Raw genomic sequence first — 1,034,683 nt, 5'->3', positions numbered from 1 at the left:
TTGGCGACCCCCAAATTTCATCCTTGCTAGTTTGACATTTTCTCAGCAAAGATGGTTTTTTCCATGATACAATGCTAGCAACTGACTGAAGATCCAGCTCGTATCTAATAATCTGTAAAGGAACACATTTTGGCAGATGATATAAAACAGATCTCCAAATCATACTCTCAATTAACTTAAACTCTGACATAAACAACCTTGGCAAAAATGTAGGACCATAACATATACAGGGCAGCACTTTGAGTCTATAGTATTCACGACATGGAATAAGAGAACATTTTCTGTACTTTCTATCAATTTGTCGCAATTGCCTAATCAGCCCCACCGATTTTGCTTTCAGATAATTTATAAAAAGGTTTTTTTTTTGGTTTGCTTTAACAGGATAGCCCAGATATTGCATATTATCCTTAATTGTAAGCTCATTCTTTCCCCAGTACCATCGAAACTTCAATGTTTTTGATTGGTGCCCTTTAGACATTCTAATAATAACCGTTTTCGTAGGGTTGATTTTAAGCTCAATAGAACTCATATATTCACCAAAAGCAGAAATCATTCTTTGCAATCCTATGGGTGTTGAATCTACCAAAATGAAATCATCAGCGTAAGCCGCCTAGTTAATTCTCAAAGACCCAATTTTGGGGAGACTAGAGACTTTTGATCCAAGGCCACTCCTACATCCGCCACATAGAGATTGTACAGTGTTGGACCTAAAATACACCCCTGATGTATACCATTAAATGTAGGGAAAGCACGAGACAGCAGGCCTTCATAGTTTAGTCTAACTTTCATTTGGGAATTCCTGTGTAGATGGATCAAGATACTCAGGAGCCCCTAACACTCCAGCTTTCTCCACAAAATCTTTCTATTCACGGTATCAAACTCCATGCTCAGATCTATTGATGCAATAAACACAGGGGAGGTCGGCGAGGACCAAGCAAGACCTTTTACACAACTGAGCAATAGGCCCCCACTGGCCGTACCAATGTTTCTGCGGAACCCTATTTGTCTATAGTCCAAGATATGATTCATTGCACACCATTCGTCTATGCGCTCAAACTGAATTGGATTTTTCTGCAATTGAAACAACTTTTGCAATGGCAAAGACGGGCTACAAAACAGCGGTGTGGAAGGTTGCCCAGAGCAATGCCAGTGGTTCAGATTCATTCAAAACCTTCCACCCATCACTTTTGTGGTTACAGTTTGTCTCACTATGTGAACGAGGCTATGCCCAGACGTGGGTCCCTTGCTCGCTGCGCCATAGGGAACCAAGCTGCACCTCACTGAGGAGACCCAACAAGGCTGAAACATTTCTGGGGTTGCTTGTGTTTCCGTGCAGAGGGGACCTGGCCTAGCGGTTCGGGCTGGGCTGCTACCATTGGTGACAGTACCTGACCGATTTGCATATGGCTGGACCCCTTTTGCAATGGCACAGACAGGCTAAAAAACTGTGGTGTGGAAGGTTGCCCAGAGCAATGCCAGTGGTTCAGATTCATTCAAAACCTTCCACCCATCACTTTTGTGGTTACAGTTTGTCTCACTATGTGAGAGAGGGTATGCCCAGACGTGGGTCCCTTGCTCGCTGCGCCATAGGGAACCAAGCTGCACCTCACTGAGGAGGCCCAACAAGGCCGAAACATGTCTGGGGTTGCTTGTGTTTCCGTGCAGGGGGGACCTGGCCTAGCAGTTTGGGCTGGGCTGCTACCATTGGTGGCAGTACCTGACTGATTTGCATTTGGCTGGACCCCTTTTGCAATGGCACAGATGGGCTAAAAACGGTAGTGTGGAAGGTTGCCCAGAGCAATGCCAGTGGTTCAGATTCATTCAAACCTTCCACCCATCACTTTTGTGGTTACAAGCACAATTGAAGCAAACATTTTCGAGTCCACATCCATGATTGTGTTGGGTCTTGAACCCTTCTTAAATATGGGTATCATATGAGATAGTCTCCAAGACTCTGGGATCTCTTGAACTTCTACAATATTGTTGTATTGGATGTGTAACATTGTGGACCAAAGTCCCACATTTTGCTTAAGAAAAATATTTGTTAAGTTATTCGGACCCCCTGCTCTCGATGGATTTGACTTCATTATTTGTGCTGCAATGTTGCCCACTGAGGTATCTATCCTCCGGCAATAAGACTTACAGCTTTCCATGCTCTCTTCCAAAATTGGAATTTTGTAGATGTTTTAAGTGCAGCACCCATTCCTCCTCTGAGATGGGGTTGGTAACTAGTTTATGTTGTTTTACCTCAATTTGATTTACTAGTTCCCAAAGCCCTCTTGTGCTGTTCCCCTTATTGCAAGCTAACATTCTTTCACCATCTATTTGGTACAGTTTTGCATGTTGAAACTTTAGCCAGTTCTTATAGGCTTGTTTCAATTTACGAACCTGTCCCCTACTCGACACTCCCCTGTCACTACTCCTTCGGACATTTATAATCTGTCTATGTAAAATATATTTCCTCTCTTTCGCTTCTCAGTTAAACACATGCCTGTCTTTTGGATGGCCATCCGCTTTCCTATCCCCCAGTGCCGACAGCCTTGCCATGTTCTTCCCCAGATAGGCCGGAATGTGTCGAACTGAGTAATTGACAATTTCTCCTTCCATGGGGGTTGAGTCGGAATCCAACATCATTGTGGTGTTACATTTTCCAATATTAATGATGGCCATCTCAATCTGTTGCCCCTTACATTTACTGACACTTTAGTCAGGAACCCCTCACCTACTTCATTATTAGACTCCCATCGCACCTTTAGACATGAGCGTGGTCACTATGTTTTGTAGGCCTAAATTAATAACTGATGATCCGAGAAAACAATTTATGTTTCAGAAAAACAGTCAATTACTGAAGCATAGCCCCTGGCCAACCATGTGGGTGAGACATTATACACTAATGCCAGACCCCAACTCTCAGCAAAGTTCAACCACTGAGAACCATGTACTGATTTTAGTTTTTGTTTCAGCACTTTTCCTAGATCTACCATAATGTAGTCTTGAACATCAGTCCTATCAATGTTGCAGTGGCAATTCATGTCGCCTGCAAGCAGTATTTCACCACCTGGATAGTCAGAGAACCACTCTTCTATTCAACTATTTAGATTTTCCAAGGCTATCGCCAAATTGTGCTCTGAAGTCCAATGCATATTAATTAAAAGTACATAGGCTACATCACTTTCCTTCTCAACCTCCAGACCAATGACCAAAATTATGTCCATAATCCTTCATTCCTCTAGTTTCCGCACGTTTCTCCCCTGCTTAATGGCCACTGCCAACCCTCCCTTTGACACACCCTTCGGCCCTGGACGGTCATGGATATTAATGACCTCATATCCATATAATATCAAGTTTGCTTTGACCCATGTCTCTTGAAAAAAAATTAAATCGTATAGATTCAAATCCTGACATAGGTTTCCATTGGACAGTAAATCCCATAAAACCTCTACTATTACATGTGAGGAATGTGAGGAACTGTTTCACTCTAAAGTGGCTGACTCAATGTTTTAAGTTGGGCTATAGAGTCTTTTAATGGTGATGCCAACCATCGCCAATTAGGCGCTTCAGTGTATGCAACTCCTTGATCCTGACTCCCCCTTCCCAGAAACCCTCCGAGTGTTTTCCAGGCTATCCCTCCTCATCTCTAGGTGGATAGTCATCTCATTCTTAAAAATCGCAATGTCATAACCATATTTTTGTAGGTTAAATGATTCTTTTCTTTTTTTCTTCTTTTTTCTGTTTAATAACTCTTATTGAGTTAATAAGAAGTAAGAACAGTACATATTAATAACAATGCAGAGAATTCATGAGAAAAATATAAACCGGGGCCATTCGGAGATATCATCACCAAATTAATAGTTAATGGGTAGGACTACTAGAATCATTAATGAGGGAGGTTCAACAGCAACAATAAGATCTGCAATGAAATTGGAGTACATGTGCTAAGACTTACACGGGGGACAGACAAAGGGACAGACAGAATAAAAACACAAGAACAGAGGGGAGAAGGGGGGTATATGAAGCAGTATGATATTTGATACATTTCATATATAGCAATGAAACAATCTGATAAACAAGTAAATAAACTGAATCATGTGTTACTCAAAAGGAAACTAAAAGAAATTAAATACAAATGCAAAAACTCGAGTGCCAATGCGATGATGCATTAAAACAATCTAAATAATGAATAAAAAAAGGACCATTTGGCATTATACTTGGGAATAGAGTCCAGACAGGAAGCCATACGTAGCTCCATCTTTTGTACGTGGCAGATGTTATTCCACCAGCCCCTGGTAGAAAGGTTGCACAAGTCCTTCCAGTTGGCGGGGATGAGCATCAGAGCAAGGGCAATAAGCAAATCAAATCATATAACTTGGCTGAGGTACACAAATCAATGTTCGTGATCGCTAGGCTACCCAGAAAGATATTCAAAAAAGATAATGGGACATCCACTGTAAAGACGAGTTTGAAGTATATCCAAACATCTGGCCAACACATTAATAGAAATGGGCAATTAAAAAACATGTGTTTGTATGAGGCAGGTGAACCACCACATGTCGAACATTTATCATCAGCATCTTTCTTAGATTTGGATAGTTTTGAGGGAGTGATACATGCTCTATGAGTAAAGAAAAAGAGATGCTGTGTTATGTTGGCTGACGCAGATATGCCCCTGATCCTAGAGTATAGTTGAGACCACGTGTGGTCATTAAGAGCACAACCAAAGTAATTTTCCCATAATAAGCGCACAGGCCACACAAAAATCATAGAGGTCAAAACATTATACAATTTTGAGGCCTTGACATCGGAAACCATGGTGAGCTGTAATAGTCTAAAGGCATCAGGAAAAAGAATGATATTGGAGAAATGCTGGAGTGCATCCAGACAAGAATTAACCAAATTATTATAAAAGTGATTGATATAGGGATGGAAAAAAGGTGTGCCAGTTGTTGGAAGGAGAGAATAGAGGGGCCATTGACAATTTGCTGAATAAATCTGATGCCTCTTTTTAACCAATTTTTACGATACAAGGCTCAATTGTTAATAGTAATATTTTTATTATGCCAAAGCAGCGGGGAGAGGTTCTTAGAAAGGGTTTTAGTATGAGGGAAAAGAAACATTTTTAGGGCAGAGATAGAGGCCATAAAGGGATCCGATAGGGCCATAGAAGAGTATTTAAATACATAAATGAGGTCAGCTATCTCATAGGGATGTACCAGATGTTTTTCTAACGTGCACCAGGAGGGAATATCTGAATCCTCCGGAGGAGCAAACCAGCAGCGGGATTGTTTGAGAAGAAATGCTGAATAATATGATTTGAAGTCTGGAAACCAGACTCCTCCCGTGACATATGGGGCTTTTAACTTGGCAACTGCAATCCTCTCACGTTTATCATGGCCCTATAAGAAATTGAGAATAATGGAACAGAGGGATTTGAAAAATGAAGGGGACAGTGGGACCGGGAGGAGCTGCAAGTAGTATAAGACAATGGGGGACAACATCATTTTTATGGTGTCGAGCCGACCCCACCAAGAGAGGTACAGGAAGACCACATAGAGGTTAATATGCCGGGAGCATAGCTCAGCAGCAACACGGTCGCCTTGGAAGCAAGACGACATGAAGCAACACAGGTTAGATCCCCAGGTCTGCGCTTTGAAACCTCTGGGTATTTAAGCGTGTTATAAATATGCAACTAAGAAAAAAAAAACAATTACGCAACTAAAACACAAAAACAATTCCTGTAACAGCACCTCAATGCCCACGAGATGTGTGAGCGCTTTAAAAATGCAAAAAAAATAATAATTATTTAAGTCTATCTAACAATATATGAATAATAAGTTAGATAGTATTGCATATTTAGGGGGAAAAACAAATACCCAGATATTTAATAGAATCATGACACCATTTGAAACCGAAGGTATCTAAGTCATGCTTGACACAGAAGGAGTTGAGGGGTAAAATCTTAGACTTATCTTTTATTAAGTTTGTAGCCAGACACTAGGGCAAATTGATGGAGTCTATTACTGAAATGGGAAAGGTGAAATTTGGGATTCTTAATGAGGATAAGAATATCATCAGCATACGCAGCTATTTTAATAATCGATTTCCTGCAAGGTATCCCAGGGATGTTTCTGTCAGATCTGATAAGTTCTAGCAAAGGTTCAAGAGAGAGGATGTAAAGAATGGGGGAGAGAGGACAGCCTTGTCGTCTCCCTCTATGTAAGGGAAATAAGGGTGAGGGTTGATCGTTAATGCTAATCGAAGATTTGGGACAGGAGCAGAGAAGTTTGACTAGGGAGATAAACAGTTCGCAGGAACCATGCCATCGAAGAGAACGAAATATAAAGTCCAAATTGACCCGGTGAAAAGCTTTTTCTGATACAAAAGTGTGATAGCAGCATACCCCTGTCTATCTTTCTTGTCCTTAGAGACAATGTGAAGGGCATCAAGTAATATTCTAGCATTTGCAGAGTGTCATGATGCCTACTCCCGGGCATCAGGACCAAAGCCCTCAGCTCCGGCAGCAGGCATCCAGACATTTGTTTAAACCTCAGCAGCCCCGGCTAGGGGCTGTTTGGGTTCAGGCCTGGCGCCTTAGGCGCCAGGCTCATCATAGAAACCAGTCCTGGCGCCATAGGCGCCAGGCTCATAGACTTTACTTACCTGATGCAGACCATGCTGCAAAAGAGTCCAAGCCTACATGAGGCCTGGATGGGACTATTTTGTTACAGGGACTATTTTTTTACTCAGGCGCGGCTCTAGGGAGCTTCTTACCTGGAACTACTTTGGAGGCTATTTAAACCACACCCGAACAGCAGCACATGCTTCGCGTTATTCTGCATTCAGCAGCGTGACGCTCACCGTGCCTGCAGCCAGCATCCAGTCTTCTGCCATGCCCGTGTGCCTGCAGCCAGCATCCAGTCTTCTGCCACGCCCGCCTCGAATCCGGAGCTCCTAGAATAAAGAAGAAGAAAAGGACAAGGTTAGAAAACTAACTTATTTCAAATTCCTCACCTAATTCCGGAACCATTTCATCTCTGGACCTGGAAAGCACATCAGTCCTGCACGCGTCGCTTCGCCAGCTCCAGCACGGTGCTATACTCACCAGTTCTCACAGCATCTTTCGATCCGGCACTGTCTCCATCATTTCTTCCCTGTAATCCGGCACCTAGGGGACACAAGAAAAAAAAAAGGTGAGCCAAGGGAATCAACAAATACAACCTCTTACCACCATAGACGTACCTGATTTACCACCCGCGGTATTATTCCATAACTCTCCACATTTCCATATGCCGCATCTGTAAAGAGGGAGAGAAACAACACGTTAACGCATGCAATAGTTACCGGACAGCGTTGGGTAACACAGACTCTTACCTGCACGCCAGCAGCAGCTACGAGACCTTCTTACCATGAACTCAGTTGCAATTTAAGGAAGGAAGGGGACAAGAGTGAACATCGGGCACATTGAACTCTTTGATCTTGATACTTACCAATCCCGCCAGGGACTTCAGAGTCAATACTTACCGGAACTCTCCCAACGCCTTCAAACCAGTGAAGTAACTGGTATCTACGCGCCCCTGCAAGACACGCAGGATGGAGAGCTCATCTTTTACGAACATAAGGTGAGGTTACTAAGGGGATATCGGAGGTGATTAGTGGGGGAGAGCGAGAACAGTTGGGAGGCCCTCACTAAAACCCACAGGTGGTTAATCCTTGTCTCCACTTGCAGGAAAATACTTCTTCGGGTCCAGCAGACAAGACTAGGCGGGCCAGTCCAGACAGTCATATCTGCACTACGCATCACGTTGAAGGAGACCGCAGCTGTCCGGGTCCGATCGACACCCTTGTGGGGTCCAGGTGAGTGTAACAGAATGCGAAGCCTCTCTACAAATACCCACCCGGGGGTTATGGAAACCTCGGAAACCGACCAACTGGCCCAATTATTGGGGGAACGTAGGGCGGAAGTACATGCCGCTCGCCAAGAGACTAATGCCCTCAGGAGAGAACTGATTGTCTCAAAGGAGCGCACGGATGATCTGGCTAGGCAACTACTGCAAAACCAAGCTGGGCAAATGCCCCTACCTGGATATGGGGGAAACCCAACCCCCGTTTCATCAAGCAATCCTGTGCAAGTGGTTTTACCAGGAAATATTCCGTTAGCTCCACCCGAACGCTTTGCTGGGGACCCCAAAAGGTTCGCCGTGTTTATGAACCAATGCCGCTTGCACTTTTTATGCAGACCGGGAGCCTTTCCAAATGACCAAGCCAAAGTAGCCTTTGTATTGTCATATCTTAGTGGCAGCGCAGCGGATTGGTCCATTCCATTAGTCAACCAGGATGATCCTCTTCTCCGGGATTTTCAGGGTTTTCAAAGGAGCATGGAAAAACTATTTGCCAGACACTCACAGGGTCAAGCCCTGGACAACAAACTTTTATCCTTACGACAAGGTAACCAGGATCTGCTAACCTATATTGCAACCTTCAATAGGTTGGTGGTGGAAACCGGGTGGCCGGAGGAAAAAAACGAATTACATTGTTTCATCGTGGACTTCGGGGAGAACTCAAAGATGTCTTGGCTTAAGTTGTGAACCCGCCTAAGGATTACACAGAATTTAAAGACTTAGTGGTCCAGCTAGACCACCGACTTCAGAACCGAAAGGCTGATCGAGCTAAGTTGGAGAACCGGGTATTGGTTAAACCCAACGTTGCCCCCAAAGGAACAGATGCATCTGAACCTATGCAGATCGGGGGCGTTAGAGGACCCTTAACTCAAAAGGAAGAGAAAGAAGACGACAGATGTAGTTGTGTCTGTACTGTGGAACCTCAGGACATTTTCTACGGGATTGCCCTACAAAACCACCCAAGAAGGTGGTAGGAGTTGCTGATAAAAGCCACATAGAGCCTGATTCGGGAAACGACCACGCCCGACAAGCGTAGAGGTCCGCTTGCCGAGCTTAAAGAAGGACACTCAGACCTCGCATCTGATCATCCCAATGGTCCTACTTGATCCCAGGCAGCCATCACGTATGCACGCAGTAAGGGCATACATAGATAGCGGGGCCGTAGGAAACTGTATGGACCATGCATTGGTGTCAAGGATGAATCTACCTCTTTGCAAAATGACCACTTCGGATGTCATCACCACAGTTGATGGAACTGAGATTGCCTCGGGCCTGTAACTCATTCCACTACAGAGATGACACTGTTGAGTCAAGATGGGCATCGAGAGACTATTGTGTTTGATCTAATCAAAGCCCCACAGTTCCAGATAATACTGGGGATGCCATGGTTGGAAACACATAATCCTTGTATAGATTGGCTAGAGAAGAGAATAACCTTCCCTGATTGTGCACACACCTGATACCCGGAGAAAACTTTGAACAAAGGCCTGGCTACAGTCGTTAACCCAATCGTGCAGTTACCTCAGGAATACCAAGAATTTCAGGATGTTTTTCAAAAAGAACAGGCCAATACATTACCTCCTCACAGATCATACGATTGTCAAATCGACCTCCTACCCGGTGCACAACCCCCATGCAGTAGAATCTACGCCCTCACGGAACCTGAAAATCGTCACCTACGGCAATACTTGGACCAATACCTTGCTAATGGCTTTATTCGTCCTTCCAAGTCTCCTGCATCCTCAGCTTTATTCTTCGTGCCAAAAAAGGAAGGTGACCTTAGAACGTGCATAGATTACCGCGCATTAAATCAGATTACGGTAAAAACCAATACCCATTGCCTCTGATCCCCGAATTACTAGACCAAGTAAAGGATGCTTGTATCTACACTAAGTTAGATCTCCGAGGGGCATATCATCTGGTACGTGTCAAGAAAGGCGACGAATGGAAGACTGCCTTTCGCACCAAGTACGGATTATTCGAATATCAGGTGATGCCCTTCGGGTTGTGCAATGCACCAGCAGCCTTCCAGTATTTTATGAACGATGTCCTTCGTGAAGTCATTGACGTCTGTGTCGTTGTACACATAGATGATATTCTAGTGTACTCCTCCTCAGAATCAGACCATGTTAAGCACGTGCGTGCAGTCCTTGAGAAACTACGCCAGCACAAGTTATATGCAAAATTGGAAAAATGTGTTTTTCATGCTACGGAAGTTGAATTTTTTGGATTTATCCTGACTCCAAAAGGAGTCCGAATGGACTCTCGAAAGGTGGATGCAATTCTCAAGTGGCCATCACCCAGTTCAGTCAAAGGGGTACAAAGCATGCTCGGATTTGCTAATTTCTACCGCAGATTCATTCCGGACTTCTCCCATGTTGTACACCCCATCACAGCACTTTTGCGAAAAAACAAACGCTTCTTGTGGACCGAAGAGGCTGAAAAGGCCTTCCAAGAGCTGAAAGCGAAATTCACATCAGCACCTGTCTTAAAGCATCCACGCCCTGAGCTTCCATACATAGGAGGAACTGATGCATCCAGTTTAGCCATGGGAGCTGTCCTGTCACAAAAGGATCCTGAAACCGGTCAGCTTCACCCAGTAGCGTTTTGGTCCAGAAGGTTCTCAGCACCTGAGTTAAACTATGCTGTTACCGATAAAGAGCTATTAGCCATCAAATCTGCCTTTAAGGCTTGGCGGCACTATCTTCTTGGTGCCAGGCATACTATTACCGTAATCACCGATCACTGGAACCTGCAGTATTTAAAAACAGCCAAAGCCCAATCATCGTGACAACTTCGATGGGCATTGTTCTTTGCCGAATTCGATTTCGTGATCACTTATCTACCAGGCTGCAAAAATGGCAAAGCAGATGCCTTATCCCGAATAGGGATGGGAGAATCATATGCAAACCTGGAACCGGTGCCAATAATTCCCGAGCAAAGAATTCTTGGCATAACTACTCTACAGACACTAGAAGATATTAATTCAAAAATCCAACAACTCTTCGATTCAGCAACCCTGCAGGACTGGGTAAAGAAAGGCCTGGACTACTCAGTCGTCAATGACCTACCTTACTATCAAGGACGACTATTTCTACCACACAAGGAAATACAAGAACTAGTCATCTCCAATTACCATGACACCCTGATGGAAGGGCACCCAGGTATCGCAAAAACTGAAGTGAAAATTAAGAGACAGTTCTGGTGGCCCACTTGGCGAAAAGATGTAAAGTCATTTGTGATGTCTTGTGGCATTTGCACCCAAAACAAAAGCCAGAAGAAAAAACTCGCTGGCCTTTTACAACCTTTGGATATTCCACCTACACCATGGCACACCTTGTCTTTAGACTTTATTACAGGTCTACCTCCATATAATGGATTTAACACCATCCTAGTTATTATGGATCTTTTTTCCAAGATGGCCCACTTTATTCCTTTTAAAGGGTTACCTTCTGCTTCGATTCTGGCCAAGGAGTTCTTCGAAAACATTGTTCGATTACACGGATTCCCTTCCGTATTGGTTTCTGACCGAGGTAGTCAATTTATCTCGCATTTTTGGAAGAAATGTTGTCAACTGGCACAAATCGACGTGAGGCTATCAACAAGTCACCATCCCCAGACCGATGGTCAGACGGGAAAGGACCAACCAGACGCTTGAACAGTACCTACGCTGCATGCTACACCAGACCGAAAGCAATTGGAAAGATATTTTATAGATTTCCGAGTACGCATACAATAACTCTGTACATTCAGGAACCGGACAAAGCTCTTTTTATACCATATATGGACATCACCCTCGAACCTCAGAACTCGATTCGCCTCAGCACTTAGAAATGCCCGCAGTTAGTCATTTGCACTCTACTATTACACAAGCCTTTAAGGAAGCCACAGAACATTTGAAATAAGCAAAAGAGAAATAAAAGAAAAATGCTTATCAACATAGAAGTGAAACTCCACAATACCAGATTGGGGATCAAGTGTGGCTGGCTACAAAACATATACCTCTGAAGGGAACTCAGACTTTTAATCCTAGATATTTGGGACCTTACAGCATTAAGGCCATTATCAACCCGGTGGCCGTCAAATTGGAATTACCCTCTAATATGCGAATTCATCCTGTCTTTCATGTTTCACTTTTAAATCCAGTTCAACCAGGGACAAGATTAACCAAACCACCTGACCCCATCTTGATAGATGGAGAACCTGAATTTGAGGTAAAAAATATCCTGGACTCCAAGATGATTAAATCAAAACTTTTTTATTTGATCGATTGGAAGGGCTACGGACCACAAGAAAGATCGTGGGAGCCTAGCGACCATGTTCATGCACCTCGGTTGGTGAAAAGATTCCATCGAAACTTCCCAGACAAACCGGGGCCAGGGGGAAGAACAACTTTAGGAGGGGCCTTGGGGGGGAGTGCTGTCATGATGCCTACCCCCGGGCATCAGGACCAAGGCCCTCAGCTCCGGCAGCAGGCATCCAGACATTTGTTTAAACCTCAGCAGCCCCGGCTAGGGGCTGTCTGGGTTCAGTCCTGGCACCTTAGGCGCCAGGCTCATAGACTTTACTTACCTGATGCAGACCATGCTGCAAAAGAGTCCAAGCCTACATGAGGCCTGGATGGGACTATTTTGTTACAGGGACTATTTTTTTACTCGGGCGTGGCTCTAGGGAACTTCTTACCTGGAACTACTTTGGAGGCTATTTAAACCACACCCGAACAGCAGGACAGGCTTCGCGTTATTCTGCATTCAGCAGCGTGACGCTCACCATGCCTGCAGCCAGCATCCAGTCTTCTGCCACGCCCGCGTGCCTGTAGCCAGCATCCAGTCTTCTGCCACGCCCGCCTCGAATCCGGAGCTCCTAGAATAAAGAAGAAGAAAAGGACAAGGTTAGAAAACAAACTTATTTCAAATTGCTCACCTAATTCCGGAACCATTTCATCTACGGACCTGAAAAGTACATCAGTCCTGCACGCGTCGCTTCGCCAGCTCCAGCACGGCGCCATACTCACCAGTTCTCACAGCATCTTTCGATTCGGCACTGTCTCCATCATTTCTTCCCCGTAATCCGGCACCTAGGGGACACAAGAAAAAACAAGGTGAGCCAAGGGAATCAACAAATACAACCTCTTACCACCATAGACTTACCTGATTTACCACCGGCGGTATTATTGCATAACTCTCCACATTTTCACATGCTGCATCTGTAAAGAGGGAGAGAAACAACACGTTAACGGATGCAATAGTTACTGGACAGCGTTGGGTAACACAGACTCTTACCTGAACGCCAGCAGCAGCTACGAGACCTTCTTCTCACGAACTCAGTTGCAATTTAAGGAAGGAAGGGGACAAGAGTGAACATCGGGCACATTGAACTCTTTGATTTTGATACTTACCAATCCCGCCAAGGACTTCAGAGTCAATACTTACCGGAACTCTCCCAACGCCTTCAAACCAGTGAAGTAACTGGTATCTACGCGCCCCTGCAAGACACGCAGGATGGAGAGCTCATCTTTTACGAACATAAGGTGAGGTTACTAAGGGGATATCGAAGGTGATTAGTGGGAGCGAGCGAGAACAGTTGGGAGGCCATCACTAATGCCCACAGGTGGTTAATCCCTGTCTCCACTTGCAGGAAAATACTTCTTCGGGTCCAGCAGACAAGACTAGGCGGGCCAGTCCAGACAGTCATCTCTGCACTACGCATCACGTTGAAGGAGACCGCAGCTGTCCGGGTCCGATCGACACCCTTGTGGGGTCCAGGTGAGTGTAACAGAATGCGAAGCCTCTCTACAAATACCCACCCGGGGGTTATGGAAACCTCGGAAACCGACCAACTGGCCCAATTATTGGGGGAACGTAGGGCGGAAGTACATGCCGCTCGCCAAGAGACTAATGCCCTCAGGAGAGAACTGATTGTCTCAAAGGAGCGCACGGATGATCTGGCTAGGCAACTACTGCAAAACCAAGCTGGGCAAACGCCCCTACCTGGATATGGAGAAACCCAACCCCCGTTTCATCAAGCAATCCTGTGCAAGTGGTTTTACCAGGAAATATTCCGTTAGCTCCACCCGAACGCTTTGCTGGGGACCCCAAAAGGTTTGCCGTGTTTATGAACCAATGCCGCTTGCACTTTTTATGCAGACCTGGAGCCTTTCCAAATGACCAAGCCAAAGTAGCCTTTGTATTGTCATATCTTAGTGGCAGCGCAGCGGATTGGTCCATTCCATTAGTCAACCAGGATGATCCTCTTCTCCGGGATTTTCAGGGTTTTCAAAGGAGCATGGAAAAACTATTTGCCAGACACTCACAGGGTCAAGCCCTGGACAACAAACTTTTATCCTTACGACAAGGTAACCAGGATCTGCTAACCTATATTGCAACCTTCAATAGGTTGGTGGTGGAAACCGGGTGGCCGGAGGAAAAACGAATTACATTGTTTCATCGTGGACTTCGGGGAGAACTCAAAGATGTCTTGGCTTAAGTTGTGAACCCGCCTCAGGATTGCACAGAATTTATAGACTTAGTGGTCCAGCTAGACCACCGACTTCAGAACCGAAAGGCTGATCGAGCTAAGTTCGAGAACCGGGTATTGGTTAAACCCAACGTTGCCCCCAAAGGAACAGATGCATCTGAACCTATGCAGATCGTGGGGGTTAAAGGACCCTTAACTCAAAAGGAAAGAGAAAGAAGACGACAGATGCAGTTGTGTCTGTACTGTGGAACCTCAGGACATTTTCTACGGGATTGCCCTACAAAACCACCCAAGAAGGTGGTAGGAGTTGCTGATAAAAGCCACATAGAGCCTGATTCGGGAAACGACCACGCCCGACAAGCGTAGAGGTCCGCTTGCCGAACTTAAAGAAGGACACGCAGACCTCGCATCTGATCATCCCAATGGTCCTACTTGATCCCAGGCAGCCATCACGTATGCACGCAGTAAGGGCATACATAGATAGCGGGGCCGTAGGAAACTGTATGGACCATGAATTGGTGTCAAGGATGAATCTACCTCTTTGCAAAAAGACCACTTCGGATGTCAGCACCACAGTTGATGGAACTGAGATTGCCTTGGGGCCTGTAACTCATTCCACTACAGAGATGACACTGTTGAGTCAAGATGGGCATCGAGAGACTATTGTGTTTGATCTAATCAAAGCCCCACAGTTCCAGATAATACTGGGGATGCCATGGTTGGAAACACATAATCCTTGTATAGATTGGCGAGATAAGAGAATAACCTTCCCTGATTGTGCACACCCCTGTTACCCGGAGAAAACTTTGAACAAAGGCCTGGCTACAGTCGTGAACCCAATCGTGCAGTTACCTCAGGAATACCAAGAATTTCAGGATGTTTTTCAAAAATCACAGGCCAATACATCACCTCCTCACAGATCATACGATTGTCAAATCAACCTCCTACCCGGTGCACAACCCCCATGCAGTAGAATATACGCCCTCACGGAACCTGAAAATCGTCACCTACGGCAATACTTGGACTAATACCTTGCTAATGGCTTTATTTGTCCTTCCAAGTCTCCTGCATCCTCAGCTTTATTCTTCGTGCCAAAAAAGGAAGGTGACCTTAGAACGTGCATAGATTACCGCGCATTAAATCAGATTACGGTAAAAAACCAATACCCATTGCCTCTGATCCCCGAATTACTAGACCAAGTAAAGGATGCTTGTATCTACACTAAGTTAGATCTCTGAGGGGCATATCATCTGGTACGTGTCAAGAAAGGCGACGAATGGAAGACTGCCTTTCGCACCAAGTACGGATTATTCGAATATCAGGTGATGCCCTTCGGGTTGTGCAATGCACCAGCAGCCTTCCAGTATTTTATGAACGATGTCCTTCGTGAACTCATTGACGTCTGTGTTGTTTTACACATAGATGATATTCTAGTGTACTCCTCCTCAGAATCAGACCATGTTAAGCATGTGCGTGTAGTCCTTGAGAAACTACGCCAGCACAAGTTATATGCAAAATTGGAAAAATGTGTTTTTCATGCTACGGAAGTTGAATTTCTTGGATTTATCCTGACTCCAAAAGGAGTCCGAATGTACTCTCTAAAGGTGGACGCAATTCTCAAGTGGCCATCACCCAGTTCAGTCAAAGGGGTACAAAGCATGCTCGGATTTGCTAATTTCTACCGCAGATTCATTCTGGACTTCTCCCATGTTGTACACCCCATCACAGCACTTTTGCGAAAAAACAAACGCTTCTTGTGGACCGAAGAGGCTGAAAAGGCCTTCCAAGAGCTGAAAGCGAAATTCACATCAGCACCTGTCTTAAAGCATCCACGCCCTGAGCTTCCATACATAGGAGGAACTGATGCATCAAGTTTAGCCATGGGAGCTGTCTTGTCCCAAAAGGATCCTGAAACCGGTCAACTTCACCCAGTAGCGTTTTGGTCCAGAAGGTTCTCAGCACCTGAGTTAAACTATGCCGTTACCGATAAAGAGCTATTAACCATCAAATCTGTCTTTAAGGCTTGGCGGCACTATCTTCTTGGTGCCAGGCATACTATTACCGTAATCACCGATCACTGGAACCTGCAGCATTTAAAAACAGCCAAAGCCCAATCATCGCGACAACTTCGATGGGCATTGTTCTTTGCCGAATTCGATTTCGTGATCACTTATCGACCAGGCTGCAAAAATGGCAAAGGAGATGCCTTATCCCGAATAGGGATGGGAGAATCATATGCAAACCTGGAACCGGTGCCAATAATTCCCGAGCAAAGAATTCTTGGCATAACTACTCTACAGACACTAGAAGATATTAATTCAAAAATCCAACAACTCTTCGATTCAGCAACCCTGCAGGACTGGGTAAAGAAAGGCCCGGACTACTCAGTCGTCAATGACCTAACTTACTATCAAGGATGACTATTTCTGCCACACAAGGAAATACAAGAACTAGTCATCTCCAATTACCATGACACCCTGATGGAAGGGCACCCAGGTATCGCAAAAACTGAAGTGAAAATTAAGAGACAGTTCTGGTGGCCCACTTGGCGAAAAGATGTAAAGTCATTTGTGATGTCTTGTGGCATTTGCGCCCAAAACAAAAGCCAGAAGAAAAAAACCTGCTGGCCTTTAACAACCTTTGGATATTCCACCTACACCATGGCACACCTTGTCTTTAGACTTTATTACAGGTCTACCTCCATGTAATGGATTTAACACCATCCTAGTTATTGTGGATCTTTTTTCCAAGATGGCCCACTTTATTCCTTTAAAAGGGTTACCTTCTGCTTTGATTCTGGCCAAGGAGTTCCTCGAAAACATTGTTCGATTACACGGATTCCCTTCCGTATTGGTTTCTGACCGAGGTAGTCAATTTATCTCGCATTTTTGGAAGAAATGTTGTCAACTGGCACAAATCGACGTGAGGCTATCGACAAGTCACCATCCCCAGACCGATGGTCAGACGGAAAGGACCAACCAGACCCTTGAACAGTACCTACGCTGCATGCTACACCAGACCGAAAGCAATTGGAAAGATATTTTATGGATTTCCGAGTACGCATACAATAACTCTGTACATTCAGGAACCGGACAAAGCTCTTTTTATACCATATATGGACATCACCCTCGAACCTCAGAACTCGATTCGCCTCAGCATTTAGAAATGCCTGCAGTTAGTCATTTGCACTCTACTATTACACAAGCCTTTAAGGAAGCCACCGAACATTTGAAATAAGCAAAAGAGAAATACAAGCAAAATGCTGATCAACATAGAAGTGAAACTCCACAATACCAGATTGGGGATCAAGTTTGGCTGGCTACAAAACATATACCTCTGAAGGGAACTCGGACTTTTAATCCTAGATATTTGGGACCGTACACCATTAAGGCCATTATCAACCCGGTGGCCGTCAAATTGGAATTACCCTCTAATATGCGAATTCATCCTGTCTTTCATGTTTCACTTCTAAAACCAGTTCAACCAGGGACAAGATTAACCAAACCACCTGACCCCATCTTGATAGATGGAGAACCTGAATTTGAGGTAAAAAATATCCTGGACTCCAAAATGATTAAATCAAAACTTTTTTATTTGATCGATTAGAAGGGCTACGGACCACAAGAAAGATCATGGGAGCCTAGCGACCACGTTCATGCACCTCGGTTGGTGAAAAGATTCCATCGAAACTTCCCAGACAAACCGGGGCCAGGGGGAAGAACACCTTTAGGAGGGGCCTTGGGGGGGAGTGCTGTCATGATGCCTACCCCCGGGCATCAGGACCAAGGCCCTCAGCTCCGGCAGCAGGCATCTAGACATTTGTTTAAACCTCAGCAGCCCCGGCTAGGGGCTGTCTGGGTTCAGTCCTGGCACCTTAGGCGCCAGTCTCATCATAGAAATCAGTCCTGGTGCCGTAGACGCCAGGCTCATAGACTTTACTTACCTGATGCAGACCATGCTGCAAAAGAGTCCAAACCTACATGAGGCCTGGATGGGACTATTTTGTTACAGGGACTATTTTGTTACTCGGGCATGGCTCTAGGGAACTTCTTACCTGGAACTACTTTGGAGGTTATTTAAACCACACCCGAACAGCAGGACATGCTTCGCGTTATTCTGCATTCAGCAGCCTGATGCTCACCGTGCCTGCAGCCAGCATCCAGTCTTCTGCCACGCCCGTGTGCCTGCAGCCAGCATCCAGTCTTCTGCCGCGCCCGCCTCGAATCCGGAGCTCCTAGAATAAAGAAGAAGAAAAGGACAAGGTTAGAAAACGAACTTATTTCAAATTGCTCACCTGATTCTGGAACCATTTCATCTCCGGACCTGGAAAGTACATCAGTCCTGCACGCGTCGCTTCGCCAGCTCCAGCACGGCGCCATACTCACCAGTTCTCACAGCATCTTTCGATCCGGCACTGTCTCCATCATTTCTTCGCCGTAATCCGGCACCTAGGGGACACAAGAAAAAACAAGGTGAGCTAAGGGAATCAACAAATACAACCTCTTACCACCATAAACCTAACTGATTTACCACCGGCGGTAGTATTCCATAACTCTCCACATTTTCATATGCCGCATCTGTAAAGAGGGAGAGAAACAACACGTTAACGCATGCAATAGTTACCGGACAGCGTTGGGTAACACAGACTCTTACATGAACGCCAGCAGCAGCTACGAGACCTTCTTCTCACAAACTCAGTTGCAATTTAAGGAAGGAAGGGGACAAGAGTGAACATCGGGCACATTGAACTCTTTGATTTTGATACTTACCAATCCCGCCAGGGACTTCAGAGTCAATACTTACCGGAACTCTCCCAACGCCTTCAAACCAGTGAAGTAACTGGTATCTACGCGCCCCTGCAAGACACGCATGATGGAGAGCTCATCTTTTACGAACATAAGGTGAGGTTACTAAGGGGATATCGGAGGTGATTAGTGGGGGAGAGCGAGAACAGTTGGGAGGCCATCACTAAAACCCACAGGTGGTTAATCCCTGTCTCCACTTGCAGGAAAATACTTCTTCGGGTCCAGCAGACAAGACTAGGCGGGCCAGTCCAGACAGTCATCTCTGCACTACGCATCACGTTGAAGCAGACTGCAGCAGTCCGGGTCCGATCGACACCCCTGTGAGGTCCAGGTGAGCGTAACACAGAGATGTTCCGCCCCTTCACATACCCAACTTGGTCAGGTTTAATGAATGCGGGGAGGGATTATTCGGTTATATTGGCAAGGATTCTGGCAAAGATTTTACTTTCAACATTAATGAGAGAAATTGGTTGATAGTTACTAGGAAGAGTGGGGTCTTTGTCAGCTTTGGGGAATAAGATGAGAAGAGCCTCAGAAAAGGAGCCAGAAGAGGATTTCTGCGAGATAAAGTAGAAGAATAACAATTTAAGTTTAGGGGCAAGGGAATGAGCAAGACTATCATAGAATTCAGTAGAAAGACCATCTGGCCTGGGGGCCTTTCCATTACCCAACCCTTTGATGGTGCGAGTGATTTCTGGAAGTACAATATCGTTATCTAAGTGAGAGTCAATTTGAGGATACGAATGTCTATTGATATTGCTGAGAAAAGAGTCAATATTCTCGGAAGGGACAGTTGTGTGAGGGGTGTATAAGTCAGTGTAAAATGTTTTGAAGCAGTTCAGGATATCATCAGGGCTATTGTGGGTGGTGCCAGATGCATCTTTAATGTGCGTTATATATGTTCTCTCTTTCTTAATTCTTAGATACGAGGCAATTGATTTACCAGCTTTATTAGAAGTCAGGTGTATCTTAGTCTTATATTTTAATATAGTTCCAGCAGCTAAATCAGTTAATTTGGAAGCGTAAGGCCATGAGCAGATGAAGATTCATTGCATTGGTGTCCTGATAATAACGTTTTTCAGCACATGACAGCTGGATATAAAGGCTGTTAAGAAGTTTTTTCTGCAGCCTCTTTTTTTACCCGAATAATCCATAATATGGCCTCTAAGCACAGCCTTGAACGCATCCCAATTGTTTACTATGGAGGTATCACAATCATGGTTATCAGCGAAGAATTGTTGTAGAAATAACTGAACAGATTGAATAAACTGCTGGTCTTGTAATAAATAATTGTTGAATTTCCATCTTGACAACGGCTTTTTAATATCTTCAAAATTGAAGGTAGTGCAAACAGGGGCATGATCAGAAATAATAATATTATAGATCGAAGAGTCGATAATAGTGCCTGTGAGAGATTTGGAGGAGAAAATATAATCTAGGCGGGAGAATGTGTTATGTGGTGGTGAGTGAAATGTGTAGTCTAGTTGTGTTGGATGGGAAAGCCTCCATGAATCAATCAGCAAGACAACCTACAAAGGATTTGTCGGATTTGGATGTTTTAAATACACAATTAGATTTCCGATCCAGGAACGGGTCAAAGACCTGATTGACATCACCACACATAATAAGGTTGGTAAATTAATTTTAAAGAATCATTTGTTTAATGGAAACCCAAAAGCTAGGATCAGGTAGGGTAGGACCATAGATGTTCAGGATGGAGACATGTACAGATCCAATCAAAAGCTTAACCCACACCCAGCGCCTGTTAGTGTCTGCATCTTGGCCCAGAATCTTGAAATAAAGTTTCTTGCTGCGAAATATGGCGACTCCATTTTTCTTGCCCACCGCAGGGCTTGCAATGACCTCTTTGACCCAAAGGGATTTAAGCTTCATTGCTTCAATGTTTGATAAATGAGTCTCTTGTATGCATGCCAGTGACGGTTTGAGTTTATTGAGATTGGATAAAATCTTACACCTTTTATAGGATTGTTACAACCTTTAACGTTCCAGGTAACACACCTAAATAACAGCAAAACAGTTGGGTAGTTGTAAGAACAGTATACGGACCAGTAATGGGCCACAAATACGAGTAAACCTGAAAGAAATGTGCATTGCCAGAACAATATGAATCAATGAAGTACAGACACGGCAAGTCAGCGGACTATCTGACATGAGAACAAAAAGAATATCACACCAGGAAAAAGGAAAAAAAGGGAGAAAAAGGTAAAAAGGGGTAGGTGACACCAACTGAGCCATCAAAAGGAAAGAGACAACTCACAGCAGAGGAGGGACGCCATAGCAGTGCCCGACTCACCAATGTTATAGCTTAGAGTTAATGACAGCATTGAATAAAGCCCAAGTAGGGCAAAAAGAAAGAAAACAAGAGTCTCATCTTCCGAAAGAGGTGGAGGCGTTGGCAGGAGAGGACGTGTCCATGCCCTCAGTTTTAATAGATCAAATAAATGCTTTTAGGTCAGCAGGATTGTCAAACATGGCAGTACGCCCTTCATGAGTGATTTTAAAGGAGCATGGGTAATACAAACCATATCTAATATTGAGCTGCTTTAATGCAGGGCGGAAGGAAAGTAATTCTTTCCTACGTAGATCTGTACTTTTTGCGATATCTTGTGAGATATATATTTTGTTTCCATGCCATGTAAGAGAATGTTTCTCCTTGATAGTCGAGATTATTAGCTGGAGCTGAGTATATTCAAGCAAATAGAGTATGAGGGTTCTGGGAGGAGGACGAGGGGTGCAGTATTTCTTAATGGACCAATTCGATGAGCTCGCTGAATATTAAATGATGTTTCCATTGGAAGATGAAGTAAGGCAGGTAGCAGCTTCTGTAGAAATGCAATGGGGTCCGAGCCTTCACTACCTTCAGGCAGGCCTGAAGTGCCTAGGTTGTTACGTCTGCTTCTATTTTCTAAATGTTTCTGGAGGTCATTAATAGTTTTTTCAAGCTGTGCCACCCTATGAGAGACATCTTCGACAATGCCAACCCTTCTCTCCACCTCCTCCATTCTATCCTCAAAGCCCTTCCATCTGTCATCCAATTGTTGCAGCTTTTGGTTAGTCGTCTCAATGAACGGCTTCAGTGCTCTGATTTCTTGTAGAATAGTCTGAATGGATGGGTCAGCCAAACTGAGAGGAGGTGGTGAATCACTCTTTGGCCTTTTCAGGTTGGTTAAAGAAAGATTAGTATCTTTGATGACTGATGATGCATTTTGATTATTTTTGTTGGTGGCCATTGTTGCAAAAGGCACTGGATAAAAGACACCAAGGGTAGGAACAGCTAATCAAGAGAGGCTACTGAAGCAGAGCCAAGAATGATGCAGAGGGTAGTAGGGATGATTTCCCAGAGTCAGAGGTAGGATACAAGGTGCACCAGAGGGGCCAAAATATCAAGTGCTGAATAACTTGAGAAAAAGGAATCAAACCATGTATAAAATATAAGCACTCATTTTCTGTGTTCTTTAGAAATCAATATGTTGTGCTCTTTTCTTCTTAATTGTGACTCTCCTTTCACTTCAGTCTTTCTCTTAAACTCTGTGCTTCTCATCTGCCCCTTACACTCTTATATAGTTAATATCCTTCTCAGGCCACCAAATATTAGTGGAAGTGTAAATTAATTTACTTCTTTTCCCCCCTCCTCCTATATCTCCTTTCTTTTCTCTCCCACACAAACATCCCCTCTCACTTCTCAACCTCCCACACTGTATCATAGCCCAGTTCGCATTAAAACTTTTCAATAGAGAAATTTCAGTCCAAAAGGGCAAAACTGTTACACCCCACTACCAGCGATGGTCACTTTGGCATCGCGGTAAGCATTGTAATTTGTTGCTATTTGTTTCTCCAAAGATGGCGGTTGAGTTCCCCTGTCGTGCTGTAGTAGGAGGTACAGCATTTGCACGTTCACTACACCGGAGAGAAGTCACGTGACACCATATAGCGGTCGAGTAACAGCAACTCTACGCGTCGCTACTCTCCAGAAGGACGCTCCGTGAGTGTACGAATTCTAGGGAATTCTTCCTCTGCTTATTATGCTTCCTAACCTCTTATTTCCTGGTTTAGAACGCATAAACCTTTATCAGCGCTCCCCAAATACCGCCCGGAATCCCACATCAGGAATTTCTCTAACTCTCAATCCAATTCAAACCCAGAGTCACTCCCCGATCGCTTCAGAAACACTCCTGCCCTAAACCGCTTGACTTTGCTAGGTAGTAAATTCTTATTTCGATTCCGCTGTTTGCTTTGATTTCAAGAATCTTTACTAATCTGACGTACCTTCCGGCAGCACTTGGATCCGTTCCGTGTCCAGTCCCCAGTCCTGGCAACACTTATCCTTGCTGTATGCCCATTCAAGTCCCTCCAGTAGGTGGCAATTTTGTATATCCTTCTCTGATATTTGCTGCCATAGTTCTCTTCTTATCTGTTTCCTTTCTCCGCTATACAGTTCGAGTACTCCCTTTGGTTCCCAGAAGCTGATCCTGTAAAGACCACCGGGAAACCTGTTTACTTCCTTTAGGTAGGGGGTTCTTAATCTCGACTCCTACTTTCTATCTATTCTAGCCTGCACTGGCTTTAACCTTTCTTTTCTGCTAACTTACCTTTTAGGGGTGGTTTAGTCTGTCAATGATCCTCCAATCCTCTGAAATACTGAATTTCGACTACCTGTCGAGTCCAGCTCCAGGTCCCGAAGAAATCCAAACCTCCGAAGATCTACATCCGTTCCAGAGCAGGGTTTTCTGCCCCAGAGGGTTTCCCTGGGAGTACTCCCTCCCTCCTCTACTGGTTTACTAAGGAAGGAGGGTGGTAGAATTTTCAGGGGAATTCTCATTGTCCTCACTCGAAGTCATCAAGGCAGGTTAGTGGATATCTGCCTTTATTTATGGTTTCACTGTCTAATTACCTGTTTACATACAGAAGTGTAATAGATAGCGACGCCCAAAAGAAAGAGCAGCTTCAGGGTCATGGAACAACAGATGCAGCAGCTTATGGCTGCAATGCAGTCTTTGTCTCATGAAGTACAGAATCTTAAGCAGGAAAACAACCAGTTAAGGCAACAAGTAGCTCGAGTTATCCCTGAAGTTCCCCCGTCTGCTTTACCTACCGGTAAATACAACGGAAATCCTCATAAGTTGAAGGAGTTCCTAGATAGCTGTACAGTGCAATTCACTTTTAAACCTCGCTATTTTCCGACAGATAAAGACATGGTCGGTTTCTTAGTTTCCCACCTCTCAGGAGCGGCTCTAGCATGGGGAACTCCTTTAGCAACTTCTAGGAACCCTGTCCTAGATTCATACACAGCCTTTGCAAACATCTTGAAATCCATGTTCAGTAGATAGGAAATCTCGGTGGCTGCACAAGAAAAGCTATTAGACCTTAGACAAGGCACACAGGAACTGATGTCCTACATCACTCAATTTAAGCAGCTATCCTCGGAGACTACCCAGCCGGATGACACCCTACTTACTCTGTTTCGGAGGGGTCTCACCGAGGAACTCAAGGATTAGGAGTACCCCGTCCGGAAAACTTGGCAGACATGATCACATTAACCATGCAAATGGATTACCGTCGACAGGAACGACATCATGAACGAAAGAAAGGGAGAGTGTTTCGTTCCCGTTCCGAAGGTATTCCAGCGATGGTCAAATCTATTCCATCAGACGAACCTATGCAACTCGGTTCGGCAAGGGGACCATTAACAATAGGAGAAAAAGAAAGACGCAAATCATTGGGATTATGTATGCACTGTGGGTCCTCAAACCATGTGCTAAGAGAATGCCTCATAGTACCTCCTCGTAAACCCGTAGCCGTAATGACGGGAAACTCCAAAACCCTGCCGTAAGGGGAACCACGGCTAGGGTATCCAGGAATGGTTCCTCAAAGACAGTAGCTCATTCACAAACTTCTCTTCCGGCAGATCTGTCGATGGTGGTGGTCTCTCTTAGTATAAGCATTCAAGACCAAGTAATTTTTGGTATAGCAGCATTGGTGGATTGCGGTGCAGCCGGAAATTTCATCGATGACCACTGGGCAGAACAGAATGGTATTGCATGGGTAACTGAGAGATCCATCACCCCTATACAAGGGGTTGATGGTTGTCCTTTGAGCTCCGGTCCTATCAAGGAGCAGACAAAGCCCCTCACTTGCCAGATCTCTTCCCATAAAGAAACACTCATTTTTGATTTAATCAAAGCCGCTAACTTCCCCGTTATTCTGGGGTTACCGTGGTTGCGGCTACATAATCCGTTCATCAATTGGTCGGCCGGAACCCTCTTCCTGGGATCCGATTATTGTGTTTCACACTGTTTATCTAACGAGTCTGTAGGCCTGCATGTTTCTCCTCCTACTCCTACTCCTACTACAGTTACTACAGTGGGACTGGTGAACAAGATTCTGGAGATTTACCACCAATACTCCTCTGTATTCTCCACACCACAGTTTTCAACTCTGCCCCCTACATCGGAGAGATGACTGCCACAATGAATTACAGCCGGATCAGCCCATACCATTTGGACGGATGTATATGTTATCCCAAAGAGAAAAGTTGGCTCTTAAGGAATATCTAAACACCAATCTACAAAATGGTCTTATAACCGAATCTACTTCTCCAGCTGGTGCCTCCCTTTTCTTTATTCCGAAGAAGTATTCGGAGGAGTTACGACCATGTATCGACTACAGGGGTCTTAACAAGATCACTATAGTCGATAAGTATCCTATGCCATTAATTCCAGACATACTGGAGGCATGCGAGGGGCCACAATCTATTCTAAACTAGACCTTCGAGGGGGTATCATCTCATACGTATTGCCCCTGGAGATGAATAGAAGACAGCCTTTCGTACTCCCTTTGGACATTTCGAGTACCATGTAATGCCCTTCGGGTTGTCCAACACTCCCGCGGTATTTCAACGCTTTATGGACCATATTTTCTCAGATGTGTTATTACACTTTATGGTTGTCTACCTAGATGACATTGTGATATTTTCTCCAAATGAAGAGGTACATGTCCATCATGTATCGTTAGTATTGGAAAGATTACAGGCTAATCAGTTGTACTGCAAAATTGACAAATGCGAATTTCATCAAGCCCAGGTTAACTATTTAGGGTTTGTTCTGTCCGCTGAGGGCATTTCCATGGATCCTCGAAAGGTTGCTGCAGTGCTTGAATGGCCATCTCCCACTAACATTAAAGACATTCAAAGATTAATTGGATTCGCCAATTTGTATCGCAAATGTATTGCTAACTTCTCGGAAATCATTTTGCCCATTACCCAACTCCTAAAAAAGAATGTCCGGTTCTCTTGGCACGATCAAGCTCAGGCAGCCTTTTCTAGGCTGAAGGAATTGTTCACTACTGCTCCTGTTTTATCTACACCCAATCAAACAAAAAGTTTATCTTGGAAACGGATGCTTCCCATTATGCTTTGGGAGCAGTTCTACTCCAGGAGTCTGAATCTGATTGTGAGAAACCGGTAGCATATCTGTCTAAAACTTTCAATGCATCCGAGATTAATTACTCTGTCCTCGAAAAGGAACTTTTTGCTATCAAGACGTCCTTCGAGCCACAGAGACACCTGCTGTTGGGATCACCTTATCCTGTGGAAGTTAGAACAATCACCAAAATTTGAAGGTACTTCAATATGCCCAGACTACCAACAGTCGGCAGGCACGCTGGGCTCATTTCTTTTTGCCCTTTCGAATCAAGTTCACATTCCCGCCTAGACGACTGAATCTCAGGGCTGATGCCCTTTCCCACAAGGACCAAACTGTTGCTAAATTTAGATCAGAGAGACTCTTCCCGAGGACTAGATTTATCTCAGTTCTGGCTGATTTTCTGCAGATGATCAAACAAACAAGCAACCAACCTCCAATTACCTACTTGTAAGAACCTGCCTCAAACTTACCATCTCACCCCTGATAAGGGATATTTATTTCATGGAGAACTAGTGTTGGTCCCGTCTGAAGTCCTTCAGAGGGAGGTCCTTCGCATGTGCCATGATTCGCGTGCTGCAGGGCATCGGGGATATCGGACTACATTACATCTGATCAAGAGACATTTTTGGTGGCCATCTCTTCAATCTGATGTTAAGGATTACGTCTCAGCATGCACTACCTGTTTGCAATCCAAAACTCTGCGTATGCCTCCTTTGGGTCTCCTCTCTCGTATGTCAATTCCTGACAAACCCTGGCAAGTAATCTCAACGGATTTCATTGTGGACTTACCTCCTTCAAAACACCATACAACAGTAATGGTGACTATTGACTATTTCACAAAGATGGCTCACTTTACCCCGTTGCTCAAACCGCCAACAGCAGAGCAAATGTCCCGAATAGTCATCAAGGAGATATTCGCTTGTCATGGACTCCCAGAAACTATAGTGTTGGATAGGGTTCCTCAGTATACCTCCTACTTTTGGAAGAGGATTTGTACCTACCTTGGAGTGCAGAGAGCTCTTAGCTCTGGCTATCACCCCCAGACTAACGGCCAGACGGAACGTTTAAATCAAATATTGAAGGGTTATCTGCGCTGTTTTGTGTCCGCTGGCCATGACAACTGGGTGAATCTCCTCCCTTTGGCTGAGTTTGCCTATAACAATGCTACTGATACTGCAATAAAGGTTAGTCCCTTTTATTGTACATATGGTTTTCATCCTTCCTTTGTACCTGCAGTAACTTCTGCCCCTTCAAAATGTCCTGGAGTCGACAGTTTCATATCTGACATACACTTAGGACACTGCACTGCTCGCCAAGCCCTTTTGGGTGCTCAGGATCGTGCCAAGAAATACACTGACTTACATCGTCGACCAGCTCCAGCCCTTGCATTAGGAGATTCTGTTTGGCTGGCCTCCCGGTTCTTGCCTCGTCACCTGGCTCCATCTAAGCTCTCTCCCAGGTTTTTTGGACCATTTCGGATTCAGGCTTTGGTGGGTGAAGCAGCAGTATGCCTTTTACTACCTCCGTCTTGGTCAAGAATACATCCCGTTTTTCACCTTTCCCAGATCAAATTGGATGTGGCGGATCGCTTCCGGCAGCACCCTTCCATTCGCCCTCCTATTGACACAGCTTCAGGTCCTGAGTTTGAGGTGGCTGGCATCTGTGACTCTCGATACCACAGAGGACGTTTGCAATTTTTGGTTGATTGGAAAGGGTACTCTCCGGCGGAATGCTCTTGGGAACCGGCTTCAGGAGTTCATGCCCCTCGTTTGGTGAGGCGATTCTTTCAGCAGCATCCTGGTAAACCGGAATGTCCGCCTCTGCGGAGGGGGCATACTGTTACATCCCACTACCAGAGATGGTCACTGTGGCATCGCGGTAAGTATTGTAATTTGTTGCTATTTGCTTCTCCAAAGATGGCGGTTGAGTTCCCCTGTCGTGCTGTAGTAGGATGTACAGCATTTGCACGCATGTTCATTACGCCGGAGAGAAGTCACGTGACACCATATAGCGGTCGAGTAACAGCAACTCTACGCATCGCTACTCTCCAGAAGGACGCTCCGTGAGTGTACGAATTCTAGGGAATTCCTCCTCTGCTTATTCTGCTTCCTAACCTCTTATTTCTTGGTTTAGAACGCACAGACCTTTATCATCGCTCCCCAAATACCACCCGGAATCCCACATCAGGAATTTCACTAACTCTCAATCCAATTCGAACCAAGAGTCTCTCCCCGATCACCTCTGAAACACTCCTGCCCTAAACCGCTCGACTTTGCTAGGCAGTAAATACTTATTTCGATTCCGCTGTTTGCTTTGATTTCAAGAATCTTTACTAATCTGACTTTCCCTCCGGCAGCATTTGGATCTGTTCAGTGTCCAGTCCGTGGTCCTGGCAACACATATCCTTGCTGTATGCCCATTCAAGTCCCTCCAGTAGGTGGCAATTTGGTATATCCTTCTCTGATATCTTGCTGCCATAGTTCTCTTCTTACCTGTTTCCTTTCTCCGCTATACAGTTCGAGGACTCCCTTTGGTTCCCAGAAGCTGATCCTGTAAAGACCACCGGGAAACCCGTTTACTTCCTTTAGGTAGGGGGTTCTTAATCTCGACTCCTACGTTCTATCTATTCTAGCCTGCACTGGCTTTAACCTTTCTTTTCTGCTAACATACCTTTTAGGGGTGGTTCAGTCCGTCAAAGATCCTCCAATCCTCTGAAATACTGAAGTTCAACTACCTATCGAGTCCAGCTCCAGGTCCCAAAGAAAATCCAAACCTCCGAAGATCTACATCCATTCCAGAGCAGGGTTTTCTGCCCCAGAGGGTATCCCTGGGAGTACTCCCCCCTCCTGCCCTGGTTTACTAAGGAAGGAGGGTGGTAGAATTTTCAGGGGAATTCTCACTGTCTTCACTCGAAGTCATCAAGGCAAGTTAGTGGATATCTGCCTTTATTTTTGGTTTCACTGTCTAAGTACCTGTTTACATACAGAAGTGTAATAAAAAACAGTTCAAAATTAGGTGTTTGATGAACGTTTGGTAAAACGTAGCTTAAGTTCGATTAAGGAATGAAGGCTTTGAAGTAAATGGAGTTCACAGATGGTGGCACTGTTGTTGGGAAGGAGCCTGCAAGGCCCGAGCCTGCGCACTATGTTACAAGTGAAGCCGGATGTCTCTTCATGCGAGGCGACTGTTGTTGTGCGCAGCAGACGTAGAATAATGAGGAACAGCGTATCAGCTCCAGCATGAACGGAGAGGGTCAAGACTTCAGGTCACAGCAGACCGCCCATAGATGTAGCCTCAGAACAAGGACACGTTAAGAAAATAAACTGGTAGGTTAATTAAATGCCATATATGATACACAGTGAGTCGGAGCAGCGAATCTAAGCGGCCATCATCCACGGCACCTGCCCACGCCGAAAATGATTCTTTTAACAGAATGTCTCGTACCAATGGGGAGTGGATAACCAATCTCACATAATCGTAACGCTGGGGTTGAATGAAGTCAACCAATTAAATGTACGCAGAAGTGATCAGATGAAGCGCCAGAAACTCATCAAAGAGGGCCAATATAGCCATTCTATGAAGGGAATCCGGCTCACCTTCATCAAATAGATAATTCAAAGTGAGACTGGGCGCCTCTGAGTATATTGGTTCACTCAACTTAAATGGTCATCCCCTTGTCTTCGCTTTTCTTCCCTGATACTAAACAAGTCTGCTGGCTGATGTTCAGATTTCTCACGCAAGTAAACCCCTTATGTACGTATAGGGAGATCTGGTCTCCTTTGTGGACTCTTTCGCTCAATTTGCGCTCGACCAGTATCCTCATTTTCTGTAGGATCCCCAAAGTTATTCTCAGCCAAGATATTCCTGACTATACTTCTCACTTCCAGTTCTGACAGTACCGGAACCTTTGTAATTTCCCCCTTTCGCCATGTATCAGTCCCAGCCCCCCACCCTCCAGTAGAACAGGCACACTGTCACGGAGTTCCCCCCTTCTCACCTGAGACCAATCCTTGCTGGACTCCGTGGGCGGTGTCTTTTTGCGGACAGACCTGGACTTGAATAAGGCTGAGCGAGTCTCTTCCGACTCCAGCGTGCGTTTAAGATTCCGGGATGCAGCAATCCGGGGATCCAGGAAACGAACAAAACTTGCTGATGGCGCACGAGTCCAGAAAGCAAGAGGAAAAGGGAAAGGGGCAAGGAATGCAAGTAGAAAAGCTAGGAAGCAGGAAAGCAATACTGCGAACTATGGAGCACACGTCTGATCGCTACTTGGCAATAGCAATGAGATGCGCGGAGCCGCTGGGGTGCGGTCTATTAGTAGAATACGTTACGTCCAACGTATAGACCGCGGAAGGCGTGTCACGCTGGACGGCCATGTTGGGAGTGTCAGGGAATGCAAGGCCTGTTGCGATAAGGACCAGGAAGACCAAAAGGGGTGCGTCCTGTGGGTCATGACACACACCTTATAGATGTATCTCCCTTTCACCCTCTACAACTCGCATACCTCCAATAAAATGCCCTGAATCCTTCACAGTATCCGGAACGGGTAATAGATCCTCTTTATCCGTGTTCCAGATACATTTGTTGCTTACTCGCTGACTGGTATAGTGAGGCCTAGGTAACTTGGTCTGGGTGAATTAGGCTTGATTGAAAATGGCATAAGTTTGTTTTGTAGATTCATCAGTATTCCTTTTCCTACTTGTTGCGCTACCATCCCTCTGTTTTTGTTTCAGTACGTCCACCAATCTGGCGTCAGAACGTAAATACTCGCTTTGCCCATTAATTATTTTAACAGATTGGCCGAAAACATCTTGGGTTAAAACCCAACCATCCCCGGTGTGTACCTCCCTTCTCTCCATGACATCCTCCACATCTACTCCCTTCAGTTCCCTCCCCTTTATTTGTTTACCCGTTACAACTTCCCCCTGTAGTGACTGCTCATTAAGATCTTGAAGAGCCACATTACGTGGGTACTTACGGGAAGAGGCTTTAGAGACTTTTAGTTCAGATACCATGTTACTCCTCTGTTTCTTTTTTTCCCCGCTTCTTTGAATTTTTAGATGCCACTTTTATGAACAAACCCTTCCCCTCCTTCTCTGTCACGGCCTTCCGTGGCACCCCCGAGGGCATCACAATAACATCGCATTAGCCTCCACGCCCCCTTTTTCTGTGTTAACATCAGCCACTGTGGAGACCATAACCACTGGGTTCTGAGGAGCCTTTAGCAACCTTTCTGGATTCTCTATCCAGCAATAATTCTGGAACGTGTTTATTTTTGAGAGAAAAATACTCATCTCTTTTAAATAAGCCTGATTGCACACTTAATTCTTTCATAATACAAACTTTAATTCCTGCCAATGCGTCCTCTATCGCATTTGGGTCCTGGTAGGAGTTTGGTTGGCCTGTTTTTACCGGGCATTCCACGCCCTCAGGCCCCACCTCTTTCAAGTGCTGAACCATTGCCAGAATCGTTATTTCACTGCTTAGAAAGATTGGGGGGGGGGGCGGGGGAGGAGTGCCCATAAATGAGCATCATTGGTGCCTCTTTCACTCACCCCACCCATGTCCCTCTGGATCGTTCACCTCTTCCCCAACAGCATTTTGCTCCAAATCTACATAAAGGGATTGAGAGTGAACAGGAATAGACACGGAGCTATCAGGCCCACCCCCATCCATGCATTCTGTCTCTGGCATCGCACCCCTTCCCTCAACTTCCCACTGTAGAGTATTACATGAATCCTGAGGTTCCATCCCCTCCTCCCTGTCTTTCGCCTCACACTCTTTTTGTGGAGATATTGGCAGCAGCATCGCTATCCCCCTGGATAAGGTATTCCTACTATTGGTGAATACCAGAGGGACAGCCAATATGTCTTTGCGACTACTCGTTTCTTTTTTCTTCATTCTTTGTAAAACAACGCTACCACAAAACTGAACAGTTATTTAAAAAGAAAAGTCTGTTTGCAATGATTCCATACAACAAAGAGACTAAACACAGAAAAAGAGTAAACACACAGGAAATGATCACCTTGTTCCATCGCTCCCCACAAACAGCTAACAGCGCTCAATGAGCACTCCCTTGGTGCACGCGCGCAGGTGCGTGCGCCCGTGTGGTTATGTGCGATGCTGGCAGGTTGAGGAACAAAAACACAAAAGGAACGTTTAGCATAAGCGTCTAAAGTCTGTATTTCCAAGAGTAAAAGTTCCTAGTGTTACTGTAAAGACAGGTAGGCAATGCACTTGACTGAAAATGGGGCAACGAAACGAGTGGATGCACCGCGGGGGCACTTGCCAGCCCAAAGAAAATGGCCACTCACTTCCAAGAGAAACTCCCAATGAAAAGGGAAGGCCTGCGTGAGCTATGGCAGCCCATACACGTTGAAAAGCCAGCCTGAGTGGATCAGGGTCAGTGTAAGGACCCACGACCTGCGAGAGCTGATCTCGGCTCAAATTGAACCTCTGGCACTGAGAAATAGGGTCTTGGAGTTCGGAGCGTTCCTTTGGAGGACGAGACCAGCACTATTGAAATGGTGTGGTCGGATCATGACTGATGAGTCAGGAGGCTCCTAGTGGTTTGATCAGCAGGGAAAACTGAGACGGAAGGGTGCGAGACATGCTCGCGGACAGAGGATCCCACGTGGAGACATGGATCCACTGCAGCATGGTACTCGCTTCTCCAGCCCTGCCATGTGAGGTCCTCTCTGTGCTGCCATGATGAGTGCTTGACCATTGGTATTAGGTTCCAATTGGTCAACGGGTAACATTGCGGAAGGGAGTGCTCAACCCACGGATTGTCACTGTCCCGACTTGATCCATAGAGACACGGAAAAAAAAGGTCCCCTAATCCAACGGTGAATTTAAACCATAAGGAGCCCAGCAGATTGGGTGAGGGACTGAATGTATGACACCAGTGTAAATAGTGAGTGGGGCTCTATTCTGTTCATGAAGGTCCCCTGTCATGCTAATAGCCTGGTGAGGATTAGCAGAGGATAGCAAAAGAGAGATAAAGTGAGGGCGTTTGGCCCTGCGTTTTTTAATTTAGTTTTTGTCATTTTTCATTAATGAAGTGCAGATGACCAAGAAAGCGTATCTCCCACATGCACCAGGGAATGACACGAGGCAGCAACCGTTACCTGTGTGATCAGTGGTAGTAATCAGCTCACTCCAGGTTGTGGCTGAGATGCTGGGGTGAGAATTTGAGGGGAGTGGTTCTTACCATACATGTGGTGCTGTGAGATCTGAGGACAGTTGGGGGTGGGCAATAGGCGGTGGTTGACGTCTGAGGGAGAAGTGGCGTGGGGGCTCCACAGTATCCTGAGTAAATGAAGGGATCTCCAGATGACCTCGGGGAAAAGTAAAAGGAAAGAGCAACAACCGGACAGGGATTTATTTTGCACCACGGGCAGCGACAAACAAGTGGACCACCTTGGAACAATCATCCAGGGCATCTTCCCCAACCCATGAAAGCCTCATGTCGGTGTTAGGCTGGAGACCAGGACTTCAACCCTGTAGCAGAAGACCGTGAACATAGAAAGTCAATGTATGCAGATGGTCCTGGCAGTGAAGCAGCTATGTAAGGAGATGGAGGCAGTGCAGCACTGTAGTCTGGCACTGGACCGGAGAATGGAATATCTGGGGAACAATGGATGGACAAAGCAACTCAGCTGGGAGTTCCTTTAGGCACAGAAGGTGAAGATCTAATAGCATTTTGTGAGGGTTCAGCAATGCAAGGCGGACAACTGTTTGATAATTGTTCACAACGTGCCGTTTTTATTAAAGTAGAAACGAGGTAAAAATAGATCACTCTCCTTACTCTGTTGAGGATTACCCTGCTTAACCAAAGCTAAAGGGAAACACTCTAACACAGGATGTCTGGGCCTCACACTAAACAACAAATACACAAAGATAATATTTGACAATTCAAACAACATAAACAATATTCACAGTTTATTGATAACCTTCCAATAACCTGGGTGGATTTCCTTCCCCACGATTCAAAGTAGATTCTGCTCCAATGTTCAACCAAAGAAAGAGATAAGGATATTCATGTAGGTAATACAGTCTTAAATCAGTTCTTTAAATTTCAATGTCAAAGTAAAGTTTTGTTAACCAAGAATAGTAAATCTTTTCTCTTTGATGAAATATGAACTTTCCACTTCCTCAGAACAGCACCAATTGGAATCCCAGCCACGATGCTTTGTCGCCACTTATAGTAATCCAGGAATATATGCCACAGTTCACAGAAATATAACTTCTACCATTGTCAGTTAAACATAGTTCTTGGTTAACTGTCAGTTTGTCATTAGTCACAAAATAGGTATATTTGTCAGCATGACTTCACAGTGCTCCTGCTTCTACTTCTACTTCAACAACTCCACCCTTACTCCAGTTCACCATGAGAATAGTCTCCTTTGCCATATAGTACTCTACTTCGTTTAGGATAAGGAAATGTTGCATCTGCTGACAACTAGATGGACCACCACAGCTTCAGGGCTTTGGACTAATACCACAGCTTCAGTAATTTGTGATTCAAGACAGGCTTTGACAAGATTCACTTCAAAGTACTTCAACACCTTCCAGTAGGCAAAGCTCTTTTCCTCTGAATATATCTCTTCAAAAGGGGACAGCCTCTTTGCCTTTCTTGTCTGCCTGCCAGAAATTGCAACCTAGGTTTGCTTTTATGACCCACTTATCCATCTCTTTCACAGTCACTGGCAATATATGTTGTGTCGACTTCAAACAGTATTTACAAGCAGTAAGTTTCCCTTCCCCAACGTTGCCTTCACTTCTCTGCCAACTGTTAGCCCAAGTAACTACCCAGAAGCCTTGTTGCCACTCTCTTAGTTTCAGGTAATGCTTGCACACTTGTATCTTAAACAAAGTTGAACTGTTAATAGTTTTAAGGTAATATTTAGATTGCTTTTTGACTCTGAGAAAGGCTGCTATTAATCTTAGTATGGGGAGACTTTTGGCTTGGGATATGCTTGCTCTTCTTTTCAATTATAGATACACTGTTTAACAGCTTGACTTCTTTTATAAGAAATGATTGCCTGCATGAAATAAAGGATGGAGTTCAGTCTTCCTTGGCAAACCACAATTAGGGACACAAGACCACTGCTTTATGGAGTTTTGACAAGTTAAAGGTTTAACAATGGTCTTAGTAACTACTTGACTTCTTTTATAAGAAAGTAATGCCCCTGTGACATAAAGGATAGAATCCAGTCTTCCTTTGGAAAGCACAATTAGGCAAACTCGACCACTCCTTTATGTAGTTTTGACAAGTTAAAGGTTTAACAACGGTCTTAGTAACTGCTTGACTTCTTTTATAAGAAAGGAATGCCCCAGTGAAATAAAGGATAAAATCCAGTCTTCCTTTGGAAAGCACAATTAGGCAAACGCGACCACTCCTTTATGTAGTTTTGACAAGTTAAAAGTTTAACAATGGTCTTTGCAATGTTACATTTTCAGCAATGGCTTTCGCAATATTTACTCTTCATAATGAGAGACACGCAACCACTTCTTCATAAAGTTTCATAAGCTTCACAGTCTTTTAAGGATTTAACAATGGTTTTTCGCAGCGTTTTCTCTTCACACGAGTAAATGGGAATTACCTGATACACACAAGTGCTACTTTTACATAGTTCCCTTATTAATGCTTCAACTAAGAGCTTCAACTCGCTTCTGACTATATGTGCGTGACTAGGAAACTGGATACTGTTGCCAGCAGTGCTCACGCAAGGAATTTGAACGGCAGGTTTCACTCACCAGCTTTTGTAGTCCTTGTTCTGCGGGTTGCATAAATTCCATGACTTATGCCACAACTTCGACTGCTTCTGGCTGCACAGGGACCCACACCCTTCCTCGCTGAAGGTGTCGCCGGTCCGGCCACTTGTTTAAGAAGCCCCTCTCGCTCCTGAGACCCACGGCTTGACAACATCTCCTCGCCTCAGTCTCGAACAACGGCAATCAGGCTCACATGGGGAAAGACAGCCTTCCTGCATAGATTTCACTATGCAGCCTCTGCACCTCAGATTTTGGCGGAACAGGACCCTCTCAGAACAAGCAGGTAAATTTGGCTGCATCCAAGTTCCGGCGTCCCTCTGGTCCCCCCACTTCTGCCTGCGAGCTCTGGGCCTTCTTGTCTCTGCCGCTGCTACTACAGCATGTGTCCCCCAGTCACAGTTCCAGCTCCTTCTGATTGCCTGCACCTGAGAGGGCCTTTTATCCCTCTCAGGCTCCTTCAGGTGTGGGCTGTAAGGCTTAATTTCCTGACTGCTGCTACAACATACCTCTTCAGCCCTCTTCCTGGTCTCAGTACTTGTCGAATTAAGGGACTCATATTCCCCAACACCAATGTTATTTCCTTTAAATAGTTTCTGATGTTTAAGGGTAGATTTAGATCCCTTAAAGTTACTAGAGGATAAATCATTAGATTTTGTGGTTACAGAGGAAGACAGTCAACGTAAGGCAAACTCACTAGATCCTTTTACCTTTGGGAGTAAGGAGGGTTTATATCCTGGGGCAACTTGAAAGATCTTTTTGTTATAAAGGTTTGTTCAGATTTCATGGTATTTATGCCCAGAGCCATAGATGTTATGTGGGGGTCAGATACATTACAATGGCAATAAGACATTCCCTGTTTGAATTCTCCTCATCAGCCTGAGCCTTGTCTCCTGCCAGGTGATCCTCCCGTAGTACACCACCCCCAAGGCAAGGATCAGGAAGCAACTGCCTTTACCTGGCCACCTGGGAGGAGACTTTAGGCAGGGTTTTAGTGAGGGATCCGTAGGACCTTCACAATTTGCAGCAGCGTGGCTTCCAGAGGTGTTATGGTTGGACATAGAGGAGTAATCCATATACATCAAGAAATGTTACAGAAATAAGCAGCAGAGTAGGACGACGGATTCAGGGATAGGCCTGACACTAATCATCAAACTCTCTAGCACGAGTGACAAAGACCAGATGCTGAAGGCGACCAGAGAGAACAAGAAGTTGGAGTTTGTAAGGGATGCATGGCATCACAAGTAGGACACTGACACAAGCGTTTCAAAACCTTTATTAGATTCTTGGGGTTTGGAGAAACTCCTACTTTGCCCTATATATATGACGGAAGTAGTCTTTACCATCAAATAATAAAGGAAACACAGTCCTAGTCAGTCTTTGTCAAATCAAAATGGCCTATACTAACAAAACTTAATTGCCTGCCCTATTTCTCATACAAAAAGTGTGTAAAGGGGAATATGTATGCAAAGGAAAATCAGCGTTATGACATAAAGGATCAAAGTGGTTGAGTCAGCTCTCCTCCCCACGTTGGACAGTACAGAGAAAGACGGCCCCCGTAGACAGGATGACACACTCTGGCTCAGGTTCTCAAAACAAAGGCAGTTCAAAAGGTGGATCGAGGCCCGCCTGGCCTTCCACATTAAAGTCACTTATTCCAGCGTTCCAAAAGTTCTTTCACAGTTCAATAAAAAATTCACATAGGTCTCCCTCTGTCAGGCTCAGACTTCTCAAAGCTTTGACAGTTCTCATAGGTCTCCCTCAGCTGGTTTTGGACCTCTTCGGACCTCTCAATCAACAAGTACCTAATTCAACGCAGATCTCCCTCAGCCGGTCTCAGACCTCACAGTCACAGCACTTGCAGGGGTCCCTACCCCAAGCTCAATGCACATTTGTTAGGGGATCCCTTCCCCTAATTTATCACACTCAGTCGGGCTCAGACCTTTTACTGATGCCAAAGACTTTCAAATGTGCAAGGCTTTTACCATAGACCTCCGCAGGATCACTTCGACTTTCTCTTCAGCTCACACTCTTATGTTATTTGTCTCAATGTCTCTTGGTCTTGGTAGTTCAATACCATAAGCACAAAAGTTCAAAGAAATCTTGCTCTTCAAGCATTCACCTTTTCACTTCCCCTTTTGCCAGGGTTAATCTTCACCATTACGCATTTCAGAGTTTGTTCACTTTGCCGCTTTATTACAAAACCTTTCACATTTCGCAGAGACTTTTGAGTGGGCACTTCCTTTCGCCAGACCACTACACTACTCTGTGTCACTGGCTTCATAGTTATCAGCCACTTAAAAGTTCATCACTGGTTAGGTTTCTTTCGCGTCTCATCTCTATGTGTGCAACCTTCACTTGTGCAATACACTGTTGCGGCTTCAATCTTTACTTGACACAAACCGGCCTTTCATGTCTTTCACTAACTCACCGGTTGTTGCAAGTTCCTTTCTTGTCTCTGTGGCTTTGATTCATGAGTCAAGGTTAATACCACAGACTTGGCCTCTCTTCCTCAACTCTGTAGTTCACCCGGGAGGGTTGCTGGTGTCCTTGAAACACAATGCAGGTTTCCTATTGTCTGCAATTTGGCTTTCTAGCGTCTCCTTCACAGCTTCCTGGAGGCAACAACCTCCTGCAGGGAACTTCAGGATTTCTCTACCCTTTCCTCCAGTCCCTCGATCGGTAGTCCAGCTCAAGTAGGTTTGCCTTTGCCCCGGATGTTCTGCTCCTTCTCGTGTTCCATCTTGCTCAGAGTGTGTCTCTATGTTCCACCTTTTATCCGCGTGGGGAGAGCTAATGGGTATCAGATGTATGTGATTAAAGTCAAGTGCCTGACTTTGTCTGCCCCAATTAGCGGGACATGTCCAATGAGATATGTAAGTGTTAGCCTCTTTACTTTCAGTCGCCCTCTTCCTCGGCCCAGTGTTTGTTTAGAAAGTGGGGGTTAGGATGTTGGAGGATCCTAAAAAATAGGATAGGGCATGGTTACGGGAAATGTGGGAATTTTGCATCTCACCATCGGTTGCCTCACCCCCACTCCCCGAAGAACCCTCGCCCAGGTGATCCTCCCGCACTGGTCCACCCCCAAAGTTTGGATCCAAAGGCGATGGCCGTGGCCACCTGAGAGAGTGATCCCCGGGGACTAGAAAGTGAGACAACATTTGTTTTCTCACATACCCTTCCCCTATGCAATGTAGCCGCATCTGTTTTGCAGGGAAACCGGGAAAGGAAATCAACGTTCCCCTGTTCTTTAACTTTTTGGTGTTCCACAGCGAAACAGTAGGATTGCAGGTCTAAGAACCATCGCATGACTTGAGGGTTAGAGTCCTTTCGTTGACCTATCCATACTAAAGGTGTGTGGTCAGTGATGGGTGTGAAATTTCTCCCTAGGAGGTCGTATCTAAGATGGACAATTGCCCATTTAATGGCAAGGGCTTCCAGTTCCAACACAGAGTAGTTGTTCTCTCAGGGAAAGAGTTTACGACTAGTGAATAGGATGGGGTGTTGTAATCTATCATGTATTTGCGATAATACCGCTCCAAAGCCTGTGAGGAAGGCATCGGTCTATAACACGATTTCTTTGAGAAGTCCTCGGGCCTCATTATGAGTCAGCCAGTCCGAAATAACGGTGGTGGTAAAACCGCTGCCACTGTTGTTTCCAGACCGGCTGATCTCGAGTTCTGTAGGCGGGAGGTGTCACTCCCGCCAGGTCTGACCTGGCGGTTTTAACACCACCCGCCTGCAGGCGGACGTGGAAACACCGGCACTATTACAGCATGGTGCCGGTGTTTCCACTTCCCCATCCATGGGAATGGGGATTTACCGAATTCCGCCTCCGGAATTACCGGGTCACCGGGGTTGTAATGCCCCGGTGATTCCGGGAATCATGGAGGCGGAATGGTAATACGAGTCTGGCAGTAAGCTGCCGGTTTTTCCGGCTCGGTTCCCACCAGACTCGTAATGAGGCCCTACTTCTTTTAATATTGGATTTTGGCATAAGGTTGTTTCAGGTTATTGTAACAAGCATCGTCCTCATCAGTCCAACACATTTTCTGGGGTTCCGCATTTCTCAATTTGTCTGTCAGTCTGGCTGTTCTATCTGAATAGTTTTGGATAAACCTGCGATAATATCCAATCAAACCTAGGAATGACCTGAGATCTCTCTATGTCTTGGGTGTGGGAGCTTCTAGGACTGCTTTCACTTTATCTTGCTGGGGCTGGACACTGCCATTCACCACAAAAAAGCCTAGCTATTTCACTGCTAACTGAGCAGCTTACATTTAGTTGGGTTGTCAGTTAAGCTGGCCTCTCAGAGGGTTCTCACAATAGTAGAGAGGTGGAAAATATGGTTTTCCCAAGTTTGACTATAAATGACTATGGGCCTCATTACAACCTGCCAGTCCGGGACCGTGCAAAATCCGTGACGGCGGTAAAAACGTTTCCGTGTCCGCAAGGTTGCGGAAAAACCGTCCGATTACACGCTGTCGGTCGCGCGCACCACACGGACTCGGAAACGTTGTTACCGCCGTCACGGAAAACCCCACGGAAATGGAAATAACGAAGCCACAAGTGGCGCTAAACCCGTTTCCGCCTCCGCCACCACGGACACGGAACCGGAAATACCATGATCGCCAAAACAGGAAACAGAGAGGCGGCCATCATATAAAAGCACAATCCATTGCCATCCAGAGCCAGCACAAGCACAATCCTAACTCTGAGAAGCCAAAAGGGACCACCAGCATGTCTGCCAGGATTCCTGCTCAGAGGCAGCGCAAACAGCGCTTCAGCGAGGCGGAGCTAACCGTCTTGGTGGAGCACATTGTGGACAATGCTGAGATGCTGTTCAGCGCCGACCAACGGCGTGCCACACAGCAGCGGAGGAAGGAGGTGTGGGCCGAAGCTGCACGCAAGTGCACCGCCGTGGGCGTGGCAGTGAGGAGCGTGAAGGACTGCCACAAGCGTTGGGACGACCTGAGGCTGAGGGTACGCAACCTAATTTCCACGCACCGCCAACGCAGCAGTGGGACAGGCGGAGGACCCCCTTCCCCACTGAGGCTGCAAGCATGGGAGGAGCGTTGCAGCAGCGTCCTCCACCTAGAGGGAATCCATGGGATCGGGCAGGCTGAGGCAGGAGTGAGCCCACCTGCAGATGCCGGTAAGTGCCCAAACATGAATGCCACATGTAAATATGCAGTTGTGAGTACTGGGCCAAAGGACCCATTAACAACCCCCCCCCCCAGGCAGTGCATGTGTGGGCCAAAGGACCCATTAACAACCCCCCCCCAGGCAGTGCATGTGTGGGCCAAAGGACCCATTAACAACCCCCCCCCCAGGCAGTGCATGTGTGGGCCAAAGGACCCATTAACAACCCCCCCCCCCCAGGCAGTGCATGTGTGGGCCAAAGGACCCATTAACAACCCCCCCCCCCCCAGGCAGTGCATGTGTGGGCCAAAGGACCCATTAACAACCCCCCCCCAGGCAGTGCATGTGTGGGCCAAAGGACCCATTAACAACCCCCCCCAGGCAGTGCATGTGTGGGCCAAAGGACCCATTAACAACCCCCCCCCCCAGGCAGTGCATGTGTAGGCCAAAGGACCCATCATGATCCGTATGGCAACCAATATCACTGAATGCAGACACCAGCAATCAGATGCATGTGACTAACACTATTCAATGTACAATCTTAATGACGCATGTGATGCACCCATCTGCCACCACAACAACACTAATTGCATGCCCTTTGTGTCCCCACAGCCGTTTCAAGTGACAGTGATACTGCACAACATGCCAGCCAATCTGCATCGGCAAGTACACTAGCCACTGCCACCACACAGGAGGATGCTGCCGGCAGTTCTGCACCTCTGGCCACATTACCAGCCACTACAGATGTGCGGCACACCACCACCACCGACATCCCCACCGTCTCCACACTGGCTGAGTCTAGACAGGTGCCACGGGAACCTATCATGGACACCCAACACAACACCGAAGGCAGCAGCACTGCAGAGGGGGCGGCCTGCAGTGATAACAGTGCCCCGCAAGAGCACTCGGAAACGGGGCCACAGGGGGAGATGCCCACATTGGAAGACCTGGGCTCCTTCCATGAGCTGGGGTTCAGCCCCACTTCACTGGGGAGTCCCATGAGGTCGCCCACCCCATCCATGGCCGAACTGAATGCCCGCATGCAGCGGATGGAGGACCAGCAGGCTACCCTCACCCAGCTGGTGGAGAGGCAGCTAGAGGAATCCAGGCTGCAGAGGGAGAGCTACAGCGCCTCAGTGCGTCGCCTGTCGAGGTCCATTGGACGCTTTCCGAGCACCATAGTGACCCTTGCACGCCATGTGCGGGAGGGCAACGACCACACCTCCAGGCTTGTAGAGGCCATGTTGGTTGGCCAACAGGCAAATCTGGCACGGATGCCCTCAATCCCAGATTCTGGCCCATCAAACACTACCACCCCATCCAGCTCCACCACTGCCAGTCCAAGGAGGCGCTTGAGTAGGCTAACGGGTCCTTCGGGCAAGGTTGCACAGGCACAGAAGCGCACGCGGAAGTGATGGCATGTGTGTGGGGCAGTGCAGGACACATGTGGACTACAAGGGTGTGAGAGGGGTGGGCACGTTTGGGTGGTGGGGTAGGTAGTTTTGGGGGTTTGGACAATGGGCTCTGGGTGGGGGTGGGCACGTTTGGGTGGTGGGTGGCCCCGGGTGTACAGCTTCCCTAACCAATGCACCTTCTTCCCTGTTGTTATCACATCAATACATCACCATTTCAAATCAAGACATACATGTGTGGACATTGATCATTTATTTTGCAGTGCAACTATTAATTCATTGTCGTCACCATGTTTGTGCATTTCTGTGAATGTGCTGTGACTCAAAAGTAAATGCGAATCAGGGCATCCCGTGCTCTCTGGCCATCATGTGGACCCCCAGGGGGAGGCGGTGCCATCCCATCCCCATCTCCATCCCCATCCCCATCCCCATCCCCATCTCCATCCCCATCCCCATCTTCCTCATCTGCGTCTGGTGGCATTAGGATGTTCCTGCGCAGGCATATATTGTGCAGCATGGCACATACGAGCGTGATTTTGCCCGTCTTCACTGGGCTGTACAGCAGTGATCCGCCAGATCTGCTCAGACAGCGGAAACGGGCCTTCAGCAGTCCAAATATCCTCTCAATCATTCCACGTGTGCGGATATGTGCCCTATTGTATGCCTCTTCATGCCTGTTCCTTGGTCTCCGTACAGGTGTCATCATCCATGGCGTGAGTGCATATCCCGCATCACCTACATGGGATGTAGATGGGGGAACATGTCAGTGTTTGTGGCATCATGTCCTCATCTGCTGCTGTGCATTCTTGTATCATCATTCATTCATGCATATGTACCATGCAGTGTCTGGAGATATGTTTCGGCCATCACGAGGTATGTCGCTGACTGCATATGGGCCTACACATTAACTTGCATGTTTACTGCGCCCTACGGGTGAAATTTGATTGTGTGCATGTCATGGTGCAGTGCTGTCCACACATGGCAGAGTGACTCCACTGTACGGAAGTAGTAAATACACGTCGTCTCATTTACACGCCTCCCGTGCTTTTTGGGGCAGTGTTTCAATTGAGGGTGGGTGTCTGCAGTGGCACAGGGTTAATGGGACAGTGACGGGATTGGCTGTGGCAGCGTGTTCACGGGCACATTGTGGTGCCCTGTCATGTCTTCCTTCATGATGTTTGGCATCCGCTGTGTATTTGGTAGATGGAAGGGGGGTGATGCATGTGCGGTCACAGCGGCACACTCACAATGCTCATTGGCCTGGACACACACACACACCACTCCGACAGGGTTGTAGCATCGTCAGCTGTACTCACCCAATAGCCATGTGCTTTGTCCGGCATAGCGTTCCATGTACCGTGGCAACGTGGAATTCCGCAGTACCATTGAGTCATGTGATGAGCCTGGGAAACGTGCACAGCAGTGTGTAATCAGTTGCATGGCATCACAAACCATCTGGACATTCAAAGAGTGATACTGTTTTCTATTGCGGAACACCGCCTCAATTGCATGTGGTACTGTCAGCTCGACGTGGGTGCAGTCAACTGCGCCTATGCAATTTGGCATGCCTGCTATGGCATGGAAGGCCAACTTGGTGGCAATGACCTCGGGGAGGGTGCGGGGTAGGGCTATGTGTTCCGACACATGGCGCAACAGGGCATCCAGTACCTGTACCAGGATTTTTGAGAAACACGGTTGTGATATGCCGTGCAGCTCACCAACCGTGTGTTGATAGGTGCCAGTGCCAAGGAAATGCAGAACTGAGACAACCTTCAAGAGGGGGGGGATGGCGGTGGGGGTGTCAATTAGGCTGCTGATGTTGTCCTCAATCATGGCGGTGATGTGCAGGATTGTTGGACGGTCCAGCCGGTATAGGGTGTGGATCTGTCCTGGGGTGAGGTTCCAGGGTGAGGCCCTGATGCGTGGTATTGGTGGCTGGCGGCGGGGTCGGGCTGGCTGGGCAATGGGGTTTGCCATAGCTGCAGGGTTGGCTGGTTGCCGCCTGCGCCTCCTCCGCCTACGCCTCCTCCTCTGCGCCATTACTGCCACCATGTGCAGTACTGCCTGTTGGTTGAGTAGGCCCAGTCCCAGTGCTACTAGACCTGCTGCCTGCATGGTTCTGTGTTGTGTTGGGCTGGGTGTGGCCCTTTTGTAGGCTCCCAGTGGCCTGCTAGGTCCAGCTGGGCTGATTTGGTGCACCTGTGCCCTGATTCAGTTCAGCAGGCAGTGTATAACGCCATGTTCGCGGTGGCGGCGGTTCCGCCACCGTGATCACGGTATTTCCGCCATTTTTTTCCCGGTATTTCCGTGTCCGCGCTAGTTGTGATGCTCACGGTGTTTAGTGTTGCCGGTAACGGAGGGGTTTCCGTGCAGACGGACTTAAGGGGAACCCTATTTCCGCGGTGGCGGTTTAGGGTGGTGCTATTACCGGGGCCGCGGGTCATGATTGCGCGGACATGGAAACGGTGCCGGTATGGTTTTACCGGCAGTGTTAATTCCGGACCGGAGTACTTGTAATGAGGCCCTATGTCTTCAATATAAGGTACACAGAAATGGGAATAAGGCTGTAATATCCTGTGCATTTATTTATTTAATTTATTTTTAATATTTATAGAGCGCATTGCAGCCCTCGGGCATTAAGGCGCTATGGAGGACATGTAAGAAGGCGTGATTCAGGGTTACAAGAATGCGGCCCCACAAAAATACTTGGTGCAGAATGATAAAATACATAGTGAACAGTTACATTCGGCATTACAGGGAGGCATACAGTGAGTGCATCCGCTTATGGCTATTCAAGCATCTGTTTAGACAAAGAGCCTAGTCTTGATGGCTTTCCTGAAGGCAGCGTGAGAGTCAATCTGACGCAATTCTGGTGGCAGAGCGTTCCAGTGGGTGGCAGCCATGTTGGGGAAGCTTGAGCCGCCCATGCGCACTTTGTGTGTGATGACTGCAATTATTCTGTTGGCGTAGGCCGTTCTTGATGGTCTAGAAGTGGTGTGGGGGATGATTCTGTGGGATAGGTAGGGTGGCATGGAAGGTTGCTGGGGCCCCATGAAATTCAAAAGGCAGGACCTTGAATTGGAATAGGTCTATTGGCGTTAAGAAAGCTATTTTTTCCTTATAAGGTCCATGCACAGGGACCTGCCAATATCCTTTGGTTCAATCTAGAGTTGACAAGAATGTGGCATTTCCTAGTTAATCTATCAAATCATCGATACATGACATAGGATAGGCATTGAAGGTGGAGATGGCGGTGACCTGCCTAAATTCTATGCAAAACCTCCAAGAGTGATCGGGTTTAGTCACCAACACAATAGGGAAGTACCATGGACTTGAAGAGGGCTTGATGATATTTGCCTTTAGTCACCAACACAATAGGGAAGGACCATGGACTTGAGGAGGGCTTGATGATATTTGCCTTTAACATTTTTTTAACCTCATCAATCACTACCGGCTTTCGTGCTTCTGGGAGTCTGTATATAGGTAACAGAAGGGATAGCCCTAGTTATGTGGCAGGAAGTAGAGCTAGAACAAAGTAGAGAACAAAATGGGGGGGCTCCAACCACATGTCAAATGTTTTACACTCTAATCTTGATTGGAGTGTTTACTGTGCTTTATCAGTTTATCATTTCCAATTGATGCTTCAAAAGTAAGCTGGGTATCCAAGTAATAGGGTTATTTTACTCCGGATTTAGGTTTCATACACTTATCCTGAGACATTACTTTCGTGCTCAAAAGGGGCTGCTTTTATTCAACAGGTCCAGTCCTCTTACTGGATTTACATCTAACATATTCATATTTCAGCAAATGAACAGAGTATGGATATTCTAGTGTTTAAAACAGTACAGAAGCACATCTCAACGTATAAATCAAGGGTGTGTTAGTACTGCTTTGCGTGGTAAATATTACATCATATTCACATTTTTGTAGAAAAATAACCAAAAGACAAATTAACAGTGTTTACACATATAAAGGCAGTGTTCTGCACATCTTTTACAGTATTTCTATACACATATTGCCTTGTATTAATCCAAAGGAGGGATGTGCACATGCACTTTGTCTTCAGGAAAAGAAAGATAAATGAGTAAGAAATACAAGCTAGTCTAATAGTTCTAGGTTAGCTGTCAAGCTGGGACTAGTTAAAGTAGCCAGCTCTGAAGTGGGTTAAAAGTATTTCCACAGAGTACCAAACCGCTAACCTAGAACTATTAGACTAGCTTCTATTTCTTACTCATCATCTAAATATAAATATGTTAGATGTAAATCCAGTCAGAGGACTGGATTTACATCTAACATATTTATATTTAGCAGCCCCTTTTGAGCACGAAAGTAATGTCTCAGGATAAGTGTATGAAACCTAAATCCGGAGTAAAATAACCCTATTAGTTGGATACTCAGCTTACATTTGAAGCATCAATTGAAAATGATAAACTGATAAAGCACAGTAAACACTCCAATCAAGATTAGAGTGTAAAACATTTGACATGTGGTTGGAGTTCACTCCCCCCATTTTGTTCTGTTCTGGGAGTCTGTATGGCTTCAAATGGACCACTTTACCCTTTGATAGTTCTTGGGGAATAAGTTCTGAGTTGTCATTCTCCTCGGGTACCAAATAAGAAAATATAGAGGAGCTAGTAACAGAAGGATTTCTTTCCACTCTTTCAGGAGATCTATGTGGTAGAGGTGGGACTTTTGCCTTCTATAGGTAAAGGTTCCTGTTTGCTCTAGTACCTCATAGGACCTGTTCCACTTTGAAACAAGTTTATTTTCAGAGGTAGGTAAAAGGGCTAACACTTTCTAACCTACTGAAAATGATCTCAGATTTACCGGCTTGTCATAGGTAGGTTTTTGTTGGGCTTGGGCTTTCTCCATATGAGTGTGGACTAGACTTCGGACGAGTTTCATAAGCTCTTGCAATTGGGTAGCTGTCTGTGAGAGGGGTATTTGTGCCTCTTCTCTTTCTTCCCATGTCTCCCAGAGCATGTCCAAGACATCTTTTGGTTCTCCACCATAGAGCAACTTGAAAGGGAAGAACCCGGTGGATGCTTGAGGGGTCTTTCTCACTGCAAACAGGGCCCAAGGGATCATGCAATCCCAGTCCTTCCCATCCTCATCTATTAACTTTTTCAGAATCATTTTGAGGGTCCTATTAAATCTCTCCACCAATCCGTCCATTTGGGGTTGGTAAACTGAGGTTGTTAAGGTGGTAATGTGTAGTAATTCCTTAACTTCACCCATGAGTCTACTCATGAAATTAGATCCCTGATCTGTTAGAGTTTCCTTGGGGAAACCAACCCTAGAAATGAATGGTAGCAGGTGTGTTAAAATTTGCTGGGTTGTGTTGTTCCCCATGGAGAAGGCTTCTGGGAATCAGGTGGCATAATCAACAATTACGAGAATATATGTATTGCCTAGTTTAGACCTTTCCAATGGTCCAATAATATCCATCCTGATTTTAGAGAAGAGAACATTTATTATCGGTAGTGGGTTTGAGGGGCAGGTAGCAGAATATGTGAGCTGTTTTTTTGGCATACAAAAAGAGGTCAGGGCGCTCCTCTGCAAGAAAGAAAAATGCATGATAATCTGTTCTGTAGGAATGTACCCATGCATAGTCCACAGCCACATGTTTTAGCTCACTGTACCTTTCACAAAGGAGGAATTATCCATTTGCATATCAGTCTTTTTCCCGCCCACTTGAGCAGTCGAGCACCGAAATGAATGGCAATCCTCCTTGAACAAGAGTACCAACAGCAACCCCAGACACGTGTTTGAGTCTTGTTGAGCCTCATCAGTGAGGTGGAGCTGTGCCTCTGTGAGCACAGTGTGCAAGGAGTCCACATCTGGATAACCCTAGGTAATTTAGGGTGACCAACTCCAAGTTCTTTTTACATACAAAACGAGGTCAGGGTGCCCCTCTGCAAGAAAGAATAAGGCATGATAACCTGTTCACTGGGAATATCTCACATGTCTGAATGAAGTTCTTTATGTCAGCATGGATACCCGGCCAATAGAATTTCCCACTGATGTGAGCTTGGGTTTTCGATTGTCCCAAGTGTCCCCCTGTCAAATGAGAATGTGCAATCTCTGGCATGATCTTACAATGTGTTTTGGGTATTACTAATTGAGTCTTACTTAGGCCTTCCTTGGAGGTATCCCTTCTATATAGTAATATCTGTTTCAGGAAGAAAAATAGACTTCCCTTTTCCCTCAGGAATCACTTGCAAGAAAGCCTCTGCGAGTACTGGATAATTTCGCTGGGCGAAGGCTAAGTCGGGAAGGATGGTAAGTTCATCGACCCCTTTTTCTTGGGTGGTATGTATCTCATCGGCCTCTCCAAAGCCTAAGTTACCTCTCTGAGTTTCCCCGGGTTCAGTTTCTTCCTCAAAATAGGGAAATAGAACTTTCTCAAGAATTCCATGTGAAATGTTGTCCTCGGGACGTATTTCGAATGGGGTCTCCCCATGGTTCTGTAAAATAACTTTTATGTCTCCCTGAAAGTTTGGATCTATAATGCCTGCTAGGACATCCAGACCAAATTCCCAGGCTAGGCCAGATTTTGGGGCCAGACTTATATAACAACCTGCAGGGGATATTAGAACTAAGTCAGTGGAAATCACCCATCTTTTCCCGGGAGGGATAGTGACTTCTCTGCTCTTATGTATATCAAAGCCTATGGATTCTTTCGTGGTGGTAGAGGGGGCTGGGGCTCTGTGGCTACGTTTCTGGAATTTTAGCATTTCTCAATTGAGTCGTATCGCACTTCTGACACCATATGTAAGGGAGGCATGGTATCACAAGTATGACACTGACACAAGAGTTACACGTTTCAAAACCTTTATTAGATTCTTGGTGTTTGGAGAAACTCCTACTTATCCCTGTAGCTATGACGGGAGTAGTCTCTACCATCAAATAATAAAGATAACACAGTCCAGACAGTCTTTGTCAAATTAAAATGTCCTATACTAACAAAACCTAATGCCTGCCCTATCTCTTATACAAAAAGTTTGTAAAAAGAAATATGTATGCAAAGGAATATCAGTGTTATAACATAAAGGATCAAAGTGGCTGAGTCAGCTCTCCTCCCCATGTTGGAGAACACGGAGAAAGGCAGCCCCCGCAGACAGGATGACACACTCTGGCTCAGGTTCTCAAAACAACAGCAGTCCAAAACATGGATCAAGGCCCGCCTGGCCTTCCACGTTAAAGTCACTTATTCCAGCGTTCCAAAAGTTCTTTTACAGTTCAACAAAAAGTTCATGTATGTATCCCTTCTTCCGGGCTCAGAACTCTCAAAGCTTTAACAGTTCCCACAGGTCTCTCTCAGCCAGGTTTGGACCTCTCAATGAACAAGTACCTGATTCAACACAGATCTCCCTCAGCCGGGCTCGACCGCGCAATCACAGCACTTGCAGGCGTTCCCTTCCGCAAGCTTAATGCACATTTGTCAGGGGTTCCCTTCCCCTAATTTATCACACTTCCAGTCTCCCTCAGTCGACCTCAGACCTTTTACTGATGTCGAAGACTTTCTAATGTGCAAGACTTTTACCATAGACCTCTGCAGGATCACTTCGACTTTCTCTTCAGCTCACAGTCTTACGTTATTTGCCCCAGTGTCTCTTGTTCTTGGTAGATCAATATCATAAGCACAAAAGTCCAAAGAAATCTTTCTCTTCAAACATTCACCGTTTCACTTCTGATTTTGCCAGGGTTAATCTTGACCATTACATTCGTTCTCTTTGCCGCTTTATAACAAAACATTTCACATTTCGTGGAGACTTTTGAGTGGGCTACTTCCTTTCGCCGGACCACTCCACTACTCTGTTAGCTTTCTTTCACGTCTCATCAGCATTTGCGCAACCTTCACTTGTGCGATACACTGTTGCGCTTCAATCTTTACTTGGCACAACCGTCCTTTCGTGTCTTTCACTAACTCACTGGTTATGCGCGTTCCTTTCGTGTCTCTGCAGCTTTGATTCACGAGACAAGGTTAATACCACAGGCTTGGCCTTGCCTCCCCAACTCTGTCGTTCAACCAGGAGGCTTGCTGGCATCCTTGCAACACAAGGCAGGTTTCCTCTTGTCTGCGATTTGGCTTTCTCTGCGTCTCCTTCACAGCTTCCTGGAGGCAACGACAGGGAACTTCAGGGTTTCTCTACCCTTTGCTCTAGTCCCTCGATCGGTCATCCTGCTCCAGTAGGTTCGCATTCGCCCCGGATGTTCTGCTCATTCTTGTGTTCCACCTTGCTCAGAGTGTGTCTCTAGGTTCCGCCTTTTATCTGTGTGGGGAGAGCTAATGGGTATCAGATGTAAGTGATTAAAGTCAAGTGCCTGTCACACGAGGGTCTATGACCGCCCCGCAACCTCGATTCTCATTAATGGGTTGGCAACGGGCTCGCGGTAAAGATCGAGCCGGCAATGCTCTCATCTAGAGCAAATGGAGGTTGCCATGGAGAATATCAACTTCGGCTCGCCTCTCGGGTCACGTGAGGTACCGATGTACATTGCGTAAGCACGCTCGTACGTTGTCTCCGCCCTCCTAGGAAGTTAAATAGACTTTCCACCCTGTGTTCCAGTGCTTCTAATTGGAGTTACAACCATTGTGACTACTTCTCGCATGGAATCCTTTTCGTCACTTCCAGAAGCTCTCCTATATCTGATAGTCCGGCTCCTGATCCCTGATACGTTTGGTTGGACTTTACTTAGCCTTACGATTCTGTCTCTGCACGCCTTGCACGGTAACCGGACCCAGACCGCATTCGACTTGTCTTCGCACATCGTCTTGGTTTTGACGTTCCATTACGTAGTATTCCTCTCCTACTCCACCCCGACCCTCTCTGGGCTTCCTGCTCCTGATCTCTGTTCTCCTCGGAACGCCTTTTCAGCTACCTTGCAGCAGTCAGAATTTACCTTTGAAGGCTTCCGGCACTTCCGCTGGTCTACTGAAATGTCACTTTCTTGCCTGCGGTAAGCATTCATTTTCTTTGGGGAACAAACTGTTTTCTTGTAGATTGCCACTGTCTTCCATCCCCGCACTTCTTTATCCATGCCCTGAACTATCAGTACCATAACGCACCGCATAATTGACTCTTGGAACCACGTCAGACATCTGCCCATACAGTACCACAACAATCCCTTCATGGACATTGTCAGTACACGGTGAACGCTCTGCTGATTAATGCACCATCTCGGATCCATTGTGTCCCCTGTGCCGCCCAGGTTAGTTTTCCCTCACTAACCTTCCTGTTTGTTATTTTCTCCTGTCGTTGTTTCATCCTGGTGTAACAGCTATCTCTTATTATTCTGGTGGTAAGAGACAGAGTATAACTGGGGGGAAGGGAGGTATCAGTCTTCATTTTTCCAATCTAGTAATCCTATTCTCTGTTCTCTTTGGTTCAGATTGCCTACCTCTACCAAGTTATAACAAGGTATTACTCCTCTCTGCTGTGGGTTATTTTCACTGCTCATTGGCGTTAAACCCTCTAACGCTTGTCATTTCTTTTGCAGCATTGGTTAAACGGTGCGTGTGTTCAGCGCTCTTTTGTGGGATGAACTCCTCTGTCTGTCCTATACCAACAGCAGAGGGGTGTATTGTAAAAAAGAGTTCCCTCACGTTGAGGAGGCCTGTATTCAGGGAGGTCGTTTGATTCAGGCTATCTGTCTGTTCTGTGATTGTACAACTACCTCGGGATGACATTTCCCCTGGCAGCATTGGTGCAGTGAGTAGCAGTGCCTGACTTTGCCTGCCCCGACATGTCCAATGAGATATGTAAGTGTTAGCCTCTTTACTTTCAGTGATCCTCTTTCTCGGCCCAGTGTTTGTGTAGAATGGGGGGAGTTGGGACATTAGAGGATCCTTCTGGGGGAACTTCACATCCAGGGGCGGGGTGTTTGCAGGAGGGCTCTGTATTATCAATTTTTTTCTTATTTTGCCTAATTTCCAGATTATAATTTGATATAAAGACTTCTGGGGGTGCCTTTTCCTGCACGAGAAGTTCACTTGGCTACCGCCCCCCATACATTTATATAGAGTGGACATTTAGGAGGACACCAATTGAGAAGTGGTTGCAGTAGCTGTTGTGGATTTATTGATATAATTGTGTTGGGTGGGTCCTTCATGTTGTGAGCTCTCAATGTATTTTTATAATAGTTGAAGATTATAGTGCAAACCCGGTTAACCCCGAAGAAATGTATTTGCTGTATGATTTTAGAGCAAGAAATAGAAAGACGAAAGGAAGACAATGGGGGTCATTACGAGTTTGGAGGTAGCCATGGTGCTATTAGCACCATGGCTGCCTCCAAACCCGTGTCCGGGTAAGTGAAGGAGCTAATAACGGGTCCGCAAATAGCGGGCCCATTATTAGCTCCCTGTTCCCTTAGCGGGTCCCGCTAAGGGCGGATGGTAAAACCAGCCGGCCCTGGTGGGACCCGCTAAGGGACCTCGGAATGCGGCGGTAGGGGGTTAACGGCACCAGCATCTTTAACGGTGCCGTTAACCCCCTACCGCCGTAATCGTAATGAGGCCCAATGCCATGTTTCGTAAAGATATTGAAGAGCTCAAGGCATATGTCACGGAGGTGGTGAAATCCCGACCTAATTCCATAAATGATGCCAGTAACCCTAAGCACGTTGGTAAGGGTCCCCCTGACAATAATCGCAGTACTATGGCGAAGGAAGTAAAAATGGGTAATAGGTGCATTTGTCACAAATAACCCCACAGGAGGCACAGTAAAAGAACATGGGTGTCCCTCAAATGGGTGTCATAAAATGAACATTATGGCAATGCCTGCAGGGACTGACCGCTGAAATCGAGGGTAGGAACAAACGATTGAGGAGGATGATTAGCCAGACAAAAATGCTAGATAGAACCCTGAGGGAATAGAGAAACTATATTTATCTTGTGAAAGTCTTGAAACTGGAGAGAGACTCTAGAGAATCAGGGGCGGCCCTAATAAATAAGACCACCCACTGGATTTGAGTAAAGAGGGGCTGCTGCTCTATCATAAGCAGTGACATACTGGGATGTACAAGATATACATCATCAACGAAGAACTCAAAAGTCTTCATTCAAGTGGAACTAAAGGAGAAGCATTTCGTTGAATATTGAACAGAGATCGTGTCCGCCGGATGGTTTAAATATCATCATGAGAGCAGCCCCGCCAGTGGTTATGGGAACAACAGAGGCAGGGAGAGCAAATAGTTGGGCCCCGAAGGGATATTGCAAGCGGGAACTAGGAATAAGACTCCCATATGTAATGCTAGTGTAACATCAACACAGAATTTAACAGCAAATTGCAACACAGGAAATGCCTTAGATAGAGGCTCATTCAACTAAGCAAATGTAGTTAAAGAGCATATTCAACCAGCCACATTGGTAACTAACCCCCAACCACCAATATTTTACAAGGCTAAGCACACAAGAGTATGAGGGAACAAGCACAGAGGGGCTTAAGTACGACCACTCCCGTAAATGAGCAGCAAATGCTGTCCAATGAGAAGGCAGGGGCATATGTAGCCAGAGTGGACAAAATAGCCAGGGGAAGAAGGATTAACATGGTTTGCACCCCAATCCAGGAAGTAGTAATCACACCGACACCATCAGACGGTGCCCGGTATCGGAGGTGCATATAATGTCCTGGAACATCTCAGGTCTAATAGAAAATCAATCTTAAGGGTGATGAGTACGTAGAATTTGTGAGAGCCCACAAGATTGTCTTTTTCCAAGAAACATGGGCCACTGGTATGCCCCACCTACAGGGCTATGCCACATACGACATCCCGCCCGTTAATGTTCACGGAGGGCGGCCAAGCGGAGGGCTGTTGGTTTGGCTAAATGCCACTATTGAGATGACTGTAGTGGCTATAGATACTGGCAGCAGGGATTTCCTGGAGCTGCACTTTAGTTCAGAGAATGCCGAAGAATTGTTACTGATAAACATGTATAATAGGCCACACATTGGAGGGGACATAGGCTTGTTAGACCTGCTAAAGGAAACAGTTCAAGCACGGAAGGAGTCTCACCCGTTTAGATGATTATAATAGGTGATTTTAACTTACAGATAACACATGAGGCATTCATGAATTGATATCAACCCCACCCAAGAGACCCTACAGAAATGCTGCCAAAGTAGCAAGTAAATTGATGGCACTTAACTTAAGGGCATGCAACGGCAGGATACCTGGAGGTATACAGGCAAAAAAAAAGATTTGTGAGTGGTTCTCACTCAAGTCTCAAAGATTTCATTTTAATACATTTAGAGGCTTGATATCTGATTCCGGCATGTGAGGTAACTAGTAGGCATGAAAGTGGTCACTGTCCGTTACACTTCTTGTAGGAACTGATTTGAGAGGGGTGAATAATGTGGGTGAGCAAGGGGGCGAATACAGAATGGTTTGTGACAAGTCAAGCAAGACAGGCTGTTAAATGGAGCAAGGGGGATATATTGCCAGAATTATATGGCAGTAAATTGCCCTCACTGGAGGAGTTTTTAGATATTGGCCATGGCACTAGTAATGGCAATAACCTGTCATACATTGGTACTGTGGAAAATATTAGGGGACATTTCAGAGTAAATACTAAGACAATTAAGAAATAGGCAACTAAAACACAGGTTAATTGACTGTGCAAAAAATGTAACCGTGACTGGTACTTTAGCATTGCGCCAAACAAGAGATCGCTATAAAAAATTAACAAAAGCCAAGATGGAAAACACGTGTCCAACTCATAGGATGCATTACTTCAGGCCATTAGAAATAAAGACATGGCCATGTTTTGGAAGTTGATGGGAGTGGGACTGCGGAGAATGGCACCCTCATTCAAGGCCAATATTCTGCAGATGGTATGGCACAAGCACTTTAAGAGTTTATACGGTGAAACCTGCATATCTGTAGATCAAACCCGTCTGATACCCATAGTAACAATTTAGGGCAATTGCATCTGACATTTACAGTGGAAGAAGTCAGGTTAGCCATAATGACCTATAAAAACAGTAACGCCACAGGCCGTGACAAAATTCCAATTGGCCTCTATAAGTCAGAACCCCAGATCTGGACACCATACTTTATACGACTATTTAATGTGGTCCTAACCACAAATCATGTGCCATCCTCGTGGACAAAAGTAGAAATAGTACCCCTGTATAAAAAGGGGACAGGGGGATCCTGAGGAACTACCATCCGATTTCATTGTTTGCCACAGGGGGTACATTATTTGCGAGAGTAGTACTATTGCTCTTAGAGTCCTGCGTGGAGGAGAAAAATGTAACAAATCACCTACAGGCTGGTTTCCAAATGGGCACCAGCACTTTTGACCAGAGTCTTCACCTACAGCTCCTCCGGGACAAATATGCAGTCCTGACAAATATGAACTTGTAATCATGTTTATGGACCGCAGGACTGCTTTTGACAGGGTCCCCTGCAGTAAGCCGTGGAATGTTTTAACTGATCTTGGCCTTCCTTCCAAACTAATCTCACCCATTAGACTCCTGTATACCAAAAATGAAGCCATGGTAAAGTGGAACCTGGACGGCAGGACAACTAAGCCCTTTCAGATGCAAATGGGTGAAAGCCAAGGCTGTGTACCAGCACACAAGCTGTTCTGCATTTTTATTAATGGAGTGATAGAACATCTATTAGCAATTCCCACTGATTCTCCCCTACTGGTAAAAGAGAGATATCCAATCGTGATGTTTGCAGATGAAGCAGCTCTTGTTTTATTAACAACAGTAGCATTAAAGTCACAATTCAAAGTATTTGAACAGTTCTGCACTGAGGATGGTTTATCCATTAATATGCAAAACACAAACATTCTAGTCCTTAGGAAAAACAGGAGGAAAACAAAAGTAAGATGTGACATTAAAGCTGAATAGTGAGAAAATAGAGCAAGTTGGCACATATTATTATTTTGGGCTAACGGTTAAGGAGAATTGCACTTGGACATCACAGGTAGGAAAAGCTGAAGTCGTGTTGTCTAGATACAGTGGGACTATTGTTTTATTATTTTGTTAATTGATTTAGCTGATTAGAATCAACTTTTCAACTTATGAATATACACAAAAAAGAAAAGACAATCTTTGTAAAACCAAATTATAAAACGATGATTTTCACCTGTTACAAGAGATACATACTTGCAGAGTAAGAACATTTGTGAAAGACACATAACCATTGTTTACATCAAGAACATAAAATGTCTGAATATTATCAGTTGGTTAAGTAGCATGATTGGCACAAGGATATAAGCGTGTTTTAAGCAAGATCTTAGCTTATCATTGTGCATCAATTCAATTGTATTGCATTTAGAAAATTAATTTTTGCAATTCTAAGAGAAGTCCAATTTGAACAACACATATGCTGCCAAAAGGGCTTCTCAATCAACTATTTTAAAGTGCTTAAAGTGTCCTCTCAGGTAAATGGAAGGCTTATCACTGAGTTTTGTGCATTCTGTGATCAGGTGTTTCAAAGATTCAGGCTCATTCTAAAACTCGCAAAATCAACAAACGTTTTGAGGTTTATCAATAATTTTCCGTCTTGCCAATACATCTTTTGTTGGCCACAGATTGAATATTAGAAGCATTTCTGTGAGAGGGTGACAGACATTTTGCTAGATAAGGTTCCAATAAGTGATATTTTTTATTGTTGAAGGGATTCTTTTTGAAGTCAATGTAAGTTAAATACATTCGCGCATTTTGATCCAATCAGATTGAAGTCGTTTTTGCTTTGCGCATGTTGGGTTAGCTAGCAAAAGCTCCAACGATATATCCGTGGCCATCAATATATTTGCGATAGCAGCCTTCCACATGATTGTGAATTTATGTTCTGATGATAATACATATGTTGCTAATATGTACAGTAACAAATCTGACCTGGGGGCCAACAAGTATTTCCTGTATAGTGCACATAACTTCCTTGCATACATGCAGAAAAGTGAAATCAGACCCAATTCGAATCTAATCATTGCCATTGGTACATATTGAGGCAGATTAAGCAAACATCTCCAGAACTTTCCCTCAATTTTCTACCAAAAGGCTTCTGAGAGGATGCTCTTGGTTTCTGCACAATATAGCAACTGCGGCGTAGCCTTCAAGTTGAAAAAGGTCGAGATAGGCACACAAGAGAATTTGCCATATTTGGTATGTATCACTCTAGCTTGAGAGATTGCTGTGCGCATCGTGGTCTTGATATCTGCTAGATTTGGCAGGTCAGACATTTCATCATTCACCTTAACACCTAAATAGATGTACTGATGTACTCGCTCAAGTTCTGTGTCATGCAGAGACCTTCTAGATGATTTGCTGATGTTCCGTGTTTTAGTGCAGGACATACCTTTAGTCTTGTTTAGATTAATTTGGAGGTGATTTTCAACAGCATAGATGGCCAAGGCATTAAGCAGCTTCTGTAAACCTTCCAAGGTCATCTGCATATAGCAGCCACGGTATTGGTTGTGTTCCTAGTTTTTGTGCATCTGCCATAATGTTAGAGAATTTTTCCTTCAGGTCTGAAATAAAGAAGTTGAAGAGGGCTGATGCAAGGATGCAGCCCTGCTTCAACCCTCTATAAGTAGAGATAGTGGCAGAGAGGGCTCCATCCAATGTCAGCGATACTTGAACTCAAGTATTAGTGTGTAACAATTCAACAAGAGATCTGATGGTCGGTGGGCAGTGGGGCTATTTCCAGGTATACAAGAGAGCATGGAAATGGGACAGTAAGGGTCTCAGTGGAGGCATATAAACTACAAGCCACGCAGGCAGAACTCTATAGGGCCGAACTCTGTGGTAGCGCAAATTGTAGCAGCCTGGCTGTCACTGAAAATAAGTTCCTAAAAAATATATGCTGGGTTTACCAGCAAGCACCCCTAAGTTTCCAACTCACATGGAATTAGGCCTACAGGGAGTAGATATGCTAATCAAGCAGAAACCAGCATGCTACTGGGTGAGAATATGGACCTTCCCCAGATTAACACAATACAGGGAAGTAATAAAAGATGTGTTATCACAAGATGTAGGCTGCTCATTAATATGGTTTGCTTTTGTTAAGTGATTGCTTAGTAACTCTGGCTGTGGTAATTGCTGGAGCGCTCTGGAGCAAGTGAGCAACAAAATGGAAGTCCGCTGTGAAACTTGCCTTGGATGCTAAAACCGAAAATATGGCAAAGCTCAGAGAATACTGGGAAACCATGTAAATAACTGTATACGAAAGGTATCTTGATAACCTAAATTTCTAGTTACCATGCATTTGATCTACTTTGTGGAACTGTTTTTAAATGTCTCTATATATCTCACATGCATGTATATGATATGCATAACTGATCGTGCATCCACTGAGCAGCTGATGGCGAGTCTAATTAATAACTTAGTTTTTGCTTTTGGAGGGCTGCATAAATTAGATACTCTAATATTGAGGCTGCCCAATACAATACCACAAAATGAAAAAACTTGAATATCCTTGGTTTTGCGCCCCACTTTTATTTACTTTTGTTTGTCATTTTCACACATGTAGTGTTCACATAAAGTGTCTCATACAATTTTAAATCTCTCAATTTCCAATCTTCAAATTGCTGATTCTGTGATTTGTGTATCAATTTACATCAATCTCTGAATCAGTACTTCTTCAAATTCATATCAATTGTACTTGATTTAAATATTAGACTCGATAATGCTCTTGAATCGGCGCCCTCAATTTGCATCAATTTCTGATTCGATACTTTTTCAAATTCATATCAATTGTACTTGATTTCATTGATGGACTCAATAATGCCCTTGAATTAGTGCCCTCGACATGTGTTTCTCCATTGTTTAAATGGTTCATCAGGAGGGACATACGTTTTTTAATCTAAGTGTATAAGCAAAGACCATAAAATACGGGGCTTTTGTCAATTGCTATTTGCTTTACCGTTGTGCTAGGATGGTACCTGATGGAGATACAGTTACGTTGTAGTAAATGTTTACTCTGTCTCTATTCTAATAGCTGATATCTATTTGCTTTATTAAGCCTGGACTCCTACAAACCTCTTACCTGTTGGATCTAGAGGCGTGTTCCTTTTCCTTAACACTTTCAGCTTTGATTTGCGTGGTTCTCTTGGCGTGATAGCCGCTATGTAAATAAACATGGCCACTTTTTATAATCAACGTGATGACGTGGTTGCGCTCTCCGTTGTGTGCTTGCGTCATCATGTTGGCCGCCTTCTTGGTTTGGTTCCGTTATTTGTTGGAATCATGTCGCTCTCTCTTACATTTTACCATGACGGATCTCGCCATCTTAGTTTGGTTCTGTAATTATTTGGAATCATAACGCTCTCTTTTACATATCGCTGTTACTATTCCCGTATTGCTTCCGTTTGGTCATTTATTGTTACTTACTTTTTAGCTGTTTGTTCCTATTATTGTCCAAACAAATTATGTTGTATATTAGCGCTTCTCAATGGACTCGGCTGAACGGTGTATGATTATTGTAACTAATGCACCGGCTACTTAATCACCTGAACATTCTAAATATAACATCACATTCTAATACGAAATGTGTGTCTTGCTTTTGTCTCATGTGATTACAAAAAATTGCTAATTTCTGTATTAAAGTTTAACCCCATGATGCAACTTCCCATTAAACAGAACCAAGTTGATTCTCGTTGTGTTAGGAGTCTCTCTCTCTCTCTATTTCCTCCTCTTGGTGTCATACTGATTTTTTACAAATAAAGTATTTTATGCCTTCTATCTTTTCTTGTGCATGTTCTTGTTGGAAATGGTACCCTAATGGGTATCTTGAATCTTTGTTTTTAATCGACTTTAAATGTTCTGCAATCCTATTGTTTTGCGGACGAATTGTGCTGCCAATGTATAGTTTTGAACACATGTATGTTATGCCGTAAATCACGAACTTTGAGTTGTAATTTATGAATTCAGCGATCTGACATACTTTTCCATTTGGCATCAAAATTGTTGTTTTTCCATTGTCTGAAAATGGGCATTGTGTACACTTCCCACATGTGTAATTCCCTATGAGTCTTGTTGGTTGCCACATCTGGGGTGTTTTTCAAAAGGTTTTCAAATGTCATGGAGCGTTACAAGTCAAAATCAAAGAATTCATTAACTGCCGTTCAAAATGAATTCAATGTGTCTGTAAGAAAATATATATTGGCAGTACCATCCGTGAAGTGAGAATCAGAATTCATGAACATTTTACCAATCTTACCAGCCAGGACGTCAGATTACCTTTTGCCACCCATTGGCAAACTCATCACCAACTGGACAACCGCAAGGACATTAGATTCATCGGACTACAACAGATAAAACCACATGCTAGAGGTGGTGACAGACAATTGATGCTGCGACAACAGGAAGCACGAATTATATGTAAATTATGCTGTCTCTCTCTTGGACTCAATCAGGAGCATGAGCTCAATGTATTCCTACAAATAAGTTGACATATTACCGAAATGCTACCAATCCTAATTGAAATGCTCTACTGAGCGATTGAGATTTTCAAAAGTTCCAAACTTAATTAGAACTATTTGGACTCTCCGCTGTAGAAACCATCACCAAAAATAATGCAAGGTAATTCTTGTGACTATAACCTGCTACCTTAACATATAACAATTAAGCTTGGTACTTATATGTATATAATAACACTGTCACTGTCAGTACTGTTAGGGGCCAATTCATGGAACAAACGTGCGCCGAAAATCTTGGCGCAAAGAGGCGCAGGCGTGAAAAAACAGGCGCACGCGCACACGTGCGATTCATGGAAGTCCCTGCACGTGTTTCCCGTGGGATGTGTGCCAAACCCATGCGTGGCGTACACGGGTGCACACGTCATTGCAACAGCTCGAACATTGTGCACGACGCGCACAGGGAAAGTGCACAACGTCCGTGCACACACCAAAAAGGGGGCGGGACACGGGGCTTAACACACGGAATGGGGAACAACGCGTGAAAAAGAAGGCGTAGCAGGGGAAGTACTGCAGGGAAATACACGGAACGCCCACACGCACTCGAACAACCCGTATTCATGGATTCGAATACGGGAAACCCGTGCACGGCAAAAGACGAGCACAGGCATCAACACATCTGCCACACGAAGGCAGGCGGAAGCGTCCCCGCGCATAGCATAGAAGTGCGTGCAAACAGCAAACACGTATATACCGCTACGATGAATGCCCCATTTGTCGCAGCACTGATCGTGGGACACCGCAGGAGGAGGAGAATAGCCAGGGCCCACATTTTATTGCCACAGTCCAGCCTTTTTGGGATGCCTGAGGACCACGTCTATGGCAGGTATAGGTTTCCAGCTCATATCATCCTAGACCTCGTCAGGGAGTGGGAAGATGACCTTACATCACCCACCCTGTGCTCCCAAGCATTGAGCCCCTTGGAGAAGGTGTTCAATGTCCTGCATTTTATGGCCACTGGGTCATTTCAGCGGACAACTGCCATAGTGGGGGGGGTCTCACAGGCCACGCAGTCACGCTGCCTACACCAGGTGTTGGCAATCATCACTGCACACCCCTCAGTCCGCAGGCACATATACATGCCCAGAACACCCGCAGAAAGGCAGGTCATGGTCCGGGACTTTTACAGGGTGGCACACTTCCCCAAAGTGCTCGGTGCTATAGATTGCACCCATGTGGCCCTACGTCCACCTAGGGCAACTGACCACATCTATCGGAACTGCAAGCACTGGCAATCCATCAACGTGCAGGTTGTATGTGATGCTAAAGAAATCATCACCTCTATCTGTGCAAACTACCCTGGCTCCACCCATCACAATTTCATATACAGAATGTCCGCCTTGAGCCGGGCCCTGGAAGCTGGGCAGCATGGTGACACATGGCTCCTAGGTGAGTACAAATGCCTGTGCACATGCTTGCATGTCACACACAGACAAATACCAAAACCCCAATAATCACAACTATTATCACCTCCCCAGGGGACAGTGCCTACCCTCTGAGCAACCACATGATGACGCCAATCCGGAACCCCACCACACCACCCCAGGTAAGATACAATGATGCCCATATTGCAACCAGGGGCATAGTGGAGAGCACATTCGGAGTGCTCAAGTCACGCTTCCGCTCACTTGACCGCTCTGGTGGGCAGCTACTATATGCACCCCCAGTAGTGTGCAGGATCATTGTGGCAGCATGTGTCCTGCACAATGTTGCAACACGGCGCGATTTACCGGTGGACATGGTGGTGCCCCCACATCCCCAACCACAGGCACAGGCGCTGCCCATGGGAGGGGACAGGGCACGTGGCGAGGCAGCCCGGACCCAGCTTGTGGCTACATTCTTCAGCTAAACTCCCACCCCTGCGGAGTGCACACAGGCCTGGCACCTATTAGGTGACAATAGATGATGACAAAGAGACAGTCAACTGTCACAACCTTACCACCCTGAGAATGTTGCCACGGAAGTGCTACAATTTGTGCATCCCTAGCTACTTAAACATAACCAATCCTGTGTGACCAAAAAAGGAACACATGCAAGGTATGTATCAGACCCCCCTACCCCCAAACAGGCCATGACAATCCCTGGTATGTCACCCAAACCCTCCCAACCCACATCACCCTTGTCTGACACACCTTGACATGGCATGCAATAGCAAAAGCCCAACACATGACCAATAAGATACGAAGTGACATGTGATAAATGGAAAGTGTCCCGAGACAATGACGCCTGACATGGAATCAGATGAAATGACTGACCAACAGCCTCCCACACATACCAAGCCATACACAAATGCTATCCACCAGTCCTACCATGAACACAACACTGAATGCCTATTCACATGCACATTGGGCAAGCCAAAATCCCTACTCCTGAACCCGTGAGCTGTGTGTGTCACCTGTAACACACTGCTCAGCACACAGCACTTTGAGCAGCCATTGTGTTGCAGATACACCTTGAGCATCACATGAAAAAGACTAATCACATCCACAACCAAATGACACATGTACAGGATACACAAATGGTAATAGATCATGTGCTGCATGGACACAGCGGGCCTGAGAATGCAATCTGTGTGCACCTGTGGCCATGGAAGGGTGGTTGTACGTGTGGTGGATCATTGAGCAACTGTGTGTGTCATTAGGGACATGCACTCAATATATGTATGTGAAATCAAGTGACCCTCAGTGTCCTGTACACATCACATGTGAACATTGGCATGTCAAACCACACCAATCCCCTGACACCTGAAAAGGAAACACAACACAGGGACAGGCATTGACCAGCACAACACATCATGTACATAGTACCCCACAAATACAATGTCAGAGTGCCCAAAACACTGTAGCCCAAACCAACTGTCCAACAACAAAAGGCCCTCCCTTACACATCACCTTGACCTTCATAACATCTATCTCTGGGGCATGTAGCCTTCTTCCCTCAAGTCTACCTGTCTACAGGATCACCCTACCCCTTGCTCTCCATGTTCCAGCTTGCATGTAAATAGGGTCCAGCCCCCTCAGAGGCCACCTTGAAATGGTAAAAATACCAAATCGCAGAGAACTCCAAGGAGCCAAACCCCCAAACCAGGGAAAAAGCCTGTAGGCACCAAAAACCCAGGGAGAGTCTCCAGTAGATGACTAAAAGTAGCAGGAAATGTCAAAGCACATGTACAAGCACAATGATAGAACAACCAAGGTAGCACAGTTTGAACAATGTTCCAACAGGATGGGTACCATTTACCGTACATAACATACAATGATGATGCAACACCTGATGGGTAGTGTCACAGCTCTGGTGTCCAGGCGCTGGAGTTGCACAAACCAAACACCCCCTCTGTGGTCTGTGCGCCTGAAAGGTCAAACTTACACAGGCCTCTGAGACCCCGGCGGGGAAGGAGGGTCAGAGATATGTAGCATGGACAGACATTGGTAATCAGGAGAACCAGAAAGAGGGTCAGGAGAGTGGATGTGGATTTGCAAGGGAAAGTAGGCAAAATACAACTATTCACAAAAACACATACTCAATTAGAGAAAACATGTTCATCATGCACATTGCACCAAAACAGTCAAATGCAAGCCAAAGAGAGACTTATCTCTGGGGTGAGTGCTGGCCTCCTGCCTGCGCACTCTCAGGTCCGGTAACAGGAGCCCTTCAATGCTGCAAAGAGAGCGTGAGTTACTAATCTGAATATGTGATTACAACACACACACTCAACCTCATCCATGCCCCAAAGTAAGTGACTTCTCCACAAATAACACCCCTGTCTGCTGCTTTGTACCCATACGTTAGCTTGGCCCACCAATGGTTCATACACTGTCAATGCAGTAAGGCAGGCGCATGTGGCCGTATGGGAAATGGAACACCAATGGGTCAAGAATCACACATGATACAATGGTCCCTGGGTGAGCTGCTAGACGGGTATAGCAAGGTGCAACTTCAGTACAAGTTGTGTTCTGTCAGCTGCATATTTCAATAGGCAGTGCACCTGGCAATTAGCACACGCAAATGACATGCACTGACCACGAGTCTGTGCCTTGCTGGGTGTCCCTGTGTGTCGTATCAGTATCTGGCTAGGAATGCTACTATCCTAATAACTATGCTTCAATGGAGCAGGAGGTACTCCAGGAAATGTTTGATGGCCCCTGCGTGTGCCCCTGACAACTTGTAAAGCCACTTGGCATTTGGCCCTCAACGCATGCCAGCTGTACTGTGTGCTTCTCCAACAATGCCTGGCAAAGCTCCCCAGCACTGGTGCCACTTAGCATGCATGTGCAAGTGGCCTGGTGGAAGGTTGGCTGCGTTGTCGGCCCTTGTGCTGCTCACCTTGGCTGGAGATCCTGGTAACACGTCTGCTTCTGTTGGACGTCTTCGCACAAGCCCTGTGCCTGTGATTGCGCACACATCCACACATCTGCATCACCGAATGTGCCCAGTTCTCTGGATTCGTTGTCCCTGTGTCTGCTGGCAAAGGTAGTCTGGAGGCTCATCTTCCTGCATAAAGGGCATTAAAGAAATCAAGAAAATAGATCACAATCCACATCAATTAATGCATAAATCAATCACATACTCACCCAAATTCCTTACAGACATCGGGGTGGATGAAACGCAACCAATCCCCACTAGGGGTGTTAACACAAGTACAACAGCAGCAGACAGGCCACAGTCATGAGGCAAGTCCAAAGTCCTTGTGTAATATTTTGTAACACCGAACCATCTTAGCGAGCCCATGGATAAGGGAAGCAGGAGTGGCATATGTGAGTCAGGACCCCAAGCTGCAAACACATACACAAGACAAGCTTGAAGGGCCCAGCTGGAACAGACAGTGGATGCTTTCAAAAGCCACAATGCACCACACCGTCACATGAATGCACAATAGACAAACAATATTAAACTATATTAACTAATTAAACTAACTATGAACAACCTACATAACCTAATTAAAATAACTATCAAATAGTCAATATCAACTAACTAACCTAAAAGGAAAAATCAAAAATGGCCACATACGACCCGGGGGGGAGGCACCCAGGAGGGGGGAGGTACAGGGTGCACCTCAACACCCACATGCGATGATGTTGAGACAAAAATAAAATTCTCCATGGGCTCAACGCCTGCACACCACGACCTTGTGGAAGATAATTTGTCGTCCGAGTCTGCCTCTTCCTGTAAAGGACGACGTGGGCCAGGAACCTGACCATGCCTAGGCGGAGCTTGCCCCTCGTCGGCAGCAAGTCTGCCGGATGGGTGAGCTTGGTTCTGTGTGGCAATGACACGCAGGTCTGCATGCAGAACCTCCCATGATACAAGTGCTTCCTCTTGCAAGGTAACACGTGTAGCACGGGGTTCTTCCTGCGTGGTCTGGCTGGACAACCGATGCACCTCCCGGCAAGCATGTAGCTCAGCCGAGATCGTACCCTCAAGCTGCTCAAACCTCTCCTCTGACCGCACCCTCTGGGATGTCAAGAGGGCATCCAGAGTGGATCTGAGGGACCCAGACTCAGCCCTCAGGGCCTCCATGTGTGCCTCTGCGTGAGCATGAATTGCTTGATGCAGAGACAACATTTCAGCCTGGCGTGCCCTGTCAGAGGCCGCCATGCCCAGCCTGAGCGAGCGGGCCGTGGACTGCACCGCCTGCCGCTGGAGAAGCACTTGCCTAGCAGGGGGGAGCACGGATTGGGCCACACGTTCCATGCTCGCAGCAATGTTGCTGCCACCTGATGTTCTGAATTGGCAGTCATGTCTTGCTCCCACTCAGTATACCTCTATGGCAAGTGGCCACCGTGTTGCTGGGCTTGACACCTGCGGGACCCAAGGACCGGCCGTCCTTGTTGGCTTGGCACCGCCCGCGGCTGCACGACTACATGCTCCCATCTACGTGATGCCCCAGGCACATCAGCGACTGGTGTGGAGGGTGACCCTGCATCCCGATCCACCACAGGCGGAGGTCCCATCACTGACTGGCCCCTCGGTGCAGGTGTCGCAGACAGAGTATTGTCCACATCAGAATCACTCACCCCTGACGTCTGGAGCTGATGCTCATCCAACTCGACATGGCTGTCAGAGTGGTCATCTGGGCTGGAATCATAGTCAGCCAAAGACAACATTGTCTGAAGCACATGTGGGTGTTCGTGGACTACCACCCCACGACCCCACTTGTGCCGGGTTGTGGTTGTGATAACAACTCTGTGCCTGGCATGACAACACCATCCTCTGCCTCCATTGCGTCATCATCTGAAAAGTGGAGAGAAAAAATACATTAGTACACATGTCAGAAGCACATGACGCACATACACATAGACATCACACAGACAGCCAACACATGAAGCAGACATGTCACATACAAAAGATAACCTGCCATGCATGCCTGGTCAATTTGACATAGCATCAGTGAGTAGGCATGTACAACGGTGTTACACGGCTCAGAAGCGGGTTGATGCAGTGCACAACATGTGTACGTTACTCACTATCGACATGAGCAAGTATTTCATGATGTGTATCAATAATCTTGAAGCCAGTGGATGGGCTATTTCAGGCATTACGTGCAATGTGCATGCAATGGGTTGCATGGCTACAAGCAAAGCCCCCTCCCCCCCTCAGTGAAAATGCAGGGATGCCTTGCTTGGTAGCAAAAGGCTGAACAGAGACCTGTGTATTGGCAGACAGTGTTGACTGGCATCTATGGCATCATCTGAGTCAACTGACAACACAGCAGATGATGATGGGACAGTAAGCAGGACCCATGGCGAACCCTCAGTAGTACACCCGAGTGTGCAAAAGCCACTACACCAGTTGGACAGAGTCAGTGGGCCTGAAACTGGGGGAGGACTGTGCCCCACAGAGACTGTGACACCCTAAACATGTGTGTGATGCAGGACAGGGCCAGAGTGGGCATGGCATGGCTGAAGAAATCCCATGAAATGTTGCTCATACAAAACACGTACTACAATGATCATCCAGGCAAGGACACATAGGGGCATGCATGTAATGCACATGGAGCATGAATGGGCACTTATCTCCCTGCGGAGCATCTGCCATCTGCACAGTCCAAGTGAGACACCCTGCATGAAGGGCAGAGGATGTACCCCACTGCATGTGTCTGGCAGGTTGGTTGGTGGAAGTTAGCATGTGCACAGGAGGCTTGAAAAGGCCATTGCAGTAGCGCAAAAAGTTGCACAATAGTGCAATGGTGTAATTTGGTTGCAGTGGGGGTGGAGGGGCAAGGGGGCATGCCCACGTGGAGTACACATATGCAGGCAGAGGACACATGCACGTCAGTCATGCAATGACATAGTCCCAGTGCTGAGAGGAAAACCACCCCGGGTTACATGCAGAAGGGCCAGAGAGCAGGAACATGGACCGGAGGGGCGTCTGGGTGACTAACATGTGAGTAGGGTGCAAGTGTGGTGATGAGGACAGTCCCCGTCTGCTCTACATGTCCACCATCCTGCACAGCAAGCACGCATCAGTGAAGCATTGCATGACTAGCACATGTGAACCATGTACACATAGCATGTAGTGGCAGTAAAGCACAACACATCACATAGGCAAAACACACATGGGCTGGACATACACGCTACAACACTCACTGGACTGGGCATCAAAGTCCTGCATCTCTCCCACTCCTGCGACCATTTTTTCTGGTATGAACTCCGCAACAAGTGCCTCGTGCGGAGTGAGGTCATCCTCCTCAGGTGGTGGCCCACCGCCAGTTACCAGAGTCATGCTGTAATTAGAGGCACGTTTGGCCTTAGCGCTGCATTTGAGGTCATTCCAACGCTTCTTGCACTTGGCACCTGTGCGCACCTCATGGCCGAATGCACTCACATTATCCGCAACATGCTTCCAGTGGGTATTCCGATGGGCAGCTGTAGTATGACAATTCGGCCCCACTATCATGTCTCGGCTGTGGGCCTTCACGTAGTCCACAAGGCAGTCCAGTTCCTCATTGCAGAAAGGCTTCTTCCTTGACGTGAAGGAGGCCGTGGCTGTGTCTGGGGTCCCAGCCTGTGCTGCAGATTCAACCTTCCTCCTCTTGTATAGTGGCACGGACCCTGGCTGGCGAATGCCGCCCTGATCACTATGGCCAGTGGGACCGGTGGATTGAACCAAGGGAGTGGCAGGTTGAAGGATGATCGAAGGCCTGACTTGCGTCAGTGGCTGCTGGGTGCCCTGGAATAGACCCTGCGCAGCAACATCTGCTGTGCCAGGGTCATTGACCGTGACTGTCCTGGTTGGTAGTCTCACAACCGGGATGTTGTTGGCTGCATCTGCCCCTGCAGTTGCCAACACCCGGCTGGTCGAGGCAGCAGATGACATTGCTGCCCCAGGGACACGTTTCTCGGTCAGGGCAGCCCTGCATGCACCTACGGTGTTCCTCCTGAACGGCTGGAAATCTTCCAGTGACTCTTCAAGTGCCATTGCAGCCTGCGCTGGCAGACCCTGAGCCTGGGTGGTGGTGTCCACAGCTGCACCTGCAGCTACCACTCCCCTTGGGCCCGTGGCAGCGATGAAATTGACTGCCGGGTCACACGGGCGCCAGTGCCAGATGCAGAAGCTGCATCTCCAGGAACCATAGGGGGTGGTGGCATGACTGCAGCAACACATGGCACATCATTGTGCTCAAGTGACGCACCCCTGCCTCTTCCCCCTTTGCGACCACCCTGGACACCCTGGAGTCCCCCTACTCCCTGGTCACCCCAGCCACGTCCCTGACCACGCCCGCCACGAGGAGTACGCCCAGCTGAGGCGCCCCTCACCTTTGGTGGCCTCCCAACCATGGCACAGATGGAGTAGTGCCGGCACAGATGGAGTAGTGCCAATGGGAGGTGTACACCACAATTGTCCTGGGCAATTGGGGTGAAGGGGGTGGGATGCAAGATGTTAACAGCACCCCTTCACCTACAAGGCTGTATGTGACCCCGGTGATGTAGTGACAGGTCACGCAACACTCAGGCACCCCAAAACTGCAGTAAAACCGTGCACGCAACCCCTGCAGCCTACGTGTGTGGAATTAACCTCACGCAGTACGCGGTGGCACCCAGGAACACAAAAAACACATACGCGTGGGACATGCAGGCTACTATGACCTCGAAAACGGGTGCGATACACAGGGGCCCCCACAGTGGGAAAATAGCGTTCGCGACTCACCTTCTGACTAGCGCGATGCAGAAAAACACGCGTAGTCAATACCCCCACCAAAATAAGAGATATGTCCTTGATAGCTGTGAAGTTGTGATGATGGCGAAACAACACGAAGTAGCAACACACACATCGGTCTCCACGAAAGGCACGTACAGCGAACTGCCGGGACCCACTCACCTTTAACCCGTGCTGAGGGAAACGCCAGCGCGCGTCACTTACACGTTTAGGCCCTTTCGTCGGATTACACGCATTCACACGCCGACGTGCATTTTTTTCACGTGCTGAATCACTATGCACCCGTCACGAGGGAAACGCCCGCAAACATAACATCACAGATGCGCTTACGCGCTAAGGGCCTTTTCTTGGATTTCACGCTGACGTGCACTTTTTTCACGTGCCAAATCACTCTGTATCAAGCTGGCCACGCGAAAACACACAGAGGACCACGCTCCTGCCCTGAAGGCCATTTTCCTGCCCCCCAAAGCCCCGTGCACGCTCCCACCTGCCATCTGCTGCTGCCTGACTGCCTACTGCCCACGTGCCCTGCTGCTATTTGCTGCCTGCACGTCAGCCAGGGGTGCAGTTGCTGTGACCACCCCTGCTGGAACTGAAGACTCCCGACTGGGATACCATCGCTCCACAGCCCAGCCCCAGGACCCAGTTGCCCGCCCACACCTGCCTCTGGGGTTACCATGTCGGGCACAACACCATCTGACACCACTGGCAACCCCAAGCCAGAGAGGCAGAGGACCACCAGCTTCAGTGCCAGGGAAGTTGTTGTCCTGGTGGAGCAAGTCCTGGGGCAGTATGATGCCTTCTTTGGAAGTTCGCACGCCGACAAGGAAGGACGGACCAGGATCTGGATGGACATCGTGACTGCCATCAAAGAGGAGGAGGTGGCAGTCCGTGACTTCAAACATGTCCGGAAGCGCTGGGAGGACTTCAGGTCCAGGAACCTCGACAAGGCCCAGCGCCTCTTGAAGGCAGCGGATGCCAAGGGGTGCTGGGGCCACCTGTCGGACCACGAAATGAGGGTCCTGGAACGCATACGCCCAGCGCTCCACGTCCAGGTCTTTGAGAGGCAGACCCATCTGGAGTCGAGCGGTAAGTGTACATGCATACTAATTGGACACTATGCGTGTTGTGGTGTGCCAGTAGTGTGCAGGTTGCACATGTGTTTTTGTAGGGCCATATGTGGATATGTATGTACAGGGGCGTGAGGATGACACATGTGAGTCCTCTCATGTGTGAGACACATGGATGGTGTATGTGTTGGTAAGCATGCAGGCCAAATGCAGGTGTGGGAGCACACGTTTGAATTACTGTGTATGTACGTTGGTATGGTTGTGGTGTCACACATGGATGGTGGTTCCAGCTGCATGTATCTGCACTGTGTACATGTGCATGTGTGTGTATTTGACAAGTGTGCAACTGTGATGCAACATGGATGCATGTGACACTGACATGTAGAAGGCTGGATGCCAGATGTGACATGATTGGCGATCTCATCACTGCGACAGTTGGTGGATATGTACACATGCATGTAAGTGTGGTGGCCTGTGTGCATGTGTTGTGCACTCCCCGTGTTTCATGTGACATCAGGCTCACCTTCGGCTGCTCATGCTGTTGTTTGTGTATGGATGGTGCTGCCTGGTGCAATATTGCTGTTGAATCTCTCATGTGTGTGAGTTGAAATGACATGTGTGTTGGGGAGTGTGATGCCATGTCTGAAGTTTGACACTGACACTCATGTACAACTGCCATGTGTGTATCAGTCCATTGTCCAGTGCCCTGATGCCTGTGTTCCATCTCTCCCTATCTGCAGCGTCAACTGATGAAGAGGACGGAGAGGGTGCTGTGGAGCAAAGCGGCAGGGATCGCACCACCAGCCGGAGACGCAAGGCCCGGCTCCCCTCCCAGGTTTCCATCTTGTCGGGGAGTGAGGAGTCTGGTGCCGCGTCCGAGGCCGCAGCTGCTGAGGGTAGGTCCAAGAGGCAGAGGTTGGAGGTGGACTCCTCGGCAGCAGAAGGGGCAGCTGAGACCCCACAGGGTCCGACGGAGGAAGATGGCACGGAGTCATCCAGGTTGGTGCGGGGTTTGGTGGAGGAGGAGGCCGTGGAAGGGACACACACGGGGTCTGGAGGTGGGGATTCCACTGGTGCTTGTGGTGCAGTGCAGGGGCAGGGACAGGAGGCAGCACAGGCTGCCGTGGAGGTGCCTGTGTGTAATCCTGTCCCCCATCCTGTGACTGCATCATCCCGCACCAGCAGGGATGCCTACCTCCAGGCCCGTTTTCAGGGAGGGGATCCGCTTACAACAACTGGCCTTCCTCTCCCTGCAGACGTGGCTATCCGGGACCGGGTTGCGCCTGTCCTGAGTGGGATGGCGTTGCGTCAATGGGGCATGCAAGGTGACCTGCAGTGTTTTCGTGAAGACACTGGACGTCATCTCGAATGCCTCATTGACCGCGTTGACCTACTGGGACTGCTCACAAGGGCTGGATTCCTCCGTATGCTGGACCTTGTTCCGACCCCCTCCTCACCTGAACACCCTATGCACCAGTTGTCCTCCATGCCATCTTCCCACCCATGTATCACCTGGGTACCCTGTGGAGCTGCCTCTGACTCAGCGGCCAGGCTGGTGGAGGACACATCCCTGCCACAGTCGGGAGTCAGACGTCCAGCAGGGGTGGCCACCACAACAACTGCCCCCCAGCCAGAAGAGAACGTGCAGGCAGCAAGAGCAGGGGCACAGGTACAGGCACAGCAGCAACAAGGTGGGAGCCATGATGGCTCGGGGCCATCGACATCGGAGGGGCAAGCATCGGCCAGAGGGCAGGAGGACCCAGGATTACAAGTGTCTTCCGTGTGGCAGCAGTTGGGCCACGCCATAGATGCGGAGTGGCGGTGGGCGGAAGAGGCACGGCTCACAATGGTCAGGGCAGAGAACTCCATGCGGAGGGCACTGAGGCGGGCCGAGTGCCTCGAGGCAATTTGCAGGGAGTTGGAGGTCAACATGTCATCGTCCCTGCGAACCGTCTGGGCCATGGAAGAGGACCGCCTCCAGGACATCGAGCAGGAGTTCGATGATGCCCTGGCCCGGGAAATCGGGAAGTGAGCCGTTGGACTAGCCCGCCGCCATTGTATATAGTTTGTAGTTTTAGGTTTCCTTTATCTTTTTCATTCATTTGGGGCGCTTGGACTATGCCCTGCCTTTTTGTATATAGTTCTTTATTAGGTATTTTTTTTACTAGGTTTCATTTCATTCTTTGGGCTCATGGACCCTGGATTACCTCTTTGTACATAGTTGAACAGTGGATTTATCTATTATTATTTTTCTCACCACGGATCAATGGATTTTACTGTTTCTGTTTACTTTGGATTTAATTTGTTGGCAGGAGACTTTGGACACATTTTTATTTCAATTGATTTGGATTCAGGCTTCATGTTTTTCTGTTTGTGTTTTGGACATGCTGCATTTCATCTTTTTTTTATACATTTTTTCATGTTTTCATTTGATTACATTATTTTTCTGTCCAATACATTTTGTTTTATTACTTTGATGTGTGGTATTCTCTCATTGGTTTCATGCATGTCACGGTGTAGGTTTTCACAATCACCAGCACCCATTGTGGGTTTGTGACAGACATGTGTTGATGTACATTCTTGCCATTTGGGTTGTATCATGTAATGGGCATTTCAATGTGGGGTGGATGGGATACTTGGTTGTGTCTTTGCACAGGGGTGGTGTGCGGTGGGATTTGGAAGGCCATGAGGCACATGATTGTGGATCATGACTACGTGTTGGGGGGACATGAGTCGGGGCCTGAGCCTCACTGCTGGGGGGTGGAGGTGCTGGGGGACATGAGTCGGGGCCTGCTGGCAGGTGCCCGTCAATGCTGGGTGGGTGGGGGTGCTGGGGGACATGAGTCGGGGCCTGCTGGCAGGTGCCCGTCAATGCTGGGTGGGTGGGGCTCTAGAGGGACATGAGTCAGGGCCTGCTGGCAGGTGCCCATCACTGCTGGGTGGTTGGGGGTGCTGGGGGACATGGTCCGGGCCTGCTGGCAGGTGCCCGTCAATGCTGGGTGGGTGGGGGTCCAGGGGGACAAGACTCTGGGCCTGCTGGCAGGTGCCCCTCACTGCTGGGTGGGTGGAGGACTGGGGGACATGAGTTGGTGATCACTAATGCAAGGTGACATGTGGGCTGGCTGGGGGGCATGCCCATGGTGGATGGGCTGTGTGTGGAACATGACCAGGGGTGCAGGGTGGTCCCCTGTGGTGTGGGCTGCCTGCAGGGGCCGTGGAGGGGGTAGAGGGCACACCTGGGAGGACCCACGCTGCCAATTCATGAGTGGGACTCCCTGCGCACCCCACTGGATACACGTACCCCGCTCTGACAGCAAAATCACGTGTGAAATTCCCCCGAACCCCAGTAATACGCGTACCCCGCTCGCACAGGCCCAATCGTGTGTGAAACTCCCCGCGAACCCCAGTGATCCAAGTACCCTGCTCGCACAGGCTCAATCGCGTGTGAAACTCCCCACGAACCCCAGTAATACACGTACCCCGCTCGCACAGGCCCAATCGCGTGTGAAACTTCCCGCGAACCCCAGTAATATACATACCCCGCTCGCACAGGCCCAATCGCGTCTGAAACTCCCCGCGAACCCCAGTAATACACGTACCCCGCTCACACAGGGCCAATCGCATGTGAAACTCCCCGCGCAGGGGTGTACATGTATTCGGAGGGGTGCGCGGGGAGTTTTACAGGCATTTTTGTGGTTGGGGGGATGTATGCTGGTCCACTGGCCTGTGCGCCATGTACGGGATTTGTGCGCTGTGCATGGCGCACAGGGAGGGGTTGGGGGCGTAACTGGCGCTGCTGCAGGGTCGCTGCGCCACTCTGCGCCACGGCTGGTAATGGATGTTGAAATCCATGAATACGCTGTGCACGGAAATGGATTTTGGCGCATGCGGCTGGCACAGACTGTTGCACGCGCACACTGTGTGCCAGCCGCGTGCGCCACTTGTGCGCTGAATTCTATGAATTACCCCCTTAGTCTCTTCCTCTTTTTCGCCCAGAGACAGCGCCTTAGGCTGATAATGTGGTTAGGCAAAAGACTTATATTTTCTGAGAGCACATTAGTTCACGTAACTGTTAGCAATATCTGGAAAATCAGGTTTTGAGACATCGTACGCATGTTAAAATATTGTAACCTTTAGGACTCTCAGTCAGATTTGGACATTATACACTTATATTGCAATTAGAAGCACATACTGGGAACTTATTGTATTTAGTAGGTCCGGCAAACTTGTGGGCTGCTAGGCAACATGAATTACGTGACGGATCACCTTACCAGAAGAAACTTTTGTATTCCTTAGCAACCGAAATTCACAGCCGATACACTAGTACGGCATTTATCGAAGAGCAAACTATTTGGAGAACCTTTTCAAAAATATACTTTTCGGCATTTTCGAAAATCATACTTGATACATGAAATAATGCTGTTATAATATTGGAATCCCAAAGTAAAAATCTGTTTCATTTAAACTTCCGGGAACTCGAGATCAGTTGCTAGGCAACAGCAAACATGTGACTAGTCACTTGACCAGAAGTACTTTTTGTATCTCTTAGCAACCGGCACGCACTGCCGATGCACCCACGCCGTCTGTCGGCGTCTCCCGAATGAAACTTCCATATGCGCAATAATGCGATTTACTTGGTAAGTGATACTCGCTTATACGTGACCCAAGTACTTAGTAAATAATAAGGACAACCCTTTGCAAATAAATAAGTATACACACTCATGCAGCACTGGGGATATTTCCCATTTGCCATTTCAGATCCTTGCTATTTCACTAGAAGGGTGACACGAGCGCCAGTTTTTAGCAAAAGATACGCTCACAGCTAGAAGATGAATATCACAGTCTGCGAATTTCAGGTAAACTGGCAATCATGTAATGTTACTAATGAAACTCTATCTATGTATATATTGTAACCAACACAAAGAGGACAGGATTCAAACTTAACACAGAACCCACTCTCTTCTCTCTCCTCCTTAGATTTGCGTTATCACTACAACCAACAAGAATTAGATTATGACCACGCATGCAAACACCAAAAAGTGGATGCTGTATTATGGCATTATACAATCTATCCATTTCATTTGAATGCGGTTTTAAAAAAAAACACAGGTAACGATAAACCTCTTGATATTTACAATATCATAATATTTAAGCAAAACTGTGATCTGGGTGAAAAATGAAAGGAATCTTGCCTTCTAGAAAAGGAAATAGTCCATTTATATGGAAGAAATGGTAGATGTAATTTGAAATCAACCATTATCTTTGTTGAATCTTACTGCTGGGAACAAAAAGCGCTAGCTAAATACAATTACCCTTTCAATTCAAAATAGTTTTACAATGTGAAGTAACATTTGTGTTCTGTTCTAGTTTGCTGATCTTATCTCTTTTTGTCTTCCTGTCATGAACCGTCGTCTACTTCCTTTCTGGACCTCCTGGTCCCTGGCTCGCAGGGCATTGCATGCAGTTATCCTTCCAACATGGCCGCCAGGAACAGAATGCTCCGGATCAGTCTATGCGTTCCTTGATTCCTTGTTCCCAGTTCCTTGAATTCCCTCCTGTTCCCTTTCCTCCCCAATCTCCTGGAAAACCTTTCGCGCTCGATTCACGGTCCTCCGTGCCTCCGAGCGTACCTTAATGGATTACCCTGGACTTTTGGAACATTCCTGGAAACTGAACTGCTACTCTCACGCTGGACGCTGAAGATCGGCGTTCGGGTCTATACAAATCCCGGACCGTAAAGAAGAAGAAATCCCAGAAGGTCGCAAGTACACAACAGGAACAGGTGAGAAGGGGAGAGACTTGTGAAAGATTGAGACGCCTTAAAAATGATACAGATTCAGAGATGGAAGCCGCCGTTCAAGACCTCATGCGAGGCATGCAGGAATTAGCAACGGAGGTACAGAACCTCAAGGCAGAGAACGCAGCATTAAAGCAGCTAGTTCTATCACGTGATTCCGCAACCAAACAAAATGTAATATTGGGTGGAATAGTGGACAAGTATGACGGTTCTTCCAAGACTCTCCGCGCCTTCCTTGATTCGTGTTTAGTTCACTTCACTTTCAAGCCCTACTACTTCTCCACTCCTAGAGCAAAGGGGGGTTTTATGATCTCACACCTCACTGGAAATGCATTGACTTGGGCAACCCCCCTAGTCAATACAAGCAACGCTCTCCTGGATGACTATGATGCTTTGTGAGAGCCCTTAAGGAAATTCTTGATCGCCCAGAGCAGGTGTATAGTGCTCAAGAGAGACTACTCGAGTTTCAACAAGGGTCCCAGGATATGCTCACCTATGTTACTCGTTTCAAACAACTTGTGAAAGAAGCAGACTGGTCTCCAGAAGCTAGTTTTACACTCTTCCGAAGGGGGCTGAACGAAGAAATAAAAGATGAGCTCGCTAGGTGGCCCACCCAAGCTCCTTCCATGGTCCTATGGATCTATCCTTGCAGATAGATTTCTGAATTCAAGAAAGAAGAGCAGAGAAGAGGAAGTCTAAGGCAAGTATCCAAAAGACCATCACGGAACATGCCCCTAGAGCAGAGTCTACTGTTCCTTCTACCCCCGACCCAGAACCTATGCAACTAGGAGCCTTTCGTGGACCTATTGCCCCTCAAGAAAGGATGCGACAAATCCATACTGGTCTATGCATGTATTGCGCCTCCGATAAACATCTTGTGAGAGAATGTCCCATTGCTCCTCCACAGCGTTCGGGAATGCCAGCTCCCGATCCTAGATGGAGCACAGTGTCGGGAGAGAGATGTTTGCTCCACATCAATTCCATCCTTGAACTCTCCTGGACAAAATAACCTTGTGGTTCTTCAGGCCCTACTATCGCCTTCCAAGACAGAATCCTACCCCATCCTGGCATTAGTTGACTGCGGAGCTATGGGCGTATTTCTAGATCAAGATTGGGTCACTGCTCATAACATTGTACATGAAAACCGAGTTACAATGCAACCAGTAGAGGAAATTGATGGAAGGCCTCTTTCCTCAGGACCCATTACCCTTCAGACTAAAGAGATTCTACTTTCTATTAATCACCATCAAGAGAGAATCAAATTTGACCTCATTAAATCAGCCCATTATCCGATGGTTCTTGGAATGCCCTGGCTGCAGAGGCACAATCCTTACATCAACTGGGCAGCCGGCTCACTGTTTCTTGGATCTGAATATTGTATGGCTCACTGCCTATCCCTGGATACCTTACCAAAGCCTTCTAGAGACTTTCAAGAAAACCAACAAAGTCCAGTCACCGTTTCTAACATCATCCAGATTCCCAGGGCCCACCAAGCCCTTTCTGATGTTTTTTCGACCGCGATAGTCCAAGCTCTCCCTCCTCACAGGTCAGAGGATTGTGCCATCGATACCGAACCCACAGCTGTGATTCATTTCGCCAGAATGTTTATATTATCTGATCCTGAAAAGAAGGCTCTCTGAGAATACCTGGATACTAACCTGGAAAATGGAACCATACGCCCGTCCAAATCTCCAGAGTGTGCTTCATTGTTCTTCGTTCCAAAGAAAGATACCAAAGAATTCAGACCATGTCTGGACTACCGTGGTCTAAATCAGTGCACTCTCAAGGACCGTTATCCTCTACCCCTCATCTCGGATATCCTGGAAGCAGTCAGAGGTGCAGTAATCTTAACAAAATTAAACCTAAGGGGTGCTTACTCTCTCATTTGTATAAAGGAAGGTGACGAATGGAAAACAGCCTTTAGAACTCCCTTCGGCCATTTTGAATATCTGGTCATGCCCTTTGGACTTGCTAATGCCCCAGCAGTTTTTCAACATTTCATGGATAGGGTGTTCTCGGACATGCTGTTCCTCTTCGTTATCGTCTACCTGGATGACATCTTGATCTACTCCAAGGACCTTCTAAGGCATGAAAAGCATGTTAAGGCAGTCCTACAACGATTACGTGAACACAAACTCCTAGCTAAACCAGAGAAATGCCTGTTTCACATCACTTCTGTTCATTACCTAGGATTTGTCCTTAGTCCAGAAGGAATTGGAATGGATCCTTCAAAGGTAAAGGCCATACTATCTTGGCCGGCTCCCACATCCGTGAAACAGATTCAATCTTTCCTTGACTCGCAGGGGATTGCATGCAGTTATCCTTCCAACATGGCCGCCCGCAACAGAATGCTCCGGATCAGTCTATGCATTCCACGCTGCTCATCCTACAAAAGAGACACACCCCCGCGGCTCTGCGCATCTCAACGCTACCGCTACCTGTAGTCGGACGTGCTTAGCCAGAGTTCGATCGGGGCTCTCGCTTGATTCCTTGTTCCCAGTTCCTTGAATTCCCTCCTGTTCCCCTTCCTCCCCAATCTCCTGGAAAACCTTCCGCGCTCGATTCACGGTCCTCCGTGCCTCCGAACGTACCTTAATTACTTCCCGGAATTACCCTGGACTTTTGGAACGCTCCTGGAAACTGAACCGCTACTCTCACACTGGACGCCAAAGATCGGCGTTCGGGTCTAAACAAATACCGACCGTAAAGAAGAACAAATCCTAGAAGGTTGCAAGTACACAACAGAAACAGGTGAGAAGGGAAGAGACTTGTGACACTTCCCTTCCCTTCCCTTGTTCTTTCTCTCCTTGACTTAAGACCAGATTGAAAGAGTCTTGCTTTCCGAAGTAACTTTAACAATGTGTAATGTGCATATGATTTGAAACTCAAAATGAATTTGTTGGGTTACAAGTATTTGTGTACGCCCTGAGGACGACCTTGGAGGGTCAAAACTTGTGTTGGCGAGGCTTAAAAACTAGACACTTCCATCCATTATACTACAAATTGAGTTTAATATTATTAAAAAAACGATGTGTAAGGGTGTTTTGGAATATTCATCTTGTTATGTGTTCTAACTTGAATGTAGTACACACAATTGATTTGACCTTTTTATGACACTAATCTGAATGTGGAAAATAGACTATTTATCATTCTTTTTGTCCTTTGACATAAGATTTATTACTGATAAACCAAGCAATCACCAAGTGCATTTATGTTTCAACAATGTCTGGCTGACTATACCTTTAGGAACTGAGCGCAGTCAGTGAGGATACTTTTCTCAAGTAAAACATAGCTTTTTATAGGTGAGAGTGAAAAATCACCTAACTCTCCCCACGGCTGCAGCACACAACAGCTGACGGTTTGCTTATCTAACCCACGCAAGGATTGGGGACCTCCAGCATAGGGTTTTTTTTCAGAAAAACTTCTGCTGGAAGGTAGTTTGTCATATTCCTTGTGTATCTTAGGGATGAAGTAGATGGTAGCTAGAATTGGGTGAAGATTTTGCATATAGTTGTGTTCATTTTATGTGAGCTTGAGTGCGTTATACATCAAGTTTAGTTTAGAAATGCTACCCGTAGCCGTTTTATGCAATAAATGGAATAATCCGAATACAAATAGATGTATTTGCTGTAATGATATGACAGAGAGCATTGTTCACTTCATGTTAATTTGCCAGTTGCATCTGCACTGGTGAAGTAGGTAATTGAAATCGTTGTTGAATGTGCGATCAATAAGAGGCACTGTACAGGCAATTGCACTATGCATCGTAGCTGATGATGACATAGTAGTTCACTCTGTTCCAATTTATCTTTACAAAGCCTGGCTGAGGAGATTAGCCAAAAACCAAAGTAACTAATATACCTACATTTGATGAATAATTACTAATTTCTAGTTACCATGCATTTGATCTACTTTGTGGATCTGTTTTTAAATGTCTCTATATATCTCACATGATATGTACTGGGGTCTGGATGGTGTCAGGTTGATTGAGACTCAAAGTTGATTAATTTGAGTACCATGTTTTTTAAGTGATCAAAGCACTTAAAATGCACTTCATAAATGTTTGTTGCTACATTGTGTTTTAAATTGTTTGAGCATTTGCCCTTTATACCCATTGTTAAAGCACCTATGGATTGATTGGATGTTTTATGATTGTGTATGCTTTTAAGGCCTAGTGCCAACATAAAGCTACATTTGAACTTGTACTTGATGTAATCCTAAAAACTATTGTCCTATCGCTCGTCAAGAGGTTTGTAGTAAAATATTGGGAAAATGGTTCTCAAAGAAATTGTAAGTTGGGCCCGATCAAAAGACTGAAGAGTACCCAAACTGGTTTTCGCAGAGGTCTTGGCTCAAACCTAAATGGTCTTATACTAGGCCTATTAAAGAATCAAGTTCAAATGAAAGGAATGTCGTTTGTTGTTGCAGCAATTGGACGTAAAGCTGCTTTTGACAGTATCAACAGGAATCATTTGTGAAACAAGCTTACTTAGTGGTTGTTGTGATGCATCGTGATACTAAGATACAGATTAAATTGGATAAGCGGGAACATTGACTGATCAAATCTCTGCATCTCGGGGACTAAGGCAGGGATGCGTTCTGGCACCCTGCCTGTTTAACCTTTTTTATTCCAATGTGGAATCCTTTTTGTCAAAATGTAGATCTTTTCCCCCTAATATAGGTGATATTAGATTGCAGTAGATCTCCTGTACAGATGACCTAATGTTGCTGGGTTATGTCACCATTGGTTTGGAAAGGTCTATTTTGAGCTTTCAATAATACACCCACGATAACAGGCTGATAATTAACACTGATCAATCAAATGTTATAATATTCTCAAAATCATGCAAACAGGTAAAATTTGCATGGTTGACCGATGGAGTCAAATTGGCGCAACTGCAACAAGTAATATACTTGGGCATCACACTTTATTCACGTCCAACAGTTAAGGATGAATTAGAGACACTAAAAATGATGATTATAAACAGAAAGTTTGGCAAATTCTCCATATTGCCAGTATTAAAATGCTATAAAATGAAAGTGATTCAAGTTATTATTTATGGGCTGAAAATACTGGCTCTGTATTTCCTGCATAGAATTCATAAATTGGAAGCGTTAATCTGGCGTAAAACACTAGCTTTACAGAATTGTGTCCCTGTTGCGATTATTAGTTTTGAGTTGGGTATAGTTCCTCTGCTCACGAATGTGGGGTGGAACAGACTACAGCTGTATTTTAAATTGTTGACCTTCCCCAAGGGAATCCTTGTATGAATCACTTGCACTAATGATGACTAAGCAAATGTCATGGGTCCTTAATGAATTTGTAACAGATTGTGGATCAATTTTGTAGAGGAGGAGCCAAGTGCCTCTAGCGGAAGTCCCGCCCCATATTGCCTATATGTTGGAAACCGGAAAAGGCGATATGCACGACGCCAATAATGGTTGCTATACTGCGAAGAGTCCTCAAAACAAGGTATCTATTGAAAAATCCTTATATGATGTACCCGCAGATAAATGACAGTCTTTTAAAGGAGGTTACGGAAGAAGTGTGAAGATGAATGAAAGAGAAGACTGGTGACATCACATGAAGCCGAAATGACGCACCCAGAAGAGATGACAATCAAGTGAGTATATAGGCCCTATAGAATCTGTTGGCGAAGTAAAGAATTGAGCAACATTTCATAAGCAAAATGAAGATTGCACGTGCGGAAAGCACTGAAGAACATGCTAAATTGTTTTACAATTGTACAGATGCTTAAATGCAAGTAGACCAAGTAATAATAAGGCTGGCTATACGTAGTGAATAGACTGCAGGCCCCTCCCCCAATATATATATATATATATATATATATATATATAATCAGGATGTTCATCGACACATTTTAGCAAACTAGGACCCCGTGAACAGAACGGCTGAAAGTGTGGCGCAGTTGTAGAAAACAGCTGACGACGAAGGAAGATTCGAGAAAGGTTGTCTGGCCTGGTGTCAAGGGTTGGGGCAGCCAAGAAACTGGTTATCTATTTGAGAAGAGTTGGGGAGGGTGGCTACAGGGCCATGCGACAGGACGTGTTCCAGAGGTGCTCCTGCTGATCCTGAATGATCTGGACGAAAAGATATGCACAGAGTTTGTCACGACGGGTAAACTCATACCTGCAGATTCATGAACGTGCACTGCACAACTTAAGCACGATTTTGCAATGAGTGGCAACATGACTTGTGTATTGTGAGCCTAAGAAGGGTTGCTGCAGCTCGCCAACGGAAGAAAAAAGATGGCGGTCAGCCGCAGACGGGCTGCGCTGATGAGCTAAAACAAAGAGGATGGATAGCCGTTTGCAGACGTGTCGGGAGAAGATCACAGCAGGCTGGAACTATCAGATCGAGAAGAAGGGGGCAGCGAACCTGCAGATCTGCACAGCGAGGACTGAAGCGGATGCCCTGGTGGGATTAAGATAACGGGATGGCGGACCCAAACAAGGTGGAGGAGTGCACACAGAGGATCAGAGGAGACAGGACTTGTGCAGCGCAGCTCCAGATACCAAGCGACCTACGCGGAATAAACGTTGGATAATATTGGAAGCCTGGTAACCTCCCTGCGCCACTTGAGAAGTGAATAAACAGGCTGATCTGAATATATGCACAGCCATCATCGAACTGGCATGACTGGAGCGGAGTGCTCACAATGTAACAACCCGAGATAGTAACTAACATCAAGTAAGCTGGTACCCAATACCGTTAAGTGAATAAACTCGCTGGGAACTGCCATTGCAACTTGTGATACTGTATAAAAGATACAGTTGCAAATACCAGGAAGTCGCTGACCAAGCCTTCCGAAATTATGTTACTGATCCAAGACCAGGGAAACACGGAAGCGCACATACGCCGGGGGCATGTAAGGGGCACTACACAGAGTTCATTACACACTGTGAGCAGCAAAATAAGGTGAAGAAAACTGCATGCTAGCGAGGTCCAGCGGCCACCTGACTGCGGCATCATGTATGGACAATGAGGAGGTGAAACCACAGCGATGGACACTGCACTTGGGGAGCAGGAGGGATATGGTGGCTCGACCCACTAATGGGCTCATACTGTGATAACACCAATGTAAGACCAAAAGAAGGCTCTGGGACCGAGCTGCATGGCCAGGCAAAAAAGGAGACAAGCAAAGGACAGGCAGAGTGCGTGCCCGTGGAGGACACAGCAGGTGATTTTGGAGGATCCAAGTCAGAGGAAGGAGGAGATAACATGCTTGAATTAGCTATAAAATGGTGCCTGGACCTACTATGACTACTGCTCTTCCGTAACTGGCGATAATAGCACCCAGCCTTTAAGAGACACAACTGCACAGGCTGCATCCACGCCCAGAGTGTGTCCGACTCTGGGAAGAGGCCTGCAACATGAAGCCAGGACGGGGAGCTGTAACACATGTCATTTGGTGTTGAGTGGGGTACCTAGAAGCACAGTGGCCCCTATTATGAGCAGAGGACCCTGGGAGAGAGCATAAACATCAGACGCAGTTGTGGGATATTTGGCTCCCCTGAGAGAGTAGCCCAGATCCACAAGGAATACGGATCCATCAAGCGGAGACAGACAGGGCTCACTCAAGACAGTACCAGGCATTGTACGGTGGTGACCATGGGGGCAGCTGGAAACCACGCCGAGAGCGAGAACAGAACTAAAAGAGACACGAGAAAAGGGCAGGTGGCAGCGCATGGTGGAAGACAGAGCAGACTGGTGCACTACCACCAGATACTGAAGGTTCCTGCTGAAACGCCTGCAGTTATTGTGGTGATGTGAGGAGGGGCTCCGGAGCGAAAAAAACGACAGGAAAATCCCCACCACGGGCTGTGCTTCGAGGTAACACTGGAGCAAGGAACAGACTTCGTAACTAGTGCAAACCCAGGAAGAAATATGTACACAGTGTGCTGAACGGAGACACTGCACAACACTACCACTGCAGACCAGACAGTGACCATGCTAGTCTTAGTGGAAGAGAGGGCCGAGGAGCAAGTGGGCGCAACAATGCCATCTAAGCCAAACAAGACCAAAGTGAAGCAATCATCAATAGACGCATTTGCCAAATCAGCACACACAACGGACGACGCGAAAACACAGGGCAGGAAGCACGAGGAGAGAAGTCCGCCAGGCGGAATGATCAGCAGATCTTGGAGGCCATAGCAGAGTTGAAGTCCACATTGGAATGTAAAATTGACGCAATCAGCATTGATGTGAACCTCTTGAGACAGGATGTCAGAGCATTGACGGAACACACAGGAGTGCTAGAGAAAGAGGTGATGGCTAACACAAGCAGTTGCAATGAAAACTCCAACAAAGTCTCCATATTGCAAAAGCAGGTGTGGAATCTTGAGAATAGAGCAGAAGAGGTGGAAGGACGACCATGCAGGAATAATGTACATATAATTGGGCTTCCGGAAAGGAGAGGAAGGCTCGAACCCGACAAACTTCATTGAAAACATGTTGCTGCAGGATATAGGAGCTGAGTCACTCACCCAAGGGTTCACAGTTTAAAGAGCGCATAGGGCCCTGACAAGAAAACCGCTACCCTAGGCCCCACCTAGGCCGATCATAGCCAGGACAATAAACTTCAAGGACAGGGAAAGGATCCTAGAACACTTTCAGAAAGTGGGAACTATCAGCAGAGCATCGGCGACCATCACGGCGTACCCAGATCATACTTTCTTGGTGCAAAAGCAGAGGATAAACTATGTATCGGTCAAGAGAAGGTTACGCGCCGCTAATCTTAAATACATGTTGCTATACCCGGCAAAGATGAAGGTCTTACATAAAGACCAAGCTGTTTTTTTTGAGACTCCGGACGATGTGAACAAATGGATGGACACGATGAACATGCCGACGGAGAAAGACAACCAGACAAGAAGCGAAAGTGATAAGTGAACCTGCATTGTTTGAATAATGTACAGTCGAACCATGCAGTGGCCATTGTGTAATGATCCGACAATGACATTTGAGTTGACCGTGAGAAGCGAGGCGAGCTCCTGTTGAGGTGTAATGGAAAAACACTAGAAGTCCCAGTAAGTATTCATTTAATAGTGTTAAATGCAAAGAAGGAGCTCAAAACGTGGTCTCCTGTCACATGGTCAAGATGAAAATAGACTTTGGGCAAGCTACACTGAGACTTGAAGATAAGACCATGCTCACACTCCCTTCTATTCTCAGGCGCAGTGATACTTGCAAGGCCAAGTTCAAAGACTAATTGAATGGCAGAGAGCAGGATTGATGATGGATGTTGGGCTAATTGGGTGGTGAGGCATGGTCAAGTCCTACCCTCCAGCACCTGGGGTACCAGCTTGCGTGCTGCTAGCCAGTGGAATATTCCAGAAGGGTACATGCGTGCCAAACAATTGTAGATGGCCACGTAGCAAAGTGCCCTACAGTTTGAAAGACAATGAAACGTTGTGTATTTCATGACAGCGAAGATGACTTGCACTAGGGGTGGGAATAGCTGTCCACCTGTCCTTAGAGATCCAATCACAATGATACCGCCGATAGAAAGTATACCTAGACGTTCCCCATAGACCAACCAGAATCTCACAAAAGTTTTCTTATTTTGCCACGTAGTATGATGTCACGTATGACCCATTTTTGTTATTAAAGCAATGTTTTTCATGAAATGCATTGAGACTTATGCTGTGGGCCGTCTGTTGACACCCGTTTTACTCCCCGTTTTAGACAATTGCAATTAAAAACAGTTATGTTTTGCCAACTTCCTGAGTTGATCTTATTATTGGTGTAAGAGTAGAATCTGCATCCCCATCCATCCCATTGAGCGCTACCTCGCTTAAAGGGCCTGTGGGTTCAATTTTACAGGAACATGATGTGAGTCAAGATTGGTTCCAAAGTCTTCAAAGAACTGCAAAAAAAGACTGTGGGAAAGTGCCTGGTTAAAAATGAAAGATGGTCTCCACTGATATACATTTTTTAAAGACATCATGGTGGTTGAAAAAAGTGCATTGTTTAATATCCCTATTTGATGAAATTTCCCTGTAGTAGCTAAATTGGATCCAAGAATGATTACATCTGAAATTATTGTCACCTTTCCCAAAGTAATGACGTTCAAACACTGTTTCACTGTTTATGGAATGTTCAGCATTGGAAAAATTAAGAACCTGCTGGTTCATGAAATTCGGTTATGATGAGATAAGATCGAATAGGAAGGCTTTTTGTCTTCGTTCATTAGCAGGCAAACAAATCTCTTCGATGCCTGCCTCAAATAATTTCATAATGACAATTTTTCCACACATTAAATGATAAATTTAGAAGTTGTAACTTTATCATCATCCTTTAACTTTATTTCGGCTGAGCGCCGTAAAGGTTTCACAATACAATTGCTTTATACATCACAGAACAAAACTCAAAGCCGTCATTAACCAGAATAATAATATGGACTGCAGAGGCTTAGAGTCCAGAGTCTTCTTGGGGCTGAACCAAGGCTACTCCATCTAGGGGATGCCACAACGGCCGCTGACGACCATAAGCATCGGGAACCCCACAGACTCTGCCCCAATGGGGCAGCATTCGCCCCTGTCAGAACAGACCCCGGTGGCATTTTTCCCCATGGGCAGAAACTCAGTACAATTGCTGTTTATCGGAGCATTGGTTAGTCTGCCAATACTCAGTACGTCCCTAGCCACCATGGAATCTCTGAACTTTAGTTCAAAGGAGTCAGACATGACCTCTCCCGGTTTTGGTGTCCTAATGCAATCCACAGTGTCCTCCCCAGTTACGAAGAGACTCCCCCTCACTGAGCGGAGCCAATGTATGCATTTGTTCTGAAGCTAAATCTCTTGGTTCATGCCACTAGGAACATAAATTTGGTACTCCATACAGAAATATTGTGCAGTCGGCATAGGGCCCAGTTAGTTTATAAGATAGGTTAGACAAGTCTTTAACCGGTCCCTCAATTGCCTTCGTGGGTAACCCACTTGCCTCAGGGATTCGAGCTACCTGCAATCCTCGGACTATCTCTTTACCATTTGGGGCACTTATTTTATTTGATTTTACTCTGTTCCATGCGGGGAGTCCGCTATCCCCCTCGCTTGGCTCACAGGATTTGATACAAGGGCCACATGCGAGGGATCCTGCTAGCCTTGAGGCGTTTCACTTCATCAGAGCCCCATTCTCTGGCTGCAAATTGGTTGATGGTTTCACTACTTCAGCATCTGCTCTCTTTCCAACACCTTCCACAAAGTACAGAGGGAGCTCTTCTAATGACAATAATTGAAACAGCACTAAGCTGCAGCGCTGACAACTCTCACTTCGCCCTAGGGTCCCCTCCCCTTTTTCCATAGGGGTGGTATGACTGGGACTAGTCACCACCCTCATGTTGGGTGGTAAGCTAGGTACAGGTAGGGGGCGGAGAGGTGGGGGAATGATTTCATCATTGGTCACTGTGGATAGTGACTTGGACTCCTGCCCATTTGGCGACAGAGTTATTGCTAGTACCTGGGTGCAGTTATCCTCCCACCTCCCTTTCATAAGTAAAGGAACAATATGGGTTTCATTATGTTTGGGGCCAGGGGTGCTAGAAACCAAATTTGGAGTTGGGCCCACCATGCTGGGGTACTTGAGGGGCCCCATGGGCGCAGTTGTTGATCCAGTTGGGTGTGTGGGGTCAAGCGTGCCTCCAAGCACTCAAGACCCAGGTTGACCACTGTCGAAGAGGGCGAGATGCCAGATAGATTTGTGGCCAAAATGTGACTATTCGAGAAAGCAAGCTGTTAGAGACACTGGGTGAGCCCTAAGAACTGCTGGATTCCGGTGATTAATAGATGGGCACTCCCCAAAAGAACCAGCAGCATCAGTCATGCTAGAGGCCGCTAAGCCAGCTACGCCTGGGCGTGTTGACGTAGTTGGTTGGTTTGCTCCTCTTTACAGACAAGATTTTTTGATTTGCCCCAACCGAGCCCAAAACCCAAGCCCAGACCCAGTCCCGACACAGGGAGTGGAAGGTGGAGGGGGGGGGGGGATGGGGCCTCTGCAGATTCCTGTGCATGGGCCTGTGCGAGTACCAGGGCGGGGAAAGTTGACATAGTAAATGAAAATATAGGTTGGTCACAGGAACAAACACCCTTGAGTGCCACTCGGTACAGATAACAGCGGCTGGGGGAATGATTGGAGCACAGTAAGTGAAACGCGATGGCTCAGTGCAGGCAGTGAATCTGTTAGTTCCCAGTGTCCCACTGTCACAGCATTGCTTGGCAATAATTCCAACGTCAAGAGTCAAAAGTTACCTTCCTTGTTGTTTCCTGCACTACATTAAGTCCTGCACAGTAAAATGCGAGTAGAGAAGGCGGCGCCCAGCAGTGGAACTCAGCTTCCTGGTGATACAGTGGTCGGTCAGCAGTCTTCAGCAGAGGATCACGGGTTGGTAAATGGAGCGCCAGTGAGGGGACAACACCCAGCGGAACACCCCTTGCCCTCAGCCACCCCCCGCCCCCCGGTGACGCTCTTGATGTTTTATTTGTTTAAAATGTTAGGGACTTATGCTGTAACTATCACTCGAGTTGTCACAAAAGGGTGGTAAAAACTGCACTCAGCACTTTAAATGTCCAATGTACTAGGTCCAGATGTTGTATAGTTACCTACTGAAGTATTTTGTATTCCTTATCTTTTTAATGGGCATGTGTGTAATGTCTGTATTGTAGTAGGAATTGGATATTCATTGTGAAAGTTATACCTGTATATGTGTACTATTTTGTGAACGGTTTTAATTATAAACTATGTTACAATACAAAAAAGAACTATTCCTTCTAATGTCAGCTCCCAAAGTGCATAGTCTGCAGGAAGTTAGGGGGGTCTCAAGAAGAAGGAAATGGGACCTGGGTATATCCAGGATGGCGGTCTCCCTCTCCAGGGTTCCGATCCTCTCCTCCACCTTCTGTCCTCCCCCCACCTTTCCCGGTCTAACCCAGATAAGAGGGGCTCCAGCAATGATCTCCCTGGTGTGAGTTCCCTATTATGTTGCAGGGCGCCCAGCTCCTCCGCCACCGCCAGGGGAGGTATGTCCTGCTCTCCCAGGAAGGTGCCAACCCTTCCCATAAGAAAGCATTCCGGGCAGATCAACTAGCTGTTGTGGGTGAGCCTCCCAGAGCCAGGAATACATGGTCACGTCATAGGAAACCAGTGGATAATAAAATTACATCAGATTGGGGTTTGGCAGGTTGAACTTTATCTCCTCCCAGGCCACTATTTCAAACTGGATAAATTCTTTATATTTAACCAATACTGCCACCAGGTCATGGGAATATACAGTAAAATATAGTTTGAATTATTGGTGCCATTGTTAAAGGCAGCCCATGGCTGTTGGAATTCATTTGATTCCAGTAGGTTGTGTTAGGAAGGCATGTTACTGTGTGGCTGCCATGTTGCCAAATCATATTGCAGAGGGAAGTGAATGAGTAGACAAGCCCCAGCAAAGTACATGTGTGTGCACTATACTTTTTAGCAGGGTGCTTGGGAGAAGCGAGGTCTGTTTAGCAGAGCTCACTTTCTGAGAGAGAAACCACCATTATTTTGCATGCCAAAAATAAAGCTCAGGATTGCACTAGCCCGCAGATAGCATGCTGTCATAGGCGCTCCCTGCGCACATCTCTGTACACACTTCCGTTGCTTCTGCTGGCCCTACCTCACACGTGTCCTTCATGCTGCATGTAGTTTCGTCTGCAATGCAGAGCTGGGGCGGTGCACAACAGGAAATTGCCACGTACCTCCGTTTGGCACAAGAACCAAGCAGTCTGGTTCATGCAGTCCGCAGTCTCTGAACCAGTTCTTTGGGCATGCATTCTCTCATGGAGATGTCTCTCCTCACCTCAGTTACTGTCCTGGTTATCATGTCTGAGACAATGCGGATGTCTCTTGCTTTGTAAACATAATCTACCATTACTATGATGGACTGGGTGCTAGGGTGCCAGGTTCCATCTGATCCAGCATGCCCATAAAGTCAAGACCTACCGCAATGCCTCCCCGGTCTCGACACTCTGCAGGGCAACCTGTCTGCGGTGTAATGTGTTGTCGCTAGCGTGGAATTCACTGTACTCAGTGGCTTCTAGCTCCATGGCATCATCCATCTGAGGGCATCAATATATTCCTCTCTTGTTCTGCGCTTGGTAAGGGTACCCCTAAATGTCCTTCAAGTACATTGGTGTTGACAAAAAACCTACATCTGAAAGGGGGATGGATTTGTGACCTCTGCATACCACATGCTCTGCCATGGACAGTTCAGAGGTGATTTGCCTGTACGATTGCAGAGATATGGGTAATATTCCTTTCATCAGGCCAACCTTCCTGCACATAGCGCCCAGATCTCTGTAGTGCCTAGTCATTGTCCTGCGGATTCAAGCCACTCTCTTTCACTCAGCTTGTCTGATTCTACACAGACCATTTCTTCTAAAGAGGCTATTACACATTCATCCTTCGAGCAGAGTAGCCACAATCTACAGCCAGCCTGCGTATTCATTCACCCAGGAACCTGTTCTACAGTAAGCGTCTACTCTTGTAAGATGGCAGCCAGACTTACCTGTCAGGTGGTAGAAGATGTCATGGCCCCTGAACTCAACTTGTGGACTGTGGGTTTGTGATGAGTGAGGAGGTGACATTCCCCCCACCACACAAATACATTCGGAAGTATGCTACAGCCCAATGGCAGACCAACATTTCTTTTTCTATCACCGAACAGTTCCTTTCTTTTGCAAACAACGTTTCTGATACAAATTCAACTATATTCTCACTCCCTTTCGTCCTCTGGGTTAGGGTCACTCCTGTGCTGTAAGCACTGGTTTCAACTGTAATTAACATTTCCAGCTTGGATTCAAATGGCCGGAGCCAAAGTGCATTTGCAATGTATGATTTGACCTCAGCAAACGCAGATTTTAGGTCGCTATTTTAGCAGCCTGCATGTGGATTTGGTATCTTCTGAGAAGTTTGGAACACACTTTTCATATTACCCTGAAAGTACCTACATGGGTATGGGACCTGGGGCATCAGTAAATGATTTGAGGTTATCCAATCTGTCCTGATCCCTTCACTGGAGGTGGTGTAACCCATATATTCAGCGGTGTCTGTCGTGGATGCATGTATGGGATTTATAAAGTGCAGACCTAGTTGGGAAGCAACAGAGCTTTGCAGAAAGGGGACACACACAGGGGGTTACAAGTAGGGTGCAGGGGTCACAGAGGATCTGGGGTGGACAGGGGAAGGGGAACTTGAGAGGGGAGAAATAGGGTTGCGTGAAGCAATCAGCGGTTGGCATCATGTTCTTTGAAGTGGAGGGTCTTCATGTCCTTCCTTAAGTGTAGGATGGAGGGGGAAGTCTTATCTGCATTAGGAATTGTTCCAGAGACAAAGTGCACAGCAAGAAAAAGCCTGTTTCCTGTTTTATACCCTCTTTCAGTACTTTGCTTCCAGCCTGGTGATGCTGTGCTGACCTGCAGAGATGGCGAATGTCTCTGCCAAGTAGAGTGGTGTTTTGGTTGAGACTGCTATGTAATTGGTGCAGATGGCCTTGAACATGACATGATGCATGCTAGAAGGGGTACCCAGTGCAGCCCCTTGAGGATTGGGGGTGATGTGGCTGAACTTTCATAGTCCTGTGAGGAGGCATGCTGAAGCGTGATGGGTAGCTTTGATTTGGGCCAAAGTGACATCTTGGACTGCCCGCCTAGAAGAGGACCAGGGCTTGGACAACTGGTCTGAATCTCAGGGCAGGGATGAAATACCTGACTTTGTGGAGGAGCACACGCTGGTACCATGCTGCCTGGTCTTCTTGGCAATGTGCGTATTGAATGAAAGGCCATAATCGACAGTAAAGCCCAGAGATTTTGCACATGGAGAATTTTAAGGCATGACTCTGTTGAGCTTTATGCAGTCAGCCAATTCTGGACTTGGGCATGCTTGGTGGGCAATATTAGGGGGGTTGATTTGGTCTATGTAGGCTTGAGTATCAAGTAGGCACTTGACATCCATGCTTGGAGGAGGGGCAGACAGTGCCTGAGCCAATGGATGTAATTGATGCAATTGATCTTTAGCTAAAGCTGCACGTCACCTGCATATTGGTGTTCTCCCCAGATGTTCTTTGAAGAGGTTGAAGATGACAGGTGTCAGGATGGAGCATTGTGGAACTCAGCAGGTACCGGATGGTACTGGGATCTTGTGGAACCCATCTGGACAAGTTGGTCTCTGTTGGAGATGTATGAGACACCCCTGCAGGACTCTTCAGTTGAAGCCCATGCTCCTCCCGAGGATGTTAAGGAGGGTGTCATGGCCAACGGTATCAAAGGCAGCAGAGAGGTCATGGACAATGAATAATCAGGTTTCCCCTTTGCCCAGGATGTGTAAAACCACATCAATAACTTGTATGGTCCCATTCTCTGTGCTGCATCATGGTCGGAATCAGGATTAGTAGTCATGTAGGAGAGTGTGCTGAGTGATCTGTTCATGCAACGTAATGGCAACGGTCTTCGCTATCAATTTGCCAAAGAAAGGTAGATGTGTGATGGGTAAATAGCTGGCCAGTGGTGTGAGTGCTTCACCTTTGATGACGTTCACAATGTAGGATGGGAGAATTCCGTCTTTGTAGTTGCTGTGAAAATGTTGGTTAGGTCTTCTGGAGTAATTGACCTGAACTCGGTTAATCTTGATATGTTGCAAACTGGTATGGGTGGGATGTCTGTGATGGTATCCCTCTTTACTTCACCCCCTACATTTACTGAGTCTACCTTCACTTCGCTCAACATTTACTTTGTCATACATTTACTTCTTTATGCCTTTACTGTGTCTGCATCTTCAAATTCTGATGGTTCCAATGTATGTGGTTAAAGTTAGCTAAAGGTTAGGGTTGGGGTCAAATAGTGGCTTGTGGTTAGAATATGGGGTACAAAAGACGTGTCACAGGGTGTCTCCTCCTGTAATGACAAAGTGACTGCTAGGGGGAGTGAAAGACAGGAGCAGTAAACGTATGGAGAATTAAATGTGACTAAGTGAATGGATGGCAAAGTGAATGCAGGGGAAGTAAAGACATCCACAGATGGACATAGCTGTGGTGGTGATGTATGTCCTGCTATTACAGTTAAGGTATGTCTTCCGTCTTAGATGTCTACCATAACAAAATTCGTTAATCTGACATTTGCATCACGCCACTACTTAAAAAAACGGGCCTTGACCCGCTAGTTTTGGCCAACTACTGGCCAATCACGAATACACCATTTGTGTTAATAATACTGGACAGGGTGGCATTTCTGCATGTCCTGGGTCACCTGGAGAGTAATAACGTTTTTAGCAAATGGCAGTCGGACTTCAGGCCAGTCCTGATGGATTTGAAGTCTAACATCATGCCATCTTTTGACAGGGGCCAGCTGTTATCACTTATGCTACCAGATCTGTCAGCAGCATTCGACTTGGTGGACCATGACCTGCTGAGAGAGATACTGCTGAAGGTGGCCGCTTTTTCCAACTCAGCAGTGGCCTAGTTAAAATCGTTCTTGGAATACCGCAAGAATCTGCAGTGGTACTGCAGAGGCAGCCGCAGTTAAGGTTCTGAATGGGGTTGCACAGGGAGCATGTCTTTCCCCATCCCTCTTTGACATCTTTACTCTACCACTATGTCATCCGTTGTATGACAAAGGAATCAAGTTCACAAACTATGCAGCTGATATGCAATGCGTGATTCCCTTGTCCGGAGTTTGTCAAAAGGACCTGCAGAGCATTAACAGTGTTTACCTACTGATCCAGGCTTGGATGGTGGAGAATGGGCATGCCCTCAGTGACGACAAGGCTGAGCCCATGATTGCTGGCACCAGGGACATGTTATGCAACTTGAGTCCATAGTATCAGCACTTCATGATCGCGGGCTGCAAGCTTGTTACTCAGGCTAAGGTTAAGATGCTAGGGGTCCACCTAGATCAAACCACAAGCATGCGTTACCAGGTCAACAGCATAGTCTTCACTTCAGTTTATCATATTAAACTACTGACACAGATTCAACCATTATTGTCCAAGAAAAACTGTATCACTGTGGCAAGGGCTATTATCAGCTAAAGAAATGATTATTGTAGTAGCATTCTGGTGGGCATTAACAAGAGCGACTTTGCAAAACGTCAAGTAATCAGGAACTGCATGGTGAGAGTGGTAGAAGGGCTCAAAAGGAGAGATTACGTCTCCCAAGCCAGGAGAAAGCTGCACTTGCTGCCTGTGGAAGCCAGAATCACTCATTGTCTGCTCACGATAACTCACAAAAACTTAGCAGGCAATCACCCGGAGTATCTGGTAGAAAGCCTCATTAAAGAACCCATACAAAGGTCATTAAGATACTGCTCACAGTCCCAAAGTAACTATAGTGGGGAGTAGTGCTTTCTTTGCTGCAGCACCTAGGGCGTGGAATGCTCTGCCCCCCCTTGCCCTGTAACGTACTCTGCCCTGCTAATGTTTACATTTAGGATTGTTTGTGTTCATGTTATGTGTTTGTACCCCCAAATGCCTTTGGGCTCTCCAGCGCTCTACAAAGAAATAAATAAATACATTAATTAAATAAACATCCATTTGTGGTGTGTTTGGAGCTGTCAGTTAGTTGCTTTATCTTGTCTGCTGATGGTGTTGCATTTGTTAGTGGAATGTGATATTGCAGGGACTGGCAGCAGGTTGATACACTTAAGCTTTATTGGCCAAAGCCACGGCAATATGGCTGATATGTGTTTGGCTGCCCAGTTTATGAGCATGAGTCAAGTCAGTGTGCATACGTAGGGCTGAGGGCACATGACAGTCTTTATTGCCCCACAGCACCTGGTAATGATGCTGTTAGCACCCAGTTCCATGGCTGAGTGCTGGGCATTGTTCCATAAATTAAATAAAACCAAAACATGATGACTGCTAAGTAACGCACACATGGGGACCGTGAGCGATAATACTGCTTCAGTTTTAACGTCAGGGATGGGATGGACCCACAGAGGTCAGAGGAGGATGGAAGCAACCACAGCGGAGAGTGAGGTGAACATGTGGAGGGATGGCAACCAAAGACAGGCTGCCAAAGGTAAAAAGGTAGCAGTGGGAGGGAGCAGGGACAGCAGGTGACAGCTGATGGGGCTCCAAAGGGAGAATTAGCACCCAGGGTGGAACTTTAGAATCCAGAGAGCCATCAAGATCCATGCCCACACCAGAGAATAATACTGGAAACACCTGAATCCTGATTGGATCTCAGGATTGGCATGCACGTATACCTATTGTAAAGGGGGTGATGGTGACTTGGATTCTTCATGTTCCTTGATCTGATGGTACTGTTTCAGATGAAAATGCAACTCGTAAATACTCCTGTGTTGTTCTTAATGTATGCAGACGATCTAGTCTTGATTTCGAAAAAATCACCCAAGGGTCTCCAAAGAGCTCTGGATGCATTAGCAGTCTACACTAAGGAGAATCTTTTGACGATAAACCTAGACAAGACAAAGGTCATGCAATGCAATCCAACTAAAAAACACAGTAAGAAACATCTAATGTGGACTCTCCAAGGTTTTCGATTGCAAAACGTGCACCATTACATCTATTTAGGCACAACAATAGCTAGGCAAAGAGGAGGACAATTGTATAGACAGACATTACAAGACAAGGTAACAACTTCCATCCATCAAGACAAAATCATTCAAGTCAAATATGGCAAATTTACCATCACACCAGCCATAACATACTACTCTCAGAAGGTTACACTGACTCTTCTTTACGCATCTGAAACTAAACCTATTCTGCCAGAGAAGTTTTGGTCCAACCTGGAGGGGAAATACTGGTGTGGAATTTTACAGCTACCTTCATCTACTCCAGTGGCGATGATACTCAATGTCATCTCTTCTTTCAGAAATTCACATTTGTCCCAGTGTATGGTGAGGCCTGCAGTCCCCTGCCTGCTAACCACCATTTTCAGGCGAGGCATGTGATCCTGTCACTGTCGGTTAGCCTGTCGCTGGTGTGGATGAGGATGTTGTCACTGACATTCAGCACTCCAGGGATCCCTTGGATCACTTCCTGACTAGCTTGCTGGAATACCTCTGCCGCTGAGGATATTTCGAAGCTTAGCCTCTTGTACCGCCGCAGACCCAGGTCGGTGGAGAAAGTTGTTATGTACCTCAAGTCTCTGTGTAGTTTCAATTGGTGGTAGCCAGCATTGAGGTCAATCTGTGAAAATATCTTCGACTCTGTGAGGTCTGTGATTATCTCATCTAGAGTGGGGGTGATGTGCCACTCCCTTTTAGTTGCGGCGTTAGGTAGGTGCATGTCTATGCAAATCCGTACCTTCCCTGCTTGTTTCGTTTTTTTCGTGACCACCATTGGTGATATCCAGGGCGTTGGGCCAGTCACTTGTTCGATGATGCCATTCTTTTCAAGTTCCTGTAGCTCCTTTGCCACCAGGTCTCTCATGTGGAATATAGTTCTCCTATGGCGTACCACCCGGGGCTGTACTGTGGGGTCAATATGTAATTTTATGAGCCTGCCTTTTAGGCATCCAATGCCTTTGAGGATGCCACAGTGCTTGGCTAGTAGGTCAGTGGCATCAGCAGAATCTGTGACATCACAGATGAACCTTATCAGTCCCAGGTCTTCAGTTGCATCACCGCTGAGTAGGCATTCAATGCTAGCGTTGACAACATAGATCTTTGATTTCATTGTGGTCTCGCATCTGCTTAGTTCGGTTCTGAACTGTCCCTCTACCGGGAGTGGCGTCTTGCTGGCATAGGCAAATAGGAGGGTTTCTGTTGTCTTGAGTTCTGGTTGGGGACATAGTATCCGGAAAATGGTGGTTGGCATTACATTCAACGATGCCCCTGTGTTGATTGCCATTAGTGTCTCTTGCCCCTGCATGCTTACAAGGCATTTGGGTCTTCTCCTTTTCTTTTTCGACACAGCGTTTCCATGATCCAGTGCCGAGATCAGGTGGATTTTTCTCCTCCTCATTTTCCCAGTCCCCACAACCCTTGCTGCCTCTCCATTGTTGTGCCCAGATTGTCTGTTGATGAGTTGTCCTCCGTTGCTACTGAACGCGCATTCACTTGCTGCTTCTTCTTGGAGAAAGGTTTGGCCTTTTGCGTTTGTGGTTATGGTTGTGGGTGTTGAGGCTGCCTGATGATCTGCAGACACGTCCATAGTGGTGCTTCCGGCCGCATGCTCCACATGTTGCTCGTGCTGGGCAGTTTCTCCTTCCGTGACGTGCTCCTCCACACCATCCACGCTCGGTCGGCCCCGGGATCCTTGGTTGCCACTGCGGTGGGTTGAGTGTTTCACTGTAGTCATCCCTCAGTGCTTGACGGTTGGAGATTTGTGCTCTTGCTACTGTCATCAGCGCAAGTTGAGGTTTCTGTAGTGTGGTGCCCATTTGTGCTGATCTCGCATGCGACAGCTCCCTCTGGCGTCCATATTCGAGAATCCTAGCTACGGTGATGCCTTTTTCACCAAGCACCATTCTGTGCAGTTTCTCCGAGCACATTCCATTGATGATTTGGCGCCTTATTTCTTTTTTTCGACATTGTCAAATTTGCATGATAGTGCTAGTCGTCTGAGCCTTGTGTGGTAGGCATCAATTGTTCCATCCTCCATTTGCACTGTGGTACAGAAATTGAAAGTTTCATAGTCTGTATTTAACTGCCGCATGAAATGTGACGTGAGGGCGTCCTTGGCTAGTTGGTATATGTCTGCACCATTGTTGATGACTAAGGAGTTGAAAATGCACAGCATGTCGGCGCCCACGTTAAGCAGGAGGTGTTATCGCTTATCTAATTTTTCTGCGTGTTATGTCCTTGCAGTCCATCAGAATTTCAAACTTTTGGATCCACAGCATCCAGCGTGGCCCCACTGATGATGGATCCATGTAGGGGGCGAAAGGCCCCAGTGCAGCCATGGCTCCCCCATGATGTTGAGGGGACAGTGCTGGTGGTATTAGTGAGGCAGCTATCCTCGCTGGCATGCTGGGCCTTGGTGTGGAGAGACCAGTTGCCATGTTTCCCTCGTGTTATTGTCCACCCCTGTATGCTGATTGGCAATGGGCTCCTCCTCACCTGTATTTCCAGAGTCCAGGTGTTGGTCTGTGGTTCTGAGTGCTCAATCCTCTCCAGAGCCTTTATGTTGTGTGGTCTGTGGCAGTCAATGCTGGTTCCATCTGCACGTGTGGGAGAGGGTGTCCCCACCGTGTTTCCAAAAATTCGATCATCAGGTTCGTGTTGTGCTGAAAGTCGCGTGGTAGTTACTGCGTGCGTGCATTGTCTCGTGTACTCCTCGCGAGTGTGATGTCTCCACTGCCGGTGCTGCCGGTGGGGATAGGAATCAAAGTAGCCCACATCTACAGGCCTTCTGGTGCGCAGCGCAGGAGGCACAGAACACGCTTCACACCAGTTTCAGATTGTGTGACCCGGGGAAATTTTTTATATAGTCACTCTTAGACCTCCGCGACTTGATGCAACATAATAGTATTGCAGTGTCTCACTGATGCGTGCAGAGAACGAAGACACATAGTTCCCCTACTCCGTTTGTGGTAAGTGAAAAAATGGTTTCTGCACTCATCTATTACTGCGCCACAGGGAGTTCAGTATCAACCAACACCAGTTTTTCTTAGTTCATCATATATTTATTTATTGATCGCCCAAGGATGACATGTGTTTCGACACCCTGCATGTGTCTTTTTCAAATCTGGGCATAGATTTTTTAATATAATATATACAAGATAGCAAAAAGTTAATAGAAAAAATGTTAAGACAATTTTTATAATATGTCAATAGAACAGATTCCCAGGAGTTCCCAAAAACCAATATTCATATCAATCATATTATCAAACATATGACCCAAATGAATTAGCAATTTTTTTCAGAAAACAAAAAATCCCCATAAATCACAGGTTTGTTTCCACACAATAGCAATTAAAACAAATCGAGTGTAAATCCATTATAAAATAAATTAAACATACCATCATGGCGCCCAGTTGGGGTGACTGGACATAAGAGAATGCCGTGGAGGAAGGAGGAAAGGAAGGGAAACATCGTGATAAAGCAGGAAAAAATATATAATAGACATAAGCTCAAGTTAGGTTAATTTTCACTTGCTAGTTTGACTTAGTTTACATCCGCCTTGAGATAGGGCTTAGCTATCGTCGGAGTGCAAATAGCTCACTGATGTCGTGTTGTCGGAAAGAGTCCCATCAGACTCACAAGCGCTGCAAGCACTTAATCAATATAAAAGAGAACAATGAAAAAATATATTATTTTCCTGCGTAAAGCAGAGTTTAAATCATAAGTCTAACATGTCAGGGTTCGGGTTTCCACTATTCCTACTATTCATTATGAAAATCTTGGTTAGTTTTTCTCCCTATAACATGCAACCTAATGGTGTTCCATTTTTGTTTATCAGCCCACGTTTATAATATAAGGCTAAACGTTATCGAAAAGGGGTTGACAATAAATGTCAAAAAAGTATTCCTTGATACATACGTATCTCGTATTGCACATGTATTTGTGTGTACGTTCGTAAAATGATTGTCGTCACAAGAAATAGCGGCAAGTGGAAGCCTGCCTGTTTTCTACGGACCTTCTTTCAATTGGGAGGCTAACAGGGTGGGCTTACGCCGGCCCTCAGGGCTTACCTTAAAAATCTGGTTTATGCTTCAAGCGTCAGGTTTTGTTACGAGCCCTCTCGGGCAGCCATGAAGTGTTTATAAATGTTGCCTAGGCAACTGGAATGTCCTTCTTCCATTTCCGTCTCGATACAGCTGTCGGCCATATTTTGGGAAAGATGACTCTTCAAGAGTCTATAATACGTTATATCACAGGCTATCCTTTCAAGTCTAAACGTATAGGTTACCCAAAAAGTATCCCTTGTCATTTTGAATTCAAAAGGGGAAAAAACACAACCCCCGCAAGGGTGAAGAGTTTTTTTTTAGATAATACTAATATAATCATACTGACAATGTCACGTGTAATTGGGAAGCCATGCTCCCAGAGCTGCATGGGAATTGTAGTTATAACCCACGAGGGAGTCCAATGTATCCCATTGCAATTCGTATAGCGAGCTAAATAGGTTCTCTAAATCCACTATGTGTTTCATAAGTTACATAATTTCCCCACCGGGGATGATTGTACATGTTTACATGTTTGTTTGAATCACTTTATGCATGCTAGTGAGTCCGTCATTCTAAAACCGCTGCTCACGGCTTCATGGGAGATGTAGTTCCTTGTATGTATATGTAAAATCAACGGTGTCCCAAGAGGGCACTTATGTTGTTGTCCAGGTAAATACAAGATGATAGGTTATCAGTTCTGACAGTATTGCCTAATGTCTTCTGGGAAACGAAGCGTCACATGTAAATGGACACTACAGTTTCCAACGTTAGGGGCACTTATACTCCCCTGATTCCGTAATGTGCAGTCATTCCCTGATATTACTCATTACCATGATAGTAATGTCATGTCTTATATATGTAGATTCGTGCAGCTGAAGACCTTTGGGGCCCTCATAATTACACCTATACATTACAGTTGGTACAAATCAGTCTAGACATTTCGTTTTACCGTTTCAAACAGTTTCTACAGAAAGTTGGACATTTCATTGTCCGTGTTCAGGCCATTTTCTATACATCTAAAGTAGTTTATTAGCTTATCTTCTTCCTGTCGTAATCGCAGCTCTTGATTTCCACCTATGCGTCCCAGGGTCACCTTTTTGAGTACAATAAATTTAATATTTTGTTTGTGTTGTGTTCCATCTGGTGATGCCTCTGCCAATGTTCAGCTAATGGCAGATTCCTGTCTTGGCTTCCGAAAGCTGTTAAGTGTTCTCGAATCCTGGTGTGAAGCTCTCGGATCATACTTCCAATGTACATTTTCCCACAAGTACATATGATAGCATATATTACGTACTTAGTACGGCAATTAATCTGGTCTCTTATTTGCATCTGGATTCCATTCTTATTTTTGAAAATGTCTGTCATAGTAACCGCATGTTTACACATGGAGCACGTTCCACATTTCCTGAAACCTGTTTGAGATTCTTGAAGCCAGGTACCTGATGTTTCTTTTGTGTCGTCGGGTAATAATGAAGGACTAAGGCTCCGTTTCAAAGTTCTTGCTCTTCTGTAAACTAAAGACGGATAGTCCTGGATAAATGGTCCTATGTGAGGATCTAGTTTGAGCAATTCCCAATGCCTTTTAAGGGTTTTCTTGATCACATGGTTGTTAGTGCAGTAGGTTGTGATGAAATGAACCTTGTTATCTTGGATTGATCTGTCTTGCTGGCTAAGTGTTTGTAACCTTGGTGTCTGCTGCGCTTTATTATAAGCGGTTAGAATACTTGCTCTGGAGTAACCTCTTGGTTCAAATCTTGTGGACAAAGTTTCACATTCTTTCTTAAAGCTGCTTTGATCATAACAGTTCCTTCTTGCTCTGATATATTCACCCTTTGGGATGTTCCGAATTACCGGTTCATAATGACAACTGGTGGCATGTTATGTTCAATTCACTTCCGTACTTTTACGGTAAGTTCTGGTTTCGAGATGATCTCCTGATACACATATTGTCAAATCCAAGACCAGATTAATTGCTGTACTAAGTACGTAATATATGCTATCATATGTACTTGTGGGAAAATTTACATTGGAAGTACGATCCGAGAGCTTCGCACCAGGATTCGATAACACTTAGCAGCTATCGGAAGCCAAGACAGGAATCTGCCATTAGCTGAACATTGGCAGAGGCATCACCAGATGGAACACAAACAAAATATTAAATTTATTGTACTCAAAAAGGTGACCCTGGGACGCAGAGGTGGAAATCAAGAGCTGCGAATACGACAGGAAGAAGCTAAGCTTATAAACTACTTTAGATGTATAGAAAATGGCATGGACATGGACAATGAAATGTCCAACTTTCTGTAGAAACTGTTTGCAACGGTAAAACAAAATGTCTAGACTGATTTGTACCAACTGTAATGTATAGGTGTAATTATGAGGGCCCCAAAGGTCTTCAGCTGCACAAATCTACATATATAAGACATGATATTACTATCATGGTAATGAGTAATATCAGGGAATGACTGCACATTATGAAATCAGGGGAGTATAAGTGCCCCTAACGTTGGAAACTGCAGTGTCCATTTACATGTGACAGTTCGTTTCCCAGAAGACATTAGGCAATACTGTCAGACCTGATAACCTATCATCTTGTATTTACCTGGACAACAACATAAGTGCCCTCTTGGGACACCGTTGTTTTTACATATACATACAAGGAACTACATCTCCCATGAAGCCGTGAGCAGCGGTTTTAGAATGACGGACTCACTAGCATGCATAAAGTGATTCAAACAAACATGTAAACATGTACAATCATCCCTGGTGGGGAAATTATGTAATTTATGAAACACATAGTGGATTTAGAGAACCTATTTAGCTCGCTATACGAATTTTGCAATGGGATACATTGGACTCCCTCATGGGTTATAACTACAATTCCCATGCAGCTCTGGGAGCATGGCTTCCCAATTACACGTGACATTGTCAGTATGATTATATTAGTATTATCTAAAAAAAAACTCTTCACCCTTGCACCCGGGGGTTGTGTTTTTTCCCCTTTTGAATTCAAAATGACAAGGAATACTTTTTGGGTAACCTATACGTTTAGACTTGAAAGGATAGCCTGTGATATAACGTATTATAGACTCTTGAAGAGTCATCTTTCCCAAAATATGGCCGACAGCTGTATCGAGACGGAAATGGAAGGAGGACATTCCAGTTGCCCAGGCAACATTACATAAACACTTCATGGCTGCCCGAGAGGGCTCGTAACAAAACCCGATGCTTGAAGCATAAACCAGATTTTTAAGGAAAGCCCTGAGGGCCGGCGTAAACCCACCCTGTTAGCCTCCCAATTGAAAGAAGGTCCGTAGAAAACAGGCAGGCTTCCACTTGCCGCTATGTTTTGTGATGACAATCATTTTACGAACGCACACACAAATACATGTGCAATACGAGATACGTATGTATCAAGGAATACTTTTTTGACGTTTATTGTCAACCCCTTTTCGATAACGTTTAGCCTTATATTATAAACGTGGGCTGATAAACGAAAATGGAACACCATTAGGTTGCATGTTATCGGGAGAAAAACTAACCAAGTTTTTCATAATGAATAGTAGGAATAGTGGAAACCCGAACCCTGACATGTTAAACTTATGATTTAAACTCTGCTTTACGCAGCAAAATAATATATTTTTTCATTATTTTCTTTTATATTGATTAAGTGCTTGCAGCGCTTGTGAGTCTGATGGGACTCTTTCCGACAACACGACATCAGTGAGCTATTTGCACTCCGACGATAGCTAAGCCCTATCTCAAGGCGGATGTAAACTAAGTCAAACTAGCAAGTGAAAATTCACCTAACTTGAGCTTATGTCTATTATATCTTTTTTCCTGCTTTATCACGATGTTTCCCTTCCTTTCCTCCTTCCTCCACAGCATTCTCTTATGTCCGGTCACCTCAACTGGGCGCCATGATGGTATGTTTAATTTATTTGATAATGGATTTACACTCGATTTGTTTTAATTGCTATTGTGTGGAAACAAACCTGTGATTTTTTGTTTTCTGAAAAAAATTGCTAATTCATTCAGGTCATATGTTTGATAATATGATTGATATGAATATTGGTTTTTGGGAACTCCTGGGAATCTGTTCTATTGACATATTATAAAAATTGTGTTAACATTTTTTCTATTAACTTTTTGCTATCTTGTATATAGTATTTCAAACAATCTATGCCCAGATTTGAAAAAGGCACATGCAGGGTGCCGAAACACGTGTCATCCTTGGGCGATCAATAAATAAATATATGATGAACTAAGAAAAACTGGGGTTGGTTGATAATGAACTCCCTGTGGCGCAGTAATGGATGAGTGCAGAAACCATTTTTTCAGTTGCAGATTGTGCCCCGAACTGCCTGCCTTCCAGCAGGGAGGGCCCTTATTGCTCCTCAGGTCTCCGCGCATGTGGGACGTGAGGCGAATACAACAACCATGTTATTGCCCCTTGACACCACGGTAGCATCCTGGGAAAAATTGCAAAAATGAAAGGGAGACTGGTCGAACTTTTGAACTGGTTAGAACAAGAGGGAACTGTTGTCTATTGTATAGATATGGAGGAACATGCAACAGTGGTCGAAGTGTATGAATAGAAGTAGTACAACTATATTCGCTGCTGGCCTGCCCCCGCTCCACAAAAAACCCATTGCCATGCCCCTTCCCACACAAAATACATACCCCCAAACACATGCGCCTGCTGTTTAAGGGAACATTCAGGGCGCTGCACGGAAGTGTAAGTTTCAGCTGCTTCCTACACTTTTATTTTAAAATGAAACCATTCCGGAAGCCTAATTCTGGGACGGTCCTGGCAAAACCGGGATGCCTGGTCACCCTACTTTGTGTGCAATTCTCTCATTAGCATGCACTTCACTCGTGGCTGTGGGTCCCCCCCCCCCTTGTGCATCCATATTGCCAGTGGAGTAACTTTGCTGAAAATGTTGGGGGGGACAAGACATCTGAAAAAAAGGTGCCCCAGCCAAATGAATGGGGACAAAATGGTGTGCCATGAAAGTTGGGGGGGACAAACACCCCTGTCCCCCCCTAAAATTACGCCCATGCGGATATTGCTCAGTGTCATTTCCACTGCAATCTGGAGGGGGGAGGGGTCCTTTTTTGTGGGTTGAAGGCCATATGATCCAAAAGGCAGAATTCCACAAACTGTGGCATACTGTTTGATGGGTGTACGTACAACAACAAAGGCAATTTCAAAATGTTTAGCTAAAAGCCACAAGTTTAGTCCCATAATGTGAATTTCGCTTTTTTGTCTTTGTCAGACTGCCACCACAATTGCCACCCCATTTGTGTGCCCCTTCATTTGATTACATCACATGCTAGCAGGTGCTCTTGACTGGTTAACAGCTGAATTGAAATGAAATCCGTGCATTGTGCTGCCTGTAGTTATTAGGAAACTCTTGTTGCTAGTGGTGGATGAAATGAGCACGGGTGGGCAGAAACGGCTGAAATTCACCTCATAAATCACTTATTTTTCACGGAAAGAACTATGTTCAGCGCAACAAAACTGCATGGAAAACTCCATCATTTTATGTGCATCCTCCCTCCTCTCGACACCCTGAACCCCCCTCCTCTCCTCGTCAGAAACCCGTTTTGTGTGCATTGAAAGCACCCGGGTTAACATTAGGCGAATTCAGCAGCCTTTAATAGTTCTTAATGGCCCATCCTTTAATAACCATCGAGGCCTTGCCAATCCCACTTGTTCCCTTGGGCCTAATCAAGGGGTTCTTCCAGTGATGTAGTTTAAATATACGAGGCTGTAGTGTTGGTGACATGGACCTGGTTGTCTACTAATCACTAATCCTGCAGAGACCTCCAGGGATGATAGCCGCAGAAGGGATCGATGCCAGGTAATGGTTAAAGCCCTCTGGGTTTATTATTTTGTGCTTACCTAATTTAATGTGCCTTCATTGTTGTTATAATTCTTGATATTACTTGACTTCGCATTTTGTTTAGTGTTTCAGGGTTGTAAAGGGACCCAGATGAAGTCTGCTACAGATATACATTGTGGGATGACTATCCCGGGAGGATAGCTCAGGGGCAACGTGTTCGCCTTCGAAGCAAAACGACACGAAGCAATACAGGTTCGATCCCCGGGTCTGCGCTTAGACACCTCCGGGTATTTAAGCGCGTTATAAATACGCAACTAAAACCAACCAAATAAAAAAAATTACACAATTATGCAACCAACAAACAATTCCTGGAACAGCGCCTCGATGCCCGCAGGCTGTGTGAGCGCTTTAAAAATATAAGTGAGGAAGTATCCCTTAAAAGCTTTCAAAAAGCGAAAAAAATGGTATAGGTTATGCTTTTTCTGCTAAGCCCAGTCGAGTTCGTGCCCCTGTGATACTGTGCCCATGCGATATTTTGCTCCTGCAATATTTTGCTTTTGTGATTCACGCTCTTAAACACTTGTGTCCGAGCACGATATAAATAAAATATCATATCATATTGTACCCCTGCAAAACTGCGACCCTGTGATACTGCACTCCCTTATGTTGCTCCTCCCCACACTGCGCCCGAAGAAATCCTAAGCCCAGGGACAACTTAAGCCCTGAGGTCCCTGTGGCACTGATTTTATACTCTAATCAACTATATACAAACAGCTGGTTTGACAGCCCCAACAAAATACTGCTTAAGTAGTACTGCCCACTGAGACACCAGCCAACCAGGACAATCAACCAAGAAAATAATGTATTGCTCATAACCTTGCTGACTGGACTACATGACATTGGGTCTCTTGAGCTTCAAATAACCAACTAGAAAAGACCTGGATCATTGAACTCATTAAAACATCCCTCAAATCCAAACAAGGAACTGACAACCATTGAGCAAACCAATAACCCAAAAACCACAAACCTTAACAAAATGCCCCTTTTCTTGGAAAGACAGACACATACGAAGGTCCCATAAAAGAATAAAACCACAGTGAAGAAGACCAATCATGACTACCAATCACCTCAAGGAACCAACTAACACCAAGAAACTCTGCATTAAACCGCTTCTTGGATAAGAGCCCTTTTGCAAGAACATTGCCAAAATCACTATTTTTGTCGCGCTACCTACCTACCTACATTCCACCTCAACAACCAGCCATCCATAAACATCCCAACCACACATGGAGGGACAATTTAAACACCATGGATGGACCTACGATGGATGGAAGAAATACAATAGAACCAATTGACGACAACACATTGTTCGTCATTAGAAACTGAAGAGAGAACAGGAATTATCAGTACAAACCCACAGACAAGCTCGAAGAAAACATCAACGCAAAATGCAACATACTCAAACTTCTTAATGAAGAAATGGAAACAAGGATAATCTGCCAGACAACGCAGACAGCAAAATCCAATGCAGAATCAAAAGAAAAGGAGAACCAACACCATATCAAATTACCAAAACCAACCTCAAAGGACAAACAAACCTCAGAAAACCAATAGATTTGCTGCAACCTAGTCAATGCCAGATCTATGTCAAAAGTACAGCACCATGAAGGCAGAACTGACATCCAATTCCTCACAGAAACGTGGCTAACGGAAGAGTTCAAGGAAGCTGCACACAAATCCCTACCCAACAACCTCAAACTGCAACAAGCTAACAGAGAAGGAAAAGAGGAGGTCTCGCTGATGCATACAAAGACCCCCTAATGATCACAACAGCACTGCCATTAAATATCCCAAATTGTGAATCGCTCCTCCCCCAACTAGCTGCAGACCTCCAAATCAATCTTTCATCCCTACTCGTCTACAGGCTGCCAACATACAATCCACCTTTCACAGATGCATTTGTAGATTCCATAACCAACAATGCCATAAAATATGACCACCTGATCATATTAGGAGACTTCAATATTTGGTTTGAAGAACACCACACCAACTCAGCCAAATCACCAACCTCACAACTATCAATGACGCATTCACAACAACTAGTGAAGGGAGCCCCCCCTCTAAACTGGGAACACCTGTGTGGCACCTGAGGGCGTCCTCAATTCTTTTCCCCATGGATCCCCCTTTCAGGTGACTTGGGAAAGGCCATCGCTTTTGGATCCCGACACTGGGGGTGGATATGCGAGGGAGGATCACCTAGGTGGAGGGGAGTGGGGAGAGGACATCCTTAGGTGAGACATGATATGCCCCTTTCCCATTTCAAAATGAACCCTCTATCTCTCGAGTCTTTGTAGGCTACTGTCAATCTTTGTCCCTTTCTTCTCCCAAACTGTCCCACAGAAATATAAAATTAATATTGGGATGAGGAAGAGACCAACTAGGAGGACACATCCTCATTTGGGTAAGAACAATGTAAATCAGTCTTAGGTTGCTAATACAGACACCCAACAGTCAAGTACCAAGAAGAGGAGGAGACACCACATAGTTATACACACTTCCTTTTATTCAAACCTTCCCAAACACCACTCTGTTACTGAGATGAGGAAGAGGGCTATGGAGGATTTCAGTTGGAATAGCCAGGCATGTCCAACTAATCGGTTTCACCATGGTCAGGTAATTGAATTCAGTGACCCGCACCTGCAGTCATTTACCAATCTCAAGGTGTATAAAAATCCTGGCCACCCAGCACAGAGGGAGAGCTGGCCTGGAGAGAAAGAAGCGAGCTGGATAGTCGGAGCTGGCTGGAGAGGAACAGACTGGAGAGGAGCTGCACTGAGCAGGAGTGAGAGAGAGAAACCAAGGCCAAGGCTGGCCATGGGAGAGTTTAGAAATCCTGCTGCCCTCCCTGTCAGGTGCACGTAGCAAGAGCTGTGGGGCGCCAAAGTCTTTCGGTCACCGCAGAACTCGAAGAGAGCGAGTGGTGCTCTCTGTAGCTGCTGCAGGGGAAGAGCGGAGCTATTTGCTGCAGGACTCCAGGAGAGTGAGCACTGCTTGCTGTGGCTATCGTGAGAGAGCAGCAGAGCAAATAGAAGCCGGAAAGCAGAGCAGAGAAACCTGAGGGAGCTGCCGTATACAACCAGTGAGTGAAAACAGGGAAACACTTGTACCGGGGCACTCCGGGGACTGGAAACAAGCACGTTTGAATGCCAAACAAACTGAAAGTTGCTATAAACCCATTGGAATGCCAAAACAAGTACCTTTGAATACCAAACAAGCAGACAGTTATTATAAGCACTTTTGAAAGCTGAAACAAGTAATTTTGAATACCAAATTAACTGAAAGACATTGTAAGCACATTTGAATATCGCACGGAACAAGAGCAAGTTATGAGCACTTGTGAATGAAGTGGAAGCAAGGTGGTGAAAATAACAGATACCACAACATGAATTATGTGAGACACAAGTGGTGGCAAAGCCATAAGAATACCAAGAACGGTATGAAATGAGAAACTAATAATTGGCCAAAGCTACAAGAGTTAAAAGAACTGCAGGTTAAGAGGAAACCTGGGGTGGCCAGAGCCAGAGGAATACTGAAAGTGTAACAATGTACATGGTGGCCAACAAGCCACAGTAAAGTGTTTCAGGTGAAGAGGAAACCTGTGTTGACAAGGGCCAAACGAATATAGAAATAGGGGTATTGGTTGCGTGACCTGTATTGGGTGGACCGTGTGGTTTGACAACTGCTCTTAAATCGACTACCCCCTTCGTGGAAAGAGCCAATGAAAGTACATTTAAAGAAGCTTTTGTTTTGCAACAGCTGCTTAAGTGATTGTGAAATGAAGACACAGAGCAATCTATGTGAACTGTTGAAAAACATTGAAGCCAAATGATATGGGAAGTGTACCAAGGAACTGGAATTGTTTTTGAAAGCTGGAAGATTTGAACTCTTGTGGACGGGAACCCCAGGACTTTGTGAACTGTGTTTAACTCTTGGGGACGGGAATCCCAAGACGTTATGAACTGTGTTGAACTCTTGGGGATGAGAACTCTGAGACTTTGTGAACTGTGTTGAACTCTTGGAGAAGGAAACCCCAGGACTTTTTGGACTGTTTTGAACTCGGGGAAGGAGAAGCTGATTACAAGCCAAGAGCTTGGAACTTTATTTTGAACACTATTCATTTTGTTGCTGACATCCCTACACATTGTATACAGTTAGTTGTGACGGTAAGTATAGGTTTTGGACACAGACAGACTTTTGATTCAGACTTCCTGGCACACACTACCCTTATTTAGGTAGGGAAATCACACCTTAGCATAGGGCAAGTTAGACCTTACTCCACCCCGACTTTAAAGTTAAATAAAACCTTTGCGTACAAATTTGAATCTGTTGTCTGTGTCTTACTTCAAGATGCCTTCACACACGTAGATGCAATTTTCTGCAAAAGAAACCTGGTTATATCTGCACCCCGAATTTAGATTCTCTGGAGTAACCACCTTATAATACCTTTCATAATACCTTTCATGATCCACCCTCCAAAACAAATACATACCCCCCACATAAACACCTCTCAAACATAAGCCTAGAATCCACAAAACCACCAAATGCCACCTTGGACACACTCCACACAGAAGAAAGAACAGAGAAATGGATCACGGAAGCCCCCATGGATGCTGTCGCAACAAAAAAGCCTTTCAACCTTTTACAAAAGAAAACAATAACCAGATGTTTCACAACCCACCTCAGAGCCCTGAAGGAAACCAACAGGAAACTGAAACTACACTGAGGAAAGACTATAACCAACAGGACAAACTCGGATACCAGAAACAGATATGACTATACAAACCCGAAATCTTTAAAGCAAAATAATATACTATGCCAAATGCATTGCAAAAGCAGGCAAGACACAGAAAGAGATGTTCAGTATCATCAATGAGCGAATAAACCCGCCATTCTGCAGCAACACACTGACTACCTCCCAGAACCTATTTGATGACCTTTCAAATCACTGCAAAAACAAAATCATAAACATCCAGCAAGTCATCAACAGTATGCCCAAGGGCATAAATAACAACTCCACCAACCAGCCAACTCCAGAAACAACCACAAGATTAAACTACTTCACACCAATTTCGACAGAACAATTCACTAAACTAGTGAAGCAAATCAACAAAGCTGGATCACAAGTAGACCCTTGCCCACCAGACATCTACAAGATCATCCTCACTCAGTAGACACCTGGAGAATACTTCCAAACCTCATGAACCATTCAATGACAACAGGAACCGTACTGCAGAATTTCAAAGCAGCACCGATTAAACGGCTCCTCAAAGACCTCCCAGGAAACACAGAATACTTAACTAACTAGGGGTCTATTTAAAACAACCCTTACCCAGCGAAACTCCTAGAAACCTACGTATAGGAACACATTCTGGAACATGTAGAAAGCAACCAGATACTAGATCAGGCACAAGTCAGTTTCAGACCCATGAGAGGAATGGAATCAGCATTACTATCTATCTGGGACAACCTAAAATTGGTATCACAAAGCCTGCATGAACAGCAATGTCTCAGCTGAGCAGGCAAGTGGTGTACCACCTTCATATGTGCAACTACAACCATCATGGCCATCTTGACAGTGACAAAGCCGTCAAGTTAGTCAGCTCGAGGTTCAACTAGCCAAGACTATGAGCCAATGTGGGATACTACTGCAAGCTTTGTGACAGGTGCTTGACCCGGAAGATGGCAGCTTGTCCTGCAGCCAACTCCATCATCTGCAGAATTCAGGGTCCCTGGACCTCGTCTGTATTTACTTTCTCTGTCTGGAAATGGATCAGTGAGGATTCCAGAGCAACCTGGTGGAGATGTTAAATTAGACCCTCTTCTGTCATGCTAGAGGTCTATAAGATGAATGATACTACCGGGTTCACACCATACTATTTGCTTTTTGGAATAGAAGCCAGGCTGCCCGTCGACCTCTGTTTTGGGGTATCAGCAGATGGAACAGGCAGTAAGAACACCACCCAAGAACTACGCTAGCTATGTGAGGCAGCTTCAATGGCAGTAAAAGCAAGCACACCAGCTCACCCAGGCTCACGTAAACAAGACAGATCGGAGCCACAAATGCTCCTATGATGAAAAAGGTAAAGTTCCATGTACTCCTGTCTGATAATTGGGTGCTGGTCTGAAGCCTGGGGCAAAGAGACGTGAACAAGCTAGGCGATAACTGGGAGCCTCAACCGTACAGCATTGATCAAGAAGCTTTGAGTTGGGCGATCTCCCCGTCTATCAATTGCGAGGAGAAGGCTGACTGAAAAACATTAACATGCTCCATCAGAATGACTTTCTCCAAGTCGGGGAAAAGGTGGAGTTACCTGGACTGGTGGCCAAGGATCCCTAACCTACTCTCCGTTCAACAAGATAGCAACCCCACTCTGAAAACACCCAAGAACCGGAGACAGCTCAAACTGCAGAAGCTTCCCAAGCTTATGAGACTTTGCATAAAGGAGGAAACCATCCAGAAGCTGATGTGGAATCAGTGACTGATATGTTTAGTGATAATAGCAGATACTACGCAGATACTTTCACAGGTGTTGGATATGACATCCCAGTATTTGGACCCTAATCCGTTGGAACAAGACATTCTTGCCCTTCTTCAAGAAATCTGTCCTAAAGCTCATCTCGAACCTTATCTTGTTGTCCCTGCTGAACTGGGAGCAGTAAGGGATGAATTACCACTGAAGCCTCCACTGAAATTTAGGGACTTATACCTATCAGTTGTCTACTAGATGTTATCAGAAGGAGCCGTTAAAAGAAGGCCCTGCTGCTCTCCATAGGTCTACCAGAGAGAGCAGACCAATCATGAAACTTACCTATGATTCCCTCAGGGTCCAATATGATGTTCCTGTTGCCCGGCCATACTTTATTTCTCCGTCCTAAGAACAGGTTCCCAGAAGTTCTGGGGTACTGTGGGTGGTACCAGAGGTCCTCGGTAGTTGGTGACAACCACTGGTCTAGAAATCTAAATCATGATTAGATGCCTTCATCCATTCAACAATCAGACATTGTCTATCTACTTGGATTAGGATAGTTCAAAGCTGTGGAGTGGGTAAACCCCACAGCATATGGGAATTTACCATGCCCCTCACCTATTCACATGGTAGAGGTTGCCCTTACTCTGGATTGGACCTATAAGCACACGTGAAAAGAATTGTTGGGATTTTGCCCATACACATGCATTTGTATTGCCCCAATAACATTCCTAGATATCATGGGGTCATGTTGGTAAAGCCCAGGCCCCTCTGGGCTGTACATGAAATGTTCCTCCTGGCGTGTGCTTCTTGAGCGCAGAAATAAAAACAAAATGAATCAGCAAAAATAAAGGAATTGGGCACTGTTGGGGACAGTTACTGTCTGACCCTCCTTCCTGAGTGACCTGCTGCTTACTATGTTATGCCTCTCCATGGTGCCCATACATCTAATTACTCAAGTACCAGCATCAAGCTGTTGATCAGCAACACGTCCTGGGACTTCAGGAGCACCCCGCCATTCCCGCTGCAGCCCATGGCTCTTTTCCGACAGCCCTGTGGCTTCGCCCCCAGCCTACAACAGCCTCCATGCCTCCACATCCAGGTCACATCTGGCATATGTGGCACAGAATATCAGGACCAACTTTTTACAGCACCCCACCTTAGCCACCACCCAGACCACTCCTGGCATATGTAGCCCAAGGTTCTCCTTTTTATCCGCTTTCTCCTTGTTGCAACTGCCATCTTGGATGCTCCTGGCATATGTGTACTGGGTCTTCCTGTTCTCCACATCCTAGGTCCCCTCAGGCACCATATCGGCTAATTGGATTCCATAGCCACACCTCCAATCAAGGGGCTCTTCCTGGTCCTGGTCACCCACCCCTAGAACGGGAACGGCCGCCTGGTATTAATCTTAGTGATCCAGAGCCAGAGTCAGTCTCAAGAGCTTTAGAGATCGATTCACCATAAGATCAGCCACCATCAAGAGTCAGCTGTGAGGAAACAGGGAATGATTTGCAACATTAAGTTGGCACTTTTACAACCTACATATTTTGGGACAAGGCCAGTTTTCTTGCGTTGTCAAATGGGGTTAAGAACACATTGACAAAGAAGGTGGTAGGTGTAGGGAGAAGTCTGGAGCCAGTCCTCAGCCTGAGGATGAGGGTAGTTGAAAGGGACCCAATTCTTGTCCCCCACCGTACGCCAGCATGTTTTTGTGCAGACCACTGTTATCTCCACCCTTACTTCCAATGTCAGATATTTGCCAGTTTCTTTCTGTTGATTCCAGAGCTCCAACATCAGAAGCAGAGGGCAAGAAGAGCCATTGAGCCAAAGAAACAGAAGAGAAAATTAAACTATTTCCAGATAATGGTAATGATATGCTATTTATACAGCGCCTTAATCCAAAGCGCTTTACAGAGCACATATTTACATACAATATAACCCAACCGAAATTGGTACTCATTTATCGACCTCAGAAGGATGAAAGGCTGAGTTGGCCTTGCCGGGATTCAAACCTGCGACCTGCTGATAACGCTCAGATCGCAGCAGTGAGCGCTCAAACCGCTGAGCTACTTACCGGCACTTACTTATAGTAAACACACATTCTTTGTACATTAGCCACTCACATACATTTAAGTGTTAAAAATCAAAGTTAACAGTACCAAAATACTCACATGTTAAGTAACTATATTACAAGTTAAGATGCACATTGTAAAATACTACAAAGACTAACATTTATAACTATTAAAACATGTGGTAGGTTTAATCCGAAATTCATGTGTAGGTATGTTATTAAATGTTCTGTGATGCTGTGTAATAAATCTCAGTTACTTTTCATTAAAAGTACATAAATATGTACATTCACTTTGCAACAAGTATTACGTTGTATGAATATTATTTTCGTAAGTGTAAATGTAAAACATAAACATAACAATTATGCAGATAGTTTAATGAAAAATACATAAATATGCATGTTCACTTTCTAACACAAGCATTAATATAGTTCTTTGAATTTATTTTTCATAAATATAACATGCGAAATGTGTAATTATGCAGTTGCTCAACATACTTCATGCGTGTAACAGCATGGGATTTCAGATCACAGAATATATAAGTACCACTCCTGAATTGTTGTAATACTTATTTTTATGATTTATAGCATATATACATTCTTATTGGTTTTTGTATAATGCAGAACACCAAATTATACAAATAGAGCAATATAGATTGCACGACAAACAATAGCAAGTTAAGTTCCTTGCACATAAATACATAAAGTCAACATAGTACAGATTCTACTGTCGATATACAAACACGACAGGGGTCATATCACGTAAACAATTGCAATGGGTACATATAATGAACAACCGTTAGATACAGTGAAACCATTCGTAGCACTGTGATTCAAGAGTTAATGTCTACACCATGGTGTTTCGGCCTTTTGTAGGGGCTATATTAGCCATGTTCTTGTGGGGGCCTTCGTCAGAACAGGGGAGACTGTGACGTCTAGGTGTTCAGAGGATGCCTGTGGGGAGGCATTAGGGCCAGAGGCGGAAGAATATGGGTCCAGAGACCTGCAGTGTCTCTTAGCGTGGAGAAACTGGACGTCTTATTCAAGGTAGTGCAGGTGCGCCACGGGATCAAATCCACATGAGGTAGTGCTGTGGTAGCGGGACCTGGTGTGTTGACCTGTGATTTTGTCATGTAATACGAGTCAATTTGCTGGTGCCCGGTCTGGGAGCGGGCATGAGTCGGGCATGATGGCAGGCACTCACCAAGTGTCCTGCAATTATTTAGGACGAGCAGAGCACTGGCAAGAGTGCTCTGGCAGATCAGGTCATAGGGACAACAATTCAGGTGTGGTACTTATATATTCTGTGATCTGAAAATGAGCGATAAGGGGGTATGCTTGTTTCACTAACCCGTTCACTTGTATCTGATGATTATATAGCCCTCCTGGGCAGAATAGGGTCACCACCAGGAGCCCTTGTATTCAATTACAGGATGGGATTTTATATGTACACCAGAAATACAGAAGAAATCTGTATCAAATTAAAATCACTACTACTAAAATGTATTGCTTATGTGAAAAAAGGACTAACAGTCATGTTTGTTTATTGTTACAGTGTGTACGACTATACAACAATACCTTATCTCCTCCTGTAATTTTCAATGAAAATATCAATATTTTACAATATGATAAATTCATGTAGTTTTGTGTAACAAATGCATGTGTACACATGACACACATTAGTACACATGTTTCATATGTACAAACTACAAGTACACATGTACATACTTTCAACACCAATGTAAATGAATAAGTTCTAATGTAAACAAGTACACATGAAACAAAACAATATTTTATTGCTAACATATGATATTTTCTTTTGTACCCCACAGATGAAAATGTATCTGTAGCAACGTGTGAAAAGATATGTAAGTATGGGTAAAAGAAAATATGAGCAATCAAAATGTCAAGAGAAATTATGTCAAGCATCCTATAGCCACAAAAGTAAAACATGAAGTACTAATAATTTACAAAACACTAGTTAGAAGTAAAAAATATAGAATGTAAAACAAAAAGAAAAAAAGTGACAACTGTAACATTATTGAAGAAAACAAACAAAAACAAAATAATGCCCATACGACTCATCTCAACAAAATCCAACATACAACTAGTAAACTTTAAAAAGATACTTAGCATAACTAAAACATAAATAATGCAAACACTTGTTTTTGGCACACAGGAAAAATGATGAATAGATTAATGAACCAATGTAGTATTGGCCAAAAACCACATTTGAATTGTTGCCGATAAGGCTTTCTTATACAAAAAATACTTTAATTGCACAAAAGGAGTTAACAATATTTTTACACAAGTGTAAAGGTCCTCTTACATGTTAGGCTCTAAACTCTCAAAAGATGTAAACAAAATATGTTAGGAACATGCATACATACTTCCTCATTCTGAATGTTACTTTGCAGAAGAAACATTCTCTGTTAAAAATGATATAAAATATGATTTCACTGTGGAAGTTCATGGTATTGAGTTTAAAGATGGATACATCCATGATTCAACAGAAAAAAGTAAATGTGAAAACAGTGTAATAAATCCTGAAGTAATAAGTAAAACCACATAACAATGGACATGTGCACAAACCTGCATACTATGCAAGTCACATTGTCACTTGTTAAAACAATTTAAGAAACACTACAAATGGAAAAACAAAAGGCAACATAGACATTTTGCAAAAGCTTGATTTATGTTATATGCAACAGTATACAAGATTACAAGGATATCATATTTCCTGTACTTCGGGAAAACATGTAATAGTACATTTCATCACATTCAGTTGTTAGGTGCCCGTAATGCTTCTATTAGATATTAGATATTTAGTATGGAAAACGTATTTAGCTAAAAAGCTGCAGAATTACTTTTAAAGTTAAAACTAATCGCATGGTTTTGTCGTTTTACAAGGTTCTCATTTCTAATAGATTTAACCTCGCACCCACACACATATAGTATGAAATGGCTTAGGACATCGGGAAGCCCATAGACAATCTAGCCTGGTATAATATCTGGGCAGGGAAATACTGAAGTCAGTTCAGCTTAAGGCACATGGTTTCAAACTGATGCTCTGATGGTACCTTACTCTGGAATGCTTAAATAAGATGAACCCAACACACTCCCCTCACATGCTGGAGATTCTCTGACACCCTGGGTACCTTTTTCCATATGTTTTGGAAATGTCCAATCATTCAGGTGTTTTGGAAGTAGGTGCTAGCTCAAATTAAAAGGATTAGTGGGGCTGATTTAGTAGCAGAGCCCCAGGTGATGTTACTAGGTGATGAAGGCTCACAGGGGCAATACAAATTGGGGGCTAACACATCGAAGCTGATAACCCGCTTTTTGGTTGCAGCAAGGTTGGTTGTAGGGAAAAACTTGAAGTCCTCGACTATGCCAGATATGAAGGAGTGGTGGACTAGGGTTTGGTTTGTGGCCGCATGGAGCACAACAGATGCAGCACTTAAAGGGGAGATGCCGCAATACCTAGGGGAACAGGGTCCCCTTATCACATTTGTGAGTCAGCCTGATAACACTAGAATACACCACAAGCCTCATGAGATGGTGTCCTTCTTGCTGTTATAGAAATCAGTTTCTTTCGCTTTTAGATCCACCGTCCCCACACTGTATTTTGTGATTAATTTAGATTTTGTAGAGATTTTTGTTTTTTATTTTATTATTTTTATGAAGTGTTCAGATTTAAGTACCAACTTAGACATCTGCTGTTTTTAGGTGTATCACACTCCTCTCCGCGGAGGTTGTTCGTGGCATTGAGCACTGTGATGCCATCTGTTTTGAGCTTTAATCAAATTTAAATGATAAAAAAGTTAAAACAAATTGTAGAAAGCTCAACTTTAGAAAACATTAAAGAGATCTGTGATGTTATGTTAAAAGATATTTATACCATGCACTATCACCACTGGAGTGGTCTCTTGGCACTCTAGTGGATCTGAAAAGCAAGAGGGTAGGGTAAGTTAGTACGACTGAGAGGGGAAAAGCGCAAGAGAACTGTGATGTGCTGCTGGCAGCTTCAGTTTGGTTTACACCATTCGCTGAGCATAGGTGTGATTTTTTGGTCGGTAGTTGTCATGTGCTGTTGTGCGAGGCTATGTGTGGTTTGCGCTGTTGTTGCGGTGTAGTGAAGTGTGTGCCGTTTGTTGTGCAATATGATATGGCATTTGTAACGCGCCTATACACAAGTGTTTAGAGTTTGAGAGGTGTTAGCAGAGGGATGTGCTTTTTAGTGGGTTGGTTAGTGGTGGTGCTCCATCGTACCTCCACCATTTTGGCCACGTGGGGTAAGCATCCCTGCCATTGTTGCATATTGTAGTGCGCTAGGGGGGTGTTCCCACATATATTTGGTGCAGGGTTGTGGGTTGTGTGCAGGGCTATTTAGTGGTAATGCCTCCTCCACCCTCCCCCGGTGTTCAGACTGATGGTTGTCTACACCTCTTTGGCCACTGGCATAACCTGGTGTGCAGCCGCCATCACTGTCCATTCGGTCGCCACTCTTTCTGCTTAAACTCTTATGCCTTCTGTCTGTGTTTCAACCTAGGACATACCCATATCTCTTGTTAGCCTCCGGTATGGCCCTCCATGGGAACCTGGGTCTCCCTCCCACTTGGAAGTCTCTCAACCTCCCTGCACTTGTCATGGAATGGGACGTGTGGCTATTCTTCCACAATTATATCTATGTCTGGTGCATGGCTAAACTTCCTAATTCTCTCTAAGTGTGATGCATGGTTAATCTTCACATCTCTATCTAGAAGTGATGCATGGATGAACTTCACGATCAATCTGGGTGTAACGCATGGTTAATCTTCACAATTCTATCTAAGTCTGATGCATGGCTAAACTTCATAATTCTGTCTAAGTGTGATGCATGCATAATCTTCCCTTTTCACGCTAAATCGAACGCATGGTTAATCTTCACATTTCACGCTAAGTGTGATGCATGGCTATTCTTCACAACTCCGTCTACGTGTGACACATAGCCGAACCTCACATTTCACTCCAAATGTGATGCATGGCCAACCTCCACAACTCTATCCAAGTGTGATACATGGCTAATTTTCACATTTCACTTCAAGTGTGATGCATTTCTAAACTTCACAATTCCATCCATCTCTGATGCATGGTTAATCTTCACATTGCACTCCAAGTGTGATACATGGCTAAACTCCACAACTCTAAGTGTGACACATGGTCCAACCTCATAATTCTATCTAAGTAAGACACATGGCTAAACCTCACCTGGACAGAGGGTGATCTCCTAAATTGCAAGGCACAACAGTAAACGCAAAACACCTAGATTTGAGATATCTTGATAGAGGGAGAATGCCTAAGTATGGGACACAACAGTAAAATAAAACCACCTAAAGGTTGGTACACAGCAGAGATTGAAATAATATTTACTAGCTGCCTCATTTTGGTGTGCTATGTTGTGTAGGTAAGAATAGTGGCAGGACCTTTGGGAATCTAGTTATTGCTGTACTTCCCACCCAGACCACACTTACCTTGTCAGTGGCTGCTGGTTGATGGCTGGCTACTGGCTTCCCAGGCAAACACGGGCAAACATGGACTGGAGCTGCTTCTTCGGGAGCTGCTCTTTGCCTTGGTGCCCTTAGCTGAGGGCTGCCTGTGCAAGGCTACCCTGGAAGGGCCTTTGAAGTACAGCTGTTCAGGTCAAAGGTGTGGCACAGACCAATGAGAATCTGATGGGCAAAGAGCTGACTGTTTTAGCCAATTGCAAGGGCTAGTGTGGGAGAGTAAAAAAAGCCAGAAACACACAAGGGACTACACCACAGAGACTGCATACTCTAAATGCAGACCAGCTCAGAAAACAGAGTGGTAGTTAACAAAAAACTGTAAATAAACCCCACAGAATACCACTAACTAGCAGAAAACGATTGACAGGCAAAAAACTGATTGAAATCAATGTAAAACTACTCACTGTCAAGTGGTCTCCCTGCAGGATGCTTCTGGATTACAGTCAGGAAGGCAAGGGAAAATGGCTTCCAGGAACAGAGGCAGTGACACCTGACTGTTTCAGCCAATTGCAGGTGGTAGGTTGGGGAGAGTAAAAAAGCCAGGAACAAAGGACTACACTACAGAGATTGCATACACTAGATACAGACCAGCTTAAAAAACAGGGTGGTAGTTAACAGAAAACACTAAATGAACCCCACAGAAAACCAATAACTAGCAGAAAATGATTGCAAAATACACCCATATCCCACCACAAAGGCACCTAAAACAGGCAAAACAATGGATCAAAATCAATGTAAAACTACTCACTGAGCATCAACCTGCCCCTAAGACTGTTTTTCAAGTGGTCTCCCTGCAGGATGCATCTGGATTACAGACAGGAAGGCAAAGGGAAATCGCTGTCAGGAACAGAGGCAAAGAGACACTTGACTGTTTCAGTCAATTATAAGGAGTAGGGTGGGAGAGTAGAAAAAAGCCAGAAACAAGCAAAGGACTACACTACAGAGACGGCATACTCTAGCTACAGACCAGCTCAGAAAACATGATAGGAGTTAACAAAAATCACTAAATAAACACCTAAAACAGGCCAAAAATGGATTGAAATCAATGTCAAACTACTCACTGAGCATCAACCTGCCCCTAAGACTGGGATTACAGAGAGTGTAAGCAAAGATACCCATGCAGATCGCAGCTGACTGAGGTTGTCCTCATGATGTAATTTGCCTATAGTTGTACATTCATGAGTGCAGTGTCCATGACGTCCACCCCATGTGTCTTTCTTGAGACATCTTCCAGGGGGCAGGGTGGGATGGGCAGGGCAATCTCCAAGATGTAGACCATCATTAGGGACCCAAAGCGTTACTGATAAATGGGAGAATACGTAAAGGTAAATAATGAAAAGATGCAGTTCTTTATGTTGTTTGCACAGCTGAGCGGTTAAATACAACATCTTGTTGGTAAAAGATCACTTCGTTTGCTGTGTTTGGGTGCCAATCATCTAAGCCCATTAGGTCATCTCGTGGGCTGATGTATAGCACGCGGATGATGGTCCGCATTCCTTTGAATAGCCCAATCTTGTGGCTTTCTCCAGTACGGGTCTTATTTGCATGGTGTCATAATGGGCACGAGTATCATCCCTCATACAACTGTTTCTAGTGTTTGTACACTTTATGCACCCTTTCTACACATACATCTGACTACTCCAGAAGGGGGACATTTGGCAGTTTTGTGTTGTAAACTTACAATGGGCTGGAAAGGATGACTGTTGGAATTATCCCCTGATCTATATTCAATTTTTGAAGAAAACCTTGGAGTGGATATAATTCTGAGTTGTTATTGATAGCTCGAAGGTCAGGGTGTCATCAAGTTTATTAAAGAAGAAAGTGCAAACTAAATAATACATGATGTGGATCGCATGTATCTTCCGTTGAGAGATGCAAGGCCATTTTAAACCACCCAGAGCCCTAATTTGTATCTGTTTTAGGTGAGAGGTCTACACATTGTGCACATTTTTTACAGAATGTTCTATGACAGCAGACACATACACTATCTGTACAATGTTCCTTACTCTCCTGTGGAGTACCTGGAATTGGGGTACTGTTTTCAACGGCTTCAGTTTCAAAGTAGATAGCTTGAATGTTACTTATATGTTTAATGACTCATATGCCCTGCATGTCAGTGAATCGATTCATTTTATCAGATCAAGAGCATCTTAGCACTGTATGGTTTACACTCAAGGTTGCGCATTGTAGAGCGGTGTGCGGTGAGCAGCGTTCTATGGCAACACGTGTTTTTACAAGCTTCTTCTGAAAGGGATCCCCAAAGAATTCCACATAGGCAGGTATATGTGCAAAGAGCACAAGAGTCCATGTCCTATTGAGTTATGTGTTTACTTTTGTGGGTGAGGATTTCGCAGTCTGCTACACACCCACTTGTGCGTTGGACATTGTGGCTGTGAAGAGCGTGTACTGGGGTCAATGTCTGTTGGAGGGACCCAAATAATTGCTTCACTGACCACCTCATTGCCTCTTCCATCAGCAGCTACGCCCTAGGGCTTTCCTGTTGAAAGAAAGGTTCGGTGTTGGTAGTGTGAATCCCATTGTCCTCACTGAAGTTTTAGATATTGTGTACATCAGTTTTTCACACATATGCAAGTTTAGTAACTAGTTTTGCTAAAGGTTTCATTCCGTTCAGTATGAGAATAAACTATTTTGATTTGATTTTTCTAGCAGTCAATTACAATTTCAAGACGTAATTTGCGCTGAGAGTTGACAAGCATGTATCTTGACTAGCAAGCCTATTTTTCAGCAGGTTCGTCACAACTCTGCGACTGAACATTTTCCTGTAAAAGATGCTTCTTGGAATGGTGTATTGGTGCCCTGTTTGTCTGAGGTTTGTTTCGGATTTTTTTTAAAAACTTTTTTTAATTTAAACATTTTACACAGTGCAAACGACTGTCCATCAAGGAAATAATGGCTGTAAATCAACGTATCTTATTAAAAGAGAAACTACGGATGAATAGTTCAGCTGAATGAAATAAGAAAGAAGGCTATGTTATGACCTGCGCCCAGCTCGTCACCCTGTAATGACCACTGTCTGCATATAAACATTACTCTAGAGCCCAGCCAGGACAGCCGCAGCCTAGTACCAAGTTGGAAGGAACGGGCCACAAGATCCAGGATTCGTACAGACAAACCTCATATCAGGGAAACGGTCTTCAGTAGCATGGGGCGTGGAGAAATTGCTCTCCGTCATTCACATAATCAATGAGTGGGGACCATACACTGCTACATTGTGAGCACTTGCTTGTCCCCACCGCTGTGATCTTCTCCAACGCATGGAATTCCCAGATTTTAACCGTCCGTTGCACCAGGATTGGGCCTTGTGGCGACTTCCAGAGCTGGGCTACTGTGAGGCATCCAGCATTCAGTAGTGGGGTAATAAGTGAGGCTGTTGACCCCAACATTGAACACATGCCCTCCTCATCTCCATCAACCAGTATAGCTCCAAATAGGAATATGTATTTATAAAGCACTCAAACCCAAAGGCACGAGAGCACTATTGAGCTTAACCAGTGCATCAAGAGTTCTCACCAGTATTAGCAAGACAGATGAAGTTGAAACATGAGTTTTTAGAACTTTGCGAAATGTACTCACGTTGGGTTCAGATCTTAGTGAGAAGGGAAGTTTGTTCCAAATTCTAGAGTGTTCCGACTCCAGCTGAGTGCAGCCCAAATCAAGGGGAGTTTAGAAGCTTAAAGGGAGCTGCACGACTGGCCGATTCGCAGAGTAACAAGTCAGTCTATTCACAGGACCGGTAGGGGCCTTTCTGTGCATGCACGTGTGGACTGGTTTGGCTGAACTGGAGGCTATTCTAGCTGGACTAGCAGCCAGTGGAGAGGAGACAGAGCTGGTGTAATGTGGGTATGATGGGGGAAGATTCAAAACTGTGCTAACAGTACTGACATATCGGACGGAGGGGGATTAACTCTCAAAATCACTTTCATTTGGCATAGTTGCTCCTATGTGTGGTTGAGGGCAGCTCCATCACATATGGGCCATGGCCCAACCGCTCACATTTTGCTAACAAATGGAAGAAAGACCTGGGCATATGTTATTTCATTGCTGAGAGGTCATACACTGACAAAGTCACATTTTGAATGCATGTTCTTTAATAGCAGTGCATCTCAAGGCTATATGAGCTGTATCGCAAATACGGGTCCATGGCTCCTCCGGGATGGCAATGCTCTGCTTCCATTCCCAACAAGACATAGAAGGTTGAACATCACGCGAATGCAAACCATCTAGGAGCGTACAACATTGGGAGATGCGCTTACATGGGTTGCCATCTGCAGATGGGAGCGCAAATCCCTTTAGGATACGGAATGCCGGCAGTAACTACCTCCTTGTGCAAGAGTCAATGCTTGAACGTACTAAAAGCAAACTGATTCCAAGATTAGAAATTTGGACTTCGCCTTCATATACATTGACCAAGAGCAGTGGTTTATGCGATTCCCAGGTTTACGTTCCATTTGTCGGCATTCCTGGGGTACAATCGGATTTATGGGTTACCAGGGACAGGGGGGGCATCTCTTGGGAAATGTTCAGCGTGTATCAGCTTTTAACATGTAGGTAGTCAATGATAAAGTAAACCTCCCGCTAATCTTGTTTCCTGAGAAATATGGTGAGTCGGGGAGATGTCAGGTAGTCGTGCTTTGCTCAATATCCCGTCACCCCCCCGACCCCCAGTTACAAGCTGCAAAAGACAGTCCAAGATCCAGCTAATTTGTGGTGCCATGAGATATTCTCTGATCTTTTGGAACTTCCATTTCCCCCACCCCCTTGTAAGGTGGGTCCGAACATAACATTCCAAGGGATTCTGGGTAGCCTGTTTCTAAAAAAGGAGCAGGAATATTTTCCCTTGTAGGTGATCTAACAGATTGTCTGGAAAAGGGACAGGCAGTGATTGGGAAACACAATAATCTTGTTACTAAAGTCAGTCACAATGCAATACAGCTCGGGGATCTCTGGCGACTGCCACATTTGTAAATCAAGTTTCCATGTTTTAAGGAAGCTTGACACATATGAGGGGTTATATGTAACCCAATGCATTGCAGTGGGGCGCCCGGCCATTTAAATGGAAATACCTCACTCACTCTGTTACTTGTTTCCATTGGTCCATTGGCTCTGAAGCATTTACACCTTTGCATTTCACTTAGTTGATTGAAAATGTAGAGACCACCCTAAAGCGTTTCAAGACTTCTGCGGCCTCAGGGAGAGAAGAGCCCGCATCTTCTAGGATACCTGTAATGTCATTTGCTTAGACTGCTAATTTATGGGCGGGAGCGATCACATTCCACTCCCTTGCCTTCGCCACACTGCCAAACATAATGTGCCAAAGACTTCACCATCTGGGCAATAACTAAAGGCGAGATGGCTCGGACCTGGCACGTAACCCAGGAAAGCTCAATACCCTCTGGGAAGGAAGCATTTAACCTATTTTTTGTCTGGGGAGTATGGAAATTAGCCATAAGGAGCCTCAGAAAGGAAGCCCAAACCTGGAGGTCGACAATGTTTCCCTGATAATGACCCAGCTGATGCTCAAATCCTGTGTGGCATCTCGGGACAGCAAAGCAAACATTTGATCCGAGTGGGTTCCCCAGTCTATTACATCAATCGGCCATCGAATATGATCATGGGTGCTTCTTTTAATGATGAAACGTGTTTGATAAATCTGAAACAGGTCTGGGCTCACCAGGCATGTAGCTAGTATTTTAGTGAATATTTGTTCATCACCATTAAGTAGAGCAATCTTCCCATGGATGGTCCATTGGTTGCGTTCCTTGCCTGGCTCCAACAGGCCAGTGGTTATTGACTCTGTCATTGATGATGTACATGTACTGGGGCGAAGAAGTAGTTACATCTCGTGTGAGGATATTTTTGAAGGGTTTGTTGAAAAAGTTAGCAAAGTCATCCAGGCCTGGGTTTTTTTCTCCCAGGGAGAGAAGAGAGAGTCTGATCTGCCTCTTCATGGGAAATGGGAGATTCTAACTCATCCCTTTCCAGCTGAGAGATTTTAGGAAGAGAAATTAAGTTAAGGAATGTCTGTTGTGCTTTAAGATCTTAAGAGGAGCTGTTCAGAAGGGAATTATAACAGGACTCCATTCTCTTCTATTATTATATTTTCCTCATATCATGCCATCATTGGCCATGGGAATCCAGAAGACGGGATAGAATGACGTGTTTTCTTGCTCCGTTGTTAGAAGCTAGCAATCTCTTGGCTTTGTTCACTTTGGTGTAACAAATTTGTTTTGCAGAGATTATTGATTTTCCCGAACGATCTACTCTGTCTGTTTTAATGGACTTCTACTCTGCTTGCTGCTTTTCCTGCATCCCAAACTGTACTGTACTGTCTAAACCCCCAGAGTAATATTCCTAGCAACACCACTGGACTTCAGTGCAAAAGGTCTGGCCCGGCTCCAATGCAGGTCAGCCTTGTCGGCTGGAATATGAGTATACTCTTCTCAATGTTATTCCCACTCTCCATTAATTATCGCAACAGCTCATTCCCAGGCCCCAGTGATGGTAAACCCAACAGCAGATCTGTAGGTCCCCATTCCAGAGATACAGGGGTACTGGGTCACACTGGGACCACCCCAACATGCCACTGTAACGATGAAGCAAGGATTTCAGAGACTTTTAGAGGGTTCTCATGGCACTCTATTGCTACCAGATGGATGCAAAATAACGTGCAGGCAATTCCCAGGCATCGCAGTAGGGTGTATCTTTCCATGTCACCGTTCTCAGGACTTCGATATTCAGAGGACCACTGTTTTTGCTCCCAGTACCATCTTGACACTGCTCCTCCCAGGGACCCCTCTGGGAGGTTCCCGACGGCTCTACTCTGAATCGCGACCGGTGAGTTGGGGAAATGAGATATGGGTGCTGGGTGCCTTGCACCAGGGCACAGCATGGGGGAGGGAGTCAAAGGCCGCCAGGCACATGGAGCGCGCGCAGAAGTCATCTGCGTGCTTTGCTGTTCCGACACGCCCCACTTGGGGTGGATTTCTATCTGCTGGTGCAGATGGTGTTAGGAGATCCTTCTTATGCTGTTAGTTTGGGTGCAGGGGGACATGCATGCATTTAGTTAGTGATTGGCACCTTTTTATTTCGGATGGTGACCTCAATGTGCTCTCTTGCCAGTACACATTCAATAAAAGATTTAAACGTGTAGGGTGAGTGTAGGGCATTGATGTAGAAATTCCTGCACTCCTTTGTTTCATTTCTTTTCCTTGGGTCTGAGCTTTTGTTGCCTTTTTTGGCCCGTTCCAAACAGAACAGACGTTGTAAGGTACTCTCTGTGAAACTGCATTCAAATGATGTATATGCATTAGAATCAGTAAGCATATTATGTAGGAAACAGATCCAGCCTAGCAGAAAGAAGACATGCTAACCTTCCCCTACACGGTGGTTTCAAATAATGATACGTCTGGCAAGTCATATTCTAGAAAGAATACCCAATGATTACTGCAACTATAACAGAGAGCAAAGAGTTTTTGAACAACTACTCTGTGAATAATACATTCACAAAATGGCGGCAAGAGGTGAGTGGCGGATTAATAAAGCAAGTGTTATGTTTCTGTTTTACAGAAGCTTGGCCGCTAGCACCTGTGCCTGTGGGTCTGTGTGGAGAAAGAGGGACGGGTGGCTTCTGGGAACATTGAGGAGAAGGGTTGCAAAGAATGTAAAGTTCACAGGGTGCTGTGAAGGCAGGTCTCTACTAATGGATACCAGAATACCATCTGTGTTTAAGAAGCCTGATGAGCCGTGTGTCACTCCCAGGGTGCTGATGAAGCTTGTGTTAGCGCAGGTGCTATAGTGTGATGGGCGATTGTTATGATATGATCTGATAGGTTATTTATAAGGTGCTTAATTCCCAGAGGTTTTCTAAGCAGGACCAGGGGATCGAACCTGTGTTGCTCCGTGTAGTCTTGCTTCCAAGGCGAGCACATTGCCCCTGAGCTATCCTCCCATGTGCTGTCCTGCACACGTGATTGCTTCTAAACAGAGGGTGAAGGCCTCTAATCAGAACAAAAGACCCCTATCACACAAGCAAGCCTTTTGGTAAGGGGTCTAATAGTATTAAAGCTTGTGCAGGAGTTAAAAGCATATATTTCGTCAGGCTGCCTTTTGGACCGAAAGAGGGTCCAGCACAAGCTCACTGTATGCAAGGTAAGATTTCCTTTATAATCTCAGTGTTTTCATTGCAGGTGCTCTGTTGGCTTGCTATTGGACCTCTGTTCTGTGCCTGCACGGGTTCAGTGCGGCCGTCCCTGGAGGAGCACAGTGGGGTGCCCGCAGGAGTTCAAGGAAACACCTCTATAAAGACCTTTGGGTTGGCCACAGAAGCTAAGTGGTGTGCCTGGAGGAACTTTGGAACATACTTGCCAGATCCCTGTTATTGCTTGCAGACAGGGCTGGCCTTAGGGCAGGGCCGCCCTGGCGACTACCCAGGGCGCCATTAGCCTCCATTATGCCAGCTCTGGGAGTCTTTCAAGGTCTCCCCTGAGCTGGCGTGGTGGGAGAAGTCATGGCAGGCGCCCTATTGCCGGGCTTTCCACCGTGGGAGCCGGACACATTTAATAACAATAGGGCGCTGATGCTTTCGTGGGGAGTAAAATTAAATGTGCGCTCCTCCATTGACCAGGGGCACTTGGATCGGGTGGGAGGGGAGGGGGACTAAGCAACATTTTTGTTTCACTTCCCGGAGTGCTGCAGCTAAGGCTGGCCCTGCTTGCAGGAGTTGAGTAGAGCGTCTGCAGGAACACATTATTGACCCTGCAGAAGCTCAGATCGGTGTCCGCTGAAGCTCAGTTCAGATGATCTGTCTGTGTGGCACAGAATTTGACATTGGGCCTCATTACAAGTTTGCCGGTCCGGAAACAACGTTGTTTCCGGGCCAGCAAACTACGAGTCTGCTGGCGGGTGGCGTTTCGCCTGCCAGGCCGGACCCTGGCAGGCGGAACGGCCCCCGCCAGAAGACTTTGACGGAAGCACCGGCACTGTTGCACACAGTGCCGGTGCTTCCGTCCTCCCCATTCCCATTGAGTGCTATGGGAATGGGGAGTAACAATTGCCACCGCCTGACTTACCGGGCCGCCGGGGCTGTATTGCCCCAGTTATCCCGGCAAGTCAGGCGGCGGTAATTCATCACGAGTCTGGCAGCAGCCTGCCGGTTTTCACCAGCACGGCTACCTGCCAGACTCATAATGAGGCCCAAATTGTCAACTAAATGAGTCCATTACTGCCACTGCAGTAGCCTAGTGGTCCCTTCAAGTGTTCAGTGTCTGCAGGACTTATGTTGGATGCCTACAGGAACTCCATTGGGTGACAGAGTTTCAGTGGGGTTCCTGTCTGCAGTCAGTGGGTGCCTGCAGGAGCCAAGGGAAATGCCCACCGCTGGGGTCCTACAGGAACCCTAGGGAATTCCATCCAGTAGCCGCAAAGTGAGGTGCCACCAGGAGATCAGTGCACTGATTAGAGTTAGGTCACTGAGCTGCATTTGCATTGGATAAGGTAATCACACAAATTCCACGTCATTATGCAACACAAAAGTGCTGGAAGTTCTTGTTTCAAAATTGGCCTGCGCAGGGGTTTTGGAGGAGCTGCGTAGCGGGCATTTACGGAGTTTGGCCTAACTGCAACTGTACCTGGAAATGGCTCGGCCTTGCACGGACCAGAAATGTCTCCCTGGCGCTATATTTCAAAGCCCTGCACAGTGGTGTCCCTATAGTCATGCCACCCTCTTTGGCCCGTGGTAGCAACACCACGTTTTTCTTTTAAATGGGGCGGAGCGGGAACTAGAAGCCTAAAAGCGAGGCTTCATGCTTTTACGCCTCCATTTCCCGCTCTTGCAGCAGTGCTAAGATCTCCGCTGTGCATTCCTACCCATCTGGTCCGTGTGTTTCCTTGTACTCTGGCATGAGATTTTCATGCAGACGTACAACCTATGGGATCCGCCTCGATTTTGTGTTTAGTCAATACCAGGGGGATTCGATTTGTAAATGGCACCTGCAAAGTGTATTGCAGGTAGAATTCCCATTTTTCATGGGACACAGAGGGCAATTAAAGAGCGAAAGGCGGGAGGATAGCTCATCGGCAACGAGCTTGCTTTGCAAACAAGACAATGCGGAGCAACACAGATTCGATCCCTGGTCAGGGTCCCGAGCAACACATGTTTGATCGCTGGGTCCGCACTCAGAAACCTCTGGGTATTAAGTGAGTTATACATACCCTGTAATAATAGGAAAACGAGTTTGCCTCGCTTTCACTCTTTGTTTTTCCACGTGTGCCTTGTGAAGTTTTTTTTTTGTTTTTTTCCCCTGTATGTAATTCATGTTTTTTGTAAAAAATAAACTGGTAAACGTGCTTTCAGCTTTCCCACTGCTATATGTCAACATAAAGGGTCAAACTGCAGACACAGTGCATGGGGGCAAGTGTCATTTTCCTCCATACTACCAACAGGGCAAGGTTTGCCCTAGGGCAAACCCTATTCTTTCAATGCATTTTGCCGCCAGAGCAAAGCTTGCACGAGCAAAAACAGAATGTTATGAGCACTAGAACAAACTGTGCCCTGATGCAAAAATGCAGTGAACTGTGAAAAGTTTCTGCAATATGTCCCAGATGACCTACCTTATATATTGGTATCTGCCACTCTAGCAGAGCTATGGGCGGTAATACAGAAACTTTGCACCTGCGCTCGTGAAAATATTGCTCTAGTTTGAAAAACATATTCTTTAAATGCATTTTGGCACCAGGGCAAGTGCCCTGTGAAAAAATGCATTTAAAGAACATGATTTTTGCACTAGGTCAATGTTTGCCTAAGTCTTATTGCACTAGCACCAGAGCGAAGTTTCTGTAATACCACCCTACATGCAGGGGCCGACTGGCCTTTAGGGAACTCTGGAGATTTCCTGGTAGGCCTCTGCACCCTGGGCCTCTTTTGTGGGGTATTTTCTCATTTTTCCATAGAAAAAGTGTGGGGCTTGCTAAAAATGTGTAACATGGGGCCACTTTGAAAAATATTTCCAGGGCCCCTTTTGGTTCCCAGTCCACCCTTGCCTACATGGCCCAAAGCATTAACCGAAAGCTGGCTTTTGCAGTATCAAACAGCACAAGAAAGCTTCAGCTCAGGGCCAGGAGGCCTGTGCTGGTAGAAAGGTGTCCCAAGGCAATGCAGAGACAAGTCAGAGGCAGGTTATACGCATTCTTGAAATGTACAGCAAGCTGAAGCAGAACTGTGCCTGCAAGGGGCTCCCCAGGGACGTCACAGGCTAAATATAGATCATGTGACTGCGAGGTAATGGACGCCATTACATGCTTCAGCCAAAACAAAAATAAAACTCTGCTCTGGTTTTAAATGAGCATGATGTTCTCGCAGGCGGCCTCTCACGGGTCTGTAATGCGGAGCATTAAAATTATTAGCATACAGTACACGGATGCAGGCTCTAGTGCCACCACCAGAATATGCAGTGGACCGGCCATCTTTCTCTTAGTGTTTCCAGAATGGGTTCCAACACGCAGCAAAACATTGTTCGAATTGCAGTGGAACGGACGTGGCATCTTTGAATCCTCCCCCCTCCCAACCAGACGCAGCCGTTCTCGCAATATGCTCCACAATGAGCGCATGCATGCATGCATGCCCGTCGACCTTTAATTGTGTAATTATGGCCGACCTTCAAGAGCAGGCAACTGATAACGTGCTATTGATTTTTTTCTCCACTTTTGCTTGCCGTTTCCAAAGACAGGAATAGTTGGGTGGCTGCCAACATTATTGCATGTAATGAGTGACAGATGAGGAGGGGTACACTGCCAGAATAATCTAGTGCAGGACCCAGGGCCTGCAATTTGCGGTACTCAAGATGTTTTAATCTACGACTCCTATTATCCCTCAGCGGTGGCTGATAGCTATAGCTCATGGGACTTGTAGTCCGAAAAACATCTATTAAATCGAAGGATGGAACCCGCTGATTTAATATTAACTCCATGTCCCCCTTCCTCACCCTGCACTTACTTGAGATACTTGTTGGAATGTATATAGCGCTTTCGCCAAAGCGCTGTACAATCGTAAAAGTGATCAGTGCAAGTAATTTGAAAATGAATGATAAAATCCAATTCACAGCAAATGGGAATGGAGAATCATCAATTGTGCCACAATAAGTGAGTCTACAGGCGAGTGGGAAAGATTTGCAGAGAGGTAGAGAACCGAACAGTTAGGGGAAGAGCATTCCAGAATTTAGGGGCCAGCAAAGAGAATGAGAGAAAAGGGGATGACACACAGGGTGGGTTAGGAATGGAAAGAACATGTAGTGATTGTGAATGAAGAGAACATGAACGAGGGCGGAAAGATAAGGAGGAGCAAGGCCATGGATACATTTAAAGGCAATACAGAGAAAATGATGAAGAATACGATTATCAAATGAGAGAAAGGAGTGTGAAGTATCAGTAATAGAGAAACAAGAGGATAAGGAAAACATAAGAAGAATAGCTGCATTATATACTAAGCGGAGGTGTAGCTTGAGAGCAGAGCAGCAACGCAGATGAGAGAAGTCAAGAGAATTGACGAGGACAGCACAGAGGCAGCGAATATTATAGAGATGGAAAGCACAGGTGCAAGCAGCGTTAGCGATGTGTGTAGGAAAAGGAAGAGACGAGTTAGAGGTGACACCAAGGTTACGAGCTGGGGCAGACAAAGAGAGGACGGTGGGGGAAAAAGGAGGCCAAAGGGCTGGGAAGTGAAGTAAGAGAAGCAGGAAAGAAAAAAACCTCAATTTTTGAGGGCTTCAGGTAGAGGACATGTCTATGCATCCAAGCCTGGACAGCTGAATGACAGGATAAGACAGTTGAATGAGGAGAATCCGTAAGGGAGGAAAAGGATCAAAAGATTTGAGAGTCATCAGCATACAAGTGACAGGAAGGATTGAAAGAGGAGAAAAGATCTGATAAGGGAATCGTATTTATCGGGAAAAGAAGGTGGTGCCACACTACGTGTTCTACATTTACTTAGGTTCTACCCCTTCCCTCTGGTGGCATAATAAACCCAGCATTCCACAATTCCCTGGTGGAAAATGTTCCTGTCCTCAGGACATCAATGAGAGCAGAGAGATGGGTTGCATACTTAGGAACCCTTTACCGTTGGGCTTTTGAGGAGCAACAGAACATGCTTTCCACATCATACCCTGCCAGTGAGGAATCATTGATGGAAGTGTTTCTCCTGTAGTGACTGCGGCGTGAGGCCCTATGGTTGAACTGTGGATAGGACTGTCTGAAGCTCATGGGGATGGAGATCAGGACCTGAAAGACATGTCGACACACTATGGGCGGGGCCAAAAATAAAACAAATCGCTCTGCAATCAGTCTGAGGCAAGAAGGGATGGTTATGAGGGACACACTGATTCCTTAGCATTGTAGGATGGTTTAATTGGGTGACATCTAATGCAGGGGAGCTGAGCTTCCCATCCCCCCCCCCCCAAACAAGGCATGCACAATTTTCCTTCCTCTAATCAAGTTCATTTTATGAGTCTGGGACCTCCAATTTAATAACCTTGATTCCTTACAGCTTCCCTCCCCTTTTGGGACAAGAAGCACACATGGTTGCACAGAAGGTCTATTTATTAGCAAAATTGAAATAATTGCATCCATTTAAAGATAAACAAATGTGTCCTTCATAAAAAGCCAATAATAAGAAATAACACACTAGTCCCTTCCGTTTTCAATGCTCCATTCATGGAAACAGAGGCTTTAGTAAAACACATCACCATAGGTATCTATGCAATTAGTTCACCCTGAGCAGGCACCACCTCCTCAGAATTTCAACAGCAATTTGTACTCAATTCCAACAAACTATTAGACCATCGTGCATGTAGGCTAGATTCCCTTCCATGATGTTTCTATTTAATTATCATATAAAAGTGTACTTTTCTCATTTTCAATGGGTAGAAAATAATCACACTCTCCCTTTGGTCTGGAATCACTAAGTTTTAACAACACTCTTCCACTCGATGGAATACCCAGGTATTAATTCAATGATATTATTTTCTAGCTATGCACACAGTGAAATTTCCATTTAAATCGCTGATAATTCTTCCGTTCTAGACGTCTTCACACAGAGAACGAGTGAAGGGACCTCATTGTAGACACATCATGGACCTAGTCTTTCAACCATATATGCTTTTCCAAAAGCACCTACACTTCTGAAATGTTCCCTAACTTCTCAGGATGCAAAATCATTTTTTTTTAATAGGCTGAAGCTAATACAATCTAGAAGTGAACTGAGGGTTGACAACATTAGTACTTCAAAGTACATTACATTTAGACCACCAACCCAAATATTAGGAGAATTACTCACCAACATATACAGGAAACCGACAGATGACATCAAAACATTGCATTGTATGAGTTTCCATCCCACACACCTGAAAGAGAGTCTGCTCTACAGTCAGTTTTTGAGACTTAAAAGGATAATTTCGAAAAAAGACATGTTAGAGAGAGAGTGTGGTGTCATGACAGGGATATTTAAGACCCGTGGCTATCCCACAGATATACTAGAAAAGGCCATCACGAGAACATAGATAGACAAGAGAAAGAACCTCCTAATACTAGGGCCTAAAAAGGATAGTTCCAGAATGATACACACTCTATGCTTCTCTGCACAGAGCCACCAAGTGTGCAGAGTCATTAAAAGAAGTTGAAATTTGATGAAACTTGATCCCACACTGGATCGACTGTTCCCAAACCCACCCATGATGGCGTATAAGAGGGGCAGGAACCTGAGAGACACATTAGTGAGGGCAGAGAGACTTAAAAAGCCCACACAGAGAGTACTGCAGATATCCAAACCCAGGACTTACCCCTGTCTGAACTGTCAGCACTGTTCAAGTATCATCAAGGGAGACCATGTTAGAGATCCCAACACGGGTAAAAATATCAAACTATGTGACTTTGCCACGTGCGATAGTAAAAATGTAATTTATGCTCTAAGATGCCCTTGTGGGAAGTACTATGTGGGACAGACCATACGAAAAGCTAAAGATAGATGGACTGGCCAGAAGTCCAATGTAAGAACAGCAAACTTCAAATCATTAGTATGCAGACACTTTAGAGATAATCACCACACGATTGCTCAGATGAGATGGGTAATTTTGGCACCCACTCCCAAGAGGAGGAGATCTGACTAAAAAAACATGCACAGCGTGAACTACATTGGATTTACAATCTTGACGCAGTAACCCTATTGGGTATGAACAAAGATTTATAATTAGGACCATATCTCTAAGAATTGGGTTGGTGGTCTAAATTGACTGTGAAATCAGGAGCAGAAATACACAAATACTCCCAGTTGGAGTTGACGGACAGCCCGTTTCCCATTACTTTTTACTTGCAGTACTAGAAAGAATGCTAGAATGTACGCTCTTTAAGGGTTGAGAGATAATTTACATACTTTGTGATAGGTACCACACTATAAGTGTAATTAGGATCAATGATTTGGGTTCTCACAGACACTCCGCATTGGAGCTCATGGTCAAGTGATACAAGAATCACAAGTATTGCGTACAGGTGTAAGTGTAGAAAAACATTGTCATCTTTTAACTTGAGTGGACTTTTTGACCCCCTCTTCCTTACATCTAAACCCTTCCCCGAATAAGGGATGACTTAAATATGGATTCACCTACTACAATTACCAACATCCACAACTGTGGTATGAAGGGATCAAAATTATCAATCTTTAACTCATTCATGGGAATGAGGAGGATCCACGTTCTGATAGAAGCAGTACGCTTTTTTTTTTTTAAACAATTTTTATTTTTTCCAACCAACAATAACAAATCAAACAGTACATGTCTCAGTTATCAAGCATCAAACACATAATCACAAAGTAGTCACTGATTTCCCATTACCCTCCCCCTTAACTCGAGCTTATTCACCCCCGCTTCCCACCTCAGTTTCTTCTAAGGGTTCTTCCTCGTCTGTATTTACGGAGGAGTCTTGGTGGTCTGGGCGACCTTGGGTGGACCCATGTAGAGTAGCTACTAGGTTCATCCAGGCCATTAGGGTTTCCGTTTCCTCTTCACCTCCCCAATTGGCCGCCTCATACCATGCAACTGTTTCAGCGTCTGTCCATTTCTGTAGATCATGCCAGCACATCTCTATTCTAGGTATGTGGCTCGCCTTCCAGCCCATGGCAATTCTGCGCTTGGCCAGTATATAGGCCTGGTCTTTCAGCGTACTCACGTGCCTCAGGTTGCAAGGTCTCACAAAGCCCCCCACAATACAAGCCCATACAGATTCCACATCTAACTTAATTTCCGACAGCCTGCTTGTTTATTTACAAATAGGACGTCACTGCCGTCAATACAGCGTGATGTCATCAAGCAATTAATCTATGCCGCTATTTAGAGCTGCCATTTTGCCCTGAATAACCATCGGGCAGTTGCGAGGGAACACAGGATGTACACACTTCCGTTTTTGCCGACTTTCAGTGACATTTGGAGGCAGACACTGAGGTAAAGTTTTTACACATATAATAATTGGGCATAGCTAGGGAATTCGACATCTATTCACTATTACTTGACTCAAGAGTATCCCACTCTTCTTTTCTTGACTCTTTAGGGGAAATCTATTGAACTATCAAAACAACTCTACCCCCATTTTCTACATACCTGGGAAGAGGTGAGCGAGTGTACAATCTATAGAACGACATAAGGATGGCTGCACATTATGTACTGGCATCAACCTATTTTAAAACTGTTTTACTCCGCAGAAGATTCCTGCCAGATAATTCTCCTATCATCACTACCCCTGCCCTTATCTATTCTATAACATCACCTCCAAGAGATTGGGCGAGTACCATCATTTCTGGGCCGACATCAATATACATAGAACTAGGTCATTTTCCACAGTGACATTTATGTGTGTTTTGGACATGAATTTCACCTATAGGAGGAATATTACTTACATATCATGGACATGGGATGATGAGAACTCCATTGCTTACACACAGCCACACCTGAAGGGCTTGTTTGCATCAGTATATTGAATAAGGTGAGCCATTTGACACCTACTTAAATGATAGTTATAAGACAGCAACTCGAGAGTGCTGGTAACCTCATGAAATCATCATCTTTTAGGTATCTGGGAAGAGAACACTACACAGAAATACCACTGTAGCCCTGTGGAGGGCCCTTCTAGAACATTTATACCAGGAACGTGAAAATATGAAGGTAGGTAGAAAACTGGCGCGGCAGGGTGATGGACATGTGAAAGAAAAGAAGGTAATCTAATCGTAATAGGACTACAGAGACCAGAATTCCATACCTAGGATCCACGTTCTGTGCTGACACAGACTCCTCCCACCTAGGAACTTCTTACCTAGGATCTACGTTCTGTGTTACAACGGTGCTGTAGCACGAATAGCCCTTCATCCCCAGCAAGTCCCGCCCACCCTCACCTGACCTCCCAGAACTTCACAAAAGATCCAGCGCTCGCGCCATTGTGCGCGCGTTGTTGTGAAGCTCTGTGTGGAAGGGCTGTTTTGCGGCTGGTTTACAGACTTGTTTTTTTCGTTTGCATTGAATACTTCATTGTGTTTGAAATCATTTGGATTGTGTATTCATGGTAATCTAATCGTAATAGGACTACAGAGACCAGAATTCCATATCTAGGATCCACGTTCTGTGCTGACACCGACTCCTCCCACCTGGGAACTTCTTACCTAGGATCCACGTTGTGTTTTACAACAGTACGAATTTATATATATACCTCCTTGCGGCTATACTTAACTGCCCCCTCTATTAGACTATTAAGCCTTGCTTTTTCTGTTTTAGGTGCTGTAACACGAATATCCATTCATCCCCAGCAAGTCCCGCCCACCCTCACCTGACATCTCAGAACTCCACAAAAGATCCAGCGCTTGCCCCATTGCGCACGCACTGTTGCGAAGCCCTGTGTGGAAGGGCTGTTTTACAGAGTTTTTTTTTAGTTTACATTGAATACTTCATTGTGCTTGAAATCATTCGGATTGTATATTCATGGTATGCCTTCCTATTTTACTGCCCTGCTGTTTATTAACTGTGTATAGAAATCTCAAAACAGTTCCTTTTAGTGTCACAAAAGTAAAGTATCCTTATTATTGTAGGTAATCTAATCATAATAGGACTACAGAGACCAGAATTCCATACCTAGGATCCACGTTCTGTACTGACACCGACTCCTACCACCTAGGAACTTCTTACCTAGGATCCACGTTCTGTGTTACGATGGTACAAATTTATATATATACCTCCTTGTGGCTATACTCAACTGCCCCCTCTATTAGACTATTAAACCTAGCTTTTTATGTGTTAGATGCTGTTACACGAATATCCCTTCATCCACAGCAAGTCCTGCCCACCCTCACCTGACCTCCCAGAAATCCACAAAAGATCCAGCGCTCCCGCCATTGTGCACGAGCTGTTGTGAAACCCTGTGTGGAAAGGCTGTTTTGCGGCTGTTCTGCGGTGGGTCAGGTGAGGGTCTCAGTCTTACAACATACTCCTAGAAAGATTACTTCCAACTGTGTACGCATAATTGCATTGTTAAGAGAGTGTGCGTACCGGTGAAGAGGCTTTAGGAAGTTGTAAATCTGGTCATGAGATCTATGTGTGAGAGTAGCCTGTTATAAAGGAAGCAAATATGCCACACCGTCCATACTCACTAAAAACAAATATGCCAAACACTCCAGGGATGCCCGTGATTTCCTCCCCTTTTAAATTAGCTGACAAAGCAAAGTCCAAGTCCCGGACTTCACAGAAAGCTATCATACTAACACCGGTCCCACGAACGCCACTGATCAACAAAGATATTTGGACATTTTGTGCGATACGTAATTAAGTATCACCGAGTCCCCAGACATACCAGTTGGTGTTGGCAACGCCAGCTTGTTCCAACAAGATCTCACAGGAAGCCGAATCAGCTATAGACATTAATCAAGTGCTAACACCTCAACTCGTATCTGATCAAACAATCTTGAATTTAGCACAGAGCCCCCATAAAAAGAAATGAAATGAGCTGCACATGCGCAAGTTATAAGAACTTTCTGAAACGGGTGGCGTGATCTCTAATATTTCTATTGATCTCTAATATTTCTATTCATGCCATTGGGGGAGAAGAAAGTATTTGTAATTCACCTACCTCTCCCGACTTCTGAGCACGCTGTTCAATGGATACCTCCATCCAATCTTCATCTGTATCCGACATTCAGCCGACTCCAGAACAATGTTTTCCATCTACTTCCAGAGCCAACACGTCTGATAGTAATGCATTAATTGAAATAACTCTTGCTGCGGTTAATACAACTGTTTCCACTCTATTTAAGCTCTTTGAATCTCTTACAGCAAAGATGATACATCAAGCTGTACAAATTCAACAACTAGTCGAATGGACTCAAAAAACAACTTATGTCACAAAATTACCAGATACATGTCTGGAAACAAAAGATTTGATTGATATTACAGGTGACCAGGAAGCAAAGTTACATACGATAATTGAGAGCTCGATGTTGTCGGTTGTACCGGCGTTTACACAAGTAATCCACCCAATAGACTGTGGCGAAGCAACGACAGTGAATCTAAATGATTAATGGATTAGTGTGGATACAACCGCTGACAATCAGCAAATAGCCCGGCGACAAGCTCATTTTGATGTTTTTTACACAACAACCCTGTAACAGAGGTCGAGCGAGACATCTGGTGATCAAATCGACTCAAGTGACACAAAAGAAAAACAAAATGCCCAATATGCAGGTGTGTCCAAACCCTACAGAAGTTGACAAGCTCCCCATAGGGTGGTTGCAACTGACCAAATTGATAAACACTGTGCCACAAATCGCAAAAACTAAACCGGCAGGGGAGGAACTATTAAAACCAGTCTCCCAAGCTGCTCCCACAATGGCATTAGAAATAACTTAATTGAAGCAACCAACAAACCATCCACCACTAAATGACCTTATAGAATTAATCAAAGAAAATACTCAAGATCAACATCAATGGGAAAGACCAGCAAAAGTTCAATCACTAGTGAGCAATACGGTGCAGCCACCAGCAGCCAATACAAAAATGACAAAAAATAATGAAACGAAAGGTTTGGAAGATCACACAATGGCAATAAAGGCTTGCGTGCTGCAGTGGGTGGAATATTCCAGAAGTGCACAACCATGCCAACCAATTGTAGAGTGCCACGTAGCAAGAGCACTATAGTTTGAGGAGCCAATGAAACATTGTGTATTCTATGACAGCGAAGATGACTCGCACTAGGAGAGGGCATAAGTTGTCCACCTGATGCTAGAGACCCAATCACAATCCTAACCCCCCATAGAAAGTATACTTAGATGTTCCCGTTAAGCCAATCCCAACCTTGAATGGGTTTTCTTATTTTGCCACGTAGTATGACATCACTTATAACAAACTTTCAGTATAAAGGCTGTGTTTTTTATGAAGAACTTCAAAAGATGCTTGTGCGACATCCGTTGATATCTGTTGTAACCTCCCTGTTTTAGATAATTGCAAATAAAACCCTTAAAGTTTGCCAGCTTCCTGAGTCGATCTTGTTTTTGGTGTCAGAGTAAATTCTGTATGCCCATCCATCCCAGATAGCGCTACCTCATCTTAAAGGGCCTGCGGGTTCAGTTGTAAAGAGTCCATCTTTCCTAGCATGCCGTTCTGGATGTTTGTTTGCATGTATGAGGTAACAAGTGCCCAAAGTACGGGATGCCGTGTCAGTGCGCTGTTTTCCCTGCACTACTCTAAATTATTTAATACACAGTTATGAACCCTTCCAGTGGTATGTATTTTGCTAAACTCTGTGAAGCCTGAAAAGTAGATTCATGCAGGCTTGACATGTGGCCAACTTTGCACCAGACCTGCAGACGAAGTGACCTGCTGTTAAATCTCAGTTACCAGTTTAATAGTATCCACCACAGAGTGTAATTTACTTTCTGACTTTGAGAACATTCAGACATGCAATTGCTCATTTTGCTATAGCCAGTATGGTAGCAATAAGCTGGTAAAATAGCTCAGTGGGTTGAGTGCCAGATGCTGCAATGTGTGTGTGATCTGCAGGTTGCAGGTTCAAATCCCGGCAAGGTCAACTCCGCCTTTCATCCTTCCAAGGTCTATAAATGAGTAACAACACAGGTTGGGTGATATTGTATGTATATTTTTGTCTGTATAAAGCGCTTAATCTTAAGTCGTTAATCATTATCATTTGGCCTTGGACGTCTGCTTGCATCCACAGTAATTTGGTAATATGGGCATATACACACTGATATTAATGGTACATATGGAGATTCATTCTTGTATGAAATTTATATCACATTACAGTGACCTCATAACCATATTTATCGTAGTGTACATAGGAACTATGCCACTTCTGGTTTTGTCAAGGGGTGAAAGGTTGTGTTCCATCGCTTCCCATGATGCCACTTCAGGGTGAGAGTCAATGATGTCATCAGCGGTCAAGGGTCAGGTGATGTTACTTCCGCTACCCCTGGTATTTTCGTGAAATGACGTCCCTGTTTGTTGATGAGGTAGAGACGAGAGTAGGGGGAGCCAGGTCTGGGACAGACAGTTATATACATATGTACATGGCTTCAATTAGCCACCTTTTGTTAATGCTAAGATAAACACTGTTCTGAAGAGAGCAATGAAAATAGTTATGGAGTGGGTGTAGGTAACACAGTAGATGCAGATACAGGAGGGACGGAGGATGGACGGTACAGGAAGCCCTGTGAACATCCTGAAAGGTGCACCCAATAAGCTCCTTCACTCTCACCGCAAATGGAGTGGTATAAACGACAGTGAACGGCCCATTATATCATGACTCACTCCACCTGCGCACACAATTCCTAATGTAAATTCATTCCCCAGGGGACAGTTGGGTAGGTGGCTAGTGTCATGGACCATCGGACTCGTCCTTTCTGGACTTCCTGGTGCCTGACCCGTAGAGGCCTACATGCAGCACTACATCCAACATGGCCGCAGACCACGGAACGTGGCGCACCAGTTTCTGTATTGCACGCATCACGTTCAATAAAGCGGCCATGCCCCCGCAGTTCTGCGCATCTCAACACTGCTGTTTACTGAGGTTGCTGTGCGCTGCCGCAGTTCGCTCTCGTTTCATACTAATTCCTGGTCCCTGGCTCCTTGAACCCTTCACTTTCCTCCTATTCCCTTGCCCTCCTCTTCTCCCTGGATCTCCACGAACACTCGGTCGAGTTTAAGCCTCGCTGTTTCCTGGAACTCCCGGATATACTGTACGCTCCAGGTCTCGGATCACAGAACGCACGCTGGAAGCTGAGGACATTCGCGCAGGCTTATATAAGACCCGTGCTGTACGAAGGAAGCCTTCAACCAAGAAAAAACACAAACAGGTGAGAAGGGGGGGAAACCTGTGACAGACGCCAACAACCCGATAGTGATACGGACATGGAGGCGGCTGTCCAAGACCTCATGCATGGCATGCAGGAGTTAACGACAGAAGTCCAAAATGTTAAAGCTGAGAATGCCACTTTAAAACAATTGGTCGTATCACGTGATTCCACAACCATGGAAAGTGTACTACTGGGCGTCGTTGTGGATAAATATGATGGCTCATCAAGAAACCTTTGTGGATTCCTTGATTTGTGTTTAGTCCACTTTACTTTTAAGCCCTGTTACTTCTCTACCCCCAGAGCAAAGGTGGGCTTTATGATTTCCCATCTTTCAAGAAATGCTCTAACTTAATTCTGGAGATGCCCTCCTAGATGACTACGAGGACTATGATGGCTTTGTACAAGCCTTAAAGGCCATGTTTGACCGTCCAGAACAGGTCTACAGTGCCCAGGAGCGGCTGTTAGACTTCCAACAAGGTACCCAGGATATGTTGACCTATGTGACACGCTTCAAACAACTGGCCAAGGACGCAGATTGGTCCCCTGAGGCCTGCTTTACCCTTTTTCGAAAAGGATTGAATGAGGAAATTAAAGATGAGTTGGCAAGGGTAGCACGCCCAAGTTCCTTCCAGGCTCTTATCGATCTCTCCTTCCAATTTGACTTCCGTATCCAGGAAAGGAAGGCTGAAAAGAAGAAGACTAAGATGAATAGACAAAAAAGTTCCATAGAATCATCCTCTAAACCCGAGCCAATTCCTGCCCCTTCTACAGACCCAGAACCCATGCAATTGGGGGCCTTCCGTGGACCCATATCCCCACAGGAAAGAATGCGACAGATTCACATGGGCTTGTGTATGTATTGTGCTTCAGATAAACATCTTGTGAGAGAATGCCCCTTGGCTCCTCCACGGCGTTCGGGAAACACCAGCTCCCGATCCTAGATGGAGCACAGGTTCGTGAGAGAGATGTTTACTCCACATCTATTCTATCCTTGAGCTCTCCTGGACAAAGCAATCTGGTGATCTTACAGGCCTTCCTATTGCCATCAAAGAAAGAAACCAATCCTGTCCTGGCATTGGTGGATTGTGGGTCCATGGGGACATTTATAGACCAGGACTGGGTCACTGCCCACCACATTCCACATGAAACCCGGGGCATCATGCAACCTGTAGAGGCTATCATCGAGAGAACATCAGTTTCGACATCATAAAATCTGCCCATTATCCAATGGTATTGGGTATGCCCTGGTTACAGAAACACAACCCATACATCAATTGGGCAGCAGGATCATTGTTTCTTGGATCCGAACATTGTATGTGTCACTGTTTATCCATGGATTCCTCGCCATCTCCTACTGAAGAGGCGCCCACAAGACTACAAGGCCCATTCACAGTTTCAAATATTATCCAGGTTCCTCAAATCTATCAGGATTATGCGGATGTGTTCTCAACTGCTATTGTTCAGTCTCTACCCCCTTACAGACCGGAAGACTGTGCGATAGATACTGAACCAACGGCGGTGATTCCCTTTGGAAGAATGTTCATACTATCCGAGCCAGAGAAAAAGGCCCTCCGAGAATATTTGGATACCAGTCTAGAAAACGGCACCATGTGACCCTCCAAATCTCCGGTAGGAGCTTCGTTGTTTTTTGTTCCAAAAAAAGATAGAAAGGAGCTCAGGCCCTGTCTGGATTATCGTGATCTAAACCAATGTACCCTCAAGGACTGTTATCCGTTACCCTTCATTTTGGACATCCTGGAAGCAGTAAGAGGAGCCGTAATCTTCACGAAATTGGATCTCAGAGGTGTCTATCATCTAATCCGTATAAAGGAAGGAGATGAATGGAAAACAGTCTTTAGAACACCTTTTGGACATTTTGAATATTTGGTTATGCCCTTCAGACTCGCCAATGCCCCGGCGGTCTTCCAACGTTTCATGGACCGAGTGTTCTCAGACATGCTGTTTCTCTTCGTCATAGTATATCTAGATGATATTTTAATATACTCCAAGGACCATCTCAAGCATGAAGAACATGTCAAGGCAGTCTTATAATGGCTACATGAACATAAACTCCTGGCTAAACCCGAGAAATGCCTGTTCCATGTCTCTACTGTTCACTATCTTGGATTCGTCCTCAGTCCTTAAGGAATCGGAATGGATCAATCAAAGGTAAAAGCCATACTATCCTGGCCAGTCCAAACCACCGTGAAGCAGATTCAATCCTTCCTGGGGCTTGCCAACTTTTACCGGAAATTTATGCCGTCCTTCTCGGAGATAGTTCAACCAATCATTACACTATTGAAGAAGGATACATCCTTTCTCTGGTCAGCAGCCCAAGATAAGGCCTTCCAACAAATGAAATCAGAATTTACACAAGCCCCCATCTTGGCTCAACCAGATATCGATCGACCCTTCATAGTGGAGACAGATGCTTCTAATTACGCTATCGGAGCAGTTCTCAAACAGGAGCACAGGGATAAATTAGAACATTCTACTGCTTCTCTATCTCGAACTTTGACTCCCAGCGAGACTCATTATTCAGTCCTAGAAAAGGAACTGTTAGCCATCCGTCAAGCCTTTACAGAATGGCGTCATCTACTTTTGGGGGTAAAACATCCTGTTCAGGTCCGTACGGACCATCGCAATCTTCAAGTTCTACAATCCCTGGAATGCAGGAATAGCCGTCAAGCCCGCTGGACCGCCTTCTTCGCACAATACCAGTTCCAAATACAACATGTTCCTGGGACTCAAAACATAATTGCTGATACCTTGTCCAACGTCCCGACTATGAAACTCTTGATGATCGACTCTTTCCCAAAATGTTTCCTCACACAATATTTGTAGCCCAAGCAAGTAGCCTCCTGGAAGACATTCAGATTCAAACCCAGATCTCTGAGATCTGGAAGGCATTTACTGGGAAGAATCGGTGGAGTCTTAGAACAAAGGATGGGTATCTCTTTAAAGACAATAACCTGTTTATTCCTACACAAAAGCTGCATCAAAAGATCATGAACCTCTGCCACGATACCCTTCATTCAGGACATCGTGGCATCTTCAATACTCTCCAACTGATACAAAGACAGTTTTGGTGGCCTAAAATGAGAACCGATGTCCAACATTATATCCAAACCTGTGCAAACTGCAATCAAAAAATCATGACAACAAGAAACCGGCGGGACTCCTACTCCAACCTCCGTTTCCAACAAGGCTCTGGGAATTCATTGCTACAGATTTTATTGTAGAGCTGCCACCTTCCAGGGGATACACGACTATCATGGTAACCATTGATTTGTTTACTCACATGGCTCATTTTACGCCCTTGTATAAACTTCCATCATCCTCAGAACTTGCTGGAATTTTCCTTGAACACATATTCCGACTTCACAGACTTCCTTCCAAAATCATATCTGACAGGGGACCCCAATACATATCTCAGTTTTGGAAACACCTATGTCATATACTAGGAATTCAATGGGCCCTCTCCTCAGGTTATCATCCCCAGACCAATGGAGCTACCGAACGTGTGAACCAAACTCTGGAGCAATATCTTCGTTGTTTCACCACCAAGGTCCAGATCGACTGGTCACTCCTGATACCTGTGGCTGAATTTGCCCATAACAATTCCGATCACTCGGCTGTCAAAGTCAGCCCCTTTTTCTGTAATCAACGGTTCCATCCTTCGGTTCTCCCATCCTTGCTTCCGCAACCTACACCAGTTCCTACACTCGACTCTTGGATTGAAAATCTCATCAACGTACACAAACAAGTCAAGGAACACCTTGAAAATGCCAGAGCCGCTACCAAGCTCTATGCAGACTCCAAAAGAAGACCAGGCCCTTCCTATACAGTAGGTGATAAGGATTGGCTATCCTCAAAACTACTGCCACGACATTTACGACCAAATAAGATGGCCCCTCGGTACTATGGTCCCTTCTCCATAAAAGAGATTATTAACCCAGTCACCTACCGGCTCAAGCTACCAGACTCCTGGAAGAGAGTCCACCCAGTGTTTCACACATCTCTACTAAAACCATACATTCAGTCCTCCCGGACTGCTCCTAGGCCTACACCAGTGATTGTCAATGACCAACTGGAATACGAAGTGTCCAGAATATGTGATTCCAGGTACCGACATGGTCAGCTACAATATCTGGTTGAGTGGAAAGGACACCCTCCCAGTGAACGCACCTGGGAACCGTTTACAAACCTTAATGCTCCCAGACTACTCAAGAAGTTTCACCTCATACATCCCGGCAAACCCGGAGGAACTGGCCCTTGGAGGAGGCATGCTGTCATGAACCATCAGACTCGTCCTTTCTGGACTTCCTGGTCCCTGACCCGTAGAGGCCTACATGCAGCACTACATCCAACATGGCCGCAGACCACGGAATGCGGCGCACCAGTTTCTGTATTGCACGCATCACGTTCCATAAATGGCCACGCCCCCGTGCTCTGCGCATCTCAACGCTGCTGTTTACTGAGGTTGCTGTGCACTGCCGAAGTTCACTCTCGTTTCATACTAATTCCTGGTTCCTGGCTCCTTGAACCCTTCACTTTCCTCCTATTCCCTTGCCCTCCTCTTCTCTCTGGATCTCCACGAACACTCAGCCGAGTGTAAGCCTCGCTGTTTCCTGGAACTCTCGGATATACTGTACGCTCCAGGTCTCGGATCACAGAACGCACGCTGGAAGCTGAGGACATTCGCGCGGGCTTATATAAGACCCGTGCTGTACGAAGGAAGGCTTCAACAAAGAAAGAACACAAACAGGTGAGAAGGGGGAAAACTGTGACAGCTAGCTTGCAGGGTCCAGTGCAGCGATGGTCTCTTCTTCAGTCTGTCTAGGAGCTATCTGTTGAGGGCGAAGATTTAATGAGCATGTCAAGACCGACCGATACTGCTTAAACTCCTCCCCCAAGATAGTAGCAGCCCTGTGAGCATCAGAAGCACTCCTAATGGGAGATACTGCCGTGTTATATGCCGTCCTGTGACTATTTCGTGGGGCAAGAGATGATGGTCCTTACATGGCTGCGTCCACATGTGGACTAGTGCCAGGGGCAGACAGTGAACCCAGTTTTTATTTAAGTTAATAACTTAGAGAGTTTTGCCTTTGGGAGGCCATTGATCCATCCAACTATTCCGTTGGTCAGAGGGTGGTAAATAGATTACTTCCAATGTTTAATTCCCAATAGGAGTGTTATTTCTTTGAACAACTCATTAAATAAGTGCATGCTATTGTCAGACCCTAATGTGTCGCACATGCCACACTGAGGGAACACCTCTCACACTGAAACTTTGGAAGCTGACTTGACATCAGGATGTGAACACGGACCAGCCTCTAATCAATGGGAGAAGGGACATACTACAATGATCAGATATCTGTATGTGTTGCACCACTCTCACATGTCAGCATAGTCTATGTGGAGTCACTGAATGGCCCAGTAGGGAGGGCCAAGGTGCCTCTTAGCGTTCAGAGCGTGTGTCCAGTAATAGAACTGTGGCACAGCATACAATTGATGACAAACACATTTAAGAGCGCTTGGAGATTCGGGACAACCCAGTTCTCCTGTAAATTTGTGGCAATATGCTGTTTGGATACATGAGAAGGATAATGCAGCTGGTCAAAAGCAATGACCAGCAACTCGTAAGGCATCACAACTTTCCCAGTTGTGCTTCGTCTCAAAACTAAATCAGAAGGTAACTGCACACACCCTTTCGTTTGCCATAACAATATTTCGTGACTGCACACACCCTCTCTTTTGCCAAAACAATTTTCCTCCTGGGGAGCCCTCCCCTGTAATTCTACTATTTCAGCAGTTGGCAATGAAGTATAGGGTGGTGGTAACTGTACTTGCATCTTCGCAATCACTGGATATTCACCTATCTTGGGCATGGGGGGGTATGCTGCGTTTTAACAGCAGTGTTTCCAAGAGAAATGTTGTCTGTGTTGTTAGTATTGGCGGAACCTTTCACCACTGCGGGTCGGGAAAGGGCATATATGAATCTGTCTAGTAGCACTGCGTGTTGCACCGGGGACCCATCTTCTCTTTTAAACCTCCCCCCGTTTCCACCTAGCCAGGCCGGAATGCACAGTAGTGGTGACATACACCGAATCGGAGTAAATTGTCACTCTGCAACCCTGAGATGCCTCCAATGCCTCTATCAAAGCTATCAGTTCAGCAGCCTGCGCCGAATAATGCATGGGTAACCTCTTTTGTACTAATGTCTTGTATTGTCCATCAACTAAGCGGACCACAGCTGCACCTGTAGGTCTCTTGCTAGTCTCTTGGTCAATGGTGGCTGACCCATCAACATAGAACATATCTGCCTCATACAAGGCATAATCGCATGCTTTTGGGATGTCATCAGGCCAGCCATAGGTCACGCAGTTGTGCACTTTGTCAGTGTCAATGGTCAGTTCAATCAAAAACGTGGCAGGATTAACTGTTTTGCACCATTCTATGTGGATGTTGGGGCTGGACAGTATTATCTCATATGCAGAGGCTTGCTGAGTGGTCAACGAGGATTTAGATCTTCCTAGGATGGCAAATATATTCATGTTCCACGTACAGAGTGATGGAGCACCCCATGGTAATAGTCGCAGATTTCTCTATGACAAACGCAGCAAGTGCCTGTCGCATGGAAATTGACCCTGCACGACGGGGTCTAACATACCGCTGTAAAATGCCAGGGGTTTATGGCCCATTGTGCTCTTCTGCGTCAACACTGCTATCATTTGACCATCAGAATGTGAGAAAAGGTAGAAACACTGAGTGTAATCTGGAGTTGCCAGCACACGGGCAGTGGCAATCATTTCCTTGAGTTCATTAAAGCTAGTGAGCATCTGCTCCATCCATGTATTTGTGGCTTTTGCTGTCTGGGCATCTTTTAGCAGGGGTTGTGTTTATCTGGTGCAATCAAATATCCAGGCCCGGCAATAGTTACCCAACCCTAAAAATGTCTGTATGTCTTTTACTGTGATGGTTTGGGAGTGCTGCGCACAGCAGCTGCATGGTCAGGTATTACTCATTTTCCGTGGACAGAAATTAGTTGTCCGAGATATAATACTTCTTGCTGGCAATACTGTAATTTGTCTTATCTACTTTGTACCCTTTGTCTGCTAACAATTGCAACAGAGTGATTGTATCTGCCCTGCACTGCTGCTGCACACCAACAGGTAACCCACATAGTGGATGATTGTACTGGGCACCTGTATGCTGCTCAGATCTGTGTGCAGTGCACTGTTGAAATGCTGGGCAACTCACAGTACCCTTGGGGCAGTCTTGGGTGCTGCAATCGCCTCCCACCATGGGTAAACGCAGTAAGATATTGATAGTCTGGGTGTAAAGGCACAGAGAAAATGCATTCTTCAAGTCTATGACGGTGAAGTGGGTGGCTGCCATGGGTATGTTGCATGATATTGTTGCAGGGTTCGGGACAACTTGAAATTCTACTTGCACTATGTCATTCAGAGGGCAAAAATCATGAATCATTCTCCAGCTGGACCCCTTTGATTTTTTGAATAGGTTAAATGGCCGTATTACAGGGCAAATTCAAAGGCACAATAATCCCTTGGTGTAAAAGTGCGTTGATGGTGTCATTGATCTCCTCCTCCGCCTTGTTTGACAATGGGTATTGCTTAAGTCAGAGCAACACCTGGTTTGAGAGTGATACATACTGGGGCCACACTTCACAAGAGACCTACATCACGGGGGTTAGTTGCCCACAACACATCAGTGTCCTGGGCCAAATCTTCGTTACTAAATGATGGAACACTCCCTGCCACAAGCATAAGACAACAGGACCTGCTGAAATTGGACCATAATTTCACAGGGGACACAAATAGCCATCACTATCTATCCCTCATCATCTTTGTCTTCAAACAACTCAGTGTCAGTCAATTCATTCAACAATCTAATTGGATCACAGCACAGTACGGCACTGAATCCCTTCTGGGTCTACCACTATCAAAACCATTTTGTCTTTCACCACCAATACTCCTTCAATATCTAGCATGAGCATTGGGGCACTGCAGGTCAGAAAATAAAGTCAGAGGAATTGCATGCAACAACACTGCCACCCAATAGACAAACAGATCTGGGTATATAGGTACTCCCCAGGCTGCCAACTCACTTCCCAAGGCGTGAATAATTACCATTGCTCTTACATGGCACATCTCTGGAGTGGAGCACACTATCCCTCTTTCAGTAAACAAGATGTCATATTGAGCTTACAGAGCTGAGCACATCTCATCCCAATAGATTGACAGGGCAGGTTTCCGAAACCAACAGGGGAGCCCTCACTGTTTTGCCCCTACTTTGATGGGTAATTCTTCTGTAAAAGGAACCGATTTTACTGCCCCTGAGAAGCCCTGTGTGTCCATGATTTTACCTGATAAAGGAAAGCGTCCCTCCTTGATGCATGATTTGGTGGTGCCAGCGTCCACCATGAAAATAAATGGGTTATCGCCTATCTCCATGCCCCCCCAAGTGTTCCGCTTCTGGGTCAGCGGTGACAGACAGGACTGGGCATGAAAGAACTCTCTGTGGGCTGTTTGTCCCTAGAAAAACAAAAGCGTTCCCACTAGCACACTCGCTCCTTGGAAATGTGTAACTGTACCATTGGGGACCATATTGCTATTGGGTATCTGGGGTATCTGCAGGGGGGCAGGGTGTGCCGCATATGGCTCTTGACTGCTGGTGACAGGAGCAGCCAACTGTGGGAAATACAGATGCAGGGCTGTTTGGTCAAGTTGTTGTTGCACTCCATAAGGGTCATTGTAGGACCAGCAAAATGTGTTATTTGATAGGGGGATAGTACTCCGGAGGCATACAGGGGCATTTGGTTGTATCCTCTATCAATCCTACTTCTGCACTCTCATGAAAAATTTCCCATTCTCCCCAGTGTCCACCATTGCCCCATATTTCCCCCCCATTGGCCCCATGCCGGCAAATCCATCCCGTCTTCCTTGAGGGCCCGCAAATCACTACCCCCATGGGAAACCTCTCTGGGGCCATCCTTGGTGCCAAGGTTGAAACCCACCGTTCCAGTTGTACCCTACTGTCCAGGCAAGGGCTGTTCTCATACCTGCCTGTACTACCCTTGTTTTGGGTTGGAGATGGATTGGAGATCGGTCGTAGCAGGATACACAGCGCAGGGATGCCCACACCTGGGCTCTAATGTCATTAAAGTGGGCTCTGTCATGAATATTGTACCCTAATCGTACATCCAGATATCCCGCCTTTACCCAAATATCATCCGCCTTGTCCCCCAGTATGGCAACAATATGCTCTTCAAATCTCCCACGGCTAAAGTAACAAATACGCTCTTCAAATCTCCCACAGCCAAAGTAACCCCTGCCGTTTGTTTGTCAAATGCATAAATCCATTTTCCCGCCCCAGTAGTAAAAGATGGAAAACATTGTATTAGGTAATTTTTGTCCATCTGTGGCCACGGAATATACTGTGCCTGCCATGGCCCTTGTGCAGTAAGGGGAACTGTGTCCCTGTCACCTTCCTTATCTTCTTCTTTTCCACACCCTTCCCTTTAGCTACCGCTATGCGCCCGTATCTGTTCTGCAATCAGGGCCCCCATAAGCTCTCCACTCATGGCGATATCGCGGGTGGAGCTTCTCCTTCCCCCAGTTTATCCAGTGTCTCACTCCTCTTCCCCTCGGTCTTCGCCCATCTCATCTTATGTCCTTAGTGTCCCGTAATCTAAACTTCCCGCTCGCTGTCTTCCAATCCCTGTGCCCTCCCTTTCCAAATGTACATCCTTGATAGCTGTGCTATTGATCCTGAACAAAATATCCCCCGCTCTCTACTCGTCCAATCGGCATAATGTTTTCTGACCTTCCCTTTTTTCTAGTCTCAATCAGGCCAATTCCTCCTTCTCTGCTTTTAAAGCATCTTCTACTGCCTTCTGGGGTTTTGTATCCGTGGCCCTCTCTCCATTTTGCTTGGTTGTGTGAAAGGGCATTGTGTTAGGTAGATTTTGATACTGCCCTGGTGATGATAGGGGTGGGAGGACATATGTAGGGGTTGTGTAGTCTAGGACAGCACGGGTGGGGTAGCATTCTAGTGGGGGGTTGTGGTGTGGTGCTGCATTCTCTGCACCTGGCCCGGATGGGGTGGGACGATCAGTCCCTGGTGGGGCTGTGGGGACAGTTTCAGTTTCTACCGTGGGTACTCTCGCGGGTAACTTCACCTGGCTTGAGGTAGCGTCCTCTATATCTTCCACCATTTTACACAATTTTAACACCTCCTTCCTCTTTTGAAGCTTTTTACCCTTATATTTAGATACCAAAAACGTGTGCATGTGTCCCAATATTTCTGTGTTATTCGTGCTCTGCTCAGTCCATGATTGGAACAACCCTCCCCATGTCTCAGACACCCACTGCTTGTGATACTTCAAAACCTTTTCCTTATACAAATGCAACGCAGCACACATATATTCTAACGCGGTACACAGCACCATCTTCAATGCCGACCCTTGTGTCTTCTTTAGGCTAAAAAATGTACTCATCTGTCAAAGAGCCACACTAGCAACTCTCTCGTACCTCCTTGACATACCCTTCCCTTACTGTCCTTGTCAATACAATGGCCTGTTCCCCCACGTCCCACCCATCTTTTTCCCCACTCTCACTCCTCCGATCACTACTCTCCACACAATCTACCATACCCACCCCTGACACCTCCATCCTACACACCTTACACCACACCACAGACCCCTCCTTGGTCCAGTCAAAACCAACAAAATCGAAAAACACAAGTCAACAACAAAATCAATTAAAAAGAAAAAATTACTATGTTTTGTTCCAACACCCCATTTATATCGGGTGAGGAGATACCAGGCCTTCTAAATATATAAAACCTCTACCTTTTTTCCTTTTTCTCCTTAAAATACAGCGCTGTCTTCTTCCCTCACTTGGAAAGGCTCACATACTCCTTTAGCCTTATATTCGATGATAAAAAGAAAAACAAACCGGCATGTGGTCTTTTCACCCACTCAACTGCAACACTCACCTCGTTCTTCCACTCTCTTCAACAGTCACAACCACACATATCCGCTGTTCCCTCTCTCTCAGGCTCTCTCTCTCCTTCCCAAGTTGTTTTCTCCCACAAAAGGTTCCTCTGTCAAGGGTTGCCATCAACGGCCCACAACATCTGGGAGCTGCGCCCTGCTCCAAAGAACAGACAGGAATTCTAGCAACACGGCTCCTGTCAACCACTCCAGGTTGTGCACAAGGGACTGGTCACTGCAGGTGGGTGCAGCTCTTCCTTATGTGCTGCCAGGAAGCCTCCATGTCTGCGGAACAGCCCACAACATGTGGGAGCTGCGCCCCGCTCCAAAGAACAGACAGGAATTCTAGCAACACGGCTCCTGTCAACCACTCCAGGTTGTGCACAAGGGACTGGTCACTGCAGGTGGGCACTGCTCCTCCTGATGTGCTGCCAGGAAGCCTCCATCTCTGCAGACAATCTGTGATCACGTCGGGGTCACCATATTTGTGTGGCACACCCCCAGACATGGAATAAATGGATCTGGGTTGTTTGTTCGTGCGCGATTCGTTCGTGGCTGTACTGCCCACAGTCTAATTGCTCAGGCCCCAGTTTTCTTCATTCATTTTCTTTTGTCCCCCACAGCCAATGCTAGGGAAAAGGGGGACATCCCTGCACCCCTGCTCCTCATGTTTGGTTATTTTGGCTTTGATCAAAATGGTAACACCCAATTCGATCAAAATATCTATACAGACAGTTCTTTCGACCAAATTGGGTGTTACTTAATAAAGGCAACCTTCTAGGGAAAAAAGTTTGGATAACCTTTTACAAGCATAACAAGTTCTTTTCCTTCCAAAAAGAAAAACACACGTCAACAGGAGCATTAACATCCTACTACCACGGAGTGCACTGATCAGTTCAAAGGAAAACAACACATTTTAAAGCACAACATTGTCACTCATGGTGAAAACAGTATACAGTGTCATGCCTTCATTATTATTGGTGGGGCCCTTGTATACATACAGTCAACTCCTCATAAACCATCCGATGATGTGTCGATCTTCTCCCACATGGACCTTTGCAGTGATGAGTTCACACCCTAATAATTCAATTGGTTCATTAGATGAATAGACTTTTCTTTTCACATTTTGACCATGTGATGTGCATCTGGTAGTTTAGAAGTTTAGACATGGGTGTAGGGGATACTCTCAAGGTCAAGATAGCCCTCAGATATGTAAGGAGCTTGGCTCAATCCCAGATGCTCTGAAGCCCCTTCCATGCCACCCCATTGTTGGCCTAAATGTGTTATTCTCACCCGCACACCTCGCAGTACAAATCACAAGACAGGCTACTTAGGCTCCCACCTTGGCATGGGCCCCCTCAGGGGTAGGCCGTTGTGGACACACTAATCAATCGATAGTTGAGGGATTTAGAACTTTGGACAAATAGCCTCTGATAGTTCAGACAGCTGGGGGTTTGGGGGATGTGGGTGCTCTAAATCTGGGATCCATGTTTTGGCATCTTCAGACCTCTGTCCTGTCCATCCTTCAAAACTTGGCACAACGCATCTGCGCTTCGCTGTGCACCTTTCTTTCAACTTACATGGGCCTGCAGTGTGAGACAAGAAAGGGCTCTGTTCCTAATTGATAGGATAACCTTCTACGCTATTGCCTGGGAGCAGAAATGGGGACTGGGTGTTCTTACTGAGGCCTACAGTTAGTATCCCCTAGTGCTGGGCCCTCGCCGTGCAGGGCCTAGCTTCCAAAATGGCAGTGGTTCACAGCATGCCTTTGTTATTTTGAAAACCTAACATTTGCAAATTTTACATTTCTTGCGAGTTCTATTATCCCTTCTTTACACCTCCACCGCCCCCCACAAACCATTAGGTGCGCACACTCTTACCGTATTGCTATCAGTCTAAACCGCCTGGGCTGACAGGGGAACTGGGCATGCATCCCAACAAAACACAGCTCTGGGTTGACTGTGTGTGGCAAATGTGCAACCGCCTTGGATTCTCAAACAGGAAGTATGTTCATAGAACCAAATACAGTACTGAATGTACCTTCTTCAATTTCTGAAATATGTAACGCCCACATGAGGGCCAAATTCAAATAGCTGTAGTGGATTCTCTTAAGTCTTAGAGTTTGGAATATTATTTTCAATGAATGCCAGAAAGGTCTTTCGCTCCTGTTGCACAGCTATTGATAAGTCTTGATATATATGGATCCTGCTGGAGCTCAGCAGGTGCTTCCCCTTGTCCCTAGCCACTTTCAGCGCAACTATGCCTGCAGTTGAGGATTCTTGCAATAATAGGCCAGCGATACGTGAGCTTGTTCAATCACGAATGCGGATGACAACTTTTGGTGTTCCAGCAAGATGTGCAGAGTGCTCTTGACAAACGCCTCCATACCACCCGTGATCGGACCCTCAGGGGCATCCAAGATGCGAATATTATTGCAGCGAGATCACCAATCAAGGTCATTACACTTCTGAGGAGTAATCTCGATCACTTTGGTGTGGGTCGCAAGATCTGCCTTAATCACCATACCGTTGTCTTCCATCTGCCCCGCTCTTGTCTCGACTTCTGAAATCCTCCCCTGCGCTTTCTCCAATTTAGTTTTGATGGCAGTAATATTAGCTGTGATATCATTCAGCATGGTGTTGACAAAGGTGACGCCTTAATACTGGCCAATATTGCTTGGAGCCACATAGGTTCAAGGGGGTATCATTTTCCATGGCACAGGTACCCAAGCCACACGCCAACAGTGTCGATTTCGCGAAGGCGTTCATGCTCCCTTGTTTTTTTATGTACCTCCTTTGTCATTTTCGCTCCAGACTGCCAATGGCGATATGTTGCACAGCGCCGAATGGGTCAGCCAGACAGTGTCTTATATAAGATTCACCCAAGCCACACAAACTCACAGATGTTTACGAAAGCTCTCCCTGGGCACCGATCCGTCCTGCAAAGTGAAAAATGAGTTCCCATTGGCGCGCTGCACACCTGCCTCCATACCCTCACTACTGATCCATCCCGCTGCTGGTCTCACATCTAAATGAAATAGAACTTAATTGGGCACCTGCTGGTAGCACCACCAGTCTCTCACGTATTTCCTCTCTGGGGGACACAGCTTGCAGAGCCCCTCTTACGTGTGCCCTCGCAGTGTTTCTGGGAGTAGGATCAGTAGGATCGGGGATTACACAGGGCAGGAGCTCAAGGATAACACCCAGACTAATAGGATGGTGAATCACATGCCACACTTTGCCTGAGTCTTGTGTGAGCACCATGGGGTCTGGATGCACTGGGCCTTGTTTTTCGATGCTTCATGTTTCACATGTTTGTGATGTTTATATATTTGACACTTTGCTCACCAATACTCATGTCCCGTTTTTCTACTTTTTTATGGCTGCCCTCTCCTTAACCCCACGGGCTCAGAGAGCAGACACAAAAAAAAGACATTTTTAAAAAGGTTTTGCCAAGGACTCAGAGGTCTCTTCCCCAAATGAGATACAAAATGAGATCCATTTTAGGGGGCATATGTTGTAAGAGCACTCAGAAGGGGGACAGTGGAAATCAAAAGCTCTGAAGAACAACAGGATTTTGAACTACACTTAACCAGCAAGGCCATTCACCTCTGTATTGTATAATTCCATACTCCGAGAAATCCGCACCCACGGTGAAGAGGAGTATACCAGTGTATGGCCTCACAAGTCCTGGATCAAGGAAGCAAAATAACAGACAAACCATCGGGACAGGCCAGGCATTTTACAAAATCATTTTCTTTTATTGAAATAATTCCATTCCAAAATATAGACACACAATTAAATAGTTTAATCACTTCAAAATATAACGTGTCCCCAAGGAGGTTCGAACACACACAAAACAATACTTAACAGCAATACAAAAAGAAAATCCATACAATAGTAGTTTTTTCTTAGAATACCAATGAAGATTGTGAAATTCTTTAGTGTCTTGGTGTCCAGTCTAGTAGTCATAATTAAAAATCTCTTATCTTTAGTAGTCTTGACATGTGACAATTCATACATTTTTGGTTCAAAAGTAAAAAGGACCTTTCTTTCTGAGAGCACAATGGGATGCATCTTCATGGCGCCCCTCAGTTAAAATTGAACCTGGGTGATGAGCGCAACACAAGGTTGCAGTATTTACAAGATAGATCTACAGCAATTGCCACCAACTGAGAAGATGAGAGCAGGAGGCTAAAATAATTCAGACAATTGTGCTAAAGAACAGTGCAGCTGTTTGGCTCATGCATGTAAGAAAATACACAACTGAACACAGTAGAGGCCACACAAATCGTTTTGCATTTTTAACAATATTAAATCACTGACTAAATATCCTTCTTTAAAGCATTCCCTAAACATTCAAAAGCCTACTGAGCATATCACACCCGTTTCCTTCTTTGTTTCCATGGAACCACTAGACTTGTGCAGGATTCAGGACCGTTCACATGCTTATCACTGTTGCGGCATCTCCTGCTGAAGTCCTATGTTAATTGATTGGGGCACTGATTTGGAAATGTCATTCTCAAATACTTCCAACAGTATAGGAAAAGGTACGAAAAGGTGCGGGGCAGACAAAATGAGCCATGATTGGCATCAAGAGAATCTTCAAATTTACGTTTTGGAAAGAGCCGAGCTCGTAAACCAAGCATGTGCATCAACATCACTCTTGGACAAGATCTCACAGTTCATGGCATCATTAATCCCAGGCCACGAGAGACCTTAATTGATCAAGAAACCATGACATGTTGCTGCATTCTCAAACCATTTGTTTCGGACAAATGCGTTTTAGAAAAATTATGGAAAGCACTTTCTAGAAACAATACCAGGACTAAAGGGACATGTGGAAAGAGTTCCTAGAACTGCTTGAGAAGTGGCCCAATTAGGCTGCAGACTTTTTCAAAAATATAAATATAATATGTGGACATGTTAGGGCCCGATACGCTCTACCTGAACTACCTTGCATCCTAGGCATGTATCATATGCCATTGATATGCAAGGCCAAGTTTTAAAAGAGTGCCAATACATGTTGTAGACCTTATTTTGACTTCCCTTTCTTAAGCAGAAGAAATGCAGGACTATTTTTACTCTTCAGCTTTTGCATCCATTTCCATCTGCCCCCTTAAGTATCCGCTTTATTCTGCACTCTGGGGGTAAAGGGAACAACCTCTATGAAGATTGAAACTTCACTCTGTACAAAATTATTATTAGAATTAGTTGTGATTTTCTCCACATGCCAATATCATGTTTTTGTTGAAAATTCAAAACCCACCCAACGTTTTGGATAATCTTTGATGTATTTCCATTGTGGTAAGGTGTTGACTTGGCAGATAAACATCCCCAGTTTGGACTTCTTTGGGAGAATATTGTTACCAACGACTCTGTAAAGTAGAAGGCCGTCCCAGAGGAAAAGGGAAGAGCACCAGAATTGTTTGGGTGCAGCAGGACAGCCAGGAAGTAGAAGGCTATTTTAGGGTGCTGATGGGGGGAAAAGGAGAAGGAATAATTCTTAATAAACTGTGTCGGCAACTAAGCTCAAATCAACGAAAACCATTAGCTAAGGAATTGCCGAAAATACCTAAACAAATAAAGCAATGATTTATTTAATTTAATTGCTAGTATAATGTATCATCTCAAAGTTGCCTCTTAAATTGTTGGCTTGGAAGATACCAAAAGAACTCCCTTCTCCTGTATACTGACCGCATTACCGACACGAGTCCCACTAGCCTCCAGGGCCACGATTTAATTTAAGATTTGAAAGGGGTGCTAATAAGTAGAGGAATTGTGGTCAAATGACAATAAATGTATTAAGGGTGGTGGGACATAGTTTTTAGAGCTATGTGTGAGGAAAAGTAATAGGCCAGGGTAGGCGATGATGAACTTCAGCCAGTCATACAGCTGGATGTTTTGGCATATAAAGATGGTAGTGCTAACCCTGCCCCTAATAGGAGCCATAGTCAGGGAACCCTGCCCACTGCATATAATTGTGCACAATGAATGAATCAAACAAGGCTTAGTTCCAAAGGTAACATATTTCTTCTGAAGTATCTAAAATCTTGCTCCAGTGAACACATTGAGGCCAACATGCTGAAGAAATATAATAGACACCATAACATAAGAAAGAGCAGACCGTGAGTGGGGTAAAACACAGAATAATCTATGTATTGGATAGAAAACAGACAACCTGTATCCCAAAGAAATGATAATATTGTGATGAAACACTAAACTGACTCGACTAACTATGACTGTGCCTCAGTACACATGTCCCAGGACTGCAAGAGACTGTTTTAGTATACCAGCCCCAAAGCCACATTTCTATATGAACCAGTCCATTGCACTGTTTGTATTTTTTTTATGTGAACTTTAATTAAGTGATTGCAACTATGCAAATTATTGTATGCATCATCACAATAATTTCTATGTGCATTTCTAGTAGCCACTTTTTCTATGGCAGTGTGAAGTCTGCTGTTTCACAATGAAGTCCGAATAATTGTAAGCAGCAGAACAAACAACAATCAGATTCTGACAACTGCTTTATGTGCATCCTCTAGAGAGTTTCTGTTAGGAAGAGGATTTCATTAAACCACCGCATATGCTGGTTGCTGATTTTACCTTTCCAAATGGGGCAGAGATCAGCAAATAGACTCCCATACGGATAACACCTGCTGGATTGATTGCATTTCGGGTTGTGTGTAAAATATACACCTCTCCAAATACAGAAACTCACCATGCTTATTAATATCACTAGTGTTGTGATGGCAGAACACATTTCTGATCATTATTTTAATTACCCTGAAAAATGTTTATTTCTTCTTATTTTGCATGCCCAGGTCATTATGTATTCCCCATACATACCCCAACATAAGTATATGACAGGGTGAAGCTAAGGTCTTGCAAAACCGGACTACTCCATATATTTGGCATACAACTGAGCTTTTTAAGAAAAAGATGCATATTCAAAATGTAATAATTAAATAGATACCGGTGTGTGTGCCAGATAACCGCGTAGCAGAAACGGACAATTGCTTACTCCTACTTCACCTGACCATAGTTTCTTTGCAACATTTGTTATGGCATATTACAATGTGGGGATTGCTGCCTGCACTTTAGTTGGCCTGCTGTTTGTTAATTAAGAATAACATTGCTTCCCTCAAAGCAATGCAGGTACACGTCCTTTTTCCCGTCCCCTCCTGAGTGTCCAGGTAGGTTTCTTTAGTTGCGGCGCTGTGTGAAAGTGACCCATTATGGGTGTCGAGATTGACATAGTCCAAGGACCAAGCCTCTGGCACTGAATAGCTCCCATTTCTAAGACAAACCCTGCTTTCAATCACTTCATATCCTTTATTAATTGGTTGGAACGTCCAATCCAATCCTTTAGTTCTTCAAAGTAATGCCAATCTTCCAACTGAAGCCCGCGTCCATCTTTGTGCTTTTCACCAGCAGCCCCTGCGCATGACTTGCTGCTGCTCTACAGCAAACGGCCGCGCGCCACGCTTCTGAGGAGGCATGCAGAACACCGGATGGCCGTATAAGGCAGTACACATTCAAATAAACGTAAACAACCATGAAAGCTTGCAAGCATACTTCAAACCTTTCTCCGAAGGCCTCAACATAAACTGATAAAAAAGAAAAATCAAAAGTAATGATGTGTTAAAGCATGCTTGATTAAGCTAAGACAAACATAAAGAGAGTGGATTTAAAAGTAGCTTCAGTAATTTCAGGGATAGTATGGCACCAGTGGTTTATAAACAGCTTTAGTACTCCAAAACATAGTTCACAGTTTTAAGAAGATCTGTACCGATTTAAAAACTATAATCTATATAATTTGAATGTTACCTTTTTTGTATATGATAGTGTCTATTTGGAAAAACAATATTTACACAAAGCATTCGTATGGCTGATTTGTTACCCTTTTCTGAGAGAAAACATTCCTAAGTTTTACATTAGCCCTAAGGTATAGCTTTTGTTTTAGTGCATTTTCGCACAAGTCGTTGTATGCACAGTAGGACTTGTAAACAACCTGCGAACATGGTTGGGTAGTGTACGCATCTCTATGGCAAAAGGTCTGTACACACACTCGGGAGCATAATCTTTCAGTGTTCGATGCATAATTGCACTTTCTTTTCATGGCTGTGAAAGAAAGTAGTACAGTGTATATACAGTAAACCGCTTCACAGAAATCTCAAAAGTATTGAGAAAGGAAAGAGCTTTCTAGGAAAGGTATGGGTATTGCAAACTAATTAGGTGCAATGTCATGTGCAAAAGTTACTTGTTTTGTTAATACTGCCGATAGTTGGCAGAGCAGCACAAATGTTAGCCTGTGCTCCTTGCCAGTAATGAGCCATGGTATGGAACAGGTCGCTAGTTGCACATTAGCGCTTAAAAAGTATTTTTTTTTCTTGAAAACACACACCTACAAACTACGACTCTTAGGACTAAAGTACTGTGCTACGGGCCTCGGCGACGTTTAGACCAGTCCTTTTACTGGGGGACGAGGTTGGGGTCTTTCCCATCCACTTCCTTCGTCGTCCATGCCAAGGCTGTCTGCTTCGTCATCAATTCTCATGTAACAGTGATCCTCTGCTTGACCAAAGGTGCCTGAAGGGGGAAGGGACAATGGCTTATTACTATACAGGATTAACCATCACAGGAAAGAGTTGACAGACAGGAGCCTACATTACATGAGCGATGCAATTTGGTGCGCCAAGACCTGGCGTTGATCCAGTGGTTTCAAATACATCTTAAATATATGAGAATGACATTAGCAATAGGAAGTGTATCCTTTCCTTTCAAAGCTGAACAAACCCGGTTTTGACTGCAATTGTAATGTTTTTGAGACACTTGATTTAGTGGAGAAGTCAAACCTGGTCTCCCTACCACTATAAATCCTATGATGCCTGAAAAATGAAAACAAAGCAGAGACTCCAAGCTCTTTGACCTCGCATTATCACAATTTGACACCCCTTCTTCCAAAGAGCCACTTCAATGAATCAATTCTGACTGGTTGCATAGTCATGGCTTACTGCCATAGCAGCCCTTCCTAAGTGTTGTGCACAGGACCCACTCTCCACACTTCTGTTGAGGGCTAGCTACCTTCTAATGCTTCTAGCACCACAACAGTATACTTTATGCTTCCATGTTCATGGCAATTGATCTGTCTAAGGCCTGACGTACCAACCAATGTGTTGTACTTTGCTTTGTACAGCCAACTGGGTACAGAGTTTTCTCTCACAAACTCTGAAATGCTCTTACATGGGGTTGCTCTTACACGCTTACTCTCACAAGTCTATCATGCACCCCCAAAGTTAATTGTCACCAGGCATGCAAAAGAAACAAATAAACTGCTGTTTGAGCATTGGAAGGCTTAAGTGCGTATTCAGTTATAAGACAGACGGGACAATAGTGTAGTAGGTATTTCCAGAATCTATTAAAAACATATCTCTGCCATATAAAATGTATACATTTGCAATCATTTCTTTGTGTGTAAATTGCAGGTCACAGCCTTTATTCCTGTGGAGTTCACTCACTCTTTCACCCTTCGAATGGGCGATACCACTAACAAAATGTGATGGCACATAGACCATCAGTTCCATCCACTCTGCCCATATCCCCACGACTCTTCTATTTTAATTGTATATCGTTTTACACACCGTATTTAATATACACAGATTTGTATAGACATTACAGGTGCAAAACAAAGAATGGAAACACAATTATAAACATTGTTATTGAATGCCATTTCTTTTTTACATTATTCTCATCGCGTAATCCTGCTAGAACATTTGCAGATTATACAGTACACCGCTTCACCTGTCCCCACTTCACCACATTAGCCTTCAAATCTCATCTATATATAAAACTATTGCTTCATATTTTATTTCTACACACCACTACTCTGCTGACAACCCAAAGTGAATAGCTCAGTGCACATTATTTTTTATTTATTTGATTTAGCTGAAATCAATCAACTTTTCAAACTTACATGTTAATACAAAATAAATCAATAAACAATTCAAACTTCAATAAACAATTCTAGCTTCACATTGGGACCAACAATGTTGAAGGACAAAGAGGGACATGAGATCAACTTAAAATTACATAAATGCGTAAGATACACAAAAACACATGTGCATATAAAATCTTTTCAGGGGAAACCAAAAAACGATTCATCCATGTTAAATAAAAATGTTAAATAAAAGCACATATCAAGTAGGAAACAAACATCATATATGGACTTGTAATATAACAATAACACATTTTAAAAATGAATTTCCGTTGGTAAAATGGTTTCCAAGAAGTGTACCATGGACTTTAAGATCGAGAATCTAGGACTATTTACTAAAATACTCCATGTCTCACCTTCATCCCGTGCCAAATGCAAATTTGTCAGCTTAGTGAATTGTTTGAAGCGTAAGGCATTTAAATAAGGACATGTTACTATCAAATGCTGCAGTGTTTCTATGACAGTGGCAGATTCACAAAATCAACAGTATTTTTGATCAGCGGGTATAATTCGTCGCCTCACCAGGACTTCCCTCCTGGGCCATAAATTCAATTTTACGCGTAAGAACTGATTCCTATTTGCCGAAGGACACTTTACAAGATAGCCGGCCATTTGCCCCAGAGGATTAGTGCCAAAGATCTTTATATTGAAGTCTCTGTACTTTGCACAATTTTCATAGTTGTGGATCCACGCCCATTGATAGTATTTAATTTTGGCTATAGCTGGATTCTCTATTAAATACTGTAGAGAAATATCAGCTTCTAATAGAGTGTTCAAAACTGAACTACGCCATTTGATGGGAAAGTACAGATTGGAGGAGATCAGATAGCTGGCAACTGTGCTTAATATGTTGTTATTGGTGACCCCAAGCAGACACTTACGAAAGAATGCACACATGCTCCATTTGACTCTGCTGGATAAAGGTTTAATGCCCAGTTCGAGACGTAGGAGCGGCATGGGCAAACAGTTTGGCAAGTGGAGCACCTTTCTTCAAAAAGTCGCCTCTAGCTTGTCCCACATCTGATCATTAATGTATAATTTTGATTCAGCACCATACGTAAGTATGGGAATGACTTTTTGCTCGTAAACCAGGAGCAAATGATTTAGAGAAAATTTGCCGTACTTGTAAACTAGAATTGTGGCCTGAGATGTGGGAGACATAAGTTTTATTCGCAGTTTGTTTGGGTAACATGAATCACCCGCACTATTTTGGATGAACAAACCAAAATACTTGTATTCTGAGACTATGTCCATCGGTTTTTGTTGCAGGTGCCATACAGCATTTTGTAATTTGGCTCTCCCCGGGGGGCCTACAGACCACAATTTGTGACTTCTCAGTGTTTATAGTTAAATGATTCTCCAAGGCATATTTGAATAAAGCAGATAACAAATTCTGCAGGCCCATACGGGTTTGAGAAATTAATACCAAGTCGTCAGCGTAAAGCAACCACGGAATACGTTGGCCACCTATTTCAGGGGCATCTGAAAGTATTTGAAGGAAAGAAAAACCCATATAAAAAATAAACAAATTAAACAGAAACGATGCCAAGATACAACCTGCTTTAATCCGAGAAAGGTAGTAAATGCTGCAGAGAGAAGACCCTCAATAGAGAGTCTTACACGCATAGAGGTCTCAGTGTGTAGCTGGATAATAATTGCCAACAAGGAAGAGGGACAACCAAGAATCTTTAACTTATGAAATAATAAATTACGATTTATGGAGTCAAACGCTGAACGGAAATCAATAAAGGCAAAGTATAAAACTTGATTCCTGATAGCATATTTAGACTTAAGCATATTTAGTGTTATGATGTTGGGGAGGTTCCCTAAGCCACTGACAAAGCCTGATTGCAGGGGATCTACTTTGGAGTCTCGGAGTGCCCAATCTTTCAACTTCTTTAATATTATTCGAGAGTAAATCTTCCCAGGCACGTCAAGGAGTGAGATGGGGCGATAGCTTGCTGGATTAGCTCGCTCACCCTTTTTGTAGATGGGAACAACAATCGACTGTTTCCAGGACAAAGGAATCTTCTGTGTGACATTAATGGTTTCAAATACGAGGAAAAGAATGTCTGCCCAAATGTCCGGGAAACATTTAAGATGTTTGTTCGAAAGACCGTCCTGGCCAGGGGCTCCCGACTTACTTGCTTCCGATATACATAGGAGGATGTCATCTCTATCAAATGCAATGTGAAAAGGTAGTAAAGGACCAGGGCTAGCTATATCCAACCGATCGGGCGGAGCAGCGAATGAGGCAGAATAGTATTGAATCCACCTGTCCTCCGTTACATCATTCATCTGAATAGCCACTTGATGTCCTGTTGTGGCTTGATTTATGATGTTCCATGCTTGCGTAGAGTTCTTAGTAGCCAAGGCTTTCAGCATGTTGTTCCCATCAATTTGGTAAAGCTTGGCTCTTAAACCTCTTATCCAATTTGTGTATTTGGTTTTAATGTTGGTTAGGGCAAGGGTGTGCAAAGATGGTGGAAGCTTGGCAATAATTCTTTTGTCAGCCCGGAATTTGGCTTTTCTCGTTCTTATTTCATGGTCATAAGTGTGAAAGTGAGGAGTCTGCCTGTGCTTATGTGCAGTTGACCCAGGTTGAAAAAGTTGCATTAGAACATAATAGATTAGATTATCATGGCCAAAGCCCCCATTTCTAGTTCTCAACTCGGATTGATAATGATTTCTAAAGGCTGCCAGGGAAGACTCAGTCCATGTCAATCTATTCCGAGTAGAATTTACATTACAGAAGCCCGGAAAGAATACAGAAGTAGACTGATTTGTATCAGAAGTTGAAGTCCAAATCATATGTAGAATGTTATGATCACTTACTTCTGTTTGAATGACTTGAAAGGCTGTAACATTATTTAGCATGCGAGCAGTGGCATACATAAAGTCTATGATTCCCATGGACCCGTTTCGATGCCAAGTTGGCCTCGGAGGATCATCCTGTGGCTGAACTCCATTCAGCATAAGCAAACTCCTTGACTTCACAAAGGAAGACCATTTATCAAGTCAAACCCTTTCAGATTTGCGTGGAGGACCCAAACAATGAAGATTTAGGTCACCAGCTACAAGTATTTGTTCCGCGAGTCCTTCAAGTGTGACAATATCAAGGGCCTTAGCCATACAATCCAAGAAGCAGTCATCCAAGATACCCGCGGTGTTCCAATAAACATTTATAATGGCACATGAGAACATTACCCCAAAAATTCTTGTCATTTGTAAGAACGGATTAGGAGAATACCATGGTTCAATTTTTAATGCTGAGGACTGCTTAACCGCTGTCAACAAACCCAATGTGGGCCGACCCCACGGACCTTTTACTGCTGGAATTAAAAGAACATCAAAATTGTTCCATGAGGGCACATCAGTGAACCATGTTTCTTGCAACATGATGACATCGTGATCGATCAAACACACATTCTTATTATTTAACAAGTGACTATGACCGCTAGAATTCCAACTAATGCAAGACACAGCCGATTTTCCCAAAACCTTATTCTAACATTGATTTGTTTTGGCATTACACTTACATGTTTTAGGAGTTAATAGTTGGTTTTGTTTTGAAGTATGAATTGAACTAAAAGTTTGGGTACAATTTGGTTGAGAGTCTGTGGGGTCCGCCATGGTCTGGAGCTTAAAGCCCAACTCAAACAATTGAGTTTTCACAGCCCATATGGTGTTCACCACTATCCTCGAATTAAACCAAAGATTGACAGATGTGCGGTTTGATTGATTAACAAATTCAACAAGTTCAATGTCAATCGTTCCAATGTCATCTAACTCTGGAATTTCCCCAAAGATAGCGAGGACAGAGGCTCGATTAAGATTGTATTGTTTTGCTGGTGCGGGCAAACAGGTAAGTGTCAAGGCATGAACCGCCGGACGCTTAAATCCTACGGATGTTTTCTTCTTATTTCCTGTTGGTGGCAAAGATTTAGGGTTTTGTTGATTTTCTGGACAAGCTTTAGTTTGGGAAAAGCCGAAGTTCTCAAAGAACTTAACCAAAGAAGACTGAATCAGCAAATCCATGTCTCCCGCAACAATAGATTCACGAGGGGATGTAGTTGGAATGGTTAGAGAAGGCACTTGTGCGGGCACTTGGGGGTCAGGTTTTCCAGATACAGTGTTCGAGGCATTCTGTGAGACTGTTTGCGATCGATATACATCAGATGTAGCAGTTTTTGGAGCTGTTGTTATGTCATTTGTGCTAAAAGCTAAGCTTCTAGGGGCTGGTTTAAGTGCCATAAACTCATCAATGGCATGCCTCAATTCCTTGAGTTGTGTTTCTTTGTTCACGCAAGGCATTGATGGTGCCGCATTAAATGGAGATGTGTTGGAAACCTGTTTTTGTTGAGCATTTTTAGACATGTCAGAAGCAACACGAATCAAGTCATTTAATGGACTATGATCAGGAGCTGGAGTTGCCGATACTAGGAGGGCGCTAGCTTTCCGGCTTTGCGATTGAGAAGAATATTTTTTTGCAATCGCTTTAGCCGCAACTACAGAGTTAACAGCCGGAATGGAAATGTTTTTAACAAAGAGTTTAGTTTGCGAGGGACGTTTGGCCATAGCTTTGATGTTTTTAGATTTTTTTACAGAAGGAGGATTTTTGAATCCCAATTTGCTGTTATCAACAGGGTTTGGATTTGGTCAAACAAGGAATATATAGCTTTTTGAGGGTGTTCCACAGCCGTGTCAATTGGGCCACACGAATGATCAATTATGGGATTCAAGAAACAAGGAATAGTCTGGTAAACGTGTGAAGAAGCAAGAGCTGGAAAATAGGTCTGGGATGCTATTGACCTTCTGCTATTTGAAAGAGTATCGGCTTTCGACAAGTTTTCCAATTTGTTGGCAAGTGTGAGATGCTCTGCCAGTAGCTGATTCAATTGAGTGGAATGCAAATCTGCATTTATTACTAGAGCCTCAAACAATTTAGCTAGGGCTAAAATGGCCGTGTTCATAGACATGAGGGCAATTCCTGTATTTACACTAGGAGGATCAATCAGCCCTGCTTCTTTGATGTTCTGGGTGGGAATTTTGCGCGGGGTAGGGGCTATAAAGGACAGATTAGCAACCGACTGAGCTACACTGACATTTGTAAACAAAATAGGAGATTTGGACAAATTTTCTGAACGGGTGTAAGAAGAAAAAGCTGTAGCATTATAGTCCAAATCAATGACAGGCACAGCCCCGGTATTTGGAGTGGAATTTGGACTATGAAATATTTTTGACTTCGAAGAATCACTTATGGACAAAATAGCAGGCTCAGATGTTTCAACAGGTGGAGAAATGGTGCATGTCAACACATTTTTTAACAAAATGCTATCTGTGAGGGACACGTTTTCTTTGGCAAAGGTCACAGAGCCAACTGCAACAAAGGCGGCTTCCACCGCCTTTTTTGTTGTGCCTTCCTCAACTACCATCTTGATTCCAGGTGCCACTGAGTCAATTTTATGATCCAGCGAAAGAACAGACATGGGGTTGGGTAATGGGGGTTCGTTGTTAGCTTTAACATGTAGTAACGGGGTCGGAAGAGTTGAGTCACAACAGAAGGGGCGAATGTCCATGCCTGCCAATATTTCCGCTTTTGTTTTAAATTTTGAACTCACGTTACTCACACGAGGAGTGGAACTCAAACGTGGTTTCTTGGATTTTGCGGCTGACAGTTTTTCAGCAGGGTTTTCATCATTTGAGAAATGTGAGACTGATGCTGGGGGCATACCTGCTTTTAAGGAAGCAATGCTGCGTTTCATTTTAATTCCAAAGTAACAGTGCTAAACAAAATAAATAATCCTCACCCAAATAATCAAGTTAAATAATTTCGCCAGACGCTACGACAAGCACGGCAAAGCGGGTAAGCGGGACTTGAGCGGGACTTTGCTCCGGTGCGCGCGTGCGGTGCGCGCGTTCAACGTGCTTTATAGCACCGCCCACACAAAGGGAAACAAAGCCTGAAAAAGGAAAGGCGTGTTAATTAAAGTCCAAAATATGCTTGTATATGCTTGTGTCGAAGATGATAGGTTCAGCAGTTATTCACCTTCTGGGCGTTGTAGTATACGCCGTCCGAAATTAGAAAGTTCATCAAGGGAAGTCCAGAGCAATCAGCAAGGAGCTGCGGGTAAGCGGGACTTGACCGGGACTTTGCTCCGGTGCGCACGCGCTCAACGTGCTTTATAGCACCGCCCACACAAAGAGAAACAAAGCCTTCTGGGCGTTGTAGTATACGCCGCCCGAAATTAGAAAGTTCATCAAGGGAAGTCCAGAGCAATCAGCAGGGAGCTGCGGGTAAGCGGGACTTGACCGGGACTTTGCTCCTTTGCACCTTTGTTGGGAAACTCCTATTTACTTGGTCAAATATTTGTTTCCATAGGGTGCAATGCCTTGGGCAGCCAAAGCTGATGCAAGAAAGAGTTCCCACTTCACTGCTTTCCTACCCAGAGTCATAAGGTTTAGCTAATCTTACATTATATGTGTTCTCTGTAGTACTGTATGTCCAGTTAATGGCATTACATAGAATATTTTAGTACATCCCACAAAAATAGACATTTAAACTTAGAAATGAATAAATCTAGTCTGTTCAAACAATCGTAAAAAAGTTGTACGATATACAGTCTCTAACTATTTTATAGAAGCTCATGTGTCTCACAAAGCCCGCCTCAATCACTTCAGGCAAGAACAAGTCTCACCCGGCAGTGCTTGAGTCAGGACTAAGTCCTCTTTTAAAGAGGGGTAGAATCCCCACAGTAACTCGTTTACACTCTTCCACTAGTGATTTTCTTATTTAGCGACATACTTGTCTCGATGACAACTGACATTGTTTCGGCCCCCTCAGCCTCTAGGGCCAGAGCAATTAGGCTTTTCACATGTTAAGTAGTTAAAGGTTTCATTAAATGTACTATGCTCCTGTTGCATGAAATCAGTAGGAATTCACATGCACTTAAAGTTTGTTTCAGCTCCATACATCATCTATTTCAGCATGCCCATGACCCAGCCCTCTTGAATAGGGTGCATATGTCCTAACAAAGTTCCATGGCTTTGTATATTTTAAAACAAATGTAAAATGGGGAATTTAAGTTATCCGGTCACATTTGATGATCACCTTGTTGCTTACGGTCAGCAACACACTGGAATAATGTTATCCTTGTGACAAATGAGCTACAGGGAAATGGTTGTAGTTTGCATATACTATAAATGTTTCAACATTTATCTGGACAGGCTGGGTGTATAACCTTCGACTTCAAAATTTATTTTGTGTGATTTATTAAAATATTTAATATAGCGAATGCTTAACACAGACATGCTCACATATTTGACTTATCTTTTATTGTGAAAACAGTATGAATTGTATGAATTTTATGTGTGTTGGATTTTAATGTTTGTGATTTTAATGTTTAGTGCCATTGTTTTCTTAAATGGTAAAAAGTTAAACATGTTTAACTATAAGACCAATGAAATAATAATAATAAAAAAGGATGGAGGTATATTTTGCATCATGTATACCTAAGAGAGTGTGCTGTACCGACTGAATAAATGGGTTGCTACAAAGACCAAAGGGGTAACAAAAATGAGTGAATGAATGAATTACCCTATTTTGACAACTGACTTGTACTGGCTGCACCAGATACTTCCAGGAAGACATCTCATGGTGCTCAAACACCTCCTCCCCTACCAGTTTGTGTCCCTCAAGTGTCAGTCCTAGGCCCACACCTCTTCATCATCTATGCCTCTTCATGGGCAAACTCATCCATTCTCTTGTTTAGCTTTCAATATCAGATCTTCATTGATGACACCGAGATCACCATCTTGTTCCGCTCCTTCACCACACCTTACATGAGAACACATCAACTGTCTCACTGGCATTCGTCACTGGATGGCTCAACGCTGCCTGATGCTCACCTCATCCAAAACCAAAGGCATTTTTCTCGCTGCCTCTAGTGCCAACCCCACTTTCCTGTCTGACATCTCCTGATCTCACTCCCTCCCCTAAGGATCAAAACCTTGGGCTCCTCTTTGACAGCAACATTTGACACCAACAACGTATCATGCAAACACCCACTGTAGCCAGGTGAAAATTCCTTACTATAAGAAAGCAAAGCACCCACACTCCAACTTCCACTTTACCAAAACCCTCCTCTCAACTCTTGTCCTCAGAAAACTTGACTATTGTTCCATCCTACTACTCGCCCTTCCCCTTTACTCTGTCTCTCCTTCCAAAAAGGTTCTCAGTTTTTCTGTATGTACCCTCGAACACCTACCAAGATACTCCCCCACCTAATCAAGTCATCATAAATGGCTGGTTCTCCATGCCAATCTCTCTCTTTAAAGCCCTGCTTCCCATCTACAAATATATCCATAGACTTGCCCCCCCACCTAGAGCACTACATTAACCTATACTCTCCTTCTCACACCCTGCAATCCTCCTCTCTCCCTAACCTCTTTGTCCCCCCCTTTATCTCTTTCCAATTCTGCTCATTCTCGCTGCCCACCCCCTTCCATTGGAATGCCCACCCCCATCATCAATGCTAGCTCATTACAAATACTGCTTTGAAAGGTGTCTAAAAACCTCAAACCTCCAAAGAACTGCCACCTGACATTCCGATGCTAACCCGCCACAGACGATAGTCCCTTCCCTACAGTGGCAGGCACTCAAATTAGATATGTATATTAATGAGCTCTAATAGCACTAGCCGACTTTTATTTAGTTTAATTGTGTTGGTCCTTTGTATATATCCCTAACTTATGTCTATCAATGCTATCCTCTCACCAACTAGTTTGCTCTCTGTCACAAATTTCCCCTACCCCTTGCAAATGCACCCTACACAGGGAATTTCTCTCAATCTGTACCACCCGCTATTGTTTTTTTTTTCTAGACCCTTTTATTTATTCATAAGTACAAAAACATGGCCATACACAACTTGTGACTTCATACAGGGAGGCATAATTAGGCACGTGGTTACATTACAAGTGATAGAATATTTGTTCAACCTTGAAAATAAAGTACGCATTCCTAACAGCATGTAGCGAACAGAAGAGCTGAGATTATGTTAAGGTTCATAACATCTATCAACCCGCAGCCATTTGAAGTTATAGGAAAAGTAAACTTTCTAAAAAGTTGTCAAGCCATGAACACAATAGTAAAGAAACCTCAGTTAAAACATCATTTGACACCAAGAATAGAATGTTGGGTTGTATTTTGAAGAATAAGTCAGATTTAATAATTTAGAATGATCAGGAATTAATGTTTCTTTGTGAGCAGGTCACGTGGTATATAGGCATAGAACAAAAACACTTCAGGGAAAATAGACTTTTTTGATGACTGATGTTGTGAAAATTAGAAACAAAGACTGGAAACCTGTACAAACCCTATGGTGAATGCAAAATGGTGACAGCCATTGTCTTAGAACCAGCCATTCATATTGTACAATGTATGGTGTGTTCTTTTCATTTAGAACGGCGGAGTTTTTTTATATAAATGTTGTGATTCGAATAGCACTGGTGCTCTTGGAGATACCCACTGAATACAACATTTTATTTTAGTTTGCATTTTTGAACACCACCATATTTATTTGATGTTCTATGTTTATTAAGTATGCAAAGAGGTGTGTGCCTTTTTTGTTTATATTCCATGAGAGGCCATTTGGAATTTGATTGGTATTATTCTTCCTGAGTTAATTTCTTATATAACCCTAAAGCGCTCTCCCATAGGAGCGTGAAACATTTCTTGGCTTAATTTTCTTGCACTACTGATAAACAAAAGAAATTACTTGTAGTCTGGAAACATTTTCCCCTGAAACTTAATTTCATATTCTACACGTAGTGGCGTGCTCGCAGAGAGGCTGAGTTTAAAAAGGTTTTTAGTGCAGACTGATCCGCAACCCTTGCCTTTAAATAATAATATAGAATGCGCCATTTCTTTTTACTTAGTGTCACAGGCCGGGGAAAACGGGAGACAAAAAACTATTTCAAATTTCCAGTGGCTTTCTTATAATGACAGAAAACTAGTGGATTATGTTTGACTGAGATCAAAATACAAGGAAACAAAACAATCGTTCTCCCTTAGGCACACCACTCCTGGTGATGAAAGAGTCACTCCCAGTCTCCGGGGTTTTAAGTGCCCTGCACATGTTTCTTGGGTGAGATGTTTTTCTTTTCAGGATGTCACTTTTCTACTTTGTGTCTTAGATACCTATGGCACCACCACCACCACCACTGGGCCTTGCATTGTCAGTAAAGTGTCAATCGTCTTTATGATCCTGAGCAGGATTGCATTGTGACAGGAGGTTGTTGGGCTGAACTGCTTTTTTGGTCTACCTGAGAACTCTGCCTCTTCCACCAAGACAGGAACTGCCTTAGAAACCTTGCTCCAGACCAACCCAGGCTTTTTTTCCATTTCTGTATTATCAATCCTACTCTCCTCCTCTGTACAGATGATCTCTTCTTTCTCGCCACCACCCCATCTGTCATGCTCCCTCTCCTCCTTTACTTCTCGTAATTTCACCATTCTCTAGTCTCGCTTTTTTCACTCCCCTCCTGACAGCTCCACTTCATCTTTCTCCCCTCACCCCTCTCTACTATTGTCCTGCCCTTCCTCGATTTTCCTCTGTATCCCATTTATCCCCCTCTCCTTTAGCTGGCACTCTCCTCGCTGCCTCATCTGCTTCATAACTCCTTTCACCACTGCTGCTACTCCTTCCTAATATTTTCACTAACTCTTCTCCTCTGTCACCTCCTCCTCACTCCAATGTTCTCACCAACTCGTTGCTATTGTTTAATCAAAGTACATTACTTTGTGGTAATTTACTTGGCTGAAGTTACCTTGGGGCTGTAAAATAAGTATGTTTATTGAGAGGTGCAGGGTATAAGGGGTGGGTAAAGGTAGGGGAGGCAGTGGGTGGACAGTGCATAGTGTGTATATGGGGGGAACCCCCATTAAAAGAGAAAATGCCACAAGATAATTTCAGCAAAGTAAATTACCACAAAGTAATTTACTTTGCTGTTGCCCCTCAGAACCTGCCTCGCCAATCATCTGCCCCTCTATCACTTCTCTGATGTTCGCATCACCTTCCTCTCCCTCCTCCATGCTTTCCCTCCCTCCCTCCTTCATGTTCCTCTCAGCCTTGCTGTTCTGACTCACACTCTTCACTCCAATGGCCACTGTGAAATACCTCAGGGTATCTCACATACCGAACCTCGATAAACCCTAATTCAGGTGGCCAATGAAGGGCTGATTTGCTCAGATCCTGACTCTAGGGGGGAAAGAGCTAGAAAGTCTCACCAGGATGGGGGAACCCGAGGTTGTACTCGGGCTAATAACCCAAGGTTGACACGGTATTGTACCGAGGGAGAAGGAGAGGACTGAATCTCAAAGGCTTTTGTAGGATACAACACCTCTACCTCGCCTCTTTCCATTAAATCTCTCCTACCTGGATCAAAAGAACCCTCCATCCAGAACCAATCCCCTAACATCTCCAACCCGCTTGCACCCGAAGATTATCCATCTCAGACTCCTGGTTTCCCTACACCCTACCTGAATACTCCCAGTCATTTTCTGTCCTGTCCCTCTGATTATCATTCCCAACCTGCTCGACCCAAACACCTTTTTGCCCCACGAAAGACGATCGACTCAAAGTTGTTTACCTGACATGTCCTGACACAAGGGTCAGGCAGAGTCAGGCAATTAATCAGAATCGCACACACCTGATGTCCCTTTACTTTCCCCACAGGGATAACAGGTGGATCAAGAGAACACAGTACGAGCAAGGCAGACTGCACGTCAAAACAGCTCTCCAGACCCGGCAGTTCAAGAGGAGGGGAAAGGTGGCAAACATTGAGAGGCTGACCGAGGAGAGAAACGACCTTGCCCTTTTTTCAAAAACCCTGTGAAACATCTGCAGAAGGAATCATAAGACCGAGGACAATAGCCCAAGTGTGTTGCAGCAGATGTCAATGTTACACGCAGCGTATTGACGCTGATAAACTGGAGTGAGGGAGACTCCTGCTACCGTGGTACCAGCCTTGACTCCAGCTATAAGAAAGCCAAGCCGTTCATCACAGGCGGTGAGTCGACGGGAGAACCGATTAGAGCCGGGCTGTGGTGAATGAAAGTCACAAAGTGAGAGAAGCTCAAAGAACTGTAAGATTGTAAAGGGGAGACCAGCTGCAGAAGGGGTCCAGCACCACATGGTTGCTGCTCCGAGAAACTCTGGTCGATCCCCATCTGAGTAAAACTACAGTTACCAGAAGGCCGCAGGAGAACTGCTAAGAGAGGTCAAAGTGGTCATGCAGGAGTGGTCATACAGGAGTTCAAGCAAAATCCCTGTACAGTCGAAAGCCTTTGACCTAAGAAACTATAAAGAAAGCAAGGGACGTGAATCCCGTAAACATTGAAAGTAAATGTGAATATGAAGTTATCAAGAGTGAACCCACAAGAGGGATGCTGACGAGAAGGGGGCAACGTCTAAAGTCCCAAGAAACATTGTGTTGATAAAAGTGGGATGTCCACTGGAACTGTTTAAAAAGACATTAAGATTTGTGAGTGAAGGAAAAGCCATAGTAAACCCGGCGGAGGGAGGCTGAAAGCAAAGAGGGGTCTGCGTCCAGAAGAGGGTGACGTGGTAAACACTATTAGCCATAGCCTTACCATAATGCCTACCCTAACACTTACGCAGACAACTAATCAACCCCAATGACTAACCAAACCCCAACCTCACAACCCTGAGCAGCCAGCCTAACTCTTACCCTAATTCTAGCCAGCATCTTTACTCTAACCCTATGCACCCTTGCCCTATACCAAGCCATTACAAGCCCACTAAACCCTCCTAAACCCTAACAAATACTCTAGCAGCACTACATTTTTGGCTACTTTTCAGCTGCATTTTTAAACATTTTGCTTGGCATACTTGTCACTGCATAGGTATTTTCACCACAAGTTATTCACAGACTACATTTTTGCTGGCAACATTTTCACTGGATACCCTACCATTCACGGTTGAAAAGTGAAAGCCAGACATAGCTCATTAGGTTTGTGGTTGCAGCAGGATTTTGAAATTTGAATGTAATTTGTTCCTTAATTGGCAGCGGGCATCTCTTTCAGCATGTCCTGATTAGAAAGGCTGAATGACAGTGTTTTGTGTGGACCCTGTAGGCTTCTTTTTACACACCAAGATAGGTTTCTGAGAAAAGGAACACTAGTTAAATGTTTTACTCTATTTCTGAAACTTTTTAAGTTGGGCTTTTATAAAGAAGTGGGGTTTGCAAATGCATGTTTTCCAGTTCGTGTTACTCAGACTGTGGCAGCGCTCTGTGAACAAATGCAAGCACAGATCCGAGGCGAGCAGCTATGCGCATTACCCTGCTGATACTTACTTGAGAGGATAATGACAGGAGGGAGGTGTGCTCAGCCCTGCAGACTAACCTGTAAAGGAGACAAAGACAAGACACGTGTAGTCAGTAAAACAGTCAGGCTAAAAAAGTCATGCCCTTTACAGAAGTGCTCATGTGTGTATAAGGTATCCAGTGAGGCCTACTAAAACTATATTACTGCACGAATTAGGACCATGACACAATGTAATGAACCAATTAAGTCTTGTGCAGCCTTCACCACATTACCCCATTCTATGCTGAAAACCACGAATGATCAGCACAGGCAGCTGGAGACACGAGGACGGTCAAACATAAGAGCTCGGGGAATATCATCATCAAGATTAAAATTAAAAAATAATCTTGCATAGCACAAACAGAAAAAAGCAGACACTTGATCGAATGAAGGTCCTATATTGGTGGTGCAAGTGTATTTTATAACCGTTCAATGAGAAAATATGATTTTAAAAATAATCTTGTAAACACATATACATTGGTGGACCAAGTGTTTAGAAGTAAGGTTCAGAGTCTGAACACTACTTTGGAGCTTAAAGGCTACTTAACGTAAACTCAAAAAAAGACATTCCATACAGTGCTTGTCAGTCTGGACGTTCAGTTCTAAAGGAACGTGTTTGCAAATGGACAGGAGTGTTTATACAGGATGGCACCAGTGGCCTGAAAGTAACAGTATAAAAGCATAGAACCTGGTTGTGGTATCAACAAGAGGTCGGTCGTTGAAGATAGAACTGTATGCGATTGTTGCACCACTAAAGCCCAGTCACTCTTTCTGGATTTGCAATGGATTGTGTCCTCCCACGTATAACTCATCTTATGATATCTCCTTTCAGCGTCAGCTGCTTCAGAATTCTTTTTTGCGTTAGCAGTCGCTGTGCGTCATCGTCGTCTCAATGTCCCTTAAAGGCCTCTGTCTCCTCAAGGTTTACGTCATCGACAGTAGAAATAGCATGTACTGCGCCCGTTCCTTCAGTTTGTTTTTTAGCTAAAGCTTTCGTATCGGATACAGTGCGATTGTTCCTGATGCAACTATGACGTTTATCAAAAATGTCTACTTTGCAGGTTAAAAAATGTGTCAACTGTGGTTCGACAATGTTCATAACCGACCCTCATCGCATTTGTTTGTGGTGCCTTTGCACCGACCACTTGACGGCTGACTGAGGATCCTGTCAATCCATGACGTGGAAGGCATTCAAGGAACGAAAGGGGAAGCTTGCTGCGGGCAGGCCCCCTCAGAAATCCCCTTCGACTACACATTCCAAGAGACATTCATCGGACGAATTGAGGGGTGAGTTACGGCGAGGAAAATGCTCCAAAAAACATTCACGTTCTTGAAGCGGTTATCGACATGCATCTTCAAAGAAACAACATCACAGGTCTCCGCCCTCATCCTCCGACTCCTCACCTAAACGCAGAGTAGCCTAAGTCAGCTTCGAAAGCTGAATGGGAGGCCTTTAGGCTTCAAATGATGCAAATCTTCGAGAAGGTGGCCAAACCCCTGCACCCCTGTGAAAGAAAGGATGAAAAGTCACAAACCTGTTGAGCCTACCAAAGCCGATAAAGAGGCAATAAAGGCTCAAACTTGTGCGCCATCGAGCCCGGATGAAAAGCCGCTGGCCCATCATAAGCCCTCAAGGACTCGACTAGAGGCCCAGTCCTCAACATCGATGACGACGCCCTCAAAGGAAATCGAAAAAATCTTTCAAACCTCTACCAAAAAATGCATTTTTCAAATCCCTTTCCTCTATATTGGAGGAATGTGAACCCTCAGACCAGAAAACTACATCTTTTGCCTCGGAATACGGAACACCCAATGTTCCTGAGACTTTAATATCTGAGGAGTCAAAAATGCAAGTTTTATATGAAAATCTTTAGAGTGCAAGTGGCTTTGACACTTCCCCTGAAATTGAGTTTGGTCAATCTGACCCATCTGAACACGCTGAGGTGTCTTACAGACAGCTTATGAATAAGGTAACCGAATACCTCGGTTGGGGGAGACCAGCTGAACCCTTTGATCAGGATGACCTGATGGACGTTGTAGATAAGGGACCAAAAAAAGATGTTGTTTTACCATTTGATTCAGCTCTTCAGAAAATGGTAAAGGTTAACTGGGAGTCCCCTGGTACAAACCTGGCAGTCAGTAAAAATCTGACAAAAAAATACAGCCCATCAAGCATTGATACGCAATATCTTTCAAGGAACCCTACCCCGGAAAACCTGGAGGTACAGACTGCAACTTCTACATCAAGGCAGGCAGCTTATCCTACCATACCACCAGACTGGGACGACAAGCGTTTTGACGTACTTGCTAAATAAGTATCAATGCCACTTGCGAAATGTACCCACACCTTGTGGGATTGCATTTCTATGGCAGCTGAGCATATCTCTGAAGGAGAGGAGAGAGAAGGATTCATGAACATTGTGAAGGATGGAAAAGATGATTTGTGGGAGTCTCTCCAGTCAGGTTTGGACTCTGCTGATAGTGGTAGCAGAGCCATGGCAGCAAGCTCAATCATATGCAGATTTGCGTGGTTGAGGAAGTCTGGCTTTGCAAATGATGTGCAGTTCAGACTACTTAACATGCCCTTTTATGGCACTCAATTGTTTGATAGCAAGGCTGATGAGAGCCTTGAGTAATTACAAACCTCAAAAGCTGCGGCCAAGTCTCTCAGTGTCGCTATCAAACAGCCTCAACCTTTGCATTCCACTGCTCAGGATTGGAGGGGTAGGTTCTTTCGCTATTCTTCATTTGGAGCAGCGAGAGGGCTGGCAAGTCAAAAAGGTCAGAGTAGATTCCCTCATGGTGGACAAGGAAGAGGTGCTAAGTCCGCCGAAGCATTGGCTACTTTACCCTCAGCCGCTGCTTCAGCTGCCTCAAAACCACTTTGAGACCTTAATCCACAGGACCCCGGTGGGAGGCAGGCTCACTCAGCATTTGGAAGAATGGTGGGGCATTACTTCCGATGCTTAGGCCTTGCAAACAATAGCCCAGGATTACTGCGTCCTCTTTTTACAAAGGCCTCGGGATCACCCACCGGGGAGCCACTCCCACAAAACTCTAGATCAGTTCCTCTTGCAGGAGATTTCCAGTCTGCTAGAGAATGGGGCTATAGAACCAGTACCTGTGACAGAGAGGTACAGGGGGTGGTACTCCCCTTGCTTTTTGATTCCCAAAAAGGACAGTATTGAGACCCATTTTGGACTTCAGATACTTGAACAAGTTCCTCAGGAAGGACAAGTTCAAAATGGTTACCCTTTCTCAGATCATCCAGCTTCAGTATTGGATGGTGTGGACCTTTGGGATGCTTATTTTCATGTGTCTTTCCATCACAAGCACAGAAAGTACCTGAGGTAAGCCGTTGGCAGTTCTCATTATGAGTTTTCAAGTGCTGCCATTTGGGCTGATCTCCGCCCCATGGGTTTTCACCAAGTTGATGGCGGTGGTGGCATCCTGAACTATTGGCTGATTAGGGCCCATTCTCCTGAACAGGTCTTGGAACCTCTCAGCATCACCTGCCACTCTCTCCACAGACTCCCTGAATTTCAAGAAGTCCCACGTGATACCTTAACAAAAGCTCCAATTCATCAGAGTGGTCCTTGATGCTTCCACAGGGAAAGCATTGCCACCCGAGGTGAGGGCTCAACACATTCAACAGATGGTCACCAAATTCCAGAATGCCCAGCATCTTCTGGCCTTCAATTTCCTAAGGCTGCTCGGCCTCATCCAATTCGTCTTCCACAAGGAGAGGGGGATTGGGTTCTCCATTCAGAGGTCAAGACTCTCAACCCTTCACTCACGGTTTCTGAGAGGTTGTGATAGAAGGATTGGCACTTCGCGGAAGTCGTGAAAGAGATTTTGCTTTCGGCCAAAAAAACCAGCAACAAAATCTCTGCATCACTGACGTTGGAAGTTTAGCAGCTGGTGCAGAGAGAAGAAGGTGGATCCTTTTCTATAGGACACACCTATGGTCTTATCATTCCTACTGCATTTGGCTAATCTGGGCCTCCGGACTAGCACTGTCAAAGGATACCTGACAACTCTTTCTATTTTTAAGAGCATTTCTGAGCAGACATCTTATTTTAAGATGCCACTTGTAATTCAATTCTTAAAAGGGCTCACAAATGTGTTGCCTCCAGTCCCTTTTATGGTTCCCGTTTGGGATTTGAATCTAGTGTTAAAGTTCCTCATGTGTGCTGCATTTTGAGCAAGTTCACTCTTGCATATTGAGATTGCTGACATTAACAACTATCATTTTAATGGCTTTAACATCTGTACGCAGGGTCAGCGAGTTGCAGTCCTGGTCATGTAAACCACTGTTTACAACATTCTACAAAGAAAAGGTGGTATTAAGAGTCTAGCTTACTTTTCTACCAAAGGTGGTTTCAGATTTTCCTATATTCCAAAAGATTGTATTGCCAACATTTTACCCTCAACCTCACTCTAGTAAGGAGGAAGAAAGCCTTCACAGGGTTGACCACAAAAGAGCTTTAAGCTTGTATATGTTTTGTTTAGCTAAGCTGAGACAAGATGATCAACTGTTTATTGGATACACCTGGCACAAACTGGGTCTTGTTGTTACAAAACAAACTTTATCCCAATGGATAATTGTATGCATGCCTGCGTGTTACAGGCTAGCTGGTAAAGATGCCCTGGTCAGCTTGCGGACTCACTCCACAAGGGGAGTGGCCACTTCATCTGCCTAGCAAAGGGGGGGGGCGATTCAGGACATCTGTTTGGCAGCCACGTGGTCATCGGTTCACACCTTTACAAAATACTATTGTCTAGACTCTGCGTCAGGGCAGGAGGCAGGATTTGAAAAAGCTGCATGACAGACCTTGACAATTCATTTTCCCTTCTAAAAATTCTTACTCCCTCCTCCAGGATCATACTGCTTTGGGAGGCTATCATAAGATGGGGAATACATGGGAGGACACAATCCATCCGAAGAACAAGTTACTTACCCATGGTAACTTTCTTTTGACTGTTCGTTTCTCTCACGTATTCCTCATCACCCCTCACTTCCTACCCCTCAGTAGAATTTCCATGCATTTCACCTTTCGTTTCTTGAGCGTCTGGTCTCTGCAACCTCACAAATGCTGGTTATTCTGTGGGAAGAAGGCAAAGTAATGGGTGCAGTGCGTGCTATTTATACTATCAATGATGTCAACCTTGAGAGGGGACGGAGGCCTTTGAGGGACATCAAGGTGAAAACGATGCACAGCACCCTCTACCGCAAACAAAATTTCCAAAGCCTATGATGCTGGAAGGAGATATCATAAAATGAGGAATACACCTGGGAGGAACATCCAATAAAAAGAACGTTACCAGGTGTAAGTAACTTGTTCTTCTTACTTCTTGGGAAGTTCTAGAGTTTTAGTTATTGGGATGGTCCAAAGGCATATGCCTCCAATGAGAACATTGTGCCTAGGGCAATGTAGAAGGAATTTGTCTCATGAAAAGGCTGGCCTTTGTTTATAAATTGCTTGGTGGGTCATGCATTCCACTTTGAATTTCACTTGCTTTTTAATAGCAGTTAATGGAGAGTCCCAAAGGCAGTGAATATGGGGTCAGCCAGGGTTGCCCAACTCGTGGCCTCGAGGGCCGAATCCATGTCGGGTTTCAGGCTATCCCTTATTAATATTCATGAGATAAAATTGCTTGCACATTTTCCCTCATGAATATTAATGAGGGCTACCCTGAAAACCCATCAGAATCCCTGCCCTCGAGGCCTGCAGTTGGAGAACCTAGATCATGGATATGAAAACTCGATAGGACTAGAAACGCACTGTTGGAAGATACTATATGGGACATTACAAACTATATTACATATTGAAACATTTGAGGGAAATACAATTCGAGAAAGATCAGTTTGCGTTTCTTAATTTAAAGAACCCCCCCTTTAGTATTACCGTTGATATATGGGAGGTCACGAAGAGATTTGCGTCCAGAATCTTTGCAGTGGTGCGTGGTTCTGGGATGTGTCCTAGCTGTTTAGGATATATTGGTATTGGCCAGTTGGGGGAGGAGGGTCTGCTTATACCAACCCTTTGGTCACATTTTAGGTGGAAGGTTTTTTTTCCAAGTCTTTATAAACCCACCATAACTTTGCTGAAGATGCCCCAATGCTCCAACCACAAAGCTGTGAGGCTATGATGTACTGATGATTCCTAATACGGGTGAAACCAGGTATGCAGTTGTCTAAAGCTTTGAGCACGGTGCTTTGGTTGATCAAGCCATGTGTAAAATGGTAATGCCAGCAAGCTATAGTCAATTTTCTGGAGAAAGGGGTTTACATTTCAGTCAATTTACATAACTTCCCTGAGTGGATTCCTGCCACTGTCACTCATACGCAGACCTACTCCTCTTTTGAATGTCTTGTCTGCTGACTCCCTCTGTCTCCTAGCCATTCCCTTACCGTGGCGACTATCTATCGGCCACCTGGTCAAATTTCCTCCTTCCTCTCTGAGTGGGCTGACCTCTCCTCCTCACTCCTGTCCTCAGCCACTCAACTCCTCTTACTTGGTGACTTCAACATCCACCTGGATGCCTCCTGTCCCCCCACTGGACTCTTTCGTGACCTCTGTGACTCTCTCTCACTCTCTATTCTCACTCTCTATTCTCCTGTCTGGGCCTACTCATTCTGCAGGGCACACTCTTGATGCTCTGATCTCTTCTGACCTTCCCCACTCCGTCCCTCTCTCCACTCCTCTCTCCTGGAGTGGTCACTTTCTCCTATCCTCCCACCTCACCCTCCCTACCCCACAGGCAAAGCCACCCTCATCACTGCCACCCACCTTCTCGGTCATCCGACCCATGAAGCGCGTGTCAGTTGAGGCTTTCGCTGCCACCTTCTCGCCCCCCCCTTCCCCTTCGGCTGACTCCCACCCTGACACAGCCCTCTCCATGCTCCACTCTGCTATATCTGATACTCTTGATATCCTTGCCCCTGTCATGAGAATCCGCCTGAAGCCCAAAGCCAAATGTAACTCTTGGTATGATTCGGATCTCGTCACCCTAAAACGCAAGTGCAGGGTGGCAGAGAGGAAATGGCGTGTTTCATGTTCATCCTCTGACAAACTGGCCTGCCGCCTGCTCCAAAGGCAATACCGACTCTCCGTTCTCACCAAGAAGGGAGCCCTTATCCAAGCCCGCATCTCTGCGGCATCTAACAACTCGGCTGAACTCTTTAAAATCAGCAAGGAGCTTGCCAACCCTGCTGTAGTCTCTACCTCTCCTGTCCCCTCCCAGGCCCTCTGCACATGCACTGGACTCTCACTTCATCTCTAAAACTCAGGACATCCTGTCCTCACTCTCCTCCTATCACCTCCCCCCCTCTATCCCCGGCTCTTCCTCTGGCCCTTCTGCAGCCACCCCTCCTCCCTCCTTCTCTGCCTTTCCCCTTTTTTCTGCTGACGAAGTTTCCAGACAAGTCCGATCTATGAAAGTCTCGTCTAAACAGATTCACCCCTGTTCCTCCAAAACTATCAAAGACCACATCGACTCCCTGGCTCCTGGCCTGGCTGACTTTTGCAACCACTCCTTCGCCTCTGGAGTCTTCCCATCCCCCCTCAAGCACTCCCTTGTGCACCCTCTTCTTAAGAAACACTCTTCCGACCCCTCCTGCCCGGCTAACTATCGCCCAATCTCCATCACTCCCTTCCTGGGCAAGCTCCTGGAGAAACTGGCCATCTCCCAGTTTAACCTCCATGCTGAATCTGTTGGTAGTCTTCATGACCACCAATCTGGCTTCAGAGCTGCCAGAAGCACGGAAACTGCTCTCCAGAACATCCATGAGGACCTGCTCTTGAACCTCGACTCCAACATTCCGTGTGTTCTCATTCTGCTCGATCTCTCGTCTGCCTTTGACACGGTCAACCATGCCATCCTGCTCAACCGTCTCCGTGATAACCTGGGTATCACTGGTCAGGCTCTGGCGTGGCTGACCTCTTTCCTTTCCAATCGACCCTCCCAGGTCCAACTTGGGTCCTTCCTCTCTGACATCTTTTTCTCCACCTGTGGTGTTCCCCAGGGATCTAATCTCTCTCCCTGGCTGTTCAACCAATATCTGACACTCCTTGCCCACTGCATCGCCGCTCTCTGCCCCAACTTTCAGTGCTATGCGGACGATACCCAGCTCATTTTCAGGCTACCCTCGGCCTCCTCCTCTCCTTCCCTCATCTCTGACTGTCTGTCTGCTATCCAGGAATGGTGTGCCGCCAATGACCTCTGCCTTAATGCCAGTAAGACTGAGATTCTACTGATCGGCACACCCACTCCCTCCTTCCCTGCAGCTCTCTGGCCAGCCTCTCTTGGCCCTCTTCCTGCTCCTACCTGCAAGGCAAAAAACCTCAGGGTCATCTTCGACTCCACACTCTCCTTCTCTCCTCATATATCTGACGTCTCTAAGAAGTCACACTACCAGCTGCACCTCCTCAGAGGTATTCTTCCCTTCCTCCCCTTCCCCCAGAAGCTCACTGTCTCCCGAGCCCTGGTTCTCTCGAGGCTGGACTACTGTAACAGACTCTATCTTAATCTGCCTGCCTCCACTCTCCGCCCTCTGCAACTCATCCAGAACAGAACCGCGAGACGTGTCCTTGGCCTCAAGCCCTGGGACCGTATCTCTCCAGGACTGAAATCTCTACACTGGCTCCCAGTGGCTGCGAGGATTAAGTTCAAAACCCTCTGCATTGTCCACAAGGCCTTCTGGGGCCTGGGGCCTAAATACCTTCAACTCTCTCTTCCTAAATATCTTCCTTCCCGAGCCCTTCGCTCATCCGTCTCCAACTCCCTCAGGGTCAGCCGCTTCTCGAAGCAACGAGCTGGGGGTAGATCTCTCTCCGCGGCAGGGGCCTCCCTCTGGAACAGCCTTCCTGCCTCCCTGAAACTTGAGGAGAACCATCTCTGGTTCCGGAAGGACCTCAAAACCTTCCTCTTTGCTTCTGCTTTCTCTCTCCCTCTCCCCTGCTAAATTCTTCATTGAAACTGCACTGAATCTGCAACTGGGCCACTCTCACCGACCTCGGTCCGGGGCCCAGCCACTCTCCACTTGCACTGCCTCCCTGGCAACCCCTGCACTGCGGGACTGTCTCTGTATCCCCACAGCCCCCCCTTCCCAGCACTTGTATGCACTTACCTTGCACTTGCCATCAGCTGGCCCTATTTATTTATTTTATTCTACTTACTTTGTACTGCACTTCCTCCCCTCCCCCTCCCCTTGCATTTTTCCCTTCCCCTACCCCTGCACTTGCGCGGTCTGAATGTCACCTGGCCTAGTAGGATCGTTGTCTGTCTTCCCCTTGTTCCCCCCTCCCTGTCTCGCCGCGCCTTGAAACACTTTTGTATAGGCGCGTTACAAATGCCATATCATATCATATCATACCCCATAATGCTTTGCCCATGTGGCTCTGAACTAGAGGTGAACCTCCAGTGACAACTGCTCGGTGGTTTTGTGGCATGTGTGACTTGGCTCAAATGATTTATTCTTCTTTCTTCTGTCTTATTAGCGTTAATTTTAAGAACATTTATTATAATCCAGCTTCAATTGCAATGAGGGAAAAAGCAACTGGGTATCATCGTCAAAGGTATACACGTTGGTGCCCATATTTTGGATCAATCTAATCAGAGGAGAGAGATGGACATTAAATAAGATCAAGAACAGGGTGAATCCCTGCAGAACTCCAAAGGCGCCTGGGTGTACATTGGATTTAAAAGGAGATAAAGCCAGCTTCTAGATACATTCAGACAAAGATGATTCAATCAATTTTAACGCTGTCCTGTCTACTCCAATATACTCCAAGCGAGAAAGGATGACTGACCATGTCAAAGCAGCAGATAGGTTCAAAAAGATCAAGATCCTAGCTTCAGCTCAGTCTACCCCTTCCCTCAGGTCATCCAAAAAGGTGGTAACAGCTCATCTGCACTATGCGATGGATACAAGCCTGCATGAAACGTGCCCAGTAACTCACTAGTATTAATATACACTCACAGCTGTTTACCTACAATCCATTACAAGAGCTTGGTCGGGTATGGTAGATTCATGGATTTCCTTGAGGCTCCTATAGGAGAGTTCTAAGGGATGCTTTTTTAAAGGCTGCTGCTACGTTATATGAAGATGGTCAATTTATTTGCCACCATTGGGTCAGCTGACATTGTCTTGGAGAAGGCCCACTGGAAGGTTTCGCCTGGTGATCCAGTACATCTGCTTGTGTCGACTGGCCCTTGTAGTATATCTCAATTTGGGATAACTGCTACCATTCGTTTGGTTCAGAGCACAAGGGTTGCACATTAAGGGTAAACGTACACAGCAGAAATGACTAAGCAGGGTGCTTGCTCCTGAAGAGCTGTGGGTTGACTAGAGGTGTGTCTTCAGTGTTCCTAAAATTCAACAAGATGAGGCAGGAGGGGATTTCACAGGGAGAAGCCTTCTGGATGTGTCTGGGACTGCTAGAGAGGTAGCCATGCTTATTGGGGTGTTAGGCTTTAAGGACAAGGGGTATAGCCCCTGGATCTCAATATGGTGCTTCACTGAACGCTAGTGCCGGGCCCTCATGGCTGGGGAATTGTGGTAGAAGCACCTTGCGTGGAGGATTAAACAAACAACAACGTTTTGCAAATGCATCATGTCTTAAAGGTCACAGAAGTTTAAAAGCAACCACATGTGTATGCTCATTGCTGCTCCCGATGCCAAATGAGGGGCTTGGCGTCACAGAGCTTTCATTTTTGTTGACCATCACATTTCTCAAAAATAAATTCAAAGCAAAGCTGCAGTTCTTCTGTGCTGCGGGACATGTGCCTTTTCAAAGCACCTTTGTAAGAGCGATCTCAAAACTTTCAGACATGCCTCTGTTTATTTGTATTTAGTTGTACAAAGCGCAAACCTAGCTAGGAATAAAAGGATCGCTGTACAATTCATTTGAGGTTAACAGAGGTCTGTGGAATGGGGTGGTTACATGTTATAGTAGCTTGGATATCATATACTACAGGTGTGGTATATACCTAGCAGCAGGTCCCAAGTGACACTTCATTATTCCCTCAAAAGCAGGTTCTCGAGTTCCTTCCTGAACTGCAGGCGCATTGGAGTGGTACTAAATGTGACTGGGATGGTTTTTGTAGGCTGAGGCATAGCAAGAGGTGGCTGTTTCCTGGTTTTATCTTTGTATGACAGATTAGTCTCATCCCTTGCAATGTCCTGGCACCTAAAGGAGCTTGTGCCACCTGAGCCTGCAAGCTTTGTGGGTAGGTGGGATGTTAGGGCAGTAGTCGCTTTATATGTGATGCAGGCAGTTTTGAAGAATATCCTGGCTGGGATGCTTAGACAGTGCACTTCTCTTATGATGGGGCAGATGTGGTCAAAATGCTCAGGTTCCTGTTATGAGGAATGGATTTGCATATTGAATGGCCCCACGAGGGGGACAGGTGTGTGGCTGGTATGCTGGTGAGAAGGGCGATTCCCTCTGCCCCCACATAGAGGTGCGAGATTATCAAGGACTGGAATATGATTATGTTATGAGTGCTAGTTGATACCAGGTGGTTTGGGCTTTTGGTATGTTGCCAGAAGGAGAGACTGCTGTCAATGTACCAGAGCGATCTGGCACATGGTCCAAATGGGGAGTGAATCCATCAAGGTGCATGTCATTCAGCCCCCCCTAGAATGGCCTCTGTTCCTATAGATGGACTAATAAAATTACTTCCGTTTTTGGTAGGATTGAGTTTCAGGTAGATGATCGTCATCCAAGCTTGTACGGAGGCAAGGCTTTTTCTGAGTTGTGAACTGTCTTGAGAACAATTCATTTTGAGGTGTAGCTGTGTATAACTGTGCATCAGTGGCATGTTGATCAAGTGAGATATTTGGGTCACTGAGAAGTGACCCGAGTAGTTTCATATAGAGATTGAAGATCACTGGGGGAGTATTGATCCCTTTGGCACTCCCCAGGTGAGCTTTCGATGGTCGGATCAGAGTTTTCTACTCTAGGCGGTTACGTTTTTGCCAAAGAGGTAGGCGGCAAACCGACTGAGGACTGTAACTGAGAACCCCATTTTATCTGCAGGCCTTTCTTTGTGGAGCAGTCAACTGTATCAAATGTGGCAGGGAGGACAAGGAGGACTAAGTGGCATTTATCCATGATTTGGAGAGCATCATCTATGACCTAGTTGATGGCAGCTTCTGTGCTGTATCTGGGTCTCAATCCAGATTGGCAGTCATGAAGGAGAGGCCTGCCTTGTTAATCTGATCGTGGAGTTATTATAAAATCAATACAGAAACTATATCAAAACCAACAGAGGTTATATAGAAGTATGGTCAACCACTACCAAGAAGGATAATTTCATTGCATCTTGGAAGGCAATTTTATTTCCCAAAACCTGGCAAATGAGACTTCATGCAGTAAAACACTGGATGCAGGCATCTGCGATTGCAGGAACGCAGCAAGGCTGGTGGGCTTTGAGTGAAGAATGGGCATGCTACCCTGCTGTAGTGCTACCGCTGGATAGGTTTGCATGGTACATACCTGGTAGGCCTCATCCTGCAGTTTCTGTTTCAGATACTCTTCCATCTTGAGTTCATGCTCCAGCTGATGGACAGAATCATTTTCATAGACTTCATCGTCCGGTCTGCCATAGGAGTCTCCATCTTCTGTAACTCTAAAAACAAAATATTGTGAGCAGAACAAAAAAACAAGAAGAACTGGGAAAAGAAATCTCTAGGGACAGGTTGGCAATCACTTACATTGGATATTGAGCCGCGATTCTTAGTTATCCAATGAATTTAGCCTAATTTACAAAGTTCACAGCTCTGAATTGTTTTTTCTTCATCGTGTTTATGAAATTATGATTTTGACACAATGTGCATTCTGTGTTTATTGTAGATGGTTTATCCATACACGAAATACCTGCTCTTACTCCACTCGGTCAAATACATGAATCTTGCCTTTTAAATGGAGTCTGGTTACTGCCACAAATCCCTAGGTATGAGGCCGCTGCCTCCATTTTGAGAGCAGTCCCACAGGAAGTGACCAATACTCTTAGGCTGTCCTAAACCCCTGTGTTCCTCACATAGTCCAAGGCAATGGCCTAAGAAGTGCTCATCTACCCTTTTTGCAGCCTGCCACCCACGTTGTGCTTATTCCATCAGGGGCAGGCATCATAGATCTAAACAGTACTAGTCACTGGATGCTCTGTTTTTACCTCATGTAGTCAGTATACATGGCGTTTGTCCTTCCATACAAGCACCAGAGATAATGCAGAACACCTGAAACATCTTTTATGCTGTGCATTTCAAACATTTCTTAGTGTTAATGTATTCTCAGTGGTTTAAATGCATTAACTAAAGCATGTTGTTACATTTTCTCTTCAGTGAATTTTTTCTTGAAAATTAGGAAAAGCTTGCAAACAGTGTTGTGACCATTTTGCAGTCAGGAAAAATGTCTGACCCTCACATTTCAGTTGGCGCACTAAATACATCAGACATTTTAGGTGGCAGTTTTTCATGGGTCAAATAGTAAAAAAAAAAACAGTATTTTGCCTCATGAGTATGCTCTGCTTAGGGACAACCCCTTTCCCGCTTGAAGCTCGGCCTACAACTCTGCACCTATTTGGGGTGAAATTGCAAATATTTTCAGTATGGGTCTAGAATTTCGAATTTGGAAAATTGAATGATGGTTGGGAGAAAAAGCATTAATTGATCTCTTAATGAGCTGCTACAGCTGCCCCTTCCTGTGAGTTCCAAAATTAACCATCAGCAGATACTAACAAAACAAATGGAAACTGAGTGACCTATGCATGCAGTGTTCAGGCCCGCCACATCCTCTTCTTAGAGACCTGCTGACAGGGAGCCAATGCACCTGCCTCTGCAAACCGAATCAGAGCAGAAAGACCACCATCTGCTTTACAAATCCCGGTTACTCACCTAATATTCCTTTTACCAAAGCCAAGTGCAGAGGCAATAGAGCGAAAAAGGGCAGCAAAGACCCTGCATGCTAAATCACTTGCAAGTGAAACGTAACAAAAAGGCCAATTCTTCCTCTCTAAATTCAAAGCAAGACTGTCATTTGGAAAAGTGGTGCGGGTTGGGTTATAGCTCAAACTGAAAGAAGTCTAATGCGGCATGAACATAACGAGAGCTATCCCTACCAAGTTCTAAAAAGATACAAGTGTCTGTCCCTAAACTTTACATAGGCAATGATGACATGGTCTCTAACAACGTAGATATCTATGATAAGATGGTTGTTAAGAACTCACAGCTCACTCTAAGGTGGTCGACTTCATCTACTCCAGTCAGGATCATATCAATATCATTGTAGTAAAAGGCCACAGCTAGAGTTGCACTGTTCGACACCTCCAGTCTATGCACGCAAGATGCTCTAATGACTGGAGGTCTGCCACAGCAAATCATTTAAAACTCTGATAAAGTCTCGGGAGGATAGCTCAGGAGCAAGGCGCTCGCCTTGGAAGCAAGACGATGTGGAGCAACACAGGTTTGATCCTCGGGTCCGCCGTTAGAAACCTCTGGGTATTAAGCGCATTTTACAACTACATTACAATTGGCCCACTTGAGTGCAGGTAGGCAGGCCAGTTTCTGAGAGACGGGTGTTCAAATATGGTTGAGAAGGGACAGAGGGGAATGGGACATGGGTCATCTTGGACGCAGATTCAGATATTTGTTTTCTGTATTACATAGACCAGGGCCTGTAAAGGATTTACACCAGCACTGAAAAGGGTTGATCCCCACACAAATGTTTTTACTATGGGACAGGAGGTCAGAACCTTGGATTGTTTTCAGGCTGGATACAAAGAACATTTTGAATTCTGGGTACTGTCAAAAGAGTCCTCTATTTGTAGGGTGGCCCCTTAAACAAGCTGACTGATGTGGCTACCAACAAACTTAGTGTAAACACCAAAGGTGTCTTCTTCATGGAGGACTTTGTAACAAATAAATGAAGCCACGCTGCTTAGTCTTCTATGACGTATATGTTAAGGGGTGTCCTTTTGTGTCTGGAGTCTGAATGTTCTTTTGTGCATGCACCTGGGATTCAGTTATTCATCCAAAAGCATAACCTTCTCTTTATGGCACATGATTTCTCTCATATATATACTGGCACATCCAACTCCCCCAGAGTCTGGGTTTCACTGTAAGGAATCTGTGGGAGTCACAGGAGACTCTGATGAATCGCTGCTGAAGATCTCACTGGAACAGATCTCTAGGATACACTGGAAAGCTACTCATTTGACAGACCCTTTATCTCCACTTCGAAAAATGACAATGACTTGGCTAATTGAGCAGAACTTTTAATCCACTCAAGCAGCTTCTGAAAGTGGACCACCTTACAAGGGGCCTTGGGTAGGATGATTAGCCCCCCCCACCCCTATGGCTGGGATTTCAGAGATGTAAGGCCCAAAATGGCAAAGCCATATATGCAATGCAATCAAACTTTGTGATCGAGTTTGTTGCATGCCACTTCCATTGAGAAGAGGAGAAAGGTTGACAGTCAGGTGTATGACAACAGGCAACATGGGGTCATGGCAACAACATAACCTCTCTATCTATTCTCGGGAACTTCCACTGGACTGCTCTGTTATCAAGAGAATGCTGAGAATTGTCAAATCCCAAAATTCTTCTGCGCATGGGCAACACCTTATTCATCCAGTGTGTTGACAATCTAGATAATAAGAAATCGAAAATGGTTAAGGGAATTCTGGCACTTCGGCCTACACCAAGTTGTCACAGATTGAAACTCACATTACATAAGTGACCCCAGAGATGGAAGGCTTTAAAAATCGAGTCTTCAACTTGTTGGGATCACTTCTATATGAACTGCTTATCCCCTGGGCTGCCTTCCAGTGTGCCCCAGCTGAAGGCCGGGCATGGAAGTAGTGGTTATGCTTTCAAAGATTTGTGCCATATTTGGGTAATGCACCCCCTTTCGCTATGAGATTAAGTAGAAATATTACAAGTGAGGGAATATTACACACCTTTGATTATGATCATCATGTTTTTAACTGAGTAAAGTTTGACATATCTCCTTTCTTAAACTGCCCATGGATGTCGGATCCTACTTCCGGCCTTTCCGATGAATGTCGGATCCTGCTTCCAACCTTTCCGAACTTCCTTCTAGAAGCAGAGCACAAGGGTTACAAGGCCTCTTGTTTCAGGCCATTTAAAACTAAGTGCCAGTGACTTTTGGAGAAGGCTGCCTAAATGACCCCAAAATCACAGACTCCATAGACAAAAACTACATAAAGCACTCGTGTCCACTGAGACACTGTTACATGAATGGACTTTGGACTCCCCGGAGCCACCTGTGGTGGACACTTTAGTTTCACATTTATAAGTGCCACAGAATGGCATATTAATCAACTTTGGACATAGTGGACCAGCGAATGCTTACATACAATGTGCAAATATATAGGCTGCCAAGATAAAACTGATTTAGGAAGCCTCCACCAGTCTACCTAACACTTCAGAATAGCCAACACATTTTAGTTTTGGCTAGCATTGGAGTACAGCTAGAGAGAGATGGCATATGAGGAGGGACACTATTGCTTGTTGGTGTTGTTTGGTTATTTACCCACCTATTGACTGCCCAAGGCCATGCTAATCCCTATGGACAGTCCCACCCAGTTCCTGCCCCACCCAACACACCCTCCTGGGATCTCTTTCAGATAACTATCAATAAACTGTTGGCATTGTCAATGCTTGCTTGAGATACTGAGGAATAACACATTCTTTTTACCAGTTAAATGTCCAGTATCAGATATCTCTTCCTTCAGTTTCTCTGTGTCATCCTGTGCAAGGGTTTACCTGCTGCCAATGTCCAAACCTCAGGGCCGACCAGGGGAATGAGGCTTGAGGCCACTGTTTATGCCCAATGTACGCCACTGATTTTAGGCTATTTGACTGGGCTGTTGGGAGGACTCCTAACATAGGGGTTTTCTGACTGACACCCAACTGTCCCTTCTTTGACTCCCTGCACATTCACAACAATATTGTTCTTTGGGGATCCCCCTTGGTCCCCTTTGCTCCTCTTCTAGTTTCTTCCTTACTCTAAACTCCTGTCACCTCGCCACATGCTCGTTCCACCTCCCAATCACACTATTGCACCAGATGTATAGGCTCTCTAGGGTCCCAGAGTCCCTCCAACTCCTTCTAGGATTTACCACAACCCCCCTTTAAAGGTCTCTGCACCACCTCCTGTTCTGTCCAATCTCCTCCTATAGAGGTCTCTCAACCTACTCCTGCGCTCTCTGCAGCTTCCACTTTTTCACCACATCCACTGTTTAATGTCTCAGCAACCTCCTGCTCCCACCGTACTATATACTGCTCTTTTACCACTTCACTTCTTCAATTAGATGTCCACCACCTCCTCTTTCATCACCACCTAAGTGTCGCCCCCAGCTTCTGGAGTTTCACTACCTATCCCTCCGCTAGTGCCACCTGTTCCCTATCCTTCTGTTTTTCAACTCCTCCTCCAAAATCATCCACCTGTTCCTCCTTAAAGTCATCTCAACCTCTTCCTACTCCTCAACCCCAATCGCTTCCAGTCTCTTCCAAACCAACCTCTTCCTATTAGGGCTTCTCTTCTCCAACACGCCTCTTCTCTGGGCATCTGGACTCTCATACCTTTCTAACAAACTCTGCCAGCTTGTAAGGGCCTAGCCGTTCCCTGAGGGACCACCCATCTTCAATCTCTATGGGGTGTACATCAGGTGTACTGGACAATAGTGTGTCAGAGGGATTGGTTTATTTGATACTGCATGCACTATACTGCCCATGCTGTGGGCTCCTAAATCCTTGGTGTGAAGCCAGCCGATATTGGAGGCTGGCGCCAACTTGAATGCAATACTCGTGCATGCCTGCTGTCAGTTCCACAGAGCGGACAGTGTGCTTTGCTGGCTTTCTAGGTGTACGAGTCCTGGAACTCACAAGAGTTTTGTCTGTATCTGGGGCTTGTGAACATAAACATAAACCAGGTAAGTGTGTGATTGGATGCTTCCTCCTCATGGCATTCTGCTTTGCACTAGTGATCGCAAAGTCTCTCTTTTGTCCAAGTCTTTTCACATCTCTCCAGATATCTTAAAAGGGGCAATGGTGGTTATTTGCACAATGTGACAAGTCCCTCTCTACCACGCCTCTGGGAAAGGGCGAGATGGATCAGGGGCCCCTCCCCATACTGCCCCAGAACCCTGTGCCACGTAGCGAGTGGTGCTACCTGGACCACCGCGGTCACACCATCTGTAACCCTCTGAGTCAGGCAAGGCATTGTCACACCCTACTGCTGCACATCAGTAATATTTCACGTCAGATGCATTTAGAAGTATTTAGAAGCCCCAAAGAACTTTGGACTTCTCCCAAAAGGTTTTCCTCTGCACTATGCACTATCTGCCTTCTGTTTACTCTGCTTCATTAATACTGCACTATTGTTCCCTACTGTTGCCTGTAACTTGATGTTCTAAGCGCACATATACCCCTGGGTCAAGAGCGCTATATAAATAAATAAACAAACAAACAAACATAAGGTTATTCTAATGATAAGCAATAAAAAGATGACTTCTTCCATGACTACCACCAAAGTGCAGTTTACTTGATGCCCAAGCAACAGGTGGTGATGTACGTAAGATGTATGTTGGAAGTTGGAAGTACCTCAAGCAGAAAAACTGATATCTTTCAGGAAGCCATTTACTCCAATTCTGGTACAGACGTTGGATTGATGGGGGAGGCCACCAATAATGTGAGTAAGCATTGATTTGCTTTCTTTTTGGGTCCTGTGGTGAACCAGAAAGAGGATTCGGACTACATAGGGTCATGATTCACAAGTTGTATTTAAATAAAAAGTTAAATGCCAAACTAACCCTATCGCTATTAGGAAAGTTCTCTACCTAAAAAAAGTAAACTGAAGGATGATCGTCAAGTCCAAATGAAAAAGTCATTGGCCGAATCCTAAGTAGGTAACTGGCCCTACCACTTAAGAAGCATACTTAGCTCAAAAGAAAAGGGAGGCTTGTTCACTAGCCTCAGTATGGAAGTCTGCCCGCCCAGTTGTATTTGACTAGATCTGAGTCTTAATGTTCTTGTAGATTGTCTTCACAAAGTCCTTTTGTATAATCAGCAATTATTTTCTGTCAGGCTTTCCCTCTGATAATAAAACATTTTCTAATTTTCTTAATGAACACAATCACCACATTTTTTTATATGTCTGCTTCCCCTAGGGTCCAGTTGTAAGTCGCCCTGAGGAAGGCTTCTTTTGAGTTTCGCCCAGCAGGTCACTCCATTGGCGAAACTTGTTTTTGATGTTCAACCAATCAAGACATTTTTGTGAACTATATTGTGATTTGTACACATATGTAGTGATTTGTACGCACACGTATGCAGACCTGCATTGAAATCAATAAACCAATTCAGAAATCAGTAATAAATTGGCATACTAGAAGGTATCGTAGTAATTCCTTTTTGTCTTTAGTTACATACATCAAATCCAGTTAATTTCATCATTTCCTTTTCAATAATTGTTTATTTCTTTTTTGACCCTATGTTCAACTTGTTTAATTATTTAATATTCTCTTTTTCACTAATTTCTTTACACACGTCAATTGAAAATTTCCCATTAATTCTTGCATTTTAAAGTTTGTTTTCTTGTAATTTTACAAAAAAAGAGTACACTCTCTTTTTTTAGTGTCATATTTAAATAAAAAATTGAAATTCCTTATTCTTTTTCATAGAGTGGTCACTTGATTGCATCCAGAGTGATATTAGCCAAAAATGTTCTTTTGAAGTGACATCTGACAAGATAAGATGTACCTGTTTAAATAATTGAAGTTATTCTGAATTAACTTCAACTATAGCAGCGTGGACCTTTACGTTATGTTCATAGTCTAATGTCCCAACCCACAGCTGCCCACTGGGGACTTTCCCCACTCTTTTTTATTTCTTAGAGTTAGTGACAGGAAAATCAATACATTGTTAACAATTATCCCCCCTTAGATCACATGCCTTTTGATGGGAACCCTTATTGGAAAGGCAGCATATTAGTTTCACACTGTTTGCTTTGTTTGCATTTTCTTTCAACAAGTGCCTCAAATCTATGGATGCTTTTTTCCATTTCAGGTACATAATCAATGCTATGCTCAAACGCTGTTTTTGTATTTGAAGATTAGTGTTCTTAGTTTCATGGATGTATTTTCTAGTGGCTGTGCTGTGGTCTCCTGTAGCAGTCTTTGGCACGTAGCCCTGTAGATAAGGAAAGAATTCGAATGTATTTTTCAATGCATCAACAATGTGCTGAGGATGTAATACACACTCTAGCACTCCATGGGTTAAAAAGACTCTTCTTGAAGCATTGCTAGGTCTAATTAAGCGCCACATTGCATACCTAGTGATATTGGTGTCAATGCTATGTTATGTAGTAAAAAAGGAACTTTTGCATAATACGAGACTCCTATTCGCAATAAAAATCTTTTCTCATGTTGGATATAGGAGTAAAACCATTGTTTATTGATGGCAGGCTTCACTGGTCGAGTGATGCTGATTTGTTGCACTTTTATAAATTCAGCTTGTGGTTTTTGTTTTCAGTCCCTGCTCTGGAACCCAGGTAACAAGTGACACTTTTGGCTCCGAGCTCACGGGCTACGAACCACAGATCCAGCTAGAGAAACATTTAGGTCTGCATACATGCCCTTACCTCTGCACATGACCTCAAATAGTTAGAACTCATGAGCTAATCACAACAGTAAATGCTAGATCTTGGTCTGAAATAAATGTTACTTCAAAAGTAACGCTGCGCCCAAAAGCCCTCTCCTAGGTGCTGAGTCAGGCATACACCGGTGGAATTCAGAACACACTTGGGGTGAGGTCGCAGGTGGGGCTGTAGGGGACCAAGAGACCATGTGAAGAAAGGACGGCGGAGCAGAGCATTGGAGTGGTGGCGGCAGAGCTTGGACAAGAATCTGTCAAGTGCAGTCTTGTTGGTGTGTGGGCTCTACGACCAGCATGCAAAGGCACAATCTAGCATGGGCGCAGTGGGAGTAAGTATTGTTGCATGGCATTTTACCCATTGAGGTCTCCCCGATATATCGGCAGGGAATGGCCACTAGACAGTGTAAAGTCACCCGGGGCGGGCTTCAAGGGTGGAATCAAGTGCCAGGCCTGCAAATCAACAGACAGTGAGGCCAGCTCGTGACAAAATCACACAGAGTTCTTCACAACTAAATCAAATCAAATGGCCAAATCCCTGCGCTCAATGATATTAACGGGTCGCTCCAAATCACTATCAACAATGCCAGAAATATACGAAAGTAAAATGAACTCGCCCAAAAGAGAGTGTATGTGGAGAAGAGCAGAATAGCGTCCCTAACAGGCGGGTGGGGGAGTAAGAACGATGGGGAATCTCTTGCTGGTAAAACAAATCAGAAAGCGTGGGTAAACTGAATCAGACTCCAAATAAAGTGACCGGCTCAAACAAAATAGCAGGCAATGGGCCTCATTACGAGGTCAGTGGTAAACACGTTGGTGCGACCGGCAGGTTGCTGCTGACCTCGTAACACCGGTTCCGGCACCAAGCTGCCCGGTGCCACCTGGATATTACAAGTCCCGCAGACCGTGAAGTGTTAGTCCCCATTCCGGTGGAGTCCCATAGGACTCCACGGGAATGGGTTCAGGGAAGCAACGGCACGGTTAGTAACGGTGCCAGTGCTTCTGTGATGAGTCTGCCTACAGGGGGCGATGCGCCCGGCAGGGTCAGACCTGTCGGGTGCAGTGTCGCCAGAAATCAGACTGTGTGGCGGTCTGGAAACAAGGGTGCCGTTAGGCTTACCGGCATCATTGTTTCCAGAACACCACACTCATAATGAGGCCCAATTACTTATTTTTAAATGCCTGCTTAAGTTTGGAGCTTTAGAAAAGATCCAAGTTAATGATAACTTGGTGTTATTTATATAGTGCCTTAATCCAAAGAAATATAAGGGGCTCCCTATCTTTGGAAGTGTCACCAGATTCATTGAAACTGGTCTCTCCAGTAAAATTAGGCTTTGGAACAAGCGTCAATCACAGTATTTCAAGCCTCAAAGAGCTGCAGCCTCTACATAATGTTCTCCTACAGACCACACAAGGTTTTGAGAACACCACTATGGGTGCTACATCAATACAGGTGGCTAAATTTAGTATTACAATCACTGGTGAGGCCGTACGACAATATAAGCCTCGAGGTTCGATCAAATTCCTCCCAAGTTAGAGTTAATTCTAGACAAATTCAAAACCTGCCATTTGGGCGCTCTAGGAAATGCAGCACAAAAAAAGGTCCACTCTTAAAGGGTATGCAGTGATAAAATCGCTGCAAAAATGTCGCCTGAAAAGAAAATCGCTGAAAAAAGGCTGTGGTTTGACCCATTAAAGGTGTACCCATTACACCATTTAAGGGGAACGGGGGTTGAGGGGGTGTCTCCCGCTCCCCTTAAATGGTATAATGGGTCTGGGGGTTGCGGGGGCATCCCCCACATCCTTTACACGGATTGTGGTGGCAAAACCACAGCCTTTTTGCAGCGATATTTTGTGTTCACTGCCATTTATGCCACGATTTTAACACATGGAACCCTCTTAAAGTGGCCCAGTGAACCATCTAGAAGAAGTACGGATAAACGTGCCACATGAAACGTCTGCAGTTCCAAAATAATCTGTGTGGCCTAATAGTTTGAAGAAAAGGAAAACAAGGAAGTACCGCTCTATGCACGTCCCAGAAGTGCATCAACTGGATCCAAAACCATCTTCAATCCATGGGGAGTCAAACGGCAAAAAGGGAAACCATTTCATTAAACAGAAGATAAAACTAAAAATCAAATGAGGAAGAAACTTCAGAGCTCCAATAAGTTCTTTCAGAGATTATTCAGAGGAGCATCGAAGAAAAGGGGGGGGGACCACAGGAAGCAAGTACCAACAAGCGTCCTCAAGCAAAAACCAAGCCAGTTTACCTTGAGATAATCCAATCCCAGCCCAGTGCCGGCATCTAGACCTCCAAACCAATGAAGTAACAACTATTGGGGGAGGATCTGTTGAAGTGTCAACTGTCAGTCCGGGATGAGGAATATCCTATGACGATGACTTAAATAGCCATTTCCAAGGAGCCCCACCCAGTCACTTATTACCACCTCATATGTAGTGGGAGATTTTGCACAGATTGGAATGGAGTCCCTGCTCCCTAGTTCTTAATCGAGTTAAATTGTTGGCCTTTTTCTTTGAAATTCCTCAATGTAGAGTTAGAACCAAGGAGGACAACACCCACGTAGAATATCTAGAGGATTCAAATATCAATTTGGTTGCCTATCAAAATCGGTTTTTAATTTAACACAAAATGAAAATGGGATACAATGTCTTCCCTGTAACTATGAATCCCTAAAAGGGACGAAGAAAGGAATCTGGCAGGGGCAGATGGGATCAAATCTAAAAGGCTACAATTGGGGAGAGAATTTAAGAATAAATATTCAGTGTAGTAATGGCAGGTCACGATCAGTGGTAACGAATGAACTTAAGTCAGAACCAAGTGTCGACGTCTGGCTGTGGTTGCAAGGGGCACTGCCACAATCTGCAAATGTAAACTGGAATAATACACAACTTTCTTTAGTTGATAATCAAAGAACCATATTATCCTGGAACTCTAGGTATCGGCCCAAAATACTGACTAGAAAATGCTGAATGCTCATTCAGCATTTTCATCAATTCCGACTCCCATTACAGTGACCAAGCGGAGCGGGGGTGTAATGGGAGTCAGTGGTTGCAAGGGTGTCCCCTGCTTCCATTTGATGGTAGCAGAGGACAGAGAAAAAAAAAAGGTTGTAAAAAAGTTATAAAAAAAGAACCCTGCGATGCCAGTTCAGACCCACATTAGTGGGAGAAAACGGACGCTGCAGGGATAGAGAGCTGGCGGTACACTCACAAAAGGTACAGTGGATACAAAAGGTAAGTGGATAGGGGGAAGGCGGGTAGGGAGAGGCAGGGAAAAGGTGATCCATTACAGCTCAGCGATCACATGGAAGTCGGCATTTATCTGGTCGACATTATGAGTGGCGCAGTGATTACATACATCCGAATTCCATGGGGTTATAATAGTATACAAAAGCCAAGTTCCAGTTATTATACTTTCAAGAAACTTGCCTAGTAGACCAACCTGTCATTGATGGGTTCTCCGCGTATTTTCAAAAAGCTAAACCAGGCACCAAGGGACGTTGGGCTGGTGGGCCAATAATAGCAGTCAGCAATGATCTAGCAACTTTGTGGGAAGGTAGATTTGAGGGTCTTTTGGCAGTGGCTCTAGCACCCTTTAACGACTCTGCGATGGGACACATTTTAATTAGACGTGTTTACAGAAACTTTACAATCAATGGGGAAGACCAGTTTTTGGAAAATGTAAACATGTTAACGCCATAATTTGAGAAGGATGGTACTAACCAAGTTATTCTAACGCGTGATCTGAACTGTTTGTGTTCAAAGGACTGTCTAGTTCCCAATGATCCAATAGCAAATGGATGAAATTAACGGCTCAAAGAGGGCAGTTCCGCCAAGAAGAACGGAGGAACGAAGTCATGGACTCTTGGAACATGCATAAAGTGAATAGAAACATCCAAGGGGACATTTCCCTGGTGGTAACATGGTCTAAAGATAATCTAAGCTCGTCTATAGACGATATATTTGCTACTATGCAAGTATTTATGCAATGTAAATTTATGTTAAAAATAAAGATGACCTAAATGACTATGACATTCTAATGCTGAAAATAAATATTCCATGTGTTGGAAGGCCTCCTTTAACTAGTCCCATGACCTTAAATGTTAATCCTAAAGAAACCAGAATCGCCAAGATACCATATCTAAATGTAAATCCTAATGTTAACATTACATTTTTAATGGGACCATTTACACGGGACCGGAAAGTTGAACATTTGTGATCTGTATTTTAAACTCTGTATGGGTAGAGTCAACAGAGACAAACTTTGTGAGAGGGAAGGCCCTATTGGGGAAAAACATACATATCGTTGATTAACAAGTGAAAATTGAAAAATACAATTTAAGGAGAGCACTAAAACAAAAGGAATTGGCCAGGAAATGTAATCTGTAAAGAGAAAGAAAAGAGCACTAAGACAAGTCTTTAAGAATTGGCTGCGTTTCTACAAAATAAACTTAATCAAGGATATCCAACACATGTTGAAGACACTGCAATATAAAAATTCTGCTTAATGTTGGTGAACCATTAACTAGGGGAAGCTATGAGAGGCGACACTCTTAAATCCAATGAATTCCAAAGTGTGGGGAAAATACTTTTATGATGTATTTAATTGTCCCACAATCCAATAGCCACACTTTAAATTTGAACACGACTCAGAATGGAGGCTGTTTATATCTAGGGAAAATACAGAACATCAAATTATGCGTCAAAAAAACGTCAACAGTGGCAGGACCAAACCGGAGAATCCACAACAACACTTAGTCTAACCCCTCCTTGTGGGCATCGATTCGAGAGAAGCGCTTTGAGAATATCAAGAAGTCCCTCTCAATGCCCACCTCATGGCAGAATGCTATTATAGTCCTTTTATTCAAAAAGGGCTCAAAGGAAGAGCCTAGTAATTATCGACCAACAGCTCTCAGACGCTTGCAGCAAGGCATACTTGCCATTTTTACTAAAAATGTTTTTATATGGGCAAGCAAAACCAACAAACAAGCACATTACTTACCTCTCGGTAATGTCCTTTCTGATGGATGTTCCTACCACGGATTCCTCATCATCGCTATCCCTATACCAGCACAGCTGGTCTCTGGAAACTTTTTTACCACCACGGGGGGCAGCACCGCCCCATGTCAGCTCTGTCCCACGCCCCGCTCTGGACAGGATCTCACGGTCAGTATATATAGCGGTGCCTCCCACCGAAACCTTAATTCCACCATTTTTCTAGTACTCTGAAGCGAAGGTACCATACAACCGATGGTGTACTAAAGTCCTGCAAAGAGTGGCAGGTAGGTAGGGTGAAGAGGAATCTATGGGAGGAACATCCATCAGAAAGAACATTACTGAGAAGTAAGTAATTTGTACTTCTAATGGATTATTTCCTCCCACGGATTCCTCATCTATGATAGACACCCAAACAGTATGTAAACCTAAAAGGAGGGAGGAAGCAAGACCACAACCTAAACCATAAAACGCTGGAGGACTGGCCTACCAAACGGGCATCCCGGCCTGCAAGGGAATCCATGCAGTAATGATTGGAAAATATGTGGAAGAACGTCCACATTGCTGCCTGGCAAATATCAAGGACTGGACTCCCCTCTGCAGGGGAGAGGTGGCAGCCACTCCCCTGGTGACATTAGCTATGTGACCCTGAGGTACATCCTTACCAGCCAAATCGTGGCATTTTGAGATGCAGAGAATAATCCACCTGGACATGGTTTGTTTTTTCACAGCCCTGTCAGCACGTGCGCAATGTGACAAACGAAAAGCTAGTCAACTTTCATAGCCTCTGTAGTACAAGAGACGTAGAACTTAAGGGCCAATACCGGGTCCAGTCGATAGAATTGTTTCTCCACTTTGGAAGGGTGAGGTGGAGGAAAAGATACAGGAAGATCGATCTTCTGAAAGCTGAGAGAGATGGAAATCCGAGACCATTTTTGGCAGAAAGGAGGGTCTCCCTCTCAACATCACCTTCTCTTTGGAAGAAACAAATAGGGAGGTAATACAGTCAATGCCTGGAGCTCACTCACCCGTCTCTCGGAAGTGATTGCAACCAGGAAACTCACCTTAAGGGTGAGCAATCTAATAGAACAGGAATGAAGGGTCTCAAATGGACCACCCATAAGAAACATTAAAAATAAACTCCAATCTCACGCCAGAACCATAAATTGGCAAAGAGGAAACTGGTTATACAAACCCCACAAGAACCGCATAACAGCGGGTATTGTGAAAAACAAGCCCTGTTCCAGGAACATCTTTAATACCGAAATAGCAGCGAGGTAACCCTTTAAAGTGCCAATCTGCAGGCCCGGCTGAGCCAAAGATAGCAGAAATTCCAGGGGCCAGGGGACAGAATAAAGGATCCAGGCCCCTCCCCTGGCAACATTTGTACTCCACCCGCAGGCATAAATGGAGTTCGTAGAAGGCCTCTGTGCTGAAAGGAGCACATTGAGGACGTCGTCTGGCAAGTACCACTCATTTTATCTTAACCTCTCAGTATCCAAGTATGAAGGTTCAGGCTGCTGAGGTTCGGGTGGAAGACCTGCCCCTCTGAATGGGAGAGAAAGTCAACACTCAGTGGAAGGCGGCAGGGAGGGCAAGATGACATGTCCAGCACATCCGATTACCATGTACTCCGGCCCAGTCTGGGGCGATCAGGATCATCATGGTTCCCGAACAGGAGCAATCTCCTGAGAACCAATGGAATGACAGGGATTGGGGGGGGAACGAATAAAGGAAGTTGAATGTCCACTTGACAGTCAGAACGTCCCTCAGAGCTCCCGGACAAGGAAATTCCCTGGAGCATAACAACTCGCACTTTTTGTCGACACTGGAACCGAAGAGGTCCATTTGAGTTCCCCAACAGGAGAAGATCTTCTCCAGAACTTCCTGACAGAGCTCTCACTCTCGGGAGGCTGAAGTCTGTCTGCTCAAGGATTCCACGGTGACATTGTCTCGTCCAGCAAGTTGACAGAGAGACACTGTTCTACAGAGCCAGCACCACAGTCGCAATGTCTCTCTACACAGAGGCAAGGACCCCGATCCACCTCATTTGTTAAGGTAGTGCATGGCCACTGTGTTGTCAGTGGGAAGGCGCTGCCCAGGCGAGTGTCCAAGATGGCACTGATAAATTGGAGAAGTCCCTGACATTCAGGAAAAAGCCCAGACTGTGCAATAGAGTGCATGTGCATAGAAGGTGCTCCAATACTACATCTGAGGATCAAGCTCGGATGAGCCAGTATTCAGGGCATGGAAAAACATGAATGCCCTCCCTCCTGAGGTGAGCCCCCACCACTGCTAGCAGCTTAGTGAAAACCCTGGGAGCAGAGGAAAGCCTGAACGGCAGGGCCTTAAACTGGTAATGGTGTTGACCCACCATGAACCTCAGTTACTTCCTTGTGCTTTCAATGAATTGGCACATGGAAGTTGGCATCCTGAATGTCCAGGGAATCGAACCAGTGCTGCAGATCAAGGGCTTGTAGAATATGGGCTAGAGTAATCATCTTGAACTTGTCCTCGAGTAGGAGCATGTTCAGCAGCTGCAAATCCAGGATGGGGCACAAGACCCCATCCTCCTTCGGCACCAGACAATAGGTGGAGTACCACCCCCTTCCCTCGTTCTGAGCGCAGAACTAGCTTCATCGCACTTCGACAGAAGCCACCAGACCTCCTCCAGAAGAATGTGGTCCAGAGACAAAGGGGGGCCGGAGGGTCGTGTCCGGGGAGGCACTGAAAGAATGGAAGGCAATATCCCTGCTGAATGACCTGTAAGGCCCAAGCGTTGGATGTGGTATTTGACCATTCCGGGCTCAACAAGGAAAGCCCCCCTCCCCACTAGTGATGAATGGCAAAGCCATCACTGAGTTTTGGTGCCCTGGAGTGTGGCGGGGGCAGCGGCCACTGCAATGCCCCCTAGCTGGGCACGCCATCCTCTTCCTCTCGCAAAGCGCTTGCCTTGCCCTCTTCCTGGGGTAGACTGACCATAGCCCAAGAGACAAAAATCCCTACCCTGAGACGACAGATGTGCAGAAGGCTGTTGTACTGCTAGCCCCAAAGACATAGTAGTCACCTTGGACGACTGGACCTTCTGGGGGGCATTGTCAGCCTTAGCTCATAAAAGGTTTTGGCCCTCTAACGGCATATCCAATAGATCTGGACATCAGTCGCAAACCCTAACATCCACATCCATGAGTCCAGTGTGCTAGTGGCCGTAGCACTTCCCACACAGTCTGCTGTGTCCAGGCCTGACTGCAGCATCTAACAGGCTGCTTCTTTGCTGTCAGAGACCAAGGATAGGAAGCAGTCAATCAGCTCTCCCTCTGGTACGTACTCAGCCGCATTGGCCAGCGACATCCAAAGGCTGAAGGAGAACTTCACCATGGCGCAAGAGGCATTCATGGCCCACAGTACAAGACTGCTTGACGCAGACACCTTCTTGCCCCTGCGTTGAACCTCTTACTTTCTTCGTCCAATAGAAGGGACAGGAAGGTAAACGTCTTCAGGCTAGCCGTCACAGCCTGAACCACCAAGCTCTCAGGCGAAGCATGGGAGGAAAGAAATGCAGCATGCAACGGAGCGGGATAGTGTTTCCTCGCCAGATCCCTGTACACCTCCAATACAGGGGTCCCCACTGCCACATTGAAGGGCTGAAGCATCTCTTTTTCGGGGACCTCATCCAGAATATTGCAAAGTTCATACTGAACCTTGGATTGTGGGATGTCTTAACCCACTAATCCAAGCCCTGCAACATCACTGCGCATTGCTGGCAGCAGAAACATAATGGCCGCCGGAAAGCATGCTGCTTGCCAGAAATCACCAGAAAGTGTGCAGTGAAAACCTGAAAAATAGGCCAACATCTACTTTTGCCTATGTCAGTGGTAACACAGGAGACCACTGCCAAAACCCACCATTGGGCTACCCACAAAGTAGCCTGAGATTACTTGAAAAAGCAATGCTGATTGCCAAAAGAAACACAGAGCTGCTTTAAAAATCCGTTTTTATTTGGTGTCAAATTTGAAAAAATGATGGCTCACAAACCACCCAAAAAGATCCAACCTCCTTGTGGGGTGGTCAGCATCATTCTCCTTCTGGAATCTACATAAATATAGGGTCCACAGAAGTGTATCTATATCTGAACAAAGTATACTTTTGAGGATTGCTTGCTGGAAGAAATCTGTCAAAAATGGGTGTAATACCGTGACTCACCTCTACCAGAAGCCGGCGTTTTATAACCATTTTGTGTAAAGTTGCACATTGAGCCCAAACTATGCCAAAGAAAGACTTGATATCAGAAGCCTAAGAGGAGGATACAATTTAAAACCATATTCTGAAAAGGCTTGAAGCAAGAAACCGTTTAATGTATGTGTTAAAAATGTGAGTTATAGTATAAGAAAAGACAATTTTTAGACATTGGGGGAAGAGTTAAAAGTTTCCCACACTGTGTTCAAACGAATTCCACACCTTCCCCCTGGACAAAGGAGATTTCCCCCTGCCCCTGGCTAAGAGATTGACAGGCTGGTGTCAAAAGGAACTGGGAGTGGCACCCTGGCCTGTTGCTCTCAGTGCAGACAAAGGAATCCTTGGGCTGAATAGAAAATGCTAATTCGGGTGTGACTGACAACAAAATGCTGGCAGGAAAGAGAGACATGTGACCCTCTGAGTCAGCCCAGACCTTGGAGGCGGAGACAAACCATTGTGTGGATTCAGAAAGCACAGCAAATGTATGTTTTAGAAAAATGCTTATAACAAATTGCACCGAACTGACAAAAATGGGAAACTTTGAGATTGTTAAAATGAAATATTCGCTCACAGTTTAAGACTAAGCTGGACTCCGTGCGATGTTCTGAGACCAAACCCCGGAATTTTTCACATTGTAGCTACTATGTTTATGCCAGGATCCTGAAAAATTTCAGAATTGTGCTCAGATGGGGTGTGAATGCATGTCTAAAAATTGGTGCGGAAATAATATTGAGAAACCCACCAAAAGCACCAAAAGTGGTCATTTCTGAACCCAAGCTCTTAGGAAGATGAGAGTGGAACAGAAATGTACCTTAGTTAATCTGTCATGTGATTTATGTAATATTAACAAGTTGTGTATATTGTAAATATGTTTTTTATGGCAAATAAGATATCCTGTACAGAGACCAAGGGGAGTGTTTTTCCCCAAGCCATAAAGATGACACAGGATGACACGATGATCCTTTCTCCAGTCAGGAGACAGGGAATCCTCTAACCTATCAGATCCTTAGAGGGTTGGGCATTGTAGAATCAGCCTCCTCACCCACTTTGGAAATACATAAATAGAGACTGCTTAGGACAGGCAAAAGACACACTTTTCCACTTCACAACTTATTTCTTGGCGATGCACCCTGCAGGAAGACTCCAGATTCCAGACATAGATCCAGAACCAGCATCCAGAACCAAGCTCTAGAATCAAACTCTAGAACTTTGAAGCAGAAGAGACCTAGCCCAAAAGCTGAACCCTTCTCAGCAGGCCTGCAGAATCTAGCAACCTGATTCTAACCCCTAAACTTCCAAGGGGCTCTCACATTCAACAGCCGGGCTGTGCTGTTTTGCTATTCTAGCCAAGAACCCTGTGCTAGAACAAAGATCCAGACCCAGAAAGCAGAGCCGTATCCAGAACCCATCAGATCCAGTCCAAGAGAAGATCCAGTCCAAGAGGCCGCGCAGACCGCAATGCAGTGCTGAGACCAGAATGCCTGAGACCTGTACGGTGGCGAGAGAGAATCCCAGCTAAACCCTTGACCAGATCTTTGACGGGGCCCATTCCACTCCATTCCAAAGCCATAGGAGTGAGTATCCAGTCTAGAACTGTACATAACCAATCTCTTAGTTTAAAGTAATACTATTCCATCCATTTCAATCTGTCCAGATCTGCATTACAGAACCTGTTGTCTGTCCTTAATTCTTCTCTCCTCCACATAATTTTTGATAATTGTAGCAATAATCATCTTTGCTGATATTTTCTGAAGAGGGACAAGTGTTTTGACGGACAGAGATCAGAGCGGAGGCGCCGCTGTTCCGGGGGCTTCGATTGGGCATCCCATACTAGGCATTGACTTGGTTGGAGTGCTGTATTGAAGTCACTTACAAATTGGGGGCTCGTAGCGGGACTTCTGGATTAGATCTACCACTTGTGCAGCTTAATACAGTGTGCTAACTAATAGGATACATAAATCCTGTTGGGCTACCACGCTGTGTTACACTGTAAAAGCACCCCTCAAAAAGCACCCCTCAAAAAAAGGAACGCTCTCAGGAAACTGTCTGTTTTGCAAAATAAAATAAAAAATGTCTGTAAATCAGGAAGGAAATCAATTTCCAGAATGGCGACATTGGTAGACATCAAGATAGCTAGAGAGCACCTTTTACATAAGCTATTTGTGAGAGGTGAATGGACTGAGCAGGACCAGAATGTGTGGTTGCAGGCAATCATACAACAGATCACTACAACTGGGTTAGATGTCTGGAGAGATCAGGGTCCCTGACATGTGGCCCTGAGTGAACTATATATGGCCCCTAAGGCCAAGGATGAGCACAATAAGATTTCCAGGGTAGTGGAATACCTATATTTGTCTATGGGAGCCATACAGGACAAATGTGCTGAAGGCCAAGATCTGGCAAGTAGGCAACTGATGGCATTAGAGAAGGCCCAATCTGATCTGGAATCTTCTGAGCAGAGGCTGCAGAGGAGCCAGGAGTCAGAAAATGAAAGTAGGCAGTATCTAGTTAAAATCAAAGAGGATATGGGTATCCTGCAACAGGAAAAGGCAGACCAGGATACCAGAATCCTAACCTTGCAGAAGGAGTATCAAGAAGGTTTGGACTCCCTACTGCAGAGCCAGAAAAAGCTGGAGCAACAACTGGATTTCAAAGGGGCCTGTGCAGAGCAGGTTGTCATCCTGCAAAGCCACCTAGATAGAGAGAAGGCAGACAGCAATACATTATCTCTGAAAGACCTGGACACCCAGGCAGAATTTGAGGAAGAGCGCCAGAAAGCTGGTGCCCTTCAAAGGCAGTGGAACGACCTGGCGGCACAGAGGCAGGCTCTTGCTCAGGAAAGGGATACCTTGGGCCAGGAAGTCTAACTTAAAAGGGAAGCAGGAAGAAAATCAGCTGGCCCTCCAGGGACTGGGTGACCTCCAAAAAGAGCATCACAACTTGTTAGAGCACACCAGCAGGGTGGAAGATGCTCTGGCAAGGAAGTAACAGGCCAGTAGGGGCGGGACTCAGGAGGTAACCCTCCTGCAGCAAAGACTGGCCCAGTACTCCAAGACAAACCAGGAAGCACAGAGAGAGAAGGAGGCTCTCTGTCAGCACAATGATAAGCTCCAGCGACAGGTAGCCATGCAAGAGAGACTGATAGAGTCTAGTAAGGCCTTGATTGGGGAACTGAAAGCTCAGGCTCTTGCATGGCAACAAGGAGCAGGGGCTGATAGAGATGAGGTTCGCTGGGAAAGGGAAACACCTGAGCATAACCTTAGGAGCCCTAGTACCAGAGGCCTTCATCTCTCCCAGTCCCTGGACTCTGCCACCCCCATGTCCCCTGGCACACATGAGCCCAGGGCCACAGGGATGGCAGATGACTATCCAGTCAGAAGTATGAGGCTCATAGGTCAGTACCTCCCAGGAATGGATGGGTGGGCATCTGGGTATGGACACCCAAGTATAGTGCAATTTAGTGGGGAACCCCCAGGAGAATAGGCCCACTAGGGAGGGGCATCCTGAAAACCTCTGCCCAGTTAGGTCAGTGGGGGGGGGTACCCATCAAATCCTGGGAGCAAGGAGGAATCAGAAGACTCCTCTGAGCGTCCCAGGACACAGGAGACTAGGTCCCCACATTCTGTGAGCCATTCCCAGGCTCGCAGAATCCGCGAAAACCTGGAAGATCAGACGGGCACCTCTGGGAGCAGTGCCTCCGAGTCAGAGGATGAATGGACCAGGGTTACCCGAACCAAGAAGACCAATAAGGCAAAAAAGGGCCTTGCTTAAGGACCCCACAAAACAGATTAAGGCAATAAGGAGTGTCATCACGCCTTATCACAAGAACGCCAAGTATTCTGTGTGGGAACACTTAGAGCTCTTTGAGCAAATGATGGAGACCTTCCATTTGAAAGACAGCAGCAGCTGCATTCAGTATGTAAAATGGACATTCTCCCCAGAATATTTCAGTTTCTTTGCAGGGCTGGAGGACCAAAATCATTCAAGATGGTCCACAAATAGGGCGGCCATCTTAAAGCACTTTTCTGTTCATAGAAATCCCCAAGAGGCTCGCAAGGCAGCCTACAATTTACAATGTGGGGAGGATCAGGCCCTACAAGAATTTGTGCAGGAGTTGAAGCGTGCCTTTGCGCAGACTACCAAAAGGGTGCGCAGGGACAGTAAAGAATTTGTTAATGCGTTTTTCCATGCGCTGCCAAAATACATCATGACCTAGCTAGTGAGAGATTTTCATGAGAAAAGGTCACCAGACTGGGTCATTGAACAGGCCACCCGGATCTATGAGGTGCAGAAGCCCATAGAAAATAAAAATAGTTTTCAGAAAAGCCCCAAACCGACCAGAACCCCTGCCGCTGCTAAGGTGGCAGAGGTAAAGGTTGCCCCCATTTTAGATTTGGAGATGGGGGGGGCCTAAAAACTTGCCTGCACCGAATAATTCCAAGCCCAGAAGGCCCTCGGGCCAGTCACAGACAGGGAGTCAAGGAGGTAGCCCCACAAATGGGGTCCCTCACTCCCCTGACTATGTAAGTCCCCGCTACAAGGGAAACAAACCCATCCTGGGTTATGTGTGGACCCCTCCAGCCCAAGGGGGGGGGGGTCCAACCAAGCACCTAACGCAGGGAACTTCCCTCCTAACCTGCCCCAGGAGGAGAAATTCCCCAAATCATGGGCAGAACTTTTTCCCCAGGTACCCACAGAACTTCCAACCACAAAATCATCCATCCGTCTCCCCACTTTCCTGAGCCCAGACAACCTAATCGGGGAGAGGGGAGGCCAAGTGTGGAGGGGTACCCAAATCTTCCCAACCCGGGGTACTACCAGAGAAGGGATAGCTACCCCGTATCAGCCTGAGCGGGTTTCACAGTTAGAGTGCCAGGTCCAAAATATGGCACAGGATCTGGGTCGCATGCTGATGGCTCAGCAGAACCCTCAGATGAGCATGCCGGCACTGAATGCCCCAAACTCGGGACCTGGTGCTCCAGAACAATGACGGGGACAGCACGCCGATAACTCACCGGTTCCCAGGGAGGAGGCACAAGGGGAAGGGGGGTGTAAAGCCGTGGAGGAAGCTTCCTTCCCCACTTGTAAACAGCCCCTGAAAACCCAGGAACCGGAAACAAAATCTCCTACCCCTGAAAGCCTGCCACACAAGGAGCAAAGGGGGGGTAGGAGAAACAAAGGACACAAACTGACCCATTTTGTGGAGGAGGTAAAAATCTTCCAATTTGAAGGAAAGGGATCCTCAGAGGATCCTGGGAAAAGGATCTTCTCCTTCAGAGATGGGGGAACTCCTCCCAAAGAAAAATTGGTCCCAAGGGATTCACATCCAGACTGGGTAGATGTGGGGACTGAGCTAGCGCCGCCCATCATCCCATCCCAGAACCAACAGCAAGAAAATCCCCTGGTTCAAACCCATCCTGGTGACTGCCTCCATAAAGGGGTTGGGGGGGCACCCAGAACCGGAACTAGGGGAACTCAAATCTTCGCCTACCTCTAGTTGCCAACTTTTTCTTTCAGATTCCCAAGACTCTTCACAGAATTCTGCCCAAATCTCTTCTCTCTCCATGTCCAAAACTAGAAAACTAGCCCACCAGTTGTCCAAAAATGTGCATTATCTGTGCCCCCTTGCGGAGAAGGAGGGAAGATACTATGCCCCGGTTCAAGTACAGGGGCAGGGTACAATTGGGCACTGGTGGACACTGGATCCCAAGCTACCCTTCTGTCCAAAAAGGCCTTTGATGAACTGAATTCAGGAAGGGTGGAGAAATACCAAATTCCTCTCACCTCTCTTCCTGGACAACTCCAGAACTTTGACGGGAAGGAAATTCCCGTCAAGGGGACTGCGGATTTGGACATTAAAATTGGGCGAAACAAGGTGAAACACCCGGTCAGAGTAGTGACCCCAGAGGGCACCCCCTGTTTACTGGGGAATGATCTCCTGAGAAGATTGTCACCCCTAAAAGACTGTGTAAACAAGGTCCTGTGGACCCAGACTAGCCGACCCATAAAATTGAAACAGAGTGTCAACTATGTTAGTTTAAACGGCACATGCCACATGGTTGATCAAAAATCTGACCAAGTAGCATTTCACTTCCAGAACAACCAAATTCCAGACGTGACAGTAATAGCAGTAGGACAACAGACTGGTGATGGGGGGGGGTCCACTCTATTTCTGAAAATCAACTTTCCTTTCAGTCTAAAATGGTATTCCACACTAGAAGGAAACACTCAGAGCCTTGCTGATATTCAGCAAATTGGAGGGCAGTTGTTCATCCCAATTCAGTTAAATGAAGGGAAGGACTCTGTTCTCGCCCAAGTGTGCGTGAACAACGGTAAGAGCTTCATCAGCGAAGCCATGTTCCGGCAACTCCCAAAAGATCCAGCCATTCCCACATTTAGACTCAGACAAATGGGAAAGGGATCTGGAAACACCCAATTCCAAACATCTCCTGCCAAGCAGGTGTATGCTCAAAATCTCCATAGGCAACAAGAGCTTAGTTCATAATTGTTCGGTCGTGCGAGACGTCACTGCCGCCTTTTACTTAGGCAGTGACATTCTCAATCGCTTTGCCATTAGTTTGGACCTAATAAACTTCAAAGCTTGGTCCCGATTAGCGGATCATCCCATGGGCTTTGATGATCCAGAGAAAGCATTTAGGTCAGCTCAATTGCTACCTTATGCAGTTGAAATTCAGATTGGAGAGGAAGTCACCATCCCAGAAAGGACCCGACAATTCTCCCTGGAAGTGAAAGTTAAAAGAGGACAGAAATTGAAAAACCCTGATGCTTATATTCATCTAAATGCTTCTCTCCAACAGCAGGGGTTGGGGGTAAACCCAACACCACTAGTCAATATAGAAGATGACACCATTCCAATAGTGGTGGATAACAGCGACTTAAAGAGTATCACTCTAGCCGCAGGCACCATTATTGGAATGGCGGTTGATGACCGACATTACTCCATAGATTTAGGAAATGAACTGTTAGGACCAATCCCCAAGGACTGTTTTGACAGTGACAGTGATGACAACACAACACCACACAGGATCTTTACCCGGCATGGGGGGAACTTCCTGGTGTACACTTCCTGCCCTTACGGCAAGGAAGATGTGACTTGTGACTTCAGAAGGGATGAGGTGATTTTCCAGGTCCATGAGGGCTGCCTTTCCCACCTGAAGCCACCAGTCCAAATCAGCACTCTGACCAGGGACTTCTCCACCCAGCTGGAGGAGGCCGCTGAGATAGCAAAACCAGAAGTCTTTCCAGGCTTCAGGCAGATGGTTGAAGAGAGAGTCAACCTAGCTGATGCCTGTGAGACTCTGGAGCAGAAGCAAAAGTTGAAACAGGTTTTCTTGGATTTTCAAAATCTCTTTGCGGTGGACTCATATGACTGTGGTCGCACCGACATCCACATAACAATTCCCACAGACCGTGGTATGACTCCAGTGTTTGTGAAGCAATATCGCTTGCCTCTCTCGCATCAATGGAGTCCCTTACTGAAATAATTAAGAACCTTGAGTCCCGTGGGATAATCCGTCCAGTCCACAGCACCTTCAATAATCCGGTGCTGGGGATATTGAAACCAAACGGCCAGTGGAGACTTTGCGCCGACCTTAGGGAGCTCAACAAACGGGTCCATACTTCCCGATGGCCTCTTCCCTACATTGACCAAGGGCTGGCCCAGATCCAGGGGTCACAGGTATTCACTGCAATAGACCTGACCAATGGATACTGGACTGTACCTGTCAATAAGGAGGACCAATACAAGCTGGCTTTTACCTTTGGGGGCCAGTAGTACACATGGACCCGGACTCCCTTCGGGGACATCAACTCCGGCAATGAGTTCAACATTTTTCTACCTAAGGCCATGCCCAACCTGGGTGAGAGGGGTAACCTGGCTTATATAGATGATGTCCTCATCAAGAGCTCAACTGTTGAGGAACACATAGCGGAGATCCGTTATGTTCTGACACAGTTGAGGGCTGCCGGAGCAAAACTTTCCTTTCAGAAAGCACAGTGGTGTAGATCCCGTGTTAATTTCTTGGGGCATGAGATTACTCCTCAGGGTCTCTGTCCCCAGGAAAAGAAAGTGGAAGCACTCCAGAAACTGTAGGACCCCACAACTCTGCAGGAACTAAGGAGCCTCCTTGGACTAATTACAGTAGAAAGTTCATTGAGGGCTTTGCAGAGATCATCAGATACCTGATTAATCTTTTGAAGGGGGGGGGGTCAAGTAGGAATGGGGTCCAGAACAAGCCGAGGCAGTAAGACAGCTCAAAATAAGCCTCTCACAAGCGCCTTGCCTAGCTTAGCCTGTCAGAAACAAGGAGTTCTTCTAGGAGACAGGGTTCTCTAATACATGCTTGACTGCAGTATTATACCAAAAGCATGACAAGGTCAATAAAGTAATCTTCTATGCGAGTAAAACTTTATCCTCTGTGGAGGAAAAATTCAACGATTGTGAGAAGGCACTCCTGGCAACGGTGTGGGCATTGAAGAATTACCGCCCGTTTATCCAGGGAGAACACATCATAGTGGAGACTCCACACCAGCCTTTGCAATACCTCCAAAGTGACAGAATCCGGGCCGGAAATGTGAGTAATTCCCAAATTACTTCCTGGATTTTGTCAATGCGAGGCTTTCCTGTAGAGGCCAGATTTGGCCAAAACAAGAAGAGTCCCCTCGCGCAAGGTCTGGCTGACTTGCATGATTGTGCCAGAGAAAACTGTCTCGAGGACGAGAGTCTAAAAATCAAGGACAACATGGAGGCATACCTTAATTCCCCACACAACGTCTTTGAAGAAGACAAGTGTGAGGGAATGCCCAGTGTCTATGTGGATGGATGCTCTTACCATGTTGACAACAACGGGGAAAAATAACTTGTGGCCGGCGTAGAGAATGCATGGGTGAATGAGACCCCAGAACCCTCCACTGGGTACAAGATTGGTCCCCGAAGTAGTCAAGTGGCAGAGTTGATGGTTGTGCATCAAGCCATCCTCACTGCTGTCGAACATCAACTCCACGAAATGGTCATAATCACAGATTCGGATTATGTACCGAACGGGTTCGTGGAGCACCTGGTTAACTGGAAAACCAGAGGCATACTATGTGCTAATAACAAACCCTTGAAACATGGGAAGTTAATCCAAAATATTGATGATCGGGTCACCTCGAATGGGATGACCATCTACTGGAAAAAGATCAAGGGTCATTCCAAAGTAGAGGGACCAGACAAAACTGGAAATGACTTAGCTGATCAGCTGGCCAAAACCGGGGCCATCCAGGGGGATCTAATAGAGATTGAGTCCCTGTTGGGGGAAATCCAGGTCACTGCTATCACTAGGTCCCAGACAAATGCTCACAATGATCTCTCAACTGCACAATGGAGTAAGGAGACCCCAGATGCTGATTTGATTTCGGCTCAAAAAGGGGATCCGATAATTGGTAAGTTTTATCAACACATTGAGGACCCTCTGAACTTTCCCCTGACGGATACCGATTACATTGGGAAAGAGGACCTCAGAGTGTTGATGAAATGTCAAAAAATGTTCCGAATCCAAGACGGTTTGTAGGTGAGGAAATCCCTAGCTGGCCATGATCAGTGGGTGGTTCCTACCTCATTCCGAAGCCTGATGTTAAGTCACGCCCATGATGTGGCCACAGCTGGTCATACGGGGTTTCATACAACACTTGACATCTTAAGAGAGGTTGCATACTGGCCACAAATGGGGCAGGACCTCGACCAATACTTGAAGGGTTTCTTGTGTGTGCACAATTTCAGCCAACACCCCTCACACACCGTGCGCCTCTCCAAAAGAGGGGGATGACACTGCCATGGTCAGATTTGCAAGTAGATTTCATTGGGCCCGTGATTCACTCCCCTAGGGGGAATAAGTACATGTTGACCGTGACATGCTTATTTACTAAATGGGTGGAATGTCTCCCGGCCCCAAACTGCAAGGCAGAAACAGCAGCTGCCCTGATGATCAACCACATCTTTTCGCGTTTTGGACTACTCCAAAGGATAGAGTCAGACACAGGTAGCCATTTCACCAGCGAAGTAATGACAAAGATGTGGGAGATACTTGGGGTTAAAAGGAATCTACATATTGCTCACCGGCTAGCCTCTAGTGGTTCAGTAGAAAGATACAACAAAACCATTGTGGGCATACTAAAACAATTTGTGGCAGATTCTGGGCCAAGTTGGGATATTCGATTACCTCTTGTCCTAATGGCCATCAGATCTACCCCTTCATCTGCAACTAAAATGTCACCGTTTGAGCTGATGACTGGACGCAGGATGGTGCTTCCCCAGCATCTGCTCTACAGAACCCAAGAGCAGACATTGATCAATGCCTCCACAACTCATGAGTTTGTTGAAAATTTAAGAAAACACCTTCAACATATTTTTGCCTATGCTCAGCGAAATCTAGAAAGATCAGCCGACAGCATGAAGACCCACTATGACTTAAAGACTACCAGAAAAGAATACAATGTAGGAGACCGGGTTTATCTATACAATTTCCAAAGGAACCAGGCCAAACAGCGGAAATTTCTGCCTACCTGGAAGGGACCTTTTGAAATTGTAGACAAGATCTCACCAGTCGCCTACAAGATCCGCATCCCCAAAGGCAGTTTGGCAGAAGGGGAAGACAAGAGGGTCCATATTAATCAGCTAAAGTGTTGCCATCCTAGGCACACTCTGCAGGAACTGAAGGAGTCTTCTGGAACCCCAGAGGGGGCCACTCCAGATCCCTAAAATTCCAACCCTAAAATATTCCACATATAATCTATAAAATACAATCATGCAAATGTCTCCTGATTTATACAATGTGTATGTCCGCCCCACTACATTAATAGTGGTGGGGAAATGTCTACAAATATGTTTTTTACTTTGTCATCCTAGGAGAGAGAGAGAAAGAGAGATAAACCATGGAGACTAACCAAGGAGGACGACCCGGGGTCCGGGAGCAAAGATCCGAGGGGCCCGGAGTATCCTTGAGGTGAACCCATCGATCCACCCCTGATGGAGGAAAAGATTCTGAACTTTGCCATTTGTGGAATCCGTAGAGATGAGGCTGATATCCCAGCCTTGTGAATTTCCATTGACGGAAGATCAACGACCATCGTAAGAGGGTGGCTTGTGGGATGTCTTAAACCACTAATCCAAGCCCTGCAACATCACTGTGCATTGCTGGCAGCAGAAACATCATAATGGCCGCCAGAAAGCATGCTGCTTGCCAGAAATCACCAGAAAGCGCACAGTGAAAACCTGAAAAATAGGCCACCATCTACTTTTGCCTATGTCAGTGGCTGCCCATTGAGTGTCTTGCTTCTTCATAGCTCCTTAGTATAAGCCTATCCTTGTTGGTAAATCTTTAAAGCGCATCTGTCATTTTTTAAATCTTGATTCTGTTTCTGAAAAATCTACCTTCACAAAAGCCTCTGTAACTTTGGAACTGCATGTCCTAGAACCAAAATTTAACTGTCATTTTGAAGCTAAGATCCTAGGCATTCCAATTCATTATAGTTTTTCCGTAATCGCGTTGCCGCGAATTGCAATTTAGCTACATTTCACCACATGTCAAAAAAGCTGTTTCTTGTTTTCAACTGCTGAAATTCGTTTTCAATCTGATAATCATTCATAATCATTGCTAGTGTTGACCTGAACCTATCCAAAGTAACTAACTTATCCTGAATCACCTTTAGTGAATTAAAATCATTTTAGCATATTTTCCCATCCATTGCAATCACATTCAAAAGTATTTTTGCCTTTTTTAAAATCATACCTGTTTTCTCTAAACTTGCTGGGGGGGAACTAGAATTGAACTGCATTATTGATTGTATTCCTGAAACCTGTGTGCCCTCATTTCCATCTCATATTGTATTGGGGGGGAGTGAGTAGTTACAGGGGAAAAAGTGATCACATTATCCTTCGATTAATATCATATCAAGTTTATTTCTGTGTTGCATTTTTCCCATCATTGCATTTCCTTGTATCATACAAAGTATTTTCTGCTACCTTATCCTTTCTATTCCTACTCCTAACTGATTAAAGATTAAAGAGATTGTTGATATTGTAATATCACCCATTGCTGCTCACTGTTCATATTCATAAGTGTGCTATTCAGATATTTTATTCATAAAAGTGTGATATATATATTGTTAAATTCTTCAAATAAACCTTTTAATTTGCAAAAAAAACCCTACTTCTTGGCTCATTGAGGTCGGGGAGATTCAAAGAGAGGGGCGTTATATAAGGGTTCATCATCCAGATTTAAAGAACTTTGACATAAAAATATATAAAAATATATAAATAAGGGCTTCCAGTGCTGGCCACCTTAGCCATCAAGCACTGGAAAGCAGCGTGAGGCTTTCCTGGGTGGGAGCTGGCAGAAATTCCATCTCTGGTCGGTGTGGGGGGGGGTGTCGAGGCCTCTGGCCCCCTGCAGGTTATCTGCCAGGTCAGCACTTCCTCACCTTCCCTGTAGAATTCTTCTGGGAAATTCCTCATCTCCCTAGAGCCCATTGGTTCAAGCCCAAAAGGAACCTGGTCGCCCTCCTCGTCATATATGTCATACATCCTTGACATGAAGGTGTCCCTAGAGAGTGGGATGTATTTGTGCGGAGCCAACCTCGAAGGTGGGGCCTTTCAGTGCTGATGAGACCTCGGTCTCCGTCTGGTCCAGGCCTGAGCTCAGAGGCATGTGGGAGTGGTTCCTACAGGATAACCTGCTGGTCCCAGCAGACCCGGTGGGACACTGCAGCGCCGTAGCCAGTGCCAATGGCCCCATTGCCTGCGCTGAGATGTGCCGAGGCTGGAGCCGCAGGCACCTTAGCAACGATGGTCAACATCTTCAGGCAGAAGTTCTCCATTCCTCCGACGTGGAGGACTGGGTAGTGTGATGAATCCTGCGGAATCCTCACAGAATCCCAGCCTAAGGTCTCCTCCCATGTGGCCAGGGGAAGGCAGCCTCTACTGATCTTAACCCTGGGGGTTGCATTAACAGGGTGGATCACATTGGAGGAGAAGGTCATCAAGGGAATGTGAGGACTCCAACAGGGGAAAAGCGATATTCATCCTCTTATTAAGGTAAGGGTTCCCTAATGCCTGAATATCTGATGTCATAGTAAGGCTTCCAGTCCCAAATTTCCCCAAGGTATAAAGTGTGAAAGCCCTTAAGGTAAACATGGAAATTAAATACGTAAGAGTCAGGGAGTTGCAACTGCTTCTGATTGTTATAATTCTACATTATGTGTGAATTATGAAGTCAAGAAGCAACCTTTAATTCCTTGGAGAACTTCCCCTCAATGCACATCCTATAAGTCACTTACACAGAATAAACTGAATAATTAAAATGAATAAGAACATTATGGACTTCAAGTCCGATAATACTCCGATTACTGAGACGAGGAAGAGGGGCTCAGAGTTGCAGAATTATGGTTCACAGTTTATTCGCTGTAATGAGCCACACCAGAGTGAGACCTTTAAACATTTAAAAGCACTTCAGGTGCAGGCCATTAAGTCGAAGCAGTGGAAGCAGCAGAAACAGGAGGGAGAAGGAGCCACCAGACCCGCCATTGTGTCAAAAGCAGGAAGCTGTGTTGAAAGAGTGGCAGAAGTTGGGAATATTGAATGCAGAGGATGCACAGCGGGAAGTGACACTAAGTATAGCTATCCCATGGGAGAGGGAAGCTCTCCTGGTCCTGCATGCTGCTCTAGTGTGTGGCATTCACCAGAGTGCGAGCGCAGCAGAGAAAGCTCCAACTACACAAGGCACGAGCATCAGGAACATTACCGGAGCAGTCAGATGTGTGTGTGCACCCAACGAAAGGCGAAACAGGAGCAGCGGGTCTAGCGGAGATGCGCGGAAAGACCCGTGAGTTGGGCTTTGTCAGGTAACCCCGGGGTACTCCTAAACAGACCGCTGGCTCAAAACAAAACTTTTGAATACCGAACGGGTCGAGGCTTGTTTTCAATAGAATTTGGCAAAGTTGGTTGAATTACAAGAAAGACCCCTACTACCTCAAGGGATATTACAACCCTACCAGGAGGGGGGGGGGACCTAGGGAATTTTTTTCTGAATTTCGAGCGATTATTACAGGGCTGTCAGGAATGTATTTTGGGGCAGAAAAAGGCGAGTTCTGGGAAAGAAATAGGGTAAAAATACAATTCCCAGCATCCTATGGGCTCACGCGTAGTTATTTTGTGGCTAGTCAGCTGTGCATGATTGAGTGGCTAATAAAACCGCCGGCTGCCCGTGCGCTGGTGTGGATAATTAATGATGGCAGCACGGGTGGTCGCGGCGTTATGAAGAAGTTCCAGGATTGTTTGATGGAGCCAGCCAGCCAGTAGATCTAATCTACGTGGAGGACTGGGCAGTGCAGCTAACTAACATGAATTACAGGCGGAGTAGAGGAACTCTTTAAGCCCTACTTTAGAGCTCTGCTATATGTTTGTTCCATGCTATATGTTTGTTCTATGTTGCTAGCCCATTTGGGCCATGTGTTTTATGGGTTCATTACAGGGAGTCTCTCCTTGTTTGTTCCATATCGCTTTAGGTTTTGACATGTTCCTTATTTGCACTTGATATGTGAATTCCATGTTGTGTGGGCATTGAGACATGTTTACATGTACCGTCAACTAGGATGATTTAGCGAATCAATGAGGTGGAGAGTTAGGTAGTTATCAGGAATAAGACTTACGAATAAGCATTGGAGAATTGGTTTAGGAGTCTTGGTTAGAGCACGCTAGTTAGGAATTATATGCATGTTTTTTCTTCCCCACTTTCCCTTTATCTGTCCACACCCTTTCCTTAACTTCCTTCTTCCCCCCATTGGCTGCCACATGGTTTCCTGTGTTATTTACTATCCAGGCACCCAGAGGCGTTGCTAGGGGGGGGGGGCTAAGGGGGTTATAGCCCCTGATCTTTTGGTTGTAGCCACGGATAGAATCTCAGGAGCTACTTCCAAAAGACTAGCTAGCCCCCAGTCCCAACAGTTCCGACATCAGCGTAGCCCCCTGTCTTTTCTAGACCTAGCAACTCCCCTGCAGGCACGCGTGCCAACCACGGTGGGAGGGTCGGATTATTCGGCTTCTGTGGTTCGGGAGAGGGTCGATACCCTTTCATCCCTTTAGTTATTGACAAGGGCCCTCCTCTTTCTCTCTATAATGGTGGCGCCGGCCCACAGGCATCCTTTGCTTGAAGGGATGCCTCGTAGGTGCGGTGCCACCATTATAGATGAAAGGCGTTTTTTTCTGAAGCCTGAAGCTCTTGCACATGAGCGAGAGCTTTAGGCTTCAGTAAAAAAAAGCCTTGTCCTGTAGTGGCTGGGGCTGCCAGGGGAGATTAGTGAACCCCGGCAGGGCCCCGTCTCAGAACGAGATTTCTGATCCTGCCGGGGCTTGGCCCTGGCTAGCCCCAGCCCACTTAAAGTCCTACCTATAGATAAGTAGTTGGCGGGAAGAGGGAGTGAAGATGGCGGGGGGAGGCGCCCTGCACAGCAGTAAGCTGTCTCGGAACGCAGGCTTGGATGCTGAGATTCATCCCGTGATCCGAATAGCGTGGTTGGCTGCTGTCCCCACGCCGGGTGCAAATATTGCTGTATTGACTGCCAATCGGTGGACAGGTACCAAAAGCCTGAATGAGAAAATCAAGATTTGGCCCTATATGAAAGCTATCTCTGAGGCACTCAACTTCCTCATGTGACAGTAAATGTGGGTGCTTCTTTTTACAGTAAATGGGGTGCGTCGTATGACAGGCGATGCCAAGACCAGCACACTTTTTTGTCGCCAAGCCATTCTGTCAGCAAGCTACATATCTCCAACAGAAAGTAGACCGCAGGGACTGCAGTGAATTATGACTCTGCTTGCCTGCATCGCAATGCAAAGATAAATCACTTTCTGTTGTAGCTAGCATTTCACGGCCTACCCAAGAAATCACTACATTTAACTGTAAGTAGAAGTGGCGATTTATGGGCACAATAAATGACATCCCTGAGGTAAATCTATTTGTGGGGTTTTGTATTCCAATGATTTCCCCGATTTTCTGAATGACGGTCTAGTTAACTGGGCCTCGGCAGCCTCGTAAACATTTTTATTGACCGCTATGTGTGAATCAAATCGATTATGCCGAGACACAATGTAACTAACTAAACATCTGGCTTTCATGAACCAGCGACTCCGAGGAACGTTAGTGGCTCCCTGAGGAAGCCACGCTGAAAAACACCTGCGTGCGTGCGTCTTCCGGGTGGCGCCAAGGCGGCCTGTGGGATGAGCGTTTATCAAGCTCTGCAGACTGCAGCTCATCCTCATATCTTAGTCTGGGTCCCCTCTCATTAGAATGAACGCGTGAACCCCAGGTCTCTCGTGACAATGTTAAAGTCATACTTGAGGAGTTATTGCACACTTGTTTTCTTTTAAATTATATATCACTGCGGCCCTCTGTCTTAGCACCATAATAGACATGAAAGCAGAGCAAGGCAGCACTGCTGCGTCGTGTTTAGGAAACACAGCAACCAATCGAGTGAGGAAATACCTCAGTGTGGCATGGGAAAATAAAGAAAAAACATACTCACAGGTCACTGCGAAGGGAGCCCGTGGCTGCTCCGCCGTAGCCGTACGCGGGCTTTCTGGCGTGGATCTGGGCCAGGAAAGCCTTCTCCGACGTCGGCGACGGCACCAGATCATCGAAGTGAGCCCGTCCAAACTCGGAGTCCACGTTACTGTCCGTCTCACTTCCCACCTCTGCAATACAGACACACGCACGCCTTCAAATTCACGTCTCGGCTACGCATCCGTGCCAACATTCCTCAAGTATGGAAGAGGTGAGGTAAGCTACCGTATAAACATCAATACTATGTTGGAATCACTTTTCCGCATTGAAACCATTCAAGAGATGCGATTTAAACGAATGACAAAACAAAGAATCCATTTTTAACGAACGAAAAACATCTACAAAATAAATAACGAATTTCGTTTTCTTTGTTTTTGGTAGTAGTAGTCTAGCGCCTAAATCCAAGCCCGGAATGTCTATGTCCCCATTCTCGGGCGAGTCCTCACCTGAGTTGAGCTCTTTGACCAGCGAGGACATTGTGTTGGTGATGGAATCCGCTGCAACCAGCAGGTCGTTTCTCAAATTTCGCCGCGTGCCTGAGGGGAGAAGACAAAGAATGTAGCAAATCACGTTCGCGAGATTTCAGTGTGCATTCACGTTTGCGAGATGATACTTGTATGCAGGAAGCAGAGCGCATTGGAGAGTGTTTCCCAGGGGTGGCTATTGGATGCTCTGCTCATGGCCGATGGAAGGTGACCTGGCATTGCGGTCAACAAGCCCCAGGGTGCAAACTCCTTCGCCTCTAGATATGCCTCTACCCGCAAGGCACCCTCAAATGTCATGAAAATACAGTAGGCACAATATCAACGCAAAGGAGATTCTTCTTGTGGCTGTTGGGGCTGCTATACAAGAGGGGGTGGGGTGCGTGAGTTTACTATAGAGCCCTTCTAGGACCATTCACTGGAATCAAATCACAGAAGGATATGTTACTATAAAATGTTAGACATTTAAACTAGTGGTCGAAGTCGGCCAGGGCTCCTCTACTTAAAAAAAAAAAGGTGTTACTTTTCCTATACTTTTATTTTAAAAAGAAACCGTTCCAGAACTGTTTAGTTTCAAAATAAACGCGTAGGAAGAAATTGAAACTTGCACGTTACTGCACTGCACTGAACACTTCCTTAAACAGCAGGAGTGTTTGTTTGGGGGTTTGGATTGCGCATGGGAGGAGGCGTGGCGATGGGTTTGCGGGGAGCAGGGGCAGGCCAGCAGGGAAAATAGTTCCACTACTCTTTTCGCACACTTCGACCACTGATTTAAACATACATTTTGACAGGTCGAAATGGCCCACTTTTGGGCACTCTGAGGAGATGGCTGTTCGAGGATCTTGGAGGGCGCGGGATGAGTGTGTATTTCTCCATCCGGCGTGACAGGTAGGCCGGGTCAGTGTTCGTGGTGCACTTGTGTGCAATGGAGAGGGTCTTACATTTGATCCAGTCCTGGATCGGGAGCCAAACAGCGTCTTTACTGGCTTTTGTAATGTGGTCGTGCTTGGGCAAACCTAGGGCTGCTCGGAGGGCATTGTTTTGGATGGTTTGCAGCTTGCACAAGTTACATTCAGAGGTTCCTGCAAAGAGAGTGTTATAGTAATCCAGTTTGGCACCTGGGATGGCTCCGGCTATAGTGAGCCGTTGGTTGCGGTGACAAATTACTTGCTGGCATTCAGTAATTTTGCTGTGTGGGCAGCAGAGGAGGCAATGGTGTTGACCTGGCGAGAGAGGTCAAGGGTGGCTTCTAGGTAGATGCCTAGGGGTTTGGCTGCAGAAGACGTTTTGATCCGATTGCCATCAATGTCAAATGCTTTGCAAGCTGGTGGGTTGCCATCCAGTTTTGGACAATGTCATAAACTGAGTTGATGGTTGAAGCGTCAAGGCGGTAGGAGCCAGAGAGAGGGAGGAGGGTTGGGTTTTGTCAGCATAATTCGTGTAGGATATGCTGAGGGCATCCAGATGATCAAAGAGGGGTTTAGTGTAAATGTTATACAGGGTTGGGGAGATGCAGGATCCTTGTGGGACTCCACAGGTTACTGTTGTTGGTGGGGCAGCATGGTCGTCCATGAAGACACAGGAGATCTGTCTGCCAAAAAGGATCTGATCCAGTCTGTTGCTGCTGGGGAGAAGTTAGCTGTTGTGGTGAGGTGGTTGCAGAGTGTCTGGTGGTCGACGAGGTTGACTACTGCCAATAGGTCCAGCATGAGGAGCAGGGCGTGTTTACCTGAGTCTTTGATGTATGTTTTCTTTAGGTTCAGTAGGGCAGTTTCAGTTCCATGCCTTGGTCGGAAGCCTGATTGGCGGACGCCCAGGATGTGGTTGTCCTCGAGGTATTGTTGGACCTGGATATATGCTGTGCGGTCGAGGATTTTAAGGATGAAGGGTACGGTGGTGATGGGGTGGTAGTTATTGGGGATGGTAGGGTCAAGGGAGTGTTTTTTTGTTGTTTTTCTAGAGGTGGGAGGATCGAGGCTTCTTTCAGGGCAGTTGGCACGGTTTTGTTTACAAAGGAGGAGTTGATGGATGTGATGATGGGTGTAAGCGTCTCAGTGCAGTTTTTGATGATGGGGGCCAGACAAGCATCTCCTTTGCATCGGGAGGGCTTGAGGCCGTTGATTATATTTGTGACTCCAAGTTCTGATACCGAGCGGAAGTCAAATTGGGAGATTGGTCGGCTGGTAGGGGGAGTGAGGGGCATGGGGAGGGAGGCGATTTTCCCTGTGAAGGCTTCTTGTATTTTGGTGCGCAAGCAGAGGAGCTTGTTTCTGGGGTGGATGGAGGGTGGAGCTGAGGGGGCAGCATGGGCTGATTGTGGGTGTAGGGTCTTCTGGTGCAGAGTTGGAGGCGCCGATTCCTGATAGATATTGGGGGAGGTAGGCAGGCGGGAGCCATGGTGTCTGCAGATTTAGAGAGGGGTGTTTTACCGTGAGTAGTGGGCCTGGGTGGGTCGTAGCTCGGGGTATGAGATGCGGTGCCTAGGCACAGGTGGTGCTATTGCGCATGCAGCAGGTATTGCCTAATGCAGCAGGTAGTGGGTCTGGGTGGGGTTCGGGACGCGGCTCGGGGTATGAGATGCTGGGGCCTAGATGTAAGTAGAGCAATTGTGATTGCCTAGTACAGCGGGTATCGGCCTGGGCGGGGGTCAGGGCGCATCTCGGGGTATGGGATGCGGGGCCTATATGCAAGTGGCGCATTTGTGCTTGCCTAGTGCAGCGGGAAACAGACCTGGGTGGGGGTCAGGCGCATCCCAGGGTATGAGATGTGAGGCCTATATGCAAGTGGAATGATTGCGCTTGCCTAGTGCAGCAGGAAACTGGCCTGGGCGGGAGTCGGGTGCAGCTGTGGGTACAAGATGTGAGGCCTATATGCAAGTGCTGTGATTGCTCTTGCCTAGTGCAGCGGGTAATACTGTAAAGGCGGAGCAGTCCATGCCTTTGACGGAATTGATAGAAGCATTTTGTGGAACGAACTATCAAAACACTCGGACTTCCATCTAGCTTATTAAGGTTTGTTCAATTATGTTATGTTCAAACTAGGTCAGCGGTCAGATATGGCAGAATAGGGGACAGCTCTGATTCATTCGATACTAATAAGAGGGTAAAACAGGGCTGCCTGCTTGCTCCGTTGCTCTTCATACTTGTTCTGGTGGATTTTGACCCCACAAAATACACTAACAGGCTTAGCCCGCTGAGGTTGGGGAATAGGGAGTACAGCGCTCTGCTTTATGCGGATGACACTGTTATTCTGTCTCTCACTCCAGAAGGTTTAAAGCTTGGGCTTAACTATGCAGCAGATTTCCTGGAAGTAAACAAACTTAAGCTGAATAAAGTGAAAACCAAGATTGTGATCTTTGGGTGAAAGAAGAAGTCGGTAAACTGGCAATAAAAAGGGGTTCCAATAGAGGTAGTTGATTCATATATTTATTTGGGGTTGAAATTCTCGGAACACTGTCATTGGACGGCATATATTACATACCAGGTGGACAGGGCCAAAATTAGCCTTCAGGACTTACAAAGGTTATATTTTAGATAGGGTGCTAGTAGATTTGACAACTGTATAGAGGTTTTCAAATGTAAAGTTTTGACTCAGATGTTGTATGGTAGCGAGATCTGGGGTTATTTTTCTTGTCAGTTTTGAACTGGTCCAATTACATTTTTGGCAACAAATTTTAGGTCTCCCTCCAGGTTGCCCGTGAGGCACCCTGCGAATTGAACTGGGGATCCAGAGTATCACATCCCTGGCACAAGCTAGACAACCGGCTTATTTCTCTAAAATGAAATTAGGCGACATTAAAAACCCAAATTGGCATCTAGGATTCTCTGTGATGGAAAGCCGGCCAGAGATATGTAAGCAGAATTGGTACAAATCAGGGCGTGTGCTCTGGGACCTGTTTTCTGCTGAAAGAGGAGGAGCTACTGCTGATCAACGAAAAACAGGAATTAAGAACTGGTCTAGGGAAAGATCGCTGTCAGAGGATGTAGGAAAACAGCAACTTTTACCATCACTCTAGTATTTGTGAAGTATAAGGGGTATCCTGCAGCCATAGGTCCTATCCTAGGTTTGGATTCCCCAGAGGGAAGAAAACTTTTAATTAAGTCCCGCCCAGGCTAAGTGTGTTGACATTGGCGAAAAGAATAACCCAGTCAAAGGTGTCTCCGAAATCTCACTGTAATATGGGCACAGACAAGGATTTGGTTAATTTTATTCTGATATGTCCTTCATATAGAAAAGAGGGTGAAATGGCTGAAACCCCATTTTTATCACAAAATAAAATATTACAACCTGTAAGGATGCGATGATTTTAACTTTTAATAGTACAGTTAGACACTTTCTTTTTGATGTTATTAATTATCTATATCTGGATTTAAAGGTCAGAATAATAAAAGTAAATGCAAGTATAGGATTGTAAAGATTTACATTTTAATGCAAGAGTTTGTGGATGTTGTTTTGGGATAGGGTTTGGTTTTATTTATTTTCGTGGAATTGTTTTAATTGTATTGTATTGATTTTATATGCTGTTCATGGAGAAATCAGAATACACTTTTTGATTGATTGATTGATTGGGTCATAGTGTGCATTCTAGCCTAGAATCTTCAGCTGAAGAAAAAAGGTTAGATGAGCATCGAAGCAGGATTATTTTGACAATGACCCATTTTGAAGCATTGGTAACTGTCATTTGTCCATTCATGTTTTATTTAGGCCGGCTGTTATGTTAAGGATGTCTTCCAGGGTTTTCACTTGTCTGAACACTATTTGAGAGTTGTCCACGCTAGTTTTGAAAGACTAAGTGAAGGTCTCCATTGTGAAGCTAGTGGTCTAATGCAGGCATTGAAAACCCCTGGGGAGAAGCATGAGCCTTGAGGTCTCCACAAGATAAGTGTTTAAGTCTGATAATGACCTGCCTTCACCATTGTTTCTCAGACCTGGAGGAAGAATGCCACCCAACTTAGGGAGGTTCCCCCTAAGCTCACTGTGTTATTAAGTTGGCAGAGCAGGATGTCATGGCCTATGCAGTTTACAGGTCATGTTGGATTGGGATTGGTGATCTTGTGCTGGAAGCGGCTCTTTCCTAATGTTTATGAATTTTGATTCTGGGCTGCTAAATGCCTTGTAGAATGATTTGTACTTTTCAAATTGTTAATTATGAAGAACAGAATAGAAATAGGGCACCAATAAAAGTGTGGTGGTGTCTTTTTCTAAATGGTTTCAATTTTTAATCTTCTTTTATAGAGCTTTTTGTAGAAGATGCCAGCAGTTTTGAATAGAATCCTAACAGGGAGGGGGAGCCAGTGAAGCTCACGCAAGGCGGAGGTAATCTGGTAGAATTTGTGGGCAGCTGCAATGAGGCGAGATGTGGCTTCGTGGACAGCCCTGAGAGGGACCCGAAGGGTGGCTGGGAGCCTGGTTAAGAGGGCAACTACCCTGTTAATGTGGAAGATCGTGAGATCCTGAACCACCAAGTGGAAGTTGTACGGAGGGATGAAGGGTTTGATTTTGTGGAGTGTGGCAATCCGTAGCCAGGCCTTTTGTGCTTACTTGGCTATGTGCTTTTGGAAGGAGAGGATAATGTCAATAATGAAGCCTAGGGATTAGGCGGAGTCAGCTAGCTGCGGGGTAAATCCTTCCAGTTGTAGATTGTCAATCCACTTTTGACTGTGCTGTTTGATATGGGGACTGATGAGGACTTGGTGTGGTTAAGCTTAATGAAGGCACTGGACATCCAGGTTTAGATGGTGGCCAGGAACTCAGAGAGGCAGGTGATATCCTGGGGGACTTTGACTTTGAGGCAGAGCAGGGTGCCCTTGGCATATCAAAGAATGGCTATTTTGAGGTCTTTTAGGAAAATCCTAGATGTTGCATGTCTCTATAATACAGATTATTTGGGAGCAGAAGTAACCATGGGGGACTCCACATGTGATTGGGAGTCATTTGGATCTGAACAGAACCATCTGTATGGCTTGGCGTCCGTCCGATAGGTAGAAGTGAACCATTTTAGGGTGATACCAGAGAAGCCCATCGTGTCAGCAAGGAGGGCGAGAAGTGTCTGATGGTCCACAGTATCGAATGCAGCTGAGAGGTCTAAGAGGACTAAGAGGCATGAGTCACCCTTGTCGAATTCCAATGCGTAGTCCACCACTTAAATTGTACCAGTCTTGTTACTGTACTTCGGGCGTAAACTGAGTTTGTTGTCATGGGCAGAGTTGTTCAATTTGAGCCAATAGTTGTGTTGCAACAACTTTTTCAATGAGTGCCCCAACGAACGGGAGGCTTGCGATAGGGTCTGTAGTTAGCTAGGTTCCCCAAGTCAAGACTGTGATTCTTTAAGAGGGATTGTATTAGACCTGTCGTGAGTGCATCTGTGAAAAAAAACTCTCCATCACATTTTCCTTGGGAAGCCGGCACTTTGGGGTCGGGTGTGGGCTTGGGCAGTGCTTGGCTACATTGAATCAAGCTTTGCTAATGTTGGAGGCTGGCTCGACGGTGGAGGTGTTGTAAGCAGTCTTATTCTTGGAGATCATGTGGCTGTGTTGGGCAGGCAGAGATGCAAAATCCTCTGAGCTGTGTTTTTTGTGGCACTGCTTTTTCCCTAAGGATCTGAGTGGGCATTTATTGGAGGCCGTGCTCGGGTGTGTACCACAGCATCGAAGGTTTGGCTTCAATATGGCCAGGCTTTAGGGGCGCTTGGGCATCCACTACTTTTTTGGTTGAGTGATTGAATGATTACAGATGTGATTGAGAATGTTGCAAAGATTGCTCTCGGGTGTCTTGTGAGACATTCCTTAAAGAGCAGTGTTCAATCGCTGACAGTTTCAATTGCCTTTTTATGGCAATTATGTGTGTGATAAGAGTAGAGGGATGGCAGCATGGTTGGTCCAGTCATGTGGGAGTGGGTCTGCACACTTAATGAGTAAGGAGGAGCCAATAACAAGGTAGAGTGTTTGATCTTTGACATGTGTGGGGGAAGAGTATGATTTTTCTGAGTTTTATGGAATTGGTCAGGGAGAGTAGTCAGTCATGCAGGTATTTCGCTGGTTGTGAATCTGGGACAATTCATTCTTGGAGTCTCTGAGAAAGATGTTATTGGAGAAGGGAAGGGTTAAGGAGGAGAGAAGGTTGGAGAAGTCATTAATGAAGACACCATTCCCCTGAGGTGGCTTGTAGATGATGTGAAAGGCGACCAAAAGTGTTTTAGGTGGAACTGGCACGAGAGCTGGTTGTAGATGTTGGGATTACTGTGCATAGCCAGTTTATTTTATGCACGACTGCCACACCACCTATGGATGTCCCTGTCCGGTCAGTATGTTGGCTACAGTAACCATGAGATAGGACTAGGTCAAAGATGGGGAGAGGGGTGGGTGCGAATCAGATTTCCGTGATAAAAATGGCATTGCGTTTGTTATAGGATAGGGGGTTGGCTGTGTCGGCACCATGAGTAACAGAGCAGGCATTCCATTGGCTTTTAACAGATTTAACAAATGTTGGTCAAAGCCTTTAGCATTAACTCAGATTATGTAAATTAGTAATAATCAGTTTCTAGTTACAATATTTAACATATGACTTGCATTACGCAATTAAGCAATTAATTCCTGGGTTCTTAACAGGATTCATCACGGCCTCACATTATGTAATTCAGTGATTCAGTCAACAGTTCGCCAAATGTTTAGCAATGACTCAAATTAGGCTATTCATTGTTAACAATTTAGCTTTGCAGGACTCATATCTACTAGACTGAGTATGTAGGTGGAGAGGGTGAGTTTGTAGTTTGATGTCCGTGTAAGGGGTGCATGGTAGTTTGTTTACAATAGGCATGAGTTTAAAAGGGCGCTCGGTGGGAAGCGAGGCAAGAGTGTTTCTGCTAAATGGAGAAGTAGGCGCTCTGGGGAAGTAGGCCCTCCCCTTGACTTGAGCATGAATAAGTGGTGGTAGGATGGATTTAACTTACAGGGCTATTAGAAGTAGCATTGTTGGTTCTGGTTGGCAAGGAACCCTGCATACATGCAGAGTCAATGATGGCTTGAGTAAGAGTGACACCCTTTGCCAAATGCTAGTTGGCAGCCTATACTGGACGCCTTTGCTCTGGCACCTATAGAGAGGAGCAGGATTTGGTGGACAGCTGACCAATCGGGGGCTGCTTCCTCCTTTCTAGCCAGGCAGGATGCTGGTAGCAAATTAATATGCTGCTGGGAGCCTGTATTCGGCCATTAGGAGAGCAGGTAGATGGAAGGACCATGACACTGTTCCTCCTCTGCCTCCTGCGTGGCAAACAAATAGGTGGACTGGGTTTCCAGCCGAGCAAGAGGACACTTCTCTAATGCATCTAATATTCATTAGCCTCTTTCTTGGGGCCTTAATTAATTTGTTTTTGGATGTGCCAAACGAAGGGGTAGAATTTTTGTAATAATTATATGTCTATAGCGTGAACCCAGTTTGGAAGCAGCAGAACACTGCACAGCAGGATTAGGGTAACATTAAGAGGCAAGAGTGTTGAGGGTCAGACAATAATGCAGTACCATGCATGCACACACAACAATGAACACAGTAGCCATGTGTTCAGTTAAAAGATAGTCACCCCATGGTTGGTGAGTGGCATTGTGGTCTTTGCAATGTCAAGGTGTGACTGAAACAGCTAGGTTTTCAACTTTTACGATTATCTACTAAAGTCCTACTGATTTTTTGTGGTGAATCTACATACTTTGCAACTACCGCAGGGAAAATGGCCCATAGCGGGTGCAAGTCACAGGCATAGCTGGTTGTCCTGTCCTGTGTTCCCCTATATTGTGCACATTTCTCTTTGGGATTTTTGGATCGTTTAAAGGCAAAAAGGGGTAATGGTTTATTTGTCATGCATGGGCCCAACAGGGGCCAATATTTCTTGATCATTTCTTTGATCTGGAACGAAATGGTATTGCAGGTTGTAACATGTCAATCTGTCCTCTGTCTCGCCCCGATTTTTGGGTTCAAGTATGGTTCCCTCTGTGCTTACGGGCAGGGATGAATTCAGTAAGCTTTTGCTTATTGTCCTCTCTGAAGCTTGAAGCATCAATTGAATGTACGTTTCGTTACGTTGCTTTTGTTTGTAGAAGCTGTGCCATCCAGCTTTGCAGCTCGCTACCGTGGACAGTCAGATACAATCCCAAGTCCCCTCGAGCTCTTTCATTCCTGGAATGGTCCCATTTATTTGGGTTTTGACATTGCTTGCATCCCACATTTGAAAATTCAGTAAATTATAGTATTCCACAATGTGTTTATATTTCCTCCCTCTATAGGACACCTGGTATACTTTGTAGATAGTTGCCAAGCCAATGAGTTGTTCATTTTCTTCTGCAACCAGATGATACTTGTCTTTTAGTACATATTGGGTGAGTTCTTTTAGCACAGAGTGGTATCTCAGCAACCTGGGTCAGGGATTAGTCACAAATGGGTTTTTGTTATTTTTCTCTTTTCCAATTGTTTGGTGAAGGTTTCACACAGGGTGCCTTGTTGGTGTTGGTATAAGATTTGGTTGATAGGGAATAATCACAGTGATGTTCTGAAGCTAATCAATGAAGTATTTTGAATATATATTGTTTTGATCTTTAGAGGTTCCCATGGTCCTGAGTCAAATCATATATCCGCCGAAACCGATAACGTAACAGAATCAGCAGTGGAATTTTCACCAAGGCTGTGCAATCATACATGCTTGCACTATACGTACACCACTCAGTCATTGATTTTGTCAGACCCCCTCCTCCCCCCGAGTCATTGATTTTGTCAATTTGACTTATGTTACAATGGGCCCCATTCTGAGTAGGGCGTAAGGGATACCGGGCACCCGTAAGGAGACCGGTGCCGGTAATCCCTTACCGCCCTACTACGAGGTCCCTTAGCAGGTCCCTCCTTTAACTCCTGGTCTGACCAGGCGTTGTGGACGGGACCTGTTAAGGGACCAGGGTGCAAATAACGGGCTTGACATAGGCCAGCCCGTTATTTGCGCCCTCCCCATTCCCATTGAGCCCTATGGGGGCTCAAATGGGAATGGGGAATGGCATTTTCAATGGGGATTTACCGGTCCCGCAAAGGTCGGACTACACCGGTAAGTCCCCATTGAACCAAACCGGAGTCGGTACCGGTATGGGAGGTAGTCATGGCGCAAATAGCGGCAGACTACCACCATACTCGTAATGACCCCCCAATGTGTGTATTTAGCTAGTTGGGTAGGAAAACTGTATCTTCATATTGTTTCCACTACAACTAGCCAAAACCTTTGTTTCTGACGTGGCAGATGTGTATCAGCAGCTAAATTGTTTGTTTTTCTTGTGTAGAGTGATGCACGAAGCAACCCTAGGTTGCTATATTAACTATTGTTCTTTGTATATGTGTTGTGTTTACAAACTAAATTAAATGAAGAATACATATTCTGCAATACTAAATGCTTGAGGTATGCAAGGCAAAAAGTAATGACAATCCTTCGCAAATATGTGTGTTGCCGTTATCCCTGATCCTAAATTTGTAATGGGTCTGAATAGTAAGTTGTTTATTGTTCCTCTTTTGAAAACATGAACACCAATGCAAGGCTTTGAATTTGATTCGTTTAAAATGAGTTTCTGGAGGGAGCGTTCTCTTTGTATTGTGTTCATCTCCCCAGTTCCTTCCAGTGTTGGGGTCTGCCCTTATGTACGGACTTTTGATTGAAAATCCTGCTTTGAATCTGGGGAACGGACCCAGGTTACAAGGATATACAGTTAATGGCACTATCTTATATTCAAGTACAAGCGCCCAGTTACCCGTGGGTAAGGTACGCTATATAAATAATAAACTAAGTTGAACTTAGCTGTTATTTCTGTTAGATTTGAATTGCCTTGCCTTTCCTTTATGAGTTCGATCTATGTATAAATCTGAGGGACAGATTCCTTTTGTTAGAGTGTATTCCTTTAGTTTATTTTGATAGGCAGGGAAAATCCTTGTTAGGCTCGGGATAGTAAGGCATTTATCCAACCTTTTTGAGTTAATAAAATGACTTCTTGTGAAAAACCTTCACCAAGTTGTCCACTACACATTTCTGACCCCTCACAATAGTCATGGAGCAGATCAGGATAATTACTGGTTTTCTCCTCATCTGCTCAGAGTTTCGAGTCTGGCAATGCAAACACTGTGCATATGTCACAATCCATCAGAAGTGTTTAACTTACCCCCTAGGTCAGGCGGCGTGATGTGTAAGTGATGCAGGTATTTTTTCTCAAATCCTTTTATTAAACATTTTACATGTAAATCAATACAAATAATTTCTCAAACAACTCGTATACATATCCCTATCAATGATTTACATTAACTCTACTCCCCCACCCTCCTTCCAGTCATAGAAGATACATTTTTAAAAAAACGGACATGGGATATAATTAAATCGTAACATATCTTTCATTTACTGTTTGCTGATTAAATGATAATGAGCAAATATTCTCTACAAGTTTTGTGTATTGTGATGAATCGAGGAAATTCATCCCTTCTCCCCAAGGGGGAGACTCTACCTGTGAAGCTAAGGAGGTGATCCCGCTCTGCAACACCCTCCCTAGGGGTAGGGGCAAGCAGGACCTCAACAGGAGAAACTCCCCATTAGGGGAAAAGGACTCCCGTTCCTGTGAGGAACTCCCTAAAGCTGTGGGATGCTCTCAAATACCAGAAACATCTCTACACCAAAACTGGGACAAAGAAACTCTGCACGGATGCCGTTATATTACTGAAAAGAACTATGTTCTTTTAAATGAAAATAACCAAAAGACTGAGACGAGTACATTGATTAACGCAACTACAATGAACGAGAAGGGAGAGAGAGAGAGCAGAACGCCAGAGCTGTGCCCAAGAATAGATGGTGATGGGGACCACAGGGAAGCATCCGTGGTGGACCGCTGGTCCAACCAACTTCACAGAGATCATCATACAGGAGAAGCCAGAAGGTGTCCGGTTCCCCACTCTAACACCGGAGCACCAAGACTATCCGAGAAACCAAGATGAAATGAGAGACGGAGAGAATACAAACGCCAACAAGAGAAAAGCACCAGCAGTCTAGTCCAAGCTAGAAGGACTCAGAGGCACCAGACTATGGACAACATTCTCCCTCGTAGAAGAAGGTTAACCAGGAGTGCAGGAGTCGTGGGTGGCCTCGGAGATGGAATCATTATGTGGTAGAGCCAACTAATCCCAGTATTATTTACGAAATGAAATTAATCTTGAATCAAGATAATCTAAAGAGTGAGAACATGAAAGAGGAAGCTAGAAACAATGATTGTTATACCCTGAGAAAAGCGAAAAGAGTCTAAAGTAAATTCAAAGCGTGATAACCCAAAAGCACAAACTAATGAAACATTGAATGATTAGAGAGGAAAGCCGGTGATAATAATAACTTGGGAAAAGGCACCAGTAGTGCAACAGGTACAAGGTTGGAAAGACCAAAGTGAACTGAACTGTAATATAACAAGGGGGAAAATAGTCGCAAGCCACAAATATAGTCACGAATATATTGAAACCTATAATCAAGGGTGTCAAAGTTTTAAGAGATATAACAAGGAGATTCCTAAAGGAAGAGGAAACCCCACAAGCCCATCGGAAGAGTAACAGAGACTGATCAAAGAAGTAATGAGAGGATATTTAAGGATCCTCCACTAATTTACAGACTGACTAGAAGTTACTTAAGGAGAAGGGAGTCATTTTCCAAGCCTTGGTTAGTTTATATAGTGCAGGGGTCAGTTAGGGTGGTTTTGGACAGCGGACGTCTTTATTTGGAATTCCATGACCGACAGACAAGCACATTATTTAGTAAGTTAGGTATATAACACTCATAGTGATAGGGAAAGTTAGGCCTTATGATTTTTACTTTAATAAACCATCCTCAAAATGCCATCTGAGAGTCTGTGTCCTGCTTCTAACTCGCCACAGTATGTACTGCAGTACAGGGTCCAAAATTGTGCTAAAGTTCTGCACATGGTTTCTCAATCCAGCGGTAAGTTTCTCCATTGCGATTGGTTCCCAAATCTTTTTAGTCCAAATATTTAATGATGGTCCCACTTGTTTGCTTTACATTTGCATATTTGCTAACTTTGTATGAAATGATGGACACAAGCTCGGAATGTACCCCCTCCATTTTCTTCCTCTTTTTGTGATAGCCCCAATTAATTAAATATCGGCTCCAGTGTATATGCAATTCCCGTTACGCCTCTAATTCGTGATTTTATCTCTAGCCAAAATGCTTTAAAATGGGGGCAATTGCTAAGAATATGTCATAAACGAACCATGATAAATCTGGACAAATTGTTGCATCTCCCCAGGCGGGAGCCAACCCCTTTGAGGTCTCTTTTGGACCATGTGGCTTGAGTGACAACTTAGAATATTTGTCCCGAGCTACTGAGAAAGTCAATACGTATCCCTTTTCTAGCCTCCCCTAGGATAGATCGCCTCAATTGCCTTTTCATTTCCCAAGATTTCCACTGACGGGTCCAATTTCAGGGTGTGTATTTCTATTTTGATGTCCTTTGTAAAGTTTTCCTTCAGTGCTTGTAAAGACTGGAAGTAATTATTTTCTTATGCTTTGCTCTTCGGGTCACTTTCTGTCACAGGTTCAGCTGGGTGTCCTTCGTGGCTACCACTGCCATCATGAGTGTGGCCTTGTAGCAAGGATTTCATGGAATGGGTGTTCACACCTTTGCTGGCTTTCACCGTGTTCACACAGTGGAGACAGAGTGTCTCAGAATTTAAAAAATATCCTCTATCAGATGATTTAACAAAGGGCTGAGTTTGCTTACAAGTCCCCCTTAATCTGAGAAATGATCTTCCTATTCCAAATCTTCTGTCTAAGTTTTTTCTTAATATCACCTCCAGGTTATTTCTACTAACTCAACCTTTTTGCTTCTATTAATGGGGTGGGGTGCTTTGTTCTGTTCCACTGATTTCTATGAGTTCACATGTCATTCAGTAACCTTCCTTAGCTTTTACTATGCAGCCCCTTTTTTTCACTTGCCTCTGAAACTCTCATGCTTTCTTGATCCATGTATAAATTCCCTGTTTGTCTCTTTCTTGTGATCAAGCTGCCTTGTCATATGTTATGATGCCTTCCTTCGCACCAGGGTTAAGACTTCACCTTTTTATTTTAATGTGATTTTCTCATCTTGCTCCTTTTCCCTGGCTTCATGCGTTCCTCTGCATTCGGGTTCTGTACCTTTGTGCATCCTGTGTGCACTCCTCTCCTCCTTTGTTTAAACTGCCTCTCCTCTACACACCACCAAGCAAGCTCTCCTAGGGTTGGTCCCAATGCCATGCCCCATCTCCACTGCACATTATCAACCACACTCTCCTGGAGCCAATCCTGATCTTTGGAGTCAGATCTTCACTTGTGGTTGGGGTCTCGATGCTCAGCTCTTCCCTTCATGGCACGGTTTTGCATCTACCGCACTCCACCGGTTTTCCTCTTGATTCGGCTTGTATTTACCGGGGAGTATTCCCTTACTCGTGGGGGCCTTGCACACTCGTAACATTCTTTCAGTGCCACCGGTCACTAGGGGGTTTCTGCACCATTATGCATTCATGCAGCAGTGATTTGTTCTTGACAGGGTTTCACATTTGTTTCTGTGTTTTCCGCTTCCCCGTTTTACCTTGTGCACAAAGCTGTTTATGTAAACAGAGGGGGTCTTTCCCATCAGAATTCAAGGTTCTTTAATGCCTCTTTTAGTTTTTGGGGATATGGAACTAGAGCTCAGCTAGAACATTGTCCGCTCCATTGGCCATTCTGGCCAGTCCCTCCATACAGAAATGTTTTAAGAGGATCATAGCTGTTAGGGTAACGGGTGCAGCTTGCGTAGGGTGAAGCAGATGTGGTTGAATTCGGTGTCCTGGTGATTGGGTGCACCGCCGCATAGGGTGCCACCTTAAGGGTGGCAGCCGTGTTGCTTGGATCCTTGCTAATAGGGCGCCCCCCATCTATGTGAGATATTATCAGAGCATGCATAACCATTCCTAAGTCGGCAGGAAGTGTTCGATCTTGCAAAATACGGTGATTTGCTTCCAAGACGCTTGGCCCATTTTAGCTATGTGTTGTTGAAGGACAGATTGCGGTTTACAATAAATCCAAGCCATTTTGCTGAGCTAGGGGTACATCTTTTCAAGTGCATACCATTCAGCCACCTTTGAGTGGGAGCATACATGTCTGGAGGGCATAGGAGAATGAATTCTGTCTTGGAAGGGTTGGGTGTCAAAAAGGTGCTTGACATCCATGTTTGAAAGTCTGTGGGAGGCAGGCGATGTCCTCGGAACAACTATTTTTAGGTATAGCCACTTGTCATCTGCGCATTGGTGTATTGAGATTTTGGAGTCAGTTAAGAGTGCACAAAGGGAGTCCATGTTTAGACTGAATAAGACCGGATATAAGTTGGAGCCCTGGGGGACAGCACAGGTCACATGGCAGCATGCTGACCTCAGAGAACCCATCTGGATAGCCTGGTGTTCCTAGATAGGCATGAGGTGAACCATTTTATGATGCTGTGTGAGAAACCCGAGGGTGTCCTCATATTTACTCCCCTTGTTTCCTCTTCTCATTTGGCCAGGGAAGGGCCATCGCTCTTGGATCCAGACCCTGGGGGTTGACTAGCGAGGGAGGAACACCTGGCTGGAGGGCCTTTGGGGATTGGAAGTGGGACACCTTAGGTGAGACACGGTATTCCACCTTTTCCTTTCAGGAAGTAACCCCTATCCCAGAGGCGGTTATGGGCTATTGTTCCCTATGTCCTAGTGACCCTGAAAATGACAGGAGATTTTATCAACCCAGACATACTAGAACGAGGAGGAAAAGGATTGGGAGTGGGGTGCCTTTAGGTGAGACATGTTATCCCCCTTATCCTAGTGACAACCAACCGAACTCATCCCGATCTTTATGGGTTATTATTGGTCAGCTACATCAGCTCCCCTTCTTTCCCCTCTTGGGACACCTGACAGTACTGAGACAAGGAAGAGACAACAGAGTAATGAATACCACACACTCTCACCACTCTAGTACTGAGATGAGGAATAAGCAACTGAGAGGAATGAACACCACCCCCTTTCACCACTTTGGTACTGGGACACAGAAGATGCCTGCAGGGTATGAAGGTCAGGCATGCCCTCTTAATCAGAGTCAGGCAGAATTGAATAACGGTATACAACTGCAGCCTATTGAAGGACCACAGGTGAATACCTTCACAGACCCTAAGATGAACAGGGAGAAAGACCTGGGGAACTTGGGCAGAGACCAGCTGAATCCTCCGGAGTCTGGAGGCAGCCATGGTGGCACCCGAAGGAGAGGTGGGATTTTGGGGGGAGCCTCCAGTGTGAAGTGGAAGCAAAAGGAGCTGCAGCAAGGCCAGAGCGATCAAGACGCTGTGTCGGCCTCGCAGAGGAAACTGCCAGCGTGAGCCAAGCTCTAGTCAACCAGCGAGCGGGGCTTGCAGAAACAGGAAGGAAGGAGAAAAGCAGTGAGAGGCACCGCAGGAGGATGCAGACAACCAGTGAGTGCTGGGGAAGCTACCCAGAGACCGAGGCGCTGCAGGCAGGCTGCGAAAGTGTAAAACAGTGTCAAAGGAATAAATGCTTCAGTTACAGATGGATCTTTGATGTTACATGAATTAAAGGCAAATTAGCGCGAGGCATAGCAACTCTGCCAATATTTAACAGCAAACTGAAAGAAAGTGGCAAATCTACTAATATTGAATAACGAACTGAAAGAAAGTAGTAAACCAAGTCTCACTAACGATTCTGATTGCAGAGCTGAAGTTAAGTCTGAGAAACTATATGTTTTGAAGCCAAATTTGAGAAACTATTTGTTTGTTGAACAGCAAACTGATTAAACCTTAAAACCATGCTTAAGGACAATAACCTATATATTTGAGCAAGGATAAGCTTAAGGATAAGCTTAAGTGCGAGTGTGAATAAGAGCCTGAAATACAATAAGAAATTAAACGTGTACAGAACAAGGAAGCCAAATTAAGGAGATTGAACCATAGAGGCAAGATACTGAGGACCCTATGTTTGAGCAGGAGAACTAAGGGTTCTTGGTTGCGCGACCTGTGATGGGTGATCGTGTGGTCTGACAACTGCGCCCAGACCAGCGAATCCCTACGTGCTGAAAGATCAAGATAACTGCACCAATGGCCAAGAAGCAAAACTACTATTGGTGTATTTTTTTGTTAATGGAGTATGATTAGGAGGCTAGCTTTTTTCAAATTCAAGTATGGATCTAGCAATTGCATGTTCAATACCACCGGTTTTGAATGCTTTTTTATTGCCTTGTTCTACAAAATGCTGCAAATCTCTGACTAAGTGAGAATGTGATTGGCCGTGTTAAGTTGTAGTTAGGCGCAATCATTAGCTTTTACTCAATTTCAACCCAATATCCAGCTCAAAACCGACACTCGACCCACTTCTCCCCCAGAGATACCAGACAATCTCCAGCACACAACTCATCGCCAAACTCATGGACTGTGCAGCATACCAAGCAGCTTGGCCTTTTCACCATAGCCAACAACCTCCCTGACCCTGCACAATCGGGCTTCAGGCCACTCAGAGGAACGGAATCCTCCAAAGTATCCACCTGTGACGACCTAAAAAGAACAGCCGACGCAGAAGGCTGAGCTGTACTCATCCTACTGACCTCTCTGCAGCCTTCAATACCATCAATCACACTATCCTACTAGACAGGCTACTAACGCTATGAATGAGACACACAGCCCTCTCTTGGATCTCCTCTTTAATCTCAAATCGCTGACAAATCATGCATCTTGACCAGTTCACATCCACCTCACGACCAGTAAAGAAAGGTGGGCCACAAGGAGCATCCCCATCTCCCCTAATCTTCAACTTCTACCTAAAATCCCTGCCCGCAATCATACGCTCATACAATCTTACCTGCTACAACTATGCAAACGACGCCCATATCACCCTTAAATTCCCAAAATCTCAAGGTTCCGGCAGTCTGGACCAGTCGTCATGCTTCTCGTATATTGACCACTGGATGACGACCAACCACCTCATCCTCAACCCTGGGAAAACTCAAATTCTAGTTTGTGGAAAACAACCCTCCTTCCCCAACCGATTCTGTGGCCTCAATCCCTAGGACAAGCATGGCAACCTCGAAAGTGGTAGAAATCCTTGCATGCACATTGGACACGGACCTATCCCTATGCACCTACCAACACACCACCTCTGCATCCAAAACCTGCTTCTACCATTTATGAATTCTCAGGAGTATTTTCCCTTACCTCACGTATACCCACAGATTTTCCACCATCAACTATCCTGTCCCACCAAGATTACGCAAATTGCCTCTACCTAGGCGCTCCAGCTTTTCAACTAAGGCAACTGCAAAGAATTCAAAACGCGGCAGCACGCCTGCTCATTAACCTACCCCACAGGGAACACATCAGCCCCACACTAAAAGTCCTCCATTGGCTCCCGATTCGTCGACACACGACCTTTAGGGCCATGTGCATCATCCACCGCACCATCCACAACACCGGCCCGGAATTCCTTCAAGACAAAATTCTCTCCTACCAGCCCTCAAGTAATCTCAGATCTCGCACAGCATATCGCCTAGTGGTCCCACCCCACAACTCCTCTAGGCTGGGCGGGTCCTCGTTCTCCATCCAAGCGCCAATTATCTGGAACCCCCTATCCCTAGAGATTCGCAACACAATCACCTGAAATTCAGAAAGGCCCTAAAACCTGCCTCATCCCAACTCCCCCCTGAACTCCTCCCCCTCTCTAAACTACACTGCTGAACCCAAAATCCCTATACACCAATCACAGAATTGATGCCGGCAGCATTCGCAGAGACTCACTTAGACAAACTCTTGCCTCATGCACAACACTCCCACCCGATAAATACAATGAAAGCCAGCAGCATTCGCAGAGGCACTTCACAATGAACCTTACACCTCCTCCAACTAAAACACAAACAATGACAGCATTAGCATCGGCTCACCTGACAAACTATCGCCCCATGTGCAACAATACCCCTACCAATCAAATATATCAATTGATGCCGGCAGCATTCACTGTGGCACACTGCAATAAACCTCACCCACCCTCGCCGCTCAGGCTGTCGCACCAGAGAGACCACGAATAAAGAGACCATGCCGTCCACACTGGACAAAGGACACTACAGACGAACTACATTAAAGCATATGGTACGTATACGCATCTGTGGACACATGCCGCAGGCACGCTACTGTAGAAGGCAGCTATGGCTATGCCTATCCACTCTAGCAGTGCACATAGACATCCAAACTGAAACACCTGACGTACCTCAACACCTCTGCCACTAGCATACAGGGACTACCAACAAAAAGAAAATTAGATATAGCTGGCCACACATTGAATCTTCAACAATTGCAGTCTATCGCATACCACCAACAGCGCCCACTCACACGCCTGACTCTAGGGTTGCTTAGTGTAGCCCAGCCAGCCACCTAAGTCCTAAGCCAGCGAAAATGCACACAAGCATCTCTTAATCTAAAACTCTTAGAACCTCCACCACATTGACTACGTTCGAACTACAAAGCACATTGAGGCCATACAAATGGGGAAAGAGCGCTATATAAATAACCAAATACAATATAATACAATTTAGAGCTTGGGTAAGGGAACCCTGTGCTCTCAAGGAGTTTTGGAACTTATTTTGAGGACAGAGTCTCAAGACACTTTTTCATGTGATAACTGTTACATTGAACTTGGCGAAGGGAACCAGAGACTTGTTGTGATGAGACTGTATTGACCTTGGGGAAAGGACCCCAGAGAAAGGAGTGAAACTGTATTACATTGAACTCAAGAGACGATAACTTGAAAACAGTGGTGAACTTATTTGTACTTGGGAAAGGGGAGCTGAAGAAGAAGCCCCGAGCTGGAAATAGCTCTGAAATGTACTTTTGAAACACTGTTTAGTTTATGGTTGACATAACTATATTGTTTTGCTTTAGATGTGAGGGCAAGTATAGGTTTTGGACACAGACAGACTTAAGTTGAACTTACTGACAGAAACTTTCTTTAGTTTCTTTAGGTAGGGAAGTCCCACCCTAGCAAAGGGCAAGGTAGGCGTTACACCATCCTGACATTTAGGTTAATAAAAGTATTTCTGTTATATATTGAATCTGTTTTCTGTGTCTCCATCCATGATGCCAACCTCACAGCTGCCTAACAATCCTATTCTGTGATTAAGGAGGGACAGTAGCATGTTATGGTCAACCACGTTTAATGTGGCAGAGAGGTTGTGGTGACATACCCCATCTTTATCAATAATTTGCAAGGCAACATCGAACACACCACCTTGATGATGGCCGTCTCTGTGGTGCATTTGGGGCAGAAGCCCGATTAATAATTCCAAAGCAGGCCAAGTTTGTCCATTTTATTGATTAGATGGTTGGTAACTCTCAATGTTTTTTCCAATGGAAGGGAGGCTAGTGATAGGATGGTAGTTTGTTACATCCTGATGGTTGAGGGTGGGATTTTTCAAGACCAGGTGTATGAGGCCTATTTATAGTCTGTCTGCAAAAGTGTTTTTGCTAAGAGGAGAATTGACTAATCAGAGCAGTGAATTCGGAAATGCTAACTTGTTTGAGCATGTTCGCCAGGATAGTGTCATATGAGTAGGCAGTGAGCTTTAGGGAAGCAAGTGTTTCAGAAAGGTAGGATAAGTCAGTCCAAGGTTGTACGGATATGTGAATGGGGGTCTACTTGGCTAGATGACTCAATGTGTGTCCTGATGTTGATTTTGTTGATGAAGAAGTCATTCAAACCTCACATTTTTCTTGTGAATCTGGTATCAACGGGTCTGGCGTGGGGTCAAAGCATGACTTGACAGCTGCAAAGAGGGCTTGCTCCTGTTGGAGGCTGTTGCAATGGTGTTGGTGTAATAGGTTGGCTTGGCCATGTTGATGAAGGTCCGGTGGTTGGACATTGAGGCTTTGAGGGCTAGGACATCTGATTTGTGCGCCACCGTTTCTTGATCTAATCACACATTTTGTTACTATGGATATTTTGTGACGGGCTTCCTGGTACCCAAGCAAGCATAACACATCCATAAGGAGCCGGGTTGACACTGCCTAACTTCACATATTTATATGAAATCAACATAACTAAGAACTCTTACTAAAGAAAATTCCGATGACGCCCTCTCAAAATCAAAATAATATTTTAGACTAATCTCTTAACAGCAAAAATACTGACATTTGAACTTGTATCTTTGCTGTTGCAACCAAGTTTCAGTTTATGCAATTTTTTCTTTTGCAAGTCAACAAATGAGATGAATAGAAAAACCATGCACAAGGAAATCCTACAGCATCCTTGTTAGGCAGAATCCTGTGCAGTGCCCTTAGGGACCACTACACACAATTAAGACTACAGGTGACAATACAAGTTTTACCTTTGGTACAAGCCTGTACTACTATGTTAAAGTGGTAGCAGTAACGGAGCAGCCAGGCTTATCTCAAGAGTATATGAGCAGTAGCAGAGATTACACAAAGGGACCACAATTACTGTGACTCAAGCAAACACTGACTCAAGGTTTCAGGTAGAAAAATATAAGTACATTCATTTTTAAACCATTTGTTATAAACACAACACTTCTATTAAATTCAAAACCACACGAAAAATATACTACAACTAACCAATTCACTTTGTACAGTATGACTCAAGGTAAGTACCCTGTGTTTGAATGGACCAGTGTTATGAAACAAGACACGTTACCGTGAATACGATTGCGATCACTTTTTGACAGTTCGGTCTACTAAATAAACGCGTATCCGTGACAAGAAATGCTACCGGGGCAAAAACACACTTAGCACCTGAGATACCCAGAGGGAGTTGGAGGCAAAAAATCACAGGCAATATTTTAGTTAGGCAGACAGAATCGAAGAACATTCATTAGCCGGAATTCAAGAGTCAAAGGGCCAGAGCCAGGGTCAAGTGACACCGGGTGCCTGTTGTCGAGGATCACAGAGTCGGACAGTTCACAATTCAACGTAGCCAAGAGTACTTTGATATTGTCAATGTTCGGAAGCAAACGTTATAAGGAGGAGGAAAAAGTAAGGACAAGCCTTAAGGAAGAGAGAGGGATTCACCCAAATTTCTCAAGCAGGATACAGTACCAGAAGCTGGTGCCACGGCAGTTGTTCCTGTTGGTTTCCCACAGACCCATGGTTCCTGGAGCTTCGATGTGAAGGAGGATGTCTGGAGGGGTCTGCACCACACAGGGATGAAGCCGGCAGCAGCGACTATGAATAAAAGGTGCACTCCTTAAAAACAGGAGAGGCACTTCTGGTGGCTATCTGGACCACTACAGCAGTGTGCAGCGATTTCGAACACGAAGGGATTCCTCTGGCTGAAGAAGATGAGCTGGTTATCCCCACCAGGCTCAAGAGAAGACGACTCCGGACTGGATCTTCTCTTAGTCGTTGAAGGGTAGATAGTTCAGGACTGCAGCAGGGCTTCACCGGTACGGGATAGTTGCAGCAGTCAACCTCTCCTCTGCATCTCTTCGGTTCCTTGTAGTTCCAGTGGCGACTCTCTGACTTCTAGCCCAAGAGACCTGCCTTTTATGCGAAACTCCCCCATTCACACAGCCTGGCTGTCAATCACCCAGCAGGGGGGTTGTCCGGCCCGGACAACCACCTCAGCCATTCATGGCAAAGTGCGACTTGGGTTTCCTAGGATACCCTGTGCAGGGGGTGACTACACCCCTCCCTCACATTCATCCCACCTAGACACCCAGGCGCACAGGAGGGCTTCTGAGCAGAAGCCTGCCAAAAGACAGTGAACAAAGGAGGCAAACACGGTTTGCCACACAAAGTAAAACTCAAGAAGGACTTTAACAAAAAGAAATGGCGAATAAACCCGACTGGAGCCAAAAGAAAAAGTATTTGGTCAAGCGGGTTTAATTTCGAGGCTAATATAATATCCTAAAACAATACCACGTTTATATAATATAATCGCGGTAGAAAAGTTAGGGTAGATACCACTGCCACCAGCCAAGTCTAAATGTTAAAAGAGCGAAACAATGCTCTAGGAGGTACAGATACAAAGGGATACGAAGTAACCCTTTCCAGTACTCCATGGAAGATGGGGTGTACTGGATCTGTGGTAAATTGACTAAGTAAAGTTAATGGCAACTTTACCCTTTTCTGGAGGACTGTAGTCAGCCCCAGAAATGGTCGGTGGGAAGTCTATAAAACAATCCTGTGTCACTGTACTGAAGGTGCTGTGTAACACACAAAAGAAGGGGGCTACTGAAGTGGTGTACTTCAGAGTCCACAATCATAAAAACAGGTAAAAGACACATGGCAAAACATGGGTAAGAGTGGGGAAAAAGCTCACACTCTTACCAAGTGAAAGAAATAAACTCCAGAAGTCCAGCAAAGCTGCTGGGGGACACACTAGGTGAGGGAAATTAGCCATAAATGAGAATTCTCCCTAACAATCTTTTTAGTTTTTCAATATTGGCTAGGTTTTGATGAACAAACCCAAACTTAATTTAATATAGACTGAATTAGAATCATCAAAAAAACAACAAAAAAAGGTAACATTCTTCTGATCTGCGGCTGTGTCATTTTTATCGAAGATATGCAGATGCCATCTGGTCTTGTATGCCCTTATCTTTGGACTCACAGCTAGATGGGAATCATTTGAAAATATTTTTTTATTTCTCTTGTGGGCGTTTTGTTTTGGTTATCGCTTTACAGAGATTCATTTCTTAAAGCTTGGATTTAGTGAATCAGTGGATTGGTGTGCAGGGGTTTCTATTTCAAGCATTGTTAATGGTTAGCAAAAAGTGATTTATTTCCATTTAGGCTTTCTCAACTTGTCCTCATTTGCCACTACTGAGAGGTAGCAATGTGTTCATGAGGTGCCATACCAGTGAAGTCATAATTCCAAAGCAAAGAAATATCACAATCTCCCCCACCTAAGCCTTAACTCGCATGTTAAGGCTATAGTAGCCAAAGTGGTTGGACGCTACCACCTGCTGAGTGATGCTGGCCCTGAGGGGAGCAAGCTGAGGATTCCCCCTGCGAAAGGGCATGCCACATGATGCATTCAAAAGGCGGCATGGTTGGTGGTGAGTTGGTGAAACTGTCCACCCTTTGGTATGAGGGGGTGGAACTTCAGGTGATTTGGGCAGCCCGGACACAACTCAAAGTGTTGCCCAGAGAGGAGATGAATCAGGATTCCCTGGTAGACCCTGCACTCATAAGCAGGCAGAGGCAAGAAGACTTCAGAGAAGACTACTTTTCCCAGGTCACAGTGCTTCAGGAAGTAGACCGTGCAACTAATCCACTTTCACCAAGTAGCATGAGCATGGTCAGTCTTCAGGTGAACACGCAACTGTGCAAAGCGCCATTTCCCAGATTCCAAGCAGGATAGCGTTAGTTGCCTATAAAGCCTTGTGTGCTGCCAAAAGGCCCACGAGGTAACAAAAGGGGCCCAATAACTTATAATAAATCACCTAATAGTTTCATTCAAGAAATCTAGCAGGCCTGATGAATTCAAGTGCATGAAGCAGGTCACTTTAGCAAAGAGAATCTCAAGGGAGATTATAAAGAGTCCACAGCTCTCTGGGTATAAAAGGGGCTGGGAAATGTCAGCGGGGTCACCTACCCTGTGGAATAAGAAATGCTTGTTGAAGCTCCTTGGATGGAAAAGGAGATCACTGACTGGAGGAAGATGATGAATGGCGACCCTATAGTGAGACTCGGAAGAGTGTGGGAGAAACACTTGGAATCACGAAGGGTGAGATTGGCTGACTAGACTCACCCCAACAAACTAAAGACTTGCTGGAGGGAATTAGCTGGAAGCATGGAGAGCATGAATCCTGGGTTTTCCAACAACAACTCCTTGGGGGAGAGAGGCACGCAAGACTCGTGGGCAGGTGGGTGAAGTCGGCTGTCAGACAAGTGAGGGAGGAGAAAATAGTCATCTACTAGCAAATCCAGTAGTTGGGCAGTGAAATAGCCCAACTTTAAAGTACCCACAAGGGGAGCGAATACCCTATAGTGTGAAGTTCCTCTTTTACCGAGTACCTGGAAAGCTGAAGACTGGAAACCCCTGGTTACCGGCCGTATTACTTGAGGCTTTTTGCACCGAAAGAACCGCTTATGACTTTTGTCATAGATTAAGGCTCGACTTTTATAAGATTGGGTTTGGGACTTGTGTTGCCCAGAGGACTGTGGATCTTGTGTTTGAGAATAGGGTTAGCATGGAGGCTAAGAGACTTGATAAGCTTAGCCTGGAACCTTTTGTAGACCATCACTGGACTCTTGTTTTGGAATAGATCAGGGGGCCCCCAGGTGGATAAAGACTCATTAAAACTAGATTTTGAAATTTGTGTTACGACCAAAAAGATTGCTCTCAGTCACCCCATATAATTATTTGGACATAACTATGAGGCTCTTTAAGAATGTGTCCATCCTGACTCTGTTTAATCAAATACTGAAATAAATCTAGCAACTTTGATCCAACTCGTGTATATCAATTCTCTGTATCTTACTGGCCCCTTTAAGCAACTTGGGTAAGAACCAGTGAGTTGCTGTTATAGGTAATGTCCTTGTAAGGCTGGGGATTTCCCAAGAAGATGGGGCGATTACCAGTGTTAAAAAGAAGGATCCAGAGGGAAGCTTCAGTTCCCCTTCACATACATACTTCCTGTTCTGGTACACAACTTGATGCAGTAACGCTGCAGTGGCAGGGAAAGCAAGACAGAGTGAGAGCTTGAGATAGCAGAAGAGAAAACACGCTCTGGGCATGAGTTGTCCACTCTGCACATGCATCCTCACAGACACACATTCCAAGGTGGCAGCTGGGCCAGTTATAGGCTTTGCTTGCCAACCAGTTATGCAAAGAATTCACATGTGCTAAGCAGCCCCAACCAATCCTAGCTAGAGACACAACAATAATACAAAGCAGTTTCCACATGATAAGAAGGCAATCCAAGGATAGGGACCACCACCCTTTAAAAACCAGAGGGTTAACTGCAGAGTCTGAGAGTTTGGAAACAGAACTGGGAGCTCATAGCTGGTTGAGGATGGAGTGAGAGCAGGACATGGGAGATTGGAGATTATAGAAGAGAGGTGGAAGGAGGTTGTAGAAAATAAATAAAAAGAGTGAGGACGATGAGCTGAAGTTCGGAGGAAGGGATTAAGAGGAGTAACTGGGAGGTGATGGTCAGAGGGAGACTTGAGGAAAGTGGTTGGAAAAGTGGAGAGGAGGAGTAGATGAACAGCAGGGGGCAGTGAGGGAAAGCCACCAGGAGGGGAGAGTAGGAGGAGCATATTAACAGGAGGATGGAGGCCTTTACTATGTGTAGAGAGAAAGAGGAAAATAGCAATGAAAGAAGGTTAGAGGAGCAAGGAGGAAACACCTTAGAGTAAAAGAACAGTGGCAAAATCAGGTGAGGTGGTTTGAGAGAAGTTGTGTCTTGTCCATGGAGACATAAACAGGGCGTGAATACTAGTCTTTGGAAGGTGAGCGTAGGAATTGGTGGAGGTAGAGCAGTTGGTGGAGCCTTGAGTAGGAGATTGGGTTGGAGGTTGTTAATGCCAGTACCCTGACACAGCGAGGTGTTAAGAGCCATAGAGAGAAGCCAGTGCACAACTTAGTCTGATTCCAGTTTGTTGGAAGTGCTGGGTCATTGTCTGATTGCAGTTTGTTGGAAGTGCTGGGTCATTGTCAACACCTGGTTTGGAATCATCATGTGGTGGAACTGGCAACAGATCTTGACACTGGACAACAGGAAGCCTCTTTCCTGCACAGTATGCAACCTCCAAAAGACCCAGCGGAGAAGGAACCCTGAGAAACAGAGGCTAAGTGAAAGCCGCCCACAAGAGACTTTCCTTTTGACTGAGTTTTGTGGTGATTTTCCCATGGACAGTTGTCATCAGAAGACTTGGCTCTGAGACTTTTGGCTTATTTTCTCATTTGATGTTTATTACACAATGTAAGGAAAAGGAGGAAAATAATCCCCAGAGGACAACAGTTTTCACTTAACCAACTTGTTTTATTGTTGATCATTTTCTTAATGGAAGTAATAGACTACACTGTACACATTTTTGTAACCTCCCAGAATAAATAAACCTATTTGGAACTTCATTGAGTTGTGCTTTGATTGCGACAGTACTACTTTGCAACAATCACAACATGGATCCTGAATGCAGCAGTGTCTGTGAGGTGCATGCTGTGATGAAGAGTAGGAGCGGCTGATGATTGGGCGAAACGTGGTCTCAGTCCATGAACCTCTGGGGATAGGTGCTGAAGTGGCGTTCTTGTGGATGTGGACTGCATGTCATCCCAACTACTGATGAAATTAAACTGACTTCTGCTCCGTCCCTCTACTTCCATGCGACTCCCCATAGCAGATGGGTTTTGGCAGCGTGAGAAACCAGGATGTGTTTCACCCACTAGTCCCTGGGGATCTACCATCCAGGTGGTCAGGACACGGCCATCGCTTTTGGATTCAGTTCCTGGGGGTGGACCAGTGCAGGAAGATCATCTGGTTGAGGGGCCTTGGGGGGGAGTGGCAGTGGGACACTGGATGGTGAGACGCGGTATTCCCTTCATTATAACACCTTTAACCCATCCTACCAAGGATATTTAAGAACGGTACCCCCCCTTTACAACACAAACACTTTCTCACTGGCAGCCCACTACGAGAGAAAACAGACTAACACCCGAGCCGTATACCTGACGTGTCCCAATACAATGGTCAGGCAAGGTCAGGCAATTGCTGACCATCACACACACCTGACTTCATTAAACGCCCCCACAAGGATAAAAGGTGGAGCACAAGAGCACATTCTGAGCGAGGCAAAGCACACAAGGAAACATCAGTTCCAAGATGGCAGTTTAACCAGGAGGCAAAAGTTGATGAAACAGAAGGGGATTGCAAGAAGGGAAATTCCCTTGACCTTTTCGACAAGGAACCTTCATGAGCCCTCGAGATTGGAAAGCGTACCACGAGGAAAACAGGCTGAAGAATCCTGCATCGTGTGTTGGAGATACCCGGGGCCTCCCGCGTCAATGATCAAAGCGGAGAGAGGCACAAGCCGGCGTGGTGCCGACCTTGGATCCAAGAGCAAAGCAGCGTCATTGAGGTTGGCACATCCGGTGAGTTGGGGAGATTGATTCAAGACCGGTCTGTGTTGAAGTGAAAGTTGCAATCGTCAACATTGTATGGCGTGCACTGGAACGAACATTGTTTGAAATACGTGTGATAAAAGACGTAAGTAAAGTTGAACTTCTGATGAGTGATTGAACTTTGAAACGAAGATACAATACCATTGACAGAGTGCTCAATCCAAGGTCTCTGAAAGGTATCTGGCTGAAAAGTGAAAGAGTTGTAGAGAATTGTGAATCAAAGTGGTGCTGCGATGAGTCAAGCTAAATCCTGCGCACAACTTCGATGTTGATACAGTAAAGAATGTTGGTGGCAATGTTGGTCCGAGCTCGGCAGAGGGAGATCAATTGAAAGCTTTGTGTTAAAGTGGATCTGAGCACATGTGAAATCCTAAGCAGGTGGGTCTGAGCCTGGCGGAGGGGAACCCGGGGTGAACAGAAAATCACCAGGGAATTTGTACATGTGAAACCCTAAGGAGAAAGGAACTTTGTTGTTTGTCGTTTTGCATCAGGCCCTCTGAAAAAGAGACTTTGAATGGCAAAGAGACTTTGGCACAGAAGGCCATCATGTTGAGGTTTTGAACTGCAACCTCGAGCCGAGCCAGAGACTGTGCTAAGCTCAAGTGTACCGCCTTGTCCACTGCAGAAAACGTGGGGAAGGGAAGCCAACGGCTTGCATATCCTGACATATCATTTCTTGAACACTTTTCTTTTGCATAACATTGTTTCTCACAATATTTGCATTTAGAAGCAAGGATTGGCAATAGGTTTATTTGTATAGGCCCTTTAATTTTGACAAGACACCATTGGGACTGCATTATTAGTATTTGATGGTCGTAGCTTGCTCCCAGCTTTAGATTTAGGTTTAGATAGACGTTTTTCAAACCCAATTGAAGTTCAATAAACACCCTTCAACTGTGTCTGTCTTACTGTTTGATACTATGCCTTCATTACAGTAGTTATCTCTGTTAATCACCCACTACTATCCCCATTTCGGTCTGGTAACTGGTGGGGCAGAAGGCTTGCATATGCAGCTTTCTGATGGGTGTTCTTACTGTAGGTCTCAGATTGGGCTTTTGCTGCCTTCTATTTTTCTGTAAAATGGGAGCCTGGATGACAGTTCTCGGGTGGACTTGGGCATCCCCACGTGATAGCTGTCCATTCTGGACCTCTTGTTATACAGCTGTTTCGGTCTAGTTGGATGTTTCTTTTTACGACATGTTTTTTCTTGGTGCTGTATCCTAAATTTGGTCTGCCTTCATGTGTTTTTATTATTTCATTATATCTCCTATTGGTGCCAGGAGACCTACAGGTGAACCTACGCTCTCCAAATAAACAACGTTCAAGTGATATTGCAACATCTCAAGTGATATCACAAAGGCATATGTGATGTTACACAAGGGACCAGCACTGTTAAAGGAATAGTGCGCTCAAAAATATGATTTCCCCAAGCATTCGGGCATGTTTTTAAGCATACGTTTATCGATCGTACAAACATATCCTATGTACCTTACCGTAGTTTTCCTCACTTTTACACATGCGAAATCAGGCAGCAGGGCGTGGCCACCTTGTGCTAATATTATCCGTTGCCGCGTCACCCTAAGGTTAACTGCCCTAGCAGCACTGAATCATATCCCCCACCCCTGAGGCTGACAGCACTAGACGTGTAAGGCCCATTTCACAACGCCAATGCACGTCTCGTGAAAATGTTCTCTTTGCTCCGGCTAATGACGTGTCTCCATGGAAATGGCAGGACGCCTCTTTCCTCAATAAGTATAAACAGACCACTTCTCATCAGACAACATCAGATTTGCTTTTCCAATCGTTTCACAGTCTTTTTTTGTGTATCCTGTGGCTCGTTTCTGCTCTGTTCAGCTATAATCGTTGCTCGTAGCCCATGCAAACAGATACTAGTACTATCATTACTATCTATTTTAATTTTATCGCATAATGGCAACAATACAGCCCTACCAGTACGAGCCAGAGTATTCCAAGGCGGAATTACTCGAAAGCGAAAGATGCGGAAACAAGGGGGCTTCAGACGACAGTTGGGAGGACGAATCACCAGATCAAGAGCCTGAGACTAGTCGCATGGACCACGTCTCCACCTGGTTTACCTGCAATCGGTGCGATGTAAGGCCAACCGAGGAGGAGAACTGCTGTTGCAGAGAAAACTATCTACATATCGGAAGACGAGACAGCCACAATGCGTTACTGAGATGCATGACTTCAGGGTAGCCTGCCTCACAAGGTCTGTGTTGAGGATTATGTTGGTGCTTATGCACGATCTTCGTGCAACAGTTCGGCCTCGCAATCCAAGTAACGATTAAGTGTACTCTAGATGTGATGTCACTTAGGACACTAACATTTAATGTTTTTCTCCTATATTGTCTTAGCTTTGATATATCACTGCCAAATGAATGTAGTCTGGCAATTCAATACATCTCTCGCGATTTGGAGGAATCATAGTGATCATCTTATGTGTCCTTCACGTACAACCAGAAACAATATTTCTCTGTGTCCCAAATGTAATGGAATGCATAGTTGTTCACTTTTGTAATGTTTCTACACTTTAAAGCCCAAGTTGACTGATCCGTGAAGTAACATTTGTACTGGCAACAATGCATAGGATACAAGATTGCATTTTCAACTAAGATTTCATACACTTATCTTGTTCATTTAAATACAGTTTGTATCTTTTCCACAGGTGGTACATGCTGGTGTCCTATCGTGCATTTACATAGTGGCTTCATGGGAGGCTTGGACACCGCGTTCGACGTGTAATACCCACCTGTGTCTCTCTCTTCAGCAGTGTTCCGGGCCTTGTCTGCACACCTCACGCCCATCATCCCCCCTCCATTATCAACAGCAGTTCGCACCAGTGGATGTGCGCTGCCAAGGGGGCTTGCAGGGATGGGAACGGCCAAGGTACCAAACACCATGTACAATTCAAAGGTATCTTCGGCACAGGGGCCATTGTTCACATGGCCTCCCCAGACGCAGTGTCTACAGGCAGGCTCCCCTGAAGCAGGCCGTGCACCCTGCAATCCACATAAGTGTGTCTCTCCATTGAGCAGTGTTCCAGCCCTTTCCTGCATGCCTCTTGGCCGCCCATCCCCCCTACCCTATCAATGGCAGTCCACACCTGTGTCTGTGGCCTCCCTGGGGGGCTCTCAGGGTGGGAACAGCCGAGGGGCCAAACACCATGTACACTTCAAAGGTATCGTCCGCAGGGGCCATTGTGCACATGGCCTATGCAGTGCAGACCCAGTGTCTCCAGGCAGGCTCCCCTGAAGCAGGCCATGCACCCTGCAATCCACAAAAGCGTGTCTCTCCAATGATCAGTGTTCCGGGCCTTGTCTGCACGCCTCATACCCATCCATCCCCCTCTACGCTATCAATGGCAGTGTGCACCTCTGTCCGTGCCCTCCCAAGGGGGCTTCTCAGGGTGGCAACGGCCAAGGTGCCAAACACCATGTACACTTCAAAGGTATCTTCCGTGCAGGGGCCATTGTACACATGGCATAGCCAGACCCAGTGTCTCCAGGCAGGCTCCCCTGAAGCAGGCCGCGACACTGCTATCCACATAAGACCATGCCATATACATGTCACTCATTCACATACACACCCACTTTTCTAATTCTTTATATTTATCGTGAGAACATCAACTCGTGATTGTGCTACCTGAGAACATCTGTGACCACTGAAAGTCAGCTCATCATCGTGCTACCTGTGAACATCTCTGAGCACTGGAAGTCAACTCGTGATCGTGCTACCTGTTCTCCTACTACTAACTACCCTGCTTTCTGTTAGTTGGTCAAGGTACGGGCAGGTCACCTAATCATCTCTTCTTGATCTCAAAATGTCTATCTATTTTGAACGAATGTACCCAGTGGTGTAATGTTCATTCATCTCATTGCCATTACTATTGACTTCTGTTTGAATTGTTCTGTTCTCGATATATAGCAATTGTCATCAATGTCAATTGGGATAGGATTGCATCCTTTGCGGACCGTGTCTATAAGCATGTTTCCTTTTGATGCATGATAATACATTCAAGGGACGAGTAACACATTGCGATTTGCGTCACAATCAATTGTGTATGAAAGTTAACCTAAAATACAGTCGGCTACGCTACACAGGTTTTGCTTCTGTGACCAAAACAAACATTGCATATAAAAATGTATGATATAATTCCATCTTTCGCACGCATTCATGCAAAATAATTATTTAATGAAGTGGACTTTTACCATTTCAGTTCTAACATTACAATTCCTACCCTAATGCCGAATACAATGCAAAATGCTTGAGTGCAACATTACAAACAGTGGGTTTCACACAGTGATCTCTAATCGAGTACAATAGCAATCAATCAGGTGAAATTCGAAATGTATATTTTGACTAAATGACGTACACATTTTACGAGGGTATATATGTAAGCGATGTGTGCGAGGAAAGAATTTGATTTAAAAAACTATGGACTTTTTTAATGAATATTCTATTCAAGGGATGTATACAAGGTTGGGAATTAGAAGAGGAGGCACATGGATCAGAGGTGGCGGACCAGCTTGCTGGTGTGGTTGTTACAGTGAAGAACACAGAATCAAGAAAACAAGGATAACTAACAAACAATTTTGTTTACAAAAATTGGTTTGGGCTGGTGTTGTCTTCATAACATGGTTTTAAAAAAAATCTAAAGTGCTATATACTGTATGTTGGATTTACATTGAATATGTTTTTACAACCCATCTCCTAGAGGCCCAGAACAAAACAAAGTATGAAGACACAGACAACAAATGAAACCAAAGATGCTGCTTGCCAAACAGATTTCACCATGGAGCAACTACTATTTGAGGCGCGGCATAGTCCAATCAATAAGCAGACTCAAGATGCTTATGCCCAATGGCCAGAAAATGAATGGAATGTATCCAGCGAAGCAAGCAAAGTGTTTTTGGACCATTGCTGCAATGTGAAAACCTAAAAAGATGAAGAAGAAACTGAATATAAGGAAGATGCTTTTGAATTACTCAGTGACCACTTCACACAATCTACACCCGCAAAGAAAGGGTCACCCAATAAACAATCGACATTGATGGTTTCTCCAATTCGTGTGCAAATAACACATGCTGAAATAACAGACACTGAAGCCTCAACGCAATTGACTGAGGAAATAGCCAAAGATCTCGACTTCAGTGTGTCCTGTTCGGCCGATATGTCCACCATAGTTGAGTCACAAACCACATTCATGCAGGACGATAGTCTAATAAAGGAGCACAAATACATGTTATTCGACAGCTGCCTGGTACAGATTATACTGATGCTGAAATGTGTCCATCCAGTGAGGCGGAACATATGCAGGAGCCATTGGTGAATGTGACTTGTGTATCACAAGGCACTAACCTGAAAATCCAAGCCACCTGTGCCCTGCTCCATGCTACATTTTTATGGTCCACTCAACCGATGCTGGGCAAAGTTCCAGCGGGAAATCTACTGTGTGCATCAGCTTTACTTTTCAGTGGCTCTACCTTTAGTAAGTTGTCCAGCTTCTGTCAATTTGTGGGACTTCAGTTCCCTGCTTATATACAGTACTATAAATATCAAAGATAATTTGTATTCGTTGCTATTAGTGAAGCCTGGAAAATTGAACAAATGTCAATTGAAAGGACATTCTCTGACAAACGGTTCAGGCTAGCTGGAAAAGTACTGCACATACCACTTTCAGGACATGGAAACTAAAGACATTTTGAGTTCGGTGGTCGTGCAGGTGTCCGAATGTAAATCCTCAGTGGCCATGGAGAAACATGGTTTTATAAAATCCCTGGAACATCTCCAATCGAGGGGAATGCAAATAGACCTCATAGCCACCGACAGACATGTTTCAATAGCCAAGGCCACGAGAGAGCAGTTTCCATACATTCACCATCAATGTGATGTGTGGCACGTTGCCAAATCAATCAATAAAAAAATCACAGCTGCTGGTAAAAAAAAAGTTTCGGAAAATATTTTACAGTGGTCCCAGTCTTTGAGCAACCATCTTTGGTGGAGCTCCAAACCTTGTGGTGGGTCTGTGGAAATTCTACTTGAAAAATGGCACTCATTGATGCACCACTGTTCCAATGTTCACTCAAGGACAGAGAATCAACATTTTTACCATTGTGCACATGGACCTTTGTCAGAGGAGCAGGAACGCAAGAAGAAGTGGTTGGTTCCATCTTAACTTCCACACAAAGCTCTTGAGAAGATCGTGTTTGATAAAACTCTATCATGAGATCTGAAGGGACTCACAGAATTCTGTCACACAGGAGGTGTTCCACAATATGTGCCTAAAGTACAGGCCCAAGAGATTGCATTTCGGCATAGACGGGATGCAATATCGGACATTACTAGCGGTCTTCGCGCATAACGAGAACGTAGGGAGAGAACAATCGAGGACTGTCGGAAACTTTGTGGTTGCTTCGTTACACAGTGGCCTTTACGAAAATAAGCAAAAAATGGGTGCTCTAGCCAATATAACAGGAAATGGAATTCGATTTTGTGAAAGATCTCGCTTTGACTGTGTTGGACATACATACTCATGGAATCGCTCATGATTTTGTCCCTAGGACACATACGTTGCACCAAAACATTGCAAACGTGCCCTGTCCACCGAAATCAGACCCCGTGGGACAGTTCACTTCCCGGTTCAAATGATTATCAACTATTTATTTGTTCAACAATGTTTATATAAAGTGTCCAAACAAAGCGTCCAATTTGTCATTTGAAATGTATCCTCTTTGGCAATTTCTTTTGCAAGAAGTGCCTTCTGGAGGATGCCATACAGTGTAAGGGTTTGGAGGATGCCATACGGGTAAGGCTGTGCTTTCACACTTCCCGCTTTCGTCGAGCTCTTGTGGGTCCTTCACTGATCGGGGGAGGGTTAGATGGAGATCAGCATGAAAGCAACTATGGGGTTCTGCAGTTGCCTTACTATGCACGTGTCCAAATAGCTGAATAAATATGCGTCCCACAAAAGAATGAGATCTAGGCTACATAAGAAACTTGCCACGCAAGAACTACAGACTGTAAGCAAAACAACGCATCAAAGGGGGTTGTTGGTGAGAAATAGGTGCATTCTGACCTATATTTTTATGGGGGCATGTGTTAGGGGACGTCGCTATCGGATGCCTTATCAGAGGGGCCAATCTATTAATTTTGGGGCCCTCGAAGTCTTATGATTTCAAACGCAGTGGGGATAGGTGTCAGTGTTCCCAAAATATATGATCACCCCTGATGAGGTATATGGGAGGTGAAGTTGAGGGGGTGCGGGGTAGGGTCTGGGGACCAGATGCATTCAAAGGGAACAGGGGTCATGGCTTCAGGGGACCACGGTCTGGCAGGAGGGGGGGTGGAGATGGCATGAATCAGTGAGCAGAGACGGATTGTGCACTAGGGTTGGAGCAGGGCCTGCTCTGACATTCTCGTACAAGCACATTTTGTCAGGTCTCGAGACTCGATACTTGCAAAAATGATTAGCTGATTTGCTTTGAGAACAGGAAACAGGCTGAGCTGACAGGTGTTGGCTGCTTGCTGTGCAAGGCACTGGGAGAGTGAGCTGTTCACCAGAAGAACATTGAAAATAAGGCATTTGGAAGTAAACTAACTGTTTTCATTAAAGAAAAGTAAATCACTAGACATTTCGCACGGCATTGGTGGATGAAAGCAAACAATTTGTTTGTTTTTCATAAATATTTCTGATGCCACTGTGGTCTGCAAAGCTATTCGCTCACATTGGAAGTGAAGGTCACAGCGTTTGAATTTTGCTTGTGAGCCTCCTACACAGTATAAGGTTCGATTGTTTTTCGTTCTTTAGAAGAAAGGGAGGATTCCAAATGGAATGAATGAAGGGAGGTGTGTAATACCGTGAAATATGATAAGGTTCACCATTCCAAAACTGGACAAAGGAACTTGTAATTTCATTTTATGAAAATGTGTTGATCTCAACAAAGTCTCTGAGTTACGCCGAGAGAATGGATATGCCAAATATTATGTAAGTTTTACTGTAGAAGATTTTATAGATGAACGAGTCAAGGTTTCATTATCTGACCGTTATTGCTGGCTTAGATTGTATTGGGTTGTTGTTTGTGGCATATTGCAACAACACGCAAAAACAACCTGTGTGTGTACTTGTCTTTGTCCCGGGCAAATGGGCAGTCCAGCACCGAAATGCAAGTAGTCTACATCTGGGTTCCCCCAACACCAAATTCCATGCCAATATTCCGTTAAAATGCCATCTATGTGTTCTTCGAATTCTTCTGTCAACTTCCGCATCCCATTGCGAGCTAAACATACTCAATAGCACTAACCTCTCAAGCACATCGTAAACTCCTACTTTCCACAATGTTTTCTCTGCGTTTCCATTGTTTCACGTTTCTGTTCATCATTACAGAATTAATGGATAATTTGATCAATTTGAATAAAGACCGGCCACTGAGACACATTTCTGTTATGTTTTCTACACAGCTTCATCCTGCCTTTCTGCGAATGTTATCGATTCCACATACCAACTTATGGATTCTTTAGCCGGCAGCTGCAGGTAAACTTAAATGGCTGGATCACAATGGCGCTGTTTTGGGACGATCGCCCCGGCTGATATGCTCTTTCGCAGTACCAGCGATAAGGAGCAACCTGACATCGTTTACGGTGGCTTAGCACCAAGCTGATGCCAAAGCCTTGCAATTCACGGAATGTGTCCGATGCACTTCTTATACCCAAAAGGAACACCATGTCACTCATGATAAACATTTGTGGATCGAGAACAAAGAGAGAAATTACCAATGTGGTTGAATATGGCAATCGCAGGATGTTCTCAGAGAGTTTATTGTGAAATAAAAGCACATTATAAATTGCAGAATATTGCGGTTTTCTTTAAAAATAATGTTTTGTATTCAAAATTGAGACGTGCTGTGTTGAGAGGATGTGTGTTGATATTCTGGGTTCTGCATCAACTGATGTCAACACGTAGGTGATGACTGGGCACGTTTGGCTACGCTGCCCAGTAACGTCGTGGAGATAGGCAGAGAATTTTGGTAGGAATGGTGAGGTCAGCCTCAGGGGCGGGGGATAAGATTTAGGGCCACTAGAGCAGTTCACCTTAGGGCAATGCGGCAGCGGATAAGATTAGCACAAGATGGCCACGCACTGCTGCCTGATTTCGCATGTGTAAAAGTGAGGAAAACTACGGTACATAGGAAATGTTTGTATGATTGATCAACGTATGCTTAAAAACAAATGCTCGGGACAATAATATTTATGAGCGTGCTACTCCTTTAATAAGTGAAGGGGAACTGCACTGCCAGCTTATGGGGAAACCCAGCATTTTACCTGGGAAGTACCAAAGTTGTAAACGAAAGAATAAAGGCAAAGCAAGGCTTTTTTTCCGGGCTGACTAACCAGCCCTGGAAGCCAATTCTTTCAAGATGCTTCATGATGAACGTTTGTGCTTTGCAAGTACCCCTTAAAAAACAGAGTTCAAAAGAAACCAGTTTCCCCAGCTTCATTCTTTTACAAAGACTAGGATGAAGTACACAAACCCAAAAGATAACGTGGTGATAGAAATGAAGAACAGCTCTGCGCTAAATACACAAGACAGTCTCCCTTAGGCAACGTGACCACTTGCATTTTTGTTCCGTACAAACTCTCCCAACAGTTCATCAATTTGGCAGTTTGTTTTAAAATCGTGCTACTATGAGAGTACATCATAACACCTATCGCCTAAATATATCACTGCTTAATGCAAGTGGATTTTACTGGCCCAAGCAGAATCTTCTCCAGCATAATATACTGGTGTTACCTGCTCTATTACTCTCCCTCTGAGCAGCGACGCTGCATACGCGACCTCTGCCTCGTTGGCCCTGTGCCCAGTATGAGAATGATGCAAACCTCTCCTCCCAGTTTGAAACAATGTAAAACTCTGCAGAGTTGTCCTGTCTTAGAATACGTGCTGCACTGCCTCGCCTCTGCTCAATAGCATGGGGATTAGTGTGGTTAATCATGCGAACTGTAGCCAGCCCCGTGCTGCATTACCCCAAGATCCCCCAGGTAGAGTTTACCATTAGATTTGCACAGACACTCCCCACCACACAGCAATGCGAGGACCATCAGAAGTGCTGCATTAGTGCCACGTGCACTGCTCCTCTGCTCCGCCCCTTGCTCTTGGCACGGATTGCGATTCTGCTAACTTACCTTGGGCAGAGGTACAACCTCGACGCAGGCTGATGGACCAAGTTGCAAGGAATGGAGTAGATCATAGGATTTTGTGTACCAGGTGCCTAGGTGCATTGCACCTATGGTCGACCATCAACACAGGGAATTAGTAGGGTTCAGCACAAATTTCAAAGTAAAGGTGAAGGCGCATACATTGGCCAGTAGGCCCAATGGCTCCAAGCAGCAAATCTGCATCATTGGTGATGTGCAATGGCTGCACGACCCCTCCTAATCAAGGGTCTCTTCCAAACCATACTTGCAAGTGGGAATGTGGGGGGTGGGTGGGGTAGGTGGGGGTCAGAGGGGGAAGTTGATTATTGCTTAAATGCAGGACTCAGGAACAAAGATGTTCAGCAATGAAAGGTTTGCATTCCCCTGCATGTGCCACAGCAGCAAGACACCCAGTTTATCATTTCAAGGCAGGTTGCTGTGCTTGTTGGCACAGTGCTAACTTGATATCAAAACCCAATTATGTAGGGTCTGTACTGCCCATATGTTCAACATCATGAAAGTCATTAGGGTCAATCGCAAAGAAAAAGAATATTAGTTTGGCTGTCACTATGCCGGTGGAAAGAGGATTTCTGAGTGAGAACTGCCCGTCTAAAGAAAAGCAATAGCTCTACCAATCAGGAGACATGTTTTATGGTATTGGATGATAAAGTAACTTCCTTCCTAAAATGGCTGATCAGTTCAATTATTACATGTTTTTTAAATGTTATTTGCCTTAGTCACAGAACTCCTACTGGGTACTATGTCTACAGTAAGAGCAAAGGTCTACCTTTCAACTGGGATGCGATGCACTCTGTGGCTGTCATGTCGCCCGACCAGTTATGTATACCTGCCTTCTGCTTGGCTGAGCAATCGGGATGTAAACTGCAACCTGTTTCCCCTCAACCCTCCCTGTGCAAGAAGCATCTATTGAAAACTGGCGTACCTAGATTGGAATAATCTACCCAGATAACTTTAGAAGTATGATGTTTGCTTGGAACTCCTGGCACGGGATCACGCGAATTATTCAATTAAAGAAGGCAAGACTTCTTTGTTCCTGCACTCTCCGTCACAGGTCCTCTCGGAGCAAGATGCCATGGAGCAGAGTGCCAATTATGTACATACAAGATCTTTTACCAGCGTTGAATACAATAATGGCGTGACAGAAAGGAAGCATCTTGGATGCCTTGTGTTCCATTACCCTGCTTAGCTACACGAGTGGCCATTGATTTGTGAAAAATTTGCAGATGCATTCTAGCAGGCAAAATACCAATGCACCTACAATTCTCATCAGCAGGCAACTTAATTCCCAGCGGCCTAAGTTTCGACCATAGGTGGATGTTTGACCTGCAGCTCCCTTGTGGTAAGATGATGCATAGGTAACAGAAAGGGAGGTACCCTCACCAAAATGGAAGATCTTCTTTTCATCTTTTGCCTTTCAGTAGTGGTCAATATGGCTAATGTAGTATTCAATATTAAATGAAGACTAAAAGACTAGAAACAAGTATTTGTTTATTTAGGATTCTGTTAGTAATCTACTCGTATTCAGCACACTGAATAGTCTTCATATAGTATTCTGCGCAAAATGAATACCATGGAATACTAAAAAAGACAAGTTAAAAACTAAATGTAGCATACAACTTTGTTAAGAGAAGTCCCAATAATGTGTAATTTATTTTGTCCTTGTGAGAACAATTTCTGGTGCAGACCCCTGCTGAACTTGATTGTAGATCACAAAGCGCTTTTTATGTCCCAACTCATAATATTAAGCCCAACCTTGAGGAACATTACCTGTCCCTTTCCTTCATTACTGGTAATGGCAGCGAGGAAGTGAGTATCTGTGCCTTTCTGTACTCTGTAAGGGTGGCATGGTATCACAAGTATGACACTGATATGATATATGATATGATATGATAAGGCATTTGTAACGCGCCTATACACAAGTGTTTCAAGGCGCGACGAGGCAGGGGGGGGAACAAGGGGAGACAGACAACGATCTTACTAGGCCAGGTGTCATTCAGATCGCGCAAGTGCACACAAAAGGTACAATTTGTAAACCCTTTATTCAATTCTCAGGGTTTGGAAAAACTCCTACTTTTCCCTATAGCTAAGATGGGAGTAGTCTACACCATCAAGTAATAACGAAAAAACACAGTTCTACTCAGTCTCTGTCGACACACTCTGGCTCAGATTCTCAAAGTAAAGGTAGTTCTAAAAAAGTGGCCTCCCTCAGTCGGGTTCAGACCTTTTCTTGCTGTTGAAGACTTTTGAATGCTTGATGCTTTTGCTATAGACCTCTGCAGGATCACTGACTTTCCCTTTTAAATCAGACTCTTGTGTTGTTTGCCCCAGTGTCTCTTGGCATGGGTAGTTCGGTATCACAAGCACAAAAGTTCAATCTTCACCTTGTCACTTCCTCTTTCATCAGGATTATTCTTAATCACTATGCATTTCAGAGTTCATTCACCTTATTGCTTTGTAACACACAATTCACCTTTCGCAGAGATTTTCGAGTGGGCTACTTCCTTTCGCCAGACCACTCCGCTACTTTGCATCTTTGGCTTCACAGTTGTCAGTAATTAAAGTTCCTCACAGGCCTGCCTTTCTTTGCATCTCATCCACACGCGTGCAGCCTTCAATTATGAGATATATTGTTGCACTTTCAATCTTTCTTAAACACACACCGTCCTTTCATGTTGCTTGCCAACTCACCGGCTGTGTGCATGCCTTTCTTGTCTTTTCTGTTTCAATTCACGAGTCAAGATTAATACCACAGGCTTGGTCTCGCCTCCCCAACTCTGTCGTTCACCTGGGAGGGTCGCTGGCATCTTTGAAACACAATGCAGCCTTCATGTCTGGGATTTGGCCTTCTCCACAAATCTCTTACGATTATTTGGCGGTAATGACCTCTGGCAGGGCACTTCTGGGTTCCTTTACCCTTGGTTCTCCCTCAGTCTGTTGCTCTGCTCCAGTAGGTTTGCCTTCGCGCCAGAAGTTCTGCTGCTTCTCGTGTTCCACCCTGCTCAGAGTGTGTCTCTATGTTCTGCCTTTTATCCGTGTGGGGAGAGCTAATGGGTGTCAGAGGTATGTAGTTAAAGTAAAGTGCATGACTTTGCCTGATTTGATAAGCGGGACATGTCCAATGAGATGTATAAGGGTTAGTCTTGCTACTCTCAGTTACCCTCTTCCTCGGCCCAGTGTTCGTGTAGAAAGGGGGCGGGGGGAGTTGGAACATCAGAGAATCCTATGAAATTGGAGGGGTCATGGGCATGAGGAAGGGCGAATTCTGTGTCTCACCATCAGTCGCCTCAACCCCACTCCCCGAAGACCCCTCACCCAGGTGATCCTCCCGCACTAGTCCACCTCCAGGAACTGGATCCAAAAGCGGTGGCTGTGTCATGGCCACCTGGATGACAAGTCCCAGAGGACCAGCAGGAGAGACAGCCTTTGGTTTCTCAGAACTCCCAGTTCTGACAATATGCAGTTCAGGCAAGCTGTTGACCTGGGCTGCATGTGCAGCACTGCCTGGATCGGGCAGGTATTTCTCACTCCATTTCAGGTGGTCTTGGAGACAGAAAGTGCCTCGAAGGCACCACTGGTGCCACTGGATACTAAGGGAATATGCCCCCACTCTGGACTACACATATCCATCAACAGCAATGGGTAAAAAGCTCTGTTTTAGTTAAGTGACATGTTACAAAACCAAACCAGTTGGTAGCATACGTGAATAAGGCAACGGTCACAGGATCAGTTTCTTAGACCAGATAGGGCATTAGGTCTGGGAAATCCTGAGTACTAATTATATACTAGAAAAGAATAATATGAACGTGAGGGCGATCACCCCCAACTTTTGGCAATGCTAGTGTCTGTCATTAAGGTCTTGGACTCATCCTTTTTAGAATTTTGAAAACTAGCTCCCTGTATGAACCTGTAGCTTCCTGGCTTCCTTCATCCACATGCATGAGGTTGCCATCTGTTTGGCTTGTATTTAAGAGCGTGTGACATATACAGATCAACATTTCTTCAATTTGTACAATACAACAAATCGCTTACCGGGCACATTGAAGCCAATTAGAGCCAGCCAATGTTACACTTCCACCAAAAGACACACACTGAAAGTCACCAATCTTGCAACAGTTTAAGGTTTCTGATTGTATACAGCGCACGATCAACAGACTAATTAACAGACTGGAAACAGCTGCTTCCTTCATAGCTTCCCCATTTCTCATCGCCTAGGGCAGCAATACTCGGGTGAAAGAGCTGAGTGCCCGCACTGATATTCAATACCCCGCATTTTACACTCTGCAGAGGTGTTTGGAAGGTGTTTAGTGTGAGCATGTGCTAAATCACAACATCCCCAAACATGTAGACGATATCTGAATGTTTCGAATCAATTTGGCCTCCTGTTAAACTCTACGAGCACCCCACAACCCCCCCCCCACACACAGCACCAATGTGTGCTCAGATGCAAGGATGTCTGCCCCATCACAGACCTCGCCAGAGCCATTGTTTGTGACCCTGACAGCACAGAAAGAGCCGCCACATGCAGTGCGGGGCCTTCTGCTGCCCTTGGGAATATGGTAGAGCTTAAACCAGGGTATACGTGAATGGGGCTGGGTGACCTTTGTTACGAAGCCAAGTAGGATCGACATGATGCAGACACAAATGTGTACATCTAAACAAAAGTTTATTAGGGTTACATACAGGATTGGGCACAAATTATTGAAAAAATATGAAAAACCACAAAAATAACTGCACCGCATTTCCGCCATTCAACAGTTTGCGTGTTAGCTTGTAAGTCTAAATCTAGGTTTAATTCCCAGTCTAACTGATCAATGCACAGTCACTAAACGTGCTGGGGTTTGTAAGAGTACCCCTAAAAGTGCTGGGGTTTGTAAGAGTACCCCCACACTTCTTTCTCATCTCCTGAGTTGGTACTCTTCAGTCGCTTGCTTCTTGGCCTCTGTTCTGCCTCCATTTCCTTGGTCTTAGGACTCCATGTGAGTTCACAAACTACAGCTGAAGAGGGGCAGAGGCTGGGTAGGGTAGTTGTCAGCAAAACCCCAGAGCTCCACAAAGAGGCTGGCATCCTGAATTTATCTAAAGGCCTCAGTTCAGCTTTCTCTCTAGGTCCCTGCCTCGGGTTCATGCTTTTTTCCCTCAAAGTAACGTTCTGACCTGACTGGAATCAGTCTTTCCTCCTGCATGTCCTTGGTGCTTCAGCATAAGCGTGTACCTCCACCATCCAAAGCTAACTCTCATCACCGTCTGATTTGCAACTTCCTGGACTTCACGACTTCTCTCTGCATCCGTCGTCTTTTATCTTCAGCTGTTACATTCTTTATAGTCTCTTCTCCACTTGACACTTGAATACAGTAGCCACACTGCTGTTCCTCCGAACCGCCTCACCGTGCTTCTGCCCACCTTTCACCTCAATAGTTTCTACAACCTTCTCAATCTATCCATTTTCCTCCTCTTGGATGTTCTCTTTCTCCCTCTCTCTAATATTGCATCTAGCCACATCGTTCTTTTAGCTCCTTCCCTCCTCCTTGATGCACTCTCGCTCTAGCCCACGTAACCACTCTAGTATCTCCCCCCAACCTCCTTATTGTGTCTCCTTCCACCTCCTCCTTGATGTTTCTCTTAACGACCGCAATGTATTCACCTCCTTCCTCTACTTTAATGTTTCCTTCATTTCCTTTATCCCCTACTCAGACTTCCTCTCCAAGGTCCAAGGTCTACTCTCCTTTTGGCCTGACCTTCCTCCTCCAACTGTTCTCAGACCCTTCTATACACCCTGCCTTCCTTTTCTCTTGCCTCTTCAACTTGCCCATGCCAACTCGCTCCTCTTCAAGCGCCTCCATCCTTCTATTTTCCTCTAACTCTTCTCTAAGCCTCACTCTGCCACCTCTGTCCATCTCCAGCACCCTCTGGAAGCCGCTCGCCAACTCCTTCCAACCCCTCATGCCAAACTGTCATTGCCTACCCCTCCCAGTGGGTCATTTTGAGGTGGAGATATTGGTGTGTGCTTATTGGGTATGTGATAAGATTGGAGTAGCATGTCGGCTGTATTAATTTACCTGATTTTAATACATTTCTGCCACAGTGACATAGACCAAGCTGATTTGGGCTACCGCTGCTAGCTTGAATGTCATGCGTGTCTTTTGTAGGGCAATGTGGGTCAACCTCATGCTTTCTCTCTCCCCCGCTGACAGCAGTCAGACTTGTTCTGCACCAGATGCTGCCAGCATGCTGCCAATGCACACATTAGGCCCTGTTAAGACTCTAAGAGTTTCTCTGCAACCAAGGCTGCCACAAGAGGGAGTCCCCATTTAACTGACAGTATTGTGTTGGCTTGCTGCAAGCACATAAGGACCTCTTAAAGGGTTAGAGAAATTCACGGTGTGCTGCCAATGACAGTCCCCTGTCTTAGTCCTGGTGTAAGATGGGGTGGTGCACGGGAGCCCCCTTGCACCTCCTCATAGCCAAGAATCACACCATAAGTGGTGTCCCCTGGCTCTCATTGCCACTGCGCCTACAACCTCTGGGTACAGGTATTGGACTTCATCACACCCTAATTGCCTAGGTGCGCACTGCACAGCCCAGTCAACAATTTAGCCAAGCTACCAGTTGTCACATGGCTGAGGGAACACACATCTACTGACACCAGAAAAAGACTAAAGGGTTTTATTAAACAAAAGTAAAACATAAGGCTTTTGCATGTAAATTGGATCTTGGGAAACATAGTCTTTGAACTTGAACAAATGACTGCAAAGAAAAAAGTAATTCAGAAAGTTCGAGACAGGAAGGTATCATTTTTAAGTCACCCTAGCATTCGGTCGATTAATTTTCTGGGCACTACAGGGCATCCCTGCCCCTCTAGCGATTTAGGGATTTCTCCTTTTGCCAAGTGTCCAAAAAGACCTCCCCATCACTGCTGCTTTCCTTCTCTCTGTTACTTATTCCCATTTTCCCAGGGCCAAGGGCCTCTAGCCCTCTGTTCTTTTACTCCGGGATATGGTGCCCTGCTCAGACTTCCACACCCAGGGATAGAGTTCCCTGCTCACTAATCAACATCCAGGGATATAGTACCCCCTTCACTCTTCCAGAGAAATCGTGCCCTACTCTCTCTATCACTCTCAACTGTAGCCACCCCTCTTTTGATTCCAGGAACTCTCCTCTTCCGATACACATCCCCTTTCTTGAGGGGGGTCAAACTTATACTCTCTCTTACTTCACAACCATCACCTTGGGTCAGAGGTCTCTGTTTTGGTATCCTGTGGCTTTTACCCCTCCCTCCACAACACCTCACAGAAGCCCACCCCTCTTCTGGGGTTCCAGGGACTAACCTCTTCCCCACAGGAGTGCTTTTGTGGTTCAAGGGGTTGTTATCTCCCTTACTGGGGCAAACCCCTCTTTTGGGGACCGGGGAGGCTACTCTTTGCCCTCTGAATGGAGCATATCCCTCCTCTGGGATTCAAGTGCTTCAGGGGGCTCCCCTCCCCTTCACTGGAACAGACCCCTCTTTTTGAGTTCAGTGTGGCTCCTCTCCCCCTAAATTGAGCACGCCACTCTTCTGGGGTTTATTGAGATCCACGCCCCCACAATGGTGCACTTTTGAGATTCTGGGGGGCCTTTCTGCACCTCAATGGAGCACACCCCTCTTCTGGTGTTCAGGGGGGCTCCTCTTCTACTCACTGGAGCTGACCCCTCTTCTGGGCTTCAGGGGGAACTGAGGCACACTGCTTTCCTGGCAAACTCTTCCACTCATCTTCCAAGCCCAAGAGCCACGGTTTTCATAGCCTCCGTTTGAAAGCCCTCATCAATCTCCTATTGGCTGAGGCAAACATTTGAATTGATTGGTTAATTGGCTCACTATTCCAAGCCATGAGAAGAAAGTCTTTGAAAGACTTGATACCGTCTTGGATTTCATTCAGTTAGTTTCCAAGTGCAAGTGCTGGTGTTTGTCTGCTGTTACCTTGACACCTGGCTGTCACGTGCACAGAAGTTTATTTTGTGGGTTTCTGGTGGTAAAAGGCCATGCCGAGAGACAGGAAAATCTCTATTAAGTTCCAACCTTTGCAAAAATTAGGTTTTCTTTGGGAAAGCGAAGGATGTATTTCTCTTCTTAAATTCTGCAGGGGAAGGAGAAAACAGTTCTCATTCACGAGCACTGCTGCTGGGGGGAGCGGTTGGCATAAGTTAGGTGTTTCCCTTTGAGGATCTGCACCTGTTGACAGTGTTGGACCTTCTATCCTAAATCTATTATGCAATTTACTTTAGTAAATTACTAGATCTAGACATATACATCTAAAACTTACCACAATCAAAACTTCAATAGTGAACCTTTAGCTAATACTTCACATACACACAATAAAATGTAGACTTACTACAACCATCTATTGGTTTTGAAAAACAGCCATCATCTTAATATATCTATTATTATACAATAGTAATGGATGTAACTCCAATGTAGTTGTTTAGACTATCTCCAACTCCTTTTCATTATCATTCGTGCCTACAGATAAGAAACTTTTAAGTCTGACATCGTCATGCTTGAACATCATAAAAATACATGACATCATTGATGAATGAATGAATACATATAAAACAGCCATTTTTTGCCAGGTATTCATGGCGTCCACTGTCTGAGCCGCTGAATAGTGACTTTAAATGTCCCCAACCATACTTTCACAAATTAAACTGGAGGTATGCTACACTTTTAAACTATGAGGACAACTAGTTATCATGACCTAGGATCCCTTTGGACCTAGTACCGCACTACAATTGTTTACATTTACAGACCTATTCAGGAATCACAAAGAAAACATTAAATGCCGCCAGCAATATTTTCTCATATTTAACTGGAGGTAAACCATGCTTATAACCAATGAGGGACAACTAGTTATCACTTGGGATCCTTTTGGACCTTGTCTTTCACTTTAGTTATTTTACATTTCCAGACCTATTTAGGCATCCTACTAGAGAGAACATCAAATAGATAACTTATTGGACTACCATTATCCCATAAGGTATTCATTGTGGACACTTATGTAAGCCCTTCAGAATAATTGATTTCCTAAAGATTTTACAGAAAATATTTAATATATTCTCTACCCACTCAAAATATGTTCCTGTTCCTCAGATTCTTCAAGACTGTGGGATAATTTTGTCCAAGGTAAATTAACGTAATATTACACACAGGAGGACCATTATGAACCATTTTGTTTGATATCCATATTAATGTTGTTTAGTTTATATTAACTTAAGCAATATTGATATTTTTTTCTCTAATTCACATTTAACAGATTCTGAGAATTTAGCTCCTGATGAAGCAATTAATTTTCCTGAAATAATTTTCTTTGACAAATGAAATCAGATAATTTGCATTACTTAATTCTTATCAATGTATTTTGTAAAATCTTCTAAAGTGTCTGCTTGAATTTTGTATTCGTGTTACTTATATTTTGAACTAACCACAGAATAACTAGGTATTCCTAATATTTGGCTGTTCTCAGCTTGACCATGTGCAGGGGACAGGCGTAGCGTTAACTATAGGATACTTATTTGGTCTTAGTCACTGTAGTATAGATACTAAGCAATGCCTGAGCTCTTAGGTTTATCAAGTGTGAGTAGTTTACCCAGTCCTGTTTTCCTTTGCATTTTGGGACTTCTGGTTTTGCTTTCTCGAATTGAAATGCTGATCTATAAGTAATATGGTTAGAAATAGGCACTTCTGCCATTTGTGGTGCCTCGCTGTGCGTGGCTTTGTGAGATAGAGGCATGGTGTGGTTAGTGGGATAGCGAGAGAGGCAGAAGAAAAACATGGGTGCTGGTGAGTGCAGGACAGAAGTACCAGAGTACTGAGTTCTATGGGTTTTGCAGTAACCCTTGGGAAGATGTTTATCCAGAGGGGAGCACCCAAGGTCTGATAAATAAAGCCCCCTGGTCCTGTGCTAGCCACTGATGTTGGGGGGGGGGGTGTGATAGAGCTAGAGGTGAGCTTTGTCATAGCATGCTCAATGTTGTTGAGGTAGCCGATAGGCATGAGGTGGCCATATAGGAAGATGTGTGTGTGTGCGGTGTAAGAGAATAGGATATTTTAAAGTAGTTTCATTTAATTGGTGTTTAGAGGGGAGTAGTCAAACAAGGAGTAAATGCAGTAGGGGGTACCGTGCTCAGCGCCATGCAGTAGAGAGCTAAAATGCAAAGAATAAAACATGACTATATGAACTACTCACACCTGATGTGGGATAAGCCTAAGCACAATGGTCCAACTTATCCTAAACATAAGCACAATGGTCATACTTAGCCTATCACGCCTTCTTTGTAATAAGGAACAGTCACACTGCTGTAAAATATGAATTCAATGTTGCAGAACCTATGGTTTTAAGTAACCTGGTCTTTCAATTGCTCTCACCGCTTCTCAAACCTATGGGCAGTTTTGTTTAGTATGATTCTACATTTTCCGGGATTATGTCTCTCAATTAAAGTTACTTTCTAATATGACAATTATCGTAGGGGAGTCAACCTAAAGGCAAACCTTCCAATCCACGACTACCCCAGGTTACTCTTGACAACATGACTCAGTCCCCCCCCAGCTAAAATAAGAAACATTGAATGTCCTCTTTTAAAATAAGAAACATTGAATGTCCTCTTTGAATTTATGGTTTAAAGCCGAGCTTGCGGCTCGGACCACAGATATCGGGCTTGCAGGCTGGACACTTCACCACTGCACTAAATAACTTGATGAAAAACAACTAAAGGTGAAATTTCCCATTTTGGTACTGCAATTTCCGGGGGAAACATTTGTATTGGTTCTTGGAGTTTAAAACATGCGCATCTTTTAACGTTTTCAAAAACACTATAATACGAAAATATCCTCTCTTGGTTTTGTGTGTGTGTTGATTTTATGAAAGGCAAAAGCCATTCGTCCTGTGCAATTTGGGTGGTTATGCAAAGCCAATTTAATGAAATGTGCATATTTCACCTTGATTTGCTCATTTCTGGCGTTGTCGAATCACATTGCGTTTGTTTATGAGTCCCCCCCAATTTAATTTTTAGGACTTGACCCCTGAGGGCCGCAATTGGCTTCTTTCATAGAGTCCATGTGCAATACCCCAGAGGACCTGCTTTGGGGGCCAAACCTTGTCCTCATTTATGTATGGAGCCCTATGGCTGAACTACATTGAGGGTATAATACTAACGAGTTATGGAACAAGAGCTTACCTATTCCGGGCTGAAGCAATACAAAATCTGTAACAATTTTCCAAAAATGGATACCCATACCTTTTACCAAAGTTCTAGTCATAAAACCCACTCCCCTTTCCAGTAGACAAGTGGGTGTCTAAAATTTAAAACCCACATCACCAGTACTAAAAATCCCTTGTACATCATAGAATTACAAGACCAAAAACCACAAGGCCTGGGTGAGTGCAAGAATTATTTCACATGCTGTTAAAAAAAACCTGCATGTCAGACGGAAAACAGAACGGCAGCTTGACTGTAGAAACTCTTCTTTACTGAAGGTCATTTCCCATTGCCTGCTTGTTTCATGCCAGCTCAGATGGGATCATTATCGGGGCAAATCGCTCCCCAATCAAAGCTCCTCGCGCGGTAACGTTCTGACACTGTGTCCCCAGCTCGAACCTGAACATATGTCCTTTAGAACAGCGCTCAGCATTGTTCCTTATCCCTTGTGAATCTGTAACATGTTCCTTCTCTCACTCATTCATTCATTCTCCCTTCCCCCATCATCCCTTTCCCCTCTTTCCCATGATGACTCCAAGAGCCGTGAAGGAATCCGCTGGTTGTGTTGCGCACTATACAAACAACATAAAATAAAATACATATCCTCATACAATGATGCTAGAGAGGAAACCCACTCAGTAGCAGGAGATGCATACACAATCCGACCCCTTTTCTTTCCTGATGCACCAAGAACTTCATAGATCAGACACCACAGACAACACCCCACTCAACGTATTCAAGGACTGTTTCTATGTGATCCACTCCGGCAGCATTATTATGACTGTCACACATTTCAGAGTGCTGAAGGTTGTCTTGGCAACTTTGCATGAACATTCACAGGTTCAAGGAGCTTGCCTTTCGTCGCTGACTCAGCGTAAGCATCTGTGCAGCGTGGGGAAAGCTTGCAAGCGTACCTATGATATGGTGATGTGTTGTATGACATGGCTTGATACACAGCTGCCTCTTCCTCACTTCTAGCAGCAGCATCTTGAGTGGGTCTGTGGGCACCCCACCCCCTTAAAATGTCATACCCGTTGTGAGGCCACTGTTGTCCGGACTCGCTGCATGCATTCTACTGGCACTGCACTTCCACATCTCCAGAGAAAATGTTATCACCTCTTCTCTACACATTATTGACAGGTTACTTGAGTTTCTATGTGACTCTTAAGTCACCGTGCATAACAATTCACAGCTTTGAAAACTTTTCCCCTTGCATTGTATTGACATCCGTTTGGTCATCTGCATACCACTGATTATCCTGAAACAAACTGGATTAGTGTGTGGAACAGTTCAGCATATATGTTAAAATGGTATTTTACACAGCACAATGGGCATAGTCTCTGTGTAATTATGGAAGAAACTGGCATAGGCCCAGCACAAACTGGACATCATTCTGTCGCAAATTGCCTAGAAGAAATCAATTTTGTGTGACACAATAATGGGCATATAAAGACATTGCCCCACGGGCATGGTGTGTCTCAAAGCTATGCACATATATTCTGGAACAAAAAGACAGTCTGATAAGTGGAGACAATATGCTGCCCGTTAAACTGTAGTCCAAAACACTTGCAGAGCCAAAGGTTGCAGACCCTTGTAAGTTAAGACTTCTCATAATGGCTGTCCTGCTCTAGAAGGGAAGTGCCCCTCTAATAATTTAGGAAAAAGGAACGCTGGAATAGCTTCAATCAGGGATGGGCACTCATCTTATCATCCCACAAAGGCCATGGGGGTGGTTAGGGACACAAGCATGTCTCTTGCTTGGAAGGCTCTGATCTTGACATCTCTGGCAGGATCCTGGGAGAACAGTCTGCTCCTATCAGGTAACAGGGGAATTCTCCTTCAAAGCTTTTCCAAAAATGAATAAACTAAGGGGAAAGTGTCTCCCACTTATGGGCAAAATGCTCCAATGGATTGGTACACAGCAAGCCTATTGGGGGTTCAATCCTGGCTACTCTACCAAATGTCCTGTCAGAACCACTCAGTGGTCATTGTGGAAACGATGGCGTCTCCTCTGAAGCGTTGATCCGTTATGGTACAGACCCGTTTTGTTTTGTCGGTCTAGTGTTCGCCCAAAATGGCGCCCGGCATTTTTCACATCTTGTTTTCATTCATGAAAATGGTGAGTTACTGAACGGACCTCGCATCTCAAACAGGTCACATTCCTTCCCGGTTAGACATTTGCTTCCTTCCTAATTCGCTCCTTCCATTCTCTACTCCCTGATTCCTTCCTGCCCTCTGATGCCGTCATCCCTGTGTCTTCAAGCAATCATTCCCTTCTGTGAAAACCTTGTTCCACAATTCTCCACAGAGCTTGCTGACTTGCTACTGAACTCAAGGTCTGTCCGCTGTCCTCCGGTTCAAGTACGCATTCCTATGTCTTCTAATTCAGGGTCCTGCTGTGTGTTCTATTACCTGCCGAGGGTTTATTCTGGCATCTGCCTTTTCCCCTCGCAGACTCTGCATCTGGCTCTCCCAGTTTCTTCCCCTGGGTCAATAGAGAGGAGCAGATTGCTCAGTACCATTTTCTTCAAACTGTCTCCATACTTAAATTACAAGATGGTGAGTGGATTTTGCCTTTGTCTCGGTAAAACAGATATCATTTGCCAGTGGATGTCTCACCCGGAGTGCTTTGTCTGCAGGAAGTGGTGAGGGGACAGGAGGTTTAGGAGCTCTGGCAAAAACCAAGATGTGAGATCTCTGTGGTCTGAACCTCTCTCGTCTCAGCTGATCTATTCACTTTCATGTATGAATCGCTGCTCACCAAGCGGACAAATGACATCCAAAGTACACTGCTCTATGAATGTCAGGAGCCTCCATGTCCACACTAGACACAGCATTTGTTTATATTTTAATAATTACCACAAGGTAAGACTTCTCATAATGGCTGTTATGCTCTAAAGGGGACTTATCCCTCTAATAATATATGAAAAACAAACACTGGAATAATTTGAAATCAGGGATGGAAACTCATCACCTAATGCTCTTATAGCCTACGGCTGATTTCCACGGCCGTTGAGTGACCATAACAATAAAGAGACAGTGTTCCAAGATGGTGCGTACACTAGGACATAGACGGCGACAGAGCTAGAATCTAGTCTTCTTTCAATGTTAGGGAAACCATAGAGAGGTTTGCACATCTTTTTTAGTAAAGCATTTAAACATTGCTGAACTTGACAACCGGTTTCTCTTCACACAGTTCGGTGAGATGGCATTAAGGAAGGTTGAAGAGGTAGCCAAGGTAATTCTTAGAGAGTTGATAAACTATTCTATAGAAGAAGACATTTTATAGTGAAATGGTTCAATAGAATTATTTAAACCTTTGTAGGAGCGAGTAGACATTTCCATGACATCTATTAAATTACTCTTTTAATGAACACATTGTTACAATTTTCTGATCTTTCCCATTGCGATTTGTTGACAATGAAGAACAATGTAATGAGGTGTGTTCAATCCTTGGGGTAAACTCAACATGTTTAAGCAGATTTTTAGATTTTGAATTGTTAAGTAATTTAGCTAAAATAGTGAACCAATAGATTACTGTTGTTTTAGGGAAAGCAAAGTGGACTATTCCCCTGAAGAATATAAGACCATTTGAAATGTGTTGGAACAAACTTTGAAAGTCTGCATATTTCATTCATTTTTTTTCGATGATTTAGTTTGTTTGTAAACTTTTTCATCATTTACTTCTATTCTATAAGTAATCAGAGTTCATAATTTAAAATTGGTTTCCTGGTGTTTTTTTGTTAAGTTCCAGTATAGAGGTTAGGAAGAGAGAAATTGTATATGTATATTTATTGCTATGGCCACTGAGCAGAGCTGCCCATCTTTCTTGCGTGGTGATTTGTTGGGCCGAGAGTTGGAAAAACGTTCCGAATTGTTTGCGTTGAGAGGAAAGTGATTGGCATTCCATGACCAGATGGAAGATGGTTTCCGAAATTGCTTGGTCCTTACAAAAGTGGCAGTAGTTGTTTGTAGCATCAATCTGCTTCGTAATAGCTGGATACGATTTTGTAGGAAGAATGTTCAAGCGTATTCTTGTGAACGTTGTTCTGATGTTCTGTTCTGGGAAGATATGAAGGTATGCCGGTGGTTCATGAATTTTTCTGTTATTTTTGATACATTGAAGATTCTGTTTGTGAGTGTTCTTTTTTTGGGTGGTCTTTATCCAGTCGTTATGAAGAAGCTTTATTTTTGCATGCTGTGGGCGAAGCGTTAGAAGTTCTTCCGAGATGTCTTCATTTTCCATTTCTTTCCTCATTAACTGTTTCCATTTTTGTAGTATCGTGGTGTTAAAGGTGTTTGCCTGGGCTCGTAGAATTTGAATAGCTGGGGTTTTTTGATCAGTCAGTATTTTCCGGAAGATGTCTAATCTTTTCTATTGTACAAATGATTCAATTGAATGGGTTGCCAATTCAAAGCGGATTCTTGGCATTGGGCATGTCTGTGGTAGGTGAAGAATTTTGCGCCAGAAGATTGATTCAAATTTCATCCAGTCGATTGTCCGGGCTTTTAGCATTGCTTCTGTTCCATAGGTTAGTATCGGGATGTATTTTTGTCTGTAATAGGCAATGATGGGTTTGAAGGAGAACTTGCCATATTTTCTGTGAAGTAAACATCCTTGTCTCGATAGTGATTGTGCTGTTTGTTCAATTTTGTCGATCCATAGCTCTTCTGATTTTGATTGATTTATTTGGATGCCGAGGTATTTGAAAGTTGTCACGTTTTCTATTTTGCTCCCGTTGATGTAGAAGCTCGGTTGATGTGGTTTTTTGGTGGGTGGTTTGGTTAGAGTCATTGTCTTGGTTTTTCCAATGTTAATCGTTAGTTCATTTCTTTCCATACAGCTGTTCAAGGCTGTCAGGGAGGCTTGTAGTCCGGTTGGTGTTTTGTCCAGCAAGACGATGTCGTCTGCATAGGCCATAGCAGGGACTGATGTCGCATTTATTTTCGGGGATTAGTTTTGTTAAATCTTAGGTGTCGGCCGTGAAAAGGTTGTATAGTGTTGCTGCTAAAGGGCAGCCTTGTTTTAGCCCATTTGTTGTCGGTATAGGGTTGGTTGTGACTCCTTGCTTCGATAATGTCACTTTTATGGTGGTTTCTGAGTAGAGGAGGATGATCGGTTCGAGGATGTTCAACAGACAGTTCCAAGCTCTGAGTTTAGACCAAAGTTTTTGTTGTGAGATTGCATCGAAGGCCATCTTTAAATCGATAAATGCTGCATATATTGTGGTATGAGAAATGATAGCTTCATGCTTTAATAACTGAAGTAATATCAGGTTGAGATTTGTTCCGACATTTGCTGTGAAGCCTGTTTGCCTGGTCGAGAATTTGTTGTTTTTCTATGGCCCAAGTGGTTAGCTGTTTCAAGAGCACTGCAGCGAATAACTTCCCCAAAGGGTCTAGTAGGGCAATTGGGCGGAAGTTTTGTGGTTCTTCTCTTGGTCCTTGCTTGTGGATTGGGACAATTATCGCAGACTTCCAGGAGTTTGGTATTCGATGGAGTGTATTTACCAAGGTTGTAATGTGACACATAACGTTCGCCCAAGCAGCTGGGTCTTGTTTAATGTCAGCGTTCGAGTGTCCGTCAGGACCTGGGGCTCTCGAAGTATTCAATTTTTTGATCAGCTGCATGAAGTCTTCAAATTCTGCATTTACTTGCCAGGTTGCTTCGGATGAGGGGAGTGTGGTTTGTGAGTCCATTCTTTTCGATCCGTATATGGTCGAGAAGTGCATTATCCAAGTTTCTTGCGCGACATTGGCTGTTAGTTTATGTTGCTTCTGTTGGTTATCATTGAGCAGCTTCCAGAGTTCTCTGGTGTTGTGGGTTTTATGCAATTTCATTATGTTTTCTGCGTCTGCTTGTTGGAGGACTTTTTGTTGAGATTTTGTCCAATTTGCATGTTTTCGTTTCAGGTTTTTGATCTCTGTCTTGTTCTCCGCTGATGTTATTTTCTTTATCTGTCGTATTGTTCGGTTTAGGCACTTTTTTCTCTCAGCTATTTCTTGGTTGTATGTGTGGCGATGATCCATATGGGGGCGGTTTTTGGTAGTTTGTCGAAAAGGAAGAAGAATCCATTCGTAATTAAGTTTCTCAGAATCTGTCAAAGTGGCATCATGTAGTTTCTTCGGTAGTTTTGCCATAGCTGTTTGTGGAATTCTTAGCCTTGATGCTGTTCCATCAAGTTCCATGGGGGGCGATGGCCTTGGTTCGCTTCGTTGGCTTAGTGTCTCAGATCGGACGATGAGTTGGTTATGATCACTTTTATCGGTTGATACCGTTTGTGCTTTTGTGACTGATTCATGTAGATTACAAGATAGAAATATGTAGTCAATAATTGTATGTGATGATCCTCTGGTCCATGTCGGCGTGTAAATTGCGGAGTTGTTCTTTGAGTGGTTCAGGAGGATAAGATTGCGTATCGTAGTTTCCTTTATTCATCTCTTTGCTTTTGGGGAGAGATCTGAGATTGTTTGAAGGGAGCCGTTTTGGTTATATAGTTTGATGTTTAGGTCTCCGCAGATTATAATTTCTGGTAAATGGTGTTTTGTCATGGCCTTGTCTATTGCGATAAATACAGCATCGATAAAGGCCTCCGTTGATATTGCTGCAGGGTTCCAGTATAGATTTAGGATTAGAATTATTAGATTGTTTTTACTTTCGTCGTTTCGATGTGTCTTGGTACAGGTTAGTTTTGTAAGTTGAGTCCAAGGGTTGATATTCTCAGAGCTTAATACTGTACAGTGGGGGTTTATCTTAATTAAGGTGAGGAGGCTAGACACAGGTCTTCCTTGTTTTTGAACAATGGCAGGGTTGAGAAATGTAAGAAAGCCATCACAGGCTGGGGGTTCACTAAACCAGGTTTCCTGCAGACATATGATTTGGTATTGTTCTAGGTCAGGGGAGGGGTTTGTGAAAAGATGCATGTTTCCTCTGGTGTTCCACGAACAGAGTGACCACGTGAAACCCAGGTTTGTTGATTGTTATGAGGTGGATATCGATGAGTCTTCTATGTTTGAAGTGTCTGTGAAAGAAGATTCTGAATCGTAGGTTCTTCTGATCGGTCGTTCGTCTCTGTCTGGTTGGTATGATTGTGGCGATTGGCTTCGGCTTCTGTCAGCTCTTGTGTGGTCGGAGGTATGATTGTTCGTATATGGTCTTGTTTGATGTTGGCCGTTTTCCTCTTTGTCTGTGGTTAGTCTGTGTTTCGGTTTGTTGGGTAGTCTTGTGAATGTTGTGGCCCAGCACGTGAAGCCAAGTTTTTGAAGTGGAGCGCGTCTTGATAGAATGAGTTCTTGATTGTTAGGATCAGGTAATTCTATGGCAATCTTATCTAGATTTAGATCATCTTTGAATGTTACAAGGTCGATGTCTTTTGTTGTTATCTTACTCAGCTGTGGTATTGCTCCAAAGAGACGTAGTAAATTGGTTCGGTTTAGGATTATGGGTTCAGATCTGTTGGTTTCATTTTCAATATGAATTTCGCAGATTTAATTCTGTCGTAGTGGGTTGACAAATGTTGGGATGATGTGCCTGTGTTCGGTTGATTCTTGTAATGTTCTTGTTAGCGAGTCCGTTGAGATTTGATCGTAGGTTTCATCTTTTGTTTTGTCTATTGTATCATTTTCTAGCGATGCATCTGAGATTTCTTCTAAAGAGAGATCTGATGTTTCATCTCAGTTGTCATTTATGCATTGTTCCTGGTTTATGAAATATTCGTTGATTATTATGAAGCTCGTATGAGGTCTTGGTTCAGTAGTTTGTGGTCTAATTGCTGAGATTTGGTCTTTGTGGGTAGATAGATTGAGTAATTCTTCATCAATTGATGGTTTCGGTGACGTCCTTTGTAGCACTTGATGGTGTATCTGATTTGCGGGTTTATGGTCTCTCTGGATGTTGGTAATTGATGGTTTTGCCGGGGTTTGGGTTTTGTTTGTTGTGGTTATAGTGGAATGATCAGTTATTTTTACAGTTCTTAGGAATGCTCTCGAGCCCGTTTGTCATTTTTTGGGTGTACTAGTTTTGCCTCCTTTGTGCTTTTTTCTTTTGTAAAGATGTGGTATTCTTCGTTTGCATTCTTAGTTAACTTTTTCGATTCAATAGACTCCGGTTGTGGAATGGCGGTAATTTCGGCTGTGTGTTTCAGCGTCTGTTGTCCGTGTGTCGGGATTGCAGCAGTTGGTTGTTGTGGTTGGTTCGTGACACTTGAGGTGGATTTTTCTTGATCATTTGGCAAGTTCGCTTGTTGTTGGTGGTTTGCTTTGAGCGTCTATTAGTTCTGCTGTAAGTTTAGTTTTTTTCTTGGCGGTCGCCTCTTGCAATTGCGGCCAATCTTTGTTGGCAGCGATGTGATTCTTCAGCTTCAACGGTCAAGCGGGATTCGATTGCCGAGATGAAGTGTTCCATGTGAATCTGTTTCGAGTAAATTAGAGCGAGGAGGGTGGCTTGGTCCTTCATGTTGTCTTTCATGTCTTCATGTAGTTTCAAAAAAGGAATCATCGCTTGTAAAAGTATGGCAATGAGCATATTTTGTAGATCTATCATCGTGGTCGGGATTCTCGGGTTGTTGTTTTCCTCCGAGTGATCATCTTTCTGTGTGGTGTTGACGTTGTTGTCTTGTGGGTTGGTCAGTTTTCAGCTCTTAGTTATCGGGTCTGGAGTATAATAGGATTCATCTGAATCAAAGTTAAATCGTGTTGTTACAGTTTTTTTCTCAGTGAAATCGGGTTGTGGTTCTCCTTTTACAGGTGGATTCATACTGCGATGCGGAATACACAGCGTTGATGTTAGTTGAAGTTGATGTATCTCTGTTGTGTTTCCACATATTTCTTTTCTTTTTTCAATGTTTGTCATAATTGACTCAATTTCAGTAATATCCATTGAGAGTCTTGCTGGTTTAGTTTTTGGTTTAGGGGCTCTGGTGTCCAAAGGCTGTGCGTGTTTTATGGAGTTATGGGTGTGTAGCCACGCGAGTTTCGCTAGTCTTGCTTTTTCTTTCTTCGTTTGCTGGGATGTTGTCCATGACGATTTTTGAGGGTTTGTGGTCTCTCTTGGCTCAGTTGTTTGGTGTAATGGTGTGGCTTTAGTGGAGTCTTTTTCTGCTAGTTTGGTGTTGGTTTCTTGTTTTGTGGTGGTTGGTTCACTGGGTAGCGTATTTCGTTGGCCCTTTATTCTTTGCACTTCTGGATTTGTAGTTTTGGGGTTACTGATCGAGTGGTTCAAGTTTTTTTTGTGGTTTCGATATGTTCGAATTTAGTTGATGTGGATTCTTGTTTGCTGGTTGTGGGTATTAGTATTGTTTCTTTTGTCGCATTATGAGGCAGATTTTGGCTTAAAGTTTGCTCCTTTTGGGTGGACTCAGAGGAGATGTCTTGGTTTTCAGAAAGTAACTGGGGGGTGCATGTGATTAGAGACAAGGGGTCTTCTTGTTGGTTTCTAGTATGGGGGTTATGAACCTGTACTTTAGTTTGAGAGGGTATCGGTTCTTCCGGATTAGGTTGATTAGTGCCCTCGACATTTTGTTTTTCAGCCGCAGGTTGGAGGGATTCATGAAGGGTTATGCCTGTGTTTGAAGTATCTTCTATGATGAGGTGGTGTTCTTGTTTGAGTTCAATATTTGTTGGACGGTCTTTTGGATTTTCTTTAGATTTTATTGCTCTTTGGAGGGATTGTTCCATGGTTAGCTGTGACGAGTCTTGCTCTGAAATGCTAGTCCACGCAAGTTTGGTTCTTTGTCTTGTTTTGGGACGTTGAATGATTTGTTGTTTCGTGGTTCGATTTGTTGACATCTTTCATAAATTGATATGTGTTCTGTTGGGATCCAAGGGACTAGCCCTTTTGGTCTCCCTAGCAGAGTTAGCTGCAACTTGGTATGATATACAGGCTCCAAGGGACAAGCCCTTTCGGTCGCCCGGGCGATGATAGTTACCAGAGTTTGTTTATCACTTTGGTGTACAGTTGTGGTTTTTCCTTTTCTTTGGCTCAAAAAACTTCCTGGTGCACCCCAGTGCGCCTAACAGTCGCTCAACAGTCACTGGGCTTTACTCCTGCTGGGCTTAACGCCGCAAGGGTGGACTGGCTCTGTTTTTATGGCCAGAGAGAGTCACGTGAGCAGTCACGTGAGTGCCACAATGCCCCGCCCCCTCCTGGAAGCGAGCAAGCGCTCGAGAAGCGCGAGTTTAAGGAAACTCCCAGCGCTATTGCACAGGCAGTGACACAAGGTAAGGGTCTTGCTTTCCTGGAACAAACGGCTTCAGAACAGGGAACAAGTCCACGCTGCTCAGCTGTACTGGCTCTGTTTTTATGGCCAGAGAGTGTCACGTGAGCGCCACAATGCTCTGTCCCCTCCTGGAAGCGAGCGAGCGCTCGAGAAGCGCGAGTTTAAGGAAACCCCCAGCGCTATTGCACAGGCAGTGACACAAGGTAAGGGTCTTGCTTTCCTGGAAAAAACGGCTTCAGAACAGGGAACAAGTCCGCATATAGTTGAAGAAATTGTAAAGAAAACCATCAATAGGATTTTTTTAAATTACATTTTAGAATGGAATTATTCTTATGTTCAAAAAGATGTATTATAACTATTGGAAAAGAAAATTATATTTTCACTTCTCTTTATTTATGAATTTCTGTAAATACACAAAAAGCAAATGAAAATAAATAAAATGTCATCAAGACTTCAAATTTTGATGAACTAACAGGATTTGAAAATTTAAAACATCACTGAATGTTATAGAATTGTAGTACATAGCATTCAGGGAAGAGCACAATTCTCAAAGAAGAGTGGAGGAGAACAACCCCAGAGCTCTGGTTGTTGGCAATTATCTCAATTTTGTGATTGCTGGTTTTGGCTAGAAAACCTTTTCTTCAAACACCAGAACATTTATTTAATTAATCTAATGATTTAATTGTGATATGTTCAGTAATTATCTGCATCTGAGTGCACCTGCTTTCATTTTTTTTTATCCACAGCCATGGAAACAGAACACATTCACTAGAAGAACAGGCGGTAAAGGCAGAGGCCTTGCACATACTGGTTTATGAGGGTGCAGTTTCTGTCACTAATTAAATTGATTGTGCAACTACAATTAAAGGGAAAGCTCGTTTGCACCTGCCAGTGCGCTCAGTTGGGTGGCCTCGAGTCAGTTTTGCTGAAACTGCAGAAACGTCCACTGGCCTTTGATGGGAAAATACCACGGAGAATATGCTGTTAACACAGAGAATAGGATTTGATGAGGACTGGAGGGTACAACTGGATTCGGATTTACTTTGGTTTAATTTGTAAAAAGCAACATTTAAGGTCCAAAGTGCCAAGAAAGGAAATACACAAAACTAAGCCATGAACACAGATGCAACAGTTAAATTGGCCCCCCACTAAAAGGTCTTAAAGGCCTTTCTGTAAATGAAGTTGGAATCTTCATTCCCGATACAAGGTGGTGATGAGTTTGACACATTGGATGCTGCAACAGGGTCTTGCCCATGTTCCTATATTTAGGAACAACTTACAGAGCATGAGGAAAGGATGCACAGCCTTCCTCTAGATTTGAAACCCCAAAATTTAGATTGTGAATACTGATAGGCAACCCCTCTCACAGATGTGCAGACTATACAGGCTGACCAAAACAGCATTGCCTTTTCCACTAACAACCAACAAAGGGTCTTAAACGCTGGCAAAATACAGTTACATCTTTTTGTAACGCTTATGACATATGTCGACACATTAGCAACTTGTTCCACCCGGGTGAAAAGCTTAAGCTGGTATCGCAGAGCTACTAAGCTTGCATTGGTGGATGCTGTTGGCCATTCTCTTCTTCTGTCTACCTCGAACCGGGGGTGTTGCTAGGTCTGGAAAAGATCTGGGGCTATGCTAACTTTGGGACTGTCGCGACTGGGGGCTAGCTATCCTTTTTGGTTGTAACCCCTGAGCTTCTATCCGGGGCTACAACCAAAAGACCAGGGCCTATAGCCCCCTCTGACACCTCCTAGCAACGCCTCTGCCTCGAACTGTATGCTATTGTGCATAAAGGTGGAAGGGGCTATTACTCTGAGTAGCTATTTATTCAGGAAAGGGATGTCAAAATTAATTAGCTCTACATTAACATCAATTTGAAAGGGAAGTGCTCTGTGACAAAAGGACTACAGCTCTGCAGAAATACAGGGATGAGTTCTGGCTAAAGCGCCTACTCAGCCTCACACTAATACTAATTGAGCAGTGATCCCAATGTTGAAGGGGAAAGAGGCAAAGCCAGACAGGTATACCTCCTTGGCTTATTTTGCTCAAATGGGCTGAGGACAGGCTGCACTCTGCAGGAGGGGTGTGAGCTGGTACAGAACCAATCCAAACAACAAGTGGTTGTTTGGTAGAACCAAAATAAAATAACGTCCAACCAATTTTCTATAAAAATAGGATCTTTAATCAAACTAACAAAAATGCACCCAACTAATAAAAGCACTACTGGAAAACCCCTGTAAACAAAAACACAGAGGTAGTAGACTGTCCCTGGGTGTGGAGACAGGGTTGCTCATTCAAAGCCTTTAGCAACTAAATGAGAGTTCATGAAGATGTTTTTCTTTTAAAGTAGCAAAGTAGGTCTTGGAGGTCACTGAGGTCTTTTAAGGCATATCATGGGGACAGAGTCTCTTCAAATAACTTATGTTCTTGTCTTTGGGGCTCAAATGTGTTGAGCCAAGCTTCAAGGTGCTTTACTGCAGCCAATCTGGTGTGGAGATGGTCGAGTCATTCTTTTCCAATGACGAGTTGGCGTCAAGAGTGTTTGAGGCCCGGGTTCCTGATGGATCGAGTCAGCATTCAAGACTTGTCGAGTTGATGTCTTCCGGTGAGTTGAGTCGGCAGTGAGAGATGCTACGGCTGGGTTGAGTCAGCGTACAAGATCAGTGATTCGATGGCTTCCAGTAGGTCAGATTGGTGTTCAGGTCCGGTTGAGACAATTTCACTGGATTAAATCGCAGGCCAAGCAGGGAGTCGGTTGCTTCCACAGAGTCAGACCAGCGAACAGGTCGAGCTGTTCTGCTTCAAGTGGGCTTATGAACAGCTCGAACACTAGATGAGTGGTGTGAAGTACTTGGAATGCCAGAGTCAAAACTGCAGTCCTGTAGCATCTCAACGTCAGTTGAGCACGGCCAAAAGGCATCTTGAGGAGGGGTTTCCACAGTCACTGACAGACCCGGTTCATGGTGTCAGAGGTCAAGGTGACTTGTTTCATTTTCCCTTTCCAGCCTGCAAGGTTTGTTGAGAGCACTTGCAGGGTTCAGTAGCCTCCAGTGGCAGGGTCCTGGGTACCAGTGACTCAGTTGCAGAAGGCCTTGTTTTATTTATTTTCCCAAATTCATAAGGACAAGAAACATCCACCTGGTAGATCAATAGTCATCTGTATACATAAATTATCTCAACCATTATCCGGTTTTGTAGACTCATCTCCTTCCGTTTGTTACAGCCCTTCGTTCCTATGTAGAAGATTCAGGTGACATCCGTAAAAGAATAAATAATGTACCCTGGGAATCTGACTATATACTTGTAACTTTAGAGTGTCTATAAAGACATCTATTTCCCACACAGACTGAAGGCAGAAGAATACTTTTTGATTAAAATAACAGTCTCGTATCTGGCGTACACAAACGAGTCCCTCTTGATATCAATTTGGTCTCGAATCATATCGACTTCCTTTTCACTATGGAATTTTATTTATGAAGCAGAGGGACTGTGATGGGCACAAAGTTTTCCCTGCTTATGCCAATTTATTTATTGACTTTTGGGAGGATGACTTTGATCTGAACAATATCCAAAATCAATGGATTGACAATATTGTTTAGTTTAGTTTAGAGTTTATTATTTGTAGTGCGCTCCAAACCCGAGGGTATTCAGGCGCAAGGCATAAGGATATTCAAAGCTTGGTTACAACATGTGAAATACATTTGTGTGCAGGTGCCGATTGGTTACATGTGGGCACAATAAAATTACGATATATACAGGTAGGTACATTGAAGGCATGCATAGTTTTACAAAGTAGTTGGCATGGTTGGTGCATGCAGTGTAGAGAGAGGTGCCGGGCAAAGTCAGCAAGGTATGTGGCTAGATGTCGGAATCTTAGAGCCAACTGGTGATGCTCTGGCGGAACTTGTTATAGGTTTGATCGATTCTTAGAGGGGATGGTAGCGAGTTCCATAGGAGTGCTGCCTTGACCTGGAAGCTGCTGCCTCTGATTTTTGCACGTTTGTATCTGGGGACCCAGAGGTAGTTGGTGTTGGCGAGTCTGGTGATTCTTGAGGTAGGCTTCAAAGTGAATCTATCGGATAGGTAACGGGGTGCTGCATTGTTCAAGCATTTGTGAGTGAGGGAGGCAGTTTTTAGTTTTATTTTAACATGAGTGGAGAGCCAGTTGTTGGCTCTTCTGGTATTAGAGATATGTTCTCTCTTGGGGATTCCTAGGGCTGCTCTCAGCGCATTATTTAGTAGGAGTTGGATTTTTTTGATGGTTTGTTTATTGGCTCCTATGTATAGAGTGTTGCAGTAGTCCAGCCTGGATAAGATGAGGGCTCTGGCTAGGGTGATGCAACTGTCCTGTGGCAGGAAGGACTTGCCTGCTCTAATCAACTTGCATGTATATGCCGTGGCCGAGGCCAAGGCATTGACCTGCTTGTTGAAGGAGAGAGTGGAGTCTAGATAGAAACCCAGAGTTTTAACCTCCTTGGCGACAGTAATAATATTGTTGTCTATGTTGAGTATTCGGGGCTGAGTTTTTTGAGGGTCGAGGGAGTGCCCAGGATGATGATCTCCGTTTTGTCATCATTCAGGCATAGACCGTGGGTGGCCACCCATGCCTGGATGATGAGATATATCTTGTTCACCAAGGCCAAATCCTTGTCGTAATCACCGGTAAGCGGTAGGAGAATCTGAGTGCCATCTGCATAGTTAGGGTAGGTGACACCCAGAAGGTCCAGATTATCGAAAAGGGGCTCGGTAAAGATATTGTAGAGGGTGGGTCAGACGCACGATCCCTGGGGCACTCCGCAAATTATGGGGATGGGGTTGGCTGCTGCCATAGGAGAGAAGACTCTCATAGTCCTGTTGGTTAGGAATGATTGTATCCATGCTATGGCTTCTCTGGAGAAGTGAGCTGCCGAGTCCAGGTGGCTGCATAGGACCCTGTGATCAACCAGGTCGAAGGCAGCTGATAAATCCAGGAGTAGAAGGAGGGCTGATTTCCCTTCATCCCTGAGTTCATCTATCTGTGACTTGAGGTCTATGAGGGCTGTTTCTGTCCCATGTTTGGGCCGGAAGCCTGATTGCCTAGTTCCTAGTAGAGAGTTGGTGTCCACATATTTTTGTATCTGGGAGTATGCCATTTTATCTAAGTTCTTTAAGAGAAAAGGCACTGTAGTAATCGGGCGGTAATTGGTGGGTATTAGTGGGTCTAGGGACTGCTTTTTCAGTCGAGGAAGTACCTATGATTCGTTGAGGTTGGATGGGATGGTATTGGTGGAGAAGGATGAGTTGATAAGTTTCGTGATAAAGGGGGCCAGATCTCTGGCTGCATCCTTTAGAAGTTGAGCGGGGCATAGGTCGCCTTGACAGTTGGTGGGTTTGAGAGACAGTATGGTATTTTCTGTTTCTTTGATGGTGACTTTGGAAAACTTGAATCTGGGGTGATTGGTAGAGTTACTTGGTTGCTCTAGGTTGACGCTATTGGGTTTGTTGCCGGCGAGTGTGGCTTTTGTCTTGGCAATTTTTGTTTGAAGGGTAGTGACTTTGTTGCTAGGGCTTGCTGTATGTTGGAGCACCAGAGTTGGTCTTTGATGCAGTTGTCTGGCGTAGGGATGGGTGCTTCCAGCTCTTTGAGGATGACAAAGAGATCTTTTGTGCTAGAGTTGGCTAGGTTTCGCGTTTAGCTAGGATGATTTCTTTTTTGTATAGGGCTGTGATGGAGCTGAGGTTGGCTTTGTTTTCATCAGAAGGTTGTGCTCGCCAGGATGTCTAACAATGCCTTTTTTGTTTGCGCAATGATTTTAGGTATGGGGTGTACCATGAATTGAGATGGGCTTTGGATTTGCTTTGTCTAGGTTTGAGTGGTGCAATGGCATCTAGAGATGTGGTCATGATGTGGTTAAATTCTTTAACCATAGCTTCGGGGTACAGCTTTTCCGGGATAGCGTTGAGTGTAGGGAGGATGAGGGGTAGCAGTTTGTCACAGGTGATGTTTTTTTGTTCCGGGTAGGAATGGACGGAGCTAGAGGTGTGGGTGCCAGGGTGGGTTTGGCGGTAGTTAGGGTAAAGGTTATGAGGTGGTGATCTGTCCAAATCTGGGGGGATATGGAGGCTATTGTGGCGTTGCAGTTGTAGTCTGCTACCCAGTCCAGGGTTCTGCCTTTGTTATGGGAAGGGGTGAGCACTCTTTTGGTAAATCCTTGTTCCACTAGGGTACTAGCCACATTAGATGCATGTGGGTCTTTGGGGTCGTTATAACCTAAGTTCAAGTCGCGTAGTAGTACGCTCCACTACATGTGGCTCCACTACATTGATGACTTGTTCGTCTTGTGGCAGGGCCTGGAATCAAATCTTAAGACATTTTCAGCATTTCTTAATGAAAATGATTAGAATCTACATTTCTACACGTGGTATATAAGAATGCCATTGCCCAGGCGACGGCCAAACAAGGAAGCCCTTAGGCCTCGCGTCCGAGCTCAGCTTGCAGAGAAGCGCTGATAGAGACAGCTCTCTACACGGCAGGTACATCCAGGATAGATTGTTTTACACAGCGGCATCTATACACGGTGCCCCCCTTACTTACTCACCCTATCTTTGCATTCACTTCAGAACGGCAGGATCATTCTTGCTGCTCAACATTGATTGCTCTCAAGCAAGTACTACAGATCGCTACACCCATTACTTCAGGCATCCTCCTGATTTACACACAGCTTCACACATTTCAGGTAAAGCCCATATATTTCCTACCTTATTATCTCTGACTTTATCTACCATTACCTGAAAATGTCTATACATGGTATGTTATTGTTTTCCTTACAATTTGTTGCTATCTATGCATCAACCTATGTATTGATTGTAATGCCATTTCTTCACTATGTAATAGACTGGCCCTGATGAAGGAGATCATTCTCCGAAATGCATTGGCATATTTAGTCTGTTTTTTTAGAATGTGTTGGCCGCTTCCTCACTAAGAATTTATTAGTGACTACTATTTTTTTGAGATTTACTTTTCTGCTTATAAACCATTTATACAACAAACAAGGCACAGACTCATCATTTGAGGAGTTGTACCCATTTGGATACCCTATCTACATATTTAATGATTATACAAGTGATTCACAGACATTTTTTGAAATTCATTATCCCAGGTTGGGACTAACCGAGAGCAACTGTGTGGCTAGGTTATTTTACCCAGTCTTCTGCTTCACATGTATTTTTTTGAGTCAGGGTGTCTCCAGACTCGTCGCAGTCAGCTCCTGAACACTCCACTATTAAGTTTAAGAACTAGTGAATATCTGCAATTTTTATTTTATTTTTTTTAATCCTGAGCGAATATTACAAAGTGGTGCCCACTTATTTTTGCTTTGCTTAGAGTCTACATTTCACCATGAGTCACAGTAAAATCCAAATAGAGGGTTTTGACCTACTCATCAAGGTGAATGGTGAACAAATCCAAACCAAGATGTAATTCTATTTTACATGCCTCTTCCATCCACCCACCTAGTAATGTCCATAATATTCCATGTGCATAGTTTTAGGGCTAGAAGGAATTGATCATTACATAGTGAATTCCTTGATACTTGCAATAATAGGAGTTGCAAGACATACATGGTATCAAGCGATGACACAGACAACAGATTTCAAGTTTCAAAGAATGTTTTTATTTTAATGTCAGGACGGTGTAAGGCTCAACTTGCCCTATAGCTAAGGTAGGAACTTCTCCTGCCTAAAGTAAACTAAGAGATGTATGCGAGTCCAAATGAAAAGTCTGTCTGTGTCAAAAACCTATGCTTGCCCTCACAGCTAGCAATACCATTGAGTGGGGTTCTTCTTAACCAACTGAAATAGTGTTGAAAAGTAAAGTCTCAGCAGTTCTTAGCTTAAGAGTTCTTCTTGGGTTCCCTCTCCCAAGATGAACACAGTTCCAATAGCTGTTTGCCTCAACAATGTCCCACAAGAGCTGGAGGTTCCCTTCCCCAAGCTCAATACAGTACCGTTCACACAAAAAGGTGGTCTTGAGGTTCCCTCCCCCAGCACAGCATTTCTCAATTCTTCCCCAACTGAGGGTTCCCTTCCCCAAGATTTCACTGCAGCACTTACACCGATTTCATCTGTTCAATGTTCCATACAAGAAAACAATGGGTGCCCTTCACCCAGCTTGTGGCTTGCTTTACAACTGATTCACAGTTCTTTGTGGCTCATTTCCAATATCCTTTGCTTGTCATCATTTGGGGCTCTCTGGTCTAGGCGCAGTTGTCAGACCACACAGTCCACGACTACAGGTTACACAACCACAAGAGCCCTCAGCCTTGTTTGGCCCCTTCACCGGCTCTTCTGCCTCAAGCTCTTAACTTCTCATACTTGTATTCTCTTTGGTTAATGTAACAATTTTCTGCATCAGTTTTTGTCTTTGCCACATATTTATGAATCTTTCTTACATTGGTAGTTAAAATACTCAAGTGATTGTTCAATTTTCTACATGCTTTCGTTTTGCTTACAGTGCTGCTCACATACAGTTTGACATTCAATATGTCTGTTTAACTTCAAATGCTCTTTCGGTATTCAATGTTTCACAATCTTATTCCAGATAGTATTTCCATTCAGCAGTTCAGTGTTCAATATACTCAATCAGCGGTTTCAATTCAGTTTGGTATTCAATAGAATGTGGTCTTGCTCAAATAGTAATTTCCTTTCAGTTCGGTATTTTATATAGTTCACCTTCACTTGGACTGTTACTTGCCCGCGGTCCCCTGGGAGCGCTCTGGTCTTCCCATGTTCTCTTACACTCCCCAGCTCCTCGCGTCTCTACAGCAGTGGTTTCTGCTGCTCCTGCTCACCTTCTCCGTAGCAGGGAGGCAGACCGCCATGGATGTCGGGCACGCTCCAATCTCCCTTCTCGGCTTCTTGCTTCACAATAGACGCGGGCTACGTCTCCCCTGTTTGCGGCTGACTTTTCCAGCTCCAGCTGTGTCTGGGTCTCGGGTCAACCGGCGTCTGTCACAGTCTCTCATCAGTTTGGCAGCTCCAGCTGCCTACCTTCCAGTTCGAAGGCTGCCGCTCCTGCACTCCCCAGCTGTAGGTCCTCTGGGATCAATGCTGTTGTTCAGACTTCTGAGTCTCTTCCCAGCACGGCGGTTCTCCTCCTCTCAGTGGCTTGTGTTTCCCTCCTTTATACACCCGAGTCCTATTAAGGGGCTTCAAGTGTAAGTTGTTGATTTGTCTTGTCTGACCATATTGAACCCAATCAATGGGACATGCCTGACCTTCAGTACAGGATGCTTTCATGCTCCTCTTTTTTTTCGGCTCAGTACTGGAGTGGTGTTGGCGATAGGAAGTGTGCATTACTCCTGGTTGCTTCTTCCTAGTACTTGGTTGGAACTTGCAGGGTAAAATAGGGCATAAATGGAAGTAGCCCATGAAGGCTGAGGGGAGGGAGGGTAAGTCAGTGTTAGGGAAAGGGGTTACCATGTCTTGGCGTCAGGCACCCTCTCCCCAATCCCTACGGACCCTGCACTCAGGTGATCCTCCCTCTCTTGTCTGCCCCCAGGGTCGGGATCCTAAAGCAATGGCCCTCCCCAGGCCACCTGAACAGAAGATCCCTCGGGAGTGGTTGTGAGAGTGTCTTCAAATTTCTCACAGAGAGCACGTTTTAAAGAGAGGTTACTCTCCAGAGTGATGAAAAAAGCTTTGAGCAAAGTGACCAACATTCCAAAACAGGAACTATTAAAGCCCAAGTTGAAGAACCCTGAATCTGCAAATATGACATTCATCACTGCACACAGGCTACAATCCCCCCAAATCAGAGGTATCTTGAACAAACAGTCACCCCTTACAATAAGATGCAATCTGACAATCAGTGCTGAACACCAAACCACAAATGTGTTACAAACGTGGTAAAAAAATACTGCTAACTTGGTTGTTGGAAGTCATTATACTGTACCAAAAACCTAATGCTGGCTGAATACATCAGAGTTTTGTTTTGCCTGTGGCCCAGGCAGTATTTGCAAACAACAATGCCACTGTCCGGACTATAACAGCCCAGAGCACTGCCAGCACATATGTGTGAACCTAGGCTTCTACAAGTCTCAAATAACGTCTCAAGCAATAACCTGAGCCAATCTTAAAGTAAAGAAAAACGAAAGGGCACAAACAGACGTATTGTCCCAGTATAAGGTCGGGGCCTCATACATTTTGTGAAACCCATTATTGCATAAATCATTAGTACGCATCAACAAAAAATGCAATCTTAATATCAGTAAGTGTTCAAAACAATTCTCCTGTTTGACACAGACAGGTCGTTAGCATAACAGTTTTTGAAACATTCATATGGTGTTTACTTTAAGATTGGCTGAGATTATTGCTTGAACCATTATTTGAGAGTTGTAAGAGCCTAGGATCATATATTAAATGAGTGCTGGCAGTGCGCTGGGCCGTTATAGTCCGCACAGTAATATTGTTGTGTTTTGTTAAGGGTGTGGCAGCCAACCCTTACATTACTAATCGCACCACGAAGAGAAGTGTTTTGTGCTATGTAGAAAAGTCATTAATCATCGGCTTTGAATGATCATAATTGGTCAAATTTAGAGTGCAGTCCCCATGCCAGACACTAGTATTTGCAAACAATTCCTAAGGACCTCCCGTTTTGAAATCTCAGGTTTGAAGTGGGCACATTTAATTTGTGGTCTATGGCCTTTTATGTCCTTGCCCCCAAACTATATATTTGGGAACATGGTACATAAACTTAAAATCTGCATTCTGGAACATTTAAGGGCCATTAATAACGCTGACCCAATCTATACTTGAGCCGTTCATTTCCCTGACCATGATGAAAGGAATCGATTAAAGTGGGCGAAGTAAAATGTTCGCCATCCACGAGCAGGAAATTGGGAATTAACCCTTAAATGTCTTGAAACAAGACTGAATGTGTGATATTCAACTGTAAAATCCCTTATGGATTGAACAGCCAGAAGGTTACCATGTTTTCCTATAGGGGTTTTCTTCTCATTTACATCTGGGATTCATTCTCCAGTAATATGATTCTGCACTTTCATCTGTTTATTCATTTCAAGAGTATTCGTTTCTGGACACTTGTTTACATTGGTGAGAGAAGTCTATTAACTGCCTCGTCTCTTATAAAGTATCGAACACCGTGTTTGTAATTATAATGTATGTACTCGTGGCATGCTTCACACAGGTAAATGTAACCGGATATTTCCCCTGTAAAATAACACAATGAAATGCACGTCAAGTATTATTCATGACATTTTTATAAATGTGAATGCATTAAGAGAACCATTTTAATTCTATCATGTCATCAATTGGTTTCAATAAGGAGTCATTCTCCACACTCATGTCTTCGTGTACTTGGGAAATACATCATTGTTTCTGTGTTTGTTCCCATAGTTATTTTGCACCTTTGCACATTATGATGATCAAATAGCACTTTACCCTACACATTAGCTTCTTAGTTGCTATGCATTTATAACTCATTTACATAGTTGATTACTCATTAGTAATGTAGGATGCATATGTATATATTTTGTTTTACTTAAATTCTGGAGATACACATGCAGTAACACGTCTGATGACATGTATCGCCCATTCTTTGGTCCTTATAATAATTAGAAGTGCTCTTAACTTCAGGACACAGTATCAGCTGTTATCCAAATACAATAACCACTATGGTCATAATAGCATCCACATTTGGTAGTCAATAGCGTTTTGAGTTATCAATTCATTATCAAATGTTTATCTAACAACCAAACCACTATGATTTAACAGTGACTAAACATATCAGTCATTGACTACTGTGATGTTTTAGGCTTTTACAAACATGTATGTATGTTCCATCTATTGCATACATTAGTCATGCATGTCAAGCTGTAGTTTGTATTTTACAATTAGGCAAGGGACTGGTCTTAGTATTGTGAACTTTAAGCACATATTAGTCTATTTGCACTTTTCTTTCATGTAATGACTACAACGCAGCTGCATGAATCATGGGTTTTGTAGGATTGTTGTTTGTAATTGCTCTTAAAAGTTAATCCTTTTCTTGACATTTGTTTAAACCACAACTAAGCTGGAGGAGAAAGCGAAACATTGCTCCTTGGTATTGGGCAGCCTCGCCTTTACTTTTTGGTCTCAATGTGCGAAGATCTCGCCCCCCAAGCAGGAATGTTGATGGGAGTACCCTCCTGTATTCGCTAATGCTGCAATGTATTTTAAACAATATTTCTAGCAGGAAATGTTTACTGCAAGATGTACACTTGTCTTAGATTTTTTTTTACCACCCTCCTGGATTCCTCCAAGAGTTTATAGTGGGTTTTGGGACCCCAATTATGGTCTAGGCTAGGGTGACCTGCAAATATTTAAGGGATGTTTTTTTTTAAGTTGGGCCATCTCCTATTTTAAGAGTCTGTTAAAAATGCCTAAGGAACACAATATATATATATATATACATATTTGTGCAATAAAGGCAAGGTGCCATAATGCATCCAGCTGCGTATAATCCCCCCAACGCTCCATTACCCACTACCAGTGCACACTCAGATCCAATGTAGGAGGCCTGATCTCAATGCACAGAGAGAAAGACGCATGCAATTGGGGCTGGTGTTATGTCATGATGCCGATCTATGCGTTGAGCTTTGCAAATGTTATTTTCTAGGATTAACCTAATCCTCACAATCCTAAAATGTGAACACTTGCTCAGAGACTCCATTTGCCTCTTTACTACAAGTGGTAAAAGAACTTACTTTGTGCAAAAGCTTCTTGTACATCTCCACCAACCCCGGTCAGCGAGTCCTGCGGTGTGTGGGTCGGTGTAGAGCAGGAGGACGCAGACCTGATGGGCATCGGAATGGGCCGGCTGATGGTGTGACTTGGAGAGGAACGAGGGGAGCCTGCCCCTTGGGTCTGGAAAGCAAGTAAAAAAGGTGAAGTAGACTTGCAAAAAGCAACCAACGGCATGCTGTTATTCGCCCCTGCTGGTCTGAGTAACTACTGTAAGTTAGATCCTGAATGCGCACACTAGTCAGACCACATTTCAAGGAAACTTCTGTGGAAAACATTCTCAAAGCGCCAGAGTGCATAGTACTTAACCAGAAAAATGCTGCCTGGGTTTTTTTTGGACAATAGCGGTCTGTTTGCAAGTGCGTGTGTGTGCGCAAAACTGGTAACAGGTGTGAATATGTTGGGAATAAATATGCAAGGTTTCACATCCATGGAAGTGCATACAATATTGAAATCTTAAAAGATCAAGAAAACATGCAAAGCAATCGTGTCTTTGCTCTTTTCCCATTAGCATAATAAACTAAGCTGCACAACCATGCTCCCAGACTTCATACCAAATCCAACAACTATTGATTGTGCGCCTACTTTTACAGGGGAAACGCATCTTACAAGTCAGAATTCGGTGCAACAAGATCATGGAAATCTCCCAACAATATGGCACTGCTGTGCCTATCTGTAGGCCCTGACTTGATAGTACAATGCAAGCTATTGACAATACGGATATGTTATGGTGTGTGGACCTTCAACGGATGGTTTGTTTTCTATTGCCTACGATTCCAAGCGATAGCAAAGGATTTCTGAAGCAGCAGGACCTGGTCTAGAAGAACGATTACATCTAAGACAGGATAACCCAAAGGGGAGAGTCTCTGCTTCGAGCCCCAAGGAGGAGGGCAAGATTGACAATTTCCATAAATCTATTCACTAGAGAAGGGTTTTGCTCCAGTTCTACCCGGGGAAGGGGAGGCATGCAGGGATTCAATGTTCATTCATTCTAAATCACATTCCACACCAGTAGCTATTCATACAAAATTGAGATATCTGCTTCCAGCCATTGGTACAACTAATTGCTAAAGGGTGAAGGCTCAAGATGGAGAGGAAGCAAAGCTAACACACAAACCTGTGATAACGAAGGGAACGGAACCAGTAGTTTTTTCTTAAAACGATACGCTACCAAAAGACATGTAACTAGACTTTTTGGCTAATAATGGTCGATAAATGACCAAATGCTCAATTAACCACTGGATCCAAAAAGGGGCAAACTCTGTGTTTGTATTGAAGAAAACAAGACTGGGACATATCCGCTCTGAGCAAAGGGTAGTGGTACGCTCTCCACCGCTGACAGACTCAACAGTTCGAGGTAAGATTGCAGGCTTCACAATCAGTCATGGTTTCAGGATTGGCCAGGGAGTGCAATTTCTCCTGCAAAGGTTGCAACGCCAATAATGAGATTATTAATCAGCTAATCAATATGGATTTGGCGCCTTCTAGCCCAGCCTCTTTTGAAGACTATTTATTGCTTCACCCCCGGAGAAAATGGAAGCCTCAACGCGCCTTGCAGGAATAAGATCACCACCCTAATGAAGGCTGCACGCATCTTGGAGAGCTGAGCAAACTGGCATTTGCACCCCATGTTGAAGGCTGCAAGAATATTGGTGGGGGGTCGGTATGGTCCCAGAATGGCCCCAAAACTCCGGTCCCTCTCATTTCCAACCCAGTCAGTAGTTTAGGAAATTCTGGGAGAAAGAGAGCAAGAGAGAGAGAGAGAGAGAGAGAGAGAGAGAGAGAGAGAGAGAGAGGGAGAGAGAAAGAGAGAGAGAGAGAGAGAGAGAGAGAAAGAGAGAGAGAGAGAGAGAGAGAGAGAGAGAGAGAGAGAGAGAGGTTTGCCCTACAACTTGTTCAAAATGGACGATGAGAGAGAGACCTTGTTTGACTGCTGATCTCTGGCAAACATGCAACATGAACTCTTTCACTGTAGCCAAAGGGAGATTGAATGTATAGTTGCACGATCTGGTGGGTACTCTCCCCGACTCACGTGATCTGGCTGTCCTAAAAGGGGACACGCCAGGGTTACATTTCACGTACACAGAGGCCCACACTGCTGTACTGTCCTCGGTGCACACCCTACAATGTCCGAATGTTAATAGCTAATGACCTGACCACATTCCAACTAATTCATAGAGCCACACACAAAATGTGAGCTTCCTTTGTAGGGGACATGCGCACTGGAGATCGTGCAGAGCAGGGAATCTCCTTGGGTTACAGCCCCCTTCACTTACTCTCCAAGGTTTTGCTTAGCTCACAGGCCAGCATCGCCTGGATCAGCTCCACGGCAACTAAAGTTCTCAGTAGCAAAGTCATACTTTATAAAAGGAGAAATCCCTGCTCAGAAGTGATGGGATAGCCTAGATCTACCTGTAACTTCTTTTTTAATGGGATGGAACAAGATATGTATACACTGGTTTGCTAACCCGTGATATCAGTCCTTTAAAACCCCTGCCTTTCGGATAAGCTAAGCGTAGGTTTGCCTGATCCTTTCCACCAACAAGGCTCAAACTCGTATTCACTCACAACTAAACTGTTATTAATGTCCTCACTGCAGGTGCAAAGATGTTCACTGCACCTTTCAAATCTTCCCCGTCCCATCACAATGGGGTCAGAGTGCATGTTTAAGGTCCAATATGAGCCACCCAAGTTGCCCTACGCTCGTGTCACTCTAGGCAGCATGGAACTGTCTTATGGCAGCACTTGCCAGGAATTTCCTGTACAACGTAGGCCCACTTGACTGCCTCAGCATAGACTACATGACCTCTACGCCAATCATATCAATGTGTGCACATTATTCCTACTGTGCAAAGATCAGAAAGCAGTAACCTTGGACTGACATCAGAAGAGTTAAAGGCAATGCAAAGACCTGCAGTGTCAGTCCCTGGTGTGTGTAGTGCGGTTTCTGTGCACGCCTATTGATCGGTTTTTCTCTTTAGCTGGAATCATTTTTCTCTAATTCTTTTGCTCCAATTTTTTTTAAAGAAAACGGGGGTGGGGGATTGATCCCCCAGTTCTCTGCCCCTCTACCCCTACATGCCACTCCGCCCCACCAATATTGTCTAACCCCAGCTCATCTACATTTTTTGGGAACTATTTCAGCAAAAGAGTTCGAGCAGAAATGATTCGAGCAGTTTTTGTGTGATCGATAGACCTACTTCTGTGGTTGGGGTTGGTTTCTACTCAAGCAAATGTTAGCATGGAGAACACGGTGCCTGCTGGGGAAGCGTACGGCTCTCACGCGCATTTCAAACAATGCTCCTAAACTGACCAATGAAGGCGGCACTCACCAGCAATGCATCCGGGTGTAGGGATTTGGGGAGCACATCTTCCAACGCAGGTGGTTCGGTTCCCTGTAGATGAGGACCCATTGTCACATGGTCTTTCATATCCCAGCACCATCTGTCTGGGAGATCCAGCTTTGCTCGTCATGACCAGTCCTCATCCTCATGCCATCGTGTTGTATTTTGTGTTGTATTGTTCCAAGTTGCCCCTCCGCTTCAAGTGAGCAGAATTTTCTAGAACATTTGCAGCTTTCAAATTTTCTCCTGTCCCGTGACCCATTAAATGATCTGTCCAGAGCCACTGCCAATTCACCTTGTATCGAAGTTACGAAGGCATTCAGTGTTCCAAGCCCCATTCCCAGGAAGCCACACAGAGGGGGTGTCACCTTGAGGGGGCGGGGGGCTGAATGAACAACCACAGAGTGCAGCCAGAAATGAAGAGCTGGCCAGGCTAGCTAGCGGGGGGAAAGAGCGGCCACCCGTCTAAGGCAGGCTTGACCTCATGAACTGATGGCGTCCCGGCTGGCTGGATTCCGGAGGGTCTCCCGGCAGATCCTCGTCTGCTGGAGCATCATCTCAGGAGTGGCAGAGGGTGCACAGGCTGCTCCTGACTCAGTGCTCGCTTCCGCAGGTACTCCAGTGTTATGGCCTACAGGCTGGGCAGTCTCTGAGTGAATCTTGGCTGCATGTCCATGGTCCCCCTGTGCCCACCTCTCCGGCACCACCATCCCCGCCACAGTTCTCATTAGTGAATCTGTCCTACACTCCAAGTGTCACTATAGGCCGTGATGGGCTGCCCTAGCAGGTGGAGTATGTACTGTGCGAACGCTGCCAATCTGCAATGGCTTTGCCATCCTCTGCCCCTGGACATGGCGCGTCGTAGGCAAGGATGTCCTTCCTACTTTTGGCTCATAAGTAGCATTGAACAGGCACTGGGTGAACGTTGGTTAGCGTTACCTGGGTTCAGAGGAGTGATGTGAAGAGTTCCTTTTAGGCCGTTCTATGAACGTGTCGGTCAGGGTGTGAACTAGTCCAACATTTGGAAAGCAGCAGGCAACGTTCTCCTCTGGTGCCAAAATGGTGGGAGGGAGAGAAGGAGTCCAGGGAGGTTGGGGGGCAGACGAACGACCGCTTGTATTTGTAGAAGTCAGGACGCCTTGAGCAACATTATCTGCCAGAGATCATTTGAGCCAGGGGTGGACTGGCCTATAGATAAAGCTGGAGATTTCCCGGTAGGCCTCTGGACCCTGGGCCTCTTTTGTGTGGTATTTCCAAATTTTCTCACAGGGAAGGGGGTGGGCTGGCTGAAAATGTGTAATATGGGGCCACTTTGAACATTATTTCCAGGGCCTCTTTTGGTTCCCATTACACCGCTGCTGAGCTTTTTAAAAATCGATGTTTGGATTTCTGTTTTTTTATGGAAACGAGGCACTCTCAACTCTGCATTAATTTGTTATTTTCGAGTTTCTTGGGAACTTAGTTAAAAGCGATCATGCAATACAGAAGGGGCTGGAAAACCACACACACAAACAAATATGTCTGATTTGAATCAGATGTTTAGAGGAACACAGCCGAGTTATAAAATGTGTTGGCATAAGGCACACAGGACCACGGCAAGGGATGGCATTCTCTTAGCTGCACGGCAAATAGTACACGTTCACGCACAAGGGGGGGCGCGCGCGCACACACACACACACACACAGGAGACACTTTCAATTTGAATTCTTGTTACGGTTCCAGCTGTTTTCAGTTAATACGTATAATATGAATGAACACAGTGTGACACAGCATGCCGTCACCAGCTCACAGCCGAGCTTCACTCGGCTTTAAATCCAAGATTTCAAAGCGTCAAAAAATCGCAAGCCCCCTACACTGCTAACACCAGGATGAGACCTGCGCAGACAAGACGGGATACTCTAGCAATCACTTCACACGGAAAGTAGCATTTATTTACAGGAAAATGGATGGGCTTGCGAGGCGCTGCAAAGCTATACATGACATCTGACCTAGTCCGCCGTCACACTGATGGGGTGATGCAACGCCACTGCAGTCACACTTGTTAGGGCTGGTATATGTGCCAGGCGTCACTGACTGCATGAAGGCTCCAGAGCCAACCCTTGTAAACGGGTACTCTCTGCCAACCAGCCTGCCCTTCCGGCATATCCCTAAACAGAAAGGGGGATGTGCGTGCGGGGGGGTGGGAAGGAGGGGGAGAGGGGGCTTTAATTGTTCCGCTTTCCCTGCCTGTCGGATTTTCAATTCCCTTACTGAGAAGGGGCTTAAACGATTTGCATTGAACAATCTGCAATTTGGCCATGGGCAGCTAGGTTAGTTAAAATTATGAACGGGCGCCCTCTACTGGATTTTGTTAAAACTATGTTTGATAAAAATAACATTGGTCCTTTTCAGTCTCTCGAGCACGTCCAGGATTTAAGTTCGCTATAAACACGCGTACATCTCACATTTAAAGCCTCTTTTCATTTCCATTGTTTACAATGGAAGAGATTCCCTTCGCACTCCGCGCTTCTTGGCTTGTGCGCACATCACTCACCCTACTGCTTAGGCCCCAGAGAAAAAACGCCAATCAACTGAAACTAATGCGAGTCATTGGATTAAAATTAAACCCGTGACCAACCAACCAATTGCCTCAAGCTCTCTAGTGTATAGGCGGGACAGTCTCCATTCACCCAACAGCAAGGTCGGCTGAGACCTAAAATAAGGCCGGGCCACGATAAAAGAGAGGCACAAAATCGCCAATGGCAATTGCTGCTTTCGTGACAAACTGTTCGAGGAGCGCCTCTGGTAGCATCTGTTGTAGCTGGTGCGGTGCACTTTAAAACACATTTGGTCAGTAAAATTGGTCGAAACTACCAGTAGCAGAATATTGTCACTCATCAAATAGCCCACATTGGCCCCAAAAATGGACTCACTCTAGTATGTTAGGGTGGCCCCTCAGTTACTCACTAGAGGCAGTCCAGTGGTGGCGTGGAAAAGGAACAAAACAACCAAAAAAACATGGCTGTTTCCACTGGATGGAAACGAGGAGTAATAAAGCACATCACAAGAAAACACACAGATTCCATTTATGCCCCAGATTGGGGATCAAAATGAAGGAATCTAAACGCAGTCTCGCCCCCGCCTCCATCTTCCTGCTTATTGCCCCTCTGTTTTCCAGTCCATCTCTCCCATCTACATCCCTCCGGGCCTAAGTATATCAGTATCAGCCGTGGCTTGAAGGCCAGGGCTGGGAATTTTCAGTCGTATTCCAGTAGAGGTGTCCAGACTGCTTGGAATTGGTGGAGCTTTCCTTCCTTTGCAGCCGATACTCTCTCGGAAACCAAAATGTCCCAAACTTTGATCCACCATCGCCCCATGTCAAGGCCTTCTGCTGTTTTCCAACATTGGGCAGAAGTGATAAGCGCTGCCAGCCACAAATGGGTCATTAACTTCGCCCACTTACCCGATTTTGGGTATATCCCTTCGCATGGCACCGCAAGCAGCAGGGTCTTTGGGCACAAAGGGAGGCGACTACCAGTAACATCGTGAATCGCCTGTATAATGTTCTCCCAGAAGGGCCATATTAGGGGGCAAACCCACCACATATGGAAATATGAGCCCTGCCCCCCACAATTTCACCAACAAGTAGGGAGGATTACAGCCTGGAAGTGGTGAATCTGCACTGGTGGATTATACCACTGGAACAACAGTTTCAATGCACATTCATTGTTCGTCACGCATTTGGACGAGGCTCGGCTTTTAGCCCAAATCTCCATCCAGGCCCCGTCCAAATCTCCCTCCAGGCCGTGTTATCGAGCTGAAGACCCAAGGTCCGTCTCCCAACAAGACATGTAGTCTGGGTGGCGCGGGGACAGGAGGTCATCCTGCAACAGTCTGTACAATTTTAAAATCCCACCCTTATACACGGGCTCCCTCGTGTTAAGCTCTAGTGGGCTTATGGATCGTGTGGCTTTCTATTTTATTTCGGGTTGAGTAATCCAGTGGCGGAGAGCTTACATTCTTTTAGACAGTCTTCTAAAGAGCACGGCTGGCCCTCAGTAAAGAGTTGCCCCAAAGTGATTAAGCCTCCCTCTTTCCAACGCTTAAATGCTCCCAGGGGATACCTGATGTGAAGGATGGGTTGCCAAAGGCAGGGGTAAGTGGGCCCACCCCCCTAGTGATCTTTTTCCCTTGGAGAACCCTATACCATACCCTCAGGGTAGCTTTCGTCGATGATAACAGGTGGGCCATTGCTTACGCAATGCGTGGGGGATAACGGGCACGAAACGGAGGGGCATGACGCATTGTGCTCTTTCTATATCCAACCACCTCAGAGTCGGGGTATCACTTACCACGTGGCCAAGTGGGACAGTTGGGCGGCTTCTGCATATTTCACAAGTTTCAGGACCCCCAAAACCCCCAACTCGGATCCCCTCTATCATCACCCTTCTAGGGATCCTAGATTTCTTACCCTGCCAGATAAAACCCAATAGTTAGCATTGGAGTCTTTCCAATACGGGCTTGGGGACCTCTATAGGGAGGGATGAGCAGCAATATAGCAACTGGGGGTGGAGGTTCATCTTGACGGCAGTAATCCGTCCCATCAATGAGATTTCTTGTCTCAGCCATCTTTCCAGGTCCTGTTCTAATGCCTTAATCAAAGGAGGGAATTTAGCCCTGAAAAGGTCTCCCGGGGGAGGCTGTCAAGTGGACCCCTAGATAGGCTATAGCAGTTGTATTCCAGCGGATCGGGCAGATAGCCTGGACAGCCCTTAACTCTTGTGCGGACAGGCCCACCCCAGAGCCACTGATTTCCCGAAATGAATGTCAAACCCAGTAACCTGCCCAAAAGCGTTGAGCTCCAGTAGGGCTGCCTGTAGGGCGGGAATTATGTTGGTGATGGGTAGGAGCACATCAATGGCATACATCGAGACCTTATGGGGGGAGTTTCGTACTACTGGGGCCTGAATTGTGTTATTCCCTCGTATGTGTTGAGCCAACAGCTCCATTATGAGTGCAAATAGGGGGGGCGATAAAGGGCATCCCTGGTGCATACCGCAAGTAAGGGGAATTGGGAGAGAGCCTTGCTGATTGATCTGAAGAGAGGTGTTCGGCGATGTCATTGCCAGCTATCGCCTTTCTAAACGGCAGCCCGAAGGCGAACGACTCCAGAGTCAGGTGCAGAAAAGACCAGTCCATCCTGTCAAATGCTTTCGTAACGTCCAGTGCCAGGAGGGCCAGTTTCTCATTATTATGCACGGCCAGCTCAATCAGGTTTAGCACCCGTCTGATGTTGTCCCCCACATTTTCCTGCCCTGGATGAAGTCCGTCTGGTCTGAGTTAATCAGTCGGGGAAGAAGTGGGGCTAGGCGGTTCACTATGACCTTGTAATAGATATTAGCATCGATATTCATAAGTGTGATTGGCCTGTACGATGCACAATCCTTAGGATCCTTCCCTGGTTTCAAAACAGAATCGTGTTGGAGTTCCTCATCGAGGGCGTTACATTTCCCACCTCCCAGAATGAGTTAAAAAGCGATGTTAGGGGAGCCAGCAGTTGACCACTAAACAGTTTGTAAAATCTAGGAGAGAAGCCATTTGGGCCCGAGGTACGGGACTTCAGGGATTTAATTACTGCCTCCACTTCCTCCTGTTGGATCGGCGCTTCCAGAGCCTCTGCAATGTATTGCTTTTGTGCTTCCCTTGATCTGTCTGATTTGGCCATGTCTCTAGCAAATGATCTTGTCTAGCAATATCTAACTTTTGCTCTCGGAGGAAGAGTGTCAGCGGCCTAAGGGCCCTCCGTTTCTGTATCGTCACTGATGCTAGATCCTGGAAAATTTACAGTGGAGACGCCTGGAATGAGAGTTCGTCACAAGAGCAGCCAACTGCCATTATTGCCTCCTTCGTCATACAAAGGTGAACTCGGGTGATCATATCTGGAGGGGACTCTGTATCCAAATCTCTGCGGGGGCAGAGTCTGTGGGTGCGGTCCAACAGGAACTGAGACTTCTCGAGGTGTGGCAAGAGGAATTGAAATGGGTCCCCTATGTATTCCACCAGGTTCTGGTCTGCAACTGATGTGGGGACTCCCCTGATTCATAGTTTATTTCAACGGGCCCTGTTCTCCAAATCCTCCTGCTTATATTCCAAGATCTCGTTTCTGTTCATCAGGGCCTGGATCTGTTGTTGCATTTCAAGCAGCGACGCAGCGTGCTCCCGAGTCAGGTCCTCTACTTCTCCCAGTCTTTGCTCTGCCTCCGCCACTCTTTGATCCGTATGTTCGAGTTTGGTGGTAAGTTCTGTAATACAGGAGCGGAATTCTGTTTTGATGTCCAACATAAAGGCCTGAATATTTTCTTTGGTGGCTAGTTGTCCGGTCCCTCCAGGTGACGCTTGCGTTGTGGTTTTGGCAGTCTCCTTTTTCCCCTGGGAGATGCATGGTGGAGATGTCCCCACTCTTCAGGACTTTAAGATGTTTGGCCATAGCAGTGGTATCGCTCTCCGTGTTCTGCAGAGCTATTATCGGTTTAAGAGGTAGTTGGTGGGTACCCTCCTGAGCTGGGACTCTTCGCAACGTTCGCTTTTGTTCTCAACTTCAGGCTCCGGGGTTCTGTAGCAGTTGTTGGAGTGCATCCAGGGCTTTGTGGTCTTGTGTTCCCCCTTCTCTATGGTGAGGGGCGGAGGATGTCAGGTGGCTAGGCGTCAGGGTTCATTTGGTTCTCCAATTAACTCAGCACCCTGCAGGGCTATCCCAGAGGCCAAGGAGCCACTTCTATGGGCTTAGTTGCTCAGTGGTGCAACGCGAAGAGAGATCCCTGTCAAACCCAGGGGTAGGTATGCGGTGGATCCCTCCTCATGGGCCCAATATTCGCAGCACAGGAGGGGAGGGGGAGTAGCCCTCCTATCCTCACTGTTGATATCCCTTGCCTCTCGGCGCTAAGGACCTGGGTGCATTGGTGAGCCGGGGGTCTTCTTGCTCAATTCCTCCTCCCGGGACCGTGCAAACCATGAAATGGGGGCGGGGGGCAGCGTCGCCCCTCTTGCTCAGCAGCCACCTTAACACATTGCCTCCCTCCTCCTGAATCAGCTTGCCTCAACTGCACTCTTACGGGCAGTAGAACGATGTTGCCAAGTCCTCGCTTAGCAGGGGGAACACACTTAGGCTGTGCAAACGCAGCAATTGGCCGTGACATCTCGTGGGGCTCTGCAGCGCACAGCTCGGCATCGGGCTACCGGATCAGGCGCGTGGCGGCTGCCCGGGCACTACACCCCTCCTGGGGTCTGGGTCTCCTTCAACGCCTTCAACGCCTCGTTGTGGGGGCAGAATGGAATGCCCCCCACCGCTCCGCATCGGAGCTCTGGCGTCTCTGCAGGAGGTCAAAGGTGCCCACTGTGCACCAGATCAGCCCTGTGAAGTCGGGCGAACGGTCTCCCTCCCCATAAATCGAAATACTGGTCAGCCGAGAGGGCTCCCTCGGTCGTCTTCTCAACGGCAGCCAGCCTCAACTTCTTGCATGCTACTGGCGTGCGTCCCCCATCATGGGACGCCGGAGCTGCGGACGTGGGCTCAGTTGCTGATTTCAGGCATCAGCCGCACTCAATATCGTTTTATCTTGGGACTGCTGGTGGACGGTCCCTTTCTATCATGGTAGGCGACTTCGCCAACTTGCAGGTGTCAAGGGAAGAGAGTATTATTATGTAGGCATCAGGCGTCAGACGGAGGCCATCAGCAGAGCTGCCACATCGTTGGCGCTGCTGGTCACGCCCCCAATGAAGATGTTTTCTAATGCAAACTCCAATGGATGATTCCCCGAAATTTTCATGGATGGTGCAAAACATGAGGCTCACCTTGCAACTTTATTAGACAACAAGCATATTCCCCAGAGCTGGAAGCAGGTTAGATAAATCGAAGATAACACATTTAAAAGAGGTCTGTGTTGGGCCTGCAAAAGCACATTGAAAGTGACAGAGCCTTAAGTTTGAGGAGACTGGCGACCCCTTAGGCAGTATGTGCATACCATCATTCCTTCATTGTGGCTTCATACTGTGGCAAACTCCTAGTTAAAGCCCTTGAACCAGGGGGGTGAATGGCCTCAGTGTCCTGGGAAACGCAGCCAGCAGCGGAGCTTAAAGGGTCATTCAGAATGAGGGTGGTTTAGTCATTGACTGCTTTGCTGGGTGAGAAACGCAACGGCAATTTAGAAAAGGAACCAGAGAGCTGTATTTACAGTATGCAGACAAGACCACCTTAGACAATGCTGACCCAAAATACATGCAGGGCCTCAGGATGTATTGTTTGGGACAGGCGACTCTTCACCAAGCCACCTGTCCCTCCTTTAGGCCACACCCAGAATACTTTGGCAATGCCCCCCTCCCAGAGCAACCCCCTCGATTTCCGTATGCCAATTAAAGCACGGTATGTAACAAACATAATACAGTATTTGTCTCGGATAATCTGGACAGAAGATCCCAAAATGTCCACAGATACACCTACCTGTTCAAATTCGGTATTTCGCTACATTGTGGTTCAGCGCCGCGGTGCTAAACAGAACTACGGTAATGTGCTTTTCTTCAGATAATCTTTCAGGCTCTGAAGAGCTTACTCTCGACTCGGCAAACAGATCTGCTGAAATCCATCCCTGCCTGCATTAGAGAGAACTCATCTCCTGCGGGCGGCCTGTCGCGCACACACTGCCTTTATGCTCTCGAGTCGGAGGGCTTAACTAGGCCCAGGGATGCTTGGCGCATAGCGAACCCACGAGAGAAGAAACGCACGCAGCAGACAACGCGTTATACTGGCTAAGCGACTGCCTCACCTAGCTCTTCCTCAAATTCCACGGTTTACAATAGCGCCAAGAGGACGCCTATATGCCAGGAGGCGCACTGTAGAAAGGTTACATTAAATTACCCGCAGGCAGTCGTGGAATGACCTATGAATATTTATTTATTTATTTATTGGTCATTTGTTACCCGCTCATACAATTAGGAAAACTGTTTCCAAGCGCGCACAGGGCGACAGGGTGGGGGCAGGGGAAGGTAGACAATGAATTAGAACAGAGATAGAATATATTGGGTACAACCAATAACGCAGGTTTTGGGGAACTGATGCGTTATCCTTCTATCACAGCTGGGCAAGGTATTGGGGAGCCTAAAACCCAACCCACCATTGCAGGGCCAAACTAGCCCATTAAATAAGCCCAATCAGTCAAGGAAAGGCTGCGCAAGTCGTGCTGTGGCCTCGGTGTTGCAGATGGGAGTGCCTTTTAAAAGGCGCTTGTAATGAGCGTTTGTTTTTCATGATGCACTTGCTTCGGGATGTATAAGGGGCACGTCACGCAGGGGACTTGGGTGGACACTTAGGGGCCGACTCACAAACAGAGACAGGTAAATGGCTAACGTATGCCGCGTTTAAGTCATGACTACCGTAGCCATATATTACGCACGAACATAGTATCTGCCGAGAGCCGCGTCCAATGGATGTGTAGTGTTGGGGTGGCACTAAACACTCGTCATCATCCATGCACTTCATAGAGACGCAGAGCCATTTTCCTTTCAACCTTCCTTTATTCTCTCTACATCATAACTGCCGTTTTCCTTCCCTTGCTCCTCCCCTTCCTCCTGCCTCCCGTTCCCTCCCATAGTCATGGGCTTCCCTCTTAAAGGGGCTCTGTCCTTTTCCCACTTACAACACCTCCCCCTCTCTTAACATGATACTTCCCGGGTCACATTTGTTCGATGAGACGTTGGGGCCTCTTTGTGGCCCGGTGGGACCTGCCTGGTTGCTCGTGGGTCTCTTCCTTGCTCTCTTGTTGTAGTGTTTCATAAGTCTTTGCTCTCTCCTCTTCCTTTCTCTCGATCTCTTCTCCTTTCATTGGTTCCTGCTCTTCAAAGTATAGCTCATGGAGGAGGGAGTCCTTTGGCACACGGGCCCCCGTTACTGCTGGGCACACGGGCCCTCCATTGTTGCTGGGCGCACGGGCCCTTCACTGCTGGGCACACCGGCCCCCGTCGCTGCTGGGCACACGGGCCCCCGTTACTGCTGGGCACACGGGCCCTCCATTGTTGCTGGGCGCCCAGGCCCTTCACTGCTGGGCACGCGGGCCCCCGTTACTGCTGGGCACACGGGCCCTTCACCATTTCCTCCACGGCGCGGGACGTTTCCCTTCGTCGCCAGTTGTTGGGGTGGCACTAAACACTCGTCATCATCCATGCACTTCATAGAGACGCAGAGCCATTTTCCTTTCAACCTTCCTTTATTCTCTCTACATCATAACTGCCGTTTTCCTTCCCTTGCTCCTCCCCTTCCTCCTGCCTCCCGTTCCCTCCCATAGTCATGGGCTTCCCTCTTAAAGGGGCTCTGTCCTTTTCCCACTTACAACATGTAGCGCATTCCTATCACACATTGCACAGCCTGTTGGCTGCAGTCACAAAGAAAACGCACTTACGACTGACAACGGAGGCGCTTCCGTGTGCGTAGCACGCATGCAATGCGTTAAGTCCTCGTGGCTGCAAATTATTTCCCCAGGAATGCAGACACTTCTTAAAAAACAACACGCGGTTTGCAAACATTGCCTGCCCTTTCCCACACTTATTAAATCACTTACACCTACATCACTCAGGGGAAAGTGAGTTGTGGGGTGTGAGCAAGTGCTTGCATCTCGCACCACAAAGGCACTTATTTATTGCATGCAAACTCAGTCACCCTTCATAGGACAGGAGGACAGAAACCTTTGGCAAAACGCCTCCAGAGAGAAACAATTATGAAATCCAAAATGGCAGCCTGAGGCTTTATAACAGGCGCTCTGTAGACAATGTGACTAGAATTCAGACTGGCAATAAGGAGGAGCCAGAGACCAGCAGACCACAAGACCAGTAGGAAATGTTCAGGGACTCTCCACCAATGGGGTGAAGTTGTGAAGTATGGGGGGAGGAGGGGAGGAAGCATCAGGAGAGAGGCTGTGGAGACCTGAAAGAGGGCCCATTGAGGTATCTGCTGATGCCTGAAGGAGAGAGGAAGCAGAGAGCACGAGGAGCTCCAACATGTGTTGGGCTGGACCTAGATAGCGGACTCTACCAGGTTGTTGGAGGAGTTCCAACACCTGGAGGCCACGCCAGGAAATCTGAAGGGAACCCAGGCGAGCGTACGGCCTGAGGAGTAAGGGACGCCGGACCACTCACCACGAAAGCCATGAGCTATCCTGCGGGGGCTGGAGGGACTTCACAGATATCGGGGGTGCAGAGCAGTGAGCTGTGAAGTCACAGAAGACACCCATGGTGGAAGTCCATGGAAAACCGAAGACGGAACAAGATGAACGAGGGCAAGGCCAAGTGGAAGGGAGACCCTGAAGATGAGTACACAAGTTGGGCCCGACACTGCATGATGGGAAATGTAGTCAAAGTGCCAAAGCACCAAGTACAAGAGGAGACCTTGGAGGCTGAATCCTGGTAAGCGAGGGACAAGTAACAGTATCCAATAAAGGGCGTGAGAAGGAAAGCTCAGACACTTATTTAAAGAAATTGCAGTGAAAGTGCCAACACGTCCAATATAGATTGTGAAGGAAGAAGCGTTCTAGCATTGCATTGTGGGGAACCAAGTCCTAATAACAAAATGCCCCATAAAGTCTGTGAATGAAAACTCAGACATTGAGTTCTCAGAGAGGAAATCCTCAACTGTTATCCAGAGTCTTTGTGCAGGAGCACAAGCGCCACCCTGAAAAAAATAATAAGGATTTTTGAAACACGAAATAAATTCCTGTACAGAGAAATTAGAGCCGATTAAGTGAATTACCAGTCTGAGACAGCAGCCGTGCATAATGTGTGGGGGTGTTGCCAGGGCTTAGCTCTGGCACTTATTTTTGAGCCCCGGCACTTATTGTCTCAGAGTCACTTTAATTAGGAAGTGGTGACAGTCGGTGCATCCAATGACTGCAATAAGCAGGTGCGAGCTGTAGCGTGACGCCAAATGTGTCGACACTGTGGGGAGCAGCTACGGGTGGTGGCAGCAGTGGTGCCCACCCGGCAGGGTCCCTGGAGTGCTAGAAAATATTTGGGCCCGGGCACTTCTATTTTTATAAGTCAAGCACTGGACAGCAGATAAGTGCGAGAAATACATTAACTCATTTTTTTAATACCCGGGTAAAGTTATAACTTGGTGTCTAACAATTGTGCACGTCTGTGCTGTGGGATTTAATCCACAATTGGAATTGAAAAACCTTGCTGCTGCTACTTTGTGACCGACCACTGAGTGGCTCAAATTAGAAGAGAGCCAGAGCACGTGGCATAATCTTGCTGTGATATTTCGTCCCGATTCCCCGCGGCGGATGTTTGGTATATCAGTCCTTGCTAAAATCCTGCATACCCATCAGTCACTAGGTATTAGCAACAGGATGCACTTACGTATGTCTAACTCGGGTCATTTCCTTATCATTGGCCACACACACAATTTACAGGTACTTATGACCTGGTTCCAAAGGATAGCAATATGTTCTTAGCATGTAGTTCCACTGGCACCCGTGAACAAGCAACCCCCGATGGGCCTTTTTAGCCACAATGGAGAATGGGAATGTTTGACATGTAGTAGTGAAGACATAGGTGACACAGGGAGGAAATTGCAGGTTGCGAGATGGAAAAGAAGAACTATGCCCCCTGTCGACTCATTTACAATTTGTGGAACTGAAGAACGGTTGTAATACATTTAGGATTTTGGGGTCAAGAAAGTCTGAAAAGCCATTAAAAAAACAAAATATCTATGTATATTCTAAACCAAAGAAAGGAGGCAGGGCACCATGGAATGTGTTTTGTGTGAAACCCAAAGAAAACCGAGTTCCCATACAATTGTCGCCTGACCACTCGCTTCCTCTCTCCCCACGGAGATCCAGGATACTTTCAAAAGGTCTACATTTCAAAAGCAGAGGCTAGATGAACTAGATTGGAACTGTTGGTCCTCAGTAGGGTTAGTTCTCCTCTTCAGCGCTACTCTTCAGGCATCCACACCCTAGGAGTATAGTACCCTCCAGATGCAGGGACCTTTGACAGTATTCAAGAGGCATTAAAGCAGATACTGTAGCATACAGGTCCAGGATGTCTCCAGCATTGGTTCACTGCCATGGTGCAGCCACACCTTAACCTGTTGTTCTTCCATCCATAATGTTGGCCACATCAACAAAGATGTCAGCTCTGAGGTCTGTCAGCATAGATCAGTGGAAAGAGATATTTATTGGCAGAACATTCGTAGTTTCGCAAGTAACATTTTCTCTCTCACATTGGCCCATGGGGACTTGCTCCATGGAGGGAAGGCATCAAAGTTGACTCGACTTGGACAGGCGGGTCAATCCTAATGATCAGATAATGTGGAAACATAGGGGTGCATAGAGAGGATCGCATCTTCATCCATATGGGGAAAGACTCCCAGAGATGGAGCGTGCTGCCGAGAGAAGGGGCAGATCATGCATCATGAGGCCTAGAAGAATGCAGGAAAGGTGGAATTATCCCAGAAGTGTGAAAATAGGGCCACCATTGGGAGTAAAGCAGATTTTAAGAGGTGGGGCCACTCTAAAGCATGGCCAGGATGGTCAGCGGCTCAAGGATAAAATGACGCCTTGTAGTTTGCTAGCAGCATGACGGTGAGTGAAAATATACGCTCAAAATACATAGTGCCTTCAGGGGGTTGGGGGAGACTACGATTTTACATATGTGCATTAAGATGGGGGCAATGATCTAAAATGCCCAACTAAAGCAGAGTCAAATGCTGATGAGACAAGTTCTTTTGATTAATCACTAACCCATGCCCCACCTCCCTCAGATATGTTGTCTAGCCAGGATCTAAAATTGCAGTCAGTCAGAGGACTAACACGTGGCACCTATGGGGCCATGATTATACCAGAACACCTGCAGGCATCTATTTTAAATGTATTAGTTGGACTATAGTAGGTCTGGATGGATGATTGATTTGAAAGGGTTCTCATCAATGCATGATATAATGATCTAGTCCTGCTCCAAGAAACTATGACCATCACAGTAACAGCTATTGCCAATAGTGATGCTATTCTGGTGGGCTAACTACCTGCATAGTAACATATTTGGATTCAAATGTAGCACCCCCCAAACCACCACAGCCTTTTCCCTAGATGACATATCACAGGTATCTTTATGTGGGTTGCAGGTAGTGTGTCCCTTCCCATGAGGCCAGGGAGGGGAGGTTGCTACCAGATAGTGCCACTGGGGTTGGTACTCAGTGGGAGGATCCGATGGGGAGGGACTCCCCCTCTCGGGACAGGGACGAACATCTAGGGACAAAGCGGTATGACCCTTCCTAACCCTACACATGTTGTACACCCCAATACTATAACCCAGTCACCCCATGTACTTGTGTAGAACCCATAAAATAACAAGTACTGAGATGAAGAAGAGTACAGCCTACCTATTGGAGACTGGTAGTACTAGTACTGAGACGAGAAGGAGGTGCGAAGCCATGAAGAATGCAGCAAGAACTAAGGGTGAGATTTCTAGTGGTTACCAAATAACTATTGATAGAAAAACCAAAAGAAAGACTGTGGAAGGTGTCTAACCGGTCTTGGGACAGCAAGCAAGGAAGCTGTCATACGAGGGATATTCGAACGAGCAGGAGGCAGAGAACAGGAGACGCAAGCAGGAAGTTGGAGGCGTTCCTGGGATCGCCACGACTGGTGAGCCCAGGCAGACCGCAGCGACGCAGTGACAGGACCTCCAAGGGGAGGTGGACCGTATGGTCCTTAAGCCGTGCCAAGACTGCAGAGTGCTAGCATCCATGGAGCCGCCGAAGAGAAGCAGAAGAAGCACACTGTCGTCGATGAGTGCAGGAGGCCAGCCCTGATCCCGGTAAGAACCACCACCATGAATGAAGATGCCAGAAGGTAACAGGAAGCACAAGTGGGTTGGCAGAGATGGAGGGACACCTCCACAACCCCAGCGCACCGGGTGGGCTAAACAAAGGCTCCACACGGTCTGGGACATGAAGCTTCAAGAAATAAGCATCAGAGGAAATTCTTCCTCAGCACTTTGAGTGTGAGAGACCCATGTGCAAAGACAAAAGCATCAAAGGGAAGCTCCCTCAGCCCAGGAAACCATTAGCTTCCAGAGAGGGGTCTGGGAACCGTGAAAAAATAAAGCAAGAGAGCAAGACCCTCTTTTTCATGGCAGCACTTGGTAGGAGAGTAAACCAAGTCTGCCCAAGGTGAGAGATGGGGAAGCCTGGGTCTGGACCCTCCCACCCCCCAAGTGAAAGAAAGGGCAGGGAAAGGGAGTGATTCCCCCTGGTGTTGTTGACCTGTGAAACCAAGGGAAAGAGAAACCAGGGGAAGGCAGTAATCACCCCTTGGTATTGTGAACTGTGGTAAAGCAAGTGGAAGTAAGGTATGGGGAAGGGAGGCATTCCTCCTGGCGTTGTTAAACCCTGAAACTAAGATACACAAGGGAGTAATTCTCCTGGTAACCAAGACCAGGGGAAGGGAGTCATTCCCCCTGGTAACCAAGACGAGGGGAAGGGAGTCATTCCCCCTGGTAACCAAGACGAGGGGAAGGGAGTCATTGCCCCTGGTTGTGCTGAACTCTCAAGATACTAGGAGAAGACAGTCATTGTCCTAGACACCAAAGTGTAAAGACATTCTGATACAGACCGTTAGAAGACAGGCAGCGTGTCTGCCAAGGAGAGGTGTTTGAACTGTTGCCCTTTTGTGTCGACGGACAATTTTGATATGGGTAAGGGAGCCATTCCCCTTAGAAGCAGCAAACACCAGAAAACAAACTTCTATACCGAGTCCAGAAGAAGGGAGTCATTATTCTGCCCAAGGAGGGCTGCTCTATCTTTAGTTTAGTATTAAGTGTAAGGGACAGAAGTAGTTTTTTTTTTTAACACAGGACGGTGGACTATTGATTTACACTAACATTCTGACAGAACCCTCAGTGTTTTTGTTGAGGCAGGCAAACCCCTCTTAGAGTTAGGGAAAGTTAGGTTTTCTCTTTATTTTCGGACTAAATGAAAATCTATAGAAATCACAATGCCACCTGTGTGTCAGTGTCCTCCACCTGCACTCTTAAAGTAGTGAAATAGGGGTTATGGAGGTTTGGAATGGCATTATTTGGGTCTACCACCACCATAAAAATGCATCAAAAACGTGCTGGCATTTCCAGGACTATGGAATGTCAATGATCCGATTTAAAGGGGGAGATATAGGAGAATGCGTCGAAACCTATTCCGGTTTTGATAGTAAACGACAATTATGATTAAACAATACAACTTGTTACATTTCATAATCCACATGTGGTCAAGGAGAGAGTGAGTGGATTGAAATAGAATAAGTAACTTCCACTTTTACAAAGAAATCCGACCTTGGAGTAGTGCGGTCTATATTGGAGTTTTTGTCAGTGATTTTAATATTAATATGAGGCCAATAGATTGGTTTGGATTGGGTCTTATATAGGATATTAATTGAAATATGTTATTCTTTTGTATTATTGATGAATTACAGATGCAATTTGATACTGTACTTTTAATATCGATAATTTCGAAGTTGATAATGTATTATTTGATAATATTTGTAAATTGTACTTTAATATTAATTAATGTGCTTAAAGTTTTAGTAACTTTAACCAAATGGACAATAAATAAAATTAAAATAATAATAATAATGAGGCGTAATATAGAGGGAGGATGACTTAATGGATCAAGATCGAACATGCAGTACCCCCATAATGAGAGACTCTAGATTGGAAAGCTATTGGCCTTCTCCCTGGAGCATGGCCTTACGACACCAAATGAAGATTATCCACATATCTCAGGGAAATTAACATTCAATAACAGCAGATCCTGCAGAGCACTGGAATACACACTGTGGCACGGGTTTGCGATTGGTCAAAAATTAGGGAATTCACTTGTATAGAGCAACGAGATATTGATCATTACCTTCTCACTTGGGTAAGTGCCTTTTTAAATAAAAAGACACTGGGGGCCTCATTACAAGTCAGCCAGTCCGGAAACAACGGTGGTGGTAAAACCGCCGCCAGCGTTGTTTCCAGACCGGCTGATTTCGAGTCCTGCAGGCGGACATGGAAACACTGGCTCCGTCATAGACGGAACCAGTGTTTCCAGGGTCCCCATCCCTATGGAGTCCTATAGTCCTATGGGACTCCATGGGAATGGGGATTTAAGAATTCTGACTCCAGAATTACTGGGTCACCGGGGTTGTAATGCCCTGGTGATTCCGGCAATCATGGAGGCGGAATGGTATTACCGGTCCGGTGGCAGGCTGCCGGTTTTTCCGCCACGGCTACCTCCGGACTAGTAATGAGGCCCATTTTCTCACTATTAGGCTACAATTAAGGTTCAGTTGTAAATAAGGACCTGATCCATGATAAATCAAACTGCATCACACAGAAAAAATCATTAGAGTAAAGAACAATTCAGACCTAAACAATCCAGTAATTCGTCACAGTAGTTGATTTTCAGAATGTAACCATGGTAGCGAAAGCCACATTCGCAACAAGACCATACACAAGTATAGGACATCTCCTAAAATTGTGGACCCCTATTCTGGCTTGATGTTTAACCCAATTGGAATTATGGAAAATGTCCCAATTAGCTGGAAAATTGCTCCGATTGTGTCTGTACATAGACAATCGCCCCATCTTTTTGCTAGACGGTTCAGCGGAACTATTTGGAAAGGGGATCCATAACAGAACGACTGAATGGCTGCCGGACAGAAATATATCTTCTTACAGGCCAGGGAACTCTCCTTCGAGGTGCAAGCCGCCAGTCAGTTATTTACAAGCACATCCTGACCCCTGGGGCTCAATCTTTGGAGCTTTCATGGGCCCATCATCAGCTTTCCAAGAAGCCAACCAGGGTAAACTTTGGGTGATTTGGGAAAAAAAGGGCCCCCTACAGTCTATTATGCCCCCAGTGATTAAACTTCATACTGGCAATACTGCCAAAGAGGTTTGGGCCACAGGGTTAGCGGTCTCCCCAAACCAGGTCACTCAGATGTATGTCAGGGCTATGGCCTGGCTCTTCTCTTTTCACTGTAAACCAACTCACTCACAAAGAACTGGAGGTCACACAGACATCCCTGCATGCAACCCCAAAGGTTAGCAATATTTTGTTTGCAGATAATACACGTTTGGAATTACAAAAATAAATGACTACCATACTCCATGTATTCGGTCATGGGCAGGGGCGTTGCTAGGGGGGGGCTAAGGGGGCTATATCCCCGGATCTTTTGGTTGTAGCCCCGGATACGATCTCAGGAGCTACAGTCAAAAGACTAGCTAGCCCCCAATCCCAACAGTTCCGACATCAGCTTAGCCCCGGATCTTTTCCAGACCTAGCAACTCCCCTGGTCATGGGACTCGCGGTTCCATCCTAGCGCAACGGGGTGCATCTTGGAGAAGGTCAAATCTGGCAAGAAGCCCATTTACCCGGTAGGGGTGGGCCTTGCCAAATGAAATCCCTTCACATTAGCTCACAGGAAACGGATCTTGGTCAGGACACACAAGGAAGCAAGAACTATGACTATCCCAGGAAAATGCTGCACTGCTCGGGTGCATGTAGACAGCTAACCCGAGTGCTATAGCTGTCTATGCAGCAGCAGCCTGGGGAGCTGCGGGGCAGAGAGTCTTCTGTACTCTCTCTTCACACTGTAGAAAATATCTTTTTGGGATGCTTATTAGGTTACCAAACTAGACAGAATCGGAGCTCTCTGTATTTGTACCTAATCCTTTCTCGGCAACCTTTTTAGTTATTGTACTTTTTTCACTGTTTGTTCCCACAAAAAAAAGCAGGGAAGCCCCTCATCCCCCCATTCCCCTCAGCACTCCTAACCCAATATTACCTCGTGCAAACCTTCCAGTTAGCTTTTTGCAAGCAAAGGCAGTAAAAAAAAGAGCGGTAAACCAGTTCAATGATTCTTGTACAGTAAAAAGACTGGATACCATCCCCCATACTTCATCCATAAAGATGTAATTATTAATATTTGGGTATTTATTGAGGGCGGACCTGTCTTGGGTAGGCAATGGGGTGCTTTACAAGTCACAGGGGGAAGTACACAGCGGGGGAAGCAGAACGCAAAGGTGAGGGGGTGGGGCTAGCAGTGAGAGGGGCGGAGCTATAGCTATGCCTTCTTTTTCCACATACCCTCATCACTATTAAGGGCCTCTTGTTGGGTCCCTCTACCAGCTGCTCTCTTGCACGTAATGGCGAGCAATAACTGGAAACGCGCTCCATGGCTGCAGCAGATGAAGAATACTGCAAACAATGCAGCCGGCGCATCGGTTTACCAGGCTTGGAGCCATTACTGATAATGCAAAAAAAATGGGAACTCTAGACTGCGAAATGTCTTAATGTGCAGCTTGATAGCCTGCAAAAAGGACATGCAAGGATTATTTTTATTTTTTTTATTTTTTTATTTTTTTGTTAGGTTATATTACAACCCTTTAAAAACAGAGAGGAAACAAAAAACAAGCCAAAGTTTCTACATTCATCTCCAATCAATGCCAGGCCTCATCTCTACATCGGTTCCCTATGTCATGGCTTATGTTACGGACGTCGAAAACGGCCCAGCAGTTGGATCCGCCGAGGCATCGTGTAGATAGTCTTTTATAATGCGAAGGAAAGAAACCAGGGCATAAAGCACCCCTCTGTTTGACCCATCAAACAGGGCTCTCCACCAGTCTTCGCGGGTTAGGAACTGAAAATTCTTTGTTATTGGGCAGAAGATGTTAGCTCTTTTAGTCTCAAACTTTGGGCACATTAAGATTAGATGTTTAAGAGTTTCCTTAGAGGTGGAGCAAAAACGGCAAGTGAGGTCCAAATCCGGGGATTGTGACCAGTAGCAAAGGCGTTCTTTAGTTGTCATGACATTCAACCTGAAGTGAAGATAAGAGGCCCGAGCCCACTGGTCTGGAAAACAAGCCAAATACGATGGTACACATCCATATGCTCTTGCCTCGGCTGGCACTTCACGCATGGACCTAGAATTGGCTCGTTTATCACAGGTCTGGATCCAGTCATTTCTCCATATCTTTAATTTCGCGGCATCTGGATTTTCAAGCAGCAGTTGCATCGTGATGTCATACGTGCTAAGCACGTCATGGCATAGCTTGTTCCATTGAAATGCAATTGAGGGGGCCTTGGCAGACTGTAAGTTGTTTAAAATGTCCATCTGGGGCAGTGTGATATTTGCGTTTAATTTCCTGAAAACGCTTAGGAGGTTCCAAGCGACTCTCGCTTGCATAGATATGTATCCAAGTTCATATCTAATACACACTGTGGCGGTGCCTTTTGGAAGATTAAGCACCCTAGACCAGAAGATGTTTTCCAAGGAATTCCACACCTCAGACCCACACCCAAAGGCGTTTTCGCCGGCATATATCAGAGACGGTACCACCTTCTGCTGGAAAAACATTAGCGTCGGTCTTAAGCTAAATTTTCCAAATTTTTTGTTAATTAAAACTGCTTGGCATGCCAATTGACGGCATTTGTTCTTGGCACAATCAACCCAGGGGGCGTCATTTCTGCTAGCACTTAGCTGCATTCCTAGGTATCTAGTATTGAACACACGCCCAATGGGTTCTTTGTTCACATACCATTTGAATTTCTGCCGAGTCGGGTTGAGTCCTTGGAGTCTTTCAAGGACCATGACTTCGCATTTCCCTCTGTTGATAACCAACCCGTTATCTGTTAAGTATTTTTCTACGGCATTCAGTTTGCGCTGTAGGCCTATAGGGGTTAAGTCTATTAGAATGATATCATCTGCATAGACTAAATAGTCAACATGAGAGCCGTGTAGTTTTGGCGGGAAAGTGCGGAGGTCACGAAATACATCCTTGATGTCGGATATGAACAAGTTGAATATGATTGCCGCAAGCGGGCACCCTTGCTTGACACCTCGAAAGGTGTCAATAGGTGAGGAAAGGTTGCCCTTTTGATCTAGGCGAACTCTGATGGTCGTGTTCGTGTGGAGTTCATAAATGGCGGCCAGCAGGCTTGCTGGGCAGTTCCATTTGGTCAGTTTAGACCAGAGCAGATCTCTATTAATACTGTCAAACGCCTGGGACAGGTCCACGAAGGCGAGATAGATCTTGGCATTGGATCGTAAAGCTTCCATTTTCAATAGGTTTAGTATTAAAAGGTTAATACCGCAGCCCAATCCTTTTACAAAACCAGTTTGTCTAGGGTCCATCTGATTGCAATTTGTTGACCATTCCATCAGTTTTTGGTGGAGGAGAGTAGAGTAGACCTTGCCCAATACATCAAGTAGAGCAATTGGTCTGTAGTTCTTTGGATTGCGGCGGTCGCCTTTTTTGAAAATGGGTATAATCACGGCTGATTTCCAGGACGCGGGAGTCTTGCAGTTAATGGCAATCCTTTTGAACAATAACTCGCAAAAGGTGGTCCATGTTTCAGGGTGAAGCTTGAGCGTGAAATTCGTTAGGCCATCAGGACCAGGGGCTCTTGAGTTGTGCAAGTTCTTAATGACTCTCAATATATCCTCGTAGTCGAAGACCAGGTCCCAATGTGATAGTACAGGAGGCCTCCAAGCAACGACCTCGTTGTTATTGCAGAAAAGGTTTGCATAGAAGGATACCCACTCGGCCTCAGCAACCAAGTTGGCCTGGAGAGCATGTTGAGGCGCAAGATTGTCATTTATCAGTCTCCAGTATTCAGCGGCGTTTGAGCTCTTCATTTTTGATAACATTAACTCTGCATCGTTCTGCAGCATGATACACTTATGAGACTTAAGCCAGTTCTTATGGTGTTGTTTAAATTTTCTCACGAGGCCGTGGGCAACACTGGGTACTTGTTTGCGGGCCGATCTTATCTGCCAACGTAGAAGACGTTTTCGTTTTTGCACCTCGAGATCGAATTTGTGCTTCAAAGAGAACAGACTATTGCCCATGGAGGTCCTGCATTCACGGTATTGGGTTAGCAGATAGTCGTAATCCGTAGAATCAGAAGTCTGGAGACCCCTCAAGATGTTGCTTGTTTCAGAGGAATCCAGATTTAAACGAATCCTACCAGTTCCTGTTCTGATAGGAAAGGCCCAAAGATCTCGAGGGTTTTCAACCGTTTCCATGAATGTCAAGACCACCATGTCATGGTCGCTATGCTGCATTGTTTGAACAGACAGACTAGTCGTTCTCATATGAATCCTACTGGATACAAAGATATAGTCCAAGGTGGAATTGAGTTTGCCTCGACGCCAAGTGGGAGCAGCGGGAATATCGCCCAGCGTTTGACCATTCAGCATCATTATGTCACGTACCTCCATTTCTAGGCACCATTGGGTTACTGGATGGAGTTCTAAGTTGTTTCCGGTCTTCTTGTAACCTGGTTCGTTCAAATGATTAAAGCAGTCGATATTAAGGTCTCCACAGACTATCAGCTCGTGAGGGGGGCCGGCTTCCATATACTCATCCAAGGACTTCGTAACTTCATCTATGAAGTTTTTAGTTCCACTAACCTCATGATTCCAATAAAGGTTAAAAATACAGATGGAAGTCGAGGTTCCAGCGGGTGAGCTACCCACCCCGACCGTAGTCACCTGAATATATGGAGAAATGTCAATTGAATTCAAAATCCGGAGACCAGAGTTGATCCTAGCAGCTACAAGGAGGCCTGCCATCGGTCTCCCCCTAGTCTGTTTGAGGGCCGGTGTAAAGGCAATTTCAAACCCTTCCAAAATAGGTTTTTCACAGAGCCAAGTTTCTTGTAGGCAGATAAGATCCAGGTCTTCGGCCCAGGTGGTGTTAAACAGATGACTGAAGCCTCTTGTATTCCAGGAGCCCAAAGTAAGGGTTTTTTTGTTGTTAAGGTGCCTGAGAGCCTGGCGTTAACGAGGCATGGTATTATTTAAGGTTTCAGCAACCCACGCCCAGTCGTTCCCTTGCGCCAAAGATGAAGGGTCAGACACTGGCCGGTCTTCAATTGGGTGCACTTGGCTAACTCCTTGGATTGTAATCTTGATGTTGTTTTGACTAAGTGTCTCATTCATCGGCTTCCAAGTCTTCTGTACTGGGGGTAATGAGCTTAAATGCGAGGCTGCAAAAGCCCGCTCACTTGAGCGCGTTGGTGGAATTTTATCATCTCTGCCCGCTTCCATCGGGTTCGCAGCTTCACCCAATGCCTCTGCTGGGGCCCGTGTTGGGGCTAGTGAGATATCAAAACCTAGCGACATTAACACCGGACCGGCTTGGAGCAATGTATCAGCTATGATTTTTGATTGAACATGTAAAATAACTGCATCATTTTTGGTTTCCTCGAGGAATTCTACAATTTTCAAGTCGCCAGATTCGATAGCCCGCAGACTTGGGACCAGGTGACATAGCCACAGAACATTGTGGCGATTCATTATCAAGTCATCAGCAGAATCAATACGTTCTAATAGTACCTGGTGGTAAGAGGACGCCTTCTTCGGATATTTGCTCTTAGGAGGTTCTTTTGTTGTTTGGTTTTTCAGTGTAAGATTTCCTTGTGGAACCCCCATGGCCTTGGGTTGCAACGGATTCATCTGAATAAGGTCCTGTACTTTAGTGCCTGAGGGAACAGACTTAAAGGCTTTGGATGGTTGCTGGCTAGTGTAAAGACTAAAAGAAGATTGAGGTTCTGGATCTTTCGATTTCGGAGGATCTTTGTTACACGGGTTGCAGGTCTTCCGACGTTTCTCCTCGAGCGTCATAAATGGTTTAGAGCAGCTGTTCATGTCATCTGTTAAAGTTGAAGTTGGCCCAGTTGCTTCACATAAGGATATAATTCTTGATGCTTTCCGGGCCGGCACTTTAGGCAGAATAGAATTGAAGCCAGGCAGATGTAAACCGATATCAGGCTGATTGATTATTTGGGGACAGACTGCGTTCGAGGGATCAGTGGTGTTGTCAATCTGTTTAGGTACAACGAGGGGGATAGCCGACAACAAATTGGGCTCCACTGTCTCGTTCACTTTCGTGGCTACTTCGTCCTCATATGTCGATATGTTTAACAACTCCTCCGGTATGCCGCGTAAGTCGATTATAGGTTCGGTGGCCGGATCCAGATCGATGGCAGTAACATTTGGCAGCGGTTCGCATGCATCTTTTTTACTTTTTGGAGTTGTTTTGTTGAAAGTTACATTCAAGGTTTTTAGATTGCGCAAGAATTTCCTGGGATCATTACCTCGGTTCCTTTTTTTCATGGGCATATTTTTTGATTTTTTAGATTCGTTGTTTCTACAGTTTGCAGTTTTCGAGCCAGAAATGGGCCGGCTTGTAGGGTGTTTAAATATGTCGAAGACTGCAGCAGCAGCGTCAGTTTCAGAGTTTAGTACATCGACCGGCACCTCTATATCAGAAACAGGACCAAGATTTAAATTTGACGAGGCAGCCAATTGAGGATCGTGAAGCGCCAAGTTCTCTACAGCTTGAGTTTCCAGGCAAATGGCCTGAAAATTGGTCAAGACAGGTGGAGCCAAGTCAATGGTGGAGAAGTCAAGCTCGGCCGTTTGCAGGGCAGAAGCACATGGAACAAGTAACAACAAAGATTGATCTTGACCTTCTTCGGCTGTCGCCTTTTCAGTATTAGCCAGCTTATCTGCGTTTCTCTTGCACTCAAGAGCAGTGGCTTCTGCAATCTGGGCACACGTGGCTACAGGTATCCGAGAGGATGAACAAGCTACAAGATTATTTGAAATTCGAGAGCTCTGTACATCTCGGTCTTCAGGAACTTCAATAAAACCAGGATTGTCGGCTTTTTGTTGAAAAAGGTGTAGAGCCTGTTTAGCCACTTCAGCCAGTAATTTTCTGTCTAAGAGTGCATTTTTGTTACTGTCTATTAGAGCAACTAATGCCAGTTCCACTTGTTTGTTAGTGTGCAGGGATGTGTTCATTAGAGTCGTTTGAGACGTCTCCAGTTCAGCAATCTTCGCATATACACCACTGAGCGAAGCTGTTAGGTCTTTTAGGTTGTCATTTATATGTTCATACATTTTTAGAAAAGGAGCCAAGGCAATTGTGGTTGATGACATGATGAGACTTTGAAGCTCTTGCATACTTGGTGTATAACATGCATTACCAGAGCAGTCCATTGTACGGCCCTTGGATTGTCTTTTGCCCACTGGAAGTCGTCTAATTTTGGGAAAAGGGCGCTCCATTAAAGATGAGTCCGATGAAGATAAATCTGACTTGTCTTCAGATTGCGAACTCGCGCTTGAAGGTCCATGCATGCGTTGATGTGAGTTAGACGATGGGCCATTTTGCGATATAAAGGGGTCAGCCCCTTTCACCATAACGGGCTTCTTCTGTGAGCATAGAATGCTCGGTGAACGACTCGAGCGTCTACTTCTTCTTTCGATCAAATTGGTCGTGAGGAGACTCCGCGAGGGACTTTTAGCCAGCAACACTGATGGGGGCACCTCATCCACAGGGTTAGGGGACGCTCTCGTAGGGGTTGTAGCACCTGGCAAACAGTTTTTTATTGCCGAGTTGTTCAACCTGCTTTTGTTCAAATGCTTAAGGTCCATTAAGAGCTTATTAACCACTTCTAAGGAATTTCTGCGGTTAATTGGGTCTTTTTCTTGCGGAATCGGCACCCTTACCCCCTCAGCATTTGCAAGGGAATCGCAGGCAAAGGATTGTGAATCCGATTTTTGAACCGGGTTGAACACTTCATTGAATGTGAACGCTGTGTCAGGCGCACTACTTTCGTACAGCGTGTTTAGTAGGAACGCTGGCGAAGGTAGCAACTTCTCATGTGCACTGTAGAATCGTGTGCGTGGGGAGCCATTGCTTACTTCTATTTGTGTTCGAGGACCTACTGCATCACAATCACCAGTAATCACATGGAGCACCTGGGCGCCGGGCGTCGCACCAGTGAGTTGACAAGAAGGCGTTTGCGTGGTAGCAAGGTCGTAACGCGTTGAACTCATGTCATTTAATGCAGTACTGGCTGGAAAATCAAAAGGGCCATGTATTAGGGCCGAATTAAGCATAACCATCGGAATGGACAGTGCTTCATGTGAACTAGCGCACTTGTCGGGGATCACATCACTTTTACTTTGACACGGGGAGCGGGATGTAAAAGCCTGGGGTGGGACCATTTTTGTAGGGCTGGGCTGGGCAATATCACTGTCAGTAGCCGACTGTAGAGCAGGTGCCACGGCCACTCTCTCAGCCCCCAATTCCTCTGCCGCACCTCCCATTTGCCGGAAATGAAGAAGAGGGTCTCGATCCACTCGTGAAGTGGTAACCACACAATCACTTACTGTCTTTTCATCGTTGTCGCTGGGTGTAGGTGTCGAGTTCGCGGCTGGCTGCGGCAGACGCTCATCTTGGTTCTTAGACTGTATGCAGTCGGAGACAACCGCGACAACAGAGACAGGTGTGTGGAGCGCCTCCGAGGACTCCGCTGAAAGCCATGAATGTTCGGAGTCAGGGCACGCAGGCTCGCGCACACGCTTTCTTTGGGCTCGGGTCTTTACAGCATTACTCACGGTCTTTCCTTTCTCCAGAGCCATAAGAGCGCTTGTTCGCATTATGGCTGGGACTGAAGCGGGGATGAGTACAGTATGCAATGGGCCAGGGGAGTCTAGAGGCAAGTCCCGGATTCCACGGACTTCCTCGGACTCCTCAGACTCTGCCAGACTCCGCGCCCGCTCCGCGGGGAGAGGCAGTTTTTAAGCAGGAAACACTCCCACAGCAATAGAGAGCGAAGAGTTACTGGTCACTCCTGGTCACTCCTCAGACTCTGCCAGACTCCGCGCCCGCTCCGCGGGGAGAGGCAGTTTTTAAGCAGGAAACACTCCCACAGCAATAGAGAGCGAAGAGTTACTGGTCACTCCTGGTCACTCCTCAGACTCTGCCAGACTCCGCGCCCGCTCCGCGGGGAGAGGCAGTTTTTAAGCAGGAAACACTCCCACAGCAATAGAGAGCGAAGAGTTACTGGTCACTCCTGGTCACTCCTCAGACTCTGCCAGACTCCGCGCCCGCTCCGCGGGGAGAGGCAGTTTTTAAGCAGGAAACACTCCCACAGCAATAGAGAGCGAAGAGTTACTGGTCACTCCTGGTCACTCCTCAGACTCTGCCAGACTCCGCGCCCGCTCCGCGGGGAGAGGCAGTTTTTAAGCAGGAAACACTCCCACAGCAATAGAGAGCGAAGAGTTACTGGTCACTCCTGGTCACTCCTCAGACTCTGCCAGACTCCGCCAATTAGGATTATTAGGATTAGGATTATTTGCCAATTGCCACTTCAGTGGGCAGCAATATATCTGGATCACATCCAGCTGCAGGGATGCTTTCTATTCGGTTTGTTACCGTGTACTACCACGGGCGGAAGACAGGTGGCACTGCTCCCCCTGAATGCACATACGTTTGCATTGGATTCAGCGCGACCAGTGCATTTCCGGTACTATTGCCCCTAATGCATATTTATGGGTAGAGGCACCAATGCATGCCTTCTTGGATGCATTTGCTAATGCTGCCAGGTATTGTTACCGGTTCTTTGTACCGTTTTCTGTGAGGCAGACCTTATTTAGAAGAACTATACCAATTAGTTCCCTTTCAAGCGTAAGCTTCATTACATTACCTGGCACTTGATATCTAAATAATAATTAAACGAGAGAAAGAATGATGTCACTTTAGAAGACCTTCCATGTTGCATTCAGTAATGTTGTTGGATTTTTTCACTTGTTTTTAATCGAATAACCGGGTTGTCCACGGTTTTAATAAAAAGCGATACATTATCCAACTACCCCAGGTAAGTGTAAACCAGCCCCGGCCACTTTATAATGTTCAGTGAGTGGAAATGGTCAGTACTTTAGAGTTCCAGCTCTTGTAAACATCTTCTGGAGTTTTTTTCTATGATGCAAATGTTGCAATGAACACGCAACGTAGTCCAACACGAACATTTGTTACTTAGATGAAGGCATCAGAAGATTTAAGGACACTACGAGGCGACAGATTGGCAGAACATTGATTCTAGATGTGTACAGATCATTAAAACCATTCTAAAGATTTTTAGGGCTATTGGCATCACAACACTTCCGAAGCGAGCATGGGATACTTTGATTTCAAGGGAAGTCAATTAAGGTTTCCTAAAGTGGGCTAAGGATATTCCCACTTCGTCTTCCTGGACATTGGTCAAGCGGACAGTCTGGAATTGTGTTGTGTTGGTTCAGAAAGCCTCTAGGAAGGATACCCGGAAGAGAATTGATCGTGAAAGATACTAGTGAAAAGATACCCAGAGCAGAAGCTGGGAACGCATGGTCCTGCGTGGTAATAAAAGGCAGGACACTGCGAGCCTGAGATTTAGACCAGCATGCATGACCTGTCTGTGCCCGATGTGCGCCATGGGCCTGGTCATCATCTATTGAGACAACGTATATTGTTTTTGCAGATACTGTCGTCTGCTTGTCAGGTACAGTGCTGATATTGACATGTGTTGCAGTTGTGAGAAATGAAGGTAATATTGTAAATGGTTTTCTCTTCAAGGGCAAACAATCACAGACCTGCAGGTCTTGTTCCCCATCTACCACTGCCCCCCCCCCATTTAGAATAAATATCAATTGCTGAGTCCGTTCATTGGCTACCCCTCAAGTCATTCAAAATGTCCAGGGCTAGTAGTTCTTGTATACATCGAACAACTGTGGTATTGGTTTTTTTAACGTGGTGTTCTTTAAACAGGGATTCCAGTTGTTTAAAAAGCTCTCCCTATGGCCTCATTTCCACATCACTCCGAGATCTTCAAAGGAACCTCCCTCAAGCCCCGGATTCGATTCTCCGGGAGGCCAGGGCGGTGCTAAGGATCTTTGTGAAACTCAGCTCTGATTGGTGGATGGCATTCTAAGATGAGCTCAGTTTAAAGGAAAGGGCCCGCCCGCTGCAGGGAAACAGAATATCCTAAGGCGATGGACTTGCACGGCTCTCCAAACGCTAAGTCAACCAGGGCTGACAAAAGCGAAACATTGTAGTCGATGCCCGCAGAAGGGCTAATGCTGAGAAACGCACACATTCCCATAACACTAGCAAGGGAAGACTGTTGGAGAATTCACAGCATTGCATGCACCACCTGAGGGTCTCTGGGATGCCGCCAGTCGGAAAACTGCAATCATCTAGGGACGTTGGGAACTTTAAGGAACTCAAGACCAATTTCTATCGAATTTCTCGAATTCAATTATTTGACCTTAATTGGTGCAAGTGAACAGAGAAAACAAACCCGAGTCTCCACCTCCCTCCAGGGAAGCTTGAGGGTCTCGCTGAAGAAAATGTTTAAAATAATGGGTCCAAAATGTGCATTTTACATGACTATTTTTATATTAAACTGGAAAAAAACATAAGATTTACAGCCAGTTATTTAGGCCAACACATCTCGCAATTGAATTCTGTAGAGCCGGGAGGATAGCTCAGGGGTAATGCGCTCGCCTTGGAAACAAGACGACGTAGAGCAACACAGGTTTGATCTCTGGGTCCGCCCTTAGAAACCTCTGGGTATTGCACGATACGTAGATGCCAGGCCAGCAAACGAACACTGGAGCCTTTTGTTGCAGCAAGTCAAGCTCGGACCCATCATATGCAATTATTTGTCCAATTGAAAGGCTGAATCCGTAGTAGACAAATTGCACCGCAGCAATGAAGCAGGGGCGATACAGTGCGCCACCACTACAGAAAATGCTAATCATAAATCATACGCCATTAGGAGTAAAGTGTGTAGATAGTTGTATCCAGGTAAACATTTGTGATTCATTTGTTCCCAATACCTGAGACATTCAGTACTGCCCCAGTAAAATCATGCTAACAGCCAAGATGGAAAACTGGGACTGGAAGGCGGAGACGGGAAATGGTTGGGAAATTAATAAGATCCAGGATCATCCGGGGTGGAACATCTGCACGATGAGATAACCATATGAAGGTTTCCGGGGATTTCTGGATGTTACTCGAGTAACATTGTCGGTTATCACAGGGGCAAGGGAGAGAGCATACCCTAGACGGCTCCGATACACCCGAGCTTCCACTTAGGGGCAGCGTTCACCTGCCTGTTGGTGGAGACCACGCTGCTTACTGGCCCTAAAAGGGAGGTCTGAAGGTACTTCATTCACACAGACGGAGCAGATGAGAGGTAGTCAAGGAATAGAAGATTGCTGTAATATATTGCTGGTCACTGGCTATTGGTTCTTAGGGGCGATGCCCATGTAAGCTACTAGGACATGCATGACGCAATTTGCTGTCGCTGTGGCAGCGCACGTGTGAAAAGGATGGGGATGGGGGTTTAAGACAAGTACACATTTGAATTACTGAGCTAGGAGGCGGAGCCTTTTTCGAATTTAAGAAATCCTTGTTTTCTCGCATGGAAGGGCGCTCAGGTACTGCCTGTGGTGCTTTCATGGCTCTCCACTGAAGATCGAAGGATATCTTTATAACGAGGTGCTTCCGTAAGACTTAAATGCAAAAAAGGATGCCACAAGCAGCTGGAGATGCGGCGACATGAGCACTTGCCACTTCTGCATCAGGCATTGGGTCATCTAAAGCCATGGGACATTGTCTTCAAACTCCCATAGGGCAATGCGGCCCTGTCAGAAGAGGCGAACTGCAGCCATTTTGAAAGGTGACGTTGCATTGAAAAATGAGACCCATGATATTTTGCATCACAGAAACCCAGGATTTCCCTAATACTGTCAAACTCAGCTCATGTACAACCACAAGGGCAGTGCGCTTTGGGAACAGCGTTCATCAACTTGACAGCGCAAAGTATTTTATGGGCCCACAGCTGTTTGAACAAGAAGCAGAGCCCTATGACAGACTACCAAAGAGACCACATTGTGAGGGCGCTTACTGGGAGTAGATCTTATGGCTACTTATCCTAACTGGTTACCCCAAGACACTAGGTCATTGTTGAAGCTTATTTAATTCATTAGCCAAAGTCTTAAAACTCTCATTTTCAAAGTTGATTAGAAATATGAATATGTTATTGACATTTAGTTTGCACACTCAGTTAACGGCATAAGCAAACACTGCAAACAAGAGCATTCCCATTCAATGCAAGATGCGCCTGGTGTCCAGAGTCCGTCTGGCCTACACCATCGGCTCAGCACTTACACCCTGCTTCAGCTCTTCTTCCTGCGGAAAAGTTGAACCATCGCAAAAGTTAGAAAGTTGTGCTGCTCTTGGCAATGAGAACGTGTGCTCCGCCTCTATGCATTCTAAAATACAGGCACAAGTCTTTCACCAAAGTATTGGTTTCCCAGTCAGGGGTCCCAGAAATCTATATTACCCCAGCATGGCTGTCTGAGACTGATGTTCATGTTTACATATCACAAATACCCCATAGATGACAGGAAGTTTAACCACTTGGGCAGGTACCCCTTTGAATCCCAGGAACTGTGCAAGGTACCTACTGGAAACCATGTAGCGTATATTTACACAAAAAAGCTACTACACAGTCACAAAAGGAATCCCATGCTCTACTCCGCATCGTAAAGTGAGAAAGATAACAATTATGTCCCACTCCTCCCAAAATGCTATTGTGTCCTGTTCGGAGCCACATCCCAGCTGTGCCTGGAGCCCAGGTTACCTTCAGCAGCTTCATCAGGCCTTCCAGCTGAACCATCAGCTCTCTCCTGCTCTCCTGCAGGGCAGACATCCGCTGCTCAAGCTCATCCTTTCTTTGCCTGGAATAAAATACAGGGCGTGAGTCCTTTCTCTGTCGCAATGACATCCACTTTTTTATTTATTGGACATTTGTATGGCACCTATGCACAGGTGTTTCTAGGCACCACAAGACAAGATGGCGGGAAGGAATGGGGGGCATAGGAATAAAAAAATAGAACAAAAACGGTTACATTGGACTTGTGACAATCGTACTGGGTAAGAGCATGACAAGGTGGTTAAGTGCAGGGAGAGGGGGTAGAGGCAGAAGTGCAGGGGTGGGGGACCACCAAGGGTTGGGGCGAGCAGTGCTGGGCGGGCTAAGGCAGCAAATGCTAGGGGAAGCAGGGGTAAGGGAGGATGAGTGCGGTGGATAGGGAGGACCAAGTGGGGCTAGTCCAGGGAAGGAAGCCCGAAGGCAAGTGCTGGCCAAGGATGGTAGGAGGTGGTCTGGTCCTTGTACGACTCTGAAGGTGGCCGATGGAGACTTAGCATGGGAGGGGGAGAAGGAAGGAAGAGGAGAAAATGAAAGTCTTGAGAACTTTCCGGAACTTAAAAAGATCAGGTTCAAGTCTGAGGGGGGGAGGGACTTCATTCCAGAGAGAGGAGCCAGCCCAGGAAAGGGATCTACCTCCCACTCTCTGCTTGGAGAAGCGTTTGACCTGCGAGAGTTGGAGCCAGAAAACCGAAGGACTCTGCCCAGGAGATATTTCGGGAGGAAAAGCTGGATGTGAAGAGGTGTTAGGCCCCAGACAGCCTTGTGGATGATGCAAAGGGTCTTGAATTTCATCCTTACGGTCGCCGTGAGCCATCAGAGAGATTATAGGGCTGAAGAGATGTGGTCCCTAGGCTTGAGGCCAAGGATAAGTCTTGCAGTCCTATTCTGAATTAGTTGAAGGGGGGGCGAAGTGAGGAAAGAGGCAGGATGAGGAAGAGGCTGTTGCAGTAGTCAAGCCTAGAGAGAACCAGAGCTCTGGAGATATTGAGCTTCTGGGTGAAGGTGAGGAAAGTTAGAATGCCCCGGAGGGGGTACAACTGAAAATTGGACTTCTTGGCAAGGTCCATAATGTGTGGAGAGAAAGAGAGGGGAGTCAAAGATGATTCCAAGGCTTTTTGCCTCACAAGTCAGTGAGGGGAGAGGACCCAGAAGTGTGGCCAGAGAGTGGGGGGGGAGCAGAAGCAAGGAGCAGGTGTCCCAATGAGAATGATCTCTGACTTATTTGCATTAAGGCAGAGATCATTGGCAGAGCACCATGCCTGAATAGCAGTCAGGCAGTGAGGGAGGTGGAGGTAGAGGAAGGCAGCCGGAAAGAGAGCTGTATGTCATCTGCGTAACACTGGACATGAGGGCAGAAAGTAGAGATCAGGTGGGCCTGAGGGGCCAGGTGGATGTTGAAGAGCCAAGGCGATAGGATCCAGGTAGAGAGTGAGGCGGAGGAGAGAAAAGGGCCCATTTGCACTTGGGAAGGTCTGTTTGAAAGGAAGGAGGTCAGCCACGTCAGTACCCAGTCCGTGATGCCTAGGGTATCATGGAGACGGTTTATGAGGTTGGAGTGGTGCACTGTGTCAAAAGCTTCTCTTCCCCTCACATACAAGAAGAGAGAGCAGATAAGCCCATCAGTTCTATTTTGTATTTTGTGACCCTGTTGCACGCTCCTAGGTTTGTCAGCTTCCATTTTAGAAATCTCTCCAAATAGCATTCATCCATCCATCTGTACAGGATCAACAGTTCATGCTGGAATTAAATAGCGATCACAGTAAACTAAGATTTCCCATTCCAGCACATAGATGCCTGCCTCAGCCTGCTTTACTGCACCCACCAGTCTGCTAAGGACCATATTGTGCAGTTACATTTTGGCCAGGATAAATCACACTATTTGTTTTTCACCTTCGAGGGAATGAGACATTATTCAGGAGTATACACGATTCTGCCATCATCGTGTATCCCTCACAAAGACCTTGATCGAATTCCTGTTCATCATTGCACCATCCAACAGTAAATAGGAAACATGAGGCTTTGTTTTTCTGCACCGAACTTCCTGAGATTGTTGCATCTATTTTGCATTGCATAACCGGAGAAATGCTATGCAGTAATGCCTGAACTGTACTCAGTCCAGTTAAGCATTTCGCAACGTCTAGACGTAAAAATATCCTTTATTCCATTAAGGTTCGGTCAATTGCTTATACAGGTCCGTGAACCATTTCTTTCTACTTCCGGTTGGGATTAAGTCTACCTTCTGAAGCCCTTGGTAAAAAAATGATACAGTTCTGAGTGAAAATTATTACAAAGCATAACAATTCGGCTACAACAAAATTGAGCAAGTCCTTTGTTCTATGTTATTGGGCGTCATTTAGCACAACGCCTGCCTAGTTCTTGGCCACGTGGAGCTTCAGGACCTGCAAGAAATGTGCTAGGGTTGCAAGTTAGTGGGACGGAACAGTGCAAGGTTGTGGCTGCTGCAGTGTTGATGCACACAGAGCAGAAGAAAACAGGTTCTGCCCGGGCTCCTAGTGTTATTTGGGGCATGATGTCCAATGAGACTTAGCTTGGGCACACCCTTGGGTGGGTATGTTTGATATGAAGTGTGAATACCTGTGATGAGCCAGTTGTGTTCATGCATGCATGCCATGTGATTTGAGGCTGTGGTCAAGGCCGCTTGGCATGGACTGTTGAAGTCTGATGGCGGAGGGGAGGGATGTGGTGCTGCTTGGGGTGGGAAGCCGAAAGGTTTGCTGGTCAGTAGTATTGAGTTGGGGCAAGGCAATGCTACAGATTGCATGTCATCCGCCTGGTCCAATGATGCGGCCAGTGGTGTGCTTATGCTCTAGCAGGTAGACCTGGGCTTCTGATCTACTGTGCCGATCGCCATTCTTGTTTGACCCCAGACAGGTGTTACCCTTACTGAGCAATATTACTGCACGAGTATAGTTTGTTACCTGGCTACCTGGTGTCTGGTGTGCCGTATCTGTGGGGGGTGTGGGAAGCAAGCAATAACACAATCTCTTGGTGTACTAGAGAAAAAAGCAATAGTTGGCAGTATACACATCTGCTCTCCCTCATCAGGCAAGCGCTAAGGCTCGTGCTGGTCTGGTGACCTGGTTGCTGGTGGCAAAGACACGGCTTGAGTGGCAAGAGGTGGGTGCTAGAGCAAAGGCATGTTGGGCATCAGCCGATAGACTATCCTTGTGCGCAAGTTCTGTATCCGTGAATCGAGGGAGCATTGCTACTCCTGCCAGCCGGGGTTGTTCAGATACCCAGCAGTCCTCCATCACCCGCAATGTTTTGCAAGGGCATCGCGGCTATCGTTGGAACACAACAGATGAGTCCAGCGCTCCATTCATTGCGCAGTTCAAAACATCCCTGCATGCCAACATAGCCTTCCAGAACTGCCAGGATTAATTCATTTCATCTGAAAAAGTCCCCCATTTGCTTGTGTTGGGTGCATTTGCTCTTTTTTAAGCAGATCTTCCCCTGCCCTCATTTCCATGAACGGGCGCTCCATTCGCCATACACACTGAGTGCTCCCACTCCCTCCCTCTCCTCTGGGTGCAAGGCAGACCAACGGTACAAAATAATTTGCCTTTTACATTTCTTGATCTGTTTGGTGTACACCTCCAAGGTCAGGGGCCTCTCCAGAAAAAAGACCTTTTGGTTAAGATAATTTTGTCTGTTCACATGCTGATTGATCCCCCCAATATTCCATGCAACTATACTGATCCGTCCCATAGTAAGCTACCAGTGCACGCAATAGTATTGCATCATCAAACCCTGCATCACCACAGTGCTCCTACTTCCTTTTATTGACCATAGATAGCTGCCCTTTTAATCATCGTAAATTGACCATCTACTCCTTCACGTAACACTTGCCCACTCATACACAAATATGGACGCCATCCATGCACACGAGCATAAGGAAAGCCTCCCTCCATAACCTTCATTTACAACAGCATCGATTGCGTTGACATAACTTCACCACCTACCCTCGTTCCCCCAACCAAACCTAGCCAAACGTGTACCTGCTGGTTTGCAAGAAAATGCAAACTGGATCAATCAAAAGTTTGCAAGGTCTGGGCTCATGTTTGTGCCACACTTTTCTATAAAGTGTAAATCTTTACTTTATCATCCCAACTTACCCCATTTGAGAACACACAGAATTATAGATGGGTAGCCATCAACTATGGGGATATATCTAACTAAGGGGTCCAGACTACATCTGATGGGGTCCCTTGGCACCCAGAGGTGGAATCCAGCCTGTAGTTGAAAGCTGCCCACCTGTACGTTTATTTTGTGTATGGCTCCCCCTGCATCCTTTGCCAATATTCTGTCCCCGTGCACCAGCGCTACATGGGGTGGAGGGCGGAAGCATGAAGGAATATAAACAAATACAAAATCTACCAGGTTTCTCCAGACTGAGCCCACAGTATCCTCAACAACAAGAAAAAAAAGGGAATTCTGCCAGCCTCTCATGTGCTCCCTCTTCCTTCCAAGCACCCAACTAGAAAATATATATCTGGCGGATTTATTATATATATATATCTGGCATCCTGCCACCAATGCTTAACCATTTTACTTGGCTCTTTCTTCTCCCAACCAAAACATGTGATACTTGGCGTCATTGAACAAAACATGAGATACTTTCTCTTGGGATGATAGCTCAGAGGCAATGTGCTCGCCTTGGAAGCAAGACGACTAGGAGCAACACAGGTTCAATCCCCGGGTCCGCACTTAGAAACCTCTGGGTATTAAGCGTGTTATAAATAACCTATCATATTCCACTCTCCCGCAGCTCCCTCATTTCTTTGATGCCTCCCCCGCAATGAAGAAAAAGCATGGCTGGCGTACTGCCATTACCACCCTCCTGGCACGGTTTCCCCAACAGTGTGGGAGGCACAATTTGACAAACTATCAGGCTTGTAGCCGCTACACTGCCAGGCAGCTGTGGACAGATCAGGGTGGGATACTGGGCTTTCTTGACTTCCCTTCATTGGGAGGCAGAGCAAATGATGTTTACCTCTGCCAGGAAGTCTCTGCGGTGGATTATGAATGCCAGCCTCCTCAGCCGTGACGTCACATTAGGAGGATCTAGAATTCTAAAAGTTAAAAGCTACTCATGGTTTTCGATGGTTACACCCACAAGGCAGTTTCCTTTACTTTGATTTCTTTACCTGTGATTTAACCAATTATTATTAAGAGATTTTTCATAATGCACACACTTAACTCATGGGCAACGGAGCATGAGACGAGACAAATGTCTCCTGCCAGTATTGGATGGCGGGGGTGGCCGGGGCCGACACGACAAAGATCCTCTGACTACCCCGCCCCCCCACATGCAGAGTGCAGAGGCTCATCACACTTCCATCGCAGACAACCCTTCTAGCTTAATTTACTAGATGGACGACACCTAATCAGGGAGAAGCCAGGTATGCAGTTATCTGCAGTCTTGAGAAATGGCCATCTTGGGTTGATTAAGCTAGGTATAAAGTAGCACTGCCCTGTGAGGCAAAGGCAATTTTCTGGAGCAATAGGCTTGCATTTGAGCTCATTTGCATACCCACAAGCTGTGCTGACGTAGCTATGAACTGTAGGTGAACTTCCAGCGATGGTTACCAAGTGTCATGTGTGAATTGGCTCAAATGGATCATTCTACACGTAGCTATGCAAACATGAAATGTCTACAGTAAATAGAGATGCATGGCTGCGGCAGTCCATTCTTTATTGGGTCCAGGCATGATACCTCAATGCTGCTGCGGATTATGGTGGGGGCAGGGCCTGCTGCCTTGCTGATGTCTACATCACGTGCTGCCCTTTAATAATGCAACACCCAGTGTCCCTGTGGAGTGGCCGCTACCTTCAGCGCTGCCCGGAGTGGTATGCTTTGTTTCTGTGGTATCCCTTGCCCTTGTGTGGGCCCACAATCACTACCGTGACCCCCAGATATGTGCTCCTCCTAGGGAAACCACACATTTCTCCATTGACCTGGTGTCTGGCTGCCATCATTCCACACCTTTCAGGGTACTTGGGGGCAGGGCTTCTTCGTCTTAGAGCCTGAGTCGTTCTGACGGGCAGGCCTCCCCAGTCCTCTTCTGTACCAGCACCACTGCCTCTTCTACCCGGGCCGCCATGAGGATGTGGCCAGGGAGTACCTCCTTTTCTGGGTGGCACTCCTCCAGTCTGTTCATCTGGGCGCTGTGAGTACGTGCGCCAGGACTTTCTCCATCGCCACCCCACCGGCCTGCATGCCTGACAACATTCTTCTGGCTCTCAGGCCATTCCTCTCACACAGCCCAGGAGCACAGATCTTCTGGGCCTGCGCCAACTGGACCCAGCCAGGGCAGGGCATCCCGCTTGGTCCTGGGATGCGCTGCTCGGATGACCACTATGTCACCCTATGTGCCCGGGGGGCCCCGGGTTGGGCCATGATGAAGAGCAGGCCACGTTCAGTTTACAGGCCCCTTTGCACGTGCAGACTGGGCCGTGATCTTTTGTGCCTGCAAGGCATGGCCCTCGTATGGGATGAAATGCCCTCAGGTGGTGTGGGTTACCGGGCTGCACCGGACAGTCTGGGGCTAATAAAACACACTAGTCCACCCGTGGCATACTCTGCCCAGCTCCTTAAGTCATTGGGGATCCACGGGGGTACTCAAGGAAACGGCCCACCGTGGAGTGTTTTCCTCCGTTACCTTCTCTCTTGGCGTGCTCCCCCTCATCCTCTTCGCAGACCTTTATTGGCAATGGATACCTTTTCCAAAGTTCTACCCCTGCCCAGTCACTTCTGTGAATGTGGGAGGCCTGTCCATTGTTGTTTTGCCAACATTCCATCTGGCCCCTAGGTGGGGTTGTTTGGAGAAGTCTAGTCCATGGATGGAAAGAAACAGGCAAGGGATGTAAACAAATGTTACCTACCCTGATATTGATGTCTTTATGTCTCCAATTTCCCCCTTAAGGGGGTGACAAATATATCCCACCTAGTGGGCCCTAATTGGGTGACAGCAGCCAGACTACGGTTCTATTCATAGAAAGCATCATTTCGGCTTTTGCTAGTTTTAGTAGGTGTTATCCTTCTTCAAACAACTTCATCTCTTTATAAAAAAACAACGTCACACCCCTAGGGCCACAGCTTTCTGTGTGAGAACGTTGGTTGGATGAACCTTTCACAACCACAATGATTTTGGTGATATGCCGACCCTAGATTACCCCTCAATGGTTCAGGGGGGATATCCCAGCAGAACGGGGCAGTCTGCCTGACCACACCTCTGCTGCCCTCCACATGTCTGTATAGCTTTCATTTCCTGCAGGGACAGTCTTCAGGTCAGGCCGAGGCCTCGTTCCCAGGTGCTTCTTTAGGTGACAGCCGAGCTGCCTTCCTAGATTATTTGCTGGTAGAAAATCATGGCAACTACAAAATCCTGGTGTCCAGGCAGCCCGTTTGCAGCAAATAAACATATGAACTGTGTGCATACCGATAGCCTTCCCTTATAATCTGTTGAGAATACGATCTCAAGGAGAGTACATTCCCATGTTCAGGGACACCGGCAGCAGCAGACAGAGTTTAAATGCCCAGTTTTTCCATTGACTAAGCACCAAGAATATTAATTGTAATGCTGCAAATGTCTTTGTGTTGTTAATAAAATATAGCTTTCATGCCCCGGTAGGGGGAGGGGGGGTGGTCGGGCGGATATGGGGTTTAATGGCCCGCCAGCCCGAGCTTTGGCTGTGGGCCGTTAAAGCCCATGTCCAGCCCCCCTCCCGGGCGTGAAAGCTATTCCCACTCTGAGATTAACCGGAGTGCAGATCGTTTTCTTTCCAACGGGAGATCAGCTCAGCGTGAGCCCATCTCCCATCAGGGAAAAACAAAATGAAAAAAAATGTCTGCCACCATTAAACTAGAAAAGGGACTAGGTCGGATGATGGCGGCCATAAGAAACATGTTCCAAAATGGCCACCGTCATCCAAAAAGTCCCTTTTCTTTTTTAATAGTGGCGTGCGATGATGATTAGACCATCTGCTAATATCAGAAACATTCAAGATTAAAATAGGCTCTTCATTGTTGCAAGTTGCAAAGTTCTTAGAGGCTCTAATGTAAATACAAACTGGCATCAAGTTGTGGTTTGAACTGTGTTAACAAAAAAAAGTATCATTTGAAATGAAATTTGTATTATTTAGAATAAAAATAATTAGTACACTTATTAGAAGGGATTCATTTATAAACGCTCATAACGGGATTTATTACCCAACTTAATGGTACTCCTTTTATTGACCTCTTAAGGATGAGAGGCTGATTGGACCCACCGGGATTTGAACCTGCGACCCTCAAATTACACACACAAATATATGAACTCAAAACATCTGTCCACTTAGCTTATGTAAACAGTTCCAATCTAACTAGCACGAATGCTAACTTTTTTCCAGATTGCAGCAATGGCATTAAGGTGTGCATCGGGACATTCACAAGTATTGCAGTGATACCCAACCATCATGCAGAGGTCATGGAACCTGGCACTTGAGGATGGGTTCCCACTCCCCCACTATGGTTCCCTATATTGACCTTTTCAGGCAGCCAGTGCTTGGCTCTGTCACTTTGGACAAATTGCTGGGCAGTTACAAACCAGCTCTGTGGTTTGCAGGATGCCAAAAAATGCTACCTGATCATTCTGGCCGCCACACTATAAGGGTTGCCGAGCACATCATGGGGCCATCAAGCAACACTAATTTTCCCACAGTCTCACCGGAAAATACTTCTGTTTTCCCTCTTTTCTAGAGCAGAATTTGGTTCTGATCCACCGCATAGGATACCACACAGTCGCACTACTCACTACTCACTACTCAAGCATTCTCTCTCCAACTCAACCCTATCGTCTCTACCCAATTGGCCTGTACCATTGTCTTTCTCCTGCTGCTCCTGCACATCATCCTATTGGATGGGGAAGCGCCTGCGTGGGTCCGCCCACGCATTCAGTAATTTAGAAGAAGAAGAAGTCATCTGGCCTTTACCCTTTTTGTTCACTCCACAAACTAGTATTTGGTTGCACCGTGGCAGGGGCCGAGTACCCTCACTCAGAAAAGGTATCAGAATTGTAAGACCTCTTTGATGTTGATTGGCACAGTAGAAAAGACTATTAACCTAACATATCAGTCAAATGCTCTGAAATGGTACAGTCTCCCTCCATTGTTATATCGGATGAAGCAAAAATGTCTCCCGCCATCTCTAGGTGGCACTCAGGACCAGCCAAACAGATAGCAGACATGTCCTTACTGTGGTATGTGACACTTCCCCACTCTCTGTGGGTTAATATGGGAGAGGGCTTGGAGGTGGGGAACACCCATGAGATGGCGCAGGTATGGCCCAGGGGTAGTGGGTAGAGAGGGCCCAGAGCGCCATTCACTTTTAAGTTAAAAGATGGAAATATGCCAGGTTGGACTCCAACTCCCATAAAATCACTATTCCAAAGTAAGAAAGCATTGTGCCAGGAAACCAAATGGGAGGTGTAGGAAATGTAAAATGGACCCCTTAAAACCTAAAAAGCCTTTGCGTGTTCAAGCACTACATCTCCCATAAATCATCAGTTCCTATAAAGGAAACCCTAGGCTGAAATATAAAATAAGAATGGGATGAGCCAGGAGAAATACATAACACCCAAAAAGTTCTCTCTTGATAGCCTGCCACTGGGTTGGAGCAATGTGACTCAATTTCTTTTGAATTCCAAAATACACAGGCAGGATTTTGCACTCCCCCCACAAGGAAATACTGTGCACATACCCGAAGGCAAGGAGTCCCAGGAGGACTGCTGAGGCCCGGTAGGCCCAAGAAGCATGAACACCGGATCCAAGAAGTAGAGTACAGCATACAACCAACAACTGCAGCAGAGTAACTATTTTGGCCCCAAAATGCATCAAAGATTACCAGCGGCCATGTTGATCCCTCTGCTAGCCTTGGACTAGAGGAAGGACAAGATTCCAAATCTTATGATGGGAGCAAATGAGACAGAAAGAGAGGAATGAGGGTGAGAGAGCAGGCTCCAGCTGCCCAGTAGCCAGTTAGAGGGCAATGATTTGGCATGTTTGCAAAAGCGCCGATCAGTAAAGGGAGTGCTCTGGGGAGGGACTATAAAAGGAGACGCCAATCAGAGTAGAGCGTGTATCCTGGAAGGAAGGTTGGTGTTCCCGGCTGCAGTGTGACAGATGAACAGTGCGAACCCGCTTGATGCTGAGAATGGGTAATCCTTGCCTTGCTGTTCCATCCCTAGGAGGAGGCTGGTGTGGCAGATGCAGGGGGTTATGGCTGCACGAGAAGGGGGGAGCTGCCAGGTCTACAGCCCATGTCCAATGGGCCCCGCAAGGACCAGACACTGAGCCAAGCATTACATCCAGAGGTGAGGCAGGGGATAGTATTCCCTGTGTCCATAGTTCAATGGGGTGAATACGGACACCCAAGGCCAAGGAAAGAGGCCTACTGCTAATACTCACAGCAAATGCCTGTGCAAAACCTCTACTGTGAATTACACAATCCAAGGCCTATGAGAGAGGCCTGCTGTAATTACTGAATGCCGAGGCCTATGAGGGAGGCCCACTGTGAAGCCTAAAACCCAGGTCATTGAAAAACCTGTTGTGAGGCTTAACATCCAAGCTCCAGGAGGGGCCTGTTGCAAACATGGAGAGCAAGTCTGCTTTTCTATTAGAATACGGATGGGCTAAGTATAGGATTTAAGAACTCTTAACTCGGGCCAATCTTTGGAACTTTAGGCGATTAGCTTAGAGTAGCCAGGAGGGTATGGACTAAATGAGAAGTTCAAACTTTGCTGTGGCTATAAGGGCATCCATAGATGTACGAGGACCTGGTAGAACAGTCAGGTTCTTTAGAATAGGTTCTAGATCTTGATGTTCTATCACACGGGGATCACCAAGGGACCCCCAATTAGTTTAACCCAGACTGACACATTCTCATTCAGGAGTCCCTCTTTAGTTGTAGTCGTTTCCCTGGTATGTTGTAGGCATCCATCTCACCGTATAGTGGTGAGATAGCAGTCTGCTCTCGAGTGACGTGTATCTCTGCCTCGGGTGCCCCACATTACACCCAGACAAAGAGGGCAAAGTAAGTGTTCAGCATCTCTCAAACCGTGACAATAAGCATTGAATTCCTAAGTGCAGCATGTTAATGTTATGCAAATGAACTACAGCAGACCTTTTCATATATTTCTACCATACCACCGGTAGGGTTCATGACTAACATGTAACCAGGCATTGGCAAGAGCTACAGTTTGGGCTTTTCCAAGACAGACCATGTTCCCCCAAACAGATACACTCTACTATGTTACAGTTTTCTACAGAAGATCTCAATGCAACTAACATGTTACTAACCTTTTCTTTACACAATAACAGCCTTTACATTTTCTACCCAAAATAATTAAAATGATGCCAGCTAAGTACTTGGATTGCAGGGTGTTTGTGAAATGCTATTTTGCTTGCACAGGCAAGAGGCTGAAGATATATTCAGATTTGCTTATGCCAGGAGCTGCCTTATTACTGCAACACACCCATCACCCTTCAGCGCTGTTTTTGTGCAAGAATAAAGGCTGTTTGAGATCACATAATATGACACGAATTTACAGAATAGCTTTAATGGCCCGATTACTAAATTTCATTATACCGATTCCTGGTCTTTCTCGTCACAGTCCTCACTTACTTGAATATAGGACTGTGATGAGGAAGACGGACGAAGAGGTAACGGCATGATTACTTACCGGTGATCCTCATTACACCGCGGCCTAGCCTTCCTCGTCACCGTCCTCCATGCAAGTAAGGACTGTGACGAGGAAGACGGACGAAGGGGTAACAAACCCATTACAGGTCGGCCAACTATTTTTGAAGACAGTACTGCATGCTCTACATTGTGAAAATGTGACAAGCATTTAGACAGTTTGCTACTGGTTATGGCGCCTGGGAATATGTATGCCATCATACATGCCAGCAAAATAATAAACTGCAAACCCACATATACTTTCTATTCTAATACTTTTTTCCCTTTAAATCATACTGGTGGCCATTGTCACTTCTATTAGCAAAGAAAAGATACACAAATATACAGGGCACAACACCTTACTAAGTTGATCTGAACTGTACGTGTTTGGTGGATACAATCGTTTCCAATTATAGTGCGTGCACACACACACACACACACATACATACACCCCCCCCCCCAATTAGGAGTGTAATAGGGATGCCACTAGTTAACTACATCCGCCTGTTAATTGCTGTTGACTGCAACGAAGTTACCCTGTGCTCCATGGATTACCAAATGGGGGAGTGGGAGAACAAAATAAGTGAGAAGTGTAAGGGATTGGGTATGATGGATCGTATAAACCACTATTGGGGTCACAGGCTCGTCAACTGAGATTATTAACCCTGTCCGTGCCCTTCAGATATGTATATATACACGCCTTAAAAATGGGTATTTTCCAGGATATGCACATGTACTAGTTAAAGGGATGGGAAGCAGTAAGCTCTGTGCTCCCCAAGAAAAACGTTTTCTTCAACCTCGGGCCCTCGAGCTTGGGCTGAAACAGGTTAATGACAATCACAAGTTCATTACGCATCCTGAACAAATGCAAAATTGGGGGATAGCCCCACAATGTGGGACAGCTATCGTGGGGGTCTATAATATATAAACAAGAAATCCAAAAGCTGTGAAACAATGAGTTAATAGACTATAGTCTGATTTCCATAGTTAGTAATCATGGTATCTAAAATATCCCAAAAATTCCTCCTTGAGAAACAAAAGATAATCAAAGGGAATAGGAAAAAAATATAGAGCTAATGTTATAAATAATTTCAATGGTTTATTGAAAAAAAAAGACATACATTTTTTTCAAAAGAATCACATTATTAAGTTACCATTCAGTTTTGGTGAAAAAGGTGCATATAAAAATTAGAGCACAGGGATTAAACAATTAAGTGAAACACAAACAGAATGTAAAATACATACAAGCAGAGGTATACATTAACAGGTCTGTCAGGATTGAGCAATCAATGAAACACAAACCAAATATAAAATGAATAAGTACATTTGTGCAAAGGTATACATGAACTTCACAGGTCTGCCTACGTAAGCTCTTCACATTTATTCATGTCAAAAGAACGGTCTCAAAATGATGTTTCCAGAAGGTTGGGATTTCAACAAAGAAAGACCTAAATACGTTTCGGCGGGCCAACTGTAGGGCCGTTGATGTCAAAAAAACTGCCTTCCTCGGGGCAAAGTAAGAAGAAAAAATCCCCAAATCAATGTGGGTGGGATCTTCTAAACAAGGTTTTTCGACGCAAAAATCACCTCTGTGCCAACCAGGAGCACAGGCGCCTAGTGAGCGATCAAAGCCAGTACTCATCTGTAAAACCTTTGCAGAAATGCTACCGTAATGCCCATAAAGTGGTGAGATCCTAAGTGGTGGGTTCGCCACCAAAGACCAGTCTTGAAAGCAGTTGTGATGCAGTGTCCACGCCGCGAGCACAACTGCATCCCATCCAATGTAATCGCCGAAGGTCACCTCCTAGACTAGTGTATGGCGGTCTGTAGCATTAATGGCCGGCTTATCGGAGGCCTTGCTTGGGCGTATTGACACAGCATATCGAGGCAAGCCGCGCAATATTGACCCAAGCAATAGAAACAATAAAGTGCAGACACATTCTCCCGGTTGCACATAGGCAATATGTTTTCTGAAAGTGAAGCTCTTAAGCGAACAGCGAATGAAACTGCTGAGTGCGCCTCAACATTACGCATCCTGAAACCTACCTTCGCTGGACATCACTCTGATAGCCAGAGCTTTAAGTGGGAGGCAGAATCGAGGGGGGTGCTCTAATTAGAGGTTGTAGCCTAAGTACGGGTGTGTGGGTGGCAGGGGAGGCCAACCCACCCACCTGTACTTGGGCCACACACCCCCTACTAGAACGGCCCTTCACCTATAAGGGTGGGGGACGGGCAATTGCTTGGCTTCCAGGCAGTGGCAGCCAAGCAGGAGGGTTGGGGTGCACTTTTATACCTTTGGTGCGGTCAGTCTCTCTTTTTATTCCAAATGATAGCAAGCCCCACTGGGAGGATGCCTGTGGGGTCAGAGCCTGTGATTAGGAAACAAAAGGAGGGGGCAGGTGCACCAAAGGTATGAAAGCAGTGCTCCCTAGCTCTCCTTTTGTTTCTTAGTGAGAGGAGCTAACCCCCAGCAGTTAGCCCTGTCACTCAAGGTGCTGCATGGTTAAATGGGTTCCTGGATGTGCTGGCACTTCCAATTAGAAAAAAAGAGGCAACGGTTGATGCTTCGCCTTTTTTCTAAATAGAAGCCTGACACCTGCAGGGGGCCCATTAACCATGCACCTCAATGGCTGATCGCACTGCCTGAGAGGGTCACTTTATCTGAGGTAGTGGGTTTGGGGGGTATTAGAGAGCCCCGGCAGAGCCCTGAGTCGGGAGCCCTATTTGGAGATTGCCAGGGCTCCACCCCGGCTAGTCCCAGAACACTTAAAGCCTGGCTGATAGCAAAGGATGTTCCTTTCTAATAGGAGAAAGAAGCAATGACAAAGCAGTCTTACTGGGGAAAACGAGGCAGAGCCATATTAGAGAGGACCTGCTGCTCGCCAGGACAAGGCATGCACTTTTTCATGCTTGGGTGGAAAACCAGGTCGGAGCGGGATTATGCAAAGGGACCCTCCCCACACAACCGAGCAGAAAAGTAGGCCACTTGGACCCGTACAGCTGGCCGGCTTCATTTGTGCACTCTACTGCACTGCTGGTGAACAATGACATCATAGGATCTCTGATCGGAAGTCGCATCGTAGCACCGGGAAGGCAGGCAGAGCTGTATTTGCACAGAGCCTGGCAGCACATACGAGAGGTGAGCATGGGCTGTGCTCCAACAGACTTTCGGCAGTGGGAAAAAAAACATATGCATTTACCGCCAAAACGTTATAGCTCATTTTCTGGAGTGTGAGATACACAGAGTTAAAAGATCTGAAATGTTTAAAGAACTGTCAGACTTAGAAATAGAGGGGAAATGCAGCCGTATAAGTGTTACGAGAGAGAGAGAAGAAAGCAGGGACTGAAATGCATCATTACCGAGACAAGTAGAGTGTGGTTCATGTAAAGACAAGAACACTAGGGGGCGCCAACCATCAAGCTTTGATGTAAAACGATGAAGCAATATGCAAAGGAGGCATGGATTGGATTTCTTGTAATATCTTGCATTTCATTTTCCCTGGTTTGGCTCTGTTCTTTGAGCAGGGCACTGGTTATGTGGGTTGAGGGAGACCGAGGAAGAGAGTACATTGTACGGCAGAATTATGTCCATAGGAATCTTCGCCTCTGTTGCTGACTATTCCCGTCAGCCGCAGGTGAATGTTTGAAAACAGGCGAACTTTTTGAAATGTGAACTGCATTCATGCAAATGTGGTGCAGGGAGCGCCCCCTAAAGGCCCGTGTTTTGTTGGCATTGTTGGAGAACTAAGCAGCAGCTGCAAAATCGGAGTCTCGAACATTCGATTCCTCCAGAGGGCAGAGATGAGAGTAATTGGAGCTTTAGGGGAGCTCTAGGCTTCATTATGCAATACCCCACGTGCCGGACTCCATACAAATCTGCTGAGGAGGGTTCAGGTGATAAAAGGGGCGATGTACACCAATTAACAGCCTAAGAAAGGGGCTGTCCGTCACAAAAACAGAAAGCTATATCTATTACCCATGGCCAGCAAAGTTACATTTAAAACTGGTTTCTCGGGATTTGATGGATAGGCAGCACAAGCTGGACTGTGATTGCATTGAGTGGCAAGGTCACGTGTGTTACCTGAGAAAGGGTCTGCTGGTTGGGGGTGAGGGAGAACTAGCAGCTCCATAGTGGAACGACTGAAGGAGGACTTGGAGGATCCTACAGAGCCACCCTTGTAATGAAGCCGCACGGCTTCACATAACGGTAGCCCCTGGTCCCCACGCAGACGCACACTGACACAGGTATTCCGTCCGGGCTCCGCCTGCGCTCTGGTGCGTATGCACGAAGAAGCCAGTGACTCCTCCTTTTTCATAACAATTAACATAACTTGCACACTAAAACTGTTAACACTTTAAACACATCACAGCAATGCAGTTGGACTCAAAAATCCACCACACCAGTCTCTGGCTTATCTCAGTGCAACACTGGCAGCATGTTAATCGTCCACCACATAGTCTTTCAGACGGGACAGACAGCACCTGGATTCTCGTTGGGGGTGCATCCTACCTCTAACTCCCTCCGGACTTGTCCTCTATCCCTGGGCCAGATCAGTCGGTTCCGATGGGCTCAACATTTGATCAGTAGTCTGGTCGGCGTCATTTCGCACGGGACTGAGGTCCACTGTATTCCTGCCACTTAGCTTCTTGAAAAAGCTAGAGTTCCGGGTCACTGTCGTCCTTCCATCAGATGCAGTCGCCATTGACCCTTTTACTCCGACCACGTCAAGCGGCTTTGGGTCATAGGGCAGCAAGATCTTGCCTTCCGGGTGCAGATTCCTGACAGCACCTCATCGCCTAGCGATATGTCTGGTGGTCGGTTTCCTCCTGATATTCTCTCTCTCATTGCGCATCCTGTGTTCTTTGGCCACCTGCTCCTCATCAATCACTCCCGGTGCTCGGTCCTCACTGCCTGGCAAAAACCCTCGTGGGCACCTTCTGAACAGTGCTTCTGCTGGGGCAACTCCGTGCTGAGTGGCCCTGTACTCCCTCAGGAACGAATAGAGCGCTAAACGCAGGGATTGCCCTCGGCCATGAGCGATCCTGAACACCTTGTTTAGGGACCTGATGAAACGCTCAGCCTCCCCATTCACTCTGGGCCACAACAGTGATATCGTCCTGTGCCTGAAACCACACTCCTTTAGGAAACTCGCAAAACTCTCACCATGAGATGGCGGGTCATGTCAGTGCACACCTCTTCTGGGAATACATGCAATGCGAAAACCTTCACCACCAACGGTACAATGTTCTCAAATGAAGTCGACTCCACGAACTCCACCTCCAGGTATCTGCTCCATTCGTCAAATAGCAATAGGAAGTGCACTTCTCTCCCTATTGATCCAAAATCCACGTGCACCACTTCCCACGTCCCTGTGCCCCTGGGCATCGACTAAATCTGGGGTTCTCTCTGTATGGAGGCTGCAGCCTGACACCACACACAATTCTTCACAAACTCATCCACCAGCAATTCCAAGTTGGGGAACAGCACCTTCATCCTTAAGCGTGACTTGGTCTTGGCCGACCGCTGATGTCCCGGATGAGCCAGTGTTATCACTTTGGTGACCAGCGCAAAGGGCACGACCATCCTCTGACCTCTCAACAGCAACCCCAATTCCACAAATGACAGCTCATTCCTTGCTTTCGACAGAAGTTCCAGTGATGCCTTTGCTTCCTGTGTGGGTTTGTCCAAACCCATCAGAGCCCACTTCCAATTGCCTTTGGTGAGGGCCTCACGGAGCAGGCAGAAACATTAATTTCTGGCAGAGCTATCCGCCTACTCTTGTGCAGACATGGAGTTCGAAGTGTTGGATTCCACCACCAGCCTGACAAACTCCTGGACATCCATCTCTCCGTCCCCAGACTCCACTTCAGACTTCCCTGGATGTCTGGACAGGTAATCCGCGGCATTGTTCGCCCCTGGCCGGTGCACCAAACAGACATTGTACTCCAATAAGGCCAGCATCCAGCACTCAATACAAGCCAGTGGCATCGAAGACGATCCAGCCATGATTGGTAGCAACGGCTTATGGTCAGTCACAACCATTACTGGTCTGCCCAACACATAGAGCTTGAAATGTGTGCACCCGCAGAGCACCACCAGTGCTTCACATTCAATCTTGGGATACCGCTACTTGGTATTCGTCAAGGCTCTGCTCGCAAAAGCCACAGGCTGCACCTCATCCTTCGAGTACTACTGGGTCAGCACCGCTCCAAGTCCAAAAGGGCTCACATCCATTACGATCTCTGACGCTACAGCTGGGTTGAAAAATGCCATAGTGCTGTCGGCCGTTAGGGCCGTCTTGATTTCCTCGAATGCACTCTGTTCCAATGGGCCCCACTGCCATCCACTCTCTTTCTTTGTCAGATTACTTAGTGGTTCAGACACCGTTGCCAGATTCCAGATGAACCACCCACAGTATGATACCATGCAGAGGAAGCTTCTCACCTCCGTGACTGACTCTGGAGGTTTGGCCTCCTTGATGTCCTTCATCTTCCTGGGATCCGGAGACATGCCTCCCTGCTGAAACACAAACCCGAAGAACTCAATCCTTTCCTTGAAGAATTCACATTTCTCCTTGTGGAGGGTGAGTCCCAGTAACCTGATCCTCTCAGGTGTCTTTTCTAACCTCTCCATTTGTTCATTCTCAGACAACCAAAATGTCGTCACTGATATTAATTACCCCGGCCATCACTCCACGTATAATGCTCTGAAAAACTTCAGTGGCTGACTAGACACCAAAACTGAGTCGCTTATATATGTATAATCCCTTGTGAGTAGTAATGTGCCGAGACCCAGGGTGCAGGACCACCTGATGATAGCCAGCCTTCAGGTCCAGTTTGGGGAAAAACCTTGCTACTTGTAGTTCTGCAATAATGTAAATTGCCTGGGACATAATTGAATCTGAAGAAGACATTGCAAGTGCTATATCAAAGTTAAAAAATTTGAGAGCAGCCGGCCCAGATTGCATCACCAACATGATGTTAAAACAACAAAAATAAGAATGGTCAGTCTTCATTTTGGAGCTGTTTAGGAAGATTGCAAAAACCAGGAAAATTCCATCATCCTGGTCCGAAGCAATTATTGTACCAATTCACAAGAAGGGCGACGGAGAAGATCCTGTCAATTATCGCCCAATTGCTTTATTGGACACTATTGGGAAGGTATTTGCAACGTTCTTACAACAAAAAATAACAGCATGGGCTCGGAGGTCTGAAATCGATGACGAAAGACAAACCAGCTTCACAAAAGGAGTGGGCACGGAAAACAACCTTGCCATAGTAAACATCTTGAAGCTGGAAGCCATTCGGAAGAGGGAAAACTTGTATTTCGCTTTTATTGACATGCAACAAGCGTTCGACACCATAAACCGAGAGATGCTTTGGGAAAAATTAAAGAAATGGAAATGCCCTCTCTCTCTGCTAAATCCAATACAAGCCTTACATGAATCCACCACAATAAGAATAAGGCTTAATGCAAATGGTGATCTTTCAGAATCGATCGCAACAAATATAGGAGTGAAGCAAGGTTGCCCCTTGGCTGCGGTCCTATTCAAACTGTACATTGCTGATGTCTCGAAAGCCTTAGCTAATGCACATTCATTCGCCCCAAAAGTAAACAGGCATCAAATACACTGCTTGATTTATGCCGATGACCTGGTGCTGGCCGACAGAACTCCAATTGGCCTACAGCGTCTCCTAAGTGCCCTGGAAGGGTACATGGAAACAAATGACCTTAAGATTAATGTGAAAAAGACGAAGATCATGAAGTTTGGTCACACAGAGGGAGCAAGAAATAAGAACTTCAAGTGGTACATCAATAAGGTTCCAATCGACGAAGGGAATGTGATTCGATATCTAGGAATATCAATAAATACCTCAATTAGAGAACGGAGCTGGGCAAACTAGCTTTACAAGCGAACCCGAACCCTTGCACTACAAGGAGCAAGAATCCACACGTTATATGGGAAATTCACGCTTGTCCCAGTCCGTTCTTTCCATCTTCAAAAAGTGATCCCAGCAATCACATTTGGTGCAGAGGCAGGCTGGAATATTGACCTAAAAATCTGGACAAAACTTAAGGAATTTTTTGGCGACGTGTGTTACAACTGCCAAAATACCTATCAATGACAATAATTCGACATGAACTAGCAGTGGAGCCTCTGTACGGATTAGTTATTTGGAAATCCATGGCTTTGTTAAGAAAGATGGAACTCAACAAAGTGGAACCTGCATACAAAATCTTTGTTCCTCACAGTAAAATAAATCAGAATAACCTCTTGAAAGAATGGTCTCAAAGAATAAAAGTCTACATGCGGTCTGCAAATATTTCAATGGAGATGCTTTTGAAATGGCCACAAATTGCTAGAAAAAAAACTGAGGCAGTGGCTATGGATACAAAACCTAGACAAATATTACGACTTGGCAACTGCAATGGACTTGGGGCCGACAATGAACAAATTAGACAATCCACCTAAATATCTCTGTCAATTTCCATCTAGACTACACAGAGACCGTTTTTTCCGCCCACGAACTAACATCTATATGTCACGGCACATGCCGTTTGTGAGACACATGGAAAATGTTACAGATGACTCCTGTAGAGTCTGTAGGCTTTGTCCGGAAACAGTAAAGCACTTACTAACGGAATGTCAATAATTTAAGGATTCTAGATCCTTGTTTATGGGCCAGTTTGCACCGATAACTGGAAATCCAGATGATTTATGGGTGCAAATCCTAAGTGGGAATTCAGTACACCTAGTTTGTGCAGCTATAAACTTGTTGGACAGTGTTCTATCTACATCGGAGAACACGATTAGCGAATAGAGTGGAGGCTGCTTTGGTTTGCTTTGTTTGTCTGCTTTGTTCCTCCTTCATGTCATTTTTTTCATTTTAGTGCTGTCAGAATATTGATGCTGATGATGAGGTTGACCAGATCTGAACAAGGACATGTGATTCTTAAGGAAATTGTAATAAAAGTTTGTAAGAAACTGTAAATTACAAATAAAAATAAATAGAAATAAAATAATAATAATGTAATACAGTGAGGGCGTGAGGTGCCTTTTCCACTTCATGGCCTTGTTGGGCAGGCGCATATCTACACAGATCTGAACCGACTCCGTTTCTTTTTGCTTCCATGCCACCACTTTCAGTGACAACCACTGGGTCGGACCTTTCACCATCTCAATGATATCCATTTCCCCCAGACGTTCTATCTCCGTGTCCACCTGGTCCCTCAGATGAAATAGCACCCTCCTGTGCTTAAGGGCCAAAGGGTGGATTGACTCATCAATATGCAGTTTCACTGGTTCACCCACCAATTTTCCTACAACCACAAACACACCTTCGAACTTCTGCAGCACTTCGTGGATGTATTCCACACAGACCCCATATGCAAAACTGACAATCTTGAGGGCCTCTGCCACCGCACAGCTCAGCAGTGTCTCCTTGCTGACATCGACAACAAAAAATCTTATCTTAATGGTGCTAGGCCCACGACCCACTCTCGAGACGAATGCCTCTTTCAACGGCAGTGGCTGTTTACAACCAAAGGTGAAGATTCTCACTTTCACCCGGGCCAGTGCTGGCGAGCCTGGCAACGCCTCAGTGTTCCAGGGCCATTACACTCACAGATGCCCCCATGTCTATCAGTACCAGGATCTCGCAACCATCAACAGACACCGCACATCTCGGCTCTCTTCTTATTGCCTTTCAGGTCACTAGACTGGAGCTAAAGAACACGTCTTCCTCTGCGTCTTCTGGTCTGGTCCATGGTCTGGCTGATCCTCATCCTGATCCACCTGGGCCAGCCTTGGGAAGCGTCTTTGAGCAGACATGCCTATCCTGGCAGGGCCCTTGGTTTGACTACTGGCCCTGGGGCTTTGCACATGCACACAAAATGATGTACTGCCCCACCTCTCCCACACACTCGCCCTTTTGCAGGATATTCAGATGTGTGCCGGAGGTCGTATCCACACAGTGTACAATGAGTCAGCATTTCCGGTCCCTGGTCTCTTCTAGGGCCCATTCCATGCCAAACGTCCCTGGCGCCTTGCTGGTGCCCTATTGCACAGACATCCTCCAGCTTCACCATTTTCATGGCCTCGTCCATCTTGGAAGCCATCATTTCTGACAGTTCATAGGATCACCCCAGTTCCAGAATTCATAACAGGGCGAGCCCTGGTTCCCTCAGGACCTGTTGCTGCATCTTTCCGAAGGTACACCAGTGAATTAACTGGTTGCGTACCATATCCTCCTCATTGTTCCAAGTGCATGTTGCTGCCAGCTGCCTCAGCCTAACGTGGAAGGAGTCCAGCGACTAATCATCCTTCTGCTTGGCTGTGCACATTACGAACCTCTCATAATACACTTTCACCAATGGAATTAAATGTTCCCTCAGAGAGTCCTTTGCTGCTCAGTAGGAGTCATATACAGGCCGCCATGTCTCAAAAATGTTCAACCCTGCTGGTCCCACAGCGTACAGGAGGTCAATTTCTTTGCCTGGTCATTCACCTCCCCAACCGCTGCGAAGTACATCTCCAGGCGCTTCAACCACAAGTTCCACCTGGGACCCAGAGCTGCTGGCACCCCAGATACATCGAATTCTGGCATTGGAGCCAGTGCACCTTGCAGACGATTCATCTGGACCACTGCTGGAGCACCTGCGTCCGCCTGGTCATCTTGCATGTCAGCACAGCACCCCACTCAGCAACATCACACCGAGCGCACAGGCACTCCCCAGTGACTAGAGGGCCGCAACCCAGTGTGATCGCTGGCGGGTTTGCGCACGTAATCTCCATGGATGCAGCAGCAGGTGGGAAACACCCAAAAATCAGTTAGAGAAAGAAAAAGTCGCAAAACTCCCCACCACGTGTCAGGAGAAAGAAAAGAAAACATTTTCTTTTCATTTTTTTTGTTGAAATTACTCACTCTCAAGTGCTAAAACAAATTGTTCTAGGGGCGCACGTGCACTTCCCTGGCTGGGAAGCAGCAACCTCTCCCCTGCCACCTGTACAGGGCGTGTCTCACCTTCCCCTCGTTTGCCGACGCAGCTGCCGAGCGGATCGCTCCCTCGCACAACGTTTCCATCAGCCCAGCTGATTTAGCACGTAGGTATGTATGAGTGACTTCCTGGTCGCCATTCAAATGAAGCTGCACGGCCTCACATAACAGTATCCCCCGGGCCTCCCACAGACGCACACTGACACAGGTATTCCGTCGGGGCTCCGCCTGTGCTCTGGTGCGCATGCATGGAGAAGCCCCTTTTATTCCCCGCGACAGAGTTGCATCATTTCATCGCGGGCTTAACGGGACCACGTCACTACACCTCTATCCTCCCATAGTTGACCAAAATGTGCTATAAATGCAAAAGAGGATACAAATCCCAAACACCACAGAGGGGACGATTTGTGTTAGGCAGTGGTACAAGTGTACCAAACCAAATAAATAGTGGAACGGTGACCTCAGCAGGGTACGGGGTAGGTGAGAGAATAGTGCAACATGTGACAAGGCATTGCAGCTAGAGTACTTGGACAGCCAAGTGGGTGAACCAGGCTAAAGAAGGCAGTGCATATGTATTTTTTTCAGTCATTCAATCATTGGGAGCATTTACATGTTGCCTCTCCTGAAGCTCTCTAGCAAGCTCATGCCTAGCATTTTCTTGTCTCCTGTATCTTGGCCTTCACTGCTCGCTTCTTCACTCTTAACTATCTGTGGTTCATTCTGCCACTGACTTTGCCTGTCCAGGCTCTCGATTCCTCCTCACAATTTCTATGGTGACTTCCTCCTTTAGTTCTATCTTCACTCACTCCACTCCCTTCCTCACCGTTATCTTCCTAGGGTGTCTGCACTCTGACACCACCTGCTCCTGGGCTCTCACCACTTCCTTATTATCTTGTTACCGAGCTTTCTTCTTTTTTACATGGTCTTTCTCCCTTTCCAGAGTTCCTCTCAGTGTATCTTCCTGGGTGTTTCTTTGGTTTTGGTTCTCGTTCTCTCTCTCTCTCTCTCTCTCTCTCTCCCTCTCCCTCTCTCCGCCCCCTCTCTCTCTCTCTCTCTCTCTCTCTCCAGCCAGCCAGCCAGCCTCTGTCTCCAAGGGGGTACATGATGTACGGCCCGAGAGCAGTGTGTGGGGAGGATCCCCTGGTTCACACCATCCTCTTCCAGGAGCCTGGCAATAACTTGTAACATGCAGTGAAGTGACAGCATGCCTCCTTCAAGAGATCCTGATCAGCCTTTGAAGCACAGGGAGGTGTGTGAGCAATGCGTGCAGCGAGACTGGCCCTGCAGGAAAGAGATATCCTGGTATTCACTTACCCAAATGTAGTTTGCAAGGCCCATGCCCGCACAAGTGTGTTTGTGAGTGTCAAGACTAGCGTACAAGAAAACCCAATTAAGCACGCTGCTCCAAAGAATACACAGTTCAATGGAGTGTGTGAATGTCGTTGAGTGTAACATGAGGTAAGGAATGGGGGGTTTACAATATAAAGTATAGGCTGTTCTGGCCATGGTGGCAGGATGTGATGCAGAAATGCAAGGAGCCTAGGTGGGACCCAAGTATGGACTGAAGAGCAAAGTCTTGAGTTACTTCCTGAGCTCCAAGACAGTTTGCGCAGTTTGGAGTGTCACCAGGATTGTGCTCCAGGAAGCAGAGGCATAGCAAGAGAAGGCCTGGATTTTCCTTTTATGCCAGTTTCATATCAAGCCTAATGGTGGCCCACATGATCTACAGAGCTTTGCGGTTAGGTATGCAGGTGTGAGTTGTGTTTTCCTTGTAGGAAATGTAAGCAATCTTAAGGCCTATTCTTGCTTGGATTGGAAGCCAGTGGCGCTCCCCTAGGATGGGAAACATGTGGTTAAAGTTCTTGTTTTCTATTATAGGTCATGCCACAGCATGTTGGGTGGCCCTAAAAGGGTCCAGGTGCTTCGCTGGGACACCAGTGAGGAGTCGATGTGGGCGTTTACCAGGACCTGGACTGTGGTTCAGAACTCTTTGGGTGGAAGGAAGGGTCTTATCTTCTGGAAGAGGGTTAGCTGGTACCAGGCGTTTTGGGCCTTTTTTTAATCAATATATTGTTGGAAGGAGAGTGTGCAGTGTATAGTGAACCAGAGGGATTTGGAAGTCGGGCCAGGTGAGGTGTAAAGCCTTCAGGGTGCATGTCATATAGCTACCCCTGAATGATACCCTGCTTAGCTGGTTGACCTAGCAGGACAACTTCCATGTGTGAACTTCAGGTGTGTACTTGTTATCCAGACTTGCAATTCCTGAGGTGTGACATACTACTGGGTACTACTTACTTTTAAGTACAATTGTGTTTCATCTGTGTACAGATGGACTGGGATGTAAGGGTTATTGATAAGTGATCCTAAAATGCCATGATCTGGTGTACACTGGTTGGTGGAACAACAACATGTATATTTGGTTTAATTAATGAGGACTTAAGATGGCTTTCACCATTTTCATGTCAAAAGAAAAGAGCCTATTGCTCCAACAAACCAATGGCTGAGTGGGGATGACGAGAGCTTTCATCATGGTGTGGTCCTTCAAATGTGATGCAGTGTCAACAGCATCAAAAGAAAACACATGGGTTCACGCCAACAAACTGCAAGGAGTTCAGACCAGTTATTAACTCGTGATAAGATGAGCACGTACAACCACACTTCCCTGATGAGTCTGTGATTGCATTAAAAAGTCTTCTGTTTGGTGCATAAGCAGGGAACAAGGTTATATGCAGAAGCTGGCCACAAACTAATTGCAAAACTATGCAGGAACCTTCCACTGCCCTACATGCAAACATCAGATAACAAAAAAAGTAATGCAAAGAATCTGCCTTTGCCCATTCCCCACTCCTACGATGGCTGAGCGCCTGCTACCTTTTTTTGAAATACCCACTTCTACGATGATTGAGAAGGTGAGGTCCAACCATTTAATTGGTGGCTAAACAAAGTTTCTGTGGAAATTGGGGTGTCCTAAAATACCTGCTCTGTGCTTAACAGGGTACAAACCCTATCCAAGACACCTGGCATCATTAATATAAGCAAATGAATAGTATAATTTTCGTAATGTGACTTGAAGTAGTCACACGGCAACATGGCAGACTAAGAACCTCTGTTTTCCCGATTTATTTAAAGCAAATACTACCAAAGACTGACAATTTATGAAGAATGGCTAATTTGAGACACTACTCATACCCAACAGCACCTCCACCAATGCAATTAAAATGTGAAAGCCTCAAAAATGGGCACATTGGTAATTGAACCCAGGAGGCCCTCATTTTAATTAGCCTGAAGGGCAACTGGGCAGCCATTTTGGATATGTAAGAATCACCGCAGCAGTGTCCTGATGGCACACTTAGGATTTAGATGGAGCAAAGCACTCTGTAGGAACTCGGGAGAGTGTAGTGAAGCCACCAGTGATGGAACTCTGGAAGCTTAGTAGCAATTAATGAGAATCGCCAGAAAACGGACCCATGTGATAAAAACGAATCATTAAATAACAAATTAACGAATACAATTTTAATGAATTAAAACTAACAAAAACAAATAAACCCCGTTTCCTCTTGCTAAAATCCCACCCCAAACCCCTCCCCACAAGATTGAACCCTTTACCCCAACCTCCATATATATTTTCTCAAATAAATTCCCAATTGTTTCATTATTTTCAATTCATTGACGTTGTCATTTGTTATTTTTCTTTCGTTATATTCACTGTATGCCCCAGAGAACATGTATTTACTTTCTCTCAGGGCTTTAAGTGGGCCGGGGCCTGCCGGGGCCGGGCCCCGGCAGTCTCCAAAAAGTGGGACTGAGCCGGGGCCCTGCCGGGGTCCCCCCTTCCACTGCACGCAACATTGGCGGGATGCATTATCCCGTCGCGGCGGCAGCCGCGACGGGAGATGCGCCTGCAATGAAGTCAGGCATCTGACAGAAGTGGCAGCCAACCACAGCGATGCTGTGCCTGGCTGCCACTTCTGTAAATCATAGTAACTGCCTCTGGTGACCTCTCGCACGAGGGGTCACCAGAGGCAGTTACTGTCCCTTTGTTTCCCCAGGTCGCCGAGGCGTCTTTAACCCTCGGCGAACCTGGGGATTCCTCGACATTTTTCGAGGTTTATGAAAGATGACTTGAAAAGTACACAATTCAAGCCATCTTTTATAAATCTTTGCCGACGGACAATTTTGTCCGTAGTCAAAGTTTTATAAAAGATGGCTTGAATTGTGTACTTTCAAAGCCATCTTTTATAAAACCGAAATGTTTAAAAAAAAAAATGGCCTGAAAAGTAGGCAAACCGTAAGGTATGCACACACACACATATATATGCATGTTATATATCTGTGTGCGTACCTTACTATGGTTTGTGTACTTTGCAAGCCATCTTTTCTAAACATAGAAATAAATATGTTATAAAAGATGGCTTGCAAAGTACACAAACCATAGTAAGGTACGCACACAGATATATAACATGCATATATATGTGTGTGCATACCTTACGATTTGCGTACGTTTTAGGCCACGCCCCCCACAAGCCACGCCCCCAAATGAGGGCCCCCCTCGATTTCTTACCCCACTTAAAGCCCTGCTTTCTCTTGTCGCAAGACTTTGAATTTAAGGCCCCCGCCCCATGGGCGTACGATTACTAGCAACCAACCTGAGGAGTCGAAGCTCTGCCAGCAGGGTGGGGTTCTGTTGTGCCTTCTCCGGGGTGGGCTGTGATGCCTGCTCATGCTCCAACCGTAGCCTCTGGATCTCCTGCAAGATTTCTCTTGGGGGTGGAGGTGGGGAGAGCAAGAACAAGCATTAATTCATGCATTCTTCTCAGCTGTCCCTACCCAAGCGCTCTTTGCAATGTCGGGGAAGGGATACAACTCTGCATTTACAAAACCTAGTCACAAGTTTGTGTTCGGATGAACAATTGCATAGAATACAGATATTTTTTGAAAAATATTTTGTCGCTGTTAAAATTCAAGACACTCCGCAAATGCTGCAGTGAGCTTAAAGTCATGGTAGGAACTTTTCAGAAGAAAATCCTGCCCAAGTTAAAAAATGGACAGAAAAATCCCTTTGAATCAAACAATGTCTAGCATACAATTATGGGGCTTGAAGTTTTAGCAGTCACATAATCATTATGTAGGACCCTCCCTCCCCGCCGCCAGTCATCAATCATACTACATTGTGCCACTAGGGGTCTAATGTTTATTCATCGACTTGTCATTTTTTCGATGGGGATTTTTCAGATTTTCTTCTTAAAAAAAAACACTCATGGAAAAATATATGGGGGTGTGGGCAAGGGTATGTAAGGTGTGGCGAGAAGGGAATCGTGTCAAATTAATACAGGAGGGGAATAATACATATTTCAATACGTTTTTTCAAAGAAAAGAACATTTGGAAAAAACACATTGACTAAAAGACTGTCGATGCAGGAACATAGAACCCTGCTAGGAGACCACAGTTCTGTTTTCTAGTCCTCGTGGTGGGAACTTGGACTCTTCTCATGAAGGCATCTCTTTACAGAAGTGCTTTCCAAAGGATTGACAGTAAGACATTATGCCTTACTTTGCAGTATTTGTAAGGTCCTATGTACCGTTGTGTCTCCATTAATTATATTTTGGAGGTAGTGAGGGCACACACAGGCAAAATTCTGGGGACCATCGATAACATTTCTACATCATGAAACAAACATATGCCTTTGTATATGTGTGCGGCTACATCTACAAACACACTGTAAGGAACTCATGGTGGAAACAGTAAAGACAGACGCAAGTGATCACAGTTCAAGTGTGTTCATTAAACTGTATAATGGGTGAGAAAAACACCTAATATAAACCTACATCTAAAATGAGAGCAAGCTACGACCATCAAATAATAATATGGCAGTCCTAGTGGCGTCTTGTCAAAAAAAAGGGCCTATACTAAAAAAAAAACATTGCCAATCCTTCCAGCTAATTTCACAAAGAGTATGGGATAATGTTCACAAGAAAAAAAAAAGTGTTCACAAATGATAAGTCAGGATGTTATAGCCAGGGGTCTCCCTTCCCCACGTTTTTAGAGCGGGACAAGGCAGGACCTTTGAGCACAGCACAAACCTGGGCTTCGCTAGCACGAGGTTACAGCTCCTTTCAATGATGCCAGGACCTTCCGGGGCCAAGTCTCTTTCCTGGAAAGTCTCTTGCCTTGGAAGGTCTGCTGTACCAGTTCAGGTAATGCCCACGGGCCCATAGTTAACAGAGGCCCAGTGCAATACCTGAAGCGGTAATCCCCCACCTGCGGGGGACTTATTGCTATTAGTACCACGGGGCATAAGACCGGGGTATAAAAAGCATTGTTTTTTATTTGCGAAACGCCTGAAGAGGCTCAGGGTGGCAGGAATACAGTCTGATAATCTCCCCATTCCGAGCCTTCTCATTGGCTGGGAGGTTGTCACACCCCCTGCGCTGGGTACCACTTGGTAGTAACACCTGTTGTTACAGTGCTTAGTAGTCGGCGGAAACTCGCAGTAGGCACTATACATACAAAATGTGATGTAATATGAACTGTTCTATCTGGATAGGGGACAATCAAGGTCACAGCAAGATCAAAAAGAGTATGTTGTCATGCACAATATAATGGGCCATAGGAACATAAAACAATCAAATGGACTCTAGAGAAGAAGCGCTGGGACTGCTACAGCACATTATCCATAGAAAGAAAGCGAGAAGGGCTTCTGGCAGGCTATCGTGGCCCATATTAAACGATATGCACACACATTTCAGCTGTCCAGAGTGGGAAAGAAAGGAACTCAGCAAGATGCAATGCTTTCCATCGTTTCCACGTGCTACTAGTGCCCATCACCGGGGCGCCCTGCTGTTCACTGCAATGATGTGGGTCTGTGGGGTGGGGATTTCAGGATTTATAAGAGGGAGCCGGAATTAAAGTTTGTCCACATCTACAGACTTTGTTATCGGCAGAATGCCATGACTGCTGCAGCGCAAACCTGCCATAAACTCCATAATTTGCTGCAGAAAGTACTGATCTCAGAACATTAAAAGTCACACAAATCAATTCGATTAATGTGGTCTACTAACACACTACAGTGTGCAAAACAGTAACTTCCCATAGACTACATTTGGGTAAACAAGAATTCTTTAAAAACACTTTACACAGAGTGCAGCATTCCTATAAAGAAAAAAAAGCAAAGATACTGGGGGTCATTCCGACCCTGGCGGTAGGGGGTTAACGGCACCGGTTAAGGATGCCAGTGCCGTTAACCCCCTACTGCCTTATTAGGAGGTCGCTTAGCGGATCCCACCAGAACCGGCTGGTTTTACCAGCCGGCCTTAGCGGGACCCGGTAAGGGACCATGGAGCTAATAACGGGCCCGCAATTTGCGGGCCCGTTATTAGCTCCTTGCCCAATCCCATTGAGCCCTATGTCCCCATTCCGACACCACAGACCCAGACCCGAGTTTGGAGGCAGCCATGGTGCTAATAGCACCATGGCTGCCTCCAAACTAGGAATGACCCCCGCCATGTTTGTAATGGTAAGTCACTGTAACCATGTATTGCTCTGGAATGTACCCAAACAGAAAAACCTGCCCACCTCCATATTGTGAGTGACAAACTCAGCAGATAAATAGGCTGCTTCAGGTCGGACAAAGCCATTACCCAGACGGGCAGGATTATATAAGTGGTGTTCCTGTTAGTTATACTCTAGTGTACACAATGGGCCTCATTACGAGGTGGGAGGTAAGGGATTACCGGCACCGGTAAGGGCACTGGTGCCGATAATCCCTCACCTCCCTACTACGAGTTCCCTTTGCGGGTCCTTCCTCAACGCCTGGTTTTTGCAGGTGTTAAGGATGGGACCCGCAAAGGGACTCTAGAGCTAATAACGGTACCGCAATTTGCGGTACCGTTATTAGCGCCTTCCCCATTCCCATTGAGCCCTATGGGGGCTCAAATGGGAATGGGGAATGGCCCTGGTGAATGGGGAATTACCGGTCCCTCCGACCTCGGAATGGACCGGTAATTGCTCCATTCACCAGGGCGTAGTCGGAAGGGTTTTGGAGGCAGCCATGGAGCCAACTTCGTAATGAGGCCCAATGTGTTTCAAGACACGCTACGAGTTTGCAGAGAAGCTTCCTTAGCACAGTCTAGCACACGAACACCGGGCATGAATTACTAAAGGATTTGCCAGGTGTATCCGCTTCATTGCTTGCACGGTCGGTCATCTCTCCCCAGCATTGAAGTCCTTATTGGGATGAGGAGTTCATACAGATATTTCTAATCAGCATACCTTTAGCACTTCCTTTAACGGTGAAATATGTTGTCAAGTATAATCAGTTTTTTCTTTTTCCGCTCACATTAACAATTCATGTATCTGATATTTATCCAATGTTTGTAACAAGTTTGTGCCCAATATCTGTTCACTGTGTGTCAAGTAATGAGCATCCTCTACTTGAGTTTCTTAACACATATTGTCAACATATATGTCTGAATGGAGAATAGTGTGGCATTTCTCTATCGCATATTGGTTTCATATGAACTGCGTTTGTTCATAGTATGTGGTCAGCACATGCTTCGGGCCTGGATCTCTTTATCAAGGCTAAAACGAGTGGAGAATTAGGGAATTCACCTAGTGGTGATTGAAGGCTTTGCTTCTGAATGATCAGGAAGCGAGTGACCTTAGAAAGACAAGCTGGTCCTCAGAGGTGGCATCATACATGCATTAGGCTTTTAAACCACTAGTTACAGTTGTGAAGGCGGGTGCTTGAGGCTGGAAGGAGCCAGTTCTTTAAAGTTTCCAATAACTCAGTCTTTCAAATTAAAGGTGTTCCTACTGTCGCTAGTCGCCCTTCTTTCGAAGGTTGAATGAGCGTTTCCCCTCTGGTACTGGCTTAGATCTATCCGATTAGATCAAATCAAAAACACATGCAGGCAAAGAAACACATAACATGCTGATTTATACAAGCTATGTAGAAGAGGCAAGAGTAGTCATTCACGCCGACTTCTCAAGTGTACAGGTACTAGTCAACCAGAGTAATCAAATAATTGTTACTTTCCTCAACAGCAAACATATTTACCGGGCACCTGTAGAAATAAACACTGAGGAGGCCCAGGCATTACGTAAAGGTTTTGCATCAAGGTCATTCCATGATGATTCTCAAATGCAGACATGCTTTGGTGTTTTGCTGCGGCTGTGCTGACCCCACCCTCTCATCTCACCACTGATTAGGCTTGGGCCACAAAGGTTCCAATGTAAGGAAGCACATCCTTTCAGGTTAACCCCCTCATGGTGAAATGAGGTTTCCTAATGTACTGGAATCGTTCTTAACCGGTTGAATTTGCGCACAACCATGTCATGAAAAATGTCAACACATCTTTCTCAGAACACGTGCAATGCGCTCATTTAAGACTGCCAAAAGACCACATTTGGAGTAAAGAAACAGGCGTGCTGGTGGCCACTGGGAACAAGTGTGTGGAAATGAAGTAGCAGCCCAGTTTCAGGTGACCAGGAGCCAAAATCTTAAATCACAAAGTGATTGCTTGCTAAGCAATTAGAATGGAAGCCCCAATACTGGCTGACATCAGAAAACACAACCTCAGGCTAAGGCTTGCCTGAAAGGTTGCGTGTGGTGGGTGCAGCCTGGCAAGGGAGGAGCCTGGTGGCTGGGGATGCAGTGTCCCGCTAGAGGCCGGTGCTCTCTGGGTGTGCAATGACCTATGGAGGGGGCTTGCGACCCAGTGACGTCAGACGAGAAAAGGGGGTTCTGACAGGCCGTGGAAGCTTGTACAAGGACCACACAAGTTAGTGTTTTCCAAGGCAATTCCAGGTTCACTCCCTTTGTCGTCTGGGATAATACCACTGTGCAAGAAGTATTCATGCTGGATGTCTCATCGACTTCAACTATGTATATATATAGACCATGGTGATGGTGTTTGCGAGAGGAGTTTTGCTCATCACTCTAATGGAGTGTACAGGTCTAGTTAGCGAGCACATGCATGTTAGACTGTGCCATGTAACGTAAGGAAGTAGCGAAAGATGCAAACTGATTTTCACTCGGTTTGCTTTTCGACGTTGTTGTAAAAATGTATTTACAACAAAACGAACAATGTTTGTAAAGATATCCGTTTACATCCTTGGTCACTGCCTTATACAATTTCCTCTGCTGCAAAAGGTAACGTGCATTCCGTTCGCCTGCCCTAGAGCAAACCCTTCGTGCTCAAATCTGAGCTTCACCTTCTGTCATGGGTTTGCAGGCTGAAAAACGATGGTCTGGGGGGTTGCTCAGAGCAGTGCCAGTGGCTATGATTAACTGAAAACCTTCCATCCATCACCTTCTGCAGAAGACCTGGAAGAAACGCCAGGGATGAGATTTCTCACATGCAATACATTGTGAACACTGTGGGGGTATGTCCATGGGCTAACAAAAAAGGCTAACAAAAAATACTAGAGGTTTAATTTTTAAAGAAACAAATGACGAAATGTCTAAAGATCTTTCATACATAGGCTCGAAAAAAGAAAACAAGACAATGAACATTAAATATGTGAAATGAAAACTAATGAACAAAACTTGCTTTTGGCTGCTTTCTACAGGCATGGCATGCTGCAGAAGGAAGGTCATCGGGCGTATGTGACTGCAGTCGAAGAGGGAGAGAATTCCATGTGACTTAGCAGACAGGAGGGGAGGTTGGCGGTGGAGAAGCAAGGGTCCAGTGGGAGAACAGGGCTGGAACTGGGCTAGGGTTGTCTAAACAATAACAAAGCCAATTTCCTTTCAGTTGCATGCACTATATTTTTAAATTCTGATAAAAATGCAATTTTGGGGGCTGATTTTTTTTTTTAAATGCTGTTTTTGTCATGTAGCGTTTTTAGGATCATGCCAGCATGCACCCAGAACATTACCTGTTCTTGTTTTCAAGCTCCGCAATCAGTTGGCGCTGCTGCTTGTTGGCATCGATGGTGAAGGAGATATCCGAGGGCCCTCTCTGCTGAGTTTGCTGCTGCAACAAGAGAGACACCAGTGTAAGGAAACCTGCAGCGTGCCCGCCCCCTCTCTACAGTCCAGTGCATTCACTAGACTCTGCCCTCGGGGACACAAGGCCTGCCAAGTAACAGGCTTACATTCAAAGAGCACAGCGCAACGCAGTGATGACAGGAACGCCTGCGTTACATGCTGTGTAATCTCACAATGTTGGGAAGCGGCAGGTCTCTGGCCCCAGGGCCGCAGGCCGCAATAGGATTCGCCCTGGCGGGAAGGACCACCGTACCTTGCGGGCTGGGGATCCCCCCGCGCGGGCAGTGCGGTGTCCTTTCTGCAAGGAAGTCATTTGGAAGGGACCCTGCTCATCCCTGCTCCGGGGACGCTGCTGCTGCTGCTTGGCAGGGCATGGCCAGGCGGCTCGGATCAGATTACTATACCGCCAGACCGTGCATCACATGGCGCACCTATTGATTTGCTGCCAGGGTGGAAAATGGATGATGAATGCTTTTTTTCCGCCATTCAGGCGATAATGTTGCCGCGCTGCAGCCGAACGAAGATCATTCGCAGCGGCCGAAGGGCGAATGCAGCTCTCTGCATGCAGCTCCCTGCATGCAGCTCCTATGCAGGGCTGTTGCTAGCTCTGGGAAACATCCGGGATACTCTCATTTTGGAACTAGGGGCTAGCCTTTATGGTTGTATCCACTGAGCTTCTATCCGGGGCTACAACCAAAAGACCCGGGGCTATAGCCCCCTCAGGCGCCCCCCCCCCTCCTTAGCAACGCCTCTGCCTCTATGGGTGAACATTCAAACATGGTCCTCTTTTCATTCGGCTGCTGCACTTTAAAAGAAAAATCGTCCTGCCCTTACGATGTATATGGTGTCCCAATGTACAAAGTTATACGTAGACGTCCCAGCACTCAAACAGTTCAGCATATGGCAAGGGGTACCAAAATGTTCCTGGCCAAATACTGCAGTGCCACCTATAACGCACCACTGGGCCCTTGCATCAGCCCATGCTTAGATCTCAGGTGCTCCATTTTACTGCTTGCATTTCCTTGGCTTTTTGTTTCAATCTGCAGCCCTCCCCTCCCCCTCTCTTAGTTGATGGCTTCACGTTGGCAGAAGATAAATGATAAAAGGTGCCTCGCTGCGATGCAGGTGGGCAGATCTGCGTTGTGCCATCCCTTAACACATATGGCCAAAGTGACGTCCTGTACACACATCGTGCTTCGTCTGGTGGTATTCAGGTAACTTGAGGGGCACATAAAACTCATTCTTCCACAATTCCCACGTCTTCTCTTTATATTGAGTCACTATGCAGAACTCCATGCCTTCTCCAATAACACAAGCACACAAATCAGCTGCTGCTTCTTCTTCCGAGGCCTCCTCGCAATGACTGCGAAGTAACCCGGCAGTTTCGACTCACTCACAGGGCAAATGGTATGATCCTGGGCACATATCAGACTTTCATTAAATCAGCAGTACAGTGAAAGCTCCAAGAAGCTGCCCCATGGTGGCATTAAGCTCTGCAGACATGCACTCCTGCCCGCCTTCGCAGATGAGGGGTTCTCACTCTAAGACTCTGAAGACATTCTGCTCAGATATTTCCATGATAACAGTCAGTTAAAGTGCAATGATACTCCTCCGAATATATATGATATGACGTTTTGTTCACATCGCGCTTGTACGGAAGTGTTTCAGAGCACGACCAGGCAAAGGGAGGGGAAACAGGCCAGGGGAGAACAAAAAACGCCAATCTCACTCGACCCAGTGACATTAAGAGCGCGCAAGTGCATGGGAAAGGGAAAAGGGGGAAAGTGCATGGAAGGGGGGGAAGAGTATAAAGTGCAGAACAGAGGAGAGAACAGAATAAATAATAAGTAAAATAAATAAATAAAGGCGATAAACAGTGGTAGTGCAGCCAGCAGGTGGCACAATGAAGTGGATGCCTATTTATGGAGACTGTCCATTGAAAGAATAATAAGGATAGTGTGCAACAACCAATTGGTCACATTTTAAAGAATACAAGATATCAAGTGGTAGTCTGGCTCCGGAGAGCAAACACTGTAGCCAAGAGTCAAAGAAGACTAGTAGATGTTGTCCGAGCACATAGTCAGGGCAAATTAAGTCCAATTAATCTTATGAGGTAAACATACACAGTAATTGTGTCCTGTCCCAATCTGGGTGCACACTCTAATCCTGAATAGGAGTGCGCTTAACAAGTATAATACTCAAGTGATGACCGCAACAAAGAAATTAATTATGGTCCACATCTTGACATAACACCAGACAATCGTGTAGTATAGTTCAACTAAAGTGCAGACAATCCTGTCACTTGAATATGTAGATATCAGATTAGATATGACATGAGAGTGAATTCAATACCATTGTTTGCTCTCCGGAGCGAGACATCCACTTGATAACTTCTATTCTTTAAAATTTGACCAATTGGTGGTTGCACACTATCCTTGTTATTCTTTCAATGGACAGTCTCCATAAATAGGCATCCACTTTGTGGTCGGAGGCCGGCGCACGCCCGGGTCGACATCATTTGCTTTGATGCGGACCGCACATGCACTATCTTCCGTCACTGGTATGACGTGAGCAATTGAGACGCATGCGCGGTTCCGTTCTTCGGTGCCGCACATGTACATGGACGTGTCATAACGCAGACAGTATTTAAGAAGTGTTTCCACAGTGGAGTCGCATCCTCATTCGGCGTTTTCAGACCTTCACTTGAAAAGTAAGTTACTTGGCCGCTCTCCTTTCTCACATTATGTGAATTTCTCCTTTGGGAATCCTCATTGATTCTTTTTTCTAAATCCTTTAGCTAACTCTTCGTCAACCGCTCTACTACTTTCATGGCCTGGAAATCGGATCTCTTGATTGTGGAGTTTTTTGTTCTCCACTTGAAGCGTAGTGAAACACTATTGTGACTACATGTAAGTCTGCTCCTTAAATTGATATTCTTCAGAATTTTGAAAGCTTCATAACTCATTCCCACTTCATATGTTTACTGCTATAGTTCGTTTTTAGACACAAGGAAGATATTGGACGGGCTCTGAAGTCCGGATATTGGATCTATCGCCTTTCTTCTACCTATTTTTATCATCTTACCTAAATTGGTAAGTTTCTTGCTTACCCTGGTGGCACACTAGTTGCTGAATTGCTTATTATCAGTACACAAGAATTTAAGACTCACTTATTCTGTTTAGGATGACTGCCCAACTAATAATGGTTAATTCTCTCTAAAACGCCTATAACATCTTGGTTCTAAGGTCTATTAAGATTGTCAGATTGCTAAAATGAGTTATTTTACCTATTCATTGATTGAGTGTACTACCAAAATCTGAGGTTGATTAAGGTTGCGATGATTGCCTGTTCTAAAAGGTCTCACTAGATTTCGAATTTGAATTGTGGTTTGCTAAAATAATTATTTTGGCATGCCTATACAAATGTTTAACTAAGTTTAATAACCATGATCTATGAATACATTAGAGTACTTGATTTAATATACTAAGATGTACATATTTCTTTGTTTTTGTAGAAACTTGAAGAATTGTGATATTGCCCCTGAAGAAGGTTGAAAAACTCGAAACACTTTGGGATGAACTATGTATAATAAAAACTTGTTTTTATTATATATAACTTCGTTTGTGAGATGGGTATTCTTTTAAATTGTCTTACTGTCCTAACTACTGATTGTAAAAAACCTTTTTTTCAAACTAGTTTTTCAAACTATTGTTATAATTTGTTTATTACTTTGTTAAATGATTGATCTGTATTATACAGATAGCAGATAGTGTGCAAAGTACACCAGGTTGTCACCTTGAATCACAACACTACCATTATACTAGTGGGTTGAATAGGATGAAAGGGCAAGCAGCAGGTGGAGGCATGAGAATTAGTGTCTGTTATGGAAAATTCAAATGAGGTGTCTAGAAGAGTACCTCATAGGAAAGGTTTAAAGCCAGGCTCTGATGACAAAAGGGATGAAGATAATCAGTGTTCATGCTGCTCAAGTGGGCATACCAGCAGTGTTCTCTGGTCAGAGTTTGGGGGTGCATTAACAAGAAATTGCTGTTTGAGCATTCTAGCTGTGTTTAGAGACCATTATCCTAGGATGGTGGATAGTATGACAAATATGGCCTTACTTGGTAAGTGGCCATGCATGCTATATTCATCATTGTAACAGCCGAGGTGGATTTGTTTGTAAGGCTACAGGAGTGTCTGTGTCAGGACAGTAGATCCAAGCTGTGATTATAACGTATCATTCATTGGATGGGTATACTAGAAGCGGAGGTTATAGGTTGTAAGAAGGTGGCCCACCAGAAATAGCAGAGGTGAAGGCTTGTATATGGAGATGGGGGCTTGTTGATAAGGTAATCATTTAAGGTTTCTCAGATGGAGGATTCTACAGAGGGTTTGAGTGTAGGATAATTCTGTTGGGGTAAATAGAGGTCTGAAGTGGAGGGAGTGGGGAAACGCCCCCAATATAACAGCAAGAGGTCTGATTCGGGGGAAATCCCCACACCCAAGAAACTGAAAGTCCAAAATGTGAGAAATCCAACTTGTTTATTAAGAGATCTTGTAAACAGGGACAGAAATGGACATTGCAGGATTTCCAATGTTCTCTCTCCACGCGTTACACGCTTCTAAGCATCTTTTAAGGGGTTTTGACATCATAAGTGATGCATTATTCTACAAAAAACAATGGTAGGCTGGGTTTGGTCAGCAGGCCAAATTACATATGGTATCTATATGGGGTCAATGTTCTGATTGGTTATGTGTAATCTGGTGACTCCACCTCTGACCACCTCCTAAATGTTGCAAGTAAAGGCATGGCAGTAAGGCAAGTAAAGGCACCTAAGAATCCAAGTGGATTTGGCTGGCATTCTTTACTGGGCATGCCTAGTAAAAAATGCCATGCCTGCCCCCTGGGGCCCAGTGGCTCACAAGCACACGATGAATGTGATTGAGTCTATGCGAGGTGCTGGGGGGCCCTGGGGTAAGGCTTGTTTTGTTTTACTGGACATCTATCACAGATACAAAGCAAAAAAAAAAGACACGCCTGTCCCCTGGGTCCCGAGCTCCTCACACACGCACACAATGTGGTTATGAGTGTATGCCAGGCCCTCTGGGTCCAGGGGGCGGGGATGGTATTGTTTACAGGACATCTATCATAGATGTCCAGTAAACAAATACCATGCATGTCCCCTGGACCCACAGCACCAAACACAAAGTCACAAGCACCCATCATGCACTCACTCATAGCACAAGGATACATGCATCCCTACAAATAATGAAATAATAAATGAACATGCACACACATTTACAAAAAAGGTAGCAGGCGCCCCTCTCTCGAAAGAACAAGGCATGATAACCTGTTCAGTGGTTATTAACCACATTGAGAGTTCGCAGCCATTGCTTTTTGCTCACTGTACCTTCACAGATGGGAAATATCCATTTGCATATCAGTCTTTGTCCCGCCCACAAGGGCAGTCCAGCACCGAAATGCTATGGCAATTCCTCTCTGAACAAGAGTACCACCAGCAACCCCATACACGTGTTTCAGCCTTGTTGGGCATCATCAGTGAGGTGAAGCTGAGCCTCTGAACAGGTTATCATGCCTTGTTCTTCCGAGAGAGGGGCGCCTGCTACCTTTGTTGAATTCTTTGCAGGAACTTGGGGTTGGTCACCCTAGGTTACCTGGGGGCAACCAGACGTGGACTCCCTGCTCACTGTGCTTAGAGAGGCTCAGCTTCACCTCACTGATGATGCCCAACAAGGCTGAAACACGTGTATGGGGTTGCTGGTGATACTCTTGTTCAGAGAGGAATTGCCATAGCATTTCGGTGCTGGACTGCCCATGTGGGCGGGACAAAGACTGATATGCAAATGGATATTTCCCATCTGTGAAAGGTACAGTGAGCAAACAGCAGATGGCTGCGAACTCTCAATGTGGTTAACAACCACTGAACAGGTTATCATGCCTTGTTCTTCCAAGAGAGGGGCGCCTGCTACCTTTGTTGAATGCACACACATTTACACAACATACTCACAGCAAACACTGTTTCATTCACACAAGCAACCATTATGCACTCACTCACAACAGAAGCATACACACATTCATACACATATTTAAATAAACATACAAACACACATATTTACACAACATACTCACAGCAAACACTCTGTTTCATTCACAGACGCACCCATCATGCACTCACTCGTAACACAAACATACACGCATCTATAAACATATTTAAATACATGAACATACAAACACACGTGTACACAACATGCACACAGCAATCACGCTCTCATGCACACTAGCATCCATCATGATACATTCATTCACCTAACACCACAAGCATGCATGCATCCATACACAATTAACATTTTAAAAACAGAACATAAACAAGCGTATCTTCTGCCGCAGGTCTTTCCTCACCAGTATTCAGGCCCCTGCTAGCATGAACATGAATCGGCAAGCTTCCTGGTTTCCGCTCATGCGTAGAGCGGCCTGAGCGTTGGTGACGAGACGCCCCACTCCAGCCTGCTCTGTCTGTATGTGCAAGGAGGCGCAGGAGTGTCCCATTGCACATACAGAAATGCACTTCCCCAGCCATCATTTACAATTAGCCAAGCGAGGCTGGGGAAGCAAACACCCCAAGCCTTGCATGGCTCATTGAGCTTGCACAGCTAGGGAACTTTAACTGTTAAAGGGAAACAGTGTTTCCCCTTGACAGTTAAGAACACTCCCTCAGCTGAAAAAACGGCAGAGGGAGTTCTCGTATTTCACTGGTCTGGCTCCTCCATAATGGGTGAGAGGGGGCCAAGACCTGGTGGGCCGACGCCCCGTAGCCCATTATGGATGCGCCACCCCTGGTTAGTGCATTATAATTGGTTAGTGCAACAAAGTGTAAACTGGAGCAGAAGGTGAGTAGGGATTGGTCTGTGAGGGTCTTCTCAGTCTTGGTAAATTGGACGGTTACCAGCCCATGAGCAACAATTCAAGATGAGGAGAACGGCCCCAAAGTTGCTGTCCGTAACAATAAGGTTACCATCTCCGACCCTCTAGGCATTGAACTTAGTACATTTAGCTTTCATCCTGGTATTATATCGTCAGTCCTGAGCTGGATGGGATTGAAGGTCTCTGTCTGGCTCAAACGAATAGGCTTTTTCCCCCAGTCTCAGATCACGTGTGTTGAGACAACTGGCTTGATTTTCCTGCTCCACATTTACAAGGAATTTTTAGCATTTAGGCCTGCAGGTGTCTATTTGAACAAGACTGTTTCTACTGTCTGCATTGGTCTGTATCCTTGAGTGTCGATGTGAAACTCTCTCCCTTGACAACCTTGGCTGGAACACGTACACCGGCTGCGCGATCTGTCTGGTCTGCGCTTTTCTTCTAAATCAGCACGTCAGGCCTCTCCCTGCATTCTCAAGCCTTCTCCGTGCTTTCCATTCACTTCAACGTGCTGTATCTTTAATTTTTATTTCCATGGCTACCTATGTTAACTGCATTCAGCGTGAAGCAAGCTTCATGTCTTACTCTTGTGTGTCTTGCGTTACGGCATAGCAAAAGAGTATTCATCATCGATCTAAGTGGGTCAAAAGCATGTTCTTCCTGTCTAAGAGAAGTCTTAACCTAAGTGCCTGTGTAGCTTCGTGCAGGGATGCATATGTGCTTCATGTCTAATGCATCTACGCCTTGATCTTTATTCGTGATATCATGAGCTCTCTTCACGGTCACAGTCAGTCCACTTGCTCCATGATCTGCAAGTTTATCTCCTCCACGACATCATCAGAATAGGGTCTGAATGATTGTCTGAGTGAATAGCATTTCACACATCTACAGTACAGTGGTGATGGAGAGGAGAGGGCCAGGAACGATGTACAGCTGTCATTTCTATATCGTCAGGATGAAGGAGGACCTGGAGCGACGAGGGCCACATCTGTCCCTCTTCAGGTCATTAGACTGAGGGCCTTAACATGAATGAAACCTGATTGAGCCTTAACTGTGTAGTGAGTTGTGAGAAGAGTGAATGTTTTGGGAAGGAATATTGCAGTCCAAAAGGGTTACACATTGAACCAATTAGGTTTACTATAACTTTTTTCACAATTGTCCAAAAATATACTTTAATGCTCGCCTCTGAGGTGGGACCAATTCCGTGCAATTGGTAATTTTACTACAAGGCAGCAGCGTAAATAGGTATTATGTTATGCTTGCTGTGCTTAGGGAACAGTTATAATAGTGGATGATTTGTGATAAAGTCAGAAAAGAAAAAGTTGTCAATTGACTGTTTAGTAGCAGTCGCCTGTTCGTGTTGGGGGGCCAGATTTTAAAATGGTTGCTCAAGACAGTATTTGGCATTCATGAGTGTCAGAGAGATTGTTGGGGCAGTCTTCTCCAACACTGAACTGCAGGATCTAGCATTATCCACTCATCACAGACTTGCTGGCAATCCTACTGTAACCACTTAATCCAACTTGTTGAATGAGAAACCAGTGGGACCCAGTAGTCCCCGGAGATATGTCATCCAGGTGGCCAGGACATGGCCATCGTTTTTGGATCCAGTTCCTGGTGGAGGATCACCTGGGTGAGGGGCCTTTCGGGGAGTGGGACACTGCATGATGAGACGTGGTATCCCCTTCCCTGTACACCTTTACCTCATCGTACCAGGTCGGATGTTTAGGAACCTATCCCCCTTTCACAACACAAACACTTTCTCAATGGTCAGGCAGGGTCAGGCAATTACTGACCATCATGCACACCGAACTTCCATTACACTTCCCTACATGGATAAAAGGCAGCGTAGGAGAGCACACTATAAGCGAGGCAAAGCACACGAGGAAACATCAGTTCCAAGATGGCTGCTTAACATGAGGAGGAAAACAGCAAAACTGAAGGGGATCACAAGGACGTTAGTTCCCTTGAGTTTTGCGACAAGACACTCTCACTCAACAATAGAAAGCATAATACCAGGAAATCAGGCTGCGGAATCCTGCACTGTGTGTCGAAGGTACCCAGGGCCCTTCCGCGTCGATAATCAAAGCGTAGAGAATCGCCAGCTGCTGTAGTACTGTCTTTGGCTCGAACAAGAATGCAGCATCAGTGAAATGAACACAGCCAATGAGTTGGGGAGACCGATACAAGATCTTTGTTGAATTTATTTTTAAATGTTTTTATTGGCATTTATAAATATGCATATATAGAAAAAACTGTTGGGCAACTACCTTGGGTTGTATCATCTGATGCACATATTGTGTGCCAATTAACTTGCAAAAAAAAAAAAAAGTAATAACAAATAAATAAACAAAGTAACAACATTGACTGTCCCACCATTTACTAGGGCCTCGTGTTCCATGTTTCCAGGTTAGGGGCGCGGGTCCGGAGCCAGTTCTCTGCGTTTGCCCACTCAGGGTGGTGACATAGTGAAGCGCATAGGTGTGATGGGCTGCTCTCTTCTGCTTGTTGTCTTCTGGGGTTCGAGGGGGACAGGTTCAGGGAGGTTTATAGCTCGTTGAAAAGATCATGTTTCTCAGAAGGGCCCTCCAAGCCTCTAGCGCGTTGCTCACGTCGTCGCCTCCCCGTCTGTTCCCCTCCTCCCAGGCTCTGGTTTCAGCCGTGGTCCACCTCTCCATCTCTTTAATCCAGGGCTCATACCTGGGGCCTGCTGAGGATTTCCAGGCCATGGCAATTGTCCTCTTGGTTAACACGCAGGCCATGTCCATAAGCTTCGCCAGGTGCTTGGTTTTACTTAGTCTTGGGTAGGTGCCCAATAGGCACTCCTTGGGTGTCCACTCGTATGTCTCTAGGCCAGCGTTCCTGCAGGTTTGTTCAGCGGCCTGCCAGAGTTTCTGAGATTTGGGACAGGTCCAGAACATGTGGATCATGTCTGCCAGGTCTGAGGAGCACCAGGGACATTTTGGGTCGACTGTGTTGTTGAACGTGGATATCCTGTGTGGGGTCATGTATGTTCTGTAGAGTATGTTCAGTTGGATCAGTCTAAACCTGGCATTCCTAGATGTCTCCTTTGGGTATATCAGGGCTCTCGACCATTCGCCCTCTGTGATTTCGATCCGCAGGTCTGTCTCCCATTTTTCCTTCAGCCGTGCGCTCATTGGGTTGGGTCTGTTGTTTATTTGGGTGTACAACCTTGATGTCGGTCTCCATCCGTCGCTGAGTTCATATGTTTCCCTCAGGAGGGGATGTGTCTCTGGCTCCTCGGGCCATTCGACCCAGTTCTCTTTGGCTACATGTTTCACTTTTTGGTACCAGAGGAATTGACCCGGTGGAAGTCCGTCCCTTTCTTGGAGTGATTCAAAGTCCCTGAAGAGTCCGTCGCAGAACATGTCCCCCCATGTGTAGAGGCCATGACTCTCCCATCTCCTCATTGTTGCTAGGTCGCTTGGGGTTTTGCAAACGTCCGCCAGCATGGGAATGTCGGGTGTGTATGAGTGCTGCAGTCCTACTATGGATCTCACCTTGCTCCATACCCGTCTCCCCACCTCTAGTATCATGGGTGGGTTGGGTGGCTGTTGTGATGTAATAGCTCAGTTGCCCACCGGAGCTAGGAACGCGGGTTCCCTGACGTTCCTTACGAACGTACATTACCCAACCGCCCTCCTAGCCTCCGGGTGCCATACAATAAAGCTCTTTCCCCCATTTACCTGGCTCATAAAAATGTATCACATTGGCGACGAGGAAATCCCCGGTGATTCACGCCCCGTGCAACCGGCCCCCGGAGCTTCCTTGATCGCCCAGCTGCCAGCATTAGAGGCGGGCCCCGCCGCATCCAGCATCAAAGGCGGGCCCTGCGACCTCCCTGCGGCTCCCTGCGCTGCCGCTCCTGCTGCCCTCCCCTCCCCAGCCCCGCAGAGAGGGGAGTGGGGCCGCCCACGGAGCGAGTCACAGAACGGCACAGCAAGTATAAAGTTTTCTTACTTTTTCGGCCGTAATAGCCACAGCGCTCTACGCGCATTTTATGAGTCTTAGCCAACGGCCATGTGAGTAAAGCACCTTACAACGTGCTCTACGTGCCGCCATTTTGCCCATATTATGTTCCACGGCAACGGTGCCGCGGATCCGCAGCTGTTGATCAGCTGATCGGTCAACAAAAAAAAAAAAAGCTGCGCACCAAAGCGCCCCCACCGCCTGCAGGGGGCATTCAAAAAAAAAAACCTGACGAAGTCTAATACAGACACACCTGTCCCTGGCAAGGCAACCATCCCTCAGCGCAATAAAAGGGACGCAGCCAGTGAGGGAGAGGACAGTACAGAGGAACTGCCAGGATCCAAGGGGTCAGAAACACTAAACACAGAAGAACAATTCCATCTTTCTCTAAAAGCTCTGTGCACAGAACTAATAGTGCAAATAACAGACCTATTAACAAATACTGCACCCAAACACATTTGGCACCACAAAGGGGAGATACTGAAGAGGAGAGTCACTATACCCAACATCCTCCTCGCAACCAACTATGCAGAACGTGCCACACCCTACCAAGTTCCTTCCCTGCCCCGGTACTCCAACATGCCCCTGGGAGCAATGGCTAGACAGCTTCCAAATATACCTAAGAGCCATTGGTGGCGGTAAATTCAATGATGATCTCAAAGAAGCGACCCTCTTGAACTGCATAGGGGCCGAAGGTCTAAGAATATTTAGGGCACTTCCCGAGCCAGATCATGCAGAGGGTGACGGCAACCGGAAATTTGACACAGCCTTGGTAAAACTCACTAAACATTTTGGCAGCAAAACAAACGTGGTTTTGGAGAGGTATAAGTTCTTTTCCCGGAAGCAGACAAAGGGTGAACCAGTCGACGCTTACATTGCCTCTCTCAGAGTGCTCATGTCTACATGTGATTTCACTGGTGTTGGAGACGAATATTTGAGAGACCAGCTGGTACTCAATGTAGCAGACCCCCGCATACAACAAAAACTGTGGCAAACAAAGAATCCTTCGCTGGATCAAGCCACCGAAATAGTGAGAAGCATGGAATTCGGGGACCGATGCATGAAGGAGAGACTGGTCATAAAAGAGAGCGTTGAAGTAAAGTCCATAGATGGTTTAGAGAGTTTCTCAGAATCGGAACATGATGGGGCCTTAGTAGCGGCCGTGAGGAGTATACCTCAAAGAAACAGAAGTAACTCCAGAAGAGGGAGAGTTTCGGCATATGACAATCAAAACCCCACGCGCTGTCATAAGTGTGGGTGGTATAAGCACCACGACGTGGGAAAGATGTGCCCTGCCAACGGTGGCGAATGCTACAAATGTGGTTTAATGGGTCATTTCGCCAAAGTCTGCCGCAACATCCGAGGGAGACCAGGAAGATCCGATAACCCCAACAGACGACCTTTCAACAAACATGGGTCTGTGAAAACAGTGGACTACGACCAAGTGTCGGAGAGCATGTTGTCTATCAACCAGACACGCCCACAAGTACAAATCCTCACAGTGACCTCCCTCCAAAAATCGAGCGGTCCATGGGTTAGCATGTATGTCAATGATGTACCCTTGAAGGTTATGGTAGACACAGGGTCCCCTTATACCATGGTGGACCTTGAGACCTTTGTAAAAGTGCTCTCCGGCAAAGTCCATGATCTACGGAACTCCTCTGTAAAAGCCACAGGGTACGGGAAAACCCCCATCGACATCATCGGGTACACATGGGTCAAACTCAAGTTTCACGAAAGACAAACGTACTGTAAGTTGTTTGTGGCCAAGAACGGCTCCTCAGTAGTAGGATGGGAAGAACAAGCGGCTCTCCAAGTGAAGATTCACCCAGGGGAAGATGTTCCCATAATGAGTGTGCTCAAAGGCAAAACTGACATCAAGTCCGAATTGGCTCAGCAATTCCCCAAAGTGTTTTGTAAAAATATCGGCCTACTCAAGGGTTTCCAACACAAAATCATATTGAAAAGAAGAGCCATCCCAGTGGTCCATCGAGTACGTGGAGTCCCCTTTGGGACTAAAGCAGAACTCAAGGATGAACTCACACGCCTTTGCAATGAGGACATCATACAACCCATAGAGAGTTCTGAGTGGCTGGCCCCCATAGTTCTTGTAAAGAAACCAGACAATTCCATACGGATGTGTGTTGACTTGAGAGATCCAAATAAGAATATATGGGTCGACAGACACCCACTTCCTAACATAGCTGAACTCCTATCGACCATGAAACCAGCAAGCTATTTCAGCACATTAGACCTTTCCTCAGCATATCACCAAATTGCATTAGACGACAGTTCAAAAGCTCTCACCTCATTCGTTACACCTTTGGGAGCATATATGTTCAACAGAATGCCATTCGGGCTTGCTTCCGCCGCGGCGGTATTCCAGAGACTCATGTCACATCTCTTTGGGGGCCTCGATGGAGTACAATGTTTCCAGGATGACATTCTCATATCAGCAAAAACTGAGGAGGAGCACGACGCCAAATTAATGGGTGTATTACAGATAATTCAAAAAAGTGGACACACCCTCAAACTAGAGAAATGCAATATAAAGTGTAATGAAGTCTCCTATCTTGGCCATTCCATCGACGCCAGGGGCATCCGACCCAAGAAAAAACTCCTCGACACAATACTGAGTTTAGCTGAGCCCAACAATAAGGACCAATTAAAAAGTTTCTTAGGAATGACGGAGTACTACTCCAAATTCGTGAATAATTATGCCCACAGAACACAAAACATGAGAAATCTAATGAAGAAATCCAACAGATTTGAATGGTCCACAGAATGTAGGAACGAATTTGAAAACCTCAAGCATGACATCAACCAAGCTCCAGCTCTTAGCATGTTTGATTATAGAGCCAAAACGATAGTGTCGGTAGATGCCAGCAAGATTGGCCTTGGTGGAGTACTGGAACAACAACAGAACGGTAACACAATAACCATCGCGTTCGCATCCAGAGTACTAAGAGGTGCCGAATTAAACTACTCCACCATCGAGAGAGAAGCTCTGGCTGTCAAATGGGCCTTACAACATTTCAGGAATTTAATATGGGGTCTACCGATCCTTCTCAAGACTGATCACAAACCGCTGGTCAACATCCTACAATCCAAATTGCCACACCTCATATCACCAAGGATAAGGCGTTGGTTTCTAGACATCATGCAATACAACCTTCAAATTTGTTACAATCCCGGTCCACTAAACCAAGTAGCAGATTGTTTGTCGAGACCATCTACCATTCAAGATAATAAACATGTAGAAAGTGAGGATCAAGAAGAAGATATCATAGCCACCATAAATTCTGCCATACCCTCCGACGAATGGATACGCATCACACTGAACAACAGGAAATCAGAAAGGCTGTTATGAATGACTGGGTTGGTGTAGGGAAGGAGTTGTCAAATTTCACACCATTCAAAGATGAGATATCCATGAATGAAAATCACATCTTCAGGGGAAATAGAGTGATTCCAGCCCTGACCCTCAGAAAGAAACTACTTGATTTAGCCCATGAAGGGCACCTGGGAAGAAGTTTGACAAAGAACAGGATAAGAAACAGCTACTGGTGGCCCAACATGTGGAAAGAGGCGGAAGAGACAGTAAAGAACTGCAACGCATGTGCTTCCAGTGACAAGTCTAAAGTACTAAGGAAAACACCACTTCAGCCTGTGGAAACACCAAAACACGTATGGTCAAAACTGGCAATAGACATCATGGGTCCCTTCGAGAACCTGGAGGAAGAAAAAATATTCATTATCGTGATCGTTGACTACACCTCCAAATGGACTGAATGGGGTGTGGTAGATACCAACACAACCACAAGGAAAATCACCGACTTCTTAACAGATATATTCAACAGGGAAGGAGACCCCAGGGACATAGTCTCAGACAACGGGTCCCAATTCACCTCGTCAGAATTTCAAGAATTCCTTGACAAAAGATCGATCAACCACATCACTACGTCACTGTACCACCCAATGTCCAACGGGCTGGTGGAAAGAATGAACAGGTTGATAAAAAGTGTCATTCAACTAGCCACAGCCAATGCTATGCCTTGGAGAGAAACCCTCAAGGAGGCTCTACATGCATACAGAACAACGCCACACTCCACCACCAATGTAGAGCCTTTCACATTAATGCGGGGCAGAACCGCAACCAACCAACTAAGACCGGCATGGATCTTCTTGGACACTGGTGAGGCGAGAATGAACGCAAAAACAAAATTGGACATAGAGCAAATGCATAAAACTATAAAGGAGAAACAGAAGAAGTACAAAACATACTACGACAAAAGAAACGGAACGAAAAGAATGTCCTTTCAGGAAGGAGACTGGGTATGCATCAAAGAACCCAGGAAAACTCTAAAGGGTGAATCAAAATTTAGATCTCCACAAAAGATCATACAGTGTCACAACAAGTCTGTCACACTAGACGATGGAGGGAGATGGTCTCACGATGACCTCGTGAGAATAACCAATGACACCAGCAAACCTAGCACTTCAAAAAGCCATTCACATGATGCTGGGTCAAGAGAGAACGGGGAGAGAACAACCAACGACACTCACAGACCTAGCACATCCCTAGATTTACAGGATGACATGAGATCAAAAAGTGAACATTTTCCTGAAGAGAGGTACCGCGCCAGAGATACTAGAAGGAGCGAACCCTGTCACACCAATGGAGGAGAATCTGCCAAGGGCCTCTCGAAAAGGAATCGAAAAATCATCCGCAACTTCAGCGACGACTTCATCTACTACTGATCACACACTAAAAAAAAAAAAGAAAAATGAGCCCATAAACTATCCCACCCGTCTACCCTGTTTTCTTCCCCCCCCTCTCCGTTCCCCTTCTTTCCCATAGATAAGGAGATGTTGTGATGTAATAGCTCAGTTGCCCACCGGAGCTAGGAACGCGGGTTCCCCGACGTTCCTTACGAACGTTCATTACCCAACCGCCCTCCTAGCCTCCTGGGGCCATACAATAAAGCTCTTTCCCCCATTTACCTGGCTCATAAAAATTTATCACAGCGGCCCTACTCGGGTGTTCCAAATTAACTCCTTGGGGTGTAGCGGTGCGGAGAATTGGGATAGAAGATTCAACTCTGCTGTAGGTTCGTCTGAAAGCCATTTTACTAGATGTGTCGATTGAGCCGCCAAGAAGTACCTCTGGAAATCCGGGAGTTGGATGCCACCCTCGGCGTGGGTGAGTGTGAGGACATTTAGTGGGAGTCTGTGCCTAGCTCGTCCCCAGAGAAAGTCTCTAATCAGGGATTCCAGCTTCCTGAAGAAGGATGGAGGAATGTAGTATGTCACGTTGGTGAAGTAGTAGAGGAACCTGGGGAGAATTATCATTTTGGATATTGCAGCTCTGCCCATCATGGAGAGCGGGAGCTTTGACCAGAATTGTATGGATCTACGCACTCCGCTCATTGCATCCTCCGTGTTGGACTTGTGGGTGGATATTGGTGTGTGTGTGATGTCAAGGCCTAGGTATCGAAAGGCGTCCACCTGCCAACGGATCCCGATCTCAGGGAGCTCCTCCACAGGTTTACCCCTTAGTCTTGCAAGTGGGAACAAGCATGACTTCTGCCTACTGAATCTTATCCCCGAGTATTTCGCGAAGTTATCTAAGACATCAAGTACAATCGGGGCGTTTTCCAGGGGGTCACGCAGATATAGGAGGACGTCATCTGCGTAGAGAGAGATAATGTTGTCCGACCCACCAATGCTAATGCCAGCGTCGAAAAACTGCTTCCTAAAGTATATTTCCACTGGTTCCAGACCTAGGATATATAGCATTGGTGAGAGCGGACATCCCTGTCTGGTACCCCTCTGGATGGGCCAGGCCCTCGATACCACGGCGCCTGTTTTTACTCTTGCTACTGGGTCGCTATAGAGGACCTTGATCCAACGGATGAAGTGTTCTCCGAGCCCGAACTCCCTCAGAGTCTCAACCAGCCATTCCCAATAAATAGAATCGAAGGCTTTTATGGCATCCAGTGAGTACTGCTAGGTCTTCCTCGCTTTCGGTCGTCTGTGCTATTATGTGTTGGAGCCTCCTGAGGTTGGCGGAGGTGTTTCGTCCCGGAACGAAACCATTCTGATCCTCATGCGCCAGAGATCCGATCACCCTCGAGAGCCTCTTGGCCAATATGGTTGTTAATATTTTGCCGTCATAGTTTAGGAGCGCCAGTGGGCGATACGAATCGCACTTGTCGGCTGGTTTGCCTGGCTTGAGCATTGGGACGATAAGGGTTTCTCTCATGGTATTGGGGAGAGTGCCCGACTCATATGCCTCCGTGTATACTGCATGTAGAACAGGGGACAAGGTCTCCTCATAGGCCTTGTAGAATTCTGGGATGAGGCCATCTGTCCCGGGGGACTTGCCTGTGGAGAGGGATCTGATCGCATCCGTGATGTCCTGAACCGTGATGGGTTCTCCCAGTTTGTCCCGTTGTTCTTGATTCAGCCTGGGTAGTCCTACTTCGGCCAGCGTGTCTTTTATACCTGCCGTGGGAATCTCGATCTTGTGAGTGTATAGGTCATTATAGAAATCCGTGAAGGTATCATTGATCTCTTGTTGTGTCCTGCGGGTCATATCGTTCCTGTCTTTGATCTCCTTGAGGGCTTGTCTCGGGTGTTCCTTTCTGCATAACCATGCGAGTATTCTGCCCGGCTTGTCTGCCTGTCCTGTGGGCCTTCAGGGTGCGCACAGAGAAGTCGAACTTTGAGAGTCTTTCCCATGCCGCCCTGCAGTCTTCCCTGATCGATTTCAGTTCTGATTCCTTTTCAGTGGTCAAGTGGTCGCCGCTTTCGAGTTGTTTGATTTTCTCCTCCACTGCCTCCAGTTCCTTTCTTAGTTGCCTCCTGATCCCGCCTGCTTCGGCGATTATCTCTCCCCTTGTCACTACTTTCAACGCCTCCCAGAGTGTACTCCACTTCCCGACCGAGCCCTTGTTTATCATTAAGTATTCTTCTTGCTTTTCTCCTAAGGTTTCCTTGAATGCGGGGTCGGTCAGGGCGTCTACTGGCATGCACCACATCGGGATAGGTGGGCGAGGGCCCTTGAAGCAGAGCTGCAGCAGTAAGGGGGAGTGGTCCGATATTGATCTGCCCATGTATTCTGCCGATTCTACTTGTGGGGTTAGCTCATTGGCGATGAAGAAATAGTCTAGCCTGGTGTGGAGGTTATGGGGAGCCGAGTAGAATGAGTATGATCTGTCGAAGGGGTGGAGGTCTCTCCAAATGTCGGTTAAGTGTAGGTCTGCCACCATCCTGGAGAGGGGCCTTGGGGAAGCGCTGTTAGGTATGCGTGGCGTTACTGATCTGTCTAGTTCAGCATTCATGACGAAATTGAAGTCTCCCCCCCATATGAACGTGTATTCTCTGTAGTGCAGCAATCTGGCGCATAGCTCCTTGATGTGAGAGGGTATGTTGTGTTGAGGGAAGTATGAGTTTACTATGCACAGGGGGGAGTTCTCAAGCATGCCCCACACTATTACATACCTGCCCTCTTTGTCCAGTTCTGCCCCATTTGTTGAAACGGTGTTTCTGGACTCACCCATGTGTAGACTCCTCTTGCGTACTTTGAGAAGGATGCGCCGTTGCCCTGGCCCTCCCAGTAGTTCACCATCTTGTCTGTGGCCTCCGTGGTGAGGTGTGTTTCTTGAAGGAGGGCCAGTGATATTCTTTTTCTCTTCAGGTATGGATATATTCGGTTTCTCCGTATGTATGTTCCCATCCCTCTGACATTCCATGTGATTAACTTGAGTCTTGCTGCCATTGCATGAGTGGGTTCCTTGTTGCGGGGAGCACCTCCCCTTCCTCCTGCGTTACATGTGTCGCATCATATGATACATGTTGTTCCGCCTGTGTGGGATGGGCAGACCTAGCCTCTGGTCCGAAGTCCAGACCAGACCATCTACTGTTCATCTGAGGTGGGACAGTCGAAACAATAACAACTTGAAAAAAGTAACTATAACTAACGCACCCAGCTTCTGTCACCGGGGTGCAGTGCTCGGGGGCTCTCGCGCTGTCTGACCTAGTCCGGGTCTCTGGCGCGAGTGGTTGCATGCAGGCAACTGGCCTGCAGTGGTCATCGGCGGGTCCATGGTCTGTGTCCATGGGCGGGAGGTCAGGTGAGCCCTGCAGTCATTTAGCATTCTCACGTAGTAGTTTTGCTTCAGTAGAAGTGTAGCTTCGATCTGGTTTAGGGTGCGATGCAAGGGGCATGGGTGCCCTAGCCATGTCAGTAAGCGATCAACCTTGGCTGCTTTCGTTATGTTTCTCAGATGTGGATTCTGTGGGGACCTCAGCCAGGTTGTTGTGTTCCATCCACATGGTAGCTGCTTCTGGTGACTAAGAATATCGCACGCCCTTTGTGGAATTTTTTCAATCGTGAGGGGTATAGGAGCATGTATTTCAGGTTTAGTTTCCTCTACCTGGCCTTGATGGGGACGAAGGATTTTCTTGCTCTCTGCACCGATTGGGTATAGTCAGGATATATGGTGATCTTTGAGTTGCCCCGCTCTATTTCTCCTCCATCTCTTGAGAATTTCAGGATCACCTCGCGGTCGCGGAAATTGAGGACCTTAGCGATGATGGGGCGGGGATAGGATCCAGGAGGAGGCCTCTTCTGAAGAGATCTGTGAGCTCTCTCTATGGCAAAACCCTGTGAGAGGTTCGATGCCCCTATTTCCTGCTGTATTAGGGATTCTACGTAGGCTGTCGGGTCCATATTCTCTGTCCCCTCCGGTACGCCCAGAATCCTAATATTATTTCGTCCGGCCCGACCTTCTGCTTCCTCGGACCTCGCCTCCAGGGAGCTCACTTTACGTTTGAGATCTGCAACCTCTTTCTGCAACCTCTTTCTGCAGCGACGACGTCTCATCCGAAATGTCTTTCTGGGAGGATTCAATGATGGTGACACGCTCCGTTAAGTTGCGGGCGTCTTGCCTTATGAGTTGGATATCGGCCTTAACCTCCCCTATTTTCGTGTCGATGAATGTTCTCAGGGCTGCAATCGCCTCAAGCAGTTGGTTATGCCTGACCTCTTCCTCTGGGCCATCGTGATTTGCTGAGCTCTTCGGGGTGGGTTGGGCAGTGGGGTGAGGCTTGGCTGTTATGAAGGGGTCTAGGGTGGCGTTCTTGGCTTTGTTCCTTGCGGCGGCCATCTCTCCTTTGCCTGGTCGCGCTAGGTAATGCGGCGTGTCTGTAGCTCCACTTGAGAGAAGTAGCGTGTGTGGACTCTCAGAGCTTGTTTCGGCCCAGTGTACAATTGTATGGTTCTGCCGTTCACCGTGATCAGTGCCTTAAGTGGCACTACAAATCGAGCCGGGGCCCATCGAGGGGGCGTGGCCTAACAACGGGATCTTGATGGGCCGTTAGGCCACGCCCCCTTGACGAGCCCCGGCTCAATGGGCTACTGGCACCCCTGCCAGGCAGCCTTTTGTAGAGATTAGCACCCTCTCCCCTATGGGGGAGAGGGTGCTGATCTCCGCATTTATTTTGTATAGGCTTGCCTGGCAGGGGACAGCGCCTCGCCTATTCAGCCTTAATGGTGGTGCTGCCCCTCGCCAGCTGGGGAGGGGCAGCCTCACAATTAAGGCTGAAAGGGTGAGGCCACTGGAAGCAGAGGCCTTTTTCCTAAAGACTGAAACTCCCGCGAATCCGCGGGAGCTTCAGTATTAAGAAAGCAAGGCCTCTGCTTCCAGCGGCCTCACGTTTCTCCATAATGGTGGCGCCGGCCCACGTGCATCCCTTGATTAAAGGGATGCCTCGCAGGTGCGGCGCCACCATTATAGCTGAAAGGCATTTTTTTCTGAAGCCTGAAGCTCTCGCACACGAGCGAGAGCTTCAGGCTGTAGAAAAAAATGCCTTTTCGTGTAGTGGCCGGGGCTGCCCGGGGAGATTAGTGGGCCCCGGCAGGGCCCCGCCTCAAAACGAAATTTCGGAGCCTGCCGGGGCCCAGCCCCGGCAGGCCCCGGCCCACTTAAAGCCCTGACCGTGATGGTCTGGACCTTAAGGCGTGGTAGCGTCTTGCGTCAGTGGCAGGAGCGGCATCAGGGACCATGGACATGCCCCTTCTGGGGTGGTGTATGCTGCTGAAGGGCCTCTGTGGGGGCTCTTGAAATGACACTGTTCAAGTGGTGTGATATACGGTTGGAGGGGTGGGGGGGGCTCCTTAGCGTGGGTCCACGGGGTCCGGTTGATTAATTCGTCCTCTATGGAGTGGCCGTAATCCTTGACGGCTGTGGGCTCACTTGGCAGGGAGAGGGGATTGGCAATGGGACCTGCGCAGGCCCCAAGGGGGCTTGTCCGTGAGCGCCGTGGATGGGCTCCAATGTGGGGCTGGGTGGTTGGATGGTGACCCCGGCCCTGTCGGTAAAGCAGGATCTTCTTCCGGGAGCGGATGCTCGGCTCCCCTATGCCGAGGTGACCGTCCTGGAACCCGGTATCATGATGCAGTGACGTGAGGCAGCTGGTCGACGGCCACTTGCACCGCCGATGGAGGAGGCTCCGTCCCGGGGAGCGGCTCCCCGATGTTGAGGCGGCTGTCGGATGGTGAGGTGGGTGGTCCTGGTGGCGTCTCCCCCCAACAGGTGCACCGGGCTCTCGGGTCGTAGTTCGGGGGGGTCACTCACCAGATGCGTTGGTGGGGCGCTGCCTCCCGGATGGGGGTCGGCGCCGCTCCTCGGCGCGCAGTTGGTGTGGTCCGTCTGAATCGGTCCCCAGGCGCCGCCGGCTCCGTCGTCTTTGTGTGTGCCAGCCGCACAATGATCTTCCGTAGCGCGGGCCCTCAGCCGTTATCTGGGGCGCTCGGGTCATGGGGGGAGGGGCACCCTCTGGTTCCCGGTGGCGTCCTTGTGGGCTCTAGCGGCCGGCCCGTGGGTTCACCCCGTGCCCCCGGGGAAGGACATCAGCAGGGGGGGACTCGAAAGCAGCCTGGGTCTGCCTGGGTCTGTGGTCGCTGGTTCCCGGCCCCGATATGCGCCACGGGTCCGTCAGCGCGAGGCGGCCGCCATCTTGTGCGCCTCGCACGGGGAGGAGGGGGAGCCGGGCCGGATCACGGCAGAGGCTTCTCAGGCTCCGATTTTTGTCAGAGTAGGGTGGAAAGCACGGTTCTTCGTCTCGGTCGTCTGTGGTTTGCAGTGTATATGGTGTCTGTGGGCAGAAGAACCCAGAAAAGGATCGGACTGCTGTGGCTTAGCCGGAGCTCAGGGAGCCTGCGTCCTCACTCCTCGGACATCAGGCCACGCCCCCCAAGATCTTTGTTGAAGCTAAGGTTGCAAGCAGCAACACTGTATGGCAAGTGCTGGATCTGAGAACATTGAGTGAAATGTGTGTGATAGCCAATGCGAGTTAAGTTAAACTGCAGATGAGTTATTGAACTTTAAAGCCAAAATATATGATACCTTTGACAAGGTGGTCCAGCACCAGGTGCATGCTCATTCGAAAGGTCTCTAACGTATCCATCTGAGAGTTGACAAAAATGAAAGAGTGGCAAAGGATTGTGAATCAAAGTGGTTCTGCTGCCAGTGGCGTATATTTAGGCTTTCAGCTGCTCTAGTCCCAAAAAAGTGCTTATGCCCCCCCCCCAACTTTACTCCACCTCCGGCAGACTCTGCACCTTCACCAGATTCAGCCCCTTCAACAAACTCTGTCCGCTGTGTCCAAACTACACCCATTTGCCCCATTTTGTCACACACTTTGGCTCCATAACATTATAAGGATGTTTTTAAGGTTGCAGGGATTAGAAATATCTTGTTACCTCTCTATTAATTCAAGTCTGCCATCTTCTATGTTATGTTAGTTGAAAGATTGTTTTCAGATCTCTGCTGCCCAAGATTTCGAGAAGACAGCAGGTTCTACAGTTCAGTGGACTATAGGTAATTGTTATGGCTAATTGTCAACTTTCAGTTAAGTCTGAAAACAATCTTTTAGAGGAAGCGATACGAACATAAACTGTCTGCCAACAGGACACAACTGAGTGAAGGTTGGAATCAGGAATTTTGGTTTTGATGCTAATATCCGGCTTCTCTCACAAACTGCCTGCTGTCACTCTATGACAAGCACCTAGACTGGTCTTTAATATTAATGCCACATAACTACATTTCTACATCCAGTCTTGGCAAATGGTAAAGTTTACATATAAAATATATGCAAGTGGTACAGGCACATCTTATAAAATGTTGAATAAAAATAACTCGAACACTTTCTTCTGCAGCTGATGTGCCTCCAATCCCTTGGGCTGGAACACCATTAAAATGTAGGAAAATCACAAGTAAAATGAGTAAACTCTGCCTGGGCATTGTGAGGGGTCAGAAATGAGAGGCAGACACAAACTTGTAATATTCTCAACACCAGACTTTATTAACAACAAAAAAGGTTGTACAAAGGCCTCTCTTTCCCTATCCTAACAAGAGCTTCCCAACCTAGGAACAAAAACTAAAGATCAGTCTGTGTCAAGTCGTGTCTCTTTCAAACAATAATTCCTTTAGGTATACTTCTTTACCACATGCCTTTTAAAATAAGCACATTTCCTTATACAACTTGGATGGACCTCCTGGTATACTCACCTGCCAGGAATCCTCTTTTACCATGTGCTTTGTAAAATAGGTATATTTCTTTGTACAACTTTGATTGATCACCTGGTGTACCCCCTGCCAGGTATCTTGCTACAAACGGATTGGATTACCGGGTATACTCTGCTGCCAGGAATCCCCTTTTTGGGTTATGTAGATCCCCTGGTAAACTTCTCGCCAAGTATCCCCCCCCAAATGTTCACTGCCTGGTGTGTTCCTTTCACCAGGACTTCTTCTCAGATTAAATGTCTTAACATTACAGTTATTTCACTTTACTGTATTTCTATTTGCTTGAATCATGACTTGTTCCAACTTTCCCCACATTGATATCCCATATATGGAGACTTGTTCAAGTTATGCTTTTGCACTTCATCTGTTCAGTATTCAAATATTTGTACATGTTTTGATGGCTGGCATGCCTTCAAAACATGCCCCTGGTCCCCTATGTCTTTGGGCGGACTCACCAGTGCTTTGTAGTGTTCCCGACACGTGGCACGTCATTGCGGAAAAACTTCCTCTCTGGGACAGCCTCAGAAGCTCTGCAGACCTTCCTCGAGCTCTCTCCACCACTTGCAGCTCACCCGCTGGCTTCTGTCTGCATCTGGGATCAAAGACTGCTGCCTTTCAGTTCTGCTGCTGCTGCCGGTGTTCTGATGGACCTCGAGCTGTACCTGCAGCGTCTCTCCTGGTCTCGGGCCACGCCGGTGAGTAGCTTTGGTAATTGCAAGCTGCCTTCAGGAATTGTCTGCCTTCTCGGTCTCCACTGGTACGTTTCGTTTTCATACTGCTTCCTTCTACTCTTTCTGCAGTTCGAGTTTTTAAATGTCCCGTGCACTCATGATCTTTCAAAACAACTAGTCTACACTTTCAGATTGGGGTTTTCTTCAATCTGCATGAACTCCTCACTCTTCCGTGCATCAGTGCTTGGGGCTTTATGGGAGTTGGAGTACACATAATTTATATGATTTCTATAGTTATATTGTTATTATCCACAGGATTCATCACAGAATAAACACCTCAGTAGAGGAAAGACAGTTGAAAAAGATTCTTGGAATCTTTGGCTCTGCATTCTCACGGTGGAGTAATGGTTAAGTGCGACCCTGCACATTTATATGTGGGAAGCAACAGCATTCATCATAGCTGCAGAATGCAGGCACCGTTTATAACAAATGAAGTGGTACATACTGTTTACATCATTGCTGTTTGTGCAATTGTTCAAAATACCCAGCACTCCAAGAGTAAATTGTAGCAGTGGATCAAGCTTTACACAATATTACCTTTGTGGGTGTGGTGTAAGCTAAGGGTCCTGCCAGCTTGCGCTTAAGGTAAAATAACATTTTTGTTAACTCTGTAGAGTTGGTTGAACTGTACAATACATAGGAACATTTTGAGATGTGTGGGTATAGAGATAGATGTCCTGCTGTCGTTTGAAGTACTGTTTCACAGTAAAGGTCCTACCTTGTATATAAAATATAATGAATGTTAATATCACTTATAGACACATGATAAACTCAGCGGGGATGCCATTTGCCCGCTTAGCACTCTGTAAAGATGTCTGAATTTATAGCTTTACAGGACACCTTACAGCTGTGCTGGGAAACAGTGTGCACCTTTGGCACACAGTTTTTGTTCGCACCCTTCTATGGCTTTGGGTATCATTTCACAGGTTTCTTGATGCACTTGCGCATTCAGATTTACTCTTCGCCGTTTTAACTTCTCTATGATCTAGCTCATGCTTGTTTCTTTTGGGCGGCCACAGACCTCTGAAATGTGGAGCCGGGGAGGGAAATTAGTGCTTGCTTCTGAACATCATTTTAGTGCAACCTGTGGGAAAAATGTGCTTGATTTAAGCATAGGCATGCGTTTAACATTGTAAAATGATCCATCATTTTTAACCTTTACCTTTCTGAAGGGAAAACCCTTTGTGCAATGGTTTAAAAATGTACGTTGTGTATTTGAATATAAAAGTGATTGCTTAACACAGTGTATGTCTGTATTGATTAGAAAGACCTCGAAAGATAATGTGAAGCGGCATCAATAAAACCAATCAGGGTTTAGCTGTTTTGCATATTAAAGAGCATTTTTGGAAGATAGAATGACTGAAGAGCTTAATATCCGTCATATACGTCTGTGAGAGTTGTATGACTGAATCGCTAAATACCTAAACCATGCTGGGTTTGGTACGCAATTCCTTTTTTTTTTGTTTTTTGTTTTTAAAACTAAAGCCACCCTAATAATAAACCTTTTGCAACTATCAAGTATATGTACAAGTTTGGCCAACAAAGACTTTAGTTGTCAGAGTGGAATGACTGCAAACAGCTCAAACTTACAGTGTTGTGGATCAGCCAGTCTTGGAGAAACAAAATTGGCTTCATATTTTAAAAAAATGACTACCAGTACATTGAAAATAAACTGCAATAAAATACTGCTGCTCTGGCAATCTGCCGTCCAAGGCTTGGGCCTAGTCAGCCTTGTTGTAAATACATCTATGCCTGCAGCAGGTCAAGGAAAATCCTGTGCGCAATCGAAAGTCTTCGATATTGATACAGTAAAGAAAGTTGTTGGCAAAGTAAGGTAAAGTTGGTCCAAGCCAGCAGAGGGAGACTGATTGAAGATTTTGTGTTAGAATGGATCTGAGCCCAGCAGAGGGGGATCCAGACAAATTGGATATGTGGAAATCCTAAGAAAATTGTGTATATGTCAAAAACGAACTTTGTGTTAAAGTGGATCTGTGACAAATCAACTTCTGGGTCTCCAGTAGTCTAGGAATGAATATCGGTTTCTAAACCATCAATCAGCCCCACACCTCTAGTGCACCAGAAGGGATCCGAACTGATTGGAACACAAGTAAATTATAAAACTCCCTGTCCAATTTTTGGTAACGTAGACGTAACGGCAGGCTTATCTTTGCAAGGTCGTGGATCATTGGTTAGTTAGTTAGTTGCAACATAGTGAAAATACAATTATTACCCAATGATAAAAGGGACTGTCTAGTCAAGGATGTATAAAAATATCTGCTTTATTATTATTACTACAGACAGTTCTAGCACACTACAAAATACAACCCACACTGTAAAGGGACACAGAGGACGGACAGTTTCACAAAGGAAAGGAATGCACTCTGGATACTGACAGGAGGGTAGTTGGTAAAGCAATGAGTGTTAACAGGTCAAGGTTATTTGGTCTCAGCACTAAGGGATCAGGGGGTCGTAACTGTCACTAGTGGCCTTTGGAGAAGGACCAGGGGGATAGAACCACAATATACCTGGTGCTTGAGATGTGCTTGATGCTCGACAGCGTTGAGTCGGTTCCAGGACGCTTTGCAGCAGAGTTCAAGATGGGAGACAGCTGTGGGTATGAGGTGGCAGGTAGTTCGGCAAGCAAGGCTGGACAGATGGCTGCATGCTGGCCTACAAGGTGGCTTTGGGTCAAGAATCGCTGTCTCTGTGCTGGTTGGCTGATCTGGACCACTGCACGAGACGTCTTGGATGGCTTTAGTGACTGCAGCGTAACATCAGTCAGTCCTTTGTTCAAAGACTCTCTGCACTTCCGACCTAGGAAGCTTGCTGGCAGAACCTAGCTAGGAACACTGTGTGCTGGCTGGGTACTGGTTCTGAGGCTGCTGGATGGGACCTCCGAGTTCGATATCTCCCTCTGTTTCCTGGAGATGTTTAGGGGGGGGATCTTGCTTCCCTCTCAGAAATCCTGGCCTTCCTTCACTGGCGGAAGCTGTAAGGTAGACTAACTTCAGCCAGGGTCCAATGTTGAGTATGTCTTTCCTGCTTCTGGTGATGCCTTCTGATGATCTGCTAAGTGAGGGGCTGAGCCCTCTTCTAAAGCCAAATGGGCCCCAGTGATTGGTGCAGGCTAAGCGTACCTTAGGAATCAATCCTGGGTCCTCAAAAAAATCTTCTGCTATGCGTGAGGTCAGGACCAGAGTGCTTTGCAACAGGAAATGTAAGGGGTGACACCATGTACTCCCAAGTCCCACCCATATTCCTGTCTGTTGTAGATGGTAGTGTCTCTCTGGTTAACTGAGACCTCTTTGGCACTTGATCAAAGCGCATGTCTCCCTTGAAGTTTGTGACAAGAGCAGACTTCCTGTCTCCCTTAAAACACATACCTCTCCCTCTGAAAGGGGTCCGGTCTGCAGATGTTGCCTACAATAAACAGTGGACCCAGACATGCCATTCACTGTCCTTCAGTCAGAGGGGTGGGAACAAGGTGACATTGCACATCAAAGAGGTGTTAGCCCTGCCTTCCTGTTGCCTGTTCTGCGCACAAGCACCTTTAACAAGCGTTTCTCAATTAATTCATCAATATGCGCTGCCACCCGCTGTTGAGACACGAAAAAGGCAGATCCATGGAGCCTTTGATATTTTAATTAGGCTGACTATGGCTGGAGGAAGGTGTCGTCTTCCCCCTTCTTGAGATGCTTTTGATGTACCCGTTGCTGTCATATTCCAACTGAACATGACAGGGGAGGACAGCACTTGTAGGCTGTGTCATCCCAGAGTAGACGTGACTATGCGTTTCGTGCTGTGAGCAGGGGAAATGTGCGCGGAATGGCCCCACACATTTTCAGAGGTTGACCTCCCATCATTCATTTTTATTTTCCAAAAATCAAAAAAGCCCAGGTGAGCGTACACTCCCCGAGCAGATGGTCAAAATCCTCACAAGATCTGAGCCCGCTGGAGGGGGATCCAAGCTGAACAGTAAATCACCTTAGAAAAGTGTGCATAGGAGAATCCTGAAAGTAAAGGGACTTTGATATTTGTTTGTAACATCAGGCCCTCTCAAAGAAGAGACGTTTGAGCAACCAAGAGAGTTTTGTACAGAAGGCCGTGATGTTGGAGTTGTGAACTACACCCTCATGCTAGAGAAGCCAGAGACTGTGCTAAGCACGAGTGCGCTGCCTTATCCCATCCTGAAAACGTGGGAAGGGAAACCAACGGATTGAATATCCTCACAAATCTTTTCTTGAACACTTTTCTTTTGCATAACATTGTGACATCGTGAACTATGAAGAAAAAATTATAGATACAAGTGACAAGATATTTGGATTTCTTGTTTGCTCTGGGGAAGGCACATTAGGTAGCAGCAATGTTGTCAAGGCCAAGACTGAATATGACAAGCATTGACAATGCTAACAGTTTTTCCCTTTTTGTGTAGATATGGGAAAGGTATCTGACAGGCTTTGTCGTAATGGTACACACATCAGGCTGAACACATTTTAGTTAAGTTTTAAATCTTCCATTTCCAGCAAAACTACTGGAAATGGGGGTTATACACCAACAACAAATGTACCTATCAATTGAAGGCAACTCAGGATCAGCTGTCTAGAAGGTTTCTGTCCATTACACAGAACTGTGATGAACCAGGAATGAGACCCAGACACAGACCAGAGTATTCAGGGTTTGGAAAACGCCTCACTATCCTTGATCTAAGAGGTATTTCCCTACCTCAACCAAACCTAAGGGTCTGCTGGGTGTCAAGATGTCCAAAGCAAAAATGTCCTCTGTCTGAAAATCTTATCCTAGCCCTCTCATTCTAAGAATTAACTCTAAGGTGCAAAGGGTATGTCTCTGGCCTTGAAAGTGTGCAAATGTTCAACAAAAAGGTACAACTTCAACAAAAGTTTGAAGTGGTACAACTTCAACAAAAATTTGAAGTAGATAATATTCACAGTTCCAGGGAATGACTCCCTTACCCAGGTTTCTTTGCAGCAAAACAAAAAAACTCCTAAAACAATAAACAAGTCCTCAGTAGCCCAATTCACTCCAGGAGAAATGCCTCCCTTCCCCAGGCTTTTTATGACATTTAGTATTGTTCAAATCCTTAGGGCATGGGTCTTCCCTGGGACTCTCCTTCCATAACAACACAACATGGGTGCATGTCCCAGACTTGCAAAACACCTAGTATACTCCCCCTGCCAGGTTGTTTGATACAGTTCCTTCACACAACTTAGGTGCAGGTCCCAGACTCACAAGGCACCTGGTATACGCTCCTGCCAGGCTTGTTTGTATAGTTCCTTATGGGTGCGATTCCTAGACTCGCAGTTCACCTGGTATATTCTCCTGCCAGAACCTTAGGTTTTTACTCTCTCTTTCTCAGACAGTAAGTACGAGGGGGTATGGGTCATCCCCAAGCTACTTCATGCCAAAGTACTTTGACTATAAAGATGACACTGATTCTAATGTGGATTAAGCTCTACCCCACTTTCGGCAATCAATTCACGCTGTCGGGGTCGTCTCTTTGCCTCCGTTTCAGTGTCCCTTTCTTCCCTCTGTTAACTGACAACATATGCGTTCTTTCATTCCATTCGTACTTGTTCGGGTACTCGCATCGGAATCTGCTGAACTCGAGCGGCTTTCCCCAATCAGCGGCATGGAGCGTTCTCACTCCCTGCATCGGAATGAAGCCCATCCTGGCTTCCAGTTCCCTCTGCGACTTCCTTCTTACCTATCTGATGATTCCACAGTTGACCGGCACCGCTTCTGTACGTGGCCGGTCTGGAACTCGCCTGTTCACTTCTTTCCCTGCCAGCAATGCTCTGAGGCTACGGCTCTTGGTCCCCCTTTGCTTTGTGGTCTACCTGACCGGCCAGGAGTCCTTTGGTCGGCTTCCTCTGTTGCTGCCTCTACTCCCCTGCCTTTGGGGTTTCCTCCCGGATAGGGATGCTGTCTGCTCTGCGCAGCCACTTGCGTTTTCCGCAGTCTTCCAAGTCGACTCTTGGAAAAGGAAGCTCTCTCAGTTTTCCTACCACGGCTGATTTAAACTCCCACCTCCAGGCTGGTAGATGTCTTGGACCAATCATGGTCTTCACAACACTAGTTGCATTATGGTTCACACTCTCCCTCATGGCAGTGCCCTTCTACGTCAAGAGTACATATTATTTAACTGTAAAATCTTTACAGGTTCTGTCAGAAGTTTTTGCAGTTATTGTAGGGATTTATCACAATATAGGCATCGGGAACGGAGGGGGTATCGCTAAAAGGAAAGGGGGTTACAATGTCTCATCCGTTGCCTCCCCTCATGTGATCCTCCGTCGCATATCCACCCCCTAGGGTCAGGATCAGACAAAAAGCAGTGCTTGCGCCTTTCTCTTGTGTGCCTCAAATGTTGGTCTGTGGGGCGCTGCAGGGTTCTCCATTGATGCCAATCCAAATTAATGATTACCAGACTCCTCCGATTTCAGCTTGGCCCAGTCAGATCGCCCCCAAGCCCCACCTACCCCACTCAGCTAGACCACAGTCCCTCCCTGCCATCTAAAGTAAAGAATTTGAGGGTCATTATTGACAAACGATTTACAATGGACATCCAGGTTTCAACAGTGTCGAGGAAACGCGTTGCCATGACGTGTAGCTTGGGCACATATTTCCGTTCCTTAACTATGCAGGCAGAGTCCAGGTGATGATATGGCTGGCGCTATCTAATCTGCATTGTGCAAACGTCGTGTCCATTGGTGTTCCAAAACTACAACTCCTAAAAGTATAGAGAAACCTGAATATGGCTCCCTAAAAGCTCTCGAGGTGAAGGACATGTGATCTGTGCCACCAGCATCGATCTTCCCTCATTGGTTGCTGATAGGGGATCGTAAACAAAATGTGTAAACTGTGCATAGCACAAAGGGCCATTAATGTAATGTGTGCTACCTTTGCGATGGCAAAGATTCCGAGTAGTGGCATAGACAGGTTGTGGCCTGAGGGGCAAGGACCATCCACTTTTCACCAGGGCCCAGCCTGCTATATTACATGCAATGGAGGATAGGAGGTTGGCGGGGCTAACTGCAGCTGTTAAGAGTTACATGAATACTATTCACAACGTAAAGATACATAAAAGGGAAATACACAGTCTGACAGAGAAGGCAGACCGAACAGCCCAGAGTTCCATGAAACCCACCGGCCCTTATGGCCCCTGTTAGCTAGGGGGTTATGCATATATGAGAAGTATACAAATAAATAAAGATAAGGCACATTAGGAGTTTGTTTAAAGCTTTTATTAGATGTGTATGCGTTTACATAGACCGACTTACCTCACTGTACCATGTTCCCCAACATGGGGGACACATGGAACCTTGAGGCTGAAAGACAATGGCAGGTCCCCCCTGTCAACCAACAGACATGGACTGGACTCACCTGGTAGAAGGAAAGGAACCGTTGAAAGGTGACAGTTGAAGGAAGGAGTGAAAAGAGAGGTACAGAGATAGCAAGAAAGAGCCCATAGAGAGAGGAAAAAGAAGATTAAACACTGCCTGGGGGGGGTCGCGGATTCGAGCAGCCCACCAGGGCTCTCTAAACTTGCCGAGCCGGGCTGCATCTGTCCGCTGCAGCCCGGTAGAGAGAAAACCGCCCAGTGCCCATGCGGGGAACGGCCTGAGATAACAAAAATGCCCGTGCCTGGGGCATCGTGTGGGGGCAGACCCCGAGCGAGTGCGTGGCATGGGAGGCAAAGGTCCGCCCGGTGGTCAACCCAGACGGACCAGAGAGAAAGTCCCTGATCGCGTTTGTGGTGCGGCCTGGGTGAAAGTACTACCCCAGCCCGGCTCCCGTGCTCATCGTGACCCGAACAGGCCTGGGAGCTACAGACAACCCGGGGGCTAGTCCCGGTGGCCTAGATGTAGTCAAAGTCCCAGACCGGGTGTGAGGTGAGGCCCAAGTGAAGAGCATGGCCGCTGTGTGCTCGCCCCGTGGCCAGGTGGGGTGTGCAGTGAAGTAAGAAGAACCCAGACGGCACCAGCGGGGAGCCAGCAAGACCGCCAGCACCGCTGGGGGGGGGGGACCTGTGAAGCATCCACTCTCCCCGGGGCCAGACGGGGAGAGTGGGAAGAGAACAGCACTTACCTGGAGCCCCGGTCTGCGCTGACAAGGCTGGGGCTCAACGCAATGCACGTCGATGAACGCTGACTCCGCTCAGGTGGACGGGCCTGGGGTCGGAGTCCAATGAGGGAAGGTCCCCGCTTGAAAATGAACCAATTAACCGACACAGAGAAAATAGAGCGCTTCCAAAGCCCCATTAGAGCATAGGGTGGGCGAGCCCAACCTTCAGCACTGTCACTGAGGAAAGAAGTTAAAAAGCTATCTTTGAACACTGGTGCTGCAATCACAGCGCCCGCCACAGAGGAAATGTAACCCTGCACCTTCTAGCAGGGAGTCTATGGTCGAATAAGCCCACAGTAACAGTTAGGGTTTCACTCAGTATTTTCACACCCACAGAGGAAATATAGGCTTGTAAGCCCAGCATGAATGCCAGGGCTCCCAAATCCCCAGGGGAGGAATTTGCACGTGCACACCATCATGAAGGAAATCGCGCTTTCAATAGCCCATATGTATATCAGGTCTTCCCAAGCTCGACTGGGACACAGGGCTGCCAAAGTCACCCATATGTCCTGTGAAAGCCACCCGCGGCAGAGTAGGGGTTTGTGGTCATGTGTGCAGAAGGACTGGGATGGCCCCAGCAGAAGGTACTGTAATTTACTGACTTTGTTTTGGGACTGACTAATGAGGACTGTGGGTTAGTTAATAAGAGCAGACTGCAGCTGCCAAGGTTATTTAAAGTTTAAAGTGTTGCAATGGAAAAGTACATGTGGAAAGTATTGGGGAATGTAATAAGATAGGTGGTTAGGGTGAAGTAATGGATAACCTGCATAAGGTTAACATGCATAGGGTTTGAGCAATGGGTATCTACTACCTAGAGGAATGCATCATCAAACATGGAATGAGTACATAGATGGGGCAGGTTGTGTTCAAGGAATTTGATATGTCTAAGGATTCCACTTTCCTTTATATAAAAGTTCATATGGGCATCAAAACTCTCCTCTGGTGTACTGTGCCTTATTAACGTCAAGGAACTCAGTGTTGTGGCCCATCTCCTGTACTAACCTTTTCATTGCAGGTTGCTGAGCGCACTTCACCCGAGCAGGTGGACTGTGAGGGTGGGGTGGTCTCCTTGTGGTTCGCTATTTCCTGGCCCAGAGATTTTTAATACTTATCTTCCCGGGCCAGGGGGGAAAAACAGGGGCTACAACCCTCTTCCCCATTAGATGAAATAAAATGTAGTCATCTATTTGCGTCTTCTACGGATGGAGATGTAGTCCTGCCAAGGAATTAAATACACACTTTAATGGGCAGTTCACTTTTCTGACTGCCAGGTGTTCTGTTTTTATGCTACAAAATAAAATGAACAAAGGAATGGCACATCGATATCAGAGCTTCATGACTCAAGGTGCCCTCTGCTATAATGGAAATGGGGGGGCGATCTACAGATGGGTCTTGCAGCTAAAACCCACATACAAAAACACAGGTAAACCCCAGTAATAATGGAATAGTATCAGCTCAGGCGGGAGCGAGAGGCTCTGGGGATCTGTCAAAAGGGCTCTTAAATCCTGTATTTGCAGATTTCCAAAGGTTATGCACTTTATGCGAAGCATCAAGATATGTTTATTTGTCTGACAATTACTACATGCAGGTGACTATGGGGTTGTGTGTAAGTTGAAAGCAGTATAACTATAGTGTAGTTTGCAGAGACCACAAGTCGTGCCATGTCAAGTGTGAAATAATAAACCTTTAGGCTTGCACCAAATTGAATTCTATTAACATACAGGAACGTAAGGTGGCATGCACTACACATGCCAGGTCATATAACATTATTTGAGAAATGTTTTGGTACCATGCATTGGTTTAAATATTGTGAAGCGAACGTTGCCCACTGTAGTGGAGTGCATTGTACTCCCTTGCACGTGACTAGTCTTACTATTAAGTATGGATGTTGAGGGATTTGCAATGCACTTAATGTACCTGGCCTCAAAGTCTCAACACAGCCTATTTAGCAATCACAGTACCCTAGAATACTCAGATGAGATTTTTGGGGGGGCTGACAACCATTGCATTTTGAATTAATTGGATGAATTGTCCCTTTTAAGTTTTTAGTTAAAAGTATACAACACATTATTGTCTCTTACTTAGGTTTTCGGCTTTTACTGAAAAGTATACAGCAGATTATGATTCTCAAGCTTTGGCCTTGTCTGCAGAAGCAGCTGAAGAAATGTCTCATTTAAAACAATGCATTTCCTTTTGTTGCAGTAATCCCTGCCTGATGTGGAGTCAGAAACCATGCAGGTATGGTTGACAACTTCTTTATTAAAATATAGACAACGACCCCCAGCACAGCTCTCTCCTTTCAGCTCCCCAACTCTAACTGCTGTCCTTGGAACTTGGGGTACAATTTACAAGATGCATTCCACATGAGCGTTCCACATTCACTCACAGTGACACCACCTGATAATTAGCATATATGAGATGGACTTCCTAGACTTTTGGATTAAAAGCATTGGAGATGGTCTCCACCCAAGCTAATATACTAAAGACAACACATGCAAATATGTAATTGCACAATGAAAGTCATCATCCTAAAATTCTTACGAGTGGATTACAACTAGGACCTGGAGGAACTGTACTAAATTGGAGAATTTAAAGGAATATGTAGATGATTTAGTAAAGAAGCGGTCTCAAAGGGGTAACTGACACACATTACTAAAGATACAAAGCAAAGAGCACTTCATGTAATTAGGGGAAATCTCACTTCTAAACTATTTCAACTTCAGAGGGACAAACAAATCTGATTTTTATTTGCATTCAAAAGAAATAGCAGTTGTGCGATAGGTTGGGAAACAATGTAGGAATTGAAAAGACAATTGACCAATACTTTGGCGGTTTGGGCACAGTTGCATAATGTAATTCTTGTCTTAACAAAACCGATTAAACATTTCTAGGGCCTGATCCCTTAAATGGGGATTTTGTTTGGCCTCTAATTGTAGAACACAATGTTGGATACAGGATCACTTTGTGTTGTGAACTGCGCTAACTTGCCTAAACATGTCAAAAGTGGATCAGTGAACATGGATTGCGGATCCACATAGTAAAAGATGCAACAAAGTTAGTCCAACAGGTTTTAAAATCTGGCCATAAAGAGTGAGTTAATTGGAGGATAATTCAAAAGGTCCTCAGGGACAAGACAAATACTGAATGTGGACAGTCCACTATAAAAGGGAGAGATGTGCTGGATGCAAAGAGAAATAGCCCAAATCAGAGCGATGAGACTTTGACGATCCAAATGCACAATCAGGCTATTTGAAACCACATGGGCTCTATGAAGACAAAACCAATCTACGAGTGGCGGGGTAGAAAGAAGTGACACGCGAAAGAAGAGTTAGGATTGGTTAAGTGTATTCATGTTGCCATGATTATTTAAGGACAGTGGGGACCGAAGATGCCATCCCATGCACGAGTAATATTACAGGTTTGTGCGTTCACGGGCGAGCAACGTTTGCTGCTGTGCCTTGGGAAAACCGCTGGCAAAACCTTCCCATTTGCCTGATTTCAGAAAAAAAGGTATGCCAGAAATGTCCCCTTTTGCAGTGGCACATTTCTTAATCTGGGCCCCAGATGTGTTAATGAGAATGTAAGAGGGATGTCAAACAACGGTTTAAAGGGAAGACGCCACGCTCGGCTGCATGGGAGTTCCTTATTGGGAACTGCACTGGAGAGGAGTTACAGAGATGCGAGGTAGGCATAGGGCGCGAAGTCCAAGGAGGGCACTGGGAGCTGCAAATACTTTCACCAGCACCCATTCATTTGTTGATTATTCTATTTATTTTTTTAAATACCCAAAACTGCCCGTCTGCTGGTTATCTCGCTGGGCACTCTTACCTTGTGGTCTTCAAACTGGGGGGGACACAATTAACAGTATTTGAAGCTGCAAGGGCCAGCTGCTTTGTGCGGCCATAAAAGCTGGGAGCAGGCTTTTGTACGAGTGTTCCTCTTATTTTCAAATGCAGTAATTCCTCACCTCTATTGAAATCTGGATGAATTTATTGTGTCTTTAAGTTTGTGACATCACATATTTTAATTCACAGAGCGCACAGCTCTCAAGTTTCCCCTCTCCATGCGTGAGGAGGCTATCCAATCCTGTTTTTTCCCCTTGGTTTCGGAGTTCTTGGTTTCTGAGACTTGTCGTTTTTCTAAATTTAAAATGGTAAAGGAAAAAACTAGCAGACCAAGATTTCAAATCTCTCATGCATGCCAATGGGAAACCTGAGAGCTGCAAGCGTGTTTCCTTCTTTGCATAGAACATTTCACTTAGTAAAATAAAACAGATCAATGTCTAATGTGTTAATCCAATTATTTTACTGTACTGCCTTTCGAAGATGTGCATTCTGTCTCGCCCTCATAGTCTCCTCAAAGTGAACCATGCTTGTTTTGCCTAACAACTATCTACTGCTCGCGTCTTGTATTTTGTTAGGTTAACCTGAGTAACAGTCAGACAAATGATGGACTACAATGTTTGGTGGGTGGGGAGATTCCTTGGGAGATGGGTCTACAAAACAACAAAAATAGATAGCAATATGTTGCATTCCCAAGTTAAACAATCAAAGTTGGGGTAATTAATTCTCCCCCAAGCATGATAATAAGTTGGGGGGGGGACGTGGGGGAAGCTGTGTACGCTTGCTTGATATAAATTATTAGAACATGGAGATCGTTAGTGAACTCCTCTCAGCCAATCGGAATACTTAAAGTGCAGTCAATAACTACTGTAATTGACTGCATTCTGAACGGTCTGTGTTCAGAAGCAGACATGGAAAAAAACGTGCAATTTATACGCAAGATTTTTTCCTTCAAGACACTTCCTCTCCGAGTGGTCTTTCTTTACTGCAACATGCTATTTAACACAAGAAAGATGCTAAAACATTGGACAATTCTTTCACTTTTATACAGAAACCGTTTACTTTTTCATGACACCTAATGCACGCTCATGTTAAACCTGTTCCGGTTCAATCATGTTGCAATTAAAATGCTTTTTATGAAGACAACCATGTTATTTAAATTCTACAAAATGAAACAATGACCCTTCCTCAACTTATGGCCCTCAGCTTCGCCTCGGTCAATAACTTGATGGCTGGTCTTTATCCTGTGATAATTACCCTTTCCTCCATCTAGAAGGCTATATTTTTATTTATTTTTTAACAATTCATATTTGTGTCAAATTGTTATAGGCACAGGTGCATAATGTGTTCTACGCAGTGCTGGATTTCCAACAATACCAACATTGTGTGAATCTGGGCATATCACATTTACTTTCTGCGCCTCAGTACACCCAAGTGTCAAAATTGGGAGTGCATACAAAGGCAAGCATCTTAAGAAGTGCTACATTAGCACCAAGCAAGCACTGGCAGAGCCATTGGTTTTTGGCTTTATTATGCAGTCTGTATGGAATGTGGGGCAGTGAGGGAAAGAGGGGTGGCGGGGGAGAGTAAGCTACAGAGAAGGGAAAGAAGGTGGTGATTAGCAAGAGAAAAAGTGAAGCTGGCATGGCACTGTCTGCAGATGTACAGTAAGGGAGTTGGAGGGAGGTCCAATGCACATGGACTCGGTTGCTGACATCCATTCTATTTGACAACCAGGGAACCTATACACATTGCAGAAAATAAATGTGCCCCAAAATAACTTTGTTCAGTATGTAACATTCACAATGTGTCCAATACATGTAAAGCACGCATATGGTCATAGATGCTCCTCCAGTGCACCTCCAAAATACATTTTCTAAAAGACATTACATTTGACCAATTTTGTGTATTTTGTGAATATTTTTACACTTTTGTTCCAGTTTTGTTTCTTGTCTTTGGCCACCAAGTTGAATCTCGCCATATTCTTTGTACGAAATACAGGCCAGGCTGTCAAAAGCAAAGGAACCATGGTTTGGCATCTTGGTATAAAGTGGTACAAAGTGTTTCATATAGAGGTGTACACGGAAGCTGACTTTTTTTGGGGGTGCCAAATATTGTTTAGCACAGGGAGCTGTCTGGGCAAATGCCGACTATGATAAAATCTTTGTCTTGGGTTTCGTCGAGTGAAGAACTCGCTCCATCTCCCCGCCCGTTTGCTTTGGTCTTCACAGATGTGTGCTGCACATCGTGACTCAGAAATGCTCAAGAGGACATCAGGGTTTGCCCATGCCCCTTCAAGCTGACGAATGTGCTTTGGGAAAATGGTGGGAAGGCGAGCACACCATCTTGTCATGTTTAGATCATTCACACAGGAAATACAATGGCAGACGGATTGCACGGTTTCGTGGAGGGCATTGTGGCAGCTGTTGAGTGGGTGTTTTGCATGTTAGGTCAGGCTAAGAGTAGAATGGCAGGTATTCCGGGGGAGGGGGGTCACGGATGGACGGGCGCATTCATGGGGGGCTCTCTTTTGGAATGATCGGTGAGTCTGAAGGTCAAGCAGTTTTTTGGAAGGTCGCAAGACTAGGGGTCCTAAGGAAGATGTGGTGACAAGAAGATTCTGACTACAAGTCCCATTCAAAAGTTAGTAGGCCTGCGACCGAATTATATATTAATGTCTTACAAATGTATGCGAGCTCTAACAGATCTGTACAGCGATTGAAAAGAGACATACGTTGCTCTGTAATGTGCATTTTTGTATAGATGAAATATAGCCCACACATATTGAAATAAATACAACATTTGAGAATAAATTCTAAAAAGATATTTCGAGACTATGTATTGTTTTCGAAACTGGCGTGCCACTAGATTATCTCAGCCACTTCTTGTTACAACCATCGCTAACTATTTGCCTTGCCCCAGTCTATTGGGCTAATACGGGTATCACAGTCTCCTCCCCTCTCCTCTCTCTCTGCATTACACCTCTCCCTCTAAACCACCGTCATCACTCCCTCGGGGCGCAAACATCCCTCTAATTATATCAGATGCAATCACTAGATTGATTCACCATGACCCTTGACTCGTGGGAGTGCTTTTGCAATGTGACCCTGGATAAGGGTTGGTCATTGGATCCATCTCCTCCTCCCCACAGGTCTGTGCTTTTGTGTTATTTGTGAAGAATGCGGTAATGGAGGAAATCTGCCCATGCAATGAGCCCGTCGTTATGAAGGGCCTGGCTGGCATTTTGGGTAAGAGATCCTCGTCATGGCTGTACTTTGTTCGTCTGCAGCTTCTCTGTGATCCAGTGCGTCTTCCCGTGTTTCAAAAAGCATTAACAAGCCAAGTGTAGTTGCGCCATGTGCGTTATTGCTGAGATTTTGGGTTCTGTTGCAAGCTCCGGTTTGATCTCTGACTTCCAGGTTCCGGCATAGCCTTAAACCAGCTCCCGATGCCAAAGGAAAACCGGTCCACAAATGGTCCTGGTACGCAGACCTGAGGCGAGGGAATTGTCCCCAGCCTTTCTGCACCAGGTTTTTTGAGCTGATCAGTAGTGAACAGTCGCCTTCACTACTTACCCAACATTGCTACTTACCCAACACTGCTCCTCTTGGCCCAGCAGGGTTTTTTGGGGGAGGGGTAATTCGAGGGTTCATGGAGGACTGGGGGGTCCTCCAAGTACCTTCTCCAAGGGGCACATAACGGGGTTGATGAATTCCTTTGCCCCCATGTCCTCCCCCCCAGGAGGTGACAATTTGCTGACCTCTTCACACAGTACTCTTTCTTACCAATACTGCAGGGTTGCATGTTTCTGCCACCATCACCCTCCGCATTTACTTAAACTCTGACTTCCCACTTCCCAAACCTTCACAATTCGGTAGACTCCCATTGCGCACTCACCTCTACCCCCCCCTCTGTAAGGATAACTACAACAACATGATTAACATGTGCCATACATATAGGAGTGAGGGAGGCCGCAAGTTCCAAACCCCTCCTCCCAGCCACAGGCTAATACCCAGAACTCAGGAGAGGACAATCTGCTACCAGAACCCTAACAGCAGTAAGCAAGAGTAGTAAGAGGTAGTGTACATGGCAGACATTGAGCTTTGCAAATACTCCGTGATATAACTCACTCTTATACATTACAGTGCTTTCACACTTGCAATGTAGCAGTCAAAAGAGGATAGGAAATGGGTCTGCAACATTGAAAGGGGGTATTCATTTTAATAACCACAAGGTCCTTTTTGACTCTATTTTAACAAATATACAGCACTCAACAAATATCCGAGTACAGGTAATGGGTGCACACAACACACTACTGACTGATGAACTGCACCTCTGATGCACAAATGACAGACCCCCACCACGTGATCACTCACCGATGCAGTAGTCTCTGCGGCCAGTCTCGCTGCATACCTTGCAATGAGCCGGTGTTCTTCATCGAGCCGGTTGGGGCTCTCCAGCATGCTGCTAGTATAAAGGGGAGAATAAGAAGAGATCAGCTGGACAAGGGGATAGTTGAATTGCAGAAACAGTCAGTGTGCAATGCTAGTTAATTCTCACGGTGCTATTGTAGAATTCCAACTTTTAAAAAAATATAAAATTAGGTACAGGCACATCACAGAAACAAACCTCAACTAGAAGGACAAACTGAGCACCCACAAAGTTTACAAAACCGTTTGCATAATCTAATCGTTATTTGTATTTTAAATTATGATGTCCGACTCCATGGTAACACTAAAGGCAAGGGGAATAAAAAAGAAAAAAAAGGAAAAAAGGAAACCTTAACCTAAAACGCAGTAGAAACCAAACATCCGCTTTTGCACAGTCTGATGCCACATGTGTGGAGGTTGAGCAAAAATGGTTGTTACTCCAAATGTATGCATGTTAAAAATCTGACACTTTATCATCTGAAACCCATATCCCTGGTGCAGATTTGTGTAAAAACTGTAAAAGGTTTAGAGGTTGTGATCTGGATGAAAAGGGCAGAATTCTGTCATAAGTGGACACGACATCTTACAAAGACAGGGATCGGATGGTTTGGTGCTACAGAAAATATGTTAACTGGACGTATAATATTAGAAAAATGGTACATAGATAAATATGTATTTGGGTCAGAAATAGATTTGTGTGCAAATTGACAAGGGGAGGTTCCTCTGACCATAAAACCTACAGCATCACTCTGACACTCCATTTCTTTCCCCCAATCAAGGGAGAGGAGAAAGCTTGGCCAATGATAAGTGAGAGGGGTAGGCTTAGCTAGGCCCAGGCACACACCCATTTTCAAAACACATAAAAGGAACATTGAAACCCAGGTAGAGAGATTCACTTTCCACTTTCTTGCGGGACGCTTTGCCGGGAGACTCCAGACTTCAAATCCAGAACTCCAGGGATCCAGAACTTTACTTCAGAACTTGTAGCAGAGAGGCTAACCCACAAGCTGAGTTCTCTTCAGCAGGCCTCAAAAATCATTTGCAAACTATTCAACCGTCGGGCTGTGCGGTTTGCTGCTTGCTAAGAATCCACTTGATCCAGACCCGCAGAACCAGAGACCGCTGTATCTGGAACCACTAGCAGAACCAATAACAGAACCGGAGACCCAGAGACCAGATCGCTGTGAAGAACCGCTAGCAGAAGTCCAGCCAAATCCTGACCCTATCGGTGACGAAGTCGCATTCCTGTCCAAAATCTAGTGTGAGTACGCAGCTAGCACTGTGCCAAAAACAATCTCTTAGTTTAAAATAATCTAATCCAAACTATTTTAGCCTATTAGAACTGCCTCCTAGAATCGTGTCATTCTGTCATCTTTAAAACTGAAAACTGTCATCTGTCATTCTGAGCTTTAAAATTTCAAATCCGAAAAACTACCTTTACTAAATCGGCCGTATCTCCGGAACCGTTTGTGCTAGGAGCGAGATTCTAAGCTTTCCAACAAATCTAGAACCGACTTCCTACTCCTTACAGTGCCTTCGTAATTGCGCTTGATGCACGCACTAAATTTGCACTAAATTTGCCGCGATTTGACATTTTGCTTAATTTCAGCCACGTGTAAAAATATTTGTCCTTGCTTTCCTTGCTGAAATTCGTGTGCAACCTGACAATCATTCATAGAGCATTGCTAAAGTGATCCTGAATTCATTTAAGTAACTTTCACTCACCCTGAACCTCCTATAGGGTATTAAAAGCAATTTGAGTATATTTTTCACTTCATTGCCACCACATTTAAAAGGATTTTGCCTGTGTTTAAAACTCCTACCTGTTTTCCTCTAAGCTTGCTAGGGGGGAACTGAATTATATTTGATTGCATTCCTGAGAACTGTGTGCTTTCCTCCCATCTCTTTACCTTGCATAGAGGGGGGGGGGTGAATTGTCAAAGAAAAGTGATTACATTGTCTTTTGTTGAAGTCATATCAAGTTTATATTCTGTACTGCATTTTCATTCATCATTGCATTGTCCTTGAAGCCATAAAAGCATTCTTAGCTACTTTATCCTCTCTATATCACTTCTAAGCCATCAAAAAGAGTATACCACTGTAACATTATCCATTGTTGATCACTGTCATCTTCACAAGTGTGCTATCAAACATTAATTTATTATAAAAGTGTGATATATATATATATATATAGTTTAATTTTCAAATAAACCTTTTAATTTGCAAAACAAACCTACTTCTTGGCTCAGTGAGGTCAGGGGGATTCTAAGAGAGGGGTGTTATATAAGGGTTGTCATCCAGAGTAAACAAACTGGACATAAAAATATATCAATAAGGGTTTCCCTCAGCATCCCAGACTAGGCATTGACTTAGCTGTAGTGTTGAATTGAATCCACTTACAAAGTGGGGGCTCGTACCCGGAGATTCTGTATTAGATTTACCACTTGTGCAGCTTAATACAGTGTGCCAACTGACCGGATACACATATCCGGTTAGATCACCACGCTGATTTACACTGTGAAAGCACTCCTCAAAGGAACGCTCTAAGGAAACGGTCTGTTTTGCAAAATAAAATACAAACTTCTGTAAGTCAGGAAGGAACTCAAAGTCCAGAACGACGACACTGGTAGACATCAAAATAGCCAGAGAGCACTTCTTACATAAGCTATTTGTGAGAGGTGAATGGACTGAGCAGGGCCAGGATGCGTGGCTGCAGGCAATCACACAACAGGTCACTGCAACTGGGTTAGATATCTGGAGAGATCATGGTCCCTTACATGTGGCCCTGAGCGAACTATAGATGGCTCCTAAAGCTAAAGATGAACACGACAAGATGGTTAGGATAGCGGCATATTTGTATCTATATATGGGAGCCATGCAGGACAAATGTGCTGAAGGCCAAGATCTGGCAAGTAGGCAACTGTTGGCATTAGAGAAGGCCCAATCTGACCTGGTCTCTTCCGAGCAGAGGCTGCAGAGGAGCCAGGAGTCACAAAATTATAGTAGGCAGTATATCATTAAAATAAAAGAGGACATGGATATACTGCAACAGGAAAAGACAGACCAGGATACCAGAATTCTGGCTTTGCAGAAGGAGGACCAAGACAGTTTGGACTCCTTACTGCAGAGCCAGAAAAAGCTGGAGCAACAGATCAATTTCAACAGGGCATGCACAGAGCAGGTAGCCACCCTGCAAATCCAACTAGACAGATAGAAAGAGGAAAGCAATACATTGATTTTGAAAGACCTGGATACCCACGCAGAGTTTGATGAAGAACGCCAGAAAGCTGGTGCCTTTCAAAGGCAGAGGGACGACCTGGCGTCACAAATGCAGGCTCTTGGTCAGGAAAGGGATACCTTAGGCCAGGAAGTCTGCCATTTAAAAAGAAAAAATGAAGAAAATCACTTGGCCCTCCAGAGGCTGGGTGACCTCCAAAAAGAGCATCAGGGCTTGCTAGATCACACCAGGAGGGTGGAGGAGGCTCTGGCAAGAAAGGAGCAGGCCAGTAGGGATGGGACTCAGGAGGTAACCCTCCTGCAGCAGAGACTGGCCCAGTACTCCAGGACCAATCAGGAGGCACAGAGAGAAAATGAGGCACTCTGTCAGCACAATGATAGGCTCCAGCAACAGGTAGCCATGCAGGAGAGACTGATAGAGTCTAGTAAGGCCTTAACTGAGGAACTGAAAGTGAAGGCTCTTGCATTGCAACAGGGAGCAGGGACTGACAGAGATGAAGTTCGCTGGGAAAGGGAAACACCTGAGCATAACCCCAGAAGCCCTAGTACCAGAGGCTTTCATCTCTCTCAGTCCCTTGACTCTGCCACCCCCATGTCCCCTGGTGCGCATGAGCACAGGGCCACAGGAATGGCAGATTACTATTCAGCCAAAAGTATGGGGCTCATAGGCCAGTACCACCCAGGAATGGATGGGCGGGCACCTGGGTATGGGCACCTAAGTACAGTGCAATTTAGTGGGGAACCCCAGGAAATTGGGCCCCCTAAGGGCATCCTAAAAACCTCTGCCCAGTTAGGTCACTGGGGGGGTACCCATCAAATCCTGGTAGCAAGGAGGGATCTGAAGACTCCTCTGAGCGTCACAGGACACAGGAGACCAGGTCCCCACATTCTGCCAGCTATTGCCAGGCTCGCAGAATCCGGGAAAACCTGGAAGATCAGACGGGCACCTCTGGGAGCAGTGCTTCTGAATCAGAGGATGAATGGACCAGGGTTACCCGAACCAAAAAGGCCAATAAGGTGAAAAGGGCCTTGCTTAAGGACCCCTTAAAACTGATTAAGGCAATCAGGAGTGTCATCACGCCTTATCATAAGAACGCCAAGTATTCTGTTTGGGAACACTTGGAGCTCTATGAGCAAATGATGGAGACTTTTAATTTGAAGGACAGCAGTAGCTGCATCCAGTACGTCAAATGGACATTCTCCCCTGAATACTTCAGTTTCTTTGCGGGGCTGGAGGACCAAAACCATTCAAGATGGTCCACATATGGGGCGGCCATCTTGAAACATTTTTCTGTACATAGAAATCCCCAAGAGGCTCGCAAGGCAGTCTACAATTTGCAATGTGGGGAGATCAGGCCTCACAAGAATTCGTGCAAGAATCGAAGCGTGCCTTCGGCAAGACCACCAGAAGGGTGCGAACGGACAGCAGAGAATTCATCAACACATTTTTCCATGCTCTTCCCAAGTACATAATGACCCAGCTCGTGAGAGATTTTCACGAGAAAAGATCTTTAGACTGGGTCATTGAGCAAGCCACCCGGATCTATGAGGTGCAGAAGCCCATAGAAAATAAAAGTAATGCGCAGAAAAACCCCAAAACCAACAGCACCCCTGCTGCTGCCAAGGTGGCAGAGGTAAAGGTTGCCCCCGTTTTAGATTTGGAGATGGGGGCCTAAAAACCTGCCTGCGCCAAATAATTCACAGCCCAGAAGGCCCTCGGGCCAGTCACAGCAGGGAGTCGAGGAGGTAGTCCCACAAATGGGGTCCCCCGCTCCCCTGATTATGTAAGTCCCTGCTACAAGGGAAACCGACCCATCCTGGGTTATGTGTGGACTCCTCCAGCCCAAGGAGGGGGATCCAGCCAAGCACCTGACCCAGGGAACTTCCCTCCTAACTTTCCCCAGGAGGGCAGAAATTCACCAAATCCTGGGCAGAACTTTTTCCCCAGCTATCCACCCAATTTCCAACCCCAAAACCATCCATCCTTCTCTCCCCAATTCCCTGAGCCCAGACAACCTAATCCGGGAGAGGGGAGGCCAAGGGTGGAGGGGTACCCAAATCTTCCCAACCCGGGGTATTACTAGAGAAGGGATAGCTACCCTTCCCGGGATCAGCCCAGCGGAGAAAATAGAGCCCCGTATCAGCCTGAGCGGGTTTCCCAGTTAGAGCACCAGGTTCAGAACATGGCACAGGATTTGGGCCGCATGCTGAGGGCCCAACAGAACCCTCAGATGAGCATGCCGGCACAGAATGCCCCAAACTCTGGACCTAGTGCTCCAGAATAATGACGGGGCAGCACCCCGATAACCCACCGGTTCCCAGGCAGGAGGCACAAGGGGAAGCCTTGGAGGAAGCTTCCTTCCCAACTTGTAAACAGCCCCTGGAAAACCAGGAACCGGAAACAAAATCTCCTACCCCTGAAAGTCTGCCACCCAAGGAACAGAGGGGAGGTAGGAAAAACAAAGTACCCAAACAGACCCATTTTGTGGAGGAGGTACAGGTCTTCCAATTTGAGGGAGAGGGATCCTCAGAGTATCCTGGGGAAAGGATCTTCTCCTTCAGAGATGGGGAACTCCTCCCAAGGAAAAATGGGTCCCAAGGGATTTCAACCCAGACTGGGTAGTTGTGGGGATTGAGCTGTCGCCGCCCATCATTCTATCCCAGAACCAACAATACAAATATCCCATGAGTCAAACCCATCCTGATGACTGCCTCCAAAAAGGGGGGGCGGCCCAGAACCTGAAACCATTTCCAGTTGCCAACTTTTTCTTTCAGATTCCCCAGGCTCTCCACAGAATTCTGCCCAAATCTCTTCGCTAGCAATGTCCAAAACCAGATAATTAGCCCACCAGTTGTCCAAAAATGTGCATTATCTGTGCCCCCTTGAGGAGAAGGAGGGAAGATACTACTCCCCGGTACAAGTACAGGGGCAGGGTACAATTTTGACACTGGTGGACACTGGATCCCAAGCTACCCTTCTGTCCAAAAGGGCCTTTGATGAACTAAATGCAGCAAGGGGGAGAATTACTGTATTCCTCTCACCTCTCTTCCTGGACAACTGCAGAACTTTGACGGGAAGGAAATTCCTGTCGAGGGGACTGCAGATTTGGACATCAAAATTGGGCGACACAATGTGAAACACCCGGTCATAGTAGTGACTCCAGAGGGCACCCCTTGTTTACTAGGGAATGACCTAGTGAGAAGGTTGTCACCCCTAATAGATTGTGTAAACAAGGTCCTCTGGACCCAGACTAGCCGACCAATAAAATTAAAACAGAGTGTCAACCATGTTAGTTTAAATGGCACCTGCCACATGGTTGAACAAAAATCTGACCAAGTCGAATTTCACTTCCAGAACAACCAAATTCCAGACGTGACAGTAATAGCAGTAGGGAAACAGACTGGTGACTGGGGGTCCTCTCTATTTCTGAAAATCAACCTTCCTTCCAGTTTAAGGTGGTATTCCACACTGGAAGGAAACACTCTGAAATTCTTTACCAATCCACAATCAGACACTCCCACTCCTATAGTCCAGAAAGATGTGAAATCAGCTCAGACCCTGGCTGATATTCAGCAAATTGGAGAGCAGTTGTTCATCCGGGTTCAGTTAAATGATGGGAAGGACTCTGTTCTCGCTCGAGCGTGTGTGAACAACAGTAAGAGCTTCATCAGCGAAGCCATGTTCCGCCAACTCCCAAAAGATCCAGCCATTCCCACATTCAAACTGATAGACAAATGGGAGATGGACCTGGAAGCACCCAATTCCAAACATCTCCTGCCAAGCAGGTGTATGCTCAAAATCTCCATTGGCAACAAGAGCATAGTCCATAATTGTTGGGTCGTGCGAGACGTTACTGCCGCCTTTTACTTAGGCAGTGACATTCTCAATCGCTTTGCCATTAATTTGGACCTAATAAACTTCAAAGCTTGGTCCCGATTAGCGGATAATCCCATGGGCTTTGATGATTCAGAAAAAGCATTTAGGTCAGCTCAATTGCTACCTTATGCAGTTGAAATTCAGATTAAAGAGGAAGTCACCATCCCAGAAAGGACCCGACAATTCTCCCTGGAAGTGAAAGTTAAAAGAGGACAAAAATTGAAAAACCCTGATGCTTATATTCATCTAAATGCTTCTCTCCAACAACAAGGGTTAGGGGTAAACCCAACACCATTAGTCAACATAGAACATGACACCATTCCAATAGAGGTGGATAACAGCGACGTACAGAATATTACTCTAGCCGCAGGCACCATCATTGGAATGGCGGTTGATGACCGACATTTCTCCATTGATTTAGGAAATGAACTTTTAGGAGAAATCCCCAAGGACTGTTTTGACAGTGACAGTGATGACAATACAACACCAGACAGGATTTTCACCCGGCATGGGGGGGAACCTCCTAGTGTACACTTCTTGCCCTTATGGGTAAGGAAGATGTGACTTGTGACTTCAGGAGGGATGAGGTGATTTTCCAGGTCCATGAGGGCTGCCTTTCCCACCTGAAGCCTCCAGTCCAAATCAGCACTCTGACCAGGGACTTCTCCACCCAGCTGGAGGAGGCCGCTGAGATAGCCAAACCAGAAGTCTTTCCAGGCTTCAGGCAGATGGTGGAAGAGAGAGTCAACCTAGCTGAAGCTTGTGTGACTCTGGAACAGAAGCAAAAGTTGAAACAAGTTTTCTTGGATTTCCAAGATCTCTTTGCGGTAGACTCATATGACTGTGGTCGCACCGACATCCACACAACAACAATTCCCACGGGCCCTGGAATGACTCCAGTGTTTGTGAAGCAATATCGCTTGCCTCTCGCATCCATGGAGTCCCTTACTGAAATAATTAAGAACCTTGAGTCCCGGGGAATAATCCGTCCAGTACACAGCACCTTCAATAATCCGGTGCTGGGAATATTGAAGCTAAACGGCCAGTGGATACTCTGTGCCGACCTTAGGGAGCTCAACAAACGGGTCCATAATTCCCGATGGCCTCTGCCCTACATTGACCAAGGGCTGGCCCAGATCCAGGGGTCACAGGTATTCACAGCAATAGACCTGACCAATGGATACTGGGCCGTGCCTGTCAGTAGGGAGGACCAATACAAACTGGCTTTTACCTTTGGGGGCCAGCAGTACACATAGACCCGGACTCCCTTCGAAGACCTCAACTCCGGCAATGAATTCAACATTTTCCTACATAAGGCCATGCCCGACCTGGGTGCGAGGGGTAACCTGGCTTATGTAGATGATGTCCTCATCAAAAGTTCATCTGTGGAAGAACACATAGCGGAGATCCGTTATGTTCTGACACAGTTGAGGGCTGCCGGAGCAAAACTTTCCTTTCAGAAAGCACAGTGGTGTAGAACCCGTGTTAATTTCTTGGGGCATGAGATTACTCCTCAGGGTCTCCGTCCCCAAGAAAAGAAAGTAGAAGCACTCCAGAAACTGAAGGATCCCACAACTCTGCGGGAACTAAGGAGCCTCCTTGGACTGACTAATTACAGAAGAAAGTTCATTGAGGGCTACGCAGAGATCACCAGACCCCTGATTCATCTCTTGAAGGGGGGGTCAAGTGGGAATGGGGTCCAGAACAATCCGAGGCAGTAAGGCAACTCAAGAGAAGCCTCTCACAAGCGCCTTGCCTAGCTTACCCTGTCAGAAACAAGGAGTTCTTCCTGGAGACAGGGTTTTCTAATACGTGCCTGACAGCAGTATTATACCAAAAGCATGACAAGGTCAATAAAGTAATCTCCTATGCGAGCAAAACTTTATCCTCTGTGGAGGAAAAATTCAACGATTGTGAGAAGGCACTCCTGGCAACGGTGTGGGCATTGAAGAATTACCGCCCGTTTATCCAGGGGGAACACATCATAGTGGAGACTCCACACCAGCCTCTGCAATATCTCCAAAGTGACAGAATCCGGGCCGGAAATGTGAGTAATTCCCAAATTACTTCCTGGATTCTGTCAATGCAAGGCTTTCCTGTGGAGGTCAGATATGGCCAAAACAAGAAGAGTCCCCTCACGCAAGGTCTGGCTGACTTGCATGATTGTGCCAGAGAAAATTGTCTCGAGGACGAAAGTCTAAAAATCAAGCACAACTTGGAGGCATACCTTAATTCCCCACACAAAGTCTTTGAAGAAGACAAGTGTGAGGGAATGCCTACTGTCTATGTGGATGGATGCTCTTACCATGTTGACAACAACGGGGAAAAAGAACTCGTGGCCGGCGTAGGGAACGCATGGGTGAATGAGTCCCTAGAACCCTCCGCTGGATACAAAATTGGTCCCCGAAGTAGTCAGGTGGCAGAGTTGATGGCTGTGCATCAGGCCATCCTCACTGCTGTCCAACATCAACTCCACAAACTGGTCATAATCACAGTTTCGGGTTCGTGGAGCACCTGGTTAATTGGAAAACCAGAGGCATGTAATGTGCTAATAACAAACCCCTGAAACATGGGAAGTTAATCCAAAATATTGATGATCTGGTCACATCAAATGGGATGACCATCTACTGGAAAAAGATCAAGGGTCATTCCAGAGTAGAGGGACCAGACAAAACTGGAAATGACTTAGCTGATCAGCTGGCCAAAACCAGGGCCATCCAAGGGGATCTAATCGAAATAGAGTCCCTGTTGGGGAAATCCAGGTCACTGCTATCACTAGGTCCCAGACAAATGCTCACAATGATCTTTCAACTGCACAATGGAGTAAGGAGACCCCTGATGCTCATTTAATTACAGCTCAGAAAGGGGATCCAATAATTGGTAAGTTTTACCAACACATTGAGGACCCAGAGAACTTTGCCCTGACGGATACCGATTACATTGGGAAAGAGGACCTAAGAGTGTTGATGAAATGTCCAAAAAGGTTCCGAATCCAAAACGGTTTGTTGGTAAGGAAATCCCAAGCTGGCCATGATCAGTGGGTGGTTCCTACCTCATTCCGAAGCCTGATGTTAAGTCACGCCCATGATGCGGCCACCGCCGGTCATAGGGGGTTTCATACAACACTTGAAATCTTAAGAGAGGTTGCATACTGGCCACACATGGGGCAGGACCTCGACCAATACTTGAAGGGGTGTCTGGTGTGTGCACAATTTCAGCCAACATCCCTCACACACCGGGTGCATCTCCAAAAGAGGGGGATGACACTGCCATGGTCATATTTGCAAATCCACTTCGTAGGCCCTGTAATTCGCTCGTCTAGAGGAAACAAGTACATGTTGACCGTCACATGCTTGTTTACCAAGTGGGTGGAATGTCTCCCGGCCCCTAATTGCAAGGCAGAAACAGCAGTTGCCCTGATGATTAACCACATCTTTTCCCGTTTTGGTCTACCTCAAAAGATTGAGTCAGACAGAGGTAGCCACTTCACCAGTGAGGTAATGACAAAGATGTGGGAGATACTGGGGGTCAAAAGGAAGCTACATATTGCTTACCGGCCAGCTTCTTCTGGAGCAGTAGAGAGATACAACCGAACCATTGTGAGCATATTAAAAAGGTTTGTGGCAGATTCTGGGCCAAGTTGGGATATCCGATTACCTCTGGTCCTAATGGCCATCAGATCTACCCCTTCATCTGCAACTAAAATGTCACCATTTGAGTTGATGACCGGACGCAAGATGGTGCTTCCCCAGCATTTGCTCTACAGGACCCAAGAGCAGACACTGATAAATGCCTCCACAACTCATGAGTATGTGGAGAATTTAAGGAAATACCTTCAGCATGCTTTTGCCTATGCTCAGCGGAATCTAGAAAGATCAGCTGATAGCATGAAAACCCACTACGACCTGAAGACCACCAGGAAGGAATATACTGTGGGAGACCGGGTCTATCTATACAATTTCCAAAGGAACCAGGCCAAACAGCGAAATGTTTGCCTACGTGGAAGGGACCGTTTGAAATTATAGACAAAATCTCCCCTGTAGCCTATAAGATCTGCATCCCCAAAGGTAGTCTGGCGGAAGGGGAAGACAAGTGGGTCCATATAAATCAGCTAAAGTGTTGCCATCCCAGGCAACTCTGCAACAACTGGAGGAATCCTCTGGAATCCCAGAGGGGGCCGCTCCAGAGTAATTCAGTTCCAACCCTAAAATATCCCACATATAGTCGCTAAAATATGATGATTCTGGAAAGAAAATATTTCCTGTTATATCTTGTTTTTTAAAACAAGACTGAAAAATGTAACCGGATGCATAAAATGTGTGTGTTCGCCACACCATTAATAGTGGTGGAGAAATGTCTACGAATAGGTATTGCCGCTTTTGCTTTATCATCCTAGGAGAGATGAAACCACGGAGACTGACCAAGGAGAATGACCCAGAGACCGGGAGCAAAGATCCAAGGGGCCCGGGGTACCGCCCAATATTCCCATCAGGACTGGCGAGGAGAACCGATCGATCCAACCGGATGGAGGAAAAGATGCTGAACTGTGCCATCTACGGAATTGGAAGAAGATGATGCGGACATCCCAGCGCGTGGATCAAAACATCCTTTGCACCCGACTCCATCTTGACTTGAAATCAAAGTGCAGTCGGGCGGGGAGGTTTGTTGGGTGTCCTGACCCACGTTTGGACTATTATGCTGCAACATTTGGGTGTCCTGACCCACGTTTGGACTATTATGCTGCAACATTTGGTGCTGTGGGTTTAGGAAATCCAAGAGGGCGGAAAAGCCCACATTTGCGCCAGAATCCTAGAGAACGGTGCAGTTTTGCGCACAGCAAAGTGGTCCCCTGACCTGCCACCCACCATTGCAAGCATGATGGGCCAGGAGTTCCATGAGTGAAATGTGTGCCAAAGGAAAAACAGCAGTGCCGGTTGGCTAAAAAAAGCGCTTTAAAATCACCTTTGTTTCCCTGAATGCAAGCTCAAAATGCCTATTTAAAACATCACAAGATATTCAAAAATCTCAATGAACACCAGCAGACATTTGGCAGAATGTATTCTTGTGTGCATACAAAACCTGGAAAGATGAAGAGCCCAAAACAATGTTTATAACAAAACTGGCTGAGCTGTGGATGTCAGCAGCTTAAGTTAAATGGACAGAAAGCCACTAAAATCGAAATGTTTAAAATAAATGAGTGACCTACTTTTGAGTGTAACATAGGTTGCAAATGTTAAATGTCATAGTTTTGAGCTTAGAATCAGCATTCTAGCTGCATGTGCAAAAATTGTGAGTTTGATTTGAATGAAGAAAAATTGGGAACAAAAGTGACATTTAGCTGAAGCCTGGCTTAATGAAACTGGATTCTGCCTGACAACTACCCCCGACAGGAGAGGGAATTCAGCAGCTGTGTTCCCTGGCCTGGCTGCATCCTGCTGCCCCTGCCAAAAGGAGATGACACCTCTCTGATTGAATTAGGGGAGTGGCACCTGGGGACTACAGGAAACTAAACAAAGCAATGTCCCTGGCTCAGGCAAATGTTGTATTAGGGGGGTCGTAAATGGCTTCCTCTTGGAAGGAGAAGTGGGAGGGGCAGTGCCTGTGAGAGCAAGCTGAGCTTGGGGGAAGTGGATAAACCAGAAATTCCACCATGTGCTTTGGAAAACCACACCCCTTTGGGGCCAGAGCATGATTTTAAAAAGATGGATAATTCATAGTGCGGACTTGTAAAAATTATATAAATAACATCATCATTCTTGTGATTTTTCTGTGCACATTTTAAGAGGTCTTAGGACCCTGTGGTATGTTCTTGGGGATAGTAGCGGAAAAAATGGTTGTTACTCCAAATGTATGCATGTTAAAAATCTGACACTATCATCTGAAACCCATATCCCTGGTGCACATTTGTGTAAAATCTGAAAAGGTTTATAGGTCGGGATCTGGATGAAAAAAGCAGAATTCTGTCATAAGTGGACACGACATCTTACAAAGACAGGGATCGGATGGTTTGGTGCTACAGAAAATATGTTAACTGGACGTATAATATTAGAAAAATGGTACATAGATAAATATGTATTTGGGTCAGAAATAGATTTGTGTGCAAATTGACAAGGGGAGGTTCCTCTGACCATAAAACCTACAGCATCACTCCGACACTCCATTTCTTTCCCCCAATCAAGGGAGAGAGGAAAGCTTGGCCAATGATAAGTGAGAGGAGCAGGCTTAGCTAGGCCCAGGCACACACCCATTTTCAAAACACATAAAAGGAACATTGAAACCCAGGTAGAGAGATTCACTTTCCACTTTCTTGCGGGACGCTTTGCCGGGAGACTCCAGACTTCAAATCCAGAACTACAGGGATCCAGAACTTTACTTCAGAACTTGTAGCAGAGAGGCTAACCCACAAGCTGAGTTCTCTTCAGCAGGCCTCAAAAATTATTTGCAAACTATTCAACCGCCGGGCTGTGCGGTTTGCTGCTTGCTAAGAATCCACTTGATCCAGACCCGCAGAACCAGAGACCACTGTATCCGGAACCACTAGCAGAACCGATAACAGAACCGGAGACCCAGAGACCAGATCGCTGTGAAGAACCGCTAGCAGAAGTCCAGCCAATCCTGACCCGATCGGTGACGAAGTCGCATTCCTGTCCAAAATCTAGTATGAGTACCCAGCTAGCACTGTGCCAAAACCAATCTCTTAGTTTAAAATAATCTAATCCAAACTATTTTAGCCTATTACAACTGCCTCCTAGAATCGTGTCATTCTGTCATCTTTAAAACTGAAAACTGTCATCTGTCATTCTGAGCTTTAAAATTTAAAATCCGAAAAACTACCTTTACTAAATTGGCCGTATCTCCGGAACCGTTTATGCTAGGAGCGAGTGTCATCCTAAAGCTAAGATTCTAAGCTTTCCAACGAATCTAGAACAGACTTCCAACTCCTTACAGTGCCTTCGTAATTGCGATTGATGCATGCGCTAAATTTGCCGCGATTTGACATTTTGCTTAATTTCAGCCACGTGTAAAAATATTTGTCCTTGCTTTCCTTGCTGAAATTCGTGTGCAACCTGACAATCATTCATAGAGCATTGCTAAAGTGATCCTGAATTAATTTAAGTATCTTTCACTCACCCTGAACCTCCTATAGGGTATTAAAAGCAATTTGAGTATATTTTTCACTTCATTGCCACCACATTTAAAAGGATTTTGCCTGTGTTTAAAACTCCTACCTGTTTTCCTCTAAGCTAGCTAGGGGGCAACTGAATTATATTTGATTGCATTCCTGAGAACTGTGTGCTTGCCTCCCATCTCTTTACCTTGCATAGAGGGGGGGGGGGTGAATTGTCAAAGAAAAGTGATTACATTGTCTTTTGTTGAAGTCATATCAAGTTTATTTTCTGTACTGCATTTTCATTCATCATTGCATTGTCCTTGAAGCCATAAAAGCATTCTTAGCTGCTTTATCCTCTCTATATCACTTCTAAGCCATCAAAAAGAGTATACCTCTGTAACATTATCCATTGTCGATCACTATCATCTTCACAAGTGTGCTATCAAACATTAATTTATTATAAAAGTGTGATATATATATATATTGTTTAATTTTCAAATAAACCTTTTAATTTGCAAAACAAACCTACTTCTTGGCTCAGTGAGGTCAGGGGGATTCTAAGAGAGGGGTGTTATATAAGGGTTGTCATCCAGAGTAAACGAACTGGACATAAAAATATATCAATAAGGGTTTCCCTCAGCATCCCAGAGTAGGCATTGACTTAGCTGTAGTGTTGAATTGAATCCGCTTACAGCAAGTATGGTTCTGTCCTATAGACGAGTGGTGTGCACAAAGAGCCCAAACCCAGTCTTAGCTAAAAACATATTTCATTTAGCAAAAAGGGCCAAGACAGTATTCTTTCAAACGTTTAACCAGTTCAAGTGTTTCCTTTGAACGTTCACAAGATTTCGGGGTACCTCCCAGCCACTCTCCGTCTCTATGGTTATTTGTCAAAGAGTCCTTGTGCTTGCCTCCTCTTGATGCTGGGATGCAAGCACCACCTTTCCTCCCTGCAGGTCATGTAGACAATGCAGTCTCTCTTCCATGAGCCGTGGATCTGACCAGAGTTTATCTTCCATTTGCAGACAAAGCCAACTGGTAATTACCAGTCCAGGTTTCCAGAAAGAAACGTAATAGGAGCTTATAAGACCACCCCCCCTTCCTAGGGTCCTGATTTCCTCCATTTGTACAACCTCTCTACTACTCCTGTATTCTTCATCCTCCTCATTCGCATGCCCCATGCTTGCTACTCCTTGCACCATGGGTTTAACCTCTTCTGAATGGAACCTCGCCCCTCAACCCCCTGCCCTGGGCTTAGGATGCCCTCCTGTTCCTTCCTCTTCTTGCTAGCTACCATCTCACTAGCCTGTGGTGTTTTCTCCTGGTCCCCACCTCCCCCTGCTATCTACTTCCTACCACCTCCTGATGTCATCCACCCACCTTCACCTCCTCATGTCTCCCTCCTATCGGCTCCCAATGTCCCCCCCTCCCATCACCACCTCATGTCTCCCTCTACCCTGTCCTGATGTCTCTTCTCCCACTCTTGGCTCCAGTTTTCGCCTTCCCTCTCTCTCTGGATTGTTGTGGAATGGCCTTCCCCTTAATGGGGCAGCATATGTCGTCATGTGTAATTCAAGTCACGGCTGAACCTTAGCTTTAAGAAGCCGGACCACCATTTTAAATTTCTTGGCTGTGTGCATCTACTCATGTACAATAGGGTTCATAGATCGCAGTGGAGCTGCGCCGGCAGCTAAACAGTTCATGGGCGCTGTCACTGTTGTAGAGCTGCTCAATTCATTTTCTGATAATGCTAGGGCCATGCTTGTTGAGCAAGGGTAGGGAAGGGGTACACTGACATGAGTGACAGGATTCTCCTGGCAAGGACTTTAAACGGCCAATGGCACGTATGTCTGGCAATCGACTGCCTCCTGCCCAGTGCCAGGGGCTTAGTGCAGGTGACCAGTGGATCCGCCCCACCTCTACCCGTGACCCTCCTCCACTAACTTAGGGAGCTCTACAGCCTTCTAGATTACCCCACTAGAAGTCCCCAGAATTAGCCAGAGGACGTCATCACAGTTATCAGAGAACAAAACGTTCAAGTGTATTGACGCAAGGTGCATATTATCTTTTCTACACTGGTGTAGGATGGAACGTGCCCATAGTCGGCTTCAGGTAAAGCAAGAGAATTTAGAATGGTCACAGAATTTAGTGACAGAGATCCAAATGCAGAAAAACAGGCAAAGAGAGCAAGCAGGAAGTAGGCCCCAAAATAGAATACACGATCATCTTTGACTACAAACCTCTCACAAGCACCCAGCAAATTATCTCTATTGGCTCAGAACGGCTGAGCATTTCATTCATATAGATAGGTTATCAAGGGGGCAACAGAGTTCTCCTGAGAAGTTCAAGGAAGAGAACATATTTACTATGGTCTGGGCCATCAGCCAACTGAAGATCACACTCTAGAAATGCTTAGGTTCACCAAACCCTGATTCTTTGACAACTATACCTCCCTTCTGGGCACTATGTCACCACCAGGAAACAAAAAAGGGTGAAGAACAGAACCTGCAATCTGACTTGCGGAATTGCTGCATAAGCAAGCCTAACAGTTGCCCCTCCTTGCAGGAACTCTCTATAAAATGCATCATCAACCACGCATTCTCCTTTACAGCTGCAAAAGCATACTGCCTCCTAGGCTACAGTACCTGCTTCCTCTGGAAATGCCTGAACTCATTCTAAACCACCAAAAAGGAGCCAAGAGGTTTAGCATCAGGGGTGGCAACCTTGGGCTGGAAGACCAAAGATGCTCAGCTGAGGTCTTCCCCAATAACATGGCCAACATGGCCTTTACCACCGGGTTAACACACACACTGGGCATATTGTTCTCAACTAATACCAACCTGCAGCCCCCCCCGACCCCCCCATCACTACTAACACGTTTTGGTCCGACTACATGTTGATTTCCGACAAGATGACCCTGCCACGCTACAATGCCAAAGCATCCCACTTAAACAATATACCCAGCATACCCTTTAGGCTTTCCAGGAATAAATCACATGAGAACTTTGGCAGCACACCACATCTTGTACCTCAAATCCCTTTAACGTCTCTGCCAACACCACCCTGTAGGACATCATAATCACACACTGCATCAATAATAACCCCATCACCAAGGCCTGCATCTATATATCCACAAATTGGTGCATCAAGAAATGTTGAATCCTGCTTCATGACAAGACGGAAATACTTGCTGACAGTAAGTTGTCCACCTTTGCTATGTATGGTCTGTTACCCCGTGCTCACAGCTAATGACTTCTGGGGGAGGGGTCCTAGTTGGAGAGCTATCTTTCAATCCACAGTGTCACTCAATTGCCTCAATTTCTCACTTTTAACTGCACATATTGATCATGGAGGTAGATTATAGAACTGAGGAGGTACTGAGTGCTGGTATTATCACATCTGGATTACTGCATCAGCTTAGAGATTCTCCTCCTCATAAGTGGCATTCAACAACTGCAACTACTCCAGAAAAAGGAGTATGATGCACCTATAAGGTTAATGTTAAAGGTTACTTGTACCGCACATTATCACCACCAGAGTGGTCCCCTGGCACTCCAGTGGATCTTGAAAAGGACGGTGTGAAACAGGGAGGCTGTGGGAGCGGTTAGTAGGGTGCAGTGGGAATAGGAAAGTGAGATATGATGTTCTGTTGGCAGCTTCAGTTCGTTTTGCACCGTTCTCTGAGCTTAGGTGCGATTTTAGAATCTAGAATCTGAGCAATTTCTGATGTGCTGTTGTGCATGGTTATGTGTTGCTTGTATGTTGTTGCAGTGTAATGAAGTATGTGCAGTTTGCTGTGCAGAGATGTGGTCGCCTGAGTTTCTGTAGGAGAAGAGTTTGCAGAAAAATGTGGTTTTAGTATTGGGTTAGCTGTTTTTTCTTTACCTCTTTGCTTTGGTTTCTGTGTTCGGCATCCATGGCCATCCTGTGTGCTTCAATATTGTTTGGCATTCCAGTTGGTAGGTACGTTGCGGTCTGGTAATTATTCTCTGTAGAAGCCTACCAGTATGTGGACATCGGTCGTGAAGTTGTGTTCTCTCCCGCCCTAGGGTTAGAGATGGTTAGGTTGGGAAGGTTATGGGTCGCCCCCTTGACTTCTAGTGGAGGGTCCCTGCCTACTGTGGAATTCCTCTGTAAGCTTGGGATGTGTGTGCATGAGAGGTCCAAAAAGTCCTCCCTACGCCAACCAGTTGGGAATGATTAGGCAATGAATTGTAGGTCCCTTGCTTGGCTTCCTGTTTCTGCCAGAATGTATGATTCCTACTCGTTCCCTTCTGATTCTGGGGTCAAGAGCCAACTGTTTAGTCACTTTCTGAATTCCAGATGATCCCTTGTATTGCATATGTTTTTTGGTAGGGAATTCCATGTTTTAGGAGCCAGGTGTGAGAATGATGCTCCTCCAAATTTTCTTTTATTGTATGGTTTTGGTTCTAGACACATTTCATAGATTGATCCTAGTTGTCTTGCTGGATGGTAGATGGTTATTTTCTTCTTTAGGGACTCTGCTCCTCGGCCGTAGATTGCTCTGTGCTTTATGCACATTGTTTTGAACCTTATTCGCTGTTTTATTGGTAGCCAATGTAGTATTTTCAGTGCTGGGATAATGTGTTCTCTTTGTGGTAGTTTGAGCAGGAGTCTGACCGTTGCATTTTGGATACACTGAAGTTTCTTTAGTAGGCGTTCTGGGATTCCTAGGTATAGGCTGTTGGCGTAGTCTACTGTAGACATGATAAGTGCGATGTTGGGTCGTATTTTGTGGGTGAAGGAAGGAACAGTAGGATTCTTTTAATTGTGTGGAGGAGGAAGAAGCATTTCTTGATTATAGCTTTTACTTGCGGCTCAAGTGTTAGTTCGTTGTCCATCAGGACTCCGAGGTTCTTTACTGTTGTTGATGGTGTCGGTGCTGTTCCCAGTTCTGTTGGCCATGGGATGCAGTGGCTGTTTTTGGATATAACCATTATTTCTGTTTTGCCAGGGTTGAGTTTGAGGTTGTTTGTGTTCATCCAGCCGTAGAGTTCTTGTAGGCATTCTTGCAGGTTTGCGTTTTCTTCGCATGTGTTTTGTACTTTGTAGATGATCAGTGTGTCATCAGCATAGTTGTAGTATGTGAGGCCATGTCTTTTAATGAGTTTGATTAGTGCAGCCAGGTATATGTTTAAGAGCAGCGGAGATAGGGAAGATCCTTGTGGTACTCCACAGGTGGATTCCCTTGGCGTGGATTTGAAGGGTTTGATCCAGATGGTTTCTGTTCTAACTGTTAGGAAAGATTTAATCCAGCGTAAGGCTAGGACAGTGATTCCTATTTCTTCCAATCTCCTGATGAGGATGTCATGGTTGACTGTGTCAAATGCTGCAGAGAGACCCAGAAGCATTAGAGCTGCGCTTGTGTCCGAGTCTGCATTAGTCTTCAGGCCGTCCCAGATTCAGAGCAGTGCTGTTTCTGTTCCTCTCATCGGTCTGAAGCCTACTTGTGCCTGGTCCAGCAGAAGGTGTTCTATGTAATTGTAACGCTTACCTCTGGGGCCCTGCAGGAGGGCCTGGTCCGGTCTGTCGGCGAACACCGGTCTGGTCTGTCAGCGAACACTGGTCCTTTGTAGCTTGCCCAAAACATTCCCTCCACTCTGCCCACTGCAGGCTTAATCACCCAGTGAACAGAGAGTGGTCTGGATTGATGGGTAAGGTTCCAGGTCACTGTGTTGCGTGATCTCTTGGGAACCCTGGGTATATTGTAGGCATAGTCCATCAATGCTTCTCTGCAGTCTTAACCCAGTTCCTTCACTGGGTCACGGGTGCCCAGGCCAGCTGCAGCGCACCTGTCTGCCTTGAGGAATGTCTGTGGGCGCTAGATCCACGCTGGTAAGTCTCACTATGGCACCTGTGATGATGCTGCACAGAGCGTAGTGCCTGCGTGCCATCTTGTATTCACAGGCACGCTTCTGCTGTTGTCCGAAAGAATGAATGATTATTTATTGTGGTCTAACTCCTGTGCCCAATGTCTGACCTGTTTCTTGTCCTTTTTCAGGCCCGCTGAATGCTTGCAGCTGCAGCACGCAGAGACATCCGCAGAGCCCCGCTGCGTGGGAGGAGTGGACCGAAGTAAGTACAATGATGGGGGGCATGGGAGGTGATAGATTGTCTCTGGCTTACCCCCTGTGTTCTTTATCTTGCAGGAGCTGTCGGCAAATCTCCCTGGGGTGAGGATGAACGGAATCAAGCGCTGGATCCCGTGGTGCAGGCGGAGCGGTTCATGGAGAGGTAAGTCTGTAGCACAGATGAAAACGCTGGATCCTTGCAGGAAACGCCGGGTCCATTTCATACGGATCATGACAGGCAAATGTCACGCTGCTTCCCAGCCACAGAAAACGCTAAGTGCTGGGTGTGGCGCAGGGCGGGGTTTATATAGCCCTGGGCCCCACCCAGCACCACTAGACCACCAAGGATTCTGTGTTGCAGGCCCACTAGGTGCCATTTTGGATTCTGCTGGATGACCTATCCTGGGGGCCATCTTGGAAGGGGCAACTGCCGGAAAACACTGGCAGACATCTGTTTCTGCGCCACTCAGCCACCCTCTTAGACCAAATGCCAATAGTGCGTACTGGGATCAGGATTTTGGGGATCATAACAGTAATCTTGTATTGTTGTATAAACGTAGGTTTCGAGCAGTATCGCTGGATAGGGATGTTTGAGATGGGTCTGTAGTTATCGAGGTCTTCCAAGCTGCCTGTTGTGTCTTTGAGGAGTTGCTTCATGTATGCCTATTTGAATGATCAAGGTACCTTTCCTGTTAACAGTGTTTGGTTGAAAAGGTTTTTGCAGTGTTCCATGGGTGCTCCTTGTGTAAGGATTGATTTGTGTATGTCTGGCAGGCATGGATCCATGGGGGAGCCGGCTTTGTTGCTGTATCTTACCAGCTTGACGAATGTCTCTGCTGATATTTGGGGAAAGTTTTGTAGTTTGTTCTGACGACCCTCGGCTAGCAAGGTCGGTTGTGTGTTGTGGTAGATTGGTCTGCTTTGTACAATTTGTTGGATGGTGCTGATTTTGTTCTTGAAGTGATCTGCGAGGTTGTTGCATAGTTTCAGTGATGGCATGGATGTGTTGTTGCAGCTAGGGGGGTTTCTCATTTCGTTTATGATGATAAACTGTTCTTTTTGAGTGTTGGCAGCTTTGGAAATTCGGTTGTCGTAGAATTTCTTTTTGGCCTTGTGGATTTTCTTTTTGTATGAGTGGATTTGTCATTGAAATTGTAATTCCTTTGCCTGGTCATATTTTTTCCTCCACTCTAGTTCAAGCGTCTGGTTTTGTCTTTTCATGTTGCTGAGAAGTGGGTTAAACCATTTGCTGTTGCTCTTTTGCATGGGGTGATCGTTTTTTCCTTGGAGATATTGTTGATTGTTTCGGCGATCCACTTGTGCAGTAGTTCTCTTTTTTGTCAAGGTCTGCTTCGTCCAGGGCCCTTGTCCATGGTTTGTTGATTTCCAGTTCTATGAGGTTGCTAGCTTTGATGGCCCTTCAGTTTCTTTTCATGATGGTGGTCAGTTTGTGTGGTTGTTTGGCTGTTGTCTTGGGTAGCATGATTATGAAAGGGCTAATGAGGTGGTCACTCCAGAGGATCTGTATTGGTGGTGCCGTGGTGATGAGGTTTTTGTTGGCGAAGATTGTGTATAGTGTATGACCCGCCATGTGAGTTGCTCCTTTGTCTAGCTGATGTAGTTTCACTGTCTTCAATTGTTAGACATGTGAGTTAGTGGTTTCTTCTTCAAATCAGATGTTGAAGTCTCCCAGGATTATCAGGTGTTCCTGCTCGATGGTTAGGTTGGTAATGGCTTCTGTGAAGGTGTCCACGAAAGTCACATCACATGTCGGTGGTCTGTAAACTAGAACACGTTTGAGGTTTGTTTTGGGGTTTGCTGTTAGGTGAGCGATTAGGAATTCACAGTTTTTGATGCTTAGTTGTTCATCCATTTTAATTTTCAGGTGTTCCTTGTAAGCTACTGCCAGTCCTCCTCCTCCTCCTCTTTAGTTTTTTCTGCTTGCCTTTGAGCACTTGAAGTTGTCAGGGAGGCAGTTGTGGAGTGTGATTTTGTAGTTTTCGTCTAGCCAAGTTTCAGTTATGAATAGTATGCCAATACCCCCGTCACACAGGAGGTCAAAAATCTCTGTGGCATGTTTGGACATTGATCTTGCATTGATTAGGTTACTAATGAAAAAAGGTCTTCTGCAGGCCCAGCAGTATGTGTTATGGGCAGGTGCGGTTAAAGATGTGCGTCCCCCCTTTTAAGAGTGAAATCAGTGTGAGGCACCGGTGGTGTGCATACATTAATGGCGGCAAAGATGAGGTTAATAGCCGTCAATTATCATGAGGCGGCTAGAAGCTTAAACACTAACTGGCCACTGAAGAGCTATAAACTCTTCTTTGTCGGCAAGTGGCCGATATGAAAGAACCAACGTTACAAGGTTGTATATCCCATGGGAAGAAAAAACGCAGCCTTAATACGAGCACTGCAAACCGCATATTTTAGACTCCAGAATGAAAATGAAGACATTTTTTTTGCCTTGCACGGATACAAGACAGCTGACTGGCAACATGGGGACAGTTGCTGCCCCCCTACTCCCCGAGGACCGTTGCTAATGGGGGGCTTGGATGGTTATAGCCCCGGGTCTTTTGGTTGAACTGCTCTGCAGGCAGGCCTATCTCCAATGCACCACGCACACAAGGAACCAGTTTTGGTTCCTGTCCTGTGCAGAGCAGGGGAGACAGAGTTGTCTATGTGCTTTGGGGGACGCAGAAGGGGGTTCTTTTTGAAGTCAGTCCAACTTCAAAAAGAAATTAAAACCGTAATGGAAATAATATATTTGTTTTAAGTCAGACTGATCCTGGGGTCGCAGAGGCAGACCCAGGGGTCGCACAGGAGTTGCCGACCTCTGGCGACCCCCACTTGATGTCCTTGATTAACATGTCTGAGATAAACACCCACCTGCAGTCACACTCTGCTAGCTGACGGGGACTGCATGTAAACAGTCACGTTCATTAAATTGTGTATAACAAAACAGCAGTTGAGAATTTCAGTTGCGTTAATGGTTATCCAAAACATCTCTGATGACCCTGCTTTGTCTGCAACAGATCGCAATCAGTCTGGTTTTAAGCGTTAGAAACTTGCTTTTACTTTGCAGCCTAGTCTATTTTAGAAACGTTGCAATACTTATTATCAAGACAAGCAGAGCAGGTTACTTACACTCCGATGAGCCCATGTTACATTTTGCTTTAAGAAAATAATCTGCGCTGTTCATCTTGATAAAATGGTATTCCAACTTGTCTACTGTACAACAGGCTGAGTTACCAAGTAAAACATTTTTCTTAAAATGAAAACCATCAGGTGGATTAAGCAACTCACTATATTTCATTCTTCTGTGAGAATATAATTTATATTCCCATCAGGGATAACAGGCTGCGTGGCTCTTTTGAACTTCTGAAGTTGGCTCATGTGAGATGCTCAGAATGTCCTGCTTTAAGCCTCACACTGCAAACTGGATGCAAGCAAGACCACCTGGGACCATGCAGAGTGAGACAAAATAAGCTGCCTGCCACCCCATCCCTGGAAAGGTTATATACTGTTTGGGGCAGATGGCCCTTGCTGAAGCAGACTGCCTTCCTATACACCCCCATTGAACCACCCCAGCACTTAGACCACACTCCCTTGGCAAAGATCCACCTTGATTTCTCATTGTAAGACTTATCCTAGGCCTCAAGCCCAGGGGCCGCATCGCTCCAGCCCTAAATTCTCTCCACTGACTCCCGGTTGCTGAGAGGATCAAGTTCAAGACCCTATGTATCCTCCACAAGGCTTTCTGGGGCCCGATACCCCGCTACATCCAACTCTCTCTCTCTAAATACCTCCCTGCTAGAGCCCTTCGGTCATCTAGCTCTAAGTCTCTGCAGATTAGATGCTTTTGCAAGCAGAGAGTGGGAGGTAGATCTCTCTCCTCCACAGGTGCCTCCCTCTGGAATGGCCTCCCTGTGCCTCTCAGACTTGAGCCAGATCTCCTTAAGTTCTGGAAGCTTCTCGAGATATTTTTCTCTTCTTCCGTCCCTCTCCCCTGCTAATATCCCCATCTGCCTCTTGACAGGCTGCCTGGCTCCTTCAGATTTTTACAGGGCAACAGGGTTCCTATTCCTGTCTAGCCCTGCACTTGGTCTGACCTGATCTTCCCCTTAACTGGCACTTACCCTTCCGGGCCCCTCCCCACACACTGGCCTGGCTGGGCCTGCACCCTTGTAGCCCCTTACCTTGCACTTGGCTCATGGACCTTCCTTCCCCTGCACTCTCTGCTTCCCCCTGGCTCTGTCCACCTGTCCTCCCCTGTCACTTGCTTTTCTAAAGGGCCCTTCCACCCTGACCGGCACTCTCCCCTCCCCTCTCCCCTGCACGTCTCGTTACTGTACTTGCACGATTCGAATGGCACAAGGCCTAGTAGGATTGTTTTTGTTTTTTCCCATCTCCTCTCCTCTTGTTGCGCCTCGAAACACATTGAGTATAGGTGCGTAAATACCCAATAAATAAATCAATTCTACTTAAAGCACTGCCCCTAAGTGTATTTGTTGTATGCGAGTGATCTGCTGTCCAGGTGTCCAAAAGCAAGTGAGAATGTTCTGGTGTCCCACGAGGCCATGAAGGCTATCGAGATGTAACACTATCCCTCTACCTGCTGCAGTGAGTGCACAGAGCCCTGCCTCGGTATGCTTTGGATATTTTGAAACTCCCAGATTGCTGCTTCCCACTTCTTCCCAATGTCAGTAAACTGATTTGAACGATTGTTTTGTCTTCTTCCATCCCTGGCCCCACAAGGTCCAAAGGGCTACAATCGTCTGTAAACGGCTTGATGTTAAAGGTATTTCACCTCAGCTGCACTAAAGAGGTTTGAATTAAACAGCCTCTACAAAAGGAGTAGAACTGGTAACAATTCATACCATCTAAGCTACATCTGCTTGTGTATGCACATGACCTGCACTGATCAGGGAACAGGAGTAGGACCATATTGTTTTGAACACTGTCACACACCACCAGCCCTTCTTTGCTGTCCCTTTAGCCCTTCTGCCAATTTTAAAATATTCTGCGAAAACAAGCAGATCTGGCATTGGAGGAAAAGGAGCTTTACAAATTTGGGTTAATATGCTTCGAAAATGTATTCTTCATAAACACACACATCCAGCTGAGTGGATGTAGTGTTATGGAATATGGCTGCAAAAGAGGTCTCAACCCTGAGTGTGGACATTATCCAATAGCCAAGACGGGGGGGTGAGGGGGTTGGTATAGAAACCAAAGCCGTGCATTGCTTCATTGTAAGTAGAGTAGAGTACTGCAATACAGCTTTACGGCGTACATGCGCTGTTTATCATGTGTCACGTTGTAAAGTGATCTCCATAAAAGACTCAAACCAGACCGGGATTCAAAATCAATGCTTTATTTGATGCTGTTTCACAAAAGAGGACAACACTCTAAATGTCCCTCACAAAGTCTCTTTGGGTCTCTTCCTGGTATCACTCAGTCTCTTGCGAAGTGAAAAGCCATATTTGTGCTTGCAGAGGACTAGTTCTTTGGTTCTCATGCTGCAGTTCAGTTCCTTGGCGGCTGGATTGCTTTCCAGCTCCAGTTCCTGCTGGGCCAAGGATTCCATATGGTCCACAATCTTCACCAAAGGCAAGGCCAGCCTGGAGGCGCGACAGAGGCTGAGTCCTAAGCTCCTGATCCTAGATCCCAATATCAATTTCCTCCTCAATTCCCAGATGTTGGCTCACTCTGATGGTGCTGATTCTCGTCTGTCACTCCTCTGTCAAACCTAGAGGCTTTTCCACATGCTTGTTCCTCCTCCCACTTCACTTGCACACCCTGTAGGAGTGGGGCATGTGCTTCCTTCCTTATTCTCTTCTGTTCCAGCCTCTCCTTCTATTACCACCCTTGTTGATCTTAGTTTCGCCATCTACTTCTTGCCTACTTTCTTCAGTACCTCCTCCTCTGTTATTCACCACCTCCTCTGCTTTCCTCTTCTCCACTGCCTCCTTTTCTTTCTCACCACCTCTTTGTCTACACTTCACTACACCACCTCTTCTGCCGTCCTCTTCACCTTTCTACTCCTCTGATCCTACACAGTCTCATCCTGTTTCTCTCCTCACCGCCTCATCCTCCAATGATCCCATTCTCCCCACCACCTCCTTTGAATCTCCTGCCACCTCCAACACCCTTTCTGCCTCCAGCCTCTCCACTCTACAGGCACCTCTAAACTTGCACCGTCTCATTCGCCAAACACCCGCACATTCCCTTTCTCTTCGCCCTGGGTTTTGTAAGGGCGAAACTCCTCCCTTGGGCTGGGTCTTTCATGATGGTCTGCAGTTGTGGGTTGTTTTCTTTCCCTGCTAGAAACAACACAGGTTCTGGTGTGGTTAGGTAGAGTGGGCTGCCCACGTGGTACGGGCTGAGGCTACATAAGGTCAGTCCACCATTTTGATTCTAAAAACATTGGTGCTTGCAAGAACGTGTGCACCATGGTGCTGGAGTAGGGGGACTGCTGCTGATGCCAAGGCTTCTCCTCATTACACGAAACCTGGTACCCACGTTTGTTTCCTTTTCTAATTTGGGGCCCGATAGTGTCGGCAGACTTTGGCTCAGACAACAGGGCCCTGTAGATTCCTTGCCGCTAAGTTGGGCTCATGCTTCTTAAAAGGGTATGTTAGGCTAAAGGCCAAATGTGAGGAGACCCTGCCTTCTGAGCGGTCTGTGGTGGGGATAAGCAAGCAGATCCTCCACACAACACCACCATGCCATGCATAACGCAACTGCTGACAGCACCTGCCCCTGCACTAACGCTTAATTTGTAAAAAAGTATTTGTGCAAGGGCCCACATTTCATTCTAATGCGCTTCTGACGCACCCTGGCAGGCAGCGACCTGCTACAGTATCCAGCAATCATGGCTGTTCCCCCACAGTGGCAACATATTTGGGGTTAAAGCTGCGACCCGCAAAGGTTCATTGGGGTTGATGGATACACTGGCTATGGCATATATACAATTTACAAATACCAATTAACATATCACAAAATAACATACTAGTTGGTTCTTTAAATGAGACCTGTTTAAGTGCTTTATTAAGCACATAATCGTGAACATTTAGCAGTGGGTCTTTAGGTGGCAAGTGGAACTTATTGACTGTCTAAGCCACAGAAAAAGAGCAAATTTGCTTTCCTCCTATGGTAAACTGATGGACAAATGCAGGCAAAATCGTTAATGAACAGATGAACTTTGTGTCAGATGCCGCAGCAAGATCTTGTTTAGGCTGGCACCCACTACAGGCACTCCTACTTGTCAGTGGCCTTTTCCCTTGCATTGTCCCAGTGTTGGTGCTGTGGGTTGTCCTGTTGTCAACGCACCCTGCTGTGGCAGTGCTTCTGGTTATTGCAGTAGCAGAACTGCACCAATGTCATGCAGACTGACTGAAGCAATGTGTGGGTGACACAGCGTTGTCACCTTCCAACTCATTGTTATTCATGAAAATAGATGACTAGCACTGCCACGTCAACTTGGGTCATCGGGTTCATGAATTACAATGAGCCCGTCCAGAATGTAAAGGCGCATAGCTAGTGCATTCTATTTCTGCTTGTTGTGCGGCTACTACTGACGGCCAAAACACCACATCACAATCAAACTGGGTCTGATGCAAAGAGTGCCTGTACTCCAAAGTGCCTGGGCTGAGAACTGGCAAATCCCCCGAACAAATTAAGATCTGCCCCCTACACTCCCAAGGGTCAGGCCTGGGCCATCATCACTCATGCTACAGTGTTAGCTCAGCCAAGAGTTAATGTGCCATTAGCATTCCCACAGCACCACATATTGTACACATACATGTGTGGGGGAGATTCTGTCGCTCTGTCCTGCGTATGTACTAGGCAATAGAGCTGGTGTAATAACGATCATTCTAAGGAAATAGACATGTTATGCAGAGGAGTCCATTGGCAAGTGCAAAGTGCAAGCATGAATGTGTTGGCATCAATTTCAGCGTCACATTTGCTATGCCGCATGCATGGGGAGGTCACAACCTCAAACTGCCCCCGGCAAGTTATTTTTTGACAGGCAGTGGGTACTGATGGCAATGCATGCTTTCCTCATGAAGCCCCTTTACTGGTCTGCGTTTAGGCCCAATCAGAAGACGCGTAGTGAAAGACCAGAGTGGGACAGTCCATAGCTTTATGTTTGAAGCTCCCATTCCTGATATACAGATTAGTGGAAACCTGACATATAGACCCCTCCAAAGTTCCAAATTAGCCTCTTTGCATGCAGAAAAATGTAAGGTCTGACTGAGACATCAGCACATCTAGCAATCAGAACGCGCGAACCGCTGGGTCTGATGCTGCTCTGTCTGGCACAGGCTACTCAGCTCAGATTGAAGGATTTTAGGTGATCCAACCAGTTCTGAAAGGTAAATTACAGCGCATGAGATTTAATTTAAACGGCTCACAATATCTTAAAGACAGTGAGGTTTGAGAAGAGGTGTGGACGAGCGATTTGGTGGGAAGATCCATCAGCAGTTACATGGCCTGATACCTTAGAGCAGGGGCCTGCAACTGCAACCTGCAGCTTTCCAGATGTTTTGGACTCCGATTCCCCTGTTTCCTCACCATCAACTTTGCTGTTAGGGCTGATGGGATGTGTAGTGTAAAGCATCCTGAGAGCCAAAGGCTGCAGATCCATCCCCGCCTTAGAGAAACACTCTTGTGTTCTTTGCAGTTCCCCATCTTGTCTCTCACTACCTTCTGCTGCCCAATTGAAGCATTGATGTGTTGCAGCCACCAGCCAGATGAAAGAGGTGTGAATTATCTGAGAGAAATTGACTTTCTGCCCGGGTAAACCAATTTTCTATGACAAAGCCAAGTCGGCAGTACCTGGGAATATCCCTGGGAAGGAACCACTCGGACGTCACTAAATTTATTTTCAGTTCAAAAGGCACGGGCATGATCGAATTCTTAAAGGGTATGCTCATCTAAAACAAGGCACCTGCCAGAGGAGGTATGCCACCGGCAAAACATGAGCGAACAAAGGACTCGGGGAACCGTATGTGATGTCAATATTCAGCTTCCATTCACTGCCTGCATTATCTGCAACTATCAGAAAAGGACTGCATTTCAGCAAAAAAGTCAGATCTGAGCAAACCTAGAACACGATCAATCTTTGCAATCAGTTGCACGTGCTAATATTACATGTGCACGCTTTCAGCAGCATTTGACAAATAAAGCTTACATTCATTAAAACACAACTCAGATGAGATCGATCAACATGGTTCATACAGCATTGCCCTTTAAATCGCTTTTCATTTGACTCCAAAATGAATGCCTGAGCTGACACGCTTTTAGTCAGGGTTCGTATCAAAACCACTAACTCGGATCTCCTTGTTTTGTGTTGTGTGTGACGGGTTCCACATCAGCCTCTTGAATGTGAAAAGGAACAGTCTCGGTTTTGGAGTGTCTATGGGAAGGTCCCCAATGTCAGTTCTATGTCTTATGTACGGCTGCCGTTTCAAAGGTGCACTGAATGTGACAGCTCAGGCATCCATTTGGCTCCAATATTTATTTTCGAAATTGAACAAAAAGACATTCAAGATCTTTAGGATACTTTTTATTTCATATCAATTAGAAAACTTAATATTTTTTCGCAGTAAAAGGATGCTCATAAAAGGAGAAATGACTTGCCAGTAAGGTTGTTTCTATGGATTCTTCTCCTGCAGATTCCTCATCAGATGGAGAGCCCTTCCAGCGCCAGCTGCTTATAAATGTTTTCAGCAGGGGGCGTAGTACGACTCAATATCGACCATCAACTCCTCATGGTTCGACCATGCCACTAATTTATTGTGCATTTGTAAGGCGCGTATACATCACGTAAATTGTGTTTCAAAGCGCCCACAGGGCAACAGGGAGGGAACATGGGAATGAAAATCAAATATAACAGTGAAAGATAGAGGCGGAGCTACTAGGCCTTGTGAGCATTCAGAACGTGCAAGTGCAGAGAGAACAAAGGGTTAGGGAGTGCGGGTAAGTGCTAGATGGACCCAAAGGTAAGCACTAGGGAGCAAGCAGCTGTTAAGTGACTAGGTGAGAGTGGTCAGCCATGGTGGCGTATGCCAGTGGGTGCCAAGGCAAGTGCTGGGAGCGGGTGGAGGCTGAAGGCGATTGGATGCGATTGGGTGTGGGAGGTAAGGGCCCAAGAGGACACATAAGGGCCCTGATCACCAATCTCAACAACTGTGGGGTTTAGCAGAGGAGGGATGAAGTAAAGGAGGAGGTGAAAAGGAAAGTGTTGAGGAGCTTCTGGAATTTGTGGAAATCCGGCTGAAGACGGAGGAAGGAGCCTGCCGAGGAAAGAGATCGTCCACCAGCACAACGATCTGGAGGGAGAGTATTTAGTGAGAGAAAGTTGTAGATAGTATTGGGTCTGGACGGGATGTCGGCCGCATATATACTAGGTCACTATGCCCCCATACCTCAGTTCCCCCCCAAGCCCCCATTCTCCTTCGAGCTCAGCAGCTGCGGAGGACAAATCCATAGTGTTCGGCTTGACAACAGCCCAAAAACCTTTTATTGTTTTACTTATTTTTTGTGAGGAACCAAACTGCAGTCGGACAGGACATAAAATCGGCTCAGGTACCAATGAAAAAGTGGCCCACAATCGCAAATATAAATTAATTCATTTTTAAACAGACAGTTTGAATGCTACCCAAGGGGGAAGGGTTTGTAAAATATATTTAAAATAGTACATTTGAAGAATATTTGCTTAGTAACATTGGTTAACACTATTCTAGTAACTTATGAAACTGGCCCACTGGCTAAAAAGTGGCCCATTAACTCCAGAAAAACTGGCCCACACTAGAATCATGGGCTGTCATTTCGGGCATTGCCCTGTTGCCTTATAGGCCAGTCCGTGCCTTCAGAACCGTACTAGAAGTCTCAGACTGATAGTACAGCAAGGCATTAAACTGTGCCTAACACCTAATCATTATAACCTCTTCCCATTAGACAACCAGATCTAAACAGCATACCACTATCATATTGGAAGGTGATTAGGAATCTGCGATCTGCTGTAGAAGAATCTATTGAAAGCACATTACTCCTAAGTAAGTAATTTCTCCTTTCATGGATTGCATTCTCACGCAGATTCCTCCTCAGATAGAGTCTCAAAGTAGTACAGAGTGTGGAGGCGGGATGAAAGCCCTCAGACAAGGAAGCTCTGCAACATCGCTCTGCCCGATTGAGCGTTCGGACGACGAGCCACATCCAGTAATGCTTGATAAACGTGTGGAGCTATGTCAACGTTGCTGCTTGACATATTTCCTTTACTGGCACACCCCTCTTCAATGCGGAGGATGCTGCCGCACCCCTGGTGGAATGTGCCCTGATGCCTGGTGACAGATCTTTACCTGCTCTCTGATAACACTCTGCAATGTAGAGTTATCCACCGAGCGATTGTTTGCTTGGACACAGCCAGACCGTTCCTGGACAGAGAAAAAGCCACAAAGAGTTAGAGGCCAGCCTGTGTAGCCTCCCCTTTTCCTTAAAAGGATGCGAAGGAGTTTAAAACACTAGAAAATCAATGCTGTGGGACACATGGAATTCAGAAACCAATTTAGGCAGAAATTTAGGATGCACTTTGAGTGAAGTGTTCTCCTTGGAGAATCGTAGGAAAGATGGCTTGCAAGACAGAGCCTGCAGCTCACAGCTACCAGGAAAGTCGTTTTCAGGATAAGTAGCCTGATAGGACATTAATGCATGGGCTCAAATGGAGTCACCGTCAAGAATGTCAACACCAAGTTTAAGTCCCAGTCTGGAACCAAAAATGGAATAGGTGGAAACTGATTTACAAGGCCTTTCAGGAATTGGGTCATTACCAGAATCGTGAAGAAGGATCCTTGATCTGCAGGCCTCTTTGACAAAACCACCAAGTAGCCCTTGGCTATGCCTATCTGAAGGCCTGAAAAGGCCAGTGACGGAAGGAACTCCATCTCTTTAGTGATGGGACAAGCAATAGGGTCTATCCTGCGTTCTGTGTGGCAACAGTAAAGACAGAAACAAGTGATCACAGTTCAAGGGTGTTTATTTAACTTTATAGGTGGGTTTGAAAAATGCCTAATCTAAACCTAAATCTAAGATGGGAGCAAGCTATGACCATCAAATAATAATAAGGCAGTCCTAGTGGCGTCTTGTCAAATAAAAGGGCCTATACTAAAAAAAACTATTGCCAATCCTTACAAATAAACACAAAAGGAGTGTGGGATAAGATTCACAAGAAAGAAAGAAGTGTTCACAAATGATGAGATGAACTTCTGCTTATCATCCCAAGGACAAAATGTGTCTCAAGGGGAGATTGCAGATTCTCAGTTGCTGGGCCTAGACTGTGGCATAGACTGTGGAATAGCCTTCCTCTGAACCTAAGGAAAGCTAATTCCTTCTTGGCATTCGGAGCAGGCCTAGAAGAGAAGCTGAAAAATGGCTTTACAGGTTGCTGCACAGCTAAGTCCGACGACTTGGCAGCCAATTCAGAATCCTTGAATTTCTCCAAGGATTCATCAGCCTTTGGACCAAACAGGTGCTCACTGTTGAAAGCTATGTCCAGAAGTTGTACTTGGACATTTGGTGAGAATCCTGAACTGTGAAAGTAGGGTGACCTTCCTTAACAAAGTGGCTGTCCCCATTGCACGGTCTACACAATCTGCAGTATCCAGGCCCGACTGCAGTGCATGGCATGCCACCTCCTTGCCATTGTCAATGATCCGCATTAAACCATCCCTCAATTCACCAGCCTTGATGTGCTCTGCTGCTTCCACCATGAGTCTCCACAGCCCATGAGAGTAGTTGGCGAATGCGCATGATGCACTGACTGCCTTCAGGGCCATGCTACCTAAAGCGAAAATCATTTTGGACAGGGTATCCATCTTCTTGGATTCCCTGTCTGTAGGTAGGTTAGAGATGGACGTGGCTGGCCTAGACCTCACTGTAGCAGCTTGCACCTCTAGGTGTTCTGGCGTGGGAAGACAGAAAAGGTAACCCCCCCCCCCTAGCCGGCATGTATTTATTTATGAGGGCTGTATCCACAGTTGCGTGGAGTAGGGCCTCAGCCACAAAACTGTAAAGGGCATTGACCTTTCTGTCTGCAGTCCTTTATCTAAGATTTCTGATAGATCATATGCTGACGGGTTTCACTGGTGTGCCTAAACCCAAGGCCTCTACTACCCTCTCACACAGTCCTTCCGTACTGTACATTAGAGTGACCATAAGGTGGCCTGTTGCAGATCCAAATCCGGAGAAGTGTCCAACCCATTTGGGTCATGCAGCCCTCCGGCTAGAGCAAGCAAATCCTCTTTGTCCTCCAGCCACCCTGCCCATAGGCTCAAAGCCAAAAAGGCACTGGGTCCCCTTCATCATCATACATTGACCTCATTGAGTCAAAAACCAATCAGGATTGAAGGTTAAAGCAACGGTCGACTATTGGCACTGACATCGACATCAACAATATCGTTCACACCAGGCCACTTGGTGCCTGAACCTCGGGCGCTTGGCGCTAGGGCCGATTTTCCGGTCGTCGTTGATGAGCACTTGGGCATATGACCTGACTTGGTCACCATGGTGCCGGAACCTCCGGGCGCAACTGGTGACGTATTGGCTGTCAGCTTCAAGATCGGAGTCGTACCGGCTGCAGCCGTTTGAAACATCTGGAGAATTTGCTCCTTGAAATCCTCCCACTCTTCCTTCGCCGTGCCCGGAGTCTGGCAGTCCGTACCATGATCCTCCAACGAAGTGGAATCGTGCCTGCCTAAATGCCATCTTCTCTTCTTATGGAAGGATGAGGAGGGTGAATGGCTTTGGAACTACGAATGCTTCACCGCTTTCTGTCCTCCTTTTTGGACATGGGTCCTTCATTCTCTTGTCCTGATGACCTGGTGGTAGAATGTGCCAGGTTATTCGACAGAGGCCACCCAGCACTAATATAGCTGATCGTTCCCTAAGGGATTTTGGATTATTTGCTGACACGAACCACACTTCAACATTGGGATCTTTTCCTAGACACCATACGCAGATGCCATGAGGGTCAGTGATCGACATCTTAGAGTTGCAGTCTTGGCAACGCATGAATCCTGAAGCCTTAGGTGCCGAAATATTGATGAAAGTTGAATTGAAAATTTGACGAATTCTCAAATTGACATTTTCTCTTATGAGAAGCATTTCGAATAGCAGCGTGCTTAGCGACAGGAAAGCGACAGTGATGTACGGGGGTGTAGTGACATAGAATCTAAGCGGTAGATGTCACATCCGGAGCCACCGAGTGGCATGTTCGAGTCAAGAGGAGTCAACAGTCGACATGGAGTAGTTCTACCCCCCCCCCATGTCAAAAAGGTTTACGAGCAGAATACAATGGAAGGGATCTGATGAGGAATCTGCAGGAGAATCAATCCATTGAAATGTGCACACATTTCTGAAACACAGTGGGCCTCATTATGAGTTTGGCAGTAATTCTGCAAAGTTACCACCAAAATCGTTTACTATTACAGCCTCTCAGTCTGGCAGAATCAATGTTGGATTACGAGTGGTGGGAAGGCGGTGTAAATCATTCATTTTGGAGTCCATAACACTCCATGGGGATTTCTCAGGATTTACTGCAAGCAGTAATTTCACTCAATGTTGGGCTTGAAGTGGAGCATTTACCTACAGTATTTTTCTGGAGGCAAATCCTTCACTTCAATGTCAAAATTTTTTCAGAGGTGCAGTCAATATCCAGCTCACTCGGAATGACAAACACTGCAGAGTGCTGGCTAGGTCAATCAATAGAAAAGACATGTGTATGATCACCTGCCCGTGCTTCGCAGAGTCCAGGACCCAGCCCTAATAGAACCGAGAAAAGGTTTGTTTTGGACATTTCTTGAACCTTCCGTGAGAGACATTGATGCATATTTTGAGCACGACTATCTTAATCATCATTGGTCTCTTCCTAGCTCTGTTTTGCCTGTGGCCAACCGTTGCTCGCGTTGAGCCGTAGCATTAGGGGGTATCTTCTCCCTGACAGAGTAAATGTTCAAGTCCCACTGATAGGCTCGGGTCAGGCTGCTTGCTTTGAATTATAAATTGGCATAACCCATGTTTTACCTGGGTTCAGTTTCAGCTAGTTCAGCACAATTCACATGGCAACTTTGGTTCAACTAAATGACTAACTCTCGCCTGATCAACAAAGACGAAGAGCTTCTTGCCATTAGCATGTTGATTGATGGCACTTCAAGCCACACTTCTAGGTTCTAGCTTGCACTATACTAACATGAACACCACATAGCAGTGGGCACAGCACAGAGACACAATCTTAAATTGGATTCACCCAGCCCGTGATGTAGAAGAATTCATGGTAAGAACCGGCACACAAAGAAAACAGCGATCATAGCACCACCTGGAACCTACAATGGACAAAAACGACTGAAGGTAAATAAGAATACAACTTGGACATAAACACAGATCTCTGTGGATCGTTAAAAGGAACACTTTTATAGGGGTCTTTTTCTGTGTCCAGACCCATTCCATTAGAGATCTTTTTGATGCACAGGGTGGGGACGAGATGCAAGAAGAGACCACAATCACTGCAGTGTAATTCTCAGTGGTGAACAGGGATTGTGAAGCATTGCTTTATTGGATGGCTTTAAGGCAGCTGCTTGACACCATAAGACGTTTGGGTGTTTAGGGAGATTGCAATGCCTGAAGGCTGTAAGCCTGCAGGCTTGGGCTTCCGATCCCAGAACTAAATTGAACTGTATTAACTCCATGTCAGCAGCAGTATCAGACCTTAAATCCAGAAGCAATATTTTCCCTACATTGTCCATCTCCCAGTATCAGCGATTCAACAATACAGGTATTTAACCATCCACCCTAGTCAGCATAAAGTACCAGGCCAATCGTCCTCATCTCAGCCACCCCTCCCCAGAACGAGGTCTGCCTAACATTTAAACAATCCATGTATAGTCTAAACTTTCCAATGAAAGTCACACCTTACCAGCCCTCCATGCTATCACCACCACCTTTATTATTTATTTACAATTCTTCTATAGTGTAAACCTGGCACTGGTGCATCCGAGCGCTTCACAAAAATACAATAATCGCAAACAAGCTACAAAACAACCAATACACAACAATAAAAGCCAACAATGAAACATTGCCTGGTCAAAATTGTCAAACAGCCCTTAAAAGACAGATTGCCACAACCAAGATTTTGGAAATTTAGGTAGTTGGTAATGTTATGTTATGTTATGTTAGGTACATTTCTTGAGCGCACGGCCACCTAAAGGTATCTTGGCGCTGGAGAGGAGGCAGAAACTCAGCAGAAAGCCAGAAAAAACAAGTAACAGATGCCTAGAAAATAAGTGTTTTAAGCACTTTCCTAAATGCCGAATGATGAGATAATTTCTTAATCAATGGCGGTAGCTCATTCCATAAATTGGCAGCCGCAATGGAAAATGCACGGCCCCGATCCTTGTAATCACACGAAGATCACTAGGCAGGGCATTCAACGCCGCTCCTGAAAAATATATTTTCTTAGTGGAAGCCACTTTGAAACTCTGAACTTCCAAATGCTGAGAGGGTCAACTTCTAACACCTCTTTAGCCCCACTGAAATCTTTAGTTTCTCAGCCAGGTAACTGGGGTTTGCCAATGTATTGCCTTAACAGTAATGCATAGTAATTTAAAGACAATCCTGGCTTCCTCTGGAAGCCAGTGCAAGGAGAGCAGAATCAGGGTCATCCGATAACATTTCTGCGCTCCCACCACCAATCGTACAGCACCGTAGGAAGTAGCCCTCAAAGGAGCCAGTGGAGAATGTGGTAGGCCAGACACGGTAGAATTTCCATAATCAACGCAGGATAGCACTAAGGCTTGTGCTAAAGCACAAAAGTGTCATGGTGAAATAAAAGACTTAACTGCTCGCAAGGCAAACAGGTGGAAGTTAGCCGATTTCACTAGCCATTAATAAGATGAATCAAGGCAAGTCGTGAGCCTAACATAAAAGCCAGCGATTTCACAAGCTGGTAAAAACCAGATTGAGAGCCTGGAATTTTTGCATGAAGGAACTAATTCAAAAAGATTGGTTGAATATTGGAACGGGACACTAAAAGAAATTCTGTCTTTGCCTGGTTCAATTTTAAAACATGTTCCGACACCCAGGCTTTTATCTCAACCAGTCACTTGTCTATACGTAACATATCTTTCTCTGAAGAGATTCTCAGATACAATTGTGTATCTTCAGCATACTAGTGGCATGTCATTGTCAAATTTAGCCGAATGGCTCCATACAAAGGTTAAACAGCACAGTCGAAAGAAATGAACTCTGAGGGACCCCAAATGAAGTCCTGAATGGTTCAGAGCATTCTGAATAGTAAACAAAAGAAACACATGCAGTCCATAATTTCTTGAAGTATCTAATGTGATTTAAAAAAAGAACTCTTATTCAGACATTTATCGTACAAGCCGTGTTTAAGAAAGAAATGGTATTTCATAAACCTCAGACCACGTCCTTTAAAAGAGAGTCTCATTGCATGATACAAGCTACAACTGAATTCAGAAATCACAAGAAATTTCCAGAGCAATAGTTTTTTGCACTGATGGAGAACACAGTGACCCATGACACTCCTTTCCTAGGTCTGCAAGATATTCTTTTGATGCAAGGTGTATAGTGAGATACATTTTCATAGAAGTCTCTAAGTAAATAGTACACAATATCACTACTATTGCTTAGGCTAGGAGAATAGCTCAGGGGCAACACGCTCCCCTTTGGAACATGCCAATGCTGGGCAGCATTGGTCTGATCCACAGTCCAGCAATCAGAAGCTGTAGGAGTCCGGCTTTAAGAACAATATAAATCGCCTTTCTCACATTTCAAATCATCCCATCATCGGTTGAGTCAATTCTGTAACAGATTATGATCCGTTGTGAGACCTTCAAGTGTGATAAGCAGAGTGAAATTGAGAGTGTGTAGTGTACATTCCAGAACGTGGTGTGATGACCGCCCTGCTGCCACCATGGTTTGTGCATTTTTACCTCCACAATTACGATCTGTGAAGGCATCATGAAGTAGACACAGACAATAGATTCAAAAATGCTTCTCAAAGGTTTTTTTTCTACTTAAAAGGCATGAAGTAAGGTCTAACTTGCCCTATGCTTAGGTTGAATTTCCCTACCTTAAGAAAACTAAGGAAAGTCTGTGTCAGGTAGACCAAGACCAAATCAAATGTCTGTCTGTGTTCAAAACCTATACTTGCCCAAACAGCTAATGTGTAGGGATGTCAGCATCAAAATGAGTAGTGTCAAAATAAAGTCCAGAGCTTTTTCCAGCTCTTGGCTTGTAATCAGCTTCCACTTCCCCAAGTTCAAAACAGTACATAATATCGGGTTTCCCTTCCCCAAGAGTTCACATCTTCCAGCTTTCAAAAACAGTTCCCAGCTACTCTGATATCAATACTTTTCACCAGTTCACATAGGAAGTTCAGTTTCTTGACTTCAAAATCACATACAAGGTTGTTGCAGAACACAAGCTTCTTTATTGATACTTTTGTTGGCTTTTCAATGTAGGGGCACTCTGTCTAGGTGCAGTTGTCAGAACACAGGGTCCACCCATTACAGGTCATGCAACCAATACCCCTTCTTGACTGCTTCCATCAACAGTCACTGCTTCTATTTGACAGTGATGTTGAGTTGATTCCCCCAATGTCACACTCTTCTGACACTGTACCGTGGCTTGGTAGGCTACTATGCACTTTGCTACACCTTTCTGTAGTCCTCTGGCTCTTGCCAAAACAGGTTTCCTCTTAACCTGCAGTTCCCCGAGCCCTTTCAACTTTGGGCCAATACTTGGTTTCCCATCTCATACCCTTCTTGGTATTTCCTTGACTTTGCCAATATTTATGTTTTCATACAATACATTCTGAGGTATCTGATACATGCATCACTGTTCTTTCACTCCCTTTACGAGTGCTTAACTTACCTTTTTACTCTGTGCAGCATTCTACAGTGCTTAGAACAACTCAGTTTGTTCGGTATTCACCATTATTTGAAATATTTTTCAGTTTGTTCGGCATTCAAAAGGATTTTTGTTACAAGTTACTAGAGCGAACCAGTATAAGTGTTTCCCTGGTTTCCACTCACCGGTCGCACACAGCAGCTCCCTTCTGCTTGTTGGCCTTTGCAACGAGATTCTCAGCACTCCTTCAGCTTTCCGGCTCTGGCAAACTCTGCCTCTCCCTCACGGCATTCACAGAGAGCACCACTCGCTCTCCTGGTTTCCCGCAGAGACTGGGGCTAGTGGTAGTTCTCCAGCTCCTGCAGCATAGACCGGACCAGGAGGGTAGCAGGAACCGCAGACCCTCTTGCGGCCAACCACAGCCTCAGCATCTCTGTCTCCTGCATGACACGGCTCCCGGCACCTGGGTCTCCAGCTCCCTTCTCTCCAGCCTGTTCCTCTTCCTTCCATGCAGCGAGCCTTCTTATATCCTCCGCTAGGAGTGTTAAGTGACCCCAGGTGTGGGTTGTTAAGTTCAATTGCCTGACTGTGATGATATCCATTAGGTGGACGTACCTGGTTGTCCCGCCTGTATGCCACCATAGTCCTTTTCTTCGTCTCAGTAACAGAGTGGTGTTTGGGATGGTATGATTTAATAAAAGAAGCATGTATAACTCTGTTTTGTCTCCGATATGTGTGTGTATCCGTCAAATGAGGATGTGTCTTTCTAGTTGGTCTCTTCCTCATCTCAGTACTAAAGTGGTGTTTTTGGGGGACAGTTTGGAGGAAAGAAAAGGGAAAGGGCTTACACTAGCCTACAAAGGCCTGAGGGATTAGAGGGTTCATTGTGAAAAGGGAAAGGGGAATACCATGTCTCCCCTAAGGACGTCCTCTCCCCACTCACCAAGTTACCTCTATCCAGGTGATCCTCCCTCGCATAGCCACTCCCGGGGTCAGGATCCAAAAGCGATGGCCTTTCCATGGCCACCTGAGAGGTGGATCCAGGGGAAAAAGAAGTGAGGACGCCCTCAGGTTCCTCACACATCATAATGGCCAGCTGGTATGCACACCAATATCCCGAGTAGTAGGCACACTTTAGCCGTGTACCATTTCCCTTCTCATTACTCCCAGATAACGATTCTCCACACCCTTCTTACCCGTTTACCAGACCTATATTGCCTTATTCCTTGCATGCCTAACTGCCAGCTAACAGTACTACATTACAAGCCTCCATGCCTGCCTACTATCTTTGATCACAAAAAACGTGACCACCAGTCTAGGGTTTCAACAAAGCAAATTGTACACCGTAAATCTCTGACATCCACCCTGCCATGTACCCAATTACTAAAATACAAATGTCACTAACCTCCTCGGAAAAGTAATGCAATAGGTTTTAAATCAATTTTTCAAGTAAATGTTACTTCATGATAATGTTTCAACCAACAGGCCGATCTCTGACGTTTCCTACTTTCATGTCTGAGAAAGCAATCCAGTCCCATTTTTGGAATTCTGGGAATTGTAGTTTTGTCTTTTTCATTTTTAATTTAGGGCTGAAAATCCAAGAACACCCTCCCACCCAAAAAGCGCTGTATGGCTGTGACCCAATCAGTAATCTGACCCTGTTACGAGGAAATAGGAATTCCTACTAGCCTGGTGTGGAAGGTCTGCCAGGATGGAATCCAGAACCAGTCCTACCAGAGCCGGGAATGGTGGATGAGGCAATTGAGGGGGCACAATTCCTGTCTAATGCCCAAGAAAGAGAAAAGGGGCGGGCTGAATCTGCTCTTTGAAACCTTCTGTAATTGTGTCATCGCTCACCAGGCAGGAAAGTCAGTGCTTGATTGGCCAGGGAGAGAGAAGCACTCAGAGGATAGAGAAGGGGATGGGGGGTACGAGAGGAACCCAGACGTTTCAGGTTGTTCAGCTGATGTCAGAGGAGGAGGTTGGAGATTAAGAGACCAGCAGGAGGAAGGATGGTTAATTGCAGCATGGAGGTGATTTTTGATAGTGGTGCGGAATTCATTAGTGAATGCAAGTGGTACTGTCTTGTAAGTGTGCATGAAAGACTAAATTCGGAATATTAGAGGGAGTGTAGGGAGTAAATGCAAAGTGGGTGTCGGAGTGAAAGGTGTGTGACTGAGTAGATGGGGAGTAGAGTAGGTGGAGTGGTAGTGTGGAGGAAGGAGCAGTATTGTGGAGGAGGGAGCATTAGGGTGGAGGAGGGAGAAGTAACATCGCACAGTGGAGGCAAGTGGAAAGAGGAGCGAGATCAGAAGTACAGAAGAGGACAATGAAGGAGGAAATGTGGGTGGATTTGGGAGCAGGAGAGCAGTGAAAGGAGAACATGATAAGGAGAGCGAGGGAGAAAGGGAAAGGTGTACATTGATGTGATAGGAAGAAGACTGAGCCAGCCAGCGTGTACATTGGAAGTATTCAATCCATATGTTTATTTCCAATACAGACCCAGGGCATGCTGTGAACAGGAAATATAGCCCACTGGTCTAAAGAGAATGGCCAGAGAAGAATTTCTAGTGGAATCATTGACCATAATGAGCATCAAGAGAACCCCTTTGCCACCTGAAATGTCCCAAAATATTTTAGTCAATTAAAGTGGTTTCTGTCAAAATCTTGGAACAGAGTCTTCGAAGGGTGCGGCTGTATACAGATGGGGCTTCAAATGAGCAGGGTAGCATCATGTTTTCCCGCCTTGGGGCAGCTGAAGGAAAGGTTGGCATGGCACACATACATTTGTCACATGGTATTCATTAGCTAGAGGCCCTGTCAAAGAACGCCCTTTCAATCTGGAGACCAATTCTGGCCAAAGATGAAGTTACATTTTCACAACTGCACTAACCGTGAGGGGCTGCTCTGGAGCATGTTGCTATACACCCCGATGAGAACATGTTCGTCGGCTAGCCTGTCGGCAACATCGAGGCTGTACTGTAACCTGGAACGAGGGGGGGAAAGGTTGAAAAGGAGGGAGGCATGCACATGATAGTAGGGGGCTAAACAGAAAGTGATGGACAAGACAGGGGCATGCACCGACAACTAAGGATCAATGGAAACTTGAATTTGTGGAAACCACTGCTGTAATACTGTGTCAATAGAGAATGCTATTTCATCTAATACACACCCACGTAAAAATAATGTACAGACTAGAAGATACTGATAAAAATAGGCCACCTCTCTTTAATGCAATATTTAAGTATCGAAAAAGGAAGTTCCCACATTTATTGTTAAAATACTAGAACCGCATTTCAGAAAAATATCTCTAGGGTCATGCAAGGCTGTAGAAAGCTCATGCTTTGGCGGTACACCTCCACATTCCAATGCCCCTTGTTTGAAAAGCCACAACGCATGCATTGAACATCATGTGGTTTTCCACATACACCACATGGGGGCGCTTTGACCAAAAAGATCCAAGAAGTTGGTATAACAGATATTGGAGTTGCTTGGATATCTTCTTGGAAAAACCTACTCTTCTATGCAGTTCAAGGAGCATGAAGGCTTCCAAGTCCAAATGACTCATGGTTGTGGTCCGGGATCCAATCTTGCTATTGCTGGGATGCTAACTGATTAGTGCCCACAGTAGCATCCCAGACACTAGAATCCTAATCAGCAATTAAGCCACAGGTGTCTACTTTAGATTATTTATACTAGTCCTAATTTCTACAACTATTCACACTTTACTTGTTAGTTTGCCTTCATTAAAAAGGTATCTGGGACAAGACAGAAAAAGCAACTACCTGAAGTTTACTTGGGTTAGTTCAAGGTTGCAACACACACTGCCCTCAACTTACCCTTTGCCTTTCAGCAAACTTGGAGCCGCCCTAGCCAACAACTTGCTCTGCTCTACTTCAACATTCTTCGGGTGACTGCTGGTGAAGATGAGAAAACCAGAAAAGAGGAAACCGTGACTCATGGACATCAAAGAATAGGCAGTTCCTATGCCAGTGAGGTGCAGCCAGACTTCAGGAGGTGGCTGGATCATAGCAGGCAGCCGTGACACCAAGGATGGGAGTTGAGAGATTGGGGCTGGGTAATAGGGTGGGCCGTTGGGGCCGAGCAAGAGGCGGCTGGAAGTCTGGCTGAATAGTGCTTGGTGCATATGCTGTATATTTCAGGAAATGAGATTTCGGAAATGTAAAGTGAAGGGAAAGATATAATTAAAAAAATAAACAATTAACGTTGAGTCATAATTTGTGAAAAATTGGGGATTGATAATGTTCTGTCCAAATGCACCAAACTCTATGACCTGCATGCATCTGTACATGAATAAGGAGCATTTGGCAACAGCCCTGAAAACTGTAGCACCTGTAAAACGTCTTAAACACTCTTGAGCCCCCTAAGTAAGGGATTAAGCACACTGTTGCCTGCGCATCTTGGATGTTATGTCCTGTGTTCAGCTTTCAGATGTCAGGAAACATGAAACGCATTAGGCATTCATGGATGCAATCATGCTGTGACCGTCTCAAAATGCCAAGGACCCATTGATCTCAATGAAGGTAAAGATCTAGTCTCTTCATCAGACTCGCCCAATCAGTGTGATCCATTGGCATCACTGTTGCTTTTTTCTTTCCTTTGAGAAACCAAAAGGATCCGATCTCTCAAACCTGAAGCCTTCACATCACGATCTACTGTTTTCCAAACGTTCCTGCAAATAGACAACTCGGGTATGTGCATTTTGTATTTATTTGGACAGGAAAGAGAGCTCCAATAAGAAACCTTGCAGGCTGACTGGGCAATCCTAAGGATGGGCGTCATACATTGGTAGATGAGATGTGGCATGTGAGCTCTACATTCTTGCGTGAACTATCTTGACCACAAATCCTTTTTAACATCTAACTTACCCCATTTGCGAAGTCATTGAGAACAACAACAGCAGATTACCCCAGCAGTCTATCAAAAGATCGGATGAACTGGAGGACCATTGTCAAATCAGGCTGCCTCCCCCACATCCAGCAATTTCGTTGACTCAGCAGGCTACGTCTAAATGGATCAAGGATTGAGGCTCTGGGATCCTGAAACCACACCCTCTGCTGTTTCACAAGCACCCAACAATTGCCCAGCGACCAACACTCTTTTCTCAAGCATGAGCTATCAATTGTCCAATATGTCAACAACATTAACACATGCGCCTTTGATCATTTCTGTTTCACCTTACTGCCTGGGGATGTCCAACAGATTGCCTTAATATTAGCAACAGTCCACTTATAAATAGAACGTCCAAGGAATTTGAGAAGCTTTAAAGGTTAAAAAAAAAACTAGAGCTAAAATGATCTGGATACATCACACAAGCACCGTAGGCGTTCCACCGTCTACTAGTTAAGCAGAAGAAAGTGGTCAAAACTCTTGTTTACTACACCCAGACCTACATGGCAACATTTTACCTTTAAAATCTCCTAGATCCTTATTAGCTGGACAACGAATTAAGGCCAGTCTGCCAAAACTAGCTGTCTCTCCATCCGGTGACATACAAACACTTTGTAGGAAGGATGGCACATTTGCCACCTTTTTAATGGAACTACTTGATTCAGATTCACAGCCCAGCTATAAAAACACCCCATAAGCATCGATGAACAATAGGTTGGAGAGAATGGGAACTTTATAAAAACACTAAATACATTTAAAAAAATGCTTGAAATCACTGTAAATCCTTTGTTGGGCCCTAGTGTTTACCTTTTTCTGTTTGTCTTTTGGTTACTTTTCCTTTTGCCGTCTTTACCAGCGATGTATGGAATGTTAGAAGATCTAATACATTATTTGTAGTATTGCTATATGTAGGATACCCAAGTGTTTCACTATGCCTCGTTGATACCAGGAGCTCTTACTGGAAGTTCTCACTGGACTATGATGTGGGAAAACATTTTGCTGCATTATCTGCGTGTATGGTGACATTCCAGGAAGAGAAATTTAATTTTGCAAATAATGCTTCACACAGAGGGAAGCTTATCCAAACGAAACTTGGAACACACTAGTACAACAAATGCCGAAGTTCCAGGGGCATTGGGTCTTTTGGCAAGAAAAGAAGGGGCATTACAGGAAAAGATCTGTGTCCTGAATCCAGGACTCCCAGCAAGATTATAACAGGACGAGGCTCTCCATGCAGAGAAAGTAGGATGTCTGTGCTCACATTGCTCTCTCGGGGATTCCAGCAGGGCACTCGTGCTTTGCAAATTCGGCCTGTTAAATTAGTTGTGACCTTGGTTACAAAATTGAAATATATTGTAATTGCTTTGAAGTGATTGTGAGGCCTTTAAAAATTAATCATACTTGTGTATGTAGGAATAGTGGATATTTTAGTACCAGTGGCATGTGGTCAAATTTGGAGATCACCAAAATTAATTGCAGGGAAATCTAATTCAAAGAAAAGACGTAGAGCAACGTCCAATTTTAAAAACAAGCATGTAGGCTTCCCCCTGCGCACAGCATTTAAAAAAAGACACATATTATATATATATTTTTTTTTTCAATGAAAAAAATCTTAGTTAAGGGGACGTTATGGTTAAGTTGCACTAATAACCTATGAAATTCAATGGAAAAAAGTTGTTCGAGGGACGTTATGGTTACAAGTAAACCCGAAAAACCTCAGAAATTCGCCAGTTAGGGTAAGCTAAGCAACCATAACTCGCACCACCACCGTGCACTGCTAAGACTAACACCCAGGACATCAAAGATGACATCACAAATACAACCTACCTACAACGTCCCCTCAACTAAGTTCTTTCATTGAATTGTATAGGTTTTTATTGGTACAACTTAACCATAACGTCTCTTTAAAAAAGTTTTTTTCAGACAACTTACTGTCATCATACTTACCCCAATATAGAAACATTTGTGTCCAATTTACAACATTTCACCTTAAACCTCTGCCATTTCCCTCCTTCTAGCATCATTTTTAACACTTCTATACCTTTTCCACTGTTTTTGCTTCTGTCGACGTCTGCGAACATCTGACGTCACTGTGGACCTTCCGGACAGTGCCACGTGACCATACATAGACCCAATACATTTTTCCAACATTTCCATTAGCATTTTTTGCAAGTTCCAGGGACAGGAACTTGGGATAACGGCCCGACAGCCCAAGTTATCGGCCCAAGGGTAGTGTGTCTGTGTGCGCCCTGATGCCTGCGGGCTTCGGCGCGTTATAAATAAATAACGAGAGCTCCAGACCATTATCCTCCATTGCAGCCCCTGCAATGGGGGATAAAGGTCATTAGTACCCCTGGTTCCCAAAGCGGGAACCCGGGTGCTAAAAAATAGATTTTTCTTCCTACAGAGGGACGCTGAATACAGAGCCCCTCTTCCCTTTCCATGGCAGCCTGCAGAAGGCAAAGTCAGAACCCTATGACCATATTACCACAAGCAATTTTTTTCCCTTTCAAATCTATCCTACATTTGAATAACTTTATCACATAGCCGGTCACAGGTAACACCATTTTTCATCCCTCGCGGTCAAGGCCAGTAGCCAGACCTTATACCATGACCCGGACAACCTGGCCACTGCCCATGGCCACAGGCTATACCTCAGTCACCAAAGGTATATCAGTATTTTTTGTACATACATTATGACACTTGTCAAAAAATAAAACACGTTTGCAAAACCATGCTTTCAGGTCCTTGCCAATGCTCTTACATGAATTTGCTTGAAATTCACCCATGTTTTTTTTTCAAAATTGTGAAAATGTACGTACATACATTAGTCATATAACTTCACCCCCAACTTGACAAATTCCATTCAGACTTTACACAAACATTCAAGGTTGGGTCTATAATCTTTCTGAAACCTTTTGTCCACATTCGTCAAATGGCAACAAAGTTATATGCCATCTAAAAATGTTGAGACCCCCCCCCTCTAATTTAGCCTCCTCTTGAGAAAATCCCACCAAACTTTACAAAAACATGTATATCTAGATTTAGGATCGTTTTGCGAACTATTGTGTAGATTTGTGAAATGGCACCACATTTATAAGCCTTTACAATATTTTGGGACCCCCTCTAATTTTGCCCCCTCTTGACAGAACCGCACCAAGCAGTGCAAAGCCTTTCAGTATCAGGTCTAGAATAGAATTCCATAATTGCATGCGGTTTCATTGAGTGGTAAGTTATGAGCCATCCAAGAACTGCCCCCGAACATCTGAAGTGCCCCCGAACTTCACAGGACTCTTCGCGAACATCCGGACCGTTCGCTGACTTTTACGGCAAAAAAACCCTGTTTTTCCGTTTCGTTCAGCCATATCCCATCCCATCCTCATCACCCTCACCTCCCCAGAGATTATTTGATAAGTTTGACAAGTGCAATGTTGTGTTTTTTAACATGTTTCACCGCGATGCCCGCGGACACGGCCGCTGTCTGCGAACCCAAGATGGCAGGCATTTCCAAAAATCTGAAACACTTCACGCTTTTCAGCATCCAATCAGTGGGCGCGTCTGATGTCCGCGGACCAAACAGGGAAATGAGTCAGTGGACCGGACACAGATATCACTAATTATTTTTTTAGTTACTTTTTGGTCATTAAAAAAAAAAAAATACTGGATGGATTTATCCCAAATTAACTAAAGTATGTTTTCGGGACCAAGTCACCGCTCCTGCCGCAAACGTCCAGCGATTTGGGCTGTAGGCGTGAGCAAACTTTTCCCCCATTATGTCTATTAAAAAAAAGAACAATTTTGTGACCCCCCCTGCAACTTTACCCCCCCTTGACGAAACCTCATACAAGTGTGCCATATACTTGTTCTGCAAAGTTTGGCAAGGATTCGTCCATGGGGAGCGAAGTTATGAGCCGCCCAAAAAGTGCTCTTCCTATGAGTTGACCAACTTAACCCTTAACCATAACTACACGACTGCTACCGCAGGCCGTGTAATATTATATATATATATATATATATAAATTACACGGCCTGCGGTAGCAGCTGTGTAGTTAGCGTTAAGTTGCTCAACTCATATATATATATACATATATATATATGCACATTTACTGTATATACTTTGTGACTCATTGACATTACTTGTCTACCGCATTGTAACCGTAGCTGTACCACTATGTTTATTCTGAAACCTGTAACCTAAGCTGAACATTCCTCTTGTTGCCTTCGCGCCTGAAAACCCCTGGGTCTGGTGCGCTATATAAATAATAAAACAAACTATATATATATATATTTTTTTTAAGATACATGGTTTCATTACAATCCTTTATCTATTTACACACATCTGATTTCATCTCACCACCCTCCTTTCTTTGCAAGGGAACCATTTTTGAATCAATTAAAATCCTTCCAATCATTTAAAAGAGAGCACAGACCCAAGTTTGAATTATTTGCATCTCGCGGGTCAGGGGAGGAGATCAGGGTCCTGAATACATCAAAAATCTGCTGGTACGTTTGGCTCCCCTTGTGCAGGTGCTGAATCCACTCCTGAACCTATTTAACTCAAGAAGGGGATCTGAGCTAGACCAAGATGTTCCCAATACAGTCAGCCAGTAGCCTGAAGAGCAAGAAGGATTTCCTAACCTCCAATATGACAGACAGAGTTCTCAAGCTCCATTCCAGATTCATCCAGGTCTATAGAACTATCATTCCCATGTTCCTCATGCAAAAACGCCACACCTGATCCCTTTTCCATCAGAGTGAGGCTGGAAGGAGGGGCCAAAGCCCTATTGAGCTCAAGGGCTCAGTTAGTAGGTGGTGGCAGTGGGAGGAAGAACGTTTTGGTGCCGATTTGAGGAAGAGAATAATCTGGGGAAGGAGCTGAAGACAGGAGACCAGAGCAGAATCCCTGGATCCCGTGGAGAGCAGAAGACAGAAGGCTGGTGGAGAGACCCAGAAGGCTGGGTAAGAAGGAGAAAGGAGGTTGCATGGGGGTGCTAGGAAGCTGGGCAATGGCAAAACTAAAAAGGTGGGGAGTTAAGCAATCTAGTGGACTGGGAGAAGAACAACCCCAGAGGCTCAGGAAAGGAAGTTTCAGAAAGTTGCAGAGAATAAACAGCTATTGAAAGAAGCTATTCATGAGGGTTGGATAACGAAGGAACAGGAGATGGAGTGTAGCGAAGTAGAAGAGGCAGAAGTATTGAGGGAAATGAAGGAGCAGAGAAACCTCTGGAAAGCAGAAAAGAAGGTGACAGAAAGAAGTGAGAGAGGAACATTGGATATCCTCCAGGAGGTGAAGGAGGGGGGAGTAAGAGGACCGGAGGAGGTCAGGTGAAGGACTGTTAAAGGACCAGGAGAGGAGGTATTAAAGTAAAGAGGGGAGCAGAGATTTGTTAATACAAAAATGGTGGATCAAAAGATTTTTAAAAAAGTACTCCCAAGAAGGCAAATAATGGGCAAGGATTTGTGGGATCAAAACCTGAAGGGAGATGCCAGTAGGGTAGGAGGGATTGGAGCAGGAAGCTGTTAGAGTTGATCACCGACAAGGAGGAAGGAAGTGTGGAACATCGTGAGAACACTGTCCCAGCGGTGGGATAGCCTCCTGTCATTCTCTGGCTCAAACAGATCCTACAGGGCCTGCCTCTCACAAACCAACTTATGTGATCCAACCACAAGCTCCATGTATGGCAATAAGAATCAAGGAGAAAAGACCATGAGAACTGTGGGGAAACAGGGTGCAGGAACCCTTAACCTGAAACTGAGTACTCAAGAGAAGAGTCCCCTAAGAACTGTGGAAAATAGGGTGCAGGATCCCTGTACCCTGGGACAATGAGCTAACAAGCATTGTGTGGGTTTGATGGTGAACAGTCAGCTCCCCGGACATAGAGAGAATTAGCAGAGCTTTTGTTGGAACACTGTTTTCATGAGAGAAATGTTCGTCAGATAGGTTTTCCCAGAACATGACCCCACCGAGAAGAACCACAATATGTGCAGCTTTTACTTTAACTAAGGCACTATTTGTTCATTTTGGTTACCTCTGTACGCGTTTAGTAATTAAATACTTTGCTAACCTAAATCTAACCTAAATCCGTGGTCTGGCCCGTTTCTCGATCAATGTCTGCTGCGTGACACTGGCAACTCGCTATACCCTGGACCACCATCTAAACCCAACCCCCCGCCCAACATACATCTGGAGAGCCCTGAAGACTCATCTATTCAGATAAACCACTCATTCAGAATCCAGACCACTACCCCACCATCGCTCAGGAAGGGACATGACTCTTCTGGCATCCAAACAGAAATGCTTCAACTGACATGAACCTTGACCAGGAGCGTCAAACTATAAAAGAAAGAGCCTACGGACCTTCCCATCTACTGCACAGTGGTCAGACTTGCTTACATTGCAAAGTAGTAGTAAGGCAACAATCCAGGGCACTACTATTGAATACATATATTCATACAAACTTTGACAATGTCCCAAGTAGAAATCTAGGGGGAAGAGGGGAATAGAGGCCTTTTGGGGTCAGAGATACTGTCTGCATTGCAACGCAGACTTGAAGGAGAACATGGGAGGATCCCACAGATCATATCTCCCTTCCCCAGCATGGCATCGCTAGAAGAGTCTGCGAACATGAATCGCAACTACAGAGTTGTGTTGCAGACATATTGAGAGGATGAGAGTCTTACGAGCCAGTTCATGGGACAGCACGTCTACTCAAACTTGGGGCAACAGAAAGCAATTTTTCAGGGTGCCAGTCCATGACCTGTTGATCATGATCAGTGTGCACAGAAAGGTGACAGGTCCCAGCACAAGCAGAGGAGCCATGGTGATGTCAAGCGGACACCATGGCCGTGCCATCTGACACAAGAGGAGGAGGGAAAAAGCTGAGAGGACAAATCATATGAACCCAGGTAACTTTGGCTGGGCCGATTTCATTTGCCTCACTTATCAATCGAGTACTACAAGATACACCGAATCTAAAGGGGTACATACGCTTTGGTTGAAGGAGTAGGAGGAAAGGAATGAGAAGGAGGGGGAGTCTGAGAAGAGAGGAAGAGCACTTTCTGTACCTTTGCGAAGGCCAACACCAGGGCAGTCAGAGCTAGCATTCCTACCGAGACTCTGAGCTATGCATTTAAATCACATTTTTATTCCTGTGTGGTAGAGTGACCAAATGTCCTGGTTTTTGCTGGGACTGTCCCAGTTTTGCTCCTTGGTCCAAGTGTCTGAGAGTTTTTGAAGTCTTAAAACCCCATCCCGAAAATGGAGGGATTGGACGGCTACGGCCTTGGTATTTGCCAGGAATCGACTGACAAACCCCGAAATCAGGCCCGGTGCCACTCTCCCTGATCTCTTTTCACACACCCATTTCCTCCCCTTTCCTCCCTGGGCGCTCTCCTCCAATGAGACACATGCATGGTATGGGTGATACACCATGTATGACATGGTCCCGTTTACGGGAGCACCCGTGTGTAGCCGGAAGGGGAGGGGTGAGAACGGCAGTTGATAAAGTATAGAGAAGAGTAGACCTGTCTCTGTGGCACGCTTTGCACGGACCACATGTGTGAGTAAAGCCAACAACTGGCAACAAAGGAAGACAGCCCGCGATGTACTGCGTCATCGCTGTCATCCTCAGTGCCCTCCGCTCCTTCATTTCGCTAAACTCGGTAGTGGCCTGTCGTTGTATTCCGCAACATGCTCCGCCACCCTCCATAGCGTCCTGCTGCTGCGATTGTTGGCATCCAGAGAACCTCTCTGCCAGCTGCGCCCCATGAATTGCTCCTATCACGCCACACTCCGCGATGTCCGGTATCCCTGCAATTTTCAGGCAGCCACAGAGCGCTCTCCTCACGCCACACTCACGGTAGTTGGTAATAAAGTACAGAGAAGACGAGACCGGTCTCTGTGTCATGCTTTGCACGGAATGCATGTGTGAGCAAGGCCAACAATGCACAGACATCATTGCTTGTTCCATACAGAGGACTTGCTGCTGTAGGAGAGGCTGTCAATGTGTCTGATGAGGGACATATGAGGAACATTGTATTACCCCACCTCCTGTACCCAAGGAGACGGGAATGCGATGAATAAGCTGCAGTTAATTGCGCTTTAAGAAACGGAACTGAGCAACGGCTGCTGTTAAAAAAAAAAAGCAATAGGGAAACTTGAAACGTTTGCAGCATTGCAGTCATTCTACTTAGTCAATAAATCATGTTTTAATTAAGTAGCTTTTCAAATTCTGTTTGAATGTGCAGACAAGAGAATTTCCGGGAATAAACTGAGCTCTGGGAACTTCATTGCACTTCCTGCTGAGATAGAAATTGGACCAATTAATCTTTTCTAGTCTGTAGGGCAGAGGGATTTCGAAGTCTTCACATTAGCACATGTACGCATCTCGATCTCTTGTCGACTTGAAGCCTTTAAGAAGCACCGGGGGCTTCGGGCAGACAACAGGGACGTTGAATTTCAACGCAGTACAATGACGCAACACAATAAAGCACGGAGGCGATGTGATGGGATCAATCTCCTTTATTCAACTGACTACTAACTCTCTCTTGGCAGTAACCCCGCCTTTTCTCTGGCCCGCCTCTTAGCCCCTGCAAACACTGAAATAGGACAGGATGCTGTGTGTCTCTGTGAACATAAACAGAGGACGTTACAGGGGACTTTCTGCAACGAAGTCACCAAGATATACCCCGGCAGCAACACAGGTAACTTCACTGCCTTTCACACACCTTGCGAATTCTGATGCCACCACGCGAGGCGCCGGTGACTAAGCATCATCCAGTGGCAAAACCAGGGGGGAGGGGGGTTGCACAGTACTAGGCTCTGTAGGTCAGTACAAACACTCTGAAATATCCCCACCACCTAACTAAAGCAATCCCACTAAAGAAAGCAATCGGCGAAATCATCCAATGCTCCTTTAAGTCTCGAATTTAACCCTTGCAAGTAGCTCTTTGCAAATTAGTTTTTGCAAGTTAGACAAACGGGGAAACTGCAAGTACTTGGTAAATTCCCATTTATAGTGTGTGACGAAGCATCATGCTGAAGGTCAGGACGTGGTGTGAGGGGGACCCTGAAGTTGGGTGGAGGCCACACTCCAAGCAATGTAGAACCCGGGGGTAGCATGTTAATATCTGGCGGATCCCTCGGAGGTCTTCTCTCACTCCCAGTCTCTGTATTAGAGCAGATAGTGTGGCCCCCAGAAGATAAAGCACCCTGTTTACACAAGAGCTAATGCTGCACACAAACAGGAGAATAAACCAGCACATGCTTGTAGCCTGCATCGAGGACCGCGCATTACCCCGGTCAAACAGATTCCGGGGAGGCTGCTTGGACCCAGAGCAATCAACGCAGGAGCAGAGGAAGACACCACGCATGGAGGGAGGTATGGCTGAAGCAGGTGGTCACCATCAGGCTAGGACTGGCCTTTAGGGCAATAGGGCAATGTCCGAACCAAAAAACACAAAATGCCAGCGTGGGCCAGTTTTTTTGGGCCTACGTGGACAACTTTTTTGCCCAATATGTGCCAGTTTGATAAGTTACTTCACCATGCAGCTAATAGTTTTGACCAGTGTTACTGAATAAATATTCTTTAAAATGCACAATTTGTACCACATTTGATCAAAAACCTCCCTCTTGGATATTACTCAAACAGTCTGTCACAAAAGGAATGAATTGCCATCTGCAACTGTGGGCCACTTTTTCATTGGTGCCCAAGACAATTTTATGCCCCTGCCCAACCTGATCACCATGACAGGGCTGCTCGATTTCAAGGGTTAGTGGGCTGGCCTTTATGCTTGCGGCCCAAAGAGCCACACGTCATGGACAATTGAGACTTGATACCCGGCCCTGCGGGTAGGGTGGCAGGCCCGGAACACCTTCAACTAATCCACAAGCTCGACCACTCAGCAGACACAACTGGCATGGCTAAAACTATTAGCGCCACGAATAACCAAATGGTGCAGGATGTAAAAGAGGCATGGTGATGCAGAAGGATGGCTACAGAATGTGAGAGAGCAGAGCACAGTGAGCAAAAGTGACCAAGGGATGGATGGCATCAGGAGGGAGAGATCATCAGAAAGGAGTTGGGAGGCAAAAGGAGGGATCGAAGGAGGAACATCTCAGAAGGAAGAAACAAAAGGAGTTGACAAAGGTAAAGACTTGACAGAGGAAGGGGAAGGTAAAAAGGTTAAATGAAGGCCGATGTGGAAACGGGCCAAGATGATGGAATGTGACGTACAGAGACAAAACTCTGCATTGGCTAAATTGGGGTGCTGAAAGGTAGACGGCAGAGGCAGTCTACCAAGTTGCAACCTAGAGACTCAAACGCAACCTTTGCTTCTCCAAGTTCAGAGAGAAGCAACGGTACCTGCACTGTGACAGTTCAGGGCCTTGTGGAGCTGAGGCCAGAGGCTGGTATGTCCCAAGCATATAAGACCACTGCACGGTAAGCAGATAAAATAAGAGATAGGCTACCCAGGATCCATACTCTGGTCCTGCTTGGATTGGAAAGTGTTGTAATGTAAGATCATCAGCCACTTTTACGTCCTTTATTCCAGTTACACTTAGGTTACAGAGAGGGACCCATTGGCTCCCACCACCCAGGCTACATATCTCCAAATGCCGGATTATGGAATGCTAGTGTCCAAACACTCTCCCACTTATGCATGAACATTCTCTCTTTTTCATCATGCATTCCAGACCAGTTTCCATCCATTCATCCAGCAGAGCAGGATACAACAGAAAGCCCACCAAACAGGTGCCTTCACCAGAGAAAGGATGAAGCAATACCAGATAAGCAGGGCAGCCAGGAGACATAATCTAGAGGTAGTGGCATTGGCAAAACCAGCACAGAGTCTAAATAAGGCTTGCATGGCAGTCAGTAGCTTAAGGCTTCTAACCAAGAGGCTCCCTGAGCACACCAGTAAGAATTATCCACGTGGTCCTTGTGCACAGACCAGGAATAAATACATCTCTAATGTTTGTTTGCCACAATACATAATTGCGGTCCAATGCAAAATCTTGCAGATTTTAGGAGTCAATCATGTATAATTTTTTAAGAGTCAACACTTGACTTTTGTGCATATGCTTGTGTTTCACCTAGCGCAAGGCTTTATCAAGGCTTATACAATAATTATTCGGGTTTTCAGTACAGAAATCACACAATTAACTCATGTACATTGTGACACTGTGCAATGTAATTGCAACTGTTGATAAAAATGTCGTCAACTATTATGAAGTCAAGGGATGAAGTCCTTTTTTATTTTATTGACTAGATTGAATAGTTCAGAAATTATTGCTTTTGGTCATCAAAGAATTGCTCTATTGCATCTGCGTAAATATATATATATATATATATATATATATATATATATATATATCCTCCAGTTGCATGCATTTCGTTCTCATCTATATTTCCAAAACAAGAAGTTCATATGGAGACAATCCTTCCATCTCTGTGACTTCCAAGACGGAATGACTCTCCATACGAAAGAGAACAAACAAGGTCCTATTATCTAACTGGCAGCCAGAGAGAGGAAGCTAGAAACATATAGTCTGCCAGTACCCGGAAAGAAACATGCGCTTTGGGTGCCAGATCCATGAGCAGCCCATTCACAGCAGTGACCTCCCGACCCATTCGTGTGGAGGCCCCTCCTTCACACCTACGAGGAGATATGATACATGTTTAAGACAAGCAGCACCTTTTAAAGTGCTTGCTGCCACGTTGCCGCCCGTGGGAAACAAAGAGAGCCATGAGGAACCACCCTTTGTACAAAAAAACGTGATTTCAGTGTGCTTATGCCCTCGCAGCTGCTGGAGTGGAGCCAGCTGGGAAAAGGACAGCACAGCACTTGGCTTCAGTGGGGGTGAGCAGAGTGCCACACGCCTTCCCACGCAACAGTTTGCAAAAGGAAACGGTAAGCAGCACAACGCGAACACTTCTTGCCAAATCCAACAAAAGGAGATGGCCAACAGCCTCGGGCAACTGGAGCAGTGCACAGTGATGAAAGAAACAAAGATGACAGAAAACAAAGTTGGTGGCCCCCAATTTTAAACCGTGGGATGCAGCGGGCGGATTTAGCACTCGGACAAGGGACAACTGCCCACAGGGCCCCCACTGCTCTGCCTTTCCCACCTCAAAGTCAAGCAGCCTGGGCTGCAAAGGCCACCCCACTGAGATCCTATCCTTGTAACAGGCCCAACAAGCAGGTCATTTACAACAGGAGGAGATTAGTGATGTCAACAGGCTACAATACATGGAACATGTGCCCCCGCCAAAACCTACTTGTGACAGTCATTAACTCCTCCCAGGCTCCCACTCCAAGCTGTCAATCCTGACTATGGGGCCCTTCGCCTTAAACCTGCCACCGTCAGCTGAGCGTTCCACAGTCCAGAGAATGCAAACTTAAATCAATTAGACAGTCAGCGGCCGAATGTCTCTTGAATTATAAATCAGCACTGGAGTTTCAGACTAGCCCAGAGTTAGAAGCATGGTGAGGTGGGGAGAGCGTAGTACTCTAGTGAGGAGGGAATAACTGCCAAGGGAGTGGCAGAGCAGGAGCAGCATATGTTTCAAGAGGTGAAGCAGGAGAAGAGTGTAGTGGAGGTCTGAGGAGAACAGAGAAGTCAAGGGAGGAAGTAACAACTGAGGAAGAAGAGGTGCGAGAGAAAACATAGTAGAGAAGAGGTGGTGGCGGAAAAGAGAGGGTATCAGGAAAAGGATGCAAGTAAAGAGGAGCTGGAGACAGCAGTCAAAAAGGGGACAGAAAACAGAGGTGTTGGCAAGGAAGCGGAAAAGAGACAGGCCAGTTGTGGTAAGCAAGACAGCGGGACAGAGGTGGAGAGGAGGAAAGATAAGAGCGGTCTAGTAAAGGAGCATAGCGTTGCGAGCTGTCACTGAGAAAAGGAAGGAGGATAAACAAGGGGAGGGGAAGGAGAAAAGCAAGAAAGTTAAAGTGGATGAGACGCCTGCCAAAGGACAATCAAATGACAGAGAATTGGATGCCCCAGTGTTGGAGGAGAATGTGGTAGCATCAGGGGTGTTCTCCGTGGCAATCCCAGGGCCCAACACATTCTTGGCTGACAGGTCCACGACCAGACACCCCCAAGCACTGGACGTAGTGGCTGCGTTTACTGAGAAAAACACAAGTTTGGAGAAAGACAAAGTTCTAAGAGGTGCTGGCCAACTTAACCCCCAGAGACTGACCTTTGACCAGGAATTGGCAGAGCCTAAGGGAGAGAGAAAAGAACCGACACCCTAGAGTTCTCTAGAAAGCTCTAGAAAGCCCCCCATTAACTTGTTTTCAGTTCTACCTAAACCATTAGCCATTCTGTGTCGTCTAATAAAGATCTATGAGCCTCACACCCTGGGCTCTGAGTTACATGTTGACCCACTAGCCATGACAACCAGCACAACAAACATTGGGGGTGCATACATTTGCCACTGGCTGAAATACTCAACTCGCCTATATCTGCAAAGGGCTCTGGCCCATCAGTACATGAAGACGAAGGGGAGGTTGGTGTAGGGCCCATTAGACCATGGTGGGCGAGTGAGAAAAGAGAAGCTATTGATGCTATTTACCATCAAAGGGCATGGCATGGGTGCATGTATTCATTGTTCGTACTTCCCAGTATAACTCCTGGTTGCATTTACAGACTCCAGCCTGTAGTTGGAACAGCCGCTACCCCTTTATAGAAGGAAACATCATCATTATATTGGTGTGTTAACTTGAAGGGCAATAACAGTATTTGCAGTAACTGCAACGGGTTCAGCAGATTTTCTTTCTAGTGTTTTTGTACGTGTTACTGAGAGATACTTTCTTGCCACACCCTTTTTTTAAAGCTTTCCTTCTCTTGGGAGTCTTTACCGAAATACACTTCCTTCATGAAGACAAGGTAGTAGATTGGAATTTTCAGTACATATTAAGAAGTCCGGAGTGCATTTTCCTGGTCTACCGGCGGGTGTCCGCCATACCCGTAACACTGGATCCGCCGCATAACTTTCGAGTGCCACCGGGACATTACAAGCCCCAGCGGAGCAGGAAGACAGGCAGCAGGTTTTGTAAGTCCCTATTCTCATGGAGTCCAATAGGACTCCATGGGAATGGGGATTTGGAAGCACTGGCACCGTTGCTAAATGATGCCGGTGCTTCCATAGCAACTCTGCCTGCCGCAGATGCTGCGCCCAGCATGGTCAGACCGGTCGGGTGCAGCGGCCTGTGAAGGCAGACTCGTAGTTTGGCAGTCCGGAAACAAGGGTGCCAGTAAGCTTACCAGCACCCTTATTTCCAGACCGCCACACTTGTAATGAGGCCCCATGACATTCTTTTCCTGTCATTCCTTGGAGACAGGCTCAATTGGTCAGAATCATTGCTTCGTTGGTAGGCAGGTATGCTTGTATCTGAGGATATTGTTTAAATTTGTTTTATCTCACTTTGTACCGATATGATATATGATAGTTTATTTATATAACGCGTATACACAATGTGTTTCAAAGTGCTCCAAGGCAAGGGAGGGCACAAGGGAAAATACAATGACATTCTTACAGGCCATGAACAGTAAGGATGTGAAATGAACTATCATACTCGGCCTGACAACATTTCAGATAGTGCAAGAGTTAAGACATAGATAAGGAGGGGAGGGGGAGAGTGGGAAGGAAATGGAAACAGACAAGCGACTACCATACTAGAGCTGACGACATTTCTGGTACAGCCGGAGAAAAACAAAAGGTGAGTGAAAGGGGTGCAGAAAGGGAAGGGAGGAACAAAACAAGGAACTATCGTACTAGGTCTGATGACATTTTGGATAGTGCTGGGGGGGGGGTGACAAGTAAGGGGTGGGGAGAGGGGACAGACGAGGGTGCTATCATACTAGGTCTGGGGACAATTCTGATAGAGTAAGTGCATAGAAGAAAGTAAGGGGGGAGGAGATAGGAAAAGGGAGAGGAGGAGAGAACAGAGAGTAAGCAGTCAAGTGGAGAAGCAAGAGGGGAGAGCGAATACAATTGCAGAAGTCTGTAGTAACACTTAATGTTGCAAGCCAGATGAAGGGAACAGCGTGATTCAGGGCCACCATGAGTACAAGATGCAAAGGAAGTTCAGCATGAGAGTTGAGAAAGGGTAACATTTGGGTGCTGCCAGTCTAGCCGTTTCTTACTGCAGCATTGTATATTTTTCTTGGAGTCTGTGATAAAATAAACATGATAAGTGTTATTGCTTCGACTGGCATTTTTGTGCAACCAGACTAGGTATGTGTAAATGTGGCCTGGCATGTTTTACTGTAATATGTTATTGCGTGTCTAGACTGGTCTACATTGTGCAGCCAGTTGGACATGTTTTCATTGCGGCATGACATGTTTAATATCAAATCATTATATTAAAACATTAATGCCTGTTCACTGTTGGTAACTTGCATGTATGGGATTATTGGATTGGTGTTACCCTTCAAAACAATTACAAATGCTCTGGCCTCTTAGCCAATGTTTCTGAGAAAGTGTGCTGTATAATGCATTAAAACACACATTTATATATTTCTCCTAGTGCAGTATGTGGCGTACCCCGGCAGCAGCATGTTTTTCCATAATCCGCAAGCCTGGTAATCTAGGCTGGGCCAGAGTGTGGTGCGACCCGTGATTTCTTACTGAGTTGGGGGGGCAGGGGCGGTGGGCTCTCAGCATGGCTAGCAGTGAGGCCCCCAAATTTTGTGTTACACCACTGTAGGAGAGGAGTCAGAGTTGCTGCCAAGAAAGAGGCAACAGCCCTCAAGGGCCACACACTGACCACAACAGGTCAAGAGAGGCCAGGACCCGAAGTTTTAGCGAAACCCTCCCACAGCCAAGGTTGAGTTGGCAGGCGACAAAAAAGAACGACATCCGGCAACCAACAGCTAAGCAGCAGCAGAGGAAACTGTATAAACACTTACCCTCACATACAACAAACCACAGTGGCCAGTGGTGCACCTCCTAGACCACCACACCAGGAACATAAAAGCAGGGTCTTGACCCAGAGAGGAACTTTATTTACCACAAGGGTGCTTCGTTACCAGCCCCATAACCCGAGGACCTGAAACATCCCGGGCAGTCATTGGTTCACCACCACAAGGCTGCACAGAGAAAGTCGATTGGGCCTTACGTGCATGCCACGGATGGTAAAGACAGAGACAAATTGGCTAGTGAAAGTCATCCAATCCCAGTAGAGGGAGAGAGGATTTAAGCAGGGGACAGGAAGCAGTAACGGTGGGGTTATTTGGGCAATGTCACCTGTGGAGGTGAAAGACGACCAAGAGACCAGCAGGATGAAGGTACAAGCAGCGGAGCGTTGAGGTGTTTCTTGGAGAAGGTGAGGTATTGGTGTAAGGATCGCTAGGCTACTGCAGTGTGAGTGTGTATCAAATGAGTAGAAGTTAGTGTAAGGAGTGAACGTGAAGTGAATGATATTGTGTGAATGGAGGGTGTTTGAGTAGTAGTGAGAGGAGGAGAACAATAGTGGGGGGGGTAGTAGTGGTGGAAGGAGAGTAGTAGTGGTGGAAGGAGAGTAGTAGTAGTAGGGGAGCAGTAGTGGGAGAATGAGAGTAGTAGTGGGAGGAGAGGAGTATTAGTGGGAGGAGGAGATTATTAGTGGGGGAGGGCAAGAGTAGTGGAAGGAGGGGAGTAATAGAGAGGATTAGTAATAAAGGGTAGTATGACGAAAAGTAACATCAAAGGGTGGAGGCGAGGACTAGGTAGAGTGAAACATCGAAGTGACTGAAGTTGGGTGGGAGGAGCAAGAGCTGTCAGAACAGTAGAAGAGAAGAGGTGAGTGTGGCTGTGATTAAACTAGCCTGAATCCAAGAGAGCAAGTACACGGCACTATTCCTATTCCCCTTAGAAGTCTAACCTTTGGTTAGAGTAGGGAAAGTTAGGTAGTCTATGAGGGAGTTCAGATAGACTGCATTTAGGGAGCCACCATTAGACAAAGACAAATGCTGGACAGTAGGGTCCATATTCAGTATCACTAACCAGGGATTATGGACACTTGGTTACACACATATAGTTATACAAAAGGAGTCATAAGGTATAATACAAAGAAAGTACATTACAGCCATAAGCGCAGTTATGGTGTCAATGGTGGAGGTTTTCCTAACGGAAATTATGAGTCATTTGTAACTAACCAGCTTTTGGTGTTTCTCCTGAAGCTATGGAAGGTCTGGTCAGTTCGCAGGTACAGGGGGAGGACGTTCCAGTGTTGGGCGGCCAAGACAGGAAAACTACTGCCACCTGCTCTTTTCAAATTGAATCTGGGAACTGCAATGCAGAAGGAGTTAGCCGTCCTCGTGGGGCGTGTAGATTCTTTTTTTATCACTTTTTCTCTAAGGTAATGTGGAGCTGCCTTATTTAGGCATTTGTAGGTGATGTGGATGTGACAAGATGAGAGTGAGAGGGGGATGGCTCCAGGCTCCACAAAATTAAATGAAAACCTTGAAGAGTCTCCAAGGCTCCGATTTCTGTGCCATCTGCGACACCTACCAGTACCACCAACAGCTGTGGAGTAGTACGGTTCAGAACCCCTAATGGAATAGGTGTGGAAAAGCCATTGAATAGGGTTGTCTAAGGCCAAATGATTGATACCTTTTCACAAACATGAGGCACAGAGAAACTGCCCAATAGACATTTACCTCCGACTTGAGATTTTATTTTACAAAGTGGAGCAAAATGGTATTCTTAAACCCACCTGGGCATTGCAATCCCGGCGGGTAATTACACTGGTGTGGCTTTCAGGGCGATGCATGCAAGCATTGCATTTGGGAACACTGTACAGTTGGTTGCAGCAATGCAATTTTAAGCTTACCTATAGAAAAACTTTAGAATCAGTGTGAGGTTAATGCAAGCAATACAATGGGCCTCATTATAAGTTGGGCGGTAGCCTTGCCGGTAAAAAATGTCGGCACCCATGAATGGGCAATTACTGGGTCATTACAGCCCTGCAGCACCCGGTAATTGTCCATTTGCGGGCGCCGGAATGGAATGCTCCCCATTCCCATTTGAGACCCATAAGGCTCAATGGGAAGGAGGAGGTCGGATGCACCGGCACCATTCAGAATGGTGCCGGTGCATCCGACATGCTCTGCTCGCGGGTGCTGGTACGGCCGCTATGTCAGACCTGGCGGCCATAAAGGCACCCGCGAGCAAGACTGTCCTTTCGCTGACCTTTTTTCTCCAAAGTCCCGTTTCTCCTCCTCCTCCTCCTCACCTGCAGTTCCGGAACCCAAACTGGAGAATAACTGTGGTCTTCGGGCGTTGTAATTCTTCGCCTTTTATTTATTTATTTTTTTAGAAGAGTGTGTCTCTTCCGAAATGAAGCCACAATGGAAGCTTTATGAACCAGCTACTCTGGGGGCCTCCTTCCGGAAGGAGACAAAAAAGGGGGAAAAAGCCTAATCCAGCATGAAAAAAACCTGCGTTGGTAGGACCCAGAGTAATTCCAGCCGAGAATCGCCATGAATGTGAAGGTGAAGGGTAGATCGGCTCATATGGCTGCGAGGCGAGGGGTAGCCAGTTACGTGGTCAAGGCAGCAATGACAGGACAGAAACATCTGTAGGGACACAGCACCGTACTGGGAGGAAGCAAAGAGACCAGGAAGATAGGAATGCGGAAGGCAGGCAAAAGCGCTACAGCAAGGGACAGCGAGAGGGAGAAAGAGCACACAGCTCAGAGTGAGAGCGGGGGGAGAGCCACGGAAGGCGCTGGCCACCACCAGGAGAAAAAGGTAAGCGGCACAGAACCACAGCTTCAAGGGGACAGAAAGAATAGCAAGAAAGTGAAAGATAGGTTCCTATCAAGGAACAAGAGAAAACTAATGAGAGTTGTGCACCCGAGGCAGCGGAAAGTAACCGCGTAGGTTGCAACGCAGTGAGGAGCACAATGGGCGTGGCTAAAGTACACAAGTGGAAAACACTGGACTGCTGCTTGTGGCTGTGGTGGAACATGGCAGGAAGACTAATGGCCACCCAGACGCATTCTGGACCACAGGCGCCACAGCAAGAGGCGCATGACAGTATGCCCCCTACCAAAATGGGTACCACCTGGTTTCCCAGGATGCGCCCGATGGTATTTCCTCAGGGGTATTTGAGCCGACCTATGGGATATCGTTTCCCAAGAGTCCTCAGACCTAGAATACCCCTTCCAGTGAACCAAGTACTCAAGATGACCCTTTCTAGATCTTGAGTTGCAAATCTGGGCCACCTCATACTCCAGGTCAGAGGGACTGGAAGTCCGAATAAGATACGGACAAGAGGTCAAAGCAGGAGTCACCCCCTTTTGAAGAGAAGTGTGGTAAACAGGGTGGATGCGTTGAAGACTAGTTGGCAACTTAAGGCGGAAATTAACCGGATTGAGTTAAGCTATGATGGGAAATGGGCCAATGTACCTTGGAGAAAGTTTAGTCAGTCGTACCCAGCAGGGTAAGTATTTGGTGGATAGCCATACCCTGGAGCCCACCTTCCATTCAGGCACCGCTTGGCGGCGGCGATCAGCTTGGGTCTTGTACATCCTCCAACTGTCTATTAAGCTAAGCTTGGTGGTCTTATGTGCTTCTGATAGCTGGAATAAAGTGTCTTCGATGGCGGGTAGTTTGGACTGAACCGGAAAAGATGGAAGTACCGCAAGTGGATGTTGGCTGTATGTACAATAGAAAGGTGTAAGTCCTGTTGCTGAATGGCGGGAGTTGTTACAGGCGAACTCTGCGGTGGGCAATAATGCCACCCAGTTGTCTTGTTCCCGGTTGATATAGCATCGGAGATACTGTTCCAATGTGACATTCAGTCTCTCCATTTGGCCGTTAGTCTGGGGGGTGAAACCCCAAAGACAAGGCACGCTCTATGCCCAGGATGGAACATCGAGATTTCAAGAAATTGGAAGTGTATTGACATCCCCTGTCCGAGGTGATCTTCTCTGGTAACCTGTGAATGTGAAAAATGTCCCTGAGAAACACTTCGGCCATACCTGCGGCAGTAGGTATTCCAGGTAAAGGAGAAAAATTAGCCAGTTTGGTCAAAGTACCACTGTTACCATGATGCACGTGCAGGATTGAGAGGACGGCAAATCGACAATAAAGTCTGTCGAAATATGGCTCCATGGTCGTGTGGGCGTCGAATCTTGCTCAAGAAGACATATAGGTCGCCAGATAGAATATTTACTTCTAGCGCACACCGCGCAGGATTGTACATACTTCTTGACATCAGCCGTCATAGTAGGCCAATAGAAAGACAGTCGGAGCAGCTCCAAGGTACCGGTTTGCCCTCGATGACCAGCTGACCGAACGTCATGGCTCCAAGCCAGAGCCTTGCTCCTAAGGGGAACTGTAGGTAAGTATAGACAGTTACCATGGAACAAGAGGCCATCGCTCTCCATCAAATCTTTACCAGTCTCTGGAGGTTCTGTCTGGATGGATGCTTCCTTAACCTTCTGGATGAAGGATGTGACCTGCGTGATGATGCGATTCTGGGGAAAAAACGGTCCGGTAGGAGAGCCACTGATGTCTTCTGAGCCGTCTTGCCTGATAAGGCATCTGCTGAGGTGTTTTGAGAGCCCGGTATGTCTGTAATCCTGAAATCATACTGGGCAAAGTAATGAGGTTCTTTTTGCAGTAAAAAGAGTCAAATATCAACTGGTTTGTGGACCAATTGATCCGAGGATTATGCTTATGAAGCCAAGATATCCCCAGAATCATGGGGAAGTGTGCAGCGCGTAGTATGTCAAATCGCAGCACCTCAGTATGTTGGAGAATGGTGAGGTGTAGATCCTCAGTGGTCTGTGTGATGGGACCTGAACTGAGGGGGACTGCCATCAACCCCTTCAACCTTCTGATCTTCCTTGCAGTCCAGCCTGCGAAGCCCACCTTGTCGGCCCAAACGGTGTCAATAAAGTTGCCTGCCGCCCCACAATACAGGAGGGCCAAAACCTCTATCTTTTGAGACCCTAAAGTAAGTCTTACTCCGATCACCATGAGTCGGGAGTCCTCGGATGATGTTGTGGGACCTATGGAGAGTGAGACATAGGGACTAGAAGGAAACCCTCGGCTACTTGTCCCTCCTAGGACCGAGGGTGCTCGTTTCCAGAGCGTCTGGATGGAAGTTCCGTACAGTTCTTAATCAGATGAGCATCGAAACCGCAATAGGCACATAAGCCTTTCTCCCTCCTGCGTCTCCGTTCTTCTGGAGTCAGAGGGGCTTGAGTTGTGCCGATCTGCATTGGTTCCTCATTCCTCCGGGAGGAAGTAGCGAGAGGAGGAGGGGTTTCACCAACCGAAAACAGGCTTTGCAGACAACGCCTTTCTTGTCTTCGTTCTTGGATTCGGAACTCTATCTGAAGAGCAGCAGACACCAGCTCAGAAAAAGAAGCAGGACAAGGTGCCCTAGTCAGCATATCTTTGATCCCTTTCTTGAGTCCACGCCGAAATATAACATATTGGGACTGTTCAGGCCATCCGGCCTCAGTGGAGAGTCTCTTAAATGAGGTTATGTATGAGAGGACATCCATCTGTCCCTGCCGGGCATCCAACAGGTTTTCGCACACTGTATAGGTGATCTCAGGCCTTTCGAATGTTTGCTTCAGTTGAGCCGTAAAGGCCCCAAAGTCCTGCAGCACTGGACTGGTGCTGGTCACGAGTGGAGTAGCCCAGGCTAGGGCATTACCTGTCATGTTAGAGATTAAATACCCCACTTTGGAGTGATCCGTGGTGTAGGTGTTGACTCGGAAGGCGAAATGTACTTGGCAAGCGTCGAGGAATTCTTTGAGCTTCTTTGGGGTCCCATCAAACTTGTCTAGGGTCTCGGTTTGCCACCATCTGACGTAGCACATTGTTCTCTGCCTTTAGATTCTGCATTTCAACTGACATGTTCTGAACTGCGGCGACTAGTTCCTGGATCTGCTGGGCTGTGGCCATTTCTATAAGTGGGCATTGCAAGCTGTCAACTTCTGCTGACCTTTTTTCCCCAAAGTCCTGTTTCTCCACCTCCTCCTCACCTGCAGTTCCGGAACCCGAACTGGAGAATAACTGTGGTCTTTGTAATAATTCACTTTTTTTTTTTTTTTAAGAAGAGAGCGTCTCTCCCGAAATGAAGCCACAATAAGCTTTATGAACCAGCTACGCCGGGGGCTTCCTTCAGGCAGGGTCGGACTGGGACAAGAAATAAGCCCGGTCACCCAAAAAAAAAGTGGCCCACCCCTCGCCTCACGACCCTTGACCTCTGATGACATCAACGGAAGTGATGTCATTTGACTCCACCCCAAAGTGACATCCCGGGAAGCAATGAAACACGACATTTCACCCCTTCACAAACAGGAAGTTGCATCAAATAGCATTGTACACTAAATTACTTTGAATCCAAGCAGACGTCCAAGGCCAAATGATAATATGTTATTGTATAGCACTTACGCTAAGCTTTTTTTTAATAGAACAAATAGCATACAATATCACCCAACCTGTCTTGGTACTCATTTATCGACCTAAGAAGGATGAAAGGCTTTTTGAAAAGAAAATGTGATTTTTTTCCTTCCAAACCGGCCCAGGCATGGTCATAAACAGGCCCCCACTCCCCAGGGACGATTTCGGCCCGGCCACAGGCCGAGAGGCCAATCCGACCCTGCCTTCCAAAAGGAGACAAAAAAGGGGGACAAAACCTAATTCGGCATAAAAAAAAAACGCATTGGTAGGACCCAGAGTAATTCCAGCTGAGAATTGCCACGAATGTGAAGGGTAGATGGGCTCCTATGGCTGCGAGGCGAGGGGTAGCCAGTTACGTGGTCAAGGCAGCAGTGATAGGACAGAAACTCATTTAGGGACACAGCACCGTTCTGGGAGGAAGCGAAGAGACCAGGAAGATAGGAATGAGGAAGGCAGGCAAAAGCGCTTCTGCGAGGGGCAGCGAGAGGCAGAAAGAGCACGAGAGAGAGAGAGAGAGAAAGAGCACGAGAGCAAGAGCACGAGAGAGAGAGAGAGAGAGAGAGAGAGAGAGAGAGAGAGAGAGAGAGAGAGAGAGAGAGAGAGAGAGAGAAAGAGAGAGACAAGAGGAGAGCCGCGGAGGGTGCCGGCCGCCGCCAGGAGAAAAAGGTAAGCGGCACAGAAAGAATAGCAAGAAAGTGAAAGACAGGTTCCTATCAAGGAACAAGAGAAAATTTACGAGCGTTGTGCACTCGAGGCAGCGGAAAGTAACCGTGTAGGTTGCAACGCAGTGAGGAGCACAATGGGCGTGGCTAAAGTACGCATCCAGTGTGCATGGAAAACACTAGACCGATACTTGTGGCTATGGTGGAACGTGGCAGGAAGACTAATAGCCAACCAGACGTGTTCTGGACCACAGGTGCCACGGCAAGAGGCGCTTGACAAGAACTCGTAGTTTGCCGGTCCGGTAACTACGGTAGCAGCAAGCTTATCAGTAATGTAGTTACCAGACCGGCAAACTTATAATGAAGCCCAATCTCCTTTTAAGTCATGGGTTAGAAGTCATGCATTTCAAGATTGTCACTAAATGTTTTTTCAAACTTACTGGGTCCCAATTTATGACAAACGTTTGTATTGGACCGGTTTACCTTGCGCTTCCATCATTAAAGACACTGGATATTTTAAGGTTTCAGAAATTGAGTTTTAATCTTTTGTGTCATGGTTATTGTTTTGTGAACCGACACATGTTTCGACCCCTCCTGGTCTTTATCAAGGCTGAGAGTATTAAACATTCCCATTTGTGCAGTGAATTGACAAAATTAGTGGTTTTGGTGAACATGATTAATATTGCATGATTATAGCAAGCAAAAGTGATCAAATAACATTTGTGCAACAAACAAAGTTTATCATTTGGATGGGTCGAAACGCGTGTCGGATGACAAAACAATAACCGTGACACAAAAGATTAAAACTCAATTTCTGAAACCTTAAAATATCCAGTGTCTTTAATGATTGAAGCCCAAGGTAAAACGGACCAATGCAAACTCGAGTGAAGACACAAGGTGTGGGCAACACCTCAGCAATCAGCAACTTCGCAGCTCAAATCCAAACTAAAAGCAAACAAGAAAAACTCTGAGGAAAAGCATCAAAGCCTAGTGCCCAAACTATACTAACCAATATATGACAATTTGTGGTTAATTTTGCAGATGCATAACTTCCCAGCACATCTGAAATGGAGATTTGTTTTTGATGTGTGCCTGACCCGATCTCCAATGATTTGCTCTGCAAATAAGGTGGGTGTCCTGGAACTGAATTCCGTCCATGCTCTTCCTGCAGCCAATGGAATTTGAAGTGAAGATTGTTTCCTATGTGACAGGAATGCGTCACTGTTCTTTCACTGCCCCTTTTACTCTGTAAACCCCATCTGATTAGGCTGCCTATGGGACTTTGAAAGCTAATGCATTGTATGGTCTCATCAGCCCAATGAAAGGTAACAACTTGTTTTTTCAAGGATCTTACTAAAAGCAGCCTGCTGTTCTGTAGTGCCCCATAAGAGCAAGTGATTTAAACCTTTGCTATGTTATTGCATCAGAACAAAGGCCTACACCTTACTTTGGCCCGACGTTTACCAAGGCCAAAATCAAAAGAAGCCTAGAACCACAAGACTAAGGTAGGGCAAAACAGATGAGGAGAGGCCTTGCTGCGGGTGAAGGGGGGGGTGATGTCTGAGGGGGCTATAGCCCCGGGTCTTTCGATTGTAGCCCTGGATAGAAGCTCATGGGCTACAACCAAAAAGGCTAACTAGCCCAGAGTCCTAACAGTCCCGACATTAGCGAAGCCCCAGATCTTTTCCAGACCTAGCAAAACCCCTGCGCGTGAGCCCTCTTCAAGCCCGGCTCATTAGTTTCCGCGGGCCAGAGGTAAGCAGGGCCTTCATGGTTGGGGGTAGATGGTATTTTATGTCATCATTTTTATGCACGTTTCCACAGTATCGGCAAATCCAGATAAAATATTCTCAACCAGCCATTACGGGGAGTGCAGAAGCGCCTTGTTGCATTATGTCCAGTTAAAAACTAAATGTACCTTTAAAACAGAGCATTAACACTTTTCAGATCGTAACACAATTGTACTCTTGTTCCACGTTAGAGCTTTCATTCCGAAACAAAGAGGGGCAAAAAGAAGCAGGTGCCAGGAGACACCGAAGGAGTGGGAGGTGGGCCTGGGAGGCAGTTAAGACAGGGATCGTAATAAAGAGCAGGGTTTATAAGGGACAGAGGCAGGGCATAGAAGAAAATGATGAGTGTCCGTGGTTAAGAGGGAAACATGAAACAAAGGAGAGAGGGTGGTCAAAGAGACCGTCTATGAGAAATAGAGCATAAGTGAGCATTAACGTGAGAGAGAGGTTGAGCAACAGCGTAACAAAGGGGCGGAGCGAGGGCAAGTGAGAAACGGCGTATTATGAAACATTGCCCATATGAAAGAGTGGGGTAAAATAGATTATGGCGAGAAATAGGGCATGATTGATGAAGAGTAAATGAGCTAGAACTAGAGAATGCAGAGAGCGGCGGCAAGATGGAAGAAAAGAGGTGTTTAGAGCCAGCAGAGGGCAAGAGCGAAGGCAAGACACAACGAGAGAGATCCGCATGGGAGGGGAGGGCAGTCTACAGAGGGCTGGAGATGGTGAGAAGAGCAGCTGGGAAAGAAAGCAAGATGGAGGCGGAGGGACAGAGTCAAGGCGAAAGACAGGGGAGAGGGTTCATTGCCAGGTCGATGGGACCATTTGAGGAATGCAGGAGCATAGCAAGTTCTAATCAAGATCTGCTTACATCATGCCCTCTCAGGAACATCGATAGGACCAGTTCTGCACGGATTAGTACATTCATGCATAGGCGATGTGGGTTAGTGCTTAGTGCTCTCATACTGACCGTGAAGTGTCGTGAAGCTGATTTACAAAGAGCTTTATAAGAGAATGCTCATCAGTCACAGCACTGCTGCTATCTACCCCCTCAAGCAACCTGCATAATTCAAATAGGGAAGCCAGGGGTTACACTCTTTGCCAGCGGCATGCAAACAGCTTTCAATGCAAAAGACAGACGACGTGCTCTGCATTTCACATACAACTTCCAAGACAATGCATTGAAGAAAATAAAGTTAGCAATGCTGCATGAAAAAGGGGGAAATAAAGAGCAATACAAAATAAACGAAAACATGGAACACTTTCAACATTCCTTTAGAAATCAACAGCGCTATTCTGGCACATGAGCTTCCGTGCACTTTATCAGCCATGCAGCCAGCAAAGCAGGTTTCGCACCATCTGTGACGGCCACAGTGGCTTTCTGTGAGGCCGGATTCCAGTGGCCATACAACACAGCTTACCTCAAGTCTATCTAAAACTCCCCAACTCATGAGTGAGATTTCAAACTTGATGCTACTTGGACTTTTACACCAGCTCAAACTTGATGATTTTCTGAGGTTTTGCAGAGTGAGAATTTGATTGTAGTTTGAGATTTTAGAAACATAAAACGTTATGCTAGTTTGAGCTTGTAGAGATGGAACTTATGCTAGTTTGAGATTGTAGAGAGTCTAACCTTGATGATTGTTTGAGGCTGTAGAGAGAGTTCAAACTTGATGCTAGTTTAAGGTTTTAAGGGGTCTGACATTTCGTAGTTGAGGCTAGTTTGGGGGTGTAAGTGAGTTGGAGACTTTGAACAAGACGCCAATCATAAGTTTCATATTTGAGATTTCAAACTTGTTAGGTTTAGTTTTTGTCCACAATTTAGGCTTTCTGAACATAGGCCTTCTATAGGAGCATACGTTCAGCTGTGACAAAGTGAGTGTTTCTACGAATCAGGGCAAGCGTTTTCTTTTTTTATTGAGTCGAGCTTCTTCTTACATACGGTGGGTGTTCTGTGCAGCTCCTGGCCAGGTTTGAGATTTCCTTATCTTTTCAAATCTAGCCCACAGATAAGGCAGACTCCTTCTAGGTTCATTAAGCCCCTTCCCAAAATCACCCAGTACTTGGCTCAGATAGGAAAAGAGCCGGCGACATTCCTCAAACCCTACCTGCACATCTTTTCATGATATTGAACCATGAGCCATGATAGGCTAAAAGGGGAAATGCGTACAAAAGTGCTCTACATCAACACCTTTTACGGCAGTGCCACAAAAAGACTTACATGGAACTCAACTGCGGAAATAGGGCGGTTATGGTTTTTGTGATAACTAAGCAGCAGTATTTGAGTGCTAACATTTTTTAATTATAATAATTAAGAATACACTCTGCTGTGTAAAGACCTGTGACGGGCGGGTACAAAAAAAAATAAACACCTCAAAGTAACCATCGCCTATGTTATAAACATGTGATAAAATTATAAAATTAAAGCATTTTTGTGCCATGCAAATAATTATTCTGGTCACATTCACTAATATTGAGAATTACACTCTTAATACCAGTTATATGCACGCCACAAGCAATGAACACAATGAAGGTCGCATCCTTTAGCATTGGGTGTAAACAAACCAATCATCATTATATAACATTACAGTCCTATACAATCATTTTCTGACAGTGGCAGAAGTATGAAAACACAAAATGTTGTGGTTCCATGACCTCCTCTTCTGTCACCAAAAGGAGCATGCAGAAGGCAGTAGGTTGGAAGACGAGTGGGGTTGGTAGCATGCTTCTGGAGTCACTTTGTGAAGACTAGCTTATGGTTTAAAATAGGTTGTTTTAGAGAACCATTTCAAGGGAGTGGGGCTTTCTCTCCGAAGACAGTTTATGAAAAGGAAATGGTGCTGTTTTGTCAAAATAAACTAAATTTTAGAAATTATAGTAAAGATGGTTGAGAGATTGTTATGAGGTTGATGGGGTCAACCACTCTTCAGACCTTCAGTTGCATAGACAGTGCTAAACGAATACATTTCAGGCCACTCTGAGCGGGGTTCCTTAGTCAACACAAGTACTATTTTAGAAATGCCACTGTATTCAAATGAAAAAATAAAATAGGAAAAAGGCTAAATGGATTCAGGTGAAAGGCCTTGCTGAGACACCATGACCTCTAAATTGTTGTTTCCCCGATCTGGGAACACAGTCCAGCTGCAGTGATCACCGGGCCGCCGAGCTCTGGGGGAGTCGCAAAAGCTTTGGGTGGAGTCACAAGCCAAAAGAACGACTTGCATCAGAGTACATTCTGCCAAGAGGCTTCATTTAACTTAAAAGAAAACGCCTTTCTCACCCTATTGCTAAAAAGGAGTTCCCTTCCTATCAAAACTATAACTAGGTGCTCGTCAATAGTCAAAAGAAAAACAGTCCCTGGTACAAACCTATCCGCTAACCTGGCCCTACCACGTAGAAAAATATAAAAGAAAAATTAGACAGAGGGCCCTTTACTCAGAGGGATTTCACTGTGTTCTACCTCAGGCTTCTCAGAAGCCTCTCATGGTTCTGGGTCCAATAAGTGTCTGTACAAAACACAATTCATGGTTCTTTTTAACAAGTCTTGGCAGTCCCTGAAAGTTCCAAACTTTCCTTAAATTCATAAAGAAAGTCTTAAGTCCCTACAAAAACAAAATGTCTCGATTTTTTTAAGCGGAGGGATATTTCCCTGATCCCTCTCCACAACTTGTAGTGACCTTGTTTCACGTCTTCTGAGTCTGCGCTTACCTGCTATTTGTTCTCCACCGTGTTTATTGGGCTGGTCTAGCCCCCTTGTGTTGCTCTTTCTCAATGTCTCTCTTATCTCTCTAGGGTATTGGTAACTCCTCTTGTTAGGAGGCTCCCTTAGCTCCTGGGAGTTCCTCTGAACCGTCTGGTTAATGACAATCTTGATTTCTTGGGCTCCCGTAACCCTCCGCTCTCTTTCTGGGTCTCTCTGACCCCAGTAGTGTCTTATGGCAACCTATGAAGGAATTCCTCCCCCTTTGTTCTTCCTTTCTCTGCCTCAATCTGCCCTTAACAACCCAGATACCTTTTTTTCTGTTGGCTTTGTTCCAGTGAGACAGCATCTCTTGGAAAGCAGTGGCGTTCCCCAGGGCTTGCAGGTTTTTCATTCTGGATACAAGCAGGCTTTCTCTTCAACTCATTTGGGTGCTTCTCCGCTCTTAGGCTCTCTCGTTGAGAGCAGAGGAGTCGCTCATCTCTCGGTCCTTCATTTCGGTGGCAGTTTGTGGGCACCAGGCCCACCCCATCCTACGTGTGGTCGTGCTTCCAGTTAAGGCTTGCCTTCAGTTGCCTTTGCTTCACCGACTCTGCACTCTGATGAATCCTGCAGTCATCGCTGATCCCCAGCCTAAGATATCCTTCCATGTGGCAAGGGTAAGGCAACCTCTACCTGATCCTAACCCTGGGAGTGGTGTCAGGAGGGAGGATCACATGTGAGGAGATGGCTGTCAGGGGGAAGTGGTGACTCCTTTAGGAGGGACGCGGTATGCATCCTTTGTTGAGGGGGACAAAATTATGATTCCCAGAAACCTAATAGCCTGTTGCCATTGTTCAATTCCCTCCCATGAAACTACAGAGAGAAAATGTTGTGACAAGTCATCTAATGAGACCAAAGTGTGCACCTTGGAAGTTCAGACTTTGAGATCCAGAATGCCCGTGGCACTGCGAAGAGGGGCTCGGAGTTAGTAAGCATCCAAAGGGCAGGTGCAAGAATGAGCGGTCTAGTTGTTGTAAAGAAAAACACCTGCGCGGGACATTTAAATGGCGAAACGAATGCAGCTGAGAGAAGGTGTGTGAGAGAAGGTGTGAACAGCGTAGCTGAAGCAGACCGAGGTGCTGAGGTTGCAGTGAAAGCAGCAGAAAGCCCAGCTGGTGTCAATGCGAAATGGGAAGCTGTAAGACTGTGCGTGTTCGCATCGGGAAACGCCATTGTCAAAGGAAAGCCAGCGGAAGGGGAGACGTGCCCCCACTCAGTCGGAGGACGCTGCGAGAGGTGGGGTGAAGCAGAGAAGCACCAGAGTTTCAGAGAAGAAAGAAGCAGTCCACTGAAGTTAAGCAGACGGTGGTCAGTCAAAAGGCTGAAAAAATAATACCGAATGACAAAAATCTCGAAAAAAAATATCTAATTATTTATTTATGTGTTTTTGGGGTCAGGTAAGTACAAAAAAGGGTTAAAATAAAAAAAAATAGAAAAAAGGGGGATTGGGGGGGAACCCCCCCATTTCGTAAAAAAAACGTCATAAAACAAAATTCGATATTTTTTTTTTCGGCCTTTTTTTTCGAGATTTTTTTTCGAGATTTTAAAATTCGGTATTATCACTATAAACCTAAGCAGACGCTGTCGGGAGAGTGGGCAGACCATGGGAGGTCCGCTGCCTCAGTTAACCAAGAAGCAGAGGCACCAAGTCAGATCGGTGAGTTGACCTAAACCCAGAGGTGACCCCGGGGCGCTCCGAGAAGACCATTTGATAACCAATGATAATTTTAGATACCGAACAAAGAAAGTAATACAAAGGTGACCAGGGCGTAATTCATCTTTTATGAGACACCAATTAGGGGAAACCTATAACCCGCATTGCCAACAGCCAAGAGGCTGTGCAGAAGCAGCACAGAAGAAACAAGGGCATCATTTCTCTTTTACGGGAGACCAATTAGGGGAAGCCCATAGCTTGCATTGCCAAAAGGGCAGAGGCGGTAAAGAAGCAGCACAGTTAGTTCTTGAATTCTCATGTATGCCGATAATGCTTTTGTTATAGGCAGTTCCCCATGGGAATGGGAGTCCTTGTTCCCCCCGCCCCCCCTCCCCCCGAGGGGAATCGCTCCCAGTGAGGTATCGCTTTCCCAAACCCCTATGCAGGGTTTTGCTTAGTGGGCTCACCTCTCTAACCTTAACGGGGATGGCGCCCCACAGGAAAAAAGGGACAAAAGCCTTTGGATTCGTCACAGTGGCTTCTGCGGACTCGGGTGACTTGACAAAAGTTCCATACAAATAGCTCGGGTCAGGCTGAGCATTATACTACAAGAGATCAGCATAGCTCTGCGCTGCAGTGACTGAGCTATGGGCTCGCCAAGGGAGCCAGCGAGGATCAGTGTTGCCTTTGAATTGCTGACACCTTAAGGAGCTGTTTGCAGACCTATCAACTCATTTTCATGGCAGGAAACGTAATGCGTGGGAGAGGTCAAAATCAAGTCTTTAGAAAAACATGGAAAGGACTTTGAGAAATGATGTGTGCTCAATTAGGCATCTAGATGCAGAACACTGCTTGAAGTCAGAAAAACAAACCTAAGATGTGAATCCTAATTCGACCACACCATTCTGATGACTTTGCTTATCGACCATTCATACATATGGTTGGTATGAAAAGGCAAATAAAAGTGGGGAATATAGGGGGAAAAGGGAGGAGGGAAACGGAGGGGAGGCAGGGAATGGCCAAACTGGGTAGTGGGGTGCTGGGGTTGAGGAGAGCAAAAAAACAATGGGGTCATCGAATAAGAAAAGATGAACATTTTGCTCATTTCTCATGGAGTTTCTAGAATGAGTGGGTAATTCACACCTCTGGTATAAACCCCAGAACACACGTTTCCATTAGCAGATGAAAGCTCTTTCTAGAATTATGAAAGGTTCACACTACTGTTGAATGGCTCAACGTCATGTGTATCTCATTGGACCCTGGTGAATATAGAATGAGGTTCTTCCTATGCCTAATACAGAACATGGTTTACAGTGTTGGGGAGGATAAAGATTGGCTCTACATGGCCTACGCGACAGCATACATGAAAGAGTAAAAAGCTGCATGTTTGCCCTCCATAGACCTTTGCTTTGGAAGACGCTTAAGCAGCACCGTATCCAGCATGCTAATATTTGAGGATGACCACTCTTGGGATATGGCGCGGTACTGGGAAACCCCACACTCTGCTTTCTTAATCCATCAACTATCATCTGCATGGATGAAATGCAAGTCTCAATCACTTGATTCTCAAGCCACACCAAGGGCAGAGAGTTATGTTCAATGAATGACATTCCTGTAAACAAAGGTGACATTTCATTTCAGGATAAAACAAGAGCCTAGTAATCAACCCGGTTTTTTTTAAACAGGCCATAGGCCTTCTACCCACAGCAAGGATATCATCTATTCAAGAAACAGATTTTTACAGAATAGGTCAAGTACTATCCCTGGTAAACCAACATCACCAACACCACTTATCACAATGGATTTGGTGGGTTTTGTGAAACTCGTAATGAGTATTGCTCCAAAGGCATGTCCTGGTTTACCCCCAGGGCCCTTCTGCAGTTATGTTATAGGACAGAGCAGTCTTCACATTTAGCATATTCCTTTATTAAAGAGGTTCACAGAGACCAGATTAGTGGGAAGGCAGCACAGTTCTGGCATTTTCCTCACATTAGAGCACTTTCGCAGCACAACGGCTTAACTAACACATTCCACACAAACAGAGATGACTGGCAATGCCATTACACAGTACAGCCAGAGGCGTAGCCAGGATTGTCTAGCAAGTGGGGCCTGAAGCTAAGGTAGTTGGGCCCACCGCAGTGACATTAACACCTGCAAATACCCACACAGCGCTGCAGAGTGGGCATTTGCCAATTTTGGGAGAGCCTTGCCCACTCAGACCCTACCCTGTCTACGCCTCTGAGTACAGCGCCTACCCATTTCACCTGCCAATGAAAACACATGCCCCCAAATCCACCACCACAATACAACATACATTCACACGTATGGGCCCACTGCGCACCAAAGTCTACATCCATGATTTAGGTGTGGTCACTCTAGAGTTGTGGCAGCCTGGTCCAGAGGCAACTCCTAGGGTGGACTGGACTATAGGGAAGTCTGGAGATTTCCCCGTAGGCCTCTGCACCCTCACCATCTTTTGGGCGGTAATTTATTTTTTTAATTCCACATTTTCTCAAAGGAAAAGGGTTGGACTTGCTGAACATGTGTAATATGGAGGCACTTTGCACATTATTTCCAGGGCCTCTTTTGGTTCCCGGGCCAGCCCTGGGCGACTCCACTGAACTCTGCCCGATTCTAGAACATATCCATGCGAGAATGACCAAGTTGTTTCACCCAGACACAAGAGCACGTCGACAAAAGGAACAGCTAATCCGCTCTAGCATTCTGAAGAAACAACACTCACCTTTTGTTTGTGAAAGGACTTCCTGAAGAGGGAACGGAGTGCGAGAAGATTGTGTCATTCATGCTGGTTACAGGTCTGGGAGGCCTAAAACAATAAATTAAAAAAAACAATTCTAAATCGGATGAGAAGGTCCATCTTTGCATATCTGGGACGTCCATATCTAACATTATCATTGGGGTGCCTTGAAGCATCATGGAGTATTAACAGATTCATGTTCTGCGATTGGCTGGATTCATACCATAGATCTGCTGCTGCAGCAGCAACAATAATGTAGTACCCTTGCCATTACTCAGATGGCGCAATACAGCCCAGAGGCAAACAGTGGACACTGGCGGGAGGGCACAAAGTAACAACAGTTTCAGGTCAGAAGGACGGCTATGACATTTTGGCACACTGAAGAAAATGGTTTTCTTGACCGCTATGCTTTTTCTTTCATCAATTCAGTTTTGGGGTGTAAATTGAATTTTAAAATTAAAGGGGCTGAGGTCCCACCATACCCTTCACCCTGTCCTTGCCCATTCCCATTTCTCTTTTTGCACGTCTATTCTGTACCTTCCGCTTTTTTGATTTTATATTTTAACTTTTGACCTCTGACCTTCTCGTATTTCTTCATGATCGTCACAGTAATTTAGTGAAAAAAATGGAGTTCTTGAAAAGAATCATTTTTTTCCACCAGTTTGACTAAACACCGCCAGCAACAGATACCACTGCATGTCATGTGCACATGTTAATACTAATAGACACTTGGCGACAGCAAGGAGAGGGGGGTCTTCGGTGCAGCGCATTCGGCTTGGCGCTATACGGAGGCCCAATGGTTATTCATTTATGGAATTCCACGTATGAGGGGCATGCAGACCTGTTGGTGTTGTGCTTTGGTTTGGAGTTCGCCCATTAGCAAAACAGGACCTTTCTAACTCTTTTCCTACATTTTGGAGTGCAGGCGTGTCTTCCAAGGGCAGTCAGTCCTCATGTCACTCTTTGGGCACCACTAGGCCCAAAGATCTACCACCAGGGGATACCTTTCCATATTTGGGGATGTGCCTGCAGAAGCAGCAAGAGGATCACAGATATCTTTGATGCAAATATTAATAAATTGTCCTCGTAAGGGTTTACAAGTCATGAATAGGCGTGGGGGCGAACTTGCAGATGTGCACGCTGCAGGCAGAATGGGGATTTGTGGGAAATACCCTCTCCCCCCACCACCATTCTGCCCGCAGTGTGAAAAATCTGTATTTTGGCAAGAAAATGGCACTAAAATGGTATCGGCATCCAAATGCACTGAAATGTGTCTCCACTCCAAAAATGGCAATAAGGTGCATCGCCCATTGAGGAACTGGCGGGAATTGCGCTCCACTGATGGAGTGGTGTCATGGGCGGAACCTGCCAACTGCTCTGTGCCACAGGACATTTCGGGCACCCCTAACCATGAGGATTTGCACGGGATGATTTGCACAGTTCTGAAGTCAGATACCTACTTTTAGAAATCAGACCCATGAAATCAGTAGTACTCGATGTACGCGGGCAGAATGTTCTCAAGAGCGCTTCACAAGGCGGCAAGAAGCTCGGAATCTGCCAATTTACAGCAGCACAAGAAGCTTAGCTGAAGGCCGCGGCAACCGCACCAATGCTGCTCTCCATTAACATACGTGTGTGGGCGCTTGGGAATACGAAGCTTTCTCACTCCTATACCAATACTTCAGTTAATCCTGTTCTTAAGTCCAGAAAAAGACTGGGAACCCTCCAAAAATAGACGCCTGGAAATCAAAAACATCCAAAGAGTGCATTGTGCTCAAAGTTTGACTTCCACTTGTGGAACTTCAGAAGTGCTCTTAAACCTGAAGAGGGGCCGTGTTCCCCCTGAATGTCTTTTGAGCAACCTCCCCCGCCCCCCCCGTCCCCGCGAACGCCCTGAATACCTATGTTGGGACCACTACACAATATACAGTTGCCTGATCTGCCTTATGTTCGTCTCAGCGTGAAAAGGCGGGAAACGGGCCGACTCGCCACACAGATTCAGATAACACAGTTTTAGGTGCTAAGTGACTATGGTCTTGGGGACTATTGCTCATTGACATTTTACAGTGGTCTGGGGGTCGACATTTCCAATTACCTTAGTGAGCTTGACTCTCGATAGGAAGGCTAGCTAATAAACAATCACCCTATTAAATAGCACTGCAAGGCGCCCACTACACTCACATGAAAGTTTAGGGGTTTCATTTGGTGGAAGAATTGCACAAAAGTAGAAGGTGGGGACTGTAAGAAAAGGATAACTTTAGAAAAGGTATGATGAGTCGGACACAGCCGTGTGTGGTGGGGGGGGGGGCGGGAAAGGAGGAGGGTGTAAGGCCAGATCGATAATATTCAGAGAGGGGGACTAAAAGCCAGAAAGATCTGTACTTACCAAGTATCTCTTTTGCAGCAATAACAAAACAGAAACAATACAGTCAATACAAGCGCAGAGTCAAACAGAGCAAAGACTGACATGCTGGTTATTTCAGTGCCATGGACCGACATTTCTGCTGGGACGGTGTAGTCTTAACTCAGAGAGCCACGGTGGAACTTATAGGAACATTCGATAAAACAGAAACAATTTCATTAAATTCATCACCAGCCTGCACTGAAGTTCCTTCAGCATGTCCAATGGCCCCCATCCAAAAAGTGGGATATCTGGTCGGTTTCGCAGAAACCAGCCGCTTTCTTTGGAAGCAGTTGGGCAAACCATTTTTGAGTTCTAAGTCTGTAGTAAACAAGTATTGGCAATTGCAACTGTTTGGGCTTTTATGTAGGCAAGTGAAGGCACTTGCCAGGCACTTCCATAAGGTATTACTGGCTATTGATAGTAGCAACGCCTGGTAATACTTCTATACACAAGCCAAACCGGTTGTTTTTAATAGAACTTCAGTGCAGGATACGCAGAGTGCATATAGTGTGGCTCAAGCCAGACTTGGTTGTGATATTTTTGTTGCACCACTAACGTGTTTACAACTCCAATTAAGTCATTAACTCTCACAAGACTGCTTTGAAAAAACACTGGCAGGCACTTCAAGTGCAACATTTGATGGTAAGGCTTGATTAAAGCAAGCTCAAAGAGTTCCCATGAGGTATTTTGGGCGGGGAGGAACTGGGTGGGAATGGCCATAGGGATTAGCATGGCCATGGGCAGTGAATAGGTGGGCAAATAACCAGAGACCTAGGCTTGTGTCCCTCATATGCCATTTCTCCCTATCCGTACTCTAATGCAATCGTTTTAGCTTATATGTGGCTCTGATGATGGTACAAACTAAAAATCGGGTTCTGCAGTCATGCAGCAATTCCTGCCTAATCGGACTTGGGTTTATGTCGGTGCTGGAGCATATTCATTGCATCACTGCAGCCGCTAAAGCGTGGCTTGTGTTTGGAGGAGATTTTGTTTTGGAGAGGTTTCAGCACTTTGAAACATAATAGCTCAAACATAGGCCTGAATTAGAACGTACCAAACACCAAAATGGGACTATGCAACAAGCTGGAAGGAAACCAGAGCTCATTTCAAAATCTAGAAAAAGTCAAGGTCATTAACTTCAGGCCTTTTTTCAAGCTACCCACTCCAGTGTATCGGGGAAAATACATTCACAGGCAATTTGCCACAGAAAATGGTCCTCCATGATGCAGGCCTTCTGAATGTCTTTCTGCCACAATCAAATGCCATACATTAGATCACTAACTTATTAAAAACATTTCAGGAAACATACAATTCGCCAACCAAGCTACTCAATGTTGTATAAACATACATGGGTACATACACCAATGGAAGATGTCAATCTTGGCATGATTTAATCACAATTTTACTTCCTACTACCTTTACAATTAACTATTTCCCCACACATCAGGACATTGTGCCTCTAGCTTTCGTCGGTTTCCATTGCCAACCAAATGCTATTGTGAGCATCGACCTCTGAGCGCCTAACATTGCCTCACTATCCCGTCCAGTGGATGCTTTGATTGACAGGCGGGGCCATCCGAAGAGACTATGACAATATACAGACGAAGAGGTGGTGACAACTGCAAAATATTCACTCCGCACCACAACAAATATTTGCTGTTGGTTCGATTTTGAAGAAACCCACCCAAAAAATACAAGTTGGACAAAAACCAAACAAAATGAATGCAATGATTTCAGTGCGGCCAACAGACCGAATCTCACTTATCCAAGAAGGCTGCACTTCCTTGAACAGTTCCACTGACCTAGCCATCCAAGCATCAAGATTTTTATATAGCGAACTGCACAGGTAGCTAAGTGTTCAAGATCACAATGTGCCAGAAAATAGACGAAAATAGTAGCGCTTTGATTATGTGTCTGAAAATAAAAAATGAGCTTTGAGGCGACTGGGTCAGAACGCAATCCTGAACTCTCGCACACAGTGACGAGCCACAACTATGGGGTTAAAGGGTTGCTAGCACTCTCACAGTCCCATCTTTGCGGGGATCTGCAACCTTTGGCTCACCAGATGTTTTCGACACCAAGTACCAGCAGCCCTAGCCAGCATAGACAATGGTGAGGGATCAAGGGAGCCATAGTCAAAACTGAGAGCCACTGCTTGTAGACCCATTCCTAAGAGCCACCACAACAGTAGGATTCAGATTCAGATGTGCCGGTTGCAGGTGTAACGCCTGCAACATCTTTAGACCTCTCCTGCAAGCAAAAATATGCAAGTGCTTTGCAGATGTGCAGCATCTAAGTATCTACTTTCGTACTTAGGAATGTTACATTTTAAACAGGGATGTACTTCTCAAGTATGTATGTCAAGTTCAGCGTCAAATGGCAGGAGGCACTACTTATGTGACTCTCCGTAAGGTTGGCCAGCTGCCTAAAAGAGGCATTTCTATAGGCAGTCGTGCGATTTTCAAAGCGACTGCACCCCGAGGGGTAAAGGAATGCTAACGTTAATATTAGATACGGTTGAAAACTATTGTGATGAAGGCTGCACGTGGTCTGTGGATGCAGGCAGCAATTGTATCACTACAGAAGAGACGCGCTGATAGAAGGGCTGCATTGCACCGTAAAGGTGACTCTCAATCCCAAGATCAGATCTTCTGCCCTGAATAGAGCGGGTGGCACCGGGAGACCACCATAGCCACACATGGTCTGAGGAGTGAGAAGCTGTGAAGAGAGAAACAAAACGGCGATAGCATTTTTCCAAACTTCCAGTGGCAATAATGCAGCCCAGACTACCAGGAGATGGATTGATTTCAAAGTAAGCAATCCTTGGAAATATCTAAAGAAGAACCAAGCAATAACCTGTCCCACTGAGGAAGATGTACTAAGGGTGGGGTCTGATAGATCTACAAAATAAGCCTCACAAACTCAGTGTCGTCGTCCAGATTGGTAACAAGGAGTCTTGCAGAGGCACTGTGGCGACCCGTGCCCAAGAGCACGTTAGTTTCAGAGATGCTTAGAGCACCTTGGAAGGTGCTGAGAAGCCAAAACCACTTGCACCATGAGAGGTTGTAAGTACCTGCAAGCGTGTAAACCCTAAAAGGTTCTGAGATTTAGAAGCAGCTGGATTCCTGGGGATTAGGAGGGGGTTGCTGAGAAACTGCAACCATTTGAACCCCAGAGAGGTGCCATGAAGCTGAAAGCGCAGGAGCCTAACCCAGAGAAGTGCAGAGGTAGAGAGTAAAACACTACATGGCAAATTTGAAACCAAACAACCCAGTGTGACGAATCGTGGGATTCGGTCAAATCGAGACTAGGGAGTTGAGCCTGCTATCCAATATTCTCCCTATGATTGTCAGAAAGCGGGATCTCACAGGGAGAGACTCCCCTATTTCGGATAAGGAATGCCGTTCCTAGAAGGAACTCTTTTTTATCTCACACAAAAGACAAAGAAAGAAATAGCAATAACACCAGAATCTTGCCATATGTGCTACTGCAGTACTTGTCCTGAAGAAAGTGTATATGGTACTGGGATGAGTAAACATCAGGGAGTGGGAGTGAATGAGCAATTGCCTGTTACAGATGAGGAAGGCCAATGGAGTTAGGCCGAGACACACTTAAACATAAAGAAAGGAGTATTCCTGGAAGTTGGGGGAGTGTAAGTTTGACTTCAAAATTGGGAGGAGTTAGGCAAACCTAGAGTGAGTCCCCGGAGTTTCAAACAGATTCTACAGAGACAGAGACGTCGGCCTCCTGAGTGACGAGAAGAGGACTTCCACTCTGACGACGAGCACCATAGTTTTAGGTTTGTTAGGCAGGGCAACCCTTAGATTAGGGAAAGCTGAGCCTTTTCTCTTTATTTTGAATAAAGTACAGTTAAATCATGGTGAACCCTACTCCGTCTCACCCTTCTGACCAGTCGCACCAGGTTGCGATTCATAGGACCCAGTAAGTAAAAGCCTTGGAGATCCGTTAAAGGTCCTAAAGCCCAGAGAGACATGAATCGGTTTCCAAATGGAAATACAAATTCCAAAGCAAGCGAGTAATAAGTGTGGGGAGAGTTACAAGAAGAAAGAAAAACAAGAATCCCCATATTTCGGCTACCCTTGGACAAGTGCAAAGTAGACCAAATGGTGCAAGAATGTAAAGCTTGGGATAGGAAGACGTTTGGAATGAGATCTCTGTGGAAAGAAAACAAGACATAAGACCAACCCCATTGAAAGAATGTGATATCGGTAACCCAACCTGAGACAGTAAAGGACTAGAAATTCAGAGTGTGAGAGAATCCTGGTGAAAGACAAACATTAAGCTTTAAAAATGAAAATATAATCTGAACATTTATGTTTATCTAGTTATTGGCTCAAGAACACTTGGCCAAACTATCTAAAGTTTAGATGCAAATGACTCCATGAATAGTAACTAGTACCCAAGTAGAGAATCCCCACGCTTGGCATGCAGTAAGTATCGGGTTGGGAAAAGACTACGTAAAGGAGTCTGGAAAGGAGCCGACAGTAACCTGGGTTGGACAAGAACTCTACCAACCTAGTCCTGGTCATACCAGTAGAAAGAAGATGGAGCAGCTTGATGGGTGTTCTGTTGATGGTGCCTGCCCCTTCCGTAACATCAATGTATCAGAAATGTTTTGTGTACATCCATCTCCATTTTGGTACTTTTAAGGTTTACATCTGGTCATGTTATGTTACCTTTCATTTGCATAGTCCCTCCTGCCATATGTTATGGCGCAAAGCACTTTGATCATTAATACATTTAATAGAGACAAAATAGACAGAATCTTTACTGTCTTCTGCATTATACATTCCTACTGCCAAGAAGAGCCGGGAGCTGCCAAGGCACTGCTATGGTAATTCCCACCAGCTCAACAGACAGGAAAACCATCAGCTGTGCTTGCTTAAAGAAAGCAGGAGAGGGAGCAAGGGCACATTTGGCAATCATGAAACTGCATGTTTAAAGAGAATGAGCACTGTCCAGTTGCGCTTGCCGATTCAGGAGACACATGAATTAGCAGTCATTTGAGCCACTGTTCAGTCACCCAAGTTACTAGTCAGGGAAATTTAGACAATAGATCTTGGCAAACTTTGGCCAATGATTGCAGAGGAAAATGCAAACAGAAAGTCAACTTTAGGAACAGGCCGTTCCTAACCAAACCAAACAAACCAAACAAATTATAGAAATGGCTCGTATAGATGTCTCTTACCACCCTCCCTGATAGGGTTTGAAAAATGTCCAAAATAAGAGATTTCCAAAATAAGAGATTCACAAAATGAACACTTCGAAGGTGGGGTGCTTTGTCCAACCAATATTTGCTTAGCCTGGGGAAAATCATCACATCCATGTTAGGGGTTATCAAGGGCGTGGTGATGACTAACTTGCAGTTTCTCAGTAGACCCATCAGGAAACGAATCAGCGCGGGAGGAATCAAGGCGACCCTCTTCACTCTGTGCAGAACTTTAGAAATGGTTGCATAGTCATCCTGAGTGCAGCATCCAGAAGACATCATTTGGTGACCGTCAACGCTTCCAGTTGGGTTTATTGTTTGAAGGTTAACTTTATATGTTCTAGGCCATGGGGGTTTTGGTGATGGGTCACGTGTAGCCTGGCTTTCAAGGTTGTGATGATGATTCATTTACGGGCTGCTTTATGAGGGCTTTAAATGTCTGTCAAATGGGATGAGTTATGGGTGGCGACAAGTGGTCTGTGCAGTCCAAGGATTCTGATGCCTACGTGCTTGCTGGGTGAAGATCTTTGCAGATGTCCATACTGGTGGTTTTCAGGCATCTGTGAAAGAAGGCAAGGCCGGTACGCGGACCTTTTTCTGTGTATTGTTTTTTCAGAGGGGCAACTTCTATTTGGTTTAATTTCATCGCAGATTATTGGGTTTGTGTGAAGGCACTTGGGATTCATTCCCTGTTGGGTCTGAATGGGTGGGGTTTATAGATTGACACATGATTTTCAGCCAGAGTCGTCTTTTTCAATTGCTGAGCCAACCGCTCAGCCTTCCCTTTTGAGAGAGTGGTTGAGACAGTTTTCCAGCTGTACGGTACTTTAGCCTTCGAAGTGGGATGTAGGGCAGGGGCACCATCATGTCTGTGGTGTGGTAGAAGCCAATGTTGGGGAGTGCAGTATGTTTCTGGTCGCTTACTGTGAGCTAGCGTGAGGCTATTGTTATGGTTTGGAAAGGCGCTTAGCCACGTTTCGTGAGCCATATGATCAGTGCACATCGCTGATAGAGAGTACTCGTGAACTAGATCGTACAGCGCAATGGTGAGCTATTCAGTCCATCACGCTGTCTTTGAATAGAAGGTTGAGAGTGCATCCAGTGTCTTGCCTTAAATAACTGGTAAACACACTGGGACCATCGAGCACTAGAATGATACAATATTATCACACTCCAGGTGAGAATGATTTGGGCACATCCTTGAATCCTTCACCTGTTCTGTATATCCGTGGGCAGAAAAAGTTACATGCTTGCGAGAGGCAGCGCGTTAACTATAGAACATAACAAACCAAGCATGACTTGTGGTTCCCACTGTCATTGATAATCCCTCCTAAAACAATTAACTGCAATGCAGCAAAAGAAAAAAGTTATTTTCTGAACAGGGACAGCACTCATCTGATACTTACACAATGTGAGCCAGGTTTAGAGGTTTCTCGGGCTGGTCGGGGAACATTGGGTGCAAAGGTTCACGGCTGGAAGCACAGCTTAAAGACTTGCTAAGTGCATTAGTTAATTTCTTAGCAGGCGATTTCTGGGAGGAACAAGGAAGGTAGAGATAATCTGGACAGGAATACAAGGCACATAGTAACCACAATTCAGTGACAGGAAGCGACAAAACAAAGAGGTGCGGTACTCTTACATCAGCATGCTTGGTTAACTGACTCCAGATCATTTCTGTGACCCCACAAGTTTATGTAAAGAGAGCAAATCTCACCTTCCCAGGTTTAGTGTAATAAGCTGAGTAAAACAATGGCAATTGTTCAGGGCTACATTCGATTCCACAGTTTTTAATTTGACTGACATTACAGAAGGAGACTCACTACACAAAATCAATTTTGAGCTTGCTGCCACAGGGAGCACTCTCGACCAAACTACCAGCCTCATCCCCTCTGTACGTGGTCAAAAGTAACCCCAGGCGTGGTTCGGCATTGCCATCAAAAGTGATCTGCTACCTCCTTATCACATGTTAGATAAGTAACGTCCATGTGGTGTTGCTCGACCACCGTGTACCAACCGGACAATGTGGGCAGTGATCTAAAATGGGCGCAAAGCAGGAACGGTTTCACCCGCAGCCTTTTCAATGAGTGAATATACCATCCCCAGGCCCCAGATTTAAGTCTACTACGTATGTCTGCAATTTGGTTTTAGTTCACTTAGCAGACACCTTAGTTGGAAGCACTATTTATGGAGGATGACTGATCTATACAGTGACTAATTAGATGGCATATAGTACAGATAGGAGTCTGCCAACTGGTGGCCATAACAAAGAGCCATTGGGAGAAGAGTCGTATCCAAGACCACTCAACCTATCTAAAGCACTCTGGATGACTAGGAAAATAAAAGTCAAACTATTTTGCTAGAAAAGGGCTCTTTAAATTCAGGCACAACATAGGGCTTGAGGATTATATTAATTAGGGCTTAAGGTTTCTCAGGTACTAAGTCATTAAAATTTCTGTCTGATATTCAACGTTGTTTTTCCTTTGTGCAGCGGTCAGGCGACACCGATACCTGCTTCTCAAATCGCCAGGAAAGAAAAAATGGTGAGCAGAGCTTTAACCACACCTTTGTGTCAGTAGGTGCGACTACCCCTCCCCCCTTGGTATACCCAGCATGCTAGCCTAGCTTCTGGATTCAGGTCAACAGGGGCAGACTGGAACCTGCTTGGTGGCACTCTAGCTGCTGCTCCAGCCACTAGTCCCAGCACTGCATGCTCTTTCACTCGGCTTTGCAAAGGACGTCCCTCATTCACACAGTCTATGAACTGCAAAGGAAGACTTAAGCATATCTACAACCTTCTGAGAATGCCATGTAAAGCATATCCCACTGCCTGAGTGCTATCTTCTGTCACATGGAAAGAATGGAAAGTAAGGAAATTAAAACTGCACCCCCCCAACCCCCCAACACACTTGCTCCCAATGGCATCTTCAACGACTGTTGCCTGCACTTCAAACACTGCAGTGCGATCAGTCATTGTAATCTAGCCTGTAATCTAGTTTACATCCCTCCTCAGTGATCATTATTAGAGCAATAGGGCAGCAATAACTCCTTTTGAAAAAGGATCTGGATTATTCTGGGGCCTGTAATGGGTTTTGGAGATAGTGTCGGAGTATCTGACTATGCATGTCTCATTTAATTCTGAATCAGCAAAAAAAGATCTAAGGAGAAAAGGTTGGATCTTGGAAATCACCCACCTACTTAAGGATCAATGTGATTTTCCCAGGACTCGCTTCGTTCCTGCTGTTTCTATGAAGTAAGACTGTTCATCTCCAGGCTGATGATGCTGAGGCAGTGCTTTAGATAGATCAGGAAAACGAGTAAAACCAGTACTCTGCCACTGTGTTGCTGGTCCTGGAACTATTTGCGTGTATCCTAGATCAAACATTACATTCCTCATTGCAGCCCATTGTCCGTTAACCAAAAAGGAAGACAGACAGGCTCAGTGGCCTGTGCTATGCACCCTCATTTATGGGTTATGAGTACTGTGAAATGTTGGGAAAAAGTCAACAAATTGGCTTTTCTCCCTAAATCTTTTTGACACCAAGTGCAAATTGGGCAAAGGGAATTGTAAGGGCTACCAATTGCATTTCTTTCTTCTGGACACATTAGGAAGGCCAGGGTGTTGCCTCTGTGCGGTGCTGAGGATATTCACCCCTCACACAATAACTGGGCAATACTCAAAGCCCTCACATGACTACAGAGGCTTGGGAACTTTGAAACTTCTTTTCATGGAATAGGTGCAGGGCTCCCCTCTTGCAGAGCACAAGACAGAAAGGTATTCCCATCTGCCCTTTTATCACATCTATGAATGTGTTTGCTCTTGAGCAATTGGCTCATGTACACCTTCACATTGGGCGAAAACTGTCAAATCAGGTTTGCTGCTAGGAACTCTTCATTTTCTGGTTCACCATCTTGGCCCGAGTGGCTTTGGTTCTGCTGGAAAAGGCCATCCACTCCATAAGGGCGTTAGCGGGTAAGGTTACGTCCTCACTTGCTCTTTCTGGCAATCAAACAGACTTGTGCAAGGCTCATGCTTTGGTCAAAGAAGCCTTTAGCAATTCTCTTGAAGATCATTTACCTTGAACACCCTGCCACCAAGACCTCTCACACAATATTTGCATTTCTATCATTTTATGAAATACCGTCCTCATCCTTGGGATCTAAATCTGGTCTTTAATTGGCACACACAGTCCTGTTGGGCATTTGGCATCTGTTCCCTTGAATCTACTTACCTGGTGTAGTTTGGTCTGATTCCTGCATCTTTCATCCAAACACCCATAGGTGGTGGTCCATCGTGTTGCTGCCTCAAACATTTATTGTCAATGATCCAATTATTTATGTTCTAAGTTGAAATAGATGCAGTTTTATTTATGTCCTTGTTTTTCTTTCCTTTATTTCAAAATGTATCCTTCCAGATGCGCCCTGATGAAGGATATCTTGTTATCCGAAAACTTCAGCTCGCCTCTGTTTTTTATTGCACGTATGCATTTGTGATTATAAATATCTGTTTTGCATATGAATGCCTCATGAGCTTTTCCTTCGGTTTTTGATAGACAGTGCGTTTGTTGCACCATTGCTGTGAGCATGCAGTATTAAAGTGAAAATGCTTTAATCCCAGGTTGGCGTTTGTGTATACCCAGTTGTGCCTACTGGGGTACTGCAGTGCTCCTTATACATGTATTATTAGTTTGAGTGTTCAGATAATCTGATCTCCCCATTAGGGTGTGGTGCCCAATGCCACTTTCTTTAATTGTCTTGTAACTCCGTGCAGTGGTTTGCAAAAGCATTGTACAAATGCAGCAACATGAAATGGCCTTCCTTGTGGCTCTCATATCTGCTACAGGTATTAATTAACTCCTGCCCTACTTTTACAAGCAATTCATTATTTTAACAAGTGCAAGTAGTTCTCTGTATTCATGTACCTTTTCTTACAAAATAAGTTGAGCCCACATAGCCTGGGAGATTTTCTTGTGCACTCTACTGACTGAATCCGCCGGCTGCAGTTCATGTTCATTCAAAGAGTACCGATCGCAGGCAATCTATAATGAATATTTGCAAGGAAGTTCCTTGGACAATACCCTACTTGCTCGTTCAGAAAACACCACGTGTATTCAGTATGCTCGTCACAAAATGTACACTTGGAACTGGCAGTGAAATGGGCTGTATCCACCTCCTTTGTAATTTAGGACCACTTGGGTGGGTACTATGACAGGGTCTATTGTAACAGTAAGAAAATGTAACCTCGATGGGGACATTTGTATTATTTTTCTGGCTTGCAATGTTCCCTGAACTCCTGCCCAATCGATCGTTATGCTTCTGGGTGCTTTCAGTTTTCAGCTGTAAGAAGTGGGGAGGTGCCCACAAGGACATGAGAGGAGGAGGTGTGTGTCTGGTACTGCTCATCACTTGCTTTGGGATTTTTGAGAATTAGTTGGTTACCCTGCCACTAGGCAGCATGGGATCCGCGGCAGACCTGTGAAGATGACGATGGCAACATGAAACCAAACTACCCTGGGAGAGGCCAGGGGCAGGTAGGACTGATCACTTTAGTGCTGTTCCCCGCACAGGCGTCACCTGGGGTTTTGCACAAGCCAAGCTGATGTTGTGCGAGCAGAAAGGAGCTGGCCTGCAAGGTTCCTTGGCTGCTGTGCGCATAAACCGGTTTAGGAGAACAAGAGTCTTTCCAAAGAAATCGTTTTACTACATGCTCACCGGTGCAATAAACAGAAAAGGAAAACTTTGCAAACAGCATTTCTAATGGTCAAATCCCCCTTTCTTATCTAATTTCTCTCCATTTTTAAAAGGATGCTGTCAAAATCAAACAGACAGTTAAGGTCCTGTCATTAATACCAATACCTATTTTATTCCTAGTTTTTGTAGTGTTAAACAGCATCAAATGATCGTTTCGAAGCTCTGAGTAGCCTGAGAACACCCGAGGAGGCGTAAGAGGAGGGAAGGAGAGGATGGGAGAGAAAGGAGTTCCCTTTGGAAAATGCTCAATTATGTGTAAACGTCTGGCACGTTAAGATCCAAACCTAGCATTAAAAGAACTGTCCCATGCCTTAGTCATGCAGTGTCTCTCTCGGTTCCTGTTTGCATAACACTACATTATCTCCTCATCCATCACCCAGGAGACGGGTGCTTCACATTCTCCCTAAAGAAATTCTCTTCCCATTTCCTTTCATCTCCTCCCCAAAGCTGGGTATAAACACATATTTGACTCACCAAACCCTTTGGTTTTCTTCACTGTTCATATGTGCCCCTCTACAGCATATGATAGGCAAGCAGTAGTGTGCTACTGCCTGGAGATGACTTTCTGGATAGTTTTCGGCTTTGTAAATATCTTATTCTTTCCTTTTAGGATAGTCCCTGCCCATTTGCCCATTTGGGATCGCAGGTTGGATGCAATGTGCACTTAGACATGGGTGACTTAACACTTTGAGGGCCCACCCCAGCTTGTCAGAAATCAATCTAATACTAAAGTAATATCCTGTAGGTTTATGCTGGAAAGGACTGGTCACTGAGATGTAGGGTATAGCTACCCCTGCATTCTGTAAGCTTTCTGGAATAAGGGAATTGCCAGGCGAACCTGATCCTCTCCACTCGTATCCCCCCAAATTGCATTTCAGTAGCCTCGGTGGACCCGAGGTGAAATAGACTTAGACCGGCTCTCTTATCCTTCATGTAGGTCTTGCTGATCCTCTTTCTCACTCAGAAATAGGCAGTGCTGGGCACACATGCTCTCTTCGGCTTCATGTAGGTCTTGCTGATCCTCTTTCTCACTCAGAAATAGGCAGTGCTGGGCACACATGCTCTCTTATCCTTCATGTAGGTCTTGCTGATCCTCTTTCTCACTCAGAAATAGGCAGTGCTGGGCACACATGCTCTCTTCGGCTTCAAATAGATCTCTTTACTACTCCAAAACAGGCACTGCTGGGCACATTTGTTCTCTTGAGCCTCTGTTGGATCATACGGGTCCCTTGCTTGCTTAGAGGTAGGTATTGCTTTGCAAATGTTCTCTTGCATTTCCTAGAGCATATTAGCACCCGGGGCGGGGACGGAGCCAATCAGGTGCTGCAGATCATGGGCTGAAATCTCTGATCTCAGCCCACGTTCCACAGAACCTGCAGGGTGCCGCCTCCCCCACCGCGGGCTGCCTTCTTCCCCCACCCTCCCATTTTTTCCATTTCCCAACCCCCCTTCCTTGCCCCACTTACCTTATTGTTGTGGTAGTGGCACCAGCTAGCACTGCAGCAGATTCCCTCCTCACTTTTCCAGCTGCTATGGCAATCGAAGAGGGGCTCCGTACGGAGCCCTGCCTTCTACAACCATGGCGGCCACTTTGAATATCTATTTTCATTCATTGAACAGGACACACGCTGCGTCCTGTTCCATGAATGAAAAGTGGTAACCCGGGGTGCTAATGGTGTTAACACCAGTGGTTGAAGTGAGCGGGAGCGGTCGGGAGCAGTGGTCCTCTACTTGTTTAAATGACCTTTTACAGCTCCTATACTTTTCTAAAAAGAAACCATTCCGGAATGGTTTCGTTTTAAAATAAATGTGTAGGAAGAAGTTGAAACTTGCACTTTCAGTGCACTGCAATGAATGTTCCCTTAAACAGTAGGTGCAAGTGTTTGGGGTAGGGTGACCAGACTTTTTAAAAAAGAAACCCGGACGGGTCACCGACATAGAAGTAGGACTAAGGTAAATACACACACAACTTTAGTCCTACTTCTATGTCGGTGGCATGTTGCGGGGGGGCGCGGAGGGGGTGTGCTAACATTCACACTCCTCTCATTGGAGGAGAGCGCCGGGGAGGGGAAAGGGGAGGAGAAAGGGGAGGAAATGGGGGCATGAAAAGCATTTCACGCCCCCATTCGTGCAAAAAGATTTGCGCCGGGACCCGATTTCGCTATTTCGAAATCGGGTCCCGGCAAAAAAGTGACCATATCCAAAATCCCGGACGGGGTTTATAAAAGTAAAAAACTCCCGGGACCCCCGGACATCGGGTGATTTCCCCGGACTGTCCCGGGAAAACCCGGATGTCTGGTCACCCTAGTTTGGGGGTGTGTATTATGTGTGGGAGGGGGCGTGGTGATGGGGTTCGTGGGGAGTGGGTGCAGGCCAGCAGGGAACACAGTTCCACTACTTCTTTTCGTACACTTCGACCACTGGTTAACACCCCATTCCAGGGGCTGGAACTGGGGGGTGCTAATGGCCCAGCAGCCCAAGTTAATGGCACCAGTCAGTTCCAAAGTTTCCTAAAATTATACTACCTGGAGGATCTGCACTGTTGATTTCAAGTATACCCTGTTTTGCAGATAGGCATTCCTTCAAAGTAATTTACTTTTAAGGAATGATGCCGAAAAGTCATGTATATATAAAGGGATCAAAAGGGGTGGGTGGGACTTGGGGTAGGAGGGACTAGTATAGGCAAAGGGGTGGGTGGGGGAAACCACCCACATTAACAACAACATGTGTAGAGTTTTTTCATTATAATTCCTTCGAAATAAATTACTTCGAAGGAATGCATGTCAATAAACCGACATGGAACTGATTGCAAGCATATCTGGAACTGACAATTCTCAGAAATGTTTATATTATATAAACGTTATCCAATTTTAAAAAAGTGTAGTGGGCATATTTACTGGAAGCTTTGCCTCGGCCCCACCAGCACCGCAATGCTGGTTGTACCTGTGATTCTTTGCAGCTGGTTCCAGTTAGATGTGGACAGCATGAGGGAGATGGCTGCGTGTTCTCTTCGGGCTCCATGCAGGGGGATTGGAGTTCACAGCAACAGGGAAAGTCTGTGCTTTCTGTGTAATGCCTGCTCTTGTGTAGGAACTTGTTCTTTGGTTACTGCGGTCCTCTTGCAAATGTAAATGCAAAAACTGAAGTTAATCCAGGTGTCTCTATAGATTAGGATATAACTCCGGCGTGGGGTGGACAAGGCTGTTTTCCTCTACCCTGTGTAGCCCTTTCTTTCCTACAGAAATCTGTTTGAACACAAAAAAATCTATGTCGGTTTTACGGCTATGATTGTTTATGAAGAAAAAAAAGATCATGTAAACATGCATGTTCAACGCAAAGTTTGTATTCAATGAAAACGTTTATACAATTGCATTTGAACTAAATAAAAATCCCCATGTAATCAATGAATTGGCTACCATTCATTGAAACCCGTCTAGCACAGTGGTTAGTGCAATGGACTTTGTACCTAACAGTTGGGAGTTCAAAATCCTACAGGAGCCCAACGCGTGAAAGTTTTGTAGCCTACACATCTGGTTTCGATTGGCAGCTGAAAAGAAAACAGGGACAATTTAAAATGAGTCCCGTCACTAGAATTTTTTGGGAGTTTAGGTTATCGGGATGCGATTCATTCCTGTTAAAGGCCTCAATTGTTCACGAAAGAGACAGTAGCTCAGAGTTTTGAACATTTGTTACAAATTCTTTATTTAATATGTATATGCAGGGGGCCTGTTTGAATCTTCGTAGCGCGGATTCCTCCTTTTAACCTTTCTGAGACACGAATGTGTGCAAGATCAATTTCTTTTACTAACAGCTTTAAGGATTGCATGGTATCAAGAATAGACAGACACAAGTGGTCACAGTTCAAGGGTGTTTATCAAACTGTAAAGATAGGGTGGAAAACGCCTAATCTAAACCTTAATCTAAGATGGGAGCAAGCTACGACGACCATCAAATCAAAATAAGGCAGTCCCGGTGGCATTTTATCAAATAAAAAGGCTTATACTAAGAACAACCTATTGTCAATCCTTACACTAAATACAAAGAGTGTGGGATAGGGTTCATAAGAAATAAAGAAGTGTTCACAAATAATATGTCAGGATGCGGAAGTCGTGGTCTCCCTTCTCCACATTTTGAGCACGAGATAAGGCGGGGCTCTGGAGCACAGCACACGCTCAAGCAGTTCTGTTTTCAGCTATCAGGATCTTCGATGGTCAAGTCTCTTGCTCTCTAAAGAGTATCTTGCCTTCAAGATATGCATTCAATATAAAAAAAAGTTCCTTTCAATATGTACGTTGGTTGATGACTTTTCACCCCGGGAATTTCCCTCTTCCGGGCTCAGATCGCAAATAGTTCTTAACGATATCAGGACCTTCGGGTTTAGCTTTCCTGCTTCCAATGGCCTGATAGTTTCAAAATACCGTTGTATTCACGTGTTGTTGGGATGTGAGGTTCTCACCCCTGGATCCTCCTCTTTCGGTGCAGATCCTTCTCAATTGTTTGCCTCCCTTGGTCGGGTTCACTACGGCTTTCAACACAAATTTCTTCTGCTTATATTCTCGAATCTTAATGTCTTTTCAAACAGTTCAATGTGGACCACCCTCTGCCAGGTTCACTCTGGTCATCACACTGTTCTTTGGGACTTTAGACTTTGCCCCTTTTCATCAGCATCCCTCCTTCGGGTTCACTCCTGGCAAGCTCACAATTTCTTTCTTTCTTACGATGTGGGATTCACTTCCCTTATTCACGATTGTCTGCCGGACAGAGACTTTTGACTGTACAGAGGATTTCACTGGATCCCAGTATGACCACTTTGATCCTCTTCTCGCCTTTCCCAAGGCCTCCAGGTAATAGTAGTTTCAACAATCGGTTAATCGCCCCGAATTTCTCGAGTTCTCTAGTGAGTCCTCGTCTGGTGCCTGGCTCATCTGCAGCTGGCTTTGCCCTTTTACATCAACATTTCGGGAATCCAGGCCGGTTCCACGGTAGCTGAAATCTACCTCTGTCCTGCTTATCAGCGTAGGCACGCTCCATGCACCATTAACATCTGCTGCAACACACTTGGGCTATTGTTAACAGTCTTACAATTCCTTCCGCTGAGGTCTCACGGGCCTTATTTGGAAAGGGAAAGGTCGCTTCTCTCCATGTCACCCTCTAGGTTTGTGCCGTCTTTCTCCTCCTCTTGAACTGCTGTGCCTGGATAGCTGTCTCGTTGTGTGCTCTGCCTTGCTTGTATGGTGCTCTCGTGCTCCACTTTTTATCCGTGTTAGGAAAGGGACGTCAGGTGTGTGCGATTCTAGACAATTGCCTGACTTTGCCTGACCCTAGTGTTGGGACACGTCCGGTTAACGGCTCTGGTGTTTGTCCGTCGTCTTTCGTGATGTGTGAAAGTGTTAGAGTTGGAAAAGGGGGAGTACAGTGTTTGTATATTCTATGGGGTAGGATGGGGCAAAGGTGTTATAAGAAGGGGGATACAGCGTCTCACCCATCGGTGTCCCACTTCCACTCCCCGAGGACCTCCCATCCAGGTGATCTTCCCTCACTGGTCCACCCCCAGGAACTGGATCCAATAGCGATGGCTGTGTCCTGGCCACCTTGGTGACCAACCCCCAGGTATTTGAACATGAGACACCTTGAGGTTTCTCACACAGCGCTGCGGTTCAGACATTTTGTTAAGTGCTGTCCACTTTCTGCAAAGGCACTTGTACATGCCAGTCAGCTCTCCAGAGACCCCTTGTCCAGTCGGCAATGGGGTTTGCTGCGGAATTTTACAGTTTCAATGCTACAACTATCTCTTGGATTATGGTTGGCTCAGCTTGCAAGATATTCGTTCCATAACAGGTGGCACATTGAGGATTCTCCTCAAGTGGTGATGTTTTTAGCAGAATGGGTGCATGCTCTAGCACTAATCAGGACCTGCTGTGTTCTGCTCTTGAATGGGTGACCTTATTCTACTGCCACCTGGCAGTTGTCTTCATCAAAGTGTTGCTCTGGCAACCCTTCAGCTATTATGTGATTTGACTTTTAGGCTGCACACATCACCAACATAGTAGCCTAGGAGCTCTGAACCATGTCTGTGTAGAAGCTTATTAGAACCATGCCCTGAGTGGCAATCAGAGCATGGTCTTTGGGGTGAAAGCAAGCGGAGTATGGGGGCTAGCTGCCATTTGTAGTCCCCAGATTGACAATCCTAATCCTCTGGCTTCAAATTTCAATTTGGGACATCCCAGAAGTCTTCTCAAAAATAAAATGTCTAGGAAGTCAATTTATTTTTTCTTTGTTTAGAGCCAGGGTTGTCCAACTCCAGGCCTTGGGGGCTGGGATCCTGGCGGGTTTTCAAGATATCCCTCATTAATATTCATAAGGAAAAATGCGCAGACATTTAGAATCATTGTATGCACATTTATCTCATGAAAATTAATGAGCGGTATCCTGAAAACCCAGCATGGATTTGGCCCTCAAGGCCTGGAGTTGGAGTCGAGACCCATTTCCCCTTTGTCAAGCAAGAATGTTTCATCATTGGTGGCTACATTCAACTTCCCACAAGTTCATAGGGCGCCATCTTCCAGGTGTCCCGATTGGAAAGATGTGTAGCTGGGGAAACGAGTAGATGTATTGGATACATTATATTGTCTGTACTGTGTTATCCAGAGGTTTACCCTATGGCACTGTCTAGTTGAGCAATTACCAAGGGCTAGAACTCTTTATCTTCTATGCTTTTCAGTTACAGAGGAGGCTGTCAAAGGCTCTGTTGGAGTTCCAGGTAGTGGTGTTAGTGCCTCTGCAGCTCTCGTTTGTTTCCCACTCTACCCAGGACAAAATTAACATTTACAGAGGTATTCGCTCCGTGGGCCAGGGCTACAGTTTTATCTTGTGATAAATTATCCAGCTATCACAACATGAATTCCAAAGCAAGAACTGCACGTTCTTGTCTTGATCCTCTCTGCAAAGATTCCAGGTTTGTACAAAGAACTGTGACAAGGGAGACGGCCGAGGAGGTAGTGGGAAGATTACTTACAAATAATCTTTATTATTCCAAGTCCATGTCTTCCCCATTTCAGTCCTTGACATTCCTCTCTCCTGAGGCCAATTGTGGATTTTAACCTGCATTATAATCACATAGTATTTCTCTGCGAGTAACAGGCACTTCTATACCCAATGTGGCAGAGAAGTTTTAAAAAAAAGAAATGGGAGGAGCAAAACATTTTTAGAGGGCTTTTGAAGCAAGGTCTCACATCATTGAGTAGGCACTGTGACAAAGAAGACCTGGACTTGAGGCAATAAAGATTACCATTAAGTAATTGGGCCATTTTGAAATCTAGGAAATTATTCTAGAAGAGTGCCATCAACTCATGACCAGTTGGCACGATATGGGAGGAACAGGTGCACATCTGTGTGATCGCCTGTGCCCATTCAAAAACAACAGGGACAGCAAATCAGTGTATTCAGAAAAAATATTCCCCCTTTCTCGGGGTGGTATAATTATTGGGTGGGAGTAGTTATGCTCACTATATCTCATTTTGCATAATAATGCATGCCTCAGACCAATTATAAAGCTCACCTCCCCAAAATTATATATACAAAGAATTTGAGAATCATATGTCCCCTTTCCCGCTACGATAAAAGACTCAGCATGGTGTCAATCCATTCAGAATGAATTCTCCTCCAAAACGTCTGGTCATAGAATGGCCATTGCTAAACGGCAAACTAGTCTAGCTTCCAAAACGACCAAAGTCCCTGTGAACGCCTGCCCCAATGTAATGAAGACATTACTAGCCCTAGATTTGTATTTCGGAGCTGTTCAGAATAAGAAATCCTCAACATAGTGGAAACATTCAAATCCACTTCCTGCCTTGAAGACGTCTGCCCTACTGACATTCCAAAGGGTTCCTTAGATCTCCTAGTTCCTTGGATCACCAGAATGGTCAACATGTCCTTCAGGGACAGTTATGTGCCAGCATCACTGAAGGATGTCTGGATTACCCCATCCTAAAGAAAACCACACTTGATCCAGCCAATGGCAAGAACTACAGACCAATCGCTAATGTTCTCTGCTTATTGACGATCATAGACCGAGTAGCATATCTACAACTGAATACATTCATAGAGGAAAATAACAAATTGAATGCCCATCAATCAGGCTTCAGAGCCCAGCATGGAACTGAGATGGCCCTATTGGAGCATAAATCCAACATTGCAGGGATTGTAGAGCAAGGTCAGCCAGCCCTTCTGGTTTTGTTGGACCTCTCTGCGGTCTTTGATCTTATTGATCACAACCTACTGCAAGGGAGGCTTAAAACTGTTGCTAAATGCTCAGATGGGGCATGTCACTGGATCAAATCTTTTTTGGGTCCAAGAACATCTAGAGTAGTGGTAGAGACCGGCCAGGCATTGTCAATTCTGTCCATGTGCGGAGTTCCCCAGGGCTCTTATCTCCAATTCTTTTCAATATCTACACTAGGCCCCTCCTTGACCTGATGGACAGACTGGGGGTCCATTACGCGAATTACGCAGATGACACCCAGGTATTTTTTAAATTCACTGGGACACATTCACAAGACTCTGAAATCCTGAATGAAGTTCATGGGGCGATTCAATCATGGATGGCACAGAACTCCCTTGCGCTAAATAGTGAAAAAACCGAGCTTCTGATCATAGCTTCCAGCCAACGCATAAAAAAACTTGATGACCTCTATGACCATTTTGTTATCTCTGTAATTCAAATCCCTGTCAGTAAGTCCATAAGAACACTGAGTGTTGTCCTGGATCATGAGCTCTCTATGAAGCAACACGTTTCACAGGTTCGCTCCTCGTGTGGCCATGTGATCAAACTCATCCATCACATTCGCCCCCATCTTTCCTTCGAAAATAGATCACTGCTGGCAACAGCACTACTCAATTCCTGCCTCAACTATTGCAACAGCCTGCTTGTCGGCACTTCTGAGACCAACCTGCAGCGCTTGCAGACCTCGCAAAATGGCACCATCAGGACTATTTCTTGACTCACCAAACATGAACACATCTCCTCATTCAGGAAAACTCTATACTGGCTCTCTGTAAAACAGAGAATTAGACACAAAATCTTATCTTTGACATACAAATGCCAACATAGAGCAGCCCTCCAATATCTCCTGGACAGGATATCCGCTAAACAATCCATCAGGTCATTACGATCCAATGATACTCTCTCATTGAACCAAACAGGTTGCCAGTGAATTCGTCGAAAAAAATTGGTCGACCAGACAAATGGTCGAATCAAATTGGTCGAAAACCATTTCGTCGAATTTTTTTTTTTTTTTTTTCTATTTTAACCCTTTTTTTTTTTTTTGGGGGGGGTCCCCCCCCCCAACCCTCTTTTTTTCTCTAAAAACCCATTTTTTTAACAAAACGAAAACCCAAAAATAAATATATAAATAAAAAAAAATTTTCGACGAAATGGTTTTCGACCAAATTGCGTCGACCAAATTGCAGTCGACCAGTTTTTTTTCGACGAGTTGACTGGACACCAACCAAACACGCTACCGTTTGGAGAAATTTGGCAGTAGACGTTTGAAATTCAGGCATCCAGGGAATGGAACTCACTCCTGATGAATATAAGAGCATCTTCTTCTCTGATGATTTTTAAGCAATCAGTGAAAACCCTCCCTTTTAACTTGGTTTAATCCTTCCTTTCTGAATCGGTCCTCTTACCCTCTACTTCTTGCGCTCTGAGGCCCATGGCGTGTAGCGCATAACAAACATTAAAATACATAAAAAATATATTTAGAAAGCAATTTATGATCTCAGCCAATATCCCCATAACTATCTAATGACTGAGAATCACTGACTTCCTGAAACCAGTACATTCCCAGTGTTTTGCAAGCACAATATCTGTGACTGCGTCTACCACAGGGAATACCTTAGGGTACACTGCCCTTACTGGCAATGCACACCTGCCCAGCAGGAGCCTCCCCTTTCCATTAGTTGCCACTAGGGTTAGGGTCCCTAGAGAGGTGAGACGGAAAAGGGGGATGCCAGATGCAAAGGTATTCAAAAGATGAAGAATAAGATAGAGGGGAGGCCATGGGCTTAAAGAGGGGGTAGGGAGGAAGCGGCAACAAAAAAAACCTTAAATAAAAGAAGTGTGGAAAGTGATAAGGCCTACTTTCGTGTCCCGCAGTGACCTATGAACCACCCAACCTCATCCCAGTCGAATGTTAATATATTTATGACAAATCCGATGAGGTCTTCTCCCAGAAGAAGGGACCCTTTCCAGGAGGTACTCAGCGGGATGATCTCATGGGGATGGAGCCGCCCTCTGGGATACAGGGAGGTCATCATGGGCCAATGCAGTATAATCATCCCTCACTCATTTTTCCCCCCTTGCCTTCCTTACCTTCCTCTTACCCCATAGGTTCCCCCATGCACTTATGCCACACCAACAGTACTAGTAGTACTGGGATGAGGAAGAACATGGTTGACTCCATTGAACTGAAATCTCGAGATACTGGGACGAAGAAGACACTTGGAGCCATGAAGAACCATCAAGATAATCTCACCGAACAGTATAGTTCTCGTATGAGATGGGACTTAAACATGGAAAAGGGAATAATCATTGGGTCAGTCCCTCCCCAGAGGCACTGCAAGCAAAGGCACCACACCGCAGGCAAAGAAGCTGGTCCTGCAGCTGCTGACCAGCCCCTAGCGAGAGAAGTTATGCCATCCCTACCTGCTCCAGAGAAGACTGAAACACCAATGCTGGACGAGGGTATGCGTAGCCTGGCTCCCAGGAAGTGCTGGGGTGCTGCATAGGGCAGTGCACAAACCTGAAACTGTCGGAAGATGCGTAGAAGCCAGAGACTGAGGTGAGCGACCGGGAGCCCATACAGAAGGTACAGGGGCAGCCCAGCAAACCGGCGGGGGCAAGAGAAACCAATGTAAAGGGGTCTGGGACCACAACACGAAAAGCCAAAGTGAAGGGGTATGGGGCCCAAGAATGAGAAGCCATTGTAACGGGGTCAAGGACCCTCAAGTGGAGAACCTGTATACCTGGCAGGAGAGTGCACTGGGGATACTGGAGGAAACCCAGCTGGACACATACAGGGTCAAGGAACCAGCTGTGACTGAGGAGGAGTTCCTAAAATGTACATCTTCCTCGTGGCAGTACCTCACAGGGGAGCATTCCAGGACTGCTCAACTGAGCTACTGGAGAGGCTCATCAAGAGTCTTGGAAAGGCCAAGGGAAGAGACATTTCCCCCTTTGTTGTGGAACTGTAAAAACAGCCTAAGAAATGCCAGGGGAAGGGAGATATTCCCCTTAATTTGTGAACTATACCCGCCCAGAAGAAGGGAGTCATTCTTCTGGACCCAGAAGAGATAAATCCAGTTTTAGTTGGGTTATGAGTGCAAGGGATAGAGGAAGGGTTTTTGACATTGGACTTTTAGTTAGGGTGGGTATTCGGATGTTTCCTTAATACCATGTTGAGGCTAGGAAACCCCTCTTAGAGTTCTGGATAGGTAAGTTTTCTTCATTTTGCTAAAAATAAAAGTCTTTGCCCGAAAACATGCCTCCTGTGTGTCAGTCTCCTCCTTCTCCTTCCACACCCTACACATTGCTGTGTTTGTCATGTAATAACTGTTTATTTTTTTCTCTTGTAAAGCACGCACAAGTCCTCAGGCATCCAGGCACTATAGAACCAGTTACATGGGTCCCGAAGGCGATAAGGCATAACATTACAGAGGAGCAGTCCGCGTACAACGTTCATGCGGTATCAAGCAGGTTACAGTTTAGTTTACTTGGTAGATTAGTTGAATAACCAAGTTTTGGTTACATATTTCCTCAGGGATGCTTCCCCGGAGTAACACTGTGTTGATCAAAGGAAAAGCGATGTCCGGGCTGCAAGGGTATGAGGGCCACAAGCTTAGTAAGGCAATGACGCTCTAGGTTACAAGCCCAGGGTGACATCGGAGGCAAGGACAGTGCCTAGGTGGGACCGTAGGAAATCTCAGGCTAGAAAACTAATGCTGCAAAGGGGATCTTGAAATACAAATGGAAGGCTCCACAATGGCACAGGAATTGATAGAATTAAGGAAACAAAGTGGGTACCGCTACCAGGGTTGCAACCCGTGAGTGCCCCTGGCAGGAACAAGGGAGTGCACCACTTGCACATGGCTGTGACCAAAAAACGTTCACTCATGCCAATAAAGTTCCCCAATATTATAGTGTGTGTTTGTGGGATCCGGTAGAGTTGTGTCTGTAGGGTGGCGGGAAGGGATGAGAATTATGCTTCTGCCTGAATTTCGAGACAAGAAACACAATGTGTGGGATTCAGGAGTGACAAAATGTATGTCGTCACTTCTATGTATTTATTGTGTGTGTGAAACATATGTTACTCACCGTAGTGACTAAAATACTCCTAGTCCATAATCCCCTTTCCTCCATACTGTATGGGTGTCCCTCGCTAGGGACGGGAAACAGAACCTTTTTCAGCAGAAAAATTGTCTTCCACTCTAAATTTAAATGCAGGCGCGGGAGCATGTGCTCCTTTTTGGCTCTGCTCACTCCCCTTTGACGCGTCAGCTATATTACAATTTCCTAGGTTTATTACGGGGGAGGATGGTGGGACTTTTGGAGGAAAGGGAACTATGGACTAGGAGTACGCTAGTCACTACGGTGAGTAACATAATTACTCCTACGTCCCGTCCCCTTTCCTCTACACTGTAAGGGAAGATTACAACTGAATGAAGTCATGGGGAGGAGAGTTCCCCCTCTAGGAGGACAAGTCTTTCAAAACTGCCCGACCAAATGCTGGGTCTGATCTGGCCCTGGCGTCCAAGCAGTAGTGCTTGCAGAAGGCTGATGGAGACGCCCAAGTAGCCGCCTTGCTGATTGTCTGCCATGGAACGTGTCTTTGGAAGGCCACAGCCATGGCCTTGGCTCTGACAGCGTGGGTGTGCATGTTTTCTGGCAAAATCATGTGTTGCCCTTCATACGCTTCCTTGATGGCCATCACCATCCACCTCGCTATTGACGCCTTGGATGCTTGCCCACCTGGCTTTGACCCACCGAACGTGATGAACAGGGCATCCGATTTGCGCAAACTCTTAGTCCTGTCCAGGTAAAATCTCAGAGCACGTCTGACATACAGACACTGCAAAACCTTCTGTGCCTCATCCTTCGGATTTGGACATAATGTTGAAAGTACTATAACCTCACTGAGGTGGAATGATGACCTTTGGGAGAACTGATGGATGTGTCCCTAGCACCACCTTGTCCCGGTGAAATGTGGTATATGGTTCTGATGCAACTAGCGCCTGTATCTCACTGATCCTGTGCGTGAGGTAAGGGCAACCAGGAGAGCAGTCTTTATAGTAACCAGCCTGATATCCGCTGACGCCATGGTCTCGAAAGGCTTGTGGGCCAGGGTGCCCAGAACCACGTTAAGGTCCCAGACCGGGTGTGGTTGCCTGACTGGGGGATGCAATTTGGTCAGACCGCCAAGTTCTTTTTGACCACTGGATTGGAGGAGGAGAAGATGTTAACTCCAGAGTTTTTGTAAGTCCCTATGGCTGCCAGGTAAGTACGACAGGTGTCCACTTGCACACCTGAATGTGCCAGATGTGCAGAGAAAGACATCACATGGTCAAGTGTGCATGCCAAGGGAGCTATCTCGTTTGCCTTGGCCAAGTGACAGAACCTGGTCCATTTGCTTCTGTATTGACTCCTGGTGGAGCTGCTTTTTACCTTCTTGAATGATAGCCAACTTGCCCTGTGACAAGTGCAGACGTTTTAGGGTGACATGTTCAGGAACCAACCTTCTAGGGCTAACTTCTGCAGAGCGGGATGAACCACTGTACCTCTCTGCTGGGATAGTAGGGGGGTTTGTCCCAATGGAAGGGGGACTGGAGGTTGATCCGACAGTCGGAGGAGTTCTGAGATCCAAGGTCTGGCTTGCCACCAAAGCGCTATCAGGATGAGACAAAGCCTCTGTGACTCCTTGGCCTTGCAGATGACCCTGTGAATCAACGGTGTAGTGGGAAAAGCGTATGCCCACATGCAGTCCCACTGAATCTGAAGCGCATCCCCCAGAGATCATCTGCCTTGTCCCATCCAGGATGCAAACTGGTGGCATCTCCTGTTGCTGAGGGTAGCCCCACCTGATTAGGATCTCCCTCAGGACACCCTTGTTCAACTGCCACTCGTAGTTGTGGACCCCCAGCCTGCTGAGCCTGTAAGCCTCCAGGTTGTATTCCCCTGGGAGGTGGACTGCTGAGGGTAAATGTTGTTCGACAGTGCCCAGTCCCATATGTCGATGGACAGCCTGCAGAGGGGAGAAGACCTGGTACTCCCTGCTTGTTGATGTAATACATGCATGTGGATCTGTCTGTCTGAATGCAAACAGGCTTGCTGCTGACAATGGGGAGGAACGCTTTGAGAGCAAACCAGATGGCCATCATCTCGAGCCAGTTGATGTGTTCTATTCTATTTGTTTCTGTTTCTACCAGATTCTGTGGACACTGTGGTTGTCCCGGGGAGCCCCCATCCCTCCAGGGACGAGTCTGTGATAATGGTGACCTCCGGTAGTGGCTGTCTGAGCAGCCTACCCACTGATAGGTTGGCCTCTGTCCTCCACCACGAGAGGTCCTGGTGAAGGTGCTGTGATATGCTGACTAGAGCCTCTTGGGAGCCTGTTTCCTTATTCCAAGAGGCTGAGAAATGTAGCAGCAGCCTCGTCATTTTGAGCCTTGTGTGTGGCACCACCAGGAGACAAGCCCCATTATTCCCAGCAGGTGCTGGTACCATCATGCCGAAGTTACTGGTCTGCTGAGAAAATGCCCTGTGGCCTTCTTGATTGCTGTCATTTTGTCCTCCAAGGGGAAGATCCTCTCCAACCTCGTATCCTAAATTAGCCCCAAGAATGCTAAGGACTGAGTGGGAAGTAACTGATTTCTTGAGGTTGATGGAGAACCCCAATTCGTATAGGATTTGCATAAGGATGGTTGCCTTGCACTGGACTCCCTCAGGCGACTCCGCTCGTACTAGCCAGTCATCAAGGTATGGATAAAGGTGGTGGCCCTATGCTCGGAGCAAGGCTGCAACCGCATTCATCAACCTTGTAAAGACCCTCGGGCCGAATTGAGGCCAAATTGGAGGACCTTGTATCGAAAATTAAAGCCCATGATCTTGAAACGTAGGAAGGAACGATGGGGCTCCCAAATCGGGACGTGCAGGTAAGCATCCTTTAGATCCAGGGAGCACATCCAGTCTCCTCCACACAGTGTCTCCGCTATCAGCACTGGCATAACCATCTTGAACTTTTGAAGGGGTTGGGAAAGCTTCAAAGTTGAAAGGTCCAGGCCAACTCTCAGTCCAGTCTGGTTCTTTTTCTGTATGGCAAAGATGCAGGAGTAGAAACCCATGCCTCGATGTGAGGTTGGGACCTCCTCCACTGCCTGGCTTGCTAGGAGTGAGCAGATATTTGCCAGAGAGCTGCCGTCCCAATCTGTGGGATGGGGGAGGGGGAAGGAGGAGATGGAGGTATTGTTAGGCGGAGGCCTGAGGAAACCATTGAGAGAATTCATGGGTTCACGAACCTTGGCCGCCAGGACAGAAAATGAAGGGCAAGCATGCCCCCCACTGGAGAACTGTGAATCTGGATGGCAACATCACTGTTTCTTACCCTCTGAGGCTGGTGCCAGGGAGGGCGACTGAAGAACCCCTTATGCATGATTTGTGATGCTTTGGTTAGTGCTGGCTGGGCAACCTGTCAGGCTGCCTAGTACAGCGCTCCTGGAACTCCCAGGAACCACCAAACGAACTACCTCTGTCAGAGCGTGGGCGACTCTGGCTAAAGCTCTTAGATGCAGGCTTATTTAATATTGCCAGGAACTTCGCTATTTGGGAGCTGTTTTTCTTGTCAAGCTCGTACTGTGTAGACGAATGGAACAAGTCCCCTCCCTCGAATGGCAGGTTGAGAATGCATTCCTGCACATCAGGGTTGTTGGGGAGAATTCTCTGTTAAGGCTAATTTCCCAAACCTAGTGAGTCCCCCAGCAGCTTTGCTGGATTTTTGGGGTTTCTTTTTTTCTCCTGCTAAGAATGAGACTCTTTTTCTCCCACTCTTAGGCATGATTTGAGAATGTCCTTTGACTATGTAATGTGTTTTATGGGCTATGGGGTCTTTTACTCCATAGGGCTTCATGTGTTTTTGGTATATGTGTTACACAGCACCCTCAGTGCAGTAACACAGGGGTGTCATAGTGACCCCCAAACATAGACTCCATACCCTGGGACTGACTACTGTCTCCCAGGGCATGTAAAGTCACCATTGGCTTTACTAGTCTCAAATTGTGAACAGAACCAGTACAAACCATCATATTGTCGAAGTACTGGTAGGGGTAATTCGATTGCCCCCGGGTCTGTTTTCCAAGGGGGCACTGTCCAGTCCCCCCTTGTCGAGTTTCTGGCTGGTGGCAGTGGATACCACACGAAATATTCCACAGGAATATTTCCTATGGGATTTTCCCATTCATTTTAAACGCACCACTTTGGTGCAATGTTAAAGATACCGCCGGGTTATTTATTTAATATTTATTCCCCGGTTGGGTCTTTTTGCCAGGACTCGGTTTTAAAATGGTGTTTGTGTTCGCCTCTGAAACTCTAACCCAAGTCGAGCCCTTTGTTCCAATTTTTGGTGGGCTTCTCCACAGAAGCCCTCCAAATGGTGCCACTCTGGTGTCAACAGGATGTGTGGGAGGGGGATTAGGCACCCTGGAGTGAGTTGCCTTGGCAACTCAAGTCGCACTCTTGTGTGATTGGCCCAGTGGTGAGCCGCCCGGCTCACCACTTAGCATGTTTGAGTGACAGCTAGGCTGATGAATGGGGGTTTTGCTGCATAAAAGCAGGGCTTTGGGGACTGGAACTTCAGAAGTCGCCACAGGACCTAAAGAATCCGAAGAGGGGAGAAGCTGAGCCATCTACGACGACGACACCACCGGTGGAGCCCTGCTGTACGAAACTCACCACTTTCCCAACGACAGACGAGATCTTCTTCCAGGAGAGTCTTCTTCCCTTTGAGCTGGTGGGACCAACCAGTTCACTTTTTTCGCCTTCCTGGATCATCTCGTGGTCAAATCGCCCGTGCCAAGCACCCCGGCGGCCGGATAGCCACGCTTCACCACTACCGCGAATAAAAGGGTAGTACCTTTTAACCGGGAAACTCTGCGGCTTGTTTCTTCCCTGGCAGTGCAACGACCTCCAGCTTTCCTCCACGTCGAGATCCTCTCTTCCCCTGGACGAAGCCCCAACTTGCACCCGCTGCCAGGAACAACTGCCCCCGCTGGAGCTTTTTCACCATTTCAGGTACTGTGTCCCGCCTGGTCTCCCTTGCAACAGACTGTCCAAGGTGTCCCGTAAATCCTTGACTCTCTATCCTGGGGTGACCTCGGACCTGCTAACATTACCTTTCTGACTTAATCCAACCTCTTTTGACTTTTCTGCAAAGACTTTGAGTGCATTTCCACTGTGTGATCTGGGGCACATTCCGCCTTGCTTTCTCCAAGAGTGGGCCTGGCCTATGAACTTTTTGCTCTACAGTAGACCCTGCCTTTCTTGGCTTGCTGTGGTTTCTTAAAAGTGTTGGTACTGTGTTATTTTCCTATTCTGCCTTTTCTCTCCTTTTTTAAACAAATTATTGGAGTGCCATCTACGGTTACGCGCTCACCTCTGTTTTGCTAACTAAGTGGTGTCTTAACCTAGACTTGTCGAATAATTAACTAGGGAGGTGTATATACTTATAGTGACTGTGTTTGAACTTGCTTGACATATTAGTGCCAGTGTGTTTTTACAAGTGTGTTTTTAAATAAATAATTATATACTTCTATACCAATGCTCTGGTCAGTGTTTGCTTGTGCTAGTGTATTTTTGGCCCTATTGTGTATACTCTATATACTGCCTAACTCTTCTTGAGAGAAGTCTGACTGCTCAGCCACAGCTACCAGGTAAATCTGGGTGGTGCAGACTGCTACCAATTGGGTTTACTGCTTACTCCTGTAGTCTTAAACTTTTTGCAGTGGTCCCTAAGGGAACTGCACAGGTTTCTGCCTAACAAGGGTCAAACTTGGTTACCTTAAGCCATGCGGCCCTCCTCTATTTGGGTGGTCACACATACAGCCCTGCCTGCGGTATCCATATGTGCCACTGTCGACCCGATAATGTCCTGGGCCACTATCTTCGCCTCTGCCAGACTTGCCTTGAATCTCACCTGACTGTGTGCCGGAAGCTCAGGGAGGAATTCTGCTATCTCCCTCCATAGTTTTTGGTTCCTGGAAGCTAACATGGCATCAGCATTAGCCTGCCGCAGGTGGGGAGTAGCATTGGAATACATCTTCATCCCATAGGCCTCTACGAGTTTTTCTTCCTTGCCTAACAGGGCCGAAGGAGGTGCAGATGTGGAGGCCTGTTGCTTTGCATACACTGAAGCAGCCACAATAACCGCAGAGTGAGGCTGCGGGTACACCGACAGAATTAGGGAGTCCCCCCTCCATCTGACGATATTTGGCATCTAGGCACTTGCTTGTAGGCTGTGCAGAGTGGGGCTTTATCCAGCCCTCATTTGCTGGGGATTAGACATACTTTTGCAACGGGATACTCGTTTTGGTGGTTGACCAGATGGTAAGCACCTCGGCCAAGACCCCCGCCTCTGGTTGCTCTACCTTCAGTTGCGGTATCCCCAGGTACTCCACCACTCCCGCCAGGCTTTAATAGAAGGACCTAGCTGAGGAGGAAGTGTCTTGATCCGCCTCATCGTCTGTGTCCCCCTCGCTCTGTCCGGCGGGTCCGGGCCTGCTGGAGGCAGTTGCGGCGAGCTGATGAGTTGCTTCGGGGGTGTGCCAGGGGCGTGGGCGCTGCAGCAATTGACGCCTGGGGTAGTGTGGGAACCTGGGCCTGCACTGCTAACTGTGTATGAACCAAGACAGGAGGTTGCATGGGAGCTGCAGGGAGCATGTCTTGGATGACGCATCTGAGTATAGTGCCCATTTGAGGTGACCTCTTGAGTGCAAGGAATTTCTCAAAGAAACTGTCCTTGCATGCTGCGTGGGTGTGGGTCCTTGGGCCTGTACCTGTTGTAGTGCTCTCACCACACCTTGCCTCAGGTAACTGGGGTCTGTGTATCGCCCTGTGTGTATATAGTGTATATAGTTGTGTATGAGGTGCACCAGGTGACTGGCGGCAACCAATCCCACCTTGGTGCACGTGCCGATCCCTGCACACTGGAATGGTGAGGTTCAGGATGCTGTTGGATCGCTCAACCCACTTGTCCAGTCCCTGCAACATTACTGTGCATTGCTGGCAGCAGAAACCTCAGAAATGGCCACTGGAAAGCATGCTGCTCGCTACAAAATCACCCAAAATTGCGCCGTAAAAATCTGAAAAATAGGCCGCCTTCCATTTTTGCCTATGTTAGTGGTAACACAGGAGACCACTGCCAGAACTCACCATTGGGCTACCCACAAAGTAGCCTGATAATCACTTGAAAAAGCAATGCTGATTGCCAAAAAAAACACAGAGCTGTTTGGAAATCAGTTTTCTTGATTGTCAAAAATGTGCAAAAATCATGGCTCACAAACCACCTAAAAGATCCAACCTCCTTGTTGTGTGTTCCACATTATTCTACTGCAAGAATCCACATAAATACAATGTCAGCAAGAATCATATGTTATCAGAACAAAATCCTCTTTTAAAGATACTTGATGGAATGAAAGCTGTCAAAATGGGTGTAGTACCGTTACTCACCTCTGTCAGAAGCCGGCGATTTAAAATCTATCATGTGTAAAGTTGAACATTGCACTCAAACTATGCCAAAGAAGAGATTTACATCAAAATGCCATATAAGAGTGCCACACATTGATTTTCATGTTGAAAAAGGACTGGAAGTAAAGATGGGTTTGCTTATTTTAAATGTATAAATGTATTTTTTCACAAGGAACTATGTTACAATTAACCAGAAGGTAACCTGATTCAGTTATAACTTCCAGGAGGCCTTCTTCCCCTAGGAAACTCACACCTTGTTCCTTCCCACCAGAAGGAGCGCATTTCGCATTGACATGTTAATCTGGAGGGGAGGAGATTTCCCCTGCTGCCCAGACCAAGAAACAATGGATTCATTGGGCTGAATAGGAATGATAATTCGGGTGTGACTAACAACAAACTGCTCTGGCAGGAAGGCAGGCCATGTGACCCTCTGACTCAGCCCAGCTCTGGAGGCGGGCCATACTGAAATTGTTGATTGAAGTTGGTGTAAATGTATGTTTTATAAAAATGCTTATAGCAAAGTGTACTGAACTGACAAAAATATGAAACTTAGAGATTGTTAAAATGAAAAATTTGCTCACAGTTTAAGACTAAGCTGGAATCTTTACGATGTTCTGAGACTGAACCCCCGACATTATTCATATTGTAGCCATGGTGTTTATGTTAGGAACATGACAAATTACAGGAATGTGCCCAGAGGGGACGTGCATGCATGTATAGAAATTGGTGCAGAACTAACATTGAGAAACCCACCGAAAGCGCGAAAAAGTTGTCATTTATGAACCATAGCTCGCAGGAAGATGGGAGTTGAACAGAAATGTACCTTAGGCAATCTGTCATGTAATTATGTATTATGAACAACTTGTGTATCTTGGAAATATGTTTTTTGGGGAAAATAGATTTCCTAAGAAAAAGCAAAGGGGAGGGATTTCCTTTGGGCCATAAACCCAGCATTACTCTGACACCTGATGATACACAATTCCTTTCTCAAATCAGGGGACAGGGAATTCTCGGACCTATCAGATCCTTCGAGGGTTGGGCATAGTAGAATCAGCCTCCCCACCCACTTTGGAAATACATAAATAGGGACTGCTGAGGACAGGACAGACACTTTTTCCACTCAGATTCAGGCTCCAGACATAGATCCAGAGACCAAACTCTAGAACTTTGAAGCAGAGAGGCCTAACCCAAGAAGCTGAACCCTTTTTCAGCAGTCCTCAGAATCTTTTGCAACCTGATTCTAACCCCTAAACTTCCAAGGGGCACACCACAAAATCCAACAGCCTGGCTGAGCTGTTTTGCTGTTCTGGCTAAGAACCCCGTGCTAGAACCAAGATCCAGACCCGCAGAGCAGAGCTGTAACCCAGAACCCGTCAGATCCAGTCCAAGAGGCCACGCTGATCAGAGGGCCTTGCTGAGAGCAGAACCCAGTGCCTGATACCTGTCTGGTCGCGAGAGAATCTCAGCCAAACCCTTGACCAGATCTTTGACGGGCCCATTCAATTCCAAAGCCATGGTTGTAAGTATTTAGTGTAGAACTGTCCATAACCAACCTCTTAGTCTTAAGTAACCCAATCCAACCATTCCAACCTATCCATAACTGCATTATTGAATCTCTTTTGTCTATTCTACATTCTTCTCTCCTCCACATAATCCTTGATAATTGTAGTGATAATCATCTTGGCGCTAATATATATTTTCTGGAGAAAGGCAATCGTCTCGTTCAGACAGAAACCATCCGGAGGCGCCTCTGGCTAGATGGCTGGACTGTCGTGTAGTTTGCGGCTCCATAGACTCTTTAGTGTTAAGAAATCTTTGTTTTAAATCTTCAATAGCGCATCTTTCATTTTGAAATCTTGACTCGGTTTCTGAAAAATCAACCTTCACAAAAACCTCTAACTTTTAAACCGTACGTCCTAAAGACAACATTTAAATGTCATTTTGAAGCTAACATCCTCAGCTTTCCCCAAGAAGACATTCCAATTCCTGAAAGTTTGGCTATAATTGGGTGTACCGCACACGGAAAAGTTGCAGTGAATTTGCAATTTGGTTACATTTCATTCCATGTAAAATAGCTATTTCTTGCTTTCAACTTCTGTATTTTGTTTTCCATCTGCTAATCATTCTATAATCATTGCTAGTGTTGACCTGAACCTATCCCAAGCCACTCTCACTAGTTCTGAATCTCATTTAGCGAATTAAAATCAAAATTAGTATTTTCCCATTTATTGCAAATCACATTCAAAAGCATTTTGACCTGTGTTTTTAAAACATTCCTGTTCTCTCTAAGCTTGCTGGGGGGGGGAGTGGGATTGAACTGCATTGTTGATTGTTTTTCCTGATACCTGTGTGCCCTCATTCCATATCTTCATATTGCATATTGGGGGGAGTGAGTAATAACAGGGGGAAAGAGTGATCATATTGTCTTTTGATTGAATTCATATCAAGTTTTATTTCTGGGTTGCATTCTTTCATATTATTGCATTTCCTTGAACCATACAAAGTATTCTCTGCTACATTATTCTTCCTATTTCTACTCCTAATTGATTAAAGAGATAGTTGATATTGTAATATTACCCATTGCTGATCATTGTTCATATTCATAAGTGTGATATTCAGATATTATTCATATCCATAAAAGTGTGATATAGATATATTGATCAATTCTTCAAATAAATATTTTAATTTGCAAAACAAACCTATTTCTTGGTTCAGTGAGACCGGGGGAATTCAAAGAGACGGGCGTTATGTAAGGGTACATCATCCAGAATTAAACAAACTTTTGACATAAAAATATATAAATAAAGGTTTCCATTGGGCATCCCATACTAGGCATTGACTTAATTGGAGTGCTGGATTGAAATCACTTACAATGCTCCGCCTTGTTGTCTGACCGGGAGGCTATCTTGTCTGGTACTGTGCCACATGCTTGCTGCGTGACGACCATCGTACTGGGACCAGCCTCTGCCTGCTTTCTTGACTGCGAAGACACAGACCTTCCCTGCACCCCAGTACCAGCGGCTTGCCGCCCCTCAGCAGCGGGACCAGGAAGATCCTTAGACCCCTCAGCCATATGGCCGGTAGCTCGTACAGCCTCGGACCTTTGCTGGTAGAAGGACTTTGAAGGCCCCTTCTGCTTGGACGCTTCCCAGGGAAGGCGTCGTACTTGCAGGGTGCAGTGGAGAACAGGGCACCTACCTTTGGCCTGGTCTTCTGCCTGACGTACTCTTTGATATGCTCCTGAGAACCGCTCCCGAGGAGCGTGGCACCAGAGGAGAGAGTACATATGACTCTGAAAAAATTTGCTAGATGGAAAAAAGGGAAAAAATATCTCTGTGGAAGTTGTAGCATGGAATTACGAGCAGAAAATAGGGCCTCAACCACAGCCTAAGGTGAAAGAGGTCTGCTCCCCTCGACACCGAAAAGAGGACTGAAGAGTTGCGCCAGGTGGGAAGACAATTTTTCAGGTGAAAAAGGTTCTGCTTCCCATCCCTAGCGAGGGACGCCCGTACAGTATGGAGGAAAGGGGATGTGACGTCTGAGTAAGAAAGGGAAACACAAACTGATTCTAATATGTGAACAAACATGTGTGCTTGTGACCACTGTGTGGGTTTACATTTTAGCCATACTTTGAAAACCGCCTTTATAGGCTGGAAAACCCCATTGAAAGTCTACATGCTTCCCAGAGAAAAACCAGCATTGTTATCTAAAAACATGCCCTACAAAAAGAATATTTTGTAAATCCTGAGATCTGAATTCTCACAAAGCTTCGTTGCTCTGTTGTGGCCCCCATTGCTCACTGTTACAAAGTGGGTATTGCGAATTGGGGAAAGGGAGCAAAAAAGGGTGGTCTGGCACAGGCGGCCTCTGCTTACCCACGATGTGTACTCCTTCATTTGGTGCTGGTTGCTATGGGAGCCGCTGGCATGCCCCCTCCAGAAGCAGTCCTGGCAGAGCTGGTAGTTGTGGCACTGCTGGCAGCGGTAGCGGAACCCCATCATGCTTTCATTGTGGCAATAGGAGCACACGACAGGGTGGAAGACTGCAGGGGAGAAATTCAAAACACAGGGTGAAAAAAAAAGAGCTTCAGAAAAGAGAAAAAAATACCACAATATAATCGAAGGCACTTTCCAGTGTAAGCAGAGAAATGTTTCAGCCGGCTGGCAGATAGATAAATTGCCAGGTGGCAAAGACAGGAGTCTAGATTGTGGATGTGCTCCTCTTGGCAGTGTCTTTTCAACAAAGAATACTAGATTTTGTGTCAAGTTTGAAAAGATTATATCAGATTGTTTCTTTGACTGACTTCTCGCTTTTCTCTTCTGATATAGCAACATAGTTTTATCTACATAGATATCTGAGCTGGGGTAGCAGATGACTCCCTGTTACTTGGATACCCGTGAGTCTTGGAGTTTCCCCTAGAAACCGCTGATATTGGATGCCCATATCCAATTAGTTAAACTAGGAGAAGCAGAACTTCTACTCCGAGAATGCATTAATTTAATTAATCAAAGTCTAGGGCTAGGGAAATGGGATTCCAGTGGCACAGCGTAATTTGATCACTCTAACCTACACACCTTTGGCAGCTACGTTTTCAGATGTAGGAGGGGAAGAGGTAGTAGGGAGGAGAGGACAGGCAGAGTAACAAATGTCACCACAGCCTCTGCAGGGCAGTGGGCAGCACACCCGGGGAAGGCTCATTAAGCCTAGCTGGCTGACAATTTACAAGTCTGGAAGCAACAGAGCGCTTTACAATCATAAGGGAGGAACACAGTGAGGGAAACAGAGAAACAAGGGAGCTATCGGCAGGGGGATGGCGGGCAATTCGGCAGCAAAGGATCTACAAGCAAACAGGGGCAGAAACAGTGGGGAGCAGATCACCCAGTCAAAAGTAGGGCGGGGTGCGAAGCAGAGAGTGTGTGGATTTAGGTGTTAGGGGGAACCATTCCTTGAAGAGGGTCTTGAGCTCCCTTCTGAACTGTAGAAGAGAGGGGGCGAGTCTGATGTTGACAGGGAGGAGGTTTCGAGTGACACAGAAGGCCTCATGAGCAAACTGCATAAAAGCTATAATCAGGAGACCCAATCTATGACCAACTCCCAAACTCTAGGTGCCGGGCGGGGCTGCCTGTGTCAGAACTAGCAAAGTAGTGTGAGCTGTGCCCTCATCCGGGCCTCAGGCCTCACTTGGACCTGGACTAATGACTTGGCTCTATTGTCCCTGCCCAGTGATCTCGCCACCCAGGGGTTCCCTAATATAAATAGCATGCCCTCCAATGCCTGAGCACTTCTGGGTACCAATCAAGAACTATACAATACATATGGATGCCCGGAGCAGCACCAGAAGTGAGTGTGCATCCGTCTACCAGTATTTGTGAGTGTGTATTGGTGCGTGCATGTTTTTGCATCTGTATATTGCAATGTTTTCATACACGGATGATGTTGGAAGCAAAGTGTAAAAAGACTTTGCAGAAATGTTGTACGGTAGATATGCCCCACCGCCCCTTTTGGGGGGGGGGGGTTCTAGAGACGTATTTGGGATATTTGAAGCAGAGGTGGGTAAATGTTTGGTAGAGTTGAAGGACCCGTTATAATAATGAGGGCCAGTAATGCCATGCATGGGTTAGCGGTGTTCCACGAGGGAAGTGTCAGGGTGTGTTGCCAAACCCCCAGTAACAGCCAGGCTGGTTTTGGATGGAGTGACCCAGGCCTGGGGAGGTCCCTATTCTGGAAAGGAGATAAGAGTCAGGAGTGCAGAGAGGGGAGTTATGGAACAGGTGGCAAGAGCTTCTAGATGGTAACAGCCAGATTCCTGTTGCTGAAGGTAGGAGCCCTGACTGAGCCTGTAGCATAGGGCCTCTTCCTTGTGTAGAATGCCTGAGCCTCCTTCCCTGTAGGGAGGAGCCCATTTATCGAGATGTTGACAACACGTAGCAAGCCATTGACTCACTATAGAGCAGAGGCAGAGTAAATTAGAGAGAGGAAGAGAACAAAAAAAGAGGGAGAAAGAACAAAGGAAAGAGAAAGGGGCAAAGAAAGAGGGAAAGTGAGAAAAAAAGAGTGTGTGTGTGAGATTAGTGTTGCCTGCCCCTCTGACACCCAGAAGAGTCAGAGGATTATGACTGTGAGCATTACACTAAGGAAAGACACCCTCCATTTCCCTGGCTAGTCCATACTAGGTCTCCACCAGATGCCAACAGGCAGCTGTGCCTACTAACCTCCATATAATTAATAACCAACTTGATCCCAGGGCACATACAATTTCCAGGCTTCTTATGACTGGCCGAGGTGGCAAAGATTACACAGAGCAGAGCAGTATTATCAGCAAGCACATTAACAAAGTCCAAATCCAGCAGGTGGGGGACCACAGGGTGGGAAATACACATTTTTGAGAATGTTTTTACTGCCTTGATTGGAACGTATTCGACCAAATAAACTATCCAGTGTTGGACCAAATACTCCAAATGATTTTCCACCGATCCTCAATACTATGATCAAGTCTCTCTCAGGGATAACTTACTATACAGCCCCCATAAGAGCTAAGGCGGAAAGCTGGTTTCCTATATGTCTGAAACAAATGATTAGACTAAACATCAGTTAGAAACAGGGGTGGACTGGGAACCAAATGAGGCCCTGGAAATAGTCTTCAAAGTGTCCCATATTACACATTTTCACTAAGCCTAGCCATTTTCCTATGAGAATATTTGGAAATAATTCCCATGAGAACATTTGGAAATAAAATAGTTTACCACACAAAAGAGGCCCAGGATGCAGAGGCCTACTTCCCTGGAGGACCGTCCACCCCTGGTTAGAATCTATGGATTCCAAAGTTAAACAATTGTCTCTCAATAGATTCACTCTTTAAAACTTTGCACTATGTGCTTTTCACACATTTTCTATTTTACACTTGAAATTGTCCAAAAAGATTGACTATATTTGTTTCTGTCCAAGTGTGTAAGCAATTGAGACTTCCTGCAGGAGTCCAAAGACAAAATGTAGAGGCACAGAGGGTACGCATCCCTGATGCCAGGGGGGGGGATGGAGTATGCAACCCTGATGCCAGGGTATGTAGTATACAAACCAGATACCAGGGTATGGAGTACGCAACCCTGATGCCAGAGGGGTATGGAGTATGCAACCCTGATGCCAGAGGGGTATGGAGTACGCAACCCTGATGCCGGGAGGGGGGGTATGGAGTATGCAACCCTATTGCCAGGTTAGGGAGTACGCAACCCTGATGCCAGGGGGGTATGGAGTACGCAACCCTGATGCCAGGGGGGTATGGAGAATGCAACCCTGATGCCAGGGGGGTATGGAGTACGCAACCCTGGTGCCAGGGGAGTATGAAGTTTGCAACCCTGATGCCAGGTTATGGAGTACGCAACCCTGATGCCAGGGGGGGTATGGAGTATGCAACCCTGGTGCCAGGTTATGGAGTACGCAACCCTGATGCCAGGGGGGTATGGAGTACGCAACCCTGATGCCAGGGGGGTATGGAGTACGCAACCCTGGTGCCAGGGGAGTATGAAGTTTGCAACCCTGATGCCAGGTTATGGAGTACGCAACCCTGATGCCAGGGGGGGTATGGAGTATGCAACCCTGGTAAAAAGGGGTGATGGCTGGAAGGTTTAGAATGAATCTTAACCTCTGGCATTGCTCTGGGCAACCCTCCAGACCATCGTTCTTTGCCTGCCAAGCCATTACAGAAGGGGAAAGACCATATGCAAATCCGGCTTGGTCCCACACCCAAAGGGGTAGTCCAGACCGAACTGCTAGGTCACATCCCTTCTGCACGAGACCACAAGCATCCCCAGACATGTTTCAGCCTTGTTGGGCGTCATCAGTGAGGAGTAACTTGGGTCTCTAGGCCCAGCAGGCACGGGACCCAGGTCTGGGCATACCCGTCCCACTCGGGGTGACAATAGCAAAACAAAAGAGGTGGTGGCTGGAAGGGGGTATGGAGTATGCAACCCTGGTGCCAGGGGGTATGGAGTATGCAACCCTGGTGCCAGGGGAGTACGGAGTAGTAATGCAGTGTTTCATAAGGTACCCGTTTCCGAAGAGGCCAACTATTTGCAACATTTTGGATGCATACCCAACAAGCTCAAACCACTGTGAGTGGCAGTTTGTTCACAACTAATAGTCTGGATATACCGCCTGCTCGTAGATTACAAACTAAAAAGCCTTATGTATTTCAAACTTTTTGGAACATTTTGCCAGCTTCTCTTTATGTGTTAGTCTCTCTACTATGTGTTCAGCAGGAATTATAATATAGGTTTACCCACGTTTTTCTTTGGAGCTGCGTTATCTTGTGGTATATTACTTCTGGTGTCCGTTGGTGCCTTGTCCGTGCTATTTGTCCTGATATTGCATTAGTGACAGTGTGTTTTTGTGAGATAAGGTCACTATGCATTATATTATAATTATAGTTCTTTTATAACGCGCTTCATTTTTTAATTTATTTAAGTGTTGTAGTTCTCAAGGAACATTTCACATTTATACACAATATCACGTACAAAGAAAATAGAATTTCAAAACAAAGTCAATTTTGGTTAGAGAACATGATGCGCTTAATACCAGAGATTGGTTCTAAGCGCTGGATAGGGGTTCTAACGTGTGTTGCGCTGCCTTGTCTTGCTTCCAAGACAAATGTGTTGCCCATGAGCCATCCCACCTCACCAGACATGTGACAGAACTTGGGTTACTTTTTAGGAGTATTTTTTGGATCATACCTTGAGTGTTTTCACTACTGTTTAGTGCTTTGCTCCTTCTGACTTAGACTTCTGAAAAAAGTTGCATACAATCAACAATAAAATAAGGCTCAGCTTTTGCAGCGTCACCAGACTCACCATTTTCTACATTTGCCAGTCGATGCAGTAATGGCAACCAGACCAGACACTGTGGCGGGGGGTCAGACATCAGCGTGTCCAGGAAAGAATTTAACGTGACTTTCTTCTGTGTAAATACAAAGCATACATCTTACACCTGAGCAAAGGGATACACAGAAATGTCATCATGATTATTTTAATGTTCAGTAAATGTGAACAGAAGGGATAGGTGATCACGCTTTGCAAACCCTATGTACTGTCTGTGCTGTCTAAAGGAAATGTAAGACACACTTATAAAGAAACAATCAAAGAACAATAGAAAAGAGTTCTGCTTCAGCATGTAAGGGCCACAACATGGATGGGATCCCTGGACAAATTAAGTGAGAGGCCTCTGAGATTCTGGTGGCCCCTTAATATTGGGAACCCCTCCCTAAATTGCTGGGCATGTTATATGCCCCTCGTGCGATTCCTCAAAATTCTGTACATAATGTGGACTATTCCACAGAAAGGATGAACCAGACTGGGAAGAGTCCCATAGACTTCGGCAATCTGCCTGTGCAGAAACAGCATCATCATTGGAGTAATTCTGCTCTTGGCAGTAGGGGAGAATGCCAATGATGGAACCAGCAGCATTCCACAGGTTACATGCAAGCAGAACTCCATAGAGATCTGGACTGACCCCTGGCGTCTGGAGCATGGTTGAGGACCAAGTGCCCCTACGTCTCCATCAGCAGGGTTCCAAAGATGGTGATCGATTTGGAAATTGTCAATCAATGATGCATATTTGTACAGCTATGAATGTGATGGGGATTGCGACATAGGGAAAAGGAGCTACTGACAGTGAAGGGGAGAAGGGTGGTATAATACGGAGGTGCTGTGTAGGCAGATGAATCAGTGAAAGGAACTGGGCAATTAGTCTATCAAATCCCAGGATAAGGCATAAGGCACGCAGATGTCCCAGCTGTGCTGACGGGGTTCCCATCAGAGATGCCTTCCGGGATTCATTTTTTTTACCCAACTCATGTGCTTTGCAAGTCTAGACACGGGATATGTGAAGAATCCTGCGGATCCCTCACTGAAACCCCCTCTAAAGTCTCCTCCCAGGTGGCCAGGGGAAGGCAGACGGTTCCTGATCCCAACCCTGGGGGGTGGTGTACTGTGGGAGGATCACCTGGGTGGAGACAGGGCCCAAGGTAGTGAGGAGATTCCATGGGATGAGACACAATATATTTCCTCTGATAGAGAGATTCTTACCACTGTGCCAAAAGAGGTTATGGCTTATTGTCATTTTAATGTCGCTCAGCCTGCTATTAAATCTAAGGTTGTAACATTCAAGCACACTATACCAAAAGACAGACCCTTTTTGGTATTTAAAACTAAATGTCCTCCTCAATTCAAAGGGTGCACTACAAAGGATTGTGGAAATGTTGTCTTCTCTAAACCATCTTCCTCTATAAAAGTTAAAAACCCACAGCCCCTCTGTTAACAATACTATGGAAATTAAATCTACCCTTATAAATCAAGAAGCAGAAATAATGGACTTTGTTAAAAAAAACTATATGTGCCAGAATCCTAAAAGGGACTGAGATGAAGAAGGCCGAAGAGGTATATATAGGTGCATTTAACTCTAGTAGCCATTGCAGGAGTCAGGTAATTGAAACTAATGGCAAACACCTGAAGCCTATTATCAAACCTGTGAGGCATAAAAGGCCCCAGCAGGAAAGCAGGAGGAGCTGGAGCAGGAATCAAGTTGGAAGGGTGGCAGTAGCAAAACCAGAGGAGACGCACAAGGTTGGCAATTCACGAGGAAGTGGGAGCACTCTGTTCTCAAATCCCGTATTGCAAGGCTGCGCAGAGGAAGACATGCTGGAAGAGGAGTTTTCCTCATGGGAGCCGAGCTTCTGTGATTGCAGAGCCGTGACCATGCATAAGCCCAAGGCCAGAAGCAGAAGGCAAGACAAGGTTCCCGGGAGTGAGAGAGACTCCCAATTAAGGTGGCCGGACCAGAGAAACCCGTCCTGGAGAAGGGTGTGGGACCCAAGTGAGCCCGAAGTAGTAGCAGTTGTTGAGGAAGTCGGGGAAGCAGAGCAACCCACAAGCGCAGTGTCCCTGAAGCCGATGAGTAAAGCACAGCGTTGCTGCTAACTGTAGCCAGCTCTGAAGTAACTTGTGTAACGAACGTGTAAAGCTAGTAAAAGTTGTGTGGCATCTTTAAACTGTCTGTTCACAATGGAGTTGTAACACTCGCACTTATTCAGAAAGCTGTGTTACTCGCATGAGAAGTAGAACATCATTACATCTATTGTTGAACTCTTTTTAAATTACCAAAGTGGTCTTGTGTCCTTAATTGTGCAGAAGGAACGCTTGTTTAATCCATTCCGAAAATATAACCTTGACATCTTACAAGTGTTACAATTAATAAGTGAAAACTGCATCAAAGGGAGGTCACGTGTGACCAACTGTGTTTCCGAGAGGAAGTTAGAAATTGCCTCCTTGATACTACACAGGAATACAATTACAGTCATCACTTTAAGTTTAAAAATCTACCTTTCAAGAGTGGTCCCGTGTGCCCAATTAATGTTTTACCTGTGACGACTGAACCTTGTATTGTATGCAGAATTGACATTCTTTATTATTCAAAGAAGTTACAATACTGAAGAGAAGAACAAGCATTACCCAAGCCAAGAGGTGATCACTTTGCATAGTGAAACCAGTCTTGTTTGAACTCATCCACCTAATCTGTGAAGCTGTCAAGAGACAAGTGGCCTCAGATATAAGCGAGGCATTGTTACCTGAAGCTGAAAAAGTGGCACTAGGGCTTCTGGGTAATTACTTGGGCAGAAAAGGTGTGAGAAAGCTGGGGAAGGGGAGTTGGGTGCTCGTAAAGAATATTCCGAAGTTAACCTGTAACGCAAAAGGCTGCTGAAGCTGAAAGGAAGCAACTTTTGTGGGCAGAGGCAGGTTATCCTTGCAGCAGTTAGACAGAAGGGGCAAAGAGGCTGCCCCTTTTTAGGAATTCATTAAAAGGAAGAGTACCTTGCTTACCTGAAGAGGTCAATGTGTCTCGTCAATACATGCCTAAAGAGTCTAAAGCATTGAACGGTTGTAATTGTATCCTTGTGGCAGTCAGGCAGACGGAAGAGGCAAAGAGACTGCCCCCTTTCAGCAAGTCTAGAAAGTCTTTAAAGGGAAGAGTGCCATGTCTATCCAAAGAGGACTTAGGTGTCTTGTCAGACTTTGCCTGATAATTCATTAGTACAAAGAAGTAGAGCACCGGTTGAAGAACCTGAACTGTGGTGGGAAACAAAGCTGTCAGCCGATGTCACATTGGAGTGGTTTGAAGTAGTGGCATACTGTGGGACAAAAGTGACTGTTGTCATAGTAATAGAAGAAGGGTGGTTTTTAAAAGGAAGAAACAACCCAATGTGAAGCATCCTGACAAATATACCAAATCTACTGCAGAGTTCTTAACCAATTGTAAGGTTGCAGTTGGAGAAGTCTTAACAGTAACTAATACCTATTCCTTTGAACTGTGGCAAAAGATCTTGAAGAAGGTAACCAGGATTAACATTGGTGCCATTTTCTTTGTTGGAACTGGAAGCTGATCTTTTCAACCAAAACCAGAGAATTGTTACCAGTGGACTTTAGTTTGATGAACTTTTGTTTTGACTTGGAACTGATAAGAACTGGTTCAAGACTATTCTTTTCCTATGAACATTTTGAAGCTGACTTTAAAACCTGGGGAAAGGGTCTTACCCAGGACAAGTGAAGGTCACCCAAATATGGTCTAATATGGTTTATTATCTTGTGCCGTCTTATAATTTTTCCTGTAAATTTGTTGTTTAGAGTGAGGGCCAGTTTACCCATGCTAGAGATTGTTCCCTTAGCCTTTAGACTTGGTACGGAAATCCTCAACAGAGTAGGGCAAGAGAGGCTTTATTTAAAAACATTTACTTTAATAAAATGTCTTACTTTGAGAAAACTACAAGCAGTTGCCCACCTCGCATTACTGACCCCATACAGATACCATGGAGGCGCTTTACTGGCTTATCTTCAGGGACAAGCATCTGTGATACGAGTCTACCCTGCTGGTTTGGCTTGACTTGCTGCAGCCAAAGACTCGAATTTAGGATATGCACTCATTCTCCACTTCACTCTATACATGATCAGAGTTGCAGCAGCTTAATACAACCACTGCCTGCAACATTACATCAAAGCAGTACAGCACATAATGGCACTGGTAATCCTGGCGCCCTGTGTACCAGCACTGGTCTCCCAGTACGTGTCGTAAATGTTCATGCTGTACACAAACCTGGGGGGACAGAAGCATTGTGAATGTGCTATGGATCCAGAATTTGGGCTGCATGGCTTCAGTTATTGGATGCCGCAACAGGCCTCCTAGAAGTCACAAAGATACTAGTTGTGCAGAGCAGCATCTCCTATACTGAAGCGTAAGGCCCCCACACGTGTCCCTGTGTAAGGTGTCTGGCCTGCAAAGACAAACTTTGTATGTGTCAAGATGTGAAGATTGATGGTCAATGTCCACTATGTATTAGAGTGTACCTGAGACTTGTTAGGATAGTGCCTTGCACCTCCCTATACAAAGTGGATATCGGGACCTGGTTGACTTGCGACTGCTAGTCAAAGAAGCACACAAACTGTCCCCGACTTGAAAAGGGCTTATAATTTCCTCTGTATAAATGGCGTAATCTTCCTCCGAGAGAGCCCACAATCAGCATTGGTGGTTCAAAGCACAGCAGGGCACCACCAGGGGCACATTTTAGGAACTTTCACCATCCATACTGCAAGGGGCCATAGCAATTGGCTGCATTCTTAATAATGCCCTGCAGCCACTTGTACACATGGTATACACTTTAACTACTGCACACCCCGCATACCTGCCAGACCCCACCTTTCCAATGGAGTCAGCTAATTAATGAATGACGTACCCCGGACACAGAAAACGCAGCAACTAGGATGAGAAAGTTTTTTTCTTTAATCACGATGACAGGGCACAGCAACTCAGCTCCTCCTGACATGTAATCTCTGATAAGGATACAGTCTCTGTAATTTAGATCTTAAAACCTGGCAGCCGGCAGCATGTGTTTATAGGCCCCCAGGGGGTGGAGGACCTTCTCTCCATAATCTGAAGCATTGTTGGATCCAGCCCGATCCCTTTTTGGGCACCTTCAAAATTTGGGTGCTCGATACCCTGTCAGCCCCCATACGATCCATGTCTGGGCAGGAGACTAAAGGCGTTCTCCAAGGATGTGGAGTACAGGCATCCAAATCTTGACCTCACAGAAGCTTATGCAAACTCTCCAGCCATCACATACCTGAGCAGATCAGAGATCATCCTACACGTGTCTTAGGCAGAGCATGGGGGAGTTACACCTTGAAATATCATGGCCCAGGGGGTGGGGGTAGAACAAGAGAGAATCCCTTTACATCCTTTCCCTCCCCAAAGAGAAATCCAATGGGTTTGGATGAAAGAGACTACATGGGGTTAAGTAAGGCACTACTATTACTGTTCTTTGTCTGACTTTTGCCAAGCCAATCTCTCAGTCCCGGCCCAATCTCTCAGTCCCGGCCCAATCTCTCAGTCCCGGTTCTATGTGGTTTCGTCAACACCATTTACCTCGACTCTGTTGGTCTATGAATTTCTTTTAATGGAGGGTCCCCCCCTATACCCTTCTCTCCCCCTCCATAAATATATGTGTTTGTTGGTCGTACTTTTAAATGAATTCGATCGGAAGGGAATCTAGCCAAATATGGTTGACGAAACCACAGATTACCCTCAGTCTCATTTAGATGAAACAGAAATAGTTCCAATTGCAAATGATGCTATTTTACATTTTATAAAGTTCATAAACATTTGGCTGCGACAGTAACTAATGTGTATATTACACAGTGTCCTCATGGCAAACCACATAGCACCTAAAACAAAGCAAAGCACATACACATACTGCTGAAGCCTAGGCTGCCAATGGCGGAGAAATACTTCACCAACTCAACCCCTTCCGCCGCAGACCATGACTGAACATACGCCATTTGCTAAATGACCACTACTCAGGTAGGAGGTGGGACCGATAACATGTGTTCACAATTTCTCAGAGCACGGATTCTCCTTTTATTACCTGTTGAGGGAAACATGACCGCGCTGACTGTTCCGTGTAGCCAAACGATGGCCCTTCGAATACCGCCGTGGGAAGCTTCAGAACTTCGCGCAGAAACAAGTCGTACCTTCCATAGACCATCACCCCACTGGAGTCAGAAATCATGGAGAAAATATCTGATGGTAAAAAGATCAAAAGAGGAACAGGAAAACAAAATAATATTTATTCAGGCATCAAATTTATTGCATGTCTGAAGGGACGCAAGAGTCCTCTAGTGAAGACATCGGAGGAACCAGAAAGTGATGGTGAAAATACTTCAGTCGATGCAAATGAAACTTGCTGCCAAAGGGCAAGTCCAGCCCAAAATGCTTTTTTGTTTTCTTGGCGAGTCTTTTCACGTGGGTTGGATTCCCATATGTTGGTCAAGAGGGCTCTCTGTGCGTCTGGGGGATCTAGCTGTAGAGCACTGATGAGGCCCAGCAGAGCGAAACATGCCAAGTTTTGCTCCTATATAGAAGGGATATGCAATCGAACAAACTTCCCCTTTTGTGGGCAATTTCAAACAAGCGGTCCCCTTCTGTAATAGCATAGATGAGTTATAAACTATGGAATGGCACACTACCCAGAGAAATTCACAGTGGTTAAGGGGTGATAACTCAAGCATTTCCAAGCATCACTTTCTGGCTTTGTCAGTAAAACATAACTGTACATTTGTAAGCTCCAACGCATGGACCCCTAATGGCATTTTGTCTGCTGACAAGTGAAAGCGATAAATAACATTACAGATTTTGTGACACTAATCATGGTGTTGTAGTCCTCAGTCAATTGATATTTGATTGATTCCCCAGGACACAGCAAGAGACAGTGATTTGGTTGTGGAAATTGAATCTGGTCTCATTAGTTTCACAATCTCAACACTCTGGCCTCAGGCATGTCAGTGTTTAATATCAACCCCCCCACCCTCTGCGCAAAGCATTGAGCTCTTTTTTTCTTTTTATCATTACAGTGGAATGCGCAAAGGCCTGATCTGGTTTCAAAAAGACTGCCGGGTAACAGGTTTAGGAGAAGGCCTGTTAGAAGGTGGATATGGGCTACCAGACTACCCAGGAAGCGAGTCTCAAGGCATTGTATACACCATGCATTCAGGACACGCCAAATCCATTGCACTCTGCAGGATAGGTTTTGTCAGGGCAGGAGCAGCTCTGCAGAACCCGGGGACATTACTCAGTGTGCAGCTCCTCTACAGAAATGGAAAGAGGCCAAGATACTGAAGAAACATGCAGAAACAAAGTCTTCTTTCCATGCTGGAACGTCGGCACCATGATTCAATGCTGCTTAATTACAGACCGGTTCCCATTTTGAAGGGACCACCTAGGAAAAAGGAAACGCTCCAGTTCTCTTCACCCAATCCTGAATCACCAACAATGAGGATTCACAGTATGGGGACCTCTCCATCTCCCAACGTGCACCATATGACAACAAGAACGACTAGTGTGCTTGCTGACACTTTCAGCACCACTGATGCCTTGACCATTCAGACGTACATTGGCGCCTCAGGTAGGTTTTATGGCCACACCTCAAGTATTAGCTCGGCCTGTGTTCCCCTGCATTTGCAGTGCCTTTGTCTGGTCCCTTCCTAACGCACTCCTTGGATTACCCACGTATGCGGATGTACTTGGTTTTTAAAATGCAAGTGATTTATGAAATCAGCTAGTAGGCCCGAACAACTATTTCTGTCATACTGCACCTCTTTTCCATGTTTAACGCAAGTAAACGTCTCCTTGTTAAGCGCTTGTAAATGAACACGTTAGGGTAAGGTCTTGAGAGAAAAAAACTCTTTGTAAATCCCCTTGAAGCAGTTTCCAGGATGAAGCCTGGATTAGGTGCAGCAATTACGCGGACAGTATAATTAACATATGTTTAAGCTAGAGTACTGGGACAAATGCATGTTAAAATATGAGAGAAATAGATGGATACCAGTTCCCGCAACTCGACTCAGTTTAGCATAGTGCAGAGACTGGCAGGGTAGCCTGGGACCTGTGACCCTCGAGGTGAGCCAGGCGACCAGTCAGCAAAGCTGAACAGAGTTAGGGGAGAGATGTAAGAGTGCAGCTGGAGAGAAAGAGAGAGGAGATTAGCAAGGGAGAGAGAAAGAGGAAGAGAAGAGAAAGGTCTTGAGGAGTTTACGGAACTTAAGGTGCTCCGGCCAAGGCAGAGAGAGGCAGGGAGGCTGTTCCAGAGGGATGCACCTCCAGGGGATAAAGATCTACCCCTAAATCTCTGCTTGGAAAAACAGCTCACACGCAAGGAGTTGGAGGAGGCCGAGCGGAGGGCTCTGGAAGGAGAGTATTTAGGAAGAGAGCATAGCAGATAGTGCAGGCCCAGGCCCCAGAAAAGCCTTGTAGGCTATGCAGAGGGTCTTGAACTTGATCCTAGCAGCCAGGAGGAGCCAGTGGAGGGATTTCAGTGCCAGAGAGATGCGGCCCGTGGGCTTGAGGCCAAGGATAAGTCTTGAGGTTCTGTTCTTAATGAGTTGTAGTGGCCGGAGGGTACAAGTAGGAAGATTAAGAAAGAGGCTGTTGAAGTAGTCCAGCCTAGAGAGAACCGGGGCTTTGGAGACGGTGAGCCTTTGCGGGAAGGTGAGAAACGGTAGAATACCTCTGAGGAGGTGCAGCTGGTAGTGGGACTTTTAAGAGATGTGTGAGATATGAGAAGAGAAGGAGAGAGTGGAGTCGAAAATGACCCCCATATTTTTTGCCTCACTAGCAGGTGAGGGTGCAGGGCCAAGGGAGGCTGGCCAGTGAGAAATTGGGAAAGTGGGGGCAGGGGTCCCAATGAGGACAATCTCTGTCTTACTGCCATTGAGGCAGAGATCGTTAGCAGCACACCAAGACTGAATTGCAGACAGTCAGAAATGAGCAAGGAGGAAGTAGAGGCTGAGGGTAGCCTGAAGGAGAGCTGCGTGTCATCCGCATTACACTGAAAGTTAGAGGTGAAGGTAGTGATAGTGTGGGCTAGAGGGGCCATGTAGACATTGAAGACCCAGGAGGATAGGTTAGATCCCTGGGGTACACCACAAGTAGAGAGAGTGATAGAGGAGAGAACAGATCCAAGTTTCACCTGGGAGGGACGGTCAGAGAGAAAGGAGGCAAGCCACGCCAGGGCCAGATCTGTGATGACCAGTGTATCACGGAGACGAGAGATAAGGATGTTGTGGTTTACCGTGTTGGAGGCAAGAGATCGAGAAAAATTAGGACAGAAGGAGAGTTAGAGTCAAGATTTGAGAGAAGGTTTTCACGGGTGTTCAGAAGAGCAGTTTCTGTGCCTCTGGACGCTCTAAAGCCAGACTGATGGTCATGAAGACAACCAACAGTTTCAGTGTGGAGGGTAAGCTGAGAGATAGCTAGTTTCTCCAGTGGTTTGCCCAGGAAAGGAGTGATAGAGATTGGGCGATAGTTTGCCAGGAAAGAAGGGTCAGCAGAGGGTTTTCTGAGCAGAGGGTGCACAAGAGTGCTTGAGAGAAGAGGGGAAATCTCCAGTGGCGAAAGAGAGGTTACAGAGGACGGCCAATGCTGGAGCAAGAGAATCAATGTTGTCCTTGATGGTTTTAGGAGGGCAAGGGTCAACCTGTTTGGAGGAGGCTTTCAGGGACCGGACTTGTCTGGAGATCTCAGGTGTGACACGGGAGAGGGAGGAGAGAAGGGTGGGTGGCCGAGGGTAGCCCAAGAGATGTGGGTGCAGGCAAAGGTGCGGAGGGGGGAGAGAAGAGTACAGGATGTTCTGTAATTGGCAGTGAAATGGGCATCCAGGGCCGCGTAAAGGACCTGGGTGGGTGCAGTAGGAGAATGAGGCTGCAATGGGATTGGCCAGTTCCTTGCAGACTTTGAAGACTTCAGCCGTGTTGTTAGATGCTGCTCAATTGCAGGCTTGAATATAGACTATTTTCTTGGAGCGTATGCAGAGTCTATACTGCCTTTGAAGTAGGCGACAGGCCAGTTTGTCAGATGGTGCACCTAAAGATGCCCATTACCGTTCTGCTGCTCTTCACTTTAGATTATAGGCAGGCAGCTCCGAGTCGTACCAAGAGTTGCACTTTTTGGAAGGTTTCAGAGAGACCCTCATGACAGGGGCAATAATGTCAAGTGTGTTGGAGATGGAGAGGCGAAAGTTTGAAAGAGCTGTTTGAGGATGGGAGTCAGACGCAGGAGTAGAAGGAGGAGAGTCGGTGGAGGCAAAGGCTGTCACTGTCACTCTTTTCGTGGGTCGGATGACTTTGAAGGCAGGAGGTATTGAAGGGTGTGCCAGTGCTAGAGCAGAAGAGAGCTTCGTGTGGTAAGAGAGAAGAGAACGATCAGTCCAGGAGAGGGAGGTAGCGAGAGGGAAAGAGAGGGGGATGTCTTTTGAGATAAAAGCATCTAGGGTGTGGCCAGTGGTGTGCATCGGGCCAGAAGGTAGAATGGAGAGAGAAAGAGTTGCATAGGTTGCAGAAAGAACCCGAGGAGTCAGGAGAACAAAGATGGATGTTAAGATCCCCCAGAAGGAGGAGTGAGAGGAGGAGGAAAGGAGAAAAGAGGCCAGGTCAGCCCATTCAGAGAGCAAGAGGGTGGACTGACCCAGCGGCCAATAGAAGGTGGCCAGAGTAAGAGAGGAGAGAGAGCCTGCAGACTAGACATTCATAAGAAGAGTAGATCCAAGTGGGAATGATGGAAACTGGGATCCACTCAGGAAAGATCAGGGCTACTCCACCTCCTGAACTATTAGGCCTGGGCACAGAGAGGATCTTGTAGCCTTCAGGGAGAAGTGTGGCAAAACATGTGACCGAGCTGTGCTTGAACCAGGTCTCAGTAAGGGCTGGAACATTGAGATTCAGGAGTTCAAGGAGGTGTCAGATATCAGAAGAGTGCTTAGCAGAGTTAAGCATGGCAACGTGGAGCAAATTGCTGTTTTTGAAAGACTTACAGGGGGATACAAGGGATAATGCTCCTCCCAGTGAGCAGGGATAGTGTCTGAGAGATAGAGGTAGGAAGGGGCAGAGAAGCTGAGGCTGACAAGGATGTCGGTGGGGGGAGTGTAGGCGAGGGAGCCAGGACAGTAGTAGATCGCAAGGGAGCCAGTGTAAGCGGGGCCACAGGGGGAAAGGGAGTCCCAGGTTCAGCTGCAGTGGGTGGCAAGGGCACCAGAGAGGGAGGCTGACAAGGGTGTCAGAGCAGTGTGAGTAGGCAAGAGAGCATGGACAGTTGCAAAGCGACAAGGGAGCAGTAGTGAGAGAGGCAGTGAGGTTAGCAGGAGGCAAGGTAGCAAAGGTGGGCATAGCTGGCAAGGGAGCCCGGGCGTCCGTAGAAACAGGTGGCAAGGGAGCCCATGAGGAGGAAAGTTGATAAAACGAGGAGGAAGCCTTTCAAAAAGTAAGAGGTTGGGGTTGAGGCCCTTTTACCAGGATGGCACCATTTCAATACGATAGACATTTATGATGACCCTGGAGGTGAAGAATAAGTCAAGAAGGACCTCCCAGCGGTGCCACCATTAATGTGTGAGGAAGAGAAAGGAGAGAGCGGAGCAAACATATGAAGAGTCCATAGGTCGGGAGAAGGAACGATAAAGAGGATGTCGGTGAGAGTCTCTCTGGTGGAAGCACTAATGTAGGTGTCAGCGATAGTCAGGCATGAGTTGGAGCCCAGTGTGTCCTTCTCGAGTTTCTTCCTGCCAGACCTAGTGAGAGGAGAAAGATAGTAAATAGAGAAGCAGTTAGAGAAGATAGAAGAGATAGAAAGCACCATAGAGAGGGGCACGGAATGAGGTATACTTCAACCCGGCAGAGCAGCTGCAGTACGTGGGAGGAAGTAGGCAAGGTGGGAGTAGGCGCACACGGAGACTCAACAGCACTGGGAAGAAACAGTGGGAACTGAAGAGAGTGGGGGGAACAGAAAACAAACCAGAACAGCGGGCAAGGGAGTAACCAGTCACCACAGTACAAGGAAAATGCAGGATGAGCACACCCCTAAATCCTATTTTTAAGAAGGGGGGCACAACACAGTGCAGGAGGTTCACAGATGAAAAACAACTTGGTTCACTTCCCTTTCTTCGTCCAATGCCGCTGTACCATACTCCTAGAATGCTGCAATTACAGTTCCCAACATTAAACTTGGCTTGAGGGTCTTTCACTTGTCAGCGTCTCTGTGCTATCATCCGAGTGGTATATTCACAACTAATAGCATACCAATTTTCATGGTTCTCTTCACGATAGCCACAGCCACTGAAGCTAGAGGTCTCGGGGTGCTAGAACCACAACTAGTGACATGCAAAAGTCCTTGGTCCTCTTATTTATTTAGTTATTTATTTATTGGGCATTTGTAAGGCACTTATACATCAAGAAAATGTGTGTTTCAACGCGCCCATAGGACAAAGGGAAAACAGCAGGACAATGTAATATGCAAAATACAAAAAGCGGTCCTACTAGGCCTTGTCAATGTTTGGATCGTGCAAGTGCAGACAGAGAGAACGGACAGGGGGGGTAAGTGCTAGAGGATCCACATAGGGGTAAAGTGCCAGGGAGTCGGTTGCAAGGCAACAGGTAAGTGCAAGAGGCAAGCTGCGAAGAAAACAGGTAAGTGGCAGGCAGTGACCACTAGAATGGAAGAGGGATCACCAGCCCATACAATAGGTTCAGGGCTATGAGGCATCAAAGGCCAAGTGGTGCCTGAAGGCAAGTGCAGCGGAAGGCCGGTTGCTGCAGGCGATTGACAGAAAGGCCAGGACCCAGAATGACGCAGAAGGGCCCAGGCCACCAATCACAGCTACTGTGGGGTTTAGCATGGGAGGGAGAGAGGGAAAGGGGAGGAGAAGAGGAAAGTCTTGAGGTGTTTGTGGAACTTGCATCGATCTGGCTCAAGACGGAAAGAAAGAGGGAGGGAAGCTGTTCCAGAAGAGAGAGTCAGCTGAGGAGAGGGAACGGCCCCTGCTCTCTGCTTAGAGAAGCGCTTGACAAGCAGAGAGTTGGAGCAGGAGGAGCTTAGGGATCTGGAAGGAGAGTATTTGTGAGAGCAAGTTGCACATAGCATGGTCCCTGGCCCCAGAAAACTTTATGAATGATGCAGAGGGATTTAAATTTGATCTGGGCAGCGACCGGTAGCCAGTGGATATTTTAGGGCAGGAGAGATACGGTCCCTGGGCGTAAGGTCGCTGGTCTGTCGGTACCACTTTGGTAGGATCTTGGAATATTAGAAGCACACTTGTTACTTTTTTTGGTCCCCTTTTATTCATCAGCATCTTCATGGCGTAATGGAGCCACCTTAATCGTCCTCTATCTCCGCGATTGTGTTGTGTGTTAGCCCCGGGTGCCATTTCTTGTGGGTTTTCCGCTTAACAGTCTCTGCATCTATTACACCTTTGGTTTCTGAGGCACTCTGGGAACGGCTTCCACCCTTTGTTAACACTGGTTTTATGTATTGCTTCTCAGGGCAAAGTTTTTTGTGAGGCCCTGTTTTTCAGCATTGTACACTGCAGGTAAAACTGTCCAAAGTCTTCTCCACTCGGGGGTCCTCTGGAAAAGTGTTGGTCTTCAGTGGTAGCAGTCAAGTCGTTCTGTTTTCCATAGGCTTCCAAGCCACATGTGGGTTTCCCTCTATCTCAGCCATGCACTGCCCACTCAACATCTCAACCAAAATATGATCTCCCGTCCCTACCATGTACTTCTGACCTCTTCCCGCTGTAAGCCTCTGCCTTCTTCGGCCTCCTTGTATTTCTACTCTCGTAGCTCTGCTAGAGGGGTCACCTGGTTGTAGTCATGGAAGAAATACGCGTCTCATTCCACTCTTGATGAAGCAATCGGGTCTGCTTTATTACATTATTGAGGACATTAACTCTGAGGGTGACAATGTAGTCCATGGGGGACGTGAAATGCTCCTTACATTTACAAATACCAGCTAATTATTGTGTTGAGACACACAAGCACTTCCTCTCCTCAAAATACATAGGGAAAGGAAACCGTGCAAACATAACGATAAGACATGGATAGCACAACATGTACTGTGAAATGGGACTACTATGCAGCATATTTTTCAACAACCTGCAAGGGCCCAGAAACAGAGAACAGGCCTCATTCAGATAGGTGACACGCTGCTGCAATGGCTTCTTAGATGGGTTCTGGCAGGCAGCCAGCATGGACAACCTGAGGCCCAGAGTCTGCGGATGGTTCTGTTTCAGAGCTTGGCCTTTACATGCAGTCTTTCTGCTTTCCAGTAGACTATATTACTTCTTGATGTTCTCTTCATTTGGGCCATTATCATAACTTCCCACCCTGCGCACACACACTAAAGCAGCGCCCCGACTATACGTGCACCTTCACACAGCACACACACCCACCCACAACAAGCACACCTGTATTCCCATTTTTCTCTGTCATACCTTCCTTTCTCTTTTCTTCTGCTTTCTCTCTGCGCCTGATGCCTGCGGGCTCCGGCGCATTATAAGTGAACAAATCAAATCAAACCCCCTCACGGAAACGCCCAAAAAGACCGAATTAAAAAAGTCTGAATGGGACATTTGATCGAATTTCGGCTGAACGAAAAGTATGAAACAGACGAAAAATTCAATCAAATGCCCCATTCGGGGGCATTATGGTGAACAAGGGGAGCGGGTGCTGCAGGTGGGTCTGCCGCAATCTTGTTCACCATAATGTCAGCAGGAGGTTGCGGGGTGTCCCTCGCACCCGTTCGCATGCAGTAAAGAAGAAGAATAAAAAAGAAAAGGACCCTGCAACACCTGTTCTCAATCACTTCTGTGATTGGGAACTGGTGTTGCAAGGACACAGCGAATCAGTGGCACACAGCGGAGTCTGCCACCAATGGGTAAGTAAGGGGGCGGGTGGGATCAGGGTATCCAAAATGGGCGCAGATAGAAAAATCGAATGTTATTTTTGAACAAATAACATTCGGTCATTTCTTCCTCGGTCATTTCGGATACAGGAAATTTACCCAAATTCCCCCCTCACACTGTGCATAAAGCAACACATTGCTTATATGCACACACTGCACATACATCCACAGTTTACATGCCCATAAAACAGTGCACATATATGCTCAAACTGCACATCCATCCTCACACGGCACATGCTCCGACAACCTATACCACATATTGGATGCACATGCTCACACTGTACACAGCCACCAACAAACTACACACATGCCCACCCCCTACACATACACTGCACTGGAATATGTTGCTTCATCAAATGGCGCTGAACAAAAAAATCAGCAAGCCTCCTTGATTTTGAAAATGGATAACATAACCCCATTTCAAAAGTGCCCACATGCATATATGGGGGCTGGGCAAATATATAATTAGGGTGGGGGAGTGAAAAGAGCATGGGGATCTCCACCAGCCCCATTGTGGGAAGCGGAGGAAACAAAAAGGGCAAATAGAACAAAATAGAAGAACACAAATGGAAAGACACTTGGATTGCAATCAATCATAGATCCTGGCTGTTTCTTATGGGATTCCCCTAAGCAACTGTTTTTCTTTTTTTCTCCACATTTTTTCTTTTTTTATTAAAATGTTTTATTGGCTTAAAAAAAAACTAAAAATCAAGAACAAATACGTTACCTGATCCTGTTAAATAAAAAATCCTTTAACATTAATTAATCAATCATTATCCTGCTCTCAATTTGCCTTCTAATTCTGATAGGAGCTCCAACCCGCCTATCCCTCTCCCTTTCCTGATAAAAGAAACTCCAACATTTTCATTGTGGCAATTACCAATCCGGTTTGCTCACCTATCGGGACCCATTTCCACCACTCAATAGGACTCAAGGTGGACACTTTTCTCCATGTTGTCTTTTAGGAAAAAATGTCCGACTTGGACCAACGACTGACAGACCATTATCAAGTGCATTGGACATTCCACCATTTCCGACATCTTACAAAATCTGCACCATGGATTTAAGACCCCCGGCACCTTCCTCCTTCACTGTACTTCCCTTGTCTCCAAGATATTTAAACGACAGCGGAGTAGGAGGTCACGGATCTTAGGAGCGGGACATTTCTGCAGATAAGTTGGTAGCCCATTCCTACCCTTTCCATCCGCAATCACCAAACAATCCAGTTTATTATTTCCACACCGCTCTTCAGTGTCAATCCAGTCCCAAGCCTGTAACTGTTGCTTCACATTACAGGGGTTTGTCAATAGATCTTCAATCCTAATGTCCCTCCCCTTCAAGATTTTCTCCACTTTCTGTTTCCAATATCCAAAGTATTCATCGCAGATCTCATGCTCCCCTTTCAGTAATTCAAACGGGCGAGTAGTAGGATTTTCAATACATTTGCAGTATAAAGTCATCATCTTCCATACCACCATGGACTCAAGGGATTGTAATTTTAATTCTAGCCTTATCGCACTGGTTGGTAAGCTGTTACCCTCCGCCAGAACAGACCCTCAAGCTTATGCCATACAGAAAAGGACAGATGAAGGATTGCTTCAGCTCCATAAGTTAATATTTGAGCCACTCTCTGCTTATAAAAAGCAATTATTGGTATCATCGTAAATCTCCCATATTTCTTCTGGAAGTTCCTCCCTTGATTTATCATTATCGAAAGCCTGGATCAGAGGTAAAGGTAGTGATCTTGTTCACTTCTGCTCCTTTTAATATTGACACCAAGATATATTATGGTGTCAACAATCTCTAATGGAAGTCCCTCCACTCGCCAAGTGAATCTTTCACACCTTTTTTTACCTATTACTTTCATCACCATGACTTTCGATTTTTTGGCATTCATAGTTTAAATAAAAATGCCCTCAATAGTTCTTCCAAAACACTTTAAATCGTGCATGGACGTTTTAAAGAATGAATTTGACCAAGACCCATTTTCTATATATCAAACGTGGCCTTTTCCATTCATTGCATGGTTACTGAAGTGTTTCTGGATAGATTTTTTACCTGTAAATCTAGGGTAAATGCATGGATTTTGTTTTTATAAAATGTTTTATTGTGTTCTTATATCAAGCTCAATGACTGATTCGGCCTGTAAGCACAGGACCAGGTATCGATCCTGTGCTGCTCGCCGAGTCTCGTTTTCAAGATGAGTGCATTGTCCCTGAGCTATCCTCCCACCGTTAAAATGCTAAAATGCTTCACGTTATGTTCAGTTATTAAGTGTCCCAGTAGACATTTTTGAATGTTTCAACAGGACATTGCAATAATCTTACAATCATGCAATAACATCTGAAAATTCATGCCTCACAATGGTTTTTTCGTCAACTAATTTATCTGTAAATTGTGTTTTCATATATTTTGACCAACTGCACCACTTGTGGTCAACCAGAAAGAGGAATCTAGCTAAGATGTGACATGTTCAAGGGTGTTTATTTAAATGAGAAAAAAGTTTATCTAACCCTACCGCGAGGGGGCAAATGCGCAGCCCAACAAACTAAAACGAATGAAGGAGAAAGTCACACACTTTTCACTCTCATCACAAACACATCTACGGCCTGATTGGAAGACACATTTCAGAACTTCTAACTATTTTGTGGTTGACTGAAATCCACCGACCAATATCCCTTCAGAACATTAATGTTTCTAATAAACATTTCAATTGGACCTACAACTCCTGACCATAACATTAGCAGAAAACTGGAAAGCAGATCTGAGCCTGCATGGTCAACGCTGGCCAAAACCATATCTCAGTCTACTTCATAGTCCCAAATAGTAAAAGTTGAAGAAGGGAGAGCACCAGAAGGAAATGTTCAAAGTGAATATGGGCTACCCGATAAATGATTGAATGAAGACTTTCTGAAATGGACTTACGCACCCTTCAAGAAGCTACCAGGGTCCATTTCCAAATGGGAGGGCATATGAAAGAATCTGTTCTGCAATCATGTGCACTATCAAATGCTTCAGTATGCGTTACCTGGTCTCCAGCTACAACCTCTTACTTAAAGAAGCCTAGGGGTGGAAGTGCTTAGAGACAACTTTAATTTAAGAAGTTAGATTCAAAATGAAAGTTTAAATTCGGAGAAGAAGGCAGAGGAATACTGAATGTGCATTTGTATGGGTGAAATGCTCAGGAAGGCAATATTCTACACTTACAAAAAGAGCCTCATATAAGTCCAGTTGCCGAAAAAGTCACTCCTGTGTTAAATCTGATGTAAAAATGTAACCGTCCAAGTAAACGGGTTTATCAAGTTTCTGCATTGATGGGCTACCCATAACTATGCAAATAAAGATTTATGATGGTGTCAGAACATTGGGCCTGTCCGTTTCTGATGCAAGACCTTATTACATTTACACAATAGTAGGGAACCTGCGAAAAGGATACGTTTAAATGAGCACTTGGAAATATAGGCTGCAGTAAAATAATCCAATTTAAAAGGGAAAATAAGTAATTAAATGTTCACAAAATATTGCGGGCACTGTTGGAAAGCGGGGACGATCGTCCTAGACCCCCAAGCCCTTTTGGATGCGGCAGAGGCCTGGGAGGGTGCAGTAGGGGCTCTGGGAGATCCCCTGGGTAGGGCTGTGTTGATAGGGGATATAGTACAGAGCGGGTATTGCACGTTTCAGCTTTAAAGTGCATTAGGAATCAAACACCATCTTAGAAAGTAGCAGTCATATTGGGCTCGAGGCCTAGCTTCGCAGTGCAGCCAGGGCCGTGGCCCATGCCACACAAGTGGAAATCAGTGCATACACGCGGGAATGGGTTGTAGCATGGGCACCAGTGAGAAAGTCCAGAACTGCTGAGATTCATAGACTTTTCATTGTCTCATGTTGGTTGCCAGCATTCGTATCCCAGAAGGAATGCGCCCTGCAAGGCCACAAGGGAGTTGAGATTTCTCTGCAAAAAACAATCCCACGAGAAGGGCACGAGCCTCCAACCTTCTCCGTCCCAGGTCTAAGTAATAGCGCCCAGATGCCGCCGTCCTGAGACCCCCAGCATTCCAAGGTATCAGTCAATCTCAGACTCTCGGCCATAAAACTGTTAGACGCCCAATCGATCAGAAAAGATCAGAAAGCAGGGACAGGTAGCCTACGCCATAGGTCACGTGATTATTGATGCAGGGTCCCGGGAGGGGTAAAACAACATACCTAAAATGAGGGTGGGGAGCTTTGGATGGGCGCTGTTGTGTTGGGAATCGAGCTGCTGTGTGCAATGAAATGACCTTGAAGCATCCTCTTAGTCCTTGTCTGCAGTATCGGGTGCACATTAGGTTAGAGATAGAACATGTATTGTTTTTCTTCACATAATGACCAATTCATTGTAGTTTCATGCCTGATGACAAGCAAGGGGGAACCCACGGGAAGAAGATGGACAGACAGAACTTGGACCAATGGCCTGGCATCCCTTTTGGAGCAAGTAGACCATGTAAAAGGGCCTCACCAACCAGCCATTTGGATTTGTACCTTATTTAATTTACGTCACTGATGACACTGTGGGCCATCATAGTATTGCTCGCACTGATTTTGTCAGAACGTTCCATGGCAGCCAAATGCTTTGCTGGCGCATCTTTATTTTTGTGGAAATAAAACTTTGTTCTCCTTGCAAGAAGTGTGCTGGGCATTTTTCTGTAGTGGGGTATATTTTTTCTGGTGTGAGTGCTGAGGGGCTTCTCTACATTTTTGTTGACCCTCATGTGATCCCAGTGACCCCCGCAAAGACGAAGTCTTTCAGGCTCCATCTCTGGACGGGACGCACCCACCTGCAGTGATTAGTCCGAAGCGTGCAACCCGTACTGGTGTACAGGAGCCGTTTTAACAGAATTGATGTATGCTCTTTGGAGCGGGGCGCAGCTCCTAGGAGAGTGCTGGCTGTTACTGGGACCCTGTGACGGAGGCGCTCGGGTAAACAGGTATATGTAAGTACACCTCTTGCTGGAGACAACAACAGGGGTAAAAGCGAGTGGGGAGACATAGCATATGTGTGTGCGTGAAGGGAGAGCGTGAAAGGCCATGTAGTGATTATGTGTTTTGAGTATTGTTATTATTATTAAGAAGATAACGGGGAGGAGGGTTGGAACCTTTCTGAGTAAGGGGAGAAGGTGGTGCTATATTTTTATTGTGATAAAAGCGAGGTAAAATTAGGAGCTTTGTATAATTAGCGAGCTTGGATGCCTGTACCCAATATATTTCAGTGGGGGAAGAATACAAGGTAGTGGTTGTTATTGTGGCTTGTTTTAGTTTGTTGTTTTGCCATGTCTAATTATTATTGTGTAGTAGGTGAAGGCCAAGAGGGGGCCTGCCGGAGTGGTGTGGGTGATTGGGTGCGAAGAGGGAAAGCGTGTGTGCAAGGAAGGGGCTGCGGACAGGGGGCGACTGGGAGCTGTTGACAGAGGACTGGCAGTAACACGTATTAGAACATTGTGTGCAATGCATAACAAAAAGCTTTTTTGGGAATATAACGATTGTCAATATAGGGATCATGACTCCTTTGGAGTATATGTTATGGTGCATTTTACGATTGCACAAAGAGAAGATAGAGAAGTATCACAGACAATGGGCGGCAGAGACCCCAAGGGGATGGCACGCCGCTGGCATGAGCAGGATACTAATGACAGGGAGATATTGCAACACATGAACACGTTCCTAATAGCAAATATAAGGGTAAACAACTTCAGAAATGAAAGGAGATTTTAGACTTGTGGAAAATGGTAGAGGACATAGGACACTGCTGGGTGTCCACCCCAGTGCAAAGATGGTGTCACCCCAGGTATTGTGAATGAAACAGTGCAAATCACAGATGGAGTTAGAGGAAGCATTAGAGGTGACACAAGTGGAGCTGGGCCATTTGAGGGCGATAAAGGAAGGGGAGAGCAACCTGGGGTGTCATCTGGACAAATGAAGGGGTGGGGATATTTTATTCAGATTGGATAGCACCGCAATAATGGATGTGCCTGTTGAGAGAGGGAAGAGTGCCGATTGGGGAGCAGAGAGCGTAGGCTATGGGACAGTGTGGTCAGAAAGGGATGCAAACAGAGAACTGCAGGAAGGAGAATGGGATACTGTGGATGAATTTGAAGTTGAGGAGGGGGATGCCCAGGAGGCACCAGAGATCTCGCCCAGAGTAGAGAGCTTGTGGGGACCACGACTGAGGAGCAGATTTGGGAGGGTAGCAGTGGCAGGGAAAAAGGGAAGTGATGGACGGAGAGCAAGGAGATGAGTGGGCACACAACTGTTATTATTGCATAAAGGACCTTGAAGGGCACATTATGTGCCGTAGGCTCAGATGGATGAGAATCATTTGATCAAAATGCTCCCACCCCTTACTGCTGGGGCTGCGAAGTGGATATATGCATTCGAAAAGCAGACAGCTGGAATTCCTTTGGCGGTGGGAGACATCAAAAGTTTACTAGTTGCAATTGTCAAATATCAGGCTGGGGATGTGTGGGTAAAGGCCGGATATCCAGGAGTGAAACTAGATGACGATGCACACTATGGAGCCGCTTTCAACAATATCAGAGCGCAAGTGTGAGGCACGCTGCGGCGGGCATTCCCTGATACACGGGGTGCGCTATGGGTGACGAAGAACCAACTCAGTACATTTTAAAAGTGCAGGATATGTGGAGAGCAGAGAAGGGTGACCAGTGGCAACGATCAGTTCCTATTTTCTATTTTGTTATTAAGATCGGATTACCCAAGGAAGTTCAGAATGCGCTCAACAAGATAGTGGGTGTAGAGGCGAAGTGGTGGGATGAAATTCAAACCATTCTACATCATTGCAAAAGAATTAAAGAACGAGAAAAGGAAACGGCTCAGAGATTGCAGGCAGAGGAAGAAAAACAAGGGGTGATAACAGCAAATACAGAGACAGACTTGGCAGAGCAGACCACCACGCAAGCAGAAGTGAGGATCGCAGTGTTCTGGCCAGGTGGAGGACGGGGGCAATGAGGCGGCGTACCTCAGCATCAGTATCCTGAATGGCACCAAGGAGGTCAGCAGTGGGGAAGAGGAGAGTTCCAAAAGGGCAGAGGGGGGGTTTGGTGGAATGGGACCCATGGTGGGCATGGGATCGTCTCAGTATTGGAGCTGTGGGAAGTGAGGACATTTTGCAAGGGAGTGCAGAAGCAGGCAGGGAACGTGGTATTAGCTATACAATCAACCTGCTCCTGCACCACCACAGCCAAGTTCCTTCCCCCCCGATGTTAACCTCCATACCCTATGAGATACCCCAGACATACACCAAATTACCACAAAGACCCCCACACATGCAGGCATAAGCACCGCCTAATGCACAACCACAAGCGCCACAGCAGAATACCTTGTACAGAGGCCAAATGTCACATCCAAAGCAGTACCAAATGGAATGGTAGTGCCTTACTGAGGAGGCAGCGTTATGGGAGAAAACCCTTTCACGTTCCCAAGTAGCAATGCATAACCGGATTAGGACAGCCCACAGAACTCTCTTGCATTCCCAGTCCGGTCCATGACTACCCACCCTGATGAGGAACCCTTGGTGGGCGCTGAGATAGGTAATACGCTGTTCATCTTTATGGTAGACACAGGTGCCACATCAGTGAGGGAAACTTCCCACTATTGGTGAAACTCTTGACACACAAAGATTATCTGCGGCTGTCGCAACGGTTCCCTACAAAGAAGAGGTAGATATCAAAATAGGAGGAAAAGGCATGCGTTCACCCTTACTGTACTCCGAGGCCTCTCCGATTAATCTGTTGGGATGGGATTTGTTGAGCAAACTGAACATGACCATCTCCTTTACAGACCACGGGGTGGTATATGCTATGTCAGGCATGTGTGTCTTAAAGGCAATGGTCATCATACAGGCAAGGTGAGGGGAAGGGGTGGTTCGCAGCATCCCTGCTGGCCCATGACATGTTTGTGTATGGGATAACAGTACAACTTGACCTAGTGCCCCAGATTGGTAAGGTGTGTTGGCGGGCACCATCACATTTCATCTTCCGACCCGTGGTGACCCCAGAACTTGTAGCAGGAACGATACTTTCTTTAGATTTACATGGCCTGGTTGTGTCAGTTAAAAGGATTGCTGTGGTAGGAATGGACTCTGATGGGTGCGAGTGGTGCGCTGTACTGTGCATTGACCCAACAGTGCCCCTCAAGGAAGTGACGGATGCAGAATTGTTTGAGGATCGGGTTGACAATGGAGAGATTCTGTTGGCAATTTGTATCCCTTGTGAGATTAGGTGTAATATGGAAAGGTGCGGTGTTCCTTAATGGCCCTTGTCTCCCCGACCCCTTCACTGAAATAGACTTAGAGCAGGTCCCAGAAGGTTATGGACAAACAATGCTCACGATGTAGAGCTCTTGCAGGGGTTGGCACTGGCCCAAATAACACTCAAGCCAGGTGAAGTGTTGCCCTGAGCAACTAAAGAGGCGGGGGAGGGAATATGGGACACCATTGTGACCCTCCTGAATCAGGGAATACTTATACCCTCCACCTTCCCATGCAACACCACCATCTATCCAATCAAAAAGGCTAAAGAGGGAAGTTGGAGAATGATCCAGGACCTCTGCCCTCTAAATGACATTGTCCAGGCAGAATATCCTTTAGTTCTGAACCCTGCCACAATACTGTGCAGCATCCCTAAAGAGGCGACCCGCTTCATCAAGGGGATCTCAAAAACACCTTCTCCATACCCCTGCACCCCAATTCACAGTACCTCACTTTGTTTACTTATGGGGGAATGTGCTTTGAGCACACAAGACTGCCTTGGGGGTACTCGGAGTCCCACAGCATCTTCAACAGGATATTGCATGTTAACTTAGGGAACAATGAAGTGCCCGGTACCATCATTCAGTATGTTGATAATTTGCTGGTGTTTAGTGACAGCAAGCAGCAGTGCAGGATGGACCATTGTCTCCAAGATGTGATCTATCTGGGCCAGTTGAGATCTGTCCATGGGAAGAAAATGCTACTCGATTGCGCAGCCTCAGAGAGCAACACTCACCAACTCAAAACTATTAAAGAGATGCAGAAATGCCTAGGGTTGAGTAACTATTTGTAGAGCATGGATTTTAGTCTATGTGGCATACACCAGGCCTCTGCGGCAGGGCCTCAAAGAGGCTCAAAAGTATGACTGCCAGCCTGTATGGATAGAGGACGTGCTCACCAGCTTCAATGCTCTGAAAGAAATGATCTCCACTTCCCCAGTGCTAGCTACTCCTGATTACACACAAAAGTATTTCTATTTTCCCATTCAAATGGCCAACTGATGACTGCAGTACTGACGCAAACGAGCATGATGGGCCACAAGCCATTGGCCTTCTACAGCGGACTGCTAGATTCTGTGATGCAGGGCCAGATCCCATGAAAACAAGCGTTTGCTGCAGCTGCATTTGCTATTGAGAAAAGCTCCACATTTGTCATGGGGTGCTCTGTAACACTGCATGCAGTGTTCGCTATCGCAGAGCATTCCAAATCAACTTTTCACTATGCAGGGGGCATCCGCCTATAAGATCATCCTGTCCGGCTCAACATTCATATAGGGAGGTTTAAAACTGTAAATCCCACCACCTTTTTGACAGAACAGTGTACATAGGAAGACCTTGCAATACATAATTGTGTGACATTGAAGGGGAGGATGACATCCCGAAGACGAGGGATAGCCCACTCGGGGGGAGGTGCTTTTTGTTGATGGGTCAGCAACTATCAAACAGGCAACGGGTTTGAGGCATACTGGGATGGCAGTGGTCCATCTAGTAGAAGGGGCCTATGAGGTATTGATGAAAATAATCACCCATGCACTATTCAGCCCAAGCAGCAGAACTTCAAGCGCTCATCGAGGCACTTCTAGCATCTCAAGGGTGCCGTATCACCATCTATTCTTATTCGGCCTACATCAACACCACGGTGCATGAAGGACTGGCACGCTGGAAGAGGAGGGGATTTAGGAGGTCTGACCGGTCCCTGGGGCAGCATGCAGCACTATTAGATGAAACGATTATCGATGCACTGTCCCAGCCCTAATTGGTGGGGGTAGTGAATTAACACCCATACTAACAACACAGACGAGGTCTCACCATGTAACACACGCAGACATGGCGACAAAGCTGCGTATATCCCTGTTCCAAATGTTTCAGAGTACCCAGTAGTGGCGCAGAGCAAAGAGCAGTTGCCAGACTCCTATAACTCCTTACCCATTGCCCAACTAATTGAGCCCCAGGAAGAAAAGGATGTATAGTTGAAGAGGGGCTGTAAGCAGTCCCCTACAGAGTTACTATGGTGGCAGGAAACCTCTGGCAAACTGATTATGCCACACGAGTTGCTACTAGTTGCATTCGACCAGCTGCATCATCCTTCCCATGTGTCGAAACACCATATTGCTGCAGATATACAGGAGGACTGGTTTGTCCCCAATCTGTAAGAGGAATTAAATACTATGGTTACTCATTGCACCAACTGTCAGACATACGGTACTGCACTTACTTTAAGAACTATCCAAGGTAACCTGCCCCGCCCTACTGGGCCGTTCCGCGAACTGCACATAGACTATGCGGACATGGGGGACACGTGTAATGGGTCCCGCTACTTAATAGTGGTTGTGTATCCTTTCTCACAGTGGGTGGAGGCTGATCTTTGCACAGACCCTGATGCATGGCCAAGCTCTTGGTCAGAGAGGTTTTTCTTCGTTGTGGCATCTGCGATGTAATAAGGTCTTATAATGGCACTCACTTTTTCAATGAACTCTTCAAAGCGATCACAGCATTTTTGGGCATCAAGCACTGGATGGGTGCAATTTACCACCCCCAGGCCAATGCAGTTGTGAAGAGGAATAATTGACTTTTGAAAGGCAAATTGTCAAAACTTTGCACCACGTTAAAAAAAAACTGGGTGCACTGCTTGCTCCTTGCTCTGTTTAGCATGCGCACGCAGCTCTGTAAGGATCACCAGGTATTGCCCCATGAGGTGGTAACAGGGCGACACATGCATACACCCTTATATCCAATCAGGAGAGTATCGGATGCTCAAAGGGCTGCGTCTATTCTAGGGGACGAATTTGGAAGTTACTTGTGTGCCTTAACAAAAGCCATAAAGTGTATCTCTCAAGAGATCGCGCCACCAAAGACTAAAGAGACGACCAGCACCGCACCTGATTCTCCACCTACGTTACTTCCTCTCCAGCGTTTCCCTGGCGATCTTGTCTTTTCAAGAATTTTGTCCACCGGTGGAATGAGCCTAGATACTACAGCCCCTTTGAGGTCATCTATGCTACTCCCCTTGTGGAAAAGGTTTGTGAGTTGTGGTATTGGGCGCACTTAACTGATGTTCACAAAGCACCCCAGGCCGCACCCCCTGCCCAAGTTCAGTATACTGCTAACAGTGCAGGATGAGTATTGCATTCAAACTCTTTATTACTGGTAATGTTCCTGAAGAACCACGTGTATTTACATATTCACTGCAGCTTCATTTCTGATGTGTTTTTGATTTTCTTTTTTGAAGGTCCTACAACAAGCCTACCTCTGCGATACATAAAAAAGCTTCTACGCATTGTTGCACAAAGAGCTCTCTCTCTCTCTCTCTCTCTCGCTCTCTCTCTCTCTCTCTCTTTTCTCTTCTACTTTGTAATAGTTCTACACAGGTCCAACAACTCCATTTATAACAGTGTTTTCCTCTATGTATACTTACGTTATGCACTGTGTAGCTTATTTGTTCGCCATTTCTATGTTTGGATTAGGCATTTATCTAGGGTGTCATTTTATATGGGGTCGTCATATAAAAGGGGTGGAATAACACAAGCAAACATCACTAATGGTTCTTTTACACATCACAATGCTATAAATGTATCTGTATCGGACAGAGCAGGTGAAATTTATGATACTGCGGCTGCGGTCCATGATACACAGCCTAATGCATCTGCTTGTGATACCACCAGCACATGGGGAAGCTTACAAATGTACTGATGTCATTATTTCCTGTGTTTTCTGACCTAATTGCAAATGATAGTTTCCCTACTAGTGTCTCACATTTTGTTTTTCCAAAACGTTTTAAAAGACAAATTAGAAGGGTCAAGCATCATCAGTACCGAGGTCTCGGATTAGGCACAATACAAGATGTGCGCCATCCAGAATTAAGTAATAGTTTGTATGCAGACATGAGTTCAGTGGGGAAAAAGAAGGTTAAAGGAAGCTGTTATGTTTGCTCCTTGATACCATATGCGTCGGGATCCCTCAATGTATTAATGCCACAGGAAACTCTGATTTTGGAGGCTCAATGTTTACTATATCTGACCTTGTGCAGTTTGTGAAGCACTTTCCAGGCACAAAGTGTGCAACTTGAAGTTATGGATCCTGATCAAAAGCAACATGCTGAAAACCCCAGAAAAAAAGTTCAGTGCTTGCAAAGACCGTACTTAAAAGTTGGAAGGCGTGTAGATTGTGGCAAGTAGATAGCAAGAAGAAACCACAATGACATGCATGGCAGGAGGACTAGTAGGATTCGGAGAAGTGATCCAGAAGGTGAATAATGTATGCAGAGGGTACTGGAATTCAGCAAGTAGCAAAACTCACGTGGATCGAGGCAATGGAGAAACTAGTGTAGGTGCAAAATCAAGAAGAATATGAACTGTGTTATCACAACGAAGGGAGTGTCTTTCTAGGGACCAATAGCAGGTGCAATAAGACATTATACATCCCAGACCTCAAGAAAAGGGAAAGCAACCATGATGGATAACTATTGGGTGTGCCCAGCAGGCATTTCTGCACCTCACGCCATCATGGAGGGGCACCTGCTCGCTGGCCTTGTTGCCCTCTGCGCTCCTGCTGATCCCTGAAGATCACTTGATAGTATCAGGTGGCTTGTCGGCTCCAATATCTACAGCAGTGCCCGACGTCCCAACCACAGTGCTTCCGCAGCAGCCCATATTCTCCATCTTGCAGGAGAAGGAGAAAAAATATAAAGTGCGGAGAAGGAGGAGATCCAATTGTCTATCTCACGATTCCTCACAATTAGTCAAAGAAATACCAGAGCAGTACCGACTCTCCAGCAAAGAAGAAACTTTGTTCACAGAGTGCAAACCGTCACAAATGCCAAATGGCTCCAAAGTGTACATTGGGAAGTGATCCACATGGCCAATGACACTGAACAAGGTCTCAACGTAATCAAGATGGAAATGCACACATTCGAGCTGAAGATGTTGCAGAACCGCTATATGCTGGACCTCTTCATGGCTATGGAAGGTGGGGTCTGTAAAAAAATTGGCAATTTTTGTTGCACTTACGCACCTCCTAATGACGCAGACAATGGGTCCCTCACCAACATAATAGAAGCCCTGCACGTCCTCGGCACTCAAATGTAAACAGAAGCTGGTATACAGGAGAGTGACTGGTTTGACAACCTTTTTTCTCAGGCACCATCCTGGATGGGGCGATCGTGAAGATGTTGGTTCCTGTGATCGTGTTTGTGTTGGTGATCTTCTGCACCTGCCAACTGGGGCTTCCATGCTGTGAAGAAGCAGTGCCTAGTAGCGCATTGATGATGGTCTCAATTAGGGAACAGGAGGCACCTCGTGCTACAAAAAAAGCGCAGTACAAACTGATGACCCAGACAAGCCATGCATGGTTGCAATAAAGCAAAGCCTTCACCCCCCCTCCCCCCAGGCACCACCACAGTTCCTGCACCAGACCCTGAGAATTACATAGAACACTGGGTAGATTTAGCAGGGATGAAGGGTGCATATATATGACATGTACATACAAGCAATACGCACAAGCAGAAGAAAGTTTATGGTCCGAATGCAGAGCATGGGTACCAAAGGAAGGGTCACCGCCATACTTGGAAGCTGAAAGATTGAGGATAAATGAATAAGAGCAGAATGATAAAGGAGCATGATTGCCTTACCAGGGAGATTGTTAATGCAGTATTAACGAAAGGGGGGGAATGTCGGGAAGGGGGATGAGCGTCCCAGACCCCCAAGTGCTTTCAGATCTGGCAGATGCCTGGGAGTGTGCAGCAGAGGCTCGGGAGGTCACAGGGGGAGGGGTGTGTTGATAGGGGATATAGTACAGAGAGAGTAGTGCATGTTTCAGCTTTAAAGTGCATTAGGAATCAAATGCCATCTTAGAAAGTAGCAGCCATATTGAACTTTAGGTCTAGCTTTGCACTGCAGCCCAGACTGCGGCCCAAGCCAAACACATGGAAATAAGTGTATGCATGCGGAAATAGGTTGTAGCATGGGCACCAGTGAGAAAGGGCAGAGCTGCAGAGATTCATACACTTTTCATCGTCTCAGGTTGCCAGCATTCGTATCCCAGAAGGAATGCACCCTGCAAGGTCACGCGTGGGTTCGAGAGCTTGCTGCGAAAAATTGTCCCATGAGATGGAGGGCACAAGCCTTCAACCTTCCCTGTCCCAGTTCGAAGTAATAGCGCCCAGATGCACCTGTCCCAAGACCCCCAGCATTCCAAGGTATAAGTCAGTCCCAGACTATTGGCCATAACATTGTTAGACCCCCAATCAATCAGAAAGCAGGGACCAGTTGCCTATGGCATGGATCATGTGATTTGTGCTGCGAGGTGCCATGAGGGGTAAAACAACATATCTAAAATGAGGGTGGGGAGCTTTGGATGGGCGCTGACGTGTTTGGAAGCGAGCTGGTGTGTGCGATGCAATGGCCTCGAAGTATCTTCTTAGCCTGTGTCTGCGGTACCATGTGCACATTAGGTTAGAGATAGAGCATGTATTGTTTTTCTTCAAATAATGACCAATTCATTGTATCTTCATGCCTGATGACGTGCAAGGGGGAACCCACGTGGAAGATGGACAGACGTGGCTGGGACCAATGGCCTGGCATCCCTCATGGAGCAGGTAGGCTATGTATAAGGGTCTCACCAACCAGCCATTTGGATTTGTATCTTATGTAATTTACGTCACTGATGACGCTGTGTTCCTTCAAAAAGTGTTGCTCGTGCTGATTTTGTCAGAATGTTCCTTGGCAGCTTTGCGGGCACATCTTTATATTTGTGTAAATAAAACAGTTTGCCTTGCAAGAAGTGTGCTGGGGTTTTTCCCTAGCGGGTTGCATTCTTTCTGGTAGGAGCGTTGAGGGGCTTCTCTACAGCACCAACATGGCCAGAGTAAACTGTGTTCTCACAGCAGAAAAATCAAGGTCGTGGTACTCTCAGGAAAATGCTACATACATGCACAAATACTTTCCTACAAAAAAAGGCACGTCCTGACTGCGAGTGGGATGGGGGCAGTTATCTGTAGCCTCATAATGTAATGCCTGCTTCTGCGGATCATCGGTGTCTCTGGTCAAGTTTATTCTTTGAGTTTGTGCTCCTAGAAAGCAAGCCCCAGCTCTGTGTGAGCACTGGACTTGTAAGGGTGGCTTCTGAGGTTTCTTTGTTTCATCTCATCTGTGACTGCATCTTGTTCTCAGTTCACAATCCCCCGCGTCCTCTTGAGCATTCCATCATGGCGGGTGTGGATGGGTATGGTTTTCCAAATGGTGTCGATGAGGAATCTCTTGTTGGCATCAACAAGAGGGCCTTGATCCAGCCCATTGGACCCAGGGTCTCAGCTCAAGTTTCCCGCCACTTGTGTTAGAAGCTCCTAGGCTCTTTACTTGTTTTACTCTCCAGTTTCTCCTCCCCATTCATCGGTGCAGCAGTTTTCAAGGGCGCTCTGCCAATGATAGGGGGCAGCTTTTTTCTCACTGCAGACATGAGTCACTCCCTTAAGCCAGTTTGGGTATCTGGTGAGTGTTACTATTGAAGAGGTTTTCATCTTAGGTGGGGATGTGAAGCATAGGTTGCTAGAAAATTCAGGCAAATGACCGGTGGCAGCTGTACAATGAAGGAAAAGGAAGGGATGGCATGCACAAACCCCACAAAAAGCACAGATTCAGTAGGTGGCGAGGAGTCCATGCGCATTATCTGGCAGGAAAATGAGGCATTCCTGTGCCAGGTCTGTCCTTTGGGCCCACCTCCCTTATTCAAATATGTTAGGCAATCGCATCCCTCCTCAGTCTGCTTGCCCACCTACTTCAGGATAGCAGGTGATGAAGCCTGGGGACCTCTCGCATTTTATTCCAACTAAGGCTCACACAGAATGTTCACCTTTCCACAAATTGCAGTGCCAGACAAATACAAAGGGTTTGGACAATGACACATTACTAAAAGGTAGATCTGTCTTTCATTCGCGTATGTATTTACCATTATCCATCCATACATACATCCATCCATCCATGTACTATCAAATGACCTTAAAATGTCAAACGTCTGTCCAAAGGTTCAAATAACCTTTGCTCTGTTGCAACCATTCATTTCTCCATCAGCATGCTCTTCCTCATTCATTTATCGTCAATCATTCATTCAAACACCCTCCCTCACTCTCGTTCATTAATCCTCACATTCATATTAATTCATCAACCCCCTCCTTCACCATCTCCCCGCTCTTGCTTTCCCCTGGACATATTCCCCATGTGCCCAAGATGTGTACATGTTTATTTGCCATACAACAACCAAATCTATTGACTTAGGTCATGCTTTTTTAAATTTAAATGGCTTATATTACAGTTGGAAGAGAGAACAGAAGTGATACATGTCATTTGCGGTATGTATAATGGTTCAGGGATTATCGCCTTGTTTTTTTCCTTGGTAAGAAAAATACTTTAAAAAATAATTTGAAGAACAAAAACATTCCTGTGGCTAATGTGAGATTTTCAAGCGTTGTATTCCAACACAAACACGTTTGTAACACAAGACGCGTACTGTAGTAGAAAGTGCCGGTTTAAGTGGGATGACGCCATGGGACCAGAGGTGGAATGCCTGTATTGACATGGCGAGCCTGGCAGTTCCCTCTGGATAGGCGACTGCACTGAGGGATAGTTCAGTAACGCCAGCCAAGGTCCCTCTAAAATATCAGACAGTGGCGCCCACGTAACGGGGTCTGTCCCACTGGAACCCTTCTCTCAGCAGCACTTGCCTCTGGGGAAATCCCCCTATGAACCAGTGTGCTACTTCACCTTCCATAGCCAACGCTTTAATTACTCCCACACCATGGCATGTGGTTTAGCCAGTGGTCGAAGTGAGCGGAAACGGTCAGGAACGGTGTTCCACTACCTTTGATGATTTTTTACTGTTAGCAGCTCCACTTAATTTTGCAACCATTTTAACCGTTCCGAGTCGGACTGGGCCATAAAATTGTCTCGGGCACCAATGAAAAAGTGGCCCACAGTTGCAAATAGCTATTCATTCCTTTTGTGACAGACTGTTTAAATGGTAACCAAGGTGGAGTTGTTTGATAAAGTGTGATGCAAATTGTGCATTTTAAAGTATATTTATTCAGCAACACCGGTCAAAACTACTAGCCGCAGAGAGAAATAACTCATCAAACTGGCCCAAATTGGCCAAAAAAGTGGCCCACTTTGACCCCAAAAACTGCCCCGCACCAGCATTTTGTGCTTTTGGTTCAGCCATGGGCCTATTGCCCTATAGGCCAGTCCGAGCTTGTCCGGAACTGTTCTTTGTGAAGTTAAAGCACACTGCTGCAATTTACCACCGGATATCAGTTACAGCTAAACTGAAATCTGTTTCAACTCAATTGGCTGTCAACCAGCATGAATGCACCCCTTGAAAAATGTGTTGCAAGTTGCTCCCTTCCCTCCTAGTCTTTCCCCGCCAGAGTCGCAGCTGCACTACTTCTTTGGTAGACCTCTATCACTGGGTTTGGCATAAAACAGGATTTTTCTTGGCAACAGCAGGCGCAACAAGGTGACTAAGCTCCTAATCGTTGCATCCGGGAAACGTTCGCTTAGAGAAGGGATCTCTAAAAGTTCTGCCCCTTCCACTGGGGACATTGAAGCCTCACTACTATTCGAAGGTTTAATAAAGTCTGTTTCACATTCTTCACTTTCAAATATTCTGGGACAATCCAACTACATATTCTAAAGCGGGCCCCAGACTGTGTGTGGTAAAAAGGGCCAAATGGCATCAAGGTAAAAAATAATGTTTTTTGGGGGGGTCAAGGGTGTAAAGGACAGGAGTATGGCATTCACAGGGCTACAGGATAATTTCTGGATAATTGTTAATCTCAGGAGAGAGAATGCTCCCATGTCACTTTTTGGCATTATATCACTCTAAAATCAAAAGGCTGGATCGAAGATTCACGATGTTAAAAGAAGGTCCCTGAACATGTTAATGTTTGGCTATGTTACTACTAGTTTGAATCCTGTGAACACGGGCCAAAGTGCATAACGAAAGACATTTTCAGAGTGTTCATTTATTATGTGGTATATTTTAATGTAATGTTATACAGTAGGTTTTCATTCACACAGTAAGACCACTATATATCTTAAGGCAACAGCTCTCTCTAGTGGTCACAACTGGCGATGCGGCAGTCTCTACTGCGCATAACTGCATTGCACAAACATATCTGGCCTTTTATTATATAGGATGCTTTCATACTGAGCCAGATCACCATGGCACTAATGCTAGAGCGCCCAGGCCGTTCTGTGGAATGGCGTACACTGCCAGGGGTATCTAGACCTTGTTCTGCTGAAAGAAATAAAATGAATGAGGGGAAGTTAAGAGGATGGGAAAGCAGGACATAGAGGCTGCGCCTCCATACTCACTACTCCAGGTCACAGACTAAAATGTTTTGTTCCTGCTTCATCCCGATGCGTGTAAATCAGAGGTCCTCATAAGACATACACACTGTAACATACTTACATCTCAATTTGTCCATGATTTTTCCTCCACACATTGTAGCCAGAGTCATTTTGACGGCAAAAACGGAGATCTTACCATGGCCCTCGCTAGGAAAAACAAATACAATCTCTGTCAGGAGAACCAGTAGCAGCAAGAAACCATCAAATAGCGTCAATTACATTTTCATCCTCCCATTAAAGGAAAGGTAGATTTACATAGTGTACCCCCTGTTGCTCAGTTGATCAAATATGGCAATGTTCATTTAATTCCTTTTACATAACTTAACAAGTATACTGATCCTTGAGCAGCCGTGTAAATCATCTGGATATTCTTAAAAGGTTAAGGGTTACTGTTAAACATGGCGTGATGTGTACACAACATCGAGACTACATTGAAATTCATATTTTTATGAACACAAACCATTGTAAAGCACCATTAGTTAACTATAGACCTGCTATGTTACGGACCATACAGTAAAAAATTACCCCAAATGGACTCTGTGCATGACCAATAGGCACACCACTTTGTTTGATAATACCAAGAAGCAACTAACAGTGTAATCTAACAATGTCCAGAGCAATTTCCTTTTTTCCTTCCACTTCTATTATGGTTTCATACTTTGCAGAGAATTCCTTATGATGCAAAAGTCTTTAAGGAGCAGGCTTTCTTACATTTCCTGGGCTGGTCAACCTTAAGCAGATTTTCCTCTTAGCTATGGTGTTTGCCAAGATTCTGTCCTAGGTCATCTACTCCCATCCCTACACTGAAATAGTGGGCCTCATTACGAGCTGGCCGTTTAAAGGCACGTTTCCGCATCGGCCAACTACAAGTTTGCCGATGAGGAAAAAAACACTGGTATTACTGGCACTGGTATTACTGGCACATGTAATACCGGCAAACACGCCAATTGAGTCCTACAGGACTCCATGGAATGGGGGGTTACATCGTCACCCAGCACTCGCAATCCAGTGGACATTCCACCGTACTGAGTGGCGGTAACAGTAATACAGTTTGCAGGTACTCTGGCGGATTTACCGACAGGATACCGGCAAACTTACAATGAGCTCCATCTGTCCTGCCTTTTTATGCTGCTGATGCAAAGATCTTATTTAATTTGTCTTCCTTTTCCGATTCTCTTCATTCCTCGCTCTCTCTCTCTCGGCTTGTCTTCTAGCTTTCTAATCCTGGATGTCTTCACACAGAGTCCCTTTTATCTGATGTTTTTTCGTCTGACTCTGTCCCTTCCCCTCTACCTCTTCAATACTCTCCCCTACACTCCATCTTCCTCTATCAACTTCAGAGCAAAATCTTGGGGTACATTTTGATCCTTCTCTTTCTTTTTCTACACATAGCCTAAACTGCAAGGGCAGCTTGTTTCTTGTTTCAGTAGTTAAACTGATCTAGTGAAAAGTCAAGAGACTTAAAAAGTAGTTTGGAGAAAACTGTACCACAAAAGTACTTGTAGCAGTGTTAGTAGTTTCATTAGTCCTGGCAGGTGAGTATACCAGGACAATGGACTTTGTAGTGAGTGGTAGAGGTGGAAGTCATTAAAGTACTTTGGTGTGGCTAAAAGCGTTGAAGACGTGGCAAGATCACTAAAATATATTATGAAGTGTTGTGGAATCATCCTAACAAATGATTACTGCTGATGCAAATATATTGTGAACTGTGGTGGAACTATCCTGACAAAGACATTGTTGTTGATGCAGACGAACTGTGGAAGTATACTTATTTTTTTTTTTTAGAAGTTATGTTGAACTCTCTGCCACAGAACATTTTTCAACTGTTGGTCAAGTCCAAGTGAGAGATTTGTTGGAGCAAGAATAACTTTATTAAAACTTATTTACAAGACAGAAGTTTTCTATTTTGAACTGTTGATTGAAAATCCTGTTTGAATCTGGGGAGGTGGAACTAACTGGGATTACAAGGAGAAACCATTATCAGGTTATGCACCCAAGTTATTTCTGTTATATTTATAGTGCCACCTTGTTAAGTTTGTAGTATGTACAAGTGTGAGGGGTAGATTCCTTTTGTTAGAGGGTTTCCTTTAGTTTATTTTGATAGGCAGGGAAATCCTCATGAGGGTAGGGACAGTGAGACGTTTGCCAAACCCCTTTGAGTTAATATCTCTACATCGTATGAAAAACCCTTACAAAGTTGTCTGCCTCACATTTCTGACCCCTCCCATTATATTGTAGTTGTTCATTTTGGATATTATAATGGACCATACATTTTGTGTGCAGTACTTTGGCAAACGTGCTATAAATTACAATGAATACCATACAGTTTCCAATAAGTTTGGAAAGTTTGACCCAAAAGGTAAAATCTAATCACAATTTCTAGATCTCAACCTTGAATATTTATAAGATAGATTTAGATGAAAAATGGAGAGGATGTGCATATTTGTGTGGAATTCTTAATCTTAAAACCCAAATGGATTTGGCTATTTAGCAAGTCCATGAGTACCAAGTACCAGGAGTATCTCCACGCAAAGTTTATTCATTACACTCCTTCCCGTTCGCTGCACTCTCAGTCTGCGTGTCTTCTTATTGCCCCTGCTATCGTCTGTCACGTATGGGAGGCCCTGCCTTTTCGGTGGCGGCTGCTAGAGCTTGGAACAAGCTGCCTATTGCTCTCTGTGCAACTGAAGACCACCTCACTTTCCGCCGGTTGCTGAAAACCACTCTGTTTTAGGCCGTTTCTCTCTTTTGGTGTTGTCAGCCGCTCTGGACCTTGATTCCTCTTCAGTAGCTAGCGCCAAGATGCCTTTGGGTGTACGTGCGCTTTACCAAGTTTATATAACATAACATAACATGAGCCCACGCTTCCAAATACACACGCTATGCAAATGGATGTCGAGAAAGCCCGGCACACCGTTAGCAGACAGAAGGACAAGAGACAGGTCAACGCGAGGAACGATGAAAAGAATGCCAGCGCACTTCATTTTGCTATTCTACAAACAATGAAAAACTATCCCGTCTCTCGGCAACATGTAGGTTATGCAAGTTCTTAATTCTGCTGTACTCTCATAACCGGCGTGCACATATGCAGTGCCGCCAGCCCCCAATGGCCGTAGATAGAGCTGCCAAGGAGCATGATGGAGCACCACAATTATGTGTAATCAAAGTAGTGTCAGCTAGATTAGCCCACACGCGCACACCTGCTTTGTTTACCACGGGTTTATTATGCCTATAAATATGAAAGCAAGAGGGGCCCATTGTCTGCACCACAGGGTGGGAAGCAGAAACATCTAAATATGCAAACGCCATTTTCAATACAGCCCTGGGTGTCCACGCTATGATGGCCGTCTTGCAAATTATTTCAAATTGAATCCACATGAACATCAGAAATGAAAAACACTTCCACGGTCCATCTTTCTCCCTCATTTTAAGGGATGGTGCACGAATTTGTCTAAGTCTAAATGGGGAGTACACTTTTTGCAATACTTTCAAGTGCTTCCGTGTGAGTGTCTAACCAAGGTTCTGGGGCAAGATGGGCGCCTCCCTCGTTTGAAGCCTTGAGAGATGGGGGAAACATTGGAGGGAAAAAAATGAAGTTCAAGTGCTCCTTAAGTGCTGCACTGCTCAGAAATGGATCACTAATCAACCTCAGCACTTTCCATCAACAGCACCATAGCCGCTTCCTCTGGCCTGCACTCAGATCAGCAGGCATGAGAGGAACATTTTCTGGCTCCACTGCGGCCCAACCCACACCCAGGATTTCTTCTAGGACCTTCCATCAGTGCCGCAACATGTCTATTGACCTGGGTCGTGGCAGGTTCTGCAGAAGAAAAATCCAGTGGGCTAATTTATAACATGGCAAAGTGCCCCAAGCATCAACAGGCCCGCAGTAAAGAACAAATGACGTTGTGCGCTGGCAGCTTATGCCACCACAACATCCTAACACATTGATAATTTAATGATTACCCAGGCACCCCCTCGGACGATATTAATCGGCACACACACACATGCACTTTTTATCAAATGTGTTTTTATTTTTACGTCATGTATTTTGTATTTTATTTTTATCTTGCAATGTTGTTTATGGAAAATTTGTTTCCGAATAAACGTATTGATGGATTGATTGACATCATAACACAACAAAGTGTGGTCTTTCGTAAATGAAAATAAAAAGATAAGCAGCACATGGTCTTATTTTTGTATGTGCACCCTCAGAGAAGAGTAACTCCTGTGGGTCCAACGGTACAAAATAGAAATTGCTGAGGAAAAGGCAGTGGCGTATGAACAACCGAGGGGAACAGCACGAGGGAGAGTGTAAGGCTTGCGGGAGAAAAGGAGAACGCATCTGAAGTATTGAAAGTCTGCACTGTGTTATACATTTGAAGGACTACAGATACCACCGTTGTCAGCACTTGGTCGATTAAAAGGCACCAAATATTTCCTTTTTCGTTTTCATTGAACACATTTATAGAACATCACATCAGCCCTTTCCCGAACCCCCACCCTGCCCAGCACCAGCTACAGCTGCACTGTCCCAATTAATAGGGGGCAGACGATATGTAATTCAGACGCTCGCAAACGCCGCATCAGAAAAGGCACCACTAATTACATTGAAAACCCGAAAGCTTAAATACGAGCATTACTCAGAATATTTCCACAACACAACTTCGTCCTTTAAGTATATCCAGTGTACACAATCTATAACATGGTGGAACAACCTTATAATACATTGGAAAATGCTAATAGTCACAATCTGATATGCCCGGCCTAAGCTTTTCGCTCAAAGGTGCCACTGTATTTGCTAGCCTCTCATGGCACAATACAATGCAACTTTGTTCTACAGTGTATGCTTCAGGTGGGGTGGAAAAAGGTGTAAGTTCTCCTGCACTCCCTCTGGTGGCCACCACTACACACACTCACACTCTACTGCCCCCTGCTCACTATGCTGATTTCAATCCTCCTCACTGTTCTTCCCTCCCCCGCTCTCTCTCTCCCCCCCATGTCCCCTCACTCCCCCAACTCGCATCCCTCTACTCCAACAGTAAGCCCCCCCCCATGCACTGGCTGATACTCCCTTGCCCGTACCCACCAACTCCAATCTCATCCACAGGAGCAGACTCCCCTACTGCCACACACTACACATGCAGCTACCTGCTCAACTACCCCTCCCCACACACTAAACCTCCCCCTGGGCTTCTGCAATGCCCAATCTCTCTGCAAAAAACGACCTTCTCATTAATCACTGACTCCCAGCACCACAGAATCTTGGCGATGGACATCACCGAAACTGAGAAGCCTGCTTCCCTCCCTAACCTCATCTCATCTCATCTCATCTCTCCAAAAACCCATGTTGGTGATGGTCCCATGACCACTGAGAACACACCACCAACCATAGTTCCTCCCTCAGATCTCACTTCCTTGTCCTTCAAGCACATCTACATACTCACGCCTTGGCCCACTTCCTCATTAGTATTATAATATTTTTTTGTATTTAACCGAATTATCAGCTTTTTACAAAATGAAAACATATAGAATTTAAACAAAATTTAGTCACTACAATAATACGATCACGTTACATCTCACAATTTCTTTCCATGTTTAAAAGAAAAAAGAAAAGAAGAGAGGGTTTTGATTCCACCAAAGTTTAAATATGCACACAACCAACAGCTAAACAATGTCCTCTAGAGCAGACAAGCAGACTTCAGCAGATTTAGGACCCCCAGGGTTAGTTTGTTGTTCTGACCAGAGGCACCTCTTTCCCAGAATGCAGGTGTAGCAAGCCAATCTTCACTACACACGAATTGAGAAAGATGTCTAACTCTCATTTCTTCCGTGCAACACAATCAGTTACAATATGTCAGAGTTTCTACCGTCCCTGTACCACACTCAGAGCAAAGACCATCCTCTGTGCCTAAGTTATCTCCGACGGCCCTCACCTCGCCGGCCAGAATGACAGTGAGACGGAACCTGAGAAAATTGGATCTCTCCCCAGGGTCTGGAAATTTGATTAGGTAGCCCGGAAAAGTGCCCCTAGATTTATCAAGAAACGAAAGTGGCTTAGCCAGCTTCAAGATACGGACACTGTCAATTGTTTTAATCCAAACTCGGTCCAGGAGTGCTTTTTTCACACCATCCGGGTTCCCCACCAAATCCTCAGGGTTTTTATCCAAATACCCTAAGCAGTTCATTACAATCTCCTTCATTCACATTGATTCGGGAGACTTTCCCTGACTTATATGGACTGCCAAGTCTTCATACAAGGAGCCCTTCTTTGGTGCCAAAATAGAGCGATACAATACAATAGGGCTGCCAGGGATGACGGGCCTAGTTCCTATCTCATACTAGAAACCGGGAGAGACTGTGGTAAATGTAACACCTTCTTCCATATTCCCCCCTCCAGTCCCTCCCAGTTAACTTCCCAAGCCTGGAAGTTCGACTCCAGTCTATAGAGCACTTTAGGAATCACCTCCCCCTTGTAATATCGTATTAAAAAGGGACCAGAGAAAATGTACAGTACTTTGACAGAAGCTTTTGCATTTAACAAATCAGCTGATCTAGCACCGTTTCAAGGCGTGCTGTTACTTTCAAGACTGAAGGATTGGCAAACAGGATCAGACCCAGATATTTGATCTCACACTTCACCGGAATGGCAAAGCCGTTTAACCTCCATTTATAGTTGGGGATGTTTTTACTTGAGTTTGAGAAACATACAACAGTTGTCTTAGAGAGGTAGATTATTAGATAATTGGTTGCTTAATATCGCTCAAACCCAGTAATAAGATGTTGGAGGCCTATTGGAGTCTAGTCTACAAGGACCACTTCATCCGCGTATGCTAAACAGCTCAAAGGTTGGTTGCCCATCCTAGGGGCAGCAAGAGCACATAGGATTAAAGCCTTGCCCAGGTCTGAAATGTAAAAGTTAAATACGCAGGGAGCTAAAATGCATCCCTGCCTAACACTTCTACCAGTCAAAATCAGGCCGGAGAGGTTACCATTAGCATCCAGTCTCACCTGAATCTTTGTGTCCATATGGAGGTGCCTGATGATAGCCAAAAGCCCAGGTGGAATACGCCATGCGTCTAACTTGGCCCACAGGCTGTTTGTTAATTGTATCAAAAGCCAGGGACAGGTCGATCCAGATTCCATAGAAGACCGGCCCGTCCCTAGACCAAGATTAGCCTATTAAAGTGTGTATTAATAGCCTGTTTAGTGAGGTAGAAAGGCCTCTACTGAACCCAGTCTGATGTTTCTGGAGGATTCCATATCCCTCCGTCCAAGCTTCCAATTCTACTAAGATTAAAAAAGCAAAGATCTTGCTGTCAGCATCAAGAAGAGCGATCGGGCGGTAGTTAACTGCTAGCACCCGATCGAACCCCTTGAAGATTGGAATATTGACCCCTGAACTCCACGAGGGAGGAATTTCCTCAGACTGTATGATATTCTCAAAAAGGTTATACAATATGACTGACCAGGCTGGAGCATTTGATTTCAAGATCGAATCAGAAAGGCCATTCGGCCCAGGGGCTCTTGAGGACGAGGCCCTTAGTATCAGGTCTTCAATGCGTTCCCTCATAATGGTCAGGTTCCACTAAACCACAATTGGACAGGACACACTTTCCTCGGGCAGTGAACCATACAGTTCTCAAAGTGAGAATGCCACACTTCCTCTGAAACCGCGTTACCATGGAGCCCCAGCTGTGATTTCTTACCATAATTGACGATCTCCCAGAAATTCTTAGAATTGTTTTTAGACCGAGCACTTAACTTTGACTCCCATCCCTTTGTAATCTCAGAGCCCATTGGGCTTTAGACCAGTTTTTATAATTGTATAGCAGGGATTTACCTTTGCCAGCTATGGCCTGCAGAAATCCTCGGCAGTATTTAAGTAATCAAATTGCTCTTCCAAGTTCTTTTTTTTTCTTCTGATGAGTCGTTTCGTCAAATTCATGTTGATGACGAACCTCAGCATTTATAGTCATCAACCAGGGGGCTTCCAGACCCCAAATAAGGTCAGTATAGTCAAAAGGGTTACAGGCCCTAAATAAGTCACCTGCATCCGTTTGACCCAGAGAACGGTCAAGTTTTAAATTTAAAGATATTCCATCCCTTTGGAATTTTACCACACTATTTCAACCCTGATTCACTTCCCAAGTATCTTATACGATTCCGGACCAACCTAGTTCCCAGACTAAGACTAGCTGTCAGTATGTTATGGTCACTTCTGTCCGTCTCAATAATTTTGAATTCATCACAGCTGTCCAACAGGGCTTTTGACAAGAACAAATAATCGATCACTGAGCTGTTACGACCATTAGACCATGTTGAACTCAAAGCTTTCTCACCCCTATGCATCCGTTCACTATGTACAAATTCCATTCAATCAAAAACTCCACCCACTTTTCACCATTCAACAGTGAGTTCATGTTTACATAACCATTAATCTTAGCTGGAAGGCAAGAAGAATTTAGATCCCCACCCAATATTATTTCAGTGGACAGCCCCTCTTTCATTGCCAGAGAGAGGAGAGAAGATGAGTCAGCAAAAAAAAAATCAGACAGAGTTGAAATTGCGGGTTTCCAGTAGATGTTGATCACAATCAGGGAAAGCTACTGCCCGCTCACCCTCATATGGACACGAGCAACGCAGATACCCCGATTTTCGACCTCAATTTCCACTACACTCACTACTATTGAATTCCTAATGGCTATTAGGAGACCGCCAAGACGGGCGTCCCACATTCCAATGTGTTGATTTCGGTTCAACAATAGTAAAGCCATCATAACCAGGTCTCCTGGAACAATACCAAATCAAATTCTTCAAATGTGTAATGTAGCATGGTAGTGTTCTTAAAGCTACTGGAACCCTGGAGCCGCTCCTCAATCAGTCCAGATCGCTGAAACAATTCAGCCAAGATAGAGTGAAGAGTAGCGAGGATATTATCCTTCTTAGGTCCGGTCAGACCACCCGCAGTAGACCCCAACAACACCACCAGCTCCATCTTTGAGGATTCATTGTTGATCTTAATATTTAATGAGAGGGAATTCGAGATCACAAGGCCCTCCTTCTCCAGATCGTGTGCCGCTGCCCATATTGCTTCAACTCCCAAACGGGATTTCAGATCCAGTTCTAGATTCATTCGGAAAGCACACGTAGTCTAGGTCATACGTTGAAAAAAGACAGAGCAATGGCATTTTTTTTGTAATAGCCAGGATGGAACTCCTCTTCAAAGCCCACCCAATCTGTCTAGATGTTTTGCATTCCAGCCATATTTTAGAAATTCCAAAAGGAAGCAGTGCACTTTCGTTGGCTCAAGGAACTGGCACATCCCCCCGCCACAGATACTGCTGCTGTTGCGGATGGTAATATGGTGGCAGCGTTTGGCATCAAGGCCAGGGCTGGGCCCGGAACTATGGATCCCGTGGTTGAATTTGTTCCCCTGCAAAAGATTGGAGCCAATTTAATTATCTTTTTTGGAATATCAGGATTTGGTGCCAACACAGCCGAAGCAGGGACATAAGGTTTGTCTGTTTGTGATGCAAAATCCACATGAACAACTTCAGATGGAATTTCATACAAGTTAGTTCCTTGATTAAGCTCCGACCCTTTCCTCAAATCTGGCTTCCCCTTTCTTTTTTGAGCCTTCATCAGAACTGGTTGCTTCGGGACATCCAATGCTTCAGGGGTTTCAGTAAACTTGTCCATGAGATTAAAGAATTGACGATTCCCAGCTCTCCTAGCTTTTTTCAATTTTTGATTCTTAGATTTCTTCTGCTCGGGCCGTTGAGCTACTTTTCCCTTTATTGCTTTCCTGTTCGATTTATTTTGTTAAGCCTCATCTAAGATAATTTTTATTACGGGTGTTGAGGATTGAGCTGAGAGCTGGTTCTCATTAAGAACACTCTTGTTTAGAACCCGGTTCCAAAGGATCTGTTTCAGGTAGAATCTGTGCGAGCCTGATGAATTCCTCCATTGTAGAAAGAGAAAGCGGGGAGTCATCCAACCCATTTAGATGTGATTCTGGCAGGGAAGCAGATTCTGTAGGTTTCAGGCTAATTAGTTCCCGTAATTTGGACGTTCAGGGATTCTACCTTTTCCTGAAGAGCGGCAAGGGTTGAAGACTGCATGGAAGCCTCTCTATTAATTATAGCAAAATTCTATTCAAATACCGTGTTGACTGCTGACTTTAATCCAACCATGGAGGATCCACATCACCCACTTCTTTCGTAAGTTCCATGAGTGTGCCTGATTGCACGTGAACTTCTTTTAATAGCTCAAAAACCTCTACCATGGAGGTTAGTACAAAGTTGAGTGCCACTATCACCAATTGAGGAGGCACAGTAGGGTCCGAAGTGCTGAAGAGTCTTCCATGATTTCAGAAGGTGTATCCACCGTGCGGTCCCTTGGAGGTTTCGGTACCAAAGGGTCTCGCTCAGTCAAATCGATTGATAGACAAGGTAGGCTCAATTGCGGTACTTCACTTAAGTCCAAAGAGGCAATTCCCAGGATCCTGTTCACATCCTGATGTGAAGGTAAAGTGTCTAGAGACTTCCATACTGTTGAGGTGATTGTAGCAGGTCCCTCTAGAGCTTTGTTGTTTAAATACAGGGTTTGGAGCCCTTCAAGCGGGACTTCTTTGACTACCAAGCGCTTTTTCCTCAGGGGTAAACAATCATTTATCTTTCTTTTAATGGATGTAGAGGACAAAGTATAATCCAAACAGCTTCCACATTGACACGTGTCTCCCTGCTCCAACAAAAACAAGCTATGGGGACTTGTTGTCTGAGGACTACCAGCTAATATTTGGGGAATTCCTGGAGTATGCAGCAGGTCAGCTGCCAACATAGTGCCTCTAGATTTGTCATGGTACATTTCTATAACCAGTCTATCATCCCTATAGACACTGCTTCTCAGATTATACATGGGTCACAACTGAATGTACCCAACATCAAAGTATGTATCGCACTTTCCAAATATACTCAAAAGTCCAGGTTGATACAACAAATTAGATTAGGTTAACTTTTCTCCAGATCTAGTTATTATTCATCTGAAAAACTAGTAGATACTGGGAATCCTGTATCCAGAAACGCGTAGTCAGAGTAGATGATTGATTCAACTTTAGAGCCACACAAGAGCATTCATCATGAAAAAAGGAAAAGCTTAAAATGGAAAAATAAAAATTGTCAGAGATGTTCCTTGTGATCATGCAGTGCCAGCACAAAATTATGTTCCCGAAGAGGCATTGTTTCTGGCCAATATACTCCTCGTTGAATTTGCTGAAACTAAGAACGCAGGCATGGCAGGTTGAAAACAGCAGTGGCTCAAAGGCAGCAAGTGCCAACAGTCACCACAGCGTCTAGGTTAAATCAAGAAACGGCTGCCTCGCCCAACATCAACAAAGCGAACAGTAAACAGTTAACGACTGGCAAATGGGGAAGAAATGGGCGACATGTGGAGCGAAAAACTTACTGCCTAATGGTGAGCCTCCAATGCCGAACACAGCAGAACACTTCTGCCACACTTCGCTATGCTTCTCATGTTTTTAAGTCCTTCCCTCTTAAAGGTGCAGCACATTAACAGCACCAACCAGCAAAAGTGAAAATGAAGGGAGGCACTCGACTCCAACACATCTTTTTTCCAGCAGTACACACAGCAGAACACTTCTGCCATACTTCGCTACGCTTCGTGTAGCTCATATGTTTTAAAGTCCTCGTATGTTTTTACTTCCTCATTATTCCCTTCTGCCACCCACCTGGCACTCCGACCTCGTCTACTCTGATCTGGATCTGTTACTTGAATTGCTCCCAGCTAATGGCCCTGATGTTATTATGCGGGACCTGAACCTCTCCAATAACACCCAGGCCCATCAGCTGCTATTTGATCCACTCTCTGCCTACACAATCTCCCCCCCCCATACCCAAGGTACCTCTTTGGATCACAAATGACTATCTTCGACAATGGACTCCTCTCCTCTCATTAGAGACCCTTTTCCACTCTCTCGTGCACTTCATCACCTCCCCTCTACCTCCTGACTCGCTTATCAGTAAACACAAACTCAGGCCCAGCTCCATGGTCCACTTTCTCGTTCAGATCAGTCTCCCTTCAAAGCTCTCCCTCCTCCACTGGCTCACTCAATTCAGCTTACTTTTGTCAAATTCAGCTTTGCCTTGTTTGCCTCTTTATCACTTACAATCCTGCCACTCATTCACCTCTGTGCACTCAACCATGGATTTCCCCCGAGTCCTCAAACTGCACTTCTGCCAACACACACATGTATAAAAAATAAAAGACAACATAAATCTACATCGAACATTGAAGTAGAAGACCACAAATGAATTGTGGTCAATGTAATTACTGCAGACGGTTAAATGCTATTACACTACTCAGTCTCCCCTCTTGCCACAATTGCTCCATGACCCTTCAGGCCATACTGGCTTCCTAAGAAAGGCTCCATATCTCCACCCTCCCCGCTGGCTGAACTGGATTTATCTAAAATGACCTTAATATGCGACACCCTGACCACACTTCTGACTCTCCCACCATTACCTTCCTTCCTACTTCCATCTCCCCTAACTCTCCAACTATCGCTTTGCAACCCCATCTTTCTCTCCAACTGATCCATTTGTAACCCAAACTCTCAAGGAACTTGCCTAGGGGCATTCCCCAATCAGTGCTGTCCTCACTCCTTGACCCTTTATACCTCCACCCTTCCTCACAAACTAATTTCCTCCTTTGGCTTCAACTACCACTTGCACACTTATAATACTCAGATCATCTTCTGTTCCAAAGTGAGCATGGGCCAGGAACTGTTTAGATACAAACATTGGTTTCACAACCCCTTTTATTTTGGTATTTATCTAGAAAGGGCACCATTGGGGTTACACTCTGTAAATATAAAGGAATCAATTCACCCCTCTCTAGATCTTCAGCTCTCCTATATCCCTGTTAAGTCTTCACCACATCTCTCCTGGGAAGACGGGGTCAGTGTGGCGGTGTGCCCCAGATTTAGGCCTCACGGCGCATAATGAAAAGACACCCAGAGCAGAAAAAAGTCTGGGCACACTCCTACCAAAGCTGACCACTGTGGACCACTTATAGGCATGCACATGTTGTGGAAAATATACAAAACAATCGGAATTGCACAGTCTTCTTCAATCTCAGCAAAATGTCTCGCAAAAATAAGGCATCATTCAGTCTCAAAAATGTCAAATGCCCATAATCTTCTGGTCTGTGTCTTTCATCTTCCCCTAAATTTTTCCTCAGCTGTTAGACTTGGCAGATGGGCTCAGCTTAGGAGGTGCGTGTGGGCCGATTTTCCAATAGTACCCAAACCTCTGCCATATAGGCGATCACCATGTACAATTTACAGGGTGTTCCCTTGGTTCCTGAGCACCCAAAGACATGTACTCATCTCCCACTAGCTCCGCACTCCTTTCCTCCTCATCACCACACTCCACACTCATTTTTAAGGAGCCTTTCCCTAATTCCTTCTGGGTTACTTTAGGTTTGTGAACTCTTGATGGACCACTTCAGCACTTCGTCACATGCTTGTTCCTCCTCCCCTCCAAGTTACACACCCCATGCACTTAGGGTGTGTCTGTCCCTTCCTCACCCTCTTGAATCCTTGTACCACCTACTTATTACTTCTCCCCACTGCCTCCTCAGCTTTTCCCTCCCCCGCCTCTGAACTCTTACCTTTGCCGCAGAACCTCTCCCCACATCATCCACCTCACTCTACTCCCGACACCTTTGTCCATTCTTGCCACTTACTTCCAATCTCTTCTCACCACCTCCTTCCTAACTCTTCCTCCAGACTCCTGACAACCTCTCAGATCGGATTTGCTGCTTCTTCCAAACATTCATTTCATCCACACAACCACACCAAACAGTTTTCGTCTGCCCCTCCTATACTGCAGTGTGGCCAATAATTGTAACACTAATGTGGGTATGTCTTTCTCCTGGGTGGGTTCAATTGGAGCCACTTTAAATCTATTCATCACATTTGGAATCACTCAATTGCCAGCTGGATTTAATTGGGCGGGACCCTGCACTACGCAGCCACAGAACATAAATGTTTAATTATTGAGCCTGCCATTTCGAATCTAGGTTTCCCAGAGAAGTAGGGCATGCAGTGATAGGCTAGTGTGCCGCTTCCTTGTTGATGTGGCATCTCTTTGCGTTCACTTTCTGGATCTGCCAGTAGCTGTGAAGTATCTGGGTGGGCAGGAGGATTCTTTCGCTCACACTTAGAGTAACATATTGGTGTCCATTCGGGTTGGGCTAGCAGGTGTCTGCATGCTTTTCCTGTGTTCATTTTATGGGGGGATCAATTTCGATAAAAACAAATCTTGTACATGTTGGAATCCCAACTGTGAGTCTCTTAAAGAGAAAGGATCCCTAATCGATGCCCCAGTACTATTACTGTCCGCACTAGCTTCACCGTCCCTTAAAGGAATAGGCCCCTCCTGGAGAGCCCATGTGCCAAGCCTTTGATCTAGGACCATGGAATATTGAGGGTAGCCAGGACATCCTCCCCACACCACCCTCAGGCACAGTAATCAGAAGTTTATGGTGCCAGCTGGTACCCTTGGAAACCCTCCTGATCTACTGTTCCGGTCAGGCAAAAGGCTTCACCACACTACCTAACCTCATCTGTCACTGGATGGTTTCATGCTGCCTCACGTTCAACTCTTCCAAGACATAAATCATCTATTTCTCAATGCCAACCACCACTAACCCTTCTGCCATCTCTTTCTCTCATGACCACCTCAGCCGTTGGGTTTGTTGACAGCAACCTAAATTCTTCCAGTTCATCATGGCCACTGCCACCGCACGCAGGCTCAACCTCCTAAACATCTGAAAAATATGCAGACACCCCACTCGACTAAAACCCTAATCTCCAACTTTAGTGATCAGCAAACTGAACTACTGTGCAAGCCTACTTCTTGCTCTCTAACTTTTCTCCTGCCAACAAAGTTTTTAACTATGAGAGACACACCCTCTTCTAACTTATCAAGTGCTCTACCACCTCTACCCTCTGTCACTGTGCAGGATGGTTCTCCACACAAAATTCCTTTCTCGACATTCCAGCTCATTGTTGCCTCCAACCCACTGCCTCGCTGACTGCATCTCACTGTACTTTCCTGCTCGGACTCCGCTCCTCATCTCTCTGCAACCCATCTGTAGTTGCCCTCTGCGTCACTCCTTCTGCTTTCACTCCTTTTCTCTACTTGTCCCCCTCCACTGGATTGCTCCTCCTGACCACGAGAGCCATTTCAACAGTTCAACTCTTCAATGAAAGGCTTAAACGCCGCCAACGACTGAAGGGGTACCTTTATAATTCAACCCTCCTACCCCAAATGACCACCCAATCATTCTCCCCTGCATTTAGACCACAGGATTATGCAATGTAAATTGTACTCGTGTATATAATGGACTCAGGCTTTTAATGTCAAATATGCTCGCGCTGTCTTCATCTCCTTGTTCCTATGTTTACCCCTTAACAATATGCTTTAACGGACCAAGTTAATGCAATTTCTGTAAAGGCACCCTATCCAGGGTCTGCTTGTCTGCTTCCGCTCTCTGTTCTTCCCTACTCCAAGTAAGTCATTTTTGTTAATAAATGAATTCTTTTTATTTTCTTTTTAAACAGGAGCTCAACAATGCATGCTTCTAGGAGGCGATAACTACAGCACCCACTGAAAACAAGGTACAGTGAGATAAAGTGACTTGCCCAACATCACTTATTTGAGGTCAAATGAGTAATCAGAGATTTGAGCCAAGGTGTAATGGATCATCAGTTTGCAAGTAGGCTGTGAATACTGATTGTTATTGAAGTGTTTAAGCAGTGCTTTAAGCAGCATACAAAAGGTGCATGGGAGGGCATAATGGTCTACTCGTTAGTCAGTACAGCCCAACACCACAGACATGTAGGTGGTGGTTGCAATTATAGCAGCTGGTGAACATAAGGCACCTTGGGATACAGGGATGGGCCAACTATCACATTATTTGCTCAAAAGGGGAAGCTGAGATTTGAGCCCAAGTTTTCCAGTTCACCACTTTGCAAGTCAGCAGTAAACAGCGGGCATACATATAGGCTTTTAGCTTTTATACTGAACTTCTTAGTAGTCACTGTTTGATGCACTCTGTTTTGCCACATAAGTGCACTGAGGCACAACAGAGAGGATTTGTACAGGATCACCAAAGTCTAGTGATGATGGAACCAGGTTTGGAACCATGTCTCCTAGCTCCAAATTCAATCGCCTCCAACATCATCTTCGCACAAAAATACATTGCCACAGCTGGTGCAGTTACACCCAACACCAACTTATTACAAATTAACAAGGGGGATCCTGGGAGACCCTCTGCCAGACATTAGTCCAGGTTTCAAGAGCCTTACCCAGATTCTTTAGCTCACTATCTTTCACAGAGGAGAAATATCCAAAACATATCAGTCGTTGGCCTGCCCCATTAGCCCACAATATCTTAAAATTGTCTGCTTCGATTATTGACAAAGACCTAGGGCTTACATAGTAAATGCCACAAATATTTTAAAAAATCGGATCAGCCATAGTAAAGGCCACAAAAGTATCACTTCTCTTGAGGTATACACAATAGGGTCAGGGAAACAGAACGGAATTAAAAATATACTCCAAAATGCAAAAAAGGATCTGCCACACCAAATATTCAAGAGGGTCACTGTACATGTGCAGTATGGTCAGAGAGACAAAACGAAAATCAAAATATACTGCGAAATGAAAAAATTGGGCAAAGCAAAAAGCATTTGTAGTCCCCAAGAAACCCACCACTCAGTCATAGGCACTAAGGGTGGATGGGCAAAACAGGAATGTTGGTTTTATTTGATGTTTAGAGTTGAATAATATCGTGCGCTTTAATGCTGGCATTTCCAACAATTGTACATTTTAGATTTGTATAGATTTTAAGACTTGCCCCACTGTATGCGTTTGTACGTACATATACTAGCTCTGTGAGCTGCAGAGAAATCTCTTGCACGTTGGGTTCTATCCTGTCCAGGGGCTAATTTTAGCTTTATTTCAATGTTTACTTTAAGAGGGGGAACGAGAGCTAGAGTTTTATTTAGGAGTATGGTTGATGTAAAACTACTGTTCGTATCAGGATTGTTACCCAATGCATTGATCGGGGCATCAGGGATCAATGGAAATACTGCTTGGTGGGTAGGAGTGATGGGTGAGGGAGCTTAATGGGGCTCTCTGGATACAAATTGTAAAATTAAGGTATTACTCCCCAAAAAAGAGTGTTAGAATATACAATGATACATTTGCTATTATGTGCAGACTTCCATTTTTACATTTTTATAGAAATCAAGAGGTCAAGTTATTCCGAAGGATTCCGCTCCTATTTGTGATGAATCCGAGGATGTCATCCCTTCTCCCCTAGAGGGAGACCCTTCCCATGGGGCCAGGGTGGTGCGCCCACCGTACTACAACAGTCCCCCTGGCGTGGTGCATCCAGGCAGGATCACATGGGGAAGAAGCCTCTTATGGGATTAGGAACAACTATCTTCAGAGAATGCGGTGTGCCTCAGCAGTAGTGCCCCTTAACCCCTCTCCAATGTACACTCCTCCCCTTGACAAAGTCAATATTTGTTATTGTCAGGTTAGTCATTCTAATATACCTGATGAAGTTCAAAACCTAGAAAACGTACAATCTCTTAGATATGACACTCTGAAATATACTGGGAAGAAGAAGATGGTCAGGAGTCCAAGGATTACTACTGGGAAACAGAATGAGCATTCTAGCGTCACAAGAACCGAGATGAAGAAGAGGATCAGGAGTCCAAGGATCATTGTCAAAAAGCAGAATGATCATTCTAGTTTTCCAATGAACGTGATTGGCCCAAAGCAACTCCCTTTCCTAATGCAGGATTTTAAATCTCAGACAGCTGAGATGTCAGAGAGAGATGACCCTCCAAGGAGGAAATTGGCATGTCGAGCCGCAGCCAGTGCGACAAGAGATAGCTGGAGGGAAGCTGACAACGGAGGACGAGGGGAACATGAGCAAGGTCCCAGAACCCAGGACTGCTTGTGTCATTGCTGCATGGATCCTCCGGGCCTCCAGAGCTCTGGTAAAGCGCCCAGCAGAGTGGACGCACCGCCGGGAAGAAGCAGACATCCGGGAAGTTGCTGCAGCCTGCAACGAAGCCCCGAACGTGACCGGATCCTCCAGAGATGCTGTCCCTGCTTGGGAAACGCCAGTACCTTGCAGTGGGAAGCAAACAGGTACACAGGTAACTCGAGTGGTACAGGAGGTCCAGGGGAGCAAAGGGGTGAAAGCAGAGGCTACAGAAAGGGGGCATGGGACCCTGAGAGTCGAATGCAAGTCTGGGACACGCACAGTGAAAATACAAAGTTAAAAGCCAATGCAAACTTTACGAGTCTGGGACTCGCACCCATGTGACAATCTGAAACCAAAATAAACTGAACATTGCAAGTCTGGTACCCGCACCCAAAGAGAGATGGCATATATTGGAAGTGTTGCTTGGCAGGAGAGTACACCAAGTAATTGTGAAGATTACGAATCTGGGACTCACACCCATAGCAGGATAGTCCATGAAAGGACGAAGGCTTGGCAAGAGTGTACACCAAGTCGATTTGAATGTTGCAAATCTGGGACGGCACCCAAAACAAGAGAAGAAAGCACAGTACAACCAATCCTACACATGGCATAGAGAACGTGACTAAGAAAAGTATAAAGGAGGATATTCTGCTGAACTGCCAATTGACATTTGTCGAAGCAAGTTCAGGCCTGAGAGCCCTTATAAAGAGAGAAACACTTAAGAAGGATCCTAAGGGAAAGGACCATGACCCTAATCATAGGAATCCTACAGTTGTTGAACATTACTTTTTTCACTTTTTGCCCAAGAGACTGGGAACGTTTCTGTTTGGAACCAGAAGGAAAATGTTTACTTTAGGTAGAGATCATCCCTGCATAGCTGGTTTATGTTACTAGTGATAAGGACAGAAGTAGGCTTTTGAGGCACAAAAGGGGCAGACATTTTAATTTGGACACTCTCACAGTTTCCTTAGTTTTCTTAGAAGCAGGGAAACCCCCTCTTAAGTTTAGGGATAGAAAGGCATTTTTCCAACCCTTTTCATATAATAAAGGTTTCTGATCACAAAGATGCCACCACTGTATTTGAGTTTTACTTCTGACCCCTCACATATGTCATTGCGAAACAAAGCCCACTGCCTGACCTAAACAAATAATGCTGTGGTTGCCAAAGGATCCAGTTGCCGGTACAACCTATGTATTTCAGGGATTGGGGTGGCTTGGGAATGATCCCTTGGCTAGCCACGCTATGCTACCAACAGGAGGCAGGGATTTATACTTGGAAGTGTCAAGGCCCACAGTCCCATTAAGGAAACCCATTATGAAGGCCGATTCCACAGCACTGGCAGTACCTGCATGCTTGGCTCCCCACACATGAATGCTGCAATCAAATCCAAAAATCACAGGTTCTAATGGAGAAATGTCAAGCAGTTAGTCATCTCACATGGTCTCCACACACATACACACAGGGCCTTTTAGGCTAAGGAAATCCATCCCTAGGGTGGGGCCAGAGTATGGCAAAATGTGAGAGGACAGCCTTGTATAGGGACTAACTAAGCCTGAGTCTCACATCAAATCTACCAGCCATCCCAGGGGCGGGTCCCATCACTCAACCTCTACACCCATTGCTTAGAGAAGCACACCAGAGATCCTTTTGGCCAGAAAGAGACTGGAAGTCAGGGACAAGGACTTAGAAAGGGATGATTATGTGGAAGAGGGCTGGGGGAGTCTGAAAGAGGAGCGCATTTGGATGTGGCATTTGAAGTGAAGAAAGAGATGGAGCAGGATACACCAGACCAGAGGAGAGATCCAGGAGGGTGGAGGAGAAAAGAGAAAAAAGACAGAGTGGGCTCAGAGTGAGAACAAGGAGGCAAGGAAGAGAGTCAACCAGAAGGCTTAGATGAGAGAGACCCAGGAGGCTGGCAAGCGAGAGAGTCCCCGCAGGAAGTTGAACTCTGCAAAGTTAGCTCTTTTTACAGAGTTGTCCAAGGATAAGGTGGGGAGAGAAGCTAAGGGGTAGTCTGTAAGAGAAGCTAGGTAGGAGGTGATGAGAAACCCCCACAGAGAAGGGTTGAAGAAGCCAGCCCTTAACATAAAGAGGGGGAATTCCAAACAAGAAGGTGGTGAGCAGTGAAGACACAACTGAAGAGAAGGGTGATCAACAAGGAGGGATGAAGCAGAGAATAACCAGGAGTAGGACGGAGGAGGAAAGGAAGAACATGGGGAGGAAAGGAGTAGAGGATCAGAAGGAGGACGTGGACACGGATTGACATTCTGATTGGATATTTATTAAATGATAAGAAAAAGGCCTAACTTTCCCTATAGCCATGTGAGTGTTCTCAGCCTATGTCAATAACTACGGTGCTCATCCATCGTGAGGAAGTCAAACACAAAAACTGATCATACCACTATTCTAACAGAAATAAGGTCAGGTTAAGGTCTCCCTTTTACCGATTCTCTTTTCTCTCAAGGTATTGTCCTTGGCTTCAAGCTTCTAACTAGTATGTTAATTACAAATAGTCTCTTGTCACACTTGTTATTCGTTATTTTTTTGATTTCTTATATTTTTATTACATTTGGTGGCTACATAGCAGTAAATATTGTACATACTGTGAAGGCATCATGAAGTACAACACAGACAACAGATTCAAGATCCAAAACAAAGTAATTTATTAACTCAAATGTCGGTATGGTAGAAGGCCTAACTTGCCCTATGTTAATGTGGAATTTCCCTACCGGATCGAAACTAGGGAAAAAAAGTTCAACTTAAAAGTCTGTCTGTGTCCAAATCCTACGCTTGCCCTCACAACTAAAGCTAAACAATGTGTAGGGATTTCAGCAATCAAAAGAAAATAGTGTTCAACAAATTTTCTGCGCTTCTTTCTAGCTCACAGTTCCCTTCAGCTCCCTCCCCAAATGTAAAACTGTTCCACAAAAAGTCTCAAAGTTACCTCTCTTAATTTCAATGGTATGCAGTTCTAAACAACCTTCCCCAAGTTTCAGGCAACACAATTCAAACACAAAAGGGTCTTGAGGCTCAGTGCTCAAGACAATCAAATGTACCTCCTCAAGTCTCAGGGTTCCCCTTGCCCAAGTCTTTCATCTCATTATCACAAACTGGTAGGCCTCTTGGCTATTTTCTTGGCCCATAAACTTTAATTCCGTTCTTCATGAGATAGGATTAAGTTCAATATATATTCAGGCCGTTTCAAGCTTTCAGTTAATTTGATATTTATTCACTGTGCCTTTCTTTTGCTCATTTGAAATGTTCTGTTAATTCAATCTTTCTTAAGTAAGTTTGAAGTTGCATTAAATTCAGAACTCAACATGTAATGGTTTTGCTTTAATTTTAAAGTTCCATTCACTTTAACATTTAGCATTCAGTAATTTTGCTTAATTCTAAAGTTCCCGTCACCTCGAGATTCAAGAAGTGTTAGTTTTGCTCAATGGTTAAGTATTTATTCAGTTCGGTATTCAATAGATGTTGCTTTGGCTTAAAGTTCAGTTTAACTCAGGCTGCTGTTTAATATCGGTTTGATCCACTTTAATTGAAATGCCCAGCATTCAGACTTTCTAAGTCGTTCGTCTTCAGATATGCGATCACTCTGATACAAAGTTTTGCTTACGCTGCAACATTCAACAATGGAATTGAGTTTAAACCGGAGACCTTCGAAAATGCTCTCTTTCGGAGACACGCAACCACTCTCATACAAAATATTCTGTTACAATTGCAATGTTCAATCATTCGCTCACCGGGTTTCTCATCGGGTAGAAACTCCCTTGTCTCTGTAATAGCTCTCCCAGCAGCGTGGAACAAACAAACTGCAGCCTCTGCTGCCAGGGATTCAAATCCTGCCCCTAGACACTCCTGTGGCAGCCTCTTGACACAGGAGAACGAGCACTTTGAACAAAAGGAAAAGGAGCACCCTCTCCACACAGCTCCCCTCTCTGCTGTCAGTCTGCTCCAGAGAGCCCCAGCTCCAAGGCCACGCTGTCTAAGACCACTTCTCCTCGCAGTCCCCAGTGCCTCGACGTGCTGCACACAATGGATCATTCCACAGCAGTTTCCTCTAGTGGCTCGCCGCTCTTCAAACAAGGTTCCCTGCGGCTCACACAGGCCTTCCTACTGCTCCTCTCTGTGCTGCTTTTTCCTCCTCCTTTTATACACCTGCAACCCTCTAACAGGTTGGAGGTGTTCCTTCTCAATTACACTTGCCTGACCATGATTAAGGGGACATGCCTGGCCTGCACAATCCATTGCAGGAATCTTCTTCGTCCCAGTACCAGAGTGGGGAATTGGTATAGTGTACATTACTCTCACTTGCCTCTTCCTCGTCTCAGTACTGTCAAGTGTCACAAGAGGGGAAATGAGGGGAGTTGATTTACAATAACCCTTAAAGGTCAGGGGATTGTTGTGTTGGCCATCAATAGGGAAAGTGGGATACCATGTCTCGCCTGAGGGCACCCCACTCCCGATCCTCAAGGGTCCTCCATCCAGGTGATCATCCCTCGCTTCTCCGCCCCCAGGGTCTGGATCCAAAAGTGATGGCCCTTCCCTGGCCACCTGTGCAGAGGATCGAAGGGGAGTAGGAGTGAGAATATCCTCAGGTTTCTCACATACCCTTCCCCAATATGGGTTGGACAGAGGTGCTTCTCATGGAAACTGGGAGAGGATTTGTATCTTATCCTACTCTTGGTCCTTTCAGGTTTCCAATGAGGAGCAGCAAGGTTGACGGTCCAAGAAATACTACATATCACTTAGGCTGGATTCTCTTCACTGGGATATTGGGTTAATTTCCAAGGAACTCATATTTTTTTCCTCACTAACTTACCTTTCAAACCTGGTAGGTTCCAGTTTTAGTTGGTGATGTTGCCCAACTATAGGAGTCTTAGATATTACTTTGGCCACTCCTGAACCCCATTGGTCAAATTGGGGCACATCACTTCCCTGGACTAACGGAGCTGGTAAGTTGTAAATCGCTGCTGCAGTCAGGTTTATTTTCCTTCCCAAAATGGCAATAGGGATTTGGGCTAATGGGTGTCTTTCTATACGGCCACGTGTAGAGATTACCCTCTCCTTTCCAATTTATTTCCATCCTTGAGGGAGTAGCCCTGTTCTTATGGCACTTTCTTTGCTTCCTGTATTAAATTCTGCCCAGACAATCTTTCCCTCTAAGGTTACAGGGATTTTATTCAGTCTTTTCTCTCCAGTATATAAACAGACATAGGGTTTTCTCTGGTTCCTACAGTCTCCTCCCTTTTTCCTAGATCTCTAAGCTTTTATTCCCTTGCAACATCTTATCCTGAGATTCAGTGTATAAGACATTATTATACGATGACCCAGTTCCTTCCTTCTTATATTTCTTTGAGCTTGACCGGATTCTCTGAGTGACAATGGACTGGGAAGATTAACTACGTTCAATGAACAACATCTCGCAACATGACAGAGCGGCAAATTGGTATAATGCTCATTACTCTCAGTTGCCGCTTCCTCGTCTCAATATTGTCAAGTGTCTCAAAAGGGGAAATGAGGGGAGTGGACTTAAAATAACCCATAAAAGGTCGGGGGATGGTTGGTCATTAAAACAGAATGGCGGATACCATGTCTCGCCTGTGGGTACCCCACTCTCAATCTTCAAGGACCCTCCACCCAGGTGATACTCTCTTTCTTCTACGCCCCCAGGGTCAGGATCCAAAAGCGATGGCCCTTCCCTGGCCACCTCCGCAGAGGATATAAGGGGAGTAGGAGTGAGAATACCCTTAGATTTCACACAGTACAGACTGACTATACACATCATTTACAGAATGTACACAGTTCCACATTAAGACCCCCAACATCATTGCGTCTTTCCAGTACATCAGCTGTGTCTTGTTCAGAGGCCGCAGATTCACAGAGATATTCGCGAAAATCAGACCATATATCTTTGGGACTGCATCTAGAGGGCAGTAGGGTTATGTATACCTCCTTATTTCATTCACCCAAACAACATCATTCAGCCACACCTCAAAGGTGGACGAGTTTCTACTTCCATTTCATCAGTATACTTCTTTTAGCCAGCAGCAATCCCAAGTTTAACAATCTATGTTTAGTTTCTGCCATCTTGCCAGTGAATCCCAATAATTGTTCCTGTGGTGCTAGCTGTAGCTGTATCTTAATCACCTTGCTTAGTACGAGACACCACAGACCAAAAGCTAGCCAACCTCTGGCAATCGCACAGCATGTGTAACAGATCGGCATCATCAAGACCACACCTGCGGCAGTTGCCCTCACGTACTGCCCTAAAAAATGTAATCCTGGATGGAGGAAAATGCAACCTATTGAGAACCTTGAACTGAATTAAGCGGTTAAAATGTTGCATTTTAGAGCATACTTTTTAAAAGAATTGGGTAAAAAGCCAAACAGTTTGCAATTGGTGCTGGGGGGCCCAGGGGACAGGCATGATCTTTTTTACTGGACATCTATTGTAGATGTCCAGTAAAAAAGATACCATCCCTGTCCCCTGGGCCCCGCAGTGCCTAGCACAATAAACATGATTATTGTTATATGTAATTTGTAATTTTACCGAAGACAATTTCAGAGAGGTAAGTTTCACTGAAAATATTATACCGAAAAAATACTGATTTTTCCCAAGCCCCTTGTTTTTCTATACTTGTAACCCCACCCCAACCCCATCCCCACCCACTTTAACCTCGTATCCCACTCCTGCATATATATTTAATTAAACCTTTCTGTATTTTTTCGGTAAAATGTGCCTCACTGTTTTGTTTTCGGTAAAATTACTGGGTACCCATCATTATGTGTGCGTGCAAGGCACTGGAGGGGGCCCAGAGGGGATAGCATTGTATTTTTGACTGGACATCCATGATAGATGTCCAGTAACAAAATCCCATCCCTGTCCCCAGGGTTCCACCTCACCCGAGAAGGAGAGCTGATTTTGGCAAGTTGATAGGGGGATTGCGCGACAAAGACAAATTGTGCTCACACAGCAAGCACATCATCTTTCACATGAGCACCCATCATCATACACTCACGCATAACACAAGCATGCACACATCCATACATATACTTAAATGAAAAATAAATGAACATAAACGTACCTTCTGTCCCGGTCCTGAAGTTTCCTCCCCAGTGATCCAGCTTTTGCATCATGAACAGGAATCAGGAAGCAAGAGGGGCCTGCGTGTGGGTGCTGAAACACCCCACTCCAGGCTGTGCAGGAGCTCCCCGTCGCACATACAGACATGCAGTTCCCCAGCCAGCATTTCCAATGAGCTATGCAAGGCTTGCAAAGCAAAACGCCCCCAGCCTTGTATGGCTCAGCGAGCATGTGCGGCTGGGGTACTGAACTGTCAAAGGGAAACAGCATTCAGCCAGCCCAGAAGTACTCCCTCAGCTGCAAAAATGCAGCTCTGGGAGTTCTCAGTGTTTCACTGGGCTGGCTCCTCAGGTCCTCCATAATGGGTGAGAGGGCCACTGGGTCGATGCCCCCTCACACATTATGGATGAGCGCCAAGCTCAGACTGCCTACAAGGCAATAGGGCAATGCCCAAACTAAAAATGCAAAATGCTAGTGCGGGCCCGTTTTTTTGGTCAAAATGGGCCACTGTTTTGGCAAATGTAGGCCAGTTTGACAAGTTACTTCACTATGCAGCTAGTAGTTTTTACCATTGTTGCTGAATAAATATTCCTAGATTGGAGTACTATCCGTCAGCACATTGACCAGAAATAAACTGGATTTGTCAAGGGAGTTGGGTGCAGTCTAAATCTCTTAATTGTGAACATCTTGAAGATGGACGCTAGAAGAACAAGAACTAAGATCTATCTGGCCATAATTGATCTATCACATGCTTTGGATAGCATCGATCGGGAGATATTATGGTAAAACATGATTAAGTGGAAATGTCCTGCAAGTCTCTTTCTGGCAATAAAGGAACTTCACACGAATACGGAAATAAGAATCAGATTGGATCGCTCTGACAAACTTTCTGATCCCATCCAAACAAAGCATGGAGTAAAACAGGGATGCCCCCTAGCTTCCAGCATTTTCAACTTGTTCATCTCTGACATTCATTAGACCATTGAAAGTACTGCATCCTTTTCGCCTAAACTAAATGGATCTCACATAAGTTGTCTTCTCTATGCTGACGACCTAATATTATTAATATTATTAGATTCACCTCCAATCGGCCTCCAAAGAAAATTGAATGCATTGGGGCAATATGAGAGAGTTAATGGTCTGTGTATCAATATCTCAAAATCAGAAATACTGGTACTTGGAGATAGCACCAGCAGCCACACTTTCGTTGGCACCTGGATAAAACTCCTCTAAACAACACGATGAACACACAATACTTGGGAATGCAAATCAATTCCAACATAAACGACACCCCTTGGGTTGAAATGACCAAAACAAAAAAGTCATCAATTGGCAGTTCAGGCAGCCGCACTAAACAAAAGATACGGCAAATATTCCCTGATGCCTGTTTTGGCTTTTTATCAACAAAAGGCAGTCCACGAATTAATCTTTGGCGCTGAATGCGCATTAGGTTGCCCACATGAACTATGGAGCGCTCTCGAAAACATCTTTTGGTCTAGAGTTTAGAGTCTACCTAGAGGAACGCCTCCTGTATGCTGGAACATGCTATCCCTGTACCGGAAAATGACCATAAAGGAAACGCCTCTACAATTTAAGATCTTGCAAAACCCAGGATCCGTTAACGAGAACTCGTTTCTTGTGCTATGGGCAAACCGATGTAGAGATATAATGTCTGAACTTGACATCAGCATGGACACTTTACAAAAAAATCCTGAGCATGCCAAAAAAAATGCTATGGAGACGTGACTGGTGCATGACCTGTGAATAAAGAAGAGTCCATTGCATAATGAAAAGTGTTCCTTATGACAAAAGAGCCTTCAACGTAATTAAACATTATTGGAAAATGTTTCCGAACTTACAACGCAGAAGAACCTACATGAAGTTTGGATTAAATTTGTTCAAAACAAAAGAAAGAACAAGTACATGGACAGAGAACAAAAAAACGATTGAGCACTGTAGGCTTTGTAACTACAACGAACAAACGTTAAAACATCTAACGTTATTTTGCTCAGCCATTCGTCCTGAGCAAACAAAACTTTTAGGAAGCTTCATAATGAAGAGTCCGACGTTGAGTGCCGGTGATTGGTGGCAGCAAATGTTCGATGAGACCGACAGGTCCCTGACCTTAGCACTGACTTCTTTTATAGGAGACCTCCTGTCTCGCTTTCAAATGTTGGAGGAGAACCTGTAAACAGCAATTCATCTTCATATTTATTGAGAAAATCACTCTAATTGTGTGTAAGATCAAGTGAGTGTGGGCTCTTCTAAAGAATGGTTAGATAGAGCATAATAATTGTGCATGAATGTAAAAATGTATTTTAAAGGTTTGTAATAAACCATATACTTTTTTTTATTTTAAAGAATTCTTTAAATATCACAATTTGCTTACATTTTAACAAAAAACACCCCCTTGGGCACCATTCAAACAGTCTGTCACTAAAGGAATGAATTTCCATTTGCAACTGTGGGCCACTTTTTCATTGGTGCCCGAGACAGTTTCATGCTCCAGTCCGACCCTGTGATCCCCAGCCTATTTCCTCCATTTAAAAAAAAAAAGAAAAAGTTGTTTTTTAAATTTCAGGCTGTCGTCTCGTGTCGCACCCCCCACCCCCCTGGGAATGCGGCTAAGCCCCCCCCCCCGACCTCCACCCCCGGGTGGCACGGCCCACAGTTTGAAGACCTCTGATCTAGAACATGTGTATATCAATGGACACAAAACTCCTGCTGTCCAAAACACTGCAGCTAGCCTCACTGCAGTCACCCAGCAGTGGGTACAGCGAGGTTAGTATATCAATGGGCCCAATTGTAGTATCAGTAGGTTTGACGGAAAGGGTAAGTGCCCCTTGGCAATAGTAGAGTTCAGCTGGCAGGTGAAATGAACCAGCACTGTGTAGCGGTGAAAGACGCCATCCCTGTCCCAGGCCTGTTGGGTAATGATCTTCCTGATCCTGAGATAGTCGCAGTCACTACACGATCGAGGGCCAAAGAGATCGCCAGATTGAACACTCTCAGAGCCTTAGTACCTGGAGTGCTTCCAGATGGCTTGTTGGAAGGACCGGTGTGGCCGGTAGCCCCTTGTCCATTTCCACAGACTGTGGAGTTGCCTACTCCTGCGGGAGAGGGGCCAGTAGCCACTGTGGACCCTACTTTGGTAGCAGGACTCAGTGACTTCAGAGTTGCTTGGCGCAGCGCAGGAACCTGAGGTGGAGGACCAGTTGGGTGGCATTCTGAAGCGCCTGCTCAAGCTGGATGAGCTTGCATCAGCTGGTGGCCCAGATCAGACTGGCTTCTTCACAGCCCAGAAAGACTGTCCCACTTGGCTGGTCTGCGGAAGCAAGTGGAGGAGCAGGCTAAGGGCAAGGCCCCTGGACTGTTCAAAGCGTACTGGGAGATGGACTCCTGTACAGTGATCCAAAAGACTCTGAGGTTGAGGGCACAAGAGGGATGGCGATTCCCCAGTGCCACAGAACGTTCCTTTTGTATTTGGCTCACCAAATTCCTTTAGCGGGCCACTTGGGAGTGACTAAGACTTCGGACTGTTTTTTTGCGCACCTTTACTGGCCGCAGTTCGGCGTAAAGTTTAAGGAGTTTTGTCCGGCCCTGTCTGACTTGTCAAGCTTCTGGCAAGTCAGGTGGTGCCACAAAGGCCCCCTTAATTCCACTTGCCATGGTTGGGGCGGCCTTTTCGAGAGAATAGGGATGGACACTGTGGGTCCTTTGGATCATCAAACAAGCTCAGGGAACAAATACATCTTGGTGGTGGTAGACCACACCACAAGGTACCCTGAGGCTGTCCCTCTGAGTATCAAAGCCCCCGTGGTTGCGAAGGCTCCGATTGGGATATTCTCCCATGTTGGATTCCCTAAGGAAGTTGTTTCTGACAGGGGATCAAACTTCATATCAGCGTATATGAAGGCTATGTGGGAAGTGTGTGGATCGCCTACCGGTTCTCTACATCCTTCCATCCACAAACAAACAGGCTTGTGGAGTGGTTCAACAAGACTCTGAAAACCATGATAGGTGGCTTGGAACAGCACCTAAGGAGGAAATGGGATATTCTCCTCATGCCTTCTGTTTTTCTACAGGGAGGTGCCACAGAACGGAGTAAGGTTTAGCCCCTTAGAGTTTCTGTTTGGAAACCCTGTACAAGGTCCCCTCAGTCTAGTGAAAGAGGTATGGGAGAGCAAACACTCATCCCCTACACGCTATGTGGTGGACTATGTACTGGGCCTTTGGTCTATAATGGCGGTACATGGAACAGTCAACGAGAAACCTAAAGGCCAGTCAAGAGCTGATGAAGCACTGGGTCAACCAGAAGGCCACAGTGACAGCCTATCCTCCAGGCAGTGACAGTCTATTCTGCAGGCCAGTGGGTGTGGATTATGGTGCCTATCAAACCCAGTGTCCGTCAGGACAAGTGGACTGGACCTTACTGTGTGTTGGAAAAAGTCAGTGAGGTGAATTATCCCATTGACGTGAAAGGACCTGAACAAACGTGTAGGGTCTTTCACGTCAACCAGCTAAAACCACATTATAGCCGGCATGACTTGGTCATGGCATTAGTGACTGACAGAGAGACCGAGGAGGAGACCGATCCCGTCCCAGACCTTCCAGACCTCCTGCACACTGAAGCCACAGACGGGTCAGTTGAAGGTGTCAACCTTGCAATGGACCTGTCAGAACAGCAACAGACTGTCACTGTTTACTGGGACAGTTTGACGGTATGTTTTCTCTGACTCCAGGTCGCACAGATTGGTGCATGCATGATGTGGGCACTGGAGACAGTAACCGGTGAAGAGTAGGATTCACTGGATGTCTGATAAGGTTAGGGACACCATCAAGGAGGACGTTTCCAAGATGGGCTAGCCCAGTGTTACTGGTCCCTAAAAAGGCCAGTGGTGGGAAGACTGAAGTCTGTTTTTGTGTGGACTACAGGGGGCTCAATTCTGTCATGAAAACAGATGCTCACCCCATTCCTTGGGCAGATGAGCTCATTGACAAGCTCGGTGCTGTCAAGTACATTAGTACCTTTGACCTCACGGCACAGTGCTGGCAGGTCGGCTTGACAGATGGAGCGAGAGAGAGGTCAGCATATTCAACCCTAGAGGGACATTATCAGTTCACAGTGATGCCCTTCCGATTGAAGAATGACCCAGCCACTTTTCAGCAGATGGTTAACCAAGTTTTGTTTGGGCTGGAAAACTTCAGTGTTGCCTATTCAGATGACATTGCTGTGTTCAGCCACACCTGGGAGGATCACATATCCGACCTAAAACAAGTGCTTGAGGCGCAGTAGAATGCAGGTCTGACTATCAAGGCCACAAAGTTCCAGATAGCGCAGGGCACAGTGTCTTACCTAGGCCACCTGGTCGGTGGAGGTAAGAAACAACCTCTCAAGGCAAAGGTACAGGCTGTAAAGGATTGAGACATCCCACCACACAGACGCAGGTGAGAGCCTTTCTAGGTCTAACCGGCTACTACCGGTCGTTCATCAAGGGGTATGGGACCATTGCCATGCCCCTGAATGAGGTAACGTCCAAGAAAATGCCAAAGAAGGTAGCTTGGACACCTGCCTGTCAAACCTCCTATCAGGATTTAAAGGATGGATTGTGCAGTGCCCCAGTTCTGAAAGTGCCAGACTATGGTCAGGAGTTCATTATCCAGACAGATGCCTCCGATTGTGGGATTGGAGCAGTGTTAGCGGAGCTGAACTCTCAAGGGGTAGAGCAACCTGTCGCCTACATTAGCAGGCGATTGCCAAAAAGGGAAAGGAACTGGGCTGTAGCTGAAAAAGAGGCTTACATGGTTGTGTGGGCCATAAAGAAGCTGAAACCCTACATCTTTGGGTCTCACTTTACGATCCAGACAGATCACAGGCCTTTTCGATGGTTAATGGCCATGCAAGGGGAGAATCCTAAACTTTTGCGTTGGGCCATATCCCTGCTGGGATTAGACATGGACATTCAGCACAAACCAGCCTCCCAGTATGAAAATGCAGATGGCCTCAGCCGGTACATTCGCATTGATGATAAACCAGACCCTCAGTAGGGTGGTGGTTCACATGTTGAGTCTGGGGGCAAATGTGACGAATCAACTTCCGGGAAACCAGTGGTCCAGGGATGAATATCGGTTTCTAAACCATCCATCAGCCGCACCCTTCTAGTACACCAGAAGGGATCCGAACAGATTGGAAACGCAAGGAAATTATAAAACTCCTTGTCCAATTTTGGTAAAGTGGACGGAACAGCAGACTTATCTATGGAAGGTCGTGGATCGTTGTTTAGTTGCAACACAGTGAAAATACAATTACCCAGTGATAAAAGGGACTGTCGAGTCAAGGTTTAATTTAAACAATTTTTATTAGTTCCAACTTGATAACCATACAGTGTAGCAGCAAGTATGCATTTCAATTCTCATGTACAGTTTCATGTTGTCTCCCCCTTCCCGAGCCTACCCCATGCCTCAGCCTTCCACAACCTCTTCTCTGGGCATCCCTCCCTCCTCTCCCCTTGACGAGCCATCTTCCTCCTCCTCAGACCCAGACAGTGTAGCTACTATATGCTTCTAGGCTATCAACGTGTCCACTTCTTCTTCCCCACCTCTGTTTGCTGCTTCATTCCACACCACTGTTTCAGCATCTGCCCATTTCTAAAGATCATGCCACCAGGCTTCTACTTTCGGTCTTCTACTTGCTTTTCAACTCATTGCTATCCTGCGTTTAGCAAGTATGTATGCCAGGTCTTTGAGTTTACTCACGCGTTTCAGTTTACGCGGCCTAGAGAACCCCCCTAACATCCCTGTACCCTTACCCAGAACCCATCTCCCACTGATTCCCCAGCCGCCTCCTCCCAATCTCGTCTCGTCTGGATCACCTCCTTCCCCATCTTAGACATCAACAGTTCGGGTCAACACTGTCTCTGACCATGTACCTTTTATCATCTTCACCAGCCTAGCGTATGTGATGTATTGTCCTCGGTGTAATCCTGTGTCTTCCACCAGTGTATCAAATTTTACTGCCTTTCTGTCTTGACACACGTCCCCGAGGGTTGCTATACCGATCGGTTCCCATTGCCTTCTGACGATCCTCCTCATTTGCTCATCCATCCCATCCAGTGCCACTAGCGGCATCTGTGGGGAGTACGGGAACGGGTTCTCCATTACCTGGCAGGCTCTTCGCCACATTTTCCAACACTGTCAAGTGAAGGTTGTATAAAAATATCTACTTTATTATTATTAAACAGACAGTTCTAGCACACTAAAAAATACAACCCACCCTCTAATGGAATGCAGAGGATAGACAGAATCAAGAAGGAAAAGGGATGCAATCTGGATACTGACAGGAGTGTAGTCCGTAAAGTAATTAATCGCAATAGTTCAATGATACTTGGTTTCAGAACAAAGGGCGCAATGGGTCGTAAAATGTAACTAGGAGCCTTCTGAGAAGGACCAGGGGGGCAGAACCACAATGTACCTTGTGCTTCTAGACATTATTGGTGCTCGACAGGGTAGAGTCGGTTTCAGGGCACTTTGTAGCTTCTGTGACAGAGTTCAAGACGGGAGACAGCTGTGGGTATCAGGAAGCAGGCAGTTCTTTATGGCGGACGGCTCAAAGCTGAGGAGAGTGTTGCAGGCAATGGCCTTGTCCTTGATTTGGTTCAGAGACTCTGTGGCACTTCCCACCTAGGACGCTTGCTTGCAGAGCCTAGGAGGGCACACTATGTGCTGGCTGGGTACTGGCTCCGGAGATGCTGGAGGGTCCTCTGAATTCAGTATCTCCCTTTGTTCCCTGGTAGATGCTTAGGGCAGGGATATTGCTTCCCTTTTTGGAAATCCTGGCCTGCCTTCACTAGCAAAAGCTGTAAGGCAGACTCTACCTTCAGCCAGGGTCCAAATGAGTTCTTCTTGTTACTCCTTGCAAATTTTTCAGATCTGCCAAAAGAGGGGTTTGACCCCATTTAAAGCCAAATGGGCCCCAGTGATTGGTGTAGGCTAAGGCTACCTTAATGAACCAATCCTGGGTCCCCACCAACAATCTTCTGAATTTGTGAGGTCATAACCAGAGTGCTTTGAAGCAGGAAAGGTATAGGGCTGAAACATATACTACTAAGTCCCACCCATCTTCCTGTCTGTTGTGGATCAAAGGTTCTCTCTGGTTAATTGAGCTCTCTGTGGTTCCTGATTAAAGCAGCAGATTTCCCTTGAAGATTTGGCGAGACCAGACTTTCTGTCTCCAATAGATCACATACTCCTACCCTCTGAATGGGGTCCCCTGCTAGGGTTGCCTACTGTAAACAAATGTACCAGACATGACAGCTCACTGTCATTGATACTGAGAGGCGCGAGCTGGCTTCAGGTTGACAACGTGCAGATCAAAGGTTGGGGGTTTCCTGTCTCTTTTGTCCTGTAGCCAGGCCCCATGTACACCTATTGGAAGTATACCCTATTAGTATGCTAATTATGTTAATTTCTGCCACCATTCTGCAGTGCCTACACAAAAGGACAGGGCAGATCCATGGATCCTTGATATTTAATTAGGCTGGCCATGGCAGGAAGAAGGCTTTGCCCTCTACCTTTTGAGATGCCTTGGTGTACTCCTGGGTGTCACATTGCAATTAAATGTGACAGGGAGAACTGCATATGTAGGCTGTGTCCACCAAGAGTATACAGGTCTATGTGTAAGTCATGCGGTGAGCATAGAAAAATGTGTGCAGATTAGCCCCACACATTTTCCAGAGGTTGACCTACCCTCATTCAATTTCATATAAAAACAATTTTTAAAAGCCCAGGTGAGCGAAGACCCACGGTGTGGATGGTCGAATTCCTCACACCATCCTCAACTAGATGGCCAGAAACCTGCTAATAATCTCCTGCTCAACCAACCTCACTCACCACACAGTGACCATACACGCCTCATGGTTTAAGAGTACATGGCTTACCCCAATGTAGCTCTACAATGGCAGCACACGCTATACTCCATATTTGGTCAATCTTGCTTGTTTGCGTAATATCAAGAAATCCATGCAATAAATTCTTTGAAAATCGCAAAACAACATTGCAGAAAAAGGATGAGGGTGCGCGTTATATATCATTGAATGCAGGCATATTAAATATTAAAACAGAGGAATACGTGGTCATACTTGTCGAGCAGGGGGTTCAAGAACATGAATTTGAATTTAAAGCCCAGCCTGTGTCGTGGGCTGACCTAGGTAGAGAGCAGGAGTTTACAATAAGAGAAATGCTTGCAATCACTGGCTTAACATAGTTTATATATCCACTTTCTGACGTCTCATTGAAGTACAAGTCATGTCCCCTCTCAGTAGCTACCTGGTGTCGGACAAGTCCTCAGAAGGAACATGAGAAAAGCTGGTGAAACAGATAAGTGGAGGAGTGAGACAACACGGCCCAGTAAGCACGTGATCATGTATCGATCTGATCTGTGGCCTGGATGATATGATATATGGCATTTATAATGTGCCTATGCACAAGTATTTCAATGCGCGGCGTGGCACGGGCTGGGGGACAGAGGGAAGACAGACAACGATCCTACTAGGCCAGGTGTCATTCAGATAGCGCAAGTGCATGGGAAAGGGGAGGGGGAAAGTGCAGTGCATGGGGTAGGAATAATAAACAATAAGTAACGTACGGCCAGCTGGAGGCAAGTGCAAGGGTAGTGCAGACAACAGGTGTTAAGTGCTGGGGGTGGAACTGTAGGGATACAGAAACAGTCCCTAAGTGCGGGAGTTGCCAGGAAGGCAGTGCAGGTGTGCGACTGGCTGTGGGGGGGGCCTGGGACCGAGGTCAGGGAGAGGCCAGGTACCCAGTGCAGTTTCAGTATCGGCCAGGAAGTCAGCAGGGGAGAGGAGGAGAAAAAGCAGAAGCACAGAGAAAGGTTATGAGGTGCTTCTAGAACCGATGATTTTCCACAAGTTTCTCGGAGACAGGGAGGCTGTTCCAGAGGAAGGCCCAGCCAAGGAAAGAGATCTACCTCCAACTCGTTGCTTGGAGAAGCAACTGAGCTTGAGGGAGTTGGAGGACGATGAGCAAAGATCTCGAGAAGGGAGCTATTTTGGAAGAGAGAGCTGAAGGTATTGAGGCCCCAGGCCCCAGAAGGCCTTGTGGACAATGCAGAGGGTTTTGAAGTTAATCCTTGCAGCCACTGAGAGCCAGTGCAGAGATTTCAGTCCTGGAGAGATACGATCCCTGGGCTTGAGGCCAAGCTCAAGTCTCGCAGTCCTGTTCTGGATGAGTTGCAGAGGGCGGAGAGCAGAAGCAGGCAGATTTAGAAAGAGGCTGTTGCAATAGTCCAGTATAGAGAGAAACAGCTCTGGAGACAGTGGGCTTCTGGGGGAAGGAGAGGAAAGGAAGAATACCTCTGAGGAGGTGCAGCTGGTAGTGTGACTTCTTAGAGATGTCAGAGATGTGAGGAGAGAAGGAGAGTGTGGAGTCGAACATGACCCTGTGGTTTTTAGCCTCACAGGTGGGAGCAGGAGGAGGGCCAAGGGAGGCCGGCCAGAGAGTGACAGGAAAGGCGGGAGCAGGTCTACCAATCAGGAGAATCTCAGTTTTACTGGCATTAAGGCAGAGATCATTAGTGGCACACCACTCCTGGATGGCGGACAGGCAGTCAGAGATGAGAGAGGGAGAAAAGGTGGCCGAGCGTAGCCTGAAAATGATCTGAGTGTTGTGCACATAGCACTGGAAGTTGGGGCAGAGCGCAGCAATGCGGTGGGAAAGAAGTGCCAGATATAGGTTGAAAAGCCAGGGAGAGAGGTTAGACCCCTGGGAACGCCACAGGTAGAGATAGAGGTGGAGGAGAGGAAGGACCCAAGTTGAACCTGTAAGTTGCAAGTAGGGAGGGGTGTCGTGGGGGCTGGGTCTTCACTATGAGGTCACACAAGGGCAACAGCTATGCTTCATTGCATTGTTTTCATTAGTGGGTAATGGGTCATTCTCTATAGCCAGCAGAGTTTTAGGAGAGACCATTAGGAAAGTGAGTAGGGGTGGAAGGGAAGAGCTGTCGGAGATTTTGCACCAGTGTGATATGATTCTCAAAGGAGAAGGTGGCTGGACACAAGTCAAAGAATATGTCCCACTGAGCGAACACATTGGTGTATCTAGCCGGGCCCTGTCCATTAGTTATGGTACTCATCCATACTCTGTGGGTGAAACTGCCAAGGGTGTGAACAGGAAGGGGGGGTGGCACTATGAGGGAAGCACAGTTTGCACAGGGTGAGGGTTTACGATAATAGAAGTAACAGCAGTGTATCTAACCATGCATGTATGGGGGCGTGAAGGTTAGCGGGCTGGCAGTAAGTTGGGGTAAATGCAATAAGGCAAGGATGTGGTAGTGAGAATATGGACGCTTGCGCCACCTCCCCCTTGAGCCAGGGGTTCACTGCTTTGGATGCAGAAGAACTCTGAATTTATTTGCAAAGGAAAATGTGTTAAATCTCACACAGCATATGCTCCACTGGAAGCTGGAGGGGACTTATTGCACTGCCTGGGGCAACACAGAGATAATTCATTTATTTGCTGCATTTTCACGATTGTGTCTCTAAGTAAAGCAAAGCCGTGCCTTCATCTGAGACATACTTATTGGAGAGTTAAACTTACGGGTCATAGGCCGCCAGCAGGAAGTTGAGCAAAAGGCTGATGGACTGGTCCACGTTTATCTGGTGAGTAGTTGGCATCCGTTTGTTGAGCTGGTAAAAAATAGTGGATAATACTGCTTCTAGCCGCGCCACATTCAGTTCCACACTTGGGTCAAGATTGTTCAATGCATTTTCTCTCAGTGCTTCTATGACGTTCCATATATCCACCAGGTGCACTGCGGACAAATAGAAATCCATCTGAATTCTCACATGTTACAATTAAAAGGGAGGGGATGTCAGAATGCATACATGAACAAAATACATCTACTGTGCACCTAAAATGTATAAAGAAAATAAGCTAGAAAACCAGTGAAGTTGAACAAGGTTGAATGGTATTGATGTGCCAATATTTACAGAAGAGTGCCAAACCAACAGAGGAAAGGACCTGTTCAAGGTCCTCTCTGAAGCTTCAAGTCAGGTGAGATTAACATTCTGTCGAAGTCCCAGTGAGCAACAACATGAAAACAGGACTTCCATCTCCCTATACAATCTCTACTGACTTGAAACGTGTATTGTGAAGCAGGCATGGTATTAAGAGAGATACAGACTCAAAAGTAACAGTTTGAAAACCTTTATTATCAAACATTGTGGATTTGGTGTAATGCCTACCCGGCCCTAACTCTAAGGGGATTTATCCCTCAACTGATGCTTCTAAGGGCCGCTTATGTCCCTAAGTCCAAAACCAAAGTATGTCTGTGTCCAAACCTGTGCTTGCCCTCACTCTTAAGCCAAACGTGATAGGGGATTGGTTTCAGGAAGTCTTACCAATAGGTGTAGTTCTGGCAGATCAAAATAGTTAAACTCAAAATGGCAGCCCTTGGAACTTTCCACGTAGGGCTCTTGTCCTAAGTCAATATAGTTCACAATGTCTCTGGGTCTCTTGGGGTTCCCTTCCCCAAGCTTCGCTCCTTCCAGTTCCAAACAAAAAGACACAGTTCCTGTTAGGCCTCTTAGCGTTCTCTTCGCAAGCCTAGGTCCCTCTTTACGAAGTTCAAACAAACAAACTATTCCTCTTGCCAGAATGTACTAACGTACAGTTCTTTCATGGGGGTAGACTCTTTGCTCCTCCCAGGCGTGACCACTCTTGATCTCTCAACCCCGTCTCCTTTTCTGTACTTGTCTTCCTCTTGGCTCCTCCTTACAGTGCCTCTTGCATCCCCTTTTACTTCTGTATTCCTTTTACACTCTTCCGGTTTTATCGTGCACACTTGCACCTTCTTCGTGCTTTGCTTTCTTCTGGTTGTGCCTCTTGCACACTTCTCACTTTGTTGTGCACCCTTGTACCTTTCCCTTTTTGCTTTTGGGTGGCTTGCACCCCTTTTGCTTTCGGGTCACTTGCACCCTTTCCTTGCTTTCTGGTCACCTGCACCCTTTCCTTTTCCTTCTGTTCTTTAAAGTTCACATTCCTCTTATCACTCTTTACTTCTGTGCCGCTAGCACATCTTTCTTTATGCTTTTTCTCTTGCTTTCCGCTCTATTTACTTCCTCTCTTGTTTTCTGCTTTCTTTACCTATGCGCCGCTTTTAAATGTGGTCTGTTTCCACTCCCGCTCCAGCCACCCGCGCGCTCCTGATTTTCTCTCTTTACTTTCACAAGCCTCACCGGGTAGTGTGGCGCTAGCGAGCGGTCTCCTCGGGGTACACTGGGTCAAGGTCACAGGGTCTCATCACCTGCCCCTGACATTTTTGGGACTGGCAGACATCCCAAGGGAACGAGAATCTCTCTGGTCTCGGCCAGCAGGTTGTAGTCTGCCTCACTCCGGCTCTCTGGAGACACAGCTCTCTAGCCACGTTGCAGCCGCTCAAACACACCGGGCCAGCATCACACGCTGCTCCGCTCCGGACGATCCAAGCTTCTCCTACTGCAGTCCCCTGCTCCTTGGATCTCCTTGTCCCATCAGCAACTCCAGCTCGCTTTACTGGTATGGCAAAACATTGCTTGTGAATGAGAAGGGATCTCCTGCTGTACTCAACCACGCAGCCTCCCTCCTGTTCTCCCAACTGCTTCTCTCTCTGTTATCTCAGGAGTCTTTTATACACCTGGGTTGTATCAATGGGCTTTAGCTTTAAAGCTGAGTTTGCATGACCTCCAATACTCCAATTAACAGGACAGTTCCTTCAGTTCTGACTAAGTGAGTTCTTAAAGGTGCAGTGTACCTTTTCCTTCTTTCTGATGACCTGTAGGGGAATTGTAAGGATCGTAACAGGGCTTGATTTACAGTAGCCCATGAAGGACAAGGTGGTGCAGGGAGGTCTGAATTGGGAATAGGGGGATGCCCTGTCTCGCCCTCAGTGTCCTTCCTCTTCCTCTGCTCAGGAGTTAGGGATTTCCTGGACTTATAGTTCAAACGGGATACATTCTAGGGTTCTTCTGAATTTCTGCCCTGTAGCAATTTCAGAATATTTTAGGGGTATTAAGTTTTTCATTCCCCTCTTCCATTGGTTGGATTCTTCCCCCAGGTAATTCTTCCCCAGATCACCGCTCCCAGGGACTAGGTCAGGATATCTGTTGTGTCCTGGCTAAGTGGGAGCGGTCTTTGGCCCGGGATTTGGGAGGAATCAAGGATGATTCTTCACAGCATCTATCTGGAAAATGGAAAACAACTATTTTCTATCTTTATGGTTACACCGCGACTCAAGTGGACCTTTTGCCTCTTTAATCAAAAGGAGCCCTCTATTATTTTACTATGTTGACGTCTGCTACATGTCCAAATGGGACACTGTGTTCCTTATTTTCAGACTCACTTCTCCATGATTTGCAGAGAAAGCCCTAATTTTGGTTAGGGGGTGCATTGTGATAGCAACATCAACACATACAATTCGTCCGATAGGGAAATCTATGAGTTGCTGGCATCATTGTAACCAATTCAACCCAAGAAAAGAGGACAGTTTAAGAATTTTCTGTTAGTTATTGTATTAAGTAGATTGCGTAAGGTTTAGGTCAGTCAAACCTTCTGTATTCCGAGTATTGCTGTGAACACATTTTGGGTACAGACACCACTAAAACAATGGGCATTATCCCAACCTCCCAACTAGAATTCTAAGATAGTCTACATTTTAGAAATCTAAGACTAGATTCACTAACACCTGGGCTCCACAGGGAAGAACATATGGGCAAGTTACCTTTTGTGTCGGAAATGTCCACTCACATAACACTCAGTCCACTGTAGTTGAAGACCCCCCCTCCCTTACGACATACAATGTTCCTCCAAACACACTCATGCGAGTCTGCCAATATGTGCAATGGTATGCTGGTGTCAGCCATGGGTTTCCATAGTTTGTGGTTGAGTATTATGTGTGCACAAGAGGAGAATAATTATTAAAATAACACAATGCTGCCCCCAGAGCATTGTATGCCTTAAAGGCATTTAATCAATGCAAATATCCACTTGCAGGATTCCTAAGGAAGATTTCTACATTTCAGAGCTGTAGGGCATGCCTGGCTTTCTGGTGGTGCAGGGCTCTTTGAGGTGAGGACATGTGAAAATGGCAACTCAAGAACATCTATAAAACATTTTGGCGAATGGGCTATTGAGAAGGGACCCGGATTAGTATGCTAGTGGTGCATCCGGTAAGAGATGCACATGTGCAAAACATTGAGAACCCCCAAGTCATAGCATAGATGCTACACCAGAACTATATGTGGTATGTTACCAAAAACCTAAAAAACAAAGATACCCTCAAGGTAGGTGCAATTTATCAAAATCGTTTAATGTCAGCAAACCCCCAAAACATACTGTAATCAATCTGATGATGTCATCACTAATTTCCAGCAGTAGACTCTCCCCATGTGGCCAGGGGATGGCAGCTGCTACCTGATCCTGACCCTGAGGTGTGGCTATATGAGGGAGGACCACATGGGGGAGGTGATCCTCAGCAGGATGATATGACATCAAGTGAGACACGTTATCCCCATTATCCTTTTAGGGATACCCTTTTAATTCCCCATACCTTAATGGCATGTGTCATGGCTCCCTTCAACCACCCATGGAAACTACTGAGAGTACCTTCCAATGTCCTATACTCAAGTCACCAAGAACGGACTACCGTTGCCATGCATGTGAAAGTACCACGAAAAGAAAGCTGAATGAAGTAATGAGGATCAGTAAAGGCGAGAAGCACAAGATGCCCTCTGGTGGTTGCGAGCGCATAGAAGGTGCCAGGGCATTTAAAAACCCCAACCAGCTGACAGGTGGAAGACGCTGCCTGGTGAAGCCTCACCCTCTTGGTGCTGACTGAGAGACTACTGTGTTGCAACGAAGACCGTGGAGCCAACCGGCTCAAGGGGAAGACCAGAGAAAGAAGACTGCAGGAACCGGACTGCCGTGCAGAAGCCACGAGAGGAAGACTTCCTGGCCTTCGCGGGAACCGGAGAGCAGTATTCAGGCCACCCGAATACAGAAAAGCACACAGCAGGCAGGAGCCGTGAAGCACACAGGAGGCGCCAGACAAAGTCAGTGAGCCCGGGAAGTGGGGTTGGGACGCAGAAGAGCAACTTCACGTTCACTGCAAGAGAAAAGGAGCGTGCCACAGAAAGCCGGTGACTCCTCAGAAGGGAAGCTGGAATACTGGGGCACTTCGGCAACCTTACCAAAGACAAATAAAGATAAAGGAAGCACATGAAAGGGAATATGAGACCCAATAATTTACTTTCTCCAATCTTACACCATTATTCCCATTCATTTGGGAGGTGTTTCTAAGCAAGGATTATTATATGCCTTTTTGTTTTTTTTCTTCTTCGATTAATAGATCAATATACTCCTCCCTCGAGATATCAGGGTAAGCTTACAACTGTGTCATTTGGTGCATGTCACACTTTGCATGCCACTTGAGCCCTTATTCTTATCACACACACAGGATAGGTGTGTTTTTTTTTCTTTGATCCACTCTTTCTATTGGCTCTGTAACTACTTACTAACCAGCACAATAGCATTTTTAAGTTTGTCTATGTCTGTCTGCCATCGGGTTCATAATAACATTGCAGTATGGTGGCAATGGGGCAAATGATGTGTCAACACAACTATTAGAACATATTCAACAAATTAATGGATTTTTCAATGATTATGAATTCGAGCCCTTTATGTATCCCTTTTTTGTCTGTTCGCCTTCTGCTCATTCCTGAACCCACCAACTGGCTATGGGTATGTTACCTTTGTATTATTTTGTTTTGGCATTGAAACCTTTTCCTCTACAATTTACGAATGATGATGATTTGTAATTGCCCAAATTTATCATTGCTATTTTAATTTTTTTATTTTCTGTTGTTCATTTATGGTTATTTCCAGTTTTTGTGCATCATACTTACGTGAGACAGCCTTGAGAACGACCGGTTTGGTCGAAACACGTGTCGGCTGTTCACAAACTGATTAAAAACCTTTGTGAAGACTTTTTGACTACAGTATTAGTCGTATATTTCTCACAGTGATATCTCTCCTTGGCTGTGCGTGAGTTGCCTTACTTCCAAACCAATTGAACTAGTATTACCAGATCTGAGCCTTGTTTAGGGGGGCTTTGTGGAAGTGTAAACGCAGCAGGCCATTATCCTTAGTAACTTCTGAAGTGGAGACTATAGCGCACCTGTAGACCCGTCGAGCCTTTTAGCCTGAATCACTCCCATTTGCAAAATAGGTTGTTTTATTTGCGAGTGTCAAATTTCCTACACAAAACAAAGATGGCTGCCACAATTTAAACTAGAAAAGGGATTAAGACCGCGTCCTATTTTGATGGCACCAGAGACAGAGCGTGGTGGGAGCATGGAGCAACAGATATGATATATTATATGGCATTTGTAACGCGCCTATACACAAGTGTTTCAAGGCGCGACGAGGCAGGGAGGGGGGAACAAGGGGAAGACAGACAACGATCCTACTAGGCCAGGTGTCATTCAGACCGCGCAAGTGCAGGGGTAGGGGGAAGGGAAAAAGTGCAAGGGGAGGGGGGGAGTGCAGTACAAATAAGTAGAATAGAAATAAAATATTAAATAAATAGGGCCAGCTGGTGGCAAGTGCAAGGTAAGTGCAGACAAGTGCTGGGGGGGGGGGCTGTAGTGATACAGAGACAGTCCCGCAGTGCAGGGGTTGCCAGGGAGGCAGTGCAAGTGAAGAGCGACTGGTCCCAGGACCGAGGTCGGTGAGAGTGGCCCAGTTGCAGAATCAGCGCAGTGATGGTGAAGAATTTAGCAGGGGAGAGGGAGAGAGAAAGCAGAAGTGAAGAGGAAGGTTTTGAGGTGCTTCCGGAACCGGAGATGGTTCTCCTCAAGTTTCAGGGAGGCAGGAAGGCTGTTCCAGAGGGAGGCCCCCGCCGCGGAGAGAGATCTACCCCCAGCTCGTTGCTTCGAGAAGCGGCTGACCCTGAGGGAGTTGGAGACGGGTGAGCGTAGGGCTCGGGAAGGAAGATATTTAGGAAGAGAGAGTTGAAGGTATTTAGGTCCCAGGCCCCAGAAGGCCTTGTGGACAATGCAGAGGGTTTTGAACTTAATCCTCGCAGCCACAGGGAGCCAGTGTAGAGATTTCAGTCCTGGAGAGATAGCAAAGTTGGTTGGGGTGGAGTGTCAGGGCGTGGTGGGCAATTACTGTTTGTGGTACTGGTAGGCGGTGACCGGGAAGGACATAGGGAGGGTGGAGGAGAAAAAAATGGCAAAGGCAACTGACGGCCACGAAAGAATGCGGGTAGCGATTGTGGATTCACACCCACATGCCAGGCTTACCTATTGGTCAGCACCCCCTCGCCAGTTGCACATAGCAATAAACCATTCTAAAATATAAAACTTTATAAAAATCCGTTAAGCAAAAAAACTAGGATTATATCTTTATAATCAAGTGTACAAGTAAAAGTAGCCATTAAAAAAATAAAACAGTTTAAGAAGGAAATGGAGTACTATTTTGTGACTATTTAATTGTCTTGAGAAAGGACACAGATTTCAGTAGCCGACTGTAGCTGTGTTGGGTTTTCCAATTGCAAAAGCCCCCAACAGCTGTTAATACCCATACAATAACTATAAACTAGGGAGACTTTCTGCCATTCACCAGTGATAAAGAGACAGATACCCTTATTTGCAAGGCCCAAATGCCAGGTGACGGGGAGTGGAACTCTTCCCTCCTAATCTCTGTTCTGAAGGTGAGTGGGCCCCTTAATTAGCGAGCCCTAGACAGCCGCACAGGTAGCCCATGATTTGTAATTTCAGCAAAAAGGGGAATCCTGGAGACTTACCAATGTAGCTAGCTATAAAATTGAAGGGTATTACTCCGGAGTCCAATACAAGGCATCTACATGGGAGTCATCTTTGCAGACTATTTTTGGGCATCTTATATGTATTAGCCCACAAGTATTCAGTGGATTACATCCCATAAAACATTTGGTATGGCACACAGAAGCGTTGATTATAATTTACTAAACAAATCAAGTGTGTTGAAATGTTGCGAAATAATTTCACGATTTTCTTTAATCAAAACAACTATAACAATTAAATTGCAATGAACCAAAATTTGAAATTCTTTATGCACAAAATATACGGATGGGGATCAGCCTGGCACATGGATATTAATCCCTAATTGTTTTGTCACTTATGGGCGAAAGACCCTTATCCATATATGTGAATCCCATTCCACCCGTTCATCCACATAGTTCCAACATTTAAATGGACTGACCTCTTCTGTAGCAGCAAAGAAAGACATTGTGTGAATACGTATAGGATAGCCCAAAAGGCCGTGAAAGTGATTTGCATATAGTTGTGCCCATGCTTTGTGCCAGTCTTGATTACTAAAATAGTAACAACAATATCAAGTTTTTATAAAGTGCTTCATGCCTACTCGTCTCACTTCGAAGCACTGCAAGAGTAATTATTATTAGCCAAATTAATAATACTTAAAATATCGACCTTGGAAGGATAAGTCGGTCCAAACTGGATGAGAACTTGCGAAATGTAGGCTGGCTCCACGTTAGAGGAGTGTTTAACTCAATGCAAATCGCTACATTTGTTCATCAAAAAAATTTATGCTTTTACAAACAATAAACCACATCCAAAATAAATATTATGTAATACAGGTAAAAACAATTCGTAAATCGGCAAAGCAAAGTGTAGACAGTACAAAAGCAAGTGAATACAGTCAAGCTGCGTGGGTGAATAGCTCAAACGTCAAGTGCTTGCCTCAGACACAAGTCTGTTCCAGCTATCATTCATCTATTTGTACCCAATGCTTGCTGCCCCTCGGTTCTATTTCCTCTGCTCTATATTCGCTTCAATGGCTACCCTTTGAATCTCGTTCGCTTCTGAATTTAATGTGGATTGTTTTTAAGTGCCCCTATGGCCTTGCTCCTCCTTGTCTGTCTTCTCTTACCTCTTTCTATTTATTCCCATACAATTGTCTTTTTTTTCTGTTAACAGTAGTATTCCATCTTCTATTATGTTGGCTGTGATGTACCTGCATGCTGCAAGGATAGGAATGTTGGTATTTGAAATACGCGGAACGTGAGAGGGGTGAGGAGAGAGACAGGGATCAGAGTGTGAGCGGCATAGCAGGGCGCCGGTTTATTGTAAGTAAATAAACATGTTTTATTTACATTAAGTTGTTTCCCTGATACTTCACCGTTCCACGTCCTTGTGCCTCTTCCCGTTTTCGTTCTTTTCCCCTCCTTGCACCCAGGCAGTGGAATGCTTGACCCCCTTTCTCTCCACTCTACTTCATCTTTTTCACTTTTCAAATATCGTCTCAAAGCAGATCATCTTTCTAAGAGATTTTTGGTTTCATTGTCCATTTACTCATTTTGATGTGCTGCCGATTTCTTTGTCAAGTGCCCCAGAAATAAAAATTAAAATACAAAAACAAATGCCAGAGCAGGGCCATCTCGGTGCTCTACCCTTCTGAAATCGAGGAACATTAAATTGGGTAATACCACCCGATATTACAGTGAATGGAAGCAGGAGAAATGCGGCACGAAGCACTATGTAAAACACAATGTATTAATTAAACAGCAAGAGTGTAGCTAAAATGTGGAGGATGAGGATTCCAACTCCCAAAGCAGTCCCCCCCCCTGTCCCCATCCAGCCACCTTACCCTTCTTACTCAAAAGACTTGCTCTTCTTCAAGCCTTACATTAATATGCGGCGGGACAAGCCACACATTCAGCCCAGACCAGGGCCTCCAAAAGAAGGATCACCCATGATTCTCAAGCAACAGCTTCAGCTCTCTAGCTCTCCGAGGATGTACAGGAAAAAAAAGGATCACCCAACATTTCGTGAAACTTAAATTCACAAGAAGAGAACCTCTCCTGGGTAGTCTCGGAACGCCCTCATCTTGCATATATCCCCTGCTGGGGAGGAGTGTCAAAATTCGAAATAAAATATATAATGAATGCATTTTCGGAAGAACATCTCCGGAAACCTTGAGGTCATGAGCACTTCTATCGTAAGCAATTCACACAGTCCAGAAGGCACAACCCCATTAGTACAAGCGCTAAAATTAAGAGCTGCTGTTAAAATGACCGGTTAGCCCCCTCACAGAAATCAGGGACACCTAAAAGCAGGTATAATTGCCACTGGAACTAAACTGGATCTGAGCAAAGGTTAAATAGGGTCAAAATCAAAACAAGCTGCCACTACCTAAAGTATACTTCGCGTGGATTCCCCAAACATCTACCTCCTCACCTTGGAGGGGCAAATGCCCGCTGCACCCTTATCCGCCTCCATGAAATTGATCAAGAAAATGATTGACGGAATGTTTAGCACCACAGGTACATTTTAATGCACATTAATCAGAAACAATGACAGTAATTCATGACCGCAATGCCGCCAGGATTGCTGCCTAGCAGAGCAGTAAACTTTGCCGATCAGTATTTTACTACTGGCAGTATTGGCTATGCAATAGTACACCCAAAAGGTTTTTGGGGGGGGGGCGGGGGGGTTGCGTATTGAAACCCAGAGACACCCCATCAGTAACAAGTCATCCTTTGCGTGACTTGTCCTTAAAACAAGCAAAGCCATCAAAGCAAGGGGGACTGGTAATCAATATAAACGTCAGTACTTACAGTTGCATTTTTTCTGTACAAATCTTAGCTTGCACGCCGTTCTGTATGTAGACAAACGAATGCGGTCCAGATCCTGCGCCCCTAATGCAAGAGAAATCAAAACACATGATCTATGTGAAGGAAAGAACATGTCGGGTCAATAAACCTAGTCTCCAAAACGGATGGCAGAGCTATCAAATACATTTTAAGCGAGATCAAGAGGGTTTAAACACACATTTGCACTTCTGGTAGATCTGTAAATAATACACGTATTCTCTACTCGCTCTTTTGTTCTCTGTTAAACCTTTGTTAAGTATTTGAAAAACTGTAACTAGGCAGGGGCTAGCCACTCGCCAGAATGCACACATTTCAAGGCTCCTCTCAGACTATAGCTTTCCCTGCAGGGTTTTTCGACATCACTGCCGAATCTTTGTATCCATCCTAGGCGCCATACAGATATAGTGCGAGCCATTGTTGTTTGGCTTCTAATGCTTAACAGTTCGTTTTGGGTTGATTTGGTCGAAAACATTTCCTCGTAGGAGAATTCGTCGAATTGTATTTTTTGGTCAGGTACAATTTGCAGCATGTATATGCGGGGGGACTCCCCCATTAACCTGCTCCTTAAAGTCCCTACCTTAATTATTCCCCTAAACCCCCCCCCCCCACATATATACATGTGGCAACATGTGTTGTGAAGAACGCAACGAATTCTCCTGCAAGGAAAAGTAACGCACAGTAATCTACCAACACCCACAGTACGGTCCTGTTTATTATTCATTATAATGATATGATATAATATGGCATTTATAACGCGCCTATACACAAGTGTTTCAAGGTGCGATGAGGCAAGGGAGGGGGAACAGAGGAAAGACAGACAACGATCCTACTAGGCCAAGTGTCACTCAGATCGCGCAAGTGCATGGGACGGGGTAAGGGGAAGTGCAGGGGGCCAGGGGGAAGGGGACAGTGCAATACATGGGATAATAGAATAAATAAAGTAAAGTATGGCCAGCAGGTGGCAAGTGCAAGGGAGAAGGGTAAGTGCAGGCATCAGGTGTCAAGTGCTAGTGGTAGGACTGTAGGGATACAGAGAAGAGTCCACAAGTGCGGCGGTTTCCAGGAGGGTAGTGCAGGAGTGTGACTGGCGGAGGGGGGTGACCTGGGCCCGAGATCAGAGGGTGGACAGGTAGATCGGTGCATTTTCAGTAGAAGCCAGGAACTCAGCAGGGGAGAGGAGGAGAAAAATAGAAGCAAGGAGAAAGGTTTGGAGTGCTTCCGGAACTGGAGATGGTTCTCCTCAAGTTTCACGGAGGTGGGGAGGCTGTTCCAGAGGGAGGCCCCGGCCGAAGAAAGTGATCTACCACCAACTCGTTGCTTAGAGAAGCGACTGACCCTGAGGGAGTTGGAGGTGGATGAGCGAAGAGCTCGAGAAGGGAGCTATTTAGGAAGAGAGAGTTGCAGGTATTGAGGCTCCAGGCCCCAGAAGGCCTTGTGGATGATGCAGAGGGTTTTGACCTTAATCCTCGCAGCCACTGGGAGCCACTGCAGAGATTTCAGTCCTGGAGAGATACGATCCCTAGGCTTGAGGCCAAGGACAAGTCTCGCAAGTCCTGTTCTGGATGAGTTGCAGAGGGCGGAGGGTAGAAGCAGGCAGATCTAGAAAGAGTCTGTTGCAATAGTCCAGTTTAGAGAGAACCAGGGCTCTGGAGACAGTGAGCTTCTGGCAGAAAGGATAGGAAAGGAAAGGTGGAATACCTTTGAGGAGGTGCAGCTGGTAGTGTGACTTCTTAGAGATATCAGAGATGGGAGGAGAGAAGGAAAGTGTGGAGTCGAAGATGACCCCGAGGTTTTTTAGCCTCACAGGTGGGAGCAGGGAGAGGACCAAGAGAGGCCGGCCAGAGTGTCGGGAAAGGAGGGTGTGCCGATGAGAGGAATCTCAGTCTTGCTGGCATTCAGGCAGAGATCGTTGGTGGCACAGCACTCCTGGATGGCGGACAGGCAGTCAGAGATGAGAGAGGGAGAAGAGGTGGCCGAGGGTAGCCTATATAAATTATATAGGGCCCGTTGGTTAAAAAAAAGTACCTCTGTAATGGGGAGGGCCAAGTACTTGGACTGTTTGCATACCTCTCCAAAGCATGGTCGCCCGTGGCCACTCCCAAAGCAAGTGTTCCTATAAGCCCTGGGAACTTGGATGGGAATTGCAGGGGCCAGATTGGGGAGCCACATGTTTCTTTTGTATTTTCTTGCTAGGAAAGTACATCCTGCAAAGGTGGTGCAGCTGTACCAGCTTTTCCTTGGTGTCCCCTGACATTGCATGAGCTAAGGGATATTCCCCCATGGCTTCATATGCCATAAGTCAAGCCCAGTGCCGGTTCTCCTCCATTGCAAACCATGCATTTCTTTCAGTATATGTTGGTGCCTCCTGGAAGCATCAATGTAAGTCTGCTCATCTTTGCCGGAACTCAACCATTTCCGTATCCCACGGGTTATCTGTGGGCTTCACAGGGAACCTTGGATACAGCTCCTCCAATACAATTGTCACTTCCCCATAGTTGATCATGTATTTGGGCTCGAATGCAATCAATTATAGCTATCCATAAAAGTCCAAGAATATGTCCAAAGCATGTTGATGTGTGGATATGTACACAGGCTTGGACAGTATGGAAGGTTTTTCGATCGTCATGGTTCCAAGCATGCAAATCCAGCATCCCATTAATGTATAATAGATGTGTCCATGCCAGGCAGACAGAGTTGGCATAGGTTTCTACAGATTATCCGCCTTTCTACGATGACATGCTGAGCTACCCCCTCCACTTCCAGGGACTCCATGCTTCTGGTAGGATTTCCTTTGAATCAGTCTTTTTGCTGTGTTTGTAAAACTCGATAAAAGGGCTGCAGGTGAGAAATTGCTTTAACATCTTTTTCTAAGCCTCCCTCTTCACCGTTTTGGGGGGGAGGGGAGGGGAGGGGCGGGGTGCTGAAATCACACCAGTCCCAACAATTTGCAACACACTTTCAAGTGCGGTCAAAATCTTTTAGCCTCAGCAGGTGGGATTGCATGGAAAGTCATGCACACTGCATGGTAATACATCTCCAACCCTGCCACCGACGGTAGCTGTGACCATCACTCCAGCTGCCCTACAAATGAGCCAAGGAAGATCCCTGCGTCACGCCCCCAAAAGGACTGCACATTCCCCGTTATGTGCATATTGGGCACGTGAACCTCCGGGGTGGGCAATGGTGAGATTTCAGGCTTTGCCCACTCGAGTTCCTATGCTTTCATTGGGTCTCATTACACAATGGTGAGGTTATAACTCTCTTATGGCCACATCATACCTCTCGCCCCACCCCAGTGTGATGTAGTGCCAGGTTATTCCATTGTCGCACTCGTCATCAGAAAACGTGGACATGTGCCACTTTTAAAAAGGGCACGTTAAATGTATACACATCTAAATTGCATCTAAATATGTTGTATGTAATATTTACTAGAAGATGATTTGTGGCAGACATCTAGTCCTTATAATGTGTGCACACCGCAAACATTTCCCAAATCAGATCCGCTAATCTCCATACATTCACTTTAAGATTTTTTTCAACGATATATTTGTAGATGCAGAGTAGGTCGAGAATTCCACCAATACGTGCAAACAGAATTTAACACCAGCAGGGGGAATGAACAGATGAGAACAGCACAAGACTGGAGTGACGCAAGTGTGTGCCAATGGAACTCAACACCAATGCTTGGACTGAACGGATGAAAAGAGCACAGACACATGAAGACACCTGGCGGGTGATACAGAGCTAAGACCCAGGATTAACAGGTGAAAAAACTACACACACACACACGGAGCACAGCACTTGCAGACGATAGGGGTTAATGGGGCTTTAGCGCCCTCCGAAATCCCGTGGTTGCACCTCGGTCACCTGCAGGGCGGTCGCTGTGCTGACCCGGATATGAAACACAATAAAGGGTGTGCCCCGACTATGACTTCCGTAGCACGTTTCATGATTAGCAGCTCCGCTTTTCTTATGCATAAATAATGAAGGTTATTGAAACCACGATGGGACAGGTCCGACCGAAAGCCCCCACCGAGCAGCAATCACCTAAAAAACGGTGCATGCTTGAAAGACAACCAAAGTGAGACATTGTTTTTAAAGAAAGGGCACACACTTTAGGAGTGAAGCAGATACAACCACACAATACATTATCGATGACAAGAAGTCAGGTCTTACGTAATCAGAATGTCAGCCCTTGCATGTGGGGGGGTGGGGGGCAGTGCTTGGTTTGCATTCTGGGACTTCCATTCCAGTTGGTCACATGAGTTTCTTTATATCCATCGATGACATTCTTTCTGCGGCCTTTAGGTCTTGTTATGCTATATTAACTGATGTTAGGCTAAGACACATCTGGCCACGTTACACTATGCCATGGCACGCCTTCAGGGCCAAGAATGTGTACTCCGTTGCCTGCGGGCCTCCCTTCTGACACCTCAAAGACACTCCAACCATAGCGACACTCCGGCTAAAATGGGACTGTGGTACAATGCAGCTGGAAATGCACAACAAACTAGCTGCTGAAAATGCCAACCATACATCGCGTCACAACCACAGCATCACCTTGCTGGCAAGTAGCAGCATAAATGTGCATTTTCTCCTTAAATCCCATCATGTTTGCAGGCAGCATCAGTGGCTTCATAGCTTATAAACTGCACAATTTGCTGCTGACTAGACAATGTTTCTACACACATTCCTTGGCTGAGAATATCCGCCTCAGCAGTAAGTTTGCCCTACCCACACACAGTCCATAAAGAGTTAAACGCCCACTCAGAAGTTCTGGTCTAGTTGCACCCCTGATTCAGCACGAATGACCTTATGCGCATATCTGGTGAAATATGCCCACACAGAAAGGTCCCATCACCAACAAGAAACTGTTTGGCACAAACCTATGCACCCACCCCAATGCGCAGGAACCACTCACAATATTCAGTAAGAAACAACCTTGGAACAAATGAGCAAATGTCGAGCGAATGTATGGGCATCGACAGGCAGGCAGACATCTGCGGGCTGAAATGTATGGACACACATTTCGAGCGGCTTCAAAGGGAGCATCACCTGCAAAACAAAAGGTGTTACAGTACTAACATAGTCCAATGTACTAACCTCACTACACTTCTGCGTCACAACACTCACTTTAAATATTGGGGATCTTAAATTCATCCTACAGTTAATCTGAGTCTTGGACGGTCAGTCTCACATTTTCTGCTCTGACAAGGCGAATCTTTTTTAAAACACCAATCAGTGCATTTCAGTCCAAATGTACTACTACGAAAAAGTCCAACACACTACAAATTCAACCTCACCAAACTACACTACTGCTTCACAACACACGTTACATATTACGTAGTTTAAATTCATCCTATACTTAATTGGAGTCTTGTCGGCCGAATATCACATTTTCTGATCTGACAAAAAGCAAATCTTTCTCTTTAAAGAGCTATCAATTCTCCTGAACTTGGGTGGCATGCAGCTTAGTTCTTAAATTGCATTTATGACGTTTTGCACCAGAAAATAAGTTTATCATGTCTGGATTGCATTCACCTCCAGTTTCCCACTGTGTGTTACTGATACCATTGTACAAACCAAGTTCCCCACATCACGTCACCACAAATTCACCTATACATAGTCCACTGACGTGTGACTGTTGTGTGTTAACCAGTGCATTATTTCTATATTTGCACTTTCTAACATAGTGTAAACCATGGTGGTAGGTCACCAGGAGCAGCAACACCTAGCCTACCTCTCTTGAAAGAGCAATTACTTCGCTTCAGAGTGAGTGGCATGTGCGATGAATCCAACAGAGTCATCACGGATTCCCCAGAGGTGACCTCCTCCCATGTGGCCAGGGGACGGCAGCCGCTACCTGATCCTGACCCTGGGGACGGCAATATGAGAGAGGATCACATAGGAGGAGACAGCCACTGCGGAGACGTCATAGCATCAATAGATGAAACGCAGTATCCCCCATTTTCCAATGGAAAAGACCCCCCTTATACCTAATAACCTATTGGCCTATTGCTATGCATCTATTCCCCATTTAGAGAAAATAGGAAAACCTTTTCCCAACATCCTTTAGGCCATCCATGGTCTGAAAAGTAAAATCTCCATGAAAACCTTTTTTCAGTTCCAATTCCCCTTCATATATAGAACTGATCTTCCATCCAAAATCAATGAGAGCGATTCCCCGGAGTACTGAGCATCAGTTGATATTAGTGGACTCCAATTCCCCCAACCCCTAAGTACTGAGATGTGGAGGATGAAAGAAAAGATAGAGCAGTGGGAGCCTCAAGATCCATAAGGGGTTGAGTTGTTTGGAGAAGGCACCTGTGCGCAGGACATTCAAAAATAGAACCCAAACTATGAGAAGCTGCCCTGGAGAAGACTTTGGATCTCCCTTGGAAGCGTGCGGAAGCTGGAGGCAAGAGTCATTGCATGAGCAAGCAGGGTCGCAGAACACCAGGAACCACAAGACGATTCCTGGGCCTTTGGAAGCTGGAGGAAGCAGTGTTACCCTCACTGGGACCTGAAGGCGAACAGGAGTGCAGGAATGGAGTGACGGGAGAACACGGAGGGACGTCAAAGCGGTCCAGAGTAAAAGGCAAGCGGCAGAGATATGCTGTGTAAGCGCGAATGGTACGGACAACAACATGCAGAGCGGGTTAGTCAGCCCAAGCGTAGTGGAGACCCCCCAGAGTTTCGCTGACCACGGCAAACACAATTTGAACTTTGTAAAGCCACAGAGACAGAACAATGAGAAGATTGTTTATGAGTCAAAAAGGCAGAATAAATTGCAACCCCCAACATGATATGAATGCATGGAATGTTGATATGGGGAAAACAAAACTAGAAATACTGAATCCAGGAAAAGTTATCCAATTGTGAATGTAAAGGGAAACTGTAATAAGCATATGGAGAGTAAACCAGGCAGCTACACGCATATGAGCAGTCCTGCCAGGAGAATATACCAGGCAGTTGCAAGTGCTTAAGAAATCCTGACAGGAGAGTATACAAGGCAGTTGGAAGTGCACAAGAAGTCCTGGCAGGGGAGTATAGCAGGAAACTGGAAACCTACAAAGAAGTCCCAAGAAAGGACTGAATTTGTTGAATAAAGATTGTGGAAGTAAACAAGGAACTGTTGCTTATGAATATAAGAAATCCTGGTAGGGGAGTATGTCAGGTAGTCACAGGAAAAAGAAGAATTCCTGGCAAGGAAATAGACCATGCAATCACTAGAGTCACTGCGGTTGGAGAAGAATCCAGGTGATGAGAGTAACCCCATAGAGCAGTGGTCTTCAAACTTTTTTGGCCTGGGCCCCACCTGAGCAAAGTTTGGGCAGGCTGGGCCCCCCCAAAAGTGCCAGATGGACAGTATGTAGAAATCACTATGAACTTTTGCGTGGTCTTTCCCCACCCTACTCCCACAACTATCCCAGTGCTGCAGCACATCCTGCTCCCACCACAGTCCCATAACACAAGCATACACACATCCATACACATTAAAATAAAAAATAAATCGCCATAAACGTACCTCGCGTGGTTGCTAAAATGGCCCGCTCCAGGTTGCTCTGCCCGTATGTGCGAGGGGGAGCAGGAGCACCCCCTCGCACATACATACATGCCGTGCCCCAGCCAGCATTTCCAATGAGCTATGCAAGGCTGGCGAAGCTAAACACACCCAGCGTTGCATGGCTCAGTGATCATGTGCGGCTGGGGAAATGAACTGTCAAAGGCAAACAGAGTTTCCCTTTGACAGTTCAGCCAGCCCAGGAGAACTCCCTCAGCTGGAAAAAGCAGCTGAGGGAGTGCTCAGTGTTTCACTGGGCTGGCTCCTCGGCTCCTCCATAATGGGTGAGGTGGCCAGTGGGTGGACGCCCCCTGACCCATTATAGATGAGCCGGCAGGCTTGGACTGGCCTATAGGGCAATGACCGTACCAAACATGCAAAATGCTAGTGTAGGCCAGTAAAAATGGGCCACTTTTTTGGCCAATGTGGGCCAGTTTGAGGAGTTATTTCACTATGCAGCTAGTAGTTTTGACCATTGTTGCTGAATAAATATTCTTTAAATATCACCATTTGTTTACATTTGAACAAAAAACAACCCATTGGGTACTATTCAAACAGTCTATGACAAAACACTGAATATCCATTTGCAACTGGTGCCGGAGACCGTTTTATGGCCCAGTCTGACCATGTGAGCTGCCCCTTCCCATTTCTCATTGCCAAAGATTTATTTTTTTTTTACATTTCATGCTGGGCTCTGGCGCCCCCCCTGGGATGCGGCCGCGCCCCACAGTTTGAAGACCTCTGCCAAGGGTAGACAGCTTTGCACCCAACAGGATTGTTGTGGGCCAAGGAAAGATACAGAGAATTGTAGGAACAAGAGACATTGCCATCCTATTGAAGAATCCAGGGGAAGGCAACCACCCTCTGGAACCAAGGTTCAGTTACCTTTGAGAACCTTTATGTTGGAACCATTATATTTTCATTTATGAACACTTTTTACAAATACCAGGTTAAAGACATTTCCCTTATCGTTTAGTTTGTAGTGTGAAGGGCAGGATAGAACGTTTGGACACAAGAACGATTTTGATTTCTGGCATCCCAACAAAGACAAATCCTTTGTTTTTGGTTTTAGGTAGGGAAATTCCTCTTAAAGCAGGGTCGGAGAGGCATTTTCCCAACCCTTTCATTTTAATAAAAGACTAACCCAAAACATGGCAACTTTGTGTCCGGCTTTCATATCTGACCCCTCACGCATGCCAGTAGCCAACTTTTCAATGCTTGCTTTGTAGCATGCCTGTGCTTTCTAAAATTCAATACTTCCTGGCTGATGTCGCATTCATTTGCATCCAAGTGTATCTTAGTTTTAGAAGTACATTATATATTGTACACATTCTACCACCAACATTTTTACCATCAGGCTGCTTCCTTGCAACTTCTTAGTCTGGTGCTTTTGAACCATTTTAGGTCCAGCCCATACATTGGCAGGTTAACTCTAAACAATGCTCAAGTCACCAATCTATCTCAACCCCTATCTTCTGAGTTGCACATCAATGGGACAAAATGTGGCTATAAATATAGTCCTGATCTTAATTATTATTGGTCATTATTGGTCTGTGGGATACAACCAGTGGTATCATATGTCTCAGTGATCTTTGTGCCAAGTCAGTTGTAAGCTACGCTAGACACCAAAAAGTGATGTATGGAGAGCTTTGATCTTATCATGACTACTGGCCTGGCTCTGAGCAGCTCACATTTAATTGTTTTTGGCATATCTGTGCCATAACAGGGGCAGAACAGCCAAATAACTCTTGACTCTGCTACCAGAGGGAGTAGTCCAGCCCAAGTGGCTAGGCCATGTGCCCCTCCTGCACAGGAATGAAAGTAACTCCAGACATGTTTCAGCCATGTTGGGCATGGCAGCCATGTTGGGCATTTGTTGCCACACATGGGATAAGTACTCAAAGGCATACAGGCATACAGGGGACACATGAGTAACAGGATCAACACACTTTGGGGTGTCCCCCGGATGAACCATTCAAAAACAAATACAAATTTAGTGGCCCAGTCTTAACTCATACTGGATAATAGTTAATAGACTGTCCATACTAATAGTACCGTACTAAGTATGCTAGTGTTGTGGTCCAGTGCCAGATGTTGTTGCTAGCAATAGACACAAAAATAAAATAGATACTAGACTGCCTGTGGGGAACCCACGGACAGCTGAATTTTTGAAAAAATATGTAGATGTAAAATTGGAACGAGGGGAACCAAAACAGTAACAGGCGGGGGCCTAGAACAAAATAACACTCCAAGAGGGGCATAACCAAGACCCTCAGATTGTGTTGAGTGGCTAGGGCGCACATTAGACATGGGAGGAAAATAAGAAACCTGTCTAAAGTGGGGAATAAGAGAGTGTCACCACCGTAAGGGGTTACTTTCATTTAGACCCTGTTCAATGGTGTCAAGCCGGTGTATCCACCTGGCCTCGGCCAGGTTGAGTCTGTATGCTGAGATATTTTGTCTTGCAAATGCTTCCAAGATCCACCAGTATAGATCCTCGGGGGAATGGCCATATTCCATATATGGCGATACTAGTGGCGCGTTGATGTTCTTACACCTAATGCGGGATCTATGTTCCACAATCCGTATGTGGGTAGGTCTCGAGGTCTGACCGACATATTTAAGGCCACATGGGCACTGAATACAGTATATCACATTAGGAGTTTTGCAATTGGTCATGGCACGAATGTCCCATTTCCTGCCTCTCACCTGGAATTCTTTGATTCTCTTGGTGTATTTGCAGACTGAGCAGCCTCCACATGGAAAATGTCCAACCAGCGGACGGAGGTCCCAACCAGTAGTTCTGTTTCTCAGAATCTGAGGTTTCGAGTGTACAAACAGGTCCCTCAGGTTTTTCTGTCTGGTCATCGCAAATAGTGGCATTGGTTCATCGCTTAATTCTAATTTAACCAAAGGCCAAAATTTCTTGATCAGCTTCTTAACTGCATAAGTGTGCGTAGTGTAAGGCAACACACAGACCAGTTTTTCTTCCGTGGTTGGTGCTTTGGGAGTGAGAAGACATTCCCTAGAGGTGAATCTCGCTATTTTAGCCGCCTTGGTGACCAGTTTACTGGGGTAGCCCCGTGCCACCAAATGTGTTTTGAGGTTGTCTGCATGGGTGGTATATTCAGTAATCGACGTGCAATTTCTGCGCAATCGTAGAAATTGGCCGTATGGAAGGCTCTCCTTTACTCACCTTGGGTGGAAACTCGAGAAGTGAAGTAAAGTGTTTCTATCTGTGGGGTTTCTGAATAATGAGCATTCTAGGTTGCCATTCCTTGCATATATTCTGAGATCCAAAAACTGGATCTCTTTAATACTAGAACTGATAGTAAATTTGATCTCTGTATGTTGCCTTTTAATCCACAGAAAGAATTCCTGGAGGGCCGTGGCCGAACCTTGCCAAATTAGGAGAATGTCATCGATATAACGTCGCCATAGCTTGATATGGCCCACGAATGGATTAGTTGCCGAGAGGACAAAATGGTGTTCCCACATGGCCATATATAGTATGGCTAAACTGGGGGCAAAAGCCGCACCCATAGCCGTCCCATGTGTTTGCTGGAAGAACTGATCTTAATATTGGAAATAGTTCTTTTCCAGGGCCATCGTGAGTAACTCCAAAATGAATTCACCAGTAGTGTTGCGGGGTGATCTTTCGGTGGTAAGGATTTCGCGTATGCATTGGACTGCCTCCTGTTGAGGGATCCTCGTGTACAGTGCACATATGTCTAACGTGACAAGGATTTCTTCCTCTGTGTTGAATGGCCTCCCTTCCACCAATCTAATCACTGAGGTGCTGTCACGTAGGTAGGTGTTAGTTTCCTGGCTAAGAGGCTGCAAAAATGTGTCAATGTATTTGCATATAGGCTCAAGAACCGAGCCACACACCGCAACAATGGGGCGCCCCGGGGGGTTGTCAACGTTCTTATGTATCTTTGGGATAGCATAGAATGTGGGGGTGCGCCCTTCCGAAAGGTTCAAAAAGTCAAACTCATCTTTGGAAAGCCAACCCCGTTCAAGTGCCATAGTCGTGGCTGACTGTATATCCTGACTCAAATCCTTTTTGATTTTCTTATAGCTGACCGTATCATCCAATAAATTGGAAACCATCATGTGGTATTGTTGTTGATTGAAAATCACAATGCCACCCCCCTTGTCAGCAGGTTTGATAACCAGTTCAGAATCCTCAGATAAAGATTTGATGGCTTGTCTTTCAAGATTGGTCAGATTATATCTGAGTTGCTGTTTGTTGTGCTCTAGGTCCCGGATCCCTTTAAGTATACATTTCTCAAAGGTAAGGATATCCTTCGTCACCTGGTTGTCAGTAGGTGTGAAAGAGGAGGGGCCTTTTAGTCCCGTATCGGAACATTTTTCCAGTGGTTCTGAATTTTTGAAGAAAGACTTCAATCTAACTTTCCTCAGGAATTTTTTGATGTCTGTTTCTACTACAAACCAATCAGTGCTGGTCGTGGGGACAAATGAAAGACCCTTAGCCAAGACATTTTTCTGTGCTTGCGTGAGTTTTTCCTGACAGATTAAATATAGGTAGAGTAAGCTGTGGATCAGTCTGGGTTACCTCCTCCTGCGTTGCCGGTGCCTGCGTGCCGGGGGGGAACCACATAGGGGGCGGGTATTGGGGGCCCCAGAATTGATCTTGTATAGGACCTCTGCCTAAAAAAGGTCTATAGCCTGGTGGTGGGGCCCCAGGGGGATACTGCGGTACTGCCTGCATATAAGGCCCCGGATTGTATCCTTGATTGGAGCCCTGGGATGAATTACTGCCCAAGCTCGAAAAGCTAACTCTTGAACCCTGTCTCCGTGCTTGACCTCCTATTTGATTCTTGCTATTTCTAATCTGAAGGAAGTCAGCTGCCAGGTATGGATAAACGGTCTCTACCTTAAACTCCTGTATGTCCTTGGCCAATTTTTTCGTTTTTTTGGTCAGGGTAATGTTTTTAAACTCCTCGAATGATTTTTGGACCTCCTTAAGTTTTTCTTGTGCATTGGTAATGACCGTGCTGGTACGGAATTTGGTCTCCGCCTCATCCAGTTCAATTTGTATATGACTCGTGAGGCGTTGCGCCGTAGATAAAGTAAGATACATAAGATCTCGGCTACACTTAGTAGCAATGAAGCTAAAGTTAGTCTTATAAATTTCGTCTTCCAGAAATAAACACGGTTCATTCCTAACCACTAAGCCTGCCGGAATAATATTGGCCTTTAAATATTCCCGAAGGAAATGCCCATGTAGTTCAGTGCGAAAAGACTTTTTCTTAAGCTTGAGCAAATCCTCACCCGATGTTGTTTGGGGGGCATTGATATCAGAGTTGCCTGGATCGAAAAAGGAAGGACCCTTAAGTATATCAGTAATCTGATCCTCCGTGAAACTTAACGTAGCAGTATCCGCCATCCTGCCCCAATAAAAAAGGACAGGTGATGCCAAAATAAAAAGCACTGTACAGTGTAAAACAGTGTAGAAAAGAAAGACTCGGGCCAGGGGAAGAGGGCACTCAAGCTGAAGCAGGTACCACGGACACAGCCCCACCCAGGAATCAAAAAATAATGAATACCAGTAAACCCACACCCACCACCTACACCCAATGTGAAACCTCAAAGGAGGGAAAGAGGCGAAAAAGCCAACAACTTAGAACCCCTACAAACAGCAACAAACTGTCTGAATCTTGCCACACATGGGATAAGTACTCAAAGGCATACAGGGGACAAATGAGTAACAGGATCAACACACTTTGGGGGTGTCCCCCGGATGAACCATTCAAAAACAAATACAAATTTAGTGGCGTAGTCTTAACTCATACTGGGTCCCACTCCGTAGGTTATTCACATCACCACACAGAATGTAATACACAGTGCACTAGAGTTTTCATTTAATATAAAAACGTTTTTTTTAATTTTATTACATAGGCATGAGTCCTACGTTTCACAGAATAAAACAAGCCACATACAAACATATATTAATGTGGAGAATGTATATATACATCTAATAGCATTTTTGTGGTTAATTCATAAAAGCTCGAGGTGACACAGCCAAAATTCTCTAAGATGGGGGAGACCGGGCACACATGCTGTCTTCCTGGCCCTATCTGGCTAACAAGTCACAGTAATACTCCATAGAGCAGTGTCAACTAATACAAGTTCTAAAATTACTTCAACATGACGTAGTGAATTACGCCTGACCAAAAAACACACATCCCAGGTCTACGTCCATAGTTGCATTATTAAGTCATGTAGCATAGCTCAATGACGTGGAGAGATGCAAAGGACGTTTTGGCCAAACATCAATTATGCTGCCTTCATCAGGACCCCAGGAAAAATGGAGTTCTGTGGATGTGATAAATGATTATATTACTAACACATAAAGGCGTATTAGCAGCCCAAAAGATGCAGCTACTGAAAAGATAATATACTAAACCGTATGGGAAAGAAACGAAATCCTCCACCAACAAAACACCAAACTACTGTGTACAAGTGGGAGCCTATGCCTAACCAAAGTGGTTGCGTCAGTATAGAAAAAGCCCCCATATGAATTTAATCATTCGTTCAACCCTTCCCTGGCACCAGGCCAAAAAGGGAACAGCGAAAACATACACGATCACCAAAGAATGTGAGGAGGGTAAAATGGAAATCAATAATATGAAAACCCCCCAAGAAACAAAAAGGGATGGGTGTGTGGGGTAGTACCGTGTCCAAATACCAACATGCCGAGTGTCCCAACACACCAGGCCCCAGAACCAAACAATCCATAGGCCCCAGCAGCGGGGTACATAAAGGGCTGTGTGGGCCCAACACTTACTGAGAGAGATGTAGTGGTACCTCCAAGAGATGTTTCGCTACTCCAAGCGCGACAAGGGAAAGTAAAACAAGGAAGGACCTCCGAGTCTATAAGCGAAAGAAATTTAGAAGTGAGAGTGAATATAAAAATGTAAAAATGACCCCCACGCCCCATTGGGGCCCACTACTGAAGGGAGATAGACACATAGGGGACTCGGTCTATCGCCCACTGTGTTTCCAAAAAGGAACACGGTTGCTTACCTTAATCCGCGGGCTAGGACAAATCCTAAGACAATGTCCCTCCACCGGCGGTCGTAGTGGTCAACAAGACCGAAGTAATCGAATTTGGAGAAGCGGGACGGATGGAAAATAAGGCGTCCTCACAGCTCTGTTCCAAAACTGAAGAAAGAAAGGGGAAGAAAAAGGAATAAAGCGGACCCGCCGTTAGTTCAAAGGTGTGGGGTCTACAACCTAGAAAGGCTGGCAGTAAATGATCCTCCTCGAAAGGGAGTGCATAAACAGAATCCTGCATAGGATGCAAGGTGGTGCACGTTATGCCGAATCGCCTGCCTCATGTACCATAGATAGACTTAGACCAATCTCGCAAAATAGCCTGGAAGTAAGAATCCTACCTATCGGTGTCTCATGAGCGCTGCATTTATGGCGCCGATGTAACAGGTCTATCCGGCCTGTAAGTCGCGCCGTAGCCCTTTCTAAAACCGCGTAGTCCGCTGCCGGAGAGGTGAAGGAGGTGTCCCATGAAATGGGAATAGCAAACATAGAAAACGGACTCACGGTTTCCTAAAGCCCGATGAACGCGTAGGCCACCCATGTAAGGATAAAGAAATGGGACTAGTAAATGGAAGCAGCCGCCATGGAGCAACTGATGGCACATGAATGTGGAGGTCACGTGTAAGCCAATACGTGCCCTCTCACGAAGGTATAATTGAGCCCCTAAACGGGCCCCACCTTCGGTCGGATAACAGATGTTGGGCATTTGAGCACCATCAGAGAGGTAGAGCTCTATTCACTAGTTACACTGAACAATGAACCCACATCTGGGCCGAACCCCTTCCAAAGGGGTTTGGCCCTATTGCAACTCACGCCCTCCCTCCCTTTCCCCGCCACCCTCCCAAGTAGGAAGGTGCATCAAAATGGACTGGGGCAAGGGATGAAGGAGCGGACTTCCTGCTGAATCAAGAGTTCTGCTTACCCTTCAACATTAAGTGGAAATTAACAAGAAACAGGCCCCGGAATACCAACGTGAGGCAATCAGAATCAGGAAGCCATTATTGCTTATTTTGAGTTTGAGAGAGGAAGAGCAGGCAACAACCCAAGAAATGAAAAGGGCAACCACACATGAGGTGAATTCATATTGTCATCTAAGGGGCATAAGCTAGGCATTTCTGGTTAACCTACACGGTAAAAAAGATCCATCAGAGGAGGACCCCCACATATCACAAATCTGAAGCAGCACATCTGACTGGAGATTCCAATTGGTAATGGTATAATGGAGATAGGCTAGATGCTTTCCTCTAATGCAGATAAATTGCCATGTGATACTGCACCAGGAAGATATTCTGTCTTATGTCCCAGTTTAAAAGATGGAAGACCAGATTGCAAATGGAAGCTGCCTGGTGTTGCTTTTTTGTTTGTTTGACATCAATCATATTAGTAGCATGGTCTGTGAAGATCAACAGTGCATTTTAAAACAGATGGGAGTAAAGCCCCATATTCCAGAAAGATTTCTCACAACTCTTGTGCATGGATATGCGCTGATGATGTCTAACTCAAAAGGACGTGAAAAGCAAGATCATGCAGCACTGCTCCCCAAATGTAATCGGACAAGCCTGTTATGGAGGGATGCAGTGGGCTCTGGTGAAGAGAAGTTCATGTCCATTGACAGACAGATTTTTCGAGTCCATCACATAATAGCCTCGTTAATTGCTTAGGAAATCTGACCCAATTGGGAAAGGATCCTCTCGCTCTAGTCTGAAGCCAAGCACAGCTGATTATGTATCACCTCTAGGCATCACTGGCCAGGCCCCGGCAAACTGTTCCCAGTCAGTATCACTCCCCCCTTTTTTTTCCAAATCTGTACTTCTCTCGTGCGGTGTCCCTTAAGGATCCACACTCTCTCACATTCTGCTTAACGTATACATTAGACCTTTTCGTCTTCTCATTCTATCACACGGTTTTAGATATTATTCTGACGTGAACGATACGCAGAGTTTAGTTCAGCTGGATCTTACCTGTTAAGATACTGTGGCTCGACTGAGGAGTTGCCTCGAGTATTTGGGTGCATGGATGTCGGCCAACTGGCTTAAACTCAATGCCAATAAAATGGAGGTGCTTGTTCTTGGGACGTCCTGCCCTCTTTCTTTTTGGACATCAGAGTTCTGGCCCACCTCCCTGTCGTGTCTCCTCAGCCTGCCGCCTCAGTAAAAAATCTGGGGGGTAATAATGTCATCTTCTCTATCCACTTCGAAGCAAGTGGCGGCTGTGTGCAAATCTGGACATTTTAAGCTACGCACTTTACGTAAAGTGCTCCCCTATATCCCAGTCAAATATCCTGGCCCAGTGCTGGCCGCACTGGTGCTCAACACAATCGATTACTGTAATTCGCTCTATTTTAGTCAGTCTCTGTATCTTACCAATCGGCTTCAGTTACTCCAAAATGCTGCCGCCAGATCTATGGTTCATCCCTCTTTTCGAGCCCATATGTCTCCGGTTCTCAGGCAGCTTCATTGGCTTCCCATTGAAAAGAGGATCTTCTTCAAGTCCATGTGTATTGTCCACTGGGATTTCTACAAGCTAGGAGCAGAATACATCCAGCATAAGTTTCCTTGGTATGTTCCGGCTCGCCCCCTGCACTCCCAGTCTGCCTTTCTGCTATCTGTCTCCTGTATCAGATTGGCACGTACTGGTGGCCGGGCCTTTTCGGTGCTGGTGCTTTAGCCCTGCGAGCCACAGATGACCACTTGGTCTTTCGTCGCTCTCTGAAGACACTTCTGTTCTGAGCCTCAGAATGCTACTGCTTCTTCGCTTTTAGGGCCATGATGCCTTCGGGCGTAAAATACCCATAACATAACATAATAGGTGAGGAGAAAGGTGACACTAAATACAAACAACTTCCTCAGTCCCAATAGCCTGCTCTGAAACCAAGGAGTGGTGGTACTCTGAAACTGTAGGAAATCGTGCATTGCAACATTTGTATTCTTTTCTGTGGGCGATGGCCGAATAATAGCCATCGAAACCTAGCCTGTGCTGGCAGGGAAGATGATGTGGTCCCATTGACTGGTAGGTTGAAGAAGAACATAAGGGGCTTGTGACAAAGTTAGGTGCCTGGCCCCATCCCAAGGAATGGAGGAAGTTGTGCAACCCAGGGAAGACCGACCATGGTACGACATTTACAGTAATATCCCAATTGTTAGTTTCAGAATACTTTGGAAAGGTTTCTTCTTTATGTCCTCAATCACGGAACAGAACTTGGTGCTGGCTTGAGACCACAAACTGGTGTTGGACAAATCATGCAGTGGCTTAGGGAATCAACCAGATCCACTCAGTTGCTGCGTGATGGAATGGGCCAGCTTGGGCTGGTGAATGCATGGAGGATGATGTATAAAATTAACAAACAGTTTACATTTCACGCATTGTTGCATGGATCTGCCTTGCAGATAGACTACATTCTGAGCTCACCTGGTAACTTGAGGAAAGTAAAAGATTGTTTTCCCTTTACCTGCACCTTCGCAGATTATTTCCCAGTGGTTCTAAAGTTTACCACATCTAGTGATACATAATACATTGACCTATGCATGGCATGTTTAAGCCAATGTCCTCAGGGATGTGGACTTCCACACATCCCTCATTTGTCCCCGAAAGGAAATGGAATGTGGAGGTAACAGTCTTGGACACGCGGAAGGCATGTGTAATTGGGACCGGTTTATCCATCTAGGGTGGCATACTGAAGCAAAGCAGGCCGGACTTTCTATAGACTATTCACACATGCACTTGCTTGAGAAGCAACATGAGCAGACAGAGGAGCCGTCGTTGTTGGTCGAACCTACATCCAACATGATCAAATTTGAGTCATGGGCACTCTTTAGGGTTCTTCACGCAGAACATGCCTGCCTGATGATTTTCCCAGAGTGAATGCACAGGGAAGGCTTTGCTTTGGCTGATCAGAAGAGACGTGAGTAGGTCCAAAATATGTGAAGTAGTCAACCAGACAGGCACGAGAAGCAGAGACTCTGCCCTCATTCACAATGCCTTTTTCTAGAACCTATACACACAGGAGATGCCTGTCACGGTGCATAATGTTTAAACTTCGTGCAGATTCACTTGGTCAGACTGAGAAAGGGGGTGGCTGTGGTGCTGAGCGGATCAGATTACGGTTTAAGAGATCATTGACACAATTAAAATGCTGCCAACATTGCAGACGCCTGGCCCTGATAGAATGAGGGAAGAGGTCTATAAAGCACATATTTCTATTCTTGTCCCAGAGTTCTAAAAACGTACATAGGAAAGTCCTCGGGTTGGGAGATCTGCTAGCCTTTGTGGTCACAAACCTGCCGCTCCAGCTATTATCAGCATATCCCTGTGAAGCTGTAATCTCTGCCATGCATCCAAGAAGCCAGAAGCCTGCAGTCAGTGCCAACAACACCAGACTCCCTGGTGGAGTGGGAGCTCAGCTGGTGAAGATCCTGGTCTCCATTTTGCCCGTTATTCCCTTTAGTGGCCAAATTGAAATTGGGCAGATCCCTCATTGGCCATTCCAACCAATGTTCCATCAAGTCAATCCCTGCTGTGGACATCAGGTGGTGGGATGCTTCTGGACAGAGGGCTGCACAGACAAGGGCAGGCTCTGTTTTGCCCGGTTAGTTCCTGATGGGTCCTAGGGACATCCATTAAGCATTATTACCCCCCCTCCATCATTTCATCTATCAATGCACAACTAACATGAGGCCTATTTCCTAAATCTGCACAATCACGGTTATAAACTTCCACCAATGCATGTACCAATTGCACCTTTTAAAGTGCATTTAATGGTTGCCTAGGGCCTGGGATTTCTAAAATTGCATTTTGTTGATGCCCATGACCCTGTGATTCAGAAATGTAATTCCTTGGTCACCTCTGACCCTGTGGTTCTCACTACGTCCTCCCATTCACTACTGCTTACCAGAACTCTGCCAATCCTGCTCCTCCTCTTTACTGTTTTTTCCTTTTTCTCTCCCATGGTCTCTGCCAACCCCTCCTTCCTTTGTTCCGTGACACCTCTTCTCTGGTCTCCCCATCCCCATAATTCATTCACTTCCCGAACACCATTGATGCCACACACTCTACCTCTGCTCTCCCTATTGACCTCACCCTGGCTCTCTGGAATGCCCAATCCCTCTGCAAAAGACCTCAATTGTCACAAATCATTGGGATTCCCATCACCCCAGGTGCTGGGTGATGGCTAATACCAAAACCTGTGTTCCCCTCCATAAGACAGTCACCCTGTCAGCCATTCACACCGACTTTACCCCTTTCTCTTACTACTCTCATTTCTCTATAAAAGGCAGCAGTGTTGGTCACATGATCACCAAGGATACACCATTTGCAACTCTTCCCCTCTCTGTTTTCACTCCATCTTCCTTTGGCCGTATCTCAGTCCAACTTCTTGCCGCCATCCCTCTTACTATCCATCCTTCACATTTATCGTGCCCACTCAACTTAGTCTCTGATCTTGTCCTCATTCTTGAAACGCTCCCAGTCGATTTCTCTGCCATCATAATTGGTGACCTCAACCTCTCCAAAATGATAAAATCCCCAACGGCTCCAACTTAATTCCACTCCCTCTTACAACTAGTCAACCTACATAACCTCTCACCCGAAACCTTCTTCATCTAATATTGCTATCTTGCACCTCAGAGACCTATGCTCCCACAATTGACTCCTCCCTACACCTTCTGACCATTCCCTTCGCCCTCTTTATCCACCCACTCTATCACCAAATATAAATTCAAGCCCAGCTCCATGGTCCTTACATCAACCAAGTCATCATCCCGCTCCAGGCTCCCTCTCCTCCATTTGCTCAATCCATTGAAATCACCTCTAGCATATTCAACTCTGCCCTGTCTACCCCCTTCAATGATCACTACCTTGCCTGCTCCTTCACCAGCTCAACCATCTGATGAAGACAACGAAGCATCGCTACTTATACTGTTGGACTACAAGGACTCTCCACTGATCCGACAATAACTCTCGACACAGCCAAATCCTACTTTTACACTAATCTGATTTCCTCTCAAGTCGCACCACTGTAAAACTATCCAGGGCCCTCCAGGCTATTATTCCCCCCTCTCTGCTGATGACTTTACTTCCTACTTCTCCACTACAATCACCAAAATATAAGGCACCTTGTCCATTGTACCAGTGCCCCCACTCAGCGCTTCTCCATTTGCATACTTATTGACCAGGAATCTGCAACCTGTGGCTCTCCAGATGTTTTAGACTTCGACTCCCGTGTTCTTCACCATTGATTATGCTGGGTACGGCTGATGGGATTTACAGTCCAAAACATCTGGAGAGCCAAAGGTTTCAGACCCCCGTTCTAACTTTCCAGATGCCTTTAACACTGTGGATCATCCCTTCCTACAAACGCTTTCCCTCCTTATTTTATTATTTATTTCTTACATTTGTTACTCGCCAAGACCCGAAGGTATCACGGCGAAATTGCAGCCGAATGATCCCATTTTTATACAGTGTTACAGTTACAGTCAAATAAAACACATTTTATACTAAATTACAATTAAAGTCATATCATCAGATTTCTTATACTAAGTTACAATCGGTCAAGGTAGCAAATCACAAATCCTTGGTTTGAGGGCCACTGTACTTGACTTGGTGTCCTCCCATTTCTCTGACCAGCACTTCTCTATCTCCATCTCATGCTACTCTAGCGCCTCCTCCATAGCACCCCTTCCAGTGGGTGTTCATAATCAGCGCTAGGCCCACTTCTCTTCACCCCATATTCCGCCTCCCTTGGCATACTCATTTCCTTCTTCGGTTAAAACCATCACCTCTTCACTGACAATACTCAGATATCCTACTCTTTCCCATTCTTCACCCATGAAATCTCTGAACGCATAACCAACTGCCCGACTGCCCTCCACCACTGGATGGCTCTATGATGCCTCATGCTAAACTCAAGATAGAAGTTACCTTTCTCCCAGAATCCAATGCCAACCCACACTCCACCTTTCCCATCTCTTAGCCTCCGACCTCCACACACCACACTTGTGGCTTGGAACCTTGTGATTCTCTACAGCAAACTGACACTTTACCAGTTCACCATAGCAATTGCTGTCCCAGCCAGAAATCCACCTCCCACCCCACTCAATTAAAACACTTATCGCTACTCTTGCGCGCAGCAAACTGGACTACTGTGTGAGCCGAATCTGTTCACTCTTCTATTTTTTTGTTCTCTTTGACAAAGTCCTTATCTTTGCAACATGCATCCTTTCCAACCTGCCGAGCTCCTCTCCCTGCTCTACCTACTGCCAGCATGATGGATGGCTGTACATGTAAAATTGCTCTTTCAATTTCCGGCTACCGATCCACAAATTCATCAATGGTCTTGCCCCACTAGCTCACTGAATGCATCTCGCTCTACTTTTCCATCTCCAACTCCCAACTCACCTCTTCACAACCTACCAGTCCCCACGCCTCCAGTGTGCCCCACTCCACCGGAATGCTCTCCCCCGGCCTTCAAAGCCATCTCTTCAGTAGGACTATTCAAAACTAGACTCACTCTCCACCTGCCATCAGTGGAATGATTCCCACTTACCCCCCACCCTCCTATCCTAACTAAGTGCCCAACCCATTCCTCCTGCATTCTGCCCTCACTACTAGTCCATGTACCTTAAGTGTCTAAATACTGGCCTCAGGCTCACAAAGTTAAAACTATTGTTATGTCCTCCTGTCCTGCTCTTATCCCCTGGACAGAAAGTATATGTCACTCGATCCAACAATGCTCTAATGTACAGGCACCTTAACATGGGACTGCCTATGTTCTCAGTTATTGTCTACTTTATCATTTCATTTCTGTTCAAAACGACACCTAATTTTTAAATAAATACAAAGAAAAAAACAGGCTGAGCTCATGCTCTAGCCAGTGTGTGGGAGCGAGGGGCCAATGGGCCCCTCTCTACCATCACTTCTCAGTACAAAACGTGGACCAAGTGCCTCTAGTGGTGGGTACGCCCCTCACCCTTATGCGATACTAACTTTTGGTTATAGTCGCGTAGATGGGACCACCGAGCAGGACACAGGGCATCCATTTTCTGTACCCCATTTCGACTTCATCTTGGTAACTAGGCCTCACTGCGATAGTACAAAATGCATCTCTCCCTTTTGCCTGCCGCTGTAGCTCGGAGCATATTGCCCCCACCCTCGTCCCCACTCCAACTGGAAAACTCCGCGGGTCCATTCTCACGCTGAGGCCGGAGCTGCTTGCAACAAATAATAAGTGTAACACATCCCTTTTCCTCTGGGATCACTGTCCTGCATGTGAACCAGCATGAGCCAAGCACATAGCTCATCCATCTCCACAAAAGTGTCCTTGCCCTCTTACCCTCGCCAGTTGAAACCTATTGCCGTTCAAACCCTGTGTCCTTGCAAGGCATCCCTTTCATGTGCCAGACTGCCAACCTCGCTATGAAGCCCACCCAACAGACCCCCCCCAACTAACATCAGACCCTTGTGCAGTATATCGTGCCCAATACTAACAAGTGCAACATACCTGAGATTCTTGTGAGACTAACCCTCTAGTTCAATGACAGTATTATAGTGGTCAAGGCCCTTAAACCTGTGACCTGTGTAACCCAAATGTGTAGATGGTGTAAACCCTTGAGTGATTTGTATAACGACATGAGGTACTACTAAGAGTCTTTTGATCAACTGTTATTTAGTGTATTATTCAGAATGTATTTTCTTAGTTTAGATAGTGGCCACCGCGTTTCACAGCGACCTGACCTTCACCCATCCGGAGCACAATGTCTGACATCAATCCTCCCGCCAACCCAGCAACCAACCCGGAGGAAGAGATGATGCCCACACCTAAGTCAACACCACGGCTGACCAATCCTGGTCCAACGTAGCATCATATGTCAAACCTGCAGATATAATATATATAAGTGTGTTGTAACTTGTATGTGGTCAGAGTGCTCTCAGAGATCTATTTAAACCTTCCTCGGAACTCTCGCAGCGTCCAAGGAGTGTCTCTCTTATTTATTTTACACGTGTTAGACAGGGAGGGCGCAAACATTTGGTGTCCCCCTGCAACGTGATCGGAGAGGTGCCTCGAAGACGGCGCCGAGCGGCGAGATCCGGGACGCCCCCAGCAAAACCATCGCCTCCACGGTTGACCAGCCTGTGCGCACTACGACGAAGGGTCAAGGGTTCCCGGTTGACGAATACCCGACTGAAAAGCTGCTCGCCGAGGCGGGCCACGGCTTGGTTGGCGTTCGAGCCTGACTGGGGTCAGACTGCAAGCGGCTATCCTCGGGTCACCTGACTGAACACGTGAGTGCCGGTTGCGAAGGTTACGAAGGAAAGGTAAGGGGGAAATAGGTGGTAACAGGTAGCAGGGAAAGAGTAGGGCCTGTGTGAGTGATGATGAGGCTTTTTTGATCTATCCTTTATATGGCCATTAGGTTTGATAAGAAGTAAAGTGAAGAGAACAAAGAGAAGTGGTATCCTAGCCGAACGGGGTAGAAGGCAGCACCGCGTAGCATTGTCTCGTACAGTGCAGAATAAATAAGTGAAGTTACAGAGAAAATAGTAGGAGTCTCGTATATTGAGTAGACTTGGAGTAGTTATTTAGAACATTCTTTTTCTGGGTACGAAAAGATTCTTGGAGAAGAGTAAGAGAGTGGAAGAGGTGGGGGGTGAATGATAAGAGTAGGTGAAACGGGAAAGGTAGTGGGAAAAAGGGGAACAACGGGGAAGAAAACGCACGCAGGCAGTGCATGATAAGTGTTATATGTGCTTTCGTGTTCTGTCCATTTTTTGTCAAGGATATCCAAGTACTGTGGTTGATTTGTGGTTAAAGTGGCAAAATATGCAACAATGAACTGTTGAATTTGAACATGCAATAATTAAAGAGTTAACGATTGAAAAGGGGGGATGATATATATATCTTGACACACATATATACATGCAAATTACCAGTAAGTGGCAAAGTTTGTGATCTATTATTCAACTGGTGATGAAGTGATTGAGTGGAAAGGGAGGTTAAAAGGTAAGTACAGCCAGAGGGGGGGGAAATATTAACATGGGAGGAATAACACCACTAGCACGTATTTGTCAGCACCTTCCGTTATACAGTGATAAAATACAAAATATCATGATCAATGGTTGACGGAGATAAAAGGGGACAGTGTGACGCCAATATGGCCAGAGGGTGGGCCATTTGACAAGAGAGTATTGGATCTAGTATCTAAACACCTGTTAGCAAGGTATAAGGGGAAACAACTGCAAAACAGAAGGGAAGTACTAGACCTATGGCGAATGTTTGAGGAAGTTGCACCTGCAGCAGAGGTAAGCAAGTAGAAAGGGAATGAAACACAGGAAACACAGGAAGCGGTAAGTGGAACGCCAAAGGGCAAGTGTACAACTACTACAGCAGAAGGTGATACAACTAAAATATACCCTCTAATGTCCAGACCAGCAGTAGGATATAGTGAGCCCCTGTACGTACCAGCCTGTCCAACTCCTACACCTACAACAGGAGCAGTTGCCACAGCACCACCCCTTATGATAAAGGAGGTTTGTATGGCCCAATAAGCGCACCCCCCGTGAATTTAGCACATATCACTGGAGAATTAGACCGCCAGCTAGTGCATGCACAGATAGAGATAACGCGGCTATGAGCATTGTGCGATAGGAGCCAGATGCTGCCAGGAGGAGGAGAGGTGCCACCATTATCTATAGCGGATCTAACACCAACATTAAGCACAGCAGGAGAAGTGGCGCAAGCAATCTCAGAGCCAGCACGGTCAGTATCATCACAAGAAACACGCACACCACAAGGGCAAGAGAAGGAGTGGCGGTCGGGGGAGTTCCTATTCCATCTGAATGACAAGCCAGTGAGAATTATACGCCCACCTACCCCAGAAAGTGAGAGGGGAGAAGGATGTGAAGGGAACAATGAACAGGTGTCAGATGTAGAAGAAGTGTGGAGTGACTTAGACGAGTATGAAGAGGCAGCTGCCGAGACAGGGTCCCCACTGCCAAACCGCCGGTACTCAGACACACCATCGCCACCATTATGGCAGGGTAGGTTAAGACAGCGAGAGGGAAATCTGATGGTAAGTAAGACAAAGAAAGGTGCGATAAGTAAGATAGGGAAGAAACACAAGTTGCAAATGTCACTGATACATAAAGGAGCAGGTAGGCCACACTACATTCCGTGGGCACAAATGGACAAAAACAACTTGCTCAAGGTCCTCCTCCCACTGTCGGGAGGGGCTGGAAAATGGATACACGCCTTTGAGAAAAACACAGCGGGAGTGCTGCTCACAATAGGGGATGTGAAGAGCTTATTGGTGTCAGCAATAGGTGACCAACCAGACGCAGCGTGGGAAAGAGCTGGATTCCCTGGAGTAACGATGAGTTGTGATCGCCACGATGGATCAGCGTTCAATAATGTTCGAGCAGAAGTATGGGATGCATTGAGGCGCAAGTTTCCCGATATTCCGGATTTACATTTAGTGATGCAGTGTACAATGGAGGAGAACGAGGATCCTACGCAATTCATACTACGGGTGCAGGATTTATGGAGAAGTGAAACTGGCACGGCGTGGAACCAGTCCACCGCCTTGTTTTATTTTATCATCAAGAAGGGACTCCCGAAGGAGGTGCAGAAGGCCTTGGACAAAATAGCTGGTATAGAAGCCAAGGGCTGGCCTGAAATACAGAGTATAATTGTGCACCACTGCAGGAGGATCAAAGAAAGAGAAAAGGATATAGCACAAAAAAGGTTGGCAGACGAGGCAAAGCTGGTACAGAACAAATTAGTGAAGGTCGCCGCCGTCAACGCCAGCACAACCACAGACCGAGAAAACGAGGGGGACGAAGGAGCAGGGACAGACCAGCAACAATAGCAGCACTACGGGCTACAGGAGGGCCAGGACAGTGGAAAGGAGAAGAGCAATACGGTGGACAACAGTGGCAAGACCGACCGGCAAGAGGAAGAGGTGCATACCGTGGCCAGAGAGGGGGATTTGGAGGTATAGGAAATAGGGGATTTGGCGGCCAAGGAATGAGAGGCGGACCACAAGGGTCATGCTGGAACTGTGGGAGATGGGGACACTATTCTAGAGATTGTAGAATGCGGCCTTCAAGGTATTTCTAGGGGCAACAGCCCATGGAGAACGAAAAAGGTTGGGGATGTCCGCACCCAGGTAGCCCCTACGGGCTACCAATGGGAAGTGGGAGACAACAAGACTACTGCTATAGCGAACCTCAGGTGCAACAAGGACAGCAACCACCACCACAACAAATGGTAAGGCAAAATGCAGTGGGAAGCGCGACCAGTAATTGTTATGCAACGTCTGCAAACGGTGCACCTGCACCGTACCGCGGCGTAACAGTGATCGGAGATAATGCCTTCTCCGTGCCAGGGCAAGAAAGACATTCAGATTAGGACAGCCCACAGGGAACACTTGCGTGTCCAGTCCTATCTACCACCCTATGTGCAGAAGAGGAACCACTAGTGGGGGCAGAGATAGGAAATAAGCAGTTTATCTTCATGGTAGACTCTGGAGCAGAGAAATCATGCCTTATGGAAGGCCGGTTTCCACTCTCAGGCAGGAATTTAGAGACGCAGGGGTTCTCTGGGGCTATTTTAAAAGTTCCTTACACTAAAGATCTTGATATAACGGTGGGGGGTAAAACCGTGCGCGCACCCTTACTGTACCACAAAGATGCGCCAATAAATCTGTTGAGTAAAGATTTGTTAAGTAAGTTGGATATGACGATTTCTTTCACAGAACGAGGAATAGTGTGCTCAACACCGGGAGTGTGCCCAGTACGAGCAATGTTGATGATCAGCACAGTGATGAATGAAGTTGTGGTGCGAGGGGTACCCATTGATATAAGCATGTTCATATATGGCATCAAGGTGTTGGCACGGGTGGTGTCAGAAATAACGAGAAAAGAATGGAGAACACCATCAGATTTCATATTCCACCCAATTGCACACACAGACATTGTACCAGGCACGATAATGTCCATAGACATTGAGGCAGTTCAAGTATCCAGTAAACGCATTGTGGTCATAGGACTGGACCCGCAGGGGTGCGAGTGGAGGACTGTTTTATGCATAGACCCAAATGTAATGCTACGAGACATAACAGATGAGGAATTGTTCACCGATGGTGAGGATGATGGAGAAATAATAATGGAAATAAGCATACCATGTGATATTATTGTCCAATACAGAGAGGTACACAACTCATTGATGGCTAGCGTTAAAGTGCCACTGACTATATTTGAGGAAGACATGACAAAAGTAGCACCTGAAATTTGGACTACTGGGCCCCACGATGTAGGGCTGCTGCATGAGGTGACACCAATAAAAATAAAACTCAAACCAGGTGCTATGCTGCCGAGAGTGAAACAATATCCCATATCAAAGGAAGTGGAGGAGGGAATTAAAGAAATGATAAATGCACTCCTGAAACAAGGCATTATAGTGCCATCAACCTCCCCACGTAATACAGCAATTTTTCCGATCAAAAAAGCAAAGGGAGGGGTGTGGGGGATGATCCAGGATCTCCGCCCACTCAATGACGTCATTCAAAAAGAGTTCCCTCTAGTCCCTAACCCGGCATCAATACTGTGTAGTGTGCCAAAAGAATCAACATGTTTTACTGTAATTGATTTGAAAAATGCCTTCTTCTCAATACCCCTTGACCCAGGATCCCGATATCTGACAGCATTCACATTAGGGAGCAACAGGTATGAACATTGCAGACTCCCACAGGGATACTTCGAAAGCCCCAGCATTTTTAACAGGGTATTGCGGGAAGACATTGGAAACATAGACGTAGAAAGTACCATCATTCAATATGTAGACGATTTGCTCGTTTGTAACCACACAGAAGAAAGGTGTTGAGAAGACTCGATAACACTATTGAATGTGCAAGCTGCCAAAGGATACAAGGTAGACAAAGGGAAATTGCAATACTGCCTCACCGAGGTTGTATATCTTGGACAGCTAATATCAAAAGATGGGAAGCGAATACTCCCAGACAGAGCAGCTGCTATACGCAACATAATCATGACAAAAACTGTGAAAGATATGCAAACAAAAATTTCTTGGCATTTGTAATTATTGCCAAGCTTGCATCCTTGATTATGCGGCATACACACGCCCCTTACTGCAAGCATTAAAAGAGGCACAGAAAAGTAGGGCCGCAATAAAATGGACGCATAAAATGATAACCCAGTATTTGAGATTAAAAGACCTTATCGCAGGCGCCCCAGTCCTCGCGAACCCAGATTATGAGCGGGAGTTTTTCTTATTTTCACACTGCAATGGGACACTGATAACAGCAGTACTAAGACACAAACCCTTGGCTTACTACAGTGGGACACTAGATCCAGTAATGCAAGGTCGTTTCGCGTGCGAACAGGCCCTCGCAGCTGCAGCCTTTGCGATTGAAAAAAGCGCCACCATTGTCATGGGATGTTCGGTAACGCTATATGCGGAGCATTCCTTGTTTGCCATCCTTGAGCGAACAAAATCAACACTAACGACCTAACGAGCAACAGCGTATGAAGTAATAATATCAAGCCCCAACGTACACGTAGTGGGGTGCAAGACAGTAAACCCTGCAACATTTATTACAGAGCCATGCACGAACAGAGGACATACAAGAACACGATTGTGCCACGTATGAGGGGGAAGGTGACGATATCCCTTAAGCAAGTGAGAATGCCCTACAGGAGGGAGAAATATACTTCATAGATGGGTCAGCATCAATAGACCCCGAGACAGGAGAAAAACACGTTGGAATGGCGGTAGTGCGCATGGAGGAAGATGAATATGAAACAATTGTGCAAAAGCGCCTTCCATCCCATTATTCAGCCCAGGCGGCAGAATTAACTGCATTGATTGAAGCACTGCACACTGCTAAAGGCTGTACAGTGACAATATACTCAGACTCATCCTATGCAACTACCACAGTGCACTCAGGACTGTCACGGTGGCGTAGAAGGGGATTCAGGAGGGCAGATGGTTCCCCAGTACAGCATGCAAAATTGTTAAATGAGCTGATAGATGCATTAGCAGTACCATCAGTAGTGACAATGGTGAAGTGCCAAGCCCATACCAGCAACACAGACGCAATCTCCTTGGGAAACGCGGCAGCCGACGCAGTCGCAAAGGAGGCCTTGTATTTCAATATGACACCAACACTTGAGTGTATTACAAAAGCAACTACAGTAGAGCCATGAGAAGAAGCATACACTAATACCCCAATAGCACAGATAATAGAGTTACAAAAACGTGCATCGCAAGAGGAGCAAGAGCTGTGGAACAAACGGGGATGCACACAATCAGCCACAGATCTCATTTGGAGACAAGAGACGACAGGGAAGGTTGTAATGCCCATAGAGTTACTGGAAATAGCATTCCAGCAGTTGCATTTCCCCGGCCATATAGCAAAACAACACATTGCTGCAGATATCCAAGAACACTGGTTCGTTCCCACCTTACAAGAACACCTGTCAAAATTTATTGTAAAATGTATAACATGCCAAACATATAATTCTGGAATGACATTAAGAACACTACGTGGCACTTTGCCGCTCCCAACAGGACCATTTAGTGAGCTCCACATAGACTATGCTGATATGGGAGAGCGGTGTAACGGAGTGTGATATCTGATTGTGGTGGTGTGTCTCTTTTCAAGGTGGGTGGAAGCAGGCCGCTGTCCCCACCCAGACCCGAAATGTGCGGCCAAATTCCTTGTGCGGGAGGTGTTTTCACGATGGGGGATATGCGATGTGATCAAATCAGATAATGGCACGCATTTTGTGAATGACCTCTTTAAGGAAGTGACATCACTTTTGGGGGTGAAGCACAAATTATGCTCGATTTATCACCCAATGGCGAATGGAGTGGTAGAAAAGATCAACGGGTTATTGAAGAGCAAGTTGTCTAAATTGTGTAACACACTGAAGAAGAACTGGGTTTATTGCTTGCCCCTAGCACTGTTCCAACTCAAGACGCAGCCGTGCAAAGACCACCACCTAAGCCACCACGGAATTGTGACTGGGAGGCGAATACATACACCAGTATCCCCAATCAGGAGAGCCTCGGATGCGCACAGGGCTGCCACAGTGCTGGGGGAAGAGTTCAAGGAATACCTAACTCAGTTAATCACGTGCAGTACATAGCATAGCTCGACAAATAGCACCACCCTTTACTGAAAATGTGATGACTGATACTACTACACCCGCCGCAGATAGTTCCAGCGGGCCACCAATGACGGGGGCACATGTGTATGTCCGCAGCTTTGTGAGAAGGTGGAATTCACCCAGGTTTCATGGCCCCTACAAAGTCATTTATAGTACCCCCACCGCGGTGAAAGTGAAGGGATTGAAGTATTGGGTGCATTTATCTGATGTGAGGAGGGCACACAGTAGTACAATCCCCCAGAGGAGCAAGACAGCACCACTGGGACCACAAACGAGGTTTTAGGAAAATAACAAAAGAGTCAGTAAAAGAACATGCAGAGATAAAAATGATGATATGTATTTTGTTCTGCACAACTTACTTCCCCCTTCCTTCTTTCCTGCCTCTTCCCCACTCTCTTCTTCAATTGGCCAAGCATACTATTTATACCTCACCTATCTCTCCCCCTCTATCTCCCACCTTCATTTTTTAATGGCCGTCTCTACAGTAAAAGAACATGAACCACAAAGTAACAGAACAAGCCTGACTGAAAATAATGATTAAATGTGAAGTTGAACAAGACTGTAAATAATTGTATATATTTTGATGACTTAAACAAAATTATATATCGCCGCTCCAGGTGAACAATGGCCCAACGACCCATGATCGGAGAGAGCGAATTAATGTTAGATAGCGATAGGGTCGCCACTAGGGCTAAAAGGTTCAGTGATGTTGAATGCATTTTGAAATGTGCTGCAATTTTTATGTCGGTAATGCTGTTCTTTGCAGCGTGGTACTACACCCTTTTGTCTCTTGTTGATGACATGCAAAGGGGAGGGAGCGGGGCTAACTTGATAAGAGAAGGATCACAAATGATATGGACTGGGGTAAGGACAATATGGCAGGAGTCACATGGACTTAATGTTAACCAAACAGATGGAATGCACCCTTCAGAATACATAACTGTGGAATCAACAAGTGTGTCAATGTCACGTTTCAATGTAAATACGAGCAATGCTTATTATTATAACGAATATGATGGAGATTATTATTGGACAAATGATTTAATTAACACTAGTATTAATGCACCAACAACCATACACTCTACCTCGCCCAAAATTGCTGCTACTGATGATGATACATATGCCATATTGAATAATAATGATACAACATGGGCTGGGATGTTTCCGATACATTACAAAAGGGTGAAAAATAATGATCAGGAAGGGAGGAGGAGGAAAAGGGGGGCGGGAGGGAAAAGATACGACATCTATCACGATTTGGGATTAGATGAAAGAGGAGATCCCCGCCAGCCTGATCAATCGAATAAATGGTATTATGACACGAGTACCATGGCAAAGAAAGCAACAAATGAGAGTTGCTACGTCTGCTCACTCATCCCACACGCATCAGGAACACCTAAAATGTTAGTACCACAGGAAGTGCCCTTGTCGGAGGCCCAATGTCTGATTCATCTGGTTCTATGCAGAATAAAGAGCACATCCCAGGCGAACGCTGTCACATTGGAAAAGCTGGAGAACAAGAAAACATGCACAAGCCGACGCCAAGGAGTAGTTTGCCTCGAAGAACCATTTCTTGTCATCAAGGGGACACGATTTGCAGACAATGAATGGCACGAAGAAACAATACAATGCAAAGCAGAAGCGCTTCGAGGCCTACCAAATGACACTTTCCAATGGATAAAAGGGGCATGTAACCACATCTGGTCACAAAACTTCGCAAAGCTAACATGGGTCACAGCACTAGAAAAACCTATCAAAATACAAAAAGTAATGCCACATGAACTGTGTTTCCACGGGGAAGGAAAGGTAAACATGGGAGAAGCAAGGCGATGTAACAAGACGGTAATAATCCCCGACATGAAGAAAGGCACAGCTACATTAATGGACATGTATTGGGTTTGCGGCAAACAAGCTTACCTGCACCTCCCCGCATCGTGGAAAGGAACTTGTGCTTTAGCGACCCTCCACACAGCCCTGATGGTAATACCGGAGAGCCACATCCAAGGGGAAGCTGAGCAATCGGCTGCCATATCGGCAGCAGAGCAATCGCCTGGCATATCAGCAGCAGAGCAATCGGCTGAACCATCGACAGTGCCCCAACTAACGCTAACAGAAGGTCCAGCATATGAACTATTGTCAGAATATGAACTAAAGAAAAGATTGACAAGAAGTAAAAGATCCTCCAATTACATCTCATCCGAATCATCGAAACTACTTGCTGAGATCCTGCAGAAATACAAGCTCTTTTCATCAGCAGAGACATTCTTTGCCTCACTTCTCGCCCCTGGACAACAAGCACGAGCAAACGCCAAATGGTTACAGATCCTGCGCTAGGAGCTCATTTAACTGGCTAATGACACTGAAGAGGGGTTCAACATAATAAAGAAAGAACTCCAGGCGCTGCGCCTAATGACAATGCAAAATCGACGTGTCCTTGATCTCCTCACGGCGATGGACGGTGGTGTTTGCCGAAAAAATTGGGGGGGTGTGTTGCACATTCGTGCCAACTGAATACGCTGATAACGGGACACTCTCCCATGTGATAAGTGCAGTACACAACCTAGGGGAGAGGATGAGAGTGGAAGGAGGAGCAGAGGAAAGTACATGGTTCGACAATTTGTTCAGCTGGATACCATCATGGGTAAATGTGGCAATCAAAATACTGATCCCCATCATCGTTTTTGTGCTCCTGTTCTTTTGTGTGTGCCAACTGGGACTACGGTGTTGTGAGAAAAGCATGCCAACCTCGGCTATGATGATGGTGACAATGGGCCGACCGACAATGGTAGCTACCATGATAGATGCACAAATGCAAACAGGGGAGTACACTACACCACAGTACAGGATGACAGCAATTTACAGGCAATATGGGGACATAGTGGATAATTTGCATTACACAACAATAAAGGAGCCAAGAGAGTTGCAATGGTACCAAGAAGTATGGGTAGATCTAGATGGGGATGGCGGTATTTACTTAACGTGTACCCCAGATGAATATGCCAGAAGATGGAACAGCCTTAGAAGTGTTTGCAGAGCTTGGATTCCCATAAAAGGTACCCCTGCCTGGGACGAGGTGGTGGCAGAGGTTGAGTACTACCGAAGGGAGAATGAAATGAATAAAAAGTAGAAGTATTCGTTACTTTAGATGTAACGAAAGGGGGGAATGTGTGGGAGCGAGGGGCCAATGGGCCCCTCTCTACCATCACTTCTCAGTACAAAACCTGGACCAAGTGCCTCTAGTGGTGGGTACGCCCCTCGCCCTTATGCGATACTAACTTTTGGTTATATTCGCGTAGATGGGACCACCGAGCAGGACACAGGGCATCCATTTTCTGTACCCCCTTTCGACTCCATCTTGGTAACTAGGCCTCACTGCGATAGTAAAAAATGCATCTCTCCCTTTTGCCTGCCGCTGTAGCTCGGAGCACATGGCCCCCACCCTCATCCCCACTCCAACTGGAAAACTCCTCTGGTCCATTCTCACGCTGAGGCCGGAGCTGCTTGCAACAAATAATAAATGTAACACATCCCTTTTCCTCTGGGATCACTGTCCTGCATGTGAACCAACATGAGCCAAGCACATAGCTCGTCCATCTCCACAAAAGTGTCCTTGCCCTCTTACCCTCGCCAGTTGAAACTTATTGCCGTTCTAACCCTGTGTCCTTGAAAGGCATTCCTTTCATGTGCCAGACTGCCAACCTCGCTATGAAGACCACCCAACAGACCCTCCCCCCCACAACTAACATCAGACCATTGTGCAATATATCGTGCCCAATACTAACAAGTGCCACATACCTGAGATTCTTGGGAGACTAACCCTATAGTTCAATGACAGTATTATAGTGGTCAAGGCCCTTAAACCGGTGACCTGTGTAACCCAAATGTGTAGATGGTGTAAACCCTTGAGTGATTTGTATAACAACATGAGATACTACTAAGAGTCTTTTGATCAACTGTTATTTAGTGCATGCATTATTCTCTTAGCTTAGATAGTGGCCACCGTGTTTCACAGCGACCTGACCTTCACCCATCCGGAGAACAATGTCTGACGCCAATCCTCCCGCCAACCAAGCAACCAACCCGGAGGAAGAGATGATGCCCACACCTAAGTCACCATCACGGCTGACCAATCCTGGTCCAACGTAGCATCATATGTCAAACTTGCAGATATACAATAGAAGTGTGTTGTAACTTGTATGTGGTCAGAGCGCTCTCAGAGATCTATATAAACCTTCCTCAGAACTCTCTCAGCCTGTGCTTTTGTGCCTTATTCCCTGTCCAGGGAGTGTCTGTCTTATTTATTTTACACGTGTTAGACCGGGAGGGTGCTAACACCAGGCAAGGAGCCACTGGTCTGTATTTCTTACAGGACCATTTCCCTTGTCAACTTTGATTGTAAAATATTAGCCAAAATGATCACTACCAGGGTGCTGCTTCTAATGACCAGATTGGTTAGTCTGGACCAGCATGGCTCTATTCCATGGAATTCAACTGGCGCCAATGTTAGGTACGTGAGGAGTATATTATAGGGGCAGACTGTGCCATAATGCATGACAGTGGCTCAACTAGATGCAGGAAAGGACTTTGGCTCAGTGTTATGGGTCTATATGCAGAGACTGCTGCAGCATTCAGAGTTACGTAACTTCCTGATGATGGATACACTCTTCCCCGGCAGGGCAGAGCTGCCCTTTCTTCCCCCCTCTACCCTGCCCTCTTTGCACTAGCAATGGAGCATCTGGCTACCAGTATACTCAGGGGGTTCACTGTGATTGTGAAGTCCCTCATATCACTGTACAGGGATGACATTTTATTAGTGAGAGGCTCCAACCCCTTACTAATCTGCAGATACCTTTAGCTACAATTAACCAGTTTGGCAAGGTTTCTGGTCGAATGATCAACAGGTGCCCTGAAGCGAAGTAGGATCAACAACAGGCAGACATGGCGAGATCTGGTTAAATGATGCTTTGTAGGGGATATTTAATTGATTGGGCCAAATGAGAGAGGACTGGCAAATTAAAACAATGTTCAACAACAGTAGGAGGGTTTCTCTTTGGGTTCAACATTCCTAGTATTACAAATTGCAATACGTGTTCCCTTCATGGAGAGAGTAATCTGTTCAGTGTTGCTCACAGAAATGCATTTTTTAAGTATAGCCGACACTTCTTTCGGGTCTCTGGGCTCAAGTCATCTGTTTTGTGTCCTTGTTACAACATGATATCCATCCCAGGGATCTCCAAGCCTATGTACACCCATGTACGGTCTATCAAAGGGCTGAAGATGGGGCTTGGTAAGAGTTTGTAAAACCTTAGAGCTTCCACCGAGGAAGTGATCACTTATCCTTCTCTACTTTTCTTGGTTTCGGTCTTGGTCCTGGTTCTATAACCAGAACTTATCTTCCACTTAGATGATCCGAAAACTTCTAATTTATAAAAGGGACCACTCTTTCCCTTCCTGCCCCCCCGTGGTTCTACCTTCAGCCTCTCAACTATTGATTCTTCCAACGTTCTATTCCTCCAACCTCCTCCTTTTGTGCTTTTTTCCACCTTCCCTCTGATCGTACATCCAGCACCCTCCTTGATATTCCCTCCACTTCCCAGCTCACACTCCTACCAACTTCCACCGCACATCTGCCAGCCTCCTCTTTGGTGTTACTCACAACCATCCTCCCAAAACGATCTCCTTCATATACCCTGATCCAACCAACCTCCTTTCTCCACAGTCCTTCCACCTCATTTGCCCTCTCCACCACAACCTCCTCTTTACCACAGTGTTGGTGCGCCCCTTGCCAACTCCTAACACCCGCACAGAAGCAAAGATATTTGCAGCTATTTGTAGCTCTAGTCCTTCCTTTCTAGGCTGTGCTTACTGGGAACAAGTGTATCTGTGCGCCATCATTGATTCAGTGCTGGGATTGTCTGACAAGCTCCCTTAGTCTATGTGCACCTGGCGGCAATGCAAGGTAAAGTGGGCTGAGCACTCCTCTTGAAGGGGAGACGTCTAATGGGCAGTGATTTGACAAACAAAAGCTTGCTGAATGCCATGTTCCACTTAACATTGTTCATTACAGAATTTCGATGAGTTCTTATATTTTACCACACTTGATTAATACCATCACTGCTGAATTTGAGCCGAAATGTGTAAAGGGATCTGGTAAATATACCCGAGTTGGTTTGGGGACGCAATTTGCTAGACGCATTCTGGATCTAAGTGGCCAGAAACATTAATGTAATCTTGTCTAGTACCTTAGCCCTGGACCCCAGAAAATGCTTTTAACTGAATCGACTTACCACCACCCAGGCTAGATTTGGTAACCCATCTCTGCCACTCGCTAAGTGGGGAATAGCCCTGAAATGGAGAGGTCCCCTGCACAGTATGGTATTGTATTTGTAATTTATATAGCGCTCTTTCCCCACCTGTGGGGCCTCAATTCGCTTTTTCCTTGGTTGGAACGCCCTTGGTGACCGTAGTCGGTGTGGTTAGAGATACTAGTGGGATTAGCTTAGATGCGTGTGTGCATGTTGCCATTCTAAGTCTTGGGTAGCTGGCAAGGCTCGACTAAGCAGCCCAGTAGACATCAGATACATGGATGGGTGCTCTTGAGGGTTAGAGATAGAATGCTGTTGTCAAGAGAGAGTCTATGTGAGGCCAGCTATACCGGGTTCCTTTCGGGTGGTGGTCGCTGTATGCTAGTGGCAGAGTTGTTGGGGTACGTCAAGTGTTTCAGTCCGGACGGCTATGTGTGGATCTAGGCCGAATGTGCTTAGCCGTAGACGTGTTCTATCGTGCATGGATGTATGGCCGTGCATGCGACCACGCTAGTGGTGTGAGCAATATGTACCGTAGGCTGTGCAAGATAGGCGAGCGATCTGGCGGGACATTACAGAAGGCCTGCTCACCCCAAGCCGGTGCCAATGGATATATGGGAAGAGTTCAGCGTGTATATGGCCCGGTCTGTGTGACAGTACGCCTGGGATTCTGATGAGGGATGGGGGACATCAGGACTGAACTGGTGGCAAGCGGAGCCCGTTTGATGCATATGACAAATGAAGCATGTCGGTAAATCATATGGAGCAATGCTGGAGATGAAGTGCAATGTGTAATGTGCAATGGCCTGCCTGAGACGGATCGCTTGGACCAGATTTGGGGATACGTTGACGCACTGCACTGACATTTCTATAGTGACTCTTATCAAGTGAAATGTGGCTGTGCAATCCATTGCCTGCTGCTGTGTAGTCTGAGTTGGCACGCCTCTCCCAAGCTTTGCACTTTATTCTAGGTTTTATATTTCTCGGTCTTGTTAATGTGTGATCTTGCACAGAGCTTCTAAGTCAAATATATAGGAACAGTGCAGCGGGAAACCTGTCAAGCCAAAACTGTTGGCTTTGCCAATGGTTGTTTTCGACCCTTCTACATCCGGGTTGGAGTTTGTGGCATTTTTTGGTGGGGTTGACTGGTCTCTCTCCCTGCTTACATAATTCCGCTGCTTTGCATGGTTTACCGCCTCTTCCTGACCACTGCAGGGAACTTTTGCTCATTTTGTGGGAGCAGATCTTTTTGTGGGAGCACATCTCAGACGTGTGGGATCACTACACCCCCTTTGCTCACAAAACTGTGGGGTAGGTTTGAACATTGTATAGGTTACCCCCCACTGCGTGAGAAAACCGTGTTGTCTTTAAGTGTATAAGCTAGCCCCTTGTAATTCTTATGTACAGACATACTACTTGTTATGTACTTCCTTTGTGTCTTTGCCATCATTTGTTGTAGAATGGGGTAATAGTAATACAAGGAAACACTGAAAGGAGCCCTTCTGTGCACAGCAGGCCCTGTGATTTGAGAATTCGGAAGCATGAAACAGCCAGTGCTCTAAATGGCGCCGTCCACAGTGAGCTTCCCTGGGCGCAGGAACGTAAGTGCGAGATTACTTCCAAGAACTGGAAGAAGGGATACGAGAATAGTCGGCAAGGGGGGCGGGGTTGGGGGCGCTTCCAGCCCATGCAGTGACGATGCGGGGAGGTTGGGGAGATGCTCTTCCAATGCCATGATTGATAGCGCTGGAAACCTTGCCATTGTCGACCAGATGTGGTATTGCGCCATCCCCCCCCCCCCCTGTGGAAAAGTACCACACGAGCTGGTTGCGCACTTATTCCATTAGAACAGCATGGAGGTCAGAATTCGAGCGTGACTTCTAATATCCTGGCAAAGTACAGTGGGGTGGGGGAGGGGTTACCCCTTCCAATACCTGGGTGCCAAACCCCTATATTAACAACTGCGTTTTGTCGTTCGCCCTCCTTTCCGCATCCAGCATTTTTTCTTTTGTTAATACTTGGGCTCCTTTTCAGCCTCGGATTCCACCCCCTTTGCCATTTTTTTGTGCTGTAGATCTCCTTTCAAATACTCCCACAACGTGTGTGTCCCCTTTCAGTGTTTTTTTTTCCGGCCTTCTTTCTCCATCCTCTTCCTGATCCTCTTTTCTACATTTATCGTTTTTCCCCCCAGTATCTTTTTTCTCCTCCACTTGTCTTTTTTCTGTTATCTTTCTCACACTCGAATTCCCGCCCCCTCTTTGCTAGTTCTGTTCTTATTCAATTATCCGACTTTAATTTTTAGGTCTGGGTGACAGGGTGCCGGAGCTTGCTCTCGGCCAACCTACTGCAGATACTCTTTAAAGGTGAGCCCATTTCGATATAGCCAGTGGAGAAGTGTAATTGGTGGGGGACTTATTTGGAGGAGTTTCATGAGGGGTGCTGTTATATCCGCCCTGCGTCCCGCTACGCGGTGATGCAGGGCGCTCTAATAAAAGCCCCGCCCTCTAATAAAAGCCCCTGAGTACGGGAGGCAGTTCCAGGCCAACCTAACACTGTGTGCTGCGTGATTTATCTGCTCCCGCTGGAGCTGCGACACAGATGCCGCGCGGCCTTGCGTTTCCACTAATCCGGTCTCCCCGCGCGCAGAGCCGCGGAGGCCGGATCTAACAGGTGAACTGTGAAACGCAATGAAGTGTAAAAGAAAAAGTAGTCGATTTATCTTCCCCATGCAGCCTCCTTCTACTCCCGCACCAGCTGCCCCCTACACTCTAATCTCCAGCGACCCCATACCCAACCCCACCACAATGCAAACACCATACCTTCTTTTTCTCCACTGCACCCAACACTGCTGTGTTTACAACAGTACCACTAAGACAGATAAGAACACACCGAAAGAAAACGCAGCATTTATATAACCACCATTAGTTGGTACTTGTCCCCCACCGCATGCAGCTTAAAGCAGCCCCCCCTTGCAATCATCCACCATTCCCACTTCTTAAGGGACACAGCAAGGGCTATGGCCACACACCCCTGCCCATTACCTGCACATACACTGTGTCTGCAGCAATCCATGATTAATTGCGGATGGCACATAGTGCCGAGAACCGGGCTTTGTGACTGCTTGACAACGAGCGTTGTGTCTCAGGCAGTCTATACAAAGGAACAAGAGCAACCCAGCACATGCAAGATAGCTCAGCATGGTGTGCCACTGGAGTGTTACCCACACAGCCCATGTTCAAATCCACACTAGGGGAGAAGTTACCAAATAAATAAAGATGTCCATCACTGCCGTCCCGACAATGTACTCTGTGGTTCCCGCCCACTTTGGCCTCTGGTGAAACATGCTCTGAAAAGCATCTTTTGTTTCCTTGCTGCTTGGTGTATTAATGTGTCTTCAGCTTTAGTGTTGCATCCGTTGTGCTCATGTTACTGTTGATTACGGATGCTTCCGTTTATTTTTATCAAATTACACACAACTAAGGTCTCAATCAATAATGGCCAAGGTTTGGCAGAGAACATTGTGCAGTACTTTCTATTTTTATGACTCTGACCAGCTGGAAGGATAAAAAGCAGAAGGAGAGAGTCGTCCCGGGAAGGAGGAGCTGCAAATAGTCCAAATGTAAAAGGTAACTTACCATTTTCATTCATGGCCCAGATGAAATTATAGCCTCTGACTTTCTGACCCTGGCACGGGGCAAGGGAGTGCACCTTCCCTCTCCCAGACAAGGTTTGAGTCACCCACCAACCACCCCCACCCATCAACCACCCCCAACCCTCCCCAGACCAGCTGGGTACGCGATGGGGCTCTGCACCACCAGCAAATAAAATTGATGTTAAGACAGGAGATGGGCTACACCCCGAGTCCTTATCTTCTGAGAGGAGCTAATAATGAGAAGAGGACACAGAGCTCCTGACTGTGGTCACAAACTTTTATACAAATGAGAAAGGGGTTGGAAAATGCCTCACTGTCCCTATTCTAAGAGGTATTTCCCTAACTCAACCAGAAACGAAGGGTCCGTCCAACGTCAAGTTCTCCAAAGCAAAACTGTCCTGCGTCTGCTTGCCCTCACATTCTTAAAGCAACTCGAAGGTGCTACGGGAAATGCTTCTGGTCTTGAAAAGGTGCACAAATGTTCAAGTTCAAAAGAAATATATTGATACTCCAACACAAAGTTCCCAATGGATAATGTTCACTGTTCCAGGGTGTGGCTCCCTTCCCTAGGTTTCTATTCAGGGGTTTTAAGATCCCCAAGGGTACACATCTTCCTAGAAGGTTTCTGGTCAGCAACAAAACACTTTCTATTAAAAATAAACCACTTAAATGTGAATTCCAACCATACAAGACATCTGGTGTACTGCCTTGCCAGGTTCGTCTTCCACTTTATTCACAGTCTTGTCTTGTCCTGGCATATTCCTCTGCCAGGACGTCTTTATCTGGTCTGCTTAAAATACTTGCAAACTTTGGCTTTGCCTGGTATACTCTCATGCCAGGGATTTTAGTGGCAGTCTTTTTCATCCACTTGCAACAGTTATGGTTTCACACACTTCACAAGGTGAGGGGTTATCCTTTTCTCTCCTTGATCTCTCTCGGGCTTTGCTTCCCTTTCACACACTCTTAAAACTTGTATACTTCTTATACTCGTTTCCATTTGTTCCGTTTCAGCAACATTGTGTCTCATTCTTTAACATTCACGGGCTTAACGTTCTTCAGTAACGTTGCTGAAGCGCCCCACTGTCCCAATCTCCCTCCTTAGGATTCACCTGTTTCCTGTAACCTTCTTCGGTTCTCTCGCAGCAGACTGAGAGCAGCATTTTGGTTCACCGGCTTCACTCGCCAGTCTCCACATCCTTTGCCGCTCCCGTCTGGTTGCTGAGACTTTCTCTGTGCTTGGACGACTGAAGTGCTACTCCCTGGTTCCCAAGGCCGCCAACCAGACTTACTTTGTCTTCAGGTCTGATCCCAATGCAGCAGTTTCCTGCAGCCTTCCTCCTTCTGCCTTCCCCTAGAGCCGTGGACTTTTCTCTACAGTGGCTCAGTAGTCCCTTACACAGCATCGAGCGTATATGACTTCCCGAGGTAGTCCTCTCTTCCTTCATTCAAGTTCCGCTTCTTAAATGTCCCGGCACCTGTCATATGCTTGTGAACATAAGTGCAGAACATGCTCTACTTAGTCTCATAGATCTTCATTGCTCCCTTCAGAACTCCTCGTTTCAGTATTTTCATATGTATGAAAAGTTTGAGCCTTTCTGGGTTTTCTTTTTACATGATACTGGAAGAGGTTATTAGTAGATCCGGTAGGGAGTAGGAGGGAGCTTTTACAATAAACCATCAAAGCTTGAGGTATGGAAGGAACATCCCTCATATAGCTGGCCCCAGGGTCAGGATCAGGTAGCGGCTGCCGTCCCCTGGCCGCATGGGGAGAGGCCACCACCGGGAGAGGCACATCGGATTCATCACACTTCCCTTCTTCAAATGTGACAGAGACACCAAGATGAATTTTTAAAAGGTTTTTTTCCTCCACTGTAAACATAACCACTCCGAAACCCTTTTCCTTTTCTCTGCTCTCCGGATGGGATTTCTTTCTGAGGGATATGTCGAGTAAGTTCACCCTCCCTTAGAGGGGTCAAAGTTAGACCCTTAGGGTGGAACTGATGAAACAGACCCCTACTTCCTACCTGAGACCACCCACTGTGGGGAAAGGACAGGCGATGGCCCCAGTGTCCGGTTACACCCTTAGGGAGGCCTTTAGCAGGCCACCACTTCTACTTCTTTCCCTCTCATTCCAGGGTACACCACAACATCTCTCTATCCATCCCCAAGCCTTACCTAAACTCATACCCACGTCTTTTTTATTTTTATTTGTTTGGCTGAAATTCAACCTTTCAAATATTTAGTTCAAAATAGCTCATAATGTACAATCATTATTATTCATCATTACACAGTAAAATTTCATTTTTCCATAGAGAAAGAAAGAAAAAATTAACATTCTTTAGACTTTTTGACAGTCACATTATTAGAAAATAGTAGATAAAAAATGTAACTAAAGCAATAAACATTGAGGAACCTAAACTCATACCCACATCTATACACATCGCCAAATTAATCACATGCACAACCATTTTAATAACTATAAACCCATGCCAACACTCTTAAATATGCACAGATATAAATACATTTCAAGCAACACTAAACAACCACTTCCATTATATTACATTGGAGAGGCTGCTGCAGCCTGCCACCCCTTTTCAGTACTGGAGGTGCTGTATCATTGTCTGGAGGTGAAAGGGGTCTTTTCTGGGCATTGCCTTCCTCTTTTTGGTTGGTGCCCCATCAACTTACAGGCAGCCCTGTGACATAGGGACAATAGGGGCGAGAGGGAAGCACCAAACTGAATACTGCATCGTGGTGCTTTTAATCTACCTCCGTGGCCCCCCAATCCCAAGGGTGGATTCCTGTGTCACCTCTGCGCCTCTGGTGGATTGTTTCTGCAGGAGACGTTTTCGGAGATATAAACTATTATTCATCTTTAATTTGTTCTTGCCAAGTGGGCAGGGCCAGATTTAGTGGCCCCTGACACACAAGCCCACCCACAATGATGGGAACAAGAAAACAGGTAGGTTTTTGACAATTCTGATATTTGTTCTATTATTTAATTAGTATCCCGGCGAGAGTCAAGCAGAATGCAACACGCATTCTGATTGGCTCTCGCCGGGTCCTTACCCGGCCGAGAATCCTTCGATTCTCGGCTGGGATTCCAGCCGCCTTTGTCCTCAGCGGGGGGCATGGCAGCCTTCAGCCAATGAGGACTCGAAGCGGGGCCAACCCCGCTCCAAGCCTCCCCACGTCTGAGAGGCTGCCTTCGTCCCCTGCCGGGGACTCGGGTAAGATTTTTTTTTTTCTTCCCTTCCCTCCCCACCCCACTTACCTGCTTGCTCCTGCGTCCCCGGTGGGGGACGATAGCAGCCTCCAGCAGTGTGGAGACTCGGAGCGGGGCAGTCTTCCATCGTCCCCCGCCGGGGACACAGGTCCGTTTTTATTTTTTTTTTTTCTCTCCCCCTCCCTCCCAACCCCACTTATCTTCTGCTTCCTTTTCTTTCTCGGGAATGGACGCGATGGGAACACTTGTGTTCCCAGCGCGTCCGCTCCCGATGGCCGCCATGGAAAGGGAAAACGGACTCAGTTTTCCCTTTGCATGGTGGCCATTTTCTTGGTCGTTTTTTTTTTCTTTTTTTTTCTGTCCCGAAACGCTGCAGCGGTTCGGGACAGAAAAAAATGCTTTTAGTGCCCCGGTCACGCACATAATGCGGGCTGTGGTACTAATAGCTATATGACCCCCGCCGCTCAGGTCATATTGCTTAAATAAAGTCAATACAGAGATGGTCCCCAACTTTATGCAAGGGAAGTTGTGAAAATGTTACTCAGAGGCAACTAGTGCACAAAAATGAAAATGCCCTTCCTGCACGAATCTCAACAATAATATACAATCACAGGCAGCCTATTTACAAAAATGAAATTGACCTACCTGCTTCAATTTTAATATGACACACATCCATCTACATAATCCAATCTGTATATGGCTCGAATTCTGAACAACAATAGAACATTCTGCCGCCCACATACCATTTGGTTCAAATGATTCTTGGATTCAAATGAACGTGCATGAACTATACATATTTTTACATTTGCATATAATATACAGAACATCTACTTCCCCAATGTTTACAAGCGCTGTTATCAGGGAACTGTGGCATGCCCCTCTCTTTCACATGGGACTGTGTGCTACGGTTTGCTGAGGTAAGTGCCATTTAAGGGAAGCTCCTAGTGAACTACACCAAACCTATGCATTTATCCTGGGTTAGGGAAACACAGCCACTAATTTAGAAGGCACTACATTTCAGCTCACCTACTAGAGTGTAGGAGAATTGTGCCCAGCATGTATTGAATGGATACAAGTACCCCTCCAGTTTACTCCACAAATGAGTCCGCTGTGTAGTTTCAGAATGATGGGTTGCCTGGGGATTTACATTCATTTTTATTTTACTTGAAATAGAAATGACTCCCTTAATCTGCCTTTGAACTATAAATATCAGTTTAAATATCCACGGCTCCACATGCTGTAAATGGCCAGTTACTATCAGGCTATTAAACTTTATGATTGATTCATAGTCTGAATTTTCAACTATGCCCGTGGAAATGCAGGTTTGATTTCATTGGACATAGATTACCAAAATAACTGTGCTTAGATTGCACGGAAGTACTTCGTTTTACACTGTGCACTCAGTCTAAAGTGCATTTGGTTTTATTTAAATTAACTCTAACCTTGCATTTGATTACAATGAAAGCACAGTGCATCTTTCCTGACAATGCTCCTGTACTCTATAGGAAACTAACTTCCCCAGTGCTCCCAGATCACCCATTCCGGGGACCTAGCATGGAAAAACTAAAAGGTAATTCAGATTTACATTGGGCATTTATATATACTCTCTTTTAATGAGGTTTCCAATTATGGAAATCAGCCTGGACCCTATAAGGGTGTCAAAGAGGATGCCAACACAAGGGTGGCATTTTGTGTGGAAAAGACCTATTGAACAAGGAAAGAAACCCTTGCTTTCCCATCTTCCAAGAGGGGTTTTGCTGTCTCAAACTAATGCTAGAAGGGTCTGTCAGAATGTCCATCGAAATTAATCTCCAACGTCCTGTGTCATAACCTACTTCTATCTCTCACACTACAACTAAAGAATATGTCAACAGAAAGTATCTTCTTCAGCAGAATGACCGCCTTCTCCTTGTGTTTGGGTGGTATTCCAAGCAATGTTTTTTTAGCAAAAGGATGCAATGTTCTCTGGCAAAGGGATACCAGGGGGGATGACTCCCTTTCCCTGGCTTGTGGTTCCAATAAACCTGTGCACCAGTCACTTTTGGAACCAGGAGATGGACTCCCTTCTGGCTTGTGGTTCGCACACTCCAAAATAGTTCACAACAAAGCCAGGGGGAATTACTCCCTTCCCCTGGAGTCTCTTGGTCAAGAAGGCTTTCAGTTTCTTCAACTTTCAGAACCAGGAGAATGATGCCCTTCTCCTGGTATTGGCAAAGTCCCAAATCCTTCTCTGGGCCTCAGTGGACTTCTCCCTGCCACAGCAACAAGGATGCTTTCCTCGGATGCTTAGTATACTTATGTTGGTTTCCCAGACCCTTCTGTGCTGGTCAGTGGGCTTGTTGCTGCCACCGAGATGAAGAAGTTCTCCTCTGATGCATGATGTGCTTATCTTGGGGGTCACAGACCCTTCTCTGGTGGTCACTGGTCTTATTGTTGCCACTACGACGATGAATTACTCCTTCGATGATCAATGTTCCCTTCCCAACGGGCCAGTGGAGAGCCACTTGAGCCTGCCTCTCCTCCACCTCTGTGTTCCCCTCCAGGTCTCTCGTACCTCCCGTTACCTTCTTTGGGACTTTGGTATGCCACCGGGGCTTCCTGGGACTGGTCACATCTCTTCGGGCTTCTCTCCTTGGCTTCTGCAGCACCGTGGTCACTCTGCGCTCTACTGGTCTGCTCGGCTCCCTCTTCTGCCTTTGTGTTCTCGTCTGCGCCAGCTGCACCCACAGAGAATGTCCTCAGTGCTTTGCCAGAGCCCTCCACTCTTCGGTATCTCTGGTCAGCAGACAGGGATGGTTTCCACACCTGCTGCCTCCCCCGGCTGGGCTTGACAAAGTCTTCAGTCCATATAAATTTATAAAATATTGCCAATTCCGCCCTGGTGGATTGTCAACATCCTTTGTTGTTCTTGATGGATTGAAATTCATGCATCCTCTGGGCCACTGCATAGCAGTACTAGCACAGTTCGTAATCTTCATTTCTTCTGTGCTCTTCTACGTCCCAGTACTTTCTGTTGGGGCTGTTTCTCCTACCCTATAGACATACATGGGTCTACTCTCAAGGAAGTTGTTTGACATGAAAGGAGGGGTTAATAAGTGTTGGGGTGTGACATTGGCCAACGGGCTATGTCCTAGGTAACCATCCTTATCCCCAGAGGGGAAGTCCCTCCCCATGAGGTCCTCTCACATTAAACCACCCACAGGGGGTTTATTGGGTAGCGGCACACCTCCCTAGCCTCATTGGAAAGGGCTCTGCCTGGAGAAATGTGATGAGTAGGTGAATCATCATACCTCTTAGATTGGAATCCCTCAATCAGCCAGGCTCCCAAGCTGATCTGCACATGTTACCATGAGGATTGGGCTCATCTCAGTATCATCCTTTCTGCAGTCCCCATGGATTCCTGGTTCTCCAGCTGGTGTCTCAATCCAGCCATCATCATAATACAAATATCTCCATCTGGATGCAGCCTATGTTATGATCCAAATATTCTAAACCAATGTCCTCATGATGCTGCACATTTCCATTGGTTAAGTCATTTTATTTCCTGGCTCCACAATGAGACAATACCAACCATGTACACCCTTATTCCTCATTGGCTCATCACAATTTCTATACTTTTGACATGAGTCAAAAAGGGAGCGTTGTCTCACACCATCACTGCTGAATGCCATTTAATTTCTTTTAAAGTAAGTTCAGACAGGACCACGCCAAATCAATTTAAACGAAAGCATAAACATCTTGTGCTGTAGATGCAGGTTTCAATATACATTTCTAATTGCCATAATTCTTAAGATTTGTATGACTTTTTTAAAAATAATTTCTAATTAATGTACACAGTTTGAATGTGGTATCAAATGAACAATGAGCTTTTGATCTTCGAACACACAGTTTCATATTCCTAGGTCAGGTAATTCAGTTATGAATAGTATTCATTTTTGCATATAGAATTAAGGAACATATAAATGCTTATTTGACTTAAAATAACAGAATACACTTCTGACATGCACTGTTTTTCCACTGGGTGCGTGGGGGGGCTTGGTGCTCCATCACAGTTTAACCAGGCTTGTAAGTGGTTTCTACAAGTCCAGACATGTCCTGTGAATAACATCTCGGGATGCAGCCCCATGAATTCAATAAACAGACCTGCTACAAATGCAAAAATAAATAAATAAAGACATTATGAGGGTTCAGAGGAAGGTTGATGTGACAGGCATCCTTTTTCTCTCACATTAGCTGGACATCTTGCCAGGTTTCAGCCCCTGGACAAGTTCCCACTGCCATCTGAAGTTTATACATTTGCCTTTGAAGCTCACAATTAATGCAGGCCTTTGTTTGTATGAAAAAACTATACAGTATAAGTCTGCATTTTCAGAATGTTTAAGCCTATTTGGTCAGAGTAAACTGTCAGCCATCCCCCAGGTTGGGGGCTATTTTGCTCAGAGTGCAAAACAAGGTAATCCTAAATTCCACACAATAGAATGGAGTAATGAATAGACCGGTTTTTGAAATCATGCAACATATGGCTTTTCAAATCAAGTGAATAGAAGATATATCAATTTGAATTAGTTCACTGTCATTATGGCTTTGTACAATAATTTGGCAATTGTTGGATGTTTCTCCCATCACAGAGAAAGCTTTTGAAGTTTTCGAAATACAGTGTTACATTTTGTTCTTGGTGTAACATATGAAAAAGGAACAGCATTCTGAAGGATCGGGATTATCCATTTAACTCTCATATCTTTAAAAGGAATGTTTTTTTGTGAAACTGGTTGGGTTCTCCTACTGGTAATTACATTTCAGACATCTGGGCTTTAGTATTTTTGGATGCGACAATGTTCCATTGCAACAAGGAGAGTTCTCGTGCTTTCAGTGATATCTCTCAAGGAAACAAGTGACAGAGGAAGTATCAACAGACTGCTGTATCTTTTTCAATGCCTCAACCTTTTCACTGTGGAAGTCTCCATGTCTTTAATTTGTCCCCACAGCATTCCCGTTGTCATGGGGACACCACTGCCATTCACAGCCAAACTCCTGCGCGTAGCTGACCCATCATTTGCCCCCCGGTCTTCTATGCATGAGCGCTCCGCAAGGGGGGTGTTCTCTTAAGAGCTCCAGCCAGTGTACCGGTGCTCCACCAATCTTCACTCAGCTGCCCAACAAGAGCGGGAACACTTACACCGGCTGGGCTCCCTTTCTCCTCCTGGGCCACATCTGGCATACATGGCCCAAGATCATCTGAGCCTGCCCCATCTGGCCCCGGGATGGACCATCGTGGGTAATGGCAACACCGCCTGGTCCTGGCCGCCCCACTCATGTGGCTTAGTTCAGGCAGCCCTGCTCATCTTCTGGATTGAGAACACACAGACTGGAATCTGTACTGTTGGGCCCGACCGATCTGGCCCTAAGCAGGCAGTCTTCTCCCCCCAGCACCGCGAGTGCCCGGGCTGCTTCAGGCATGCAGCCTGGCCCACGACACTGGAAATGTTCTTAGCGCTGGAGGTGGGCACTTGAAACCACAACCTGCCCGGGGAAGCCTCTTGTTACTACTGCCTCCTTCCTCCACACTGCTATCCGATCATCTTCCTCAAACAGCCCTTTCTATTAGAATTATCTTTCCCCTGCCAAATGTTCCTTTTTTCTTCTTCTGCACACAAACACTACGTAATAAAATATTACATCAAATGTTTCTATCTACGCCCTGGTGTCTGTGTCTATTTCTCTCGGGGACAAGCATGAAGCCCTCCCTAGCCCTCCCTAGGTGGTCCCAATATGGAGTTTATTCTTCACTTCCTGTTTCGAAAACCAAAGCTTTATCTCTGCCAGCCGACACTCTGAAATTAGACGTAGTACTATATGCACTCAGCCACTCGGAACACGGTGACTTCATGGGCTACAGTAGATCATGGAGGCAGTGAAGCGCCCAATCTGCTGGTGTTAGGAATGTGCTTATTTCCATTCTGTACTGCACAAATATCCCCTTGCCCTGCACTCCTATTTTCGCTCTGGATCAAAATATTGACCCTGCTCATGCGCATATTTAGAGGGATCTTCAGAATAAACCAATTGGGGTTTATCAAGTAATTGGATTGCTTCACTTGGCATCATCAGGTTTTAACATGAAAAGAAGGTACTATCCCTCTGTGTCATGTCTGAAACAGAAACAGGTTGAAGGGCAGCCAAAATAACCTTAAAGGAGGAAAGCAGCTGTCTCTAGGTGTGGTGATGCACAACCATCTAAAAAGGTCCTGTAGGGCTGTGGCTAGGAGTTGGCTGGCTTAAATTACTGTCATCTATTGCCATTCCCTGCACACATACATTGAGGGCTTGCTGTCTGGTGTAGTTGGCATTAAATTACCATATGCCTCTGCCATTCCATGTATTAATTGAGACCCTTTGTGTCTGTAACCTGTCCACTACTAATGCTACTGTGTTTTACATTAGTCTGATCTGTACCTCTCGCCTTTTTGTGGTGCCTATAACCTCCCCCTCTTTCTTTCCTGCTCTACCCTTTTCCCTGCTCTGTCTTTCCTCACCCTGTGAAAATGCCCCTCAAGAGACCCTAGAAACCCAGGGAAGATTCCTCATACTGATTAGAACGTACAGGTGTTGTCATACATGCTTTGAGTACTTATGTACATGCTCGCTCTATGTTCTTCTTCTTCGTGCCAGCCTTTCCAGGAATGTAATAGACCGACTAATGTTTTGAGAATTCAGTAGCTGCCTAGCAGTATGCAGAAATCAGGAAACCTGCAAGATTCCAACTCGATGAAGATTGTCAGACATGACGCCAGAACTACGGCTAACCCAAAGCCTCCGAAGTCAGAAGGGCTGGAGCCCGCGAATAGGTGGTGGTGAGACCACGGAAGAGGATCTGTGGTGGACCTTGGATCTGCAGAACTTCACCAATACCACCAACAGTGTGGAGCCACATGGTGTCCGGTTACTCACCCGAGCACCAGTACACCACGATGAGATGAGAAACCACAAGGAGAAGAGGGGCCGTGAGGAAGCAGACGCCAACTAAGAGAAGCCGGCGGCGATCCGGGATGAATGAGAGGGATTCAGAGGAACCAAACTCTAGAAGCCGTTCTCCTTCAAAACCAAAGGTAACCTGGAGGACGAGAGTTACAGGAGGCCTCGAAGAGGAAATCATCATCCTGTACAGCCACCTTGTCTCATCAATCATTATGATACAAAGTTAACTATGAAACAAGCGAACTTAAAATGTAATAATACCAAAAAATGGGTTACTGAAAAGGAGACTAAAGAGAACAAATGATCTCAATATCCCGGGAAAAGGGAAAAGAGGCAAAGTTCAACTTGAACCAGATGAACTTAAAAAGTGATAATATGACAGAGAGCATTATTGAAAAGCTGAATAAAGGGAGATCAGAACCAATTATCATAATACCCTTGGAAAAGGGGAAAATAATACAGCAGATACAAGATAAAACAGACCAAAGTAAACTGAACTATCCTATTCCAGGTGGGATAGCACACCCCAAAAACAAGCGTATCCAGGGATACGTTTATAATCACAAACAGGAGGATAAAACTTGTAAGGAAGCCCTAAAGGGGGTACAGAGAGAAGAAGGAAAGGACACTAGTCCATTTGAAGGGTTACAGAGATTGATCCAAGAAATCAAGAGTGGATATTTAAGGATCCTGTACCAATCCAGACCTCATAGGCTGATATTCTAAGGAGAAGGGATCCATTCTCAGGACCTAAGTTAGTTTATATGGTATTAGGGTCAGATAGGATAGTTTGGACAGTGGACTTCTTTATTTGGAGTCTCATGACAGATGGACGAGCACCTTAGTTAGGTAGGTAGGGACCAGTGTGGCGTGATGGAGTAAGGAGGCCGACGAGGTATCATTTTGGCTACAAACATTTATTCCAATGCAGCAAAGAACCGCTCTCTCTCTATTCCTGAGGGCTTTTCCCTAACATCCTCTGTCCAAACCAACTATTCTATCCCTACCCCAAAGAAATAACACAAAAAAGGTTTCAATTAACTTCTTATCAAAGTCACTAGAATGGCCCTCTTCTCCTAGTGAAACAATCCAGTCTCAGGCAAACTTTACAGTGGTCTCTTGCAATACGGTGTGATTTACCAAATACACTTGCACCAGGAGAATGACTCCCTTCTCCTAGTCTATTTGGAATAGTTCTAGAGACTAAGACTCGATAGTCCTTTTAAACATCTCTTTATTTTCTCCCCAAGTATTTGCAAACAACAGAGTTAAGGCTTTAGCCACTCTTTGTCTTGCTGCTGGCGCTTTATCAGGACTTTTTATATCTTGAATATTAGGGATATTATTCCCCAACAGTTCTTTGTCCTTTAGGTATCTTTCACATGTGTTGTGTGAGAAATCAGAGGGTATTTTCACTCCTAATACACCTGGATCCTCTATGCAGGTGGCCAGGGAAAGGCCATCACTATTGCAACCTGACCCTGGGGGTGTACAAGCCAGGGAGGATCACCTGGGAAGAGAGTCCTTGGGGAGTGGGAGTGAGGTAGCTTTAGAAGAGACAGGTTATCCCCCTTATCCTCTTGACAACCAGCTTAACCCTCCCCCAACCTTTATGGGTTATTATAAGTTAGTCCCCCCTTGTTCCCCTCTTGGGGCACCTAAAAGTACTGAGACAAGGAAGGTGAAACGGAGTAAAAGACTCACACCACTTTGGTAATGGGACGAAGAAGGTCAGAGGTCAGGCACGTCCTTTAAATGAGAGTCAGGCAGACTTTAATGAGGAACACCTGCAGCCCATCACCGGAGGTGGAATGCTGCCACAGTAAGAAGAAGCTGGGAAGGTGAGAGGCACAGCCGAAGCAGCCGTTCAGGTGTGAGGGAGGCGAAGACGCTGGAATGCCGACAGAGATCTGGGGAGTCCCGGTGGAGTGGCGATGTAGGACAAAGAGACCACAGAAAGAAAGGCGGGCAGCAGGCACCGCCAAAGAGCGAGAGCCCCTTCTGTGCACGAGAGCCGGAGCGCGCGGTTTGAAGCACCCGGCGATCAGGCTTTCCTGTAAAGGGGAAGAAGCCGTTACGAGGAGCAACAAAGTTTGGGTAAGTGTCTTGGACACTTGAACACACTGGGGTGCTCCAAAAAGCTATATATTTAACAGCGGTCTACGTAACGAAGCAAAGGTATCTTTATTGAATACCTGAATGAATGAAAGCAACAAAGTTATAACAATTGAATACTGAACTGAATGAAATGAGCAAAGTTACCTATAACGAATATCGAACTGAATGAAAGAAGCACAGTTGTGTTTAAGCAATAACGTTACATTCATAACGAATACTGAACTGAATGAAAGATGCATAGTTGAGTTCATTGAATACCAAACTGAAAGAAACAAGCAAAGTGGTGTTTATTAAATATCTTATTGAGTTAAACAAGCAAAGCAGCATTTTCAGAATATTGAATGAAAAGAACTAAGCAAAGATGCATGGGATGAATACTGAATAAGAGGAAATACGCAAAAAGGCATATATTTAACATTGACCTGAATCAAATAAGCAATCCATGCACCTGTTGATTCAACCTTGTTGCACTACAGCACAATGAACTACAAGCAAATGCAACGTTAAGGCAAATGAAAGATCTTGTGTGCAAAGTTGAAGTCAAGAGAGAGAAACCACTGACATCTGAAAGCCGTAGAACTACATTTGAGGAAATACCGTCTGGATGAATATGGAACTTCTTAAGGAGACATATTAGTTCCTGGTTGCGTGACCTGTAATGGGTGGACTGTGTGGTCTGAAACTGCGCCAAGACCAGAGAACCCCTATGAGCCATCACTGTAGTGAAAGAGAGTGGTGAACATCAGACTTGGGGAAGGGAACCCTAATTGCTACATATTTGTGGAAAATCCTGTTGAAAAGCAAAGCTTCAAGACATTTCTTTATGTATTATCTTTATATATTTAACTTGAAGAGGGAAGCCCTGGGAATGATTTCCCGGAACTTTATTGAACTTGTGGAAGGGCCCTCTGGCCTTTACAAAAGTGGGGAACTGTATTCCTTGAAACCCATATGAATGTAAATTGAACATTATAAATGAACGTATTGACATTTGGGGAATATAAGTTGAAGAGTAAGCTTGAGCAGGAAATAGCTCTGAACTTTATGTTTGGAACCCTATCGAATTTATGGTCGACATCCCTGTATATTGTTTTGTATTAGTTGTGAGGGCAAGCATAGGTTTTGGACACAGACATACGTTAAGTTGAACACACCGACACAGACTTTCCTTAGTTTTCTTTAGGTAGGGAAATCCCACCTTAGCCTAGGGCAAGATAAGCATTATTACATCCTGACATTTTCTTTAATAAAACATTGTTCAACTTTGAATCTGTTGTTTGTGTCTCCTTCCATGATGCCAATCTCACAGTAGGTATTCCCACTGTGACAAGGAAGTTCACTCCAGAGGCACTCTTGAGATTTATGGTTTTTCGTGTCACTACTGTGACAAGGAAGATTACGCCCAAGGAATGCTCGACTCTTGGTTCACTGGGTATCCCTACTGCGACACGGGAGTTCAGTCCTGAGGAATACTAGACTCTTTGGGCTGCCTGGACCTCATTCGGTGTTCTCGCAACTCCCGTTACCTGTACCTTCACTGGGGAGCATTACCGGTTCATCCTCGGGTCTCAGGTCTCTGTTGGTTCAGCTTGTGCTCCTGCTTTGTATTTGTATTTTTATTGTTTTATATAGCGCCTTAATCCAAGGCGCTTTACAGTTAACAACCAGTAGTACATAAAACATGGAACAGTAGAAGCAAAACAGTAAACATGAATCAAACCATAAAATCGGCATTTAGAACAATTTGCAAGTAAGAAGGGAGAGGAGGGGGTAGGGAAGGATCAAGAGGGAGAGAGTAATAAGTGAAGTGAGCAACAAAAGAGAGGGGGTCACTGTAGAGACGGGAAAAGACGTGCTTTATGGACCACATGGTCCAACTTGAAGAGGCCACACCACCGCTGGACTCTTCCTGCTTCTGCAGCAAGTTGGGTTTAACCCGGCTGGAGTGGTTCCTTTCGGTTTCTCCTTCCGGGACAGACCGTCTCTCGATATTTCCAGGCAGCACAGGTTTAAATTTCCCAGGTCCTGAAAGAAAGACGCCAGCCTCCCTTGCTGCTGTTCCTGCTCTTGAGCACGCCTAGTCATTCGTCAATCTTTACTTTATATTTCTGTTGCATTTCTGGATCCGCCCTAGCATAGCGTCAGCGTTTGTCGTCAATGCCTCTGAAGTTATCTTCCAGCCTCTTAGTGGCCACTCTGTCACAGTTGCTGGGTAATACCTTCTACTGTTCTGTATGTTTCTTTGGTTCTTATTTGGCTCAGCCTAATCTGGCCCTACAGATGAGATAGTAGAGACCTCATAATAACACACAGTAGTAGTTTCTGATTGGGAGGGAGAAGGAGTTAATAAGGCCTTGTCTTCCGTGAACAAAGATTTAGGGAGGTCTTTCACGAGACTGGAGTCCTTATCCCCATGATGGGAGTCTCTCCCTATGAGGTCCTCCTGCTTTTTATCACCCTAGGGGACTATTGGATAGCAGCCTCACCTCCCTAGCGAAAAGGCTAAATTGTCACGCCTCCCAAAGAGATAGGGAAAGTTAGGCCTTATTATTCTTACTTTAATACAATATCATGAACCACGTCCTTTAAGAGTCTGTGTCCTTCTTCTGACTCACCACAGCAAGTAGCTTTTTCAAGACCTGAATGTCAATTATCCCTTGCAGGCATTGACAATGGTGAGGGATCTTGGGGGTTGTAGTCCAAAACACCTGGGGAGCCACATGTTATAGACCCCTACAGCTCCTACAATTTAAGAATATTGCAAGCCAATGCCAGCATAAAAGAATTGTCTACTATCCTTAAAGAGCTGGAAACACCCATTCCAGTCCCCGACACCTATATGAAAGACAAACAATGGTGCACCAGCATCCAAAATGCCCTCTCTAATAAAGCCGCAGGCCTACGAGTCAAAATCAATAACAAGAAAGAATCTCTCAGCTGCACAGCCAGTGTATCCAACACCACCCCTCCCCCCTAAGATCCACACCGAAACCCCCCCTTCGCTTTAGCTTCTCCAAAGTCTCCATGTTAGAGGTCGAAAAAACCATTCTTAGCCTTAAACCCTCGAACTGCCAGGGCGACCCTTGCCCTTCACAAATCATCATAAATGCAGCCAGAGACCTCTCACCCTTCATCACCAAGCTCATCAATGCCTTCTTCTCCTCAGGGACCATCCCCAGCAATCTCAAAGAGTCATGGGTCCTCCCCTTACTCAAAAACCCTCCTTAGACCCATCAATACCCACAAACTACAGACCCATCCCCACCGTCTGCTTCCTGCCTAAAATACTAGATAAGACAGCCTATCTGCTAATACAACAATACCTAGAAAAAAACCACCTCCTATAGGAATCCGTCAGTTCGGACTTTAGACCCCAAAACGGGACAGAGACTGCACTCATCGACCTTAAAGCACAAATTGATACTCTTAGAGACAATGGGAAAACTGCTCTACTACTTCTACTTGATCTTTTAGCAGTATTTGATTTAGTAGACCACAAAATTCTCTGCAAACACCTAGACTCGGCAGCCTACTCTCGCAAGAGGCGATCGGCTGGATTGAATCCTTCCTCAACAACAGGTCTATGCGTATCTTCTCTACTCTACGACCCTATCCCCATCACCTGCGGGGTTCCCCAGGGGTCATGTGTCTCCCCTACTTTGTACAACGTGTTCACAAAGCCCCTGTTTAATGATCTTGATGGTCTGGGTATCACCTACACTAACTATGCTGATGATACCCAGATCCTCATCCCGCTGACGGGAGATTACGACAAGGATTTGGCCTTGGTGAACAGGGTGTACCTCATCATCCAGGCATGGATGGCTTCTCATAGTCTATGCCTGAATGATGACAAGACCGAGCTCATCATTCTTGGTTCCACCCCTAACTTAAATAAACTGAATCACAAATATGCTAGCTTTAATATAGATGGCAATACTATTAATGTAGCCAAAGAAGTTAAAACGCTAGGGTTCTATCTAGACACCATCCTATCCTTCCACAAACATGTTAGTTCCATGGCCTCCTCTACAGCCTACACCTGTAAATTAATTGGAGAAGCTAAACCCTTCCCTTCAACCCAAAGCTGCACTACCTTAGCCAGAGCCTTAATCTTGTCAAAACTGGATTATTGTAACACCCTAGGAGCCAATAAATATGTCACAAACAAAATCTAGAGTTTGCAAAATAATGCTCTCAGAGCAGCTCTGAGCATCTCCAAAAAAGAACACATCTCCAATATTAGAAGAGCCCACAACTGGCTTACCACAACCGACAAATTCATGCTCAAGGTAGCTTCTCTGACGCACAAATGCCTCAATAATGCAGCCCCTCGCTACCTTGTTGACAGATTTAAGAGATACACCCAGGGCCATCTTAACCACTTTTGGGGCCCGGGGCACAGACACCTTTGGAGCCCCCTCCCTGAACCCAAAATATGAAGGGATGCAGAGTACCTGGTCGCGCCCACAACATCGCAACCACAACACATATGTTGCTATGCTGCCTCACAGCGATCAAAATAGGCAAGGGTACCCTTTTAGTCCTCTTACCCTCGTCATGCTTGCTGTAATCAGAGTGATAAACAAGTAGCATTTCAAGGCGAAGATTAGCAGTGCATCATGAGGGTACTTATGGTCTATCATAAGTACAGTACACTTTTCATCAATAGCTGCCACGAGGAAGGTATACCTGCCATAGTATAAATGTGGGACAGATCATATGAAAAATAAGCACATAATCCAGAATAGACAGATGACTCAGATTAGCTGCCTCGGAGAATGCAAAAGTGTTCAGGCATGGCTACAGGAGACACATTGGATGCAAGGAGAAAGCTACAAATACCATATTGTAGATGGTGGATGGAGATTAGAAGCTACCAGAGAGGTGTCCTTATCCAGACAGACTGAGATTATAATCGGGATATGGTTTTCAAGCAGAATTACCATTGTATAGCAAAGAAACAAGTGGATTTGGTGTGCAGTATATCAATGTCTACTATTTTCATAGAAGAAGCAGCACTATAGCCAGTGAAACAAAATAACTCTAAATGCCGACAATTTTGAAAGCTTTAGAGACTGGCAATTGTGATAGGTTAGGCGATACAAGAATGAATGGGATGCCTAGGATCACACATTGGTTAAGATATGAAGCTGGGATTTTTATTCGCTCTGCAATTTCTGCACTTCACCACTTTTTTTTTAGTACTTACAATGAACTAAAATAATCACATTGTATAGAACTTAATTGGAAAGTAGATAAACTGTATAACCCAACACGTCAACTTTGTAAAACAAAATGATATAGAAGCGTATTATGCAAAATGTTAATGATTGTTGCTTCATTGTGTCCATCAACAAGGGTAGTAATTGACATGATCTTAACATACTTTTTCTGGGTTTCTCATTTCTATTTTAAAGCTTTAAATTCACCCAAAAGACAGGCCTGTGAAATTGTTATTAATACATGAGCAGACACACTTTTGAGTTGTACAAAAAAGCCAACCGTTTTTATGTCCAAGAAGCAGACTTTAAAATAGCTTGCCAGAAGCCTTCAATATCTGGTCCTCTCTCTTCTGCCTTGAAGCCTTTCTACATAAGTGGCCTACATAAAAGAATGATGATCATGTAATGGGCTAAACAACGCCACGACCATTTGAAAAGGCATTCCTTTTCACAGAAGACACCACAGTAATGTCAGTGATATAAATGGTTTGTCCAGGATCACTGTACCGTCTGCTGGCATAGACAGGATACAAGCATGAACAATTTGGTTCTTCATTTTTGAATATGGATAGCTTATCACCTAACACTTTATGTTCATCATTTGGGCTGGATGCCTAGCTTTTACAAAACCCCATGTGAACAAACCAATTTCTAGACCTTCACTATATTGATGCTTTGTTTGTTTTCACAGCAACCACTATGTGGTGCAGGTACATTGCTAATAATAGCACCTGATGTGCTAAAATACTAACTACATATACACAGATGTTTTCAGATTCAGATATAGGAAATGCTGAGTTGACCTTGCTGGGATTTGTTACTGTAATCTTGCATATGAACACAGACCTCTGCAATGGGTGCTTAACACACTGAGCTATATTCTGAACTATTGGAGCACTCACATTTATTAATAAGCATTTGAACATTTGCTATTACACATGACCAATATAATCAAGAGAAAGGTGAGAATGGTACAAGAATTGTGTCTTAGCGAACACACAAACTATTAATATCATAGTGAACACAAACAGTTACATGATTAATGGATCAAAGTAGAATAGAATGTTCTTTTCAACAACAGTCAGGCAATAGGATTGGAGTCTCAGCAGCAAGCCTTTAAATATCCTGAAATGTGCTATTTAAGTCAGATAGACCATGTGAACTGATTTATTTAGAGTTGGCAGCCTTGTGGGGCCCTCTCCAAGGTGGGGGCCCGGGGCAAGTGCCCCTTTTGCCCTCCCATAAAGACGTCTCTGGATACACCCCCAAACGATCTACCAGAACTGCGAATTCCAACTTACTCACAGTCCCCAGATTCCAACAAACCGAAACTGGTGGTAATAGTTTCCTGGTGAAAGCAGCCCAACATTGGAACTCCCTGCCACCCACCTTAAGGACACCTCAAACCTCTTTAGGCGCAACTACATTCAGTGGATAAAGGAAAATGACTGTTAACCTCACCTATGCTTGCCTTCCTTATGTACATTTTGTAAATTGCATTTTAATGTTTCTGCCTTGCTCTTGTACCTGGACTTACCCTTGTTCATGCCTGTAAATTACTATACAGCACTGTAGCCACGCTAAGAATATCCTTGATGCTCCTGCACCCCGATACCCTTGGGTCTGGCGCGCTTTACAAATGAATAAATCAAACAAACAAACAAACAAACAAACAAACCCCATAGTTGAAATAGGATAGGTCCACTGTCTTGGTAGGCGACTTTGGTAGTGGTAGCAGTGCACCAAATAAGCAGGTAAAGAAACAAAAATGGAAGCTCCTGGTGTAGCAGCCCGCCCCCCCCAGATCTGGTGGGGCCCCGGCCCAGTCCTTACCCATCAGGGTGAAGGCTGGGCCGGGGAGGTGCTCAGTAGGGGTTGGAGCGGACTGTGACATGTGGCACATGTTACATGCCACGTTCAGCTCCAACCCCTTCTCCCTCAGCTTCCTCGCAGCTCACATACAGGACCTAGGAAGCCATAGCAGCTTCCCAGTTCCTGCTTGTGAGGAGCACGGAGGAGCAGAGGGTAGCTTGGAAAGAAGGGCCAAAGCTGCAAAAAAAGAAATGAAAGGATAAAAAAAAAAGTGAGTTTTTCATGTGTGAAGTTGCGTGTCAGATGTATGTATGTGATGTGATGTGTTTTTGAACTGTGGGTGTCTGTAGAGAATGTAATGAGTGGATGTAGGAGAAGGTGTGAGTGAGTGACTGGCGGGTCAATGCGTATGAATGTGAGGGTGTGTTTTTGAATGTTCTTTGGGTGGCTGTGTGTCTGTATAGAGAATGCAATGAGTGGATGAGGGAGAAGGTATGAGTGAGTGACTGGTGGGTGAATGAGTATGACTGTGGTAGTGTGTGTTTGAACGTTCTGGGTAGGGGTTGGATGCGTGTCTGAGTGGTGAATGCAGTGTGAAGGAATGTGAGAGGGGATGCATGGGTGAGTGACCGGTGGGTGAAAGGGGATGCATGTGTGCATAAGGTCCTGGGAGACGGGATCACTGGAGCATTTTTGCCACATCCTTTATTGACTTTAATTGTTTTATTGGTATTTGCAGGCAGGGCCAAGCTCATGTGTGCCATTACCTGACTAGACTGGCATTTTGGTGCAGTCAGTTTAGCTATTGCTTACTGTGGCATGACATTTATTACTCAAAGTCTTTAAAAAAGCAAACATGATAAGTAGTGTTACCTCGCTGGACTGATATTTTGGTGCAGCTGCCTGTATATTTTTTTTACTGTTGCATGACTTTTTATTAACTGAGCATTTATGATGAATCAAGCATAAGTGTTCTTATGGGTCTAGACTGGCTTACATTGGAACCAGTTTGGACAGGTTTTCATATTGTAACATGTCACTTTTAATGGCCAAACCAAAGGGAGCATGTTCTTACATAGGAGTACTAGCATATATTGGCAGAGCCAGTTTTGTGCCCAGTGCCAGTAATGATAATAGAAAAAACATCTTATAGTGAACATGAGTATGGTCTTACATGGGAATACTAGCATATGTTGGTGGAGCCAGCATGGAAATGTATGGTCACAGCCAGCATGACTTTTTTTTTTATACTGGTGACTTGCATCTATTGTACTTTTTTTATGATTTCCCCAACAAAACCGATTGTTGGTCTTTTACCCAAATTTTCACAGAAAGTGTGCTGTGCAATGCACCATTTTAACTCATTATTCAAAACATTTTCTCAGAAAATGTTCTCAGGGGAGGGAGAAGAATCACCCCTGACCCTCCCCCAAACCCATTTTCATTAGTTCGGGCTCCCTCGCTACGTTCGGTCGCAATGGCATACTTGTGGCAAATATTTACACTCTCCAAAAGAACAACTCACCAGCCACCAATGGTGGCTACTATATTTGTGGACCAGGCACCGACCACTTCTTTCTGCGCTACATGAAACATTTAAGCTTTGATCAAAAAACATTTACTTCTTTCACTTGCAGTACTGCATACCACTGCAGTGGCATAATCATCATGGACATTATGCATACGTGGTGGTCCGGGCCGTGTTATGTTAAGGAGCTTGGGGGGGGGACAAAGCGTGGCTCATAGGGGGGCCATCACATTTTATGATATGCCATTGGCCACCACTAAATCTGACAAAGGGGTAGTGTGCAGTGCACGCTTTTAATTCTGCCAGGGAGTCCCCGGGTGAGAAGCAACCTTTGGGTGTTTTCAATTTAAAATAACTGTGTGGTGCCATGGATTTATGTGTGCAGCAATGACATTACATTAAATGGTGGGGGCTTTTTAAGTCCACTGGCACCCAGTATTACACTTGGATAATAAAAACATTGGAAGGTCTTGGGTATACTGAAATAACCTTTCCCAGGTATTATACTCCAACAAAGATATTATCAGGTGCACTCCCCTGTTTGCACGCAGACCAGTCTAATAGGTTTATTCTATCCTAGAAGCAGCTGACTCAGATACATTTATAACCAGGTAATTTTGTTGATACTAAATTATACATTTATTTAATTTGCAGGCTTTGCTCGTGCCGCATTTTGCTCCTGGGTAAACAGCAGCACACACCTCCCCACGCCAGTGCTTTTTTTGGCTCGTTTAACACAGCAATGCCACAGATAACTAGTACTTCTATGTCATAGATGTTTCATACACAAGCTGTAGCCTGCGTTCGAGATTTCTGTTACCCTGTTACAAGTACTTCATTATGTATGTTTTACATATAGACTCCATGTCGAATCTGGAAACTGACATTCCCCAAATGTGTGATTGTGGACAAATCATGCCTCCCTCTGTGCCTCGGTTCTTATATCTGGCTGAAATAAGAGCGCCGGGAAACTTGGGTGCTAAACGCATCTGAAAAATCTGAAGGTCGTTTGCCATCACTTCCTGTGATGTCACTTGGGGGCAGAGCCAAATGACATCACTTCATGTGATGTCATCAGAGGGTCAATGGTCATGCAATGTCACTTGCACTACCCCAGGCATTTTGGTGAAATGACGTCCCTGCAAAGATTTTGAAACTGGAGCATTTTCCTCCTATTAGTTGGGAGTTAAATGATTTTTTAGGGAGTACAAATAGCAAGTCCCATTCCCAAAGGGAGTATTCAATAAGTGAGTAAAAATAAATTTAAACTGTAAAACATAAATGTTAGGTAACAAATATTTCTTTGCATCAAGGTAGTCATGCATATAAAAATATGCATTTTATTTCTTCAGATCAAGCAGTAACTGCGGGACAGTGAGCTTTCAGAAATTCAGAAATCCTGAAAACATGATCTTCCTGTGTTGCGGCTGACTCGGAGCCGGAGGAGCTACAATTCGTAAGGAGTGGTCATGGGGCTCACAGCACTGGACACGGCACCAAAACATCTGAACACCCAGGGCAGGTAAGGGGAGTTGGAGGTAAGCCCTTAGCACCGGAGCATGTGCCCATTCTCCTCGCCCCGTCTGCCCCCCCTGACATCGCTCCGGCTAAACATCTAACGCCACCTACAACCTGTTCCTCCCCCAGCTCTCCTGGTTCCTTGGAAGATTCTATCTCTAAGATACTCGGGGGAGGGGTGGTCGGACTTGCGGGTGGAGGGCCAACCTAAGCTCCGTATCCCCAGTTGGTCCCCTTCTGTCTGTGTACACCACCCGAACAGCAACACCAATAATACTACTGGCGTGGGACATCATCTCTATGAGCATGGCCACAACCCTGCCCTGCAACTGAGGAAGAAAAGTACCGTCAGTGGGTGCTTACAGGATGAAACAGAGTCTGTGATGGTCGAAATTAGAACCCTAAGCGAAGCTCCACCTGCCGCCACTGATGTCAACATTAATATCTATAGCCCAGTTAGTACAACTTGCCTCCCAGATGCATTTTGGGCTGAGGATACTGGGATTACTGAGAATCAGCACAAAACTATTTCGCCAGCCCAGTTTATACAACTAACAGTACAGACCACACAGAATACTCAGCCGGTGGGCCAAAGTGGTGGTATAGCACCAAGATATACAGGATGTACCCCACAAAGAGCTCATGGGCGGGCCCCGAATATGCTGCCGGATTCGGCATCTCCACACTCAGGAAAGGGCACAGGTGGATCCCCAGAAGCAAGGGACGGTCTAGGCAGGGATCTTCCATTGAGCCACCAGGGAGTAAGCCTGGAGGAAAGAGGAGTCACTTCACCAGGAACCCCCTCTCTGGTAGCGGATTCATCTGAATCTTCCCTCTCAGTGCAGGACAGTCCAAGGCCCTTGAGCCAGGGTACCACACGTGGCCGAGGGGAAAAGCAGGCTTTTCAAGATCTATGCAGTGGCATGTCAATGTTGACATTTGTCCTGGCACCATTCTTAAAGCTATATGAGTCAATCAATGATAATATTAAGGACCAGGCCACACTACTTGCCATGTTACATTCTAAAGTCCTGTTTATAGAGGGATATATCACTGCTGCTAAGGATAGTGTTTCTAAAGGCCAAGGCCCTTCTGACAAACAAAACCAGCCTAGAATTATTAACATACAAGAGACTAACTATGGAGATAACATGGGCTGTGCCAATGAAACCACAGAAAGAAATCAGCAATAGAGACCAGGATACTCCCTTTACACATAATCAACTGCTGAGTGTGGAGCCTGCTGTTGTCATGGACCGCCAAAGGACCAGCAAAGCCAGCTCACTGGTTTCCTCCCAAATGGCTCTGGCACCCTTGGAGTGCCAAGTGGCAATCAACAGTGATACTCAATCTCTTGTATCTTTATATATAATTGAGATTGCGCAAGATGGGTAGGCCTCACCCGACAATACGTCCAACTTAATCTCAATATTTTGGGAAAAGAGGATGAAGAGGATAAGGAGATTAAAGCAAGTGGCAAAATCAAAGAATGTAAAATCACTGCAGCCGACGAGAGCAAATGTGATGGGAAAACTTAAGAAGAACTTAACTATTCCAGCTGTTTTAGAAGGAAGTGATGAAATTGAGACAAACAAGGCTGGTTATTCCCGAGAGGTTATATTTATGGCTCTCTGGGCCCAGGTCCAGTCACCTGTGGTAAAGGAGTCAGTAATTGATGAGGTGGAAGCAGCCTCTCTCTCTGAGATGAGATGGTCGGAGTACACGGTAGAAACGGAGATGTTGTTGGATGATGGGAAAACTACTATGGCTGAAAGAGCAGTCGACGAAAACTACTTGGAAAGTGCTAAATTGGTGGCCGGCGAGCAAAGAAACCAGTTTCAAACCCTGGCAGAAAAAAGTAGGTTAGCAGATGCCAAATACTGAAAAAAATCTGAAACCAGCCTTGGAAGACAGTAGTGAGCAGTACAAGAATAATCTAGTGTCAAATCTATGCAATTCTCAAACCCAAGTGCAATCTCAGTCTGGAGCCCATATAGGTGACAGGCCTTTGGACAACTTGTTTATAACATTGGAGCAAAAAAGAGCATAGGTGGGAAAAACCTATAAAAAAATACAAACACTGATGAACGAGGCTCCCAACACTAGTCATTCTATTAATACAATTGATGAGCGTGAACCTGTAAAAGAAGAAAAAGGAGGCCAAACTCATAGTTTGCGCCTAGAAAGAATTCTGGAAAGAGAAGAATCTTTAATTCTGAACAGACATAATGTCCTAGTTCTGTTCCATTGTATACCGCCCCCCCCCCCTCCCAGGCAGATCTCAATGGAACATCGGCCTGTGATTGAATTCATAGATGAGGCTCGTATGGATGTAGTCTATCTCCATATTCACTCTCCGGTCATGAAACACATCTTAATGGAACCATGTGGGAGACTGAGACTTCTGGGCTTTGACCCAACAATGGTGGCGGGTCATGAACACGAGGCAAACAAACCGAATTTCAGAAAATGTGAACAAAATTCCTGCAAAAAAGGTTATCACCCGAGTTTTGAAGAACGATCTCAAAATCAAGTGGACATGGTCGAGATGATGGGGTTAAATTCAAGGCAACCAACGGGCCCCTATAGACTAGCTGAAGAAAAAGAGCAGAATAGAGAAAAACGCAAGATGTCGATCATGGTGAGTGAAGATTTGAAGTCAGAAAGAAAGGTGGAAATCACCAAGAAGGTGACAGCAACTCCCTTTAGGGGAAAACACATAGGGTCTCATTACGAGGTAGGAGGTAGCCATGGTGCCGTTAGCACCATGGCTTCCCCCTTACCGCATTCCGGGTCCGGGTTCCCGAAATAGGGACTTACCGGGTCATTCCAACCTTGGAGGACCCGGTAAGTCCCCATTCCGGGAACCATTCCACATTCCCATTCGAGCCCCCATACGGCTCAATGGGAATGGGGATGGAGCAAAAAACTGTACCGCAAATTGCGGTACAGTTATTAGCTCTGAAGTCCCTTAACGGGTCCCTTCCATAACGCCTGTAAAACCAGGCGTCAGGGAAGGGACCCGCTAAGGGACCACGGAATAGGGTGGTAAGGGATTACCGGCACTGGTGTCCTTACCGGTGCCGGTAATCCCTTACCACCTACCTCGTAATGAGGCCCATAGTCTTGGCTTCCGGGGGCCCTAGCAGGATCCCATCCCCAGTAGCAGCTCAGGGGGTTCAATCTCAGGTCTTTGAACTTGGGCTCCTGGAACACTAGGGGGTCTTCCCATCTTTTTAAAAGGGGGGAGTGAAGATGGGAGACTTTGATTTAATTTACCTGCAGGCGACCTGGTTGAGTGAAAAAACCGACCCTGGATGGCCACATTAATCCAGCTATAGTGCCAGCGGTGGGCAGACCATCAGCCGGTCTATTTGCTCTAAGGAACCGGATGGGTCTAGAAGTGACGAGTATGGTGAGCACAAATCATTTCATCCAAAAGGTTGTCCTACGCTGGCATTCCAACACTTTGATTTGAACTAAAATGGGAGAGGGTCCTTTCATCATCATAAATGTCTGCCGGAACCCAGCAGTGCTGGGTATGGTGGAATTTATAAGTAAAAAAGTGATATTATTGATTAAGTTTACGTGACCGATGAGCCCGCCTCCTTAATAATCTGTGGGGACCTGAACATCACATGTCTAAATAAAAGAGCAGTATAAACAGAACAGAGAAGATTAATCTAACACCCTCTGAAAGAAGAGGGCTGACATGGATAAGAGCAATGGACCAAAGAGATCTTCACTTACTGAATGGATGTTTTGACAGCGATATCTAACTTGGCCTAGAGGCACTCAATCAGCAATTATTTACTATATTTTTGTCTCCAGAGATCTAATCCCAACAATAAAAATATTCGAGGTGATGAAAACAAATGCAAGCAATCATAACTTGCTAAGATTAACACTAGAAGTTTTGAATCGGAAGACACAGGTTGGGACGGTTGCAGCAGTAGAAGTGGTCAATGGAGGCTGCAAGTCGAAAATGCCCAGTAAGAACATTAAGTCCCTGTCTGCCCAATGCTTAGAAAGAACCAAGATAAAGGAATCAAATGGCCTGGTTAACATCTTGGATTACACTCCGATCTTGCAATCATTCATGTCCACAAAACGTGGCCAAAGCAGTGGCCTAGGAAGACATCCGCACACCTACAACAGCACCCTGGTAGCTTAAAGGTGGGCTCTTAGGAAAGCCCCAATATGTCTAAAAGAACCAGATTAGGTGACTCTAGTCTTGGCAACCAGGGCCTTAAAGAAAGGCTACAAGTACTGGCTATGGGGACATAAAGCTATTATGCTGCAGCAGAATGCTGAGGACATGAAGTAAAAAGAGCCCAGGAGAGGTATGGGCCCTAAAGAAGTGCACAAACTCTACTCAAGACGCCTATCAATTAAATGGGGTTTCGGAAGTAAACTGGCTGGCTCATTTTAAATCCTTATTTTCCTCCAAATCCCAAAGGGAGGTTGACATTGAGGATGGGTGGAATGGTGAATGGTATGTAGAGAAGAACGTGGAGGAACTCTTGCGTTTGATCAAAAAATCTAGCTCATCTCGTGCCCCAGCCCCTGAAGGCATGACCAACACAATGCTAAAAGAGGAGCCAGAGTTGTGGGCACATTTTTTGTCCATGGTCTTTAAAAGAATTGAGCAAGAACACGCTATCCTCGATTCCTGGAAACGTGCTATTATCATCCCAATATTCAAGAGGGGCAGCAGGGACAACCCGGAAAACTATCTCACTTTCGCACTCCTGGATGTAATGGGGAAGGTTTTTGGGTCATGGGTGCTGGCACGGTTGAACAAATGGGCTGAAAGTGAGGGCTGCATAGATCCCCTTCCAGTCAGACTCGGTCAAAGGGCTTGGAACTAGCCCAAACATCGCCCTTATTTCACTTCTAAAAAACAGGACCCTGTAGGGGAAATCAAAAATATATGTCCAGGCATTCAACAGTGTGAGTAGACCTAAGCTCTGTGACAAGTTATCAAGCTGGGCTGCCAGAGAGTCAATTTACAACAGCTAAAGGCACTGCACACTGGGACAAAGGTGAGAGTGAGCTTGAATGGTGCAGGATTACTTTCTGACGAAATTCAAACCTCAAGGGAGCTTAAACAAGGCTGCCCCCTGGCACCCACCCTTTTCAACCCGTCAATCTCAGATTTGGGGGAGTGCCTTAAAGAGACTAGCTCCTTCCCCCCTGAAGATAGGTGGTATGCCAACTGGCCATCTTCTATACGCAGACTACCTAGTCCTATTAGACCACACCATTAAAAAGATAGAGGAATATGTGGTGTAAAAAGAGATGGCTGTAAATACAACGGAACTAAAATCATGGTTTTTGGTCTAGAACGCAAGCAACAACCTACTTAGGATGTTCTGAAATTGAAGTAGTTGACAGTCTCAATAAACAGGAGTAAAGCCGAAGTGAATGCAGAAGTTATAATCAAAGCCAAAGCAAAAACTCTGGCAGCCCAGGCAAGATTGCTTAACAAGAAATGTCAGTTCTCAATGATTCCTTTGTTGGACTTCTATAAAATAAAAACTACACTGAAGCTGCTGAAAAAAGAACTGGATATGAACAATGATAGGACCCTCTACAAATGGCACCTATATTGCAAATCATTGTTGGACAGCCTATCGGTCTCAGAGGAAGATCTATGTACAAATCCAAATAAGGTGAAGAAAAACGTATGGAGAGCAGCAGGATAATACCTTCAGAAGAAGCAAAATAGGTACAAGCCATACCGCCAGTTAAAGTGTGAAATAAGGGCATATGGGTCAATCCCAAAGTACCTGACAAAATCTATTACAGAGCACAATTTATGAGGCTGCGTTTCAATCTCTACCCTACCTGAGAGGTGCTTTCCGTAAGGGCTGGTCCGGGCCCCAGAACCTTACACTGTGGGTTCTGTGAAGACTTGGAGGAAAACTTGTGCCACTTACTCTTGTAGAGCATTCGGGAGCTTAAGAACAAAACTGTTCGCCAACACCCCAAGCTTTATTCAATTTCTCTGGAATATTGGTGGAATCTGCATTGGGGGGGGGGGGAGACTGAGCAACCAGGGATGTCCCTTGCTACCCCTAAAAAAAAAAAAACCAACAAAAACATATATTGTTTTAACAAATTGAGGCTCTTGGGCTGTGGCCAGCATCATGTGGCGCTTTTAGAGTGGCTGGTTTTCTGATAGCTATAGTCGTTAAGATAGCTTAGTGGGTTGAGTGGTCACTGCTGCAATGTGTGCGTGATCTGCAGGTTGCAGGTTCGACTCCTGGCAAGGTTAACTCAGCCTTTCATCCTGCTGAGGTAAATAAAGGAGTACGAACAGAGGTTGGGTGATATTGTATGTATATTTGCTCTCTATGAAGCGCTTAGCCGTAAGTGCTATATAATGACACATCAATATCGTTTGGTCTAGGACGTATGCTGGCATTAACAGTAATTTGGTAACATAGGCATATACGCACTGATATTAACAATACATATGGTGATTCTTGTTTGAAATGTCTAGCACTTCACAGTGATATCGTAACCATATCTTTCATAGTGTTTTTAGAAACAATGCTATGTGATGCCACATCCTGTTTTGTCAAGGGGTTAAAGGTTGTGTTCCATCGCCTTCCGTGATGTCACTTCGGGGTGGGGTCAAATGACATAACGTCATTTAGCGTCATTAGAGGTCAAGGGTCGGGTGATGTCACTTCCGCTACCTCTGGCATTTTGGTGAAATGACGTCTCTGCGACCAACCCTCCAGGTTCTGGAAACCGTATTTAGGAACGAGCGCGGAAAGGAGAGAGGAACAGGGGAGTTCTGATCATTATAACTGTTCATACCATTGTGAAGGGCTAAAAGGCGCCATAAGTCCGTTAGTGTTGATATTGAGGATTTGTGAAAACATTTTAACTGCCTTCTTTCTCCCCTACGGCTCTTCCTTCACTCTCTCCCCCTCCTTCCTCCCTGCTTTTTGGTTTTTGTTTTAGAGTATTAAGATCAACATGATTGATGATGGTTTAAATGGAATTTGTTTTGTTTGCTAAAAAGTTTGTAATAAGCTGAAACGCAAATAAAAAATAAAAAATAAATAATAGAGTTTCTTCCTGTGGCATTAACTGCACTAATGGCCCAATCAAATTCATGGGGCTGTGTGGATGAGAGCAGGCTCCTATGTGTCTGTTTCCTATTTTTGTTCTGAGCATCTTTACTCCCCGTTTTAATTTCTGGGGAGTATTTGCCTATTTTTAGGGAGTACAAGTGGCTGATAAACCCCTTATCTGTAGGACTGATTGGTAGTACCATTCACAGTTGTTAAATGATAGTCCGTTGACTTAAACACTGCACTTACTTTGGGTGTATGGGACTGTTGCAACTCAAGCAAGAAACCCCAAGTGGTTCCCTTTTACACCAGGTATTTTCCATAACCTGGGATGGAGGCCCAGCAAAAGATAGGGTGTTGCAGGTTATACAACCAATAAATATTAACTCTGAATTTGCTACATTTAGGAAAGATGCAACTTTCCTTCATCTGTAATTATATATGATCCAAATATTATTTGATGTTACAATCAGTTTAAGTGAGCCAGAGTTGTGCACAGTAGAAGGGATGCGTTCAGCACTACTGTGATGAACGGAAAAGGGACAGGGCTACTATTGCAAACTATGCTGATATACACAGGTTTGTTGGAACATGCTAGGATTATGAAGGCAGTACTAAGAACTTCTGTTCAGCACATTGTTTGGATGAAAAGAGGAGATGTGGAGCATGGGTACAGGGAACCGAGAGGCGAGCCTTTGTAAAGGCACATTACAGACTCAGCGATATTTGTAATTGTTTAGTTGGAAAAGTTCAGAAGTTCTAAAACATTAAACTATGATAAAAAGAGTGATTTTTTTTAGAGCTATCAGTGCCATATATTTCATGTAGATCATAAAACAATCTACTTTGCGTGATCTTTTTTTCCCGAGTTGTTTGATTGCTCTATGATAAACACTTGTGGACTTTGTAATGTGTCCTACCAGCTTCTGTGATGAGTCTATGGCAAATGTATTCCGGGATCAAGCCCACTCTTTCTAGAAGGGGTTGGAATTTCAGACTGAATACCTTTATGATTTTTTTGATGGCTCGTGTTTGCTTTCTCTTCTGTGGGGTACGATTGCCGAACCATTTCAAGGGTTTGGGTTAGGTTTTAGAATGGTGTTGCCAGGAGTTGCTAATAGGTAGCTCCTCGCTGCACAGTGTGCCATGTCGAGTGAAAATATGTGCTGAATATAGGCAAAGAAAGGGGTGGGTTTTGACTGGCCCTTAAAGTTGACTGGTAAGTTGGAGGTATGATCAGGACAATGGGAGCTCGTCCATAATGGGCGATGGGGCCTCGACCCACTAACCCTCGCCCATCATGGATGAGCGGCTGCTCCCTCGGCTCGTTGAACTGTCACGGGGAAACGTGGTTCATACCTCAGCCATACATGTCCCATGGGCCATGCAAAGCTTGGGCGTTTTGCTTCCCCAGCCTTGCATGGCCATTGGAAATGCAGGCTGGGGTACTCCACTTTTATGTGTGAGGGGGAAAACCTGTGCCTCCCCGCACATACAAACGGAGCAGGCTGGAAGCGCTCTGTTTCCTGGCTCCTGCTAGAGCAAGAGCTGGGAGAGGGGGCCAGGGCAGAGCCGAATCGGGAGCCGAGCGCAGGTAAGATTTGTATTTTGTATGTAGAATGTGTGTGGATGAGGGAGTGATGTCTGGGTGCACGTGTGAATGTGAGAGCGTGTGTGTGTGGATGAGTGAGTGATGTATGGGTGCACGTGTGAATGTGAGCGTGTGTGGATGAGTGAGTGATGTATGGGTGCAAGTGTGAATGTGAGCGTGTGTGTGTGTGGATGAGTGAGTGATGTATGGGTGCAAGTGTGAATGTGAGCGCGTGTGTGTGTGAATGAGTGAGTGATGTATGGGTGCACGTGTGAATGTGAGCGCGTGTGTGCATGTGCGTGTGTGCGTGTGTTGAGCCGGACAGAAGGTGGGGGAGGGGAGATGGGGCATGGCAACAAAGTCTTTTACTGGGCATCTATAGTAGATGCACAGTAAAACAAGATCATCCTTTTTATTTATCAACCTGTGGTTGATAAAAGAAAGGATGTGTTATTATGTGCCTATACTGGCCTTTGGGACAGCCAGTCTAGTAATTTCTTACTGTGCATGACATTTCTCTGGGCATATATAATAAACCAAGCATGAATGTATTACTTGGCCAGACTGGCATTTTGGGGGCAGCCAGTCTATCCCTAACTGTGGTATGATTTGTCTTTTACTAGGCATCCACGATAAGCCACGCATGATGAGTGTTATTTGGTTAGAACGTCATTTTGGCCCAGTCTAGCCCTTTCTAACTGTGACATAACCTTTTATTCGGGGCATTAAAAAAAAGCAAACATGATGTGTGGCATGTATCTAGACTGTCTACACTGTGCAGCCTGGTTACTGTGGCATGGCGTTTTTACAGTTCAAGCCAACGGGGGTATGTATGTAGGGATGCTGCCATATATTGGCAGAGCCACTGTAGACACGTGTTCTTATATTAGGATGGCTGGCATTATGTACAAATCAAACACGAGTATGTTCTTGTACATGAATTCTGACACATATTGGTGCAGTCAACATGAAAATGTATGTGCACAGCCAGTGTGAAAATGTTTTATACTGGCATATATTATGGGCAGAGGCAATATGAAAATGCGTTGGGAAATCCTCCTGTGCACTTTTGGTGACTTGCACCCATTGTATTTTTGGATTGGTGTTACTCTACAAGACCAATTGCAAACTGCCTGGCTTTTTACCCAATTTTTCACAGAAAGTGTGCTGTATAATGCACCATTTCAAACCAATATTAAAAGGAAACTGTTGGGGGAAACCCTCTGAGGGGTCAACAGGGTGAGGCAGACACAAAGTTGAAATGTTTTCAACATTAGTCATGTTTATTAAAAGAAAAAGGGTTTGGAGAAGACGCATCTTTCCCTATCCAAAAGAGAATGTCCCTGCCTACGAAACTAAAACTAAAGCAAATCGACCGTGTGTGCAACACACATCTGACCCTCACACTAATACCCAAAATCAAAAAGGCAAACGGGAAATGTTTTTGTTTCCAATGTTTTAAGATTATTTAGAATGTTTCATTTCACCAAAGCTCTGTTGCCAGTAATGAAAATGTCTCTTTCACGTAATGTTCTGCTCAAGATGACAAAACAAATATCCTTTTTACAACATAGGTTGGATTACACCAAAAGAAACTCACTAGTTCTACATAAAGCTGCAGCAGAGGCTTTCGGTTCGTTAGGCTTCTCCCACCGGGCCAGGTTTCTCTTGGTTCCCACGTCGGCTCTTTATTGCGTTGCCAATAAAACTGTTCCCATTCCTCAGGACTGCGTCTCCTCAGGTCCCACGGTGAAGATTTCTCATCTAGCGGTCCCTCCAAGGCTCCTGCTACGAGATTACTGGAGTTCCTCTCTGCCGGCACCTTACACCTCCAGGGGGCTGTCTGCAAACGTTTCCGCTTCCCAGCATGGCTCGTCTCTCTAGTTCTGCCTCTGCCTCTGGGTCCACCTTCCACTCTCCGCAGTCTGCAGTGCAGCTTGCTTCCACTTCTGCTTAGTTCATCTGCAGGTGATTTGAGTTTAAATGTCCCCTGAGTGATTGACAACTAGACCGCACTTAGTATTGTTGTTGCTCTGCATTAAATCCCTGCTCCTCTTCTTCGTCCAAGTGCTCAAAGCTTGCCTACATAACAATCATCATAAACATCAGATGTCAAACATGTTTTAGAGGGGTCATGTACCTGTGAGGGCTGAATAAAGTTCTGTTTGAGATGTTTAACAGAAGTACGTTTTACGTTCTTACAATGAAAATGTTCTGAATAATGACAACATGCCATTAGAGACTCGGGAATCAGGGGGTCTTCTTCAAAGAAAAGGGAATCATACTGCATCTCTCCTGTCTGAGCCATCTCTCCCCCCCAAACCTCTGACAGCCATCTTCCCCCATGGGATCCAACCCCAGAATACCACCCCCATCCCCCAGGTCAGGTACCAGCTGCCTTCCCTGGGCCCCATGGGAGGGGACTTTAGGCTGGGAATTAGCGAAGATGCCCCAGGATTCATCCCAGGCCCCTAGCCCATACACCCCTTAGTCGGTTTGGGCTTTCTCGCCTCGCTATGCTCGCTCGCTCTGCTATATTTGTGGGAAATATTTATACCCCTCCAATTAAAAATAATCAGCAGCTGCCACTGGGTCAGGAAAGAGACTGAATGGTTACCTACAGTAAGGTTTGTATGAGACAATTCATAGATATGTGACTCAGCAGACCAATGTATTCACTATAGGGTTGTGCATTTGATCCCCTAGTTACAGGTTCTTATCACGCACTACAGGTTATTGGGATACCAATTAAATATTTGTCTACGGGGGTCAAGAGGACGCCCCCTTTGGGGGTGAATGCGCATCCTGCAGCTGCACTTGTGACATTAGGTCATGTGAGCATGTTTATGAGCCTGTTGAACTTTAGGGGTTCCATATTCGCAATAAGGTGTTCAGCTGGTGTGTTATGGACACACTGAATGGAGTTTTAGGGACAGTGCTTGTGCTGGACAATGCTGGTGCTTATGAAATGGTCAGGTGTTCAGGTTTTTACCTACCCAGGAAAGCTCCGCTGGATGCCGGTCAGAGGGCGGCAGGGGCGGCCACGGCACAAGAAAAGAGATGGGTGGGAGGGGAGATGTATAGGGCTGGTGAGAAAACAGAATTGCCGGGGTTTCCACTGCATTAGAGGAGGGCCAAAGGGGGAGCAGGAGCAGGAATGCCGTTTTCCCGCAGTGCCAAAGCCCGAGGCCCGGGAAAGTGGGCTTCAGCAAAACTGCCCTATGGGGAAAAACATAGATCCTGTCAAACAGTACTGTTCATCTACAACTGCACTGTTCCTCAAGGATCTATCCCATCTTTGTGGCTTTTTAAAGGTTATATGAAACCTTTAACTGACCTCATCACACCATAACGGTGCCACCTTCCGAAACTATTTTGAAGATGCACAGGTGGCCTTCAAACTCTAGTGCCCACCATCAAATATACATTGTATCCGTACCTGCTGGCTCCAGCTTTGGCATTGGATGACTGTATAAGAGCCTTTGACTCAATGCCACTAAAACCAAGATAATTTACTTTGGCACATCCATCCAAGCAATTAGATCACCATTGCAAATGTCGCTTGTAGTCTTTGTAGCATGTTCACGAGTGGTCGAGCGCTTTCTGTTTTATGATCCTAGCATTTCTCCCTGTTCCTCACCTTGTACTTAACTGAATGAAATTACTTCATTTTATCTAGATCCCCCATCCTGAATGGTTTGCACTTCTAGTACACATTCCTAAACACTTAACTAATCCGAAAGCATTCCAGAGCCTGTGTAGTATCAGATGTCTGTACCCCTTTCCTTTCGAGCCACTATGAAGCAACTCTGCTCTGAGCTGCTACTATGTAAAACAAATACATTGGAAGGTATAGACTGTGAAAAACCCTCCTTGATCCCGTGACCATGGAGGTGGAGTGCGGAGTTGCCAAGATGGCAGCTTCCTGCTACCCACCGTGTGATGCTGGCCCTGGGAGTGGTGTGGGGAGGTCCTCCTGGACACCTCCAGTGTGTCAGGGGCGAGAGGCAGTGGCTCATCATATGGCACCATCGCTGGACCACGTGCCTTTGAGAGAATCAGATATTGTAGAGAGGCAGGTTAGGTTTTGTCATCCAAATCCCCCACCAGGGGTAGCCTTCGGTACAGCCTGGCCTACCAACTAAGTACAGCTCAGGCTCTACAGCGCTGGATAGGGAGATAATGGGCGACTGATTGTTTATTTACTATGCGCTTATACACAAGTGCTTCAAAAGGGCAACCGTGCATGGGAGGGGAAGACAAGACAAGCGATCTTACTAGGCATGGTACATTCAGATCATGGGGGTGCACAGAAAGTAAGTGCGTGGGGGTTAGGGGGCAATAGGGACCAAGTGCGCCCAGTCCCATCAGAACCTAGGTTAAAGTTTAGAGAGATGCCACTCTCATTGGTAGTAACTGAAGTGCAGTAGAGCAGTGGCAAGTGCAAGGCCCAGGGGCAAGTGCAGGAGACTGGCCCGGAGAGCTTGGGACCTGTGAGACTCTGAAGGTACGCAAGGCAGCCAGTCAGCGAAACTGAGCAGAAGTAGAGAAGAGAGAGTGACAGTAGAAAGAGGTGTATGGGGCGACCCGCAGAGTTACACAACAAAGAATTATTCCCAGGACAGTGTTGCGCGGTAGGCCCCTTCTGCAGGTGATGAAAGACAGCATCCAAAGCAGCTGAAAGCCTTTAGAATGGCTCAGCCTGTGGGTTCCAGGGGCGGGCCATACTATGCTAAGTGGCAAGAGAGTCGCCTAGGAACAGAAACACACCAAACCCAAATCCTGCACCAGAATTGTACATACTTGAGCCGAATCGAAAGGGAGCCCTCCCTGGGAGTGAGACCAAGACACACAATGTGTAGGGAGGGAAGCTGGGAAGTAGGGGAACTTGGAGCCTGAGCAGGTTGAAGGAAGAATATAGGAGTTAAGAGGGCGAAAGGGGACCATCGGAGGGAAGGAGAAGGTGTATGCAATAGCTAAGGAGAAGAAAGTGGAGGTAGAGAAGAGCAGATGGAAAGAAGTGATGAGCAGTTAGTAGGACAAAGGAGAGAAGTGGGTGAAGGAGGTAGAGGAGACACGCCATAGGTAAAAAATGATGTGAGGGGACAGGAGGTAGGAGCAAATGGCGAGGCATCGAGGAGCCAAAAAGGAAATAGAAGGGGGGGGAGAGTGAGAGAAGAGGAATTAAAGCTCCTGTTGGGGGATTAGGACACTGCAAATTGTCTCAGAGGCAGACCAGGTTGGGTCCGGGAAAACCAGATGGAGCCCTCGGAAAAGATGGTAGTGGCGAAAGGGGCATCCCAGCTAAGAGAATGCTCCTGGCTGCCCAAGCCTAGGTATCAGTTCTGGGGCTTGAGCGGGTACTTCCCATGCCCAACCTTCGCCACTGCCCAGGACTAGAAATTGGAAGCCTCGAGACCTGGCCGAGAGGTCTTCTGAGTAACCCAGAAAACGGGAAGATGATGTAGAGGAAACGTCCGCTGCAGGAAGACAAGAAAATAAATAAGTGCAGGAACACTAAAAACCCTTAGGACTGTTAGTGTTTGAGGACTGGCCTCTCCACATGGGAAGGGCTGGGAGAGAGGAGTACTTGGAAGTGTTGAGTGATATCTGAAATTCCAAGATATCTGCCAGGTTACATACTAGTACTTTCGATTTGGCCCAGTTTCTGTACAGAAATCCCCAATACAAAAGAAATGGTGTAAACAGGATTCTGTGCTGGTCTCTCAATGATCCACCTCGGCCTCATGACCAGATGTTAGCCAGGGGAGGATGGCAGACAACTAGAAGGTGAGTAGATCTAACCCGACACTATGTAGCCGGAAGAGAAATACTTGCAGGTAGGAAACGGCTAAGACGTATGCAGGGTGTTATAAACCCTAATTAGCCCATAGGGAGACGTTCTGGTAGCCATCCTGACACCTGTTTTGCCTTTTAGTACGATGTCTCTAGACCCGAAAAGGTATCACACCAGCCCATCCTGACAATGTGAATGGAGTTGTTGAACTTGACTTTAAGCTCACACATGCCCTAGGCTGGCCCTACTTCACACAGTGTAAATGCTGGGGGGGGGGACTCGGCTTTGCCATAGTCAGAAAATGGTGGTTGACCGTGCAGGACTTGAACCATGAAAAGGCACCATTGGAAGTTGCGGCTAGCCATATCTGGGGCACAGTGGCTCAGATGGAGGGCGACTGGAGGGTACACATTCCAGGAAAGGGCTCCTGTGGAATGAGGTGTGACCATTTTATTGATGCATTTGTAGAAGCCGTGGGAACGCCTCGCCCACTAATGTTTCTTACAGGCATTTTGGCAGAGTTCCATTAGGAAAGATGGCCTCCATGGAGTGCCCTTAATACTCCACATCTGCCGTTGGGCCCGAATAACCTATGATTGCACACCTTTTTAAGTTTGCGATCTTTCACTTTACTCCAATTTCCAGATCATTGTTAATAGTGTATGGTGTATGACCTTTTACCTCCATTCACACATCACTCCCACTCTCAGTGCACCATTGTCTCGTCCACCCTCAGTTTGAACCCTTTCACTCGCATCGACCCTCTCTCATCGCCTGCCTTCAGATTCCTCCACCAATCCCTGTTTTTGAGGTGTTGCCTTTGCCCATCTATCAATCATCTGATGCAAAATGTCAGACACACATTATTTGCCATTCTAATATGTACACCACGTTCTAAGGGCATCTTGCTGCAAACCCACCCCTTCATTACTATTTCTAGCAGGAATCTGGGTGTCTTCCTTCCTCTGCGTCATGCAGATGCTGAATGGCACTTCTAGTCAGCAGGAGAACCCGTTCAGGGGGCTCTTGAATCAGCTGGCTGCACCAGCCCCAAAAGATCTTTAGAGCAGCTGATCACCCATCGCTGTCCCTTTGACTCCACAAAGCATCAGCCTCCCTGGGATAAGCAGGTTCCCTGCTGCCTCCGTTATAACCTCCAGCCACCGGCTTGTGTTTGGAAGGAAATGGGTCCAGCTGGAGGACAATCCTCTGTACTGAGAGGAGGAGGAAGGGGGGGTGGGGAGGGGTTCTCCTTCGACTGGATGAGGAGTGCACAAAATTTGAGGCAGGGAGGCCCCTTATTGTCCGAGGTGGGTTCTGACTGGTGGCAATCATTCACCAATCTACCTTCGTAGGTGGTGCGCTGACACTGCCCTGGCGACAGATGGAGATGAAAGGTAATAACTATAACAAAAGCACAGCAGGTGACCAGGAGGCGACGCTCGACGCTCGCTGCTCAAGGGGTGGACGGCAAGGACTGATGACAATGTTTAAAGACAGCGAACAAAAGAATGTAACAAAGACTCTATTCATTGCTTGTCCTTGGCGGGGCCATCCACAAGGCTTGGGGACGATCAAGAACCTTTTTTTTTCACGTCAATTCTTAAAATGTAATGATAAAGTGTGATCTTTAACCCTTATTAACAATTTATGCCGGTCAGTGGCAAAGTGGCGGATCGGTGTATCAACAGTTCACAGGGTGTCGCTGGGTCTGGTGTTTTACATCACTTAAAGGATTTCTAAGTTGTAAACCATGTAAGTCTCTTAAAGAAAAAAGTTGAAAGGAAACTGGGTCAAAAGGTAAAGTGCGCCGGGAGCCATGTTTTTTTCCTGGTGAACTTTGTAGGCCGTCAGTTGTTGGCAGCAGTGGCCTTATCCTTGGTGCCTCTCGCCCCGCCAGATCTGCAGCAGACTGGCTTTGTGGTTCTGAGCCATGTTTAACCACCCATCCTGTAGCGATGTGTGATACTTAAGATCTAACTTTATTGCTGAACTACCATCCTCGATTTTGTATTGGGGGAATAGAATACATAATTTGTATACCTACGTTAGAAATGCATTTGAGATTAAAAAAAAATTAAAAAAGACAATGTGAAAGCAAGGGCAAATGCTCAGTTTGGGGAACATAGATAGTCTTACCGTGCCACGCTATAATGAGGTATTATGGAACTACACATGCGGCTTCCTCAGAAAACCATCCTTGGGAACGCCGCTTCTTTAAGACACAAGGGCCTCATTATGAGTTTGCCGGTCCAGAAACAACGGTACCAGTAAGCTTGCTGGTAGCGTTGTTTCCGGACCGGCATACTCTGAGTTCTGCGGGTGGCTGCCCTCCTGCCCGCCAGGTCTGACCTGGCGGTGGAACGGCATCCGCCTGCAGACCTTGACGGTAGCACTGGCACCATTCTGAATGGTGCCGGTTCTACCGCCCTCCCCATTCCCATTGAGTCCAATGGGACTCAATGGGAATGGGGAGTAATATTTTCCGGTGCCCGGGAATGGCCAATTACCGGGTCCACCGGGGCTGTAATGCCCCGTTAATTACCCATTCCCGGGCGTCGGAACAAAAATGACTCCGGCGGCAGCCGTGCCCGTTTTACTGGCATGGCTACCGCCTAAGTCATAATGAGGCCCAGGGTCTTGCATGGAAATCCCAATCCTGTGGTGGTGATGGTGGTGTTGGGGGTGAGGGGGTGCAGTGCACTGGGTTTTTCAAGCAGGTTCCCTTATAATCATGAAATGCAACTACCAAAGGCATAAGCCTTACGTCTCCTGGGCTACATAGTCATAAAGCTGATGGTGACACAGTCCTCCATCTTAAATACAGCTACTTTTCTCTCGACAAAGGTATGGACACCGACTCCCATCAACACACGCAGGCTATGTATATTTATATCCTGATTAGTTAATTAGCAGTAATGAGAGAGAGACCCCCATATAGATGGCACATCACAGCCGATGGAGCATCTTCTAGTCACCACTGGAGACTCGCAGCCTGTTAGTCAACATTCTGGCTATTCCCACCAGTTGATCCAGCAGCCAAAACAGGCTGCGAGTATCCGAAGCTGCAAACAGGCGTGGTAAACTAAGAATAACAAGTGGGCCAGAAAAAGCTGAAGCAAGCATTCCTTAGTGAGCGTGGAGGAGGCTTACTTCTGTAGCCTGGCTATGACAACCACCAGGTTTGTAGCCTCTAAGGAACCTCTCCATGGGCAGTGGTGCTGCCTGGCAAGAGAACCTTTAGCATTTTTGTCAGCTACGGCACGATAGACACTGGCTACGTAGCAGCTAGATGCACGTACCCCACATGATGATTATATTTGTAATGAAGAGCTCCAGGAGTGGTACACCATTGTAGTTCATCAGGCTCCCCGTCTGGCTTTGCCATCACTAGTCTGGCTTCTTCACGCTGAATCAGAGAATCCTTTCCAACCGCCCATTCTACGGGTTAAGGTCTTGCAGAGAACTAAGCAACCAGAGTTCAACAGCAATGTTCAGTGAATGAATGAAGGGTTGAGGTCGAACCCACAGTGTATAACAAAATGGCCCAGGTCATCCCTTCCTGGTCTGGCAGATGCCTCTGAAAGGGGAATCAGGCGGGATTGCTAGGATGAGAACTGGAAGCCGGACAAGGTGGCCCAGGTAACCTGCCCTTTATAACCTACTCCACATACCAAATAAATAATGCATTATGCCAACACAATCCGTATGCACACCATTTGCAGGTCATCAGGATGGGGAATGGTAGCAGTTCCTCATTTTACGGTACCTAGAGTCGGCTTCCGCTGTCAGAATGCCCTCAGTCCTTGCAATATTAGGCCTCGTACGCAAGTATTGAAGGCTTAATGCTGGGGGTTGCCCCCAGTGGTTTTGGTTAGTGAAGAACAATTGGAGTGAATGTGGGGTGTGCACAACACAGATCTGACACTGGTGTGGAAGATGTTGGTGAGCTGGACTGCAGTACTCAACATTACCAAGAAGTCCAGTGGTGGATGATGCCAGTGCGGTTTTAAGGTGGCACTCGCATGGGTTGGCATTGATGTAACTGATGAATACAGCTCCAAGTACTAAATCCAACCCCTGGATGACGAGACAGGCTGCGGGAGTGGCAATGAGTGGCTGCAGAGCCCAAAACCAACTCTACTGAACGAACGCTAAACAAAGGCACATTTTCAAAACTTGCATCAGAAATTTTAAAACAACCCCGTTACTTCCAAAGGGAAGTTTTGCACTTGGTCCTCTGCCCGAAAAAAGCTAGTCTTTGTTCTCCCTTGGGCCTGAAAATTAAAGTCCGATTTTATCACGTGTTCCCGTTTAGGGTCCTTCTATGTATGTGCCATCCTCCATCTGAGAGTGTGCAAGACACGTCATCAAACAGCGTAATCATCTGGTGGCTCACAGTGGTGAATTTCAAAGTAATAAAGGTGGATGGATTGCAGTTCTGGATTCAGCAAGTGATTTCACGGATGAGGTCAAGTCATGTTACCATTCTCGGGAGGATAGCTCATGGGCAACGTGTTCGCCTTGGAAGCAAGACGACACAGAGCTACACAGGTTCGAACCCTAGGCCCACGCTTAGAAACCTCTGGGTATCAAGCGCGTTATAAATAACCCATCATCATATCATTCCGTATACAGGGACTCCCAGAGCTCAGCTTTCTCAAGCCTGCATTCCATGTCTTGGGGGCTAAGGGCGCAGTGGCTAGAGGCCTGCAGTTGAAATAAAACCAAATGCAGGAAGTTGCTAGCAAGGCAGATCAAGTGAGAAGTGAAGTTACAATAACTGGAGCAGTGTCCTTCAGCTGCCAGGGTTCAGCATTGCCATTTCCTTTGAGGCACTATATTTGGTCTGTGCAGAAATTGAACATTAAAGGTCCAAGAATTCTTTTAATTAATTTTCATTTAGTTTTAGGCTAAGTGTTTGGCATACACACAATGTCCACTGTGCCCCGAACAGGGTTGGGGTGTCTACAGCTCATTTCGGGCATATCTTCCCCGAGTTGTTGTCTTTCTAAATGCATATGAATGGTTTGACATAAGTGTGAACATCTACACTGCGCTACCATGACGACGACAATGAAGCCATTAAACCTCACCCCATAAAACACCATTTTACAAACAGAAGTGGTCGAAGTGTACAAAAAGAAGTAGTGGAACTATGCTCCCTGCTGGCCTGCACCCACTCCCCACAAACCCCGTCACCACACCCCTCCCACACACAATACAAACCCCCAAACACTTGCATCTGCTGGTTAAGGGAACGTTCATTGCAGTGCACTGAAAATGCAAGATTCAACTTCTTCCTACACTTTTATTTTAAAACTAAACCATTCCGGAACGATTTCTTTTTAAAATAAAAGTATAGGAGCTGTGAAAGGTAATTTAAAAAAAAGTAGAGGAGCAGCGCTCCCGACCGCTCCCGCTCACTTCGACCACTTATCCCTTTCCACATCATCATGCAAACGCCGCTGGTCAGCCCGGTGCAGCTCACTAGCTCCGCATACACGACGCGGAGAGGTTAGGCGCTGTACTGTACTTACGCATCTCTGCAAAGAGCTGCCTTCTTTCTGCCATGGTAGTTCCCCTTTTCGCAGAATCTTCAATCATTCTACAAGACAGAAAAAGACCAGATTTGTAAAGATCGAAATTCCAAATTAGCACAATTGGCAGAACATCCAGGAAAATAGTCATACTGTTATGCGAGCATTTCAAATTCAAATGGAAACGCTTTGCGTGCTTCCAATGGACAGGTTTCGCATTTTCTTTCGAGAAATAGTATGACCCAGTTGTAGAATACTGCAAGAGGTGGTGTTAGGAACAAAAACCCATGGGGCTTGGCCACAAAAATAACGACTGGTATCAATAACAAAAAAACAAAACAAAACACACATTGAACTGTGTTTTCCATGTCAACAAGCCCTTCATCGCATTTGGCATGTGGCCACCATGTTAGCGGCTTTTGCCATTGCGATCGCCGCTGCAAATCCCCGGTTTGCGGTGTAAGTGGGACACACGAACCAAATAATTCCGATCCACCTTTGCAGAGCGTTCGGACAAGATCAGCTGCTGCGGGAGCAGCATGAGAGGGCAGTGGCAGATTGCGTGAGTGATCTGGAGCGCGCGTTCATTAATATTCCCAAGGCGCTGCAAGTATTTGCACACACTGCCAGCAGCGACAATCTTGAGATCGCTGACACAACAGGGGTGCCCCTTCGGTTATTTAAGATAATACAATCGTCAGCGGCACCGTGGGGAGTGGGGGCATCACCTATTTATGAGATTATAAAAGGGTTTGCAAAAATGAAATCCAATGCACTTTATAGGAGTAGTAAATAATTAATGTTCATCTCACTCCATGGAAACACGGTTTGCTATCCGGCAGCGCGATAGAGCACCCTGGATTGCCTACCTAGAGCCCATTTACCATATAAACATATTCTCTGGCCCAGAATGACAGCAGAGAAAGGCACAAGATTCCAATATGAAATATAGGCTGGAACTACAGGACAGAGCAGGGTCTTGCAGGTGTAGGTCTTGCGAATGCCACAAATGGAACACACAGATGTATTGAATGACTGCTATACTGCTCCTGGACACAATGATTAGAACTGAAGGAATGTTCCACACCCAGACAATAGGAATTCTGCTCATGTTGAACATCAGTAATACTTGGTTACATGGTGACAATATATACATGTTAAGTGGCTTCTACCTTAGTCCTCCCAATAGGTCCATGGCTTTTTGTCCTATTTCTGGCCGACTGTAATGTTCAGATTTTGGGAAGTAATGCGTAACTGTGTTTAACTCCGTTCTACACCCTCTGAAACAGCAGGGTCCTGCAACTTGTGGCTTTTCCGAATGTTTTGAACGAGGGCTTCCATGATCACGCTCCATTGGCAGCCCCCTGACAGGAGGAGGCCCGTAAACCCATGATCTCGTTAACCTATACCGGATAAGGACAATAATGATGCTTGCAGCTGCTTGCTCCATCTGGATCGCTCCTGGACCGGATTACTCCCCACCCCTACACCCCCCCTGCGCTATTTAAGAATGCATGCCATCTAACTGTTGTCTCTACGCTAGCCTGTGCACTGCCCCACTGCCACAGGACCATAGGAATACTGTGAATTCATGAATGTGCACTTAGGATGGCCACTCATGTCCTCTGCTATTGGTCATGAATCTCGCTTACCAAACTCTCTCTAATCTTATACAGAGGCCACCCTTCCCGATTCACTTCGACCCTACCCTCAAACTGCAAGGAACCTCACATTTTAAGTAACCAGCTATTGCTTAAACCACAGTGCATATCTTGTTGTGCCGAGATGCTCACCCGCACTGTGATGTACAGCACTGTGATGCTATTCAGGCCTTGTTTGCCCTTTGGAAAACATATTTTGCAGGAGGGAGGCTAGCTCAGTGGTAGCGTGGTCGCATTGGAAGCAAGACGACACGGAGCAACACAGGTTTGATCGCCGGGTCCGCGCTTAGAAACCTCTGGGTTTTAAGCACATTACAAATATCATATCACATAAATATCATGTTTCCTTTCATATCTTTGATGCAGCAAACTTGTTACAGAAAGAACTGGGGTGTGATACAAGCACACAAATCCATGACCTACCTGTCTATCTACCTTGCCTTTCTCACAACTATACACACATGTACATTCATGGTGTTAATGGCAGCGTCTATGTAATATATTGTGCCTCCACCGAAGCCTCATTTAAGAAAGGTGAACGAGGTGCTACCGCCAGTTAATGACCTCATCTCGCTCCTTGTTGCCATGATTAAAATATATCACAAACTCTTCCTGGGCTGGAACCCACGCTTCTTGGATGAGAAAAGCGTTCCTTGCAACGTCCAAGCAGGCTTATAACATTTTTATATTTAACAGCTTTAGATGACAGAGTGGAGGAACTATGTAGCTTGATGTTTATTTAAGATCAGTAAACACCAGAAGCTTATCGATGGTGTCTGAAGGCGGCCAAGTTTGCATGTATTAGATTTATAATCTGCAAACCTAACTCACCTGGAGCAGTAGAGTGCATGTAATGGAACACATCACAATTCTTTACTTTCTACAGATTTCACTTCAATAAATGATTTAACTGATCAATAAACAAAAAGAATTACAAATGTAGTGCTGTGCAATTTCGATTTTCCACAAAAATCGAAATTGCAGTAGGGTTTATAGATTGGTACAAATGCATATGGCAATTATGATTTCACCAACACATTTGGTTTAAAATAAACACAGGGAGATTTAGCGGTTTGTTTTTCAGACCCCCCCCCCTTACTTTGATCTGCATTGCGGAAACTGGACAGAAAACCTGGGATTATTTTTAGGAATTTGGGATTTCAGACCCCCTCTCCACTTAAAGGCCTGTGTTGAGGAAGCTGGATGGTAAAAACTGGGATAATTTGAGAATTTTGGATTTCGGTCGGACACCTTTCTACTTCAAGGCCTCTGTTGGGGAAGCTGAACACACAGGATTACTCAATTAATGGACAGTCTATAGTTTTCAGCGCACACTGGAAATGAGCTTTGTAAATTTATTTAACAAAAATCACCGGGTAGTATTCTGTCGAGGGGAATTCATTACATTCATATTTTTAGCTAATTAGGCCCAGGATCTACACAGTTTTGCCCCCCCCCACCCACAATAAAATAAAGGGAAAGGATTTAGTCCAGTAGATTCTCCCACCTTTTGGTTACAAAGGGCTCAAGTCTACTTATATTGAAAACCTATGTTTAAAGTTCAGGGCAGCCAGCTGCATGTCGGGACCCTTTGGAAGGATAGGGCAGGGGTTTGGTCACGCTCAGGAGAATAGCTCAGTGGCAACATGCTCATCTTGGAAGCAAGACGACACGGAGCAACACAGGTTCAATACCCAGGTCCACGCTTAGAAACCTCTGGGTATTAAGCGCGTTATAAATAATCAATTACAATTATTCCACTCTCAAGGATGGACTACGGCTCTACACCATAGGACCCAGTTAGCTTTTAGGCCTTCCTAGAAATAGACATCTCCACCCAGAGGCCCTCTCTGCGAAATCTCCTTTTGGTGTTTCCTGGCAGCTGTCAGATGGTAATTTTCAGCAGCTCTCCCCAATGGTACATTTCAGCAGCTCTCTCAGATGGTAATTTTTAGCAGCTCTGTCCCTTCCTCATAGTGCATTGCACTTTATATAGCAGTGATTACTCTGTCAAGTTTACAATCTTGGGGGAGTACCCTGCAAGAGTTCTCACACATAGGATTGGACATTTACCCTTCTCTCTCCTCCAAACTCCAGCCCATCTCCAAGGATTGGCTTAGGAGTCTGGAGCAGCCATATGGCAGCTTCTATTTTCAATCCCCATTTGTTCTCATGTCACATTTTTGGCAATAACTAGTTATGTGGGAAAATCTCATAATTTTACTAATAACTGCCATGATATACATATTTTCTGATTCAGCTAATCATGGGAAATTGAATAAGACAACAGCCAAGTCTGCACCATGTTGCACGGCAGTGTGGCAATTTTCTGCAGTTTTTCTAAAAGCATAATAGTTAGGAACATGTAATTTATTACCCATATTCCTAATTTTATCCTACAGCAGCATGCTAACTGTCATATTTGAAACATTTTCTGAACAGCCAGAAATCCATCTTAGATGGCCATTATAGTTCCCTAACTCAAAGGTGGATGAATTTGATATCACAATAATCGCCTGGAAATTATCTATAAAATGAAACATACATCTAATTAGTATGACTTATGGTTGCTGAAAAAAAGGCCTAAGTTATAATAGTCCTTTTAAATTAACAATACATCTTCATGTTGGACAAATGGTAGCTCTCCTGCCTCCAGGCCATTTGTTCTCACTGGGCCAGTGTTTATTAGTCTCTTTGAAGTTGGTTGTTTGAAGTTGATTTCAGCTCGTAAATACCTGGGATGTACCAGCTAGAGCATTTGGTCTGCTCAGAACTGCCCTTTCAGAGACATCAAGTCTAGGGAAAGACTGTTTTCAACACCTCTTAGCAGCCACACTTTATTTCAGCTGTAAACATCTGAGGGGATTTAACAGCCAGGCTTCTAGTGGTGGAGTTCTTAGTGAGGTTTTCCCACAGCCCCATCTTTTGTCCCTGGCTGAAATGGAAGTCACAGGTTGCAATTTCTAAGCTCAGCTTTTATTCTTTGACATACAGTGTGTTTTACTGATCAGGATTCACTTTGCTTTTGCACTGAAAGTGTACGGCTGTTTCTTTCAGTCATTAATAAAATACATTTTTTATTATATGCTGTTCGTTTTTCTGCTGAAAAGTGGGTATAAAGTGAAACAGTGTACCCTTTTAATGATGCAACAGTTTAATAGAAAGATTATGCATTCATTTCTCAGCACATGTGTTGTGCTTTTTCAATCTGCACTCCAATTCCATTTTTGTTTTCGCTTTCTCTGGATTTCGCTTGCAGAAAGACACCCACATCGTCTGCCTGAATAGGCCCAAAGGAACATTTCATGGCAACCAAGCAGGCTTTTCTTTTCAAATGTTTTGCTGGTATTTTGCGTGTGAAGCATAAGCTACCTTTTTGTCAACACACAAACCATGTCTTTTCCCTGACATCTTTATGTTGGCAGGGGAAAGTGTTTCTCATGTCTTGCTTTAACTTACAATCTCACATACAAAGCCGTTTTTGTGTCAGTGTTTAAAATCCTGTTTTTCATATGAAAGAGACCTTTGAATTTATTCTTCCTTTGTGTATGAAGATTCTGCTTTTCCTTTTGTAATGACAGGTAGGCCTTTTTCACGTGGCCCTTCAGTTCTGATAGTTTGGGGCCTTTAATTACGCTCCACATGCAAAAGGAGAGTATGGCTACAATCATACAGTTTAACATTAAAAAAAAACACTGCTACAAACTCACACCATATGCATCAAAATATGAAAGCCTCTAAAATATCCAGACACCTATGACAGTCCATCAATGTGCACTTTAAAAACCTAACAATGTTTCGTTCTCCAGTCAATTTACGGTAATAGCATCACCAAGTCTTAGACTATTGTGAAAATAATAGATACTGGAAAGGGGTTCTATAAATGTATTTATTGTGCATTTGTAAGGCACTTATACATCAGGTAAATTGTGTTTCAAAGCGCCCAATATCATACTGGCACATATTAAAAGAATCCTTGCTTAAGGATTCTCTTCCTATTTACCTTTGGGATTTTTAATCTCAATATTTTGGTATGGTGTGTAATTAGTCACAGCCTGAAATCTACAATTTTTCCACCAGGTAAGTGGGCTTTCTGTGTCTGAATGTCTTATAAATAAGGCAGGCTGCCTTAAAGACGACAAATGTTTCCTGTGAAAGTTGATGTAAACGATATCAGGACAGGGGATGGATGATCAAATATTTCTTTATGCACTTTCAGTTTGGTTGTAGCACTGAAAGCCACTGTAGGGTGGAAGGACTGTGGTTCTAGGTGAAACCATCAACAAGGCATTTCGTCCAACTATATGGGCAGGTTTTAACACCTGTACCACTAAAACTCTCAGCATATAGAAAAGTCTGAATGGTTTCTTAAAAGTTTTAATTGTAAGTTAGCAGTTTCACGCTTCGTCTCCATGTGGATCTAAAAATCTAGGTAAGGATCCAGAAGAAAAACTGGGCTTTGCACCCTTTCGTAAAAACAGAAAGAATCCACATTTATGGTCCTCATTAATTTCCTCTTTTTAACAGAGACCGAGGCCAAGGCCAAGGCAAGAGACCTGCTTCCATGCCATGGGCGTCAGAAGCAGACAACGTATGAAAATCTAATGTTGTGTTCACATACTAGATCCCCTTCCCCAGCAGCTCTCATAACATGTTAAAATAATAATGATTTAAAAAAAGAAAAAGAAAACCACCCAGGAAGCACCTAACAAGCTATAATGAGAAAAGGGTTATAAAGGATTAAATCTGGGTGCATCGGCTACATCCAGAGAGAAAGGAAGAAAGCCAATGCAGAAACCTACCGTCAGCCCCATATGCTGCGAGAGTTGTCAGTAGTCACTTGCAGTTGACTGTGTCAAATGCCGCAGAGAGTACCAAGAACATGAACAAGCAGGCGCCCCCCTCCCACCCTCTTAAGCATTTACATTGAATCTACAACCACCCGCAGCGTTGGTACCCTCTCAATATTACTGTGTGCCCTGAAACTAGATTGGCATGACTGGAAAAGATCAACTTGATCAATATGGATCTTATATAACACAAAAGGGCTATCCCCTCCCTTTGATGGGAACTGGAGAAAGAATTTCGCTAAATACAAAGAGGGTGTGTGCTCGCATCAGGAATTAGCAACTAATTATAGTATTAGTTGTTGCATGCGAGATAGGCCCTAGCCTCATCTCTCACTTTGGTATCAGAGCTATACTAGGAGAGAGTCAATCAGTCCTATATAGAAAAAAATCAATCAAACAAATTGATACTGAAAAGAACTCATGAACAAATGTTAGGTGAATTTATTCATTATTTAATGCATCACAGGAATTGATGTTAAATTAAATTACTTAAATATAAAGAACAAGAATACATCATACATTCTGTAATCAACAATAAAGAAAAGAAAAAAGGTTAACAAAAAGACAGACCTAACAATTAAGTATTAATAACAGATCACTAGTATCTGTAACTATTTACAGTATAAATTATATTCCTGAGATTAACTCAGGCACTGGTTGCACACAGATCAAGAGAGCAAACAAAGTCACTAAACATCAAAGGTCTATGTATATTGGTGGGCCCCTATATATCATGTACTGACATCTGATCCAAGCAACGTGCAGGAGAAAAGAGAGAGGAAAACCACAACCACCATTTGCTACAGAAAGTGATACTAACCCTATAGATTTGGGTGAGGGTGGTGTAGCTAGAAAGGAAAGACGACCCCCCTGACTACAGCAGGAATCAAAAAAGGGGGGGGGAGGGGGACAAGAAATTAAATAACCTACAACTGCAGAGTAGTGGCCACAGCCAGGGGTTTAAGGGAGAGTAAGGCTGAAAAATCTGGCCTCTGTATATATGCAGTCAATGCAGCACATGCTTAAATGTAGTCTCATTCATAAATGGATCCAAACTGGGGGGGGAAAGAAACAACAACAATGATCATGAAAACTCTAATTAATCAAATAAAGACCATGAAAAGAGCGCCATACACGCAGACGTTCAAAAATTCATTAAGAAACCTGTTCTTTTGTATGCAGACTTTGCCTCTATAATTGCTCATTCCTAAAATCACGTATGGAAACCCATTGATGCCTTTAAGATGTTTTGTAACTTCAAATCTTTCCCAGTGGATTTTCACTAAATTCTTTTTGGGGGTGGGACAGAGCGCAGGAACGTGCGGTTTTCTGGATATTCATCCAGACGTTTTTTTTTTTTAAGTAACCACAGCGTGGGGTGCCCCCTCCTACAAAACGGTTTTATATGTCCCCATGCATTGCAGCAGCAGAGGCTTTTCAGAAAGGAAAACCTGCCATGGATTATTCAAGAGAATCAAACAAATATTCAAGAGTTGGGCATATGAGAATGTCCTTATAATATACTGGAAGGAGGCAGGGGATGTTTGACACAAGGGAGACGGTGGGCGGTATAAAACTGTAGAATGTGTGTAGGTTTGGAGTTTGCAGGCAGTCTGGAAATGTATTTTTGTTTTCTATGTTTTTCTGATATTCACAAATATGTGGGAGGAATATCAAGCACAGGGCACAAAACATTTCAGTATCAATAAGCTGAACTACACACACACACATATACCCATTGCACATTAATATGTGTTAGCAAGTTGCAAGGAAAAGGAGTAGGAGCATGAATTTCATTCAAGTCATAGAAGGCAGGCTTCTCTTCTCTGCACCATACCTTCCCACTCCTCATACAGTCCCCCTTCCCCTTGCTGGTCATCTTCTCTGTCTCAGTCCCTCTGCCTCTTCCTCGTCCCAGTCCCTCGGCCTCTTCCTCCTACTAGTCCCTCGGCCTCTTACTCCTTCCTACTAGTCCCTCAGCCTCTTCCCAGTCCCTCTTCCTCCTCCCAGGCCTTCTTTCTCACCCTCTTCCTCATCCCAGTCCCTCGGCCTCTTCCTCCTACCAGTCCCTCGGCCTCTTACTCCTTCCTACTAGTCCCTCAGCCTCTTCCCAGTCCCTCTTCCTCCTCCCAGGCCTTCTTTCTCACCCTCTTCCTCATCCCAGTCCCTCGGCCTCTTCCTCCTACCAGTCCCTCAGCCTCTTACTCCTTCCTACTAGTCCCTCAGCCTCTTCCCAGTCCCTCTTCCTCACCCTCTTCCTCATCTCAGTTCCTCACCCTTATCACAGTCCCTCATCCCTTTCCTCTTCCCAGTCCCTCATCCAAGTCGCCGACCCCCCTCCGAGTCCCCATCACTCTTCTTTATTGGGTGGCAACCCCAAGGACCCACAGAGCCATAAAACTCATTGGCGTGTAGCCAAAGAACACACCGATAACATTTCCTTTGAAATCAGTTATGAAATCCGAAGGATCCAAATGCAGCATTAGAGGTGGTGGCAGACATAGCATAACACAATTGAAATTCAGTGAAAAAACATGAATTGAAGGGATGCTAAGGTGCAGAATGTCAAGTGTTTTGTTTCATTAAACTGGCACCTTAACGTGTCTTCAATTAAAGTTTGTTTCCACTGAATTCCACGTCTTTTGTGTTAAACTCAACTCTTATGTAACGTTGTTTACTGGATTTGTATACATTATACACACATACATTTAAATGCACACACTCTCGCTACACTATTTGTATTAAATAGAATCCAAATTTAGGGCACCAATGCCCTTTTCTGTAAACTCCAACAAAAAAGCATTTAGATGGGGTTTCACCGGGTCGAAAAATAAAAAAACGGTCCATGGTCATAAATGTTGAAGGTATATGGTAAAAAAAAAAAAAAAAGCAACTGAACTGCTTATGTAAAAAGGTATAGATCCACTTAATTGAATAAAAATGTTTTCATCTACCTTTCCTTCCGAGATGAGGCAAGCGGAGGATGAGAAATGGCGGGAGAATGTAGGTCTCCGATTGATGGAGCTGCTACCAGACAAACACGCACATTACATGGTCTTTAATTGACAGCGAATCCTAACGTTTTCCATAATGTTTAGAGGATTGTAGTTAAAAGCAGCCTAAACCAAGAGAGGTCATTCAGTTTTCCTATGTGTACACACTGGTGAACGGCCAGTTCAGCCTTTAGGAAAGAGAAAATGGATTTGCTTATTGCTGGAAACTGCATTATTGTAAGTCAAATGGCAACATCATTTTGCATTGTAATGAATTAAGGAAGAGCAGAGCCTACTTTACATTAGCAATTGGCATGCACATTCAATTTCGGGATCACAACACGATTACAGGCAACTGCCGTGGAACAGAAAAAGAGTCAAAGCTCACCAGTGAGAAGCCACGTATAAAAGAAAAAAAACAAGCACAGAAAACAAGTCTACGCCAGTCTACACGCGTCTTAGCCCTTCAGGAAACACGCATTGGCAAAGCCAACTGTCATGGCTTTTATGTAGGTAGAGAGAGACATTTTTCAGGCACTGACATAATGATACTATCTAGCCATAAGATGGCAACAGCTAGTGGTAAGTCTTTGGTATATAATGACAGTGCCTGGAAAATGCCTATGCAAGAGCCTTGATAAGGGGTGCTGGGAATGAGAGCGTGTGAGATGAGCTGGGTTTTTCCACTGTCTGGATTTTTCCACTCTTGCCTCCCATGCTTGCTGTCTGTCCTTTGACCGTCTAAACCTGAGCTTGATAGGAAGGAAGTGACAGTTAAACCGGTTACTTGTAGACAAGCTGGGCCACATCCGAATAATCCTGGCGGTGGTCTGGTGGATTTGACAATGTTGGAGGATTACTCTCAGCAAGAGGTTGGGGAAATCAATCAATAGAAATAGAGGGCTGCTGAGTCTCAACATCTTGGATGGTCAGGTTATTTGATGTAGGTGCTGCAGGCCTTCTTGTGGATCCAAATGAAACTTCAAGGTTCCTGCCATTGTCCCACGAAATCCATATCCAGTCGGCTGCTCAAGGGTATAATCCCAAGTGTCCGATCACGTCGGACTGGGCTAGCGACGAGAAAAAGTGGTACTCACTGAGAGGCAATCCAAAGGCTTAGGGATTATGTGCTATGAAAGAAGCCATCCATATTGATGAAACCAAACATATGGGGGTGGGGGTTGCATTATCAGTTTGAGTCTGAATCATTCGAACTGGTCCACCAGCTTATAAAAATGTAATCATGACTTTGCTGGTAGGGGTGACAGGTACAGATGAAGTGGTTGATGCTGTCAGACAGTTAGCAGACCTGGGGGAATGGAACACAGTTGAAGAGAGACCCAGAGAGAGAGAGACCCAGAAAGAGAGACAAAGAGAGAGAAAGACACCCAGAGAGAGAGACCCAGAGAGAGATAGTTAGAGAGATCAGAAGAGAGAGAGAGAGAGAGAGAGAGAGAGAGGGGCGCAGTTACAAGCGGACTCCTGGAAAGAGATCCAACAGTAGAGACTCCGGTGTGTCGAGAAAAGACATGTTCTTTGCGCTACTAAAAGATGGAGTGCCACCAAAAGACATTGACGGGATTGAAACCCGGGAAATGTAACAGCTATACAAAAAGCGAGGGCTTGAAGTGAAGGAGCGGTACAAACAGGTGAAAAGGCAGGTTGTGAACAAGCAAGATGGGGCGAGTCCCCTTCCGCACCGCCTGAAGAGCAGGTGGATGAGAGGTCCATCGGAGCGGCATTACCACATCAGCCGATTTATGCTAACTTGTGAAAAAGTGGTGAGTGAGACAAAACATACGCATTCAAAATACAAATAGGATTGTGGTCAAACTCTGGGAATGTCTGCCCGGATTAAGGAAGACCTACGGCCTCATGTGAATGTGAAATTATTTTGTCAATCGGGAAATACGCAAGAGGTTCGAGCTTTGATTGATGCTGGAGCCGAGGCCTCATTGATCCATGGTAATCCTTTGAGGTTTAATGGTAGACATTTTGCCATAACTGGACTGGGAGGGGAGACACCTGCAATTCAAACAAAAGTTGATATGAAAATTGGTAACTTGAAAAGGAGTAAATATCAGGTGTTGATTGTCCCCATCCCTGAATATATTATTGGCTTTGGTATTCTGGAGGGTTTGACTGTAGGACTTGGAGGTAAAACCTATCACTTTGGAGTAAGTGCATTGACATGTACCCCCGTCATTGTGGGGAAAATTGAAGATGCCCCTAGTGCAGGTTCCTTTGGCCAAAAAATGTGTGCCGGTAAAGCAATATCGCATTCCTCAGGGTCATAAGGAAATCTCAGATACTATTAAGGAATATGTCGAAGCGAGCGTGTAATGTCCCATAACTACGGCTTGGGACAATCCAGTTTGGCTGGTTAAGAAGCCAGACGGACGCTATAGCATGACTGTGCACTATCGTAAACTGTGCTGTTACTCTAATTGAGAATGTACAAAAATGTGAGGGTACTTGGTATGCAGTGATAGATTTGGCAAATGCCTTCTTCACCGTGCCAATTGCCAAAGAGCAATTTGCATTTTCTTGGAAGGGTAGGCAGTATATGTTTCAACGTTTGCACAGTCCGACTATTTGTCAACAGCTGGTGGCAGAGCATTTGGATGAGATACCGCGCAAACCCAATGTACAGATTTCACACTATATTGATGACATTCTCAGATTCAGGGAAAAGATGAGCACAGTGTGTGGACGCACCTAGAAGTAATCACTGCGGGATTGAAAAAATTGAAAAAAGGAGGATGGAAAATCAATGAGACTAACACTCAGGGTTCAGCAGAGACCGTGATTTTTCTGGGCATTCAAAGGCATAATGGGCGTTGTGAAATGGCGCCAAAGGCCAAACAAAAGAGTCTTGAATTCACAACACCTGTGAGTAAGAAACGAGCACAACAATTCATAGGGTTGTTTGGGTTCTGGAGACAGCATATACCACATTTGGAGCAGATTCTAGCGCCTCTTTACAAAGTGAAACGAAAGAAATTTGACTTTGAATGGGGTGAGGAGCAAAGGAAAGCCTTTCAGCTGGCGAAAGATACGATTCAACAAGTGCTTGACTGATGGCCATTGAAAGCAGGTGACGTTGAATTGAATGGGTCTGTATATGAGAATTACACCAATTGGAGTTTATGGCAAAAACAGGACAGGAAGCGTGTTCCTTTAGGATTTTGGAGTCGCAAGTTACCCGAGGCTGGTGACAGATACACTCCCTTTGAAAAGCAGTTGTTAACAAGTTATTGGGCTCTTGTGGATACAGAGCAAATGACTCTGGGTAATGATGTATTGATCCGAGCAGAAATTCTGATAATGCAATGGGTACTGAGCTCTCCCAAAACACATCGAATAGGACAGGCTCAAGAGGCTAGCATTATTAAATGGAAATGGTACATTCAAGATTGTGCCAAAAGAGGGAAGGGTGGAATTGCGAAGCAAGTAGCTGGTGTTCCATTGGTTGATTTGGAACTACCCGATGAAACAGAAGCATGCGAGTCTCCTGGAAAATGGGGAGTCCCTTATGGGGAGCTGACGAGTCAACAAACAGAACATGCATGGTTCACTGAAGGCTCAGCTAAATATGTGGGAACTGAGCAGTACTGGAAGGCAGTGTCGTACAATCCCAAAATGAAGAGGATTCTGACAACACCAAGGAAGGGAAAGAGTAGTCAGTTTGCAGAATTGTATGCACGGTTTATCAGGCATTGAAGCAAGAAGCGCCTGGTCAATGTTAGGTGTACAATGACTTGTTGGCTACCGACATGGCAAAAGAATGGGAGGAACATTCATGCAAAAGAGTTATGGGGAAAAGAACTCTGGCAGGATATTGCAGAAATGTTGATGAATAGTGAGGGGACTGTGTATCATGCGGATGCACGTTGCGAGGCAGACTCATTGGAACATTGGTTCAATTCTGTTGCAGATGAACATGCCAAAATGTCAGCTATGGACACGAGGTCTGAGGAAGATGATCTGGAAGGGATTGCCAAATGGGCACACCAGAAAAGTGGGCATCTTGGAGAAAAGGCTACTATCGAGTGGGCATAAGATAGAGGAATTAGTATTCCTTTAGAAGTAGTGAAAACAGTGATTTTGCAATGTCCAGTGTGCCAGCATCAGAAAACGAGATCCATTCCACATGCGATTCAAGGCACATTGAAATTAGGTAAATTACCTGGACAATCTGGCAAATCGATTACATCAGTCCGATGCCAATCAGTAGAGGATGTCAATATGCGTGTACGATTATAGACACATTCAGGGTACTTGATGGTATTACCATGCAAAAAAGCTACGCAGTTAAAGAACATTACATTTTAGATCAAGTGGCAGTGTACTATGGTGTTACTTACAAATTCAAAGTGAACATGGGTCACATTTTAAAGGAAAATAGATTCAGGCTTATTGTCAGGAGAAGGGCGTTGAATGGATCTTCCATGTGCCTTATCACCCCAAGGCTTCGGGACTGATTGAGAGGATGAATGGTTTGTTGAAAGAACAATTGCGAAAGATTGGTGATGGTACCCTGAAAGGGTGGCGTGAGCACATTCTGGATGTGGTGCAAGTGTTGAATAACAGACCAATTGCAAATGGTGAAACTCCATTAATGCGAATGTTAACACCAGCTTTACAAATGAAACCATATAGGGCATTTGAAACTTTGATACATTGGGTAATGTTACCTGGAGCTCTAGCTCCTTATTGAGCGACACCTGAGTCTGCAGGGGTGGACTTGTATGCTATGGAAGAGATCAGACTTCAACCAAGAGGGGTCAGTGTTATTGACACGGGAAATGGAGTGCAAATTCCATTGGAAAACATGGGATTGATTGCCCCTAGATCTGAGTTAGCATTTAGAGGAATCCAGGTACTGGGAGGGATTGTGGATGCAGATTATCAGGGAGAAATAAAAGTAATTTTAATCAATAGTGGAGAGAAAATGTTGCCAATCCATAAAGGGGATCGAGTTGCACAACTGATTAACGTCCCTGTAAAATGCTATGGTACATGGTGAAAAAGGGAGAGCCGCCCACTGTGGTAACTACACTTGGGGATAAAGGTTGGTGAAAAAGGGAGAGCCGCCCACTGTGGTAACTACACTTGGGGATAAAGGTTTTGGCTCACCAGACAACATGGTTTGGGAGCAAAGGTGCGGGTTGAGAAACCTAGTGGCCTGCCGGTTCCGGCAGATATAATTGCAGCAGGAGAGGATGAAGTTGTTCTGGTAATGGAACCAGGAAAGAGGAAATGGAGCTACATCCCTGCTGACAAATGTTATCCGCTTTAGTGATGTACTTTACTGATATTTTGTTTTTTTGTAAATTGTTTTTTTTCCCAGACTCTGTTCGTGATGTGTGCACTTGTGGATTGGTGTGGAGTCCGTTAGGGAGGGTCCAAGAACATGTAAAAAGATGTGGCAAATGTCTCTGTTGTCCGACTGACTGAGATGATCTGTATGACGACTACCAGCCATGATGTGACTGTGTGTCGAGGAGACGTTGTGACCATGGGTGTGATGCGCTGCCCTCTTCCGTGAGGTCCTCGTCTTTTGTGCGGCATCGCTATGCTGCAATTGTCAAGCAACCCGAGAACATGTGGGTTTTTCTGGCCTGTCAGGTTTTGAACATCTCGCACTTTTGCCTGGCTGATGTTGATGATGCTTCAAACTTAATTTTGACGTGTCTTGTGGCCGTACCAACGCCGGCACCTGTGCTACGACACATTTTCAGAGCATTGGATAATGATACTCTAGTGGAGAACTTCTTTTTCTGTTTATGAGTGCTGTACATGTTGTTCTGACACTGATCGCATGTGGAGGAATATGACGCATACTGTCACTTATGACATTGCTCCGGCTTATCTGCTATGTGACTTGTAATCCTTCACACATTTGCAAATGTTACAAATTTGACTTGATGGGTGTGAAGAGCGGAACGGATTTTGAGAAACGTTTATGTGCACGTTCGAGTGGTGCATGTACGACGGATGTGTCTAATGCTATGTTTTGTAAATGTTACTACTGTAGCTGCCAGCCATTTTAGGCATGTCAAGCTTCCAACAGTTTGGCTATTTTCCTGTGGTATTTTTACCTACACCTACATTCCTGTGATTATTTCTGGTGTGTCTTCTGCTCTGACGCGGCTTGGTTTAATGATGATTCATTTGCAGCCTGCGATTCATCACGCTACGCATTCTGTTCATTATTTCAGTCGCCAGATTGTGATTCTAATATGCATTTGTTATCTGAACCTGCGCCCCTTAGCACTTGCATTTCCTTTGGTGGGTGTTTGTGGGTTGGCGGCTGGTGGTTATAAATCCATGATCAGGTTAGTTTGCGTAGTCGTTAAGGGCTTAATGAAACGTCTCAAGCTTTAATGGAGCTACTTTTAGATAGCAGACATTTTAGATAGCAGCTCTGTTCTGCAAAATAGCCTATCGATTATTTGTTTTTGAAGCATAATTTGGGTTGCAATGCTGTTGAAGGAATTTGCGGTTTTGATTTGAATGACCATTCCCGTTCTATTGAGAAACATAGTAGTAGCTTGAATTATCTGATTTCTCAAACTACTCAAGATTGGGGCGGGATTTGGTGGGATCAAATGTTTTCCTGAAGTGTTGCGCTATACTTTTGTTTGTGTTTTTGTAATTGTTTTGATTTTGATTGTTGTTTGTTGTTGTATTTCGTGTATTCCTAATTTGATTGGGATGTTTCGTCGGTTTCAGAAACTGTCATTTGTTTCATTGGTGTATGGTAATTGATTGTCCAAAGTGTCGATTGTAGTGCATATGCGTAAATGAGCTAAACATGGTGCCGGTGCACAGCCATTTTGGACATTCACTTCCAAACCAGAAAGAAAGTGTATGTTTTTGCGAGCTCAGTTAGAAGGCAGACATGGTTTCTGCAACGGTTGCGATATTGTAGCATGAAGCAGATGAGCTGACTATGGAGGATAGTTATTGTATTGTTCGTTCAAGGGTAAGCTGAGAGGGGAGTCAGAGATGTGCAGGTGCCTTGATAAGGGGTGCTGGGAATGAGAGCGCGGGAGACTAGCTGGATTTTTCCACTGTCTGGATTTTTCCACTCTTGCCTCCCATGCTTGCTGTCTGCCCTTCAGTCGGGGACAGTTTGCAATTTATGAGGGACTGGGATTTGTCCCCATAAGAAGAGAGGAGCAATCCCCATGAGGTGACAGAGAATTGGAACCCCGGGTGTTGAAGTCTCGCTCCACTCCAGACCCTGTTAGTTGATGCGTGATCTCTATGCCTACCTGCCTCGGGATTGGGTAGTGTTGTCGTGGCCAAGATGAAGCTTTCTCCTACAATTGCACTAACGGTGAAGTATACCCATTGTGTTTATTCTTGTATTCAAAACCAGTTGCATTTATTTCATAGTAGAATGTATGCCAGTAGAATGTGAATAAAGGGCCTGTAAAGAGCCAATAATTTTCCAACTAATGGTCTAAGTGTACATTATTGCCTTCCCAAGTCCAGGAACTTTTATTTCGTTTAATGGGTTAAGAGCTGAGGTAATTAAAAGGCGCATCTGAAAAGCAAAACAGTGGGCTAGCGGTGTTTACAGCAAGTGTATAAGAACGGTAAATGTTTTTCACTAGCAAAACGTCGTCCACTTCAGTTTTTCACCATATTTGTGTTGAAGTGCACCATATTCGCAGGTGCAAATGGCAAAATAATGTGTCGCTGTACAGTTAGTGTAGACAATGGGCCATCCACAAGTGCGACTACCATGCATACCATGTGAAAATATCCACAAGCCGCCACCCAGTCTACTTTATGCACCGGTTAATCCTTTAATGGCTCTTTGTTGTACTAGGCCATGCCTGTGCATTAATGTGAGCACCTCGCAAAAACCTTGATGGTGTGATGTCACAGCTTGTTCAGTAAATGCACCCGCTCGAACGGGCGACTAGGTGAGGAATTCATTCCACTATGTCAGGTATTTCCACCTGTTCCCTCAATTGTGAATGCTATGTGGTACCCACTGTACCTGCTCCAAAGTGTAGTGTGGGTGGGCCGCAGCATTAGTTGTCACACACTATTAGCAAGGTCATAAGCTCTGATGGCATGCTTGACTATCATCACTTAGCAAAAGTAGTGGAAACAGTTAACATTGACAGAATCGATAAGTGCACAAACAACCATCTTGTGCGGGTATTCAAATGCATGCTTGTGAAGCAGCCGTGCCACCATCACACAAATTCAACAGCAGACTTTTGCTGTTTAATGGTATATTGCAGTAAACGCTAGTTCTGGTCCTGGGAGTATGCTGGCAAGGCTGGCTTTCACAAGCAAACTAAAACATGCATGTACATTCAGAATGCTGACCCACTGGGGCTGATTCATGGAACGTTTTCCTATGAGACTGCACCACTATAAAACACTTCCATGAATCAGTGTCGAATTCACTGCAGAGGTTCAACAGGCAGCGTTTGATGAATGGATCCTCAAAATAGAAGCGAACACCAACCTTATCTCAGCGTTACTAAAGTGAAACCTTTGCAAAAAGACAACACTCGCACCCAAGTCCCATATTATTGTAAATACTGGAAAGTGGTCAATTTCCTAGTGTTGAAATAAATATCCAAAAGGAAAAAAAAAAAGCATTCCTGATCCCTTAACGTGGAGATCCAATCACCCTTGATCAGGCATCATAAGGCTGGTAAGGTGCGGGCATGTTCGATTCCCATTCCATGGTGGAAACACGGTCATAGCAAAAGCATCTCAGTGATGGCAGCGACTGGACGTCTGTCCTTTCAGACTTAATTGGCGTTTCCAGTTTCTTCACCCTATGAAAAAACAAGGACCCAGATAGCAGGCACTAGCAAAGCCGCTAATGAACTCTTGGTTGTGTAGGCCACCTCCTAGGTCCCTTGGAAAGGAACCAGGCAGATCACCAACATGGCCGAAAGAAGACAGCCACTTGGCCAATGATTGCCATAGAATGCGTGAGAACTTGCAGCAGTGCTAATGGCTGCCATCACATGGCCAGGCATTTAACTATTTGTAAAGGATTGCCATTGCCCAGGTACTGGTGCCACTGCTATAAAATGCACAGTCACCTGCCACATTAACAAGTATTGCAATCACGTGGCCAGAACCTTGTTCTTCTGCCATAGTGCCTGAAGCTGCTGAAGTACTTGCTCTATTTCCAAAGGGTCCATGTGAGAATGTCCCAGACATTATTACATGGAAACATTTTTCAAGAGGAGCGGGGGACACCCCTACATTCCCCGACCCTATATATATATATATATATATATATATATATATATATATATATATATATATATATATATATATATATACGGTCACCTATATAATGTTGCCACAACCTTTTCCCGGCGACATTATGAACGGCGACCATATATATAGGGACATTTTTACCAGATACCCGCCAAAGAAGGTCATGAAATTTCTGGGAACTTGCCCAATTACCATCAAGTGTCCAGATACTTGTCCCACTGCCACGGGTTGCCATCAAATGCCCAGTTGTTTACCCACTTTACACATTTTGCCAACAACTGGTCAGATACTTGCCGAATTGGCAGAGACTGGCATCAACTGCCTAGCCTCTTTCGCGGGTTGCCATTATGGCCAGGCATCTGCCTCATTGCCATGGACGCTCTACTGCACAGCTACTTGTCTCAATGACGTAGATTGCCATCAACTGCCCCTTTCCTAAGGAATACCATAAAATGCCCAGATACTCCTCTATGCTTGTTGCCATCGTGCCCTCAAACTCACACTACTGCAAGCATCTGCCAACCCTACAGGTTTCTCATGAAACACTACTGCCTACGGATTTCACCATCACATCATAGCAGAATTAGAAATTGAAATAGGATGTGATGACTTCGGTCTCCATAGTGTTATCATCAGAAAGTTTTTTAACAGCAGTCGGTAGGTTCCTCAGGGGGGACTTCTGTCTGGTCACTGCACTTCAGCATTGGGCCTCAGCATGTAAATCTCACTTCTTCAAGCCAGTCTCAGGCAGCGATTGACTGGGTATTAGCCCATAATTCCGCTGCAAAAAATGACGAACAACTAAATGCTGAGTTGCGAGGTGCACATTTCCACGCAATTATGTGTGGGGAGGGTTTAGGCTATATAAGGGGACTATGGGGGGTGGTTGTATATAATTGCGGGGGAAAGTTCGGGGCGAATACAAATAAATCAAAATAAAAAAAAAGAAAATCGCCATTTTCATGTTCGACATTTCTTTTTTAGCAGTACTCAAGCATGTCACCATTTACTAGGTCCAGAGAGCGCGGATTGTCTGTGCACAGAAGTGCCACATCCGCTTGAGCTCTCACTTTGGCACACTTAGATTACGATCAGAGGGGACTGTGATACTTCAAAGATGTAGTACTTTAAAAATGAGATCTCAGCCAATGAGTAGTTTGCTTGGACTAAAAGAGAGCCCAATTCTTTTATTGATCAATTCTCTTTTATCTTTCTTTAGGTAAACTAGAAAAGGATACATCTTCTTCACCACTCCCAGGCTTCAGGACAGAGTTCGTGTCAGCGAAGAGAAAATAAAAACCAAACAGGTAAGTTCTTTTGAGTAAAATGTTCATTTGATTATTACGTTCCCTGTACTCTCTTTATTTCTCTCTGTTCTTCTTTTATCAGTCATTCATTTGTCTTTTCAGTTCTTAGCTGCCTTTAAATTCGTTTTCTACTCTCCATGCTTTAAGCTCCCTTGTTAAGGAAGTTTGTTTCCACCTCTCTCGTTACAGTTCGAATTCAACTGAGATAGGTCGCTTTCGTTGACACTATTGGTTTATGAACACATCTGCTGTTATCTTCAATCAGCTGGTTCGGTGTATATGACACCTCATACTGCGCTGCTCCCCTTCCTGGAAACTCCCCTCTCACTCTGTTAGTGTTCGAGCTCTGCGTTCAGTTGTGAGCAGCCGTTCCTCTCCTCATACGTGGCACCGCCTTTTCAGTCAACACGTACATTACTTCAGTGTGATCATTCACTCACACACCCCTTTCGACCGGAGTTCATTCAACCGGCTCTCTATCGCCTCCGGTATTGAGCTTCATAAAATGTCTCTCCTCCTTTCATTCAGGGCGCATGTACATTACGGTTTTTCGGGCTGCACAAGGCTCGACCTCTTCACAACACAGACGCCTGCCGATGGCTCCGCTCCGCCTCTCTGAGTTCTTGCCGCGACTCCAGCGGCGCTTGCCCTCCTCCTCAGTTCAGGTTGCCGTCTTCGGTCCCCTCCGCCAGGTCTCACCTCTCCTCAGTGCCGACGCGTCACGGCCACGTCTCCATCTCTGCTGCATAACGAGCAACAACGGTCGCTTTATCTTCCTCACACTCTGTTGAAGCGCAAAGGCGCTGCTCAGTTTGTTTCTACTCGACGGCTTCGGCCGTCATTTCTTTAATAATAAAAACAAAATAAAAACCTTAACAACTGAAGTCTGCGCAACGGCGTAGACTTAGTCCAACAGACCCTTGTACTTTTTATCAGCTCTCTCTCAATACGCCCAGCTGTAACCGTTGGGTTCAACCTCCTCCTCGTCAGCCCTGGTTTCCTAGGATACCAAAAATACAGATCTCATTAGAGGAAAGTCCATACAGGATTAAGGCATGAACAACCCGGCACATTGTCACACCCCCTCTACTAAGCCTTTACGTTCGGGAAGGGTTTCTGCTCTAGACAGGTAATCAGCTTGGGTTAATAACTTCCCAGGTTTATGAATAGTTCTAAAAGAGAAGGGCTGGAGAGAAAGAAACCACCCGAGTATTCTCCGATTTGAATCTGTTACGAGCAAGCCAGATTAATGGAGCATGGTCGGTTATTAATGTGAACTCTCGGCCCAGTAGATAATATCTCAGAGCATCAATGGCCCACTTTACTGCCAAACACTACTTTTCGATTGTTGGATAACTCAGTTTGTGAGATAATAACTTTCGACTGATGAATAGTATTGGCCTTTCCTCCTCTCCTTGATTCGGAAATAGCACAGCCCCGAGTCCTGTACCTGAGACATCCGTGTGAAGGTAAAATGGAGCGCTAAAGTCTGGGCAGTGTAAAACAGCTTTTTCAGTTAGTGCCTCTTTTAGAGTATCGAAGGCCTGTAATGTTTCCACCATTTTCGAAACTTTCCTTGTTGATGAGCTCTTCCTTAACAGATCTGTTAGTGGAGTGGCTAATGTAGAAAAGTGTGGGATAAATCTTCTATAATATCCCACAAACCCCTAAAAAGCTCTTACTTGTTTCGGTGTTTCTGGGAACTTCAACTGTTTGATAGCTATGATTTTCTCCTCCTGGGGTCTGATAATCCCTTGGCCCACATAGTGTCCCAAATACTTCGTATGAAATGTTCCCATATGAGTTTTCTTGGGATTTATGTGTAATCCCGCCTGTTTCAGCGTTTCAAGTATTTTACTAAGATGTTGCAGATGTTCTGACCAGGTGTTGCTGTAAATTATGTCATCAAGCTAGGCACCGACATACTGTTCATGACCCTTTATAATACGGTTCATCAGTCGCTGAAAGGTTGCGGGAGCCCCATGTAACCCAAAGGGCAGCACCGTAAACTGATACAAATCAGTAGGCGTGGCAAACGCTGTCTTCTCCTTATCTGAGGGTAGCATTGGAATTTGCCAGTATCCCTTGGTTAAGTTGATTGTGGTAAAAAATCTCGCCTTCCCTAGATTATTTAGTAGATCTTCTATTCTAGGCATTGGGTACGCATCAAATTTAGATATTTCATTCAACTTCCGGAAGTCCATGCAGAACCTCACACTCCCATCAGGCTTCGGCACCAAGACTATAGGGCAACACCAGTCACTGTGGGACGGTTCAATGATTCCTAGATCTAGCATTTCCTGCACCTCTTAGTTGAAAGCCTTGATCTTTGACTCAGGTATCCGATAAGGTCTCAGTCTTACGATGGTCTCAGATTTGGTGACTATACGATGATCAGTTAAGTTAGTCCTCCCTGGTAAGGAGGAGAATATGTGTGAAAACCTTTGTAATAAGATGGACAACTCATTTATTTGGACAGGCGTTAAATCTGAGTTGATGTTTGGACCCTGTAATCCTGTTTTCTCCTTTAACTGCGGAAAATGTTCTTCTGAGGTTGCATCCAGAGTTATCATGGCCAAGGTTTGGACTGGAGGTATCCATTTTGTAAGTAAATTGACATGATATGTTTGATAAGGAATCTTACTGCCCGTCTGTTTCACTCTGTAAGTTAATGGACCTAACACTTCTTGAATCTCATACGGACCTTTCCAGGTAGCCCAGATTTTGTTTTCTGATGTAGGTACCAATGCTAGCACTTGCTTTCCTTTTTTGAAAGTACGTAACTGTGCTTTCTGATTGTAGTATCTTTCTTGTCTTATTTGAGCTTGAAGGAGATTGTCCCTGGCAATACTTTGTAGCCTCACAATCTGGTTGCTCCTCCCAACTTTCTTTTAATATGTCCAACAGAGTACGAATGGGTCTTCCGAATAGTAGCTCAAAGGGTGAAAACCCTGTCGAAGACTGAGGAGTGTTCCTTAGCGTCATTAAAATCCATGGTAGAACTCTATCCCAATCTTTGTTCTCTGGGGAAGTCATTTTCTTCAGCATTTGCTTGATGGTTTGATTGTAACGTTCCACCAATCCATCAGTCTGTGGGTGGTATACAGCTGTTTTCAGATGTTCTATTTTTAGCATTTCACAAACTTGTTGGAGTACACTGGATATGAAATTTGACCCACGATCGGTGACAATCTCCCTGGGTATCCCAACTCGACCAATAAAAGGTATCAGTGCGTCACAAATCTGTTGGGTATTTGTTGCTTTTAAGGGAAAGGCCTCGGGGTATCTGGTGGCATAGTCCACCACCACAAGAATGTATTTGTGACCCCTCCTGGTTGGTTCCAAAGGCCCCACCATATCGATTCCTCTTCTACTAAATGGTTCCAAGACTAAGGGCATAGGCTGAAGGGGCGCTTTCCCGACATTGGCTCGGTTTTTCAACTGACACTCCTCACATGATTGACAGAACCTAACCACCTGCTGGAACACTCCTGGCCAATATAACCTATCTAGAATATTTTTAGTTGTCTTCTCCGTTCCTAGGTGTCCTTCACCAACTTGAAGGTGAGCAACTTCTAGTACAGTCTTATAGTATTTCTTGGGTATTATTAACTGTTTCAGGTCTTCTCCACTCCTGGACTTGCTTAATCTGTAGAACAATCCATCCTCCTTTATGAAGCGTGGTCCCTGTCCCGTTGTCTCATCTAGGGCACGATCTCTGGCATATTGCAGCAAGGGATCTAGCTCTTGCGCAGTCCTAAAGCTATCCCCGCCTTCCTCTAGTCTCCAATCGACTGCTACAGGGAAAACGTTTTTAGCTCTCCATTCTTTCTTCAGTAACCGCTTGAAATTTCTACTTTTCTGTGTCTTAGGAGACGGGCTAGGTATTTCCTCTCTATGGAAAGGGGCCGTTTCTAACCAGCTCTTGTCAATTTTATGAACTAATTTAGAGAATTTTGGTATGTCCGATCCAATTAGGAGTGGTTTAGGTAAACAGGGTAATACCGCTGCTGTCACCCCCATTGTCTCCCCAACCAACTTAATTTGTACTTCTTTTGAGGGATAAACCTTTACATCCCCATGGACACATCGGATAGGAATTTTCCCTGGAGAATAATAATCTTCACCTACCAGCTCCGATGTCACCACTGTCTGTAGGCTTCCTGAGTTGATCAACGCTGTGGTGGGTTTTCCAAACACCTCTGCCTCACACGTATATAGGTATTGCGACTGTCTCCCAGATATCTGTTCTGGGGTCTCACTTTCCTTTGGGGATTCAAAAACTCCCACTTCCATTGGTTCGGCCTTTGGTTTCTTCAGACAAAATCTCGCAAGATGTCCCCAGTCTCCACAGTCAAAACACTGCAGACCCCTAAGTGCAGAAGGAGTTTGACGGTAATTTATAGGACCCTCTCTGTTGGGTCGGGAACGTATATTTTCTCCTTCTGTTTTCCATAGCATTGAGTGTGGCCATCTTGACTGACCCACCGACTTATTCATCAACAAGGGAGATTTATAGCTTGTTGTATAGGTCAACACCTTGCCTTGTCCAGCTTTTTGATACGCTAACGCTACCTCTGCAGCCTCGCTTAGTGACAACGTGGGATGTTGTTTGACCCATCTCTGTACCGGAGCTTCAATGATCTGTTCAAAGACCACCTTTTCTGTTACCTCAGCAAGAGAGGACATACTAGGCTGTAACCATTTCTCCGCCAACACTTTTACTCTGTAAAACCACTGTCTCTGGGTTTCTTCCCCCTTTAATTTGACTTCTCTAAATTTGACTTGATACGCTTCCTCGTCGTGTCCTATTCGTTCCAACACGACCATCTTCGTGTCCCCATAGTTGGTGTCCCCCGCAGGGTTTGCAGCCTGGCATGCACAATGCATTTCACCGGTCATTAATGGTGCGATGTAATGACACCATCTATCGGCGGGCCACTGCGCATTTCAAGCTACTCTTTCAAAATTCACGAAAAAAAAAGTGACTTGGATCCTCACCAGCTGAATACTTTTGCAATACTGAGGTAGGGACCTGAGGATTGTTTCGGACGTTCGTCATTTCCAGTAATTGAGCCTGTTGCATTTGTAAGGCTTGCTGAAACGCTAATCTGTCGGCCTGAGCTTGTTGGGTCTGCATTTGCAAGGCTTGTTGTAACAGTTGTTGGCCTTCGCTTAGGGTCTTAATAAAGTCCTCCATGGCATTCTCAGTGTCCCACTTCTGACACCAAACTGTGATACTTCAAAGATGTAGTACTTTAAAAATGAGATCTCAGCCAATAAGTAGTTTGCTTGGACTAAAAGAGAGCCCAATTCTTTTATTGATCAATTCTCTTATCTTTCTTTAGGTAAACTAGAAAAGGATAAGTTTTCTTCACCACTCCCAGGCTTCAGGACAGAGTTCGTGTCGCGAAGAGAAAAAAAACAAACAAACAGGTAAGTTCTTTTGGGTAAAATGTTCATTTGATTATTACGTTCCCTGTACTTTCTTTATTTCTCTCTCTGTTCTTTCTCTGGTTCTTCTTTTATCAGTCATTCATTTGTCTTTTCGGTTCTTAGCTGCCTTTAAATTCGTTTTCTACTCTCCATGCTTTAAACTCCCTTTTTAAGGAAGTTCGTTTCCACCTCTCTTATGATAGAGTTCGAATTCAACTGAGATAGGTTGCTTTCGGTGACACCATTGGTTTATTAACACCTCTGCTGTTCTCTTCAATCAGCTGGTTCGGTGTATATGACACCTCATACTGAGCTGCTCCCCTTCCTGGAAACTCCCCTCTCACTCTGTGTTAGTGTTCGAGCTCTGCGTTCAGTTGTGAGCAGCCGTTCCTCTCCTCATACGTGGCACCTCCTTTTCAGTCAACACGTACATTACTTCAGTGTGATCATTCACTCACACACCCCTTTCGACCGGAGTTCATTCAACCGGCTCTCTATCGCCTCCAGTATTGAGCTTCATAAAATGTCTCTCCTCCTTTCATTCAGGGCGCATGTACATTACGGTTTTTCGGCCTGCACAAGGCTCGACCTCTTCACAACACAGACACCTGCCGATGGCTCCGCTCCGCCTCTGAGTTCGCTCCGCGACTCGGCGCTTGCCCTCCTCCTCCTCAGTTCGGGTTGCCGTCTTCGGTCCCCTCCTCCAGGTCTCGCCTCTCCTCAGTGCCGATGCGTCACGGCCGCGTCTCCATCTCTGCTGCATAACGAGCGACAATGGTCGCTTTATCTTCCTCACACTCTGTTGAAGCGCAACGGCGCTGCTCCATTTGTTTCTACTCGACGGCTTCGGCCGTCATTTCTTTAACAATAAAAACAAAATAAAAAACCTTAACAACTGACGTCCGCGCAACGGCGTAGACTTAGTCCAACAGACCCTTGTACTTTTTATCAGCTCTCTCTCAATACGCCCAGTTGTAACCGTTGGGTTCAACCTCCTCCTCGTCAGCCCTGGTTTCCTAGGATACCAAAAAATACAGATCTCATTAAAGGAAAGTCCATACAGGATTTACTTCCTGCATCCATATCCAGGCTTTAATAGTGCTTCCCCACTGTACAGAAACATGTAGAGGCATGGACAACCCAGCACATTGTCACAGGGACCCAATTCCTAAGTAGCCACCAGGAGCAGCAGGTCCTGCTCTAACCAAGATTCAACTGCACCAGGAGCGAATCCGGTCACTGTTGGGGTACTTGAGTGTCCTATACAACTTGCCAGACATGTACATCACGCACAGGGACTGCCTCGCTTACAAACAGACACATATACAGATGCCTACAGACATACACAACAAACACGCGACACCTCCATAACTAGTAACACTGAACTTGCCTCTGATCTCCCTCTCCCCCATGCCTCTGAATTGTCTTGTTGATCCGCTCCCTTCACCCGCCTTGCCCGTTGTAAGTCCCTCCCAAGACTTGCTAAGGAGGGGAAAGGCCGCTGTCTCACCTCCGAGGTTCTGAAATACAGGGACTCAAAAAACTCAACCACAGCAATCAATCCTCCTCTCGCCATGGCAGAACAGAGCCTCGACTTTATGGTGACTCTGGGGTGCGAGCTGCAGCCAAATATGTACAGGAAGGCAAAACACTGAAAACAATATGCCAATTGCTGTAACACAGGGCAGGCGAGTCCCACAATAAATTTGGTTGAATTGTAGACACAGCTGTTCACCTTTGCCTTCTCATGCCTTCTTGAGCACCTTATCCATCCTTCGCCCTCATCCCAACTATCTGCCCGACTTTGCTCCTCCCTACCACTACTGAATGTTCTATCATACTCCACCTTTGCCTCTCTGACAGGAAAAAGCTCTTTGACGTCAGGAACTATGTTATAGGAACTATACAAATGCAAGATAACATAACAGGTGCTATGCCCACTTTTGTAATCAGAAACATAATTGCTCCAGGTGCTGGCTGATTAATCGGAATGGCATGCCCACTGGTAATTACAGTGGCATGCATTGTCCTGCCTAAAAGCGACATGCACACCCAAAGCCCACCACCAGTTCCGTTTTAACCATAATTGTAAGGCTTTATTTATACCCATCCACTGAAGTTGCATATGACCGCACAGTCAATTGGGTTGCCAGCTTGCAGCGTGTCCTACATTGTGCCGTTTCTAATGAATATTTATGGGGAACTTGCGCAACGTGTAAACAGCACAATGAACTGTATGAAATCAGTCTGGGGCAGCATTACCTTTTTACAAATACCTACATACTGTAATAGATTGTCAGAACCTGATACAGAGTCTATCGAGAGGTGGAGCCGTCTTCAAACATTTGGGGGTGGGAGGGTAAATGATAGTTTTGAAAGCATACATGAAAGCAACCCCCGCTGACCCCCCATCCTCCGAGCCCATGAGGAACTCTGAGAAATTCCAACATCTCACACAGTAAATGGCGCACATGCCACTTTTGTTCAACAAATGCGTCATCACTCCGACATTACTCAGCCCGCTCTCCAAAAACCTATCACTATGTGGAATGGGCCGTCAGGAGCATGATAACCTATACAGGTACCTATATGTGTTTTTCTACTGGCTCTTCCATGTCAGGTGGCTGGACTGTCCCTTCCCAAAAATCCAACTTACTGCAATGTTGCAGAGTAGTGGACCTACCATTGGCTCTTGTCCGCTGCTACACACCCGTAGGATACTAAACTGTGATTGGCTAGAGCTGACTTCCCCAGGTCTGGGACCCAAAATGGTTCTCAGCTTGCGGTGTATCTTTTCAAGGTGATAAGAACGATTATGTGCCTGTATTGTAACTTGTGTGCACCATTTTTGCCTTATGAGAATGCTCTCCTGCTCGGCGCAACACTTGTTGCATATGTGTTGCAGTCTGTCTGGCTGCCTGGGATCGGCTCTCCTTTCCCACACCGATCACGGTTCATTGTCTGCTTCAGCTGTATCCAGTCTTCGGAGAGCATGAAATTGAGCTTCACAGCTTTGAATTAAGAGCATTTATTCCCTTTTGCAGCTTGTCCCTTTGTCGTTTGGGGACTGGAATGTCATCCGTATCTCTTGACCTTGGCTGCAGTTCCTGTCTCACACATCCTGCTCTCTGTCCAGCTTGAATCAGCTAAGCTCGTCCCTTGCTCAGAGGCTTGAGTGTCCATGCCATACTTCATTTTCCATAGGTTAGACACACTTTGTTCTGTCAGGTCCCATTGGTGCTCCTGCCATTCCATAGGGTTATTCACATTTAACCATTTGCAAGCTTTGTTCAGGATCTCTTGTGCCTTGTGGTTTCTGCATTGCTGCACTTGGCTAATGGCAAAAATAATAAAAGCAATGACAGTATGTATATGTATCTGTGCTTTAGCTATAGAGCTGTACACTAGTGTTCTTCATGTATTCAATTGTGTGTTTATCTCCGGAAGTGCGGATGGTACATTTGCTTCATGTCTAACGTTGCTATGTCGTGGTGTCTATATCGGCGTCAGCAACATGGCTTCTTGGTGCTCTAGTCCAGGCTGTCCATATAGGTGTCTCTGACCATGGCCTAGGGTTCTTCATCCACACATAGATAGATCTGTACCGCACCTGGTCTGTATGGCTGGCTGAGGGGATACCTCTCAATGTATTTATCAATCATTGGTCCGTTAGGAATTTGTCCGAAATAGAATGGATGATATTGGGTTTTCTGGCCTTGCGTCTTGCCATGAACTTATGAACTTGATGGCGGGGCGGGGGGGGGGGTGATCTCAACTCCCTCTTCAGTAGCACCCACTTTTCATCCGAACCCCAGTGTGCCGCCTTCCATTTGCAGCCTACTCAAAGAGGGGGAGTTTAACTGATTGATTGTTTATTTGTATAGCACCTATACACATGTGTTTCAAAACACTTCAAGGCAGGGGAGGGAGCAAGGGAAAATACAATAACATTCTTACAAGGCCTTTAAGCCCTCCAAAGTCAGAGGCTGGCACTGCCCATGAGCATATCACTCCAAATGCGCAACAGATGGGCTGGGTTACCATACAACATGCGTATTACTAATTACAGGCTATCTATATATTAACCAATAATGCAATTTTGCAAATCTCTCAAAACATGGCTCTTTTAACAACACCTGACCAAAGAATAATTCTAATGGACGCACATACCGACGCATCGACCTCACAGTACTGCAGTGCTGTTAAAAGATGGCAGCCCAAATGCTGGCTACCCACACTCTGTACAGCGCTCTCGTGCTAGGTCAACACTTTAAACAATAAAAAAAAATATATATATATATATATATTGTACCACTAGTGCCAAGGGTTCTTTTCTCAAGCGGACTATGAAGGTGGTTTCTGTTGCCAGATTTAGTTCCAGAGAGCTCGTCTGTGACTACACTCCATATCACCTTTGCCTTGTCCTTTTCAGATGATACCAGTGCACAGTGCTGTAAATTTAAAATATTTACTGTGTTATCACACCGGTGACTGCCGGGGCATGGGGAGTAGACTTTCACATGGTCATGTGGGGAAGCGACCCGGTTTCTGCCCTGTTTAAAAGAGTCTGAACACAATAAAGCAGGGAGCAAATGGATTTTTGCAGGAATCCTAATCTGGGAAAATCTGGATACAGCACTGAATGTGCACTTTTTGGGCCTTGATCAGACCAAATATGACTTTGCTGGTTTGCCATGGTCAAAGGTAACGTGATATTCTCATTATGCCACATACTATTTTTTAAACTTGGCTAAATACTGCAGATTTTAATCATAGAATGTTGGCATGTATGCTGTTGTGGACGAGGAGGAAAATGCATCAAATCTGCATTGTTTTCTTTCATGCAATGGCATGGACTAGGGACCTGGAATCAGGGGAAACGTGCAACATAGTTGCGTTCTCCTGCCCCTAGCAACGCCCTCATGCCTGCTGCTGACAGCAGGAGCAGATAGGTGGGTGTGTAATGATGATGCAGTTTGCATTTCTTGTTCTCCCCCTTGCTGCTCACGCATCTCGCTGTGTAAGGTAGCAAGAGTGTGAAAGGAGGATGAGGTGTTTTCTCCCACTGTACACTTCATAGCACAGCCTTGCAATGGGCGGGTTTGTGGCCGTCTTCTTTCCAGAAAATGGGAAGGAAGGACAGACTACAAACCTCTCACACTGCATTGCAATACTATTAGCAGCCTGGTGTTTATGCTGCTGATGTAGAATACTGCAGATGGCCGCACAAAACAACAACGTGTGCGCTGTGCAACGCATGCTACAACCCATATCTAGTGTTAGCAATGCATTTCCCTCCCCGTCTGCGGCACTTTCAGGGCCAACCAAATGAGCCAAAAACAAAAAAGGATTGCATACACATATTTAATGTTAACAGGGTAAGCATAGCTCTCAACGTTTTGTCACCCCATGGCGGGTGACAACACCCGATTTTGCTTTTGGCGGGCGAAAGCCCATTCATTTATATGGACGGGTAGGGAACATGGCGGGTGAGAGAGCTGCTTTCAGGGCGGGTGACACCTGCCAAAGACGTGTGGGTTGAAAGGTATGGGGTATGGGAATCCATTTCAATACATTTTTCCAAACGAAAATAACCTCAGTCGAGTACAATTACAATTCTACTTCAAGGCTTCTTTCCTTACAACTACTCTGGCAGATCTACATAACTTCTACAACTGTCTAGTAACCCTCCTCCTGCATGCTGCCCAGAGTACAACACCCAATTGTAAATGTGGCAGCATGCCATAACAAATGGGAAAGTATTGCTTGCTTTCCAACCAGTATCACTCTATTGCTTGCTTTCCAACCAGTATCACTCTATTGCTTGCTTTCCAACCAGTATCACTCTTGTGCAGTCAGATTATTTTGACATTGACGAAGATCATCTCATCCTTTACTTGGCTTTTGTTGCCCAGTATGGTCATGTGTTTGTATTTTGCAATTTAATTGCCTTGCAATTTTTGTTTCCAGGGCCCTCTTTCTCAAGCCTTTTCGACAATATACCTCCATCCTAAACTGATAACTTCATGAGCCATTCTACTTCGGCTGAACCGGCAACCGCTCTGAAAGAGGAGCGAAACTCAACGAAGCACTGATCATACAACACGCTGACACCTTTCATCATCCTGAGCGTGGCCAGAGTACAGACGACATTCCTGGGGCCACTTAAGGATTATATTCAATATAATCGCCACTTGGAAGTCGCTGGCGGAAGGTAAAATCTTACTATGGAAATGAGAGATTGGCCATTGTGTGGAGACTCTAAGTTGGAGACCGTAAAACACCTGGTAAAGGAGCGTGAAGCCTCCTTGACAGCTATTAGAAGATCTTACCTGTCAGCATGTGGCATTTACGAAACTCATGACAGCTTGACCAATATATGGTCTAACTTCTTTGAAGGAAACAATCTTGGCATCATTTATTATTTTATGAAATTTTGGGGAGGGTAGAAATTATTTTTAATATTTTAGGTTAATGTATGTTATGGCTCACTTGATTGTACTGGTATGGCATTTTTTTTTTTAATAGTAACTATACACAGGCAAGTGTTTCAAAGCGCTCAAGGAGTGTGGGAACTCAAGGAAAATACAATATTCGCTCAGAGCCCTTGAAAATTTGAGACGATAATAGTCTGCACAGGCAAGTGCATAAAATACATTTAACATTATGGGATATAGCAAATAGGCCTGATGGTGATTCTGCAATTTTAACAGTACAATTAGGGGTGAAGAATGGGGAGAAACAGACAGATGATCTTCAGGCATGGTGTGTACAGATCGAGCAAGTGCACAGAAGGTCACAGGGAGGGGAGAGCCACCCTCTTGGGTTAATGTCTCAGTGCGATGAGTGTGGGTGGGGTGTAGGGCCCTGAGGCAAGTGCGAGAGAGGGCTGGCAGGGATGCCAGGGACCAGTGAGAATCTGAGGTACACCAGGTGGCCAGTCAGCATGCTGTAAGGAATAGGAGGGAGAGAGGGAAAGGACTGAGCGCTAGGTTAGCAGGGTAGAGGGAGGAGGGAGAAAGCAGGAAGAGGAAGGTCTTGAGGAGTTTTTGGCATTTCAGTGGCTAGCTCACGACGTAGGGCAGCAGGGAGGCTATTACAGAGGGTGGCACCTGCTGAGGATAAGGATCTCCCACCAAATCTCTGCTCGGAGAACCGGCTCACTCGCAGAAGGTTGGAGGTAGATGAGCGAAGGGCTCGTGAGGGACAGTATTTAGGTAGGCAGCGTTGAAGGTAGGTGGGTCGCAAGCCCCAGAAAGCCCTGAGGACAATGCAAAAGGTCTTGAATTTGATCTTTGCAGTCACAGGGAGCCAGTGGAGGGATTTCAGCGCTGGAGTAATGTGGTCCCTGGGATTGAGGCAATGTCACACCCCTACGTTCCATGAACACATCTCACAATACAGCTCCCAATATCTCCACCAGAATACATGCCAAAACACACTCTCCCCTGCAGGCCTGCCGGCAAGGAACGGGACATGGTCAACGACGCCGGTTCTTGCCATCTCAGCGTTGGTTTCCATTCCGGCGTTGGCAGTTGCCATGGAGACGCGCCACGGGCATTCTACAACGTCTCCGTTGCTGGCACCTGAGAGCTCCTCCTTCAGCACGTTCGATCACGTGACGGATGATGAAAGTCATGTGATCATTAGTCAGCGTTCAAAAGGGACGCGCTGACTGCCCTTCAGCGCTTCACAGCTGATCCTGTTGGGCGCATTACGGACTACGGATTCAGATTACTACCACTGACCTCGGATTGATCTTGGACTCTGATTTTGGCTTCTTCCTTCACGGTACCGTTGTTTGTAACTATTTCTACTGGATTCGACCACATTTCCGTCCCTGGATTGCCATTTGGATTGCCCTTTTGGTTATGAACTATGTTCTTGGATTACGCACTTTTCAACTGATTGACTTACGTTTTCTGGCTTCTACGTAAGGTGGTGATTTCATTCAAACTAAGTGCTTTACCAACCTGTCATCTGGTTGTCACCCTTGCCGGCTGCCTCCGACAAACATCTTTACACCGTTATTAAGTCCCGACCAACTCCTAAGGGTAAGCCTTATTCTAGACTTATTACACATTCGTATACAAGTCTTGGGTTCTGTGTTTATGACCTAACTTTGTGTTTGCCTTACAGTGGTCATAGGGGGCACCTTCCGGCATCTTCAGGATTCCTGGTTGCGGCTGACAAAGATCACCACCTGTGCCCTCAAGGACTGCTCGGGCAGTAATTTCTTGTTTGCTCGAGTGGTACTTGGGGACGGAGGTTTCATCGGCTACACGACCATCAAGTCTTGACAGGCAAGGAATAAGACATGCAGTTCTGTTCTGGATGAGTTGAAGAGGGTGCAAGGAAGAAGAAGGGAGGTTGAGGAAGAGGCTGTTGCAATAGTCCATCCTGGAGAGAACCAGGGCTCTAGAGACAGTGAGCCTCTGGGGGAAGGTGAGAAAGGGTACAGTACCCCTGAGGAGGTGTAGTTGATAGTTGGATTTTTTTTTTAGAGATGTCTGAAATGTGAAATGAGAAGGAGAGAGTGGAATCAAAGATCACCCCAAGGTTTCTTGCTTCACAGGTGCTATTTAAATACATTACAAATTACAGTTCATACATCCACATTAGATATGTAATTTAGACAGGAGTAAGAGACATCAAATTCACAAAAGAAAACGGAAGGATATATTACTGAAACCTAGGTGCCTGGCATCTTGAGAGTGTGAGTGTGTTTTTCGTTTTAGGAATTGGCCCTTTACTATTTTGAGCTACCTGGCTTAGACCCTGGCTAAACCTGTGCCACAAGTAGTAGTTCTCAAACTGCGAGGCTCTGGTAGGACTCGGAGAACCTTTCGTATATTATACTGAGGTTACAGAAAGAGGTGGCCTGAATAGGAATCTCCCAAGAGCTTCGATGTAGTCCTTCTCTTCTCTAGTGAGTATGCATGGTTTCAACATGCACTTACTATGGCAACAAAGAGAATATTAAATGTCAGAGAAGCCTAAGAGAAGTCCTCGGAGGAGGATTCGAAAAAAGGTTCTCTAAAAGTTTATTCTATCAAATATGAAAAGGTCATGACTGAAAGAAAAACGGCGTGTCAAAACACAGAGCTACTTGGTTGACATAGAATGCCAGGTACCTCCGTGGTTGCCAGAATGCATAGGAATTGGTGTACATTATACTGCTCCACATTTGCTTCCCCTAAACCTTCCTGGGGTGTTGTCTCTTTGTAGAGAACGCAAAACGCCCATTAATTGGGTCTGCTGTTAATACGGAGTGAGTAAGGACATATTGAGGTGGCAACTCAAAAGCTGATGTACTTTTTATTTTTTTTAATGTAATTAATCTTTTGTAACACGCTCAATACCGGAGACAAGTCTCTAAGCGTGGGACCAGGATTCCAACATGTGTTCCTCTGCGGGGTCTTGACAAGTCTCTAAGCGTGGGACCAGGATTCCAACATGTGTTCCTCTGCAGGGTCTTGCTTCCAAGACCAACGCATTGCCCCTGAGCTATTTGATGTCAAATAACAAAATAAATTACAAATAATTTCTGAACATAATGCACATAAATAATAATAATGCACTTTTTAATATCATATAAAACTATTGGTGGCATTTCTATACAAATTGCTTTCCTTTTCACAGCATGGCATGCAGTGGATAACTTACTATTTATGTATCAAACGTTGTACCTGGAGTTTGCTTCCTTGATAGCTAGGCATTGTATGGTGCAACTGTTGGATCAGCTGAAATTGGGCCTCAGACAAAGGTCCCAAAAGAAGAGCCAAGAACATCAAGTAGTCTTGGTCTACCACTGTGGTTGCCAGTTGCTGGATCAAGGTTGCAGAGGAAGCTCGGGAGTGCCTAGTCCCTGCTTTCCACCAATCCACTGCATGTACATACAAACATACCTCCATCTATCTAACTGGGCAGATGCATTGGAAACATGTTGACATTTTTTACTAGTGTGTGTTTTGGAGCATTCTGCACCATTTTAAAACATGGTTTGGTCCTGTGTGCATGTAACTAATCCGGGAGGTCTGCCAATTAGCCTTTCTCACATAGAAGAGTGTGCCCACATGGTCTCTGCGTACATCAATGTAGATAACTTGTGTCTTTAACTGAGGAATGGGAATTCTCTTTGATCACTGTACTTTCCCCCTGTTTTGTAGGAGTGAAATACTGTCCATAGTGAAACATTACTTTAACGTATAAAACGAAGTTGTGACCATGGTGACTTATGTAAAAGGTGGCGCAGTTGTAGAACGAAGGATACAAGAAATATAACAGAGATCGAATGTAGTGGAGAAGTGGTGCGTTTCCAGTCAGCTTTTTGTTTTTGTTATGGGTCCTGAACGCTGCAGCGGGAGCCCGGAAGGAACACAGTCTAAGTGAGCCTCGCCCTAGGCGCTGTCTGACCTGCATGCAATAGAACAGAAGCAGAGCATGCGATCTGTTCATCTCTTTTTTTGGCCATTAACTTAAGGCACCAGACAAAGAAGTAAGTCGTTCCTTCTTGGTCTATGACGCATGCTGGGCGGTAACCAAGGAGAGTTTGACACACAAGCGTAGGATTAAAATTCAAATGAATGGTGGGATAAAGGCACTCCACATGCATCAAGGGTGCAAGTCACAAAACTTAAATCGCAATAAACAGCCTGGTGGCAATGCTTACAATAAACGCCTTTGGTTACGAGCTTCAGCACAGTTAGACCACAATGGTGGTGACTGGCGTGGTATAACAAATGGTTAACTTAATATAACTCATGACAACTCTAGCAACCCTTTTCACCGCTGCTAGCCCTCGCCCACTGAGCCTTGCCTGATTTTTAAGGTTTGCTGTGATGTGTATGGTAGCTGCACTACCCTGATTTAGTCTTCGCACTAGTGAACGAGATGCCGTGGTCCACTGTGGCACACTGCATCAGAATATGCTTGATAACGCAAGCTACGGTACATTATAATTCCTCAAATGCAGCGATTTATGTTGGTAGGTCGGCTTTGCCGTTATCCACTACGTCAGAGGACCGCTGTCCTTAGAATGCTGCTTTGTGTGCCACCATGCATGCACACAAAAATCGCTCAATCACCATCTACAACTTTCAATATCTACCAACAATTTCTAATAGCTCACCATGCCGCTTACACTAACCCGCGCCCATACAACGAGCACTGATGCACAATAAGAGCACTGTTGTGACTAACACCCCTCCTGGGCTCGTGCAGAAGCCACGTGTTATGTGGCACGTGAGAGACGTGTCATCATCCCAATAAAGGGCCGAGAGGCTTCCTGCTCAGCAGTCAATTTCCACCATGACTCCTGCCTGCAATGCATTATTTAGCGTGGCGCCAGCGCTGCGCAACAGGCTGTGGACCTGCATATCAAGGACCTCCACCACAAGGTCCCGGCCTCTTCGGAGCCCTTAACAATGGCAACGAGGATGGGATGCAGCGGCCCACTGATACCAAAGGAGGCTCGGCCTGCCCCAGCCTGGCAACCAAGGCCTTGGATGAAGCTGTGGCACGCAGGGCACAATGGCCAACATGGTGGCCACAACGAGGGTCTCAACCGACCCCGCCATGCGACTGGCATGGCAGAGCTCGCTCCCCGCTGGGGGAGTTTGCGCGTGGCGAAGGGGGACACAGTTTGGCCCCTGCCATGAGCCTGGCCTCCCCGGCCCTGGAAAGGCTCGAGGGGCTGGAGCTTCAAGGAGGGAATCGAGCCCTCATGGACATCAGCCTCCCTGACGCCCATTGGATGATCCATGACAAGACACTGGAGAAAAAAAATGAAAAGAAAGAAGAAACGCGCCCAGCGCAATCGTATTCCCCCCCAACCGCTCATCAGGGTAGAAGATGCGAGCTGACAAGCTGCAGCCCGGGCGAGCAAGGAGAAGGTGGGGCCACATCACAATGACCACCTCCCGATAGAGGAGAGAAGTGGCACCTCTTTTACACCTGCCGTAGCAATATAACGTTTCTGCCACCTGCAGGTGAGAAGATGTGGCATCAGCGCTACAGCAGCAAGGAAAGAAACTCCCGCCGGTAGGGGCCTAGTCGTGGCGTGAAAGACACCACTGCCTGATTCGTGCTCCTGGCCCCACAATGAAGAAGTCCTACACCTGGGTGGGTCTGAGTTGGATGGGCGGCCTCTGACTGCAAAATGATGGACTACCACCTGGAGGGGGGCAGGAGACGGCTGCCACTGTGGCCATGTCGCTGCATAGAACCGTAGATGCAGCGCCCCAGGAGGTATTTTATAAAGCTGTGTTTCTCTGTGGGGGGGTAGCGCACTGAAGTGGACACGGTAAAGGGCCACCCTGAAGCTGTGATCCTGGGAGCTACCCTCAAGCTTAAATTGGACTCTGTAAAAGAGGCCGTCAATGGCTGCACCACCTTCCTGGACTATTAAAGTTTGCCTATCTATGCATCTGTCCAATTACCCGAACTGAACATCCTGTGGCAGATGTGGCCACCGGCGTACACAGGTGCAGCTTTTCCTGCCTCCCACAAAGACAAACGGAATAAGCACAAGTATGAATGTATATACACAATGTCCGCATTAGCTGACTGAGCTATAGCAATTGTGGAAGTATGTCATTCTGAAGTAGAGTCAATAAGTGTATTGTTGTTTTATTGCATACACCCGTTATGTAATGTTGTGACTAACACCCCTCCTGGGCTCATGTAAAAGCCACGTGTTATGTGACACCTGAGAGACGTGTCATCATCCCAATAAAGGGCAGAGCGGCTTTCCGCTCGGCAGTCGGTTTCCACCATGACTCCTGCCTGCAGTACATTATTTAGGGTGGTGCCAGCGTTGTGCAACAGGCAGTGGGCCTGCATATAAAAAAAGCGCTCCACCTCCGGGGCCCAGTCCCTCTGGATCCCTTAACAAGCACGACGACGCGTCATACACACGCTACAATCACGCACACACAGGCACTGGAGTCTGGACTGCTGAACACCACACTAAGAAAGGACACTACACGCACACACCTCCATGGAGGCAATGGTTAACTCTCGGGTCTACACTGCACAGACAAACAAGTGGCTACCACGTCTCTTCTCCCGCTAACCCTCTTCTTTCGACCTTTTTTACGTGCAGGAAGCAACAAGAGGGTTTGGAAGTGGTGATGGCAGCACTATCTTTCAAGACCCCAAGTGTGTGTGAGAGCTTCAGGCTTCAGAAAAAAATGCCTTTCATCCATAATGGTTGCGCCACACCTGCGAGGCATCCCTTCAAGCAAGAGATGCCTGTGTTTTCTAAATCCTGAAGCATTCGCGCAAGTTTCAGTCTTTAGGAAAAAGGCCTCCGCTTCCAGCGGCTTCACCCTTTCAGCCTTAATGGTGATGCTGCCCCTCCCCTCCTGGCGAGAGGCCGCACCACCATTAAGGCTGAAAAGGCGAAGGATAGAAACCAAAAGCATAGATCAGCGCCCTCTCCCGAAGTGGAGAGAGGGTGCTGATCTCTTCAAAAGGCTGCCTGGCAGTGGTGCCTGTAGCCCATTGAGCCGGACGGTCAAGGGGCGTGGCCTAATAAGCCAGAAGGTGACCCTTGCCGTTAGGCCACGCCCTTTGATGAGCCCCAGCTCATTAAGGCACGGACCCTGCCACATTACATTCAATGTATATGATAAGCTTTCACATCTAAATGTAGTTGCGGTGGCAACCACTGCGGGTGCTGGCTTTGCTTGGATGGCGGTCCAAACAATGCCCCCGAACAGGCCATTATCGTAAACCTCACCCCTGGGCCATTATTACAAAACGGCGGGCAGGGCAAAACAAGTAACACCTTCTTGGACTCTAAAGTCGATAACGTTACTTCATTTCTAACAAGCAAAGGGAAAGCGTGCTTAAAACAGCCAACAGCTAACGTCAAACATGAAGCTAAAAGGAACACGCCAGCACCGTGTGCATGCCAGTTACAAGGATTCCCCCCTTGAAATGGTCCAGCAATCTTGAACAACAAAGAGTTACCTTCCAGTTAACGGCGCGCGCATTCAATTGCCACGCACGTGCCTCCGGATCCTGCCACAGACCTGGGTGCTGAACAACTAAACTGCACTTGTGCCCAGAAGCCAAAAAACACCCCTGGCACTGCATACACTTTAGCATGCTGCGACCAGTGCATTTAATCAATTTAGGGGTATGAGGTTTGGCCGATAGTCCACTCCTTACCTGATAAGCTGCTGACTATATATCTTAGGTCTCCTCTTCCATGTAAACCAATGCACAGAGGCCAAAATGCGCACAACACGATGCGCCACGCCCCTACGCACGGAGGATCAAGGCTCGCATCTTTAAATGAACGCTACGCCGCGCGGGTTCATTCTCTGTGTACAGAGCAGGGAAATGTAATCCACCCCATCACGCGGGAGGTTGCCATAGCACCATGCAAACCTGCTGGCAGGCATGAGAGTGGTGGGGGCGGGGGGGAGGGGTTGTCCTCTGTGTTATATGGCGTGGGTTCAACAGCGTTAAGTGTTATTACTAGGAGTGTACTGTCCTACGAACCGCAAGAACCCTCCTTTTATTATTGCAACCCTTTTGGTAGTTTGTGTGACTGCAAGGACTCCCATAATGCTTATATATTAAATGGCTATATGCACACTTGGTTAAGACATTGCTATTAGCCAGTGAGTCCATTTGTCGACTCCCATCTTCTTCTTGGAAGTATCTGGTTGACAGTTAATGGACGACAAGTTGGAGTAGTGCACTTTTCAGTATGGTCGGCCAACACACCTGACGTCCCATTTAGTGACAATTAGAGACACAACATGTAAAGTGAAGTGAGATGAGCGCGGGGGTGGACGAACACATCTAAGGGTAGTTGGGAGCAGGGGAAGGACGGTGGTGGGATACTTGGAGGGGCCAGGGTGAGGAGAAGGTGGGGGATTGTTTGTGGTGGACCCCCTGCCTAGAAGCGAACCGGGACAATGGGGGCAGAGTGATAGGATAGGGAAGAAGGGGGTAGGGGCGTAGACTATTGGTTTGTCCAGGGGTGAGGGGCATTGCAAGTATATGGACTTTCATGCAGATGGGCTTTCCCGGGGAGGAAGGGGAGGGGTTGGGGGGGGGGGGGAGTCCTGGAGCACCCGCGTACTCTCGCGCATCTTTGAGCGGTTGCTTGAAGGGAATTGGACCTAACAGGGTAAGGTGGTGGTGGGCAGCAAGAGGTTTGTAGGGAATCTGGCTAAAGTAAAAGGGGAAAAGGCATTTGGAATAACTCCTTTAAAAGAAAAGAACAGGGAGGACGCAGGGGGTAGGGTGGGTGTCTAAGTGGTAAGAAAAGAAGAGGAGATGAAAGGATTGGATTCTGGAAGGGGGGCCGAGCAATTGCACAAATTGACCATCTTGGTCGACCAATATGTAACTGCTCATTAGAAAAAAAAGGTGATGGCCCGTCTGGAGGGCAGTTGGGGTTGACCAAAAATCCAGTCGACCTCATGTGGATGACCTAGAACCTTTAAAACACCAGTAGCTGGTGCACATCTGTAATTACCTGTGTATCGGTGCATTATAAATGCCATATCATATCAAGCTATTTCCTTTCAGAAGATGAGAGTTGGCTCAAAGGGGTCCAGGGGAGGGAGGGTTCTTCGGGCAGGTACTGGGCGGGAATGGCCGCCGGTACAACCATGGCTATGGGCAGTCAATGGGCGAGTGAAAAGCCAAGCAACACCTACAGACTGTCTATTTCCTCACATACCATCTCTGTACTATGGTTACTTCTCATGACAATAAATTCGGCTTATAGGCAGAGCGTACAACATCATCAATTAGGCAAACCTAAAAAGTGGCATTTTCTTGCACTTAGGTTGTATAGATGGATACACATTAAGGTAAGACCAACGAGACATTTCTGTACTCGTAACCACGCATGCCAGTCTTGGGGATACCCAGGGCTGGTCTGTTACTACCCTCTGCATTGCTGGAACCCAAGGCGGCAGACTTTCAAAGGATAGCGTCTCCAGCCATCTGCCTATGGAATGAAAAAAAAATAGGAATTCACCAACTGAAAATTAGACCAGGATTGGTTTTCGCATTGAGTTCATCACCCAACAGGGATGTCATTTAGGGGTCGCCAGTGGTTGCAACTGCGACCCCTGAGGTCTCACTTGCTACCCCTGTGGTCTCCCGTGCAACGCCTAAAAAAATAACAAAAACATTTTTTTTTTTTAATGCAAGGTCCTGGTGGCCAGTGCCACATGGCTCTTTTTTTTTTTTTTTAAAGAACAGGGGTTCCATAAGTCTAACACTTTCAGCAGTGACCCTAAATAAGAAAGAATGGGAATACCAAATTATTTGTCTTTCTAGAATTCTATACAATAATTGCTAGATTCATTAAAGGTTTATTTCAGGCACACTTCAGGGGTTGAGTCACTGATTTAGTCTGTTCTTAAAAAGCTCAACTCAGCCTTTCATCCTTCTGTGGTCGTGATAAACAAGTACAAACACAGGTTGCTGATATTGTATGTATATTTGTTCTACATAAAGCTCTTAAGATTAACTACTATATAATAGCATATCATTATCATTTGGCCATGGACGTCTGCTTGCATTCACAGTAATTTGGTAATCTGGGCCTATACACACTGATCTTAATTATACATATGGCGATCCATTCTTGTATGAAATATATATCAAATGATAGTGATATTGTAACCATATTTTTCGTAGTGTGCTTAGGAACAATGCTTTGTGATGCCACTTCCTGTTTTGTCAAGGAGGGAAAGCGATGGTGATATCACTTAACGGTGGGGTCAAATGACATCACTTCCTGTGATGTTATCACAGGTCAAGGGTCATGTGATGTCACTTCCGCTACCCCAGGCATTTTGGTGAAATGATGTCCTTGCACCCAACTCCCTCCAAAACCAGCCATGCAAGATCCCATTTCGGAGGATTTATAAATTACAGCACTCAGGGCATATCTGAAGGTTTCATAAGAGAAAATGTAAGTTTAGGTGGATAAAGTTGAAGCCAACATACAACAGAAGAATATTAGGCTTTTCCAGCTCCCTGCAGTCTTACCCATCAAAGGTTTCCACAACGGAAATAAAACAGTGTCATCTCTTCAAAAAGGTAAACCTGGTGTAAGGCAAGACATGTGCCGCAATAAGTGATGGGTGTCCTCCCACAATGCATGCTTCCCTTCCACAAACACGAACCGACCCAACCCTGTACACGTCTGCTTCTTCTAAATAGTCCCAAATAGTTTACTATAAAACTTTATGCGCACAATCGTGTACTGCAAGTAGCGTGCATAGAAGGGATCATACTCCCGGCCTGCAGCATGCAGCTGGACCATCGGCCATTACTAGGAGCCTGCACCAAGCATCACGCTCCTTTCATGCCTCCATCATGTACTGCTCCCGGCAGATGTATTGAATTAGTATAAAAATCGCACACTGCGTGCAATTCTGTTTGCACATTCGCACGCTTGGATCTGTACCAGCAAGGGGTGAAATACGAACATATGGTTGGGCGTGAACGCTGGATCGTATCTCGCAGCAACCCAGCGCCTTCCTTCACGCTTGCTATTTCAAGAGCGCAGGAGGCCGAGATATCTTAAAACAATTTACCAACCACGGTCTCATGAATTATAGAAAATAAGATATTTGAGCTGCGGTGGCACAAAGGAACCTGCTTATCAAAGAGTTTGAGACATGCCAACCCCCTTTGATGACGGTATTGCTTTTCGGCTTGCTGCCACTTATCCTGTATCTTCTACAATTGGCCAACGCTGTCATTTCACCACAATCAGAAGCAAAGCATTGTTTGTTGTTGAAGTCATCAAGACTTTAAATAAATAGTTGACTTTAGCAGTAGATACATGTTCACAGACTAGACACCAGCCTAGGTGTACTAAAGATCAGAGGGGATTTCCATCATCCCTGTCAATTCTACAGTCAGACCCTTCTTTTCAGGGACGGTGTGTTGGCTAAGGATCGATCGATTGGATACCATAGCATGTATACTATATAAATATCACTTGGGATAAAATTGGTGTTTTACATGGACACAAATTATTCTAAGTAGGGAGGAGTGTATTGCTTACGTAGAAGACAACTACTTGGCCAATGGCAAGCCAACTATGTTATACCTTATTCGGACTGAAATGGTCGAGATTCCGGTAAACAACAAATTATATACATATTTCTACAGCAAGTGCATTACCCCGCTAAACTGGAGAAAAGAAGAGGACAATGGCAATGTCTAGACACTAAACACCCAAGTGAGACTAGACGGTTCTAGTTTTAAATGCTCCTTATTTGGGAACTTCCCAATAGATGTCACATACGTAATACATCAGAAGAAAAGATAAACTAAAAAGGTATAGAATGAAGAAATCCCATCTTCATTGATAAAGCTAATAATAATACATTATTGGTAAGAATTGCACCTGTTCATGTGTTAACCATTCAATAAGACAAGACAACTCATAAAATGAAACAAATTATCCCACCATAAGTATACCAAAAACGTGCAAAACGGGAAGACATCTTAAATGCAAGTAGCATCTCCTATAATCATATGGAGAGCTGATATCAAGTGCTGCCCTCTTTGGCCAATTGTGCAATGAAAAGCTACAGAATTAGAGGCATTGGACAAACATATGCTAAAAACCTTTAGCACATTCAGAAAGTTTACATTCTCCTTGACCAACCCTGCAGTGATCTGGATCCTTAGGTCAAAATAAACGAGATACTCTTCTCCAGCATGCTGGATGAGTGTGTCATTGTACGATAATCCCAGAACCTGGCCATCTGACTGCAACACCCCTTGTATTTCTTCCACTTCGCTCGTTTCCCCCCTTTGTCTTTGCACCAGTTGTTACATTTTCAGACTTTGCACATTTTATCAACGCCCGACTAAGAAGGCAATTTGCCACCTCCTTGGTCCACCGAGGTGAGTTTTCCAAAAAGCTGCTCCATGAGCACACAAACTAAAAGGTTAAGTCTAAGCACTAGGTCATGGAAAGTGTCCCCTCGGGACATCTATTGAAGAGTTTCGGTTGGCTATCTGGATCAGCTAATAAGCAGGATGTGGCAATGAAGAACTACAAATATGGCAGATATTTACATCTCAAATACACCCTGCTAGGACAACGAGCTGTAGCTGGGTGTTGCATGCATAATCAGGTTAGGAGATTTAGAAAAGAACGGCGGGTGCACAAGGTATGGGTACAGTGGGAGCAGGTACAAAGAGAGGTCCCTCAAGTTGTTTGGGGGGCATGACACTGGCACACTATGGCAGCATCAATTGCCTGAGTAAATTGAGTCAAGGTATACAATTTAAAATGACGTGCAGATTATGTACTAATAAAGAAAGTTAATACAAAAATTGAATACAAATTGTAACAATTCAGTTATATACAAAGCAAGAAAATTAAAATTGTGTTCCAAAAAAGAAACACTTTCAATGTTAACACCACATGCACTAGTTGTGCAAACTATTTTTGTGTTAGCTAATTAGAGAAGTACATTTGAGTACATAATCCCATAGCATGGTCATAGCCACAATCGAAAATTCATGGGAACAGATATCTCAGTAGGGAAGAGTTCTGGGCTGAGACAAGGTGGTGGGGCTCACCGTGACTTCTCCTTTTTACTATGACTTGTTTCGGGCTATAATGCCCTTTGTCAGGTAGGTTCTACGAGTCTCCTGTAATTTAGAGTAATAATATGTAAGTAATGATGCTCTTACCAAGAGAAAAATAGTGTGTCCTGTGCACATTGTTAACTGACCTGAGAGTTTTCAGGAAGACTGGGGGAATCTTAAATAGCCTGTGAGGTTTTTGCCATATCTAGTGACAAATACGATGGGAGTAGCAACGTGTCCCACGTTGTGACCGCATTTCAGAGCTATAATGTATTCCATTTAGAAGTGTAAAGTGAGATTAATTCACCTTGAGTTGCAAAAAATCTGTTTGAGTGGCAAAATGCTGTGTGTTTTGAACACTTGATGCGTAAATCTCTTTTCCCGTTTAACAAATGTGGAAATAGGAGGTACGCATGTTAAAGGTATCCCGAAAACTGTAGGGATTCTGCCGGCCACACAGGGACAAGGCAGCGCTTGGATTGTCCAGTAGGACGTGTGGATTCCATAAACATACAAATGCTGGTGCTGAAAGGAGATGCAGGAGGGCTGGGGCAATGCTGCTGTCCGTTCGCATGCCGCTACGCATCTGGTTGCTAGGCAACAATAGCGCATGTGCTTATGTTTAAAAATAGTCCCTGATGCTAAAAGAGCATGTTCTTTTTTAAGGCCAACTTATTATTATTATCTTTATTGTTTTTGGTTTATACAAACCTTTACAAAATAAATTCTTTTCATAATACAATCGAATAGTAGAAAAAGTTTACGTAAAGATACATCATAAAAAAGAGGAAGATCCAATAGACTATACTACACTTTTTAAAAGACATTTGTCTAATACAAAACCGAACCAACAATACATAAGCCAGCTAAAAACGGATAATTCATATAAAACACTTTAAGTCTAATACTTCTCTATATACATAATTATTGCCAATTAACAACATTATTAATAGACTATTGTTTCAACTCATTGTTTCTTAAAAACTTCCTGAGTATTTAGACATTTAAATGGTTTTCATGTTAATTCACAAATAATTCTCAAAAATTCATTAATACGTATTTTTAAAACCGTCGAGTTAACATGAAGCATTTCAAACCACAAGTTGCATCTATTTACATTTGATGTATCATGGATAAACATTGCAAAGTATTCTATTCTTTGTTTCAGTAAGGCAGGACAAACCAACAGCAAATGCATTAGTGATTCGTTAACCCTAGTACCAGCACAATGTCTGCAGAATTTCTTTGTCTCATTCCTGCACCTTATATTCTGGATTTCATGAGTATTTAAAACATTAAAACGACATCTCATGAATTGGTTTCTGTATTCTCTGGATGGATATTTTTCTAGATATTTCTCAGGACAAGATTTCCATTTCCAGAATGAAATAGCTTGTGAATATATCGGGGAGTTTAGGATTATCACATTATTCTCCAACCAGTCAGAGGCTTTTAATAATTCTTTAACTTTAAGAGGATTCCTCTTTAGGTTTTCTATTGTAAGGCCTAAATCGCTTAGAATTTTCACACAGTCTTTTTTTAACTCACAAATGAAAACTCCAGTCAAATCTACACCCATGAAGTAGTACAGTGTATTATCTTCGGACATCATGTACTTACGTAATAAAGATAATTTTTTCCAACGTACTGTACATTTTAAGGAGGACAAACCTAACTCATAACAGAGGAGTTCCATAGGCAAACATTTCGGTAGATATCTTAAGACCCTTCGCCATACTTCGACTGTTTTCAAATAAGCTACCAGTTCTTCAGAGTAGAACTCAAGACCATATGTCAATCGAGGGATAGCTTTAGACCGATAAAACATAATACAGGGCATCATTGTAAACCTGCCATATCTTCTCTCCACAGCTAATATCTGGTTGGCAATAGCAGAGGCTTTTATGCCAAGATGTCTTTTTATAAACCCCATCGAATGAGGAGATGTGTATATATAACCTAGGTATTTTAGCATTGATTTGTTTTTTAATTTTAGACCACCACACATAATTGAAAAAGAGTCCTGTTTTATATTTTTCGCACCAGTGTAGAAAATAGAAAATTATTGTTTTATTAGGGTTTATCAGTAGCTTTCTATCCAAAATAAATTTCTCAAATGCTACAATCAACCTTTGCAAACCCACCTTAGTCCCATCAAACAACAAAAAGTCATCCGCATAAGCCAACCAGTTTATTCTTATTTTGCCTAATTTAGGTGAGACTAAACCGCTATCATCTAAAAAGCTCCCTGCTTTTGAGACGTAAAGATTGAACAGCGTTGCTGCCAGTCTGCAGCCTTGTTTTAGACCATTATGGGTAGAAATTTGATCAGATAGTAGGCCACTGTTGTTGAGTCTCACTCTAAGCACAGTATTCGAGTAAAGGGCTATTATAACATCTAACAGATTTTTTTCAATGCCGATATCAAGTAAGGTTGTCCATAGTGTTTTCCTATCGCCCATGTCGAAAGCCATGGATAAGTCCATGGAAGCTAAGTATAATGACGGCTTGTCTTTTATTTTAGCCGTACTCAACAAATTAGCAACTATTGATCCACCCAAGTCTGTACCCATCCCCTCTCTGAAACCTATTTGTTTTATATCTAATATGTTCTTATTTTTTATCCATAGATTCAACTCATCCAAAACAATTGCTGCAAAAATCTTAGATTCTACATCTGATAACATGATTGGCCGATAATTCAAGGGACTTAAGCGGTTACCCTTTTTGTGTATCAATATAACATATGACAACTTCCAGGATTTAGGAATTTTCCTCTCGTATATAATGGAACTAAACATACAGTTCAATAAACCTGCCCATAGTTTTACATTATTTTTCAGTGTAATGTAAGAAAGATTGTTAGGACCGGGGGTGCATGTAGATTTGACTTTATTTATGTGCCTAGAGATGTTATTTAATGATATGTTCAGTGACCATGACCGGTCATTAATATATTGGATTGAAAATTGGGTATCTGATTGTTGGTACAACTTCTCAAAGTGGTCTACCCAGATATGCCCAGCAATTGGATTTGTTGTCAGTTGTTGCTGAGACACTTCAGTACCACTGATTATAGACCATATATCCCTAGAATCGCCATAATCTATGGCATTAATCATCGCTTCCCCATCCTTTTGTGCCATATTTGCTCTGTGAGACAGTAGCCAGTTTTTATATTTCTGCTTGATCTCTTGTTTTGCAGATCCGATCTGTCTGATTTGGTGTTACCTTTTTTAATATACGTAGTTCTTTTCTTAACAAAGCCTTCCTATTTCGAACTTCAATATCAAATACATGTAGACATTTGGTGTTGGATATTTGTGAAGTTGGTTTTATGATATTGCCTTTTACCAGCATGTGTGCTACATATATTTTGAAACAGTCTCCTGAATAAGTTGCATGTTTCCACTCAATTGACGAAGATAAGTAATCATGTAACATCAAGGTGTTTAACTTGGTTATATTTACAGGGGTCCATTTTACCTTAGTACCAGCAACATTAACTTTAATGTTCCCCATATTTTGCACTACATCTATATTTGCCTTCTTCCAAGGTAAAACTGTTGATAACATTGCATGGTCACTTTCCAGCAGACAAGTCACCTTTAATGAACAAAAGTAGTTTTGAAAATTATTGCTTACAAAGATGTAATCCAATATGGAACTAAGGCCCCGTGCTTGCCATGTTGGAGTGGTATTAAACAGAGGATGCATTCCCCAACTATACATGAAAACCACCCACATACTACCTCTGTACACTTTGTTACGGGCCCCCAAAGCCTCCAAATCAGTGGATGCGAGAATCCAGGTTGCATCTTCATAATCCATGCTGCAATCTGCATTCAGATCTCCTGCAAGCAGCAAGGCACTACCCATGTATGAATCCAGCCTGTCATGTAGTATTTGATTAAGCATTGCAAATAGCTTTAGGAGCTCTGTATTTGTGTGTGAGGCGGAGTTCCAGTATACATTTAACAACATTATGAAGACATTGCCTTTAACTGTAGCTAGACTAAAAGTTCCAACAATTGCACAGTCCATGACCTGCTGTTCAGAAACCATCTTTATATTAGTCTCTGAACGATACGCCAATATAAGGCCACCACTAGGACGGCCGTGCAGACCTTTAGAAGCCTTCAAGTTAATTATACCATAGCCATCCCATAATAGGTTACCTGTGGCCCAGGTCTCTTGCAACAAAACAAAGTCATAGCACGTTAACATTTCAACAATTTTTGCATTAGCAGTCAGATGTGAGCATCCCCTAGTATTCCATGATGCAAGGTTAAATGCTGTATCTATGCTAAAGAGGATCCTTCAATGTTTTCAACTTATCTATGGATTCCCTAAGAGAATGGGTTAGCCATCTCCATTCTTGCATATCGGATAGTTGAGGTGTAATTTCCGATATTACTGGTTTGTCACCTTCTTTATCGGTGGAGCATCTAGCCTCTTGTGTATAAATACCTTGATTAGAAGGATGTTTCATGTAGGCAGCATTTAAACCCAGATTTCCGTCGATATTATATGACTCCTGAAATTCCATCACATCAAATCCTCTTTTTTGGAGAGCACCCGCTTCTTTTAATATGAGTGATCTGACCAAAGGAGAGTTGATTATTAATCTGACATAATCATTTCTCTCTTCATGGACAAAATCTACAAGTTGTATGTCTGAAGATGTTATTAGTCGTAATTCATCAATGTCGTTAAATAAACTTAGAATGTACTGCCTATTTAACGACCAAGGTCCACCATCGTCAAATACATAATAAAGCACCAAACTTGGTTCATTTGGATACACAGGACGTCTTAGGTAACGGGACTCATTTCTCTTGTTGCTATTATAATAAGATTCTTGAATTTGATAGCGTTCCTTTGTGTCTTTAAACGTCCCTATACCTATGTTTTGACTTGATACTGCATCAGGCAACCAGTTGTTTCTACTTCCGCCACTTTCCATAGTGAGATTATCGTGTTTACTTGTGGAGAGGCCTGCTAAATTTGGGAGGAGTTTTTTTGCTTCACTTAATTTATGGTTCAGAATATCTTCAACAATGCTACTGACTACTTCCCTAGATAAATTAGGGTTTTCAATAGTACCTGTATTCTGATTCATAGTTTTGTCCATTTTTGATGTAATATTTTCAACATTTTTTATTTGGGGGAACTCAGGAGTTTTATCTTTTACAATGGGACTGGGATACTTATTCTTTAGCATGCTCTCTTTAGGATTACCACGTGAGGTGACCCCACCACCCCCATTGTCAATTTGATGACCCATTATAATTTCTTTAGCTTGTGCTACTGGGGATGTAGAGCAAGCAATGGGGGTATAATCCATAATTGTAGGAGTATTTGGTCTAGATAAGGCATTTGGATTCTTAAAGATGTCAAAAATGTCTTGAACCCCCCTTTCTAGGGCACGGAGATTGCTATCAATCCTTTCAGAAGTAATTTTGTTTTTAAGTACCGCTGATAGCATAGAGGTACCTTCTGTATACTCTGATTTATCTGGATTTGGTGTACCGACCGGTGGAGGGGCTGCCAGTTTAACTGATGGTACTGGGGGAGATGGTTCTGCTGTGTTGTTATCAGCCACCACCGTAATAATGTTATTATTATCTTTCTTATCTAGCCAAGCCTCACGTATATCAAGAGTTCTCATAAATTTACGAGATGTGGTGAGGCTAGCCTTCGCTTGTTTTGCCTGTTTTTTTCTATTTTTTTTCTCCTTTTTTTCGATATTTTTTCAATGAACGCTCCATTATCATCATCACTTATAGTAGTTACACCTTCAATAATAGAGGCGGGATCTTTTAGACCTGACTTTACAATATTGGGCTCTATCACAACGGGAACCAGTCCCTGGGGGATCTCTGATGGAGTTACATTTGTAGGCAACTCTTTTATCTTGGTAATACCTCTATTATCTGAATGCTTTTTCATGCTGTTGGGCTCAATGCCGTAATTTGTGATCATTTGGGTTAGCATTTCGGGTAGAGCTGTAAAAGCCAACACCAACTCATTTAGCAGTCTAGAATGAGTCTTTAATTCAGTTAGAACCAATGCTTGAGTCTCTATACAGCATGTCCCCGGGGCCACGGCTGAATTTCCATTGTTTATTTCCGATACTGAGGTGGTGTCATAGTTTGAATCCTGAACCAAGTGTTGTGATACATCCAGCAATGAGGTTACTCCAATACTAAAAATTGGAGGAGTATCAGCATAGTTTGGGCTCTCGGTCATTCTATTTTTTTCATTGTTGGGTTCAATTTCCCTATTTACGTCAACATCGATAATTGAGCCCTCCTCAGCAAATAGGGATTGTGAGCTTTCTGAAAGGTGACCATCATTAAGTGATGCCTTTGGGCTGATTATAAGTTTTTGTTCCATAGAGCATGATTGTGCACAATCCACCATTTCTCTTTCGGAGTTAGTTAAATCAGAGGCAGATAGGGCCATTACACGGGCAGTACTCAATCTGGTGGCCATGTAGGGCACAGACACGCTGGAGGAGCAAAGCTTTATTTTAGCAGATTTTTTTTCAGCTACTTTAGCAGATTTTTTTGGGCTCATGACTCATTACACTATGTCTAAGCTGAAACTCCGACCATATTTTCAAAACAAAAGGACTGTAACAAGAACCGTTGGATATCAGGACAGTATAGGATTACCAAGAAATGTAGAGAAATGGGCTATCAACCTCCGGCTTTTCCAGATCAAATAGGCACATCAAACTACTTTCAAGGTCACTTCACAAAGCACCCTCTGTGAAAGGTAAAGAACGTGTGCCTGTAGTCATGCTATACACACATGCACACGATTAAGATAGAGTAGACAAAAATGAGAGCAAAACATTTCAAAATAGCTGTACTGTACAAAGCCCAACAGACAGAGAGATGTCAAGTACACCAAAATGTTAAATATGATCGAGCATATCGAGTCAATTCCCCACAGATTTAGATGTTCATCAGATTTTCATATGTATATTAAGTAAGCTTAACTAAGTTAGGCACTCACAGAATCAGCTCCCATAACTCAACCTGGCACGTCCTGTTGGGAAACAGTAAAGATCACAAGGGCAGGAGGATACACAACGCGGCTCGCTGCGAGCAGCCGAACAGCCAAACAGCACACTTGGCAACACTTGGATGCGCGCGCAGGATGCGCAGGCATTCAAGTTTTATAGAGAATTGTGGGAGCAGATTCTGGAAGGGGTGTGTCTATGACACAATGTGAATCTAAGAAAAAAAAAAAAAAATCGTGTCAGAGTGCAGGTGTTTAAACACTAAAGGGCTTGCAGGCGGGAAGTTAATACAACGAAGAAGTCTTCAGCCCAGCCCAGCCCAACCTTGCAAAAGCACTGCTAGAGCCCAGCCCAGCCCAGCCCTCAGACACGTGACAACATCTACTCAAACGCTGTTTGTAAATATAATTACTGTGGGATTAGAAGTCCATTAACACGAGTCCCAATAGCCGCGTTTCGCCGCAATTGCAGAATCCAGGCTTCCTCTTGAGCATACAGCCTTCAGAAGCAAATGGAAAATCCAGGCAGAGTCCAGTCCCAAATCCGGCAGAGTCTCTCCGAAACGCCAAACAGCACACTTGGCAACACTTGGATGCGCGCGCAGGATGCGCAGGCATTCAACTTTTATAGAGAATTGTGGGAGCAGATTCTGGAAGGGGTGTGTCTATGACACAATGTGAATTGTGGGATTTGAAGTCCATTAACACGAGTCCCAATAGCCGCGTTTCGCCGCAATTGCAGAATCCAGGCTTCCTCTTGCGCATACAGCCTTCAAAAGCAAATGGAAAATCCAGGCAGAGTCCAGTCCCAAATCCGGCAGAGTCTCTCCCAAACGCCAAACAGCACACTTGGCAACACTTGGATAAGGCCAACTTATTAAACTGGAGGGATGGCTCCTGCATTTAAGTGTAACAAGGTTACATGGATATGAAACCTGCAGAGATGGACAAGGTTACAATGTATGTTTGCAGTAATGAACAGACTGCCAACTATGTGGGCTTGCTAATGTGGATAACAAAATGTGAGAAAGAAGTTGGAATCAGAGGAGCAACAGGTACCTTGCCAGTAGTTAGCAGGTGTGTCCATTAAGGAGTCATGCTTAGGTTTCGGCTTTACAAAAACAACTTAGTTCCCAATCTAAGTTCATCCCGTGTGGGGACATCGAGTTGAGCCGATTGGTCCAGTGGATCTCCCTTTGTTGCATTAGTCTATCTAAATTACCACCCCCTTCTGGGTAGGTGTACATGTTCCAAGATTATGAACTGTATTTGTGCAATCGCGTGTCTTGACTGATTGAAGTGCTGTGCCACTGGTGATCTTTCAGATGCTTGTCTGATGTTGGATTTGGGTTTTACCAGGCGCGTTTTAGCCTTCCTGGTGGTCATTCCTATGTGATACAGTTTGCAGAGGTATTTGATGCCGTAAATTACATTCTTTGTGTCACATGTTGAGGTATGGTGAAGGGCGATGTTGTAATCTTCATGGGGATCTGTAATGAAATTGCCTTTGATGGCATTATGACAGTTGTTTCAGTTGTTGCAAGGTAAAGTTATTGTAATGTTTTTAACCTTTTCCACCCAGGATCGAACAGAATCAGAATTGTAGACTTGTTTTTGTAATTTCTCTCCGAGTTGTCCGGCTATTTTAGAATAGTCCTGATCGTCCGAGATGATACGTCTGTATCTGAGACATTGACTTTCAATAGTTCTTTTGGGGTGAAAGCTTGTTGGATACAGCAGACTGTTCCTGTCGGTAGGTTTGGTGTACATTGTGGTTTGCAATTTGCCTGACTTGGAATAGATAAGTACATCTAGAAATTCAATCAACGTCACGCTAGATTTGTTAGTGAACTAGTGAATCCATGAATATGAAGAATTCCTCCAATTCTTACATGGTGCCACTCCAAATTCCAAATAAGTCATCTATATATCTGAAGAAACGTTTCAGATGTTTGTTCCATCTCTCATTGTGCAGAACGTAAGTTTCTTACAAGTAAGCCATGTATGTATTGGCGTAACTTGGAGCCATGGCCGCTCCAATCGAGGTGCCAGATACCTGTACAAAATACCTATCTTCAAACATGAAGAGGTTATTGCTTAAGACAGTTGTAGGTAGTTTCAAGGAAAATAATTGATCAGTTTTGGGAACTTCATTTGTGGTGAGTTAGAGCCATTGCATGGCTTCAAATCCAGGATGATGTGTAATATTCGTATAGAGACTTGAAACATCCATGTTAAACAGAATGTCAGCATTTTTTTCAAATGATATCTCATGAACTTTAAGAAGTGATTAGTGTCTTTGATGGCGGTGGTGAATCCATGTGTGAGTGGTTGTATAACACAATCTACGTATTGGACTAATAGTTCCAGTAAACTGTTGTTGCTGCTATTATAGGTTGGCCAGGTGGATTAAGTAGGTTTTTGTGAACTTTGGGCAAAGTTTAAATGACGGGCATTGATGGGTACAGGGTTTTTACGAAAATCCTGGTGCGATGAGTGCTGAGTTCATCGGCTTCTGCTTCATCAAGAATTGTTTTAATGATGTTCCATACATGTTCCATCGGGTCATTGAAAATTCCCAAATAAGTGTCTGGGTCTATTAGTTGTCTCTCAATTTCAGTTTTGTATTTGGTTTTGTTCCATATCACCAGGGCTCCTCCCTTGTCTGCGGGTTTGATGATAAGGTCTGGATTGTTCCATAGTCTGTCCAATACTTGTTGTTCACGATGTGTAAAATTGGAACGTGATAGTTTTTGGAATTTTAACTTTTGAAAGTACTTCAATACTTGTTTCTGAAATGCATCTAATAGGGAATTCTGAATCGGAGGCATGAACGTACTCTTGTCTTTCATTTCCAAAAATTCAGAATCTTTCCTGTTATCCGAGAGTTCAATTGAATCGAAAAACACTTAATTTCATTTTCATGGTTATCTTGAAAAAGTAAATTTCTTCTTTCAGCAATGAGCTGCTGTGATGTGGGACAAAGGAAATTCCTTTCTGTAAAGTTGCTCGCTCAAATTTTGATAATTTGTAACTGGAGATATTGATAACTAAGTGTTCTTTTGCGGGAAGTTCACCTTTCTTTTTGGATTTTTTCTTCTTGCCTCTAAATGTCAGACCCAATCCAAAAAAGAAGGAGTGGTGGAAGACGAAGAGGTCATGGTTTTAGATGCAGATGTAGTTTGAGTTTCACCTCTGGGGACACATTCTTGTTCAACTTCCCTGTCTGTTGCTTCATCTAAGGTCTCTATTTCACCACTTGATGCTTCAGAAGATGAAATGTCTGGGTTTGGTAGCGGTTTAATTTTAACATACGAGTTCTTCCACTCTGTGTTGTGAGCAGCATTCTTTCCACGTATAAACAATGTCCAGGTTATAATCGAGGGTATCCCTCCTAAACGTTTTATTTTTTTTAGATTCCATTGCCTTTTTGTAGCTGTCCAATTTCGTGTTCATTTCTTCCAGTACAGATACTAATTCTTCTTTGGTTATTTATGATGCTAAAATGGTCTTGGTAGATTCTAAGTCTACCGCCATAGGGTCTAAAGACTTAGATAGTTCTTCAATGGTCAAGATGATTAAATCAAGTGAAAGTTTGTTATGAATTAGTCTCCACCTTTTGCCAAATTCAGGATCATCTTTACAGAGTGTAGGTTCAAGATTAATTCTAAGTCCCTGTGGAATGAGCTTTGTAATATTGAGAAAGTGTAGTGGTGTGAGGTTTTTGAATAATTTTTCTCCGGATTGGTCTTTCTAGTTGGTTAACCAACTCTTCAGGTTTGTTAATAGAACACCAGTCATTGTCAGTACTTTTAATCAAGTTAAGTATACGCGCTGCTTCTTCTTGGAAGAAACCAAGAGTTTCATCTCTGTTAGATGGGAGTGCTTCAATTTTAGAAAATGACATCGCTAAATAAAGTGGATGGGTGCAACCTCTAAAGCCGGAGTAGCCTCAGAGAATTTAGAGAGAAAGATGTGTGAAGAGGCGCACACTTGGTTATTCAATTCAAAGAAAGGATTCAAACGTTTTTGTGGATTAGGATTCAAAGTTGTTGGGAGCAGGAACAGGATGTATTTCAGTGGCAGAGCCGAGGGGGACGGTGGATGGCAGAATCCCTTGGGCTTCCCTCCACTTTCCAGTGTGCCCTACCCCACACAGCCCACTTGGTAGAGCAGATATCCTGGTCTTAACTCAATAGTAATATGCTTGCTTAAAGAGGTGTTCCTAAAGGTGGCAGACATGAGCCACTCTCTCCAACCCAAAGCTTGAGTTGCTTGGGGACTCGGCTGTGGATTCCCAGATCCCATACATTTTCCATACATTACCTGCAGTGCCAGAATGAATTGTGGTGAGATAGGAGCCCGAGACAAGGGGAAGAAGACTGAATATTCCATCACTGCATGGATTGGAAAGGTATGTTTTATACACACAAAAAGGTGTGTGGGTGTCTACGGGTAAGTGCCTGAATTAGTGCTTGTGAATGAGTATGTGCTCTTTGGTGCGTGTGTTTGTGTGTGAGAAATATTTGAATTTGTTTGCGTTTGGTGGGGGAACGTGGCTGCACTGGCAGCATGAATGTGTTTTCCAGTGGCATAATGTTGTATATCTAGGACACAGGTAAAAAAAATGCAGCTTAGTCCCAGATCCTGCACTCAACGCTGCATTTAACACCCCAACTTCCTGCCACACCATTCAGCTTCTCACCACTTTCCACATGGGAAGTAGAGAACATTATTAAAAAGCTCAAACCTTCTAATTGTCAAGGCGACTCTTGCCCAGCACCTATCATTAAGGGGGCGGCCCACGAGCTTGCCCCCCTTTATCACTGTCCTCAAATGCTTCCTTTAAATCTGGGATTGTACCCGACAACCTCAAGCATACTTGGGTTATCCCTCTAATCAAAAAAACCTACCCTTGATCCAAGTAACCCGGCCAATTAGAGACCCATTACCACAGTGCCCTTCCTCCTAAAGATTTTGGACAGGGCAGCCTATATACAAATTCAAACCTACCTTGAATCCAACAAACATCTTTCGCCCTAGACACGGAACAGAAACTGCCCTTATTGACTTAAAAACACAAATTGAGCATTTAAAGGATAAAAAGGTAAACTGTCCCTACTTCTACTGCTTAACCTATTGGCAGCTTTGCATTTGGTCAACCACCAAATCTTATGCCAACATCTTAAAACTGCTGCCCACTTCTCAGACGCAGCCATCTCCTGGATCAGATCATTCTTAGCAAACAGAACTATGCATGTCTTCTCACCGACCACTTCTGCTGAACCATCACCAGTCCTGTGTAGGGTCCCACAAGGCTCTTTTGTCTCCCCAACACTATACAATGTACTACGAAGCCCCCTTTTGATATTCTTGACTATCTGGGTGTCACCTATACCAATTATGCTGATGACACCCAGATATTCATCCGTATCACAGGCAACCATGCTATTGCCTCCAAAGCACTAAACAATGGGTATCAGGTAATATTATCCCCATATATATGGTCGCCGTAAATAATATCGCCGAGAAAAGGTCGTGGCGATATTATATGGGTGACCATATATATGGGGACAGGGGCAAAAAAAAAATTAAAGCAAAAAAAAAAGTTTTGGGGTTGCGTGGGTGTCCCCCGCATGTTCCATGCAATAATGTTGCCAAAAAAACCGGCCATTTTTCGGCAAAATATTTTTGCATGGCGAGATCTTTGTGGCAACATTATTACATGGAACCAAACAATTTTTACTCGGTCATCGAGGCTTGGATGGCACATCATGGACTGTGTCAAAATGATGAAAAAACTGAGCTACTCATTTTAGGCTCACACACTAGACTCAGTAAACTGGACCTCTCCTTCAAATCCTCCGTTATTGATGGGAATACCATTAACATTTCTAATGACACCAAAACATTAGGTATCTTCTTTGATTACACCCTGTCACTCACAAGACAAACGAATGCTGTGGTATCAGCATCGGCCTACACCTGTAAGCTTATAAACAGCTTGTAGACCGTTCTTAACGGCCCCTAACTGTATCATGCTTGCCAGAGCCCGTGGTATGTCAAAAATGGACTATTGTAATGCCCTATATCTACATACTAGCAAATGAAACATCAACAAGCTCCAAGTCACCCAGAACAATGCTATAAGGGCGTCCCTTAACATCCCTTGGAAATCTCACATTTCCGACACACGCCGAAGTCTACACTGGCTCCCTGTTGCCTCAAGAATATCACTCAAAATTCTTGCATTGACACCCAAATCCCAAGCTAACCAGGCACCTATCTATCTTGCCAACCACTTCACTGCACACACTCCTAACATACCTTTAAGATCTGCACAAGCCCACTCACTGGTAATGCCTAGATTGAAGCTCCAAAAGGCAGGGGGATCCAGCTTCCCTGTCCTTGCCGCCAAACTCTGGAACACATTACCTCTTACACTTAGAGCCGAACCATTCTACCTCGCATTTAAGAATAAAGTCAAATCCTGACTCATCGAGCAGGAGCACACTACGTCTCTTATGTAAACTTGTTGCAACTTTACAATCACCTCTCCTTACTTCTTGTAAATACACTAACACACGTTACTAACTATACCTCCTTGGCATATATGTTACCAACTTGTGTCTCCGTATAAATCTGTATTCACTGCTGCATTCTGCGATTGTTGTAAATTACGGCTATTGTATGTACCTTTCCTTAGTTAACCTCCTTGTAACTACTGTGCCTTTTCTAAAAAATGCACCCAGATGCCTGCGGGCCAGGTGCGCAATACACATACAATAAATACAAATAGTATCATGAAAATGTAAAATTATCTGTTACTCTGTTGATGAATTGGCATCGATTGGATTTTTTCATTTGTTACCCTACTGAACGGGTTGCATAATGTATGTCTTTTTACCCAATTTTTCAACAAGAATAAAACTGGTGTAAAATGCACCATTTCAACCCATTATTGTAAAAATGTCAGACACCCCCAGATCTGCCCTACATTAGTTAGGTTGGCCTCGTCATGATTGGTCGCTTGTGCTAACGCAAAGGGATTATTAACACCCCTTTGCTGACGTTGCCTCATTTAGAATGCTGGTGCCCTCTCAGGAAGCACCCAGGACCCCAAAAGCCGACTCCTCCACTGGTGCATTCCGGATCAGTTACAATCCGGGGCCTCTGGTATTTCCTACGGAAATAGGCTGGAGATCCTTTCAGACTTCCAATACTCCAGGTTTCTCCATTGAATTGCGTTAAAAACGCAAAAAACATGGGCATCCGAATCTTCCACATCAATTTAGCACTTGAGCTTGAAGCATTAGTCATGTCATTTTCCAGAGAATACTTGGCATTCCTATCTGATACGCTTCTAAGATATTTTAATGCCTTATCCAATGCTCAAATTCCATCCTGTGCAATAACGGTTTCAGAAATATCCCCCTTAATGCCAAATAAATGCTGGCAAAGTACCATGAAATGCACTAAATCTGCCATGCTGTCAATTGTACGGGAAGAAAACCATGGCTTGGCACCACGCTTGTCCCATTTCCAAGATCTCTTACTTTGTAAAAGGAAATTCAGGCCAACAGCAGGAATCGCTCCTCTTGCCCGGGGCGGCCAGGTTTTCATTACATGCCTTTTTCTTTCTCACCGAGCAGCGCCGCTTCAACACGCACCACCCAAGTAATCTGAACTCTTGCCACACATGCCACTTACTTTCAATTGATTAGAATTCATAGTCGGTATTTAAATTATTGGTTTGGGAACATGCCACACCGACCTGAAGGGGTCGATTTACACAGAATTGGTATTGAAAATGCTCAGAGTACGCGCTTCATTTAAAGAACAAGGACCAATGGTGCACTGTCCTTGACCAACCAGCTTGTCAAAGTTCCCTTTGGTTTCAAAGAGAGCAGTTTACGTCGATTTTCGCTTTGCTTTCTTTTTCTAGTTCCCTTTTTTTGCTCCGAAATACAAGTAGAATTTAAGGGATCCACTTCAGTCAGCAAAACAGCTTTTATTTTCCCTTTGCCGCCCTGAGTTTTGTCCTTTTTGCCAACCTCTGCTGTTTTCTAGTCAGATAAAGTATGGAGCTATTTTTCGTATGAACTCCATCATCACAATGGTCTGAATCCTCTAGATCCATTTTCTCTGTGGCCTGCACCTCTAAGATGTATTCAGTTACTGGTTGAGGCGGGGTAAAGGGGGATGACTGTGGCACCATACGAACTCCCACCATTGTACGAGCAATGAGGCCCCCCCCCATTAATCTTTCCACTTGGACCACCATCTGCCCATGGCCATGCAGCACTTTGTTTATTCGTTCACATAATTGCAGCAGTATCTTTACTGCAAACTGACGAGTTGCTATACTCGAGCCCGCCACTACACGACGAACACTCTGAAGGTGCGGAAGGAGGGTGCAACACACGTGTGGTTGAGAGACGTTATTTAGCATGATTAGTAGAGGTGACAATATCATTAGCGTGCACCTGGGTTTGAGCACCACTCCTAATTTGGGCGCCGTAGTGGCTATTGCATTCTGCAGTGAATAGCATCATTCTGGGGGAGTTGTTGTTAATAGGAGGAGAGATTTATTTCGCCCCTACCCCTCCCCCAGTCCCCCTTCCTGCTTCCGTTGTCAGCGCCACTTCTGCTTAGACCGATGGAAGAGGATGTAAGGCAGCAAGCACTAGGCCCAGTGCGAAGAAAGAGATACGTTTTTTACGCTGGTTGCTGGCCGTTCGGAGGATCTTTCTTATAAAATAATGTGTGAAATATTAAGCAGGGTTTGCGAAGCAGTCGTGCCCTTCGCGGGCTTCATGGTGTTTGCATAAGGTTTATTTTTCCTTAGATTAGAATGTTTAACTCTGATCACCGCTTTGCCAAACATGTTTAAAGCCCCACACGTTTGCCTTCTTTCAACAGCACTAGTTCAATAGTCCAGCAGATAGGTGGTCAAAAGAGCAAGAAATAATCTGTTATTTTTCTTTTCTCTTTTCTTTCAAGAGGCAGAGGGGCCAGAGCCGTTGACTCACCAATAGAAAGGGTATAAATGAGATCAGCAAAGAGAGGGGTGGGAGGTAGTGTGGGGTTACAGGGGCCTCCAAACGCCACACAGACCTCTGAGTTTGTCATGGATCTGGTCTGGCTTCCGTCCAGGTCATGGAACGGAATCAGCCCTACTCTACCTAAAAAAACAACTAGACATCAGAGACGCAGGTACATTGGCCCTCCTTCCAGAGGCGTTGCTGGGGGTCGGGGGGCTGAGGGGCTATAGCCCTGGGTCTTTTGGTTGTAGACCCGGATAGAAGCTCAGGGCTTACAACTAAAAGGCTAGCTAGCCCAGAGTCCGGACAGTCCCGACATTAGCTTAGCCCCGGATTTTTTACAAACCTAGCAACACCCCTGCCTCCTTCTGTTACTAGACCTGTCCGCTGTCATCGACCATGAAACCTTGTGCCACCATCTGACCACTGCAGCCAACTTCTACCCTGAAGCAACCAAATGGATTGCCTCCTTCCTCGCCAACAAGACTACACAAGTCTGTGCTGGGGAATCTGCAGCCCCCCCCCTCCATCACCAATCACCAATGGCGTCCCGCAGGGATCCTGAACTTCCCCCCACCCTCTACAATATCTACACAAAACCTCTCTGACCCCTTAGGAATCACATACAAACTACGTAGATGACACACAAATCATCCTCCACCTCATCGGAAACCACTCGTAGGATACCGCTAAAGTAAACAATACCTATGACATCATCCAGACCTGGATGGCCTTTCATCTGCTATGTCTGAATGATGAAAAAACAGAAATTTGACTTGTTGGTTCCCAAGTCCTACTAAAAAACTAGACCCAGCCTACCGCTCCTTCGTGATTGAGGGTATTACCATCCCAGTCTCACTGGCTGTCAAATTCTCAGGGTGGTCAAGGAGGGCCCCCTTTATCACAAGGGAATGATGTTGTGCACACAATATTGATGACGGGATGGCAGCAAACTGGGGTAGTGTTGCAAATCCATAAAAATCTAATTGAGTTAACTGTATGCTACTTTCGGTGTTACAATCATGCACAATCTATACATATTAGAATTTCATGCATGTAGAAAGATACAATATTAAAACTAAAAATACAACACAAACACAAATCCACACAATATGGTGCTTTTCCCCATGGTTAGCTGTTACACATGATTTCTAAATAGCAGGAACATTCTTGATGGAACTGAGAATGAGTTACCAAGTAAGAAGAACGAGGCACCAAGTGTTTATGGAATGGAGATCGCAATCTGTAGTTCAAAGAAAATCCTATTTATGCAGACCTTCCTCTATTTGCTAAAATACATCAGCACAGCCATGTGCAATCATACTTAAAGTTAAAGGCCTTAGGCCAGTTATTACTAGCAATGAATTATGTTTTCAATACCAACTTTGAACAGTGTACCGACGTCATAACCTACTAAAATGAATCCCAAGAAGGTGTGTTTTGAATATGATCTGAAGATAATGAAGATAAGCCTGGCCGATGAAAAGGGAAGAATTGTGAAAAGATGGCATTTCTTTGAAGATGTTTTGACCAATCATATTTTGGAGGGTGGATGGAACTACTGTATATGGGAGTGTTTTAAATTGTTGCAAAAAGGTATAGAAGCTGCCAAATGATGTTATATTGTTGAGACTTGGGTTAATTTGGTCCTGCAACACCATCCAACCACTCCCTGGCGCTTTTGTACAATAAACTTGCTTTATATGCAACCGTTTACTCGCTTAAGGGGTGGGCCTGTTTTGGGTTAGGGTGATTAAAAGGTGCATCCCCACATTTGGCAAGCCAAGGTAGGAGGCCAGGCTTTCTGAGCCATTGGGGGTCTTCTACTACACCTTTCAGCTACAGCGCCTCATAACGGGGGCCAGTCTTTCGTGCACAGTGAAAATAGGTCTGCCATCACCATATTGGTTAAAGGTCCATCTGCTACCCAGAGACATGGATGAAGCGGAATACGTCCTGTGGTCACACATGGACCGGACCAACTTGATGAAGACAGCCCCTTCGATCACTGCAGGGCCATGGAAGTGAAGTTATACATTGAAGAAGCATACTGCCAGTGTCATGTTGGCCATAGGGAACATAAGGAGCTTATTCCTGGCCCTAATGGGAGAGCGGTCAGACAAGCTTTGGAAGAGATTGGGTTATCCAAGAGTTCTGATGGATACAAATACCCATGATGGAGCAGCTTTTAATAATCTTAGGGCAGAGGTGTGGGGTGCCTTGCGGATTATGTATCCCGATATGCCTGATATCAATTCAATTTTAGGCAAGACAATGAAATTGGATGATCCTGCCTCACACATCCAGTTAATTCAGGAGATCTGGAGGGCAGAAACAGGAGGTGCATGGGACAAGAATCTGGCAATTTCTGCTGAAGAAGGGACTTCCGAAAGAAGTCCGGCACAATTTAGATAAAATAGTAGGGATGCCGGCCAAGAGTTGGCCTCAAATTCAGGCACACATTATGCATTTATGCAATCGAAGGCAGTAAAAAGAGAGGGAGAATGTATAGCAGACACAAAAAGCAGAGGCTAAGCTCGTTCAAAAGAAATTGGCAAAGATTTGCTTAGAAGGGGCTGTAATTATTATTATTTAAAAATATATAGAGCGCAAACCAAGGCCTAAAGACATCTAGGCGCTAGAAGAGCGGCAGCCCAAACAACCAATGGAGGGACAGCAGGTGCAACCGGAACACGGACACAGTGACCTGGGTAAGACGCAGGGGTTGGGTGGGTGGACAGGTATGTTCCCAATCCAAGGACAATGGTAGGGTTTCTGAGGGGCAGAGGAGGATTTCCACAGGGAAGTGGGTCATTTGGCGGGTTTGGCAGAATGGGTCCCCGGTTTAATGGGCCAGCAGTAAATAATTGAGGATTTTATGGGATTCAGTGATGGTCACGTGGAAGGTTGGGGCACACGGCACTGGATTGTCGGGAGCGGCCACAATACTTTAACATGGGAGCTGAACAAATGCATGCCCTGACCCTGCCATATGCCCCGGGTTCTGTGCAATTGCAACAGGCACGGGTTGAACTAAACCCAGTGACTGAGGCTGCACAGACCTTTGGGATCCCACCGATCATGCCAGCACAAGCATCAGTGCAGACATGGAACAATAATCCTTTACCCCAAGGAAGAGTTGCACACTACACTGGAGCGAGTATTTTTTTTGGGGGGGGGAATCCTTTTTCTCTACCAGAAGTGTAGAGGAGCAGGTGAATGCCTTTGCAGGAAGTCCCGCCCCCATTCTGCCTATATGTTGGAAGCCGGAAATTGCGACGTGCGCCACGCCAGTGATTGTGCCTATTCCACAAAGAGTCTTTGAGACGAGGTATCCGTTGAGAAGACCCTATGTGATTTACCCTCACAGAGATGACAATCTCTTGGAGGATGTTGCTGAAGGAATATGATGATGAGAAGAAAATAGGCTGCTGACCTCAAATGAAAAGAGTGTGATACACTGAGAAGAATGGCCAAAGAAGATGCATAGACCTTATAGAAACTGATGACGAAGTAAAGAATCGAGAAGACTTTCATATGCAGAATAAAGATTGCACGTGTGAAGAACACTGCAGTAAATGCAAACCGTTTTTATAACTGTACAGATGCTGTAACGCAAGTAGACCAAGTAATCTTTAAGGCTGGCTATACGTAGTGAATAGACTGCAGGTGGTGCTGCCATTATATAGAATTCTGGACATCAGTGTCACATATTTAGTAAACTCAGACCCATGAAGGAAGGAGGATTGGAGGGCTGTGTCGCAGCAAGAAAACAGTTGATGATCGAGAAAAGGCCTGGCATAGTTATCCGGCCTGGAGTCAAAGTTTGGAGCAGCCAAGAACAGGTTATCTATCCTTGAAGAACAAATGAACCTGAGAAGCTGAAGCAGCCCTTGTTAAGGTGCAGGAAAGAACACCATGAGTGAAAGTTTATTAATTCAACACAATTAAATGCTGCAAAACAGGCCGAAATATGGTCTCCTGTCACGTGAGTCAAGGATGAAAATAGGAGTGGATGTGCAGACCTGAGCTATGATAAGTATATGCCTATACTCCCTTTTATTTCCAGGAGCAGTGATACTTTGCAATGCCAAGTTCAAAGACAATCTGAATGGCAGAAGGCATGAGCAATGAGATATGTAGGGTTAATTGTGTGCAGAGACATGGTCAAGTCCACCCACCAGCACCTGGGGTACCAGTTTACGTGCTGCTAATGAGCCAAAGGTTCCAGAAGGGCACGAACGTGCCCTCCAATTTAGAAGGCCATAAAACAAAGGTCCTTATAGTTGGAGAACCAATAATGTATCATGTATCTAGTAACTGATGATGGTGACTTGGACTAGGGGTGGGCATAAGTTGTCCACTTGACTGTAGAGACCCAATCACAACCCAATCCCCTAAAGAAAGTATACTTAGATGATCCGCTTGAACCTATCACAATCCCAAGTAGGTTTTCTTAATTTGCCACATAGTATGACGTCACTTATGATGGATTTTTAGCACTTAATTGTGTTTTTTAAGCAAAATGATTGAGAGCACGATTGTATGTCCGTTGATGTCTGCTGTAACTCCCTGTTTTCGAAAATTGAAAATAAAACAGTTGGAGCAGACATTTTTCCAACTTCCTGAGTCGGTCTTGTTATTTGGTGTAAGAGTTATTCTCTATCCTCCATCCATCGAACAATGTGTTACCTCAATTAAAGGACCATAAGGGTTCAGGTGCTAATATGTACCAGGAGTAGGACAGCTCACAGGGATCTCTGATGTATCCAGTTCTGTCCCTTGCCACCGATCCAGAAGATGAACCCTGGATAGGTGTGCAGGTGAGTGACCAAACGTTTTCATTCATGGTTGACACAGGAGCTACCAAGTCTTGTATTAAGAAAGGTGAATTTCCCCTTGTCTGGCAAAATGATGGACACAAAGGGATTCTCTGGGGCTCTTCTGTCAGTTCTTTACACTGAAAATCTTTGTATCAAGGTGGGCAATCAAAATATATCAGCCTCTTTGTTATACTGTACAGATACCCAAGCAAATCTTTTGGGAAGGGACATCCTCAGCAAGTTGCGGATGTCGATTGCCTTCACGGAGAAAGATATTGTATTCTCGACCCAAAAGTATTTGCATTATCTGGCGTGGCTCAATGAACCAGAAAAACCTGTTAAGATACAGACACATACCCATTTTTCATTTTCTCTATGTTTTAAGGGCAATGGCACCGTGCCCGTTGGCACAAATGGAAACTGCAGTAACACTCTATGCATTGTAGATTTGGCTGGAGGTACGGCTGTCCTCCTACAACTTTTGGATCTATGGACAGAGTGCATATAGGCAGTTGCCTCCAGCTTGGCGAGGTGTGTGCAGTCTCTCTACCCTTCATGTGCCTGCCCTTGGGATGCCTGAAGTGCACCTGATTTTGGCCCATTGAAATTTTGCAACTACATCTGTGCCCCCTTCATCCCCTGTGCCCCTTGCATCCCTTTCACCACCGTATATAGACAAATCATCCGAGACTATGTTTGATGGTGAACATCCTGGATAATTACAACAAATGAAAAGGTCCAAATACCTCTCAGCAGCATCATCACAAGCCTTAGCAGACATTCCTGATCGATATCGGCTGTTTAGCCACACCAAACATTTTTTTTACCTCCCTCCTGGCACCTGGCATCCAAGCAGCAGCAAATGCCAAATGGCTCTAGGTGACCAGGTATGACCTCTTACTTTTTGTGAAAACTTCTGAGTCAGCGATTAGTGCCATTATTGAGGAATTGCGGGCACTGAGGCTCATAACTTGGCAAAACCAGTACATACTTGACAGCAAAGGCGGGCACAGTATGCCAGAAAATTGTGAGTACCTGCTGTACATTTGAGCCTCCCAATGACACTGAAAATGGCACGCTCCTCAGAGCCATTGCTGCTAAGCATAAACTAAAAGTGATCATGAAAACTGAGGCTGAGATCACCAACGTCTCATGGATTGACTCTTTATTTTCGTGGCTACCTCCTTTGCTGAGCCTTGGTGTGAAAGTTCTGATGCCTATTTTTTCTTTTTTACTTATTCTTTTTTGTTCCTGCCAATTTATCCTACGTTGTTGCTCTGCCCAGGTACCAACAGGTGTGGCCATGATGATCTTAAATCTACCCAAGGCTAGAGACACAACGACTTCAACCAATATGGGTACTCAAGCTGAACCAGTTTTTGTTTCCCCCAACAAATTGACATGCTTGTGTGGAGCTGCAGGTAGATTGCGAAAATGGTGGGAGGGAGGACAAGTTGGGTTGATTCAGCGAAGTAGAATACCCATATTGAGACTGGGGTGAGTGATGGTTATAGATATGTTCCACAAGAAGATGATTATGATTAGTTAAAGTATTAAGTAAAGGGGTAATGTCAGGGGTCATCAAGGAGGGTCCCCTTTATTACAAGTTATTCAAGTTGCGCACATACCATATTGATGACGGGGAGATGGCAGCAAACCAGGGTAGTGTCGCAAATCCTTATGAATTGAATTGAGTTAATTATATGCTATGTTATTGTGCATTACTATAGCGCCTTATATACCTTTGGTATGATCGCAAAGCACTGTGGGCTGAACGCCCCTGAGGACTGTAGTCCAGGTCAGTGGAGAGAGTAGAGTTTGCCTATAGTGCTTGTGTGCACTCAGTATGTATGCAGCAAGAGTGGTTTGCACAGAGATGGCTGCATTCTAATGCTAGGCACAGTGCAGTGGTTGCGAGAGATCAGTGGAATGTGTGCAGCAAGGTAGTTGGCCTCTGAGTCTTTATTCTGGCAGCCGTGGGGCCTCTGTATGAGATTATGTGTGCCGCGAGGCCTATTTATTTTGTGGGTTATAACTACATTATAACTGAAATTGATTGAGGGGTATAGCTGCGTTCTATTGTTTGCAAGTATAAAGGAGAAAATGAGCACATTGGTATGAGTGAGTGAATGTCTGTGCTTAATGATATGAGGCCCCGATTCCTGGTCGATTTCCAGGGCCCATTGAGCTGACCGTTTCTGTCCTGGTGGTTCGTGGTGATGGATCGCAGAGAGAGATTCTCTAGCTGGTGCGGAGTATGTTGCGTTTGCCTGGTTGCAGGGTCCTGGTTTCTGAGGCTCTGTTGTAGGTACCAGAGGCCCCATTTTTCATGTCCCTGGTGGGTGATTCATGTTAATAGTGGGTGATTCCCTAGTTTATAGCCAGGATAATTCCTGACACATTTTGTGGTTTCAGGTGTGGAATTATATCGCAACAACATTGTCCCTTCCGAGAGCAGGAGTGCTAGAGAGCTGATTGGCTGGAGGCCGTAGTACATATTCTCTGGAGAGTCTGACCAAGCAAAGTTGCTGTAGTGCCTCGGGTGAGAGAGTTCTTGGGTTTATTCCTTGGTAGGCCAGCGTAGCCTGACTTGATCATTTACCATCTTGTGTACCCAATAATTGACATAATATGGGCCAATCGGAATTATTAAAACATAAGTGATATAAGGCTCTGCGGTAGTGGCTGTGTGTGTTAATTCCCAGATAGGTAGAGCAAGAACAGTGCCAATCGTAATTGACTGGCAGCGGAGCCTGCGATGGTGGCTCTGCGTGTTAATTCAGAGATCGGTACAGTTTGACACAGGTTAACAAGAGCAGGTCCAATCATATTCAGATGCCAGAGGAGCTATTATGCTCCGTAATTGTGCGCAGGAATTTGCGGATAGGTTTGTGTGTCAGCCGTTGGCATCTCCTGGAGTGATAGCGCTGTGCTTGCTTAGGGGAAGATAATGATAACGCTCAATTATGGCAGTGGCGATGGGTTCTTTTGGGCTCTAGTTTGGAGTCCTGGTATTTGTTTCCAGGTTGATATATACCAACAGCCATCTCCTGGTCTTAGAGCATGGTGCATGTCTGGTCGGGTGGCAGTAAGTTTGACTGGTAATAGCATACGATTATAGTGATGCCAAGTCTTAGGTTTGGAGTCGTGGCCATTGGGATTGGACTGCGTTGGGGTGGGGACATGGTCCATTGTAGTTGAGTCAACAGCTACCTAGCCCAGAGCATGTTGATCCTCTTGAACCGGCTTCCGTGTCCCAACTGTTCCCACTTTTACCTGATTATGCCTTTTTACGCTGGCTTCCATGAACCGACTATTCCTACTATTCGACATAATGCTGTTCTAGTCAAATTCTGGCCATTGGCAGAGGGTTTAGCAGCCATGGTTTAGGAAAAAAGGCAAGTTTTCAGTGCTTTTACGGAAGACCATGTAGTCTTGGTTGTGTCGAATGTGGGGAGGCAGTGAGTTCCACAGTGTTGGTGCCAAGGTTGAGTAGGCAGACCCTCCAAGCCTGGCGGAATTGGAGGCTGGAATCACTAGCAGGAGGACCATGCTTGACCTTAGGGTGCATTTTGGATGGTAAGGCAAAATCTTCTCTTGTGGGTATGCTGGGCCGGCCTTGTGCACTGCTCAGTTGGTGATGCGTAGGATTTTTAAAGTGGCCCTAGGTCCAATAAGGAGCCAGTGAAGGGTGCGGAGAGCAGGCGGGATGTGATCCCTTAGTCCCAGCGCAAGGAGTCTGGCGGCCGGGATTTGAACTCAGAGTTTGTTAAATTGGTAAACCAGTGCACCCAAGTAGACAGAGTTCGCAGAGTCCAGTCTACACATGACAATGGACATAATTGTAGCCAATCTGTTGGGTAGGTGAGGCAAGGGAAGATGCGTCTCTGAATCCTAAGGTTGTAGTAACAGGATTTCGATAGATTATTGCTCTGGTGGAATAGGGATTGGGCAGAGTTTACCGTGCAGGCAAGGTTTTTGACTGTGGTGGAGGTAGGGGGGAATGTCGAAGGAGGGGGGCCATGGGAGTGGTTGCGGGAGTAGTGCTGTGTTGCCCCACACCATGATATGTGTTTTTCCTGGGTACAGAAGGCGGTTGTTACTTGTCATCCATAGGTCAATATCTTTGAGGCAAGCTGCTAGCTCAGGTCGTGGACCAGGGCTTGTTTTGGGTATGCTCAGGATTATTTGGGTGTTGTCAGCATAGTTATAGCAGGTGAGGTTGTGCGAGCGGATGATCCCTAGCAGAGAGGTCATGTAGAGGTGAGAGGCAGGTACCTTGGGGTACTCCACTGTTCACAGGGTGAGCGGTGGAGAGGAAAGGGGGGGGTGATTTGTTTCCTGTTGTTGAGGAAAGAGGCAATCCAGTGAGTGCTGAGTCTCGTATTCCTAGGGACTGGAGTCAGTCAATGAGGATTGAGTGCTTAATGGTGTCAAAAGCTGCTCGGAGATAGGGAGAACCAGTGCTGTGCATCTGCAGAGACTTTAAGGTCATCCCAGATCGAGATCAGTGTGGTTTGTGTTTCCTGGCATGGCCGGAAGCATGGTTCAGTGGGGTCTTGGAGAGCATAGCAGCCATTGAGTTTTGCCAAGAGCTGGGTGCTGGAGATGGGCCTGTAATTGATTGGCTCGAGGGGGTCAAGGCATGCTTTCTTTAGAAGGGGTTTGACATGCACTTCTTTGCAGGGAAGATTCCAGAGGTGAGGGTGACGTTGAGTTTGAACCTCACCCCTTCTCCTGCACAGGTGGAGGTGTGGAGGTATGATTTCTTTGAGGAGAGAGGCAGGACAAGGGTCAAGGGGGGGACCCAGAAGGTCTGCTGCTAGTCAGTTTGTGGAACTCCTCGATTGAGATAGGGTTGAAAGATGGCATGAGGTTGGGATGGTGAAATCTTGAGGAGCGGGTGTTGTGCCGGGGGGTGAGGTTGGAAAGTTGGGTGGGTTTCGGAGAGTGAAATGGAGATGTGAGGTTTGTGGAGGATGGCTATTCCGTCACCTCTGGAAGGTCTGTTGTGGGAGATGAGCGAGTAATCTGGAGGGAAAGCCTTGTGCACAATTGGTTTGAAGTTGTCTGCAAACCATGTTTCAGTGATGAAAATAAGATCTGGATTGTCAGAGGAAAGGAGGTCAAAGATGCTGTGTCGGTTTTTGGCTACGGAGCAGGTGACTTGATGGGATGTGGCAGTAGTTCCCCCCTGGTGCTCGTGGCTGGCTGGACTCAAAGGGACTGAGTGGCCGGTGGGGAGATGTAGGTCGCAGAGGGTGGCGGTGTGGACGGTAGGGCCAGAACCATGACTGGAAGGGTGGCGGTTAGGGTTGGGAATTCGGTTTGTGACGGCAAGTGAGGTGGATCAGGAGCAGGAAGAGTAAGCGTGCTGTAGCCAGCTTGCGTGATATGAAAGGAGGGGGCTGGGGGTAGGAAGGAGGGTGGTAAGTGGTGCCGTTGAGGTGGGTGGGGCCCAGCTAGTTGTTGAGTGGGGTCCGTGTCTGGAGGGAGGCAGAGGTGTAGATGCAGTGGGCAATAGGTTGTGTTCAAAGAGAGAGAGTCAGGGAGTGGCTAGCAGAGAGGTCCTGGCAGCTGGACTGGGGACAATGAAGAGGGTAGGCAGATGTAGGCATGGCAAAGCATGAATAGTTGTGGGAGAGGGCCATCTCTGTTCCTGGGTTTTGTGCGTTTGTGTGCAAGAGGTGTGTGAGAGAGGGTAGGGGGGTGAGAGGGGAAAGGGGAAGAAGCGATAGTTCTGGAAAGAGCAAGGCGGGCCATGCTGAGAGAAGGGAATGGGGTGGTCTGGAGATGGAGTTTGAGGGGATGCTGAGGAGGTGCATGTGTGCGGGGTGGGGCGACGGCTTAGCAGGTTACGATGATAGTGTGGGAAACAATGTTATGCAAAGGAAAGAAGCGTTCAAGAAATGATATGTCAAGATATTCAGGCCGTTGGCCTCCCTTCCCTGCGTTTTCAGCACGGGACAAGCCAGTATACTCAAGCTTGGCAGAGTCTCTGGCTTCTTTAGCACAAGGGTGCACTTTCAACTATTAGCATCAGGGCCATCTATGCCCAAGTCTCTGTCTTTCAAAGGCTCTTCCTTCAGAGTGCCTGATACAACAAACAAATTCCTTTCCTCTTAGGATTTCACATATACTCGATTTCTGAGATGATTCCCTATTCACCTCAGATCCCCTTCAACACAATGCTTGTAGGATTTCCATGTATCCAATTTCTCAGGGTGATTCAGGGTTCACCCCGGATCCCTCTCAGCCAAGCTCAGATCCGTTTTAACGCAACGTTCAATCAGTCTCCCTCGTTTGGGCTCGGACCAACTATCTACTTTGTTTTCAAATTTCTTGGCAGTAACAACATTGAAGACTTTCGATTGTCTACAGGATTTTGTTTAACCCGCTGCAGGAACACTTTGATGCACAATCCTTTGCAACTCTTTCACTTTTGCCACCTCTCAGTTGGGTAACTTACAAAGACCTTCGAATGAGCACACACGCAGTGCCGCACCACTCTGTCACAGGTATCGTATCTTGGTTTTAAAGTTCAATCACTCATCTGTTGTTCAATTTTCCACCTGTTGGTTATCAAATGCATTTCATACACGGTTCGCTTCAGTGCTCACCATACAAGGTTGCCGCTTGCAACCTTGGCTTCAACAGAGATTGGTCTAGTATCGGCCTCCCCAATTCACCAGCTGTGTTGATTTCACTGGTGCTGCTTTGTATTGGGAGCCAAAGACAGTACTACTGCAGCAGGCGATTCACCCCGCCTTGAGTATCGACGCGGGAGGGCCCCGGGTACCTCCGCCACACAATGCAGGATTCTTCAGCCTAGTTCCCTGGTCTTACGCTTTCTATTTTCAAAGTTTTGTGAAAGTAACGGTTCCTTGTCGAAAAGGTCAAGGGCACTTCCCTCCTCGCGATCCGGTTCTGTTTCGCCGTCTTTCTCCTTGTGTTAAACTGCCATCTTGGAACTGCCGTTTCCTTGTGTGCTTTGCCTTGCTCAGTGTGTGCTCTTGTGCTCTGCCTTTTATCCGTGTGGGGATGTGTAATGGAAATCAGGTGTGCATGATGGTCAGTAATTGCCTGACCATTGTATTAGGTCATGTTAGGCATACGACTCAGTGTTAGTCTGTTTTCTCTCATAGCGAGCTCTCCGTGAGAAAGTGTTTGTGTTATGAAGGGGGGGGTGGAGTTTGAGTTCCTAAGTATCCTAGCTGGTAGGATGGGGTAAACGTGTTACAGGGAACACCGTCTCATCATCCAGTGTCCCACTCCCCGAAGACCCCTTACCCAGGTGATCCTCCCACACTGATCCACCCCCAGGAACGTGATCCGAAAGCGATGGCTGTGTCCTGTCCTGACAGATCCACGGGGACTAGTGGGTGAGACTTCAGGTTTCTCACAACTTTCACTCCCACTCTTACAGCTCTTGAGTCACATGCATTTAAAAGGGACATACAAAGACCAAATTAACTTCTTTGAATGAAACATTTGCAACCTTACTTTCACAGATATCAGGTGACTCAAAACCATTCTCCCCCATGCTATTATTCAAACAAAATAATCAATTAATCTCATAGTAGCTTTGTTATATATAACAATTTGCATCCTCGTGTAGTGCTCCATACCGGATTACTTGCTGTAATAACAGGTTTCATTGTTACCGAATTTTAAATAGCACTAAATGTTTTGAACTGAGAAAGATGGCCCTGCCGTGGGAATCGAAATTGCTAAGTCCAGTGTGGGCCTACGTCAGAGACCAGCACTTAACATGCGAGCTATTCACCCAGACCCAAATATGTACTTCAGATATCATACAGAGACGTCATCTTGTCTAGTGCACAGTGTGTATCCATCACAATGGTGACAAAACTGCTACACAAAAATGGCATACAACACGCTTGTGAATGTAGTTCATTACAACAGTGCTGATAAAAAGGGACTTTACCTAAAGTGGTCCTTACCTTTCTGGGAGCGGGTATCATGTAGGTCTACACATAGGACATTAATGGTAACACTTTGAATGTCAAGTGAGGCAACACAAAAACTCTGAATAAATAGAGTACACTCCATCAAACCTCCACGTGATGAGCTCATTTTATTTATTGAAAGGATTTTGATACTGTGTGGGCCTGGACCCAAAGGACTCGCAGAGCGCTGTACAAATGCAGGTAAAGGCACAATGGAACAATAAAACCATCATCTGAATGGACACCAACATTGCAAGAATTTAACTCAAGCAATATTCCTATTCAAGGAAGTAGGAGTAGGCCCATGAAACAGAATGTTACTCTAAAGAGGATTACTGGATGTTAGACGGAACATGCTGGGTTTGCCATATTCTTTGCAACTCAGTCTCTGTACCAACTAGTCTCTCTTTATTCTAAATTTTTTTCATAAAAATACTGATTTTAAGAAGAAGCGATAAAATAGAGTTTCATTTAAGGTCCAGGGTCCTGACTCAATCTATAGAACTCTTAGTACAAAAGCATGCGATACATTTAGGTGTTAAAGGCCGCACCAGTGAGCTCAATGTGTGTAGGGGACTGCCACCCAAGTTAGTGGTCCCAAGGCAAGGGCTTCTAATGAGGGCAAAGATCCACTAGCACATAATAGAGCCTGATTTCTGTGAAACTACAGGAGCTTGTGCAGTGGGGGAGAAAAGTAAGCCTCGCCTGGGACTTTCCCATGATGCAGCTTTTGCCAGGTCTCCTTGCCCAGTGCCCAGCGCATGTACATCACAAAGGAAGAGCTGGAAAGAGTAAGAGAAGCTTGCAATGGAGACTGCTGCTGGCAGTTCGAGCATGCAGTCCACAGTTTCTGATTGTCCAAAAGGAAGAATGTGTGATCCAATTAAGCTTTATAGAAGGTCACCTGAGTGCAGCATTGGGAGTTATGGGCATTCAAGACTGAATTAAAGGCCAGAGCTTAGAAAGGAAATTTAAGAAGGTACACAGGCACATTACCCCAGGTACAACTCGAGAGCGAGGTCTATATAGCTTTCATATCCCATGTTGCTCTTGATAATCCATCAGGATCCTTATGTAGGCCTCCAGATGTTTTGGACTTCAACTCCCATTATCCATACCTAGCATAGTTAGTGATGAAGGATCATGGGAGTTGTATTCCAAATCATCTAGAGAGGCCACCTAGTGAGTAAGCATGGTATACAGTAAATGTATGTATATAGGAGGTTTGTACATAAATCCACCTGGACGGTCTCAGAGAATTGTCTGTGAGGTACACCAGTGCTGCTTGTAACCTTAAGATGCAGGGTTCTGAAAAAGCTGGGAGCAATACTTGTTCCTATAGAACGCAGATTGCCCAATGAGAACAATCTTTCATTATTCTAAGGGATTTAATTAAGCTTTATAGACCTAGCCCTAGCTTCTATGCTTGGTGTTATGGGCCCTGAAAATAAAAGTCTGAGTGAAGGAGGGCATTTAACAAGGCATACAGGCCCAGAACTCACAGTATGGCCAAATGACCTTTAATGCTATTATTTTTGTGCAACCCTCGTTCTTTAAATTAACATAGAAACTAATAAATGAGAAAAATCATAGTGTAGTAAAGAAATTAATTTAAGATCTAATTGAACATTTTTCAGGCTTTTCACTAGTAGGTGGAGATATTTCAATATTTTGGCCCCACATTTCTGTATTCCCATTGTAACCACACCACTAAGTTGGGCTTTTATAAAATATCCCAATGACCATGTACTTGCTGAGGGAGGAGGAAGGGGCAAGGCTTCATAAACAGCTGGACTGCATCTGCCAAGTACGGCCCGGGCAAGTAACAGAGTGGCTGCCTAGCGGAGGTTAGGGGGAGAAGCTGGGCTCAGTCTGCTAGGTGGGTCTTGGAAAAGATTGGGACAGTTAGGGGCAGGGTCAGTACCCCAAAGTTAAGGAGGAGTGGAGGTGGGGATTTCTAGTGCCCTGGCCTCATCCATCATGTCTTGGAAGGATAGCTCAGGGGCAACATGCTCGCGTTGGAAGCAAGACGACACGGAGCAACACAGGTTCGATCCCCGGGTCAACGCTTAGAAACCTCTGGGTATTAAGCGCGTTATAAATAACCTATCATATCATGTGCAGTCTGTCTGAGGAGTGGGCGAGAAGCGCGGGTGGCAGGGCTGCTCTCAGTGGTGCGCTCCTGTGAAGAGAGGGAGCGCAACTCTGAGAATGCTACCTTCGGCTCAGCGCAGACACCACGAATGGAGTCTCACTGTGTGCGTCGCTATGGTGATTGGCCGTTCGTATTGCCAAACGGCACTGGGGGCTTCCACTAAATTTGGAGAGTAGATTGCATTTGTATTTATTTGATGAGGAATGTGCATTTCGTTCAGAAATGTCTTCCATCAACACTTTTACAGATGGCAGAGGCATTCCCTGGAAGAATGCCTGTACAGTAGCACAAAGATAAGAAAAAGTGTTGAGACAGTTTGAGGCTGTGATCAAATTGGGACATAGACAAGGGACAAAACAAAACAAATAAAAAAAGAAACTGGTGCAGGTGACTTACAAAAGGTAGCATTAACTTGGTGGTGGAGGGGTACTGCAAACAATGGGGGGAGTACAACTATATAGAACTGCATTACCCGGCAATGGAGAGAGTGCTAGGGGCAGGTAGGGAGGATTGGGGCAGGTAGGGGGATGCACTATATGATAAAGAAGGGATGTTTAAGCCAAGCTTTGAAGAGATCAACTGTTGGGTGGCTTGGATGGTGATGGGCAGTGAGTTCCAATGAAGAGGAGTGAGTAGGCCAAAAGAGAGGAAATGGGAGGAGGCATGGGGGAATGGAACAGTGAGGTTAATTACAGATGATGAGCAGAGGAGATGAGGTCGAGAGTAGACAGATTCAGTCTGACAGATCCAGACGAGCAACGCCATTAATCGTTTTGTACCCTAGGAGAAGTAACTTCAAAAAGGGGGCAGTTGTGCACAGAGAGCCAACAACCATGGTTTTGGTAGGCAAAAGTTCTGGGTCGGTTGCAGAGATTGCGGGTAGCAAAGATGAGGACTTTGTCTTAAAGGGGGGAGGGGTATAGAAGAAGGTCAAGAAGAAGGCATGAGCAGAAGTCAAGATTGCTGAGCACGAGGGCGGAGGTGAGAATTTTCGTAGATTGGCAAGTAAGAAATTGACCGATTTTCTGAATGTTGAGAAAGTAATTACGAGCAGTATATGCGGTGGTAGGGATGAACTGCTGCAGTTGGGGAGGAGGGGTTGCTATCAAAGAAGACCCCCCCCAAAGATGCAAGAAAATGGAGCAAAATCTTCAGATTTGAAGGCGATAGAGTGGAGGGGAGGGATCGTGTGGAAGCTGGGAGAAAGAACTTCAGTTTTTGAAGAGTTCATCATGAGTCAGAGTAGAGCCATCCAGGGATAGATTGCAATGAAACAGTAATCCAGTTCGAGATGGCTGGGGTGGAAGGAAAGTCGGAAAAAATGTGCATGCCATCAGTAAAAAGGTAATTGTGAAAGCCAGATGACTAGATAAGTCTTAATAATAGGGCACACATATAGAGGATAAAAAGTGGAGGTCCGAGAACTGATCCTGGGGGGGTGGGGGTGGGGCACCAACAGGAAGAAGGGTGGGGTATAAAGGAAGTGACCTTCCAGGCAGGTAACAATGCAGGCTATTGCAGATTTTCGAAACCCAATGTCCTCGGAGAGAGAAGTGGTCAATAGTGCCAAATGTGGCAGAGAGGTCAAAAAGAAGTAGTATAGAAGAGAGTTTGGAGTGGTGAGCATCCGAGAGAAAGTTGGAGACATGCATGGGTGCAGTTACGGTGGAGTGTTTACTATGGAAGCCAGATTGAAGCGGAGCTCCAAGTCCTTCATCCTTGGTGATCTGGTTGAGGGCCACCTGTTCAATGATCTTTGAATAATGAGGTAAGAGGGAAAGTGGGCGATAGTTCGCTGGGATGTTTGGGTGAGCAGAGGGTTTCTTCCAAAGGGGTAGGATAGTTGCACATTTGAAAGAGGCAGGGAAACGTTTAGCAGTGAGCAAGAGGTTAAAACATGGAGAAAGCCTGTAGCCCTCCCCGTAGGTCTTTCAAAAGTGGCAACCTATTCCACGTAGCTACTCTCAACTCTTGCTCTGGAGTCAAACACTCCTCTGACGTCTGCCACCTCCTTGAAGACCTTGATCTGGATGTTCTCACTCTTACCGAGACATGGTTCATGGCCAGCTCCGTCACAAATTTTGACACTCTCCTCCCTGGGGGCTACTATGAGCCCAGGTCCAATCGGCCCGGGTGTGGAGTGGCCCTGATCTTTCCTGAGTGGGTCCCTGCTTCTATCATTCACACTCAGGCCTCCTTTGAATGCCTAATCTACAGGTTCTCTATCTCTCCTGGCCTCTCTCTGACTGTGGCCACCATCTACAGGCCCCCTGGTCAGGTAGCCCTCTTCCTCTCTGAACGGGTTGACCTCACCTCTTCTCTCCTTGCCTCCACCTCCAAGCTTCTCCTACTCTGGGATTTCAACATCCACCTGAACTTCCCTGACCCCCCTCTTCAGGGATTTTCCGCAACCTATGCAACTCTCTCTCCCTCCCTCTCCATTCTACCGTCTGGTTCGACACACTCAGCCGGACAGACCTTGGATGGTCTCATCTCTTCAGACATACCCTTAACAAACACCCTCACTACTCCACTCTCTTGGACTGATCGCTTTTTTCTTTCCTCTCGCTTGAAACTTCCTGTCCCCCTGACAAAGCCCCCCTGCCACCTTCCTTTGCGGTCATTTGACCTATGACGTGAGTGTCAGTGGTTGCTTTTGCCTCCAATTTCTCTCCGCCTCCCATTTTGGCTAGCTCCCCACTCTGACTCGGTGCTTTCTAACCTTCATCTATCTAGCTCCAACACTCTGGATATCCTTGCCCCCGTTATGAGGATTCGTCTGAAACCTGCCTCCAAGTGCAACCTTTGACTCCGACCTGGCCACTCTGAAATGCAAGTGCAGAGTAGCTGAGTGGAAATGGAGGGCTTCAGGCACATCCTCTGACAAACAATAGTCTGACGCCTGCTCCAAAGGGTCCATATTCGAGCCTGCATCTCTGTGGCCGCTAACCACATGTCTGAACCTTTCAAAATCTGCAAGGAGCTGGCCAATCCTACTGCAGTCTCCACCTCTCCTATACCCTCCCAGGCCCTCTGCATGGCTATGGCTTCACATTTCACGACTAAAACCCAGGACATCTTGCCCTCACTTTCCTCATCTTTCTCCCGCTACCTCTCTCAGGCCCCCCTTTGGCCTCCCTCCCCTCTCCACTCCCCTCCTCCTCTCGCCCATAACACCTGATGATGTTTTTAGACAAGTCCGATCTATAAAAAGTTCATCCAAACAGGCGCTCCCCTGCTCCTTCAGAACCATTAAGGACAACGTTGTTTCCCTCACTCCAGCCTTGGCCGATTTCTGTTATCATTCCTTTGCCACTGGATCTTTCCCTTCTCTTCTCAAGCACTCCCTTATGCACCCTCTCCAAAAACAAGCCTTCTGCCACCCACTCCTGGCCAGCTTACGATCGCCCAATCTCCGTCACTCCTTTCCTCTGTAAACTCTTGGAGAAGCTGACCATCTCCCAGCTGACCTTACACACTGAATCTGTTGGGTTGGTTGTCTCAATGACCATCAGTCTGGCTTAAAGCAGCCAGAGGCACTGAAACTGCTCTCCTGAACACCGGTGAAGATCTGCTTTCTAACCTTGATTCCAGCTCTCCCTCTGCCCTCATTCTTCTTGACCTTTCCTCTGTTTTCGACACCCTGATTAATCGACTCTGCAAGAACATTGGCATCACAGATCAGGCTCTGGCTTGGTTGGCATTCATCCTCTTGAACTGACACTCCTAGTTCCAACTTGGCTCTTTCCTCTCTACCACCTCTCTCTCCTCATGTGGTGTCCCCCAGGGCTCTATACTGTCATCCTGGCTCTTCAACGTCTATTTGGCCCCTTTGTCCCACCTGATCTCTACCTTCTCTTCCAACTTTCAGTGGTATGTGGAAGACACACAGCTCTCTTTCGGGCTACCCTCCGCCTCCTCCCCTTCCTCGCTCATTCCTGACTATCAGCTATTCAGGCGTGGTACACCTCCAACGATCTCTGCCATATTGCCACTAAGACCGATTCTTCTCATTGGGACCCCTGCTATCACTTTCCCTCTCTCGCTCTGGCTGCCCGCCTTGAGCCCCCCCCCCCAAACCCCTTGTGAGGCTAACATCCTTGGTGTACTCTTCGATTCCACCCTCTTTCTCTCCTCACATCACGGGCATTGCCAAGAAGGCCCACTTCTAGCTGCACCTCCTCAGAGATGTTCTCCCTTTCCTCCTCTTCCCCCAAAAGCTCACTGTCTCCAGAGCTCTGGTTCTTCCCAGGCTGGACTACAGCAACAGCCTCTTTCTTAATCTTCCTAATTCGGCTCTTTGCCCCTTCAGCTAATCCAGAACAGGACTGCAAGAATTACCCTTGCCCTCAAACCCAGGGACTGCATCTCTCCAGCCCTAAAATCTCTCCACTGGCTCTTCGTGGTTGCAAGGATCAAATTCAAGACCCTCTGCATCATCCACAAGGCTTTCTGGGGCTGTGGTCTTCACTACAACCAACTCTCTCTTCCTAAATACCTATCAAGAGCCATTTGCGTGTCTTCTTCCAACTCTCTGTGGGTCAGACGCTTCTCCAGGAAGAGAGTGGGGGGTACATCACTTTCCTCTGCAGGGGCCTCACTGCCCCTCCCAGACTTCAGCCGGACCTCCATAAGTTCCGGAAGCTTTCCTCTTCTTTCTTGCTCCCTCTCCACTGCTAATCTACCTTGACTGTCTGCTTGGTGCCCTCATAGTCTTACAAGGCAACCAACCCCCTCCTTGCTCAGTCCTCCTGCACTGCCTCCTTGCCCACTTCGCACCTCCGGACTGGGACTGCACCCTGTAGTCCCTTGCCTTCTTTGCGCTTAACTCAGTGCCCTGCTGTCCTGATTACAACTCCCCCGGCCCCAACACTGCACCCTCTCCCCTGCACTTATCGCTAACACACTTGCAAGATTCGAATGTCACAAGACCTAGTAGGGTTGTTTGTTTTGTCTTTACCTCTGTTTCCCCCCCCCCCACCCCGCCCGTTGTCTTGTTGCACCTTCAAACACTTGTTTATAGGTGCATTATAAATACCAAGTCAATCAATCAAAGATGAGAGCAGGTGACTGTAGTAAATCTTTGAACCTTTGACAAGCAAATAGGTTGCTAGGAGCACAAGATTGGATGGCGCTGCGAAAGATGGGTGCTAGTTTGGAAGCAGAGAAGCACTCTACAGTAAAACGGGGAAGAGGGAAGAGGTGGTGGACAGGTGGAGGGATGGGGAGGTAGCGAGTGGAGGACTGTACAGACTGTAGCAGAGAGGGAGGAGGCAATGGCTAATGCCTTGGGGAGGTGTGAGAAAAGCGTGGAAGGTAGATGAAAACGGTGATTGCTAAGGGGTCAGTGTATGTTTGTAGAGTAGGAGGAATTGGCAGAGTGCAGTGAAGATGAGAGGGTAGCAAAGGATTGTTTGCAGATGTAGGGTGGGGTCTGAGATTTGCACCAGCATCATAGGACACAGGACATGTTTGTTTTTGAGAATCTACATCTCAGAGGTGATCCAGGGCTGAACATGGGGGTGGGAAGTTTTGAATGTGGATGCAGGATAGTGTTGTTCAAAGGGAGTTATAAGTGCACAGTGAAAGTCAGAGAATGCACATTCAATTGCAGAGGAAGGAATAGGGGAGAGTGGCTGGATATAGGTCCTCGCCTGAAGCTAATGGGCAAGACAGTCCTGCTTGAAATCTCCTCCTCTCTTCAGTGACTAAGAAGAAAAAGGATGGAGGGACCAAATGTTAAAGTGAATAACAGAAGGATCAGAGGTACACAGCGGAGAGGTCAGAGTAGGACGGCAAAGAGAGAAAGATATGGTCAAGAGAGTTTGATGTGAGGGTTCAGAGTAACAAGGAAAACAGTAAACAAACAAGCATTGGCTATGCCAACAGTTTGGGCATTTGTGAATGCATGGGAAAGGCACCTTCCAGGCACTGCCACAGTGGTATTACCTACCTATTGATGGCAGAAGGTGGAACATGGTGGGAGTGCCTGGGCATCTAATAGCAGCACCTGGCAAATATCTAATGCTTCTACAAAAGCCATAACTGTTGGCTTTGCCAATGCTTGTTTTTAACAGGACTTTAGGAAGGAACATGTATAGTGCTTAGAAATCTAGTGGCTGAAGGCAGACCTGACAAACACATTTTTATTACACCAGTAGCATGTTTATAGCTCCACTTAAGTCATTAACTCTCAGAAGACTGCTTTGAAAAATCTCTTGCAGACACTCCTAGCGCAAAGGTTGATGGTAAGGCTTGAGTAAAGCAAGCTCAAAGAGTTCCCATGAGGTGGTGTTTTGGGACGGGGAGGGGCAGGATTTGGGTGGGAATTCCCATAATGATTAGCTTTGTTCATGGGATGTCAATGGATGGGCAAATACCCAAACAACACTTACAAGCTGCATGCCCCTCCTCGTATGCCATTTCTCCCTACATGTACTCTAATGCAATAGTTTCAGCTGATAGGTGTTGCAAGTCCAAACTAAAAGAAATGGCGAACACAGGTCTGGGAAATGTTCCCCTCAGGAAACCTGTTTTGAGATCAATTCCAGTTACCCCAGGTTCTCACTTGCAATATAGGTGTTCCCACTGAGCCCTGTGTCGTGTATGTACATACATAAAGGGCGGTGGAGCTTGGAGAGGAGTCATTGAACAGAATCCAGGGGAAGCTAACTTTCACCTGCAGGCCATAAACCATGCACCTCCACTAAAAGATCCTTTTCCACACATCCGCTCTCTTTTCCACATCCAACACACATGTAAAGGTATGTTCCATTTGGTTTTGGAAATAACTAACACTTCACCTCTCACAGACTCTCAGGTCTGCTTGTGTATTTTCCTTGTGCAGCATTACAATCTAAAACATATCTTTAGCTAAATTAAGCAGTCAGGCAACCTGATATTTGTGTTCATGTTATCCGTCAGCGGAGAGCGTGCGACAGAGTCCGACATCTGTACACCTCGCTCCTTGCACCAGTCAGCGAGACCTTTTCCATAGATATCTGTGTTGGGAAGAGACACAAGACTTTGCAAGAACTAGAAATATCCATTTCCCTTCTGCCAGCTGGATGTTAAAGAGGTAAATGATCTAAAACTGTCTGCCAGCAACTCTTTAAACTAAGGGCACATTGTGCAAGATCGAGCACCACCAGATGTTCCACCTGGGAGGTTTAATTTTCTTTGGCTCAGTTGGAATGAGCGTGTTGTGAACAGGGCCATCTTAAGCACTTTTGGGGCCCAGGCTCCTTTGGGGCCCCCCCTCACTGAACCCAAGAAATTAAGGGGCGCAGAGAAGCTGGTCGCGCCCCCAACATTGCGATGACAACACATAGGTTGATATGCTGCCTAGCAGCGATCAAAATAGGCAAGTGTATCCTTTCAGTCCTCTTACCCCCTTCATGCCTGCTGTAATCAGAATGATAAACAAGTAGCATTGCAAGGCCAACATTAGCAGTCCATCATGAGGGTACTTATGGTCTATCATAAGTACAGCACACTTTTCATCAATAGCTGCCACGAGGAAGGTATACCCGCCATAGTATAAATGCGGGACAGATCATATGAAAAAGGTGCACATAATCCAGAATAGACAGATGACTCAGATTAGCTGCCTCACAGAATGCAAAAGTGTTCAGGCATAGCAACAGGAGACACATTGGATGCAAGGAGTAAGCTACACATACCATATAGTCGATAGTGGATGGCGTTTAGAAGCTACCAGAGAGGTGTCTTTATCCAGACAGATTGAGATTATAAGAGGGACATGATTTTCAAGCAGAATTACCATTATACAGCAAAGAAAGAAGTGGATTTGATGTGCATTATATCAATGCCTAGTATTTTTATAGAGGACGCAGCACTATATCCAGAGAAACCATGAGAACGAAATAACTGTAAATGCCGAAAAATTCGAAAGCTTTAAGAGGCTGGCAATTTTGATAGGTTAGGCAATACAAGATTGAATGGGATGCCTAGGATCACACATTGGTTAAGATATGAAGATAGAATGGTACAAGAATTGTGCCTTAGCGCACACAAACTATGAATATCACAGTGAACACAAAGCAGTACATGATTAATGGATCAAAGCAGAATGTTCTTTTCAACAACAGTCAGGCAACAGGATTGGAGTCTCAGCAGCAAGCCTTTAAATATCCTGAAATGTGCTATTTAAGTTGGATAAGCAATGTGAACCGATTCATTTAGTGTAGGCAGCCTTGTAGCGCCCCTCCAAGGTGGGGGCCTGGGGAAAGTGCCCCTTTTGCCCTCCCATAAAGACGTCTATTACGAAGGTGGCCAACAATCTATGCCTGCACAGTCACATACTGTCAACCTGCCTTTAACTAAGCATAACAGCAGTGTATTATCAACTCCCAATATTAATTTATCCCATAACTGGCTAACATGGGCAGACAGAAAAAGGCAGTGACCCAGGCTTGCGGATCTCGGGCAAGTCAGCGGGTCCCAGGGACTGCAGATGACCACCTGTTGTCTACTTACCTGAACCCTTGGGACACTGCAGTCTCACTTCTCCGTGATCTTAGCTCGGTCTGTGCTGATTTTCTTTCAAAGGGAGTCCAGGCACAATGCTGTCCCAGCCATCCGTGGCCAAAACACTCCAGAGGCAGATGCCAAAGTCCACTACATTTGCACTCTAGGCTTCCAGAGCAGCCAGAGAAAACGTGCCCACTGGCACCCCTTTGTGTCTCATCACAGAACAAGCCTATCGTGTCACAGACTCCTGTGCTGCCATTGGACATTTGTATGAAAAACTTAATGGTTTGTTTAGTAATGTACAACGTTATATGATTTTAACTTGTGTTCTTTTTGTTTATGATTGGTTATGTCATGTTTGCGTGTGGTATGTAAGAGTGGTGAGTAAACAGCAGGTGTGTTTCATAAATGGTAGGTAGCAGTGTCAAATTTGCATTGCCAATTAGTATTGTAAAAACTTTGTGTTTTAGGTGAATCACTCATGTTATTTAGAATTTTTTGTTTTTTCTGATTAACAATATAGACAAGAATACATTATTTTTTTGTTTTATATCCATTGAAAGATTGCTTTTTTTTTTAAACCTTCTTATACATGGCCAGGGGGCCTTGTAATTCTTTTTTTGTGTGTAAAACCAACTATGACAGGTAAACATTGGTGCTTTGCACCCTTTAAAAAAAATATGAACTTGCACATCGTACAAAAAAACGGACAGATGTTTCAACACACTGCTTTTTCAAAGTTGGCTGGTGGCGTGTCTTTGTTCAAACTGACAGTGTGGCGGAGTACACGACCTGCATTTGGAAGGAGGCCAATCCTGGGGTCCTCCTTGTCCTTCTGATTGGGGATGCTACAGACTAGGCTCCGACACTAGAAGGCTGCAGCGCTACAACTATGACATTCCAGAAAGCTCACACACGTTGGGGGTAGGGCGGAGGGCTCCGAGGCTTTCTCTTCTCACCCAACCTTCCTCCCGCATCCGCAAGCAATGTATGGGAGGTGGCCTAAGAGGGAACCGGGACATCACCTATTTCAGGTTTGCCCGCCTGCCCCAATACTTTTATATATTGCTGTGAGACGGAGAAGCCATCTGCCGGGAGACTGATCTTGGGTGGACTCGCATGCAGGCAAGTCACTGCTTGCGACTACCTTAAAAAGGGAATTGTTCACATTATAATTTCCAGCCTATTTTCATGACATTTCACTGTCTCACCTAATCAAGATGCTCCAACCACCTTAGCCTTGGTGCAGAGGTGCATCGCCAGTGGCACATTCTCTGTGTTATCTCAACCCTGCCCACACCAGAGTAATAAAGAGCAGACATTTCTGTGTCTAAAAGCAGCTTTCTGAAATGTAATGGGGTAAATTGTCTCGGGAGGATAGCTCATGGGCAACATGCTCGCCTTGGGAGCTAGACAACAAGGAACACCATAGGTTTGATCACTGGGTCTGAGCTCCAGGTATTAAGCGTGTTGTAAGTAACCTATCATATCATAAATGCGGCTATTGAGCAACTCTTGTAATAAAAACCTCTTTACCAAGTGTGGTCTACAGCCACTTGATTTATAAGCGATGCAGAAGCACAGCAGGCAACCCTAAATTAAAGGACTTCACTTGGGGTTCAGAGGTAACTCTCCTGTCCCACAGCACAGCTGTTAAAGAGTAATACATCTGCCTTCAATAAGATTCAGAGCCATTGACCAAGCGTTGCTAAACTTAAAGGATCAGAACACTAATTCCAATTTGACATATTGTGTCTTTCCACACTTGACCATCTATTGTGGCTGTTTGCCATTGGTTATTCTTTAAAGGACAATCAAAGGCAATGGGTTTGGCTGTTGTGGTGCAGGTCAGCTAGTGGAAATGGTAGAACAACATGTTACTTGTTTTATTTGCACGATTTCCACACAATTTAAATACAGCAAATCCCAAACTGTTGGAATTGCCAACACTTGTTTATTGGGAGATTGCTGACACCATGTACTAGCATGGCTGAAGGAGGGAGCGCTACAACGTGCCCATGGTTCTTCTAAAGGGCCTGAAATGGTTACAACCAAAACAATTCGCTTTTTCTTTCAATTTTTTCGGACGATGAGATGGAGTTGGTGAGGCCAGTAGGGGCCAATGCTGGCTGAACACACTTGCTGGCCAGTGTGGGACACATCAAGATCAGAGAATCACAGGCTGGTGTGGTTCATACACCATTGCCAATACCCAACTGTATTTATAATGCATAAATATGATATGGCATTTATAACGCGCCTATACACAAGTGTTTCAAGGCGCGACGAGGCAAGGGAGGGGGAACAAAAGGAAGACAGAGACAACAATCTTACTAGGCCAGGTGACATTGAGATCGTGCAAGTGGAGGGGAGCGGAGTGGGAAAAACTGCGAGAGGAAGGGGGAGGGGGCAGTGCAGTACATGGGATCAAACAATAAAAGAAGTGGGGCCTGCAGGTGGCAAGTGCAAGGGTAAGTGCAGACAGCAGGTGTCCAAAGTGCAGGCAGGGAACTGTAGGGTTACAGATACAGAACCAAGTGCAGGGATTGCCAGGGGGCAGTGCAGGTGTGCAACTGGCGGGGAGGAGACCTGGGCCCGAGATCAGAGGGTAGCCAGGTGACCACTGCAGTTTCAGTTTCAGCCAGGAATTCAGCAAGGGAGAGCAAGAGAGAATACAGAAGCAAAGAGGAAAGTCTTAAGGTGCTTACGGAACCGGAGATGGTTCTCCTCAAGTTTCAGAGAGTCAGGGAGGGTGTTCTAGAGGGAGGCCCAAGCCAAAGAGAGATCTACCACCAACTCGTTGCTTGGAGAAGCGACTGACCCTGAGGGAGTTTGAGGCGGAGGAGCGAAGAGCTCGAGTAGGAAGATATTTACGAAGAGAGAGTTGGAGGTATTGAGGCCCCAGAAGGCCTTGTGGACAATGCAGAGGGTCTTGCATTTAATCCTCTTAGCCACTGGGAGCCAATGCAGAGATTTCAGTGCTGGAGAGATACGATCCCTGGGCTTGAGGCCAAGGACAAGTCTCGCAGTCCTGTTCCGGATGAGTTGCAGAGGGCGGAGAGTGGAAGCAGACAGATTTAGAAAGAGGCTGTTGCAGTAGTCCAGCCTAGAGAGAACCATAGCGACAGTGAGCTTCTGGGGGAAGGAGAGGAAAGGAAGAATACCTCTGAGGAGGTGCACTTGGTACAGTGACTTCAGAGATGCGAGGAGAAAAGGAGAGTGTGGAGTCGAAGATAACCCAGAGGTTCTTAGCCTCAAAGGTGGGAGCAGGAAGAGGCCCAAGGGAGGCCAGCCAGAGAGTGACGGGAAAGGAGGGAGCAGGTGTGCCAATGAGGAGAATCTCTGGATTACTGGCATTAAGGCAAAGATCGTTGGTGGCACACCACTCCTGGATAGCAGACAGACAGTCAGAGATGAGAGAAGGGGAAGAGGTGGCCAAAGGGAGCCTGAAAACAAACTGAGTGTCATCCGCATAGCACTGAAAGTTGGGGCAGAGAGCACCAATGCGGTGGGCAAGAGGGGCCAGGTATTGGTTGAAAATCCAGGGAAAGAGGTTAGACCCCTGGGAAACACCACAGGTAGAGAGAGGGGTAGAGGAGAGAAAGGACACTAGTTGGACCTGGGAGGGTCGATCGGAGAGGAAAGAGGTCAGCCAGACCAGGGCCTGATCAGTGATACCCAGGTTATCACAAAGCCGGTTGAGCAGGATGGCATGGTTAACCGTGTCAAAGGCAGAAGAGAGATTGAGTAAGATGAGGACAGAGGGGGTATTCGAATCGAGGTTGGAGAGCAGGTCTTTACAGATTAGTAGTTAACATTGGTTAACAATTAAGGAAGTTAAACCTGCACAATGGTTGTAGCGAAGGTGAGGCAAAGAAAGAAGAAGGGAACGCAAAGTAGGAGGGTATACGAGCCAAAAGACAACAACAGGGCGGGATTGCATCTCAAGCTAAACAAGCAGCCTCGAGACATCTGCTGCCACCCTCCTACCCACAGAGAGCATTTTTACAATGGATTTCACAATCTGCCCCCCTTCAGCCGAAGATAGCTTAGTTTAGACATAGTGAGGTATAAATCCCTACAGCTACGTCATGTGCATTCACCATCAAATTGGCACACACATATGATCTGTGGGCTGCAACACCAATGAAAAATGTAAACCTGTCTTGCAACTCAGGAAAGCCTTGACGTTAGTGCTGCAGTCCACAAATCATACATTTGTGTCAATTCAACCTTCATAATATCTTGTTGTGCCCACCAAATGCCTTTCAGATTGGTAAACTATGAACCAGTCACACTTCCAAATTAGGAAATAGATCAAATGTATGAATCTGGAGCTTTCAATTCCTCTTAAGAAGAAACTGGATAAGCAATCTTTCCACAGCGTCAACAGGGGGAATTAATTAATGTTCCAAGCTACTAGCATGTCTACAAAAAAATCACTTGCCACTTCAATTCAATACATACACACACCCAGCACACCATTTCTTACTTGCCAAGAGTGAAGTATCACAGGCCAATGCACAGTTTGCACCCTGGCAACACTATTAGAACATACACAACATTCTTCAATGTAACCAACACGAGGAAATAAAATTGAATACAAATTATTAATTTGACATATCCACTGCCTTTTAAAGGATGAGTTGGAATATGCATAAACTCAAAGCACCACGATTTGTTTTAATTCAAGCATTTGAGACATTTTGGACTTTAGTGCAAATTAAGGAAATGTGTACAACTCCACCACTTTATAAAGCATTTTGCAATTCAAATACGTAGGCCATGCCCAACTAGAATAAATGGAACTACGCACATTGGATTGCTCCAATAAAAAAATAGAATTAGAAGCCCAGAACGTACCCTTATTTAGTAATGATACAAGATGGCTCCATGTCAACGGTGAGGCTTCACTCCAGTCTTGCAATTCGTTTTTACATTCCTTTTCATTTAGAAACTTGCTTATATTTTCTATTAAAAGAAGTCACCTTAATCCTTTATGTTAATATTAAAACAGTCTAAAGTCTGTTAAGTCTACTTAATCTATACGCTATAAAGTCAAAGCAAGAAACAATTATGGACAATTTGACAGCTTTAATTTGGGACGCTTATTAATCGCTGAAGCCATCTTGCAAGTTCAAGGTCGGGCAGGGCTCATTGGGTCATGCAAGAGTAAATTTCAGAAAGATTTTCAGGATTTCAAAAATGAATATGCATGAGAAAAGTGTAAATATAATTAATTGAAACCACAATAATTTGCATTTTATTTTGATCATACTGCAAGCTGCACCGGATTTTACTATTGAGTAGGTCAACCAGCCCAGTCACAGTCCAAAGCAGGAGCTGAGTAGGTGCTGGGCCATGTTAACCCTCTGTCTCAGCACTTACATGAGGATCAAAGGAAGGAGAATGAAGGTCAGTGTGATGCAGTCATCCTTCGGTGTCACGAATCCCCCTATTTAGAATGTTTACATGTTACGTTAGGCTACTATAGACAGTGGTCAAAGTGGGCGGAAGCGGTTGGGAGCCGTGCTCCTCAACTTTTTTAAATTAAGTTTTACTGTTCTTATAGTTTTATTTTAAAAAGAAACCGTTCCAGGATGGTTTTGTTTCAAAATCAAAGTGTAGGAAGCAGTTGAAACAGAAAGTTCCCTTAGAGAGCAGGCACATTTGTTTGTGGGTTTGTATTGTGTGTGGGAGGGGGCGCTGCGATGGGGTTTGTGCGGAGCAGAGAAGGCCAGCAGGGAACACAGTTCCACTACTTCTTCTCAAACACTTCCACCACTGACTATAGATGTAGTGCTCCAGATCAGATTTAGTAGTGGGGGTATTTTACTCCTTACGTTTTGAGTAAAATGGTTTGTTAGGGAGTAATAAAGTCAGTTGCATTCCCAATGGGAGTACTTAATAAGCGAGTAAAAAAAGGTTCATCTATAAAGCAGTAATATTTTCATAATAAACACTTCTTCGCAGCTAGGTATTTATGCACATTAACATGTACGTTTTTACCCCTTGGAATATGCAGTATTACTAGTTGTGTCTTCCTCTGGATCTGTGTTTACTACTGATCCAAACACATCTATGGAGCTGTGTGGCTGAAAACCGGGAGACAAGCTCCTATGAGCCTATTTCCCATTTTTGTTGAGAGTAATGGTATTTTTCCTCCCTATTTTTTTTTTGGGAGTATTAGCCTTTTTTTAGGGAGTGAATGTGGCAGATTCACTCCTTATATGCAGGGCTGGATAAATGCATACCTTTTTTAACCACCAACGACAAACCACTGGCTGAATAACGTGGGAGACAAGCTCCTATGAGCCTATTTCCCATTTTTGTTGAGAGTAATGGTATTTTTACTCCCTATTTTTTTGGGGGAGTATTAGCCTATTTTTAGGGAGTGAATGTGGCAGATCCACCCCTCATATGCAGGGCTGGATAAATGCATACCTTTTTTAACCACCAACCATAAACCACTGGCTGAATAACGTGGAGTACATGCAGAAACAGACATTAGAAATCTAAGTTTTTCTGAAAACTCAATCACTTCTCATTTTATTTAAACACAAATGATGTGAGCTTCACATACATAATGGTATTGCAGTAGTTAAATAGAAATTTCCAAACAGCAGCAGTATTCAAGTAAAATAAAATACAATTGTTATTTTACTTATTTTGTCAAAGCTAAACTTTACCCTTCCAGCAAAACAATTTGCATTATTATTAGAAGAGCATGTATTGAGTGCAAACCTAGCTCCAGAAACCACGGGGGCGCTTTACAACTCACAGGGGGGAGGAGTAGTATAAGAAGCAAATTTACAAATTAATTACGGCCGAACCGTTTGTACGAGCGCATTTCCTCCCACCTGAAAAACTCATCTCATAAGCCATCGGCTTTCTTTTTTCACAACTTGCTGTCTGTTTGTTCATTTGTGTGTCAGCCAGTCAGGGGCTATTTATAATATGTTTTTATTAAACTTGCTTTCTGTCAAATTTTGCATTGGGCTGTAAGATTTGCTTCATCTAATAAAGCATTCCAGTATCGATTTCTCCTCATCGTATGCTTTTGGTTGAGTTCCAAGTTGAGTGGTGTCTTCTTTTGAATAAATACGTAGGAAGCACCCCCGGTGAACCCTTGAACTGAGGAGGGGGAGCTGTGGAACGCCTGCTCCCTAGGCAGCTCTGAACACGAGCCCACGTAATTGACCTTCCTACATAGCTTTATTTTTTACATTCAATTAACTCTTAAGCGGTTTTCAAAAATCCCAAATTAAAAACCCTTGAATCTTCCTGGAGACTCGGGGTTATTAATGCCATCTGTGACATCAGGCAAGACCATGAAGGTAAGGTTGTGGGGGACATGTCCTTCTTGAAAGATGCAGTTTAAATGAAATTTGGAGTAGCATTAGGCATGGTGTAGTATCCACTGGCCCACATAGACACAGCAGGATCTAGCTGAAATCTAATTGAGAACTGCCACAGGAAGGAGATGTGCTCCTGCATGCAGCATATCGCACAAACAAAGCCACTGAAATATTCTGGCTATTGAGAGTGGTGCCTCCCTAGGACGATCAGGACTCTGAGGAAGCACAGGTGTCTCCCACCCTACATGTTGCAAAACCTAGGCTGATAGCCCCTGGATGCAAGATGAGAAGGGAGCACCCATGGCCCACGGTCAAGAAGCCTGGCGACAGGTGTCAGGGAAGCGCACTCATACCCACAAGAGGTGCAAACCACTTCCCCCAGGGTTTTAATGTGGGAGAATGAACTTCTGGAGGCTCGAGATGCTTTTGATATGCTAAAGAGTCTGCTCCTTTCTGAGAGCCACCATCAGAACTCCAGACCCTCCTGCCAGGAGACATTAAGAACCGCTCCTGCAAGATTCTCCTTCCTACGCATACAAGGCATGCGCCTCTACAGATGCACTTGAAGAAAAAGGGGGCAAAGCCAGAGAGGGGTGCTCCCAAAAGGAGTAAGCTTGAAAGAGCAGAGTGGCACAGCATCTGGCGCACAATAAGCATCCTTCAGATCAAGGGTGGCCTGGAGGAACAAATGGGAGTGGCTTCGGACCTGCACCCTCGATCCTCAGACTGGGCAATGTAAGGAAGGCATGGTATGAAACAGTGAAGACAGACACAAGTGATAACAGTTCAAGGATATTTATTGAACTTCAATGAGCTGGTTGAACGCCTATCTGAGCCTAAATTTGAGGATGGGAGCAAGCTACGACCATCAAGTAATAATAGTGCAGTCCTAATGGAGTGTCTGTCAAAATAAAAGGGCCTATACTAATAAATCTATTGCCAATCCTTACTTTTAAATACAAATGGTGTGGGACAACAATGTATGCAAAAAGAAAAGTGTTCAAGAAATGATATGTCAGGATAGGTCAGCAGTTGGCTTCCCTTTCCCACATTTTCAGCACGGGACAAGGCGGCCGATTAGAGCTTTGCACACATTCTGGCTTCTCTGCCATGAGGATACAGTTCATAGCCTAGGTATCTTTTAACACAATGTTCACAATTGGTCTCCGTCGATCGGGCTCGGACCACAGCTCTCCCTCGTTCAGGTTCAGACCCCTTTAGCATAATGTTCACAATTGGTCTTCATCGTTCAGGCTCGGACCACGTAATCTCACTTTCTAAGCTTTCTTCTTTGTAGCAAAAATCGAAGACTTTGATTCACTTAATTTCTCATTCTCATCTTTACTTTCGCTTCTGCCACTTTTTGGCTGGATACCTCATAGAGGCATTCGATTGAGCACACTCGTGGTTCCAAACCACTCTGTCACCGATATTTAAAGGGTGTCCAGTCATAATGTCGAATACAATAATATCGAAAGTCAAAATGTCGAAAAAAAAATGTCGAAAATAAAAATGTCGAATTACAAAAATGTCGAATTTTTTTCGACTTTTTTCGATTTTATGTGTTAATAATAAATATTTTATTAAACTTTTTTTTAAAAATAATTAAAGGTATTTCCATGGGGGGTGGGGGTGATGGGGAGGATGGGGGGGGTTGGGGATAGGGGTTTGGGATGGTTTTTTAAATAATTAATTAATTATTTAATATTATATTAAAGATTTTTTTAAAATAATTAAAGGTATATCTATGGGGGGTGGGGGGGGATGGGGAGGAGGGGGGGGGTTGGGGTGGGCCCCCCCCCATAATAAATGTTACTATCTGGGTAAAAAAAAAAAAAGAGTGTTTTGGGTTTTCATTTTTTTTTCGACATTTTTTTTCGAAATTATGACTTTTCCTATTATATGTATGTATTTTCGACTTTTTTACATTCGACATTTTTTTTTCGACATTTTTGCTATTCGACATTTTTTTTCGACTTTTTGACTATAAACCTATTTAAAGTACAAACATCCATCAGCATATAAGCTTTCCTCACGTCTTTCATCACACGCGTTACCAATCTTCATTCTTGAGCTCTTTATACAAACGTGCAGCTTGCAACCTTGACTTCAACACAGACCTGTCTTGCATCGGTCTCCCCAACTCACTGGCTGTGTTGATCTCTCTGGCGCTGCTTTGATCCTGAAGCCAAGGACAGTAACACAGTGGCTGCTGCTCCTCCCCGACTCGGTCAGCCATGCAGGAGGGCCCCGGCTATCTCCGGCACATTGCAGGATACTTCAGTCTGGTTTCCTGGCCTTATGCTTTTTAATATAAAGGATTCTGGAAAGTATGGTGCATGGGCCATGTAACCCTCCCTACCTTGTGCCACTGACCCAGGAAGCATCTGGATTGGCTGCTAGAATTGGTATCTAGCCAATCACATATCGCCGGCAGGCGAGCGCCGGCCCACGAAAGAAGGCACAGAAAAAAGTCTCCTGACTGAGCTGACAGAGCGTGCCGTGCTGCGGGCTACTACAGGTCTTAGCTCTGCTGATGTGCATCCTCCGACCCTCATCTCTCAAGAGCCCCTGCCATCACAGTGAGACACTATCCACAGACTATGCTTTCCCATACAACTGCGTAACCTGAGCCTTTTACATGCCACCACCATGAGCGCCTGTATTATCGCCTTTTTCGTGCTCGCAATCTAGTACCATTACGGGTATTAACCATGTCGAGCTTGTTACAAGCCTGTCAGCACACGTCCTAATTGTCTGTCCATTACCGCGATCAGGAATTCCATGTTGTCACCCCGAGATCCTCCCAGAGAATATCTCTTGCTCGGCCTTCAGTCCGCATATGTATAAATATTGTGTAACAGACATCCACTTGCATGCATGACCTGCCCTTTTCTCTGCTCGGTATAATAGTGCACGCTGCCTATCGTCCATTTGCCTTGAACTACATTTTGCATAAGAAACTTGGCCCAAGTCTACAACTTGTATCCTACTAGTGCCTGTTCCATTGCCTTGTAATGCATCAATTGACAACTGCCTCAGCATTCTGTTCCTTGCCCTGAACTGTATTAAGTATGCTAGCGCTATTACAGACCATAACCTGCCTCTTGTTAATGTTTGCACTATTGCATGTTTGATAGCAGCACCACGGCCAATAAAGTGTAACTTGCCAGTTCCTGCTCCTGCCCTGAACTGATTTGCAGTTTGTTTGACAGCAGCACCACAGCCTATAACGTGTAACTTGTCAGTGCTTGCTCCCTGCCCTGAATTGATTTGCAGTTCGTTTGACAGCAGCACCATAGCCTACAACTCGCTTCTTATCAGTGCTTTGCTCCTCTGCCTTGAACTGCACTCCACTGCCAGTTGTGTCACAATCTACAACCTTGCCTTCAGCCCGTCTACTGTTCCTTTTGCCCTGATCTGCATCTCCCACCCCCTTTTCTGCTACCACTGCCAATACATGTCCTCTCTTCCATATTGTGACCTTGCTCGATTACCATTACTGTTGATTTAAGCACATACACCAACAGAGCCAACCTGGTACCCCACCCTAGTTCATTGCCACTATTTTACATGAACTAACACTTTTCAAAGTGACGTGTTCACATAGCCTCAGCATGTTCACTAAAACCATCAGACAACTTACTTGCCTCTCAATGCTTATCCTGAGTATCACACTCTGCCTTGTTAGACGTCACTCACAAGCCCCAGGAGTCCCATCTGTAACTATACCCAACCTACCTAACAACATGACAAGATTACAGCCTCTAGCTATGGACGGATTCACATACCAAATCCCGAGCAACCCGTGCTCAACGGAATCCAGGAACATCCGACTTAGAGCCAGACTAGCCAAAATCTACAAGCTGCCTAGAAGATCGCTACCTGTTTCCCTAGGAAAAAGCATTCCAAATCTCCACCAACTTTGACTACTATAGCAAATAACCACCATCCTACACCAAAAAACTGTACTCCCCAGCACCTAAAACCTATTGACCAACGAACTACTGATATACCTAACACAGTTCCCATCAGTCCACCTATCAAAGGAGCCCATATAAATTCTAGATCTCTAGTAGCTCATGTTACGGAGATAGCGGATCTGATCCTCAGGGATAACCTAGACTTCCTCGCTATCACCGAGACATGGTTACATGCTGCAGCAGGCCCCATGCTGATGCTAGCGGTCCCAGATGAATATACCATCGAGAGACAAGGCAGACAAGGAACTAGAGGAGGAGGCATTGCCATTATTTGCAAATGTAGCCTTGCTATGAGATTAACCCCCCCCCCATGACATCAAATCATGTGAAGCATTGTCTGCTAAAATACCCCCTAAATAACTCTCAAACACTTAACTTACACTTGGAATACCGCCCTCCGGGCCCTATTGGGACATTTGAGGATGACATTAATAAGATCCTAGACAATAACCTTAAACGTTCATCACAAGTATTACTACTGGGTGACTTTAATCTGGGTTTTAACGAGCCCACAGACGTGCCTGCCCTGGCAATAGCCAATACACTAGGAAAACTAGGCTTCACCCAAAGAAGTACTTCCCCTACCCATAACAAAGGTAGAACCCTAGACTGACTGGTTTAATACAATTGCCACGCCAACATCCTCTCTACCTCACCACTAACCTGGACTGACCATTACCTTATCTCATTTACGCGTTCCACCAATAGACCTCTGCCTATACCTCCCACTTCGGCTCCACCCACACTCATCAGAAATAAAAAGAGCATCACAGTGGAGAGGCTTGTCCCTGCTGTACTCCACACCCTCAATGCTCTTCCGGCTAGCACTGATCCAGAGAGCCTGGTAGATGAGTGCAACAAAATCATGGCCTCATCCTTAGACCAGATTACCCCTCTTAAACCCAGATCCAGCAAACCAAAAAAACATTTGAACAAATGAACAAATGGTATACACCCTTCCTAAAAAAAACCTTAGGAAACAGAAAAGACAGCCTGGAAATCACTACCATCTGAAGCTAATAAACTAAAACTCACTAAACTCTCCTCCCTCTACAAGAAAGAAATCTGCCTTGCTAAATGAGCTTCCTATGACACTCCGATCTCCCATGCTAATACTAACATGAAAGAACTATTTACCATTCTCAAAGAATTAGAGACCCCCATCGCTATGCCAGAGACCTGTAACAAAGATTTAAAAAATGGCGTTCAGACATCCGACAGGCACTGGTCAATAAAGTATCTAACTTACAAAATAAAAGATCACAAAAAAGGATTCTTTAAAGAACCCATCACCCCCTAGAATCCCGGGGAACCCAGCCGAGACCCAAACCGCCCGATTCAACTTCTCCAAAGTAACCATCCTTGAGGTGGAAAGAATCATCTTATCCCTCAAACCATCCAATTACCAGGGCGATCTATGCCCGGCGCAACTTATCAAGGATGCGGCTCGAGACCTATCACCATTCATAACTAAGCTTATTAACGCTTCATTTACCTCTGGCAACATACCAACCAACCTCAAACAATCCTGGGTACTTCCACTTCTAAAAAAAACAACATTAGATCCCTCAATACCCACTAACCACCGGCCTATTACTACAGTCCCCTTTCTCCTCAAAATATTAGATAAAGGTGGCCTACACGCAAATACAAAAATACTTTAGAACTACATCACTTATTAGGAGCCATACAATCAGTCTTCCGCCCACAACATGGAACGGAGACTGCCCTCATTGATCTCAAGACTATAGTCGACGAGATCAGAGACAGTGGTAAATCAGCCTTGCTCCTCCTCCTGGACCTCTCAGCTGCGTTCGATCTGGTGGATCATACAATTCTATGCAACCATCTCGACGCAGCAGCACACTTCTCTAAGGACGCTATAACCTGGATTAGATTGTTCTTAAGTGGCAGAACAATGAGGGTCTTCTCGCCCTCTGCAGCGGCAGACCCCATTCCCATCTCCATCTCCTGCGGTGTTCCTTGCAATGCATTGTACATAGGCTCTAACAAAGCCATTAGCAAAAAAATGCAAACCCTACAAAACAATGCCCTTAGAGCGGCATTAGGCATTTCTAAAAGAAACCATATCTCTGAGAACAGGCGACAGAATAATTGTCTCCGAACCGAAGACAAAATTCTCCTAAAAACCCTGTCACTCACCCATAAATCGCTCAATAACGCCCCCCTATCTACCTTTCTGAGAGATTCCATAAACAAACATCCATAAAACCCACCAGATTAGCAAATAAGGATAGACTGGTCATCCCCAAATTCAAACTTACCACCATCAGAGGTAATAGTTTTCCCATCAAAGCAGCCAAACTTTGGAATTCCATGCCTCCTACATTGAGAATGGACCAGTCCTACCCCAACTTCAGAACTAACACTATCTTATGGTTGAAAGCTAATGACTTAACTATTGCACTATGTCTACTGAACTGTAATTAACACTGATCATCCAAACCTGCTACCACTACTTGCCACTTTTCAATATAACATGTGTACATACTTGTAAACTCCGCCATTGTAAGATATGCGCCACACACTCATGTTTCCCATAGAAACAACCATATCTTTGTACATAATGACTAATATCTGTACATAATAAGAATTTCTTGCCTTGTTCTGTAATTTATGCTCCACACTGTTGATTTCCTGTAACTAAGCCTTGCATTATCTTGTATCTGCTGCGCCTTTTTACCTCTGGGTCTGATGCGCATTATAAATAATAAACAAACAAACAAACAAACAACTGTTTCTCGCCGGAAAGGTCAAGGGTATGTCCCTCCTTGCTCTCCCTCCTTGGTTTGCCATCTGTCTTCCCTCGTTCGGCTGCCATCTGGAAAATACTGTTCCTTTGTGTGCTTTGCCTCGCTCACAGTGTTCTCTCGTGCTCAGCCTTTTATCCATTTGGGGAAGCTTAAAGGAAGTCAGAAGTGAGTGGTTACCAGTAATTGCCAGCCTATAGTCGGACCATAGTAGCAGGATATGTCCTGTACAATGCTCGGGTGCGAGTGTGTTTTCTCTCAGAGCGGGCTGTCCATGTGGAAGTGTTTGTGAAGGGAAAGGGGTGGGGGGGTAAAGGTCCCACATATCCTACGTGGTAGGATGGCGTAAAGGTATTGCAGGGGGGGGAATACAGCGGTCTCGCCCCCCGGTGTCCCACTCCCTGAACAAAGACCTCTCACCCAGGTGATCCTCCTGCACTGGTCCACCCCCAGGGTCTGGATCCAAAGGCGATGGTTGTACCCTGGCCACCTGAGAGAGAGAGAGAGACCCCTGGGGACTAGCGGGTGAGACACCTTCTGGTTTCTCACAACCCAGACAGAGCATTGTGGAATAAATGCAACTGTTCTAGTACAAGCCCATCACCAAGGGTGGAAGTCAGAAATAGAGACTGAGGCAAACCCCCCGGGCTAAGACAATATGGCCTGCCTTAATCTGGAACTGACATGCAGATCCTAAAAAATGAATTAACTATCCCTGGCAAGCATGCGGTTATAAGACAATGGCTGTGTCAGGTCACAGAGGGAGGACCAGAGAGGTGGTTTACCCCAAAAGGGGTTGTGAGCAAAGTGTGGTATGCCTCCTACTTAGCACAAATTGTGCTACACCAGCTCAGACACGGCAGTGCACTTTTGAAGGCAATTGGGTAATTATCTTCATTTGCTTCTGGCAAAGGAGCGAATGCACTGAAAGTCTAAGCCTTTCTGACAGAGCAGGGTAAGACATTTTGAATGGTCATCTTATATAGGTCATGGTTTGCAGCTGGTCGCAATTTTGTCAATAGAGCGCTAATAGGGGAACATCTGCAGGCCATGAACGAGTCCACCTGAAACATCGTCGTATGCCTAGGTATGTGTGGCTTTGGGAGGTCAATCCCGTCCTCTGGTAGCAAGGCTCTTACAGGGAAGCTCAGAAGACTTCCATGATTATCTCCTGTAATGCAGTTTCAGAAGCCATGGCTTCGGAGAGTTGGAGCAGTGTTTTTGCCCCTGGAAGCGGGCACTTTTGCCATCGGGGCATATAAATACAAAGACAGATGTGTACCTTGTATCCCCTCAAGCAGCCCAGAAAGTGCACAGCCTGGCATCTTAAAGCCTACGAGATACCTGGTGCGCATAAGCAACATGTTTTTATAAATAGCACATCTCCACGACGTGATGCACAGGTCTGTGACCAAGCCCACTCTGGCTCATAGGTCAAGTTGGTCATTTAGCAGGTGGAAGTTGATAACCACAGCTTTTGGTGCTTGGTTAACAATGGCTGTAATGGCCCCAAGGCATTCATGATAGGTTGGAACCTTGAGGACACCATGAAAGTGGCAGGTTGCTTGACTTTTCAAGAAACATTTCTTTAAGCCAATAGAACAACTGGCATCACAGGTGGCGAGTAAGCTTTGAGCAAGCATAAGACTCCCCTTCAGATCTTGCCACTGAACGCAGATTTTCCATAATTATTTAGTAAAGTGGACTGCTCATTCTATAAGAGACATGGGTGTGAGTATTATCCCACCATACCCCCCACCCGTCCATTTCATCGTAACTGTGTTTGCATTGTGGCTCCTTTTATTGGGCAACGTCTCCCGTGCACGGTTATAGGCATCAATGTCTGGCTGTTTCCTTGGGATGGTGTGCAAACAGGCCAGTTGTGGAGGCTCGATCTGGTCTGAGCAGGGTGAGGCAAGAGACAATTAGCCGGAGACTCTTTGCCCGGGCAAGGGAGGGAGGACATTTACATGTTTGGGCCCAAAAGTCGATGGTTGGCTCATATTGATGGAAAGTTAATATGAGTCATAGCATCAAAGAGTAGACAGAAGTGAATTCATGGACAGGTCTACCAAGCGATCGCTCGAGTGCACGTTCAAGTTTGAAATATTACCGTTTTCCAAGGATCCTTGGGATATGTAGTTCGGTTGCTGCATTGAGTAATAAAGAAAGTGAAGCCTCTATATCATTAGGTGAATCAGTACCCCTCTCCCCTTTGTCCTTTAGAAGCATGAAGAATCTGCATGTTATGCCATACAACATGGGCGTTACATGTGTTTGGAATGGAAGCCAGCTGTAAGTGCGGTCCGACATGATTTTAAGAGTTTAACTAAAAACAAACAAAACCCTCTGTGTTGAAATTCTGAGGAGGTGTGCTACTGGAAGGTCCAAACCACTATTAAAAACTAAATGTTATGTTTAGGAAATTAAGCTGCTGTGTTGCTCGGTTTGTCTACTGTGCATCGCACGCGCGTTTCGGGCACACCGCAGGGACTTCGTTTTGTTAGGAATTATTTAGGGAGTTGGAGGGACAATATAATACAGCGCTTGTACAAGGCAATGCTGATTTCACGCTTCTGCCTTCAGAAAAGCACCAATAAGTCACGCAAGAAAATAAATGACCTTTTCTATAAAATGGCTCCCCCGAGTGCCATAAACCCCTTCACATGCAGGGCAACCGGTCATTAAGGGCACTTTCCATGGACTGACTGCTCGCACAAAAGCGAAGAATGGCCTGGAATGCGCCCACAAACAACAAGCCCAGCGAGAGGGGCTCGGCTCACATCCCCGCCATTGAACCCCACGCATCGCCATAGTAATAGCGCGCCAGCGAATGCGCTGGTCCTGGGTGCCTTGGAACTTGGAATCCATTCCAGGAGGGACCCTTCCTCTTCCAACGCAATGTTAATGGCCGCCAGCCGCCGCCCAAGGGCAGCAGGACGCCGCTTTATCGTCCCAATCATGAAAAATGGGGCCAGATATTGCTCGCTCGCCACCTTTGGCGGTTTCCTTTGTCTCCATCTGAGGTGACAAGGCGCCATATGATGGCATCATCAGTGCGCATTTATAATTAATACACGCGGAAACGTCGGCAATGGAGCATGGCCTGCTACTTGGAAGAAACGAGTGAAAGAGCATGTGAACCCTGAAATGGACACACGTCAAATTAAGGCACACAATACAGTGCATATCACAAACCGTGAGCAACCAGGCGCAGACAGCCAGATGCTCTGCTAGGGGGCAGCAGAGGGCTTCGTTACCCGACAGTAGGGTCTCGTGAACCAGAGTAAATGCAGCTAGCCGGGATAGAAGCTCCACCGCCAGCAGGTTTGCTGCTCTTTCACGGTGAATGGCTTTAGGTGAGGTTATGTATGGCTGTGAATGTACTGCACGTTCAGGCCTGCAGATGGTGCGAACGACATTAGCATGTAACATAACAGTCATCGGTCTGTGTTGGCATTCTAACGAGCTCAGGTGGCTGCAGCTTGTAACAATCGTGCACCTTGATTTTTTTTCGTCTTTAAATTTTTGCTCAACCTTAAAACCTTTATTTCCACCTCTCATAAAATGCAGCTGTAGTGCGAGGGGGGAGGTTTTAAGTTTGAATACAAATAAATAAAAAACTGTTTGACTGGCAGAGATGGAGAGGTAGAGAATGAGCGGGCTTTTGGCGAGTTCCACAGGGCTGGGCACAATGGGGCAGCACACAATGCAGACGGGTTTCCAGAATAAGCAATACCAGCCACTGTAAGGTAATACACGTTCGCAAACATGGGTAGCAGGGGTGGCTTAAACGCCCGCAATTGCCAGCAACCACAGCTAGTGGCGTATAGAAGAGAATAGGACATTTCCGGCAATCAGCAGGCAGGTCTCACAAAAAGCTGCACCACTCTCGGCTTCCTGGCCCAGAAGCATCAACCAAGCACATATCCACAGGTACAATGGACCAGCCCCGCTGAGGGTAAACGGATGGGGTAAATCTGGGCAGCGACTTTACATGCCGACTGCACACATAGGAATACTCCTATCACAAATATTTCTGCACAGACGTCACAAGCGCACATACCGTTATGCTTGCACTTTGGGTGGCTACCTATGTACAGGCAAGGTTAGCATTGGCCTGGGCAGAGATCAAACTAAGTGGTAGAGAGTTACTGTAACACTTCTGGTAGAACAGTGCATGCCTTAAATCTGCTGTGGTTACAGCATGAAGATTACACTAAAGACAGATGTACATAGATTTCAAGGGGTTTATAAATCAAGTTTCCCGATATAGAATGGAGTCTCTGCTACACAGTTTCTCACCAGCAGCTCAGCTCTGCACCCTTCCCTCTGCAAGATCTCCTCACCTGCTCAGCAGGGCCATTGTTGTAATGTGTATCTGAGGTGAGGTGGTGACATCACTGTTGCATGGAATGTTGTGATGTCAGAGTGAGTGGGGTGTTGGAATGTTATGCTCTGAAGCTGGGTTCTAGGTTTTACAGTTAGAGTTATGCTGGCTTGAGGGGACATGCTAATGTTGTTCCTGGCAACTGAACTACAATAAACCTACTTATATCTTACCTGCTGTTCCGGGTGTTGCTTCCTGTACCAAGATATTACACTGGCGACAAGGATGGGATCCTGTCGAGGAGGGGACAGTCCAGAACCAGGAAACATTGCCCTCCAGTGAATTCATGTCCCAACGCCAAGCTGTCAGCAGGTTGGAGCCCAGAGTTTTAATTGGGCTGCGTATGACTCTTCAGCAGGCCGGGTGGTGCTGAATGGAGGAGCTGGGTCGGCACACAAGTCGGTGTGCGGTATTGGGTCAAGTGCCCCTGCTCGAAGGGCCATTTTTATTCCCAGTGGCCGGCTGGTGCCTTAGGGAGCAGAGCGGTGCACAGGTCGGTGTGCAGTGATTTAAGGAGCATCTGTCGTGAGTGTCCATCTTGCCGGGTGGCGCTTTAGTCTGGCAGTGTATGTTTTGGAACAGCTGTGGGCTCACTAGCTGCACACGTGTCGGTGTGCGGGGTCTCCAAGGAGTAATTTGTTTCATGCCCCATCCAGTGTAGTCCCAGCGCTTCGGCGCCATTAGCTCCAGGCTCCGATTAGTGTCAGAGTCAGCTAGGTGCTGGCAGAGGAGCGTTCAGAGGGGAGGCGGCTTTTGGGCGTGTGGGCTGTGCTGCAGATAGGCCGCCTCCCAGAGCCATAATGTCAGGCCCCCGATCGTCTCACCCTATGGGGGGGCGCAGGAGATGTGAGCGCTGCGGCATCTGGAGCAAGTGTTGTGACGTAAGGCGCCATCGGGAGGTACTGCATAGTGAACGTTGGTCACACGTATGGCTGGAGAAGCTGGAAAGCGGACGCGTTCATGGGGGCGTGGCAGAACGCGTAGTTGTGATCATGTTGCGACGTGCGTTCCAGTGTGAGCTGCTGGAACGCAAAGATGGTTTACATTACGTTGGCAGTTATGAGCACAGGATACGCACTGAAGCAGTGTCTTTGGTCGGAGAAAAGCTGCCGCGGAGGTCCTCCAAACGACTTTGTGAAGTACCTGAAAGCGAGCTGGAGAAATGTCTGGGAAGACATGGTCATCTGTGTATGTGCATCGGAAGAGCGCAAGTGTTTCTCTGTATGGGATAAAGGCAACAACGTGGATTTGTGCAATGTCTTGGAAGGGGTGCGAGTGGACACCCGTGTGAACTCCATTGGGAGTTCTGAACTCGTGTCGGGGAGACGCGGTGATGAGGATTTATTGCACTGCAAGTCCATCATGCCAGGTGCAAGGGAGGATTTGCCTGCAGCCTGTGACCGGAGTTGTTGTGCTGCGTGGGCCTCGGTGCAGTTCAGTCCCGAATCACTGCAGCCTGTCACGAGTAGGAGGACTTTCCGGTTTATGGAGAACATTTTTCACTAGTGAGATATATACATATGTGCCGGCTGTGTTTTTGGGTGTAGTGTGCATGCGTAACATGGGCCTGTGTGAGTGAGTGTGGATGCGTGCGTTGAAAGTTGTATATGTATGTATTTCGATGTGCGTTTTCGTGACGTGGTTCGGTAAGTGTATTTGCTGTGCAAGTGGGAGATTTTGTTGTATATGTTGCACCAATATGCCCAAAAATTGCATTGTGTTTGCTTGTGTAATGTATTTTTCTTTCAGGTGGGACTGAACTTTTGGGGATTATGGACTTGTGGGTGGGGGGTACCCACGTCTAAGGTCGGTTGCTTGATCTGTAACTATGTTTTCTTGCAGGTCATATGGGTCTGTTGGGTCTGGACGGACTCGTGGTGAGGCACTCATGGGACTCATGTGTTGACTAAGCATTGTTGACAAGGTGCTAAATGTGTTTTTCTTTATGAATGACTTGCATTTGCCTTTATATTTCAGTGGGATTGCTGATGTAATTCTATTCTCAAATTGTGCAAATTTCCATATTTATGCATAAGTGTGGTTTGTACGCCCACCTATCGCCCGCATAGCGTTGTGTGCGTATGGTATGTGAGGGCATCCTCAAGGTGTGGTGTGTGGGCGGTGTAGGACTTGGTGTCCTCTGTGATATAGTTAGGTGTGCTGCATGTGCAATTTGGCATGGACTAGGGGCCCAAGGTGTGTGTGTGTGTGTGTGTGTGTGTGTGTGTGTGTGTGTGGGTGTGTGGGTGTACTGCGGTTATGCAGTTGGCTGGATTAGGGGGTCAATGGTGAGCGAGTGTGCTGCGGGGTGCAGTTGGCTGGACTTGGGGTCCTAGAATTGTGGTGTACTCGTATTGCGTTGGTTCAAGGTGGGTGTTTATGCGCAATCATGTAGGATTGGGTACTTAGGTGTTCTTGTTGTGTTGGGGTGACCTGTTGGGGTGCTGTTGTGGACTGATATTGGGATGGTGTGCTTGTTGTTGCTCTTGTTGAGCTGGGTTCATGCCGGGGGTGTCAGCCCTGGTGCCCTAGGGTGCAGACTAGGGCGGAAGGTGGTTTGTGCATGGATTGTTTGGCGCGTTAGGTAGTTTATCTGTGGGAACGCTGGGTCGTGGCAGGTCCTAGGTTCCAAGGGGCAGCTTGGAACAGGTGGTAGTGCTTAGTTTATTGTTTTTGTTTCTCGAGGGTATTTTTGGTTCTGTTTTATGGGAGGAGTTAGCCCTTATTAGATTGTGTTGGGTTCCTCATTGTTGTGCTTTTTAGAGGGAGTAGTAGATGTGGAGTTGGGTGTCTTCGTCGACACGGGTTGATTTGTGTGTTGTCCAATTTGTGGTGGCACTGTTAGCTGGTATATCTTTGGGGTGCCATGTAGGTATTGTTTGTCTCATAGTTCGTGGTGGAGCACATTTCCCTAGTGTCAAAATCTGGAGTGTTGAGGGTTGTTGATGAGCTCCGGGTGGCAGATTTCTTGTCGCCAGTGGAGTCTGGTGAGTTGGTGCATTACGTGCTGGCCACGCGTGTATGTAGGGGTTTGTGCTAGTGCTGGTTTTAGTGGAATTTCTCCTTGTTCAAGAAATGAAAAGGGGGAGAGGTGTTGTAATGTCTATCTGAGGTGAGGTGGTGACATCACTGTTGCATGAAATGTTGTGATGTCAAAGTGAGTGGAGTGTTGGAATGTTATGCTCTGAAGCTGGGGTCTATGTTTTACAGTTAGAGTTATGCTGGCTTGAGAGGACATGCCAATGTTGTTCCTGGCAACTGAACTACAATAAACCTACTTATATCTTACCTGCTGGTCCGGGTGTTGCTTCAGGTACCAAGATATTACAGCCATTTCAAGCAATTGTGGGAGCCAGCATCTCTGGGCATCACTGCCTTGTCGCAATCACAGATGCCACAAGCAGGGAACGTTTAATCTTTAAAAACAATGTTTTTATTTATAAAGCGCTGTAGCCAGTTTCTTTAGTCAAATATGATGTGCTTGGCCGGTCCTTTCTATCATTTAAAAATCTCCCAAAAGTTACAGGGAGGCATATGTTACAGTTTAAAAGTGTGGCCCAGTTGCACAAAAAGAACATATATTTACGTGTACCGAAATTTGACCCTGTATTTCAATAATATTCACCAGCTTGTACTGTGCATTGCTTGTTACCTCTAATGTGCCATCACATTAGAGATTTGTTCTTAAGCAGCAGATACACCCAATGCACTGTATCTCATGGAAGTTGTTTGTAAATAATGTTCAAACTGAATTGGATGCACTTTTAAAAATAAAAATGCACAGGAATCAAACTGTATTGTGAGTGCAGTAAATTATCTTTGTTAAATTGACTTTCATGAAGAGGGAGAAGTATTACCATGTGAAATTGTAACCTGAATAAATGGCCCCTTTAAGAACCAAACAAGTGCAGATGTATTATCTGAGTACATGTTTTTTAAACATGAGAGGCCAGTGGCTTGTGAAGTCATAAGTTAGCAATGTGTCAAAGCAAGACTTCTTACCCCTCATCAAATAAGCTGGGTTGCACCCACAGACACATGCTCAACATGAAAAATACATAATAGAAGTAAACACACTCAGAAAAATGCATCTCTGTGGGCTCCTTTTCAGTTTATGACTTAAAGTTGGTCACATGCACAAGGCCTGCTTTCAATGGAACAAAGCTTCGAAGGGGTTGAAAATCCACTCGGCTTTGACCGTTCTGAACTCTGGCTCATACATAAAATACAATCTGTGAAAATAACCCAGCCTCGAGTTAATGGTTAACTTAAATGGGCCCCCATGTACTGAATAACAAAAGAAATACAATTGCTGATTTTAAGATGAAAAAAAAATGTAGATTCCATTTCCACTTCTAACTTTCAACGCTTAGGTCGTATGACAAAGAGAAGGCTGTTCCAGATTTGGGGAGTATCCCTCACAGGATCATTCTAAACATGATATATTTAGGTGAATAATTTTACATTTTAAATAATTTAACAACTTTACATCTTTTATGCTATTGGCCATGCTGCAAATGCCTGAATACGGGTTTGACAGTTCTGGAAATCCATATCTCAATAATGGGATATGTTCAAATAAAAAATATGGAAAACACCTTAATTTGGGCCCACATCTGACCAGAACATCCCCTTGTCACATGGTTAAATATTTTGGACCTCTCCAAATAGAGGGGTATTTCATTAGGAGTGAAAACTCCGGAAAGGAGCCAATCAGAAAACAAACTGGAAATGATTATGCCAAATTGCACGGCATGGGAAAATATATCATCTATTCAAGTCCAAACACACAGGAAGTAGATAAAGATCTGGGATTCTGGAAAGCTTGCAGGCTGGGAAACCCCGCCAGAGAGGATAAGTGCTAGAGTGGGATATTGCCTAGAGATAATGGAAGGAACCCTGAAAAGGTACTGTCCAGAGGAAACCTGATGCAGCATTTTGCCTAAATCAGGCTAGATTCCATGAGAAGTATGTCCAAGAGGCAATGCTGACTGGGTGAAACTGCCTGGAGCTGTGAGAGGACATGCCAGTTTCCTGCGTTAAAAGACAAGCCCAGAAGAGATTATAAAACCCAAGAGAAAATGGAAACCCCATTAGAGGAATCCTTTACCAGTGAAGCCAATGACTGGGGTGGGTTGTAAGGAAAGCCATTGGAGAAGCAATTTTAAATAAAATGCCATCCCCTTTTTGGTGCAAAGTGCACTACGCTCTCTGAAAATAACCAAAGCATGGAGTAAACATTTTACACAGGAAGCCCCATCATTTTCATCATGAAAACCACATTGTTGTCCGACTGAAGCCAAGTAAACCAAAGCCCCACATTTTGGCACGTATATTTTAAAACTGGAACTGGTGCACAACACTTCACAGAGGATTGTCAAATATTTGACCTGTGAAAAGCCATGGTTAGATGAGAGAAATGTGGAGTATATAATCACACCATTCTACTGGGAGGAGGATTTTGTCTGTCAATTTTAATTCCCAGAAAACGACGCCACTTTAACAGACTATCGAAATCTGTCTACAGGAGTCGCAGTGTGCAAAAAATGTAGTGGTACTATGTACCCTGCTTGAATGCCCACCTATGTCACTGTACTCCCCACTGACCCCATACCAACACTCCCCTGCAATCACTCACATACCTAGGTCCTGCCTTTCCTCCACTCCACCCCTGACCACTGTGTTTTAGAACTGTACCATAAAGCTAAAAGAAACAGTGTAAGAAAATGCATCTTAAACTAAGAACTCAATCTCAATCATTGCCCCCCACAGCAAGCAACTTAATACACCCTCCCCTTCTAATTGCTCCCCATTTACACCCCTTTAGACATGCCAAAGACTAAAGCCAATCCTCCCTGCCACCCATTACCTACCTACACAGATATGCCTGAAGGAATTTCATGTTAATCAGTTGCTTAAATGCAGAAGACAAACACTGATCACTCTGGGGGCAGGGCTACAATGTGTCTTTGGAATGGGCTTCATATCACCCAGAGAAGAAGTATGCATCTACCAAATAATATGATTCTATAAAATCATATCAGGGCTTTTCTGTTCTATTCTAAATCTTCAAAAACACCAAACACAGACTTGCACACTTATATTTATGTTGTGCAGAAAGACATTTGAAATTGTAAAAAAAAGAAAAGCAGAATGTTTTTGTGTATCGAGTAAGCCAAAGCGAAAACAAGCTCACAAGAGGCCTCTGGCATTAGAATGGGTCTCTTCTGTCCAGTACCCCTTCCACTCAAATGGCCTACATAAAAAAGCTGGCAATGGAATAATGCAAGGGCTACAGGAGGTTCTCCCACCCAATTTATGATTTGAAATGCTGGATTTTACAACCATGTTTTTTTTAATGAACAATGCATGCAATTAATTCAATTGGTTCTTTAAGGTAACATGGAAAGAGAATCCAGTAGATGGTAGGTCACCAACACCACACAGGTACATTTTACAACATTTTAATGTTTCTTGTGCCCACATTCAGGCTGCTGGTGCAACCCCTTCCTTCCCCGCTGAACACACACGCCTGCCTGCGTCGCACACCATACTTCCCAAACATAATTATTTAGACATTGGCCTACCGTTTTTCGTGCAGATTTTGGTGACAATTTCTGCCACTTTTTGACAATGGAAGTTGCGGCCGTCACTGTAACAACTAAAGCTAGCTTTACTCCCAGCTGTGCAGAGAGTCCTGATCCTGGGGGGAATGACACTTGGGGGCTAATTCACAGAAGCAATTTATAATCACAAACCCCATTGGAAAATGTTATGTGCATTAGGCCCATAATTGTGAACATCCTGACCAAAGTGTGATAGGATTCCAGTCTAAAAATAGCGATTAGCATCACAATGACACCAGAGGAAAGCAGGTAACCTTTGACCCAACAACCACAACAAAGATACCTACAAGTCCGAAGATGCTAAGAAAAAAACAGGAATGCATGAGAATCTACTTGAGTGCAGGAGGCATATTGGTGTGTATGCTTTTTTTTCAGAAACTATGTTCTGCACTTCATGCAGAACAGCCAGCAGCATGACTTTGCAAAGCAAAGGCTACAAGCAGGTGGTCTCATCAGAGGGGATATTCTGTGCCGTGCCCACATCTTAAAAGCAGCACAACAACAACAAATGCCCCCCCCCCCCTCTTTCCTTATGCAAACAAGTGTAGTGAGGCCACAGACAACGGCACGTGGGCACCATTAAGATCTCTTTTCTTACATGCATGGGGAGTTTGCACAGCTCTCAACTTGGCCCATGTTGGGTGTGAGCTAGTCGATCACTCGTGGCTTTTAGACTCGCATCCTAACGCACTCTGGCACTTCTGCGCCTGCATGCATGAGGAGTACGAGAATGCAAAATGGCGCGCCCATAAGAAGACAGGATTTAGAGAGCCCGATTTGGGATCTCAGTGCATTGATGGGAATTAAGAGAGCACAAGGAGTAGTGGTATTAGGTGAGAAAAGTGGTTGGTGGCTTGCCTGCATTTAGTAACGGCTTGTAATAGTTAAATGTTCATGCTGTGTGTGACTTTTGCATGCACATTACTGTTGTATGAAGAGAACTCTAGTTAATGCGGCTTGGCATAGATGTGTACAGCTCCAGAGATCCTTGAGCGGACCATTTTTCCCGTCTATCCCCTTGTCTCTTCCTTCATCAGGGCCCTTCTCCCCCTCCACTGCCCAATGTCTTTTTCGCCCTCATTCGGCACATTTTTTTACTTTCACGTCTGCCTCCTCTATCTTCCCCCTCCTCTTGCGTGTTCTCTCTCCCGTTATCTTTCTTCCCTCCTTCAGCAATTCACATTCTCCCTCATCTATCTCAGCACTGCCGTTCCAACTCATCCACGTTATGCCTCCTGCACAACCCCCTCCTTTCTCTCCTCATTCTCCTCTGTGCCCCGACTCTCTCACCCCTTCTCTGAAGCCTGTCCGTTCTTTATTCGACGGGTGCACAGCTCGGCTTCATGGGAGTGGACGCGGATCTCTGCTCCTCTCTGGAAGGTTCTCCAGCTCTCTGCCATTCCAGCAAAGAGGATTCGCTCAATACAGACTTTAGTCATACCGAGATGTGGAGGTGTGTCCGAGGAGGGAGGGGGCAGGGGGGTGCGTCAAAGCCCACCTCCCCTGGCCCCACTACGGATTCATAGGATCAAGCACAACACTAGTATACAGTAGGATCAGATGATTTGTCCGGGGTCATTACCCCTTTGTAGGGATATGGGGTTCAATTCTTAGATCCACCGTCTCAAATGTGGCTCCCTAATCCTCTCCCAAGTAACACTTTCTTCAAAGAGAGGACGAGAGACGGGGGGCAGAGGACAAAAGACGGGGCAGAAGACGAGAGACGGGGGAATATCGAGGACAAAAGACGGGGAGGGGGGACAGTGCTGGCCCCAGGTATGCCAGCGCCCTATGCGAGATTTGTCCATCATCGTGCCCCAGACCAGTGTTGTAATCTGGCTTAGAGAGCAGCTGTGTGTGTGTGTGTGATGTCATGAGCTGGTGGAATGTGAGTGTTGAAGGTTCTACTGGTGACCGTTAGAGACAGAGACAGAGAAAGAGAGCTGAGAAGTATGGGTGTGGGGGTGAGCCTGGCGTTTCCCTAATAATGTTGTGCCATCTGTGTCCCCTACCATCCCCGTGTTACTGATGGAGTACAGGACAAGGACAATAAAGCACCATAAACTTACCTTTGGTATCCGGACATCCACTTTGTTACAACCATCACAAAAACAGAACAGCAGGGAGCTCAGTTCTGTGGTTCGGCTGATACTAGAACAACAGAACTGAGCCCCCTGCTGTTCTTGCAGGGTGTTCATGGGCGCCTCGCCTCCAGATCAGTGCCCTCAAACAGCGCCTATTAAAAAATAATGCCCTGATTCTTTAATAGGCGCTGTTTACAAGCCACTGATATAGAGGCAAGGTGCCCTTTATTTGCTGCGCCATGGGGTCCGCCTTGTGCGGCCACACCATCGGAGCACACCCCGAGCCGGCGCTGGGGTAGAGGACCAGAGACTGGGTGGGGGAAGAGAACGAGACACTGAATAGGGGAGGGGGAGACTGTGGGAAGAGACAGTGGCGTCGCTAGGGGGGGCAGGTGCCCCCCCTGTGAAACCATGTCCCCTCTTTTCCCCCCTGCCCAAGACGAGCAGTGACCATGTTCTCCCCTTATATTTGTCTGTGCCCCCCCTACTTTTGTCTTTCTTTGGCCCCCTCTGTGCTCCTCCTAAATTTGATTCCTGTCGACGCCACTGGGAAGAGGACAAGAGAATGAGGGAGGAGGACAGGAAAGGGGAAGAGGATGGGAGCATTGGGGGGGAAGAGGACGGGAGAATGGGGTAAGAGGATGGGAGAATGGGGTAAAATGACGGGAGCATGGGGTAAGACGACGGGAGCATGGGGTAAGAAGACGGGAGCATGGGGTAAGAGGACGGGAGAATGGGGTAAGAGGACAAGAAAATGGGGGTAGAGGATGGGGGTAGAGGACAAGAAAATGGGGGTAGAGGACAAGGAAATGGGGGTAGAGGACAAGGAAATGGGGGTAGAGGACAAGGAAATGGGGGTAGAGGACAAGGAAATCGGGGTAGAGGATAAGAGAAAGACACCGAGTGTGTGGCAGAGATCGAGAGGCTGTAGGTGGAAGGGAAGAGAAAGAGGAGGATGAGGAGGACGAGAAACTTGGAGGAGGGGCTCTAATGGGTGATGGACCATCGCGAGAGATCGGGGAAGTGAGCAAGAGACCACGTGAAAGGGAAGCAGAGCGACAGAGAAATTGAGGCAAAGAGTCTGGGAGAGACTGAGAGAAAGAGTGGCAGAGTGACAGGTAGAAAACGAGGCGACAGAGAGTGAGAGACAGAGAAATGCAGGGAGACAGTGGCAGGCGGGCTGGCAGGCAATTTGGGCGTTTCAGAAACTGGTGAGGAACACACATATCAGCAAAAGGCTTGGTTTTCCTGTGTTCACTTTAGCCTTTACTTGAACTCTGGATTTTGTTTGGCATTTCCATCTAATCCCAATTCCAACTGCAAAATCTGGATTTCTCTGCTCCAAATTCTCGTTTTGCCTTTTGGCAGACACAGCGAGTGCCCCTTCCAGCGGGGAAAAAAAAGTGATGAGCTGAGCCACACATTGCTTTTACAAGCACAATCCTTAATTATAAATCTATTATGAAAACAGTTTTCAGAGCCCACAGTGTGTCAGCGAAAACCACTACAGAAAGAATGTGGATGTTGTTTCAAGGCCAGATTTCTCGGGGACTGGAGGCAGCCGCTGCTGGCGGCCTGACAATGCACTGCCATGGGAAAGATGGCAGGCAGCTCGTGGGCAGGCGGCTAGAGTGAGAGCGGGGTCAGCAGGGACCCCAAGACAGAATACGGTATCGCCTGGTACACACAAAGTCTACCAATCACCAGGGGCGACACCATGGCCTTTCAACCCTTTCAAATAAAAGGGGGCTCTGGGGTGGCTAGGAGGGGGCAGCAACTGCACCCATATTGCCAGTCAGCAGTCTAATAACATGGTAATATATTCCTTTATATATTTGCAGCGATCGCCTTACAAGCCGAGTTGCTGGAGTCCATCTGGCCGCCACTTCCACTGGGGGGAAACAGAAGTGTTATCACCTCATTGCCTTTCAATGCTTGCTTTCCTCCACGTCAGGCACTTGCTTGCAAAGAAAGATTCATAGCTATTCAGCAGGCATTCCGTGTTTCAACCCCCTGCTGGCTTGCCTTATCGGGATAATTGACGGCTATTAACATTATCTTCATAATAATGTATGCTCCCTCCCTCATGGGTGCCTCAGACTGCTTTCTGCTCTATGCAAGTGGGGGCTCCCAACCATCATGTTGAAATGGGTCCCCAGATATCTTCAGCCGGGCCTGCCAATCATTGTGGTGTTGCATCACAATTTAACACTGGCAATATTTTCAGTGCCAAGCAAACACTTCTTATGTCCTACTCGTCATGAAGAATTAATCTATACATTATAACACTCCCTTCCTTCTTTGGCCTGCTTCACCAATGTGTTTAATATGGAGGCTGTGGATTTTGTTTTGGGTAATATCCAATTTTTTCAGCACCATGGACAGTCTTCTTCCTCCAACACTCTGGTGTCCATGCAGACACAAGGACGTGAGGAAAGGAGGGCAAGGCTCCAGTCCATGGGCCTTAGCCATCACTCAGTACTGAGGAGCTACCTCTGGGGAATGAGAAGCTAGTACATAGTGTGTCACAAATCTAACTTGCACATGAGATGCAAACTCTAACTTCGTCCAAGATATATGACAAATTATGTGCTTAGTGTCTTCTAGGGCTGTTTTAATGGCCCTTTATACACATTCCCAAACACACAGAGGTAATGTCACATATGTTTATTTGTGTGGCAACATTTAGCCTGGGGGAGTGAAAAGTAGCTTTTTGTAGCTGTTGGTGTCAAGCTAACAAGGCTCTTTTATGCCATAAGCTTCACCGAGTGGCCTCCAACAGGTACTTGTACCTCTAATTGACAGCCTTATTTCCAAATCTTCGCCAGACCTAGATTGCTCAGTGTGAGAAACCTGAAGGTGATCTCACATCTACCTCCCAGGGATCTTCTATTCAGGTGGCATGGGAAGGGCCATTGCTTTTGGATCCTGACCCTGGGAGTCGACAAGCGAGGGAGGATCACCTGGGTGGAGGGTCCTTGGAGATTGCAGAGATAGAAAAGGATGTCTCGGCTTCCTGCACTAACACTGTCCTACCAGACCCTCCCTCAGTTTTCATGGGATATTGTCAGTCCTTTCCAGTTTTTCCCTGTAATTTCCCCATCAAGTACTGGGACGAGGAAGAGGCAACTAAGAGTAATACACACTTGCGATTATAAACCCCACTCTGGTACTGGGATGAAGGAGAGGGGCCTGTAGGCAATAAGTAATGAAGGTCAGGCATGTCACACTAACAAGCTTACACAAGGTCAGGCAATTGAGTCTAACCCTTTTCACATGCAGCCTGTTAATAATGGAAAAGAGTATAAAAGCTTGAGCCCAAAAGCAGAGAGGAGAAAGATGGATGAGAGTCTGCTGTGTTGGGGCCAAGAAGCAGAGCCGCTGTCAATGATTCCCAGAGACCTGCCAGAGCAGCTTTGCAGGACTGGGAACCTTCTACTATGAAGGCCAGCAGTAGGTGCTGCCAGGTCGCAGAGGAGAAAGAAACTCTGTCTGTGCCCAAGCCCGGGTGCAGCATGAGCTGCGGAAGACGCAGAGGACGCAGACCGCATGTGGAGCAGAACAGAGGTGCCTGGCTGCATTTGAGATGTGTCCGGCAAATCAACCGAAGCTTTTCCCGTTCAGGGAGATCCGCTGGGAGGAGCAGCGAAAGCCGCTATGTGTCAAGAGACAATGAGGAGACAGGAGCACTCAGAAGGAATTTTAAACAAGCAACGGTTTCTGCATTTAAGCAAATATTCCTCAGATTGAATATTGAATTGAAAGAAAAGCGCTAATTGAACAAACACAAGTAGATGCCATCCATATTGAATACCAAACTGAAAGAAAGTGGCCATTCAAAAGCGCACAAGTAAATGCTACTTCTAATGAATACCGAACTGAAAGAAAGCTGCCAAAAGAGTAAAACTACGATATGCTGAATGCACACTTTAATAGATATGTCAACCAGCACTATCAATTAAGCGCAGTATTGGCAGAATCAAAGGCATACGAAGGATTGAAGAGTTGTGGTGAACATTATGTGTGCAAAGATATCAAAAGGGTTACAAAGAATACAAGTGTGGAAAGTGAAAGCCCAAGGCAAAAGAGTCTAAAAGGGGCCCAACAGCTTTGGGAGACTTACGTTTGCGTGACCTGTGATGGATGGACTGTGCGGTCTGACAACTGCACCATGACCAGGAAATCCTGAACGATGAACAAGCTGTAAAGAACTGTGAAATACTTGGTGAAGCAAACCTGAAGGCGGGTCAATCGGACCGGGTGTTTTCTTTTTGAACTTGGAGCAGATGAAACCCAAAGTGAGTGTTGCGTTACAGTCTTGGGGAAGGGAAGCCTGAGAGACAAAGAAGGGAAGGACTTTGTCTTGGGGAAGGGAGTACCAGGACCTCTATTTTGTGTTAATTGTGCTACTGGAGAATGCGGTCTTGGGGATGGGAAACCCAGGCTCTTCCTTTTGTGTGAACTCTGCTACATTGGAAATTGGGAAAGAAGTCCCGGACCTTCGTTTTGTCTAAATTGTAATACATTTGAACTTGGAGAAGGTAATTTCCGAACTTTATCAAATACTATTGAACTGAATCTTTATTGGAACCGTGTTGAACTGGAAACAGGGAACCCAGAAAGAACTCGAGCTGAAAGTAGCTCAGTCTTTCCTTTAGACCACTTTTATTCTGTTCGAGACAGATTCCCACATCATGTTTGGTTATAGTTGTGAGGACAAGCATAGGTTTAGACACAGACAGACTTTCATTTTGGACCTAGACACAGACTTTCCTTAGGTTTCTTTAGGCAGGGAAAATCCCATTATAGTACAGGGCTAGTTAGGCATTATACCATCCTGATCATTAATAGAGTCTTGTTTAGAATTTCACTTCTGTTGTCTGTGTCATCTCTCTTGATACCATGCCTGTCTCACATCAGTCACCCTGGGATTTCTCCTAGGGTTTCCTTCTAAGGGTTGTTGTAGCATCTTGTGTGCCTGGGTTGCTGTGTGCCAGTGTACGCTGGCTGTTTGTGGAATGCTGAGTCGTATGTAGGAGGTTTGCACCTGTAAGTTCTGGGATTGATGGATGGGGACAATATAAGATGGGACCAAAACATGGTGATGGTTTTTTGCATTTGACTCCTACTTAACTACCTACTTGCTCCTGTAACTTAATACATGCCCCCTTTTGTACATTCCTTAGCATGGTTCCTGTCTGTGACTTGCCGCATCCAGCTGCCACAGCTACCGTTGTACTTCGAGACAACTCAGTTTATTGAGATTCTGTTACAAGCAACCAACAACTTACAACAAAGTACTGCATAACTTGGTTGTACTGCTATCCTGGTAGAATAGCCAGCTGTGGATGGAGTTTTTATGCCTGGGTGGGGGGAAGTGGGTTCACTTCTGAGTCTTGGCATTGTAAGCAATTCAAGTTCAGTGGTGGCTGGTGAATATTTTCACTGGAAGGGCATTGACATCCCCCACAGTTCCCATGAGCGACTGTGCGAGAGCTAAGCAAAGTAGAAACGTTACAGAGGGTTTACCAAATACAGGTTTCAAAATGCATAACTTTAGCAACATTTATGAGCAAAAGATGTGGGAGAGGTACACAGAAATCCAATTTACGATTGGTATTCTGAGCTAACACATCAAATAATCCAACAGATACAAAGTCACCAGCACTACATAAGAGCATTGTAAAACACTGGCATGAGGTTGGTGTTCACATTATATGCCAGCAATTGTCATTGTAATTCACTTTCATAAAGCTGCATCTACTATAGACAGCAGCACGGCCACTGCATATATCGTGCTCATAATTCTGCACCCACAATATGTACCAGTACTGCCACTGTAAATAACATATATGGTGGTGTGCCAACAAAATTTGAAAAGATTGCCACTATACATAATCATTGTTCTTGATGCATACTGCCACACAATATGCCAGCATTCCACTGCAAATCACATTCATGAAGCTGCACCCACAATATATACTAGGATTGGCAGTGAAAAGAACTTTCATTGATCTGCACCAATATATGTCAAAGCCACCACTCACAATGCTGCACCCACACTTACGGCATAGATGCTGGCATAGTCACTGATCCCACAGTACATTTTTTTACAAAGCTCCTCTTAAAGTACATGCCAGCAATGACACAGTAAAATTACTTTGAATAGGCCTCAGATACAATACATGCCAGCAGTGACTGTAAATAACTTCTCAATGTGACCCACCTTTCCTTGCCAAACAAGTACATATATGCACGCACACACACCTTGTTACATTCAAACATGCACACATAAAAAAACAAGTGTTTGTAAGTACTTTTACAAGTACTCCCACCTGCAGCTTGAGTGTTCTCTCTGGGCGCGAAAGCAGGAATTAATTAAGCATCAGAGTGCCCCAGAGATTGAAACATGTGGGGAGTTCACAAGGTTATTCAGTTTGGTTGTGTGGTAACCTTGGAAACCAGCAGGTGGCAGCCCCAGTTCTGCGTACATTAAAAATAAGAGTGCACTGTTCTGGAATAGAGTCAGACGCGGGTGGCAAGGAGACACACTGGTTATGGAGGAGGGGCTAAAGTCGGTCCATCATCCCATCCGCCCCCTGTTGCGCCGCTACACAGATCTTTTGGAAAGAAAGACAGCTGCACCCCGTTTCACTGAGGGATGTTAAAAAAAAACGCAGGAGGGTAAAAATACCTACATTTACAGAATGTTGATGGAACAATTGTGAAAATTACTGACGAGAGGAGTGAGCGTGATACATTTGTACAGAACATGCCGTGCTTTCAGACAAGGAGAATCTAGACAATTGAGCTGGTTGCTCACAACAACAAAAAAAGGATACGTGCGGCATGGATGCATGCAATAATAATGGAACACATTTAAAGACGACAGGGGTTAAAATCTTCAAAGAATGCGAGAAATATTGAGTTTCTCAAAAACACCAACATGGAAGGGCACAGATTGTGAAAGGCAAAAGGGGCTCAAAAACAGTGGAAAGTGTGGGGGAAGAAAAGGCATGGGGAGGGGTTCGAGTGGTAAGGCTGGTACAGTTTCTGAGCAGATTGGTGGGGGGGAAGCAACACACCAGACTAAGCAAAAGACGAGGACTGTCACAACGTGTTGTCATTTGAAGGAACCCTTCCATCTTTCAAGGGCAGCGAGCAGTTTTGTACCGATGTTCAGCGTTGTCCCGGCTGGCTGTTCTTCAGAGTATCCCATACATTTGAATGGCCGTGTTCACATGCAGGGCAACACACTGGTAGGGAAAAACTGAGACGTCCTATTCAAATCCAAGCTCTACTCTTTCTGCTCCTCGTGTGCCCCCAAATCTAGACCAATGTCAAGGGAAGGAATGACGGAATGATAACGCGCAGGAGCCCCCTCCACTGATCCAGTCATCTGTGTTGAGCTCACCAGGGCCTACGTTCTCCAATCATTTGGGTTAATGCAATACGGTCTACATTGATCTACCGAAAACAAACTGCACAGATTGCAGAATAAAGCAGGAAAGCTTTGATTTTCCACTCAGCCCATGCCTTGAAGGCTCACCACATACTGCCAGCAAAACAAAGGGATCCACTGTAATGTGTTACGCACAAGCCACTCTGGGGCAAAGGTCCTTCATATCTCCAGACACCAGCACCTGGGTTCATCGATTAAAAAAAAGACGCTGCATCCATCTTGTGCTGCACAATTGGCCCATGTGTAGTCATACCACATCACTTAACCAGAAGATGTTATTTTCCCGAGTCTACCATTGCTATGACTGACAACCATTGGGAGGTGGGGAGGATCTAATACACAACACAAACAAAAGAAACCCAGACTTTGCACTCTCCCTGGGTATGACAAAGACAGCTTGTGCATCCTGCTTTGACCCAGTGAAGTCATGCCCATATCACGTCATACACCTACTTCAGCAAGCTCCCTGGGAGTCTGGTATGGGCGTCAGCCATACAAAGTTCAAAGCAGCAAAGAGCAACTAGAGCCTCAACTCCCCATGCCTGTGAGGTCTAGAGAAAAAATAAAATTAAAAATAAATTTAAAAAAATAAAACAAAGAGTATTGCATCCCTTCACAGGTAAGCCGCTATGTACTTTGTGCTCGAAATCCACCCTGTCCATCACTGCTGTAAAAAACACACGCACATCCAACATATGATCTGCATCAAACCTCACCCATAAACACACACTGACTCACACACTCCCTTCCTCAAAACAGCCCCATTTCCACCTGATCTTCTTCAAAGCACTTTCGGCATGCAAACGTGCCTACAACAGCTGGCTGCACTATGCTAAACGGAAGCTGGCAGTTAAATGCCTTGAGAGGAAGTTCGAATCGGGCTTCGATTGCACCATCATATGCTCGAGCCTTATACTTCCGATTGGGCACACCGAGGCCAGCCTCAAACAAAATATTGGGGTTGTGATAGTACAGATTTATGTCCTCTGTGCAATGTGGATGTTGAGACTGTGCCATTTTCTATTTTTCTGTACAACGCTTAAGAGTTTGAAGGGCTTGTATAGAAAGCCCATCTTGAGGGAGGCTAGCATAACGACCGTCACTGATGCACTGAGCTAGCTGACCTCCACCCAAGAACCGGATGTGGTTAGCTTCAAAGGCTAGGTTTACTTACCTTGCCTGGTTCAAAAGGCGCACAAGCGGATGTAGCACCAGTGCATACAATTGATCCATTGCCCTCATCTTGTTCCTGCTTGTGGTTTAAATGGAATAATACATGTAGGTAGGCTTGTGTTTATATCTCCTTTAGCCTGAATAAGATACATTTTTAATTATATAAAAAGGGCTGCGAGTTACCTCCCCTTGTGTTCATACATGTTATTTTATCCTGTTATATTGATCACCCTACTATGTAACAGGTTGCGATTGACTCCAACTCGAGCTATTACATGCTTTCGGGCCTGATGTTACAATATGATGATTTTAGTGATCATTTTAAAGTCTAAGAACTTGTCGTTTTATCGATCTTAAAATATGACTGGGGTTTTAATGTTTTATCCATGACATTATGAAATTGCATCTGTCTTTTTTTGTTGTCTTGAATACAGGTGTATTTTTAGGACATGCTTTTATGGCATAATGCAGAATATAGAATATTTTGAATTATGCTCAACAGCCCAGATATTCTCTTAATCAACAAAACCTGGTTCATTTCCATCTCAACCTTTGAAGAGCTCGTACCAACTGGCTACCAACTGGTTATTACATCTACCACCAAACACACCCACAAGAAACTCTGATCTCACCAGCATACATAACTGCACTAGACTAACCACATTCCTCTCCCTCAATCAAATGGTTCTGTCTGCCTTCAAAAGTCACCCACTCAACCCAGTACCTTCCATCTTTCAAACACACAACAGATAAAACCAAACTGATGATGACATCACAAGCATCATGTCACCCGCTTCCATCTCAAGCACAGGCATCACTTCCATCAGAGATTTCAATCCGCGAGACATCACTCCTTCCAAAGCCCCCTCAGCATCACACCTTTGAAGTTTAAGGGAAGGAAATAGATTTTTCTGACACATGACAGTGGACTATTTGTTTGGATGGATCCTGACAAAGTCCTTAGTACTTGGTTGAGGCAGGGACACCCTCTTAGTAATAGGGCTAGATAGGGTATTCTCTTTTATTTTACACAATAAAAGTCTATAGCCAAGCCCATCAAGACCCCCTCACCGTCCACAACACGAAAGTTGCTGCTCACCAACGCCCGATCAGCTATCACCCATGCAGCAGACATCACCAACCTCATCACTACACACAACCTTGATGCACAAACAACTTCAACAAAAGAGTCATCAGTTAACAAGAGAAAACCTGGTGCCGACACAGGACCGCATCCGATCTGGCGCTCCTCAAAGAACTCTGAGCAACCCGCCAACAACATATCAACGCAGCCAAGGCCTCCTGCTAACAGGATACCATAGCAGAAGATGACAAAAGCAGAGCCCTCTTCAAAGCAGTCAAGCACTGAGTCAACCCACTTACCTAACCTGCCATACCACAATCTATAACAAAACAAAAAAAACACTGCCATCAACACCTTCTTCATCGACAAAATCAGCCAGCACAGAGAAGCCAGCTCTGCATCCACAGACCCACCTCATGTCTCTCCTCACAATATCTCCACACCTTGGAAAACATTGAATACATTCTCGAGAGAGGACCTGGAAGAAATTATGCCCGCCATCAAAGCCCCATCCTATACAAAAGACATCCTCACAGAATCCATCCTCAAGACCCTCCCCACAGTAGCTCTCCTTCCCTACCTGGGGATCATAAACAGCTCCCTAACTCGAGGCACCTTCCCATCAACCCTAAAAACAAGGCAAATCTTCCCTCTACTAAAGAAACCCACTCTGGATCCCAACAACCTAGGTAACTATCGCCCCATCACCCATATTCCCTTCATCAGTAAGATCGAGAAAGCAGTAGCCGCACAACTGCAGCAACACATCGACACCAACTATCTCCTCCAAACCCACCAATCCGGATTCAGACCCATATGCAGCACAGTGATAGGAACCGTACAGGTGGTTGGCAATGCCCTTAACATCCTTGACCATGACCACCTCTCGGCCGCTTTCGACACAGTAGACCACCAGGTGCTTACGGACACCCTACATCAGCGCATGGGGATCAGCAACCTTGTTGTATGCTGGTTCAAGTCCTACCTCACCAACCGCAAGCAGTTTGTTCAGATAGACTCCTCTAGATTGCCAATGCTACCCTTCACCTGTATAGTTCTGCAGGGTTTCATCCTCTCCCAAGTGATGTCCAATCTATACATGGAGCTGCTGGGAGGCCTCCTAGCCACAAACACAACATCCAAATCCACCAATAGGCCAATGGCACACAGCTATACCTCAAGATTGACTCCATCAAGGACACCCATAGGCTCAAAACCTGATCCAGTCTTGGCTGTCCAATGCATAGAAGATAAACCCCTCCAAGACCGAATTCCTACTCCTCACCAACAACACCGAACACCCAGACATACAGACAAGGCTATCAACCATAAACTGAGGGCTTCAAAGCTGAGCTCACCTCCTGCGCCAAGTCCCTCGGGTTCCACCTCGACAAACACCCCTCCTTCAAGACACACATAGCTAGGAAAACTTACAGCTCTACCTCCTGTGAAAAGTCATGCCCTTACTCCCCCGGACAACTTTAGAACCACTGTTCAAGCACTGGTCCTATCCCACCTGGATGGGGGAAATACATTCCTCAAAGGCCTCCTGTCGTACTCCCTTGTGCCCCTGAGAAGTGCCCGATGCCTCATCAAGGGTCTATGGACATATAACAACATCATCCCGGCCCTCATCGACCTTCACTAGCTCCCACTGTATGCACTTATTACCTTCAAGTCTTGCTGCATTATTTATAATGCAGTCGCCTTCAAGTCACCAAGCTACCTCGCAGAGAAACTCAGCATCTCCAGCGGACAGCGAACCACCTGAAGCAAGGACACTTCCAGACTTGAAATCAGCTGCTGCAAAAAGGAAAGGAGCAGAAAACAAGCCTTCCCTGCCTACGCCCCAAGACTATAGAACCTCCTACCCATCGGCATCTGACTGGTCCCCATGCTCCTACAATTCAGAAAAGAACTAAGACCTTCCTCTTCAACAAGTCTCTCCTCCTCAACACCTAGGCCACCAAGTCGCCCCTCGCGCCACCTGACTCGCTAGACGCCACCCACCCCTCTCCTCCCCACACCCGGTACAACTGTATCCCTCCTCTGAGCCCCTCTGTATCCTACCCCCCGCTGTATATCTGTTGTTAACTCTGAAAAGGGCTCTGTTATTTTATTTATTTATGCATTTATTAAGCGCATATCACTCTTAGGCATCAAGGCGCTGGTACAACCAATTACACTTAGCTTATGGAAAGTGGCAAGTGAAGACAGCATAGGTGGAACAAAGTCGTAGCTCTAGGTGACCAGCCAGGTTTTTAGTGCCCTTCTATAGACCCAGCAGGACTGCTCTGCTCTTAGGTGCGGAGGGAGCGAGTTCCATTGGTGCATGGCCACGGAGGGGTAGCAGGGAACCTGTGCATTTTGCACGCTTGGATACTGGAAGCACCAGTCTCAGAGTGTGAGCCTTTCTCACGGGTCGGGGGATTGGGCCCTCACATAGCACTGCGAGAGGAAGGGAAAGGCATCTTTGAGTGATAGACAGTGTTTTGAAGATGATCATTTCCTTTGTGGGCAGCCAGTGGGTATTTCTTCGAGACTCGGCTATGTGCTCTCGAGGGATGTTGAAGGCCGCACAGATCTCATTTTTCTGGATCACTTAGAGCCTGCGGATGTTATGAGTCGAGGTGGCGGCAAAAAGGACATTGCAATATTCTAGCCTGGCTCCAATGATGGCTCTAGCAATAGTGAGACAACTGTTCGGGGCTAGGACAGCTCTGGCTGCATTGATTAGCTTAGTCGTACTAGGCAGCTGAGAAAGCAATGGCGTTGACCTGGCATGCCAGGGAGAGGGACGAGTCAAGATAAATGCCTATGGTTTTCACCGATGTAGATACTGGCCATTTGTTGCCATCAAAGCTTGAATGGATAGGTAGGTGGAATTTTGAGGGTGGGAATCTTCGGTTTGGTTGCCAGTGAGGGGTAGCAGGATTTGCGCATCGTCGCCATAGTTAGTGTATGTGATGCCGAGGGAGTCTAGCAGATCGAAGCGGGGCTTGGTGAAAATGTTGTACATGGTGAGGGATACGCAAGAGCCCTAGGGCACTCCGCAAGTGATGGGCGTGGGTGGGGAGGGGGTGCACTGGCAGTTTCAGAAAAGACTAATTGATCTGTCATCCAGGATGGATCTGTAATGTTGTACACCTCTGTAAATTGCTCCATTGGTCTATACCTCTGTAAGGCACTCTGTTGCTTCTGAAAGCCAGGTCCGTGCTCAGTAAATACCACGATAATTATAACTAGATGTATTCAAACGAACAAAGATAGTGGGTAGGGGTGTGAACAACACTACACCCAACAAGACAATCCGGATTCCTACACCTACAAATCCACAAAACAGCCCAGACAACGCTACCTCTAGCTTCAGACTCATTCTCTTCTCCTTTCTTGCAAATCTTACCAAGTCACCGGTTCCTCCACACAACCCTTTAGAATCTGTGTTGTAGCCACTAAAAAAGTTCCCAAAAGCGAATCATTTATACCGCAGTACCATTTAGTCGGCCCAAGCTTCAGCTGTGAAAGTCACACACTCATGCGTACGAGGAAATTACTACCCTAAAAACCCAATACAGCCTATTCAGCAGTGCCATTAGGCCCCTCTGATGCAGCCGAAAGTCTGCTTGCTTCACTGCGATACTGATGCATAATCAGGTGTAAAGACATGACTGTACTGGTATTTTGCCCAATATCCTTCATCGGATAACCTCATAAACGTCACTAAATTATCACTCAAAAGAGAGAAGGGACGTAGGCCAGAGGCGTATGTAGGGTAGGGACTGAGTGTGCAAGGCCCACCCAAAATCTGTAAATGCCCACTCAGCAGCGCTGTGTGGGCATTTACAGATATTAATGTCACTGTGGTGGGCCCAACTACGTTAGCTTCAGGCCCCACATGTTAGACAATCCTGGCTATGCCTCGGACGTAGGCTACTCTTGCGGCAACTAAAAGTTGCAAATATTCCAGCAGCGTGCTGCTCTAGCAAGGCAGGTGTGCAGCTTGGGGGACGGAGGTGAGCTGAACACTGGGCTGTTTTGGCACAGACTTCAGTTGTCAAACCCTAGATCATCTGTTATACACTTAAGCAGTCCTGGCTTCTTAATTCAATTCCACTATGCGCTTTGATACTACTACGGTAGTGATATGGTACAGTATATAACCCATTAACAATAGCATAACAGTGTGAAGTGTAAAACTGCCAGCCCTTTTAGAAAAAGCTTTAGAGGCTTAAAAACAGACAACCGAATAAAGTAATTCCAAATGACATTCACCCACTCGGCAACTCCAGTATTTAAGAGAAAACATTGCTTTCATAACTAAGACTTTCAAAGCATAGGCTATCTGAAAAGCATGCCTGCGGATGCAATCAGAACATTGCAGACATGGCAGAGGGCAAATTCAGCTAAGCTGTCTGCCTTTACGATAGGAGGCTACGCGTTCATCTCCATCAACGCACAGGCCAGCGAGACATGGCCGCCAGCAATGATGTCTAATAGCCACATAAGTGGGCTTCTACACCATAAAATCGCGGGGAAAGTCAATTGTGTCCAGCCATCATTTGATTAAACCACAAAGCAACATTCAATCAAGAACGGGAAGATCAAGGTGGTATATGAAAGGTGAACTTACATAAGCACCGCATATCAAGGGTGCTCCAGAACACTGAGTGCACGTGGGACAGAGGAAAGCGATTCAATTCACGAGAAGGTCCTGAGGAAGGTGGCCAAACAAGCGTGCCGGCGAAACATCATAATACTAGCAGGCGCTGTAACTTCCCTGTTCTGCTCACATATACTAGGGACAATAATATCCCTGTTCCAGTGCTTTAAGTGGGCCGGGCCCTGCCGGGACAAGGCCCTGGCAGTCTTCAGAAAGTGGGGCTGAGCGGGGCCCCCCAGTCCCACACAACACTGGCAGGACGCATTATTCCGCCGCGGCCGTGACGGGAGATGCGCCCGCCATTATATCAGGCAACCTTGATGCTGAGGCTGGCTGCCACTTCTGTCAATCAGTGTAACTTCCTCTGATGACCCCTCATCAGGGTCATCAGAGGAAGTTACTGTCCCTTTGTTTGCCCTCCCCAGGTCACTGACCCCCACAGGCTCTGTGATCTAATATGCAGATTAGATCATGGAGCCCGTGGGTTCGCAGAGGGTGAAAGGCGCCTCAGGCTCAGTGATCTCTGCTCAGAGCAGATAGTTCACAGAGCCCGAGGCGTCTGTCTCCTTTGGCAAAGCTTTATAAAAGATGCCTTGAATTGTGTACGTTTCAAGCCATCTTTTATAAACGTAGAAATATTTCTAGGTTTATAAAAGACGGCTTGAAACGTACACAATTCAAGGCATCTTTTATAAAGCTTTGTCGAAGGACAAAGCCACCTTGGGTTTTGTCCGTCATCAACGCTTTATAAAAGATGCCTTGAATTGTTTACGTGTCAAGCCATCTTTTAGAAACATAGAATTATGTTACAATTGTCTGTTTATAAAAGGTGGCTTGAAATGTAAATAAACCATAGTAAGGTAAGCACACACATGGTTTGTGCACTTTTCAAGCCACCTTTCATGAACATAGAAATATGTAACATTGCTACGTTTATAAACGATGTCTCGGAAAGTACACAAACCATCGTAGTACATACGCATACAAACATATAAATGCTCACATACATTTATATGTTTGTTTGCGCACCTTACTATGAGTTGGGCACTTTTTGGCCACACCCACAATGAAAGCCACGCCCCCAAACGAGCCCCCCATCAATTTCTTACCTCACTTAAAGCACTGCCCTGTTCCATGGGCTAGAGAAGTAGACCCTAAGCCGAATAATGTATTTTGAATATATGGCGGAGTGCCCTCAACGTGGAATTATAACATTGTGCCAATACAAAATGCTAACAGCAAATGGCCAGTATCAAATAAAATATGGGCTGTTTTTGCATATAAACACACAGGTTGAAGTGGGAGTTTAAGGATACACTTTCAGCACGTGATGATTCGTTTTGCGTGTCTAGGTGTGTTATGAATGTGATATTTATTTTAACAAAAAGGACTATATTGTATTGACAAATAATGAAAATGAATTAAAATACCAAAAATGAAATAAAGTAAAAAAGAAGAAAAAACACACAAGTGGCGGATAGGAGTTTGTCCCAGTAAACTCATGAACATAAAATCCAGGTAAACAGTTGAAGAAAACATAATTTAATTACATTCGTGGAGAAGTTGGGTACAAGTGTGTTCTAGTATCTGAAAAGTACCTTCATCAAGAACAGTTGCGATCGGTCTAAAATATAATATCAGTAAAAATGCATCATGGAGGGGGCGCAATAAACCGCGCACGCCCCCAGATGCAGAGTGCTTAAAGCATGATGGAGCACCCAGTAAAGTGGTAACATCACAAGAGTCGATTGAGCCCACTGTGGACGTAGTAGAGTTACTGTAAGTCCGGATGAATCATGCAAAGGCCTAAACACACCGCGCAGAGCTGGCAGCCGAGCCCGCCGAGAGCCTTCACATCCATATTAGGCTCCAGAGTACCCCGCTCAGCCGCTCCGCTCTTCCCAGTTCTAGGCGTCGGCTTTATTGTGCTGAATTCACAAAAATGCCCTTAAATGCGCCACAAGCGTTCACAACGTTATAAAAGACTGGGAGCCCTGGGATCAACAGTTGAAAAACAGAAAGGCTGCTGGAGTCGCCAAGGAAGGCGGCTGGCTCTGAAATGCAAGTCAGTGATACCGAGCTGCGCCTTCGGTTTTCTTAGTTATTTGGGGAGCCATCACTAAGGGGACTGGCTGGGTTAAGCGCACGGAGATTGGTTGGCCCGGACTCTGTAATGCTGCCTTTCCTCACCTGAATGATGGTCGGGCTTAAGGCTAGTGGGCCACAGGAGCCCATTGGGGGACCAAGGTATAGTGTGAGTGGGCAACAAAAAGAATGGGTCCATACAAAGCTATGCATTCCAAACCTATATCCGTTGCTTAAATCAATCCACCGAGAGGCCATCAAGCAACATTATCTATATACTTTTAAAAAAATATAAATTTTTTGGGTGAAGAAAAAAAATATAAAAGTTTCTGTTGTTGAAAAACAGGGATATACACCGGACCACAGTGTCACTTTTTTCCAAGGTGAAAAACTAGAAAAACGTCAAGGCAAGATATAGCTCAAATGGCTAAGGGGGGCCTTCTCTGGTTACTCCACGTCACCCAATGCAGTCTACGGAAAGCTAGAAAGATTCTGAAAAAGTATGGTCGATGTGTGAAGATGTTGCTACTGGCGTATCCCAAATTACACGGGGCTTCTTCAATGGGTCAATAGTGAGGTGTAAAAACACGTTCAATGTTCATTCGTGTTTTGAAGGTGTGCTGGAAATACCGAGACTCTAAGGAGCCTTCATTACTATTGGTACGAGCTTCTGCGTGAAGGCGGGGCGCTGTGACACAGAGGTGTTGGGTTAGCGAACACCGAAGAGGTCACTATCCAAGTAAGGATGGGAAAAATCTAGCCGCAGACTCGAGTCCACTTAGAGGGTCCAGACACCTGTCCTGCCCCCGCTACCAGGGGCAGGGTGGCTAGTGCAGAGGGTGGGCCCACAGAGGTCTTCTAGGCCCAATATCCACAGGTCATTTAAAAAAACAATTATTTATTGTGTGACATAGCTTTATCCACTAAACCTTTACACACATCCATCAATAAAAACACATTTGAAACACGATTACAAGCAATTTATATACATAAACAAACTCTTAATAAATCAATTACAAAAATTCATTTAAAAATGTTATTCGGTTTACAAAATACACAATTAGTTGCTTAAAACAGATCTTTTACTAAATTAAATCGCAGCAATCACAAGTTGCTCACTAGCTTCTAAGAGCAGAGACCACCACAAATGTTCCCAAATAAAAACAGGCCTTTTTCAAAAATATAATTCGAACATTACTTCAAGAGGGGCAGAAAGTGTTTTGCAGTCTTAAATCACATGTTTTAAAGTTTCCTTTGACATTATACAATAGCAACAAGAGCGGTCCACCTTACACAACATGTTACGAGTTCCCAACACATCTTTTGTAGGAAAGAGATTAAGCTTCAGGTGCAGCCAAAAATCCCTACATTTCTTGTCAGGAGGTCTAGTAAAGCAATTATGTACTGAATTATGAGATTTTATATCATACACAAAATGAGCCAAGATTTTATATGATACCAAACAAGATCTATTCACAATCCAATTTCTTTCGTAGATTTTCTTTTTAACCTTCAGCCGAGTATATCCCAAATCACCCAACGAAGCATCATTAAGTTCAAGAATTTTGACAAGAGCCATTGATTCAATGAGTTAAACTAGCACAGTCACCTCGTATTACAGAGCTATTTAGATGTTCAAATAGAGGGCCCACCGGCGGAAATAAAATACATCATAGCAGCTGCACCAAGAGATCATAGCCTCCAGTGAAACCAAACCCAGAATGTGCCGCAAAGTGGCTAGAGGTAGAGGGAGAGTGAGGGGGAGGGGGAGGGGAAGGGGGAGGGGTAGGGGTAGAGAACGCTCCCAGGTAGTTGCATCTACTTTTGACTCCAGCATGTTCTCCTCCCCTACCTTCGTCCTATAAATCAACCTGGGGACCAGTATTTGTTTATACATTTTAAATCACTGGGGCTAGAAAAACCGACCACACTTTTTGTGAAAGACTGAGTTGGGATGCCGCTGCAATAGCTTTTAATTCCAAAGTCTGCTTAACCGAACCCACTGACACCTTCTCTTTGAATAGTATCTCCAAGTATTTAAATTTAGACACCACCTCCATTCTTTGGCCTTCCATATGTCAACAGAAATTAGTTCTCCCAGACATAATCAAGACCTTAGATGTAGGGATGCTGATGTGTAAGCCAAGGTCCTTAAGGTAATCACCCAACATAGTCGGGGATCTTTACAGGCCCATTGCGGCATCATCTAAGAGGACCGCATATTCTGCATATAAAAGATACTGTGATTTCAGGGACCCCAAATTAGGTGGATTAGCAATAAAAGATCCCAATGCAGCGCCTATTCCAAAAATATACAAATTAAATTTAAAAAAAAGGTGCAAGTACACAGTCCTGTTGGAGGCCACGTGTCACATAGATCCATTCAGTGGAATTCCCCCCTTTGATCCAACCTGACCTTTAGACGAATATATGTGTGGAGCTGCTCCAGGATATCAACCAAATATTCGGGACAACCCTAATCCCTTAGCATCTTCCAAAGGCGATAGCGATCAATGCAATCAAATGCTGTAGTAATATCCAGGAATGCGACATACAAAGTACGCTTTGGCTGCCGCCCTTGTTTAGAGAAGAGCCGGATCAAAAAGCAATTAAGGGCTGTACGAGTACCCCTCCTAAAACCTGGTTGGTTAATGTCCATTTTAACAGCACCCTCCACCCAATGTTCCAAGGCCAGCAATAGGAATCTCGAGAAGAACTTATACAAAGCATCCAAAAGGAAGATCGGGCAGGATCCATTCTATCGCCCTTTTTGAATATTACCACAACGATTGATTCCTTCCAGGTAAGAGGGAACTGGTGAGTCCCCAGGATGTTACAGAATAGCGACAGCAAAACCTCTGCCCGCATCTCTGGAGCAGATTTAAGAGTGAGATTAGTTAGCCCACCAGGGCCTAGGGCATTTGATTTTTTCGCCCTCTTAATTGCCCAAAAGATACCCTCAATGTAAATTGCCAAGTCCTCCCATAAAGCAGGAGTCATTGACACCACACTATTGGTGAGCTTGCGGTCCAATACTACAGCCTCAGATGCGAAAGATCTCTTGAGCTTAAGGCTGTTAACCTACACTCAGCATCCTTGTGGATAGGAGATGCCATTGGTTTTTTAAACCAATTTCTGTAGGAGTTTATTTCCTTATAGTTGTGGCTGCTGCAGATCCCAATTTTCTTGCTTTTCTAAAGTCTTGTCTTAATTGTCTTTTTCTTTGACTCACAACTATGTAAAATTTGTGCATAAGGTCCGGGCATTTGGGTTAATAGCGTGGGAGGAATTAAGCCATGGAGTAGGTTTTGAAAGTGCAAAACGAAAGTATCCAGAGGCATACAAACAAACACTCCCTCCATTAAGTCTGTTGCACCCAAACGTTAAAGCAGTCCACAACTCTGGGACGCCACAGAATTGCATGATCGCTAGGTCTCACTTCAATAGGGTCAAACTGTTGTGACACGTCCACCACCATATTAACCCCCCCCCCAATAACATGGGTATCTGGGAGTGATCACTCCCGGGACTACGCGTTACCTCCAAAGAAAACTAGATAGCATGTGCTCCGAGGTAAAGACGTAGTCAAGGGTTGAATTATAGATACCACTTGACCAAGTATATTTGGGCAGAAAATCCCCCTCAGTATTACCTTTCAATAGTTTTAGGTCACATTTTTTCAATCAAAGATTGAATCAAAACCCCCCCCCCATCTCTGGCACTCTGCGAACATTGCAGAGGAAATCCTAGGTTATATCAATTAGCATCCAAACATTCGGAATTAAAATCGCCCAATATTACCACTCCCCCTTTGTTCGAAACACAATAGGATTCAGTGCACTTGGTAATTGCTGACAAGAAGCCAACCAAACTTGTCGCCAGAGGATTATAATATACATTAACACAATCAGCCATTTCCAACCAGCATCTATACAGTCCCACAAGGAAACCTTCATACCTAAAATGTCACTACGACCTAAAGAGAGTTTTTTCCACATTGGAGCACGAAAACACCCGGCAAGCACTAAGTGCGCTGCAAAATGGTGTTCCTTTGGCCCCTTTTTTTGCCGGCTCATGTAAAACAACAAAACCATCCAAAACCGGGGTATCTACCATAAAGCTTTCGTGGACGCAGATTAAATCAGCCCCGTCCCAGGTATCACTGCTGCAGCATGCAACATAGATGGTTCAACCCGAAAGTATTCCACAAAAGTAGTCCAACGCTAGAGCATCATTTGGAACCCATTGGCCCCCTTTTATGCTGTTCAAGAGAGTCAATCCCATGTGCCCAATCAAATGATACTGAGCACTTATCCTGAGAAGACTGCCCTACAGTACTAACACACGTGGTATGCACTTGAAATTAATCAGAAGGGGTTCACAGGAAACAGGGCCAACGCAGTGAGAAGACCTTGGTGCATCAGGGAACGAGCTTTCACAATCATCAGAAAGCAAGTAACCCATATTGCACAACCACTGTAATTTGGCCAACACCAGATTTTTTTTGTTGATCAAATGCGAGTAAAAACCCACTTTTATTAGATCCACACATCTAAAATCCACAAAGAATATCCTGGCAATGTCCCTTGATGACAACGATTGCAATGATGGAATTTATTTTAAACAGTGGCAAAACATATTGGCGATTCAACGGGTATGACCCATTCACCTTAAAAGTGTGTTTCAGGGAGAGATAAACCAACTCCTCCCCCGAGCATGGACTGGGCCCCAGAGGTTTTAAGTCTAAGGCATCTACTACACCTCTCCCTTTTTACTGAGAATTTAAAAGGACGTATGCACTAGCTGGACCTTTAGGGGCCCGAAGAGTCCAGGTTAGAGGGACGGTAGGCATGGCCTCCTCCAGAGTTCTACGCCTCTGGGCTTCCAAAGTAATGAACGCAGGAGATACAGCCAAATCAACCTGATAAATGGGGTTAGTTGGGTGAAAAAAAGGGGCCATGGGGCACACCTACTGAGGTCAAAAGACCATCACTGACTCTTATACAACTGCCACCTAAACTCGTGCCTGGGACCACCCGTTGACCAACAACATCCAGGGTCAGGTCACTCACAGGCTCCTAGTAATCCACAGAATAAGTGGAAAGCATTTAGAGGTTTACCAGATTTTGTTCAACAGTTTTGTCTTTGGGTTTTAAATAGGCTGTGATCAACCCATTAGGCTTGTTATCAGGCTTGCATGATTTAATACTTTTAGGATGACCCTATTAAGAACAGCTTCATCTGCTTCACTCTTAGACACCGGCCCCAGCTTTGAATTCCTAGATGAAGAAGAATCTATTTGAACTTTCTCAGGCAAACCCACAGCAATCTGATCATCCGAAAACACCCGTCTGTGCCTTAATAGAGCGTAGGACCATCAAAGACCCTTTATTATTCTGGCCTAACAAGGATTTTATCTTTTTTGCATTTTTGGCTTTCTTTTTTGTCTTTTTGGGACCCTCGGTCAGAACGAGCTGAAGTAGTTCAGGCTGAAAAATTCTCCACCACAGCCACTATCACCCCAGAAACAGCATCCGTTGGAACCAGAACAGGGATTGCATTAGCAAAGCATTTCTCCTCCCCTGGAACAGACCCTGAATCTACACCCCCTCTCAATGAAACACACAGTATTGCAGTCTTCAGTGACTCGTCAGACACCTCCCTGGGTGTGGCAAAGAGACGACCGACAGATAATCAAAGACAATAAATGCTTCCCCTTGCCGCGTTCCCCCATTCGTACTGTAGATTCCAGAAGCCATAATGAAGCCTTTAATAAAATTCATTTTGTCTTTTAGAATTTGGCGGACTTCACGCACCTCGTGAAGACTCCGATTGTGGCCTTTGCCCATTGTGTCCAAAATCCTGGAAAGCACAGTAAATGAGAAAACATCTATTAAGGGCGCCTCTTGGCGCAAATGATGGACACAAGAATGCTTTGAAGTGAGAGGCAACCTTTCATGACTGCACACTGAGCCAGGGCTGGACTGGCCCGTCGGCCAATCGGCATGTGGCCGATACGTTCCGAGGCCCTGGGGGCCGGTTTGCTGTGTGTGGGCCGGTGTGCTGGCTGGCTTGCACGGCGCACAGCGTGTGCATTCATTAAAGAGAGGTAACACGCGAGTGTTGCCTTTCTTTGGTGAATGCACTGGCCTGGTGGTGCCCTGGGCTCTGGGCCGATCCGCCGACAGTGTGGCGCCAGTTGTTGCAAATGCAGTGGGTCACGGCAAGGGGAGCGGCTCCTGGGCCAGGAGCCGCTCCTTTTGTTGTGATTCATTACATTTGCAATGGCAGGTTGTTGGGGGCTGGGCCGGTCATGTGAGTTCCTGAAGTCTTCCTGGTGCTGAGAGGGCTGAGCGGCTGCGTTCTCTCTGTCTAGTTCCCCTCTTCCCTTGTCTGTTTCATCCGTCCACTTCCCCCCCACCTCTCTGCTCTGCTTCCCCCCGCCCCATCTCCCGCAGTTAATCCTCGGGCTGTGGCTGCCATCGATTTCCCCTCAGATCCGGCCTCAGTGATCACTTCTGCGGCTTGAAATCGCCTGCAGCCGGAGCCGAGCCGTCAATGGGCCGCCGACACGATTCAATTAACAGCGAGCAGGGCCGGGCGGGGGGCGCCCAGGGCTTGGAGAGGGAGGAGGGCAATGGGGAAACTCCGGGGATTAGATTCGGGTGGGGAGGTGGCAGAGCCTGATTGACCCGACGGCCATTCAGCCCGTGGCTGCTGGACCGAAATCATGGATGAGGCACTGGGCCTGCGGCCGGTTGCTGAAGCCCTACGCCTGGGCCCGCAGTCGGCGGACGTAAGTTACACATTTTTTTTTTTTTTTTACTGGCTAGTGTGATTTCCAATACGCCAATCATGCAGTGTTAATAAGTAACGCTGGTGCGCACAGAGTAGTCCTCCATTACGTGTTTGTGATCAGAGGGAATAGTCATGAGGATTTCCAAAATGTGACCGACTATTTCTTATGGCCTATTTGGCGTGGCCTGGCTGACCCAGAGTCATGGCAGGGCAGGACAGGACACAGAAAATAAATAGTGCCCTCGGCTGCACAATTAACACAAGCCCGGCAATTACTAATGTAACACGTTTCACTGTTAGTACTTGCGTTCTTATACATACGTTTGTAGACAATTGAAATCGGGATTGGTGGGGGGGTGGGTCGGGGAGTTAGTACTTGCATGTCAGTGGAGGGATCGGAAGATTAGGGGGTTCAGACCGCTCATTCTCACTGCAGTTATTAGGTGTGTGTGGTTTCAGATATGAAGGGGAGAGTTAATTGCTTGTAACGTTGCGAGTGCACTAGAATAGTCTCTTTTGAATGTGTAAAGAAGTTAGCTTCCCCCACACAAGGAAGTGTCCCCCCCGGCCCCCACACATTCTGTGATGTTAGCGCCCCTCCCAACGTTTGAAAGGTTAGCCCCAGCTCTCCCGACAAAATGTTAGTGTAGATGCACCCCTGCCTAGTCCTACTCTGTATTTCCAATTGCATGCTGGAACTTGTAGTTTGTTTTTTCCCATTGTAAGGAATAGCCTACAAGTCCCAGCATGCAGTGGGGAACAGAAACAGGACTGGCTCGAGGAGTCAGACATGTATGTGGGCAACTTGGCAGCTATGCGAGTTCAGGGAGTAGGGTCTGCATGAAGAGTTGCGTGAACGTGGCACTCTCCAATCAGGGTGTCAACAGTGAAGTCCCTTAATGTGCGCATGCGGGGCTGGCTATGCAGGAAGCTTTGCATAGATTGCAAGGGAACATGAAGGCCCTGACTCGGTGCTAGGGGAGTGAAGGTACGCTGACAGGGGGCGAGGTCTGTTGCTGCCCCAGGTGCCCTTGTGTTCGGTTGTGTGAATGTCCACACGCAGTCTGTGAGATTGTGTGCCTCGATAGCCCTCTGCACAGATGACTGGGGTGTGTAACCATTTCGATGATTGTGAACTTTCCGCCTCTCTCTCTTTTGGCATAGCATTTTCTGTAAAGTCGTGAATTGATGCGATTCAGGGATTATGGTTTGAGGGCCACTTTTTTGAGGCGAGGGGTGGGCCACTTTTTTGAGGTGAGGGGTGGGCCACTTTTTTTCGGACGTCCGGGCCTAATTCTTGTCCCAGTCCGACCCTGCACTGAGCCAACATTCTTTTTGGGTGATGAGCAAAGCGTTGAATCAGGCCCTGGTTGGTTAAAAAACAATTGGGCTTCCACTTGATTGTGGGAAGGCCGCAAGCTTTAGCCTTGAAATGGGGCGATCGGGACACGCTTCCCGGTGGATTCACAGAGGACCACCTCATCCATAGCGTCCCCGAGATAGCAACTTTGGAAAGAGGCATCCGAGGACCCAAAGATAAACGAACCCGCTTTGTCAATTCTGACGATATTACAGGAGCTAATATTGATACTTCAGAAACAAAGTTGGAATCTAGGCAGTCCAATATGTCCTCTGGGTCCACATGGCTAGGTGAAGAAACCTTCTCCTCAAAAGCTTCCTGTGTCTTATGTTCAGAAGAAAGGGGTTTAAGATCAGATACTGCCACAGTACTTGGTAACTGTCGAGTTGACTTCGGGGTACATACCCCGGGAGAAAGCAGAGAGTGCGCTCCATCTCCATAGCTGGAACTACTACGTGTCCAGGCTGTGGCACGGGTCCCACTGAAGCAAGATCACCCGGCTCCTCTAACAAGTCCACCTCCTGCCCCGCAATGCGTTTGCCACTACGTAGCCTGGTCATGCCAGGGGTCCCAGCAGGGAGACACGCTCAAGCATAGCAGAAACAAAGGGATAAACACAGTACCTGGAGATAGTATCTTTCCAGCAAGATTCACGCTGAGCGTCCTTGATTCCTTCCGCAACACCATCAGTGTTCTTAATAACTTGGCTGCACCGGCTCACTGGTACACAGGAACACGGAACACACTGCGCGCTCCGCTTGCCAAAGTGATTCTAAGGACTGCCTCCTGGCAGTAAACAGAGAAACAGGACTCACAGCCCAGCAGAGTTCTGTTGCAGATGGAACACACTGCGCACACCACAGGTCATTTCTCTTAAGTTTATCTGTAGGTGAGCCGTGTAGGCCATTGGTACTTCACCTTTTAGTCTGTCCAAATAAAGCGGTCCTGGCAGAACGATCCATAAGGGACCGGGGGAACACTCAATAGGAGAGTTGGTCTTCAAAATAGAATCCTCAAATTACAAAATCGTGCATGGCATTATAAAGAAGGTGGTTTGTAAACCGCCCTAACTGCCGGAGTGACATACTCTTTAAAAGCAGAAAATGATCAATGTAAAAGGAGGCAGCCTGCTCACAATGTGTTGCTTTGTTAAGTGCCAATTTCCCAATTAGAAATAGTCAAGCACTTGACAGGCGAGCCTTCATTCACCTCAGAGATGATTAACAAAACCCTGCTTCTGGGTCAGAGGAAGAAGGGTCTATGGAACAAGGGCATAACATTGATTTGTCACATATTCAATATACACTAAATAGCACACGTTATTTATAACGTGTTTAATACCCTGATATTTGGAAGCCGGACCCGGGGATCGAACCTGTGTTGCTCAGTATTGTCTTGCTTCCAAAGCAAGCACATTGCCCCTGAGCTATCCTCCCGAGAGGATATATGTCGATTCACATCGTATCGAAGATTATTTGTTGGAGCGTCTACAAAAGAAATTGATGCTCTCAGTTCCGTTTTAGATAATTGTTAAGATGTTTATCTTTAATTGGTTCCTTTGTAAACGGACTGGAAGGCACTAACTGACTAGTAGGACTGTATGCAGATGTACATTTTGACGAGGAGTAAAGAACTATAGTGTGGCTGCTGCATCAGTGTCGCTGTGCACCACATCTGTCAGCGCTGCAGCTGCAAGTGCCATGTTACACTGCGAATAGGCACTGCAAGCAGGCAGAGGCATTCCAGCCAAGTGAAATGCATACACTGAGCAAATTAATAAAAGGGAAAAAGTACTGCTCTGGGTCGAAGGGTCTACTTACTTTTGCACCCTGGAAACAAAATAATCATCAGCAAAGAAAAAGTACATGTAGCGGGAGCGTTGGCAATTAGCTGGCTTTACTCATGGTTCTTGGTAGACTGCGGTGACAAAGGTCAGGTGTCATCTTGGAGCGCTAAGGAGAGCGTAGATCCTACTTCATCAAGGTGATTGAAGGTTCAATGGGAGCCCAGGTGTTGTGTTTGAGGAGACAAAGTGTTCTTTCAAAGGGGGTGATGTAGTGACGAAAGTCGAAGATCGCTCAGATGTGCTCTTTGGCTGGTCCTGGTTCTAAGTTTTGAAGACTTCCTTACACCAAAACATAACGCCCACCTTCCATGTTCAAGTTCCAGGCAGCACACCAAGTGTTTGGTAAACCCTCATCTGGCACAGAACTGAGACACTCCTCCAATCTGATGCTTCTGGAGAGTTTAACACTCCTTGGGTCTTCAGGCAAGTCCCATCTGCTGGGTCTAATTCAGCGTCGCAGACAGGCATGTCTAACAGCCAATATCAGTAAAGTAGCACCAAGGAAGGCCAGGGAGCAGCCCACTGCAAGCAACGGCACCCAAATACGATAAGAAACGTGATGGACTATGGGCGAAGGATAAACATTCCAAATCCCTAGGCAGAAGGCCAACACTTGGGAGCCAGTTGGAAGGGAACAGAGGATTTCTAGTAGTCACACATCCTGGCATCCCAATCAGCGTTTTAGAACTCTTGTGGCACAATACCTAGCAACTAAAAACAAACTTTGCTTTTTTCAAAAGTTCAGGGCCAATGAAATCCAAATGATCTCAGACAGTTCCATATGGTTGTCAAGGGTTTGTATGGGTGAATTCACATTAATTATTCCACCCTCGGGAGGGGTCCTGAATAAGGAACAGGTTTCCCGTTTGCATCTCTCGGTGCCCATGGCAACAGAGGTTAGCTTCAGAGAGATGCAAAAGGAAGTGTCAAAGTAGATGCTGTGGCATGGAACACTCGTCCGTGAAGTTACCTACCTCCATAAAAGCTGTAGCCTGCAGGAGGCCTCGGTGCAATCCTGGATGAGGCTTCTCTTGCACTCAATTTCATGTAAATCAATCCATTCAGCAGAGATCCTCTAGGATTCTTTAGTGCCAGGAATCAGGCGAACACACAACACACATGAAATACAACAAATCCAGTCAGAAAAATGGTGGTCTTGAAGTTAAAAGTGAATTCAAATCTGCAAGAAGAAAAGATAGCAAACACAATGGGTATATGCCAAAAAGTCTGAGGTCAAAAAGACCTACTACCAAAAGTCCGACCCCATTTGTTCGCATAGGTATATGTGGGGGGTGGGGGAGTAAAGTTAATAGAAAATATATAGGCATAAGGGGGGCTGAGGGGGTCCCATATATATATATATATATATATATATATATATATACACACAAACAAATGGGGGTGGAATTCGGACTTTACTTGGTCTTTTTGACCTCTGTCTTTTCACACGGATCCACACAATGGAGCCACAATAAGGGGTAGAACAGAAAAAGATACCAATAACAATAGAAGGACCACAGGGGATAGAATTGCAAAAGATTCCAAGCACAATAGAGGGACCACGTGGGAATATAATTGCAAAAGATAAGCACAATAGAGGCACTACAAATGATAGAATTGTAAAAGATAAGTACAATAGCGATCCAAATGGGGTGGAATTGCAAACGATATCAAACAATAGAGATCACCACAAGGGATAGAATTGCAAACGATGCCAAGCACAATAGAGGCCCCATAGGGGATAACATGGCAAACTATACCAAGCACAATAGACGGACCACAAGGGATAGAATTGCAAACTATACCAAGCACAATAGAGCGACCACAAGGGATAGAATTGCAAACTATACCAAGCACAATAGAGGCCCCATAGGGGATAACATTGCAAACTATACCAAGCACAATAGAGCGACCACAAGGGATAGAATTGCAAACTATACCAAGCACAATAGAGCGACCACAAGGGATAGAATTGCAAACTATACCAAGCACAATAGAGCGACCACAAGGGATAGAATTGCAAACTATACCAAGGACAATAGAGCGACCACAAGGGATAGAATTGCAAACTATACCAAGCACAATAGAGCGACCACAAGGGATAGAATTGAAAACTATACCAAGCACAATAGAGCGACCACAAGGGATAGAATTGCAAACTATACCAAGCACAATAGAGCGACCACAAGAATTAGAATGGAAACCACCCCACAATACATTGTAAGGTTCTGGAGGTGCTTCTCTGCTACAGGAATAGATTGTGTGGCCTTTGCCTAGAACAGGTCAGATTTTCAGATTTGGGCCTTTTAAATTCCAACAAGTTAAACAAAGAGGGTTCAACAGTGTTTTAAAAACAACTTGTGGATTATACATGTAAAATCATGTTTCACAAAAAATGCTGAATATGTCATTTTCAAAATGTTCATCAGTTTGTTAGTTTAGTCGATATTCCCTGACAAGACAAAATGTGCCAAAAGATCTACACTCCCATGATCCATTGATTTACACTAATAAACTACACGCTTTTTAAGAAACCGCACACTTTTTGAAAGTACCACCATGGGTCTTGGCACATTTCTTGCAAGTAAAAAGTTGAGTCACAAAATGAGCCCCTCAATCTTGAAATGTCCACTACAAACCTTTAAATTCTCCTTTCGAGGAGTTTAATTGCCTCGCCTGTCTTGACACTGTCCTCGGAAGTCTTTCGAAGGGTCTCCAGGAAGCATAACATGGATCCATTCATCACCCATTGTCAATCCAGTGTGTAAGACTCAATTTCAGGGCAAGGTTGCGTGTGACTGTAGGAAACCGCCAGTTGGGCATAAAGGTAGTCAACAGGGACTTGGTGATTTCAATGATTGTTGTCCAGGAAACCTTTTCAAAATATTCATCTTCTACCAATCAGTTCGGGCTTGTCAGTACCCATTTACACATGCTTGTGGGAGTCACTGCCAATGTGCACAGCTTCAGGCCTATGCAATGGCTTCCACATTTTCCTGGAGGAGACAACAGATCAAACTAATTGCTACATGATAAAGTGCCTTCATCTGAATTCTAACTGGAGTATCAAGAGGTCATGCTAATATGTTCACACTTCATAACATTCAAAAAGGTGTGTGTTCATATGTATAGATGTATGAACATATAACCACAAACAGCATACATTTCTTTGTGCCGAGCCACGCACTGCTATCTTACTACTCTTTCCCCCATTTGAATGAGAGAAATGGTCATCAATGCGTCCATCATGATAAGGAGAAGATACAGTGCAAATTGTCTGGGTTTCCTTTGACTGCCTTTCATTATGGTTCTTGCCTACATTTTAAGGATGAATACCACTCGGGCATCAAAGTGGCCACATCATGGCTTTAGGATGTAGGACTTTTGGGAGAGGGGTACCAATTATGCTCAGTTCCTCCAGATATAGGATATGAGGCTTCATACTAACCTCTTGCAGATTGGCCCCTATCCCTCAGTAAAGCAGAAGTTTTGTGTGCGTTACTTGTTTCACACCCTCTTCTCTCTCAGCTACAAGCTGTGTGGCTATAACTTGTTTGCTGGTGTAGACAGAGCAATCTATAGGAGTGGATAGCCCAAAGACAGGAATAGAGACATGCTTAGCAGTTCGCTGTGGGAGGTTCTAACTGCTCAGAGGAGAAAGACAGCCACACGTCACCGGAAAAAAGGATCGGAATCAGCTTAATAGTTTATAACGCAAGGTCCCAGCATATTCAGAGACTTCTGGCCAGTGATTGGCCCATGTGTGGCTGGGATTTTGCGGATAAGACAAAGTATTCTTATGATGCAACTTGGAATACAGTGGCAAAGTACAAAGCATATCTATCAGTGACTGACCTTCCCTGTAGAGCTCTGCGAGATGGAGTCGAGAAGAGATAAGGCCCCAACAAACCACTCTGCCGCCTGAATGTGGCGACAGGGACTGAATAGGCTACATTGGGAGTACAAGACCAAAATAGGAGTAAAAACCCAAAACTGGGAGAAAAATCCTCCAGCGTAGAGTCAGGAGTGCTGCTGGCAAAAGGTTGCTCGAAGGGTTTTCCTTGGATTGAACTAGTAGGGAGTTGAACCAAGTTTCCAAATACATCCAAAGATAAACAGCCATGAGACTGAGACGATGAGGAGCATCAAGAAGACTGAAGGTTGCTAACAAGCAGCATAGGAGAGAGAGAGAACACTTAAAAAGTAGCAGGAAGCCAGGACTGGACCAGGAAATAAGGTGCAGGAGTTTCTACGAGGGAGACAGGAGAGGAAACGGCATCAGTGTTACGGAAGGATCCAAGTTGAGACACATCATGTACCGGGCTCAGTCCTCTTTTGAAGAAACGGCTTCCAGGTGATCATGGGGAATGGATGCAAATCTGGCGTTGCGACATAATGACGCTGTTGCAGGAAACATGAGGTCGCCATCTTTGGAAGGGCTTGAATGCCTCCCAAAGTCGCCATAGCAATGTGAATGCTGCGAGATTCCATGCCCGGGAGCGGCGGTGGGCAACTCTAACAATATCTATGTGCCTTTCTGAAATAAATCTCCATACATCATTCGAACACTACAGGAGCGCAGTACCTGAAGCAACTGTAGCCTTCGTGAATGCCCAGATTTGCAAAGTTTTAGAAGTTTGTCCAGCTGGTCTTAGCAGTAAGTGACATGAGAGAACATGCGATCCACCTTGCAGAACAGCGTTTGCCACAGAGTGCTTCCCTCTGCCCTGAAGGTCAGTGCAACAAAATGTGGCACTCGCACACCCCTGAGAAAAGATTTTCTCACCACTGCTTGAGAGACGAGCAACAAACGCAAGAGAAAATGCTTACAGAAGGCCATTTTATTTGGAGGGGGCGGGGGGAGAACGCACATGCCCTAGTCTCATTCAGATGGCCCGTGCAAACCTATGCACGCCTTGTGCCCAGATAATGAGGAGACATTTATGTTCAGTGTATCAAAACCTGCCAAAGATCAATGAATGCACAGAGCTGTTAAAGGACATGGCTGTAAAGTCAACTGGTTTCGCAACATGTTGCTCTAGCCATGGGTTGGATGGAGTTCTGTCGCCAATGGTCGATGGCACAGATACCAGTTATATTGCAAGATTTAGCCTGGGGTGGACTGGGAACTAAAAGAGGCCCTGGAAATAATTACTGGGGACCAAAAGAGGCCCTGGACATAATGTTCAAAGTGGCCCCATATGACACAAAGTGGCCCCGTATGACACATTTCCAGCAAGCCCAATGCTTTTCGTATGAGGAAAACTTGGAAATACCACACAAAAAAGGCCCAGGTTCTCGAGGTCCACTGGGAAATCTCCAGAGTTCCCTATAGGCCAGTCCACCCCTGGATTTAGCTTCACACAGGGTTTTTTCGCTTTACCTGGCGGGGAGACCACCAATTCCTTGAAGGTCTGAGCATTTTGGTAGCCATACACCATGGATGCACAGGAGAACCATTCCCTTTGCAAAACGTTCTTCACAAAAAACACAATAATCACTTTTTAGCGAAGTCATCTATCCTTCTGGACCAGAGGCGAAAGGTCGTGAAATCTTGAGAAGAGAATATAGGTTTCCTATACTGGTTTACAATTTTGTGGAGTTAATTTCTGAAAACAACAGAGGGGTGCCTGTTCTTTCATCTGAGAATTTGCTGGCCGTCTTTTTTTAGCCTTTGGCCACTAGAGTCCTCTTGCAGGATCTGTCACTGGCAACGACACAATTTAAGACTTTTGAAACTCATGACAGTATCAGATCTTTGATGCTTTGCCCGTGTGACCAACACAGGAAAGAAATTGACATTTTTGCAAATAACCTTTTCACGCTTAAGGTGGTGGTCATTCCTCCAGTTATCTATAGGAGGGTTGCACCAACAAAAATGTTGAGCTGTGCTGAAACAATACTTAAATATCAGAATTAGCTATATGTCAGAGGGGATAACCAATGAACAATGAAACCATGAGAAAAAAAGGCAAAAACAGGCACAAATACAACTATAAAAGGTTTGTGCAAATATAGTTGTTCACAGTTTTATTTTCAACAATTAAGACATAGCATTGGAGTGCTTATTTGCATGCAGAAACATAGGTTGCCAGTAAAACGGAGTTGCAAGCCATTCTAAAGATTCCTTACAAACATGGCTGAAGTATCTTCGTTGGGCATGATCTGTAGTTCATCACTAACAATAAGCAAAGAAGTAGAAGGCTGTCCATCTCGTGACTCTACCAGAAGTCAGGCAAAAGCGTGGCAACCATCTTAAATTGGAGTATGCTTTTCTGTGACGAGGCCCAACGAGGCCAAAACATGTTTGGGGATGCTTGTGGTTTTTTGCAGAAGAGATATGACCAAGCAGTTCAGGCTGGAGTGCCCCTTTTGGGGTGGGACAAAGCCTGATTTGCATATGGTCTTTCCACTTTCGTAATGTATCAGCAGGTGAAGAACAATGGTCTGGAGGATTGCCCAGAGCAATGCCAGAGGTTAAGATGAATTCTAAACCTTCCAGCCATCACCTCTTTTGATTTACTGTAGTCACCCGGATTGGGATGGGTAGCCCCAGACCTGGGCCCATTGCCTGCTGGGGCTAGAGACCCAACCTGCTACTTAGTGATGAGGCCCAACAAGGCCGAAACTTGTTTGGGGATGTTTGTGGTCTTGTGCAGACGGGATGTGAGCAAGCAGTTCGGGCAGGACTGCCCCTTTTGGGGTGGGACCAAGCCTGATTTGCATATGGCCTTTCCCTCTAGTAATGGCTTGGCAGGCAAACAATGGTCTGGAGGGTTTCCAGAGCAATGCCAGAGGTTAAGATTAATTCTAAATCTTCCAGCCATCACCTCTTGTTTTTCATGTGAAATGTGACAGGTGTAACCAATACGATATTCTTTTGCAATCTGTATCGGAGAAGCCAGCGCTCCGATGTGCATTGCTGTTGCCAGAGCTTTGATGATGTGAATTGCTTTTGTTTTTTAGAAATGAAGTGAAAGATTTCCGATAACAGCCCAAAGAGACATAAGCTTTCATTACTTTAAATGCATGCTTTGCATCCATCTGCTCAGCCCTTAAGGGAGAACAGCTATCTCCGCTGCATTTGAATTGACAGCCCACATCAGGATAAGCACCCCGAATTTCACACAATTACGGGTTTGATGTTTATTCTCCTGGGCAGGAACATAACAGCTTCTATTTTGCTCAGCCTTTTTTTGCCAAGCGTTGGTGCCTATTTAACAAATTTAGGCACGTGAAACTAGGAAGAAGGGAGGGTTGAAAGATGGGGTGAGATAGAGAGGCAGGTTCAAGAAAGAGAAACAGGAAGAACAAGACAGAGGTAAAGACAAAGAGTACGGGACAGCATGCAGAGTAAATGGGGGAAAGAGACACTCCACCCCCAAAAAAAAGAGTAGCGATAGCTAGAGAGGGAAGGTTTGTATCAACGTTCTTGTTCTAAAACTAAATCACTTGAGTCGCAAAATGATGAAACTTGACAAAAGTCAAGCTTTCGCCTTCATACGTCTTGAAATCGGCATGCAGTAAAAAACGTGCGGTGACCTTCACAGAGAATTGATCGAGCAGTAAAAGGAAAATGAACATTTTTCTTCACCTTTCAAGGTGCCGAAGACTTTTAGGTATTTGAAATCTTGGCTCCCACGCAGAGGGAATACATTCCACCTCTGAAGACAACAGGATATATTGGACAATCAACGCTGCAGCAATAAGGCCTAAATTAAAATCCATCTCGTTGCTACCTCGGGCAACTGTTGTCTGACTTTGATACGGTGAAAGTTTAGCTCTTGATTAACTTGCAGTAAAAACTCCTGGAGGAGCCCCGGCTCTTGGGTACACGGCTGAGCACGTCCGATCATTAGACAAGGTACCTGGTCTACAGAAAGACTTGAAAGGCACAAAAAGTAACATGGAGCCTTATTCTCCATGCACATCCGATCCGACAAACACACCACGGTGGTTGTTCCTGCAGAAATGTGATCCTCAGAGATATTACGAAGAACTGAGCTGTAAGAACACCCGAGAATACTACATTAAGTATCACCAATGTTCAAATACTGGATCGAGATTCTATCTGCCGGACCAATGTTTTAATGCACTTTGGTCTTTGTGCCATTTCTTTGTTCTGGACAGGTCAGAATTTTTGTTTTGCAAGCCTTTTTCCCCTGCAACTTCTTTGCTTCACCCTAGTACACAAGCATCAGCTCGGGGATCCACACCAGTAGCTAACAAAAACAGGAACACTTTGCAGATCTTTCTCTCGCATTGTCCAAATGATAGTTGATGGCCATAAGAACATCTCTGAGGCCCATCTGTGGAGAACGTCCAACCACTGGCACAGGATGTCAAGAAATTGAAGTTTCCCCACATCACAAAGTTTGACACTTCGGTTTCTAGGCTTCTTTCCTACTGTAGGGATCTTGCCGTTCCCACAAACAGGATATTATGCAGTGAAAGAGGCTGTACTGTTCTCATGTGTGGAGTGTCAGGTTTCACGTGAACGTCCTTCTCCAAAGGGGACGCCAGGGTCTAGATATCTCTTCAGGATTGCTTCTTCAGAAGGAGAGGGGGTGGGGGTGGGGGGGGGGGGAGATGAAGCATGAGGAGTGCTAGTTGAGCGTGAAAGAAAGACAAAGAAACCAACAGACCTTCTATAGCCTTTACATTTTTGGGAAGAAATAGGACAATTTGATTGGTTTCTTATTCACTTCTAGCTAGACCTAATTAAGATAATTTTAACTCTCAGCAAACAAGTCGCCCTGTCTTCAAACCCCCGCACCCCGCCCTCTTACCACTGGAAAAGGGCCCCTGGCTACAGTGGCTCATAAAGTACAAAAGGACATTCCAAACTCCCACAACTCTCACCCTGTGCGTAACAAACACACATTCTCGTTAAATAGAAAAAGTCCACTGAGGAGTACACAAATGCAATCTCCCCGACATAGGCTGTCACCATCTCACACCGGGCATAGGTTCTCCAGTCTTTCTACCTTTATACAAAGGGTGCCTGTGCCTCTTTTTGGGAAGAGATGCACCCTCAATGGGCCAGGAACAAAACACTGTGTGCAAAAATTGACATTTTATGTGAAGTGATAGGACCGATTTTCATTTTCCAATATTTCTACTTGCCTAAACGCCAAGCATTTTCTTGAACTCTTTCCTGGCAAGAAAAGCGTAATTCTGGGAACAACCTATTTTGAAAGTCATGAACATATTGGGGGTAAAGGTTCCCACAGCTCACGCTGCATGAGCCCCGCTTATCTTCACTGCGTTAGCCTTAGCCTCAAAAGAGCGAGTCTTTTTCTAGACTTCAGCCATGTTGCAAGATACAGAAATAAATCAAAGACTGCAAGCTCCTTCCATGGCCACGTGAAGTTACAAACATGAAGTATCGTGCAAACGAATATGGCCAATGCGGAAATTCTATTCTTGTTCTCTGTGCTTCACTTAGCAATGCAGTAGCATGGATGGCCATCTGAATTTGCCTTGAAGAAATGGCAACTTCCCATGGCGTGGGTTTACTTTCTAATGTGTGCTGAGAACTAATGTTATTTGCAGGAAGGTGGGCTGCAGTGGCCCCTGAATAAAGGCATGGTATTAAAGTTGGTTGGGCCTGGACATCCTTGTATAGTGTGCATGCCCCCCACCGAAATTGTGGCTACACACAACTTCTCACATTATCCCTTCTCAGTGGTCGCTTGCTCCCCGTTACTTTCTCTTTGTTAGCCCAGATCTTTCTTCCATCATCACCACCATCTTGTAACTTCAAGCTCTACTCCTGGCAGATTCACCTACAGGCGCCTCACGTTGCAACTGGCGTGCAACAAGTAACCCAACATGACATAACACAGAACACGTTATCTCAACCAGAGTCACTTAGCAGAACAGACTGATGTAGCCCCCAACAGGCCTATAGCTCAATGTCTGAATCGCAGGGCCAGTTTGATGAGTTACTTCACCACGTGGCTAGTTATTTTGACCACTGTTGCTGAATACATATTCTTTAAAATGCACAATTTGTTTCACTTTTTATCAACAAAAATTCCCCTTGGATACTATTCAAACAGTATATCACAAAAGGAATACATTGCCATTTGCAACTGTGGGCAACTGTGGGACACTTTTTCATTGGTGCTCGAGACAATTTTATGACCCAGTCTGACCCTGGCCCCCAACATATCACCACTTAGGCGCACAGGTCCCTCACAAAGTCCCTGAAAGAGCCTGGCTTGCCCTCAGACTCACCTGCAACAGACCTCGGACAGAGTGCAAGCAACCAACTCTGCTGTAGCAGGACAAAAGAAATTGCCATATGTACCCTCTTTCACTCGCTCTCTTCTGATCCCACCCCTTTCCTTCACTCCCTTCCCGTCGCACCTCAACGCTTAAAAGTGCTCTTATGGCTCCATGGACCACTAGACAAGCATACCACACAACACCTATGCCTTAGTTCATCACAGCAATCACGCTTTGCATACTGATTGACGAGACAGAAAGGAATACCCCTGCTAGGTTCTGCATGCCGCCCACATCGCGCGGATATGGCCAAGGCAGCAGCTGTCTTATAAATATAGCACAAGGAAACCTGAGCTCAGAGGAGCATAAACATCACTATGAAAAGAACGACTGTCACGACACAGGGTGAGATACTGAGCTCCCACGTTCTGTCAAGAAAGCGCACACAGACATACACATGAGGTCGCTTTCACAAAAAAAGAACTATGTTAATATCTGGAAATACCTGTGAGATTACCCGATCCGCAGTCAGTTTCCTGTTGGGCGATTGAGGGCTGGAGCATATATTTCTCGTGGACACAGGAAGTGTAAAACTATATGGGCCATGACCAGAAATGGGACAAACGCTAATAGCCTTATGGCGAAGCCCTGATACCACAGCCGGCAAAGAATGGTTGACAAAGAGAGTAATTCAAAGAGTGGGAAGCGATCAAAGCAGTCATATTCAGTGAAACATTGTTATTAAAACAGCCAGGGACCAGCAATGTGGCTTTACCTAGCAGGGTGGGTGGCCATGACGGTGTGCTATACAAGTACCTTTAACATACATAACATAACTCCCATGATCCCTAATCATTGACTATGCTGACGGGATGTGTAGTCCAAAACATCTGGAGAGCCTAAGGTTGCAGATCCCTGTTCGAGGAAGCCAGCACCCCTACCAACCAAAGAGTTGGTGGAATAAGGCTTTAAAACCTAGAAATTGACACAATAGAATGTACCACTGATTGTATCTTCTTTCCAGATATTCCCCCAAAATGTAAATTTCTGCTGTGGAAAGCAGCACGTTCATTTGAAATATCCCGTCATGCAGGCTAAACCAAAAGGCCCAGTTATGCACCAGCAGGCTCAAAACTACGTCCACGGAGCCGGCAAAAGTGACATTACGAAGCACAGCAGTGGGGGCTCATCCTGTGACGGCTTGATGGCAGGTCCGCAAATGGGAGGAATTGCCCTTTTTGGGGAAGAGAGCCCACACGTGCCAAAATGGTGGCACGACCCCGATGAGAGGGGAGAAGCAAAGGCGGCAGAAGAGGGCAGGAGCCTCCGAGGCCAGACGGGGACCACCGCATCACCGAAGTGTGAGTCGGGTTGCAGTGCAGAGGGACGGCGAGTGGGGGAGGCACCCCCTGACCCATGGAGCGGAGTGAGCGCATGGAGGAGAGGCAGGGGAGGGCATGGGTGGCCCACTCTCTCCCCCCCCCGTGATTGTAAGTAGCACTTATGGCCCGAATGAAAGAGTCACCACCCGCCCACTGCCGACAGCTGAAGGGGCGGAGCGGGGGGCAGAGAGGCAATTCTGCAGCATATATTGAAGCTAGCAGGAGGCCAAAGGAAGCAGCGGCAACTAAGACAGGCCGAGAGCCCGGCACCATAATCCCCCCTCGCCACCGGACTCATCCCTCCAGGGCAGGCTTCCAGCTTCCAGCTTCTAGCAGGCCTTGTGCACCGGCTGCAGCGGAGGGGAAGCTACGCTGGGCGTGCAGGAGCCGGAACCCTCGGCCATCATGCTGCAGTGCTTGAGTACCTGACCGCTGAGATCCTCTGGCTGGCCAGCACCGCCACCCGCAGCAGCAAGACGACCTGCATCATTCCTGGACATCCACAGCTCTCCTCCTGCAGGGACGAGGAGCTCAACAACCTTCTAGGCAAAGTTACCAGTGCCCAGAGTGGTGGCCTGGCCAACATCCAGGCCGGGCTGCTACCCAAGAAGATAGAGGGCAACAAGGCAGGGGGCAATGCCAGCAAGTAGTGGAGGAGTGGGGAATGAAACGAACAGTGCAGATGCTAACAGCCCCAGCGAGGGTAAAGACACAATAAGGAGGGCTTACACAGAGAGGCAGTGAGGGCCGTAGTCCCAGACTCCATAGCAGGGGTAGAGCCGAACACCCTGCCCAAACATCCCTCTTCCCAGTCAGCATGAGAAAGCAGGGCGGCAACTGGCACAAGACCCTAGAAAGAGCAGAACGGGCAGCAAGGAGGCCAGCCCCACAGTTCAGCATGGCTGAAAGCCATACAAGGGGAAACACAAAGGGAAGAAATGATCCACCCATGCGAAGATGGACTTGTTTATTGTCCCCCCGAAGGACCAGGCGAGCGAAGGAGAGGGTGGGAAGAATGGTTGCACAGAGGTTCCCCAGAAACCCCCTTAATTGAGCGAACTACTCCTGGCCATCAAGGAATCCAAAACCTTGCTGGAGAGTAAAGTGGATGCAGTGGGGGCAGAGGTGAGTTTCCTGAGGCAAGACCTCCACAAAATCTCAGAGTGGGGGAAGCTGAGCATAGGCTGTCAAAGATGGAGGATGCAATACAACCGATGCAAAAGGACATCCAGGAGTTAAAGAGCAGGACGAAAGCACTGGAAGAGAGGGTGGAGGACACAGAAGGGAGGGCACACCACAACAACTTTCGGATACTGGGCTTCCCTGAGAAGATGGAGAGCCCCTCCATGGAGTTGTACTTGGAAGTTTGGCTGACAGACTGAATAGGGCGGAAAGGGCCCACAGAATCCCCAGTGGGGGAGTGTGGAGGGGGCACTACAGACCCCCCCACTCTAGACCGGTTATCCCAAGGCTCCTAAACTATCAGGACCGAGACGTGATTGTGCAAATGTCACAGAAGAAGGGGCCTGTTCCGGTGAATGGTTCTAAAGTAACAGTTTACCCAGACTTTATGAGGGATGTGCAGAAGGCCTGACAATCATTTGAGGAGGTTACGAGGTGGATGACATCAAGTATGAAATGCTTTTTCCGACCACCCTCAGAGTGGTGCGGCCAAACAGGGTTTGTTTCTTCCACAGCCTGAAAGCAGCATGGGACCGGGCCGACGGTGAGGGCATAGGCCAGAGGAACTGGCCAAGAGCAGCCGAGGGTAACGAACCAAGCTGAAATCGATGGCAGAGATGGAGCGAAAGGGGCACAACATTGACAGTGGAATCTGGACAGAAAGGACAATATAGAAGATGCCTGAAGCTGGTTATACCACGAGTAACACAGTCGGAGCGGGGCTGGAGAGACATGGCGAGCACACAACCCCAGAGCCCCCACCCAAGGGATGGCGCTGTCATGGTTAGGAAAACAGTTACGAAGCAGCAGATGCTTCTAATTGGGAGGGAAGTGGGGGGAAAGGGATGGTTTGTTGGGAAGTTCACACTTCTAATTAAGTTGTCAGTGCGATCACACCATAGGGAATTGGTAGCAGGGCCGCTATGGGCAGCACATGCAGGCCTCACCGAGGTGGAAGAGCCTATGTTGCAAGTAGGGGATGGCTGGAATGGATAGTGCGAGGGGCAGGAGCCTGACCTGCATGTCATGGAACTTTAATGGGCTCTTGGACAAAATCAAATGAAGCCTAGTAGCAAAATTCCTGGCGTCCCACCAAGTGAACATAGTGTTACTACAGGAGACCCATATGCTGGGGACAGAATGCAGATTCCTGGGAAGGTCCCAGTATTCGGTGGTGGAGCATGCAGGTTTCCTCAAGAGTTCTAGGGGGAGGGTGGTGATATTGGTCAAAAGGTCCTTACCGTAGAGGTATTCAAGGTGGAAAGTGACCAGGGTGGGTGGATGGTTCTGGAGAAGGGTTCCCTGTGGGGGAGACGGCATGCACTGTGAATGTGTACGCCCCCCCCTACCCTACAGGCGCAACCTTAATGCTGGTTCAAGCACTGTTAGCAAAACATGCAGAGGGGGACGAACACTGGAGGGAGGAGACTTTAATGAAGACAGCCCAGCCGTCACTGCATAGAGCGCCCTATAGGGGACGGCAGGCACATCCCTCTACGAAACTAAAAGCCTTTATCAATGCAACAGGGATGAGCAATATTTGGAGGCCCCTGCACCCCCCGGAAGGGTTTCTCTTTCTATTCTAACGCCAACTTGTCCTTCTGAAGGATAGACTACAGTCAATCGACAGTCGCTCCACATTGTGGGAAGCCTATAAAACGGTCCTGCAGGGGTCGGCAATGCATTTAATCAGACAACACCTAGAGGCCCAGATGGAAAGCATGGATGAGTGAGTTGTAACATGAGGTGGAGACATTCCAGGCCATGTTTATCAAAGATAATACGGACGAAAGCATGAGGGCTTGGGCTAGTGTGCTGCACTAATATGGTACAGAGGCTCAGGATGAGGCTAGGACAGCTCAGAGGGACAAACAGGGAGGGGGCTCTTAGATGTAGGAGATAAATGTGGGAAGCTCCAGATGTGGCCGGAGGAAAGGGAATAGGGGACCAGGTAGGTGAAGGAAATTAGACGGGCTGATGGTGAGATATGGAACAAGAGCGGGGACATAGTAGACGAGTTTGCCGACTACTATAGGGCACTGTGTGGGGCGCAGGCTGTCTGGAACCCAGCAGCTATAGAACAGTACATGGAGGTAACTGGTTTATCGCTGGTAAGCCCAGAGCAGTGGGCTAGGCTGGAGATGGACCAAACCTTGGACAAGATCCAAGCAGCCAACGTCAATCTGGAAAATCAATGGGATCAAATGGGTTACCGACAGTTCTGGAAACTGATGGGGGAGGTGCCAACAGAGGAAATGAGAGCAATATTTTTGGAGTTCTATGAGAGAGGCGCATTTCCGGGGGATCTCAGGCAGGCAACCGTGGTGGTAATACACAAGAAGTGGAAACCACCAGAGCAATGTAGGGGGTATCGCCTGATCTCTCTGATCAACAGGGAGGCAAAAAATATATTGAAAGTGTTAGCTAACAAACTCCTGCCAGTCACTAGAGCGCTGATGCATCCAGACCAGTGTGGGTTTGTGCTGGGTAGGGCGACCAGGATGAATAGTCGGAGACTGCACACGCAATGAGTGTGTCCTCCTCGTTGAAGGGACCACACCTGTTAATAGCAATAGATTCGAAGAAGGCCTTTGATTCAGTAGGCTGGGATTACCTCTGGCGCGACTAGAAGGTGTGGATTTGGCCCCAGATTCGTGCAACTACTATACATGGATCCGGAGGCAAGAGCCAGAGTGAAAGGGTGAACCTTGGGAGACTTCCTGCTACAAAGGGGAACTAGGCAGGAATGCCCACTCTTGCCACTCTTGTTTCTATTAGCAATGGAGCCTCTGGCCGTTAGGCTATGGGCGGCCCCCCAGCTGAAGGGTTTTGCCTGGCCGGAGGATCGCATATCGCTCTATGCAGATGTCCTCATCTATTTAGGGGACCCCAGATGTATGGGTCTGAGAGTTAGGGAGGTGTTGAAGGAGTTGGGGGAAGTAAGCGGTCTCTGGATAAACTGGGAGAAAAATCAGTGCATATGCCAATAAAAGATGTGGAGGAGGCCATCCCAAAGGGGTGCCCCCGCGCGATAGTGAGGGGCTCCATTAAATATCTGGGCATCAGAGTTGGGGCGGAGACATCAGCGTTCCTTCAGAACAACTTGTACCCGTCTTGGACAGGCAAAAAGGGGATGCCAAACATTGGGCGACCCACCCGATCTCAATGGTGGGTAGGGCGAATCTATTTAAAATGATGGCGTTACTGTGGCTCTTCCATTTATTACAAAAGGATGTTTCGAACCATAGAAAGACTGCAGCAGGAAATCAAATGGGTGACAAACCCAGAGAATAGCGTTACAAACGTTGATCAGGACGGTGTGGGGTGGTGGGCTGGGGATCCCAAACGTACAGTATTACTACTGGGCGTCCCAGCTGATGGTAGTGAACGAGTGGCTGTTCGGCAGGAGAGAGATACCCCACAAAGCACTGGATCTAAGAAGAATCGGAACATGGCAGGCATGGCAGCAGCTATACGGGCGTCTGCCTCCTCAAGGGATGACGCAAACAGGGATTTCCACACTGGATTCTTGCAGAGCGGTTCAGAAATGGGCTAGGGAGGGGGTGACCAAGGAAGCCCACATTTGGAAGAACATAGACATGCCGTAGGTAAGTAAACTGGGTAGGCAGAAAAGGTGGCAGGACAAAGGGGTGATAAAAATGGGAGACATCCTGGTGCAAAACTGACCCCATTTCAAAATCTGCAAGAGAGGTTCGGCCTACAGTATAGGGGCGGCTATACTTATACCAGACCGCGACATGCAATGGCCCAAGAGCAACAAGACACATGGGTCATTCCCGAAAGGTCTCTGATCGAGACCAACCTTATGGAAGGGGAAATCCAAGGAAAGGCGATCACACAGTTAAATCACACGATTAACGGGTACACATCAAGTCCCTGCAGAAGATGAGAGAGAAATGGGAGGTGAACTTAGAGGAAACTGGAACAGAAGGATTGGATGAGGTGCTGTGCTCACCAAGAGAAGCCAACATATGTACAAGACTGCGCTTGATACAATACAAGATACTACACAGGATGTATTATAGACGGGACGCCTCCATCGGATGGGCAGGGTGCTGGACACCCAGTGCCTAAAATGCAGAGAGGGGAGGGGTTCATTCTTCCATATGCTGTGGTAGTGCCCAGAGGTGCAATCATTTTGGGGCCGGGTCAAAGACAAGACATCCAAGGCTATTAGCACGCCGATTCCGGCTTGCCCTAAATTGACACATGTATGGGGGGACCTGGAATTCAACAACAGAGAAAAGGACCTCATTAGAGCTTCAATGATGATAGGGGAGAAGGTCCTGGCAGTGGACTGGGGTAACTCGACAAAACCTAACATACACAAGTGAGTGGAGGGGATGGATTATTACAGGGAGTCAGAATGGAGGGTGTACAGGGTATGCGAGTGTCCCCAGAAATTTGAGAAAATATGGGCCAAATGGTTAGAATCGGGATAGGCGAGGGGCTGAGGGGAATGTAGGGGGGCCCACAAATCAGAGACAAAGGGACAATCGGGGCACTGGGTGGGTAAGGGAGGGGGAGGAGAGGTTTCTGAAGTGGGATGCACAGGGCGACTTTTCACATTTGTGGTTTGTGTTTATGGTTATGATGCAACCGAAAAAAAATACAATAACTTTTTTTTTTTAAAGCATTGTCAAAGACAGGGTCATGTTGTGGAGTACGGTAGACTGTTAAAACATAACAGGAATAGGAGGGCATAACTGAAAGGTGAACTAATAATGCTTCCATTTGAACCTTATGGTTGCACGGTATTGCACAGGCAGTCAAAGTAGACCTATGTAAGACCTATGTACCAAGGCAACACCATCACCTGAAGTGGGGGAAAGTTGGACCATCCAAAATAATACTATAAGATGCTGGGAGTGCCTGCGCCACTACGGGGCAAAAGTAGTCACGCAGCCAAGTCTCCGTAATACAAGTAATGTCAGGCAAGTGATCATACAATAGGTCATAGCATGCTAAAGAATGTCCCACCAAGGAACAAGCATTAAACAATACATATGAAAGATACCCACAGCAGGTGTTCATATAACTCCTGCAGGCCATACTGTTTCTGCAGGGGCTACCTTCAGCAGCCATTCGCAAGACATCGCCTGAGGCACATTAGCAGTGCACATGGCTAGCAGACCCTTGCCCCACAACCCGCCGTCTGCAGCATGGATGAGCAGGGATGAGCACAGATGTGCTTGACTTTGGCACAACTTTGGTACACAAGGCGCTCGCCCGCTGTACCTCAAGAGTATGTCTGTATTTGTAGGCACATTGTATCAGCCTAGCCTAACCCCAGCCACTGCTCTGAAAGAGATCGAGGACAGACCGCACAGCATGTCTCGTCCCGGGGGGCAGGCAGTTTAAAAGCAAAGTAGGCAGATTAACATATATCTAGGTAATCAGCCGGTGGCTGTACCGGTTATCTCTGTCAAAACCGTTTTATGTAATTACAAACCAAGGCTATGCTTTCCTCTATGTACATTCTATTAAACTCTGCATACAGTGCACTACGTATCTTTATATAAAGATTTAATGTCCTCATTTGATCATTGTAATCCAGGATCTCCATCCCAATTCCATTCTATGGGAATAAATTGGAAATGACAGCGGAAGTAGAAGACTAGTCCTCCGAAGTAATCCTTCTAAGACTCCAAGGCATTTCCAACTTTTAAATTCCAAGATCTCTAGGCCATGTAACACAGTTGAGGTCATGTTAGCTTTATCATCATGGGTTGAATAGAGAAACAACTGTATTTCAAACTGATTTTATTTATTTGTGCTACAAGTGGCCCAATTTTTAGTCTTAATATTTTCTTTATGGCCATCAATCATCGTTTATTGCTAACCAAGAACCCCAAGTATGTTATTTGTGATACCTCTTACAGGGGAGTACCATTAATCCATCACTTATAACCTTTATTTTTCTGTCACAATTAAAATTCAGGATTTTGAACTTCAAAGAATTCACCAAAAGAATATTAAGAATAGCTGTGGGATGTATTGACCCACTCTGCTATACTATGCGGCCTCACTCTGCTATCTATGGTACAAGAAACAGAAAAAGGGTGGCAAAACCCTTGTGCGCGCCAAAACCTCCAAAACCGCGTTGTTCAACACACAAAAAGATGTCTGCACAACCTGCCACCCATGGTTCATATGTGGTAGAACAGAGCACACGCTGCAGAAAAAGTGCCAGTGGGCTCCATGACAAGTAAACAGAGTGCAGAGGGAGAAGCAGCACTTTGCAAGTGAAACTCCAAAATTTGCCTGTAAATGACATTTACTTTGCTGCTGAAACTCCAAAATGCCTGTACATCACACTTTCCAACACTCAAAATCTTGCTGGGCGCTAAAATTCATTTAATCTAATGAAGCACTGTGAATTCACAAAGTCCTGAAATGTTAAGAGCAAAACATTTTCTCAGCCAAACTGAATTGCCTGTGAATGACAATTCCTGTCAAAAATCTGGGTGCAGCCACCCTGGGCTACCTGTGAGTGACAGCCCCTGTGAAATGGGCTCTCCTGATTAAATTTTTAAAGTTGTCTAAAACGAAAGATCTGCCGCATTAGCAAATATAAAAGGATTGTTGCTGAAAGGAACACGGATCTCAGTTGTTTTGATCCCACAGGTTTAAATCTAAGAATATCATTTATCTATGTGATCTGATGCAACAAGTTTGCTTTAGGCTGGCTGGGCCTGCAAGAGGTTGAAAAACAGGTTTCCACTCAAGGGGAGGGCCTTCCTCTCAGCAGATGCTCACTGACACATGAGAATTGTGGGGTAGGCCAGTCTTGTGTCTGCAGCCAAAGACTGAACAATGGCAGATTCTCCAAGCCAGGAAATGGACATGTGAAAAGGTCGTAAACTAGGCTTGCAGAAGGAAATCCCAAAGGTGGGGGCTGCTCCATGTGTTCATGGCGAAATGGACAAAATGCTGCAAAAAGGCGATACAAGGTCTCACAGCTATGGGATTTTGATGAACAGATACTCCATAAAATATGTAATCATTGTATGTGATTTTTGTAGAGGTTACAAATGTATAAATATGTATTTAGGACAAAATTCGAGGTTTCTAAGTATTGTAAAAATCAAACCATAAACTTGACATCATCGGTCTTTGATCCAACCACTCGGATGCAAGGCGGAGATGAGGCTCTGATCCAATCCCAGTTCACAGGGGCGAGTTTAGTTAAGCCGGCCCATACACCCATTTGTGTGATGTCATTGGAAAGGATAAATAGAGACAGCTGACAACACATAGACACACACTCTCTTCTGATTCCAGCGAAGCACTTTGTTCCAGCATTCAACATCCAGCCTTCAACATCCCTCTAGATCCAGATGCCAAGGACCAGGCCAAGCAGTAGCTGAACCATTTTCAGCTAGGCCTCATCCTTAACTAATCCTTACAACCCAGTGAAGCGCTGTGGTGTGGGGAAGCATCCTGAAACTATCTGGCTTGCTACCATAAATGCTTGCCTGATGAACTCGCCATCCCGTTGATCTGAAATATCCAGAAACAAGAAGGACAGATTCCGTGCAGTTCCGGCGACCAGCCTAGCTGATCCTGTCCCGTGCCTGATGTGCCGTCCTTCCTTGATAGACCCGATCCATTGACCAGAATCTTGACGGGCCTAAAATCTTAAATCCCAGTGGATTGTGAGTATTAACAGGACGCTAGAGAACTATTGTATACATTGCCTTATCCTGTTCCACCCTAATCTCTGAACTACCCTTACTTCCATCACCACTAACCTTGTCAAAATCTTTAGTGCTATCCTACCCTGCCTGTTTGGTAAAGTGTCATTTCATAGTCATTTTTATTTGTGTAACTCTGATCCATAAATCCCACTTTAAGTGTTTGGACTGGTTCCACCAGGGAAGGTGCTGGGGATCTGTTAATGAAGTCATGAATCAGTCTCAGAGCTTACTTCGTCCCAACCTGGTGGTCTAGCCTGCATGCTTTAGTCTTGAGTAAAAGCATAAGCCATATTTTCTGATTTTGAACTGAAGTTTTTGTCCAAACTCGTGTCTTTATTTCCAAAAAACACCTCTCACTAAAACCTCTAACTCCCTCCGTTTTAAAGATAGAAAGGAAAGTTCAACTCCCCCTGATACCCAACATCTTTAGCTATCTCCACAACCCAAAACGGCATTACGGTTGACCCGTTTTTATCAAAAATCGCATAGTAAAAGTTTGCCGTGAATTTACATTGTGCAAAAGGTTTACACATGTGAATTGTCTTTAAATTATTTCCCACTTTGCCGTCGAGATCCCAATCGTTTTCTTTTTATTAAATCATTGCTTTTGCTTGCTTGCTTGCATCTGCTCAAAGCGGCTCCCGTAGAAATGTATAATAACTTAGGCATTTTTGACCACATTTAGTGTTTTTGCTTAGCCAGTTTCAAAACCATTCTGACAGTTGAAGTCAAATCCATTTTTCTCTTTTGTTTAAGGGGGGAAGGTGTAAGTGATATTCTGTTTGGTATGCAGTATTTCTGAGTACCTGCTCTCTCCTCACATCAATTTAATTTGCCTATTGGTCGGTTGAGGGGTGTTGCAGGGGGAACTTCTAACCACAGTGCTATCTGTTCCAAACCAACCCAAAAGTATCCTTTTTTTTGCTGAATTCATTTTGTGTTCATTACCTGATTCCCAGTGCATTAAAGATATTATTCATTGTTCTTGTCACCCATTGGTGATTGTTGTTACCTATTAGAAATATATTGTGATTTTAAATACGAAATAAATAAATATTTGCCGTTCCAAATTAGCCCGATTCCTGGTTCAGTGTGATGGGGCGGGGGGGCTTTTCGAGAAGGGTGTGATATGAGTGGTATATCATTCAGAAAATTGAATTTATAGACAAAAATAAATAAGGGTTTCATTTGCACACTTCATGCTGGGCGAGACTTGGGTGTGTGTCTGATTAAAATCCCTTTACATAGCTTATGCTCCAATTATACCCAAGCTCATTTGGCGCTCAAGGCGTGTTCGGTCCATAATTATGAGGTCGTCTGCATATGCCAGCCAATGTATATGTAATTATCTGTTTTTTGTTGGGGGGGGTGTGAGGGTTCAGAAATGTGGGGCAGACACATTTAAGAGGGTTTTTCCAACAAGGCCATTTTATTAAACAAAAGTCAAAATTCCAACCCCTATCTTGCCCTACTCTAATGGAGTTTCCCTGCATAAACCAACTAAGGAAAAACACTAACATAACATTTCTGGCCCTCACACTTATACAATAAGATAATCAAGCAAAGGTATATGGCAACTTGTAAATAAAATACGTGTAGGTGTAACACCCTGGAATGCAATGTTCTTACCCTGGGTGAATTCCCCTTCCCCAGGTTTTCAAGTCAGTCAGGTTCATCACAAAGTATTAAGGAAATCCATGGTTGAAATACAGTTCCAACTCCGTTCCTGGCAAAGGTTATTGGGATCAAATAAGATGTCCAGCACTTCACAGTTCAACCCAGCGAAGATCAATCCACTCCAGCAGACAGAGTTCACGAAGTTCTTTAGACAAAACTATACTGTTTCTCTTGCAATGCCAGATAAAAGTATAACTTCTTGACTCAGAAAATATCACAGTGCCTCCTCCTGGGCACCATGAAGCACCCCAACATCCTTAGGAAAAAATGTCACAGTGCTCCCTCCTTGGAACCATGAAATGTTTCAGCTTCCTCAGAAAAGGTCACTGGGCTTCCTCCTTGGCACCATGAAATACAAGGTTTGTTTCACATCACTTTTCTCTTGGCATTATTAAACAAAGTTCTTTGCTCACAGTATTTTTCTCCTGACACCATTAAACAAAGTTATTTGATTACAGTTCTCCACAAAACCTGAAACGTCTCTCATACTGCTTTTCTCCTGGCACCAAGAAAGATAACAGCTTCAACCTCTACTGGGGTGATTCACTTTCAGTCTTCTACCTCCGCTTCCGTCTGGTCCATTCTCCTGCCAGACCCAACTACTTCAAGTGTGTCCCATACACTCTTACTTTTAAACTCTACTTTTTCCACTTTAAATAGCTTTTAACATTTCTGTACAGCGTTATAGTAAAGGAAAGGATTTCACAAATGCCCCTTGAGCTCTGCTGGACAAGCAATGTTTTTGCCTGCTTTTAAACACCATCTTCCTTCTAAGGCTACTTTTCAACAGTCTTGTCTTACGTTCAGCCACCAACCAAGTATCTTCCCATTCCACCTCTATTACTCTTGACCAAGTAAGTCATTGACCAATAGCCGTGTCTCCCACACCATAGTCATTCATATACCAGCTTTACCTTTAACAAAGTGACATCAGCCCCCTTTCCTCTGGTAGTAATGGTTATTCCCCAAAGCAACAGTTATTTTATTCTCTCGGTTTAGGGCAAAATGTGTTTACCTCTTGGCTTAAGGTAATGCTCGTTTGTTCTTTCTTGTTCACTTTATAGAGGTTTAATGCTTGGGCAACATGATACAATGTTGTCAAGTCTTATCTGAGGCTTGATAATTGATTTGCAGTCTCTTTATATGCACACCACTCTTGACGTTGTTAAAGATGCAAGAAAAACTTAATAGGTTTAAACGTTCTTCTACTGCATATTCATCCATATGCAGTTACCACATTTGTTGCACTCTATGTGACACGTTCCGGTCAGCATTGTTCAATTTCACTCCTTTGGTAGTGAAAAGCAACTGTTATAGTGGTCCTCCTGCACTGCCTGAAGGCTTGAGAACATGCAGCAACACTCACTGGCTCCTCTGCCTCCGGACCAGAATGCAAGGCTTCTGCTACGGGTCTCTTCTTGACCAGACATGCTTCCGTCTACAAGCCGCCTTCGGTTCCACCCCACTAGCCCAGAGTTTGGCTCACCACGACCCTCGGAGCACGCCAGCCTCCAGGCACAGTCTGCTGCATGCTTCTTGCTGTGAAAAATCTGCAATTGGGTTCACCTGCGGGAAAGTTTTCCGACTTCACGCTTTTCGCTGTGCAATCCCTGAAATTCAGACTTTGGGGCAAAAAGGAACAACTCAGGATTGAAAACTGGAATAAGTGGATGCTAAATCCCAGCGTCCCTTCTTTCCTCCCACTTCTGTGGATTTCATCAGCAACATGTCTTCCTTTGCCACCTGCTGCTGCTGCTGCTGCTGCTGCTGCTACTACTACTACTACTTCTTCCACCACCACTGCTCCTGCTGGCCTGTACCTGGGGGAGCTTTTAAAGCCTCCCATCCCCCCTCGGTGTAGGCTGTTAAGCCCAATTGCCTGACTTTAAGGCCTGTACTGCTCTTCAGCCCTCCTCTTCGCCCCAGTACTCCTGGGATTATGGAACTTGAGTCCAAAGCAACAAAATCAGTTCCAAGTAGAAATTCACTATTCTTAACCTTAGAAATGTTTGGAGTATACATTTTAAAAAGGTACTTTATCATGTGTAATCACAGTAGGGAAAGGCAGTTTACTCAAGCCACCATTTACAGATTTCCATTCTCCATGCCTTTGGGAGTAAGGGGGATGTTAAATCATTTTAGGTGTAACAGGTTACTCCTTAAATGGGATACTTAAAGATGTTACAGCCCATTCACCCATATTTCTCAACTTAATATGGGGATCACACACATTGAAATGACAATAAGCCATTGTAGGTTTTGGTATATATGAAAGGTGATTCCCTTTCAAAGGAGGATACCATTCTCATCCGATGGGATCCCTTCACCTCCCTGGTCCCTGTATCCTCCCAGGTGATCCTTGCACAGTGCACCACCCCCAAGGTCAGGATCAGGAAGTGTCTGCCTTTGCTTGGCCACCTGGAAGGGGGCTATAGGCAGGCGTACAGTGAGGGATCCATAGGATTCATCACAGGTGGGCATTGAATTCTGTTTGAATATCTGAAATGTATAGATTGAAAAGGAAGGGCGCCAGTACGCATCCCTGACTCAATCCTGAATAGGGACATATTTCCTTGGACATGGTTCTAGTAGAGTCAAGCCTCACCTGCAGTTCTCTAGTCGTGTTGAACATTGGCAGAATCTTCAATAAGCCATTTGGGATGCCCCGAGAGGCTTGCTTAGCCATCGGCATAGCCCTATTCCCCTCAAATCCGGCCATTAGGTCTGAACAGTGGAATACCACCACATTTCAAAGCTTGTGTTAGGCATACACAATAAATTATTCTGTTCATAGAGGTGCCCATATTGTCACGAAATCCTGTTTGAAAGATGCATAAACTTCCTATAGCATTAGTCCAGGCCTGAGTTACTTCAAACCAAAGGAAGTCAATATCTTACTGCTAACAATATAGGTCTATAGTTATTTGGGCATCCCTCCACCCCCAATCGTCGTTCTTGTAAATTGGTACAATAAAGCTTTTAGACCCAGAGGTAGGAAAGAAAGCTGTACTAAGGATCTTTCTACACAAAGACATCAAATCATCTGCCCTTAATAAGCATCTGTCTTAAAAGTAATGGTGACAGGACCACCAGGAGCAGAATGTCTGGAACTATTTAATGTATGTATTGCCATGTCAAGATCCTCAAATGAAAGGTTTTACTGCCACATCTGAAGTAATAACATTATTCACCCACACATACTTTTTGAAAGTGTTCTAGCCATGTATCCCCTGCTATGGGATTACACCAACAATGGCTGTCTCATTATTTAGCAGTTTTTAAAGACCCTTAAGATCCCTTTTACAAATCGTATCCAGCATCATCATCCATCTCCTATATTCAGATTGGGTTTAGGATTATTACACCAATTTTAATAAACTGCTTGATCTGCATTCTCATTTTTATTTTACCATCTATATTAAGATGTGTGCTCCTTCAAACCCTCCTTAATGCTTTACTCATCTCTTGTGTAAACCATTGACCTTCTTTGTCAAAGCGAGGTCTATGATTTTCATGAAAGATCTTAAAAAGTCTTCTTCACGAAAGTATGTCTGAGCCAAGACTAAATAGTTTAAAGTGTGCAGGTGTGAACATATACATTATTTCTTTGTATGCTAAATCCCCTGAATGATTATTAACCTAAAGGTTGCATCACATATTTCCATCTTAATCTAGTTCTTCGACTATTTATAATTAGAGTATGCATTGTTTTTAAAAAAGGTACTCTTTGGCCCTTTAAACTGGATTGCTAATTGGGCATGATCACTACCACCTGTCTTCTTAATATCAAGGTTATCACAACACTCACACAGGGGAGCCAATACAAAGATGTAGTCCAGGTTGGAGGAAGAAGCAACTCTAAACCAGCTAGCTCTAAAAGCTATAGCACCCATAGGTTCCCATTTAATTTGAATACATTCCATGTATGCATGAATAAGGCTCATTCTATTCCTCAAAATTGTACTCTTTTGTTAAGTTTGATCTAGGTCAGTCCATTCCTGTCTCTGTTCCCCGATATACAGAGGAGATTTTACTCTATGGCCTGGAAAGTACAATTCAAATCCCCTGCACATAATATATTAGCTGGCTAGTCTTCTTCTAATCACCATGACAATGTAGCATTCAGGCTATTAATGATTTTCTCTCCTTGTTCCACTTGAGGGTTACAATATATATCACTAATTAGTACCTGCTGCGCTTGTTTCTCAGTGTAACAATGAGCTTTACCCGGCGGTACGGCTGCACACGCTATTCCGCGTACCTCGTGCCGGTGTTTGCTTGTTTTTTTTGTTCGAAAGGGAGAAGGGACTATACATAGTCCCTTCTCCCAGTTGCATGGCGGGCATTTTTTTTGTTTACTTTTTTTCAATTTACTTGAATAGCTACCATGGAAGGGGAGAAGGGACTACCATTTTCATTATTTACCATAGCTGCCACGGAAAGAGAAAACCAGTGTTTTCCTGTCCGCAGCAGGAATTTTTTTAACTTTCTTTTTTTCCAGCTGCGAAACGCAATGCTCCAACACCAGGAAAAAAAAAACATCAATAGTAACCCGGTCTAATGGGGCGTGGTACTAATGGCAATAAGCTTGTCGCCTGCAGGCCATTACTGCATAAGGTAATGCCCCCGGGGCCTTCGTTAAGGCCCTCGCTACGCTCGGTTCTGTAACTGTGGGCCCCGGGGGCATTACCTTATGCGGTAATGGTCCGCAGGCTCGGGGTTTATTGCCTAATTAACAGGTCATTCTCTTTGGTTTTCATCAGGCTATGAAACGGTCACTACTAATATTAAGTCCAAGTCCTGGTCACGTTCTCTCACTGCAACAACTCAACAAGGCTTTGACTGCCATCAGAAGACCACCAAAAGGGGGAGGAGGGGTCACATCTGCCCTTTCTTAGACTTCCTTCAACAAAGAGAATATCCATCTAATAGAGGGGGAATTAACAACCACACCTGCTGGAATAGTACTCTATCACAGTTATTTAATGGAGTGAAAATATCAGCACTCCAAATTATCTGTCGTTCCAGCACTAAAAAGGTACACTTAACATTTTTCCCCCATTCGCAATACAGTATAGTACATCAGTTGAATGATTGGTTAAAAAACGAAAATCTTCTTGCAACGTTTCAATCAGGTTTCAGAGAAGGGTGTAGTATAGAAACAATATCCCACATACTAGACGATGTGTTGAAATGCCCAAAGGTGAGGGGGAATGCTTATTAATCCCTTTAGCCCAATCATTGGCATTTCATACCATTAGCCATGAGAACCTTTAAAAAACACTCAATATTAGATGGGGATAGGAGTAAACGTACTGAATTGGCTCCAGTCCTTTCTTCTTGATAGGCAGCAGTTTGTTGTCATTGGCCAAAACCATTCTAACACACTCCTAGTAGTCTATGGAGCGCTACAGAGTTACATTTTATCCATCTTATTTAATATATGGAACCATTAGGTAAAATAGTAAAGAAATACGTGGTTGAAATGCGTCAATATGCCAACGACACACAGCTGTATATGTATCTCGTCAATATGTGATATCAGAAGATTGGGAAACTGCCGCCACGAGATAAAAAAATAAATAAAAAGAAGAGGTGCCATCCAACTTTCTAACTGTTAAACATTTTATTTCCATTTTAAGAAGATACAATATTATTCACAAAACATTATTCACAAAACATATCACAGCAATATATGTAAGAGGGGGTGTAAAAAGAAAATAAAGGGGGGGTGGTTGGTATCCATATCGAACATAGAAAGCATCCCAAATGTCTCTGTAGTTTTCTAATTTATCCTTATTTTGAAAGAATATCTTCTCCCTAATTGAAAGAGCAACCAAGTTGGTAATCCAGTCTTCATGAGTTGGCCCAATTGGACCTTTCTTTTAAAATCCGGTTTTTTGCCACAATGAGTGCACTATAAACCCATTTTCCCCCCAAAACATTCAAACCCAGGACTCTTGGTATCAAACCCAGTACACAATAAATTGGAGATGTTCAATGTCTATTTGTTGAAAAACTTTATTCCAATAAGGTTCAACTTTGTTACAAGAGCAAAACATATATGGGACGACGCGGCGCAACACACGCATGCAGACGTGAGTGGCTGGAGCTCCATCTGGGCCTAAACTATCTCCACAAATACTGCCAGCTTCCAGTGGCTTCGTCCGCTAACACTGATCCGCTCTTGCACCGGAGGTGGACCTGTGCAGCCAACCTTTTCCCATGCTGCATTCCACTTGCAGAATCCTGGTTGCAGCCGCCCCCCTGGTGCAGAGCAGGAGCGCCATTTTGGAGCTGTTGTTTTGCCCCGAGGCTCCGACTGGTGCTGTTGGTGGAGGTGCCGTCTTTAGTATGGTGCAGGCAGAGCTTGTCCCTCTGCGGTGAAGGACACTGTGTGCCTTCGGGGTGCTGAGGCGCATCACTGCAAGTAAGTGGCTGGTGGGGGGAGAGGGTTAAGAGCCTGTGGCACAAACTGATGCCTTATAATGCGCGGTAGACTCAGCCCCCTGTTCCTATCACCCTGCAACTGTGTAGCAGAATTGCTCCTACAGAGAGGCGTGCCCGCACCTGACGGTGGATACTACTGGACGATAGTAATGTGCAGGGTGAGAGGGAAGAGAGCTCCTCTGCTAGACGCTCAATGCAGCAATAGGAAAGAGAAGGTGGTGAGGTGGCCAATGGGAGTAAAGCTGCTTTGCTAATCGACTGAGTGGGGACACACCACCTGCTCCACCCTGTATACGCCCCAGATTGCAAAGAGGTCGCATTACGTTGCAGGTCTTCCTAGGTGACTATAACAACAGATCCTAGCAATAATACTTACCCGCCATGGGAGGACCTGCTGCTCTGTGCATCTAATCCAGAGTGACTCTGCAAATATTGAGCTACCCAGCAGCATATTGTTCTTTCTCCTGATGATCACCAGTCACCTTTTAGTGCCATCAGGAAACAGTCCCACTGACCTAAGGGGCACGGCATCAGGGGTTGAGGGCTGGAAGTGGCGGTCTGTACCTTTTCTCCCTCACGGGGGTTGTGCGACAGAAGCTGATCCTGGGAGCGAAATCAATGCCTGCAAGGAACATAGTGTGGGTGCGGCACAGAGGCATAGCGTGACGGCACCCCTCTGCCCACCTATATCCAGCGTTGTGGTATCTACATTGACTGGACCTGCTGGAGATTAACAGCACTTTAAGTGTTGGCTGGACATCATGGTCAAGGAACAGCAACAAAGTCTAGACCGATTTATGGGGGCCAAGAATAAAAAGGTTGTGGTGCCTACACAACCTCAAGGCAACTCAGTGGTGGACACTCCAGATGCTGCGTCGCTGACACTAGCACAGATCAAGGAAGCCATACAGGACTTGCGCTCCTTGCTGGAGTTCAAAGTACATTCTGTCGGCATGGAAGTATCCATGGTGCGTGCTGACCTTCAGAAAGTCAACAAATGGGTCTCTGAGGTTGAACATCGGGTCAGTGATGCTGAAGACGCTGTGTCTAAACTTCAGACACATTGGTGACAGCGACAAGAGTCCTGGAAGTAAGGGCCGAAGATGCAGAGGGCCGCTCCAGAAAGTGTAATATTCAAATCCTGAGGATCAAGGAAGGGAAAGAAGGGCATAGCACAGAACTCTACCTGTAAAAGCTCATCAAGGATTCCCTTTGAGTTGGGGGCATGCCAAGTGGTTCACAGTGGAGAGGGCGCATTGTGTTCCAGGCAGACCACCCCTGGTGGGAGTCCCTCCAGGGCTGTGATTGCCAAGCTCCTCAATTTTCGGGATCGGGATGGAATTTTGCAAGATGCCAGGAGGAAAGGGGCATATGAGGTCAATGGGATAGGCTCTTGAACTTTCCAGACTTTACCCAAGAGATACAAAGATTTAGGAAAACCTACAATGTAGTGAAGAAAGGATTGAGGGACGTGAACCTTCAAGACATGATGTTCTACCCTGCTAAGCTCAAGGTCCTGATGGGTAAAATTTCTTTCCCACAATCCTGAGGAGATTTCGGACTGGCTGGACACCATGAGCGACCATGGTGGCAACGGCGGTGGGTGAGGTGAGGGGGGAGGTCTGTCCAGGAGGAGAAGGGGGGACTATGAGTTAGTGGACTCGACTCCCGAGATGGGAAAAGGATAGGTAAGGTCCTTGTGCAAAAGGATGGAAAATTGACACTTCAGCAGGGAGCGACGGGTAGTCATAATTCTGTTGAGACACAGCCCGGCAGCGGGCCGGACCATGGGGATGGTTCTGGAGGCTCTTGAAGGAACTGGGCTGGTGTACTAGGTTGCTTTGCAAGTGAAGACAGAGGGGTTTATAGGGGAGAGGTATTCCTTGCACGGATTTGACATAGTGCCTCTTGTTAGATGGGTGAAATGTGGCTTTTATGGGTGGGCAAAGTTGATGGGGGTGGTTGGAGTGGGAATATTGGGGGCCTGACTGGTTTAAGGCTACAGAGCAGACTCCAATTTACTTGGTGCTATGTTATTAATTGGGCGACAGATAAACCTAGTTTACTGTTGTATGGGGTGGGGGGTGTTTTGTGGGTTGGTTGGAATTGGAGGGTTGGTCAGGCTGGATGGTTTGTTGTGGGAAGGGGTGGGCGTTAGACAGGACAAAATATTGTTGAGGGGCAAGGTTATAGGTTTTCCATCTCTACATCCCTGCAACGGGTATATTCTAACAGGTGACTACCACAGGCATGGCAAGGGCTAACAAGCTCGATCGGAAAGGATCTGTGATGTCATGGAATGTCAATGGCCTGTGCGATAAAGTCAAAAGAGGGTTTCTTCTGCAACTGTTGAATAGGCACAGACCCACAAGTGTATTCTTACAGGAAACACATTTTTCAGGAATCCAACTACCCTCTGTGTGTTCATGTTCGCTTTAATGGGGGGGGGTGATGAGTGATGGTGTTAGTACACAAGCACACACCGTTCGAGGTTCTGGCAACGGTTCGTGATCTGCAGGGTCGAGATGTGTTGGTGACCGGATCACTCCGAGGGGAAATCTGGGGGCCAATGAATGATTATGCCCAGCCTCTACAGTGGGAGCTCCTATACGACATTCAGGGTCGGCTTGTTCAGCATCATGCTGACAACAATTGGTTGGTGGGCAGAGACCTTAGTGACGTCATGGACAGGGTTAGGGACAGATTTCCAAGCCCACAGACGATGCACATGAAGCCATCATCTTTGTGTGAATTCACCCATGCCAATGGTCTGGTGGACGTTTGGCGTCACAAACATCCATCTGAGCAGGGTTTCTCCTTCCACTGCAGAGCGCATCTCTCCCTTTCACAGATTATCTCTTCATGCCACACTCTGATATCCACACAGTGGAGCACTTTTTAGCCTGGGGGCATTTCTGATCACTCTCCCCTGTTGATTTCAATGGAGTCTAATACAGGTGCATCTAATACACTGTGGTGCATGAATGCTCATCATTTGGGGTTCCCAGACATGGTTGAGAAGTTGAAGGTGTGGGATATTTTGACCCATTGCAATGTGCCCCACTGCATCACTTTACAAATGGTGAAAGAAACAGCCCAAAATGGATGCGCGGACTCCTGTGCGCGCCAAAATCTTGAAACTGCGTTTGGGTCACAACCAGAACAAGGCTGCACATCCTGCCACACACGGTCAGGGGGGTGAAAACAGAGGTCTCACTGCAGGAGCATGCCAGTGGGCTCTGCCACATTCAACATGGAGCAAAGCAGCAGAATTATGCGGAAAACCAAAAATGCCTTTAAAAATGTTAGCTTTGCAACCTTAAAAAGGGCCGTTTTTGGCGCTAGATCCATTCATTTACATTGAATCATTGAGAGCAAATGGGTACTGCAATGTCGAGGATCATCCAGTGTGGCTCAGAGGAACCGGGCCTCATTGACTGACCGCTCTATAAAATGTATCTAATGAAAAAGCAACCCAGGAACCCTTGTTTTCATTTTCCACTGGAAAAATGTGGCTAAACTTGCAACAAGTAACAGAATCAGCTGTGCAGAGAGAACCTCTAAACAAAGGCAGGATACATGTATCCAGACTGCAAACAATCCCAGCACTCAAGGGAAAAACTGGTGCTGAATAAAATGTTTATGTTTTGCAGAGGAAAATCAGATTTAAAGAACTCAGTTTAATGTGCTTTTCCATGAATGAAGTGCAAAATCGCCTGTTGTGAAAGTATGTTTTTGTGCAAAGGATTGCTAATATGAAAAATCTACCTATAAACTGTGTTCATTTTCTATGTTTAAATGAAAGATTTAGGTGAAACTTAAAGTTAAACCCAGTCTTGAGTTAATTAACTATTGAAAAAGAAAAATTCTGCTCCGACAGTCCTTAGCCTGGGAAAGGTTGACACTTCACTGCTGGCAGCCAAGGCTAATTGCTGTTGGGAGGCCTTGCATACTCATGACAAAGGACCTTCCAGGGGAGGGGCAGGATGCTCCATTCTCCAGGAAGACAATTCTCATTGAACTTCAAAGGACTTGCCATTTGCTCACACTTGGGAAGGAAGAAAAAAAAAGTGACATGTGATTTTTGGGTTTAAAATGCTTATTTTACCACTGAACGTCAAGACATTTAACGTGGCAACAAGAATAAGTAAACGAGTGAAAAGTACATAGATATGAATCTGAATTTAGGCTAGCCATTTGAAAACTTGGTAGGATTTCTTACTGTGTAAGGAACAGAAGTTATGAAGAATGACCAAGTGCGCAGAAACTATTAATGCTGCAAATCTAATATTGTATACCCATGTTCTAGGGGTGATTGCACATATATGTACCGAATTAGGAAATGTTAGGCCAAACCTTTCATGGTTAAACTTGGCAAAATTCAATAGAAAGACAAAACCAGGTCCCACCGACTTGGGAGTTGGATGTAAATGTGACCCACGGAATGTATGTATATAATTTATGTATCTGACTTCCTTAGAGGGCATAAGTACATAAATATGTATTTGTGGGAAAGTTAGATTTTGGTCCCAATAACTATGGGAGGTTTCCAGACCATACCATAAAACATGACAGCCCTTTCTGTCATTGAGAAAACAGGGACTTCGGCTACCCCACCTGTCTAACACTGGCCGGGTGTGGATCCAGCACACTTTTTTTTAACAGAGCCCTGTAAGTGGTCTGTACATCAGAGAACATCCAAGATACATATAACACAATATATTTTATTCATGTGAGTTTAAAAATAGCATAACAAAGCTATCTTCCAAAACCTTTTCCTTGCCCTTAAAAGACGGGTTATGCATTGTTTAGGACATCTCAAAAACAATCTCATACATTGATTCTTTGCATACAAACCTTCGCAGTGTGGGTTAGTACATTGGGTGACTTTAGAATGTGGTCAAGTTGACTACACTTCTGTCTAGTCGACACTAAATGGTGTTTCTGCCACAGAGAAGGTGGCGTGTGTTCTAGTGCCGTCTTCAGGACGTATGTAGTGGACTTGGTGGTGTCACTGATGTATCGCAGAGTTTGGACATCTGAGCCTTTTCTTTTCAGTGTCACAGGTTGGTGAAGAATCTTGCTTGAATACTTCACTCCAAGTGCCTTCTGTGCACTGTATATCATTTGATCCTGTGTGTCTAGGATCTGGTCTGCAGCTCAAATGGCTGCTTTCTAGGAATTCGGCATTTCTGACATCAGCTAAGAGGACCCTTTGACAGTGTTTTCTGTCATCCAACCAGCAAAGAGCAAGGCGGGAACTGTGCTCTGACCCAATCATAGCCTTGTGGGTGCGGGTAGTAAGTCTGCCCCTACCATGAACTTGAGTGATGTCATTTGGCATGAAAAATAAGGGAACCTCACAACACAGACACACCGATTCCTGACTCCATCCAGATTTCCGCATTGTGCCCTGTTCCTGAATTCTCCAACTTGTTCCCCGATTCCAGATTACTTTGCAAAGCCAAGGCCTCTGCATTGCTGAACTCCTTTTTCAGCTACGCCCAAATCCTGAAGCAATCCCGAAACTTAAGGTAAGCAATTTTGATCGAGTCCGGCTTGCTACCACTAAATGCTTGCCTGCTCCAAACTCGCCATCCCACTGATTTCCAGCGTCCAGTAACCAGAAGGGCCAATCCAATCCAGCCCAGTCCAATCCGAGGTGCCAGTCCAGCTGACCAGAACTACCCAGCTGACCTATCCCGCCAGATGTGCCCTGCTGTCCGTTGTTAGACCCGACCCGTGGGATGACCTGAACCCTTGACGGTCCAAAACCTTAAATTAAAGTAGACTGCAAGTATCAATAGTAATCGTAGGAAACCATAGCATATCTTGCCTTGTCCTATGCCAATCTCTCAGCCATCCTGTCTTTACCTTAAGAACCTATAATATTGTCAGAATCCTTATTGCAATCCTGTCTTTGATCTATCTTGCTAAGCGCCATTTCTTTAGTCATTTTCATCTTGTGTAAATCTTAACCGAACCATCCTACTTTGAGTGATCCGACTGGTTCCGCCAGGAGAGGACACTGGGGATTAGGTGTTGAAGTCATGAATCAACTCCAGAGCTTACTTTGTCCCTCCTTGGTATTGTAGCCAGAATGCTCTAGTCATAGAGTAAACTATAGTAAATATTTTCTTGTCCAAACTGAGTTCTTTTCTGTTTTCACTGCCTGATTTTTCTAAAAACGCCTCTCATTCAAACTTGCATAACTTTCTCAATTTAATAGCTAGAGACTTCATTTCAAGTCTGACTTAAACATAAGACCTGTAGCTACATCCAAACCCATAACAGTGCATTTCACCCATTTTTTCAAAATCCGTTTGGTGAAATGTAGGCGGGAATTCGCATTTCTGCAAACTTTTACACTTGTGATTTTCAATTTCAATTTTTTCCAAACTTCCATTAAGATTCAAAGTGTGTCATTTTGCTCATACTATAGTTTATGATTGTTAGCATCTTTTTAGTGTTGCTCCCATAGAGATTTATCTTGATTTAAGGACTTTTGCACACTTTTCATTGTTTCACACAGCCATTTTCAAATGTAATTTTAAAAGTGTAAGATTTCCAAACCGTTTTTCTCTCTGGTTTGGGGAGGGAATATTATCTTTAAATTCTGTTCACAGTTCTATATTCCTGAATACCTGCTGCTCCCTTACATCTGTGTAGAATTGCTTATTTGTGAGTTGAGAAATTTGCAGGGGAAAACTTAATTTAAGCGCCATCTTTCAAACAAGCCAAAACTGTTCTTTTCTCTGTGTTTTATATTCTGTGTTGCTATAAGTGAATTCAACTGCCTTATCTACTTCCTTGTTTGTATTGTCACCACATTAGTGATTGCTGCCCCATATACTAAAACATATGTTTGATTTGAATTTTGGATAAATAAATACTACCTTTACCAACCAGCCTGATTCCTGGTCCATTGTGACCTAGGGGTATTTTGAGAAGGGGTGTGATATGAGTGGTATATCACTCAGAATATTGAACCTATAGACACAATAAAATAAGAATTTCATTTGTGCACTGCATACTAGGCTGAGACCAGGGTGTATTGCCTGACTGAAATCCTTAAAGGATAAAACAGTTACATATTTTGGAATAAATGCCCCGTCTGTGGAGAGTCCCATAATGCTCTGGGAGGGTTATAAAGCGGTTATATGTGGGGATTAGATCTCGGTTTTGGCAGCAAAAGAGAGGGTGAGGCATGCAAAAGAAATTGAAGCAGAACTGCTGGTCCTCCCCTTGAAACGCTTGTTCATGATAGACCGCTGCAGGGATACGCTCCAGGTATATGTAGCGCTTACTACTGCGAGTGGGAAATGCCTATCGCACGGTCGTCACCAACATGGCGAAACATGCCTACTTGGCGTCTGCGGCTAGAATATACAAAGTGGGGGACAAGGCAGGGAAGCTATTGGCATGGCTGGTATGGAGGGATGAGCCCTCAAGATGTGTAAAAGGCATTCATAACGAATCGGGTGAACGGGTGCAGGTGGATGGTCCAATCTCTGAAGTCTTCGTGGCTTACTATAAGAAATGATACGCCATGCTGGGGGATTCGGGACCCCCGGTATTACGCATATCTCCTGGAAGAGATTTCTCTACCACAAATCACGGCTCCACAAGCAGAGAGCTAAAGAAAAGAGATTACGCAGGAAGAAGTAGGTGTGGCAGTGTCCGCGCTTCAGTCCGGGAAGACACCGGGACCTAACTGGTTCCCGGCAGAATTTTGGAAATGCCTCTGCGAGGTGGTAATGAAATCCATGTTGGCAATATTCCAGGATAGCCTGCGCGTGAGCGAGCTCCCAAACAACGATTACAGTTATACCCCAAAAAGATAAGCCGCCGGAGGAATGTGCTTCTTATAGGCCCCTATTAATCCTCAATATGGAGTGCAAGGTGCAAAAGGTCCTGGCAACCAGATTGCTTGCGATTTTGCTGACACTAATCCATCCAGACCAGAACGGGTTTCTACCCAACAGGGCAATGCATGTGAACATCAGGCAGCTTCATACAGCCTTGGACATGGTTGACAGTAGCTCCGACCCCCTAGCACGGGTGGCTATAGATTTTGAAAAAGCCTTCCACTCAGTCCATTGGGGCTTTCTCTGGGAGGCTATGGTATGCATGGGCTTTGGATCAACCTTTCTTGTATGGGTAAAACTGCTATGCACACGCCTGAGTGCAGCAGTTCATCTTACTGGGGTATTGTCTCTATATTTCCAGCTGTAAAGGGGCACGTGCCAGGGTTCCCTGGCCCTATTTCTTCTGGCTATGGAACCCTTGGCAATCTGGCTCAGAGGAGACCCTCTTATCAAGGGTTTTGTATGGGTGTCGGGTCGGGAAGATCATCTCTCCTTATATGCAGATGAGATGATCTGCTGCTATAAGGAAATCCTGGCGATCTATGAAAGACACAGGAGCCTTTGGGTCAACTGGTGGAAATCGATCCTGCTCCCGAGGAAGGGCGGACAAGCAGCAATTCCAGATTGCAACACCTTTTGTATAGTGTCAGGGTCTTTTAAATACCTCGGGGTTCAAGTAGGCCTGGATCCTGCTGCATTTCTTGAGCAGAACCTGCAACCAGCGATCACACGGTTGTTGGCAGACGCCCGATTTTGGTTGGCACGCCCTCTATACATGCTGGGAAAAAGCTGCAATGTTCAAGATGATGGCACTGCCCAGATTCCTTTATATTTTGCATAAGACTTTGGTTAGAATACCGGATAGGCAATTTCTGCATATGGCAACAGCACTGCGGAAGCTGATGTGGAGGGACTCTCAACCAAGGATAGCCTTGTGCAATATATGCAACTCACTATGGGACGGTGGGATAGGGGTCCCGGACCATAAGAAATAATATTGGGCTTAACAACTAGCGGTGGCAAGTGGGTGGCTGCACTGAGACAGGCAGAGCCCACATATGGGGCTGGAATGTGCCGCTATGACTTATGACAAATCATTGCAGATGCTTCATTGGTGGCGACCAGGACTGACCTTCTCCCGATATCGCAACAAGTAGTGAGGATCTGGGATAAGGCCAGGAAAGTTTTGGCATAAACGTGATCTGCCAAAACTATCTTTTTCCTCTCAATGGTATGGCAAAGGGGTTTGAGTGATGGCGGATGTATTGGTTGAGAGTAGTGTCCGATCATTTCAGGAGATGAGACAGAGCTCTCAGTTAACTATGTAGAACCTTTACCAGTCTGTCTGGTTTCGGCACGCCATGTGGGCACAATTTCGTGGGCACATCGACTGCCTGGTAGAGTCCCCTCTGGAAGCAAATCTAACTGCTGAACCCCCGGTTGGGAAGTCCGTCTCCATCTTGTACCAAACACTCTGCAGCTTTATTAGGCAGCCAGGTGGGAAACAGACATTGGCCCCCTGGAAGCAAAGCAAGCCCTCATGGCACACCGCGAAGAGGCTATACCAGCCAAATTAAGATTGGTCCTGTACAGAACATATTACTCGAGGGAGGTGCGGTCTAGTTGGGAGGATAGGGGCGGGGGGGGGTCGCACAGGCGACCCTACTTGCCTGCGCTGTCGCACAGTTACAGAGGTCGTTTTACCATATTATTTGGGCATGTTCACAAATTCAGTCCTTCTGGAATAGAATCGCAGAGAAGGTGTCGGCTGTCACCTTAGAACTGATCCCACTGGAGACGAAATTGCTATTGCTACATATCTGGGGGGGAGACACAGCTTATTCGAGCTACGCAAAACTATTTACCTACAATGCCCTTATAATTGCAAAATGGAATATTGCCATGCAATGGGTGCGAGGGAAATTGCTAAGGTGTCCAGATGGGTCTTGGATATGGACAGTTGAATGGCTGTGGAGGAGAGAGTGTACAGAGACAGGGGCTGTCCCGACAAATTTGGTAGTAGCTGGGCTAACCGGGCAAATGCTGTTTGAACGCGTTACTGTTACATTGAGCAATCTTGATGTCTACTACATTGTGTAATGTGCCATTTCACATGTTCTAATATTATTTTGTCGGTGGAACCTGCCTTATCCCCCCACCTCTATTAAACTGCTATGTTAAGTTGTGGTACTGTTCGGATTGGTTGCGTTTGTTTTTGAAAACCAATAAAAATTGATTAATGTGAGCAAAACATATGAAGAGTTGTCCCATGCTCACTCTTGCAGGTCCAACACTTATCCGTATCTAGTAGTTTACAGTGCCACATGTTCCAAGGTGACCAGTACAGGTAATGTATGATCTCAAGTGAGATCTATTTTCCAGCGAGATGATCCTGAACAAAACTGAGGCCAATGCTTATCCTGTAATGTCATCCTTAGTTCAATCCCCCAACTTTTTTTTCCTCACTCCAATGGGCGTTTTGATTCGGGGGACGAAAGAAAGCTATATATGAAAGAAAGCAGAAAAGGAGCCAATTTAGAAAGCCTATATAATTCTGGTGGGTATATCAGCGTTCAGAGTCAAACAATTTCAAAAAAGAATTTTAATTGATCATATCTCTGAATTTTGCATGCTCTTAGTTCTTATTTAAAATTTAAAAAACCAAAGCCTAGTAATTTATTACCATCTAAAACTTGACCTTAAGTCCATATGACAGCGTTGTGCTATGATCAGTAAAGATGGATTTTTCCAAAGACAGGAATCCTTGGAAAGAAGATGCCCCATGCCTCCTTCCCCAAAAAACACTTTCTTTCCAGTCTTTTGTGGCATGACTAATTGAAGGGTGCGTAATCGCGGTGTCCAGTCATAATGTCGAATGAAATTAGTCAAATTACAATAAAGTCGAATCCAAAAAGTTGAAAACAAAAATGTCGAATTTTTGATTTTTTTATTTATATATTTTTTTTTGGGTTCCGGTGGTAAAAAAAAAGGGGTAAAAAAAAAAAAAAAAAAAAAAGGGGGGTTGGGGAGGAGGGGGGGGAATCCGCCCATTTCGAGAAAAAAAAGCAACCAAAAAAAAAAAAATTCGACATTTTTGTTTTCGACTTTTTGGATTCGACTTTTTGACTTTCGAAATTATTGAATTCGACATTATGACTATGAACCGCGTAATCTCCATTCAGCACTTATCCCATAAATGAAGAGAAGAGATTTGTAAAGGAATCGGATGATACAAGATTTTTCACCCAGTTAGGGGCTATCTCCAAGTCATCAATTAACCAATAATAAAGAGAGTGTGTATGCTCTATGATATTCTATTAAGTTAGGAAATCCAAAAACCCCCATTACAACCGGACTGTAATATGTTTAAAGAGACTTGCACCTAATTTCTCTCGCCCCACGAGAAATAACTAAAAACTGTGTAGATGTTAGATATTATTTGGGTAGCTAGTGGAAGCATATTAAAAGAGAAAAATAGGCTCATCATAATTACTCCCCCCCCCCCCCAAGGAGGGAGTTTGAGTTTTTCCCATGTTTTGCATAAACTCTGCACTTCTATTAGATTTAGCTGAAAATTATATCGTAGAATCCGAGCAATGTCTTAAATCATTAACACCCCCCCCCCCACCCCACAAGTACTTTAACTCTTTCTCAGGGCAATGTAATGCAGTATCCCCAAATAAACCTCTATGACAGGCTGTGTTTATCGGAATAATTCAGGTTTTGGATGTATTCATCTTGAAGTCACTATTCTTAGTCACTATTCTTTCCAAATCTTTCAAAAAGCACAATCAGCTTCTGAAATTAACTTGCAATGCCAGATAACATGACCAACACGTTATCTGCATAGAGAAGAACAGTATATTCCCCACACTTTACCCCCATAATCTCTTCATCTTCTCAAATCTGAATTACCTAGGGTTCGATAAATAAATCAAAGAGGGGATAACAGCCAACCCTGCCTAGTGCCCCTGCATATAGAGCATTTCTTATAGTACTCCATTCACTGATATTTTGGTGTCAGCATTTTTATTTAAGGCATCAAAAAGGAAGGGCCACATCCAATCATACTTAGAACCTGACGCAGGTAGGGCAAACTTACTCCATTAAAGGCCTTCTCAGCAACTATGCTCACAGCAGCTTTAGCATCACCAGAGGTTCTATGCAAATATATCACACCAATCAATTCCCTTACATTATCTGAGCTATTACGACCCTCCAAAACTCCTGTTTGATTGTTCCCAATTACGCTCAGTGGAATGTTACCTAATGTGAAGGCATCAGGAAGTAGAAACAGACAATTGAGGAAGGTTTGGGTTAAAACTTTTATTAAAATCACAAAGGCGTTGGGATAAGGCCTATCTTTCCCTATGCCAAGGTGGGAATTCCGAAACTAACGATAGTCTGTGTCAGGAAGTCCAAAGTAAATGTCCGTCTGTGTCCAAAACCTATACTTGCCTTCATATCTATTTGTTCAACGGTCTAGGGATGTCAGCATAAAATGAAAAAAATGCCAAACAAAAGATCTGAGATTCTTCCAGCTCTTGGCGGGAAATGGGTTGTCCCTTGCCCAGGATTCCAAATAGTACGCTTTCAATCAAAAGGGGTTCCCTTCCCCAAGCTTCCAAGTCTCTCACTGTTTCCACAACACAATTCCTCTGGATTCTTCCCAGTGTTCATTCTTTTTGGCTCGTGCATAAATATCAAAGTTCACAACGTACCAGCTTCTCTGGATATTCAACCATACACTTACAGCTGTGTGAAGTGGCTTCTCTTCTCTTTAGTGGGGTGCATCCGGTCTAGGCGCAGTTTTCAAACCACACAGTCCACCCATTACAGGTCACACAACCGACACACCCGTTTGGCTTCTTTTCCACAGTTAAACCACCACCGCTTCAGCTCAACAGTGGTATTGGACTTCTATTCTTGTATTCCTTTTCAACACTTATTTTGCCACCATTCACTTGTTGGGTTATTAAAACTTCTCATAATATTGCCAGAGTTTCAACTTTCAATTTGTACAGTTCCCCTTTTCCTTATGGCTCTTGCCAATGCTTGCTTTTCCTCAGCTTGTACAATTCACAGTTCTTTATATTCAGTACCAGTGCTTGCTTTCTTAAGTTTCCAAGATTCACAGTTCCTCTGTATCGGGGAACACTTGTCTCTGCTTTCCACTCACGTGGCATTTACTTATTATTACTTTCCTTTGGTTCGGAATTCAAAACTTCAATTCATTCATATCAAATCAACTTACTGCAAATTCCCAGTTCACTCTCCTGATGGGTTTTTTCACCCTGCTCACGGGCTCCTCATTCAATTTAAAAGTGTACTGCCTTCTTAATTTCAATATAGTTTGTATTCACAAACCGCTCCGTTCATCAACCTTCACATTATCGTAGTCATCAAACATCTGTGTTTTACATTTGGACCGGCAATCCCATTGCCTCCTCTGTTCTCCGCTCACTATAGAGTGCTCGGAGCGGCATTCACAGAGCTCGCACCACAGCGTCCCAGAGTCATTCAGTCTTACTTGACTCACAGTGTACACTGTCTTCAAGTGCCCTTCTCCGGTTTGGGTGGTTCTTTGGGGTGGCAGCTGTTCCCGGCTCACCAAGTCCCTCATGCTGGCTCTCCGGCACCTCAGGCTACTGGAGAGGGAGTCCTCTTAACTCCAGGTCAGCACCCTGACCCTGCCACTGTAGATCTTCCGACAACACCTGCCACAATCTGCTTCCACAGCAACAACACTGCAGCACCTCAGTGTTTCGGACACGTGGATCCCTGCCTTCACCGCCTGTAAGCATTCCACAGGCGATCTCCTTAGCCTCGCCTGAGTGGGCCACTTATACCGCCCCTTTGGCTTCAGGTGCAAGCCATTCACATTGAGATCACAACGGTCTTGGTACTCGGCATCTCCCTTCCTCTTCCCAGTGTGGTGCTGGTTTATGTCTGGGTTAATAAAGGATGAATGCAAGTTCCTACGTGGTCTCTTCCTCGTCTCGTTACCATAGTGTGTGCATTGGGAGATCGTTTTCTAACACAATAGGGAAGGGATTGGCTATATCCTATAAAAGCCTGGAGGACATTTGATTCCTGATCAAAGGGAAATGGGGGATACTGTGTCCCACCCAAGTTTGCCTCATCCACTCTCCCCAAGTTTCCTCCTCCCAGGTGATCCACCCCGACATCTCCACCCGCAAGGTCAGGATCCGAAAGCAGCTGCCTTTCCCTGGCCACCTGGGGGGCGGATATTTTGGGGAAAATTTTTTCCCAAAAAGCTGGTTGTGTATATAGCAGGTTTTATTCTGCCTTATATGACAATCTATGATCCAGTGCACGTTTTGCAGTCTCAACCCTCTCTTCACATAATCTGAGTTATTATCATATTCCAGTTTTGTTCAACGAAGGGATTATTTGAGTCTTAACAATTCCCTACATGATGCTTTACATTTATGTGTTGCAACACAAATCATTCTGCCCCTAATCTTGGATCCCAGATAAAAAAAAAAAATCTGTCTCCATCTCTTTGTTAATCATTAAAAACTCTTCTATCCAAACCTGAGTGTAATTCTTAAATAGTTAATCTGCTAATAAAGATGTATTCATTGTCCAACGGCTTCTTGCACATTGACCTGCAAGGAATTTGTCCAATATCATCTCTACCAGAACATGATCAGAAATTGCTATCCTGACGATATCAGGAAAAAAAACAACCCCAAAAACACTTCTGGAGGTAAATATCAATCAATCCAAGAAGACGTTTTGTGTGGTGAGGAATAAAAGGTATATCGTTTCTCCATTATATTTAGTTCCCTCTATACATCTACCAAATCCCATGTATTCTGGAAATCTAGCAAACCTTTCTTGGTTTTTTCTTCTGAGTAAGTAACATCCATAGTATTCATATATCTAAATAACAGTAAAATGAACGTGTGTTATCCTTTATACACAAAATGACTACCATGTCACGTTCTGGATTTGTTGAGAGGCAGATGAATACATCATCAATAGCTTCTGCCCCTACCGCAGCTCAATACGACACGGGTGAGAAACGTTACTTATTAAGACAACCGTACCGTCCTTATTCCAGTCAGGTACAGCAGGAGATGGACACAATCTAAGCTGAACGGCACGAGTAACCAAACTAACATTGTGACAATACATGTGCATTAATTAGACACAAAGCAAACGTGCAGCCAACATGAAGAACGCGGACACTAGTTAACATAGCATACATCAGACATGAAGAATACTAACATAAGTAATGTATAAGCTGAATGCAACATGAACAACACGTGGATATAGCTCACTAAAATATAAACGCAACAGTAATAGACAGCCATATTTTCCAAAATGGGAGCCACAACAACATGCTTCTAGTTAAACTAAAGGCCTCGAGGATTCATGAGAACTTAAAATGCTGAAATCACAAAAATACAGAGTTGTGCACAGCTCAGGAAGGAGCTGGCAACCACAGCCAAGGTTACCATGAATTAGGGGGGGAAAGATGGGGGGGGGGGAATCAAGAGTGCCGTTAAAGCACAAGATAGCAATTCGCAGGATGCAAAAAGGATTCTTCCAGATTAATTAAGGTTTTATAAGAGTACAAACAGCCTTTGCACGTCAAGTGCAGGACAACTATAACCAAAAAGACTCCATGAAGAATTGTGCAAGAGTGTTCCCAGTGACAAGTGAATTGCACCAATATATGCTAAATACCCAATAAATGAAGGATGAAATAAGTCCAAACACGGTCCCATCACATATGACTCATAGTTGGAGAACACGGTCTATTCATTAGCAAAGAATGCAGAAAGCACACCTCCCTTACTCCTTGCACACATCCCCAGACACGAGATGCCACACAAGGACAAATACAGAGTGATCACCCTGAATCATGGTCTAGAAATGAGGAATGGTATCTTCGTGAATTGAAAGGAAAGCGGTCCATGGACTTCTCTACCCCTACCTCTGTCTGGATCATGTCTTGACGACTTGTCAGTTGTCCAAGGTTGGTTAGTAATAAGCTAACCAATGAAAATCTCCAATGTTTCCCCATGAAGCAAGGTGCCAGTCAATTACATATTATAGAGATTATGTCTTTTTACTGTTATCAATTTAGAGGTGGTCGCAGGAGCAGCCATCAGACGAGCATTACCCAATTAGAATTGTAACCCATATAGAATGTATATGTAATCACCACTATTACAATCCCCGTAGGTTTTAACTAAAATTACAGTATGCCAGTTATGACAAATGTTGAATATATAAATCACAGCTTTTTTTATGAAGCCAGCGAGAGCGCCAAGAATTCAATGCTTGTATGCTGTCCCAGCTTTATTTTGGTGATAATAAAGCTGGGTTTTGCCTTGCCCATTGTCTATTTTCATTATTGAGTCCACTTTGAACTGCCTTCAGAACCGCTGTGTAATTTGGGACTTCGCCTCACACACGTCATGTCTCTTAATTCTTTGCAATCAAAAGTGGAAGCAGGCACGAGAAAACATCTTTTCAGTCCCACAGTACACTGAAGTCAGCAAACCAAACCCCACTTAAGGCTGCTAAAAGAAACATGCACAGGATGGATAGGTGAATCAAAATTACAAAATTCGAAAACTGTCAGGCAAAAAGGTTTAGTAATACCGCTAATCATGTTTCTCCCTCTCAATGTATCATACTTTACTGTAATCCAAGCCCTAACCAATTCTAAAATATTATCAAAATATATCTTTTAGAATCAAAATATTTAATACAAACAGAAAAGTTGAAAAAATCATTCACGTTATCTGGGTCTTAATTTTGGCTAATATTTTATTTCAATCGCTGGATCATAAGAGATTCAGGGCCCGATTCACAGAAGCGTTTTATAATGGCACAATCCCATAGGAAAACATTCTGTGAATCAGGCCCTAAATTGCTAGCTTAAATACTATATTGGTGATGATCATGGTTGTTCGTGGAAACTCTTCAGAGACAATTCGCAAAATCACTAAAAGTTCAAAAATAACCTCTTCCATGAAAACGGTACATATTCAGAGAGAACACTACAACACTGTATCAGATCAAATCCCCACAGAGGTCATATACATGTTGTTAAGATAGATTTCTGAACTCTGTCCTGGAGGGGCAGAGGTTCAGAAGGCCAGCCTAGTTTCTTGGAACAGGGTTACCTCTGGACAAGCCAGACCAATCAGGGTAGCGATGGTGCCGGTCAAGACTAGGTCTCAAGAGGGGTGAGGGTGACTGAAAGCCCGTAATGAGCACACAAAGCAAGGACACTTACAAATCACTCCAAGCAGGTGTTTAATTAAAAATATAGACACATTTATTACAAGGCCTGTGTAACATTGACCATTGTAAAGAATCACAGTAAAACTCAAGTAAACCAACACATCACAATCATATACAATATATATACAATTACCGAAGGGTCTAAAGAGTTAGAAGCACGAAATATGCAGACCACCTAGATGGGGAGGAAAACGGGCAGTGCAAGTAATCGTTAGACCCAGTTTGCCTTCAGAGGACACCTAACTAGAAGGAAGTCCGAGCCCTACGAAGAGTGGAGCCTTGTGCTCAAAAGTACCTGCACACGCTGGTGCCAACGGGCCAAGGGGGGTCTCTTCAAGGAAATCAGGCAGTTCAGAGCGTTGAACAAAGGAGGACGAACAGATCTCCGCTACTCAAGCGCGGCCTCCACTTGTGGGCAGAAGCAGAGCGCGAGTGCGAAAAAGGCGTGCCGTTTAACACAGCGAGGAAAAGCTACAGGCTACTGCACGAGGGCGACCGGTTCCTAGTGTTGCTACTCACCGGTCCCCGATGCAGGCAGACCCAGGCTTCTCTGCATCAGTTTCAGTGCTGGCAGGTTCAGATACGAGCAGGGGACGTCTCAGTGACGTGTAGATTCCGCAGCAGCAGAAGTTAGAGTTGAGGATGTCCCAAACGCAGTGAACCGCACAGATTGTTACCACAGCAGGGCAACGCAGAGGCCGTGTGTATTTCAGCCTAATGCACACTTCTCACTTCAGACCTGGGAATGCCAAGTGTACGAATCGTGTGAGAGTGCCAAGGACTCGGAATAAAACAGCAACCTGACAGCGGTGACAGAGCAAGTCTCCTGGGTAGGCTGGTCAGTCCACTGGATTGTCCAGGGACGCTTCCGAAGGCTTACGTGCAGGAGATGATGAAGATGCCGAGAATAGTTGTTCCCACTATTCCAAAGGGTCGAAGTACCAGTAAAGGCCTTCACATTCGATCAGAGGCAGAATGGTCTCACAGGGCAACAGCAGTGCAGAAGAGCTGTCCTTCAGCAGGTCACCAGCGATTCCTCGGTTCAGGCTCTTAGTTGCAGGATACTTGGCTCCTTTATCCGTTTTTCGTGAGAACTCAGGAGATCGACATGGTAGTGGTGTTCCCAGCCTCCTCTTATCCAGAGTTCCCTTCACGCCAAAATGGAGAGGACCCAATGGGAGATCTGCTCACAAAACACTCACACCATAAGTGGACCTATCACAGACCACGGTGGTCCCAGGCTTTCAAGACACACTAGACTCTCTGGCACCCAGGATGTGTATTGGGACCAGACATCCCAGCCCACATCCTGGAGGCTCACAACAGGGCTGTAGAAGCCTGCGAAAGCATCAGTGTTTCGCGGGAAAGTACATGCCCAAATAAGGATAGCCCCGGGTCGGCTCGACCTGGGGAAGGTGAAGGGGCAAGATGGTCAGCGGACAGGACAAAGAACCTCGTGGCATGGCCCTTTTGGAAGCCAGGCCACCCATTTTGGCCAAACGCGAGAAGCGTGGTTAACAGGGCAAAAGGGAGTTCAAAACACAAAGAAATGATCGCTGCCACCAGTCCTGTCCATGACATACTTGCACAGTTCGTTATAAATCCATCGAGAGTTTCTAGGGCCTGTAGAATGACTAGAGACCCAAGAGCGCGGTAATGTAAGTTACGGTGCACTCTTGTGCCATGTTGCGCGAAAGCTGCAACATGAGAAAAGAACTACGGAAAACAACGTTTCCCGGTACTGACTGTTTTAAGGGCATGCCAGTTTCCCCGTAAGAATGGAGCGAAAGCCCAGAGGAGTACGGCGGAAGGCTGCGCTTCTCTGGCAAAGTCTAGATCAGGGTGTAAAACAACAGCAAAAGGTTTGGGGGTTGCCACCCATTATCCAAGCTGTTCCGCATCGTGATGGGGAAGCTGGCCGAGGGACCCACAAAAACACAAAGGATTTGGTTTGCCCAGAGTGATCGGAAGCAGACTCGGGCAATCACAAGAGTCAAGCAAAAAGGGGGAAGTACTGCTACCAGTGGGTCCTGCCTACACAGATTGTATTCAAACAAATCCAATTGGGGACCCACGAAGACGGTGAACACTTCCTGCGTAGCATAGGGAAGAACGAAGGAGCAACACTTAGGTGATGAGAGCCTAATGACCTGTTTGTGAGAGAGTAACTATGAACAAGTCAGTCTCTGTAACAGAAGACACCATTACCCATGGACCATTGTATACATTAGAAGGAGGAACGTACATACGTTCCATGCAATGAAGCAGTTATTCAAACAGCAATGACCTTGATCGGACAGCGCCATCTCTACCATTTTCAAGTATATGGAAATCTTAAAATCAGCATAAAACATAAATAAGGTTAAACAAACGAGTAACAATGCACATGTAAGACACATGGACTGAACTAATCCTCCAGAATATTATAGAAAAACATATATATCTAGTATCTACAATTATGTTTTCAATTTACCATAATGTTTCTGCATATTTGTAGCTCTTTCTTTAAGAAGCAATTTAATCTTTCCTAAGGATAATACTACACCATCCATCAAAACCATTAGATAATCTTCTGTTTGACCCTGGGCCCTAGCCAGAATCAGGTCTTCCTCGCCAATTCTTTAAGAAGGCTGGGTGCCAGTAGAGGTTTCAGTACACACTCCTTCATTATCTCCTTCCTCTTCTCAACCTCTTCTTCCTGTTGGGGGATCTATCATCTCAACTGACAGCTATTATTTTCCAGGGTTAAAGGAGGATGCAAGAGCTGAGCAATTAAGATGCAGCCACTGCTTCTGTCACTTCTAGAATCCCGGCATCTAACTTTTTTAGGTTGAATCCATCCAAGACAGAGTTTTTAATTTTTTCCTCACTCGACATCAAATCCTTTGATTGATAATTGCCTTTCTGAAGCCATGATACTAGGAGCGGCTGACATTAAATTCACCAAAACAGGTAAATCTCTAGGGTTTACACAAGATTCTCATCTTTTTTTTTTAATCCACACAGCAATTTATTGGTAAAAACTGCAAATGTTCACCTCTTCTCACTTAGAGAAGTAAAACCCTATCAACAGGGAACCACTTTTGTTTATTAGTTCAATCCAGGATTGACTTTGTGAACTCTGTTGGTTGGGCTTACAAAATCAGTACTAGCCCCTGTGAGAAACCTGAAGGCGTCTCCCTGGCTAGTGCCCGGTGATCTGTCATCCAGGTGGCCAGAACACGGCCATCACGATTGGATCCAGTTCCTGGGGGTGGACTAGTGATGGAGGATAACCTGGATGAGGGGTCCTTGGGGAGTAGGAGTGGGACACTGATGGGTGAGACACAGAACCCCCCTTCTTACCAGGTAGGATATTTCAAAACACTGCCCACCCCCCCTTTCCCGACACAAACACTTTGCACAACACGAAAAACAACAAACTAACACCAGAGCCGTTTACCCGACATGCCCCAATACAAGGGTCAAGGAAAGTCAGGCAATTGACCCAAATCACACACCCAACGGCCCTTTTCCTCCCCCCAGGGATAAAAGGTATAGCAAAGGAGCACAAGACGAGCAAGGCAGACCGCACAACGTCAAAGCTAACTCAGCACAGCAGTTCAAGTGGAGGTGAATACCAAGAGGTTAACGAGGAGAGAAGCAACCTTGCGCTTTCCGATCAAGGCCTGCGAAACCTCAACAGGTGGGAACATAAGACCACAACCAATAGCCAGAATATGTTGCAGCAGATGTCTAGGGTATGTAAGATCCTCCTCCGCTGATAACTAAACCGGGGAAGGACGCTGGTCTCGGAGGTACCAACCTTGACTCCAAAGATAAAGAAAGGCAAGCGGTTCATCAAAGTCAGTGAGTCGAGGGGAAAAGATCAGAAATCAAACTGTGTTGAACAAAAAGTAGCCAACGGCGAATTTGAACTTTGAAAGGTGTAAAGTTACAACTGAGGAACAAGGGGGAAAACCATCAACAGAGGAGGCCAGCACCAAGTGGTTGCTCAGGCAGGAAACTCTGGGCGATTACCCGATGATAGAAACTACTGGAACTAGAAGCCCTTGGGGAGAGGCGGAAAGAGGTCAAAGTGGTAATACAGGGGTCTTGTACCATCTAAAGTCTTTGACCTAAAGATGATTGGGAAGCTAAGGGAAATGAATCGCGCTTTGTGAAATGAGCGTATGAACAGTGTGTTAAAGTTGGCAAGACCTGAACCCGGCGGAGGGACCCTAGCGAGACGGGACCAAGTCTAAAGTCTGATAGTGAACTGTTTGGTAGAAGGTTGGCAAGAGTGAACCCGGTGGAGAGACGCTAATAAAAAGGGGCAAAGTCTAAAGTCCCGAAGTACAGTGATCTGTTTGTACAAGCTGGCGAAAGTGAATGTGAAAGAGGGAAGCCGACAATCAGAGACAGAGCCTGAAGTACTGTTTAAAAAGACATTAAGACTAGTGAATGTAAGAGGTATTGGAAGACCAGGAGAATTTAATTTTCCCCCTTGTCAAGTGGGTCCGAGCCCGGTCGAGGCAGATCCAGGGGTGAAAAGTCATCACCCAAAACTAATTGAGAAAGGAACTGTTCATTGATTGGTTGAATAAGATACGTGATGCGTCAGCGCCTGGAAGAGGGGGACCCTTGGGTGAAGCCATCACCCAACGTGAATTGTGGAACAGAACTTTTTGTTTGTTGGATACATCAGGCCTCAAAGACAAGAGACTTTTAATGCAAAGGGACTTTACTATCGATTAACCTGAAAACTGGAACAGAACTGTCGGCTCATGCTGAGACAGCTCGAGCATCTGCTGTGCTCAGAGGTCTCACCTTGTCCGTGTTGAACAGGTGGGGAAGGGAGACCCCTGACAATCACATCATATTTGGAACACTTCTTTTCTTTATCAAAACCCTATCCCACACCCTTTTATTTGTAAGGAATTGGCAATAGGTATTTCTTAGTCTAGGCCCCTTTTATTTTGACATGATGCCACTAGGACTGCCTTATTTTTCATTTGATGGTCGACACTTGCTCCCATCTTAGATTTAGGTTTAGCTTAGGTGTTTTTCCACCCTGCATTCATTGTTCAATAAACACCCTTGAACTGTGATCACTTGTGTCTGTCTTTAATGTTGCCACCATGAGTTCCTTACAGCCCCCCAAAAAGCAGTGTCCAATGCTGCGCTCATTTTAATTTGTGGGGCCGGTAAATATCAACAAATTACTTCCATGTTGAAATCACTTCACTGGTTCCCAATTGAACATGTGATTCGATTCAAGTTAATATGCGTAATGCACAGATTACTTTATAGCAAACCTCTGCAATGTTTTACAAAAAATGTACAATATCGGGTGGCGCCAGAGGCCTGCAGAGTTGAGAATTCCCAAGGCTGGAAACTTCTAGATTTCAACAGAGTATATCTATGAAATGGTCGTGTACCAGTGCCACTGTAAACAAACTAGAACACACTACCCTCTGAGATTCAAAGAATTTTTGGAAAGGGGTTAAGGCGCAGTTCTGGAAATCGGTTTTTAATTAAATATATTACCTACTTGCATATCACCCAGAATAATATCATGAGCATGTTTTTCATGTTTTGTAGCGAGAGATTTTAGTTTGCTCATGCTAAGATTCTTTTTTTAAATATTTGTATTTTAAATTATTCTTTTTTTAAACGAGTTTATTCAAATTATCCAACAAACATGTATACCCACAATTTCACAATTATAACCAAAACAGTCTTAAATTCTTACAATGAAAAGACCCAAAGTCCCCCCCGTCAAAGAATCAAACTAGAATGCAATGTCGATTCATAAAATCTCGGCGAAAAGAGTGAGAATTTCTTTTTTTTTTTATATACATACACAAATTACCTATCAAACATCTAAATCACGATAATATATATATATACAATGCATTTTACCAAATATATAAAGTATCAGAAATGTACTTATCTGTCAATTTGTTCTTGTGACAAATTCTCAGTCCATATCCAAGCTCAGAGAGGCCCGTCAAATTTTCTGAAACAGGGCTTCTTTCTTCTGAATTGTTAAAACCAACTCTTCAATATTGCAAATCAAATACATTTCTCCACCCAAGAGTTCCATGTTAAAAAACCTGTCGACTTCCAATTCGTTTTTTTTGCCGCTAAAGCACCTTTTAAAATCCAGGTTACTTGATGATGACTTAAGTCCTCCAAAATCCTTTTTTCTCCTAGAATCAGTGTCTCGAAATCATAATCCAAATCTTCCTTCACCACTATGTTCATTAAGCCAGTAATTCCTCTCCAAAAATCCCTAACCTTGTAACATTCCCAGAACATATGTTCCAATGTACCATGGGCATGACCACATCCTCAGCAAGTGTCACTCATAATAAAACCTTGCTTATGCATTCAAGCAGGTGTCCAAAACACTCTGTTCAGGATCTTTACTTGACATGCCCTTACACCTATGTTTAAAGACATCCTCTTGATGTTCCTGCATAAAGCTTTCCATCTACCTTATGTCATCTCCTCCTTTAGGCATGCCGACCATGTGTCCAAAATCTTTTTATTCCCTTCTGAGCTCCGGCTTAACTCTTTTTAAACTCCTATATTGTCCATATGTGCATTCAGATAAATTTTACTCTACTTTTAAGTCTTGATATGTTTTCCATCATTCGCCTTCAAATAGATCTTGCCGCAAACCAATTCATACAAAATATGGTTCTGTTCTTTATCTTTATTGCTGGATTTAACCAAATTGATGAAGAGTTAATTAGATCTGGCCTCATCTTCGCTGCCACTTCATACGCCCTCCAGGTAGATCTCAAAAACTCTGTTAAGGCCGAGGTATACCCACAATCTGCACTGCAAGATGATAGGATTGCTCATGGATTCAACAGAGCCGTCATGGAAGACTCCGCCACTGCCCACTCATCCTCCTCTTCAACAATGAACGGCATGACATTTCCAACATAAACGCTTGATGGTAATGTTCAAAATTTTGAATGTTTAATCCCCCTCTATCATTCAGTAATTGTAGTTTCCACAATTCCAATCTAGGAACCTTTTTATTCCACAAAAAAGACTGGAGTTTGCTGTTCACCTTCTTCAATATCGATGTCTTCATTGGAAGAGGGATCATGCTCAGGATATAGGTTATTTTAAGTGTTCTCATAATTCTTTAACCACATTTACCTTGCCTCCCAATGACAGATTAAGTGACTCCCAAAGCTCTATTTCCAATGATATTTTTTGTATTATGTCCATATTTAGGCTCATCATTTTCCTAATATTCTTCGTGACCCTTATGCTCAAGTATTTAATCTTTAATGGGCTGCATCTGAAGCCAAAGCCCCTTATCAATACTCTGTTGGTCGCACGAGTACAGAGAAGAGCTTCCGATTTTGACCACTTTCTCTTATAATTTGACACAAAACCAAATTCATCCATCAAATTCATCAGAGCCGGGAATGATGTTATAAGATCTTGAATAACCACTAGAAGATCATCGGCGTATAACCAAAGTTTTTGACAAACCCCATTAAAGTTAATCCCTTTAATCCCGTCATCAGCTCTTATTGCCTCAGCTAGTGGTTCCATTGAAATCACAACGGGTAAAGGGGATAAAGGGCATCCTGGACGCGTCCCACGTTTCAATACAAATTGGCCACATATCCTTCTGTTCGTGTTAATCTCGGCTGTCAGTTTTTTATAAAGAACTTTAATCCAACTCAGACATTCAGTACCAAAATTCATCTTCTCTATTGTTAATTATTCTTAATGTTTTTGAGATATGTACAGCGCTCTGACAAACATGTTAGTTTAATTGCGCTTCATAAAAACCTTAAATAGACGACAACCAGGACCAATCTTTTTCTTGATCTTGCCAACATGGCCTAAAGGCTGTCTCGTGTAACTTGCCTCCGTCACACCACCCATTCCACGCAATGCATTTGTTAACCTCCCTCCACTTGATATAAAGTTCTGGTATTTCTTTTAAAACGTTTTATGCTTATTAAAGTTGTACTGTTTTAATGCAACATAGATTGTAGGCAGAACTGCCATTCACCACAGGCAACATATGGTAATGGATCTTCAAGGTGAATGTGGCTCAGCCTAGTTCAAGCAACAGGATCGTTGCTCTGGGATGTGATCAACCTTGGAAGCTTTGCTGGAAGAACCCAATTTAATGACAAGCTTTTTTTATGGTTGTTCTCCTTTATACTGTACATCAAATCACAAGACTATTTGCCATTCTGAACCAGTCATCTCCACCATGGCAATTGAGTCACAGTTTGGATGTTACATCGCAACATGGCACTAGAGGTCCCCATTAAGGAACTGCACACGCATGGTAAGTCACAACTGCACTAAAAATGGATGTAGTATTACCACAAAAGAAACAAGGGCCATTTCATATTTTGCAGCCACTTGAAGTGAAGCGGAAGTCACTATACCACAAGTCTGTAGATTGCACGTGTGCGCCTGAGCCCCACTATGCTAGGCGACACCACCTCATGGGATTTACAACCTTCTACAGAGAATGGAACTGTGTCGATGCCCTTAGAACATGACCCGGCAGTCCTGCAAGCACAGAAATATGTTGGTGGCCACATGAAAGTCAGACTTGCAGGGGAAGGAGTAAGAAGGTCCCATTGTAGGGATGTAAAAGCCACAGACAGGTGATGCCCCCCCCTTTTCAGTCAGTGGCCTGTGGTGGTCTTGAAGCTCAGCTGCATGCACAGTAGTGAGTGGTGCTCACGCGGGCCAATGGCATACATGGTAAGGAGAGGCTGTGGCAGGAAGGACAGGCTGAAAATGTGTCAAGGCTTGTGGGGCCCCATTTCAATATGATGGTTGTGAGCCCCCTGCCCCCTTTGCTTACAGTGGAAAACAGTCTGAGGTACCTGTGGGCTGCATACTTTATAATGCAAAGCAGGGCCAGCCTTAGGGCAGTGCTGCACGGGTGACCGCCCTGGGTGCCACATTTGCCCGCCTGCCACTGTGGAGTGTAATCAAAGGCCCCAAACCAATGGAACTGAAGGGCCCACTGGGAAACTGACCTGCCAGCATTCAGAAGTCTACACGCTGAACACATGGGCCTATTTAGGCAGACTATGCAGGTTTCTTTCTGCAAGGGAAATCCAGAGAAGGCCAAAACACAAATGTAATCCCAGTGCAGATTGCAAAAGCACATCACATTGCTGGCTGAGAAATAAATGCAGCAATTTTTTCCACTGAAACTGTCGCCCATCAAAAGGGGTGCACTGTGTCAGAAACCTGAGGGTAAACTCACATCTACTCCCCGGAATCCTCTGTTCAGGTGGCCTGGGAAGGGCCATCGCTTTTGGATCCCGACCCTGGAGGCAGACAAGCGAGGGAGGACCACCTGAGTAGAGGGTCCTTGGGGATTGGAAAGAGCGTACCTGAGGGTGAGACATGGTATCCCCCCTTTCCTGATAGTGACCAACCCTCCCATAGCCTTTATGGGCTATTGTCAGTCCTATTCCCTTAACCTCCTGTAACTCCCATGGGACTACTGTATAGGAGCTATGCAGATTATCTATGGGAAAAACCACTTTGGTACTGGGACGAAGAAGAAAAGTGTAGAGACATGTAGGTATGAGGATCATGAATATCCCACTAATAAGTATTTGCAAAGCCGGGTAATTGAGAATAATTTGGTCCACCTGAAATCCCTTGACAATCAAGGAACATATAAAAAGTTGGCGTCCTCACAAGGAAGTAGAGAGGTGCGGGTGGAGCAGAGAACGTGAAGTGAGACGCGCATATGGCACGAGAAGCCGAGGAGCAGACCGAGTTCCCAGGATTGGAAAGACCTTGTGGGGAAGAGGTTAAGTGTGACCGCTGTGGAAAAAGCAGAGGGGGAGTCCAGCACGGAGGCCAAGACAGGGCAGGATTGATCATCCGGTAAGCATCTGTAGTAACCCAGGACTCGGGACACACTGCGAGGGGCTGCTAACCCCGACGCTCACCAAAAGGCATACCACACGTAATGTCAAGCAAAATGCTCGAGCTTTGCATGTAGTTCTTCTAGACAGGTTGAATGTGCGAAACCCCCGAGTGCTGGATATCAAAGAAAGGCTGATGGTCAAGAATTGTGAATGGAACATGAGATAATAGCTGGAAAGTTATATACTGTGAAGATTACACATGGTATAAAGGAGCTGGTTAGCTCACAGCATTAGCAGAGTGCTAATACTGAAAACAAAGCACATTGAAATTTCTAGTGAGCCCCTGCATTAAAAAGATGAACATTGTTGGCTGAATACGAGTGCATCTTGATTGACTTCGGCAAAAAGGGCTGTATGAGCCAACACCACAGAAGCAGCATAACTTCTAATTTTGTCAAAGATTTGACCTTAAATGAGAGATTTGAACGTGTGAATCATTAAATATCAGCTGGGAGGAAACTTGTGGTTCCGTGACCTTTGATGGGTGAACCGTGTGGTTTGACAACTACAGATGCCATTACAAGTTTGCCAAACAGTAAACAGGTATGAACATTTGCTACATCGGTCTTGGGGAAGGGAGTCCCAAGACTGCTGTGATGTGTGAACTTTTTGTTGCAACTTTGAACTTGGAGAAGGGGGACCCCTAAATCTTCATTCTGATGTAAATTGTGATATCTGCCAAGCCACAGCTGGTAACTTCAGAAATTGTACAACTTTCGCTGAGAAGAGACTATTTTGGAATTGTGTTGAACTTGAAAAAGAGAACTTTATGGAACTTTGAAGCAACATTTGTTGAATATTTGCTTTGCTACACTGTTGTAGTTGTGAGGACAGCATAGGTTTTTGACAGACAGGTTTTTGCTTTGGACTTCCTGACACAGACTTCATTTAGATTTCTTTAGGCGGGGCAATCCTGCCATAGCATAGGGTTAGTTAGGCGTTACACCATCCTGATCATTAATAAAGTTATTGAAATTATACTTTTGTTGTCTGTGTCATCTCTCTTGATACCATGTCTGTCTCACAACTTTGATAATTCATACCCACTTTTCAGCAGCAAAACAAACCGCAAGTAATTAAAAGTGTATTTTGTTAATGAATGAAAGAAACAGCTCTGCACTTGCAGCACAAAAGCAAAGTGAACACTGATCAGTAAAGCACACTGTGTGTCAAAGAATAAAGACTGATGTTAGAAAATGCAGTATGCAAGTTAATTTCAACTGCTGTCTCTGCAGGACAATGGGCCTTGGCTGGTGCAAGACCGGAATGCAGTGGCGGGGGGAGGGTGAAAACAGGGGTTTACATCAAGGTAAACTGAAACTTTGAAAGAAATACAAACCTTTCGGACCGGAACGATGGTCCCCTTCAGATAAGAAGACATGCCTTGTGACATTGGAGGGCCGGCCCAGCTCATTATCTGCAGTGGGATATCTATGTGTAGCAAATGCATCCCCCATTTATGATCTGCAGCCACCACCTTCAAACAACCAACTTCAAACAAAGAGGCTAATGCAAATTCTGTTACAGGCTGGCCGAGAGAGACAAATGGCTTGGAGGAAGCAGAGGTCCTATTTGCATTAACATATTTACTGTTAATTTAAATAGACTATTATAACTTAGGCCTTTTTCACAGAAACCACAAGTCATAATGAATTGTATTTATGTGTAATCGTTTAGATCATTTCCAGGCAACTTTTTGGAAATAAAATTCCTCCACCTGCGATTTAGGGAACTGTAATGGCCATCTAAAATGGGTTTCTGGCAGATCTGAAAATGTCCCAAATTTATGAGTTGGCAAACTGGTCTTGGGTAAAAGTAGGAATGTGGGGAGTAAATTGCGTGTTCATAATTGTTATGCTTTTTGTGTAAATGGCAGAAAATTGCCACACGGCCGTGCAACATGATGTGGAAATGTCTGTCGTGTTATTAAATTCCCCATGAGTAGCTGAAGCAGAATATATGTATATTATGGAGTTGCTAGTAAAATGATGACATTCTGCTACAAAACTAAGTTTTTCCCAAAAGCGGACATAGAAACAGAAGAATTTCCAAGGGAAGTTGACATATGTCTATTCCAAACTCTTAAACCGAAACTTAGAGAGGGGCTGGATTTGAGAGAGAGAAGGGTAACAGTCCAATCCTGGGTGCGAGAACTCTTGCAGGGAGCTGCCCCACATTGTAAACTTGATGGTGTTATTACTGCTATATACAGTGGATGCACTATGGGGAAAGAAAAGATCTCCTAAATTACCATTGTGAAAGGAGCTGTTAAAACTAGCCACAAGGAAACACCAAAAGGAGATGTTGCAGATATTGCATTTTGGGTGGCGCGGTCTATGGCTAGGAAGGCCTCAAATCTGACTGGGTCCTGTGGTGGAGAGCTGGGGGTCATCCTTGAGAGTGGAGTGACCAAACCGCTGCACAATTTTTCCATAGGGTTCTGAAATGCAGCTGGCTTTCATGAACTTTAAAACAGAGGTTTTCAATGTACATAGACATGAGCCCTTTGTAACCAAAATATGGGGGAATTTGCTGGCCTTAAATCCTTTCCCTTTATAGTGGGCAGATCCTTAGCCTATTTAACTAAAAATATGAATGTAATGAATTCCCCTTGGCAGAACACCACAGGGTGATTATTGTTATAATTTGAAATTAGCAAATCTCAGTCCCAGTGTGCGCTCAAAACTATAGACTGTAATTTAATAAGGTAAGCATATGGGTGCAGCTTTCCCCAAAACAGGCCTTTAAGTGGAGTGGGTTCTGAAATCCAAAATTCTTCTATCACCCCAATTTTTCTCTCTGACTTCCCCCACAAAGACCAAAGTAGGGTCTTCGGGGGTCTGAAAAAAACACTGCTAAATCACCCTGTGTTTATCTTGAGCAGAGGTGTGGGTTAAATAGTAATTGTCATATGCATTTGTCCAAATCTGTAAACCAAACTGCCAGCCTTTTTTAAGCCTGCAGGAAAAACGAAATTGCACAGCACTACATCTGTAAATTGTGGTGTTCACTGACCAGTGCTAATTATTTCTTGAAGTGAAATCTGTAGAAAGAAAAGTATTACAATTTGTGTTTTTTCCAACCCATTGGTGTGATTATTTGTGTAACAAGAAGTTAATTGTGAGCCACAAAGAAGGTGGTGTGTGTAGTTTAGTGTCATTTCTATTACCTATAATAAAATAAATACAAATATATTTTCTGTAAACCAGCTTAGTTCTTGGCTCATTGGTAGCTCAGGGGGAGGGATCCAAGGGGCAGGATATGAAGGTCCGACTCCAGCAGGGGGGGGGCAGGCCCCCCCATGCCACCTCCTGGGCCCCTGTAGAAAGGAGGCCTTGCCAGTGGTGTTAACCATCAATGGGACCCAGGGCGCCATGGGGGTGTTGCAGGCAGGGGGGATTTAACGATTAGCATTAGCTATTAGGTGTAAACCAGAAGAATTGTATTGGGGTACAGATAGGATGGGGATGGGGAAAGGATGTTAGGAGGGTCACATTCTATGGACACGTTTGGTTGTTTACCCATCCATTACCATGTATATCCGTATGGAATTCCCAACAACTACCTGCCCCTCCGTGCTGAAACATATCCTCTTGGGTACTCTAAGAGCTAACTCTGTCACAAAGTAACATCAGACTCTGTGCTTGTGTTATAGCTAAGCATCCTTTTGAGTGTTAAATGACTTCATGGCTTCTGTAAATGAGCTCCTGTTGTAATAAGAAAATCTCTTAATGCGTGTTTTCAGCCAGTAGATTTAAAAGCAATATGTGTGTCCTCACATTGGGTCCTTGCACTGAAGTCCTGTCTAAAAGAATTGCAAAGCCAACAGTGTTGGTTTATGCATTGTATTAGACAGAAGACATTTGCCAGACAATGACATCCTATGGTCAGATAGCATAGCGAGTAGAGCACTCGCTTTGACATCCGTGCAGAGCCTGCCGACGCAGGTTTGAATCCCGGCAAGGCCAAACTCAGCCTTTCATCCTTCTGAGGTCGATAAATGAGTGCCACACACTGCGGGTAATAAGCAGCGCTCAGATGCCTGAGGGTTTGTAGTGCTAAATAAATACAAATTATTATAATATGCTTAGGTACTTGCACCATTTTCCAGAGGTTCCCACCTTCTGTCCAGGCGGTACCCTTATGGCAGTGCCTGGCAAATGCCTATCCCATGTGTTCTCAAAAGCCCAAACTGTTGGGTGTTGCCAATGTGTATTATTTTGTCTCCCTAAGCTAAAGTGTATATGCCTAGAAGTAGGTGCCTTGCTTGTTACATCTAGAAACTGAAGCAGCACCTCACCGAGTTGTTCCAAAATGGCCCTAATGATAATTTTCCTGCTAGGATGGCGAGTATGGACCAGATTCAGATCTTTTCAATGATACTTACCAGTTGGGTTCTGATCTAAATAATATGCATCTTTGTCATGACGGAAGTCTAGCCTGCCCGGCCCGAACCTTTCATGAAATCAACGGATTAGTACTGGCTTGATGACATCATACTGTTGGAGTAACTATTAACAGTGTTTGCATGCAAGCACAATACATCATGTGTATTGTTTGTAAAATGTGATGTAACTGCTGGGTGTTTAGGCAGTGCCAGAAACTGAAGTTATTTACTGTGTGATCGCACTGGTGGCAGCGGGACTGGAGGAGTGACCCCTAACCCCCATAAACATTTGCCTCTCAGAAGATGGATCATGAATACCTGGAAAATAATACAAGAAAATAGCATTTTGTATTATGCTGCTGCCATACTATAAACAGTGCACATCTTTTAAAACCAAAAAATGGGTATTGAAATATTTCTTGCAGAGTGCAATCAGATGTGGATTTAACAGCAGGACAAGGGACACATGGACATTGGGCACCCTGTTCTGCCTTCCTCCTCCCAAAATCAGTCAGCATAGGCCCTCGCAGGTGGGCCTCATCTTTTTAACATGTCTCAGCAGCATATTATTTAAAATAGGATGCGATTAGTGATGCGAAAAGGGTACTTGGGACGTTTTTCTTAAAATTATATATGGTTTGAATAAGCTAGAAGTGCGATTGTTGAGTGATTAGAAATTATGGGGGTACAGAACGAACTGTGTTAAACATTCATTTGCATTCTGGAGCTTGTAGGCTTCTATTCAGGATGGAGAAAATAAAGCTACAATCATAACATTGTTTTAGCACCACTTTTTCCACTCCGCAGTACTTGGAAAATGACAACATATGATTGTAGCTTTATTAGTAAAAGCAAGCCGATTTTCAAATCATTTATTGTGGGAGAGATTTACACTTTTGCAAACGTGTAGTGTATAAGTGACGAGAAAAGGCCATTTTTACCTATGTTTTGCCATTTACTTTTCTAGCACTAGGAGGAAACAATTAAAATTGCCTGTATGGGCCCTTTTGCAAAAAGGTGCAAACAGGAGTGCTCCCCTCCATGCAATGCAAGATTCCAAACAAAATTACCCTATTACTCTTTCATCAACCCATTTTTACAATGTAATACATTGTCAGGTTGGTTTATCAAGTAACTTGTGCATTTTGAAAGTAATCTGTTTAAATTGATTCTTAGGTATTTAAAACCAAATTTCAATACATATTTGTACCAGCTTGAGCTGGGAGGATGTGTGGTCAAGTACCTACATTTCAGGCTAGGTCAAATTCTGGCTTTACCACTTAACCAAAGTGTCTAATGCGGGTCAAATATTTAATCTCACTGTGTGTTTCCTGCCAACATTAGGTGCCCCTAGACGTGATTAAGTTTACAGTATGAGATATTCCAAAAAAGGCCCACTCATGGTTTAATTGATGGGCAGCACAGGGGTCAGGGCTCGCCAAGGACACACACACCTTTCTTTGGAAAATATAACGCCATATTTATTGAAGGAAATTGTGACAATCAATAGCAAATCAATGTAAATATGTCAAACAAGAAATCCTCATGGACTACTGCATTTTATAAATAGTACGTAAACAGGATATCCAGTAATATTACTCCCACACAAATGGTCGCCCTACATATAGTCGCTGGGAAAAGGCACTAGCGACTATATGTATGGTGACCATTTGCAAAGAGAGCAGGGCTGTTCCCTACTAGCCTTGGGGGGTGGGGGAAATTTAAAAAACAAACAAAAATAAATGTAAAACAGGGGTTGCAGGGGTGTCCCCCGCAGGTTCACAGTGATGTCGTCGCTGCAAACCACGGCCTTGTTGCACCTTTTTTGCCACACCGCTTTTTTTTTTTGAGGGGACATTGTTACATGGAACTGTAAACAGTATGTACCAGGCAATGATGTAAAGGGGGTGGCAGGGGCACAGCGGCCCCTCCTCACTGCCACACCCAAACGGGAGACATACCAGGCAGCCGGAAACCCCTCAACCCACACTGTCTATGCTCAGATTCCTCTCTCTCACGCATGCTAGCACTACTGCACACCCTCAACTCAATTAAAATGTGCTGCAAAATTGCAACAATAAAAAAATACTATTTTTGTGCTTCAAAATTTAATTTTAAAAGAAACAAAATGTCCTATTCCTTGCTTTATTATTTATCGAGGAGGAGAAGAGGCCTGTCTTTCATAACAAGATGGCTGTACCACAAGCATCTCCTCGGTGGCCAGCTGGGAGTAGTGACTGTATTCAGGGGGATATTGTTGAGCACACACCATTTGAGAAGAAATTGGGACTGGGGGCCTCATTGCTGAGCCCCTGCAGTGGAGCAGGTGGCATCATCATTGAGTCCCTCCAGCCAGGCCAAGAAGACATGGTGCAAGTAGGGGCCGGGGGTGTAGGTGTTCATTGTGGTTAGGGGAGCTGATGAAAGGTGACTGGGGGGTGAAAAGTGAAGGAGTGAATATAATAGAAAGGGGATATCAAATGGGAAGAGAAGATACTCTGAAGTACCAGGAATGAGAAGCAGACACAGTGGATTCATGATTTTGGTTAAAGACGTTTTATTAAAATAAAAAGGGGTGGGAAATGCCTCTCAGTTCCTACTCCAAGAGGTGTTTCCCTGCCTAAAATCAAACCTACGGGTCTGTACAAGGTCAGGATGTCTAAAGCAAATTGTCCTGTGTCCAAAGTACTATTCTGGCCCTCCCATCTAAGGAAAATAACTCTAAGGTGAAAAGAAAAAATATGTCTTTGGCCTTCAGTAGTGCACACATGTTCAAAAGGAAAATGCGTAACTCCAACACAAAAATGACCCAGAATGATAGAGTTTCTTGTTACAGAGAGAGATTCCCTTCCCCTGGATTTCTCTTCACTCTTCCTTTTGGTTCAAGAATGTCAGTTCTTTAAGACTCTTTGATCAACCACACAAAACAACTTGGCTGCTAACCTGTATTTTACTCAGATCCCTGGTGTACTCTCCTGCCAAGTTTCCACTTCCTTTCAACATGATTTCACAGCCTCAGCAGTCCTATTATATCATGCTCAGGACTGTCATGGGTACTGTATAGTATACACTGTTCAATTTGACTATACCTGGTATACGTCTCACGCCAGGGCTTTTCTCCTTGAAAGTTACTTTCAACTTTGTATTCACCCGGTATATTCTCCTGCCAAGGCTTTTGCATATATGTGTATTTCTGCACCTTTACTCTGCCTGGTATATTTTCCTGCCAGGGCTTTCTTCAGGTTTATGCTCCTGCACCTTTAATTTGCCTGGTATTCTTTCTTGCATGGGCTTTTCTCCTCTGTTTGTGTTCTTGCAGCTTTTAGTTGCCTGGTATCTTTTCTGTCAGGACTTTTCTCAAGGGTACATTCTTTTAGCTTATATCTGTCTGGTACACACTCGCAAATTTGATGACCCCTGTGGTTCCCTCTAAACCAGCCTGGTATATTTTTCTTCCACTGCTTTCCTTATATATGTATTGTGCACCTTTTTAGACTTGACAGTTTCTTTTATCTATACTGTATTGTCTTGAACTCCCCCAGTACACTATCCTGCCAGGGTTTCTCTCATACACGTATTGCATACATCCACAAAATTGAGTCTTTTCTGCATATTTCACTTAGCCTCTTTAAAGGAAGTTCCCTTGTTCGTTCTTTCTTATGTGCTTTACTTGTATTTACTTCGGTTTGGCAGGCTTGCTGATAAGCCCAGTGTCCCGGCTTCCCCTTAGTGGACCCCCTGGCTTTGCCGGGCGGGCGTACGTCGGGTCTCCTGCTGCAAGCCGTTGGCAGCCTTCTGGTGTTCTGCCTTTTCTTGCTGTGTCTGCTTTCCAGCTCCATCGGCTCTCGCAGCTCCTGCTTCTCTTCTCTGCGTCTCTCCGGGCTTTGGTTCAGTAGAGTCTGCCTCATAATACCAGCTAATGCCCAGAAACTCTCCAAAGCCTTCTGGCCTTCTCACTGCATACTGTCGTCTACAATCTGCTTTTCCTTCCTTTTTCAAAAAGCCACTTTCCTCCACTGACACCACTCCAGCCTTGCGGTTCTTTGGTCAGCACCGAGGGACATAGCATTCTCCAGCCAGCGTCATTTCTTCAGCTGGTGTGCCGGTGTACATTTCCTGGCTTCAGGTAGGTTTCTGTGACAACTATAGGGCAGCTTGTGCTTGGGCCCACATTACTTGATTCCTCATCCTCGTTACAGTACCTTCACACTTAGGAAAATAAAAGTCTATTTCTGATAACCAAGAACCAAATCCTAATCCAAGTTATCTTGAAGGGCAAGTCAGTCCTTGATATGCAAAACCTGGGCAGATATTTTCTGTGTCTTCCTTGGGTCAGTGAGGGTACGGATTACAGTATGCCATTAGGGCATGGGGAATGACAAGGATATCCTCAAATGAGAAAGGGGGATACAATGTCTTGTCCGATGATGCCTTAACACCCCTCCACCCGCAACCCACCTGAGGGTCGCCCCCCCCCATGTGATCTTCTGTCATATAGCCAACCCCATGGTCAGGATCAGGTAGCAGCTGCCATCCCTTGGCCACATGGGGAGAGGCCACCCCCGGGAGAGACACATCAGATTCATCACAATAGGTAGATTGATATTGCCACACTGTTGTTCTGCTCTTTTGCTATGTACTGTTTTGTTGATAGCTCAATTATAGGATTATGTTGAAAAAGGTACAGATATTTTGTTCTTAGGGCATGATGCATTTGGGATTAGTCTCTCAGATCTTGTTAAGGGTTCTACAGTATACAGGTTTAATTGTCATGCTTTGGCAATATTTTTCCTTATTGAGATGGGGGAGCGGATGGAAGATGAAGTAAGTAGCGAATGGAAGGTCAAAGTATTTAGGGAGCTTATGGAAGAAAAGATCAGATTTTGGAAGGGATAATGGAGAGCCTGTGATTTTGGAAGGGATGAGCAGGTGGAGGGCGAGAGCAGATTTCCTACTTAAACAAATTGACTGAAACAGGGCAAATTACTTTAGATCAGCAAAACCTGGCGAGGTGAACGGGCTGTTTCCAGCCAGAGTCATACCCCTAAACACACAGTTCCAATAATAGAAAAAGACTAGTTAAAGCATGTAACACTAGTTGCACTCGAGACAGCCATTAATTACTCCCGCCGTAAGCTCCACACCCATGTCCCACCTACCCAGGGCCATCCGTCAGCCTTGTCCAAGAATCCCTTAGCCTTAAATTGAGTGTAATCCCAACAAGAGACTTTATCAGACATTCAAGTAGTCTTGCAGCTCAATGTGCCACCCCTGATCCTAACAACACGGGTATGAATCCAGGCGTATGCACCTTTTAAAGCAGCGTAACAGTCAAAACCAATTAAAGGGTGCAAATGGATTTTTCCAGATCTGGGCAGACATTTTTTGTGGATCATGGATCTGAGAAATCTGGCTTAATGGCAGCACTTTTTTAGGGTACTCCTACACACACACCCAATAGATGTTGGGCCCCCCAGATCACAAACCTGGCCCACCCAGATAAAAATTCCTGAAGCCGGGCCTGTTGAAATGAGGTTGAAATAGGGCTGAATTAAATAACTGGCATTAAACGTTTATTGTGCGACACTTAGCTTGGGGAGAAGGAACACCCTGTGTTGAGGGTGGCCATTCAATAAACATTTACACCACACCAGCTCGGAGGAGACTTTCAAGGGCTCCCACGAGCTGGTGTGGTGGTTGAAGGTGCGGCAGGTGCCCTATTTTAATTAAATGCGCACTGCTCACCTGCCTGTGCTGGGTGCGCCAGCAGGAGAGCTGGGTGCTTTTTATTACAATGCAGTACGGCCGTCAATCCAGCATGCTGGTCTGACAGCTGTGCTGTACTGAAGTCCTTAACTGCCCAGAGTTAAGCACTTAAATACAAAAACAAAACATTTGGCTGCCCCCCTCCTCCCCTGACCACTGCAAGTACCCAGGTTGTGGGTGCCAAATTTTGTTGACTAGCCCCTGGTGCTTCCGGAGTTAAGGCCAGCCCTGATGCAGAGAAAGAAATACAGCTGGGGTTAATAGCCACAGATTATCACAAGACGGCTAGCCATCAGGGAGCAGAAACACTAAATGCCTACTGAAAAGCTACACATCCTTCTTTGTCCGCAAGTAGCTGATGTGGAGGAACCGGTGTTAAAAGGCCACGAGAAGATAACACTTCTGTGCACCCTGAGAGAAGTGACAGCCAAAAGGGCTCCAGAAAACACAGCTTGTAAGGCCAGCGTCGCAAAGCACACAAATAAAGCCCCATAATTAAAGTACTTATGCTGCCATTCTATAAGGCTGCCGACTGGAAACATAGGGGCAGTTGCTGGGGGCCGTCCTGCGGCCCAAGGCCGCTTTCAAGTTCAACTGAAAGATTGAAAGGCCCCGACGCCCTCCCTGCAGGACACAGCAACATGTAATAAGAACAGGCCTGCTCTGGTCACACGACTAACCCCAGCATGACGCTCATCAGGCCAACGACAGCTCATCATGACCTGGGAATTCCAGGCCCACTAAGCGGACATGGCCTTGACTCGGCCTGAAGACTCAGTTGGTGCACAGACTGCAGGTGTGCATCTATCCTGGTTTGGAAAGGTGCCGGTAGAGAACGCGACACTTCTGCTGGGAACAGATTACAAAATACCAGCGCATTCGAAGTGTACAAGCTCAGCGCTGCTTTTTCACCTATGTCTCTGTGCAGTCAGCAGCACCTCTCGCACCATTATAGCACCCCCCACCCACCCTTCGATCCAGTTCATGGGTCACCACTTACATAAACCGAGGCCTTTGTTGGAATTACATTTTCCTATCTTGAAAAAGTTACAGATAAAATGTCACGGGATTGCGATAGGGCTTTGCATTTAGAAAAGTGAAAACATGATTTTGTAGTCTTGTGTTATGTGTTCTGTATAATAGTCTCACAATGGCAGGGTGCAGAGAAAAGGCCCAACACTTTCAGCCACTCTGGACACGAGGGTCCCGATTAACCGCGCAGTTGGAAGCTCGTCCCGTGTCACGCATGGAGAGCACACCTATGCAGTCCAGTGTTTTTCTTTTAATAGCCATATCCGCTTTGCATTCTGGGCTTATAGTTTTGCTTCCTACGGAACAAGTATGGGTTTACAAGTCCCAACATCAAGGACGTTGTTTGGGGTCACAGCTGCGACCCCTGTGTTCTCCCTTGCTACCCCAGCAATCTCCCTTATTAAGCCTGTTGAAAAAAAAAAGATATATATTTTTTTAACTTAAGCTCCTGGAGTAGCGCGGACTCATGCGGTGTGGGGGCACTGCTACACGAGGTCTGGGGGTGCCACGGCACATTAGTCACCCATCAGGGTGACAGCTGGGCCGGGGCTTACAGCTTCAGAAGGGTTATAGAGTGATATTTTTGAATGCCATAGTTTCGAATTAAAATGCGTCGGAAAATGCATTTTTTCAAAAAAATGTAATGGGGGGGGTCCCTCAACCACTGTTTTTTTAACACTTAACACCCATTTTTGTAAAAAATAAAATAAAAAAAATTTACCTACAAAAAAATGCATTTTTTCGATGCATTTTTTTCTAAACTTGACTGGATACCCGCCAGAAGGAAGCGCTCAGTAGGTGTTGGAGCTGACCATGACATGTAGCACGTGTCTCATGCCACATTGAACTCCAACCCCTTCTCCTCCAGCTTCCTTGTGGCTCATATACAGGAACCAGGAATCTCCCCACAGCTTCCTGGTTCCTGTATATGAGCAGCACGGAGTGGCTGAGGGTGGCCTGGAATGAGGGACCGAAGCTGGCAAAACAGATCAGGCTTTTTAAAAAAATGTATTTTGCATGTGTAAAGTGCGTGTCAGATCTAGAGGTGGGTGAATGCGATAGTGTGTGGGTTTCAATGTTCTGGGTGGGTTGTTGTGTGCCTGTGCAGATAATGCAGTGAGAGTGGATGTAAGAGGTGGTGTATGAGTGATATGAAATGTGGTAGTGCGTGTCTGAATGTGGTGGGTGTGTGCCTGTGTGGAGAATGCAGTGTCAGTGTGAGTGGACATGGGAGAAGGTGTATGGGTCAGTGAGTAGTGGGTGAATGAGTAGGAATGCAAGTGTGTATGTAAATGTTCTGGGTGGGTTCTGCCTGTGTGGTGAATGCAGTGTGAATGAAAGTGGGAAGAGATGTATGTGTGGGTGAAATGGTGTGTGGGCAGGTGGAGGGTAGGGTGACCAGATTTAAAAAGTAAAAAATCGGGACAGGGCAACTGACATAAAGGTAGGACTAACTCTTGAAAGTGGCTGTCAAGGCACTACACTTCAGTAGCATTTGGAGGAGAAGGGGGTTTGAATGTTACTGTTCAAAGAAACACATATTCTAAAGAATGTATCACAAACTAACACTATCTTAACTTGTAAAATGCAGCATTTCTTATGTGCGAGATTGTGCATTCCTGCCTGCCAGCTATGAAGACCTACTACAAAAAACATGACCACTACTGTTTCCAATGGGAGCATAATCTTGAGAAAGGGGGACAGAGCACCAAATACCGGGACCGTCCTGGCAAAACCGGGACATCTGGTCACCCTAGGGGAGGGGTGAAAAGGGCAAGGGTGCGTGTGTGTGGTGGGGTGAAAGAGTGGTCTGGGGAGTGAAAGGGGTGTATGTGTGAGAAAGGGGTGTGTGTCTCTCTCACCCTTGGGATATCTTAGAGCAGTTTTGACACATACTTTATTGACTTGGCACATTTTACTGGTATTTTCGTGCAAAGGCAACTTCATGTGTGTCATTACATTACTAGAATGGCATTTTGGTACAGCCAGTCTAACCATTGCTACCGTGGCATGACATGTATTACTCATCATAGTTGATAAAGCAAGCATGATAAGTAGTATTAGCTCGCCAGACTGACGTTTTGGTGTAGCAGCCTGTATATTTCTTAGCGGAGCATGACTTTTTATTAACTGAGCATCTATGATGAAGCAAGGATAAGTGTTCTCATGGGTCTAAATTGGCTTACATTGGAACCAGGTTGGACTTATTTTCTATGACCAAACCAACTGGAGTATTTTCTTACATGGGAGTACTGGCCGGGTGATGTTACAAACAGCAGCAGACAACTCAAAAATGGGTGTCGACAGGAGATAGTCAACGGCTAAAAACACAGACCCTGCAACAGAGTTGCTACTAGGCCTAGCCAAGAAGGCGCTGGCAACCAACACCACCGCACAATATAGTAAGTGTCTGAAAACGGTACTAAATATTACGTGTTTAACGCAAGTAGAAATTGTAACAACAAAGGATATCAATAAGTTCCTGGAGTGGGCATACAGACAAGGAGTGAAGAAAGAATGGATGAAAAGGCATTTAACGGCAGTGGCTTATTTTGCCAAGCTCCAGGGGGCGGACCCAACCTGCAGCGCATTAAAATCAAACGCTTTGAAAGGATGGGGAAAATGGAGGGCCCACAAAAAGATAAAAGGCGCCCGTTGGATTTCCACAAAAATAGTACTATTGATGTGGCTATTAGACGCAATATTCTCCCACCCATACGAGACACTGCTATTTAAAACAGCATTTTCCTTTGGCATATTTCGGGGCTTTCAGGGTAAGTGAATTGATAGCATCAAGCACGAAAGCCAGCGATGGCTTGGGCATATTGGATATAAGGGTAAAGGCAGATAGTGTCACTATTGAAGTACAGACATCTAAGACAGGTTGCAAAAGGGAAATCAATATATACTGTATAAGGACGGGGGCAACTGTCCAGTGTGCACTACCAACCAATACAAAGGCAAACGCCCACCTGCGAGGGACGTTTCCTGGTCTACAGGGACGGCTCAACACCAAGCCAATTTCAGTTCAAAGCGGTGCTAATGAAAACCATTAACAGGGCTGGCAGGGGCAATAAAGAATATGGGACTCACTCATTTGGAATAGTTGCAGCTACAGCAGCCTGGCAAGGGGGACTGGGGCCACAACAAGTGAAAACTATAGGGGGGTGGAAATCAGACTGCTACAAATATAACGCCAGAACTAATATGAACTTTCTTCACAAACAGATCGTGATGCCCCCCTCAAATCTGCGCGGCTAGTAGGACACTCCTTTGTGTTCAGAACAGGGAGATGGTCGGAGGAGACAAAGGAAAAACCTGCTTCCAAAGCACCATCATGTCCTGGTGGGGATACTTGGGGGGGGGGGGGTTGACTGGTCAGACATTCATGACAGGCTCGCAGATCTTGTGGCTTTTAGGGACCCCCCACCCCCAATTTCTGATCATACACCTTGGGGGCAATGATTTAGTGACGCAAGGGAGAAAAATGGTAGCCTGGCAGAAAGGGGATGTGGATAGCAACTTTTGCGGAGAACCTGGAAGGCCGGCAACCCATCCAGTTGGCACGGGCCAGGCGGGCACAACCCTGGACCTTGTGCCCAAAAGTCTACATTACATATTATATGGTTATTATGCGTGATGTGCAATACAAACCACAACCTTTTATTGCCAAACACTTACACAAGGTGTCAGTCATTGGGGTATGGTTACTAGCCTCTTGGCGCCACTGGTTACGAAGATATTTTACTTCAACTGACGCGCAGCGCAAGAAAAGGACGCTAACGTTTAGAGTCTTTTTTCCCGCTCTGCGAGTAAAGGAAGAAAGTAGTGGCTTCCGAATGGGCGCGCGTGGCGGGTTTACTTTCCAGCCCTGAGCCTGCCCTGAGCCTGCCCTCCTCAGGCGGCTGAGGAAAAATAAACAGGAGCGGGAGAATGGGCCGGCAGCGGCTCAGCTCAATATTTGCACACTGCATCCCGTGTGCTGATATCACTCAGAACATCTCACACACATCAAAATAGTGGGGGGGGGGCGCATACGGAGGACTCGCTGTGTGACACATTTTGAATAAGGACACACAATATAGCACGAAGTCTCCATGACACGAAACCCGCGGAGGTAAAGTGGGCGCTGCTGGTGACAAACGATGGGCTTTCTTCCAGCTCCAGTCCACGAGAAACGGCATCCCACGATGGAATGCAGCACCCGCCTCCCGACACTGCACATACTTTCCCCGCTCACAGACGACCTTATCCTCCGAGAGATCTCTCGTGCAGGCAGGTGGGGAGGATTACACCTGGCCGCTTCCGCGCTCTGCCTTCCCGAGCTCAAGAAAACAGAAAGACGCCTTCATTGAAATGGCTCAACAGAAACGAGTGTTAGAAAGCGCGCAAGTCTCTCCATGCCATGACAAATTAGGTCTCTCAACCCAAATTATATTTGATGTATTCTGCGATTTGTAGTTGTACTCCCCACATTCGACCAGCATTACAAGTCTCAAATTGCAAATAAAACAAGCCCGACGACTGAACGAATGCCTGTGTGGGGATCATAGGTTGAATATATTTGCAGAGAAAGAACCAGCCTCACCCAGACTGCCATATGCACCTGCTTTTATGATGATTTTACGCATGCTTCCATCCCCAGTCGTAGCTTGCGCACGGGTTCTCGGCCAGATTGCTCCCTTAATCCTCCCAGGATACCGAGGGCAACAAGCCACCACGTCTCATGGCACGGGTAAAAGTTTCTGACTCCATGTCACCGATGGCAGTGTGCTCCAGTTGTGAGCTTCCATGTCTCCTTCAATTGCATTCTGGGAGTTGTAGTCTTAGGTCACCCCACCTGAGAACCATGGAGTAAAGTACAAGAAAGTCCAGGATTGCAAAAGTCACGTAGAGATCTTAAGCATGCATACAATTGAGAGCTGTGGCCTTTCATTTTGGGAAAAACTGCTCCTATAGGGCGAGCCAGGTCTCTCTTAAGACGTCCCCGAAGTGACCTCATCCAATCTTTGCTACTGTATGCGTTCTGAGACGTGTAACACTGACTTCATTAAAAAAAAAAAAGAAACAGAACAAGTACCAGAATGCAAAGATTAGGAGAGGAGAATCTCGGCCTGCCATGGGAGTATGGTCGAGTAAACACATTAGACCAATGCACTGGCAGCAATACCAGGACTCGGAGACTAGTCTCCCTCCAGGCGCTTCCCCTTGGCTTTCAGGATACTAAATAAACAGGCCAGGAAGAATGGCAGCCAGCAAGCCCCAGCGCTTGTTTACTTGGTGTCTGGCGTTTCCCATTATAAAGGCAAGAGTGGAAGTTCCAGGCTGCGCAGGGAAACCAGGACTGGGGCAACCTCTCCCCGAGAAGGGGAAACTACCCTCGTTTTAACACACGGCTCCATAGCAACGCATTAACCTTTTCCGCACAGACGGGCGTACCCTTAGAAGTGCACGTCCCCATCACCCAAGCAGCGAGTTCCTTCGCAACAGGTTAAGAATTGAAACGATGCACCAGTCTCACTAGGGAAACCCCTTTTCAAATCATTGGTTTCAGGTGCCTAAGTGCGATCTGGTGAATTTTAGGTCATCAAGACAGCAGCTCCCAGAATGTATCGGTGTGTTGAACGCTCAGAGACGGCTAAGAGATGACCCAGCGACATCTGGTCACCCTACAATTTGATACGACCAAAACCAAAGTGTGAGCGACTAGTCAAAGAACAAAAAAGTGATGTTTAACTCAACCGTGCGTGTTTCGGAGCGCACCACGCGAAGCAAAACTTCGGCAGTTTCTCCAGCCCTGCTCTGACATTTAGGGACTAAAGGCGTGCACCACGGGACAGTGAAGGCAGAGGCGACTCACCCTGCAGTGTGGACCATGCTCTCGAGTGCCACTGGAACTCCGGGCTGCGCAGACTGGGGTGCGGTCAGAGGGGCCGAGGCAACGGGCGCGGGGCTGCGTGCTCCAGGCAGAGGAGGGCTGCATTTAGCCCGGGCTGGCGGTGGGTGGGTGCCGCCGTGTACCCAGCAGCAGCAGCAGCGTCTATCTTTAACCCGGGAATGATTCGGTTTCACATTCCTCCGGAGCCTGCTGGCAGATGCCTCGCCAATCAGGAGCCCTCCCTCCCTGCGCCCCTCCGCCTGCCCGCCCCGCCGCCTCTGCTGCTGCTCCTCCGGAAAGCGGTGGCGGGCGCTCGCTCTACCTGTCCCTGCAGGATGAAAGGCAAGCCGGCTTTGTTTGAAACCGCAGACTTGCTGCTGCTGCCTCCCCCCTCCCTGGCGGGGGCACGCACTGCCTCCCGCAGCTCGCGCCATTCCTTTGAGGCTGCCATTCCGGGGTACAGTGCAAGAAGGGGGTCACTCGTTTGCTCTCCAAACCCCGGGGAAGGCACCCCAGATCTCACTGGGCTGCCCACCGCGAGAATCTACATTTACTGTAGTATAGCGGATGCAGGTGACAGCATTTCATGTTTCACTACAATAGACTGAAACACCAGACACACTGGGTGGGCACAGCTGAGGAAATAGTCCCAACCCATCCTTGTCACCTCGCGTCAAGGCTGCTAGCTCTGGGTGTTTGCACGGCTCTTATCGTAAACAGAGAGCTTTGCTCTATATTCAAAAAAGCCATTTACACCAGGCGTGTTCAACCCTTTATCCTTCACATAGTGCGGACTACATCTCCCATCAGTCCTTGCCTGCATATTCCAGGGTGAGAGCTCATTCAATGGTATAGACCAAAACACCTCGAGGGACGCAGGTCGCCTCCACCCTGCCCCGCCTCAGCTGATAACGGAGTTGCACACTGCGTGTGAAGCACCTGCTGCATGCTGCCCTGCTCAGCAATCCTGTCCTGGCCCGTGGTCCGCTGCCATTTACTTCTACTGCAAGGCCTGCAGTAGCTGAATACCCTGGCGCTTCCTATCGAAAAAAAAACATGTTCTAATTACAAAAAAACAACGCTCCATGACGTAGCCATTGGCACATTTTGCCCCTTTTCTTGATTCCACCAGTCCCATTTAGCAGTGGTCGAAGTGTACGAAAAGAAGTAGCGGCACTATGTTTACTGCTGGCCTGCCCCGCTCCCCAGAAATCCCATCACCACACGCAATTTAAGCCGCCAAAACCAACACCCCTGCTATTTAAGGGAATGTTCCATGCAGTGCACTGAAGTGCAAGTTTCAACTTCTTCCTACACTTTTATTTTAAAACGAAACCATTCCAGAACGGTTTCTTTTTCCAATAAAAGTATAGGAACAGTAAAACCAAAAAAAAAAAAAAGCAGAGGAGCACCGCTCCCGTTCACTTCGACCACTGCCACGCCGGCAGCAGATGTGTAGCCATATCTCGGGATCCGTCCAGAATCAGTCGCCCCAAACCCCTGCTCTGCGCTGGGGAGAAGGGGGAGGGGGGAAGCACCCGCAAGCAAACTGTAACTTCCTCTGGTGACCTCATGCAAGAGGGCACAAGAGGAAGTTACAGTCCTCGGCCACGCCCCGTTTATTTATTTATTTATTTGTGCAATGTTTGTCGGATACATGGACCCGGATTATTTATGTATGCAGTGTTAGTCGGATACCTGTATCCGACGAACATCGCGTAAATAAATAAATATACAGGTATCCAACAAACATTGCATTAATAACTACCCCTATTAAAAAGATCACACACGATGCAGCCACCCAACTGCTTTCAGAGAGGAGCTGCAGGAGCTGTGTCGGTGGGGTTCAAGTAAAAGTAAACAATGCTTAAGGCAAACAGAAATCACCCTATTTGAATAGTACCCAAAGCGGATAAAAAAAAAATAGGATGCAAATTGTGCATTTTATAGAAAATTTACTCAGCAACACTGGTCAAAACTATTATCCGCATAGTGAAGTAACTGATCGCCAGTGCCATGGAAGTGGCTTAAAGTGGAATTGATATATAGTTTGGAAAAGAAGCGGCATGAAAGAAATTACACCGTTTTAAACTATTATTTTGGACATTTCCTTTGATCGGAGCTCAACTGCCAGCTCTGCCCCCTTAACCCCGCCTCCTTGGGCTCCGCACCCACCCTGGCCATTGTGGGATTCCCCCACCAATTTTATTCCATTTCCACCACTGCCTGTTCTTGCCCCCTTTAGCCTCATTTTGTTGTCCCAGACCCTTTTTTTGCCCTGACACCCTTTAGCACCTGTTCATGCCCTTTTTGTGCCTCTTAACCATTTTAGATGCACACAGACTAGTGTTGCCCCTTTCCTTGACTCCCAGTGCCATTTAGCCCCTTTTGTTGCCTCTCAACCCCTTTAACAGCCCCATGCCCATTTTGCCCCTTTTCTTGAACCCACCTATCCCTTTAGCCCCTTTTCTTGATCCTCACTCCGTTAACCCCTTTTTCTTTCTTTTATTGTATTATAGTGAAAAGACTTTTCACAAATACATCAATACAGAATACATAAAATAAAAAGGTTACACTGTGTATGTAAAAAGGACACAAAACTTAACAATACCACAACTTAAAAACAACAGAAATACAAAAGAACTATGAACAAACAGAATAGAATTCAACCAACACAGCAACTTAGTTATCACAATGTGAACATTTGACTAAGATCATCAATTAAAAGTTAGGAAGAGAAAAATGTAAATAATTTTCCCATTACAATTTGATCAAACCTATGGTCTTAAGAAATCTAAGTACTTCCAATATCACGCTCAGTTCATGCCCATATGCTAATCTTTCCCAGAAAAGGGCAGACGTCAGCCATTCCTCAGACGGTACAAAGCGAGGAAAAATATTTTATCCAAAGGCTTTGGACCGCACTACAATCTATTAGGCTATGCTGCATAGTTTGAACTTGTTGAGAATTACACAGACAACAGCCTAGGGATATATAATCGCCTCTCGTTCTTCCTCGAATCTCCCTTATCTCCCCAGTAGGATTTACAGAGGCGTAGCCAGGATTGTCTAACAAGTGAGGCCTGGATCTAACGTAGTAGGGCCCATCCCAAGGGAGGCCGCAGAGGAAAAAGGAGTTTGTTCTGCCCCTGGCCGAATGAGTAGCAAGAAACTGCAAACAAATCAAATGGGTTTGTCCCCCTGAGAACATGTTTTAAATATTGGGTTAAATTGGTGCATTTTACAGTACACGTTCTGTGACAAATTAGGGGGAAAAGCCACATAGTTTTGTAGGGTAAGACATGGCGAAAAATCCAGTAGATACTGAGTCACCAACAAGGCACAGAAGCATTTTCCAACAGATTTTTATAATGCCAACTCCCAATATATGCCAGTACTCTGCAAGTGTAGAAAACCTTTCATACTAATTGTACCCATACATGACCATGCTGGTGTATGTGTGTCTATATATAAATACAATTCCCAAATAACAACATATTCATGTTTGCTTTGCCCACAGTGCCAGTAATGACACTATAACAAAATATGTTCATGAAGGCTCAGCCAATATATTCCATATGCCCACATAAGAACATACTCCTGTGGGCATAGCCTTCATGCCTGTAAAAAACAAACATTGGCCATGCAACAGTTTGGGCTTTTGTGTAGGCATGGGAAAGGCACTTAACAGACTATGCTGTAGTGATATTAACTGGCCATTGATGGTAACAGGTGCAAAATGGTGCGAGTACCTGGGCATCTAATAGCAGTGCCTGGAAAATGCCTAATACTTTGCCAATGCTTGTTTTTAACAGGACTTCTTTGAAGGACATGCATAGTGCTTAGAAATTGATTCGCTGAAGGCGTTTAAGACTTTTTATTACACCAGTAGCACGTTTGCAACTCCAATTATTTTATTTTTGATTTATTGGGTATTTATAATGCGCCTATACACAATGTGTTTCGAGGCGCAACAAGACAAGCGCGTGGGAGAACAGGGAGGACAAAACAAAACGATCCTACTAGGCCTTGAGACATTCGGATCGTGCAAGTGCAGTAAAGAGAAGTGCAAGGGGGAGCGAGGGGGAGAAGTGTCAGTCAGGGCGGAAGGGCCAGAGAGAAAAAGGGAGTGCCGCGGGAGGCATTAAGTCATTAACTCTCAGAAGACTACTTTAACAAAAAACACTGCCAGGCACTAAGAGTGCAAAGTGTAATGCTATGGCTTGATTAAAGCAAGCTCAAAGAGTTCCCATGAGGAGGTGTTTTGGATGGGTAGAGGCAAGAAATGGGTGAGAATGGCCATAGACAGTCAATGGGTGGGCAAATACCCAAAAATCACATACAAGCTGTGTCCCCCTCCTCATATGCCATTTCTCCCCATCTGTACTCTAATGAAATAGTTTTGGCTAATACGTGTTGCAAACGACACCTATAGCCCAAACTAAGAAAACAATTGCTGCAGAATGAATCTCCTTGCTGTCTCCACAAATCCACACCCGCATCACATGTTGTATTTGCCCCCCTGAATGCCAGTAAATAAAGTTATGCCCCATTAAGAAAACATTGCCTTGAGGGCTGCACAAATACTCCCCCGATGTAAGAACACCCCCCATCTTGCATTTGAACTTGACACCAGTAAAAAAAAAAAAGCCATCCCACAATAAGGAAACATGTCTTCCCATTTCCCGTGTAAGAGCACTCATGTTGCCTTTGGGCTTGACACCAATACAAAAAATACCATAACACAGTAAGGAAACATGCCTCCCTGTATAAGAACACTTACATGTTGCCTTTGCCATTAATGCAAGTAAAAAATTCCATGCCACAGTAGCACACAGCCAGCTCCATTGTGGTACCCTCCTCCACCACATTTATGAACACTCAAGTTGACTTTTCCCAAAAATACCAGTAAAATATTTCATGCTCATGTCTTAAATGTTCATACATGTTTCCGCCCCTGGGCCCCAATCTTGCATTAATACACTCACCCACTCACACTGCTCCTCTGGCATTCACACGTGCATGCTGTGGGATATATTTACCCACTCACCAGTACTTCCCCACATCACCAAGCTGCACTTCAGCAGAACCAGCAAAATGGCTGCACTGGCTCCTTTGAGCAACAGGGCCTTGCCTCAAAACTGTGTTTTGCAGATACAAAAGGATGGCTGCACTGTTTTGCCAAGCACCATTGGGCAGGATGGAACAAGGGGGAACACTGAGAAAGCCTGCCAGTGTGTTTCTTACATGCACTAAGAAGAAAATTGAGAAGCAGCACTGCTCTGCTGCCTGATCCACATTCCCCTTGAAAAAGGAAATATTTGGCGCCCTGACGCTATATCGATCTTTTCAACATCACACTGCTTTCATCAATGAGGCCCTGCCATACCCACTTATATCCAGATTGTTCTCCAGCAAAATAGAACATTATCCCTGTATGACAGGCTGTGTCAGCCAAATCTGAGAAATCAAAAGAAGCTTTATTTTCAGTTGCACAGGAAAACACTTGACTTGAGTTACAAAATGTCAAATATCAATGCTGCAAAAGAGACTGTGGCTCTCTGGGCCTATGTCAATTTCAATGGACCTGTGTCTTAAACCGATTGTTCTATACGTGAAACTGACTAGGGCTGCAAAACAATCGGGGAAATTCAGAGAGCAAACCTTTTGAAATGGTCAGCCTAGCAGACTTCACCATGTGTTAAAATGCGCTTTTGTAAATAAGGAACAATGGCTGTTTTAAAAGTGTAATGTTGAAAGAAGGCCATGTTTTCACCTAGCAATGTAAAGGTGTTTTTTTTGCTGGGAAACATATACAGGATGTTTTATTCAACAGGCTTGCTTTGGATTTAAAACAAAATAAAATAAAATAAGAAATAAAGACATGGGACTCCCTTCTGAAAACTAGCCAAACAGGTTCCTGCCATGGCTCAAGGGACATTTGACCGACCACAAGCGTGGCCTAACCCCCGAAAGAAAGAGCCACAATAGATTCTAGGATACATGAGTGCTAATTACTACCTTGGAAAACTTTGAATGGGCCAGAAGGCCGCATATCACAGGCTCATCAGACTTTTGTCTTGGCTGAGGCCTCTTAAAATGGAGATTTTGGGACACGGACATGTGAAATAGGAAATCACACGTCCTTGCGACTTCTACCGGGAGATTCAAAGCCAACTCAAGAGCAGCCTTGGAAATATGCCCTTATATGGTGAACAATGCTGACCATTTTGCCTCTAAAGACTATTTTATTAATAAACTTTTAAGACTTTTATCTTTGCAACAGGACTTTGCAGGAATGTAAAAAGTTAACAGTTTAAATGTAACTTAATTTAATTTAAGACATGGTAGCCTTCACTGCCATATTATGAACAGAAATGGCAGAGAATTGGACAGTTTGAGGAAAGTGTACATGACGTCACTGTGAAATTCAATACTTACATTCCTTATGATAATCTATACCCATGTATAAAGTTATAGAATTTTAGGTCAAATATTTATCACTGAAAATCGCAAAAAACTATTAGAAGGGCGAAACAAAGTCCTACAGACGTGAGAATTGGACTGCCATGCTCTGCATAAAATATGTAATCTGTCTATGTAATTTGTTAAGATGCCACAACTGTAAAAATGTGCCATTTATGTCAAAACTGGATTTTAGCTAAAGTAACTGTGGGATGATCCTATGCATTGTAAAGCCACATCATAAAGCTGATGTCATGTCCCTAAAAATCCAACCAGCTGACAGCAAAGCGGTAACAATCACCCCTGACAAATCCAGTTGTTTAGACACATGCCCAGCTAAGCCTGCCCCACCATATAACTCTATGATGTCACCATGCCTTATAAATAATGGTGGCTGACAAAACTCAGAGAGACTCTCTTCTGAATTTTCCAGCACCTGCGTATCCAGATATTCCACCTTCACTCTGCAAGATTCCAGATCCCACTACCAGAAAAGGGATAGTTGAACCAGGCCTTCCTATCCAGGCAGAACCACCCTTCAGCTCTAAAACCTCATAACAAAATCCCATTAACTTCAGGGAGAAAGAGGAAAGTTGGCTGAGCCCGCTTTGGGATTCTCCAGTGCCACCTGCTAGCCCTGCCTACCTGCTCCATCCTGCTGAGGCGTTGCTGTGCCGTGACCAGACCTCTACCCAGCTGTCTTTTGCCAGGAGAGCCCGCTATCCGGTGACCAGAACCTTTTGAGCCCAGAACCGTTCCAAATTCCAAACTCAAGTGCTATTGTGAGTATTTCCCCATTCCATAGTAACACATAGCATACCCCGTCTTGACCCCTTTGTCTTTGCCCTATTTTCTGAGTAATCATATCCATACCCTGATAACTTGTCTAAACTGTTCTAATTCTCTGTGCACCCTGTCCTTGTTTTTCTAGTGTTAGCGCAATTCTTTTATTCACCTCACCTTGTAACTCCTTAGCAATATTTGGAATAATTTAAATTAATTCCCACATAGATCAGAACGCGGGGTGAAAGGGTTAAGTTACAAACTAACCCGGGATCGTACCGTGTCTTTCTTTAACAATTTAGTCTCAATAATCTAGTTTAAGTAAAACTTGTCCTTTTTCTTTCCCAACCGATTTCTTCCCTTTGACGGCTTTATTCTACCAAAACCGACTCTGATTTTATCTTGCAAATCTCATCCAGTTCTTCAGCTGTAGCCCTCCTTTCACTTCTATATTGTCCATGTGATGTACATCTATTCCCCAGCCCAAAAACCACATTCCAATTCAGAGTATTTCACCTGCTCTTCGGAAAAAACATGTTTGACGTTTAAAACTGCAAACTAAAAAAATGCAACTTTTCCATGTGTGATTGACTGCACTATGTTTTCAATTTGAAACTGCTTTGTGAACTGTATGCCTTGTTTGATATCTTACCTTATAGTTGCTAGTGGTATAACATCCCCGATACTGTGGTAAAACATGTATATTATTATTTAATTACACATATAATTAAATATTTGTTAAAATCCGAGTGTCATTTTAGGCCATTGCAAAGGCCTACCTGCTGCTTCTTTCTATCCACTCAGAATTAGATTAATTATGCGTGGAGGGAACATTGCAGGGGGAAATCTTAACTGTGGTGCTATCTATCCTAATTCAAAAAGTGTTCCTATTCATTTGTGCTTTGGACATGTACTTATAGAAGGTTACCCAAGTGTATTTCAGTGGTTTTCATTGTAATTATCACCCCATTGGTGATTGCTGCCCAATATAACAAAATTGTGTGATTTCTTTGAAATTAAAATAAATAAATATTGTATTTCCACCAACCCGCCTGGTTCATAGTCCATTTTGACCCGGGGCATTTATAAAAGGGGGCGTGAGAGGGGTCGTGTATTGGCTCAATTTGAATTAGTTGAAAATAAAGAGAAAGCATTCCAATTGTGCGCTACATCCCAGGCTAAGACCAAGGTGTGTCGCCCGATTGAAATCCTTCACAACCCAGAAAATTCAAAAGGCGTTCTCATACACCATGCACACTACATTCATTGAAATGCATGCACTTACAGACACCCCCTCTCATACTTACGTACATTCCTTCACATGCATGGAGGCATGCCTTCATTCCGATATATATACAGCCCTTGCACACATGCATACACAAAACCATTTGTTTTTCCTCACCTGTTTCTGACCAGACTCAACACGATGCTGCCTCCTCAACAGCTCCCTGCTCCATAGGCCTCCCCCACAGGCACAGATAGGAATCAGGAAGCAGAGCGCACTTCCTTGTTCCTGAAAGGCACAATGAGCCTATAAAGTGACATCTGTAAATGTCCACTGCTGACTGGGCATTTACATATTTTGGGTGGGCCTTGCCCGCTCTGTCCCTACCCTGTCTACGCCTCTTAGTAGGAATCAGGTGTAACCTTAATTTCAGGAATTCTGATCTCCACTTGAAATCCAGAAGTTGAGAGAGAGAGAGAGGCAGGGCGACTCCCTCTAGGCTTATCCATTGATGAAAAAAAGGCAGTTAAGCGCGAAGAGCGCTTTGTATCTACAGTGCATGCCCAATCATAGTCCAGTATTGCCTTCTTAACACCCAGACGGTTTGCCTTAACATTAGCCAGTGGTCCATTGATATTGAAAAGGATCTTATCCACAATTTCCCTCAATCGGGTCAATACAGAAGAGGCGTCCATCTGTGAATACAGAGCAAGATCTTCGTATAATGTGTCCCTCTCCGGAAGTAAGATGTGCCTATAATATAAGGTGAGTCTACTATCCAGGTGGGCCACCAATGATGATAGGCCCAATTTGTATCTCAAGCAAGCCATAGGCAGAGATAATGTGAGGTTCCATGCTCTCTTCCAAATTCTCCCCTCAATCCTGTCCCAATCAATAAACCAGGAGCGTGGATCAATCCCCATCCCATAGAGGATTTTAGGAATGACTTTACTACTGTAAAATCTGATCAAAGGAAGTATTGAAAATCTGCAGTATAATCTGTTTACTCTCTTCATCTGGGAGCAAAGTTGGTCAGCCATACAATTTAGTCTGTCCACAAATGGTGTCTTACACGGGGATGAGGTAAGCACCAATCCCAGATAGTTAGCCTCTGGGAACATAGGGACAGTTGTTCCGTTAAGCCGCCAGTCAAATCTGGGGACCCGCTTCCTCCCAAAATGCAATCTAACTATGTTAGATTTAGTGGGATTTATGATAAATTGATTTATCTCTGCGTAGTGTCCAAATGCATCAATCTGCCTTTGGAGACCTACGGGTGTGTAGTCCAATAGAACCACGTCATCAGCATATGCCAACCACAATATATTCTTTAGCTCAATCATGGGACTAACCAGGGCGCTTGATGACAAGGTCTGCCCAACATCCGACAGGTACAGGTTAAAAAGACAGGGAACCAATCTGCATCCCTGCCTTACTCTCCTGCCTGTTGGGATGGGCCGTGAAAGGTCTCCCTCGCCATTCAGGCGAATCTTGATTTTAGAGTTATCATGTAAGTGAATCAGTATTGTTAAAAGACCCCGTGGGATGCCCCAGTTCTTTAACTTCCTCCAAAGACGACCCCGATTTTTTTACGGAAAAGGCAAGAGATAAATCCAGCCATGCACCATACAGAATTGCCCCCTCCCCATCAGCCATGATCGCCCTATGGCCACGTTCGTAACCAGGCCATTCAGAGATGTAGAGAGGCCCCTCCTAAAGCCTATCTGTTGTCTGTGGGTGATGCCCGCATCTTCTGTCCAGACCTCTAAGTCCCCTAGTACTGCGGCTGCAAAGATTTTACTATCAGCATCAAGCAGCGCTATAGGATGATAGTTAATGGGGGAAATCCTGTCACCCTTTTCATAGATCGGGATAACTATTGCTGGTTCCCATGAATCTGTTAACTCTCTGAACTCCAGAATGTTCTTAAACAATTCCCACAGAATCCCTGATCATAACCCAGGGTCTGCACCCATGATGGAATTAGTCAGCCCATTAGGCCCTGCAGCTCTGGAAGAGGATGTCTGCCTAATCGGGACCTCAATGTCTTCTCTTGATAGAGTAACCTCCCATGGAACCAAATTGTCCCATTTAAAGTAATCTCTATCAGGTTTATTATATAGTTAAGGCAGTGTGACCTCCAGGCCTCTTCGGAAATCGCATTTGCCCGCATGGAAGACTGGGAATTACCCTCCCTATTTATCAACTCCCAAAAGTTCCTGGACGATTGACCCCCCAGGCATCTAAGCATAGCTTCGCTAACCCTCTGAAGTCGTAAACATCTATGTGACCTAGACCATCCTTTGTATACATTCAAAATGGAAAATGTGGTTTTCTTGAGCAATCTTATCGCCCTCCTCTTTTCCCTTTTCCGTTTGGATGTGGCCTCATCGAAATCGTGTATATGACGGCTCCTCCTAACAGACACTTGACAGGGTTCGTCCAATGACCACAAAAACTACCTAAAGAGTTTTGGGTTATGGAGTGCTTCCAACTCCCTCTCCTCTCCGTCTTTCAGAGCAGCGTGCAATTTGATGTTTAGGGGCTTTGCCATTTCTCTTAAAATTCGATAAACGGGACCCAGCCTGGTTCACAAATAACATGGGATTTCACATTTTATCCAAGTCACAAGAGGCTGATTGAAAAGTAAGGACTAACATTTCATGGTCACTATGAGTGGAGGGAATTACTGCAAAATGGCTGCATTGCCCAAATAAATCAACAGAGAGGAAGACATAGCCGATAATCGACCTTTGCGAACCTGCTCTCCAAGTAGGAGCTGGCAGAATGTCACCCAATATCGAGCCATTGACCATTTTCATATTCCTGCCCTGCATGAAGTCAATCCAAATCCTCCCATTAGCTGTGGACTTACTACCCATAGTACCCCTATAGTCCTCCTGAGTCAGACAGTAGGAATTTCAGTCCCCTGCAATAATAAATCCAGCACCTTCTTCTAAGTCTGATATACTAGACAGAAGGGATGCCAATGAGAACAGGAATTCCCCAAGGTGAGCGGACGCAGGGTTCCAGTACAGATTTATCAGTACTATAGATTTAGGATTTGTCTGATCAACGCCTGTTCTACATTTGGCCACAGCAGCCAAAATTTCTGGTTCGTCAACATGTAACTTTACAAGATCCAGGAAAGTGGCATTACGGGTTGCAATGACCTGACCCTCTGAGGGCCGACCCCCATTTGAGTGTACGGCCAGTAATTCAATAACCAAAAAGCCATCTCTAACAAACGGCAGAGTAGCCGTGTCTCCTGAAGGAAGACTATGTTAAAAGGACCAAAAACACTGACGCCCTCTCTTTTGGTTAAAAAGCTACTGGAACCCCATCTATTCCAACAGATCATCGATAGGATCCCCCCTATCTACGGCGAGTTTAGCCCCTTTTGTTGCCGACAGGCCCATTAAGCCATTTTCTTGCCCTAGTCCCTTTTAGCTCTAATTAATTCAACTTTCCCTGTTGTTGCCCTTTTTAGCCCCTTTTTTGGATTAATTAATATACTTGCAATCAAAACAGTTTAATATATATAAAACAGCAAGCCTCCCTCCAGTTAAAAAGATCACATGATCGTATATATAAAAACAATGGATACATCCAACAATTCATAATAGTGGCCCCATCATTTTGTCATTCTAAAATATCCTGCGATATCTCACCTAAAATGTCCAAACAGACATTATACAATCTTACCATACGATATATAAAATTATCATTTCCTTCAAATAAAATTCTCCATCAAAAAGTACATTCACCACCATTCATCTTATTAAGGAATTTCATATTTTAGCGCAGACAAACTAGCACATGGAAACTAGCTATGTTCTGTGGTTTCAACAACCATTTCAAAAGCGCCCAGGTCTTGGCATACCTAGTTTCGCACCCTCTATCTCCATGACCTGAGTGGCACTAAACTTAATCAAGCAATATTCTCTAACTATACTGGATGAACGGACTGCTATTAAAATTAGAAGCAAGCCTCACAATGTCTGCCTCATAGCCTTAATTTCTGCTTAACCGCTCTCTTCAGAGCCAATGTATTGATCCCCATGGAAATTTGTTCTTGGCCCGATCTCCATGTCTTGTATATTCCCAGCAGTCTTCCTAGTGTCCCAAAACTCTTCTATTCACACATCCCCCCAAAAGGCCTGTGAAACCTCAACCATTATTGTACCATGTTCCCGCCTCAATAGTTTGTCATAACACATAGCTGATTTATATTGGGTCTCCGCCATAACACTTATCAGACCAAACTCCAGGCGAATATACTCTATTGATAGTGTCTTAGGCATTCTTAAGAGAAGACACAATATTTTTCCCTCTAACCTGTTCACCTCATTCTTAAAGTTGTAATCCCCATACTTCCACACCATACAGCATACATGAAACGATTTTGGCTGTTTACAGTAATAGGACCGTCTTGATTGAATAACCTCCATGTTTGCTAATAAAGAGACTGAAAGCACAGGCAATCCTCATACAGTTAGCCTGAGTATATTCCCAGAGGAAAGTCCATTTAAGCTTGTTATCAATTAAGACACCCAGATATTTATAGCATTCAACTAGTTCAATAGGTTTTGAATCGAGCTTACACCCATATTTGACGGTCAAGTTCTTTTTCCACAAAAAAGCTATGATATTAATATGCAAACCATTAACCAAGGCATACTCGCCCAATGCATCAAGCACCTTTTGAAGCCCCCTAGGGGTGTAATCTAACAAAAGCCGGTCATCTGCATATCCCAACCAACCTAATTTCAGAGACCCAACTCTCACTGGGCATTCAACTGGAATATTTAAGAACTCTACCAAATCCACAAGATATAAATTAAAAAGGGTAGGGGCTGAAATACAGCCCTGGTTTACCCCCCTCGTTTTAGGGAACCGTTTTGTGACTCTACCCTGCCCCCCAAGATGTTTCTGAGCCCCTTTTCTTGCCCCATTCCATTTTAGCCCTTTATTCTTGCCTCCCTTAAGCTCATTTTCTTGCCCACCCCCTTTTCCTGCTCCCCAACCAGACCCCTCCCCTGTTTCGCGTGGCCATTTGCCAGGCTTGGCTCGTGCGTGGCCCTAAGGGCCAGGCCAGGCCCACAGGCTCAGCCCTACCCATACATTCCCTGGCTCCCCCAGCTCTATATATATGTAAAATAGTCCATTTGAGCCAAGTCACACATTCCACAAAGCCACCTAGTTCCAAGCCACATCAGCAAGGCATTGTGGGTCTGCAAATTAGCCCAAATGCAAACTTTTCTCTCCACCAAATTCAGAACTATACTGCATGGATATGATCCCTAACCAGGGTGAAACCAGGTATGTAGATGTCCTGACAGCCTGGCAATATGTCTGACTTGGGTTGATTAAGCTGTGTATAAAGTAACACTGTGAGGAATTCGACCATCTGCATGGTGGGTGTGCGCTCACCTGGACTTTTTTGTAAAAATTGTATATGGAATTGAATGATGCTAGATCAACCTTCTCCCACTGCGCCACCCCTTGCCACGGATACCAGGAATCATGAATGTGACCAAGCACAGTCGTGGAGTCTTCAAAAAATCTGCAATCCCCTTAGATGCCAAGGCCTTGCGACAATTCCAAACGCATTTCTGAACATTAGCATTGACAAAAGAAAAACGAACATTGCACCCTTTACAAAAGATGCCATCAGACAAAATAAGAACAACAGGGAACAGTTTAAAAGAAATATCATTCACCCCCAGGACGTCTGACGGGCCCAGCGCTAAAAGTCTTTTGTAGGTGTTTTTATTGCCTTGCGTGAGGCCCTTAAAGCAGCATATCAAATTTAGATCACACCAGGCCCTGAGGGGATAGTCATCAGCAATTTCATATCTCGTAGCGTTGTGGAGAGCATCATGGGAGGGCTTGGAGGCCGGGGGCAATGAGGTGTCAGTTCCACCAAGTCCTTTCACAGATTCATTAGGCCTAACCAGAGCTTCCGTATTAGATTTAACCACCACACGACCAGAAGCCCTAGGGCCACAAGGCTGATTAAAGGGATTTGCAAAGACGGTGTGCTGAGTCGAAATAGAGCTTTGTCTGTTAATAGGCCTCTGTGCCACAAGAGGAGTGCCCACACCAACGCATGTCATGCAGTCCTTTCCTTCCTTGTTAACCTTTAAAGATGGACGCATTAGTCTGGGCACTGTAGTAGTCCCAGTCAGTTTTCAAGTAGAGACCTGATCAATACATGCTTTTGCTGCATTCAGAACTTTGAGAACACTGGGCGGTGTTGCCGTAAAGTCAGACATGGATTTCAACAGCATATTGATCACCCCTAGGCAGGAGTCCAATCTCCCTGCATCATTTTCACACCGGGTGGTGAGTGACCTAAATGCCTCCCTCAATTCCATAAAGCCTGTAACCCGACTGTTAAAACGTTGGGCAAAAAATGAAATTGTTCAACATTTGACCCCAGCAAGGGCTCGGCGGTGTAGAAACCGATAGACATCCCTGGACCACTGGTGCCCCAGAAGTTGATTCGTCACATTGGTGACAGGCGGTTGGATCGAATTGTATCCTTGCGCACAGTTTAGTCACCCAACGATAAAAGTAGTGTTGCAGGCAACGTTTAGACACTGCAAGCTATTTGCAATAGTCATGGATTTTGACATAGAGACTGTGAACGGCATGACAAAGGATGTCCTGAAAATCCTATGTCAAGAGAGGGGACTTCTCCACAGCACTACATTTAAACCTGAGTTGCCGACCAGCCTTCAAGCTTGAGTAGAAGCGAGGGCAGTTGGGGAGAAGACCACAAGAGACAGGGTAGGCCCTGTGTACCCAAATGGAAAAGACCTTCCAAGAAGGGTAGTGGAAGATGACGAGGAAGACAGCATGAGCAGTGTTTGTCACCAACCATCCCTCCAGGGGTCAAGCATGGTTTCCCAACACTCAAGAGTATCAGTGAGTTCAGGGGCTAGTGTGTCATCCCACAGATCCCAGGCCTCTGCAAGGTCTCTATGTGGACCTGTAATTGTTCTGGCTGTTAATGAGGTAGCTGCCTAAAAAAGCTCCTCCTACAGGACAGGAGACTAGTGAAAGAGGAACAGAAACAGTAGGACAAGGTTACCATAGAGCTGCACAAGCTGGCACTCGAAGAGAAGGAGGCAAACAGATCCTCCTTTAGCTAAAGCAGCAGTAGTGGCTCAAACCAGAGTGCCTGGGATAAGCCCCGGCGGCACCCCCCCAAAGACTTAGTGCAGGCTTACAACGTGGGGAATGATATTTTTGACTAGTTTGAAGTGCTTGATCTTGATTTTTAGTTGCAGGAGGTACACTAGGTACTGTGGGGTGCAGCCCTGAGGAGTTGCTTACCGATACCAGGGACTGATGCAATTCTTCAGTTAACGCCTGAGGAAAGGCCTGTTTATGGGAGCATGAAGGAGGCATTGCTCAGGAAGTTCTGTAAAACCCCAGAACAGTATTTCAAGAGCTTTAGAGTGCTCGGGAAAGAAAAGTGGGCAGACATTTGAAGCAGTCACACACTTGTAGAAATATCTGAGCGCGTGGGTGTCTGGTAAAAAAGTTGACACATTTAAAGGGATGTACAATTTGATTGCGTGTGTGCATGTATTGAAGAATTGTGAGGTTGACCTACACAAGCATCTTGATCTTGTGGACAAGACTATCAAAGACCCTAGGAAGTTCACACAGGCTGCTGACAGGTTTGTGAGTACTAGAGTCCAGAAAAAGGCTCAGGCGAGCACTCCCAAACCAGAAGCGAAATCTTCGGACCAAAAAAAGTTAACAAGGATGGGAAGGACAAAGGTCCAACCCACTCCTCTTCGAATTCAGGTCCCCAAAAGTTGTTTCATGTGTTACAAGCTGGGCCATAGGAGAGGGGGTCGTACTTGCAAGGGCTTATCCAAGCAAGCCATAGCGAATTAGACGATTTCTTTACTGTTACAGTGTTATTACCACACACTGCCAGATTTCGCATTATGTTCACAAAAATTCTTGCTGTGATTCACCATGTACTTGTAATATACAATATGTCGTTTAATGTAAGCAAAACATGTTCGTGCATCTGAATCCAGTCCATTTGACTAGGTTATACTCACCTGTATTATATGCTTTGTAAAATTGATGCTGAATGTTTTTGGGTATCCTACCCCTGAATTTGTTTTTAAGAAAATACGTGAATTAAACACATTAGGTTGAAACATTATTCTGGAATCTAATCCCTCTTTCAACAGAAACAATTAGCTTCCATGAAATATATATACAAGATGTGACCTCTCACCCTGATTTCTATTATTATTAATAGGACTTGTGGGAGAGGCCATCATTAGTCTGGGCCTCCTAAAGGAGGAATTCCCACTAGGCCAAGGAGTGGTCGAATTCGGATTGGTTACACTGAGTGGGAACGGTACTGGGTTTCCAGAAGATATCCCAGTTCCCAATAATACTCAACTCTATCTAGAACATGTTTATATCAAGGGACACAGAACTCCTGCGGTCTGAGACACCACAGCTAGCCTCATGCTGTCACCCGGCAGTGGGTACAGCGAGGCCAGTATATTGATGGGCCTGATTGTAGCGTCAGTGGGTTTGAAGGAAAGAGTAAGTGCCCCTTGGCGATGGTAGAGTTCAGCTGGTGAGAAACCCAGCGCTCTGTAGCGGTGAAATACTCCATCTCTGTCCCATGTCTGTGGGTAATGATCTTCCTGATCTCAAGATAGCTGCGACAGCTACAAGATATACGGCACAAGAGGCCACCAGATTGAAGATTCACAGAGCCTTAGGGCTTGGAGTGCTTCCAGAAGGCTTTTTGGAGGGACCGGCGTGGCTGGTAGTACCAAGTCTAGTTCCACACACTGCTGAGATGCCTACTCCTGCAGGAGAGGGGCCAGTAGCTACTGAGGACTCTACTTTGGCAGCAGGGGACTCAGTCACTTCAGAGTTTCCTGGCGCAGGAACCTGAGGTGGAGGACCTTGTGAGGTCCGATCTGCATGGCCTGCCCAAACTGGATGAGATCAGACTGACCTCTTTAAAGCCCAGAAAGAGTGTGCCACTCTGGCAGGCCTTCGGAAGGCAGCTGAGGAGCAGGCTAAGAGCGAGTCACTTGGCCTGTTCAAACTGTACTGGGAGGATGGAGTGAGCCAAAACACCCAGAGGGCGAGGGCACCAGAAGGTTGCCGAGTACCACAGAAAGATCCTTTTTGGATTTTGTTCATCAAATTCCTTTAGCGGGACACTTTGGAGTTGCTAAAACATCAGACTTTATTGTCTGCGCACTTTTACTGGCCGCAGTTCAGCGTAAAGGTTAAGGAATTTGTCCGGCCCTCCCCGACATGTCAAGCTTCTGGCAAGTCAGGTGGTGCCACAAATGTCCCCTTAATTCCACCACCCGTGGTTGGGTGGCCTTTTCAGAGAATAGGTATGGACATTGTGGGTCATTTGGATCCTCAAACAAGCTCGGGTAACAGATACATCTTTGTGGAGGTAGACCACAACACAAGGTACCCTGAGGCTGTCCCTTTGAGGAGCATCAAAGCACCTGTGGTTGCGAAGGCTCTGATTGGGATATTCTCCCATGTTAGATTCCCCAATGTGAGGTTGGCATCATGGAAGGGGACACAGACTAAATATGTAACAATAGGCTTTTATTAATCAAAAGGTCAGGATGGCATAGAGCCTAACTTACCGTATACTATGATGAGACTTCCCTACCTAAAGAAACTAAGTATAGCCTGTGTCAGTAAGTTCAACTGAAATGTCTGTCTGTGTCCAAAACCTATACGTGCCCTCAGAACTAAGAGAAAACAATGTGTAGGGATGTCAACCATAGACTAAATAGTGTTCCAAAAATAAAGTTCTGAGCTATTTCCAGCTCGAGCTTACTCTTCAGTTTCTTTTCCCCAAATGTCAACAAGTTCAGCACAATGTTCAAGTTCCCTTATTTTGGATTTAAAGTCATAAGGTTCCACACCTTTGTAAATGTCAGGATGCCCTTCTAAAAGTTCAATATAGCTCCAGGGCAGCAAGTTTCAGGATTCCCTTCCCTAAGTTCAATATGAAAAGATGTTCTAAAAAGAAGTATCTTGAAGCTTTATCTTTAAAGTGAGTTTTACCAATTCTTCACAGCTCAGGGTTGCCTTCCCCAAGTCTCACATGCACTAATGGCGGCTTTCCTTTTGAAACAATAGCAGGTTTCCTTGTTAGCAAATAAGGGTTCTCTGGTCTTGGCATGGTTGTTAGACTGCACAGTCCACCCATTACAGGTCACACACACAGAACCTTGAATTCTCTTCCAGCAGTTCATTATTCAACATATAGGAGTCCTCTGGTTTGGCGCAGTTGTTGGATCACACAATCTACCCATTACTGGTCACACAACCAGGAATCTTGAGTTCACTTTGTGTAGTTCAATTTTCAATGAACAATTCAGTATTCAAGGTTAGCAGTCTTGCTTTTTTCATTCAATTCCATATTCAATATTAGCAGTTTGCGGTTTCATTCTTAACAATCTTTCTTGTGGATTTTGCTCACATTTCATCTCTCACATGGTTCCCCTTTTGTTAAATGTTGTTTTGCTCACAATTCGCTGTCTCGCGTAGCTCCCCTTGTTGTAAAAGGCTTTCTTTCTTCATGCAGAGACTTTTGAGAATCTATCTCTTGATACGCGACCACTCTGTTACTTAACTTCCCATTTCATTATTATTATTCATTCTTTAGCATTGTTCGGGAATTTAAAACGTGTATTTCCACACGCGTAATTATTCTGCTACATTGTATTCACTTGCGCCTTTCACATACCGGGTTTTCCCATTATCTGAAACTCATCGGTTGTGTTCTTGGCTTTCAGCAGGATTCTGTTGAAATGTCTTTTTCCTCCAAGGTCAGGGCCTTTCCAGCGGCCCCTCAAACACTTGTGGGCTCCCTTCTCAGCTCAGGGGAACACGTATTTCTTCCTAATTACTTCATAAGGAATCTGCACGCCTCCCGAGTCTCTTCTCTGGACTTCTGGCTCACTGTAGACATGTCTCACCTTGCCACGCTTCCTCCCACTGCCTTACTGTACAGACTCTTGGTGTTTCAGAGTCTTGTTCTCCACCGGCTGGTCATGGTTACCTCTGGCGTTTCAGCTGCTCTCCCAACTCGCTCGCCTTCTTCCTGTTACTGCTCTTTTTATACTCTCCTGAGACTCTGATAGGTTGCAGGTGAGCATACCTAGTTTCAATTGCCTGACTTTGCATGAGCCTATTAGTGGGACATGTCTATTCAGTATACTGACGTGCCTCCTTAGTCATCTTCTTCTTCCCAATATCAAAGTTGTGAGAGTAAGTGGTGTTCATTACTCTCAGTTGTTTTTTCCTTGTCTCAGTACCAGAGAGGGGAGAGTGTAGAGCGTTTGTTACCCTCCATTGTTTCTTGCTCGTCTCAGTACTGTCAGTTATCCTAAGAAGGGAAAAAGGGGAACTGATCTACAGTAACCCATGAAGGTCGGGGAGGGTTAAATAGGTCATCACGAGAATAAGGGGGATACTGTGTCTCGTCGAAAGGTACCCCATTCCCAATCCTTCTCCTCCTCTTTCTAGTATGTCTGGGTTGATAATATCCCTGTTCTTCTCATGGACAAGGGGACATTGGGAACAATATCCCATAACTACCTCTGGGATAGGGGTTCCTTCCTGAAAGGGGAATGTAGAATACCATGTCTCACCCAGGTGCATCCCACTTCCAATCCCCAAGGACTCTACACCCAAGTGATCATCCCTCACTCATCCAACCCCAGGGTTGGGATCCAAAAGTGATCAGCCTTCCCTGGACACCTGCGTAGAGGATCCAAGGGGAGTAGATGTGAGGACGCCCTCAAGTTTCTCACACCAAGGAAGTCATTTCTGACGGGAGATCAAACTTCATATCCATGTATATGAAGGTTATGTGGGAAGAGTGTGGAGTCCCCTAATGGTTCTCTACATCCTTCCACCCACAAACAAACAGGCTTATTGAGCGGTTCAACAAGACCCAGAAAGGCATGATAGGCGGCTTGGAAGAGCAGCTGAGGAGAAAATGGGATATTCTCCGGCCATGCCTTCTGTTTGCTTACATGGAGGTGCCACAGAACGGAGTAGAGTTTAGGCCCTTTGAGCTTCTGTTTGGACACCGTGTATGAGGTCCCCTCAGTCTAGTGAAAGAGGGATGGGAGGAAACTCCTCATCCCCTACGCGAGATGAACAAGTTACTTCTTACCTTGTAACGTTCTTTCGATGGGATGTTCGTCCGACGTATTCCTTATCTTAGATATCTCTTTCCAGGTTTGCTGGCCTCGGAAATTTTTTCTCTCTAGAGGGCGCTGCGCGTCGACATCCGCCGAGTCGATGTCCCTCGACAGCCGCCGTATCGACGTCGACGTCATCCTGCCTATAAAGGCCGCGCGCAGCGTCCGTTGCTCAGTTCCGTTTTGTAGCCCACAATAATTCTTTCTGGACTCTTCTAATCACCCTGAAGGAGCGTAAGCTGCAACAACAAGGGAAGTAGTACTGCGGGGATGGATGGGAGGGTCGATAAGGAATACATCGGAGAAACATCCCATGGAAAGAACGTTACAAGGTAAGAAGTAACTTGTTCTTCGAAGGGATTGTGTCCTCCGACGTATTCCTTATCTTAGATAGGCTCCCATAGCAGTATTCTGTTATTGGAGGTGGGAGTACTGACTTCGTGCTTCCTCTTATTGATGAATAGAGTGCAATACTGCCCTTCCAATCCTAGTTTCCTGACTGGAGGAGGAATCCAAGTTGTAAAACCGTGTAAAGGTATGGACGGACGACCATGTGGCAGCCGCACAAATGTCTCGAACCGGCACTCCTCTTTTGAGGGCCGATGAAGTTGCGATACCTCTGGTCGAATGAGCCCTAAGATTTTGAGGGGGCTCTTTTGCTGCCAGTTTATAACATTCCAAAATGGCTAAAATAATCCATCTGGAAATGGTCTGCTTAGTTATCGGTAGCCCCAGCTTGTGACCTGCGTAGCCTACAAACAGCTGGTCTGCTTGTCTTATCCTAGCCAGTCTACTAATATAAAAACTTAAAGCCCTTCTTGGGTCCAGCCTGTGTAACCTCTCTTCCTCTTTCCCCGGATGGGGAGGAGGATAGAAAGATGGAAGGGTAATCTTCTGTGTGATATGAAATTCAGAAACCACCTTTGGGAGGAAATTAGGCTTCACTTGCAGAACAACTTTGTCTTTGTGAAAGATTGTATGAGGGGGTTTACAAGAAAGAGCTTATAACTCGCTCACCCTTCTAGCAGATGTAAGTGCTACTAATAAAACAGTCTTAAGGGTAAGAAATCTTAACGAACAACAGTGGAGTGGTTCGAAAGGTGTGCCCATCAGGAAAGTTAGGACTAAATTTAAATCCCATAGGGGAACCTGGAATGGTCTTGGGGGATAAACGTTAGTTAACCCCTTTAGAAATTGTATTACCAAGGGTAACTTGAAATAGGATGGTTCTTCCGCAGTGCGCTTAAAGATGGATAGTGCTGCGAGATAGCCCTTGATGGTGCCAACTTGAAGGCCTGAATTCGCTAAATAAAGTAGGAAGGACAAAACCATTGGTGTACCACATGAAAAGGGATCGATATTCTTTTCCCTACACCAGCTGAAAAATCTGTTCCAACGGCAGCGGTATAAAGATTTTGTTGCTGGCCTTCTTGCCCAAAGCAACACCTCCATAACGTCATCAGGGTGGTCCCAATCCTTGTACCTCAGCCTTTCAGAAGCCAAGCGTGAAGGTTGAGGGTTTTGATGTCTGGATGGAGAACCTGACCTCCCTTCTGTGAGAGCTGATTCTCTCTGAGTGGAAGTCGAATTGGAGGGCAGATGGACAAGTCTAGAAGGTCCGGGCACCACGTTCTCCTGGCCCAATCCGGGGCAATTAGGATCATGGTTTTCCGGAATCTTCTCAACCTCCTGATCATTTGAGGAATGACACGGACCGGTGGAAACGCGTACAGGAGTGGACACTCCCAGTCCACTATGAACGCGTCTCCCAGAGCTCCTCTCGGGGGAAATTCCCTTGAACAGAACAGATCGCACTTCCTATTGACACTGGTGGTGAACAGATCCACCTGAGGGGTTCCCCAAAGGGCGAAGATCTCTTGAAGGACTTCCTGAGCTAGTTCCCACTCGTGGGAGACTGTGCTCTGCCTGCTCAGAGCGTCCGCTGTCAAGTTCTTCTCTCCGGCTAGGTGAACTGCCGATAGAGAGATTCCTTCTTGGATTGCCCAAAACCAGAGCTGCATCGCCTCTCTGCACAGAGGTAGTTATCCTACGCCTCCTCTTTTGTTGAGGTAATGCATGGCCACTGTGTTGTCCGTCATTATCAGGACATTCTTTCCTTGTACAGATGGCAGAAAAACCTTCAGCGCAAGTCTGATGGCCCTCAGCTCTAACAGGTTGATATGTAGTCTGGACTCCGATGGAGACCAACGACCGCTGATGGTCAAGTCGTTGGCGTGGGCTCCCCACCCCGTGAGTGAAGCATCCATGACTACTGTTATCTCCCGCCAAGGTTGCCAAAACTGCTCTCCTTTCAGAATGTTCTCCTGACAGGCCCACCACTGAAGGTCTCGAGCCACCCTGTCGGGAACCTGAAGAAGATCTGTCATTCTCCCTGAGAATTGCGACCACTGAGTTCTCAGTGCCCACTGGAGAGATCTCATGCTCAGGCGAGCCTCTGGCACTAGGAAAATGCAGGATGCCATGAGGCCTAGCAACCTCAAAAAGTCGAAGGCTGGGAGACGTTGGGCATTTTGAAACTTGGTGACCATCTGTAGAATATCTTGAGCCCTCACCTTTGGTGGCGAGGCTTTTCCCAGGGAAGTGTCCAGGATCGCTCCGATGAACTGGTGTCTCTGCGATGGTATCATTTGTGACTTCTTTAAATTGAGGGAGAAGCCCAGTCTGTGAAGGGAGTGGCAAACATGATCTAGCTGGATCTGAGCTTGTTCTGAAGATACAGCTCTGATCAACCAATCGTCCAGGTAGGGGTAGACGTGAATCCCTTCCCTCCTTAGACTTGCAGCCACTACCGACATTAACTTGGTGAAGACCCTCGGGGCGGAGGTCAGCCCAAATGGCAGCACTCGAAATTGATAATGAGAGTTGCCAATTGCGAACCTCAGGTATTTCCTGTGTTTGAGATGGATTGGCACATGGAAATAAGCATCCTGAAGGTCCAGAGATACCAACCAGTCCTGGAACTGAAGGGCCTGAAGGATCTGAGAGAGAGTTACCATTTTGAATTTGTCTTTCCTGAGGAATTTGTTCAATTTTCGCAAGTCCAAGATGGGTCTCAGTCCTCCGTCTTTCTTTGGTATGAGAAAGTAAGGGGAGTACCAGCCCTTGTTCCTCTCCGCTACAGGTACCAGTTCTATGGCACCTTTCTCTAGCAGGTCTAAAATTTCCTGCAAGAGGAGCGGATCTGGAGCTTTTTGAGAGCTGATCCCCGGTGGATGACTCTGAGGTATGTGTAGGAGAGGCAGGCAGTAACCTTGTGCAACTGTCTCCAATGTCCAAGCATCTGACGTGATAGCCTGCCATACCGCCAGATGTTGAGTTAACCTGCCTCCTACAGGTGTCTTGTGAGGGAAGTCCTCAGAGTGGTTGTGGGGCAGCTGATGCAGATGCCGATGGTAAAGAGGCACCTGCTGTTGCTGCGGCTTTTGAATATCTACCCCGTCCACCTCAGGTAGTTCTTCTTTGTCCCCTTTGAGCCGGTCGTCCTCTACTTCTTCCGAATGCGGAGTAGAAGCGAAAGGACTTGCCTCTCGCAGAGGTTCCTGTGGGATGAAAAGGTGTCTGACGGATTGCAGCGCCTAGGGATTTTGCTGCTGCCTTTGATGTTTGCAGTTTTTCTAAACTGTCATCCGCCTTTTTCCCAAACAAAGAAGAGCCATCAAATGGCATGTTCAAGAGCCTGGCTTGCACATCTGGGGCAAAACCAGACTTTCTCAACCAAGCAAATCTCCTGGTTGTTGTACTTGCCGCCATTGCTCTGCTGATACTGTCAGCCGAATCAATGCCCGTCTGGAGGGATTCGCACATAGCGTCTTTACCGTCCTTTATGATATTTAGGAACGCCTCCCTTTCTTCCCTCTCCGGGATGCAGTCAGCCGCTGTAGAAGCACACTCCCAAAGTGTATGGCTAAATCTAGCAAGGGTGCAAGTAGCATTAATAGATTTTAACGCCATGCTACATGCCGAAAAGACTTTCTTAGCCATAGCATCGTATTTCTTATCGCCCCTGTCCTGTGGGACGTTAGGGTAAGCAGTCTTGATGTCAGTAGAAGATGCTGCCTGTAGCACCAGACTTTCTGGGGATGGGTGTTTGGACAAAAACTCAGGGTCTGCAGAAGATACCCTGTATTTAGTAGACAGTTTTTTATTTACTGCCGGGACGACATCTGGGGTTTCCCAGTTCGTCATTATTTTTCTTTGAAGAGCTTTATGAAAAGGTACTACAGGATCCTCCTGTGGACCTTTATCAAGAATATCTGTGAGGTCATCCTGTTGGAAAGCCTGTGAAGGTGTTGACCACCCCATAAATTCTGTAATCCTGGCCATTAAGGCTCTATAAGGGGTTTCATCATGCTCCCCCGGGTCTGGCCTAGCGAACTCCATGTCTGGGGAAGTGTCTAAACCACTTGCCTCATGTAAGGAATCATGGAGATCCTTTAATCTGCGTTCCTCTGAGGATAACTCCTCTTGAACTGGGGTTGCAGATCCCTGCAACTGAAATGTCTCTTCTTGGTCAGACAGTTCTCCCTCTTCCATAATTGAGGACATTGTTCTCAATTGGTCTGAACTCACAAAGGGTGTGAAACCCATCTCCAAGGCAGAGGGTGCCAAACTTGTCGTAATCAGCCTCGAAAACGTCGATGTCGTCGACGCCGACGTCGAAGGCTTCGAACGTGGCATCGAAAACAAAGGTGGAGGCCTCGAGGTCCTCGATAGAATCGCAATTCTGCTTGAGGATATCGACAATCTCCACGACATCGTCATCAAAGACCTGGGAATAGCCACTGGGTGTGCCGCAACCGTGACTTTCCTTGGCGTCGACGCCGGTGTTGAGGATGGCGTCGAGTCGACAGACCTGTGTGTCGAAGGTCCCTTCGACAACGGCATCGAAGCACCGACCTTGGCGTCGACGGAACCTTCGTCGACGGCGTCGACGGAACCTTCGAAGAAGGATTCAAGGTCTTTGCTTTACTCGAGGGTTCGTGACGCGCTCGAGAAGCTTCCTTTGCCGGGTGCTGCGACTCGCAGCGTTTTGGACCTTCGGGTCTTTCGACCAGAGCATCGCTCTCGGCAGTCTTCGAGGGGGTCGAGGCCGCTTTCTCGAAGACGCTCATCATATTTTTTCGGAATTCCTCCCATTCAGCCCGGGAACTATGTTTCGTGGGGCAAGGGATTCTCTTAGGTGAAACAGAGGAAGAGGAGGACGAAGAAGGGGATCTTCGGCGTCTCCTTTTCGAGTGCTTCGATCTTGAGGAGTGATGGGACCCGCTTCGAGACCTGGAGTGCGAATGGTGACGAGGAGATGAATGTCTCGACTTTGTCGAGGAAGAAGAAGCTTTAGAAGTCTTACCTTTTTCCAGCTTCCCCCTACGCTCCTTCGGGGCCTTAGCTATCATGGACATACAGTCCTCGCACTCCGAACACTGGTGTTCAGCTCCCAAACACCACAGACAGACCCTGTGAGGGTCCGTCAGTGACATCTTTTTTCCACAGTCTCTGCATTTTTTATAGCCGGACCGAGGGGTCGTCGGTTCAGACGAGGAAGCCATCGAGTATGGCTCGAATATCTACGAAACTGAGCAATGATATTCCGAGGCACTGAGTAAGCGCGGAAAAACGGAACTGAGCAACGGACTCTGCGCGCGGCCTTTATAGGCAGGATGACGTCGACGTCGATACGGCGGCTGTCGAGGGACATCGACTCGGCGGACGTAGACGCGCAGCGCCCTCTAGAGAGAAAAAAATTCCGAGGCCAGCAAAGCTGGAAAGAGATATCTAAGATAAGGAATACGTCGGAGGACACAATCCCTTCGAAGTGGTAGACTATGTACTTGGCCTTTCGACTAGAATGGCAAAGTACATGGAACAGTTGACAAAAATGCTAAAGGTCAGTCAGGAGCTGATGAAGCACTGGCATAACCAGAAGCCACAGTGACTGTCTATCCTCTATGCCAGTGGTTGTGGATTATGGAGCCTGTCAAACCCAGTGCCCTTCAGGACACATGTACTGGGCTTTACTGTGTGCTGGAAAAAGTCAGTGAGGTGAATTCTCATTGACGTGAAAGGACCCAAACCAATGTTGAGGGTTTTGCACATCAACCAGATAAAACCCCATTAAAGCCGGGATGACTTGGTCATGGCATTAGTGACTGATGGAGAGACTGAGGAGTGGACTGATCCCCTCGCAGACCTTCTAGACACTGAAGCTACAGATGGGATAGCTGAAGCTGTCAACCTTGCAAAAGACCTGTCAGAACAGCAACTGCCAGACTGTCACTGTTTACTGGGACAGTTTGCCTGTCTGTTTTAGCTGACTCCAGGTCACGCAGATGGATACACCCCTGATGTGGACATTGGAGATAGTAAGCCAGTAAAGAGCAAGATTCACTGCATGTCTGAAAAGGACAGGGACGCCATCAATGAAGAAGCTTTCAAGATGTTGTCCCTACGAGTGATAGAGCCATCCCACAGCCTCTGGGTTAGTCCAGTGGTACTGGTCCCTAAAAAGACCAGTGATGGGAAGACTGAGTCCGCTTTTGTGTGTACTACAGGGGGCTAAATTCTGTCATGAATACAGATGCTCATCCCATTCCTTGTGCAGATGAGCTCATTGACAAGCTTGGCACTGCCAAGTACATGAGTACTTTGACTTCACAGCAGGGTACTGGCAGGTCGACTTGACAGCTGGAGCAAGAGAGAGGTCAGCATTCACAACCCCAGAAGATCATTATAAGTTCATTGTGATGTCCCTTGGATTGAAGAATGCTCCAGCCACTTTTCATCAGATGATTATCCAGGCTTTGTCTGGGCTTTAAAACATCAGGGTCTCCTATTTAGACTGCTGTGTTCATCCACACCTGGGAGGATGACTTATCCCACCTGAAACAAGTGCTTCAGGCACTTCAGAATGCAGATCTGACTCTCAAGTCCACAAAGTGCCAGATAGCGCAGGGCAGAGTGACTTACGTAGGCCACCTGGTTGGTGGATGTAGGAAACAAGCACTTGAAGTGAAGGTAGAGGATTTGAAGATTAATAAGTGGTCGAAGTGTACAGAAAAAAGTAGAGGAAATATGTTCCCTACTGTCCTGCACCGCTCGCCACAAACTCCATCCCTACCCTCCCTTCCACGCCCAATACAAACTCCAAAACACATGTGCCTGCTGTTTAGGGGAACGTTCAGTGCAATGCACTGCAAGTTTCAACTTCTTCCTACACTTTTTTATTTTAAAACGAAACCATTCCGGAATGGGTTCTTTTTAAAATAAAAGCATGGGAACAGTAAAACTTAATTAAAAGAAGTAGAGGAGCACCGCTCCCGCCCTCTTCAACCACTTAATGTGACGGCCCCACCACACAGACGCAGGTGAGAGCCTTTCAAGGTCTCACTGGGTACTACCGGTCAGTCATCAAGGAGTATGGGACCATTGCCATGCACTTGAATGATGTAACTTCCAAGAAGGTGCTGAAGAAGGTAAACTTGAACGCCTGCCTGTCAAACCTCCTTTTAGGAGTCAAAGGATGTTTTGTGCAGGACTGCAGTTCTGAAAGTGCCAGACTGTAGTTGCAAGTTCATTATCCTGACAGATGATTTTGGGATTGGAGCAGTGCTGCCGCAGCTGATCTCTCAAGGGATAGAGAAGCCTGTTGTCTACATTAGCAGGCAGTTGAAAAAAAGGCTTATGGGGGACGCTGTCTGGCAGCGGTGGAAGATGGCCGCCTAGCCTTGGTACGCTGTATGTCGGCACTGTTATGTTTCTGTGGAACCGGGACCTTCCAGCGCCTGGAAATACACCCCTGAAGCCACCGGGAAGCTGGGTGACTCCTATGCCTAGAGTGGACTCAGAGACCTATCGAGCCCCCATCTAACGAATGGAGCAGCCCCGGATTGTGGGGCTGGCTACCTTCTGCGACCCTCCTGCCCGCGTGCCTCCAGTTGCCGTGATCTCCCTACCTTACGCCGGAGGAATCAAAGAGAAGCTGAATTTGCAAGCTATGGAAGATATGAACGTGATATAACTAAAATGACGAAAGCAAATTATGTCACTGGTGGAACCGATACTCGTAGAAGGATTAGACACGAAGCATATGTGCATCCACCATGGAACTACACTAACAAAAGGTCAAACTGCACTTAGACACAAAGAATATGCTTGCATCCAATAGGCTAGAAGATATATACTCTATATACGCTGAGACTCAAGATCCATATGAATACATATGAAGCTTGCTTAATGCAGAAACGCAACAAGAATGAATGGCCATTTTAAAAAAGATGGACAGGACAGCCACGTTTGAGTGAATGGGAGACCTCAAGAATCCTCAAAGCTGCAGGGGGACCTGGATCGCTGAGTTAGTAGAAAATTCAGAGCTGAGTAACCCAGACAACAATCCTACAGCCTGTGCCAAGGTTACCGTGAACAGGGAAGGTTTGTATCGCCACCCAAGCGAACAGATGATAACAGTTCCCAGGTGTCAGACACATTTCTCTCACATTGAGCAAAGAAACAATACTGCAAGGTCAGATTCTCATTAACAATGACTTAATATCTGGAAGAAAGTAGCTCAAACAAGTCTCTAGCAGTCAGAAAGGGTAAAGACACCCGCGTTAATAACAACTTAAATCCTAGTAAATGTTGAGCAGAATAATCCAATATGTGGTCTTTACACACGTGACCTCCAGGGGGAGAATAGAGACTATTCATTAGCTTAAGGAACGGACTGGCTTAGGCCTTCGTTCCCATCGAGTTTTCAGGACAAAAGATACAGAACTATGCCCAGTCCTGGCTCATGGCCTAGAGAATCAGAGACAATATCCAACTTGGGAAAAGTAGCACCTTGGTGCAGTTCTCACCAGCCCCTATTGTTGCTCATGTGCAGATAAACTTCCAAATTGCTAAGGCTGGGAAATCTAATGTTGACCAATCCCTACCGACCAAGAATGCTGTCCTATAACTGTTGCATGGGCCAATAATATTATATTCTGATGACATGTATTCACCTGTATCAAGTGAGTAGGTTGTCTCAAGTGGAGCCATCAGATAGAGTGTAACTCATAGAAACACTAACCCATAACCCGTATGTATCCTATAAATAGTTGATTCCCCCAACCAATCCCTTCACACCTTAGGTCTTTGTAATCATGAATATGATGACACGTCAATCGTGTTGTAATCCTTGTTTTTAAACTATTGTCAAGCCTAAGAATGATCGAGAGCTCGGATATTGTCTTGATGTCCACAGTCGTCCCTGTTTTATATGGATTTTGAATAAAACAGATTTTTTGGCAAATTCTTTGGTCTCTTTCATTATTGGGTGTGGGATTTTCCCTAGCCCGTCCTTTATGATTACCCAGGGATTTCCACCACTTCTTAACAGGGTATCAGCTAAGGCAGTCCACGTTGGCCTGTAGGTGACCTACACATGGCCTACAGAAAAGGTGTCAGTTTGAAAGGTCAGGGGTTTGTGTCTCTATTCTTTGGAAGTCAAATGCAATGGAGGTGATCTGTGGTGATTATAAATTGACGTGGTGAGAGGTCATAATAAATGGCATCCACTGCCCACTTAATAGCTGGGCCTTATAACTTATGGGCAGCGTAATGGGATGCCCCTCTGTGCAGCTTCCAACTGATAATAAAAAACAGTTGTACAACTCCATGCCTTAGTTGTGACTGGACTGCCAATGCCTGACTCCGGAAGCGTTGGTTTGTATCAAACATGATGAGGCGTTGGGCAGATGTCATACTGATCACTTGAATTTACAAAAAAACCTCTTCTGGTTCAGCCATCCAGGTGACATGGTCTGTTTTGGCACCCGTGAGTTGGTCAGTCCATGGTCCTGCTAAAGTTGAAATACTGTCCTATGAGGCCCAGGTTTGCTCAAAGATTCTTTTTGATCTGCGATCTTGAGTCCCTCAGTATCACCAGCCTCTTGGGCTACACACTATCTACTCCAACCTTTGGGGACAACATATAAATGTAATATATGTTAAGCCCAGGTATGACTGTAGATGACAATGTCATCGAGGTAGGATCCCACGTAGGCTTGGAGAGGTTACAAGATACAGTCTGTATCCCTATGGAAAGTTGTGCGTGGACCATGAAGGCTACAAAGTAGAGCTGTAAAATAAACCTGCCCGATAGCTTTTGCAAAGGTGGCCTTCTCATAGTCTTTGGGGGCCAGCAGGATCTGCCAGTATCCTATGCCATCCTCCTGGGGCATCAGATAGGCATTGAATCTTGATATTGTGTTGACCTTTGGGAAGTCAATATAGAAGTGACAACATATGTTGTTTTACCTGGTGAGCACAATGGAAGATGACCAATTGCTTTGGAAGGTTCAATTATCCTGGTGTGTAGCATCTTCTGTTCCTCTGCCTGGAGGGCCTGGTGTTGTGCTTCCAGAAGGCTGTAGGATTGTAGCCACACAGCTTTCTCATATAATGTCTCTATGTATTGACAAAGCTTCTGGCTCTTCCTGGCTTGTTACTAAAGTTGTCTCTAATGATATAACTAATCCCATAAGTCTTTCTTAGTTGGGCTTGCGATTCTCTGGGATCAGTTTTCTAAGGATGGTAGAGTGTTTTTCCATTGTGACATTTCAGCACTGGTCGTGACTTCCAACTCTTCCAGGGACTTCTAGGCTTTTCACCAGTTCACATGAAAAAGTTGTGAGACCTTCTATCAGTTATCCTGCTGCACTTGATTGTCCATGTATCCTAGGACCTTGGTTATCCAGTAGGTTCCATGCTACTTAGCAGGAGTTTTTCTGAAATTAGCAGCAGCACCAAGACCAGATATCCCACCTTAAATCTTCACAAGCAGACATGCCGGACATACAGCATCTTCTATTTCTCTTAACTGTCTTGCAGATGCTGACAGACCCATTTTCTTGCCAGGCAAATTATGTTTCCTGGCCAAACGTAGTGTTGATCTAACCAGTCTCTTCTTTGCTTTCCCACTTCTCTCATAGCATATCCCCCAGTTCTCTGCTGTAGACAAACACAAACAGTGAAAATCCTGTAGAAGTTTGAGGCATCTTTTGCACAATGAAGAAGGCCAAGGGAAGCAGATAATCCCAAATCCTGGTGTCTTCGTCCACAAGCTTTTGCAGAAGATTCTTTCCAAAGTGCTTGATTGAAGCATTACACTAGACCATCCATTTCCGGCCGATAGATGGAGGTCCTTATGGAATCAACATGGAGGAGGTTTTTGAGGCCACCTCATTGGGTGTCGTCAGTTGATTTCCAAACCTTCCAGCCATCCCCTCTTTTATTTTGCTTAAAGTCACCTCCACTGGGACAAGAATACCTACCCGTGAGTCTCGAGGCTGCTCGGCCTAGAGACCCAAGATAAACCTCACTGATGACACCCAATGAGGCTGGAACATGACTGGGGTTGCTTGTGGTCTCATGCAGAAGGGACGTGACCAAGCAGTTCAGCTGGACTGCCCCTTTTGGGGTGGGACCAAGCCTGATTTGTACATGGTCTGTCCCCTTTCTGTAATGTTTTGGCAGGTGAAGAACTATGGTCTGGAGAGTTCCCCAGAGCAATGCTAGAGGTTCAGATTAAGGTTGTATACTAATTGACCTTTTCACAATTGACCTCGGGAGAATTGACCTCATTTAGTTGGTCAATTAGGACATATATGCGGGGAGGGAAACCCCCTGCAGCCCCCCACCAAATCCAAAACCCCCCGCAACTCCCCACCCAATCCCCTTATATTATTTATAATCCAAAACCAACCTAATACATATATAAGAGAACTAAAATAATATAAAAGTCAATTGTGCAGAAGGTCAATTAGGACCACTATAATTAGGTCAATTGTGCAAAAGGTCAATTTGGGTAATACCCAGATTAATTACAAAACTTCCCTTGTTTGCATTATTTGTGGGGATCCCCTGACTCAGTGTTCAGTGGATGATCAGAGGATCCTCCCATGGCCCTGCATTATGTAGTGGAAGGCGGCAACTAATCCCTATGGTCATCTCCACTAACACACCCATAGTGAGGCAGGGGTCAAGGTCACCATCCTGGGCTCTGGGAAATACACAGAAAGGCATTCTGACCATCACCATTTCCAGATGCCAGCATAGTATAGGGTGCACATGCTGTGCATAGGCCTCTGCACTGCTCTATGCCTTTTGAGATGAGGTTCCACTAATTGCAGTCTTCTGCAAGGATATACAAACCCTGCTCTTTAAACAGCTTGGAACAGTTGTGTGCACCAGTTGCAGTTCTGCCTTTCAATTGTCCTTGATAGACAAAATGGCGGTTCACTTACTAATGTTTCACAGTCTAAATGCAACACAGTAAAAAAAAAAGTCTTGCTCTTCTCCTATGCCCTTTGCCCCTGCTTCCCACTTACACCCCACATTTCTCCTTCAGACAACTCAGAACTGACCCTCTTAATTTTTAAAGGCCTGATCTGTTAGCTACATAACGTAGCTCTTGAAGGGGCCAGTCCTTCTCCCTTTCTCCCCCTTTGTTTCTCTTTTGTGCCCCCTCCACGCACTTATTTTGATACAGCCAATTCATGGTACTGGCACTGCTGTCGGATGGCTTGGAAATTCCGAAATGATCCTCGCTGTGAGAGGGTGGACGTTTTATGAACTCAACCTGGTGAAGCCTCCTCCACACTGCAAGGGCATACTTTAGCACATCTTGCATCCATCACGCAACCACGCACTGACTATCCGTAGGACCACTTAGCTATGCACTATGAAGTAATGGGGTTCTCAGGCTCACACACCACGCTGGAGTCAGGAGGTACATTACAGGTATGTTTATTCCTGACTGTGAGCACGGGTAAGTCAGATGATAGAAATACTGGGACATCCACCCCAGCCAGCACAGCAACTCCAACTGTCCACTGTAGAACCCTCTCTCACCAACACTCCAGGTTCCATATGACCTCACCATCCTGCATCCACACACGGAAAACCCATTTGACATCACCATCCTGCATCCACACACGGAAACCCATGTGACATTACCATCCTGCATCTACTCCCAGATGAAATTACAAAACTCTACAATCTGTCATTGCAGAAAATGCCTGGCTTCACAAGAATGTTTTATTTCCTCTCTTCTGATCAGCACTGAGCTACCACTGTCGTATTCCCTCTCTCCCAACGCCATCATCTATTTCCATGGGTCTGACAGTTGGCATCCAACTCCCTCCTCTTAGCTCTGCTCCCCCTTAGTTCCACAGACCAAAGCCTGATCCAACCCCAGGCTGGGGAACAATACTTGTCAGACAAGCACGGACACCGTACGACCCCTGTGTAGGGTGGCCAACTGTCCTGAAATTGGCGCGATTGTCCCGCAATTAGGGACTCTGTCCCGCAGTTTTCAGATTGGCTGCGCGAATGCAGGTTGTCCTGACTTTAGTCGGGAACAACCTGCCTCCAGCACAGCCACTCTGCAAACTGAAGTGGCCATTTACACAGCACAGCACTGCCTCCTGCTGCTTTCTTTCTCTGGGTGGCTCAGCAGCCCTGGCTCCTGAGACTATAGGTCAAGTTGTAACGCTCCAACACCTGGCTTCATTCAAACGCTAATGCTTTGTTCCTGGGGTTGTGATGGGCATGTTTGCAGTTAAAAAACGTGACCATCACCTCCCAAGGACAAACCATTTGCATTTCAATTAAGCAAAGAATTAAGAGCCATTACAAAAAATGTTATTAAAAAAGGGGCGGACCAAACGGAAATGACATTGTGATGTCATCACCGCCTTGTGGGCAAGTGTCCCGCGAAAGACTATCACGGATTTGGCCACCCTCTCCCTGTGTTGGGGATGAGCACAGTATAAATGTTTTAAACATGTTATTACATCCTTCGTAAATAAACACCACAAGAGGTTACCGTATCTAACGATGCACATAGCAGGTGGTGCCATTACCAGAATCTCAGTGTTACACATCTCGCCTATCACAAAAGAGCTGATTCGACCCACTGGGTTTCTGCCTATGGCCTGCAAGCTACACACGCACTTCTCAAGAAAACATATTAACCTTCTCTCGCGCGAAAGCTCATTAAAACAACTGACCGTAACAAAGCACGAAAACCTTGTTCCTTCTGTTTGTCAAATCAATTTTGAAACCGGAATATGCGAGGTGTGCAAGGCTAGAACACACAGAACCCTCGAGCTCAGCTGACGAGGATGGGGACTGTTGCATAGCAATTTCAATTATATACGCATGCGCGAGCCGCATCGAGGCTCGCGCATGCACAGACATTATTAAATGCGGTGCGCCGGCAGTTCGCGCCGGCGACCGGAGCAGACACATGTCTCCGGCGTCAACTCTCTGCATGCCTGCATGTATACGTGTGTGTGTGTGTGTGTGTGTGCGAGCGAGGCCCCGGCACGCCCTAAGGCCCATAACACTGGCGATGGCGGACACGGAGCTATCCTCCGACGGCATCGGAGTGAAGGAACGCTGCTGCGTGTGTATCGATCGGATGCACACGGACCCACGCGCATTGGCCGGCGGCCATTTTCTTTTTCTCCTCTCTACACGTGGAGTGCAGTGGTTGCGGCCCGATAGGGTGCTCGTGCACCATCTGCCTCCTGTACTGCTCCAGAGAAATTTTTGGAACCACCAAAGCCCAGACACCACAGGGTTGGGGTAAAGACAAGAAAGAGTGTGATTACACTCTGAAGACCACCAGTTACCTCGGCTCTTACCAGACAAGGACCACTGTGAGTACACTATGGGGGAAGAAGGAGAGGAAGAAGAAAATGCTGTCGCCCCAATACCTCGCAGAATGCACAGTACCCTGGCTCCTATGCCTGAATTTGACACCACGGCCCCCCATCCAAGTTAGGGCCGAAGTGGATCACATGGGTTAAGAAGCTGGAAATGTTTTTCAGAGCCTTGGGGGAAACGGAAGATGAGGCGAAGATTGCCATCATGGTCTATTCTGCAGGGACCGAGGTTCAACGCATTTATGACACTCTCAACATTCCAGCAGCAAATTATGATGCGGTCAAGCAAGCCTTCCATGACCACTTCCTTCCTATGGCGAATGTTGACTTTGACAGGTTTGTCATGGGTGCGGAGAAACAATTGGAAGAGGAATCACTAGACCAGTTTTGCGCTCGTCTGAGACAGCTAGCGAGCTCCTGCAGATGGGTCAACGAGGAAGAAATGGTTCGTATCCAACTGCTGCAAGGTTGCTGCTCAGATAAACTGAGGAGACAAGTGGTAAGAGAGCCCGGACTGACTCTGCAGCAAATTCTGGACATGGGGAGAGCGTACGAACTGGCGGAGGCAAGAGGGGCGAAAATGGATGCTGCTACGCGCTCCAGGAAGGAGGAAGAGGCATACGCTATAGGACGCTCAGCCATGGGGAAGGCAAGATGGACACCAAAGAGAAGTGAAGGGCCCACGACGCAAGGGAATGTCTCATCGTGTTCATACTGTGGATACGATCTGCCGCATGCGGGAGAGTGCCCAGCAAAGTCAAGGACCTGTGGTCGATGCGGCATACCGGGACACTATGCGAGAGTGTGCAGGGCGACAACGCCAGTTACGGTCTTGAGAGGACCAGAGAGAGTCGGCAGGGGTGTTGCTGGAAGAGTAAGGGGCGTGTCCTCTGTCGAACAAGGCATGCAAGATCTCAATATCGCGGAAGAGGAGGAGGAAGATGAAGAAATATTTTTCATTTCCAGCATTGCGCAAGGCCCTGGGGACCGTCGACAACGCAAATGCACCGTCAACATTAGCGAGATGCCAACTCCGGTCCTCATAGATACTGGGGCGTCCGTCTGCGCACTTGCAACAAAACATTACAATGCTCTTCCTGGCCCACCAAGGCTGACGAATTCCACAGCGCGAATCTACGCATTCGGAGGGGACACACCTCTTCCCATCCAAGGAGTGTTTGTGGCCCCGGTCTCTCATGGTCAAAACAGAATAAAGGCGAGGTTTTTCGTCACCAGCGTAAGCCCCCACTCCCTCCTAAGCTGTGCCACGTCAGAAGCGCTCAACATCGTACACTTCACCCTTGCTGTGTACTTCACAGATCTGGACAGCCTACTACAGCGTTTTGAGAAGATATTCACTGGCATCGGAAAGCTCAAGGCAGAGCCCATACGGTTGCACATAGATGAGTCCGTGAGGCCGACTGCGCTGAAACATCGGCGTATCCCTTTTCATCTCAGGGAACAAGTGGTGAAAGAACTACAGTCACTGGTGGACAAGGACATTATCGAGAGGGTAGATGGACCCACTCCCTGGGTCTCCCCAATTGTGGTGGCCCCGAAGCCGAAACAACCAGGGGCAGTACGCATCTGCGTAGATATGAGGCTGCCCAACGTAGCAATCAAACGAGAACACCATCTCACACCAACCCTAGATTACATCGTAGGAGAGCTCCAGGGAGCCAGGGTCTTCTCGAAGCTAGACCTGAGGTCAGGCTACCATCAGTTGGAACTCCACCCCGAGTCCAGGTATATTACGACCTTTACGACCCATGAGGGGTTGTATCAATACAAAAGACTTAGCTTCGGGATCTCGTCCGCAGCAGAGGTCTTTCAGAATGCCATCATGGGGGCACTATCAGGACTAAAAGGGGTCATCAACATGTCAGATGACATCCTAGTGTTTGCAAAATCAGAAGCGGAACACCTGAAGCGCCTTGAGCATACCCTGGAGAGACTTGCAGTGTCGGTTTAACCCTACATAAGGAGAAATGCGAATTTCTGAAGGGCAGGGAGTTTTTCAGATTTATATTTCACGCTGGAGGGATTTCCCCGGATCCGGAGAAAGTGAAAGACATCAGAGATGCATCCCCACGAGCGTCCCCAGCCGAAGTAAGAAGTTTCTTAGGGATGGTCAATTATTGTGGCCGCTTTATCCGAGATCTAGCCTCCCTATCGGAACCACTGAGGGCGCACACCAGAAATGATGTGGCGTGGACATGGACAGGGAAGGAACAAAGAGCGTTCACCGCCATTAAAAATGCCCTGTCGGAGCAAGAAACCATGGCATACTTCCACCCCGGTCGCGAGTTGAGATCGTAGTTGATGCTAGCCCGGTAGGGCTGGGAGCAGTCCTCATGCAAGCAGACCAGCAAGGGACCATGAGGCCCATCGCCTATGCCAGCAAGGCCCTGACCGACACGGAGAGGCGTTACTCCCAAATAGAGCGAGAAGCCTTGGCCATACTGTGGGGGTGTAAACATTTCAGAATCTACATTCTAGGAAAGCCAGTTGTGGTGGTAACTGACCACAAACCCCTCATCCCCATACTGTCTGGAACATCGTCCAAACCACCTCCGCGCATAGAAAGGTGGATGTTGGCCCTCATGGAATATGGGGTCAAATTGCTATATCGACCAGGGACACACAACCCGGCGGATTACCTGTCGCGCCATCCGGGCTCCGGGAGGCCCAGGGACTCACTGGAGGTGGCAGACTGCGTGGAAGCTGTACATCTAGTTGTGGAGGCAGCACTGCCTGTAGCCCTGACGAGTCAGGAAATTGCAGAGGAGTCCAATAACGACGAAGCGTTCCGGAAAATAAAAGACACGGTGGACACAGGGGAATGGCGGGAGGTCCTCCTTGACAACTCCCGAAGGACCGCGGAAGCTCAAAGAGATCTACAAGCACTCTGGAAGGCACGCCACGAATTGTCGGTGGCAGATGATGGAATACTGCTAAGAGGGCACCAGATCGTAATACCAGGAGTGCTGGTTGAGAAAGTCCTACAGCTGGCCCACAAGGGACATCAAGGAATGGCCAAGATGAAAGCTCGGCTCAGATTGAAAGTTTGGTTTCCAGATCTGGAAGGAAGGGTGGAGAAATTTGTGAAGGCCTGTATCCCATGTCAAGCCGCCAGCCCTGTGGAGAAGGCGCCACCCATTCAGGCCATGGAGAGGAGTGACCGCCCATGGGGGACAGTGCACGCGGACTTCGGGTCCACGGGCCGAGGCTTATACTTTCTGTTGGTGACAGACCAGTGGTCACGATACCCAGAGGTGGAATTGGTCGAATCCACATCCAGCGATCACACCATTCTGGCCATGGACAAAATATTCGCCACCCATGTGTTCCCTCTCAAAATTTGCTCGGACAATGGGTCACCGTTTCAGGGCCAGCGTTTTGCTCAATACTGCGAGGACAGGGGGATAAAGCATCGCAAAATAACACTGTTATGGCCGAGAGCAAATGGCGAGGTGGAGCACTTTATGCGAACGCTCAACAAAGTGTTCCGCATATCGGTGAACGGGGGAGAAGATCTCAGGCGAAATCTGGTCGAGTTCCTCAAAGAATATCGCATGACCCCACATCAGTCCACCGGAGTGGCCCCTGCAGAGGCCCTTTTCAAAAGAATACCAAGAAGCCTACTACCCGAAGTGGAAGGGAGGACACCAGGAGAGATCGACAACAGCAAAGTGCGCACAGCGAGGGCCACTCTGAATGAGAAAGAGACCGCACGGCGGAGACTACCCGAGAGGGCAATCGCAATAGGAGACACCGTGCTGGTGCGCAACAGGAAGCCGGAAGGGAAGCTATCCCTGCCATATGAACCACAACCATTGGGCGTGACCACGTCAAAGGGTCGATGGTCACGGCCGCCAATGCAAGAGGGACTGTGACCAGAAATGTTTCGTTCTTCAAGCGCATAGAACCTGAAACCCCTGGAGCAGCCGTCAGAGATGATCCCGACCCGAGTACGGGAGTGCCGGTGGAAGATGATGGGCACCCGAGGACCCCGACGCCGGAGCACGCAGGTACCCGAGCCGGGCGGGGCGCAAGCCACCGCTGAGGTTCAAAGACTTCATCATGGACCCTACCTCTTAATTAAGGCAGAGCTATCGTGAACGTTATGATGGGCCCCTTGGCCCCCATGTTTGAAAATGTTGTTTTGTTTTGGGGGGAAAAGGAGGGATGTTGCGTAGCAATTTCAATTGTATACGCATGCGCGAGCCGCATCGAGGCTCGCGCATGCGCAGACATTATTAAATGCAGTGCGCCGGCAGTTCGCGCCGGCGACCGGAGCAGACACACGTCTCCGGCGTCCACTCTCTGCATGCCTGCATGTATGCGTGTGTGCGAGCGAGGCCCCGGCACGCCCTAAGGCCCATAACAGGGACGTTACTGCACAGACATATGCTGATCTAATCCACTGCTCGATGGAACCCTGGAACTAATGGCGCTCCAGGCCTGCCAGTAGGGTTCCGTAAGCCCTGAACACAGTCATTAGAAATGGGATCCCGAGCAAGGCTTGCGCCTGCTTCTGTAATGCACAATAGCAGCCGGGCTAGCCTGCCCGCTGCTGGCACCAGCTCCCGAGCTGACTTTGGCAGGGCCCTATCAGGTAACTCGGGTGCAACGTCCTTCTGTGTTTGGAAAAAAAGCGCAACAATGCAAGAAAGAACAAAGGCGCCTTTTTCAAAGAGCCAGACCGCTGGGAAGGTTAACGCATGACTGGCGCTGCTGTTCTCTGGCCACCGAAGGTTTTACAAGGACAGGCGGTCGGCAGGGGAAAGAGCACATGACGGGCTTCTAAAAGTGCAGAGAAAACGATCGTTTTCATAGATCTGACATGCACACAGGTTTTATTACAGCTGCAAGATCAGCAGAGGTTGGCAGGTGGTCTGCTACTGTGTTCTTTTCATCCTGGGCAAAACGCCGAGCTGCGGCACTGCCCCTTCAGACAGTCACTCTACTAGCAGAGCTATGAAAGCGAGAGCTAAGCCTGTGCCTTTAAAATATATATATATATATTTGTTTATTTCTATCTCGCCATAGACCGCAGGCATCAGGGTGCTCAACATACAAACATTAATATAACAGGACGTGGGGATTAGCTAAACTACTCGAACAGGATTGTTTTCAGATTTTTTCAAAAGGTGATGCATTGTTCCCCTGCTCGCATAGACATAGGAAGCTTATTCCAAGTACTTGCAGCCCTGACAGGAAAGGGTCTGCCTTTTCCTGGGGCTCGTTTGGCTTGTAGTATAGTAAATGGATGCCCAGCGCTTGAGCACAGGGTCCTGTTAAGTGTGTGTTTTGTCAAGGTTTGCTTTAAATAGTCTGGTGCCTTCGCGCATAAGGTGCCTTTCTATGCTTAGCAAACTACTTTTGCTATAGTAATAACATAGGAAGTTGGGTACTGCCCATTCCCCGTCCAACATATCCCACAATTACTCTGTAGATTACTTTCTGCGAATAACTGGGGCCAGACCAAGGTCTTCTCATTGTAGCAAAACAAGGCTGCAGTTTATTATTACATATTTTGAAGTGGGAAAATGGGAGAATACACTTCCCCCATTCTCATCCTGACCATGGCCTAGAGGATCACGGCCCAAGCACCCCCCGCGAGAGGAGTTTGACCCGCTCATCTCCTTACCAGACGACAAGGTACCATGTGTTCATGACCCACATGCACGAGGAGCATGCCCACTGCCATGCCCTCGCCAAGCCGACGCTTGCGATATGGCCCAGATCAACTAAAACAACAGCCACAAGAATCCACATTGCTAGAGATGCCATTACGACATAGCCCACAGACAAGAAAACACATGCCACCATGCACACTGGTCACTCACACACAAACCCACACGAAGAACATACTCAGTGCTATGACGTAGCGGACGGACACACTCACAGACTTGCATCGTTGTTATTTTTCACATAGGCCTCCTACAGCACCACGGAAACGCAAGATGCCTGAAGAGCTTGTGTACACGCTTGCAGACGCTTCATGCTACCCTACCCCATAGAGATGCCATCATATATATATACATATATCTACTACTACTTGTGACACCCTGTCGCCCGGCGGCGCCCATGTTAGTAATTATACATCGCCTCCCAGAAAACTAGGCCCAAGTAGGCCGCAAGCAAGAGTCAGAGTCCACAGGCCGGAGCCTATAAGACAAAAACCTCTTGAGACGAACAGCAATGTGCTGACCATGCAGAACGAGTCCCAGCGAGAGCCCACCACCAAGGCCACGATGTTGCAACCCACATGCCAAGCTCTGAGTGCCAAGGTTACACCTGCCGCAGCCAAGCACCCCTCTGGGCCGAAAAACGAATCAAATGCTCATAATTCTGCTCTAGCTACGGTCTTTACACACGTGACCATGCCAAGCTGACAAGATGCCAAGCTCGCGAGACAGAAATTTGCCGGGGTCCCACGTCTGGGAAGCAGGCTGCAACAACGAAGCGATATGTTGGAGACCTACACCGATGGGAAAGGCGTGATCATCAGCCACTAGCAAAGACCTGTCCATTGTCCGCCACTAACACATAGTTGCACAATGTTGCCAACACCAGGTACCTCGCGGGCTTGGAACAGCGATGGTCCCAGGCTTGGGGGCTCACGAGAGAACCAATCAGAGCATGAGGGGCTCCTCACTGACGCCGTTTCAGTTAGCCAATCACCAAGGGTCCCCATGTAACCATTTTATTGTAACAAGTGCTAGGGACAACCCAAGTGTGCCACCTGACCTGTCCTTACCCACTAACATTTCTCCATATATGTATCTATACTGACCCCACCACTCGGGGAGCCAACCCGAAGTGGCGATAGATTTTGTGACTTTTTTTCAAGGTGACGCGAGTAGCGCGTCATACTAAGGTAAAAAGGGCCTGCGAGCCCCACTAAGAACGAGAGCGTCTCCCCGGATGCATACGGGCGGAGAATAATCCCTGCCGTTACCATAATAAACAGCAGTAATTACTTTGCTCTTGTGTGTGCCTCATACTCCTTTTGGGCACGCGGGAGGAGTTGGGGCCTCCCCAGCCCCGGAGGTCCGCGGACGGCTCTGCCGGCCCAGGGAGATCACCCCGACAAGTTGGAGGCACTGCTGAGATCAGCTTGAGATCTACCTAACCTACCCTAAGAACATAACTACCAGGCCTCCTGCAGCGAGGCAACCCGGCAGCACGGCCCCCTCTGCCGTTGCCCCCTTTTGAGGACTACAGGACCATCGCGGAACTGCAAGAAGACTGGACAGCGCAATCCAGATATTGGCCCTCAGGAGCCAACTTGAAAAGTATCCCGCCCGTGGTTAGCGAGTGTCCAGAGGTGGTCCAGACGTGGGGCGGTGGCGAGACGCTTTGATGGGGTGCCCGCGGTCGAGCGTTCCCGACTCACGAGGACTTGGTGAGTATGGCACACCCAAACAGCAACGTAATGTTGTGCGGGAGGGCGGAGGAGTTGTAAAGAGGGAGGGGGAGGTTGTAACAGTGTGTGGAAATTGATTTTTGACTGTTCCGCGGCAGTAGAGGTGTGAGGTGTAACAGGACATCCATGAGGACCGTCCCCTACAGCGTCACAAAGTGGATTGGGTGGGGCCTCAGGCACCCACATGTGACTGTTAGAGAGCGCGGATTGGTTAGAGATCGCGGACACCTGTGTAAGCGGGGGTGGCTTTCCTATGAGTTGATGTTGTAGATCAATGAATAGATGAGGTTCCCTACTAATTGAGAGTTGAAGCTTGTTAAGTAGATGACTTTTTCCTGCAGGTTGTTTACCGAGTGCGGAAGATAATTGGCTGGTTAACCTCCTCTGGAGACGGGCGTATCACACGCGAGGCGACGCAGCGTGCGCAGACCGATAATATTAAGTGAATTGATTGTAGATTACCTTGCTCCAGACGAGGCAAGAAGACAGCTGCGGGGTTAATGGGGGATAATTGTGTGAGAACAAACGCACATTTTTGAAGTTTTGAAATTTGTACGTACTTACAGTGTACTGTAGAAGTTGGTGACGTCACCCTTAGGCTTTGTATAGGACACTGCGATACACCTCGCGTCCCATCTCGCGTCCATCTAGGGATGGCTGGGGATGAAGGGTGAAGGAAGGTAGGGGCAAAGGGGGAGAGGCGGCCATGCATGGAGAACACCGGCCACGCTCAGACGGGGAAGGGCCACGGGGGAGAGCTGGCCGCGCACGGAGAACGCTGGCAGCGCTCGGCGAAGGGTTTGTGGAAGTAGAGGGTGTGGTTTGAGGAGAGAGAGAAGGGGAGGAGGAGGAGTAACGTTGAAGGTGTGACAAGTAGAGAAAAAAGAGGAAGGTGGGGCAGCCCAGAGGCATGCCGCACAGGGCACATCGCCGCAGGGGGCGTTGGGTGCCATGGTCGAAGGGGGCCGTAGTAATAAGTAATAATTGTGTAATAAAAACATTGCTTTCTTTTTCAGCGGACAGTCAAAGTCCCCAATTTACGGGGCCAGGTAAAAGGTTGACATTTGGAAAAGTAAAGCTGTAACATGGCCCTGTACTATGGATCGGGGGCAGGAGTGGGATGGAGGAACATGGGGAACGCATTAACAACTCCACTTCAGCACATATGTACGGCATTGACACGACGCAGGGAAAAAATAATTAAGTACAGCATTGAGTGGACACAAGGAATGGACAACAAAGTAAGAGTACCGTGGCCGCCCAACGGCAGCTTCGATACGTATACACAACAGAGTTTATTGACACACATTCACAATACCTACAAGGGGAAGAAATTAGCAAACCACTTAGAAGTTTTTGACCACTGGAAGATGTTTCAGGGAACTAGACCTGGTGATACAGGTATGTACACAGTGCAGGGGGTAAAAGAGGAGAAGGGGATAAGGGAGGGAAATTAGGTAAAGGAAGAGAAAAGGAAAGGAGGGGGCGGGGCAAGAAGAACAAAAATGAGCCCAGCACTGAAGAAAGTGAAGAAGAGGCAGAAGGATCATTTGCAGTAGCAGAGGCAAAAGTCAAACAAGAGGGGGCAGAAGGAGCGTAAGTGGCTAAAATAGTGAAGAAGGAGGAAGGGGGGTTGTAACCACGAACAGAACTTAGAGAAGCGGCTAGGCAGCAACTAACGGCTGCTGTAGGATACTCCAGCCCGCATACAGCCCCCCGCCATACACGCCCCCGAATGATTGTAAAATGAGGACGGGGAGGCAGGTACGGTAGATTCTACAACTACACAGGTGAGGAAGGGGGATGACAGCAGGTACTTGGGGAGGTTTGCAGACGTAGGACCAGAGGAGTGGATAGCAGCACAGGTGCTTCTGAAACTCCGAGGAACATTAACTAAGGAAGAGGAGGATACAGTTAAAAATGCAAATAAGGAAGAGAAGGAGAACACACATGGTCAAAGGTAAGTAACGAAAGAGAAGGGCGACTATCACAAGAGGAGGAAGAGATATTGGAGGAAAGGTTGGCGGAATTGAGGAATGTGCGAAGCGCATTGCTCAAGCAGTTCGAGGAAGAGACACAGAGAAGGCAGAATGAAAAGAAAGCACATAAGGAAGAGTTGGCGAGAATGAAGTTGAAGGAGGAAGAGCGGAAAAAGGAAGGAGAGCGCATTAGGGCAATAGCGGAAAGAATGGCACGTGCAGAGCAAAGGGAGATGAGAAGGAAGGAGGAGGAGAGCAAAGAGAACGATAGGGAAATGGGAATGTGGAAAAAGAGGATTATAGCTGAAAGTGCACGGAAATATGAAGAAGGGAAGGTGATAGAAAGTATACTAGGAAGGGAAGGGGGAATAAAGGGGAGAAAGGAGGATGAGGAGAGGATATTAGCAAAGGTAAGTGAAGAAATACTGGAAGAACTGAAAAGAAAAAGAGAGGAGATAGGTGGTGAAGTAGTGGAAAAGAAGGAAGGGGAGGGAAGAGATAGGAGGATGGAAAATGGAGCAAGGAAATACACACGCCATGATAAGGAAATGGCATCAACATCAGCACAGGAAGCTGAGGATAGAGGAGTTGAGTACACGGATGCAGATTTAATAGATTTAAAAACGGTGACAGTAGGGGGAAAACGCACAGAGTGGGGATTGACATTAACTGATGGGTTTTGCAGCAAAGAAGAGGAAGGTTTGAGCATCAATGGAAGAGATGGAAGTAGGGAGAGTTTAGACAAATAATACATAACGCGCACTTATTGCGAGTCACCATGGGCATGCAAAAGAGCAGGGACACGATGGGGAAAATGCCGCGCCCAATAACACCCACACCCACATAAACACCACGCCCATCACCACGCCCACTGACACCAACACCAGTACACACCCCATATGTTGGCAGACTTAGGGATCTCCCAGGACGCAGGCAGGAAGAAAGGGCAAGCACACCGATGGTAGGACCAGAAGGACACAAAAAGGGGAGGAGAGATGTAGGAAGTGAAAGGGTAAACACCTGTAACATTGATAGCATTGAAGAGCTACCAGACATGGAGGGAAATGATGAATATAATGACATAACCACATATAGGAGGTTGAAGGAAGAGGAGAGGGGGTACAATTTAATGCCACTACTGGAGAGGGGAGGAACAAGACCACAATACATCCCCTGGAAGCATGCAGACAAGGAAAATATAAAATGCAGACTCCCATCATTGAGTGCAGGAGCTGGGAAGTGGATATATGAGATGGAAAAACACACTGCAGGGCAAACATTAGCGGTGGGAGACGTGAAGGGCCTCCTGATCTCCATACTGGGGGATGCTGCTGATGACATATGGAAGAGGGCGGGAGTCCCCGGGGTGACAATACATGATACAGCACATGATGGAGCACCATTTGCCAATTGCAGACATGCGCTTTGGCAAGCATTAAGGGTACAGTTTCCAGACACTTCAGACATAGGAGCAATTACATCACGAAAGATGCGTGAGAATGAAGATCCTGTTGAATACAGACAGGAGATTCAGGAGAAGTGGCGCTTGGAAACACAGGAACCGTGGGACAAAACACTAGCAATTCTTTACCACATACTAGTACAAGGGCTTCCGGAGCAAGTACAGAGACAGTTAAAGAAGTTAGTGGGGATGGAAGCTAAAGGATGGCCAGAAATACAACTGACAATAGTACACTACTGCAGGATGTGGAAGGAAAAAATGAAACAAAAGGAGGAGGATAGGAAGGCCGAAGAAGCAAAATTGGTTCAGAAGAAGCTATCAAAATATGCCATGGAGGGAGCACTGATAACAGCCCCCGCACAACCACAAGCAATGGTGACACAAGACACAACACAACTACAGGTAGCACCACCACAGCAAACACAGGTAGTGGCACAGCAAATGCTTCCTCCCCCGACACACATACAACAAATGGTGGGAGGTTATATGCAAATGGGAAACGGGTACTCAAACAACTACAGAGGGAGGGGCGGGCAAATGAGAGGGAGAGGATATGGCCTACCCATCAACCAGCAAGGGGGAGGGTTCCGAGGTAACAATCAACAGGGCCAGCAGGGATATCAGGACTACATGGGGGGACTTCAATGGCAAGCACGGGAGCCACCGACATGTTGGATATGTGGAATAGTAGGACATATGTCATGCACATGTAGGATGAGACCAGCGCAACGGGCCTGGGGGGAGCAGGGACAGCAAGGACCTATGGGGGAACAACAGGTTTACCAACAGCAGGAGATACAACTACCACCACAACAAACACAAATGCCACAACAGCAACAACAACAGACATTGCAACCACAACAACAACCAAACATGCCAGCACACGTACAACTGCAGCAACAGCCATGTATACAGCAGCAACAGCAGGTCCAAACCAGTCAACAATTAGCACAAATACAAGACAGAGCGATAACATCTATTGACGCACCTGTAGCCCAGACACAGCTTGGGAAGGTGACAATATTGGGTCACAACCCATACACAGGAAATGGACAGTTACTATACCCACAATAGGACAGCCCACAGACGTCCTTTATGTGTCCCATCCTATCAATAACACCTAACCCTGCGGAGGAACCACGCATACAGGTGATGATAGGTGACAACAAACTTTCCTTCTTAGTTGACACAGGGGCCACTAGGTCATGCAGGTTGGTACCTTTCACAGATAACATCTCCCTATCTGTAGGTGATCATGATATGTCACTGCCACTGCTATACTCAAAAAAGTCACCAGTAAACATACTAGGTAGAGATATCATGAGCAGATTGAACATGACTATCTCCTTCACTGACAAAGGGATCATTTGCTCTACACCAGGCATAAGCATGCTCACAGCATGACAAATATTACAGGCTTATTGCGGCAAAACAGTAGCAGGAGCAGAACCAATAGATGGAGAACTATTCCAATATGCGACAGACATGGCAATAGCATGGCTGCCAGGAATTGAAGGGAAGGCTTGGAGGAGGCCTACAGCTTACCTCTTCCGACCAGAAACACCAACCAGTGAGAGGGAAGGGACGAGGATATCACTGAACATTGAGAGCATTGTGGCAACGCAGGATTACATCGCGGTGCATGCCGAAGACAGGGAAGGGAGGGCATGGAGGGCAGTTATAGCCCTAGCAGAAGGGTACCGACTAACACAAGTATCTGATGAGTAGCTGTTCTCAGATGATAATGGTGAGGGGGAGATGGTGTTTCAAATGAGCATCCACATGTGGGCGACGGTAACATACAGAGATGTAGCACAAAAGATGGCACTGGTGCTAGAAGCACCAGCCACTACAGTGTGCCGTTTTATGAGGAGGACATGCCAGTCCATATGACGTGGGCTGCATCAAAAGCATTGGAGGTGTGAAAATAAAGTTGAAAAAGGGGACCATACTGCCGAGAGTGAAGCAATACCCACTATCAAAAGAGGCAGATGAAGGAATATATGAAACAATAACAGCACTAATAGAGAGAGGCATACTAGTACCATCAGAGTCTCCATGCAACACTGCTGTGTATCCTGTGCGCAAGGCCAAGGGAGGGTCTTGGCATTTCATACAGGATCTAAGATCCCTCAACCACATTGTAGAGGCAGAATACCCTATAGCGGCTAACCCAGCCACTATACTATGTGGAATACCAACAGAGGCATCACGATTCACTGTGATTGACCTCAAAAATGCATTCTTCTCAATACCACTACACCCTGACTCACAAGATTTGACAAGCTTCACATACCGTAACACAAAATGGAAACACACGAGGTTGCCCCAAGGGTATTGTGAATCCCCATCTATATTTAACAGGGTGATACAAATGGACTTGGGAAACATCGTGCTGAAGAGCACAGTGCTACAATATGTAGATGACATAATCATCTGCAGCACAACAGAAGAGAAGTGCAGGAGAGACTCTGTCAAGATGCTCACTGTGCTAGCAGAAAAAGGGTACAAGGTAGACAAGGAAAAACTACAGTACTGCCAAGAACAAGTGCTTTACATAGGCCAGCTCATTTCACAAAATGGAAGAAACATTGCACCTCAACGGGCACAGGCCATAACAAACACACCGCAGCCACAGACAGTGAGAGAACTACAACAGTTCTTGGTCCTAAACAGTTATTGCAGGGCTTGGGTTTTTGATTACAGCTCCTACAAAGGACCACTGCTTGAGGCACCAAAGAAAGCACAGAGAGGGGAAAAGAAGTTGAGATGGACCACAGAAATGACAGAAGCATTTCAGGAACTAAAACATGCCATATCCACAGCACCAGTACTAGCCACGCCAAATTATGAAGAACAATTTTTTATCTTTTCACATTGTAGCTCAGCAGTGATGAGAGCAGTACTGACACAAAAAACTAGCATGGGACACAAACCAGTAGCATTTTACAGTGGGCACATGGACCCTGTAATGTTAGGACACTTCCCGTGCGAGCAGAGCCTGGCTGCCGCAGCCTTTGCGGTGGAAAAATCATCCTCAACAACAATGGGTTGCCCGACTACACTGTATGTGGCGCATGCCCTTTTTGCCATTTTTAATAAACCAAAAGCAACACTGACCACTCAAAGGGCATCAGGGTATGAAGTTATCTTGTCCAGGCCTGAGTTAACAATTGTAAGGTCAGCAACGTGAACCTGGCAAGATTCATAGCAGAGGTAGTAGAAGATGGCAACTATGCTCATGACTGCACACAAGCTATCGACACATATTCCAGCACAAGGAAAGTTGAGGAAAAAGCCCTAGAGGGGGGAGAGATACTGTACATTTATGGGTCCTCAACAATTGACCAAAGTGATGGGGTCCGCAGAACAGGTGCAGCAGTGGTAAGATTGACAAAAGATTGGACATATGTTCTAGTAAAATGTGTCCAGCTACCACCGAACCACTCTGCCCAGGCAGCAGAGCTAGTGGCCCTAATTTTAGCACTAAAAGAAAGCAATGACAAAAGAGTAAGGGCCTCATTATGACCCAGGCGCTAAGTGTTTAACAGCGCCGAAAAAAGGCTGCGGCGCCGTTAAACAACTAGCGCCTAATTACGAGGTCCCTTTGCGGGACCCAACCTTAACGGCTGGTTTTACCAGCCGTTAAAGTAGGGACCCGCAAAGGGACCTTGGTGCTAATTACGGTACCGCAATTTGCGGTACCGTAATTAGCGCCTTCCCCATTCCCATTGAGACCTATGGGGCAAAAATGGGAATGGGGAAGGGCCATGGCGGGATGGGGAATTACCGCCCCGCCAACCTTGGAATGGGGTGGTAATTCCCCATTCCGCCATGGCGGACTCCGGCATCGACCATGGTGCTAATAGCAGCATGGTTTCCCGCCGGTGTCTTAATGAGGGCCAAACTATATATTTCGTCAGTGCATATGTCACATCCACTGTACACTCTGGGTTAATGCCGTGGCAGCGCAGAGGATTCAGGAGGGCAGACGGCACCCCAGTGCCACATGCCCTACTACTTGCTGAATTAATTGAAGTAATTGAAGACCCCAAAGAAGTGGCCCTGGGGAAGTGTCAGGCTCATACAAATGGGGATGATCACATTTCCAAAGGTAATGAAACAGTTGACGCACATGCCAAATATGCTGCATACTACGGGGAGATTTGGATCCCCCCAGAAAAAGAAAATGATAAGGGGAGAGTGGGGTACAATCATATCCCTGAGAATGAAATAATGGAGATACAGGAAGCAGCACCCATGGCGGAGAAAGAACTGTGGGTCAAACGGGGATGCATAATGTCCCCCACAGATGCGTTATGGCGACAAAACAATACAGGCAAAATAGTCATGCCCCTGGCCTTACTGAAAACAGCCCTAGCCCAACTACACCATCCTGCACACACAGGAAAAGAGGTGATTGCAGCACGAATTAAGGAAGGGTGGTTCTGCCCCGAACTGAATTCACACGTTGCAAATTTCATTAGTAATTGTCTCACATGCCAACAGTTTACGGCCGGTCACACGCTGCAAGTGATCAAAGGTGTTATACCCCGGCCATAGGGACCCTTCCTACACCTCCACATTGACTACCTTGACATGATCAACGTATGTCAAGGGTACAGATACATGATTGTGGTAGTATGCCCATTTTCAAGATGGATTGAAGCAGGTCCATGCTCCCATGCAGACGCTTTTAGAGCAGCCAAATTCCTGGTGAGGGAGGTGTTCCCAAGGTGGGGTGTGCGAGGTATTGCGGTCAGACAATGGCCCACACTTCGCCAACTAAATGTTTCAGCACATAACTGCTCTCCTTGGCATCAAGCACAAGTTTGCATGTGAGTACCACCCACAGGTGAATGGCGTGTATGAACGCCTCAATGGCCTCCTAAAAGAAGAGATAGCAAAGATCCAGCAGTCTACCAAAAAGAGCTGGCTCTACTGTCTCCCCTTAGCACTATTTGAATTAAGAAACAAAACAGGGTCGGATCACCACCTCACACCCCACGAGGTGGTGACCGGGCGCCAGATGCACCTTCCACTGACACCACCGTCAAGGGCCATAACAGATTGCCACTCTGCACAAACTGTTTTTGCTGATGAAATGTTCGAATATATAAATTCCTTGATTACTAGTGTCACCTTTATCTCTCAACAGCTCGAGAAGATGCGGGGCGGGTCGAAGACCACCCAACAAGAAGATAATACAATTGAAGGCCAGGAACAAGCAGCACTATGGACAGTAAGCGAAGGAGATCACGTTCTCCTTCGCAATTTTAACAGAAAGTGAAATAGCCCGAGATTCACTGGGCCCCACCAGGTCGAGAAAGTAACTGCTAGAGCAGTAAAGTTGAGGGATAAACAGGTCTGGACTCACCTACATGACATCAAGCCCTACAAAGATAAGACCCGCCCTTGCGTCGATGACTGGGCCAACGCAGCAGCAACAGCAACGGAAGACAACGCAGCAGCAACAACAACTAAAGACAACGGCGACATAGCCCCTGTCCCCTGTCCCCTCCCAATCTCCAGACACCCATAAGGACTCAAATGGACAATTTCCCACAGCCCACCCCATGGTCACGAGGTCCCAGAGCAAACAAAACCCTGCCCCGGCCAACCCCTCCCATGCCACTACCCAAATAAAGGACATTATATAACAAACTGTCATATTACACCACACTTGCAGACACATGCATGTTCTCTTTCTCTTTTTGTCTCGCACATGCAGGTACCGCGTACAACTGTTTACGTATAAAGATAAGCGAAGTAACTAACATTGCGTTTTGCCCAGGGGTAAATGCTGCCCACAGACGACGACACACCCGAAGCATTGTCACACCAATTTGTATAGGTTATAAAAAGACCAAAATATTTAAAGAAGAGAAAAATACGTGTGCACTACAACACGTTCCTTCTGGCCATAGAGCAATCATTTCCACATCTCCACAAACATCTACCAGCCCTAAGAGATAGGTCGCTGCGATACGCGTGGGAGCAGCTTTTCACTTGGGCATTAAACGATTATTTGATAGGAAGAGCTTGAATAAACAAAACTAACAAAATGAACGCATTTTTTTAGAAATTTTCAGGCGGGCAACTATATCGTCGAAAAATAATAAGATACAGGACCGCAGCAAAGGTAAGAGGAAAATGCCGGTGATATTAGCTATTGTATTAAAACTTATAGGATTTTTGTTTATCACTGGTCTACTTGATGCCACTGTCTGGTAAGCACACTATGCTTCCCATGTACTGGCTGCACCCCCTACTAATGAACCCCCTACCACAGCTGCAACAGGTACAGTGTCAGGTGGTACGAGCAGAACAAGACTAGGGAGGGGGAGGATTAAACGTATCACATATGTTGATAATAATGGGGTTGACACATATCTTACAGCTTCCGCACACGTCTCAAACAACATGTGGTATCAGCACATGTCCAAACTTGGTAAGGGGACAACTAAGGACAACTGCTACCTGTGCTCACTGATCCCATACACCATGAGCGCCTCTAGAACATTTGTGGCTACTGAAGTACCAGCAACATCAGTGGAATGTCTGATATACCTGGCTCTGTTCCAAACAAAAGGACGTTTTCACGGGAGAATGGCAATAATAAAGTGGCAGACGAGAGACACATACCCGTATGAGAATAACTTCATCAAGACACTCCATATGTACAATAACTACTGGCAGCTAACAGAAGGGCTCCAGTACGTGACGGATGGCCCAGACAAAGGAGAGACGAAGCAAGTAACGTTGAATTACCTACCATGTGAATGGCGCGCAAGTGAAGTTGCTGGAGTAATGGGGTGCTGGGAAAGACCATTGCTGCTAATATATGTGAAAGTATACACGAAGGAAGGATGGACAGATGGAGTGGTGGGGAGCGAAATTGGTAACACTAACAAAACCAAATATAGCAAAACTAGATGAAGAAAACAACAAGTGTTTCAACGGATGGATTAAGACAGCCGGACCGGTGACCTGGTTAGAAGAGGACGAAGACCCGGTATCAATACTTCCACTAACTGCACCAACACTATGTTATTAACACACCAGAGACGTACACGTTGGAAGGAACAGCAACTGCAAAAGTATAGTGACAATAACTAAGGAGGGTGCTGGTGCAGCGGTTTTAATGGACCACTATTGGGCCTGCAGAGACAAGGCATACCACAGCTTGCCGCCATCCTGGAATGGACTCTGCACAATGGTACACATAAACGTACCATCTCTAGTGGTACCACAGAAAGATGTGAACTTGGCGAACTTCCCTAAGATGGAGGAAGGGAATAAAAGGAGGAAGAGATCTGTGATGATTGAAAGAAGGAAAAGAAAATGACAGCATAAATATATTGTCAAGAGTTAACGGGAAATTACCTGTGAGGAAGATCGGAAACAGCTCTAAGTGACATTCCACCAGGACACAGACTGTTTAGCAGAGCGGCAATGTTCTTCTCATCAATAATACATCCAGGACTGCAGGCATATGCAAATGCAAAATGGCTCCAAATAACAAGATGGGAGCTAAAGATGACAATAAACTCCACCGTCAACGGGTTTAATGCAATAAAAGAAGAATTGAGGGCAGTACGGATGGTAGCAATACAGAATAGATATGTGCTCGACCTCCTTACTGCAATGGAAGCAGGAGTTTGTGCAAAAATTGGAAAATTATGCTGCACATTCATACCTGCCAATGACGCAGATAACGGCACCCTCACTGAGGCAGTATCACAACTTGCCATGATGCACGCCAAGATGGAAGAAGCAAAGGGAGTGAAAAAAGATGGCAGCTGGTTTTCCTACTTGTGGTCGTGGATGCCATCATGGTTGCCAGATGGCCTTAAAATAATAGCTGGGTGCATTATACTGGGTATGGCTGCCCTTTTAGGATTAAGGTTGTGGAGAGCTCGGACAGCACGAACAACAGATGAAATGATGGAAATGATCAGCATGCTCGCTTTAATGCCAGCAGAAGACGACAGACATACAGATATAATAATAAAGGAAAGGGAGAGATTGCGCAAGCAAATATTAGAAAATGACTCGCACCTGCCGTCTGTGAAGGTGGAAAACCCAAGGAACCCGAAGAGTTATGTTGGGAAGTGGGTCTACTGCAAACCCGGAGGTGGATGTGTATATATGTACTGGTCAGTTGATGATTATGTGAACCAGTATGGAGACTTAGGAGGGATAACAAAGGTATGGAGACCACGCAGAGAGAAGAGAGTGGATCATTTTGTGGTCGACAAGTCGACCAGAGGGGGGACTGAACTGGGAAAATGGGAGAATACACTTCCCCCATTCTCATCCCGACCATGGCCTAGAGGATCACGGCCCAAGCACCCCCCGCGAGAGGAGTTTGACCCGCTCACCTCCTTACCAGACGACAAGGTACCATGTGTTCGTGACCCATATGCACGAGGAGCATGGCTACTGCCATGCCCTGGCCAAGCCAACGCTTGCGATATGGACCAGATCGACTAAAACAACAGCCACAAGTATCCACATCACTAGAGATGCCATGACCACATAGCCCACAGACAAGAAAACACGTGCCACCATGCACACTGGTCACTCACACACCAACCCACACGGAGAACAAACTCAGTGCTATGATGTAGCGAACTGACACAATCACGGACTTGCATCATTGTTATTTTTCACATAGGCCTCCTACAGCACCGCGGAAACGCAAGATGTCTGAAGAGCTTGTGTACACGCTTGCAGACGCTTCATGCTACCCTACCCCATAGAGATGCCATCACATATATATGCATATATCTACTACTAGTGACACCCTGTCGCCTGGCGGCGCCCATGTTAGTAATTATACATCGCCTCCCAGAAAACTAGGCCCAAGTAGGCCGCAAGCAAGAGTCAGAGTCCACAGGCCGGAGCCTATAAGACAAAAACCTCTTGAGACGAACAGCAATGTGCTGACCATGCAGAACGAGTCCCAGCGAGAGCCCACCGCCAAGGCCACGATGTTGCAACCTACATGCCGAGCTCTGAGTGCCAAGGTTACACCTGCCGCAGCCAAGCACCCCTCTGGGCCGAAAAACAAATCAAATGCTCATAATTCTGCTCTAGCTACGGTCTTTACACACGTGACCATGCCAAGCTGACAAGATGCCAAGCTCGCGAGACAGAAAGTCGCTGGGGTCCAACGTCTGGGACGCAGGCTGCAACAACGAAGTTGGACACCTACACCGATGGGAAAGCCATGATCATCAGCCACTAGCAAAGACCTGTCCATTGTCCGCCACTAACACATAGTTGCACAATGTTTCCAACACCAGGTACCTCGCGGGGTGGGAACAGCGATGGTCTCAGGCTTGGGGGCTCACAAGGGAACCAATCAGAGAATGAGGGGCTCCTCACTTACGCCGTTTCAGTTAGCCAATCACCAAGGGTCCCCATGTAACAAGTGCTAGGGACAACCCAAGTGTGCCACCTGACCTGTCCTTATCCACGAACATTTCTCCCTATATGTATCTATACTAACCCCACCACTCGGGGAGCCAACCTGAAGTGGCGATAGGTTTTGTGACGTTTTTTTCCAGGTGATGCGAGTAGCGCATCATACTACGGTAAAAAGGGCCTGCGAGCCCCACTAAGAACGAGAGCGTCTCCCCGGATGCATACGGGCGGAGAACGATCCCTGCCGTTACTATAATAAACAGCAGTAATTACTTTGCTCTTGTGTGTGCCTCATACTCCTTTTGGGGAAGTGGGAGGAGTTGGGGCCTCCCCAGCCCCGGAGGTCCGCGGACGGCTCTGCCGGCCCCCGGGAGATCACCCCGACAATTTACAAACATAAGCTTCAAAACACTCATTCATTTTTAATAACCCAGGCGATCAGCAGTATCTTTTGTTTAGTCTTCCTCTTCAACAGCACCCCCCCTTAACCTTTTGATCTCTTTTATTCATCTGCAGTCAGCTCTCTTTTTCTCATGATCAACTCTTTACTTAGCATACTTGGGTCTCACTCCCCGAACCTCGATGAGCCTCCCGCTCAGGGCGAATCATATTGACAGCCGCTGCTGTTGAGCTGCAGGTAGCTCCATTATGCTTTTCTTTCCACCAGCCAAGGCTGGACACTGACGACCGAACAGGGGGTGCACCCTTTATCTGATGTTACCACCCCACGCCGTGTTAGGCTAACAGGGGGCTACTTAATCCTGGTAATTCTCGTCTTCTGTCAGGGGGTTAGTTTTGGTACTGCTCGATCGCCTGAGTAACCGCTGTGACAATACATACAAATACACAATAAAACCTGAAATAGAAGTCAGGTTAGGGTGTGGTGGGTCTGACAAGGTTCACTTCCAGCACAGCGGGTGGGGGCGGTAATGCAGAGAAAGAGATCGCTCCCTCATGCATCCCCTCTTGATGTCACCTGATGGAGGTGCGACGATCACTTTGCCCTCCAACCAGGGGAGGGGGCTTTCTCCCCTTCCTGTCACCCAACCCCGTTTTGGCCTCCATTTCCCATTCCTCTGGGGTCACCATACCAATGACCCCTGCTTCCCGCTCCTTCTCCTGAGGAGAAGGGGGTGGGGTGGGCTTGGCCACCTCCCCATGTTAAGCCCTGGTGCCCTTAGCCCCTTCTTACAGGGGGGCATGCCATGTGCTTTCAATTGGAATTACAGCATTTTTATGGCTTTGTAGATTTGGATATGCTATTCCTATTCCTCGCAGCAGAATCTATATGCAAGCAGGGACGCAAGTAGACCGAAATGTGGGTGGAGCCTATCTTCAGAGACTTTGTGTGGACGGGGCCAATTTGCTTGTATGATGCCCAATTCCCGTTGTCTCAAAGGAATGTTTTTGGAAACTAGTGTGAAATAAGCAACAAGTGGTGCAATTTCATGACATTTTGTATGTTATCTTGCATTTGTATAGCACCTCCTTCCATAGTTTTATTGTGTTGAAGCATTTTTGCCTGTCAGAGGCAAACGAGGGATATGATTTAACATTCAGTATTGGTAGGGAGGAGCAAAGTTAGGTAGATAGTTGGGATGAGGGCGAGGGGTAGATAAGATACTTAGGAAGGCATGAGAAGGAAAAAGCGGAAGAGGTATTTGTACAATTGGACTGAATTTATCGTGGTACTGAACTGTATTCCTTGGGCCTTTCTCTTTACATGCTGTCATTTTGTATGAGGAAAATAAGTCTTTTATTATCGGTAGAGACAATCTAGCACTTGACTTTATTTCTAAAATGTAAGGTCTCATTCCTCCTTTTTGTCTTTCAAATGTGCAGTGTTTCAAATGTCTTATGTCCACGTGCACTGCTGCAGTTTTACATCATTTCTTTCCATTCCACCAGGCCTTATGCTTTTATATTTCAAGGAAACTCCACATTAGCCAGCATCGCTCTTACAATAGGGGCTGAGCATGGCCTCTCCATCTCTGTCACTCGTGGGCTGTTTTTTTACCCCACACCTGGCACTACTTCAGTCACACCCCATTGTTTGAGCCATCCCACTTGATTTCTCCTCTCACTTAAAGCCCTGGTGACAAACAAGACATATTGGTTCTGTGTTTCCAGGGAGATCAGAGAGGGAACCACAGAGGTAGGTGAATACGTTTATCAAGAGGTAAGCTGTTTGTTTTGTGGAGTTTACAAGGCAGGTGTGAGCGGTGATGGTAAAATGGCACTCGACGTTCAATTTATGCTTCAAATGTTTCCCCATCACAATTGTACTGTACACTGTGGGGCAGTTCAGGTTTGTGGAAGGAACTCTGGTAGGAGGCATACACAACATAAAACTGGGGATACTGTTGTGGCTCCTTGTTGGAAGGTGTGGAGAACTATATGTGACACCAGAGACATTGAAGGAGCTCACATACTTGTTCTAGCAGTCCAGACTGATATATATGTCCTGCAATGTAGAGAATAGTTTTTCTTACGGAGAGTAGTGTGACCAATTAAAAAGGCAGAGCCCAACTTCCATTATTCGCTCAAGAGGGTTTCTTGCTGAATCACAATAAGATATGTTTCAAATGTAAAATTCTGGACATGCTTCTGTTCCCATAATGCTCTTAGCTTGTATGCAAATAGCCAGGATTTGGTTCTATGAAGAGATACTGTTTTCCTGGCCTGGGACCATGCCCCTCGGCCCCGCCCCTCGAAGCATGAGCAGGTTTCCCCAGTACATTTTTCCCATTTCCAGCACTGGTTGTGATGACATATTGCAAAGCCAATGGGTGTGTGTGGGCAGTGCGAGGCTCAGAGGCTCCATGCACTATGGAAGCTGCAGAGGATGAAAGCCTTTGAACATTACAGATACCTTTTCCAACTCCACCTGAGCATTTCCTACTGTGTTCTAAATGTGTAAGGTGCATCACGGTTGCATATTACACACTTGGAACCCATTGGTGGAAGAAAGAAAACTTTGTGGATGGCAAGTCATTTACAATTCCTTTTGCTTGGGCTACAGCAGCCCAGTATAGCTCAACTCCATGTCTCTGTCTCTTTGAGATACTTTGCATAAGCTTACAGCTTCATATTCATTTAGCTTCCTTGCATACATGGACACAATTACATTGAATACATTCGGATTCACCCCTCTCCCCAAAATCCTAGTCCATTCCTGAAGGGACCGTCTGAGCCGTGACGAGCAGGACAAAATGCAGACGATGAACGGACTGTGGGTCTGTGCAATTACTTTACTTTTGTGATCAGCAATGTCTTTCTCAGGTGTGAATTTTTAGGCACTTAGCACTGCAATGGAACATTTCCAAATGAAAGAGCCCCTTTTCCCACCCTGTGCAGGTCCATTTAACTATATTATCTGTGTCTGCTTCCAAGACAATTAAAGCGTGTAAAACTAAAAAGCTCCATTTAAAAATGAGTTTACACCCTTGATGTCCATTATCTTGGCATCTAAAAAAAAGGGGTTTAGATTAAGGATCATGCTTAATATGACATAGCGTAACACAAATATATAAAATGTTTAGGTAAAGGTTTTACGCATGCTTTTATGCCGACCCACATTTTCATTCATTTATATGGCAGAGAGGGGGCAAAGAACATAATTGCCTTCTGTCTGCCATGCATAAGTGCTGCTGCCTAGCATGCAATTTACATTTTTAAGTAAAAGGAGCCCCTGCATTTCTTACAAGTGCTGAAAGCACAGTGCTGTAAAATAGGAGATTTCCAGGCTATCATTACTTTGGATTCTAGGACTTGTAATTTTCTATTCAGGATGTGAAAAGTAAAGGTACAGTGATATTTGTTTGGCTTAACATGTTCCTATAAGCATTTATATAGTGTCAGGCTGCTTTACTATAGGATTTGTGTATTTTTCAAGTAAACACTATAAGACATTATTACTGTAGCCCTCGAAAGCCAAATCCTAGATATTTTTACCAAATAGAGCTCATAAGTTATGTGGTCCGGTGTCTAATTTGTAGAGGGGCTTAAAATCCTTTGTTCACTTCTTAATAAAGAGCATTTTCTCAGTGTGATTTAACTGCAGAACGTGGAATCCTTTTAAGTGATTAACTTCGCACCATTTAAAAAAAGACTGACTTACAATGGGGTAGATGTCATGATTTTAGGGACATACAGGTGTCTCATTGTGTTCTTCCTTTAGTGGACCCTGAGGCCGCCACCTAGAATTGTGCTATTATTGCAGTCACCCACCCTCAGTTCCCATATCACTTAGACAGACAGCTATATAGCCTCACCAGTCATTCACTGTGCCAGAGACGATAGCATAGCAGACAGACATCAACTTCCTGCCCTCCTCCTGCCAGTCTGCAAAGTTGCATGAGCCGTTCAGAGTAGTACCTCAAATGAGAATGAGTGAAACTCTTTCCAATATTCTCTTATGCTATATTGAGTCTTGCATAACACACCTCCCTATTAAACGGTTTGTTGGAGCTTTGTGATCTGTAAGTGTTGGGCTAGGAGGCTAGCGCAGGGCAGAGATGCTTTGTTTCAATGTTGATGTGTGCAGATCTGAAAAGATAAGGCTGTCTGTAGTGTACGTTTTAACATAAAGGAGAGGTGTTTAAACAGTGTGAAGTCTTGTGTTGGTGAGTTATTATGTTGTGTAAGTACATTTAGAGCAGACATTTGTCTTTGGTTGTTGTGCGTTCCATTGTGTAATGTATGTTGTTTTGCTCCAGAGGTTGTGGGTCTAGATGGGTAGTTAAGCTAGGGGAGGCTAAGCTAGGTAACACTATACCTTGGCACAAATCCAGGGACCACAGTATCTAGTCAGTTTCTTTCGGACTGCCCACTAGCACCTCAAAGATACTGCAACAGAAGTGCCACGAATACCAAATCCAACCATACACCACAACACAACCACAGCAATAGCATGCTGGCAGTTACCATGAAAAAGTGCATTTTGTATTTAAAGCCCATCATGATTTTGGTCAATTTTCAAGATCAGTCAACCGCAGGAGCTTCCAACCCAGAAAATGTGAGTCTGCAGGAGGGAGGGAAGGAGAGAGAGAGAGAGAGGAGAAAACAACTCCTTTGGGGTGCTGTTTCTGGTGGGTTACATGATTATTTGTTTGGGATGCCTAGCGATGGCATGTTTTGACACGTTCCCGGCACTGAGCTATAGTATCTATGCCCTGCCCTGTTTTGAAGGCTACACTTCAAAACAGGGCATACCAAACGTACACAGTTAAGTTTGGTATGCTATACTGTGGTACTTTATGCTACGCCATGTCATGGTTTAAGCTGTAGAAACATGTTGTGTACCATCCTGTTCTACTGGGATCAATGTGCTCTTGTCCCAAAGTTAAATGCACGTTAACTACAATGTATCCAAGTTCTACTGTAAGTATTCACTCCTTTTGGGAGAGGGAGTGGGGGGGAGAATATGATGTTTCCTTTTTTACCAGCTGGTTAGGTCATGTTCGATTATGTTGAGGTTTCATTAAAACATTTTCAGTCTCCTTTGAAGCAGTCATAAGACAGCAGATAGTAACTCGCCCTAAAAATGCACACAAAAAAACAAGAAGGGTAGACTTGGAAATCGAATCTGTTAATTAGAGCATACACCCCTGTTTTAACCTAACATTTGCATGATTCCCTCTACTAAAAGGACACAGTAACTGCAGTGCAGGCTGTATTATATGAATTGTCCTCCAGGTGAAAATCTAGGCAAAGAAATTAGCGAAGAGCTGTCAGGTGACAAGGAGGCGCTGAGAAAGGGAGAAAGAAATGGAGGAAGGAACGGCAAGAAGATAACAGTAGAAGTAAAGATGGAGCACAGGAAACTACTGGGTGGAAGGGAGGGAGGTAGGAAGGTGGTAAACAAAAGAAAAGGAGCAATTGGAGAAGAGATACCAGATGGAAAGAAAAAGGTGGAGGAGGTATGTGAGAATACACGGGCACAGGAGTGGATATAAGAGAAAGGGAAGGTGGAAAGGAAATTCCCAAGGAAATGATGGGACTAAAAGGAGGCAGGAGAACCCACACAGAAGGGAGAGAGTTTTGGAACTGTGACAAAGGGTTCTAAGAAGCCCCCTGGAAACAGAAGGAGGTGATGAGTATCACCCCACACAGGAAAAGGATTTAAATACTAGGAAAGAAGAAGCCCCCATGCCAGGGATGAGGAAGACTAGGCCAACAGGAGACAGGAAAGAGGAACCCCAATGAGAAGAGAAGGGGGCACCACTAAGAAACGAGCCAGATCCCCTAACAAATGGAGAAAGAGAAGAAGCTTGGCGACCCCTAGGCTTTGTGCATCCAAAAGGGAAGAACTCCACGCCCTGTGGTACCAAGGGCCCAGGCCAACCTGCCATGTCTACACATTTTTACACCCCAAGGATAAGCATATGGAGAAAAACTCAAAAATGCACTGTAGCACATCAGCAGTCTGATTAGCAGGCTGATAACGCACGATTGTGCTACAGTGAATGTTTTAGTTCATGTTCCTTCTTGGTGTCGCATGAATGCTGTCACCCCTCACTTCTGCACACACAGCTTGCGCAGCTCTCCTCAAAACCAGGCGTAGATTTCAATGGTATGGTAATGTTTATTTGTAAAGCGCCTATACACAAGGCAAGTGTTTCAAAGTGTCCAAGGAGGTCGGGAACATGGGAGAGAAACAACAGTCCTTCAGAGCCCTGGAGTTTCTGAACGATAGCCAGTCTGCCAGGCAGAGTAAGTGCATATAATACAAACAACAGTGTAGATAACAACACATAGGTCTGGCGACGATTCTGCCGTTTTCACAAGAGTAGAGAGGCAACACCATCCAGGAGGGGAGACAGGGAGGAAAAAGATAGACGATCTTCAAGGCATGGTACGTTCAGATCGTGTAAGTGCACAGACGGAAGAGGGGAGGCGGCCAGTCGGCATGCTGTGTGGAAATGGAGGGAGAGAGGGATAGAGCAGAGAGAGAGGTTAGCAGGGTAGAGGGAGAGAGAAGGAAGAGGAGAAGAGGAATGTCTTAAGGAGTTTCCGGAACTTAAGGGGATCAGGCTCAAGATGGAGGGTTGCAGGGAGGCTATTCCAGAAGGAGGCCCCTAGTGAGGAGAAAGATCTCCCTCCAAATCTCTGCTTAGTTAACTGGCTCACTCGCAGAAGGTTGGAGGTAGAGGAGCAGAGGGCTCGGGAGGGACAGGATTTTAAGAAGGCATTGGTGAAGATAGGTGGGCCCCAGACCCCAGAAAGCCTTGTGGACAAGACAGAGGGTCTAGAACTTGATCCTTGTAGCCACGGGAGCCAGTGGAGGGATTTCAGCACCGGAGAAATGCGGTCCCTGGGCTTGAGGCCAAGGATAAATCTTGCAGTTCTGTTCTGGACAAGTTGCAGAGGGCGCAGAGCAGAGGCAGGGAGGTTGAGAAAGAGGCTGTAGCAGTAATCAAGCCTTGACAGAACCAGGGCCCTGGGGACATTGACCCTCTGGGGGAAGGTGAGAAAAGGAAGAGTACCTCTGAAGAGCAGCAGCTGGTAGTTGGACTTTTTGGAGATGTCTGAAATGTGAGTGGAGAAGGAGAGAGTGGAGTCGAATATGACCCCAAGGTTTCTTGCCTTGCATGTGGGTGCGGGCGCAGGGGCAAGGGAGGCTGGCCAAAGTGAGAGTGGGAAAGCATGAGCAGGAGTCCCAATGGGAACTGGCAATGAGGCAGAGGTCGTTTGCAGTGCACCATGACTGAATAGCAGACAGACACTCAGGTATGAGCGAGGTAGAGGAGGTGGCCGAGGGCAATGCATTATAGATCCCGCACTTTGATACACGTTTAAGCATTTGGAGATCCTGGCATGTAAGGCAGCTCTCTCAGGATCAACTTGGCCAAAGGGACAGGACACCATTGTCGACCAAGATGACCTTAGACACTAGGAGTGGTGGTACCCAGGGTACGAATTGGGCCGAAACAAGACGGAGCTGCGCTCCTGCAAAAACTGTCGAACCACGAGGCCCAAACGGCTCCAAGTTAAGGATGCTCTCCGGCCTTGACTGCAGTGAGTCTCCAGAGAGCTGTGTCTGAGACACAGCAAGTCTCTCCTGTAATGATATAACCTGGGGAGTTCCTTCCCCCCCAATCAAGGAGCCCTGCAATAATTTGTTTACGTTTTTAGCGCTATCCCTATTGACGACTCATATACAGCCAAATAAATCTCCCCATTTGTGCCAACAGTGAGCCAAAAACCAGACCGGGCTAATAGAAAGAATATATATTTATTTAAATTATAAGCTCAATGAATAATGACTTTACTTGATTATACACACAACCTTCTCTGTGGCAGACAGCAAAGCTTTTATTACAAAACAGGTAAATAGTACTTGGTAAAGTGTAGAGTGAAAATAGTGCACAGGTTTAACAGGAGAACACTTTACACATGGGACATGCAGTCCTTTCTTTAATTTTCGGCACACTTTAAAATACTTGCAGTTATGGAAACAGAGACTTGGACAAATGCATGTGGCAAATCTCACCCTGGTTCCTTTTTCACCCCAAAACAATCTAAAATCGTTCTGCTAGCAGGGTCACCTACTCACTCTCAGGAGAGAGTGTATATTGTTCAATGGAAACTGCATTTGTTTCACTTTTTCAAAGTGCCTCTTCCCCAGCATCAAAAACCCATGCATCAGTGATATGCAGCACCCCTCTGGTTAAAGGCCAGATCCAGGGAGTGGGGACAGTTTAGGAACTTCGTTTGGGGCCAATGGCACTCCTCTGTTTAAATACAATGTTTAAGGACTGCTGACAATTGGGATTTTCGTTTTAGGATAAGTATACCTTTTTTTTCAAAAGCATGTTTTGGGAAGGGGTATTGATTTATTTATTTCAGTTGTAAAGCGCACATACAACCAGGGGGCATTGAGGCGCTGTGGCAGGTACAAGTCAAGGAGGCACACTTAATCATACAGTAAAGTTTTAGTAGCAAAGACAAGGAGCATAGGTAAAATTACATTGGTTACATTGAGACATAGGATTCTCATAAATATTGGTCGCACTGTGGTAAAGTGTGGAAAGAATTGCTGACTTGATGGGAAAGGTGGGCGGGTTAGGAGAAGAGCTGGGTGTCAGTTAAGAATTTCGTTTTTAGGGAAAAGGATCTTTTTGTTTTAAAGGCAAGGTTTGGTAATAGAACAAACACTGTTTTGTTTTAAAGGCAAGATTTGGAAATAGTGACAATAACAAATTTTGTTTTTGTGGCCAGGACACCCCAATTACTTTATTTGACTACATTATTCCCACTAGGAGAGAGGGTGAACGTTTCGAATTCTTCCAAGCTCCCCCGTGTCAATTGTTTTGGGAGTTGATTAAATGAATATATAGTGAAATATGCTAAGGGTCTACAGAATTTGCCCCCACCCACTATGAAGGTAAGATAATAAGGCAGGCAGATTGCCCCCACACTTGGTTTCAAATGGATCAGTTCTACTAACATGGGACCTCTGTTTTGTGGCACTCGGGTTAGTCAGCCAGGCTCTTCTCTGGACAGCTCAGGGTCTGGTCACTTCAGTCACAGATCGTCAATAGCTTTCCTCCTTGACCTGGCTCTCCTCAAGGATCGGGGGATAATCAGCTGTTGCTTCCCCCAGTTTCCCTCTCCCAGGCAAAGTTTAAGTCCTCTCAATATTAAGGTCTCTCCACCCAAGATGTCGGGCAGCTGTCTCAGGATACCAGCAGGTGGATTAAGGGCAAGCCCTGAAAGATGTTTTCAGCTCTCCCTCAAAGGTGGCTTCTTTAGGCAGCTTTTCTACTTGTCTCTGATCCCTGTCTGCATAGAGCACACACTTTTAAATGTATAAGCCACACCTCCAATTATTAAAATGAGAAGGTGCCAGTGTATTGGTGCTAACTTTCCCATTGGAAGATCATTCTCTCTTCCTCCTCCCTGAGCCAATCCCTCCCTACAGATAGGCTAGGCGAGGTCTATGATTGAAGAGAAGTGAGGATGTACACACCTACTGTCATTTACACATTTCTTTTAGCTGACACCTGCACTGACAAGAACAAAGGTAATGTCCCTCCGTTTGTGATTATGAATTGCAATATTTGAAGAGAAATTGACAGCAAGTAAAAGAGGGTTCTCATTGGTGGCAGTACCAGACTGAATTGAATAGGGCTGCTTCCATCCTGTAATATTGCGAACGGCCTAAAAAAGAGGTGGTGTGGAAGGTTGCCCAGAGTGCCAGTGATCACGAGCAATTCAAAACCTCACATTCGTCACTTTTTTTTGGTTTAAGCACGTAAACTGCCTGCCTCCAATAACAATGTAGTCTTCAGAACTATTTTCTTCCCTCAGACAGCAAATCCTTGCCCCTTCCCCATTTTTACCTTTTATTATATATAAAGCTGGTAATCCTGAGAACCTGCTTCCATTCAGTGTTAGTCAGCAACTTTCACATGTGATTGACAGCTTATCAAATTGCATATTCATATACCTTGGCTAGTTGCACAGTACACGGGGTTCCCCCAATGAATGCACTGGGAACCAGGGATCAAGTGTCAATATCACAGGGCCTTCCCACGGAGACACTGCATTCACATGCACTTACATGAGTTAATTCAAGATAGCATTGGGCAGAAAATAAATCCCACAGCCAGATATGAAAGGATCAGAAAAGAACAACCAATCATTCAAAAGCTTTTTACTTATTATATTAGAAAAATTCAGGAAGCGTTTCTACATCTAAACAAAGAAATATGACAATATAAATAAAAGCATGGCTCAAGGGAGAATCCAATACTAATGACACACTCATTTTGTAAACAAGTATAACATCACAAAATACCGAAAATGAAAAAGAAATTCAAATTTGTTTTAAACATTGTAAAGAAAATTACTAAGCAAAACAAAAACCACTCAAAACTGTTTTGGCAAAGAGTTATTGAAGATTTTTTTTTAAACAAAGGAAGAAGTCAGACACATATATACACTACAAATGTATAAAGCTGTGCAAGTGACAAAGCAGCGTGTATAAGGTGTTATTGAAGAATGAAAAGAGCATTGACGTAATGACCAGGTGGCTATGCTTTGTGAAATACATAATAAAGACATTGGGCCTCATTCCGAGTACGGCGCTAACCAATGGCGCTATTAACGCCTTGGTTGACGCCGTACCCGGACCGGCAGCGCCTTGGTGGTTGGCGGAATTACCGCCCCATTCCAAGGTTGGCGGGGCGGTAATTCCCCAATCCCCATTTACCCTTCCCCATTCCCATTCTTGCCCCATAGGGCATAATGGGAGTGGGGAAGGCGTCAATTACGCCACCGTAAATTACGGTGGCGTAATTAACATCAAGGTCCCTTAGCGCCATGGTATTTAACGCCTGCTAAAAGCAGGTGTTAAAAGCACCATGGCGCTAAGGGAACTCGGAGTATGGCGGTAAGGGATTACCGCCACCGCTCTCGTTAGCGGTGGCCGCTATCCCTTACCGCCATACTCGGAATGAGGCCCATTGTTTTAAAAAAAAAATTAACTACTCCACGCTGCGCCCCTCCCCTGGTCCGGGCTTTCAGCAAAGGGGGCTGAGATGCCGGATATTCATATATTCGGATAGATATATTCACCCTCATGAAACATACAATAGATAATGTGGAAAGTTGTTTAGAAAAGATTCACTTAAGATATGGTCACTTCCTCTATGCTGGACATTTCAAGCAAGGTTGAAAGAGACATTTTCCAACATCGACTAAAACGGAGGGCACTGCACTCCTGGGCCTCATGGTACTAAAAACATTCCAATAAGGGACAGAAGATTCAAGACACTAGTACCGCACCCTGCATGCACCTGCAACAGAATAGAACGTGCCCCTGCATTCCTGGCAGAGGAGAAGTAAAGAGCATGAAGTTCCAGGCTTGCTCTCCTGGCGGTCACTGACTTGGGAGGAGCAAGGTGCTGCTGCAGTAGAAACCCTCTCTTAGGCCCTATGCACTTATTCTCCACCACATTACCCTTGCTCACCAGAGGTCCCTGCCACAGGGACCATCGCAAGACGAGCGAAGTGAGAAGCAAGCCTGAAGACGTCTGTATGTTATTCAGCCCGTGCAGAGACAGTGAGAGGAGGAAGCAGAGAGGCACGTCTGCGGCATGGCAGCAGTCTCATAGCACAGAGTATGAGGCAAGAGCATAGGACAAAGGGAGTAAAGTGAGGGTTCCACCTCTATTGAGCCAAATCCCGGGGTGCTGCTCAGTGTTGACTGAGGCGACAGTAAGGCAGGGAAGTCATTTCACCAAAATGACAGGGGTGGCGGAAGTGCCACCACACGGCCCTTGACCTCCAATGACATCACAGGAAGTGATGTCATTTGACCCACCCCTCAGTGGCATCACAGGAAGTGATTGCACACTACCTTCAGATGCGTCTAACACCTGTGTTTCCAGGCGCTCTCATTTCAGCCAGATAGAAGAACCGAGGCACATAGGGAGGCGAGATTTGTCCACAATCACACATTTGGGGAATTTCATTTTCCAGATTCAACTTGGAACCTATACGTAAAACATACATAATGAAGTACTTGTAACAGGGTAACTGAAATCTCGAACGTAGGCTACTGCTAGAGTATGAAACATCTTTAGATCAATGGACACACAAGTACTCGTTATCGGTCGCATTGATGTGTTAAACAAGAAAAGAAAAGCACTGACCTGGGGAGGCGTGTGTTGTCCGTTTAGCCAGGAGCAAAATTCTGCATGAGCAAGGCCTGGAAATTAAATCATTCACGAGCACTTAGTATCACCAAAATTCCCTGGTTATAATTGTATCTATGAGACAGCTTCCACTACGATAGAAGAAACCTATTGTGCGGGTGTAAACTGAGGGCATCTGTCTCTGTGCGCATTTATCTTTAATTATGTGACAAGCAACCACATGTTGTCCCCCACCACGCAGAGCTGGGCATAGCACCTTAATGTCCTAGGCTTTGATACATGACTCTTCTTCTTTCTTTTTTAACCAGGTGAAGTGTGGGGAGGGAGGCTGCACTTCCCTCAAGAGTGGGGCTCAATGCATCTATGATTTTCAGAGCTCTATCTGTGAGGTGCGTTATTCAATGACCCCCAACAGGACCGGCCCATGAATGAAGCTTCCACAAAGCCCTTTCCAAAAAGGAGTTTGAGTGGGTAGGGGTGGACCACTCAATTGCTCTCTCACTGCTGAGACTCTGTGTCCAACGCTTTTTTTCTTAAACAATGTTGTACCAGAGCAGGGTCTGGTCGAGTTTGTGGCCCTTCTTAACCATTCACATCGCACTTTAATGCGTTCAAGGTGATGGGAGAAACCAGAATGTGTCTCATCCGCTAGTACCCGGGGATCTGTCATCCAAGTGGCCAGGACATGGCCATCGCTTTTGGATCCAGTTACTGGGGGTGGACCAGTGTGGGAGGATTACATGGGTGAGGGGTCTTTGGGTAGTGGGACACTGGATGGTGAGACGAGGTATCCCCTTCCTTGTAACACCTTTACCCCATCCTACCAGGTAGGATATTTAGGAACTCAACCCTTCCACCCCCTTTACAACACAAACACTTTCTCACGGACAGCCCACTATGAGAGAAAACAGACTAACACCCGAAACAGTACACCTCACGTGTCCCAATACAATGGTCAGGCGAGATCAGGCAATTACTGACCATCACACACACCTGACTCCCATTACACTACCCCACACGGATAAAAGGTGGAGCACTAGAGCAGACTCTAAGTGAGGCAAAGCACACAAGGAAACAGCAGTTCCAAGATGGCAGTTTAACAAGAGACAAAAGACGTCAAAACAGAAAAGGGTCGCAAGGAGGGAAGTTCCCTTGACCTTTTCGTCAAGGAACTGTTACTTTCAAGAAACCTCGAGAATAGAAAGTGTAAGACCAGGAAACCAGGCTGAAGAATCCTGCATTGTGTGTCGGAGGTACCCAGGGGCCTCCAGCATCAATAATCGAGGCATAGGGAATCACCAGCTGCCGTGGTTCCGACCTTGGCTCCAAGAACAAAGCAGCGTTAGTGAAATCAACGCAGCCGGTGAGTTGTGGAGACCGATACCAGACCGGTCTGTGTTGAAGCCAAGGTTGCAAGCAACAATATTGTATGGTGAGCGCTGGAACAAACATTGTCAAAAACATGTGCGATAAGAGGTACAAGTGAAGTTGTACTGCTGATGAGTGATTGAACTTTAAAGCAAGCTACAATACCTTTGACAGAGTGGTCCGGCACTGCATGGGTTCTCATTCAAAGGCCTCTGTAAGGTAGCCTGTTGAGTACTGATAAAAGTAGATAAAGTGGGCCTGATCCCAGCAGAGGGAGATCAATTGAAATAGAATGAATAAATATCATGGAAGGATCTATTATAGGGTTCTATTACCCTGAACAGATAAACAAAATATATTTATTATGTTTGGTTTTTAATAGATCCTGCCATGATACCTGATCCCAACAACACAGGAACTGAAAAAAATCGAAAGTAACTAGGCACAGGTAATTTAACAATTTTACCTCAATAATGAAGACTAGTTACACTTCTAAGACTTTATTCTTTAGACAATAGATCTTCATTTTGTTATATTTAAACAGATTTGTTTGTGCAAATTTTACTCCATAAAATACATGGGATTTGAAACGAAATCAAAAACTCACCACTTGAACTACTTGGCCCCAACTAATCACCCAAAACCCAGACAAAGGCTCATAGAGTAAGTGTGATGACACTGTACTACAAACAACAACCTAGGCATTACTAATAAGAACTCAATTGAATTCATTTTATTTAGGTCAACAAAAGAAAAGTGGAGAATAGTAGGGAAAGGGATTTCCTGCTACTCATAGAGGAATCCATTTATAGATGACAGAACAAGACACCATCCTCATTTATTATTAAAAAGAAAGGTTAGCAATTCTTCGATATTTGTCTATTACAACAAATTTTGGGCAAATGAATGACTTGATAGATTATTGTACATATATCAGATATAACATCAACATAGAAGAATACAATTAACAGTGCTATAGAAATATAAAAGGGTAACAGGAATGATCAAACTGGGATGAAAGACACTCAATATGTGTGTTATATATTTACACTGTTTGATGGATATTACAGTATCATCAGAATGCAAAAGGAGATAAAAATTGCTAAATGAAGATTTAAGTGCACCATGTCAACCCAGATACACAAGTTAATTCTATGTTTTGTTAGCTTGTGTTACTAATTATAAACTGGACATTGTTGAAAAAATGTATAAATACTCTAATTATATATCTTTGTAAATATTTTTTGTTGATATTGTCTAAAAACAGCCCCTGAAGGAGAGATAGATAGTCTCGAAACGCATTGGGCAATAAAAGATTACATCTGAAGACAAAGAATGTTTTGTGAATAATTGTTTCTAAAATATTTGCATTGTGATTACTGTGAAACTGTGCATAAAAATACCTAACAGCTACTCAATATTATGGTTAGCATAACCTAAAAAGTTGGGCTTATCTATTGAGCCACAAACAGTGTGCAGGGGATGCGAGTTCCCAAAATAGGGAATTTATCTTTCCATTAAAAGTGACATGTCACAATATGAAAACATGTACAACCTGGTACCAATGTAAGCCTACTTATCATGCTTGCTTTATCAAAGATGACGGGTAATAAATGTCATGCCACAGTAAGCAATGGCTAGACTGGCTGTACCAAAATGCCAGTCTAGTCAATTAAGGACACACATGAACTTGGCTTTGCCCGAAAATACCATTATACATCTCTCAGATTCATTCACACTGCATTCACCACACCAGCATGCACCCACCCAGAACATTCACACACACAATTACATTCATACACATTCACCCACCAGTCACTCACCCATAAACCTCTCACGTCCACTTGCACAGCATTCTCCACACAGGAACACACCCACCCACTCAGAACATTCAAACACACCCTATAACATTCCTACTCATTCACCCACTGACCCAAACACCTTCTCTCACATCCACTCAGACTACACTCTCCACACAGGCACACACCCATCCACCCAGAACATTCAAACACACACTACCACATTTATACTCATTCACCCGCCAGTCACTCACTCATACACCATCTCTTAGATCCACTCTCACTGCATTAGCCGCACAGGCACAGGCACAGACCCACCCAGAACATTGAAACACACACACTATCACAATTCATCTCATTCACCCACCACTCACTGACCCATAGGACATACATACATCTGACACGCACTTCACACATGCAAAATACACATCAATTTCTTTTTTTAAAGCCTTCTTATCTGTTTTTCCAGCATCGGTCCGTCACTCCAGGTCCCCCTCTGCTCCTCCGTGCTGCTCAGAAACAGGAACCAGGAAGATGGGAGAGCTTCCTGGTTCCTGTATATGAGTCACAAGGAACCCGGAGAAGTGGTTGGAGCTGAATGTGTCATGTGACACATGCCACATGTCATGGTCAGCTCCGACCCCCACTGATTGCTTAATTCTCGCGCTGCAAGCCCCGGCCTGATGGGTGAAGACTGTGCCAGGGCACCTCCAGGCCTGGTGTGGCAGCGCCCACGCACCAAAGACTTACGCTACTCCAGGAGCTTCCATTTAAAATATATATATATTTTTTTTTACAGGGGTAGCAAGGGAGAAGGCAGGGTTCGCAGCTGCGACCCCTGGTGACCCCCAAATGACATCCCACCCTTAAGATTAAGGACTGCAGCATCTGGTGGAGGAGGACTGAAGTAGAAGAGCGGATACGATTCACATGGAGGCCAAAACCCATTAACAAGTATTTGAATGTGTGTGCGCACATGTTTTGTTGGCCTGGCCTGATTTCTTCACCACAGACTGCAGCTGGGTAGGTTAAGCTTAGTCTGCCTGTACATCCTCCCATATTACAGACCGTTTACTGCCTTATCCACAATCAGAAACCTGGAGAACAGGATTGTATGATTTGCGGTCTGGTGCCCTGACCAGGACTTGGGTTAGGTTGTGGAGGTTGATAAAGGCGCTGTGTGGAGGCCTGTTATCATACACACAAAGAAGTACTAAAAATAGGGACCAAGTCCCCAAAATGGGGAATTACTGGTCTGGGTGATTCTAAAGAATGTGGACCCTTCCATTACCAGATACAGGAACATTAATTAAGTTTGGCGGTATTTCCAGAGGAAATATCTCCATGCTCTAAAGGAAGCCCTTAATATTCAGCAGACTTATTTTAATGGCATCCAATTATATTTTAATTTCAATATTAAGTACATAGCAACCAATACTAATGTACTGAAAGTGAACGCATTCAGTTGCGCAATCATCTCCTTACTGAATGACAATATGAATATAAAGCCATTTTTGGAAACTGAAAGTGAATAAATATAGAGAACCCTGAACAACATCTTCACAAAGCCCCTTTTTGATGATCTAGATGGTCTGGGTATCACCTACACTAACTATGCCGATGATACCCAGATCCTGACGGGGGATTATGACAAGGATTTGGCCTTCGTCAACAAAGTATACCAGGCATGGATGGCCTCACACGGTCTATGCCTGAATGACGACAAAACAGAACTCCTCATTCTAGGGTCCTCACATAACCTTAACAAACTAGACCAAAACTACTCCTCCTTCATAATTGACAACAATAAGATCACGGTAGCCAAGGAGGTCAAAACCCTTGGCTTCTACTTAGACTCCACTCTCACAAGTTAATGCTATGGCATCCGCCACATCTTATACATGCAAACTCATCAGAGCAGCCAAACCTTTTCTCTCCCCGTCTAACTGTATTCACCCTAGCCAGGGCTCTGATCCTGTCCAAGCTGGACTATTGCAACGCACTTTATGTAGGATGCAACAAATATATTACGAACAAAATTCAGATCCTCCAAAATAACGCCCTAAGAGCGGCCCTCAGTATCCCAAAGAAAGTCCACATCTCTGATTCTAGAAGGTCTGTCAACTGGCTTTCTACCAAAGACAAAATATTCCTCAAATCGGTTTCCCTGACCCACAAATGCCTCCACCAAGCAGCCCCTCAATACCTTATCACTAGATTCACCAGACCTACCTCCTCTCGCCCCTCTAGAATGGCCAACTCCAATCTCCTCCTGGTGCCCAGGTTTAAACGTTCTATGTCAGGTGGGAACAGCTTTCCTGTTAAAGCAGCACAATACTGGAACTCCCTTCCACCACCTTGCAGGGAGGATCTCCCCTGCCGCCTATTCAGAACTAAGACCATCCATTGGCTCAAGACTCACGACACATAACGACCTCCTGCTCTCTTGCTACCCTAATGCTCCACCACTATGATTGTAAATATGTACATTTAGGTTGTCAACTGCTCAGTGTAGATACCTTTTCATGAGACAACCGATTTATTGTATATAGTATTACTTATATTGTATATTTCTGTAATCCATGCCTCATCGGCGTGCATTGTTTCTTTTTACGCGTCCAGCACTGTAACCACGGCTGGACTTCATTCGTTGTATGTAACCAAGCTTTGCAATCCTCTTGTTGCCTCTGCGCCTTGCTACCCCTCTAGGGGTTAGGTGCGCAATATAAATAAATAAATACAAATACAATAGAACATGGTTGGCAAAAGCATTTATGTTTCATGCATGGAGTGCATAAAATGCCAATGCCGCAAATTATTTCAAAAGATATTCCCTATGGTTGGTATTCCTTCCATCAAAAGGGTGATTTTTTGCCAGACTGAAGTCTTTTAATCCAAGCAGAATCCTCATAAATCTTGATATGAAATTTACAGTTGTATATACGAGCACGAATACATTATTTTTAATGTTCAAGAAGTTTCATTTCATTTGAAGAGATAGTAGTGTGATGATTCACTAATTCACTACATGTCGTCACTTCTCTCTGAGGGCGAACTCCTTCCCATGAGGCTAGGGAGGTGAGGCTGCTACCCGATAATCCCCCTGGGGGTGGTTTCATGAGGGAAGATCTCATGGGGAGGGACCCCCGTTTAGGGAGGATGGCCATCTAAGGTGTGACCCTTATATGAACATAACACCCCCACACACACTCTAGCCTTTTCTTCCTCTGCTAATCTCTTTGTAGAGATTAGGCCTATGTGTTGTTGTACGGCAGACTACCTAAAGGTCCTGGAAAGTACTGAAATGAAGTAGAACATCAGGAACATGGCTAACTCAAGTACTGGGACCTGGTGGGACACAGGAGCAATAAAGAGCAATGTTAAGAAGGAACTACAGTGGTATAGACTTCCACAGAGGCGTGGTCCTGCTTACGGGATAAAGAGCAAAGGAGGACTGCCTGTCGAAGAGACGCAGCCAACCAGGACAAGAGACCGTGAAGCCCAGGAAGCATGAAGGAGATGCATACAAGGCCAGTAAAGAGCCCAGAGCAGTCTGCTCCCAGAGTCAAGAGGACAACGGGACTTCTACACCCGATGGTGTCTAGACGGTCCCTGAAGACTGGCAGCCAGTGACGCAAACGTAGGAAGCAGTGTCCATACCAACATTCCAAGAGCCAGGCAAGAGATCCGCAAGGCAAAGGAACCGAGACGCAGAGGAGCCTGTGAATCACTCCGAGCAGGAGAAGGACACCAGGAAGAACCGCCCACGCATCCTGGGTGCAGACAAGGTAACGGAAGAGGCGCAGGGAACGGTAGAGGGCCGAAAGGTGCGGGCGGCACAAACCCTGCAACGAGATTGCAAACAGGAGTATCTTCCTTGTGTCAGTACTTGGCAAGCGAGGCAACCAAGGGGACATAAAGAGAGGGGGAGAGAAACCGGGGTCGAAAACCCACCCTAAGAGAGTGATACAAGTCATCTTCCTTGTGCCAATACTTGGCAGGGAAGTGAACCAAGTGGGCCAAGCCAAAGAAGATGAGAAACAAGGGTCGAGGACCCAACCAAAGATAGTGATACGAGTCATCGTCCTCATGGCAGTACTTGGCAGGGAAGTGGATAAACCCAAAGAAGAAGAGAAACAAGTTTCAAGGACCCAAAGCATTAGTGCTATATGAGTCATTTTCCTCGTGGCAGTAGTTGGCAGGGAAGTGGACCAAGTGGGCCAAACCAAAGAAGAAGAGAGTAACCAGAGTCGCTGGCGCTCGCAGCAGAGTCGAGTGGTATAGATGTGAAACCTAAGGAAGAGAATAGGCGACTGTGTCACAACTACCAGGAGAAGGGGGTCATTCTCCTGGTAACCTGGACTGGGAGGAAAGTCCAATAAGCCTGGGCAAGGGAGTTTTCCCCCCCCCCGGGCTAATTTGAGACTACGACCAAACGCAAGGGTACCGGAGGCATTCTCCTGGCTTATGAAATAACTGCTATTTTGGAAATGTTTGACCTGGCGAAGGGAATCGTCCCGCCAGGCCTATTATTTTGAACTTTATCTTGAACTGTGTGTCCTGGGGAAGGGAGCCATTCTGCCAGGTAGTTTGAGATTGAATGCCAGGAGAAGGGAGGCATTCTCCTGGCCCACCAAGGAATCATTGTGTGGAACTTGGACAATAACCCAGGAGAAGGTAGGCCTTCTCCTGGGATCAGCACAGTTCTTCGTTAGTTTATAGTGCAAGGGCCAGAAGTAGGGTTTTCTTGGTACAGGATGGTAGACACTTTTTCTTTAACGGGCATCATGATAGTCACTGTAGATCTTTAGTTTAGGCAGGGAAATCCCTCTTAGCAATCAGGAAAGATAGATTTTCTCTTGCTTCACATTTTTCTAATAAATGTCTATACTCCAAATATGCCACCTTTGTGTCAGAGTTCTTCTTCTGTACCCTTACAGGAGGGACAGAAGGTCAGGTTGTTTTAAATCACCTGTCTAGGCAGACAGGTCTAGAGAGGGGAGACACACCCAGTCAAGTTGTCCACTCTTGCTACATGGCTTCATGTACTGTGTAACAGTGGGACTTGTTTTCTCACAGGGCTCTCCATGAGTTCACCACCATTGACTTCCAAGGAGCAAAGAACTCTGCAGTGAGTATCAATCCTGGCACACAGCACCTATCCTGGTTTTAAGGCTTGTCATTGCTTTGTCAATAACTACTAATCTGTGTTTCAAGGGTGGCACATACTGCCCTGTCTTTGTAGGTTCTCTTTGAAACCACAGATTTAACATATAGACTAACAATGAAAGCGTACAGCAGGTCCTTTTCTGCTCCTGGACACTAACTCCTAAAAGATCTGCAGCTAACTTTATCAAAATAGGCAACATTACAAGGAGAGTGGCTTAACATTTGACAAACGTTGAAATGTTTGCCAAGTTAGTAAAGGCAATCCATACGTGGACCCCTTTCTTTCCTCTGTGCATCAAGAGATGCTGCAGCTCCGCCACACCCTACTAATGATGCTCAACAAAGCAGAAGCAGGTTCCAGGGGTTGGTGTTGCATAGAGAATTGCTTTGCATTTCAGTGCGTGGCTTCCCTTGACTGTGGGACCACATACTATCTATAAGGTGCATCTCCTCTTGTATGGCACAGGGAATTGAAACGTGATTGTAGACCCTCGTGAGTGGACACAATCACACAGAACAAGCTATTAGACCTTGTTCGTTCATAGTAGCAAGTCTACCAGACTTCTAGACATTTATTCCTTGCTCTCTAGCAGTGGTCTTCAAACTGTGCGGCAAGTCTGCACTAAGGGGGTATGGAAGGATGGCCAGAGGAAACCAAGCCTCTTCAAAAAAGGAGTCTGTGGCTGCTTTAAATTTAAAAAATAAGCAGATATGATATGATGTGTCATTTATAACGCGCCTGTACACAAGTATTTCTAGGAGTGTCAAGACAAGGAGGGGGAAACAAAGGGAGGACAAAACAACGATCATACTAGGCCTTGTGGCATTCAGAACACGCAAGTGCAGGGAAGATGGAAGGGGAGAAGTGTCGCAGGGGAAGGGAGAAGTGCAGGAAGATCATTAAGTGCAGCCGGCAGGTGGCTCATAAGTGCAGTGAGATGGGACTGCAGCGTTGCAGGAACAGACCCTTAAAACCTCGGGGAGCCAGAGGCAGTGCAACAGCAACTGCACAAGCAGGAGCCTGGGCCAGAGTTCAGAGGGTATGCAGGTGACCAGTGCGCGAAGCATGCAGGTACATCCGCTGCATGAGGAAGAGAGAAAGCTGAAGCGAAAAGGAATGTCTTGAGTTGTTTGCGGAACCAGAAGTGGTTCTGCTCAAGTTTGAGAGTGGCAGGGAGGCTGTTCCAGGCGGAGGTCCCAGCCGAGGAGAGAGATCTGCCCCCAACTCTCTGCTTGGAGAAGCGTCTGACCTCAGAGAGTTGGAGATGGATGAGCAGAGAGCTTGAGAAGGAAGATGTTTTGGAAGAGAAAGTTGGAGTTAGAGCGGTTCCCAAGCCCCAGAAATCCTGGTGGACGATGCAGAGGGTCTTGAACTTTATCCTTGCAGCCACGGGGAGCCAGTGAAGAGATTTCAGTGCTGGAGGGATACGATCCCCGGGCTTGAGGCCAAGGACAAGTCTCGCAGTCCCGTTCTGCATAAATTGTAAAGGTCGAAGAGTAGAGGCAGGCAGATTTAGAAACACGCTGTTGCAGTAGTCCAGCCTAAAGAGGACCATAGCTAGCTCTGGAGACAGTGACCTTCTGGGTGAAAGTGAGGTAAGGAAAAATACCTCTGAGGAGGTGCAGCAGATAGTTTGACTTCTTAAAGACATCTGAAATGTGAGTAGAGAAGGAGCAGGCGGAGTCGAAGATGACACCAAGGTTCTTAGCCTCACAGGAAGGAGAAGGAAGAGGGCCCTGAGTGGGCGGCCAGAGAGAGAGAGGAAAGGAGGGAGCCCATGTCCCAATGAAGAGGATCTCAGTCTTACTGGCATTAAGGCAGAGATTGTTGTCGGCACACCATTCCTGAATTGAGAGAAGGAGCAGAGGTGGCCTTCAGTGGGGCAGAGGTGGCATCTGTGGGGGCCAGGCAACACTATTTTGTATTCAAGGGGTGGGATCAACAACAATATCTTAACTCAACGGGTTGCTAAGCATACAAAGGTTTCAATACCTCTGGCTTAAAGTGATGCTTCACCCCACAGATGACTCAGCAGACACGTATTCCCAGGGTTGCTGTTCGTACTTGTGTTTGATGCAAATGGCTATTTTCACCTCTGGTGTGGCACAGATACATAACACATGATTGCAGACTCTCCTAAGTGCTTACCACGCGTTAGGACAGCTTATTGGGAACCTGTCTGGCCTTAGCAGACAGGAGCTCACACTTCTGGCAAATGTTGACATGGTTGGGGATTCACGTTAAATTAGTCTGGAAATCCAGGCGTGGACCCCCTGCTCTCCCTATCAAGAGAGATGCTGCACGTCAGCCTCATGTCACACATGAGGGCGAACAAGGAAGGCCATGTCTTTATTGGCTGTGTGTACCTTGTTCAGGAGAATTGCCTTGCATTTCGGTGCTGGCTGTCCTGGTGGGTTGGACCACCAGATTGATTTGCAAATGGGTATTTCTCCTTTGTTATGGCACAGAGCTATATTTGTTTGCAGACCCTCCTTGGTGGGCACCATCCCAAAGAACTGGTTATTTGGTCATGTTCACTGTCAACAGAGTGGTTTTCACCGTTTTCGGAAACATCTATTCATGTATGCATTTTCTAACATTTCAGTCGAATTCCCCTTTTCCATCTAGATTAGCAGATTCCTCCATCAGCACACCTCGATGCAGCTCTGCCCCAAACCCAATCCAAACCAGATCTCAGTTATTAAATCAAGTGATGATTGCTTGTCACTAACAGCTAGCAGGGTTCAGGGATATCCTTCTCAGCTCTACTCGTGTTCACATGTAGAGGCCGGCTTTGCTAAGGAGCCCACTTTCAGGAGGACTGGATTTGGGCACTCTCCCATAAGTAATCACGTTGGTTTTTAGGTTGGGGGAAGCAAACACAAGGCCGCTTAGCAGCTCTGAAGTCCAGGTCAATGTACAGTCTTGTTTTTTAAAAAAAAATGTATTCATTGGTTTCAGGTACTTCGCCTGAATTTGGGCACTTGATGTTAACCAAGACTACAACTCCCAGAATACATGTGATTGCTACAGGGCCATGACTGGAAATGCAGTGTTCCAGCGTTATGGAGTCATGGGTCACTCTATGCTTTGCAGCCATTTGAGGAAGCACTAGTAATAAAGACAGATCAATAATATACTAGTATCACCTACAGGCAGGAAGACTTCAGGCCGCATCTGTTTATTCCCACAGCCCATCACTTCGTACCTACCACTTTTGCTGCAGCTACTCCTAAACGCCACCGCCTCGCCACATCCACGCTCTCCTCATTTGGCCCTCGTGGGCTGAAAGGCGCCCTCAGAAAGCTGGAGAGGATTACAGGGATTACCAGACGAAAAGCTCTCCAGATATTTAAAAAATGTACAAATCCAGCAGGTGCCTAACTTTTGCATAGGGAATTAGTGCTCAGAGAAATGCAAAGCAAAACCACAAACTAATTACCATGCACCGCCAGACAAGTACAAGCAAAACAAGACGCGGAAGACAACAAGGCAAATATGCTGCTGCCTGCGCACTGAGCTAGATTCAGTCAACTCTCATTGCCATCACTGCACTGGGGCTGGCTTTCGTTATGCACAGTGCTACATGACTCCACCTGCAGCTTCCTCTGCTCTCCTGGAGTCTGAAAGGCTTCTACAGGATGGGGTAACAATATAATTCTGTCTATCCACAGCAGGCCCTACGTAAAGACCAGAACAGCAGAGCTTTGTGAAACCAAAGGCGATTTGGTGGCAGCAGAAATGTCAACGGGAAATGTCCTGCTAATATAGATGAGATTCGATGGGGATGGATGCACGCTCCAATAGTCCTGCTGATAGCATTAATCTTATTACAGGAACTAATGGCAGCCTTTGAAAGGATCCGGCCATTTTCTCATCTCGAAGGATCCATGAAATGGAACATGTCGCCAGTCCTACGGCAAGCGCTCTGTTGTATGCCGTGGTTTATCCAGCTATCCCGCCTTGCTCTGCCCCATCGGTTCAAGCTGATTTGCCTAGATTGAACCGGTTGTAGTTTTTTGGGGGAATACTCTACTTCAAGGACTCAAACCCCATCAATAAGTGCCATGCACATAAATACACAAACGCAGTTATGATCTGGCCTCCTCAATAATGGGTATCATCCGGCAAAGGAAGTCCGCGTCCAGCTCCTGGTAGCAAGTTGAGGTTGGCATGTCAGTCACTTTAACACACAAAGGGATGAAAAGATTCTTAACCGTTTGGGCTCAGCCTGAAAGTGGCCCACATTTCTGATTTGATTGGGTCTGGCATCAAAGGAGACAAGGAGTGCCCCGGAACTAAAAGAGGCAGAGGAATGGAACGGGATGAGCAAGGAGAACAATAGTACAATCAAGAACTATCTATGTGTTGGTTTGGTTGTTTGGGATTTTGGCACAGATCCCTCCCTGTTCACGGCGCAGAACACTTATTCTTTCAATGAATATGCACAAAACTGAAAGTCTTTGGGGGCTCGGAGTGGTTTATGGGGTCCCACAGAGAGCACACTCTCTTCTGGAGATGCTAGATTCATCAAAGCTGAGAGTAAGTAGCTTATATGATGGATGGTTCTACGTGTTTACAACAACCTCAGTTTCGTTGTTGTAAATTTGGTTGACTGGTTTTCATCAACCATGGTCAACCTCTTTTTTTCTGTTGCTGGGGGTTTCCCTGTGCCCTCGTTCCTCCCTCACTACCCACCAACCCTCTGCTCCCCATCCCTTAATGCTAAAAGATAACATATATATATATATATATATATATATATATATATATATATATATATATATATATATATATATTACATGGCCACGGCAGTGGCCATGTAGTTATGGTTAAGTTGCTGTTTCCATAGAAAGAGCACTTTTTGGGCGGCTTATAACTCTGCTCCCCCTGGACAAATCCTTACCAAACTTTGCAAAACGGGGATATGGGCCACTCTGAATTCAATTGTATAGTTTGGTGAGAATTCGTCCAGGGGGAGCGGAGTTATGGGGGGGTCCCAAAACATCTTTTTTTCCCATAGACTGAATGGGGGAAGAACTTTGCGCACGAAACCGCTGGACGTATTTTGACAAAATCTGCGGCAGGTACAGGGGCTTGGTCCAGAAAGCGTGCTTTCGTAAATTTTGTAAATTTTGTAACCATACGTGCAGTACGTTTCTTTATAATTATGAAAAAGTAGGTCTGAAATAATTAGTGATATCCATGTTCGTCACACTTCCCTGTTCGGTCGACGAACAAGAAACCGATTGGCTAAGGGGCTGCCGTCATGACCGCGGATGTCTCTGCCCATTGGCTGCTGCGAGACGTGTTCTGCGTTAGAAGGTTTGGATGCACCCGACATCTTGGATCCGTGGAAAGTGGAGCAACAACCAGCGTACACATGCTTTCTTCATGAACCTATTTTGCTGTGTCACAGAGCATTGGGAAAGGTTCAGACAGTAAGAAATGGGTGATCTATGCATTTGTTCTTCGGCTGTCATGATGTAATTTCTATGGACACCTTGTACGTACAGTAAATGTGGGGGGTAATAACGATAGCACGTCAGTCCATGTAGTGGGTAGGAAATTTGTAACACTTCAGTCAATGTAGCGGACAGGAACATTTTTAACTCGTGAAAGCACACGGGTATAGGTAGGGAACATTGAAATTGACAACATGCCGTGAATGTATTATTTCTCCCAATGGCTATTTTTATATTCATTAGCACGCTGCCATGGGTGGCACATGCTACGGTGGTAGTGGCCATGGGCTACAGTCTTAACATATGGGTAAATAATGCACTTGTTCTGGGGGGGTCGGTCGTCATGATGTAATGTGTATGGACATCTTGTACGCACAGTACTCTTATACCTACTTAATGACGTATGTTCTATGGCCTCCTTGTACGAACAAAAAAGGAGGGGTCCAATAAGGGCAGTATTTGAGCCCGTGCACTGCATGGGGGAATTGTTACAATTGTAAGGGCACGTGTGGTGTTAGGGAACATTGAAATTGCCTACATCTTGTGCATACATTACTGTTTCAAATGGCTATTATTATATTCATTAGTACGCTCCCATGGTTGGCACATGCTACAGTGGTTGTGGCCAGGGCCTAGAGTCTTGGATGCATGGCCGTCGGCCGAAGACTCTAGAGCCTGGCCACAACGACCACCGCATGTGGCACCCATGCATACACCCCTTGTGTTGCATTATCATTGGGAAGTTGTGGGGAGTGCGTGTAGTGTTGGGTGCATGGCCAAAGGCCATGCACTCAAAAACAAAGAGGTAGTTGTGGGGAGATACTGCACTCTTGGGTGTGTTAAGATGTACAGACACACACCTAGGAGGGAAGCCTCTGGGCAGAGGTACTAAACGATAACACACATATAGAATAACCCCCACTACCACACATCACCGAGGTAGTTGTGGGGAGACCCTGCAGTCTTGGGTGCATGGCTAAAGCCCATGCACGCAAGACTGAAGTTATAAGCAGTGGAGTTACAAGTTAATATGGGTGTGGTGGATTGTGGTCGTTGTGTTCATGCCCTAGTTTCTTCACTTCATGGCTGCAGATGATGGTCCGCAAAGTTCATTTATAAGCAGCTAATTTACAAGGACCATGTTTTACATATGCAGCGATGGTTGTGGATAGGAACTGTACTCCTTGAAACTTGGTTGTAAGGCGTAGGTGGTAGGTTACTTAGTGCAGACGAAAGGCCAGCCTACAGGCACTGCAGCATTTTACTACCATAGATTAGACGAGTTCATTCCCATGTGTAGAAAATGCCTGCCAATATACTTACTCCTTACTTTGTTCAGAATCCATACATTTTTTTACAATTGGTTATCCTACTTGTCAGAAGAATCCGTTTTTCCATTCTGTGATGAAAGAAAAAGGTGTGTTAATATTTGCTGTTTTTCCACATTTGACACATTGCATAATAGACAGTTTTTTTTAGACCCTCATATTTATTTTACAAACCAGTGTACTGTGCATTGCGCTCCGTTTCTGTGTTTGCTTTTCTAATCTTTGGGTCTGGGGAAAGAAAATCCTTGTCTGATTAAAAGACCCTTCATTTCTTATGCAACTAAGTACTTCAATGTTATGTTTGTTGCCTTCCTGCCCATTTTTAACAAAAGTTAAATACCTGTAGGCGTATTCTAACTGAGCATGTGTTCTTACACATTTTTGATACTCATTCATCTGTGTGGTTGTTACATCCTGTTTCCCTCATCTTTTCCATTGTTTTCTTTGTTGCCTTCCAGCCAATTTTTACCAACACTTAGATACCTATAGGCATATTCTACCTGTGCATTTGTTTCCAACGATCTGTGATTATCATTTATTTGTGTCATTCTTCCATCCTGTTGGGTACCTGTAGGCGTATTCTAACTGTGCATTTGTTCCTACAGATTTGTGATACTCATTCATTTGTGTCGTTGATATATCCTGTTTCTCTTTATCTTTCCCATTAATGTTTTCTTTGTTGTCTTTCTGCCGATTTTTAACAACAGTTACATACGTTTAGGCGTATTGTGCCTGTGCATTTGTTTCCAACGATCTGTGATAATCATTTATTTGTGTCATTTTTCCATCCTGTTGGGTAGTTAGATACCTGTGGGCGTGTTCTAACTGTTTGTAGTCTTTCACATACTTTGTTGACAATTTTGAAGTACACCTTATTACGTACATTTTGGCTTCAAGAACATTAAATATGCATTTGTTAGGTTAGCTGGCAACCTCTGCTTTAGAGTAATGGTGCTATGATTACATTCAAACCATCCAGAACTCTCTTTATTGTATGCAGTGTTGTGACCTGAATTGGTTGTAGCTCATGCATGGTAGATTATTCCTACTCTTGTAAAGGTTTTCTTTCCAAGTGACACTGGACCCTGTGTAAATCCAGTTAGTTTGCAGTTGTTTTTGGTGCCATCTGCATTATAACGTAGAAGCATAACTATTATGTAGGCACTATGTGATTGTATCAGTAAGGTAGAGCGATTGTCTGAATTGCAAATACTACATAATCTGCCATGGTTTGCATTTTGTACAAGTTGCTGAAATGGAATGCTCTCACACTTTGGTATGGTAATATACACAAATCGCTCATTTGGAATTTCTTCCTGTATCATTTGTTACAGAGAGTGCATGTATGTTTCCACATGTACAAAATTTTGAAGATTTGATTTACAGGTATGCTTTTGGTTTCCAATACTAATAGTATGTACATTAGAAAATCTTGTGGATCTTCTTGTGAGTTCATAGTGAATCTCACTATTCCAACACAGTCGTCCAATTGTTGCCTTACTCCATAAACACTGTATGTGTTATCAGGATTGCTTGTTGCATTTCTATGAGCACTAACATTTGCAAACACAATTGGTCTGTGCTGTGCAGGTAAATATTGTTAACAATTGGTGGCAATTGAAATAGAATATTCATTGCTACATTTGCATAGCAACTTACCCCACTTTCATTTGTACATTTGAATGGGCCAGCAAGTTCTGTATTTGAGTGCATTTTTCGTTTTTTCTGTTGCTTCTTTGCCAATGTGCCTGGTTTACATTCCCTAATAGGTTCTTCTATGTTTGCGGCAATTGATGAAACTTTAGCTTCTTTTCTTTTTTTGCGGAATTTCCTGTTGCATTTTGTTGCATTTCTGTTTCATTTACTTTTCTTTTACCACATTTCACTTTATCTGGAACAGGGTATTGTTTCAAATGAGGGGTGTACAGTGAACACAATCTATTGTATTCTAGAATGCAAGAAACATCAGCTTTGACTTTACTTGAATCAAAGTTTATTAGCATTAGACCGTCAAGTGTACGTAAGAGTGATAATGCTACGTAGCTCATGCCTACCTTAAACACTGTTGTTCCTATATCTATCATTGCTTTCTCTAGGGCAAGACCTTGGGATTTATGAATGGTAACTGCATATGCAAGAGTTAGAGAAAATTGCTCTCAACATACATACATGTCTTTGAAGAGAAGGAATCGAGCCATTGAGCACCCTATCCTTTTTACTTCTGAAACTTTATCAAAGCGAATATTGACAAACTGAATGCTGCTATCACGTGGGTATGATTGAAAGCCAACAACTATGCCAGGTGCTCCATTAACTAGCCCTTGCTCTAGGTCAAGGTTACGTTTAAGCATTACTCTACAATTTAATGATGATTTCAATACTTTTTCCAACCCAGCTGTGTTGGAGATTGAATTTTCTAAACTATTTAGTCTTGTTGTGGCTTGCTCACACATGGGTACTGTCAAACCAAGTACGTCTAGTTTGTCTATGGCACTAATTTCTATTATTGCTTGCATTTCTTTCTTTAACATTGTTTCATTGAATTTGAAACAGCTTGCAAGAGTTGGCATTAAGGCCATACAATTGATATTTTTGTGCAATACTTGTTCCATAAGATCAGTTGCACATGCATGTATATGCCACTTTTTCAGTACAGCTTGTGCTTCTTGCGATAATACACCAACTCTAATACTTTTCAAAATGTTGGCATAAGTGAGATCTGCAGATTGCTGCATGTCTCTCTGCAGGCCCTTGGTGAGGTGGTGATGGTGGCGGGTTTGGGGGTGGTGCAGAGGCTAATAACCCAACAGCAGCCATGGAAGCCATACCGATTAGTTTCCTTTTCGTCACTACAGCAGTAAAGGCAACGCACCTCTATCTACTATAGCTAGAAGGACAATGAAGATGCGCTCATGTGTGGCCTTTTGAAGGGGTGCAGGGGTGTGCCTCGCACCCGTCTTCATCCATATAAAGCGGTACACACATTTTACACAGCAACTCATGAGGTGGCCTATTGTTTGGGATGTGTGAAATAACATTTTTACACTGCTCAATAGTTTGCCTTGGGTCTACAAGTTCATTTTTAGTGTTGCAGAAGCACACAAACCGCAGAAACTAGTCCCCACACGCAGCATAGGTGCAGTCACAAGATGACGTCCTCAACACATCTGCCCCCTTAATGAAAATCCCCTTGATAGCAAATGCAAAGATGCAAGCATGCGCACAAGTGTCCTACGGACAGTGTTCGGGTTCTCAAACTACTTCAAAGTGCGACACAAGTGAGACGGCCAAGTTGCCAATCCTTTAGTTTGTAGTGCGCATGTGCATGCATGCAATGTTCACTGTACGGACAGTTCCAGTGTCCTTAGAACAACTCCATTTTGTTTGCCTACGAACTTGCCGGCCACCGTCCCTGTTCTACGGATGGCACCATTTTGACTGCGCCCAATATGGACCGCTATACTGTCCTTCCCACACACCCTTTTTACTTATTTACACCCATTCCGGACATCTTGTGTGTTCTACGACCATGTATTATCTCGTTTCCAAGCGTTACGCCAAGGTAGTATATCCTTTGGACACCCCTTTCTGTTTATGTACGCACATTTTGAAAAGATGGTGTAGTCACACATCACATCCGTCTTAGTTGGCATTAGACAGCACCCACATTCCAATGCTTGTGGATAGGTCGAACAGGCGTGCTGTTCGCAAACATTTTACGTCTTTTTTTAAAAATAAATTACACACAAACTCTTTCTCTACAACGACTGTACAAAACCATTTACTACACACATACACACATACACATACATCAATCTAAAGAAACAGCGGGGGAAGCGGACACTGAAACAAATATGGGGGAATTTGGATTTAAAACTGGCTGGTTATGAGGGGAAGATTTGTGAGGGGAAGACGGGATGGGTACTTCGTCGAAACGTCTATTTTCCTCTTGCAGGTTTGGGGATGGATCACTAGGGAATGGAGAAGCAGGGCAGGTGCAGATGGGGCATTGGTACTGAACTTTTCCTCTCACAACATCCTCTACAAACTCCCATAAACTTTGAAAATTGTCGTTCAAAATGTCCACATTCTGCTCTATCCTTTTTATCCTGTCTTCTTCTATCTCGTTTGTTGCCCTTTCCTCTTTTTTTTCCTGGTCTGTTGAAAAAATAAACACCATAAGTTAAATGCCTATAAAATACTGGTCACTATTCTCCATATGCACACCATTGTGTACCATTGTTGTCGCTGTCTTCAGACATTTCCCATGCGGGAAATACTCCTCCAGCCACTCCAAAGTACTAGCCATTTCTGAGTCAAAACAACAGAAAGAAACTATTATTTCTGCACCACATACCAAAGAAAAACACACCCACATAAAAAAAAATGGCCTGCACTCACTCTTTTGATGTAATCTCCCTTCATCCTACTGCGTCCGTCCAGTGTCGTTCCAGGCTGCCGAGTTTCTGTGAAGTGCTTACGCTGGAGGCATCCTTTCTTTTTTTTTGGTTCCATCCACTTCATTCTACATGGTTATTAAATGTGTCATTTTCTTTTCACACCTTCAGGTTTCCATATTTACTTATTACTACTTACAATATCTTTATGCCCTTCTTCAACATTTCACACTTATTGTGTAAGACAATAGTACATTTTCAGATACCCCCCGCCTCTTTGGTTAATGGTGATTCTGTCCGCCCCCGTCCGCAAACAGGCGCTCAGTCCGTCCCTTTCTTAAATTAATAGGGAGGGGTTCTGTATGTTCTATGTTAAATGTATGTCAAGTACATAGATTCTACTACATATCTCTCAAAATCACATGATTACAGTGCATATTCTGCCCAACAACTTCATTGCCACAATTTCATGCTTAGGTTCCACCTTCCAAAAACCTGTACAATTCCCTACAAAAAAAACTTTGCTAAGGGGACGTTATGGTTAAGCTGCCCTCCCAAAAACCAGTGAATTTCACTACAAAATAATCTTCATTGAGGGGCCGTTGTGGTTAAGTTGCCCTAACAAAAACCTGTTCACTTCACTAAAAAAAAAAACTTTCCACCTCCCCTTTATGGTTCAAATTAAAACCGAAAAACCCCTGAAATTCGCCAGTTACGGTCAACTAAGCCCCCAACCCTGCCACCACCCCTGTGCACTGCTAACACTGACACCCACACCATGAAAGATGTCATCTCACATGTCAATGATGCCATCAATGACCATCACTTGTTTAGCCCCTTTCTTTCCCTTCCCTGCCATACATATTTATGTACATTTACTAAAAAGACTTCACTAAAGGAATGTTACACTTCACAGTGCACCCAAACTCCACTGCACATTGCCCCTTTATAGTAAGCCAAGCAACCATAACTCACACCATCTACGTGCTAAGACTAACACCCAGGACATCAAAGATGACATCACAAATAAAATTGATGACATCAGTGATGACATCACATGTGAAAATAATATTCCTAAAATGTCCCTACCTACAAGGATTTCTTTCTACTATGTTGGTAGCAAGATGTGAGGGGTGATTGTGTAATGTTACACATGTTATAACTAGCTCACAAATCTAGACTTAATACATACTGGTGCTACAACAAACTATACATATGACGACCCAACGCATATAAATGAGCGGCGCATACAGGGAAACTGAAGTAAGTTAGAAAGAACTAGCAGCATCCGACAGTTTATCTTCCTGTATACAAATTAATTGTGTGTTTGAGGACTACTATTGCCCCATGCATGTGCATCATGAGCTGACACCAGACCCTAAGGAAAGTCCTTTAAAAACACACAACAAGGGTATCGTTTTGCTAAACAGCACCTTTTCTATTTTCATATTGTGCTGGTCAGTGATTAAAACCACCTAGCCTACATTTTTCAATGCACCAAAATAAGTGAGGCAAACGTGATGTCATCAGTGATGTCATCAATGTTATTTGTGATGTCATCTTTGATGTCCTGGGTGCTAGTCTTAGCAATGCATGTAGATAGTGTGAGTTATGGTTGCTTAGCTTACTATAAAGGGGGAATGTGCAGTGGAGTTTGGGTGCACTGTGAAGTGTAACATTCCTTTAGTGAAGTCTTTTTCGTAAATGTACATATATATGTATGGCAGGGAAAGGAAAGAAAGGGGCTAAACAAGTGATGTTGTAATTGATGGCATCATTGACATGTGAGATGACATCTTTCATGGTGTGGGTGTCAGTGTTAGAAGTGCACAGGGGTGGTGGCAGAGTTGGGGGCTTAGTTGACCGTAACTGGCGAATTTCAGGGGGTTTTCGGTTTTAATTTGAACCATAAAGGGGAGGTGGAAAGTTTTTTTTTTAGTGAAGTGAAAAGGTTTTTGTTAGGGCAACTTAACCATAACGTCCCCTCAATAAAGTTTTTTTTGTAGTATATATATATATATATATATACACACACAAATAACAGTGCAAAATGCATCACGTTGGACTTTGTCCTTTGTGCTGGAGTAATTAATTTTGGCATTTTGTATTTATTTTGTTGATGACGTTTTTTTCCCGTTTTATATGTATATACATATATTTATATATACACACACAACGGCAAGAAAGTTAAGGTGGGTTTGAAAAAAATCCTATCACATACAAATTTGAAAATAGGAAATTCCATTTGAGCCAAGTTACACATTCCAACACACCACCTACCAGCCATCGCTAGAAGTTCACTTCCAGTTCTGAGCCGCAACAGCAAGGCATTGTGGGTATGCAAATGAGCTCAAATGCAAACCTTTTTCTCTAGGATATTGTCTTCGTCTAGGAGGGCAATGCTACTTTATACATAGCTTAAGGGTCTCCCGCTTCTCTGAAATGAAGACTGAGATTTTGAGGGAGTGGGTTGATCCGGACAAGTAAGCAGCCCCCAGGTTCCTTGCCAAGCTGTATTCCTTGCAGGGGGAGGAGGTGGCTCTGCCGCAGGTGGTTCTGGTGGATGACATCATCCCCAGTCTGGTGGGGAGGTCATCCTTGGCCTCAGATGATTCTCTTCGGGACCCCACCGATTGTAAAGTGGATGCGTCTTTGAGGAATGCTTATTGTGGGGCTCATCTGGCTTTACGGGCTGCCACTTATGCCTCATACATGGCAGACACTGCACTTGGGAGTCTGAAGTCTGCCCTGAAGGCAGCAGGGAAGTGCCCAGATCCTGCGCCCCTTCTGCGGACCATCAAGTCTCATGTGGTGTTTTTGTCGGACTTAGCGTATGATGGTGTGAAGGCGGCCGCCATGTCCATGGGTTCCATCATGGAGGGGTGTCAACAAGTTCTTACCAGGGATTGGACGACAGACGCCTGACAGAAGTCTTCTGCCATGAACATTCCATTTCAAGGACAGATGCTGTTTGGGTATTCCCTGGAGGACATGGTCCATAAGGTCTTCATGGCAGACAAACATGCTGGCCAGCTGCGTAGGTTGGGCTTGGCCTGTGCCTGGGTGGAAGTGGCGCTCGGGTCCGGTCTCCTCCCCTTGCCAGCAGAAATCCTGACGGGGGCCGCCTGACATTCTTTTGGAAGCAATAGTCCCAGCTCTCGGGGAATGTCTGGGCCAATGGTCTGGTGAGATGAGGGTACAAGTTGGAACTGGTCTCCCCAACTATTCCATCTGGGCTGGTACATGCGCCTCTGTCCAGGTGCCCTGTCAAAAGGTTGGTGATGCAGCGGGCACTCCGGGAACTTTGCTCCAAGAGGGTCCTTCGGCTGGTGCCCCGATCAGAGAGAGGTCTGGGGGTTTACTCAGTTGTCTTCCTGGTGCCCAAACCTTTAGGTCTGATTATAAACCTCAAGGTCTTGAACCAGCACATTCTGACTCAGAGGTTCTAAATGGAGTGTCTTCTATGGGTCAATCCTCTGGTGAAGGACTCAGATTTCCTGGTTTCCTTGGATCCTCAGGACGCCTACCTGCACGTTCCTATTTGGTCTGCCCATCAGAAGTTTCTCAGGTTTGCGGTGAGCAAAGATCATTTCCAGTTCCGGACCTTGCCCTTCAGTCTGATGTCAGCTCTCTGGGTCTTCACCAAGGTTCTGGGGCCGGTCGTCGCCACTCTGCACCTGCGGGGGATTCAGGTATTCCGGTACCTCGACGGCTGGCTCCTGCAAGCTCGGTTGAGGGTTCTTCTGCTGCGACACCTGGAGTCTACTTGTGCTCTGCTGAACTCGCTGGGGGTTCTGATAAACCGGAAGAAGTCCCATCTGCCGCCCTCACAGGATCTTCAGTTCATTGAGGCTAGGTTTTGGACTGCTGGGGGGGCGTGTTCTTCTTCCCCTTGTCAGAGCTCAGATGCTGCAGGAATGCCTGGTGCATCTTCTGGCTCGGAGGCGGCCCCGGCCAGTGACTTTCTTCAGGCTCAGGGGTACATGGCAGCGTGTGTCTTCCTTGTTCCCTGGCGAGACTTCACCTGCGTCCACTGTTGCTACATATCCACAGGTTCTGGAAGGAGTCCTCTCTGGACTTCGAGGCTCCTATCCCTGTGGGTCCCTCCTTCAGAGTCCAGCTTTGTTGGTGGCTGCACCTGCCCAGTCTGTTGTTGGGGTTACCAATTTGTCCACCCTCTCAGATCATTGCTACCACAACACCAGCCTAGTGGGGTAGGGGGCGGTAGCCCTTGGTCAGGAGCTGCAGGAGAAGTGGTCCCGGGGGACGCAGCCAGATCTTCCAACTGGAGGGAGCTCTTGGAGGCCTTCAGGGCACTGAAGTTCTTTTGCCTGGTCTTGGTGAGGCAGCCTGTTCTCCTCTGCTCAGACAATACTGCCATTGTGGCATGTATTAACCGCCAGGGGATCTCTAAGTCTCAGTCTCTGGGGTCTCTTGTTCTTCTCCTCTGTACTTGGGCGGAGTCTCATCTTCTGTTACTGTCTGCTTGTCACATCAGGGGCTGGGACAATGTGGTGGGGGATCGCCTAAGCCATGTGTTCCCCTCGGGGGGAGTCGGTGCTGCAGGAGGTAGTATTTCGGAGGATCTGCAGGGTTCTGGGGACTCCTTGGGTTCATTTGTTTGCCTCTCCCCTGTCTGCGAAGATCTCCCAGTTTTTTTCCCGGTTCCCCTCTCTGGGGGAAGGAGGGGTGTATGCTCTGACCTCCCTGTGGCCGCCGGGTGTCCTATGGGCCTTTCCGCCCCTCCCTCTCATTCAGAAGATGTTGCTGCGCATCTGGGACTCTCAGGCGGTGGTGATCTTTGTTGCTCCGCTTTGGCCTCGCAGGTGCTGGTTTCCCCTTCTCCTGGATTTGGCTGTCTCCCTCATGTTACCTCTCGCTGGGGGTCTGGATCAGGTGGTGGGCCCTTTCGGAGTGGAGGGTACCAAGAACTTGGTCTGGGGGGCTTGGAACCTGAAAGGGAGCATCTAGTTTCTGTGGGGCTCTCTGCCGAGGTGGTTACTCACATTCAGCTGGACCAGTGTCCTTCTACCATGAGGGCCTATGAGAGGCACTGGGGCCATTTCATGTCCTGGTGTCTGAGTCATGACGGTTCCTCCTTCTTGGGTTCTGGGGCTCCCATGCTCCAGTTTCTTCAGGATGGGTTTAACATTGGTCTCTCTGTCTCCACTGTGAGGACTCAGTGGACTGCAATTCCGGCCTTTGGGGGTCTGGCTGTGAGTGGTCACTCCTTGGTGGGTCGCCTTCTTAGGAGTTTTTCTCTAACTCAGCCAGTCCTTGTTTCTGGATTTCCCTCCTGGGATCTCACAATGGTCCTTCGGGCTCTGCTGTCTTCTCCTTTGAGCCTTTGTCTGAAGTTTCCCTTCAGGTTCTCACGTTGAAAGTGGTTTTCCTGGTGGCTATCACTTTGGCACAGCGGTTGGGGGAGCTTGGTGCCCTCTCCTGTGAGGCGCTCTACCTGGCGGTTTCCCCCAATGCGTTGTTTCTTAACTGCCACCTGTCTTTTCTGCCCAAGGTGGTTTGTAAATTTCATCTTGCCCAGGAGATTGTTCTTCCTTCCTTTTTACCCTCTTCCTCCTCTCCAGAGGAGGCTTGTTGCGCCGCTCTGTATGTGCGATGGGCAGTTCTGCTCTATTTGGATCGCACAAGGACTTTTTGTTCCTCCCCTAGCCTCTTTGTTACCTTTGGGGTGGCGGTCACCGGACAGAAGGAGTCTGTGCCCACCATCAGCTGTTGGCTCCGGGATGCTATCGCTTTGGCTTACTCTTCTGTGGGGTCTCCCCTTCCATCTGGTGTGCAGGGCCAGTCCACGAGGGGGATAGCTGCGTCCTGGGCTGAGGCTCACGTTGTTCCTATCCAGGACACCTGCGGTGCCGCCCCCTGGTCTGATCCACACACTTTCATTAAACATTACCGTTTGAATCTGCACCGCCAGGAGGCAGGGGCCATTGGGGCGGGTGTGTCGAGTGTGGCGCTCTTGTGAAATACCTTGGTGTTACTGTCTGGATTTGTGCTTTTCAATGAATTGATGTTGGTCGGGTTGCATGTTCCATTTGCCTTTTGCTGTTTTCTTTTGCGCTCGGCCAATTTTCTCTGCAGTTGGTACCCGTCATTGATAAGTATTGGGATGAGTAGCAGTGGGCGTGGAGTTAATGCTCAAATTACTTACAAGTAATCTTCATTACCTCTGGTCCTTCTCTTCTTCGTCCCAGCACGAGTTTCCCGCCTCTCCATTCCCTGTGTTGAATGGGCCTGTTGGGCAGTGTTGGGTCTTGGGAAAGGTGGGCTGTTAGGTCCGGAGGCAGGAGGTGCAGGGGGCATGGCCTGAGAAAATTAAGAGTAGAAAGAGCGTTCCTGTGTGGAGGTGGGACACCTCATCATTGATAAGCGCCGGGACAAGGAGTAATGAAGATTACCAGCAAGAAATCTGATCATTCCCTGCCCCAGGTATCCGGAACAACGCACATCTTAACTACAGTGTCTTCCCCATCTTTACATACTCATGTACCCAAACGTTTAACCTCATCAGTGGCAGTGCAGCATTTGGCCCTAATTTCAATGTCCGTGCATTCTGATCCAGGAATCTTTGCAGAAAATAAGAACCCACACCTACCCAGGAAGAGAGTGAATGGAGCAGGATTCTGAAATGGGCTGGGCTGAAGGCTAGACTGCAGAATTGTTGTACTGATAGACCAGGCGGAGTGTGAAAGCTGGGGCCAGCCAACATGCATCCCCTAAAACAGGAAAAACATGTGAAGATTGACGGTGTGCACTCACTGCAGACCGTCAGTACTCCTAACTTAGCTGGGATATGTGCGTGTTTGGAAGGCAGCAGGATGGGTGTGGGGCCCGACTGTCTTTCCCTGACCTATGCAGGACAGGTCGCAGTGTATGCCCTCCATCTTGGGGAAATTGAACGACAAAGCCCATCTATGCGACTAGGCACTACTCGGTGCAATCACACAAAATTATAAGAGACCTATCGACAATAGGTCTTTTTTTTTAAAGTAATGCCCGGGTTTTAACCAAAACAATCTCTCCACGAGAAGACGGTTTGTGCTTACAGTGGAATTAGATTGCCATTTGAACACGCATCCAGTGGTTTCCGCGAAGCAAATCACTTGGCAAACACTTTGAAATGTACATATGCTTGAGGGATGAAAGGGCGGTGGGGAGGGTGTGCGAGTGGAACTGGAAGGGAAGGTGGGCAAAAAATAAAACGTCAAAGTGTTTTTTTCGAAGTAATTTCTACAAAGTAAATTGCATCGAAGTAATTTACTTCGTTGAAATGGCATGGAACTTTTGAACAAATAAAAAAAAAGAGCAACAATAGATATTATCTTTTCGCAGAATCCCAGAGGGTTAACATGTGACCTTCGTGGTTAACGCTAGTGTGTCTTAAGTTCCAATAGCAGTCACACCGACACGCTGAATTCTAAGGGCAATGGAACAATAGTTGGATGACAAATGGTTGGCATTGAATGGCTGAAAAACCTGGCAAACACTGGACTATCCTGAAAAAGCCATCTGCCTGCCAGGTACCCGCCCTTTCTCACTGAATAGCCTTGCCCGCTCTCTAGCCACATGAACAGAGACTGTAGCACTGATCAAACAGGAAGCGTGGAAAAACATAACAAAAGCTATTAGTACATCGATTTGTTCAGCAGAATCGAACAACTTCTAATCTATGGGAACAAGCATTGGGAAATCCAATAGGTTTTGGCTGCCGTGTGTCGAATGCAGCCTGAAATGCCCCAAAAATGCCAACATATCCCCGGCATAGTCTTCATATGGTATGGCATAACCACACACGTGCAGCGGCTGCCATTTTATGCCATGTACAGCCTCAGATGGCCCAGCAATGCACTATACAAAACGTACAAATAGATTCATACTTCCATGTAGAGTGATGCAGGGAATCCTTGAAAAGGTTGTTAGTCACATGCATGCCTTTTTCTCCAGAGGACTACTGTTGCATCTGCAGAAATCCATCTATATTTGGCTGGTTCTGAGCTACAAAAGCACATGTGGGCAGAGTTATGATGCTTCTAAGCCTGTTCCCTAACATCAGCAAGTCTTTGCTTTCTCCCCTGGCATAGATGATCACCGTGCGTGCGTGGCAGTTTAAGTGTTGTTGAGTGTAAAGCACTTAGCATCACTTCACCTGCCACAGACATGCACAAGAATTGTTTTAAAGGTCTACAAATAATACCAGGCCTTACCAAACAGTCATTTTCCCTTGCCAAGTTGTCAAAAGTTGTCAGTTCCCCAGATGCACAGAAAACAATTTCAGTTTTCGCGTTCTGCAGTGCTGCGAGCTTCCGTTTCTAGGGGCATTATTCTATTTCTTGTGCTTTGCCTTGCTGTAGGTGTTATTGATGGCCTGCATTCAAGTGTGTTAAGGTGTCCTAAACATTTTTGCAGCACTGACACTACCTTCAGTGTCTGCGGCTGTTTTGTTTTACATGTAATTGTGATGCACAGCCGCAGGGCCTTGTCCATGATCTCTGCTAAAAGCCTCCTTTAGAGAAGCCCCCGAGAATCCAGCAGAAAGAAGACCCTGTTCACAACAGCCTTCATGGCAAGGGTCCACTCCATCAGTATCGCAGTTTCATCTGATTGAATGGTACTAGGCACACCACGGGTCAAAATAAGGTTTGCTTGAGCAGAAGCTAAAAGTAGCTCCTGAATATTAGGTATCACCCAGTAAGCTGGAACTACCCCTAGGGAACGAGGAGCTATAGTGCATAGCGAGTCTCACATGTGGCTTCCACACTATAAGATCTTGTCCATTATATATGACCATGATTTGAGTTGGGCTTGATCTGGTTATTAGGTATGGCTCAATGGGAAAAACTGACATTATTTAGAAAGATTTTGACAGTTCCTAACTCCCCCTTCTCTAGATGGAAACAGGCTTTAGACACTGAACAAGATCGAACGCTGGAATTTTGAAAAACAGACTGTAAGACAATCCTGGAGGCAGATATTGGTCTGGGTTTATTGCTAACTAATCCCACAAAGGCAAAAGTGAAATTATGGATTTTTGACTGGCAGAGGAGACAAAATGTATGCAAAAAATATAAGGTCTTCGCCAACTTTTTGGGTGAGATTAAAACCTATAATACTCTACCTACATACTTCTGTCAACTAGAGAAGTTATGGGAATTAGAGATAAAACTTCTAGTTATGATGGTAAATGTCGCCTTTGTAAGATAGCAGAGGAAACTATACATCATTTATTGAAGGATTGTTTGGATTTAGCTGAACTGATAGCTATTTATTTTGATAAATGTATAGGAGAGCATAGAATGTTACCAGTAGAAGAATGGTGGTCCATTTTATTTAGTGTGGCTTACACCCCTTTAACGATAGCTATAGTAAGCTATCTAAATTCACTTAAATTTGTAAGGAACTATGAGCGATGTCAATAAATTGATTATTTTATTAAAACACCTTTTTGTAACAGGCAATTCTAAATCTTGTAAGAAATGAATTGATTAATTGATCTGAATTTAATTAATTTAGGACTGTTGTAACCTTTTGACGGATGTGTATGAATTTGATTTGCTCTTTTTACTAATGTATTAAGACTTTTTAATTAATTAATGGGTAAAAGTTTGGTTCGCTGACCTATATAGCTAATAAATAAATCAACAAATATATGACCATAGGTGCTTTAAATGTCTCCCACACATGTCCTAATGCTCCTTTATGCAAATTCTCAAACATTTAATGTCTAGTAGGTATGTTTATAGAGCACCAGTTGGCTAGGGGAGAAAGAAAAGCTTCTGGTATCTGTTGGTGTCAAGCTTATCAGGATCTTCAAAGCTACAAGCGGGAGCTAAATAGCTCACAGCTCCTGGCAATTTCGAATCCTGCACATGAATCCGGACGGACCCGGGGTTTCCATGCCTTTTTCTGCTCCATTTGAATAGATATCCACTGTGCACACATAGTGTATGCAGTGGAAACAAGTAATGGCAGTTGTCAGGGAAAAAGGTGGTGAGTACCATTACAGTGGATTCCGACAGATTGTGCATGCACAATCATTCAGAATCCTGCCTCTCTGCTGGTATCAGAATACTGTTGCCAAAGAGACACTTAAGAATTTGCAAAAACCTAAGCAGCCAATTTCCCACCGATGTTCCTGCTTCCTGCGGGGGATTAGATCCACAAGGATCCAGATATGTGGAAACCTATCAAAATAATTGATCCACGTGTTTCCCTGCACCTGCACCACTCTGTGGCCTAATCAGAATGAGCATGGAAGTATGATGTGCATGCACTGGCCGTGCTGCTATGCTTGTACTGATGCATAGAGCTGGGCCGGCCTGGGTCACAGCTTGGGCTCTGGCCTGACCCTCTTCTCGGGTCATTGCATGCCCAAAGCATTGGTCAGTCATGAGCCCTGCAGGCTATCCCCAACCGGGAAAAATTGTGTTAATTTATTTTTAAAAAAGTTCTCTCGTCTGACTTCTGGTTTCTGCCACCTGAATTCCTGTCCCGCCCCAGCCACTCATTGATTGGCAGGGACAGGACAGGGGTGCCTTCCGGCGCAACCGTGCTTTCGCTGGCATCTGGTGGAGAATTTAAAAGGTAAATGGGCACAAAGAGTTTCTCCTCTGGCACTCTCTTCCCTTCCCAAGAGCTTCTACATCCCCCCAAATGCCACCACCCCATTCCTCTGCCCCACCCCCAACACTCTCCCCAAAACGCCAGCCCCAGTCCCATTTAGCCCCTTTACTGGCACCCTTTTTTCCCACTCCTTTCGAACCCTTTCTCTTGTCCCCAACCCTTTTTAGCCCTTTATTTCACTCCAGTCCCTTTTATCTCATTTTCTTGCCCATTTTAGTCCCTTTCTTTGTCCCCAGACGCTTTTCTTGCCCCTGTAACAGTATATTGAGAAGCCACCCTCAACACAAGGAGTTCCTTCCCTCGCCACTCAAGATGATACATAACAAACTGTTAATGGATTATTTTATTCAGCCCTACTTCAGACGCATATCATGCCCCTTGGATTCCTTCTCCTGAACTACCAATGAGCCAAGAACCAGGCCGGTGTATAGAAAATATATGTGTATTTATTTAAATTAAAAGTAATAGAAATCACATGAAAATGTCAAACACCACTTTATCTGTGGCACAACAAAATACATTTCTCTCAACATAAATAACTCCCAAAAGCTAGTTGAAAAGAACACAAATCACAATTCTTTACTTTCTACAAATTTGACTTCAAGAAATAATTAAACTGATCAATAACCAGAACAATTATAAATGTAGTGCTGTGCAATTTTGATTTTCCTGCAGGCTTAAAAGGCTTGCAGTATGATTTCAAGATCGGTACAAATACATTTGGCAATTATTATTTTGGTCTGTGTTGGGGAAGTCGGACAGAAAAATTTGAATGATTTGGGCAATTTTAGATTTCAGACCCCCTAGGGAAAAGTTGGACAAAAAGATTGGACAGATTTAAGAACAAAGACTCCCCTCTTCCTTAAAGACGTCGGGGTCAACGGGACAAAAAAGGATTACCCAATTAAATTATAGGCTATAGTTTTTCAGCGCAGTCTGGGAAGTGAGCTTTGTTAATTTCGAATTTTAACAAAAATCCTCCCGTAGTGTTCCACCAAATGGGGAATGAATTAAATTAATCTTTTTAGTTAAGTAGGCTAAGGATCTACACAGTTTTGTCCTCCCCCCCCACCCATTATAAAGTGAAAAGGATTTAAGGCAAGCAGACTTCCCATCTTTTGGTTTCACAGGGCTTGGTTCTACTTACATAGAAAGCCTCTCTTTAAAGTTCAGGACAGCCAGCTGCATGCCAGGACACCCTGGAAAGATAGGGCAGGAATCTGGTCACTGCGCTCTCAAGGATGGCCTCCCGCTCCCCTCCATAGAACCCAGCCAACTCTTAGGATTTCCTGGAAATAGACAGCTCCACCCAGATGCGCTCTCAGCAATCTCCTCTGGTGTTCCCTTGCAGCTGTCAGATGGTAAGTTGCAGTAGCACTCTTTTGATGGTACATTTCAGAAGCTGCTCTGTCCTCCTCCTAGTGCAGACCCCCTTATATAGCAGCGATGACGCCACCAATTTTACAATCTTGGGGAAGTACCTTGCCAGAGGTCACCCAAATAGGATTGGACAGTTACCCTTCTCTCTCCTCCCAAGCCCAGTCTCACAGTCAGGATTGGTTTAGGGGTCTGGAGAAGACATATGACAGCTTAATTTACAAGCCCCATTTTTTCTCATGTCATTTTTTTGCAAATATCTACTTTGTGTCAAAACTTTATAATTGTACTAATAATTGCCATGATATTCATATTTTCAGATTCTGCTAATCATGGGGAACAATTAAATAAGACAACAGCCAGGTCTGCACCATTTTGCATGGCCATATGGCACTTTTCTGCCCTTTTCACAAAAACTATAACAGTTATGAATATGTACCTTATAACCCATATTCCTAATTTAATCCTCCACCAGTTCACCAACTCTCACATTTTGGACATTGTCAGTTGAGCCAGAAACGTAGTTTAACTGCCCATTACAGTTCCCTCACTCGTAGGTGCATGAATTTTATATCTCCAAAATCGCCTGTAAATTGCCTAAAAATAATAATAAATGAAGAAAATCTGCCTTATGGTTCCTGGGGAAAAAAGACCTAAATTATAATAGTCCTTTAAAATTAATTGTAAATATCTATGTTCAGCAAATGGAAGATCTGCTTCATCCAGCACAGCCATCTGTCTCCCTGGGCCAGCCTGTGACCAGAGGTTTTTTATGAGTCTCTCTGAAACTGGTAGTTTGCTCTTTGAAGTTGCAGCCCGAAGTCTTCAAACCTTTTAGTCATGCTCCAGCCAAGGGGAACTTGTCCTGCAGTAACTACCTTCCGAGCCAGCAAGTCTGGGTAACACAGGGGTTTCCACACCTTTAGCAGAACACACTTTATTGCAGTTGTAATTAAATGGGGGATGCCACTTTGCAGTGGCAGAGTTTGTGGTGACATATGTCCAAAGGGTTTGCCTAGAGACACTTTTTCATGAAAACAAAGTGGCTTTTCAAATGTCACTGGTATTTTGTATGTGAAACATAATATACATTACTTTTTGTCAACACGCATCATGTCTTTTTCCCTGACAGTTTTCCTGTTAGCAATAGTATATTTTCACATTTAAACTGCAGATACATATATCAAGCCGTTTTTGGGGTCAGTGTTTAAAATCCTGCTTTTCAGGTGAAAGGGACCTTCAGTTTTCACTTGCAGCCACAAGCAAAACAATTATTGTGTCAGTGGGGCTCATTACAAGTATGCCAGTCCAGAAACAACGGTGCCGGTAAGCTTACCGGCACCGTTGTTTCCGGACTGGCATACTACAGGTCGGCCTGCCAGAGCTGCCGTGCCCAACAGGTCTGACCCTGCCGGCACAGCGGCCGCGGTAGGCAGACCGTCACAGAAGCACCAGCACCGTTAGCAACGGTGCCGGTGCTTCCATGGTCCCCACTACAATAGGAACGGGAACTTACAATTTACCAGCGCCTGACTTTCTGGGCCGCCAGGGTTGTAATCTCCCAGTGGCACCGGGAAGTCAGGTGCTGGTAAATATTTACAGGTCCGGCAGCAACCCGCCGGTAGCAACGGCACGGTTAACGCTGGACCCCTATTGAGCCCCAGTGTTGACATATTCTGCTTTTCATGTGAAAGGGACTTTTGTTTGGGGCCTTTGAATGCACCCCACACCTCCAACCCCTAATATGATATGATATGATAGGTCATTTATAACACGCTTAATAGCCAGAGGTTTAGAAGCACGGACCCGGGGATCGAACCTGTGTTGCTCCGTATCGTATTGCTTCCAAGGCGTGCACGTTGCCGCTGAGCTATCCTCTCGAGACAATGTCCCTTCCCTGTTTTAAGGCTCGTGTTTGGCCCTAAGAGCCAGGCTAGACCCCCAGGCTCGACCCCCGCTTGGCCCTACCCCTGAATTACCTGGCTCTCCCAGGTCTGCTGATGCAGGGTATCTCATCACTGTTCAGCACCTGTGTCCCAATGTAGTGTACGTTGAATACGGAAATTGAGTTATTTTACGTGTAGTGGATTGTCAAGACACGGTTGTGTTTTTGTGTTTGTGTTTTTTGGGGAGCTTGGCATCATTTATCTTGCCTTGCAGCGTGGCCTGCTTACGTACTTATGTCTGTACCTGAAAATAATTGTCTTTTACCAGGGAAACTGCCCCTTCTGTGGCACCTCCCTGAGTGTTTAAAATAATAATGTTCGCACCGTAAACCGTGATCAATTCTAAGTGACTTTAAGTTCTCCACGTGTATTTCCCCTGCACTCCTCGTTAAGATGCAAACAGCCAAGCATTATTTTAACAATGCCATGGTAAACTACGGATACATTGAAATAAGAGACCTTTGAGTCCGGACCTAGGGACAGGGATTTGTAATTAATAAAGAATTAATGTTCTCCCTGGCCTGGGATGCAGGCAGCGTTGTAAGGGGAATGCAGAGAGAGAGAGCGGAGTGGGCGAACAAGGCAAAGGAACCTGTTTTGCATGGGAACTCGAGACTTCTAATGTGCGGTCAAAGGAAGGAGGGAGACCTAAGCAGCCATCTCATTCAGCTGGCCGCTCCGGCAACAACACTGCTCTCGAGGATTCGTGACCCAACAAGTCGACTTCTCTACACCACAGCGAGTGTCCATAGCATCACAGCATCTCACATGCAGATGTTAATATTACTCAACTAAAGGGTAAACATGTTTTCGACTCCAAAAGGAATCAAGGGCCCTGCCAGAAGTCTAACATATACAGTCGTGTGGCTAGGGGTGGGCCGGGAGGGGCTCGTGGCCCCCTCTGAAACCCTGTGCCCCCCCAACCTAAGGCGAGCAGTGACTGTGTTCTCTATACGTGGTGTTATTTGTGACACTCACTAAGGCAAATGTCTGCAGATCACACGGCAAATACTCTCCTTTTGTCTGAAAACTAGCAGTGATCTTGGTATGCATTCTGGCATCAGTATGAACATGAGCCGGAGCCACTTCTCAGGTGTTCCTGCCCATCTTCTGCAGAGAGACTTCCATAGTGTGCAAAGCAGCTTGCAGCCCCCTCCCATCAGAATGAAGTGCACTAAAGTGTTAACGATGGGCCATTAATCACTGAATGGTTTCGTGTTTGCATTGTGATGGGAGGGGAGCTGCAGTGGGCTGTGGGTAGATGGTGTGCACAAAAGCAGCTCTGCAGGAGTGTTTGTGACGTCACACATTACCTTTCAGAGGCGGCCCCCCCATTTTTGTCTGTGGCCCCCCTAAATTTGAATCCTGGGGAGGCCACTGAACACATAAGGGTGTTGGCTGCACAGGGATCTATGTGTATCTGGTCCATGGGATAATCCAACTTAATTGGAAAAGCAAATGTGTTCTCCTTCGCCTCCTTCGCCTCACACTAGTAATCTGCATGCTATTAACTGCTGAATGGGAACACTGCGACGCCCAATGAAGCTAGTAATGTGAATTAGCCTCTGCCAACTTTTTGCTTAAACGGAGCTCTCAACCTTGTCATTGATAGTGGATGTCTTTTTGCATTTCTGTGCACGTTATATTTGGGGAACTGCAATCACAGGCTTGCAGGACCAGTCACAGTTAACACCTTGAGATCTCTACAAACTGTCCTATGGGTTGTACTGTTTTAAAGGCTTATTCACAACTGCGTGATAAAGTTCGCTGTGTGCAGTCACTGTTTGCCACAAGCATACATTTTGTTGTAATGCATATTTGCAGCTCCAAAAAAGGTGAATGCGTTTTTGCTCATCAAAACAAGCAGACAGGAACTAATCAACTGACACACTTTAAAACGATGTTTAATTTGTGATTCCGTTTCTTAATAGTTGTTACAGATTGAGAAGCAAACTGGAGGCTTTGGAAGTAAGATGTCCTATCTAGTGGTAATTACCAAATACAATGTATAAAGGGCAGACAATTCACAGAGTAAGAGTCACTCTTAAGATCTTGGCGCTGTTATCTGCGGCCATACATAACAAAGGTCACCTTTTTTAAGCCCAGTTCGCCTCCCATCCATCCGAAATCGAGTACCATTGGTCTGGAAATAATGACACCTGTCGGCGGCCCTCCGAGAAGATTCTGTTTTTCATAAATGTGCTACATACGTGTTGTTATATTTAACATTATTTTTTAATAACAATGATAGGCACCTAGCAGTTTTTGTTGTTCATGGAATGCAGCTTGGTTTTGGGGTAGCAAACCCTAGGTTTAGAACAGGTTTTTCCTCACCTCGGGTGTTAACACTCATTTTTCTGTCCCTTAGAGGATCTGCCCAGGTGTTCTTTACCGGAGGCCGATTTATCCTTCAAAGGAGGAACCCATATGTCGGGGGGCATTTCCACAGCTATACCACCCCAATGCAAAGTGTAAGACAGTGGGGCTCATTACGAGTCGGATTAACCGGGGCGTTACAGCCCTGGTGGTCCGGTAAATCCGGCATTGGCAATTCTGTTAATCCCCATGGATCCCATGGACGGGAATGGGGACCACGGAAGCACCGGCACCGTTATTAACGGCACCGTTATTAACGGTGCCGGTGCTTCCATGAAAGTCTGCTGGCGGGTGCCGTTCCGCCAGCCAGGGTCAGTAGTTTGCCAGTCCGGAAACAACGGTGCCAGTAAGCTTACCGGCACCATTGTTTCCGAACCAGAAAACTTGTAATGAGGGCCACTGTGTGTCATTTTGTTTGTACAATAAATCAGTGTACCTGATTACAGATCTCTTTCATTGCAGAAAACATGATCCTCAGAGCCAGCAAATCTGTATGCTACTTACATCTATCTGTGTGCAGTGTAAAGGCAACTTCTTCAGACAGCGCTCTCACTTGACCTTAAGGGGGATCTATGCGATCACTGAGAACGTTTAATGCTGAAAAGGAAAATGTCAGATTTTTCTTTTTTTTCGAACATTTCACTTCAATTATACGCTCGGGGGAGACCCCTGCAGCCCCCCTCATAATCCCCAAATATTTTTTATCCGTCCCCCCCACATATAATTGCGGGGAAATGTGCATCTCGACATTTTGTATTCAGCATCTTCAAGTTTGCAGTGATGAAAAGATACGCCCTGCTTTTTTTCACCGGGAGAGAACTGCAGACTAAGGCATTATTCAGGTATTTCTTCTAGAACCAACACGAGAGGATTAGAATTCACTTACAGAAATAAAAGCAAGTGGGGCAAAACAGATATGGCATGAGGGACGCACTATACAAGCCCCTCCCCCCATATTAGCCCAAGGCGTGTGTATGATTTTATGCAGTGGCAATATCAGGCGCACCACACAGAATTTTGTAGAAAGGCCTCCACATGTTGTGTTTTTCACCACTGTAAACAAAGCAAGGGACCCGATTGTGAATACAACTTCCGCAACCACTGGGAAAAGGGGGGCTGCTGAAGGCATTGGGCCTCATTATAGGTTTATCAGTGTGGGAAACGTTGTGGTAATTCCGTGTCTGACACTTTTCCCACACCGCCAAACTAAAAGTTTGCCGGTGGGGGTTGGCTGATTTACCTCCAGCACAGAGCTGGGGGTAAATCGGGGCCCCTACCAGCAAAAAATCGCCAGTATTCCTATGGCATTCCATGGAATGGGCAATGGCCGCCATTGCCGGCACCCTTAATATCCCTGTAAAGCAGGGATATCATGCACCGGTAAAGCTCGGTCCATTTGCCGGTATCCCCCCGGAATTATTGGCGGGATACCGGCAAACTTATGAGGCACAATGTATCCATAGGTGATCATGTGACTCTCCTACCAGGAGGTCATGAGACAATGACCCCCAAGGAAATGCCAGGCTGTTTGTATGACCTACACTGGACAACGAGCAATGGACCTGACCATTTTTGGAAAACACTTCTTTTTTCCCCAACCGTGGTCCCCCATTGTAATTTATGCAACCAAAAAAAATGCAGTTTGGTGTGCTCTTCAATTCAATACATTTCCATTGCCACCTCTTTAGCACTCGGGCGAGAAGTCACAAAAGAGGGTTTACAACGTTTAAGGCCATCTTATATCTATAGTGAAACAAAAATGAGAAAAAAAACGAAAAAGGTATTAGCACAGATTCCCCTGTACATCACACTATACTTAAGCATAGTTTAAAGCAGTAAAATGTTAAGTAATAGCACCTCTGAATGTTTCCAGCATTTATTTCCCTACCTCAGAGAGAAAGGCCAAGCGCCTGGTTTCTCGTGGGTCTGAGTCATGCTTTGCGGTTGCATAGTGCATAATTCTGGCCTCTTGAGTGTGGCATCCTGTCCTACGTCTCTGGCTAGCCCAACGATGTGTAGAGCACCGAAAATCGGATATTCATCCTGTTTTTTAAATGCTTTGGCTATTGTCATCTCCAGTTAAATCAATCTGCATCAGTGGATAGCAAGTTCTGACACTCAAGATGTTTTGGACCACCAACTCCACGATTCGTCACCTTAGACTATGCTGGCTCAGGCTGATGGGAGTTGGAGTCCAAAACATCTGCCGGGTCGCAGTTTGCTCTCCACTGATTCAAATTTAAAAAAGGAGTGCTTTTGGAGATCTAGGCAAAAAAATCTTTTTTAATGCATCAATGAAGAACTCCTTTATTCTCAACCTGTTTATCTGCCAATGCATTCGCCTTAGTTGGGAATGCACATCTCTGTAGGCGCTTGTCTCAGAAGAAGTAACATCACACAATCTTTGAGCCTTATGAAATCACAAGAGGCAATAGTTATCACCTGAATGCTGTTGCTAGATTCCCAGAAAATATATGGAATGTGAAAGATGGGGGGCGGAAGGCTGGTTAAATTATGTATTTGGATATTATATTTCATAATCATAACTGTTACACTTTTGGTGTAAAGGCCAAAAGATTATAGCATGCCATTACAACGTGGTGCAGAAATGGGAGTCATTTCCAAAAGTCCAGCACGACGAGAGGAACATAAATAGACAGTGGATCTATCTCCTCACTTCCTTTATCCATCATTTAAAAGTCACCACCCCGGTAGACAGGGGCCAGACTATGGGAGTGGGCAGAGGTACATGACCAATCAGGTGTGCAAGATCACAAGTTAGCACCTCCTAATATTAATTTTCCATGGGAGGGGTTAAAGAGTAAACATGACTTGTCCTATGGGAAAGGGCACAGCTGCCTAAAAAAAAATCACCAAAGGAGATCTGCTGAAATATCATCTGGGTGGAAATATTGGAAGAGGGCTGTAGATTGCCATTGCTGGGGAGCCCAGAATACAGAGGCTGTGATACTTACCTGGAGCCATAGACGGATGATTGCTGTGGGACCCCATTGGCTGAAGTGCTGGCCAGAATCCTGTTTTTCCCCCAAAGGCAAAGCCCTGTTCAGTCTCTATGAGTGGCAAGCGCAGAGATTTCCAAAAGTAAGTAGAACGTCCAACAAAATTTCAGTGTGGGGATCTATTTAACCTATTCCCTTTCATTAGTGGGTTCCCTTACATTAGTGAAGGGGGGCAGGGGGGTTGTGTAGACCCTTAGCATATTTGACTGTATATTAGTTTAATTAACTCCCAAATAGATTGACGCGGGGGGGGGGGAGCTTGGAAGAATTTGAAACTTTCACCCTCTCTCTTAGCAGGAATAAAGTTCTAGCTACCTAACATAATTGGGGTATCCTTGCCAACAAAAACTAAATTCATAACTGTCCACATTCCCCAACACAGGCCTTTAAGTGAAGGGGGGGTGTCTGAAAAACAAAATGTATAAACATCTCCATTTTACTATACAACTTCCCCAAGATGGGCCCCATCTCTTCAAGGGAAATACATATTTATAACTAAGGCTACCAGGTTTATGGTAATTATTTTTCTGCCATGTCTGTCTGTATTTATCCATATTAATTTTTGGCCCTTTTTTCTGTATTTATCCACATTTATTTTTTGTCATATAAAAAAATAATTCACAAACAGTCTTTTTCGGCATTTATTCTAATTTTAAAAAAGGCATTTATTAAAGCACACATGCAGCCATATAGGTATGAAAGGCTAGCTCAATTTTTTCCATCACAACAAACGGCTGTGTCTGTGACTGCTGCTGCCTTAAGATATATGCTGTCATCAGTTTGAAGAACTTTAATGCTATTTTTATGCAACTTTTACACTCTCCATTCTGCGAATTTTCAATGTGAATGGCCTTCGATGTATGAGTGATATTAAAGAGAATCAGACAAAAAGACCTGTTTTAAATTTTTTTACATTTATTATAAGTAAATACAGACATAAAGCAGATTGATTTCCGTCTGTATTTACGTGTAAAAATCAGTAAAAACTGGAATTATAACTAGAACTATCGACATTCCCCAATACGGGCCTTTAATCAAAGGGGGGGGTCTGAAAAATGTAATTATAACTGTCCCCATTTCCAACCATGGCATTTCAGTAGACAGGTGCTCTAAGTAACTGACCGTTTGGTGTTGGGGCAGAAAACGTGTTTTTTCTAAGTTAAATTGAGTAAAGCCTCTGATTAGTAAAGCACACTGGATACTAAAAGGGGCTTAAAGTAAGAATTGTGAAGCATTTGTATTTGTATAGCGCAGATCAGGCCCGGAGGCTACCGGGCGCATATCTTGGAAACAGTGGTTACAGTGGTTACATAACAGTACGATATTTCAAGTAGCATTTAAGTTAAACATAGTAATAAAACACATTGGTAATTTGTACACCAATACATAGGTTATCAAATGTTTCAGAGTGCAGCTTGGGCATCGGATGTGACTAGCCAACATTTGGCTCTGTGTTTGAATAGATTAAGGGAAGGAAGGTTTCTGATAGTAAGGGGGACAGAGTTCCACAATTTGGCTGCCAGGACTGGGAAGCTGGATCCTCCGGCTGTTTGAAGCTTGTATCTCAGGATCAGTAGGCTCTGGTTTAGGGTAGATCTTAGAGAACGAGATGGGGTATACTGCGAGAACCATGAGGAAAGATAGATGGGGGCCAGGTTATTCATGCATTTGTAGGTCAGGGCAAGCGATTTTAATGGATCCTTTGGGTGACTCACAACCAATGAAGGTTCTTCCTGGTTTCCGAAATGTGTGCGGATCTAGGGATGTTGAGGGCTGCTCTAATGGTGTTATTTTGTATGATCTGGAGTTTGTCTAGGTTACTTTGATTGGTGCCTTGGTACAGTGCACTGCAGTAGTCCAGTTTGGACATGACCAAAGTCCTAGCAAGGGTAGTACAGTTGTGAGTGGAAAGAAAAGGGTGACATGCTGTGATCAACTGATCAAGTTGAACCAAACTGCAGTCCCTTTTAAGTGTGCAGGAAAATTGAAAATGCAAAGCACTGCATATGTGAATTGATTTTGCTCATTAACCAGTGTTGATTATTATTCAAATTGTAATCCACATAAAGTAAAGCGTGCAGCTTGTCATGTTGCCAGGTTCTGATGGGCTACATGTTATTAAAAAGTGAATCCCAGGCAAAGTGTTTTTGAAGACACAGGTGTTCTCCAAACCAATCTGTGTTATCGATTTATGTAAAAAGAAGTTTAATTGTTGTGTAGTGCAATATTTATTGAACCTAAACCTTAAATGAATATACTTTCTTTCTATACACCAGCCTGGTTCTTGGCTCATTGTTGACACAGGGGAGGGATTCACAGGGCTACATATGAGTCTTAAGAGGGGCATATTTGGATCCCAAATTAAGGGTACAGGGTCAAGGAACTCCCTAGGTTGAGTGTGGTCTCCCAATATACTGTTACACCTCCACCATCAGTCCCTGTGACATGCAACGCCTCATTACAAGTTCCTTGCCATATGTTCGCTTTTAAATTACCTTCAGTCTTAAATATGTAGATGCAAGTTACCCACCTGCTATATTTTATTTATGTATTTGTACCAAACCATAAACCCACAGGCAGCTGGGTGCCACATAAACACAATAAAACAAAGGTTTTCACACTGCTGTCCATTCTGAGAGTGTTAGGGAGAGAATTCCATATCAGTGCAGCTTGGTTGGGGAAGGGCTTCCCTAGACCACCCACCCTTTTGAATCTATTAATTGTTCCCAAATTTGCGGACCGGAGCGCGCAAGTGGGTAGGTATTGAGTGATGCAGCTCTTCAGGTACGCTGGTGCCTTTCCGTATAAACACTTGTGCGCTAACGTTGCAACTTTCTTTAAAGTGAATACGGGCCGAAATAGCGCCCCAATGTAGTGATGTGCTCCCAGATGAAATGGGATCCCATTTGGGGCTGCCCTTGATGATACAAACTGCATCATTTTGGATGATTTGGAGCCAATGCAGACACTTTTTACTGGCCCCTATCAGCAGTGAATTACAGTAGTCGAGGCGGGAGAGAATAATGGCTCCACCGATTAAGGCACAGTTGTCTTCTGAAATAAAGGGCTTAATATTTCTGAGAAGTCTTAGGTAGTAATTGCAATTCTTTGAGATGTAAGTAGTCTGGGTCTCAGAACCCAGTGTCGAGTTTAGGAAGACCCCTAGAGTCTTAACTTATCCTGCTACTGCTATAGGCCACTGCTTGAGACTCAAGTGCACAGTCAATGCTTTACATTTTAATGGATATTTTGGCGCTACTGGGTCTTCACAGAATATCTGGGTACATCCTTACAATTGCCTCACATTTTGCTGTTTTGCTATCTGCAATTTGTTGTCTTCGGGGGGTTTGGCAGACAACACCAAAGAAGTACAGGCTCATTGAATATTGCACAATGTCCCTGCACATCAGCATCAGTAGGAACCACTGCGATACTTTATGTCACAGACATGTACTATATTATTCATGAGGACTTCCTGGAAGATCTACTTCTGGATCTTGCGACTGAACATATGATACCCCAGACAGACCAATGAGAGGAAGCTGTCACAATTGAATAGGGACATTCTTTTCTATTAATAGTTAGGAGCAATAATATATTAATAGCTAGGAGCTTATGTAGCGAGTTGGACACCTGTTTCGTCCCTGGCTCAGCACACCTCTCTCTTCAAGGGATCTACAGAGGATATTACACAGCAATACACACCTACAAAGAACGACAAAAAACATGTGTTCTACTACATAGAAACAAGGCCTATTGGGAGACTTAAACCTGAGTTAAGGCTCTCATTTCCTGAGGTGCAACTGAGGATTGAGAGATGGAGAATTCATAGAGCAGAGCCAAAAAGGAATGCTGTAGTGTAGACAGAGGTATCCCACAGCACCTGCTGCTTAGCCAACAGTCACAGACACGATGCACGCAGAGGTCTTTCCCAATCTCACATCTGCGGACGAAGTTACACTGTTCTTGTGGCCAGTTCTAAAGTACCAGTAGATATTGCAATCCATTGAAAGACAGCAAAGCAAGTTAAGAGTGTGGAGATGTGTGCAACCTACAAGCCAACATGTACGAATCCAGGGATGGCTGAATAAGCTTTCTATCTCCTGATGGAGATAAATGAATTGCCATTGACTTTTGTAACATATGTCCCTTCTGCCACTACAAAATGGCAATACTGCAGTCGCAACCACTATATATTAAATTAATTCCACCCTCTTAGGAGACCTCAACCTTGGCCTAAATGACCCCAAAGACTCGTAAGCAAACTCACTCGATAAGGCATTAGTAACCCTAGGGTTCCAACAAGCTATCACTGACCGTACCCAAATTAAGGGTCGCACCCTTGACTGGAATGCACACCACAACTTCCCTTTTACTATCAAAACCAACTCACCACTTCAATGGACTGACCACCATATCATCCTATTCGATATCAACCCCTTCTTCCAGCTCTCACTGGGAGCTCTCGTCAGCTCACCAAAAAAAGGCTCCTACCTCACCTTTCAATGCCTGCCCTCAGGCCTCCATTTGCTAAAGACCCAGAAACATGTGCACTAACATTCAACACCGTCATTACCCAAGCAGTAGACACTATTGCCCCATTCACTTCAACGAAAGCCAAACGCACCAAGCACACTAACGTTTGGTTCTCCTGTGAGCTTCGCGAGCTACGCACCAAAAAAAGGGATGCACTCTCCATCTGGAAAGCCAATCACTGTGACTCTGACAAACTAGAGTTCAACAAAATCGCTAAAGAATACAAACTAGCTATCATCAAAGCCAAAGCCACCTCCTTCAAATTTGCCAATGCCAAATCAGACACCAATGAGATCTTCTCCGTTTTCAGGGAACTAGAATCCCCCACTCCCCACCCCCCCACGAGCCATCACTAAAGAAGAAGCTTGGTGCAACAGCATCCAATCTGCCATGCTCTGCAAACTCGACACTCTACATTGCAAAATCCAAGCAAACCAACAGTCACTGAACCACCAAGGCCGTAACCTCCCTAACCACAACTCCAGTGAAACTCCCCTCTTCTTCTTTAAGGAAGCCAATGAACAGGAAGTAATTGCCCTCATGAACACCATTAAACCATCTAAAGGTAAAGGGGACATCTGCCCTGCACTTCTCATCAAAGAGAGCGCTTCTACCCTTGCCGCCTTCCTCAGTGCATTCATGAACGCCTCCTTTTCCACTGGGCTTGTCCCAGCCTGCCTGAAGGAATCCTGGGTGACCCCACTCCTAAAGAAACCCACGCTTGACCAAACCAATCCAGGGAACTACAGACCCATCACCACGGTTCCCTTTCCCCTAAAGGTCCTAGATAAAGCAGCCTACATGCAAGTACAACAGTTCCTTGAAGCGAATAGCCTTCTTGGCCTCCGCCCGTCAGGCTTTCGCCCAGGCCATGGAACTGAAACAGCCCTACTAGACCCCAAGAACCAATTGGACGACATCAGAGATTCGGGCAAACCAGCCCTACTCCTCCTCTTAGACCTGTCGGCGGCCTTTGATCTCATCAACCACAAAACCCTCTGCCTCCACCTCTCTTCATCTGCAAACTCAAACTTCTCCCCCAACGCCACAGCCTGGATCGCCTCATACCTCCAAGGTAGAGCCATGAGAGTTTTCTCAGACCAAGCTTACGCGCTCCCGAACATCATCCAGTGCAGAGTCCCACAGGGCTCATGCATATCACCCACTCTATAGAACATATTCACTAGGCCACTTTCAACATCCATGACGTACTAGGCATCATATATACAAACTGCGCTGACGACACACAGGTCCTCCTGCCACTATCTGGTGACTACGAGTCTGACTCTAAAACCCTAAACGCCAGACGGTACACTACAAACGTAGACACTTTATCAGCCAAACCTGGATGGCAGAGAACTGGTTGTGCTTAAACAGAGACAAAACTGAACTACTCCTAATTGGATATTGGTTGTTGGAAACCAGACAACCAATATAGTGCCTTCACTATTGACAACACACAAATCAGTCGCCCAAGTCGTCAAAACTCTTGGAGTCTACCTAGACTCCAGCCCCTCTATGACCAGGCAGGTAAATGCTATTGCCTCCTCTGCAGCCTGCTACTCCAAACTACTCAACGCACCCAGACCCTTCATTACGGAGCAGAACTGCCTAACCATAGATAGAGCCATAATTGGGTCCCGACTTGATTACTGCAACACCCTCCTGGCTGGCACCTGTACAAAAAAATATCAAACAGCTCCAAACTTTCCAAAACAATGCTCCCAGGCTGCCACCGGCATCCCCAGAAGGGACCAGATATCAGCTGCCAGAAAACAAGCCCACTGGCTCCCCATTAAAGAACGGGTCATATTCAAAACACTGTCCCTCACACAGAAATGCATCCGCCATGCAGCCCTCCAGTAACTAACACAAAGAATGACAAGACCTCACACAGCTAGACCTACCAGAACCCCATACACCAACCTACTCGCAGTGCCCAAGGTATTGAGAGCACGGGCAGGAGGCTCCAGCTTCCCTTTCATTGCCGCTACCCAGTGGAACTCCCTGACACCCAACCTCAGAGGAATATCATCGCACCTAGCCTTCCACAAAGCAATCAAAACTATGCTGTTCCTCTGAACCTGCCAACCCACTTTACAGGTCACCCATTGTATAGCAATGCTCTGATTGTAACTGCCTCATGTAACTAAACCACCTGTAAGTACCTTACGCTGTACCCATGTAACCTAACTTTGCTACGCTGATTGTAACCTGTAAGCAAAGTATGTACCTTGTAACTAAGAGACACTCTTGTAACAGCACCTCGATGCCTCTGGGCTGCCAGTGCGCTCTATAAATGCAAAAATAAGTAAATAAAATAAAAAATAAAAGTATCACAATTCCACTGTTGAGTGCAATCCTAGGGTGCAATGATAAGGGAAATGATTCAACATAGACACAGGTCTGAGGGTGCTTCTTTTCTCCATGTCCTCTGCACCCTATATTTCGGACAAAGGCTCAGACTCCAAATGAGGCAACCAGGATCTATAAAGATGTGTATTCACAACACCTTCTGTCTTGCCCACACCTTTAGACACACTTGGCCTGATTCACAAAGGTTTGCAATGGAGCAAATTAGGAGATGCCCAGAGAATACCAGCTTTGCTGTCTCTGCCCACTTCGCTGCCATTGATCAACTGGTGCTACTGGTGTGACTAATTGAATTCTGCCTCACAGGAGTACAAGGATGAATAGGGGTAAAATGGCCCACTCAGCCCTCACACGTCTACAAACCAAAAAGCAATGCAATCAAAAAGGTAAAACAGGCACAATCAAGAGATTATGCCTCCTTTGCCATTTGTAGTAACGAGGCCGAGGGAAAGCTATACTTTTAAGAGGGGTGTGAAGGTGAACGAGTAGTAACCCAAACAACACAGTATCACAGTCCAAAATAAAGGGAATGTGCAATCAAGGTTCTATAAAAAATATAAACACTTCATTAAAACACACCATCTGCAAGTAAACAAAAAGAGATTACTATACAAAGAACACACCCGAAAGGGTGGTAGGTAAGGTACTACCATGAAAGTATATTGTGTTAGAAGCAGGATTATATTGGGTTAAAAGCAGGAGTGATCATGACCTAACCAGTCTCTAGGGCCCAAGTGGACTGTGAGGGCAGTTCACTGTCACAGTAGCTGGATTTAGTTGTTGGTGAGCTGACGCATCACACCCGGGTTTGAACATTGATGCAGTCAGGCATGCAAGATCGTAGAGGCCCTGGCAGAAAATGGGCATCAATTGGGTCAAATGCTGGTTCTCTGTGTGGTCGAACGGCTGCGGTACAAGTGATGCAGGTTGGGGCCGTCCCAAGAATGCTTCACAGATGGCCAGGCTAAGTTGGGCATTGGCCACTGGGAGAGGTCAGCGAGCAACGCTCTAGCGGTTTAAGTTTGGCGAGCAACTGTCGTTGAAGTGGTGATCGAGGGTCTGTCGATGAGCAACCAATGAGGCAATGGTTCTCACTTTAGCTGGGACGAGCTGTGGTTCTAACCCCTGGTTAGAGTCAGCGAGTAACCCTCCAGAGAATTAGATCGGTTTACGGGGTTGAGCAGTTGCTTCAGGGCTAAACAAGTGATGTGCTTCTCTATGACACAATGCAGTGCTCAGCTGGTTTAGATGCAGTGCAAATGTTTCGGCTTGTTGAAGGTACACAGACACCAGCACCAGTGCATTCCCTATTATTCAGTATGCATGGAACATGGACCGACCAGTTTGGTGTGGGAGAACAGGGAGCTCCGGCTAGTCTGGCCTTCTGATTGCTGTGAGGTCTTTGCAAAGGACTCGAGGAAAGGATACTCCAGTTCAGGGTCTGCTCTTCTGGCACAGAAGATCTGTTGCAGAATGGTTGGTTCTGTTCCACAGCACTGGTAAATTCCAATGTTCCCTGGGAGTGGTTAGGGGACAGACCTTCCTTCTGTCTTGGACAGCTCCTTCTTTACCTCTGTCAGAGAGCTCTGGACTCTGCAACTGTCCCAAAGAAAGTTCAGGCGAGTATGTTCAGAATGTCTCTTCGGCCTTAAAGGATCCTTGAAGAACTGAGGGAATTCTTCTGAAGGAGTGCAAGACTCCTTCTTTTAAGGGCACACATACTCATGTGATTGGTCTAAAGCTAGCCTGCTCCTTGCTGGAGTGGACTTTGCCCTGTTGATCTTGCACCCAAAGAGCTTTGCTTCAGAGGAAGTAGAGGAGACAGGAATGGGACAGAGAGACAGTGAGAAACAAGATGGAGGAAGGATTCCATTGTCCAGAACACTCATGTCTCTCCTACTCCTAACCCATTTCCTTCCTACTGACAACAAAGACCTTTAGACATGCAGCAGCCTGGTGTGAGGCTACTCCTCCTGAATGGGTGTGCTCTTTTGATAACTAGGCCCAGGACAGCTGCCTGCTGTGGGCTGTCTCTGGGGGAGGGGCATACCGGCCCTCACAAAGGGAATCAAAGAGAGGCTGGGTCCTCTGGGTTTCTGTCCTGCCATGTGGCAGTATCGGCCCATGTGACCCGCTTACACAGTCCATTACACAACAGAGCTGGCTCACAAGAGCTGACACATATGCAATATCAATTGGGATGTGGCGGCCATGATCATAAGTATCACTATGTACGCGTTTTGGCATAGCTTATTCTTAGAGATTACTCTGCCAGCAGCATGGGGAACTAATGATCATCATAGTCGGGAGCAGGGGACATATCTTAAATGCTGCCCCTGTGCTGTAGTGACATTGCTGTCGCTGTGGCAGCCGAGTGGGCATCTTGTGACCTTTGAACCTGCTCTGCGCCATGAGCAGAGCGATGCTGCGAATCAGACTACTGATGCAGCAGGGCACAAGTGCACTAGGCTTTTGGCATGAAGTTGCAACAAAGGTGGATCTGGTTAGCAGATGACCTATTTGGAGAGGGAATCACCTGCATTATTTTATGTACTAATCTTATGTACTATTAGTACCCCGGCGAGAGACAATCAGAATGCAACAAGCATTCTGATTGGCTCTCGCCAGGTCCCTACCCGGCCGGGAATCCCTCTGTCGGGATTCCACAGCCTTTGTCCTCGGCGGGGGGCGTGGCAGCCCTTCAGCCAATGAGGAGGCTCGAAGCGGGGCCATCCCCGCTACGAGCCTCCCCTCGGCTGAGAGGCTGCCTTCGCCCCCCGCCGGGGACTCGGGTAAGTCTTTTTTTTTTCCCCTTCCCTTCCCTCTCCTCCCTCCCACCCACCTCCCCAACTTACCTTCCTGATCCTGCATCCCTGGCGGGGGACGAGGGAAGCCTCCAGCCGTGTGGAGACTTGGAGCGGGGCCATCGGTAAGGCCCTCGCTTTGCTCAGGTCCTTAACTATGGGCCCCGGGGCATTACCTGAGTCGGTAATGCCCCCGCCACTCGGGTTCTATTGCTTAAATAAAACATTTTAAAAAGACAGGGATTTGTACCCTTGTCGGATAGCAATTCCCCACAACCGTACTCTGATATTTTCTGCAGTGCCTACGGATGGCTGTGCTACTTTGGTGTAGCACAAGTAGTTCTTGTCTATGCCACGTCCTCCCAGTATTTGCAGGTCATGGAGAGCCGCCTTCTGCAACTTGCCAGCTTCTTCTGCTCACCGGTCTCTACCGTCTCATTGTTCCCGCACCTCACAGCTTCCATGCCTGCTGTTACTCAGGGGCTGGCTTGACAGCCGGCTTGACAACATAGTAAGTCCTTCTTTCATTTTTATCCTAAGTGCACATAGAAGACTAGACTGTTCATTCAAGTTCTCAGCATTGCTCTGCCTTGTTTCCGCACCTCCTCTCCATCCAAGTACTTGTCAAGTTGGTCTCCCTTAGGTTGTTCCTGCTCTTCCTCGTCTCAGTAGTTATTATGTTTTTGGGTTTACAGACATACATAGAAGTATGGGATTTGGAGTTGGGTTCTATGTAATAGGAAGGTGTATGGTGTGTGTGGAGGGTTATCATGCAGCGTTCTCCTGAGATGTTCTCCGTTGTCCCTAGTGGGGAGGTCTCTCCCCATGATATCCTCCTGCTGAGTATCACCCCTAGGCGGACTATCGGGTAGAGGCCTCACCACCTGGCTTCATGGGAAGGGGTTCCCAATCTGGGAAAAGTGACAACATCTTGGGATTCATAACAGCCCTTAGAAGACGTGCTTGGCAATTTGTTTCTGAACGGATGTCGACGTAGTCATGGTCAATAGTTGAGTTTGTGTCTAGTATGATATTTTGGAGGAAGGGAAGAACTGGGAGATTTGAAAGAAGAATCCACAAACGGTTAGGAAGGGGCACGAATCATAAGTGTATTTGGATTGTAGGGAGCCTCGCTTAAGATAGAGTCGGGTTGCACTCCAGGGAATGGAGTCCCTTATTGATGTTGTTAGAGTAGGGGCTTCATTCCCTTTAGAACAGCCGAGGGAGTAGGGGACGGCTGTGCAATTTAAATTTGAGCCACTAGAACTGAGCACCTACAGTCTGATCTTAGAGTGAGCTGCATGATCTGTATTTCAAAGCCATAGCCCCAACATGAACCTGCATTGATGAAAACAAAAGGTACATTAAAACAATTATTGGCAAAGCCAAATGTTTTGGCTTTTGTATAAGCATGGGATAGGAATTTGCCAGTCCGAGCCATAATGGTACAATCTAGCCACAAGGTGGCTACAGCTGGAAATGGTGTGAGTGCTGGGACTTATGATGTCAGTGTCTGGAAAATGTCTAATACCAATACACAAGCCAAAACTGTTAGCATGGTCAGTGTTTGTTTTTGTAGAAAAGCTGTTTCCTTGACACTCTGGTAAGGTTCTTCAGGTGAGCTTTATTATAGTTACTTTACAAGATCTTACAGGGAGACATTGGGTCCCATCACCCAGGGTAGCTTCCCCCAACTTCCCAATCCTAAAACCTTTACACAGCATTCACACCCAAACATTCTCTCACAGCTCATCATACATCTGCATACACTCCAAGCACATCACAACAGTTTTCATCATGTAAATGTCCACGAAACTTCACGAAATTTGATATGATTGTGGCCAGATCAATTACTTGTCACAACAGGTGACCTTATGAGATTAAAAGTTACAGAGGACGATGTTCGCTTGTTCTTATGTAAACTGCACTGTAGCTATAATGTTGCTTCTGGAACACTATGGTAGTGAGACAGATACAATTATAATGGGGTCTTCACCGTATATTTTCTACAGTATATGTCAGCATTTTCAGGTAGAATCCAAACTTTTGATTGGTAGTTCCAAGGAATACATTTAAATGTGCATTTATTTTGGGAAGAAATGCATCAATTTAGGGGTGCAGGAGGATGTTGAGAGTGAGTGTTGTTAGATTGCCATGAAGAGTCTTTTTATAGTGTATCCATCCTTTTTAACTCGCCCTATGTTTGGTGATGCTTGGCATTATTCACCCTTGAGACTTTCATTTCTCTCACCCTGGAATGAACATCACACTGTTAGCTCCTAATAGGGGATAGCACCCCTGTGTGTGTGCATTGATGCAGTCTTTGGCTCCAAAAGGCATATTTAAAATGATACGGCCTTAAAGAATAGGCTACTGCTTCAAGCGTTTGTTTGGAATCTCTATAGAAGCACGTTCTTGTATAAATGCTGTTTTATTCAGGGTGATATATACACTAGCTCTTGTGGCACTGTATAGTATATGTTATGTTACTGAAACGTATACAGCGCACCAGAACCATTTGCCTGGTCTCAGTGATCTGATGGTGGGTTAGGTTGGAGAGAGACAATGGAAGACAGCTTTGTTGTTGTATTGATGAGTGATACTACAGTGTCTCAGTATGTTTACTACAGTATAACTGTTACCGTATAAAGATGTGCCTGGAGTGCACATACTTCAGGACATATGGTAGTGCATACATCTGTATCTGTAGCATATGTATCCAGTATCGCGCCTTGAAACACTTGTGTATAGGCGCGTTACAAATACCTTATCATATCATATCATATCAGTATATATAGAAGTATAAAGCAATGGAATTCGTCATAACTGCAGTTCAGAACAAACTCTGGATTTGCTTCAATATGCTTTGTCCAAAAGACTGCAGTACTGTATCTATAGTACACGTGCAGTATTACATCTACAGTCTGTTTTCAGTGTTTGTTGTTGTAATAAGAGACCATGGATCAAATGGTGCAAGTGCAAAGTTGTATGGTATTAGTACCAAGGCACATTTTGCCCTATTTCCAAAACCACTGGAACATATTAGAAAACCATTTCACCATGAAAAGTGCAGTTTGATATGTTATAAGCACCAAGACAAAAAATAGCCTAGTGCAAAAGAGATACATTTATAATGCATTTTGCACCACTGCAAAGTGCGCCCTTGTGCTAATGCCATTCCCTATTAGCACTCGGACATACTTTGCCATGGTACAAACATGCAATGGTGTTTTAATATGTCCCAGGGCCCGATTTATAAAAATGTTTTCATTGGGACTTTCCCATATTAAAACATTTATGTAAATCAGGCCCCCAGTGTTTTAGAAACAGGGCACATTTTTCCCTTGTGCTAATACCGTGCAACTTTGCACTTGCACCAGTGCAAAACATCCATGTGTCGGCCTGGCTAGTTCAGGAGGCTCGCACATCCTTAGCCCCGCAATAGATACATTAACTTCGATATCTTCGGTGTTAAATAAATATTCACATTATTAGTATGATTTTTGAGGGCTCACACAAATCAAATACGTACAAGTCCGACAATGTAACAAACGACACGGCAAACGAGAGGCCCACCATCTTCGGAACAGCGCGCACTTTTTTTGGCACAGCAGCACCTGTTCACTTCGCGGAATGATTGGCAAATAGCATGTTATTGAAAGCAGACGTTAAAACGGGCCTACCTTCCTCACACACATCTCCGAAAGACTTCATTATCCAGGTGCCATCAACTGAACGCGGCTGGTGGTAAAGGCTGCCCCGGTGCTTGTGGCCTTTAAAAGAATAAGGATAAAAGAAGCCCTCTCCTCACAAAAGGCTGGTATTTACTTTCGACTGTAAATAAATACCGGAGGCTTCCCTTTCTCCTCATTTCTTTTTCTATTTTAAGACTCCATTTCCCAGTGACAGTATCAAAGTCAGCGCGAGCTCCAGCGCGCCAGACCCATGCGTCACAGGGAGACAAGACAGGCATGACTTCATGTCACTGGCAGACACGGCGTGCTCCCGTCACGCCACGCCATCTTTGAAAAGGGCACGCCCGTATGTTAATACTTATTATTCTGAGGCGCCAAAAAAACAGCCAAGTGCACCAGTGCGTCGACTCGTACAAGACAAAAACAACACAAAACTGTCCAATGAATTCGGCAGATTAAACCTATTGGGGAGACAGAAACTATATACAAAAAAAGTTGTACCTAGATATTTCCAAACAAACCCCATCATCCATTGTAACGGCCCACAGGGCACAGGCTGAGTGTCACAAGTAGATCTTTTTAATTAGTTCCTAAAATACAGACAGTGCAACTTGAAAACAGCTCCAGGGAACTGTAAAATTAGCCCCTATATGTTTTTGGAGTGATCCAGCTGCAGTGCATTCTTAGTCCTAGTCACAGTCATAACTAAAGGAAGCAATCTTTGTCTCTTTAGAAACACCAAATCACTTTACTTTCCATCCGGGTGTTAGATGACACTCCTCCTCCTTACCTCCCTTAGTATAAGGGAGGAGTACACCCATCACAACATGTACAATATCAAATCGCGCTGTGCCCCCCCCCCCCTTTTGTTGGGTTGGTGGGCTGTGTTGATCCACCCACTCAAGGAGGAAGTTGTAGCTTTTCTACCTTGGCCTGACGCCCCAAACTAAGAGGTCAAAGTGAGAGGGAACTAAAGGGTACAACATTCCCTTTCTTCTCAGGGAAATCAGTCATAGCTCTGCTACTTTATGTGACCTGGAGTAGCGTTCCACGATGGCAGGAAAGGCCACTTTAAAAAAAAAACTTTAAAAAAAAAACTATGTTCTGTGTTATCAATCCTGTGTCCAACCACATTGTGCTATCTCATAAGTCCTGGCTAAGCTTTGTTTATTTCAATCAACGGCTTGCGAATGAAGCCCATTCCCAGGCAGTCATGCAGGAATCTGGCAATTGCTGTAGATACAGGGGTGCATGTGTAGGCACAGAGGTGTTTGCATGGGAGGAGCGCATCAGTGGCTATAGTCATAGGGGGTTGGGGGGTCGGGAAATGACAAATGACACACTAATCATGTCATTTAAATGTATATTCTTTCACCATGTATTCTTTAGTCTTGCGAGAACTTTTGTAAATCACAGCTTTTTGGGGTGGAGGGAAGGAAAGGAAGGACTGGGTTAGGGGGTTTCAATTGAGTTGGTGGGGGCGAAAGGGGGATGACTTTATGGGGGATTGAAGGGAGCAGAAAAAAGGTTGGGGAATAAAAGTGGCTGGGGCAGAGGAACATCGTTCCACTACTTTTTTTTGTACACTTCGACCACTGCCCAAACCTGATGCATCAGCTACTCGGTTTTTGGATTGCCTCTGTTCATTGGAGAAATAAGAGGGCTGCCCTTTGCACATTTTAAGAAATGGGAGCCGCTGCTCCTCGTTTCATGTAGAGGGAATATAGGAGGGGAGAATTACTTACTGAAAACGATAGAATGAAGAGAATATTTTGGGCTCAAACCGACATAGGTCTGAGCATCAGTGCTTTTGGTTTGATAGTCAGAAACAGCAAACTGCAAAAGAAGGCACCCAATTTGCCTATTCAGCGAGCTGACGTAACCGCCACTAAAAACAGTAGTCACAATGGCACGTACTTCAGGCTGATTGATTCTATTGGCTCGATAGAGAATGCTTGCAGAGCCCTAAAACTAAATCTAACGTCCCAAGCAGGAAGACTAGAAATATAGGCAGGACTGGCTAGATGACAACTTCTCAACAACCTCTCCACCAGATATAAGGCTCCCGTCCATAATTCTCAACCTTATAGGGCTACAGGGCGGGTGAAAGCGATGATTCTGTTTCGGCCGGGTGAGAGCCCATTGAATTTTCGGCCGGGTAAGGGACTTTGTCTGTGATTGAACTATTTGCAATGCGGGTGACACTCACCCACTTTCATTTCACTTGTGCGATACTTTCATGTACTTTGTATAGCTTTTCCTTCATTCAGTATTCAATATTGCATGAAACACTTTGCAGCACGTTCGGTATTCACGAATATTTCATTCCATCTCCCAACCCTCTTATCATGAATGTTCCCCTGATCGGCATCTCCTTATGCACAAACCCAGCCCCTGGAGTGCCCTGGCGTGACTATTCCCACTCCGTCACTCACTGATCTCCTGCAGCTCCTCCAGGTGCATTCGGCTTTCTTCTTGGCGGTCTCTCGCTGCCTTTTCACTCGCCGGGAGCTCCGATGAGCAGCACTCATCTTTTCCAAACCTTCCTGCTGCTTTCGGTGGCTCCCTGGAGTCTTCAGTGTCCCCCAGCTCCAGCGGGGGACACACAGCACCGGATTCTGCAGGGCTCCCGATCTTTTCAAAGCCGTTTGGGCTGCAGCGTCTCTCGCTCTCCTGCAGCGTTCAGCAACCTTTCCAATGGCTTCTCTCGAGCCTGCTCTGTACAGGGATGCAGCGTCCTTTTGCCCAAGTGGGTTTCTTCCTCCCGGCGGGACTCTCGCCCCAGGCAGCTCTCCCACCCCAGGCAGATCTCCCTTTTCCTCTAACTTGTTTATATACACCTGTAGCCTTTCAACTGGTTGCAGGTGTAAGTCCTTTGCCTGACCCCAATTAGTTGTGCATGCCTGACCATGGTAGTAGTGTTTCACAGCCCTCTTATTCGTCTCAGTACCAGAGTGGTGTGCACAACTAGAAGTGTGCATTACTCCCAGTTGCCTCTTCTTCATCCCAATCCTAAAGGCATATGATTGTGGGAGAGAGGGAGAGAGAGAGAGCAAGAGAGAGTGTGTGCGTGTGTATATAAATAAAAGAGGGGCAGTCTTATAATAGCCTACAAAGGTAGGGGAAGGGCAAGGCGCACTGCACCATTTTCCTGTGTTAATGAGAGATGGTGGATGTAGGTCTAACCTGCTCACCTGAGGGGGTGTCCTCCTGAATGATCTCTTTCTTGTCCCTTTATACTGAGGACATATCTGAGGGTCATCTTTAACAGATGAAAAAGATGGGGTATGACAATATCCTACAAAGATTTCTGGGATGGAAGGTGCATCTGAAAAAGGTAATGGGAAATACTGTGTCTCCTCTGAAGACATCCTCTCCCCAAGGTCCCTCCACTCAGGTCATCCTCCCTCGTATATACACCCCCTGGGTCAGGATCCAAAAGCGATGGCTTTCCCTGGCCCAAAAGAAGATCCAAAAGACGTGCAGACCCTGTAAGAAGGTGATCCAAAAAGTCTGGAAGATCTAACCCCAGATAAATTTAGTGGAATTCCTAAATGACTTTTCAGGCCAACTAGGTAGGTTCAACCTTCTCTACCATCACATCAGAATCTCAACCGGGGAGGGAGTTACAGCAATACCAAGAAAGCTTGCCAGAGACCCAATGCAATCTGAGAGGTGGAAGAAAAGATGTTGAAAATGGGAGTAAAGAAGAGTTGTTCAGTGACTGGGCATCTCCATAATACTAGCCCTGAAGCGAATGGGTCATGACAATTTTGCATTGACTTTCAAAGACGGAGTTCCATTTCTGAATTTGTTGTATAACCTAGGCAAAGAATCAATAAACTAATCAAATGACTTGGTCATTCTCTGTGTATTATCACCTTGTATTTGATGAAGGGTACTGCCAAATTCATAAGTACTTGGGATATGTGAGGAAGGATGGTATCGAGCAGTGGACACAGACACAATGGATACAAGTTTCAAAAACCTCTATTTACACATTTTCTTGGGATGGTTGAATTCGTAACTGGCCCTAACTCCAAAATGGGAGTAATCTCGACCATTAAACAATACCAAATACGTCCAAGCCAGTTTGGCCCAAATAAAAAGGCCCATACCAAGAAAACCTAACCTTGCCCTCCTCTTGATAACAAATGTGTTAAGGGAATACAAAAAAGGAAAATAGTGTGTCAAAAAGAATGACAGAATGGCTTCAGCACCAACTCCCTTCCCCAGGTTCAACCCCACGGGGTCTAGAGGGTCTCTTGATAAACAAAGGATAGGTGGATGGCACAGTTCTCTCAGTCTTACACACTTTGGCCTACTGGTACAGTTCAACAGTTCAATCTTTAGGCTTTCAATTTCAGCTAGTTCAATCACTTCCTTAGGCTTCACGCGCCTTATCATCGATACTCAGTTCTTATGCTCTGAATTTCTCACAGTTTTGCACAAGCTTCCCTCTACCGGGCTCGTGCCTGTCTGGTTTCACTTTATCACACAATTTCTTACAGTCCTGCACAGGCTTCCCTCTGCCGGGCTCGAGCCTGCTGACTTGTTCTTCATGGGGGTTCCCTTCCCCACGTTTTATCTTAGATCTCTTTCACTGTCGAAAACTTTTGAAACTGCAAGGAATTTACATAGACATCTGCACAGCCACGTCAACCTCTCTTTCCTTATTCCTTCAATTCACAATAAACCTTTGCAGCACCATTGCCTCTTGGTACTTGTAGTTCTTATATTACTTCATTTGCCTTCCTGGCTTTTTTCCAAAGTTCTTTATATTTTACTTTTGCCCTTTTGGTGTACTTCACATTTCACATATTTCATTTCCCTCTTGTTTAACTTTCTTTCAATTGATCTCCGCTTGTAATATGTTTCAAAAGTTCATAACATTTCACAGAGACTTTCGAATGTGTGACTTCCTCTCGCAGGACCATTCTGCTATTCTGTATCCTTTTCTTTGAACGATTGCTCTTTTCATTCACGTGTTATCAGCACATGCCCAACCTTCAACTTGTACATCACAGACTTTTGTTGTGCTCGATAACTCACTCGTTGTGTTAAATGAATGTCATCTTTTCCTCGCAGCTCAAGGCCGTTACCAATGCCTCCTCTGCTCCTACCCAACTCCGCCATTCACCCAGGAGGGTCGTGGGCCGCTTCCTGGCACCTGGAAGGTTTTGTTGCTCTGCTCGCTTGGCTCTGCCTTTAAAACACTCACGGCTTCACGAAAGCTAGGAAATCTTGCCTGGCTTTCTCTCAATCCTTTCACTTGCTGATCAGCCCGTTGGCCTTCCAACTCCCACAGCCTGGTTTGCATCATCCTTGGAAGAGCTGTTCCTTCTTGTACCCAGCCTCACACAAAGTGTGTCGGTGCGCGCTGCCTTTTATTTTCACAGAGAGGCTTAATAAGTGGCAGGTGTACATTATTAGAACTACGTGCAGGTCTCTGCCGGGCCTCATTTCAGGGACATGGCCAGTGCAAGTCCAGGGAGGTAATCCTTCTGTCCTCATACCTCATCTTCCTTGGTGCAGTACGTTTGTCAAGACAAGGTGGGGAGGAATTATGGAAGTTGGAGTTTCCCATAAAATAAACAGGGATAGGGGTTAGATGGGTTGTGGAAAAAGGAGAATACCATGTCTCACCTTTGGGTGCTTCACCCCCTACCCAGGTGATCCTCCCTCGCTTGTTGTTAGGAAAGATTTCTATTTCATGTGTAATTTTCCTTCCAGTTGTGTACCCCACAACTTGTTGCTGCTGTTTAACACCAGAGTCTGACTTTGCCAGAGGAGCACAGCCTTATTATGGGGAAACTGACATGCCCTTAAAGACAGTCCATACTGGGAGACTTTGTTTCCCTTATTCCTTGTCAATGTTGCAACTTTTCTGCAACATGTTGCAAGTGCACAATGTACCTTACAGTACAGTGCACTTGGGTCTTCCTGTCCTTTCTAAAGGCCCTAGATTTTTTAGGAGAAGGGCAGATGTGCCTTGGACAGGGCTGGTGGCAGCTTATCTTTTCATGTATTTTTAGCCCTTTCCTGCTAGATAAACCGTGCTTAACGCTGTTGGCACGAATAGGTGGCCTGGCTCCAAAATGGCCATGCCACGAGGTTCTTTGTACTGTCCTTTGGCCATCTTGCCCCTTCACCTTCCCCAGGTCAAGCCGACCCGGGTCAGTCCTTATTTGGGCATGCATTCTCCCACGAAAAGCCAAGCTTTCGCGGGCTTCTGCATGTCTTGTGTGTGTGCTTCCAGGATTTGGGTTGGACTGTCTGGTTCCAATACAAATCCTGGGTACCAGAGAGTCTTGTCTGCTGTGAATGCCTGGGACCACTGTGGTCTATGATTGGTCAAAACATGGTATACCTGTATGTGAGCAGATCTCCCATTGGGTTCTCTTCGTTTTGGCATGAAGGAGATTCTGTAGAAGAGAAGGCTCCAAACACCCATACCATGTCGATCTCGTGAGTTCTCACTGAACGAAGGATAGGATCCAAATATCCTGAAACTAAGAAGCCAAATTCGAGGAACCGCTAGTGACCCGCTAGAAGCTTTGCCACCCTGAGCCCACTGTTGTCCCGCTGCACCCCTCTGCATCTGATCTAACTAGAAGGTCTGCGAAGGTGCTTCAACCCATTGGAATAGTGGGACTAACTAATCTCGGTACCTTTATCAAACCCTGCAAGTAAACCTTCTTGGAAGTGTCCCTGGGCCAACCAGTGGTCTGACCAGCTTGCGCAGGACCTTTGCTCTGATACCACTGCCGTTTCGAGGAGGCCCTTAAAACTTGGTACATCACAAGCTCTGTGTTCACGGCACTCTCACACCGTATTACGTACACTTGGCGTTCCCAGGTCTGGAGTAAAGAGAGAGCGCCCGAACAAGAGTATACGCAGTTATCGTGTCGTCCAGCCGTGGTGACGAACTTTGCAGGTGCCTTGCAGCTGTGCCCCTCTGTGCCCTGAAGCCTGCTACAGTGAAACTGGCCTGATCCATCCACCAGGAGTGGAGAAATCACCACTGTCCCATTTGGGAATCAAAGCTTTAACTTTGCCGCTGAAAGCCACAGAGCCACAGAATTGCTGCATTTGAACCTGCAACTGAAGTGGACTTGACTGCCGAAGTTTGGTCCGGAGTGCGCCAGGGGTCAGTGAGTAATTGCAACCCTTACCGGTGGCCTCTAGCACATCCATCCATTTTTATGCATGAGTGGCCCTTGAGGGCCGCTCTCCTTTCCACAGATAGCATGAGCTATCAAACTATTTCCAACTCCTGGATCCTGCTCTGCCCACACGGGGAGACCCTCCATGAATAGTGGGAACCTATTCTGCATCACCTCACCCACTTTCCTGAGCTGCTACAGACCCTACAAGAGAACCCGGTTTCACCCATATGCACTACCGCGTGCGCCAGCATTGCAAGTACATTTGTGCAATAGGCTCCCCTCTTCTTAGGGACGAGACTGCCTTTCAGTTAGGATTGTGATTACTGCAGAACTGCCTAAAAACTCTTTGCACTACCTGCTTCCTTCCCTTTTCTAAGTTGTCGGCCCATTTCATGCATTAACCCTTTAGGCCACTTGGTTTTGTATATGTATTTTAGTAGGATTGTGTTGGTTTAAAAGTGTTACTTTTAATAACAATTGTATTGAAACTCAAAGGCCTTGAATACATACATTTGTATTCTTAATATATATACACCTGACTGGGAGTGATTTGTAAGTGTCCTTTACTGTGTGTGCTCATTGAGGTCTTTCAGTCACCCTCAGCCCTCCTGAGACCTAGACTTGACAGCCGCCAATGCTACCTTGATTGGTCTGGCTTTGACCAGAAGGTTACCCTGTTCCAAGAAACTAGGCTGGCCTCCTGAACATCTGCCCACCAGGTCAGAGTTCAGAAATCCATCTTAACACTTGTCCACCCCAAGGGTCGGATCCAAAAGCAATTGCCTTTCCCTGGCCACCTGAGTAAGGGATCCCCAGGGACTAGGTTGTGAAACACCCTCTGGTTTTTCACGGATACCAAGTTGGAAACAGAGTGGTAATGCCTTAGGTTAATTAGGTTCAATTTACAAAGCAGCTACCTCCGAAAGGAAGACAGACCGAGATCTCTTTTGGTACTTAAAGGCAAAAATCCCTGATTTATTCCACACATTTCTACCTGGGCCTGTCTACTGACAGACACACTGGACAATAATAATCCCAATGTACCAAAATTACATGAAACAGCAACAAACGCTTTTCAAGATCAAAAGGCTACAATTTGAAATCTGCTAGTTACGATAACTCCAGACTTTGGTCAACCTTCCTCCTCCAGACTGATGCCTCGGACGTCAGAACAGAAGCAGAGCTATGACAGATTTGGGGGAGGAAAAGCCCATTCTAGTCATCAGCAGAAGGCTGTTACCCCAAGAACTATGATATCTGGCATTTGAACAATAACACTTAGCAATCAAATGATTAATGGAGGGACTATGGTATTACCTGGCAGGATGGCCATTTATGCGGTTTACTAACTGTGCCACATTAGTATGGCTGTCCACACATGATAACACTAATAACCGGATTTTGAGGTGGAGCTGGGCACTACCACCCCTCTGTTTCACATAAATGCATAGGAAGCAACCGATTCATCTAAGCACCAAATTAGTTTCAATTGCACAGTCTCTTCTGTGGTGTAAAGGAGATGGGAAAGTTAAGACAGGAGGAGGGTGGTAACGTGGAGTAAATGCCACAACAAAACCTGTCTCTTTCATGACTCTAGTCATGTGATTATCAGCACAATGCAGCAGCTTTTGAAAACAGACATCCAAGGAAGAGGACGAGCTGTTAGGAGTCCTGGGAATCGGCTAACCCGAAGAGTGGATGAAACACGGAGGCACTGTGGCTACAGACTCAATGGAGGGCCAGCCCATTGATGTCAGACACAGAACCGTTAGGAAGCCACGAAGAACAACAAATACCTTGATGTGAATCTGCAAGCAGAAGCTAGCCATGAGACATCACAGCTGTGAAGTAGGAGATGCACCTGAAATATCCCCCCTCTCCTGCCTTAACTCTCCTCTGGTTGTGCCTGTAGTTCATTACAGCAGATCACAACTTGATCTGGATAACATTGGGAAGCTGGTGAAGGTTCTCTTCAAGGCACCATGCATATTGAATGATGTTCTTAGATCCAGAGAGTGGCAGTTCATTTTCTGTGCTGTTGGCACTGCCTGCCATATGAATGCCCCTTTTATCACTCGTTACTATGGTAAACCTGCAAAGACCATCAGCTGAAGGTAAATGGTGAAACGACCTGCCTACCTGGCAGCTTTGCAATTTTAATCACATTCAGGCGTGTAGGTGAACGCCTATTTTGTTTTACCGTTTACTTCTTGCATACATTTGTTTGACCTCAAATGGATTGTGGGCCTTATTACGACCCTGGCGGTCTGGGAACTACGGTACCGGTAAGCATGCCGGTACTTTAGTTTCCAGACCGCCGTACTACGAGCTATGCTCGTGGGTGCCCGTCAGCCCGCCACCTGGCAGGCAGAGCGGTACCCGTGAGCACAGCACGTCAGATGTACCAGCACCATTCTGAATGGTGCCGGTGCATCCGAGGTCTCATTCCCATTCAGCCCTAAGGGGCCGAATGGGGAGTCCCTTATTGCCGGCACCCACAAATGGGCAATTACTGCGTCCACCGAACTCAGCATGACCCGGTTCTTGCCGATTCGCGGGTGCCGGTAAAAATGCAACTCTGGCGGCAGCCATGCCGGTTTTGCCGGCATAACTACCGCCGGAGTTGTAATGATGCCCTGTGTCTGTTTCAGCCTTGGGATGTTTATGATGGTAAAAGTGAATGTGATACAGGCATCAATGTGGAGTAAAACTCTTGTTTTCAGTTAATTATGTTGGACTTGGAGGGACATTTCCATGTATGTCCTTATTCGGCTGCTGTTTTGGTAGACTCTGCATAGCACAACGGTTGAAACATTGAACTATGAGCCCCACAGATAGGAGTTCAGGGATACTTCTTGAAAACACAGTACCCTTTGAAGTGGGGACGGACGTTGGGGCTCCACAAAATGAATACAGTATCTCCTTGGGAAGGCATAGGTTTAGAGATAACTAGTCTTGATCATTTTTCACTGGGATACATACAGAGACTGATGGACGTTCTGGACTCCCTCTTCCGTGTTTCTTTCAGCAGTCACCAGGTTTGGTGGCCTGATATATGGTTATCAGGTACCAGCGGAGCCTTGCTTCTTGGTGAACCGTGGCCTCCTTAGTGGTTGGGTCCTCTGGTCTAGTTGTAAGTTGCATCATGGCACTTCAGGTGGGCATGAGTGCTTCTGGATTCTGCCTCATATGCTTCTCCAGTTACTAAATACAGTTTTAAGTGGGGGGTTGGTTGGGTGGTGATGGTTTTCAGTGATACAAGATGCCTCCTGCTTTAATTAGCCAGGGTGTCTTGTGTACCCCGGTGGGGTCTGAATTTGGTAGCCTCCCCAACTCCGTCCTACCAGAAGGTTGATTGATTCTGCCTGGTAGTCGCCTTGACAGGGTTGCTGTTCTCAGAACAAATCCCTAGTCCTGGTTTTATTTCATTCAGGGGAGTCCTGAGGTTAGCCTACATTGCTGCCAGAGGTTTGGGAGTTCATGAGAGTATGTTCATTCCACGTGTACCATGGCAACAGTAGATCGCTGTGAGTGAAGTCGGGCTCTGCATAGCCTTGTTCAGAGGTCCATGCTATCTAAGAAGGCGGGAACAGGTCGACACTTTGTAGTAGGCCTGTTACACAATGTGGGTCTATGGGGTGGGAATCCGTTTGTGCCCTCCATAATTTATAACCTATAATTGTCATTTAGCATTGTAAGAGTTGAGGTGGATGCTCAGAGTTCTCCCAAGCCTTTCCTCCCTCTGTGGTAAGGGTTAGGGGGGGTGCTGAATCTCTTTGGGTTCCTGCCTGCTGAGGGACTATGGCCTGTTCTTGCAGTGTTGCAATGTTTCATGTTTGGAGCACTGAAATATGGTTGAGAGGGATCTCCCTGTCAGTACCCAGACACTTTTATGTTAGTTGTGAGGGGAAGTGAACATCTGAATCTGGTCACTTTTTGGCACCTCGTTCGTCCTGCTTTAGGGGCGTGCTTCTTTGGCCCACCTGAGATGCAGCTCTGAGGGCGGCAGTCTGTAGGACAGGATCACTTGATTTTTGAGGCAACAGCCTGTGGGCTGGAGGTCTTCTGCATGGCCCGTCGTTCATGGGATGTTTTCTCTCCTCAGTGACCATTGGGATCTACGTGATTGCACAATCGTTTTCGGAATCCCAAAACAATGATTTATTTTCTTTTAAACGCATTTGACTGCAATTTAATTTAGGGGGAGATCGCCGCCCCCGCATCCCCTTCCACCACATTCCCCCAAACCTAATTATTACCCAAACGCAACCCCCATCAATATTGCGGTGGAATGCGTTTAAAAAAAATCCCATGTTATGGGATTAGAAAAAATTGTATTTGAAGTTTTGTTAGGATACCAACCATTGTTCCCCGGGAGGTGGGTTAAGGTTTTAGGCGCTAGAAGCCTCTTTCTTGCCTCTTTGAGGAGTGCTTACCCTGGTGCTAGTTCGTCAGCACTGGATACTGGCATCCTTGTTGCAGCTCTTTAGTTCCCTTTTTATCCAATGATTAAGCAGTCCCACACGTGGATGTCTGCTGGGCAGTAGTTAGTGGGGAACGCTCAGGTAGGAGATCTTTTCTGGAAGGCTCTTCCTGAACATCTAACTAGGATTGGAGTTGCAATTGTCACCCTTTTATGCTGCAGGCCCCTGTGTAGCTCAGTTATTCCTCGGGGGTCCTCGAGTTGGGAGTTGGCCTAGAATTGGTTTCTTCTTTCCCTGGTCTTTGCCCGCGACTTCTATGATTCCCTGGCAGTCCCTGGGATTGGACAATGCAGAGCTAGGGTCCTTGGCCAATTGAAAGGTTCGGTTTTGCATCAAAAGCGCCTTGCTTTTTTCCCCCTAACAAGTTGGTCTGTGTGAGGGTTGTCCTTCACACCCCTTCCCTCTTTATCCCCTTGGAGGGGGTTTGTTTTGACTCTCTATGGGATGGGCACTGCACCCGCTGTGGTGCAGGGGGAGGTCTTTCCTTTTCTGTCCAATTATGTGCTAGTCCGATCTTTATGTCTTTGGCATCCTTCATAGAGTAAGTAATGTGATGAGAAAGAGAGGATATTGAGGTAAGGCCTTGATTACTTACCGGTAATCTTCATTACATCAAGTCCTACTTATCCTCAACATAGTACGCTTACTTACCTCTCCCTCACCAGGGTTAAGATCGTCCCAGTTCCTTTTGTACAGTTAGGAGGATTATGGGATGGGTCAGGTGCTTTTCCCCCCTGTTATTAAGGGGAAAGGCCAAAGAAAAAAGAACAATGTTTGGGAAAGGGTGGCCTTCATAGTGTAAGTACTGTGACGAGGAAGAGTAGAACTAGACATAATTTAGATTACTGGTAAGAAATCCGGGCATTGCCTATCATTTCTGAAGGGAAGCTTTGCATCGAGTTTGCGGCATAAAGCGATCAAATATACCGCACACAAGCCTCTATTTGAGAGCCTTCCTTGAGGGCTTATTGTAGTGTTTTACAGGCATGGCGCTGCCTGGAAGCTAAGGTAAATCCTCGCTGCCGCACTTTATCGGCTTATGCAACCGACAACAGTGTGGAACATTATAGTGATGGACATATATGCTTGCTGTCGGAGAATTATCAATGGTTAGTACAGCAGCAGCAAAGAAAGAAGATGAAAGCAGAGCAAGGCCATAAATCGTCCAAGGAAGCGCATGGCACACGCGGCCCAAGCTGAGTTATGCAGCTCATCGATTCTTCGTTTTGTTGTGGACTTTTACAGTTGACTTGAGTCTGCTATTTTACAAGATAAATAGTCTTAGATGAATTGCCAGTCTGCAATACGGCCAGGATTTCACTGACTCCTCAATTACTGTGTGAATGTAAGAATCAGGCTCTCTGCCTGAAGGCTGTGCAAA

The 1,034,683-nt window shown here is 45.6% G+C and overlaps 1 protein-coding gene across 21 annotated transcripts; it reads right to left on the bottom strand.

Moving 5' to 3' along the window:
- Window positions 1-158,172: 158,172 nt before the first annotated feature.
- Window positions 158,173-901,150, bottom strand: DTNA (dystrobrevin alpha). 21 transcript variants are annotated; one of them, XM_069621000.1, is made up of 24 exons: window positions 900,911-901,150; window positions 689,796-689,863; window positions 606,553-606,633; window positions 596,493-596,706; window positions 559,757-559,842; window positions 532,149-532,303; window positions 526,033-526,138; window positions 521,065-521,231; window positions 493,059-493,183; window positions 484,004-484,087; window positions 476,835-476,924; window positions 449,924-449,998; window positions 448,978-449,070; window positions 406,787-406,874; window positions 366,064-366,158; window positions 359,831-359,944; window positions 332,378-332,474; window positions 331,903-331,923; window positions 297,451-297,610; window positions 224,817-224,906; window positions 224,333-224,501; window positions 190,329-190,461; window positions 177,813-177,861; window positions 158,173-163,030 (listed from the first exon to the last, which is right to left on the bottom strand). In XM_069621000.1, the coding sequence occupies exons 1-23, from the start codon at window positions 900,925-900,927 to the stop codon at window positions 177,844-177,846; spliced, it is 2,346 nt and encodes a 781-aa protein (XP_069477101.1). In that variant the 5' UTR covers window positions 900,928-901,150; the 3' UTR covers window positions 158,173-163,030; window positions 177,813-177,843. The 21 variants fall into 21 exon arrangements, 20 of the variants coding, with proteins under 20 accessions (XP_069477101.1, XP_069477099.1, XP_069477100.1 ...); XM_069620998.1 differs by having other exon boundaries at window positions 366,064-366,161; window positions 406,787-406,877; window positions 900,911-901,149; XM_069620999.1 differs by having other exon boundaries at window positions 366,064-366,161; window positions 900,911-901,149.
- Window positions 901,151-1,034,683: the final 133,533 nt, after the last annotated feature.

Source organism: Ambystoma mexicanum, chromosome 5q (assembly GCF_040938575.1).
Source record: "Ambystoma mexicanum isolate Mex_15411 chromosome 5q, UKY_AmexF1_1, whole genome shotgun sequence".
NCBI lineage: Eukaryota > Metazoa > Chordata > Amphibia > Caudata > Ambystomatidae > Ambystoma > Ambystoma mexicanum.
This window is presented reverse-complemented; position numbering and strand designations above follow the sequence as displayed.

Bases quoted from the DNA above. Each gene is read 5' to 3' on its own strand.
- DTNA (XM_069620998.1), bottom strand. The intron at 559,843-596,492 runs GTAAGTTTAACT...TGTTTTTCCTAG, and splicing joins CTGCTGGCGGCCTATGACCC to CGAGGGCCATGGTAAGATCT. The intron at 224,502-224,816 runs GTGAGGACTCGC...TCTGTATTGCAG, and splicing joins GGTCAAAGAGCTCAACTCAG to AGGTGGGAAGTGAGACGGAC.